This window comes from Leucopleurus acutus (assembly GCF_964270905.1).
Source record: "Leucopleurus acutus genome assembly, chromosome: 10".
NCBI classification, from domain to species: domain Eukaryota; kingdom Metazoa; phylum Chordata; class Mammalia; order Artiodactyla; family Delphinidae; genus Leucopleurus; species Leucopleurus acutus.
Genome location: NC_139153.1, coordinates 60895688 through 62025125, shown reverse-complemented (window position 1 = coordinate 62025125; position 1129438 = coordinate 60895688). Strand labels below are relative to the sequence as shown.

At 40.0% G+C, this 1129438-nt stretch overlaps 6 protein-coding genes across 24 annotated transcripts in view; 4 read left to right on the top strand and 2 right to left on the bottom strand.

Annotated features, from left to right (window-relative positions):
- Positions 1 to 259788: 259788 nt before the first annotated feature.
- On the bottom strand, positions 259789 to 818538 carry DST (dystonin). Of its 15 annotated transcripts, none has more exons than XR_014326489.1 (105): positions 818332 to 818538; positions 800457 to 800780; positions 760228 to 760487; positions 759627 to 759661; positions 713714 to 713914; positions 665749 to 665956; positions 536328 to 536389; positions 501897 to 501986; positions 499567 to 499644; positions 497775 to 497867; positions 472832 to 472998; positions 452429 to 452541; positions 452227 to 452333; positions 444943 to 445062; positions 442748 to 442843; positions 442128 to 442255; positions 438961 to 439054; positions 438514 to 438668; positions 437003 to 437465; positions 436793 to 436921; positions 436562 to 436639; positions 436322 to 436483; positions 436128 to 436232; positions 433141 to 433236; positions 432178 to 432303; positions 431424 to 431576; positions 431081 to 431235; positions 430748 to 430874; positions 430095 to 430278; positions 429006 to 429163; positions 427917 to 428095; positions 426847 to 426985; positions 425828 to 426021; positions 424492 to 424654; positions 423562 to 423645; positions 422748 to 422855; positions 422130 to 422228; positions 411975 to 412103; positions 409661 to 409749; positions 408519 to 408654; positions 401964 to 407420; positions 401695 to 401844; positions 401339 to 401554; positions 401016 to 401165; positions 399400 to 399633; positions 398032 to 398184; positions 395732 to 395965; positions 394789 to 395055; positions 391199 to 391747; positions 389002 to 389178; positions 384063 to 384186; positions 378274 to 378482; positions 376831 to 377148; positions 375873 to 376039; positions 374085 to 374241; positions 373066 to 373192; positions 370561 to 370623; positions 369722 to 369963; positions 368713 to 368842; positions 365593 to 365792; positions 363411 to 363906; positions 360081 to 361552; positions 344597 to 344758; positions 342922 to 343092; positions 340370 to 340536; positions 337767 to 337926; positions 337242 to 337568; positions 336411 to 336495; positions 334828 to 335069; positions 333717 to 333923; positions 322971 to 323090; positions 322697 to 322804; positions 320782 to 321000; positions 317155 to 317358; positions 315659 to 315890; positions 314612 to 314838; positions 312837 to 312959; positions 312603 to 312704; positions 310448 to 310549; positions 307984 to 308157; positions 307513 to 307668; positions 299044 to 299241; positions 298570 to 298698; positions 295786 to 295956; positions 294788 to 294943; positions 294379 to 294585; positions 291209 to 291328; positions 288385 to 288554; positions 286689 to 286848; positions 284106 to 284300; positions 283469 to 283597; positions 278563 to 278706; positions 277715 to 277903; positions 276469 to 276595; positions 274331 to 274494; positions 273165 to 273327; positions 271454 to 271608; positions 271208 to 271282; positions 270298 to 270315; positions 267430 to 267547; positions 265325 to 265524; positions 264615 to 264725; positions 261601 to 261724; positions 260450 to 260810; positions 259789 to 260267 (listed from the first exon to the last, which is right to left on the bottom strand). XR_014326489.1 is itself a non-coding variant. In XM_082847286.1 (105 exons), the coding sequence occupies exons 3-105, from the start codon at positions 760406 to 760408 to the stop codon at positions 260548 to 260550; spliced, it is 23322 nt and encodes a 7773-aa protein (XP_082703412.1). In that variant the 5' UTR covers positions 760409 to 760487; positions 800457 to 800780; positions 818332 to 818538; the 3' UTR covers positions 259789 to 260547. The 15 variants fall into 15 exon arrangements, 14 of the variants coding, with proteins under 14 accessions (XP_082703412.1, XP_082703407.1, XP_082703415.1 ...); XM_082847286.1 differs by adding an exon at positions 266457 to 266528 and having other exon boundaries at positions 259789 to 260810; XM_082847281.1 differs by having other exon boundaries at positions 259789 to 260810.
- Positions 776526 to 804630, top strand: BEND6 (BEN domain containing 6). The gene is made up of 5 exons (XM_082847297.1): positions 776526 to 780125; positions 786309 to 786486; positions 799691 to 799911; positions 801436 to 801628; positions 802815 to 804630. The coding sequence occupies exons 1-5, from the start codon at positions 780006 to 780008 to the stop codon at positions 802940 to 802942; spliced, it is 840 nt and encodes a 279-aa protein (XP_082703423.1). The 5' UTR covers positions 776526 to 780005; the 3' UTR covers positions 802943 to 804630.
- Positions 818539 to 819468: 930 nt separating the features above from the next.
- LOC309966882 (E3 SUMO-protein ligase ZNF451) lies at positions 819469 to 941361 on the top strand. Of its 5 annotated transcripts, none has more exons than XM_082847278.1 (15): positions 819469 to 819577; positions 856695 to 856778; positions 862965 to 863045; positions 883070 to 883195; positions 893610 to 893721; positions 897165 to 897315; positions 898485 to 898611; positions 905133 to 905286; positions 905780 to 905927; positions 908603 to 910209; positions 912026 to 912169; positions 916369 to 916499; positions 917578 to 917764; positions 926121 to 926189; positions 940451 to 941361. In XM_082847278.1, exons 1-15 carry the CDS (start codon positions 819557 to 819559, stop codon positions 940495 to 940497), a joined length of 3189 nt encoding a protein of 1062 aa, XP_082703404.1. In that variant the 5' UTR covers positions 819469 to 819556; the 3' UTR covers positions 940498 to 941361. The 5 variants fall into 5 exon arrangements, 4 of the variants coding, with proteins under 4 accessions (XP_082703404.1, XP_082703403.1, XP_082703405.1 ...); XM_082847277.1 differs by lacking the exon at positions 819469 to 819577 and adding an exon at positions 856250 to 856338; XM_082847279.1 differs by lacking the exons at positions 819469 to 819577; positions 926121 to 926189; positions 940451 to 941361 and adding an exon at positions 856250 to 856338 and having other exon boundaries at positions 917578 to 917893.
- A 3391-nt stretch (positions 941362 to 944752) lies between these two features.
- On the top strand, positions 944753 to 956847 carry BAG2 (BAG cochaperone 2). Its single transcript, XM_082848639.1, has 3 exons — positions 944753 to 945006; positions 953874 to 953983; positions 955437 to 956847. The coding sequence occupies exons 1-3, from the start codon at positions 944894 to 944896 to the stop codon at positions 955847 to 955849; spliced, it is 636 nt and encodes a 211-aa protein (XP_082704765.1). The 5' UTR covers positions 944753 to 944893; the 3' UTR covers positions 955850 to 956847.
- A 1313-nt stretch (positions 956848 to 958160) lies between these two features.
- On the bottom strand, positions 958161 to 980600 carry RAB23 (RAB23, member RAS oncogene family). Its single transcript, XM_082847295.1, has 7 exons — positions 980368 to 980600; positions 974092 to 974311; positions 971503 to 971588; positions 965192 to 965348; positions 963063 to 963145; positions 962144 to 962236; positions 958161 to 960489 (listed from the first exon to the last, which is right to left on the bottom strand). The coding sequence occupies exons 2-7, from the start codon at positions 974244 to 974246 to the stop codon at positions 960350 to 960352; spliced, it is 714 nt and encodes a 237-aa protein (XP_082703421.1). The 5' UTR covers positions 974247 to 974311; positions 980368 to 980600; the 3' UTR covers positions 958161 to 960349.
- Positions 980601 to 1086739: 106139 nt separating this feature from the next.
- PRIM2 (DNA primase subunit 2) overlaps positions 1086740 to 1129438 on the top strand; it is a 292588-nt gene continuing 249889 nt past the window's right edge. The window contains exons 1-5 of the mRNA XM_082848562.1: positions 1086740 to 1086873; positions 1087482 to 1087643; positions 1089461 to 1089564; positions 1092141 to 1092220; positions 1093562 to 1093682. Of these exons, the coding sequence (XP_082704688.1) occupies positions 1087490 to 1087643; positions 1089461 to 1089564; positions 1092141 to 1092220; positions 1093562 to 1093682 (459 nt within the window). The 5' untranslated portion in view covers positions 1086740 to 1086873; positions 1087482 to 1087489. The remainder of the gene's footprint in view (positions 1086874 to 1087481; positions 1087644 to 1089460; positions 1089565 to 1092140; positions 1092221 to 1093561; positions 1093683 to 1129438) is intronic.

Below are 1129438 nucleotides of genomic sequence, written 5' to 3'. Positions count from 1 at the left end.
CAAGGTTTAAAACCACTAATTCCCACACTATGCTTTACATGTTAGAGGCCATCAGTTAATATTTTGATGGCTCATCCACCACTGGTATTGAGTTTTATTTGTTTTCAAAATGGTGATAGATTTATGCTAATCCCCCTGCACCTTCTGAGATGATTTCTTTTGGGGTCACACATCTATGGAACGATTGGCTAGGACAAAGTGTACAGAATGCAGTTGTGGAGGGCTACAAAGTCAACTGGCACATGGGACATTTTCTCACACCAGTGTCCATGTTCCAACCAACCAACCTAACCAGCCCAGACACCATCCAACTACATAGAGAAGATCAACATTATTATATTTGGAGAAGAATTTATTTTTATAAAATGTATATTTTAGCTTTGAAATTTTAAACCAACTACAGCCAAAAGGTAATACAACAAAATATAAAAACAGAAAAAAGATATCCATTCCCTATTCACATACACATAAACTTCCTTTTTGGCCCAGGATGACTTAAAACCCAATCCACACTAGGATGACTAAAAGAAATGCTGAGAATCCCATTCTCTCTCCTTCTACTCTGTACTCCGTTATCCCAATAATTCCCATTGGAATACTCACAGAGCCTCTTGACCACAGTCAACCTCACACAGATGTGAGGGTGGACAGTTGGACGTAGCCAGTGCTGGGTCAGCGTTATTCACTGCCTCTGACTATAGGTCAAGTCCCATCCCTAACCACCTGCAGAGTCTTGAAGCTATATTTTCTTGACATTGTCAAAACTTCTTTTTTTTTTTTTTTTTTTTTTTGCGGTACGCAGGCCTCTCACTGTTGTGGCCTCTCCCGTTGTGGAGCACAGGCTCCGGACGTGCAGGCTCAGCAGCCATGGCTCATGGGCCCAGCCACTCTGCAGCATGTGGGATCTTCGCAGACCGGGGCACGAACCCATGTCCCCTGCATCGGCAGGCGGACTCTCAACCACTGCGCCACCAGGGAAGCCCTGTCAAAACTTCTTAACACATGAGAGCTAAGCTGCATTCTTCCACATGTTTGCATTTGTAAACAAAAAACCTGTTAAATTATGAAATCATTTGCCTCAACATTTTTCATATTTTTATTTTTTATATTTTAAAAATTGTATTGAAGTATAGTTGATTTACAATGTTGTGCTAATTTCTGCTGTACAACAAAGTGATTCAATTATACATAAATATATTCTTCTTTTTTTTTGCGGTATGTGGGCCTCTCACTGTTGTGGCCTCTCCCGTTGTGAAGCACAGGCTCCGGACGCGCAGGCTCAATGGCCATGGCTCACGGGCCCAGCCGCTCCGCGGCATGTGGGATCTTCCTGGACTGGGGCACGAACCCATGTCCCCTGCATCGGCAGGCGGACTCTCAACCACTGCACCACCAGGGAAGCCCCCATAAATATAGTCTTTTTCATATTCTTTTCCATTATGGTTTATCACAGGATATTGAATATAGCTCCCTGTGCTATAAGGTAGGACCTTGTTGTTTATCCATCCTATATATAATAGTTTGCATCTGCTAATTCCAAACTCCCAATCCATACCTCCCCTACTCCCCCTCCCCTTGGCAACCACAAGTCTGTTCTCTGTATCTGTGAGTCTGTTTCTGTTTCATATTATTTTTAAAATTGTAAGATAATTACAGTCATTTCCTTCTGAAAATTAAGAACATGAGAAAATAAATTTGTGTATTTAGAAGAAGAGCCCTAATTACATATTCTAAAGCAACTTACAAGTATTTCCTATATTAATCAAACATATCATATTCAGTGGTACACATATTCTTCAAATGTGTGAGTTCTTATAAAAATACGGCCAGTCCGTTTTTTAAGGTGTAGAGTTTGAGTGTCAATTATAAAATATATTAAGTTCCAAAATAAGAAGAACTAGTGTTGGAGAATAGTCTCAAAAGTGATCGAAGTATGATGTTAGTTTTTTAATTAATATGAGATTTCTATGAATGGTCACTATATAAGTTTCACTGAATGGTGTCTTCTATCTGGACTCCATTTGGTGGGGTCCCACGGCTGGGTCATCTGAAGACAAATTACTAGTGAAATCCAGACTTTATCTCAGTTAACTTAATCACAAGGTTAGAATAGAAATCCAGTCCAACTGTAGGCACCACAGCAGTGACAACCAAGGATTGACTTTTCTCAGACACTCAAAAGAGTACGCATTAAATACATTGAATGAACAAGAAATTCCATAGGAAGGGAAAAATAAAGGGAATGGCTCTTAAGAAAAATTAACCAAAGGACTGAAAGGTACTAGAAAGTCCCTCATACCCAATTTCATTGGTTTAAGAAGTTCGAACTCAATGAGGTTAAATATTCTAACCAATATTAAATGCAGTGACAGAGCCAACATCAGAAACTGTGTTCCCAAATAGGGTTCTCCCCAATCTACCATACTGGCCCCTTAACTGGGAAAAGGTTCAATATTCTTGTTCTAGAAGCAACCTGCAGTAGTCAGACTATGGTTTATACACCTGTAGTATCTCAAGATACCTCAAGAAAACTCCACCCATTCCTTAAGACTGAGCAGAAACATCGTACTCTAGCCCAGGCTCTGCCAAGCATAAGATCCCTGATCCTCCTGGTCATAGGGCCCCTCTAAGAGCTGGAGGCCACAGGTGCATCCAGAGGTAGGAGGCAATCCTAGACCATGAGGACCAAAGGTGATAATCTTAGTTTCTCATATGGTGACATGCTATACAAAGTATTAAATATTCTGCATCCCCAAATGAGAAGATACCCAGTCCTTGATCTGTAATATAAAACTATCTGAATACAATTTAGTACCTTTTTCTTTAAAGAAGAACGCATTAAAAATATTTATAGGATCTTCCCTGGTGGCGCAGTGGTTGAGAGTCTGCCTGCCGATGCAGGGGACACGGGTTCGTGCCCCGGTCTGGGAGGATCCCACATGCCGCGGAGAGGCTGGGCCTGTGAGCCATGGCCGCTGAGCCTGCACGTCCGGAGCCTGTGCTCCACAACGGGAGAGGCCACAACAGTGAAAGGCCCGCATGCCGCAAAAAAAAAAAAAAAAAAAAAAATTTACAGAACACTAGCTTGGTACAAAATACTAGAAAGGTACCCAAACTTTTCTAAGGTACCATGCTTTCAAAGTACAGAGAAAACATACTTGATGAATATTCAGTAGTTTTATACGTCTAACTGTTCTCTAATATTATTTCCAGGCATAAAAGTAAAAAAAAAAAAAAAAAAAAAAAGCAGTTTCTTTGTAAAAAAAAGAAACTGTAAGTAAAATATCAGAATAACTTCATGAAAGTTGTTCATCGTATCATTATTTTGTTCTTAGTACCTTTCCCAACACCTCTTAAAATCAAAAGCTTTTCCTTAAATTAACTGTGCAATAAAATCACCATATGGGTTGTCATTGCTATATATCTACAAGGTAACATCTCCCTCTTAGACGGAAATAAAATGCATCCCTCATCTATTTCAATCACAGAGAAAACACCAGATATATAGTACTCTGTAGCTCCTATCACCATTTTAAAATAATTGTTTTGGGCTTCCCTGGTGGCACAGTGGTTAAGAATCTGCCTGCCAGGGCAGGGGACACGGGTTCGAGCCCTGGTCTGGGAAGCCTGCTGTGCACCACAACTATTGAGCCTGCGCTTTAGAGCCCGCGAGCCACAACTACTGAGCCCATGCACCTAGAGCTCATGCTCCACAACAAGAGAAGCCACGCAATGAAAAGCCCGCACACATCAATGAGGAGTAGCCCCCACTCGCCACAACTAAAGAAAGCCCGTGCACAGCAACAGAGACCCAGTGCAGCCATGGATATTAATTAATTAATTAATTTTAAAAGTAAAATTGTTTTTCCTTGTATGAAGTGAAGGTTGTTACATAACTTCTTGAAATGTCTTTTAATTCTTGGAGTATTATGTCTCCTTTCTTTATGTTGCATATAGTATAAAATATTGAGCACATCTGTTTGGGGCTTTTGAACTGGTATTTTCTACTTCATACTTGTTTTTAAATCTTCGAATTGTTATTATTTTCAGAAGTAACACTAAAGGGATTCTCCTTCTTGTGCTGTCTTTATCTCAGACATAAGTTTAGTATTTCTACTGTCCACATAAAGCGGGAAGAAAAAAATTAAATTGGTTTAGGTTTAAGTATGTATTTAAGTACTCCAAGTGACTGACTAAAATCAGTGATTAGGTTAATGGCAGGGTCATCAAACTGACACTTTACTCTTGGAGAAAAACCATTCTAGAGGAAGGAGGTTGTCCCCATTATAATTTTGCTTTGAAAAGTCAACTTACGTGGGCAGAGTTTGCAAGCCAAAGTGGTGAAAGCTGTTACAAACTTAAATCATTTAAGATAAAGAAATCTGATTTGGTTTACAAAAATGTAATTAGCAAAAATTTCAATACAACACCTATTGCTTTACTGAAGCATATCTATCCTTTGTTATATCATCAGGATAAATTCCATTTCATTACACAATTATGATACACAGTTAATATTTGTCAAGCAGCTGACTTTTATTGCAATGAATATTTTGCTGATCTATCCACTGAATGGCACTTTATTTTTTTCTTGAGAAAACATTTATCAAGTACCTGATTTATTTAATACCTGACATTTACTGAAAGCCTGATAAGCACTAAGGTATTATGAAGATGTAGTAATCACATTTTAATCAAAGCACTTAACTGTGTAGAGGAAGTTATTATGAATACATCCTGTTTCTACGATAAAATTAAGAGCTTTTAGGGTATGGGCTGATATGTACCATTTTTTTTGATTTTTAATAATACTACATAATACATAGTAAAGACTTAATTAATATTGTGTTTATTGTTAAAATATTTGTTAATTTATTCACTCAACAAACATTTATTGCCTGTCTGACTAATGATATAACACATGTATAGTGCATTACATGGCACCTGGCACACAGGGGAATTCAATAAATGTCATGTTAGATGGTAAGATAAATAGCCAGCCATGACTTGTATCAATACTATGCAAGGGGCACACAATAGATGTACAAAGAAATGTGATGATGTAGAAACACAGAAAATAGTCTGGAGGAATCCAAGCAAATAACTAACACTAGTTAGCAGACGGAACTCAGGGAACATATATGCAAGGAATGAGAGTCATCATCTCAGTATCAAAATACAAAGCCAGTTTAATATCACTGAGTAATACTGTAACAGGGAAGAACAAGTCTGACTCCATATTAGATCTGTTCTGCTGCTTGTGCTTAGTCATGCTGGCTCTGCACCTTTTGTAAAAGAATGTTGCCAATAGCCCGAAATATACAGGATAGCCTATTCTCAGGGCTCTGACCTTTAAGGGTCCATTCATATAGAGGTAAAAAGTTGCAGAACAGAGAATAACTTTTGCCTCACTGGAGGTTTGCAGGAACATTGTGACCTGACCTATATGGACAGCTGCAAGAACAAAGGATTCCTATACCAGGAAGGTTGCAACAACCAACCACGCCTCTCCCTCACCTGGCCTTTAAAAGTGCTTTGCTGAAACCCTTCAGGGAGTTTGGGGCTTTGGGGAGTACGATTTACCTGTCTCCTTGCATGGCCCTGCAGTAAACCTTTCTCTGCTCCAAACTCTGACATTTCAATATTGTTAGGCCTCCCTGTGTGTCGGGCACACAAACTTGCTTTCGTTAACAATATCAGTGCTGTCTATGCTTACTCAACCTTACCTAAAATTTCTTAAAGACTCAAGGAAAACCAATCATTTTATGTTTTAGCTAGTAATAGTCTTGTAATACTAAGAAAAATGGAACATTTTATAGAGTCAGAAGGAACACAAGATGTTGTCCACACTCTGCTTAAACTTATTCAAGAACAGGAAAACTTGCTGCCTCCTAAACATCAATCTTTAGACAGTTCTAATTGCTACGAGGTTCTTCCTGATAGTTCCTGAATAATAGCTAACTTCACTGAGATCCTAGAAAAACCAGGCAATGGACTAAGCAAGTACATACATTACTTCACTTAATCCTATAAGCCCTTGAAGTAGCAACTATACTATTGATTCCATTTACAATAGCACAGCGTGCCTCAGAGAGATTTTTAAAAGCCTAGTCACACAAAGGGAGAACTAAAAGTTTGAGCAAAGTCCCTCTGAGGCCATATGTCCCCTCCTTTCTACCACACCCATTAATGCTGCATTTGAGGCAAAAGTCTGCCTCTTGTTAATTGATATGCTGTGGTTCCTCTTTATGCAGTAAATGCACTACTATTTATTTAGTTCAGGGTTTCTCAACCACTGGACATTTGGGACCAGATTAGTCTTTAACACGGGGTCTGTCCTATGCATTTAAGATGTTTGCAGCATCCCTGGACTATTACCCACTGGATGCCAGTAGTACCCCCTCCCAAATGTGACAACTACAGGTGTTCCCAGACATGGCTAGGGGACAAAATCAACCCCACTAAAAATCACCGATTTAGTCAATACAGGGCTTGCCTCAAGGACTGGCACTTAGAAGACCTTGATGACTGAAACTGCATTTGAACTTTGTAAGTCTCAGATTTCATACTAGGAGTCAACCACCATGTTCATAATCATTTGCCCCAAAAATAAAGCAGTCGGGTAAAAACAACACTTTGTTTAAGACATTAAAAAGAATCTGTTGGTTAGCCTTTCTGTTTCAGACTTGTCATAAGCTCTATTCTTTTACTATCAGGGTTTCTGGGGTTTTGCTTGTATTTCAGAATCAAATGTTCTTAAAACAGTAGATACGATATTTCAAAAAATAATAATAATTTAAAAGGAAATAAAGAAACCTACCACACACAGTTCCATCGCTTGTATTTGCTTTTCATTTTTTGACCATGAACAAGAGAGTCCTTTTAAAATTGAAAGTATTTTCCTTCTATTTTATTCTGGTTTCACAGTCAACTAATTGTAAAACATTATAATAATGTTGCCTATAAGAATTTTTTTTATACTTCACTCACATGATAATGGAGGTTATATTTTTCATGTTTCTCAATCCATACATATGCAAAGCTTTAAGATATCATGCCTAGAATAAAATTGTTATATTATCTGAATCTTTAGTATATTTAAAGAATATAATACAAAAGAGGTACTGCTCTCTACGGAGTAAAGTTTAAGGCATGTAATCCATCTCTGTGATGAAATGCAGATTTCTCCTTGGAAGATGTATTATTCATTTAAATCAGCTGGGTAGGATAGTACTAAACAAAAATTCATCTGATTACATTTAAGGTTCAGAAAAAAATCAGGTACAAAAAGATTCTCTGGCTTTGAGCCTAGAGGATTTTCATGTGATTGTCAATTGGATATATTTTCATTCAGTTTAAGCCCATATTTTTTTTTCAAAAAAAGGGACTTTCAGAGGTTTTGGAGGAATTTCAAAGTGGATCACACAGATGAGAGTTACCAGATTTCAAAAAACTAAGCTTACTTGATGACTTTGGCAATGGTAGGTGAGTGAACTACAGTAATTCTATGTCCTTTCCTTTTTCCATCCTTTGCATTTTTGTTCTCATACCAAAGAGATCCCACGTGAGTGGCTCATATTTTTATTATTTATTTATTACTTTTTTATTTTTTACAATTTATTTTTGAGAGCTTTCTTTGTTTTGTTTTTTTGCCACACTGCATGGCATGTGGAACTTCCCCAACCAGGGATCGAACCTGTGCCCCCTGCAGTGGAAGTGCAGAGTCTTAACCACTGGACCACCAGGGAAGTCCTTTATTTTTCATTAAATGCTGCAAAGGTACATATTGAGGAAAGATATATCCTTGGTCTATTCAGAATAAAAAAACTGTTGCAATCCCTAGCTAAGCTATGGTGTGGCCAGTCATCTCTGGCATAAACAGTAGTCCTACCAATATTACTTTCCATGATAATCAATCCATGTATTAGTTGTGTTCATTTGAAGAAAGGCTGACGGTGACAGTAACACAGTGGAAGGGAGGACAGTAACATGTTTTCTTCTATACTCTTTGCTTCTTTAATTATCATCTTGATTTTATCTTTCCCTTTCCACTGAAGCGTATGTGTCCTCCATAAAGGCAATATGAAGGAAAAGGCCTGTAATTTCTTATTTTATATTTTTATTCATGCTTTATTTGGATGTGATAGGCAGTAGTCTTTATTCTATAACATGCTTTGCAGAAATACTGGTTTATTCGCTTTTCCAAGAAACTAAATCATTAAATTTTAATATAAAATTATATGAAATTCTTCTAGGAATTTAGGTACTAGGTTTATGTCATTTTCTGTATATGTTGGCGAACAAAGTGCAGTAAAATTTTCTGGAGGCCACCAGTAAATGGTTTCTGGTACAGTTATTACATTGGTTTTCACAGGTAAAGGAATAATTCTAATTTCAAAAACTCTATAACATTTTTAATCAGTGTAAAACTATAATTGCATAATGTATTCATGGTAAACTACCTTTAAATCAAAGATACTCAGGAATATCATATCATTAGCCAATGCCAGAGTAACAAAATGCACCATAGTTCCTCTGGACAATCACCAAAAACATTTCCACCTGATCAGAACTAAATTAATTGATATATATTAAAATTTTGAATTTTAATTTTTAACTGTAAAGCACTAAAAGACAATTCTGCATGGTGTTTCTATGCCTCTTGAATCAGCTTTTGTCCAGACTATTTCCAAGGATGCTGGGAATATCTCAAATAGCCTTGGGTGATAGATAGCACCTCCCTCCTGAGATGAGGGGTTTGTTTCCTGACTGGTTTAGTAAAGATGATTTCTTCCTCCAGTACAAATGTTGGGCAAGTTTTCTAGCATCCTTTTTATTAAAAGTATTTCTTAAGCTCAGAGTTCCTCAGCTGTGGCATAAACCACTGTGTAAGCAGCATCTACCTGGGTCCCTCCACATTGCTCTCATGGGACTCAGGGGACCAAGAGGAACCAATGCAAATATGAAGCTCATACTGTCTGCTGTGTTGTAAATAATAAAGTCCTTTATCTCTGACCCAAGAGTCTCCAGTCTGCCAATCTGAAACTATGGCAGACTAACTTCTTAGATTGCATGTAGGGTAAAATCTCAGACTCTTCACAATTTTTCATGTAAGCAGAGTAGACACACAATAATTATTGGTTAAAGAGGCCAAATTACTGTGTCTAACTGAACTCTATTATTTATTATGTAGATTTACAATTTTCTTTAGCAAAGGTATACATTACAGTCTACACTTTTAGGCACAATTAAAACAAAATATACTGACTATTTTAATATTTTTCATTCTGATATCTACACACTTTATTTCAATAAGTGACTGGTACTTAACAAGTCTCAATCTCTTTGGAACATGGTAGACATAAACAAAAAAATCATATTTAATACTCAAAATTAGGATTGTTTCTAAAAATCAGCAGATTTGACACAATCAAAACATAAAAACAGTTGACACTATGGGCTATTGTTTTCCTAACACTGCTCTATTTTACCGAGTCCTTTACTGGAGAAAACACATCAGGATGAGCCATTTGATGAAAATAATGACATATTATTGATAGATTTCATTTGGACAACTATGCTGAAATGTTATAGCTAGTATCCCATTCTATGTAACTCCATTATTTAAATAAATGTATTTAACAAAAAGTATTGCTTTAAACATCACGACTAGTGAACCAAATCACGCCAACCACTTTTCCTAACTCTCTCAGAACTGACAATGATGGAGGATAGCAGGCTCTTGAGTAAGACACCATGCAATGTAAATTATAGCATAACACAACTACTTAAGTCAATAAACAGAGAAAAAAAGACAAAATCCTAACCCTCCAGGATTTTTTTTCCTCAAAACTCCAAAAATGATCATTCTAACCACTAAATTTGTTTAAACACCACTGACTCCTTCGAAGCCACAATTTAAATTTTCCCCCCAGAAAACCCTTAAAAGATTCCATTTTCCTTTAACATTATGCAAGTTACAATAAAGCTGCTATTTCAAGCAAACAACTTCCTCTGTACTAAATGACCATTTCTTTAAATCATTTTGAAACCCTGAGCTGATGAGAAACTATCTCACCACTGGGTCAACTGATCACTATTGGTTCAGAACACCTGCCGTTGAGTGAGACAATGACTCAAAGTTTCAGAAACCCTTTACAGAGCTTCACTTTCAGTTGTTGCTACTGGTTCATCAAGTAAGGAAACTGGAAGGCTTTAAGTAGCTACGTTCTCTGCTCAAGTACAGAGAGAACCTACAGTAATTGGTAGAATGTGAGCAACCAAAACCTACTCTGACCACAGAGCCCTGGCACTTGGCTGCCTCAAGTTGCCAGCTGGAAGAATTTTCAGCTTTTTCCTGGCCAAAGGAGGTACTGTTTTCAGGTACTTAATGAAAAGAAAATCAACTACATTATACAAGAATCTGGTCAAGACTCAGCACAAAAAGACCTTTTTTAAAAAAAGGACTTCAGATGGCAAGAAGGAATCACCAATATGAATCACAGGCAAAATTTTGAAAATTTTAAATATATTCATGGCTTTTAATATTCAAATACATTAATCATTTAACAGAACATCTTATATTTTTCAAGGTGTATATACTTATACAAGTTAGCATCAGTATTATGCCTGCTATTTTGTGCTTTTTTCTGTCATATTTTAAATACTCTTCCCAAGAATAGACAGAGTACAAATACTAAACAGAATTGTTTAAAGAATCCATATGTCTTGACTTGTACTTTTCAAACCCAACATCCAAAAAGTTACCAATTGTTAATTCACTCACCAAATAGAAAAATACTGGAACAATCAAGCATAGCAGAATACCCAACTGGGTAGCTTCAGTCAAGTCTACACCAACATCAGTCACTTTGATTCCCTCACCTGGAATAATTGTAATGTTATATTATTTCTTTCTAGAAACTAGAGAAAGGTAACTTCCTACCAAATTTCCCTCATCCTTGAATTTATATGGATGCATCTACTAAATGATTCCACTTTTCAAGAGAGAAGTATTTGTCCTTCTCCTTCATAATCCTGGAGGAGAAAAGATAACTATTATGAAATGTTTTAACTGCTTTCTGAATTAAAGCAATATAAAATAAACCAGTTCCTCAATTATTTTGATGTTATCTGGCTTTTCAGGACAGAATTCATTGGGGATGTTGAGAATATAAACAACACCAAAATGTTAGCGTTCCAGTCTAACCAGCAGACTTGCTAACTAGCAGGTCTGCTTTGAGTCACATTGTATTCAGAAAACCCCATTTTCCTAACTTAATTTAGCTTGAATTGTTTTTGTGATGGTGTTCTTTGGTTTGCTTTGCTTTTATGGAATAATTTACTGCTTGGTATCTCTACTATTGCAGTTTATATGAAAATCAGATGCTCTTCACATTCATGAAGTACAGAACAAGGTGTCAAAGCTAAATTAGGCAAGATTTAAGCTAGTATTGAGAATGAAACTTTTTAAAAAATTTTATTGGAGTATAGTTGATTTACAATGTTGTATTACTTTCTGCTGTACAGCAAAGTGAATCAGTTATACATATACATATATCCACTCTTTCTTAGAGAATGAAAATTTGATGAGAGATCAGACATGAAAATGGGTCATTGAGAAAAATTGAGAAACATTTTCTGGAGAGATTTTTTTTTAAGGAGACAAGATTCTCATCCCTGTGGGATGGCTTCAAACAGTTGAATGGGCTCTGAATCACCCAAAGGCTTTTCCAAGCCTATAATGGCGACATGGAGGGTCTTCAAAGAAACTAAGGGAGCAAATTTCTCAATAACTAAAAGCAGAATGCAGTTCCAGATCACCAAAACTCTGCGACACTGGTTTCGTGACCTTGACTCAGAGCCACGGGGATGTATCAGGAAACCACAATGCTTGGCAGATACACATTTCATGTGCAAACGTTTACCAGATGTGCGGTTCATCCTATCCATGCTGAGCAATAGAAACAAAAGTGAATTTGCTGCGTAATCTGACATGCCAGCTCCTCCGTGAGCCAGCAGGTGATAGGTCTGGTCTCACATTTAAGGTCTGAATTTTGAGCAGAGAGAACTTCTTAAGCCCCACCCCCAGCTCCCATTAAAACCAATCCCATATGCTTGTTAAGCTTGAAATTCCACCAAGAAAGATTTATTTTTGTAGATTAAGAGTTCTATTCTTGTTAAAATGGAAATTCCCTTGGGAGACATAAACCGTTAATCAGTTATTTATACTTCAGTATAAATGAATTTTAAATCCTGTCTTGACAGCTGGTTTTGATAAGGAGAACACATGAAGTCTGGTTGTTTGGATTGTAAGAGAGATGGAAAAAAATCTTCAGAAGATAAAAGTTAATACATGAATAACTCTTTTACCACTATTATTCATCTATTCATTCAACAATATTTATGGCCACCCCATTTCAGGCAACGGGGCATTCATCCTAAGCATTGGGGATACAAAGATGGAAAAGCATAATTAATGGCCTTTAAAAATGTAGGGTTCACCTCCTACATTGTTGGTGGGAATGTATATTGGTGCAGTCACTATGGAAAACAGTACGGAGGTTCCTCAAAAAACTAAAAATAGAGTTGCCATATGATCCAGCAATCCCACTCCTGGGCACATAGCCAGATAAAACTATAATTCAAAAAGATACATGCACCCCTATGTTCATAGCAGCATTATTCACAACAGCCAAGATATGGAAACAACCTAAATGTCCAACAACAGATGAATGGATAAAGAAGATGTGGTACATATATAAAACAAAATACTACTCAGCCATAAAAAAGAATGAAATAATGCCATTTGCAGCAACATGGATGGACCTAGAGTTTATCACACTAAGCAAAAAGTAAATCAGAAAGAGAAAGACAAATACTATGTGATATCACTTATATGTGGAATCTAAAATACGACACAAATGAACATATCTACGAAACAGAAACAGACGACAGATGTAGAGAGCAGACTTGTGGATGCCAAGGAGGAGGAGGGGAGGGGAGGGAGAGATGCACTGGGAACTTGGGATTAGCAGATACAAACTCTCATACATAGAATGGATAAACAACAAGGTTCTACTGTATAGCATAGGGAACTATATTCAATATCCTGCGATAAACCATAATGGAAAAGAAATATGAAAAAGAATGTACATATATATGGTATAACTGAGTCACTTTGCTGTACAGCCGAAATTAACACATTGTAAATCAACTGTACTTCAATAAAATTTTTTAAAAACGTAGGGTTCAGTGGAAAGACGTCAACTATGCAGTTGCCATAGAAGAGGAGAGATGTTAATGGAGGTATAGGTAAGGTACCAGGGGAGCTCAGAGAAATGAAGACCTAACTCCACCTGGGAGGGGGAGATGGGAAAGCCTTCCAGGAGGAGGTAAAGTCTGACCTCTGACTTGAAGGAGAACCAGGGATTTGTAGGTAACCTTAGGAGGAGAGGAAGATGGTACCTGATTATGCCTGGAAAACGATTAAAGAGCAGGATGCGTTCAGTGAAACAGCTTTCCTAGAGTTAAGATTTCTGGAGTGAAGTACTTGTAGGGAATGAGGGGCAGTGTTTTCATCAGCTCTGGCTGCTATTACAAAATTCCAGAGACTGGGGGGCTTAAACAACAGACACATTCCCTCACAGTTCTGGAGGCTGGAGGTCCGAGATGAGGTGCCAGCATGGTGGGTTCCGTTGAGACCCCTCTGTAGGTGGGCTGCCATCTTGCTGGCTGTGTGTGTGTTGGGTGGTGGGGTACCAACCCTCTGGTGTCTCTTCATTTAAGAACACAAATCCTATGATCTCACCCTTATGTCCTCATTTAACCTAAATTCTCTCCTTAGTGGCCCTACCTCCAAATACAGGTGAGGGCTTTAACATGTGAATTTGGAGAAGACACAATGCAGTCCACAGCAGGCAGTGAGGGCAATGAATAACAGTGATGGAGAGGGTCCTCAAGAAACAATCCATGAAAGCCCTTTTAAATCAAGGGAAGAGCAATGGATTTTGTCTTTAAAGCTCTTTCTGGGATTCTACAGAGAGATTTTCAGTAGACATAGTCTGGTTCACATTTTAGAAATTTCACTGTAGCAGCAAAAGAGAGAATGATGTACAAGAAAACAGAAAGGCCTCTGCGGTCAGGAGGACCTGAGGCAGGACATGGAGTGGGACTGGAGTTGAGAGAAATTCAGGAGTTGAGATAGGCCATGTGTAGGATCATGTCGGTGTGGAGGGGAGAAATGAGAATTACCCAGCCTCTGGTCCTTTCCTAAGCGAAAGAACTCAGAAGCAGAACCAAATTAATTGTTTGCTGGGAGATGGAGGAGAGGAAATAAAAAGCTTCTTAATTTTTAGAAAATTAAGTATAAACTTCATATGAGGTACATACATATGGAACTGTTTACTTGACAGCTAATATGTAGACCCACTATGTGCCAGAAGTGGGGTTATGAGAAGATGCAATTGACGCAAAGCAGCATTAGCGGGTGCGGGTCCTACCCTGGCTTACTATTTGCTGTTGGGTGCCCAGGGCTGAGATTTTAGTACATTGAAACTCTATTAAACCAAACTAAAATGTCTAACTGTATAAGAATAACTTAATAAACCCTGGTTCATCTATAGGATGGATATACATATATACAGAGGCATGATATTTGTGTATTCCAAGAATATTTAATGACATAAAAAAAAGTAAGAAAAAAACAAAACTACATAGTAAGCTAATTTTGTAAATATGTACATATATATATATATAGCTTTCATAAAAATGTCAAAATTGTTTTCCAGGTAGTAGCATCATGAATATGTAATTTTTTATTATGGTTTCCCAATTTTTCTATAAAGAACACATATTGTTTTAAAATCAGAAATAATTAACTTATTTTTAAACTTCTATGTGTTTTTAGGCAAAGTTAATATTTCAAATGGAGGTTCTTTCCCACCGGCACAACACGTAATTGAATTATCATCTACTGAACAGGAAAGGTTAAGCTACACTGAATAGCAAATATATCCAAAAACTGTAGTGCCTTTTAACAACAAAGGTTTATTTTTTACTCATATTTTATGTCCACTGGGGGCTGGCTACAGGCTCTAATCCACATTACTCATTTTCAGACCCATTCTAAGGAGCATGGCCATTTTCCATGACAGAGGTAAAGAGCTCTGGGGGGGTCTCGAACCAGCAATTAAATGTTCCACTCCAGAAACATATGTTGATTTCCACTGAACTCATTGACCAGAACTAACATGGGGTCAGGAGATGTCAACTGATCATGTACCCAAAATATATTTGGCAAACAAAGTTAATAATAATCACATATAACTACAAATTCATCATCCCCCCCCAAAAAAATTATGGAGGACTTTTACAGCAGTTATTCAAACTGCAAACCATGATCCATCAGTCAATTGTGAAAACAATTTAGTGGGTCATTACCAGTGTTTTCTTAATAGAATGAATGGAAGAGGAAATATCAGAACATCATACATGTAGAAAAGGTAGATATTTATCATGAAACATTTGGTATACATCTATCAAATAATACAGATGTGCCACAATATAAAATACCTTCCTATGGGTCCTGTAAAAAAAAGTTTTAAAGTCATTGTTCTACAGAGCCCCAACTAAGCCAGAGACATAGAAACAAAATAATATCCACACTGGGCTCTTTTAATCCAGTGTTCTATGACTACCATGGAAGACTGAGGGAAACATGGTATTACATCTATAGTATCAATCTCAAAGAACTGAGTCCAAGTTTTACTCTTTCTTTAATATAATGTTCTCTCAATAATAAATCAATTAAGAAATACCATAAAGGGTGGGGGAGGAAAGGATTGGGAGTTTGGGATTAGCAGATGCAAACTATTATATATAGGATGGATAAACAACAAGGTCCTACCTTATAGCACAGGGAACTATATTCAATATCCTGTGATAAACCATAATGGAAAAGAATATTAAAAAGAATGTATATATATGTATAACTGAATCACTTTTCTATACAGCAGAACTAACACAACATTGTACATCAACTATACTTCAATAAAATTTTTTTAAAAAGAAATGCCATCATGAAGTGACATATTTTTAGCACCTTCCAAGGTTTAAGAATTCCATGACTTTTTATTTCTCCTAAAATAAAAAATTTCAAGCTTCAAAAGATTTTCCTTAATTCTACAGAGCTTAATTATATTGGTGAGGAATATATACAATTCTTATATTAATTTAAATGGCACCCTTGACCAAGATGAATGGTAATAAAAATTATTTTACTTTGCATTGCTATTACCTTATTGTCATGTATGATTTTTATCAGGCTTACTTACGTTTTGATGTTTAAGGGCAGAGCACATATTTCAAAACTGCAAAATAACTACTGCATCTCACTCCTTGTCACAGACTTAATATTCCAAATTTCCAATATTCTACTTTTTATCTTCAACTAAGAAAATACAAATGTGAAATATGCACATTCTATGTGTTTGTTTATGAGGGAAATGAAGTATTTATCTATTTGGTTTCAAATTTCTCCTTTCCAAAATGAATTCATCTTAATTCTTACTTTCTATCTTCCATGTGAAATGTTTGTAAGTGCTTATTTAAATGCAAGAATTTCAACAAATTTCAGTGTGTCCTTACCCTTTTCCCCAAATACACTGTCATGCTCTTTTCCTATGTACCCTTCACAGCCCTGCCAGTCCAAAAGCCAGCCTTTTGTTTCTATGGGGGAAATGACTGCTAAACAGCCAAGAATAACAAATAAATATCTCATGCAGTACAATCTTCTTTTACCTCCCAGATGGCTCCACTACCTCACTAGGTATGCCAGAGATGTTTCCTGAGGAAAGAAAAGAGCCAACGTGAACAATCTACCATCCTGACATTCAAGAGAACCAAATAAAACATGATTAACTGCATTAAAAGAATGGAAAATGAAAAGCCCATCCTCAAAAATACACTAGTGTGCAATTTTTTACCATATAAAAGGAAGTTCTGGCATGGAAAATGAGGAACATCTGCATTTGCCAATTAAAGAAGCATTATATTGAGTTCAATAACAATAACTTGTTTAAAAGGGATGAGTCAACAATATTCAGTTCCTTCCTGGCCTTATTCAGCTAGGTGTGGGGAAAAAGGGATTGTACTGGCAACTGGACCATCTGCATCCCAGACCCAGCAAGGCCACGAAGACACCATAGGAATCTGGGCAAGAAAACAAGGCTGGCTGGACTTCAGTATCTCCTCTATCAAAACAGAGGGGAAGAGAGGAGTGAGCTGGAGGATCTCTTCCATTTCAAATTACCCACGGTTCTGTTCTCTTAAATGATTTATTGAATTATTTATTCCATTAAATACAAGGTTAACAATTAGCTTCTTAAAACAAATCCCTCCAAAAAGTTATTTCTTTCCATTATTCCAAACTGAATCTACTAGATCAAATATACTCTGAATTTTCTCTAAGTTAGTATTTTGTAATCAAAATTAGCATACCTATTTCTATTACATTTAAAGAGCTCCAAAGATATGCACAATGTCACTGATCATTCTCTCTCCATGAAAGCTTTTTTTTTGTTATTGCTAAGTTATCAGACCAAAAAATAATCCCGTGAAAATGGTCGTCCTTTTAAACAAATGACAAGTACTACACAAATCCAACTGAATGCTTGCAGTAGGGTTTTGAATCCTAAAATGTGGCATTTCTTAAACTATTTTACATTGTTCTCCTCAACACACACACACACACACACACACACACACACACACACACACACACACAAATGTTAGCAAACAAATACCACAGTCGAATTTTGATTTTCTGCCAACTGGGATGGCAGAGAGAACTAGTCCGGATATTCTTAAATGGCAGAGAGTGGGGGGTGTGGGTGGAGGATGTGCAATTGGACATCGAAATGTGTTTTATTCTTACGGTTTAATAAAACTATGCCTGGTATTCTGGAAAGTGACAATACTGTACCTCAAACTGAGTAAATATGAAACTTTCCTAGGGAAAAACCAACCCAAGAGAACTAGAAAACTTTCTACTTTGTAAATATTTTGGTCCACACCTTGGCAAACGAGAACAGTGTGCAATGTTTAAAAAGATATCTTTAAATCCCTGTTATGTGAGACGAGTGTGTGTGTGACGTTATGTGTGATGAATTATAGGAAGTGACATTGTCATTAAATACTTATAAAAAATTCTTGCAGAAAGGAGCTCTAAAAGGTATCATAATACCCGAACTCAAGATAGTATCATTACTATCAAATTTGCCATCTACAATGCAAGAAACTCATAAGGTGGGAAAATCTCATACCTCATTGTTCACTCCCAAACTGGTTGGTTAAAATCTCTTATACAGGCTTCCAAATTCCATGGTGAAAGCAGAAACAGCTGCACTGGCCTTTGTTCTTGCTGGAAAACTGACATTTCTCTAGCAAGTGCCAAGTGCAGACTCAGAATTACAATATGTCAGACATTGTTCATAAGGAGATGTTCTTCTTTTTTTATAGCATCCAAATGCTGTTCACGAGAAATTGCAAATGATATCCCTAAAGCCATATCACCCAAGAGCCCAAGGAGCAATTATGGCTATCCAGATATTGCTTGGTCCAGAATGTTCACTTCAGAGAGGAAGTAATAAAGCAGGTGCCAAAATGACTTTTGTTCCTTTCCACAATTACAGGTACTTTAAAATATTGTCAGAGTAACACTGGACGTGACCCTTTCAGAACCCCATTGCCTATACTGCTGGGGAAGTCAGAGGAACAGCGTTGCTCAGAGCTGGAAGAAAAAGGATTCTCAGAGCAGGAGGAGAAAGAACACCCTGACAGAGATGGATACCTCTCAGACTGAGGAAGTGATTTGTGCAGATGAGGAAGAACATGGCCTCTTGGACATTATGCAGCTCTCTTCCTTTGGATCCCTGGGAAGCCATGAGTCTGGGCTCTTGGATTGGATGGGCAGAACCGGTCTCAGTTAGGTGTGCCACGAACAAACCCAGGAGGAACAGAAAATAGCCATGTCCAGATGACATGGCACCAGTATGTTGCCCAACCCACAGTCATTAGCAGTAAGCTACAGTAAACAGAAAAAAAAAAAAACCTGTACGGTAGTAAACACAAAACTGCAAACACAAAGATGTGAACAATAAAAACCAGCACTGTGGAGGAAGCCCACAAACTCAGCAGGTGTAGTAACTAACACCCATAGAAAGAGTTAATAACAGTCTGAAGAAGACAGACTAGCTTAAATGTCATTCATATATTTAGAGATATGTGTAAGAATATTTGAATATGAATATTAATATATTCAGAGATGTATGTGAAAATAATTGAAGAGGGAAGTAGCTAGATGGAAAACCAAGCTGAAGAATTCTACCAGACCGCAATGCAAAGGACACAGATCTTACAAAACATTAAAAAAGAGTTTTCAGAAGGAAAAAAAAATACAATGACACATAAGTAGAAATAATGGAAGAAAAGGTAAAATAAAAGCTTTTGGAGCTAAATAAAATTTGAATCTTCAGATTGAGAGGGTCTCACAAGCACCAAATTTCTTGAATGGGGAGGAAAAAGACCTTTTATACAAATATTGGTGAAAAATCATAATTCAAAGGATAAAGCAAAACATCCTAAGAGGTTCTGTAAGGCTGAGTGGTAGGGGGCAGGAATGGGGAAGATATCTAAAAGGAACAAAATTCAGATTTCTAGAGCTTTCTTATCACAAAAGTGAAGCTAAACGATAATGGATCAAAATCTTCAAAGTTCTGAAGGAAATAGTTTTTGTTGTTGTTGTTTGGTTTTTGTTTTGTTTATTGGAATACAGTTACTTTCAATGTTGTGTTGGTTTCTGCTGTACCTGAAGGAAATAGGTTTGGACTTAACCAAAGAAACTTTCATTTTTGGATATTTTGAACATTTGAACTCTTCAAAACTCTACTGCCTATTCACTCTCTTCAAAAAAATTACAAGAAGATAAAACTAAGAGCTAATTGTGGGATAGAAATATTTTTTTAAATCAACAAAATTTGCTGGCCTCTGCTAACCATTCCTTCAAAATAAACTTCAGTCTAAAATCGTTACCAGAAAAATATTAATAACATTCTGGAAATAAAACACAAGCCCTCAAACTGGGAGCTGGTTGTGGAATGGGGGATGGAGTGCAGTGAAGGTGATAAAAATCATGTAAATAGAACAAGCAAGTTATCTTGGGGGAGGGGGATAGATACCAACAGCTATTAGTAGGAAAATACAAGTTTTAGTTGATATAAAGAAATGTAATAGTAATCACTATTATATAAATAAGAATATAACTTCCAGAAATAACTGGTAGAGGAAGAAAATGAAGTAAAATTAATTCCAAACAAAGACAGAAAAACTAAGAGTTACAATCATAATAAAGAATAAGAAAGCATGTTAAACATGGAAAATATAAAGAAAAAGAGTTCAAACATATTAGCAATCATAACAAAATTCAATGAGTTACTTTTGACTCTTTAGAATTCAGAAATATTTCAGATTGTGGGCTTTCTTTAAGTCCACATATATATGGGTTTCTTACAAGAAACCCACCTAAAATTCAGTGACAGAAAATGTTGACAATAAAGAGGCAGAAAAATAATTCACTAGGCAAATGCTAATAAAACTAAATAGGTACACAACGTAAAATAGAATTGAAGGCAAAAAAGTATTAAACAGGGCCAAGAAAGGAATATTTCATATTTATAAAAGATCTATCTCCTAAGAAATAAGTTCTAAAACTGTAACCATTTTTCTCTGAATATTTTGACATGAACATTTCTGTATATTAATTTGTTTACTATTTCCTACCTATTATATCTAAAGACATGTTTACTGTTAAACATCATTTTTAATGCTGTTGCATAATCAATGAAAATATCAATCTTCTCTCTAGTACTGAACATTTAGGATATTTTCTATATCTTCTACAAATAGTACAATAATAAACACTTCTAGAGATACTTTTTCTAAAAGAAAAAAAAAAGAAAGAAAGAAAGATAAAGAGGCAGGGAAATTGATAACCCAACTGACAGATCCACCAACCAAATGAACCTCAGACTCTCAGACCCTCAGGCCATCAGACAGAAAGAGAAATGGATGCTGGTTACATGGGAACTGACTGATATTGTACAGCTCAACGCAGACACTTTTGAGGAGCCTGGAACCACAACATGCACACCAGCCAGTCCACAGTTAATGCCAGACTCTGCTCTCCCCTATTAAATGTATCATCTCTGTGAATGAGTTGACAATAACCTGAATAATGTGTTACAAACCTTCTTCCCTCTCATATTTCTTTTAATAAGAATACCAACTCCATAATATAAACACAAGGCAAATGTTACGGAAGAAGAGCTCTCTAACTTAGGTTTTTTTTTTTTAATTTTGTTATCAAAGTATAGTTGATTTACAGTATCATGTTAGTTTCAGGTATACAACACAGAGATTGAGATTATATAGATAGATATAGATAACTTCAGATTCTCTTCCATTATAGGTTATTACAAAATATTGAGTATAGTTCTCCGTGCTATACAGTAGGTCTTTGTTGGTTATCTATTTTTATAGTAGTGTGTATCTGTTAATCCCAACCTCTGATTTATCCCTCTCCCCACCCCCCTTTCCCCTTTGTAGCTCAGGTATTAAAGTGAGGTACAATGATAGCCTAGAACCATCTGGAAGGTCATATTTGGAATTCACAATGGCCCACAGAAAATTTTCCACAGCTCCTCCAGTGCGTCCTCATACCTACCCTCCTTCTTCTTTATATTCAAAATCCCTTCCCCTTCACAGATTCAGAGATGGCCAGGACTGAATATTTCTAAAATTGGAGGAACACAAATCTTTGTACTTTTACTTGGAGGATATTCCGCAAATTAATCAGCACTTGAATAATAGAGCCACAAAGGTTTTCCAAGTGCGGTATGGTACTTAAGGGGAAAATGTGCATTCACACTGACATATTAAGTATTCTCTTTAATGAAGGAATATTTTGTAACAATGAAACTGTAATGGTAACCAGAAAGGCAGAAAGGTTATGTTTCTCTGCTTAAATCTGCCTCTTCTAGCTTCTTCCCTACTGTTTTCCACTGACCATACATTGCAAGCAATTATTATACACGTCTTACAGCTTCAAAAGCTCATCATTCATTTTTTTCTAAAAGTCAGTAAAATTGTGCTTATATCCTCATCACCAATGGAAATTCTCACCTGAATATCAATGATCTCCTTATCTCCCAAATGAATGGCTTCCCTCACCCACACCCCATACTCTGCTCCTTTATCTCCCGCTGTTTAAGATCATACCCTCCACAAGAGTTATTCTACTTTGAGATAATCAATGCTTTTACAGTGCCCTTGGCAATTTTTCTTCAGTGATCTCTTGAAAGATATCCCTTGTCTTGATTGGTCTTCTTCTTCTGGACTTTTTCTTTTTGGCCTGTGATTAACAGATCTGTGCTCAGCCAATTGGCCACTGCCCCTTGCCCAGAAACAAAGACACCCTCACTGCTTCAGTGACCGCTTTCTATGGAAGGGCTCCAGGCTCCTCGTACCAAAATATCTCATTTCCTACTCTCCCCACTCTAAGCCCTCTCTTCCCATCAAGCTCCTTAAACAAGCCATACCCATTCTCAGTTCTAAGCCTCTTTCACAACACATCTTAATTTGTGAAATATAAACCAGTGCTCAGGGTCTGAGTAATAAACATCAGGAACTTAAAGACAGGAGAAAAGAAATAGCTCTGAAGGTCAAGAGCACATATGACTCTGGTAAACCCCCAAGGCTGAGGGTTTAAAACAGTGTCAGCTGGCAGGAAGCAGTGCTGCCCTGCCATCTTTTCTGACTGCCCTGTGCCCAAGCTGGGAGGCTGATGCCCTGGCTTTTCTGGTTGCTAGATATTCTAAGCCTCACTCCTGTTTGTGAGCACGCACTTACAAAAACTTACAAAAGGAATGAGTCCTAAACATTACACGATGTTTGTCAAGTGCCAAGAATAAATCACATCAAACAGACCTGTACTTTTTTATCATTTCATTTTTTTTTAATTTTTAAAAAATTTTATTGGAGTATATTTGATTTACAATGTTGTGTTAGTTTCAGGTGTATAGCATAGTGATTCAGTTATATATATACATATACTCATTCCTTTTCAGATTCTTTTCCCATATAGGTTATTACAGAATACTGAGTAGAGTTCTCTGTGCTGTACAGTATGACCTGTAGAATACTGTACTTAATGGTATTTCAAAAGTAAAAGCACATAAATGTAATTTGGATATAAAACTTATCAAATGGCTCCCCCATGGAGAGTAACAGCAGATGTAGGAGGTTTCTAGTGAGATGTTTTAGAATTCTGGCATGCGCCCTGTCCAGTTTATTGGTTATTCACAATTCAAGCAAGGAAAATGATGACCTGCAAATCAAATTTCTAGACAAAGCAAAGCTGAGAAAGATCTCTAACTGACTGAATGAAAGCCTGTGGATAAGATCTCACCTGGATAAATAATGGGACAACGGCAATAAGACAAAATTCAAAAGAAACACATAAAAATCCGGGGATCCAAGATCTGGATTGTGGAATGCTTAAAAGGAATCTGTTGTCCAAACAGCAGGACAGCTGAGGAGACAAAAAGTCCTTAGCTAATGATAAACTGAAGTTGTTAGTGTGAGCTGGCTGCCAAAAATTAGCTTGGGCTACAGTGAGAAAAGAACAGGGCTACACCCTTTCTACTCAGCAACCAATGGCCAGAAAGAATCAAAACTCAGTGTGTCCAGGGAAGGCCGACCAGACTGGAGATCATGTGCTCATCAGTTTTGTTATGGGGGGGTTAACACATCAAGCATCATTGGTATAAACAACATTTGTATTATAAACAACAATTACTTGTAAGATAATTTCCAACCCTATGATTTAGGTTGACTATGGTGTGTGTGTAAACTAAACCACACTTCAAAAGCAGGTTCAAGCCATACATCCTCCATGAAGCAAATCATGACAAAAACAGACCATGTCTTCCAAGGTGCCTACCTCCACTATTAGACCATTTGGAGCTCAGTTACAGAGTCTTATTTGCTCCCCAAAATTATATTTGAAATAGTGCATTTCCCAACCGTATCATAAGCAACCTGGGACCATGGCCAATCTCAGTCTGCTCGGTACCCAGGGAGCCACTGAAATTTAACTTGCTGACTCATCACTTTTTTCCCATATAGTACAATATCAACGTTTTTATAGTTATCAACAGCTCCTTGTGATGGGATGAAAGACACAGTAACAGCTTCCTTGGGAGTTCTTGTTTCCCCTCTGCCCTCTTGATATATCAAAATTCCTTATTTTGCATTTAAAACTTCCCAACTCCCTAATGAAGACAATGGTTATAGAAACTGAAACCCATTCTCGCTGCTTTTGCGGAAAATAAAATACACCGTCTTCCCTTTTGCCTTAGCATATATCAATAGACAGCTCTGAGAAAGTGGAAATCCCAGGAGAAAGATTTTGAAGGAAAAAAAAAGTCAAAATTTGAAATTCTCTAGAGTCTAGAGTAATAGTAGCAAAGTCTTACACTCTGGAGTAGCAGGGCTATGTCTCCTCTTCACTGAATTTTGGGAAGATTGCCGTCCTGTAACAATCGGATTCCTTGAGGACACTGTCTTGAGTAAAGTAGATTGGCCTTGCCTAAGGATTGGCAATATGAAAATGATGAAAGAAAGGAAAACGAAAAAGTTTCTTCTTGCTGCTACCTTTATGATATGTGCTCATCTCTGGGGAAAAACTGGAAGAGGGGATAAAGAGGAAAGCGTGCACACATTTATTTTTAAATTAAAGTCATTAGTATTCATATCAAGCTTGAAAATATGAAATCATAATTGCTTCACTAGTCTTACTTAGACTACTTTAGGCCCAAAGATCTAAAACATGGCAGGTTACTAGAAGGAAGATGTGGAATTCAACTTGGCAGCCTTATCCGAGACAACGCAGAAACATTTAAAATGCACAAAATCATTGCCCTACTCAAGCTTAGCATTTAATGAAGTAATAGGTCTGGCCAAAAAGTGTCTGATGTGACATTACACTATCCAGCTAAAAATTAAAATTATTTCAAGGCACAATTAAGGAAACACAGATGCACAAATGACTCTCAATATCCTATATTGGTAACTGGCCAGACATTCATTTAATTAACTAATTGAGAAGAATCAGAGCTCAAAAATATTTACACTTTTTTCCAGGGCTCTGACATGTGTAGTCTAAAAATAATCGAGTCTGATTTTCCCAGTATCTCCATAACTTCCTTCTGTCAAACCTCAGTCAATTCAATTCAGTTCATCATGGTTTTTTGCTTAGTTTAGTTTTTGGATTGGTAGACTATGTGCCTAGTCTAAACACTTTGTAGAAACTTACTGATGCATGTTATATATGTAAAATTCATTGCAGTTTTGAGGAAAACATAGATCCAACCAGGGACCCTAATAATAAACCTTCAGATTAGTGGGTGTGGGAGCAATTAACATATGAAGTCAACCCCTTCACCCCCCTTGAAGCACTCTACTGGGAGCAACATTGGACTAGGGTTAGGAGCTCTGGGGTATAACAACCAACCCTGACATACCAAGCAGTCATGGGGAAATTTACAAACAGAATGTGAGTTCTTGAGGACAGGGATCATGTCTCATTTTTGCTGCATCCCTAGGATCTAGATTAATCTATACAAAGAGCTGGAGAAACTGTTTGCCAGACAGATGAATTAATGTATATCCTATACAGATGCACCAGAGTCTGGGCTGCAGCTGCACAAAGGCCCCTGGCTGAGGAGGGAAATGGGTACTGAAACTCTGCCCAGAGACAAAGCGATCTTCTGATTTTCCCAGAGCCTAAGACGGACAATCCAGGGTCCTGACCAAAGAGACCTCTTCAACTGCTAAAATCCAGGAGCTCATGAAAAACCACCTGCAGCTGCAAGACAGACCTGAGGACACCCTCAACCTCCCACAACAATCGCAGTGACCAGGGACCGTGCCATCCAAAACCTCTGTCATCGCCCCTAGCACACTGCTAGCTTCGGGAGACACCCTCCCCTGCATCTCCCAGCACAAGTGGAGAAGGGTAAAAATCTGGATTTGCCTCTCCTCCATGACCCAGGCTGCCCAGAGGATAGCATCATCTGAAGAAGCAACCCACTTTCCACAAGGTAGATATCCAAATCACACGTGTGAACAAGCTTAGAAGTAGGGAGAATACTTATGATAATAAATAATTTGAGCAAATTTGAGGACCTTTACCTGCCAGGCACTATACTAAAGGGTTCATGTGCATTATTCCATTTACTCCTGACCACAGTATGAAGAAGGTCCTATGATCCTCTCTTGACAGATGGGCAAATTAAGCTTTAAAAGGTTAAAAACCATGCACAAGGTCACACACGTACCAAGTGTCAGGGCCATAACTACATAAAGCCCACCCCAATCTCAGCTATAATCTTCAATGGCTTTAAGGTATTAGAGTACATAATATTCTTTTGGCATTCACAAGGAGTAATAAAGTGATGTTCTGATTTTAAGAAAAATTACTTGTGTCATTTTAGCCAGATTTTACTGTTATTAGTGTGTCTGGTATTTCAAAGTACATCTGGCACAACATGTACTTTGTGAATTATAAGAACATAAATGAATCACACTGTAACATCATTCTCTCTCATTTGTATGGGAATTCAAAATTACCATTTCATATGTTTCCTTCTACAAAGCGTGTAGTTATGCATTTATCTTTGCATTATAAGTGTAATACATATGTATTAAAAAATAGAGAAAACAAAGAAAAGCAGGAAAGAAAATATCTATCATGCTACCTCCCAAATGCAACTGTTAACATTTTGGGAAACATGCAATTTTGAGCTCAAAAATATAATTTGATTACTCATATAAACATGATTCCCCTTACAAAACCCATAATTAAGAAAGAATCAGAAATTTTTTTTCAAGTATTGAAAAGACCAATGAATATTTTTAACATAATTCCCATATGGAGGCCAAAAAAAATGTGTTTAGGCCTCATGAAAAGGAAAATACGATTTTCTTGAAATAAAAGATCTGTTATTTCATTATTTCTCATTCACAGTAACGTCCATCTTCAGTGAACATTCAAGAACATTGTTATAGGAATTTTAGGAATGAATGCTATATTTCTCAGGAGACTAATTCCCTAAAGGATGCTACTCCACATTGATTTAAACTCTGGGCACAGATGCTCTAATCTGCTATTCTTTACATGTTCCATGATGGTCTCAAATGGTGCTTTTCACCAAGAAAAAGAAAAATATGTGAACAGCAAAATGAAATAAGACTAAGCCTTTACAATCACACCTTCTCAGCTCTCTCTTACTGCAGGTTTTTCTGATAAGCTACCAACTTAGTAAGTTGGTGGTGGGCTGGAATGAGAAACCAGGTTTCCCATTTCCTGGTCCATAGCTTTCTTGGAAATAATGAGGGTGTCTATTTATTTAGTACTTCATATATAAATACTATTCTACCATACAGTTACTCATACAGTAGAACAGAAATGACACATAACTTAGGTTGTGGGTACTTCCTTGCTCACACTCCACACTGACATGCTTGCTGCCACTAAATATATAGGAGTTTGAATAACGTTCCATGTGCCTCCACATCCCATCAAGAGCTCTGAATCCCACCTTTACTTTTCACCTCCGCTCCCTCCTCATTCCAAAGGGACCTAAGTAGGAAATGCCTAGACCATTCTAGCTAAGACAGTTACCGTGGCATCACTGCCCCCCACAGTGCATCTTTCATTCTCTCTCATTTCAAACCTTAGTCCAGAGGTGCTGTTTAATAAGTGATTTGAACAGGGAATGAAAAGCGAAGGAACTGTGCAAGGATGGAAAGGCAAACTGCCCGAGGAAAAGGGGGAGTTTCTACAGGGAGGTAACGGAGTTGCCTGCATTCTCAGGATCGTGGGTGTTTCTCTTCTCTGCAGTGCCTCTCTCTGGGATAACCTCTCCACTTCTTGCCAAGATACAAATTCAAATCATACTCATCTGCCGACAGAGACTTAGGTTGCTTCCATGTCTTGGCTATTGTAAATAGTGCTACTCTGAACATTAGGGTGCGTGTATCAATGGATAAAGAAGATGTGGTGTATACACAATGGAGTATTATTCAGCCATAAAAAAGAATGTGATAATGCCATTTGCAGCAACATGGATGGCCCTAGAGATTATCATACTAAGTGAAGTAAGACAGCAAAAGACAAATATCATATGATATCACTTATATGTGAAATCTAAAAAAAATGATACAAGTGAACTTATTTTACAAAACAGAAATAGGCCCACAGACATAGAAAACAAACTTATGACTACCAAAGGGGAAAAGGGGGCAGGGATAAATTAGGAGTTTGGGATTAACAGATACACACTACTATATATAAAATAAACAAGGATTTACTGTATAGCACAGGGAACTATACTCAATATCTTGTAATAACCTATAATGGAAAAGAATCTAAAAAAGAACATATACATAACTGAATCACTGTGCTGTACAACTGAAAGTAACACAACATTATAAATCAACTGTATTTCAAGAGATTTTTTTTAATTCATATTCAACCCTTTCTAAAGATTGCTTCAGGACATTATGTTAAATGGGAATCAAAAATGATTTGAGAAGAAACAAAGTGACACATCATGCCATGCTTGCTGATTTTTCTAAATTTAAATCAAAACCATTTTTGCCTTATACATTTTTTCACTTAAAAATATGTATAAAATGTTATTTTTATATAATATATTAAAGGGATTTTTCCATTTAAAAAAGAAAACTGCCAATTGGCTATTAATAGACTTACTAAACCGAACATAGCAACTTCTCTGAATCCCCCTGGGATAGCCAAGCACTGGGTAGGCACTTCAGCGCTATGTGATAATTGGCTGAACACTTACAAAGAATGTTCCTCCCTGCCTTATCTTTAACATTCTATCTAATTCTGCGTACTGGTATGTGCCTAGACATGACCTCGAGGTGGAATCAAACTCTCTCTTCCTAATAAAGTAGAAAAATACATAAACAGCAAGGTTTACCATTTCTAAAAGTATGTAATTCAATAAGTTGTTTCAATCATTGAATCACATGTGGATTTGAAAGTTAACACAAAAATATAAGACATATATTCTGAGTGTTTGTTTTTATTTACCTAATAAAAAGTTACCTAATAAAAAGTTAAAAGACTAAATTTCTGAAAAATATATTTAGAAGAACTTCCTATAAAGCTCAAACTTCACTAGAACTTCTTTTCACTTTGAATTTAAAAAGAAAATATTGTTGGTCCTTAATCTTTTCTTCTTGACACCAATAACTGTAAAATCAAACAGTTAACGGGTAACATAACACTGCAATCATGGCTATATTGACCTAGATCAAAACAAGACAAGTCAAAACAAAAATTAAACAGTGAATGAAACACAAGCAACTGGCAGGATTCCCAGAAGGTCACCAAACTTGGACTTGAGAAAATTCTCAATGTTTCCTGAAATTTTCAAAGATATCTCTTAGTTTTTCATTAGTAAAAGCCAAAACGCTAAAGAAACAGCAAAGAGGTAAAACTCAGTTGAATCCTTAGAAATGGTAAACTTAGTGGAAAAAAAATCATCCTTTTCACAATTGATAGCTATAGGTTTATTTTCTTACAAGTTGGCCATATTGGTGTCAGTGGTTTTTCATTTAGAAAAGCTTTTCAATTAATAACCCTGAAATCAAACTGGGTCAAGGGAGACAGGTAGGTGAGTAGCATTCCCAGGACACCCTATCTTGGATTATGTGTTTCTGTCACATTACCTGTTTTCAGAAGACAAGGTAGTTGAATGAAAAATGTACAGAGTAGAACACAGGAAACCTGTTGTCATCTGGTGCCACCACTGACTATTCCTGAGCCCTTAGCCAAGAATGAGGTCTCCAAGACCCTGTTTCCTCATTTAGATTAAACAAATTCTAATATCCCTAAAAATTCTATCAGTATATGGGAATTCCATGTATACAGTTAATGTGTACTGTTACACAGCCTCTCTTTTTCAAAGCACATGATTACTACTTTCACAATAAATTAACCCAACTGATTAACTTTTTAATCAGTTTGAGGATCAACATGCTAGAACACTGATCTCGGGTAATTCCAGTGTGCAGTCCAGTTTGGGAACTCGTGGAGTGAAGCAGTGATTCTCAAAGTGTGGTCTCAAGCCAGCAGCAGCAGCATTTGGGAAGCTTTAGAATGTTGTTCAAAAGCTTGTATTATTTTCTGAGAAACTTGAAGGACTTCACTTATTCAGAAGCAAATTCTCCCACTAGCTAAAACAGAAAAAGCATCAAATGAACATAACCTAAATTAGGACTGCCTTTTCTGGATCCAATTTTCAGAGGTGAAAAGAGAAAAGAGAGCTTCAGCTTAAACTATTTATTAACGTCCAAGGTGAAAGAATAGCAAATTCCTATTAAGCTTTGACTGTGAGCCAGGCACTGTTGGTAGAACGTTAGAGACATTAACTCATTGACTCCTCATGATAATCCCACTGATGTAGGTACCATTACCCCAATTTTACTAATGAGGAAACGGAAGTAAAGAAAGGTTACGCAACTTGTCCGGGTTCAAACAACTAGTAAGTGACAGAGTCAGGATTCAAGCCTTAGCATTTTGGATTGAGAGTGAGTGTCCTTTACCATGAGATGGAGAAAGTTCGAGGACTCAGCTTCCATGGCTAATTCTCTTTGTGTGAGACTGGATCACTTGCCAGAAATAAATATTTCAACTTGTTTCCCACAAGAATGCTAATGAATCAAACTAAAGAATTACTACTGCATGCTGAGAAATATAATCCAAAGATAATAAATACAAAATAAAAACATATAGCCCTTTCCTGTGATTTGTTTTTACTCACAAGACTTTCCAGATTGGCCTTAGTGGTAAAACCATCAACTTTGGAACAAATGGGGCCCTCAAAATAAATGCACTGAAATGAAAGCCATCAAGATCTTTCCAAGTGAGCCAAATTATGAAAAATAAATGCAATTAGCTAACTTGTTTTTGATTATCTCTGCCCCAGGATTTGTGGCTTCAAGTGGAGAATCACAAAATCATTGTGGGGCATTGCAGTAGTGATCATTCCTAATTGACCACTCACTGGGCCGCCACATCTTGTCGCTGAATTGCGACATCACAGATGCTCAGCTCTTCAGTTAAATTATCCAGGATACTGGCTTCCACACGCCTTCATTTTTTCCATCAAGAGAGGTGCCTCTGATCTTCCCTTTTCATGCCCAGAGGCACTCCTCATTTCAATACATAGTGAGCCTAAGAGAAAACCCTACTTACATTAAATTGTAATTACATTTAATTTAATAACCTTACATTCTTATTATATTGAATTTAATAATATTACATTGTAATTTTAAAAGTGTCCTAATGAAGGCCTGATTTCCTGAATGGAGGAGTTACTAAGATGTTTATATGCTGAAACTTGCATTATGTTTAGTCTTCTAGAAGTCACAGAAGATTGGAAACTGCAAGGGTACAACCTCTTACATTTAAAGATGGGAGATGAGTCCTAAAAAGGCACCCTAAGTTAGAAATCTAATATTCAATTTATAACTGAAATTAAAGGTGAATCAAGACTCATTTCAAAGTACAGAATCACTTGGCATCTTTTTTGGAATTAATACCCATAATTTTTTTTTTACTAGAACTATTTGGTCCTAAGAGGATCATCCAGATCAGTTCCAATCAAACTGCTTTTTCTGTATGTGGTTTTGAAGCATTTTGAAATTATTGCATTTAAGGAGGAAAAGGACACTTGAACTACCTCACCTATCCTTTTTGCCAGTTTAGCCCTTGATGTGTCCTCAATTTGCTTTCTTTTACATTATCTTGAACAAATCTTGATGTAATTGAATAAGGTTTCATTTCTTTCTCCCTCTCAATTACCTAGGAAACACCAGATAGTACTTCTAAACTGGTTCTCTTGGGGGATACAGCATGCCATGCCTACCATTTGAATTTTATAAGGAATGATACTCTGGAGAGCCAGATTTTTTAAGACTATTTATATCTGAATGTGACTAGATTATAAATTCCACCAGATGGTAAAATTCTTTACCACAGACAATGAGTAGATACATAACTGGGCTGTTGACTTGAAGATAATCTACTAAAAATATTTTTCTAAAAATTTCTATATAAAACATGTAATAAAATTAGGAAGATAATTGGAGGACATCCATATGTTCACATTCTAGTAAGAAAGAAAAACTGTAAATTCTAAGGGTGAGGTTGGTATGTAAATATGTGTAGATAAAATATGCGACCATGTTATCAACACAGTTTTCATTCCAAAGTGTTTGGGAATTAGGTTTTTGTTTTGTTTCAAGTGTGTGTGTGTGTGTGTGTGTGTGTGTGTGTGTGTGTGTGTGTGCACATTTTGAGCTAATAAATATTTCATTGACTATGCTGGAAGCATTATTTCCTTTAACTCTGACAACATGAGAATTATGAAGTATGCATTGTACTACTGCAGTCCCCATTTTACAGATGAGGAAAGTGAGGCTCGCAGAGTTATGCCACTGCCCCAGAGTACAGAGAGGCAGAAGAGTAGGTCTTGAACCTACAGCTTGGGCCTCAGATCCAGGCTCCTAGTCCTCACCACTACCTATATTTCCCCCCAGCATCTAAACACAAGCTTAGGACCTGTCCCTTAAAGGTCTCTCTACCTCATTACAAATTGGCACGGAAAATAAATGTTCTCTGCACAGGAAGTCTCTGTACACTGAGCAGTGTTCACCCAGCACACATGTTCTAGGACCACAGTCATGCCTATTCTAGCTTTTTTATCCAACGTCAGATTTTTGAATCCATTTAAGCCTATTTGAAAAGTCATTCTATTTCTGTAATAATGACTTAGGAAGAGTTGGAATTTTTTTTCGCCAAACTTTTGAAATCTCAGATCTCTGTTAAAAGAAAAAAAAGGAGGGCTTCCCTGGTGGCACAGTGGTTGAGAATCTGCCTGCTAATGCAGGGGACACGGGTTCGAACCCTGGTCTGGGAAGACCCCACATGCCGCGGACAACTAGGCCCGTGAGCCACAACTACTGAGCCTGCACGTCTGGAGCCTGTGCTCCGCAACAAGAGAGGCCGCGATAGTGAGAGGCCCGCGCAGCGCGATGAAGAGTGGCCCCCGCTTGCCACAACTACAGAAAGCCCTCGCACAGAAACGAAGACCCAACACAGCAAAAATAAATTAATTAATTAATAAACTCCTACCCCCAACATCTTAAAAAAAAAAAAAAAGATCCTTTAAAAAAAAAAAAGGAGCCACTCAGAGAGTACATAGACCTGCAATGCTGAATTCCCTTTCACTCTGGAGAATTGGCATGAATCCCTGAAACCTCCAATTGCTTTTTAAAAAAATACTTTATATGAGCCTTGTAGCATGCACTGATGACAGGGGTGATGGGGAGCATCGAATCAGGGGCCAAACATTCATGTTATTACAGCCAGGAGATTCTTAGGTACATTTCTTCTTTGGCTTCAACTCTAAAAAAAAAAAAAAGAAAAAGTTCTCTATGACAAAAAATTGCTCGAGATGATGGCTAAGTCTCTGCCCTTTATAGGATCCTCCAAAGTCCACAGTATTTTTTTTTTAATATGGGCAAAATCCTACTGATGAATACCCAAGATTTTCTGAAAACGGATCTGTTCCCTCCTCCCTCTGAAGGGGAATTCGAAGGTGTCTGCCCTTCCCTCCACTGAGATCCAGCCCTGAGTTCTCAAAAGTGAGCAAGTGCTAGCATCACCTGCACGGTTCAAGAAAAAACAAAGGGCTGGGTCCCTACCTCCATAGTTTCAGATTCAGGAGGTCTAGGCCTCCTTGGCGGGCCCCAGATTTTGCATTTCTAAAAGTTCCCAGGTGACGCTGCCGCTGCTGTCCAGAAACCCTCCCACTCCTTCCTTGGAAAACCACGGCTCTCACTCACTGGTTCACAAACTACTCCACCTAGCAATCACCTGGGAAGTTTTGAGCCCCACTCCTGGAGATTCTGATTTAATTGATCCGGGTGCTGCCTCAGCACCAGATTTTTTTAAGCTCCCCTGAGTGAGCTTCCTGGGCAGCAGCCTCAAAGAGCCTCGGGGGCACCGCGCAGCCCACCGCCCCGTGCGCTCGCGCCCCACGTGTGGACAACAGAGCCCCTTCCAGAAAGACCGACCGAGGACCAGAGGGTTGAGCTTAGGGGTGTAAATCACCGCGCATTATTCATTCCCAGAGGCCAAACACTCCAAACAGAAATCAGAACCCAGACAGGCTCCCAAGATTATATGACCACCCAGTAACCTTGCCAGACAAATCCTGCGTCCCAGCCTCCAGCCTGGGCGCGGATTCTACCTCGCAGCTCACCCACCGCCTCCGCGCGCACGGGAAGAAACTGCACCCTCGGGAGTGCAAACTGGAAACTTCAGCCGCGAGAGGGCCAGCCTGAAGTCCCCTGTTTGTCATTCGGGCGAGGACACTGGAGGAGGAGGTACCACCTTACCTGGCGCGCGTCCCTTGTCAGGGGTGCCGTCGCAGCCGCTACGCGCTCCGCGTGGGCCCGGGGTGTCCCGGGAGTGAACAGTCGCGGCCTGAACACGACCTGGGCTAGAGCGGATCAGCAGCCCTCCCGGAGCCCGGAGTCTGTCTGCCCGCGGCGGCCGGTGCAGCGCGCGAGGGACACTCCCGGCCCCTGGAGGCGGAGCCCGAGATAAGGTTCGCGCCCCCACCCGCCCCCTTTCCGAGGGCAGCGGCCAGAAGGTGGGTTTTGGATCTGGATCCTCAGTGCAAGCTCCTAGGGAACCCTGGTAGAAGTCAGCTTAGCTCTCCTCCCGCTAGGACTGGGGAGAAGCGGGCTGAGGCACTCCGGGGAAGGAGGAGAGGTCAAGGCCACCCAGAGATGGAAAGAACGAGGGCGACGACGGGAAGCAGGACCTTGAGAGCATCACCTGCATGGATCTAAGGAGGCCCCCTGCCCGGCCTCTGGACTCTAGGGTCAGTCACTTGGTCCGCCCAGCAGCTGACTGGTGGACCTGCCTTTGACCTAAGCTGCCGGAAAACCTGAGGGGAAGTTCATGTTCAAATAGGCAGTTACCTTCGAGGACGTAGGAGTGACAGGGAAGGTCTGGAATAAGGTGACCGATAAGGGGATGCTCTGCGCTCTGCCCCTTTTAGTCCATCGGTCACAGAGCAGCCAGAAAGTTCTTTAACAATCATGCGCTTAGACCTGCCGCCCTCCCCTCCCCGCCAACGTGCTCTGGCCCCAGCTGGCTCTCACCCATCACTCGCCCCACTTCTCACACTGCTCCGCCCCGCCCCCCATGGGACTTTTTGCCCTTCCTTATCCACAGCAGTGAGTTCTGCCTCCAAAACTCTGTCCCAGACCTTATTACAGGTGCCTGCTTCTCTTCATTCATGTCTCAAATGTCCCTTCCAGAAAGTTCTTCCTGCCCCCCTCCAGACGGAGCCACTCACAACCATTCCCATCCCCTCACCCCACTTTATTTTCAACAGATCTCTATCTGAAATTTTACTAACAAGTCATTCTTATGTCTTGCATCTGTCTCAAGGTGAGCTCTAAGAGGACAGGGAATTGGTCTTGCTCCCAGCTTTATCCTCTGCAGCTAAACCCATACCTGGAATATAGTAGGTGCTCAATAAATCTGGGCTGAATGAATGTGTGAATTAATTTCTCCCCAGGGGAGAACCTTCACAAAGAAATGCCTTCATTTTTAGCCATCAGTATGTCTTCTTTGGAGAAATGTCTATTTAGATCTTCCACCCATTTTTTGATTGGGTTGTTTGTTTTTTTGATATTGAGCTGTTTGTATATTTTGGATATTAATCCCTCATTGGTTGCTGCTTCTGCAAATATTTCCTCCCATTCTGAGGGTTGTCTTTTCATTTTGTTTATGGTTTCCTTTGCTGGACAAAAACTTTTAAGCTTAATTGGGGCCCATTTGTTTATTTTTGTTTTTATTTTCATTACACTAGGAGGTGGATTGAAAAGGATCTTGCTCTAATTTATATCAAAGAGTGTCCTGCCTATGTAAGCACATGAAAATAGGCTCAACATCACAAATTATTAGAGAAATGCAAATCAAATACCTCATTGTAGGTATCACCTCACACATGTCAGAATGGCCATCATCAAAAAATCTACAAACAAATCTACAAAAATAAATGTTAGAGAGGGTGTGGAGAAAAGGGAACCCTCCTATGTTGTTAAATTGGTACAGCCACTATGGAGCACAGTATGGAGTTTCCTTAGAAAACTAAAAATATAGCTACCATATGATCTAGCAATCCCACTCCTGGGCATATATCCAGAGAAAACCATAATTTGAAAAGATACATGCACCCCAATGTTCACTGCAGCACTATTTACAATAGCCAGGACATGGAAGCAACTTAAATGTCCATGGACAGTTGAATGGATAAAGAAGATGTGGTACATATATACAATGATATATTACTCAGCCATAAAAAAGAATGAAATAATGCCATTTGCAGCAACATGGTTGGAACAGAGATTGTCATACTGAGTGAAGTAAGTCAGACAAAGACAAATATTGTACAATATCGCTATGAGGAATCTAAAATAGGGTAAAAGTGAACTCATCTATAAAACAGAAATAGAGTTACAGATGTAGAAAACAAACTTATGGTTACCAGCGGGTAAGAGGGGTAGGGGTAAATTGGGAGATTGGGATTGATATATATACACTATATATAAAATAAATAACTAATAAGGACCTACTGTATAGCACAGGGAACTCTACTCAGTACTGTGTAATGGCCTACATGGGAAAAGAATCTAAAAAAGAGTGGATATATTTCTGTGTATAACTGATTCACTTTGCTGTACAGCAGGAAATAACACAACATTGTGAATCAACTATACTCCAATTTAAATTTTTTTTAATAAAGTAAAATACAAATCAGAAGAAAATAAATGCCTTCATTCAATAACTGAATCCTACTGAATTCAGGTAAGACATGAACGTCTCGGAATGTTCACCGTTTCCCACATTCCCTCATCCATTAATTCAGACATTCCTGTTAGAGTCCGTTGTCATGTAAATATGTTTCTTCATGGGTCATATCAATGAATATTTAATAATTTTCCAATATGAAGACCTGGATAGCAATATGCATTCCCATGAGAAGTACAAACAAATATTTACCGCACAAAGGAATGAAACTAATGCAAAAAGCCCAAGGGTCCTGAAACTAGCCTTACTTCTGGGTAAACCCTTTTTGTGTTCATTATGCTCATTTGGCTTGGGTTTCTGTTGCTGTCAACTGCAAGAGCCATAAATTGAACACCCAAAGCAATTCTGGAGATGAAAGACCCTTAAGAAAACAGAATGTCTAAGTCCTGCTTACAGTTATAACTTTAAATACTATCAAAGCTTAATATCACAGCTTAGCACCAATATGGATATTTTTATAAGTCCCCTTAAAAGCCCAAGCACCAATAATGGATATTTTTGTAAGCCACTTTAAAAACCCAAGGAAATTTGACTTATATTCTAGTTGGGTTGGATTATCTGCATGTTTTATTTCTGAGGGCATGTTCTTAGATCCAACTATAAGACCCTCACATTGCCAGGTAAAGATGCAAGAATGAAAATTACAAGTATACACAAAAGTGCAGTCCAAGAGAGTTTGGAGATAATCTTTCTATTTTATAGCTTCTTTCTTCCTCAATTTCAGAGTCCCAAGTGTTCCTGGCCACGAGAACACTGAATGAATTCATGTTCCCCAGGGTTTGGGTCACATTTCTTATATTTTTATCTTGAGGCTGACAGGCAAATCCAACTTTCCTCAGATTTAAACCTTAACATAGAAGTGAGAAACTAGCCTATTTCTAACCAATGTTTTATTGTGAGGCCTTTTCCCACAGAAACTCTTCAAAAGATGCTTCATTCTAGTTCTCCCAGTGAAGAAGGAAGTGGAGACGTGGTTGGCCTCTGTGTTGGAGTCATTTATACACGGCCATCTTCAAAAGTAGAAGGAAAATAAATGTTTTGTTGGTTCATTCATCTATGACTGAAATTTTGTATCTGAAGTGAAAGTACATATTCAGGACTGGTTTTCCTTTGAGTTACGATTAAAACTTGGAAATAGAGTCCGATCAATAGGATTCTACAAGTCCCTGAATTCTTAATAGAAATTGTTAGTAACAGGCTGGGATAGGTAATAAAGAGTTCAATTTCCATTAACTTTGACGTTAATATATCAATATATAACAAAATAATTGTTTCAAGTTCCAATGGGTGTGTGTGTCACTATGTCTCTGTGTGTGTGTCTCTGTGTGTGTGCATCTGTGTGTGTCTGTGGGGGGGGGGGTGGGGAGAGAGAGACAGAGATAAAAAAAGAATGAGAAATGTTTGAAAATATTGAAGTTATTTAATATATTTTACTAAAAACTCTAATAATCCCAGTTCCTTAACTTTTCTTTTTTACATCTTTATTGGAGTATAATTGCTTTACAATGGTGTGTTAGTTTCTGCTTTATAACAAAGTGAATCAGTAATACATATACATATGTTCCCATATCTCCTCCCTCTTGCGTCTCCCCCCCTCCCACCCTCCCTATCCCACCCATCCAGGTGGTCACAAAGCACCGAGCTGCTCTCCCTTTGCTATGCGGCTGCTTGCCACTAGCTATCTATTTTACGTTTGGTAGTGTATATATGTCCATGGCACTCTCTCACTTTGTCACAGCTTACCCTTCCCCCTCCCCATATCCTACAGTCCATTCTCTAGTAGGTCTGTGTCTTTATTCCCGTCTTACCCCTAGGTTCTTCATGACATTTTTTTCCTTAGATTCCATATATATGTGTTAGCATACGGTATTTGTCTTTCTCTTTCTGACTTACTTCACTCTGTATGACAGACTCTAGGTCCATCCACCTCACTACAAATAACTCAATTTTGTTTCTTTTTATGGCTGAGTAATATTCCATTGTATATATGTGCCACATCTTCTTTATCCATTCATCCGATGATGGACACTTAGGTTGTTTCCATCTCCTGGCTATTGTAAATAGAGCTGCAATGAACATTTTGATACATGACTCTTTTTGAATTATGGTTTTCTCAGGGTATATGCCCAGTAGTGGAATTGCTGGGTCATATGGTAGTTCTATTTGTAGCTTTTTAAGGAACCTTCATACTGTTCTCCATAGTGGCTGTACCAATTCACATTCCCACCAGAAGTGCAAGAGGGTTCCCTTTTCCCTACACCCTCTCCAGCATTTACTGTTTCTAGATTTTTTGATGATGGCCATTCTCACCGGTGTGAGATGATAGCTCAATGTGGTTTTGATTTGCATTTCTCTAATGATTAAAGATGTTGAGCATTCTTTCATGTGTTTCTTGGCAATCTGTATATCTTCTTTGGAGAAATGTCTGTTTAAGTCATCTGCCCATCTTTGGATTGGGTTGTTTGTTTTTTTGTTATTGAGCTGCAAGTGCTGCCTGAAAATTTTGGAGATTAATCCTTTGTCAGTTGCTTCATTTGTAAATATTTTCTCCCATTCTGAGGGTTGTCTTTTCGTCTTGTTTATGGTTTCCTTTGCTGTGCAAAAGCTTTGAAGTTTCATTAGGTCCCATTTGTTTATTTTTATTTTCATTTCTCTAGGGGGTGGGTCAAAAAGGATCTTGCTGTGATTTATGTCACACAGTGTTCTGCCTATGTTTTACGCTAAGAATTTGAAAGTTTCTCGTCTTACATTTAGGTCTTTAATCCATTTTGAGCTTATTTTTGTGTATGGTGTTAGGGACTGTTCTAATCTCATACTTTTACATGTACCTGTCCAGTTTTACCAGCACACTTATTGAAGAGGCTGTCCTTTCTCCACTGTACTTTCCTGCCTCCTTTATCAAAGATAAGCTGACCATATGTGCATGGGTTTATCTCTGGGCTTTCTATCCTGTTCCATTGATGTATAATTCTGTTTTTGTGCCAGTACCATACTGTCTTGATTACTGTAGCTTTGTAGTAGAGTCTGAAGTCAGGGAGCTGGATTCCTCCAGCTCCGTTTGTCGTTCTCAAGATTGCTTTGGCTATTCGCGGTCTTTTGTGTTTCCATGCAAATTGTGAAATTTTTTGTTCTAGTTCTGTGAAAAATGCCAGTGGTAGTTTGATAGGGATTGCATTGAATCTGTAGATTGCTTTGGGTACTATACTCATTTTCACAATGTTGATTCTTCCAATCCAAGAACATGGTATATCTCTCCACCTATTTGTATCATCTTTAATTTCTTTCATCAGTGTCTTATAATTTTCTGCATACAGGTCTTTTTTCTCCTTAGGTAGGTTTATTCATAGATATTTTATTCTTTTTGTTGCCATGGTAAATGGGAGTGTTTTCTTGATTTCACTTTCAGATTTTTCAACATTAGTATATAGGAATGCCAGAGTTTTCTGTGCATTAATTTTGTATCCTGCTACTTTACCAAATTCATTGATTAGCTCTAGTAGTTTTCTGGTAGCATCTTTAGAATTCTCTATGTATAGTATCATATCATCTGCAAACAGTGACAGCTTTACTTCTTCTTTTCTGCTTTGGATTCCTTTTATTTCCTTTGCTTCTCTGACTGCTGTGGCTAAAACCTCCAAAACTATGTTGAATAAGAGTGGTGAGAGTGGGCAACCTTGCCTTCTTCCTGACCTTAGTGGAAATGCTTTCAGTTTTTCACCATTGAGGAAAGTTGGCTGTGGGTTTGTCACATATGGCCTTTATTATGTTGAGGAAAGTTCCCTCTATGCCTACTTTCTGGAGAGCTTTTATCATAAATGGGCGTTGAATTTTGTTGAAAGCTTTCTCTGCATCTATTGAGATGATCATATGGTTTTTCTCCTTCAATTTGTTAATATGGTGTATCACGTTGATTGATATGCGTATATTGAAGAATCCTTGCATTCCTGGAATAAACCCCACTTGGTCATGGTGTATGATCCCTTTAATATGCTGTTGGATTCTGTTTCCTAGTATTTTGTTGAGGATTTTTGCATCTATGTTCATCAGTGATATTGGCCTGTAGTTTTCTTTCTTTGTGACATTCTTGTCTGGTTTTGGTATCAGGGTGATGGTGGCCTCGTAGAATGAGTTTGGGAGTGTTCCTCCCTCTGCTATATTTTGGAAGAGTTTGAGAAGGATAGGTGTTAGCTCTTCTCTAAATGTTTGATAGAATTCGCCTGTGAAACCATCTGGTCCTGGGCTTTTTTTTGTTGGAAGATTTTTAATCACAGTTTCAATTTCAGTGCTTGTGATTGGTCTGTTCCTATTTTCTACTTCTTTCTGATTCAGTCTTGGCAGGTTGTGCATTTCTAAGAATTTGTCCATTTCTTCCAGGTTGTCCATTTTATTGGCATAGAGTTGCTTGTAGTAATTTCTCATGATCTTTTGTATTTCTGCAGTGTCAGTTTTTACTTCTCCTTTTTAATTTCTAATTCTATTGATTTGAGTCTTCTCCCTTTTTTTTTTTTTTTGATGAGTCTGGCTAATGGTTTATCAACTTTATCTTCTCAAAAAAACAGCTTTTAGTTTTATTGATCTTTGCTATCGTTTCCTTCATTTCTTTTTCATTTATTTCTGATGTGATCTTTATGATTTCTTTCCTTATGCTAACTTTGGTTTCTTTTTTGTTCTTCTTTCTCTAATTGCTTTAGGTGTAAGGTTGTTTATTTGAGATGTTTCTTGTTTCTTAAGGTAGGATTGTATTGCTATAAACTTCCCTCATAACTGCTTTTGCTGCATCCCATAGGTTTTGGGTCAGCGTGTCTCCATTGTCATTTGTTTCTAGGGATTTTTTGATTTCCTCTTTGATTTCTTCAGTGATCACTTCGTTATTAAGTAGTGTATTGTTTAGCCTCCATGTGTTTGTATTTTTTACAGATATTTTCCTGTAATTGATATCTAGTCTCATAGTATTGTGGTCGGAAAAGATACCTGATACAATTTCAATTTTCTTAAATTTACCAAGGCTTGATTTTTGTCCCAAGATACGATCTATCCTGGAGAATTTTCCATGAGCACTTGAGAAAAATGTGTATTCTGTTGTTTTTGGATGGAATGTCGTATAAATATCAATTAAGTCCATCTTGTTTAAGGTATCATTTAAAGCTTGTGTTTCCTTATTTATTTTCATTTTGGATGATCTGTCCATTGGTGAAAGTGGGGTGTTAAAGTCCCCTACTAAGAATGTGTTACTGTTGATTTCCCCTTTTATGGCTGTTAGTATTTGCCTTATGTATTGAGGTGCTTCTATGTTGGGTGTATAAATATTTACAATTGTTATATCTTCTTCTTTAATTGATCCCTTCATCATTATGTAGTGTCCTTCTTTGTCTCTTCTAATAGTCTTTATTTTAAAGTCTATTTTGTCTGATACGAGTATTGCTATTCCAACTTTCTTTTGGTTTCCATTTGCATGGAATATCTTTTTCCATCCCCTTACTTTCAATCTGTATGTGTCTCTAGGTCTGAAGTGGGTCTCTTGTAGACAGTATATATATGGGTCTTGTTTTTGTATCCATTCAGCCAGTCTGTGTCTTTTGGTAGGAGCATTTAATCCATTTACATTTAAGGTAATTATTGATATGTATGTTCCTATTCCCATTTTCTTAATTGTTTTGGGTTTGTTATTGTAGGTCTTTTCCTTCTCTTGTGTTTCTTGCCTAGAGAAGTTCCTTTAGCATATGTTGTAAAGCTGGTTTGGTGGTGTGGAACTCTCTCAGTTTTTGCTTGTCTGTAAAGGTTTTAATTTCTCCATCAAATCTGAATGAGATCCTTACTGGGTAGAGTAACCTTGGTTGTAGGTTTTTCTCCTTCATCACTTTAAATATGTCCTGCCAGTCCCTTCTAGCTTGCAGAGTTTCTGCTGAAAGATCAGCTGTTAACCTTATGGGGATTCCCTTGTGTGTTATTTGTTGTTTTTCCCTTGCTGCTTTTAATATACTTTCTTTGTATTTAATTTTTGACAGTTTGATTAATAGGTGTCTTGGAGTGTTCATCCTTGGATTTATCCTGTATGGGACTCTCTGTGCTTCCTGGACTTGATTTCCTTTCCCATATTAGGGAAGTTTCAACTATAATCTCTTCAAATATTTTCAGTCCCTTTCTTTTTCTCTTCTTCTTCTGGAACCCCTATAATTCGAATGTTGGTGCGTTAAATGTTGTCCCAGAGGTCTCTGAGACTGTCCTCAGTATTTTTCCTTCTTTTTTCTTTATTCTGCTCTGCAGTAGTTATTTCCACTATTTTATCTTCCACATCACTTATCCATTCTTCTGCCTCAGTTATTCTGCTATTGATCCTATCTAGAGTAGTTTTAATTTCATTTATTGTGTTGTTCATCGTTGCTTGTTCCATCTTTAGTTCTTCTAGGTCCTTGTTAAATGTTTCTTGCATTTTCTCTGTTCTATTTCCAAGATTTTGGATCATCTTTACTATCATTATTCTGAATTCTTTTTCAGGTAGACTGCCTATTTCCTCTTCATTTGTTAGGTCTGGTGGGTTTTTATCTTGCTCCTTCATCTGCTGTGTGTTTCTCTGTCTTTTCATTTTGCTTAATTACTGTGTTTGGGGTCTCCTTTTTGCAGTCTGCAGGTTCGTAGTTCCTGTTGTTTTTGGTGTCTGTCCCCAGTGGCTAAAGTTGGTTCAGTGGGTTGTGTAGGCTTCCTGGTGGAGGGAACTAGTACCTGTGTTCTGGTGGATGAGGCTGGATCTTGTCTTTCTGATGGGCAGGTCCACGTCTGGTGGTGTGTTTTGGGATGTCTGTGGACTTATTATTATTTTAGGCAGCCTCTCTGCTAATGGGTGGTGTTGTGTGCCTGTCTTGCTAGTTGTTTGGCATAGGGTGTCCAGCACTGTAGCTTGCTGGTCGTTGAGTGAAGCTGGGTGCTGCTGTTGAGATGGAGATCTCTGGGAGATTTTTGCCATTTGATATTATGTGGAGCTGGGAGGTCTCTTGTGGACCAGTGTCCTCTCCCACCTCAGAGGCACAGCACAGGCTCCTGGTTGCAGCAGGAGTTTCATCCACACGGCTCAGAATAAAAGGGAGAAAAATTAGAAAGAAAGAAAGAGGATAAAATAAAATAAGATAGAATAAAATAGTTATTAAAATAAAAAATAATTATTAAGAAAAAAAAATTTTTAAGTAAAACAAAAAACGGACAGATAGAACCCCAGGACAAATGGTGAAAGCAAAGCTACACAGACAAAATCTCACACAGAAGCATACACATACACACTCACAAAAAGAGGAAAAGGGGAAAAAATAATAAATCTTGCTCTCAAAGTCCACCTCCTCAATTTGGGATGATTCGTTGTCTATTCAGGTATTCCACAGATGCAGGGTACATCAAGTTGATTGTGGAGCTTTCATCCACTGCTTCTGAGGCTGCTGGGAGAGATTTCCCTTTCTCTTCTTTGTTCGCATAGCTCCCTGGGCTCAGCTTTGGATTGGGCCCGGCCTCTGCATGTAGGTCGGCGGAGGGCGTCTGTTCTTTGCTCAGGCAGGACGGGGTTAAAGGAGCAGCTGATTCGGGGGCTCTGGCTCACTCAGGCCAGGGGGAGGGAGGGGTGTTGATGCGGTGCGAGCTGCAGCGGCAGAGGCCGGCGTTACGTTGCACCAGCCTGAGGTGCGCCGTGCGTCCTCCCGGGGAAGGTGTCCCTGGATCCTGGGACCCTGGCAGTGGCGGGCTGCACAGGCTCCCCGGAAGAGGGGTGTGGATAGTGACCTGTGCTCGCACACAGGCTTCTTTGTGGTGGCAGCAGCAGGCTTAGTGTCTCATGCCCGTCTCTGGGGTCCGCGCAGTTAGCCGCAGCACGCGTCCGTCTCTGGAGTCCCTTTAAGCAGCGCTCTTAATCCCCTCTCCTCGTGCACCAGGAAACAAAGAGGGAAGAAAAAGTCTCTTGCCTCTTCGGCAGGTCCAGACTTTTTCCCGGACTCCCTCCCGGCTAGCTGTGGTGCACTAACCCCTTCAGGCTGTGTTCACGCTGCCAACCCCAGTCCTCTCCCGGCATCCAACCGAAACCCGAGCCTCAGTTCCCAGCCCCACCTGCCCCGGCGGGTGAGCAGACAAGCCTCTCGGCCTGGTGAGTGCCGGTCGGCACCGATCCTCTGTGCGGGAATCTCTCTGCTTTGCCCTCCGCACTCCTGTTGCTGTGCTCTCCTCCGTGGCTCCGAAGCTTCCCCCCTCCGCCACCCGCAGTCTCCGCCCATGAAGGGGCTTCCTAGTGTGTGGAAACCTTTACCCCTTCACAGCTCCCTCCCACTGGTGCAGGTCCCGTCCCTATTCTTTTGTCTCTGTTTATTCTTTTTTCTTTTGCCCTACCTAGGTACGTGGGGAGTTTCTTGCCTTTTGGGAGGTCTGAGGTCTTCTGCCAGCGTTCAGTAGGTGTTCAGTAGGAGTTGTTCCACGTGTATATGTATTTCTGGTGTATCTGTGGGGAGGAAGGTGATCTCCGCGTCTTACTCTTCCGCCATCTTCTCTTTCTTTTTTCCTCCTTAACTTTTCTTAAAGGTCATATTTTTATCCCTCCAGTCATTTTTTTAGTACGCCTCTGAGATTTCTTCAAGTGCTGCGTAAGTCCCCAAGTAATAATTCACACAGAAAATTATCAGTGATGACTTGGAGAAGACATCCCACAGTATGCTGCTTGCTTTCAAAAAGAAAAACAATCCTATACTGTTAGCTTCCCAATTCATACTAATAATCCCTAGACATTTTTTCTGTCATCATCAGTCATTTATTATCCAACTTGCATTTTTTCCCCAGGTAAATGACTCAGCACTCAGTCTCTTAAATTTTAATTCTGTTTCATTCCAAATGCTTTTTTTTTAAGATTTTTTTTTTAAGATTTTTTGATGTGGACCATTTTTTTTAAGTCCTTATGGAATTTGTTACAATATTGCTTCTGTTTTATGTTTTGGTTTTTTTGGCCCCGAGGCATGTGGTAAGATCCACAACCAGGGATCAAACCCTCACCCCTACATTAGAAGGTGAAGTCTTAACAACTGGACCACCAGGTAAGTCCCCCATATGCTTTTTATAAAGGTCACTTTGACCATATTTAATAGATATTTCATCACATGTCATTGAAAAAATTAGGATGATGGATGAAATGATGTCTCTGTCTTTCTAGATCTAAAGAACTGGAGCCTCTGTGTCCTCTGTGGGGACAATCACATCATAGTTACAACCATACATTATAACCTGCATTTTTTCCTACTTCCCGTATTCTGTAAATCATAGCTAATTTAATAGACTGTCTTCTAGATTCATCACTTCCTTTTTCAGTGCTCGGTATAAAATCTTTCTTTCCTTACCTAGATTCATCATTGTCCTTCGAAGGGAGCGTGTGTGTGTGTACTTAGTGTTCGTGCGGATCTTGCCCCAGAGCCCTGGGAAGCTAATCGTTTTTTGAGGATGTATGTGCCTTCTTTATTAGATGCTCCCTCTAGAACTTGCCATCATAAATTAGGCAATCTGCCTGCATGACGTCCTCTTGTAAGGAACAGGGAGAGAAATCTCTTCCTCACACTCTGCCGCCGAGGTTTCTCCCTGGCTAAAAGCATATTTGGGAAGCCGCCTGGGGCACTAAGGGCGGGATGAAGACTTGGCTGGCTGCACGTAGCTTCAGAGATACCGTTACTCAAAATTACTTTGCTGGGGCAGAGTCAGTCGTCTGCTAGAATCTGTGTACAGGAGAGATGTGGCTTCCCCCTCAGCCCTTCCGAAAGTTCAAGTTTGAGAATGCCTTGGAGCCTGAATTGGAGAAAGTCACAATGCACCTGCTAAAAATAAGGTTTACAAAAGGTCCAGGCCCACCCTCACCTCAGCTGGTCCCTGAGACAGGAGGCCGGCATAGGACCATCTCTACAGGCTCCCTGCAAAGTTGAACTGTGACGATCCTGGGAGATCTGCTTGGCTCAGCTGAGGGAAAGATCCTCGCCCAAGGCCCCCATCTAGTCACTGATGGAGTCTATGTAAGGATGGATGAAAGGTGATACTTCTAGTCTCCCTAGGATTTTTTTCTGATTTCTTTGAAAAGGAAAAGTTAAGGGGCTCAAGAATATTTTCAGTAGAGACTAACCCATTAAATAGTTGCTGAGTAAAGGAATGAGATTCTCTAGATGACAACTAGCTTAAAGCCAGGCTAAAATGATTACTGATATCACTTATACGCAGAGTCTAAAAAAAGAAAAAAATGATACAGATGAACTTATTTACAAAACAGAAACAGACTCACAGACTTAGAAAACAAACTTATGGTTACCAAAGGGGAAAGGTGATGGGGGGAAGGGATAACTTAGGAGTTTGGGATTGACATATACACACTACTGTATATAAAATGGATAATCAACAAGGACCTACTGTATAGCACAGGGAACTCTGCTCAGTATACTGTAGTAACCTATATGGGAAAAGAATCTGAAAAAGAATAGATATATATGTAATGTATATATATGTGTATATGTATGTATAACTGAATCACTTTGCTGTACACCTGAAACTAACACAACATTGTAAATGAACTATACTGTAATAAAAAAAATTTTTAATGTAATATATGTATTATAGTATATAGTACATATTATGTATGATATAATGCAATATAATATGATGTGCTGTAAAAAAATAATAATAAAATAAAATGGTTAGAGACAATTAATTCAATGGTCTTATAACACTTTTTAGCCCCAGTCCCTCTAAGACAGGCTGGGACCTGGGACCTAAACTTATAGTTACCAAAGGGGAAAGGAGGGGAGGGATAAATTAGGAATTTGGGAATAACAGATATACAATACTATACACAAAATAGATAAGCAACAAAGTCCTACTGTATAGCACAGGAAACTATATTCAATATCTTGTAATAACCTATAATGGAAAAGAATCTGAAAAAGAATATATATATAGTCTTTTATTTATGTAACTTACATATATAATGTAACATATATATGTACCATATATATAATGTAACATATATATGTACATATATATATATATATATATATATATATATATATCTGAATCACTTTGCTGTACTCCTGAAACATTGTACATCAAACTATACTTCAATAAAAAATAAATTAAAAAAAACTGTACTCCCTAGAACAAGGGTCCCCAACCCCCAGGCCATGGACCAGTACCAGCCTGCAGCCTGTTAGGAATCAGCAGGAGGTGAGCAGTGGGTGAGCAAGCGAGCGAAGCTCCATCTGCCGCTCTCCATCGCTCGCATTACCACCTGAACCATCCCCCACCCCCATCCACGGAAAAATTGTCTTCCACGAAACCAGTCCCTGATGCCAAAAATGTTGGGGACCAATGCTCTAGAACATAAATTAGTTTCACATTAAGGATGGGTAAAAGTTAAACTTAAGACTTTGAAGCCTGAAGATCCATTCTCCAACCAAATAACATGAAAATGAGGGTCACTAGGCCCTTGGCATGGGCACAGCTACACACTTTCTAGCTCCCCATGGGAGTGAAACTAACAATGTTTCCCTGTGCAGGAGGCAAGCATATTTATCAGTTGAAGGAGAAATGGGTGTGAGCATATTTAGGTGGAATTTGTAAGGCTGATTCTAAAATCAATCATACAAAATACAAGTACATTCATGTAGACAGGCAAAAGAGACCTAACCTAGATTTACACAGAATCAGACATAAATTCTGGTGAATCTTCTATTTCCCTTTCTCCATTAAACACTCCTGTTTACAGTGACTGAGAAGCAGGCAGGTTGTATGAGGTCTCACGACAGGAAGTGTTAAGAGCAGTCAGGGCTGCATTGAAAGGAGAAAGAAAAATTATAAAGCATGTGAAACTTACTCCCCAGCAAATCCATGACCAGCAAGGCTGGACTTGACTAATACTGTTTCATTATTAAATTGAAAATAGTTTAAGGCAGGGTAGTACAGAGATTATATTGCCAAAAGGAAAATCTGTGCAGCTTTTGTATGTTTCCTGTGGGAGTAACAGTTTGAGCTTTCTGGAAAGAAATTCGACATGTATACATCAGGAGCCTTAAAATATTCATACCTCTTGACACAGTAATCAGGTTTTTAGGATAAAAAAGAATAATCAGAAAAGTAGGCAAAAACTTATGTGCAAAGATATCAGTTAAAATATTATTTATAATGGACAAAAGAATAACAAAGAAACAAACAGAAGCCCCCAAATTGTGGATTGGTTAAACCAGAGGTCAGCAAAGATTTTTCTCAAAAGGCCCAAAGAGTAAATATTTTAGGCTTTGCAGACCCTGCTGTCTCTGTCCCAACTACTTCTCTGTCTTTGTGGCAGGAAAACAGCACAGAAACAGCAAAGAAGTGGGTGTGGCTGGGTCCCCGTAAAACTTAGTAATGAAATGTAAATTCATAGAATTTTCAAATATCAGGAAATATTATTGATTCTTTTCAACAATTTTAAAATGTAAAAACCATTCTTAGCTCAGGGCTTTTACAAAAACAGGTGGCAGGCCAGATTTGCCAACCCTTCAATTAAGTTATAAAAATTTTATGTTCAATATTCAATATCAGTCAAAACTACACAATTTGAGAAATGGGGAGAGTAAAAAGGTAAAGAGATGGGAGGGAGGGGAGACTGGAATATAATATGCTAAAAGATTTATAGTAGTTTTTTCTAGATGGAGAGATTATGGATGATAAGGATGATTTTTCTTTCCATCTTTTTATATTTTTGGATTTTTCTACAATAAGTACATGTTATTTTATGATTAAAAATGATATTTTAAGGAGAACTTTTTTGTTCTCCTTAAAATATGAACTTTTTTGTTCTCCTTAAAACATGAACTCTGGACATGCTGAAATTCTTGACAACCTCACACTGTTTTTTAGGAATAACTTTTAAACAACACCAATTTTTTTTTTCAACAGAAGCTGACAATTCATTTATTTTCAGGGGCATATACCTTTTAAATACTTAGATCGTATCCCCAAAGTAAGACTGTCTCCCTTGCTTTTTCATTTCTCTCCCAGCCAGGGACACCCTTCCGCCTCTCCCCAGCAAGTGCCCGCAGCCCTCACTCCCCAGGCTGGCATGGTAACACCTCCAACTTCTTCACCTCACCTACACCCAGCCCAGCATCTCAGACGCACCCCTCCGACCTCAGAGGCTTGCCATTCAAAGCCCACATGCGTGCCCCATTCCCTTACCTCCAGCTCACCTGTTACTGACTCAGTTAACAAGCAACCACTCCCTTGCTGTCAGTACTGTGTTGTGTATACCAGATAACGGCTCACTCTGCAGGACCTCCAGAAATAGCTTTATATTTATTTTAAAAGGAGGTTTGGAATCTTAATATCTTAACTCAATTGAGTAATTAGCTGACAGGCAAATTTCAGGCATCCAAGCCAACATTCCCCAAGCATATTTCACGAACATTTGTCCTATGAGATATTGCACGGGAAAAAAATAATCTGTGTTTATATCATTTTGAGAGATGCTGCATACAATATTCCATTTCAGAGACTCACAATTTATATATATATGGCTTTGCAAAGTCCAAAAGTAAAGATCCCCATATAACTTTGTTCAACTCATTGTATCCCAAACTTATTTTCAGCCTCCCTTCCCCCCACCCTACCCATTACCCTTTGTTTTGATGGGAACACATAAACATCCAATACATCTAGCAGAAGTTGCACTCCCAAGGAACACTCTTGGGGATATCCTGCCCTGGCCAATAGAAGAGCTGATTTGGAAAGAAGGGATGGGATAATACTCTCTAGCATCCCTCAAGTCATTCTGCATTGGACTGTGACGGTCTCAGACTATGAATCAGACACAGTCCTGGCCTGGGGTCCACTGCATCCACCCAGCTGCCTGAGCACTGCTGCCATTTGCATTTCTACCAGGACCCTGAGTGTCTTTAGCTCCCTCTTTCTCCACCTGCTGCTTTTCCTTCCACAATCTCCCTCTCAGCACCACCTGCGCCATCTCTGTTGTACATTCCCATCATTGCTGAGGGCTCACTCACCAAGTGTGTATTTAAATTTAAATTTAAGGCCCCGTGGCTTTCCTTGGCTGCTGTCAAAAATTAGCATATGTTTTTAGTATTTATGAGACGTACACAGCTGACATTTTTGGAAAATTACATTCCATCTGCAAAAACATATGTATCCAACTGTGGTGAGATTAGATGTTCCTGCATTTATTTTTCTAAGAATTGAGCACATCCAATATAGAGTCTTCTCTGAATGCCCCTTATTGTTTCTTTTTTGGCAGTATTTTTCAACTATCCAATCACCAAGGACAGATATACATGGACCCTTAAGTCAATTAATAACTTCTTAGAAAAATATGTACTTTCCCCAAAAGCAAGTTTCTACAAAAGACAGAAGAGACTATTGCTGCTGCTTAGGATAGCTTTCACAAAACAAATTATTTCAGATGGCAAATATGTGCCCATAATAACTAAACTTTAAAGAAATGCTTGGCCAGTTTGGAATTTGTTAGTTTCCAAGCCACAATACGATATCCTGGATTCGTTCCGGGCATTTTGCACGACATACTTTCTCACATGAACATTTGGATTCTAACCCAGAGTGTAGGCGTGACCCACTACTACCCCACCACACACACAGTAAAATTTGTTGTTTCAAATTCAACGACAGTGAAAAAGAGAGTTAGAACAAATAAGAAAAGGGTTTAACAGGAGCATATTATTCAGGAATCTAGGCTTAAGCTAAATTATTTTTCATCCTCCCTCAAGAAATGACTCTATACCTGGTAGAGTGGTTCTTCTGTAACTATGGACTTAACTCATAAGAAAGTCTTGGGTGAAAATAACTCAATGGAAGTTTGGAGTGCTGTTATATTATGACAGACAAAGTGGAATCTCCAGTGAGGATTGTTTAGAAAGTGGAAGCAGAGGATAATTTTCTTCTCAAAGAAGCCACTTTTGGGAGTACAACCATGCTTTAAATAATGAAAGCAAGTTTTCAATGTCTATATGAAGTCTTCTGGTTTTTTAAATTTCTTTGCCTTACTTTATAGAAAATAAGGAGTAAACTATAATTTCACCACAAATCCAAAGATGATCCAATGGTCTTCGAAGCCACACCTCTCAGACCTCACCTCCCACCTGCTCACTCTGCCTGAGTCATGATGTCACTTACTTGCATAAACCTGAGAGTAAGTGCCTCCTCTCATCTTGCACCATGGACATCTCTCTTGTCTCACCCCAGGCATGGCCCCAATCCAGGAGCTATCATTTTGACCAGGAAGATTCATGGCTGTATTAGTCAGGATATGCTTGGTGATGCTGCAATAACAAATCGGCCCCCAAATTCTGAAGGGCTTAACTCAACAAAGGATTCTTTCTTGCTCATATGCCATCCCTCTGGGGCACGTGGTCTCTAATCCCTGAGGCAGAGGAAGAGTTTGAACTTGACCCTGCCTCAGCTAGAAGTGACACGGGTCAACCCTCATATCCAGAACTACAAGAGGACTGGGAAAGATCAACTTTACTGTCCTGCAAAATGCAAATATACAAGGAACCATAACTGAATAAAACAGACATGAATTTTAATTATCAATGTATCCATTTCAAACCTAGCCTCTTTCTTAATCTCAGGCTTTCTTTTTTTAAAAAATTTTTATTGGAGTAGAGTTGATTTAAAATGTTAGTTTCTGCTGTACAGCAAAGTGAATCAGTTATACATATACATATATCTGCTCTTTTTTAGACTCTTTTCCCATATAGGTCATTACAGGGTATTGAGAAGAGTTCCCTGTGCTATACAGTAGATTCTTATTAGTTATCTATTTTATATATAGTAGTGTGTATATGTCAATCCCAATCTCCATATCCAATCTCCTATCCACCTGGTGTATGTGTCCCATCCACTCAATCTTTAGGTCTTGGCTTAGACAGCCTTTCTTCTGAACATCCTCAGAGAACCCTCCTTCCCTAAACCTAGACCTTCCTTTCTCATTTACTTTTCCCACAAGAATACTAGCTAGCGTTTATCATCTACTCTATGCCAGGTACTGTTCTGGGCACTTCCCTTCAAATCCTCACAATAAGCCAATGAAGTGGTATCCTCATCCAAGCTTCCCTTAGAAAACAGCCTGAGCCCAAAATATATACACTAGCCCTGTATTAGGTGGGCAATGCCAGGGAAGCAGGAGGGTAAGAAGAGGGCAAGGGTGGCAGGGAGGAAGGGAGACATATAAGAGGGACGTTGATACAGAGCTGGCCACGTCTTTGTAACAAGCTTTGTAACAAGCTTTGTAACAAGCTTTCAGGAAATCAAGAGATACTCAAGAGAGGCAGAAGAGTACTAATTGCTATATCTCTGAAAAGTCCATCCCAGCTCCAATTAGACCAGAAGCAGCCACTCTGCAGGACCCAGGTCTATCGTTGTGGCCACAGCCTGGCTCCATGCCCAGGGGAAGAAGACAAGATGTCACCAGGACAGCTCCAGCTAGAAAGGAAGGTGAAGACATGTGTCTGGTTAATTCAGGTAGTTGTGATTTATTTCCAGTTTTCCGATGAAGACACTGATGCCTAGAAATATACAACTTTCAACAAGATGACACAGCTCGAGAGTAACAGGATGCAAACCAGGAAAACTGGTCTCCAAGCATGGAGTCGTCAACCACTGGCCTGCCACAGGAATGCAAACTCCAGAAAAGAAAGGACTGCTTTATCCCAGCACCCATCACAAATATAGAGCCTGACACCGTCGATACTCAATAAACATTTATTGAAAGAATGAATAAGCTTCAAATAAATGGTATTTCAAGAAAGCCTGAAGAAATCAATAAGAAGGAGAGATCACATTTTATTTGGGTGTTCTGGAAGGTTCCATGGTAGAAGTGACATCGAGTCAGATATTCCAAAGATTTAGAGAAAAGTCTGAAAGTGGCACAAAGGCCATATTTGGAGACTGAAGTTTTCCTGAAATAGGGAACCGAGGGGAGAAATGGGAAATAAGGCTTAAAAAGTACATTGGTATCAAACTGTAGAAGCTTTGCCAACTTCAGGGTGGATGGATGCTTAAAGCAGAGAAGTTAAGAACTGTGTGTATTTCAAAAGAAAGTCCCACTTGTAGCAATGTCCACAGCCATGGAAGTCAAGAACATGCCCCAGAAAGTCCCCAAATCATGGTCCTGTTAAGCCATGTGTTATTCTACACTCCAGGAACCCGCCATTGTTCATTCTGTTCTAGGCAAAAGTCCATTTTTTTTCTGTTACCCAAGTTTCTATGGCTTGAGATGAAGCTGTGTTCTTGTTTTCTATCAGGAGAAATGGAAAACAGCTGCTTACCATTCTCTTTATAATAAGCTTTATATAATTCAACTAGTTATTTAAACATTTTCTTGATATTTGATCATTAACCCAGCACATAGCATAAGAGACACTATTAGAAATCAAATGATAACATTAGCTTTATAAAGAGAATCACACACACACACACACACACACACTCACACACCCAAAGATTTTTAAAAATCTGTAAAGGATAAAAGTATATTCCTTAATGGGACTATCCCACGGTTTATAATGTTTCCCTTGTGATACATAAATCATTGTCTTTATGATAAATGAAATCTCTCTGGAATTGATTATAACACACATGGGAAGCAAACAGCTGAAATGAATTTTTATTTAGAAGCATGAACATTCCAGAAAAATCCACAAGTTCCATACTGCTTCCATTTGCATTTGCATTTCCACTTAGTTAATGTCCTCCTGCATCTGTGGAAGCGGCATAACTAGGATAAACACAAGTCACCCATCCACCACTTACTCCCGATCCCAGCACTTCCCTCTGACTTAAGCATCTTGACCACATTGAAAACCATCTCCTGGTTTTCCTTCTACCCCTCTGACTGCTTCTTCTCCATCTCCTTGGAATGCTATCCCTTTCCACCAAATATTAATTGTCAGAGCTCCTCCAAGGTCAATTCTAGACCATCTCTTTTCACCCTAGACTGTCTCCCTAGAAGACCTTATTCACAAGACTCATGGATGCATATCTGCTTCAAGACCTGGCCTCTGAAGCACAAGTAACTAGTTGCCAGTGTAATATTTCCATCTCAGTGCCTGCGGTAGCATGTAGAATGCAACATACCAAAACCTGAATTTGTGATAATGAACCCCCAACCTGCCCTACTCTTGGGTTCTCCTTGTCTCATCCCCATCTCCTTTACTCCCTATACCTAATCTACTCTGCTAATCTACTCACCAAGTCCTGTCAATATCATGTCCCAAATATTTCTAATCTATCCACTTCGATCCTTCACCACCACGATGAACCTCATCCAACACTGAAACAGGATGTCGAGTAGGACTTTCGTGCTGCCCAGGAGTCATCAGTGGTTCTTGATGGATCTTTCTTTTATCTACACATGGGGAAGGGAAGGTACTTCTCACCAACCAGGGAGGAAGAGACTATGAAAGAGTTTGGAGATGCCTCATGAAGAGGAGGCTGGCATCTCGTTTCACAGTGGGTGTCTGCTTCCCACGGAGGTCTCGTCAATTTCCCCACTGTGCTTATTTGAGCAGGAGGAGAAGACAGCTGGAGCAAGATAGGGCTAAGATAGGGTTGGCAATGAAACAGTCTTCAGGCTGCTTGGAAAAATAAGGAATGTGTAGTTCCCTATGGGTCAAGTGGACATCCCACAACTCCTGATGGGAACCCCAGGCACCAGAGGCTCTGGGGTGGCCTGCCCTGGGCAGATGCTACATGGGGAGTTGGAAGAGGTCATAGAATCATGCAAGTTCTTGCTGAGGAGCCAGAGTGTGCTTGCTTTTCACACATGAGTCACCAGAGGCTGGTTAGTGTTAGTCCAAGAAAAAGCAGGGACCAGCATCTCAAGGGCTACAACAAAGACACCGTTCTTTCCCTTCCTTTCTCCCCACCCCCACCTAGAGAAGGGCCTGACCCAAGGAGAGACAAGGAGGCCCCCACCCCACTGCAAGGTAAGACTAAGGTCTAGTTCCAAAACATGTGATACATACATGAATTCTAGAGGTATCATAATTCCAAATCTCTTTATTTAAAGACTCTATATCTGATGGTTCCCATATGTGACAAATAACACCACCTTAATTCAGTAGGCAGTAGGCCTACTTTCACCTGTATCATTTAATTTAATTAGGTCTCTTTCTAGGTTTCTGCTGGGTGCACAGGGTTGTTTTGTATTTTTTCACTCGACTTGCAGATGAGAATATTTTAAGAAACAATCCCCTCATAGATAGTTTGAAAATATGAAATAAAATGATTGATGCTACCTGGAGTCCTACAGTGAAAGACTTTTGAAGTAAGAAAATTAAATTCCATCTACCAGTGAGAAGAAAATTAAGCAAATATTACAACTAAAGATTCATTAAAGGGGGAGGGATAAATTAGGAGTTTGGCATTAACATATACACACTACTATATATAAAATGGATAATCAACAAGGACCTACTGTATGGCACAGGGAACTCTACTCAATACTCTGTAATAGACTAAATGAGAAAAGAATCTGAAAAAGAATGGATATATGTATAACTGAATCACTTTTCTGTATACCTGAAACTAACACAACATAGTAAATCAACTATAATATTAAATAAAATTAAATTTAATAATTTAAAAAATAAAGTTTCATTAAAGACTAAATTTAATAAGAAAAGCTTAAAGGGATCTTCTCTAGCAGTCACTGAAGACTTTCTCCCAGTGCTTTTAATGGGGCAGTTTGACTCTGGGTAACCAGTAGCCTTTCCAGGCCTGTGGTTTAACAGAGCATCCAACACAATGATGACATACAGCTTCATTAATGCTGATGACAAAAGACATAGTGAATTAGTCAATGTTATCTTAGATCATGGTGATGCTTCCCACGAAAAATCAAAGCGAAGTAAAATTCTAAACTCTGTAGAGAGATATCAACTTCAAAAATGTCATAAACATCTAACATAAAATTAGCAAATGTAACCTTTTTAGAAAGTACTGACCTTCTGGAGCAAGAAGTCTGTAAGCTTGGCTCACAGACAAAATCCAGGCTGCTGCCTGTGTTTGTAAATAAAGCTTTATTGAACGTGGTCCCAAGGATTTATTTACACATTATCTACAGATACTATCACACTAAAATAGCGCAATTGAGTAGTTACAACTGACAGAGACTGGATGACCTTCTATGCCTGAAAGAGTTACTACCTGGCATTTTACAGAAAATGTTTGCGGACTCCTGCTCCAGCTGCAGTGCAAAATCTCCAGTTATGCCAAAATGGCTGCTCTCCTTTGAAAGAAAAAGTACCTGAGTACATGAATCTTTTCGGGTAAGGCTCATTTAGACAGATAGATACATAAATACATGCATATATACATAGACACATACATACATACATACCTAGAAGATAGATACACAGTACACACATACATAGATGATAGATACATATATACACACATGCATATATATACAAACACACATACATACATATATACATTCATGCATGCATAGATGATATATGCATGCCTCCATCCATACATAGAGGATAGATACATAGATACATACATAGATCATAAATACATACCCAGATAGATAGATAAATAGATATGAGGAATTTCTACCCACATGTAACATTTTCTTTTATAATATCTAAAGGAAATGAATAATAAAGGACAGTGCTTTATTTAACTCATTTTAAGAATCATTTTTATTCCTTAAAGAATGTATTTGATGAAGATTATCTCCATCAAACTATGTCCAAGAAAAGGAAACAATTTCACCATTCTTTTCCTTTGTGAAGTTGACTTTAATAGTTCCTATCGACACAGTCATGTCTATGTACTTTCCATAACATACAGCCAAGGCCTGAATGTTCATAGTTACTTTAAAAATCCAGTTAACTTAAGCTTGACTTCAGTCTAAAGAACAGATCATGAGTGTCCTCTTCAACTTCTCCTACAAATAGGGATCTAGATTACCAATCTTGGTTCTCAATTTGGCACACGTTCATACACACAAGATGTTTTATCCTTCATATCTCCTGAAATATAAAGATGTTATGAAAGCCTACATTGACATTCAAAATAATAATACTAATAGTAGTCAAAACTGATTGAGTGCTAGCAATGGGCTAAGGTGGCAAAAACTGTCTCGCTCTTCATCAAGCCTGCATCCTCATCGTCCTAAGGACACAGCCTGAGTTTTAGCCAATGGATTGTTCCTGATCCAGAGAAAACTCTTGTGCGTGATCCTTCCTATTTCCCTTTGCACTGATTTGATGGTGATGAGCCCAGCAACCTGGGAAACCACTGTTGAAGAGGGGAGAAACCCCAAACGGAAGAAACCTGGGTTCCCAATCAAAATTTGGAAGAGAGCTCCCTGCCAATCAAGATTCCCTGTTTCAGACTTTACATGAGTGAGAATTTAACCTCTGTGATCTCTGGCCCATTATACATCTGGAGACTTGTTTGTTACCACAACTGGCAAAACTTTAACAGGTATTTTGTTTAATCAAGAGGGTTTTTATTATCACCACTATGTACGTGTCATGTGTATCATATGCACTAGTCATTTCTATTAATATTGGAACAATAATTTATAAAAATATGCCAATTCATGTAAATACTTTACAACCGTGTAGCAGATTTTTTAAATGTCCTGAAACTCCTTGATCTTAGAAATCCACCTACTACTTTTTAATCACCTTTTGGGTAAGTCATTTCAGACATTAAATATCCTTGTTAAAACTAGGGAATTCTGGGCTTCCCTGGTGGCGCAGTGGTTGAGAGTCTGCCTGCCGATGCATGGGACACGGGTTCATGACCCGGTCTGGGAAGATCCCACATGCCGCGGAGCGGCTGGGCCCGTGAGCCATGGCCTCTGAGCCTGCGCGTCCGGAGCCTGTGCTCCGCAACGGCAGAGGCCACAACAGTGAGAGGCCCGCGTACCGCAAAAAAAAAAAAAACAACTAGAGAATACTAAATAAGTTCCAGATAAGCACATGGACTACAGCAACGCCAATAATTGTTTGTGAATTCAGATAAGATGTGAAGGTGATGAACAAGGCACGGACTAATATTTATACACCTGACAAGGGAATGATATTGTATTAATTAAACAAAGGCAACAGGGATCCTACTTAAGTGATTTTAAGTGAATTCTCATGTCTTTAAATAATTCTGGTCGAAATGAAAGACCTCTGGAGTATCTTTTATGTGTTGGAGCATGAAAGAATAATATTGTTCAAAGTGGCAATTTCTGTCCTCAATCTGGACTTTATTTTACAATTATGGATATTTGGTGTGGCTTAGATTGCAGTTTTCTTTTGTATGTTTTCCATTTGGCAAACACAAAATTAAACGAGCCCCAGCAGTTTTCATCTTCCTTTCCCATTAGCATTCTGACCCCACCATCCTCCCCTGGGGCATTAAGTCCATATCTCCGCTGATGTGAATAGGCTAGAATCAATGGAGTGGTGTTTGAAAAACCCTGAAATAACTGCCTGGGGGTTACACTTCATGATCTCAACGAGCATCTGAGTTGACACGGGCCTGTGTAGAAGCCAAAAGGGAACAGGAGATGTGACGGGAGTGGGTGTTGGAGAGAGAAAGAAAGAAGTCCATTCTTGTAGGTTTATCCCTCCTTGTCCCTTCCTTTCAGGATGTGCTGCCTGCAGAGGAGCCTATAAACTCTGCACCCCATTGTCCCCACAACAGGCCAAACTCCTGATCACAGCCCAGGAGGCTCCCCTCTTCCCATGCCCTTGCCCCCTTCCTCCAAATCTGCACAGTATGAAATATACACACTGAGCATGCACACCACTTTGTACATTTCACAAGAACAATGAAAAGCGCTGTACATTTTACAAGAATCCTGATGAAGAAATTGAGGTTGGGGAATGGAAGGGACTCCCCACATCATGCCAATGCCTGGGGACCAAGTGAACCTCCACAGCCCCCCTAAACACCTGAAGACCTCCGATTCTCTAACCACCTTCTCCCTGGACATAGTAATAGAATCCTCTCATCTCCCAGTTCTTAGACAGGAGAATCAAGTTCTTAGCCCTGAGCCAAGGATTCGTGGCAGTAGAAGAAGGGTGAGGGGCATCTCTGGGCTTATTGGCAGCAGTGTTGGCAGCTGGCAACTCTGCCCGGACCCCAGCAGTTGTTGGAATCGCCTAGAGCAGCAGCAGGGCGAAGAGTGTCTTTCTCTTAGCCAGGAGGCAGCAGCCACTCCTCTCTGCTGCAGTCCTCAAGAGAACCATTCAGAGCCTGTTGCAAGATTTGATAACTGCAGGCTTGTGCAGGAAAAACACTGGAAATACTTACAGATGACTCACAAACCTCAGGTGCAAAATAAAAGCTCTGTTCATTTGATTGCTTTAAAAATCAAATAAGCTTTTCTCCTTTCTCTTAATTTACACTGGTGAACAATACTGTCTGCAAGCAGCTGGGCTCACAAGAGATGCTAGCAAGAACAAGGAGCAGTCTCTTCCTCTGTCCACCAAGATAACTTTGTATCTCACTGTCTGAGTCAGGTGAGAATTCTCCCTTTGTCTCTGAGACTACCAACCTCCTTCAATAACCTGAATTCATGTTTAACAGCAATGAAAGGAAACTCAGCCTGATAAATCACTCAATCCCCTCAATGGTTCATCTGGACATCCCTTCCCTCCTCTTTCCTTCCTTCCCCACCCCCAACCTCTCTCTCCCTGTTATACGCACACACACACACACACACACACAATGCAGGTGACATACAAATGGTTACCACCTTGCCCTACACTCATTACCTTCCAAATAATGTTTTACTTAACTACTATCCATGAGTTAGTTGTATGTCTTCTATTTACTTAATCACTTTTTCATGGATTCAGTGACTGTTTATTCAGTGTCCAACACATGCCAAGCCCTCAGCTAGGTCCCCTAATCTCCATTCCACTTACCTTTCTTATGGTGCTCACTTACAAATGTTCTTTTTAATATCACTCATTCAACAGGTATTGACTAAGCCCCAAACTATCCAGATAAGTTTTAATTAGTGGCATAGGACCAGGCTTTTATTGTTCTGTTCTTCTTTCCAAGTTTCCCAAAGCTTCTCCAAATGCCTGATATTATTGTGGATTCTTTTACACAATTGAGTGTAATTCAGTGTAACTGCCACTTACAGAGCTTCCAAATTTCTGCTGGGAACTAAAGTGGTCACTGGAGATGGAAAGCAGATCAGAGACAATCCCTACCCTTGAAGGACTCAGCATTTTAGGAGGTGACTGCAATATGCTGAATGAAACCCAGTCAAAGGCCACAGGCATCTAAGGAAGAAGGATGGTAAACCTTGTGTCTTGCACATTGTATGACCAGGTCAGGACTTAACACCCATGATCTTGCATATGAGAGACATTTTGTTATCACCGTTCAACAAGGGAGAAAACTGAGGCTCAAAGGGGTGAAATAACTTACCCCAGTCTCTCTGACTATAAGGCATATTTCCACCACACCATAATCTCTCTCCTACAATGCTTGTACCTCAGCATCCCTGCCCTCTGTATTCTCTGCAGCTTTCACAGCCCAGGTGTCCCCAGCTGGGAAGACTTCAGACGCAGGACCACATCCTGTCATGGTGGCTCTGACAGAAAGAAAGAAAATGGGAGCCTTTATATGTCTTTGAATATAGTTACCTTTAAATGGATAACAATATCAAATAACACTTATAAAGTTACTTTTATACAAAGCCATTTCACATTTAATGCACACATGGTAAAAACTATGGGAGGGCACTAAGGAAGATTTTTTTAAATAGTGTAGTAATGAGAAAAATTAAGGAAGAAACTTCATCCCCAACCACCACCAATGGGTTCTTCAACCCAAACAAGCACTCATGCTATGTGAGATCTAGACTTCAAGAATACTTTCAGAGTTTTGTAAAAATAAAATGTCCAATTCTGCTGATTTCTTCCTCATCATAAGCAGTGAATGTTTTGCCATCATTGTACTAAATTATCCATGTCCTCTTTATCCTTAGTCAATACCTCCTGCTGTTAACCTGGGACAGCACCTTCAGGACCTGTGAGTTGCGTGGCTGTCTCTTGGTTTAAGGTTGAAAAGATAAGAAATGATAGATCAGTATTATTAAGGAAGTCCCCAATCCTTGCACTAATTGAGCACAGACTACATGGAAATGTAATAGGGAAGAACAAATCTGACTCTATATTAGATCTGTTCCTTTCGCTTAACCTTTGTGCTCTGTTGCCTGTGCTTAGTCATGCTGGCTCTGTACCTTTTGTAAAAGAATGTTGCCTATAGCCTGAAATATACAGGCCAGCCCATTCTCAAGGCTATGACCTTTAAAGGTTTAACACTTTTCCATTCATATATAGATAAAAAATTGCAGAACAGAGAATAACACTGGTCTTCTCTGACCTGACCTACATGGACAGATGCAAGAACAAAGGATTCCTGCACCAAGAACTTTGCAACAACTAACCACACCCCTCCCTCACCTAACATTTAAAAGTGCTTTGCTGAAACCCATCAGGGAGTATGGGGTTTTGGGGGTACAACCACCCATCTCCTTGCATGGCCCTGAAATAAAACTTTCTCTGATCCAGACTGCAACGCTTCAGTTTGTTCAGCCTCACTGTGCCTTGGGCATAGGAACTTGTGTTCAGTTACAGAAGGCTAAGCAGAGGTGTGAATCAGATGGTGCCCGGCCTTGGGAGATAAAGCCTATAGTGAAATAATTCCCATACCCCAAGAAAAGTTTAAGTGTCATAAAAAGATGTGATAAAAATAATCTGGGGAAGGGCTTCCCTGGTGGCGCAGTGGTTGAGAGTCCACCTACCGTTGTAGGGGACACGGGTTCATGCCCCGGTCCAGGAAGATCCCACATGCTACAGAGCAGCTAGGCCCGTGAGCCATGGCCGCTGAGCCTGCGCGTCCGGAGCCTGTGCTCCGCAATGGGAGAGGCCACAACAGTGAGAGGCCCGCATACCGCAAAAAATAATAATAATAATAATAATAATCTGGAGATTCAAAAAGGAGAAATATTGAATTCTAGAAACTCTTAGAAAAATCTTCTTCAATATATTGAATAACATTGCTGTTGTTTTGGGAGATGACATGTCCAGAGTGGGTTTTTAGGATTGCTATTTTCTAAGTGGTAAGTTTCCATTCTAAATAGTTTGGAGATATTCTAAAAGCTCTGGTGCCTTCAAATTATAGTTCCAGGCATATTGAATAAGGAACTACTGATTGAGGCCATACACAAAACTCTGTGTTCCCAGATTAGAGAAACACCTCAGAAATTTTGCTTACCATCAGAATTTTGGTATTATAGGTATCAGTGAGGATTTTGTTGGAACCCTGAAAGAAAGATAAAAAAAATTGGGAAATTTTTAAGCTGGAAAGGGTGAACAAGATATAAGTGACTGTTGGGGAATGGTGGTAAATTTTATTTTAAAATAAGATTTCATTTTCTCCTACATGCATGGTTTTTCCATAATAAGAGAAAATGACTTTAGAGCAAATATTCCCAGGGAGAAAAGAAGGTTGCAAACAAAGGTACAAAGACTAGAGCCATATTTCTATTGTCCTATCATTACAAAACATGTGTGGCCAGAGAGATGAATTTTGGATGCCAGATACATGATATAAATGGTTCGAAGTGTGTCCAGCACAACTCATGATGGGAAAGCTCCTCTGTGGTCAGAACAGCAGGCACAGCATGAGGACATCTGTCAGATGCATTGTTTGTGTTTTAGATTAAATAAACCAGATCCAGACACTTGTTAGCTTCACAAATTTTCAAGGCTTCCCAAGAAATATATAGGTTGATTTGAATTATCTTTCAAAGAAGGATATTACCTGGGCCCAAGTTATCTGGATGATCAATTATGTTCCGCCAACAAAAATGATCATTCCTTACTCAGTAAGTAAGATTCCTTGCCACCCAAAATCATGGGGCAAACCTACTGAAGGGCCACTGAGTTAATAAACTCTACTTCTTAAAAAATATTTGTCAGTGATTCCCTTCATTAATATAAAAATATAAGAATCTGCTGTATCCATTTACCAGGCTATATAATAGCCTATTCATGTTTTCTTCCCATGGTTGCTTTTTCCCATGGCTTTCTCAGCATAGATGTACTTTTTTGGATTAATCTTTCTTGCTTAAAACAATTTCAGTGTAGGTCAGAAGAAACTTTGATTACCATTATAAAACATTATGGATCTGCCCCACCAAACCAGCTCTACAACAAATGCTAAAAGAACTTCTCTAAGTGGGAAACACAAGAAAAAAAAAAAACCTATAAAAACAAACCCAAAACAATTAAGAAAATGGAAATAAGAATATATATTTTGATAATTACCTTAAATGTGAATGGATTAAATGCTCCAAACAAAAGACACAGACTGGCTGAATGAATGCAAAAACAAGATCTGTACATATGCAGTCTACAAGAGACCCACTTCAGACCTAGGGACACATACAGACTGAAAGTGAGGGGACGGAAAAATATATTCCATGCAATGGAAATTAAAAGAAAGCTGGAGTAGCAATACCCATATCAGACAAAATAGACTTTAAAATAAAGACTATTACAAGAGACAAGGAAGGACACTACATAATGATTAGGGATCAGTCCAAGAAGAAGCTATAACAATTTTAAATATTTATGCACCCAACATAGGAGCATCTCAATACATAAGGCAAATGCTAACAGCCATAAAAGGGGAAATCGACAGTAACATAATAATAGTAGGGTAATTTAACATCCCACTTACACCAATGGGAAGAGATCATGCAAAATGAAAATAAATAAAGAAACACAAGCATGAAATGACACATTCGTCCACATGGACTTAACTGACATTTAAAAGACATTCCATCCAAAACCAGCATAATACACTTTCTTCTCAAGTGCACACGGAATATTCTCTGGGATAGATCACATCCTGGCTCACAAATCAAGCCTCGTTAAATTTAAGAAAATTGAAATCATATCAAGCACCTTTTCCAACAACAACATTATGAGACTAGATACCAATTACAGGGAAAAAACTGTAAAAAATTACAAACACATGAAAGCTAAACAATACGTTTCTAAACAACCAAGAGATCACTGAAGAAATCAAATAGGAAATCAAAAAATACCTGGAAACAAATGGCAATGAAAACATGACAACCCCAAACCTATGGGATGCAGCAAAAGCAGTTCGAAGAGGGAATTTTATAGCAATAAAATCCTACCTCAAGAAACAAAAAACATCTCAAATAAACAACCTAAACTTACACCTAAAGCAATTACAGAAAGAAGAACAAAAAAACCTCCAAAGTTAGCAGAAGGAAAGAAATCATAAAGATCAGATCAGGAATAAATGAAAAAGAAATAAAGGAAACAATAGCAAAGATCAATAAAACTAGAAGCTGGTACTTTGAGAAGATAAACAAAATTGATAAAACATTGACCAAACTCATCAGGAAAAAAAGGGAGAAGACTCAAATCAACAGAATTAGAAATGAAAAAGGAGAAGTAACAACTGGCACCGCAGAAATACAAAGGATCATGAGAAATTACTACAAGCAACTCTATGCCAATAAAATGGACAACCTGGAAGAAATGGACAAATTCTTAGAAAAGCACAACCTTCCAAGACTGAACCAGGAAGAAATAGAAAATATGAACAGACAAATCACAAACACTGAAATTGAAATTGTGAGTAAAAATCTTCCAACAAACAAAAGCCCAGGACCAGATGGCTTCATGAGAGAATTCTATCAAACATTTAGAGAAGAGCTAACACCTATCCTTCTCAAACTCTTCCAAAATATAGCAGAGGGAGGAACACTCGCAAACTCATTCTACAAGGCCACCATCACCCTGATACCAAAACCAGACAAAGATGTCACAAAGAAAGAAAACTACAGGCCAATATCACTGATGAACATAGATGCAAAAATCCTCAACAAAATACTAGGAAACAGAATCCAACAGCACATTAAAAGGATCATACACCATGATCAAGTGGGGTTTATCCCAGGAATGCAAGGATTCTTCTGTAAATGTAAATCAATCAATGTGATACACCATATTAACAAATTGAAGGTGAAAAACCATATGGTCATCTCAGTAGATGCAGAAAAACCTTTTGACATAATTTTACACCCATTTATGATAAAAATTCTCCAGAAAGTAGGCTTAGAGGGAACCTACGTCAACATAATAAAGGCTATATATGACAAACCCACAGCCAACATCATTCTCAATGGTAAAAAACTGAAACCATTTCCTCTAAGATCAGGAACAACACAAGAGTGCCCACTCTCACCACTATTATTCAACATAGTTTTGGGAGTTTTAGCCACAGCAATCAGAGAAGAAAAAGAAACAAAAGGAATCCAAACTGTAAAAGAAGTAAAACTGTCACTGTTTACAGATGTCATGATACTATACATAGATAATCCTAAAGATGCCACCAGAAAACTACTAGAGCTAATCAATGAATTTGGTAAAGTAGCAGGATACAAAGTTAATGCACAGAAATCTCTTGCATTCCTATATACTAAAACCAAAAAATCAAAAAGAGAAATTAAGGAAACACTCCCACTTACCATTACAACGAAGAGAAAAAAATACCTAGGAATAAACCTACCTAAGGAGAGAAAGACCTATATGCAAAACACTATAAACACTGATGAAAGAAATTAAAGACAATAAAAACATATGGAGAGATATACCATGCTCTTGGATTGGAAGAATCAACATTGTGAAAATGACTCTACTACCCAAAGCAATCTACAGATTCAATGCAATCCCTATCAAACTACCACTGGCATTTATCACAGAACTAGAACAAAAAATTTCACAATTTGTATGGAAACACAAAAGACCCTGAATAGCCAAAGCAATCTTGAGAAAGAAAAATGGAGCTGGAGGAATCAGACTCCCTGGCTTCAGACTATACTACAAAGCTACAGTAATCAAGACAGTATGGTACTGGCACAAAAACAGAAATATAGATCAATGGAACAGGAGAGAAAGCCCAGAGATAAACTCACACACATATGGTCACCTTATCTTTGATAAAGGAGGCAAGAATATACAATGGAGAAAAGACAGCCCTCTTCAAATAGTGGTACTGGGAAAACTGGACAGCTCCATGTAAAAGAATGAAATTAGAACACTCCCTAACACCATACATAAAAATAAACTCAAAATGGATTAAAGACCTAAACATAAAGCCAGACACTATAAAACTCTTAGAGGAAAATATAGGCAGAACATTCTATGACATAAATCACAGCAAGATCATTTTTGACCCACCTCCTAGAGTAAGGGAAATAAAAACAAAAATAAACAAATGGGACCTAATGAAACTTAAAAGCTTTTGCACAGCGAAGGAAATCATAAACAAGACGAAAAGACAACCCTCAGAATAGGAGAAAATATTTGCAAACAAAGCAACTGACAAAGGATTAATCTCCAAAATATACAAGCAGCTCATCAGCTCAATATCAAAAAAACAAACAACCCAATCCAAAAATGGGCAGAATATCTAAATAGACATTTCTCCAAGGAAGATATACAGACTGCCAACAAACACATGAAAGAATGCTCAATATCATTAATCATTCGAGAAATGCAAATCAAAACTACAATGAGGTATCACCTCACACCTAATACCAGTCAGAATGGCCATGATCAAAAAATCTACAAACAATAAATGCTGGAGAGGGTGTGGAGAAAAGGGAACTCTCTTGCACTGTTGGTGGGAATATAAATTGATACAGCCACTATGGAGAACAGTATGGAGATTCCTTAAAAAACTAAAAATAGAACTACCATATGACCCAACAATCCCACTACTGGGCATATACCCTGAGAAAATCATAATTCAAAAAGAGACATGTACCAGGCCAGGTACAGACAGACATGTACAACAGCCAGGACATGGAAGCAACCTAATTGTCCATCGACAGATGAATGGACAAAGAAGATGTGGCACATATATACAATGGAATATTACTCAGCCATAAAAAGAAACAAATGTGAATTATTTGTAGTGAGGTGGATGGACCTAGAGTCTGTCATACAGAGTGAAGTAAGTCAGAAAGAGAAAAACAAATACCATATGCTAACACATATATATGGAATCTAAAAAACAAAACTGTTTCTGATGAACCTAAGGACAGGACAGGAAAAAAGATGCAGACGTAGAGAATGTACTTGAGGACACAGGGAGGGGGAAGGGTAAGCTGAGACGAAGTGAGAGAGTAGCATTGACATATATACACTACCAAATGTAAAATAGATAGCTAGTGGGAAGCAGCTGCATAGCACAGGGAGATCAGCTCAGTGCTTGTGACCACCTAGAGAGGTGGGATAGGGAGGGTAGGAGGGAGATGCAAGAGGGAGGGGATATGGGGATATATGTATACATATAGCTGATTCACTTTGTTATACAGCAGAAACTAACGCAACATTGTAAATCAATTATATTTCAATAAAGATGTTAAAAAAAAAAACCCACAATGAGGTATCATGTCACACCAGTCAAAATGGCCATCATCAAAAAATCTAAAATGATAAATGCTGGAGAGGGAGTGGAGAAAAGGGAACCTTCCTGCACTGTTGGTCGGAATGTAAATTGATACAGCCACTATGGAGAACAGTATGGAGATTCCTTAAAAAACTAAAAATAGAACTACCATATTACCCAGCATTCCCACTACTGAGCATATACCCTGAGAAAACCATAATTCAAAAAGAAACATGTACCACAATGTTCATTGCAGCACTATTTACAATCGCCAGGACATGGAAGCAGCCTAAGTGTCCATCAACAGATGAATGGATAAAGAAGATGTGGCACATATATACAATGGAATATTACTCAGCCATAAAAAGGAACAAAATTGAGTTATTTGTAGTGAGGTGATGGACCTAGAGGCAACATTGTAAAGCAATTATACTCCAATAAAGATGTATTTTTAAAAATATATTATGAAGATAAGAAAAATATATTCTAACACTCAGTAAATGTGCTCAAAATCTTTGAAAAGGAATTTAGCAATCTATATAAAAGATCTTAAAAAAGAAACATACCTTAACCCAGTAATCCCCCTTTTAAGTAGCTGTCTTAAGGGAATCAGACTTTGCAAGATTTACATGCAAGGTTCTCAGTGTAGCATTATTTGTAAAAGTGAAAAAAAATAAAGTCCAACAAAGGTGCATTAGTCAAAAAATTATTAATCGATTTATTGGAATAATATCTCATTAACAAATATAATCATGTGGAGAAATTATCATAATCCAAGGTTAAGAGAAAAAATAGAGAGGGAGAATAAAAATCCTTTTGGAAGCCATCTCTAAACTTTACTAATAAATATAGGCATGAACCAAAGGCATACTTGAAACTAAGATGCTAACAGTATGAGAGAGGTCTGATATGAATAATTCTTCTTCAACTCTTCTACCTTTTATAAGTGTTTACAATGAACACGTACTATTTTTTTAAAGAAAGACATAGACCAAAAAGAAATCCTTTCTGTCACTTGGTGCCCAGTGACAGAAAAATAGGAATAATGGTTGGTGATAAGTGAGAGGACCACAAATAAGGAGTAAGTGCTCTCTAAGAGACAAACGTATGAAAACCACACACAAATGTGAGTAGCCTTCTGTAGGAGGAACCATGTTGTTAAGGAACCTTGCTGAAGAGAGTGCCATAACTCAGAAATGCCAATAAAAAAGATCCAGTCTCAAGAAGGCAGAGCAGGACACACACACACACACACACACACACACACACACACACACCCCTCCCCAGCTGGAGCAAGCTTGCCAATTATTCTGATTTTCTCAATCAACAGATACTAAAACTGTAATTACTAGGATGTGGATGCCTGAAGTTTCTTAGTTGATGTTAAAAAGGAATCTTTATATTTGAAAGCATAGTCTGGAAAATTTAGTGCTTTCTTGGGATCCTCTTTTTTTCCTTGTCAACCGCAGCCAGTTGGTTAGCAGGACAGTGTGAGTCTGTCCCAGAAGGGTTTACGGAATGTGGCTTTCCATCTCCATTCCCAGTGCCAAAGCTTTTATTCACCTGGACCAATGCAATAGCCTCCTGGCAATGGTGTCTGTCCCTCCCCAACCATGAACCCCACCCATTCCAGCACTACCATTCCAAAGTACATATCTCCTGATGTCCCTTCCTTACAATTCTTCCTTGGCTCTCCAATGGCTGCAGAAGAAAATCCATCTCATTACAATGGCAACCCAGGTCATTCAGAAGCTGAACTCTACCCACCTGTCTATCTTTTTTTTTTAATTTTTATTTATTTATTTATTTATTTCTGGCTGAGTTGGGTCTTCATTGCTGCATGTGGGCTTTCTCTAGTTGTGGCGAGCCGGAGCTACCCTTCGTGTGGTGCACGGGCCTCTCACTGCGGTGGCCTCTCTCTTTGAGGAGCACGGGCTCTAGAGTGCAGGCTCAGTAGCTGTGGCACACAGGCTCAGTTGCTCCCCGACATGTGGGATCCTCCCGGACCAGGGCTCGAACCCGTGTCCCCTGCACTGGCAGGCGGATTCTTAACCACGGCACCACCAGGGAAGCCCCTCGCCTGTCTATCTTCTTTCCAGAAGTTCCATCTTCTGGCTAAGATCATCTCACCCTGCACTTTTGCACTTTACCTACTCCAAATCACTCATCCTTCTCCAACTTCTCCAACTGCCTTGTTCTTCCAAGTTCCTGGGACCTCGGGCATGGTTTTCCCTCCTCTTTTCTTTGCCTTCAAACCAGTAAATCAGACTCACTCAGGGTGGCATCTGATCATTAGTATTGTTTTTAAGTTCCCAGGTGATTACAATGTGCAGGCAAATGTTGAGAACCACTGATCTAGTCTCTATCTATCTCCACTTGTTTCTGTGTATGTCTCCCTAGTGCCTCCCCTTCCTCTCCCCCACAAAATGAGTCAATCCACTGCAGGGTCTTGTCCAGTGGATATTTATTATGTGCCTTTTACATGCCAAGCATTTGCATCTTTACATCTAACCTCTTCCTCCTCCTCCTTCCTGCCCACCCAGCTCTTAACATAAAGCCTGGCACAGAATAAGAGCTCAATTAAAAATGTGTTCTACTTATCTACAAAACAGAAACAGACACAGACATAGAGAACAGACTTGTGGTTGCCAAGGGCGGGGTGGAGGAGGGATGAACTGGGAGTTTGGGGTTAGCAGATGCAAACTATTATATACAGGATAGATAAACAACAAATCCTCCTGTATAGCACAGGGAACTCTATTCAATATCGTGTGGTTAAACCATAATGGAAAAGAATATGAAAAATAATGTATATATACGTGTATGACTGAATCACTTTGCTGTACAGCAGAAATTAACATAACATTGTAAATCACCTATACTTGACTAAAATAAATTTTCTTTAATGTGTTCTAATTAGTTGAAATCACCGGGAGGATTTTCCTTCAGCTTTTAGGCATGATCTTAAATAGCCTCTTGTTAAAGAGTATCACTCAGTAAAGATGTCAGGCTCTTGCCTCTTTTTAACATTATCCGAGCTTGGTATATTTTAGATCTGGAAAACATCTTAAAATATCATGTCCTCAGGATAGAACTCTGAGCTTGTTCTGCAGGCAACACAAGGAATTCATATTTTAAAAACTTTAGTTTCCAAATGGTTTTATTCTTGGTTAAATGTAAGTACATATATTATATACATATATTCATTTGTGAAGGAATTGTTGTACTTATATATACATTAAACAGTAGAATCTTCTCATTCCTTTTTGATTAGGACACCAAGAAGAAAACATATGCTAAAAAAGTGATTCTATTAAATTAGTGAAAAGTCTTCTCCAGTATCCATGTGATATAATATTTTATTTTTTTGATGGAGCTAAGTGGCTTTATTAGAGAAAGCCAGGATTTCAAAGGACTTAAGAGTTGGCATTGGGGACTTCCTTCTTGCCAAAGGTGGGCACCACATTGACAAAGCGCTGGCGCTGCATTCGCCTTTTGGCCTGGACGCTCTTCTTTTCTCCTGTTTGGCCACACTGGGAGTCTGACCTCTTCCTTTCCCAGCCCGGGCCAGGGAACCATGGACCTAACCAATGCAGTCGGCTACTTGCAGGGTGTCAGAGTCTCCACCCCACTCCAGCTTGGGGCAGCCTCATCCTCTAGGGGCCCGTCTGCCACGAGCACGACTTGATCTTTTGGAGCAATGCCCTCGAGCCAGGCTACCTGAGCCTTGATCCAGACGACCGACCATCTGGAGGGTGTGTAGCTCCAGGGCATGGACCACGGCAGCCGCTCCCGTGAAGACGGAGGAGAAAGAGCTCATATGATGTAATATTTAGATGAAAATGCTCTCAGCCAGCAACCTCCTGCGGCTCCCGTTTCTCTATCCCGCAAATCCAAGTGATCTTCCCAGCCCTTCACCCCCTCCTCCGGGGCCGCATTACCCCCCACCCTCCTCTCTAGCATCCCACCTTCTCACCATCGTGCAGGCACTCTTTGCAATAAAGTTTGCATCCCAAGCAGAGTTTGCTTACTCTTTTCTTCCTGCAGTCCACATTTTTCCCTTTTTGACTCTTCCAAGAGGAAACAGAAAAGTCAAAAAGAGCAAAGGACTTAAAGTCTCCCTTGATAAGTTTTAATTAACTGGCCAATCAGAAATCCTGTTAGTGTTTCAGCTTCTAACTAGGCTGTGGTATGATTTTCTGCAAAGTTTAAACAGGCCGTATTCAAAGCAACTTAGAGAAGAGGACATCCTTGAAAGAGAAACTGAGGAGAAGTCAGTTTGATTCAAAGCTGCATGTCCATGCCTGAGTATGCTTCTACCACTGACGCTCAGTTACATGCATGCACGCACACTGACAAGGGCACACATTAACATGTGCACACGCACAAATACATACACGTGTGCTTACACATACTTGCAAACGCACACATGCACGCACTCATCCACACACGTACACACACACACCTTCACATGTACCTGTACCCATACACACACACGTGCACACAGGCACGAGTACACACACGCACATCTTACCTGCCAAACAAGATTATAAATTCCATGAGACTGGTACCATGGCATCTACTTGCATATTCCCATAGCACTTGACACCCAGCTGAGACCAAAATAAGTACTCAATGAATACAAGTTAACTCAAAATGTTTACACACTTTTCTACATTGGTATGTCTACCTTATTCAAATAACTTAATATCTTGTTTTTTCCCAGCTGAAATCCATGGCTGATAACCCCTGCTTATCTCATAGAGTGACAGGGATTCTCAAAGCTGATGACCCTTGAGTGCATGATGTAAAGGGGTGTGCAAGTGTGAGAAGGGTCCATAACCTCATGGATGGAGGTGAAAAGAACATTCACAGAGAGATGGAAGGGTCTCAGGAGCAAGAGTTTGGATTTACTTTTATGAAAAGAGTAGCCTTGTTTCATTTCCTCCTTGACTTTTTGTTTAAAGACAATGCTGATTTGACCTCCGTGTTCCATGTGACAGTATCATCCTAAGTGTTCTTAGGAAAAGAATAGATAGAAAGTGGAGAGTTACGGCCAATAGTCAGGCTTCTGAGTGGATTGGCCACGGCCAGGTTAGTAGAAACCAAAAATAGTCCTCAGATTGAGGATCAAAGAGGTGGGAGGCATGAACTTGAACCTGATCTACCACTACAGGTAAGCACTTCAAGGCCACCTGCTATGTTTGAGGCAGAATAATTGATCATCAGGCTGTATTTTTCAAACCTTTTACATTGTAGCCCTGTAGAAGGTAGCATAATGGCCCCCCAAAAAAAGTCTACATCTGAATATTCAGGACTTTGAATATGTTAGTTAAAGGTCAAAGGGGAAATAAGCTTCTAATCAATTGACTTTGAGACAAGGCGCCCACTCTGGGTTACCCATGTGCTACGTGCGCCCATTGTGATCACAGAGGCCTTAAAAGTAGAAGGAGGCAGACCAGACAAGAAAGTCAGAGTGATGTGCTGTGAAAGGGACTCAATCCACCTTTGCTGCTCTGAATGGGGGGGTGGGCATAAACCAAGGAAAGTTAGTGTCCTCCTGAGCTGGGAAAGGCCTGGATCTGGACTCTCTCTGCAGCCCCAGTAGGAAAAAGCCAGCAGACACCTTGATTTTAGCACAATGAGAGTTCTAACTACAGAACTAAAAGGTAATAAATCTGTGTTATTTTAAGCCTTAAAGAGTTTGGCAATTTGTTGCAGGAGCAACAGGAAATGAGTGCAGGCCCCACATAGAAACATATTCATGGAGCAAAAGTTCCATGAAATAACACTGCGCAGAATGCTCTCTGATATTCTCAAATTCTATTCCAGTGCATTTCATTTTTTTTTCAAAAAAGGAAATGCTGGTCATGTGACTTCATGGCCCACTAGGGTTTTCACAGCACTTCTGGTGTGGAAAACACTGCCCTAGGGTGTAAGTAAGGGCAGATCTGGTAGAGTTTAAATAACAGGAAAGAAGAAACTCTGTTACGATTTTGGTGGAATCATCACAATGGTTGCTGCAACCATGCTCTAGAGATAGATGAACTTTCAAATGACTTGATGTTTGCTGCCTTTGAAGATACACTGCCTGTCTGCACACCACGCTCACTTGCCAGGGGCCAGCAGAGATCAAGAGGCAATGGAAGAGCCAAGAGAACAGCTGAGGAAGCAAATGCTCGCCACGGCCACTCCATCTCTGCATGGGGATTCAGTGTACCATGCAAGCCAAGAGCAGCGGGAGCCTGGGGAAGCTCCCACACTGTGGGGGGAGCACAACGCTAGGGACAATGATACAGTACAGGGATGCAAGACATTATGGTTGCTTGTCAGCAATCCTGTTACAGCTCCGACGTTGACATCACAGCGCCTGTGCCACTGCAACTGACACAAGATCATTGCTGGGATGGAAATCCTTAATATTCTTAACGATATCCAAGGATATCATTTTCTGAAGTGACACAAACTCTGACCTTTATAAACTATGGAACATTGGCATGTTATTTATGATCTCCAAGTCTTGGTCCCACTAACTTTACAACAGAGTTAACAAATTTTCCCTCAAAGGGTTAAAAATGATATATCTAGAGTCCTCAACAAAGCACCCAGCACATAGTAGAGGTCCAGCCAATGGAAATTGTTCTTCATTAGCATGCCCTCATTCATTCTCCCTGAAGTTAACCAGTTCCTTCAGGGAACTGGTTGAGATGCACTGAGTAGCATGCTAGCAGCTAAAAGGAGGCTCAGAGAAAAAGATCAGCTTTCTCTCCACTTTGAACTGTCATTCTTTTTTTTAATTGAAGTATAGTTGATGTACAATATTGTATAAGTTACTAGTGTACAATATAGTGATTCACAATTTTTGAATATTATACTCAATTTATAATTATCATAAAGTATTGGCTGTATTTCCCCACGTTGGACAATATATATCCTTGTAGCTTATTTTATACCTAATAATTTGTACCTCTCCATCCCCTGCCCCTACATTGCCCCTCCTCCCTTCCCTCTCCCCATGGGTGACCACTAGTTTGTTCTCTAGATCTGTGAGTCTGCTGCTTTTTTTGAACTGTCACTCTTGAGAGCGACACCTGAGTGCTTGCCAACAATACACAATGGGACAAAGTAGGGTTCTGAAAGAATCCTTGCAGGTTGTACATACACTAGCAAGCCTTACACTCTGCAGTTAACTTCCAGGACCTGAAAGGAAAACAAAGCCTGCTTCTTCACCCAGCAAGCACACGATGGGACTATTTTCTCTTTCCTGAGGTTGTCTGAATACCTGGCTCTGAAATGTAGCTTAATCATGGGCACATCTACTCATTCAGAATCTGCATTTCAGCAAGATCCCCAGGGTATCCCCATGCACATCATAGTAAGAGTCCTGCTTTAGGGATGGTCACTTCTTTTATCTATGCTGACTTCTAGACAAGTTATCCCAAGTTAGTCTGTAGCTTGGCAGCAACTCCGACTTTAAACTAATCGCCATTCTCTCCCTAATGCCAAGGATACAAACCACTATTTCAGTGTGGTTTCTTGTCTTACATGTAAAGAGTATTTTCAATGAGAGAAAGAGATGAATACAGTCTTTGTGTTGTCTTAAAAGGAACGTATGTCCTTGTCTGTTTTTCCCCTGCTATTTCAAAGTATTACAAACAAAAGCAACTTGTCATCCCTTTGTTTCTTTGCCTTCCTTAAATGACTGAGTAAAATTCAAACACTTCAGTTGTGCAGCTAATATCAACAAAAGAGGGACCCTCAAGGAGACTCAGGGTCTTTTAACTCGCCAGGGCACTAGTGGTACAAGAGCTCAAATACTGAGGCATCTCAGCTTCTCTCCGAGAAAGCCCTGTTGGCTGGAAGCTGAGGGCCTCCCTCTCCCAGGCACCCTGCAGATGAGCCCTGTTGCCACAAAGGAGAGCAGGTGGGTGAGCCCACAGAGGGCATAGCTGGAGACAGTCACAGGCCAGCAATGTCCTCCCTGGGAGCATCAGCATCTTCTCCTGGGGGCATCACCCTGTGTTCCAGGGCTGGTCTGCTTGTGAGCGTTCCTGGTGCGCTTCTGCCCCCCAGTGGATGTGCTGACTTTTAGGCTTACGCTTGAATTGTGAAGTCTAGCATTTTGAATTCATTCAAAGCTTAAGCATTTCAGCTTTTCACTGTTGAGTATTATGTTGGCTGTGGGTTTGTCATAAACAGCTTTTATCATGTTGAGATATGTCCCCTCTGTACCAACTTTGGTAAGACTTTTTATCATGAATGGATCTTGAATTTTATCAAATGCGTTTTCCGCATCTTTTGAGATGATCATGTGGTTTTTGTCTTTTCTTTTGTTGATGTGGTGCATCACCCTGATTGATTTGCGTTATGTTGTAATTGTTCCTGAAAATTGCCAATCCTTCTAATAAGTGTATTAAAAGTTCCTTTAAAATGGAATATTAACCCTCATCTGGGTTAATATAACTATATATGCATACATATTTAATTTTATATGAGTGGAAACATAGGATGTTTCTATAATGAGAACACATTAATGAAAGTGTGAATGAAAACAAAATGACCTTTTTCAAATGTGGGGAGATTCTTCATAGCTTAAAGAAACACTAACAGTTCCACATATGTGTACATGTTCAGTTTTTAGTTCCAAACATTAAAAATTCTCTTTCCACTTGAAGTAAAAAAAAATTGAGTCATGTAAAAAGTGTCAATGATTTTGATTCAAAGGTTCACATTTGTGCTAACGGCTTGCGAAAACAACTTGATTTTTATCAGATTGTTTCTGTTTGTGTATGGGGTAATTTTTCCACACAAGTTTTATCAGGCATGGATTGTGAGATCTTCAAGTTCTTTAAACTACATGACATACATGACGTATGACATTTTGGAATTCTTTTATTTGAGTAAATTGATGGGTAAATATGCTGATAAAAATATTATATGATATTCTTCAGAGAACAACAACCAAAAACGTGTAACTCACAATAACCATACATTCATTATGAAGAAACCAGGTGTCCTATATTAAAAGGAAAAAAAAACCCAGTGTTATACCATCTTATAAATTTATCATTAATTTTTGATAATTAATGAAATAAAACACGAGGTTATACATACAAACTCTCCTGATATTCTCATTTCCTTAAGCAGCTCCAATTCAGTTACTAACAAACATAGAAATCCTGCTCTGGATTTAAAAAGGAAAATTATCAGAGAAACCTAAGAAGCATTAAGAAAAATTTAAGAAGACTGAGAAGACACACAAAAGCAGATTATTTGGATTTTTAAATTTCATTAAAATAAGTGAAAGTTAGATGACAATTTCCAAACAGTTGGCTAATTACACAAAGTACATTCAGGCATGAAAAACTTTCATGAAAAGGAAAAAGGCTTCTACCGTGTTAAGTTTCAACTGAACTTGAACTATATCAGCTGAAATGTGCTGGCTCCTTTTGGAATTTACCCGGTGCACTGCAAAGTGCATATGGTGAAAACTGCATGTGGTGAATCAAACTCAATTAAAATGAAACCAGGAAATTGATTTGAAATGGCAATTTAGTTGAACCAAAACTGGACCCCAAATTATTTTGTTACTCTACCAATCATAATCATTCCAAACTTCTATCTTCACTTTCCTAAGCTAACTAAAATTATCAGTTCAATTTATATTTTGATATTGAATCATACAAGAGGGCAAGATTGAAATAAGTAGCAAGTCTCTGCTATCTTTGTGAGTTTACAGAAATGTGTGATGGCTTAACTTTTTTGCCCTTTCAGTCAAATTTTTTACTCAATCAATTAATCAACTCTACACAACAAGAACTTTTAAAGGGTCTAGAAAAAAATGCCTGTCAGATATATGGTTTGCAAATATTTTCTCCCATTCTATGAGGAGATATTAAACATCTTATATATTTTGGATATTAAATGAGGAGTTGCTCAATAGATATAAAGTTTCAGTCATGCTAGATGAATTAGTTCTAGAGATCTGCTGTACAACAGTGTGCCTATAATTGTTAATTATACAGTTCTGTGCACTTCAATATTTATGAAGGCACTAGACAGATCTCATGTTAAGTGTTCTAACCACAAAGAAAAAAAATGGGACACAAGGAAATTGGGACGTGTTGGATGTCTATTATCTTGACCGTGTGATGGTATTGCAGGTGTTTGCATGGGTCCAAACTCACAAAATTGTATATACTAAATATGTGCCATTCTTTGTATACCAATTATACCTCAGCAAAGTTGTTTTACAAAGGAAACAATACATAATATTCAAAATTTCATAATGTATCTTCTGAAGAAATGTAATTTCACACACATCTTTTTTAGGTTTACAGAAAATTGAATAGAAAATACAGAGAGTTTCCATCTACCCCCCTCCTCCCCCTCCTCCTACACATACACACACACACACACACACACATACACATTCATACAGTTCCCCCTATTATTAACGTGTTGCATTAATGTGATACATTTCTTACAATTGATGCATTACTGACACATCATTACTAACTGAAGTCCAAAGTTTACATAGGGTTCATTGTTTGTGTTGTACAGTCTATGGGTTTGATAATGTATAATGAATACCATGTATCTACCATTACAGTATCATACAGATGAGTTTCACTGCCCTAAAATCCTCTGTACTCTGCCTATTCATCCCTCCCTCCCTCCCCTTGAATCCCTAGCAACCACTGATCCTTCTTCTGTTTCCATAGTTTGTCCTTTTCCAGAATGTCATATAGTTGTAGTCATGTAGTATTTTTAGATTGGCTTCTTTAACAGCAATATGCATTTAAGGCCCCTCTGTCTTTGTGGCTTGATAGTTCATTTTATCACTGAATGATATTCTATTATCCAGATAGATGACAGTTTATTTATACAATTACCTATTGAAGAACATCTTGGTTGCTTCCAAGTTTTGGCAATTATGAATAAAGCTGCTATAAATATCTACATACAGGTTTTTGTGTGGACATAAGTTTTCAACTCCTTTGAGTAAATACGAAGGAACTTGATTTCTGAATCATGTGGTAAGAGTATGTTTAGCTTTGTTAGAAACTGCCAAAATGTCTTCCAAAGAGGCTGTACCATTTTGCATTACTGCCATCAATGAATTAGAGTTCCTGTTGCTCCACATCCTCACCAGCATTTGGTGTTGTCAGTTTTTTGGATTTTGGCCATTTCTAATAGTTATGTAGTGGCAACTCGTTGTTTTAATTTACAGTTCCCTAAATGACATATGGTGTTGATCATCTCCTCATATGTTTATCTTCTTTGGTGAAGTGTCTGTTCAGACCTTCTGCTCATTTTTTTAAATCAAATTGTTTTTCTTACTGTTGAGATTTTAGGGATGTCTATACATTTTGGATACCAGCTCTTTATCATATATGTGCTTTGCAAAGATTTTCTCCCAGTCAGTGACTTACCTTTTCATTCTTTTAAAAGTGTTCTTTACAAAGCAGAAGTTTTAAATTTTAATGAAGCCCAATTTCTCACTGCAGTTGCTAACCTCACACAGAGATCCAATATGGATGCAGATATTTTCTAAGTTTTAAAGGGAGGGGGACATTAAAAATAGGCCAAAATGACAACATACTTTGATTTTTAAAAATACTGAACATAGATCAAGTTACAATGAACTTGAGTTACACAGAATGAATAAAACCCTGGATAAGTAAAAACTAGTTTCTGTAATCTCTGCCCTTTGAAGTTGGCTCAATAAGTCCCCTCCAAAACCTGCATATCTCAAAATGCCCCACTACTCATTCCATTGTTTTGTTTACTCTCTCCAGTTTAAATCAGGTGAAACATGAGATTACTTTTCACTGACCTTAGAATGTGAGCAGTAGCCAATGCCCTTGCAAAAATGGGCAGGTCCCTGTATGTGGGGCAACACACATATTTTCACTTTGGTTAATGTTCTGTCATATGTAAAATAATTCTGACCTGGGAAAAGTGTAGCCAAGAATAATGAAGATATTTACTATGTTCTTTCACTGATTTTAATTTCTTTTTATTTGACTTCATGGGCAACTGATCATTATAACTGACAAAAGAATAACTCAGTAGCAATTTGAAAATTAAAGTCCTTAATAAACAAGCATGATTTGTAATGATAATAAAATAAAAATTGGAAAGTAGAAACAAGCTATACACAATGAAGTTATGGTTCTCAAAACGTCACAGCACTGTAGACTAATGGCATCTAAATATTGTTATTATGATTCAGAATTTGTCCTTTGAGCAGCTGAATATTAATGTTTAAAAGTTGAGAGCCTCCTATAATTTTATCCTGTGGTAAGGCCTCGGTTTTGCACTGTTTATCCTTAGGAGATACACACATCTCAAGACCTGCAGAAGGGCCATCCAGAAGTTAATGGAACCCTAGTAAGGAGTCAGAATCTCTAGTTCTAACACCCAAGAGTTGTGTTACTGTGAGCAGATCTTTTGGTTGTCCTGATGTTCAATTTCTATTATGAAAGCAGTATGGATGCTAACAGAAAAAACTCCCTTGCATGAGATTGTCACCAAGCAGATACATAGACTAGGAGGGTCCGAGTCTAAAGGTGACGGATGCTGTGGCCCCAGGTCATGAAAGAAATGACAGTGACTGGACACAATATGAGTCATAGGTTTGGAGAGCAGCAAACAGAATGGAGGTATATTTATCTGGTAGAATCAGCAGAATTTGAATTTGCCTGAATGTGGTGAGTTGGGAGGGGCCGAGTATGGTTCCCAGGTTTTGTCTTGGGCAATTGCAACTTGGGGCATTGTCCTCTGAGACAGTGAACATAGGACACAGGTAGATTCCACAGTGGGATGAGACAGATGGGCATTGGGAACAGCTGATTTTGCTATACCTGTAAAAAACCTACATGTGCGATTGGAAGCTGGATGTATGGTCTGGGGTGGAGGAGAAATTATCTAAACATAGTCATGGGGAGTAAGGGGAACCCCCTCCACACTCAGCTCTGAGTCTAGGTGGTGGATGGGCAGGTAGTAGAGTCAAGGTACCACCAAGTTTTAATTAAGCCCAGGAGGTTAGGAAATCTTCAGAGCAAAAGCTGAGGATGTGGGAAGATTGATGTTCTTAGCACAAGTATAAACATATCATCACCTTCTCTAATATCAAAAAAAAAATAGAGACCAGAGCAGACTCCTGACCCCCTCTTCTTTCCTCTATTTGTATTTTATCTTTTGTAAATATTTGGCAAAGTTTTATTATGTTAGTTTATGCAAAAATATAGTGTTCAATTTTTTTTAATGCAAACTAGGAGATGAATGGATAAAGAAGATGTGATACACACACACACACACACACACACAGTGGAATATTACTCAGCCATTAAAAAAGAATGAAATAATGCCATTTGCAGCAACATGGATGGACCTACAGATTATCATACTAAGTGAAGTAAGTCAGACAGAGAAAGACGAATACCATATGATATCATTTATATGTGGAATCTAAAAAACAGTACAAATGAACTTATTTACAAAACAGAAACAGATTCACAGACATAGAAAACAAACTTATGGTTACCAAAGGGGAAGGGGAGAAAGGGATAAATTAAGAGTTTTGGATTAACAGATACAAACTACTATATACAAATAAGATAAATAACAAGGACTTACTGTATGGCACAGGGAACTATATTCAATATCTCCTAATAACTTTTCTTGGAAAAGATTCTGAAAAAGAATATATATATAACTGAATCACTTTGCTATATACCAGAAACTAACATTGTAAACAAACTATACTTCAATAAAAAGTTGTTTGTTTTGAAAAAAATGCAAACTAGGACCTCTTCTTATAAATACATCATGTTAGAGCTTGAAGGGAACCTTAAAACTCACATAACTTTTTGAAACAACTTTTATTCAAAGTCACTTTATTAAAGCACAGATTCATACACCACCATAGTTAACAGAATCAAATAATTTTCTTCATTTGTCACTTCATCTTTTATAATATTTGGGATGGGCATACCAACTGGAAGGCAGGAAAGTTGGTTTCTTGTCTCTGAACTGACATTTTTTAACTCTGTGACCTTTAGCAATTCATTTAATCCAGAGACTTCTGGGTCCAAACATGGAGCTGAATCAGATCACCTCATATATTCTATTCAGCTAAAAATCATAATGAGTCTATGAATGGAACAGGTGCATAGACGCTTTCTGCTTTGGAACAGTGACATAACAGGGAATTTCAGCTTGATAAATTTTAGAATGCTAGATTTGGGTTTGAAAAAGGAGAAATTGATTTTACTTCATTCTCCAAGTATTTAATTGGTATCCTTACGAATAAAGTACTGTGACTTATGTCCATTGAGTGAATAAATTAGCTCTGGTTGATAGTTAAAGATAATAAGACAGAAAGAAATGGCAGAAAGACAGAGGCAACTGTCAATGGTGTTATCATCATCTCCAATCCAGCCAACCCTGATCATGTGCACTTTTACTGACATATTTAATGTATTGAGGAAGGCCATTTACAATCACTGTATACAGATATATATGAAAAGAGAAGACTGTAGTGCCCAAAAGAAACATTTCGTATTTTCACGTTTTATGAAACTGTATTCTATACAGCTTTATATTTTCTGACCAAACTTTCATCTTCAAAAAAATCTTGTTTCTCACTTCTAGTTTTGCCTTCACTTAATTCTTCCTATGAGTAGTTTTCCCTCAGAATATCCCCTAATCCTGGGAGCTCTCTCTGTGTCTTCTCAAACTGGATTATACATGTTTTACCTTAACATTTAATATGTTCCTGAAATGAAAGTGAGCAGAGCTTGGTTTTTCACTCATATTTTCCCTGTGGTTAAGACCTTTCCTTTCTCCTAAATAAAAATGCAAATATTGTTTTAACTCATGTGCAATCTCATATATTTCCACTTTGTAAACTACTTCCTAAAACACGAATTAAAATAATAGGAAAATTCAACAAGCCTGGCCAACTTAGCCTTTTCTATGTTTAGTTGCTATGTTTTGTCTTTTAGTACAAAATACCATATAAGGTAAAGAAAAGACAGTAAATTTCAGCAAGATGATGGAGTGGCCAAAACGTGCAGGAAGCCAGCATGAATAAGAGGAAATTCATTAACAAATGTGTTTATAAATGAATAAATTTATAGATAAAATGATACGATTCTGGGGGCTTCCCTGGTGGCGCAGTGGTTGAGAGTCCACCTGCCGATGCAGGGGGCACGGGTTCATGCCCCGGTCTGGGAAGATCCCACATGCCGCGGAGCGACTGGTCCCGTGAGCCATGGCCGCTGAGCCTGCGCGTCCGGAGCCTGTACTCCGCGATGGGAGAGGCCACAACAGTGAGAGGCCCACGTACCGCAAAAAAAAAAAAAAAGATACAGTTCTCGAATTTGCTTGAAAATAGGGTTGGGGTGGAGGAGGTGACACGAGCACAGATGAGGACAACATGGGCCATGGGTAGACAGTTGTCTAAGCGAGGTGATGTTGTCTAAGCATGGGGTCTCTTATATGATCCTTCTACCTTTGTATATGTTTAAATTTTGTGGATATAATAATCAAACTGGACATTTTCTATCCTGGACTGTCTTTTTAAAAAACCTAAATTGTTCCCGTAGACATAAAGCCTTAATAAAGTAATCATATAGATTTTCATATACTATTTCCTTTGTCAAATAAGGTATTGATCTTTAAATGTTCTGGTGATATTATGAAGTGCATCAGGAGACATCCCTCCACCCTCTTTGTTCTTGACTTTATTCCTAGAGAATCAGGCAAACAGGCTGTGGCTTTCATGCCTGCATTAGCCTAAGATACATATTTAGCCGAAATGAACAGACCAGGGCAGAATTCTTAAGTCTGTATTTGATTGGCAAGTGATGAATACTGCTCCAAAATCTGTTCTGTGGGTCCATTGATCGATTGGTGAATATTTCAAGGCATGAAATTCTTAAAATTAATTTGCTGCATCAGATCCACCTTGCTGCTTCATTCACTCAGTCAGCATCTATCAAATACTCTGTTCTTTTATTTTCTTTATTTTTTTATTTGTCCTATTCCATCCTCTTTTTAAAAAAATTTTATTGGCGTATAGTTGATTCACAATGTTGCATTAGTTTCTACTGCACAGCAAAGTGTATCAGTTATACATATACATATATCCACTCTTTTTTAGACTCTTTTCCCATATAGGTCATTGCAGAGTACTGAGAAGAGTTTCCTGTGCTATACAGTAGGTTCTTATTAGTTATCTATCTTATATACTGTAGTATGTATATGTCTATTTCTTTAATCAATTCTTTCCAGCAAACATATTTTGAGCACCTGTGGTATGAAAGCCACAGCTTTAACCCAGCGATTGAAATCATTGAGACTCACCTGCTGCTTTCAAGGAAGTGGATAGGAAAGCACACAAGAAACTATATATCAGGCAAGGTGGGACAAGAAACACTGGTGGAATAGGTTAAACAATGGCTCCCCAAAAATATCTACAGCCTAATCCCTGGAACCTGCGAATATGTTATCTTACACGGCAAAAGGCACTGTGAAGCTGTGATTAAATGAAGGATTTTGAGATGAGGGGATTTTCTGGATTGTCCAAGTGGGTCCAGTGTAATCAGAAGTGTCATGCTAAGTGAAAGAGGGAGGTGGGAATGTCAGAGTCAGAGAGAGATCTGAAAACCCTACACTGCTGCCTCCGAAGAGGGATGAAGGGGCCACAAGCTGAGGAATGCAGATAACCTCAAGGAGATGGAAGAGGCAAGGAAACAGATTCACTCCTAGGGCCTCCAGAAAGCACACGGCCCTGACAACACTTTGCTTGTAGCCTAGTAAGACCCATTTTGGACTTCTAACCTCCAGAAACTCCAGACCTAAGAACTTAGAATCCTAAATTTGCATTCTTTTAAGCCATTATGCTGGTGGAAATTTGTTACAGCAGCAATAGGAAAAGTACAGATAGGAACAAGATTGCTTCTAACCAGAGACATCAGGAACTATTTTTTGGAAATATGACAGAGTTTACCACTTCTGCATCCGTTAGAAACTGTATTGTCCAGTACAGAGCTGCTAACCACAAGAGGCTATTTAAATTTAAACTTTAAAAATAAAATTTTAAATTCACTTTCTCAGTTGCACTAGCCACATGTCAAGAACTCAACAACCACAAGTGGCTAATGGGTGCTCTGTTGGATAGGATAGTGTCGACTGAAAAAAAAATTGCACAACCTAAAAGTTGAGAGTTATGTTTTATTCGGTGAACAAATCTGAGGACGTAAGCCCAGGACACAGCGTCTCAGATAGCTCTAAGGGACAGCTCCAAAGAGGTAGGGGAGGAGCCAGGATATACAGGAGTTTTTGCAACAAAGACCACGTAGTCAGAACATCAAAAGATGACTGTTAATTAAAGAAACCAGACATCTCAAGTTAAGGAATTTAGCACGTTTCTAAAATGCAAGAGTCTGGGCTCACTGAAGTCATTCCTGAGATATGCCTCTCAGCTATCTGGGGTCAGTGTCCTGTGTTTTCCTATTCTGAGTCTCCTCAGGGTGCAACGTCGGGTGATGGCTGCAGCAGTTGACTGCTAGATGGCACGTATTCTTTGCTTCCATCCTGAGTTCCCGGGGCAGGGGGGCACCGTGGGGAGGGGGTTGACTGTAATGTGATGGCTTGATGGCCACAACATCTCTGGTTACTGATATGGCAGGTGGCATTCTTAGTTCACAGTAGGTATAGAACATTCCCATCATTACAGAAAATTCTCTTGGGCCACCTGGCTCTAGATCCCTAAGAGTGGCATTAATTTCTACCATGCTCCTGGGATGTGACATGCTTTTGATTTACCATCTCAGCCAGGGTGGAGAACAGGGGGGTGGGGCAGATGCAGAAGCTTCCATTTAACATTCAATTACTTGTTAATCACAATCAGCCTTTCATTATCAATTCTGTCCACACATCAAAATGCACTGGGGGGGGGGGGTGTTAAAAATACTAATGCCCATCCAAATCAACTGGGTTAGACTCTCTAGAAGGAGAGTTTGAATATCAATATCTTAAATGTTCCCCAGATAATGCCAATATCCATCCAAGATCCAAGATGTCAGAAAGGCATGTGAAGGTCTGACAAGCAGGGAGGCTCACAGAGTAGAAATCAACTCACCACAGTACAAACTGTGCCCCATAATTATTTAATAGAACCATTACTGACCAGTAATTTTATTTAAATGTATGTATTCTGGTATTGGAATGGTTTTTCTTTTTACTCCTATAAAAATTACTTGGAGGCCATTTACAAATACATAATTGCAGCCAGAAAAATGTGTTTGACTAGTTAAGTAAGTCTTACGGCACAAATCTTACCATCCAATGCTAAGGGGTATGTCCAGAACAAATGAAGAAATATGTATTCATTAATATATTTGTGGATTGACTATTACTAATATTTACATTGTTTTAGAATATTTAAAATATACCATACACCATATAAACATCTGTTCATATTAGTATAGACATTAATTTTTTTTCTTTCACCAGAAAGCTGTTTGTTTGGCCCATGAGCACACTTCAGGAGTAGACATTTAAAACATGGGTTTTGAACCTTGGCACAGACATAGCAAATTAATAGACTCAACTCACAAAAGCCAGGAATAATAAACAGTTATCAGTGTTTTAAAGACATGACATGGGTTTCACAATGAAATGCCCATTTATTTTAAAATACCATTTCCATAAAAAGAAAATTTCCAGAACTCCTAATGCTAACCCATCAAGCATCAGTTCTACAAAATACAATGACTCTTTTCCTGGCCAAGATAAAAGCACAAAGATCGCAAGTAAAAAGAATAAACCAGAGAATACAATTCTTGGATTAGTGAGTAGAAACTCGTTCCAGGATATGAGTTGTTACATTAGAACATTTGTTTGAAAACATGTGTTCCTGATAAAATGATGGGAGTGGTCCAGATCAGAGCCCCTTGGCAGGGAGTCACTTGGGCCCGTGCAGTGCCACCCTCCTTATTTTAACGTCTTCTCTGGTTCCTTATCAGATAAACAATGAAAAGGATAAAGAACACTGAGAAGAATGCTGCTGGGACCCCTTATAATGGGGATAAAGAAAAATTACAATCCATGTTTTCATGAGTGTACTGGACTCTGACAAAGTAATTTTCCTTCAACTGGATCTGTAGTATAGCTCTGGATATTTATAAGAGTTTTGCTGTGTTTTTGAAGACAGCAGTTATTTAATGTGGTTATAGCTCTATCAATACATACATTATATATTATAATGTATATTACATGTACCTCTACATATATATGTATGTATATTAATATAATTAATAATTGTATTATAATTATATAATTAGTATATTATAATTATATTGATAATAGAATAACAAAATAATTGCATTATAATTAATATAATTGTCTTATATAATTAATAATTGTAATTAATATATACATATACAGATAATATATATATATCTGTATATATATATATATTGGTTTCCCAAAAGTAGAGCGTTCCTAAAAACTTTTGTAAGCAGAAATGGTATAAAATAAAGAAGCAACTACTATTAATTTATATGAAAAAGTGTTTGAGCATTCCCAAACCCCCAAAATAACCTACCGAATCATACCAAATAGCACATAAAACATAAAATAACACTACCATATAGTAAAAGCAGAAATGATATGATAAAGACACAGCCTGTACCAAGTAGAAATAATGTACGTGCAGTGTGGTTTCACTCACCAGCATCCAGAGCACAGCTAGCAGGCTGGGAGGCTGAGCAGTGCTGATGGCAGTGTGTGAGGCTTACTCATCAGAGGTTGGGGTGGCGGGAGGTACAGGAGATGGGAGTGTAGGAAAGACAGGAAGAGGGTCATCTATTAACATCTCATCTCAGCGTTGTCTGAACCCCTCAGGGCAGGCAGGTCACTCACATCTGCACTTTCTTTGTCTCTTGACTTGATGTCAAAGGTCGAGGTTCGTTGTCTGCAGTGGCTGGTGTGGAAGGTTTGACACAGGACAGAATGCTTCCCTGTTTAGTGCCACGCATTCTCCTAGCACGCAATTCTTTGCATGCACTAAAAACATCTTGCAAACCTCCCTGAATGTGCACGCCCTTTCAAAGGGATGCAATCCTTGCATCACCGTCGATCCTGGCGAAATCGCACGCAGTGCTTCTCGTTCTGCCCCTGGAAGACTTCACTTTCCGGCTGTCCACTATTGTTTTTGGTTTCAGTTTGTATCCTTTCCTCTTGCGACTTCATCCACTCTTCCTCTGTCATTCCGTGGTCATGGAATGCCAAAACCTCTTCAACATCATCATCACTGACGTCCACAAACCTAGCCTCAGTAGCCAAAGTCACTATTGTCCTATTTAATGTTGCTGGTTCGAAGCATTTAAAATCATTCACTGCTTGGGATAGTTTCCTCCAAAAGTCATGTCTCATGGAGACTGTTAGCCTACCAAGAGCATCTCCAAGATTGGTGACTGCCCATTTTATATTGTCTTCTTTTCAGATCTCTCGTAAAGATGTTTCAGAGTTGCCCTATCTCTCAATGGCACTTAACAAAAAAATGCATTTCAGTTTGCAATTAGTGAGCCTTAATCATGGCTGTTAGGTCTTGGCTGCGGCAACAACCTCATACTCTGCAGTAAGAACACAACACAAATGTTATCGTCATGCTTGGTCATGCCAAGTGGAGGAACAGCACAGTTTTGACAATCAGAAGACATCTATTATCAAGGTCATTTTCTCTATGGTATTTTTCAACAAAAGGGCTAGCGTGTTCACTCAGGTACAGTGGTCACTTTAATGACCATGGGGGTGGGGACACCCACCCTGCCCAGTCAAAATCCAAGTATAACTTTGCAGTATACCCTTCATATCTATGGTTCTGCATCCATGGAGTCAACTATGGATTGTATAGTACTGTAGTATTTATTGAAAACACCTGCTTAAAAGTGGACCCCTGCAGTTCAATCTCATGTTGTTCAAGGGTCACTTGTACTCAGAAACAATCACTTGGATATTCCAATTGCTTGAATGTGAACAAAACACAACAGAAAAGTGTATTCTTACCAATGTCTTTAAATGCCCTCAGATTTTTTGAATGGCACACTAGTAAATGCCTAAGGGCAGCATCACAAGTGGCATTGATAATAGACATCAGGGTAAACCTGAAACTGAGCAGAACCCTGTGGGGCTCCTGAACACAAAAGCCTTTCTGTGTCCCCCATTTTCTTGATTACAGGAAATAGGCTTCATTCAGCCTCCATGACCTTCCCTGAGTCCCAAAGGGCAGGTTCAAACAGTTGCTAATCAGGGAAGGGAGAGGATGTGGAGACAAGGGAGGAGCAGTCAAGAAACAGTAGTGCAGCCTTGAGGCAGGGTCCTGGTTCTCCCTCAAGGGATACAAGTAACAATATCTTTGGGCTGTTTTGCAGATACTGAAACCCCCACCAGGTGGGAGAAGTTAACTGTATGCTGCCCACAAGCACGTAGACCCCAGACTGGTTGGAACCAGAAGGTTGTTGATGCTGACTCCCAATTACCTCACCACCAACCAATCAGAAGAGTGTCCACGAGCTGACCACGCCCACCCTCCTCTTTGGACCCTTACTATAAAACTCCTCACTACCCACTCTAGGTTGGGACACACAGTTTTTGAGGGCATTAGCATTCTGTGGCCCCCTTTGCCTGGCAAAGCAATAAAGCTATTCTTTTCTACTTCACCCAAAACTCTGTCTGCGAGATTTAATTCAGTGTTGGGGTACAGAGGCCGGACTCAGCTTCACACCTGTTCTTGGATGCATGTGTCCAGAGACTGCTTTTCACATATCAAAATAAATGTCTTGTTTGGCAACTTTTTCCAATAAATTGCAGTTCCATCACAGTTTAAAAACTTGTTTAGATGAGTAACTACCTTCTGTAATTATTTTCTTCAGTTCTTCTGTGGACTTCCTGGCAGCTTCTGTATCAGCTGAAACACTCCCTCCAGGAAGCTTTAAGCCATGAAGCCTCCCTCTCCTCAAAAACCAATCAAACCATCCTAACTACCTTTTCCACTCACAACACTTTCCCCACCATTGTCCAGGGCTTTCTTTTTCAGTTTATTAAAAGACTGATTGATTTCTCCTTAAGTATAAGATAACAGGACACCACACTTTGGATACTTGTCAACCCACTCAAGCAATAGACTTTCCATTTTTTCCATTACTGGATGCTGATTAAAGGAGGCCACTTTGATACTAGCAAAACCAATAGGAAGCTTGGCAACTTTCAATGTTCTTCTCTTGTGTAAATAGTATGAATGGTAAATTCAGGCAATTTCAAGCATGTACAATGTCTTGATTTTGTTTACTACTATCCAAACTCGTAATTATCTCTAGTTTTACACTAACTGGATTTCTTGGGTGTTTTTGATACCTTGGGACACACCTTGCTAAGGATACACAAAATAAATCGAGATCAAGCACAGATGCTCACAGACAGTTCAAAGCTCTGACAGCTTGATGCTGAGATGCTGAGTGTGGGTCCCCAGGAAGGAGCTTAGTGGTACCACTTTGACAGTTTGGGGTGCACACTGCCTATAATGGCTGTTGCAAAACAAATGCTGAATGTTATTTTCAATTTTCACATTTTTTCCCAAAGTAAAAATCCTCTTTAGATTTCCTCTGACTGGTGAACACAGGTACTAATATAGGGCTTTCATAAAAGTCAAGTGGTGTAACAAGAACTTTTAAAAAGTGGGGGATACCTATATGCATATATCTGTAAAAATAAACAGTGGCCCAGAAGATATTGAAACTGAAAAATTTGACAAAAAAACCCTTGCCCTTAAAATACTTCAGTTTAACAAATGTTTATTAGGACCCATTAAGCATTGGGCTGAATTCTGATTCCACTCCCCTTGAGGAGTGAACAGAGAAGACAGATGAAGTGATAGGTCCAAGGGCAGAGGAATGTGTTCAGGATTCTTTTAGCACAAAGAAAGGGCACCCAGCCTAATGTGATATCAGGAAGGCTTCTTGGAGGGGATGACACCTCAACAGAGATAGGTAATTATAAAAGGTTATTATAATAGGTATTATAATAGGTATCTTTTATACCTATTATAAAAGATAGGTAATTATAGGCATCATTCTTGCTGACTGAAGGTTAGAGCTGAGGGTTTGGAGGGGTAGTGAGTTATGGACAGAGAAAAGAGCATAAAGAACTAACAGAACTTATATAAACAAAGAACTATAAAAAATTTAGCAAACCTGGAATATGGTGTATGATATAAAGGTGACTGGAAATGAGGCTGGAAAGAAAGGCAGCGACTATATTATAAGGACCCTATGCACTTTGTTTTAGAGACTGAATGTTCTCCTTTCCAACTGGTCATATTTGCATTTTAGATTATTCAGTCTGTCTGTGGTAGGAAAGATTTAAGTGGATCAGTAATGGAAGCAGAGAGATGACTTAGAAGGTTAATGCAAGCCAGCAATGCAGAGGTTGTGAACTAGAGTAATGGCAGTAGGGAAGGGGAGAAGGGACGGAGTTTGTGGTTATTTAGGTGATAAATAGAAATTGATGATTGATTGGATAAAGAAGAGTGGGTAGAAGAAAAACATTGGGACTTGTCCACAGCTTTCTTGCTGGGGTGACTGGGAAATTGTTGATATTTCTGGGTTAGGGAAGGATGAGTTTGAGTAAGAACACTTAATGAATGAAAACTTCTAAGTTCAGATGTATAATTAGTATTGAAGTATCCATTAGTGATTCAGATAGAAATATCCAGCATATACTTGATACATGGATCTGAAGCTCAGGAGAGACTTCAATACAGAAAAGAAAGAAAGAGAAAGCTACTTGGGAGAATATGGGTGGTAGTAAAAACCCAACAACACATAGTACATGAGATTGTTAAAAGAAAAGAACAATAGATAGACACAATTAGGGCACATCAATGTTGCTAACGTGCATATTGAGGAAAGAACGTCCTTGAAGGGCAAGGAAGGAAGAGTCAGGAAGAAAGGCAGCCAACAGAAATTGGTATCATGGACACCACAGGAAGAGAGCTTTTCAAGGAGGCTTGGTCCACACTGGCAAAGCATCAGAGAAATGAGTGAGTGGAATCCATAGCCATAAATACTGGGAAGACTAGCCCCACAGCACATGTCTTTAATTGTTATGACTACTACACCAAGTTTAGTGAATCTCCATTGGTTTCTCAGGATTACTTAAGGTGGGGCAGGGCAGAGGTTGCAGCTTGGAGGCAGCTGCTAAAGAGCTAACATGACCAAAGTACAGCACAGAAGGAATGATCTCGGACTTCAGAATCACACAGACCTTGGTATGATTAGCGGTTCCACTCCTTACAAGGATGGTAAGTTAACTTCTGAGCCTTAGTTTCCAAAATTTGTAAAATTAATGAAATAATGATAACAGGGTGCCAACATGGTCAAGTTCCAATGAGAACTCTTCCAGGGTTGCATATGGCGCCTTCTAGCTGTGTCATTGCATGACAGAGAAATAGATCTCTCTCTCTCTCTCTCCTTCTTCCCTTAAGAACCCACCCTTATGACCACCCATCCTTATAACCTCACTTAACCTTAATTAGCTCCTTAAAGGCCTATCTCCAAATACAGTCAACTGGGGGTTACAGCTTCTACATAGGAATTGGGACAAGGGGATAAAATTCAGTCCATAGCATAGCCATTCAGATCCCTGATAGAAGGGAATGGTTGCCCCAGCCAACTCACGTTTGTAATCTATTCATTGATTAAGAAAGAGCACCTGAGGTCAGAAACATGTAGAGGGGAATTCTTATAGACCCTCCCCTCTTGCCTCTACCCTATTCAGTCTATTTTCTCCTCCTCTCCTGCTTTGCCCAGAAAATGCTCTGGAATCAATAAAGAAGGTAATGTTTTTAAACTGCATTATTTTCCTTAAAGAGAAAGAGCATATATCCTCCCCTCCCTTAAAACAACGAATGGATGGATTTTCTTTTTTACTGTATCACACCTTTTTTCTTTTTTTTTCTTGCTGATCTACAGAATGTTAAGCTAATAAATGATGTTGCTCTATGCCACTAAGTTTTTTTTTTAACATCTTTATTGGATGGAGTATAATTGCTTTACAATGGGGTGTTAGTTTCTGCTTTACAACAAAATGAATCAGTTATACATATACATATGTTCCCATATCTCTTCCCTCTAGCGTCTCCCTCCCTCCCACCCTCCCTATCCCACCCCTCCAGGCGGTCACAAAGCACCGAGCTGCTCTCCCTGTGCTATACGGCTGTTTCCCACTAGCTATCTAACTTACGTTTGGTAGTGTATATATGTCCATGCCTCTCTCTCGCTTTGTCACAGCTTACCCTTCCCCCTCCCCATATCCTCAAGTCCATTCTCTAGTAAGTCTGTGTCTCTATTCCTGTCTTACCCCTAGGTTCTTCATGACATGTTTTTTTTCTTAAATTCCATATATATGTGTTAGCATATGGTATTTGTCTCTCTCTTTCTGACTTACTTCACTCTGTATGACAAACTCTAGGTCTATCCACCTCATTACAAATAGCTCAATTTTGTTTCTTTTTACGGCTGAGTAATATTCCATTGTATATATGTGCCACATCTTCTTTATCCGTTCATCCGATGATGGACACTTAGGTTGTTTCCATCTCTGGGCTATTGTAAATAGAGCTGCAATGAACATTTTGGTACATGACTCTTTTTGAATCATGGTTTTCTCTGGGTATATGCCCAGTAGTGAGATTGCTGGGTCATATGGTAGTTCTATTTGTAGTTTTTTAAGGAAATTCCTCTCCACAGTGGCTGTATCAATTTACATTCCCACCAACAGTGCAAGAGGGTTCCCTTTTCTCCACACCCTCTCAGCATTTATTGTTTCTAGATTTTTTGATGATGGCCATTCTGACTGGTGTGAGATGATATGTCATTGTAGTTTTGATTTGCATTTCTCTAATGATTAGTGATGTTGAGCATTCTTTCATATGTTTGTTGGGAGTCTGTATATCTTCTTTGGAGAAATGTCTATTTAGATATTCTGCCCATTTTTGGATTGGGTTGTTTGTTTTTTTTGTTATTAAGTTGCATGAGCTGCTTATAAATTTTGGAGATTAATCCTTTGTCAGTTTCTTCATTTGCAAATATTTTCTCCCATTCTGAGGGTTGTCTTTTGGTCTTGTTTATGGTTTCCTTTGCTGTGCAAAAGCTTTGAAGTTTCACTAGGTCCCATTTGTTTACTTTTGTTTTTATTTCCATTTCTCTAGTAGGTGGGTCAAAAAGGATCTTGCTGTGATTTATGTCACAGAGTGTTCTGCCTATGTTTTCTTCTAAGAGTTTTATACTGTCTGGCCTTACATTTAGGTCTTTAATCCATTTTGAGTTTATTTTTGTGTATGGTGTTAGGGAGTGTTCTATTTTCACTTTTACATGTACCTGTCCAGTTTTCTGAGCACCTCTTATTGAAGAGGCTGTCTTTACTCCACTGTATATTCTTGCCACCATTATCAAAGGTAAGGTGACCATATGTGCGTGGGTTTATCTCTGGGCTTTCTATCCTGTTCCATTGATCTATATTTCTGTTTTTGTGCCAGTACCATACTGTCTTGATTACTGTAGCTTTGTAGTAGAGTCTGAAGTCAGGGAACCTGATTCCTCCAGCTCCGTTTTTTGTTCTCAAGATTGCTTTGGCTATTCGGAGTCTTTTGTGTTTCCATACAAATTGTGAAATTTTTTGTTCTAGTTATGTGAAAAATACCAGTGGTAGTTTGATAGGGATTGCATTGAACCTGTAGATTGCTTTGGGTAGTAGAGTCATTTTCACAATGTTGATTCTTCCAATCCAAGAACATGGTATATCTCTCCATCTATTTGTATCATCTTTAATTTCTTTCATCAGTGTCTTATAATTTTCTGCATACAGGTCTTTTTTCTCCTTAGGTAGGTTTATTCATAGATATTTTATTCTTTATGTTGCAATGCTAAATGGGAGTGTTTTCTTGATTTCACTTTCAGATTTTTCATCATTAGTGTATAGGAATGCCAGAGATTTCTGTGCATTAATTTTGTATCCTGCTACTTTACCAAATTCATTGTTTAGCTCTAGTAGTTTTCTGGTAGCATATTTAGGCTTCTCTATGTATAATATCATGTCATCTGCAAACAGTGACAGCTTTACTTCTTCTTTTCTAATTAGAATTCCTTTTATTTCCTTTTCTTCTCTGATTGCTGTGGCTAAAACTTCCAAAACTATGTTGAATAAGAATGGTGAGAGTGGGCAACCTTGTCTTGTTCCTGAACTTAGTGGAAATGCTTTCAGTTTTTCACCATTGAGGACGATGTTGGCTGTGGGTTTATCATATATGGCCTTTATTATGTTGAGGAAAGTTCCCTCTATGCCTACTTTCTGCAGAGTTTTAACATAAATGGGTGTTGAATTTTGTTGAAAGCTTTCTCTCCATCTATTGAGATGATCATATGGTTTTTATTCTTCAATTTGTTAATATGGTGTATCACGTTGATTGATTTGCGTATATTGAAGAATCCTTGCATTCCTGGAATAAACCCCACTTGATCATGGTGTATGATCCGTTTAATGTGCTGTTGGATTCTGTTTGCTAGTATTTTGTTGAGGATTTTTGCATCTATATTCATCAGTGATATTGGCCTGTAGTTTGCTTTCTTTGTGACATTCTTGTCTGGTTTTGGTATCAGGGTGATGGTGGCCTTGTAGAATGAGTTTGCGAGTGTTCCTCCCTCTGCTATATTTCGGAAGAGTTTGAGAAGGATAAGTGTTAGCTCTTCTCTAAATGTTTGATAGAGTTCGTCTGTGAAGCCATCTGGTCCAGGGCTGTTGTTTGTTGGAAGATTTTTAATCACAGTTTCAATTTCAGTGCTTGTGATTGGTCTGTTCATATTTTCTATTTCTTCCTGATTCAGTCTTGGCAGTTGTGCATTTCTAAGAATTTGTCCATTTCTTCCAGGTTGTCCATTTTATTGGCATAGAGTTGCTTGTAGTAATCTCTCACGATCCTTTGTATTTCTGCAGTGCCAGTTGTTACTTCTCCTTTTTCATTTCTAATTCTATTGATTGGAGCCTTCTCCCTTTTTTTCTTGATGAGTCTGGCTAATGGTTTATCAATTTTGTTTATCTTCTCAAGGAACCAGCTTTTAGTTTTATTGATCTTTGCTATCATTTCCTTCATTTCTTTTTCATTTATTTCTGATCTGATATTTATGATTTCTTTCCTTTTTCTAACTTTTGGGGTTTTTTGTTCTTTCTCTAATTGCTTTAGGTGCAAGGTTCAGTTGTTTATTTGAGATGTTTTCTGTTTCTTAAGGTAGGATTTTATTGCTATAAACCTCCCTCTTAGAACTGCTTTTGCCGCATCCCATAGGTTTTGGGTCGGCGTGTCTCCATTGTCATTTGTTTCTAGGGATTTTTTGATTTCCTCTTTGATTTCTTCAGTGATCACTTCGTTATTAAGTAGTGTATTGTTTAGCCTCCATGTGTTTGTATTTTTTACAGATATCTTCCTGTAATTGATATCTAGTCTCATAGCATTGTGGTCGGAAAAGATACCTGATACAATTTCAATTTTCTTAAATTCACCAAGGCTTGATTTGTGACCCAAGATATGATCTATCCTGGAGAATTTGCCATGAGCACTTGAGAAAAATATGTATTCTGTTGTTTTTGGATGGAATGTCCTATAAATATCAATTAAGTCCATCTTGTTTAATGTATCATTTAAAGCTTGTGTTTCCTTATTTATTTTCATTTTGGATGATCTGTCCGTTGGTGAAAGTGGGTTGTTAAAGTCCCCTACTATGAATGTGTTACTGTTGATTTCCCCTTTTATGGCTGTTAGTATTTGCCTTATGTATTGAGGTGCTCCTATGTTGGGTGTATAAATATTTACAATTGTTATATCTTCTTCTTGGATCAATCCCTTGATCATTATGTAGTGTCCTTCTTTGTCTATTCTAATAGTCTTTATTTTTAAGTCTATTTTGTCTGATATGAGAATTGCTACTCCAGCTTTCTTTTGGTTTCCATTTGCATGAAATATCTTTTTCCATCCCCTTACTTTCAGTCTGTATGTGTCTCTAGGTGTGAAGTGGGTCTGTTGTAGACAGTATATATATGGGTCTTGTTTTTGTATCCATTCAGCCAATCTGTGTCTTTTGGTGGGAGCATTTATTCCATTTACAATTAAGGTAATTATGGATATGTATGTTCCTATTCCCATTTTCTTAATTGTTTTGGGTTCGTTATTGTAGGTCTTTTCCTTCTCTTGTGTTTCTTGCCTAGAGAAACTCCTTTACCAGTTGTTGTGGAGCTGGTTTGGTGGTGCTGAACTCTCTCAGCTTTTGCTTGTCTGTAAAGGTTTTAATTTCTCCATCAAATCTGAATGAGATCCTGGATGGGTAGAGTAATCTTGGTTGCAGGTTTTTCTCCTTCATCACTTTAAATATGTCCTGCCAGTCCCTTCTGGCTTGCAGAGTTTCTGCTGAAAGATCAGCTGTTAACCTTATGGGGATTCCCTTGTGTGTTATTTGTTGTTTTTCTCTTGCTGCTTTTAATATGCTTTCTTTGTATTTAATTTTTGACAGTTTGATTAATATGTATCTTGGCATATTTCTCCTTGGATTTATCCTGTATGGGACTCTCTGTGCTTCCTGGACTTGATTAACTATTTCCTTTCCCATATTAGGGAAGTTTTCAACTATAATCACTTCAAATATTTTTTCAGTCCCTTTCTTTTTCTCTTCTTCTTCTGGAACCCCTATAATTTGAATGTTAGTGCATTTAATGTTGTCCCAGACGTCTCTGAGACTGTCCTCAGTTCTTTTCATTGTTTTTTCTTTATTCTGCTCTGCAGTAGTTATTTGCACTATTTTATCTTCCAGGTCACTTATCCGTTCTTCTGCCTCAGTTATTCTGCTATTGATCCCATCTAGAGTATTTTTCATTTCATTTATTGTGTTGTTCATTGTTGTTTGTTTCATCTTTAGTTCTTCTAGGTCCTTGTTAAATGTTCCTTGCATTTTGTCTATTCTATTTCCAAGATTTTGGATCATCTTTACTATCATTATTCTGAATTCTTTTTCAGGTAGACTGCCTATTTCCTCTTCATTTGTTAGGTCTGGTGCATTTTTATCTTGCTCCTTTATCTGCTGTGTGTTTTTCTGTCTTCTCATTTTGATTATCTTACTGTGTTTGGGGTCTCCTTTTTGCAGGCTGCAGGTTCATAGTTCCCATTGTTTTTGGTGTCTGTCCCCAGTGGCTAAGGTTGTTTCAGTGGGTTGGGTAGGCTTCCTGGTGGAGGGGACTAGTGCCTGTGTTCTGGTGGATGAGGCTGGATCTTGTCTTTCTGGTGGGCAGGTCCACGTCTGGTGGTGTGTTTTGGGGTCTCTGTGGACTTATTATTATTTTAGGCAGCCTCTCTGCTAATGGGTGGGGTTGTGTTCCTGTCTTGCTAGTTGTTTGGCCTAGGATGTCCAGCACTGTAGCTTGCTGGTCATTGAGTGAAGCTGCGTGCTGGTGTTGAGATGGAGATCTCTGGGAGATTTTTGCCATTTGATATTATGTGGAGCTGGAAGGTCCCTTTTGGACCAGTGTCCTGAAGTTGGCTCTCCCACCTCAGAGGCACAGCACAGACTCCTGGCTGGAGCACCAAGAGCCTTTCATCCACCTGGCTTTTGGGAGGTCTGAGGTCTTCTCCCAGCATTCAGTAGGTGTTCTGTAGGAGTTGTTCCACGTATAGATGTATTTCTGGTGTATCTGTGGGGAGGAAGGTGATCTCCGCGTCTTACTCTTCCGCCATCTTCCCGGAAGCCCTCCACACCTTTTTTCTTGATAACATCTTGAACCTCCATCTTGGGCTGTCTTCCCATTGAATAAGTGTGACTGTATGATGTGGGTTCTGTAAAAGAAAGATTCCCTGCCTGGGAGGCAGGAAACTTGGATTCTAAGCTAAATTCTATTGTAAATTGTCTGCAGTAGACCAAGATATTTAAATCTTGGAGCTTGCTTTCTCATTGTAAAATGATTGGGTTGGATTCAATGTTCTTAAACTTTGTTCCATTCCTTACGTTATTTTATTCTAACAACATCGACCAGCATTTAAGGTTCAAGACACACAGCTTCCCTGGTCTCCAATGCAGGATCTTCCACTGGAGTTTGATGGGCCTAGTTTGTGATTTTCTTAGGGTAAGAACTAGATAGATATTGTGATATTATAGCTCTTGGTGCAGTCTTTAAATGGGACAAAACAGAGTTTCCTTTATAGCTTGGAATTAGGGCAGAAGGTTGCTTTCTACAACAGGGCAGGGCTTTAACTGTAAACCCAAGAGTAAACCACTAGAGGGCAGTACAGTGATAGAGATTTTTGGTACTTGGCATCTCACCTGTACACATGATGTAATCACCGGAATATCTGAGCATTAGCTGTATTATGGGGTGTCACTGAAAACACAGACTATATAACTAAAAAAAAAAAAAAAATCAGTGCAGCTGGGAATTTTTTTTTAAGTTTTGAAATTTTTTTCTCAGTACGCGGGCCTCTCACTGCTGTGGCCTCTCCCGTTGCAGAGCACAGGCTCAGCGGCCATGGCTCACGGGCCCAGCCGCTCCGCGGCATGTGGGATCCTCCCGGACCAGGGCACGAACTGCGTCCCCTGCATCGGCAGGCAGACTCTCAACCACTGTGCCACCAGGGAAGCCCCCAGCTGGGAATTATTTAATGCTAGCATGATAAATGTTGTAGACATTTTGACTGCCTATAAACAAGGCAAGTGCCTGAATTATAAATTCGAAAAATTGACTTATTTTCTTTTCCTCCTGATGTCTGATTATACAATACAGAACAGCTCCATTCTGTTCCTTTTTAAGGGCTATTGTTTCACAAAGGGCTCTGAGCTATTCCCTGTGCAGGGAGCCTATGTCCTCCACCTGTGACAGCTCTCCCTCCTCAGCCTGCCCCCCTGCCCCCCACTTCTTGGTCGGATCCCAGGAGAACAGATAACCCACAGCCAGGCCAACCAGCCTGGAGACAGCTTGATACAAAAGCTCTACACAAACGTGGCCAAGGGTGCATGGTTGCACCAATGAGATGCTCTCATTCTGAAATTTTAATTCAGAATTGTGGAGAGAATCATCCAGTTGATGGGAGGAATAGATATGAGAAGAAAATGCAGAGTGATGATCTCTGATTCCTTCTCCTCAGGGGCCATTTAAAAGGCCCATCTTTAGATCTGGGTTGAGTTGAATCTTTCCCACTTCCAAACTACCATTCTTAGTCCTCAAAGAGCTGTCCCTACCTTCGTTTGAGATTTCTCTCCCTCCCTCTATCCCTTTCTCCCCTTCCTCCCTCTTCTTCCTCCCTCCCCCCTCCCCCCATCCTCCTCACTTCTGTTCTTACACAGGGATCTTGTCAATTATCTGAGTTAGGTCAACTGAGTCATTTTCCCTTCCCTCTGAAAAAAGAGCTTAAAAGCGCACCCATAGGAATCGCCATGTCGCTAGGACCAGTTTTTGTTTTGCACATGGTCCCTAACCTGTTCCCGTATTGCCACTGCATGAGCATGTCCTTGAACTATGATGGAGTCAAATGATACCTTTATTACATGCTTGCATTTTCAAGCAGGTTATTCTTTTTCTGAATTATAGTTTTATAAAAATACCGAGAGATTTAACATGAAGAGTTCTGAGCAGCAGACTGGGTTAATGACTGTCCAAATTTCAAGCCCAGTCTATTCATGGAGGCCATTTACTTCTCCAGAATGTCATCTAGGAGATGAAGACTGCAGCCCCCAGATGTTTCTCACTTTTATTCTAGCCCACACTCCACCTCCTGGAACTCATCAAAATGATCATTTAAGGGTTCCTACCCTCATGGTTCTAGCGGCACCTGCTCCAGGTAAGCAGATCCCAGTCATGACTGTCTGAATTCATCTCTCTCCAGATCTCAGGGTGGTGGTTCATCCCACAACCTCCATTATCTGATGGATCAAGAAAAGCCATTGATTTCTGATTGTTCAGCTTTCTTTTGTTGCAAGGATGGAGTAATGAGTTCCAAGCTCTTTACATCTAAGAACTGGAAGTTCAAAAGTGATTTATTGAGCACTTACTATGTGCCTGGCAAAATGTTTCCTAACCTTCCATATCTTTAATTCTCCCAAAACACTCTGGCTTCCTGTTGTAACCCCCTGTCCCACAGCAATGCCTCCTTGTACTAGTAAGCAACAGACCCCTCAGCAATTCCTCTTCATTGTGAGAAGATTTTATTTCCTTACACACCAGTTACTCCTGTCATAACCTGGAGAAATTTCAAAATCCATGTGGATGACTCTTCTAATACTTCAGACTCTTCATTCCTTGACCTCCCGCCTCCCTTCAGTGGACAATGTCCTTCCTCCTCTCTCAGCCCTCTACTCCCAAGGCCACACCAGTGGCAAGTTTGCCATTACAAATATGAATCTCTCCATAATCTCAATTCCAAACACTGCATTTTCTGACCAGCCCCTCTTATCTCTCCAGCTCAATCTCTCTAGTTCTCTTCTGCCCCAAAAATACTTCAATGAAAACAGTTCATCCTCTCTCGCTCGTGCTCTGTCTCTCTCTCTCTCTCTCTCTCTCTCTCTCCCCTTTTCTCCCCCCCTTTCTCTCTCTCTCTCTCTCTCTTTTTCTCTCTCTCTAACATTTTCTTGTACTTCTCTTCCCCTCACTCCATCCACTCCAGCCAAACAGCCTCCCTACTGCCTTGTGATTTCTACAGCTCACCAATCACCAACCTGTCTCTGGGTTTCACATTTTCTGTTTTCTTTACCTGGAAATCTCTTTCCTTTAATATCCACATGGCTTGTACCTTCATTTCTTTCAGATTTCTACTCAATTGTCACCTTAGAAAACCCTTAAAAGTTTGTTAACTTTTCTAAAAGGCAATGCACTCTCACCCAACACTCCACCCAGGATTCCCCATCTTCTCTGCTTTGTTTTATTTTTTTTCCAGCACGTGAATATCTATGACTCACTCTATATTTTTGAGTTTTTAGAATTATCAATATACACCCAGTGAAATGTAACCTCCACAAGAGCAGGGATTTTTGTCTGCTTTATTTATTGCTTTATTCCAAGTGCTAGAATAGTGCTCTGATGCAGGGAGCATTCAATAAATATTAGCTGAAAGAAGACTAAATTTTACAGATGAGAAAACCAGATTTTATAGACTGCACATTAAATGGCTCATCCACTAGCAGTACAGAACTGATAGAAACTGCAAAACTTCTAGTTAAACACAGGTCATCATCGTGACATAGTTGGGACTCAGTTCTCCATGGGTCTCTCATGTGCCTGCATGTTATGAGCAGAGGCATTGATTGCCCTTTGTTCCAGACTATTTTCTTTTTTTGTTGTTTTTGTTTTTTGCGGTATGCAGGCCTCTCACTGTTGTGGCCTCTCCCGTTGCGGAGCACAGGCTCCGGACGCGCAGGTCCAGCGGCCATGGCTCACGGGCCCAGCCACTCCGCGGCATGTGGGATCTTCCCGGACCGGGGCACGAACCCGTGTCCCCTGCATCGGCAGGCGGACTCTCAACCACTGCGCCACCAGGGGAGCCCCCAGACTATTTTCAAAGATATTTATATACTGATCAGTCCTAGGAATTAGAGATGGTATCTGCCTCCATGACAAGGGGCAGGCATGCTAGTTGTCTATTAGAAAAAGTTTGGATTCCCTAAGTTCAGGGTTTCTCTCCTGTAATGAGACCTACCACGTGCATAGGCAAAATCTGGACCCAACACATTGGTTCCATGGAACTTTGGGCAATGGGATCTAACTCGAACTTGCTGCTTGCTGTGCTGTGAATAATAAAGTCCTTTGTCTCTGACTCGGAAGTTGTGCCTGCTGCCATCACCAAAACTGTGGCAGGCTAACTTGTGAGCTTGCAAGTAGATCTCAGCCCCAGCAAAGTTCTTGAAAAGCACCATACTGCTGTTCCCAGGTGCTGCTTCATAGCAGTTTCTATCCCTGATTCTTAGAAACCTGAAATTTACCAGGTGTTCCATTTCGTTTCCCCTTATTGGATTCTCTGTACAATCATGTAGTTGGCTATAGATGAAAGGTTTGACCCTTTGTGTATATTTAAGCCAAGGTGCCAGGTGAACCTTCAGCAATGCATTGAGGCACAGGTGAATGTAATTCCTGATGGACAATCCAAGCTGATCCTTGGGCTGCTCGCTCGACTGCAGGAGAAGGGCAATTGGACAATGATTTGGGCTTGTGCCATGGTGGCTGGAAACCTCCTGTCCTCATTCTGCTCCCCGTCGCAGCCCATGATCCCTTTTTTTCCTGCCCTAGTCCAAGGGCCTGGCACTTTCCTCACAGCTGCAGGGACTGAACACTGACTGTTTGGGTTAAAGGAGGAAACCCTCAGAGATTAAATGATCATGAATTAAGGGTTTTCTCCTTTAACCCAAACAGTCAGCATCTGGTCCATAGACTGGGGCAAAGTGAGGACAACGCATCACTTAGCAACCCTCTAAGAGGGCAATCTCTCCATCCACTGGCCCTGAACTGGAGGTGCAAGTGGGTCCTAAGACACCTGGCCAGAAAAGTGGCATGGAACAGAGGCCACCCCCACACCTGGAAAGGGAAAAAAAGACAGAACCAACGCCCCACCACATCTGGACAGCCATGGAACTGTGCCCCACCCACCTCTAACACATTGCTACAATAATTTAGAACCCCTATGTGACTGTGTCATTCTCCCAACAGACATCGAATGAATATTAGTTGTGATAACTGATGAAAAACTGTAACAAGGGCTTCCCTGGTGGCGCGGTGGTTGAGAGTCCACCTGCCAATGCAGGGGACAGGGGTTCGTGCCCCGGTCCGGGAAGATCCCACATGCCACAGAGCAGCTGGGCCCGTGAGCCATGGCCGCTGAGCCTGCACGTCCGGAGCCTCTGCTCCGCAAAGGGAGAGGCCACAACAGTGAGAGGCCCACGTACCACAAAAAAAAAAAAAAAAAAAAAAAAAACTGTAACAAAAAGCAAGAGCAATCTGGGGAAATGTATGGTTCTATTTTAATATCATATTTAATTAGATATGTTGTCTTTCATGATCGAAGTTCTTCACACATTTTAATTAAGTGCATATATAAGACATGAAAAGATAATTAAGTCTTGAAACCCTTTTGGTCTTTCTGGAAGTAACCAATGACAGTAACTTTGAATAATTGGATTCTTCAATTAGTTTACATTTATTATATTAAAAATATAATTTGTAATTCACATATACTAATTCAAACAGCTTGGGAAATTATAAAAATGCATTGAGTTAGAAGCAACAGAATAATCCCAATTCTCCAAGTCAGAACATAGAGGCAACAGCTGCCATGTATCCATAGTTCTAGCATACCCATTGTTTTTCCCTTGCATAAAATTGCCTTCTTCCTAATTTAATTAAGCTCTCAAATCTTGCCAGAGGAAAGATTCTAAAAGCTAATCTAATTGTAATTTAGTGATACTGCATCACAATTATCACATTATAGCATCACAAATCAAAATGACAGCCCTGTTTTTCTTGCTGGTTGATAATCTTACCTGATGATCAGTTGAAACAATTCTTAGAATCCTTCAAAACATTTATTAACAACAAAGTAACTACTTTGATTAAATTAGAGAAGAAATTCTGAAAAACCCTTAATAAAATAACTATTGATTCAACTCATCTGTTCAGTTAAAAGCACATATTCATTTCTACCTGACCAGATCAGAAGTGATGGTATGCAACAGAGGTCTGTTTTAGTGCTAATAGAGACTAGACAAGCACACTTAAATCTATCCCCAAAGTTACTTCCACCGGGCACCTGGAAACTCAACACAGTGGTTGTTAACAATACAGAAATTTGTCCAACCTACTTCCTAGTTCTAGTCACATCATTACACTGATAATTCATTTTCTATGACTCATAATCATCACATGATTTTCAGAAAGTGACTGAAGAAGTAGTATGAGTCATCTTTGCTAGCAGCCCTAACTTCATGTAATGTCTTTAAGTCCTGCTTTGTCTAAATTAAGCAGATTCATTGCTTTCCAGACAGCAGAACCCCTTCCTCCACCAAAATCCAGAACATTTTCTCATTAGATCCTCCATCCTCTACAAACTGCTCAGCCTAAGCCATGAGCTTTAATGACTTCTTATCTAAAAAGACAGCCTCATGCCTTTCTCAGCACAGACTAGGCTCTGCTCGGGATCAAACTTCGCAAAATGCTCCTCTTTATCTTCTACGTGTGAAGACTCCTTTTTCTCTCCTAACCCCCAATTTCAACATCAAATATGGAAAATAATTAATTGAGTACCTGCAGACACTTGGCATTCTGATTCAAAGTGTAGCTTATGTTCTGCCTTTAGGAACAAACATGTTAATGTTCGTATTTTAAAGGGTTCATGATTTACCTACCCCCAAAATAATTCATGAATTATTTCTAGATCTTTCATTAAATGAGTCCAAAAAATTGATAGTTATATAAACCAAGTATATAAACTTGTCTTCACAGTAACAGCTGCAAATAATTTTAAGGTCAACTATTCTTTAAAATTTGAGTTATTTTCAATGAGAAACTCAAGTATATATATATATATATATTTTTTTTTTTTTTTTGCGGTACACAGGCCTCTCACTGTTATGGCCTCTCCCGTTGCGGAGCACAGGCTCCGGACGGGCAGGCTCAGCGACCATGGCTCACGGGCCAGCTGCTCCACGGCATGTGGGATCTTCCCGGACCGGGGCATGAACCTGTGTCCCCTGCATCGGCAGGCGGACTCTCAACCACTGCACCACCAGGGAAGCCCAACTCAAGTATTTTTTGATCTAACCCAATTCAAATTTGATATGACAATATGCATACTGAACACTACGTACAACACAGAATAATTTTGTATGACCAAAATCAGTGTATAATTTTCTTTTCATTTGCCATTAGTTTTAAGACATTCCCAATCACAAGAGTAGTACAGCATAATAAAGTACTTCACCTACTCTAGACAACTCACAGGTGCTACAATTCATCAACAATTTGCTGATTATAGATCTGTCTTTTGCACTGAAAAAAAATCACATAGAGACTCTTCTTGTCATGTTTTACAAATTCTTCAGCCCAGGAAATATTGTTGAATGAATGGCAAGTCATATTGAAGCATTAATATGAGTCACAGAACAACCAAACTTCCTTCAGTGTGATGAAAGCTGTACGTTTGCAAACATACCAAAGGCAGAAACACTTTTGATCCTATCTAACAAAATCATCTTGCAGCATTGATGACAACTCTAAAAAGTTTAGAATTATTTCCTTAAAAAGTTTTCAAATTCTTGAGAGAAAGGAGTTACTTTGTAAATATTGATCTCTACTATTCAAGTATGTTTTCCCACCTACTGTTTTTAAATATACAACTGAAAAGCATGCTATCAAATGGTAAAGTAGGGAGAAAAATACTAACCAACAAACTCTGCTCACTGAGCCCACAGCATGTGTTTGTTGGGGGGACAGCTGCTGCACCTTGATTACTGGGCTGGCCTAATCCAAATCCCCAGCAGCAGCAAGAGTCTGGCTTCATGGAGACAATTTCAAAAAAGAAGGGTCATATAGTTCAGAGCCTAGGTTTAGGGCCAGAATAAGCCTGGGTTCAGATCCCAGCCATGTGAGCTACAGCAAGTGATGGAACCTATCTAATCTCAGCTTTAAAATGAGAAAAGCAACATCCATCTACAAATTGCTCATAATAGCATCAGGCACATAGTACAGGCTCAACAATGAGAGCTATTACCCATCACTACCATGACTAAATGATGCCATTTCAAGTTTCAGTATTAAAAATTAAATAATATTAATAATATTAAATAATTAATATTAAAAATATTTAATAAAATATTTAATAAATTTTTTGTGTATGCCAAGTAAACTAATCCACAAAACAGAAACAGACTCACAGACATAGAGAACAGACTTGTGGTTCCAATCTAGATGACTTACAATGCAAGAACAGTCCAATTTTGAATAAAGTAGTGAAAGTGAACACACTTGGCTTATGACTGATCTTAGGGGTAAATCATTCAACATTTCTCTACTTAATAGTAGAGAAATGTTAACTGTTTTTTATAGACGCATCTTATCAGATTCAGAGAATTTCATTCCAGTCCTATTTTTTCAAAAATTTTTATCAGGAATGGAAGTTATATATTTTCAAATACTTTTTTCTGCATCTGAGATGATAATACAGTTTTCCTTTTTTAGTTTATTAATTTGGTGAATTACATTGGTTTTCTAATGTTGAACCACATAGCCATGATGCATTATCTTTTTTATAAATTGTTGCATTTAATTTGCTAAAATTTTCTATACAATGTTTACTTCTATGTCTATAAGGAATATTAGTTTGTAGTTTTCTTTTCTTGTAATATCTTCATCTCATTTTGGTATCAGGGTAATTCTGGGTGAGTTGGGTGAATGGATGAATTGGGATGTATTAACCCTCTTCTGCATTCTCGAAAAAATTGGGTAAAATTAGGTATTATTTCTTCCTTAAAAGTTTTCTATAATTTATTTGTGAAACCACCTAGACCTGAAGTTTTCAATGTAAGTAGGTTTTTAACTATAAATTCAATACTTTAGAAGATATAAGGCTATTCAGGATATCTGTTTCTTCTTGAGTGACCTTTAGTAGTATGTTTCAGAGAAGCTGTCCATTTCATCCAAGGTATTGAATTTATTAGCATAAAATTGGTCATAATATCCCTTTATTATCATTTTGATATATGTACTCTATAGCATCTATAGTGATGTCACATCTCTTATTCTTAACATTGGCCATATGTGTCTCCTTTCCTTTTTTTCTTTATCAGTCTGGCTAAAACTTTATCAATTTTATTAAACTTCTCAAAGAACTAGTTTTGGTTTTCATTCATTTTTTTTCATTGCTTCATAGTTTTCTATTTCACTGATTTCTGCTCTGACATTTATTATTTCCCTACTTTTACTTAATGTGGTTTGCTTTGCTCTTCTTTTTTAGTTTCTTAAGGTAGAAGCTGAGGTCACAGATTTCAGACTTTCCTTCTTTTCTAGTATATGCATTTAGTGCTATGAATTTCACCACTGAGTACTGCTTTGGCAGCATCCCATAAATTTTGATATGCTATGTTTTTATTTTCATTTAGTTCACAATGCTACTTAATTACAGTTTTGATTTTTATTTTGACCCATGGGTTATTTAAAAGTGTGTTGTTTCATTTCTAAATATTTAAGGATTTTTGAGAGATATTATGTTATTGTTTTATAATTTAATTCCATTGTGGTTAGATAACATACTTTGAATGCTTTTAAAGTTGTTGAGACTTCTATTATGGCCCTGAATATGATCTATATTGGCAAATGTTCTGTATGCACTTGAAAATAATGTATATCCTGCTATTGTTGGATAGAGTGTTCTTTACATGTCATTTTGGTCAAGTTAGTTGATAGTCTTATTAAAATCTTTCCTATCCTTTCTGTTTATTTGTACTATCAATTATTAATAGGTAGGTATTAAATTCTCCAATTATAATTGTGGATTTGTCTGTTTCTCCTGGTAGTTCTATCAGTTCTATTTTGAAGTTCTGTTATTAGGTACATAAACTTTTAGAATTATTATGTCCTCTTTGTCCCATCTATTCTTTGTTCCTATCTTACTCTTTTTCTGCCTTTAACAAAAAAGTTGATTGAGTATTTTCTTTTGGTTCCATTTTCCTTTTTGTTGTTTATTAGCTAAATGCTTTTAAAATTACTTTAGTCATTGCTCTAGTGTTTGTAGTGTACCCCTTTAACTTATTATCATCTACTTTCAAATGATATACCACTTAAATCATGTAAGAATCTTAAAATAGTATACTCCTATTTCAACCTTCTCAATCCTAAATGTATTTCCCTCCCATTTAGGACACCACAGTGCATTAAGTAGAGTTCACTGTGCTATACATTATATTCCCCTCAGTTGTCTATTTTATACATAGTATCAATAGTGTATATGTGTCAAACTCAATCTCCCAATTCCTCCCACCCTACCCTTTTCCCGCTTGGTAAAAACAAGTGATGGGTTTCCCACAAAAACCTGATCCTTCTCCTTGGTGTTTTCTTTCTTTTTCTTTTTAATTGAAGTATAGTTGATTTATAGCATTCTGTTAATTTCTGCTGTACAGCAAAGTGACTCAGTTATACACATATATATTCTTATTCATATTCTTTTCCATTATGGTTTATCACAGGATACTGTATACAGTTCCCTGACCTATACAGTAGGACCTTGTTGCTTATCCATCCTATGTAAACTAGTTTGCATCTTGGTGTTTTCTATTTCAGTAAACAGTATCATAATCAGCTAGTCTCTTAATTTAAAACTCATAGAATTAACTTAAGACACTCTCTCCTACACCTCATCTCCCCCCCTACCTTGCCATTTGTAATTGAACACAGCCCTGCCCATTCATTTATGAACTGTCTACAGCTGCCTTGACCACACAACAACAGAGTGGAGTAGTAAAACAGCCCACGTGAGGCCCACTGGGTCAAGAACATTTACTGCCTGGTCCTTCACAGAGCAGCTTTGTCAACCTCTAACATAAACTATTATGATAGCCACTCAACTGCCATGCTTTCAGGCTCTCCTCTTCTAAATCACCTTATACACTCCTGCCAGACTTACATAGCCCGGACGTCATGCTCTTGTCTTCCTTAAAGTGTCTATTTGGCTCCTTTTCTCACAAGGGCCTCCACAACAGTGCCTCTTCCTCTCTCTCCAGCCCAGTATCAGATGACTCCTCTTTTGCTCCCCTCCCCACACCGTCCACAGCCCCACAGTGCTCTCCACGTAGCTGATGTTTTCATGTTACTGACCTTTGACCAACATACCTTTTCCTGAGCAACCCTCCCCAACCGCCCTCTCTCCCTGCTAGGAAAGTTCTTGCTCATTCTTCAAGGCACAATTAAAATCTCACTCTCTTAACCACTGTGCTTCATGGTACTTACTGCATGCTATTTATTTGTTTTACTTCCATCTCCCAGATACAATGTGAACTCCCTGGGGTCAGGAATTATCTATTATTATTTCTAGTCTTCCTACCTATCAAATGTTTGGCATATCGCAGGTACTAAATTGTCATTTTTGAATGAGTGAAATTGATATAAATTAGCTCATAAATTAATGAATTCCACCCAGGAAAATACGTAAATAAATTATGTAGACAGAAAGGCACTGGGGAGAAATAAAAGAGTAAACCCTATGGTAAAGAAAAGACTCACGTTGAGGAGTAGTCAAAATTAATGTTAGAGAGATAAGTTGGAACAAAAATATAAAGGACCTTGAATGGTAACCTGTAATCAAAGGGGAATCTTTTTTAAAAAAAAATTTACTGACATTAAATCAAATGCTATTTCCCAGAGCAACTTTAGGTGATAAGCTAAACATTAATTCTAATTCAAAACGTCATCATAAAAATATAGTCATGGTATGAATAAATCAGTAGGTATTTACTAGATAACTATTTGTGCTCAGCAATTCTTATAGATTTTGCCAGTTAAGGTCTAATTCTCCTTCTCTTTTCAAGCTTTATTCCCTGCCATCTTCACCTTCAGTGTCAGAAGACTTTGAGTCATAATTCACTGAAAAATATGAGATCTCACAGCTTCAACCCCCTCCCCACACTTACAAATGTATCCTCAATTTGCCCTGGCCTTCTCTTCTTCCATCCTCATCTAGGTAAAAAGTTGAACTTCCTCTGGTCCAATGATAATCTCTCTACTCACATTTTAAATCCCAACTCCTCTCATTTCATCAGGGATCTTCCTCTATCAATCGTGTGATTTGCTTCCTGGGTCTCCAGCCTCTTCGCCTCTTCCAGATTCCACATGGTAGGTGTAGGTGATGAAGACACCCTGTGCTTGGAGTGTGGGGCAGATGGGATGTAAAATGTAGATCTGGGAATGGAGATCTGAAAGACTTTATTTAAAATCATACAAATGGAAAATGAGTTTAGTTCATGTATGCCGGAACCGAGAACTTAGAGCATATCTTAGTGGGCATCCACTGTTAGGGAAAAGGGCATAAAGAAGAGAGAGAAAAAAGTAAAATAAATAAAAGACAACCAGCCAAGTGCATGAAATCCAATGGTGGAGAGCTTCCAGATGGTTAGTCCCCAGGGCCAAACACTACAGAGAGATTTAAGATGATGGATGTAAAGACAACTCTGGAGAAGAGAAACTACTTGGGTGTGTGAGTCCTGAGAACATTCAGATGTAGCCTCCAGTTTTAAATTCCCTGGTTTCATGATTCCCTGCTGTGAGTTAGCCTTTCAGAAATATTTTTTAAAAGTGCCACAGAATCATCACTATATTCTGAGAGCCCAGTTTCAGCAAAGAGTCATCATATCTCAAAAGGCTGCAGAAAGAGGGAGCAGACAGAAAGTCGCTTATTCAGAGAGGTCTTTCTCTGACTGCCCAGTCAAATTTGGATCTTCTCTGTTGTTTGCAGCATTAATCACAATTTCTGATTATGTACATACTTGTCCATTTGCTCTGAGTCTCAAAGTTGTCATTCCCCCCCACTCCCCCTAGCAGCATTGCCATCACCTGTGAACTTTAAGAATTTAAATAATCTCAGCCTGGCTAAATCAGAAACTCATTAGCATGACAAAGATACTACCCACCTGTGACATTGTGATTAATAATAAGAAACACATCTTTGGTCTTCATCCCTGTTTCTTGCACAGAGCTCCTAAACCCTTGTGATGAGGGTGATATAAATGTCTTTTGTTATATGAATGAGGTGACTTTGGGGAGGCACCTAAGGATGGGGGCTGGTTGCCGGAAGAACCAACCATGTGATTAGAAGGCTGGAACTTTCAGCCCATCCCCTGACCTCCAGGGGGGAGAGAAGGGCAGAAGGTTGAATCAATCACCAACGGCCAATGATTTAATCAATCATGCGTATGCAATGAAGCCTCCATAAAAACCCAAAAGGACAGGATATGGAGAGCTTCTGGTTGGTGAACACATGAAGATTTGGGAAGAGAGTGATGCCTGGAGATGGCATGGAATATCTGCACCCTTTCCCCACACCTTTCCCTCTGCATCTCTTCCATCTGCCTGTCCCTGAGTTACAACCTGTTATAATAAATCAGTAATCTAGTAAGTAAAATGTTTCTCTGAGTTCTGGGAGTTGCTCTAGCAAAATAGTTGCCCCCAAGAGAGGGGGTCAGGGAACATCTGATTTATAGTCAGTCTGTCAGAAACACAGGTAACAACCTGAGCTTTCAACTGGCGATAGAAGTGGGCGTGGAAAAGCAGTCTTATAGGACTGAGCCCTTAATCTGTGGATATAACATGGCAGACGTGTCAGAATTGAGTTAAATTGTAGGACACCCAGCTGTCGTTCCTAGAATTGTTAGTGTGGAGAAACCCACCCTCACACTCATTGGAAATGAATGATAGAACCATTGACCACCTTATGTCATTGCTATGGAGATAAAGTGAAATGCCATATGTAAAGCATTTTTGTACCCATTAGCCTGGCACACAAGGAAAACACAATAATTTTGAGTTACAATGGCATTATTACTTCTAGACTGGTGTGGTGGCTTCAAGGAGCTGTACAGAGCAAGACAATCATAAGTTAAATGTAAATTACAATGGGGTTGTGCTGTTGCCCATGAAAGAATGTCTGCATGGCCAATGAGAAGCTTGTTGTGTGGCATCAGCTTATAATTTAGTAAATGATAGAATCTGTTCCCTGGTTTTGGTAGGTTCAGCCTAGTGTGCAAGGAATGGGTCATTTCCTTGGATAGAGTAATGCCAATTAGGCTCACCAGTAACTGATTCAAAAGTGAGCTATTCTGTGAGTTGTGATAAAGATTACAAGCCCCACATGGGCTGGATCACTAGTCAGCGCAGTCAAGACTTCCTCTCCCTGTAGTGTCTCTGCATCTTCTACTGAAGATAAAAAGGATAATAACCAGTCCATAGATAAAACTGATCTTGACCCACAACCTGCAGCAGTCTGCCCAGGAAGCCACGCCCTTATCTACAATCAACAGCCCAGGAGCCAGACTGCTTTAAGTCAGACTTGCAGGAAAAGCCAGACTGCTATCGCTAGGGACAATGCAGGAAGCTAAACAATAACTTCTGTAACAATCAGCCCCAAATGGCCAGGACTTGTTTAAGAACTGACAGCTTACATCGGACCAACCAGAGAAAAACAAATACACACCCTAAACAATCACAGGATGCCCTGCTTCTAGCGAGTCCCCCTACAGCTTCCCCATGCCCCAGCCTCAATCAGGGCACACCTGAAACCTTTCTTTTTTTCCACACTGAAGCTTGCCCACTTCTCTGTCTGCCTTTAAGTCTCTGCCAAAATGCAGGTGATGATGGCTGACTCCTTTGCTTTCACGGGATCAGAATAAATAGCCTTTGCTTTTCTCATTTGGTTGGTCTTGGTTTATTTCTACGGCTGTACGGATAAGCCAAGCGAGCTGCCCACAGTGGAGGCCTGCCAGGATACCTGGTCTAGTCTGTTCCATGGTAATCGCTCAGGAACGCTGGAAGATGCCTCCATTCCAGAGGCCTAATAATAAAATAATAATTGTATTTTCTTAACCATGAGAGTTTGGGGACAGCCTTGCTATTGATTCCTTTCATTATCTATTTGATGATAGTGATGGCAATGATGATGAGAAGGAGGAAAACAGGATGACAGCTAACATCTATCAGATGCTCGCAGTGTGCCAGGTCCTCTGATAGGCGCTATAGTTACATAATTAGTTCTCAAAGTGCATCAGTCTCACCTGAGGACATGTTAGAAATGCAAATTCTCTGTTCTCCCCTCTACTGACTGACTCACCCTCCAGCTGATTCTGATGCTGCCAAAGTTTGAGAACCACTGGGATACACCGTGAATTTTTTTTTTTTTTTTTCTGTTTTTGCCTGTGCCTCAAGGCTTGCAGGATCTTATTTCCCCAACCAGGGAATGAACCTGGGCCCTCGGCAGTGAAAGTGCCATGTCCTAACCACTGGACCTCCAGGGAATTCCCTGCCATGAATTCATTTTAATTCATATCATTTTAAGATAAGAACACTGAGGCTCAAGGCAGCTAAGTAACTTGCTCAAACTCCCACATCTAGAAAAGGATAAAGGCTGGGTTCCAACCCGGGCAGTCAGATTCTCTAGTTATGCAGAAAGATACAAAAAGTTTCCAGTTTTCTTGAATTAATCTGTGTGGATTCTATTCACTTTGTGAGATTTTAAAAAATTAAAATGTCAGGGAATTCCCTGGCGATCCAATGGTTAAGACTCCCCGCTTCTACTGCAAGGGGCACGGGTTTGATCTCTTGTCGGAGAACTAAGATCCCACATGCTACACAGCCAAAAAATAATAAATAAATAATATGCAAAAGTCATTAAAAAAAGTTTTAAAAAAAGAAATTAAAATGGCAGGAGGGGGCTTCTCTGGTGGCGCAGTGGTTGAGAGTCCGCCTGCCGATGCAGGAGACACGGGTTCGTGCCCCGGTCTGGGAAGATCCCACATGCCGCGGAGCGGCTGGGCCCGTGAGCCATGGCCGCTGAGCCTGCGTGTCCGGAGCCTGTGCTCCGCAACGGGAGAGGCCACAACAGTGAGAGGCCCGCGTACCGCAAAAAAAAAAAAAAAAAAAAAAATGGCAGGAGGATAAACATGAGACGAAAATGTTCTATTAAAGATTTTTTTTCCCTCAGAGCCCTGAAGAAGCCTCAGGGATTGTTTACATTTCCAAGATTAATGACTTTTCCCAGTGACCATTTTTCCCTCAAGGCTACGTAACAATGAATTACTGAAAAACACAAATTGAGATCAGTCTCAACCAAATGAGATCACACATGTGAAGAGACTTTGTAAGGAGCTCTACAGATTCAAGTTACCACCATTATCGTTAGCTAGAACCAATAAAAGTATCTGTAAAGCGATCTTCCTTGGTAGCCCTCCCTGTGATTGAGGTTGTGTCTGCTCATTGCCAGTACTTTGGTCAACATGGGAGAAAGAAGCCTGACAATCCAGTTATTTGGTTCTGTCTAGTCCAAAACAATGGATGGATCATTATTCATCCAATTATTTTGGCAAAACCAAGATGGCCTCAGTTGCTTTGTTTGGACCAAGTAAATATCAATACTTTCTATGCCTTTTTCCACATTTAAATCTACATGTGTCCTCCTCTGCTTCCTTAATTGTTTGGTAGGACTGTTCTGAGCTCGATCTTAGCTTTTCCAAGAGATTTGTCTTATTTCACCTTCTCTTTCAAATGTGCTGGACAAAGTCACTTTTCCTGAATTTTTTTTTTTGACCTACCAAGATAACAACCATGAGTGGGCATGGCAATACTGGATGTCCACAGTTTTCAAAATGTCCTAGGCAGTGAACCTCTTTGTTATTTAGAATGAGTTTCTCGAGGGCTCTACTACATTAATAATAAAAATAACATAGCATTAACATTTATGTGAAAATTTGATAGTACACGTAACACTGTCTCACATGTCATGTACTTTAAGCATGTATTTCTTTTGAGTTTATCCTAAACGAGTATGTATATTATAATAGTTAATGTGGTATAGTTCACATACTTTTGAGTAAAACTTATTGAAATTAAAAAAATAATAATAACAATTGCAGTTACAGATACAACCACTGATTGAAGGTCTGAGATGTTCCAAGATCTTCCAGTCCTCGTTTCTACCCTACAAGGCTGGAGGGTGGAACGATACTGTTAAAAATAAGACAACAGGCCCAAACTAGAGTTGTGTATGCTAAACCCCTTGCTAACAAACTGAGACTTCACTACAATTTTGGCTCTCCCAGAAATGGAATCTTAAACCAACCAATCAGACATCACTTGATCAGCTCCAGTGACATAATCCTCCTGACAGACCCTGCCATCCCCTAAAGGGAAGTGACGTTGCCAAAACCTCTCTGCTCTTTTGTCCAGTGTAAGTTTCTTGTTTCCCCTCCCTTCGGCCTATAAAAGTCTTTTATTTTGTACAGAGCTCCGCCGAGCTCTTTTCCATCTGCTGGACTGGAGGCTGACAGATTCATGAAGCTTTGAACAAAGCCAATAAGATCTTTAAAATGGACTCAGTTGAATTTTGGTTTTAACAATATATTCCTCTGAAAATAAATGATTTCTTCAAGGAGTCCTGCCCATAAACAGGCAGGACTGAAACAGGCAGGTGTGAAAATTACACCATACTGAATTACGAGTATCAAAATGCTTCAACTTTGTGACTCCTAATTCCTGTTCTCACCCACCATCCCATTCCCTGTCATGCCTCTCTCCATGCCTCAGATTTAATGTCTGTGAAATGGACACGAGGATAATGTCTTTGAGGATAAAATGAGATGCTGCATGTGTAACCAACTTATTGATGTGTCTAAATTCAGTGAAATACAAACATAAAATAGTTTTCTTTTTCTCCATGTACTGCTTTTATCAACTTCTAACTTTATTTTGGAGAGACCCCATTGGTTTGGGATCATTTGTAGGTATTAAAATTAAGAAGTCCCATCTACTTCTCACCAACTTAAAATCACAGTCTCACATTCACTCTAATGCTAATCTCTTCCCCTGAAGTGTCATTAACAGTGCCTGACTTTTAAAATGGTCATTCTTCCTCCCTTGTTCCAAATAACATATGACTGAGTTGCACTGTTTTTGCCTCTCCCGTTGCGGAGCATAGGCTCCAGACACACAGGCTCAGTGGCCATGGCTCACGGGCCCAGCCGCTCCGCGGCATGTGGGATCTTCCCGGACCGGGGCACGAACCCGTGTCTCCTGCATTGGTAGGCAGACTCTCAACCACTGCGCCACCAGGGAAGCCCAAGTTCCACTGTTTATAATGTTAAACAAAGTTATGTTGGACTCTGGTTTGGAAATTCTGCACATGTGTTCTAATTTGAGGTTCTAGTTTTTGCAAATAAATACTTTAAAAAAAAAAACTTGTTTTCTGCCTTAACTTGGGGAAGGAGAGGGTAAGTCAGGAGCAAGCAAACTTCAGGAAAAATAAAAGTTTGATTCCAAACATGTATGTACATGGTTTGTGTTAGAAAAACTGCTTTAAACATCCTGGATTATTTTTACTGCAGAATTGAGCTCCATCTAGACCACTTCAGTGTTGGTTATTTTACTTCAGCTCATCCTAACATCTGTATTATTAATTCCATTGACCTGAGGATGAAACTTAGCCATGCATCCTCTAGTCAACTGCTCCACAGGAGCAAGCAGAGGAATCCTGGGGGAAGAGGATTAAGCTGACTTGCCCTGATGAGACAAAATCAGTGCATGTACCTTGCATTACCCTCTATAAAATATTTCACATGTATTAAAATTTTACCGTCCGGCATATGTATCATCTACTTCCATTTTACAGATGGGAAAACACTCTAATGTGGCTTGGCCACTAAATACCATGGGTAGAAAACAGAAATTTAGAATTAGCATTATTGTCTCCTTTTAGCAGAAAAGGAAATGGAGAAACAGAAACGTTGTAGAAGTAAGTCAGACAGAGAAAGACAAATATCGCATATCACTTAAATGTGGAATCTTAACAAGTGATACAAATGAAGTTATTTACAAAACAAAAACAGACTCACAGACTTGGAAAACAAACTTATGGTTACCAAAGGGGAAGGTGGGGAGAGGGTGATAAATTAGGAGTTTGGATTAGCACATACACACTACTATACATAAAATAGATAATCAACAAGGACCTACTATATAGCATAGGGAATTCTACTCAGTATTCTGTAATAACCTAAATGGGAAAAGGATTTGAAAAAGGATGGATATATGTGTATGTATAATTGTATCACTTTGCTGTACAACTGAAACTGAGACAACAAACTGGAAATCAACTATACTTCAATATAAAATAAAATTTTTTTAAAGAATAGTAATAAATAAGTAAATAAAAAAATTTAAATTTAAAAAAAGAAATTTTGTAAAGCCAAGTCTCCTGCAATTTAATGAGACTAGTGGCACCATCATCTGAATCTCCATTCTTCCACGGGCATAATTTTGCCAACACATCATACTGAGAGGTCTGCACCCCTGGGGTTACTGTTCTTAGCTCTCAGCCCGTGTGGACCAGGAATCCTGGAGAACGGTTCCAGTTAGAACCTTCCTGGGACCCTAATCAGTTCCTCAGCAGGAAAGAGGTTCTCTTGAAGCTCGGGACTGTGGGACCCACTGCTGACAACCCAGAGCTGGCAATTCAAATGAAGTTTTAAGGCAGAAATTGCCACAGGAGGGACTCCCTTGTCTGTCCAGGGACAGAGCCTGGGATGTCTTCTCAAGACAGCCCCAGGAAAGTGACATTTGCACTCCTGTGGACCCACCTGTGAAGCATTCCCAAGGCTGAGAGGAAGGATTTCCTTTGAAAGTAATCACCATTGGGGCTGCCCAGAGAGACAAGGCAGGTAAGTTGCTAAATGTCTGTATCTGGTCTTTGAGAAGATCCACAATTCTGGGAGTCCTATTGTGCCTTCTGCCTTGAGGAGTGGCGGGTCACCAGTGCCAGGGAAGACCTGAGACTTACCCCTGCCTTCCTAGTCTGTTATAATAACCTCCAGAACCCCCCGATAATAATTAATACCAAGCTTTTAAAAAACGCATTTTTCTTGCATATGGAAGCAATAACTGTCAACTTCCATCACAATTTAAATGCTGAAGCTTAACTCTACCTTTAACCACATTCTATTCTTTCTCATCGGGGGAGTGTTGTTCACCTGCTTTTGCCCGCGGCTCTTTACAGCTTTGCTGGGATGGAGGTGGGGGTTTCTTTGGCCCATCTCAGATGCTTCTGTCCACTTCAGGAGCGAAGTCACCTTCACAATAATAACTAATCGTAAACCAAAGAGAAGTTGAGAGACAATCACATTGGACTGTTGATTTCAGCCAGTTTTCATTGTGAAGAGTAACTCCAATTTCAGAGTTCAAATTTGCCGTCAAAGTTCTCCTACGTTTTAATTTTGTGGCTCAAGTTATTCAAACAAAATACATTACTCAATATTATAGGGATAAAAAAATTATTTTTCCTATAGTCTTTGGCATGAAGCAACTGAGTTAATTATCTTTCTTGTGTATGTCACCAAGCACCTTTTCCCACAGTATGCCCGCCATCATATAATAGTAATAATTTCTTAAAACTTACTGTTAAAATGAAAACAAAAATTCTGTTTCCAGAATTAATGTTTCCAACAAAATTACAATTTTTTCTATTTTCTTCCATGATGGTGCTATACAAATAAGGAAAAGAAAAGAAATGTTTCACAAGAAAATGTTATGTAAAAAATTCATAAAACTAAATTCTTCAGATACTTAAGTTAAAAATTAAGTAATATTTATCTAACTACAAAACAAGCTTTTCTGAACATTAATGATTAAGAATGTGTTATTGTATGTATATTTATATAACAGTTTTTTAATAATAAGTTGTACTAGAGATCAATTATTAAGCAAATTCCAAACTCATTCATTCATTTATCCTACATATATTTTTGAAAATTGACCATATGCCAGTTACTGGTTCTGACTCTGGGGATACAGCTGAGAACAAAAAAAAGTCCTCCCTCAGGAAGCTTACTCCACTGAAGGATATTTCTAATATTGCCCTTTTCTTTTTTAATATCTAGCCCCTTTATTCCAGTTCAGAAGCCCCTCCAAAGCTGGCCTTACCAGGGCTCTCCAGCGGGCTGCTCTGTTACACAGCTCAAGAGGGCACACATGCTCGGATGCCAACCAAGGCCCTGTAGTTGTACAACACAGCAGTCCTGCAAGTGGTATCAAACGTAGAAGGTCCCACCATCCTGCAGGAAGTGTATGGAATAGGAGCTACCTAACTCCTGTGCCAGAATCTGGCACCCACCACCAAGCTGGCTCAAGTGATCCTCACTTCCTGGTATCCAAGCCCTTGGGTAGCTGGCTTTCACACCGTGACCAATAGAATCTGGCAGAAATGATGTTGCATGGCTCCCAAGGCTAGAGCATAAAAGCATTGCAGCTTCTGCTGGGTTTCTTGAAATGCTCCCTCTGGGAAGCCAGTGGCCATGATGTGAGAATGCCCAAGCAGCCCTGTGGAGAGGCCCACATGGAGAGGAACTAAGACCTCCCACTGACAGCCAGGAGCAACTTGATGGCCATGAGCACCTTGAAACTGGAACTTCAGCCCCAGTCCAACTTTCAGATGATGGCAGCCCACCTCTGACACTTAACTGTAACTTCATGAGGAACCCAAGTCAGAACCATGCAGCCAAGCTGCTCCCAAATTCTCGGCTCTCACTGTCTGTGAAGGATAATAAATGATTTATTGCTGTGTTAAGCCACTGAGTTTGGGGGAGGTTTTTACAGAGCAATAGATGACTAAGACACAGGGTTAGTATCAGTCCCAGACACTACCATCCCCTCCCATGAAGTCTCTGTTGGAGTTATCTTCTTCATAACTTCGGGAGATGCTCTCTTGTGTTAAGAAGTTGATATGATAAACTAATAGAGGTTACTGTGTAAAACATTGCAAATATATTAATAGAATATTTTTTCTGCTAAAACATGAGTATTTTTAAAGAATCTTTCAAGTTAACAAACATTAGTTGTTTACCTATATAAATCACTGGGCTGGCCCTTCTGTGGGGTGCACAGGTGAACAGAAAAGGGACTTTTCCTTTAAGCACCTTATAAAGTAACAAGGGAGATAAAATGCTATATGCAGCCCTCACGTCAGGCAACTAGCATTTGAGTTGGAAGTAGAGAAAGGAAGAAAACTGCAAAAGAGCCCAACTGTGTGCACTAAGGTCCATGACTGATGGTGCTATTGGGTAGGTGGTCTTTTGCAATCCTATAATAACAATAATAATGAGTACTCATTTGTGGAGAGTTTGTCATATGCCAAACACTTATATATGATGCAACTTAATCTTCATAGCACAATCTGTCCTCCTTTTGACAGATGAAGAAACAAAGTTTCTAAAAGACAAAGCAACTTTCCCAAGATCACCATGAAAGGAAACAGCGGATTCAGGTTCTGAACTTATATCTCTGTGATGTTGAATCCAATACTGTCTCCATGGCACCACAATGAAAAGGAGCAAATTTCCAAAGGATTCAGAACATACACAGGCATGATCCCTGCATCTTCCAGGACCACTTATATCCCCAGTCTTCCCTCCAAAAAATGCCATTAGGATGTGTTGACAGCTTGGTTTTGATTTTAAAGGAGCCAGTGTGTCTTTAGACAAATCAATTCCAGGAGGAGAGTTTTGGAAAAATGCTGTGGTAACATAATGGCATCTAAAAATTTCCAAGGGAGAGAGAAGATGTCAGAGGAGGTACAGGGGCTTTTGGTGAAAACACATTTTCCTGATGGCTCATGCCTAACCCCTGTCTTCTCTTTGACTGACTGAGTCAATCCTGGGCAGATTCAAGCACCTGTTTTTATCCAGCACCATTTACTTTTCAACACTTAGCTTTAGATTTCAACAATTTAACCCAAGTCTTTGGGAGAAAAATGAGTAGATCTGTTTTCTTTATCTACCTCCTACTTCATTTAGTACTATTTGAATTATAGTTTATATACAATAAAATACCCAGCTCTTACATGGACAACTCAATGGCATTTACATATTATCCATCTATATGTCCACCACCATGACCAACACATGGAACACACCCGCCACCACAGAAAGCCCCCTCATGCATTTCCAGTCAATATCACCACCCCCATCCCAGTGGTCACCACTGTTCTGATTCTGTCCCCACTTACTGTTTTAACTGTGGCTCAAATTCATATTCAGGGATTGATACAGCATGTACTTTGGGTCATGTACTCTTTCGTTTCTTGTTTTTGAATTTCATTCATGTTGTTACATGCATCAGCAGTTTCTTTTCCATGACTGAGTACTATTCCATTGTGCTAAAAGCTACTTTATGTGAAATAGTACTGGGAAATGATCTAGCTCGACTTGGTCCATATCTGAGTTCATTATATTATTTGTATTGGGTTGGCCAACAAGTTCGTTTGGGTTTTTCCGTAAGATTGAACTTTTTGACCAACCCAACATCATCTTACACATTTACATAACTCAGCCCAAACATATAAGAAACATAATTTTCTTTATTATCTATAACTGTTCTCATCTGGCCCTCTCATTCCTGCTTTCACTGATGGCAGAAGAAAAACATACATATGACAATGAAAAATAATTCAGTATCTTCAGGCTTAAAATAGAGTGTGCTGGTCTAAATGGGTTTGGGGTGAATATTAATTCAACTCCAATTCCAACTCCCAGGGAGGGCTTCTCAGAGTTGTGGCTGGATGGAGGGGAGGCGTTCCTATCCTCGGGGTAGCAGGAGGATTCAGACAAGATCCACCCTCCAGGTTTTGCTGGCATGCTGCCCAGAGACAGCCCTGTCCTCTTGGTCTCTTGGGGACCATGATACTACCTACTGTCATGCTCAGTGATCCTGCAGAGCTCCCAGCAGGGGGTCCTTGCACTCAACCTCAGTTGAGGGAGTCCCTTCAGGCCTCTCCACTCAATTTATTTTATTGCCCCCTCTGTAACCCCCTGTGTCCCTGGAACTCTCAGCTGCCTTTGCTGCACCAAACTGAAGGGTGAGGGGCTCTGCGGGGTTTCCTTCTGGCCCACCTACTTAATCCCATTCCTGGACATTTCTAAAATAGCACTCAGGCGGCCCCAGGCTCAGCATCACCTTGAGTACAAGTCTCCCCTATGAGGCTTGGCATTCTCCAATGAACCATCTGAGAAGCTATGACTAAGTCCCACACCAGGCATCCTCCAGCCTTTCTGGGTGTTCCCACTGCCCCCTGCCCACCCCTGTGCCAGGGCTGCACCCTAGGGAGGGAGTCAAATCACCCCTGCCTGACCTCTTTGCCCTGCTCCCCCACATCTCCCTCTCCTGTGTGATAGAGTCTCTCCCTAAGTCCTATTGTCCAGCCTTCAAACACTACAGTTTACAGAAGTGCTCCCAACGTGGGCTGCTCATAGGTGAGACAGCCTGGGACCTGGGACCCTTTGCTGCAATGCTTGCACCTCACAAACGTCTCTTCGAGCAACAAAATACAAAGAAGCTGTAAGGGACTAAAGATAACTGCGTGCATGTGCAGTTGGGGCAAATTATGGACAACAAGATACAAAACGACCCAAAAAACCAAACGGCCACTTCTGAAGAGCCGGGAGCAAAAGCAAGGTACCGGGAGCAAAAGCAGGGTACTCTGAATGCCCCCTGCACACAACACCTCCAGGGGGTGGGCAAACCACCCAAGTCATGCCTCCGGCCCAACCCCTGGACACACCCCTACCCTCACCCCATATAAGGAACCAGCTCACCCCCTCTTGGGGAACGAGCAAGGGAACCTGTTACTTGTTTTCGCTCCCCCCTGGGGCAGCAGGGGCCCCAATAAAGCCTTGCCTGAATTTCTTGTCTGGCCTGTAATCAATTTCTTTTGATTAAGGAGGCCAAGAACCCTGATCAGTATCAGAATCACCTGGGAAACATTGCAGTCATCTGAAATTTTTCCAACCAATGTAAATTTCTGGTAAAATGAGAATGGAGAGATCATTTTTTAGCATGGGAAGTTTGAGCTGGGTTGAATTCCAGGGCAGTGAGAGAGGCCAGTGCGAAAGAACAACTCGCTGGGAGACAGAAAGTGTTGATTATTGAAGAGAACCAAGAAGGGCAGTCAGAAAGGTGAGGAAGGTTGGGATTAACATATACTCAGTACTGTGTAATAACCTACATGGGAAAAGATTCTGGAAAAGAATAGATATATGTATACGTATAACTGATTCACTTTGCTGTGTAACTGAAACTAACACAATATTGTAAATGAACTATACTCCAATATAAAAAAAATTTTTTTTTTAAGTAGGAAAACCAAAAACAAAAGGAAAGAAAAAGGAAAAGTGAGAAAGGCAGAGGAAAAAAAGTGTGGGCTCCCTGACAAAACAGGCTGGGCCAGCCGCCCTCTGAACACCCTGGGATTAGATAACAGGAAAACTTCCCTGCTGTGGGATGACAGGGGGTGGTCTTTTACAACTCTGTAATTTCTTCTTTTGGAGACTTTTCTTGTTTGAACAGAATTTACTACAAGTATTATGACACAATGTATCTATAATTTCAGAAAGGCAAAAGGGACCGGTGTTTTCATTGAATTTTCATAAAATGGAGCAAGGTAAGAGATAAATATTCAACATAAAAGTTTAGACTGGCTAGGTCAGAAGATAAAGATGCTACACATGCCTCTATCAGTAAGAGAGGAAGGGCAAATAGACTTTTCATCTGCAGGATTCCTTCAGGAGAAAAAATGTCCTAAAGCAGAGAAAGTCAAAGAAGAGATTCTGAAGAAGACAAATTAAAAGGACTATTTCTAATCCTTGGCTAGGGCACTAAAAAAATAAATAAATAAGCCTAGACAATAACCCACTACCTTGATAATTATCAGTTTAGTAAGACAGGAGCTCTCTTGTTGAGAACCTTCATGTTAAACACCCAGAGAAAGTTAAACGAATTGAGGTAAGAAAAGGAACTATGGTTCCTTTAATTTCATGCTTTTTGAAGACAGAGCTTGGTAATACATGAAGACCAATCCCCCGGCCCACCCCCCCCACCCCAAAAGTTAACCACATAGACTGAGGAGCTGAGTCATCATAAATCAGAATAACCTTCAGAAAATAAACTCAGTGCACAAAGCCATAATTATCTCAAGTTGCATTCTTGCCAGCAAGTGGTTTTTGACCAAGGACATTGGAGCTGCTAAGGGCTATCACCAAAGTGGTGAAAGATATTCCTACATGATTAAATTTTTTTAAGTCATCCATCAGAGGTAAAATAATTGAACATTTCAGGACACTGCTTGTCAACTTTCATTCTTAGAAATGTGGGGAGGGGGAGCTGAGTGATAATTTAGAGAAGATGTAAAATTAATATGCCCATCTTCTGAATTAACCAGTCACAATGATTGGCTGGTTCTTCTTTTACATTACTGTTTATACTTCTATTTAGCTTGTATTTCTTTTTTTTTTTTTTCATTTTAATCAAGAAGAATTTCATTGTTAAAAGAAAACAAACAACCCAGAAAACCACTCAAGTTGGCACTAACAGGAGTTTTAACCATAAGGAATCCGGCATCTTCTGGAATCCAAGGACAGAAGCATAACTGGCCTGTGGGGGACATTAGGAACCAAGCAGAATTCTCTCTCCATCTCTCAGAGGCCAACTTGGACTCTTTCCTCAGATCCCCTCTCCCTTCTCTTCTCCCTTTTGTTCTGCTGTGTAGATAATACACTTTCTTTACTAATTAGCCACTGGCCCCAAGAGTCTGCTCAAAATGGCAGTTTCCGGGCTTCCCTGGTGGCGCAGTGGTTGAGAGTCCGCCTGCCGATGCAGGGGACACGGGTTTGTGCCCCCGTCCGGGAAGATCCCACATGCCGCGGAGCGGCTGGGCCCGTGAGCCATGGCCTCTGAGCCTGCGCGTCCACAGCCTGTGCTCCGCAACGGGAGAGGCCACAACAGTGAGAGGCCCGCGTACGCCAAAAAAAAAAAAAGGCAGTTTCCCATCTGAGCGCACATCGGCATGTAAGCTTTGCCAAATTCAGAACTTGTTCCCAATTCAAAATCATCAGGAAAGGAATCAAACTGTCCAGCTAGGATCCAGGACACACTTCTGATCCACTCCAAATTGGGGGGCAAGGGACAGCACGCCCAGTGTTCCATGGCCCACCACCGATTTAGCAGGGATAAGACTGCCTGAGAAGGAGAGGTGGGCGGGTGGAAGGGCCCTGAGAAGGGGCAGAAACGGTGGTGGAGAAAGGGCTGTCAGCCTCTCAGAGCACTTAGCTGGCAGAACACTAGCTGGCCTTGGAGCAGTGGCCATAGCTTTTTAAATAAGTACTTCTTTTTATCCCTCACAGTGCGCTACGTGTTGCCTCTCACAAAATAGGCACAAGCAATGTGTACTGAATGAAAAAACAGAAGGCAAGCTAAATACATTTCAGGGAAATATTACCCAACCAGAACACTGCTGATGTTTCACTTAAGTTTGTTTTCTGGACCTTCCTCAAAGCGCTTTAAGATTTCATTGCTCTCCTCCAGATGACTCAATTAGCAATCTAGAAGAGGTTGTAAACATGGCTGTGTATAGACCAGAATTGTATTCCAACAGTCCCCACCAGCTGGGTTTACTTTCTACAAGCCCCAAACGTGGGGCTTTGGACCAGAGAGGCCAGCATGGGGCCAGGTGGGGGGAAGGAGGGGACGTTCCCATTGAGTCCTCACATCTGGGGTGCCCAGCCAGCCAGCCAGCCCAGGTCTCCGTTTCTGTCTTGGATAACAGAGGCACTTGCCTAATGCTATATTAGCTCATTAATAAATTTTTAAACTTTGGAAATGTAATTTTCTATAGTCAGAAACAGACTCACAGACATAGAAAACAGGGGAAGGGAGAGAGGGATAAATTAGGAGATTGGGTTTAACATATACACACTACTCTATATAAAATAGATAACTACTAAGGACCTATTGTATAGCACAGGGAACTCTACTCAATACTCTGTAATAAACTATATGGGAAAAAATTCTGAAAAAGTATATATATATATATATATATATATATATATATATATATATATAACTGAATCACTGTGTTATACACTTGAAACTAACACAACATTGTAAATCAACCATACTCCAATATAAAATAAAAAAAATTTTAAAAAGAATGACACAGTCTGAGATTGGCCATGAAACACACGTTACACAATCTTTGATAATAAATAGACTGCATCAAAATGGAACACATAAAAAAATAATAATAATTTTCTATAGTTCAACTTTAAATGGTTAGGGTGCTGAAGTCTGTCACTGGAACAGATGACAACAAATATTTATCTAATACCCACCCTGTGCCCAGCCATGTGCCACCTGTTAGAGACACAGCTGTGACAGCACAGGAGTGAAGCTGACATCCTAGCAGGAGCCATAGATTCTACACAAATAACCAGCCACCCAGTTCTATGTAAAGAGCCGATGCGCTATGCAACTTTGGCAGCTCTGCTAAATTCCTCTGGGGCTTTTATTGTACTCCTGGAGGCCACTGCAAAAGAAAGTGAATATATTCACTTTCACAGATATTTCTGTAGCAGAGTGACTGATGCTAAGAGAGATACAGGAAAAACTATTGTGAAAAGAGGGTGGGAGAGATTCCCATTATTTTTTCCCTTCCTCTTGTCTCTTGCAGCCTCTCCTAAGGGCCGGCCCGGTCACTTGTAACTGCATAACCCACAGGAGGATAAAACTCTAAGAAAATCTCATCTTTCTGGACAGAATAACCAGTCAGTGGGGAGCTGGGGACTCGAGGATGTGGCTGAAATCTGAGGGAGGGACCCTCTCATTCTGTACATGACCCGACACAACTCCTTTGATTCGGGATGGAGAAAAACAAGATACTTGCCCTAGATAGTTAAGATACATACCTAAGGAATAATTTCAATGAGCCCAGACTCTTGCATCTTCCCATATATAGAAAGGCACTAAAATCATTAACTTGAGATATCTTGGGGTTTTTTTTTTTTGTGATTAGCAGTAATCTTTGATGTTTGACTATATGGGGGTTTTTTTCCAGCAAAAAACCCTATATATCTTGGGTCCTCCCTTACCTCTTTGGACCAACCCCTCACAGATATCCAAGAGGCTGTATGCCGGGCTATAGTCCTCAGTAAGGTCCCCAAATAAAACATAATTCTCAACTTTGAGGTTGTGCATTTTTTTTCAGTCCACATCCTGAACTCCAGCTATATCCCTGACCTGGCTGAGGATGGGTTTTTCATTTCCTGAGATTCTTTATTTTGCCTAAGAGAGCTCTAATTGGATTTCTGTCGTGGATTAGTAACAATTTAATACACTCAGGCACAGTACCAGTGTCTGAGGACACAACAGTGGCCAAATTACAGTCCTGTCCTCAAGGAACTTAAAGAATAAGGTGAAGAGAGGTAATGAAATATAGTTGATTTTAGAACTGTGTTAGCTCTGTGAAGATAGTGAGCACAGTGTGCTAACAGCCCACAGGAGAGACACCCAGATGGGCTTTGCAGAAGGGATGCTAATTGTGGGAGCTGACGGACAATTAGGGGCCAGACCAGAGAATCTCAGCCTCAGCACCATCGACATTTGGGGCCTGATAATTCTGTGTTGTGAGGCTGTCTTATGACTTGTACTGTTGTCCAACACAAGTTCATGTGCCCAACACACAGTGAGCAGAGAAGGTTTGTTGCAGGGCCCATCAAGGATAATGGGGCAACTCATGCTCTAAGGACCCGAACTCCCCCATGGTTGTTTTTTTTTTATATATAAATTTATTTATTTTATTTATTTTTATTTTTGACTGTGTTGGGTCTTCGTTGCTGCACGCAGGCTTTCTCTAGTTGTGGTGAGCAGGGGCTACTCTTCGTTGCTGTGCGCGGGCTTCCCATTGCGGTGGCTTCCCTTGTTGCAGAGCACGGGCTCTAGGCGTTCGGGCTTCAGTAGTTGCTGCACGCGGACTCAGCAGTTGTGGCACACGGGCTTAGTTGCTCCACAGCATGTGGTATCTTCCTGGACCAGAGCTCAAACCCGTGTCCCCTGAATTGGCAGGAGGATTCTTAACCACTGCGCCACCAGGGAAGCCCCGCCCCAATGGGTTTTACATAAACATTTTTAAAGGCCGGGTGAGGGAGGGGAGTCACAGGGTGTGTGATCAGCTCATGCGCAATTCTCTGATTGGTTGATGGTGAGGTCACAGGGCCGTGTCACAGGGGTTAACATCATCAATCCTCAAGCTCCAGTAGGTCTGGGAGCTATGTGCTCATGATCATCAAGTAGTTAGCTTCCATCTGGTGGGGGTTTTAGCCTCTGTAGAGCAACTCAGGAAATATGCATCCCATACTAGGTAATTCAGGGAGGAACTAAAGATTCTGTGACTGTCATATGACTGACTTACTGTTTAAATTCTTACCAGTTCTCCTGGCCCAACTGCTGATTTGTCACTACCTGTTCACATCCTTTCAATCATTAATTCTTGAGCAGTCTTTTGTGACTCAGAGGAAGCCTGGGAGACTACAGCTTTTCTACAAACCAGAGGCAGTCAGAGGACATGGGGAGAGCAGTCTATCCTGGGAAGGCCCCATAGGGTCCTGCTCGGTTACAGTAGGATAGTCAGCAGCCTCCCTGTTTTCCACCCACTAGATGCCAATAGCACCACCAGCACCACCACCAGATGTGAAAATCAAAATTGTCCATAGACACTACCAAATGTCCCCCAGGGTATAAAAAGATATCACTTCTACACAATGTCTTCACAATAACGAGAAAGGGCTGAGCTGCATGGAGTGTGGCCCACTTAAACAATGACTGCCCTGTGGAGTAATGACGTGATTTCTTCATAAAAGGTATCTTCTGAGGCCAAATGTTGACAGCTTGCTAGCAGCTTACATTCCTCAAGCAGTGCCTTGGAGCCACCTCAGAAAATTTGTTGACACATTCTTGTTTCAATAGGATGGTTTCCTTAGCCACCAAGTCCTGCTATGAACCAGTTTTTTTTTCCTTTTTAAAAAATTTTATTGAAGTATAGTTGGTTTTTAATGTTGTGTTTCATTTCTGCTGTATAGCAAAGTGATTCATTTATATGTGTATGTATATTATATATTCTTTATCATATTCTTTTCCATTATGATTTATCACAGGATATTGAATATAGTTCCCTGTGCTATACAGTAGGACCTTGTTGTTTATCCATTCTATACATAATAATTTGCATCTGCTAATCCCAAACGCCCACTCCATCCCTCCCCCAGCCCCCTTCCCCCTTGGCAACCACACGTCTGCTCTCTGTGTCTGTGAGTCTGTTTCTGTTTCACAGATATGTTCATTTGTGTCATATTTTAGATTCCACATATGAGTGATATCATATGGTATTTGTCTTTCTCTTTTTGACTTACTTCACTTAGTATGATAATCTCTAGGTTCATCCATGTTGCTGCAAATGGCATTATTTCATTCTTTTTTATGGCTGAGTAGTATTTATTCCATTGTATATATGTACCACATCTTCTTTATCCATTCATCTGCCATGGACATTTAGGTTTTTTACATGTCTTGGCTATTGTGAATAGTGCTGCTATGAATATAGGGGTGCACATATCTTTTCAAATTATTGTCTGGATATATGCCCAGGAGTGGGATTGCTGGATCATATGGCAACCCTATTTTTAGTTTTTTGAGGAACCTCCATACTGTTTTCCACAGTGGCTATACCAATTTACATTCCCACCAACAGTGTAAGAGGGTTCCCTTTTCTCCACACCCTCTCCAGCATTTATTGTACACTTCTGAAGAGGCTTTTGTATCTTTGCTGAAGATGATTAAAATTTCTCCAGGGAGCAGCCTTGCTGCCCATTTACAAATATAACGTCAACAGCCCAGTCTCATGATCCTGAAGCAGTCACTGCAGCTTCAATGATTTGGCTTCAGGATACGATGCAAAAATGTTATAGAACATCTCTTTATTTGCTTTTCGGAAGTCACAATCAAAGGCCATTTACATTTTATCAGAGTTTTTGCAAATTCTGCAATATCATGTGAAATTCTTTTCTGGGTCCTCTGAACACATCATTCATAATAAACATGTTTCTTTGAAAACAGGGTACATGATGTCAGGTAACATGAACTGGTCCAACCACTTTTTGTTTCTTCTAGTTACTTCAAGGCAACCATCCCTCTTTATAGAGTCTGTTCTCTGTATTCTGGAATCTTCCTTCAGGGCTATAGCTTCACAGAATCATCTGTAAATCAGAGAAAACAATCCCTACCTCCCAGGGTTATAATCAGGATTAAAGGGTACCACACCACACTTCACTGATTTGGAAAAGCATGTTTCCCCCACATCTGAGCACCTCCAGAATGGGAATGCATCTCAATCTACAGCATCTTAGGTCACCATCAGAAAGGGAGCAGTCACAATCCTGATGTCACGGTCTGTCCACGCACAAACTTGCTGTTAACCCTCCTCGCACGACTGGCAACTTAACTTCCAGTCAAAAGACCATTGCAGAATTGTTCAAGGAAGGAGTGTGGTCCTGATTGTTGCCTGAAAACCTTCTGCTGACACTTAAGAAAACACCAAACCAAACCTAGCGGAAAAGGTGTCAGCATTGGGGAAGGAAATCCCAGGGGTCATAAGGAAGCAACTTGGAAGAAATGCTGTGTCACCTACATTCTCAAAGGTACAGAAGACTATAATGGTTAGAGAAGCAAGAACCTCGACAGCTCTTAGTGAGAAGTGATTCAATAAACTCTGAATGCAAAAAATCAAAGAAAACAAAACTTTTAGGATTCTTTAACCCATTGAATTTGCTTGTACTTTCCTTCTTAGATAAGCACAAGAGCGATATGTGATGAAGTAAACCAACGTTTAGTTAAGTCCAAAACAACTCTTTCTACATTTACACAACAAAAACTCTATGTGATAATAACGTGTTTAGTAATACTTTAATTGCACATTTTTTCCTTCCTTGGTGATACACAAAATGATGGTGTACGTCACCTTTGTTTTTGATTTGAGGGAATACAGTACAGAGGAGGCCACAAGAGTACCTCAGAATTTAGTTGGTTCTCAACAAACTGTAGAAGTTGTTGTTAGGACTTTATGGTTGTCAAATCTGGTTGAATCAAGAGGCAACATTCGAAGATCATCTGTAAATTTATTATGTAAAAAATCCCCCAAATCAAGTGTGGGACAGATGATGCTAGATTATAACTTACACATCAATGTCCTTTTAAAGTTATTGATTTCATTTGTGAATTTGAACCCTAGAATAATGATGACCCCAAAGTGTGATTTGAACCACATCCTTCCTTACCCTCTCTCCCAGGTTATCAGGTCTATGTGGTAGGGAGCCCAACAGCATTAGGAGGCAAGACAAGAGAACTAGAAAGCAAAACAGCTCTAACCCACTGGCTTGCATGCCCATAACTCAGCCTGGTATGTCATTAAGATTCTAGCACTTTTGATATCGTCTCACTGAAATTTAAAGGAATTTGGAAGAAAGGAACACCATAAGAGTATGAAATTCTCCCAAACATGGCCCCATGTCAGGAAGGCTACTCAAAGAATATAATTTAAAGAAGAAAAGAAAATATCTAATATCTCCAAATATTCTGGGAAAAGAAGTGACATTTATTAATAATATTTTAAATTGCATACCTGTTATGGCCAATGGAAAACACCTGTTATGGCCAAATGGAAATATGTGTGGAACCTCTATTTTATACAAACAGTGCAATATGGAGTATTTTCCCTTATGAATGTCAGAAGAATTCTATTTAACAGAAGTTTACCTAAAGCAAACCACATTTTATAGTCTTTCAATATTAAGTTTCTACCTATAATATACTAAATAATTTTTATTACAACTTTCATAGAATTTAATAAGAAGTTTAATTGATTATCAATTCCAAAGTATAATTTTCTGCCAAAAGTTATTATAGAATGTACCAGCTCATTCCACATCAAAATTACTCTGTAGAAGAATTTCCCTGATAATAGTTTCTGAAAGCTAGTTCAAATAGCCAGAGCCAGGTCTGTGTTATGGAGATGATCAACCGCCAGAGGGCAGCAAAGAGCCTCATAATACTTCTGCTCTTGGTTCACCAGCTGAGCTCACGGAATCAGGGTGTTTGTTTTTTCTGTTTATGTCTTGTAAGCCTTTTATTATATTAATTAATAAAGTTATGTTTTTAAACCCTGAAAATATGATGTATTACAGCATGTGTCATTGATTTTTCTAAAAGCTATGTCTGAGCACATCCTCAAATTTTTCTTCCTGAGTCATGTCCCATTTTTCCATACTGCTTGGAATGGACATGTTAATGTAGGATGGAAGATAAAGTCTCCCAGTCCTAATGAAGCAGCCTATTAAATTAAACCGGATGATTTGGGCAGAGGGATCCTTTCTAAGATCTACGTTCCATTATGTGAGTCTGAGAAGCAAGACAAAGAACTGCCGGCGCCTCTGAAGTCCCATCTGAGTCCCACATCAAGGGGAACGGAACTCTTCCTTAATCTAATCTGTGGTTCTCTCTGAGTATAACATCACTGCAAACTGACCAATAAAAAACTAGAGAGATGTGATGTGCCCAGAACACCACTGAATAATAATTTTATTTTTGCTGCGAATAAATCATCACAAATAAAAGAATGTCTATCAATTATCCTTAAAAGAATGACAGGAAGGGGTATTGCAGCTCTGATTTTTTGATAGGATTCTAGGTCATTCTCCTGGAATTGGAGGTCCTCACAGACACCAGTGATGGGCACAGAGGGCAGGGAGGGGGGAGAATGCTTCCTGCATCAGGCCCAGCATTCTTCCGGGTCACACAGGGAGATGCCTGGACTACTTTGGTGTCACAACAGTGGGATTCAAACCACAATGTAAGGGAGAACAGAGGCTGCAACTTTAGGAATGTGCCTGAGATTATTGCAAACCTGATGAAAGACGTGAAAAAGCCTCTTTTATTAAATTAAAAAAGAAATCCCTGACACAGAAAGTGCTCTGAACCTGAACACTAACCTAAGTGACCTGGCAGCCAGAGTTCACAGAAACAAAATTAAATCACAGGAGACAGGACCAGGAAACGGGACAGGTGAAACTGTCTTGGCAAAAAGTTGGCTGCACGAATATAAAAGGCATTGAAAAAGTTTAAAATTAAAATGGTGTGGGTCCACAGGGAGATCAGCTCAGTGCTGTGTGACCACCTAGAGGGGTGGGATAGGGAGGGTGGGAGGGAGATGCAAGAGGGAGGGGATATGGGGATATATGTATACATATAGCTGATTCTCTTTGTTATACAGCAGGAACTAACACAACATTGTAAAGCAATTATATTCCAATAAAGTTGTTAGAATTAATTATTTATTTATTTATTTAATTTTAAAAATGGTGTGGGTTGAAGAAAACAAATACCCATGGTACTTTTTCAGGGCACCATTCCTTGGAAATAAATGGAAATATATTTGAATAACAAAAAAAATATTTCTATAGGCCTTGGGTAGATAGAATGCTGGAATATTTTTAAAACCTTTTTTTAAATTTATTTTTGGCTGTGCTGGGTCTTCGTTGCTGCACGTGAGCTTTCTCTAGCTGTCGTGAGCAGGGGCTACTCTTCATTGTGGTGTGCCAGCTTCTCCTTGCAGTGGCTTCTCTTGTTGCAGAGCACAGGCTCTAGGTGCAAGGGCTTCAGTAGTTGTGGCATGGGGGCTCAGTAGTTGTGGCTCACGGGCTCTAGAGCGCAGGCTCAGTAGTTGTGGTGCACAGGCTTAGTTGCTCCGTAGCATGTGGGATCTCCCCGGACCAGGGCTCGAACCCGTGTCCCCTGCATTGACAGATGGATTCTTAACCTCTGCACCACCAGGGAAGTCCCTAATGCTGGAATTATTAGCAGCAACTACCATCTTCTTCTTTTCTTATTTATTTAATTATTACATCTAACACGATTGAATTTAAACGTTAACCAGATAAAGGATACAAGACAGAACGTCAGAAACCTGTAGTTTTCATTCGCTTGTCATGTGATTGGAACAAGTAGTTTAGCTCTGCTACCTCTCAATTTCCTACAGTGTAAACAAAAAGAGATTAAACTACGTCCTTCAAAAGCACAGCCAGGGGCTTCCCTGGTGGCGCAGGGGTTGAGAGTTCGCCTGCCGATGCAGGGGACACGGGTTCATGCCCCGGTCCAGGAAGATCCCACATGCTGCGGAGCGGCTGGGCCCGTGAGCCATGGCCTGCGCGTTCGGAGCCTGTGCTCCGCAGCGGGAGAGGTCCCAGCAGTGAGAGGCCCGCGTACCGCAAAAAAAAAAAAAAAAAAGCACAGCCAGGGGCGTGTCCATCTCTGGTGTTTCTTCTAGTTTGTGCTCTGTCTCATACATGAATAATCAGGGTGTTTATTAATCATAATTTTGTTTTCAGGTTACACAATTATTTGCTTAACTTTATTTTTAACATGACAAACATGTTAAACATGTTAAACTGTGTTTTAACATGACAAACACTATTTGAAAACAAGTCTAAAGTTGGAAACAAACTAAATGCTCGACAATAGGAAATTCTTTTCCCTTATTCTAATACATTCAGTGGACGACCAGGCATCCATTTGAAATGATGTAGATCTCCCAATGCTTGGGGAAAATGTTCATGCAAGGTTGTTACAGGGAGAAAAAGAAGCTGCTTGGGGCGGGGGTGGGGGGCTGGGGGTGGGGGATGTGCTTTGCCCCAACATAAATAACACAAAGACCACTGATATCTTTTTGAAGCCTCTGAAAGTCCCAGCTCTACTGAAGCCCAAACCAGGAAGCAAAGCTGGAGGCCAGGGTTCTTCCAGGAGGGCCCTGAGTGTTGTTTTCAAGCAGACGTAACCTTTTCATTTGGCTCCCTGGCCACTTGGCCTCCCATCAAGAACAGCCGCCTCCTGGTCCCCAGGCGGATGTGAATCAGGTCTCCAGGTCAATGGCACACAATGAGCACTTTCCCCTGGAAACCCTCTCCCACCCCGCCCCCTGACCCATTCACCATCTCACACCACACAGAAGCACCCTCTGAACTCACCAGATGACCAGCCCAACTAGAAAGATTTGGTCTTGCAAGTGAAAAAAGAAGAAAGCATCTAAAGTGTGATGTTAGTCTTTTTCTTTTATTATTTCTATGTCAGTAATAACACCTGGAGGAAATTCACCGAAATGTTCATCATGGTTCTCTCTCCGTGGGACTTTAAGTGCTTTAAATGTTCTTATTTTTGCTTAACTGTTTTCTAAATTTTCTACAATAAATAAGTACTGTTTTGTAATTTTAAATAAAATTATAAGTTATTTTGTTATTCTAACCAATCATTTAGAATTCTACAATTATTTACTTATTTTTATTTATTTATTTTTCAACTGAAGTGTAGTTGACTTGAAATGTTGTGTTAGTTTCAGGTGTACAGCAAAGTGATTCAGTTATACATACATATATATACATTTTATAGATATATATATATATTCTTTTTCAGATTTTTTTCCCATATAGGTTATTACAGAATATTGAGTAGATTACCTGTGCTATATAGTAGGTCCTTGTTGATTATTTTATATACAGTAGTGTGTATATGTTACTCCCAAATTCCTAATTTATCCCTCCTCCCCAGCTTTCCCCTTTGGTATAAATAGACCAACATAAGTAACAGATCTGTAAAGGACTGAATGGTTTAAAACATTGGGATTGTTACTAAATCTATTCAAAGTAGCAACGGCCCTGTGTTTAATGGTGGCCAGGTTTGGAGTCCACTCTATTGCAGCCCATGGGGGCCTTTCCTTGAAGGAACTGTTCCTCCTCCTATTCACCCCCCACGAGACACTTTTCTCTCCTTTCCATTGGGGGCCGGCCCTCCATTGCCGCTTTTAGATTTGATCTGTGTGGATCCACCCCTCAGTCCCAGCCCTTCCCTTGTGGTTGTGCAAGACCCTGGATGTCTGTATGTTTGGACAAAGATGCCAGATCAGTGCCTATCAGAAAGTACCTGCCCTGCATTGCCCTTGAGTCCTTAGGGCTTGTTACAGCTCTGCCTCTCTCCCTGTTCCATTGAAACTTCTCTGCCCTGAATCTCTACCAGGGTCAGGCAAGACCAAAGGCCAGAGGAGACTAGCCCTGGTGGTAACTTCTTGGAGAATTCTTTCATGAGATATGAATGGCGACCCCTGTTATGTGCAGCCCTGAGTGGAGGGACAGATTGTCTTCCCAAACTAATAAATGAATGTGTGCTTTGTGAGACCCTTGACCTTCTGGGCACCAGGCTGAGGTCTCTTTTTTCTAAATCAGTGTCCCAGAGAGCAGAAGCCTCAGGCCATATAGACATGATAGATATCATGTGATCACACACTCATCATCTATTTTAATGCTCACAGCCATGTGAGGTAGGTTTTTATACCTTCATTTTACTGACCTAGAAACCAAGGCTTGTAGCCGTTAAGACATTTGGCAGAAGTCACACCACTGGCAAATATGAGAGACTTAAATATGTGTCTTTGTGGCTTTATACAAGGTGACTTCTGTTGTACCATAGTTCACTGTGAGAGATGTTTTGAATTTGGTCACCTGTGCCATTACCAGTTGGTTGTGTATTTCAGGAGATTTGCTTCACAGGGACATAAGTGGACCCTAAGAGGACCCAACCCAAGTCTGAGAGGTAGATGTCAGGCAATATTTCTCACCTGAGACATTTTGGGTGATGCAGTCCTTCCTTGGATGGGTCTGTCCTACATGTTCTGGGATTGTTAGCATCCTTGATCCCTGCCTACTAAAATCTGATTGGGACAATCCAAAATGCACCCCTCCACATTTCCAGACACCCTGGGGGTGGCGGTGGGGGGGGGGGCTATGCCCTCCCAGGATGAGAACTATAGCAGGAATCTGAGAATCTCTGATTTAAAAGCAAAGCCCATATCCTAGTAGTTGACAAGTCAGAACAGTAATTAGATCAAAAGGAAGGTAATTACTGGCCAGTGCAGATCTTTTGAACTGTACTGACCTGGCCTAACTCGGAGCTTGTATTGAACATCTGAGTTGATGGCTGATGTAATCAACAAGCATTCCCTCGGTTGGCTGCCAAGATAAATGCATTATGAGCATAATGAGGCTGTATGATTTCATTAGATTGGGAAAAACAAACATCTATGTCTTTGACAATGTGCATGCCTCTCCCAGTTGTCACTTGAGCTGGCAATGTTGAGTCTTTTAGTGTCCCAGACCCTCATTAAGGTGAAATTCTTTCTAATTGGCAAAGGGAACCATCGAGATGGTACTAATGAATCCTGGCAGAAGTAGCCGTGTCAGGTGCTATAAATGAGAAAATCTAGGCAGTGACCTTTCAGAAAAGAGGCAGACGAGAATTAGAAGCCTCAATGATTCCTCCACCTCTATGGAAACAAGGAGTTTCTTTCACCAGCACACAATGCTTTTGCCCAGATACCATCTTCAAGGGCCATTTTCTCCTGGATGTTGTTTACGGATGAATGACTTTCCTGTTTGACCAGGAGAGGGGATTGTGTGCTAGACCCTTTGGGGAGACCCCTCCCATAAATCCAACTTATCTCGGTCCATAGCAAACCATCTGCATCACAGGGTGGCAGGTGAAAGGGCTTTGTGCTGCACTGCTTTCCCATCACAAGCCTTGCCCAGTTCTCAGACAGTTGAGCTGGGTGCCTCTCAGTTTCTCTTGGATGGCTTTGGGGCTACAATTTGCTTTCCCTGAGTAAAGATTACACAGCAAAAGCAGCTCTGAACTTATTCTACCCAATTTGCTAGACGTTATCTCTCTCTTTCAAGAGCCCAGAAAAAAAAGATTCTGAAATCCAAGCGGTCTGCTCTCTCATGCCCAGGGCACAATTGTTTACCATAGCTATTATTGGGCACCTTTTCAGGCTTATACGAGAGGGACTATATAAGTTTCAAGAAAGCATTTGATTCCATTTTTGTTTCTGAGTCGCTGGCAAATTGAATACTCGAACAGCCCCATGGGGTTGTGTAAAAATCCTTTTCCCCAAGAGTGGATGCCGGGGTGCTCGGGGCAGCTCTCCAGAACCTTGCTCCTGGGCAACATTCCAGAAAACATTTTTTGAGGTTCTTAAAACAGATTCCGCTATGGGCTTCCCTGTTGGCGCAGTGGTTGAGAGTCCGCCTGCTAATGCAGGGGATGCAGGTTCGTGCCCAGGTCCGGGAGGATACCACATGCCGCGGAGCGGCTGGGCCCGTGAGCCATGGCTGCTGAGCCTGCGCGTCCGGAGCCTGTGCTCCGCAGCGGGAGAGGCCACGGCAGCGAGAGGCCCGCATATCGCAAAAAAAAAAAAAGATTCCGTTACCTCCTTTAATCTCAGGAGTCAAATCTATCAGGAAAAAACAATTGCAGCTCACCATAAAACTCTTTGTCCCCAAACTTCTCAAATCTCTTAATATTTTAAATAGCTATCCACATTTGACAAAAATGACTCTCCAGGAATAAATCTTTTCTTCTGTATGTTCAGTTCCCCATATAAAATCCTACATGATAGATTCCTTCCTGAGTTGAGAGCTAGGTTGATGGATTATCAAGGAAGATCATGAGAACTGTATACCCCTTACCTGCTTCTTGAGTCTAAGGTCAGCACTAACTTTTATGCTCCAAAGAATAGTTTAATATAAATAATTTTCTGGTATAAAACAACTCTTACGCTTTAACTTCTTTTTCTTGAATCTTTTTTTTTCTCTTGTTTTAATGGTTTTGCTATTTTATTGCTTGAGATTTGTTTTAATTTTTGTTGAAATATAGTTGATTTATAATGTTGTGTTAGTTTCAGGTGTAGAGCAAAGTGATTCAGTTATACATATATATACAAATATATATATTCTTTTTTACATTCTCTTCCATTATAGGTTATTACAAGATATTGAGTATAGTTCCCTGTGCTATACAGTAGGTCCTTGTTGGTCATCTATTTTATATATAGTAGTGTGTATATTTTAATCCCAAACTCCCAATTTATCACTCCCCTCTCCTTCTCCTTTGGTAACCATAAGTTTGTTTTCTATGTCTGTGAGTTTATTTCTGTTTTGTAAATAAGTTCGTTTGTGTCATACTTTAGATTCCACATATAAGTTATATCATATGGTATTTTCCTTTCTCTGTCTGGCTTACCTCACTTAGTGTGATAATCTCTAAGTCCATCCACATTGCTGCAAATGGCATTGTTTCATACTTCTTTATGGCTGAGTAATATTCCATTGTATATATGTACCACATCTTCTTTAATGTAAGCTGCCACCACTCTACTTTGGCTGTAGGTAAGACATAAATACAGTGTTTAGGATTTTCTAAGATATTCCTAATCTAAACTTTATCCCCAATAGTCTAATAAAGTCAATAGGATCACCCAAAGTTATAAGCCCATGAGTCCCAACGTGGCAGTAAAATGCTCTCATGGTCCTCATTTGTCAAAGCCTCACAGGTGGGGAGGGTGGGGAGCTGGGTTGCCATAGAGCAGTTTCATTGATCTGAGGATTGGACTCTGAACCTTTACATCATCTTAACAATCATTTATTTCCCAGTCTGTTTTCACTTCCTCACAGCCCCCTCTCTCATACTAGGAAGACACCTCAGTATATGGGAGGATTTCAGGGTGCCCAGGAAAAATTCCAACTCCTCAAATAAGAAAAACAAGAAAACAGGAAAGAAAGAAAAGTTTTCTACTGCCTTTTTTTGAAGACAAAAAAATGTCACAATTGGAAATGTATCCTTTGACTTAAAGGTTTGTCTCAATAGAAAATTCAAGGGAAGGATGAATGCAAATGTGTCTCTAACCTTGTAGCATTTACTTTGTATGTTATTGAGTTTATTGGATTCCTTTTCTGAGATTACATTTGGATAGAATGAAAGGGATTTTTTAAAAAGGATGAAAGATAGGAAAACTGCAATAGGAGGAAATGTGGAAATGCAAAAGGACTAAAAGGTGGGACAGTCTGACTCACAGATGAAACCCTGAGTACAGCCTAGCCTTCCACAGCTGAGCCTGTGCAGGCTCATTTCTCCCATGACACCTCCCTCTGCAAATCGAGGAGACTTCTGGGCCTGTGCAGGGGCAGGCTTTTAGCTTTGAAGGCCAAGTCTTACAACAGGAAAATCTGACGTGTGTCTGGTTGAGATCATGTCAATGGCTCAGAAGCTGAGGCTCAGGAGTGAGCATGGGCTGCTCCCATTTGAAAAGAAATATGTTTTGTAAAATGCAGCAACATCCAAATGTAGAACCAAGCAGTGCCAGAAAAGCAACTAAACCAAGAAGAGGATGTCCTGTATAGTCATATTTCTCTCTTCTCTTGCAAACAATACATCTTGGGAGCCCTGCCCCTCCATCAGGTTGCAAACAAAGGGAAAATTCTTTACTCCTGAGGCCATGGGGCAGGAGCAATTAGGTTGATGGGAATTGGTTTGAACTCGAGACCAGCACCTCTCAAAGGGACAAACGCAGGTTTCTTCCAGATGAGTGTTTCCACAGTACCATGAGTGGAAAATTGTTTCATGGCAAGAAAAAGAGCACAGTGAGTTTAGCAATTGAGGAAGCAATAGTTTATAAGAGGTTTCATTCCCACTGGGCCAATTTGTGCTTAGAAGGAGAACCACGACGGACTAAAGGCACTACTAAGGTCTGGGGGTGTTCTTTGTACTGTTAAAAATGCACTTGTATACACTCTACCTTAATTTACTTAGCAAAAAAATATAATTTCTCAAAGATACACCTAGATTAGGAACTTAAAATTTCAAGATGTAAGGTCTCTGTGAGCTCCCAAATAAATACAAATTTTAACGGCACATCAGAAACATGTAATTTTAGTAGCTTTCCCTTTTTACTTCAGTCAATATTAAAATATTTAAAACTGATTGAAAATGCCATTATTCCTTGATTATCCTGCATGTGTGGTATATGGGAAATCACTTTCTAATGCTGGTTGTCCAGTCAACAGCCTCTTCCTTCCTTCTTGCTGGTATAACCCCAATTTCGTCTGCTTGTTCATCCTCCATGTAATTCAGAGTGTAAACCCTGATTAGCCTAAACCCACAATGGTCATATTACTTCCCTGGTCAGTGATTCATTTAGGGGTAGGTACATGGCCTGGATCTGGCCAATGCGATGTGAGGGCAAGTCTTCTGGGGACTTCTGGAAACATTTTCCACCCTCTCAAAAAACAGAAATAAGAGAAAACAGTCATATTCTTCCACAGGATAATTTTGTGTCTGGAAATGATGCTTTGAGACAGTGAGGGGAGATGCTCAACCCCTCCCAACACACTGAGGCCAGAGCAGAGAGGAAGACTCCAGGGCATGAAGCCAGGGAACCAGCCTGCTCTGAGGCATCTCCTCTGGACCTCTTGTTATATGAGATAATAAATGTCCTCACTATGTAAGCCCATTCATCCAGTTCTCTACTACTTGGGAGTGAAATAATTCTTAACTGTGTATCATAATACCCGTGAGCATTTGAGTATAATTGCTTTAGCTAAAACACTATTCAGTGAAATCAAGCATTTCAAATTTGTACTAATCTCAGTACTCTGATCAGGAACTGCTCAACCATCTCTCCTATGACTCAACAAGGTGAGGGTGGGCTGGTATGTGCAGAGTATTTGTATTTTCATACTTTATAAATGACTCTAAACATTAAGATCAATTATTTTAGAAGAAACTCACCCTTTACAATTATTCCCTTATTTGTTTAACTATAATTTATGATTCATGGACTAGATAAAAATCAAATTTGAAATCTCTGCATCTATAGACACTAAAGGGACGTCCTGTAGGTATGTAGATTCATTACAAAGAGATAAAATGTCATTTTTTTTTTTTTTTCTTTTTTGCGGTACACGGGCCTCTCACTGTTGTGGCCTCTCCTGTTGCGGAGCACAGGCTCCGGACGCGCAGGCCCAGCGGCCATGGCTCACGGGCGCAGCCGCTCCGCGGCATGTGGGATCCTCCCAGACCGGGGCACGAACCCGTGTCCCCTGCATCGGCAGGCGGACTCTCAACCACTGCGCCACCAGGGAAGCCCTAAAATGTCATTTTTACAGTGATTTTAGATGGATGATGAGATGCACGTTGGTACAACTTTACTCGTGGCAGTGGAAAAAGCTAAAGACTAAATGGTCTGATTTTTCTGTGGCTGAAAGGACTCTAGGTGAAGATGTGGAAGCGGACATGCAGGGCAGCAACCACTTTGTCACATGATTAAGAGTCCCAGTGGTCATACTTGGAACCAGGTTCTCACTCCATACTCTCTTCTCACTCCCATCAAAGTTCATTCACACCTCCCTTTGTTTCAGAATGATCTGCCTTCACCTGCCAGGGAAAGTTTGTTTATATTTCTTGGGAACAAAGCTTCAAGGTCTCTTCCTAACATTAATTCCCTAACAGCAAGTGTCACCTGGGGCATTTCCTGTTCCTATTCTCAACAGTGCTGAGGAAGACAAATTCTCAATGGTACCTGATTCTCATCCCCCACAATAGTCTTCAAATATGTGCTGGTTTACCATTCATTTCACTTACCTGTAACTATTTGGGTGGAAGCATGTCAACATCCTCTAGTACAAATCTTGTACATCCCTTGCTGTAGAATGGGCAGCACAGTATTTTCTTCCATCTTTGGAAACAAACCAGGTTGAGTACAAATCGCTTAGAAGTCAATGCAAGCAAGCACTAATTATAACTCCAGAATATTTATTGAGCTGAACATCAAGAAGCAGTTGCTTCAGTCATATTTATTTACTAGACACTTTGATTCAATTGAAACATTCTTTAAGTTAAAAAATTATTTTAATCATTGATGGCTTTGTAAAGAAGGGATAATCCGTTAATAGAAGGATTATCTTCATTTTCTCATTGGATATGTAAGATCATAACATGAAAGCTTATTAAAATTTTCCAGTAAACACAATGAAGTATAGAGGGCTTTAAATATCTGATCTTGTTTGACACATTTGGTAAAAAGAAAAATCCTTTAAAACTCCTGCTGTGCCATATTCAGATATTAGAAATCATTCTTCTCTACGAGGGCTCAGAATACCTCAATAGCGCATAAGTGGCCTGTAGAATAAGAAATTATCAGCTATTGCATTCTATTGTACCCAAAGCTGGTTTTTTTAACACTAAATTAATTTTTTGTTTGTTTTTTCCCCACAGACTACCTGTGTTAAGATGTGGGTGAGAAAAACTACAAAAATATCAAGGAAGAATATAAGGAATGGAGAGAAACATTATATTCCTGAAGAGGAAAATTTTCCAAAGGAAATTTGACAAAATTTATCAAAAGAAGCTCAACTGGCATAAACAGTCAAGCAAATTCCAAAACAATAGTAAAACAGAGGGAATACTTCTCCTCAGATATGAAAGCACATTATAAATTTATAAGAGTTCAACCACTGTGGTCATGGTATGAGAACAGATGTAAATCAATTCAAGACAGAAAAGAATATTCCACAAAGGCAAGGACAATTCAAAGCCATCCTGACATCACACAGCAAAAGGAATTCCAGATGTAAGAGGGAGTTGAATGTAAAATTGTGTCTGTGGAAAAACTGGAAGAAAGTGGGTGAAAAGTACACACTCTCAGGGCCCAGAGCTTTTCTGGGCATAAAAGCAGAAGAAAAGATAAAGGAAAAATAAAACCCAATGTATGTGACCGCATACAGTTGTAAATCTTCCTAATTAAAAATAAAAACACTGAACAAAACAAGAAGGCAAAAAACTGCAAAATATGTGTTAATATGTTAAACAGAGAGAGATCTTTCCAATCAATTAAGATGAATCCAAGCTCCTCCAATAGAAATATGGACAAAGATATGACTAGGTAGTTCACCAAAGAATTACATAAATGGCCATAAATACGAAAAAAATTTGCTCAACCTCAGTGATCTTCAAATACACAATTTAAACAACCACAACCTGAAACTATCACAACACTGTTAATCAACTATATTCCAATATAAAATAAAGTTAAAAATAAATAAAAACACAATATACATTTACACAAAACCTAACTCTCAGAGTGCTTGTACAGCTGTTAAATGCAATCATCTCCACTCACTAAAGCTTGCCTCCTTTGAATGAATAACAAAGGAGATGCTCATGATATATTTTAATTGAAAAAGTATTTTACAAAACAGTTTAGTTAAATGTTTGTAATTATTCACAAATCTATGCACAGAGAAAGCCTTGAAGTTTGCAGGTGTTATCTCCAAGCGGTGGGGGACAAGGCAATTTGAAATTTCTTTTTATGCTTTTCTGTATTTGCCTCGTTAACCAAAAAGAAGGCACAACCTAAAAGTTGAGAATTACATTTTATTCGGAGGACTTTCTGAGGACCTCAAGCCCGGGAGGCAGCCTCTCCAATAGCTCTGAGGGACGGCTCCGAAGAGGTAGGATGAGCCGGAACATCAGAAGATGACTGTTAATTAAAGGAAACCAGACATCTCAAGTTAAGGAACTTAGCTCTTTTCTATGTTTGGGAAGACGCAAGAGTTTGGGCTCACTGAAATCATTCCTTTGGTACGTACCTCAGCTATCGGGGACCAGTATCCTGTGCCTTCTCATCCTGAGTCCCCCCAGGTGCACCTTTGGGGAGGGGGCAGCTACGGTGTCTGAGGGTTTGATGTCGGGCATCCTGTTTCCATCCTGATTTCCCTCTCAGGGCTTACTGTGGGGGCGGCTATAATGTGATGGCTTGATGGCTGCAACATCCTTTGTTTACTGATATGGCAGGTGGCATGTTTCATTCACAGTCTTTTACTTCATTAATCAACAAACAGAAACAATAAATGCCCCTGTGGTCTGAGCTCAGACTGTCTCGCCCCACATCCCCTCTCCCATCAGTGGTCACTTGATGCTTCTGCTTCGGGGCTGCCTGATTCAGCCCCAGATCTGGAATAAAAGCCTCTGTCCCCACCTTCCCCCCAGGGCTCAGCTCCACGTCCCTCCCTAAGCACAAACCATGAGAACTGATCAGAGCCTTCCTGCAAAATGGGAGATTTGTCAAATATATGAAAACTAAGTAGTAAAATGTGACACACCAGCTAAATATAGGTGGTGCGAATGTCCAGTTTGAAATAACCTCAGTCCCTCGGAGGAGGGCACTGCCCATGACTAACACAGAACTTCACCCCGTGGCTGGCTGATGTTATTCCTGCATTTCTCAAATGCTTCCCCTTGGCCCTTTTCAAAATAAACCAGAGAATTGGGCTTTATGTGCTTATATGGCAAGGTTGCTCCCTAGGATCCCATCACAAGGCTGAAGCATAAAATCTAGTGAAGAGTTCTTGCCAAACCATGAATCAGTTACAGCAGGATATTCTGAACTCTGCTCTTCTTTTTGTTCCATTCTCTAATATTTCTTCACATCACAGCCCAAACAATCGCTCATAATTAAACCGAAACCAAGTGAAGGAGTGGGCCTGGCAGGAAACATACTTGGCAAGGAGCCCAAATCCCTACATTGTCCTTGGCAGAGAACAATTACATCAGTTCCTTCCATTTCCAGAGGAAGGATGGGTTTTGCAGAGCAATGGATGAAAATGAGAGGAAGCAGACAGCTGATTTACATATTGCTATCAGGTTAATCTACAATTTTTTTATGGGCAAAGGAAAAGTCTTAGAGAATGGAAAGGTCAGGGGGAAAGCGGGGGTGGGAGGATGAATTGGGAGATTGGGATTGACATATATACACTAATATGTATAAAATATATAACTAATAAGAACCTGCTGTGTAGCACAGGGAACTCCACTTCGATGTACAGTAGAAACTAACACAACATTGTAAAACAACTATACCCCAATTTAAAAAAAATTTTAAAAAGAAAAAGAATGGAAAGGTCGTTGTCAAAACCTGCTTTCACTTCCTGCGGGCTCCACACCACCTGCTGACCACGACCTCTGCTGAAAACTTTCTAGGTTCAAAGGGAAGTGCAGCCAACAAGTGTGTGATAGCCCAGAGTTTGGAGGCTTCGAGAGAAGTTAGATGCCATCCCCATGTTTGAAGAGTTAAAAACATATCATCACTCAGTTCTTAGCATCTGCTATTTACTCAGTAGATTCACTGCAAATCCAAAAACAGAGAGAGGATTTAGAGTCTAAATGCGGACGCCAAGGTGGGGTAAGATAAGGGATGTCTTTTCTTTTTATTTTATTTATTTTTTTTAATTTTTATTTTATATTGGAGTATAGTTGATTAACAATGTTGTGTTAGTTTCAGCTGTACAGCAAAGTGATTCAGTTATACATATACATCTACCTATTCTTTTTCAAGTTCCTTTCCCATTGAGGTTATTACAGAGTATTGAACAGAGTTCCCTGTGCTAAGGGATGTCTTAAGAGTCGTTTGGCTTTGGCTCGGCTGCATCACAGAGCATCATAGCCCACCAGCTGCTTCCTGACGACAAAAGGCCTCATCAGCTCACATGTGTGGCAGGGCTCAGGTGCCTCGGGGTCCAGCGAGTGAGGAGAGGCCAGCCCAGCTTAGGTTTACCCTGTCCTTCCCTCTTCTGCCCGTTCGCCAGCTCCTGGCAGTCCGAAATTTATCACAGTTCCCTAGGAAGGGACAGTTGGGGTTGAGGGGCCAGTTCTCAGAAACCCCAGACATGCTGGATATGTACAGAATCTGCTCTCCAGCCTCCCAGGTAGATGGGATGAGGGAGCCAGGCTCTCCACAGAGTGTCTCAGGCATCCAGGAGGAAGGTCTACATTCTGGAAGGCCAAGGAGATATTAGACTTCCCCCGTTTTGTTCCCTAAATTCCTTTACCTTTCACCCACTTCTCCTGGACCAAAGGTCTCAAGGCCTCACCCCCAGTGCCATCAGAGAAGGGAAGGCATCACACAGACAGGAAGGAGTGTCCAGCCCTCACCCCCATCCTGCTCTGTGAAGCTGAGGTGACACTGTTACCGAATCCAAGCTTGCTCCCCTCGCTGCATGACAGGCCAGTGAATCGGAGATGAGGTGTTGAGGCAAGGAATATGACTTTATTCAGAAAGCCAGCAGAATGAGAAGATGGCAGACTAGTGTCTCTGAAAAACCATCTTATCTGGGTCTGGATGCCAGTTTCTTTCATAGAATCAGAGAGGGAGAGGTGGTGAGGAAGTAAAGTAAAAGGAATGACCTTTTGCAAAACAAAACATCTCCTGGAATGACAAGCCTCTGTGAGAGGATGTGTTAGTTTCTTTTTTCTTGCAGGCACTAACAGGTGGGCAGGGTTCCCTGAGGCAGGCCATTATGTATGATTATAATAACAAAAGCAAGGAAAAGCAAAGGTTAAAGTCAAAGAAACAGATCCAACGTGGAGTCTGATTTAGCTCTTCCCTGTTACAAGGTCCCTTGTGACCAGGGCAAGCCCAAGAAGTAGGGGGACCAGAGGATGAAGGGGGAACTGCAGCAAGAGGTCTGCCCTGGAGTCTGAGGGCACAGCTCCAAGACATGCACTCCTCCAGAAGATAAATCTTTGGGGTGCATCCTACACTCAAAACTAGTTCCACAGGGCCCAGATATGCCAGTTCCTGGAGGGGAAGGATCTGACTCCTGGTCCTGTGCTTACAGACAGACCCCTGAACAAACCCACACATTTTAGAGACAAACTGGGCATCTTGATCCTGCAACTGGACACAGAGCATGGCTCTCACAGGCTCGCCAGCTGAGAATAATATTCTTTTTTTTTTTTTTAAAGGAAAAGGAAAGACTTTATTGGTTAATGCAACAGAAGAGCCCAAGAATGGATTTCAAGCATGGCTGGATCCAGGACCTCAAACACTGTCCTTAATGCTCTTCATTCAACTCACCAAGGGGCTTCTGTCCTCTGCGTTAGCATCACTGCTGGGTCAGGTGTTCTAATGAGGCAGCAAGAAAGACATCCACAATTCCATGCACCCTCACCGGGACAGGTGCTGCTGGGTCTCCCTTCAAGGAGGAGTCTCCCATCAGTGCAGCTGGCTGACAGCCTCCAGCAGCAGCTCCGGGAGACTGAAGAAAAGTGAGAGAAAAGCTGGGGGATTGAATGGGAGGGAGCATGTCCCCAGATGAGGCAGACACCCCCACAAGGGGGCTGGCTGGCAGGCAGGGTAATTTCCCTCCTCCTCCCCCCAGGCCTGCCCATAGGCCAAGAAATCAAGTGTATTCAGAAGGTGCTGGCAGAGGAAACTCAGGAAAAATGCCCCAATAAAGAGGCAAGAATATGATTTCGACACTAATAAGAAAGCAGCACCATATACGGCAGGAGGTTCTTGTTGACGAGTGACAGATGCTCAACTCAAAAGGGAGTTTGTAACTTAGGCCAAAAGAAGAATTCATCGGCTAACATAAATAGGCCAGGGTTTGTTGTTTTTTTTTTAAAGGCTGAAGCACATCTAGATTCAGAGGCTTCAATCATGTCATCTGGGTTTTGTCTGTCTCTCTATTTCTTGGCTCTTCTTCCCTCTCTACCTAGGCTGAGTTCTGCAGACTGCTTGTCCCGTGACTTTTGTTCCATAGCATCTGGAACTCCTCTCACTTTAGGGACCTTCCCACGTCCTGAGTCTCAGCGGGGCACATGCCCTCCCTTTGCAGAAACTGACGATGTCAGATGCTTCATTTCCCAAACGCCTTTGCAGCTGGGGCTCAGGCATGTAACCCAGGTGACACTGACCAAACACAGCCGTCCTACATTTGGAACTAGACACAGAAAAAGCAAAGAAAGAGAGAAGAAAGAAGAGCAGGAACATGGAGTGGGCTTCTCCCTGAGGAGCTCACATTTCTGGTGGTCTTGGGGTCCTGTGCTCAGTGTCGGCTCTGCAGTCTGGAGACCTTGGGGCTCAGCCGCGGTGGCAATGGTGTCCTCACCGGACCTGTCCTGGGGCATAATTGGGGGCCATATTCCCAGTTATTGGCAACAGTACCTGATTCTCCAGCCATCCTAGGGATTCTTTCTGATACCCAGTGACATTTTCCTAAATGTCTTTTCTGCTTAAATTATCCAGAGTGGGTTTCTACTGCTTGCAAATAAGAGCCTGATTGCAAACAGCTGCTCCAGAGTCACACCAACCCAGCTGAACAACCCCAGATGAAAAGGAACTTCTTTCTTTTAAGAGTTTCTATCAATCCAGGCAAGGATCTTATTGGTCCTTGGGGGACCATAAGCCACCCCTCCCCCAATCATGTCACGAGAGGAATGAGACTTTATCACTGTCCCAGCCTCGGGAAGTTGACCGTGGAGCTCATGAAAGATGTCCTGACAAGGACCTTGTGGATGGAGGAGGTGACATTTCCCCAAGGAAATAGCTGTGTGTGATAAATGGTCTCCTTTTCTATAGAATATTCCCGAATTATTTACCAGTCTTTTAAAACTCACAAATACCAGACTGCAAAGAATTGAAAGGAGAGGTCTTGTTTGCTAGTTGCACCTCCTCAGAAGAACATAATAGGACACCTTAAAGTGAAGAAACGAAGAAATACGATAAGCAGAAGGGCTCTTTTGTGTGGAATTTCTCAAAATAAGATATATTATGTTTTCTTGTCTCCAAATTGATGAAAGTTTGTAGACAAGATGTTTAGTCACACCGAGACATTATTAGGAAATCACAGCTTCTAAACAAAATCCTCACCTCCCCCTTTCCTGATTATCTATCCATTTCAGGTCACCTACAATATAGGGATATTCTCAAGAGTCTTATGGGAAGATAACTCCCCTGGTGGAAGTTTGCCAGGAAACCGACCTTTGCTGAGGGAAATATATAGCTTCAACCAACACATAGTGCCACTGTGCCCCAGAGAGCAGGACCCCTGCCACATGCCGAGTGGATGCTAAAACTCTTGGGAAGTATGTGCCAGTCGGAGGCAGAAAGCCAGTTTAGAAGAAAAGTGGGAGAAAACCAGAACCAAAGGGAATAGGATAGAAAGAATGAGAAAGGCAACATGCACTAATTACATCAAGGTCAGTAAAACCCTAATATAAATAGTAACAGCTGTCTGCTGCATCCCTGCAGAAGGAGTCTGTGCTGGATGTTTTCTGTCTGGCTCTCCAGGTCTGCTCTCCAGGCCGCTCCACTTTGCTCACTGACCTAGAAGCCTGAGCTATCGGACTGCATCCACTGGCCCCTGTCTGCTTGCTTCCAGTGGTTTCTTCCTGTAGGAGGCACCAAGAGAAGAGAGAAAATGAAGTGAGGTCTGAGAATTTGCTTCCCTGCTTCCCTCCCCAGGACATCACAGCCCCTATCGGGCAGTCTCCTCTGTCCCCCCACTTTCTGGGGGTCCTGTTCACTGCCCCCTCTCTGTACCCTTCAGGACCAGGGTGGAAGGTGCTCTCTGCTGTGCACGGCTCCATCCTTGTTGGTTTCCCCAAACCAAGGGGAACTGCTCCTTTACACAGTGGTTTTTACACCCTTTAATTACACCATGTGAGCAAGCCATCAGTTGCCTGCTGGGACCATGACTGATGCTAAGTCAGAACATTCTTGGAAAGACTTAACGATTGACCACATGTGGCTTAGGGTGAGTTGGGGGTGTGTGCAAATGGATAAATTCAAACACAGGAAGAGAACAAGAATGGAACTGACAATATTAGAGGCGTTGTATTCAGTTCAGACGTGTTCTTATATTGCACCCAAGTGGAGACATAAAATATTAATATATGCATGGGGTAGAGGATTCACCGCGGGAGATGAGGTTTAGGAACTGTTCACATGTCGGTAGTTAATAAAGCTAGGAAAGTAGCCAAGGTTGTTTAGGAAACAACAACAGGGTGAGAAGAGATGATTGTCACTTAAAAAAAACTAATGAAAGTCTCCAAGAGCTTACATTTCAATTGGTTAAAAAAAAAACTAATGAAAGTCTCCAAGAGCATACATTTCAATTGAGTAACAGACAACCGTACACTTCATTTATAAACCTTTATAACTGAAATTTCTGTAAATGTTTTGTACCATTTCTTCGAATCAAGGAAGAGCTTTGTCAGAGGCTTCTGGTTTACTTATATGTCAGCATGTATTTCTACAGAAATCTTCATTGTTGCTGCCATCAAAGTGACAAAATAACCCAGAGATAAAAGTGACCTCTGGAGGAAAAGATTACACATTCTTAATTGAAGCAATTTCCTTTGGGAAATACAAGCATACCTTGGAAATATCATGGTTTAGATTCCAGACCACCTCAATAAAGGAAATATCACAATAAGGTGTGTTACAAGAATTTTTAGGTTTCCTAGTGTATATAAAAGCTGTTTACACTACACTGTAGTCTATTAAGTGTGCAATAGTATTATGTCTAAAAAAAATGTACATGGCTTACTTAAAAAATACTTTATTGCTTTAAAGTGCTAACCATCATCTAAGCCTTCAGTGAGTTGAAGTAGTAACAACAAAGATCACTGATCACAGATCACCATAACAAATATAATAATAATTAAAAAGTTTGAAATATTGTGAGAATTACCAAAATGTGACACAGAGACACAAACTAAGCAAATGCTGTTGGAAATATGGCACTGGTTGACTTGCCTAACAGAGAGTTGCCGTAAACCTTCAATTTGTGAAAAACCACAATTATCTGTGAAGTCCAGTAAAGCAAAGTGCAATAAAACGAGGTATTCCTCAAATCATTAAAAACTAGAAAAAATTTATTCCTAAGTAATTATACATGTCCTTTATATATTTTTCATCATTTTTTGGTTTTTTTGTAGCACATAAAGTAACTACATATCCAAGTAATATAGTAAATGACAAAAGATGAATGAAAAGATTAGCAGATGGCACTAAGAACAAGATTTGAAAAAAATATCCTAACAGGCTTTAGAAAACATAAATGGCCATCAGGAGATGAACGGAGAAACAAAATGTGGCATATCCATACAATGAAGTAGTTCTCCACCATAAAAAGAAACCAACTACTGATACACAAAAACAATATAAATCAAAACATTATACTGGGTGAAAGTAGACAGAAACAAAAGAGTGCATAGTGTATGATTCTACTGATATAAAGTTCTAGAAATCGCAAACATTAGTAGTGACCAAACGTGAATTTCACTGGTTGCTGGAGTCATGGATCAGATGGAGGAATACGCAGCAATAGAAACACTGTTGGATCGTTCTGCTTCCGGATTGTAGTGGTGGATTCATGAGTGTAGACATTTGTCAAAATTCTTTGAATTGATTTTCAAAGGAAAAAACTAGGATGAGAAGAGCTGTGGGGAGCTGGTGTATTCCCCAGAAAACGAGTGTTTAATGGATTAAAGGAAAAATGGGGGCCGACAAGGGGTAACCAAGAAGTAGGAGTGAAACAGTGGAGTCATGCCGCCCACGTAGCAGAAGTGGGGACCTTAAGAGGAAAGAATGGACTAGTTAAGAGTGTGACGCTAAGAAGAAATCTTTTAAGATAATGGTTGAAACTCATCCATTGACTGCAACATCAGAGGAGACATTGATTACCTCTGTCAGAGCAGTTTCTAAAGAGCAGGACTGTGGATCCCAGGGGCCTGGGAATCCCTCAGTAAGGAGGGAAAGGAGGAAGGAGGCAGGATGCAGAGACCTGTGTTCAGGCATCTTGGGTGAGAAAAGAATGTAGAATATTAAGATATGACAGTAACCAGAAAGGAAGAAGGGAAAGGGAAGAGAATTTTCCTTTATAAGAGTAATATGGGAATCTTTATATGCAGAAGGGCATAAACCAGCAGAGAGGGAGCATTTCAATGTAAGTTCCATTCCTTTAACCAGAGAGTTATTGATTTAGATTATCAAGACTTTTCCCTTTATAAACAATGCTGCAGTGAATAGCATTGTATGTGTGTCATTTTGCACAGATACAAATACATCTATGGAATGAATTCTTGGAAATGGAATTGGTAGGTGAAGGAACAAGTGATCTCGTATTTAATATCATATCATTTTACACCCCCACAGGCAGAATATGAGAGTACTTATGCCCTCACAGCCTCTCTAGCACAGTATTTTAACAAAAATTTCCATCCTCACTAATCTGACAGATTTAAAAATGACATCTCAATGTAATTTTAATTTAATTTGCATTTCTTTTAATATGAGAGATATTGAGCACCTTTTCATACATTTAGGAGTCATTTGTGTTTCCTACTCTCTTCATGGCCTTTGCCCATTTTCTATTGGGCAGCTGGTCTTTTTCTTATTGATTTTTATAAACTCTTTATATATATAATAGATCTCACTTATGAATTCCAGATTGATGAATTCACCCCCTTGTTAAAAGTTTTTTGTAATCCCCATGTCAATACTCAACGTGCTTTTGTGTTCATTCACAGATATGCACAGAGGGGAAAAATCTGTCACCCAATGTGCACAGCTGAGGTCAAGCAAGGCTGTGCCCTGTCTTCTTGTTTCAGCTCCCATACAATAAAAAATGTCCTTTTCATGGTCTACTTAATGCCGCACTTTTACATCTTTGTATGTTTTAGTTGGTGATTTGGCTATTTAAAATGGCCCCCCAAGTGCAGTGCTAAGGTCTGTCTAGTGTTCCTTAGAGCAAGACAGCTGTGAAGTGCCCTATGGATAAAATGTGTGTGTTTGACAAGCTTCATTCAGGCGTGAGTTATAGTGCTGTTGGCTGTGAGTATATTAAATAAGGTGTTTTTAAACAGAAACACACATAAAACAGGTTAGCTTATATATTGATTGGTTGACAAAAATGTTGTGACCAAAAGCTATCAGGAAACGACCCCTGTGTTTCCCCAGGAGCAATGGCTCAGGATTTGCTAAGATGGTGTTCACAGTGACTTTTTAGAACATTAACTACCTTGAATGATGTAGCCATTCAAGAAATTAGCTCCTTGTGACATAAGTTGCAATAATTGTGTCTAGCTTGTCATTTGTCTTTTCATCTTGCTTATTTTTTTTTTGGCAAGGATTGTTTTATTTTTATGTGGTTAATTTATGAAGTTATAGTTACTATAGGCCTCTGGTTATTGCGATTTAATTAAAAGGGGGAAAATGAATGAGTTATAAACACCTGAGTCCCGGTATTACCCGTCATCTGGTCTGCAGACCTCTGCCCAAACAGAAACAAGCCATCTCTCCATCCACTCAAATAAAGCCCACCTAATAGAGAGGTAAAGAGAGATTATATGACAGTTACTTCAAAGAGGAGCAATTAGACTCCCAGGGTACTATTTCACTTTTGCCCTTGAAATATTTATTTGGGGACAGCATGAGTCTATGACCTCAATTACATGCATGAAATGAATAAAAGCTTTTAATTCCATTTCTACATAATTTACAGTAGGAATATTATCCTATTTGTGGTGTCACATTTACCTTCACCCAACATAAGCTACAAATGTTGCTTTTAGTAATCATCTTCCCTCAAAAGAATGAAGACCTACCTTCTGGCAAAGTGAGGAGTATTTTGTCAATTTTCAGCTAAGAGAGTCCGCAAGTTGTATTTTAATGAAGTTGCAAGTGACAAATGACTCCAAATTGGAATCACAGTTCCAGCACCTCAGCTTGTCAAATCTCAGCTGGTGGCCTATTTTCAGACTCTGATAGCAACACCCTTACACAATGGACTAGGCAAAACTTCCCCTGGCCCACAGTCCTCTTGGCCAGTAATTTGCCTTCAGCAACAGATATGAATCTGTGACCTACTTGCAAATTATTCCTGATGACCTGGATATGGAACTGTAAAAAGGAGACTGTAAAAGCATCTGGTTTGACCAGCAGTCAAGTTTACCACCAGTAGGTCAATGAGCAGGCCACGCCTTCAGGGCTTGTGAGCTTTATCATGTATGATTTGGTACCACTGGATTCACGGTATGTTGGTGATTAATCCCACATTTGTGAACTTCAGTGCCTTGGAATACTCAAGTCCTCCCTTCTAATTCACTATTGATTTTTACAAATTATTTGTCTTTCACATGAACAAAAGCACTGTATTTTCTCCACATTCCCATAATTCTATAGACAAACCAAGTGGATTTGCCCTTGTTCTTAAAGAAGACAGTCTTCTGAAGAAGCAGGTGTCACCGGAGGAAGGGTTGGAGAATAGGTTCTCTGCTCCCCCTTCACCATCCTCCTTCTCTTTCTGCCTGCTATAGACTGAATTGTGTCCTCCCAAAATTCATATATTGAAGGCCTAATCCCCAATGTGACTGTATTTAGAGCTAGGGCTTTTAGGGGGGAATTACAGTTAAATAAGGTCATAAGGGTGGGATCCTAATCCAACAGGATTGGTGGCTTTATAAGAAGAGGAAAAGCTGGCTTGCTCTCACTCTCTGGCTTTCTCCACTCACACAGGGAGAAAAGGTCATGTGATTATGCATCAAGATGGGCCATCTGCAGCTAGGAGGAGAGCTCTCACCAGTACCTAGCATGCTGGCACCTTGACCTTGACTTCAGCCTTCCAGAACTGTGAGGACATAAATGTCTATTGTTGAAGCCCCTAGCCTGCAGTGTTTTGCTGTGGCAGCCCAAGCTGACTAGGGCATAACCCCTCCTTGACTCAAGGGGCTGGTGCTCCCATGTTGGTTCTGAACAGCCTGTGTGTGGCCACACATTTCCCCACGTGGCCCCCAGCCCCACCTCAAATAGTACCCATGGTCCTAACCTCTCCAGCAACTGCCTGCTCCTCTTCCTCCCATTGCTGTTCCTTGGAGCCCTGTTCTCGTAGGTGATGGATGGTTTGATCAACTACTCCATGCTTTATTATCACATTCATTCCCCACCCTTCTAACCCAGGTATCCAGAGGCAGAATAGGTCTCTTGATACCCATCCAAGATCCTCACACAGATTTTGAGAAGGACCCAACAAGCCTGCCAACACTGACCTTATTTCAGAGCCTGGCAGAGGAAATGGGCCGAGGAAGCACCCACCGGAAGGGTCACCTTCGAAGGCCAGCTACTGCCTTCATCATCTGGTCCTGTTCCTGGGAACAGCCCAAGTGTTTGACTTCCTATTTAATCATCCTTCCAGTTGCACCATTGCCTCCTTCAGTAATTTTAGGATCATCATAATTTTTAAAAAGCTACAATGGGATCATTTCAGATGTTGAAGCATGTTTTGTTTTTTGGCTGCTCAGCATGTGGGCATCTTAGTTTCCTGACAGGGATCAAACCTGTGCCCCCTGCAGTGGAAACGCCAAGTCTTAACCACTGGTCCACCAGGGAAGTCTCAGAACAGGACTTCTTATTAGAGAGCAGGAGGATCTTTTAGACCACCTCTGAGTAGCTTGATACTTTTATTCCATTTATCCACATGTGAGTATGGATCTTAGTCCACAAATTCAAAGATGCAAGAAATATTCATTTTAAAATGTTTTCCCTAGATTAAATGAAATACAATTCCTAGCCCCTTTTCTGCCAATCTGTGTGGCATCCATCCTTCCAAAACCCCTCTAGCATGCAGTCACACCAGGATCCAAAATGTCAGGACCTTATGGTGGTCAGTTTCTCACGGCACCCTGATGTCCTCATGGGTGAGGCCACCTGCTTCCTTAAACAGAATCTCTTTGCTCTTTTCTTCTGCACCAGAAGTAGGTACAGGGCCTAAGGTGCAACCACCACACGCACCCCATTTCTCTCCTGTGATCTAAGGGAAAAAAATCTCTCTTCCTCAGATTGTCCTTAAAAGAGCTCAGCATAAACCTGTCAAATCTGAGGCGTTAGAAAACACAAAAGCCAGAAAGAGAGATATCTCACTGGCAACTTCTGCTTCCGGCCTAATTACAAAAACTTTCTCTAAGCCAAAACAAACATCCACACTTGTGGAACAATGGGGAAAGGGAGAATAGAGAGAAAAGGTAATACTTTCCTAGAGTGTCCTGGTCCACAAAAAACACATCCTGAATAGAAATATGTGATACAATTGCAGGAAAGTCCTTCTTGCTGAATTGCATTAGGCAGCTCATAACAGCACCAGCCTGGAAAGAAGACTCACTCCCAGCTCTTAATAATTCCCTATAAGCCACTTCACCTCTCTGGACTAAATTTTGTCCATTGATACATTCAACAAACTTTTATAAGCACTATCTATGCAGGAATTTTGGGAGAGTGTGGTATAGGCCTTGGGGTTTAAAGGTATGCCTTGACCACAAGCTACACATAATCAGCCCAGAGCCAACTGCAAGGAAAGCCACACATCCGGGATGCTATGAGGGTGCCAAGGAAGGGAATTTAACATGGCCTTTTTTAGCAGCTTAAACAACACAGATGTATTATCTTGCAGGTCACAAGTCTGACACAGGTCTTACTGGGCTAAAGTCAAGGTGTGGCAGGGCTGAGTTCCTTCTGGAATTTCTAGAGGAGAATCCATTTCTTTGCCTTTTCCAGCTTCTTTACCGCATGACTCCTTCCTCCATCTTCAAAGCCAGCGAAGGCGAGTCAAGTCCTTCTCACGTTGGCATCACTCTGACCTTTTCTGCCTCCTTCATCCACATAAAAAAATTTTTTTATTGAGGTGAAATTCCTGTAACATAAAATTACCATTTTAAAGTGCACAATTCACTGGCATTTAGTACATTCACAATGTTGTACAACCACCATGTATATCAAGTTCCAAAACATTTGAATCACCTAAAAAGAAAACTCTGTACCCAAGAAGCAGTCATTCCCCCCGCCCCAGCTTCTGGCAACCATTAATCTTATTTCTGTGTCTATAGATTTACCTATTCTAAATAGTGCATATAAATGGAATCATACAATCGGTTATCTTCTGTGGCTTCTTTCAGATAGCATGTTTTTCAGGTTCATGCATGTTGTTGCCTGTATCAGTACATCACTGGTTTTCATGGTTGAGTCATAAATATCCCATTGTATGGATATGCCGCATTTTGTCTAACTGTTCATCCTTTGATGAGCATTTGGATTATTTCCACTTTTAGCTAATGTAAAGAGTGGTGCTATGAATATTTGTGTTGTTTGAGTGCCTGTTTTTAGTTCTTTTGAGTATATTCTTAGGACTGGAATAGCTGGGTTATATCGTAACTCTATTTAAATTTGAAGGATCCACCAGCTTGTTTTCCACAATAGCTTCACTGTTTGACATTCCTACCAGCAATGTATAAGGGCTGCAATCTCTCCACATCCTCATCAGCACTTGTTCTCTGTTTTTGTTGGTGTGTGTGTATTGTTGTGGGTGTCTGGTGGTGTCTTACTGTGGTTTTGATTTTGCATTTCCTTAACGACTAATGATGATGCTGAGTCTCTTTTCAAGATTTGCTTTATAAATAACTGAATTTGGAGGATGTGAAGGAAATATTAAAGGAAGTGAAAAGAAAATAGGAAAACCAGATTTACAGATTAAATCTGATGAAGCCATGGATAAACCATGGGAATGGGGAAAGAGAAGAGGAAACCAACCAGAGAAAAATTCAGAAAGCAAAATTGTCAGATGTTAGGGACCAGTTAACTTGGGGGTTAAAGGAAAGGAGACTCAAAGGGCCCCACGATCCTCATCTGTAAAATGGGAGGGCAGGGCCAGGCACCCTGAATGCACCCGGCACTGACATTTCTTCTCAGAGGGACTCTGCCTTGCAAATATCAAGGAGGCCTATGAGGTGAAATTTACTCAGAGCTCCATAAAATGTTGCAGTCATATATTAACTGCTTCTGAGAATAAGGCTTTCTCAGTGCAGGGACAGCTGAGACAGGACACATGTTAAATGGAAACAATTCAATTTATTTAAAATTAATTGCTAATTAACTGAAGTAATTAATTTAAACCAATGTAGCCTCTAAATATCAGTCATCGTGTTTTACATAATATTACACCAGCCAAGTGCCAAAGATTTGTCACCCTGATTAAGCCTACTGTCCTATCAAAACAGGAATACAGATTTTAATGGGAATTATTTTAAAGTTTGCACAATAGAAATAAGCCAATGCTCCAATTCCCAATTAAAGACATAAAAGTTTCATTTTAAAGTAGCATAATTCCCTGATAAGAAAGGCCAAGGTTACATTGGGAGTCACAGATTTTATAACGTGCAATTTCTGTGATTTGGGTTCTGGTTTTCTCCATTCTTACAGAAAAATGCCAAAGTTGTCATTCTTCCAAACTTACCTTAGACCTGACTTGATTGGAGCCAAAATGAATGCTTCTTCAGAGCTGTGCATGAATCACCAGGAAATTGTTCATTATACAATCTTCTCTTCACAATTTAGGAATGAATCTAATTCATAAAATAGATTTGTATGGTGTAATCTCAACAAGCAAGAACTGCACCTACTTTAAAAACAGAGAAGTGATAAATTTATCATCTGTGTTAATGCTAACTAAATCCCATTTGATAGTGGTATGGTGAACACATGATATAATATTTTATATAACATTATGCACTAAAACCCACACACTCATAATAAAACATCTTTTTTGAAAGATCGATGCATCCTTTGGTTTTATTATCACTATGTCATTAAGATAGCAAAAGAATGAAAGAATTTTGCCCTCCATAAGCTATATTAAAATAGCTTTCATTTTCTCAAGTGCTTTTCTCCCATTCATTCATGATTGTTCATTTCTTTTCCTCAGCTTAGTCATCCTCAAGGCACATAATTCCAGTCAACCATTAAATTGAACTACCATCTGACCAAGTAGTTTATATTCTCTCAATCTTATTCCTAATAAGATATAAAATGTGCATTTTTTTATGACTCAGCATGATCAGGAAATCATCTCCACTGAGGGTTCACAGGGAGGCCAGGATTAAAGTTACAGGCTGAACTGTGAGGTTGGTGAGGAAAGGAATTAGAGGCAATGTCTTCTTCCTGATCTGACCTTCCCCAGATCATATACCTGGAACATTTTTGCCTTAATGGGCACTGCTCATACTGGGGCTGGCCAAGTTCCTGAACCATCCTATAGGGGAAGCAAGCATCCTAACTTCTGACTCTCCCTTTCTTCCCAGCCACCAACTCCTCTTTGCAGGATAAAATGTCCTTTGTCTCTAGCCACATTTTGTCTTAAAGTCTATTTTGTCTCATCTTAGTATAGATACGCCAGCTCTCTTATGGTTGCTTCTTGCATGAAATATCTTTTTCCATCTGTGGTGTAATAAAAATATAAATATTTGGTCTTTGTCCCTGGTTCCTGGCACAGAGCTCCTAAAACACTTGGAACTTAACCATATTTTTTATGCTAATGGAATGATTCAGGTTGGTGAGGGGAGGGGGGAGTGGTACCTAAATAGCTTCAGGATGGGGGCTGGTTGCCAGAAAACCAGCCATATGATTAGAGGGTTGGGAATTTCAGCCCTAACCCCCAAACCCTGATGAGAGGAGTGGAGCTGGAGACTGAGTCCAATCACGCATGCCCATGATTTAATCAATCATGCATACATAATGAAATGGCCATAAAACCCCTAAATGATGGGGTTTGGAGAACCTCTGAGTTGGGGACTACATCCACATGCAAGGAGGGTGGTACACCCAAGAGGCTCTTGTGCTTGGGACACTTCCAGACCCCACTCTATCTACCTCTTCTTCTGGCAGTTCATTGACGTTCTTTATAATAAACTATAATAGTAAGTAGAGCACTTTCTTGAGTTTTATGAGTCGTTCTAGCAAATTATTGAAACTGGGGTGGTGAGGGTGCTGATCAGTGGAAACTTCAAATTTGTTGTCAGCTGGGCAGATGTGTGGGTTGCCTGGGAACCCCACTTCGGCTGGTGTTTGAAGTGGAAGCCGCTTTGGGATCTAAACCCTTTAACTTTTGGGAAAAGATGCTAACTTCAGGCAGGTAGTGTCAGAATAGGATTGAATTGTTGAACATCCAGTTGGTATGAGAGAATTGGAGAATTTATATGAGAAATAACATGTATTTGGTGTCCAAAAAACATGCACCATCCTTTTATTTCAACTTAGTTGTTTCTTTGGATCTGAAGCATGTCTCTTTTAGACAGCAGATAGTTGGATCTTCTTTTTTTTAACCAGTTTGATAATTACTAACTTTTGATTTGATTGTTTTATTCCTTCATATTTCACATATTATTGACATACAGGCATTCCTCAAACATATCACAGGTCCAGTTCTAGACCACCACAATAAAGTGAATATCACAATAAACAGAGTCACGGGAATTTTTTAGTTTCCCAGTGCATAAAAATGTTATGTTTACACAGTACTGTAGTCTATTAAGTGTGCAATGCATTGTGTCTAAATCAGCAATGTACATAGCTTAATTTAAAGATACCTAATTGCTAAAAATTGCTAACCATCACCCAAGAGCCTTCAGCAAGTCATAATATTTTTGCTGGTAGAGGGTCTCGCCTGGATGTTGGTGGCTGCTGACTGGTCAGGGTGGTGGTTGCTGAAGGTTGGGTGACTGTGGCAATTTCTTAAAAATAAGACAACGATGAAGTTTGCCACATCAATTGACTTCCTTTCATGAATGATTTCTCTGTATCATGCAATGCTGTTTTACCCACAATAGAACTGCTTTCAATATTGGAGTCAATCCTCTCAAAACCTGCTGCTGCTTTATCAACTAAGTTTATGTAATATTCTAAATCCTTTGCTGTCATTTCAACAATTCTCACAGCATCTGCACTAGGAATAGGTCCATTTTTTGAAAAACCCTTTCTTTGCTCATCCGTAAGAAGCAACTACTCATCTGTTCAAATTCTATCCTGGGATTGCAGCCATTCAGTCACATCTTCAGGCTCCACTTTTAACTCTAGTTCTCTTGCTGTTTTCACCACATCTGCAGTTACTTCTTCCACTGAAGTCTTGAACACCTCACAGTCATCCATGAAGATTGGAATCAGCATCTTCTAAACTCCTGTTAAGATTTTTTGATATTTTGGCCTCTTCCCATGAATCAAAAGTGTTCTTCATGTCATCTAGAATGGTGAATCCTTTCCAGAATGTTTTCAATTTACTTCAGATCCATCAGAGGAATCACTATCTATGGTAGCTATAGTCTTACACAATGTATTTCTTAAGCAATAAGGCTTTGAAAGTTGAAATTACTCCTTGATTCATGGGCTGCAGTATGAATGTTGCATTAGCAGACCTGAAACCAACATGAATCTCATTGTACAGCTCCATCAGAGCTCTTAGGTAACCAGGTGTATTGTCAATAAACAGTAGTATTTTGAAAGGAATCTTTTTTCTAAACGGTAGGTCTCAACGGTGGGTTTAAAATATTCAGTAAACCATGTTGTAAACAGATGTGCTGTCATCTAGGCATTGTTGTTCCATTTAGAGAGCACAGGCAGAGTAGATTTAGCATAATTCTTACGGGTCCTAAGATTTTCAGAATGGTAAATGAGTACTGGCTTCAACTTAAAGTCACCACTTGCATTAGCTCCTAACAAGAGAGTCAGCCTGTCCTCTGAAGCTTTGAAGGCAGGCGTTGACCCCTCCTCTCCAGCTATGAAAGACCTAGATGGCATCTTCTTCCAATAGAAGGCCATTTCATCTACATAGAAAATCTGTTGTTTAGTGTAGTCACCTTCATTAATTATCTTAGCTAGATCTTCTGGATAACTTGCTGCAGCTTCTACATCAGCACTTGCTGCTTCACTTTGCACTTTTATGTTATGGGTATGGCTTTTTCCCTAAACCTCATGAACCAACTTCTGCTAGCTTCAGTCTTTCCTTCTGTAGCTTCCTCACCTCTATCAATCATCTTAGAACTGAAGAGAGTTAGGGCCTTGCTGTGGATTAGGATTTGGCTTAAGGGAATGTTGTGGCTCATTTGATCTTCTATCCAGACACCAAAACTTTCTTCATAAAAGCAATAAGCTTGTTTTACTTTCTTATTAATTGTGTATTCACTGGAGTAGCACCTTTAATTTCCTTCAAGAACTTTTCCCTTACATTCACAACTTGGCTAACTCATTGGTACAAGAGGAGGAGCTTTCTGCCTATCTCGGCTTTTGACATGCTAAATCACTTCTAGCCTTTGATTTAAAGTGAGAGACGCATGACTCTTCCTTCCATTTGGACACTTAGAAGCCATTGCAGGGCTATTAATTGGCCTGGTTTCAATATTTTTGTGTCTCAGGCAATAGGGATGCCCAAGGAGAGGAAGAGAGACAGGAAAATGGCCTTCAGAGGAGCAATTAGAACACACACAACATTAATTAAGTTCATGGTCTTACAAGAGTGTGGTTCATGGCGTCCAAAACAATTACAATAGTAACATCAAAAATCACTGATCACAGATCACCATAACAAATATAATAATAATTTAAAAGCTTGAAATATTGTGATAATCACCAAAATGTGACACAGAGACACAAAATAAGCAAGTGCTGTTGGAAAAATGGCACCAATAGGCTTGCTCAATGCAGGGTTGCCTCAAACCTCTGATTTGTAAAAAAAAAAAAAAAAAAAGCAACATCTGTAAAGTGCAATAGAGCAAAGCACAATAAAACAAGGTCTGCCTGTTGCTGGATTTATGTCTCATTTTGCTTTATAGTTTCTATGTGTCTCAGGTCATTTCTGTTCCTCCATTTTTCCTTCACTGTGTTCTTTTCGCATTAAGTGGACATTTTCTGGCACATGATTTAAATTCCTTTAATGATTTTTAAGGTTTTTTTTTTTTTTTTTTGCAGTATGCGGGCCTCTCACTGTTGTGGCCTCTCCCGTTGCGGAGCACAGACTCCAGAGGCGCAGGCTCAGCGGCCATGGCTCACGGGCCCAGCCACTCCACGGCATGTGGGATCTTCCTGGACCGGGGCACGAACCCGTGTCCCCTGCATCAGGACGTGGACTCTCAACCACTGCGCCACCAGGGAATCCCTAAGGTTTTTTTTTGAGTTATTTTGTTAGTGCTTGCTCAAGGGTCAGTAATATTTTAACTTATTAGAATTTACTTCAGATTTATACTAACTTAATTCCCATAATATACAGAAACTTTGCTCCAATATAGCTCCATTCCCATTCCCTAATTTGCTGTGTTACTATTGTCAGATACATTAAACCTATATATGTTACAAATGCAAAGAATACAGTGCTATAGTTATTATTTTATATAGTCTTATGTCTAAAGATAAAAATATATTTATAGTGTCTTTATATTAACTGACTTATTTACCAGTTCTCATTCTCTTCATTTCTTTCTGTGAATTTGAGTTACCAGCTGGCTTCACTTTCTTACTCAGATATAGTTTCATTTCCTCTCCCCCACTCCTCTGTACTGTTATTGTCAAATAAATTATACCTCTATATGTTATAGGTCCAACAGTATAATTTCGTAGATATCGTTCTGTGCAATTTTTAAACCAGTTTCAAAAAGAAATATATAGGGCTTCCCTGGTGGCGCAGTGGTTGAGAGTCCGCCTGCCAATGCAGGGGACACGGGTTCGTACCCCGGTCTGGGAAGATCCCATATGCCGCGGAGCGGCTAGGCCCATGAGCCATGGCTGCTGAGCCTGCGCGTCTGGAGCCTGTGTTCCACAACAGGAGAGGCCCCAGCAGTGAGAGGCCTGTGTACCGCAAAAAAACAAAAAAAGAAATATATAATTATACTTTCTTTTGTAGCTATCCACATAATTACCTTTACCATATATGTTGTTTTTCTATGTGAAATTGAACTACTCCCTCGCTTAAAATATTTTCAGCATCAAGAACTTCCTTTAGTATTTCTTATAAGCCAAGTATGCTAGCAGTGAATTCTCTCAGTTTTTGCTTATCTGGAAATCTTTATTTTGCCTTCATTTTTGAAAGATATTTTGCTAGATATAGGGTTCTTGGTTGACAAGTTTTTTTCCAGTACATCGCTACCCACAATTTAAGCAAAGGCAACACAGGGAATGATAAAAATATTCAGTCATCAATAAGATTCATTGAATATATTATCCCACTTTCTTCCAGATGCCACTGTTTCTGACAAAAAGTCAGCTGTTAACCTTATGGAATTCACTTCTATTTGTAGAGTCACTTTTTTCTTGCTGCTTTCAAGATTTTCTCTCTCTTTGTTTAACTATGATGCTTCTGAGTGTGGATATATTTGGTTTTAAATTTCTTGGGGCTTATTGAACTTTTTTAAGAGTAAGTCAATGTTTTGTTTTTATCATATTTGGAAATTTTTCAGTCACCATTTCTTTGAATATTTTTTTCTGCCTCTTCTCTGTCCTCTCCTTTTGGTATTCCCATTACACATATTTTGATGCAATACATTACTCTGAAAATCTGTTTATTTTTCATATTTTTCCCTGTTTTTCAGATGCATAGTCTCTATTGATTCAGATTCAAGTCTGTTGATTTTTTTCTTCTACCAGCCAAATACACTGTTGAATCCCTTTTGTGGATTCCTATAATAATAGTTCATCACTTCCTGCTAATTCCTTTTGCTAAACCCAGCAATTCAATTCTGCCTTCCAGAGGTGACCTAAGCCTGACCCCCAGGCACATCCCTCCTGAGAGATTTCAGGACCTTGTCTTACCAACTTTCATGGAGGTTTGGTCAACATCATTTGATTCAAGGCAAATGCCATTATTCCTGTTTTAAATAAATAAGAAAATTGAAACACAAAATTGAGTAGTAATTTGTTCAGAAAATGAAGGACTGGAGCCGAGGTCTTCAGAGTTTTAATCAAGCCAGTTACTGAGTGTGTATAAGAGTCACCCAGGGATTTGTTTAAAATCTGAGAACAGTAATATGATAGGCAACTAGTTACAGATTCAAAAGCATTTAGGAGAGAACAACAGGCAAGTCCAAACACTGAAAAATAAAAAGAAGAGAAAACACCTCATTTTCCAGTGGAGAGATTGTTACTACACTAGAGTCAAGAGAAAGGACTGCAAGCTGGGACTTAGTGACCAGATAGTTCTCACCCTTAGTAAGAACTCAGTAAGAACCTTATCTTAGTAAGAACATTATCCTAAGTATGACTAACTTTCCCAACTCCAAATAACCTTAAAGAAAAATCTGACAATTAGAACATTTTAAGCCATTAGCTGAAATGAGAGTTTCAAAACAGTAGCTTTAGATCACCTCTGGAGATGGATGGTTTCCTTTTTTTTTTTTTTTTAATTTATACCCTATTTTGTTCCAAAAAGATTTAAGATTATTTCTGGAATTTATTTTTGTACAAACATTTACCAAGTGTCTATGATGGCAGGCTCTTTTATATAAATGAATAGAGCAAGGCCCTGCCACCAACATCTCAGAAACAGGGAACTGAACACATAGATTCAAACCCAGTCTGTGGAATCAGGCAGCCCTAGATCTGTGCTCCAGCTCCTTTCCTTATTAAGGTAAAACCTTAGACCTGCTATTTGACCTCTTCAATCCTCAGGTTCTTTGTAAAACAGGGAAAACCACATCATCTACTTCACTGGATTTGGTGGCAGTTAGATTGTATAATTCTCCAAATGTTGAAAACATGACTATCTTTCAAACCTATACTGAATGGGAGACACAGTTATTTAACTCACTAATGAGGAAACCAGTAGGGTCACAAAGCTGATTCAAAGGCATATGTGAGAGACTGATACACATAATAAATGAAAAAAAGTGCTAGAATAAGATTGCTAAATTATTTTTAGACTGGTATGTCCTATAGAGTAATAAAACTTAATATTTGGGGTTATCCTTTCTATGGAAATTATTTGCATTTCTGCCACCCAAAAATTATTTGAAATGTATCAGTCTGCTACAAGTTGGCATCTAATTCCTCCTGGGCCTGAATCAATAGTAAATGGGAAGTCAAACAAAGATGTATGTCTAGAGAATTAGATAATCTTTAGGTAGTCCTGTTAGACAATATTCCAGCATGAAAAGACATGCTGTCATCATTTTGCCTTATTTCCAAGTTTGGGATAATTTTTCTTAATACACCTTAAGTGTTTAGCACAGAGCTTGCTACATAATAAGTGCTGAACATATGATAGCATATTTATCATTTCATTCTTTATAATCCTAGCTCTGCTGCATACTAGCTGGGTGGTCTTAGGCGTGTTTTCTCTTTGCTTTAGTTTTTTCATCTATAAAATGGGGATAATGGTGTTTTCTACCACACAAGGCTATAAGGAGGATTAAGTAAATATTTAATATGCACAAGACACTTAGTATCTGGCACATAGTAGTCACTAAATAAGTGAAAGTGAATGCTGTCATTCTCCAGAACACTTGGTGTCACACTACAGCAAGTATTTTCACAATATAAGGAAATGAAAGGGGAGGAAATTGCTGTAATGTTGAGAGGATGGGCACAGCTGGTCAGAGAATGCCCAAAGAATACCTTTGCAGCTTGAACTTGGACTAAAGAACAAGCTATTTATAGTTGTGCTGGGAAACCAGCTCACCCTTGCCTCAAGCATTATTAAAATGGACGGTGTTCCAGAGTTCTGAAAGCAAGGATAAATTTCATACTCTTGTCTACATTTTGTCCTCATCCTCACATAGTAATAATATGCAACACACTTTCACAGGTTACTACAAGCACTGCCCCATTCTTCTAGACCTCTTGTGACCATGACATCTTTCCCTGGGGATGAAAATGTTAATTACTTTTTACTAAAAGCAGCTTCCCCAACACGTTTGACTGCCTTATTTGTTGTGGAAATAGAAAGCAAATGTCATCACCAACCAAATGCTCTACACAATCCCAGCCCAAATAGCCAAGAAGCTACACTATTTTCATATTTTCTCCTCTGTGTGAGGAGCATCTGAACTGTGTGTAGATAAGACTAATTATTCTCTTTCCACAATCTTCTCCTGGAATTGGCACATTGGGGAATGCACTTTAGACCAATGACCAGCTTAAGCTGGTGTAAATAAGACACCCATCTGAGTGTTGTGGACTTCTCTGTTCCATGAGTCATTATATGAAGGATAAATAACATGATCATAAATACCCAGAACCCCCAGAGTCAGAACAGCTATTTTTTTTTCAGTGCACACAAATATTGATGAAAATAGGTTTAATGGCAGTTCCTGTGGATGCAAGTTACTAGGAGGCCACCTGGAGTTGTGTTTCTCTCCTCCCAAGTCATGGTTCCTAAGCTGAGATTCAGCTCTATGAAGCCAGAGAGTTCAGACTGTGACTGTCACTGAAGATGTACCTTTTAATAAGCCCATTTCAAGGATAAGATGGGCTATACTGTGTCACCCTATAAACAGGTGATTAGTGTTAAAAGGTTATCACTGCCTTTTCAGAAGTGATTCATCCTTCCCTATTTATTTATTCATCTATTCATTTGTTGACTGTCTCTAATGATAGAAGTAATAACTATATTACTAATTTCAGTTAATCTGTATATCACAGAAAAGTACAAGGAAATAGCCAAAAATTCTGCCTAATTCCACCACCCAAATATAATCCTGGCAACAGGTTTTTGTTTTGTGTACTTCTAAAGTCGTTCATGAGAGAAAGATTGATCATACCTTTTTACATTTGTTCATACATTTGTAACCTGCCTGGCTGGTGAGGGTTTGTTCCAGTTATCTAAGTCTGCATAACAAACCACCTCCAAACTTAGTAGCTTTAAAAACATCAATATTTATTTTACTCACAAATCTGCAATTTGGGCAGGGCTTGATGGGGACAGCTTGTCTGTGCTCCACTTAGCGCCAGCTGGGACAGCTCAAAGGCTGGGGTGGCATTATCTGAAGGCCACCTGGTTTGCACGCCAGGTGCCTGGGCTGGAAGACTAAGACCTGAGACTGAACAATTGGATGTTCCCAGGCACCTCTTGTTTTCTATGTGCTCTGCCCTCATGTTGTCTCCAGCATGGTAGCTTCAGGTGAGCTGGACTTCTTACATGTCAACTTAGGGTTCCTAAAGCTTGTGTACTGCCTGGGGTTGGGGGGACACTGTGTCACTTTTATGACTTGGCCTTGAAAGCACACAGCATCACTTCCACCACATTACACTTTTTAGAATCGAGTCACTAGAACCAGCCCATATACACGGAGAGGGCAAACTGGAATCCATCTTCTCAGAGGAACGTCAAAGAGTTTCTGAGCATGTTTTTAAACCCCAGGGAATTTAGCAACTAAATGAATAGTTGAATAACTAAAAAGGGAAGTATGAATCACTTCTGAGAAAGGTTGTGAAAATCTTTTAACACTAATCATCTGTTTCTATTGTGTGCAGTATAGCCCATCTCATTCTTGAAATATACCTATTAAAGAAAATGCATACATTCTGTGGCAGTAAACATTTGTTGGAATGGACCTAACAAGTCATGAGTATTTTCCTGTATCAGTGAATAATTTAACAGCATGATTTTAAGAGTTGCATTGTGGATTTATCATAATTTATTTAACCAATTTCCAGTCACTCAATGTCAGATATTTAAACCATTTACTTTGTTATATAGATAACTCTATGATTACAGTTTTCTGTTTTCTTTTGATAATTTCAGAAACATAGAATTTCTGGGTGAAAGGGATATGTATTTTTAAGGTTTAGACTATCTACTGCAAAAGTGGCCTAGATACTTTAAAAGAAACTTTAGTTTTTATGAAATTTTACAAAATTAAGCAGAAGACACAGAGATTTCCCATGTGCTCCCACAAGCACTGCCTCTCCCATTATCAACACTTGGTACATTTGTTATATTGATGTACCTACACTGACGCATCATAATCACTCAGAGTCTATAGTTTATACTAGGGCTCACCCTTGGTGTTGTACCTTCTATACGTTTGCACAAATGTGTAATAACATATAACCATCATTATAATATCATACAGAGTATATTCAGAGTGTAATGACATGTATCCGCCATTATAGTATCAGACAGAATAGTTTCTCTGCCTTAAAACTCCTCTGTGCTCTGCCTTTTCTCCATTCCTCCCACCAACCACTGGCAACTACTGATCCTTTTGCTGTCCCCATGGGTTTGTGTTTTCTGGAATATCATATAGATGAAATCAAACAGTATGTAGCCTTTTCAGAATGGTTTCTTTCACTTAGTAATATTTATTAAAATTTCCTCCATGTCTTTTCCTGGCCTGATAACTCATTTCTTTTTAGCAGTAATTAATATTCCATTACCTGAATGTACCAGAGTTTATTTATTCATTTACCTAATTGAAGAACATTTTAGTTGCTTCCAAGTTTTGGCATTTATGAATAAAGATGTTTTAACATCTGTGTGCAGGTTTTTGTGTGAATATAAATTCTCACCTCCTTTGGCTGTATATCAAGGAACATGACTGCTGGATCATATGATAAGCCATGTTTAGTTTTTTGAGAAACTGTCTTCCAAAGTGACTGTATCACTTTGCATTTCCACGAGTAATGAATAAAAGTCCCTGTTGCTTCACATCCTCACCAGCATTTGGTGTTGTCAGGGTTCTGGATTTTGACCTTTCTTATAGGTGTGTTGTTCTCTCTGCTTTTTGTTTTAATTTGCATTTCCCTAATGATACAGGATATGAAGCATCTTTTGATATGCTTATTTGCCATTTATATATCTTCTTTGGTGAGGTCTTTGGCCCGTTTTTTAATCAGGGGTTTTTTTTTTAATTGTTGACTTTTAAGAGTTCTTCCTATATTTTGGATAAGAGTTCTTTACCAGATGTGTCTTTTTTCCCAGTCTGTGCCTTGTGTTTTCATTCTCTTGACAGTATCTTTTACAAAACAGAAGCTTTTACTTTTAATGAAATTCAGCTTACTGATTATTTCTTTCATGGACCATACCTTTGGTATTGTATCTAAAAAGTCTGTGTCAATTCCAAGGTCATTCAGATTTTCTATGCTATCTTCTAACTGTTTTACAGTTTTGCATCATACATTTAGGTCTGTGACCCATTTTGAGTTAGCTTTCGTGGAGGGTGTATCATCTGTGTCTACACTCATGTGATGTCCAGTTGTTCCAGCTCCATTTGCTGAAAAGACTACTTTTTCTCTCGTGTATTGCCTTCATTCCTTTGCCAAAAACAAGTTGACTGTAATCATGTGGGTCTATTTCTGCACTTTCTATTCTGTTCCATTAATCTATCTGTCTATTCTTTTGTGAACACTACACTGTCTTGATTATATTTTAGCTTTATAGTAAGCTTTGAAGTCAGATAGTGTCAATCCTCCAACTTTGTTCTTGTCCGTCAATATTGTGTTGGCTATTCTGAGTCTTTTGCCTGTCCATATAAACTTTAGAATCAGTTTATTAATCTCCACATTATAACTTGCTGGAATTTTGATTAAGAAGGCATTGAATGTATACATCAAGTTGGAAAGAACTTACACTTTGACAGTATTGAGTTTTCCTCTCCATGAACATGGAATTTATATCCATTTATTTAGTTTTTCTGATTTATTTCATCAGGGTTTTATAGTTTTACTCATATAGATCTTGTTAGATTTGTATTTAAGTATTTTACATTTTGGAGTGCTAATATACATGGTATTGTGTTTTTACATTATTGTGATTAGTCCATTGCTCGTATCTAGGAAAGCAATTGACTTTTGTATATTAAACTTGTATCCAACAAACTTGCTATAGTAACTTATTAGTTCCAGGAGGTTTTTTTTTTTGTTCTTTCAGATTTTCTCCATAGTCAATCATGTCCTCTGCAAACAAACAGTTCCATTTCTTCCTTCCTAATTTGTATACCTTTTATTTCCTTTTCTTTTCTTATTGCATTAGCTAACACTTCCAATGTGTTGCTGAAAGCTTTGAGTTTCTCTCCTTTAATTATAACATGAGCTGTAGACTTTTTGTAGATTTTTTAATCAAGTTGAGGAAGTTCTAGTTCCTAGTTTACTGAGAGTTTTTAATCATGAATAGGTGTTGGATTTTGTCACATGCTCTTTTTAATTCTAATGATATTATCATGTGATTTTTCTTCTTTAGCCTGTTGCTGTGACAGATTACATAAATTAATTTTAAGTGTTGAACTAGCCTTGCATACTTGGGATAAATCTTACTTGGTTTTTGTATATAGTTCTTTGTATACATTGTTGGATTTGACTTGTTAGTATTTTATTGAGGATATTTGCATCTATGTTCATGAGAGATATTAGTTTTCTTTTCTTGTAATGCTTTTGTGTGGTTTTGATAGAAGGGTAATGCTGCCCTCATAGAATGCATTAAGAAGTATGCCCTCTGCTTCTACTGAAAAAAAAGTTTAGAGAATTGGTATAATTTCTTCCTTAAATGTTTGGTAGAATTTACCAGTTAATCCAGTTGAGACTGGTGCTTTCTATTTTAGAAGCTTATTAATTATTGAGTCAATTTCTTTAATATATATAGGTCTACTCAGATGGTTTATTTCTTCTTGTGTGAGTTCTGGCAGACTGTGTTGTTCAAGGAATTGATTTATTTAGGTTATCAAAATTGTGGGCATAGAATTGTTCCTAGTCTTTCTTTATTATCATTTTAGTGCCCACAGTATCTGTAGTGATGTGCCATCTTTCATTTCTGTTATTGACAATTTGAGTTTTCACTTTATTTTATTAGTTAGCCAAGCTAGAGGTTTATCAATCTTATTGATCTTTTCAGAGCACCAGCTTTTGGTTTCATTGCTATTATTTGGGGGGAAACTGTTAACTGTTAGATAATTTAAGAATAAGAAAAATAAGTTTTATAGTTTACTTTCACTTATTCCTTCTTTGATGTTCTTTCTTTGTATAGATCTAAGTTTCTGACCTATAACGTTTTCCTTCTCTCTAAAAGAACTTTTAACGTTTCTTGCAAGACAGGTCCACTGGCAATAAATTCCCTCAATTTTTGTTTTTCTGTGAAAGTCTTTATATCTCCTTCACTTTTGAAGGATGACTTCACAGGGCACTGAATTCTAGGTTGGTTGGTGACGGGTATCTCTCAACAACTTAAATATTTCATTCTAGTCTCTTCTTGCTTGCATGGTTTCTGAGGAGAAGTCAGATGTAATTCTTATCTTTGCTGCTTTATAGATAAAATATGTTCCCCCTCTGGCTTCTTTCAGGAGTTTTCCTTAATCTTCAATTTTCTGTAGTTTGAAAATATATGCCTAGTTGTAGGTTTGGGGAGTTTGAGGGGTTTGTTAGTTTCTGCATTTACCCTGCTTGGTGTTCTCTAAGATTCTTAGATCTGTGGTTTGGTGTCTGACATTAATTTGGGGAAATTCTCAGTCATTACTGTTTTAAATATTTCTTCTGTTCCTGTCTCTTCTCCTTCTAGTACTCCCATTCTCATATGTTAAACCTTTTGTAGTTGTTCCATTGTTCTTGGATATTCTGGTTTTATCCCCAGCCTTTGTTCTCTTTGCTTTTTGGTTTTGGGGCATTCTATTGAGACATCCTCAAGCTCAGAGATTCTTCCCTCAGCTATATCCAGTCTACTAAAAGCCCATTAAAGGCATTCTTCATTCCGGTCACAACGTTTTCTATCTCAATCATTTCTTTTTGGTTTTTGTCTTAGAATTCCCATCTTTCTTCTTACATTGCCCTTTTGTTCTTATATGCTGTCTACTTTATCCATTAGAGTTCTTAGTATATTAATCATAGTTGTTTTAAATCCCCAGTGTGATCATTCCAGCATCTCTCCTTTATCTGAGTCTGGTTCTGATGCTTGTTCTGTCTCTTTAAAGTGTGTTTTTTGCCTTTTGGTATGTCTTGTAATTTTTCCTTGATAGCCTAGAATGATGTACTGGGTAAAAGCAACTGTTGTAAATAGACATTTAGCAATGTATCAATAGTAGTGAGGTATGAGGGGAGGGGAAGCATTCTATAATCCTATAATTAGGTTTCAGTGTTATGTTTGTTTGGATTATGATTCCAGCTGATATCTAATGCAAAAACTGGAGAAAATGTAATTTAAAAAATAACAGGATCCATGTCAAAATGATGTCTGTTCTGACAGTATTTCATAGCAGTTGTGCTTCTCAATATAGCATTATTTTACTCCTTTGCCTATTAACTGCTTTGCTGTGGACAATTTTTTAAATCGTGCATAACAATTTCTCTTATGTATGAATGATTACCAAATATACAAGATTTTACACTGTGCCTCTCAATCTGCTTCCATTCTTTAGAATGAATTCCTTTCTATTGATCTATTTCTTATTTTGTTTGAAAGTATGGCCTAGTCTTGATATGCAGTGTAAATGACTTTTGTTGGAACTGAAGATTGTGCTTTCCAGTCCAGCTTTCCTCTAGCTCTGCTTTCAATTAAATTTCAATTTTGCTCCATTGTTGGCCACAGTATGAGATGCATTATATAAAATCTAATTTGCATATACTGAAACATTAGAAGCACACCAGAGGCACTTCTTGTTATTTAAATTCTAAAATTATTCCCTTATCCCACATCTGGTGGGATCATGTAAGGTTCATTTTTTTCCTATCCTCTGAAATCCCCCTGTGAGCCATTAGTGTTAGATGAAATCATCCTCAAAGACTCTGAAAGGAACTTTATCAAAGAGTCATACCTCTAGCATTGTGCTTTCTTGTTTTATTCACACATAAAAAAGTCAATATTCACATGAACAATTTAGCTTTACTTATTTCTACAAGCACAATGGTATTATATTTATACTTAAGAAAGTGAGAAGGATCAATGATTTCTTGGAATTCTCTCTGTCTCTCTCTCTCTCACACACACACACACACACACACACACACACACTCTCTCTCTCTCTCTCTCTCTCTCTCTCTCTCTCTCTCTCTCACACACACAAAGCCTTGTATATATTCCATTTTGGTTGTAACCCCTGTGGTTGCACAAAGCAGAAACCCAAAACAAACAAATTTAACCAAGTGAAAATTCATTGGTTCAAATAACCAGAAACTCCAAGGGCAGATTTTCAGGTACTGATGACATAAGGGCTATAGGTACAAGCAGTATCTTCAGGCCTCAGTCTCAATCTCTCGCTACATTGGACTGGTTTGGATCAGGTGCTTATCCCTGAACCAACCCCTGTGGCCAGAATGTGAAACCTGTCCATTGAACAAGTCTGGTCATGTAAATCTCCTGAATCCAAGCCCATCGAAACACTTTGACAGAGAGTTGGGAGGGGTATTTCCCATGGAAAGATCAAACTGATTGCCAGAAAATGGTGGTATATTGTGGGAGGTACACAAAATAAATATCCACTAAACTCTGTAGACAGTTTGGAGAATCAAGCATTCCTCCAAACCTGATCTGACTCTCAGCCCTCTTATTCAACTATTGTGCTTAAATAAACGAAATGATTCAGTCAAGAAATTAGGTCAGTGAAAAACATTTGAAAACTTGCACTGTGTTGAAACATAGAGACTCCAAGTATTTCTCTTTTCAAATGGTATGCTGTCATCACACATACCAATGCAGTAGCTCACCATAGTCATCATGCCAGTAAGAGGGTCAGCACCAATGAAAAAGAAGGGTTAATAATTCCAGTCACAATTGAGGCAACATATTTATCTCATCTATCTTCCAAAAGCCCACTAAAATGACAGTAAGAAAAAATAATTTTAAGAATAAACATGGTAGTACAAAGAGAATCATAGAAGAGATGACAGCAGAAAGATCTTGGAAGCTGGGAAGCAGATGGATAAGACTTGTGAAAGGTGAAAACTGGGCCGGCAAGGGGTATGGGATCCAGAAGCAAGTCAAATCAAGGCAGAATGGATGAACACTAAGGGCTTCGAGTGGAGTTTAGGTGGGGAATCAAAAAGAAAAATCTGACAAAAGTTAAGCAGAGAAATAGACATCTAGACCTGCCTTCCAACCCAGAGTAGCCTGGGGGCTGGCCTTACAGCACTCAGGTAAAAGACAGGAGGTGTCGTCTCTGGAGGCGTTGAAAGAGAGACACTGAAAACATGTGGGCCTCAGGAGAGGTGCATACTGAAAGGTGCATCCTTCCTCAAGAATTCTAAATTTGATTTTTTTAATGAGATAGAATTGACACTGTGTATGTTTAAGGTGTATGTGTTCATTAAATACAGTCATATATTGCAATATGACTACCACTTTAAATTTGACCCTGGATTTCCAAGTTATTATGAAGGTATAATAGTCAGGTAGAAGAATAGAAAATATTTTAAAATTTTCTTTTATCGACGTATAGTTGATTTACAATGTTGTGTTCATTTCTGCTGTATAGCAAAATTGATTCAGTTTATATATATATATATATATATATATATATATATACATATCTTTTTAATATTCTTTTCCATTATGGTTTATCACAGGATATTGAAGATAGTTCCCTGTGCTATACAGTAGGACCTTGTTGTTTATCCATCCTATATAAAATAGTTTGCATCTGCTAATCCCAAACTCCTAATCCATCCTTCTTCCACCCCCTCCCTCTTGGCAACCACAAGTCTAGAACATATTTTATTAGCAATTTGTTAGCTCTATTTATGCTTTTTATATTGATAGAAATGTAGTATGTGGGCTTCCATGGGTACTCTTGCCTCAGGTCCTACAAACAGAGTTCAAAACAAACAGGATAAAAGAACCTTGAGGAACACAGACAGTGTAGGGAACAGAAACGAACAAACAACAACAAGCCACACTGTAAATGACATACTCATAGTGATAGGAAGAGATGCTGTCCAAGAGGTGGAAAGAGCCTGAGCCCCTTCCAGTGGCTGCTTCTCCCTGGCCTGGGCAGAGCCACTGGCTTGAGTGAACAGAGGTCCCTCAGAGCATCCTGTGCTGCCTGTAAGAACATCCCTTTCTGGAGAGATCCCACATGAACGATTGGCACCACCTTCCATGCACCTTAGGGGATCCCATAGAGCTCTTGTGCTCATGGCAGAAACTATCCCCCCCTCCACCGACATTCCACTACTGTTAGGCCTGAGCCTGTGTCCCTCAGTCACTGAGAAGAACAGCACAAGAAACTCAGCCCAATGGCATTGAATTCCCTAAACTGCTTCTCCCACCCTTTGTTTCCTAGCTGTGAACCTCCACTCTGACCTCTGGAATATGGGATTAGATACAAATTCCATCACCAGCAAAACCCCTACATCGTCAATTTCTTTCCCGAAAATTCCCTTCACTTTCTAACCCTCAAAGAGACCTGGCTTCTCCTAAAGCTATAGCTTTCCACATGCCTGATGCAGGTGGTATCCGTTTTCCCTCCCACATCCCCTGCACCACGGGGCCTCCTAACCATTTCCATTTCTGTCTGCTCCTGCCTAACACCTCTCTGAAGTTCCTCTGAAGCTCAAGTGTTCACACTCCGTCAGCCACCACCTTTATTAGACTATCTCAAGGTCACTTCCCCTCATTCCATGAAGATCTTAGCACCTGGCTTGTGGTCCCTTTCTCCAGCACGAAACCAGCTGTAACATTTGGCATGTCAGTATGGAGATCGTCTACCCAGCACCCTGGCTGCTTGGCTCCTTAAGTTTCCCTCCTCCAAGCAACAATTTCCTCAGCTCCCCTGCCCCCAGAACACTTCATCACAACTCTGCATCCATGCCCTGCTCTCTCACTTTGCCAGCTCTCTCAGCCAAACCCCATTTCCACTCACTCCACATGTGCACCTATGCAGTTGACCATGGCTGGAAGAAAATGAGGTAACCAGGCTGACTGACCTTATTTAAATTTGGTATCAGTAACCACACTTGGGCCTTTAGTGCTGATTAGCGGAACGAACACCCTTCTTTCTTCCTTTTCCTCGCCTACTTTCCTAGGTTAATATTTCACCTTTTCAAACCCTTGTACACTGTTGGTAAGAATGTAAATTGGTGCAGCTACTATGGAAAATAGTAAGGAGGTTCCTCAAAAAACTAAAAATAAAGTTACCATATGATCCAGCAATCCCCTTCCTGGGAATATACCAAGATAAACCTCTAATTCAAAAAGATACATGCACCCCTATGTTCATAGCAGCACTGTTTATAATAGCCAAGACATGGAAACAACCTAAATGTCCATCAACAGATGAATGGATAAAGAAGATATGGAGAATGGAGCCTGCATTTCCACAGAGCTGGAACTCTTGGCTTGGGGTCTCTTCCCTCCACCATCACTGAACTGCCCCAGAGCCCGAGGGGAGGGTGGCCTCACTGAGGCTGCCGGCTCTGGAGGGGCCCCAGCAGCCGAAGCCATGACAGTTCTGGGGACTGCAGGCCAATTCACTCATCCTGGGGTGAGCCAGCTGCCATGTCATGAGGACACTCAAGCAGCCCTAAGGAGACATCCATGTGACAAGGAACTGAGGCCTCCTACCTACAGCCATGCCACACCGCAGAGCATGGGGGACCCTAGTTCCCCGACTAGGGATTGAACTCACACCGCCTGCACTGAAACCGCGAATTCCAAAGCACTGGACTGCAGGGAAGTCCCTGTCCTTTATTATAAAATGTGTGAGTACAAGAAGACCTCAGAGCTTCTGAAAGGCTCTTGGTGCTCCAGCCAGGTGTCTGGGCTGTGCTTCTGAGGTGGGAGAGACAAGTTCAGGAAATTGATCCACAAGAGACCTCCCAGCTCCACGAAATATCAAATGGCAAAAATCTCCCAGAGATCTCCATCTCAACACCAAGACCCAGCTCCACTCAATGATCAGCAAGCTCCAGTGCTGGACACCCTATGCCAAACAACTAGCAAGACAGGAACACAACCCCACCCATTAGCAGAGAGGCTGCCTAAAATCATAATAAGGCCAGAGACACCCCAAAACACACCACCAGATGTGGACCTGCCCACCAGAAAGACAAGATCCAGCCTCATCCACCACAACACGGGCACTAGTCCCCTCCAGCAGGAAGCCTACACAACCCACTGAACCAACCTTAGCCACTGGGGGCAGACACCGAAAACAACGGGACCTAGAAACCTGCAGCCTATGAAAAGGAGACCCCAAACACAGTAAGGTAAGCAAAATGAGAAGACAGAGAAACACAAAGCAGATGAAGGAGCAAGGGAAAAACTGACCAGACCTAACAAATGAAGAGGAAATAGGCAGTCTACCTGAAAAAGAATTCAGAATAATGATAGTAAAGAGGATCCAAAATCCTGGAAATAGAATGGAGAAGATACAGGAAACATTTAACAAGGACCTAGAAGAACTAATGAGCAAACAAACAGTGATGAACAACACAATAAATGAAATTAAAAATTCTCTAGAAGGGATCAATAGCAGAATAACTGAAGCAGAAGAATGGGTAAGTGACCTGGAAGATAAAATAGTGGAAATAACTACTGCAGAGAAGAATAAAGAAAAAAAAAATGAAAAGAATTGAGGACAGTCTCAGAGACCTCTGGGACAACAATTAATGCATGAACATTTGAATTATAAGCATCCCAGAAGAAGAAGAGAAAAAGAAAGGGACTGAAAAAATATTTGAAGAGATTATGGTTGAAAACTTCCCTAATATTGGAAAGGAAATAGTTAATCAAGTCCAGGAAGCACAGAGAGTCCCATACAGGATAAATCCAGGGGGAAGCATGCTAATACACATATTAATCAAGCTATCAAAAATTAAGTACAAAGAAAAAATATTAAAAGCAGCAACGGAAAAACAACAAATAACATACAAGGGAATCCCCATAAGGTTAACAGCTGATCTTTCAGTGGAAACACCCCAAGCCAGAAGGGAGTGGAAGGACATATTTAAAGTGATGAAGGAGAAAAACCTATAACCAAGGTTCCTCTACCCATCAAGGATCTCATTCAGATTTGACAGACAAATTAAAATCTTTACAGAGAAGCAAAAGCTAAGAGAATTCAGCACCACCAAACCAGCTTTACAACAAATACTAAAGGAACTTCTCTAGGCAGGAAACACAAGAGAAGGAAAACACCTAGAATAACAAACCCAAAACAATTAAGAAAATGGTAATAGGAACATACATATCAATAATTACCTTAAATGTAAATGGATTAAATGCTCCCACCAAAAGACATAGATGGGCTGAATGGATACAAAAACAAGACCCGTATATATGCTGTCTACAAGAGACCCACTTCAGACTTAGAGAAACATACAGATTGAAAGTGAGGGGATGGAAAAAGATATTCCATGCAAATGGAAATCAAAAGAAAGCTGGAGTAGCAATTCTAATATCAGACAAAATAGACTTTAAAACAAAAACTATTACAAAACACAAAGAAGGACACTACATAATGATCAAGGGATTGATCCAAGAAGAAGACATAACAACTGTAAATATTTAGGCACCCAACATAGGAGCACCTCAATACATAAGACAAATACTAATGGCAATAACAGGGGCAATCAACAGTAACACAATATTAGGGGACTTTAACACCCCACTTTCACCAATGGACACATCATCCAAAATGAAAATAAATAAGGACACACAAGCCTTAAATGATACATTAAACAAGATGTATTTAATTGATATTTATAGGACATTCCATCCAAAAACAACAGAATACACTTTCTTCTCAAGTGCTCATGGAACATCCTCCAGGATAGATCATATCTTGGGTCACAAATCAAGCCTTGGTAAATTTAAGAAAATTGACATTGTATCAAGTATCTTTTCCAACCACAATGCTATGAGACCAGATATCAATCACAGGAAAAAATCTGTAAAAAACACAAACACATGGAGGCTAAACAATACACTACTTAATAACCAAGAGATCACTGAAGAAATCAAAGAGGAAACCAAAAAATATGTAGAAAAAAATGACAATGAAAACAGGATGACCCAAAACCTATGGAATGCAGCAAAAGCAGTTCTAAGAGGGAAGTTTAGAGCAATACAATCCTACATTAAGAAACAAGAAACATCTCAAATAAACAACCTAACTTTACACCTAAAGCAATTAGAGAAAGAAGAAAAAAAAACCCCAAAGTTAGCAGAAGGAAAGGAATCATAAAGATCATATCAGAAATAAATGAAAAAGAAATGAAGGAAACTAGCAAAGATCAATAAAACTAAAAGCTGGTTCTTTGAGAAGATAAGCAAAATTGATAAACCAGTAGCCAGACTCACCAGGAAAAAAGGGAGAAGACGCAAATCAATAGATTTAGAAATGAAAAAGGAGAAGTAAAAACTGACACTGCAGAAATACAAAGGATCATGAAAGATTACTACAAGCAACTATATGCCAATAAAATGGACAACCTGGAAGAAATGGACAAATTCTTAGAAATGCACAACCTTCCGAGACTGAACCAGGAACAAATAGAAAATATGAACAGTCCAATCAGAAGCACTGAAATTGGAACTGTGATTAAAAATCTTCCAACAAACAAAAGCCCAGGACCAGATGGCTTCACAGGTGAATTCTATCAAACATTTAGAGAAGAGCTAACACCTATCCTTCTCAAACTCTTCCAAAATATAGCAGAGGGAGGAACACTCCCAAACTCATTCTACCAGGCCACCATCACCCTGATACCAAAACCAGACAAAGATGTCACAAAGAAAGCAAACTACAGGTCAATATCACTGATGAACATAGATGCAAAAATCCTCAACAAAATACTAGCAAACAGAATCCAACAGCACATTAAAAGGATCATACACCATGATCAAGTGGGGTTTATTCCAGGAATGCAAGGATTCTTCAATATATGCAAATCAATCCATGTGATAAACCATATTAACAAATTGAAGGAGAAAAACCATATGATTGTCTAAATAGATGCAGAGAAATCTTATGACAAAATTCAACACCCATTTATGATAAAAACCCTCCAGAAAGTAGGCATAGAGGGAACTTACCTCAGCATAATAAAGGTGATATATGACAAGCCCACAGCCAACATCATCCTCAATGGTGAAAAACTGAAACCATTTCCAATAAGTTCAGAAAGAAGACAAGTTTGCCCACTCTCACCACTCTTATTCAACATAGTTTTGGAAGTTTTAGCCACAGCAATCAGAGAAGAAAAAGAAATAACAGGAATCCAAATTGGAAAAGAAGAAGTAAAGCTGTCACTGTTTACAGATGACATGATACTATACATACAGAATCCTAAAGATACTACCAGAAAACTACTAGAGCTAATCAATGAATTTGGTAAAGTAGCAGGATACAAAATTAATGAACAGAAATCTCTTGCATTCTTATACACTAATGATGAAATATCTGAAAGTGAAATTACGGAAACACTCCCACTTATCATTGCCGCTAAAAGAATAAAATATCTAGGAATAAATCTACCTAAGAAGACAAAAGACCTGTATGCATAAAATTATAAGACAGTGATTAAACAAATTAAAGATGATACAAATAGATGGAGAGATATACCATGTTCTTGGATTGGAAGAATCAACATTTTGAAAATGACTATGCTACCTAAAGCAATCTACAGATTCAATGCAATCCCTATCAAACTACCACTGGCATTTTTCACAGAACTAGAACAAAAATTTCACAATTTGTATGGGAACACAAAAGACCCTGAATAGCCAAAGCAATCTTGAGAAAGAAAAATGGAGCTGGAGGAATCAGGTTCCTGGACTTCAGAATATACTGCAAAGCTACAGTAATCAAGAAAGTATGGTACTGGCACAAAAACAGAATTATAGAGCAGTGGAACAGGATAGAAAGACCAGAGATAAACACACACACATATGGTCACCTTATCTTTGATAAAAGAGTCAAGAATATACAGTGGAGAAAAGACAGCCTCTTCAATATGTGGTGCTGGGAAAACTGGACAGCTACATGTAAAAGAATGAAATTAGAACACTCCCTAACACCATACACAAAAATGAACTCAAAATGGATTAAAGACCTAAATGTAAGGCCAGACACTATTAAACTCTTAGAGGAAAACATAGGCAGAACACTCCATGACATAAATCACAGCAAGATCCTTTTTGACCCACCTCCGAGAGAAATGGAAATAAAAACACAAATAAACAAATGGGACCTAATGAAACTTAAAAATTTTTGCAAAGCAAAGAAAACCATGAACAAGATGAAAAGACAACCCTCAGAATGGGAGAAAATATTTGCAAATGAAACAACTGACAAAGGATTCATCTCCAAAATTTACAAGCAGCTCATGCAGTTCAATATCAAAAAAACAAACAACCCAATCCAAAAATGGGCAGAAGACCTAAATAGACATTTCACCAAAGAAGATATACAGACTGCCAACAAACACATGAAAGAATGCTCAACATCATTAATGATTAGAGAAATGCAAATCAAAACTACAATGAGATATCATCTCACACCAGTCAGAATGGTCATCATCAAAAAAATCTACAAACAATAAATACTGGAGAGGGTGTGGAGAAAAGGGAACCCTCTTGCACTGTTGGTGGGAATGTAAATTGATACAGCCATGATGGAGAACAGTACGGAGGGTACTTAAAAAATTAAAAATAGAACTACCATATGGCCCAGCAATCCCACTACTGGGCATATACCCTGAGAAAACCATAATTCAAAAAGTATCCAGTACCACAATGTTCATTGCAGCTCTATTTACAATAGCCAGGACACAGAAGCAACCTAAGTGTCCATCAACAGATGAATGGATAAAGAAGATGAGGCTTATATATACAATAGAATATTACTCAGTCGTAAAAAGAAACAAAATTGAGTTATTTGTAGTGAGATGGATGGAACTAGAGTCTGTCATACAGAGTGAAGTAAGTCACAAAGAGAAAAACAAATACCATATGCTAACAGATATATATGGAATCTAAAAAAAAAAAGGTCTTGGAGAACCTAGGGGCAAGATGGGAATAAAGACACAGACCTACTAGAGAACGGACTTGAAGTTAAGGGGCAGGGGTAGTGTAAGCTGGGACAAAGTGAGAGAGTGGCATGGACATATATACACTACCAAATGTAAAATAGATAGCTAGTGGGAAGCAGCTGCATAGCACAGGTAGATTAGCTCAGTGCTTTGTGACCACCTAGAGGGGTGGGATAGGGAGGGTGGGAGGGAGGGAGACACAAGAGGGAAGAGGTATAGGGATATATGTATATGTATAACTGATTCACTTTGTTATAAAGCAGAAACTAACACACGATTGTAAAGCAATTATACTACAATAATGATGTTAAATAAAAAAGAAGAAGAAGATATGACACTTATATACAGTGTAATATTACTCAACCATTAAAAAGAATGGAACAATGCCATTTGCAGCAACATGGATGGACCTAGAGATTATCATACTAAGTGAAGTAAGTCAGATAGAGAAAGACAAATATCACATGATATTGCTTATATGTGGAATCTAAAAGACAACACAAATGCACTTATCTATGAAACAGAAACAGACTCACAGACACAGAGAACAGACTTGTGGTTTCCAAGGGGTGGGGTGGTGGGGGATGAATGGATTGGGAGTTTGGGATTGATTAGCAGGTGCAAACTATTATATATAGAATGGATAAACAACAAGGTCTTACTGTATAGCACAGGGAACTGTATTCAATATCTTGTAATAAACCATAATTTAAAAGAAAATATAAAAGAATGTGTATATATTTATGTATAACTGAATCACTTTGCTGCACACCAGAAAGTGACACAATATTATAAATCAACGATACTCCAATAAATAAATAAATAAAAATTTCATACATTTTCCTTTCTCCTCAAACCTTCAACATCTCCATCCCCATCCTTATCCTCAATTGATGTCCTTGCTTCTTATTTCATCAAATAAAGAGATATAGTCAGAAGAAGGTGTCTACAAGCTACTACCACCAAATCTCCTGGCCTCCTGCATCTGTGCCCATCCACTCTGCCTTTACTCTCATGAAAAACGGATGAGTGGTCCTAGCTCCACTCCAAGGCCAATTCCTTCCGTATTTATGAATTCCACACCCCCAACTACTCAAGAACAGATGTGCTGCAACTGCCCTCTCTCTATTCTGCATCATCAATTTTCCCTCAAATTAAAAATGAGGGTGGGTCAGGGGGAGAGGGAGAGGAGGTACAAACACGCTTGAACTCCTATCTGTCCCTAGCGGTCACTGCATCGTTCTGCCACCCTTTCAGCAAACTCACAAAACAGCATCTATACTAGTTGTGTCCAATTCTTTTCCTTCATCCTCCCTTGAATCCACTACAGTTAGACTTTGGCCCTTGTTACTCAATCAGAACAGCTTTTTCTGTTGTCAGTGAAATAGTACTCAGTCCTCATTTTACTCCCTCTAATTGCAGCATTGACACAGTTAATCCCTCCCTCTCCCCAGGAGCATTCTTCTCTTGGTTTCTAGGACTCTCTCTTAGTTTTCCTCCTAACCTTGCCAACCACTCCTCATCAGTCTCCTTTACTGGTTCCTCCTCACCTTCCCAATCTCTGAATGTTGGAATGTCCAGGATGCAGTCCTTGGAGCTCTTTTCTTTCCTTCTCTCTAAATGGCATGAGCTCTTTTCTTTCCTTCTCGCTAAATGGCATGGGCTATTGATCACTCCTTATTTATATCTCTAGTCCAGACCTTTCCTTTGAAATCCAGACTCATCTATCCAACTGCCTTATTGATAAATGAACTTGGATCTCTAATATGTATTTCAAACTTAACATGATTGAAACCGGGTTTTTTATCTCCCTCTCAACCTGGCTCTTCCTATATTGTCCTCATCACAGTAAATGGCAACAATTCCCTTCCTATGCTTGGTCCTAAAACCTTGGATCCATTCTTGAGCCCTCAATTTCCTCAGCAACTATTGTCAGCTCTTCCTCTGAAGTATATTCAGAATCTGGCCACTTCTTGCTCTATTAGTCGGGTCCAATTTACCATCAACTCTTACCTGCACTATTGCAACAGCCTCCCAAGCATTCCTTCTATTTCACCATTGCTCTCCTATTGTCCCTTCTCCACCAGGCAGTCAGAGCCATAGTTTTTTGTTTTTTTAGGTTTTTTTTTTAAAATTGAAGTATAGTTGATTTCCAATGTTTTGTTAGTTTCAGGTGTACAGCACAGTGATTCAGTTACACATATATATATACATTCTTTTTCATATTCTTTTCCATTATGGTTTATCACAGGATATTGAATATAGTTCCCTGTGCTATACAATAAAACCTTGTTGTTTATCCATCCTTATATAATATGTTGAACAGCTAATTGCAAACTCCCAGTCCTTCCCTCCCCTACCTCTCCTCCCCCTTGGCAACCACAAGTCTGTTCAGAGCAATAATTTCCAAGTGTAAAAGTCAGACCATGCCTTCCCTGTACTCAAAATCCTCCATGATTTCACACCCCTGATTCCTCTCTGACTTCACCTCTGATCACTCACCCCCTTACTCATCCCGATCCAGCCACACTGGTCTCCTTGACTTTCCTTAAATTTCCCATATCCCCACCTCAAGACATTTGTACTTTCAGTTTCCTCTGCCTGAAAAACTCTTCCCCAATATCACATCTTACTTCCTCACTTCTTTCTAGTCTGTTCACAAATCTCACCTTGCCTTTGAAACCTGTTTTGACTTCCCCTCTTGCCAGTCACTCTCAGCCTTCCTTGACTCTGCATTTTTCTTCAGAGACTTATCACTACCTGATTGACACATTGAATGTTTTTGATTGTGAACTCCTTTTCGATTGTAAGCTCCTTAAGACAGTGATTTTGTTTGTTTATTCATTGCCAATTCTGTAGTGCCGAGAATAATACCTAGGACATAATAACTGATGCTCAATTAATATTTGTTGAATGAAAATGGTTGATTGAAATTAAGTTGAATCACCAAAATGAGAACAAAAGAAAACATCTAGAAAATGGAATCAAAATGCTGTTGAAAGTTAAAATATGACTGATGGAATTAAAATCTAGTAGACAAATTTGAAGATCGAGTGGAGAAAATTTTCCCAGGAAAAAAAAGAGACAGGAAATAGGAGAGAAAAGATGACAAAATAAAATGAGCTGGATAGAAAGGAAAATACCCAATACTGGGAATTCCAGAAAATGAGATAAGAGAAGAGAAGGAGAAGATGATCAAAGAAAGAATTCAATAAATTTCCCAGAATTGAAGGACATGTGTTTCCAGAATAATTTTTGCATCAAGGGAATACAAAATTACACAACACTCATGTAAAGATATTGGTCTATATCCAACAAAATATATATACATTTACCATTAGACCAAGCAATCCCACTCCAGGGCTGTATCCAAAAGAGATACTTGCAAATATGCCAAATGACATACGCACAAGGATAATTATTATAGAGTTATTTGTAGTAATAAAAGACTGATGACAATCCAGATGTTTATCAATAGGAGAATGATTGAATAAGCTATGTTATCCAGTTGTAAGTAAAAATTTTGATCATTAGAAGAAATGCAAATATGAATGGAAAATTGGATAATATTAAGGCAGTATTATTTAGTTTTATACAGGTAATAATGAAATCATAAATATGTTAAAAGAAAACTCATCTCTTAGAGAGGCATATTAAAGAATTTATGGGTGAAATAATGGATATCTTACATTACTCTTAAAATATTCCACAAAAAAATTTAAAAGAAGGGGATGGATAAAACATGACAGGCAAAATGTTGTACTTGTTTAATCTATATGACATGATTATATGTAGACATTCATTATACTATTATCTTTACTTTTGCATATATTTGGAAATTACTGTAATAAAAATATTTATCTCCAAACGCAATGGATTTTTTATTACCACCATTAATGTACATTATCCAAAAATTAGTATATACTAGAGACAAAATGAAAGTCCTAAAAGCTGAGAGGAAGAGAGAGAGAGAGAGAAGGTGGGCGAGGAGAGAGAAAGAGAGAACATATCACATAAAAAGCATCAAGAATTTAAAAAAAATTCAATCCATTAAAAAAAAGAATTACAATGGCACTGGGCTCCTCAATAGCAAACTTGACCCCAGAAGACAATGAAGAAGTGCCTTCAAAATTCTGAGGAAACAACTCGCAAAATGGAGAAAATATTTGCAAATCATATAACTGATAAGAGACGTGCTCAAAATATAAAAAGAATTTCTACAATTCAACAATATAAAGACATATAACCCAATTAAAATACCAGCAAAGAATTTAAATAGGCATTTCTCCAAAGAAGATGTACAAATTTGAAAATAAGTACATGAAAAGATGCCCAACATCATTAGTCATTAGGGGATGCAAATCAAAACTACTTGAGATACCACTTCACATCCACTAGGTTAGCTATAATGAAAAAGACCATAACAAGTGTTAGCAAGGCTGTGGAGAAAATGGAACCCACATACATTATTGGCAGGACTGTAAAATGGTACAACCCCTTTGGAAAACAGTTTGGTGGGTCCTCAAACTGCTAAACATGGAGTTTCCATATGACCTGCAATTTCACTCCTAGGCATAGACCCAAAAGAACTGAAAACATACATCCACATAAAAACGTGTACTTGAATGTTCATAGAAGCACTATCTGTAATAGCCCCAAAGTGGAAACAATTCAACTGTTTATTAAATGATAAATGAGTAAACAAAATTGCAATATCCTCACAATGGAATATTATTTAGCCATAAAAAGGAAAGAATTATTGATACTACAACATGAATGAACCTTTGCTAACATATGCTAAGTGAAAGAAGCCAGTCAGAAAAGAAGCACATATTTTATGATTCCATTTACATGAAATGTCCAGAATAGGCAAATTCATACAAACGTAAGGATGATTAGTGTTTGCTAGGGGCTGGGGGAAGTGGCAAATGACTGTGAATGATTCAAGATTTCTTTTGAGGGTTATGGAAATATTCAGGAATTAGATAGTGGTCATGACCACACAACCCTATGAATATACTAAAAACCACTTGATTGTGTACTTTAAATGGATGTGTGAGTTATATCTCAATAAATCTGTTATTTTAATATTTTTGAAAGCATGTCCACAGATGCCAGTGGGGTCTGTGGCTCAGTCAGTTGGCATCCACTCTTTGACTTCTCTGCTGACCCACCAAACTTTTTAAAAGATGTTCAAGCAGGCTGCTCAGTTTACTTACTAATCCAGAATTTTTTGACTACTTTGCATTTGTAAATCTTCCCAATCAAGTCCAGTGAAAGTGCTTTTTTAGTTCATACTGATGATTAAAAATCCATGCTCATAGACTACCCTTGACTGATCTCCAACACAAAATAATTTTACATGGAACAGGGACAATTGAAAAAACTTTCCAAATCGAGGCTTAAAGAGTTAAGATCAAAGAGAGAGAAGGGGTCAAACTGTGACTTACAGCAGTGGTTACACCAAGATATGGTGATATAGCCAACTGCAGGTTTGAATATTATCTCTTACATTGATGAGCAGTTCAAATGTTATCTGTGTGATGAACATGTATTGAACAGACGGTCATATCACAGAGAACACGATGCATTGTTGTTTTTATACTTTCATCTTCTGATCATGAACTTAAATTACTTGAAGCTAAATTTATGAAGATAATACACATGAACTATTGTATCTGTAATTGCAAAAGTTGACAGCCTTAGTGATAAAATGACCGCCATTGAAGAAATAGATTCTTGATAAAATTGAAAAACATAACATCAAAGTTTACCACTTCCTAGGAGAAGAATCAGATGAAGATGAAGAGTTTAAAGATCAGACTAGGCTCCCTTGAGTCTCGGATTCCAATTTGTGCAGATAGACATGTATGGCGAGGGGTTAGAAGTCATTGCTCTCCGTGGGGCTTTGTGGGCATGAAGACCCCAGGACAACATGACAGTAGCTGAGCACAGAACTCATCGCCCACCCGCAGACCTCAAGGGGCTAACCCAGGACTTTCACTATGAAAGCCTTAAGAGAAACAACAAAAAAGCAAGGATCTGAATAAAGACCACACCTTGCTGGAAATGCTAGTTGCATGCAAGAGATGAATGCAAGTGAATTTCATGAATGCAGACACAGATGCAAAAGCAAATGCAGGGTGGAAACGGAGATGGCTGTGCTCCTGAGCATCTGTGTAAGGGAACCGCCAGAGCAGGAATGTTGTTTTTCATGCAGTTGTTGGAAGAATGTTCATCCTTTTAACAGTTCCTGTGGAATTTAATTTTGCTTTCATTTTTAGATGAAAGATAAAAGCATCTTTTTTTTCTAAAAAAGTACTTTAACATTATTCATCATTGTTATGTTTTTTAATTGTGCTGCAAATTTCTTTTCATTTTTCTTCCTATTTAACCATGAATGCTGGAATTGGTTTTCAATAACTGCTCAGACAGTATCATTAATAATTAACTTCTTTGAGGTCAATAGACCTAACTAGCTAATCGTTGATTAGAACTATTGATTTATATCAAGAAAAGAAATTCATTAAGTCAGACAGAGAAAGACAGATACCATATGACATTGTTTATATGTGGAATCTAAAAAAATGATACAAATGAACTTATTTACAAAACAGGTATAGATTCACAGACATAGAAGACAAACTTATGGTTACCAAGGGGGAAACAGGGTGGGGGAGGGATAAATTAGGAGTTTGGGATTAACATATAAACACTACTGTATATAAAATAGATAAACAACAAGACTTGTACAGGCTTGTACAGGCTTACTAAATACAATTAAGAGTTATACTGTCTATACCCTAATAAAGATTGAAAATTTACATTCCAGTTTACTATTTAGCTTAAAGAGTTTAAGTCCACTTCCATATCTATAGAGCCTATTAAAGCTAGATGGGCACACCCCCATCTTTCAGGTCATCTTTAACCCCTTTGACCTGAGAGAGGAGACTTGGCTGCTTCTTTAGTTCTTCAATGTCTTTTTCTTGCTCTGTATTCATTATTTTGTAATATAATGGAAAAAAATCCAAAAAAGAATATATATAGATATCTATCTATCTATCTATCTATCTATCTATCTATATATATATATATATAACTGAATCACTTTGCTGTACACCTGAAACTAATACATTATAAATCAACTATATTTCAATTAAAAATTTAAAAAAAATTTTTTAATTAAAAAAAATTCATTTTAAGTTGTTTTTGAGTGGCAAGATGTCTATCTACTGATACAGAAAGACTAGCTGATGGGACCTGGGATGAGGCCATCACTGAGCACGCAGTCCCACTTTGTCTCTTTCTTGGTTCTTACTGTGTATGTTTGAGCACAACACTTAAAGCCAGCTTGCAGCTACCATTCAACACAGATAATTTACCTATACACTTATCTGCTTACCAAGTAAAACAATGGAAAACAATATAATGAGAAAAATCATACCTAAATAGCTTTGGAGAAAAAAAAAAAGGCTTCCATGGGGTAATTTTAAAAGTACTCTGGATTCTGATGCCAAATAATTTTAAAAGTTAAAGCAATTGGAGTAAACTCATTCTAAGCCATTTTTAGTTTATAATCTTCTAAAATGTTTATTCCTCGAAAGTTAATATTGGTTACATTGTGCTACAGAAAAAAGTCAAAATAGCTTATAAGCTCCAATTATTGGATTTTAAATTAGGATTCTTACCTACAAAATGAGAGAGTCAGTAAACTATATTTTCATTAACTAAATTTGAATATAATGTTCTCTCTTTTAAAAGAATTTTAAAAGCCTTAATAGGCCTGTTGCAAAACCATTTTAAAGATCAGTCTCAGCATTATTCATTAGGTTCATTTGGGGGTTAGTCTTCAAGATCCCAGACCCAGGATGCTCTTCTGGGTTTGGCCAAATGGAGCCCTGGTACCTACAAAAAGGGACTTTGTTCCCTTTTTGGATAGTTTTCTGATGGAATGAGATTAGTAGTGATCACTGTGTCATGTTTGGATGGTCTCACCCGTTGTCATCCGCTGTTATTTCCTTCATTCTGAGTAATACAAATTTTTCCATATGTTGTCCAAGAATAAGATGTATCTGAAATCAACGCCAGTAGATTTCAGGTGCCAAAGGTCAAAGGTACTGATGTTCACCTACTGTGGGCAAAATGTGGCCTTTTTCCTTTTTAGTGTACCTTACTGTGTAGTACACTAATATGGGAGTTGAAATTCAAAGTGTTTGCTTTCTTTCAACATTTCTACTGATATTTTCAAGTTAGTCCCCCAAAATTGATATGATAAGGGAACTAATGGGAGTAAAGACAGCAGTGGGTGTTGGTTTATTTGATTTGCATTTTCATCAATGGGAGGTATAGAGATTGAAAAGAAGTTCAATTTAAGGAGAGGGTGGGAGTTTTGTTTTATATTTGGTCAAACCAAAACTAAAAAAAGGATAAGTTAAAAATATTAGCTTTGAAGGTATACTACTTCAAAAATACTCACGTTTCTCATTAATACTGCACATTTTTCCTCGAGTAACTATGAATGGTCAAATGTGATATGGTTTCCTTTTAAGGAACTTTTTAGCATTTACCTTTAGGAACTATATCAATATGTTATATTTGAGTTATTATGCATGTTCTTACAAGAGGAAGTATTCTATGACTTCAGTAGATTACATAGGTCAATTTTTAAAATTATTTTGACATTTGTTAATTATACTAAATTGTTTTATCTATTTGTAAATGACCACTATAAACTAAGCCTTGTGATGCTCCAGTAAAATTACTACTCGGCAGAAGTTAACATTTAATCATGTTTATGAGGGTGAGGGAAGCTATAGTTTTTATGTCATTGTTTTGCCGCCTAGATTTAGAAAAATGATTTTGTTCATTATATTACATTATTTTACCAAGATATTACTAATATCTACCTATAAAAATGTATGTTGGAAACTACTTATTTTACACAAATGTATATCTACTAAACTTCTTAATCAATAAAGTACTGTTGTTTATATATTTTCAAAAGTACTGAAGGAAAATCATTTTAAACCTGGAATTCTAAAATAAGCCTAACAATTGTAAGGGCAGGATTAAAATATTTTCAAACATGCAAACTCTCAAAACATTTATTATGCATGCAACTTTTCTTGGAACATTATCAAAAAATATGTTATAATAAACCAAGGGAGCAAACCAAGATAATGGAAAGCCTAACTCCGTCCAGTAGGTGGTCCAATCAGAAGAGAGATGAGAGGAGTGCAAGGTGATGACGAAAACAGATCCAAGGGCAACAGACCCAGAGATTGGCCATGGACACAGGCTCTGGGAGCTTTTCTCCAAGAAATGATAATCGTGATGGACGACGTGATAGGTAAGGACGTTTTGAGAGAAGATCCATGTCTCTGGAAGTGAGTTTTGGGGATAAATTAGAAAAAGACACACTAAAAAATTATTTTGAGGATGTTTTTCTCGAACACTAACAAATTTATTAGCTCCAAGAGAAACAAATTTGTACAAAATAAGAAATGTGATCACAGTATACTATGTGACCCAGGTATGAATAAAATTTACATGGGAATAATAATGGAAGCAAAGAATATTGAGCTAACCAAATATTGTTATATAAGTATATTGGAGGAATGGGGGTGGGTGGTTGTGCGAGTGTGTGTATACTTGTGTGTGCAAACACCTGCAAGACCCCTGCCTATCTGGGGGTGGGGAGAGCTATAACACCTATATCCTCTTCTGTAAGTGGACCGTCAATAGGTAACAGCTAACACTGCGAAAACCAAGACTCGCAGTATAGTCATTTTATTTAGAAATATGGAGGTAAACTCCAAAAGAAATAGCTAAGAAAGTTGAAAGTCCTTGCCCCTGAGAAGCAGAGATGGGGGTGGTGAGAGGCAGTGCTTTATTTTTATAATGAACATTGTGGAGCTGTTTGACTTTGAAAATAGGTACAACTTTGATTAAAATATAAATTTTTAAAAGAAACATAAATAGATAAATATATACACACATGTATGTGTGTATACATATATATATTCTGAATTCACTTAATTCTAGCCACTATTCAATATTCAACTTTACACAAGAAGAGAGAAACCTTAAAACAGAAGCTCAGAATGTCTTGACTATGTCTTTATTTTGAGAATGAACAGGGACTCCTTTCAGAATCTGATGTAAATGAAGATCTCTCTACCAAGAAAAAATGAACTCAAAATTCCAGAGAGTTCCACAGACTTCCTGAAGCCCATTTATGGATCTTCTGGACATCCACATATCACAATTTAAGAACCCTTCCTTTGGGCTTCCCTGGTGGCGCAGTGGTTAGAGTCCGCCTGCCGATGCAGGGGACACGGGTTCGTGCCCCGGTCCGGGAAGATCCCACATGCCGCCGAGCGGCTGGGCCCGTGAGCCATGGCCACTGAGCCTGCACGTCCGTAACCTGTGCTCCGTAATGGGAGAGGCCACAACAGTAAGAGGCCCACGTACCGCAAAAGAAAAAGAACGCTTCCTTTGAAGGAAAGGTAATAAATATGCAGACACCTGAAAGGGCTTTACTGCTCCCCCAAGGGGCCTTCCTTGGTGGGGACTGTGGGCATGGGGTATGCCATTACACCTTCTCATGCAGGTCACCCTTCCAAGCAGATCTCAAAGACAGCCAGACTCTGAGCCTCTGAAGTTATTTCCTGCCCTCAGTGGTTCTGAGACCTGAAGACAGTGTTCCTCTCTTTGTTTCAAGAATGAAGGAAAACAATTCACCTCTACCTTGGACATCTGATCACGCAGATCTGATCTCTACGCATTTCCTCTCCATTACCAATGCTGTTGAGTCAGAAAGTGTTGGTGCATGGTTTCATCTTCTGGACCCAATTTGGCCATAAAAGATGAAAGAAACCAAAACCAGATTCTTTTCACATTAAAAATGATGAAGGCCCCATGGAATCTGGTACATGAATGTTTGCTCTTAGCATTTTCCCCAGATTTTGAGTCATTTGCAAGTGTCCATGTTAGGGTTGTGAGACATATTAAAGACACACACAGACAAAAAAACCCACTAAATTAAGAAGCATTAGGTGAAGTTCTAGTCCGGAGTGGCTTTGAACCAGTGAGTTTTCACAGTTGTACATTAACTGGCTGTTGAGTAAGCCACCAATCGCTCTCTTTGGTGATCTGCAATTCACATAACCTGCTGCCAAAATCAAGGGATGCCAAATCACATTAGTTATAAAATGCAGAAGAATATTTAAGGTGCTCTTTTTTGCACGTTGGCAGGCATCCCTACCTGAAAGAAAGAAATTAAGTAAGATTTTGCCAGACACACAACAGAGAAGAATTTTTTTTTTATTTTTCAGCCTTTCTAGAACTGGTCAATTGCAAAACTACCCTCTCCTCCCCAATTATACTTTGAAAAAGGTAAAACGCTACCTCAGAAAGTACTACTTTCCATACTTGAGCCTGTAGTCAATTGAATTTCACCAAAGCCCTCTCAGTTTCTTTGCTCTTTTCAATAAAAGCCCTTGTAAGCAGGAATATACTGTGAAATTATTTTTCACTATTAGTTAAGAAGCTTCCTTTAATGTTTTTCCACATTAAATAAAAACAAAGACTCCCAAAGGAATTAAAAAATAAGTAAGAATAAAATCAGAAAAAGCACATATTAGTCACATGCAGAGTCATAAGGATATGATAAAAGGCATGTCAAATGGTTTAGCACTTAAGAGGTACTTCTGTAACAGCCATTTAGAGGAGAGGGCTGTAAGCCACCCCATACCTGTAATCACCATGACCTTCAGAATTATGGGTCAGAACCCAGCCAGCCCACCTCGCAGCCAACATGCCATTAATCAGAGGCAAAGTAGAAGTGCATTTTTAATTCCATCAGTCATCTTTTAACTGATCTATCTCAGTACCCAGGACAGGATAATTTGCAAGAGGGTATTTAATAATACTTTTTAAATAGTGGGGAAGGGCAATTGGAAAAATAAATGAAATCTTCCATCCATTCAGAAGCTCTATTTACACTAATGTCATTAGCACCCCCTTCCCCCGAAGCTCTTTCTCTACTTGTCTTATTTACTGGTTTGCTAACTGAAAGATGAATTGAGGCCACCAAACCTTTTAGAGTTAGAACTCTCTCCTGGATGGCAGGACCAAGATATACATTTACTTCAGCTCTGTAATCCCAGTGTTTTAGTGTCTTGCCTAATGCTCCTCGACTTCAAATGTTTAACAGACTGTTTTGTCTCTTTCAGACCTACACACATACACCTGGAACACGTCAAGAACTCTATTTAAATTTCTTCTCTTCCCTTGATGGTCCTCCAAGGGCACAGCTGAAGCTCTTGGTTGCCTACACTAAACCCCAATTTTATCGGAATAATCTGCTTCTGCCAGAAAGCCAAAGGCTTCACCAACCTTCCATGGCAATCCCGTCCCCTTGCTATTGATTGCTTTAGGAATGGTCTTATCATGCAATTTTGGCCACTCACTCACCAAGAGACGTCTGCTGGAGTTTGCATGGGAAGACGTGCTCTTCAAAAGACATACAGAAAAAGAGACCCACATTTTCTCTGGGCAATGTCTGGAGGTGATGCCTAGGATTGTTGTAGGCTCTTGTTACCCTCAATGGATGGTGGGGCCAAGAGTGTCACAGACAGAACCTAACAAACAGTGTCTGAAACCTGCCCTCCCTCAGGACACCTTGTGATGTGAATTAAGGAATTCCCTTATTCTTCGAGACAATTAGGTTGGGGTTTTCTGATCCTTGCAGCAGACAGCAGCCTGACGTGTTCAGAGGGTAATCCAGAGGACCTTTACCCAGGGGATATTCCTCTTTGGGTCTTTGTTCTTTGCTAGTATTTTCACAATCCCACCACCAGGGTATAATAAGTAGCTAAACCAAAGGGGAAAACATCCCTAGGCCACAACACTCATAAAATTTCCCTTAATATCATCTGAAATAGGACCAGATTTCTTGAAAAAAATCTCAAGATATATCTTTGGGAAAAGTTGGGAAACTAAGTTATAATAATTACCAATGATGTCAAGTAGCACTCCTGCAGAGTGAGCTTGTGGGCAATAACCATTTGATTAATTACTTCCATTCATGTTGAGGGCTTAAAGAAAAAAAAGTGACAATTAATACTTTTTTTAAAAAGACCTATCCAGAAGTGATAGAATTAAGGATAAAGTAGGGAGGCATAAATTTAAAAAGAAAAAAAGCAAATGTAACAAAAGGATAGAGTTCTCCCCAACCAAGAGAACTTCACAGAGTTTGCTTAAGAGATTTCAATTCTAAATAAATCACATTTTACAATCACCGGTGGAAAAGGGCAATAAACAACTTAATCACCAGTTGTGTATTATCAACATTGAGATCTACAATGTATGCTCCTTTAAGTGGACTACTGAACATGGTGGGGGTGTCTACAGAGAACTGGATCAACTTGTTGACACTGGCAACAAGGCTCACAAACTATTATGTATAGAATGGATAAACAACAAGGTCCTACTGTATACCACAGGGAACTATATTCAATATGCTGATAAAACATAATGGAAAAGAATATGAAAAATATATATATATATAAAACTGAATCACTTTGCTGTACAGCAGAAATTAACACAACATTGTAAATCAACTATACTTCAATAAAATAAATTTTTTTAAAAACCATGGAGTAGGGGCCCAACAGTCAGAGGTGGTATTGGGACGTCATGGGTTTCAGCTAGTTGCTGGGATAACATTCAACGCATCAAGTTAGGAATAGAGGACTGTGACCTAACTAGCTTCCCTGCACTTCCTGGAGCATCTGGGTGAATGTCATTCTGCTTTCTTTCAAACAGATGAAACTGACTCTTCAGATGGAATTGATAGAGTGAAAGACTGAGTCTAATGTGGTAAGAAGCTGTTAAAAGATTAGCATTGGCTTTGGGTGGAAAAACAATTATGCTGAATTACAAAGACATCTGCCACACACTCAGCAAACGATCAGAGAAGCCAGATTTTCCTCACATTTTACTTCCTGGACCCTTTTCAATTTTCAAATAGAATACAGTGCTCTGATTATTTTCCTTAAATAAACTCAGAACAAACTTAGCCGGATACTGTTCCCTATAGAACCTTTTTTTCCAACCACTTACCCAGCAGGAAATAAAAGTGACATCCTCTATTTCTATAGTGCTTCACAATTTTCAAAATTCTTTAATGGGCATTCACTCGATAAACAACATTCGTTCATTCATTTGCATTAATTCATTTGATAAAAAACAACAGACTTAAGCTTCTTGCAGCTCTGCTTAAAGCAATTCTACAAAGACAGGGTGTGCATTCCTGTCTGCTGTCCCATTCATTCATTCATTCGTTCAATAAATGTTCATTGCCTACAATGTGCCAGACACTGTTCTAAACTATGGGAGCACAGCAGTGGGAAAAGAAATGGACAAAATCCCTGTCCTCCTGTCACTAACATCCTCATAAACACAATATAACTGTTTTACATATTTCCAACTGGTTATGGGCCCATCATTATCAGACAGCTTAGTTTTTCTCTGTGCTGCATTAAGCATGCAAGGAGGTTTAAATAACTTTTTGAAGGAGCAAGACCCAAAAACTAATACATTGAGACAGGTTACTACTCAACAGTATGGGGAAAGTTTATTAATTCACAATGGGAAAAAATCAGTCTTCTTTGAAGTATTTCTCAAGTAAGATTTCCACTCACTATAAATCCAGCGAACAACAAGGAACATCACAGTACTTCTTACACCCATTTATCACACGCAGATTCATTATGTGCAGGGCATAGTACATTTGTTTTCACTTGAATACATACATCAGTTCCTCGATGTTAGTAAAATTATTTAAAATTTCAAGATTAAACACATACATACATACATCTTGGAAAAGCAAAGTGAAGTTAACTTTGTTGTCAGGCTTCTGTAAGTTAATAGATATGATATGCTTAAAACTGCCTGGCAAAGAGCAAGCATTCGATAAATGTTACCTATTAGTACTATTTCACCACGTTTAAAGATGAGAAAACCCAGGCCCAGAGAGGCAACTTGCCCAAGGGGCAAAGTTGGTTAGTGATTGAAGAGGGACCTAACCCCTCTAGGGGCTCGTCCTGTGGGGATGGGCACAGCTGGCAAAGGAGAAAAAATAAGCGTCCTCTCTTCAGGGAAAAACCTATCCTTCTCTGCGTCAGTTCAAACTAGTAATCTAAAAGAATTAATCTACTTTAGTACTGTTCTTACCCCTCGGATGCCTCCACACAGCAAAACTTTTGTCAAAATTGCTGATTCTGTACAAGTTCCATTCTCCCAGGTTCACTTTTATTACTAAAACATTTACCCAGTGTGATAGAGGCATGGTTAGTTAGCATGACGACTTCTTTAGACTGACCCTGCTAGATCACACAGGGAACTTTTAGTGCGGGGGGGTTGTATTTTCGTTTAAAGGTATCCTTTCCGACGCTCAGTACTAGGGTGTTCACCGGATGCTCCGAGGACGGAGCATGCGCACGTTTGCCGACGCCCTCTGCACTACAACCACCCCCCTCCCCCGCCCCGATAAGGCCTATTGGGAGAATATCTTCCTTGTGTACAAGGTTCCGGGGTTGCCGCTGGAAATGACTCTAAACTGAGAAGTCCTACTGCTTCCTTGGGGCTGATAGAATCCCTTCACCTTGGAGGGGCCATTAGAGCATCGGCGGGCCTTCTGGAATGGTCCTCATTGGTCCAGTCCTCAATGGCAGATTGAGGATCAAAGTTCCATCTGTGTATGTGATCTGACCATGGTCCGTTCGGTCTCTTGCCTTAACTCTGGAGGGGCCGTCAGAGCCCTTAGAGCACTGAAGCCTCACCCCACTCCTCCTTCCGCTGCTTGGAGGCTGTTTTCTATTTCTCTGAAATCTGGATGCTAGATAAGCTCTGGCTTCAGTTACAAAACCCAAAGGACGCTAGAAAGCCAAGCACGGGTGCCAAGCCGCTCGGACCCGCAGACTTCATCAAGGACCTGGTTGCAACTGCAATCCTTACAGTTTTAGAAAGGAATCTCATTCCAAGGCCAGAAAGAATCATCTGGTATCACATGGGGTAGATTTATTGGTCAAAAGCCTAATGATAAGAGAATTATGAAATATTCTCAGTCTGTTATTTAAAAGATACAAAAGCATTTAGCGTCCTTCAAATGATAAACGCATAAACATAAGTTTAAGAGATTCTGTTGCCCTCTGTCTGTAAGTCCACTCATGAGCCCAGGGAAGGCTCTGAACCCTTGAGAGAGCTATGTTTGGCTGATCCTCTGGGGACACGAGGTGACAGATGCGCTGAACCCTCCTTAAGAATCACCGTCCCCCAGCAGCCCCGAGCCATGGAATAACAGACTTGTGCGCGGCAACCTTGGCAAAGGCATACAGTCACGCTGGTCGTCGAGTTCAAGAGGAGGTCAAGAATTGTGCAGTGCACACCACGCATTACAGGCTATTTGTGGAAAGCCTCGTGTATTTTCCTTAAAGGACGACCGTATGGTAAGGAGATGAAGCTGGCAGTCTGGTGTTTAAATAATCTGTATCATAGGGGCTTCCCTGGTGGCGCAGTGGTTGAGAGTCCACCTGCCGATGCAGGGGACACGGGTTTGTGCCCCGGTCCGGAAAAATCCCACATGCCGCGGAGCGGCTGGGCCCGTGGGCCATGGCCACTGAGCCTGCGCGTCCGGAGCCTGTGCCCCGCAGCGGGAGAGGCCACAACAGTGAGAGGCCCGCGTACCGCAAAAAAATAAAATAAAATAAAATAAAAAATCAGTATCACAAATAGAGTAAGTGCAAAAGGGGAATTTCACAAACAAATATTTAACTCAAAGGGAGATGTGCTGAGATGACAGAGGAAAATGTTTTCCATGGAACATTAAGAGGAGACTGTGCCCAAGGTGACAGAACAGTCACAGCCTGCTACAGTGATTCATTTACTGTCCTGCCGACCACAAACCTACCCAGTAAGCCATGAAATTGCATCTGGAGGCAAACTGTGGCCAAGCCCAGGAAGACCATCTATCACTTTCTGGGATGACTTTTTTTTTTTTGCAGTACGCGGACCTCTCACTGTTGTGGCCTCTCCCTCTGCAGAGCACAGGCTCTGGACGCGCAGGCTCAGCGGCCATGGCTCACGGGCCCAGCCGCTCCGCGGCATGTGGGATCTTCCCGGACCAGGGCATGAACCCGCGTTCTCTGCATCGGCAGGCGGACTCTCAACCACTGCGCCACCAGGGAAGCCCCTCTGGGATGACTTTTAAAAATTAAAAATAGGAAAGACTCCATAAAAATTAAAAATAAGAAAGGCTTCATTGTGGGACAAGTCTCATTGCGACTAAGAAAATAACTCCATTTAACTTTCTAGTTATAGAACTAGAGATGAAATGAGGGTTAGCTAAAGGACCTCCAAAAATAAGCGAGTTGAGAGACTCTTTCCTCTGCTGTTTTCAGACCCTGGCTTTGTGCACCAAGGCGCTAGCAGGAGAGTGACTGAAGCCCTGGGAGGTATGTTTCTGTGCCTTCTAGAGAAAATTCCACCCAATCATAGTTACCTCTGCTTTCTGACAGCATCTGATCCAGAATAAAACCCTGCTTCCTTGAACCCTCACCAAAATCACCTACCACCAGCCCAAACCCTGTAAGAAGTTCTTTCTAATCTCCACTTACTGAGATGCCCCACAGTTCCCCATGGAGTGAAGTTTGCCTTTGTTGAACGCATTGATAAACCCAAACTTTCTTCCACTGCAGGTGGATTCCTGGCCATCTCTGTCCAGAGGTCATTGTCAGTGTAATAACAGAAGAAAGTGCTGGTACCATCTTACAGTTCAATCAGAGGCAGGCAGCTCCCTTGTGCTGTGTCAATACATATCATCCAAAAAGGTAGCTAATGTGGAAAATTCAAATTTCTCTCTTTTAAGAGTCACTCAATCATTCTTTACAACAGTATCAAAAATCACTAGTCAATACATATTTGTAGCCTCTTTCATTGTCTCTACCTCTAAGGAGAATTCTAGGTCATCCTTCCACTCTCCTTGGCCACCTTCCCAACTAGCAATGATACTGACTGGCTTGATCAGCTCTGGGCCGTTGCTGGTATCACATCTGGGCCGTGGCGAGAACAAAAGCACATGAAAGGCTCATGGGAGGTGAAACCAGCCCATGGGACAAGGGCTGAGCTGGGGAAGTACAGGAGGGAAGAGAGTGCATTAGCTGGGTTTAGAGGGGCCCATTTTGGAGATGAGGTCAGAGTCAGGAAAGAGAAGTAGTAGAGAACTTTGATGTGGATACGAGGAGGGAAAAGAAGTTTACAGAAATGTTCCTCACTACTATATATAAAACAGATAACTAATAAGGACCAACTGTATAGCACAGGGAACTCTACTCAATACTTTATAATGACCTATATGGGAAAAGAATCTAAAAAAGAGTGGATCTATGTATATGTATAACTGATTCACTGTGCTTTCCAGCAGAAAGTAACGCAACATTGTAAATCACCTAGACTCCAATTAAAAAAAAAAACCTTCCTGTGCTTTATAAAAGTACCACACGCCCCTCCACCCTCTCTCCCCTGTTCACCTTGGTCTTTGGGGACAGAAGGTGGGAAAGATTTCGATTTCTTTTCATTATCTCTTGTTGATGGTCTTTTTTTCAATGTTCTCCCTCCCCCCAGTGACTGAGCCATATGACAGCTGAGCCAAAAATGTCAGCTCAATGATACCTAGATTTTGCCCACATCCCAGCCCTCTCCTGAGCCCACCCCACCTTCCTGTGTTTATATAGCACTCACAGAGGGTGAGGCAGAATGGCCTACAGAATCATTGTTTCTAATTGTCAGGTCTGTCTCCCCTACTGAAATGTGGGTTCCTTGAAGGCAGGGCCTGGACCCTACTTATTTAATCCCCTGTGTACAGAGGTGCCTAGAATGAGGTACTCAGTCAGCATACTTTGTTTTGTTAAGTAAGTGTCATCCGGTCTCCTGTTCCAGCCATCACCACTAGCTCTGTTAGCAACAAGGCTTGGGAGAGACCCACGTAAGTCAGCTGGCATTGTCTCCTCCTGAATACTTCTGCCTCTCTCGTCTCTTTCTTTTCTTTTCCAATCCAGGCCCTATTGTAGAATAGTAATAATTAATGCTGCTTACAGACCTTGTGCTAGGCCCTTTATATTCTTTTTTTATACATTCTTTTTTATCTTCTTTTCCATTTTGGTTTATAACAGGATATTGAATATAGTTCCCTGTGCTATACAGTAGGACCTTGTTGTTTGTCCATTCTATATATAATAGTTTGCATCTGCTAATCCCAAGCTCCCACTCCATCCCTCCCCCAGCCCCCTTCCCCCTTGGCAACCAAAAGTCTGTTCTCTATGTCTGTTTCTGTTTGGTAGATATGTTCATTTGTGTCATACTTTAGATTCCACATATAAGTGATACCATATGGTATTTGTCTTTCTCTTTCTGACTTACTTCACTTAGTATAATAATCTCTGGGTCCATCCATGTTGCTGCAAATGGCATTATTTCATTCTTTTTATGGCCGAGTAGTATTCCATTGTATATCTGTACCACATCTTCTTTATCTATTCACCTGTTGATGGACATTTAGGTTGTTTCCATGTCTTGGCTATTGTGAATAGTGCTGCTATGAACATAGGGGTGTATGTGTCTTTTTGAATTATAGTTTTGTCTGGATATATGCCCAAGAGTAGGATTGCTAGATCATATGGTAATTCTCTTTTTAGTTTTTTGAGGAACCTCCATAATGTTTTCCACAGTGGCTGCAGCAACTTACATTCCCACCAACAGTGTTGGAAGGTTCCCTTTCTCCACAACCTCGCCAGCATTTGTTATTTGTAGACCTTTTAGTAATGGCCATTCTGACTGGTGTGAGGAGGTACCTCACTGTAGTTTTGATTTGCATTTCTCTAACAATTAACCATGTTAAGCATTTTCTCATGTGCCTATTGGCCATCTGTGTGTCTTCTTTGGAGAAATGTTTATATTAAGGTCTTCTGACCATTTTTCAATTGGGTAGTTTGGTTTTTTGTTGTTGAGTTGTATGAGCTGTTTGTATATTTTGGAAATTAAGCCCTTGTCAGTTGCACTGTTTGAAAATATTTTCTCCCATTCCATAGGTTGTCTTTTTGTTTTGTTTATGGTTTCCTTTGCTGTGCAAAAGCTTGTAAGTTTGATTAGGTCCCATTTGTTTATTTTTGTTTTTATTTCTATTGCCTTGGGAGACTGACCTAAGAAAACATTGGTAAGATTTATGTCAAAGAATGTTATGCCTATGATCTCTTCTAGGAGTTTTACAGTGTCATGTCTTATGTTTAAGTCTTTAAGCCATTTTGAGTTTATTTTTGTGCATGTTCTAACTTCAGGATTTACATGCGGCTGTCCAACTTTCCCAGCACCACTTGCTGAAGAGACTATCTTTTTCCCATTGTATATTCTTGACTCCTTTGTTGAAGATTAATTGACTGTAGGTGTATGGGTTTATTTCTGGGCTCTCTATTCTGTTCTATTGATCCATATGTCTGTTTTTATGCTAATACCATGCTGTTTTGATTACTGCAGCTTTGTAGTATTGTCTGAAGTCTGGGAGGGTTCTGCCTCTTGCTTTGCTCTTTTTCCTCAGATTGCTTTGGCAATTCTGGGTCTTTTATGGTTGCATATCAATTTTAGGATGATTCGTTCTAGTTCTGTGAAAAATGTCTTGGGTAATTTGATAGGGATCACATTGAATCTGTAGAATGCTTTGGGTAGTATGGCCATTTCAAAAATATGCATTCTTCCAATCCAAGAGCAGGGGATATCTTTCCATTTATTTGAATCATCTTCAGTTTCCTTTATTAATATTTTATAGTTCTCAGCACATGTCTTTCACCTCCTTGGTCAGGTTTATTCCTGAGGTTTTCTTTTTGTGTGTGTGTGTATGTGTGATTTTATAAGGTATTGTTTTTTTAGGTTTCCTTTCTGATATTTTATTGTTAATGTAAAGAAATGCAACCAATTTCTGTATGTTAATCTTGTATCCTGCTACCTTGCTGCAATGTTTCTGTAGAGAAATTAGCTGATAGTCTGGTGGAGGTTCCCTTGTAATTAACTCTTTTTCTCTTGCTGCCTTGAAAATCCTCTCTTTAACTTTTGCCATTTTTATTATACTATGTCTTGATGTAGGTCTGTTTGGATTCATCTTGTTTGGGACTCTCTGTGCATCCTGCACCTGGATATCTGTTTCCTTCATTATGTTTGGGAATTTCTCAGCCATAATTTCTTTAAATACATTTTCAATTCCCTTTTCTCTTTCTTCTCCTTCTGGAATCCCTATTATGCGTAGATTGGCACACTTTATATTATCCTACAGGCCTCTTATTGCTTTCATCTTTTTTTTTCATTTGTCTTTCTGTCTGCTGTTCTGATTGGGTGATTTCCATTATTCTATCTTCCAGATCACTTATTCGTTCTTCTGCATTATTTATTCTGCTATTCATTGCCTTTAGCTCTGCTTTCATCTCAGAAAATGAGTTTTCTAATTTTTCTTGGCTCCTCTTTATAGTTTCTAGTTCTTTTTTACAGTACTCTGCATTTCTGTTGATAGCCTTTTTTTTTTTCTGTGTGCGGGCCTCTCACTGTTGTGGCCTCTCCCATTGCAGAGCACAGGCTCTGGACACGCAGGCTCAGCAGCCATGGCTCATGGGCCCAGCCGCTCCACGGCATGTGGGATCTTCTCAGACCGGGGCACGAACCCACGTCCCCTGCATCAGCAGGCGGACTCTCAACCACTGTGTCACCAGGGAAGCCCTTGACAGCCTTTTTTAATTCCTTCAGTATTTTCAGTATCTCCTTTTTGAAATTGGTGTCTTTTAGACTGAAGAAGTCTGTTTCATTGTTTGTTCTTTCAGGGGAATTCTCTTGGTCTTTTAACTGGGAATGGTTCCTCTGCTTCTTCATCTTGCTTATATTTCTCTTACTCTGTGAGTTTAGGAGAAACAATTATCTACTGTAGTATTGGAGGGCTATTTATATGTGGGAGCATCGCTGTGTAGCTTGTGTGGGTTTAATGTTTTTGGTGTGAGGGCTGTTTTTAGTATGGATGTCTGCCGCCTCTTTCCTCAGTGTGTGCTGGCCATTATCCCTTTGATGGGGGTTGTGCAGATGTGGCGGCTGGCACCCTCCCCCAGAGCCTATGATGGCGGTGGCTCACGCCTGCCCTCAGAGCCCACAGTGGTGGTGGTGGCTGGCTCACACTACTGGAGCCCACCTCTGCAGAGCTCATGTAGGCGGTATACTGTCCCCTGCACACATGAGAGTGCACACATGCAGGGAAAGAGGCTGCATTGGCGGTTCCCACCCCTCCCCTTGTGTGCCCCCCAGCAATGGTGTCTCACCTCTATGGCGGGCCTGGGCTTCCTCCATGTACACCGTTGACTGTGGCAGCACCCACACTCCAGCCCTTCAGGCTGTCTCCATGCAGCCAACACCAGTCCTTTCCCTTAGTCCGACCTCCAAGCCCAAGCTTCAGCACCCAGCTCCTCCCTGCCCTGCCCCGCACTGGCAGACACAAGTCTCAGGCCTGGGAGTGCTGGGCAGCACTGACTGTGCAGTTCTCCCTCTGCTCTGGCTGCAGCAAACTAGTTGCTGCACTCTGCTCCAAGGCTCTGAAGCTCCCCCTCCATCCCAGCTGATCTCCCCACCAGTGAGGGGGCTCCCCAGGGTGCAGGAACCTTTCCTTTTTCACAGCTCCCTCCCAGGGGCTCAGGTCCCATCTCAATTCCTTTCTCTTCTTTTTTCTTTTGTCCTACTCGGTTACATGGAGGTTTTCTTGCCGTTTCAGAAGTCTGAGGTCTTCTGCCAGCGTTCAGTAGATGTTCTCTGAGAACCATTCCATGAGTAGGTCTATTTTTTACGTATTTGTGGGAGGAAGTGAGATCCATGTTCTACTACTCTACCATCTTGATCACTCCCCCTATATAGTTTACTTATACTAATTCTCATAACAATTCTGTGAGGTAGGCATTATTTTTCCATTTTAAGGTTAGAAATCTGAATCTTGAAGAAGTTTCGTGATGTGCCTGGGACCAAGCTGCAAGTAACAAAAGTGGGGCCTGGGTTTCAGACTTTTCACTGCTGTGTCATGAAGAACTGAATCTCACACAAAACCCTCCATCGGGCCTACCGTGTGTTATCAGACTTATCTCCCGTCACCTCCCCAGAGCTGACTCAACAGGACCACCAGGATTCCCTCCCCATGTGCCCACGACTTGGCTCTGCTGTTGTTCCTCCTGAGGACCACCCCTGGCCTGGCGTCCCATCTTACCCACCCATCCCCAGAGGCCCAAGTCAAATGTCTCCACATCACGAAGCCACCCCTTCTTTCTCCATCCTCCACTGGTGTGATTGTGCTTCTCTCTCACATTTAGTGTGATCCTCTCTTATAACACGTATTATATTCTGCCTCAAATGAGAGAAGTTCTGATGCACATCTTTGTACCTCATCCCTCTGTACCTTCCCAATGAGGCACAGTAACAGCAAACACATATAGGGCTTACTTATTGGGTGTCTGAGAATAGTCTAAACAGTGTACATGTATTCAGTAGCTGAATCCTTATAATAACTCCATAAGGTATATGCCATGGCACAGAGAGGGCAGGAAATTTGCCTGGGGTCACAAAATGCACATGTAGCAGTGGCAGGGTTAGACAATCCAGCACCAGTGCCTGGCCAGGAACCAACAAGCCAGGCTGCCTACACATAGCAGGATCTCAGGAAGTGTTTTCTGAGTCAAAGAACGAATGCATACACAACAAAATGAATTCAAGGCAACAAATTCAGTGTGAAATTAACCAAGCCAGTCATAGTTTGGGGCTTATTTGACATCCAGTTGCCTCAAATTCATGGCATTATAAAGAATTTTTTTGTATTCATCAGTCACTTTTTTCATTCATCCAACAAATATTCTCTACAGACTATGTGCCAGGCCCAGGGCTAAAAGCACATGAGTTTTTGCTCTTGACAGCCCACAACCATCCATGAGAAGAGCTTGCAGGTGCCCACCATTTTCACTGGGGGAGAGGGTTGTATAGAAATGTGCTATCGGGACTTTATACATGGCTTTCTTTCTGCAGTGAACCATGACTGAAGCAGCGGTTCAATCCAGGGTGATTCTCCCCTCTCGGTTGACACTTTTGGTGTCATAACTAGGGGTGGGGTGATACTGCATCAAGTGGGTAGAGTCTAGGGATGCTGCCAAGCATCCCGCGGTGCCCAGGACAGGCCCCATGACAAAGACTTACACTGCCCCAAATGTCATTAGTGCCAAGGTTGAGAAACCCTGTACCAAAAATGTAAAGAAAATGCCCTGTGCCAAAAATCAAAGATGTATCTAGTATATAAATAAATCCTGGAAACCTAATACCGAGTACAGTGATTACAGACAACAAAATTGCATTATAAACTTTAAACTTGTTAAGATACTAGACCTTAATTGTTCCCAACACTAGAAGAAATGCGAACTATATGACATGATAGGGGTGTTAGGCAATGCTACAACTGCAATATAAATGCAGCAAATCAGTATGTTTTACACTTTGAAGTTACACAGTGTTGTGTCTCAAATATAACTCAATTTTTAAAAATCAGAGATGAACAAAAATGCTCACATTTAGTGGGTGCCTCTCGGACCCCTCAGGGAAAAGACCTGTGTAATTTTGAGAAAAATAAAAACTACAGCACTGATAAGGAAATAAGCAAAGCATATATAGCAAAATAAAATCAAGTTCAAAATAAGCCTTGAATAGGTAGTACTGGCAAATTAATCTAATCACCGGGAATTTGGCCAATGCCATCTGCAGTGCCTGTGTGCTGGCAAGAGGAAGATTCCGTTTCCAGCCTACCCCAGAAATACCCTTAGGAAGATGTTAGTCAGTGATCCTGCGTGCCATGGGGCTGAGGTTCTAGAATGAGAAACTGCTTCATCTGAGGTAAAATATGACTTCTAAACCTGAGGTGTACAGGACACCTGGCTCAGAACATCCAACATTTTAGAGGTTGAATATGGACCCAGAGCCCAACCCTGCAGACCAGTCCAGAGAGGGGAGAGATGGCAACCCTTTCCTGGCTACACAGGGCCCTCAGCATGGGCTGCTCTTGGGCGTTGAAGGAATTCAAGGAGGGGTCCTTATCCCCCAAAATACTCCTACCCAACCCTCAGGGAGAGGAAGCACTCACTCTGATACAGGACAAAAGGGAGTAACAAACATGGATTAGCACCAACCTGCCAGGGTTCAAACCCTAGCCCTACCCCTTTTTTAGCAGTGGGATCTTAGATCAATTACTTCACCCCTCAGTACTTCAGTACTGTAATCTGTAAAATGGGGGTTGATGACCCACCATATTAGGTTCTTGGGAAAATGAAGTAAATCAATACAGGTAAAGGACTTAGAATAATCCCTTGCTCACAAGAAGTGCTATATAAACCTTGGTTGTTGTTCTTAGAATGTGAACCCCTACAAGGAAGAGGCCACAGCTCATCTTTATGGCTTTCCCTGGGCTTAGCCTAGTGCCTATGTAACTCCCAGAATACGTCTCGGTGACTTAACTCCCAAGCAATTTTGCCTTGGTTTGATGTCAATATTTTATTCAAGGAGCTCTCTCGTCAATGTTGATATAACTTTGGGTTTTTCCCAAGTCACTAGATTATCTGAGAACATTTTTTGAGTTTATTTAGAGTTAGAACCAAGGGGAAATCTCACAGAAACTTAGACTTAGTACCTTAAATCCTTTTTTAAAGTGTTTTGGTCAGTCTAGAGAAAAGGAACTGACAAGGATCCACCTTGGGTGGGAGTGTGGGAGTGGGCGATGGGAAGAGGAAAACACATATCAAAATAATTTCTCATTTCCATGGAGATTTATTTTTTGCTGCATTTGGTAATTTTTATTTCTACTTGTTTATTGAGTAAAGTTACCTAATCTAAGTGTACAGGGTGATGAGTGGTACATACACATAGATGCTTACAACCATGAGATCACAATCTGGAACAAACACTCCAGCACCCCAGAGGGTCCCCTGCCCCCTCCCAAACCACAGTCTCCTTAAAGGTAACTGCTTTCCAACTTCTATCACTATCAATTAACTTTGTGAATTTTTGAACTTCATAAAGATATTTTTCTATGCCTCTTTTCTGGGAGATTTCTTGTTTTACTTTCCATGCTTAAGTCTGTGATCCATTTCAAGTATATTTTTTGTGTATGGAGTGAACTACAAGTCAAAGTTTTATATATATATATATATATATATATATATATATAAAATTGCTTCATTACAATTTATTGAAAAGACTGTCATTTCCCCACTGGTTGCAGAGGTAACTTTGCTAAAAATCAGTTGACCTTCTACATGACAGTCTGTTTCTGGACTCTCTATTCTGTTCCTTTGGTATATTTGATTATCCTCTGTCAATACATTACTGAATTCATTACAATAGTTTTATAGTTTCATAAGTTTTAAAATTCGGTACTATACAAGTCCTCCAATTCTGTTCTTCAGACTCCCTTGGGATTCTAAGTCTTTTGCATTTCCATATAAATTTTAGCTTCAACTTGTACATTTCTACCAAAACAAAACAAAAAACCTCTGTTGGGATTTTGATTAGGATTGCATTGAATCTATATATCAGTTGGGGAGAAATGGCTTAATAACCATATTTAACTTTTGGTGTATAAGCATGGTATATATATATATATATATATATATATTCTGTTTAGGATTTTTTCTCTATGTTTATGAGCTATGTTGGCCTATAGTTTTCCTTTCTTTTATCTCCTTGTCAGCTTGTGGTCTCATTGTTACACTATCTTCATAAAGTAAGTTGGGAAGTGTTCCCTCTTCCTATGTTTTCTAAAAGATTACAGTTAAGATTGGTATTATTCCTTCCTAAAATATATTTAAGAATTCATCAGCAAAGTTGTTTTGACTTGGAGTTTGTGAGAATATTTTAAATTACAGATTCAACTACTTTAATATACATAGGATTATTTAGGCTGGCACTTTCTAATTGGGCAATTTTGGTAAATAATGTTTTCTTTCTTTTTCTTTCTCTTTCCTCCTCCTCCTCCCCCCCCCACCCTACTCCCCTTTCCCCTCTTCCTTTGTAATTGGTTTAAACTTGCTTTTTGTTCCAGCATATGGTCTATTTTGGTGACTGTTCCACCATGGGCATTTATAAAGAATATGTTTCCTACAGTTTTGGAATACTGACTTTTTGTCTTCTTATTTTATCTGTTACTGAAAGAGGTATTTTAAAATCTACATCTATAATTGTGGATTTGTATAGTTCTTTTATTTTGTTTTATATATTTTAAGTATATATTATTAAATACATACATTCCTGTTGAATTGGCCCTTGTATCATTATGAAATGCTCTTCTTTATATCTCTAGTAATATGCCTTGTCTTAAAGTGTACTTTCTCTGATAGGCATAGCCATACCACCTTTCTCCTGGTCAGTGTCAGCATAGTATATCTTTACCATCCTTTTCCTTTCACCCTGTGTCTTTATATTTAATGTGTAAATTACAAACAGGAAATATTTGGGATAATTTTTAAAATCTAGTCTGGCAATCTTGGTCTCTCAATCATAGTATTTAGTCCACTAATGTTTAATGTAATTACTAACATATTTGAGTATAAGTCTACTATATTGCTTTTTGTTTCAGTTAACCACCATTTATTTTGTTGTTGCTCCTTTGTTCCTGCTTTCTAAACTCCTGTTTAATTAATCGAGTATTTTTCGGTATTCCATTTTATCTCTTCTGTTAGCTTTCAGTTAAGCATTTTGTATTAAATTAAAGATTATAACATGCATCTCATTCTTGACTAAGTACAATCTACCTTAAATTAATATTTTCACCACTTCATGAATAATGCAAAACAGTTTAATCTCATTTACCTTCCTCCTGTTTTTGTGCTATTGTTTTCTAATATTTTATTTTTACAAATGTTATAAGCCCCCCATAAGACATTACTATTGTTTTTGCTTTAAGTGACTTCTACTTACATATTTTTTGTTGAAAGATTAGCTTTTGTCTTCATGTTGCTCTTTGACGATCTACTCTGTAGCACATAGGTTCTTACACATCTATATTTTCCATCTCCCTCCATCACATAAGTTTCTTGATGGCAGGGACCACATGTGACTTGTTTATTCCCAGCATCTAGAATTGCACATAGAACCTCTATATTCAATGCATAACTTTTTTTTTTTTTTTTTTTTTTTTTTTTTGCGGTACGCAGGCCTCTCACTGTTGTGGCCTCTCCCGTTGCAGAGTACAGGCTCTGGACGCGCAGGCTCAGCAGCCATGGCTCACGGGCTCAGCCGCTCCGCGACATGTGGGATCTTTCCGGACGGGGGCACAAACCCGTGTCCCCTGCATCGGCAGGCGGACTCTCAACCACTGCACCACCAGGGAAGCCCTCAATGCATAACTTTTGAGGAAATTTATAAGTGAATGAATGAATTGTATATCATGAGCATAGTGCCATATCCAACACAAAGTAGCTGCTTAACAAAGAGCGAATAAGTGACCTTGTTCCTTGACAAGACCCCTCCTCTTATTTCTAAGTTCGCAATGCCATTCAGACTGCTGCACAGACCTCTAGCTTAAATTAAGTTTCACCACTGCATAAACATTATCTTAACCATGTTAGTGGTTTTGATAAACTCTATTTGCGTATTATATATCCAGGTAAAATCATCTGAAAACAAGACATCAGTAGAGGTAATATTCTTTTTAGGTTATTTATTATATTAAAGATGAACCAAGCCAAAACACGTTCCTTTGGAATTAGCTTTCCGATAAATTGACTTCCTAATGTAATTTCCAAAGAATGGAGATTTATTAGACACAGATATTAAAAGAGATGGTCCTCTTTCTCAGAAATCATCAGCCTTAACAACCAATTAATTCTGACCTAAAGACAGGTGAAATCTCTTCTTCTTAAAGCAAAGGAAGATTCTGTGTTTTAAAACAAATTGGTCTTGCAGTTTACTTCAGCTACTTTCTGCAGACAAGCACATTCAGTCTTCCTGACTGTTAACAAATTGTACAAATGGTACCAAATCAACATAAGTTTCACCTAAGTGATTACTTAACGACTTCTAGATTTCCTCTGTGTCACTTTACAACAGAGAAGGCAAGCTTTGGAGCTCAAATGCTTATCCAACCTCAGGTTCTTTAATGGAAAGATAAAACAGATAGGCTGTGTGTTAATCAGACAGAACTATCACTGTGCCATATCCAATAGAAGCTGGAGAAAAGAGTGGGAAAATGGAAAGACTAAATTAAAAAATTAATCTCTGAGTCAACCTTGTGATCTTTGGATAATCCACATCCATGAATTTCTCTAAGAGCTTAGACCTGGTGGCTGTCTTTGTATTTTAAAACGTCTAGGACCAAACTTTCCTAAAATAAAGAATAGCAGTGGATACACTATTAATCTGTTTATTTAACAAATATTTGTTTTATACCTATTATGTGCTTAGATAGTAAATAATATAGTCAAAATCATAATGGTCAAGTAGCTCGCATTCAGACTCAGAGCCAGGAGAGAGGTAAACTGCTGTGGTCAGGAAAGGGCAAGATACAAAGCTGTCAAGACTGGGATGCACAGGAGTTGACCAGGTGAAAGTGGGGCAGAGAGAGTGTGTGGAGATGCAGAAGGCAAGGTGGAGATGAGGAACTTGGGAGCATTCATAATGAGGCAAATGATTTTCTAGGTACCACAAACATGGAGATGTTAGAAGTTTCTGACCGCGAACACATTCCCCAGGGTAATGGATGCCATGTGAGGCAGAAAAGCATCCATAAAGAGAACTATTCTTGCAAAACTTTCAGAGAATTCCCACAGAGCCTTTAGGGACAATTATTTCTCATAAGTACCTATTAACATGATAATAGCTGTAACTATTTGTTGCGTGCTTGCTCTGGATGGAGCATTGCACTGAGGGCTGTGGAGGATGCCTCACCTCACCCTCTACTAACATAATGGTGTGGGCATTTGTTAATGTGTAACATATATATCCACGGAGACTTGGAGAGGATAATTTGCTCAAGTTCACAGAACTAATAAATTGTGGAGCCATGGCATTAGCCTGGGTCTGCTAGATGGCAGAACTATTGTGCTTGGTAGAGGTCAGAATATGTGATTGAATAACTGGAATTATTCAATGAGTATTTACCCAGTACCCACCACGGCCAGGTACTACACTAACATTATAAAACAAGGGAGCTTTAAATGCTTCTGGTCCAATCCTCTCATTTTAGGTTTGCAAAAACTGAGGCTCACAAAAGTTGAGGGACTTTATAATAAAGTGCCATTCTATCTTTGTCAGTTATATAGGAGAGACAAAGCTAAGAAAACAGAAGAAATTATAGGTCTATGGATTTTTATTTTAAAATATTTAAGTGGTGACATCACCAAGATGGCAAAGTAGTAAACCTCAGCCTCCAGTGCCCCCACAAAGATCAACAATGAGACAGCTATCCACAAGCAAAAGCAGCTCCAGGAGAGCTCAGGGTCCACTTAAGAAACCTCAGAAACACAGAGGAACAAAACAGCTGAAAATTACCACACATAAAGGGAAGGAAGAGTGAGGAAGAACAGCATCATTTTGCCTGCATCACCCCGCCCCCCAGGCCAACATTGCTCAGCGCCCAGAAGGAACTCCCCAGCTGCAAAGAGTTCCCCTTGTGGGGACAGTGCGGGCAGGGAGATCGAGTAGCTTCTCCAGCCTTTCAAGGAACTGTCTTGGGTTTCACCCCACCCTGAGACAAGCAAAGCTGAGACAGAAACAATAGGAACAAGGGAAAGAGCAGGGCTACCATTATCAGCCACAAAGTAGGAGCAACTGTCGTCCCCAGTGACCTGCTTTGCAGAGGAGCCCAGCAGCTTTCACCACTGAAGAAAGCAAAGGTCAGCACAGTTGCTGCAGTGCCCCCCTTCAGATTTCAATGGGTTTTCACCCCCCAAGTACCTGCCTTAGCAGACAGCAGCCAATGAATTGCTCCCCACTCCCTCCAGGGCTCCTACCCCCACAAGAGCCCAGGATCCCCACCAGCAGCCAGCATGCCCAGGCTTCTGCAGCTTTAGGAGTGCAAAATGCAAGCTTAGAAACCCTGTGGCTGACTCTACCACCATGCGTGAGCTTGAAGCTAGCCTCTCTGGCTGTGCACCCCTGGTCTGACTCCTGACACCAGCCTCCACTTCTGTGTCCATACCCACGGGGAGATCCAGTACAGGAGTGCATGCTGACAGCCACCACCTCTGCAGCTTCCAGGGCACCCAAATCAGATTCAGAAAGGAAGAAGTAAAATTGTCTCTGCTGATGACATGATCTTATGTATACCAAATCCTAACAACTCCACCAAAAAACTGTTAAAACCAGTAAACAAATTGAGTAAAGTTTCAGGGTATAAAATCAACACATGAAAATCAGTTACATTTTTATACACTAACACTGAAGTTTCTGAAAAAGAAAGAAAACAATTCCATTTACAATAGCACCAAAAACAATAAAATACTTAGGAATAAGTTTAACCAAAGAACTAAGCTGTAAGACATTGGTGAAAGAAATTGAAGAAGACACAAATAAGTAGAAAGATATCCCATGTTCATGAATTGGAAGAATTAATGTTAAATTGTCCATACTATTAAAAGCAGTCTACAAATTCAGTGCAATCTCTATCAAAATTCCAGTGGTAGTTTTCACATAAATAGAAAAAAAAATCTAAAATTCATATAGAACTACAAAAGAATCTGAAAGCCAAAGCAATTCTGAGAAAGAAGAAAGCTGAGGGATCACACTTGCTAATTTCAAACTATACTACAAAGCTATAGTAATCAAAACAGTATGGCACTGGCATAAAAACATAGACCAATAGAACAGAATAGAGAGCCTAGAAATAAACCCTGGCACACACAGTTCCCTTGCATATACACAACTGATAATTGACAAGGGAGCTAAGAATATACAATGGGGGAAAGAACAGTCTCTTCAATAGATGGTGCTGGAAAAACTGGATATTCCCATGCAAAAAAAGTGAAATTGGACCTCTATCTTACACCACTCACAAAAAGTATCTCAAGATGTTTTAAGGACTTAAACATAGGACCTCAAACTATAAAACTCCAAGAAAAAAATGGGGAAAAAATCGCTTTGACATTTATCTTGGCAATAATATTTTAGATATGACACCAAAAGTACAAGCAACAAAAGCAAAAATTATCAGGTGAGACTACATCAACCTAGAAAACTTCCATATAGCAAAAGGAAAAATAAAATGAAAAGGCAACCTACAGAATGAGAGAAAATATTTGTAAATCATGTATCTGGTAAGCGGTTAATATCCGAAATATATAATAAACTCAGACAACTGAAGAGAAAAAAAATCAGACAATCCAATTAAAAAATGGGCAGAGGACTTGAGTAGACATATTTCCAAAGAAGGTGTACAAATGGCCAACAGACACATGAAAAGGTGCTGAACATAACGAATCATCAGGGAAATGCAGAGCAAAACCACAATGAGATATCACCTCATACCTGCTAGAATGGTTACTGTCCAAAAGAGAAGAGATAACAAATGCTGGTGAAGATGTGGAGAAAAGGGAACCCTTGTGTACCATTTGTGGAAATGTAAATTGGTGCAACCACTATGAAAATCAGTATGACAGTTCCTCAAAAATTGAAAATAGAACTGCAATATGATCCAGCAATCCTACTTCTAGGTATAAATTGAAAGGAAGTGAAATCTCTATCTTGAAGAGATATCTGCACTCCCACGTTCACTGCAGTATTATTTACAATAGTCAAGATATGAAAGTAATACAAGTGTCTGTCAAAGGATGAATGGTGGATAAAGAAGATGCACAGCCATGAGAAAGAAGGAAATTTTTCCATTTGTGACAATATGTATGGACATAGAGGGTATTATGCTAAGTGAAATAAGTAAGACAGAGAAAGACAAATACTGTATGATCTCTTACATGTGAAATCTAAAATCATTGAACTCATAGAAACAGAGAGCAGAATGGTGGTTTCCAGGGGCTGAGAGATTAGGAAAATGTAGAGATGTTGGTCAAAAAGTATAAACTTATACCCTTTGTTATAAAATTAATAAGTTCCAGAGACCTAAGGGTAAATCATGGTCACTAGATTGGGTTCTTGAAAGTTGCTATGATGGTAGAGCTTTAATATTATCACCACAGTAACAACGACAAAATGGTAATTATGTGAGGTGATGGATGTGTTAACCAACCTTATTGTGGAAAACATTTTACAATATATATGTGTATCAAATCATCACATTGTACGACTTGAACTTACACAATTTTGTATTCAGTGAATAAGTTCTAGGGATCTAATGTACAACTTGGTGATTATAGTTAACAATACTGTATTATATAGTTGAAAGTTGCTAAGAGAGCAGATCTTAAAAGTTCTCACCGGGCTTCCCTGGTGGCGCAGTGGTTGAGAGTCCGCCTGCCGATGCAGGGGACGCGGGTTCGTGCCCCGGTCTGGGAGGATCCCGCATGCCGCGGAGTGGCTGGGCCCGTGAGCCATGGCCGCTGGGCCTGTGCGTCCGGGGCCTGTGCTCTGCAGCGGGAGAGGCCACAACAGTGAGAGGCCCGCGTAATGCAAAAAAAAAAAAAAAAAGTTCTCACCACAGGAAAAAAATGGTGATTATGTGAGGTGATAGAGGTGTTAACTAACGCTACTGTGGTCATCATTTCATAATGTATAAGTGTATCAAATCAACATGTTATACACCTAGTGTTATATGTCAATTATATCTCAGTAAAGCTTGAAAAAAGTACTTAAAAGATCAGACATGTGAACATTCCTTCCAAGTTACTGCTATTCTGTTCAGTCACTTAGAATGAATATGAATTAAAGGAAAGTTTGAATCAAAAGAAGTGAAGTAGCATTAACTTTTTCTCCCCAAAAAATGCTTTCAGGGTTTAGTTTGTGGCTTATATGCCTTGTTGTATTTGCTTTTGCACAGTACACTATTGGGTACCATTCCTGGAATTATCTTTCAGTGTGGAATTATCCTTCTCATAGTCTGCTTGGAGACTGATCTAATGAAATATCGCACCTGAAAGACAGCTCTTCCCCAACAAAGGGCACATGACTTTTAACTGGAGTCAGGAAGACTTGAAGCCTCCCAAAAACTTGGAATATGCTGTTACAATGGCATCACGTGAGATGCATTCACTGAATTAACATCTGGGTATGGTTATCAGTTTGTTTTCATTTGGAATATTCATTTTTAAGGTTTGGCCCATGCTTCCCATTTATTTTTCAGAAGGTATATAAGATTCCAAATACTTGAAGCAACCCATGGTAGCTGCCAACATGGCTCAGTTCTTGGAAAGGACTTACAACAGAAACCTCTATGAGCTTAGTCACACCCGAATAATTTGGGGAAATTGAAGTTGGGAGGGAGATCAGGTTGATGCTAATTACTTAGCAAGGACTGATAAGTCCTTTATATAAACCACAAAGGTAAACTTTAATCCAGTTCCAGGAATTCTCATAGATTTTTATGTAGTGTGGGCTAACAAGCCATGATTTATGTGACGTCTATGGCCATGATGATTCTTGTCTTTGGCCAGTAAGAAAGCAATGTTCATGAAAATGAACAGCCATTCTCTAAGTTGCATTCCACAGAAAGTTGGTAGGCAGTTAATATGGGAAAAAGTAACTTTTAAAAAGGGTCTTGCAGGCAAAGAGGTTTGGCAAATGCCAGGTGAAATCGAAGGTGAGTTTTTCTACTGGTGATATTTTAGAATGTTCAGTGGTCTATTGTGTATTGTGCCTCTCCAAACTTATTTGAAGATCACCTGTTTTTTTTCTTTTGCAGAGTATCTCACCTTCATCTTTTCCTTGCTGTGTGTCCTCTTGTTTTCGGTCCAGTCATTAAACACTCAGACATTCATATTTCTCATTTTCATAACGGAGTAACACTTTATATCTTGGGGTTAATATGAAGATAAAGTAAAAGTTTACATACATAAATAATTGCCTTATAAATGATCAAGTATAATACAAATGGCTGTGTTGTTATGCATGGACATAACTCTGGTGGTAAAGATTAATATACACCTCTTCACAACTTTTGTTCTATTTAGACCTGTCTATAGCCCTTCACAGCTTCAAAGCATGAAAATGTTGTCTTTCTTGAGCAACGTCACCTCTGATCACGCTACTCAGAGCTCTGTTTCTTACAGTTCTATCCACAGCTTCATCACTGAATTTGTCCTTCCCGATGCTAATAGGTACATGTATACAGCATTTTGCAAAACGTGAACTGTGGGGGAAACACAGGATTAAACAATGTTCAACAGTTGTGAAATATTTCATTTCAGCAGAATGCCTCAGAGACTTATTTATGCATAACATTGTGAGTCTCCAAGAGGGAACTCTAACTTGCAGTGTATTTTCCAAATTTATTTTACAATGGAATGCCTCTTTTCTTGGAGTATCTATGGGTCCCAGTGGTCTGAAGAACACACTTTTGGAAATGCTACTGAATAGGCTTGGTGGAAGTGAAATGGCTTCACTGCTAGAGAAAAAGCATCTCAAGGACTGTATCCCCAATAATCTCACATTTTCCTTTGATATTGATCTGGAGTTTAAGTACGATATGACATGTAAACCTGAATATGAAATTATGGGAGCTAAATGTGCCTACTGTACCCAGGTAATTACATTATCATCAAAACATTTTGACAATATCACAGCTAAGCAACTCCATAGATGGCAAAATCTGAACAACCTAAATTTCCCAGGGTACAAAATACCTGACTATATTGAGTTTTCTGGTTAATTCAGGTTACTTTATTGTACAAATATTTATAATATGCATAAAATCTGTAAGTATACATTTTAGGTTCTGTCAATTCAATAAATAAATATAGTTGAGCGTGTTTTGTTGATTTGAGTTCTTTATTTATGTAGAATATTTACTTTATTCAGTGATAATTATACAGTCCTGCAAAAGTAGGGGGTTCTGGGGGTTTAGTTTGACTCTTTCCTGATCCCTGATCTATCCTAGAAGGTATTTTAAAAAATCAACAAAAGCCTGTTTTCTGGACATTTGTGTTGCATCTCAGCATTTTAGGCATGCCAATGACTACCTGAATATCCATATCCTATTGTTAATGATCTTGCAGCATTGATAGTCTTTGGATAGAGGAATTCTCTGCACCACACAGCCCTCATCCTCTGACATGCCACCCCAAGCCCCAGGTGGGCACACATGATTGGAGCAGGGTAGACTGCTCACACAAGCTTAGCCAATCAGATTTCTTTTCATCAGAATGTGGAAATGGAAACTAAAACTTTGAGTCAGTTGGATAATGATGAGCAGCTGCACTTAAAAGTAATATTTCTTTTGGGCCAAGGGATGCCAAAGTCAGAAGCTAATGAGAGCAAATGATTCATCTATTAGGACACAGATTCAATCACTGTAATAAAGACAAAAATAAAATGGCTTAAACAAAATAGGAGACCTTGGTTTTTCTCTCCAGGTAACAGAAATTTTCTCTCTCAAGTAATAGTCTGAACAGAAATAGTCCAGACTTGATATAACAACTCCTCATTGCTGGGCACCCAGGCTCCTTTGATCTTGTAACCTATCATCCTTAGATATGCACCACTACCATATCCTTGTTCCAGACAGGAGGATGTAGGAAGGAGCATGCCTCTTTCTATAATCAGAAACTTGCATACAATGCTTCCACACCAAACCAGAACCTGGCCACGTGGCCACACCTGGCTGCAACAGAGTCCATAAAATACAATCTTGCTGGGAGAACATGTGTTGTTAAAAGCCAAAAGGAAAAATGGATATTCCAGAAAAACTACTGATCTCTACCTCAGGCTGGGAGGAAGCTGAGAAAGGAGGTGCTCAGAGAGAATCAGCAGCCAGGAATCCGCATGCAGCAAGAAGCAGAAATGACACACAGAGAGACAGATGGAATCAGAGAGCCATGGAGTGCGTGTCTGTGACTTCCCAGTTCCTAGACACCTGTCTGTCCTTCCTGTGATAGATTCTGTGAAGTTCTTCTGTAACCCTTTCAACAAGCCCCTTTGTTTCTACAGCTAGATTGAGTCAGTTTATGCTTCTTGCAAATGAAATAATGCAGATAATATTTATGGCATTTACTGAGCACTTGTGATGTGCCAGGCATTGTGCCAATGGCTTTATATGAACTCTCTCATTGAAACCTCATAGCAACCCTATGAGGTAACTTCTGTTTCTCAATTTTTGCTCCTGAGGAAAAGGAGGCGTGGGAAGTTCTCACAGACAGCAGGTGACAGAGCATAATTTGAACTTAAACCCTAAAGCCTTGTTCCACAGTGATGCTCTTCATCACCACAAAGCCAGGCATGGGCATGTGCACCTACAGCAGGATGAGGCCAGTGTGGGGCTGGGCACTGGTCTGAGTCACTAAAATGGGACAGGTTCTGAAGCTCCATGCCCAGCAATGTGACCCGGGAACAAGCTCAGCTGGAGGCAGGAACTCAATGTGTGGGGCACAGAGGTAAGCGGTTGGGTAGGTCTAACCCAAGTTGTTGATTGTCCATCAGTTGCAGTGATGGTGGATTCCAGAGTAGGCTGGAAGGCTGGCAGGTGGACAGCAATGAATAACATCAGTAGGGTTCCTGGAAACTGATGAAGTCAGAGCACAGAAAAGCACTGTTATAGACCATATTGTGTCCTCCCCAAATTCACATGTTGAAACCCTAATCCCATTGTGATGGTATTAGGAGGTGGAGCCTTTGGGAGGTGATTAGGTCATGACAGTTGAGCCCTCACAATGGGATTAGTGCCCTTAGAAGAAGAGACATGAGAGGGCTTCCTTCTCTGCCCTCCTCCAAGTAAGGATACAAGGAGAAGAAAATCATCTATAGACCAGGAGGTGAGCCCTCACCAAGAATTAAACCTACTGGCACCTTGATCTTGGACCTCCCAGCCTTCAGAATTGTGAGACATAAGGGTCTGTTGTTTAAGCCTCCCAGTCTGTGGTAGTTTGTTATAGCAGCCTGAGCTGACAAGGGCCTCAAAGACATGGCAGAGACTAGACAACCCTTTACTCCTTCCAGAGAAATAGGGTTGAAGGGCTCCAGTTAGCAGGTTAATTGCATCTTGACTAATTACAGTTTTTGGCTGAACCACGTTAACCTCTGACTTATGGGAGAGCTCTGGCCTAATGGCTTGTTACCTAGAGGCATGTCTACCACGACACCTTCTGTCCTTATATGGCCCAAACAACATGAACCGGGGCTGCTGTTAGGACTTAAAGCAAAGACAACTTCCACAAATCAGCACCTATAAGTGCAGAGGGGAAGACATTGGAGAAAAGATCTTCCTACTCTTATCAATAAGCAGTCCAAACACCCTAATTAATATTAAGAAAAAAATTTTTAATGTGCTGAATCACAGATTCTAGAGATGGTACACCTGAAGCCAATCATGGGAATTGACATAAGAATAAAGAATTCTGAAGTCTCCAAAGAGGGAAATTGACTTAGTTTCAAAGTGTTCAGATTGCCAGTCTTCCTCTGTGTGGTCAGGCCATTCAAGATGGCTGTTCTCTTGCTCTCTGTACACCCCCTGCTCAGCCAGTCCCTGCTTCACTCACATGACTATCCAATCCTCTTAATTATAGGGTTCAATTAGTAACTACCTATATGCTTGGCCCCTGCTGCAGCCACTGGTTTCTGTGGTAACTGATGAGCCCACCTGACGTCAATTCCCCCAATACGTGGAAGCCTCCTCCTTCCCCAAGTAGCGAAGATGGCTGCCATGCCCTGCCCACCAGCTCCCGTGCTCGATGGAGTGTCGCTCCAGGACCTTGCTTCAGACAGGTAAGACACCTCCATGTACTAACCAGTGATGTCCCTGACGCTGTCTCCTATCTCTTTGGTCTCCTATCTTCTTTGGTCTTGAGGCTGGGCAGCCACAAGGTTTGCAGGCCTGCGGGGTGCAGCCCAACATTCTCCCAATTTTTTTCTGCTGGACTCAAAATTTTCTTGCCTTTCCAGCTGCATATGTGTCTTTAATGTAGCAGCTGCCAGATGGATATATTTAGAAATAGGTAACTTTTATTAGAATTTTAGAATCATAGAAATTAGGCTCCAGGGGTTTTCCAACAAGCCTTGAACCTAATATTTGCCAGTGTGTATTCTTGCCTGTAAAAATAGTTCAAGGTCAGGTAGGAAAGATATTTTCCTCTACTCTGTTCCTGACAGGCTAGAGAGATATGAAAGATCAAAAGAGGAACACTCCGGGCTTCCCTGGTGGCGCAGTGGTTGAGCGTCCGCCTGCCGATGCAGGGGACACGGGTTTGTGCCCCGGACCGGGAAGATCCCTCATGCCGCGGAGCGGCTGGGCCCGGGAGCCATGGCCGCTGAGCCTACGCATCCAGAGCCTGTGCTCCGCAACGGAAGAGGCCACAAAAAAAAAAAAAAAAAAAAAAGAGACACACTCCTTTTACAGCTGGAATTAAGAAAGGGACTTGTAAGTAAATCATAGAAGAAACCTGGGATGCAGAAGATAATTAGCAGAGGACCAGACCTCTGAGAGCCACCTGTGGTAACCCTCAGAGATCCCACGCTAGGATACTATTGGCAGACGCGAGGTTAAGAAGATGTATTAATACCATTCATTAATAAGATTAATGAATTGTTCCAAAAATTTAGGTGAGTAGTTCTCAGCCCGGCCCCTCCCTCCATTAGAATCCCATTGCCCAGGCTACAAGTGTACCAATTGAGTAAAAACCGCTGGGTGTGGAACTCAGGTGTCAGTCTTTAAAAATCTCTCTAGCTGATTCCAAAGTGCAGCCAAAATTGAGAATAGCTGATGTAGGCAGGCTGGAGAAAGAAAGATTGAAAAGAACAGGACATGTTATTTAAAGCATAATTAGGTGAGTTTCAGAGTGCAAGAGTGGGTGGAAGTATTGATCATCTAAAAGGGAAACTACCCAGGTTCAGGTGAAACCAGGTGGACCCCTGGGAAGAGCAGGTAACAAAATATCTAGCCCTGAGGAGAAGAAATTTCTCAGTGCTCAGGGGCGTTTAAATAATGGAGGTTTTCAGCAGACTGCAAATTTATTAACTTCCATCTCTCCCTCACTATTGTGCCATGTAATGCAGAAAATGGAGGAGAGTCTCACACATACTATGAAGAGTTAAAGTAATGAGGACACCATGACTCAGCAGTGTGCTTTTTTAAACTGAAGTATAGTTGATTTACAATACTGTTTCTGATGAACAAAAAACTGATTTAGTTATATATAAATATATATATTCTTTATCTTACTTCCTTTTCCATTGGAGTTTATTACAGAATATTGAATGTAGTTCCATGTTAGAGAATGTGCCAATTTCATTCTTTTACATGAAGCTGTCCAGTTTTCCCAGCACCCCTTGTTGAAGAGACTGTCTTTTCTCCATTGTATATTCTTGCCTCCTTTGTCAGAGATTAGGTCATCATAGGTGTGTGGGTTTATCTCTGGACTTTCTATCCTGTTCCATTGATCTACATTTCTGTTTTTGTGCCAGTACCATACTGTTTTGATTACTGTAGCCTTACATTGTAGTCTGAAGTTAAGGATCCTAATTCCTCCCACTCCGCTTTTCTTTCTCAAGCTTGCTTTGGCTATTTGGGGTCTTTTGTGGTTCCATACACATTTCAAATTGTTTTGTTCTAGTTCTGTGAAAAATGCCATTGGTAATATGATAGGAATTACATTAAATCTGTAGACTGTCTTGGGTCATATAGTCATTTTGAAAATATTGATTCTTCCAATCCAAGAACATGGTATATCTTTCCATCAGTTTGTGTCATGTTTGATTTCTTTCATCAGTGTCATAGTTCTCAGGGTTTGAGTTTTGCTTTCTTAGGTAGGTTTATTCCTAGGTATTTTATTCTTTTTTATGCAATGGTAAATGGGATTGTTTCCTTAATTTCTCTTTCTGCTCTTTTGTTGCTACTGTATAGAAATACAACAGCTTTCTGTGTATTAATTTTGTACCCTGCAAATTTATTGAATTCATTGATGAGCTCTAGTAGTTTTCTGGTAGCATCTTTAGGATTTTCTATGTATGGTATCATGTCATCTGCAAACAGTGACAGTTTTACTTCTTCTCTTCCAGTTTAGATTCCTTTTATTTCTTTTTCTTCTCTGATTGCTGTGGCTAGGACTTCCAAAACTATGTTGAATAAAAATGGCATGTGTGGACATCCTTATCTTGTTCCTTATCTTAGGGAAAATGCTTTCAGCTTTTCACTGTTGAGTATGGTGTAAGCTGTGTGTTTGTCATATATGGCCTTTATTATGTTGAGGTAGGTTCCCTCTATGCTCATTTTCTGGATAGTTTTTATCATAAATTTATGTTGAATTTTAACAAAAGATTTTTCTGCATCTATTGATGATCATATGGTTTTCATTCTTCAATTTGTTAATATGGTGTAGCATACTGATTGTGTTGTGAATATTGGAAAAACCTTGCATCCCTGGGATAAATTTGTGCATGGTCCTTTTAATGTATTGTTGGATTTGGTTTGTTAGTATTTTATTGAGGATTTTTGTGTCTATGTTCATCAGTGATATTGGCGTATAATTTTCTTTTGTGTATGTGTGTGTGGTATCTTTGTCTGGTTTTGTTATCAGGGTGATGGTGGCCTCATAGAATAAGTTTGGAAGTGTTCCTTCTTCTGCAATTTTTTGGAATATTTTCAGAAAAATATGTGTTTGATATATGTTTGATAGGATTTGCCTGTGAAGCCATCTGGTCCTAGACTTTTGTTTGTTCGGGATTTTTAAATCACAGATGCATTTTTAGTACTTGTTATTGTTCTGTTCATATTTTCTATTTCTTCCTGGTTCAGTCTTGGGAGATTGTACCTTTCTAAAAATTTGTTCATTTCTTCTAGGTTGTCCATTTTATTGGCATATAATTGCTTGTAGTAGTGTCTTATTGTCCTTTGTATTTCTCTCATGTCAGTTATAACTTCTTTCTCATTTCTAACTTATCAATTTGGGGCCTCTCCCTTTTTTTTCTTGATGAGTGTGACTAAAGTTTTATCAGTTTTGTTTATCTTCTCAAAGAACCAGCTTTTAGTTTATTGATCTTTGCTATTGTTTTCTTAGTCTCTATTTTATTTATTTCTCCTCTGATCTTTATGATTTCTTTCCTTCTACTAACTTTATTTGTTTGTCTTTCTCTAGTTGCTTTAGGTGTAAGATTGGGTTATTTGAGATTTTTCTTGTTTCCCGAGGTAAGCTTATATCACAATAAACTTCCTTCTTAGAACTGCTTTTGCTGTGTCCCATAGGTTCTGGGTTGTTTTATTTTGTTTTGCTTTGTTTTTTGGCATTGCAGGCACATTTTATTTTATTTTTATTTAAGTATAGTTGATTTATAATGTTGTGTTCATTTCTGATGTACAGCAGAGTGATTCAGTTTTACAAATATATACACACACATTCTTTTCTATATTCCATTTTAGTTTATCAAAGGTTATTGAATATAGTTCCCTGTATTATACAGTAGAACTTTATCTATTATATATATATAACAATTTGCATCTACAAACCCCAGACTCCCAGTCCATCCCACCCCTACCCTGTCTCTCCCTTGACAACCACAAGTCTGTTCTCTATATCTGTGAGTCTGTTTCTGTTTTATAGATAAGTTCAATTGTGTCATGTTTTAGATTCCACATATAGGTGATGTCGTATGGTATTTGTCTTTCTCTTTTTGACTTACTTAGTATGATAATCACTAGTTGCATCCATGTTGCTGGAAATGACATTATTTCATTCTCTTTTATGGCTGAGTAGTATTCCATTGTATATATGTACCACCTCTTCTTTATCCATTTATCTGTCAATGGACATTTATGTTGTTTCCATGTCTTGGCTGTTGGGAACAGTGCTGCCATAAACATAGGGGTGCATGTATCTTTTTGAATTATAGTTTTGTCTGGACCTATGCACAGGAGTAGGATTGCTGTATCATATGGCAACTCTAGTTTTAGTTTGTTGAGGAACCTCCATACTTTTTTCCATAATGGCTGCACCAACTTACATTCCCACCAACAGTGCAGGAGGGTTCCCTTTTCTCCACACCCTCTCCAGCATTTGTTATTTGTAATAATTTAAATGATGGCCGTTCTGAGCGGTGTGAGGTGGCACCTCATTGTAGTTTTGATTTGCATTTCTCTAATAATTAGTGATGTTGAGCATCTTTTCATGTGCCTATTGTCCATCTGTATATCTTCATTGGAGAAATGTCTGTTTAGGTCTTATGTATTTTTCCATTGGGTTGCTTTCTTTTTTGTTGTTGAGTTGTATGAGCTGTTTGTATATTTGGGAAATTAAGCCCTTGTTGGTCTCATCATTTGCAAATATTTCCTCCAAGTCTGTCAGTTGTTTTTCTGTTTTGTTTATGGTTTCCTTTGCTGTACAAAAGCTTGCAAGTTTAACTGGTCCCACTTGTTTATTTTTGCTTTTATTTCTATTGCCTTGGGAGACTGACCTAAGAAAATATTGCTACGAGTTCTGTTGGAGAATGTTTTGCCTATGTTCTCTTCTAGAAGTTGTTCTCTATGTCTTTTATGGTGTCATATTTTGGGTTTATTTTTATATATGGTGTGAAGCAGTGTTATAACTTCCTTGATTTACATGAAGCTGTCTGGGTGGGGTTTCCACACACCACTTGCTGAAGACACTGTCTTTTCTCTGTTAATATTCTTGCCTGCTTTGTCAAAGATTAATTGACTTAATTAATCTTTAATTAAGATTAGGTGTGTGGGCTTATTTCTGGGCTCTCTATTCTGTTCCATTGATCCACATGTCTACTTTTGTGCCAATAGCATGCTGTTTTGATTACTGTAGCTTTGTGGTATTGTCTGAAGTCTGGGAGGCTTATGCCTCCAGCTTTGGCAATTCTGGGTCTTTTGTGGTTCCATCTCAATTTTAGGATTATTTGTTCTAGTTCTGTGAACGCTGTCATGGTTAATTTGATAGGGATCACATTAAATCTGTAGACTGCTTTGGGTAGTATGGCCATAATAACAACATTCATTTTTCTAATCCAAGAGTGTGGGATATCTTTCCATTTCTTTAAATCATCTTCAATTTTCTTCATCAATGTTTTCATAACTCTCAACATATAAATCTTTCACTTCCTTGGTCAGGTTTATTCCTAAGTAGTTTTTTGAACATGATTTTTAAAGGTTTTTTTTTTTTTATATTCCATTTCTGGTATTTCATTGTTAGTGTAAAAAAATGCAACCAATTTCCGTGTGTTAATCTTGTATCCTACTACATTGCTGAATTCTTTTATCAGTTCTAGTAGTTTTTGTGTGGAGTCTTTAAGGTTTTCTATATATAGTATCATGTCATCTGCAAATGACAATTTTGCCTCTTCCCTTCCAGTTTGGATACATATTATTTCTTTTCCTTGTCTGATTCCTGTGACTTCTAATACTATACTGAATAGAAGTGGAGAGAGTGGTCATTCTTGTCCTGTTCCATATTTTAGCAGGAAGACTTTCAGCTTTTCACCACTGAGTATTATATTGGAAGTGGGTTTGTCATGAATAGCTTTTATTTTTTACTTATTTATTTTTTAAACATGTTTACTTGAGTATAATTGCTTTACAATGGTGTGTTAGTTTATGCTTTATAACAAAGTGAATCAGCTATACATATACATATATCCCCATATCTCCTCCCTCTTGTGTCTCCCTCCCACCCTCTCTATCCCACCCCTCTAGGTGGTCACAGAGCACTGAACTGATCTCCCTGTGCTATGCAGCTGCTTCCCACTAGCTATCTATTTTACATTTGGTAGTATTTATAAGTCCATGCCACTCTCTCACTTCGTCCCAGCTTACCCTTCCCCCTCCCTGTGTCTTCAAGTCCATTGTCTATGTCTGCATCTTTATTCCTGTCCTACCCTTAGGTTCTTCAGAACCCCCCCCTTTTTTTTTTTTAAGATTCTATATATGTGTTAGCATATGGTATTTGTTTTTCTCTTTCTGACTTACTTCACTCTGTATGACAGACTCTAGGTCCATCCACCTCATGACAAATAACTCAATTTCGTTTCTTTTTATGGTTGAGTAATATTCCATTGTATATATGTACCACATCTTCTGTATTGATTCATCTGTCGATGGACACTTAGGTTGCTTCCATATCCTGGCTATTATAAATACAGCTGCAGTGAACATTGTGGTACATGACTTTTTGAATTGTGGTTTTCTCAGGGTATATGCCCAGTAGTGGGATTGCTGGGTTGTATGGTAGTTCTATTTTTAGTTTTTAAGGAACCTCCATACTGTTCTCCATAGTGGGGGTATCAATTTACATTCCCACCAACAGGCCAAGAGGATCCCCTTTTCTCCACACCCTCTCCAGCATTTATTGTTTGTAGATTTTTTGATGATGACCATTCTGACTGGTGTGAGGTGATATTGTAGTTTTGATTTGCATTTCACTAATGATTAGTGATGTTGAGCATTCTTTCATGCATTTATTGGCAATCTGTATATGTTCTTTGGAGAAATGTCTGTTTAGGTCTTCTGCCCATTTTTGGATTAGGTTGTTTGTTATTTTGATATTGAACTGCTTGTAAATTTTGGAGATTAATCCTTTGTTAGTTGCTTCATTTGCAAATATTTTCTCCCATTCTGAGGGTTGTCTTTTCATCTTGTTTATGTTTCCCTTTGCTGTGCAAAAGCTTTTAACTTTCATTAGGTCCCATTTGTTTATTTTTGCTTTTATTTCCATTTCTCTAGGAGGTGGGTCAAAAAGGATCTTGCTGTGATTTATGTGATTTATGACATAGAGTGCTCTGCCTATGTTTTCCTCTAAGAGTTTGATAATGTCTGGCCTTACATTTAGGTCTTTAATCCATTTTGAGTTTATTTTTGTTTATGGTGTTAGGGAGTGTTCTAATTGCATTCTTTTACATGTAGGTGTCCAGTTATCCCAGCACCACTTATTGAAGAGGCTCTCTCTTCTCCATTGTATATTCTTGCTTCCTTTATAAAAAATAAGGTGACCATATGTGCATGGGTTTATCTCTGGGCTTTCTATCCTGTTCCATTGATCTATATTTCTGTTTTTGTGCCAGTACCATACTGTCTTGATTACTGTAGCTTTGTAGTAATCTGAAGTCCAGGAGCCTGATTCCTCCAGCTCCGTTTTTCTTTCTCAAGATTGCTTTGGCTCTTCAGGGTCTTTTGTGTTTCCGTACAAATTGTGAAATTTTTTGTTCTAGTTCTATGAAAAATGCCATTAGTAGTTTGATAGGGGTTGCATTGAATCTGTAGATTGCTTTGAGTAGTATAGTCATTTTCACAATGTTGATTCTTCCAGTCCAAGACATGGTATATCTCTCCATCTGTTTATATTATCTGTAATTTCTTTCATCAGTGTCTTATAATTTTCTGCATACAGGTCTTTTGTCTCCTTAGGTAGGTTTATTACTAGGCATTTTATTCTTTTTGTTGCCATGGTAAATGGGAGTGTTTCCTTAATTTCTCTTTCAGATTTTGCATCATTAGCGTATAGGAATGCAAGAGATTTCTGTTCATTAATTTTGTATCCTGCTACTGTACCAGATTCATTCATTAGCTCTAGTAGTTTTCTGGTAGAGTCTTTAGGATTCTCTACGTATATTATCATGTCATTTGCAAACAGTGACAGCTTTGCTTCTTTTTTCTGATTTGGATTCCTTTTATTTCTTTTTCTTCTCTGATTGCTGTGGCTAAAACTTCCAAAACTATGTTGACTAATGATGGTGAGAGTGGGCAACCTTGTCTTGTTCCTGATCTTAGTGGAAATGGTTTCAGTTTTTCACCATTGAGGATGATGTTGGCTGTGGGTTTGTCACATATGGCCTTTATTTTGAGGTAAGTTCCCTCTATGCCTATTTTCTGCAGGGTTTTTATCATAAATGGGTGTTGAATTCTGTCAAAACTTTTTCTGCATCTATTGAGGTGATCATATGGTTTTTCTCCTTCAATTTGTTAATATGGTTTATCGCATTGATTGATTTGCATCTATTGAAGAATCCTTGCATTCCTGGGATAAACCACACTTGTTCATGGTGTATGATCCTTTTAATGTGCTGTTGGATTCTGTTTGCTAGTATTTTGTTGAGGATTTTTGCATCTATGTTCATCAGTGTTATTGGCCTGTAGTTTTCTTTTTTTGTGACATCTTTGTCTGGTTTTGGTATCGGGTGATTGTGGTCTTGTACAATGAGTTTGGGAGTGTTCCTCCCTCTGCTATATTTTGGAAGAGTTTGAGAAGGATAGGTGTTAGCTCTTCTCTAAATGTTTGATAGAGTTTGCCTGTGAAGCCATCTGGTCCTGGGATTTTGTTTCTTGGAAGATTTTTCATTACAGTCTCAATGTCAGTGCTTGTGATTGGTCTGTTTATATTTTCTATTTCTTCCTGGTTCAGTCTCAGAAAGTTGTGCATTTCTAAGAATTTGTCCATTTCTTCTAGGTTGTCCATTTTATTGGCATATAGTTGCTTATAGTAATCTCTCATGATCCTTTGTATTTCTGTAGTGTCAGTTGTTACTTCTCCTTTTTCATTTCTAATTCTATTGATTTGAGTCTTCTCCCTTTTTTTGTTGATGAGTCTGGCTAATGGTTTATCAATTTTGTTTATCTTCTCAAAGAACCAGCTTTTAGTTTTATTGATCTTTGCTATCATTTCCTTCATTTCTTTTTCATTTATTTCTGATCTGATATTTATGATTTCTTTGTTTCTACTAACTTTGGGGATTTTTGGTTCTTCTTTCTCTAATTTCTTTAGGTGTATGGTTAGGTTGTTTATTTGAGGTGTTTCTTGTTTCTTGAGGTAGGGTTGTATTGCTATAAACTTTGCTCTTAGAACTGCTTTTGCTGCATCCCATAGGTTTTGGGATGCAAAAACCTAGGTTTGGGGTGTTACCGATCTCACTTTAGTAAGAGATTTTAAATTATGAATGGATGTTGAATTTTTTCAAATGCTTTTTCTGCATTTGCTTAGATGATCATGTGGTTATTTTCTTTCTTTTGTTGATGTGATGTATCACATTGTTTGATTTGTGTATGTTGAGCCATTCTTGTGACCCTGAGATGAGTCCAATATGGTCATGGTGTATGATCTTTTTAATATTTTGTTAGATTTGGTTTGCTAAAGTTTTGCTGAGAATTTTTGTACCTATATTCATCAAAGATATTGGCCTGTAATTTTATTTTTTGGTAGTGTTTTTGGTTTTGTTATCATGGTGATAGTGAATTCATAGAATTTCTTTGGGATTGTTCCCTCCTCTTAAATATTTCGGGAGATTTTGAGAAGGATTGGTATATGTTCTTTGATTGGTAGAATTCACCCATTTAGCCATCTGGTCCTGAAATTTTGTTTGTAGGGCTTTTAAAAAAATTTATTTCAGATTCTTTTTTCACTTCTTATCATCAGTCTGTACAAATTTCTATTTCTTCTTGATTCAGTTTTGGTGGACTGTAATCTTTCTAGAAACTTGTCCACTTCTTCCAATTTGTTGCCATATAAGTCTTCATAGTATTATCTTATGGTATTTTGTATTTCTGCTGTATATGTTGTTATTTCTCCTTTTTCATTTCATATATTATTTGGGTTCCCTGTCTTTTCTTCTTGGTGAGCCTGGGCAAAGGGTTGTCCATTTTTTTTCACTTTCAAAGAACCAGCTCTTGTCTTTATTGATCTTATCTGTTGTTGTTTTTTTAATATCTCTTTTATTTATTTCCTCTCCAATCTTTATTATTTCTGCTGATTTTAGATTTTGTTTGTTCCTGTGTTTAATTCTTCTACGTGATAGGTTAGGTTGTTTATTTGAGATTTTTCTTGTTTTCTGAGGAAGGCCTGTATCGCTATGAACTTCCTTCTAAGAACTGCTTTTGCCGCATCCCATAGATTTTAAATGATTGTGTTTTCATTTTTATTTGTCTCAAGGTATTTTTTATTTTCCTCTGATTCATCATGGACCCATTGGTTTTTCAGTAACATGTTGTTTAGTCTCCATGTAATGGGTTTTTTCTCATTTCTTTTTCTGTGGTTGATTTCTAGTTTCATGCCATTGTCATCAGAAGAGATACTTGAAATCATTTCTATGTTCTTAAATTTGTTGAAAGTTGTTGTGTGCCATAGTATATGGTCAATCCTAAAGAATGTTCCATGTGCACTTGAAAAGAATGTGTATTCTGGTTTGGGGAGATGTAATGTCCTGAAAATTTCAATTACATCTCACTGTTCTGTTGTATCATTTATGATCTCTGTAGCCTTATTGATTTTCTGTCCAGAAGGTTTGTCCACTGATGTGAGTGGGGTGTTAAAGTCTCCTACAATTATTGTACTCCCACCAATTTCTCCCTTTATGTCTGTTAGTATTTGATTTATGCTTTTGGGTGCTCCTATATTGGGTTCATATATGTTGATGGATGTAGTATCCACTTCTTATGTTCATCCTTTTATCATTGTATAGTGTCCTTCTTTATTTTTCTTTATGGCCTTTGTTTTAAAGTCCATTTTGTCAGATATGAGTATTGCAACCGCCGCTCTCTTGTCATTTCTGTATGCATGAAATATCTTTTCCCATCCCCTCACTTTCAATCTATGTGTGTCTTTTGACCTAAAGTGGGTCTCTTGTAGTCAGCATATTTTTATCCAATCTGCCACTCTAATGTCTTTTGATTGGTACATTTAGTCCATTGACGTGTAAGGTAATGATTGATGGATATGTATTCGTTGCCATTTTAAACCTTGTTTTCAAGTTGATTCTGTGTTTCTGCTTTGTTCCTTTTTTTTTCTCTTTGTTTTTCCTTTTGTGGCTTGATTTTCATTTGTATTATGCTTGTGTTCTCTTCTGTTTGGTTTTTATGACTTCTTTGGTATGTTTTTGATTTGTAATTATCCTGTTTTTCAAATATGTTAACCCATTACTGTATCTATTTGCTTTAGACTGATAGTCGTATAGGCTCAAACACATTCTAAAACAAAATCTACATTTTCTTACTCTCCTCCTCTACATTTTATGGTTTTGATGTCTCCTTTTACATATTCATATTTATCCTTTTGCTGTTCATTGTAGTTATCATTGCTTTCACAAAATTTTATTTTTTATTGTTTTTAAATCTGTATACTGGCTTATTTAAGTGATTTACTTTCCAATTGTGATTTTTCTCTTTCCTATAGATTCTTGCTTCTTTCGTATTTAGAGAAGACCTTTCTTTGAGTATAGGTTTAGTACTGCTGTGTTCTTTTATTTTTTTCTTATCTGAGTTATTCTTTATCTCTCCTTCTATTCTAAATGGTAATCTTGCTGGGTAGAGCAGGTTTTTCCCTTTCAGGACTTTGAATATATCTTGCCACTCCCCTCTGGCCTGCAGTATTTCTGTAGAGAAGTCAGCTGATAGCCTTATGGGGGTTCCCTTGTAACTAACTCTTTATTTTTCTCCTGCTGCCTCTCTTTAACTTTTTCCATTTTAATTATAATATGTCTTGGCATAGGTCTGTTTGGGTTCATCTTGTTTGGGACCCTCTGTGCTTCCTGTACTTGGGTATCTGTTTCCTTCTTTAGGTTTGGGGAAGTTTTCAGCCATAATTTCTTTAAATACATTTTCGATCCCATTTTCTCTTTCTGTTGGAATTCTATTATGCATAGGTTGGCTCACTTTATATTATCCCATAGGTCTCTTATATTGCTTTCATTTTTTTTTTTCATTTGGCTTTCTATCTGCTGTTCTGATTGGGTGATTTCCATTATACTATCTTCCAGATTACTTATTCATTCTTCTGCGTTTTTCATTCTGCTATTCATTGCCTTTACTCAGCTTTTGTCTCAGTGAATTAGTTTTCTAATTTTTCTTAGCTCCTTTTTATGGTTTCTAGTTCCTTTTTACAGTACTCTGAATTTCTGTTGATAGCCTTTCTTAATTCCTTCAGTATTTTCATTATCTCCTTTTTGAACTCAGTGTCTATTAGACTGAAGAGGTCTGTATCATTCTTTGTTATTTCAGGGGAATTCTCTTGATCTTTTAACTGGGAGTGGTTCTTCTGCTTCTTCATTTTACTCATTATTCTCTTACTCTGTAAGTTTAGGAAGAACAATTATCTACTGTGGTCTTAGAGAGCTACTTTTATGTGGAAGTGTCACTGTGCAGCTTGTGTGGGTTTAATATTTTTGGTGTGAGGGCTGTTTTTAGTGTGGATGACTGCCACGTGTTTCCTCATTGTGTGCTGGCCATTATCCCCTTGATAGGCGGTGTGACTGGTGTTATGGTGACCAGAACCTGCACTGGATGTTGAGTGTGTCCTTCTCTTTGCTCTGTGGTTGTCACAGCCCTGTTGGGGACTAGTTTGGAGTGGAAGTTCCCAGATCTGTTTCTGAGCTGCTTTTCTGAGCTACAGTGCAAAGTAGGCAGAATTGGAGCTCCCGCACTGAGAGAGGAGCCACTGAGTATCCCTCACCAGAGCTGCACACTGGTGAGTGCACTCTGTTGTGTTGCCTGTCACCTATTGCTCAGGCTCATAAAGTACACTGTTGCTGGCACTTCCCTCAGCCCTGCCTCAACTGTGGGAATGCTGGCAATTGGCCCTGGTGTCCCTCAGACATTGTTTTCACAAGGCCACTAGCACAGATCCACTGAAGTCAGGTCCCAGGACTGCAGTATTCATGCAGCTGGACCCACCATGGGAGCTATGGAGGCAGCCCAGACCCTGGCTCAGCCCATCTGCAGGCACCTACAAAGCCCACAGCTGCTAAGGCCAGACCCGTTCCCGCCCCAGGAGCACACTTTCTCCATTCAGATGTCCCACAGGTGCTGAGTTTACAAACCTGGTGGAAAGCTTGCAGTGGAGGTGTAAATTTGCAGCTCACACAGCTGCCAGGAGAGACTTCAGCCCTACTTCTTAAGTTGCACAGCCCCTGGGGCTCAGCTATGATTTCAGCCCTGCCTCTGCATGTTGGCAATGTGCTGGCACCAGTGAGCTTTTCCATTTTGTAATTTTCTTGTTTCTAGTTGTGGCCTTTTCTGCCTAGAGAATTTCCCTTAGCATGTTGTAAAACTGATTTGGTGGTGCTGAATTCTATTAGCTTTTGCTTGTCTGTCAAAGCTTTTGATTTCTCTGTCAAATCTGAATGAGAGACTTGCTGAGTAGGGTATTCTTGGTTGTAGGTTTTTCCCTTCCATCACTTTAAATATGTCGTGCTTCTCCCTTCCAGCCTGTAGTGTTTCTGCTGAAAAATCAGCAGATAAACTTTTGGGGATTCCTTTATATATTATTTGTTTCTTTTCCCTTGTTGCTTTTAATATTTTCTCTTTTATCTTTAATTTTTGTCAGTTTGATTACTCTGTATCTTGGCATGTTCTTCCTTGGGTTAATCCTGTATGGGACTCCTCAGTGGGCCCTGGACTTGGATGACTGTTTCGTTTCTCATGATAGGGAAGTTTTCAGCTATTATTCCTTCCAATATTTTCTCAGGCCTTTTGTCTCTTTCTGGGACCCCTATAATGTGAATGTTGGTGCATTTCATGTTTTCCCAGAGATCCCTTAAACTGTCTTCGTTTCTTTTCTTTCTTTTTTCTGTTCCACAGCAGTGATTTCCACCACTCTGTCTTTCAGCTCACTTATCCATTCTTTTTCCTCACTTATTCTGCTATTGATTCATTCTAGTGTATTTTTCATTTCAGTTATTGAATTCTTCAACTCTGTTTGGTTGTTCTTTATATTTTTTAGCTCTTTGTTAAAACTTTTTGTAACTTCTCACTCTGTGCATCCATTCTTTTCCTGAGTTCTTGGATCATCTTTATGATCATTATTCTGGAATCTTTCTAGGGTAGATTATTAATCTCTCCTTCACTTAGTTGTTCTTTTGGGGTTATATCTTGTTCCTTCATCTGGAACATATCCTTCTGCAGTCTCATTTTGTCTAAATGTCTATTTGTATTTTTATGTATGTGAAAAGTTAGTAGTGTTTCTTGGCCTTGGAGAAGTGGCCCTCTGTAGGGGATGTCCTATGTGTCCCAGGAGTACACTCCTCTTTCCTCACCCAAGGGCCAGGGACCAGCTGGTCCCAGGGTAGTTTCTGACCTGTGTTTGTGGACTCAGTTCTGCAGGCTGCTGGACTGTAGTTTTCTTGCTTCTGGTGTCTGCACCCTAGTGGGTGAGGCTGGTCTAGAGGCTTGTTCAGGCTTCCTGGTGGGAGGCGGTGGGTCTTGTCCCTCTGGCGGGCAAGGCCATGTTAAGGCCTCTGGTTAGAAGCAGCTGTGGGCTCAGGAAGTGTTTAAGCATCCTTTCTGCTGATGGGAGGGTCTGTGCTCTCACCCTGTTAGTTGTTTGGCCTGAGGGATCCCAGCACTGGAACCTACAGGCTGTTGGGTGAGGCCAGGTCTTGATGCCAAAATGTTGGTCTCCAGGATGGCTCATGCCAATGAATACTCCCCAATACCTCTACCACCAGTGTTCTTGCCCCCACAGTGAGCCACAGCCACCCTCTGCCTCCCTAGGAGGTCCTCCAAGACCAGCAGGTAGTTCTGGCCCAGGCTCCTATGAAGTCACTGCTTTTTCCCTAGGTCCCAGTGTGCATGAGACTTTGTGTGTGTCCTCCAATAGTGGAGTCTCTCTTTCTCCCAGTCCTGTGGAGTTCCTGCAATCAAGCCCCACTGGCCTTCAAAGCTGAATGCTCTGGGGACTCCTCCTCCCAATGCCAGACCCCCAGGCTGGGGAGCCTGATGTGGGCTCAGAACTCTCCCTCCTGTGGGAGAACTTCTGTGATATAATTATTCTTCAGTTTGTGGGTCACCCACCTGGGTGGTATGGGATTTGATTATATTGTGAGTGTGCCCCTCCTACCATCTCATTTTGGTTTCTTCTTTATGTCTTTGGATGTAGAATATCTTTTTTGGTAGGTTTCAGTCTTTTTTATTGATGGTTGTTCCACAGTTAATTGTGATTTTGTTTTGCTCATGAGAGGAGGGGAGCTCGAGTTCCTACTCCACCATCTTTGGCTAAACTCCTAAAAGTATATATATTTTAAATTCTCTCTTGTACTGTCAGATTTTTCAGTTTTCAGGGAACATTAACAGAGTCTTATTTTAAGGGAAAGCCGGTTTCTACCAGTTAAAATAATGAAAACATTTCATAAATTGGGTATTTTTCTTGTATATTGGTTCCCTGAAGACATTGTGACTGTGGCCCCAACTTTCTGGGGGCATTGTCATTTTCTTCATCATTGTAACCTAAAAATACATCTACAGCAACATCACTATCAGCAAGCATATGCAAACTGGATCTTCATGCCTGGGGCAGCCTGCACTCTGTCCCAGCACCCAGACCAATTGTTTTTACAGTCTTAACAACAGTCTCCAGTAAACAGATCAGCCTGCGTGGGAGAACCATATTTGAAAAGGGCCTCAGTTGAACTTTTGTTTGTCAATTATCAGTGTGGAGTGACTTCAGGATTTCATGTGACAGATCGTTAATACTATATACTGTAAGGCATCCACTAAGCAAGAATCCTTCTAAAGTGTTTTCTTCAGAAACATTAAGAAATGTTTCCAAAGCAATGGATTTGTCAACCTCAAAATAGGGCCAACTTTTAACTTATCTTATGTGATTTGGAGAGTCTGCCAGAATTTATTTATTCTAATCTCCTTCTCTAGAAAGAATTCTTCTTATGCCATATTCTTTTGGGAAGAAAACAGAAAAATCTATTGGACACACTGCATCTTGGTTGTGAAAATTCCAGAATTCCTGGTAGGAACACAATCGTCCATGTAGATGTGTTCCCAAGGATCTCCACCACCAACACAGTTCAAGAAATATTAATAAGGAGAAAAATGTCATTGTCTTTTGCACTGTCCACTGTCCTCTGGACCTACTAGGGGCTGGAGAGCAGTGAGTTGACCCTGCCAAAGGAACAAGAAACAAAGAAAATGGAAAGATCATAAAAAGCCACTGTTCTGTCAAAGTCATGAACTGTAGAGTCATTTGGTCCCTCCCCCCAACACCTAGCCCAGCTCTGAACTCAAAGGAGACACCCATGAAGATGATATCTGGACCCCACTCTCCATACAACCCCAACTGTACTCTCTGACTCTTGGAATCTTGATACCACATCTCCATGTAATCATTAGTGTTTTTAATCACAGCACCAGGAAATACAACCATTTCCAAATAGGTAGCTAAATATAGCAAATAAGAATACAGGATTAAATTTGAATTTCAGATAAACAGTGAATGATGTTTAGTATAAGAATGTCTAATGCAATGTTTGGGACTTATTTATACTAAAATTTTTTCATCATTATTCAAATTTAGCTGGTGTCCTGTATTTTATCTGGCAATTCTTCTCCCAAAGCAGCCACCTTTGGGCAGCTGAAATGGAGAGAGAATTGTTTCTCGTGGTGAAATAAAGACCTGTCTTCTATGCACTGGTGGTCCTTCAGAATGTTATTCAGCCCAGTGAAAAGGGCGACAATTCCACAATTCTGAATAATAACAGAAATCTAGAGAAGACTGTTTTCACAAGGGTAAAATACTAAGATTGCTCTTACCCCTTTCTTAGGGGGTGGGGAGGAATGTCAGAGAAATGGTTAGAGGATGTTTACCAGCTGATTACTCTACATATATTCGGTCTCTAGTCTTCATGAAGTCAGGTCCCTAAGTCTGTCATCTTAAAAGTATAAAGAGTATTCCTGTAATATTCAGAGGTTTTAATAGTTATTTCTCAACTACAGTAACTGTAACCTTGAGAGTATGTTTGTTTTTTATAAGAATAAAAGTTAGTTGTCAGAAAATGATTTGTTATTCCACTTAAAAGTTTAAGATAATTTTGTCATCAAAATTGTGATAAATAACTTGTTAACTGTGATTTCACTAACGTGTTGTAATTCAAGTAAGCAGGATACAAGCTGTGTAGTTTTCTTGCAAAAATAGATTTCTTTGGAATAACTAACTTGCACGTATTTCTGTTAAAACACACATAAAATCTCATTCTTTCATATTATGATGTCCGTTTCTGATATGGCTCAGAACCGCATCCTGGCCCCTCACCTGCAGAGCGTCAGGGTGCCCACATCTTATAATGAGGTACCGCAGTGGAGCAGGACTTCCTCCAACTCCTCTGTGCTGGGCACTGCATTTCTATTAATGTAGCTCAAGGTCATTTACACATCATTAACCGACTGCCACTGAGCTGTCAACTCAAATTTATCCATTGCATAAATAAGAGGAAAAAACTATCTTATATCCTACGTTTGGTTTTCTCATTCCCATTTATAAAACTTGTTAAATTTTCACTTCTGCATGTAGGTCATCAATCTTGCATGTCCAGATTGCTTTCGCACTACTCTAATGCTTCATCTCCTTCTATTTGTTTTTTAAATACTCCATGATATAGAAACCCAAGAATGACTAAGGACTTTTAGGTTTAAAAACTAAAAGAGATCCCCGCTATGTAGAGTTATATTGGAGTGTGTGTGTGTGTGGGGGGGGGGTGGCGTTCTTATCAGCAATTGTTTGGTCACCATCACTCAGGTCAATTACCAGACAACGTGGGTGACCAGGTGATTAATCACTCTAGTGATTAATCTACCTCACAGGGAGGCATGACCAGAAGGTAAATGACAAATATCAATGGTCTTTGCAGTATACTGAGTTCCGTATAAAAGTAGATAAGATTTATTTTGCATTTTCAAATATGTGTTCTAGAATGTATACTAGAATCAGGTGATTGTTCTTCCCTAGTATTTTCCCACAAACCTGTTGGTAGGTTCACATGATATCATGTTGTAGTTCTTGCATTTATAGCCATATACCCAGGTTGAAAGCAGCTACCTGGCAGTGGGCAAGAAAAAGATGCTTCACTCCAGAAGCCATCCTCAATCTTAAGACACCCAAGCACCACATGTCAAAGAGATAGGAGGGAACTCTAAACCAAGATCACTGATTCTTGGCACAGAAGATGGACTCCTCCACCCACTTAGAACCGTAATTCAGCCTAATCCTAAACAGTGTTTACATATTATCCTCTAAACCCAAGGATTTTCCTGCAAAGCTGAGCACAAACCAGTTCCGCAATTTGAGTTGACTTCACAGTGTTAAAGACCCACATTTCTTGTTGCTTCCCAGTTGGCATCTTAAATCCTTCTGCCTTTGTCTTTCTGATCTCTCCCCATATGTCACTCTCAGGGAAGGAATGTTTGCATAAACTGGGTGAATTCTATTTTTTAAAATACGTGTTTTGTTTCATTTTTGTTGGTGGTGGTGGTGGGAGAAGCAGGATGGGGGAGAATATATGCTCAGGTTTTTTAAGTTGCTAAAGCACTCAAATTAGGAACAAATAAGACAAGAAACTGATGAATAAGATGTGGGCCAGGACACAAAAAATAAGTCTGAAAAATAATGGCTCACACAACATAGTACTTGCCATGGAAAGACCACATAGGCTTTGGTTCAGCCAGAACTGGGCTGGTAAACATGGATTCCTCTACATATTAGCTCGTGATCTTGCTGGTTATTCCTAACCAGCAGTTTGGGATAACTCCTTCCTGAAAGGGTTGGATGAAAATTGAGAAAACATAGTTTTTGGCACAGAGAATCCTGCAAGAGTGTCCGGTTCCTGCCAGCCTTTCAGGACTGTCAACAGTGCGTGGGGGATGGGAGGAGTCAATCTCTCCAAAATGGCGCCAGTATCTTTTGGCTTTTCTCTAGAAGTAATGAAAACTCAAAAAACCACTCTGGCCTCTGAAAGCCAGTGTATGTATATGGTATGAACAGTGCTATCTCAATTGTTTATGGACTGTTTAACAGTAATTCATAGGCAAGCTGGCTCATGGCTGCTGCAAAAATCTCCAACTAGCATTGCTTCACTATATATAAAATTTCTTGGATGAACTTTGGTTCGAAGTACACAAAACACTGCCTGTTCACAAGGTGTTTTCTAGGAAACCCTATGAAACAGTTCCTCTGAATATGAATGTGATCTCACCGGCACAAATCAAATGTCAAACCACACACGGACATGATACAAGTGGGGAGGGCCTAGAGGCACGTTTTATCTGCTGCCAAACTTTTTTCCCCTGCTTCACAAGAGTATGGGCCTTTAAAATGTGTGTGCTGCATATGTGGAATCCCTTGGAAGAAAATGTGAATGAGATTAACCCCCACCAGTTAGTTAATTCCTGGGAGTTCCTAGGTCAGCAGAGGCACACTTGTGTGCCAATGACCACAAGCACATGTACCCCAGCCATGAGAATTGGGTGTCCCCAGTGGAGAGAATCGAATGTGTCCATGTAACAGCAACTTGGAGGGTCCAGCATTACAAGGGGAGGGGAGTCAGAGAAGAAGAATGAGGCAAGGCAACATTTAACCAAGATGGGCTGAGGTGGTTCTCATTACTTCCCCCATCCACCCTCTCACCGTATTTGGAGAATGCTGTTCATTAACAGCCCTGTGCCTCTCTGTTGTCCTTTTAGGGAGTCACTGATGCTCTTTTGTACTCTAACCTGTTTCAGATGTTTGTGTGGCTCATTTCCCAGTATTATTATGAGTAACTCTTTAGTAGAGTTTTGAAGAAACATTCCTCTTCCAATCTAGATTGTGTTGAACAAGTCATTGACTTTTGATGTGTCATACTTTTTTTTTCCATGGGAAAGCCATAATTTTTATTTTTTTATTTTTAAAATTTTTACTGGAGTATAGTTGATTTATAATGTTGTGTTAGTTTCAGGTGTACAGCAAAGTGAATCAATTATACATGTACAAATATCCACTGTTTTTTAGATTCTTTTCCCATATAGGTCATTACAGAGTACTGAGTAGAGTTCGCTGTGCTATACAGTAGGTCCATGTTGGTTACCTATTTTATATATAGTGGTGTATATATGTCAACGCCAGTCTCCCAATTTGTCCCTCCCCCCTTCCCCGTTGGTAACTATAAGTTTGTTTTCTACATCTGTGACTCTACTTCTGTTTTGTAGATAAGTTCATTTGTACAATTTTTTTAGATTCCACATATAAATGATATCATATGCTACTTGTCTTTCTGTGTTTGACTTACTTCATTCAGTATGACAATCTCTAGGTCCATCCATGTTGCTGCAAATGGCATTATTTCATTCATTTTTATGTCTGAGTAATATTCCATTGTATATATGTACCACCTCTTCTTTATCCATTCCTCTGTTGATGGACATTTAGGTCACATCCACGTCCTGGCTATTGTGAATAGTGCTGCAGTGAACATTGTGGTGCATGTATCTTTTTTGAATCATGGTTTTCTCCAGGCATATGCCTAGGAATGGGATTGCTGGATCATATGGTAGCTCTATTTTTAGTTTTATAAGGACCCTCCATACTGTTCTCCATAGTGGCTGTACCAATTTACATTTCCACCAACAGTGTAGGAGGGTTCCCTTTTCTCCACACCCTCTCCAGCATTTATTGTTTATAGACTTTTTTTGTTGATGGCCGTTCTGACAGGTGTGAGGTGATACCTCACTGTAGTTTTTATTTGCATTTCTCTAATAGTGATGTTGAACATCTTTTCACATACTTTTTTCCCATCTGTATGTCTTCTTTGGAGAAATGTCTATTTAGATCTTCTGCCCATTTTATGTCTGGGTTTTTTTTTTGTTGTTTTTTTTTTTTTGGATAATGAGCTGTTTGTATATTTTAAAGATTAATCCCTTGTCAGTTGCTTCATTTGCAAATATTTTCTCCCATCCTGAGGCTTGTCTTTTTGTTTTGTTTATGGTTTCCTTCACTGTGCAAAAGATTTTAAGTTTAATTAGGTCCCATTTGTTTATTTTTATTTTCATTACTCTTGGAGGTGGATCAAAAATGATCTTGCTGAAATTTGTGTCAGAGAGTGTTCTGCCTATGTTTTCCTCTAAGAGTTTAAAAGTATCCAGCCTTACATTTAGATTTTTAATCCATTTTGAGTTTATTTTTGTGTATGGTGTTAGGGGATGTTCTAATTTCATTCTTTTACATGTAGCTGTCCAGTTTTCCCAGCACCAGTTTTTGAAGAGACGGTCTTTTCACCATTGTATATTCTTGCCTCTTTTGTCAGAGATTAGGTCATCATATGTGTGTGGGTTTATCTCTGGACTTTTTATCCTGTTCCATTGATCTACATTTCTGTTTTTGTGCAAGTACCATACTGTTTTGATTACTGTAACTTTGTAGTATAGTCTGAAATCCAGGAGCCTGATCCCTCTAGCTCTGTTTTTCTTTCTCAAGAATGCTTTGGCTATTCAGGGTTTTTTGTGTTTCCATACAAATTGTAAAGTGTTTTGTTCTAATTGTGTGAAAAATGCCGTTGGTGTTTTGAAAGGGATTGCATTAAATCTGTAGATTGCTTTGTGTAGTACAGTCATTTTCACATTATTGATTCTTTCAATCCAAGAACATGGTATATCTCTCTATCTGTTTGTGTCATCTTTGATTTCTTTTAACAGTATCTTATAGTTTTCAGAGTACAGGTTTTCTGACTCCTTAGGTAGGTTTATTCCTAGGTATTTTATTCTTTTTGTTACGATGGTAAATGGGATGGTTTCCTTAATTTCTCTTTCTGATCTTTCATTGTTAGTGTATAGGAATGCAAGAGATTTATGTGTATTAATTTTGTATCCTGCAACTTTACCAAACTCTCTCTCTGGAGAGTTGGGTTTGTTTTTGTTTTTGTTTTTTTGTTTTTGATCATAAATGGATGGTGAATTTTGTCAGAAGCTTTTTCTGGATCTATTGATATGATCATATGGTTTTTATTCTTCAGTTTGTTAATGTGGTGTATCACATTGATTTCCATATATTGAAGAATCCCTCCATCCCTGGGAAAAATCTCACTTGATCATGGCGTATGATACTTTTAATGTGTTGCTGGATTCGGTTTGCTAGTGTTTTGTTGAAGTCTTTTGTGTCTATGTTCATCAGTGATATTGGCCTGTAATTTTCTTTTTCTCATTATATCTTTGTCTGGTTTTGGTATTAGGGTGATGGTGGCCTCATAGAATGAATTTGGGAATGTTCCTTTCTCTGCAATATTTTGGAAGAGTTTCAGAAGGATAGGTGTTAACTCTTCTCTAAACGTGTGATGGAACTCGGCTGTGAAGCCATCTGGTCCTGGACTTCAGTCTGTGGGAGTTTTTAAATCACAGTTTCAATTTCAGTAGTTGTGATTTGTCTGTTCATATTTGCTATTTCTTCCTGGTTCAGGCCCCTGCCCTTGAATGTAGGCTGGACCTTGTGATTTGCTCCTGAATAAGAAAATATGGCTAAAGTGATAGGACATAATTTCTAAGCTTAGGTTGTGGAAGACTGTGACTTTGGACTCTATTGCCTCCTTGGTTTGCCCACTTTGATGATGCAAGCTGCCATGCTGGAGTGGCCCATGTGGCAAGGAAATGAGGGTGGCCTCCAGCCAACAGCTAGCAAGGAACTGAGGCCCTTAGTCCAACAACCCACGAGGAATGGAATCTTGACAACCAACCAACCAAGGAGTGAACTGGAAAATAAATCCTGCCTCAAATGAAATGAGACACAGATGACTGTGGCCCCAGCTGGAACTTTGACTGCAGCCTTGTAAGCGACCTTGAAGCAGAGAACCCAGACGAGTTTGCCTGAATTCTTGTTCACACAAACTGCGAAATAAGTTGTTTGAACTCACTGAGTTCTCAGGCAGCTGTTGTCCAGCAATAAAAAGCAATACAAGTATCACCCTATTTCCAGTTTTAAAGACTAAAATAACTAGATAACTTACAATGCCTTTGGCCTTTTTAATTTTAAATATGTAGTTGGAGATACCAAAATGGAAATACAGTATGACATCAGAAATTCAAAATAATGATCACCCCTCAAATTTATCAGTGATTTATTCCAAGTATTGGGATGATAGGTGATTTTATTTACTCTTTGTACTTTTATGTATTTACTACACTTTCTGTAACTAACAAGTGTAAAATTATCATCAGAAGTTGATAATAAAATGTATCATTGAATGTATAAAGTATCCTACTCCCCAAATGCAGTCAATATAAATCAAAGGAATGTCCTAAATAAAAGTTCTTCACTGAATTAACTACATTTCAAACATGGTTTGACAAAAAACAAATTATTCTGACACTGATACTTAAAAGATACATTTTCAGAGGTGTGTGAGAGTAAGAGTAAGCAAAAGAATACACACAAAAGAATATACACTAAAGAAAGTACTAACAGGACTTCCCTGGTGGCACAGTGGATAAGAATCCACCTGCCAGTGCAGGGGAGACAGGCTCAAGCCCTGGTCCGGGAAGATCCCACATGCCACGGAGCAAGTAAGCCCATGAGCCACAACTACTGAGCCTGTGATCTAGAGACTGTGACCCACAACTGCTGAGTTCATGAGCCACAACTACTGAAGCCCGTGTGCCTAGAGCCGGTGCTCCGCAACAAGAGAAGACATCGCAAGGAAGAGTAGCCCCCACTCACCGCAACTAGAGAAAGCCCGAGTGCAGCAATGAAGACCCAATGCAGCCAAAAATAAATAAAATTAAATCTTAAAAAAAAAAGAAGTAATATGATTTGAAATATATTTGAGTGATAGAATCAAGGTGAATGCCTTGGACCACCTTATAAAGCCCTGTAGTCAAACTAACCAAAACTGAAGCAGGAAAAATGTACATCCTTCCTTGTATACTTTTATTAAAACTTTTTTGGTTAGGTCACATTATATATGCCTCCACATCTAAAATAAAATTTTTTTAAACATCTTTATTGGGGTATAATTGCTTTACAATGGTGTGTTAGTTTCTGCTTTATAACAAAGTGAATCAGTTATACATATACATATGTTCCCATATCTCTTCCCTCTTGCATCTCCCTCCCTCCCACACTCCCTATAAAATAAACTTTTGAAAACACTACACCATGACATAGTCAGTGAAGAGTTCCAACATTTATCCACATATATTACCAATGAACTTAAGCAAAAAGTAGAATATTCAAAAGTTTCATTTGCATTAAGTCATTCAGGATACCTATCTGACAGCAAGAGGAATCAGGACTCTTTGACAGCTAACTGATGAAGCCACTTCCCAGGGGAATTCATGACACATCTTTTGATGGTCAGAGAGAAAATAGTGTTAAATATTAGCTGCCTTGAAGCAGACCGTCTTACTCAGTGAACCAATTTTAAAAGGTCACTACGTTTTTGGAAGGAGATAATTTGATGAGACATGAAACAATGGAAAATTAATCTAGCTATGGAACCTAAGACATTTCCAGCACTCCAGAGAAAAGTCTAAACCTATCTCAAGGTGAAGCTTGTGTCTCTGGAAAGTGCAGATGTGGTGTGGTTCCCAAGAGTTCGTGACCATGCCTTCCTTATGAAGTCACCATCTTAGGAGCACAGAGGCCCTGGTGTAATGGTGAGGTGTAGTGGGATGATTACTGGTCTCGGCAGGAAAATATTTATCTACTGGGTCATTTTTAGCTGTGTGAGCCTGGAGAAATAACAGCCTCTCTAGCTTTGTTTAAACTATCCATAAAATTCAAATAGTACTTATCTACTATTTCAGTGACTGGCTGGGAACCTCATATAAGATATATATTCGTGTGAAGAGCTTTATAAACCAAAACCGACTTTAAAAAATCAATCTGGGCGTAATCAAGAACCTAAAAAAGCAAAAGGTTACCCAGGAGAAAGAATTCTAAATTAATCCATGATCAGATATGGCATTGTAAAGTTTATGCTTTATATCTCAAGACATTGCTTCAAACCGATTCTGTTCCTCCGAATTCACTGGTCAGCTCTCAAGCAGGTATTTTGTGACTCAGTTGGTGACCAGATCCCACATCCACTGACTGGTTACTTTTGAAACAAACTTTTCTACACTAGGAATCAAAAACATAACCATGTACATTTTCCTACCTACTTAATCCTCCTTTCAGAAATGTAGTTTTTATGGTAATCCATTTTTAAGTCATGCCCACAGCCAGATCTAATAGGCATATATCAACGAACCATTTTCCTGAGATTTCTGTCTTCTTGAAAAGCCAAGCACACACTTCAGCCTCATTGGAGCTTTGAAGCACAACCAATCCCAGCTGAAATGCAGGCCCTTCCACACTCCCCCACCCTATGAGATGACTGTTATTGCTTTCTTCATGGAGATTCAACTACAAGCACGATAAAAATCAACAGACTTGGAACAGCTGAGACTAATTTTTAATGAAATGCTGAGGCCACCAAAATTCACATTCTTGCAACCCTTAGACAATGCCCCAAAATATGTCCCTCTTGGTCATACATCTTTTCCTGTGCTCTCAGCCCTAATGCTCTAGCCTTCCACCAACCTGATCCAAACACCTATCCACAGTGTGCCTTCCTCCCAAACCCTTTTCTCTGGGTACCCTAAAACTTGATTCCATCCTACCCCCTCTGCTTCTTCCCACTGCTTCAATCCCTTGCTCTTCCCGTTGAGCCTGACTGAAAAAACCCCAGCTCGTAACTCTTTTTTTTTTTTAAGAAAGTCTTATCAATTTCCTCAAAAGAAAATTTGCTGGAATTTGGCTTGAGATTATATTAGATTTGCAGATTAATTGGAGGATAATTGACATCTTAACAACATTAACTCTTCTGATCCATAAATATAGCATCTCTCCACTTTTTGTTTTACATTTTTCTCAATGTTCTGTAGTTTGTGTACAATTTTTGTACGTTTTGTTAAATGTATCCCTAAGTACTTTGGTTTTTTGCTATTATAATTTGTATTGTTTTTCAGCTTCCAACAGCTACTATTAGTATGTAGAAATACAACTGATTTTTCTATATTTACTTTATATACAGGGACCTTGCTAAAGTCACCTGTAGCTTTTTTGTAAATTCCATAGGATATTCTATGTGGACAATGTTGTCACCTGAGAATTAAAATAATTTCATTCCTCTTTGCCAATCTATACATCTTTTATTCTTTTACTACCCTTTTGTACTGGACTTAGCTTCCAGTAAGGTGTCGAATGGGAGTGGTGAGAGAGAACATCTTTGCCTCATTTATGACCTTAGAGGGAAAGCAATCAATCTTTCACCATTAAGTATAATGTTAGCTGTTCTTTATCAGGTTGAGAAAGTTCTTTTCCACTCCTGCTTTGCTGAAACGTTTGTTCTCATGAGTGATTTTTGAAGATTGTCAAATGATTTTTCTGCATCTGTTGAGGTTATCATACAATTTTTCTTATTTTTTAGTTGGTTAATATAGTGAAAAAAAAGTGCTTAGTTTTCTAATGTTAGTCCAACCTTACTTTCCGGGGATAAACTCTATTTGGTCATTGTATTAGTCTTCTAGGACTGGCATAACAGAATAGCACAGACTGGATGGTTTAAAGAACAGAAATTTATTTCCTCACAAGATCAAGATGCTAGTAGGGTTGGTTTCTGGTGAGACCTTTCTTCTTGGCTTGCAGATGGTCCTTCTTGCTGAATCCTCACATGGTCTCTCCTCTGTGCATGTGCAGAGAGAGAGAGAGATCTTTCATGTCTCTAGGCCTCCATCTTTATGATATCATTTAACCTTAGTTATCTCTTTAAAGGCCTTATCTCCAACTACAGTTACATTGGGGGTTAGGGCTTCAACCTATGAATTTGGGGGGAAAACAATTCAGTCCATAACCGTCATGATGTATTTTTCTTATCATATACTGCTGTATTTAATTTGCTAATTTTTAAAGGATTGTTATGCCTACATTCATAAGAAATACTGAAAGTTTTCTTTTCTTATAATGCCTTTGACTTTGGTATCAATGTGATGCCTCATAGAATGAATTGTGAAGTGTTTCTTCCTTTTCTATTTTCTAGAAGGATTTTTGTAAATTTGTTTTGTTTTTTTTTTCCTTTAAATGCTAGAATTCACCAAAGAATACAACTGGTACTGGAGTTTTCTTTTGGGTAAAGTTTTTTTTTAATTGAAGTATAATTGATTTGCAATATCATGTTTCACATGTACAGTACAGAGATTCAGCTTTATATCTATATAGATCTATATCTATATCTACATATACTGTTTTAGATTCTTCTCCCTCATAGGTTATTACAAAATATTGAGTATAGTTCTCTGTGCTATACAGTAGGTCCTAGTTGGTTATCTATTTTATATATAGTCATGTGTATATGTTAATCCCAACCTCCTATTTTATTCCTCCCCTCCCTCTTCCCCTTTGGTAACCAAAATTTTGTTTTCTATTCTATGAGTCTCTTTCTGTTTTGGAAATAAGTTCATCTGTATTTTTTTTATTTTTTAGATTCCACATATAAGGGATATCATATGAGATTTGTCTTACTCTGTATGGCTTACTTCACTTAGTGTGATAATCTCTAGGTCCAACTATGTTTCTACAAATGGCATTATTTCATTATTTTTTATGGCTGAGTAGTATTCCACTGTATATATGTACCACATCTTCCTTATCCATTCATCTGTCGATGGACACTTAGATTGCTTCCATGTCTTGGCTATTGTAAATAGTGCTGCAATGAAAAATGGGGTGCATGTATCCTTTCAAATTATGGTTTTCTCTGGATACATGTCCTGGAGTGGGATTGCAGGATCATATGGTAGCTCTATATTTAGTTTTTAGAGGATACTCTATACTGTTATCCATAGTAGCTCTACCAATTTACATTCCTACTAACAGTATAGGAGGGTTCCTTTTTCTCCACACCCTCTTCAGCATTTATTATTTGTGGCCATTTTGATGATGGGCATTCTGACTGGTGTGAGGTGATACCTCATTGTAGTTTTGATTTGCATTTCTCTAATAATTAGTGATGTTGAGCATTTTCTCATGTGCCTGTTGGCCATCTGTGTGTCTTCTTTGGAGAAATGTCTATATAGACATTCTGCCCATTGTTTTATTGGGTTGTTTTTTTGTTTTTTTATTTTGATATTGAGCTATATGAGCTGTTTAGATATTTTGGAAATTAATCCCTTGTTGGTTGCATCGTTTGCAAAATTTTTCTCCCATTCTGTAGGTTTTCTTTTCTTTTTATGGTTTGCTTTGCTGTGCAAAAGATTTTAAGTTTAATTAGGTCTCATTTGTTTATCTTTGTTTTTGTTTCCATTACTCTGGGGGATGGATCCAAAAAGATATCACTGCGATTTGTGTCAAAGAGTGTTTGCCAGGCTTCCCTGGTGGCACAGTTGTTAAGAATTTGCCTGCCAATGCAGGGGACATGGGTTTAAACTCTGGTCTGGGAAGATCCCACATGCTGCAGAGCAACTAAGCCCGTGCACCACAACTACTGAGCCTGCATGTTGCAACTACTGAAGCCCACATGCCTAGAACCCATGCTCTGCAAAGAGAGGTCACTGCAATGAGAAGCCCATGCACCACAATGAAGAGTAGCCCCCACTCACCACAACTAGAGAAAGCCTGTGCACAGCAACGAAGACCCAATGCAGCCAAAAATAAATAAATAAATAAATTTATTTATTTAAAAAAAAGGTGGAGGAGAACTCCCCACCTTCCTTATTAGAAAAAAAAAAGTGTTTGCCTATGTTTTCCTCTAGGAGTTTTATAGTATCAGGTTTACATTTAAATCTTTACTCCAATTTGAGTTTATTTTTGTGAATTATGTTAGAGAATATTCTAATTTCATTCTTTTACATGTAGCTGTCCAGTTTTCCCAGCGCACACTTTTTGAAGAGACTGTCTTTGCTCCATTGTATATTATTGCCTCCTTTGTTGTAGATTAATTGGCCATAGGTATGTTGGTTCATTTCTGGGCTTTCTATCCTCTTCCATTAATCTATATTTCTGTTTTTGTGCCAGTACTATACTGTTTTGATTACTGTAGCATTGCAGTATAGTCTGAAGTCAGGGAGCCTGATTCCTCCAGCTCTGTTTTTCTTTCTCAAGATTGCTTTGGCTATACAAGGTCTTTTGGGTTTCCATATAAATCTAAAACTTTTTTATTCTAATTCTGTGAAAAATGCCATTGGTAATTTGATAGAGAGTGCATTGAATCTATAGATTGCCTTGGATAGTATAGTCATTTTGACAATATTGATTATTCCAATCCAAGAACACAGTATATCTTTCCATCTGTTTGTATCACATTTGATTTCTTTCATCAGCATTTTATAGTGTGCAGAGTACAGATTTTTTGCCTCCTTAGGTAGGTACAGATTTTTTGCCTCCTAGGCATTTTATTCTTTTTGATGAAATGGTAAATGAGATTGTTTCCTTAATTTCTCTTTCTGATCTTTTGTTTTTATTGTGTAGAATTGCAAGAGATTTGTGTATTAATTTTGTATCCTGCAACTTTACCAAATTCATTGATGAGTTCTAGTAGCTTTCTGGTAGTGTCTTTAGGATTTTCTATAAATAGTATCATGTCATCTGCAGACAGTGACAGTTTTACTTCTTCTTTTCCAGTTTGGGTTCCTTTTATTTCTTTTTCTTCTCTGATTGCTGTGGCTAGGACTTCCAAAACTATGTTGAATAAAAGTGGTGTGAGTGGACAGTCTTGTCCTGTTCCTGATCTTAAAGGAAATGCTTTCACCTTTTCACCACTGAGTATAATGTAAGCTGTGGGTTTGTAGTATATGGTCTTTATAATGTCGAGTATGTTCCCTCTATGCCCACTTTCTGGAGAGTTTTTATCATAAATGTATGTCAAATTTTATCAAAAGTTTTTTCTGCATCTATTGAGATGATCATATGGTTTGTATACTTCAATTTGGTATTGTGGTGTAGCACATTGATTGATGTATGGATATTGAAAAATCTTTGCATCCCTGGGATAAATCCCACTTGATCATGGTGTATGATCCTTTTAATGTATTGTTGGGTTTGGCTTGCCAGTATTTTATTGAGGATTTTTGCGTCTATGTTCATCAGTGTTATTGGCCTGTAATTTTTTTTGTGGTATCTTTGTCTGGTTTTGGTATCAGGGTAATGGTGGCCTTTTAGAAAGAGTATGGAAGTGTTCCTTCTGCAATTTTTTGGAATAGTTTCAGAAGGATAAGTGTTAACTCTTTTCCAAATGTTTGATAGAATATATAGGGTCTTGTTTTTGTATCCATTTAGCCAGTCTGTCTTTTGTTTGCAGCATTGAATCCATTTACATTTAAGGTAATTATTAATACGTATGTTCTTATTGTGATATTATTTTGGATTTGTTTTTTAGGTCTTTTTTCTTCCTTTTCCCTTTTGTTCTCTTGTGATTTGATGACTATCATTAGTGTTGTGTTTGGATTCCTTTTTCTTTTTTGTGTATATATCTGTTATAGATTTTTGGCTTGCAGTTACCATGAGGTTTTGGTATAGCAATCTATATGTATATGACTGTTTTAATTTATTCATCTTTTTAAAAATTTATTTATTTTAGTTACTTATTTTTGGCTGTGTTGGGTCTTCGCTGCTGCGCATGGGCTTTCTCTGGTTGCGGCGAGCGGGGGCTACTCTTCATTGTGGTGCGTGGGCTTCTCATTGCTGTGTTTTCTCTTGTTGTACAACACGGGCTCTAGACATGCGGGCTTCAGTAGTTGTAGCTCAACGGGCTCTAGATCGCAGGCTCAATAGTTGTGGTGCATGGGTTTAGTTGCTCCGCAGCATGTGAGATCTTCCCAGACCAGGGCTTGAACCTGGATCCCCTGCATTGGAAGGCAGATTCTTAACCACTGCACCACCAGGGAAGCTCCCTAACTTGCTCATCTCTTAATTTCAAATGATTTCAAATATCCTGCATCTGTACTCTCAGAATTACTGGTTTTGATATATTTGTGTGTGGATGATTTCCCACCTTTACTGTATGTTTGCCTTTACCAGTGAGCTTTCCCATTTTGTAATTTCCTCATTTCTAGTTGTGGCCTTTTCTTTTCTGCCTGGAGAAGTTCCTTCAGCATTCCTTGTAAAGCTGGTTTGGTGGTGCTGAATTCTTTCAGTTCTTGCTTGTCTGTAAACCTCTTGATTTCAGCTCTTAACTTTCAATTAACCTTCTGCCCGCTCTGTTCCTACACCCAGCTGCACTCTGTAGGTCAGGGTAACTACAGACCCCTGGTCTCAGATATTTCAAACCTTTTCGGCTCAACTCAAACACCATAACCTATGACCTTTTCCTTAACTCCAGGCAGGACACCCTGGCTTCTAATTTGCTGAGAGAAATAAGTCAGTGCAGTTAGGTAATGTAACTCCCTTAACTTCTCTTTTTCCATCTTTTCTTCCGTTCCAGTTTTATTGTGATATAACTGATGTACAGAACTGTGTAAGTTTAAAGGTATCTCTTTTCCCACCTTAACCACCCTTTCTTTTGGTCCTTCATTATCGAAAGGCCTGTCCCTCCCCATGGGACCAATTCCTCCAGCCTGACATCTGGAGAAGACATTGAAAGTGAGGCGATAAACAGGCAGTCCTGTAGTAGCACAAGTGAGAGGTAACAAGGGCCAGAACTAAATTCAAATTTTCAGAGAGCACCTAAGCAGGGAGATAATCACATATAACTGCTGGCACAGGTGTGTGTGTGTTCTCACATAGGGAGCAGAGGAGAAAGAAAGAGTGTAGAACAGTGATCTCTAAGTTCAGATGTGGCATGAAAACAAGATGTCTGTTTATATTTACATTTCACCTAAGAGGAGGGGGAGGAAATCAACCTCCATGGACATACTACAGACCAACAGTAACATGTGGCCTATGGTGGCACCCACAGCATCCTCTGTGTCTGTGTCCCCAGGTGACAGGTGGATACAATGGTTCTCGCAGCATGTGTGGTAGACTGCACTTTATCTGTGTCAAGCAGGGTGAATGAACAGATTTTATCATCTCTTTTTAACAAAACAATCTTTACAAAATGTGGCTTAAACAGATCCCTGCAAATAAACTATGGATTTAAGACACTTAGAATGCAAGAAACAAAGAAGAAAAAAGCAGAGAAGACACTCCTAGAACAAGCCCCCCCCAGTCACATCATGAGTTAAACCAGGGAGGGTCTCATCAGATTTGACAAGATTTGGACCAAAAACTTGTCAAGACTATTTGAAATAAGTATATATTCCTACACCAATGTTGTTAAGTGTAAATCTGACACTAAGATTATATTGAACCTTGAGAAATTAGCTAATGATAATATATGCAAAAAATATCTGATAAACACATTGGAAGAGTTTGCTCAGAAAATTCTTATTGCTGGAAATATGCTGTCAGAGAAGTAGGGAACCCACTGGCAGAAAAGATAGAGTCTATAAGGCTGTGGCAACTGAAATTCCTGGTCTTTGCCCTGGGGCAAAAGTCGCTCTTTTAGGGTGAGGAACTTTTAAAAGAATATTTTATCTGAGGATAACTTTTGAAAACTTTTGATCTCTTTTTATTCTCATCTCCTATGCAGTCTTTAATTTCAAATAATGAGGTACAATAAAAGTGTGGGTAAATGAATATGAAATTGCTTTGAACACATTTTGCTTTGCATGCTTTTTTTTTAACATCTTTCTTATTAGAGTATAATTGCTTTACAATGGTGTGTTAGTTTCTGCTGTATAACAAAGTGAATCAGATATATATATATAACAAAGTGAATCATATATATATATATATATATATATATACACACACACACACACACACATATCCCTGTATCTCCTCCCTCTTGCATCTCCCTCCCACCCTCCCTATCCCACCTCTCTAGGTGGACACAAAGCACGGAGCTGATCTCCCTGTGCTATGTGGTTGCTTCCCACTAGCTATCTATTTTACATTTGGTAGTGTGTATATGTCCATGCCACTCTCTCACTTCATCCCAGCTTACCCTTCCCCCTCCCCATGTCCTCAAGTCCATTCTCTACGTCAGCTTCTTTAATCCTGTCCTGCCCCTAGGTTCTTCAGAACCTTTTTTTTTTTTTTTAGATTCCATATATATGTGTTAGCATATAGTATTTGTTTTTCTCTTTCTGACTTACTTCACTCTATCCTGTTCCTTTGATCTATATTTATGTTTTTGTGCCAGTACCATACTGTCTTGATTACTGTAGCTTTGTAGTATAGTCTGAAGTCAGGGTGCCTTGCATGTGTTAATTTAGCACATAGGAAGCAGAAGCCAGAAAGATTCCATATGTTTGCTGTCGTTTATCCTGACTAGATATTCAACATCTCCATTGCACCAAAATTATATGAAGTCAACCAAAGTTGTACAGTTGGGCAGGGTAGGTCAGATACTTCACAAAGCCATACAACTCATCTATGACTCTATTCACATCCAAGTAGATTTTGGTGACCATCAAGTTAACCCCTAACAAGACTCAAGGAAACCTAGTTACTAAAGTACTAAGAGACAAGTTTAGTGTCCTTGCCTTCTTCATGGGCCCCCAGAGGTAAGTTCCCAGCCAGGTGGCCACCTCATGAGACACACACAGTAGCTTGGGCACTTGCAAATGTATGGTTGGTGCTATCAGATCACTTGTTTGACAAAAAAGCACAAACATTTCAAACCACGTTGTCCAAAAAGGAGTAAATGACTGTACCTCATCCCGATTTCCCTTGTTGCAAATATGTGAAGCAAGCTTAAAAAATGATCAAAAAGGAAACAAGATCCTTTCCCTGCCTCTCTTCCTTTTCATTGTTTTACGGGTCAAACCTCAGCAGCCAACAGGGCACGTCCAAGCCCCTCCACCCTTATTTGCCATAAAAGGAGCCAGATCTGAGATTTGTCCAGGCCCATCCCCTTCTGCACTCCATTTTTTCATGAGAATTAGTATTTATTTTTAAGGCAAAAAAATCGACTCCATGATTCAGCTGCCTTAACGCTTAAGAACCGTTCAATTAATTAAACAAGGAGGCCTTTAGATCCAAGTGGCTCTAATGCCTCAGGGGCCTAGGAAAACAAAAACCAAAATCTAGTTCTGTAAATGCCTCGAGGTTATGAAATCAAAGCCTAAGGACAGCCAATCACAAACAGTCAACTGGGCTCTAAGTGACAGCCATTCAATAATTTCCTGGCTCTGCCTCTGCTTTTTCTCCTGTTGGTGGACTCCTAACCACTTCTGGTTTGGCGCTGCCTGATTGGAACTGGATTTTGCTCAAGTAAACTCTTAAAATTCTTTAATAAAAATTTTAATTTAAGAATAGTTGATTTACAATGTTGTGTTAATTTCTGCTATACAGCAAAGTGATTCCGTTTTATATATATATTCTTTTTCATATTCTTTTCCGTTATGGTTTATCACAGGATATTAAATATAGTTCCCTGTGCTGTACAGAACCTTGTTTATCCACCATATATATAATAGTTTGTATCAGTTAACCCCACCCTCCCCTTCCACTTGGCAACCACAGGGTCTGTTCTCTATGTCTGTGTCTGTTTCGTAGATCTCCTAAAAATTCTTAATATGCCTCAGTTTATCTTCTAACAGAGCCAATCTTTAAGATGTTTAGCATTGCGATTCATTCCAATGTCATGTTTTTAAAATAAAAAGTAGGAAAGAAAACAAAAAAAGAAAGACAAAAAGAAAAGAGAAGGAACTGTGTAGCGAAGAGGAGGGAAACTTCCAGGAGGACCTCAGAAGTCAGCCTGAGGTTCTGGGAAACAAACATTCAAGAGGAAACAAATATCAGGCATCAAAGTGTGAAAAGCTCCCCAGAAGGACAATTGCTGGTAGCTGGAAGCAGTTCCTTAGGACTCTCGAAGTATCTTTCACCACTTCCTACTACAAAAAGCAAATTCCCTAGCTCTTTATCAGGGGCAGCATTCAAATGAGCCCAGATAAAATTATTCCCTTAAATTTGTCTTTGAAGTGGAAATGTGATCCTATGCAAAGCACCAAAGGAGTAACAGCAATTTCAGCTGCCTTCTCAGATGAGGTGTTTACAATCAAATGCATGAATTACAGCAAGTGGTCCCGTAGGTTAGAATCACCCTTCCCATCAAGGGCATGCACTTGAGACCCATGCTTTGAGAAAGGAGTCACTTAAAAGTGGCACCTAATTTCTGTCTCCGGAGACTCCAGGCCCTTCAATTCAACGCTGGCCTCCATGAAAAAGACCACGCGGGGAAAACACAAGACTATCTTAACTAACTCCTGAACCCAAATGCCACCAATGCCGTGCGCTGAAATGAATTTACAAAGTCACAGGGAGAACTGTGACCAGTCATACCCAAAGGAACCATCTGCCATTCTTCTAATTATATTTGATGCCATTTTTATATTTAAGAAAATTTTATCATTTGATTTTTAAATGTACACAGGAGGGAATGTAACTACATTACCCTGTCATACATCCCCTGGTTTCAGTTCATGTTTTTTAGTGATTTATTTATTAGCTTTTTCCCCTTGAATATAAGAGTGCCTCAGTGTCACCAACAGAGGCTGGCACATGGTTGGTACATATTAAAAATATTTATAGAATGGTTAATGTTATTTTATCAATCATTTCTTATGTATTATATCCCTGTGTTTTTTGTCCCCCAAACTTAGCCTGTCACACTGTTAGTAAAGAGAGATCGTCCACATAAGCTTTATTTAGAGCAAACAGAAAAAGTTCACTTTAAATAATCAGGTATGCCATATGTTCAAGTGAATATGTTTTATTAAATGCATACTAATATCTTCCTATAGTATGTGAGTATACATAATAAATTAAAAGGTTTATATTTATTAAATATAGATATAATACCAGAACATGATTACTTCAGATGAGAAAATCAAAATAAACCCATTTTTAAGTCTCGTTTGGTCACTCCAAATGGATATTTGCTCATAAAAAAATACACTGACTTTTTTCCCTGGGGAAAAAAATTAATTCCATAGCAATGTAGTTAAGGGACATGTTTTATTTCATAGCTTTTCTGCAAGCAAACTTGCTTTGATACAAAATGAGTTCAATGGTACAGGTGCTACTGTCCACTCAAGCAAAAGAAAACCTCACATTTACATGAATGCACTTTATGATGATATTCTTACAGGATAAGAGGGCTCACGTCCAGGACGCCTCTGGCCTCAGGTGAAGCCATGGCACAGAAACGCGCAAGAGTCTGGGAATCTCAGAGCATGGGCAGGTGCAGAAAGGAACTTTCTGTGAGTTCTCCGTCAGGTACAAGTTTAAGAACTGCGGCGGGTGTGTTTGTCTTTTTGCCCCCCATCTTGCAGTTTACACTTAGATCATCTTGGAATAGATCGCTGTGGGTGTCTTTTGGCTTTTCAGAGTTTCCAGAGAAGCAAGAAGGTGTCCTGAGGTATCCTTCATGTTAGCTCCCAGTGGAGGGCTGGCTGTCGGGAAGTCGTGGACTTACCTGCAGGTATAGTGATCTCAGGTGTGCTCCACACGCTCAGTGCAGAAACGTTAGTGCCTATCAAACTCTCTCCCCCCTCATGGAGGATGTGACTAAAACCCCAGACTATCTGACCCAAATTATACAGATAAAAGAAAAAGACAAATACACAAATAAGGCCATCTGCAGAACTTTAAACTCACCTCTTGCATTATTTCACAATAGTCTCTACATCATATGTTACATCTTTCAGACTTAAATAGTAAAGGCTTTAGGAAGGACAGTGGTAGAACCAACTGCACTATCTCTTGGAGGACTTGTCCAATTTGCTGGCAGGTGATTTCCTCTGGGGTGTGGGGATTTTGGAAGGCTTGGCTGCGGACGGCCGAGAATCTGCTCGGGGCGTAGGCCTGTGTGTCTGGGGGACAGTCTCCACGTCGGAGCACACGGACTGGATTTCCGAGATGTCAAAGTCTGATGCATCGCTGCCTCGGCGGCTGCTGGCCCGGCTACCAGCTTTGCTGCCAGCTCGGCTTCCTGGTCGGCTGTGGGTCTTCTTGGGATCTGAGGAGAGAGGGCAGATATGGGTCACCCTTCCTACTGCATCCAGCTGCCACCGATTCTTGAAACTCAGTGCCACGTTTAACCTCAGTCAGTTTTCTGGACACCCAGTAGGCGCTCAAGAAATACATGTTGATTTCATGGCCTTGCTCCCACTCTAAGTAGATGAAATATACAAAAAGCTCAATTTACAAACAAAAAGCAGGTTGGGGGCTACCCCACTTAAAATGGAATTCCATTTACCACACACAGACATAAGGAATAGATATATCACTTGAGATTGTGTTTTCCAAAGTTTGGCAGGTATAACCCAGGGACGTGTGCAGTACGAACGCACAGCACAAGTTTTGCCTAGGATAAGTAATTCGAAGCACAAAGGAATTGAAGACAAAAGACTTGAAAGTTTAAAGAAGCTTCAGGCTTGCTGTGCTTAGGATCCCTGGGGTCAGGGCCAGTGCAGCTGGGTTTTTCCAACCACCCCAAACAGAACCCAGTGCAATTTCCAAGCAGCAGAGGAGGCCAGACTTTCGGTCAGAAGGGGTAGATCCTGCCACAGTTTTTCTTCAATTCCACAGTCATTGTCTCATCTTTCTCCGGTACTTTCCAAAAGGGATGTTTGAGTCCCTTATGCCCATGGCTCACTGATCCCCTACCTTTGATGTAGGACTGGGACCACTTGTCATTTCAGAAGAATACAGCAGCATTGATTTGTCTTCCCCGATTAGGAAGAAATGGGATTTTCATATTCAGATCACACTGCAAAGCCACGAGAGAAGGAACGCAGCAGACTCACCAGCAAACTGTGTCCGCACTCGGGAAGCTGCGGTTGTGATCAAGCCACTGTCTTCCCCGGAGTGGAAGCCTTTCCCTGATAAATATCCCGGAAGTCGAAGCTTGCTTCCCTGTATCGGCGTTCCCTGTGTCGAATCAGGGAAAAGACATTTCAGATATTGCTCCTGTCCCGTGATTCTCCACTGACACCACTTCACAGATGGGTGGGAACCCTCCACTAGACACTCAGGAGGTGAGGAGGCATGGGGTTCTCACTTGCTTTTCTCCACTAATTTCTTATTCTCTCACTAAATTCAGAGGGACCCCTCTAAAGAAAATGAATTCATGTTGGAGAGAAAACACAAAAGTGGAGATTCCCCGAGGAAACATAGACAAACTCTGAGTATGTTAGTATCTTTCAGATTGTCAGTGAATTATCACAGAGTTGAGAGAGTAGAGCCAAAAAGATGATGGTGGCTGCATGGTCCCGAGAGAAGACTGGCCTCTAAAAAGTCGTGCTTGGACTCTCTGCTGCCTGCAAGGTTTTTAGGGAACTAGACAAAAATAAATAAACAGAAATTGAACAGGAAGAAAATAAGGAATGCCTAGACAGCCACCATTTAAACAAACATAACTGCCAAAAAGAGAAAAAAGCGACATTCTGTAACTTGGTAAGATGTCACTTCCTCTCTTGGCTCCGTCACTGTCTACGGTCCTTACAAGATACCTAGGCAATGTTTGGGGATGATTCTCTTAAAATTCTTACAGGAGTTTGCAGAGAATGTCTAAAGTAATCACAACTATGACATTTTATTCTAAATCTAAAATCATTCACGTTTTCTGGATCACTACAACATTTTGGAAATTCTCCCAAAGTTAAAAAAAAAACAAAAAACAAAAACAAATCTGGGAAGTATAAAGACATCATATTCCTCAATGAACTCACAGTCAGGGAGCTGTTTGGAGGAAACAGATCTAAACAATTACATATGCTTTTTGAAAAATTAATTTTCCTTTATTAAATAGTTTTAAATGTTTAATAATAAAGCATATGTAAGACCTTTAGATATATCAGGGTTGCAATTTATTAATATTAATGATATTCATAATCATTTACATATGTATTCTCTACATACATTTAAATATAGAATTTATATAGAATTCGTATACATATAATACTTGGGACTTCCCTGGTGGTCCAGTGGTTAAGAGTCTGCACTCCCATGGTAGGGGGCAGGGGTTCGATCCCTGGTGGGGGAACTAAGATCCTGCATGCTACTCAGCACGGCCAAAAAAAAAAAAAAAAAAAGATGCTTAAGCATTGAAAATACTCTCACTAGTCTAACCACAATTAATCCTCACACTTACCTACTCACTTTTTCACAATTGTGAAAGAGGAGGGCCTGAAGAGGGCAGTAATTTGCCCGAACTCTGCAGCTCTGCTCCAGTTAAATTCCTAACTCAGAATCTCAACAACCCAGGAGAGAGTGAGGACTCACAGGTGATGAAATATATCACTCAAGATGACAGTTCATTACCATGAAGGACCAAGAGCATTCTTTTCAGCTGCCTTGATATTCTGATTTTATAGTCACAAACCTACCCCGTGCTCTTAAAGACCCTTCCATAGAAGGATACTGTTGTTTTGCCTCATGAGGCTATTTGAAATGAAACCTAGCTTTGTGTTAGCCAAAATAATAGACTTAAATTTGGGGGGGTTTCTACTTTTCAAAAATTTGAACTAACAGTAGCACAGCCCTAAATATTTAAAGCAAACATGTCACTTTAGGTTCCTTCAACTGCTCTCAGTTTTGGCTACAAGAGATCCATCAGAAGCGACAGACGCCTCAGACGTAACATATGATACTAACATCACTCACTTGAGGGAAGGGGGAGAAATGAGGGGCTGGGGGATGAGGAAGAGTTGAGGAATGGGCTTCTGCCCCAACTCTATACCACCATCCGCAATTTCCATTTCCATCATTTCAATCTGAGTCAGGAGGGCAATGACATTTTCTCTGCCTACCTCTCATTATGAGTGTGAGGGTTACATAACAGATAAGAGTTTTGAAAAGCATAAAAGGCTTTTGAGAGGTACTAAATTAGTTTTATCCAGGAGTCCTTGCCTTTAATATGAAATACCTCCTTGGTTTCAATAACAGTTCTTTAGGGATTTTTCTCCCTTCCTTATGGTGATTCTAATCAAATATGTGATTTATTTGGTGCCTATGTTTATCATTTTACAGAGAACTTTCTTTAAAAGACGTATGGTTGACTTCCAATTGAATATAAATGATCTGATATATAAGTTAATCTCGGCAAATTTTATATCTCCTAAATATCTTATCCCCATATAGCATGTCATTTAAAAAAGTGAGAGGGTCCTGAAAAAAATCATTAAGTCTAATAAAGATACATACCTTTTGAGAATGACAGATAACTTTTTGCCTATCCGAGCCCCCAGCCCCTTGCGCTGGTAACTAAAAGGCTTGGGTCTCATCCACCCAGTGTTCTTGGGCAGAAATAGACATACCAGACAGTCAGAAGGACCTTGCCCAGAGAGAACACTCAGTCCACATTCTTTTAATTTAAGTGATTCTCTTGCAAATGATACTGCCTCTCACTCTCACCTAAAAAGGGTTACAGCATTTCTTGCCCAAATTATGTCTAGAAGCAAAAGCATACCATCAGCTTGAAAAGAAACCTGACTTAGGTCTGGGTATAATCTCCTGTATGTCTCTCTCCCAGGGGAGAAAAGCAAAATTAAGTATGAGAAAGAGAACAGAGAAACAAAAAAGGCTGAGAGCCTGCAGAGGTGACTAGGTTAGGCTGACGCCCTTTGAGGAGCTATAAACCGTCTTTTGTGTTCACCCCTTACTCTCACGTTCCTAGGGTTGAGACTTATTATATAGAAGTCTGTAAAAAGACGACGTATTATCAAAAGTACATTTATTAAGGGTGAAGTGAAGCAGTGTTAGTAGGTGATCGTTTCAGTTAAAGGCGGCTGTTAGGCTGGAATCTGGGGCCTTACAATACCTCTGGAGATGACATGGGGAAGTCTGAGCACTCAGCTGGTTTACAAGGAGTTGACACCTTGCTGTTTGTCAACCAGGGTTTACCATAATTGCGTGTTAAAGGATGGAGAATCTGTATGGAACAATGGCAAATCAAACGTAAAGGACGGCAGATAAAAAAACAAAGCCACGGAAAGAGAGATTCACAGCCATTCATTTCACAGTAAGAATGATCATCATTAAAAACAAATAGATGGACACCAAGGGGGGAAAGTGGCAGGGGTGGTGGTGGGATGAATGGGGAGATTGGGATTGACATGTATACACTAATATGTATAAAATAGATAACTAATAAGAACTTGCTGTATAAAAAATAAATAAAAATTCAAAACTTAAAAATAAAAAAACAAATAGAAAAGGTCTGATGGCAAATCATACACACCAAAAACATGAATGAAGATTTAAAAAGAAAAAAACAATCTGAAAGGTAACCAAAGCCCCTAAATAGATCGTCTTTATATGGGCCACAGGGCAAAAGCACACATGCGTGCGCGCGCACGCGCACACACACACACACACACACACACACACACTTTTTAATTCTTCATCTTCCATATTGTGAGAAGGGACACATTTGGAGAAAGCTGGTCCTACAAATTCTAGGGATCCCCCCCAAACATTCAAAAGCATACTCTAGACAGTGAGCGCAGAAGAAGAGGAAACGAGTCCTACCTTGGGTGTGCTGGTGGCAGGGACCTGTGGGGAGGCCGCCTGGCCAGCCTGGCTGGACACGGATGTGGACCGGTTGGGCGAGGCTCCCCGAGATGAGGGCCTCGATCTCCGGCCCCGGGGCCGGAAAGCAGCCATTCCCTGACTGGCTCCATCCGCCAAGATGAACTTCTCCCTTAGCTCCATGTTCGTCCTTCCTTTAGCTGGATGACGGACACACAAGGCACACAAACGAAAGGAAGGAAAAAAAAAAGAGGGGCTCAGTCGGGTGCGGGGGGGAGGGGAAAACTGCCATCTGGCGCCACAGACCACGTGGAGGATTGCAAGAACACCTTTTTGCCATGCCAACTCCAACTCAGCATCACAAAAAGTCAAATGCATTCCTTTACAATGCATTCCTTTCGGATACAGGCCAGTTGGGGAAAGAAAAAAATAAAAGTGTGTTTATTCTAACACTAGACACCAGCCAAGAGTAACCACTATTAAAGAGAGAGTCAGCATGAAAATGACAAGCTCATGCTCAAATATTGTTAATCCACCCACTACTGATGCCTGCAGGGTTTCACTATGCCATCCCCACCCTGAGGGGACAAGCCAGGGAGGCGGGGACTGTGTCTTTTGCGTGTACTACCGAGGTCAGGAAATTGCCAGTCTTTCACCATCGGGATTAATTGGACAATTACACAGAATGAGAGATGGGTTGTTAATCATGACGACGACACAGAAACTTTCAGGTTTTGCACTTTCAATGAGGCGGCTAGTATTTTTATTTTATGCCTTAAAAACTTGGTTTTACAGCATGCAAAATAACAAACAGCAGACCCCAGGATCCGTGAGGTCATCTGTGATGCAACACTCACACCAACACACGTGCACTCGGAGAAGGCGCCGCCAGAACCCCGTGTGCAGGGTGTTAGCCTGTGTTTGATCACTTACACAACCCCTACATTCGCAACACCCGAAGCGTGTTGAAAGTCCAGAATTTCAATTTGGAAGCACCAGCTCGGCTGGATGTGAGTTAAGCCATACGCGATGGATGAAGCATGTTATTTTAAAACAAAACGATTAAAGCAAGAATGTCAAAGTAGGAAAGAGGAGAGGTCAGAGGGGAGAGGCAAAGAGAGGGGTCGCCAACCTATAGTAGGCTGAGTAGTAGTAATTGAAGAGTTTGATTCCGAACGTAACATTTTACTCCCATGATGATGAACTAGAAGAAATGACACAGGATACCAATCACATTCAAGAAAACTGTTAGCAGGAGAAGAAACAAAGTACAGTAGTTGATTATGCAAGGGTTGCTCAGATCGGGCCTTTAGCGCACAATTTAGGAGAAAACTGGCCCTGCGAAGGGAAACACTCAAAGGTCTGACTCAGGATGAAAAATGTATTTGGAAGACTTCACCCCAATTGAGCTAACTTTCCTAGGCTACCCCACAGAACATTCTGCATTCTCAATTCTTTGTTTCGTAAATGGAGCTGCATTACCTTCAGCTGCATTATTTCCAAAATATAGAAGGAAGGCCTGCTGACTGGCTGCTGGGAACGCACTCCCAGATACCTGAGAGCTATGGTATATTATGTGTGCATATTGTTAAGGCTCTAATCTGTAACTTCAAAATTCAGAGTCAAATTAGCAGTTCATTATTTAAAAAAAATTTTCAATACTGCTTTCCTCGCCTCCCCCTAATTTCACAAAAACTTCTGCTTTTAAACTTTTACTGTACGGTATCTTCAATCTTCATCGCTCAATTTTCTTTCCCCTTACTTTGCTACTTAACGACAGAGGAAATCCTTCCCCTGGTTGGTAGAACTGCTCATTTTGAAACTTGCAGATGGGAACGCCTCACAAAGGAAAATCTATTCTAGTGTTTCCTGCCTCCCAGTCTCCTAGTTATCCAGGAGAAGTAAAAAAAAAAAACTATAAGAGGAACACGGTTTACACAATTGCCACAAGTTCTTTGGGAACTTCAGGCTGACAGACCAATGTGAAACATTCCTTACTGTAATAAATGACCAAAATTAGCCCCACTGTGTTTTTGATGCTGGAAAATAATTCAAGATTGATATACTTTCGTGGTGTTATTATCTTGACATAAGTATCTCCTTACCCCTGCAAGGATCATTTTTCACTAAGAACTCATCCAGGGCCATCCATCCACCTCCAACACGAACCATCACAGTACTTCGCAGGATTCGGACAAGCCGGAGTTGCTGGGAGTCTCCAAACTGGGAAGAGGAAGAAAGAAGACCCTCTAATTGTCAAGAGGAAATCTCAAAGGATGAGGTGCGATCTGCGTAAGCAACCAACTCTAACTTCTTGTTTAGTTCGCAGCGATTAGTAAAATCTCAGAGAAAGGGGTTTATCATGATCTGCGTTAGACGGCTGCATGCTGATTTAGCCCAAAGGAAATAGTGTGGAAAAAGATAACAAAGGTTATCACAGTAATATTGAAGCTTTCTTCTAAAAATGATTTTTCTCTCTTATGACGGAAACAACATTAGTAAGGCAGTAATGGAAAATGTTTCTAGAGATTAAACACAGCCATGAAAATAAGCACTGGCCCACTTGCCCAGGGTTTCCAGGAGGTAAGATGATTCTAAAGAAAATTTAATAAACTCTGATTCTTCTTCATGAAAACTTCCTCTTACACCTGAAACTGTTCTCCACTGAAATCCGTGGGAGAAATCTTTATAAACTCATTCTGTTTTCTCTAAACAGTTCTGACTTAGAGAGATAAAGTAGTAAATGATCATGACTAATAAAAATTTCACGGTTAAATAAAACTTCTGCATCACTAATGATCTGGTAGGCTAATTTGTTAAAGGCTGGATTCATGTGCCATTTTTAGATTACTGTAATATTAGAACAGTCACTGACACATTAGGAATGATACAGCTTTCAAATCTAAAAGGCTTTTCTTTAAAGCTCTATATACCAAAATTGCTGACACTGAGAAGCACTTGTCTTTTTCTTGCCCTTTCAGTGGATCTCCAATCATATACACTACAGATTCTGCAGGTCTTGAATAAACGTCTAGACTACAGGTAGTTTCTGATCATAAGGTTTATTTATTACAAAAGCCCATGAGAAATGATTTTATACTTTTAAATCATTTCTAATAAGCTCGTGTCCAACTTATAAAAACCACCAGACTGAATTTCATGGTTGCCAACCCGGTGGATACCATAGCAAAATGAACAGTCAAGTAGACATAAATAGCTTCTTTTTAAGGCAGGTAACATACAATTGTGACTACTTGTCTGGGCTCATGAGGGATAAACAGAAAACGTGAAGTAGAAACAATCTGCTGCTTTTCATAAATTTTAACACTGAGTTTCAGGAAGAGAACACTAGGACAAAGCCAACCATTCCAGACCCTGAAACTCAGAAAGGACCTGGAAAGCATGTAAAATGCACCAGTGGGACTCAGGCGTTTACATCAAATCTTTTCACATCACTTTTTCTAAAATGGTTTTTAAGCCTTGAGACTTCAACTTTCCTGTAGTTGAACCTGCTCTAGAAATGTAAATTAAAATTTAAAAATCAAAATGCATATTTATTTTGTTAGAAAAAATTTGGTGCTGCTAATAAGCAAAGGGAAAGGAGGGGATTTAAAGAAAATTACCCTTAAGGAACCAGATAATTAGACGATACGCTTTTGTTCCAAGACTATGTTCAAAACAAGTTTTAAGGATATAAATATTTATTTATATCATCATATAAAGAATATAAAAATATTTTATAGAGATATTTCAATTATTTCCATTATAATAAACATGAATGACTTTACATTTTATTTTGAGAAGGTATTCTCTGACAACTACCATTGTCTTTAGAATTTCCGTAATTTTCTCAACAGCTAAACTGTGAGACCAAAAAAAAAAAAAAAAGGACCCTAATGTTGTTCTTTGTGCTGTGAATTAAACCTTTTGAAATATTTCATCCTTTCCATAAACAAAAGATGCTATCCCAATTACTAACTCAGAAAATAACAAGAACGGAAAAGTAACTTTTTATGGAAGTTTTCAAAACATCTATTCAAAATAACTGAAAATTTTTATTTGAAAAAATTATTTGCTTGCAATAAATGGGGAGAATAGGTAATTTGAAACTTAAGATGTAATATGGCTTAGAAACTGAGGGGCAGAATAATAGCTAATAGGATATGGTCAGGTACTATAAATAGCATGGTTCTTTCCAAAAGCACAGAGTAAAAAACTCTCCTTGTTTAAATCAAAATCTGATTTCTCTTGTCTTCAGTTCTAAAATTCTGATCATGATGCAGTGCCCTGGACAATTTATCTTGACTTAAATGTGAGGTCAAAATGACATAAAGTATGACTAAGATTTTGTGTAAGTTATAAGAGAAACATTTCCTCAAAAGGAATGACATCATTTAAAACCTCCAGAGTTAAAGTTTCTACTCAGGATGCAAAGCCCTAAATCAATGAATTAGGGCACAGGGACAACAGCTGCTTTGGAGAGATCACATCACCGTGGCCAAGTGCCATGGTGACCTCTCCCCTGCGCTGTTTTCCCAGGTCACTGGCTGGATGCTGGCCCTTCGCTAGCTACCTTATACCAGGGCATACAGCTTCAATGGCCAAACACCAACAAGGCCACACAGAGATGTGTGGACAATCAACTTTGTGTTGCAATGAATACTTGTATTCAATAGATGAGAATAGTATTATTAAAGACAGGAACTGAAAATTGCATTTGTAACACTGTACCCAGCCCAGCTACAGTTGATTATCTGGTTTGCTTAAAGGTAATCTCCTCATTTGAGACACAAGGCAAAAAAGAGTCCTGGATCAAGGACACTTATAGCGTATACAGAAACACCACGCCAACCAACAATGTAGTAGCTAGGGGGACAGCATGGGAAAGATTGGCCAGGGCAAGCTTTAATGACTATGAATTAAAGTTAAAAAAAATTATTGGGAACTTGAGAATACATTCCACTGGTTTATACCTGATTTCCCAGGAAGAACTGATAAAAAATGAAAAATGGAAGAAAGACATAATTAGTTCAACAGGAAACTTTCTATATGACTAGAACACACACACACACACATACACACACACACACACACACTCACACTTTGGGTTTCTGGATATAGTATCTAGTTTAGAGATGTGCAGGTACCCATTTTTCTCAACTTCAAACCAAATAATCAGAAATTTTTCTTTGCAAATTTTTGTGAAAGTCTTTGGGTTTCGAATTTAAGTTAAAAATTCAAATATGTAGATGAATATTTTTCAATGTGGAAATATAAAAGCAAAATGAATAATGTTTCATTTATAAGTAATATACTGTAGGAGGGAAACTGCACATTTCCTATCTAGCTACTACAAATAAGAGATGTTCCAAAAAAAGAGAAAAAAGATAGAGAAAGAGTGACAAAGTCACAAGGGTCTTCAAGTAATTGTTCTAAAGAAGGTGAACTGAGTTACTGAGATGTAAATTTTTTTAAATTTCTGCATCAGTGGAAAACACTACCTCTTTTTCATATTTACAAAAATAAGTAAACATTTTAACTTCATTTCCTGGCTTGGAAAAGCTTTGTTACTGAAAATATGACAACTTACCTCTAATCACAATAAAATATAAAGTAATTTAAAGCAACCTAAATATATGAGATGTATTTTTCTGTGAATATTTTTCTCCTTGAATGGATGTATCATACATGTCAGAGATATGTCCTAATATACAAAATGCAAGCTATCTTTATATCATTAAAAATGACGAAAGATGGAATTTCATATACCATTATATTTGATAGAAGGTAAAAATAAATAACTGGCATTCCTGGGAAACAATGCAGACAAAGTTTTTAATTTTTATCCTTTGAAAGAACTACACAGCTATTTTGAAAACTTACCCTGTATTTGTTATCTCCAATCTGTTCAACTTGGAATCGTTTTGCACATTTGCACTTAGCTACCTGCCTTGTCACCTGCCAGAAGCAATGATAAAACAGTCACTTTCACATTAATATTACATCGTGGCATCCTTAAAACCTGTACGCAACAACTAAACATGGAAATAAAACAACTGCATGAATTGTACATGGTATCTGGGCAGAACACACAGTGCTTGTTCTACCCGGTGGAAAGGTAATGAGTACCTCATCTTCAATTTTGTCAGCATCAGTGATAGGTTTGTATGCATCTTTATTTGGGTGAAGGGCAGCTACAAATTCATAGTAGTCGATGTATCCATCGCCATCTCTGTCAAAGATGTCTGCAACTGCACTCATCTCCAGACGACTGGTAGGGAACTCTAACATTTTCAAAACAATGGTAAGTAGTGCTATTGAGGAATAACTGACAAATAAAACTGTAAGATATTTAAACTGTAATCATAATAATTCGATACACGCACACATTGTGGAGGGATTCCCCCCATCTAGTTAATTAACACATCCATCACCTCACATGTTTGTCTTTTACTCTTTGGGTTTTATTGGGTGAGAATGAATTTTACTCTCTCAGCTAATTCCAATTATACAATATGGTGTTATCAACCACAGTCACCATGTTGTACAGTAGATACTCAGACCTTATTCATTTTATTGCTGAAAATCTGTACCCTTGTACCAACCTCTCCCTATCTCCTCCATTTCCCAGCCCCTGGCAATTATTTTTCTACTATCTCTGTGAGTTTCACTTTTGGTTTAGATTCCACGTATGAGTGATAATTAAGATATTCTCAGTATATGTCATACTCTGGTCGCAATGAAAGTTGGTAAGAGCTGCTACTTACAATAACATTTTACAAAAAGATTTACGTCTTAAAGAAAAAGTAAATAGCATTAACTTGTTAATTCTGCCGTAAGACATTCTCGATCGCACATTTTAATTGTAGTGTGGCCAGTTAAATGATTAGGATGATCAAGTATATTACAATCCTTAAAAAAAACAAAAACAAAAACCTGATTTATATCACACAAGCCCAATCACTACATATGTGGCCTAAATTTACCTTTAACTACTATTAGGATGAATCTTACGAAATGGCTGTTTTTCTAGGCTAAAAACTGTTTAATATTAGCAAATTTCATATGGTTCAAGTACCACTTAAGGAATAATTTACATGAAATTTACTTTAAGAGTGCCTCTAGTAACATCTGCCAGAGAAATCACATACATGTGATCAAAATAATCTATCAGGGCTTCCCTGGTGGTGCAGTGGTTGAGAGTACCCCTGCCGATGCAGGGGACACGGGTTCGTGCCCTGGTCCGGGAAGATCCCACATGTCGTGGAGCGGCTGGGCCCGTGAGCCATGACCGCTGAGCCTGCGCGTCCGGAGCCTGTGCTCCGCAACGGGAGAGGCCACAACAGTGAGAGGCCCACATACCGCAAAAAAAAAAAAAAAAAAAAAAATCTATCAAACAAGAAGGGGGCACATACCTTTAGAATTTTTATAGCCTTCTAATTTCCTACTAATGACAATATTAGATCAGAATGTGAACTAAAATAAAAAAGAGAGAGACTGACTTGCATTTACTGATTTCCCATTTTATGCCAGGCAACACAATCTAAGAATTAAGTATTATTAACCTGATTACACTAAATAGGGGCACAGCTCCAGTGGAGAAAAGGAGTTTATCTGTGGTGACACAATTAGTAAGGGTGCCTGACTTCAAAGCCATAAATTTTAACTAAGGACAGTTTTTTTGTTTTTTTTGTTTTTTTTTTTTGAGGGCAATGACTTCACAGCCAAGTTTAAAGGTGATGTTTTATTAGTAACACAGGTTTACTGGCTCCACAATTTTAAACTGTGCTTATTTTCTTTAAAAATTACATCCGTTATGGCCACCTCTCTTGGGACTTACTTGAGGAAAGAATCCCGTCAATAAATTCTTGTCGGGTTATTTTCCCATCCTGGTCTTTATCGATCCTCCTGAAGAAGTCCATCACTCGAGATTTCTTGTGATTCATCCATCGCATGTACTTTTTGCGCCAGACATCGAAATCAAAGTTGGCAAATTCCCTTAGCTGAAGAGGGCAAAAGGCATTTTGCCTGAGTTACTGCTGTGCTCAAATTATATCTTACACAATATGAATAACGTTATTTCGAATGATCCTCTAGATAACAAAAATTATATAATATGAATAATGTTTATAATGATCCACTAGATAACCAAAATTATCTTATACAATATGAATGACGTTTTTAATGATCCTCTAGATAACCAAAATTATCTTATACAATATGAATAATGTTATTTTTAACGATCCTCTAGATAATAAAAATTATTATCTTATACAATATGAATAACGTTTTTAATGATCCTCTAGGTAACACACAGATCATTCCCTCCAGGAAAGGTATCATCTTGCAAAGGGGACTTGAACATTTTTTTCTCTAAAGTTTATTCTGTTACTGTCACTGTTTTTTCTTTACAAATAGAGGAAACAAAACTCCTCAAAAAGTCACACTGAAAATTTCTGATAATGCCGAACTCACAAAGGTGGTGTGGCCCAAGGTGACAGGAGCTCTGTACCCCAGGGAGCAGGCCCAGCTGAATAAGACCGATTTTACCTATCTTATTACCCCTCACGTCTCTGCCACCAGTCGCTCCTAACTCCTCACCTTCTAAAAATTTACCAATTCTAGAATCTGACACCCTACACTTCAGATCACAGAGTATATATGAATAAATGATCTGCATTATAAATGATTATAGTTGCCAGAAGATGCTGTCAGCAAACATACGTCAAGCCAGATCTTTTCCGAAGGAGTCAGCTCCTGATTATGTTACAACATACCTGTTTTTGACTTTGATTCCCTAAATCCAAGGCCCATATATCAGGGTTTTTTCCCCCCATAAAAACATTCATACCTGTGGCTTTAATTTTAGAAGTAAAATAAGCACTCAGACATCAAGAGTTTTCTTATCTATTATCAGAAACGTTGAAAAAAATCAAGATCTTGGCAATGTGTTCCAGTGAATGAGGGCAGATGACAATATGGTACCCAATGTAAGAGTTTTCTCACCTCCTCCAGTCTGTCCAGGGCGTCATTAAGCTTCCTCCTCCTTTCCAAGGCGAGCAGCCAGACTTGCTGCCACTTGCTCACCAGTAAGTTGACCCTGGGATTCTTGGTTTCGATTTGTGTCTGTGACCCAGAGGGATAGAAGCTTGACGCTGGGAAGCGTTTTCCTGTTCAAACATAAGTTGAGTTAGGATGGCAAAGTCTCCAGGGTTTTGAAATACATTAAGGCTTGACCTTTACTGTTCCTTGTTCAGACTGAATCAACTTCATTACTAGCTACGATGTGAAGAAACACCCTAATTTAGGTGATGCACGATATCAGGGTCAAATGTGTTTTACTTAACAAGGGTCGCACACCGTTCAGAGACAGCAGAGAAATATTCTTGACGGGAGCCCTGAAATACTGGAAAGTTCTCTCAATACATTTATGCTTCAAACATTTTCCAGCCTAAAATCCGCACCACTTCAATGACAAAGAAGCATCCTGCAGTCCTCCTCTTTGCTACTGCCAGGGCACTGCAGTGCATGTGAATCAGTTTGGGCAAACCCAGCTGAGAGGAGGGCAGGAGGCACTGGGCGGCTCGCCAGAGTCAGACCAAGATACCCGACAAATTCCCAATCAAGTACGGAAGTGTGTGATTACGGTCCCAGCCTTCTTCCAGGTCCATTTTCCACTGAGATTGTGTGTTTCCTGTGCATCGTCTCATATCCTAATTTACTGCCTTCCTAAAGTTTCCTCCCTCTTTCTAGTATTCACAAGTTTCTATAACCTCACAGAGCAATTATCTCACTGCAGTTTCCTCATCTAACTAAATCGTTCAATGTGACCTAGAAAAATAAATCACTGGCCTAAGCTTTCATAGGAAGTTAGCATCCAAGCTGAGATTTGCCCAGAATTCCTAACTCCCATGGAGTTACATAAAAATATCAATAGCTAATATTTATTGAGCATTTAACAGTATTCCAGGAAGTATGCTAAGCACTTCATACACGAGCTCATTAAGTCCTCACCATAGTCTAATGAGGTTATAATTCTCCCTTTCCACAGATGAGGAAATTGAGGCTCAGAAGGGGTTCAAGTAACGTGTCCAAGGTTGCGTTTCCCAGATGCTGAGGGGTGGGGACAGCCAGGCAGTCTGTGTCCAGAGTTCCTAACAACTTTGTTACCCTGCCTCCTTGTGCAAGACACGACTATGACAGATCCAAAACGACTTTTCTTTAGTAAGGCACCATTCAGAAATATACAAACTGCCTGGTATAAATTGTGCTGCTTCTAAATCTTATCTGAGCTAGCTATTATTGTATTTAATGTCACTTCGCTGGGTCAAGACAGCCTGAGAAGTCAGTAAATAGAGCCTCAAGTCAAATGAACATGAGGAAAATCTATCAGATTGCTGGTTACTAGTGAACAGTTAGGTCATGAACTTTATCCAGGTCATGGTCATTCTTGTTCCATTCCACTTTAAGGTTATTTATATAAGAGAAGCAGAATGAGTCAATTCAAAGGGGGTGATGACTTCTGTTCTTGTTGAAAGTTATTCCTGATTTCTTCTGGCTAATCTGAAAGATACACTTCGAGCAAATAAAGTTACACATATAGAGACCTGGATTTATCCTTTCCTTTATTTTTAAATAAGTTGCTATAATACTTAGCCCACATATTCTTTCAAGAAAACCTTTTATGGGACTTCCCTGGTGGCACAGTGGTTAAGAATCCACCTGCCAATGCAGGGGACACGGGTTCGAGCCCTGGTCCAGGAAGATCCCACATGCCGTGGAACAACTAAGCCCATGCGCCACAACTACTGAGCCCGCGTGCCACAACTACTGAAGCCCGTATGCCTAGAGCCTGTGCTCCGCAACAAGAGAGGCCACTGCAATGAGAAGCCTGCACACCGCAACGAAGAGTAGCCCACGCTCACCACAACTAGAGAAAGCCCGCACGCAGCAACAAAGACCCAACACAGCCAAAGATAAATAAATTAATGAAAAAAAAAAAAGAAAGAAAGAAAACCTTTTATGATTGAGAGCTCATGTAGAATCACCTATGGCTCCCAAATGTCAAACCATGACTCAAAATAAAAGGAAACTAACTTCCTTGCTTAACCATCCTCATGTTAAAGAAATTAGCCACTGCTTACTTCCTGCTCGCCCCTTATCCAAGACCGGAATGTGGGAATGTAAGGAGGGGTCCGCCACTCTCCTCTTGTAGGTCTTGGTGACTTTGTCCACGTCAGGTTGTTTTCTGGTCATTTCCTCCATGAAGGTCTGAAAGAAAGAAATGATGTCAACTAGATACAAGTATATCAGAGAAAACCATCTTTAGAAATGAACTAAAAACGAGAAGATAAAAGGACCATACTATGATTTCTGAAAAAAGAATAAAACATGTTTTATCTAGGGTAAAAAAAATCTAACCATCATAATACAGTATTTACAGACTACAAAATGTTAATAGGTGATAAGTAACTACAGTGTTACAAAAGCAACTTGTTTTATTTGAAGACCACAGGGGGAGCAGCTGCATGAGGAACACAACCTGTCTGTGCACCAGCCAGGACCAAGCTTCCAAGCTCTGCCTGAAGAATCTTAAAGTGAGCCTTTGTCTACAAAGGAACGAGTTAGCTGGGGTGTCTCTAGGGCTTTCCTGCGACACATCTCACCTACATATCTGAAATACTTAAGATGGCTTTAATATACAGTGACATAAAGCATATCCACATAAATGTGGATACATTTAAAATATCCCTATCAATAAATCTGCTCTACCAAGGAGGGTCAAAGTCATTCAGGTTCAAGTTTACATTTAAAAGGTTTGACTATGTCGCCATTTATCTCATCTCCTTGGACTTTTTATCATGGTTGACCAGGTGTCCCTGTATCTGGAATCTGTGGCAAGAGCAGAGACTGGTGAAAAGTGATGGGAAAAGGAGAAGGCAGAAAAAAGTGAGAAGTGAAGAAACACATTTCTGGAATGTCTGTCACACTGGAGGACACTGATCACTTTAATGCCTCGGTTGACACAGACACTTCAGGGCCATCACAGGCATCGATATCTTATACGTTTATCAAAATACGACAGCAATAGTGGGAAGCAGCCGCACAGCACAGGGACGGGGGGAGCCCATCTGAGATGCGAGCACAGCTCCATGAATGGGGCCGAAAGGGAGGAGCGTGGGAAGGTCACACAGGGCAGGAGACACCAGCAAAACTAAGTGACTCTCCAGAGAGAAGCTCCAGGGCAGCAGTGGCGTCAGAAACTCGGTGGAGGAGTTGAGGAGTGTGTCTGAGGAAGTGAAGGTAAGAAGCACAGAGCAGTCTTCTGAGAATTACAGTGTGAAGCAAAGACAGTGTCTGAGAAGGCAGGTTAGGATGACATCTATTTACCTGGTGTTCTGCAATGAGGGCTTTCACCTCTTCAATCTCCTGCGGGATGACCTCTTTATCCCTGTCGCTCAGTGTGGTTTCAGCCCACTGCAACCAGGCCAGCAGGGCTTCCAGCAACTCCTGCTTGGCGATGAGTCCTGCCAGGGCACTGGCTAGTCTCTGCTGGTGCTGCTTTGCCCAGGCCAGTACCTGATGGAGAAAACAACTGCTCTGAATTTCTTCCATCTCAGTGAATAATGTAACTGATGTAACATACACATTTAAATGTAAATTAGGATCATCCCAGGCTAGACCCATAACTCTCTTGTCTTTCTAGATCCCATCAGTGGTACCAAGACCCAGCCTGTGGAGGACCCAGGAGGCCTTTGTGATGGCTGTCACCCTCAGAAGTTTAGATGTACGTCAATCACCCAGGCTTCCCTTTGCCTGCTAATTTAAGTTCAAACATGCATTCCCTGAAGAATCACATATGCTCACTCTGTGTAGCACAGAGTGGAAATAAAAATAGCTAAGATCTTAAATACAGAATGAATTCACTTGTGTGTGCAATTCATTCCACAAGCATAGACGGCTCTGAAAAACCTATTCAACAGACATGATCTGGAAGTGGACAGAAAGTCCTACAGTGAACCACATAGTTTCAGGGACATAGCTGCAGAATGCTTGTAACTTTTTAAAGAAAAGTGGGTGGCAGAGACAGGTAACACACAGAAGAATGGTCTTGTGAAGAACATAAGCCCTTAGGTTCCCACAGCCATAAATGCGTCATTAATTGCCCGAGTTTCCACACCCCCTCCCCTGACTCTCAAAGCTCCAGCTGCTCTAAAGATGGACTGAGATGCACGGACCTCCTCGAATCTGGCCCGGATGATGGTAATCCAGTGCTTGACAGTGGTGATGGAGTCTGGGTGGCAGATGGCCAGGATGGAGTCTCCCATGCTGGTGGCTTTGTTGAGGGCAGCGCGCTTTTCTTCCAGTCTCTTCATGAATTCCTACAGCATAAACAAATACGCACAGGCTGAAACTAAAAGGCCAGCAACGTCCACTGGACTGTCAGAGCTAAACCAATAAGCAAGAACTTACATCGGTTTATTCACAGCTGGAAATCATCCACCGAGTGAGGAATTAAGGGAGGAGAAGGGACAGTAATCGGATAAAGTACCTTCTCACACTATCTCAAGATCCAACTACAGGATACTATCTCATGCTTTACAAAATACATTAAGCAAAAAAGACACTTTCCTAAATTTGAATACATTATAATTATATTCGTAGAGGCAAGAATTGGGACATATACTAAGCCAGCGATAGAAACAATATGGATTGCAAAAAAAAAAATGTTCTAGCAAATACGACGAGGAGGTTAGTATTCAAAGTAGCATTAACCGTGTCAGGGATGATAGGAATGTGTATCCAAAAAGTGCCAAGGAAGACAGCAGACTGGCAGGGAATTAGAAAGGCCTGGGTTGTGGGAGAGAAGGCCCAGCGTCCAGTGGGGAAGGAGTCGAGTGAGTCTGGAGCAAGTGGGCCTGACAGCGGCCAGCCTCTGGGAAAAATGTCCCTTAAAGGGCAGTAAAAAGAGCCACTCTCAGCCCTGGAAGGATGAATACACCTCAACAGGCTTTGGAAGGCTGTCAAATCAACCTTTTTATAAATGTCTCACATACTTTACTTTCTACCATCAGAACTGTACCCACAGATTCATGGATAACAGAACTCTGAAAGCGGGGCTAAAAAATTAGGACTTTTGCCCCCCAAAATGTGAGGCATTTGGGCACATGCTTGTGGGGCACATGCTTCCCAAACCCTGCACTGAATTTCAAACATCCACTGACCCCTCCAATCTACCTGGACCCCACACTAAGAAGGATTCCTTCCACACCTGACAAGGGTGCCAGGGGATGGATGGCACTTGTGTTACCCACGCCGTGTAACCAGGGGGTCAGAAAGTATAGGTGTTCACATCTAGTGACCTTTTGTTTCTAAACCTCTGAAGCAGCTGTCATATGCCTCCTACCTTGGCATTTCACTCTAATAAAATATTTTGTTTATATGCACAGCTACTAGATTGTTAAGGTTCACAAGATCAAAAGACTGTGTCTTATTCAATTTTGTACCTGTGTGAGTGAATAAATGCTTTTTAACCTTTATTTCCACATTTTTACCGTTGGGGAGTCCAGGTTCAATTACTCTGCTAACATGACCTACTTTTTATTTTTATTTATGTATTTATTTTAATTTAATTTTTATTTCATATTGGAGTATAGCTGATTTACAATGTTGTGTTAGTTTCAGGTGTACAGCAAAGTGACTCAGTTATACATATACATATATCCATTCTTTTTCAGATTAGGTTCTTTTCCCATATAGGTTATTACAGAACACTGAGTAGAGCAGAGTTCCCTGTGCTATATACTACAGTAGGTCCTTGTTGGTTATCTATATTATATATAGTACTGTGTATATGTTACTCCCAAACTCCTAACTTATCCCTCTCCCCACCTTTCCCCTTTGGTAACCATAAGCAAATGAAATTATTTACAAAACAGAAACAGACTCACAGACTTTGATGACCTACTTTTTAAATGTCATGACCTACTTTAAAAATATTTTAATTTTCCCCAAAACAGACCCCTTTTAAGTGAAAGGAAACAAACTTTACTAGGAAGAGAAAACCAGAAGGTTAAGAACAGCTGTGCTTTTCCAGAGGCGAGTTGATCCAATCATGTACTTTTAATCACTCCCACACTGGGCGCCCAGCTCCCACTGGAAACACTGTGGACTGGGTACCAACTCCTGACAGCACCCCGGGCTCTTCCAGGCCAGTCTGAGTGTTGCCTCGGTGGTTTGTGCTCACATGGGAAAATTTGCCAATTTTAGAAGTTGGATTATATTTGGGAGGGCTCTAGTCTAAGAAATTAAATATTCTGTTTTTCTTCTATTGGTGAGAATGTGTGAAGGGAAGCAAAAGAAATGAAACAGAATGAACAATATCACTGCAAAATATTATTACAGAGAAGCACTTTATAAAATTGCATGCAATTGTATGCTAATTTAAAATGTTTAAAGATAATCTGTTCTTGAAACCACTACCCCTTCCCGGGATGCCTGCCTCCTGATGTTTCTGGGGGTTTCCTGGCCCTGCTGTGAGGGTGGTGATACCACAGGTAGCCTCAGTTCTGTAGGGCATATATGCACCCTGGGCTTCAGGGGACACTCTTGACACCCAAACTCTAGTATGTCAGTGGAACCCAAAGCAGCTGATGGTCAGCCTATGGTAACATAAACTAGATTTTCAAAATATTTAACTGAATCAAAAATGTACAGTAAATGTGTAATTTTCCTGCTCTTACAGGCCAGCTTCAACTTGAAAAAGTGTATGCAGCATTTCATTCCTCCAGATAATGTTATACAAGCTCGCATCCCTTTTATTAACAACAAGGCAATATTTCATTGCTATAGCGTAAGCAGCCCATCATTGAGAGAGCATCGTAATTAACATAAGAAGTCACCAAAGATGATGTCACCCATGCTACAATGGAATTAATTATGTATTTCCAACTTGACCTTGCAACACTAGGTTATTCAGTGGTACTAAAAAGATCCTTTACCGTTTATAGGAAATGCTGACATCAATACTAAATACACTGAAGTCAACAGGCACATGAAAAGATGCTCAATATCACTAATTATGAGAGAAATGCAAATCAAAACTACGAGATACCACCTCACATGGGTTAGAGTGGCCATCATTAAAATGTCTACAAATGCTGGAGAGGGTGTAGAGAAAAGGGAACCCTCCTACACTGTTGGCGGGAATGTAAATTGGTGCAGCCACTATGGAGAATAGTGTGGAGGTTCCTCAGAAAACTGAAAATAGAGCTACCACATGATCCAGCAATCCCACTTCTGGGCATGTATCCAGACAAAACTATAATTCAAAAAGATACATGCACCCCTATGTTCATAGCAGGACTGTTCACAATAGCCAAGACATGGAAACAACCTAAGTGTCCATCGACAGCTGACTGGATAAAGAAGAGGTGGTACCTATATAGAATGGAATACTACTCAGCCATAAAAAGTATGAAATAATGCCACATGCAGCAACATGATACAACTAGAGATTATCACACTAAGTGAAGTAAGTCATAAAGAGAAAGACAAATACCACATGATATCACTTATATCATGTGATATAAGTGATCTACAAAACAGAAACAGACTCATGGAAATAGAGAACTGACTTGTGGTTGCCAAGGGGGAATGCATCGGGTGAGGGATGGAGTGGGAGGCTGGGGTTAGCAGATGTAAGCTTTTATATATAGAATGGATAAGCAACAAGGTCCTACTGTAATGCATAGAGAACTATATTCAATATCCTATGATAAACCATAATGGAAAAGAATATTTAAAAAAAGAATGTATATATGTGTATAACTGAATCACTTTGCTGTGCAGCAGAAATTAACACAGCATTGTAAATCAACTATACTTCAAAAAAAAAAAAAAAGAATAGAAAAAAACCCTCAAGATACTTAATTTCCAGAACACTACACCCCAGGTGGAAGAATACTACACTGAGTATTAGCATTGCTAACTCCTGACTTTTAGAGTCAAAGGTTAAAAAAATTATCTGTTAAGAACTCTCTGGACCACTCTCTTAAGGGTTTTGCTAGTCCTATGCATCGTCACAGGAAAAATTTTGACCTGAAAATTCAACGGCCAGATTTTTACTTGGTTAATTATTTTTTTTTTTGGCGGTACGTGGGCCTCTCACTGTTGTGGCCTCTCCCGTTGCAGAGCACAGGCTCCGGACGCGCAGGCTCAGCGGCCATGGCTCACGGGCCCAGCTGCTCTGCGGCATGTGGGATCTTCCCGGACCAGGGCATGAACCCGTGTCCCCTGCATCAGCAGGCGGACCCTCAACCACTGCACCACCAGGGAAGCCCTGGTTAATTATTTAATAGTATATCTACTTACATAATCCATTTTTTATTTATAATTTATAAATGGGTTACTTCTCAAAAGAATTTAAAGCAGCTCTTGATTAAAAACAGAATTGGCAGAGGTTTAAAAATAAAATTTGAAGACCAGTTATTAAACTACTTGCTTGTCTTGCTTACAAAGGTAAAAATCATTAATTGACAATTCTAATGGTTATAATTTGATAAATGTCATACTGCTCAGTAAGGAAGTTTCATCTTTGAAATGCACATCTAAGTGCAACAAAATTGACCAGTTTTGCTCAGGAGCCAAAGAGTTCCCTAGAAAAATGTGCTTCCTGGAGATAGGAAAACAGAGTGACTAGTTTTATTTTATTTCATTTTTTTAATTGAAGTATATTATAGTTTTGTCTGGCTATGTGCTCAGGAGTGGGATTGCTGGATCATATGGCAGCTCTATTTTTAGTTTTCTGTGGAACCTCCATACTGTTCTCCACAGTGGCTGCACCAACTTACATTCCCACCAACAGTTTAGGAGGGTTCCTTCAGAGTGACTAGTTTTAAAATAACCACCTTCTATAAAGACGACATTAAAAAACAAAAATAGCCACACACACATGTGCGTAGTTGCATGGGGACACACCTATGTAAGGAAGGAGGATACAGATAAATTCTCAAACATACCAGATCTTTCACTACTTCTCAGGAAGGAAGATATTCATGCAGTTGGTATTTGCAATCATGAGTCCATTTTCTCTACTTTGTTCGGCTTTCTCACTTATTTTTACTGAGCATTTATGTAACTCACTTTATGCTGATCAATGAGAGTCCGAAGAGCATCCTCATCGTCTGGGAGAATGCCATGGAAACGAAGGGTCTGCTCCGCTTCCGCCAGCCACTCCAGGAGGGCGTGGACCACCGAGTGAAACTCCTCTGCCTAATGGTTCACATGCGCCCCAAAAAAGATTCCCAAACATGCTTGTTAGTAGAGTCAAGTCTTCCTCTCAATGGAAAAAAAAAGTCTTAAATTTAAACTGATTCATTATATCCATTATTCCCATTAAAAAGATAAAGATACATGGTGCTGCATTTTACAAATGTAAGAAAACATCTAATCCGTCAAAAAGGCCTATGTGAAGAATAATTCACCATTTTAACAATCTGATGTGAGATGAATGGCAGCCCATTATACATTCTAGCTGAAAAAAAGACTCAAACAGCACTTTTACGGGAAGATTAGAAAGCCTCCCTCTGTTGAGTCATTTAAATTCTTTGGGGAGGAGTTGGGCGGGGAGCGGACCCACGCAATGATGCTCTAAGGACTTCCTCCCCATGACTATCCTGGCTGAGACACAGGAGCCCTGTGGTCCTTCAGAACAGTGGTTCCTGTTGGGGGTGCAGGACCTTTGTCAGCACACCCAGCAGCTGTAACCCCAGGGCTTTACCTGGCGCAGAGCTGCTTCTAGGCGGGTCTGCTTGGATATGGAGAGTGCACACACCGTCTCCCAGCGTGTGCTCAGCTCCTGCATCTGGACCCTGACCCAGGAGGAGTCATCCTGGCTGCCCTCTATGAGCTCCCGGGCCGAGCGCTTCAGGGCCTGCACGCTGCTGGTCCTCTTCCCCAGCTCCTTCTGGAAGACCTAAGACCAAATTTAAAAAAATTAATTTTAAATTACAAAGCCCAAACAGTAAGACATACTATATGAAATATGTATGTGCACATAACATCATGTATGGCTCTCCAAGACCTACAGTTTAATGACCCACGTTTTCCGCAGAATCTGCAGAAAATAAGACAAGACACACCGCTCCTGTGAGGGCACCATCAAGTCTAGGCTTGTATCAATTTGCTCCTCAATTTTGTAATGTTTTCCTGAGTGAATGTTATTTTTTAAATGACATGTTGGACTTAAAGAATGGTGGTCACCCTTCTTTATTTCAATCCCATGCAAAAATGCATCACAACTTCTTTTCTGTGATACTTTGTGAGGGTGTCCCAATCCCTCTGGAATCATTACTGTGTGCGCCCAGTGTGTGCTGGCCACCACACTGCTCTCCATCAGCAAACACACCTAAGAGACTGACTGGTAACTAAGCAGCCCTTGGAGACAACAGCAGGGCTGGCACATCCTCTTTTTTTTCCTCTAACAATCCTTTGTTGTAGCTTTCACAGGATCCTGGGCACTAACCCATAACGTCAAATTTTAGAGGCTTGACTCCTTAATCTGTCACCTTGGAGGAAAAGCTTTTTATTTTTCTCTCCCACCCAATTTTGATGAACTCTGATGTGCCAAGGGTTAAAGTGGCTTCTTTTGGTCCCGGACTAAATCCATTTCTGACCCAAGAGTCTGTCTGCAACCAGATCTTTCAAATAACCAACTTCATATATAAACTAAAATCAGCTTATTCTTCTAAGAAATCATCACAAATGAATATTACCAAGCACATTTTATCCTTCTGACTCTATCCATGAGTTTCTATTCTGATACTCAGACCATTCATAAAAGTGAGACTGTCGAAAATAATCCAGAAACAGTGTGATGAGTTCTTTGCTGATTTCACTCTGATAGTGTTAAATGAGGTGTGCCCGCAGAGATAAACACACACACACACACACACACACACACACACACACACACACGAACAAACACACATGCACAAACACACAGATACAAGGTACAGCGTCTAACTCTCCCTTTTGTGACAGGACTAGTCCCACGGTTCTGAGCAGGCTTTCCAATGTACTTTGTATACTTAAACTTCTTATTGGGGCTTCCAATTGTATTACTAATGCTGAATGATTAATTCATTCTTGTTGACCTTTAGTATATAAAAAACCAGCCAAGTGCCTAGGGGAGTAAATATTTAGACAGTGAGCTTCTAAAAATGGCATTTATGTACAAAGTAACATTACATTATTCATCAGTCATTGAAGGAGTGCCAGGGGATGCAAAAGTTTGTATTAATCATGCACAAAACATTTGTTTCAATATAGGCAAAGCAACATAATTTAAAGTTTTTAAAATGTTTGTAGGCCAGATCAATGTTCTTCATCTATTCTCTCATTTTCTGTTAATGTTCAAACATAACAAACTCTCTTCTATGGGTATAATGAGATAATGGAACGAGAAAAGGGGAAATAAATATGCAAAAGGACCAATTATTTTAAAAAGAACAGGTAAGATCAAAATAGCATAAGCAGGGAGGTATAAAGAGAACATTTTAAAATGAAATACGTTTTCTGAACTGAAAAATTATAGAGAGGAATATGACATGAATTCAAGTGTAGTGCTGTAAGAAAATTGTATATATAAAGCCAACCATCCTACATTAGTACCGGGCCTCATGCTGTTTTCAAGGTTCTTTAAGTTGTAACAGTATTTGATCACAATTTAGGACCCTACACTCAGTATATCTCTGGGACGTCTCAAATACCACCTTTGATTTGTACAACAGATTGACATACATATCAGGAGACGGCAAGGAAACCAATTTTCTTGAAGTAATAACTGAATCCCTAATGGCATACGCTGTTGTCTCTTAAACTGCTACAGGTCAAGGGGCAAGGTTAAAACTGTTTTTGAGAAAAAGAGAAGCAGCTGATCATGACCCCCACAGATCATGTCACACATCTAGCACTTCAGCAATGACCTAGTTCCAGGTCACCGAACGAACGATTTTAAATTATATCACATAATTACCTAAATGAATAACAAAAGATACTAAAACATTCTTGAAAAACGTTTTAAAGTGCCAGACAATGAAATCACTTTTCAAGTTCTATCAAGGTTTCGGATAGGGAAATTTAAAACCAAAGTATTTCACTGATACTGAAGTAATTTTCCTGCATCACTTTTAAAGCTGGCTTCCTTGTTCTCCTCAAATGTCACATATTTCAGTATTAAAGACTATTATGTAGCATGATAGATACTCTGTAGATTTTTACAAAGCTAAATTAAGTGGTTACAGTTCCCTCTACATTCAGAATAATCAAGCAAGATAAAATAAAATGTCCCAGATAACAATACCTTGTGATTATCGATCAGATTCATCACTAGATCGATGTCTCCGTGGACAGGCTGGTCCTCAGCCAGCTGGGGCTCAACCCTGTACAGCCAGTCAATAAGGGCCTGCAGGGCGTCTGTGAATTGCCCAGAAAATAAGAGGGCTTCTTCCAATTTGTTTTGTCTAGGGGAAAAAATGGAAAAAATCAATCTGAGCAACAAAAAAGCTGCCCTCTATATCCAAACATCTAAAAAACATCCACAAAGGCTAAGCAGACCTCAAGAGGAAAAGCAGTATATTCGGACTCACTGCTGTTTCTCTGCTTTCCTTAGAAAATAACAAACTTCCCTCCAATTTTCTTTTCATTGCTTAAATCCATGGCACCTGTTCCAGGATAATTCCCTCATCACCACCTCACGGGCCCTTTAGTTTCGTCATAAAAATATGCCTTTTCAGTTAAATTGTGTTTTAAAGTATCATGCAGTAAGTTTGACCTCTGGGGTGTACAGTTCTATGGATTTTAAAACATGTATATGTTCATGTTAACATCACCATAGTCAAGACCCAGAACAGTCTATCAACCCCAGATCTCCCTCAGGCTGGCTCTTCCTGGTCACAGTCTGCCTCCACGGCGGACACCTGCCACTCATGGATCTGTTCATCACTGTGACTTTCTATCTTTTCAAGAATGCCATATGAATTGTCGTGAAATCATTTATAGGACACTGTAAAAAGTATGTAACCTTCTGAGAGAAGATTTTATTGATTCTGAAAAACTAACACTAGGGCTTCCCTGGTGGCGCAGTGGTTGAAAGTCCGCCTGCCGATGCAGGGGACATGGGTTTGTGTCCCGGTCCAGGAAGATCCCACATGCCGTGGAACGGCTGGGCCCGTGAGCCATGGCCGCTGAGCCTGCGCGTCCGGAGCCTGTGCTCCGCAACGGGAGAGGCCACAACAGTGAGAGGCCCGTGTACCGCAAAACAACAACAACAACAACAAAAAAGACTAACACTAAAAACTTATTATGAAGTTCCCTAGAATGGAATATGATATTCTATTCAATTTGGATACTGACAAAAGTAATGAGACTAACGATCAATGAAAAATTTGGAAACATGTATAAGATATGTGAACTCTTCAACTACTGTTTTAACTTTCTTAGCTACTTTAACATTTTTTTAACATTTTGGGTCTTCATGGTTGAAGTGTAGTGAGGAGGAGGGAGACTGGGAAGGGGTGGGTGGGGTCAGGCTGGTAGGACCCTGCTCGCCACAGTGACGGGGCCTGTATCCTAATCCACATCCAAGAGTTAGTCCCTAAAGGGTATGAAGGGGGGTTGGGGGGGAAGGGGGGGGTGACAAGATCCCACTTATACTTTAAGAAGACAGGCCTACTGGTGATGTGGAAATGGGACTGAGGAGGACCATGGCAGACCTGGGGACCAGTCCGAAGGCAGGCGCTGTAGTCGCATGTGAGATGCGGGGAGGCTTGGAGAAGGATGTCATTTTTGAATGAACCGGGCACTTAAACGTAAATGATACTGAACAGCAAAGCCTCTGGGGGAGGCACTGTGTGTGCAGGGCATCGAGGATGAGCAGACATTCTCCAGGCAAAGGAGGTGTGTATTCAAGGTTCCAAACCCTGCCTGCAGAGCGCTAGGACCGTGACAGCTGCCAGGGGTCCAGCAAGGTGAGTGAGCGGCTGTCAGGCGCATCTCACCTCTCCACCGACTTCCCACAGATCGTGTCCCACTTGTCTCTGAGCTCACTCAGCATGTCATCCAGCTTCAGGTTGTCGTCAGCCAGGGAGGTCTTCTCCTTCAGAGAACGCCCAGTCCTGTTGGTGGTGTCGTAGACAGAATGCTTGGCTCCGAGGGATTTCTGAAACTCCTGTACATCCAACAAGAGAGCAGCATGCATTTCTACTTGGGATTGATACACAAATAGGTAAGAGACAGTGAAAAAGGCATTCCTCTTAAATAAATGGAGACATCAGCCATCATCAAGTCACATGGTGTAGTGCGTACTCAACAGGGAACACACCAGGGTAGAGAAGAACCTTTAAACTTTCAAATGGAAGGATTAACTTTTGGCAGAAGCTAAGCACCTACTATTATCAAGCACCTATTATTATTAAGAGCACCTAGTAGTATCAAAAAAAAAACCAATTTCAAAGCAAAACAAATCCTGAATCTCTTGTAGACATAAACTACAAACAGTATAAATAGTTATGGTAAAGTGGAATTGCTAATAAACTATTGAGAGACCCACGAGCCCAGAGAGGAAAATGTAGCTAATACTCTATGAGTAAGTATGGGTCCAGTCTGGACACAGAATGACCCAGTAATGTATAAACTTACTACAGTTGTTTTTTATTGTCAAAAAGATTTTCTGTCACACATTTTGGATTCTCACTGTAATGTTACATGTATTTTATCTGTGAGCCAGGATAAGGGGAAAAGAACCATAGCTTTGGTTCTGTGTTTGGACCCACTCATTCTAGGCATACCTGGGGAGGCCACGTCCCTCCTCACATCCACAACGCCCTACCCAAGTCTCTGAAGGTCTATAGATGACTTTCCACTACCAAACAGCTACATGGCTAATATGACACCTGTATTTTTCAGCTTTTACAGTGTTAGGGAACCCTTCATGTCTGTGTGTGTATATACGCATGTGGGGGAGGGATGAATTGTAATCTTTCTATATAACTCAATTATAAGCTTCCATAGAGCAGGGGTATTATCTCTGTAGGACCCTTAGCATCATCTTGCATTTTGTGGGTGTTTGTAAACATTTAATAGAAAGAGTAAGACAACTGCTATTGAATATATAATCTCAGTGATGAGAAGAAAAAAGGTCAACTTCATGGGCAGCTTAAAAGCTCATAAAATATCAAGGAAACACAAACATGGAGATTCTCAATCCTGGTAGCACATCAGAATCACCCCAGGCAGTAAAATGCTATGCAAATGTAATTTCCCAAAATAACCTCGAGGTTACAATTACCTAATAAATTGTATTGCCTTAAAAATGTTACACACTTGAAGAGTTTCACTAATACCACACTACATATATCTTTTATAATAGGAGGCAACTACATCTGGGAATTTTTTGGCAATAAATCCCATCACAATATGTCACTATTTCTGTAGTCTGTTTTCTGTAATTATTATGTTTTTCACGTTTTTCGAAACAGAACGCTAGCTTTAGAATCATGGTATCGACACAGATTTTCTTATACAAAACAAATGTTACAGCTGAATACAGGATAGAGTCAAACTTTTTAAAGACAAAAAGTATCCAAACGATGAACAGAAAAGACTTCTTTTAAGATAGGCTTAACGTACCCTGTTATCTCAGAGAAATGGTGACTGGTGACAGGTCTCACTAGGAAAAAGAAATCTAATAGGGTTCTTCACACATTCTTATTTCCAGGATTCTCTACTTTAAATATGCCGTATGCTTTCATCAGACTATGTAACACAACGTCTACATAGTTCACATAAGGCATTCTATTCTGAGAAGGAGGGGACGGGAAAGGGTGCTGGTCACCATCTCTGGGCTGCCAGTGCTAGATGGGGCAGCTCCCAGGCAGAGGGGCCATCAGGACAAGCCACTCGTAAGCCCTCATCCAGCCAAAGAAAGGACCTCAGCATGTTCCCCCATCATCCTAGGATCCTGACCCCTGCAGCTGGTCAGGCCCACTGACGGAAGCAACCAGCCTGGATGAACACGAGGGCTAGAATGTTCTGATGATGATAAAACTTATATCATTCAATCTTTTCCAGCATTTTAAAAGCTATCATGTTTCAAGCAATGATTTATATGTAGATGCCTAAGATTGTAAAATGGTTTGCAGGGACGGTCTCCTTTTACCCACATCCTCACCCTGAGGGCCGATGATCACTTTACAAACAGAATAACAGAAAGACCCAAATTCAAGAGAGTTGGGGAGGATGGGGGGAGGGATGTTCTTTGAAGGGCATGTGGTAGGAATATAAAAGGCAGAAAATATAAAACAGTGTCTCCATATCTTCTTGTCTACACAAGGAAGCCAGTGACTATGTGTCTTTGAGGGGAGGGGTGGAATTTCACACACATACACAGTAATACCAATTTAGGAAGTGGCAACCAATTTTCCCCACTGCACTGTATGTAGGAATATATATGGCAAAATCTACGTTCCTTTTAGTACATAATTATGTTCTGCATGGCATTTGGTCTATGAAAGAAATTACAAGACAAGGCAGTTGTGATAAACCGAAGTGCCAATGTTCGGCCTCTAGAAGTCCTTTATGTGTTTTAGACTGCGGAAGACTTCCAGTTTTAATTCAGTGAGTTTTCTTTTAACAATTAACCCTGGAATCATAATGGAATGATCACTTGACCAATGTAAAGGGCAATTGGTTTTAAATTTAATACAGGTCCACGTTGGACAGCCTTTTTCTCCAGTGGTGAATAAATACACAATCAGGTAGGAATTTAAAAGTGACCCTGAGATATACAACGATACAATGTGCTTTTCTTAACTGCAGACCCACCTTATGCTGTGCCAGTTGTGCTTTGATTTTGTCTGGGTCGTTGGCAATTTCCAGTTCAGAATCCAAAGACTTCTCTGACTCTTCCAGCCACTCCATAAGCTTACTCCAAGCTTCATGGAACTGTAAAAGAAATTCGCATCTTTGTCCAGAAAACTTTCAGGCATACTCACTAGATTTGAAATCTAGTACATTTCTAAACAGAAATTGATATTAATGAAAATGTTAACAATTATACATTCAAAATTCTCCCTGAAGAAGAACAGGAAAGAATATTTTCATCAGCAGATTACAAAATGTCTTGTTGACGCTCAGCTTTTGTGGTCATGCCCCGTGGTCACTTTGTTATAACTCATTCAAACATGTCAGCTTTAACAAAAATAGAAGTGAGCCTAGAAGCAGTTAGGGAGCATCAGGCAGAACGTCCCACCCTTTCTTTTGTTTAATAAATAATGTAAGCATAGACTGGCATGCTTTGTATTATCCCATAGGTCTCTTACATTGCTTTTCATTTTTTTTCATTTGGTTTTCTGTCTGCTGTTCTGATTGGAATCTAAAATACAACACAAATGAACTTATCTACAAAACAGAAACAGACTCACAGACATAGAGAACAGACTTGTGGTTGCCAAGAGGGAGGGAGCGTGGGGGAGGGATGGAGTGGGAGTTTGGGATTAACAGATGCGAACTAGTATATATAGGATGCATAAATAACAGGGTCTTACTATATAGCACAGGGACCTATATTCAATATCCTGGGATAAACCATAGTGGAAAAAAACATGAAAAAGAATAGATAGATGTATAACTGAATCGCTTTGCTGTACAGCAGAAATTAAACACAACATTGTAAATCAACTATACGTCAATAAAACTAAAAAAATAATAATGTAAGCTTCCACTGTTGTCTCTTGACAGATCTGGATTTACTTCTAAGGTGGTGTTTAATTCTTATGCTAAGAAAGAGGTACAAAAAGGGAGAAGGGAAAGGATAAAGTTTGTAAATTCACTTTAACAAAAAGACGGCATTACGTTCCTATTTAATGCAAAGACAGTTCAACATCTTTCTTGCTGCTATACAAATCCTCACATCAATGCCTGAGCCTCACATACTGGTTTTATACTTAAGAGCACCCACAATACTCGAGTTCTAACAGAACAATTATCTTTCGCGTCTAAAGCCTTGAACTATTCTGGTGCTATATATACTTGATTTCAGCTGTGGTCTCTTTTCTGCTTATCATAAAGAAATAGTAGGTTCTATTTTTGGATACCAAACTAGAAAATTAGTTATAAATTATTTCTTCCAAGGAATTAAAGGGAACAGATACATGACAAAAACCTAAGTAATCAAAATAAAAACTGTTTTATATCAAAGAACATTAATAGTGAAATAACAAAAAGACATTTGATACTAAGCACAGTGAGAGCACAGAATCACAAAGCTGCAAGGGTCCACTGGAGACTGTCTTGTTAGAGACCTGCTCTCCCTACACGTCCCTCCCACAAATCTAATCAACTTAGACATGAAAACAGGGAGGCCAGAATAGGCACATAAATTGCCCAAGTCAGAGAACTACAGCCAAGATCTGAGCCAAAACCTGAGGTATTAGAACAAATAAATAAATAAACAGCTAGTGATGCCAGCTTGTCTTTATTTTTGGCATGCAGGATCTTAGTTCCCTGACCAGGGATCGAACCTGTGCCCCCTGCAGTGGAAGCACAGAGTCCTGACCCCTGGACCGCCAGGGAAGTCCCTGTCAGCTTGTCTTTCTACAGACAGTACAGCTTATAACAACTGGATGGTAAGTACAATGGTACAAATGCACAGGTTCTGAGGCTGGTCCTGCTCTCAAAACTATTTAGAAGCCGTACAAATAGAAGAAATGCCATCCTTTTGCACCGAGAACAGTGGAAAATCCTTATCAATTCAATTCAACAGACTGAGAAAATAAAATTGACTCGATAGAGAAAGGAGGAAGAGGGTGGCCAACTGGCTACTGGTATCCATGAGACTTGAGTAAATCAGATGTTCATAGCTCAAAATGCCTCCACTACAGACGACAGGGCTGCACACACGGCAAGAAAAACATCAGGCTTGGCATGAGGACTGTCTTAAAAAAACATCCGAGACCGATTCTATTCTAGAGACTCGTTTATTACATGGGACATACCATACCTCCCCCTCAAAAAGAGACATGTGGCCTGTAATCCAATCACAGGGCAATGTGTCATTTCGCCAGCCTTTAAACATTTTATGCTGGACAGCTTTAAATGCTGTCCAGGTCATCCTCTGCATCACCCAGCCGAGCCTAGCTCCCCAAATGACTGCGCCCAACACCAATGCTGGACAAATGCAATGGAATGGGGCAGAAAGAGTCATTATAAAATTCACCCTCAGTATTATTACACAAGTTCCTAGTAAAAATCAAAGATATATGCCAAGCAAGGTGGGTGCATCTTCCTCTTCCCTGGAGTACAGAGATGCATAACTGCACTTCTCTGTGTTTACTCTAGAACAGAATATGAGTAACAGATGAAGGAAGGAAGGAAGGAAAGTTCCATGTGAGATTCTCTAGATTAAAAAAAGCAGCCCCCCAAGATTCAAACAGTTAATTTAAAGGTGGGATGAAGCTGTATCCAAATATTAGAGAAGAAAGGAAGCCCTGCCAACAAGTGTACGGATTTGGAGAGGTGAAGAGAAACAACCAGCTCAGACCCAGAGTGTGCCTTCAGAAAGCTGTCTGGGGGCTACACATGAGAAAGTCTGGTTTTGGAACTAAACACAAGTAGCAATATAAAAAAGCAGAATGCCTCACTCTAAGTATGAGAGTGGAGGTTGAAAGGCCAAGGAAAACCAACCAACCCAACAACAAAACTGTGGAGCCCTTTTTTGGGCCCCAATGATAACGGTCCATCTGTGATATCAAGATATGATCAGTCTTTCCAAGGCTGGTCCCCAGGGCCTGGAGTTGCTGCCAGGTCAGAAAGTGACGTCATCGTCCAAACTGAGGCCATGGCCTTTTTAGGAAATAAACACCTTGGCTTCACGCCATGATCGTTACACAAAGCACAGCCTGCCATAAAAGCACTTTAATAACATAACGTGTATTTAATAACATAACATAGACCTGATTCATTGCCAAGTTCAGAGGATCTTTATAAAGGTTTACCTGCTTGGCCCTCTTCCTTGCATCGTCCAAAGATCTTCCTCTTTCTACTAAGCGCTGGACCACTTTCTCCCAGCGGCTCTGTACACTGATAAGCAGATTCTTAATGAGAACGACATCTTGTTTCTGACTGAAATACTTCAGGTGGGTTCCAGTTTTGTCCAGCTCTATGATCTGCTCCCGGTGAGAATTTACTTCATTGGCAAAGACCTTTCCCCAAAAAAGGGAGGTGGGTACAATCAGAAACAAAGGAAAAATGGATCTATCTTGAAAATACTTCCAGGATCATAAGCTGGTTTCAAAGGACAAAAGAAAGTGTTCAAACTACCAAATTTATGCTTTTGCCATTAAAACAGCCTGATGTCTAAAAAGGTCTGAGAAGGGAGTGCTGTCCATCCGGGATGCAGCTTACCTTGTGTTCATCAATTTGAAATAAGACAGTGTCCAAGATAAGGCTTGGCCTGGAAGCCATGTTTAGGGTCTGCTCCGCCTGGGTGAGCCAGTTGATGAAGTCCTGGAGGGAACTGTGGAATTCCATTGCCAAGGTGAGGGCCTCTTCCAGTTTAACCTGAAAAGACAGATTATTTAGTATTTCATGGTATTCAAGGTTTCCCGCCTCCCCACCTTCCCCGCCCCAGCAAGTTTAACTACTCTCTGGCAGATTTCCTCCCCATCCATACTTTATTTATGCATAGTCTATATCCCCCAAACAGTTTTTGAATACTGGCTAACCAAGCCCCTTCAAGTTTAGTGAGAAGCATCTCACTGCAGCTAAAACAATTTTAATATACACTAAAACTGTGGTTTGGGGACAATTAACCAGAGAATTACTAAATAGAATTTACAAAAAGAAAATTTGACATGCATGCAATTCATTTTGGAGGTCAAAATACTATGAAATGTATATACATTATGCTCTGTCAGCAAGGGCATATAATCTAGTATTCCTAGCCTATCATTTTTATAGCATTAAATAGCAAGATTCTTAATTCTCCCTCATGGATTTTTGTTATGTAAGTGCTTATTATATATACAATCATCTCACTTTCTTGGTCTCCCTCCCTCCCCACTCCCGCCAGACATACAGCCTGCCTTTTGCTTAATAAGTGTGATTAGAATTACTTAACCACCCAGAATTCCACTGGTTCACAGATTTAAACTATACCTAGTTAACACTTGACCTATGATATACCTTTATCTATGTCTGAACAGATTTCTTCAACTGTGTTCTCCTGCGTTAAGACAGAATACTATTTTCAGCTGAGCCCATGAAATGTCCAAACGTATACAAAGAAAATTTAAACATGAATCATTAGGTGTTCCACTGACAATTCTACTCGGAGATAAGGTAAGACCCATGAAATGAAACAATGAAAACATTCATTCTATGATATTCATCAAGGCACATACTTTCCTTTCATTGAGCTTGGTTTCCACTGATTCCCATTTTTCTTTCAAGTTATTTATGTCTTGGTCAATATTTGTCTCTGCAGATTTGGGGCATCTTGCAAGCATCTGCTGGCCTTTCTGCATCAGACTCTTATATGTTTCTTCTTTAACATCAAAGGCAGCACAGATTTCCTAAATGGAGATATCCCCCCCGCCCCGCAAGTCATATCATTTTTAAGAGAACAAAATCTCAGAGCTCTTTTTCCATGTCATCAATCCCAAGCCCCTTATTATATACTCAACACCGTCCAGCACACAGAATAACCCTGACACATTCAAACTTTCCACTATACTGAAAGAACAACTAAACCTATAGCCACACTCTGCCTACCAAGAAGTCTTAGAAATGGTGCTATTGTTATCAATCCACCCCACACGTGAAGCAGTAATGTTAAATGTTATCAAGAAAGGTTTCAATGTACAGTAACCAATCAGCTCTGTGACCTTGGGCGAGTAACATAACTTCCCTGAGCCTCGATTTCCTTCTCTGTAAAATGGGTTCTCTAAGTCTCTCCTCGGAACACAATACAACAACTGTAATATTGGTTTTTTGGTATAATTTAATTCTATGCTCAGAAGACACACAGTGGATAGAAGGTGAAGACCCAGTACGGTAAGACATTTAAGTTGATGACACAGACTTTGGAATCACAGTAGCCAAACTTGTGGTCCTATGAATATTCTTCTCAGTTATAACATTTTTAAAGCTTTCAACTAGAATGCAGTGTGTATCTTCTATAGAGAGTATAAAAATACTGCTTAAACAAATTTAGAATTTAAGATAAATGAAACACCAGTTACACTCACGTCAAAAGTAAGACCAGTTCTATTCCATTGATTCAATTACAATGTGAGTCAAATCATAGCTCCCACTGAAAAATTACATACTATCTAATACTTCCAACTTTTTAATTTTTAAAATTGAGATATAATCCATAAAAATCAGCATTTTAAAGTCTAGAATTCAGTGTTTTTAGTATATTCATAAGACTGTGCAACCATCACTACTAATTCTAGAATATTTTTATTGCCTCAAAACTTTGTAATTTCTTAAACCTTAAAAAAATCCCTCTCTCAACATATTTACAATATCACCCACTGAAAGCTTTTAATCAAAGCAAAGCTTCTAAATACAGCTAAATCTCAGGAAACAGTAATACTCCAAGTTTTCTAGTTTCCTTCATGTCTAACAGAACCAAATCAAAAGAACATGACTAAAACAGTATTACAAGTATCAGTAACTCTTTAGAATTTCTTAAATCATGGAATTCTATAATCTGGCAAATGATATCAGCAAACATCCTACCCAAACCAAATATGCTGATAAGTAATATTTTTCTAAAATAAAATATTCTAAAGTTAAGCTCTTTGCTTTCCAACTTTTTACTTATACTCTTCTAAATTACCATTTAAAAATATTTGTTTATTAGAGAACCATCTCATGCATGTTTGTTCAAGAATTCATTAAACTTATACTTAATGGACTGTAATAGCTATGCAAGTACTTCTAGGAAAGTAAGGAGGTATCTGGAAGACAGCCAGATTTTATGGAAAAGACAAGTGCTCCCGAGTTAATTAGTCAATTACTTTTTCAGTGAACAAATGGGTCCCTTGTAGCACCAAGAAAACAACATATTAACAACAAGAAAACCACATACACAATGATTTTCTAAAAGAAGGAATAGAGATTCTAGGAAATTCTCTATAGGATTAATAGGATTCATTTTAACTGCTCATGGCAATTGTGAAATGAATAAGATGTTACTTCTGTTGTATTTCTTCACTCCACCTACAAGATGGTCACTTCCTCTCCAAATCATCAAATTCAAAATTATTCCCAACAAGTGCAGTTTTATTAGTAAGATCTTACAACAACACTAGGCATGACTAAAGAGTACAGACTTTCACGTACAATGGCCCATTTCTTTTGCCAAATCCCTAAGTACTTCTACTTTTATTTCCTAAGAAGCATTCAACATTTGAAAAAGACTGTTTTCTCTTAGAACTTCTAGAGCTAAATTATGATGGGACACGAATAGGAAATGTCAATAGGTCAAATGTAGTCTAAATTTAATTTCTCAGCCCATACTTCTAGGAAAGAAAGCCAGAGTCTCAAGTTTCATTATTTTTCCTCCTTATCTTTAAGAGTTGACAGCGCGGGACTCTGGGCGGGAACAGCCCACAGGCATGATGTGATGCTCCGGGTCAGACAATTAAACAGAAGCCTCCTCTTATCCAAACCTGGTGGGTGTGAGGTTGAAGATATGGCCCCATCACCATTAAAAGGAGCAAATATGTAACTTCGTTTTCACAGAACAAGAACATATTTTCCAGCCTTCCATGAAACTGGGTGGGAATCTCATGCTCACAGCAGTAATTGTTAAGTCCATTTTGATTCCTTTAGGGATTTTTCTTTCCACTCAAGGAGCCACAGTTTATAATTTACCCAATGTTATATTACTATCCATACAATTTTATCATTTTATGGGGGAAGGTCTGCTTCTAAAAATTGCCTAGACTGCTAAAACCTCTTTTCATACACTGACACACTAAACTTTAAAATAAAGAATAGGTTCTGACTTTAAAAATTTAATCAACAGTGTTTCTAGCACTTATATATAGAGATTTCTGCTGCAAAACTGGATATCCTTAAACCTTCTCCCACAGTTTGTTTATCACCAGGGCCTACACAAAATAGTCAGTCTCTTAATCTGAGGCTAGAGCTGTAGGAAATAATATAGTTACCATGTGGGCATTAAGCTGTTCCCTGGCTGTTTCCGGTAAACCTCCCAGAGGCTTGGATGCTAACAGATGGCGCTCTGTGTCGGTCAGCCACTGTTGCAAATCCTCGATTTCACCGTGGAACCCTTTAGCCTGGAGTGAGAGAGAGGTTCAAGTTTGGACCCCAGATATGGTCACTTTGAAGCCAAAAATGAAGCTTAAACAATCCCAGCCTGCTAAGCCTCTCCATGCATTTTGAACAAGGGCAGGGGCCTCTGGACCACTTGCTTTTCTTCAGCAGGAGAACCAGCAATAAAACTATCATGCTAAGAACTGGAGAGCTGTGTTCTTCTCAGCTCTGTCCTTTATCCCACTTTTTTTTACTCTTCTCCTTGAAGTATAAAAACTAAACAGGGGTGTGAAAACCAATAAAAGAAATGCCATGTCATCTTGGTCTTGAAGGCACCAAAAAGTTTCAGGATTTATTCTCTCATTCACCTGGCGCAAGGCACCATCCAGCTGCTGCTTCCTTTGTTCTGTTTTTTCCAAAACATTTTGCCAGCGTTGATTCAAAACCTCTAGCTTGTTCTGAAGGTTGCTGACTTCTTCTCCGGCACTTGATTCGATTAGATCATTTCCTGCTTTCTTCACGGCTTCCACGGTGGACTGATGGGCTAATACATCATTTTGGAGCACCTGAAAATATTCAGATTAACACTTAATATGTTCGCTAGTTTGTAACATGCTAGCATCGCTTCTAATGCAATTCTTTTATTTCCTGGTTATGAAACGTTCTGAAGCTACAACATATACATAGAATTTTAGTACTAATGAACTTTTTAAAATGGAGAACTTCCTTTCCCTTAACTTTGCAGCTTTATTGGGTATCTCTTCAATCTACCAACATTCCCTGAAATGATTACGTTGAGAACATAGCTAGTTCTACCCACTAGAAGAGTTTTGAAACTGATGACATTAAGTATATAGAGATTATAGTTAAAAGGCTCTAAAAATATTCATTTGATTCAATCTCACTTTAATTGAACTTAATTTTCATGTCCTGAGTAAACAATTTCGAAGATATATATTGCTATATGTTCAAATATAAAATTAACACATTGCCATGTTTTACAATTAGCACTCTTAAAAAGGAAACATGAGAGATTACGACAAGCAACTATATGCCAATAAAATGGACAACCTAGAAGAAATGGACAAATTCTTAGAAATGCACAACTTTCCGAGACTGAACCAGGAAGAAATGGAAAATATGAACAGACCAATCACAAGCACTGAAATTGAAACTGTGATTAAAAATCTTCCAACAAACAAAAGCCCAGGACCAGATGGCTTCACAGGCGAATTCTATCAAACATTTAGAGAAGAGCTAACACCTATCCTTCTCAAACTCTTCCAAAATATAGCAGAGGGAGGAACACTCCCAAACTCCTTCTACGAGGCCACCATCACCTTGATACCAAAACCAGGCAAGGATGTCACAAAGAAAGCAAACTACAGGTCAATATCACTGATGAACATAGATGCAAAAATCCTCAACAAAATACTAGCAAACAGAATCCAACAGCACATTAAAAGGATCATACACCATGATCAAGTGGGGTTTATCCCAGGAATGCAAGGATTCTTCAATATACGCAAATCAATCAACATGATACACCACATTAAGAAACTGAAGGAGAAAAACCATATGATCATCCCAATAGATGCAGAGAAAGCTTTCAACAAAATTCAACACCCATTTATGATAGAAACCCTCCAGAAAGTAGGCATACAGGGAACTTACCTCAATATAATAAAGGCCATATGTGACAAACCCACAGCCAACATCATCCTCAATGGTGAAAAACTGAAACCATTTCCACTAAGATCAGGAACAAGACAAGGTTGCCCACTCTCACCACTATTACTCAACATAGTTTTGGAAGTTTTAGCCACAGCAATCAGAGAAAAAAAAGAAATAAAAGGAATCCAAATAGGAAAAGAAGAGGTAAGTCTGTCACTGTTTGCAGATGACATGATATTATACATAGAGAATCCTAAAGATGCTACCAGAAAATTACTAGAGCTAATCAATGAATTTGGTAAAGTAGCAGGATACAAAATTAATGCACAGAAATCTCCTGCATTCCTACACACTAATGATGATAAATCTGAAAGTGATATTAAGAAAACACTCCCATTTACCATTGCAACAAAAAGAATAAATTATCTAGGAATAAACCTACCTAAGGAGACAAAAGACCTGTATGCAGAAAATTATAAGACACTGATGAAAGAAATTAAAGATGATACAAATAGATGGAGAGATATACCATCTTCTTGGATTGGAAGAATCACATTGTGAAAATGACTATACTACCCAAAGCAATCTACAGATTCAATGCAATCCCTATCAAACTACCACTGGCATTTTTCACAGAACTAGAACAAAAAATTTCACGATTTGTATGGAAACAGAAAAGTCCCCTTATAGCCAAAGCAATCTTAAGAAGGAAAAACGGAGCTGGAAGAATCAGGCTCCCTGACTTCAGACTATACTACAAAGCTACAGTAATCAAGACAGTATGGTACTGGCACAGAAACAGAAATACAGATCAATGGAACAGGATAGAAAGCCCAGAAATAAACCCCCGCACATATGGTCACCTTATCTTTGATAAAGGAGGCAAGAATATACAATGGAGAAAAGACAGCCTCTTCAATAAATGGTGCTGGGAAACCTGGACAGCTACATGTAGAAGAATGAAATTAGAACACTCCCTAACACCATACACAAAAGTAAACTCAAAATGGATTAAAGACCTAAATGTAAGGCCAGACACTATCAAACTCTTAGAGGAAAACACAGGCAGAACACTCTATGACATAAATCACAGCAAGATCCTTTTTGACCCACCTCATAGAGAAATGGAAATAAAAACAAAAATAAACAAATGGGACCTAATGAAACTTAAAAGCTTTTGCACAGCAAAGGAAACCATAAACAAGACCAAAAGACAACCCTCCAAATGGGAGAAAATATTTTCAAATGAAGCAACTTACAAAGGATTAATCTCCAAAATATACAAGCAGCTCATGCAGCTGAATAACAAAAAAACAAACAACCCAATCCAAAAATGGGCAGAAGACCTAAATAGACATTTCTCCAAAGAAGATATACAGACTGCCAACAAACACATGAAAGAATGCTCAACATCATTAATCACTAGAGAAATGCAAATCAAAACTACAATGAGATATCATCTCACACCGGTCAGAATGGCCATCATCAAAAAATCTACAAACAATTAATGGTGGAGAGGGTGTGGAGAAAAGGGAACCCTCTTGCACTGTTGGTGGGAATGTAAATTGACATAGCCACTATGGAGAACAGTATGGAGGTTCCTTAAAAAACTAAAAATAGAACTACCATATGACCCAGCAATCCCACTACTGGGCATATACCCTGAGAAAACCATAATTCAAAAAGAGTTATGTACCACAATGTTCACTGTAGCTCTATTTACAATAGCCAGGACATGGAAGCAACCTAAGTGTCCATCGACAGATGAATGGATAAAGAAGATGTGGCACATATATACAATGGAATATTACTCAATCATAAAAAGAAACGAAATTGAGTTATTTGTAGTGAGGTGGATGGAGCTAGAGTCTGTCATACAGAGTGAAGTAAGTCAGAAAGAGAAAGACAAATACCGTATGCTAACACATATATATGGAATCTAAAAAAAAAACAAGTGGTCATGAAGAACCTAGGGGCAAGATGGGAATAAAGGCACAGACCTACTAGAGAATGGACTTGAGGATATGGGGAGGGGGAAGGGTAAGCTGGGACAAAGTGAGAGAGTGGCATAGACATATATACACTACCAAACGTAAAATAGATAGCTAGTGGGAAGCAGCCACATAGCACAGGGAGATCAGCTCCGTGCTTTGTGACCTCCTAGAGGGGTGGGATAGGGAGGGTGGGAGGGAGGGAGATGCAAGAGGGAAGAGATATGGGGATATATGTATATGTAATACTGATTCACTTTGTTATAAAGCAGAAACTAACACACCATTGTAAAGCAATTATATTCCAATAAAGATGTAAAAAAAAAAAAAGGAAACAAATGATCACAGAATACCTTTTTTTTTTTGCGGTACAGGGGCCTCTCACTCTTGTGGCCTCTCCTGTTGTGGAGCACAGGCTCCAGATGCGCAGGCCCGCGGCCACGGCTCACGGGCCCAGCCGCTCCGTGGCATGTGGGATCCTCCCAGACCGGGGCACGAACCCGTGTCCCCTGCATCGGCAGGCGGACTCTCAACCACTGCGCCACCAGGGAAGCCCACAGAATACCCTTTTATCATCTCTGGTTTTAAGGGTGCTAGAGTTAACTGCTCAGGTGACAGGAATGAACCCCAGGAGGCCCTAACATTAAAGGGAAAGAGATTTCACCATTTACTGGGGAATACGTGAGTCCAGCATTCCACGATTTAGCTGTTCTCTTACTAGAAAATACGATATGAAATGCCTATGACAGATCCCAGTAAATAATGCCTTCTTATTCTATTATCCGGTGGGAATATAAGAATAGATTAATAACACTTAAATGCACTAACATGGGGCAAGAGTGGTAAGTGCAAAAAACAACTGCAGGCTAAAAAAATCAATTTCTTATACTGAAAAGAATTACCTCAAAGAACAAATACAGCTTAGTAACAGTTTCCTTTCAAGAAGACTGCTATGCTTTTGGAAGCCAGAAGAAACCTTCCTCTATTGTTGGTAAAAGTCTGTGATAACCCTTCCCCCTACACTCAGACTCGGGTTGGCAACAGGAGAGAAGAGGAGTGTCATCTGTCGTCCTGGGAGGGACAACCCACATCTGGGAAACCCAGACCAGAAGGATTTCAGGCAAGGGCACGAACCGTCCCTGATCACTGCTTCTCTGACTCCATCCACTTGTGTTCTGAGGCATCTGGTGAGGGAGGTTTTTCAAAAGTTATAAAATCAACTGAGAGGGCAGACAGCAGAAGCAAGAAGAACTACTATCCTGCAGCCTGTGGAACAAAAACCACATTCACAGAAAGACAGACGAGATGAAAAGGCAGAGGGCTATGGACCAGATGAAGGAACAAGATAAAACCCCAGAAAAACAACTAAATGAAGTGGAGAAAGGCAACCTTCCAGAAAAAGAATTCAGAATAATGATAGTGAAGATGATGCAGGACCTCGGAAAAAGAATGGAGGCAAAGATCGAGAAGATGCAAGAAATGTTTAACAAAGACCTAGAGGAATTAAAGAACAAGCAAACAGAGATGAACAGCACAATAACTGAAATGAAAACTACACTAAAAGGAATCAGTGGCAGAATAACTGAGGCAGAAGAACGGATAAGTGACCTGGAAGACAGAATGGTGGAATTCACTGCTGTGGAACAGAATAAAGAAAAAAGAATGAAAAGAAATGAAGACAGCCTAAGACACCTCTGGGACAACATTAAACGCAACAACATTTGCATTATGGGGGTCCCAGAAGGAGAAGAGAGACAGAAAGGACCTGAGAAAATATTTGAAGAGATTATAATCGAAAACTTTCCTAACATGGGAAAGGAACTAGCCACCCAAGTCCAGGAAGCACAGAGAGTTCCATACAGGATGAACCCAAGGAGAAACATGCCAAGACACATAGTAATCAAATTGGCAAAAATTAAAGACAAAGAAAAATTATTGAAAGCAGCAAGGGAAAAACGACAAATAACATACAAGGGAACTCCCATAAGGTTAACAGCTGATTTCTCAGCAGAAACTCTACAAGCCAGAAGGGAGTGGCAGGACATATTTAAAGTGATGAAAGGGAAGAACCTACAACCAAGGTTACTCTACCCATCAAGGATCTCATTCAGATTCGAGGGAGAAATCAAAAGCTTTACAGACAAGCAAAAGCTAAGAGAATTCAACACCACCAAACCAGCTCTACAACAAATGCTAAAGGAACTTCTCTAAGTGGGAAACACAAGAGAAGAAAAGGACCTACAAAAACAAACACAAAACAATTAAATATCAAGTGGAAGAACTAAAGGCACAAAGAATGTGCCCCATCAAAGGCAGAGATTCTATAATTAAATTCAGGGACCCTCATGTGTCATTATTTTTTAATAATGATGAAACAAAATAATTTCCAAAAGAACACATCTTAAAATCAAAAATTTTAGTTTGAAAAGGTCATTTCACATTATGGAGGTTCTTAGTAATATAGTTAACATATCAAATTGCATTAATCAGCTGATTTGTATTCAAAGTTAATGCCAATCTGTATTTCAACTGTCAATTTCAAGTCAACATTCAAAATTAATGCAGGGTTGTTTTCGCACATCAGGAAAAGGTACTCTATCTTCTACCACTGACTAGATCCAATGATAAAACTAAATAACTAGATTTAGTTCAGGGAGTTGCAGCTTAAAAGGATCAGAGGGCACTTGGATAAGTTTCCAGAGAAACACAAAATACCTAACAACTTAGAAAATAACATGCTCTAAGTGAAAAAAGATAAATTGGCTAGAAAAAGAAAGGCAAAACTGATTTTCAAGCAGACCAAATAAAACAGAAGTTGACCAAATATTCCTCATTTTCATTAAACAGAAGAAAAGAAAACAGTCTTCAAATGCAAGAGAAAGAGTTGCAATTAACTTAAAAAAAATACTTTCTGTCAACAATTAGAACAAATCTCCTAGTTAGGGAAAGTTTCAGGCTTTTCTGTGGATCAGGCAGAGACAGGTTCATTCATCTGAGCTGACATACAAACCACCAATTCAGTACAAAATGGATTCAAGGGGATTTGACAAATAAATGTAAAGGATGGTTGGAAAAAAAAAAAAAAAAAAAAAATCAACTGAGTAAGGAGTGATCTTTATAAGAAGCAGGTACTTGGATATATTAACGTAGGCACCACTTTCAAAAGGTAAGAGTTAAATAATTTCACAGTCAAAACATAAAAGATAATTCTATAAAATTCGTTCTTATAAATGGTCGGAGCCCTGCTACATAAGCCACGGCCTAGGAGCCAGAGAAGAAGGCGGGACAGGGATGGGAATCTTCCCTCCCTTCCTCCAGCAATTGTGCTGGCAATTCTGAGTCCTTGAACTTTGACCTTCAGAAATGGAATCAGAGTGGGGAGTGAAGGATTGGGAGTTTGGGGCCAGCAGATGCCAACTAGTATATATGGAGGGTGGATAAACAACAAGGTCCTACTGTATACCACAGGGAACTATATTCAATGTCCTGTGATAAAATATAATGGAAAAGAATATATATGTATAACTGAATCACTTTGCTGTACTGTGGAAATTAACACAACATTGTAAATCAACTATACTTCAATAAAATTTTTTTAAAAAGAAAGAAATGGAAGGAGAAAATATCCCTGACTAAAGGAAACTAAAGGTCCCTAACTCATCTCCACCAAAATAACTGGACCAGGGTGCCACATGTTCCCACCTCTACCATCTTCTACAAAGTTCCTGTCACTGATGTATGTGACTTTTAGGACAATGGCTGAGTTTATGAAAATGTAAATGCTATAAACTCACCCTATGAGAATAAACATTTTGGTTACATGCAGAGTCAGTGTGACTGGTCATTATTGCTCTTAGCAAAGGTATAATATAGATATTAAATGAGGACAAATATTAATGATGCAAAATAAGTCCTAATTGCTTAATCAGATATGGCTGGGCAATGATTATAAATACAGACAGAAAGAGGTAAAAAAGGAAGAAAAATTTAAATTAGGGAACAATTACTGTGGGGAAACACATGAAGGAAGAAGAACTAAAGCAAGAATAATCAAAAATATCATGATCTTAAAGCGCTATAAACCTCTTATTTTAAAATGCTGTTAATATGTAAAATAATCAAATGTTTCTATATGATAATCAAGGAAAACTTATTTAAGATTAGGATTAAGGACCTAACTTTAAGTAAGACACCACTATAATGTGTATGTTAAAAGTTCTATGAAAGCCTGCTGAATGTCAGGATAAACTCTACTGGGCATAAATTCTATTCATTAAGCCTTGTTGACTTAAGACGGGGAATTTTCTGTTAATAATCATCAACCAAGTGCCACAAAGATGAAAAAATATGAAACTATTTTGCATATATCTCAAGATAAAAATTTTCCACTTATAAGCTTTCAATCAAGTACATGACATGTAAAAACTCTTCTAAACATAATAAATAGTTTAAAACACTACCTCGGAAAGAAAAGGACTAAGACACAAAAAGCCAGTGAAAAGTAAGAGAAAGAAACAGAAGGACAAACCCCAACATGATGAGAGATGTACAGACAGACAGAAATATATGACAAGCCAAAACACAGCAAGGGAGAGACGCGTGGAGGGAAGGGTGACCAGAGGAAACACGCACAGAGCCTGCAGGATAACTGTGACTTGCCAGGCTGCCCCCAACAGCTTTTAAAACTATGTTACCTTCATCCAAGCACAGGTATAATCAGAAATTTAAACCTCCAGTGTTGGTCATGCAGTCCTCCTAACGTTTAGCCAAAAATTCCCCATTCTTGCTATTTTTGACAATAACTGCCTTGACCAATGAGAAAAACATTTTGATTATCACTTTCCCGTCGCGGAGCACAGGCTCCGGACACGCAGGCTCAGTGGCCATGGCTCACAGGCCCAGCCGCTCCACGGCATGTGGTATCTTCCCGGACCAGGGCACGAACCCGTGTCCCCTGCATTGGCAGGCGGACTCTCAACCACTGCGCCACCAGGGAAGCCTGATTATCACCTTTTAAGAAGTGCATTTTAAGTAGTTCAACCTTATGTCGCCAATGTCAAATAGGAACATGGGTTAAAACCATAAATGCCTAAAAAATCAGCAGACCAGAAACATCTGGTGACACTAGAAATGCAGAGAGAAGAAAGAGAGGATGCAGTAACAGCTACGTACATGATGCTTGGCGAGTTCAATTTCAATGGCCTTGGGGTCTCCTCCGACAGGCTTCTGTTCGCTGAGCAAGCCCTCAGTGTGCGTGAGCCACGCCAGCAACTCGTCCAGTGCGTGCTGGAACTGCCCCAGTGCTAACAGAGCGCCCTCCAGCTTGTGCTGCAGACAGAGAGGAAGACAATCGATCCACGAGTCTGATAGGATGGATGACCCACATTTATAAAACAAGAGTGAACTGTTCAATTGCTTTGTGCTGCATAAGTCTTTAAGCAAATCCAATGAAGCCCAATCATCATATCCTCATATATTTTAAGTTTGAAACTTTGTGGTTAAAAAAACAGCATGTGAGAAGCAGGAAAAGTTCCAAGGAAATAAAAGAATTTAGGGGCTTCTGAAGTTTATGTCCAGGATCCCCTAATTTTACTTTTTAACAGTTATTTTACATTATTATATGAACCTGAAATTGGTATTTACCTGTCTATTGATGATCCTCTCATCCAGACTGTCCCATATCAATTTCAGCTCCATCAGTGGGTCCTGAACAGTGTGTTTATCACTTTCTTCTGTTACTTTCTTTAGCAGGAGCTCTGCCTGATGGTTCAGTCTCTCCATTTCTATCTGTTGTTGATACGCCTCTGACTTAAATTGCTATTTTTTAAAAAAGGAGGCATACAAGGAAAATTTGTTATACATCAGTAACTTTATCATTTTTTTGGAATTTTTGAATTTTATTTTATTTATATTTTTATACAGCAGGTTCTCTTCAGTAACTTTAAACAAACAAAAATTCTACAGGTTAGATGTTTGTTCTAATTCACACTTTTTATTGGGGTGGGGTGAAGAGGAATAAAATCTAACACAGGGTTTACTGATGAAAAAACTGTAGATAAAAAATGATGAAAAGAAATCTTTTCTCACACCTGAAACTAGCACAACATTGTAAATCAACTATACTCCAGTATAAAATAAAAATTAAATTAAAAAAAAGAAATCTTTTCATTCAATGTTTTCTGATGGAACGATTTTTTATTTATAATTTTGCTATTTCACTTCTGTTCTCTACAATAAACAACTAACAAATTTCAAGGATGCACTTCTTCCAGGGTCTAATTATACATATTCAATAAATGAGTTCTGAAATTATAGGAAAGAAGAAAACAAAAAATATATTGACATATATGAAACCCAGAAAAAAAATCTCTAAGAAACTCACATTATTTCCTGCTCAAAACACACACACATCTTGCAGTCACTGAACGCTCTGTGTTTTCTGTAGCTATGCTGTGTTTGTTTATTTATTTATATTATTTTTCTCTGTGGCCATGCTATGCGGCTTGCGGGAATCTTAGTTCCCTGACCAGGGATCGAACCAGGTCCTCGGCAGTGAAAGTGCTGAGTCCTAACCAATGGACCGCCAGGGAATTCCCTGCTATGCTGTGTTTATTAGTATTTATTTATCCTTTGCACTGACTCAGAATAACATTACTCTCACTTGGTGCTTAATGACATGTAGGTAATAATCCTGGCTTTGCCAACCAATACAGGTTAGCCAGTGGTTACATGTAATAGGAAACTGTCTTTTCATAAAGTATTGATTTTAATCTCTAATAGTAAATAATTAAATAATAAAGAATTAATGGCTAAGCAGTATCAATTTTTTTCAAGCAAGTTAAAATAATAATTAAAAATAATAACAAAAGCATAGTGAACACTTGCTATAGTCAAGTTGTTCTCAATAAACTTATAAAGAAAATCATTTTATCCCCAATTAAGGTAAGGACACAGAAGTGAGAGCAGTTAGACAAATTTTCTGAGGCCATTTGGCTAGTAAGTGGATGAAGGGAGATGCAACTTCAGACACCTGATTTAAGGGCAAGCACCTCATCCAGTGTGCGTATGAAAACTGCTGAGATATATGTAAAACCCAAAAAAACCCCTCCTCCACACCTGTAATTGTACATAAAGGATATCATGTGTTTACTACATGAGCAGACAGAGTAAAAAAAAAAAAATCACCATCTAATGATGGTAACAGTAAAATTCTCAAGAAGAAACAATTTTTTTCTAAATGAAATATTCTATATCACACTTAGAGATAAAAATGCTACTCTTTTAAAGCCAGATAATAATTTTATGTAAAAATCTAGTAGAGTTCATTGAAAGGGCTGTGATGTCTCTGTAGATAGAGACTTTAAAATTAGGGAGGAAATAGCTGCTCCCACTTTGATAAATGAGCATCAGCACAGAGGAATTCAGAGGAAACGGTTCAGCCATTTTCACAGCTGGAGATCAAGAACCACAAAGGAAAAAAATTACAGAGGAAAGCAGATGGGAAACAACAAGCATTTACAAAACAAACGTTTTGGGAAACACTATGATCCCATCCAATCCCATCCACTCACGGGATCCTTCTTTAGCCTGTTGGACTAATTGAATTACTCTGAACACAACAAAGAAAACAGAAATGTTGCTGTATATGTATCAGTGACAATAACACACTACAGAATAATAAAGTTCTAAAAATCCTTACAGTATAGTATACATATGTAATATGTCAAACACACACACACACACACACACACACACACACGCCCCCAAACCTCATCCTACACCCAGTATGAGGATATATGAAAGGCTATAAATCAAATCTTACGAGTGCTTGACTCTGGTTACATAACATTTTGTTTTGCTAATTTGCATTTTTCTGATTTTTCTATAATGAACAGGAATTGATTTAGTAAGAAAAACTACTAGTATTTTGTATCCTTTATTTAACGAGCACTTATACATAACCTATTATGTGCGGGCACTATATTAAACCAGTTCCATAATCAAAATGTAACACTTCAATTATATAAAATAAATTTGCATAAAGCATCCCATGAATCAAGAACTTAAAAATGCAACGTTTGATGAATTTCTCAGCTCCTACCCATACCTTCAGCTCCTCAATCTGCTGCTTGACAGTTTCAAGATCTGTTCCAATTGGAGACAATGAAGCCAATTTGCCACCTGCAATATCTACCCAGTCGAATATTGCCTGAAAAACACGTTAGGTCATGTTATTATAACAGTATATTTGAAATTACTACAACACCTCAAGTGCAATAGAAAAGTATAATCATAAATCTGTAAAGATATTAAGCAATGAGCCTGTTTTACAAATAAGGTAAAAGTGGCAACATACTGGAACAGTTATCCCAAATATGAAACAGGTGAAACCTCCAATTTTGCATCCAAATTTGTAGAAGAAATTCTATCTTGAATAGAATCTTAGAATATTGAGAACTTTCAAGAAAAGTCTATTTGAAAAAAAGTTTTATAAATTCACCACACAAAATAAAATTCTCTGTACTCTGTCTGCCTAAAAGGCAGATTGTATAAATATATTGGGAGAAAAAGATTCAAACCCATCTGTTCATTCAAATAATCAAGAAGTTTACTGTTTGGCACGTGAAATAATTTGTCTCAAGTAAACTCTTCTGTATTACTGAGATTAGCATTAAAATCCTGCACGTATAATGATTAAGACCATTATTCTGAACTGCGACAAAATTTCAAAATCTCCTATCTTCTTGTTCGTTTTAGGCAACACAAACAATCTTTTTTAAAAAGGCTCCACTCACATTTTTTTTTTTCAGGTTCTGAATACACAAAATTATTCTGCCATTTAATGAAGTTGCCAGGCCATACAGTACTGAGAAAAAAAACCTTGGGAAATATCTGGTAGTTTAAACTGATCATGATAAACCCTAAGAACGTGAGCAGCAACTTGGGAAATAAAATGCCTTTCACTTTACAATCAAACCTTGAAACCTCTGGAGTGTCTGCAGCTTTGGACACTTACCTACAGCTCTTTTAATCCATCACTGCCTTTCATCCCCACACATGTGATGTTACTGACCTAGGACCAGCAGGACCTGTGATGGGCCTTGTTTTTCTAGCAACGGTGATGAGACAAGCCTTCGTGTCCAGCTGTGACCCTGACCTCCTGGGGCTAACGGGTGCAGTGGTGGCAGAGCCGTCTCCAGCCCCAGGAGAGGATACAACCTCTGTGACCCACCAAACGAATTTGAAAATCACGATCTGGCCTCACAGATGGACGTAGAGCTTGACTGGTTACTGGCCACTGCTATCCAACCAATAAATTATCACTTTGGTTAAAAAAAAAGGAGTGGGGGGGTTATAATAAGGTGTCACTTGTAGTGAATTTTTTATATATTTGCAAAGTTCAAAACACTTTTCTGCTGGCATAAAGCTGGACTTGTGATATTTATTTTTATAAATATAGAAATGAAGTGGCCTAATAAAAGGGAAAAGATGTTCTCATCTGAGCTTTAAAAATAATATTCTCTTGGTGTTATGGAAATACTTAGAGAGGCCTTTTCCATATGGTTGGATGAAGGATTCAACTGCTGCCACTCTGTTAGGAAATGGAATAAAGTTAAGGAAGGTAGGGAGAGAAATATCCCTGAGTTGGCCTCAACTGACAGGAGAATTTTTAATATTAAAAAAATAAACTTAAAAACTAGTTAATGAACTGAATGAGAACCCTTGAGTGATGTGAAAAACAACCATTAAAAGGAATTATATACATGGGAAAGAAGAAAACACTTTTTGCAAGACAGATTATGACCTAATAAAATAGAAATCTATTTTAGTTCACCGGGAACACTGGCTTCAAATCAAATTTCTTTACATCTGACTTGTGCTACACTTAGTGACATTTTTAGATAGCGTTTACTCCTTTCATTTTATTCCACTCAACTCTAGAGCAGAGCTCAGACTCAGCTCCATTTCACTGTCTGGTGTTGAGCCATTTATGAAAAATATTGTGACTTTCACTTTAAAAAGTTAAAATATTTCTTTTCAAAGTAAATTTCACTGAATGTGTGTATAAGAATGTGTTTAGGGGTGTATATGAATCTGTACATATCTCCAGTGTCAGAAATCTCTTCGAAAAGGCAAAGCATGAATTGAAGCAGGTGAGTTAACTGCATCACACTTGCAGCTCCGGGGACATACTGATGCGTGAATTTGTAAGCATCACTTATCACCTGATCCCTCCCTCCAGGAGACCCTGTAAGCCTTACCTGCAGTCCATCCTGGTACTGAACAGCAGCCTGCATTGCCTCCTCAAGTCTGTCCACCCGGTCTTTCCAAGCTTTATTTAGAGAATCCCAGGCTGAATTTAACTACAATGTAAATATTAGAACTCTTTCAGTATCATATGCTAAGTTTCCGACTACTTCTATCAAATATGCTTTAGTTAGAAAAATCCTTTTAAAAAACCATTCTGATAAGAGTAGAAAATATGCAGGTTGTACCTCGTCTATACTCTTCTTAACAATGGGCTTGTCGGGTTCCCCGCAAGAGGCAATGAGTTCAGAACCCAGGTTAATAACCATATCCAGCTCTTCCTGCAATCCGTCTATCTCCTCCCTTATGACCTAGAATAAGAAATGACAGCCTTACTTTAAAGCCAAACCACAATGAAACTAAAAAGATGCACAAGACATTGATGGTAGTTATTTCTAGGAGGCAGGATTGTAATCAATTTTTATTTTCTTCATTCTGTTTTCTAAGTTTTGGCACTAAATTTTTTCAACAAGGGAACACAAGAGCCATTTCAAAGAAAAATCAGTGTCCTTTGAGGAACAAATGTCAAATGCTTATTATAAAGACAGTATTTAGGAAATAATTCCATGTAACATATACCAGAATAAGTCTTTCAAAAAAAAAAATCGACAATACTGAAAAGCATGGAAAGCCATTTTGTTTTTGTTTTTTAAACCAACTAGTTTGGCAACACACATTTAAAATAGACGTAAGTATCATATGAGTTCAGAGACTTCACACAAATTAATGTAATTTGCTTAGTAGATTTAGGATAATCTAACTCTAGATTTTCATTTTTACCCCAGGACATGTAAAGTACCAAACAAACAAACAAACAAAAACTATGACAGAAATGCAGTATTCTACCTTGCTTTCATTTTCTCGGTTAAGTACACTTATTCATTCAAGATGCATTTATTTACCAAGGATGAACATGCCCCAAACCAGGCATCGGAGATACAGAGAAAATTAGACATGACTATTCCACTCAAGGGGCTCTGAGTCCACTGGGAAAGACAGAGGTACAGTCAACGATAAGTCATGCTCTGCGTTAAGTCCTTTGCATGATGAGAATGTTATACGGATGGACTAACTCAGCTGAGTATACAAGAGGGTGGAGGCTGGCAACCCAACTGAACCTTGAAGCTTGAGTGGGATCTGCCAAGGAGAGTGGCAGGAAAGATATTCTAGGCTAAGGAAATAAAATGTGCAAAGATTCAGATGCTAGAAAGAGCACGGCAGCTTCAGAGAAAGCCATAAGAGAAGGAGCTTGGTAAAGGAGCAGTAGAAAAAAAATGACTTTGGAAACACAGGCCTGAGCTAGGCTGGGATGGAAAAGGCTGATACTGTGTTCCAGGTAGTTTGGACTTTAGGCAGTAGGCAGTGGACGCCTTGAGGGCTTTTAACCAGCAGGAGAGCAAGAGGAGATCTAGAGGGACAATGGGCAAAAAGGTTAGAGGCTGGTGGGAAAAGAGACTCCACAGGCAGGGGTACCGCTCAGATTACTTTCTTAGGCAAGAAAGAGAGATGACGAGGCCCCGAAGTAAGGCAGAAACAATGGAGATGGAGAGAAACTTTCTAAATAAACATTCTCCATGGGAAACCTGTGGGTGGACTCTGTCCCCTACTACATCTCTGTGCATTCCACTTTCAGGACCAAATATAAATTCTAATAGTGTAATTCCAAATATTTATACCAAAGGAATCCAACATTCATGCTACCACAACTTATTTTTTAAACTTTTTTTTTTTTTTTTTTGGTACGCGGGCCTCTCGCTGTTGTGGCCTCTCCCGTTGCGGAGCACAGGCTCCGGACGCGCAGGCTCAGCGGCCATGGCTCACGGGCCCAGCCGCTCCGCGGCATGAGGGATCTTCCCGGACCGGGGCACGAACCCGTGTCCCCTGCATCGGCAGGCGGACTTTCAACCACGGCGCCACCAGGGAAGCCCTATTTTTTAAACTTTAAATGAGATTCTCTGCTTACCTCTGCTGCTTCCTGCTGTTGTTTTACTACCGAGGGATCGATCCCAGGATCCTCCAGATCCCGGATGAAGTCTTGAGTATCTTTAGTGGTGACCACCAGTGACATGTGATCACACCAGAACTTCTCTGCTAATTCCATCACATCCAGTAGCTTGGCTTCCCTTTCTTCCACCAGTGTGTGTATGTTCTCCCAAATGAAAACCATTTGGTCTAGCTTATCCTGAACAGCTACAGAGCAGAACAATATCAAAAAGACACACCCTTTAAGCAATAAAGCACAACATTCTCATTCACCCAGGAACAATCATTCAATTTTCCAAGGATCTAAACCTGGACCAAATTTGGGTTGAGCCTAGTCTACTGGGTATCACTGGGCCCAACCGCCTTTCCAGGCAAATACAGGACCTGAGGGTGTCCTGCTCCTCCGGAACCAAGGTTTCCTGACAAAAGACAATGCTCAGAGGCATGTGAACTCACGGGAGACCTGAGTTCACCAAGGCTGGCCCTAGTATATTCTTTACGCTCTCCAAATCAAGAATAGAGATATCTGCTTAGTCGCAGGAACACAACAAAGTAGGATACATATTTTGGGCTTACTTCTAGAGTCCTCTTACCATGAATTTCCACTGACCTCTGCACAGGCCCTTCCTTTTGACCCCAGCTCAGACATTTAAGGTGCTTGGCTAGGGTCCTGGTTGCCATTTCTGTGGCTATGGAACAGAGTACCCATGACATAAAGTAGTGTAGTCAGAGGAAAAAATACCCCTAGGTTTGGTCTTACTAGCATTATGCTTAACCAACTGATTTAAAGGGCCCAGAGAACATATGGTTTTTGTATCATGGCACATGTTGTAGTTACTCAACTGATTTCACAAACACAGGAAGACATTAACAAGGGACTGGTGTGCACAGCCCTTCCACCCCAAACATGTCACATCTGCAATACCTTTTCTAAAATCTGGCATGTTGATATGCAACTGGACTGTCAAGAAACATTCACAATTGTTTTGAGTAAAGTTCAGTGGTTCCCTCATCCTGAAAGGATTACCTTTGGCAGATATGTCCTTGTCAGTGCCCTGGGACCGAGCGATCATCTCCTCTCCCCTCTGCCTGAGGGTCTCGTACAGAGGCTGCAGCTTCTCCATGTCCACGGCCACGTTCTTATTCTCACTGACCTGCTCCTTGATCTTCTCCACCTCTGCTGAGATGGAAGGCGGCTGCCGCAGACGCTCCACCACACGCTCCAGGCTCTCCAGGATCTGGTCGATCTTGTCGTGGAACTGGGAGTAAAAGAGAAGGGCCATTCATGGAGGAAAAGACCTGTGAGGCCAAGGGTGGGATTTAAAATGATAACACACCTATCTAATGTCACAGTCAAGAATGAAACCTTGGCCCTTCTGTTAACACATCCATCCAAAGAGTTATATCCAGCTGGTGTGTGAAGACATTCCTAAAATCACAACTCATAGGCACCTCTCCGTGTCACACTGCTTATGGGGATGGGACTGCTTCTTGCAAATAACTGAGTAAATTCATTAAGAAACTGTATATGTTAATATATAATTGGACCACTTGACAGCAGCATTTTACTAGTGCTTCATCTTACCATAATTCAAATTAACTTTGAAAATTAGGTTCAATAATCTGGGTGTTTGTCTATCAACACTGATAGTTTTATTCACTTTTACTGATTATTTTGGCATCCTCGAAAAGTTATATTATTAATGTAAAATTCATGGGCAGTTTTGATGAGATGAAAGGGATTTCTTAAGTTATGAGTTTCCTGAACTAAAAAATGTTTAAAAATTAAAAAAAAACCAGAAACCTTCCTGATGTTGTAATGGAAGTTTATATTTAATTCCTGGCCAAACACACAGTCAGATCCATGAAAGAATTTTAAATTTCCACTTGCAAAGGCACCACAGACAATGAAGCAAAGTTACGAACACTTGTTCATTTATAGATTCCACACTATCCTCAACATTAAAGGAATCATCGGTCAGGATTACAGAAAATGGACTGCTCTCATGCCAGTGTATCTAACGATAAAAACCAAAACCTTCAAAACGGAAAATCTGTAGGTAACTGCAAATCAACTTCTTGAAAAAGGTATTTTCAAAACGAAAAAAAAAAATCGATTTCCAACTGCAAATTTTTTCCTTCTTATTCAGCCTAGCATTCATAGTCTTTCTTCTATTGCTGTCTTGGGAATGTTTCATTAATGATGATAGTAACACTTTCTTTCATCTCTTCCAATGGCAAACACTGCATTCTACTCTGGATGGGCACTTGTTTAGGTATCTGGACAACGATGACAGCTGTATGCTTCTTAAATCATTGAAAATTATGTTTTATTTATATATAAGCAGGCGGAGAAATATAAGGATCGGACACTGGCAAATATCACCTCAGAGACCAAAACGTCAATACTCAGAGTTAATGCAGTGAAACAATTTTAGCTGGAATTGAATCAGCAGATCCGGGAAATGTCTTTCCACACTCTGCTGTCGGGGAGACCATCGCACTGCTGGTGCAAAGCATTACCTGAGCAGACTGAGAAATGGCTTCATCCAGCGCCACAGCCCGCTTTTTGACATCTTCTTTAATTTGACTGTAGAGAGTGTCAGCAGCCACGTACTTCTCTTGGATAGAAAAGCCTTCCCTCGGGCTCAATTCCAGTAACTGCGGCCCAGTTTTGTTCATCTTATCTATATGCGGCTTGTGTTCGGCTATCAACTCTCGCAGTTGCTATAACAAAGCAAACAGCGTCTCAGTTTCTCAGAGGCACACCTCCACAGTACAGCTGTCAACATCCGCAGCACATCCAGCTGGCAAGAAACTCCACACAAACACCCTCTCGTCACAAGGCACTGAACGCACAACCCTCTGCCAGGGAGAGATCCCCTGACACAAAGATTAAACAACGGTCTGGTCATGTCAAAGTCCTTTTCAGGGTACATGCAAAAATGCTGGATGAGTGAAATAATGAATCCCAGTTTCATTACGCCTTTCCTACCGAGAGCAGTACAGTCTGATGAGAGTATTAGCCAAGGGTCATATTACATGAAAGGATTATGAACTCACTACATCCCAACCTACAGAGACTGAGCCATAACTCTCTGTATTCCTTTCTGCACACTCATGATACATACAAAAGTTATTCAAAAGGAAGGAAGGGAGAGGGAGGGAGAGGAAGAAAGGAAGAGGAAAAAAGCACAGTAGAAGGTAGACACAATGATGAGAGAGAACAATGACAGATAAAGCTAAGTTAGGGGGATTTAAGCCCCCAAGGGATTGTCATTACATTATATGTAAACCAATACAAAATATGTCCATATATATTACATTATATATCTGTGAGTCTGTTCTATGTACATATATGATATGTATGATATATAAACATAAACAAATCTATCTGTACTTATTTTTAAATGTTAATGGCTGCAAGGATAATCAATCCATCAAATACACAGCTGTATACTGAGCATTATCTATAAAGTGTATTTAAGGAAAAATATGTGACCTATGAATATTATGCATAATACAGTATCATCTAATCAAGAGATACAATGATACTGATGCTAATGAGGGGGTGTGGAATCCAGGTGGAGCCCCATTCCTTCTAGGGAAATGGATCAATCTGGAATCTTTACACTCCACGGAATCCAGGGTCTCCCGTGACTGCCTGCAGGTTTCTCTGGGGCAGACATCCGTGCAGCATTGAGGTGCCCTCTACTGTACTCCATTATTCACGGGGTTCCCTAATCAGCAGTTTCTCGTCCTCACCAGAAGATGTGTCTCCAAACTGTTTGCTATCCAGCCCCTAAGAAAAGCCTCTCTGAGAGAAATTATATTCAGGAAAGACAGTCTAGAGGAAAGCGATCTTTCCCTGTAAATATTTTAACTTCCATCATTCATCAAGCAGACTCACCAGGACGGCCACATACCTGGATTTTTATTAAAAGTGCCACTAAAATCAGTCATATAAATTATTTCCAAAGTGGTTGAGAAAACTGGTTCATTACATCATGAACAATCCCCAATGTACTATCCCTATTTTTGAAGTTTTTCTGAAGACGGTCTCAAAACTCTTTTGGAAAAGAGCTAAATAAACACAAATTCAATTTGTAAAAAAAAAAAAGGAGGAACGTCTACTGAATCTACACAGCCCCTGGGTGGTCCAGGCTGTGATTTCCTACTTGTGTTTTACATTGTTTGGTATCTTCATGCTGTTTTACAGAATGGAGGTGGTGACAGTAAGACCAGCCACCATGCAATCTCATGGAGAAGAAACGTGTCACACGAGCTCTGGCTTCAATATTCTCGAAGCCATGTTTGAAAACAAGCTCACCCTTTGATTACCAAGAGACTCTCAGTAAAGTAAGGAATCTCTGCTGAAAGTTCTTGAGTGGCCTGGAGTCTAAGTAGATCTCACCTGTGCAGCATCACCATGAGACACCTTTGCTGGGAGGTGGCCAGATGAGCCTTCTTAAGACCATTCCATGACAGACAAGAAAAAAGCCACGGGATACCTGCTTGGGGATGTGTGCACATGGAGAAAGGGCCCAGCAGGAGATGTCTTTTGCCTCACAGGTAACCAAATGATTCTTGGCAGCTATCCTAAGAGTCCACTCATGCTGGAGATACTTAATGTGAACTTAAAAGAGATCTACCATTTATTTATAACACGGCTCTCGGGGCCATTTTTCATTCCTGGCTAGAATGAACTAGAAGATGTTCCCAAGAACAGTGAAGAGGATGCTGTAGAGTTGCAGAAGAAATGCTGCAAATATTCTGTAAAATTTAGCTTGAACAATTTGAAGACTTGGCTACGAAGTTTTGAAGCTCCCTTTCTAAATAAAGATCATACATTTGTTTTGAGAACTGAAAGATAATGCCAAACAAGAAAATTAACTCAATTTTGAAATATTCCATGCAATAATGATCCTTTTTGTCCTATTTGATGTTATCCTAGAAAACAGCTATTCAGATCTCACTTCAGAGTAGAAGAAATCCATGAAACATTTTATACTAAAAATCATTCAGTGGGTAGGCATCAGGATTTCTCCCAAAAATAACCTTTCTACTAAAATTAAATTTAATTATACATAGTTTATAAGTCTCCCACTGAATTATTTAGATAGAACGCCATAAAATTTCCATTTTGCATTAAAGTGTTCTCTAAAGCTCTTCTAAACAAATACTTAGAGATATTCTTCTATGTTAATACACTAAAAAAGTAAACAAATAAGATTAATAAGTATGTTACATACTTCAAACAATGATGTAATATATCCTGAGTTAAACTTGACACACGCACACACACAATGATAAGTCTCAGGGTACATCTTGTGCAGATCTGGGAGAGCAACTAGGTTCACAAGATCATAAATAACAAGAATTCCGGACTTTCTTCTGACAGTCTTGAATCCTCTCACTTAAACCCTTGCAAAATTTTAAGCTACATTAACATTTCGGAGACTACTGAAATGAGGGCCTCATAATGCCATTTTATGTGTTTAAAACATGACATATTTGTAGATGGAAATATACTCTCTTGTTTACTCATGTAAACTTATAGAAGTAGAGAACTTCAAAATATTTCCATGTACAAAAGGAAAAGAAAAAAAAAAAGTGGGGGGACAATTTGTCTTTAAACTTCAGCATTTTTTCCTTTTCACAGAATTCGATTTTACAACAATGCTATTTTGACGTATTTGTTATAGCGTACATTTTCTCCAAGCTCAATGTCCTTGTCTGTTTGATGTTGCTTCCATGTATTGCTACCTTTTGCTTACATTCTGGATGGCTCTAACCACTATATATTAGTCAAATTAGTGTACACTGAAAGCAATTCAACATGATCAGTTGAAAGTACTTCGAAAGCTTATTTCTCTAACATTTTAAAACAATGATTTTGTTTCTGTACTCAGTTTACACTGCAAACTACTGTAAAAGCTGTGACATCATGATGACATACACAGTGTGCCTGCCCACATGAGTCGTCCCACTGCAAAACTGGACAACAGGGCAGCAACTCGGAGGTAAGCAAACTGTGCAGACCAGAACGCTAAAACTTCCTCATCACAGAAGGTGTCTGCATTAGAAACACCCTAAAAATCGTGATTCTCTTTCCATGGGGTCTCCAGCACTCTCTGGCACCAAGCTTACACGATGTTCTTCCTGCTGTTGCCTCAGGGTTTCGTACTCCAGGGCAGGGGCAGGAAGCTGAGTGATGATCCTCTGTACGTCTGTCAGCCACGGCCAAAGTTCTTCATATGTTTCCCAGAACTGGTTAACCAGGGACTGTGCCCGTTCTAACTGCAGATACCTCTCTGAGTTTATCTGGCAGATGGCATCATAGTTCTTCAATACCTTGTCCAGTTTTTTCTAGAAAATCAGATGACAAAATGTGTTTAACCGGGCAGGCAGGCCAAGGAACACATATATATACTCCAGAATGCTTGTCCAGCACAATATACCTGGTGCAGAGTAAGCACTCAACAATGCATGGTAAATGAATAAATCAACAGAGGCTAGTTCGATTTTAATTGCTTCTATGTATAAAAGTTCATTTTAAATTAAAGAAAGGCCCTCCCATGTTGTTGCATAAGGAAGTCCCTCCTTTTCAAGGCTGAATAATATTCCATTGTATGCTAATGGGGTGTTCTTACTACAATAAAAAAAATTTCATATACACATGTAGAAAATAGCAAAAATGTAAAAAATGTCTTGAAAGTACAACTGGAGATCAGGCTGGTAAAGGATGATATATTCCTGCAGTGGATTTCTATGCAGTTGTCAAAAATCAGGGGATTTGATGACATGCAGAACTTCTCAAAAACAAAAAAAATTAGGTGACAAAACCACAAAAAAATGAATAAATAAAAAGCCTCAAGTTTTTATGACTAAGACACTGAGCTCTCCAAACATAATAAGCAAAATTCTCCAGCCATTCTTCTAGGTCTTCTAGGTGAGAGAAAGGTCTGGCATGAGCCTGGAAACACTGACATTACTTTCTGTTAAAACATAAGGACTCTCTTTCACAAATGAAATTCTAAGAGGAGCTGCTGGTCAGCAAAATTAATTAAATAGATGAGAAGCAAAATAGAACATTATGCTATCCACTGATGTTATGGGGTGGTCACAGAGATCTCGATTATGGTACAAATTCACTTCATAATCCAAAAGCAAAAGATAAAGCACAACAGCAATCCAATAAACCACAGAATAACACAAAAATTCTCTCATGATCATCTGTATTTTTCACACCAGAACCTTCACAAAAATAATAAAGGAAAGATTAAATTATAAACAAGTGAAGTGCCACTGTAGAGTATTTAAATAAAAGATTAAGTATTAATATACAGTGCACAGTCTACTATTTGCCTATGGTATACCTTGAAAACAATGCACCGTCTTTTAAATGTGATCTTACGCATATACATTTGTATATATTGTTTTTGCCATGGGATATTTTCCTACCAGAAGCATTAATATATATTAATTTCTTTAGGCTTCTCAGATGTCTGAATATGAAATGAACTAAACATTTTTATTTATGGCTGGTTTTCCATCAATGTAAAGGATCGTTAAAACTACATAAACTGAATACTTCCTTAATGATTCCGCTCCTTTTTTTCCTATACAGATTACTGTAACTTTATACAGAATGAATTTCAGTTAGGGAGAACCACATACTTTGAGTTTTGTTTCAGCTCCAGCGGCCCCAATGTTCCTGAAGCCAATAAACAACAGCTGACATACAGAATAACAATTTATACTGATAATAACAGTGATAATACAGAGAACATTAATTGGATGCTTAATGTATCCCAGTTACTCAAGGACTCAAACCTTAACAGCTTTTCTGTCTATTAAAAAAGATTATCCCCAGGGTGATTCCCTTAAGGAGTATTCCTTTCACTCTTATTCTATAAGCTTGAAAAACGCCTTATTTGAAACTAATGACTTAGCTGTTTAAACAGCAGCTGTGGATAAAGGAAAAGCGCTTTTCTCAGAGTGAAAGCCCCACACATGCTGTTTGCTCACAAGTCTCACATCAGTCATGTGGACGAGATCATACCTTCATCGGCTGCTTTTCCTCTTCACTGCATGTGCTCATGATTTTATGTCCAGATTTAACAAGCTCATCAATAATATCCTTGTGGCGCAAAATCTCCATGGTGAATGTCTGTATTTGCCAAAACAAAGATTTTTTTTTTAAAGAGTGTATGACTAAAACAAAAACAATTAGGCAAAGCAGTTAAAATGACCAAGTTACATTCAATCATGCAAGTGCATTTCCTTGGAGCACACTGACAAACCAAGTAGATGCAACTGGAAATGTGTGCCTTCACCTTTTGAACCTGCAGCTGAGCGGAGGTCTGGTCTTGCTCAAGCCTGATGTCACCCAGAGATGTCAATTTTTTGTCTGTTTCACTAATCCAGGCTAACTCTGCATCAGCTGCTTGGTCAAACTAAACAAAAGATAAATAATCAGGTCAGCAAGTTCCTGTAACTGGTGCCAGAGAAATACCTATCTACATTTCTTTCAAATACCCTTATCACACAAATGGAAAATGTGAGCTTGTCTCTTCATGGCAACCTGAAATAATCCATGATAGTGACTGATGTTATAAAGAAAGGAGAACTTTCCACAGAGAAAGTAAACACAACCTCTTAAAACGTGCTGGATCCATAACACGACATTAATGATGTGAGGACAGCTAATACTGCTGCCTTCTCTCTGGTGGTGGTAAGGATTTTCTCTTTAACAATACTGCACAAATTGTGCAGCACAGGGAACTCTACTTAATGCACTGTGGTGTCCTAAATGGGAGGGAAATCCAAAAGGGAGGGGATATATGTATATGTATGGCTGATTCATTTTGCTGTGCAGTAGAAGCTAACGTAGCATCATAAAGCAACTATACTCCAATAAAAATTAATTAACAAAATAATCATAGTGTGCTCATGATCCTGTACTGCAATAACTGAAGAAAATGAGGAACTCTGCATCTTTCTGACATGGAAAGAGATCTGGAAAAAAAATACTATACAAATTGAAAAGCTATAAAAGTCAGTAGCTGGACACCATCTTTTTTTTTTTTTTTGCAGTACACGGGCCTCTCACTGTTGTGGCCTCTTCCGTTGCGGAGCACAGGCTCCGGACGCACAGGCTCAGCGGCCATGGCTCACGGGCCCAGCCGCTCCGCGGCATGTGGGATCTTCCCAAACCGGGGCACGAACGTGTGTCCCCTGCATCGGCAGGCGGACTCTCAACCACTGTGCCACCGGGGAAGCCCTGGACACCATCTTTAAATCACTTCATCCTTCACTTTATCACGTTAATATGATATGCAGGTAGCATGCTGTTACCAAAGTACAAAATCCCTAGCAAAAAGAATGACATATTCCCATTTATTTACTCTGTGTGTATATGGGAAATACCTTTCTATGTATGCAGAGTATACCCCCAAATGTCTCATGTATCATTCTTTTACATCTCATTTAATAACAGCAGAAAACATTTTCAAGAGCATTCTTAAATATTTCAAGAGATTTTCTTTTCTTGAGCATAACAATAATTCATGGTAGAAATTTGTGAAGTATGGAAAAATATACAGAAGAAAATTAAAAGCTGGAGTTAATACCGTTGGTATTTTAGTGAATTTTCTTCCAGAAGTTGAGACTTAGAAAGCTCTGGGATAATACTGTATAAACAGTTTCATATCCTGCTTTTTCATTTATCATGAATATTTCCCATGTCATATAAATGTGATTTTTAAAATACCATCATTGTATTCTAGCATACCTGGATATTTTCACTTAGGTTCTCTGCATTTTTTCACTATTATATAAACAAGCCTGTAACGAATATCCTTGTATATAAATCTCTGTTGGCATCTCTAATTAGTTCCTTAGGGTAGATTCCCAGAAGTTGACTTCTAAGTCAAAGAGCATGAACATTTTCAATACCTTGCATCAGATAAACCCCATGCCTTCCAGTTACCATAAATGAGTACAGAGGGCAAGTGACACCACAGCACCAACCATAAATGGTAACTAACAAAGCCTCAGTGGGAAAAGTGAAGCGGAGTGGACGTTGTGATTTTCAAGTCCAGTACTGCCAGAACCTCTAATGTTTCAAGAGCACCTGGAAATCCAGATTGGGGTCAGGGGATAACTAAGGGAGGAGAGACAAGGGTGGGGGTAAGGAACTAAACTGGAAAACAGTTCATACTTTTAAGACACTAGGCAACACTCTGCAGACTCACAGGAGGATGGGGTAGACCTACTTTTACCCTATCTCACAAGTACATCTCAGAGCCCTGGGCATTATACACAACGCATACTAGGAGGCTGCGGGAGGACAGAGAAGAAAGCAGAGCTGCTATGAGTCTTGGACCCGAGGAGAAGCACGGGGGTGAGTTCCCTGGGTTTTCTTTGGCTTCCCATACCCTGGACTGGATGCTGGAGAAACTGCCACCCAGGAGCACCCAGAGGTGCAGAAAAAGCCCCAGGAAAACCTGTCTCCAGTCAAAGGAGCAGGAAAGGGGCGGCCTTGCAAGACAGAAAACGTATAGACAATAACCATTCTACTCCAACCAAACACCACAGAAAAAAGCCTTGGCCTCCCCCCACTGCTGCCAAGCAAGGCTGAATGGGGAGGCCAGATTTCCACCCTCCTGAGCCTGGGCCCGACACCCCTGCCAGGGTGATGTCAGCGAAGTCGGGAGCTGGAACTTTCACTCCCACAGGCGACCACAGACCCCTGCTCCCGGGTCAGTGGAGACCACATGGGGAGCCTGGACCTCCCCCCTCTCCTCAGGGTGGCATCAGGGAAAGCCTGTGGACAGTCAGGATTTTCACCATGGTGTCAGGGAGCTGGAACTCCCACTCCCACCCAGCAGTGAGCGGCGCCCCCCCCCACCCTTAGGTGTCCCACGAGGTTGCCTGGGGGACCTGGGATCTCCCCCCACCTGGCAGCATCCCTGCTGCCTCTGCCAGAGCGGTGTCAGGAAAGCCGGCTAAAACAGAAGGCTTAATGAAGACCCAAGACACATAACACCCAGAACCCAGAAGAACTCAAACCGAATTAAAGAGGATTATCAGCAGAGGCTAATACCTAGAAGATGATGTGAGAATTATCTGGCAGATTTTAGAGCAGCCATGATAAAAATGTTCCATGAGCAATTTCAAACGCAGTGGAAATGACGGAAAAATCAGAAGGCCTCAGCAACAAAATAGCAAGTCTCAGCAAAGACACGGAATATATGGAGAAGAACCAAATGGAAATTTTTAGAACTTAAAAATGTAATAACTGAAATAAAAACTCAGTGGATGAGACCAAGGAAGAGGACAGAGGAAAGAATGAGTGAAGCAGAAAACAGAATCACAGAAATCACCCAGCCTGAATAATAGAAAATAGACTGAAAAAAACGAACAGAGCCCAGGGCCTGAGGAACTATAATAAAAGGAAGTTCAAGTCACTGAGTCCCAGAAGGAGAGGAAAAATTGGCTGTGGCTGGAAAGTACTCAAACATTCTTGAAATAATAAAGTTAGAGAAATGGAGACCAGATTTGTGGCCAGGAGTTGAGGAAGAGGCAGAGGTGGGAGAGGGGATGGGTGTGGCTATAAAAGGGCAGCATGAGGGGTCCCTGTGACAGAAACGTTCCCTGTCTTGATGGCAGCCGTGTCAATTCCCTGCTCATGACGTTGTACCATAATTTTGCGGGATGCTACCACTGGGGAAACTGGGTGAATGATACAATGGGACCTCTGTATTCTGTTTTACAACTGCATGTGAATCTACAGTTATCTTAAAAGAAGTTAATTGAAAAAAAATAACTCTGCGTGGGTAACCTCTCATCTGTAAGTCCTGTTTGCATTTTCTCTTTTAGATCTATGCTACCAAGTTGCCCGGGATGTACTGATTCATATTCCCACGAGCAGAGTTTGGCTATCCCCTCATCAAAATGGGGTACATAATTTATTCTTTAATAATCTTTGTCAAGCTTATCAGTGAACTTTTCTTAATTATAAGGGCATAACCTGCCAGGGCAGCCTAGCACAAAAGACAGCACTGATTAAGTCATTGTGATGGTTCCAATCTCACAGGTAAAAAATTACCAATTATATAAGTGAAAAATTCTTAATATTACTGAATTATTATTTGTTTACGTTTTTTTCTACCTATCATGAACCCACTTGCTTTCACCTTTACTAAGTAATGAATGAGTAAATGAATACTAAAGCTATTTGCAGGTCAAGTTTTTTAGTCAACAAGTTTAGATAGGAAAAAATTAGATAATCATCTAAATATGGGCCAAAGCAGAAGTATAACAGGGGTTAAAATAATACTTTTACATTACCTTTAAAAACCAATGGCATAAAGATGTGAAAAGGAAGATATGGTGTAACAGACCTTTACTTAATCTCTAGAAGTGCTACCAAACAAAATCTGAATATAAACCAACATCTACACAAAAATCATGCAAAGTCAGGCTGCTCTGAGACTCCCCTGGTGTCGGGACAGCCGTCACACTGTCATGTGTGAGTACTGGACACATATCCCATGGGTCCTCCTCCAAGTGTCACACATCTGAGAAGATCGCTGACAGGCAAAGTTGCTCCAGACAGAAATGCAGAGCTTCAGTCGTCAGAGTGGGCGAGCTCCCCCATAGGGGCAGTACTTCTAAAATGACTCCACACGTTTATATATTCAAGCAGAAGTCTTTCTCTTTCCTATGTTTCCCATAACGGCATGCATTGTTTTCTGAAGCCGCCTCGTGATTTGCACGTAGTGGTGTTAATAAATATTCTGCCCACTAATTCATTACTTTTGCTGCTACGGGGACAAGTCAGAACAATGTGGACTCCAGAAGGAATCTTGATAAGCCATTTGAAAAACTCTATCTTCATCTGGTTCAATAATTGTTACATGACTTAGTTTCAAATGGAACTACTCATTAGCAATTGCTGATCAATGTGAAAAGAAAAAAAATTTCATCAACTAATTCAGCAGCTTCAGATGTGGAAAAAGAAATCGTCACAACAAACAAGTGGAAGAGTCTGATCATTCGCTTTCAAGCCGCACATGGTGGAACTCCAGGGTAAAGCTCTACTATGTGATGCGCTCAGCACAAAACTGAGAAAAAATAGTCCAGCCCTTTCTACCAGAGTGCAAATGTTGCAAGATATCAAGAATAAAATTTAACAGGAATTGTTTTTCTTCTACTGGTCCCTGAAAAAAATAAAGTGATGCCCCCACCCCTCTTGTTTGTGTTCAGGCTATTTTTAGGATTTATACGACAGTCCTCATAAAGAAAGGCAGATTGCTGGTGTTAATATTAGTTTAATAATAAGTCTCCCTTTCTGGAAGAAAAAAAACAAAAAGCATCCAATGAAAACCAGTATGATGATACTTTCTGGAAGAAAAAAAAAAGCATCCAATGAAAACCAGTATGATGACACCATCCAAGTTGCCAAAACTCAAAGCTGAAACTCAAACACTGTTTCTTGAACCAAGGCAAATATTTGCTCTGCTAAAAGAAAACAAGACTTTAAGCAGAAACTTCCCGCTGTCCTTTGAAAGGTTTTTTTATTAAATTAGAAAATATTTAATGTCCAACAATGAAAGGAGTAGTCCCAGGGTCTACATGAAGCAATTTACAGTCAAGCAAGGCGTTTTTATTTAGGTCTGTGACTCTTTCAAACAACTACTTAATGTGAGTATTTCTAACAGACCATGAAATGGCTTATTTCACATGTGAGTAACGTGGACAGCAAGCGCCCTATACCAAATTTTAATAAATTTGTTTACTACTCATACAAGTAGTAAAAAAATAACTTCAAATGAATTGTAGAAAGTGTTAGCATCCTTAACTGCATCCTGGGAAATATTCTAATACGCATCATCCCTGGAGTCCAACCATCAACCCCAGCTACTGTAATTCCTAGTATAGTTGAACTAGTATTTCAGAAACTTCCTACAAGTTGGTGAAAAACATTTTAATTGGCTAATCTCTAAATATTCCTGAAAAACACACTGTAAAACAGTAACTGCCAACATTCTACTGAACACACTGTTCTAAGTGCTTAAACATGCAAGAATATACAGTTGCTGTCAGGATAAAAGGGCATAATGTGGGTATTACCACTAATCCCATTTACAGCCGAGGAAGCCAAGGCAGAGAGAGGTTAACTGACTCACCAGAGGTTACCCAGCTTGTAAATGTCGGGTCTGAGATTCAAACCATGGTGGTCTGACCCCAGAGCCTATACTTGCGGTTGCCCTGTTACATCCCTTGTGCTTGTACACAATTTGGGCTCAGTCACTCAAAATATTCATGGGATTTCACCAATATCGGCTCAAATACCACAACAGTCAATAAGTGGTGGGTTTTCACTTACTATTTAAATGTTTCTCCCATGTCTGACAAACTGCTTTTGTACTTATCTAGAAAGTTTCTCTTGCGTGGAAGCAGAGGTTTAAGAAAGACAGAGTGATAAGCAAACTTTAACCTCCAGGACATCCTATTATTCCCTTCCCCTGGCGAGGGTCTTAGCGCTTGCTTTCTTTTGATTAGCATTTCCTTCCATTTTTCTTCACATTATTCATAACCCAGCCCATATTTTCCCACCGTAAACAAATCTCACTTCCGTGGGGGAGGTTTCCTTCTAGTTCTTTAAAAGAAATTAATTGGGGTTATTTTTCTCCCAGGCTGATCCCTAATGACCCAATGAACTGTTTATTTTAATTGCACCCATGTGCCTTTATATTGGGAGGTTATGAAGGCCCAATAAAATAAGGAAGGCAATTAGAACTGCCAGAGAGTGCCTGGGATGCCCAGACCCAGTGAAATACACACTTTAGCACCTTCTGATAATTGCACATTTATAAGAGGCAAAGGACAACAAAATGCTCTGGGGTTTAAACAATCACAGTGATCTGAATTCAGGCTGTAAGTCTGTACGTCTTTCAAGCAAAAGCTCCTTTCCCCATTTCCACATGGGTCATTTGGTGCAGTGAGCAATTAGAGAAAGAAAGCAGCAAAGCTAGGTTACTTTGTGTAGGTTTAACATGCAAAAATACCCACAGTTTCTAACTCAGATAATGGCAGGCATTGTGAGAAGGAGGCAGCTGTTTTGCTTTTTTCTAAAGCTCACAATCACTATTTACTAAGCTGCCTTATTCCACTCAGATTTTTCTTAAAACTTATGAATGGGCCCAATTAAAAAAAAATCCTCTTCAGAATATTGATGCCTGCAAATCTGCAGAGTCAGACTCAGGAGCTTATTAACTGGTCACAATGAATGTACACCGTCCTCAGGCATCTGCCAATAATTGAGGCTGTTCCATTATTTCCAAAATAAAAATAAACATCACTCTACTTTACCTAAGGCTCTTGGCCCTATGATCTCAAAATTCAGCGACACATCTTTTCAAAACTGCTATGTGATACAGAATTAACATGAAAAATCTAACCACGTCACATCAGAAGTTTTTTGAGAACTAAATGTATACCGGACGGATATGAAGCACACACTAACGAGAAGGTATCTGGACGCCCCCTTCCCTCCTCTCTTCAGACCTCAGCCCTTTTCCACGTTTGCCTGACATCTTCCATGTCAATCAACACCCTCTGTGATGGTGGCCTGACTGTTCACAATGTCCCTACATGGTTGCTGAATTCCAAAATGCAGGTTATACCAGTATAAAGGAGGCAAGCCTGTACATAAACAATCTTAATGTCAAAAGATGGAAACATCTGAAGAGAAAGCTGCTTGGAAAACAGGACATTCAGTTATTTTCAATCTAGTTGAATTTAGTCCGGTTATTCGGGGACAAAGCATCAAATCTATAAATTTAAAAACTACCAAGTCATTTGCAAGGCCCATATCCTCACTCCATCACTCGTGGTTGGGTATGTCAGGGGAGGGATCTGGAAGGAGTAGCTCTTAATAAAACAAGATGTGCCTAAGGTATGCAGAAAAAGATGGACTGCTGTCAGATCATGTCCACGGTTCAGGTGGAGAAGAAACAGAATGGTAGATCATTTGTTTAGACAACGTAAAACAAATCATACAAAATATGCAGTTCATATCCAAGTCTAAAGATTTTTTTTGCACCATTCCTTTTGTATTTCATGGATACATTATCACTGGATAAAGAGAAAACAAGTATTTTAGTATCAAACTGTACTCTGGTCCTAATTCCAAACATCTATAAATGGGCAAGGTTATAAAACAATTTTCAGTGATATATTAGGTCCTTTCTAAACTTGTTAATTATGAGTTTAGAAACTATTCTTTTGAGTGCAAAACTAAATCTCTGCCAAACCAGAAAGACAGGTACCAGTGTGTTCTTAAATTTGCCGAGAGAGAGAGAGAGAGAGAGAGAGAGAGAGAGAGAGAGAGAGAGAGAGAGAGAGATTTCCTGATCCTTTCAGTTTACTTGCCCAAGTCTCACAGGCCTTACAGTTGGAAATATCCTCATACTTCTATTTTGCTGCAATAATGGCGCCTTCCTTCGGATTACTGAAGGAGGTTAGAAAAAAATGGATCACCTCCTGCCTTAGGATTTTTCCTCTCTGCCTGATTTATAAAGAGTCCCTTTAGGGAGGTAGAATGAGATCTACCTTAATCTACCAGGATTAAGTCCTGGTTACAACTCCACCACACACTAGCTGTGGGACCCCAGGCAGGTCACCTCCCACACACTGCATATGCTCCTCCCAGCTCTAAACGGTACATCTCAGCCTTAATGGAAAGGTATTCTCTTCTTTCCTTTTTTTTTAAATTGGCTTAAGTGAATTTTATTGGTTTTCTTTGTTACTGGAGGTATTCCATTGGGCTGACTTGCAGGCATTTCAAAGGAATGCACATACAAGTACAGAATAAATACATATAAACAACCAGAAGATATTAATATATCAATAGCACTAATATTAGTTATGACCTACTGGTAGTGAGATACTTTTACTAAACAATCTCCCCCTCTCTCACAAGGAAGGCTTGAAGGATACAGACCACAGTGTTTGCATGTTCTTGCTTCCACGAGTTTTTCTGTATTCTTTCACAAGGTCTTGAAACTTTCAGTAAGGAATGATTTTATCCGGAAAAAAACCCCAATAATTGTTATTTTCCCACAGGGTATATGTTTTAGATTCGAGAAAACACAGACCAACCTGTGGAAAACATTTGCAAAACTCTGAATAGAACTGGGCTACAGTTAATGACCTTGGCACCTGGCAGAGCTTACAAACCGGTAGGCGCTCAGCCTGTCACCTGCCCTTGAAAGCAGCTCCTTTGCCCCTTTCCTGTTTGCCCACTTCTGTTCCCTTCTAACCTTAGAAGAACCTAATTATAGGAATGCGATCACTAAGCAACTGAAACTAACTCCTGACTTACGTTCTCCTGAAAGCGCACCATGCCTTGTCTAACCTGTGGATTCTTTTCCTACGTTTTAAGAAGTAAGAATGAAGAATTAAGCAGTTAAAAATGACTAGCTCTCTACCCCCAACAGTCCCCTTAGCAATCCTGCAGGAGATCATGGGGGCAAGATAACATGGGAAGAGAGAGTCAGCCAGTCTGCCCTCCATGGACAAGGATGCAGAACCCAACCTCCTGCCTCGATGATTCACTGAGATTCTTTTCCCTTTACAAACTGTCATGGCTGAGCAGAATCTTCAGAATTGGTCTCTGGACACAAGTCCACCTTCTCCCCAGACTGCTGGCTTTTCTGATTAAAGCACTTTCCTTTCTACTGACACTTGCCTCTCGAGTTATTGGCTTATGAGCAGTAAGCAGCCGAACCTCGGTTTGGTTACACCCTTATTACTGTCTTCCTTCCCCAAACTAGCCAACCACAGTCAGCTTCTCAAGAAAATTCTACTCCCAAGAGGACAGAATATTTGTCGTGCTATTTAGAGAAGTCTTCAGTGCCAACTATGAAAGGTCGAAAGAAATTTTGGTGAAAAACAATCCAACTCTTTTCAAATAGTTGAATAAACTTCACAAATAAACACGCTTATTATCCTATGATCATGAGGCATACAAATTCCTCCAAACTTTGAAAACAGAGCCATGCAAACGCATTCCTCAGGCATGAAGGCCTCCCTCACAAAAATGTCTGAGGCAGGCCTTTTGCTATCGTTGTATTCCATCGGCTTTTGTGATTCCAGAGCACGGCACTGAAATGAGGAGTGAGGCGCCATGTTTTAGAACTAGATAAATTACACTTTTACGGCAACCTTAGAGAATGAATTTTGGATGCTCTACACGAGCTGCTTGATTTGTGTTTCTTGCTTTTGGCTGGGATGTGCAAAGGCTGAGTCATCCACCTTCCCAAGCCCTGTTCCACAGTACACAGCAAAACCCTACTAACTCTGTCAGAGCAAGTCTGCAACAAGAGGCTGATGACTTAATATAAATATTCAGAGATTTCCATAAAAGTTAATCAAAACATGTATTACAAGCTTCTAGATCCAGGACCCCCCCCCCCTTTTTGCCCACAGTCTTCTGAGAGAGCTGTGGCTAAGGGGTGGGGTCTATAAAACTCTCTGGAACCAGCAACCATACGAGTTGCAGACAGGTCAGCAACGATCATTTTTTCCCCTTTCAGTCATCTTCAGAAAAAAAATACATCACCAACACAACTGTTTCCTTTTTAGAAAGAATTCAGCCTTTCTTTGCCATGTACATCAAGGAACAGTTAATAGTGACTTACACGATAACTCAAAATATTTACTCACACACAGATTAGACGCAGCCAGGGCATAAAATTAACATGAGCAGCATGCACACATGTACACAAAAGGCATTTTGTCTGGACGGCAGGAGAACGGTGCTAGTCCTGCCGGTGGCTGACTTGCTGAGCCTGGGAGACCAGGAGGTAGATGGCTGCCAACAATGTAGAGATGAGCCTTGCCCGGCACTCAGATGTCCAAGTACCCCAGCTAAATGCTTTTCAAACCCCTTCCGTTGTGGAAGCATAACCAATGAATGGAAATACCACCCACCATCATCTCTGATCAGGTGGAGGCCCTGGGAGCAAGTGGAGGAAACGAACTGCCCGGACGCCCAAGTGTTCGCCTACCTGCTGGGACCTCAGGATGGCCGCGTCAATCTCCTCCACCTTCTGTGTGATGGTGTCGCTCACCAAGCGGTAGCGGTCATTGTCCTCGGCCACCATTTTTTCCAGCCCTTCCCTCGCTCTCCAGGGCACCAGCTCCAGGAGAGCAGAGCTCACTTCGTTAAGGGAGTCCAGCAGGGCTTTGCTGCTCTTAGCTTCCTTCTTTAGCTCCTGAAAACAGAAGGAAGAAAACAAAAACCTGTGGGAAACGCCAAGTCTGAACGGGCTTCTCCTCTAACTGTCCTTGGGGCTAAAGTCCTTCACAGGCCAACGTGATGCATGGATCACCTTAGTGCCAGTTACCCCAGTTCTATACCCCTTGGTTACTTAAAGCTATTTTGCAGAAAGGAAAGTGTTCCCTGAGAAGTTCCAAAGAACACTTCCTTGGTCAACATGGCAAGACTTTAGTTTTGAAATGTAATATAAATGTTTAAAAATTGGGAACCCGAACCTGGCAAGTTAACCCAGCAAGTTAATCCAGCTTGCTGGTAACCTTGAAGTAATCAGGTACCAGAAAACTAAAGAGGAAAGTCCAAACCAGAATCAAGTGACCCTCAAAACAAGGACACACTGGCTTTAAATCATCCCAGTTGAATCATTATAGGCTCAGTGGACCTGACCTCCCGGACTGCCTTCACCCATGTGTGATCGTACTTCAGGATGATAAAAACCGAGGCGGACAACTCTAAGAAGGATGATCAGCATGAGAGAATACCACTCTTGCAATATAATTAGAAAAGCCACCTCATGCTTGGCATCTATCTTATAAAGGTATCACTATTCTAACCAAATTATGTGTATCTCTGAAACAGTGATCATTTTCTTTTTTTTTTCTGTTTTCATCATTCTGTTTCTATAAGATTCGAGAAACAAATGACAATATGCTGTTTTCACGTCTGGGCTCCTAAAAGTTTAAATAGCTGATCTGCTGCCAATTTCTGTTGGGTCCACGCCCACCAAGGCATCCGTAAGTATATTAGTAATGACACGTGATAAATATCACTTTGCCCCTGTGTGAATAAGGCTCCCTGAGAGATAACAAGCAGATCCAAAGAGTGTATAAATCGGAGCGTACTTTTTGCCTCGCGTGTGCTTGGCTGGAGGCTTCTCCCTTCAGAACCTGCGTTTCGTATGCAAGCAACTCGACCTCCACTTTGTCCAGCCAGGCGCACAGCTCCTCGTGCGTGGAGTGCAGTCGCCTCGCGAGCTGCAGTGCCTGGTCCAGGGTCTTGGCGACGTCCGCGCTCAGTTTAGTGATGTCTTGGTACCTCGCTTTAATGGCTTCCAATTTATCTTGAATTATTAAAACTTCATCACCTAGAATTTCAAAGGCATGTCATATCTCGTGAAAGGGGAAGAAGAGTTCTTCAGCTAAAGAAGTTCTGACCCAAGAAAAGCCCTTTCCTAGGTTTGAATTTTTCTGAGGATATCTGGAGAGTGTAAACAGTTCTGAAAATGCAAATATAAAAACTGTAAAGGGCTATGTGGAATGCACCAGCTTTGCAACTATTTGTATGGTCTTTCCGTTTTCAAGCATCGGGGTTAAAAACTGCCTAGGTTTGCATACTGAGTTTGTGGCTTACTACCTTGCACAAGATACCTCACCTCTCTCTGTGCCCCTGGTTACTTATCATTACGAATAGAACCTACTTCATAAAGTTGTGATAAAAATTCAATGAGTTTATATTTGCAAAATGTTTAGAATAGTGACTGCCAAATACATACATTTATATATGTATAATCTATGCATGTGTGTGTGTGTGTGTTAAAAATAATAAACTCAGGGCTTCCCTGGTGGCGCAGTGGTTGAGAGTCCGCCTGCCGATGCAGGGGACATGGGTTCGTGCCCCGGTCCGGGAAGATCCCACATGCCGCAGAGCGGCTGGGCTCGTGAGCCATGGCCGCTGAGCCTGCGCATCTGGAGCCTGTGCTCCGCAACGGGAAAGGCCACAACAGTGAGAGGCCCACATACCGCAGAAAAAAAAAATAATAATAATAATAATAAACTCACCTGCACTATTCCAATAGATCCTCACCTGCCTCTATTTAATTTTCAGACACACAGAGAAATTGTGTCCTGGGCTTCAGAGTCCAAGTGCAAGGCTCTCGATACTATATCAAATTCTTCCCATTCATAATGAATGGTACCTGTCCCCCACCACACACATGTGCTGAATTGGATATAAATACAATGAGACATTCCTACAGCCAAAGGAATTACTAAAACAAGGTAATATCTGTTTTCTTGGTGAGTTCAAGCACAGAGAAATGAAACCTGGGTATAGTCACAGTATGTGTCACTGAATGCCATCTATCTTAAAAATTTAAAAAGCTGTCTACAACCTATGTGCTCATCTAGAACAACTGCCTTCCACAAGTGGAAAACTAATGTCACTCTGCCATGGGATTCTCTGACCAATGCTTGGTGTTATGAGTAATACACAAAACTTCCATTAAAAACTCAGTGAGATCATGAGAAAAACAATGAAATCATAGTCTAAAACCCCCTCGGTCGGCCTTCAAAGCATTCTCCAGGATGAAATCTTGGAGTGGCCCCAAAATTCGAGTGTGCTTTGTGTTTTTCCCCCATCTCTAAAATATTTTGAAAGCAACACAAAATACTCACGTCATGAGGATTTGATTTGAAAGGTATCTCACCTGTTGTTCGTTTAAGTAGTTCTAAACCATTTAGTAAGGCCTGATCTACATTTTGTTTTCTGAGTAGGATGTCCTCTTGCAGAACCTAAAACACAGGTATCATTTTCATGCGGGGGGGAAAAAAAATTTAAATAAGCATTGGCATTATCAGTTAATCTTATTTGAGGAAACACCTTTTCAAATATTCCTCACTGTTCTCATGTTTACCCAACTTTTTACCACCACTGTGCCCATGTCTCAGTTCATCTATCATAATTCACTCCCCTCTTCAAAAAATGGGCGATGTGGAGACACTGGAGTACTGGTTAATTATGGGCCTTTGTATACAAAGATGAAATAACAAAATAAAAGTCAACAATCCAGCTATTGGATAAATTAAATCTCTTCTTACATGTGACTTCATTAAAAGTAACTGAATACAACACTACTTACTATATATAAAATAGATAAACGACAAGGACCTATAGTACAGCACAGGGAACTCTGCTCAATACTTCGTAATAACCTATATGGGAAAAGAATCTGAAAAAGTGTATATATATACACACATATATACACACACATATATATATATGTGTGGTGTGTGTGTGTGTGTGTGTGTGTGTATATATACACACACTGAATCCCTATGCTGTACACCTGAAACTAACACAACATTGTAAATCAACTATACTTCAATTTAAAAAAAGTCACTGTATACATAGGTAATGTCTTATTTGAGTACAGCAACTCACCTAAATCATAGTGAACATAAAATAATACAGAAATAACGAAGACTGAGAAAATGAGGACAACTGAAATGAAAAAATAAAGTAAAATAAATCAAAATACCCGCAGCTCAGCCTGCTGTGTCCACAGCCCCTCAGGGCTGGAATCCTGGACCGAGAGCCTCCTCAGCTTGTCATGCACTTCACTCAGCCAGTTCATCAGCTCCACTTCATCTTCCCCAAAAATCTTAGCATTACACAGAGCCTGCTGGAGAAGCTCAGACCTGCCGTGGCTTTTCTCTTGAATCTCAATGTACCACACTTGAGAGGAGTCTAATTTACTCTGCACCATATCTTTATCCTCCCTGGAGCTCAAAACCTTTAAGGACTGGCCAATGCTAATGGCCTGGTGTAAATGTTTATTATGATGGTTGATGTCATCTTCTAAGGCCTAAATAAAGTTTAAAAAAGGAAACAAAAAGAATGGACAAATAAAAATGACAACATAAATTGAACAAAAAGCTGACACATGAAATGGGTCTAAGGTTGCACTGATGCATCACACAACAGTACAAAACTCAAATGCATGTCATAAAACCACAAAGGGCACGGAAAACTGGATCTCACTAACGTGTGATGGGAACCTTACTTTGTGCTGGGCAATTTGTTCCTCCAGCTTGGATGCTTGGGTTCCAATGGGTTCGCTATTCGCCAGCCTCTTTTCTGTGGTTGTCAGCCACTCATTCAGTGGTTCTAAGGTTTCGTGAAACTGCTGTGCTACCACTGAGATACCTTCCAACTGACGATTCCTGAAAACGTGCCAAGAGGAAGGTCATTCAGGGATGAGAAACGTGGGAAACTGTCAACAGAAATCTTCACTCATGCTCCCGTGTTCCACTCCAAACAGTTTTTGTAGAAAACATCTAACATTAAAATTAAAATCTCTCACATGGAGAGGACACTTTAAAATATTTCTCCTATTCTCCATGCTTCCACTGCGGGGGGCCGGGGTTCAATCCCTGGTCGGGGAACTAAGATTCCACAAGCCACGTGACATGGCCAAAAAAAAAAAAAAAATCTATGAAAAACTTTAAAAAATAGTTCTCCTATTAAATAAAAGTAAAGCTGAACAACACATCAACCTCAAGGGCCTAAATCTTGTGAAAGTCTTAAGTAACCTGGTTGTAATACTTACAATAATAATAGGTATAATGATAGTAATGTTATAATAACAATAGTAGCCATAATAATGATAGTAATAGGTAATACTTACTGAACATATATTCTGTGCTTTATATAATAGTTAACTTCAATCGGAGCATCAGTTACTGAAATTGCTTTAATCAAATGGTCAAAATTAGATTTAAATTTTGGAGAATAACTATAGCATCCCCTGTGCTGGAATTACTAGTGAGTCCTCCTTTAAAAAGTACACTGTCAGGTATATTTCCCCAAGGCAACAGTTAATATTTTATGGACTAAAATATCATGAAAGAGGAGAAATATTCCTCAGACTTTAACTTGTAACAGAGTTTGAATGCTTTTAGAAAACCCATTGTTTCCTCCCTTAAAAAGGTACCACGTAAGTTAAAACCGACTTGCACGGTCCTTGGTTTTTATCTACGGCAAGTGATTGTGCTGGTCTGTATACAGAGGACCTGATGCTGTATCCAATCCTGTGAATTATTTTTGCTGGGACCAAGAGCAGCTGTCTTCACCTGTTATCATGTTTAATTCTTAGAGAATTACATGATTTGAGAAATGAGCTTTCTATGGGGACAAACGGAATTATGGACAACTGGCACATGCTACCGAACATAATTTCTATACCTTCATATCACAAATTACACATGCATATATTTTTAAAACCTTCAGTTGAAATACATTTGCTCTTTTTAAAAAAATGAATAAAATTACTACATTATTTTTGACTACTGGATGATCACTATTTATGACTCTTTCTTAAAAATTCTAATATCCAATCACCTAGAATCACTAGAAAGAACTATTTTGTAACTAGGTTTAATTGACTATGATTTAAATTGTAAGGGAATCTATTAGTCTGTGTGTGAATCGTAGCATCACCACCATCCCTCCACTTAATACCGCTGTGAGGAAGGTTTAGGGAAAAAAAAGGACAGTCATGGGAGTGAAGCAGAGATCTAGACTTTCATTCATTAAAAAAAAGTATTGAGAGTCTCCCCCATGGCAGTAATTCTGGGGCATTACACAGAAGGAATAATCTACTGACACACATTAAAGAATAACATGAAACTTCCAGCCTCCTTCGGAGCCCCTTATTCAATGGTCCTAGAATGATAACTCCTTCTACTCCGTAATTCAAGATTGGACAAACTCTTCTCTGCACCATCTTAGTTCCAAAGAAGGTAGGAATGTATGGAGATGCTCATTCTCTTCAGTGGCTCATCTATTTCCAACCCAGCCAGTGTACACTTCAGTGTAGCTACAACATGACATCGGTCAATGTGGTGCCAGTGAAGAGAATGAAGAAAGAACTATATTCAATATCTTATGATAAATCATAATGGAAAAGAATATTTTAAAAAAGAATGTATATGTATGTATAACTGAGTCACTTTGCTGTACAGCAGAAATTCATACAACATTGTAAATCAACTATATACTTCAATTAAAAAAATTAAAAAGAAAAAAAACGAAGTGTAATGAAGCCCGGTGGAGCCACGCTCCAGCTTCTGGCCCTGGTAGATGTCACAGTGCCCTCCACCTGCCTCACTTCCCAGATAACTCCCACTCCTCCTTTAAAACAGAGCTTAGCTATCACTTTCCTGCCCCAGGCCAGGTTCCTCCTGTTCTCTGCTTCCACAGCACCCTGTGCCCAGGTTTCACTTTGAACCATCACATTTGTCATTAGTCTTCAATGGCTACGAAACCCTGCTAGGCTGTCCCTTGTCTGAGGGCAGGGATGATCTGACCAGCGCACCCCTGCGGAAGGCCCAGCTCTGCCTGATGCACAGTAGGCAGGCGATAACTACGTTATAAATGAATGAACGAATGACCCCCAAAGGAAATACTCTTAAGAGTTGGGATAGATTTGGAGACTACAGGACACCCCCATGGGGGAATAAAGACAGAGGTGCCATAGCCCTTGCCCTCCATGTTCACATACATGATAAACACAGGAAAATAACAATTTGAAGAAAAGCATTACCAAAATACAAGAAATCAGTATGAACGCCATTGGTGCTCTTTCCAAAGACTGGAAGCATTTACCTTGTTTCAGCCTTATTAAGCAAGGCTGCCCATCTGCTATCCAAGAGACTCAGTTGTTTCAAAATCTTCACTTTATCTGCAGGTTCTGCTGTGGCGGCAATTTTTTCTCCTTCCCGTTTGATCACCTCCACAGTAGATTTGCGGTCATCCAACAATCTCTGGAGAAGCTTAAGACACAATAGTAAATTTAAAAAAAAATAAATAAAAAGAAAGGAAACAAAGCGATAATTTTATCAACATATGGAAAACATACACAAAGTACTTGTGATATGTAACAAAAATAACTTTGTGTGGATTCACATACAAAAGGACCTGAGAAGTACGATTTTTTCAAAAAAACTCATTTTGTTTAATGATTCATTATCATTGTGTCAAACATTGCGGTGGCGGCTTTTCATACTAAATAAAACAAATATTGATAAGGCCACTGAACCATTCGTTATTAACTTGTTAATATGAAGTAATGGAGTAGAATGTGCCGCTTAGGATAACTCCTCTGCACTGAGAGCGCAAGATCCCAATTATTATAATGAAATGGGAATGCCCTAAACAATCAACAGTGATCTGTCCCGTTGAGATAGAAAAGGTCATTATAAATCACTGCTGTTTTCAAAACCTTTCCCCATATTAAACAATCCAACGCAGAAGGGAAGTTGAAAGTCAGACCAAGTTCACAAGCTAGTGAGGCTACAACTAGAGGCTCTTGGTTGCTTTTAGGGGGTAAGATAGCTCCTAAAATTCTTTACGAGGATGAAAACTAAAAAGAGCCTTTAAATATCATTTCCACAATGAACCGAGGGGGAAACATGTCAGAAATCCCCAAAGCTGGCTAAGGAAGACTAATATTTCAGGATTGAGCCGTGGAAAAAATTTCAATTTAATGCTTCATTTTGAGAAACCTGGAAGGGAGTGTTTGACATAGGTAGCCAGAAATCAGGATTCCCTTCCTCCAATGAATCAAAACAAGTATTTCAGGAATAAGTGCAATCCCCAGGCCCTGTGTGAAGAGCAGTGAGGAAGGCACAGGTGTACAGAATGCTGAGTACCGCACTGCTTCCTTAACCTGACCCTGACTGATGCCTAAGGACCAAAGGCACAGACAGTCACCCAGAAGTAACAAGGTGGAAGGGTATTTTCTCACTGTCACTTTGGGATCAAGGCCACCACAGCAGGAAGGGAGGGGAACAGGGCTAAAGAGAAGGGGAAGAGATGCCCTCTCTTGACACAGGTCAGAGCCATCATAAAATCAAAGTACAACAAGTGGTTTAGGCAGTAAAGAGAACAATTAAGTGGATTACTTTTGGTAAACTTTAACGAACAGCTTCTAGCAATTAAGAAAGCAAAATCAATAGACAGGTTTTTTTGGCTAAGCACAGTTCATTAACTCTGGGCAAATAATAAATGTTTAAATCGTGAATGGTAGCAATTATACTATTATATTTAACACCAGATTATAGTATATATTTATTACATTATATAAATTATACATATATATTATTTTATTACATATCATTATATATTACCATATTTTTTCAAAAATCAAACAAATGCAATGTGTTTCCTGTTATATTTCTTTAATCCATACCTGTAAATCTATTTCTAATAAGTTAATTTCCCAAGATACTAAAGTCTTCGAAGAATTTTTAGAGAGAGTAGTACTGGGTGTCAAAACCCAATTAAGCCTCTTAATCCAGTCTCTTCCTTTTAAAGGTCCTGTCTTTTTAAAGAGAAGCCTTATCAGTGTGCTGTGTGCCAGGTGCCACCCCCCCACGTGTCATTTCAAGTCATGGCTGACAAATCAATACTGGACAGGTCACTAAATGCTTCCTAATGACCACAAAAATTGTACATGTGGCCCCAAGTAGTGACCATCCCTCTAAGAAGTGTCTTTCCAACTGGGTCCTGTATTTGCTGAATCAAAAGACACAGCAGTATGGTTCTCAGCGTATGTGAATCAACTCTCTGCCATGTCAGTACAGGCTGAACCATAACAAACTGCCCATACTGACTCTATAAAATAGGCAATTGCATGTGCATCAACCTAATACACAGGAGAACAATATTTCTGTTCGAAGTCACCTTTTCGGTAAGTGATGTCTTCGAACTCAACTACACTATTTTTTAAAATTGTACACACACACCCCTCCACTCAGCACTTCCTGTCCCCCACCCTCGCACTCTGTCTCTTGCTAATAACTCTTATCTCCCATCCCAGTGTTATTTATCGATGGCTAATGTAACACCATTTACGTGTTTACTTTGTTTATTGTCTCTCTCTCTCCCCGTTCCTCCCTTACCACTAAACCTTAAACTCGATGAGGAACGTCTATGGTTTGTAGTCAATGATATATCTCCAGCACCTGGAACGATGGCTGACCTGTGGCAGATGGTCCACAAATATTTGTTGAATGACTAACAAAACAATGTCTAGAGCATTGATTACCAGTTAACGAGGATATCCTATTAACACAAATAAAGAGAGTCACAAGGTGAACTTTTACTCTCATTGTTAAGATTTAACATGAAACAGTACGAAAGCTCCGCTAACTTACTTTCTGCTCTTGTATCTGGGCCTTCACCACCTTGAATTCTGCCGATGGGGGCTTCTGATTGGCCACAAGCTCCTCGGTGTCCACCATCCAGCTGAGTAGGGACTCCAGGGCATCCTGGAACCTCCCGCAGTGCAGCAGGGCCTCCTGCAGTTGGGCTGCTCGCTGGGCCACCTGCACAGCACCAGGGATCCCCAGTTATCTACTGCATTCATGAAAAATGAAATTTGCCCACCAGCCAACACTTCCATGCTCATCTTCCCATCTGGTCACAAATTTTCTTTTCCTTCTCACTTAAAATTCACCCAAAGCATTGCTAGTGGGCAGGATACAGATGGAAAGGAGACAAACGCAAAGTTAGCAAGTAAGCCAAGGAGATAAGGTTGCCATCTCAACCAGTCAGTGCAAAAGGGGAAGGCTTTGAGATTCTGGAAGTATCCAATACATTTATGATTAGCAATGAATGGTTCAAATATTTTAAGGTTACTGAAAGAAACAGTGCCTTATTCATTTTTATCATTATCCCTGGGATTCATTCTTTATTTCCTACTGTTGAATATTTTTTTAAAGACTAAGATTTAAACAACAATATTATTGTGGGGAGAATCAGAATTACGTTCTGCTAGGCAAAATAACTATGAAGTATCCAATTAAATTCTGCTAGATCCAAGCTCTATAGAGTCCTTTCTTGACAAGCCAGCGCCTTTGTCGCCCAGTAAATGGAGTCTCTGTGTTCTGCATAGAGATATCCTATTGCCCCCTCAAAGGTCTTTTCTTTTTGGGCTGAAAAAGTAGTTGGCAAGATATTTTAAGCTCCATGGAAAGTATTCACACCTGACACTGCATCCCAGTTGTATTTGAGGAGTGCTGTGGTATGAATCAAACTCTAAAGAAGGATAAATGTCATTCTGAGATCCAGCCACTGCTTCACATTTCAACGCAAGGAAAACTCCAAGAATAACCCCCCACCACGACCATCACTAGATGAGCACTGCCATCCCAAAATCCTTTTCTGATCATTTCTGTCACATAAAGAGCTGCCACTGTGCGTCAGCGTCACCTTCTTAAGATATCAGAGCATTATTTTCCAGTGTTTTCCATCATGGGCATTTAGAAAAAGGTGGGATCTACATCTTATCAGTAAAATAGTATTTGGACTTAATGATCTATAGCGAGGTGCAAACCCTTAGTCCAGGGCAAACAGACACAGAGCTGTACTGTGTGACCTATTACACAGTATGGAGTGAGTTGCTGACATCTGAAAATTAGGTTTCACATAAAAAGTGAGAGTTCCAAGTTCTTTGCAAAATAAGTAAAGGATTTGGCAACAGGGAGCCCAGATCCCTATGGGACACTGATTATGGAGCCAAGTAGCCCCTGTGCCCTTGGAGGTGCGTGTGCTCCCACCAGCCCAGGGCCAGGATCCTGGCCGCCTGCCGTCACAGCTGTGCGGTCAGGTCCCTAGCCTCGTGGGGGCAGTGGGTGGGGGAGGTCCTTCCTGCTTCTGTGCTGCCCAGCAAGCCCTGGGGGCATCTAGGGTGGGCTATCAGTTCATGGGGATGTCAAGGAACAGGCAGGTTTAGGGAAGCTTGGCTACTAGAAATACGACTGGTGGTCACAGCAAATGCTGGAGAAGAACAATCCACAGAAATGACAGCAAAGGGGGTGGTAACGTCACCTTCTTGTTGAGGGTCTTCCATCGTGCACTGGCATTGTCCAGGTCCCGTTCCAAGGCCTGGGTGCTGGTGCCCTTAGCGGCACTCTGAATGAGGCCTTGACCCAGCCAGTTCACATCCTGCTGTTTAACCTGCAAGGGTTCAATCTCTTCTTTTTGAAACACCTGCATTGGAAAGAACAATAATTATATGAATTATAGTACCTAACAGCCACCAAATATAAACATCTGTCCAATCATCAGGTATAGATTATTAGAAATAAAGATTTTTGTTGCCTATTCATGTGTTACAGCTGCTTTATGAATAATAATGAGAAAGTAAACTAAATATAAATTCACAATATTATCAAAACCATTCAGGTCAGAAAGAGAATGATAAATACCGTATGATGTCACTTACATGTGGAATCTAAAATATGACACAAATGAACTTATCTACGAAGCAGAAACAGACTCACAGACATGGAGAACAGACTTGTGGGACTTCCCTGGTGGCGCAGTGGTTAAGAATCCACCTGCCAATGCAGGGGACACAGGTTCGATCCCTGGTCCGGGAAGATCCCACATGCTGTGGAGCAACTAAGCCCGTGCACCACAACTACTGAGCCTGCGCTCTAGAGCCCACAAGCCACAACTACTGAAGCCCATGCACCTAGAGCCCATGCTCCGCAACAAGAGAAGCCACTGCAAAGAGAAGCTCATGCACCGCAACAAAGAGTAGCCCCCTCTTGCCGCAACTAGAGAAAGCCCGCGCGCAGCAACGAATACCCAATGCAACCAAAAATTAATTAATTAATTAATTTAAAAGAGAGAGAACAGACTTGTGGTTGCCAAGGTGGGGGAAGGGATGCACTGGGAGTTTAGAGTTAGTAGATGCAAACTATTACGTATAGGATGGATAAACAACGAGTTCCCTTACTGTAGAGTACAGGGAACTATATTCAATATACGTGATAAACCATAATAGAAAAGAATAGAAAAAAGAATGTATGTATATTTATAACTGAGTCACTTTGCTGTACAGGAGAAATTAACACAACATTGTAAGTCAACTATACTTCAATTTAAAAAAAAAAAAGAAGGTATAGAAAATGCTAAGGAGCAAAATGGTAACGAGGGCCCAAGATGAGCCTTCCTGGCAAGAATCCTTATAGGCCCTTCCAAGGATGCCTGCTGCTAACTGGCAAATGACATTTGAGACTCAAATTGGAAATGGAGGTCACTGACAAGAAGATGACGTGAGCCAGAGGGGCAAATACAGGGAAAGAAACAGAAAAAAGAGGTAGATGGGCACTGCAATAGTGTGGATTCCTACACGTCTAGCCCCTCAACGCCTGTCAAGATGCCGACGGGCTTGCAGGATGCACGGAGGCCTCACCCCACGGATCTGATCACACAGGGCCGGCACAGCAACCCTGGTCACCCTTGGATCACTGCCTGCTCTGTCAGCAGTTTTCCAGCACTCTCCCTGCCAACTCTCCATCCCACCCAACTTATAGGCCCTGCTGCCTGTAACTGGCAAAAGATCTAATTAATGTATTAGGGTAAAATGCAAGTTCCACGAAAGCATAAATTTCTCTTTTCCTTATAGTCGTTCTATACCCTGGACCTACCACGGTACCTAGCTTGTAATATGGACCTGTTAATGATTTGCCAAATGAATATCAGCATAGAAAATTTTATTTATATCTTGGGGTATATGATGATAACCCCTCAATAGATAATACTGGGGGGGTACATCAATTCTTTCACAGATAATACAAATGTTTTTAATATAGGGCTTGAAGGATGCTAGGAAGGCAAATAATTTAACTAAGGAAGGAAAGCTTCAGCTAGAGATTAAGGTAAAACAAGGTTTGGGGCGCTGAGTCATTATACAACAGGCCACTATATAAGTATATCAACAGTCCAAGTGAATGAACAGTTAAACAGAATATATGAAAACAATAAAAACAAATATCAAAATAGGACTTAAGAAAAAATTACAGGCACAGTATGGAAAATAATTTTGAAAGATGTAGAGGCTGCCAGAGACAAACTCTGCCGACTCTGGAGCAAGCCCAGCACACAGGATACTTCTGTGTTATAGTATGAATGAGTAAATTAAAGAACAGCAAACAAATAAATGATCATCTCTTCTAAAAGTCCCCTCTTAGCAAAAAGCCCAAACTTCTTCCACAGAAAATCCAGACAGTTTCTACACTGGCTAATTGTTTCTATATAACAATACTCAGTATAAAAAGTCAACTACACATAAACAAAGAATTATAAGAATTCCCCAAATCATTGGGAAAAAATTACCGTATGTCTTTCATGATTTTTAAAAAAGACAATAATTTACCTAATAAGTCAATAGAAACTTACAGGAAGGTAGTGAAAACAGAATTTGGTGCTATGATCCTACTTCTTTTCTATACCACTTTCCAAGTTACTGTTTCTAGGAACTAATAGCTGTAGATATGTTTTACTACTTACCAAAAAAAAGAGGGGGGAGGGAAACTGCTACATTTTTAATTCCAGGAACTTGTCTGATACATAAGGATGCAGGGGAAAGTTTTATTCTCCCTCACAGCTAATTTTCAGGGCAAAACAAAACAAAACAAAAACCTAATAAAAACGTTCCAGTAAATTGCCTTAATCCCTGGACTTGGTTTTAAAGAAATGAATTTCAGGGTTGCCTATCAGCGTAGTTCTGGGTGAGTCTGTGGTAATTTTCTCAAGTGCTAACAAAAATACACTAAGGTTAAAAAAAGATAACTACTAAAGAATCTATATACTCCTAACAGTTTACTTTCTACAAATAAACTGTAAAAATACAGTAAAAAAGAAAAAGTACTCTGCTAAGCTTTCAAACTAGCATGCCATTTAATGCAACCTCATGGAAAGGGCATCCCTGATTAGAGCAATTATTTCATAGACTGATAGTGTCCAAATTCCTTATCTCTCAGTAACAAAATACCTAGGAAGAGAGACTCTCCCCCCAATCTAACCCATGAGTACACAAACACAAGAGAAGCTTAAAATAAAATAAAATTACCTCTGAGGCAAAGTTTACCAGAAGAGCTTAGGAAAAGGACCAAAATAGCTGAACTTCAATCTAAGTGGGAAGAAAAAAATTACAGGCTTGACAACCAACCTCTCCCTATTACAAAGCAGTACGCTTTACTTGCTTACCTCACTCACCACTTACCAAAAGTGAGGGGCTATACAAGTGAGGGGCAAAATACAGCACAATTACCTCTCTCCCCCATGCAGAGCTACTGAGAGAATATTTTCAGAGGTGTAAAAAGTCCTCAATTTGAGGAAAGCACTTCTCAGACCAAAACAATACTGTGTTGGTACCTTCCTAAGCCCGTTCGAGCTTAATAAATCCAATATAACTGCCCTTAAATGGCTGGGTCTTAAACCACAATTTGTGGAAAAGCCTGAGCCTAACATAAATTCACAGTGGAGGCATTCAAATGAAAGGGAACAGCCACCGTCTCTACAACCAGGAGCAGGACTCCAAACAGCTGGGGATAATCACGCTCCTCAAAAACGGTCCCTAATTAATCTGTTGTTATGATCATATCAATATCTGTCATCTGGTAGGGTACTAGTCAAACCCCCCCAAAGACAAGATCGGATTGACCATGATTGGAAACACCAGTGGCCACTTGACAACACTACCACAGACCTTGGGCATCACAGAATTTCCCATCTCCGTTAATTACCTGAACTGAGTGAAAGCCATTACAGACAGGGTCCAAGGTTCCTGCCCGGGCCCTTGTTTTTCGGGCAGTGGCTTTCTTTCTTACTGCTCTGAATTTGGGGGAGCATTGCATAGGGATCGCATCCATCTCCTGGGCAGAAAGGGGAGCCTCCATGTCCTCTTGAGATGCTACGTTGGATTCTTCCAAATCGTATTGTGTCAATAATGTCAGGTTTTCTACTAAACTTGCACTACCCCCATCTACATCATTTCCCCCCAGATCTGTGTGAGGGAGAGGCAAATCCTCAGGAGAACCTCCCATAAATTCCCTACTTCGTGCTGTGCTTTGTAATTCTCCTGGTCCATATGTTTTTCCTTCTTCTCTGGGGTTAGAAATACACTTGTTTTCTCCCTCTCTTGGCAAAATGAATGGGTCAGCCTTAAGAGTGCTCTCTTTGACATCATTCTGCAGGCAGCAATTTTCACCACGGATTTCTCTTTGACCGTTGACACGTTTTGTTTCCTCTGGTGGAGAAACATCATGTAAAATCGTTTTGAAGTTGTCATCAAGGTGGGCGCTTCTGCATGAAAGCAAGGGGATTTTCTGTTCGCTGATGGAATTAACAGAAAAAAAGGGTCTATATTGCTCTGCTATGTGAATATCTTCAGCAGAAGACAAGCTTCTAATTCGGGATGGGTCTCCAGGTAAAATGCCCTGTTTTTCTTCCCTCTCGGCTGGAGGACTGCATAACCCAGAGTCATCCTCCTCCGACGTGAGAGAATTACTACCCCCTCTGCACTTGCCAGCCTTGGTAACAGCATCTGACAGATCAGGAGGTTCAACAAAAGAGCTTTCACTTTTGTTTGCATAATCCATAAAATTGGCTGGGACGAACATTCGCCATGACCGTCTATGCTCTTTCTTTTCTGCGTGAGATTTGGCTTTGGGTAATCCTGTGCTTCGGATGATATCGCTATTTAGTTTAAGGGCATCAAAGATCATCTTTTCATCGAGTTTGTGAGTTTCACGGCCTCTCAGCTCAAATGCACTGGAAGAAGCAAGGGCACCATTGGAGCATAAAGAACTGACATCCAGTGTTCTGTGACTGTAGGGTAAAGTCCGATCTGTGAAATGCCTGGAAGACAGGCTCCCCTTGGAACCAGAGTCGATCTGCTCATTCAGCCTAACCGTGTCGTAGATGGAGCGCTGCGGGACGTAACAGTCCTCGATGTTGAGGTCCTCCTCTTCCTCACCCTTCCCTACACAGGGGGGATTCTGACGTAAACAGTCCGGTCTGCTCAGCGGCTTGCCCATTTTGGAGACAGTTAAAACAAATATTGCAGCTCTTGACACAGAAAGTGGGAAATAAGGAAATGCATCTTTCAGCAAAGCACACTTCTGAACAGAACTATAAAGTGTCTCCAGCCCAAGGACGCATCTCACATAACACACGTCGTCATAGATGAGGTGTTTAAGGCCAGCAGCAGGGCACCGGTCTACTTTGCAACCCTCCCTTTACCTGGTGGTTTGAGAATGACTCTCAAAAATAAAGTGCATCATGAGCAGAGAACAGAAGTCTCCTTCCTCCTCCTACCCAGAAAGGCCCCCAGAGTTCCCTTTCATGTACTCCAAAACACAGAAAAAAGAAACCAAATAATGCACTTAACAGTGGCTCAAACACTTAGAACATTCCATTGTCGGTCCATTTCCCTTTTTATTCTAATTTTGCATCTGAGATTTCCAGGTTAAAATTTCCAAAGGAGCCAGCATCTTAGCTGGCTGAATGTTAATTTCAGCAGTGCTCTGGTTAACTGTAATCCACTTAAAGACGGCCTGCAAAACTCCATCTCTTTTATAAATAAACCAAGGTTCAGAAACTTAAAAGACAAACCCAGGGACCATGGACTGTTCCAATGAAGGCACAGAACAAGTCTTCAGAGAAAAATAAGTTAAGTCTAATGCGGTAAGAAAGTTCAAATTTTCTTTTACTCTTTTTGGGAGTAGCTATAAATAATCTTGATTCGAAAGGCAGTCTTTCTACCCATATTAAGCTTCTTCGAGACTATTCAGAATTATCCAAAGAGGAAAAAATAGGCTTTTGGGCGGCCAGGCCAGTACAATCCAGCGACCGTTTAAAGTAAACACAAAGCACGGTGTACTATAAACTCCCCTAAAAAAAAAAAAAAAAAAAAAGCCGTTTTCAAAGACTCTTATCTGATCCTCCTTAAGACGACGGATCCACCTGAGGCAACTGCAGCAGAGAAGAGCTCCGGGCTTCCTCTAAGGCTCGGGCTGCTGGGACCCCGCCGGCCTTGAAAGGCGCAGCTGGAGGCGGCGGGCGGGCGTCCCGAGCCCGGGCGCTCCCGGGGGCGCATCTGCCGCGCGCCCCTCGCCGCCGCGGGGCCCGGGCTCCCACTCCGCCGCTACGCGCTCCCGAGACCGGACTCCGTGGGCATATCCCCCGGACTCCGACCCCGTCCGGCCGGGAGCCCTCGAGCCTTTGAGGGGGAGGTGCCCAGAGGCGGGCGGCTGCGAGGCAACCGCCTGGTGGTGACATCAGCGCGAACCAGACCCGGTCCTGGAGGCGCGGGGAGGGCGGCGCGGGTTCGCGTATCTGGTAACTGGGGAGGTGGGGGAGGGGCGAGCAGAGGCGGAACAGACACCAGGAGCCCCGCCGGGACTGCACCCCTGGGAATAGGAAACAGGGATAAGGGCTAACAGGTCCCCATCCTTCAGATGAAACCATACTCCCGTGCGCTGCAGCTGCGGACTCTTAGACGTTTAGTGTCTGCAAATGCAGAGCGCGCATCACTTTCAAGTCGACTCTTGTGTCATTCTTTTCAAAACCCAAGTTCAAGTAGAACTGTTCTCCAGAATCAATTATTCCTAAGCTTCTTCGAGAAGAAGAATATGAATATTAGCGGACATGAATATTAGTCGTTACTAATAAGCATGCATTCCTCTTGAATTTGATGCAAGACTCAGGCAAAGATCAAGGGCAGTTAAATGACTCTGGATGTTTCATTAACAAAATCACACCCACTTTTTTTAATCTACTGAATAAACACTCTTTAAAAATACTGTTTGAAAATTAACTCAGCAAGCCAAACCTTAGCCTTTGGGTGTGTGTGTGGGGAAATTTCATAGATTCATTTAAATAAAGTAAAATCTATCCATTCCTTATCTTATGAAATAAGCAACCATGCCAGAGTAGCAGATAGAGGGCAGATTTTCTTTCCTCAATCTCACAAAATAATCATTTGAACATAAGTAAAACTGTGCTGGCCCCAAGTGAAGACAGTTCTATTAAAAACAACCCTATACTTTCTCTGATAACTTTACAGAAAAGATGTGGGATGGACCTTTTTTACCTTTCATAAGAAAATATTCCAAAATGATTTTTATAAACCTAAGAACTGAATCTTTGAAAAAAAAAATCTATCCATAACTGGAACTCTACAGGTTACACACCCATTCAACAATTATTAGATACAACTCAGTATATGGCCATCATGAAGTTGGAAAAAATATCTATAGCCAACTAGAAGGGAATATATACATAATAAACAACCCATCAACATGATAATATCAATGCCCACTCTTCAGAGTCAAGAAGTGAAATACTGCAACAAGCACCTGATCCTGTCTAATCACACAGGCTGTTGTGACATGTGGATCATAAGACAAAGAAAAACGTGCCCACAGTTACCACGTTTGAACAGTGGGTCGTGCCCTAGGCTGGAATCAGCAGAAACTAAGGGTTTGACTGTCAGTTGCCACTCCCTTCCCATATAAGCTATTTATTCATGGCTACATGAATAATAAAGTTTCCACAGAATGTGGACCAGGGCCCTTCTCTAAACAGAGATCCTCCCAGAACTTTTCATAAGAAAAAATGGCCCTAATTCCGCCCAACTTAGGCTCTAGATCTGGATCATTAGCACAATTCTATTCTAGTCTTCTAACCTTCTGTAAAGCTAAGAACAGCAACCTCACATTTCATGTGGATAGTACACTTTTAAAGCTACATAGACAATTCATTCATAAACTCAACCATTCATCAAACAGTGCCCACTATTACCAAACAGCACGGAGAGCCCTGGCAAAGTGCTGGTGCCCAGAGATGCAGCACCCCCGCCCCTTCATGGCTTACAGTAAAGTGGAGAATATGGATGAGAAAGTGAGCAGAGTACAGCTGGGAAGCAGGAAGTGCTATGGGAAAATGTCCTCTAGTTGATTATGTTTAAGGATGTGCCATTTATTTAATAATTGAATTCCTATTTTATTAAGTTGATTTCAACTAACTCTACAAAGGACGATCCTAATAGATTCTGATTCAACTTGAAATTTGTACTCTTAATATTACATTGGTATTGATGACAACAACTTGTATATTTATCTTTGTGACTTGGAATCAGATTCCAAAGATCTATCTGGATAACATAAAAGAACTCACATTTAGCGCAGAACTGGACTGGCTGAACTTTTCTTCCTAAATTTGGTTTATGCAGCTACTTTCAATGCTATGGTCTCTAAAGTTAGTAAAATCGAGATGTACTGAACTGTGTTAAACGCTAATCGTGATACCTAGCTCTCTCACATTTTCGTAAGAGAGAAATACACAATGAATAAAATGAGTAAGGTTCTTCTGAAAAGTAGTCAACAGTATTATTTCATACGTACAGAAATCACAATGTTAAACTGGTCTCAAAACATAACTTTACACAGCCTACTAGATGTGATTCAGTTAAAAAATCTTCTAAAGGCAGATGATTTTAGAAAAGTACACAAATACTAATTGAATTATAAGCAAAACAGTATAATTTTCTCATTCTATATTTCTAAAATTAAATTAAATCTTTTAAAAGAAAAGTTCCTGAAAAATCTTACCACAAAGTACAATGATCCACATCATAGAAAAGGTAAAAGACTAATTTTACCAACTGAAACATGGAGTTTTTAGAGCTGAAAGGCTAGAGATATTAGGAAATTCAAGTGCAGTAAATGGACAATGTTTGTGAGTAAATGCACTATTATCCATAAAAACTGACCAAAGTATCTTCCTGGCCCAGGTGCTCCTGAAATATGGATTAGAAGCCAAACAAGAGATGTGGTTTTTTTTGCTGTGAGTACAAAACTAGGCCTTAGAAACAACAATTTCTATTATTCTTTCAAAATAGATATGCCATTAGCTCAGGAAAACGGAAAGCAACCTGTGTTCTTAGTTTTCTGATAAACTGATAAACAGCTTCACATAAATGGGTCAAGGGTTTTCAAGGATAGTCATCAGATGAACATGCAGTAGCTATTTATTTTAGTGGAAAATAACTTATATTTGAAGGAAAATAGGATATTCAGACCCCATGACAAAAGCAAACAAATTCAGAAACACTTAACAGGGTGACTGATCTTGATGGGAATTTATCTTGAATGTTAAGGAGGATCTGTAATATGCACTCCTCTTCTTCCTGGAAGTTACCATCACAGCATTTACCTACCCGAAGCTATTATTTAATGAATGATTACAGACCTAGACAAACATTTAAAAAACATTAACCCATTAAATTTTCTTATCCAGAAACCAACGCATCATTTCGAAACAACAAAGCAAATTCCTCCCTCTCTGCTCCCATTTCTCACACACACACACACACACACACACACACACACACACACACACACACACACACCCCTTTAAGCAACTTTCCATGAGAGTAAAATAAATTATGTAGATCTCCTTTTATCTAAGGAAGGCCCATGATAATGACAGGAGATGCTATAGCCTGGCGCTTTGTGTGTGCTGGTGGGTGTGTCTGGGCTGGGGGTGGCGGGGAGAACCACTTTAAAATGAAGATACAAATTTATCCAGTTAACAACAAAACCACCAAAAAATCCCCTGGTATAAAATCTCTGGCTGGAACTGCATTCAGAACAACCTACATGAACTCCTTGATCTTTTTTTTTTTTAAACTGGAATATAGTTGAGTTACAATGTTGTGTTAGCTTTAGGTGCACAGCAAAGAAGTGATTCAGTTATATGCATATAACTGAATATATATAGTATATATATACCATTTATGACAAGATATTGAATATAGTTCCCTGTGCTATAGTAAGTCCTGTTGTTCATTTTATATAGTATAGTAGTATGTATCTGCTAATCCCAAACTCCTAACTTATCCCTCCCTTCCTCCTTTTTTCCCCTTTGGTAACCATAAGTTTGTTTCCTACGTCTAACTCCTGGATCTTAAATGAAGCCATAGGAGTTAAGAGGCCACATGACACCAAGAGCATGGCGTTAGTTAGAAGCAAACATGGAAAGAGCCCTCGTGCCACGTTCCCCACCAGGACAGCCTTTCGGAGTAGGAAGAAGGCCCCACTGGCTCTGCTGGTGTGTGTGGTGCGACCATGGAGTCTTACGAACCTTGCCATCACATCAGCGCCATCGTAGTGGCCTCGTGCAGCCTCTGCTTTGGTGGGCCTTCTGTGTTGCCCAGCATAGGTGATATTCTTTCTTCCTAACATCTTAAAGCCACTCTGATATAGCTGACTGAATAATGTGACCTTCCTACAAAGCCCATGCATCAAAGTACAGTTTCTATAGTGAAAACATTGTCACCTTTAAAAATACCACAGGAAGATGTTACAAAACCTCCCTGATAACACAGGCTCATTAACAAAAATCCAGTCAAGTAAGAATATTTCCCCAAGAAAAACCTCTTCTGCGACAGCTTTACTGAATTTGCTCCTGTTTTTGACAAAAACAGAGAACAATTTGTCATTGACCTCTATGTAACAATACGGGCCACTGAGAAATCATTATTAAAGTATTCTTTGGACAGTTTAATTTTATCTCTAAAAATATGGTGACATTACAGAGGTTGTTGTAGGATCATTTAATAAATATCTTAAGAGGATACTTGGAAATTGATTTTTTTCAGCCATACCATTTACAATTAGGACTCAAACCTCCCGGCTTCCCCAGCTTCACGGCGCCTGGCATTCTAGTTCACCCAACATGCTCAGGAGGATGCCTGGGTTCCACACTGCCTTCCCCTGGACCAGAGAACATTTATCACAGCACAATTACATGTGTTCCGGTCTCTGTCTCTGGTTTCAACTCGGTTTAAAAATTCCCTGCTTTTAGAAATCTTTGGTTCAGAGAGACTTGTACCAGTGATGTGTTCATTTGTGGGAACAAACCAAATGACAACTGGAGAAGCAACAGAGTGGCCAGAAAAAACAGTAAGCAGGCTGTGGGTAAAACTTTTTACCACGGCCTAGATGGAGCTGGGGAGGGTCATATATTTAGCTGGGATGTGACTGTATATGTTCGCTAAAACATCAAGTTTCTGTGCTCTTCACTGAAATGAAATCAATTCAGTGTGGGGATAATTGGCTGTTGATGACATCAAAGGAAGGGCGGCACCTATTGTATAGAGTTGGTATGTCTTTGAAAAATAAAATAGAAATGTGGAAACGTTAATATTACCTGATAATGTAGTTTAGATTTGAAGATAATCTTGAGCAGGAATCTTTAACAGGAGGTAGGGATAGGGGGACTTTTTCCTTTCTGCCTAGGAATTTATGACAGTGTACACAGAATTTAATGCAATAATACAGAAGTATAAGTAGAAAAACGGTACTCTGGGTTATCAACAGTAATAGAAAATACCTCAGTCTTTAGACATTTTAATCCAATGACTAATATTTAGAAGCAGGAAAACAATCCACATTGTTTAAAAACCTAGCTAAAGTAACATAAAGGGTAGTACCAATCTCTTTTCGGAAACTTCGAATAGCTTTCACTGACAGTGAATTAGGACTTTTGGTTCAGAACAGCATTTGTTTTCAATCATTATGTTTGTGTTGGTATTAAACATGAATTAATTTTATCCTGTCAAGGACATTAACTGCTGTTTCCTAGGTTAAGTTTAAGGGGGGGAAAAAAAGAATGGAACCCAAGAGGTCTGTCTTACCTAGTTTAAATAATCCATTATGCTCCCAGTGAATATAACGTACCCCGACTGAGTAACTGGGTAACAGCTATAAAGCTCCAGAAAGACTCTGAAGGCAGCTTATTCTATAGTATGAAAAACTGTCATAAGATTTTACCCATGACATTAGGTTAAACAGAAGCTACCAGGTAGAGTCATGTCAAACTGCATCATATTTCAAAGTCTGTAATGAAAATAGACCCAGTACTTCGGTGCTTTTCTGTTTTATTTTTAGAAACTATAAAATAGCAAAATACTAGCTTTTTACTCAATGCAAATTATTCCACTTAAAGCAATTTTTAAAATCTTCCTAAAATATTATGTTAAAACTAATGTCCATGGGCTTCCCTGGTGGCGCAGTGGTTGAGAGTCCACCTGCCGATGCAGGGGACACGGGTTCGTGCCCCGGTCCGGGAAGATCCCACATGCCATGGAGCAGCTGGGCCCGTGAGCCATGGCCGCTGAGCCTGCGCGTCTGGAGCCTGAGCTCCGCAACGGGAGAGGCCACAACAGTGAGAGGCCCGCGTACTGCAAAAAAAACAAAACAAAACAAAACAAAACAAAACTAATGTCCAACCAAAGCTTAATCTCCAACAAAAACTAAGTGAAGATCTGAATTGAGATAATTTACAACTTCAATCAAAAATGACATAATCACTAAGACAAGGAAATGTTTGGTGCTGGTGGTAACTGTCATTATCCTCATCACAACATCTAGAGATACATTTCTAAGACAACACACACACACACATTCACCTCCTGTTATCATAGTGTCTGGCTTTACAGAACACGTTCCTTAAGTGAGTGTTCCTGGTGCTCTGGGTTAAAATAAACAATGGCTGATTGACAGATGAATGGATAAAAAAGATTTGGTACATATATACAAAGGAATATTACTCAGCCATAAAAGAGAAGGAAATAATGCCATTTGCAGCAACATGAATGGACCTAGAGATTGTCATATTGAGTGAAGTCAGACAGAGAAAGACAAATATCATATGATATTGCTTTTATGCAGAATCTAAAAAAAAAATACAAATGAACTTATTTATAAAACAGAAAGAGACTCACAGACATAGAAAACAAATTTATGGTTACCAAAGGGGAAAGGTGGGGGGTGGGGAGAGATAAATTAGGAACTTGGGATTAACACATACACACTAATATATATAAAATAGATAAACAAAAAGGACCTCTGTATAGCCCAGGGAACTATACTCAGTATTATGTAATAACCTATAAGGGAAAAGAATCTGAAAGAGAATATATATATATATATATATATATATATACACACACACACACACACACACACATATATACATATATATATAAAACTGAATCACTGTACTGTACACCTAAAACAAACACAATATTGTAAATCAACTATACTTCAATTTTAAAAAATCAGAAAAACAAACCAACCAACAACAATGGCTGGTTACTCAGGCCACCCAAATCAGTCTCCAGCAAAGATGATTTGAAAATTTCCCAGAGAAGTGTAAGATGTACAACGTGATGAATAAAGTTGACCAAAACACTGCATTATATCCACCAAAACATCCAGGCTCTGACACTTACTACCCGTGTGACCTTGGGAAAGTCACTTCCCCTCCCTGGGTCTCTGCTTCCTTACAATAAGATGGGGATAATGACAGTACCCAGTTCTCAGGACTGTCAAAAGGATTAAAGACAGTCTAGAGTCATGCTTGACACACACTAAGCCCATAATAAATGTTAACTGTTGTAACTGTTAGTTTTTAGAACATACACTGGCAAACACACACACAAAGAAAAGATAATCAGTGATTGTGTAAGCATATTTACCATAATATTCTTATTGTTTTTTACCTATGGCACTGGCATATACCAAATGCAGATGACTGTCTACTTGGAAACTTTCATTTCAGTCACTGGGTCTCAAGACACTGAGGGTATGTCATGATATTCTTTATTACTGAATTTCATTAAAATCAGTCAACTCCTTAAAAAGTAATGAGAAAACACATAGACACAGCACGCCAAGTGGCTTATTTTAGAAGACATGATCACTTTGTTTTTCTTCACAGTCAAATAAAGCAATCTGTGTAACCATGAACAGTAACGATGCTTATTTAGTGCTTTTCAGTTTGCAAAATAATTTCAAAGCAACGCGTGAGCGAGCCCCTCCTATCCCTTGCTTTTGCTTCCTTTCCGAAGACCTCTCCACAAGCAGAACCATGTTTTTCACTGTCCCCATGCCTGGGGACCCAAAGAGGGGGCGTGGACAAAGCAGCAGCACCGATATTATTACTTTTGCTCATTTTCCTATAAGTAGTTGAAGCAGTGAAGAGAGATAAAGGCCTGCTCTCTTTTTCTAAACAAAGTCACAGAAAACCCAAAGAAATGATAACGTTTCACAAAAGCATGCTCAACTTTCATCAGTACAAAGACCACCTGATCACTGTCATGGAAGCGTTCAAGCTTTGTCAGGTCCCACAGAAAATTCCAGAGACTCACTCCTAAGCACCCCCCTACCCCCTGTCTTCCAAGCAGCAACTGTCACAGAACTTTGTTTCTCTAACAGACCGTTCTCTTATATGAAATCTTTATTTTGCAAACCACAGTGTGAAAGTGTGACAGGGCAATGAAGTTAAATCAACAGTGAGGCAGCTTCCTTCTCCTTCCAGAATCAAGGCCTAAATACAGAACCGCAGGTTCTTAATCCCTGAAGAAACTGGGCTTCAAAGGCACTCTATAAACAGCAAACAACCATAATATAACAAAGAAGAAAAAGAAGCTACTTTGAAGTTACTTTTCAAACTTCAGTCACCTAAAAATAACACCACGAAAGAGAAACAAAGGAAAGACTTTGTCAAGTATAACAGCACAGAATTCAGGAGGTCTATTTGATTTATATTCATTTCTCCTGGGAAATGATTTGTTGTTTTGCAAATTCTGTTTCTATTTAATCCTATTTGATGCTTCATGCATCACTGCAGCCTTTACTGGAAAGTAAAACTTACCTCATGAATAGAACAGGATCCCCTGCAACCCTACAGGTTCCTGTCAGCCCTGTGCAGCAAAGGCTGGACAGCTAGGACCCTCCCTGTGCAGGTGACCCTCTCTCCAACGAGATGCGAGGTCTGCACCTGCTACCCTAAGCGGATTCACATCACTGACCCTGGACCTGGCCCACCCTCTCCTCCGACTCCATCATCAGGCATCACTGGGTGCTGCCAGGCGGTACACGTTTCTCAGCCCCAAGGCGCTCAGAGTCCCATCAGAAATAATTTACTCCCAATCGTCTGGGGCCAGGATTACAACAAGGAACTCTACCCCTGCCTTTTAAAATAGGAACTTGGGGAAGAAATTCAATTAAGAAGGAGGAGAAGACTATAAAAAGGGAAAGAGCAGGAAAAGACTATAATTCACCATGAAAGAAAATGCTGGGACGCAAACATGAAGAGAACACACTTTTGATGTGATGGATGGGCCTCCGCGGTTGACTTTAAAATACGGACGTGGTCACTCCAGAGGGCAGCTGTGAGTGACATCAGAAACAGACACCAGCTTTCCAAGCACCCTTTGACCTCCTAATTCATCACAGGCCTTATCCCATGAGGGCCCAAAGCCCCAGGAAGCTTGGACTCATCCCACGTACCTGGATATCCCCTCCGCCCACGGATGCTCATTTAAGCTCCAACACTGCATGACAATCCTACTTGAAGATGCTACAAAATAGGCCATCTCCTTCTATACCGATCAGTAATGTCTTTGAATAACCAAAACGCAGAGTACAAAGGAAGCACCCCCTACCTTGAACACATCAAGCTGTTGGTTAATCAACTCTGTTTCCATGCCAACAGGGCCTTGAGACTCCTCGTGCTCTTCAGCCTTCTGGAGTAGAGTAGAAAATTCCTTGAGTTTGCTGTAGAATTCTTCAAGGCGCGTGATGGTCCCTTCCACCTGCTCTTCTCTGGCTTGTGCACGGTCCCGAAGCTTGTTGCACTGTTTGCTTAAAGCCTCCAGGTCCCGTTTGATGCCGACCAGGTCAGGAGAGGCTTCCTCCGTGGCCAGCATCATCTTGCAGGTCTTATTGGCATTGGTGTTGCTTGCGATGAGCGCTTCCAGTTTCTCCAAGAAGGCTTTAATAGCCTCCCTTTGCTTCTGCAGCGTTTCCACATCTCTCCCCACTGGGGCCATGCTGTCCAACTCATCATCAAACTCCGCAAACTGAGAAAACATCTCTCGGATGGTGTTCTGGAAATGGCCGATGCCCTGAAGCTTGGTTTCTAAGAAGGAACACTTTTCATCCACCTGCTGGCTGAGGGCGCTGTGCTCCTGGACTAAGGCTTCTGCTTGGAGGAGAACCTCGGAGGTGCCCTTGGAGTCGGAGGCCCCCGCCACAAGGTCCTGGGCGAGCCCCTGGGCCAGATCGACCTGAGGCTTCAAGGTCTGAAGGGCTTTCTGCTGAGTCTGCAACACAGTCAGGGACTTACTGCTGTGAGCCTGGGGCCCCAGAGAGTCGTGCATATCTAGCTGTTCCTTTGCACACTGAAGCTGCCTCTGAGCTTCTTTGGAAACTTCTTGAAATTCTTTAAATTTCTGGGCCATGTTCTCCAGAGAGAATTTCTTCCTGTGCACTTGCTCGGTGGCCATGTCCAACTTCTGGAGCAGGGATTCCTTCTCCTCTGCCACCGCCTCTTTGTCCACTTCACAGACACGGAGCAGGCTGCTGGCTGCACTGTTTAGCTGTTCCACCATCCCGAAGTGCTGGTCCCTCTCCTTCTGCAGAGACTTTAACTGGGCAAGAGATTTCTCTGTCTCAGCAGGATCCAAGCTACACTTTATTTCCTTGAGGCTGTTTTGACACCTGTCTATCCATGGCTGGAGCATCTCCACATGTTCTTTATACTTGAGAGCTTTTTCCAGTGAATCTTTCACCCTGTCTTCTCTTTCTTTCACCTGCTTCTGAAATCCATCCCAGTTGGTTTTAATCGTGTTCAGTTGTAACTGTAACGCTACCTTCTCAGACCCTTGTGTTTTTAGTAACAGGTTTTCACCTTCCGCCATGGTTTTCTCATAAATGTGAGACTCGGCGGTCAAAGTTTTCCTGAAGTCTTTCTGATCTTTCATTAATGACTCTAAGACCTCGACTTTGGCTGATATCGGGGGAGATTTGTTCTGTTCTTCCTTCTTGGTATCCAGCCAAGCCTGGAAATCTCTAGACATTTGCTGAAATTGATGAGAGCTGGCACAGGCTGACTGAAGATGCTGGACATGGTTCTCTAAAAAATAAAACCACAGACATGTTTATTTTACATCAAAATGTTGAATAAATCTGCAAAAAGCCAAGAGAAAAACCACCAAATAAATACACAGAATAATCTAAACGCAAGGGCTACTAGCACTGACTATGAGAACGACAAAAGCGCTTACGTTATGGACAAAGGCGGTGGGGGAAGGGCAAGAGGTGAGGACTATGGCAAGAAAAGAGACAATAGAGGCTGGATACTAGAGCCACCTCCATCCTAGGGCGAAGAAGTGACAACTGTTCAAAGCTCTAGGTGATGCTGATAAATAACCAATCTCTTATTAAATGTGACTTTTCCACCTGTGTGATTTTTTTTCCTTTGGCCCTGCAGCATGCAGGGTCTCAGTTCCCCAACTAGGGACTGAACCCGTGCCCCCTGCAGTGGAAGCGTGGACTCTTAACCACTGGACCGCCGGGGAAGTCTCCACCTGTGTAATTTTTACCCATCATGGAGGCAATGTAAGGCAGCCCATGGGGACGACATGGGTCTGGATCCCAACTCAGCCTCTCAAGAGCTGGAGGGCCTAGGGTGAACGATTAAACCTCTGGGCCTCATTTCCCCAAGTGTGAGCTGGCAACATTGATAGAAGCTGTCGTGGGAATGAGGTGACAGTGCGTGCAAGTAAAGCTCTGAGCTGAATGCCTGTCACGGAAGAGGGTTCCTAACAATAGTCACCATCACTGTAATCATCATAGGTAATGTTTGCTATCCATATCACGTCAAAATCAAGGAGTAAGTCTGAAACGGTTGCTATGATCAGTAAACAAATCCAATCAATTATTAAAAAACATAAACTGAGTGCCTAGTGTTACTTGGCAAATGACAAACAGCCACCAACGGGCTCTCCTCTGGCCTGCCCTTCTCGGGCCCAGGAACTGCTGCTGCTGCCTTGGACCATCCTGGGCTCAGCGGCCACAGAGTGATGGCTACAGCAGGCGAGAGAGGAAATCGTGCATAATGCTTCTCTCTCACACGTTTCTCTGGAAAAGCTTCCATGATGGAGCCAGACGAACTAGCTGTTATCAAGAAAATGATGCCAAGCCTTTTTTAATAACTGTAGTCGTCTCCTTTTCTGGTGAAACAAGACTGTCGCATAGCATAAACACTGACACCTTTAAAAACCAATTTGTTTTTTTTACGGTTTTTTTAAATTGAAGTATAGTTGATTTACAATGTTGTGTTATTTTCTACTGTACAAGAAAGTGATTCAGTTATACATATATACACATTCTTTTTCATATTCTTTTCCATTTTGGTTTATCACAGGAGACTGAATAGAGTTCCCTGTGCTATGTGGTAGGTCCCTGTTGGTTATCCATTCTATATAATATCCTATGATAAGCCATAATGGAAAAGAATATTAAAAAAGAATGTATGTATATGTATAACTGAGTCACTTTGCTGTACAGAAGAAATTAACACAAGATTGTAAATCAACTCTACTTCAATAAAAAAAATTTTTTTTAATAGTTTGCATCTGCTAATCCCAAACTCCCCCCTCCATCTCTCTTCTACCTCCCCTGCCCCTTGACAACCACAAGTCTGTTCTCTATGTCTGAAAGTCTGTAAAAACTAATCTGGAGTACCCGAAGTTTCCATGGGCCTATGCAAAGTGGACTTTGCCGGCACGGGGTCCGCCTATTATCTGTGCAGAACTCCCCGCCCCTGCAACACTGTGTGTGCATGTGAACCCAAATCTACCCTCCTTGCATGCACCTCTCACTGTGGGCAGGTTCACTTTAGGGGCCTGGTTTCCCCAACAGCTTGGAAATAGGGAGTTCACTGATCCCTATTTCCAGGAAATACATGCATTCAAAGAAGACACACAAACCTGCTTTTAGTTCAAGATCCTTAAATGATTTTAAGATGCCTTCCAGTTGCCGACTAAGTTCAGCTTTCAAGTACTCTTCTTTAACCAGGGCTGCCAGATCCTCTCCCAGAGCCTGGGCCACTTTGATCTGCTTCGTTTCCTGCTCTATTTCCTGCTTCATTTTCTGGGCTGTTTCCAGCTGCTGGTTCATCGCGTCAGGGTGTGTGCTCCCGGCCACACTGCTGCTGAGTTTATTATCCAAGTCGGCCAGCTTATCGGAAAGGCTTCTCAGCAGGCTTTGATACTGGGTGCTTTTAACAATGGCATGGTCGATCCGGTCACATCTGTCCCTCAATTGTCCTGTGAGGCTGTCCCATTTTTGGGTCACAGCTGCTAGCTGTTCCTTCACAATCCCGTGGAAGGATGGGTGCTCCCCAGGTCTGTGCAGTATGCCCTGACCAGCCACTGTTAGCTGTTCATACTGAGGTTTCCGGGTATCAAATTCTTGCAGGAGAATCTAAGGTAAAGAGGTGATGAGGGCAAATAAACACACAAATGACTAGAGAATTAATTACAAAAAACATACCTTTAAGTTTCTAAACAGACAGAAATGGTAGCTAATTATCTAGTTTTTATTTTATTTTTGTTACTGCTTTCCTAGCTTTTATTTCAAAGGCAGTCCAATTATCGTATACTAATCCAAAGAGCAATGGTGCTTCACAGAGATTAACATTTTGTCTAAAATAATATCCCCCAAGGGAGACAAAAGAGAATAAATATTTTTGCTAGTGTGGGGAAAAGGAACAAAAATTCATGTACAAATTTTCACACACAAAGGGAAACACTGCTTTTAGACAAGTTTACATCACACTAACACCAATTTGATTTCTTCCTATTTGCATTTTTCTTTTTACAGGATTTTTTTAAATGCTCTATAGCATTTTACACCAAAGGAAATACACAGTGATAACAGTGTTAGGATATACAAACTCATGGTGTATTGATTTACAAAGGTTCTTTTTAAACATAAAATCGACGTTTACAGTCTTTTTTGTAAAGATTTAGCCAATAAATCATGTCGCTCTGAGCGTGCGGGCTCACACTGGCTTTCATTATAAAACGAATGATCCCCAAATGTCCTTCTTTTTTTTTTTTTTTTTTTTTTTTTTTTCCTTTCTACGGTAGGCGGGCCTCTCACTGCTGCGGCCTCTCCCGTTGCGGAGCACAGGCTCCGGACGCGCAGGCCCTGCGGCCATGGCTCACGGGCCCAGCCGCTCCGTGGCATGTGGGATCTTCCCGGACCAGGGCACGAACCCGCGTCCCCTGCATCGGCAGGCGGACTCTCAACCCCTGCGCCACCAGGGAAGCCCCCCAAATGTCCTTCTTTTAGTAGAATATTTTATCTATCTCTGGGAGACTATGGTTAATTACTTCTCCTCAAATGTTTCTTTATATCTGTTGTTTCCATCTATTCAGATGAAGAACATACATGCCTAGGACAGCATGTGACTCAACTACCCAGACTGTTGTGTATTTTCAGAGCACAGATCAGCTTCCATGCCCCAAAACCACCACCTGCACAGAAAGAAAGCCCACCGAGACCACAGCGGAGCGCCTGCGACTACGTCTGACTTACAATTTACATACGTTTCTCCCCCTGTGGATTTATCTGCTCATAATTAGATAAGTCTAACTAACCCTGCAGGTTTCAAGGTTCCTCCTCTTCTTCCCTTCTTCTTTCTCTTCTTACTTTGTCTCCCCGACTCAGGGATGTTTTGCATGAGCTTTATAAGTTTCATTATCTACTACCACAATCAAAATGAATAAAACCTCAAAGGAGTCATTTCTAAACAATATACTAGCTTCTCATAAAAATGTTATTACTTATGCAATCATATGTTATTAATATGTATGTTATTAATATACTTCAAAGAAAGTCCTCTTTAACAGGGTCTCTACAAACCACAATATGACTGAAACGATCAAGGGACCTGACCATACTCGTGGGCTCAGTGGACCCCTCAGGGATGCTCCAGGGATGCTCCAGAGCTTTGCTTCTCTGGGGGTTTCCCGCCAGCCTCACGACAGTACCTCGTGGGCATCTGACACATTACAAACCCTCCGAGACAGGCAGAGCACATACCATCCAAGGTAATGTATTTCTAATGAAAACATCTGTCTTGTTCAGTCAGGTAGGACTCACCTGCACCTGCTGCCTTTGTGTGTTCAGCATATTTGGGTCAATCGACAAGGGCCCAAGGACACTGACCATCAGTTCTTTTTCCACAAGCCACTGTTTTAACTGAGCCTCCACAGTCTGGAATTGGGTTAGATTATTTGAGGATTCTTCCAGTTTCTGTCGTCTATCAACTGTTAACTGATTGAGGTCTTGCCACTGAGAATCTAGAAGAAAAAAAGATAAAGGATGAAACAGATTTTTTTTTTTTTTTTTTGCGGTACGCGGGCTTCTCACTGTTGTGGCCTCTCCCGTTGCGGAGCACAGGCTCCGGAGCGCAGGCTCAGCGGCCATGGCTCACGGGCCCAGCCGCTCCGCGGCATGTGGGATCTTCCCAGACCGGGGCACGAACCCGTGTCCCCTGCATCGGCAGGCGGACTCTCAACCACTGCGCCACCAGGGAAGCCCAGATGTTTGTTTGTTATACATTTAATACAACTGTATCTATGAAGATTGTAGGACAGGGCTCTCCTTACATAGTCAATTAAAGACTAACCTGTGCGTTAAGTGCATTTAATGATACAGATTTTATGGTCCCAATGGTTTGTGTCAACTGAAGTATAAGAAAAATAGATTTGAATCTGATGGAAGATGCTGTAGATTATGGAATATTCCTGAGAACCCTCATTCCTTCTAGAAGTCCTACAGAGTCTGTTTATTCAACTAGAACTGACCCACTAGAACAATGAACATGTATCCTTTTCTTTAATAGCAAACCTTCAACGACCAGATGGTGGTAAGTGACTCCCAAATGTGTGTATCTACACCCAACCATGCTCTTCTACGCAAATCACACATCAGCAGCCAACTGCTCAGAAGTTACAATAGGAAATCTCACCAACCCCTTAAATTCAATGTTGGAGGAAAAAACTCACGATATTCCTATCAAAATGGGTAGGTTTTTCTGACTTTTATACTTCTTTTGAAGGTTATTCTCATGCATGTCATGAAATGCCATAATTCAGGATGTTCTTTCATGACTCTCCTATATCCTCAATCACAAACCCTTAAACACAGTGCTTCCATTCCCAATACCCAACTCCACATTGGTCCTCACCATCTTTTGCCAAGACCAGTACTTCTCAAGCTGGAGCTGCATCAGAGACCCCTAGAGGGTCTGGTTGCACAGGTGCTGGGCCCACCCCTGGAGGGACTGATCAGCAGGTCTGAAGTGATGTCTGAATGTGCATTTCTAACATGTCCCCAGGGGATGCTCTGCTCTTGCTGCCAGGAGCACCCTTTCCAGAGCTGCACACCTAGACCAAGAGCCTTCTAACCAGCTTACCTGCGATTCATGATCCTCAGCTGCAATGAATTTGGTTCTAAAATAATTTCCCTTAAACGTCACTGAATATGTCACTTCTGGGCTCAAACCCCTCAATAATTTACTCGTCACCAACTAGACGGCAAAATCTGATGACCTCTGCTTGACCTCCAGTGTCTCCCACAAAAGGGCCCTCGTGTGCTCATCTGAAAAGGTCTGTCCTCCGAGAGGAAGCCCTCATCTGCCCGCTGATCACATGTCCTCATCGCAACAGGCTGGGCGCACAAGGGCCCCACAGCTCACATGCTCCATCCCTCCCCTTCTGTCCCTGCCCCATCCCGCTTTCATGATCCCACTGGGTCTCACTCTCCACTAGGATGCCCTGCCTGCTCCCCCAGCCCTGAGGACGGCATGCTCCTTGAAGCCCAGAATTACAGACCATCTCTCAACACATGAGTCACTCAACACTGACCGTGTGAAGAGCTGATCTGACAGATTTTTTTCACCTAGTGTAATGCACTGAAGAGCTGCTTTTCATAGAGCCCAGCCCCTGAAACGTTTACCTAAACAACGTCACACTATATGGCGTGTTCTAGTCAATCACAATCTGATAATGAGATAATGCAACTCCAACCATAAACGGAGAAGGAGAAATATCAAAATCTTACCAGGAAGCTTTTCTGAAATATGCATTCCTCGCTCCCTCCGCTATTCTAAGATGTCTTGAAAATATTCCTTCGAGTAATTCTGATATTCTGACAACCACTGAATTAGGGCCCAATTAATTATAATGCAACAGAAGTCTCTATTGTTGGATTAAATACACCTTTCAACATTAAGATCTCTTAGGATGACTCTTTTTCTTTTACTGGAGTATAGTTGATTTACAATGTTGTGTCAGCTTCAGGTGTACAGCAAAGTGAAGCAGTTATATGTATAAGGATGACTCTTATTAAATTAAAACGTACTTAGAAACTTCTAAATTTATCACAGCATATCTGACTCTAAAGGAAGGACAAGATTTAGCTAAATATAATGGAACAATTCAAAGTAAAATGATTCTTGTGATAGTCATAGTTAAACATACTTAGTATGTGCCCGATACTGTTTGTCTGAGCTGCACACACATTAACTCACTGAATTCTCCAAATACTATGAAGTAGGGAAAATGAGTGTCACTGTCTTACACTCACTCCCATATCATTACAATAAGGAAAAGGGGTGATAAGATAACAGGGCTTGTGAAGGCAATTCTGCATCTCCGAGGAACAGTTTATATAGGGACAGGATGGAGATGGGAGGAGGACTCTGGGTAAAGAGCAAACCCCCAGACTCCTGTGGGGAGCAGCCTTCTCAGGCTGGTTGGGAAAGGGACCAGCAGCATGAAACAGGGGCTGGTGGGGTACCATCAGGAACTCCATGGTGGAGAAAGGCACCCAGCTTTTCCAGAAAAACAAACAAAAAGGACTCTCCACACTAAAATATAACAAATCATAAAAAATTAGAAGCACCCAAAACCTAATAAAAAATAAACCATAATGAAAACATGTGACTCAATACACAGCATTCTATCAACTGGTATCTACCTTCTTCATAAACATAAATTTCGTTACTGTGTTTAGTGAGAAAAACACAAGATATGCCAAGGCCTAGCACCATATAATATGAAATGACACTTTAGAATATGCAAAGATCGATTCTGAAACATGAAACAAATCCCAAAGTCAGTGAGATTGCTGGATAGATGTTTTCTGATAGAGATTATGGTTTTTAAAAAATGACTGTGCTTCTGTTCACGGCCTCTGGTGTAAGTGGTAACATACCTATTTCCGTCAACATCTGCTTCCACTTGGGGGCCTCCGGAGTGTCTGGGTTCTCCTCCAGCAGCTCCGTCAGCTTGTCTTTCAACTCCTGCACTTTGTTTACATTTTGCTTCAGTTCTGCCTCAAATGACTAACAAGGAAATAAAAAAAGTAACTTCATTAAAGTATGTCAACATCAAAAGACAAAAACACAATTTCAATAGAGCACTTTTTTCTCCAACATGACCAAAAGAGGGGAAACAATCCACTGTTAAAGGCTGAAGTGAGTGAGGACTGGATTCAGCAGTGAATTATATTTTCTTTTCCTCTTCATAACTATTCTTCAACTAGCTGATAACAGAATCCCAAGGAGGAATGATAGAGCTACAGAGATAATGACCCTCATCCCATCACCTAGAAAGAATTTCAAGGTATTCTCAAATCCCTTTGGAAAAAAAGGAAAATGACATCAGTATGATTGTAATTAATCAGAAAATCAGTCTTGATAAAGGCTGCAAGATTTGAGACTACTAGCAAATAAGCACTTTTCTGGACAACACGTTACAGAGTTCAAAGATAAGTTAGTCATCTGGAGACATTTTTGCCAGCATTGCCGAAGTGCAAAACCATTTTCCCAACCCTGACAGTTGTAGCAAGAAATACCGTGTATTAAACAAAGGGAAAGCATGAGCTCCCCTATTTTATACTGGACAGAACAGATTCCTAATACACTTAGCCCTTAAATACATCTTTTCCAATAAGTACTGGTTAAAATCCAAGACTTAAACTAATTTGAAGGTGGCAAAGTTGCTTGCACCCAACAGCTCACTCATCTTTATAACATCTGCGTGTAAAAATAAGTGACTATTAGCATCAATCTCTACAAAAAGTCATGTTCAACAAAGCTGGCGAACTATGTGTTGAAGGTTATAGAGCCAGAAACCAGAACGGGGCTCCTGACCCCCAGGGCTCAGTTCTGAGTGCTAATCTGTTCTCTCACATCTTCGGTAAATGGACCCACAGAAGATACCTTGTTCTGTTCAACTTGACTCTTCACAGCCTCAGTGTCCGTAGGTGTAGGTGCCTGATGCCATTTTGTGGCAGTGTTGTTCATTGTCTGTAACCACTGCATCATGGCACTTGATTCTTCCTGAGCCTTTTGCAATCTGGAGAGTTTGGTACTCAGTTCGGCTATTTTGTCTTTAAGTAAGAGGCCAAGATCTTCATAGTCATGGCTTATGTCAGTCATATCCTTTTTAATGGACGTTAATCCTAAACGTAAGAAGAAAAATTATATTGACACATTTTCAGGGTGTTTAGAGCTCTAGAAATAAAAATTTGTTTCACGTGCTATTTCCTTCTATTTTGTCAATATTAAGTCTACTATGATAAAGTCATAGAGTCTTTAGAACTAAAATGTTACATCATCTTACAATGCTACTTAATGACAAATACTTTAGGTACACTGCATAATACAAGTGAAATGAGATAGATATTTAAAATGGAATAAAAACCCCAAATCATGAAATGATGCTTATTAATTCCTCAGGCAACAAATTAAAAAAAAATAGCTCAAATAATGTTATCCCAAGTGAGAAAATATCTCAAATTAACCCAAAAGAAGGAAACATAAACCAAATGCCAAGCTGAATTACTGGATTTCATTAAGTTCAGATGAACAAAATTGCATGGAATGTTATATAAACATGTTATTTATGGAGAACATGACTATACTCATACCATTTTAATTCAAGTTTGAAATTTCGATATAACTACTTTTCATCCCTAAAAAGATTTTCTCTCTCTCTCAAAAAAAAGAAACACCAGACCAAGTAATTTAATCAATAAGCACTTAAAGTTACCATTTACCTTTATTTGCCAAAATATCCTGAGTATCTATGGCTGTTCCTTCACCATTTAATATTACTCCACCTGCAAAAATATTAAAACTGAAGTCATCATAGATTTCTATTGTATTTTATATATATTAATAGTAGGTGGCATTAAAGCAAATGCCATAAACACTAATTCTTTTAAAATGTTATTACTATTTGAAAATGTAAAATAATGATTCAATTTCAAAATCAAATGAAGGTCTGAAAGATCAAGCTATATCCTCTCTTTTGCATAAAATTTATTCTTAAAGTCATAACATGATCAACTTAAACAGTAGAGTTTCAGTAACTTTATATTATATACATTAATCATTAACTATTAATTTATAAGAAAATTTGGGGATAAGGTTGCTTTAAAGCTGAAGTTATTTTAGTGATACAGTCCCTGAAGCACAGAAGCTGGTCACTATGTGTGTTGCTTGAAGCATAAATGCCTGACGGACAAAAGAATGTCTGTCTCAAGTTAAGAAACTGAGAATTGTCTGCTGTAGTTACAGTGTTTTCATGGGTTTAATGGAGGTGGAATAAGGTAAAAAGACATGAGAGAAAAGTTAAAAGTAAAAGAAACCATTACTGTATCAATATAGAGGAAGGAGGTACAGTGGCTGGGGCACCTGGGCCCTGGCATATGTCTCACCTGAACTTAAACCCCAGCCCCACTAATGACTCCCTGTGAGGCTGCACAGGTGAATCCATCCCACCAAACTGCTGGGGAGAATAACACGTATCTCGCGAGACCACTGTGGGCATTAAAGACAATTACCCTACTGCCTAGCAAATAGGAACTACTTGGTGAGCCATAGTAATTATTTCTCTTTAATTCCATAAACACCTAGCACCGGTTCCTTTTTCATAACCAGAATATTAAAAAATCAATTAGACCTTCTCATGTTAGTATGCCTTAGCTCTCTATCCAAAACACAAAAACATTTCCCCAAACTAACCACACACGAACAAGCCTAAACAAAAACATTTAAATATCTGAATCTTAATCTAAAGTTTTGTCCCTTAAAAAAAAAAAAATCACACACACCGTGGCATTTCAGATGGAAGTGAAAATACCCTTTAGATACTCGAGATTAATTCCTACCATGCTTGGGAGGTGTCAAGAGTAGGAAAAAAATACTTTTTACTTATTACTAATATAGAATGGGCATGAAGAACTAACGTAAAACACCACAGAATTCCCTTCCTTTAAAAAAAAACAAAACACCTTGACATTTCAGGAAATCTGATTAGGAGAGAAAGGAGAGATCATCACACACTATACTATGAGGATTGCCTTAAATGGGATTAAAAGAGCAGAATAAACAGTGGGTGGAGATGGGCCCAGCTCAACATCAGCCTCACAATGGGAACAGCTGGGGGCTAAGCAGGGCAGATAAACCACAGAGGATCGTCAGAAACCCTCAGAATAAAGATATGAGATCTGCCTTTGGTCTTCTCCTGGATTATTTAAAACCTGATAGTGACAACAAATATAAATATGTTTTAAACTTAAAACTCTATCCACAACTTAATTTTAGAACCATTATTTATACATGACTCTCCCTTTCTGTTGAGAAGCCTGGTAAGATTGTGATTCAGACATGCTGGCTAACACAGTATAGAACTGTTTTCTTTGGGAATAGTGTAAGGAATAAAGCAGATGGGAAGAAATTAAGAGAGGTCCACTCAACAGAAAAGAACCTGTTTTCTTTCCTTACTTCCTTCTTTCCCAGGAGACCAGACTCATTTCTTTATCAAAGATTTCAGGGGCTTCCCTGGTGGCGCAGTGGTTGAGAATATGCCTGCTAAGGCAGGGGACACGGGTTCGAGCCCTGGTCGTGAGCCCGTGAGCCACAACTACTGAGCCTGCGCATCTGGAGCCTGTGCTCCGCAAAAAGAGAGGCCGCGATAGTGAGAGGCCCGCGCACCGCGATGAAGTGTGGCCCCCGCTTGCCACAACTAGAGAAAGCCCTCGCACAGAAACGAAGACCCAACACAACAAAAATAAATTAATAAACTCCTACCCCTAACATCTTCTTTAAAAAAAAAGAGTGAAGGGCTTAGCCATGGGAGCTATTGTACTTTGCTGTTGATCATTTGACTTGAACAAGTTTAAAAAAAAAAAAAAGATTTCAAATAGAATTTCTACATCCCCATCAATTAGGTAAAAACAAACTGGAATCTGATCTTTCCCCTTCCCCAATATAATGTTCCTTATTCTTACAGATGAATTTGGTTACATTTTAAATTGTAGTATTTAATAAGATGAAACCTAAGAGATCTGAAATTTGACCAGAACAGACACTTTTCCGTGGCAGCGTTTAGGTTGTTTAGAGATGCCATCTTTCTTGTCACTTTCCCTTCGTGTTTCTGAGGTTATTTTATGCATTAATTTTTAAAAATAACATACACAAATAAAATCAACATGGGTGGACCCAATTCATTGGTAAAACCCAATGGGTTTTACCACAAATGTAAATAAAGCACTTACCTGACTTAACTGCTGCTATGGCCTTTGCAGGGGTCATCACAGCACTTATTAGATTACACAGTGAGATCCCACTGTTGTTGACTTTCTGAATCTCTGGTGTTTTTAAGCTCCACTTCTCTTGTAATTTCTGGAGATACAAAAACACATTATTTTTCAGTCTTTGTAATCTTTTCCAAATTATACATTATAATTCAATGTCTTAAACATATCTTAAAACAGTGATGATTGTGGGTTCTGACTTATGGGATGGAAGAAAAGGACAGCATCTCTATTTGTTCCAATGGTCCAAGTGACTGTTAACACTGTTATTAGTGAGGAGTGGGGTGGGGTCCATCCTGAATTCTGAATTCTCCCAGCCACAGTGGAAGCCAGGCTAGTCCCAGCTGCCACGGGTTCCAAAGTAACTGTCAACTGTAAGTCTGCAAAACTGTACTAGGTAACAGCCAAGTTACAAAAAAAAAAGGTAGTAGAAACAATTTTAAAAAATGGAAATTCAGAATTCCATTTAATAGTGAATTTTAATCATCAAAACTTCAATGAATTTTAAAGGACACACAACTCCACAAATTTGGAGTGGAAAACTTGCCATAACTGGTCATAAGTTTTATGACTGAGTCAGATGACAAGACTCACACACTAGAGATTCAAAATAACTTCCATCTTCAAATACTGGTTAGAGTGATATATCCAAACTAGAGCAAAATGCTGAGTTGAAGAGAAGGATCTTTTACTAACATTATGAAAAATGGTATAAAAAATAAACTAAGTAGAGATGTGGTGGGGAAAGAAACTCGGACCAGTCAGCAACTCACAAATACGTCTCTTTAAAAAAGCAAATTAACTGAAAGTCTGTGTCCTTCTTCGAAAGGATCAGTTAAACCCGTCATGATTTCCAAATACCACCAAAATACACTGTACATACATGAGGCTCTAACTTATGTGCTATTAGATAAAAGGAAACCTCTCATTCCTAACACAAGCAAATGAGAAATTCTTATCAGACATGGACAGTGATTCACCTTAGTTTCTTCCAAAGATTTCCCTAAATCCTCTGCACCAGAAGAAGGCTGCACAATGGGAACTCTTTCTGTGGTTTCTTTTATCCACGACTTTAATGATTTAACCAGAACTTGAAAGGCATCCATCTGTTCTTGACAAGAAGATACAGCTTCTTTTCTAGATCACAAACATCATTGAAAAATTTAAGCCACAAAGGGAGACACTCCAAAGGACTAATTACTAAAAAGTAAATTATTATGCCCATTTCAAGCTTAACATTAAGAAAAAATCTTCCCCCAGGCACACTCCAATCCTCAGATACAGGAGGAAAGGTTTCATAGGTGGCAAGTGAAACCAGCTAAATTACTCCTTGTCTATTTCCTCAGTAAAGTCTGTAGATCAAGATAGGAACAGTTAAGATATTTGTAACCCATGTGTAACGGCACTCTATAATGCTATGTACACTCTAAAGCCATATAAACAGCTTTAACATGATTTAGAGCCAGTGAGCTTTTATCTGTCCGCTTTATATGGTGCTAAACACCAGCAGGCTGAGAACCAGAGGGGAAACACAAGTCACTAACATAAGGGAAACACAGCACCACCTAGTGTCACTACAGTCACTTTAGTGGATGGGTAAACTGGGTCTTTACAGAGAGAGAGGACAGGTTTGAGTTTCCAAAAATGAGGTGAGACCTAGTGATGCAGAACTTAATGTGCACCTCCCTCATGGATACTCAGAAAGCTCCACAGCGAACTATACGGATCTCTCTGTACAGTCTCTGTACACTACACAGAGGGAGGGCACACGCCTGGCACAGGTACAGCTATGAGGACAGTTAGATTTGGTAACTGGATACCATGTAGATGGCATGTGCACGTGTGCAGGTGTGTGGATTACTAGCAGAGAGTACATGGTTGGTAAACTAATCACCGATGACCACATGGTTTTATAATTGGACCCATCTAACAGAAGAAACAACCTAGAGTTTACCCAAAGAAATCAAGAATATTTCTTCTGTGCCATGTGAATTAAATAGGATGGAAATGATAGCTCTGTGAGTAGTCCAGACAGCACTCAAAAGTTTTAGGTAGACAATTCCAAAGAAATGACGAAGAATAATAGCTGAAAGAGAAATGACTACTTTCTATCTTTTGGGTGGCTTCTGTATGAACTTTGGCAAAACCAGATGTATATTCTCAACTAGCACGAGATCAGAAATATAAAACTCAATCAGAAGGCTCACACCCCTGTACAGCTTTTTACCTTAATTTAGGTTCATTCTCTTGTTTCTTACCTTGTTTGTTCATGGAATCATGTCTGATCTACAACTCTTCAAAAAGGAAACTATTTCACACACACAAAAAAAAAGCCATCCAGAACTATCCAGAACTATGCTGGAATGATGCATCATTTCTGAACGGAGCCCAGAAAGCAATGAACCATGGGCTATCTTTCAAGGTTATTTCTGCCTTTGCAAATAAAAATGTAATAGCCAAAGCCTTCAGACTACAGTGAGTTTAGACTACTTTCAGTAAAACACTACCACCACCATTTTCCTTACACAGTGCTTTCTATAAATACTTTCATGTAAGAAGTAGTGAATTTCCCTCCTAAATACTTTAACAAAAACTATACTTAGTTTTAACAGCAAAAAATTTATCAATATTAAAGTACTTATAAAGTAGCCCTAAGCTTTTTCTCAAGTTTCCAAAAACTGTTTCAGGTAGCTACATAACTAAATAAAAATCATGCATTCCAATTAGTATCAAGTAGAATAAAATCCAATTTCTTAAGTGGTGCTTACTTTTCTTTGACAGTATCCTCCATTTCCTTGAATTTCTTTGACAAATTATTTGTTTTTTCAAAAACCAGAGCTTTATCCCCTGGCAAGCCATGGCTGGAGATCTCCTTCAAGAGATTCTGCAAAACTTCGAGATCTTTCCTGCGTTCTAGCAGTTCAGAACTTGATTCCTACAAAGCATTTAGATATTTCATCAATATAAGATGTTGCTATGAACATAAAGAACAGACTGGTGGTTGCCAAGGGGGACGGGCTTGGGGGAGGGATGGAGGGGGAGGCTGGGGTTAGCAGATGTAAGCTTTTTATATATGGAATGGATACAGAACAAGGTCCTATTGTATAGCACAGAGAAATATATTCAATAGCCTATGAAAATACATAATGGAAAAGAATATTTAAAAAAGAATGTATATATATATATGTGTGTGTGTGTGTGTGTAACTGAGTCACTTTGCTGGACAGCAGTAATTAACACAACATTGTAAATCAACTATACTTCAATACAAAAATTTAAAAAAGTATAAGGTGTTGCTAGATCTTCAAAGGGCATCCCATCAAGATGTAAGTATGGGACCAGAATGGCTCCACTCAGAATTTCACAGAATGATCCTGCCTATGGTCTAAGCATAAACAAACATGCAGGCAGGCTGTTTGAAAGAGAACAGTTTAATTTAATTTAAATATGCACTCTTTACATTCTGCCTCTGTGGGCTCTGAAATAAGATATGTATATCACCTATGATATACAGAAAATGAGAGATGGTGTTCACTTCTGATTAATGACCAAAGGCTTCAAGGAGAAGATAAGCTTTGAAGTTTTTAAAGGAGGAAAGCATAGATCTAACCAATCCATCAGCAATTAAAATGATGCTTGTTAATCATAACTCTGCCAATAAATGTATGTGCTTGTCTTAGCTGTTGATATATTTGATCAGTCTTGTGAATTCCATGGGAAACATACCTGCATAAACTGAGACAACTCAGTAACATCCTTCTCAGGCACGTCTGCCTCAGTAAGAGCCTGGGTTTTGGTTTCTAAGAATGTCTGGAGCTTTTCTGAGAGGTTCTCAAACAGCTCCACTTTGGTTTTGAGTTCCTCCATTTGGGCAAGTTTTTCTTTGTGTTTGCGACTTGCTTCTGAAAAGCGAAGGGCTAAGTCCTTCATCCTGGCCTGCAGCGAGGATGCGGTGGACGGGTCTGTGGTCTCTGTGAACCTCCTCACTTTCTCATTCATGGCATTTATGCTGCTCTGCCGCCCCGCGATGTCCTGGTCCAACAACTGAAATGAACCAAATACCACACACATAACATAATGCTATTTACAAATAACGTCAGACTTGTAAAAATTACTATTCAGAACAACAGAAGTTTGAGGCACCTGTGACTAAGGAAGCTAATGGGAGTGACAGACAAGCTGATTGGTCCCTGGAGGAATCCCATCCCCAGTCCCCGCAAGGAGACTGGAGAACAGCTGGCTGGCTGCCCTGGCGAGGCAGGAGACAGCCGCCACTCAGCATCCCCGGGATCTCCTGCAGCCCAGGGATTATCCACGGTCCTGATTTTTCAAAGGCTAGACAACAACAAGACTGATCTGATTAACTTCCTGGGCAGCTGGCTGAAGCCGTGAGGAACAAACAGGACCCGGTGTGCGGGGATACCCTGTACCATGAGTGATGTTCATGAAAAGTACACAGAGGGAAGTCCCTCTCTGCTCCACAGAAAATCGCTTCGCACACTTGTCTCTATGCAAGCGCTACTTTCCATGTTTTTATATTCAGGAGACATCTCTTTACGCCTTAAACTGTCTGTTATAACAATGTTATAACACTATATTAGTTTCAGGTGTACAACATAATGATTCGATAACTGTAAATATTGCCAAATGATCCCCACAGTAAGTCTAGGTAACCTCCATCACCACACACAGTTACAATTTTTTTCCTTGTGATGAAAACTTTTAAGCTCTACTCTCTTAGTAACTTTCATACAATTATTTTAAATTTATCCAAATTTCCAGTGCTGTTTTAGCAAGAGATCCCAATAGTATATACAGTTCAAGTTCCTGGGAAGAATAAGTCTGTGTTTTTTCTTAAAGAGAATTATAAGGTTCTGGTCCCTGCCATCTAGAATGATCTTTATAACCCACGATTCATATGCTGAGGAAGATACACAGATAAAAGAGCAAATAATGTTACACTAACAAGAACATTCAAGTTCTTCATATATAGGTTTATGTCTACACATGGAAAAACCCAGGATATATGAATTTTAGGGATGAAAATGTGTAGTGAAAATCAGTGAAAGGCTTTGATATGGGCAGAGAATGAAAACATCCACACTTTTTGAATAACCTGAGATGCCGGGTTTATTTTCAACTAAAAGTGGTTTTTTGGAAGTCACTTACGATGTTTTTACTGATGACGTCCTGCAGAGCGGCGGAGTTCAAGGGCACAGGGCGCTGCTCTTCCAGCGAGCGCTCCACACCCGCCATCCAGTCCAGCATCTCATCCAGGCCGTCCTGCACACTCAGAGAGCGGGTCAGGGTTATCTGCAGCTTCTCGTTTCGTTCACTGACAGACTTGGACAGGTCATCATATCTCCCGACAATGTCACCTAGTCCAAAAGGATCGGGAAACTTTAACCACTAAGTTCTCTTTGCACCGTTCCTTTGCAAAACACACTAAGGAGAGTCACAAAAATTACTACACTAGAATTGGAAGAGGAAAAATGTTGAAATGATAAATTCATAATGCATCATCAGAGCACCACCAAAACCTGAAAAAAGAAAGAAAAGATCCTAGTGGAAAATAAAAAGCTAAAAATTTTTAAATAGTATATATGTGTAAATATAATTGTGTGTGTGTATGTATAATCTTCATTTGAAAAAAAGATTTTTGGATGCATAAACATTTGAATTGTCCAGAGAAATGAATGTGATCCAAACAGCCAATCTTTGGAATAAATATTGGTTCTCAACCTGACTTTTCAAATTAGCCACACTTGATAACTACATGGAAAAAAAAAAAAAGGTGACAGTCTTACAGAGCTAATCTCAAGAAACAATATACTCTTATAAAGATTAATTAAGAATTAACCTTTACACATAAAAATTATTTCAATCTTTCTTGCTCACGCATGCTCTCTCTGTCACGTACACACACACACACACAACACACACACACAAAGATTTAAGTTTTTCTCATCCTTCACATCCTAAGTAAAGTACTCAAACGCACAGAAGTTAGCAGATGCAAATGTACTGAGAAAATAGACAACACACAATGAAAATTCACATAAAATACAGAAGGTTGAGATGATGCTTCTAAGATAACACAGATAGAATGTATTTGATAAGTTTAATAGCAGGCAAAGGGAAAAATAAACAGTGTTAGGAGGCTGACCTGTCTCAGATAAGATTAACTTTACTTTCAATTCTAAAGACTTAAGATGCTTTTAAAAAAAAACCTTTCTGGCTAGTTTTCATTCATATATAAAGCTCTATATTTTAACAACCTACATTCTATGCTGCAAGACCAATGAGAAGTTCAAAGAACAGTAGTTTTTAATGTATTCACCTCTCCCTCCGCCGACTCCACCTCTCTGGAAAACAATGTTTTTAATCATCAATTTATCACTTACTGTCCAAGAATCTGAAAAGAATTTTAATTATTTCTGATACACTGTAAAATGTTTCAATGGAAGAAAATATTGACATCTCTATAAAAATGAAATCTCTTACATGCTTATGTTTGGCTCATGGTACATAATCCATATAAACAAACAATATTTCTTTTTGCTTGTTCTAATATTATATCATGAGAAAACAGTTTGACAAATTTTCACTGAATTGAGAGGTTAAGCTTGGATGATTGAAAGAGACAATTATGCTCCTTTCATGAAAACACAATGAAGCCCGTGAGAAGGGTAACAGGGAGGGGACAGAATTTAATATGCACCAAGATGCTGAGGGCAGACAAGCAGCGGGTTCAAGTACAGCCCTGATTTGAAAGTCACAGAGCAGATCATCTGAACTGCAGGCTGTGACTGGCAGGTGAGCTGTTTCTCAAATGGGCGGCTCTGTGCTTCAACAGGGCACCATCATATCTGTTTAGCTATGGTAAGTGATTTCCCAAGCAAAGTCAGCTATTTTAATAAAATTAACACACACAACATTGTAAATCAACTGTACTTCAATAAAAAAAATTTTTTTAATTAACACATTGTATTAGTTTATTTTTGGACTCCTTAGTAATAAAATATTGTCACTGAAGTAAATTCTTGACTTTAGTAATTAAAAAATATTTTAGAAAAAGGGACAAACAAAATTTACTTTAAGAATGTTACTTTTTTGGGGGTTTTTTTGGTTTTTATTTTTTTGCGGTATGCGGGCCTCTCACTGTTGTGGCCTCTCCCGTTGCAGAGCACAGGCTCCAGACGCGCAGGCCCAGCGGCCATGGCTCACGGGCCCAGCCGCTCCTCGGCATGTGGGATCTTTCTGGACCGGGGCACGAACCCGTGTCCCCTGCATCGGCAGGCGGACTCTCAACCACTGTGCCACCAGGGAAGCCCAAGAATGTTACTTTTTTAAGTGGTTGGTTTTCTTAGAAGTCAAATAGATCTTAGAGAAACTCCTCTATATCTTAAATATCTTTCACATATTCCTAAAAAACTATGCCGGAGAGAAGCTGTAGTCTTAAAATAATGTAACATGGATTTTAAACAAATGAAAGTGAAATTGTGTACAGTTAACAATGGGAAGGTGTCAAAATGCCTCTCCAAATACCAGAATTACATATAAAATCGTCTTTTCTCCCCCAAGCCCCTGTCCCAAGAGCAGTGGTTGCCAAGGTGGGAGGTGAAGACAGTGCTCTGGGATACAGGATCATTCGCGGTTTTATCATCTACTTTAACATTTTATATTTTGGGGTCTTATAATGTACATAATGTGCTAAGATAGCAATAGGTGTATGTAATTAATAAATACATGTGCATCTCTGAGCATTTATATACACATGCTGAAAATTACGTGACAAGGTGCACGATCAAAATACTCTGAATGTCTCTAGAGAACAGACTGGAGGTTGCCAAGGCGGAGGGGGCTGGGGGAGGGATGCAGTGGGAAGTTGGGGTTAGCAGATGTAAACTCTTATATATAGAATGGATAAACAACAAGGTCCTACTGTATAGCACAGGGAGCTATATTCAATAACCTGTGATAAACCATAATGGAAAAGAATATTAAAAAAGAATGTATATATATATATATATATATATATATATATGTACAACTGAATCACTTTGCTGTACAGCAGTAATTAACACAACACTGTAAATCAACTATACTTTAATTAAAAAATATTGATACGGACTTCCCTGGTGGCTCAGGGGTTAAGAATCTGCCTGCCAATGCAAGGGACATGGGTTCGAGCCCTGGTCCGGGAAGAGCCCACATGCTGCAGAGCAACTAAGCCCATGAGCCACAACTACTGAGCCTGTGTTCCAGAGCCCACAAGACACAACTACTGAAGCCCGTTGCCACAACTTCTGAAGCCCACGTGCCTAGAGCCAGTGCTCCGCAACAAGAGAAGCCACCGCAATGAGAAGTCTGCGCACCGCAATGAAGAGTAGCCCCTGCTCGCCACAACTAGAGAAAGCCCATAAGCAGCAACAAAGACACAATGCAGCCAAAAATAAATAAAAATAAATTTATTTTAAAAATATTGATAAAAAATTGCACTATATCAGTGTTTAAATCCATGATGAAATACTGTAACAGAAAATGTATAATTTTTTTTGGTTGTTTTTTACATTTTCTTGAAACAGTGCAGGACTTTATGTCATATTACTGATATTTCACCTCGAGGGTTTTTGCCTCTTTGAATATGAAATCCCGTTGGGCAAAATAAGATGAAATATTTTTCCTGTAGGTTAGAAGGAGCATATCATACACTGCTGGAAACAAATCATCTGAAAATAAATTTTAAAAAAAAGATTCTGAATGTAAGAAAGAAAAAGGTTTGACTTCTACAGAGTGGTTTTAGAAGAGCAAAGCTTCATCCTTCTCTTTACCTACAATTTCAACTCAGATTTTAATGCCAGCTCTCTTGGAGTGAAAGGTATGTTAATCATTTGCTATGTTAAAGTTTTTATTTCACACTGAGAAATATTTAATAACCTGAAACCACACATTAAATATAGGAAAAGTAGCAAAGTCCAAACAAAAAATATAATAAGACAATAAACAATGTTAATTGATAATCCACTGTGCGTTTAGTTTAAACTAAATACTGTGAGTCGATACAAAGGTAATATACAATAGCTCTATCCTCAAGAAAGGCACCACCTAACATAAGAGGACGCAAAAGCATCGCTGTAACTCGACAGGGTTTCTAGGATCACAGAGGAACCCTGTGAGGCCACTCAAAGACCCCACGAAAAGGAGAAGCAGGAACATCTCAACCTCCTAACCCCTTGGCTCCTCCTGCTTTTGACAAGAAGATCCCTGCAAGAGTCTGTTGAGTCTGTTCTGGCCTTAGGTTGAGAGTCTAGCTGGGCCGAATCCCATCAACCAACAGAATCTTGTTAGGTTCTACTTTCTGTGACTGCTGCATACATAAAGAGCTTTTTGTAAGTCAACTATACTCTAATATAAAATAAAAAATAAAAAAACCCTAAATGTAAGGCTGGGTATTATAAAACACTTAGAAGAAAACATAGTCTTCTGAATGTCTGCAACAATGAACGATTTATGTCTTTGACATAAATAGTAGCAATATCTTTTTGGATCCATCTCCTAGAGTAATAAAAATAAAAACAAAAATAAATAAATGGGACCTAATTAAACTTAAAAGGTTTTGCACAGCAAAGGAAACCATAAACAAAATGAAAAGACAACCCACAGAATGGGAGAAAATATTTGCAAATGAAGCAACCAACAAGGGATTAATCTCCAAAATATACAAACAGCACATGCAGCTCAGTATCAAAGAAACAAACAACCCAATCAAAAATTGGGCAGAAGATCTAAATAGACATTTCTCCAAAGAAGACATTAACCAAAAGCACATGAAAACATGCTCAACATCACTAATTGTTAAGAGAAATGGACATCAAAACTACAACGAAGTATTCACCACACACCGCTCAGAATGGCCATCATCAAAAAGTCCACAAACAATAAATGCTGGAGAGGGTGTGGAGAACAGGGAACCCTTCTACACTGTTGGTGGGAATGTAAATTGGTACAACCACTATGGAAAACAGTATGGAGGTTCCTCAAAAAACTAAAAATAGAACTACCATATGATCCAGCAATCCCACCCCTGGGCATATATCCAGAGAAAACCATAATTCGAAAAGATACATGCGGCACTGTTTACAATAGCCAAGACATGGAAGCAACCTAAATGTCTATAAATGGATAAAGAAGATATGGTACATATATATATACAATGCAATAATACTCAGCCATAAAAAAGAATGAACTAATGCCATCTGCAGCAACATGGATGGACCTAGAGGTTATCATACTGAGTTTAGTAAGTCAGGCAGAGAAAGACAAATATCATGTGATATCACTTATATGTAGAATCTAAAAGAAAAATGATACAAATGAACTTATTTACAAAATAGAAACAGACTCACAGACTTCGAAAACAAACTTATGGTTACCAAAGGAGAAACGTAGCACGGAGGGATAAGTTAGGAGTTTGGGATTAACAAATTACACACTACTATATATAAAATAGATAAAATCAACAAGAACCTGCTGTACAGCACAGGGAACTCTACTCAATATTCTGTAATAATCTATATAGGAAAAGAATCTGAAAAAGAATGGATATACGTATATGTGTAACTGTATCACTTTGCTGTACACGTGAAACTAAACACAACACTGTAAATCAGCTATACTCTAATATTAAATTTAAAATTTTTAAAAAGAGTTTTTGCTACATTTTCTAAATAAAAAATTAAAATTTAGGTATGCAAACCACACAGCCCAGTCCCCACTCCCAAGATCCTAATACACCTGCCAAGGAGGGCGTGCCTCTGCCCTGACCGAGAAGGGCCACTTCACAGTGAAAGGACATAGTGACGCAGAATATGCGAGCGAGCGATGTCTCCGTATCTACTATGAGACCTGCATTTAGAACGGACATGTAAGACCAGACATGAGGAAATGCCACTCACCCAGTGTTTTCTGGATGTCGTTCTTGGCGGGAAGTAAAGATCCCCTGGCGTCTAACAACACTTCAGCGGTTTTTTTCAGTTTCTCTACAGCCACCTGCTGACTTGATATCTGTCCCTGTAGAGCCTGGAGGATTGAATGCCTCAATTATATTCAGTAGGACTAAATAACGGATTTCCAATATGAAAAAAAGATTCACAGTAAGATAAACTGGACAGAGCAGACTTGTCATCAGTAGAAGCTTACGCCAGAATTCTTAGAATAAGGCCAGTTATAAAGTGACATTAGCAAAACCATCAGCCAGTCGGGAACATTCAAGTTCAGTCCTGGAATAAACGCTCAGCATATGCTCATGATAACCGGCCTGATTCCTGATCCTGAAACCCTCCACCCTCAGCCTGAGTTCCCCTCAATCCCACTCCCAGACTCTATACAATGCCCCCACAACCACCAGAAAACAAAGACAAGTAAAAAACACACAAGCAGCAGAACCCCTTTGAGACCATTTCTGACTCCAGGGAAGGAGATAATTAAGGACTTACACATCCTGACCCAATGCTGAGTCATATTTATTTCCGTTAATGCAACGAAAGTTACTTAACAACTAACAAATTCCAAAAAAGCTTGCTACGTTTTGTGAAAATACAAAAATCAAACAGACACAAAGCTTACCCATGGGGATCTTCTAGTCTAAGGCAGGAAGTGGTAAGTGTCAAAGATGAATAAGAAAAAGGTTGAGGGGGGGAGGACCTGGGAAGGGAGGAGGGGCCTCCTCTATGGGGTGGCCCTGGGGCAGGTCCTGGGGAAGGTGTGGATTTGGGCATCCTCCTGGGGCTGCATCATCACCCAGGTGGTACCTGAGCCTCTTCCTTCCTTCCCACCTGCAAACCAACCAGCAAGCCCTGACAATTTCACCTGCTTAATATTTTTTTCAAATATGGCTCTGGTTCTGTATTTCTGAATCACTACAGGACAATCTCTCACTGAACTGGAAAAAGCCTCCTAACTGTGCCCCTGCCTCCAGTCTCTCCCTTCATACAGCCCCTGATATGTATTATGGAAGACACATACCTGACTGCACCACTCCCCTCTTAAAATCGTTCATAGCTTCCTCTTGCTTCAGAATAAAGGGGATACTGGAGCCTGCCATCAATTGTCCAACGGAATCTATTTCTTAATTTTATCTTCAATCTCATCTTTCTCCCCTTCTTGTTCCAGAAGCATCCCACGACACAGCTATCCCTCAGCGATTTGCCCTTGCTGGACCCAAGGCCCTAGCATCTCTACACACAGATCTTGGGAGGCGACCCTGAGCTTGGCTCTTACCTGTAACATTCAGCTGGGAGGCCTTCTTCCCTGTCTCTCCTCACCCCGAGTTGGAGCACTGCCCCCAGAAGTTCCCACACATGCCCTGTGAATAACACTGCACTGATTTGTCTCTTCTATCAAACTGGAACCTCCTTGAGAACTAGAAATTGATAGTATTCAGCTTTCTATTATCACTGCCTAGCCCAGTGCTGGGCACATGGCATTAACGAAAGTTTCTGGAATAAACAACTGAATGAATAAGTAAATAAATGAAGATATCAAGTGTAAGGTTTTAAAAGATCCCCCTCCATTTCAGCCTTCAACAACAACAACAAAAAAGCAAATGTCTAAAGCCAATGGCAAAATTTTCCTCAATTAATTCTCATATCCAGGAAACTGTGATAATATACAGGCAGCTGTGCATATGTCCAAAGGCCCAACAATCTATGACCAGCATGGGATCTGTGATCTGAATACCAGATCCTACAATTGTTCTCAGAGGCCAAAGAATCTGCATCAGAGTGATCAGTTTGGGAAATTCTCCCACAAGTTTAGTTGCAGTTAAGTGTAAGAAATTCCTCAAAATAGGAACTTTACCTATAAACGGACTGAAGTCTAAGCCACACGTACAGCTTATTTGCATCACACAGTTATACAGGAAATGAAATAAATTTAAAGGCACCTCCAAAAATTATTTTTTAGAATGTGGGTTCCCCAAGGACAGAGATAGGTTTTTGAAGACACAAAGGGGTTAAAACCCTAACAGTGGGCCTAGAACATAAATGTCTTTGAATGAATAAATTTATTTAAAAGTGATCATGGTTTTACAAAACATCTAGTACCAAAGATGGCCCTACCTACCATCCTAAAACTTAGAAATGGATTACAAGAAAAGCATCTCTTCTTCACCTCTTCTCTTCAAAACATCCTATGCCTTTTCTCTTCATAATTATGTTCAAGAGAGTCAGTAGTTTTCAGTTCCTAACGTTATCAGGTTTTAATTTAGCTGTGGTAGTGGTTTATAACACTACTTCGGGACAAAACTGCAAATTAAAGTATTCAAATGGGTGCCATATATTGTTTTTAATGGATTTCAATGAAATCAAAACGTGAAAGAAGCATCTGTGACAGGGAACACTGCAAGATGATGACCTTGGTCTCCAGCCTGGACCAGAAAAGGGTGAAGCTTACAAAGCCGTGGGCACTCGTCCAGCTCATAAAAGTTTCCTGACATTCATCACCCTCCCAGAGATCAGAGCAAGCCTGGAAGGTTGATGTTGTCAATGTTCCCTGGCCCCATGCCTGGCTCCAAACCCAGACCTCTAGAAGGGTCCCAGGATCCTGCCTTTCTGTGCTTTGTATGAAGCTAAAATCTAGTTTTGTCCACTGATTATGAAGAGCATCATTCTAGCCCAGGGGTATCAGACTGCTGACAACACAGCCAACAGCCACTCTAAAAATCATGCTAGTAGCAATGTGTTATTGCCCAAAAATATTTCAAATGTACCCACTGAGTGTCCCAAATTACATTTATCATACAACAGAATATAAGTAGAAGTGAGTATTGTAAATGTAGAAAAGACTGATTGTTTGGTAGTAGTCTTATGTGTTTGTATTACTGTTAAAAGAAAAATGATTGTAAGATGTGGGTAATAAAATGAAAGAAATGGAGACTCCTTAATCCTCATAAAAATGTATCCTCTCTACCTGCTGAGATCATCTTTGCGGAAAACACATCCATATGCCAGGAACAACTTTAATCACGCATTTAATTCTAAAATTATGCTGCGGCTTAATTGGAATTAATTCTCCTTTGAGACGTTGCACTCTTTTTCTATTTCTTTGGCTGCCTGAGGACTAGAGGAGTCTTTCCTCAGCACATACCAAGGTAGTATTCCAGTTCTAGAATTAATCCATGTTTCCATTTCATTAAAAAGCCATAGCATTCATTTAATTTTTGTTTGTTTTTTTTGTTTTAGTTACATTAAAACTACTTTTACACAGGATGTAAATCAGTTTGTTAATACAGACCTAACTTAAAATGTGCTATGTCTATTTCACAGTTTCCGATGCTAAAAATACCTAACTTCCTAATTAAATGTAATACAAGCAATCTTAATAATTATGCCGCTCCTGTCATTTCCTATTAAAATAATGGCCTTTATGTCACAACATCTCCTCTGCCAACATATACTGCCCTTGGACCCGTCATCCCGTGGGGACCAAAAGCTTCATTAAGACAGATCTGTTCTTGGGCTTGTCGGAAAGAGAGAGAAAAAACCAAACCAAAAAAAAAAAAAAAAGCCTCCAGACTGAAAATGCACCCCTGAAGTGCAGAAGCTGCATCAACGTCAGGGCTGACCTGGCCCAGGACATGGCCCTGGTGCCTGTGTAGCGCTGGGTAAACTCCAGCCCAGGAAAACACAGAGTTCTCCATCCTTTCGGCCCCAGCCCCTCTTTCCTCCTTTCACCCCACACTTCCTCCCACTTCTCTCTGCTTGGCCTTAACCTGCCACAGTTCACCCCAGGGTCTCAGGCAATACCTAACATTAAGCTAAGTCAGTAGGGTATCTGCTTCCCTTGTTAACGCACAATAATGATTTCTGACTCTGTAACTAACAGATGCAACCAAATTCTGAAAGGCAGTAGTTTCACTGGCATTACAGTGTTTGCTTTCTATCTAGGCGGAAATGAGCTATTGCTACCCACCTGCTAAAAGGAAGTACAGAAAAGATTTAAAACATGAAACTTTCAAACTCAAAATTATTGGTCACATGGAAGAAGAATAAAATTTTTCAAAACTTCTCTCCCCTCACATGAGGATTTTAAAATATGCTTGGAATGTAAGAAATGGCTAGACTCTCTCTGCCACTGTGGGTGGGGCTGAGATATTTACACAATTCCCCCATCAAGTTTGAATGTTCAAAAGGGCAGGTGGCCTCTCTGAGAAGTGGGCAAGGTGATAACTGAAGTGTGTACTTCTGTGAATTGGGGGTAACCCAACAGGAACCCACACGGAGTGTGACAGTGACACCCTCTCCGTCCCCCGGTCCATTCATGAACAAATGTTCATCAAGGACCTACGAGGGCCCAGGGATACAGAGGTGAACAAAACAGACCAAGCATCTGCCCTGTGGAGCTTGGTGGTAATGCAGGAGAAGACAATGAACAAGGATGGGAGGGGAATCTGGGGGAGAATGGGTACGTGTATATGTATATGTATGGCTGAGTTGCTTTGCTGTGCACCTGAAACTATCACAACATTGTTAATCGGCTACACTCCAATATAAAATACGAAAAATAATTTCGTATTTGTAAAGATCACAAGTGGCCCAGGCAGGACTGGTCTTTGTCTGGGGATGAGGAGGTTGGGAATACGAACCATGACAGCAATGTCAGATCACAGTATCCTCTAAACCACAGTAGAAGCTAAACCACAGTAGAAGCTAAACCACAGTAGAAGAAAGAGAAACGAACAGACGTCAAGTTGTAACTCCCCCCAGAGGGAGACACACATCTTCCCATCCCTTCCTCCCCTGCCCTTGGGGGAATGATCACAAAAATGGGGGAGAGCGGAGGGCATTCCACGGGACTACCTTGGGGCTGGATCTCTCTTTTCCCTCTTTTCTTTACCTTCATCTCTTCTAGCTGCCTCTGAAGATTTTTAGGGTCCACGGCAACAGGTTCAGATAAGTGTCTGCTCGCCGTGGCCTCGCAAGCCTGGAGCCCAGAGAGAAGCCCACATGAAGCATCTTCATAGTGTTGGTATTTATCCACCAGATCTTTGAGGTTATTCCCAAGGACATTGCACTGAAAATCGAAAGAGAGAAGGGTGGGGATTAAAATCCACTACTTTTATATATAATCTTCAGGACCTATGGGTTACGCCACCTGTAAAACATCAGATTTCAACCAAAGTGAGCAAAAACTGTAGGGTGAAGATTTTCCCCTTTATAGGAAGATGCTTCCTCTAACAAGTCAAAAACTAACCAATTCAAAAACATCTGCATGAGGGCTGGATCTTAATCCAGAATGAAGGGTTTAGGTGTCAATCATCAGAGGGGGCTCGTCTCCACGGAGTTTACACACCACGTGTATAGTATGCATCAGATGGAAAGGTTTTCAAGGTGCTTCATAAATCACTTCTATATGCTGCACAAGACACAAGGAGGGCAAATAATCTAGACCAGAAGGAAGCCAAGGCCAACAGCCAACGATGCTTTTCAAGATATTTGTGCAGCCTGGTCAGCTTATATTCTAAACAGGGACATGTTTTCTCAGTTTTGCTTTTTTTAAAACAAAACTCTCTTACTGGTCCACGAGAATAATAAAATTGAAACAGTCTGTTAGCTATTAAGTATTAAAATAATACACAGACCAAATATATGTGTAAAACGAATTCCTTGTGAAGGGAATTATCTGAGAGGAGGCTTCAGTTCTCAAGCTTCAGAGGCTGCAAAAAGCAAACCACTCTGTTTAGACTCAAAATATACTCGCCACCTGCTGGGCAAAACAGGTATTACAGAGTTTTACAGCTAGGGCTGCCTGGAAATCACTCCAAATGAACTTAATAAATAACTTTACGTTCCTAATCTTTAAACATATTTTTCAGAAGTAAAGCAGATGAATAAGACTGAGGGAAGTAGGATGAAAATACTTTATTTTCCCTGCTTCAGTTTTCAGATTTCTTGCTTCTAATTCCAAAACTAAAGAGGACAGAACGAAAACTACACGCACAGATTCCTCATGCCTTAAAATGAAACTACCTTATTGCACAGAAAAGGAAACTATAAATAAAATGAAAAGACAACCTACGGAATTTGCAAACGATGCAACTGGCAAGAGCTTAATTTCCAAAATATACAAACAGCTCATACAACTCAACAACAAAAAACCAAACAACCCAATCAAAAAATGGGAAGGAAAAATATAGACATTTCTCCAAAGACACACAGATGGCCAAGAGGCACATGAAAAGATGCTCAACATCGCTAATTATCAGAGAAATGCAAATCAAAGCTACAATGCAGTATCACCTCACACCGGTCAGAATGGCCATCATCAAAAAGTCCACAAACAATAAATGCTGGAGAGGGTGTGGAGAAAAGGGAACCCTCCTGCACTGTTGGTGGGAATGCAAATTGATACAGCCGCTATGGAGGGTCCTTAAAAACCTAAAAATAGAGCTACCATATGACCCAGCAATCCCACTACTGGGCATATACCCTGAGAAAACTATAATTCAAAAAGATACGTGCACCCCTGTGTTCATAGCAGAACTATTTACAATAGCCAAGACTTGGAAGCAAACTAAATGTCCACCGACAGATGAATGGATAAAGAAGGTGTGGTACATATATACAATGGAATATTGCTTAGGCATAATAATGAACAAAGTAATATCATTTGCAGCAACATGGGTGGACCTAGAGATTATCACAGTAAGTAAAGTAAGTCAGAAAGAGAAAGACAAATACCATATGATATCACTTATATATGGAATCTAAAATATGACACGAATGAAGTTATCTAGGAAATAGAAACAGACTCACAGACATAGAGAACAGACCTGGTTGCCAAGGTGGAGTGGGGTGGGGAGAGAAGGATTCAGAGTCTGGGATGAGCAGATGCAAACTATTATATAAGGATGGATAAACAACAAGGTCCTACTGTATAGCACAGGGAACTATAGTCAATATCCTGAGATAAACCTTAATGAAAAGAATATGAAAAAGAATATATATGTATAACTGAAACACTCTGCTGTACAGCAGAAACTAACACAACATTGTAAATGGACTGTACTTCAATTTAAAAAAAATGAAATTACCTTCGTGTAGAGGGACCTGAAGCGGTCAGTGGCACGGTCTAGCCTGCCCTGGACCTCCCTGTGGGTGGCAGAGGTATCCAGGTGGCCCTGCTCAGCCCGGCCGCCTCCCTCTCTCCTGCTGCAAGACTTGGCTGCTTCCAACACTCTGTTCCCAGAGATCGTGATGTACCTCAAGTCACCTTTGTGCAAAATGACATCTTCCGAGAAGCTCTTCTGCCTCTTCAGTTTGGCCGTCAGACCACCGAGGTCGTCGGCACCTGCTTCCAGGTTCTCCAGCTCTTGTTCTGACTGCTGCAGCCACTGCTCAAACTCGCCATAGTCGGCGTCGAACTTCTCCAGCTCCTCCTGCAGGGAGTGGGTCAGCCGCATCCTCTTCTCCGATTCAGCCAGCGCGCTTTCATAATGCGCCTTCAGCTCCTTGACGTTCCTCTGCAGCTTCTCCTTTTCTTCTGGGCAGAGGTGGTGGCCCTGCTTCTCCAGCAAGGCCTGGGCCGCCTGGGTGGCCACAAGGACAGCCTGGTGCTGGGCCGCGAGCTCCGCATGCTGGGCCTGCGGGAGAGCAGATCAGGCATCATGTGGATGCAGGACCCACAGACCCAGGACCCGCAGGCCTGCTTCCCATCAACCTGTCTAGGGTGCCCGCTGTTTCCCTCTTAATGGTGAACTTCCTAAAAGCAAAAGCTGCTTTGTGAGCAGCTAATTTTAAAATCTAATTTTAAAATTTCCAATCTTCTCTGGAAAGTACTGTTTTTGAGAAGGTTGGAAAAAATGGAACGAATTTCTGTTCCAGCCTTAAAACAAGCATCTACAATCTGCTCTCATTTTACTCATCCCTTCCCTACGAGCCCCCTGAAGGGATTGTCAATGTCTTTACCTAATTATTGATCACGGAAGCACAGTATTTTTTCTTAGGAAATGATCCTGAAAAGATATTTAATAGGAAAAAAAGAATCTATAATTTGAAACCTATAAAAACACTACGATCATCAGTAAGCAAGAACAACATACATTCGGAGAAGCCCAAAGGAAGTTAAAGGAACACATATAATAAAGGAGCATCTTGGAGCTACTCAGCTGACTGGGTCGCAGTTTCCTGCATGTGGAAAAAGGGACAATAACCCTACACATCACAGGTTTGCTGAAAGGAGCACAGGAAACCGCACACAGAGAATGCTGCCTGTTGAGCCTGGTACATGTCAGGGATCAAAGTCCACCCTGGAGGCAAGAGCAGAGCATCTGGCAGGTCACAGGTGTGGGGCAGAAAGGTCACAGGTGTACACAGCTACCCGCCCTCAGCCCTCAGCTGTGTGGGCCTCAGTGGCTAGAGTCCCTTCCTCTCCAGCCATAACCAGCTTCTTCCATCTACCCCAATATGCCATTAAAATGTGGTAAACAGCATAATGGAAAAGAATATAGAAAAGAATGCATACATATGTATAACTGAATTACTTTGCTGTACAGCAGAAGCTAATACAACATTGTAAATCAACTATACTTCAATTAAAAAAAAAAGCATAGTAATCCTTTTGGGCCATTTTCCACATTTCTTGTAATGTCTGACGTGGAGCCATACAGCCTGATCCCATCACCTCCGAGCTCCCTCTCTGACCTGGCCCTCCCCCTTCCCTACACCACACACTCGGCCTCCCACCTCTACCCCACCCCCACCCGCGGGCACATCTGGACCTCTTTCTCTAGCTGCTCTCTTGTCTGGTTCCAGCTCTCCCCTCAGACACCTGCCTGCAACCCCTACCTCCTCTGAGTCTTTGCAGGAATCTCATCCCCCCATGTGGACCTACTTGGACGAGGCTATTAACCCTGAAAGGTGGTCCCACCCCATCTGCCCATCCGTACCTAACTTGGCAAAAAGTTACCACCTTCCAGCATCCCACAGAATTTGGATGTTTACTGCCTGCCCTATTATCGTCACCCCCCAGCAGGCAAGCACCAAGACAGGGAATTTACTTTGCTCACTACCTAGAACAGAGCACTCAGGGGTTGAGAAAATATCATTCTATGCCATCAAGTGAAAAGGGCCAAGAAGCACTGCTGTGGGACAGCTGTTCCCGCGAAGTCTGATCCCAGCCGCCAGCCGAGAACAGACTCATCAATCCTTGTCCCCTTGTCTGTGACAGCACCTGACACACAGTGGGCACAGGACAAATACTTTTGTCTAAATAACTTTTCTCCCGCAGGCTTTTCTCTCTCTTCGGTATCTGAATTATATTTATACACCATCTCCGTGGTCAGACAGATGTATATAATACCTATAAAGTCACCTGACCCATCCCTTCCTTTTACAGATGAGGGGAGACAGGCTGGGCCCAGAACACGTAGCGCAGAGAGTTAGTACGAGAGCCCTCGTGTCTCCCGAGCCTCTGGGCCATCTCTCCACTTTGCCAGGAGAGCAGGAATTTGTGAAGCACTTTCAGATTCTCATACTCTTAGCAGTGAAAAGTTCAGAAGGCAAACTTCATGCTGTGGCTAAAAACAAGTGTTTCCGGTAAGGCACCTGTATGTCTGGGTCCACCCTGGTATTTTTTACTCCTTTGGTCAAGTTACTAACCTTTCCTGACTCCTTTGTACCTGACTCACAGGTTCCTTTAGGAATTCATTAGACTTTTCATTTTAAGACCCAATTACAGTCAGGTTCTGGAATAGCCCCTTGAAATTGTGATGTAATGAATATCCCAGCTCTTCTGGTTTCCTTTCTACTTCCTGTACTAGAAGAGCTTCACAGAGGGCATTCTATTCCCAAGACTCCAAAGACAAAGACTCGGAGGCAAACAACAGAATTGCAAATGTTCCCGAGGCCCAGGCATCTGCCCATCAAAAGCCACACACTGAAATAAAATGATCAACTATGTGACTCTTTAAAAATGGCTTTCAAATGTTCCCTTGGCTCCTGTAGCAGCATTAATGTTAGCCTTAGATTTTTCATGCAGTGAATTTTCACTCCTCCTCTCAGCCACAGCCTTCACCAAAAAGATGACCTGAAGTCTGGAGAGACATTGAGTAAACTCAGGAGGGCACAGCAAGCCCGGGCTGGAATTTAGCAGAGGGACTGAGCTCACAGCCTAGTTTAAAATCCCAACTCCACCCCTTACTAGAAGTGTAACCTCAGGCAAGACACCTCATTCTGTAAGTTACAGCTTCCCTATCTGTAAAATGAGAATGAGAATAACATTAATAATAATAATTTCATCACCATAGTAATGATATTCTCATTTGACAGAGTGGTGGGGAGAACTAAATGAACACAGTAATGAGTCAGGATGGGAAGAGCTCTGAAGAGTGCCTGGTCCACTGTCACTGCTTTACGAACATTAGCTATTATTGTTATTTCTATTAATTCCTTACAACGCTGCTTCACGGAGAAGAACACCACATCCAATGATGTATTTCCCACTGTTTTTCACTTGCTTAGAATTCTCACGATAACTTACATGGACATACTGATGACCCTAAAACAAGGACTTTACTCTCAAGGGTCCCTGAGGTTTGAAAAGATAACTCACGTGCTAAGTGCTTCCTGTCTTTACAGACCTGAAAATAGACTTTAACAAGATCATCTGTTTAAAACCACTCACCTTCATCTTCTGGTACTGCTGGTTCAGGTTCTCCTGGGTGGTCGCTATGTGCCCATCAACATCCATATCCAACAGGTTACCATTAACTTCATCCTCTTCTCCCATCACCGACTTGCCGTCACCCTCTTGAATATGAGTCCCGTTCTGTTCAATGACCTGTTTCTGTTCCATACCTGCCCTTCCTGAGTCTCTGTCAACATTTGCCAACCAGTCCAAAAGGTTTTCGATTTTGGTTTTGCTCTCTTCCAGCTGCTTTACAGCTGCAACCTGGGCAGGAAAGGTCACAATAGATAACCTTGAATGTGGGCCGAGGCAAGAGTGTTAAGACTTTCCAAAAGCAAATACTTAGATCACTGAAAATCAGAGCAGGGAAATTAAACCAGACCCACAATGAAAACTGAACACACTGAAATTAAGCCTTACAGCAACAGGCAGTTACCCTGAAGTTTCCACTGTTCTTAAAAACACATTCCAAAGTTTTAACTGTACTTAATGGACCTCACACATTTCACAAGTAGAAAGCCTGACAATTCCACTTAAATTGTTTTTAAAAGTTTAACAAAGCCTACAAACTATTATGTATAAAATAAATAAGCTACTAAGATATACTGTACAACCCAGGGAAGATAGCCAATATTTTATAATAACTCTAAATGGAGTAAACCTTTAAGAATTATGAATCACTATGTTGTGCACCTGACACATATAATATTGCACATCAACTATACCTCAATAAAAATTTTTTTTTTTAAAGTTCAACAAAGTCAATTCTTCAAACTTTGTAGTATTTGGTCAATTGCCTACATGAAAACCCAGAATTCTAGTCTCTGGTGCTAATCATCACTTATGACCACCTGATACCACATAATAAATCAAGGCGCTGTTACACTCATCATTTTCAACAAAGCCGTAAGAACAGGGTACCACATATTTGAATAAGGACCTTTTCCGTTTCTTCCTTGATTGCTGTCGTCACAACTTTATCCAGCTCTTTTTTCGACTGTTCTGCCTTTAAATTAAGCTGTTCACACTTTATCTTAGCTTCATTAAGTTTCTGTTCAATCAGAGCCTTATCCTCTCGCGACAGTTTTTCACCACTCTCTTTTAAGAAGTTCTCTGTGTTTTTCACTATTTCTGCCAATGCCTGTGCACTTCCTTGCATATCTTTCTGTAATTCCTTATAACACAAAAGAAAAATAAAATCTTAGTAAATTACTACCTATTTAATTCTTCCACAATTGTAATTCTAAAACAGGGTGGGGGGGCAGAGAAGAATCTAGCACATACAGGTTGTTAAAGCATATTCAATACTCTGTTAATTTGAGTTGGTTTATTTAAATCACAATATTTAATATAATTTGAAACCTCAGAGAACACTAAAGAAAGGTATGAGATTTGCAAGTTTAACAAATGGATGTGGTTTGTAAAACACTGAAAACAATTAAGTATTTACAAATGTAATCTATACATATTTGCACATATCAGATTTTTTTACATTATGTGAGTACATTTATAAAAGCTTTAAAATACATGGTAATATTATATGTTCTGTTTTTAAACATTTAATTTTAACATATATCTGCTGCTCAGGATAAAAACAAATAGTTCTCAAAATTATGAGCTAAATTATTCCTAATGTAATTTCTATACTAAGATGATGACTTCTTCTAAATACCAGAGCTCTATAAAATAAAATGTTTGCTTCTTTGCCCTAGCTGCTAGGAAGCTCAGAGTAAGATCTCTCCTCAACAGTTACAGCTTTCCTTCGTCTAGAGTTCTTTATGTAATTTTTCCTCCTTTACACTTTCATTCTCTATAGAGTACTATGTTTAACTCTTCATATTGTTTTTCTCCATAGTTTTATTTTAAGCCTCCCCAAATTTTTCTAGGAAGTATTTGAATTGAAAGAGATACTGTCCAGTTTTCCAAGCACCACTTAGTGAAGAGACTGTCTTTTCCCCATTGCATATTTTTGCCTCCTGTGCTGTAGATTAAGTGACCATGAGTTTATCTCTGGGCTATTTATCCTGTTCCATTGATCTCTGTGTCTGTTTTTGTGCCAGTACCATACTGTTTTATTACTATAGCATTGTAGGATGGTTTGAAATCCAGGAGTATGATAACTCTAGCTTTGTTCTTTCTCAAAGTTGCTTTGGCTATTTGGGGTCTTTTGTGGTTCCATATAAATTTTAGGATTATTTGTTCTAGTTCTGTGAAACATGTCATGGGTATTTTGATAGGGATCACAATGAATCTGTAGATTTCTTTGAGTGGTATGCACATTTTAACAATATCAATTCTTCTAATCCATGAATGCTATGTATCGAATACAAAAAATACAAGGATATATTGTACAGCACAGAGAATGAAGCCAATATGTTAGAATAATTTTAAATGGTGTATCATCTATTGCGTTGGCCAAAAAGTTCGTTCTGGTCTTTCCATACGATGTTACAGGAAAACCCGAACGAACTTTTCGGCCAACCCAATATTAAATGTTGAATCACTGTGTTGTATATCTGAAACTAATATAATATTGTAAATCAACTATACTTTAAAATAAATAAATATTTTTTAATAAAGAAAGAGACACTCTTTACTGAGCCACTACTATATGACATTAACTGTGCTGGTCACTTTACATAAAATATCTATTTGAGTCTGACAATAACATGGCAGTGGAAGTTTGAGCAAAGGCAGTGAGGCCCAGAGAGATTAAGGTACAAAGCTGACAATGTGTAGAGTCTGGGACTGGATGATCTCGTTACAATGAGAATGTTCTTTCTCCTGACACCAAAATAAAACTTTATCTGTCATTATTGTTTGTTCCTCCAGTGAAAAAAAACAAATTCCAGAGAACAATGAAAGGAATAGGATGGGGCTAAGAGAGAAAAAGAACCCAAACTCATGGCTATGTCTCCTGATTTGCAAGTGAGTTGGGCTTCAACAGATCCAAATTCTAACTCATCACACAAGGTATTTCCACTATCAAATCTCCTTTATATCGCCTCCACTCGATGTCTCACGAAAAAAAAAAAAGCCAGGAAAATTACGTGGCTTGTTGGAGCTGGACGTATGATTCTTAGTATAAAGTTTCAAGCTCAGGTCTGGGGGCGTCTTGGGTGCACCTTGCCTCCGAAAAGCTAAAATGATGACTACTTTCCAATAACCTGAACTGCTTTCTAAATACTTGTAATCAGTCTTAACATCAACTCAACCCACTAATGCAAAGCTAGATTCTACCTCCTGCTTGGACTGGTACTTCTTTAACTCAGCCGTGCCATCTCCAATCATGAAGGCTTCCTGATGACCAATAAGGCGGTTCTCGGTTTGGGTGAGGAGGTCACAGATGCCCTGGAGTTTCTCTCTGTACTCCTGCTGACGCTCCTCCACAATCTGAAGGGAGCAAAAGCAAAGCCTCGTGAATGTGGCCACCAACTCACTACTGTCATAGCTCTTTACGAGAACACATTTTGCAAGTTTCCTCTATGTACGCTCTCCTAAGTATGCTGTAAACATGATAGCAGTGGGGTACACACTGAGCAAGGTACACAGAAAGTGAGAGCATGTCTCATGTACAAGGAAGGAGATCCCCTTTGGATGACAGCTCAACAGAACACTGGTCACGCATATGTGTAAGAGATGGAGCTTCTGACTGACAGGAAGAAACATCCCACTTTCTGAAGCTCTTGAAACCTGCGACACACACAATTAATTCTGCAAAATGATATCAAAACAGAAGTTAGTCGTGATTTGTCTGTTAAAATATTCGATACATGTAAACAGGTTACCGTGCTGGAGACCATGCTTGTGCTTCCAGAAGTGATCAAAGGAGCCTTGCACGCAATATCTCTCCTTAATCACTGTGGCTAATTCCATCCCCTCCTCTGCTCATTATTGCTATTGGATGGACCACCTCAACATAATTTGTTAAATCACCCTAAGAGATTAATTCAGCCATTACTTGCATCTTTTGTTTTCCTTTTATATACATACTAGTTATTTATTCTATAGCCATAGATCATGTTGACTAGGAGCCTGACACATGCCAGGCAAGGTCCTGAGGGTTTTAAATTCTTTCTTTCATCGGTGCCCACAATACTACCGGGCAAGCACTGCTACGATTTCCAATTTCCCAATGAGAAAACTGGTTCAGTGACTTGCCCTGGGTCCCACAGCAAGTGAGTGGTATAAATGGGGTGTAAACTCAGGCAGCCTGGCTCCAGAGCCTGGCCCTACCCTGCCATGCCCACCCACCTCCCAAAGGGAAAAGATACCCTTAACCTTCTCTAACCACATGTTCATCAATTTATCCCCAGAAATTTCTCAATGCATCTACATTTCCTCCTCCTAGAAAAAAAATCAAAACTCTCCTCTGAAAACAGTAGTTTGAGGGAGGTCATGAAAATTAAAAGCAACTAATTATAGCCTTCTCATGGCACACAGTACTTTTATATATTGTAGGATTGCTATATTATACCCTGTTCACTCATTGCCAGTCCAGAAAATCTCTACTGTCTTCTCTTATCCACAACCCCTGGGGTTTACATTACAGGTTTCACACTGAAGACCTAAATACCAAGAATTCCCACTCCGCAAAGAGAGGCGGACCTTCTGACGATCGAGATCTTGTTCTAGCTGTAACTGAGCCTCTAAATGTTCCACCTGGGTAGTTACTGATTCCTGCACATCAAGGAAACCCTTCTGAGTTGTATTTAAGAGCCTCAGCAGTTGTCTGCTTTGGGTGGGAGACAGATCTTGTGCATGTTCAGAGATGAAGAACTGCACGTCAAAGGCAGTGGTCTCCAGCTGCGTTTTGGTGTGTCCGAGGTCTTTTAACACATTCTGTGAAAAAAGTAGTATGAGTTACCAACAGCGAGTTAAGCCACAATAGAAAGTTTCTATTAACAATAACATTTATTATAAATATGCTTCTTCTATCAGGGATTCAAGCTTTTATTGACATTTTTTCACAATTCACTGAGTCAAGCCATTCATTCGTACTGAATGGTAGTGATGAAATTATTTCAATACTATGGTCATTAATACATTAAAAAATAATCCCTCTCAGAATATATTAACCTTGTCTGGCAGAGTTACTTGAAATGTAACTCTGCCAAAAGGTAAAGATCTAACTTGTGTACATTTAGCACATTGAAGGGAAACAACATTAAAATACTGAATGGATAAAGAAAATGTGGCACATATATACAATGGAATATTACTCAGCCATAAAAAGAAATGAAATTGAGTTATTTCTAATGAGGTGGATGGACCTAGAGTCTATCATACAGAGTGAAGTAAGTCAGAACGAGAAAAACAAATACCTTATGCTAACACATATATATGGAATCTAAAAAAAAAATGGTTCTGAAGAACCTAAGGGCAGGACAGAAATAAAGATGCAGACGTAGAGAATGGACTTGAGGACACAGGGAGGGGGAAGGGTAAGCTGGGATGAAGTGAGAGAGTGGCATGGACATATATACACTACCAAATGTAAAATAGATAGCTAGCGGGAAGCAGCCACATAGCACAGGGAGATCAGCTCGGTGCTTTGTGACCACCTAGTGGGGTGGGATGGGGAGGGTGGGAGGGAGACACAAGAGGGAGGAGATATGGGGATATATGTATACATATAGCTGATTCACTTTGTTATATAGCAGAAACTAACACAACAATGTAAAGCAATTATACTCCAATAAAGATGTTAAAAATATATTCCTTGCTAATATTTATAATATCCATGTAATTGTGGCAGCACATACACGAGACCATGAGAATTTAAAACATAAATCCAGTAGGCCAGAATTTCAGTTTTCTGACTCGCAGGCCAGGAGTGTCACTGCCCGCCATTCATGAGGGATGCTGTTCACATTAAGAACTTGGGGAAGAAAGGCATGACAGAAATGATTAATACCATGAAGCAGCTACAGGACTGATTTAAATGATTGTCTTTATGTGACTGATACATACATAAATACATAAATACCAACCTCAACATGCAGTGGTAGTAAGAGTTTTATAAAGTCTGCAGGGACCTCATCAGAATGACATCTGTAAGGTTGTGATTATTTTATAGCTGAGTCAACTGTGAACAAACACCTCTTAGAGAAAAAGGAAATAATCCTTTATAGCTTCAGCAAAGTCACATTTTTTCTAAACCTTTGTTACATTCAATCCACAGGTTTTCTGATGTACTTGGTCTTATTGACTTTGACACTTGCCTTGAGAAACTCCAAGCTTTGCTTTACGTGTCCAGTATTTTGAACCATCATGACCTCCACATCCTTCACAGATGTGCTCATCTCTGATATCCAACGTGAGAACAACTGAAGTTTGTGCAGAAATTCTTCATGGGAAACTGTTAGTTTAGACTAGAAAATAAAATTGCATGTTCATTTCTGTCTGTCCCCAAATTTCAAATTCCTACAAATAATGATCCTGTGTTAAGAGCTTAACAGTTTATCATCTTATGACTAAATTTTCAAACCCTCAGTTTTCTCCCAAACACTAGTTCTGACTCAACGTGAGACGGTCTGGTACCTACCATCTCGGAGTCGATAGCCAGCACGATGTGGTTCATTCTTTCTGAAGACAAGGCATGGAGGGAGGAGAAGGCCGTCTGCAGACTCTGGAGGCTTACACTCAGGTCCTCGAGCTGTCCCCTGGGGAAGTCACCTGGCAGAGACTTTAAAAACTCTTCTGCCAGCGTCATGTCTTTTCTTAAAATCACACCAATTGGAGCCAATCCCAATTCAAATGTCTGCAAAAAATATACATCCCAGATATACCTAGTGAGAAACACAAATATAACTAATATTCAAAATATAAAAATGCTCTTTTTAATTTTCCAAATTAATATCAGCTGACTACCCTCCATAACCAGCAGCAGACAATTCTTACCTCTAGCTGTTTAAGTTGGTTCTTCAAAGCTTCTAGATTGTTATCCAGAGACTCCCGGTTACCTAAGGGAGGCCTCATATCTTGAAGCAAAGCCAAATACTCGCACATCTTTGATCTGTGCTGTAAACACTGCTGTAGCTCATTGGAAAACTAAACACAAATGTGGACATGTTAATTCAATAGGCTTTATGCAGATTTTCAAGCAAATAAAATGTATGGGATTATTCCCAAATGCAGCTACTTCCTTATAAAATGTAAAGTATACTTACTTGTTCCATCAAGCTGTCTCCAGAAGCCATGTCTTTTGACCCTGAAATACATTCCAAACGGTTTGGGGATTCAGCGCATAGCTCCTCCAGCCTCCCACCTCTTGGCAATGCTGATGCACAGACAGGAGAGTTTTCTGGTCCATTTTCTTTCATATTTTGTAAATTAAGGGAATGGGGTTTTTCTCTCTTGCTGTTAAGATCATCAAGAATGTGTGGCTTTTCATCCATCATCTCAGAAGCTGTAGATGATTTTTGATTCAATTCTCCACCCTGTCCTCCTTTCTCTGAATACCCATCAGCAAGCAGCTTGCAGAAAACATTTTCAAGTTGCAGAGGAAGAACTTCAGATGTCCTACCTCTTTTCTCTAGATCACACTCCATCTGAGTTAATTCTTTCATCAATTCAAATGCTCCCGTAATTTTCTGGCTATACTGATTTTGCTTAAGTATATCGAGAAGCAGCTCAGACTTGAGGTTTGCAGTACAGAGCGGATCCTCTTTGCCCTCTGCTTTTAGTTCTGGCGAGTTATTCATGGGGGAAATACCATAGTCACTGGTTTTAGAGTCGCCAGACACACCAGATGCTTCACCTACCAATGATGATGAGCTAACTCTTTTAATTAAGTTTTGAATTGAAATGTTAGTATCTGCACAGGCTGAAGGTTCTCCAAGCTCTTGAGGATTCATATGACCTTCTTTCAATCTACCTTTTAAGATGTCCTCGACATCTTCAATGGAGACCTGAGATAACGCAGGAATCTGAACCTCGTTTTCCTGGACTCCTGGAGATGAGGCTGGTTCTTTTCGTGCCTGTTGCTCAATTACTCCTTTCTCACTGTTAATTTCTAAGGATGAGCAGTCAGTGTTTAAAGTGTTACTGGAGTTATTTCTTGTTCCATCTGCACAGGGTTCTGACTGCACAAAATCTGTATGTTTCCCAAGGCCCTCTGCATCTATAAGAGGGAAGACTGAAGGTGTGCTTTCATCTCTTTCTGGTGTGAACTCAGGAATTTCTGATCCTCCTTCTGAGACACCTTCTTTAGTAGGAAGATCCTTCTGTTGGACCATCTCCTTTGGAGGTAAGTCTTCATGGGCAAGAGCTGCCTTTTCTTTTACATTATTAACTCCTAATTGCACGTGCTCATTCCTGGGAGGGGAAGCTACTAGAATACAGCTTGGGGTGTCTTCATTTGGTTTCAGTATGTCTTTTGCTTTCACATTTTTAGCACAGTGTTTTAAATAAGTAAACAGATCAAGCTCTTTTTCAGGTCCATCGGTGGTTGAATCTTTCTCAATCTTTGTATTCCTTTCAGACAAGGTCATGTCTGAAGTCATGTCATCAGTGATCACTTGGGAAACTGAGGAATTGAAAATTTCTTCATGATTCTCAAATTGAACGGGACTTTTGCTAACTATTGTTGGCAGATTCTTTGGTTCATCTTTAAGGGCTACTGTTGCTTTTTTAAGGCTTCCTTCCTGATTATGTCCTTCACTGTGTGTGATGTGTGGGAACGGAAATGGACTATTAACTAAATCAAGACTCTCCCTTGTACTTTTACTGGGCAAAAGTCTGAGACATTTATTATCTTCTACAGGACCTTCTATAAGCACTTCTCCTTTACCTGCACACATTTTATGAACCAATGTTTCATCTTCTATTAGTATATTGTTTTTGTCAGCTCTCCTTTTAATTAGATCTTTTCCATTGCCTTGAGGATCTTGGTCAGTTACAGAGACTCTGGATGACAAAAGGCTTTCCTCCGCAGGTTTTACTATTAAACTGGGCTCAGAACAAATGTCTTTATCAGAAGATGAGTCACCCTGAAGTGTCACATTCTCATAATATGGATTTCCACCTTTCACAGAGTCCATAGATTCTGGCCCTTGAATCAACTTAACCCCTGTGTTCTTTAGATCATCCGCTAGTTCAGAAGTTGAACCGACACTAGTATTATATAAAACACCAACAGGGCTTAAAGCGTTTTCCGATTCAGTGTCTTTCATGACAGACAGCAATTTATCCTTAAGGACCATCTCATGATTCAACAGATCTTTGCTTTTTCGAACAACCTCAGTTGCATATTCTGGAAGGTTACTTCTTTCAGGAACCAAGCTACTTTTACTACTTGATTCTGGCTGCAAAACATTTACACTTTGCTGTTTTTCCAAAGAACTATGATGGTGCTTTTGATCCGGGAGAATCGTTTTATTGCTACTTTGACTTGCATGGCTGTTTCCCGGTTTGGGTGCAGTGGTGACACACATGGGGACATCCACACCCTCAGCCTCGTCCTGGCACACGGGCTTTCCATCCTCACCTCCTGCTCCTTCTTCTTTGGCATCACCACCACCATCATCAACATCGTCGTCCTGATCATTACTGTCACACTCAGAGTCCCCATAACTTTCTTCATTTTGCACAGAATCTAAACGATCGGGATCAGATTTAAATTCTTGCCCCGTTACGTACTCTTCTCTCCCTCTCCAACAGCCAGCATCCTCAGAATTTAATGGAGTCCTGAAGCTCTCTTTTCTTCCTACAATTTCATGGTCAGTCAATGAGTCAGACTCATCACCTTCAAGGTCATCTGTGCTGTCCTGTTCTGATATGATTTCCATCAACCGTCCATTCACCTCATAGGAGGCAAGTGAATTTAAATGGATTCTTTCACCAGAATCGAATTCTGCTTTCTCAGCAACTATGAGAAAATCCTGCTGAGACTGTGCTTCTCCCCTCACACCTAAGCTATCAACCAGTCCCCCTTGGGTCCCCAAAGAATGTTCATCCTCTTTAGAAACATCATAAAAAGCCTCTCCAGGAGGAGCGGCCCAGTCATCTTCCTCTGGCAGCGTGTCATAGTCCTTGGGCTGCAGACAACCATGGTCATCACCTTCCAGAGGCAGGGAATCATGGTCATCATCTTCAAACAAGGGCGTGTCATAAAAGTCAGCATCGCTGTCTGTATCTGTTTCTGTGTCGCTCTGCTGATCACCCAGCAGTGATGTTTCATAGTCACCAGCACTGGCGCTGACAGCCCCTTCAAATGATGGGGTATGAATGTGAGCCATGTTGATGTGATGACTACCACCCCTCAGGGGCAGGGCACAGGAGGACCCTTCCACCGTGGACTCACTTTGCTCGTCTTCGGGTTTCTGATGAGAAGCAGCAAGCATTTTTTCATCATTCTGATCTTGTACCTGAGGATTACTATAACCAATACCGAAAGAGTTTTGTACAGTGTTTTCTCCCTGTAAACTGATGTTGATAGCTGCAATTCCCAGAAACTGGTCTTGAAATTTTTCTCTTATTCTTTGACCCGATAACATGGTTTGGTCACTGAATGGCAATGTAAAGGCTTCACATTTATTTCCATTGTTCTCTGCAGTGTGTACATCATGAAAACTTCCCTGACTGGTCCTCAGTTTATCATGACTTAACAAGGCACTCAGCCTGGGGGAATAGTCCAAGAGACTTGAATCCCTACTAATATTATCTTCATTCACCGTTTCATTCAAATCACAGATTCTACTAGTTTTTGATTTTACTATAGGACTTATCAAATCACTTGCAAAGTTTTGAAGGTTTTTAGAATGACTACATTCATCTGCATGTCCCTTTGTTTCTATTTGGCTTTGATTTTCACTGTTTTCAAGTCTGTTTTCAGAGTCTTGTCTGAGCAGGCTAACTTCAGCAAGTCCAGGCTCTGTTAAATGTGATATCAAACTAGGAACACACAGGCTGGATGAATCCTTAACTTTATAATCAGTTGCCAGTATATCTGCCACGTTTTCTGACTGGCGAAATTCACTCCTGGTAACGTTAGTTCCCAGTTCCTGAAACTCTTCATCTATGGCATTTTCAGAGGTTCCTTTACGTTTAGGTTCTCTGCAATGACATTTATCAAAACTACCTGGTGTAGCTGTACTTTCACTCGTTTCTTTACTTGCAGCATTATTCAGAAATACGCCAGGGAGTCTTATGACATCAAGACATTCTTTTACAGGCGTGTTCTCATCAATTTCTGCACCACAGCCTTCCAGGAGCATCTGAACAGCGTCATTCAAGCCTCCATCGTACAGCAAAAGCCTCTGCCCTGTGTTTGCATCCATATAGCTATTTATCATCAAATAAGACAGGAATAATTTTTTAGTTTGTTCTGAGCTCTGAGTCGCCACTGGCTCTTCTCCATCAAAAACATCTTCTTCTTGCCTGTAATCATGGACCATGGATGGCTGGAATTTACAAAAAGAGAGCCATCTTCTGGAATTTTCACAAGCTTCGAAATCTCCCAAATCTGGCATTTTATCGGGCAGCGTTATACTTTTTAAAATTGATGCTGTGTGATTATCTATGATTCCGAGTTGCGTGGCAACGTCCAAACCAATGACTTGAGATGTTTCTGGAATGTAAAGAGCAGCGATTTTCTGCCTGCCGTTCAGGATCTTAGACGCCAATTCATTGGTAATCAACTCCTGCTGCAGGGAAGAAGATATAGGGAATATCTCCCCAGAGTGAGGCCAGATGAGGCCCACATAGCCTCGCTGAGCCTCGAGGACCAGAAGGGCACTGCTGGACGTTATCAGATCACATTGGACTGCCTCATCGACAGTTAAACGCTTGGCGGGGTTGCACTGGATGATTCCGCCTGTTTCCACCTGGTAGGTGAGGATACTGTTGGCAGTGTCTCTGTCCATCACCCCCTCTGCCACGGCTTCTTCTACAGTCATTCTCTGACCAGACTTGGAATGGATCAGACCTCCTGAAAGCAGCTGCGCACCCAGTAACCTGAACATGGTCTCACGGTCTATGAGGCCTTCATGAGCTGCCCTTAAAATGCTTAAGTTTCTCCCACATTTTAACGTTATCCTGCCTCCTTCTTGTGGCCTCACAGGCAGAAGCCGCACCCCTGTGTTTTCCTGTAAAATACTTCTTTGCATGATATCTATTAAAGACACCTTCTCAGAGGTGGAGGGGTCGATAAGATCTTTACACAGATTCTGCCGTTCCAGGATTTTAGAAAATAAGGCAGAGGAAACCAGGTGCTGCTGGAAAGCCTTCTGCAGCGTCAGCTGTTCTCCTGTGGCCGGAATAACGAGAGAGCCCGTGGAAAGCAGGATCTCAAGAACTCTGATGGCCATGGGTTCTGAGATCACACCTTCAGCCAGAGCATCCAGCACTGGAACTGTGGTGGACGACACAGCAGAAATAATCTCCTTCGTTTCACTGAGTTCTCGGAGTTGGCTAAGAACTTGCTCATCAATAAGGCCATGATTTTGGGCATCTTTGAGGTCAAAGCATGTTCTTAATTCTGGTGAAACAAGCCCAGAAATCATGAGCTGGGTCTCAAGCAATCGGATCCCCGTGTCATAATCAATGAGGCCTCTTAACACGGCCTGAAAGACAGAAAGGACTTCTCCCGTGCCCTGATCAATGGTGCCTGCGATGACTTTATCCAGCTGAAAGGAAAGCATGAAGTCTCAGTCAGTGACACGAGGGTGGGCAGAGCGTCATGAAACTTAGTTTGCATTTTCTTATAAAAAAGACACTTCGACATAAAAATCCTCTACTTACCAAGACGCGGCAAGGCTGTGAGTGTTAAGCAGCTCAAATGCACAAGTGATCTATGTCAGTGATCTATTCGAGAGCACAGGATGTGATAAAGCTTTGAAAACGACATGCATCTGTGAACTGAAAACTTCATATCGTGTACATTAAGAAGGTTAGTGAGGACACAGGAAATGATGAGGGTGAGGAAACAGGACACACACCTAGAAGGCAAACCATGCTCTCTGCAATCGGGTGAGATTAGTCTCCTGACACAAGAGAGAGTTTCAAACCCCATGCTATTGATGTTTACAGCATACAGACTTCTTCACAGATAGCCAAAACCCATGAGCCAGGAAAATCGTTACATACCCTCAAAATACGACAAATAGTATGTAAAGTACTCCAGGGAGTGAGGGAATTGAGTATAAAGATAACTTTTTGAACACTGGATTTTGTGTTGAATATGTGTTGTCAAGTTTTAAAAGTTTAAGGATAGGCCAAATTTTAAGCTATTTCTGTTATATTTTAAGAAGATGCTAGAGCATCCTCGCTAAAACATATGGCCCAGTATTTCTCAAAGAAATCTCATGGATATCTCTGAAAATCAGACAAATCCCCTAATACTCCAATGTCACGTTTAGAGGTGACTCACAGACTATTTTATACCATCATATTTATATAGTAGAATATCTATCATATCTATATAACATATATCTATATAACAGTAGAGGAATGGCTTTGACAGAGAAGAGTTAGAAAAATGAATGATTCCTTCCTTTTACCATGCAAGGCAGAGATTAAGATGTCACAGAAATTGATGACAGCAAGTGTAAGACTGCATTTAATGAACAACACTGAAATCTCCTAGTACTTAAATAAACCCCACCCATGGTTCTTCCATGTACACAACTCAAGGTCATTTCTTTGTCATTGACATATATTTCTACAATCATGCAGTTAAACTAAAAGTCTTAAAACAGCCTCATGTTCTAAATAAATAACATTACCTTCTCCTCTACCTTTATATCTCCTAAGGTTTGTGATTGTTGTAGTTGTTTCAGAGATTCACTAAAGAGTAAATTATAACTTTCTTGGAGAGTTTTCACTTGTTTTTCCAATTCATTTCTTTCTTCGTCTGTCATTCTAAAATAACCAGAAAGTACGAAAAGACGAATATAAGTCTTCAAGTGATAAAGATGACACACTAGCCTCGATGATTTTGCAAAGAATACTTTTCTAAATTAGCATAGGGTTATAAAATATAATACAATCTCATATACAGATTACTCAGGTCTTAGAATGGTTGTATATGAAAATTAAGGATGGCCCTTATGACCCTAAAAACATCCAGGAATCCTTCTCTTGCCTGGAAAAGGACTAAAGGAAAAGAGTATAAACTAATATATCAGCACCTCTCTAGCATATACAAATTTCTAAAATAACAACTGCTGTTGTCTGACAGAGGGAAAGATCCCATTGTTAGTTCCAACATGGAAAAGGGACAAGTAAGGTACCACGACTCAAGATGAAACTTGTTCAAGGAGAAGGATGAATAAAGAGGAAATTTATAAGGAAATTAACCCAATTTCCTTATAAATTTAACCTAAGGTACAACATAAAATCATTCTAGAGTAATTCTAAAGATGACAGACAAACAATATTTAAGAAAAGGGTAGATTCCTTCCCTGTCTGAGGCATTAGCTGAAATATATGAAGTGCCTTGTTGCAAAAAGTAGGACCAAACCACAAGAAATTAAGTTGCCACAGTTCTCAGCTAAGAAAATGAAGAACGTATTTACACACATTTTCCAAAAGGTAGGTCTTGGAGAGTAAGTACTACTCAGAATCAAGACTTGGCTTGGCATCTTTACTCACTAGCTACAGATCCTAAACTCTCTGAGCCTGTTTCCTCATCAGCAATATATGGGGGTAGTAAGTACATTTCAGGATTTTGGTAAAGACCAAGAGTGATGAAAAGCGACAATTAAATAGCCAAGTTTATAGTCTTAGGTTATTATATTACTAAGTAAATTTGTGATTGAGTCCCATTTTTAAACTCTACATTGCAATTTACCATCCTCTACTTCGCTAAGAGTTTTGAAGACCACTCCCCTACTTCAAATAAAAGACCTAATGAAAACCAACATACTTGTCTCCGTGTTTAGCCAGGAAGAGCTGCATAGTTTGCAGTGCTTCAGATAATTGTTCCTTCTTGACTGATATTTCCTCACTGGAAATCTGCGAGGTAAAGAAAACACACTCAAGCTCTTCCTTCACAAAGATGACACAACAGTCATTTAAACAAACTCCAAGTTTTCATCAAGACCCACACGATGGGAATATTTTCAGGTGATCTGAGTAAATACCCATCACTTATTACTGGTTCACAGGCCTGGATAAGAAGACTGCTTTTGAGAATGCACGATGAAGGAAAGTCCCTCCCTCTAACCCTAAGGCCATCATTTCCACGAGGAAATAATAATACCGCGTGATATGGTTCTTGCATTTGTCCCAGCCCAACCACGAATAGAGAATGCCTTAATGATACCCCAGGTGGCCAGACGTTCAGCACTGGAAGAACATTGCCATCCTCAAAAAGATACATGAACATGGAACAAAAACCTTCCCTTCCTTCCCCCAAGCTCCTGGATACAATGCTCCTTTGGAAAAAAATTCCTCTCTAGAAGTATTCCTCTCTAGGTTTGCAGGTCAAGATTAAATAATTTCTATTACTAGGACTTCACTTGCAAAAGTCGCCTGTGACAGAGAAATAAAATTGACCTGTTTACTTTCTCCTAATTCCTCTCTGTATCATTTCTGAAGACCTAATATCAGAAAGTAAATGCTATTCTTTTAAGTGAGCAGAAATGAAATGATGGGACAATGAAAAGGTGTATTTTCCCCAGACGTATTCTACTGAGAGTCAGCCTAAAGTCTATTTCTCATGGCTATAGGTAATCATGAGGCAATACTGATTTTTTGAAAGACACATTTATTACTGACATCAAATTACCTTAAATATCCTTCAACAGAGAGACCATCGAGTGTTATTTAAGATTTATAACTGGGGCCATGATCTGCATTGCAACGGTATCTCTCTACTTCTATGTCTGCTAGGTCTAAAACTAACACTGGTCGGTAAAATTTTGGAGAATTTAGAACTACAGAATGAGGAAATACCAAGCGTTTATAAACCACGTTCCTGAAAAGAAACTTGTTCTCTCAAGAAATCCTTGTTAAGTTTGTGTCCCTATTTTACCTCTTTTCCTATTTGACAGGGGGAAAATGAAGAAAATGTTTTAAACTAAATACTCGCATAAAATTGCTTTGAAGGTTTTGGGTTTAAAACACTAAATGTAATTTTCCTTTCCAACTTATTTCCCCCACACTCTATAAAATGTAGTTTGCTAGACTATGAGCTAAGCTGGCTTTATTTCAACTGAATGAGAATTCAAGTAAATACTCAGGTCTATAAACCTCTCCCGGGGGAACCTCAAATAAGGTTCATCTGCCTCATGCCATAGGTGAAATGAGACAAGATGTTGAAGCTTTCTGTTATTGGATTATGTCAAAAATGTCTGTTTCAAGTGATGACAAGTGTGTACTGATGCAGAGCTGGAAGGGAAAGCTAATGATTGCCTCTGTAGTTTCCACAGGTCAGGCAGGAGCAGCAGGGCAGTGAAGGAAACATAATCGAGAAAAATACTGCTTACTTAGTGGAAATTTATTTTTTAAAATATAGTAGCAATTCCAGCATTATCAGTAGCAGCAGCAAAACTGCTTAACTCAGTGCCCTAAGAGCTTCAGGTGGGACAGCCCAAAGGACACCTCAGAGCAGTAACATCTCACGAAATGCGGCCACTCAACTTATGTCAAGTAGTGGGGTTCAGAACACAGCCTACAGAACTAAAGACTTCATTTAGGGAAGGGAAAGAATCTAGAATTTCCAGTGGATGATGGGAGAACACTTCTTTCGGAAATAGAAAAGACCCAGAAAAGCACAACTAAATGCGATCCTCAAATGTTAACATCTAGGTCTGCAGTTTGTTGCTCTTGAAACTTTTTGTTTCTATTCAAAGAACGAGCTTGCAACTCTTTATGACACAGAGTGCATGAATGTACTCAGGGCACCAAACAGAGTGACTCTGCTCTCCTGCAACGTTCGTCAAAGCGATCAGGAAGCAGATCTCACTGTGAGGAAAAGCAGTCCCACATATTGGTTGACTAACAGTGAGACTAATATTGATGAAGTCCAGGTTTTGGAAGCTTCTTCTGCCACATACTGTGATTCCTTGGGCAAGTTACTTAACGTCTCTGATCCTCATTATAACTGCATATAGAAATGGGGGAAACTAAAGAATTAAAGGATTTTTTTTTTAGGTGGACTGTATCAACTCAGTAAATTCTCCCCACTATAATTATTGATATTATCATTATTATTAAACCAGGACCTCGGTGAGTACCTTTTGCTTAAAGAAGGAAGACTTTTCAGCCTTCTCTCCGTCTTTCAATGTCTTGCTGATATTTGATACCCATTTTTGTAATTCTCTGGCTTTTTCAACATGCTCTTTCTTTTCTTCTTCCAGTGACTTCTGACAGGTGTGAGTGGTTAAAAAAAAAAAAAAAGATATATTCCAGTAAATTACCGAGCCATTAAAGTGATCTCTCCACAGAAAACAAGGATTTAAAAATATTTTTTCATCACACACAGGTTATCGAGATATTTTATTCATTTTTTACCATATTCAACACGTCACGTAGCAGATGTACTTCCAAAATGTTTATGGTAGCAAAGCAAGCTGTGAGAAATAGTCTTGAATGATCAGCCTAACCTCCTAGCTAGTCTATTAATATGACACATTTAAAAACTCAACTTTATTCATGAAGCACTAAAAGAAATCTGAATTGCTGCCTTTGCATTAGCATTACAATCATAACTGTCATGACAGAAAAGTAACAGACAATGGAAAGCTGAAAGAATAAAGTCTACACAAAACAAAAAATACATAGAACGAAGAAAAACCTTCCCTCTCCTCCAACACATAACCCATTCATAATGCTGCTTTTAATTACAAAGTCGTAACTAGAAATGGGAGATGGTGGTAAAATATAATATGTAAAGAAGATTATGACATACAGAAAAACTAAAAATGTTCATTTTTCAAGGCAATCTGAAACACTACAGCCTCACGGATGTGAGAACAAGTTTACATTTTCCTCTGCGATTCCACGGTTCTTTTTTAAGTGCTCTTTCAGTGAGTGTAATGAATCATTTAATAAATGGGAACCCTGACACCAGGCTGGATCCAGGCAGTGATGCAGAGTTCTGAAGAAAGGATGCTGTAAACTCGCTGGAGATCCTCAAGCTTATCCCATATTCCAGGTAAAATACTTTTATTTAGTTTGGGTAGGAGTCAAAAAACGAATCTCAAAGCTAAATGGAACCATTATGAAGAGCAGTAAATCTTTTGTTATTTTCCATTTTAAAAGTATTCTCTCTTGGGCAGAATGGAGTCTAAAATCCAAGCCTCCTGACGTTTAGTCTAAAGGAGTGATGCAAATTCTTCCAGATCAGGAGACAGCAAACTATTCTGGAAAGGACCAGAGAGCAAATATTTTAGGCTTTGTGAGCCATATGGTTACTGTTAGAACTACTCAACTCCGTCCTTGTACCCAAAAGTAGCCAAAGACAATATGTACACAACAATGTGTCTGCATTCCAATAAAACTTTATCTAAAAAAATTAAAAAAATTTTTAAATTAAAAGTATTCTCTCTTCTGAGCAGTCAGGTGTTTCCAGCCCTCAAGAAATTAACAGTGCTTCAAGCATGTCACACAATTACTAGGCCGTGGATCTCATACCATCAAGCTGTGGACAAAGCAGACGAACTAGACAGCATCACCCCTGACTCTGGTTCTATAAACAGGTCCTATTGTGAAGAATAGTAGAGGCTGGAAATCCCTGTCATCAAGGGCTCAGACACTTCTAGGAGTTTAAGTCCTGTGTGGAAATCAAAATCAGCTTTTTCTAAGGCTTCTTTATATGTCAACTTTCTTTTCGTTTGAGGACAGAGGATGTTTCTGGCATAGGACTTTTGATCTTTGAGCTTTGTAGCAATGAAGACATCTATAATCCCTACTTGGAGGGCTTCTTCAATTGACAAGCGGGCCTGGGCCTGGGGCTCAATCAGCCCCCCTGTCAAGTACTGAAATTCCAGACAGCGGATTCCCATGTCCTTACTTATGATATTTGCACTCACAGCTTCCACCACTGACATCACTTTGTTATTGATAGGGTGACTGATCCCCGTGACGACTAACTCACACTGCCGCAGCTGCTGCGCAAACCCCTCGTCCACCAGGCCTCTGTGCAAGGCCTCGGCCACCCGGTACCTCTTGCCAGTCAGAGGGTCAATGATGCCCCCGGTACTGACTTGGGCTTCAAGGCATCGGAGGGCGGTGATCCGATCAACCAGATTCCGACGTGTGGCCTTTAGCACAGAGATCCTTTCCCCACTGGAAGTCAGCCAGTACCCTGCCACTGGACTGCGCAAGTCCTTCTTGGGGGCTAACCTGCTCAGCAAGGAATCAGCAAGTTCTGTGAGTGTGAGGAAGCCTTCCTGATACTTTTCGATGGAGGCTTTGTCAATGGTTCCCTGCTCTATGGCCTCGCTGATACTGAACTGTAATCCTGTCTTAGTATCGGTCAGTACACGACAGGGACGCCCACAGGACTCAAAAAACGTGGCTTCCTTCCATTGATACTGCTGCCCTGACAGCTCAAGGTAGGTACTTTTCTCAATCAGGTTTCTCTGGAAAGCCTCGTAGGCAGTCAGTTCTGCTCCTGTCTTAGTATCGACGACAGCAATCCTGTGAGTTTTCGCTACATTGAGATTGGAAATGTTCCTCTCCCCAAATGGAAACAGAAAGCACTGCCCGTCTACGTCAAAGACACACATGCGCAGTAACTCTGAGTAATACAGGGTTCGCTTATTATTGGGATTGGGAAAGGCTCTAGTGTTGCTGGATGGCTCATGTAAAAACTGCAGGATGGCGTTATTTAGCAGCCCCTGCTGCAGGGCAACTTCTGGAGGAACCCGAATGCCCCTCACGGGGTCGATGACGCCCCCACTGGCAATCTGCACCTCCAACATATGTTTGCCCCTTTGCCTGTCAAGCATTCTATTTTCCATGGCTTGGAACACTGACAGTGTCTTAGAAGAACATGGATACCCCAGGGCCGCCTTCTCTGCCTCAAGGAGCCTGATTTTGAATTCGGGGTCAACCACACCTTTAAGGATTGCATCCTCAACAGAATAGGTCTTCCCTGAAAGGGGGTCAATTATGAAACCCGTGGCCGCCTGAGCTTCTAAAAATGCTAAAGTCATCATCTTATCGATGATGATTTTCTTGGCAGCTGAGGAAAATGAAATCTTTTCTGTTGTGGATTCTAGGTAAAGCCCTGCGATGGAGGTGGCTTTTGTCAAAAACTTGCTCAGAGTTTTCTGGACTTCTTCAACGGTCTTAAGGCCAAGTCGCAGCTGCTCAACTGTTTTCATGTCCAGAAGCTTAGCTTCGACCAACTGCCTGGCCGTCACAGTGTGCCGGAGCCCTTGGAACTGAAACTCATCATCCCTGACCGAGCATGCATGATCACCACCAAAGTTCTGAAAGGTCTCTGGTTCTGAGCCCTTCTTAAGAAAATCTCTTTTGAGTCCACCCTGTGCCCTGCACCCTTCAAGCAGCCATTCATCAGCACCGGGGACTGGGCTCCTTTCTTGCTTTAATGCCGTGACTTCTGTGTGCATAGCATACTGCTTGTTCTTAGCTATCTGTAACGGGAATTTATAAGACGTTAAAAGTCATCTAAAGAACATTGTCATGTTACCCACTCTTAATCCAAATATAATTCCTAGAATAACAAAGATGAGATAAGAGAAGAACACTTTCAAGCCCAAGAGGGTTCAGGAACAAGAAATATTATTTTGACAGTCTGAAGTTTAAACTTTAGATGACAATTAAGGTATTAAAATGTTATGTCTAAAAAAGACAGGAGGTAAAATCTGTCCACAAAACGTGTTAGAAATTAAAGTTAACTGCTTGGTTTTTCTAGTTTTTTTTTTTAGGGTCAAATTTTTCGGAATAGAATCCCACAGATATGACAGGATAGCCATGACCTCTGTGTTTTTCATCTCAAACATTTAAAAATTGAAGACTGTAGTTTGTAGTAAAGATTCAAGTAAATCACTAGAAAATGATAGCATGATTTTCTGTTGGACTACAAAGAGCCACTCACATTCAACATGGTTAAAAAATGTAGCCTAGCAGAGAAAGGAAACAAGAGCGGAAACCTGACAGAGGGTAGCTGACAAGGTTCCAGAATCCAGGGTATACCTCTAAGGGTGCCAGAAGCGTCACCAGGTCTATTTCACACTTGTCTTCTTGACACCTGACAGCGTGTCTGGAATTGTACAGACCTTGATTTCTTAGCTTCTCGATTTCTGACGGTCTTGCAACAGGGTTCATCTCATCAAAAGTTATCTGTAATTCGGTGCTTGTTTGAGAAAAGTATTCAGAGTAACACTGCTGACTCTTCTCTTTCTCAACCGGAGCCCCTGATGGCCCGCCCTGGCCCTCCTTCTGCATCTGTTCAGCACCCCGATGTTGCCATCTTTCCTCCGAAAGCTGTGGTTCCTGAGTCCACCTCTGTAGAGGGGACCTGGCCATGGAGGGAGAGGAGGAGAAGTCCCCTAGGCGCTGATACTCCTTCACTGCCATCTCAAGATGTGTCTTGAAGGCTGGGTTCTTTTTCTGGATTTCACACTGGAGCATCACTAACTGATGCTCCTGTTCTTTTATCTGCTGATCCATCTTTTGCTTCAGGTTTTCCACCTCCCGTTTCTGGGCGACCAGCTCATCTGTGAGCTTCCGACATTTCTGGTAGTGATGTGCCTCCCCATTCTGCCCTCGGTGCATCTGCTCACGATATTGCTGGAGCTGCCTCTCAAGTTCTCGGATATTTGTTTCACAGAGCTTCGCGTTCTCTTGTGCCCTGAAGTTTTCCCGCTGGAGAGACACAAAGTCAAGCTGGATGCCCGAAATATCATGTTCCGTGATAACTTTGGAGTCCATCAGTTTTTCCATCTTTTTCCGAAACTCCTCTGCAGAACGTTTGAATTTCTCAGATTCCTCCTGAAACAGAACCATCTTCCTGTGGGTCACCTGCTCCTCTAGGACTTTTAAGTGCAGTTCGTCTTGCACCTTTTTCAATCTGTCGTTCAGGTCCTGCACCTGTGCCCACTGCATCTGCACTGCCTGCTCCCCAAGGCGTTTCTCCTCTTTGGATGCACTTAGCTCAGCACTCAGACTTTGCACCTCCTTCTCCGTGTTCTGGATGATGAGGTCCTGCTGGTCGCACTTCTGCTTAAATTCACTCACTAAATGTTGACTTTGGGCCAGGTCTTCTTCCAGGCATTTGATCCTCCTCTGGAAATCCTGTTCTGTTTTCGTCTGTTTGTGCAAGTGTTTGTTTGTGGCACAAAGCTGGTCTTTAAAACCATCCGCCTGGATTTTCAGTGCTTCACATCTTTGCTGGATGGCTTGTTTCTCTAAGACCACATTTGCCGATTCTGCCTGAATTCTCTCCATCATTAACTTGGTTTCGTTATTCTGCCTGGTGAGCTCATCCACTTTGTGCTTTAGTGTGTCTGCACAGTCATTACTTCTCTCCAATTCCTCTTTAAGCTTTTGGATTTTCTCATTATTCTCCTTTTCGGCTTGAATATTTTGAAGCAACTGCGCGTGGCTTTTCTCAAATTGTTCTTTCAGGTGATCTGACTTTCTCTGGCAGGATCGTGCTCTTTCGCCAGAGAAGTCCTTGTCATCCTGCAAAGAAGTAACTTGTGAATTTAAATGCTGGATGCTCCTCTTGGTGACGGCCTGTGTCCTGGTGATCCGGTCCACCTCCCTCTGCAGCTTCCCTTTCTCCTCCTGCAGAGATTCCAGTTCTAGCTCATAGTTGTGCTTTATCCTCTTAAGGTCATTGGCCTCCTGCCTGACCTCTTCTGCCTTCCCTGTGGTCTGGCTCAGCTGCCTGTCCAGCTCCCGGAGCTGCCGAGAGAACCCCTCCTCCGCCTGGTCCTTCCTTTCCAACTCCAGCTTGAGGCATCTCAGTGCATTGCTGGTTTCACCCAGTTTTTCTTTGAGCAAGCGAGCCTTCTCCTCCGATGAAGTTTTCTTGAGCTGCAGGGCACTGAGTTCATACTTCAGCTCCCTCATATCCTTCTCAGCCTTTCTATCGGCCACTGTCAGCTCATCCACCTGCTGCTTCAGTTCCTCAGCCTGGGTGCTCGTACAAGCTGGCAGTGGGTTTTCTTTGTACGAACTCTGCATCTCGATTATTTTTCTTCTGGCTTCCGATTCAATTTTCTGCTTTTCCTTCAGCTGTTTCTCCGCCACCTGTTTCTGGAACGTGAGGTCTTTCTCCATCTGCTCGACCAGCTTCAGGAGCTCCTCTTCGTGGTCCTTCTTTCTCCTTAGTTCCTCCATCAGCTTATCTTTCTGTTGCTCCACCTCGTGGAGGCTGGAGTCTTTCCTCTTCAGATGGTTCTCCAGGGCCCTCCTGGTGGCGGTGTGCTCCTCCAGCTGTTTCCGGAAGCCACTCAGGTTCCTCTGCATGGCCTCCCTCTGGGCCTCAGCCTCGGCCGTGAGCCTCCGCACGCGCTCCAGCTCGCGCTGCGCCGCCTCCTTCTCCCCCTCAACGGCCTCCAGCTCCCGGCGGTACCTCTGGGCCTCGCCCTCCGCCCGCATCTTCTGCAGGGTGATGTCCGCTGCATCCCTCTGCTGCTTCCTGAGCTCGTTCTCTGCTGCCTCCCTGACCTTTGGAAGCTCCTCCTCAACCTGGGACTTCTGCTTCTCAAGCTCAGTCAGCATCCTCTCCAGCTCTGTTATCTTCCCCGTGAGTTTGCGATTCTCCAGCATCGTCGCCTCCTGCCGCTGGAGCAGATCTGAATACACCCCGTGCTCAGAAGCCTCCTGACACCTTTTCATCTATGAGAGACGTTCAGAAGGGTCAAACCCATTCGACTCCAATCTGTCTTTAAGAATCTGAAGCCATGCTCATGAAAGGACTTACACAGACCAGTGAAACCAAAGGCAGAACAAACCCCACCACCAACCCCACCACCATCTGCAGAGAAGAAGCTTCAGAAAGTCAACAGTCGGAGAAGACAAAAAACCCTGCGTGTCAGGTTTTCTAAATCAAGGAATCTTTTCTTTCTTTTTTTTTTTTTTGGTCTCTTAGGAATAATTCTGCTTTTAAAATTAGCTAGCTCAGAATTTTACAGCAAGAAGGAAGCTTACAGTATGACCCTCACCCCAGATGAGGACACTGAGGTCCAGGGAGGTTAAATAATTTTGAAAACTCACACAATAGGCAAGTGACAAAGTAAGAACCAAAATTCTCACAACAGTCCTCTTTCTGCTCTCACACACAACTCAGTCCTGTGGGCTGAGAAGAACATACAATGTATAGGAACTGAATGACATTAGAGAATTTAGTTTTCATTTTCTAGCCCAATGGAAATTTGAAATGATATTTACATTCTCCTGTCTTAATGGTGAAAGAAGCAAGATACAGAACTTTGGAACAGAGAGCCAATTGAGGAAATAATACTTAACATAAGGAAGGAGGAAAATTATATAAAAATCTGTAGTTTCTACAATCAAATGCCTCACTAATTTATATTTGCCCTACTATGATACTTACAATAGTCAGAATTGCTAATGCAAAGGCACCTATAGTCCCTGGTGGCTTTAGAAAAGATGTGCTTCATGTACTCACTGATTTTGTTGTTGTCCTTAATGACATGGCTCATATGAATCCACTTTGGCAAGAACCTTCAGATACTCCATAAACATAAAGATATTTGTTAAATATAAATGCTTGTAAAAGTGTACTTAGGGATTCAGATCCAATTAAGAAAATGTGTTTACTCTACTGATTACAGAATCAATCTCAGCTGGGAGAAATACACTTGACTACAGAACATGATCAGGGCTAGTTTATAATCACAATTTAATTTCTCTTTATTAATACCATAAGGTTATTAGTGTCATATCATCAGCTCAAAATCATCATAGTTAGAAATAATTTAAACAAAAGGAGGGAAATTATTCTAAATAGCAGATTTTATTTTCATTGAAAAGTCCTGGTAAATCTCAAGAATTTAGTTTGTATTATAGACCATGCATCTTATTTTTCTTCCTCTCATTTCTTGATCCCCAATAATCTTGATGAGAATTTTAGATGTTTCCTTTGCTAACCTAAATATGATTTTTAATAAGAATTCATATAAAAAAAATCTCATCACAGCCTGCAATATTTAGTGTTCTATTTTCTTTATTTTCTTATCAGGGTCAACTCTCAGTGATACTGAAGCATTCTATCTGCTTACACATTAGGTGTTCAACATGTTTTCAGCAGATGATTTCTAAAAGGGTCTTTCTCAATTCCTCATCAAACTCTGTTTAAAACTTAGCTGTTGCTCAGAAGTTGTGAGTCCCTCCCTTTTTTTCTTGGTCATGTTCTAAGGTTTAAAAAAATGAAAATTCTCTCAGAAAAAAATGTCTGTTGTTAAACTCTCAGTGTTTTGGAGTCATTTTAGTGACTGATAATAATCTCATGTTGCCTGGATAACTCTGAATTTTTTAGCAAATATTAGAAAAATTACTAGAAACAATTTAGTCCTATTGCTGATTTGCTTTCTTGTATATCTCAAACTTATTCAAATAAAAATAACTTCAAGTTTTATCTAAATGTTCCCCAAGGAGACATGCTGTCCTTTAATCTCAGCAATTAACATTTAATATATTTTGCGATCAACAAAGACTGGAGAAATATCTTTATCCACCTATCTATTACAGACACTCTACTAATATTTCTGTAACTAATTTGGTATTATCTTTGAAATTAACTTGAATCCCTCTTTGATTTCATGTTTACCATGGAAAATTCTGCTCTCTGACCAAGATCTCTCATGTGAGTATAGATAGACCCAGTTTCAGAAACACTACTCTTTGGAATCTGAAAACTGAGCTATGTATCTTTTGTAAGATATTCTATTATTAATATCTTTAAGTGGTGAATTTTTAACAAGGAATTTTAAAATATGCTTTAAATTATAATAATCTTTGCATGGTCTTCCATAAGCTACATTGTTTTGACTTTAAATTCAACATACTTTTATATTTCAAAGGATGACAAGCATAATTTTGGATATATTTCAGGCTTTTTGAAATATCTTTTGGTTCTATCAACTTCTATTCTACTTCATCAGATACATTGAGCAAATTGGCTCATATATGTGCAGACATACATTGTAAGAAAGGGAAGGGCTTAAATTATTTATATTACATTTAACTACAAAATACACAATTTAAAAGATCTGTATACCATTTAAAATGGAATCATATATATCTCTTAAAAATTAAGAATGTAAAAAAAATATGGACTTTCCTTCATAGATGAGAAGTGTATGTCAATTATTTGAATGTGAAAATATTCTGGTTCTCCTTTCTAAACCCAAAGGAAGTTAGTTATAAAGACTTGCAAGTAGCCATGTTAGTGATTTAGTTGCCGAAAACTATTAACTCTGAACAGACAAAAGTAGTTTACAAAAGCGGTCATAATTTTAGAAACTAAGAAAGCAACATCTATTAGACATTTACTACCATTTTGGTTCTCTCATTATATGAACGGAGTTATACTAAGTACAGTCACCTACAGAATTTCAACAACGGTCTAATTTAAATGGCTAATGCCCCACAATTTACTTACTACAGCATTTGGTTTACTATTTTTGTCTGTTCTGAGGTTAGGAACAGAAAGCACATTAAGATAATAGAGCAGAGCATACTTTCAAAATTAGATACAATAGCCTTTTATGAAAATATATTTCCATAAATAACTCCTTATTCTTTCTGTTTCTGAATATATTTTAAATGCATAATCAAAGGCACTGAAGTTCTCCAAATTAGAATGGTATTTAGTCTTTTTAATATACACCATATCTTTTTGGCAAAGCTAAAAACAAAACCAAAATAACCCCCCCCACAATTCTTAAAAAGTACTACCATTTTGTATAAACACCTGCTACTTCTAACTTAATGGCTTTCATGTTTTAAATCCTTGAAGATGTAAATTAATTTAAAATGCATAAAACAAATGTGTTTATGTAATATTTCTGCAGATATCATAACAGTAGTAACTATACTTTAAAGAACAATACTTCTCAACTGTGAGAAAACTGAAAAACATTCTGCTAAACTGCCAACATTCCATAATTTAAATAGAACCACTTAACGACATTAACGCTCTCATACTAGAGATCTAGAGTAAAAATAAAATTTTTTTTTTCCTAAAAGGTTGTTTCTCTTTTTTTTGTAATGTTTTTCAGTTCGAGAGAATCTTAATAACAAACCAAAAAATCCTACGCCTCTACTGTTTTTCACTGTAATTTTATAATTAATCACTCATACATCAGCTCTCAACCACGTGAGTTTATCATGAAACCCTCTCGTGGCTCCTTTTCAGTAACCTGCCCATGGTTAATGGTTACCTCCTCCTCCTCCAGACGCTTCAATGAGTCCCCAGCAAATTTAATATATTGTGTCATGAGGGTGACCAGAGCCGTATACCGGGTCCTCAGGTCCATGAACTGCAAGTAAGGAAAAATAAAAATAAAAACAGAATCTCCAGTTGCCCTAAATGAGCTGAATGAACACTGAGTAATAATTAAAATATTAACTAGTCTATGGGACAGGGAAGTTCACGACTCCCCAGCAATGATAACCGAGTAGGAACGAGATTACTGCTGTGCAAACCACAGTGATGGCAATCCTCTTCTAAATTTGATCATGATACACATTTATTATTCTCTGCAATTCATTCATCTTGAATGAAGATTTTCAAAGGTTTTTTAAAACCCTTAATAAGATGCATTGTTATAGATAGAGAGCATCTGTTTGGGATGATGGAATGTTCTGGAAATGGATTGTGTTCAAGGTTGTACAACATTACGAATGTACTGAACGCCACTGAATTGTATGCTTAAAAATGGCTAAAATGGTGAATTTTCTATTATGGACATTTTACCACAATACAAATATATAAATGTAAAATTGCTAAGGTGTTGCTTCTCTCTTTTACACCCTCCCCATCTCTGGACGGGTATCACCTCTTGAATGACGAGGTCTGCCGAGCTCTGCATTCTCCGGCGTTTCACTGGAGACTTTTGTTGTGAATCCACCATAGCCCGGTAGGTCATAGTTTGTAATTCGTAGTCCTGTATAAAGGAAATGGTAAGATTAATTAAAGCAAAGCACTAACCCTTCATTCTATAGTGATTTGATGCAGAGAAAGGGCATCTACTTTCACTGAATAAGTCAAGAAAATATTGCAAAACTACATATCAATCCAATCCTGACATGTTTCCAAGGTGGTAATAAAAATCAGAAACATTTAGGGTGGCCAGGAAAGTTCCTAAGTCTCTTTAGAAGTTCATGGAGACATATAGGGACAGCGTGCCAGTTATTTTCAGCCTCCCTCTCCTCTAGTTAGGAAACGAGACTCCAGATCTGAATGGGTGAAGCTGAGGTGTGGTGACTTAGAGCACAAGGTAGACGTTCTCCCATGGAATATTCCAGCAATACTTCCATGGAGTACTCCAGCAATACTTGCATGGAACACTCCAGCAAGGAGGGGAGAGGGGAAGCAAAATGGTAAGAGGCGGATTACAGAGCTACATTTTATTCTGGTGCACATGGGGGTGTGGCCAGGCTGTGCACGTGTGTGACACAGAGAGAGAATGAAAGAACCAGGAGTCATCACGTGACACACACTTTCATAAAGAATTAACAGATAAGTGAAGATTCTCTGTTTCACTTTTTAACACAGACTGAATGACCTGCAAAGGCTTTAAAAGTATACCGTAGAAGCACCTCCCTGAATATCTGAACATGAAATCTGATGCAAGGAACTGGTCTTCTCACCTTCACTGCAGTGGAGTACTGCTCTGCGTATTTCTGACACTCATCCATTTTGCTCTGTTTCATTTCTATTTCAGACACCAGCATCTATAAGCACACACAGGTTAGGAGAAAAAGGACAAGGAACCCTATGCTATCCAACAACTTGAGATCTCAGGCACTAAGAAATATCTACATCACTTAAGACTACAGCTCTCTACCCCACTGCACTTTTTCTTTTAATCGTAGCCTTTATTTATTGATTGATTTATTTATTTGGCTGCACCACATGGCTTATGGGATCTTAGTTTCCCAACCAGGGATTGAACCTGTGCCCTGGGCAGTGAAAGCACCAAGTCCTAACCGCTGGATTGCCAGGGAATTCCCTCTACCCCACTGCACTTAATGTCATCTGCCTCATTGGGTAAAGTCCAAGCTTTCAAGATTAAGCCACTATGTGACACCCCCTCATGAGGCTTCCAAAGCAGAAATTACTAAACTCCATGGGAATTATCCACAAGTAGACTTGAAACCCTTATCCCCCACCTAATCCTGATCTAAAGAGAGCTAGAAATTACTGGCCCTCAAGATGGAACAAAAATCTCAAAGCATTTAACTCTTGGTCACATGTGGCTGTTTAATTTTCTATGACTAACCTTTTTTTTTTTAAATTTAGGATCCCATGAAACTATTGCAGCCAGCAAAGTACCAGAGAGATTTCCATACCTACGATTAAAGGATCATTAGAAACTTGAACTGTCGCAACATGCAACTTTCTTAAATCAAAATAAGGGATGGATGTAGGTTTGAGTGCAAATTTTTAACATTTCTGATTTATTCCCTGCCTTCCTTGAAATAGTTGCTGACTTATCTTACTAACAAGAGAAAGGAAGGTCAAGGTCTGAGTGACCAAATGCAGACACAACCCTAGCACAAGGAACTGTGTTTACACACCTTCTGTTGATTCAATTGTGTGGCTAGGGTTTTACTGTTTTCAGGCTGGTTTTCCTGAATCTTTCTCTGAGTAGTTTCAACTTGCTGGATCCAGTCATCTAAAGGGTGATAGGTATCTTTGTAGTATTTCAGCGACTTCCCAATGCCTTCCAAGTCCCGTAACCTAAGAGGTTAACAAAGGAATAGTCACGGTTTCCGAGAGTAACCAATAGGAAGGTGGAAGGTGTAGAAAAAAAGGGAGGGACAAAGTATTACTGTCCTAAGATGCACTAAGCACAACAACAGGGGTGTGTCAAGAATTCGAGGCCACAGCATCCCAGGCCCATCTCCAAGGGCACCTACACTGCCTTGGGTTGAATACAAATTCTTTTTCTCCAGGACTTGTGCAATTTATCGGTACTGATTATTCTAGGGACAAGCCCGAGAGACTAAAGCTGAAAAGCAGGAAAACTGGAAAGTTAACCATAATAATTATCAATCAGCAAGTCTTGAAGACCTAAAGTTTGCAGCAATGGCAGTTCACTTCTGAAAAAATGACATGGTAGCAATGAATGGTTCAACATGGACTCAGAGGGTACTTTCTAGGAACTGTGATTAAACACCCCAGTTTCTATGATTTTAAAACCACTACATTAAACCTACAGATCATGTATTTTAGAGATTAGATACTAAATATTTAAACATAATTTATTTCTCACAAATGGTACTATATAATAAATGCATTTTAGCTGCATTAATAAAAACAAAAAATGAATGAGAAGGAACACTATTCCATTTCTTTTAAGATGAGCCCCCAAAACCATCCCATTTCTTTTCACTTTTTTATTTCAGTCAGTGGGCAAATGATTTTGACTTTCTTGTCTCTTTGATTAAAATGAGCATTAGGACATTTCAGTTTCTTTACGCCTCCTGTCTAGTATAGATGCTACATCCGGCCCTAGGAAATGCATGACCCACCCTCCTCTTACTAAGTTATGGTTATTTTGATATTATCAGTGGTAATAATTAGAGAATTCTCTAATAATTAGAGAATACATTGTTTTTTCCTTCAGAAAAGGCAAGTAGATTAACTATATAAATGCCAGAGTACATAAACAGTTGTAATAACACAGAACAGAAAAATAACTTACTTGGAAGTTAAATATCTTACTAAAGGCCACCCTATAAAAAAGAAATGTAATTGGACAGAGCTCTTGCAATTAACACAATTAACTACATATGGAAATTAACTCTATGGAATGAATTACATACGGAAGTAAAAAGCCTAATACATTTAGACTTTACCCAGAATGCAGAGATTAAATCTGAGCTAAAACTGAATGAAAAGGGTGCTAACCTGTTGTCAATCTGAGCATGAACATTCTGCCACCTCTCAACCAACTGATCTGCTTTTTCTTTGTGCCAGTCAAAGTCAAGGTCACGCTCTTTGTAGGTTTTAAACATCTCATCACTGATGGTCTTTGCTCTCTGTAGCTCATCCTCCAGTGCATGGAAGACTTCTCTTTTTTCATCCACTTCAGATCTCCATTGCTAAAATAGATCAATTTATAAAGTTACAAAAACGTATCAACCGCTCATTGTGTAAACACATTATTCACCTAATTTTACCATTCATTTACAAATGACTGCTATAAAATCAGACAATGGAAAGAATATCTTTCATATACAAAATATTACATTAGCTTGAACCTTATAAAATTGCCAATATTTGACTGTACTTTGACCTAAAAAAACCAACAGTTTTATAGAGTTCAGTCTAACGAAATTTGCACATCAATAAAATAAAATATATTTCATAAGCAAGTCTGCTACCTCGGTAAGTCTTTTTCATTGTTTGTTTTTTAAATATCTACTGATCTCATTGTTTAAAAATGAACACATGCATTAAAAAATCACTGAGAAAACTTCTCACAATTGGTTTACAATATCTTTACTCAGAGCTTTATAAATGGAAGAAGAGAAACAGACGAGTATAACTATCAGCCTTTTTCCTTCTTAGATTAACTACTCTACTCATCTTGATTTCTTAAAATAACTGCCTCTTTCCACAAGAAAATCTATTACCAATAATTTACTTTTTAGCTTCAACTCCTCTTGCTGCCGACATGAACAGACTATAAAAACCTACTGTCAAAAAGATCCAAACTTCAAATGAAAAGAACTCACCTCAAACTAAAAATGAATGAACACACTCATTTACAGTAAGCCATGGTACTACAGAGACAGGACATGGAATGGACAGAAATGTATTCAAGTTCAGGTATTTAATGCTTGATGTCTGAAGACCTGGGCCAAGTGCTAGAGAAATACTTTTAAAGGATAATCTTAAAAAATAGCCAGCAGTGAAAGGCATACCTTTAAAGTACTCATTAGATTCTCAATGTTATTCTTGTCAGCTATAACTGCTTCCTCTTCACACAGTTTAGTTTCATAGAATTTTACAAGGGCTTCTGCAGCATGAGTGTTTTTTAACACCAAGTTGACAATTTTCAACCTGAAAAAGAGAATTAAACAACACCCCCTTTTGGTAAGTGTTTATTTTCCCACAATACAGTCCCAAAGCACCATGAGGGTGCATGATGCAGCATGGTCTTCATCCCGAGACACTGACACTTTTATTACAAGATTAACATCCCACTAAGTAAGTCAGACAGAGAAAGACAAATGCCATATGATATCACCTATATGTGGAATCTAAAACATGACACAAATGAACTTATCTACGAAACAGAACCAGATTCACAGACATAGAGATCAGACTTGTGGTTGCCAAGGGGGAGGGGGTTAGGGGAGGGATGGAGTGGGAGTTTGGGGTTAGCAGATGCAAACGGTTATATACTGAATGGATAAACAACAAGGTCCTACAGTAGAGCACAGGGAACTACATTCAATATCCTGGGATAAACCACAATGGAAAAGAACATGAAAAAGAATGTATATATGTGTATAACTGAATCACTTTTTCTGTAGCGGTGACTTGGCAATAAATAACACAACACTGTAAACCAACTATACTTCAATAAAATTTTTAAAAAAGGATTAACATCCTGCTAATGGTCTTCTAACAGAACCCATGTCCTGCCCCCACAGTGGTCTTCAGCAGGAGATTCCAACAGCAGAGGGGCTTCTTTCAAACCTAATTTAGACCAAGCCTGGGAGGAAAGTTCTATAGGCTACAACAGCTGAGCTACCAAAACTACAGGCAACATGTGGGAAGATCATTAATGCTCTAGTCTCTGAAGCTCACATTCCCTTTCAGCATGAAGATGCATCATAAGTCCACAGAAATATTTAATATATTTGTTATTAAGAAAAATATTTTGTATTCTTAAAAATGAACATTTTTGGCTAAACAGCCTATATATATAAGTGGCACTTTTATGAAGCCAGTTTAGATTATTTCTATTAAGGCAGTGGTTCCATACTTCTCTATGTAGGTGGAGGACATGGAATAGACGTGGTTCATGCTCTGGACGACCACGCTGAGCTCGGATCGCAAGGTGGGAGCCGTGGAAGAGGCGGCCGCTTGACTGAAAAAGTCGTCGCATTTACTCGTGATTGTGGCCAAATCGCCTTTAAGTCGCTCCAGCTCTTTCTTTAGTTTCTACACAACAGAGAACAAACATGAGGATTAGGCTATCACTCCAGATGGTGTCTGTTTCTTCAAACACTTTAAAAATACACATTTCCCATTATGACCCTTAACTTAAACACGTACGTATTCTTTTTTCTTAATTGAAGTGTAGTTGATTTACAATGTTGTGTTAATTTCTGCTGTACAGCCAAGTGATTCAGTTAAACACGTACATACATTTTGTTCATATTCTTTTCCATCATGGTTTATCACAGGATATTGAATATAGTTCCCTGTGCTATACAGTAGGACCTTATTGTTTATCCATTCTATATATAATAGCTTGCATCTGCTAATCCCAGACTCCCAGTATTTCCCTCCCCCACCCCCCTTCCCTTTGGCAACGACAAGTCTGTTCTCTATGTCTGTGAGTCTGGTTCTGTTTTGTAGATATATTCATTTGTGTCGTATTTTAGATTCCACATATAAGTGATAACATACGGTATTTGTCTTTTTCTGATTTACTTCACTTAGTATGATCATCTCTAGTTGCAAGACATTTACATACTCTTTACTTTTACTTTATCAAAGAAATGAAGCCAAAGTAGTCAAGTTTCATAATCAATCATTCCCTCACTGTCCATATCCTCGGGCCCAAACATCTAATTCAGTGCTTGTGCATCGAGCAGGTGAGAAACTGTGAGAAGCCCTCGCAGCCTCCACATAAATGGGTGAGAAAGCACGTGTTCCTGTGTTTACCCAAGTAAGGGAGAGAACTGAATTACAGAATCCTCGTCTGCCATCAGCGTTAAGTACATAGGCAGACCTCATCAAGTGACCCCTGGCAAAGGGAGCGTGTGAGAGGTCGCAGAGTCGACAGTAAAGGTCATTAAGACAGTAATCTGTGCTAATCTTGTCCCCACACGCTTCTCATCCTTACCTCCTGCTCTGAGATTCTGAACACGCTTTCGTGAAGGTCGTCTCTCTCCAGGGGGGTGCGGATCTGTCTGATGAGACGGTCTTCACAGCTCTCAAGCCGAAGCCTGAGGTTTCGGACTTCAGAGATGTAGAGATTATAAGCTGATTCCTCTTGCTCCTCTGTGAAAACAAATGTAATGTTTAGAAAATACCTCATTTTCTATCTTTTGGATGTTCTCGTTCATGATTTAACATGGCAGTTTTTCTACTACTAAAACACAGCTAGTCAAACTAATGTTACCAGTTATCACCACAAATATACCCCAAGGATATAAATCTTGAAATCGTGGACATTACAATTTATGAAGATTTAATAAAATTTCCCCAATGTCACTTAAAGTACCAATATGTGATTTATGATGTCTAAGGAAAGTAATATATTGCTCTGTTTTGTGTTCACAAAAATATGAATTATGTTAGTAGCAGATTAGTAATAAAAACTAAATTAAATCCTTTACAATGAAAGGTAAAGATTATGTTAATGTTTAAAAATTTTTTAAATAGAGTATTACTACTAAGTTTTTTTGGTCTCTAAGTTATATCAAGTGTTTGGAATAAAATTTATATTTAACAAAAGTTAACAAGACAAAATCTTTTCCTTCAACCCCTGTATAAAGTTCAGGTTTGGTTATAGGAAATCTCTGACCTTTGCTCTCAGTTTTGCTGTGAATCTAAAACTCCTCTAAGAAAAAGTCTTTAAAAAATCCAAGTTTGGTATACGGAAAAATAATTGAAACTTTTCTGAAACTAAAAGATCATCACTCTGAACATTACATTGCAAAACAGTGAAAATGTTTAAAAGTAGATACACTAAGAATTCATTGTCATACGACTTGGTTGACATCTTTTTATTAATTCATCATTTGGAGATAACTGAATCCCTCCTTGAATCTTCCTACCTCAAACAGGCATTTAATGTTCCAATCATTGCTTCTACCTATTACAGGTGGACTGACAAAATATACCTAAGACTGAGATTCCCATTGATAGCAGAAAATAGCCTGGACTAAACACCCATGGAGAAAAAAAGGCAAGGATTCCCATGCTTTACCTCTTTCTGCAGATTTAAGAAGTTCTTGATAATACTGCTTACACACATTAACCTCCTTTTCCAGTTGTGTTATATCTGAACCTGAAAATATTTGGGATTCCTGGCTATCTTCGAGAAAATCTTCAAAACGAGACTGTAGATTACTCAGAACTTGCTGATGTTCACCAGGTAACATTGTCTTTATCTAAAGAAGACCAGTGATCCATTATAGAACTAAGAGTAAAATTTCAAAAGGACAGATCTCAAGTGGGTCTCATGGGACATGAGTTTATGTTAATAGTCATAAATAGAAAACCACTGGAAATTAATTTTTTCTTCATTTACAATCTTAGGTTTTAAAAGATGAGAAAAAACAAGACTATAAAATTTAATAAATGAAATCAAACTACACCCATCTCTATATGCCCAAACACTATACCATGTCTCCCAATGAAAATGTAAGCCCTGAATGAAGTATGGGATTTCCAGATTCCCCAGTCCTTAGAAGATGCCTCGTATACAGCAGACATAGGACAGATATTCATTGAATGAATGACTATTATCATGGATCTGCTCGACTCCATCTTACCCCAGAGAAAATACAAAACCCACCCCTCGAGACAAGGGGCCCAAATCTTTGGACAGGTTAGGTGGATGTGCAGATTTATACTTACTGAAGCCACATTGCTAGCTCGGATTCTGTCAATTTCATTGACGAGATAGTGCCAGGAGACCACACTCTTCATGTTTATGTGAGACTCATGCCAAAGGGTTAGGACGTTCTGATACTGCTGCTCAATTCTGAAATATATGAAAGAAAACTCAGATTCAGCCTTTCCACTCCCTCTGAACACATGCTACAATTTTTCTTTGTGTTTGTGACATATACTAGGTTTCCTAGTTCTAGGTCCTCCTGATCCTATGAGCCTTGTCAAAGCACTGATTGTTTCTTTAACCTTCAGAGAATTCCACAGCCAGGCCTACATCTGGAGCTAGTGTGCACAAACCTGTTTGCAAAGTCGACCGCCTCTTTATTTGGAGGAGGGACACTGAAGCACACAGACGGGACCATGGCTTCGTTCCCAGTGGGGCTGATGACCTTCCACTTAGCACGATGAGAGTTGTTCGCCAAAACACATTCATCATCTTTGAAAATGGTTATCTGGTTTTAAAAGAAGAACAGAATAACAAGATGAGGTCACTGTGGTACTCATCTTTTTCCACATCCAATCTTGGGATTTTTTTTGTATTTTTGAGGTGGAAAACTTTACCACTAATGAGCAATATGACCTCATTTTTTAAATATATGAATAATGCCAGAATCTGGTCTGTTTCTAGCAGTTAAAGTACCTCAATTTGTCTGTAGTCACAGATGGCTTTGATCGGAATAGAAGTTTTGAGTGGACAGTCAGGATTTCTTGGCTTCAGCTGAATGATTGTTTTTGCTCTCCCCATCAGGCTTGCGACTGTGCTTTTATACTGCAAAAGCTCTTCTTTCTCTTCCTAGGGAATAAATCAGATGGATTTTAAAAGTAAAAACGTGTGCACTCTGTTCCTTTAGGGCTTTGCCTAAACGAACTTCACCAGAAGAATCTTCCCTGACCACCTGGTCTAAGCTTTCAATCCCTCCCCACCCGCGCTGACATCTCTCTTCCCTTGTTTTGTTTGGTTGTTTCTTTCCTCCTTCGCATTTACCACTATCTAACATACTATGTATATTTACTAATTTATCATGTTTACTGAGCCCCATCCCTGGCATATAAGCAGGATTCTTGTCTGTTTTGTTCACTGTTCTATCCCCAGCACCTAAAATAGTGTCTGGGATACAGAAATGCTAACAAGTATTTATGGAATGAATGACTAAACACAGACACACACAACACAGTGAAAGCATTTTAAAATATTCAGGCAATCACATGAAAAACACTTTTGTTGTATTTGTTACCAAAAAACACTAAAACTGAATGTTTAAATGCTTGATTGAGGCAGAAATATCAAGAGTACCAATGAAACATGAAGTTCTGCACATAGAAAATATAATAAAGCACTAATCTAGTCCTCACTATACATCACTGATGAAACTTGCAGGTTTTCCTGTTCATACCATTGATTCCTGAACGAGGTCCTCCAGCTTGTGAATGCTGCTGGACCTGTCACAGCTGTACTTCCGCTGAATGGCGTCTTTTAGATTCCTCAAGTAATCCGTGGCTTCTTTGGCATCATTGAAAAACTAAGGAAAGATGAAAACTGGCAGTTAAAGTGTATGTAATGTCAGCAAAGCCCAGAGTTGTCAGTTTCGAGTACCAGAGCCCTGTGTGGACCCCTCCTACATGGGAACAGAATATGATCACAAGACAACTTAGCCAAAATCATTCCTTTAACCAAACACCAGTTCTTGAACTTGGATGATGATGAATGAATTCTAACTGTCCGTCCAAAGTTTATGTCTATAGAGATCAGACTGGTGGCTGCCAAGGGGGAGGGAAGGTGGGGGGGGATGGATGGATTGCAAGTTTCGGATTAGAAGATGCAAACCGGTATATGTAGGATGGATAAACAACAAGGTCCTACTGTATAGCACAGAAAACTATATCCAATATCCTATGATAAACCAAAATGGAAAAGAACATGAAAAATAATATATACATATATATATAACAAAGTTTCTCTGTATACTGTGGTTTTGGTTCGATATTATTTTGACTGAACTTCTATTTCACTTTAGGGTCCAAACAGCTGTTAATCAGGGGTGAAATTCCAAGAATATTTTAAAATTTCTGAAGAACAGAAAGAAAGCTCTCTGTAATGAAATAGTTCCTTAATAAGAGAAGCATGGACAAATTAAAGATTTTCTGACATTTTAAGCATTTTTAAAGTATTTCTTCCTTACTAGAATGCTTCCATTTACCCTGAAGAACATATATCCCTATACCCTACAAAGAAAACATTTTGGTTTCTTTCCCCTGAACTACATACATGCATCTTAACAGTACATTATGGAAATGTTTTCTGTAACTCAGCCAAAATTGCAATACCATCGATCGACATGGTGATTCTGCGTCCATACCTCGAAATAAGCGCTGTTATCCTTTATGTGCTTCTCTACGCACTGGCAGAGCTGCAGGATCCAGCTCCACTGCGTCTGCATCGCCGCTCGGTAGGCCTGACAGGTAAAACATAGCCACTGTTGCCGTCTGGACAGTAAGACACACGACTTACTTCTCAAGCATAAAAGACTCTAGTGTCTACATAGATGATGAGAATTCTTTAACAGAGTAAGACTTGAAAAATCGGGGTAGTCAAATGTCCCTCTAAACTATGAGTTTCCAGTTGTACAAAGCCAGCCCTAAAAGTTTAAATATAAATTTTTCAATCAGTCCAGTCACTTTCTTTCAAATTTTTAGCTTCTTGACATTTTTTTCTTAAAATATATGGAAAAAGCTAGCTCTGGCTGTTTGTCCATGAAAACCTCTTTAATATTAGAAATGGATGCAAGCTATCCCAGCTTTTTTTTTGTTTTGTTTTTTTGTTTTTTGTTTTTTGTTTTTTTGTTTTGTTTTTTGCGGTACACGGGCCTCTCACTGTTGTGGCCTCTCCCGTTGCGGAGCACAGGCTCCGGACGCGCAGGCTCAGCGGCCATGGCTCACGGACCCAGCCGCTCCGCGGCATGTGGGATCTTCCCAGACCGGGACACGAACCCGCGTCTCCTGCATCGGCAGGCGGACTCTCAACCACTGTGCCACCAGGGAAGCCCTATCCCAGCTTTTTAGAAAACCAACCCTCCACCTGCCAACACTTGCCTATATGGCATCTTCAGATATGCCTCTTTCATGACATTTTCCTTCATCTTCCTTTTTTCTGAATTTTTCTATTACTGGATCATAAAATACCCCTCCTGACACAAAAATACATGGTCTGTAGTTTTCTCTGTCTTTGCTTCCAAAACTAGTCTGGAAGCTCTTGGCAGGGGTGGGGGTGATTTATTTGTTTGTTTTTACTGGGACTGTTTGGGGAGGGTGGAAAAGGGCATAAGCAATCCCTTATTAGTGTAATTCTGGAATTACATTCAAGATAATACTAGGGGGACTTCCCTGGTGGCACAGTGGTTAAGAATCTGCCTATCAATGCAGCGCACACGGGTTCGAGCCCTGGTCGGGGAAGATCCCACATGCTGTGGAGCAACTTAAGCCTGTGAGCCACAACTACTGAGCCCACGTGCCACAACTATTGAAGCCCGCGTGCCTGGAGCCCGTGCTTGGCAACAAGAGAAGCCACCGCAATGAGAAGGCTGCACACCGCATCGAAGACTAGCCCCTGCTCACTGCAACTAGAGAAAGCCGACGTGTGGCAACGAAGACCCCAACACGGCCAAAAATTTAAAAATAGAAAAGATAATACTAGGAATTTTTATTTCATACGTTTTTACTTGAATATTTATGTACCACTTGGTGTCTCTTTCTGAGAGCAAAAATATTGTAGAAAAGACACCTACTTACTAGAAAATATGCAAGAAACACGCTTTCATATTTAAGGTTCAGTTCACTGGCTTCCGGAAGAGGGCGCCCTTGATACTCTAATGACTGTCTTATGTAAGCCTGTCCTTCCTCCTGGAAAAAACACTCCTGCTGAGCTCTGTCCAGGCAGCTTTCTGGGTGGAATGCATAAGGCAGCACTGGAAATCTGGCAACACATCTGGATCACATTACCTGCTCCCTCCAATTAAGCTACTTGAGTAAATTGGCTATAAAAGATACATCATGCATGGTCAGATTATTAGTTTCTTTTTCACATAAAATATAAAAGAGTTAATAATTAACTATTATCCATTGCCCACAAGACATTGGATGGGCCCATGGAATCATAAGGACAACTACGGCTTAATTTTATTGTTCCAGAGACTTTCAGTTAATTAGACTAACAGCTCTACCTAAAAGTAATCAGGTTCACATCCACGTTTTCCATTCCCATCAAAATTCTCAACCTACAATCGTATTTCCTAACAGCTTTCATTCCTCTACTCCAAAGAATATCTATCCCACTTTCAGTTGATCATCATAGAAAAGTATATCCAGACCCTTCATGATTCTAATTTCCTTTCCCTGGTGCCACCCTACCTTCTGTGTCTTTAACATTCCTATGCAGCATTTCCTGGGGATGAAAACCACATTTTTATATGAAAGAAGGTCACCTATAATATTCCCAAGACCACCAAGTGAGGCCTAGAATTTTATGAATCTTTTGTGTCACGAAGACTTATTTCAGTGAACAAAGACTCTCAGATTCCTTTCTTCAATTGCGTGTCCCATTGTAAGCATAGCTTCATTTTTCTTCCTCTGGAAATACACCACATCTGTCCATGTTACATGCTTCTCGCCCTCTTACATCACCCCCTGCACATTCAGACAGTCACTAACTCTAACCAGTAGATATCAGGCCCCAGAAGTAAACACACCCCACCCCACCACCACCCCACAGGCAGCCTGATAAACCCTAGGTCAACCCTCCCCTTCTGGGTCTGAAATGTGTGTGTTACACCCTGAGGAAACACCTCACAAAACCGGATCATGAATACAATTAGTAAATTAAATAATAATAACTAATACTTCTTGAAAACCTACTGTGTACTAAGAACTGAACTAAATAGTAAGAGTACATTCTTCTTCTTCTCACACAACTCTATGGGTTAGAAGCAATTTCCCCCATTTTAGGTAAGTGAATGGGACCGAGTAAGGTTACATCGCTGGGGCAGTGTCATATGGTTAGGAAGAAATATCAACCTCAAAGCCTGTCAAGCAAGATCCTTTACAGTTACTGTACTACATCTCTTTGGCCACAGGGGTTGACAAAGTACCTTTATTGGAAGTGATGAGTGGGTGACACACTTCAGCAGAACTGAAGGCAAATCAGTATGATCTGTCAGAAACATTCTTTTTGATTCAGGTTATAATAGAAGTTTGATAGTTTGCATTTTTCAATTTATCAACAATAGAAGAATCTGAAGGGTAATAATCAAATGTCTGTATTCCACTGTGACTATTACACTTTCTGACTTACCTCAATGGTTAATCGGGCTGGGTGATTTTCCAGAAGCAGCTGCTCTGCTATCTCCTGAACTGATTTAATATTTTCTTCCTTTTGATCAAGTTCTCTCATTAATTCCTAATTTAAAGAAACAAGCAAGAAATATGTTAGAAAATGATAAAACCTGAAATGCATTTTTAACATCTAGTTACAGAAGTCATACTCACAGCGTGGTAATCTTTTTTCCGGGCTATGTTGGTATTTCTTTCACTCCAGTCATAAGCAACTTCCCCCTCTTCTTTTTCATTCAACCAAATAAGCTCATTAGTTGCACGAGTTACAAAATTGTGGAGTGTATCAAGGTGCCGTTCCTGATTCCTGGATGTGTTCTTTACAAGGAGAATCATTGTAAGAATCGTGTCTTTGCCACATAGAGGTAAAGGGAACAGGAAGTTAAAAAAACTTACCAAGAGTTTTGCATACTGATTTTCTAATCTGTGCAACTTTTCTGCATAAGTTAGTTTAAGAGGTGCCGTCATCTGGATCTATAACATGGGATAAAAAGATGGCAAGGTTAGGAATCTTAAGGAATTCTGATTCACAAGCAATGTATCGTTTACCCTGTTGCAACAGGGTTTTTATAGAAAGAGGAGAACAGAAGCTGGGATGAAATACATACAGATTTCAAATTCACATACCTCACTGATCTTAGCTTCTTTGAGGCTAGATTCAAATTCTTCAATAGCTTGGTGAACATTTTTATGATTTTCTAAATGGCTTTCAACACTTGGCAAATCTGATCCCCATTCAGTGCGGTCCAGCTGCACCTTTAAATAGAAAGATATAAGGTTTGAAAAAGAAACTGGTAGCAATAAAGCCTGAAATTCAGGTAAAGTAAATATTTTTACCTGCATCTCATCAACCCAATTCAAAAGATCCTGAACAAATTTCATGTTGATTTCCTCTTCTGTTAAATTCTGATCCAGTAGAGACGACTTGAGAAGGGGCTTTCGGATCTGCATCAGCTTCAGAGTTTGCAGGGAATTTGTCTCCACTCCTGAGCTGAAATTTGGAACTAATCCTGATGGGAAGCCAGGTGTATATGCAGGAGTGACAGATGGGGTCAGGCGAGAAGTCAGCCCTGATGACAGGCCTGAGGTCACGCTGGACGGGGTCAGGGAAGGCGTTAGACCCTGGGTCAGCCCTGAGTTCAGACTGGCATTTAAGGTCTGTGCAAACCCTGAGTTTAAACTCTGACTGATTCCTGATATCATGAGCTTCGTCTGCTCCGCTGTCAGCACGCGGCCTTTGCTGTACACTGAGGAACATTCATTCCTTAAGGCCAGGATGTCATCGCGCAGTTTTGCAACCCTGAAAAGAAAATCAAAAGGGATAAGCTATAATATAAGAGGCATTTTTCTCAAAGAGTGAACTCTAATGTAAACTAGGGACTTTAATTAACAATAACATATCAATATTGGCTCATCAGCTGTAACAAATGCATCACACTAGTGCAAGACGTTACTAACAGGAGAAGGGGCTTTGAGGGGGGATATGGGAACTCTGGACTTTCCACTCAATTTTTCTATAAACCTAAACTGCTCAAATAAATAAAGTCTATTTTAAAATGTCATTGTAATCACATTGATAAAAGTTTGCATCACAATTTTTTTCACTGAATATTGCACTATAAGTACTCTGCATATTATCACGATTTTTATAACTATATTTTATAATGAACATAATTACTACACTATAATATGATCATTCTCCTACTATTTGACATGTAGGATTCCAAATTTTTGTTACTATAAAATATTTCTGACATGAACAAAGGCTTTTTTCCCTATATTTATTTAGATATTTTCTATATTTAGAATTACTATAGATTCCTAAAAGTGGACTTACTGGGTCAAAGCATCATTTATAATTTTTGCTTTATATATCTCATGTATTTAGATATTTACATATATAATATATATAGTATTCAACCTGAAAGGTTCCATTCCTACTCCCAAACCTACTTCTCAGAGATACAGATGTTTATGCACATATATTTCTTCCAATACTTTATTAGGAACATTTTCATGATAAGATAAACAGAAAACTGAAATGCTGACTTAAAAGATAATTTTCACATACTGTCCCTTTTTCAAATATCACACATGAATATTTCAACTGTATGTTAGTTACTACAGAGTTAAATATTATATGTATCATAAAATTTTTTTCTATTACTTACCTTTGAAGAACAAAACCTACTAAACACACCCAAATATGACAGAATTAACATGACACACATTTTCAACAAAAAAGAGCTTAAGAAATATTTCATAAAATTGTCACACTCTAAATTCTTAATGCAGGTGCCACGAAACAGTCACCCAGAAGGACAGGGCTGACCAACAAGCACTCTTACCTCTGTACCAACTGGTCTGCCTGGTAGTATTTTCCATCAATAAGAATCTGTACATCAATTACATGCTGGCGTAAAAGGTTCTCACATTCAAGGACATACCCGGCAATTTCTGCTTCATTCTGAAACTGCACCCCAGATTCTAATCTTTTAGAATCCTGTATTTTTGAAAGAACTCAATATTAATTCTATATTAATTAATTAATTAAACAAGTTTCAAAACTAGCCTCAAATATAAAACTCGAAGTATTAGAACAGAAGCTACTTGGATTTTCTCTGTTTTCCCTTTTGCTTCAAAAACATGTTTTCCCTCAAGAAAGCAAAGTAATCATAATCTTTAACAAACTTTGTTTCAGTAGACCAATCTACCCAACGTTATGCAAAGTTTTAGTTCATCCGAACACACTGACCCACCTACTGCAATCCCACCAGCTCCTGAAATGAACTTACAGACTGGAGAGCGTTTCGAGCAAGCATCAGTTTGTCTTCACAAATGACACTGCCCCTCTGAACTCGGCTGGCAATCTGCTGCAACATGTCCAATCTAAAAGAAGGAACGAGATAAAATAAAGCCTCTCCCTCTAAAGTCATAGAGTTGGCCATCCCTGAAAAATGCAGCCCACCAAAAGAAAAAACACGATCCCACACCAATGACTCCATACCTGTGTCCATCAAAGGATTCATTGCCAAAGCTAATGCAGGAATTGATCAGCGTTGGGCCACAATGAACTGAGAGGAAATTTTCATTTGAATCAAGACTGGTTCGTGTGCTAGTCGTGTTACTAAACACAGAATCACTGCTACGGTAACTGTAACTACTGCTGTGCATTCTTATCCTTGCAATGATGTTCTTTCCTCCACCATTAAAAGTAGACTCAAAAGTAGAAGGTCTACAAAAAGCGCTACTTCTAACGGTGAAGAGTGGCGGCTGAATGGTACAGCTTTTAATGGCTCCTTAAATATGCTCCAACGTGCATATTCAACACACAGCAAATAATACACTGATAGCTATTCAGAAGAATCTCGCCTAGAGCCATGGCTTTACTAGCTGAGGTCTGCCTTTTGTAGCCTGCACTAAAGCCCTACAAGTATGGACAAGGCAGGCTGACTGGGGCGTCACTGGAGAAGACTTGCCAAATATTTTCACCAAGAGTAATCCATTTGCAACTGCCTCAAAAACAACTCTGATGCCTCCCAGGAGCCCAGGTACGATTAGAAAAGGTTATTCCGGCAAATCATCAGCTAAAAGAACACAAAGAGTCAATCAGATCCTGATCACAGCTTTTTGGGAAAGGCCAGGTCTGTACTGAACAACACAGGGTTAAAAACTGATACTTACAAGCACCTATAAACAAATGAGTTTGAGGAGAAGCAAAGTACTTTTCCTTTTTAACCACCATGGTGTTTGTTGATTAGGTTAAATTAATAGAAAATTGTCCGTTTACCTTTCTTTATAGGATGAGCTCCCAGGAATGTTAGGTCTAATCGTACTGAAGTTACTTTACATTTTTAAAAGCCAAAGTGCTAAGAAGAATATCAGTGCAATGCTTGCAAATTTAATTTGTCTGTGCTTATTTTTCCTTCCTATAGGTTATTACCTGGCCTAAGATCATTGGCTCTTTCGCATCTGTTTTTTTACACACTCCCACGCTGCACAGCTATTATTTTGCAATACAGAGTTAATGCCAAAAAAAAACTTGTTGCATCAAGAAAAATGAAGGCATTGAATCAGCCAAGCTCCTAAATATTTTCCTGTCCCTAACACTGCAAGGCCAAACTGTTGCTTCTCCACCTAGAGGTAGATACTGTTCTTTTCATAAGGCAAGAAAAGGAAATTTGAGAGTGCCATGTCAGATATAGTTAGTAAAAAGAAAAGCACAAATAGTAATAGCAGCCAGCACCTAACATTTCTGAAGCAATTGTTACATGCCAGGAAATTAACTAATCATTTAACAGACACACTCAGAACCACCAAATGCAGTAGGTCCTATTACATCCTGTTTACAAAGGAAGAAACTGAAGCTTAGAGAGGTTACTGAATCTAAGATTACAGGGCTTGTACACTGAGCTAATAATTCATCCAGGATTGACTGGCTCCTAGACCTCGAACTCTTAACCATAGCATTCTTTCATTAACATATATTAAAATCCAGCTGCTATTCTGTCGACTAAAATCTACTGCGTACTCTTTCTGTGGCATCCTTTTCCACTCTTTCCAATGAGATGCTGAGCATCCCATCTGAACCACCCAGAATTATCTCCTCCATAAAAGGTCCATCCTGGGTATTTCGAGCTTGTTCTGGTTCTAATGATCTAGTTATGTAGACAGAATATACTGCTTTAACAAGAGTGTCATCAGTGATTTAATAAAGGCCTGACAAGTTAGACCTGCCCCTATATCTTCAACACATTAGTTCATATTTCTTCCATGTGGAAGTTACGAGGAGGCGCAGAGAGCCTCAGGATACTGATAGCAGGCAGGGTGTTAAGTGTTGGCGACACGAGGAACTACAAAAACAGGAATCTGTCTCCACGTTACTAGAGCTCACAACTGTAGAATGGGCAGCCCTTAACCAATCACAGACACAAATACAAAATTACAACGGAGATGACGGCTATGAAGGAGCAATCCATATAAACAGGAGGGTTATCACCAAGACGTCTGAACCAACCTGGGAGACTGTGGAAAGTTTCTGGAGGAAATTACATTGAAGCCGAGATCTGAGAAAGACGAGGAGTGAAGAGGGGATGAAACAGACTTCCCAGCCAAAGGATCAGACAGTGCAGAGATCTCATAAATGGGGGAGGCTGGGACCTTGGCAAGTCAGAGCTCCTGAGAGGCAGACGGCGTGACCGCACTGCAGAAGCGAGGCGGCGTGGGGCCAGTCGGGCCTGAGGGCGATGCCTGGCCTGACCACCGGTCCCCAGGCTGTAAGGCCAGCCCCATGGACTCAGACCACACAAGCCCCACAAACCACAAGTCAGGCTGGGATGTAAGGACTACCCCAGAGACACATCCATCCAACAAATGTGTCCTGAAGACCAAGCAGGACCTTCCCCGGCAGCTGGGTGTAGCGGGAGAGAAAGGATGAAGGTCAGTGATGTTTTCAGGGCAAAAAAGCAGAGAGGGAACTTAAGCTAGCATTTACTAAGTGTTCTCTAGAAGCGGCCTCACTGCCCTTCAAATAGAGGGTTCACTGCCCCGTAGAAAGAGGGCCGTAGCCAAAAATACAACAAGAAACAAGATAAGTTCATGGTTAGTCTATGTTATGTATGGATGAACTTCTGGATCCAGGCCCTGGCAACTTTAAAGTCAGTTGGAGAAATTCTCATGGGTCATCTTGATTGGCTTTAAAACCGTAACCATCGTACGAGATGAGATTTCACACACCAACCTAGGCCCTCTTCAAACACTACTTCACCGATCCCTCCTCAAACCTGCTGGAAGAGTTTCTAGATAAGAAAATGGAGAATCAGAAAGGCTAAGTGACTTATTCAAGGTCACACAGCCAAGTGAATGAAAAAGGTAAATGTTGGTCTCCAAAGCTTAAGTTCTTTCCATGACACAGGCTGACCCCTCCCACTGGACACCCAGGGCAGAGGCCATCCCCACTCACCTTTCCACTTCGGGACGAAGAGCCTTCTCCCTCTCAAGCATGGCAATGATGAGCTTTCCCCACTCCTTTTCTATGTCATTGGGATGATAACCTTGAAGGAGTTTGATGCGTCCAAATTCTATCCAAATCTAGAGAAAACAACAACAAAAAAGTTAATGTGAAGCAAAGACATAAAAAATTATGTTTCTTACATCAAGGTATATTATTAAAGGTAACATTGGATACCTTATGATACCACTTATATGTGGAATCTAAAATATGACACAAATGAACTTTACGGAATAGAAACAGACTCACAGACACAGAGAACAGACTTGTGGTTGCCAAGGGGGAAGAGGGGTGAGGGAGGGATGGATTGGGAGTTTGGGGTTAGCAGACACAAACTATTATATATAGGATGGATAAACAACAAGGTCCTACTGTATAATAGCACAGGGAACTATATTCATTATGCTGTGATAAACCATAATGGAAAAGAATATGAAAAAGAATATACACATATGTATAACTGAATCATTTTGCTGTACAAGAGAAATTAACACAACACGTAAATCAAGTATACTTCAATAAAATTTTTTTAAAATATTACATTTGACAATACAAAGGAAATTTCTGCTTACCTCTAATAATTTATACAGGCGTTTAATTTTTGATTTTTCTGTCTCCTTTGGTGGAATTTCTGTTTCTTTAAACTGTAAATACTGATTATAAAGTGCCTAAAAAGAAAGGGAAAATAAATGAAGGGCCAAACTTCAAAGACCTGTTTTCATTATCACATAATGTCACCACTTCAAACGCTATTTACTCTGTCGCGTGCCCTCGGTGGCATTCCTTTATAAAACAGACACTCAAGGACGCTGCTGATTCCCAACCAGTCGGTAACCAGGCTGTATGGGATCTGAGGAGGGTGTAATTATGGCTATGGCCCTGATTCAACATAGGCTACCCAGCCATCTGGATAGTGAAAACCACAGCAGTATCTACTATGGCTCTACTGACAATCTCTCATTATCCAAACAAGAAAATACATACTTTAAAAGATCCACTTCCCAAATGCCGTACTTTAGTTTTTAGTTTTTGGAAAAATCATCTGATGCAATTCCCATAAAAAGGGGTGGGGAGCATTCTCCTCTATTTCATGGTCTATCCTTGAAAACAGAATTCTCATCAGATAGATAGGACTAAAATTTTGTTTCAATATCCCATTGGCCAAATGAAGCAGATCTTATAAGTAAACGAGACAGATGCTATTGGTTGCTGCTATTATTATAAAAGTTTGAACCATATAATTAAATTACTATCTAATTTATAGATATTAACTTGGGAATCTCTTAGATATGTTTATTATATTTATTAACAAGGACCTTATAAAAATTATGTTGATAAAGCATCTCCACATTTAATAAGTGTATACTAATTATTTCATCCTAATTCATGCTGCTTTAAGACAAGTCCCTGCAAACATTCAGGCAGACACATTTCTTTGAAGGATTCCATTTAATGTTTTGCTGGCTAATAAAATTATTTGGTATTTCCCCACAATATATTCTTTTCCTGTATCACGTCCTATCCCAGGCAACAGTCAGTAATCTGTGTAGTCACTCGAACTTCTTTAATAATTTAAGAATCTGTATTAATCAGAAGCCAGCAAGAATTTACTCAAATGTCTGGACAAAAGGAATCCATCTGGAAATAAATGGAACTTGAAATCTGAAAATTGGTTTAAACTCAAAATGCACCATTTCAGGATGTCCATAGGTGAATAAGCACGGAATGCCATCACGGGCTACCCACTGTTCACAGTAGACATGCTGATAGAAGGGGGAGGAAAGCTTTCCTGCCAGGAGAGGTTCCAGCCACAGAGGGAGACATCACACAAACAGCTTCAGAGAGAACTTAAACAGCATCACATCGACACACGCCAAGGAACTTTGCGCCAAGGACAAGTTCCCCGTGGCAACATGAATAAAAGCTATTCCACAGATGTTCCGTATAGACGCATGGACACAATTACTAACGTTAACAGGGCCCACCGTGGGTTAGGACCGTTTTTTGCAATGCTAGTCTGATCCAGAAAACAAAGTCTGCAATTCAAGGAATTAGACTTTGTTATTCATATTCGCATTACCCATTTCTTGAAATAAAGTACACTACTTTGCTATGACAAATCCCAATGTACAAAATGAGACAACTTATCTTCAATACGTTTCTATATCTGTACTATCTTTTAATATTTCTATAATGTCTCTGCTCAAAGAGATGGACCCAGGTTCTTAGGTAGTAGTAAATGTTCTACTAAACCAGGAACTCATTTACTCTGGGAGTCAGATATGTATTTTCGAACTCATGGTGAAAGACGGTATGTACCTCTTGCCGTACCACAGGAGCCTCTGAGGCTGTTTTTTAACAGGATGTGACCACAGGCACAGGCCCTGCCACGGTCGCATTGCACAAGCTCCCGCCCCCCCTCGTGCCCCAGCCATCTGCTGTCTCCAGGCATCTCCCAGGCACCAAAAAGAATCTGGCAACGTCACTTCCAGAAACCTTCCCAAATTAAACCTTAAAACTCTCAACAATTCAAACCAAAGGGACTACAAATTTCTTTAAGATGTTGTCACTATTATCTTTTAATTATTAATGTTGACTTCCATTTTCTCTGTACAATAGGAGACGAATAAATAAATAATTTGCCTGATGATTAGTACCTTGCCAAGGGCAATTTTTCTTCAATTTCTGAAATGACAGAACCATTTCAGCATTATTTAAAAGTTTAATAATAAACTCAATCCTACTTAACTTCTATAGGGACACAGACCTTGAGTTCTACAGGATTATTAGGAAATGTTCTCTCGGACATAGTGGTCACATGGTGTCTGATCCACTGGACGAGGTAGTTGACCATATTCTGGTATTCAATCCATTTGACTTCAACATCCTACAACGAGAAGATGGCAGAGAAGGTCTATATCTGCACATTTTAACATTCACGTCTAACACAATCTGGCCAGAGGTCATTCTGTGGATTTGCAGGGCTTTAAGCCTGACGGAGAGGACCAGCTCCATGTTTTCTTCCTTTCCACCCGGTCCCAATCCTTTCCACTTAAACAGCCTTAAAAACACACGATCAACATCTGACCACTAAGACTAGCCTAAGGAGTGCCAGCTCTGATCCAGGGATCTAGGCTGCCTGAAGCACTGTGTTACAAAGGCTTCAGAGGCTGCATTGAAATGTAGCAGAAAAAAAAGAACACTGTGATCAATTTGGGGTGTTTTCCAGGTACTCAAGAAAGGCACTCAAAAGGCTTATAGCCTGCATAAGCCAGGTTAGTTGCCCTCTCTGCCAACCTTTCTAAGTCCACCTTATATCTGAAGGTCAAAGAGCTACGCGATACATAGGAAACCAGACAGGAGCGAAAACTAGAGGAAATGTACATGTGGGATGATTCAAGTACTGTTAGGCAAACTTTTTTTAAAATGGAGGAGACTGGAAAATTGTAAACTGCCTTACTCAATTAAGTATTTGATGACTGCTTATGATGTTCAAAGCATTGTGCTAAGCATTGTAATAAAAATATAATACTTCAAGACATGATCTCTTTTATCAAAGAGTTTCTGTCTAGATGAGGACTCAGAGAGTCATAATATAAACAGTTACGCAAAACGAAAAGCAGCATTTAAGAAGTGTTGAAATAACGGAAACGGGTATGTACATGTGAGGCACTGAGGTAAGAATCAGGTGAGCATAAATGTGCCTCAAAATGATCACTGAAGGTTTCCTGGGAGAGGGAATCCCTGAGCAGTTGTACAATGACCAGTAATTGTTGGTGGCTGGCAGAAGGAGCAGAGAAAAGATGGGGGATGGGGGTCAAGGGAGTCAGGACTCTGAAACAGAAATGCCCCGGACACCACAAACAGTTCACGTGGGGAATGATGTGGGTAAGCAGAACTGATAAAAGGCAGAATTGTGGACGTCAGAACATCTAGACTGGGTTGAACCTTGCAAGCCACATGGAGCCACGGAAGTTTTTCTAGCTCACGTGGCGACAATGTGCAGAGTTCATGGGAAGAGAAAAACAGTGGAGAAAGTAAGCCAAAAGAAAGCTCTCATCCTCATTCTAGTGAAGGGATAAGAGTGAGGAACTGGGTACAGGCAGTGAGAAGACCAAGCAAGGAACGGCCACAATAACATTTTGAAGCAACACTCGACCCTGAGTCACTGGCAGACACTGGAGCAGAGGGGGAGCATGGGACCAAGTCACCTGGGGACCAGCCTTTGTGAGAAAGAACATGAGGAGAGAATGGAAACAAGCCTCAAGCAATAGCACACAGAGGCGAAATAAGAGACCCAAAAGGGGAGCTCCCAAACCTTCTAAGTGAGACAGAATAAAGGAGAAATCTGCAGGAGGAGTGGAGAAGTCAGGGTGAGGGGGGTCCCCCCAAATGCACGTCATGTACAGGGTGTCCTGTCCTCCAGAAATGCACAGCACTTGTCAGCAGGACCAGCACAAAACGCACTGCTGAAATGAACTGCACAGACTTTGGGAAGCAGTGGACTAAATAAAGAGCCCAAAGCTACTCGTCAGAGACTGTGTCCTGCTACGAAGAAGCTCCGTTAATTTGGCAAAATCAAATCGCCCTCCTTCGGGCCTCACCTTTAAATGAGAAACCAACTCAGAGCTACCTTACCTCCTGGGATCACGTAAGTTAAAAAACTTGAAAGTGATTTCAAAAGTGAGATATTCTCTGCATACCTTCTCTGCAGAGAAGGATACCAAGTAGGGCAGCTGTAAAACAGCAGTAAGTTTAAAAAGAAAATCTCTAAATTAAGTGACCTATTAACTCAAATCCTTTAAAAAATATTTGATAATTAAAAACTGTAAATTCATACAACTTGACAGCAAAAAAAATAATCCAATCGAAAAAAGGGAAGAAGACCTAAACAGACATTTCTCCAAAGAAGAAATACAAATGGCCAACAGGCACATGAAAATATGCTCAACCACGCTAATTATTACAGAAATGCAAATCAAACCTACAACGAGGTACCACTTCACACTGGTCAGAATGGCCATCATTAAAAAGTCTACAAATAACAAATGCTGGAGGGGGTATGGAGAAAAGGGAACCCTCCTACACTGTTGGTGGGAATGTAAATTGGTGCAGCCACTATGGAGAACAGTATGGGGGTTCCTCAGAAAACTAAAAATAGAATTACCATAAGATCCAGCAATCGAGCCTCATCTACCAGAGGGCAGACAGCAGAAGCAAGAAGAACTACAATCCTGCTGCCAGTGGAAAGAAAACCACATTCACAGAAAGACAGACAAAATGAAAAGGCAGAGGACTATGTACCAAATGAAGGAACAAGATAAAACCCCAGAAAAACAACTAAATGAAGTGGAGATAGGCAAACTTCCAGAAAAAGAATTCTGAATAATGATAGTGAAGATGATCCAGGACCTCAGAAAAAGAATGGAGGCACAGATCGAGAAGACGCAAGAAATGTTTAACAAAGACCTAGAAGAATTAAAGAACAAACACCTAGAAGAATTAAAAAACAAACAGACATGAACAATACAATAACTGAAATGAAAAATACACTAGAAGGAATCAATAGCAAATAACTGAGGCAGAAGAACGGATAAGTGACCTGGAAGACAGACTGGTGGGATTCACTGCCACGGAACAGAATAAAGAAAAGAGAATGAAAAGAAATGAAGACAGCCTAAGGGACCTCTGGGACAGCATGAAACGCACCAACATTAGCATTATAGGGATCCCAGAAGGAGAAGAGAGAGAGAAAGGACCAGAGAAAATATTTGAAGAGATTATAGTTGAAAATGTCCCTAACATGGGAAATGAAATGGCCATCCAAGTCCAGGAAGCGCAGAGAGTCCCAGGCAGGTTAAACCCAAGGAGAAACATGCCGAGATATGCAGTAATCAAACTGACAAAAATTAAAGACAAAGAAAAATTACTAAAAGCAACAAGGGAAAAATAACAACATACAAGGGAACTCCCACAAGGTTACAGCTGATTTCTCAGCAGAAACTCTACAAGCCAGAAGGGAGTGGCATGATATATTTAAAGTGATGGAAGGGAAGAACCTACAACCAAGATTACTCTACTCACAAGGATCTCATTCAGATTCAATGGAGAAATCAAAAGCTTTACAGACAAGCAAAAGTTAAGAGAATTCAGCACCACCAAACCAGCCCTACAACAAATGTGAAAGGAACTTCTCTAAGTGGGAAACACAAGAGTAGAAAAGGACCTACAAAAACAAACCCAAAACAATTAAGAAAGTGGTAATAGGAACATACATATCGATAATTACCTTAAATGTAAATGGATTAAATGCTTCAACCAAAAGACACAGGCTCGCTGAATGGATACCAAAACAAAATCCAAATATATGCTGTCTACAAGAGACCCACTTCAGACCTAGGGACACATACAGACTGAAAGTGAGGGGATGGAAAAAGATATTCCATGCAAATGGAAATCAAAAGACAGCTGGAGTAGTAATACTCATATCAGATAAAAGAAACTTTAAACAAAGAATGTTAAAAGAGATAAGGAAGGACACTACATAATGATTAAGGGATCAATCCAAGAAGAAAATATAACAATTACAAATATATATGCACCCCCAACATAGGAGAATCTCAATACATAAGGCAAATGCTAACAGCTATAAAAGAGGAAATCAACAGTAACACAGTAGTGGGGGACTTTAACACGTCACTTACACCAATGGACAGATCATCCAGACAGAAAATTAATAAGGAAACACAAGCTTTAAATGACACAATACACCAGATAGATTTAATTGATATTTATAATTCATTCCATCCAAAAACAGCAGATTACGTCTTCTTCTTAAGCGCACACGGAACACTCTCCAGGACAGATCATATCTTGGGTCACAAATCAAGCCTCGGTAAATTTAAGAAAATTGAAATCATAGCAAGCATCTTTTCCAACCACAACACTATGAGATTAGAAATAAATTACAGGGAAAATAACATAAAAAACACAAACACATGGAGGCTAAACAATACGTTACTAAATAACCAAGAGATCACTGAAGAAATCAAAGAGGAAATCAAAAGATACCTAGAGATGAATGACAAAGAAAACATGACGATCCAAAACCTATAGGATGCAGCAAAAGCAGTTCTAAGAGGGAAGTTTATAGCAATACAATCCTACCTCAAGAAACAAGAAAAATCTCAAATAAACAATCTAACCTTACACCTAAAGGAACTAGAGAAAGAAGAACAAACAAAAGCTATAGTGGAAGGAAAGAAATCATAAAGATCAGAGCAGAAATAAATGAAATAGAAACAAAACAAAAACAATAGCAAAGATCAATAAAACGAAAAGCTGGTTCTCTGAGAAGATAAAACTGATAAACCTTTAGGCAGACTCAAGACGGAGAGGACTCAAATCAATAAAATTAGAAATGAAAAAGGAGAAGTTACAACTGACACCGCAGAAGTACAAAGCATCATAAGAGACTACTACAAGCAACTCTGTGCCAATAAAATGGACAACCTGGAAGAAATGGACAAATTCTTAGAAAGGTGTAAACTTCCAAGACTGAACCAAGAAGAAACAGAAAATATGAACAGACCAATCACAAGTAATGAAATTGAATCTGTGATTAAAAATCTTCCAACAAACAAAAAGTCCAGGATCAGATGGCTTCACAGGTGAATTCTATCAAACATTTAGAGAAGAGGTAACACCCATCCTTCTCAAACTCATCCAAAAAATTGCAGAGGAAGGAACACTGCCAAACTCATTCCTTGAGGCCACTGTCCCCCTGATACCAAAAGCAGACAAAAATACTACAAAAAAAAGAAAATTACAGACCAATATCACTGATGAATACAGATGCAAAAATCCTCAACAAAATACTAGCCAACAGAATCCAACAACACATTAAAAGGATCATACACCATGATCAAGTGGGATTTATCCAGGGGATGCAAGGGTTCTTCAATATATGCAAATCAATCAATGTGATACAGCATATTAACAAATTGAAGAATAAAAACCGTATGATCATCTCAGTAGATGCAGACAAAGCTTTTGACAAAATTCAACACCTATTTATGATAAAAACTCTCCATAAAGTGGGCACAGAGGGAACCTACCTCAACATAATAAAGGCCATATATGACAAACCCACAGCAAACATCATTCTCAATGGTGAAAAACTGAAAGCATTTCCTCTAAGATCAGGAACAAGACGAGGATGTCCACTCTCATCACTATTATTCAACATAGTTTTGGAAGTTCTAGCCACACAATCAGAGAAGAAAAATAAAAGGAATCCAAATTGGAAAAAAAGAAGTAAAACTGTCACTGTTTGCAGATGACATGACACTATACATAGATAATCCTAAAGATGCCACCAGAAAACTACTAGAGCTAATCAATGCATTTGGTGAAGTGGCAGGATACAAAATTAATGCACAGAAATCTCTTGCATTCCTATACACTAACAACGAAAGATCAGAAAGAGAAATTAAGGAAACAATCCCATTCACCACTGCAACAAAAAGAATAAAATACCTAGGAATAAACCTACTTAAGGAGGTAAAAGACCTGTACTCAGAAAATTATAAGACACTGGTGAAAGAAATCAAAGATGACACAAATAGTTGAAGAGATATATCATGTTCTTGGATTGGAAGAATCAATATTGTGAAAATGACGATACTACCCAAAGCAATCTACAGATTCAGTGCAATCCCTATCAAATTACCAATGGCATTTTTTACAGAACTAGAACAAAAAAATCTTAAAATTTGTATGGAGACACAAAAGACCCTGAATAGCCAAAGCAACCTTGAGGGAAAAAAAGGGAGCTGGCGGAATCAGGCTCCCTGACTTCAGACTATACTACAAAGCTACAGTAATCAAGACAATATGGTATTGGCTCAAAAACAGAAATATACATCAATGGAACAGGATAGAAAGCCCAGAGATAAACCCACACACCTATGGTCACCTAATCTATGACAAAGGAGGCAAGGATATACAATGGAGAAAAGGCAGTCTCTTTAATAAGTGGTGCTGCGAAAACTGGACAACTACATGTAAAAGACTGAAATTAGAACACTCCCTAATACCATACACAAAAATAAACTTAAAGTGGATTAAAGACCTAAATGTAAGACTGAACACTATAAAACTCTCAGAAGAAAACACAGGAAGAATGCTCTTTGACATAAATCACAGCAAGACCTTTTTTGACGCATTTCCTAGAGTAATGGAAATGAAAACAAACAAAAAAAAACCAAACAAACAAATGGGACCTAATGAAACTTAAAAGCTTTTGCACAGCAAAGGAAACTACATATATATATATATATATATATATATATATATAAACCAGGAATCCCATGCCTGGGCGTATAGCCAGACAAAACTCTAATTCAAAAAGATACATGCACCCCAATGTTCATAGCAGCACTATTTACAATAGCCAAGACATGGAAACAATCTAAATGTTCATTGACAGATGAATGGATAAAGAAGATGTGACACGTATACATACAATGGAATATTACTCAGCTGTAAGAAAGAATGAAATAATGCCATTTGCAGCAATGTGGATGGACCTAGAGATTGTCATACTGAGTGAAGTAAGTCAGAAAGAGAAAGACAAATACCATATGATATCACTTATATGTGCTATCTAAAATATGACACAAATGAACTTATCTATGAAACAGAAACAGAATCACAGACATAGAGAGCAGACTTGTGGTTGCCAAAGGAGGGGGGTTTGGGAAGGCGTGGAGTGGGAGGTTGAAGTCAGCAGAACTATATTCAATATCCTATGATAAACCATAATGGAAAGTAACATAAAAGAATGTGTGTGTGTGTGTGTGTGTGTGTGTGTGTGTGTGTGTGTGTGTATAACTGAATCACTTTGTTGTACAGCAGAAATTAACACAACATTGTAAATCGACTATATTTCAATTTTAAAAAGTCATATTTAAAAAACTGTAAAAAGCACTGTCAGAGAATTCAGTCAGTTCTGAGTCAGCAGCTTCAGAATGGAAAAATCAATACTCACGTTTGCACCAATGCCTTCACCACCTTCAGGGACTTTGGGAAATGCGTCATAGAGAGATGATACATAAGTTATTACTGATTTTTCATCAGGTGAGGAGACATCAACATCTAAAAGCAGCAACATGAATTATTTCAAAATGCTGATCAATTACTTTGTATCAGACTTTCCAGCCCGTGGACATCTGGTCAAAATAATCACTCACCTTCAGGATCCAGAAGTCTTATAACACCGATTTTTTCTGCTACATAGAAAGCGTGCTCTAAATTTGCAAGGTTGCTTTGAACAGCAACAGTATTCATGTCTATCAGGTCCGGCCTAGGAAAAAAGGCACCATATTAATGGTGTTTTTCACTTGCCAATTCAACATGAAATTTACATGTGTACCTATTGACATAACAACTCCTGCAAATATTATTACGAAGCCTGTGTTGAAATACAGAGTTTTTCATCAAGTCTTTACCAGTCTGTGAACTAAAAACGTCCCCTGCCATATCAGTAAACGAAGGATGTTGCAGCCTTGAAGCCATCACATTACAGCCACCCCGACCTTGAGTCCTAAGGGAACTCAGGAAGGAAACAGGATGCCCGCCATCAAACTATTAGACATTGCAGTCACCCCTGATGATGCACCCTGAGAAGACTCAGAATGAGAAAAGCAGGATACTGGCCCCAGACTGCTGAGGTGCATATCAAAGGAATGATTTCAGTAAGCTCAGACTCTTGCATCTTCCCATAGAAAAGCGCTAAATTCCTTAACTTGAGATGTCTGCTTTTCTTTAATTAACAGTAATCATTTGATGTTCCAACTCCCTGGTCTTTGTTGCTCCCCACTTGCTGGCTCCCCACTTGCCTCTTCAGAGCAGTCCCTCAGAGCTATCTGAGATGCTGTGTCCCGGGATTAAGTCCTCAGTTTTGTCCACCAAATAAAACACAACTCTCAACTTTTAGGTTGTACATTTTTCAGTCGACACTCGCTTCTCTCAGAAACTTTTGTGTGCCAAAAGCAAATGTAGGAAAATATAACAATTTTAATGTATAAACTTTCAGCAAAGTCTACAAATTCCTCATGATCAGAATATATTGGGTTGGCCAAAAAGTTCCTTCACGTTTTAAGTAAAAGTAAAAGACACATTTTTTCATTTTCAGCAAGGACTTTATTGAACAACGTATTCACCGTTTTGTTCCACTACCTTCTGCCATTTTTCAGGCAACTTCATAATTCCATCTTCCCAAAACTTTTTATCTTTTTGAGCAAAGAACTGTTCCAGGTGCCTTTTACAGTCTTCCAGGGAAATGACATTTTTTCCATTTAAGAGAATTTTGTAAAGACTGAAATAAATGGAAATCCGAAGATGCAATATCTGGGGAATACGGTGGATGAATCAGAACTTCCCAGCCAAGCTGTAACAATTTTTGCCAGGTCACCAAAGAAACATGCAGTCCTGTGTTATCCTAATGGAAGATTATGCATTTTCTGTTGACTAATTCTGGACACTTTTTGTCGAGTGCTGCTTTCAGTTGGTCTAATTGGGAGCAGCACTTGTTGGAATTAATCGTTTGGTTTGTCCGGAAGGAGCTCATAATAAAGGACTCCCTTCCAATCCCACCATATACACAACATCACCTTCTTTGCATGAAGACCGGCCTTTGGTGGGGTTGGTGGTGGTTCATTTCTCTTCCGTTCCATATCATTGTACAGTATCCACTTTTCATCACCCATCACAATTTGTTTTAAAAACGGAACATTTTCATTTTGTTTAAGTACAGAATCGCATGCGGAAATACAGTCAAGAAAGTTTTTTTCACTTAACTTATGTGGAACCCAAACATCCAAGCTATTAACATAACCAAGCTGGTGCAAATAATTTTCAATGCTTGATTTGGATATTTTGAGTATGTTGGCTATCTACCGCGTGGTATAAGGTTGATTGTTCTCAATTAATGTCTCGATTTGATCACTATCAACTTCAACTGGTCTACCCGACCACGGAGCACTGTCCAGTGAGAAATCTCCAGCATGAAACTTCACAAACCACTTTTGACACATTCGATCAGTCACAGCACCTTCTCCACACACTACACAAATCTTTTGTTGCGTTTCAGTTGCGTTTTTACCTTTCTTGAAATAATAAAGCATAATATGCCAAAAATGTTGCTTTTTTTCTTCCATCTTCAATATTAAAATGGCTACACAAAAATTCACCAATTTTGACAAGTTTCTTTTTTTTAAATGCACGCTGATATGATAGCTGTCACAATACAAGCTAACAAAATTGCTTCGAATGAAGTTAAAGACAACTAAGCACTATTAGAGGCATCTTAATGCAAAAAAGCAACAAACCTTTTGGCCTACTCAATATATGAATATGTGTCGCATTCAATCTGTTTAAACTCCACTACCTCAAAAGCACCCATCTAATCCAACTTCTTCTCATCCTGGGAGCAGAGATCAAGCCCCACCTCCTCTGTGGTGCCTTCACTCATCTTTCCAGCCCTCATTTCTTTCCCCTCTGTTCCCTGAACTCTTTATAGTCTTGGGCCTGTGTCAGTTAATTTGGCACCTGGAATAATCACATACTTCTTTGTCCTCTAAATTCACTGTTCAATGTGCAGGCACATCTTGTTTCTCCTTACTGGTCAACTCTAAGACTGCAAGAACCATGCGGTTTTAATGAACCTCTGTATTTTATCCTTCTGCTGAGATAAAGAGTGGCGTATACATTGTAGACACTTAATAAATATCTACCAATAAATTGGTAAGTAGGTTGGTTAGTAAATTGAACCATAAATGAAAGACTAAAATAAGCATTAGCTTATATCTTCACGAGCACACATTACACACATACACACCCCAGATTTCACCTCTTTCTAATTTGTGAGACTTCCATGATGCTCTAAACCACAGGGATAATTGAGGCTGGCTCTATCTACACATAAGACAAGAAAAGACTTCCTGAATACTCCTTGAATACAAAGTGACAAAACACAGTAGCTGGAAACTTAACTCAAGGCTAGAAGCCAGTCAAGAAACTTTCCTCTCAAAACCAAAGCATTAAAAAAATGCAGAAACAAATGTGAAAACAGTAAAGTCTTCAAAAAGAGTGGCACCCACCTCTAAAATCTCTAAGAACCTGTTTCTCAACATCTAAGGAAAGGCTCTCTTTCCAACCTCCAAGGGCAATCTGCTTTTCTCAAAATAACCCTTTGAGGGTCTGCAGAAAGAGTGGGAGGGCTCAGAGGTAGTATGGGAGGATGAAACACAATTATTCTGAATACTATGAGAAGACTGTTTACATGAGGAAAATGTATCATTTATCTTAGGGAGGGAAACAGAAATCTGTACTCTTATTTTTATCTGATGAGAAAGCAGACCTCCAAAGAAATCTACTCACAGTTTTATAGCCCTTTGAAGTGTTTATAACCTTGATTTTTTTTTTTTTTTTTTTTTTTTTTTGTGGCGTTGGGTCTTCATTGCTGCACGTGGGCTTTCTCTAGTTGTGGCGAGCTGGGGCTACTCTTCATTGTGGTGCGTGGGCTTCTCACTGCAGTGATTTCTCTTGTTGCGGAGCATGGGCTCTAGGCACACAGGCTTCAGTAGTTGTGGTGCATGGGCTCAGCAGTTGCGGCTCGCGGGCTCTGGAGCACAGGCTCAGTAATTGTGGCGCATGGGCTTAGTTGCTCCGCGGCATGTGGGATCTTTCAGAACCAGGGATCGAACCTGTGTCCCCTGCATTGGCAGGCAGATTCTTAACCACCACACCACCAGGGAAGTCGAGAAGTGTTCATAACCTTGAAATGTAACTACCTACCTACCTATTTCCCAGGAATTATTTGGAAATTCTTTAATTCTTTTCACATTACCACCAATATGATCACTGAAAAGGGAACCCACATTGATTACACGAACTATGAATCTACTGACAACAACATAGGTAAATGACATACCTAAAAATAACATTTTTTATTCACACAGAAGTATTTTGAAGAATCTTCCAACTTCAAGATTACTAAACAGGTGTGGATGATAGTCTAGACAAAAACAAACCTCTGAAGTTCAAAAAATTGTTTTGCGTCCACAAAGTTCTGACATTTTAAAGAAATAAAAAACCAACGTTTCTGAGTTTGCCAAATCTCCCGACAAGAAAGGGCACGTTACCATGCAAAGCCTGCCATTAGCAAAGAAAGTAAACACTGAGTAATCCCCGAGAATGAATAAAGTCATTGAAGAATATAGTTCTCCACTGAGAGAACAAAACATAAAACCTCCTTCAGAATGACATAGTTGTTTCAGCACAAAAGCAGCTGTGTAATGCATCAATCTGGGGTAAGTCACCTCTTTTTTCATGATATTTAACCCTTTAATGGCACAAAAGCTGCAATGGTTTTCCTCCACTGAAAGACTGCAGTAGACAAATCTTAATGAAGGAAAATGCTTTTTTAAAACTACTGCAAAAAAGTAGCAGCCTCCAAGTTGTCATAATTCTACCCTCCCCTGGGGTCTCGTTTCAGTCTCCCATCCTGCTTTTCCTCAGTTGTTTGGAGCTTCCAGAAGTCACATGTGCTGTGACCTACCTTTCTTTCTCCTTCATCACCTCACTGGGATCATATAACCCTTAAAAACTTCAACTATTTTCCACCTACAGAAGATTTTTATTTTCATTCTAAAGGTTCCATTTCACTGTAACATCTCCCTTTTGGGGCACTTTCACAGGAAATTTTATTCCCATCTGAGGTTTGACTAAGCAAAGGCTGTGAGCAGTGAAGTTCCTGTATTAGTTTAGATAGTTGAGTGTTAACTAGTGTAATTTCCCTGTTCACTGAAGACCACTGAAAATCGTATAATGTAATCCTCTGCCACTAAAATAATATATACTAGTCTTTTTATGGAAAAAAAGCCATTGTGACTCTTACTTGTATTATTATTCTATGATACTGTAACTTTTCTCAATGACTCGATCATCATGGATAGCAGTTTTTAAAACATATTTATATCCCATCTTTTTCCCATTAAATGAGTAAAAACAACTTACAAAGAAATAAAAACAAGAGATGGTCACATACATTTTAAATTAGAAATATAAAACCAAGATAAGGCCATAAGATGAAGTTGAAAGAAAGGCCAAAAATTGCAAACCACTTCTACGCATGCTTAGTGTCTTTGATTTATTCCCAAAAATACAGGACAAAAAGGTATCAAATGAAACAGTAACTGTCATAATGCAAAATAATTTTGGATAAAAGTAATGCTTATCTTGCATACAACACCCATTTTAAAAGTGCATTCTCCCTGGACAAAATAAGATATATATACACCCACAAGCATATATACATATATATGTATGGTATTTATGTATATAGAGGCATTTGGAGAGAGAGAGAGGTGTGTGTGTGTGTGTGTGTGTGTGTGTGTGTATAAAATATAAAGATATCATCACCCACATTGATAGCCAAACTAATGGAACATTAAAATTCTATAAGAGATTTTTTGGTATAGACACCCCAAGTAACTTTGCAGTCCTCAAACACTTTACTAACATATTAGCTCACATAAGTATTAGATATGATTCTGAGAGAAAATCTGACTTAGTGTCACAAATGGCTGAAGATTAGGCTTCCATATTTTATCACGTCCAACACCAATGAGCCCAACTACAAGGAGCATGAAGCAAAGTCAAAATACCTGGAAAGAAAGTCCTTAGAAATTGCCATCGGAACATACCAGAGAGGGCACTGATAAAAGTTAGCTAAGAAAAGAATACAGTAGCGCAGACACAAGATTACCAAATCCTGAACCAAAAATGTGACAACTGCTGAAAGGACATATATAAGAAATATCAATAGTCAAAGTCCAAATCAGGATTTGTTTCCAAAGTATGGAAAAAAAGATTTAAATTCATAGAGTTTGTTACAACTTAAATATCCATTGACAGATGAATGCATAAAGAAGATGTGATATATATATATATATATATACACACACACACAATGTAATATTACTCAGCCATAAAAAAATGAAATAATGCCATTTGCAGCAACATGGATGCAACTAGAGATTATCACACTAAGTGAAGTAAGTCAGAAATAGACAAATACCGTATGATATCACTTACATGTGGAATCTAAAATAGGACACAAATGTACCTATCTACAAAACAGAAACAGACTCATAGACACAGAGAACAGACTGGCGGTTGCCAAGGGGGTGGGGGGTGGGAGAGTGTAGGAGTGGGAGCTTGCCATTAGCAGAGGCAATAGAGCAGAAATTAACACAACATTGTAAATCAACTACACTTCACTTTAAAAAAAAGGAAGGGCTTCCCTGGTGGCGCAGTGGTTGAGAGTCCGCCTGCCGATGCAGGGGACACGGGTTGGTGCCCCGGTCTGGGAAGATCCCACATGCCGCGGAGCGGCTGGGCCCATGAGCCATGGCTACTGAGCCTGTGCTTCCGGAGCCTGTGCTCCGCAACGGGAGAGGCCACAACAGTGAGAGGCCCGTGTGCCGCAAAAAAAAAAAAAAAAAAAGGAAAAAGAAAAAAAACACGCACCCCTATGTTCATAGCAGCACTATTTACAGTAGCCAAGATATGGAAACAACCTAAATGTCCATGACAGATGAATGGATAAAGATATGGTACATATAAAAAGAAATTTCATAGAGTTTGTTGGGTTGTATTGGCTCTCAGTTGGCACTCAGCAGTCATTTATGGAGTGAGTATAGACTTAAGTCTTGGCTACCCAGGATCTGAACCCTCAACCTCTGTTTGAGAAATTTCCCTTTTACAAACATGAGGGAGAGAAGCAGAGTCCATTAATACAAAACAAAAACATCAGGTTTTTCTTATCTCTCCTTTGCTCAGGAAATGTCCACTGCACACTTCACCCCAACGAGATGACACGACCTGGTCAACTCAAATTCTCCTGCAAGACTTGGTTCCACCACCGTCTCCTCCAGGAAATGCTCTTCTCTGTTTCCAGTGCTCTGTGCTACCTTTATTTCTGTAGTTACCACAGTTTGTTACAACTATGCATTTGTCCATCTCTCACAGTGGACTGTAGGCTTCCTGAAGGCAGAACCCATGTTTTATCCACATCTCTATCCTCAATATCCAGCCTAATGCCCAGCACATGAATACTTGAAGAATGAATGGATAATAAAGGAACAGATGAGCTTTGGGGACTGAAAAGTACCACTAATTCAAATTTCTGGAGATAGTCTCCATTTTAGGTTTGATCCTTTTCTTTTCACTAATTTCTACAGACAAAGCCACTATCTAAGGCTTCCAATCAGGATTTGAAATCCTCATCAAAATCCATGGGGAATAGGATCCGATATCACAGCTCCTCCATCACCCAAACAAATACACATGGTTTTGAGGTTTCCCAAGGGCTTTTCTCTACTGAAAACAATCTGGAAAATAGGCGTGGGGTGAAAACAACATGCAAGGGATCAATTATAACATTTTCAAAAGCACTAATTACTGCTCCTGGGCTCTGAATCCTCCCTTCTCATGTTCTCATGTGCACTCAGCTTCAGCTTTTGGCCATGTTCCCAGCTGGGATGTCTTATAAAATAATAACAGTCACAAAACAACAACAGGGATTCATATGTATTGATACCTACTATGTGGCAGGCAGTGCACTACAGGCTTTAAAGGCACTGTTTCACTTTATCTTCTTGACAACCCTGAGCAGCAGGGTGTGTTATTGTCCTGAATTTACAGATGGAAAAACTGAAGCTTAAGGACATTACATAACTTGGACAAGGGCAGAATCTGACAAGGAGCAGTCAGTATTTGAACACAGCTCTGTCTCCATGCAAAGCCCGAGCCAAAATGCTGCACTCTGCTGGCATTATACACTGAGAACTCATCAAATAGTTGTGTCCAGTATGAAGCTGAAAAATCAGGATAAAGAAAATACAGATGAATTCATGCTTCTGCTACTGGGGAAAATGATAATGATGGTAATTCCCAGAAAGAAACACCACAAAGTGTATGTGCGCACACTGGCATACTCAGAAAAATAAACTGTAAGCATTAAGATGTAGCTCCAGCTTGTTAACAAAACAAGTATTCATCGAATATACGAACGCTTCCCGTACTTGGAATGGTTTGATCCAGACTGGGGAAGGCCTGGTCATCTCTATTTTAACAAGGTTCTCCCCTTCCTCCAGGTGAATCTTATCAGGGAAGTTGGGAACTAAACCATCTTAGAATTCCCCTAGTCTCTAATCTTTCCTTTCAAAATTATTAACATTTTGTACTGGAAAAAAAATCCTCAATAATATCAGATATAACAAGACAAACAGGACAATCACAAACATGCTTTATACCCTCAACCAGGAGACAGCAAACCTTTTCATTCTTTTCCAGTGTTGATTTTTACTGTTTAAATCTAGAGGCAAAGAACACACTTAGGCCTGGAGTGGCGGAGGGGGGTGTTTCATGCTGGTCTAACTCTGGAAGACACTATAAAATGATGACTTCGGGAAAAGATACCATTTGGTAACATATTTTTTAACTTTTAATTTTTATTTTTTTATTGAAGTATAGTTGATTTGCAATGTTGTGTTAATTTCTGCTGTGCAGCAAAGTAACTCAGTTATACATATATATTCTTTTATATATATATATATTTCCATTTCCATTACAGAATATAATAGGATATTGAATACAGTTCCCTGTGCTATACAGTAGGACCTTTTGGTTTATCCATCCTATATATAAAAGCTTACATCTGCTAACCCCAACCTCTCACCCCATCCCTCCTCCAACCCCCTTCGCCTTGGCAACCACCAGTCTCTTCTCTATGTCCATGATTCATAACAGATTGTTTTAAAAATAAAATCAAAACCACTGAAATAAACCTTGTGGTTTGAGATATCTGATCATCTGAAAGGACACTGAGCCATAATTTCCTTTCTTAGCTGGAAAAAAAATAGAAAGTAGAATGGTGGTTTCCAGGGGGGAGAGGGGAGTTCCTCTCCCCTCTAGGGGGAGGGGGAGGGGGAGTTCCTATTTAATGAGCACAGAGTTTCAGTTTTGCAAGATGAAAACAGTTCTGGAGACGGATGGTGGTGATGGTTGTACAATATTGTGAATGTATTTAATACCAGTGAACTGTATACTTAAAAATAGTTAAGATGGCCAATTTTACTTTTACCTTACGTACCATGGTCCCTCAGTATCCACGGTGGATCAGTTCCAGGACCCACAAGGACACCCAAGTCCACAGATGCTCAAGTCCTTTACAAGCCCCCTTGTATAGGCAGTTCGGCATAAGTGGATACAACCAGCCCCAGATCGTGTAGTATTTCTGATCCCTGGTTGGTTGAATCTGCAGATCCCATTACCTATGGATACTGAGGGTTGACTATATATTTTACCACAGTTTTTTAAAGTTTCCAAAAATTATTAAAGACAAATTTTTACATATTTGAGAGAAAAAGTCTATACTGAGGTGGAAAAAGTCAAAGGGCTGTGATTTAGTCCTAACTTGCTTTGACTTTGAACACACATCCAGACACCTGTGTCACACTTCCCGTCTACAAAAAATGTGTATGGGGTGGAGGGAGGGCATTGGGGGCTGCTGCACCATATGGTTTGAAAAACCCCACTGATTTGCCCAAAGTCTCAAGAGAAGATCCATATGAAAGTACTTGGGGAACTAAGTATACAGAGCAATGTACAGAAGTTATTAAGAAGTTATCTATGGGCACACAAACAATGTAACACAATGTAATCAGAGAAGCAGAATGTGGTGCTTTGGTATGCTAATTATAAATAATCCTTCCCAGGCAACAAACTAGGTGTTCATCCATTCACTCAATATTTAATAAGCATCTACTATGTGCCTGGCAGTAAGGCATTAAGAATACAGGACTCTGATTTCATTTCTCTAATAATTAGCAATTTTGAACATGTCTTCATGTGCCTACTGGCCATCTGTATGTCTTCTTTGGAGAAATATCTATTTAGGTCTTCTGCACATTTTTCGACGCAAACTAGTATATACAGGATGGATAAACAACAAGGTCCTATTGTATAGCACAGGGAACTATATTCAATATCCTGTGATAAACCAAAATGGAAAAGAATATATATATATGTATAACTGAATCACTTTGCTGTACAGCAGAAATTAACAAAACATTATAAATAACCATACTTCAACAAAATTAAAAAAAAATTTTAAAGAATATTGGACTCTGTGTATGGAGAGCTCAGAGCTCTGAAGGGAGCTGGGGGGAAACCAGGAGAAAACCTGGTGGAAGAGTACCAGGCAGGAGGCAAAAGCACACATGTGCACTGTGTTAGAGGGAGCGTGCGTACAAGGGGACCAGTGCTCTGGCCACAAGCCAGCAAGCAGCAGGGGGACACAGGGAGAGACGAGGGTTGGATGAATGGCAGGATCCAAGATGATGCAGAATCTCATGAACTTCTTAAGGGATTTTGAACGTTTTCCCAAGAACGATGGAAAACTATTAAAATGCATTAAGGAGGATTAAGAGATTAAGCTTTCAGCTCTGACGTCAGACAGAGAAGAAATGTAAAAGGGTGAAAGTACTCCCAGAGAATCCAGGGAGAGGTCAGGGTGACTTGCAAAAGAACGTGGCAGCAGTGGGGAGAAGTGGACAGGCTGGGAGACAGAAGGTCAAATGCATAGAGCCAGGGGTGTAGGTACGGACGAGAGTCAACACCGAAGAGAAAGGCAGACAGGCAACCTTGAAGAATTCCCATGTCCACCAGCCTGTGAGACAGTCCGAGTGTGGAAAGGGTCCTGAGCAGGAATGGTCCAGGAAACGGAGGAAAACCAGGGCAGGGTGGGGCCAGAAAAGAAAAAGAGCATTTCATGAAGAAAAGATACCTGCAGTCAGTAGGGTCAAATACTGACAAATAAGATGAGGCCTGGAAAATGTGTCCTGGATACCCACATTTATCCTGAAATCACTCATGACCCTAGAAGAAGTGGTTTTGGTGGATTTGGGGGCCAGAAGCCAGATTCAAGTGGGTTGAAGAATAAGTATGGGGTGAAGAAATGAAAACAGAGGGTGCAGACAATTCTTTTGAGAAGTCTTCCCCTTTAAGGAAAGAAATGGTCTATGGCAGTAGATGGAAAAAAGCATGGGGTTGAGAGAGGTTTTTTTTAATTGTTTTATTAATGAAGAGGCTTCAGTGGGCTTAAAATCCAGTGAGAAAGATCTGTTCAGAGAGAAAAGTTTACTAGAAGGAGAAAGAAGGTTTCTGAGGCAACAGTTGGGATGGGGTCCAGAGCAGGGGAGGAGGGGACAGCCCTGGACAGGTGGAGGGAGGACGCCCATCAAACCAGGGAAAAGATGGCGAGATGGATGTAGAGGAAGGTAGGTTTGTACCTTTGGGAGCCAAAAGAAAGACTTTCTACCTTCTGGCCTCAAAATCCTCTGAAAGCAGGAGTGAGGAAGGACAGAGGGTGTGAGGGAGAGAAGGGGTGAATTAACATGTATAGAAGAGATGGCTGGGCAGAACCATGAGATTGGGAATACACCCTGAAGTTGGACTTTCTCCACTGTGCTTCATTTGCTGGGTACAGGCACAGAGCAAGCAGAGAGCTGGGCTCAGACAGGTCAGGCTTTGCTGGGAACCTGGTGTGTACTCAGCAGTACCGAAGGAGCTGAAAGGGATGCAGGGAGGGAGGGGGGAAGGGGGAAGGGGGAGGGAAGGAAGGAAGGAAGGAAGGAAGGGGGGGGAAGGGGGAAGGGGAGGGAAGAAAGGAAGGAAGGAAGGAAGGAGGGAGGGAGGGAGGGAGGAAAGGAGGGAGGGAGGGGGAAGGGGGAAGGGGGGAGGGAAGGAAGGGGGAAGGAAGGAGGGAAGGGGGAGGGAGGGAGGGAAGGAAGGAAGGAAGGGGAGAGGGAGGGAAGGAGGGAGAAACCCACTCCATTCACCTAGACATCAGTCTTAGCCCAACCTCTGTGCTCAGCACACAGCACACCAACTCACACACAGATACACGAAGCCACCCGTGTCACTTCCATCCGCTCTCAGATACATCACACAACACAAACATGCATTAACGATGCCTCACTTAGTCTATGATGGCAGGACAGTCACCGTAACAAATTCCTGAAGATGACTGTTTGGACTAAATCGTGTTCAGGCTTAGCATATTCTTACTGTTCTTATTGGTGGGAAAAAGCATCTCACCTCGGCCCCTTCCCCTCAAGAGGGAAAAAAAAAAGACCTATAATATGGTCCTTCCCCTCCCCCAGCAAATAACTACAAATGTGCAGGAGACCCACCCACAGTTGTGTAACTGGGTGTAGACAGTCCTTTATGCTCATATTTGGGTACATAGTGTTGAAGAAACAAAGCCAAGAGCTCCAAGGTAGCAACAAGCTATAAAAGTAACTTTCCCTTTTCTCAAAAGGAGATGTACGAATTTACTTCCAATATTCTTTTTTTTTTCCTACAAAGTGACTCTCTCCTACCAACAAGGCAGAAAGCAAAGAATGAGAAACACTATAAAGAACAGAAACATGTATATGTGTAACTGAATCACTTTGCTGTACACCTGAAACTAACACAACATTGTTAATCAACTATGCTCCAGTCCAGTATAAAAAAGAAATTAAAAAAAAAAGAAAAGAAACACTATAATTCACAGCAAGCTTTGTTAGGACTTCAAGATTAGAATCTAACGTGAGACATTAGAAGATACCTAATAAATTATAACTCTCACTTCTTCACAAAGAACAATTAACCCCATAACAGCCTCACAGACTTTACTAAACATAGAGAATAGTATTGATTTTGACAGAGTAACTCCTTCAGTTCCTATATTTAAGTGATCTTATGAGAGTAAATTATAAGTAAATCTAGGGGCTAGATACCACCCTCCCCCACAAAAAAAAGGGGTGTGTGTGTGGGATGAATCAACTTATTTACTCTGGGAGAAAATAGTAAACTACTTCTTTCAGAGAATAACATGAGAATATGAATCTATCAATGAGCCAAAATAAAAGAGGTGCTGCAACAAAACAGAGGGACCTATCAGGAAACAAGAGATGGAGAGCACACAGCCACTGGTCCTGCACTGCAAGAGAAATCTCAGGGTAGGAGAAGGTCAGAGAATGCTGAGGGGAAGCTGATGAAGGAAGAATGCATCAGGTTCGCAGTAAGGGGAGGCTTTAATCAAAGCCCATCTTCTCCGGAGCCTCCTAGCCACAGCCCTGTTATTAGTGGGTCAGCAGCAGCCTGGAGGGAGGGAAGGAAACTGACATTTATTACATGCTTCCTAAATCTGGTGTGACAGGCACGTTCTCATCTGTTAGCTCAAGACACCGGCCTCCCTCCCCGCTAGTATTCTAAATACACAGAAAAAATACACAGAAGAATACTAAAAAAGGTCACCGGATATGAACACTAACTCACATGCCTCTCGTGGATACAGATGCATTACCAGCCATGCATGTGAGCTCCCTATGGATTTTAAAATGTGATAATGTTTACAAGTCACCCACGTATGCCCTCAGAGTTCAAGTGTTTTAAGTTTATTTGGTAAGGTAAACAAGCAATTTGATTTTGCCTCACAAACTGAAATGTTTGTGACTTTTTAAAAAATGAACAACCATCAAGACTCTGTCTGCGTCTAGCCCATGGCCATACAAACCTTACCTGTGTACACACACACACACACACCCTCGTACCTCTGGGTTCTGCAGCCTGAGGGCAGACCAGGTTCTGAGAGAGAAAGAATCCCTAGTCAACACTAATCCAACTTCCTATGGGAACATTTCAAACCCTAAAGGGCCTCCTCCCAGTATTAAACCAGTCCAATCCAGTATAGCTTGTAAGGTGTGACTGAATCCAGGTAAGAGGCTGAATCACAGCCTCCAGGTCCTATTAAAGAAGATGACTCTGACCACGGCCTTACAGCCTAACCTTCCCAATTACAGCGTCTTTAAAGAATTAATAGAATGCTATAGGATGGTCCCATTAAATTTCTAAATCCAAATGAACACAATGAACAAAAATCATTGCTACCCAACTGCACACTCAGAGAAGTGAAAAATTCCTGGCTGCCTAATTAGAAAATATTTAAATGGCATGCTTCTAAAACATAACCTGTTCCAAAAATGTCGTCTTACTTGGGTAATAGATTTAAAACATGCTTGTGAAAAGAATGCCAGGGGCTTGAAAAGGAGAGTTAAATAAATGAATGCGATAAATTAAGAACAAGAAGAGGACAAGCAGAAACTAGTGAGCTGAAATAATTTCTCTACAAAACACCCTCAGCATTTCAGTCCTGACATACTTATTAGTATCTTGACGTGTGGCCACCTGAGGCTCGCCTGGCCCCACTGCACAGTCTGTGCTCTTTGTTCTGGCCCGTGGGTGCCCATTCTTGCCTCTGCCTGTCGGACAGAAATGTTTTCACGCTGAGTGATGCTGGGCGCTGCTGAGTTGGAACTTGGCATTCATCAGTGTTCCAGGGCAGGGACTGATAAAGTCAGACAAGTTGGGGGCTGAATTCAAGCTGGAAATCAGAGCTTTATTTCTCAGAAAGGAAAAAGTCCATTTTCCTGTGTGTATGAGCATACTTGAGAGCACAGAAGTCTCAGTTGAACCCTCTACTGTTAACACCTGCCTCGAAAGAACGTGTGCTACTGTCAGGAATTTCACTCCTCTGTGTGTGTCTTAACTCCTGGTGACTTACCAATCTGGTGTCTAGAGGATACTCCTAGAATCCCCTGGCTATTGGTTCTCAGTTAATTCTACTTCATCCTCTCTCGCTTTTAAGCTCCTTACTCATCAAATGCTCTTGTGACATGCTTGTCATCTAAGTCCATCAAATCCAAGTCTGCTTTGTCATTCTTTCAAATGAAAAGTAAGGTAAGATATCTTACCAGTTGTGATTTTTGGTGAAAAGGTTTTAATATGCTTTAAAGAAAATTTAAACTATATAGACAAAACAAGCAGAAACTAGTATAGATATATGATATTTTTATTATTTGAACCCTTTGCATGGAAAACTGAATATAACAAATAAACGTGCCTAGAAGGAATTAGGAACAGAATTTCCTAAGACAGAAGTAATATAAAAACAATGTATTTATCAGTGACCTATTTAAATAGAACCCACAGAACCATTCCTTGTAATCTTTTCTACTAAATCATATTACTTTATCATCCTTACTATTGAAACCGAGCAGGACCCTGTGGGGCTCCTGGGCAAGGAAGTTTTTCTGTCCCGCGTCTCTTGTCTGTAGGGAACAGATTACAGCCTCCATGATCTTCCCTGAGTCCCAAAGGGCAGATTCGAACAGCTGCCAATCAGGGAAGGGAGGGGGATGCAGAGACCAGAGAGGGCCAGCCCTGGGGCAGCGTCCTGGTTCCTCCTCAAGGGATACAGGTATCAATATCTTTGAGCTCTTTACAGAACTAAAACCCCCAATGAATGGAAGGTGTCAGCATTCTTCATTGCAGAGAAGACCCCCTGAGGCCAGATTAAAGGAACCAGAGAAGCTAATCAAGATTAGGAGATCACCTGAGACCAGATTAAAGGAGTACAGGCCCTGCACACACCCTAATCTTATCAGCAACCCCACCCTTGTACCACTGCTATAAAACTCCTCACCAAATCCTCCTGGGATGGGACACGCAGTTTTGAGGGGCACAAGTCCGCTGTGGCCCCCTTTACCTGGCAGAGCAATAAAGCTATTCTTTCCTACTCTACCTGGCAGAGCAATAAAGCTATTCTTTCCTACCCTATCCAAAACCCTGTCTCTGAGATTCAGTTTGGCACCGGCGCACAGAGGCTGAGTTTTCAGCATCACTATCCATTGCACAATCCAGGCTATCCACCCTCTGTAGGATAACACGACACACTAAAACTACAGAATAGTCCATTTGTGATTTTCCTCTTACTGGTACTAAGTATTTTAATGTTCTCTTATTATCTACAACTTTCCTCACTACATTACAGTTGTTGGTGATGCTATTTTCAGAGATGGCTGATTCTAAGTTAAACAATTAATGCTGTCCTCATTAATTTCTTACAAGGGACCAAGATCTTAGCTGGCAGTTATATATGATACTGCTCATTTGGTCATCTTGTAAGCAGATAGGGTAGGGGGTCCCCGGAGAAAGAGAACCAGGCACGGCTTTCTTTATGTAAGAGGAGCCATTTTTGGTCTAAGCCATTTTGTGATATAAGACTGGCCACAGTGCTTGCCCTTGAACAGATCTCAGTAATTAATGATCTTAATGGAACAAAAGAAAGCAGAAACATTGCCTGTTATCAGGCAAGAGAAGTAACAATAGCAAAGATAATATATCAGTTGTAAAGATTCCCAGTTCTGTTTCAATGGTGAAGATGAGCCTGAAATGCTCAACCACCAGATAAACTAGAACCTAAGGGATAACAATGGTGACCTTTTCTGACCCTTGTGACTTCAATCAACTAAAGCTTGGGCTCTGTCCACCACCCAAGCCCCTTCATGAATATGCATGTACTGCTAGCTTAAAACTTCCCCAATTTTGCTGTTTGTGGAGACACTGCTTCTGGAAAGATCTCCAGTGTTCTCCTTACTTGCTGCAAGTAAAATAAATCCTTCCCGATCTTTGGTTTGGTTGTGTCTTTTGGCTGGACACCCACCAAAAGGCAAACCCAGTTTTCAGGTAACAATTTCTTAAATCCATCAAGAATTTTCACATGTCTTTGCTGAATATCATTAGTTTTCAAGGATGCACTGCCACAGCTTCTCTGGCCAAAAGTTCCATTTCTTGATATGCAGTCTGCCTACAGGAAATTACCTAAGTATTTACATGGAAGTATATGAGGACTTGAGAACCCAGAGCAATCACCTCCATTATTTAAAAGTGTATGTGATATGGAGCACGTGAGTTACCTTCTGAGCCTCAGTTTAATAATTTAACAATTTGATAACAAATTGATAACAATGGAAATAGTGCCATCTATTTCACAGGACTGTGATAATTTTAAAAGCTACCATATATTAAAAACAGGCAGGACAGGAATTAATACCTGGTCAACATTCTGCATCTATTTCCTGGGTACCTGCTATGTGACAGTTACTTTCTTTTTACCTCCATGGAACATTCTTAGTGCGTAACATCTATAAATCAGTCTTATGAAAATTTCTCTTCATTTTTATTTCATATAGTAGTTCTTTCGAAAAAAAGAATTTTAGAAAATTAAGCTTCTATGGAACTTTTAGAATAAAAGTTAGTAAAGTGCTGTTTACTGGGGTTAACAAACACGCTCTCCACTTTCAAAAGTCATAATGTATAAGGGGACACTAATAGAAATATGCTAGACAATCACGTGCTTGACTCACAACTGTTGACAGTATTCACATCAATACAGAATCTGAAGGATGCTATTACCTTCCCATTTCAGATCTTAATTCTAAATCTTAGAAGATACTAAATGCAGTTGGCCCTCTGTATCTACGGTTTCTGCATCCTCAAATTCAACTAACCATGGATCAAAAATATTTGAAAAAAAATTCCAGAAAGTTCCAAAAAGCAAAACTTGAATTTGCTGTGTGCTGGCAACTATGTACACAGCATTTCCATTGTATTAGGTATTAGAAGTAACCTAGAGATGATTTAAAGTATATGGAGGATGTGTGAGGTTATATGCAAACACTTCACCATGCTACGTAGGGGACTTGAGCATCCACAGATTTTGTTATCTGCGGGGGTCCTAAAGCCAACCCCCCTGGCAGATACCAGGGGACAATTGTACACAAAAACCTTACTAAATCAGTTATTACAAATAATACTGGTTTACTCTTAAATGATAAACACTATTTTCCTTCTCATCTCCAGAGAAATCTCTCGCATTCTATCTACTGCAGGTGACCTTGTCACATCGGAGTACCATAACCCTCTTTCCATCCACTGCCTCAATCACGAGATTGTTTCCTGTGAAGCCCTCCTTCCCTCTTAAGGGCCTTCTCAACAAAGTATCCTATATGGTTAGACTTGGCATCTGAGTAGAAACCAAACCCATGTGCCACCTCAGATGATTTTTATTACAGAAGTCAAGTAAAATTCATATAAATAATAAAACTTTTTATCTGAAAAAATCCAAAAAGCCCAATGAAGTGGGTATATTTCCAGAGCGAATCCAAATAAATACATTACAAAATTTAAGAGAATAATTATCAAGTAAAAACAAATGCTAAGTAAAACACTACTCTCTAAATGTGATTAGTACTGCCCAATAGCCAAAAATCCGCTAACAGTGATTTCATAATTGTTCATAACTTTGTCTCCTTTGTTCCTAGAGTAAATCAAGGCTCTCACCAAAGAAAACCATGTGGAGCTCAATGCCACCTGCTTAATTCTTACACATACTAGGAAAAAAAAGTACTCATTTGTTTTTTAAGTAAAGAGAAAGGCCCAAGAACTTACAAAAAATACAGTTCTACAGATGAAAGATTTCTTCTAGTAAAAGAAACCACAGTAATTCTAGGCATAGGGTAACTGAACAAAACTTCAGCAACAAAGATATCTTCGAAGTATTTAAACCTGATATTCAGTATTTTTACCATGAACTCCAACAAGGGAAAACAAAGCACACTAGGAAATCCAAGTTCAAAGTTAAAGCTAAACATACTACTATATACAAAATAGACAGTACACAGAACTCTACACAATATTTCATAATAACCTATAAGGGAAAAGAATCTGAAAAAGAATAGATACATATGCAGCTGAATCACTTTTCTGTACACCTAAAACTAACACGTTGTTAATCAACTATACTTGCATTAAAAAAAAAAAGTTAAAGCTAAGCAATGTTCTAAAATGATCACTCTGTCAAAATAAAAGTTCAAAACAAATGACTTTCACAAGATCCAAATCTTTTCCTAAAGCAACGTGAGTTCTGTAACATTAAACAGGAAATTTTAGGATCTGTGACACAGCAGTGACTTATTTAAGTATAAAAATGCACAGCAGGTATATACCAATTGGTACTCATAATCCTTCCTAAGTATTGAAGAGACAATGCCTGGAGATCAGTTGTTTTTAAAAGTCAATTATTTTAGAAGAATAGCTGGCTTCTAAATGTTTTGCTTCTAAGCTAAAAAACTTCAGAGAGCAGAGCACACCCTCAAAATGCATCGTGACACACATCCTTTGGTGTAACAATCCAAATACTGTCATTCAAAGGCTAAGAAGACCTTTCCACCCCAGGTACAGAACAGGTGAGACTTGACGGCCTGTGTTCTAAGTCACATGGGACACAGTGTGATCATCACACTGTCTGTGACCATGAAGCCCTCTTGGCACCGTGTCCCTCAAGGAGAGCTGGCACTTTACTCTGGGCAACCACAGGATTTTCTTTTTAACTCAGCAATCTACACCTACCTCTACTGAAATGTTGTCCTGTAAAGGAAGCAGACTATGACAGCGCTTAAAGGGGACTCTTGGGTGTGGACCCATGGGAGACTCAGTTCAGTTCTATAGATGTCAAAGTCTCCAAAATAAAAAAGAGTGGGGAGAAAGGGGAGAGAAAGGAAAGGAAGAAAGAGAAAGGGAGAGATGGGGTTCCAGGCAAACAGACTGGGTGAGAATCTAGCTCTGCAAGCTGGTAGCAGTGTGACCCTGGCTAACCTGAAGTTCCCCATCTATAAAAGTGGGTGACAGCAGCTCCTGCTTTATGGGACTCTGGGAGATGAGTGAGATAACATAAGGAAAGCATTTAACAGAATGCCTCACATGCAGAAAGTTATCAAAATATGACCTATTCCGCCTATTGTTTTTATTGCAATCCAATAAGTTTGTCAGTTTAGTGAGTTACTCTATTTGGGAAGATATTCAGTTCTTCAACGACATGACATAATCCTTGCAAAACTAAGAAAAATAACGGAGATCAAAACATCATTTTCAGTAAAGAATTTCCAGGAATTTCATTTTTTGTAAGGCAATAGGAGTGTGGACTCAACAGGCAAGTACCTGGGTTTGAATCCCAAGCCTGACACTCGATGGTTTTGTGACCTGAAGCAAGTATTTACTCTGGTCTCAGTTTCTGTCTGTAACTCAGGGAGGACAAGATTCCCTTAGGGATGCTGTGTGGCCTGAGTGAATGAACATATGTAAACTGCTTAGGACAGCACCTGGCACTTAGTAGGTGCTACGTCAGTGTTAACTCAGATCTTGGGGTTAACAATTCTCACCGGGAAACTGATTACCACCCCGAAGTTGGCCATCGTTAAACCCAGCTGCTTACTAGAGTAACTAGATGAGGACGCTATGATATGGAAACTTGTGAGGCTTAATCTGAACCTTGACCTCACTAATCATCAGTTCTCTACATACACAATCTTGGTCCTCCACCTACAGATTCTACGTATCAGAGCTTACTCTCCACGAAGTCACTGACAAAATCCAAAGACACACCATAGCTCTGTGTATCTGAGTAACGATCTCTGGGTAGTGGAAATGTGATTTTTTTTTCACTTGTCTGTATTTCTAATGTTCTGCCATACACATTCAGTGCTTGTCTAATAATAAAAGGTTATTTTAAAATTTGGAAATGAAAGAAACACTTCTCAGATTTGTCAAAGGGGGAAAAAACCCAACAAATTCCATACCTGTATTTATGAATGATGGCATTAAATAGTTTTCCATCTCTCCAGCAGGTGGTGAAATTTTCACACTGAATCCCCACATAACCCTCTGTGGCCTGCTGTGTCCACAGTAACAATCTCTCTTTTGCAGACATGTCTTCTGACTCACCAGTAACATGGATGTCAGATATCTAAATGGAACAGAAAACATTAAACCATTAGGAAGGAAGGAAACTAACACAGATTAAGAACCTACTATGTGCCAAGCACTTTACAAGTGCTGTTTCACTTAATCCTCCTAACTCTCACTTGTAAGAGGAGTATATTTTTCCCATTTTACATATAGGGAAACTGAGTTTCAAAGAGGTTAACAGATGGAAAAGTCAGATTTAACCCAAGCATCTCATTTATTTTTCATTCCAAAATGTCCCAGTGTTGAAAATTCTCCATTCCACTTTACTAATTAGATCTGTTCAAACAACTTAAGCACATGTTTTTCCAAGTTCAAATGGATCAAAGCAGAACCTACAAATTAATCTACGTTACTGCCTGCAGAGAACTTGATCCAACAGGTATTCTGTGTAAAGAACAGAAAAGGAAAACAGCACCCTCTACAATTAACCACATTACATAACAATTTGGCTTGAGGTCTCTCTAATTTTCTCATGAATCCTCATTCAGCTTACTCAATGGGAAACTTTTATCAAATAATTTTCCCTATACTTTGTTTTCATTAATTTTTTAAAGTCTCTTCCATTAAACGATAATAAAACAGGTCCCCAGTTCACACGATTTACATCTGCAAGTCGCCCTTTGATAAGGGTCCTACTTAACCTGCTGATGATGACATTAAGGCACCAAGTGACCTCGGCAGGGGTCACACAGTGATTTCCAAACTGGGAGTAACACCGGCAAACTGTTCCCTCAGCCAGTGCAGGAGCAAAGCCAGGGGATCAAGAGGACAGGCGGCCAGCCAGGGTCAGATGGGAAGCAAAATGGAGGGGGGGGCAAGTCATCCTGCACCAGGAAGAAAATCCCTGAAGTCATGACACTGGCCCCAGTCCTGGCCGCTAGTCCCATAGCTTTGAACACGTCATTTTACATCTGTGAGTCAACATTCTCATCTATGAGGAGGAAGGAGGCAGAAGCAGATAATGTTCAAGACTCTTTTCAGTCTAAACTCTGAGAGGCTAAGACACTGTAAAAACAACACAGAAGGCAAAGGTCCAAACAGGCAGTCAGGCAACTGAAAGTAGAAAACCCAGACCAAAGATAGCCCTTAGTCTAGAAAGGTGAATGGATAAAGAAGATGTGGCACATATATACACACACACACACACACGCACGCACGCACGCGTGCACACACAGTGGAATATTACTCAGCTGTAAAAAAAAGAATGAAATAATGCCATTTGCAGCAATATGGATGGACCTAGAGATTATCATACTAAGCGAATTAAGTCAGACAGAGAAGACAAATACCATAATGATATCACTTATATGTGGAGTCTAAAATATGGCACAAATGAAGTTATCTACAAAACAGAAACAGACTCAAAGACACAGAGGACAGACTTGTGGTTACCAAGGGGAGGGGCGGTGGGGGAGGGATGGACTGGGAGTTTGGAATTAGCAGATGCAAACTATTACACATAGAATGGAAAAACAACAAGGTCCTACTGTATATAGCACAGGGAACTATATTCAATATCCTGTGATAAACCATAATAAAAAATATGAAAAATAATATATATGTATAATAACTGAGTCACTTTGATCTACAGCAGAAATTAACATGACATTGTCAATCAACTATACTTCAATAACATTTAAAAAAATAAAATAAAACAAAGAAAGCCTTTTACACTGGCCATTGCTTGGTGCAAACAGAAAGCCCTTTATTCCTACCGCTGCTCCAGGAGCCAGAGGACTAGAGGCCAACCCAGGGACGTGGGGAAGGGACACGTGGCAGTTAAGCCCACCCTAGGCCTACCAGCTCTGCCAGCACCCCGTGGAAGGGATATAGGCCAACACGCCTCTCTCCATCCGGTACTGGGTGAGACAGCCGTTCCAGGGAGCTCACACCCAGACACAGCCGGAGCAAGGCTCCCCACACAGGGCCAGTATTTGAAAGTGCAGGTGTACCTCAATTTAGTCATCTTTCCTAGGAATCTGTGCTCATCTCCACAGCACAGGAAAGAACTGTGTGCATGAACATGTTATATAGGATATATGGGAAGGATTTCTTTTTGTTTGTTTTTGTTTTCATTTTATTGAAGTATAGTTGATTTACAAGGCTGTGTTAGTTTCAGGTGTACAGCAAAGTGATTCAGTTACATATTTATATATTCTTTTCCAGATTCTTTTCCCTTATAGATTATTATAAGATAGTGAGTACAGTTCCCTGTGCTATAAGGTAGGTCCTTGTTGGTTATCTCTTTTATATATAGTAGTGTATATCTATTAATCCCGAATTCCTAATTTATCCTTCCCCCCGCCTCTCCCCTTTGGTAATTTTTTTTTTAAAACATGGGGGAAAAAAAAGAGCAGAAACATCGCCCAACTTCCAACTGACATTCTGCCCTAAAATCATGCTGGCGAGCCTTTCCAGCACATCCCAGGAGTTCAAATCCCATCTCTACCACCTACATGTTCAAGTTACTTATCTGCTTTAAGATCGTTCTCTCACTTGTAAAACAAGGATGATAACAGTCATTACACTGTGTTGTGCAAATTCAACAACACGGACACAGAGTAATGCCTGGCACACAGTAAGTACACTTTCAATTTGTTGGCTATTTTATTGCTATGGTTATTCTTTTTTTTTGACAAAGGGAGAAGCAAATACTTGGCTTTATTATTCTCCCAATTCTCTTAGGAAAAGAGTAAAAGATAAAAGTTTTCAAATTTGTTGCCTCAGACCAATTGAAATCTCTGAAAACAAGGTTCAGAGAAACGAATCTAGGAAACTGTAAATGAAAAGTTGAACCTCTATGCAAAATTTCACAAGAGCCTTTACAGATTATAAAATCAGCTTCTTTTGGACTTGTGGTTGCCAAGGGGGAGGAGAGTGGGGGAAGGATGGACTGGGAGTTTTGGATTAGCAGATGCAAATTAGAATATATATGATGGATATAAGCAACAAGGTCCTACTGTATAATAAATAGCACAGGGAACTATATCCAATATCCTATGACAAACCATAATGGAAAAGTATATAAAAATGTATATATGTATAACTGAGTCACTTTGCTGTACAGCAGAAATGAACACAACATTGTTAATCAACTATACTTCAATAAAATTAAAATATATATATATATATATATAAAATCAGCTGCTTCTGGGAACCCTAAGAACACAGGAGCTACGTGGGTGATATTTATAGCTATATGAAGAAAGGGGCGATAGCTGGGCAGAGGCGGGGACTGGTTTCTGCCGGGTCAAGAACGTTCCACGCCAGTCCAGTCACAAAGGTAACTACCTATTAACAAGGGCTGCCAAAACATTTCAACCACAGGGTTAAGTTTAATAGTTGCAGCGCTGCCCAGCACATCCAGGGAAAGATATTAAGAAGAAGAGTTTAGAGGTCTGAATATGGCTAAACATCAACCAGGAGAAAATAATATATTTTATTAAATAAGTTCCCGAAAGTTCCCAAATCATATTTCAGCACGTTATTCTCACACACACTGTATCAGACCATTACACATGCATACACTGATTCAAAAGCTATAGTTTTAAAGGGTATTTCAAATATGTTCTGAACCAAACTTTAACATATCGAAGACCACTATCACGTTTAGTCTTTCAGCTTCTCCTGGGATTTCCAATTAACTGAGTAGTAACCCCACAGGGAAATCAAGGCATTTTTAGATATACTGTTACCACTAGCCACTACCTATCTGAGTCTATCAAACTTTTCATGATACGGTGTAAACAAAATTAAAAAGCAAAATAAACCAAACGCTAAACGTTGTTAAGTCTGCCGTTGCCACTCATGACTCCTAATGTAAAATCTGTGCATTCAGCAAAACAGCCTGACTCTTCCATCAAGGGCAGGCCACGTGGGATTCTAGGAAGTAACCAAGGCTCCTCCCTTCGAATCCTGGAGGCACACAGAGAGCAGAGATGGTTTCAATTCCTGATGCCTGCATTCAAATCCCAACTGCAACCACTAAGAGGAATAAGACCCAGAGCTACTCAACGTGGATGGACCTAGAGATTATCATACTAAGTGAAGTAAATCAGACAGGGAAAGATAAATATATGATATAGCTTATTTATGGAATCTAAAAAAAATGATACAAAGGAACTTATTTACAAAACAGAAAGAAACTCGCAGGCATAGAAAACAAACATGGTTACCAAAGGGGAAAGGGGGGGAGGGATAAATTAAGAGTTTGGGAGTAACAGATACACACGACTATATATAAAAGAGATAAACGACAAGGACCTACTGTACAGCACAGGGAACTCTATTCAATATCTTGTAATAACCTGTAATGGAAAAGAATCTAAAAAAGAATATATATAAATATATGTATACTTGAATCACTTTGCTTTACACCTACAACCAACACCACATGGTAAATTAACTATCCTTCAATTAAAACAAAGAAAAGATTCTCCTCATTTTTAAAACTTACATGATGCCATAATAACATCTTCCTCCTGGAGCAGTTCTAAAGTTTAGACAAGATAATCTGCACTATCTCAGCACAGGACCTGGCAGATAGAAAACTCTACAAATGTCAGCTTCTCCCACAACTTCATGAGCAGTATTTGCTGCTTCAAGCCTCTCACCAGCGATCTGTCAGCTCGCATCTAACACAAGCAAGATCGTTTAGACCCAAGTTCCTTTCGAAACTGGAAGCCCTCATGCTTCTCATCCGGGTCACTGCTGCTGCCCCCCAAGTGCAAGTTCTTCCTCTCACTGAGCCTCTCCGGCCACGTTTCATCTCTGCTTCATCTCCCAGACCCAGACTGTCTCCACTCCCAACTTTCCGGAAGTATCTCTTCCACGGGAAACCAAGTCCACCTCAGCATCATTACCCTGCCCCGCTTCTGCCTTTTTACTGAAACCCAGGCCCCGCCACTGCACTGCGTTAACTCAAGTCCTGGACACCACCGGGCCCACGGGCAGGGCATGTGTTTCGAACGCTCCCAGTGAAAACCAGTAGTTTTCAAACCATTATCCATGGGCACAAAGACCTTGCCTTCACACAGCAGGTCACTCTTGTGCCACCACCTTCCTGCTGTCCTCAAGATGACCCACACTCCCCAGCGGTCTGACACCGGGCTGCTCTCCCCGTCTGCATCCAGGGCCCCATCCTCACAGGCCTTTGTCTTCCCTCCATGTCAGCCGGTCACACACACCTGTGGCCACAGCCTGGATCTTGTCACCTTGAACCCAACTTAGTCCACTTCAGGTCTGTACCTTCTGATAGCAATGTCCATTCTTCCAGTACTTTCATTCCTTAACTCCAGCTGGACCAACCACCAGGCTCAGCAACATCTCACATTCCTCCACTGGCCTGATTCTGCCCTGTCTCTGAGCCCTCTGCTCTCTTTACCTCCTTTTCCATTCGGTTTGCACCACATGATCCATCACTTCAACCACCATCCTCAACTCCCTCACTCCGTCCTCACCTTGCAACCACCCAGCCAAACCTCAACCCTGATCCAGGCAGCAGTATGTCTTCTCCAACCCTGCCCTGAGTCTTCTCCACCCCTGCCCTGAGTATACACCTGAACTAGAGGAAACCATACCACCACGTGGACTACTGCCTCCACGAATCCCAGCTCTGATCTCAGCCGGGGGCTCCAGGAAACTTGCCTTTTCTTTTCAGTGTCCTAAACAGCTGGTTTTTCTATCCCTCACAGCATCTCTGCCAACTCTTCCCGAAATGCCTGAAACTCGTACCCCACCCCCTCTTCTTTCCACATCTGGCATCACTTTTTCATCTTCTTTACAGAGAAAACAGTGACGCACATAAGAGCCCCCTCACTGTCCCATCTTGTCACCCTTGACCTTTGCTTCCTCCTGACCTGCTTCCCTCCTGTGAATCCTCCACCTCCTGGGGTGGGGGTCTCACTATCAGTGACCCTCCCCTCACCTGGGTGTTTTGCTCTGAGTATATAAGATGCCCAAGGCTCTTCCATCCTAAAATAAATAAAAACAAATAACCCTCATAAACCCAGTTTCCTCTGTACTTAGCACCAACTCTCTTCTCAGTAAAGCAACTGGAAAAAAAAACCATTCTGTGTTTTATAATCTTTATTATCTTTACTCCTCAACCCGTCCAGACTTGGCTTCCACCCCAAACACTCCACGAAAAGTAAGGAGAGGTGACCAGATAAAAAGGGAGGGAGTTCTTGCTCATGATTCTGTTTTCTCAGGAAAGAAGGAAATTAGACGGTTGGTGGAACGTCACAGAGGAAGTGGTGGGCACAGGAGGGGATGAGGCGCTGAGAGACGGCACAGGGTCATCGGTCTCTCCTCCAGTTCCCCATCCTGACCTTGCCGAGGCAGCAGTTCTGCCAAACCTGCTCATCTGCGAATTCCCCACGAACCTGGGGAGACCGAAGTACCTGATTCCAGGGATGCATGAGCTGCCCCAAGACTGTCTTCAAGGGAGAAGAGGGTCTTATAGCCCCATTTCTTCTGTTTCCCCATGGCCAACGATGAGCTGAAGCAACTATTATCTTTACTCAGGACCATCGCCTCTAGTCTCCAGTGTCAATACCAACAATACCGGGCTCAGGAGAGCTTCCCCTTCCTCTGGAACTAAGCCTCAGTGTCGGGACGAGTAACAGCCTCCTAACCAGCTGCACTGGACCACGTCTGCCCTGCTCTCACTCCGCAGGCACATTAATCCAGGTCAGTCTTGGCTGGTCTTCCCAGACCCAAGCCATTCTCCTTCTATTCCACGATCAAACCATACGAACGTCAGACCATGTGGACTAAACACTCCCTCTCTCCTCGGGTCCTCTGTTCAGGCTACTTCTCCCCTTGGAACATCCTCCCCATACCCTGCCCAACGTGGTCAGACTAGGTGCTCACTTACCATCTGCTGAGTAAGGGGTGGGAGACAGAGAGGGAAGGGGGAGGAAGGAAGGGAGGGAGGGAGGGAAGGAGGGAAAGGAGGAAAGAGGGAAGGAGGGAGGGAAGGAGGGAGGAGGGAGGGAGGAGGGAGGGAGGAGGGAGGAGGGAGGAGGGAGGAGGGAGGGAGGAGGGAGGGAGGAGGGAGGAGGGAGGAGGGAGGAGGGAGGAGGGTGGGGGAGGCGGGGAGGAAAGATCAGAAAAACGTGTCACGTTTTCATTTGGTATGAATGGGTTTTAGTCTCTCATGTAAACCTTGTCATCTTAGAAAGTAAATGGCTGCCAATTAAGCTCACTTTGCAATCATCACCAAACACCCCGACCACTGCCCAGAAGTGCCCAGGCGGTGAGCCCAGCCCCGGAGATTACTCTCCAGAGTCCTGACCAATCCCCATTTCTCTGGGTGTGTCCGCCTCTGTGTCTCCAGCCGCCCATCACCCCCTTTTGCGTACTCCTGGCCCCACGTGTCCCCATGTCTGTGTCTCGTGGCCCCACGTCCCTGGGTGTCTCTGTGGCCTGGGTGGGCCTTTCTGAGGTGGCTGCCCCACGCTCCCCCTCCTGCTGCCCCAGTCCTGCACACAGTGTTATTTATGCCCCCCCCAGCCCGTGACAGCCACCGCCATGCCCCTCACAGTGTCCCAAGGGAGGAGGGGCATCCCTGCCAGGAGCCCTCTGCCCATCTCCCTCCCTGCCTCGCAAGCCCCCGCCCACCACCCTCACGTGGCTCACATTCAACTGCCGGAAGTTTTGCTGTCAATAAAACGTTTGAGGATCGCAAAAAAAAAAAAAAAAAAAGTGAGAGCCCCACATTACCTAAGTGTCATCGAAATCATTTCTGTAAAACAGTTTCATAAACTTGACCCAGGACATAGCCTTGAAATGCCTTTTCAATGGAAGAAAACAAGCCATCACCCCCCATCTGAGAGTTCACTCCCAGCTGACAGCGGACTGGCCCTGCTACCTGCTGTGGGAATAGCCACAGCCTCCTGATTCTGGTCAGCTGAGGCTGCAAGCCTGGAAGTCCTCTGAGTAAAGTCAATGGCACTAGATGACTGGGCAACAGCCACACCTGATTTTTATGGATGTTGTAATGGTTCTGGCATGCAGGGAGGGGAGGGCACACCAACAGCCAACTTCCAAAGCTGACGCACATACTCCCTAGGAGACTATTCACATTTTTATTTATTTTATTCTATACTAGGCAAATATGCAACTTAAAAATTTTTTTTAAATAACTATAATTTATTGAAAAGGTTAAAAAGTTAATCAAATTTACTATTTAAATAATCGACATGTGACACCAGAAAGGCAATGTCTCTGAGGTTAAGAGAACTGAGAAATTTAACTTAGAGAGGCTATAAAAATAGTAAAGGATTAAGGAATCCGGGGAACTCAAACTGGAAGGTCACAAAGCCCTCTGGCAACTCCCTGGTTTCACTGGTGAACAAGCTGAGGCCAAAGGAGGTGAGGGGACTGGCCCAGGGTCTCAGCACTCGAACAGGAAGGGGCCGAGGGGATGGACCTATGTCTCCTAAATTCCAACTCAGAATTTGCAAGAGGAGAGTGAAATCTCTCCTTCATATTTAGAAAAGAAATCTACCCGTAAAACTCAGACTGATCTTTCCTCAGGAGGCCCAGTGGGTGCTCACTCTTCAATGCTGGAGAGATGTCTGAACCCGGGTTGGGTTAGGGTTAGGGGTAGCCCCCAGCTCCCCTCAACCCTAAGGTCAAGACCCTTCCCCTGGAGCTTCCTAGCCTCTACACTGGCAAAGCAGCTGCTACAGAGAACACTTCTCATTTTCAGAGGAGGACCCACCCCTGGATCTCTCACAGGAACCAAACGTCAGGGTTCACAGAGGTTCCCTCACTAGACTATACACACGCCCTTGACTGCCAGCCTCGCCACAGAGCAGCAGAGCTGTCCCTAGATTCACGTCCTTCCTCTTCTCCCAGAGCTGCTGCAATAGGCCCTCTGGATGCATCTGGACTGAGCTGCAAATAAACATATTAGTTTTACGACTCGGTCCCTCCCAGGGGTTATTTCTGTCAACCAAGAGGTTGACAGAATTTTAAGCTAATGGTGGAATTAGAGAACACACTCTCTGACACGTTATAGGTATTCACTAAACATCTGCTGAAGAAACAGTCAAAAGAAGAATGGACCTGGGGGATGAGAGGCAGCTCTGCTGGTGCAGAAGGATACCTTATGTCCAAGGAAAGAAAGAAGTGCTCTTCACAACAGGTGGTCACAACATGTGTCCCCTTTTTAACAGGAGCAGAAGACAGTGGTGAGACAGAAGTTATAAAGCGCCTACAACCTCCTGTCTTTCTCCCACATACTACTTCATTGAATCCTCAGAACAAGAAACCATCCTAGTTCACAGACATGGGAAGTAAGACCTGCATTAAATGTAAGTCTTCTGGTTTCTCCAAAGAAGACATACAGATGAACAATAGGCACATGAAAAGATGCTCAACATCGTTAATTATTAGAGAAATGCAAATCAAAACTACAATGAGGCACCACCTCACACCAGTCAGAATGACCATCATTAAAAAGTCTACAGGGACTTCCCTGGTGGCACAATGGTTAAGAATCTGCCAGCCAATGCAGGGGACACGGGTTCAAGCCCTGGTCTGGGAAGATCCCACAAGTCACGGAGCAACTTAGCCCATGTGCCACAACTATTGAGCCTGTGCTCTAGAGCCCGTGAGCCACAACTACTGAAGCCCATGAGCCTAGAGCCAGTGCTCCGCAACAAGAGAAGCCACCGCAATGAGAAGCCCACGCGCCGCAACTAGAGAAAGTCTGTGTGCAGCAACGAAGACCCAACGCAGCCAAAAATAAATAAATAAAGTCTACAAATAACAAATGCTGGAGAGGGTGTGGAGAAAAGGGAACCCTTCTACACTGTTGGTGGGAATGTAAGTTGTTGCAGCCACTGTGGAAAAGAGTATGGAGGTTCCTCAGAAAACTACAATAGAATTACCATATGATCCAGCAATCCCACACCTGGGCATATATCCAGACAAAATTATAATTCAAAAAGATATATGTACCTCTATGTTCACAGCAGCACTGTTCACAGTAGCCAAGACATGGGAACAACCTAAATGTCCATCAACAAATGAATGAATAAAAAAGATGTGGTACATATACACAATGGAATACTACTCAGCCATGAAAAAGAAGAAAATAATGCCATTTGCGGCAACATGGATGCAACTAGAGATTATCATACTAAGTGAAGTAAGTCAGAAGGAGAAAGACAAATAACATATGTTATCACTTATATGTGGAATCTGAAATAGGACACAAATGAACCTATCTACAAAACAGAAACAGACTCATGGACATGCAGAACAGATTGGTGGTTGCCAAGGGGGAGGGGGTTGGGGGAGGGATGAAGTGGGAGGTTGGGATTAGCAGATGTAAGCTTTTATGTATAGAATGCATAAACAACAAGGTCCTACTGTGTAGCACAGAGAACTATATTCAATATCCTGTGATAAACCATAATGGAAAAGAATATAAAAAAGAATGTATGTATAACTGAATCACTTTGCTGTACAGCAGAAATTAACACAACATTGTAAATCAACCATATTTCAATTAAAAAAATAAAACTTAAAAAGAAAATTTTAAGTCCTCTGACTCAAGAGCTCCTAAGTCCCCTTTCCTCTGCTACACCCAATCTGTAGCGACGCCCTACAGCATTTCAGGAAGAGTTTTATCTATCAATGAACCAGCTCATTTTACAGAAGGAAAAACTGATTTAAGGGATACACAGTGGATATGGGAATGGTAGTTGTCAAATGTTCTCCCTGCAGAACCCAAATCCCTACTGGCTAGTCACGAGTATCATCCAGGGAATTTCAATTCCTTCATATAGTTTTGTTAAAATAAACGACAGTTTATACTCTAATTGAGAGAGTTCAGGTATTAACAAGGATGAAAGCAGCAGGTTGGAAAAGGTGATCTCAAGATGCTTCCACCTCTTTTAACATAATTATTTCAAGAGTGAAAGTTTATCATTGGGAGCAAGGTTGTTGCAGAGCTGTGGAGGGTGGTGACCCATGTTCCATCCCCGACCCCACCGCTTACTGGGCCTTGGTTTCCTCTCATCAAGATGCCGACACGCACACATGGTTCAGAATGGTGCCTGCCCCACATGAGTGGAAGTGACTACACCAGACTGAGGATTATTCCCTACATTTTTTTGCTCACATTGCTTGACACTGTATTCAGGCAAAAGCAAATTCCACATTGAATGTGTCAAAACACTCAAATATTTCCAAGCCAAGATGTTTGCTTCCAAAGATAATCTCTTTAACAATGTTTCAACTATTTTGGCAGAAACCAATGTAATCAACACATTTTTAGAGTCTGCTTCCAAGTTTCAAAAAAGTGTGAAAAGGCTCCACGAAATATTCTTAACTGTAAAGACAGCACACATATTTTGAAAATGCTATCTGGTTAAAAACTGCCTTCCTAAAAGGAAGAGTTAAATTGAGGATAAAAGTAAAAAGTTGATAAAGTTCAAGTGCTAATGCTCTACGTTGATGGCTACCTTTAGCAAATGCTCATTTATTTCTTATTCAAATTATGGGGGAAACTAACACAGATATGACTATATTTCTTGTATAGTAAAGGATTTTAAACTTGGCATGTCCTTCATTTAACTGAAAAGATAGAGGCATTCTATTGCTGATAGAGATCCAATTCTGTGCAATGATTTTATAACTAAACTTTCACAAACTGGGTCATGAAATCCAAATGAAGACTAGAAATTTAAAAATCTATAAACTCATTTTCATTAAAAAAGATGAAATGGTTCAGAAAGAAATGTTAGTCAACTATAAACCAAATGACCTTTGCTTTCAAGATCTATAAGAGCAAAGCTACCGTGGAAAAGTAGAAATATTTAGATTTCACCCTAGTCCTTGAATTCTAAGCACGATTCTATAGCTTAAGATTCACAGAAGACTTGGTTAAAGAAAAAAATACTGAATAAATATTACATTTCAGTGAGGTTGAATATTAATGTATTATTCTAACATTTTGAGATACCTCTCAATTATTTTGTTTTTATAATTTAGAAAGTCAATGAATGAAAATATCTAACCCATCATTACTCAGATGCTGATAATGTAATTTGTACACTATCCACACCCTTCGCCACCCTTCCCTCCTTGGCTTCTCTCCTGTATGTCACTGCCCTGTTTACTGCAGTTCACCAAAGGATGAAAAGGAACATGAAAAGAGTTTAGTGTTCAGTAGTTAACACAGCTATATGACAGGGTGGGACGTTAAAATGACAACAGTCCCCCTTATCCACAGTTTTGCTTTCCGTGGTTTCAATAACCAAAGTCAAACACGGTCCAAAAATATTCAATGGAAAATTCCCAGAATAAGCAATTCTTAAGTTTTAAATGGCACGACATTCTGGGGAGCAGGATGAGATCTTGCACCATACCGGTCTGCCCCACCCCCAACAGGAATCATCTCACTAGTCACTTCGTATATGTCTTGGTTATCAGACTGACTGTTGCGGTATCCCACTGCTTGTGTTCAAGGAACCCTTATTTTACTTAATAACTTAATAACAAAGTGCAAAAGCAGTGATGCTGGCAACTTGGATAGTCTCCTAATGTACCTAATGTATAAACTTTATCATAGGTATGTAAGTACAGGAAAAAGCACAGTACATACACAGAGGGTTCAGTACTATCCAGTTTCAGGCCTCCACTGGGAGCCTTGGAATGTATCCCCTGCAGGTAAAGGGGGAACAACTATATTAAGCATCCTCATCCCCAAAGCCTTTCAGGTGACTAAGTTTATAGCCACGGTCCCCATCATTTATAATGAACAAACAATGGGATATAAGTGCCTAGTGTTGGTTCAGTATATAACAGGTGCCTAATAAATGTTTGGTAGAGGAATCAAAGAAGTGACGGATGGAGGAAGGGGTGAAAACACTCAACAGAAAGGTATGCAATGAAATGCATGGATTTGTAGGAATTTAAAAGTGAAAGAGCTGTATGTGGGGAAAGGTAGGGAAATGACATCAGTTCAAAGTTCAGCTTGGAGATAATTGTGGGTGAGATCCAAGCCCTTCCACGTCCTGGCTGAGTGACTTGAGCAAGTCACTACATCTCCTGAGGCTCTATGTCCTCCTCTGTAAATGCAGCAAACAACAGAACCATTTCATGATGGTTAAACAGCACAGTGGGGGGTGTCTGGCATGCAGTAGGACTCCACAAATACCATGCCTAATAACAGTCATGTCGTCATCCAGTCCCACATCCTCCTTTTCTGGAAAATGAAGCCGAGACCCGGAGAAATGTAGAAGGCGTCCAAGGCACACAGCTCTCTGGTGGCAAAGCTTGGCGAGAACTCACACCTCCTGCCTCCAGCCCCGTGATCCACGCTGCTTGTCAGAAAACCCATGATGAGGAGAAAATGAAGGGTGAAGCTGGTTCTCAGAACTTAGCATGTTTTCAAGAAACATGTGAGAGGGCGCCTGAAACATATGCAGTGCTCTCACATTCTGTCATAAGATATTCTGATACAGTTAAATCCAGGGTAAAGCTTCATCTGGAGATGATTCTAGCACCACAGGGACCCTGGGGTCCACTTGAGAATATGAAGAGTAACGAGCACCCTAGCCACAGTCTTGACCATCAGAATCATTGGCCCGCGGTGATCCATTATATTAGAATCACTAGAGTTGACATCCGGGCACCTATATTTTTCTTTTAATATTTATTTTATTTATTTATTTTCTTTATCTTTTTTTTTGTTTTTTATTTTTTGGCTGCATCGGGTCTTAGTTGCAGCACGCAGGATCTTTTGTTGCAGCACACAGGCTTCTCTAGTTGTGGTGCACGGGCTTCTCTCTAGTTGTGACATGCAGGTTTTCTCTCCAGTTGTGGTGCACGGGCTTCTCTCTAGTTGTGGTACACAGGCTTCTCTCTAGTTGTGGCATGCGAGTTTTCTCTCTCTAGTTGTGGTGCGTGGGCTCCAGAGCAAGTGGGCTCTCTAGTTTGCTGCAGGTGAGCTCTCTAGTTGAGGCACGCAAGCTCAGTAGTTGTGGCACATGGGCTTAGGTGACACCAAGCATGTGGGTTCTTAGTTCCCCAACCAGGATTGAACCCTCATTCCCTGCACTGGAAGGTGGATTCTTTACCATTGGTAAGTCCCCAGGCACCTATATTTTTAAAAGCTCCTTAGGTGACACTTACATGTGGTCTGTTAGAGAACCAATGACCTATAAATAGAGAAAACAACAATCTTGGCTGAGAGCAACATCACAAGACTGGGAAGAGGTGGGATTTGTGAAACTCAAGAAGAAGAATGCTTTGTGGGCACAGCTCGAGGGGAAAGGCAGGACTCCCCGTCACAAGTCCGGGAAGCATGTGAGTCAGACAAAGAAGGGGCCCTGCACAAGGTGCAGACCCTGAGCTCATCACTCCCTGTCCCCAAACGTGCTCTGCCTCTGCCACCTCTGTTGGCAACACTCATCCTCCCCAGATGAACATCAGCTCTTATAAACATCAACCCCTGTTCCAAGTTCACAGCATATCCTTCAGAACTCTGACAGCTCATCAAAGTAGGATGCTGTGTCATCATTTAAACTCAGCTACTCTCATCTGCTGTGTTCCCTTAAGGACCTTATTTAACCTGAGTTTCCATTTCTTCCTTCCAAAGAGGAACTGTCTATTTCACCTATTTAATACACTTGTTAAGAATGATCAAAAGACACAACGTGTCTGAAAGTGTTTTTCCACTTCCAAAGCAATATGCAAATCTAAGATGCTTCCTTTGTTTACTTACACCTCTTTACCCTAGTGAAGTTTTCACAGGTTATGAGATTTACATTCAGTAGATGCCCAAGAAGGGGCGGCTGAGTCTGCTCCACAGAACCCCAGGGCCTGGAGGGCCACCCGAGGTTGGCTTACGATGGCAAGGATTAAAGAGGAGGTGGGCTGGTCACCTAGCCTAAGAATGACAAATATCACAGGACCTGGGAAGTTCAAGTCAGAGGCTTAAACTAAGTCTAAGCTTAAGATAAGTTCAAAGAATTGTGCAATATTCTACTTTGGAGATTAACCCAAACGTCACTGAGCCCAACCGTGCACACACAAATGAATGAGTAAAAATGACTCAAATAGAGAAGATATGGAAAAGATTTTGAAGGGACAATGTCTTGCAAAGGAATGCTGGCTAACAGGCCATTTCTGGGATGGAATACTAGTGAAGGGGCTGAGAGCTCTCATTTGCATCCAATTCTGCAATGAAAAATGGAGAATCCAATGCAAGATAAAGAGGGCCGTGCACAGTTCTAACCAAAGATAATTAGGCAGAGTCCACCTCCAAAGTACCGGGAAGAGTGCATTTACGAGCAGCCAAGCTGTTGGTCTGACTCTGCCACCAGTCTTTATCTGGACCACGGGGAAGTTAAGATATCAAACTCCTCAGATAAAATAAAGACTATCCCTCATCAAAAAGTCTACAAACAATAAATGCTGGAGGAGGTGTGGAGAAAAGCGAACCCTCCTACACTATTGGTAGGAATGTAAGTTGGTGCAGCCACTAAGGAGAACAGAAATGGAGGTTCCTCAAAAAACTAAAAACAGAGCTACCATATGATCCAGCAATCCCACTCCTGGGCATATATCCGGAGAAAACCATAATTCAAAAAGATACATGCAACCCAATGTTCATAGCAGCACTATTTACAATAGCCAAGATGTGGAAACAACCTAAATGTCCATCAACAGAGGAATGGATAAAGAAGATATGGTACATATATACAATGGAATATTATTCAGCCATTAAAAGGAATGAAATAATGCCATGTGCAGCAACATGGATGGACCTAGAGATTATCATACTAACTGAAGTAAGTCAGAGAGAGAAAGACAAATATATGATACCACTTACATGTGGAATCTAAAAAAATTGATACAAATGAACTTATTTACAAAACAGAAACCGACTCACAAACTTAGAAAACAAATTTATGGTTGCCAAAGGGGAAAGTGGGGGGAATGGATAAATTAGGAGTTGTGGATTAACATATACACACTACTATATATAAAATAGATAATGGACAAGGACCTACGGTATAGCACAGGGAACTCTACTCAATATTCTATAATAAACTTAAATGGGAAAAGAATCTGAAAAACAATGGATATATATAAATATATAACTGAGTCACTTTGCTGTACAACTGAAACTAATACAACATTGTAAATCAACCATACTCCAATATAAAATAAAAAAATTTTAAAAAGTGAAAAAAAATAAGGATTATCTCATTCAGCATTTCCCTAGAAGATAAGAGGCTTTAAGTACCTCCATATCACAATTATTTAACAAATCTGACTGACAGGTTTATGACCTATTTTCACATGTATTTTCTATTGAAGTTTCAAAAATCATTAGCTACACAAAGTAGAAAGAAGGGGTAAAATCCTTGGCATGAGTATAATTCAAGTGGGAAAAAAGGCTTATGCACCACTAGGAAACAGATTTTATGAGTTTCCACTAATGAAAACATGTGAGGCTTACTTGAAGCCAAATTATGCAAAAAACAGATGGAAAACATATGTGAGCAAAGCAAGTGGTTACATTCATAAACACACAGCAGCCAAGCGGCTTTCTTTTTCACTGACCTTCATGCCAGGCCTACATAGACAAGGCCTAGACCGGATGCTTTCTTTTTAAATGTAACCACTGTAAAATGTAAATAGAATGCACGACATAACATTGGCAAGCCGCGTTGGTGGATACAAACAGGGGAACCAGCTTCAGGAGGACAAGCGGCCAAGGCCAATGATGACTGCACACCTAGACCCTACAAAAACCTCATCTGACCACTGGGTCAAGGATCTCTGCCCAGCAATACAACGATCTTGCCATGAATGTTTCATGTTCCATATACCACTTAACGTCCAGATTTTTTCCTAAAAGGCAAAGTTAGGAACAGCTTAAATGAAAAAGCCATCAGCTGCCAAGTGGTACCACGTACAGGACGTTGCTTGGGTGATGCACTTCTCAGGCAAGTAAATCAATATTCACTTACGTTTTAAAGACAAGTAAAAACCCCAGAGAAGCAACTTGTCTAAAGCTAAATATCCATGTTAGGAATAAAGATCACAACTTCCTGGCAGCCTGAGTCATATTCAGATTCCTATGACCCGTTGCCCAAGTGAGTTCTGATTTTAGACTTGGCCGGGGAGTAACTCACGTAACAAAGAGAATAGATTTGGGAAGTTTCATCTGTGCCTGTCACCCCCAAAGCACGCACACACACACACACACACACACACACACACACACACACACACAGAAGCATACACAGATACACACACGGAACTGAAAGCAATTATGTCAGTGTCCCTGTGTATGGAAACGGACAGAGAACTAGAATTGGGGTTTTGGATCAGCAATCAAACTTACAGATCAGCAGGTCAGGGCTGACTGATCATTGTAGCATCTCCTCCCTACATCTGTCTTGTCATAACTGCTTTTTGATTTAACTTTTGTTTCCAAAGGCTATTCCATCGGAAAAGTCAAGACACATGAACTACAGAAATTCAAAAGACGTGCGTTATCTTAGAGCAGTGGTTCACTGAGTCTTCCAACAGTAACAAAAATGTATAGGGTTTGAAATAAAGGTGGGATTAAAGAATGTACCACCAAAAATAAAATCATAGTAATCAAACCTAAGGCTACAAATGAAATGCACCAAGAACTCTACAGCTTTCACATAAATGAATATGAAAAGAATGTTTACAAAGGACAAATTATGGAACCTCAGCCAGGTGTGAGCACCTGGAGTCCTTATTTGCACGTTAAACTCAGGCTCTGTGCTGCACTTACCTCCTTTCCACTTGTGTCCTTGGAAGGAAAGGACACGTTATCACAGAGGGAAGCACATCTCTTTTTTTCAAACTGGAAATGATGTGTTGCATGAGGGCAAGATCTCTCCATGTTTTGCTTTTCTTGAACACCGCAGTCATTTTTTGATGGGTCTTCAGAAAACCCACTTTTTTCAAGCACTCTCTCTGTACCACAGTGAATGGAATTTAAGCTGGCTGCCTTTTGGAAAGAAAAACTATCAGTTCTTCTCTGGAATGTTATTTCTCTTGGGTTGACATCATCGAAATGGTCCTTCCTCTTTGCACAGTAGGGAGTGCTGTCTTTTTCTGAAATCCTTTCCTCTAGTTCACTAACTTTGACTTCTGTTTCCTGGTGTTGAGGAGGAGAAGGGCTCCCAGGGTGACACCGACCGCTCACCGTCTCATGCTGGACACCCGCTTCCAGAGTGAGGCTGGGGCTGGTACATCCCTCCTGCACCAGCCCCTTGGACCAGGGGGCTGCCTGCTCCCTGGAGACCAGGATGCTACTCCTCTTCCCTTCATTTTCATGGTTTGGCTCTCCTGACTTTGTGTCACCTACAGTTTTCTTGGTCGGTTCTCTTCTAAAGTATTTTCTTCTTCCAGCAGAATATTTTTCAAGGCTCAGAGGAGTTTTGGCAGGATCTAAATATTGTTCTTCTTTCTCCGCTCGGACACATCCACAGACATTCCCCATGTGATTTGCAGGAAATCACAGTTGCTCAGTGTCACTCATTTCAAAAGCCAGGGCTTACTCAGATCTCCATGCAGTCTAATTCCTCAGACTTCATGACCATCCTTTTCAGCATGAGGCCATTTTGCTTATGAGAAAGGCACCCGCAAGAAATGCCGTGGCATCCTGCCCAGCCGGTCCCTGGGTCTCATTAGACACCCCGTGGCTTACTTCTGGCCACCAATCCTCTTAGACAAACATCGCTGCTCACTGTCAAATGACACGCTGATGAGCTTTCAAGGCAAACCCTTAACTTTATTGCACGAAAAAATTCTGATCCTTGCTTTACTTTCAGTTTTCTGAAATGCGGTTACACTACCAAAGTTTGAATTAACCTTTGGAACCACTGGTGATTCAGCAAACACGAGCACAAACAGAAAGCAAATCCCAGTCAAACTTAGTTTCAAAGTGCCTTTCAAATTTAGTTTCAGAGATTCTCCACCATACAATTTTTTTTCTTAAGAAACACAATCTAATGTTGGCACTTGCCCCCCAAAAAAGGGCTCAAAAACCTCTATAAACTGTACTGACTCTTATTCAAAAACAGCAGCCATAAAAAAAGAACAGGATGATTCAACAGCTGAAGGAGAGATAATACATGCTAAATGCCTAAAACACTCTATTCAAATTGTTTCTAAAATCAATCTCTTCGAATAGTTTGTCATACTTTTCATATGACAAATTTCCAAGCCATTTCTCTTTTTATGATCATTAGGATTTTCATATGAGGAAATTGATAAATTTTATGATTTAAAGCACGGAACTCTTGGCCAGAAGAAACATCTGTGTGTACTTATACATGAATTAAGGCAGTTGAACTTTACTTGCAACTTTTATAATTGTACCCTAGTTAAATATTACACAGTTTTACCAGGGCCATGGTGTATACATAATAAATCAGTATGGAACCCGATGACCTAAAGTGTGCATATTTCTAACACTGAGTCATCAATATGGTAAAAAGGAAATTAGTATCGCATGACTAGTCTTTTGCATAAGCTGACTAGAGCCCACGAGCCACAACTACTGAAGCCCGCATGCCTAGAGCCTGTGCTCCACAACAAAAGAAGCCACTGCAATGAGAAGCCTGCACACCGCAATGAAGAGTAGCCCCCGCGCACCACAACTAGAGAAAGCCTGTGCGCAACAACGAAGACCCAACACAGCCAAAAATTAATTAATTAAATAAATAAATTTATCTTAAAAAATGGAAAGAAAATTGATAATTGCCTTTCTTTAGGTTGTCTTTAGACTGATCAAAGATGGAACTCATTTTTCTAAATAAAAATATTCAATTAAATAGTCAAGTTAGCAATGTGGCTGATATTTGTCAATAACAGACCTGCATGGTGAGGTTTTCCTTAATCATTTCAAGGGGAAATTAATCTCCAACAGAAAAATAACTGAATATCCTAGAAGACAAGCTGGTAAAAATAAAGCTTCAGGTTTGTTGGTTTGTTTCTTTTTAATTTGATTTTCAATGTCTTCATTGGCAATGGAACATTATTCAAGAGAATTTCAAAGTATAATGGCTGGTATTTACACTAACACGATGATAGAGGCGAAACCAGTGATTTGCAATTGCTTCCAGCCCTGCCAAACAAAGCAAATGCCCATTTTCAGGCCACTGCACACTGCTCCCTCCCCCAGGAATGGCCCCACTTCAGTCTCTGCCTGGTAACTGGCATTCCTCTTGCAAAGCCCATCAGTGATAATTTCCTTTATTCTCTAAGACCTTCTTAATCCTACCACAACACACCCTCCTCTACATCCCTATTCTTATTTGTATTGTGATAGACTCATCACCCCAGATTATAGTCGGTTTTACAAGTAGTCTCCCAAGTATAGAACAATATACTTCATCATCTGAATGAGACAGGCTTTGCTGCAGTGCTGCAGTGCTTGCACCTGGACACACCTCTCCTCCAGCAACAAAATACAAAGAAACTATATGCGACTAAAAATAACTGTGTGCATTTTGCAGTTGGGGCAAATTCTGGACAAAAGATACAAAGAGCCCAAAAAACCCAACTGCCACTTTTGAAGAGCCCAGAGCAAAAAGCAGGATACGGGCATGTGCCCCCTGCACTCAACATCACCTAAGCCACCCCTCAGCCTGACTCCTGGACACACCCCTACCCTCTCCCCATATAAGGAACAAGCTCGTCCTACCTCAGGGAACAAGAACAAGCAAGGGAACCTGTTGCTTGTTCCCCCTGCTGCTGCAGGGGCCCCAATAAAGCCTTGCCTGAATTTCTTGTTTGGTCTCTAGTCAATTTCTATTGATTAAGGAGGCCAAGAACCCTGGTCAGTAACAATTAGTATCTCTGGATCTAGCATATGGTAAATAATACAGGATTACTGTATTGATAATGCTTACCTTCTGTAACATATTCAATTTGCAATGCTCAAATATTTTTAAATCAATAAATAAGGCTCTGTCTTGGCATAACCAGTAAAATCGTTCTAATCTTAAATTATCATAGGACTAAGAAAAGTATTTCTTTAAATGAAAAGGAACATTTTAATTTTACCAAAAATTTTATATGTTTCATTTTAAATAAATCTTGGTCTAACTTTTAAATACTGGTGATAATTTAACAGTCATAATATCTTGTAACTCAGGTCCTAAAATACACTGGATTTCATAATATATGCCACAGGATCATATTAAGAAGCAAAACTCTTGGGAGTTTGGGATTAGCAGATGCAAACTGTTATATAGAGGGTGAATAAGCAACAAGGTCTTACTGTATAGCACAGGAAACTATATTCAATATCCTGGGATAAACCACAATGGAAAAGAATATGAAATAGAATGTATGTATGTGTACAACTGAACCACTCTGCTGTATAGCAGAAATTAACACAACACTGTAAATCAACTATACTTCAATAAAATAAATGTTAAAAAAAAAGAAACGGGCTTCCCTGGTGGCGCAGTGGTTGAGAGTCCACCTGCCGATGCAGGGGACACGGGTTCGTGCCCCGGTCCGGGAAGATCCCACACGCCGCGGAGCGGCTGGGCCCTTGAGCCATGAGAGGCCAGCGTACCACCAAAAAAAAAAAAGAAACAAAAAAAAAGAAACAAAACTTCTTTGGTACTTCTGTGGCTAGTTCTCTTCTGTCCTCCAAAGACACCTGAACCCCAAAGAGCTTTCTTAATATGTAATTCTTTTTTGAATGATCTTTTGCTTTACAATTCTTTCAATTTAGGGTCTAATCATACTGCCTTTAATTTCCAACCATTTACTCACATTTTGGTCTGTTACTTTCTGGTTTCTGCTCCCAGGAACTTGGGGGGACCTTCTCCAAGGTCCCCAATGTCTTCTTCCTAGACAAAACTACTAACCCGTACTCAATCTTAACTTTTTCAGGCTCTCCGGTTGCATTTCACACTGCTCACTGTTCCTTTCTACTTGCAATTATCTTCCCTTGGTTTAGTCAATACTACATTTTCTTGTTACTACAATTAGAAATGAAGAATGCTGCTCTATCTATTGGGAGAATGTTGGTAAAACTGACTATCATCTAGGGCCGTGATGAATCTATCTCAATATAAATAAAAAGAGGGATGTAGAGGAGTGTTGTAGGATCAGAAAGGTGTTAGAGAAAAAGGGAAATGCTCACTGATATTAGAGATAGGCTTTGCCAGCTGGATGCCAGCTGCCAGCCAGAGGTCTCCAACTGTTCCTTTTCTGTTTCCCCAGATGGAACGTCTTCCTCCTGCACCCCTAATCATGGGCCTTCCCCAAATTTCTGTCCTTTGCCCTCTGCTCTTCTCCACACGTGCTCTTCCCTTGGATCCTCTGAAGATCCCTTCTCTCTGACAGATTCAAGGATCACTTGTATTCTGGAAACTCCCAGGTTTATCACCTGTACCTCTGACTCCCCAGTTCTGCTCTGCTCACACATTTCCATCTGCTCAGCAGACAGAAGCCCAGGGTATCCCACCAGAACGTCAAACTCACGCAGAAGGTCACCTTTCCCTTTACCCTCACCTCCATTACTGGTTCTTATCTCCCAGGCTTAACCGTTCAGAGCCATCTTTAATCCCCTTCCTTCACCCTCCACACTCTGTCACCAAGTCCCTTCCTTTCTTTCTTCAAAACACCACCCCCTGGATTCAACTTTTCTTCCCCATCTGAGTCCTGCCTGGCCTCTATCACTCCACTCGGAGGGCACCACCTCAGCCTCTCAGCTTATACCCCTGACTGTGGCCTGTGATCATTTCTGATTTTTTTTACTGGAGCCCACAGAATGGTTAGGTGACTTGCTCGATGCCTTCATGGCCACAGATAAAAGAGCCAACGATGACACTCAGCTCTCCCTCCCTCCAGAGCCTGGGTGTGCCCCACAGGGGTTCCCACTCTGACCTTCAAAATCCAGACTCAGCCTGTATCACCAGCTGTCAGTAACTATGGGATTGGTTCCATCCAACAGGCCTCTAACCTCCCTATATGGGGCTCTTGCATTTTCAACCCTATAAGTTCTGGATCCCTGAGAAAGCTGCTGAGAAACACCATGTGAAATCTGCTTTTTTGGCCAGTTCTAGCTAGACTTCACCTGTGCTAGTAACAAGGTCTGGGGTCTGGCTCCATGACCAAATCCCTGCCTTGGGTAAGTACTCAGTACCCCAGGTCCCCTAAGGATGGGGTCCTCTAGTAATGAGGGTCCTGCTTCCACTTCCTGATACTGGATCTCCCAGCCATCAATAGCACAGCTAAGTGGACATTCACCTGTATTAGCTGCCCTGTCGTCTGGCAGGCTGACACCTGGTTACCTGGTCTCCTGGGACCTGGGTCTCCTCCTCCGAATTCCTACTGCTGCAACTCTGTTGCCTGTCCAGGTCCTGGAACCTACAAGACTCTACTTCCTATACCTGTCTATCCCTGCCAGATTTATCCTGTTCCCAAATGAGCCCTGACTACATTATTTTCCACCTACATTCTCCTACAAACCCTGTATCCCAGTCAAATTTTTTAAAGATTAGAAATAAGTCTTCTTCTTCCCAAAATTTGGTCCAAAACCCCAGCTCCTTTCTGAAGTTGGCAAGTTCTCTCTTCCTCCTGCAAGGTCCACCACACAGCTGTCAATCAGTAAGACCTGCTGTGTGCCCACTACAGGCCAGGCTCTGCGCGCTGCACACACAATGCTGCGTGGTCACACAAGGGATTGACAAACCCAAAGCCAGTTCCAAAACCAGGACTCACCCTAAATCAAATGAAGATGATTTTTTAAAAAACGCATCATTTTATAAAAACCAAAGATCAAGTTCAGCCTTTAACTGGCACTGGTAATTAGATAATAATTCATAGTTAATATATTTGCCTTTACTCTCCTTAAACCTAGTTTGAGAAAGTGGAGCGCTACAGGAAACGTGGATGGTTCCAGTTCAAGAGATGTCTTTATGAGAACGATACTGCCACCTAGTGTCTACAAAACTAGGAGAAAACAGCAGGCATAGTTGAGAAACTGTAATATCAATGAAACCTATTCTAAATAAGGATTGAATCATAAAACTTTTATGTATCTAAATCAGGTAATGCTGGCCAATAAACAAAGAAATGTGGCTACATTCAAAAAAAAGGAATCTCTGTCTTCGAACACTGAGATTACAAGTATTTTAAGCTTTCAACAACACGAAATGAGATGCCAAGTTCATTAGCAGCATGTTACTGAGAGGAACAATACAAATATATTGTTTAAGAAACAAAGCCTAAACATCATATGATATCACTTATGTGGAATCTAAAAAAAATGATACAAATGAACTTATTTAAAAACAGCAACAGACTCACAGACTTAGAAAACAAACGTACGGTTACCAAAGGGGAAGGTGGGGGGAGGGATACATTAGGAGGTTGGGATTAACATATTCACACTACTATATATAAAATAGATAAACAACAAGGACCTACTGTACAGCACAGGGAACTCTACTCAAAATTCTGTAATAATCTATATGAGAAAAGAATCTGAAAAGGAATGGATATATGTATAACTGAATCACTTTGCTGTACACCCGAACCGAACATAACATTGTAAAGCAACCATACTCCAATATAAAATTTAAAATTAAATTTTAAAAGAAAGAAAGAAAGCCTGAAATTTATCTTCCTCCTTTGGATGTGAATGTGTAATTCACCCTTCACATGAACCACCTGAAAACTAGCAATGAGGCTAAAAGAAATGACAGTTAAGAAAATCAGGCTTACCTGAAAGTGCAAAATTATTGTCCATATTAATCCCAAAGTCAATTTGGGATTTCCATCTGTTATGTCATCATTTCTAATGTTCACTAATTTCACCTGTTTTGTATGTGAAGAAGAGATAAAACAAAATATTTTTCAAACCAGCACGAGTTATTTTTACCTACATAAAAGTGATTCAAAATTACAGATACAAAAAAAAAGCCTGAATAATTTAAATAACAGTAATCCTTAAATTACTGTTTTACCCCCATCCCCACTCATTTTAGATTGCAAATTATAGAGAAACTACAAAGGAAAAAAACCTCAATATTATTTTGGTTTTGTCTTCTACAGCAAGTATTAAAAGTACACTTGTCAAAACAAAAAACACAATTCAAGCGAAAAGTCCTAAATAGTTAAGATTTTTAAATTAGAAATAATTTTGCCTTTTGAAAACAAGCGTTATTTTACAATTAAGTAGGAAACTATTCTGAACCATCAAATAATTTTAACAACTTTCTTACACTTCAGTCATAAAGAGTGTTTAAAAAAAAACAACTAGCACTATTATTCTATTTGTCTATCATAGATTGCTATTATTCTATTTGTCTATCATAGATTGCTACCAAGATAAGTAACTATATAACTCACTGGACATTTGGAAGACTGTTCAAAACTTTAAAAATAATACAATAATCAGACTTAAAGCTTATCAACTGTCCAATTATGCATTCAGGTAAATAAATGTAAGGATGATATTTAACATTTACTTCCTGGTAAAAGAATTAAATATCTATCATGAATTCAAGACAATGATACCTAACATTTTACTTCCTGGACAAATCACTGCCAAAAATAGTTCGACAAGGAGACATAATTAACCATTAATCCTTCTGTAAACTTCCACTAGAATTAAGAAGAGTAAGGTAAATACCAATATCATTTAAAATATAAGCACTGAGTATTTGCTAGAATTTAATAACTAAAAGCACTTTGATGCCATAATAAACTAAATGAAGGACTAATAGACAGTGTTTCCTGCTCCTCCTTGCCTCCTCTCTTCTCTTCCTCCTACTCCATTAAAAAGCGAAATTGTTGCCACCTCTGATTTCTCACTGTTTTCAGGAACTTTCAATTATCCTGAGTTTCTTTGATTCCTCCTTTTTCTACTAATTGAAAATTACCAATTATTTGCCTTATATCTCTATAATACACAATGGTACCAAATCAAGAGCAAATCCAATACGCTGTTCATTCTTTTCCATCATTTCTTCTGAAACCTCAAGCCAGTCGGGGATTGTTGTCAGAACTGTTTTATTTTTAACTACTTCTAGATTATCCAGTTGTATCTACTTATAAAAAATAAACTATTGCTTCCTCACTACTATGTATTAAAAATACATATGCCAAGTTTTTTAAAAGTATTATGTAAACTATCTTTTATAAAAATAAGGTAATTTTAATAAAAAATAAAGTAATGTCTCCCCACTACTAAGAACTGTTCATAGACATTCTTAACATTCTGTTGCTACTAAAATGTCATTAAATTCCTAGGCAAAAGCATTCCAGTTCCAACAGAAGGAAAACTCAGTAGCTCCTATTCAGATGGAAATGTAGCCACTTACACCTACTATTAACCTCCTTTTCTTTGGAACAAATGTTTAAAAACATTTTAAAACATCTGTTTCATGAAAGCACAAGTTTAATGATTATAATTCACAGTCAACTTTAACCTTTTCATTCCCTGACATGGTCCTATGCATATTTATTCAGTCACGTATGTTTATATGATTACAGTCTTTGAAAAACATCATACCTGGCGTCTTTTCAAATAGTCAAGTGCAATTTGTACATTCTGTAGTCTGTGAAAACGCATCCGACCTTTCTCTCTGGGCTAAGAATAGAAAAATGCAGGGTATAAAAAACACTGTATTTTCTGATACCACTGATCATGCTAAATACACATATGCTGAATATCCTATATAAATATACTGTATGCTCACCTTAATATGTCAAAACAGTATTTACTGCTTGGGTAGATCCATTAAATATTTTAATGATATTTTAAATTTTTTGTATTATCTGAGATTGAATTTAAACTTGGGATTTTTCTGAGTATTTTTTTATTTTAAACAGATCCTTTATTCCAAATATTTAAACAAAAGAAAAAGAGAAAATACCATGGAACATATACACTTTTCATATTCACTATCTTATAATTCTAGCCTACAGTTATTAGCTACAGATGCACAAAAAGAATTAAATACCATTCCCCATTTTGCCTTCTTAATAAACTTTAAATCAAGAAGGTTTTTATAATCATATATGTATGGCATGTTAATGAAAATGAGGTAAAGTAGCATCAGTTAGTATAAAAATCACCAAGAAGGAGAAAGACAGTGGAGGTTTACTTAGCCATGATAGAGGAAGAGAGAAAAGCAATTAAGGCCATGTAATATATTTCCTCTTTATTTTATTTTCGTTTTGCACAAAATCGGTTGGACTCGCTAATAGTTTTACACTGCTTGGGGATGGACGTGATGATTTGCTGTCTCAGGAAAACTGACAAACAGTTAACTCTTTTCCTTGATGCCATTTCCCTTAAGAAATGTCACAAGTTAGCAGAAGGAAAACGTAAGGAAACAGACCTGAGAAAATGTTCAACAAAAATGCAAAGAATGGAGCTGAAATTTACCACATAGTATCTTCCAAAGGGAAAAAAAAAGAAAAAAGAAAACTGACAGCTGAGCTGCTCAAACATGAATAGGTTGCTGAAGCCAAAGGCAGCAGAATTAAAACAGACAGCAGACCACAGAATGGGAAAATAAGTTCCATATAACAGGAGAAATGATGGTGATGAATTCTCCACTGGATCCACAAAAGCACAAATTCTAATAAAATCAGGGGGCTCTAGGGACGTGATGACAAAAGAAGCACATCTGTCTTGCAAAGGTAGGCTAAGTCAGTTGAGTGTCACCGGGATTAAACAGCTCTGTGAGCCCTGTCAGGATTCTAGCATTTTAAGTATTCCCCCCTAAATAAAATGAGACATATAAGGTAGGTAAAGAATGTCCCTCAAATACCTACTGCCAGTAGGAATGATTTAAAGCATAATCTTAAACATTAAATAAATGTCTGTAAGTTCCTTCAAATAAAACAAAAGACAGTTATGTTGGAAATATTAATTTCAGAAGTGGAACAGATCTGCATTACAATTAGTGGGCTGGTTGTAAGATTTCCATACTTATACAAAAGGTATATAAATTTCTTTAGCTCAAATGCCCTCCTGTAATTTAACCACATATGTTCGAATACCATGCAGTGCACAGAAATACAGAAATAAATTTAAAGAGAAAATATGTCCTTTGTCCAAGTTGCTGGTACACACACATCCATCTCCCTGCGGGTTTTGGTCCTTTCTACAGTTTTCTAAAAAGGAGCCCAAACCCGTGGGTTACACTATTGTGTTAGCGCTCACCGCATGTAAGGCTAGGTTAGTGGAGTTACGGGGGCGACACCTACCCCCTTATCCTCATCCTCCACATCCTCATGCTGTTCATATTCGCATGCTTCTGTGGCACTCACCAATCGTAAGGTCTTCAAAAAATCTCGTTCCCTTGGCTAATGAATATAACAGACAGAAGATAGGACAGCAAAGACACAAGACAGACCAGAAATGAAAAGAAGAGCATGAACAGAACTTAATGAAGGAGACCAGGTAACCAAGAAGGGGGAGAAATGTTCACAAAAAAGGAGATGATACCTGTGGAGGGGGTTAGACCATCTGTCAGAAAGTGATGCTTATTTCCTTGCTATTTGTGAGTCTTTTAATAGGGGGTTATATTATGCATCTAACTTCTGATAAGAAAAAAAAAAACCCAAAGGTAAAAAAGAACAGAAGTAGTATTTTAATTATAGAATTGATTATGTAAGCAAGGTCATCAAAGTACTTCCATCTCCCAAATGCACAGCATTTAAAGTCTGAAAATGCTTCATAATCTAACCAGAACTTTTTCCAGGCAGAATTCACAGCAGCTCAAAAGATGAATGCTGCAAAACTCTGAACAGTCTGTGCTGAAAACAAATTAGTCATATGCAAAAAGGATTACATGTTCTTCAAAATAAATTATGAAATTTAAAACTTACCAAGGTGTCTCCTGAAAGAACCTCTAAAAGAGAGATCAAATTGTGTCCGTCCCTCAAGTCTTCATAGAGATCATTCACGTGTTTTCGAACCTACACAGAAAAAAGCAATTTAAAATTTTCGGTCCTAGAACCCAGATCACCCTTAAGACTCAAACAAGAAAGGGGACAAGGAGAAAACATTCCTTCATGTACATGTGTTCACTCATGTAGTGTTTTTAAAAATATTAGTATTCTCTCACTACTTAAAAAATAAAATTTAGGGCTTCCCTGGTGGCGTAGTTGTTGAGAGTCCGCCTGCCGATGCAGGGGACACAGGTTCGTGCCCCGGTCCGGGAAGATCCCACATGCCTCGGAGCGGCTGGGCCCGTGAGCCATGGCCGCTGAGCCTGCGCGTCCGGAGGCTGTGCTCCGCAACGGGAGAGGCCACAACAGTGAGAGGCCCGCGTACGGCAAAAAAATAAAATAAAATTTAAAAACTAAAAAAATAAATTTCAGATTAATAATTCACACAAGTAAAACTGTTAAATTTTTAACACAACAGAATATATATAAATCTGGACAACTACATAGAGTTACAATTTCCAAAATACAGGCAATGCCCTGACCTGAATCATGATTCCTGATACAGCAACCAAAGCCACCTCAGCAAGAGGGGTGAGTTTTTAATCCCCCGGTTGGTCTTCCTAATCTCTGGGCCACAAAATCCAGGATGCCAGAGGCACACACTCCACACTTTAAAAATCCACAGATGTAGGCTGGGGAAAGGGTACATGAGACTCTGTATACTGTTTTTGAAAATTCCTGTGAGTCTATGGTAATTTCAAAATAAAATGTTTTTTAAAATTCATATACGTGAGGTCATAAGACCTCTGTCCAAAATTCTTCTGCACAGCGTAAATCTTCCTGTGGTGGAGAGTTTTCTTTTTTCTTTCTTTCTTTCTTTTTTTTGATACCTTCTTTTTTAATATTTTACTTTACATTGAAGTAATTTGATTTACAATGTTGGGTTAGTTTCAGGTGTACAGCAAAGTGATTTAGTTATACATATACCTATTCTTTTTCAGATTCTTTTCCCATATAGGTTATTACAGAGTATTGAGCAGAGTTCCCTGTACTATGCAGTAGGTCTTTGTTGATTATCTGTTTTATATATAGTAGTGTATATATGTTAATCCCAACCTCCTAATTTATCCCTTCCATTGGAGGGTTTTCATAACCACATTTACACTAGCTGCAAGTTAACAGGCCTCGTTTAAGTTTCTGATTTTAGAGCTCAAACCACCAAAGATTTCCCCCAAACTCTGCTAGCTGGCCACGCAGGGACACTTCCTGTGAATGAATGCTTGGCCCACTGTAAGGTGTCTGCCAGACAGACAAGGACAGAGCAGGCTGTGAGAATGGCTGTCCCACAGTGGGCTGGTTCATCTCCACGTTCTCACCTTTGGGTGATTCTGGGCTGCGTTACTTTGCGCTGCGCTCAGGAAAGGAGTCAAGGAAGTGGTCCAGAAAGAGGCAGAGACCAGCATCCCCCTTGCATCACTTGGGCACAGCCCTACATGCTCCCTGTCTGTGTGGTACACTCTGGAGGTTTATACACATGAGTCAAACTCCTTTGCGCTTGCAAAATGTCAGGTGAATATACAGCAGAAAGTAATACAGAGATCCAAAGTATAGTCAAAACTCTCTGACTACAGAGCAACCAGCAAGAAAGGGCCTAATGGAAACTAGAAGCAAGGCTTTGATGGGTAAGTCTTCTGGGTCTAAAAAAGAAGCTAAATTTTATTATCTTAACTGACTATCTACATGTTTTGCAGTATATTTTATCGTCAGAAAATATTTTTGATTAGTGAAGAAAAAACTTCCCTTAAGAGTTTCGTATCAAATTTACCACCTCCTATAACAGTATTTTGGGACTTTCTGCCTAAGTCACAGAACCTTTTAATATTCCATTAATTTAATATTCAATTATCCATCTATGCATCATTACTACAAAAAATATAGGCATTAAACTCAGGCCCAACAGCTCTAAGTAATTGCTAATTCCAATAGTACCTATAAAGTGGCAAGGAAAACTGAAACAGTCAAATTACTTTTAACCAAGTGTCCCCATTTTCACAAGCTGACATTTTTATTTTGATTTCCTAATTCCCAAGGAATATCAGCTGACTCTTTGGTGTCACAAGATACAACAGTAATAGAAAGCTCAAAAATACTTCATTTTTCTAAAAAAAAAAAGAGTATATCATAACACATTTCAGGCAATCCTTATTTAGAAAATCTATACATATCCAAATAAGTTACAAAGAGATTATTCCTTCCATTAAATATTGGGTTGGCCAAAAAGTTTGTTCAGGTTCTTCCATAAGATGCTATGGAAAAAACTTTTTGGCCAACTCAGTATTTACCTTCCATTCAATAAATACCATTAAATGACAATCCCCTGAAGTACTCAATTACATTTCAGAGATGAACCAATTTCCAAGGATCTTTTCAGGAACAAATCTATGACATCCATGACACATATGTGTGCAGAAAAGCAACTTTATGAAATGAGCACTAATACTTAATTTTCTACTCACATACTACTCACTGTAAGAATTCACCTGGCCTCATTCCAAGCCATGAGCTTGAATTTATAAGCCCAAGGGCCTACTTGAAAACAAGACAGAGGATGTCCATAGATGGATGAATGAATAAAGAAGATGTGATATATACACAGTGGAATATTACTCAGCCAGTAAAATGAAATCTTGCCATTTGCAACAACATGGACCTTGAGGGAATTAGACTGAGTGAAATAAGTCAGACAGAGAAGAACAAATGCCATATGACTTCACTTATAAGTGGAATCTAAAAAAACAACAAATGAGCAAACGAAACAAAACAAAAATCACAGATACAGAGAACAGAATGGTGGTTGCCAGAGGGGAAGGGGTATGGGGAGTGGGTGAAACAAGCAAAGGGGATCAAAACATACCAACTTCCAGTTATAAAATAAGTAAGTCATGGGGATGTAACGTACAGCATGGTGTCTATAGTCAATAATATTGTAGCACATACTTGAAAGCTGCCAAGAGAATAAATCCTGAAAGGTAACTTTGTCTGGTGATGGATGGTAACTACAGAGTTTTGTGGTGATCATATTGCAATGTATACAAATATCAAATCATGATGATGTACACCTGAACCCAATACAATGTTATCTGTCAATTATACCTCAATTAAAAAAACAAGGCAGAGGAGCTAAGCTTGTGAATTTCATGCACATCACTGCATTTAAATCTATGTACTCCTCTATGTATCTCCAGTGTAACCAGAAAGCAGACTAACTCTAAGAGCCTGAGCAGGGACATGAGAGATCACATATATATAAACAATATTATGCAGCTCCTGACCCTTGGCCAGCTGCTGAATCCCTCAAAATAGACAACTCCATAGTGCACGTCTGACATCTTCAGAAGGTACAGTAGGACACAAGTGCACGGTCAGGATGGGGTCCCGCAGGGCAGACCAACACACAGAGCTGAGTATGCCATGTGCTCTGGTCCCCTTTACCCACTGAGGCCTGCCTGAGTCACACTTCAATCCACATGCACTTCCTCTGTCTTTCTCACTTCAGAACAGTTAAAGATGGGGTGTAATTAATAGCCAAGACATGGAAACAACCTAAACGTCCATCAACAAACGAACGGATAAAGAAGACGTGGTACATATATACAATAGAATATTACTCAGCCATAAAAAAAGAACAAAATAATGCCATTTGCAGCAACGTGGATGCAACTAGAGATTGTCATACTGAGTGAAGTAAGTCAGAAAGACAACAACAAACACCATATGCTATCACTAATATGTGGAATCTAAAAGAGGACACAAACCTATCTAATGAAACAGAAACAGAGTCACAGACATACAGAACAGACTTGTGGTTGCCTATCTATGAAACAGAAACAGAATCACGGACATAGAGAACAGACTAGTGGTTGCCAAGAGGGAGAGGGTTGGTGGGGGGATGGACTGGGAGTTTGGGATTAGCAGATGTAAGCTTTTACATATAGAATGGATAAACAAGAAGGTCCTACAGTATAGCACAGAGAACTATATTCAATATCCTATGATAAATCATAATGGAAAAGAATATAAAAAAAGAACTATTTATATGTATAACCAAATCACTTTGATACACAACAGTAATTAACACATTATAATCAACTATACTTCAATAAAAGAAAAAAAGAAGATGGGTATGATTCTGAACACATATTTCACAGGAGAGCAATTTCACAACTTGCCAGATTGAACCAAACCATCTACATCAGGGAAACTTTCCACAGCAAGGTGTCCTTTTCCACCATCATATTTATGCAACAATAAAGAAAAATCAAATTAGGCATGTTTAGAGAAGAAGAAGATTATGCCAAGTAAAACCACGTTAGGAAAAGAGAAAACATGTTATAAAGGGGGAAAAAAATAGGATTTTAGTTATGTTTCTGCCATAGGTCTCATGAGCTAGTACCAACTGCCCAAACTCTCTGAGCCTCAATTTTCTCACCTGCAAAATGAAAGTTTGAAAACAGAAGGCCTCGAGTTCAAATCAGAGAACAAAAATTCTGTGATCTGAAAATAAAATTGTCATTGTTTTAAAAAAATCAATGTGTCAACTTAAAAGAGAAAATATGTGAAACGGAAAGCTACTCTTAAGCCTTCTGGCTTAATTTCTTAAGAATTTTAGAAAAAAATACATAAATAGAATAATTTAGCTTCTATAATGCTTGAAAACATCCTGAGTCATTGGTTATCATGGAATATTGCTTGTTTTTCCTGTTTCAGAAGATCATTCTGAGGGTCCAGAGAAATACTGTATATGAAAAACACTACATAAAGGTAAGATACCATTATTCTCATCTTTATCACTCTGTATAAAACAAATGCCACCAGTATTAACAAAAATAAACAAAAATATATAAACAATGAGTTATTACTAGGCATCCAACCCTGTTTAAGTGCTTTATAAGTAATGGCTCATTTTCTTCACCACAAAAGAATAGGGTAAAAGAGAATGTTAATTAAAAATTAAATATCAACATTATGGAAAAAAAAATTAACATTATGGGGAAGGAGTGGTAATGGATGAACTGCGTGGAAATAACTGGGGTCCTAGAGAAATATCTGATCATGTGATCAACTGGGGATGAAAAAAGGAAGGGATTAAATAGTTAAGCTGACACAGAAAAGCCTTTTATTTTGTCCAAAGTCTGTGTCATAGATATTTGGCCTGGTAACTTTCCTTCACAGATGACTGCAAACTGCCAACAGTCTCAACCTTCTGCTTTCACTTTTTAATAAAACATTCTTTCTTCCCATTTTGGATATTCCCTGTGGGACAAAAAACTGTCTGAATAAACAGTGCTCGAGGAAGTGATGAGCAACGTGAAAGCACTTTGAGACACTCTGTGGTTAAATTATATAACTTGAATTACATAACAGGGATGAAGCATCCTTTTCTATATTTCATACAATACTTCCAGAATTTTGCAGTGTTTTTTAAAACGTGTACAGCATTGCACCTACAGTTCACCCCTAGAGGGCGCTCATCTTTTGCTTAAGAAAAGTTTCCTAAGGAAGGGAAATAAAAGTAGAAGGAGGTTAGGCTGAGATTCCAAACAAGGTCCTGGTGATGACATACTAAATACTTCCGTTTTATTTTTGATAGAGAACAGAGTAGATCATGCCAGGTCTGTATCATCTAAATGGTTTAACTGTTCAAAATACCACTCAAAATTTTTATTTTGTTAACTTGTAATTGTCTGATTTTACATGGGCTAAATCAAATTCAACTTTGAAGATCAGATCATCATATAGCTGCTTATGTAATGTTCAAGGATACCTTTCTCAAAAGTCTGACTCTGCAGTGGTTGATGTCAGTCTAGACAAATTCCACAAAAATTTTACTTCCCATACCTAAACTTGCTGCCACAGTGGAGCTGCAGTTCAGTTCAAGTCACCAAATATTTAGTAAGCATCCATCGTATGCCAGGGTATCAATTGACTTCTAAGGGTGCAAAGTTGAATAAGAGCATGCCACCTCTTGAGGCCCACAGGCTAGGATGACAGAAATTTACAGAGGGGTCTGGAGTCTGAGAAGTCCCCCCACAAAGATGGGAGTGTTCCAGGCGGAAGAAAGAACCAGAACAAAGAGCCAGGTGAGGGTGCATGCAGCTGTAGGGTGAGTTTCAGGGAAGGAAAGCGCCTGTGAACCAAGGAAACATGAGGTAGGGGATGAGGGTGGAAGGGGGCCAGGGCGTGGAGGGGGCTTGACCTGCCACTTGAACAAGGACAGACCTTCCCTGAGCAAAGCAAAGACAGCCACTGAAGGCTTCCACGCAGAATGAGGACACAGTATCTGACCAATATAAACCTTCTAACTATCTTGAGCAAACCTGAAGCACAGATAAAGCCCCCAAAGGTCCAATCTGTAGGCAAGGATGGAGGAAAGGTATCTCGGCTGGAGGGGGGGCGGGGGGGAACAAACAGAGGCCACTTGGTAAAATGCACGCCTCCCAACCCAGCAGCAAGGAGCAAAATGCCAGAAAGGACTGCCAGGCCTCTCTTAAAGCAGTCCTACATCTGAAGGACACAGTATTCTGGAAAACAACCCCTATCTTTAGAAAGCCGCATAAATAATAAAAGAAGGCTTGTCCCAAGTGAGAGCGCCTCACTGCCTTAGGTGGAGAGAAAGGGGACAGTCAGCTTCAGGGAAAACTATAAGTGAAAACGTTTTTCAATGTAATTTTTTGACTTCAAACAAACACACTCAGGAAAAATAAGCAACCACATTCTCCTGGGAGAGCTCCTTACAAGTCCTACTCTATTAATATGTTACCATATAAATTATTGATAAGTAAACTGATGCTTTAAAAATACATAGAAATGCTTCAAAACAATGTATTCGCTTAGGTGCCTTATCTGAACAGTTATACAAACTTATTTCAGTACTATTTCTTTAAGAATGGTGAAAAAATAAAACCACAGCTCAGACTCTTCCGAAATTACCATAAATTCTAAATTGGTGCAGGTAAATATAAAAGGGAAATATCCTTATCTGATGTAATAAAAAGGTGATCATGCTTTTTCCTAGGCAGTATATTAGGTCAGCATTAAGGCCATACATAACTTACCTCCTTCACTGTTTTTTAACCATAAAATAAAGATATTCGTCATACATCATAGGGTATTAATGAATAAAATAATGAAGAGTTTTAAACAAATCAGTGTTGGCCCTAAGTAGCACAAATAATCTGTCTACTCCATATTGGACCTGATTAGTTCTCGGACAAAGAAGATTTCTCTTTTAAGCTTTCAGGTTGACGATCTACAATCAATTAAAAAACAAGCAAAAAACAAGGTCTTCTCTAGTCTTTCACTACAAGGTAGAACTATAGGTTGTTAAATAAAATAAGAGCATCTTTCTTACTGATAAACACTTTATGATTTGGGGGCATTTTAGTCACGGTTTCACCCAGGTACTTCTTATACTCTCTTCTGTATAGCTTCACCATTGTCGTAGGAACCTTTACAAAAGGCGATTCCGATTTTTAGAAATTTTAAAGCAAGAAGCTCTTTTCTGTAACAATTTGTTTGGGGTTTGGTGGCTGGTTCTGGTTTGGTTTGGTCTGATTTGGGTCTACCTTTCCTTCCAGGTCTTCCCTTCAGTCCACAGGGAAACAGACAAAAATCTATTTTTGCATGTGTCTCCCCATTGTCCTGTGGATCTTCTATTGCCTGCAGACCTGTATAGGCCTTGGTGCTAAACACTTATAAGTCATGTAATTGAAAGGGAAAAATGAACTTAGAAATCAATTACTCTGCATATTAATTATTTTGTATCTGCCCACTGTTTTTGAAGTTAATTTTCATTAAAGATGTGGTCTAGGGACCTCCCTCCTGGCACAGTGGTGAAGAATCTGCCTGCCAATGCAGGGGACACGGGTTTGAGCCCTGGTCCGGGAAGATCCCACATGCTGCAGAGCAACTAAGCCCGTGCACCACAACTACTGAACCTGTGCTCTAGAGCCCGCGAGCCACACCTACTGAGCCCACGAGCCACAGCTACTGAAGCCAGTGCGCCTAGAGCTCATGCTCTGCAATAAGAGAAGCCACCCCAATGAGAAGCCCGCGCACCACAACGAGAATAGCCCCCGCTCGCCGCAACTAGAGAAAGCCTACGTGCACCAACAAAGACCCAACACAGCCAAAAATAAATAAATAAATTTATTAAAAAAAAAAAAGATGTGGTCTAAACAACCTCTATACTACAATGTCAAACAAAGGAGCATGGGTTCACAAAGACATCAGCGTCATCCACTCCATGTAGGCTTTAAAAGGTAGGAGGGGGCTTTTTCAGATGAGACTAAAGGATGTCTCTGCCCAAGACTGTCCTGAGGGTCAAATACAGCGATGTTTTGGCAGGAGGATGTGGGCCTCTCCTTTTAAAAGTTTATAAAATATCTTCCTAGCTCACTACTTACATAAACCTTTCTTTAAACTATTTATTACTTCAGGAAATCACAGCAAGTCCTAATCTATCAGAACAGTTTTCAATGATAACATAAGGAAAAGGAAAGGTACCAATCACTGGCATTTTTATATTCACCTCTTTCCCATTCACCTTCTCACAATTTGGGCAAAAGGAAGAAAAAGCTGGGAAAATGGGAATCAGAATCACTTACTTCTAATGAATAGTTAATAAGCTAGTCAATGAAACTAAATTTTGAAATAAATGTAAATGTGTGACTGCAGTGATGTAACAAGACAAATGATGACAACTCTGCTGAATACTTTTAAACCAGTGATGCACTATATGAGCTCATACGTGTCAAGTCCTAAAAACAGAACTGGATGTAAAATGAGCCTGTTTGACACAGGTAACCCATAGCTACAGTATCAAAGTCCTGCTCCGTTATCACCAACATTTTAAACAGATTCCACTGTATTGTCAAATTCTAGCTTTTACTGGAAAAGTTTTGAAACAGAATTGTGCATATTTTTCAAGAAAAATCATGTAAAATTATTTTCTTAAACTTTCATTTAAGTTACAGACATGACCAAAATTTACAACTAGTTCAAAAAATGTGTATATCCTCAATAAACCCCCACTTAACGACTCCAACATCGTAAGTTAGGTTCAGATTAATTATTGGAAACTGGAGATGCATTCAGGTAAATATATCCAGTTCCCAGATGAAAATAAAGACAGCTCCTGGAATAGAGAAACATACCAGTCATTGCCCCTTAATGCCAAGTCACTTTAGCAGACTGATTTTCTTCTTAACACCTGTCTATTATCCATTTCAAAGAAGCCTCAACCATGGTTGGCGATAAGAAGGAATAACTTTGGGGGTTGGAGGAGGGGGAGGGAGGCACCGCAGGGCACCCAGCAGTCCAGAGTAAGAGCTTTGAACACTGAGGAGGGGGCAGGAGGACCCTCAGCAGCTGCTGAGTGGGGAGAGAAGAGTCCAGGAGAGGGACAGAGGGGAGTGACAAAAACTTTGCTTACTGAACACTTTTGAGCTGAATCATCTCCTTGGGGCTTGTTTCAAATGCCCTACAGGCTGTCAATGCCAAACCTGTTCCACAGTAATTCAACAATGAAGTAGACACTTGCCCCAAATAGGAACTGTCCTCTTTCCTTTTGGCACCATGTAAAATACCTTTTACAGGAACCCTCCTACACTGTTGCTGGGAATGTAAGTTGGTAACAGCCACTATGGAGGTTCCTTAAAAAATTAAAAATAGAGCTACCATATGATCCTGCAATCCCACTCCTGGGCATGTATCCAGAGAAAACCATCATTCAAAAAGATACATGCACCCTAATGTTCATTGAAGCACTATTCACAATAGCCAAGACATGGAAGCAAACTAAATGTCCATCAACAGATGAATGGATAAAGAAGATATGGGGGGGGGGGGTGTTGTGTGTTTTTGTGTGTGTGTGTGTGTATATATAAAAGGATGGAATAATGCCACCTGCAGCAACCTAGAGATTATCATACTAAGTAAACCAGACAGAGAAGGACAAATACCATACAATATTGCTTAAATATGGAATCTAAAAAAATGATACAAATGAACTTATTTACAAAACAGAAAAAGACTCACAGACATAGAAAACAAACTTACGGTTACCAAAGGGGAAAAGGGTGTGGGGGAGGGATAAATTAGGAGGTTGGGATTAACATGTACACACTACTATACATAAAATAGATAGCCAACAAGGTCCTACTGTATAGCACAGGGAACTTTACTCAATATTTTGTAATAACCTATAAGGGAAAAGAATCTGAAAAGGAATATACATATCTACATATATATATAGATATATATAAACTGAATCACTGTGCTGTACACCTGAAACTAACATGATATTGTAAATCAACTATACTTCAATTTAAATTTTTTTTTAAATGAATAAAATACCTTTTACAACATAGCTGCTTATAGCAAAAAGAAGCACAATCACAGGGCACACAGAAAAGCCAAGAACCAACTGAGCCCTCAAGGACTAACTTCTTCTCCTTCACGGAGGATGACTAGCCACTTGTGTGCCACTTGCTGGAATGGTTATAACATGAGTCAGGCTGCAGGCTGGGGAGGAAGCGGGACCCTCGTGGAGAGAATAGGGCAGATACTGTGGGTAAGGCGCCAGGGCGGGGGAGCCGGTGAGCAGGGCTGCCTTCTGGTCACACCAACACGGGCACTTCCCTCATCGCTTTCAGAACACTGGGCGAGAGACTTCCAAAGGGGGATGACACAAATGGTTGCTTCACGTCTTTTGAAGTCTCAAGGAATGGAAAATCTCAGGGGTCTCTCAGGAGCACATTTTATAGTTCTGAGGCCTTAATACCATGATGCTCTCTGATACTTTACATGCAAGTAATTCACTCTTCTTTAAACATAAGCCCATGTCCTCAAGTCCTTACAAGTAAACAACTGAGAACAACTGGTTGCATCCTCTTCATTAAACCTTTGAAATAACCCGGGATTATGACCAAGACAACTGCAATGGGGAGATGAACACAGAAACTATTTTTAAAGACACCCCCAGACGATGCAATTCCTCTGTCTCTGCTCTCATCCATGCTAATGCCTAAAACCTCTTGCCTGTTAAAATGTTTCCTTAAATCCAGATGAAACTCCAAGGCCCCCAGTACCATGATTTATATTTTCCAAACTAAAACCACTGCTAAACATATCTAGGAAACAGATATGTTTGGAGGGAATCATAAATACTGGATTATTCCATTAATTACTTAATGAAAAAAATTTTTGACAAATGTTATATATGCTGTTGTTGAAACAAATCTCTGCCACAGAATTATATCTTCTGTGGGAAGATTCAAACTTGCAAAGATGCCATCAATTTCATCAAAGTGATCACCTCCCAGGGATGGAGTGGGAGGCTGGGGTTAGCAGATGTAAGCTTTTATATATAGAATGGATAAACAACAAGGTCCTACTGTATAGCACAGGGAACTATATTCAATGTCCTATGATAAACCACAATGGAAAAGAATTATTAAAAAAAGAAGGTATATGTATGTAAAACTGAATCACTTTGCTGTACAGCAGAAATTAACACAACATTGTAAATCAACTATACTTCAATTTTTAAAAAGTGTTAATCTCCTAAACGACATTACAATTTTGCCAAATTTCCAGATGCCAACCTGTTCGACAGAGACTCATAGACCACAAATGCTCAGCGGCTACTCCACGCAGGTGTTCATGACCAGAATCAGAGGCGATGCCCATGTATATCTCATACTAAAGCCTAAAATCTAAGTGGACACTATTTCCCCTCCAGCCCCTGTTCTGAGCATCCTCTCTTTTAAACAGACACATTTCACCAACAGTAGGCTGGAACCAGGTACCACCTAGCAAATCAGGGGCCACATTTCCAAAGGTGAACCCAGGACACAGCTGTGGGTACACTGCAGGATATGTAGGTCCCAATGCCTTAATGGGACAGCTGCATGTCCAGTCCCAAAAGCTAAGAGAATTTGAAAGGAATGTTGGCTGAATAGTTGAGGTCATATTCTCAAAGCCCCCACTGTCGGTGGTATTTCTCTGCTTGCTTCATGGTTATTCCTTCTACCCAAAATGCTGTTCTGTCCCATTCCTCCTACAGCTATTGAATCTTACTTTTCCTTCAAGGTCAAGCTCTAATGTTGCCCAAACCATGAAGGCTTCCGTTTTCTGCCCTCCCACATTCCTTGGTTTATACCAGGACACCGATCATCATTTTCCTTAAAGAATAGTTTTACATATATGATATACACAAGCATAGCCCCTTAAAAGGACAGAGCTGTGTCTTAGGGCCTCACCACTATAAATGCCTCATGCTTTGCACATTACCTTTCACACAGTAGACTGTCAAAGAAGTTTTGTTCAAGAAATAAAAGATTAGTCATCTGTACTTTGCCTGTGACCTTAGCCTTGCCCTCGGCTGTGGGCCCCTGAGTGCCTGCCCAGTGATGGGGAAAAAAGAGAAACTCAGGAAATAAAATTATGAACTCCATCACCTACTTCCCAGCAGGGGATTTGTCTTTGCCTGCAAGGCCCACCACGGCATCTGTGAGAGTTAGTACCTGGCATCGTGCCCTATCACACAGGTGGAGCTAAATAAATGCTGCTGAAGGACTAACACGCAGAGGGAGACCGCCATTCCTGAACACCAAGTCTTCTAAGTGTTCCCCCGACCCATCTAAATTGGTCTGATAAATGACCAATGACAGAACGGTGTTCATATAAATCAAATTTCAAGACTTAGTAAAGAATCTTTTAAAAAATGTTTTTGGTAAAAATATATACATCAATGGAACCCAATCCAGAAATAGACTCACACATTTATGGACAACTGGTTTTTGATGAAAGAACGAAGGCAATTCAGTGTTGAATCTTTTCAACAACTGACGCTGGGAAACTAATATCTATGTGCAAAAGGATTCATTTGGACCTTTTCCTTGGCTTAGGCAAAGATATCTTATAAATGACACCAAAAGCATAAGTGATAAAAGAAAACTCAGTAATAAGAGGGCATATAACCCAACTAAAAAATAGGCAAAGATCTGAACAGATACTTCACCAAAGATATACAAATGGCCAATAAGCACATGAAAAGAGGCTAAATGTCATTACTTGTTAGAGAAACACGATAGCTAAAATCAAAAAGACAGACAAGAACAAGTATTAGCAAGGATTTAGAGAAACCAGAACCCTCACACGTTGCTAGTAGAAATACAAAATGGTGCAACCACTTTGGAAAATAGTTTGGCAGTTTTTTAAACTGTTAACTAGATTTACCAAATGACACAGCAATTCCACTCCTAGATGAATATCCAAGATAAATGAAAACATGGGTTCATACAAAGACTTGTATGTTTATGTTTATAGTAGCATTGTTCATAATAGCCAAAAAGTGGAAACAACCCAAATGTCAGTCTACTGTTAAACAGAAAAACAGAACGTGATATATGAATAGAATGGAATACTGCTTGACAATAAAAATGAATGAATACCTGCTACCACATGGACAAACATCGAAAAACAACAACAGCAAAACAACAACAAAAACCCAATGCTAAGTGGGAGAAGCCAGAGCCAAAAAAACACATATCATAATGATTCTATTTATGTGAAATATACAGAAAAGGCAAATCTCTTGAGATATCAGTGGTTTCCTAGGGCTGAGGGGAGTGGGAAGAACAAAGCAAATGAGCACAATGTTTCTTTTCAGGGCAATGGAAGTGCTTTAAAATTAGACTGGTGATGATGTCACAACTCTATAAATTTACTAAAAATCATTCAATTTTATATACACTTTTAAAAAGTGATTTTTATGGTATGTAAAATATATCTCCTAAAAGCTGCTCTTAAAAATATTTAACTCACATTCCCTTTGAGTTACTGAGTGGCAGAAATGTTTGCACATGGGACATGTTTACACTCATCACAATTCAACAGGAATTAATAACAGTGCCCAGAATATAGGACAGGATGTCAGACTGTTCTAATCTGGAAGTACACACAACAGAAATACATTTAAAAGCATGTATAATTTGTATTTATTGAAAAAAGTTCCAAAAATAATTAATATTTAATTAAATAAAAGGACTAATCATAATACTAATAAAGCTGGAAAAGCTGTCAATGCCAACCACTACAAAACCTTTCATCTAAATGAAAAAGGAGAATCTATCTTAGAAGAGCAAAGAGTAAATGAAATAGTCAAATTTAAAGGGCTACCCAGTGATCTAGTTGGGAAACAGATCTAATTTGAGGGACAAGGGACACATTTTCTCGGCTTTTCATCAGCTTACTTACTAAACTCTTATTTGAAGTGGGTGTATCTTTCATGACTACATCTTGACTCAAAGAGGATTATCACAGAAAGAAAATTTTGCCTAAGAAATAAAGCAATGTACTGAGCTGGCCTTTTCAAATACCATTTTGTTAAGTAAATCAAAGAGGGAAGCACATTCAGCAAAGGAGCTGTAAAAAAATTAATAAACAAAACCCTCAACTAAATAGAGTCAGGAGACCAGCAGAAGGAGCTCTCAAGCCCTGTGATGACAGCAGAGCCCAACAGGAAGAAGGCTTATCTTCCTTGCTGGTGAAGGCTCAGCCAATGAAAAGCCATGGACTCTTTGTTAATTACAGCCCTCCCACCTTCCTTTCCACTCTATAAAAGCAGCTCCCTCCCTTGCCATGTGGGGACTTGCACATTGCTCCCCAAGGCTGCAGGCCCTGAACTGCAATTGTCTGGAGATCTTGAATAAACCATCTCTGCTGGAGAAATATCTGGCAGTCTAATTTGTTTCAGGTCACTGCAGCTATGGTATAAAACTACATTCACAGAAACATAGCTGGCCTTACACGTAGGAAAAGAAAGCCATCTTCACAAATGGATTTGGAGGAAAGTGAATACACACAAAATCCTACCCTAAATATATACAAAACCTCACCCAGAGATAGAGCTCCACAAATATTTTCTGTGACGAGCCAGACGTTAAATATTTTTGGATTTAAGGGTCACGTGGTACAATAATACATAAACGAATGGCTCTGGCTGGGTTCAGTACAATTATTTATGGACAATGAATTTTGAATTTCATATAATTTTCATGTGTACCCAAATAATATTCCTCTTTTGATTTGTTTTCAATTCTTTAAAAATGTAAAAATAATTCTTAGCTCATGGGCTGTTCCAAAGGACAGGTTGTGGCCTGGTTTGGCCCTCAGGCCATATTTGCAGACCTCCCACCGGAACTATCACCAAGATATTTGAAACACAAATACCCTTAGGAATAGCAACACATTAGTCATTATCAGGCCATTCCTGCAAAGGAGATGAATTATCCAATTGCCCTCCCTTCCCATAGCAAATTCAGAGTGGAAAAGACTAAGATTTACAAAATAACATTATCTTGCTCTTTTCTGAAAATAAAATCAGTACTTGTTCTTTGTAGAAAAACTGGAAAATGGTTAAGACTAAAGGAGTTATCCTTCGACAAAGGAGAAAAAATCCGTAAAGGTAAGTAAACAGGTAAACAGGTCAACACATACTAAGGTAGGGAGGTGGAAGGTCACAGATAATGTAAAAGGAGTTGACACATGGAGTAGATAACTTTGGCCCACGCTCTTGTTATACAGCTGTGATTACTGGGTAGACTTTCCTTCAACTCATTTTCTGCCTTCAACTCAAGGATCTTAACAATTTCAAAAGTAAAAACTCAAACAGAACATGCTAGAAAAAGAAAGATATGACAAAAATCCTATCATATAAAAATGAAATAAAGGAGATGGAAGTATTGACAGAAAAGTTTTAAGAAAGGGACAAAATAATTTCTTCACATATTTAAGAGCTGACCTATGTGTTTTATACCATTCTGAGGGGCTGTCCCAAGATAAGAGGGTGAGAGTTATAATAGACAAATTCTGGGTAATGAAAGACATAGCTCAGCTACAACTCAAGTAGACCAAAAGTGTAAGTTATCTATAAATTAGAAAACCAATGACCCATAAGAAAGGCTGTGAGAAAACATTCCTGCAATGACAACCAAATTAACTAGATCCTGTCCAAATCTGGGATTCGAATTAACACAAAATTAATTAAACTTGCTTAAAAGCAGTCATTTCCAAAATTCTCCTGCAGGATTTCTCAAAGGGATGTTAATAGATATTCTTTGATAAAAAGAATCCATGACCAAGTGAATTTGTGAAACACTGGATTTAACAGGGTTCTTTACCACAAAAGTTCAGTCTTTAATATGCTAATATGTACCGTAAATCTCTTCAATCTGGGAAGGCTGCTTTCCAAACTCTCTTGGCAAAGGAAACCTTTTTATCCCCACAAGGCATCTCACAACACTGGTGTCCCTGGGAAGCTGGTTTGAAAAATGCTGCTCTTTGCAAAAAAAAAATATATATATATGTTTTTATTTGATCTTGTCAACTCTGGAAAATCAATTTTTAAATCCAGCAAGAAAAGTCTTAATCAGAAATTAATTTACAAGACAAAAGTTTGGAATTTAACAACCAAGAAGGAACATTAAAACTGCTCTATTATAAACTCACAGGTGTAGAGAACAAACTAGTGGTTACCAGTGGGGAGAGTAAAGGGGAGAAGGCAAGATAGGGGTAGGGGATTAAGAGGTACAAACTATTATGTAGAAAATAAATAAGCTACAAGGATATACTGTACAACACAGGGAACACAGCCAATATTTTATGATAACTATAAATGGAGTATAACCCTTAAAAATTGTGAATCACTATTTTGTACATCTATAACTTACATAACATCATACATCAACTATACCTTGACTTTTAAAAATTGTTCTGTTATATACAATGCTCAGTAACATCAAAGTGTCTGCAAATATGGCTTCTTAAGTTTTTTAAGCTTATGTATAATAAGAGTTAGATGTTTAAAACATTTGGGAACAATAAGATATTGTGAGATTAGAAAAAGGATAACCCTGAAACTCATTAACTTGGACAACAGATCTATAGGAAACATTTCTACTTTTAGAAACTGTCAGGGCACCTATATTATATCTTTTTGGTATAACTGTACTTAAATCTAAGAAATGGAATTTTTATACTATTTTTTAAGAATTTATTAAGTAGTACTGTTTTTTGGAGATTTTAAAGCACTGCTCTGTGGATTACTTTATCTAGGCTAAACTCAACCAGGGATGTGATAGCACACAAATAATCCAGTGGGCTGCCAACACTCACAGCATCTCACCTTAACTGCCATACCCACAGGAAGGAAAAAGGTATTAGCACAGGCCTCAGCCAGACCATGAAAAACACACTCTCTTATTTAGAGTTCACCATCTAACTGGCATCCAACACCGTAATAGAAAAAAAATACTGCCCCTGTACATACTGGCCTTGCTTCTTGTCAATATATAGGCAATAATATGACTCAAACCCATAAAAACGCAAACATCAGGACCACCAGTGCCACTGTTATGGAAGAGAGCAGTACAAACCTGAAGCTCTTTGATGATCTCAAACGTCTCTAAAGAGGGCACTATTCTCTATTTTACAGATGAGGAAACAGAAACTTACAAAGGTTCAAAGTTAATTTTATACACACACACACACACACATACACACACACGTACAACCGAATCACCGTGCTGTATACCTGAAACTTACACGACATTATAAATCAACTATACTTCAATTTAATTTTTTAAAATAAAAATAAAAAGAGGGAGAGGCTTTTATAAATCCACAAAAAAAAAAAAAAAAAGGTTCAAGGTCACACATCTCTAGCATGTGAACCCAAGCAGCTCAGTCCAGGGCCCGTGCTTTCAACCACCACACTGCACCACCTCCTCTGGGCTCCACAGCACAGTGAGGGAAGATGTTGCAACAAGTAGGACTAGCTTAGAAAAAACACCCACCAGGACAGACTACAGGCATGACTAGCTTATTTCTATGCTGCCTTCCTACCCGCCCTGCCCCCAGGCATTTTTTTTCCTCCAGCCTATCTGAGATTCCACCATAGACATATTTATGGACTGCAGTGAATCTGGTGCCCATTAGTCTTTTCCATCAGGGCTTCCCCCAGACCCTCACAGAGACCAGCTACCCTGGGAGTCCAGGATGGAACGTGAAGAGTCAGGAGGACACACTCACGTACTGGGCCTCTGGGGAAACGGCGGGGGGAGTGTAAGAAATGAACAGAGAAACAGAGCAATGTTTGAAACCTACACCTTTATGGGAGTCCGGGGGCCACTCTAGTGGGTTATGGCTCCTTGATCTCAGGACTTAATTAAGCTCTTAACATCCGTAAATCAGGACAAGCACTAGATTGCATCAAGGGCAGCCCAGTACCCTAGTTCAACCACATGGGGAAATGTAGTTCTCTAAAAATGACTGACATATGTGAAGGACTGTGTAAACGAGTAGTATCAAAAAAACGATCTGATCCCAAATGCCACGGTGTCCCTAAACTTTATTTGAAAACTAGTAGTATATTTCCGTGAGAGTTTTTTTAAAATCACAAACAAGAGTACTTGAACAATTTTGAAAAGAAACTCTTTAAGCAGGTAAGAAAGCCACAAAATAATATATTTAAAAGTTCCTAATGTAAGACATGTGGGGGGAATTTCCTGGTGGTCCAGTGGTTAAGACTCTGCACTTCCACTGCAGGGGACATGGAACTATCCATGGTCAGGGAACTAAGATCCCGCATGCCATATGGCGCAGTCAAAAAAATTTTTTTAATTTTTAAAAAAATTTTTAAAAGACCTATTGGTTGCCAATAAATATCATTTCCCATACCCCTATAATGGACACGTAAAGGTTGGCATACTCCTGGATCAATTTTGTTTTCATTCTAATGGAATTGGAAAATTTTGGCAATGAATGAATAAAATGCATTGTGAGGAAGTAATTAAAATAAAAATATATTCTTGTCCGTATTATGTTGGTAGATGTTCTTACATTTATTTCAGTTATTGATTCTGTCACAAATGCATCTCAATACCATGCGTAAATATTAAGCAACAGCACTTTAGTAATGCTCTGTATTTCCTGTATACCATATCATACACATCTCGTTGGAAAATCCTAAAAAAGGTAGATCTTTTGCTACTTTCATTTGTGAAACGTATCCCTCTTTTTTTTTTTTTTTTTTAATTTTTTGTGGTACACGGGCCTCTCACTGTTGTGGCCTCTCCCATTGCGGAGCACAGGCTCCGGACGCGCAGGCTCAGCGGCCATGGCTCACGGGCCCAGCTGCTCTGCGGCATGTGGGATCTTCCCGGACCGGGGCACGAACCCGTGTCCCCTGCATTGGCAGACGGACTCTCAACCACTGCACCACCACGGAAGTCCCGTATCCCTCTTTTAATTGAAAATAAAATAGGTAAAAAAAAGTTGTTAAAAGTGGACATCTTATGCAAATTATTATATACAGGATGGGTAAACAACTAGGTCCTACTGTACAGCACAGGGAACCAAAAACAATATCCTCGGATAAACCATAATGGAAAAAAATATGAAAAAGAATATATATATGTATAACTGAATCACTTTGCTGTACAGCAGAAACACAACACTGTAAATCAACTATATTTCAATAAAATTTTAAAAACAAAAATTAAAAAATTAAAATTAAAAAAGTGAACGTCTTACATGAATACATCATAAGTGAAAGATTAAACATTAACCTAGACTAATGTGATATAAATTGAACCAATAATATGAAAACTCCTTAGAACACGTCATTTGAGGGGAACTATTCAAGTGAAGTGACAAGAGCACGTGAAGACTCAGGGAAATCATCAATAAGAGAGATATTTGTTCGTATATTTGTACTTTCAAGATTATAAAGTAATTGAGTTGACCTGTCAGGTAAATGTAAATAACTAATTTACAACTAAGGACACAGAGCCTTAAAAATGTCATATTAGGGCTTCCCTGGTGGCGCAGTGGTTGAGAGTTCGCCTGCCGATGCAGGGGACACGGGTTCGTGCCCCGGCCTGGGAAGATCCCATATGCCGCGGCGGCTGGGCCCGTGAGCCATGGCCGCTGAGCCTGCGCGTCCGAAGGCTGTGCTCCGCAACGGGAGAGGCCACAACAGTGAGAGGCCCGCGTATGCAAAAAAAAAAAAAAAAAAAAAAAAAAAAAGTCATATTACTTGACCAAATTTGCACATCTTTAAACTTAGGTTTGTTAGATTCCACAGCTGTTACCAGCTTTATACCCTTCATGATCACTTAGGGTGGTGTAGCTTTAATACACACGTGAATCCTTAACAGATAAAAGAACAGTTAAAAACCTGCACTGAATTGAGCCTATGACCACACGTCAATCATCTCAATTAAACAAAACTCTCAAATACTAGGCATGTAAAGTACAACATGATTAACGTAATTAACACTGCTGTATGTTATATATGAAAATTGTTAAGAGTGAATCCTAAGACTTTTCATCATAAGAAAAAATTTTTTTCCTTTTATTTTATATCTGTATGAGACAATAGATGTTCACTAAACTTATTGTGATCATTATTTCATGATGTATGCAAGTCAAATCATTGTGCTGCACACCTTAAACTTATACAGGGCTGTACGTCAATTATATCTCAATAAAACTGGAAGAAGGGAAAAAAAGAAATTCTTTAAGCCGACATCAGTGTCAGAATACGGTAGCACTGTGAATCCACAGCCCAGGCCATCGGCATTTAGTTTAGCACTTTTAGACATACACAATAGTCTTCCCAGCTCCAACGGCTTCTGATCAAATGACTGTATTATATAGGCAACTGTTTCCAACCTCCTAGGCCAGACCAATGTGACCCATCGCAGCCCCTGACACCCCGACCACTTTCTGTGTCAAGTTCTCCCCTACCCACCCTGCAGAGCACAGCCCCTCTGCGCTCTCTCACCACTGGTTTCTGCCTCCTACTTCTCTTCCTTATCAGCCCCTTTTAAACCAGTTTCTGAATCTTCCCTCAGGTTTGCAGCACAGCACACACTGACCAGGGCCCGGAAACAGGGCTTTCTGTTAGATTCTATGGAAAGGAGCATCTTAGATAACGTTCAAAGAAACCTAGCCACACCTGCATGACAGGGCTCAGGATACACTACCCCAAACAGGGCACCTGGACAGACTGAATGTTTTCTTTAAGCTGAAGGAGCTGGGAAACAGCACGTGCTGGCAGGGCTCTGTCATTCCCCCCACCCCCCTCTCCTCTGAGCAGGTCATGAGACCTTCATGTGAGAGGTGCCCTCCCTGTACCTGGAGGAAAGGAGCATCCTTATCTCTGCAGGTGACAGGAATCTGAACAGACAGGCCTTCCTAAGCTTCCCCAGTTTATTACTCTCAGCTCACACCCTTCTGTCCTGTCACATTTTCCCAGGACCCTCTACTCTGCATCAAATCTAGTGTTAAAAACACTCAGGTTTAACGGTTTCTTCGGGTCTTCATTTCCTCATGAAGGTTCCTGGATCACACAAAACTTTTATGAAATACATCTGTATGCTTTTCTCTTATTAATCTGTCTTTTGTTCTACAGCCCAACCAAGAACGTAGAAGCGTAGAAGGAAAAGATTTCTTCTTCCTTCCCTACCTGCAATAAGGCTACAGAGAATCTACTAATATTATCAGTATATTATTAGAGAATTCCCAAGTGAGGAAAATCTAGCTCTAGCCAATACCTGCTAAATTCTGAACTGAGGAAAATAGCGGTGGGTAAGTATGGCAAAGCTAATTTTTTTTTTACTTATTTATTTATATGCCTTTAATTTATTTTTATATTATACTTTTATTATGTGTATTCTTATTTATTCATATGTATTTAATTTATTTTTATTATATTTTTATTATATGTATTTATTTATTTATATGTATTTGACCTTAGATAAATACATTAATCTCATCTATTAATATGAGTAAACTTCCTACCACCAACACGAATGGAGAAACTGAATTGTGCCATGGAAAAAACACGCAGAGGCCTCAAAAGGATGATCAAAACATGGTGCTGACGATACTCCTGTTTGACTTGGGGCCTCAGTTTCTGTCCCTGTAGCCCAATAGGTATCTTCAGCTTTAAAAGAAGGAAGTCATCACAGGTTTATTTTTCTTCCAGACTAACTTTTATCTCACTCCCAACAAAGCAACACTTTTTACTTTCCCATCACAGTAGTCATAGTTCTGTATTATAAACTAGAGAGGGAAAGTATCATCTGGTTTCAGATTCACTCATGCAGCAAAAAATTCCTCAGGGATCTGAGGGAAACAGTGTATCAGGCACTGCACTGGGGCTGAGAGGCCCTGTTTAGTGAGACAAACACAGGGCTGTCCTCATGCGGCTTGGAGTCCAGTATAAACAACAAGCCAAGTCTTCTGCTTAAATCCACCCACTACAGAATGCGTGCACTGGGGCTTCCCTGGTGGTGCAGTGGTTGAGAGTCCATCTGCCGATGCAGGGGACACGGATTCGTGCCCCGGTCCGGGAAGATCCCACATGCCGCGGAGTGGCTAGGCCCGTGAGCCATGGCCGCTGAGCCTGCGCATCCGGAGCCTGTGCTCTGCAACGGGAGAGGCCCCAACGGTGAGAGGCCCGCGTACCGCAAAAAAAAAAAAAGAATGCGTGCGCTGAGCTAAAGCCCTATATAACATGACTTAGGAGGTGTCAGCACTGCTGATCAAAGTGTAATTTTTTCTTTGAAAAATGCCTTAGTCAAGTGCCCTTCTCTGATTAAACTGTCACCTTCAGGAATGCTGCTTGGCTTTTTCATATATTTTTATCTATATCTCTAAATTCTTGCAAAGTGTATTGATTAGAGAAGAATGCAAATAAAAATTTATGGCTGAACCATCATGGCAAAGACTTGAAGTAATGCTGGGAGAGATGAGAACTGAGGAAAGCAGCAACGTACCTCAGCATAGTGCTTTACCCCTACTTCTGTGTCTTCATTTCTTGATCATTCTTTAGCCCTGTGACTCTACTGAGGCAAAATGGGGCAGGATGACAGAGCTTTTCTGTGGCCCCAGAAGGACCAAGCACTGACCCTCAGCTCTGCCACATTCCAGCCCCTTCACGCTGGGCAGGTTAACGGTGTTCCCTGAGCTTCCCAAATGTCACTGGTTAAACAAGGATTCAACCAGACAACCCACATTATGCATCCCGTCCAGGATGTGCACAGCCTAAACATTTTAAATGGCAGTGTTGGGAGCACAAGTAATAATAATAAGAAGAAGAAAATCAAGAAGAAGAAAAATTATAATTGACCACAAGATGGAACTAAAGTTATCTGATGAAATTAGTCAAATTTTGGTGTTCTTAATTTGAAAAGGTAATTCACTACTATATCAAAAAACACTAAAATCACTTGTAACTACTTAAATGACTCTCCCTGGGAAAAAAAGGTTTGTCTTCTTGTCATAAAATAGATTTAAGTTCAAAATATATTTTACTATTAACTCATCCTCCATTCTCTATAAATAAACCCCTGCTCTGTAGTCTTCAAAAATGCTCATGTCATAAAAGTCTGTAAAAGGGCTGTGAAACTGTTTCCAGTTAAAACAGAATAAAGAGACATGACAACTAAATACAACGCTGACCATGACCTGGACGCTGCCCTGGGGAAATGGTGTAAAGGACCAACCACAAAACTGGGGCATAGAAAACAGACTGTAAAGCAGCGTAGCTTTATGAAGTGGGTAAATGTGTGGTTATGAAAAAACATCCCTACTCTTGGGAAATGTTGAAGTATTGAGGGGGAAAGGGCCATGGGGTATAGAACTTACCCCCACATGGTTCAGATAAAAAAGTACACACACACACACACACACACACACACGCACACCATGTCGGGGTCATGATACAGAAAACAGGGTAAATGTCAACAAGAGTCAATCTGAGTAAAGAGCATACCAGGGCAGGGTTCCTTGTACTATTTTTACTTTTACAACTTGTTAAAGCATAAAATTATTTCCAACAATTTAAAAATATAAAAATAAATCTCTGGTCTATCTCTGTTAATTAGTATTTCGCACATCTTGTCCTCTAAAGCAGGGATCCCCAACGGGTACCGGTCTGCGGCCCGTTAGGAACCAGGCCACAAAGCAGGAGGTGAGAGGCAGGCGAGGGAGCGAAGCTCCATCTGCCTCTCCCCATCACTCCCCATCACTCCCATTACGGCCTGAAACATCCCCCCATCCCCCCGACCGTGGAAAACTTGTCTTCCGAGAAACCAGTCCCTGGTGCCGAAAAGGTGGGGGACCACTGCTCTAAACAAATGATATGATTATATCATCTTGGTCTGCTTGGAAAGTATCTTTGACACCACCTAGTCCACCCTCCAACCAATGCATGAACCATTTCTGTTCCATCTCTGATAGACTCTAACTACGTCTCCACAGGATTTTGGTGGAAATTTCATAACGGCTGGGGAGTGCCTGTCCCATGAAGCCATGGTTGACTTCACACCAGGCAGTTTTAATAGTTCATATGTAATAGGATATTCGTGGCCCCAAAGATATCAGGTCCTAATCCCTGGAAACTGAATGTTGTCTTATTTGGAAAAGAGTCTTTGCAGATGTGTTAAGAATTTTGTAATGGGAAGATTATCCTGGATTATCCCAGTGAGCCCGAAATCCAATTCCAAGCGTCCTTATAAAAGAGAGGCACTGGAGGGTTTCCTTGGTGGTGCAGTGGTTAAGAATCTGCCTGCCAATGCAGGGGACACGGGTTCAAGCCCTGGTCCAGGAAGATGCCACATGCTGCAGAGCAACTAAGCCTGTGTGCCACAACTACTGAGCCTGAGCTCTAGAGCCTGCGTGCCACAACTACTGAGCCCATGCGCCTAGAGCCCATGCTCCGCAACAAGAGAAGCCACGACAATGAGAAGCCCGTGCACCGCAACGAAGAGTAGCCCCCGCTCGCCACAACTAGAGAAAGCCCGTGCAGCAACAAAGACCCAATGCAGCCAAAAATAAGATAAAATAAAATAAATAAATAAATAAAAATTTTAAAATAAAAATAAAAAAAGAGAGAGGTACTGGGAACCTGACACACATAGACCAGGAGGAGGCGCTGTGACCGCGGAGGCAGACTAGAATGGTGTGGCCACAAGTCAGGGAATGCTGGAGCCACCAGACCCTGAAAGAAACAAGGATGGAATTCTCCCCGAGAGCTTCTGGGGGGAGCATGGCTTTGCTAACACCTTGATTTCAGCCCAGAAAAACTGATTTCAGACTTCTACCCTCCAGAACTGTGAGAGCATAGGTTTCATTGCTCTAAGTCACCGAGTGTGTGTAATTTGTTACAGCAGCCATCAGAAACTAATAATATATCCTTAGATCAAAAAACACTTAACTGAATGCCTATTACTGGGCACTGCAGATGTTTAGAGAGAGGTTTTATACGAATTTAAATCTTCAAACTTTAAAGTATTCATGATCTTTGGATCAAATAAACCCCAAACTGCACTCTTTCTTATATGACTACCCTGTCAATATCTGAAAACACATTTCTCTGTAATCCTCTCTTCTCAAAGCCACCTTCCCCACTTGTCTCTGTCATCCCTCATCCAAGAGATGGTTTCCAGACGCTTACCATCATGGTTGCCTCCTGTGGTCACTTTCCTTTTGACTGTCCCTTAAAACTCACTGTCATGACCTGAACAAAACACCCTGGATGTGGGCTGACCAGAGCATATTCAGCTCTGCTAAGACGGCCTGAGACTGCATGCAGGTGCATCACTGTTGTCAATCTGCAGTCAGCAGGACCCCCCAGCTCTGATTGCATGAATCGCTGCCCCACCAGACCTTCTGTGTCCTACAGGGAAATTTTTCAATCTTTGAGCAGAACTTTACATTTTCCACCATTAAGTTCTGTCTTTTTGATGAGACTAGAGGTCCAGCTTTCTTGATCTATTTATTACACTAAGTATCCTTCCAACCTATAATCTGATCAGCAGGCATTCTCCAACTCCATCTGAGTACCTGCTACAAAACAAAGGAAAGAACTAAGACAGAGACCCCTGTAGTCCCCTCCCTGTAGGTTCCCTCATTCAGCAAACACAGTCAGTCCCTTCATAGAATTCACAATATAGTTACTTCCAGTTCCTTAATGCCTATGTGTGAAATTCACAGTTCTTCCTAAAATGCCAGTTACGTTGCTTGTGTCCTCAAAAACTTCCAATGACATCCTTGGCTAACCCATCACATCTGCTTCTTACCTGGCTTCACCATTTCTTTCTTTCATTTTTTTTTTTTTTTAATTTTTACTGAAACATAGTCGACTGACAATGTTGTGTTAGTTTCAGGTGTGGCTTCACCATTTCTATCCAACCTGGTCTCCTTCCAGCAAACCCTAGTGGTCCAGTACATCAGGCGCATGGCACATGGCCCCAGCCCATCCCCTCCTCTGCACCCAGCTTAAGCCAACGTCCCTACCCTGTCACAGTCCCTGACTACTCAGGGCCGCCCAAGTCTCCTGGCTCTGATCTCGTAAAACGCTTACTGTCTCCTACTCATTCTGGCACTTCATCCTATGCTGCCTGGCATAACTGGTAATGGTTTTACACAAATGTATTTAATGTCTCCAACAAAACAGGAAGCTGCATGAAAACAGTACTTTCTAAACTGTATTTCAGATACAGCCCTGCTTACACCAAAGTTCAACACAGCCCAGCTGAACGTGAACTGAGTGTTATTCTGGACTTTTTTTTATTGATGAGGAATTTTATCACAAAGAAATTATTATTCTTCATGATGAGAAGATATTCAGAGTTTCTCAATCCCAAGCTACTAGTCACCTACATACTCGCAGGTGACTTCACACTCCTCTATGTTATCTCTTACAATCTTGAAGTTGTCAAGATTACCAAGTCGACTATTTTTTCACATTTACAAAAACCTGATTTGCTTCTATATTCTACACTTCGAGGCTTTAAACCAGACATTTCCTCCAAAAGCTTTCAACCCTTCCTCTAGTACGTACACTATCTCTTACACCACAACAGAAATAATTTAAACGTCACGTCATAAGCTCAGCTTCCCCCTTTAGCTTTGATCACTAAATTCATCCTTAAAAATTTAGTGCAGTAGAGAGAACAAGATCCAGAAACAGCCAGACTAGGGTGTCATCCTCCCTTCCTCCTCAGACAGGTGTACTCTCTCTTAGCCTTATTTTCCATACACATCCTGAGAATTATTAGCTACGTCACCCGGGGAAATTATGGAACCTCTCTGGGCATCAGTTTCATCATCTGTAACGTGGGGATTAAGAACAGTCAGGATCCAGATGAATAGATAAAGAAGATGTGGTACATATATACAAGGGAATACTACTCAACTATAAAAAAAATAATGAAATAATGCCATTTGCAGCTACATGGATGGACCTAGAGATGATCATACTAAGTGACGTAAATCAGACAAAGACAAATATCATACGATATCACTTTATGTGGAATCTAAAATATGACACAAATAAATTTATTTACGAAACAGAAACAGACTCACGGTTGCCAAGAGGGAGAGGAGTGGGGGAGGGATGGATTGGGAGTTTGGGATTAGCAGATGCAAAGTATTATATATAGGATGGATAAACAACAAGGTCCTACTGTAGAGCACAGGGAACTATATTCAATATCCTGTGATAAACCTTAATGGAAAAGAATATGAAAAGAATGTATGGTTGTGTGTGTGTGTGTGTGTATATATAAAACTGAATCACTTTGCTGTACAGCAAAAATTAACATAACATTATAAATCAACTATACTTCAATTAAATAAATTAAAAAAAATAGGTCCTGTCCATATGAACTGTTGTGAGAAATACATTAAGACGTGAAAGTGACAGCCTGGCATGTGGTTTGCTCTCAAATAATATTAGCAGCTATTAGTAGTAGTAGTAATAGTATTAATATTGTAAATATAAATTAATTTTTAAATTTATTATTAATTAATAAATATAGCCTACAGTAGAGGTGCAATAGCTACTACTATTTTTTAAACATTATCAGAATATTTGTTGGTTATATCAAATGAAACTGATGGTTCATTACAATATTTATCATTTTATCTATGACAGGTGCTCTCATAGTGTGGCCCCAGCTAAGCAGCATCAGCTTTTTGTTAGAAACCCAACTTCCTGGAACTTATTAGAATGGGAAATTTTCAGGCCCCACCCCAGATCCAGTGAATATGAAGCCTTGGGCTGGGGCCCAATCATCTACTTTAACAAGCCCTCCAAGTGGCTCTGATGCAGCTAAAGTTTAAGAATCACGTGTATAAGTCTAAGGTCTCGAAAAAATACCTTATTTGCCAATTTTAAGAACCACAACCTGCATTATACTTTCAGAAAAGGTATTTTTCATTAGCCCTTTAAAAGTCGATGCTTCAAAAATTTTCCTCTCTCATCTGTGCCCACAAATGGTAAAATTACTCAAGAAGTATGCAATGGTCAAGAACACAGAGCAAATAGAGATTTCTTCCTATTCCCTAAAAGTTATCACTGTGTTCTCAGCTTGGGGATTTACATTTCCTCCCAGCCACCAAATCACAAGACAAAGAACAGTGTGATTGATTCAGCAGGGCCATGAAGTCATTGCCTTTACAATGTGTGCAAAGGATGTCTATGCTGTAAGTAAATCAAGCTTTCCAAAGACAAGATGGAACAGAGATAAAAGTGTAATCATCAGTTGGGTATCTCACAGGTGGTAACCAAGCAGGTTACTAAGAGGGTGTGGTTCAATATGGAATCCAGGGCCTCTTCCTCTCCAAATGCATTTATGTATCAATAAAGTAAAACTCAGACCAAACATCCAATTACACAATGTTAATTAATACATTTACAGTATAGCTAACCAGTGCTGAAGAATATATTTCCACCATGAACGGTTATTTAGATGGATCCAACACAAGTAAAGCACATTATATGAATTCTCCAGACTTCAATCTTGCAAAAATTTTTCATCCCCTTAAATTTTTATTCCTCTTCAATGCAGCCTCTCATTCACAGCTCAAGTTCTAATTCTGGGCCCAGGCAAACAATGAGTTAAAAAGGAATCTTCTGATCTTTAAAGTGCTTCAGAAAATAAAGAGCTTCCTTTCTTCTTGTTTCCTCAGAGCAAGGCAAAAGCTACATCATTGGTACTTAGATCTGGGTGCCATCTGTTATATATACTCATCAGTTTCTAGACAGCAAGACAGAACTGCATGTGATCAGGAATAACAAAAATTAAATAGTGACCTAAGACCCTCTAGTTTATAAAGTGCCATAGGTAGAATGGGCATAAATAAATACTGCAAATAATAGAAGAAGGCCAACAATTTTATACTTTAGAACAACTCTCTGGGTAAAATTTAGCTAACTGAAGTCACAGGTATTTTCAATAACAACCAACTCATGTTTTAGTACTATAATTTAAATTATGCTAAAGAATAATACATAATTGTTTCTGACAACCATAGTTTACCTAGAGATCATAACTTGCAAGGTAAACAATCCAATATATTCAGCATGGGAAGAATCTTGTAGAGGCAGCAGATGTGATGTGTTAACTGGGCTTCATCCTTAAATATATTTTGCAGAATGATGAATCAAAAGGAAAACATTCTTGCCAGAACAATCAGTTTAAATAGGGACAGGCTTAGTCATACAACTGAAATACCAGAGCACTAAAATTTAGATACATCTGGAAAAAAGCCAAAGACGTCTGCTCACCAACAAACATGAGTTTTAATTAAGCAAACTGTTTAAACAAATGTAATTTTAGCTCTGATAAATATAAGTCTATATTAATTTTTTTCTGGAGAAAAAGCTATATTAAAAAATCCTAACCAAGTATTTTAAGGAAACAGTGTTTACACATACGGATATAATAGTAACTTAAGCAATCATCTAAAAGCTCCACGATGTTTACTTTTCTCAGTCACATAAACTTTTAAAAATTGACCTTGCTAGAAGCATCCCCTGGGCACTGGGTATACGCTAGTTTACTGCTGCATAAATCCTAACTTCCTAAATCATGGGATTAACTAGCAAATACCTGAAAGTATAAAGTGGAGAAAAGTAAACAGTCTAACAGCCAAGGGGAACCCGCTGGCATCTGCAAAACGCCCCAGTGCACCAAGGAGCCCAGGGCTGACCTGGGCCCCCAGCCAAGTCCTGCTCTCGCTATGTGGCTTCTGATGCAGCTAAACCAGAAGGGGCTGTGGCGGGTGCCCCCTCCCTTAAATCAGGGAAGCAAACTGGACAATTCGAAAGCTATCCTCCAAGCGCAAGTCCAAGTGAAGGTACAACCGAGGACCAGGAGTGTGCTGAGTCTTCACAGACACCTTTTCTGCGAGGGGAGTATGTGGGAGAAGAGGAAAACAGGCCTTTGGGCCCCCAAGATCAACCCACAGACCACAAGGGAGGGGCGTGTAGAGAGGGTGCGGCTCAAGTGACCCAGCAGGACTCCAAGGCAAAACGGCCAAACTATCTCCCCCACAGATTCTGACCCCCAGACCCTAGCTTTTTCTAAAACAGATGTACTAAGAGGGAAAGTACTTGAGGTAAAGAAGAGATTTGGATAAGGCAGGTAGCAGGGCATGTGAGGCACCCCGCCCCTGCTTTACCATTTGGTTTGCAGCCATCCACATCAGCCCACTCTTCCACCAGCTCTCACTGACTGAGCGCTGACAATCTGCCAAGCACCAGACTTTATGCTTAGATGGACGATCTCATCAAATCCTCACACTAATCCACTATTTACAGATAAGGGCGGAAAAGGTTACGGTCACACCAATAATAAAGTGCAGAGCTGTCTACCTTCCATCTTTGCCTTACATCTCCCAGACTGACAACCTTGTAGGAGAGTCTTCTTTCAAAGACAAAATATACTATTTATCAAATGAAAAGGAAAATCCAGTGAAGAAGGTCTATTGTGGAACTAAGCTCTCAATCACCTCACTGCCCAAAGGAGCAGAACTACTAACAACAGATCTCCTTGGAGCCACAACTTGGGTAAAATAATTACATAATATTAAACCACAATAAACACATAAAATAATCACTTAGAAAGGTCAAAATTTTTAAGAATTATTTCAAAAGATGGGGAGCACACTCTGGCCTGCGTCAGCAGTCCAGGCAGCTAATAAGCCCAGGGCAGAGTCTCCAGAACTTGGTCCCAGCATACAACTCCCGGGCTATGGGGGGCAGCACAGGGCACAAGGTAGGCATCCTTCCCCTCTTTTCCCCCTTTAACCTCCTCCACCCCTTCTTCTCTCTTTTCTCTTCTAACCCCCTTTCCCCCTCCCTTCCCCATTGTTTAAGGGGAAGGTCTACAGTTAAAATGACAAAACAGAGTGAGTACACACATAAAACTACTCGAATATTATCTAAATGATTTTATTCCCACTTTTTTTCTCTCTTTACCCATCAATTTTTCCTTCATTTTGCTGACTCGTTCTTCATGGTCACCCTTTCCCTTAACATTTATATAACATAATCTAATTTTATGAAAAACTCTTCAAATAACATACTTTCATTCGTTGCAAGGGAATAAGGTAAGGCAAGAAAGGTAAGAGATCTGCTTCTCTCCTGTCCCTGTTTCTCCCTGAATATGTTCAATATTTCAAGGGAAGAATATAAGAAGATCAACATAGAAGAAATATTTCTTTCTAATATAGAGATTTCTAATCTAAAATCCATTTACTTACTTCGCATTTCCTACTAATTGGGTTACAACCAAACGGCCCCCAACAGCGACAGTATCCAACATTCCTCTTATCATCATGTAGGTGAAACGTGGAAAAGATGACACGAAATCTGGCCTTTCTCTGGTCAACTCACAACACAAACCTGAAGAGCCTGGTGCCCCAAAACGTTTAGGGATATCTGATGAGTTTTCTTCACTTGAGGGTAATGGTCTAGCTTCCAGACATAAAAGAATAAATGTTAAAACAAACAAACAAACAAAAAAAACCTATGTTCTCACATATGTGAGTTTTGGGTCAGAAATTTCAGTGCACAATTTTTCAGTAAGAGTGAATTTTAAATTCTGCCCTACTTCAAGAAACAAATAAGCTAATTTGATTATAACCCTAATTAGTTAGACTGGCATCTATCTAATGGCTGTTGTACATAAAATACTTATTTTCCTATTTCTTACTGGGTTGCAGCAGAAGTAAGCCTAAAATCTTCTAGATATGTCATTTTATCAAAAAAAGAGGTCACATACTCCAAGTAAATCAGGATTTGAACCCTTGCTGTCTGACTGTCCTGGCTTTGTGGGCCTAATCACTAAATTAAACCAACTTGGAGGGTTGTTGGAGGATTAAGTGATTTAAAACTTGCCATGGGCGTTACACATGGTGAGAACACTCTTGCCAGGCCCCATGATGTGCCCTAGGAGTGGATAATGCAGACTTGTCCTCAAAAAGCTCAACTAGTGTTTTGAATTTTGAGCAAAGGCAGCTTCCTTACATGCATTCATCCAATTTACACGCTGCTCGTAAGGTGAGTGGCCCAGCCCAACACGCCCAGTACCCAGTAGGTCCCCAAGGAACATCCGTCTTGTACCAGTGCTGAGTTCCCACAGGAGTCATCCTCATGGGTTTCTACCCTCCACTGCCAACACTGTGACTTACACTCCCAAAGACACAGGGAAACCCTCTGTGTCCCCGACATGCCACCCCCAGATGGCCACAGTCACAAAGACTGCCAGGCCAGGAACCACCAAAGGGGCATCTCTTCATCCAAAACCTCGCTCCCCCTGGACTCAGCTCAGAGATGGGGAAGTCCTGTCAGAGCCTTCAGCTCCAACGTTCCACAATGCAACCCTCACATCAGCCCACCTCTGCCCTAGCCTGTAGCAGAGTCCTGCTTACACGGAGTGCGTGGGACACAAAAGATTGGGGGAGGGCAGGTAAACTGCTGGTGTGATACCTTCCTCAGAATTCACAAGACACTGCCTCACGAGAGCATCATAAAGCAGAGGGTCTCCACCTTTCATCTCCAGCCAACACATTGGAGGATTAGTAACAGAAATCCCAGTAGTAACAGAAATCCTTACGGAAGTGAGTCTCAGTTGGGGGGTGAATGACATGGCCCTCCAGAAGGATGTAACAGATTCGGGAAAAGGATTCTGTCCATGGGTGATGAGAGAGAGGGGACTAAAACTTCTCTCAGGTAATCTGATATGCTCCCTGAAATAAGAATCGCTTTTAGAGAGGGTTATTAAATGCTATTACAGTACTGGCACCATCCCCCTAGGGTACATGATGGTTTGAATAGGATCTGTAGGATAGCTTAGGGATATAACCACATTAACATAATGTTTCTATGTGAGAAAACTCTTTCCAGGTCCCAAACAACAGATTTAAAATATTACCTTCTCTCCGACTTCAGGACTGTCCATAAAAGGGGAAGAAAGTGACTAAGAGTTAATTGTGAAATCCCATGGGCTCTTTAGCTGAGATTTATGGAGTTATTTTGGGTCCCACCGATCCAATAATTCTACTGGAATTGGGACCCAATAACTCCATGAAATTGTATGCAAACGTTGTGCACATGTGTATTTTTTGGAAGAGCTTACATCAGATTCTCAAAGTGACCCATGGCACACAAATAAATATTAATTTAAGAACCACAACTATTAACTGCTTCACAGAGAAACATACTCATAAGCACCAATCTCTGGGTCATAGTAAATACAAGAGATAAACTGATTTGTCTAGACTTCTGTCTGTAATCCGTCCTTTTTGTCTTGTTTTTAAAGATTTTTTTTGATGTGGACCATTTTTAAAGTCTTTTATTGAATTTGTTACAATATTGCTTCTGTTTTATGTTTTGGTTTTCTGGCTGCAAGGCATGTGGGATCTTAGCTCCCTGACCAGGAATCGAACTCGCCACCCCCTGCAATGGAAGGCAAAGTCTCAACCACTGGATCACCAGGGTAGTCCCTTTTTTTTTTTAAATAAACCATCCTTAGTCCCACCTAACTCTCTGCCATCTGCATAAATCTGATGCCAGAACTTGCTTGGAATCTTGAGAGGAAAAAACATTACTGAGAACTGCAGTTTTTCGATGCCCTAACACGTAAATATTTACATATTTCTTAACCTGCTGAGATTTTTTACAGTCCAATAATAAGAGGTTTTACTCATGTCACAGAAGACACTGCAATCACTGGGCACTCATCTACCACCCCCATCATGACCCACAGGCCATATACCAAATAATAACAGATGCCTGAAATGCATGTGAAATGCTCTAGAACTGAAACTTCCCACTTGATACGGAAAAGCTGTGCTTCACAGCCATACAACCAAGTAATGCACAATAAATTAAAACCTGCAAAACAATTCAAAGATGCAAAAGAAATATACACTGACCTTCATGAGATGCTGATTTATCCATTTTGTGAATGTTTTCTTCTGAACTTTGTCCCGTTCATCTGGAAGGGGGAAAAAAGATATAAAAGAAGGTTGGTAAAAATCTATGACTAGGAGACTTTCATTATCACTATGCAAATAAAGAAGAGTAAGGTGTTCAAAAAGTACTGTTTGGTGCACTTGAATTTTCTTGGTAAGTTTTGGCACATTGACACTACCTGTGAGAAAGATTGGCCTCTTCCCAGTGTGGCGTTTGCCAGCACTGCCTTCCACACGCTCTGCTGCATCATCTCCACAGCCACCACCACCAGGAAGTCCTCTCACCTCCACCGCCACCACCAGCCTCCACTGAGCCCCTGCATGAACTTCCCAAAGCACCTGACCACAGATTACATCCCAGCTGGTCTTCACGGCCACAAGAGGGAAGGGAGGCAGTGTCACTCCCATCTCACATAAGAGGAAACCAGGATGTCGAGAGGTCAAAGGACTTGTCGACGATTATTCAGAAAAAGACTTAAAGCTGTGATAAAAGGCAGGACTGAATTCAGGTCCTCTGGCTGGAAGTGGACACTGGTTTAATCACGAACCATGCTGCTTTTCTCCTAGATTCCCTGTGTTGAACGATCTGGTAACAACAAAACGCCCCACTAGATCCTTGCCATAGAGAGTGATACTGTCCTGGTTACTAGACACGGTGCAGAGAAGGGTGAGGGGAGGTCTTATGATGTAGGAGGAAGAGCACTGGAACGTTCCGGTTCATCAAGTTATTATTTCAAAGAAATCCTAATCTCCAACATCTAGAGAGGACGCTGGAAGCCATACTCTCTCCCTGTCCTGCTCCCAGGCAGCAAACCCCACTCTCCTGTGTCCTCCTCCCTCCACTCTACATCTGGGGCCGGCTCTTCTTTCTCCCCGTGGTCCTCTTTCTTTTCCCACCCCTGGTCCGCATCTCCATCCTTTCCCTAGGGGCAGATAGGCCTCGCTCTCTTCATCTCTTTCTCTTCTCATTCTTCATCCCTGAGCCCCATAAACTACTTTAAATGGAACGAAAGTTTCTTTGAAAATGCTATGATCCAGCAATCCCACTCCCGGGCCTATGTCCGAAGAAAAGCGTAATTCGAAAAGACACATGCACCCCAATGTTCACAGCAGCACTATTTATAATAGTCAAGACGTGGAAACAACCTAAATGTCCATCAACAGAAGAATGCATAAAGAAAACATGGTACATATATATACAATGCAGTACTACTCGGCCATAAAAAAGAATGAAATGATGCCATTTGCAGCAACATGGATGGACCTAAAGATTATCATACTAAGTGAAGTAAGTCAGACAAAGACAAATACCATATGATATCACTCTTATGTGGAGTCTAATTTTTTTAATATACAAATGAACTTATTTACAAAACAGAAACAGACTTACAGATCTTGAAAACAAACTTATGGTTACCAAAGGGGAAACATGGGTGGGGGGGTGATAAATCAGGAGCTTGGGATTAACACACACACATTACTATATATAAGACAGATAACCAGCAAGGACCTACTGCATAGCAAAGGGAACTCTACTCAATATTCTGTAATAACCTATGTGGGAAAAGAATCTGAGAAAAAATGAATATATGTACGTGTATAACTGAATCACTTTGCTGTATACCTGAAACTAACACAATATTTTAAATCAACTATACTCCAATAAAATTTTTAAAAAACAAGAAAAAAAGAAAATGCTTGTCCTATTCATGAAAAGTATTTACGTGCTTTACACTAATTTAAACATAAACAAAAATACTTAAATATGTCAACTGGGAAAAATATCTGTAAACTGAGACACAGATTACTAATATTAATACAAAATAAAAATAAAAAAGAATAAGATGAACATAATGTATAACTGGGCAAAAGCAGACAATGAAAATGATTAAAACTTTATGAAATGAAATTAATTTTAAAAATGAAAAAAAGTAAATGCCCACAGGTACTCAACCTCACTAACAAATAATAATATAGAATAAAAATAAGCTTTTTCACCTATCAAGTTGTCAAGATTTTATGAAAAAAAAATTCATGTTGACGAGGGCACAGGGAACAGATATATTTATATATATCTGTGGATATGCATATGCATATGCATATATATATATATATATATATATATATATATATATATATATATGGCTAGTGGAAATGTAATTTGTTTGAGATCTCCTAGACCTGCACCGTCAATACTGCAGCCCTTAGTCACAGATGTGGCTATTTAACTTCAAACCAAAATTAATCAAAATAAAATAAAATTAACAATTCAGTTCCTTGGTAACACCAGTCACAATTCAAGTGTGCACTAACTAACGCTGGACAGGGTACGGATACAGAACATTCCCACTGTCACAGAAATTTCTACTGGACAGTGCTGCTCTACGACAATTTGCCAATAAATATCAAAAGCCTTAAAAATATATTTAATTATATTTTATACCCTTTATAATAATAAAGGGTATTATTATAGTTAATACCCTTTCCCAGTAAGTCCACTTCTAAAATTTATCTTAAAACTATCATCATGGTTGTGCACAAAATGTATCTATGAGAATATAAATCAGTGTTATTATTTCAAAATAAAAGTTTAGGAAAAAACATAAATGTTCAATGATTTTAAAAAATGGATAAATAAATTTTAGTAAAGCAATCCAAAGGCTTGTTCAGATTCGATTCTTTGCAAAGCTACCCAGTGATGGCATATTATTTAGAGCTCTCTTACCCTTTAATGCCAACAAGAAAAGGGCAGGGGAGGGACCCTGCAATTTCCCTTGTATTTCACAAGCATTTCTTCTCCAAAGTATCCCCTTGAAACCCTTCTCACTCCCCATCACCATCAGGGAGAACCCAAAAGGCACCTAAATAGGGCCTTGCATTTTGTACCGCCAATAACACATTCCTTTTCAGTGCCCAAACCTCTAGTCTCATTCTGGACTTCACTTTGGGTATTAAAAATTGGAAAAGCTGACCAAGAAGACAGAAGTTTGCTAAATCTGAATATAAATGCTCAGAATTTATGCTGAAATTATTAAACTTGCCCGATCCCCAACATAAAATCCCCAGGCACTTTGCATATAACTACTCCGCCAAGACCAATTTTATCAATAATTGTTAACCAACATTATCATCCACAAAATATTTATGAATTCCCCTGTTGGCCCCTCTGGGGCATGATCTCGACCTCAGTCATCTTTGTCTACCCACAGTAGATGCCATGATGCTTCTATGCACTCAACAAACAAATGCCCATGATGTGAATTAATTATGTTTCCCAAAGGACAATCCCACTCAGGATAACAAGGTATAATTCCTTATATACTTAGACACAGTGGTACATATTACTGTATCTCTTAAAGTAATAATGATGTCGTAAATGTCTTTCAGACTCGCTATTCCTAAAGAGGTCAGAATGAACCTAAATAATTAGTACGTAAGGCAAGAACAAAGAAAGAGAAGCAATCTACTAGTCCCAGCTTCCCTCCCTCACTCATCCCAGCATCCATCAGATCCTTGGATGAGCCCAGTGCTGTGTAGTGCTGGGCCCCCTAGACTGGACAGATAGAGCACTGGCCCTTGTTTTCTAGAGCTGTCACCTAGAGAGGGCACCTGACAGGAAGGCAGTGTGACAAGCATGCCAGCTGAGCAAAGGATGTGGCACTCACCATGCAAGCAGTACAAAGGAGAGAAAGGCCACCCCTGTCCAGCACAGGCAAGTGGGGCTGGAAGGAGGGCAAGGAGATTAATTAGCAAGACAGAAGCCAGCCCTGGTACAGACTTCTCCATCAAAAAAGAAACCCTCCACACCCTCTCCAGAATTTATTATTTGTAGACTTTTTGATGATGCCGTTCTGACTGGTGTGAGATGATACCTCACTGTAGTTTTGATTTGCATTTCCCTAATAATTAGGGAATTTAAACTGGTGCAGCCACTATGCAGAACAGTATGGAGGTTCCTTAAAAAACTAAATATAGAGCTACCATATGATCGAGCAATCCCACTCCCGGACATATATATCTAGCGAATACCATAACTGAAAAAGATACATGCACCCCTATGTTCATAGCACCACTGTTTACAGTAGCCAACAATGGAAGCAACCTAAATGTCTACTGACAGATGAATGGATAAAGAAGATGTGATACACATATACAATGAATATTACTCAGCCATAAAAAAGAATGAAATAATGCCATTTGCAGTCACACGGATGGACCTAGAGATTATCATATTAAGTACAGTAAGTCAGACAGAGAAGGACAAATATCATATACAGCTTATATGTGGAATCTAAAAACTTGATACAAATGAACTTATTTACATAACAGACATAAACTCACAGACATAGAAAACAAACTTATGGTTACCAAAGGGGAAAGGTTGGGGGGTCGAGATAAACTAGGAATTTGGGAGTAACATATACACACTACTATATATAAAATAGATAAACAACAAGGACCTACTGTATCTCTACTCAATATTCTGTAATAACCTATGTGGGAAAGGATCTGAAAAAGAATAGATATAATATTGGGTTGGCCAAAAAGTTCGTTCAGGTTTTCCGTAGGATGTTATGGAAAAACCCGAACAAACTTTTGGCCAACCCAATACATTTACAATGTAGTGTTGGTTTAAGGTGTACAGCACAGTGATTCAGTTTCTTTCAGGTGTGCAGCACAGTGATTCAGTTTTACATATAAAAAACTGTGTTGTGATTACCCAACACTGTAAATCAATTATAATTTGATAAAAATAAATTAATTTAAAAAAAGAAACCCTGATCTCATAATTTCAGATTGAAAGAGGCTTAGTTAGAACTCAAGTGTCGTGATTCCCCCCAGAATTGCTTCCACTACCCCAAGATCCTACCACCTTTCCTTTCAAAAGGAAGTACTGAGCACATCCCAATCACAGACAGTGCTGGGGAGCCAGGCCCTCCTGACAGCTGTGGACTTTGGACGGAGAAGCGAGTGCAAACAAGGGAACCTCCTCAACAAAGTCTAGGGCTCCTATCACATTTTGGCAGTGCTTTTCTAACCTCCAGCAAAGAAAACAGAGTGAGGGAAAAAAAAAAGAGTACTTCCGAGGCAATATTCACATTAATACCATCCAATTAATAACCTAGGACCCTAATGTTAAATCGTCAAGTAAAAAACAAAATGTACTATTAAAAATTCTTGTTCAAGAATAGATAGCTTCCATATCAAGTTATGAAATATGAGATGAAAAGCATTCCTATAACTATCTACCAAAATTTTATTAATTTATTGAATCAGCGCATAATAATATGAACTCTAACAAATTTACTCTGTCCCATTAAATTTAACATATGATGTGTATTATACAAACTCCTCTTGGTACATAATGGTTAATAAAATATATTTATTTTAAAAAAAGAATGTATATATATGTATAACTGAATCACTCTGCTGTACAGCAGAAATTAACACAGTGTAAATCAACTATACTTCAATTAAAAAATAAATTTACAAAAATAAAATATATCTCTTTGGGTTGTGAAAAGCCATATGCATTGATATGTTAATTGTATAATTTATGATGGAAAAATTAGAAGCAATCTAATTAATATTTGATGATTATTAAATTCTGATTGTCCTTTAAAAATATATATATATGTACATATATATATATTTACTTCTTTCTAAATTAATAAAAAACGGTCCTATATTTTAAGGAACATGAAGAATAGAACACACGTTCTTAAAAACTAATCTCTTAATGGTTAATTTTTTAGCCACGTGGTAGATCAAGAAAGCTGATTCAATCGAAGGATCAAATAATGAGAAACTCACTTAAATTATACAACCATAAAATGGCTTTTTTGATCACTGAGGTTTTGTTGTGGTTGTTGCTAGCAGCTTTTCAAAAGCACTGCTGAAAATGTAAGGTGGGAGCTAAACGTTTAGCAGGTTAATACTGAGGTCATACCTCGGGATTATGATCCACAGCTAAAGTACTGGCTAAGGTACAAAGACTAAAGTGAACTAAATAACACGTGATTCATAGATTCTGATACTGTTTTCTAACAGTAACAACCTAATCTTTTCTTTTAAACTTCAATAAACCTAGATGATTCCCCTTCAAGTACGCCAAGGGAGGTTCTTTAACACGTGAAGTTTCCCACGATGCTACAAGAATGAGGAAAGAGTTAATGTGGACATTAGGCGCTCAACTTTCTTCAGGAAAGCAACTTACAGTCCAGGAATACTTAAGCCTGGGGAGACTGTGATTTACCGCTTTCCATACACATTATTTCAAAAGGGAGTATTCCTGATGACACCATCTAATTTTCCAAGTCTCGTAATGGTTCTTTATTTCACTTCAGTGAGGGTTGCCTAACACTGAGATTTATATTTAGGGCGACGTTGCTAAGACAACAAAAAGGAAAGATCACTCCTGAGTTTTTAACTAATCCTACTGGTTTTACAGACTATCCATCTATTTTTCTGAATGAAGCTTTATAACATCCCTTTCTTGGAAAATTATTTCATTTAGAGAGTACGTTTTAAGTGAAAATATACATGTACGATCAACTCGTAAAGTACAACATAGCTGAACATTCTATAAGGACACAGAATGCAAACAATAACAGAATTTGAAAAAATAAAAAAGTACAAAAAGAGCACCAATTATTACAACTTACACTGACTGGTCTTCAATAAACTCCAATAAAAGCTAAACCCACTTCATATCACACACAAAATAACTATTATTATTTCAACGCATATCCTATGCCCAACAACAGGGGGAAGTTCTGTCCAGGGAGCCTCAGGAGTTGTCACGGGAGCCTGTCCAGATTTCCAGAAGGTGCCCCACAGTCTGCTAAAGCCCCGCTGTGCGAACCCACTCAGGTCCTGCAACTTCCCTCTCCAATCCTGCGGCACAAAATTTAGATAACGGGTAGGCTACTGACCCATGCAGCACATCAGCCCCACCAGCCTCGCGTTCCAGTCGCCATCATCTTTCAGGACCTGCCCCATCCTTGCACGGGAAATCGGTCCAGCAGCTCCCTAAACTTTCCATACCAAAGCTCATGTGTCAGAGTCCTGGTAAGTTTCTGGGTAGAAAGGAAAACACTGACTAGACACTCCCACTCACAAGCTGACAACCAGTCCACTCCCCCTTTTAAACAAACATGAGCAAAGCCAGCCAGCCTCCGCCACTATTTTGCAGGGGACGCAGACAACACTTACTAAAAAGAAACTAAATCATCTCTTTCTCCTTTGACGCTTAAAGCTGTTCAAATGAAATCCCTTAAAAAGAGAGTTTTGATTGCCTAACTTTTTTGCAACGAGGCAAACCAATCGGATGTTAGATTTCACTGCTGCACCAGCTCATCACATTCCCTCCTCTAACACCCCAGGCAGGATACCCCTGGGATAAAAAAAACAAAACAACAACCAGCTCAACTAGTTTCACTCATGCCTGATATGTGTGCGATGAAGGTGGTTTAGGAAGCCCAACTTTATAGGCTAGACACACCTCCTTCAGGGGAAACACCACTATCAGGTATTTCTTTCTGCACTTTCACACATTTCCACATGAATCTCACAACGATTCTTTGACCTGGATGGTACATCTTCATTTTAAAGATGTAACAAACAAGGTTTGGGGAGATGAAGAAACTAGCCTGAGATTTCACAGCCTAAGTGGGATCTGAAATCTGATTCTAAAACCCACTTCTCTTCTATGTCATCAAATAACAGAACTTTTCTATGTCATCAAATAACAGAGCCCCCAATCTAATAATGCAGGAAAAACAAGGAGTCTCCAGCTTATAAGGACTTCACTTTCGAACATGAAGAAAAATGTCAGGAAATGAGAATCCTTGCTCTAAAGAAGCACCAGACCAAGTGTCCCCAGCACAACTGTTTGCCTGAGACTTTACACAAACAGACCTGCCCGAACAGAAACTGTACAAACAGTAACTCTACAAACAACAAATAGGAAATGATCACTACTTATTTTTGGCAACAGGGAATCAGCCAATTTGATCATGCCGAGGGAAGAGACAATGCCATATTAACAGTAGCTTTGAATGTGCTTTGAAACATTCAAGTATGATTTCTAACTCTACTCTAAAGAGACTGTAAATGACAATTATATCAACTTCTGCAAAAGTTTAAAGTATCCTTCACTTTCTCTCCCTTTCCAATTGTCTGTTTCAGAGCCTTGACCTCCACTACCAAAAAGCCTAAGCCTACCTATCTCCCTGAAAGAGGGTAATAATAATAGCAAACAACTCACGGAGCGCTTGCTATGTGCCAGGTACTGTTTTCACCTACACGTATGTAACACAGACGGCATGGCATCCTCACACAACCATAATAGGATCATGCCACTCACAGAAGGACCCGAGGCACTTGAAGCTTAAACATTTGCCTGGGGGCTTCCCTGGTGGCGCAGTGGTTGAGAGTCCACCTGCCGATGCATGGGACACGGGTTCGTGCCCAGGTCCGGGAGGATCCCACATGCCGCAGAGCGGCTGGGCCCATGAGCCATGGCTGCTGAGCCTGCGCATCCGGAGCCTGTGCTCCGCACCGAAAAACATCTGCCTGGGATCACAGAGCTACTAAGTGCAGGGGGTGGGGAGAAGATGCAGTTTTCAAAAGCATGTTCAATATTATAATTTCATACTCGGAAAACAAAGTACTAGCTTTTAAAAAATAAGTTAACAAAAAGGAAAACCTGAGGCTTGGCCAAATCTTCAGTAGTGGGGATACACAAAAGATGTAATTCACACTCTGCACATCAGTGATTGTAGAGAGTGGAGGAAGGTACTCAGGATGGTTCCCAAGGAGGTCAGAATTTAGGATAAGGACGAGACTTCTGCATTTATTAATAAAGGTCAGGTGTGAATTTTAGAAGAAGACTGGGAAACACTTGGCAAAAGGCTCTATCTAAGAAAAGAGAGAGAAAAAGAAGAAAGGAAGGAAGGAACAGAAGGATGGAAGAAGGAAGGGGGGAAGGGAAAGGAGGGAGGGAAAAGAAAAGATGAAGTGTGGAGTTTTGTGGGAAAAAAAGATGGAAGGAAAAGGAAAAAGGGGATCTAGGCAATTTCCCCGCTATTGCTGGGAAATAGCTCTGTAATACAATACGGTGAAAACAACAGGGGAAAAGCTGTAAGATTTCTTTCATTACAGAAGAAGGAAAACTGGCTGGAAGAAATAGTTGGGATCAGTGAGAAGACTAGCTCCTGAAAACTGAAAGACAATGTCCAGCTGTGACCAGGGAGCTGGGTGAGAGGGGGTCAGATCTGCTGCCATCATCACCCCTCAGGCCCCCCGTGAGCCTCACCCCTCATCACCTGGGGCCCCTTGGCCTCATCCCAGTAACAACAGCCCTGCCCACTTGACAGGACCTTCACCCACAGTGGTCTCGGCCAACATCACTGGGACAGGAGGTTGGAGGTGCAATGGATAAGAGATGGGAGTCCCTGCTCCTGTTTTGGTTGAAAACGCTTCCCAAATATTCCCACAGAAGCATCATGTTCCCAGGAGCACAGAGGTACAGCTGATGTCCATTTCCGGTTCACCCATTGGTCTGTGTGCCCTGCTTCTGTGGGACCACGGACGTAGAGGAAGAAACTGAACATCTCTGAGGCATAGCCACGCCCACCCCTACCCCATTTTGTTAAAAGCAAGACTCTTTTCAGGACAATTCCACTAAAATTATGCCATTGATCTATCCATCATTTTATAAAAAGGTTGCAAAACATCATGAATGAAAGTATACCAGTGTTATTTCCCAGTAATTCTTTAGCTTAGTCACAGCTCCAAAGTCCCATATATCAATACTTCAAGCCTATAGCTGCTCTCCCAATAAGAAGGCCTGTTCCAGATCTGCTGTCTTTACTTCTGGCCACAGCAGACCTAGGGCTTTTGCATGATGCAAAGACACACTTTGATGGAGAGAGGTTCTCTTCTCTCATTCTCAAGGTTCAATTCTTCTTAGCTTAAACAGAATTTTTTCTCTTCTACAAGAAATGACAGCACCAAAAACTCTAGGGTTGTCCTTTTCTCATTACTGGTTTTATCAATTTAAATTCCCCATGCTGATGATTTTCTTAGCATTTGTTTTTTATAACTATTATTTGTTAAGATCTGAATCTAAATGGAATTGACATTATTTTCTATCATCATCCCTCCTTGATCAGAGCATGATCAACCTACTGCTTCTGTGCTAGATCTAAGCATCATTAAAAAACACATTTAAAAAGGAGTTATTTGCATATCTAAATGATAATCTTCATAGAAAAGCTCTTTACGTTTTCAGAAATCCTTAAACCTTCTGCCAAGGAAATGAAGGCAGCTTAAAAAGGAGATGGAACTGACAATACATCTCAGAAACACAGTACAATAAAATCTTCAGATTTATGCTCCCTGGCAGTACATGCGGAAATTATACAATATTAGAAATGAGAATAAGAAAAAATTTTAAATAAAAAATTTTTAATTCTAAATAAATCATTTAAAAGAAAGTATAGAAAATTATGTTTTATAAATAGTTGGGTAGGAAGAGTGTTTCAAAACAAGTTACAGGGCTTCCCTGGTGGTGCAGTGGTTGAGAGTCCGCCTGCCGATGCAGGGGACACGGGTTCGTGCCCAGGTCTGGGAAGATCCCACATGCCGCGGAGCAGCTGGGCCCGTCTGCTGAGCCTGCGCATCCGGAGCCTGTGCTCCGCAATGGGAGAGGCCACAATAGTGAGAGTCCCGCGTACCGCAAAAAAAAAAACAAACAAAGAAAACAAGTTACAAAACCCAAAAGAAACTAGACATATAATGGCTGACAAATTTGACAAAGCAGATGCTATAAATGAAGTTTAAAAATAACATGAGCAACAAAGAAAATATATGCTACATATATAATACACACCAAGAATATCCAAAATAGATGAATAAGTCCTATTAATATTCAGTAAGAAAAAAAGGCAGCCCCTACCCAACTACACAATTTAAAGGAATGAAAAAGATTCAGGGAAAGGCTCCCCCAGCCTTCCAATCAGGAAATGCACGTGAAGCAAATGATTTCATACTGGCAAAAATTTTATAAGAATGACAATAACTAATGCAGAGGCAGGCAGCCCCATGTGTACAATGGCAAAAAAAATTTTGAGGGCAATTTGTCAGGATCCACTACAAATTAAAATGCATACAACTTTCTGTATGAACAATTCTACCTGTAGTAAAACTAAAGAAACACTTGCATGTATATGATCAGCATACAGGAATGTTTACTGTAGCAAAATATATGAAGCCACTTAAATGTCAGTCAATAGGAAGCTAGATGAATGAATTATATATACTTCACCCACCTTCTAGAATATTAATAAGGGAAAACTTGTACATAGTGACATAAAAAGATTCTAAGATACACAGTTAAGTGGAAAAAATGCAAAATAATAAATACACATAAAAGAGGCACATCAAATTGAGAAAGCCATTTCATCCTAAGAGTGAAAGCTAAAAGAGGAGGGGGTTGGGGTCATAAATTTCACATTTCATTCTGCATTATTTCTAGACGGAGTGTTTCAGTCTTTTACAAGGAAGATGTATCTGTGTATTACTATTAACAATAACTGTGAGGAAAGAAGTGTTTCAAGTTATTTTATTCAATTAGGTATTCAATACTCCGGTAGACTCTACGGAAGATACAGGGAAAAGACAGACAGCCGGAGCACCCCCAACTCAGATCCAAAGATGGAGAGAAACACCTCAGCCGTGGGTAGGCTTGTTCTTAGGCTGCTGGGGGCAGAAGGGAGAAGAGGAGGGAGGGGGATGGAGAAGGGGGGAGGGAGGACGAGGGGGGAGGGAGAGGGGGGAGGAAGAAGAAGAGGGGACAGACAGGGAGAAGGGGGAGGGGCAGGGAGAAGGGGGAGGGGCGGGGAGGGGAGGAGGTGGGAAAAGGGGAGGTGTCAGAGGCCGGGAGAAGAACAGCAGGGGCAGCTGGTGACACCTCTTCAGAGGATGGCTGTCCAGGCTGGGATACTAAAGGATGAGTCTTTAGAGAGTCTCTGAAAGAAGAATCAGTAACTGAGAAAATACTCAGAAATTACCCTGCTTGGAGGGCATCCTCGGTCGAAGTTTAACTGCCATGGAGCAAAATGCAGTCTGGTTTTGTGCTGATAGTCAGGAATCCAGAAATAGCACAGGGGTAGAATGTGATAAGTAAGCTAAGGCATAGATGATGGAGAACAATAGACCCCATAAATCCTTCCCACAAACACCCTTTTGTGTATCTGCTGCCCCGTCCCCATCAATGATCAGATCACATGCTCCGCTGTCAGGACAGCGGCTGCGGACCAACAGGATCGGATCAACAGTACCAGATGCTTATGGGTTCTGCTCTGAAGAAGAATTTACTGGTATCTCTTCTCACGATTGGCCAAGAATTGAGCATAAAACTCCTAGTATCTGCTTTTTATCTTTCTCCCACCTGAGAATAAAGAACCTTCCAGTTACAGCTACACTGTTGGAAGGTAAGTGCTGTCTTCGAGCTGACTGCTGACGTTCTGATTCACTGTGCAGGAAAGAAAGTCTCTGCAGTTCTCTGTCTGTGTTACACTAACTTCCCAAGTCCATGAAAATATAGGGTGACTCACACGCACAACATTTTCCCTCCTGTAACAGCCCGGCCAGACACAGAGTGAGTCAGCAGCGGGGATAAGAAGGTGGAGATCACCAAAGACAAGACTCTGAAGCCCTGGGGAAACCTTCAACCTAGGCTTGTTTCACACTGAGACTGCCTCCTGCTCAAGGTTTTTTTTTTTTTCTTTCCATACTGATTTTTTATTTATTTTTTCATCTAAATGGAAAGAAAAGTCAGGATTTTAAGGTCTGTAGAAATGGACAAACTTTTCCAGACCTCTGAAACACTTGAAGATACAATTAAAAAGAAAAGCTTCCTTATTCTCTTGTCTGCATAAGTTATGGCAGTAACTCAACTTAAAACAGAGCAGGGCTGCTGGTTAAAACAGAATTCATGTTAGTCTAATTACACCCTCATTTTTTGGGGGGGCTGTTTTTTTATTTTTTTTTTAACATCTTTACTGGAGTATAATTTTTTTACAATGGTGTGTTAGTTTCTGCTGTATAACAAAGTGAATCAGCTACATGTACACATATATCCCCATATCCCCTCCCTCTTGTGCCTCCCTCCCTCGCTTTATTTAAATGTAGTTTACAGCTCGTGGGGACACGTGCCTTAGTTACAGGATCACCAAGCATGCCCTGGTAGGCTTTAGGAGCCACACACCAGGTGACCCAACCCATCCCAGAAAGGCTCTGCCACCACCCCATCACCACCACCACACCCCTCCCAGGAGCACTGATGAGCAAAAGGAGAGGCAGGCAGATGACTAAATGTCTGGGGTGCCAGGAGAGTTCTCCCTCGGCCTTACTTCCTCTTGCACAGAGAAGACCTTCAAACCTGAGTTAGCCAGGGCTGCATTCTCCCAACCAGAGCTCACCCAGAACATCACAGATGACACAGACGGACATAAAATAGCTCTGACTGAAGTCAGAGGAGCAAAGAGCTTCTCGCCAAGTTACCCACTAGAGTATCACCTTGGGTTGATCATTTCCATGCCTCTGCTTTCTGCAGAACTCTTGCTTTGTCCACCAGCTTTTTTTCCTTGAAAACCAAAGGCAAATTTTGAAGAAGTGGATCCTCAGAGATCCTTCCAAGCATTTTTAAATACTCTACGTACCTTTATTATCTACTGTTAGAATAGTGGTCCCAAACTTTCCATTTCCTTGACCCCTCCACCCATCTTTAATGAGAAAGCAATGTGTCTATCCTAGTCCCTAAAAAGAAGAAGAAAATATAAGAAGCTAGTCAGTGCACACTTTTATTAATGATATACAACGAAAGTCAGGGCTCCAAGGGAAAAGAGGAGAAACTGAATGATCACGTGCCAATGGCGATGGATGCTCACAAGGAAGTTTTGCTAATAGCTGATTCTGTGTGGGAAAACAGGCACCCTGAGGTGGTGCTGATGAGAGACCCCACTGGTATGATCTTTGGGAATTTGGCAACAGTGATAAAGGAGCCTTTAGAATGTTCATAATATTCTTGCATTCTGACATAGATGGAAAATGACTGATATTTATACAGCACTTCCTGTGCCAGGTCCTGCCCCAAGCATTTGATATCTTCACCGTGGAGGTCTATTATTACTCCACCACCTTCACAGGGGAGGAAACTAAGGCACGGGACATTATTTGGTCAAGGTCAAAAAGGAATACAGTAAGGCAAGAAAGGTAAGGGACCTGCTTCTCTCCTGTCCCTTTTTCTCCCTGAGTATGTTCAATATTTCAAGTGAGAATATAAGAAAATCAATAGAGAAGAAATATTCCTAATATATAAGATTTTTAATCTAAAATTTATATACTTGGGCTTCCCTGGTGGCGCAGTGGTTGAGAGTCCGCCTCCAAGGCAGGGGACACGGGTTCGTGCCCCGGTCCGGGAAGATCCCACATGCCGTGGAGCGGCTGGGCCCGTGAGCCATGGCTGCTAAGCCTGCACGTCCAGAGCCTGTGCTCCACAACAGGAGAGGCCACAACAGTGAGAGGCCCGCATACTGCAAAAAAAATTTTTTTTTAATAAAATAAAATAAAATTTATATACTTATATTTCCTACTAATTGGATTAGTAGAGAATCTGGGATCAAGCCCCACAATCTATACTCTTAATCCCTGATGACACCCTGCTTTTAGAATACAGTCTATAGAAAATCCAAAATTCAGACTACGTTTTACATAAGGAAATATTCATCTCAACGCTAAATATACCTGAAACTAACACATTGTAAATCAACTACACTTCAATAAAAAATAAATTTAAAAAAAAAGAATACATTCTTTCTTCTATGCCATGCTCTCTTGTTTATTATGTGTGGCTCTACAAATTTCTGGCCATATAATTTTTAGATAATTACAAATTCTTTGCCTCATTTGTAAATTGAGGGTAACAATAAAAAGCTGCTAATGACCAAAAAAACCACTAAATATAATTCTTGCTTGATAAATACTCAAAATATATAAAGGTATTTAATTATTACCTATTAATAGAAAAATATGAAATAATCTCAATATCCAAGGACAGAAAAGTGAGCAACTCAGTTATGGCATGGCCACAAAATGATTGTGCTTTCATTAAATAAACAATGCACCGTTTCCAGGACATGGAATATACCAATTACAACATCACTATTTTCTTTCCATTTTTCTTCAAGGAATATACATTATTTTTTACAAATGGAAGGAAGAGTTGTGTAGCAGGCATTATTGTGAGAGTTTTGCTTTGAGAACCTCTCAATTTGCACAATACTTTTAAAAAATATCTTATACCTTCCCTTCCTGGCTCCTCCTGGTGTCACCTTAAACACGTGTGGCTGACACTGAAATGCCAGACTCAGGCAGACACTTAAAATGCTGGGGAATTTTTCCATTTAAAGCTACTGGGTTCCCCCAGAAAGCAGAGCACCACCATGTGGCTCATTAGCCAGAAATCAACTGAGCATTCAGTCCCTCTGCCTGGCTGTTGAAATGAAATTTGTAAACTCAAATTTATTTCAATAATGAAGTTCTTTCAAGGTCCCTAAGGCCAGAGGTGTGACTCACTGATCTGCTCCAGCCCAAACCTATTCCTTAAAAAAATGGAGAGATGACTAGAGAAATTATGTTAGTTTAAACTTTGGGCATCACCTGACATTTAGAGACTAAAACACTCAAAGCAAACCACTAAAAATATACAAACTCAGTCTCCATTTTTTTGTATGCAAATCTCTGTAACTACTTAAATTCATAATGGCTTGAACTACATCTCCCATGAAGCTTAGGTTTCCAGGCACCTAAAGATCATATTAAACCTCTTCCTGGGGCCCCCACTATTTCCAAACCTACTCTTTTTTTTTAATGAGCCAGGCTTCTTCAGAAGGTAGCATTCCATGCATTCAACAAGCATCTCTTGAGAACCCAGAGTAGAGGAACAAAATTTGCCAACCCAACATGTCTCTTTGGCCTGTGGATTCTTTCCAGCTGAAAACAATCAAGGCCCAAACAAGACTCAGGAAGAAACTTTGACCTTCCCCCTAACTGTCTGAAGAATTCAGATAGATGGACTGTTCCCAGAACAGAGGAATCTCCACAGTTATCTGCAAAGAATATGGGTTACGTGTGGTCAGAAGAACAGGGCCTAGAGGTCAGAGTCCACTCTGTGTCCCATTGCCTCTGCCTGGCCCAGCAAACATTTATCAAACCTTTGCCTTTCCATCTTCATGGGAATTGCCTTCCTCCCCTTTGAAGTCCCAAACCACTACCCCCAACATCCTCTTCTATCTTTAGCTGAAGATGGTATTTAAGGGGAGGACTTCAGTCACGCAGGCAAGTTTTCTCTTGGGTCTCTCCCATGTACACGTTATTAAAATTTTGTTTGATTTTCTCCTGTTAATCTATTTCCTATCAACTTAATTCTTAGACCAGCCAGACCTAGAAGAGCAGAGGAATATTTCTTCTTCCCCAATACCACGAGGTGTCAGGCAAGTGCTAGGCACTGGTGCTACAAAATGGGAAGAGTCCCACACCTACCACGGTCCAGCGGGAAAGAGGCCCAGAACCAAGACTTCGCAAACCTGCCTGACAAGTGCTATGACAGAATTATGCAAAAGGACCTTAGCCTGATTTCATTTCATTTTTTAAATCGAGGTTTAACTAACAAAATAAAACAGGTAAATACTAAGTGTTCAGTTCAGAGAGTTTTGACAGTTGTTTGCATCCTATGCCCGGCACCCAAAACAAGAGAGAAAACAGTTCCACCCCCTTGTGCCCCTTTGCAGTCTATCCCCACACCCCTCCCACAGGCAACATGATTTTTATCACCGTAGTTTCTCATGTTCTAAAATTTCACATAAATAGAACCTATTTGATTCTAGCTTTTTAAGATTAATCCGTGTTGCTGCGTGTATCCATGATTTGTTCCCTGTGATGGCTGACAGGCATTTCACCATATGGACCTGCCAGTTTGCTTATTCACTCACCTGCTGATGGAGGCTGGGCACTTTCCAACAGTATCGTAGCAACTTGTGTTACTACAATTAAGGTTGAGTTTCTTCTGTTTTGGTTCATCTCTTTGATTTACATTTGTATGTGTTTTTAATGTAGGGGGCAAGGAGGCAGAGAGTGTTATGGTTGGAACCAATAGGGTTCTCACAGAAGATAGATCAGGGAGAAGGCAAAATCCTAAGAGAATTAAAGGTGTGATGTTAGGCGTGGATTAAGTACAGGATGCGTGTAAAAGAGTCCTGGACGACTGGGCAGGACAGAGGCCTATAAAGACAGGACAAGCTAAGGAGCTGGGACTCTATGAGTAAGGCATCAAGAACAGTGAACAGAACTTCAATTTTCCTTACAACCTCGGAGAGGCGGTTTCAAAGCACACCTATTTTGAAGGCAGAAAGACCTGGCCTCAAATCCCTCTCTTGCTACTAACTCTGTGGGCTGAGGCAAGTTAGTAAAACTCCCTAAGATTTATTTTCTTCATCTGTAAAATGGAGAAAATGCCACCCATTTCAAAGACCTGTAAAGAGGCTAAAAAGAAATCATGAAAGCCACACAGCTAAAAGAACACTTAGCATAAAATGGGAGCCCCTCCTAGTGCTGTGGGATGGATTTAAATGCACTCACCTCAAACAGGGCTGGAATCTAACCAACAGCACCATCAGAAGCACCCTGGAGAGCCTCTGCTAATCTCACACCGCTTCAGAAACTGCAGATTTACCTCTAGTAACCAATTTTTGAACCTATTTTTGAATTAAGTTAACCAATTTTCTCTGGAGAAGATTTTTAAGAAGATACAAAAAGAGTGAGCGCAAGTGAACAGAATGAAGTTTGGAGTAGCAATAGGACATGAATCAGGGCTACATATTCAACTCGACCCTGATCAGGTTACTATTGCCATGAAAAACAAGTCTGATTATCCAGGAACAGTGCAACAGCAAAGTCACTTAAATGCCCACAGCTCCAAAATGCATCAAAGAACACAGTAATGCTTCTTAAAACAGAACTTTTTGTTTAAACGAACCATTTCAGAAATGCACTTCTACTGATAATGAAATTTTCAATTACAAAAAAAATAAAACTTGCTGTACCTTTTAGCAATAGGAATGAAAAATAAATGAAAGTATTAAATCGTGATACATGCCCTCTAAGTGAAAATACTATAACTTTTATAAAGTGAAACTTTTTCAAAGAAATTAACTCAACAGAAGAAATATAAAGCTTATTTGTAGATGCTGACCTTTTTAAAAGTATAAATACCCTGACGTTCATAATAAAGGCAGATTTTTGTCTGACTTCATAAAATTTTTCTTTCTTTTTATTGATAGTTTTTTTTTCTTGAGGTATAGTTGATGTACAGTATTAAACAAGTTACAGGTGTACAAAATAATGATTTACAATTTTTAAAGGTTATACTCCAGTTATAGCTATTGTAAAATATGGGCAATATTCCCTGTGCTGTACAATATATCCTTGTAGCTTATTTATTTTATACATAGTTGTTTGTACCTCTTCATCCCCTACACCTCTCTGGCCCCTCCCCCCTTCCCTCTTCCACCACTAGTTCGTTCTCTATATCCATACAATTTTTAAATTCTATTTCTGCAGATGGGGTCTGTAGGACTCATTCTTTCTGGAGTCTGCGCTCTTTGCTGAGAGATCTAGACTTACTTTATTTTAGCACATCATCCACCACAGGGCCTGAAGAGTAATGTGCTCAACTGACTCTGAACATAGGCCATCTCCTCTATCCTCCCCTGAGCCTCATGAATATTTATTAGCTAAATATATGTGAAATCTGAGATGGCTTAATTACAGTAACTGAGGATACAGTCCTTGAGAAGATCCAAGAGCTATGTAAACATGGCCACCAAAATCAAAACGTCACATATTTTAGATCTGGAGTCACACAAACCAACTGTCAAAAAATACCTCGGAGGCATAAATATTTTAGTGTGATAAAAGAAATGACTTCGGAGTCCTAAGATAAATTTCTGAAACCTAAAAATACTTCAGTCAAAACTGCATATGGTAAAAGTATTTAAATTGAGATGTATGTTCTTTATTTTATAAGTCCTGAATAACTTCAGCTAGTTACAACTTATTCAGAGATTGGGTCCTTTTCAGAATCCAAAAGGTATCAGATAAAAAATAGGATTATAAAGTAAATATGATCGGATTGCCCTTTCTAGTTCACTAATTTCTGGTAATACCAACCAATGCCTATTTTTTTTCAGCTGCAAAGTGTGCTCCAGAACTACAGAAAATACCCCAAAAAGCATGAAATATATAAGAAGTGGAAAGGACTTAAGGAGCTTATGATATAGAAATATTGTGGCGTATGACATAAGTATGTAAACTATAGCTCTTGCCATCAAGGCATTTCATATCTACAGAGGAAATAAAACAGAAAACAGGATACTGGACACAGAATGAGAAGCCTACCGACCACAAGTAGGAAGGGGAACCAGGGCGGGGTGGCCAGCGTCATCCTGAGCACTTGTGAAGACTTGTGGGCACTGGAGCAGCGACCCTCTGGGTAGAAGGACCACCAGCAGAAGTCGCCCCGGGACAAAAAGACGTGAGCTGGGAATGAGCATGAGTGAGGCCACACTGCACCCTACACTTCCTGGCAAAAAAATGAGGCCCTAATAGACGAGAGCGATTTATCCAACTCCACCCACCTGGCCACCGGGCCTTGAACCCCGTTTCTGGATCACCAAACCCCATATTCTTGCTTTAACTACCAGCAAAGAGACTGACTTAGAGGATGCCAAGTTTAAGAAGACTGAAATTTTAATGAATGCTGGAGAGGGTGTGGAGAAAAGGGAATCCTCTTACACTGTTAGTGGGAATGTAAACTGGTGCAGCCACTCTGGAGAACAGTATGCAGGTTCCTTAAAAAACTAAAAATAGAGCTACCATATGATCCAGCAATCCCACTGCTGGGCATGTACCGGAAAAAACTATAATTCAACCCCTATGTAGCAGCACTATTTACAATAGCCAAGACATGGAAGCAACCTAAATGTCCACCTACAGATGAATGGATAAAGAAGGTGTGGTACATATATACAATAGAATACAACTCAACCATAAAAAAGAATAAAATAATCCCATTTGAGGCAACATGGATGGACCTAGAGATTATCATACTATGCAAAGTAAGTCAGAAAGAGAGAGACAAATACCATATGATATCACTTATATGTGGAATCTAAAATAAGACACATATAGACATATCTATAAAACAGAAACAGACTCACAGACATAAAGAACAGACTTGTGTTTGCCAAGGGGGAGGGTAGGTGGGAAAGGGAAGGATTGGGAGCTTGATTTGGACATTTTGTTGGGGGGGGGCATGCCATTCAGCTTGCAGGATCTCAGTTCCCTGACCAGAGATTGAACTCGGGGCCACAGCAGTGAAAGTGCCAAGTCCTAACCACTGGACCGCCAGGGAAATCGGGAGCATGATATTAGCGATGCAAACTATTATGTATAGAGTGTATAAACAACAAGATCCTACTCTATAGCACAGGGAACTATATTCAATATCCTGTGTTAAAGCATAATGGAAAAGAATGTGAAAAAGAATATATGTATGTATAACTGAGCCACTTTGCTGTACAGCAGAAATTAACACATTGTAAATCAACTATACTGAAATAAATTTTTTTTAAAAAAGAACAGTGAAATTTCCACACACCTTAAAATCAAGTGTCGAGGGGTGCTGGGAAGATGGCAGAAGAGTAAGACTCGGAGATCACCTTCCTCCCCACAGATACACCAGAAATATATCTACACGTGGAACAACTCCTACAGAACACCTACTGAATGCTGGCAGAAGACCTCAGACCTCCCAAAAGGCAAGAAACTCCCCACGTACCTGGGTAGGGCAAAAGAAAAAAAAGAAAAAACAGAGACAAAAGAATAGGGACAGCACCTGCACAGTGGGAGGGAGCTGTGAAGGAGGAAAGGTTTCCACACACTAGGAAGCCCCTTCGCGGGCGGAGACTGTGGGAGGTGGAGGGGGGAGCTTCGGAACTGCGGAGGAGAGCACAGCAACAGGGGTGCGGAGGGCAAAGCGGGGAGATTCCCGCACAGAGGATCGGTGCCGACCGGCACTCTCCAGCCCAAGAGGCTTGTCTGCTCACCCGCCGGGGCGGGCGGGGCTGCGAGCTGAGGCTCAGGCTTCGGTCGGAGCGCAGGGAGAGGACTGAGGTTGGCGACTTAAACACAGCCTGAAGGGGTTAGTGCACCACGGCTAGCCGGGAGGGAGTCCGGGGAAAAGTCTGCACCTGCCGAAGAGGCAAGAGACATTTTCTTCCCTCTTTGTTTCCTGGTGCGCGAGGAGAGGGGTTTAAGAGCGCTGCTTAAAGGAAGTCCAGAGACGGGCGCGAGCCGCGGCTAAAAGCGCGAACCCCAGAGACGGGCGCAAGCCGCGGCTAAAAGCGCAGACCCCAGAGACGGGCAGGAGACGCTAAGGCTGCTGCTGCCGCCACCAAGGGGCCTGTGTGCGAGCACAGGTCACTATCCACACCCCTCTTCCGGGGAGCCTGTGCAGCCCGGCACTGCCAGGTTCCCGGGATCCAGGGACAACTTCCCCGGGAGAACGCACGGCGAGCCTCAGGCTGGTGCAACGTCACGCCGGCCTCTGCCGCCGCAGGCTCGCCCCGCACGCCGTACCCCTCCCTCCCCCCGGCCTGAGTGCGCCACAGCCCCCGAATCAGCGGCTCCTTTAACCCCCGTCCTGTCTGAGCAAAAAACAGACGCCCTCCAGCGACCTACACGCAGAGGCGGGGCCAAATCCAAAGCTGAACCCCGGGAGCTGTGCGAACAAAGAAGAGAAAGGGAAATTTCTCCCAGGAGCAGCCGATTAAATCTCCACAATCAACTTGATGTACCCTGCATCTGTGAAATACAGGAATAGATGACGAATCACCCCAAATTGAGGAGGTGGACTTCGAGAGCAAGATCTATAATTTTTTCCCCTTTTCCTCTTTTTGTGAGTGTGTCTGTGTATGCTTCTGTGTGAGATCTTGTCTGTATAGCTTTGCTTCCACCATTTGTCCTAGTGTTCTATCCGTCCATTGTTTTTTTTTCAATTTTTTTCTTATTAATTAATTTTAATTTCAATAACTTTATTATACTTTACCTTCTTTCTTTCTTTCTTCCTTTCTTTCTTTCTTTCTTTCGTTCTATCTTTCGTTCTTTCCTTCCTTCCTTCCTTCCCTCCTTTAGACAACGAATCATCCCAAATTGAGGAGGTGGTCTCTGAGAGCAAGATTTATGATTTTTTCCCCTTTACCTCTTTTTGTGAGGCTGTATGTGTATGCTTCTGTGTAAGATTTTGTCTGTTTAGCTTTGCTTCCAACATTTGTCCTAAGGTTCTATCCGTCCTTTTTTTTTCTAAATAAGTATTTTTTAATTCAATAACTTTATTATACTTTATTTTATTTTACTGTATCTTCTTTCTGTCTTTTTTCCTTCCTTCCCTCCTTCCTTCCTCCCTCCCTCCCTCCTTTCCTTCCTTTTCTTCTTTCTTCCTTCCTTCCTTCCTTCATTCTCTCCTTTCTTTCTTTGTTTCTTTCTTCCTACTTCTACTAATTCTCTCTACTTTTTCTCCCTTTTATTCTGAGTCTGAGCCATGTGGATGAAAGGCTCTTGGTGCTCCAGCCAGGAGTCAGGGCTCTGCCTCTGAGGTGGGAGAGCCAACTTCAGGACACTGGTCAACAAGAGACTTCCCAGCTCCACATAATATCAAATGGCAAAAATCTCCCAGAGACCTCCATCTTAACACCAGCACCCAGCTTCACTCAACGACCAGCAAGCTACAGTGAAGGACAACCTATGCCAAACAACTAGCAAAACAGGAACACAACCCCACCCATTAACAGAGAGGCTGCCTAAAATCATAATAAGGCAACAGACACCCCAAAACACACCACCAGACGTGGACCTGCCCACTAGAGAGACAAGATCCAGCCTCATCCATCACAACACAGGCACTAGTCCCCTCCACCAGGAAGCCTACACAACCCACTGAACCAACCTTAGCCACTGGAGACAGACATCAAAAACAACGGGAACTACGAACCTGCAGCATGCAAAAAGGAGACCCCAAACACAGTAAGATAAGCAAAATGAGAAGACAGAAAAACACACAGCAGATGAAGGAGCAAGATAAAAATGCATCAGACCTAACAAATGAAGAGGAAATAGGCAGTCTACCTGAAAAATAATTCAGGATAATGATAGTAAAGATGATCGAAAATCTTGGAAATAGAATGGACAAAATGCAAGAAACATTTAACAAGGACCTAGAAGAAATAAAGATGAAAGTGAACAATGATGAACAACACAATAAATGAAATTAAAAATACTCTAGATGGGATCAATAGCAGAATAACTGAGGCAGAAGAACAGATAAGTGACCTGGAAGATAAAACAGTGGAAATAACTACTGCAGAGCAGAATAAAGAAAAAAGAATGAAAAGAACTGAGGACAGTCTCAGAGACCTCTGGGACAACATTAAACGCACCAACATTCGAATTATAGGGGTTCCAGAAGAAGAAGAGAAAAAGAAAGGGACTGAGAAAATATTTGAAGATATTATAGTTGAAAACTTCCCAAATATGGGAAAGGAAATAGTTAATCAAGTCCAGGAAGCACAGAGAGTCCCATACAGGATAAATCCAAGGAGAAATACGCCAAGACACATATTAATCAAACTGTCAAAAATTAAATACAAAGAAAGCATATTAAAAGCAGCAAGGGAAAAACAATAAATAACACACAAGGGAATCCCCATAAGGTTAACAGCTGATCTCTCAGCAGAAACTCTGCAAGCCAGAAGGGAGTGGCAGGACATACTGAAAGTGATGAAGGAGAAAAACCTGCAACCAAGACTACTCTACCCAGCAAGGATCTCATTCAGATTTGATGGAGAAATTAAAACCTTTGCAGACAAGCAAAAGCTGAGAGAGTTCAGCACCACCAAACCAGCTTTACAACAAATGCTAAAGGAACTTCTCTAGACAAGAAACACAAGAGAAGGAAAAGACCTATAATAATGAACCCAAAACAATTTAGAAAATGGGAATAGGAACATACATATCGATAATTACCTTAAATGTAAATGGACTAAATGCTCCCACCAAAAGACACAGATTGGCTGAATGGATACAAAAACAAGACCCATATATATGCTGTCTACAAGAGACCCACTTCAGACCTAGAAACACATACACACTGAAAGTAAGGGGATGGAAAAAGATATTCCATGCAAATGGAAACCAAAAGAAAGCTGGAATAGCAATTCTCATATCAGACAAAATAGACTTTAAAATAAAGACTACTAGAAGAGACAAAGAAGGACACTACATAATGATCAAGGGATCGATCCAAGAAGAAGATATAACAATTGTAAATATTTATGCACCCAACATAGGAGCACCTCAATACATAAGGCAAAAACTAACAGCCACAAAAGGGGAAATCAACAGTAACACATTCATAGTAGGGTACTTTAACACCCCACTTTCACCAACGGACAGATCATACAAAATGAAAATAAATAAAAACACAAACTTTAAATGATACATTAAACAAGATGGACTTAATTGATATTTATAGGACACTCCATCCAAAAACAACACAATACATATTTTTCTCAAGTGCTCATGGAACATTCTCCAGGATAGATCATATCTTGGGTCACAAATCAAGCCTTGGTAAATTTAAGAAAATTGAAATTGTATCAAGTATCTTTTCCGACCACAATGCCATGAGACTAGATATGAATTACAGGAAAAGATCTGTAAAAAATACAAACACACGGAGGCTAAACAATACACTACTTAATAACAAAGTGATCACTGAAGAAATCAAAGAGGAAATTAAAAAATACCTAGAAACAAATGACAATGGAAACACAACGACCCAAAACCTATGGGATGCAGCAAAAGCAGTTCTAAGAGGGAAGTTTATAGCAATACAAGCCCACCTTAAGAAGCAGGAAACATTTCGAATAAACAACCTAACCTTGCACCTCAAGCAATTAGAGAAAGAAGAACAAAAAAACCCCAAAGTTAGCAGAAGGAAAGAAATCATAAAAATCAGATCAGAAATAAACGAAAAAGAAATGAAGGAAACAATAGCAAAGATCAATAAAACTAAAAGCTGGTTCTTTGAGAAGATAAACAAAATAGATAAACCATTAGCCAGACTCATCAAGAAAAAAGGGAGAAGACTCAAATCAATAGACTTAGAAATGAAAAAGGAGAAGTAACAACTGACACTGCAGAAATACAAAAGATCATGAGAGATTACTACAAGTAACTCTATGACAATACAATGGACAACCTGGAAGAAATGGACAAATTCTTAGAAAAGCACAAACTTCCAACACTGAATCAGGAAGAAGTAGAAAATATAAACAGACCAATCACAAGCACTGAAATTGAGACTGTGATTAAAAATCTTCCAACAAATAAAAGCTCAGGACCAGATGGCTTCACAGGCGAATTCTATCAAACATTTAGAGAAGAGCTAACACCTATCCTTCTCAAACTCTTCCAAATTATAACAGAGGGAGGAACACTCCCACATTCCTTCTATGAGGTCACCATCACCTTGATACCAAAACCAAACAAGGATGTCACAAAGAAAGGAAACTACAGGCCAATATCACTGATGAACATAGATGCAAAAATCCTCAACAAAATACAAGCAAACAGAATCCAACATCACATTAAAAGGATCATACACCATGATCAAGTGGGGTTTATTCCAGGAATGCAAGGATTCTTCAATATACGCAAATCTATCAATGTGATAAACCATATTAACAAATTGAAGGAGAAAAACCATATGATCATCTCAATAGATGCAGAGAAAGCTTTTGACAAAATTCAACACCCATTTATGATAAAAACCCTGCAGAAAGCAGGCATAGAGAGAACTTTCCTCAACATAATAAAGGCCATATATGACAAGCCCACAGCCAACATCATCCTCAATGGTGAAAAATTGAAAGCATTTCCACTAAGATCAGGAACAAGACAAGGTTGCCCACTCTCACCACTCTTATTCAACATAGTTTTGGAAGTTTTAGCCACAGCAATCAGAGAAGAAAAGGAAATAAAAGGACTCCAAATCGGAAAAGAAGTAAAGCTGTCATTGTTTGCAGATGACATGATACTATACATAAAGAATCCTAAAGATGCTACCAGAAAACTACTGGAGCTAATCAATGAATTTGGTAAAGTAGCAGGATACAAAATTAATGCACAGAAATCTCTGGCATTCCTATACGCTAATGATGAAAAATCTGAAAGTGAAATCAAGAAAACACTCCCATTTACCACTGCAACAAAAAGAATAAAATATCTAGGAATAAACCTACCTAAGGAGACAAAAGACCTGTATGCAGAAAATTATAAGACACTGATGAAAGAAATTAAAGATGATACAAATAGATGGAGAGATATACCATGTTCTTGGATCAGAAGAATCAACATTGTGAAAATGACTCTACTACCCAAAGCAATCTATGGATTCAATGCAATCCCTATCAAACTGCCACTGGCATTTTTCACAGAACTAGAACAAAAAATTTCACAATTTGTATGGAAACACAAAAGACCCCGAATAGCCAAAGCAATCTTGAGAACGAAAAAAGGAGCTGGAGGAATCAGGCTCCCTGACTTCAGACTCTACTACAAAGCTACAGTAATCAAGACAGTATGGTACTGGCACAAAAACAGAAAGATAAATCAATGGAACAGGATAGAAAGCCCAGAGATAAACCCACGCACATATGGACACCTTATCTTTGATAAAGGTGGCAGTAATGTACAGTGGATAAAGGACAGCCTCTTCAATAAGTGGTGCTGGGAAAACTGGACAGGTACATGTAAAAGTATGAGATTAGATCACTCCCTAACACCATACACAAAAATAAGCTCAAAATGGATTAAAGACCTAAATGTAAGGCCAGAAACTATCAAACTCTTAGAGGAAAATATAGGCAGAACACTCTATGACATTAATCACAGCAAGATCCTTTTTGACCCACCTCCTAGAGAAATGGAAATAAAAACAAAAATAAACAAATGGGACCTAATGAAACTTCAAAGCTTTTGCACAGCAAAGGAAACCATAAACAAGATCAAAAGACAACCCTCAGAATGGGAGAAAATATTTGCAAATGAAGCAACTGACAAAGGATTAATCTCCAAAATTTACAAGCAGCTCATGCAGCTCAATAACAAAAAAACAAACAACCCAATCCAAAAATGGGCAGAAGACCTAAATAGACATTTCTCCAAAGAAGATATACAGATTGCCAACAAACACATGAAAGAATGCTCAACATCATTAATCATTAGAGAAATGCAAATCAAAACTACAGTGATATATCATCTCACACCAGTCAGAATGGCCATCCTCAAAAAATCTAGAAACAATAAATGCTGGAGAGGGTGTGGAGAAAAGGGAACACTCTTGCACTGCTGGTGTGAATGTGAATTGGTTCAAACACTATGGAGAACAGTATGGAGGTTCCTTAAAAAAACTACAAATAGAACTACCATATGACCCAGCAATCCCACTACTGGGCATATACCCTGAAAAATCCAAAATTCAAAAAGAGTCATGTACCAAAATGTTCATTGCAGCTCTATTTACAATAGCCTGGAGATGGAAAGAACCTAAGTGCCCATCATCGGATGAATGGATAAAGAAGATGTGGCACATATATACAATGGAATATTACTCAGCCATAAAAAGAAACAAAATTGAGCTATTTGTAATGAGGTGGATAGACCTAGAGTCTGTCATACAGAGTGAAGTAAGTCAGAAAGAAAAAGACAAATACCGTATGCTAACACGTATATATGGAATTTAAGGAAAAAAATGTCATGAAGAACGTAGGAGTAAGACAGGAATAAAGACACAGACCTACTGGAGAACGGACTTGAGGTTATGGGGAGGGGGAAAGATGAGCTGTGACAGGGCGAGAGAGAGTCATGGACATATACACACTAACAAACGTAGTAAGGTAGATAGCTAGTGGGAAGCAGCCGCATGGCACAGGGATATTGGTTTGGTGCTTTGTGACAGCCTGGAGGGGTGGGATAGGGAGTGTCGGAGGGAGGGAGATGCAAGAGGGAAGACATATGGGAACATATGTATATGTATAACTGATTTACTTTGTTATAAAGCAGAAACTAACACACCATTGTAAAGCAATTATACCCCAATAAAGATGTTAAAAAATAAGAAAAAAGAAAAGGAAATAAAAGGAATCCAAATCGGAAAAGAAGTAAAGCTGTCATTGTTTGCAGATGACATGATACTATACATAAAGAATCCTAAAGATGCTACCAGAAAACTACTAGAGCTAATCAATGAATTTGGTAAAGTAGCAGGATACAAAATTAATGCACAGAAATCTCTGGCATTCCTATACACTAATGATGAAAAATCTGAAAGTGAAATCAAGAAAACACTCCCATTTACCATTGCAACAAAAAGAATAAAATATCTAGGAATAAACCTACCTAAGGAGACAAAAGACCTGTATGCAGAAAATTATAAGACACTGATGAAAGAAATTAAAGATGATACAAATAGATGGAGAGATATACCATGTTCTTGGATCGGAAGAATCAACATTGTGAAAATGACTCTACTACCCAAAGCAATCTATAGATTCAATGCAATCCCTATCAAACTGCCACTGGCATTTTTCACAGAACTAGAACAAAAAATTTCACAATTTGTATGGAAACACAAAAGATCCCGAATAGCCAAAGCAATCTTGAGAACGAAAAACGGAGCTGGAGGAATCAGGCTCCCTGACTTCAGACTCTACTACAAAGCTACAGTAATCAAGACAGTATGGTACTGGCACAAAAACAGAAAGATAGATCAATGGAACAGGATAGAAAGCCCAGAGATAAACCCACGCACATATGGACACCTTATCTTTGATAACGGTGGCAGGAATGTACAGTGGAGAAAAGACAGCCTCTTCAATAAGTGGTGCTCGGAAAACTGGACAGGTACATGTAAAAGTATGAGATTAGAACAGTCCCTAACACCATACACAAAAATAAGCTCAAAATGGATTAAAGATCTAAATGTAAGGCCAGAAACTATCAAACTCTTAGAGGAAAACATAGGCAGAACACTCTATGACATAAATCACAGCAAGATCCTTTTTGACCCACCTCCTAGAGAAATGGAAATAAAAACAAAAATAAACAAATGGGACCTAATGAAACTTCAAAGCTTTTGCACAGCAAAGGAAACCATAAACAAGATCAAAAGGCAACCCTCAGAATGGGGGAAAATATTTGCAAATGAAGCAACTGACAAAGGATTAATCTCCAAAATTTACAAGCAGCTCATGCAGCTCAATAACAAAAAAACAAACAACCCAATCCAAAAATGGGCAGAAGACCTAAATAGACATTTCTCCAAAGAAGACATACAGACTGCCAAAAAACGCATGAAAGAATGCTCAACATCATTAATCATTAGAGAAATGCAAATCAAAACTACAATGAGATATCATCTCACACCAGTCAGAATGGCCATCCTCAAAAAATCTAGAAACAATAAATGCTGGAGAGGGTGTGGAGAAAAGGGAACACTCTTGCACTGCTGGTGTGAATGTGAATTGGTTCAAACACTATGGAGAATAGTATGGAGGTTCCTTAAAAAACTACAAATAGAAACTACCATATGACCCAGCAATCCCACAACTGGGCATATACCCTGAGAAAACCAAAATTCAAAAAGAGTCATGTACCAAAATATTCACTGCAGCTCTATTTACAACAGCCCGGAGATGGAAACAACCTAAGTGCCCATCATCGGAATAATGGATAAAGAGGATGTGGCACATATATACAATGGAATATTACTCAGCCATAAAAAGAAACGAGATTGAGCTATTTGTAATGAGGTGGATAGCCCTGGAGTCTGTCATACAGAGTGAAGTAAGTCAGAAAGAGAAAGACAAATACCATATGCTAACACATATATATGGAATTTAAGAAAAAAAATGTCATGAAGAACGTAGGAGTAAGACAGGAATAAAGACACAGACCTACTGGAGAACGGACTTGAGGATATGGCGAGGGGGAAAGGTGAGCTGTGACAGGGCGAGAGAGAGGCATGGACATATATACACTAACAAACGTAAAGTAGAAAGCTAGTGGGAAGCAGCCGCATGGCACAGGGATATCGGCTCGGTGCTTTGTGACTGCCTGGAGGGGTGGGATAGGGAGGGTGGGAGGGAGGGAGACACGAGAGGGAAGAGATATGGGAACATATGTATATGTATAACTGATTCACTTTGTTATAAAGCAGAAACTAACACACCATTGTAAAGCAATTATACCCCAATAAAGATGTTAAAAAAAAAAAAGAATAAAATTACGAAAAGTGACATTAGCAACCATTCTAGAAGAAGAACACAGCCTCTGCAGAAATACAAGTAAATTTGCTCTTTTTCCTTAAAGGAGCATTCAAGTGCATTTTGTTCATTTTTACAGTAATGAAAGAGAGTGCCCTTCAGTCAGTTTTCAGGACCTGGTACAAATTATTATATTTTCTCCCTTTAAATGTCAAGGGCAAAAAGTGGAGGGCTCTCCCGCCACCCAGAGCCAAGCGCCTGGGCCCGCAGTGGGAGCTGAAGGATCCCCTGTGCTCAGAACACAGGGGCGCCCCGCGAGGCCCCAGGTCCGCGAGGCCCCGGGTGGATCCGCGAGGCCCCGGCCTGGCTCGCGCAGAACCTCGTGCCCAGAGGTTATGACGCCCCATGAACCGTCACACACCCCGATGCCAACGGTCGCCTAGCGCCGTAAGCTTCGCGTCTACAGACTTCGGGGCCTCCCAGAAGCCAAAGCCCGTCGAAAATCCGACCCCGCTGACCCGCTAGCATGGGCAGCTACCTGAGCATGTACCTGGACACGGCCGAGGCCACGCAGCCAGCCCACGCCCGGAAGTGCCAGTTCCCATGGTTCCCACGCACCGGGTCCGCCCACGGCACCTGCTTCCCGATGGGCCAGGACGGGCGCCCAATCCTGTCCTTCCGCTGCCGCCGCCAGGATCATGAGCTCTGGTTCCGCTGCAGGCGGCCGCTCCCCGCCGCCCTGCGCCGCTGGAAGTACTACCCAGTCCGCGGGTCCTCGGCGCCCCAGGGCTGGAGGCGCTTTCCCAGCGGGCCGCCCCTCCGCACCTCCTCGGGGCTGGGGTTTTCCGGCCATGGCAACGGTTTCACGATGAGGTCCCGGTGCAACGCCCGCCTCTCCTGCCACACGCAGAGCCCGGTGGACATCCGTACCCCCCCCCCCCCCCCCCCCGTTGAAAGCCTAAGGAGCTTGTCCTCGTGTCCGCCCAGCCAGGAGTCCCCAGACCCCTGTGCCATGGAGACCGCGCTGAGGGCCCTCAGCCGACGCGAGGAAGGACAAAGGCGGCTCGACGGGCCTCTCAGGTCTGAGAGCCCCGAGCCCAGGCTGTCGGCCTTCCGGCCCGTGATGACGAATGGAGTGGTCCCTGTCTTTGTGCCCAGGCCGGGGCCTCTGAGAAGAAGCACCTGCTCCGGGTGCAAGCGCCTCCGAGAAGAGGACACTGAGCCCCAGCCTGATTAGCAGCCGCCTGAGCCTTCCCCGTCTGCCGCCCACCCTGCTGTGAGGCCCCCCCACCCCCTACCCGCCCAGGGCACAGTCACAGAGCCTCGTTGGAGAGATGGGGCCGGATCAGCACTCCCGGGCCTGGGCCTCCTGCAGCCTGACATCCCCCTTGAGTCCTGAGAGCCAGGGCCACCTCCTCCTGACACTCAAACCCACATTTCTTTTCCCCAGCTGACCCCTGCCCTACCCCTGCCTGAGTCACTGGCACGGAGCGCCAGGCCAGCTCCCTCCACTCCAGCCAGGAGCTGCCAAGCCCCAGAGCCACCTCTCCTACCTGCAGAGCCCGCCCCGAGGAAGCACCACTGACATCCAGGCCTGCACTCCCTCTTGCCCACCCACCCTTGCTGCCTTTGCCCCTGAGAAGACCCTTCTCGGAGGACCTTTCTCAGGAAGGCGTGCTTCTCCCCTATTGCCCACTTCATAAGGTTTAAAGGTTGTTCTTATTTTAAATAATACTAAAATAGCTTCATTATCCTGAAAAAAAAAAAAAAAAGTTTCTCAGAACACTACTTCCATCCAAATCACTGTTCAAGAATACATGTTTTTTAATACTTATTTAAAAAAAAAGTGTCATAACATATTTTGAAAAATATTCATATGTTCTCCTTTGCCTCTAGACATAAAGTGTTCATTACCCTAAAACAAAAGAAATTATAGTAACGCTACCAAAAGATGGAGAATCACTTCCAATTTACAAACTGGGATTATTCAGCAAAACTACATAACTCTGCTAGCCATGCTATTATCTAGAGAATTTTACAAATTGCTTTATTCCTTTCCCCTCCCTGCCTGCGTTGCATCAGGATTTCATAGAAGTCTCCTCCAGGGTAGAAAGGATACCCTTCCAGTCTGACAGTAAAGCCAGGGCCAGCTAAAAAGGAGCACGGTGTGGGCTATGAAATGGACAGATTGTGGGAGACAGGCGAAGTCAGGGGCCAGACCAACTTCCCCTGTCCAGGCCGTGGGAGGAGGGGGCGTGGAGTCATTGGAGGCAGAAGGCGGCTCCTGGCCTTCCTCCCTATTTGGGACCCTTGGTTCTACTTGGTGCAGACTGAACACAGCAGGACCTGTGAGCCTGGCCGGGGTGCTGGCCAGAGGTCACCTGGCAGGGAGAAGGGGCTCTGTCACTGGGCTACAGAGCAGTTCACGTGGGACGAGAACAAGGGAGCTCCCAGCCAGACCTCCCAGGGGTTGCAGGCCCCAAGGGATCCCAGGTGAAGTCAAGTAAATGAAGGATGTGGCCTGAGCCACAACAATGGGCCCCAAGTTCATGGTTACTGACTTGGAATCAGTGGCCAACAGAGCACCAGGCATCAGGTAGGGAAGAGGCATCACGGGGAGGGAGAGGCACTAAAAGGGCAGGATAAAGACTCTGGTGGTGCAGGCACACTGCTTCCCCAGGAAGGCGAGGTTGCAGAAGCCACCTCCCGCCCCACAGGTGCCCAGAAGAAAAGGGGGGGGTGCTACCCGCCAGACCAAGCATTCCTAACCAGGAGACAGGACCGCAGAGACTGTTCACGTGAGCACACCAAACTAAGCTTAAAAACAGGTTCAACTTTGCACATTTTCTCTACTAGTCAGGAGGTGAGACTCACTGAGAACAACCAGAGCAGCTAGAAAATGAAAGAAAATATTTTCAGGTTTTTTCATACTCTTTTCCATTATGATTTATCACAGGATATTGAATATACTTTCATGTGCTATACAGTAGGACCTGGTTGTTTATCTATGCTATATGTAACAGTTTGCATCTGCTAACCCCAAACTCCCAATCCATCCCTCCCCCACCCCCCTCACCCTTGGCAGCCACAAGTCTGTTCTCTATGTCTGTGATTCTGTTTCTGTTTCATAGATAACTTCATTTGTGTCATATTTTAGATTCCACATGTTACTGATATCATATGGTATTTGTCTTTCTCTTTCTGACTTAATTCACTCAGTTTGATAATCTCTAGGTCCATCCATGTTGCTGCAAATGGCATTATTTTGTTCTTTTTTTTTTTTTTTTTTTTTTTGCGGTACGCAGGCCTCCCACTGTTGTGGCCTCTCCCGTTGCGGAGCAACAGGCTCCGGACGCGCAGGCTCAGCGGCCATGGCTCACGGGCGCAGCCGCTCCGCGGCATGAACCCTGTCCCCTGCAACGGCAGGCAGACTCTCAACCACTGCGCCACCAGGGAAGCCCATTTTGTTCTTTTCTTATGGCTGAGTAATATTCCATTGTGTGTGTGTGTGTGTATATATATATATATATATATATATATATATATATATATATATATACCACACCTTCTTTATCTATTCATCTGTAGATGGACATTTAGGTGGTTTCCATGTCTTGGCTATTGTGAACAGTGCTGCTATGAATATAGGGGCGCATGTATCTTTTTAAATTAAGAGTTTCGTCTGGGGCTTCCCTGGTGGCGCAGTGGTTGAGAGCCCACCTGCCGATGCGGGGGACGCGGGTTCGTGCCGCGGTCCGGGAGGATCCCACATGCCGCGGAGCGGCTGGACCCGTGAACCGTGGCCGCTGAGCCTGCGCATCCGGAGCCTGAGCTCCGCAACGGGAGAGGCCACAACAGTGAGAGGCCCGCATACCGCAAAAAAAAAACAAAAACAAAACAAGAGTTTTGTCTGGATATATGCCCAGGAGTGGATTGCTGGATCATACGGTAATTCTATTTTTAGTTTTCAGAGGAACCGCTATACTGTTTTCCATAGTGGCTGCACTAACTTACATTCCCACCAACAGTGTAGGAGGGTTCCCTTTTGAAAGAAAATATTTTCTTTGCATTTCCAAGTTTAATTGTGAATCAAATCTTTCCACCCTGCTACACAGGCAGGAAAGTTGCTTTTTACAGAGAACAACAAAGAGTCATGGTATTTTCTCAGGAGAGGTCTTAAGACAAAAGTTCTGTAGCCACTGTACGTGGTCCGGGGAAGAATCAGTGTCTCACAGCTAGTTCAGTCTTGAGCCAGAAATGGCTAAAATAGTCATTCAGACTATTTCAATTCTAAAACAAAGGGGAAAAATCTTTCCAGGGAGCAAAAAAAAAGAGTCCACTTTTAGAAAAGCAGCACCTCAAACAAAGCAACTTTGGACCACTGAAAGACAGTGACAGACAGCCCTATTATGTACATACTAGAAACGGGATTGTTCTTTTTCAGGAAAGGCTTTGAGGGTTGAAGCTAAAACAGTGACAGTCTGTACACAGCCGTGTGTAGTCGGCCAGTAAACATCAGATGTCCCTACAAACCCAAGTGTTTAAAAGGATGGGGGAGGAACGGCTGAGAACCTCATGTGAACACAAACGTAGATCAACAAAATCTTACTCTGCATTTTCTTTCTTTTTTTTTTTTTTCTTTTTTTTGCGGTACGCAGGCCTCTCACTGTTGTGGCCTCTCTCGTCGCGGAGCACAGGCTCCGGACGCGCAGGCTCAGCGGCCACGGCTCACGGGCCCAGCCACTCTGCGGCATGTGGGATCTTCCCGGACCGGGGCACGAACCCGCGTCCCCTGCATCGGCAGGCGGACTCTCAACCACTGCGTCACCAGGGAAGCCCTTATTCTGCATTTTCTAACCATTTTCTGTCCATGTTGCAGCATATCACATGGATGATAGTTCTTCCCAAATTGACAGAGTGTAGCAGAGCCTGATTCCTTAGTAATAGAAACTCTGATTTTGATGGGTCGCACTGTTGCCTGAAATTGCAAGCACGCTTTCAGGCTTCCTTCGGCAGGCATGACCAAATGATGAAGTTCTGGTCAACGGAATTAAAGTAGTAGTGTCATACGGCAACTTCTACGAATTTTCTTTGAAAGATACCTGGTTCCCCTCTATCCCTTCTTCCCTGTTTCTTCCTTTCTACTGGCTGGGAAGCTGACCTGATGGATGAAGTTCAAGCAGCCATCCTGGACCACAAGGCAGCTCCCTAAGGCTCCTGCAGGAGCAAGGTTCAAGGAGCCTGGGTTATTGACAGTGGTGGTGTTTCCAGTATTTGTGCTGAGCCAGCCCTGGATTCTACATAAAAGAGAAGTAAACTTCATTCCTGTTAAGTCGCTGTTATTTTGTCTTCATTTGTAAAATACCATAATTATTAGCTGATTCTAATGCTAACCAAAATACAGAGTTTTCCAGCAAATCTGCTACTGAGAGCTCTTTGAAATGGAAAATCTCCTAGGAAAGAAACAGACACCATTTACAAAGTACAAAGTAAATAATTTAGTATATAAGTGAAGTAAGTCAGGAAGAGAAAGACAAACACCATATGATATCACTTATAGGTGGAATCTAAAATACGACACAAATGAACTTATTTACGAAAGAGAAACAGACACACAGACATAGAGAACAGACTTGTGGTTGCCGGGGGGAGGGGAGGGGTGGATGGATTTGGAGTGTGGGGTTAGCAGATGCAAACTATTATAATATATAGAATGGATAAACAATAAGGTCCTACTGTATAGCACAGGGAACTATATTTAATATCCTATGATAAACCATAATGGAAAAAATACTTTTTAAAATGTATATATATGTATAACTGAATCACTTTGCTGTATAGCAGAAATTAATACAACATTGTAAATCAACTATACTTCAGTTTTTAAAAAAAGAATTTAGTATAATCAAGCCAACACAACTCTACATGTACTCTTCTCTCTCAAGGAAAGAAAGAGCTCCCCTAATTTTTAGCTAGGTGCATGATCACCAAGAACAAATACACCCCTCTCAGGCTTCCCTGAGTTAGATGTGGCCGTGCTGTGGCTAAGTTCTGGTCCACAAGATGTGAGCAGAAGTGATTATGCTACTTCTGGGGCGTGTCCTTCAGGGGAAAGGCAGTGCCTTTTCTGTACATCCTTGGTCCAGATGACTGGGAAGCAGCTGTGGTGGCCAAAACATTTCAGAACCATGCAAGGGTAACAACCTAGGAAGGCAAAGCAAGGTGACAGAAGACACCTGGGCCCCTGTACCGGTCACTGGTGCTGGTAACAAACGACTCCAACACTGAACTCTGTAGAACAACCATTTTATTATGCTCACGGACTCCGTGGGCCAGAAATTCAAACCAGGCACAAGGGGGACGTCTTGTCTCTGCTCTGGGATGTCTGGACCTCAGCTGGTCAAACTCAACAGCTAGAATGGCTTGACGGCTGGAGGCTGGAATCACGCGGAAGCATCTTCACTCATATGTCTAGTGGTTGATGCTCACTATTAGCTGGGACCTCAATTGGGGAGCAGCCAGGCAGACCACTGACAGGTGGCCTCGGCATGTGGCCTGACAGAACGGTGGCCTCAGGGTTCCAGGGAACAAGGCAGAAGCGGCATCACCTTTCCTACCTAACTTCACAAGTCATGTAGCATCACTGACCCCACTGTCTACTGGTTACAAGTGAGCAGGTGACCCACAGATTGAAGGGGAGGAGACAAGAACCAACCCTTCAATGGGAAAAGCAGCAAAGAAACTGCACAGGTGTTTTAAAACTACCACAGTACGTGACCCTGAGTAGCACACCAGTCTGGACACCCACCTAAGTGCAAACAAAAGTGATCGTTTTTAAGCCACTGTTATTGTGGGCCTCTGAGGCAAAATTTTAGGAAATACTAATATACCCCAATACTTAAAAATAAATCATCAAACACGAGTAACAACAATGTCTATCTCAAGAAACTAATGTTGTGACTACTAGAATCACTTTGTAGCTATAATGTATATTATACTATCAGTGGTTGGCATATTTTCTTCATCCAAAAAATGTTCATGAATACCAGAAACCCCCAATACAGTACAATTCTTCTGTCACTTGCATGCTGCCGATTCCCCTTCCTGGTTTGGGGCACTGTGGGGTTTCTGAGCCCAGACAATAAGGATGCTGATGTAGCCGAGAAACTGCAGCCTGAAAACAAAGAGTTCCAGATGCGAATGTGCTAAATGACTCCGAAGCCTCTCAAAGACCCCACCCTAGGCCAAGGAAATCACCCACTCCGCTGCCTCTCTTGTCATCTACGTACAACTAAGCAAAGCAAATCCTTACAAATCTAATAGCTTCACAGAATCACATCACATTCTAATCATTTAGTACACACTGGATACGTCATTCTTTTTTGTTTTTAATAAATTTATTTATTTTATTTATTTATTTTTGGCTGCACTGGGTCTTCATTGCTGCTCGTGGGCTTTCTCTAGTTGAGGTGAGCGGGGGCTACTCTTCGTTGTGGCGCGCAGGCTTCTCACTGCGGTGGCTTCTCTTGTTGCAGAGCACGGGCTCTAGGCATGCGGGCTTCAGTAGTTGTGGCTCATGGGCTCAGTAGTTGTGGCTCACAGTCTCAGTAGTTGTGGCTTGCAGGCTCAGTAGTTGTGGCTCACAGGCTCCGGAGCGCAGGCTCAGCAACTGTGGCACACGGGCCCAACTGCTCCGCGGCATGTGGGATCTTCCCGGACCAGGGCTCGAACCCACGCCCCTGCATTGGCAGGCAGGCTCTCAATCACTGCGCCACCAGGGAAGCCCCATTATTCTTTTTTAAAAAATCAACAGACAATAGGATTTCTACCTCCCCAAACCCATACACAGCAAAGCGTGTAAAAGGAAGATTGGTTCCTTTATGTCCCCACAAAACAAAAAAGAAACCAACCTCTGAGAGCACATTAGCCTCACAGAAAATTGTGAAAGTCTGATCATCTCAAAATACATGCAAAACCACATACAACTCTGAAATATGTCCCCAGAGGAGAATACTTTAATATCAAAATCTATGAACGTAGAATTCAGAAAAATAAGGGCTTCGGGAACAGGTCAAGTTAAAATCAAGTTCCACAACTTCCCAGCTGTGCAACCTGAGGGAAGTGACTCAACCAACCCTCCCTGCGCCCTGGTTCGCCCATGTCTATAAGATGGAACCAACCGCCAGAGATGCCAGGACTAAATACCATGCCTGGCACAGTGTACGTTAGACTAGTGGTTCCCAACCTTTCTGGCACCAGGGACCGGTTTCATGGAAGACCAGGGGATGGTGCAAGGGGGGGAATGGTTCAGGAGGTAATGCGGGCGATGGGGAGCTGCAGATGAAGCTTCACTCACTTGCCCACCACTCACCTCCTGCTGTGCGGCCCGGGGCCTGGGGACCCCTGCATTAGACCCTCTTCAATTCATGGACCACTGACTCACTAAATGAACGGGCACACCCCACAACCTCTCCACGGTTTCCTTCCCCAGATCACAGAAAGCCCACCTCACTTCCAAAAGGTTGTATCCAACTATGCTGGCGTTTTAACCAACCGACAATAGAGGCAATATTTACTTAAAAAGAAAAGCACAGATTCTCTTTGACAGCAGGGCGCTAGAATTAGACCATCTCGTGAGCTGCTGCTGGATGGCACACACTACATTTTTCTCAAGAAAAAGCCAACATGTTGCATCCTCTCCACTGCCTTTATCTGCCCATCACAGAGCGGCCAGCAGAATGCTGTGTCATCCACAGACTAACATGGTCCTCGAAGGGTCCATGTGGTGATTTCTGCTGGAACAGACCAGTGACAGCACAGTGGTCAAGTAGAGCCAGCACTGCTTTTCCACGAGGCTTTGGAGTTCATCTTTCTCCCAGGTGTCCACCTGTATTTAGCAATTGAACTTAAGCTGTTTTTGTGGAGGGGAGGAGTTTGGGATTAACATATACACACTACTATATATAAAATAGATAAACAACAGGGACCTACTGTATAGCACAGGGAACTCTGCTCAAAGTTCTGTAATAACCTAAAATGGAAAAGAATTTGAAAAAGAACAGATATAGGTATATGTATAACTGAATCACTTGGCTGTACACCTGAAACACAATACTGTAAATCAACTATAGTTCAATATAAAATAAAAAAGTTTGTAAATAAAAAATAAAACAAAAATAAATTTTTTAAAGAGTTGTGTTTGTGGTTTGTAGAACATAATTTAAAGGAGGTTTATTACCTAGTTTAAAGGAGACCTCACCTGCAAGATGACTAGGCATTTAGCTGCCTAGGAAAGATCTTTTTTAAAGAACTTTACAGAAAAATTTGAATGAAAATACTGAGAAAAGTACGATGAGCTGCCATGTATGGATGCACAGATCTCCATCACCAGCTCCAACCATTATCAATGCACAGACCACCCTGGTCCATCAATATCCCACCTAGTCCTTCCCACCAAAAACTGTCTGAGTAGATCTCAGACAGCATGTTATTTCATCAGGAATAGTTCAGCATTTATCTCTAACAGTACAGTTCATTAATATCATGAAACAAAGCGTCCAAACTTCCCCAAGCATCTGTAAGTTTCTTTCCCGTTTCTTCCTTTGACTCAGGGTCTTGGTGAGTCCATACACTGCAGCTGCCAGATACGTGTCCTCAGTCTCTTCCAATCTATGGGATCCCCTCCTCTCTCTCCATCTTTATCTCCTTGCAGCTTATCTGTTGAAGTAATGGGAGTATTTGTCCCATGGTTTCCCAAATTTGACTTTTGGTGACTGTATCCCCATGGTGTCACTTAGAATATTCCTAAAGTTTCCTGTAAATTAGCAGTTGGATGGAGACCACTGGTGAGATTCAAGCACATAAAACCTGGTTATCTCTTTTTTGTAAGTTAGCAGCCGAGACAGCATTAGATGTTGTACTCATTCTTCACTTGAAAGCTAAATTATCTCTATAAAGATATCTTACTTTCATTAAATTTTTTGCCCTGAGGTATAGGTACAGTTCATACAAGTAAATGCTTGATTCTTTCCCTTTATTTCAAGTTTTCAGAATAATAAGTTGGTTCCATAGACTCTTCTAGGACTAGGTAACTGACAGACAAATAGAAAGAGGAAATAAAGGGGAGAGCTTTATATTCCCAAAGTTCTAGGTTTTGATAAGCCATGTTTTGAGTTAGAGAAAACAGAAGAAAAGTGTAACAGGGAAGAAAATGCTCCGTTCCAACCACAGTAAGTTAAACGGGTGGGTACACTGGTCTAAATTTCTCTTACATTTTAGCTTTTTGGTTCTGGTATATATGCTTCGGTTTATAGTTAGTAAATCTTTCTGGTAAACCAGATGCTAATTGCTAAGGGAAAATTTGACGAAACTAGAAAGAAGCTAAAAGATTTTTTGCCTTTTAGAAAATAATGTGTTGGCTTTTCCTTCCTCCTTTAAGTGGTAAGTTAAAAAAAATACTCTGAAGGGGCTTCCCTGGTGGCGCAGTGGTTGAGAATCTGCCTGCCAATGCAGTGGACATGGGTTCAAGCCCTGGTCTGGGAGGATCCCACATGCCGCTGAGCAACTGGGCCCGTGAGCCACAACTACTGCGCCTGCGTGTCTGGAGCCTGTGCTCCGCAACAAGAGAGGCCGCGACAGTGAGAGGCCCACGCACCGCGATGAAAAGTGGCCCCCACTCACTGCAACTAGAGAAAGCCCTCACACAGAAACAAAGACCCAACACAGCCAAAAATAAATAAATTGATTAATTTAAAAAAATACTCTGCAAAAAGAGTATGATCTTGTTTCTCGAAAGAAACTGTGTGTGTGTGCATGTAAAATAAAAATGTATGAATGCGTGGTTTCATACATTTTATGAGAAACTAAGGGGAGAATGTAAATAAAACATTTATAGTAGTTATCACAGGAAAAGCAGGATGGGGAGAGAGGGAAACGACTCTGCTTGTTGAGACAAATTTGTGTCGCTTTCCAAACTGAAAGCTGATGACTGAGAGCAACGATTTACAACTATGCAATTTGCAGAGTCCAAGAATGATGGCGGATTCCTTTACTTCCAGATGCTGAGAGGCCATCTCTGCCATGATAAGCCAGCACTGAAGGGACAAAGGAGAATTTCCAGGGCCTCTGTGGGCACTGCTGACGGTGCTGCTGGCTGAAAAATGACAAAAGTCTACAAAACCACTTCCTAAGCCACCACAGGGCAGGACAGGATAAGGCATAAGCTAACACCTTTTATTCTGCACAGCAGGAGACCCTCAAAGGAAGAACTAACCCTCCTTTTAGGAAGACAAGAGGCCCTATATGTCAAAAAGGTGTGCACCACAGCTTTGAAATGTTTCTATTTGCTTTCTCTTTTTTTTTTTGCGGTACACGGGCCTCTCACTGTTGTGGCCTCTCCTGTTGCGGAGCGCAGCGGCCATGGCTCACAGGCCCAGCCGCTCCGCGGCATGTGGGATCTTCCCGGACCGGGGCACGAACCCGTGTCCCCTGCATCGGCTGGCGGAATCTCAACCACTGCACCACCAGGGAAGCCCCCCATTTGCTTTCTTAAATGGCATTACAATGACTTACATTACAAAATTGTTTGGTATTTAAATAAGGGTTTTTAAAAAATCTTTATTAAGCAATAAAGCAATTTATGGCTGTGTATCCAAACTGCTCGACCAGAAAGCTACCACCTCTGGCTTTGAGTCACTGAAGGAGTCACAGAGGAGGAAAAGACAAGGAGGAAGCCAGAAGCTGTGCTGACAGACAAGTCACACTGGCCCCTGCCACCCTGCGGGCTCCGAGTCCAGATGAAGGTAGGAAATCACTAAAGACCACCGACTCAAGATATTCCTCTCAGCTGTGACAGAATGGATTCAAAAGGAACCTGACTCTAACAGAAAAAATCAAAGGAATATTCATTCAGAACCTTTAAATGAAAATGTAAACATATCCTACAGAAACAGAATTCAGATATAGATTAACCCAAAATCTACCTACCAGGTAAATAAACACCAATATAGCACAAACTATAACTACCTTTTTAAGGAAAAAAGAATCAAAGAATCGTAAAGATTCCAACACGACTGATAAAATCAAAGGATGGCAGTACCATACTGTCTTGATTACTGTAGCTCTGTAGTCTAGTCTGAAGTCAGGATGGTACTGGCACAAAAACAGAAAGATATATCAATGGAACAGGATAGAAAGCCCAGAGAGAAACCCACGCACATATGGTCACCTTATCTTTGATAAAGGAGGCAGGAATGTACAGTGGAGAAAGGACAGCCTCTTCAATAAGTGGTACTGGGAAAACTGGACAGGTACATGTAAAAGTATGAGATTAGAACACTCCCTAACACCATACACGAAAATAAGCTCAAAATGGATTAAAGACCTAAATATAAGGCCAGAAACTATCAAACTCTTAGAGGAAAACATAGGCAGAACACTCTATGACATAAATCACAGCAAGATCCTTTCTGACCCACCTCCTAGAGAAATGGAAATAAAAACAAAAATAAACAAATGGGACCTAATGAAACTTCAAAGCTTTTGCACAGCAAAGGAAACCATAAACAAGACCAAAAGACAACCCTCAGAATGGGAGAAAATATTTGCAAATGAGGAACTGACAAAGGATTAATCTCCAAAATTTACAAGCAGCTCATGCAGCTCAATAACAAAAAAACAACAACTCAATCCAAAAATGGGCAGAAGACCTAAATAGACATTTCTCCAAAGAAGATATACAGACTGCCAACAAACACATGAAAGAATGCTCAACATCATTAATCATTAGAGAAATGAAAATCAAAACTACAGTGAGGTATCATCTCACACCAGTCAGAATGGCCATCATCAAAAAATCTACAAACAATAAATGCTGGAGAGGGTATGGAGAAAAGGGAACACTCTTGCACTGCTGGTGGGAATGTGAATTGGTACAGACACTATGGAGAACAGTATGGAGGTTCCTTAAAAAAACTACAAATAGAACTACCATATGACCTAGCAATCCCACTACTGGGCATATACCCTGAGAAAACCATAATTCAAAAAGAGTCATGTACCAAAATATCCATTGCAGCTCTATTTACAATAGCCAGGAGATGGAAACAACCTAAGTGTCCATCATCGGATGAATGGATAAAGAAGATGTGGCAGGGCTTCCCTGGTGGTGCAGTGGTTGAGAGTCTGCCTGCTGATGCAGGGGACACGGGTTTGTGCCCTGGTTCGGGAAGATCCCACATGCCACGGAGTGGCTAGGCCTGAGAGCCACGGCCACTGAGCCTGCGCATCTGGAGCCTGTGCTCCGCAATGGGAGAGGCCACAAAGGTGAGAGGCCCACGTACTGCAAAAAAAAAAAAAAAAGAAGAAGATGTGGCACATATATACAATGGAATATTACTCAGCCATAAAAAGAAATGAAATTGAGTTATTTGTAGTGAGGTGGATGGAACTAGAGTCTGTCATACAGAGTGAAGTAAGTCAGAAAGAGAAAGACAAATACCGTATGCTAACACATATATATGGAATCTAAGAAAAAAACAAAAGTCATGAAGAACCTAGGGGTAAGACAGGAATAAAGACACAGACCTACTAGAGAATGGACTTGAGGATATGGGGAGGGGGAAGGGTAAGCTGTGACAAAGTGAAAGAGTGGCATGGACATATATACACTACCAAATGTAAAACAGATAGCTAGTGGGAAGCAGCCGCATAGCACAAGGAGATCAGCTCGGTGCTTTGTGACCACCTAGAGGGGTGGGATAGGGAGGGTGGGAGGGAGGGAGATGCAAGAGGGAAGAGATATGGGAACATATGTATAACTGATTCACTTTGTTATAAAGTAGAAACTAACACACCATTGTAAAGCAATTATACTCCAATAAAGAAATAATAATGTAAAATAATAAATAAATAAATAAAATCAAAGGATGGTTCTCCTACACACAGTGAGTGTCATTCAGATGTCAACTGTCAATCACGTCCTTCCTGCATCCCTGGTGTTCCCATCATAGCAATAGTCTTTCATTGAAGGATCAACTCTCCTAGGGTGCAGGGTTTCTCTTGGGGGTGATAAAAATATTCTAAATTTGATTATAGTTATGGTTGCACAATTCTGTGAATATTCTAAAAAACATTGAATTGTACACTTTAAACAGTTGAATTGTATAGTATGCGAATTGTATCTCAGTAAATCTACTACCAAAATAAAGAAGTAGGGGGTAGTTAGTTCTCTATACACATGCTCCTTACAGAAACAAAGATATAGACTAATTCATGCTTAAAATGAGATTCTGACTATAGAAAGATGATACTTCCAAACAAGAGTACAGAAAAAGGACTTAACTGATGAATTTAGTACATAGAGAAAAGCCAGTTCTGTCTTAATTTCTTATATAGGAAAAGTGACAGACTCTCATTCCCTAAATTCAAGTAAAACCCATCATAATACATGGAGATGTGCAATCACTGTGTATTACAAATCTACTTACAGATACTACGTTTGCAATTTTTTCTTAACTTTTAATTCTGAAATAAGTTCAGACTTACAAAAAAGTCACAAAAGTCATACAAAAAATTCCCACATACCGCTTCATCTGCATGCTCCAAATGTTAAGGTCTTTCTCCATCATAATATTAGCTACCCACTAAAATAACATAAAATGCCTAAAATTATGTAACAGAAGAAGCAAAAAATTATTAAAGAAAAATATTCCATTTCCATAAATCCCAAGCTTTTCTTGGAAATGGGGAGATCAGAAGTCGACGTGGCCTTTAATAACAATATACTCTTTCAATGGCTTCTCTCTGGCTAATTACTAAATGGGAATTCCAGCTGTACCCGTAGATCGAATGTAGCTGTCAGATACTGCTCACAAGATGTCATGGAAGTATGCTCTGTGGTCTAGGGAATTCAATCTCACTGCTGTCCTACAGGCAAGAGCCGGGGGCAAATATAATACTTGCTTATAGTCAAAAATCACCCTGGTACCAAATGCCTTTAACCATGCAATATACAAGTGTATCAAATCAGCACGTAGTACACCTTCAATGCACACAATGGTATATGTCAATTATATCTCAATAAAGCTGGGAAAGTCATTTGTGCAACTTCTTAAAAATACAGATGCCTAAGCTTCACCTTCAAAGATTCATACAGGTCTGGGCTAGGGTCCTGGCATCTTCACCGCAGGTTAAAACCTGTGAAAAAGCAAGCTTGAACTCTCACCAATGGCACTTAAATCCCTTCTGACAACTCAGAAAAGGATTAATCAGGCTTTCACTCACTGACACTTCAAATCAAGAAATAAGATCTTATATCACAATCACTTTTTACCAAATAACTGTATACAGAAACTGGACTTATGAACTGAATACAGCTTTTGCTTTCAGTACTCATTGATGACTACTTAAGGCACCTTACAGCCGAGCATCTGAAACCCCAAAAGCAATTTCTATTTGTTACCCAGTCTTCTGCCTACTCAGGGCACAGATGTCAACCCTAGGCAATGGTGTGGAGATTTTAAAACAGACTCACATAACTTGAAAGTGAGAAGCGGCTTTAGAAGCCACCTTGTGTGGTCTGCTTACCTCCTCCGCCCCCAGCAAAGACACAGCTCCTCAAGGCTCTAGACCCCAAGCTGCCATCTGCAAACCTTAAACATGGTTACCTCTGCTCATAGCTCGTACTGCATCCCTTAATACTACCTGTGCATGGCTGTCTCTCTTCAGCATACCTCTTCGAATACAGGAATCCTGCCTTACCTCCTTGGTACTCCTTTCTTTCAGCGTCATTCACTCAATAAATGTTTGCTGAACAAGACACAGTAAAAACAAAACGAAAGTGATTTTTTCTTGATTATTGTACTCACTCAAAAAGCACTTACTTTAACACCTACTATGTCCCATTACATGGGTAAAACAAATTGATGAGAAAATAATACCTTTACAGAAAGTAGCTCCTCCTTGTTTATCCTTAGGAATTTGGCATCTGTGGCCATGTGTTCTAATTTTCTCCTGACATATTCTAGGCATATTCACATAAGCATTAATTCAGGCCTCATCCCTCTGATCATTTGCCTAATTATGTCAAAGTGCCTCCTCTCTCTGCCTGGATCAAGTCAACATGTCCTAGATTTTCTCTAAGATCAATTTAATTGATAGAGAGAAAAAGAGAAAGAAGGAAGGCTAAAGGATTCACCTTGTAAACTACCATTTACTTCAAGAAACAAGGAACTCTAGTGCTATAACACCTACATTGTTTACCCTTCAAGAATGTACTTGCAGTAAGTACACAATTACCTAAGATTTGGGAATATTTTTGTTATTATTATAACAAAAATGTAATGTAACTGAGCACTAAATACACATATTAATAATAATGCAACCTAACAGTAGTTACAGGTCAATAAGAAGTTCCCTGCCAGTCTACCGACCTGTTCCTTAAAGGCAAGCATACACACACACACACACACACACACACACACACACACACACACACACACACACACACACACACACACACACACACACACACACACACACACACTCTCTCTCTCTCAGTCCCAGATGCCCCGTGAAGAGACACAGGGACACAGTCCTGGTATAACCACTCCTACCTGGACAGGAGCCTCTCTGAAAGTCAAGGCCCAATTGTCCTGCTCCCCCTAGTGGCTATAATGAAAAATGCAAGTGACCAACAAGTAAGCAACAAGCAGATCTTCAGATGCCTGAAGTTTCCTTTTTTTGGTCAAACCACTTCAACAGCAAATAACGTTTGCTCTTCTGCTCGGCCACCTCCTTTGGTCACTACCACTCTTCTCCAACTTCCGTGCCATCACATTCTTGGCCTCCCTTGCTCCCTCAGCACCAGTGGCCTGGGATCCCCAACGGCAGGCTCAGGTCTCTGCAAAGAAGCCCAGCCGCCTCACAGCTCACAACACAATTTGAGAGCAAGGATCTTGTTTCATTTGTCTTTATGTTCCCAGCAAGCACACTGCCCAGCAGAGAGAAGATATTCAAATATTTGGTTAAAAAAAAAAAAGGGAAGAAAATTAGGACAGGAAGGAGGAAGGAAGGAAGAATGTCAGGAAAGAGGCAGGCAAAGGAAGAAGCAAAAGACACCAAACTCAGACTCAGCAAGTCTGTGTGTGATTGCCGGCCACTGGCTTGCTGGATGGGCAGTTTCAGCTTAGTCACTGGGCCCGGGTTCATCATCTGTAGATTGACTGGGCTGTGGTCCACAATCTCAGAGACCCCCTGATCTGTACATTCCAGTATCTTACTGTCTTACAAAAATGCTCATCATACTTGTGAAGGTCAGGCAGGAAACCCATTTTCAGTGAGATTTTCCAAAGTCAAGCCTCTACCACCTTTGCCACTTCACATCTCTGCAGATGCCATTTCCACCCCAGGTTTGTTTTTCAAGAATAGTTTTTGTTTCATAACAGTTATGAACACCAAAATGCCAACACTTAGTACTTGCAAGTGTTATCTTCAAATTACCATCCTAGAACTATGGTAAGAAGTCACTGCAAATTTGTATGGAAACACAAAAGACCCTGAATAGCCAAAGCAATCTTGAGAATGAAAAACGGAGCTGGAGGAATCAGGCTCCCTGACTTCAGACTATACTACAAAGCTACAGTAATCAAGAGAGTATGGTACTGGCACAAAACCAGAAATATAGATCAATGGAACAGGACAGAAAGCCCAGAGATACACCCACACACATATGATCACCTTATCTTTGATAAAGGAGGCAAGAATATACAGTGGAGAAAAGACAGCCTCTTCAATAAGTGGTGCTGGGAAAACTGGACAGGTACATGTAAAAGAATGAAAGTAGAACACTCCCTAACACCATACACAAAAATAAGCTCAAAATGGATTAAAGACCTAAATGTAAGGCCAGACACTATAAAACTCTTAGAGGAAAACATAGGCAGAACACTCTATGACATAAATCACAGTAAGATCCTTTTTGACCCACCTCCTAGAGAAATGGAAATAAAAACAAAAATAAACAAATGGGACCTAATGAAACTTCAAAGCTTTTGCACAGCAAAGGAAACCATAAACAAGACCAAAAGACAACCCTCAGAATGGGAGAAAATATTTGCAAACGAAGCATCTGACAAAGGATTAATTTCCAAAATATACAAGCAGCTCATGCAGCTCAATATCAAAAAACAAACAACCCAATCCAAAAATGGGCAGAAGACCTAAATAGACATTTTTCCAAAGAAGATATACAGATTGCCAACAAACACATGAAAGGATGCTCAACATCACTAATCATCAGAGAAATGCAAATCAAACCTACAATGAGGTATCAACTCACACCAGTCAGAATGGCCATCATCAAAAAATCTACAAACAATAAATGCTGGAGAGGGTGTGGAGAAAAGGGAACACTCTTGCACTGTTGGTGGGAATGTAAATGATACAGCCACTATGAAGAACAGTATGGAGGTTCCTTAGAAAACTAAAAATAGAACTACCATATGACCCAGCAATCCCACTACTGGGCATATACCCTGTGAAAACCATAATTCAAAACGACACATGTACCCCAATGTTCACTGCAGCACTATTTACAATAGCAGAACATGGAAGCAACCTAAGTGTCCATCTACAGATGAATGTATAAAGATGTGGCACATATATACAATGGAATATTACTCAGACATAAAAAGGAATAAAATTGGGTCATTTATAGAGATGTGGATGGACCTAGAATCTATCATAGAGAGTGAAGTAAGCCAGAAGGAGAAAAACAAATATTGTGTATTAACGCATAAATGTGGAATGTAGAAAAATGGTACAGATGAACCTATTTGTAGGGCAGGAACAGAGATGTAGACATAGAGAGTGGACATGCGGACACAGTGGGGAAGGGGAGCGTGGGACGAATTGGGAGATTAGGTTTGACATAAATACACTACCATGTGTAAAATAAATAGCTAGTGGGAACCTGCTATATAGCACAGGGAGCTTAGCTCAGTGTTCTGTGACGACCTAGATGGGAGGGGGGGTAAGGGGGGGAGGGAGGTCCAAGAGGGAAGGGATATAGGTATACATATAGCTGATTCACTTCATTGTACAGCAGAAACTAACACAACATTGTAAAGCAATTTTATTCCAATAAAAAAAAAAAAGATTGGTTGAGAGTTTAGAGGTTTAAGGAGAGGAAGGGGCAAGCTGGAATTTCAAATAAAATCATCAGAAAGATCATTGTTGGGAAGGCTGCATATGAATAAGACTTGAAAGAGATGAAGGACTTAGCCATGCAGACATCTGGGGAAAGACATTCAAGGTGGAAGCAACAGGCCTGCTAAAGCCCTAAGACAAGGTGCGCCTGGTGTGTTCAAGAAAGACCAAGGAGGCCGCGGTGTCCAGAAGGAAGAGATGAGGTTGGAGAGGGAACAGGAGAGCCGGGAACTGGAGGACCAGCAAGTCATTTCAAGGACCTTCAATTTGACCTTCACTGAAATGGGAAACTACTGGAGGGATTTTTGGCAGAATAACAGATCGGACTTAAGTTTTTAAAAGATCACTATAGCTGCTCTATTGGAAAAAAGATTCTCGACAAATAATATTTACCAAGTGCTTATTCTTGAGGTATAAAAAACCATCCCAACCCAGAACAGCCAACACAGTACTAAAGAACAAAGTCGGAGAAGTGACACTCCCCGACTTCAAGACTTACTGTAAAGCTACAGTCATCAAGATGGTGTGGTGTCGGCGAGAGAGCAAACAGGTCAATGCAACAGAACAGGGAGCCCAGAAATAGAACGACACAAATAAAGTCAACCGATCTTTGATAAAGAAGCAAAGGCAATTCAACAGAGAAAGGAGAATCTTTTCAACAAATGGTGTGGAAGAACTAGACATTCACATGCAAAGGAAGTGAATCTAGGCTCAGACCTCTCACAAAAATTAACTCGAAATGGATCACAGACCTAATGTAAAACTGTAAAACTTCTAGATGATAACACAGAAGAAAATCTAGGTGACCTTGGATTGGGTGATGGCTTTATAAATACAATATCACAATCCATGAGAGAGAAAAGCCATAAGTTGGACTTCTTTAAAATTTAAAACTTCTGCTCAGCAGAAGACACTGTTAAGAGAACAAAAGACAAGCCACATCCTGAGAGAAAATATTTTGCAAAATACATATCTAAAAAAGACCTATTATACAAAACAGACAAAGAACTCTTAAAACTCAACAAGAAAACAAACAACCTAACTGAAAAGCAGCAAAAGATTTGAACAGACACCTCACCAAAGGAGATTCACAAATGGCACATAAGCACTGAAAAGGTGCTCCACATCATATGTCATCAGGGAACTGCAAATTAAAACAACAAAGAAATATCACTACACACCAACTAGAACGGCCAAAATCTTAAAACACTAGACAACACCAAATGCTGATAAGAATGTGGAGCATCAGAAACTCTCATTCATTGTTGACAGAAATGCAGATAGTACAGCCACTTTGGAAGACAGGTCAGCAATTTCTTCCCAAGCTAAACATAGTCTTACCATACAAACCATTTATCATGCTCATAGGTATTTACTCAAATGAACTGAAAACTCATGCCCTCACACAATGTGCACATGAATGTTTATAGCAGCTTTATTCATAATTGACAAAAATTAAAAGCAACCAAGATGTCCTTCAATAGGTGAATGAACAAACATCCATTTAATGGACTATTATTCTGCAGTAAGAAAAAAATGAGTGAACAAGGTATAAATTTCTTTTTCTTTTTTTTTTTTTTTTTGTGGTACGTGGGCTTGTCACTGTTGTGGCCTCTCCCGTTGCAGAGCACAGGCTCCAGACGCGCAGTCTCAGCGGCCATGGCTCACGGGCCCAGCCGCTCCACGGCATGTGGGATCTTCCTGGACCAGGGCACGAACTCGTGTCCCCTACATCGGCAGGCGGACTCTCAACCACTGTGCCACCAGGGAACCCCTAAATTTATTCTTTTTCATTTTAAATGCTAAAAAAGAAAAAAAATGAGCTATCAAGCCACAAGAAGATACAGAGTAACATTAATAGTATATTGCTAAGTGAATGAAGACAAAAGGCTACACGATTCCAACTACAGAACATTCTGGAAAAGGCAAACCTATAAAGACAAAAAAGATCAGTGAGGGCAGGGAGGAAGAGAGGGATAAACAGGCGGAGGACAGAGGATTTTCAGGGCAGTGAAATGCATCTCTATGATACTGTAATGGTAGGTGTAAGACATTACGCATCTCTATGCACAGAGCTTTACAACACCCTAATGTAAACTGTGGATTTTGGTTAATAATAATATATCCCTACTGGTTCATCAATTATAATCAATGTACCACAACTAACACAAAATGTTAACAACAAGGAAAACTGTGGGGGTGGATGGGGTACATGGGAACTCTCTATACCTTACACCCAGCTCTTCTGTAAACTTAAAAGTGCTCTAAAAGTCTATCAATTTAAAAAATTTATTCCTGCCCTCAAAATGTTTATTCTCATATTACTTTATTATCCATATCCTGCCCACTTCCAAAATGGAGCTCGGATGACACACACAGAAGAAGGATACTAAAAGTAAAAAAAAATATGGTGGTGCGGTGTTAAGCGTCCGCCTGCCAATACACGAGACACGGGCTCAAGCCCTGGTCCAGGAGGATCCCACATGCTGAGAAGCAACTAAGTCCGTGCGCCACAACTACTGAACCTGTGCTCTAGGGCCCACGAGCCACAGCTACTGGAGCCCATGGTCTACAACAAGAGAGGCCACCGCAATGAGAAGCCTGAGCACCACAACGAAGAGTGGCCCTGCTCGCCGCAACTAAATAAAGCCTGTGCGCAGCAACAAAGACCCAATGCAGCCAAAAATAAATAAATAAATTTATATTAAAAAAAACTATAAAAAAAATCAAAAACCACGAGTAAGGAAAGCAATACAATTACTCCAAAAATTCAAGCTAAGTGTTACTTTTCAATATTCCTTCACTGACTTCCCTCCATCAAACTCCATCACATTCTCTCATCGCTGCACGAATCTGCCCTTCACAGCACCTACTCCAGTGATAATTTTACAGGTATGTGATGATTTCATCAATGTCTGCCCCATACTAGACTCCTTAAGAGCAGATAAAGGAGTTTAGTGACACCATAGTAACCAAGAAGCCATAAATTTGGTAAACAAACTGAAGTACAGGAAAGTTAAATAAATAACAAAAAGTCCCAGCTTAAAAATGGCACAGCCAGGGCTTCCCTGGTGGCGCAGTGGTTGAGAGTCTGCCTGCCGATGCAGGGGACATGGGTTCGTGCCCCGGTCTGGGAAGATCCCACATGCCGCAGAGCAGCTGGGCCCGTGAGCCATGGCCGCTGAGCCTGCGCGTCCAGAGCCTGTGCTCCGCAACGGGAGAGGCCACAACAGTGAGAGGCCCGCGTACCGCAAAAAAAAAAAAAAAAAAAAAAAAAAGGCACAGCCAGGATTTCCACACCTGGACTGTTAGACTCCAGGGCCTCCTGGTCCTGGCGTTGCACCATAAAGTATGATACAATTTTTGTACTATATTTTACCTTCAAGCTCTCAGAGGTAGTGATACAATAAACGTAACTACTATATATAAAATAGATAACCAACAAGGACCTACCGTATAGCACAGGGAACTCAATATTCTGTAATAACCTATATGGGAAAAGAATCTGAAAAAGAATGGATATATGTATTGATATATGTGTAACTGAACCACTGCGCTGCACACCTGAAACTAACAACATTGTATCAACCACACTGCAATAAAATTTAGAAAATAAAATAAACATAACTTAGTGGTTAAGCTGGAAACCAGCCTAATTTAATCAAAAAAGATCATAATTGCCCCTAACTTTAAGGCCTGTTAAGAAATTAAAACCCAGAGTGTGAGATGCCCTATTTTATTCCCTACATCTTCCCAGAGCTGGGTCCACTACTGACAGGACATAACTCTGCCATGCTTGATTTACTCAGTCCTGCAAGGTAATAAGGGTTTCAAAAGATGAACTAAAACGTTCCCCAGACTAGTTTTGGCTGCACCCTTAAAATGGGACTCTTGGTAAAACCCTGATGCCTTTAAACATGGAAACAAAGAAATAACCAGCCAGGAAACTAAATTACTGAGGAGTAAGGTAGGAGCTGGAGAAAGGAGAGCTCTATTTATAAAAGTATCTCTTCTGGACAATATACACACAACCTCAGAGCTACCACATCCCATAATAACTTATCTTTTAAAATGATTCTGACTATACAATTACCAGGAGACATCTTAACAGCATTCCTGTTAGATAATAAAGTCTCTTTAAAAGGGAAGAGAATGATAAACATTACCTAAGAAAACTGGGTATTACTTTAGAAGCTCAGAAATTCTCTTCCACGGGGCCCCCAATTTAGACTAACACTAATCCTCACACTGGTTATGTGACTAAAATTGTCTGCAAAGAGCAGTTGTTCAACTGACATTCTGGCCGTGTGTGTAATGTAATAGTTAAAGAATGTGGTGTCATTTAAGGAGACACTAGAATTTCCTGAACTGAATGTAGAGTATTAAAACGTATATAAAACATTAAATTGTAAAAATTATTATTTCTAACCATTCTAAATATATAAGTAATCATCAAAGAAGTGCAAAACCCCTGGGTCAAAATATTCAAGTCATGTTTTGGTTTTGAGTATTTATGGGCAAAATGCCGAGACTCCATTTTCCGATCCGAAAATCAGAAATATCTGTGCACAAACTACACATACATAACAGCAAAATTAATCACACCTAGGGGACAAAACTGCATGAAATACTGGGAGTCATTAGTAGTTTGGGGATCGTAGGTTCCTTCAAGAATCTGATGAAACCTGTGGGCTTTCTTCCAAATGCACCTAGTACATGGTTAACGAACACAAAATTTTACCTACAAGTTTAGGGAAGGCATGACTTTTTAACTTCAGCTTAAAAACTTTAAACCTGGAGAAGAACCCCACTGCAATAATTACTTCAGAGTCACTAGGCTAGTACTCCGGCCTGTAAGATCATGGGACAGTGACTTATACGTAAAGTGCTAGTATTCCAGTGAGAAAATAAAGGAACACCAGCATGACTAATAAAATGCACTCTGAAAGAGAAATCACAACGGAAGCAGGAAAAAGTACACCTTATCCTGCGGGGTTGGGCTATTTTAAACATCAGTGTTGGGCAAGGCAAAGAACGCTGACCCATCCAAATCTCAAATTTTAAAGTAGGTACAATTTTAGACATTTAACCAACTTCTGCTCTATAAGCACTTTATCATTTGGTAAAACCAAATGTCAAATGTATACATTAAGAGACACAAGGTAAATTTTCAATACAACATCTGTATTCTTTCACTGCAGGGAAAATAAGATTTCCAAAAGACGTAAGTTATTAGCTGAATCATGAGAAGTTTCTTAAAGTAACGTTTTTATGTAATAATGCTCCCTGTACTGGAGGGTATGAGGCTGTGGCCAAATCACATTCTCCTGCAAGTCAAGGGTCTGCTGTCTGTTACTAGATTTTCAGTCACGTGACTCTGATCAACTCATTATCTCACAGTCTCTCAATTCTAAAAAACTATAAAAATAAGGAAATGAATGACATGATCTTTAAAACTCCTAATTATTTTTAGTTTAGATTTATGAGTATATCAAAAGTAAACAATGACAGTCAGGGTCAGTTAGCAGAACAGAACAATTAGAATCACAAATAATTTTGTGCCAGGGTGACTAAAGTGGCATCACATACAGGGGACAGAGCCCTCAGAAGGCAGCAGCCAAGGGTACGTGGTCTGTCAGAGTCACTGTGGTGGCCAGTGCCCCCCAATAATCCCACCAGGGTCACCCTGGTACTCCCCACCTTCTGCAGTTCACACTGCCTGTAGTCTATTCCCATGTGTGACTACCGGCACATGGCAGAAATGACACATCACTTCAAGGTTAGGTTACAAACGACAGAGCCATCCTCCCGGGGGCCCACTCTCTCCCCCTCCTCTTGGGTCTCTGGCTCCCCGGAAAGCCCGCTGCCCTGCTGTGAGCACATGTGGCTTCCGGGAACAGCAAGCGAGGACTGAGGCCTGGACAAGCACATGGGGGCCTGGAGGTGGATTCCGGGGGCTCCTGCTGAGCTGGAGACCCGGGGCCACAGACTCCCAGCTGAGTCGCCCACAAATGCCTGGTGAGATGATAAATATTGATAGTGTAAAGCTTCTAGGTTGTTGAGTAATTTGTTATACAGAACATTGCAGCAACGTGGATGGATCTAGAAATTATCATACTAAGTGAAGTCAGACAGAGAAAGACAAATATCATATGACATTGCTTATCTGTGGAATCTAAAAAAATGATACAAATGAACTTATTTACAAAAGAGAAACAGACTCAGGGACATAGAAAACAAACTTACGGTTACTAAAGGGGAAGGTGGTGGGGAGGAATAAATTAGGAGTTTGGGATTAACATATACACAATACTATATAAAATAGATAAACAACAAGGTCCTACTGTATAGCACAGGGAACTATATTCAATATCTTTTAATAACCTATAATGGAAAAGGATATGAAAAAATATATATATATGTATAACTGAATCACTTTGCTGTACACTGAAGCTAACACAACATTGTAAATTAACTATACCTCAATTAAAAAAATTTATTATACAGAACAGAAAACTGATACAGTTATCATTGCATTCTTTTCTCAGCCTCCTGGCCCTTATAAGTAATCGGTCACCAGTTAACATTTTCTTTACCATGTGTCCTATATAACCATCCATACATACACTTTTTTTCACTTCCTCTCCCACCACCCAGACCTTGGTCCCTTGTATCTCACCATTACAAATACCACAAAAGCCTACACCCTACACACAAAAGGCTGCCATCTACACACCTCTGAACCAAGGACCCCACGTTCAAATACACACAGGAGACACGCAGGCGGTGTCGATGACCTACCTAGGTGATGTGGGCTAAGTTCAAGGTAACAGGGATGTGGGGAGCCAGGGTGACGGTCAGGATGTTTGACCTTCTTAAGGGGCATCTTCTGCTCAGTTTCTGCCAATTGTCACCTTGGAGCATGTGGGCCCAGTGTTACCAGATGGCTTGTTTTTTCAAGAGGAGCCTAGACTCTGAATTTTTTTTTAGATTTCCCAATTTTTAAATATTGGTTTAAAATTTTACAACAGTATATGGGATAAAACATACATACCGTCTGGATTCAGCCTGTGAGCTACCAATTTCCAACCTCTACTCTGGATGAATCTTTCTAGAATTTCTCTCTGATCCATATTCCCCTGATCAAAATCTTCAACGGTTACCCAAGAGCTACTTAATTGAGACCAAGCCACTCCACCCGGCTTTGACACAGCTCGTCCCCATGACCCCAACTTACCCTTCCAGCCTTCCAGCCCCCTTTGGAATGTTCTATTACAGCAGACAGGCCTGTCCAATTCCCTCTGGAACAGCCTTGCGTTTCCCACTCATGCCATTCCTGACTATTGCCTCATCCACATCCCGTCCATGTTTAAACCAGCCAGATTATCATACTAAGTGAAGTAAGTCAGACACAAAAAGACAAATATCATATGATATCACTCATATGTGGAATCTAATTTTTTAAAATGATACAAATGAACTTACTTACAAAACAGAAACAGACTCACAGACATAGAAAGCAAACCTATGGTTACCAAAGGGGAAATATGGGGGGGGGGAGGAATAAATCAGGAGCTTAGAATGAACATGCACACACTACTACATATATATAAGATAGATAACCAACAAGGACCTACTGTATAGCACAGGGAACTCTACTCAATATTCTCTGATAACCTGTAAGAGAAAAGAACCTAAAAAAAATGAATATATGTATATGTGTAACTGAATCACTTTGCTGTACACCTGAAACTAACACCACATTTGGAAATTGGGATTGACATATACACACTACTACACATAAAATAGATAACTAATAAGAATCTACTGTACAGCACAGGGAACTCTACTCAATACTCTGTAATGACCTATATGGGAACAGAATCTAAAAAAGAGTGGATATATGTATATATATAACTGATTCACTTTGCTGCACAGTAGAAACTAACACAACACTGTAAATAACTATACTCCAATAAAAATTAATTATAAAAAAATTTTAAAAAAGAAACAAGTGAAATAATTTAATTTAATATATCAAAATATTATCATATTAAAATCACTAACGAGGAAAAAAATAAAACCAAACCAAATGTCACTTCCTCTGGCAAAGTCTCCCAACTCCCAGCCACCTCCTCAAGTCCTGCAGCAGAGAACTGTGAGGACATTCATGTAATCATTAACCCCGGATCAGGTCAGTGACTCTTACTACCATCTTGAACTTTCATTTGAACCTGGTATATTTACTCAGCTTTTCAAACTTGCATATCGTTCAGGAACGATTCTGTAATACTGTATATATGATTCTCTGAATTCAGTTCATTCACAATCCATAACACCCAGAAGTGCTCATTTACTATACTCTGTGCTAAAGATTATACAAAGGTGAGACACAATCCCTGCCCTCAAGGAGCTCACAGATTCTTGGGAAAGCCAGATGCAAACAGTGTGATCAGTGCTGAGGGTAGCAGGTGAAGCAACAATGGAGCTCTTTCAAGAATGAGAGAAAGAAGAGGTTACAGCTGAATCAAAACGACAATGAGGTACCACCTCACACCGGTCAGCATGGCCATCATTAAAAACTCTACAAATAACAAATGCTGGTGAGGGTGTGGAGAAAAGGGAACCCTCCTACACTGTTGGTGGGAATGTAAGTTGGTGCAGCCACTGTGGAGAACAGTATGGAGTTTCCTTAAAAAACTAAAAATAGAACTACCATATGACCCAGCAATCCCACTCCTGGGGATGTATCCAGACAAAGCTAAATCAAAAAGATACATGTACCCCTATGTTCATAGCAGCACTATTTACAATAGCCAACACATGGAAACCACCTAAATGTCCATTGACAAAGGAATGGATAAAGAAGATGCATATATACAATGGAATATTACTGAGCCATAAAAAAGAATGCAATAGTGCCATCTGCAGCAACATGGATGCAACTGGAGATTATCATACTAAGTGAAGTCAGTCAGAAACAGAAAGACAAATACCATATGATATCACTTATATGTGGAATCTAAAATATGACACAAATGAACCTATCTACAAAACAGAAACAGAATCACAGACATGGAGAACAGACTGGTGGTTGCTGGGGGGGCGGGGGTTGGACTGGGAGTTTTAGGATTAGCAGATGTAAGCTATTTTACACTGGATGGATAAAAACAAGGTCCTACTGTATAGCACAGGGAACTACATTCAATATCCTGTGATAAACCATAATGGAAAAGAATATAAAAAGAATGTATATATATGTATAACTGAATCACTTTGCTGTACAGCAAAAGTAACATAGCATTGTAAATCAACTATAGTTCAATAAAAAAAAAAAAAAGGTTACAGCTGAGCGGGGCTGGGACTAGTCAAAGGTTCACCGCAATAAAGAAGCCTCCACCAACCCTGCTCAGCAAGGAGGGAGCCTCTGGTCACAGCCGCAAGCAGAGCCAGCATCCCACAGCTCACATAATTTGAAGCTTAACCTTAAATATCTCATTCTTACCTCTAAACGAAACTATAACCATCATAATTATGCATATAACGGGTGCCAGTAACTATTTCACCTATTTTTTTTTAATATTTATTTATTTATTTGGCTGCACCGGGTCCTAGTTGCAGCATGTGAACTCTTAGTTGCAGCATGCAGGATCTAGTTCCTTGACCAGGGATCGAACCGGGACCCCCTGCGTTAGGAGCTCAGAGTCTTAGCCACTGGACCACCGAAGTCCCACCAGTAACTATGTCAGTTAATAACTGAAAACCAGCCTAACGTTTTATAAGATATGATTCCAAAATACTAGCAGTACTCTTAAAATCAGATGACAAAACATTTCAAAGGCCCAGTGCTGAGATACTGGTTTCTCAAACCATCTCTGAAAAAAGGAACCAAGGCTCCTGGGAGAAATGGTTGATTCCAAGGCTGGGGCAGGGAAGATACAAAATGAGCCTAGAACATTCGGTCATGTCAGAAAAGGAAGGTAACTCTTAGAGGAAAACATAGGCAGAACACTCTATGACATAAATCACAGCAAGATCCTTTCTGACCCACCTCCTAGAGTAATGGAAATAAAAACAAAAATAAACAAATGGGACCTAATGAAACTTCAAAGCTTTTGCACAGCAAAGGAAACCATAAACAAGACCAAAAGACAACCCTCAGAATGGGAGAAAATATTTGCAAATGAAGCAACCGACAAAGGATTAATCTCCAAAATTTACAAGGCAGCTCATGCAGCTCAATAACAAGAAAACAAACAACCCAATCCAAAAATGGGCAGAAGACCTAAATAGACATTTCTCCAAAGAAGATATACAGACTGCCAACAAACACATGAAAGAATGCTCAACATCATTAATCATTAGAGAAATGCAAATCAAAACTACAATGAGATATCATCTCACACCAGTCAGAATGGCCATCATCAAAAAATCTAGAAACAATAAATGCTGGAGAGGGTGTGGAGAAAAGGGAACCCTCTTGCACTGCTGGTGGGAATGTGAATTGGTTCAGCCACTATGGAGAACAGTATGGAGGTTCCTTAAAAAACTACAAATAGAACTACCATATGACCCAGCAATCCCACTACTGGGCATATACCCTGAGAAAACCAAAATTCAAAAAGAGTCATGTACCAAAATGTTCATTGCAGCTCTATTTACAATAGCCCGGAGATGGAAACAACCTAAGTGCCCGTCATCGGATGAATGGATAAAGAAGATGTGGCACATATATACAATGGAATATTACTCAGCCATAAAAAGAAACGAAATTGAGCTATTTGTAATGAGGTGGATAGACCTAGAGTCTGTCATTCAGAGTGAAGTAAGTCAGAAAGAAAAAGGCAAATACCGTATGCTAACACATATATATGGAATTTAAGAAAAAAAATGTCATGAAGAACCTAGGGGTAAAGCAGGAATAAAGACGCAGACCTCCTAGAGAACGGACTTGAGGTTATGGGGAGGGGGAAGGGTGAGCTGTGACAGGGCGAGAGAGAGTCATGGGCATATACACACTAACAAACGTAGTAAGGTAGATAGCTAGTGGGAAGCAGCCGCATGGCACAGGGATATTGGCTCGGTGCTTTGTGACAGCCTGGAGGGGTGGGATAGGGAGGGTGGGAGGGAGGGAGACGCAACAGGGAAGACATATGGGAACATATGTTTATGTATGACTGATTCACTTTGTTATAAAGCAGAAACTAACACACCATTGTAAAGCAATTATACCCCAATAAAGATGTTTAAAAAAAAAAAAAAAGAAAAGAAAAGGAAGGTAGTACTCAAAACACAAAGCATAGGGGACATGTCAAAGGCACAAAGAAACCACCCTGAAGGAGCTCCTAAGTGATTAATTTTTTAATTTTCTGAGTGAAAAAGAGGACTCTGAACTTAAACTTTATACTAAACCTTTACACTAAAAACTAACCTGTTATTTTTATTTTTAAAATCTTTAAAAAACTTTTCTTGCTCACTAAACCCCCTTTATCATATCCAGAGATTTTATCCTGAATAGTATTACAAAAACAAATTGTCTCTCCAAAGATCATAGTCAAATCAAGACCTAGAGGAAAGTAAGTTTCAAGGATATAGACACCATGACAGTTCATTTGAAATGTTACTGATAATTATGTAGTGGAACATCTGGGCCAGTACTAACAGGCACTCACAGGGACCTTTACGCTCTACAGATTAATTCACTAGAAATTAAGAACGAATCTTGATCATCTTCATGCAGAGATGAACATGCACCTTCACAGCTGATTGTTCTTTCCTTGGCAATGGCTCCTAATACTTTACTTGAATGAATCGTGGTTTCTCTACACAAATCATAAATGGCATGAAATTCAACTCAGAAATGCAAGGCATAAGGAAAGCAAGGATCTATGTCTTCAGGAGAGCCAGCAAATAGGAGAAACACTGTTTCCTGTCCAAACTCTAAACCAATTCAGAAATGAAATAAACCTGATGAGCACTAAGAGAAATAACATAGCTAGATGGATAAGAAGAGAGAAATGAGAAGGCAAATGGGAGACCGAAGTGTCACGTTTACTCCCCATAAAACCTGAACTGGAGACCACTGCTTACTGCAGACAAGGAGGTGGTTTCCAAACACTGAACCCCACCCCCTGGTTGAACAGACTGACCTCCCAGCTGCAGGCAGTAGGTGCCCTGGGGGTGGGACCGCATGTCCCTGTAGCACTGGCAGCGGGGGACACACACACACACACAGAGGAGAAAGTTGGGGGAGGGGGCACATGCCTGCGTTTTCATCCCAAACTCACCAGACAGGCTGGGCTACCTCTACTCCCCTGAAACGGACAGGGAGGGCTACATGATGGCATCTCCACCATGTGAAGCACACATCTTGAATGGGGAAGAAGCATCTCCCCCACCAGGGAACAGGGAAACAATCACCATTTATTTTGCTGCATCGTGTTAGAATATTTTAAAATGCAAACAAGGATCCACTGCATAGCACAGGGAAATCTACTCAATATTCTGTAATCACGTAAATGGGGAAAGAATTTGAAAAAGGATAGATATATGTACATGTATAAGTGAATCACTCTGCTATATACCTGAAACTAACACAGCACTGTAAATCAACTGTACTTCAATACAAAATAAAAACTTTAAAATAAAAAATAAAAATGCAAACGAAAGTCTAACAATTTAAATATCCATATTCCTTGTGCCTATTTCATGACAGCCAATTTCTTCCATGGATGTAAAATCACAGAGACTGAGTCAGTCTAAGAAGTCCTTGGATTCCAAGGAACTGGGAGTCTTCCCTTCATCTCTGCCTCCTCTAAGCAATACCATGAATTAGAACAAAAAGAAAACAAAACTGTCCAGGGTCTCATTGTACAGAACTGAGGCAGGAATATAACAAAAGGATTACAGATCCGGAGGTCTACTGACAGAGTCTTCCTCATTTGTTATTTTGCTCTTAGCCCGGTTTCCTTATACTTGAAGGACACCCAGCAGCTATGAGCCTCTTCATCTACACCTACATGTTCATTCTGTGCCATTATCCTTCAGCCTCTAGGGAATCATCTGCTCATCCTCACCACTCACCTCAGTGCCTGTCACACATGAGTTAAAGTAAGTGCCTCTGGGTCTTAAATCTTGTAAAAAGAAAAAGCAACAAGAGCTGCTTCCAGGATGTGATCCCATCCCCCCTCCAAGATGTGGCTTGTGATAAGATACAATCCTTACAACTTTCAGATTCACCCATTTCTTAGTGATCCCTCGCATTTGGTAAACATGTGTTTGTTCTACTAGTAGGTAACAACCCTAAATTCTTCAGCATTTAACCCTAATCTTTGTCTGACCACGTTCCAGTGTTGGAGTTCCCGATCAGTCCAAAGACAAGAGCCAAAGACCTACTTGCTGATTTCTGCATTTATCACCAAGCTTTGAAGATCTGGATTATTCCTTCCCTTGATATCATGCTCCTAGCATCCCAGTCCTAGTACATTTTTAACCCGAGATGTACCTAAGAATAGCAAACTGTCCTAAGCACGGAAACCAAAGGTCCATCAGTGATGGGGCAGAACATCCCCCATCGCCTGAATGTGAGCCACGTGCTGCCTTCTTAAAATTCCCGCACTAGAGGATCAGAAAGCAAGGGCTGAGAAAATGGGTTCAGGAGGACTTGATGGCCATCAGAATCTTCAGGAGAAAACAGCCTAAGTTCTCAACTCCAAGGTCAGACAGAATCCTGATTTTTAGGAATCTTCTGCTCCTTTTTTTGATCTTAGTCTACTGCAATAGGACATCAGCTCCCTGGAGAAGCAAAATCTAAATTGATGACTAGGCATGGCGCAATTTCCCTGAAACCCTGATGTGTTGCATAGTAAAAAAATATATATATATATCCACTAATTGGTAAGTTCTTATTTACTGAAACATTAAAAGTTTTAAATTGTAAAGTACCATCACAGATTCTGAACTAAGATAATAACAATAGCATTTATCGCATGATTGAGTTACCAGGCACTCTTCCAAGAAATCTACATGCAGTAACTCACATCCACTTCACAATAACTCTATGAAATGCATACAATGACTCCTCCCATTTTGTAAGTGAGGCATGAGGATGTTCAAACTCTCAGAGCACAAGATGGCACAATGAACCCGGCAACTGGGCATGTACAGTGAACTGCCTAAGATAAATGCACCTCAGATGAACAATACTTTATTTACAAAAGTTAAAATTCAGATGAGTAAACTGATGCTCAGAGAGATACAGTAATTTAACCAAGGTCACTTAAATCAAGACTTGACTTGGAAGGTCAGGCTTCTCTAAAACAAACTAGACTAAATGCTTTGCATTCATAGACACTGCACAAAATAGCTTAGGTATTTTATGGGCTTTGTATTTGATTATTTGATTGTACTTGATTGTATTTGATTATTTGATTATTTAAGACAGGCTGCAAGTCTCACCAGAGTTAGCATGCAAAAATATAAAACACTGTAACATATACCACAAAAGATAAAATTAGACTTCCATCTCTTCAGAATGAAACTCAAAGCTTACAGAGAAGCACACTAATTAATCATGGGTATTTCTTGATCATCTTATTTGTTGATTATTAATGACCAAATAAATGCCAGTGTTAAAGAAAAAGAAAAAGAAGCATGTCTATGAAGAGATTCTAACATGGAATTGTTTAATAACTTTCTCTGTACAAGTGAATAATGTTAACTTGATAAATGAATATTAGGAAAGAAAGGCAACTCTCATAAAATATACACTCTCTTAAAAATCAGACCTGAACAACACTTAATTTAATTATATAGTCATAAAGAAAGATGTTAAGTTCTTCCTCCTCAAATATTTTGAGTAGCAAAAGCTTATGAAATACTGAATTGTATAAAATACACTATTAGTTGGTGTCCAGCTTTTGAAAAAAGGGCTAGAATAATTTGCATAATCAAGAGAATCCCTCTGTTACAATGGCTACAGCACAGTATGTAAAGAATCTTGAGTTCTGTCATTTATACATGAAACCTACATTTTTTTCAAGTATTAACAGAATCAAGATATCCTTCAATGTCAAGATATATCTCCACAACCATCTATTCCAATGAAATGATGGATACACCATAATCTAACCAATTCTCCAATTAGCAATTAGAATTGCTTCCAACTTTTCATTATTATTATAAATAGTACTGTAACCAATACCCTTATTAAACCTTTATGCATACCGACTTCTCCCTTATAATACATTCTTAAAAGTAAAATTTCAGTCAACATGAATATGTACATTAACCTGTGGAAAGATTGTATCATTTTTAGTCTGTGTATCTTTTAGCCTTTTATCTTCTAGAAATACTGTTTGAAATAGCACAATATGAGATACATATAAGTCTACGCTAGTTTTTAAATATATGTGTATTATAACCATACATATATAGATACATATGTTAGTGCATGTTTACATATACACATATCTCTATTATATATAAATACAAACAGTATCTTTAAACTCCTGTGCTTTTTTATTTTATTAAAAAATGTATAACATAAAATTTACCATCTTAACCATTTTTAAGGGTATGGTTCATTAGTGTTAAATATATTCACATTGCTGTGCAGCCAACCTCCAGAACTTTTCATCTCATAAAATTTAAACACTATACTCATTAAACAACTCCTCCATTTCTGCCCCCACTCTATCCACCATTCCTGGTAATTCTGTTTCTATGAATTTGACTATTCCAGGTACCACATATAAGTGGACTCATACAGTATGCGTCTTTTTGTGTCTGGCATATTTCACCCAGCACAATGTCCTCAAGGTCCATCCATGTTGTCGCAGGTGTCAGAATTTCCTTCCTTCTTAAGGATGAATAATATCGCATTGCCTGTACAGACAACATTTCGTTTATTCAGCTGTTGATGCACACTTGGGTTGCTTCCACCTCTTGGCTATTGTGAATGCTACTGCCATATAAAATATTGTGCTTATTTACAAATATTCATAAACACAGTGAAACTCTATGGGAGAAGTCCTTGGCACAAAGAACACCAATTACCCCATGAAGGACAGAGGGTAATTCCACTTGACATGGCCTACCACTTCCACTTACTGGCTAGACCAGAATGTGCCACTTGTGAGGGCATTCAACACATTTTAGAAACAAATCACACACTAGGCAAGAAAAACTAAAAAACATTATCTCCCTGGGTGGGGGGAGGGGAGGATGAGACAGTCTACCCCTCCCACCTCTCAGCTCCTGGAGCTCCCATACTGAGCATGGAGTCACTCAAGAGTCACTGGTGGGGGCTTCCCTGGTGGCGCACCGGTTGAGAGTCCGCCTGCCGATGCAGGGGACACGGGTTCGTGCCCCGGTCCGGGAAGATCCCACATGCCGTGGAGCGGCTGGGCCCGTGAGCCATGGCCGCTGAGCCTGAGCGTCCGGAGGCTGTGCTCCGCAACGGGAGAGGCCACGGCAGTGAGAGGCCCCCATACCGCAAAAAAAAAAAAAAAAAAAAAAGAGTCACTGGTGGGAATGGGAACTCATCTCACCTGCCCCGACAAGGTGTCTGGCTCCAGCCTCCACCATGCAGCCCAGCAAGTCCACCTCCAGCCAGGGCTGCCCCCGACTTCTCTCACTGCTGCTCCTTGGGTGTCCAGATCACACCTCTTACAGACGGTCCTTCTACTACCCTTCCTGGCCATGCTTTTACTTGCTTTCACTGGGGATCCATTATTTCTCCAGAGCTGGGATTTCTGACTTATAAGAAAGTAAGGTTAATAAAAATTTTTTGGTCTAATCCTCTATGATTTCTTACGGTTACTACCTATTATGGTAGATAGTAGATGTTAGGATGCCTATTTTACAAAAGGGAAAACTGAGGCTCAGACTGCGTTAGTCAACTACCCAATGTCACAAAGTGTGAATAAGCCAAGCCAAATTTGGAACTTAAGTCTGTTAAGTTAAAGCTTATGTTCACTATTTTATGCTACATTTCACAAATTGTCTTGTTAATTCTCAGTCACTAACACCTATAATAGATTTTTTAAAAATTACTCTTCTTAGAGCATCAAGTTCACACACTTTGGGCACTTACTTTCTCTTCTCATTAAGAAATCTAGGGAGGAAACACACCCTTTTCCTCCTTTGGGATCCCTCTAAGATGTCGTCAGTAGCTAAATATATCTGCCCTGTGTATTGACTTCCATTTGTTCAGAAAGAGACTACAGTTTGCTAGTTGGCAAGCTGGAAACTAAACACGTTTTACTACCTTATTTTCTAAATTACTCATGAGCTTAAAATACACCATTAACGGGGGCTTCCCTGGTGGCGCAGTGGTTGGGAGTCCGCCTGCCGATGCAGGGGACGCGGGTGCCCCGGTCCGGGGATATCCCGCATGCCGTGGAGCGGCTGGGCCCGTGGGCCGTGGCTGCTGGGCCTGCGCGTCCGGATCCTGTGCTCCGTGGCGGGAGGGGCCACGGCAGTGAGAGGCCCGCATGCCGCAGAAAAAAAATAATAATAAATACACCATTAACCATACTTCTGGGGGAAGGAATATACAGCCATTCTAAGAAAAATAAAAGCCAGTTTGTACCAGTTCACAAAACCTGAAAGTGTCCAGTGATTACAATGCCCGAACAGGAGAAAGCAGCCAGATGCTTTCAAGAAAAGAAATCCCACCGCCCTGCCCTTGGCCAACAATACCAAAGGTACCATCCAACAGATGCTACTGATGAGCAGGTAAATAATCAACCTGATAAATTCCTCCACACTTGGGAAGGCTGAAGGTGGGAGAAGAGAAGCAGGGATGCCTAGAACGAAAAAGAAATACCAACCAAGGCCAAGAGAGCAGGTGGACAGAAGCAGCTGATGCCAAAAGCTGCCTTACATCCGGGCCACCATGTATCCCTACACTAAATCCTTTATCCTTTCATCCTTTTCCTGTAGGTAGCCTGGGCGAGTCTCTGTACCTTGAAACCAAATAAGACTGTTAAGGATGAGATGTAGAAACAGAGGCACTATTCTGTGAGAGAGCAATTAGGTAAATATACAAATGCTGTTAGGAACCAAAGAAGAACCCCATGATACCAGATTCAAATAGTGACCATCATTAATAAACTTACGATTTGAAAACAGGTATCTATTTCCTAGCTATTTTCCATTGAAAGGAGCTAGAAGCAGTGGTAACCAGGTAACAATAAACACATCTAGCACCCAGATCTCAACTTCTGAAAACAAATCGCCACTGAAATAAACCAGGACTCCTTAGAGAGATAACTGATTGCAGGTCTGGGACATGTAAAGCACAAGGTGAGCTGTAAACATCTTGTGCCAGAAAGCAAAGGGATGCTTCAAGATTAACAAGAATGTGGTAAAAAGACACAGAAGCCGGCTGCAAGGGGCTCCCACTAGCCAAACCTGAGACAATTTAAGCGTCAAAAAGAATAGCAATGGTAATGGATTCTAACACACTGAGTAAAAAAAAGAATCCATGAGTCAACAGTGATGTTTAAAAAAGAAAAGAGGGGGTGGGGAGAAGAAAATTCTTTACAGAAGAGTACCAGCTCATCAATGAGAAAGAAATGTTCATAATTTTTACAATAATTGAATCAAGCAAGGATCATAATAAAAATACAGATGTGGAACATTCTTTTAGACAACTGGTGAGGAGGGGGTCTTTTCTAGAATAAAATGAGACTAAAGATATATACCAACCAAGTGCAATATGTAATCCTTGTCTGGATCTTGGGGTCCTGGGGGCCAGGGGAGGGTGGAGAGCTAAAGGTTGGGAAAAATGAGGGAAGAATGTGTGTTATATGTTAGTTACTATTACAGACATTTTCTTAGGGATGAAGATGGTATGCTGATTATGTAAGAGAAAGTCCATATTCTGAGGACATACATAATTATTTAGGGACAAGGTAGCATGATGTGTAAACAATGTTTAATGGTTCAATAAAAATTAAAAATATAGAGACAGAGCACAAAGTCACCAAAATATTAATAACCAGTGAACCTAAGTGAAGGGTATACACAGAGTTCATTTAACTCTTCTTTCAACTTTCCTACAGATTTTAAGTTTTGCGAAATAAAAGAAAGAGGGAAAACAAACTACCCACAGAGAATTCTAACAACCAAAAGAGGTTCTGGGATAGGCAAGAACACCGAAGAGGAGAAAAATATTTACCAGAAAAAGGAAGTTTCTGGTTAGTATGAACATTAAAAATCTGGCTTTTTCTTAGTTCAGCAAATACAGCCTAATTTCACACTGGTTTTCTCAATTTAAAAGAATACGCAGTGAAGAATGTACACATTGTCCCTGATATGTAAGTAATGACAAAAACTTACACCCAAAACATATTCTTATTAAAAGTTCCTTGAGATGCTGTTATCAATTCCCTAAAGGAAGAAAAAGGTCTTAAAATGAAACATTACATTACACAGTTTCTATTTTAAATATACAATAAAAGAATCGATATGAGTTGTAATTTCTAAATTTTCTTTGTGACATCTGGGTGAGGTAGACCTGATATTGTGAAAAAAAAAGTTTAAAATGCCACAGTCAACAAGTAATTTAAGGAGAAAATGTAAGCTCTTTTGGTGGAAACCGACACAGCATTTTTAGGGTTTCTAAACTAAACATTTTATTTTAATACCGGCTGTCAACCTGCACTGCAGCAGAAGAGTTTAAATAACTTTTCCAAATTTAACTCTTCCGTCCAACGAACGGCAGCTAGATCCACCACGAAAGAACACCAAACATAAGCTCCTGCCAGGTCTCTGCAGACACTTATACACCAAGTAACCTGACTGGAGGTCAGAGCTGATGTGCAAAGTCGAATCATTATGACAATCTGAAGCCTTTTACCATCTCTTTATCTTTCACTTGTCACAATCACATTATTCAGTCCTGATTAAATAGGGTAGGTTGACCTCCCAGCTCTCCTCTCCTCTCCTGAAAGCACTACCATTGACAGTAAGGGGATTTACTTTTATGATATCCCCCTACAAACAAGGAGAAAGGAAAAAGAATTGTTAAGAACAAGATTTGGGAACTATATTCAATATCCTGTGACAAACCATAATGGAAAAGAATATGAAAAAGAATATATGTATGTATAACTGAGTAACTTTGTTGTACAGAAGGAACTAACAAAACATTGTAAATCAACTACACTTCAATAAAATTCAAAAAAAAAAAAAAAAAAGAACAAGATTTGGAAGCCAGAAAGCAAAAGAACTGGTGATGCCTGACCCGACAGACAAAGAGCTGAATCCTCAGCCAATAGCAGAAGCAGCCTGGTTCATAAACCCTGCTGGGTCCCCACCAGAAATTAATGGACCAGGTAGCTCTGGAAGGAAGGGGGGCGGGCCTTGAAACAGAAGGGACAGCCTCAGAAGCAGATACCCCTCCCTCCATGATGGCCCAACTGACAAAAAGGCTGTAGGCTCATCCCCTGGAGAGAGGGTTAGAGAGACAGGGTCTCATCTGCACGAGAGACACAGATGACAAAGGAGGTCACACAAAAACTGGACATCCTCTTGGTTCTAAAGATGATCATACTAAGTGAAGTAAGTCAGAGAAAGACAACTATCCTACGATATCACTTATATGTAGAATCTAAAAAAAATGATCAAATGAATTTATTTACAAAACAGAAACAGACTCACAGACTTAAAAAACAAACTTATGGTTATGAAAGGGAAAAGGCTGGAGGGGAGAGATAAATTAGGAGGTTGCGATTAACATGTATACACTACTATATACAAACAGATCATCAACAAGGACCTACTGTATAGCACAGGGAACTCTACTTAATACTCTGTAACAACCTAAATGGGAAAAGAGTCTGAAAAAGAATAGACCTAGGTATATGTATAAATGAATCACTTTGTTGTGCACTTGAAACTAACACAACACTGTAAATCAACCATACTCCAATATAAAATTAAAAAAAAAAAAAACTGGACATCCTCCCACCACCTTCCACCCACTGGGCTCCCTCAGCTGGAGCTGAAAACCGTATTCTCTGAAGAATCTGAGCAGCCCAAGAGAAAAGACCCTAAGACACTGATAGCAGGGACTCCCCCACCCCCACCCTGATGCAGTGGCCCAGCCAGATCACCCCAGAGGAAAGGCTAAAATTGACATAAACAGAGCTTCACGATCACCTTTTAAACATGAGCAAGCAGGCAGCCAAGGAAGAGCACTGAGGAAAGCCTCTAACAGGAAAGGAGGGCACTGAAACAAATGATGGATGTTTAAAAATGGACTTAGAGGAAAAAGAGCCAGGAAGGGAGGTGAAAACTAACAGAAAGTTATTAACATCTTTGGAAAGGAGGGAAGGCATTGCATCCATAAAATAAGAATAGGAGGCCATCTACGGCAACAGGCACATGAAAAGATACTCAACATTGCTAATCCTCAGGGAAATGCCAATCAAACCACAATGAGGTATCACCACACCTGTCAGAATGGCTGTTATCAAAAAGACAAAAGACAAGTGTTGGTGTAGATGTGGAGAAAGGGGAACCCTTGTGCACAGTTGGTGGGAATATACATTGGTGCAGCCACTATGGAAAAGAGTATGGAGGTTCCTCAAAAAAATAAAATGTAACCCTGCAATCCCACTTCTGGGTATATATCAGAAGAAAATGAAATCACTATTTTGAAGAGCCATCTGCACCCCCATGTTTGTTCCAGCATTATTCACAGCAGCCAAGATATGGGAACAACCTAAGTGTTCATAAATAAATAAAGAAAATGTGATGTATACAATGAAATATTATTCAGCCCTAAAAAGAAGGGAGGCCTACCATATGCCACAACATGGATGAACCTTGAAGGCATTATGCTAAGTAAAATAAATCAGACAGAGAAAAAATATTATATGATCTTACTTACATGTAGAATCTAAAACAAAAACAAACTCACAGAAACAGAGAGTAGACTGATGGTTGCCAGGGGTGGGGGAAATGGAGAGGTATTGGTCAAAAGGTACAAACTTTCAGTTATAAGATGAATAAGTTCTGGGGATCTAATGTACAGCATAGTGGCTATAGTTAACAATACTGCATAATATACCCGAAAGGTGGTAAGAGAGTATTATTTTAAAATTTACTTTATCGAAGTACACTTGATTTACACTGTTGTGTTAATCTCTGCTGTACAGCAAAGTGGTTCAGTCATACATATATATACATTCTTTTCCGCATTCTTTTCCATTACGGTTTATCATAAGATATTTAACATAGTTTCCTGCGTTATACAGTAGGATTTGTTGTTTATCTATTCCATATATAATAGTTTGCATCTACTAACCCCAAACTCCCAATCCATCCCCCCGGCTAAGACAGTAAATCTTAAGTGTTGTCACCACACACACAAAAAGATACCTATGTAAGGTGACAGATGTGTTAACTAATCTTATTGTGATAATATTTTCACAATATACACATATATCAAATCATCACCTTGTACACCTTAAACTGACACAATGGTATATATCAATTACCATACATCTCAATAAATACGTGGGTGGGTGGGTAAGAATAGGAGTCCATAAAAACAGAATATTCAGAGCATGAAAGGTAAACTCTTGGAAAATAAAAATACAATAAAGAAGAAAAACTCAATGTAAAGGTTGTAAGATCAAACTGAGGAAATCATTTAAAAAAACAAAAAGGAAAAAGTTATAGAAAACAGAAGATAGAAGCAGAGGAATAGAACAGGAGAACTTGAAGGAAGAAAATCAAAACCTTCCCCAATTTAAAGGACATAAATTTCCAGATTAATGGGACAACCAAGCACCTAGCACGATGGATGAAGAGACCCCCATCACGGTGTACTGTGAAAAGTCAGTGTATTCAAGACAAGGACCTTGAAACAGAGGTTCTCAACCCTGGCTACATATCAGAACTACCAGGGAACTTTCCAGAAATACTTATGTTTGGGCTGCACTCCAGACCAATTATTTCAAAATCTCTCATACTAGGATTTGGTCAAAGTTTGCAGACAATTTTACGAGGAGCCAGGGTTGAGAATCACTGTCCTAAAATTGCTCAGAAAAAAAAAAAAGGAGAGAGACAAGGAGGGAGAAAGATTTTGAGATTTCTTAACAGCAATAGTGAAAGCCCAAAGACAACAGATCAGACTTTCAAAATTGTGAAGGGAAACTTATTTTCAACCTAGAGATTAGCAATTAAGTGTAACACACAATAAAAGTTTCCAGACCCCTGAGGTCTCACAAAATTTATCCTCCCTGCCGCTTTCCTCAGGGTGCTTCTTGAGAAGGGAGTCGACCAAAGCCTGGCTGCAAAGCAAGAAAGAGGAAGGCATGGGACCCTGCAAACAGGGATCCAACCAGGGGACAGACTAACGGTCCCTGAATGATGGCTGAGCAACCCAGGACACAGGTCAACTGATCCAGAACAAAGAACAGTATCCAAACAGATAAAACTATGTATCTGAATGTACTGAGAGAAAATTCTAACTGGGAGACAATACGTGAGATAAGTACATAGAAAACTAAGCAAAAAACAAGACAATTATTAACTCCAGGCAACACAAAAAGTTGTCCACGGAAGGAAAAGTCATCACAATTATTCCGTGCCTCAGCTGTGAATAGCATTTACTACATCACAACACTGTGAACACAGTATATACTGATCTGGACAAATGAATGACTTGATCACACCAGGAAGACAGAGGACGGGGCGGAATGCATCTGATGGCCGGGGGTGGGGAAGGGAACAGACACTCACCTTCCACAGAAAGAGCCCAACAGACAACACATGAAACAGAAACTCAAAAAGTCCATCCACAAACATGTTATGTAATGACATGATTTTAATACTAAAAATGGCTGGGGTAGTGGGGTGAGTGGTTAAAGAAGGCACTGATTTCTATAATAAGCAGTGTAGACTTTTAAACTATAAACATGAACAATTTTGATAAAAATTAAAACTAATTTACAGACGTAGAAAGGAGGGCCTCTGGACTGTGGAAATCCAGAGTTTGGAGCCATGCGGATGACATGGTGCCACAGCTGGGTGTCAGGCCTGAGCCTCTTAGGTGGGAGAGCCGAGTTCAGGACATTGGTCCAACAGAGATGTCCCAGCCCCACATAATATCAAACAGCAAAAGCTCTCCCAGAGACCTCCATCTCAATGCTAAGACCCAGCTCCACTCAATGACCAGCAAGCTCCAGTGCTAGACACCCCATGCCAGACAACTATCAAGACAGGAACATAACCCCACCTATTAGCACAGAGCCTGCCTAAAAATCTTAATAAGGTCACAGACACCCCATAACACACCACTGGACACAGTCCTGCCCAGCAGAAAGACAAGATCCAGCTTCATCCACCAGAACACAGGTACCAGTCCCCTCCACTAGGAAGCCTACACAACCCACTAAACCAACCTTACCCACCAGGGGCTGACACCAATAACAACGAGAACTACAAACCTGAGGCCTGCGAAAAGAAGACCCCAAACGCAGTAAGTTAAGCAAAATGAGAAGACAGAGAAATACACAGCAGATGAAGGAGCAAAGTAAAAACCCACCAGACACAACAAATGAAGAGGAAATAGGCAGTCTACCTGAAAAAGAATTCAGAGTGATGATAGTAAAGATGATTCAAAATCTTGGAAACAGAATAGAGAAAATACAAGAAACATTTAACAAGGACCTAGAAGAACTGAAGATCAAACAAACATTGATGAACAACACAATAAATGAAATTAAAAATTCTCTAGAAGGAATCAATAGCAGAATAACTGAGGCAGAAGAATGGATAAGTGACCTGGAAGATAAAATAGTGGAAATAACTACCACAGAGCAAAATAAAGAAAAAAATAATGAAAAGAATTGAGGACAGTCTCAGAGACCTCTGGGACAACACTAAAGGCACCAACATTCGAATTATAGGGGTCCCAGAAGAAGAAGAGAAAAACAAAGGGACTGAGAAAATATCTGAAGAGATTATAGTTGAAAACTTCCCTAATATGGCAAAGGAAATAGTCAATCAAGTCCAGGAAGTGCAGAGAGTCACATACAGGATAAATCCAAGGAGAAACACGTCAAGACACATACAAATCAAACTATCAAAAATTAAATACAGAAAAAAATATTAAAGGCAGCAAGGGAAAAGCAACAAATAACATACAAGGGAATCAGCATACGGTTCACAGCTGATCTTTCAGCACAAACTCTGCAAGCCAGAAGGGTGTGGCAGGACATATTTGAAGTGGTGAAAGGGAAAAATGTACAACCAAGATTACTCTACCCAGCAAGGATCTAATTTAGATTCAACTGAGAAATTAAAACCTTTACAGACAAGCAAAAGCTAAGAGAATTCAGCACCACCAAAACAGCTTTACAACAAATGCTAAAGGAACTTCTCCAGGCAGGAAACACAAGAGAAAGAAAAGACCTACAATAACAAACCCAAAACAATTAAGAAAAAGGTAACAGGAACATACCTATAGATAATTACCTTAAATGTAAGTGGATTACATGCTCCCACCAAAAGACAAAGACTGGCTGAATGGATACAAAAACAAGACCCGTATATATGCTGTCTACAAGAGATCCACTTCAGACATAGGTACGCATACAGACTGAAAGTGAGGGGATGGAAAAAGATATTCCATGCAAATGAAAATCAAAAGGAAGCAGGAGTAGCAATTCTCATATCAGACAAAACAGCCTTTAAAATAAAGAATGTTACAAGACACAAAGAAGGACACTACATAATGATCAAGGGATCAATCCAAGAGGAAGATATAACAATTCTAAATATTTATGCACCCAACATAGGAGCACCTCAAGACATAAGGAAAATGCTAACAGCCATAAAAGGGGAAATCGACAGTAACACAATCATAGTAGGGCACTTTAACACCCCGCTTTCACCAATGGACAGATCATCCGAAATGAAAATAAATAAGGAAATACAAACTTTAAATGATACATTAAACAAGATGGAATTAATTGATATTTATAGGACATTCCATCCAAAAACAACAAAATACACTTCCTTCTCAAGTGCTCATGGAACATTCTCCAGGATAGATCATATCCTGGGTCACAAATCAAACCTTGGTAAATTTAAGAAAATTGAAATCATACTAAGTATCTTTTCCGACCACAATGCTATGAGGCTAGATACCAATTACAGGAAAAAAATCTGTAAAAAATACAAACACATGGAGGCTAAACAATACACTCCTAAATAACCAAGAGATCACTGAAGAAATCAAAGAGGAAATCAAAAAATACCTAGAAGCAAATGACAATGAAAACACGATGATCCAAAACCTATGGGATGCAGCAAAAGCAGTTCTAAGAGGGAAGTATATAGCAATACAATCCTACCTCAAGAAACAAGAAACATCTCAAATAAACAACCTAACCTTACACCTAAAGCAATCAGAGAAAGAAGAACAAAAAACCACAAAAGTTAGCGGAAGGAAAGATATCATAAAATCAGATAAATGTAAAAGAAATGAAGGAAACGATAGCAAAGATCAATAAAACTAAAAGCTGGCTTTTTGAGAAGATAAACAAAATTGATAAACCATTAGCTAGACTCATCAAGAAAAAAAGGGAGAAGACTCAAATCAATAGAATTAGAAATGAACTAGGAGAAGCCACAACTGACACTGCAGAAATACAAAGGATCATGAGAGATTACTACAAGCAACTATATGCCAATAAAATGGACAACCTGGAAGAAATGGACAAATTCTTAGAAAAGCACAACCTTCCGACACTGAACCAGGAAGAAATAGAAAATATAAACAGACCAATCACAAGCACTGAAATTGAGACTGTGATTTAAAATCTTCCAACAAACCAAAGCCCAGGACCAGATGACTTCACAGGCAAATTCTATCAAACATTTAGAGAAGACCTAACACCTATCCTTCTCAACCTCTTCCAAAATATAGCAGAGGGAGGAACACTCCCCAGCTCGTTCTACGAGGCCACCATGACCATGATACCAAAACCAGACAAAGATGTCACAATAAAAGTAAACTACAGGCCAATATTACTGATGAACATAGATGCAAAAATCCTCAGCAAAATACTAGCAAACAGAATCCAACAGCACATTAAAAGGATCATACACCATGATCAAGTGGGGTTTATCACAGAAATGCAAGGATTCTTCAATAAACGCAAATCAATCAATGTGATAAGCCATGCTGACAAACTGAAGGAGAAGAACCATATGATCATCTCAACAGATGCAGAAAGAGCTTTCAACAAAATTCAACACCCATTTATGATAAAAACTCTCCAGATAGTGGGCACAGAGGGAAACTACCTCAACATAATAAAGGCCATATATGACAAAACCACAGCCAACATTGTCCTCAATGGTGAAAAACTGAAACCATTTCCACTAAGATCAGGAACAAGACAACGTTGCCCACTCTCACCACTATTATTCAACATAGTTGTGGAAGTTTTAGCCACAGCAATCAGAGAAGAAAAAGAAATAAAAGGAATCCAAATTGGAAAGGAAGAAGTAAAGCTGTCACTGTTTGCAGATGACATAATACTATACATAGGGAATTCTAAAGATGCTACCAGAAAACTACTAGAGCTAATCAGTGAATTTGGTAGAGTAGCAGGATACAAAATTAATGCACAGAAAACTCTTGCATTGCTATACACTAATGATGAAAAATCTGAAAGAAATTAAGGAAACACTCCCATTTACCACTGCAACAAAAAGAAAAAAATAACTAGGAATAAACCTGCCTAAGGAGACAAAAGACCTGTATGCAGAAAACTATAAGACACTGATGAAAGAAATAAAAGATGATACAAACAGATGGAGAGATATACCATGTTCTTGGACTGGAAGAACCAACACTGTGAAAATGACTATACGACCCTTGGCAATCTACAGATTCAATGCAATCCCTATCAAACTACCAATGGCATTTTTCACAGAACTAGAACAAAAAAATTCACAATTTGTATGGAAACACAAAAACCCCGAATAGCTGAAGCAATCTTGGGAAAGAAAAACAGAGCTGGAGGAATCAGGCTCCCTGACTTCAGACTATACTACAAAGCTACAGTAATCAAGACAGTATGGTACTGGCACAAAAACAGAAATATAGATCAATGGAACAGGATAGAAAGCCCTGAGATAAACCCACATACATATGGTCAACTTACTTTTGATAAAGGAAGCAAGAATATACAGTGGAGATAAGACAGCCTCTTCAATAAGTGGTGCTGGGAAACCTGGACAGCTACATGTAAAACAATGAAAGTAGAACACTCCCTAATACCATACACAAAAATAAACTCAAAATGGATTAAAGACCTAAATGTAAGGCCAGACACTATCAAACTCTACAGAGGAAAACATAAGCAGACCACTCTATGACATAGATCACAGCAAGATCCTTTTTGACCCACCTCCTAGAGGAATGGAAATAAAAACAAAAGTAAACAAATGGGACCTAATGAAACATAAAAACTTTTGCATAGCAAAGGAAACCATAAACAAGACGAAAAGACGACCCTCAGAATGGGAGAAAATATTTGCAAATGAAGCAACTGACAAAGGATTAATCTCCAAGATTTATAAGCAGCTCATGCAGCTCAATATCAAAAAAACAAACAACCCAATCCAAAAATGGGCAGAAGACCTAAACAGACATTTCTCCAAAGAAGATTTACAGATTGCCAACAAACACATGAAAGAATGCTCAACATCATTAATCATTAGAGAAATGCAAATCAAAACTACAATGAGGTATCACCTCACACCAGTCAGAATGGCCATCATCAAGAAACCTACAAACAATAAATGCTGGAGAGGGTGTGGAGAAAAGGGAATACTCTTGCACTGTTGGTGGGAATATAAATTGACACAGCCACTATGGAGAACAATATGGACATTACTTAAAAAATTAAAATACAACTACCATACAACCCAGCAATCCCACTACTGGGCATATACCCTGAGAAAACCGTAATTCAAAGAGTCATATACCACAACGTTTATTGCAGCTCTATTTACAATAACCAGGACATCGAAGCAACCCAAGTGTCCACTGACAGATGAATGGATAAAGAAGATGTGGCACATATATACAATGGAATATTACTCAGCCATAAAAAGAAATGAAATTGAGTTACTTGTAGTGATGTGGATGGACCTAGAGACTGTGATACAGAGTGAAGTATGTTAGAAAGAGAAAAACAAATACCATATGCTAACACATAATATGGAATCTAAAAAAAAAAAAAGTGGTTCTGATGAACCTAGGGGCAGGCCAGGAATAAAGACACAGATGTAGAGAATGGACTTGAGGACACAGGGAGGGGGAAGGGTAAGCTGGGACGAAGTAAGAGAGTGGCATGGACATATATACACTACCAATGTAAAATAGCTAGTGGGAAGCAGCCACATAGCACAGTGCTTTGTGACCACCTAGAGGGGTGGGATAGGGAGGGTGGGAGGGAGACGCAAGAGGAAAGAGGTATGGGGATATGTGTATATGTATAGCTGATTCACTTTGTTATACAGCAGAAACTAACACACCATTGTAAAGCAATTATACTCCAATAAACATGTTAAAAAAAAATTAAATTAAAAAAAACCCTAAATTACAAAAAAGAATTCTATAAGCAGGGTAATTCTTCATCTATCATAACAGGAATTAACAGAAAATGTCTACAGTTAGTATAGTTGTTAAAATAGCATCAAAAACATCCTATTTAGAGACCTGGAAGGAACCACCAGAAAAACCAAGACACGATTCCAAATGGCTTTTAGGGAAAGAAAAAGGGAAGAAATGGAGCTGAAACTATTCATTTTCATTATAAATGCTCTGTACTGTTGGATTTTGTAATGATGGACACATAGTATAAAGAAAGTGTATTAAAAATATTCAAAAAGAAGGCTTGTTTTGGTAACTTACTTTATTTACTTACATTAAGTTTAGAGTTACCTCTGTTGACACAATTCTAGCTCATTTTCCTGATATGTAGCACTCACTGCCCAATTACACCACCCTCTATTTATTCATTATAATGTTGACAGGCACTTAGGCTATTTCCAAAGTTTCCCTATTAAAAGCAACAGTACAATAAAAATGTCTTGTATCTACTTGCACACATGTGATATTTTCATCTGTTCAGTTGCCTTCACACTTTTTGCCTCGTGTTTCCCCACCCCCAGTTTTTTAGCTCCTTATACTTTTTTTAAAAAACGAAACTCCAGACTTTATTTGGATTTCAGTACTTTTCCCATTAATGTCCTCTTTTTGTTCCAGGATCCCATCCAGAGTACAATGCTGCATTTAACAATGCATTTACACATCTTCCCAGTCTCAAGGGCTGTTTTTTGCTTACACTCAGGAGAAAGTTGTTTAAGCAATGCCAACTGTTAAAGCAAAACAAATCATTTTAACCTCTCTGAGTCGTTTGCTGTAAAATGAGCAAATTCCATTATTTGAGAATATCTAATAAGATAATGATATGAAGAGCCCTATAAACTGTTTCCCCTACCCGAAGTATGTATTTGCTTAATATATATTATTCACAAGCTAGACAAGGATCAGAAATATCTTCTTTTGGGACTTCCCTGGTGGCGCAGTGTTAAGAATCCACCTGCCAATGCAGGGCACACAGGTTCGAGCCCTGCTCTGGGAAGATCCCACATGCTGCGGAGCACCTGAGCCCATGCACGACAACTACTGAGCCTGCGTGCCACAACTACTGAAGCCCGCGCACCTAGAGCCTGTCCTCTGCAATGAGAAGCCACCACAGTGAGAAGCCTGCGCACCACAATGAAGAGTAGCCCCTGCTCGCTGCAACTAGAGAAAGCCCGCACACAGCAACAAAGACCCAAAGAAACCAAAAATAAATAAATATATATAAAAAAGACATATCTTATAAAATGTCCAGAAAAGAATTAAAACCCTCCTTTTTCCCTAGATCATGCAACTTCATCTTTATAATAACATGGAGAAATCAAAGACTCTTGACATGTTCATAAAGGACTTGTATATAATGAAATTTTTGAGAAACTCTAGGGAAAAAAGTTATAATTAGTCTGGAGAAACAACAATGTAAAACTTACCAAACATTCTAATCTTGCTAATACATGTCACATAATAAATCTTAAGGGAAAAACTAAAGCTGATCTCTAATTTCTTAATATCCACTCCCATTTCTACTTCTTGATTATTTGTTTTTCCATCAATCTACTTATCTTTTATATTTAAGGAATAGTCAGAAAATGGGTTTGAAAACTGAGCATTATAAGTAGAATGAATTATGACATGAATTAAATGACAATGAGAACATATTTAAATTTTAGAATTCTATAAATAATTAGAATTACATTTTCTGATTCCATGAACAATGAGAAAAATTTTCCTTAACTTTATGGGTTCAATTACACTTATCTTAAAACTCCTGGGAAAAAGATTCAATTCAACTTTTTATTTTTTTACATTTTACTGAAGTATAAGTTGATTTGCAGTGTTGTGTTAATTAAATCAATCTTTCAAATTTGGTGACAACAATTAACTTCTTACCAAAGGTCACTTTAACAAAGTGTTGACATGTAAAATTTTAATAAATATTTTTGTTTGGGCTTTAATACCACTAGTTTTTTGACAAACTCAGTATATCCTAGTAACATTTAACCACTGAAAATCGTACCAAATATTGATTCTTTACTACTAGCTAGACTCTAAGGACCTCAAGACAAAGACACCTTTTAGGACAAACATGAGCTCATGGGAACATACTAATTTATCTCATAGAGCACATGGCCCTACGTTTAGCAGCAAGACCTTTCCCTTGCTCTACACACATAACACCCATTGATATCCATGGGCAAGGGCAGGCAAGGGGCACCATGCAGCCTCTTGTAAAGGGAAAAATTTATGTCTCCTTTTCAATGGTGTTTGCCACCTGGCTTCCAGCCAATCCAATATAAACATCACCATTCATGAAGTGCTGGAAAATTCCTTGTCTTCTGTGAATTCCAGACTTTTGAAAAGGTCAAAATTCTATTTGAAAAGAAGCAAATCATTATATTTAAGAAGGCCCAGAACATAGAAATATCACACAGTATAAGTACAATACTGACAAATGATCCAAAATACTCTACTGTAGCAGACGTGAAAATCTACGCAATAATAGTGGCCATTTGGGGGTGTTTGCTATGTATTATCATCCCATTTCCTTCCCACAAAAATCCTGTAAGTGGTTATGAACCATATTTTGCAGGTGAGGAAAGTAAATTTAGAGAGGTAAACTGGCAGAGCTAAGATTATAAAATTCTGGTACTCTTCTAATACTATGGCCTATCTACCATTAACTCTAGAACATGGGTAATGACATTAACTGTTTGAAACTAGCCTATTCCTTTGGAAATACTTTTTTAAATGTATGCTACAATTTTAGTTGATACCTTCCTTTGTTTTCCAGGGGAACTGTTTTTTACTTTCCCCTCCTTAATCTCTATAATAGTGACACTATTGCTTAAATACACCTTCAGTCTCTTAAGTGTTCAGGAGACTGAAAAATATAATAGGAAAGAATTTATAGGATCGTCTTAAATTAAATACTCTGAGTATAAGCATCTTCTATGGAAGTTCATCCATGCTATTTTCTTTTGATAAAATTCTCGAACATCTACCAAACATTTCCCTGACTGCCAGAGACAGGACCTCTTTCAATGAGAAAGCTAGGAGGAAATGCTGTTCCATCCCCTGATATGAATCTTACAAGCAGGCCAAATTGGCCAGCAAGTTGACACCCATCCTAACAGAGCAAGAGATCAAACACTGACTAACAGTGTGGAGACCCAGACCTTTAGAGTATTCCAAGACGTCACCCTCCTCTGTTAAAAATTTAAGACAATTCCCCAGGATGAAATACACAGGGATTTGTGTGGTTCATGGGGAGTCTGGCAGCACAGGTACAATTTCTTTGTAACCATTTATCTAAAGTGGGAATCAGGGCGCTGGAAAGGGAGACAGTTTTCCCATCACATAAACGCAAAGAACAGAGGTCAAAGGCCAAGACCCCATCTCACTGACTCTCCGAACATGTGATCAAAGTCAGTCTTCCAAATTATTACAATTTAGTCATTTTCTTTACCGCATGAATTTCAACGTATCATTTAAACTACAGATTTCATTCGTGAAACCAGCTATCAAGATACAGGCTACACTCATGTATATACACTGAAAACTTAAGTACCAAAACAGGCCAGGGGCTCTAACTACAACTAGCTTTGACCTTAAGGATTGAACGGATGGTAATCAGACAGATCATCTGTAATCCGGCAATCTGCAGGATTTAGACAATTTCTGATCTTGAACAAGTTATGGCAATGGCTTTGAAATCCAGTTCTGTTTCACAAGGTGAAACACAGGATCTTTGGAAAATCAGGTTCAATATTTGAATGTTAAATTTCCATGTTATTTTAAAAAATAAAACTGAACTTGATGTGACCTAGTATTTGAAAAATAATAGCACCATGGAGTCAAAAGACTATCTCTGAGCTACTACAGGAGCTCAGAGGTAAAAACAAGGACATTCACATTTTAAATGGAAAAAACCCTCAGCATTTCCTGTGTAAGCAGAATGGTTAAACAATGAAACAACTAGTTAAACCATCAATTTGGCTAAATGATTTTTACTGAACAAAGCAAATATAGGATGTCCCTCTTCAAAGAACTGGAATAAAATAGGCTGCCAACATTTACTGAGAACCTGCTGTGGTCCAGCGCTGTTCTGAGAGTTTCACTCAATGTAATCCTCAAAATAGATGGGTACGAGTTCCCATTTATCCCCATTTAGAAATAAGGAAGCAAGCACAGATGAGATACATGCCTCGCCCAGAATTACATGGTTAGGGAGCAGCATATTTTGTTCTAAAATCAATACTGAAAAGTCAGACAGAGAAAGACAAGTATATGATATCACTTATATGTGGAATCAGAAAATACGATACAAATGAACTTATTTACAAAATGGAAACAGACTCAGAGACATAGAGAACAGACTTATGGTTACCAAAGGGGAAGTGGGGGAGGGATAAATTAGGAGGTTGGGATTAACATACACACAATACTATATATAAAATAGATAAAGAACAAGGACCTACTGTATGGCACAGGAAACTATATTCAATATCTTATAATAACCTACAATGAACAAGAATCTGAAAAGGAATACACACACATACACACACACACACACACACACATATATATACATATGTGTGTGTATAACTGAATCATTTGCTGTATGCCTAAAACTAACCCGACATTGTAAATCAACTATAGTTCAATTAAATAAAATAAATAAATAAATAAAATCAATACTGAATAAACATCATAATATCTGACGATTCAGAAAAGAGTAGAATATCTAGTGCTGAATGCAGAGCACTCTTCCTGAGTATGTGCACACAGGCAGACATGACCCTTGCCCTGGGATCATCCCTGGGAGGGACAGTGCCACCAGTAAACCCCCCGGGGATGGGGTAAGAGGGCAGATGGGGTCTAACTCCCAAACAGCAGGCTTCCTGGATCCAGACAACTGGAAGGAACACGAAAACTACAAGCTGACTGAGACAACATCAAATTATTTTCTATGACAGAATTCACATCTTTAAAACATTTTAGAAGAAAAATACAGAAAAATCTCATCCTGCTTTTCCCCACTTTCCCAAAAATGAGGCAAAATTTATAAATACATATCCTGCATAAACGTTTAAAATATGCTACCCTAATCAATGTAAATTATTACACAATCTACAAAACATTCAAATGGAGACTCAGGTGATGGGGAGTGAGGCAGCCCCCAGACTCCACAAGCGAAACTCATCCAACAAACACATGATAGGAGGGTTCATCGCACACTGGGGACAGAAAAACACTTAGGACAAAATCTTCCGAGCAAAAGCAGAGACCGAGACTGGAAAATCGGGAAAAGACTGGACTGAACGCGAAGGAAAGCTGAAGTCTAATCAATGGTATGAACACAGTACAAAGAAAGAGACGCCACAGGACCCACTGGAGAAGGTCAGAAAACCCACTGAGAGCCCGAAGAGCAGGCAGGTGCAGTGGTCACCAGCCATGCAACCAGGAAGGGGGCCCGAGCAGCTGCCCCAAACCGACTGGGGGCTGAGCAAGGGCAGCCTGGGCATTAAGGACAACAGGGACAGCGATGGTGACAACTAACTTTTATTGCGCACTGGACTCTGCCGTTTACGTACATTACTTCATCTAACCCTTCCACGAAATCACGAGGCACTATCCCTATTTTACAGATGAGGACACCAAGGCTCACAGGAGCTCAGTCACTTGCCCAAGGTCATCACATGGTCACTGCAGAGCCATGATCTGAACACTTCACAGTCTATGCTCTGCTACCCATTAAAATACTATACCTGTAAAGACTGCTGAGAGAAATTAAAGGAGATCTAAATAAATACTGCGTTCATGGATCAGGAGGCTCACACTGGTAACATTCAATTTTCCCCAAGTGACCTAGAGACTCAATACAATCACAATCAAAATCACAGCCCAAAAAAAAAAAAAAAAAAAAAATCACAGCACACTTCTTTATGGAAATGACAAGCTGATCAAAAAAAAAAAAAATGTATAAGGAAATAGAAAGGAATAGAAAAGCCAAAACAATTTTGTAAAAGAACAAAATCGTACGACTTGTGCTACCTAATTTCAACACTTAATAAGCCTAGAATCATCAAAATGGTGTGGGAATGGCATAAAATTAGGCACACGGATCACTGGAAAAGAACAGACCAGAAAGACCCAACCATCAGTGGTCAATACATCCTCAACAAAGGTGCCAAGGTCACCAAGTGGGGGAAAGATAGTCGTTTCAACAAATGGTGCTGGAACAACTAGCATTATGTACCCCGCACCATATACAAAAATTAATTCAAAATGAAAAGAATGTGTATATATGTATAACTGAATCACTTTGCTGTAGAGCAGAAATTAACACAAGATTGTAAATCAACTATACTTCAATAAAATTAACTTTTAAAAAATTAATTCAAAATGGACCATAGTTCTAAATTGAAGAGACAAAATTATAAAACTTTTAGAAGAAAATATGGGTGAGAATCTTTATGATCTTGGGTTAGGCAAAGACTTCTTAAATATGACATCAAAAGATGAACCACAAAAGAAAACACTGATTAACTGGACGTCATCAAAATAAAAATTTTTGCTCTTCAAAATGATCTATGTAATTCCCACTTCCATGTACAGCACAGCTCTCCTATAGCTTTTCTGATGGGGACAATCCAGCATGAAAGTCCAATCCACCTGACAGCTGGATTATTTTCACTGTATATTAATAAACTGACATTCTGGTTTACACATCAGTGTCCTGAAAGTTCATTCACCCAGAAAAAGTCATTCTCCCTGGGCGGGGAGCATGAATAAGACTCAGTTTCTACTCCCACAAAACTAAACCTAGACCCTGGGCTATGATGCCTTCATCCGAATAACAGCCCAATGACTCCTAGGCCACCCACCCAAACCTACTAAAGTCTCTCTCCCTCTATCTATTTTTTAAGTATAAGAAACAGTACTTTTGAAAATCTATACTTTAAGAAATCAACTGAACTTTCCCACACTGATTTTTTTTTTTCAAAGATACAAAAAGTTTGCTTAGGTCTGTTGGAAGAATTAACACTTGCTACTAAATGCTCCAGCAAGTCTGGGAACAAAAAGGACAAAGAGAAATGAATGGTTTGAGACAAAAACAAAGAAAACCATAATCACAAATTAACAAAATCCGAGACAGTGGAGGAAAAAACCCTTAAAATACGCTTTCCATAATTATAAAGAAATAAAGGATAATATTTTGCAATAATTTCCTAAATTAAATAATGAAATTATGTGCAATTGGATCTAACCAACATTTTTTAATAAATAAAACTACAGATGTGGCTACTTAGCCTGAAATATCATTCTATTTACTAACTGCTATTCAAATTATATATTAAAATGATTTCCCATAACCAGTAAGAAACAGTCTACCTTAGTCAGCTTTAACTGAGAGATTAAAAACAATGAACCACTGATATTTTTATAATTAGCAGATGAAGCACAATCTAATAATAGACACTGGACAACATTTTCTACCACCTGCTAGTAGTCTGTGGTTATTAGTCAGTGATGAAGATCTCAATAATTTCTGAATAATGGTTGGTTGGCAAATGTGTTACATGAGGCCCAACACGGCGGCAGATGCCGGACTGTGTGATGTGGGTCCCTTGGTGCTGCATGGCCCTCCCCATCACCCACCGCCCTACAAGGCCATCTGGGGGCCAAAGCAACAGCTGGGACGCAGAATGGTGTGATGACCACCTCTATCCACTCTTGGTCACTCCTCCCAAATCCCTCTCTTGGGAGACACTAATCCCTCTTTTGCCCCCATGACTTGTTGTTTTCTGCCCTCCCTCCAGGCTCCAGGACACCACCCCACCCCAAATTCCTTCCATCTCTCCCCTTCAAGGCAGTCTCCCCAGTCACAAGCATGCAAGGAATGGGGCGGCCCCAGGGCACAGCCCTGCACTGCCTCTCCCTGAGCAAAGCTAACTTCTAGAGGGTTCTAGCATCTTCTCCAGAGTCAGGGTGCTGTCTGAAAGGGGATATACAAACCTTTCAGGACTACATTAAACAACCCTGTTTCCCAGCCTAGCCATCTGGGTGGTAGCATAAATTAAATTTTTAAATATTGCCACCTTATAATTAATGTATTATGCAGTAAAACATTAGAGGGCTTCCCTGGTGGCGCAGTGGTTGAGAGTCCACCTGCCGATGCAGGGGACACGGGTTTGTGCCCTGGTCCAGGAAGATCCCACATGCCGCGGAGCGGCTGGGCCCGTGAGCCATAGCCGCTGAGCCTGTGTGTCCGGAGCCTGTGCTCCGCAACGCAAGATGCCACAGCAGTGAGAGGCCCGCATACAGCAAAAAAAAAAAAAAACCATTAGAAACCCAACAAACTACAGCCTCCAGTATACCATCCCTCACAGCTCCACTTGAAAGGAAAAAATGCAAATGATTTAAATACAAATTGATTGTTAGTGGATGTCAGCAAACATTTAGTTTAACCTCCCACCTCCCACATGGACAGCTGGTAAAATCACAGTGAATGTTCCAGAGATAACTCGTCCTCTGCCAACATAAAGCGTCAGTGATGTTCACCACCTTGAATTAAGGAACACCAGGAGAGAGATCATATTTTAAATAGTTTTTCAATCACAAGAGTCTAACTTTTAAAAATCGTTTCTCTGCTTCACGTTTACATAAGAAATTCCATGAACCACTTAAATTCTGCAAACTTTTAGGAATTTTAAACATGTTTATAGATAAATATTACTTCACTTTCTTACATGTTTGCCTCCCAGGAGCACTTAATATGTTAGGTTACAGAAAATAAAAGAATGACAACCTGTACTTTCAGTAAACAGCTAAAAGAGCATATTTTAGATATTACTGATATATTAATATCAATATTTCTGTACAATATGAGATCAGCCCCACCAGACATCGTGGCATTTCATTAGTAATACACTGAGATTATAATGTCAGTTATTCATTATATACTCAATTCTAAACATCTTAATTCTAAGGAGTTTCTTGTTCAATGATGGGTAAACGTTTGTGTATTCTGTTAAAAAAATCCTGTTTTCCTAACTTTTAAGAACCAAATCATTTGTAAACCCCCTTCTGAACTATGAGATCATTGCAATGTTAAAGCAGGAAGGAACATTAAAGGTAACCTAATACAATCTACTCAGCAGACACACTAACTACAACCACCAAAAAAAAAGTTAAATGATGTGTCCAAGGTCTCACAGCAGGGAAACAGCAGCAACTGGATAATTCCAGGTATCCTGACTCCAAGTGGGTTGTTGTTTTTTTTTAACTGAAGTATAGTTGATTTACAATGTTGTATTAATTTCTGCTGTACAGCAAAGTGATTCAGTTATACATATATATACATTCTTTTTTTATATTCTTTGCCATTATGGTTTATCATAGGATACTGAATATAGTTCCCTGTGCTTTATGTTAGGACCTTGTTGCTTACCCATTCTCTATATAATAGTTTGCATCTACTAATCCCAAACTCCACTCTATCTCTCCCCCAGACACCCACCTTGGCAACCACAAGTCTGTCCTCCACGTCCCTGTTTCTGTTTCATAGATAAGTTCATTTTTGCCCTATTTTAGATTCCATGTATAAGTGGTATCATATGGTATTTGTCTTTCTCTTTCTGACTTACTGCATTTAGTATGATAACCTCTAGTTGCATCCATGTTGCTGCAAATGGCATTATTTTGGGGTTTTTTTGTTTGTTGGTTTGTTTTTTGGCTGCACCACAAGCCATGCAGGAATTCCCTGACCAGGGATCGAACTCATGCCCCCTGCAGTGGAAGCGCAGAGTCTTAACCACCGCACCACCAGAGAAGTCCCCTTTTTTTAATTCTTTTTTATAGCTGAGTAATATTCCATTGTATATATATACCACATCTTCTTTATTCATTCCTCTGTCGATGGACATTTAGGTTGTTTCCAAGTTTTGGCTATGGTGAATAGTGCTGCTGTGAACATAGGGTGCATGTATCTTTTTGAATTATAGTTTTGTCTGAATATATGCTCATGAGTGAGATTGCTGGATTTTACAGTAGCTCTATTTTTAGTTTTTTGAGAAACCTCCATATTGTTTTCCATAGAGGGTGTACCAATTTATATTCCCACTAACAGTGTAAGAGGGTTCCCTTTTCTCCACACCCTCTCCAGCATTTGTTGTTTGCCAACTTTTTAATGATGGCCATTCTGACTGGTGTTAAGGTGATACCTCATTGTAGTTATGATCTGCATTTCTCTAATAATTAGCAGTGGTGATGCCTACTGGCCATTTGTGTTTCTTCTTTGGAGAAATGTCTATTTAGGTCTTCTGCCCATTTTTCAATTGGGTTGTTTGTTTTTTTGTTGTTGAGTTGTATGAGCTGTTTGTATATTCTGGAAAATATACAAACAGCGACCAACAAGGGCTGACTCCACGTGGTTTATTTCTCCTGCTACATGGTATGTCTAATTAAACAGAATAAGAGGCAGCCCTCGTCTGGCTGGACAACCTCCAATTTACAGGGACCCTCCCCAGCAGGAAGCCCTGCCTCCCCTGCAGCTGCCAGGGAGAAGATGTGGTGGGGGACACATTCCCAGCCCCAAGGAGGCAAGAAGCACTGGGCCCTGGGGGGGCGTCTCAGGTGGCAGACATGGGGAGGGGTCAGAGAGGAGCCAGCCCTTCTCCACCTGCTCCAGAAGGACCCAGGCTGGCTGGCTGGGCTGCAAGGCAGGGCCATGCATCCAGGTGTCTGACTAAGAATGGAACTAAGGGTCTGCTTCTCCCATAGAAACACAGGAGGCTGTAGCACCATCAACAGGCTGCCCTGGTTTCCTAAACAGCAATAAGGAACCGTGCAAAGGTCCAGAAAGTGAATTTAACAAGAAACTTGGAAACAAACCCATCTGTTAATTAGATACTGAATGTTCTTTAAAGAAAAAGGCGGGGGGGGGGGGGTCTACAAGCTGGTAATGAAGCTGTCAACTTCATTCTCCCCTTTACCAGGTAAACTCAGTGACCTGTCAGAGGACGCCTTCATTGTCAGAATCTGATACATCAAGTTCAAGGTTGTGTTGCAAACAGACAAAAGCACTTACTTCTCTAATAGATAATGTGATAGGAAGACAAGCTCCTTGCTAAGAAAACAACAAATACAGCACTTCGTAATGATTATGGTGATGGATACAAGTCTAAGAAAAGTCCTCAGCAGATATACAATGTGGGAGGCATATCTTTTAAACAGTTACTTAATTTCATTTATTTTTTTAATTGAAATATAGTTGATTCACAATGTGTTAATTTCTGCTGTACAGCAACGTGACTCAGTTATACATATATATATATTCTTTTTTATATTCTTTTCCATTATAGTTTATCACAGGATATTAAATACAGTTCCCCGTGCTATACAGTAGGATCTTGTTATTTATCCATTCTATATATAATAGCTTGCATCTACTAATCCCAAACTCCCAATCCATCCATCCCAAGCCCCCTTCCTCTAGGCAACCATAATTCCGTTCTCTACATCTGTGAGTCAGTTACTTAATTTTTTTTTTTTTTCGGTATGTGGGCCTCTCACTGTTGTGGCCTCTCCCGTTGCGGGGCACAGGCTCCGGATGTGCAGGCTCAGCGACCATGGGTCACGGGCCCAGCCACTCCGCGGCATGTGGGATCTTCCCAGACCAGGGCACAAACCCGTGTCCCCTGCATCGGCAGGCGGACCCTCAACCACTGCGCCACCAGGGAAGCCCAGTTACTTAATTTTAAATTAAGCTTTTTTTTTAATTGCTTAGAAACTAAAATTACACTTTTACAAATAAACTCCTCATATAATACTGTAAATCAACTATACTTCAATTAAATATAAAATAATAAAAAATAAGTAAAAGAAACTCAAATGTTTTTACCTGCTTTAAAAAAGATCATAACTAATTCTAATTAAGATAAGAATTTACTAATAGGTCTAAAATTTTTTTCAGAAAAAAAGTCTAAAAACAGAAGAAAATGTAACCCTAAAACATAAACTATATTCCACAAAAGGAGAAAAAATCCTGATGTAAGGCTGATAAGGGGCAAAATTTTTCAAAGGGCAAATCTAAACCAAAATCTATTTGCCAAAAAAATAACTTCTAATCTTCTAAAACACTTATGCTAAATAAAGTTGACTAATGTTTTAAATATGGGACATCATCGAAGACCTCAAATTCTTCTGTGAAACACTGAATAGAAACAGTTACAACATGGTCTGAGTATCTTCAAACCTCAGAATAACATACATTTAAACATCTCTTGATGTAACTATACTCGCTTCATTTGAGCTGTTCACTTATGAAGCAAATATTTTTAAATCCTATTTTAATATATTTAATTCTTATGCTACTTAAATATGTATTTGCCTAAACAAACTACAAACACTAAAAATATTCCAGCTCTTTTATCCCTCAACAGCCAATCTTCTCAAATAACATAAATGAAATCACTATCTTTCATTACTCATTTTTTAAAGTTGTTGAGACTAAACATGCTTTCTGTATCACTAACTCAAGCTGGTTCCCAAAGAGAAAATAATTAAGGACATGAATATAATTGTAATGATATCAACACACAAACTAAATTACTCATTATGATTTATTATTACATTTATTATGTAAATATAAGTGAATATAGGGAAAGTGTGCTTCTACATGACTTCATTTTTGAAGTATAAAATTCATGTCTGTGAAAAATGAGCGAAGAAAATGAGCTATTTCACTTTAAATTTTATTTTTACTGTTACACAGGGTATTTCTATGTGAAATACGACGCTGTGTCTCACTAAATAAACAAGAAGCAAAAAGCACTCTTTGATCAAAATCCTTCCACAAATGGACGGATTGAGAGAATGACAGAATGCTTCTATTTGGGGCTGTCACTGCATTAAAAATGAGTAGAGAACATCCTGGTGACAGAAGCGGCACCTGCCACTGACAGTCCTTCCAAGCAGGATCTGACCTATTCAGTCCATGACGGACCAGAGAAACACTTTACTGCCACCTCCCCTTCAGCCCCGCTCACAACAGCACTTGTCAACAACACTCACAGCTGTGTTCTTTGCGAAAGAAACCCTAACTGACCACACAACACAACTACCCAAAGCAAACCCTGAACAACGGGAAACCAATCTGATATCAGCCAGAATCTAAGAGGACTCCAAGGCTGATTCTAGAGGTATATTTTGGTCAAGGTTATCTCATGCTATCCTAAGAAGCTGAGTTGCTCAATCAAAATATTACTGAACAAAAATAGGGGCAACATATACGCTGCAAGGTTTCATCTGTTTGTTTAGTGATACCCCCCACCATGTTCCAAAAATGATTTGAGGTTACTTACAAAATTACAGCAAGACATTATAAAACAGAAGTGGGACTGGGGTAGAGACAGCAGTGTAGGCAGGAGATACGGGAGCAGGAATCACCACTCTGCCACTCGCTACATCCCCGTGTGACCTCGGGAGATGCTGGGCCGGTCCCTCACCCTCTCTGCATACCCATTTCCTCATCTGAAAAATGGGAAGGATGAAACATACCTGGTGGGGCCGTTGTGCAAAATAACATGTGTAAAGCATCTAGAACAGTGCCTGGCAAGTCGTATCTTTTACAGAAATGTCCGCCTAGGGAGGAAAGGTGGGGAGGGAACAAAACTAGGAACAGAAAACAATCCATATATAGGACCAGCGCACACAGCCCTCTCTAATGTGCTATGTAATAAGTCGTATTTTTATTTTATCCATACTTACCATTGAAACAAGGTATAAAAATTCAAATTTAAAACTGTGGGCATTTGTACCCATCCTATTGCTACAGGAGAAGACAGCTTTAGTATATGATGTCTTGACTGGCCAAATCAATTAAGCACTGTCTACAGCTGACATGCGTTTGCTACATCTTGCCAAAAAGGAGTGTGACTGATTCAGGCAATTCTGACAGCACAGTGGGAGTGCTCCACTTTTAGAACTGGGTGAAAGGTCTGTGCACATGCCCTTTGAAGACGATCCCCACAAAGAGGAATGGAAGATCCCCTGAAGCCCCAAACCAGGCACCTCCACCTCTCCTAACTTGAGGGCTTGAGGCCACTGCTGAGGACAAGGGGAGTGCAAATGAGGTTGAACTGGAACAGCGAACCCTGAAAGTAAACTATAAAATATTGTAAACATCCGATTTCCCACTCTTTAGGGAACTCTACTCAATACTCTGTAATAACCTATATGGGAAAAGAATCTGAAAAAGAATGGATATATGTATATGTATGTATAACTGAACCACTCTGCTGTACACCTGAAACTAACACAACATTGTAAATCAACTCTACCCCAATGTAAAATAAAAATTAAATTAAAAAACTAATAAAAAATAAAAAAATATTTTAGTCAATGACTCAAATAATAGTATCAATTATATTAAAATAAAAAGCACTGCAAAGTCATTATATAAAATGTATTTTAACCTATTAACAAATATTTGCTAGCATCTAAACAGATACAGACATTCAGGACACAATAATTCCTTCATCTGATTTAGGTGCTGGGTAGTAAAATGACCGAAGGTTAAGGCCTCCTGCCCCAACCCTGAACAAAATGAGGACTGAGTAGTTTACTTCATCTTTCTTTCTTCCTCTGCTTTCCATGAGAATTTATGGTTCCAATAATAAATGTCTGTACAGGGCATCCCTGAGTTTTGATCACAGGGGTAACTTTAGGAGAGAGAAATTAACACCCTAAAAGGTCTCATCCATGTCACAGGCCCACTCCTTTCTCCCTAAAACTGCCTGCTGACTTCGCTCCAGTTTTTTTATCACCTTTTAATGAATTCAGTTCTCTAACAAAGTCACAGGGAATGAGGTGTTAATGAACGGATGGAAATTTATGATCCCTGGGAAACAGCTTACCTGATATTTTTTAGCATCCCATAAAGCCAAATGAATGTGGAAAGAAGCTCACTACTCCTGCAGGAGGACAGTGAGACCCGCGTCTCTACAGCCCCTTAGACACACCCTGCTTCACAAGGAGAGGAGGCTGCCTCGCCTTCACGTTACACAGGTCAAGCACAGTGAGCTGGCAGAGCCCCCAAGAGCTGGGTCACATGTGACAGCCCTCACCTGTGTCCCACAAGCATCGTTACAAGCCTGCACATTGACGTGTGGCAACAGCCTCCAGTAACAACCATGCTGGTTGCTCGTTGGCCTCCTGACAGTTTATCAACGAGTCTCACCTATAAAATAAAGGGCCAAAAGAGTCCCCCACCTGTGTGAGGGCTCGCACAGGTCGGTGAGCAGGAAACACTCAACAAGCCTCGAAGTTCCCCGTCTGTTAGTCTATGTCTCCCTTAATTTCAAATGTTGCATTTCCAGAAATATATTCTAAGTAGAAGAAGAAACGGTTTATTTTGCTTTTCAGATGAAGATGAAAGATGTTCTTAATATATACGTATTTGGATAACTGAAAAGCAATTTCTGAGAATAAGACTTCTGATGCGATACTGCAGGACTGATGTTTCATTTTTTCTCAATAGCCTTAGTATTTTATCACTAAACTCCAAATACCAATATTTCCAAACTCCATATTTCCTTTGAATATTTTCCCCCATTTTAACTCAAAACAGCACAATGCACATTAGCCATATTTGTCAAACATTTTTAAATTTTTAAAAATTTTTTTAAATTAATTAATTAATTTATTTGTGGCTGCATTGGGTCTTTGTTGCTGCGTGTGGGCTTTCTCTAGTTGTGGTGAGCGGGGGCTTCTCTTGTTGCAGAGCACGGGCTCTAGGCGAGCAGGCTTCAGTAGTTGTGGCACGTGGGCTCAGCAGTTGTAGCTCGCAGGCTCTAGAGAGCAGGCTCAGTAGTTATGGTGCACGGGCTTAGTTGCTCCGTGGCATGTGGGATCTTCCTGGACCAGGACTTGAACCCGTGTCCCCTGCATTGGCAGGCTGATTCTTAACCACTGCGCCACTAGGGGAAGCCCCTGTCATACTTTTTTTTTAATTAAATCATATTTATGTGTTAAAAGAAATCATGATGATTTTTCTAAAGGTTAGAGGACACCATCTCTGGTCTCCATTATGATCAACTAATATAGAAGAAGTTGTGCTATCTGGTAGTTTATCAGAAAGTTCTAAAAATTTCTGTGGCAGGCAGAAAACTAAGATATCCACACCCTAATCTGCAGAACCTGTAAATACATTACCATCCATGGAAAAGAGAATTTGCAAAAGGTCAAAAGGCCTTGAGACAGGGAGATCAGCCTCCAATTACCTGGGAGGACCCAGCGTCATCCCAGGGGTCCTCACAGAGGGAAGGTAGATGTGACAAAGACACAGAGGTGGAAGTGGCTTGGCCATGAGCCAAGGAAAGAGGGCAGCTTCTAGAATCCAGAAGAGGCAAGGAAACAGATTCTTCTCCCCTCCAACACTCAGAAGGGACAGCTCTGCTGACACCTAGATTTTAACAAGACCCACTTTGGACTGCTGACCACCAAGGCTGCTTGATAATACATGTGTGTTATATAAGCCGCTAAGTTGGTGGTAATTTGTTACAACAGCAGTAGGAAACTAACACCAGTTCCTTCTGGAGAAAATTGCCCTTTTTGTTTTTTAACAAGAACCAGTGCTATCTATCATGAAAGGAAGGGTGGGAGGGAGGAAAAGTAAGGGTAGGAAGGAAAGGTTCCTGCCTCCTGAGGACTCAGCAAAGGAAACAGGTACCGGAGTAAAGCATAGTGTTTTTACCTGTGATGGGCTAGTCTATGGCAGGAGGAGTGACTAGGACAGACCGAAGGAGAAGAGCCATTAACCTCTGCAGGATTTAACACCCCTTTTACTCTATCTGTGCTCCACCCTTCACCACCTCCCAAATGAATTACACTTAATAAGTAATAATTTTTCTTTTCAATTAGACATATTGCATAGTCAATCAGATACGTTCATCAACACAGAACTCAGAATAAATTAATATAACTTCAGCTTAAAAAAAAAAAGAACTTGATAATCTGACCAACCTTATTTGGGAGGTTTCTGGAATACAGAGAAGGGTCCAGACCCCAAGAGTTTCAAGTGCTCTGATACGTAAGCCCCAACAGAGAGAATATGATTACCTTTCAGTAAATTGTATACTTTCTAAAGGAACCCGCTCCATGCCATCTCCCCCAGGTGCTGAAAAAGACAGCTTTCATTTTAATCGTAATGCATGTACACACTTGGGCTGGATCTGACCCCGGGTCACCATCATTCAATCAACGTTTGTCCCTTTTCCTTCTTCTTCCCCTTACTGCCTTTTCCATCTTCAGAAGGAAATACTACTGTAAGTCCCTGACTGCCCACACCAAGAGATGACAAGTCTATTAACATCACCAAAACGCTTTTTTCAAACCAACTCAAAAAGCTCTAATTCCTAATCTCCAAAATTCAGCTGTCAGCACCAAAAACATTATTCTGATATGTTTCACCATATCCCGAGGTAATTCACAACATCCTTCAGAAGTCCCCATGAGCTCAGAGGTGGCCAAAATTACATCTTCCAGAGAGAAGGAAGAGATGGAAAGCTGAGAAAAGACACACTGTGAAACATCAGTCTCTGAACGGGCCAGGGTGTACTGTACATTCCTCAAAAAGGTTTGTAGATAAGCAGCTCGATGCATTAAAACTTCACTACCTGTAACCTAAAGGCTCTAGAAATTTCATAGCAATTTCTCATAATTCCACTAGGTCTCAAATTTAGGAATATCAATTTTACATACTGAAATTACATAAAACAGCATATAGTGATTCTTAATTATAATTAAGAAAAAAACTGATTAGGCCTCCTCATCCTTGTTTGAACTTAGGGTTTTTTAATAATAAAATGTCTCTAACAATACAGTAAGAAACACTTTCCTGAAAATTTTCCTTTCTTTAATTAAGGCAACATTAGAAAATAGCCTTATATAAGGAAAAGGTCAAGAAATTTTTATATATGCTTCATTAAGACACGTAAAAAATTAACAGGAATAAAATGGTCTTTATGGAGCCCTGATCTGGGTCAGGTATTCTGCAAGGCTGGGACTGATATCACAGAGAGGAGAATGGACACTGTCCCTGCTTTCACTGCCCACAGGCCATGGCCAGTTCTCATGAATTGCCTATTGAAATCACTGGGCTGTTTTTCTACTGGAGAGAGTGCTGCTTTTCTTGCTGATTTACATAAACACTTCATATATTAAAGACAGTAACACTTTATCATAAATGAAAATTCAAATCAAATCTAAACAATTACTGAAACAAGTCATAAAATAACTCTGAAGAATGAGTAGTTTTACTTAAAATTTATCTTAGCTACGATAGCCTCATGTTCAAGAATATCTTTAACCTCAAGAGGCAGTACTGCAAGAGGGTTAAGAGGACAGGCTCTAGGAACAGGTGGCCTAGGTTCTGAACCCCAGCTCAGCTACCCTCAAACCATTACCTGGGCAATTACTACACTTCTATGTGCCTCCACTTTATCAACTGCATAATGGAGATTATCTAAGCACCTACTTCATAGGGTTAATCTGAAGATGACATAATTCATGCAGAACACTTAGACTATGCCTGGAAGATAGTATGTGCTCAATAAATGTTACCTATTTTCAGCAGTAGGCTAGCTTGAGTGAACTGCTGAATTTCCAGAATTTTGTTAGCCAATTGTTAACTACAGCCATCATTAAAAAATTAAATTACCTAAAGCTACAATTAAACACATTACAGTAAAACCAAGATAATAAATATTCACAACTTGTCACTTACTAATGATGTCACTACATTTTACTATTTACATCTATGGCACCTGCATGGTGGAAGCACCAGGTCATGGTGAGATACTATACCTCTCTTTCCAACTCTGCATTCAGTGATGTCAAGCTGGTACCGTGAAATCAATCATGGTGAAAATACTTACACCATGGAAAAGCACAAATGCTATAAATCAAGACTTTATCCTGAAGAATCGGTTGTCAAAAATTTACCAGCACACTACTGCCTGTTATTACAGATTTATTATAATAAATCATCTTTCATTTCTTTCCTTTTCACAGGAAAAAAAGAAAGGGTGGCAAATCAAAATGTTAGTTATCTCTAGTCTCCTTGTCCCTACGTGGTAGTGGGTATACAAACCTGACTGCCAAGTTCAGGTTCCTTTTCAAAATTGTGTCCCCAAAGAACCACATACCCTTGTGTATAACTATGCCAGCCTTGCCTTTTCTGCACTGCCAAAGCCAGATGGAGTCAGTATTCTTTAAAAATAACAGGACTAATTTGCCATGGTTCAATACGAAGGCCACCTTAAGGAGGTAAAAGTCAAGTGCCAAACCGTCATCAGATACAATCAATACATATCTGAAAATTGTTTTGACCTTCTGACATTACTTCGCAAGTCAAGTCAATATCAAACAGTCACTCCAGCTGAAACACAAATATAAACTTCCAGAATAATGGTCAAGCACTCAACTGTCTCCCAACTGCTCAGTGTCTATCTCTGTTAGGACCTAATGCAATACAGGATAATGTGTTCAGAGGGACCAACTAAATGTTCCAATTCAAGCCAAAAGTATGGCAGAATCTACACAGCACAGAACAAAGCCTGCAAGAAAACAGGCTGCTGGGCCCTAAGACTCACACTACGTGGTCGGGCCCAGGAAGAAGAGAAGTACAGCACATGCATCTGGGTGCTTCGAAGTACAAAGACAGCATGATTAAGTGGGAAATGCTACAAAGTAGAATTCCTGGGCTCCAGTTCTAACTCTAGTTCTAACTAGTTCAAGAGCTTAATATCTCTGAGCCCAATTCTTCTCAGTCATAAAATGCAACAGCTAAATGATGCAATCTCAGCTCTATGATTCTGCTCTATTTTTCTGAGTAAATGTGCTGTTGCTAAAAAAAGAATCCTTCCCTCCTCCCCACCTGACTACGGTAACATCCTTTTATTAAACTGACTCAAGTTTAAATATCACATAAATAGAAACATTTATGTTAATGTGAAAATACAGAAATCTATGTGTCATGTCTTCATTCTCTGGCTGTATAATGATGCTCTCGTCTCAGGGTCATACTAACACAAAGGCAACACATGAACTGGGACCATGCTTTTTCCTTCCCAAACTTTCACCAGCCAAGTCCAGAGTACCCACCAAACAGAAAGAACATAATAAACGTTTAGATGAACTGTATATGCAGGACTTTGAGGGTTTTAAGTCTACATTTCTATAATCCATCTAGTTGTAACAAAAGAAAATTTATGCACAAGCTATATGCACATGAGCCTTCTTTAAAGAGAAAAGGAGGGCTTCCTGGTGGTACAGTGGTTAAGAATCCACCTGCCAATGCACAGGACATGGGTCTGAGCCCTGGTCCAGGAAGATTCCACATGCCACAGAGCAACTAAGCCCATGCGCCACAACTGCTGAGCCCGTGTGCCACAACTGCTGAGCCCGTGTGCCACAACTACTGAAGCCCTTGCACCTAGAGCCCGTACTCTGCAACAAGAGAAGCCACCGCAATGAGAAGCTGTGCACTGCAATGAAGAGTAGCCCTCACTTGCCACAACTAGAGAAAGCCTGCATGCAGCAATGAAGACCCAATGCAGTCAAAAACAAATAGATAAAATAAATAAATTAAAAAATAATAAAAACAGAGAAAAGGAGGACCTTCCACCTCTGGGCACGATGGAGGAATAGGAACTGGATTCATTCTCCCACTTGACACAACTATATTTGTCTCTAAAAAGAGAGACAAAATTTATGGAACCACAGATTTGGACATTACACAATAGACAGAACAGCCAACAGTGATTTCTGAGAAAAGGGAAACAAACAAGGTGAGCCTTTATCACACCCCACCCCAGCGAACTGCGTGGAGTGAGTTTCCAGGCTACAGTGCAGGCGCTGGGGGAACTGGGGTCGGGGAGGGAGAAGGTGGTCTCCCTCAGAGGAGGAGACAGCTCACCTGAGGAGGTCAAGACCATCAGAAATTTCAGTGCAGAGAACAGGAAAGAGCTGCACAAAGGCCACATCTGGAGATACACAAGGGGTTGCATTTACCTGAGGTGTGTACATATGTATAAGGAAACTACCAGAGCCAGGTGAAGAACCACCAGAAAAGAGCAGGCAGAATGCAAAAGGGTGCTGCCTCAGTCGTGGGGAAAATAAGCCCTAGGCTAAAGCAGATCTGGTCCTGCCTAACAAAGCTTAAAAAGCAAACCTTAAAAGGGTCAGTCTATTGTGAATACTTAACTGTATCACAAACAAAACTCAAAAACACTTAAAAGAAGATTAAAAAAATTCAGCACCCAACTAAGTAAAATTAACAATGTCTGGCATCTACACAAAAAATTACCAGATATGCAATGAAGCTGGAAAATGTGACCATAATGTGGAGAAACAGTAATCAAAGGAACAGACCCAGAAAATGACACAAAAAGTAGAAGCAGTAGACTGGGATATTAAAACAGCTATTATTAATATACTCCACGTGTCCAAAAAGATAGAGAAAAGCATAGCATATTAAGGAGAGACACAGAAGATACAAAAGAAGTGAAAAAAAACCCAAACTGACCTTCTAGAGACGAAAAATATACTGCAGAGCATTAACAACAGATTAGAAACTGAAAAGAAAGTATTAATGAACCTTAAGACAGAGTAACTCTATTTAGCTTTATTAAGAAACTGAATTCAGAAAATCTTGAAGCCCAAACACTCAATAGAAATTCATTCATTCAATCAGTTAAAAAACGAAATAATTATTAAGCATTTACAATATTCCAAGTACCACGATAAGCACTAGAAATATTTAAAAGACTTAAAAAATATTTGTTATAGTTTCCCAACTTGTCAAAACTATTCAATATTCCCTTATGTGATGATCCTATAAACAAATATGCAATTCATTTTCCTCAGTCTCCCTGCTGTATATCTATATCATCTATTAGTATTAGGTATTCCCTTCTAACCCTGGGGTTATGTTATATTCCAATCCACAGAAAAAGAAAATGTTGTACTATAACAGGGCTCTCCTATAATTTCTGTATTCCTGCTTGTCAGAGAAATAAAACCTTATGAAAGAAGCTAAGAAATACAGGGCATGCTGGCCTCACCAGGCAAAGGGTGTAAGAAAGTCACTCAGTGGATACTTTATTCATACTGCATATACAGCATTGTAATTGTTCCAGAATTCATCTTGCTGGTTTTCCCCAACAGACTGAGATCTCCTAAAACAAAAAGTAACACCATTTTTTTCCATCTTTGTGTATGTCATGGGCACTCAATACATTTTCAGATAATTTGTTAAATAAATGAGTAAAAACTGAAGCCATATAAGAAAACAAACAGAACTGTGGCTAAGGACAGCACTGCTTAGAGACCATGGTTCCATCTGCCTGACTACTTGAGTCAGCACCTTCTCGCCCCACTGGACTTTGCCTGCAAGTGTCTGATCAAATCAGATGCTAAGAATGATAGCTGAGGTCATAATGAACCACCTCAGCCATAAGGACCACACAAACCATAAGTCTGTAAATTGTTCATGAAAGTGCCAGATGGTCTATTAAGCGAACGTCACTTAATACCCACAGTGTTGCTTATAAATTATACCTGTCCGATTCACATGGAGGAAGCTATTCTCAAAAACCAGCACTGTTTCATCACATACATGCTAATATTTAATAATTTTCTTCTTTTAAACGTTCTACTTTATTTGTGGTGGTATTTATATTTATTACAGAAGTAATAGCTACTTTTTTTAAATGTCAAATACCGAGATTGAAAAAAAAAAAATCTTACCCCCTGGAGTTAACCCTGTTCACAGTTCAGGTTCTAACCTTCATCCCTCTCCCTATGTTTCAGTAAAAATTTTTTTCTTTTTCCTTTTTTTTAATAAAAATGCCATACACATTATTCCTCTGCCTTTTAATTTTTCTTAATAATACATTGGGGGACTTCCCTGGTGGTCTAGTGGTTAAGACTCCATGCTTCCAGTGAAGGGGGCCCAGGTTCAATCCCTGGTTAGGGAACTAGATCCCACATGCCGCGACTAAGATCTTGCATGCTGCAACTAAAGGGCTCGCATGCCGCAACGAAGATCGCGTGTGCTGCAACTAAGACCCGGCACGGCCAAATAAATAAATAAATATTTTTTTAAATAATAATAATACATCGGTAAAATGTTATGGGTCAATAATTAGACATCTAACTCATATTTTTTACTAGTTCCTTAACACTTCAAGGTACAGAAGTATCTAAATTTATTCAACTATCCCCTAGTCATTCAGGTTGTTTCTAGTATTTTGCTATCATAAACAATGCCACAATAAATATCTTGAATTCTACCTGTAGGGAAGATGCTGAAATTTGGGGTCACAGTAGGTGTGACTTCAGCAGCAACCTCCTTTCCACAAAGATGGTAATGAAGCACATGTCAGAAGCAATGCATGGAGTACTGTTGCCCCTCCCCCTCCTTGCCAGTCCTGGATGTTATACTAAATGCTTTTGGAAGATGGTAATAAGAATAAAAGTGGTTACTAACTTTAAAAAAATACTGTTTCTCAATAAATGCTGGAGAGGGTGTGGAGAAAAGGGAACACTCTTGCACTGCTGGTGGGAATGTGAATTGGTTCAGCCACTATGGAGAACAGTATGGAGGTTCCTTAAAAAACTACAAATAGAACTACCATATGACCCAGCAATCCCACTACTGGGCATATACCCTGAGAAAACCAAAATTCAAAAAGAGTCATGTACCAAAATGTTCATTGCAGCTCTATTTACAATAGCCCGGAGATGGAAACAACCTAAGTGCCCATCATCGGATGAATAGATAAAGAAGATGTGGCACATATATACAATGGAATATTACTCAGCCATAAAAAGAAACGAAATTGAGCTATTTGTAATGAGGTGGATAGACCTAGAGTCTGTCATACAGAGTGAAATAAGTCAGAAAGAAAAAGACAAATACCGTATGCTAACACATATATATGGAATTTAAGAAAAAAAATGTCATGAAGAACGTAGGAGTAAGACAGGAATAAAGACACAGACCTACTAGAGAACGGACTTGAGGTTATGGGGAGGGGGAAGGGTGAGCTGTGACAGGGCGAGAGAGAGTCATGGGCATATACACACTAACAAACGTAGTAAGGTAGATAGCTAGTGGGAAGCAGCCGCATGGCACAGGGATATTGGCTCGGTGCTTTGTGACAGCCTGGAGGGGTGGGATAGGGAGGGTGGGAGGGAGGGAGACGCAACAGGGAAGACATATGGGAACATATGTTTATGTATGACTGATTCACTTTGTTATAAAGCAGAAACTAACACACCACTGTAAAGCAATTATACCCCAATAAAGATGTTAAAAAAAAAAAAATACTGTTTCTAACTTTTTTCTAAAATCCTTTTAATTTCTCCCTAGACCTACCCCCGGTCAAAAATTTGCCAGTGAAAATTTTACTATAGAAATTTACTTGTAAATTCCAAACAACCAACTTAGAACACATTTTCTCTTAAAAATGCTGTTTAAATAAAGATTAGATAACCCCGGTAGTACAAAGCTCTATGTTTAATTTTGAAAATGGTAAAACAACATTATTGCTGTACAACATACACTGACATTTTGGAGTCATTATCTAGAATAATTAAAATATATAACACTGGATCTATAAAAAATAAATTTTAATAAATACATACAATAGGCATGTTCCTATTGGAAACACACTTTCCAAATCACATCCTCCCAACCACATACTTGCCTGCTGCTGTCACAGGGGGGCTGAGGAGCCTGGACCAGGCAGTAGAAGCACACCTGAGCATACAGGGTATGGGGGATGTAAATGTTAAGTACACAGAACCAAAGATGGGCAATGGAGTCAGGCCACCATTCACCTAAAACCTACACCTCCAACTTCCCAGAAACACAAAGAGATAAGCTCCCTCTCCTCTTTCCATTCCCTTCCCTTCTACACACACACTCCCAACCCCCCACACACACCACATGCCCCTCTGGGGTGTGAGCAAACCCAAACTTCCCATCCCTTCCACTGCCGCTCCCACTCTGGACACAGACTAGAAATGAGGTCATAAAGCATCACCTCCTCCTCTGTCAGTCCTGATCCACAGCAGAAGTGATTGCCCCAGACGCCCACACATCCTCAGAAGGCAGGCCATGGGGAAGGGGCAAGAGTGGGAGTGGTCGGTGGCCCAGATCTGCCTGCCTGGAGCCTGAACCCTGTAGCTAACTAGGAAACAGCCAGGTATCCACACGCTGACCCAAAGCTGCAGCCAAACTGTCACTGAACCTTTCAAAATGGAGGAATATTTTAACTGCATATTATGAATCCAATTTATATTATGCCGAATCTCTTTCTTAAAGCTCCAGAACAGTGATGAGCCTGCTGCATGCAATTTATCTTCACTGACATCCCACTGGTCCCCGAAGTCCATAAACATCAAATGCAACACTGAAAACTCAGCATCCCTTTCACTGCATGTCTAGAATGACACTACCACACTACTTCTGGCTCCCTGGTGCTTCACTTTTTCCACTCGTTTCTTCTACATTAATTTCCTTACTAATTCTCTCATAAGGCATGGCTTTTTCAATAAGTGGCTTAGACATAGCCAATGAAAGCACCTCTTCTATCTACCAGCGAGCAGAAAAGGAGACAGAGTGGTGTGGAGACGTAGAGATCAGGAGACCTCAATGCAGATCTTGCTTTTCCCTCTGCTGATCCCCACTTCCCTGGACTTCAGCTTTCTCCAGTATAAAATGAAAGGAAGGAAAATCAGCACACTCACCATTTCTATCTTTTCTCTGTATCAACCACAAGCAATAGTAATTCTCAAAGATGGGCCGTTAAGAGAGCAGAATCAGGGTTAGATGCAGAACTGCAGTAAGTCCCCTACATAGGAACAAGTGCCACTCCAAGAGCGCATTCTTAAGTCCAATTTGTTCGTAAGCCCAACAAAGTTAGCCTAGGTACCCAACTAACACAATTGGCTATACAGTACTGTACTATAATAGGTTTATAATACTATTCACATAAATAATACATAAAAAACAAAAAATAAAGAAAACATTTTTAATCTTACAGTACAGTACCTTGAAAAGTACAGTAGTACCAGCTACATCACTGCTACTTTTACGCTTGCTTCTGGACATCCTGGGCTTGAAATAAAGATACTGTACTCTATACACTACTGTACAGTAAAGTACACAAAAGCACAACCACCTGTAGAGGATGCATGCACGCGACAATGTACGCCAGACACGTGAACTAGCTTACGTGACTGGATATATGAACACACGTTTGCATCTTTGAAACGTGTGTTTGTATGAAAGTTTGCAACTTGAAGGTTCGTATGCGGGGGACTTACTGTACAGTTCTGTTCACTGGTGGGGGGAGTGGTTAATGAGGGAAGAGAAAAACAAATCAAAACAGCTTAAGCAACTCCCCAGATTGAAGGCATTCAAAACTGAAGGCCACAGTCCCCAGTCCTGAGGGGGGAGCTTCACCTCAGACTCAAAGAATGGGCAACCAGGAATTTTCTGTTCACGTTCATTCCCAAAGTGAAGAATTAAAAGTACAAGAGAAATCTTCCATTTAACTAGAGATGGAAGAAGAAGCCTCGGAGGGGACGACATTTAGGCCTTTCTCAAGTTGTATAAGGCCATCATTTAACCAACACTGAAGAAATGCAGAGCTAGACATACAAGTACAGCACACAGCAATTAAGACAGAGAACAGTTTTTAAACCTCCCAAAAAAAGTCATTTGCACACACTCGAAGGCACCAAGTTTACATATCATTAATGCATGTGAAGAAAATAGAAAAGGGTTTTAAATTATCAATTTCTTCCAAAGTTCTACTTCAATCAATGTTACCAATACACCTAGTCCCCCCCAATACTGCTAAATTCAGTACCATTAACAAAGAGTATAATCTTGAAGACCAGCACAAGTAATGAAAGGTAAATGCAATCAACGATTACAGCCTATATCAAAAGTCCTGAAGGCATTTTCAAAAGGTTTTCAAAAGGAATCAATAAGAGTTCCATAAATAAATTAAAACTACGAATATGGTTATCATCTCAAATAAAAAATGACGTGGATGCCAAAAACAGTAAATGGAAAGTATGTCAGAGAGTGATGTCAAGGAGAACCAGACAGATCATCACATCAGAATAAAGTGATACGTCCACAACTCTACAAGAAAAATAAAAGACCACTGACTTCCTTATGTCGATCACCCTAAGGATCTAGCATACTTACTATCACACAAGAAACACTCAATGGATGTTTTCTAGATGAATAAATGATTAATTAATTCATTAAGGAAAGTATTATAGGATGAGGAGGCAATCATTCCTTTAATTTATAAGCCCATCCAATACTAGCTAGTTAATATCAAGATCCAGGAATAGAAACCAGATCTCTACATTATTAGTCACTGCTTCCTTTATTGTGGAATTTCCAGAATTCAGACTGATTAGAATTTTTTAATTGGATCTATAACTCAAGAATCTACTCAGTCATGAATTAGGCAGTATCTTATAAACAGTTAATTGTTAACTGGCTTATATAATCCATAAGATTTCTTTCTGATCTTGAAAACTTCTATTTCTGAAGCTTGTAACTAGATCCAATGATACCAATGTAGTAATATTAACCAAATCCATCAGAATACAAAATTACTTAAATGGTGTCATGACATTATTTATCACTATCCATAACAGAATACATGCATCAGTCATTAAAAATATTTTGAAACAATATTTAATAGCATTAGAAAATACCATGATATATTAAGTAGATAAGCAGGATACAGTTTTACATACATGGTTCAAATTTTTAAATGTTACATATTAAGGAGAAAAGAGAAATGGAAAAGGAGAGGAAATATATCAGAACATTAATTAGTTTACTGGATAATGGAACTACAGATTATTTTTTGTTCCCATTTTGTCCATTTCTTTATTTTCCAAACATGCTGTCATAGATTTTTCTTCTCACATTCCACACAAAACTTACATAGTTCCTCCTTTTCCACTAATACAGAAATTATACTTTTAGTCAATGGGATAGTTTTTCTGTCTAAACATAAAACCCTATAATTTTAAGAGCTGCTTCAATTAACAATGGAAGTAAAAGATAACAGAGTTTTTCCCTCAGGTACCTAAATGCCCAATAGCCAGCAAGAGAATTTTTCACTGAAGTTTATAGATTAAGGATAGCCCAAAACAAAGTTACACAAAAAAAGGAACCTGTATTTATCTCCTTCCTAAATATAGACCTCTACCAATAATTCCAGGACATATTCAATAGCTGTTTACTTAAACTGAGACTATTCACCTCTCATCACATACATTACTTATAATCTATACGTTAATAATAAACTGTGAATGCATATAAAGATGGGCCACAATTACCAAAAGTAGAGAGGGCTCTGTGGACTGGCTGCCAGAATGCCAATCGGCCACCCGTCAATGCAATCATGGGAACCTAGTTTCCTTGGCTACAAAATAAGGGAACTGACGCTTATGTTACCTATCTCAGAGAGGAGGCGTAAGAATGAAATTGTAACATGTATATAAAAATACAAACAATATGCAAGGTGTTATAATTATGATCATCGATCTAACTCAGAATTTCCTACACCGTGTTAAGATTGTCTCAATCAACAATGAAAACAGAACCATACAAAATCTATGGGATGCAGCAAAAGCAGTTCTTAGAGGGAAGTTCATAGCAATACAGGCCTTCCCCAAAAAACAAGCTGTCTCAATCAGTCTTTACATTTGTTGAGCCATGCCTAAAAGTTATTTCTCACGACTGAAGCTTCAGATTTGATAATATATTCATGGTATTGATAATATATTTGATAATATATTCAGAGTTCTTAAAAGCAGAGGATAAAATTTACAGCTTAACACTGATTACCTACAAACAAAATCTGTCTGGTTTAAAGTATTGATTAAATCATTATGATAATACTCTTCCCACAATGCAAAGCAGGATGTGCAAGGTCAGACTGTGCAGATGAAAAGGCAGGTACAGAAAACCCTCCACCAACACTGTCCATCCTCACCCACAACACAGAGCCTCCTCCCACTGGTATCTGCCTCCCTTCAGATGCCAGCCCCACTCCAGCTGGGGCTGCACGGCCAGCTCCACGCAGTGTAAGTCAGAGCCTCAGAGAGGACCCAGCCGAGCATCCTCACCCATCTCTGCTCTTCCAGAGGCTACAGCCCTGTAGCCTGAGTTCCTCTTCTTTCCACAGGCCCAAGTTCCTCTGAACATTTTTTAAGTATATGACCAATAACCATTTAGAATTAAACCACATATTTCAATTTGATGAAGATCAATTTCTTGGCCCCAGTGCTTCCTCTCTGTCCAGCTTTCCTAAGGAAAGCTGATTAGAACATGTGACGGAGGCTTGGGGAGGGTGTAAGTGACACAGTAATTTGTGCAACTGAGCATGTAATCAATTAATTCCTGATGAGAAATACGAGAAAGATGAGGTTGGGAACAATATTGCTTGAATGTTTTCAATGAAAGACTAATTACAAAAGTATTTTATTCTGTTTATTTTAATTCTACTGAAGCACAAATTTTAATTTCTATATAGTTTTCTAAATGGGAAAGCATGGAGATTAAGTACATCTGTTTTTCCACAAGTAATATAAAGCACCCTTGCATTTTGCTTTCTGTAATTTAGAATTCTTCAATCCTTCTTCTGTTCTTCAAAGAAAAGTATAAAGACTAAGATATCTGTAGTAACTAAGTTGTTCTAGCTTCTGAGATTGCTTGAAAGACACATTCAAGTAATACTACAAATGCCTTCATAACCATAAGCCCTCCCTTAAAAAGATTATAAAATCTACTCTATATGCAAAATCAAACTCTGAATTTCACCACTTGGCTTTTTATCTACCAAGTATTTTCAATATTCTCTAGTTTCTGTTATGCAGATAAAGTTATCACAAAGATCACAAAATGAACAACCAAAACAGAAAATCAAGTAATCTTGCTGTACCTCATAACTCACGGTTTTAAAACTCAAATATGATCATTTACCTGCTGCTTAATTCTAAGTGGTAACATAAAACTTTGTGTTATTAGACATTTTATATATGTATATATATGGCATGACACCCAGGCTATAATCAAATCACCATCACAAAAATTCTCTAAAAAATTATACAAACTACTATCTATGTAACCCTACTTCTGATTACATTTTAAAAGAAGTAATTCACTATCCTAAGAGTTCAACTTTCCATATTTTGCAGGACCTGGACTACTAATGTCAGCCTATCCTTAAAATAGAACAGTTCAACTAATTTTAGACTCAAGTGTTCTAAAGCGTCATAGCTGCCAGCGAGCCAGATACCTGAACTGTAGCAGCAGCACATGTAGATACACCAAAGCAAACTGTCAGATTGCTGAACTCTGAGCCACCCCATGCAAGTCCACATTACAAGGTCCACAGGGTGTACATACCCAAAACAAAACAGTACTTATAAATAACATGCCCATATGAAAGGAAATACCCAGGGCCTTATTTATTTAAATAATATCTATAATATGCAATGGTTCAAAAGTGTCAAGAGGAGGTAAGAATATAAAAAGACTACTAACATATACACACTACTATATATAAGGTAAATAATTGACAAGGACCTACTGTATAGCACAGGGAACTCTACTCAATATTCTGTAGTACCTATATGGGAAAAGAATCTGAAAAAGAATGGATATATGAATATGTATAACTCAATCACTTTGCTTTACTCCTGAAACTAACACAATATTGTAAATCAGCTATACTCTAATATAAAATAAAAATTTAAAAATTTTTGAAATGGAATTAAAATTTCAAAACTCAAAATTAATAAAATTGACATTTAAGTAAACTTTTAAAAAAATAAAAAGACTACTAACCATTTGAAAAACATGTAATAAAGGACTGACATCTAAAAGATACAAAGGACTCTTAAAACTCAACAGGAAGAAAACAAACAACCCAATTAAAAAGTGGGCAAAAGATCTGAACAGACAACTCGCCAAAGGAGATATACAAATGCAAATACACATATGAGAAGATGCTCCACATCATATGTCATTAGGGAAATGCAAATTAAACCAATTCAATGCTAGTACACACCTATCAGAATGGCTAAAATCCAAAACACTGATAACACCAAATGGTGGTGAGGATGTGGAGCAACAGGAACTCTCACTCACTGCTGGGGGAAATGAAAAGTGGTACAGCCACTGTGGAAGACAGTTTGGCAGTTTCTTACAAGATAAACACAGTCTTACCTATGATCCAGCAGTCACACTCCCAGGTATTTACCCAAAGGAGTTGGAAACTTATGTCCACACAAAAACCTGCACACAAACGTTTAAGCATCTTTACTCAAAACTGACAAACGCTGAAAGCAACCAAGATGTCCTTCAAAAGGTGAATGAATAAACAAACTGTGGTAAATCTATACAATGGAATATTATTCAACAATAAAAAGAACTGAGCTATCAAGTCATGAAGAGTCATGGAGGAAACTTAAATGCATGTTACTAAGTGGAAGAAACCAGTCTGAAGAGGCTACATACTGTACAATTCCAACTACAGGAAATTCTGGAAAAGATAAAACTACATGGAGACAAAAAACGATCGGGGTTGCCAGAGGCATGGGCATGGGGAGGATGAACAGGTAGAACACAGGATCTGTGGGCTGTTGAACTATTCTATATGATACTGCAGTGGTAGACACGTGACATGCATCTGTCAACTCCCAAAGAACTGCACATATTCAACATAGTTTTGGAAGTCCTAGCCACAGCAATCAGACAAGAAAAAGAAATAAAAGGAATCCAAATTGGGAAAAAAGAAGTAAAACTGTCACTGTCTGCAAATGACATGATACTATACATAGAAAATCCTAAAGGCACCACCAGAATACTACTAGAGCTCATCAATGAATTCAGTAAAGCTGCAGGATGCAAAATTAATATAGAGAAATCTCTTGCATGTCTATACACTAACAATGAACAATCAGAAAGAAATTAAGGCAACAATCCCACTTACCATTGCATAAAGAAGAATAAAATACCTAGGAATAAACCTACCTAAGGAGGTAAAAGACCTGTACTCAGAAAACTATAAGACAATGGTGAAAGAAATCAAAGATGACACAAACAGTTGGAGAGATATACAACGTTTGGGGGTTGGAAGAATTAATATTGTTAAAATGACCATATTACCCAAGGCAATCTACAGATTCGATGCAATCCCTATCAAAATATTGATGACATTTTTCACAGAACTAGAACAAATAATTTTAAAATTTGTATGGAAACACAAAAGACCCTGAATAGCCAAAACAATCTTCAGAAGGAAGAACAAAGCTGGAGGAATCAGGCTCCCTGACTTCAGACCATATACAAAGCTACAGTAATCAAAACAGTATGATACGGGCACAAACACAGACACATAAATCAATGGAACAGGATAGAGAGCCCAGAAAGAACTGTGCAATGTTACTAATGCAAATAGGATCTTAGTTAATAATAATGTATTAATATTGGTTCATCAATTAAAACAAATGTACATCAATGCAAAATACCAAATGGGGAAATTGTGGGGAAGGAAGGGAGTACTGAAGAACTCTGTACTTTCTGCTCAATTTTTCCATAAAACTAAAACTGCTCTAAAAAACTGCTCTAAAAAGTTTATTTTTTTAAGACTACTGCCCTAGGAGCAGACAGAGAACTTGCGTTCTTAGGTCTTCCTCATTCACTGACTGACTATGTAATCTCTACTGCTCAAAAGACTTCATATGCCCTATTTTATCCCACCTTTATTAACCCAGTGAGGTAGAGAGTGAAGGAGATGTGCCTCTCACTGCAGGAAGTAAGCCACCAAGTAGTATCATTTCATGCCCGACATCAAGAATACAAATTGTCACACTGGCAAAGCCAGCAGAGAGAACTGTAACACTGAATATAGGGGCATGTCTTTAATTCACTGGGACAATGATATCTTTGTATAATGTCTTTAATACCAGGATTCACTGGGAAATATTTTCACCCACTAGAGAAAAATCGGGACTTTGTCAACTCCCTTTGACGATTCTTTCCAGGAAACATCTCAGGCATGTATCAAAGCAGCCACATTCATCAGTGACATTTACAAAATTTAATTATTTTCAAAAATCTCCTCAACCTAAATACACACTGGAAAAGCTCATATTAAAATTTTCTTTTCTTTTCATGGATATCTACTCATTAGAATTTATAGTCCAGCTAAGATATAACAGTTCAAGCTCCAAAGTCTATTTAATATTTGAATTGAACTAAATCTCTATAGATTTTTAAACTATTAATTTTTATTTCATGTATCCATTTAACACACCTCAGAAAGTTTTAGTATTAATCAAAATCATAATTCTAATAAAAAATATGCTTATAAACACTATTTCTGCAACATTTCCTGGTCAATGTAGCAAAACTCAAAATACGTAGTTTATATCTAATATACACTTGATGTTCAAATGTCACTGCTACCGCTTTTAGCTATATGATTTCAGGAAAATTAACTTCTCTAAGCCTCAATGTCCATATTGGCAAAACAGTGGTAGTTGTAGTCAAGATAAAGAGTTACGAGATTTATAAATAATAGATAACTCATTTGCAAGAACCTGCACTGTGCCTGTCATATAAGTAGGTAGGAATATAAGTGGTAGCTAGTATTTTGACTATTTTAAGTTAAAAATTAAACACTTAACACATAAATTCAAGAATGGCTTAGACCTTATAGTAAATGATCATAGAACCATTGACCTTCTTATAGACCAAACAAAACTGACTCTAAAAATTTGCTGGAGTTTATGTAGAAAAAAACAACAAATAAATTAAGACGTTCTGAAATAAAACCAAACGAAAAAAGTTGTTCAAATATATTAAAAGATTGATTTTTAAGCATTAATACTTTAAAAAAGGTTCTGAAACCAATCATTTTATTTGCTTTTAGAAAACGGATTCATTGCTCTAGGATACTATAAATCATGCTGAGAGGATTGCCAACAAGAAGACTGGTAAGATATTTCTTCAGAAACCTACATTAAATAGAACATTCCAGTTCTATTGGCTGTATTTCCAAGGTCAAGCAAACAGCACTGACTCCATTTCTCTAAAAAGGAAGGTCTAGCAATGATTAATATTAAGAATTTGTTTCTAATGTTATGTCAACTACATCTCAATTTAAAAAAAGAGGAAAAAGAAAAAAAAGAAAAAACTGCTGTTTCAAAACCATATTTTCTTTTTTTCTGAGAAATATTTATGCATTTACTGAATTTACTGGATTCATCTATCTATAGCTTAAGTTAATGTCTATTTAATAGCAGCTTTAAAAGAATTTTTAAAACTCAAAACCATATTTTCTAATGAACACATACTACAAATGATTTTTTACAAATGAAAAAGAACACACTCCAAGTATCTTCGACTACAACTTCAACAACAAAGTCATTGCACACCATCCTGTCCCCACACACAGAACCAACCATCAGCCATGCTGTCGGCTTCTGAAATAAGTTTCTCTCGATCCAGCCTTCCATTCAAACCACCCCAATTTTACGGTGGCCTCCCGCCCTGTCTCCCTGCTTCCTGAGTCTCCCTTCCCATTCAACCATCCACACCGTTACCAGAGTCATCTCCCTAAAACTGATCTCATTGGTAACATCCTGCCAAGGATCATTAGAGTTCCCCTCCCTGCCTAGAGAAGAAACCCCAAACTCGGTGCTGGCTGTGGCATCCCAGGCTCTTTTCAGTCTGGTCCAACATAACCCTCCATATTCACCCATATCCATCTTCCCATAACCTTCATCCAATCCCATCCCTAAAACCTACTAAAGCTTACTGTGCACTTCAGCCAAACTTTCCAAATGGGTTCTGCTAATGAAATGGAATAGCCCTGCCAGCCCCTCCTCCTGAGAATTCCCGCCCTGCTGCCTTCAGCCTCTCTCAGGGTAAAATCCCATTTGACTCAAAGGACAAAGCTTTCCCCAGCACCCAACCCCAGCAGAACTATTTGCTCCCTCTTCTGAGAGAGAAGAAAGTAGGGTGGAAAACTATAGCAAATAAAATTGCATTAAAGGGATAGACTATACAATGGAATATTACTCAGCTATAAAAAAAGTGAAATAATGCCATTTGCAGCAACAAGGATGGACCTAGAAATTATCATACTAAGTGAAGTAAGTCAGAAAGAGTAAGACAAATACCACATTCTATGTCTTATATGTGGAATCTAAAAAAAAAAATGATACAAATGAACTTATTTACGAAACAGAAACACATTCACAGACATAGAAAACAAACTTATGGTTACCAAAGGGGAAATGGGGGAGTGGAAAGGGATAAATAAGAAGTTTGGGATTAACACATACACACTACTATATATAAAACAGATAAACAATAAGGACCTACTATATAGCACAGGGAACTACACTCAATAGTTTGTAATAACCTGTAAGGGAAAAGAACCTGAAAAAGAATGGAGATATATATACGGAGTTTTATATATTTATAAAACTGAATCACTTTGGTGTACACCTGAAACTAACACAATATTGTAAATCAACCATACTCCAATAAAAAAAGAGATAAACCAAAAATATATATAAAAGCCTTATTTGGTTGCTTATAAAATAATGATATATTTCAGCAGATAGCTGCCTGAAATTCCTCTTTGGTAGAAGGCAGATATGTGCTCTAAATTAGTAAGAGCCGAAAAATGAACACAGGAGACTTTCTTCAAAAGCCACTGTAAAGAGAGGGGCCCCATGTAACAGAAGCACCTGAGTTTCTTTTAAATTAATATGAAATACTAAACATTGCAAACTACAAATCTTCTCACTCAAACACCAGGCTTATAGAGGCAAATAATCTCAGTGCGTTCTTTGCTTTTTTTTTTAAACATCTTTATTGGAGTATAACTGCTTTACAATGGTGTGTTAGTCTCTGCTTTATAACAAAGTGAATCAGTTATACATATACATATGTTCCCATATCTCTTCCCTCTTGCGTCTCCCTCCCTCCCACCCTCCCTATCCCACCCCTCTAGGTGGTCACAAACCACCGAGCTGATCTCCTTGTGCTATGCGGCTGCTTCCCACTAGCTACCTATTTTACGTTTGGTAGTGTATATATGTCCATGCCACTCTTTCACTTTGTCACAGCTTACCCTTCCCCCTCCCCATATCCTCAAGTCCATTCTCTAGTAGGTCTGTGTCTTTATTCCCGTCTTACCCCTAGGTTCCTCATGACTTTTTTTTTCCTTAGATTCCATATATATGTGTTAGCCTACCATATTTGTTTTTCTCTTTCTGACTTACTTCACTCTGTATGACAGACTCTAGGTCCATCCACCTCACTACAAATAACTCAATTTCGTTTCTTTTTATGGCTGAGTAATATTCCATTGTATATATGTGCCACATCTTCTTTTTTTTTTCGGTACGTGGGCCTCTCACTGTTGTGGCCTCTCCAGCTGCGGAGCACAGGCTCCGGAAGCGCAGGCTCAGTGGCCATGGCTCACAGGCCTAGCCGCTCCGCAGAATGTGGGATCTTCCCAAACCGGGGCACAAACCCGTGTCCCCTGCATCGGCAGGCGGACTCTCAACCACTGCGCCACCAGGGAAGCCCTGCCACATCTTCTTTATCCATTCATCCGATGATGGACACTTAGGTTGTTTCCATCTCCTGGCTATTGTAAATAGAGCTGCAATGAACATTTTGGTACATGACTCTTTTTGAATTATGGTTTTCTCAGGGTATAGGCCCAGTAGTGGGATTGCTAGGTCATATGGTAGTTCTATCTGTAGTTTTTTAAGGAACCTCCATACTGTTCTCCATAGTGGCTGTACCAATTCACATTCCCACCAGCAGTGCAAGAGGGTTCCCTTTTCTCCACACCCTCTCCAGCATTTATTGTTTGTAGATTTTTTGATGATGGCCATTCTGACTGGTGTGAGATGATATCTCATTGTAGTTTTGATTTGCATTTCTCTAATGATTAATGATGTTGAACATGCTTTCATGTGTTTGTTGGCAATCTGTATATCTTCTTTGGAGAAATGTCTATTTAGGTCTTCTGCCCATTTTTGGATTGGGTTGTTTGTTTTTTTGTTATTGAGCTGCTTGTAAATCTTGGAGATTAATCCTTTGTCAGTTGATGAACATAGATGCAAAAATCCTCAACAAAATACTAGCAAACAGAATCCAACAACACATTAAAAGCATCATACACCATGATCAAGTGGGGTTATCCCAGGAATGCAAGGATTCTTCAATATACTCAAATCAATCAACGTGATACACCATATTAACAAACTGAAGGAGAAAAACCATATGATCATCTCAATAGATGCAGAGAAAGCTTTCGACAAAATTCAACACCCATTTATTATAAAAACCCTGCAGAAAGTAGGCATAGAGGGAACTTTCCTCAACATAATAAAGGCCATATATGACAAATCCACAGCTAACATCGTCCTCAATGGTGAAAACCTGAAACCATTTCCACTAAGATCAGGAACAAGACAACGTTGCCCACTCTCACCACTATTATTCAACATAGTTGTGGAAGTTTTAGCCACAGCAATCAGAGCAGAAAAAGAAATAAAACGAATCCAAACTGGCAAAGAAGTGAAACTGTCACTGTTTGCAGATGACATGATACTCTACATAGAGAATCCTAAAGATGCTACCAGAAAACTACTAGAGCTAATCAATGAATTTGGTAAAGTAGCAGGATACAAAATTAATGCACAGAAATCTTTTGCATTCCTATACACTAATGATGAAAAATCTGAAAGTGAAATTAAGAAAACACTCCCATTTACCACTGCAACAAAAAGAATAAAATATCTAGGAATAAACCTACCTCAGGAGACAGAAGACCTGTATGCAGATAATTATAAGACACTGATGAAAGAAATTAAAGATGATGCAAATAGATGGAGAGATATACCATATTCTTGGACTGGAAGAATCAACATTGTGAAAATGACTCTACTACCCAAAGCAATCTACAGATTCAATGAAATCCCTATCAAACTACCAATGGCATTTTTCACAGAACTAGAATAAAAAATTTCACAATTTGTATGGAAACACAAAAGACCCCGAAGAGTCAAAGCAATCTTGAGAAAGAAAAATGGAGCTGGAGGAATCAGGCTCCCTGACTTCAGACTAAACTACAAAGCTACAGTAATCAAGACAGTATGGTACTGGCCCAAAAACAGAAAGATAGAACAGGACAGAAAGCCCAGAGATAAACCCACACACATATGGTCACCTTATCTTTGATAAAGGAGGCAAGAATATACAGTGGAGAAAAGACAGCCTCAGTGTGTTTTATACATTTGTATACTCCGTTGTGGAGCTAAAATGGAAAGGAACACATGACAGCCTAGAAATTCCATCTCTGTGTTACCTCTGTAGCTTCTGATGTTCTTAGGATCTCAGTCTCGAGATGCTTTGGTCAAACCCCCCAGCTCACCACAAAGCCAGGCTGCTGGGCACACGGGACCCAGAGGCAGAAACATGAACACTTCTCTGCCTGGCTGCAGATTAAGACAAGTTGCTCTCACCACCTTTCCTTACATATCATTTAGTACCTGAAACCGTCATTACACGAGAAAAACAAGCATCTCCAAATTGTTCAAATAAAAAGTTTTTAAAAGCATAAAGCTTTTTTTAAAGTCCCTGACTAAATAAATGTTGAGATAACCATATAAGGCTAAACCAGAACAGCAACAACAACAACAAAAAAAAAACTAAAGGAGCATGAGTGTGATGTTTTGTGTTCAAAGTTAAATTCACTAACAGTAGCTAATAACCCATTACCATTCCTGAACTGATATGTGTTCCTTATAGTGTAAGGCAATGAACAAGATCTTTGGCCGATTTAAATCCTAATTATTTAGTGGAAATTACTTTTCAAATCCATGTTGCAATATCATAAAACACTCAACTGTGTCATCTGGAAAATCCTCAGAGATGTCAAGGGAGCTCTCAAATTCTCTCCAACTAGAGCAAAATCGCATAACATTGTGTTATGGTTGTTAATGCGTCCAGAGTTTAGGTTTCCAATTTCAGGACAGACACTGCAGGTTGCAAACACGATATCCATTCTCTCCTTATTCTTTACTAACAGAATTTCACTTTTGTTCAGGGCACTAAGTGGGGCCAGCTAAAATGTCTATTTTCCTAGTCTGCCTTGCAGACAGCAGTGGCCCCTATAACAGTTCTGACCAGTGAAATACAAGTAAAAACTGCTAAGTGGGCTTCTAAAAAAGATCTTTAAAAGGAGGCTGAATCAACTTGTCTGGATCTTTTGTCCTTTGTCCTTGTACTTCCCCTTCTTTCCATCTGGAATTGAGACACAAATGCTGGAAGAGCAGCAGCCATCTTGTAATGAGAGAACAACCACATGATGTACTACAAGTGGCCAAGAAGAAACATAGGAGTCTGGGTCCTACTGGCAAATAGAGGTGCGCTACAGCCCTCCCAGTCCTACCTGAGGCCTCTCAGTCCCTGAGAAAAAGAAAACACTATCATCTGTTTCTGCTACAAACAGCCAAACACAATCTTAACTAACAGTCATTACCAGTTAAGCCTATTTCATTTTTTAAAAGAAAAAAGCTCAGACTAATACTGTCATAACTAGCTACAATGCAACACTATTATGATATAGCCCTGTTAAAGGTCACTTATTACACAACTGACTATGAAGCCCCAGGAGGAGATGAAATCTGAAATCAAGATTTTGCAGAATCCTAAAGCCAGCTGAAAACCACTGAGGCCACACTGTATGAAGGAAGCAAAGTAAAGAAACCTTTACACTCCAGCTTCAATTCAACCGGCACCAGAGTTAATTTACACAGTCAAAGACAGGATTTTGACCATTCACATATCTACGTAAGGACGTAAAACTGAAGTGAAAATGAAAACTACTGGCTGTGAGTAGTTCTCAGTTCATTTTGTCACCATGGGCATAAGCAGAATCACACGGCTCTAATGAGAGAAGGGACTTTAGCAATTGCTTTAGCAATTCCTCAACATTTTCATGAGGAACAGAACATTTTGCCTTTTTCTTAATCGAAGAGGGTTTTTTAGTGATATATAGATAGACAGATAGATAGATAGATACAGATATAGATAAGTAAGAAATCTGCCACTCAGCTTTCATAGAGAATAATAATGAAACCCTTTTTATAGCTGTCTGGGGATAACTGATTAATTTCCAGGTCAATGGAAAAATATCCATTTTCTTGGACCAAAATAATTTACCTTCCTTGTCCGTTAAGTCTAAAATGTATAGAATAAAATTTATTGGGTTCACATTAATGATCTCATTTTCACACTTAGTATCAATTTTAAAAAGTAACAATGTGTTGAGGAAAGAAAATCTTCCAATGATAGACTCAAACAGCAGAATTTCATAGATTAGAGTGACATCTAGTTAATATTGATACTATAATAATATATAATAATTATAATAACAGTATGTAGGTTAGTTTCCTTATACTGACAGGAAAGACAAGAGGGATGTTCTGCATCTTTTGTGCTAACCTACTAAAAATGTTTTCTATTTACATGGTAAATAAACTGCATAATTCACTATAGATATTAAAGAAAGCCACTGACACGGGCAATTTCTAGCATAAACAATAACAAAGAAATATGTTTTATTCGAAAGTAAATGCCTTTATTCACCCTGACTGTGGTAATCTGCTGAAGTAATGAGATTTTTTTTTTTAAATCAGATGCCCTGAATATCCTGGCGATGAATATATTTTATAAGCAAAGGGATTGGAATATGAATCAGGACACTGCACCCTTCTCTGCAGCAAATAGCTCTTTCTGTGTTATTCTAATTCAGCAAACAGTTGCCTATTTTCACTCAGAAGTAAAGGACCAAAGTAAGACCCAAGAATAGACCACACCATAAATAATTAGGGCTCGCTCACTTGCCGCTATTCTTGTTTTGCTCCAGAAGGATAGGTCTGAAGTCCTTCCAAAGCCATCTGAAGACTAAACTCTCAACTTCTAAACCTAACAGTCATAACTGCTAACATTATAGGTTATTGTAATTCTACGTTTCTGTCACAGATTCTGAATTTGTTACAGCTGACCCCACCACTTACACATTCAACAGCTGGGGCATATGATCACTTGGCAACCTGATAACACTCCAGCCAAATGCAAAGTCATCCTGGAACCAAGGAACTCGGGCAGAAATGAAAATCAAAATAAGCTCTCTTACGTTCAAATGGGAATGGAAAATGTTTTGAACAATACATGATTTTAGAAAATGCAACAACTGTACTTTGAGAGTTGAGTGAACTGACAACTCCCTATTCAAAGCCTACAATTCTTTTCTGATTAGATCAGCCCCCACAGCAAGTCATCGGGATAATAAGCTCTGTAATGAAGTCATCGAATTGGATACTGATGGGAAATCATAACCGGCTTCAAAACACATCCGGAAACAATGAGTTTTCCAGGTCTCTAGCTTTCCACGTAATACACTGGCCAATACTCTTACTCTCCTTTCCAAGACCAGATGAAACACAGAACATCTATAAAGTCGGGGACAAATTGATGACCTAAGCATTTTAAAACCACAAAGAAAACGAAAGAAACGACCTTCACTTTTTCGGTGAAATTCAGGACTATATGTTTGAAAAAGTGTACATGTAAGTGCAATACTGATCATTAGGTTATAATTAAAATGAAGTGTAGTGACGACTGCAATGGCCTCCAGGTCTTCAATTTCCCTTTAGTTCCAAACGCAAATAAAAACCATCTTTTAAATAACATCCACTTCCTCAAAGCAAGTCAAATCACCTCAGTTATGTCTGTTTTCCGAGTCACCTGCAATCACCCACGTGTCAGAGGTAAAACTTGATGGGACAAAAATTCATACAGCTATCATTTTCTTCAAAAGTAAAAAAGGTACATACTTTCAAACTTTCAGACATTTTTCTTTCTGACCTTAAAGAGCATAGGTGTACATCTTCCATGAGGTTTATTAGTATATTGCAATATTTCTCATTTTTAAGGTTCTGGAACAACTTATTAAGAACCTTATTTTTAAATGGGAGGACAGATGTAAACATGAGTGTACTGCACATGAACACACACACAGATGCTACAAATGTGCTTTAGCCTAAAATATCATTGCACTTGCTCAGTGGTAGTGTCATACACAATAGAGTCTTGGCACAAAGGAATTCTGATTGTGCTGTTTACGGAATTCTACATGGATTAAAGGAATGTCAATAATAAAACATGTTCTAGAAGAAGATGAAATATATTCATGGGTAGATTTTGAGCTCTGGGGGGATTTGGAATTTAATTATTCAGTTCGGGATTCTATATTTCTACTTTTTACAAATAGAAAACTAGTGATACATGCATTTTAAACCATATAATCCCCATTCAATTTACAGAAATTGAGTTTCTTAAGACGACAGCAAATATTCAAAAGATGCAAAACCACTTGAATGCAACCGATGAAATAGGCCACTATTCACCATGAATATATTAAGGCTCTGGGAGCTACCCCTGGGTGTGGAGCGCTTAGAAGCCACAGTTAGGAGACCGTCTGGACACACTGAAAAATAATTTCCAGAGACAAAAATACCCTTTAAGATGAGAAGATGCTCTTTATCTAACGTCACATTTAACTATAAAGTCAAAATAAACATGATACTAAAATATCAATACTATTTATCGTAGAATTTCCCCAACATAAAGGATAGGCAGAAAAATATCTCAAAATATACTCCTTTACGTTTAAATTTACCGCAGACTCACTGACGAAAGTCTTTCATGCATCACACTATCAAGTAATCTTTATCATATGTAAGAATAGATATATAGTCACAAACCATAAACTTTTTTCATATAAAATCATTTTAAGAAAAATGATTTGGTGATGCTTTCAGTGGTGAAACAGTCCATTTATTTAAGAAGCCAAGGACCTTTTTGATAGGGTTAACCAATACGCCATACCAAGCAAGAGCAGCAATGCCTTAGTAATCCTATGGAGAATTAATCGGTCTCCACCCTCCCAGGAAGAATTATGATGATGCGTAGTGCTTAAAAGCTTTTGCAGGGGAGAGAAAACGCAACGTGCTTCTTGGAAACCAAACCCCTCCCCCGCACTGTACTGCTCGTCCTAGGGCGTCTACGGGCCGTCGCCCACCCCATCACCCTCCCTGCGCTGGGGTACGGAATTCCATCCCAAAAAGACCTGGTCCATTCCCAAGACTGGTCCAGACACCTGTTTACTTGTGCCCAAGCAGTGGTGGCTCGGGTTAAGCAAAGGCGACGGTCACCCCTCTGGTCCCTGCCAAGCCCCGCGGCCCGGGCGCGGGTAACCACATACCTTTGTATCTCTCCAGGACATCCTCGTAGGCCTGGAGGTACTCCTGCTCCTCCACGTACAGGTAAGCGGCTGGGGATAGGTACCCCGCCATGCCCAAGTTCACCTAAGCGACGACTGGCCAATTCCCCTCTCCCGCTCGAACCCCGGACAGGATCGCAGTCAGCAAGATGCAGCCTTGCTAATGGAAACGCGGAAGGAGAGCAGGCTGGGGGAGAGCGCCGGGGCGCAGAGCTGGGGGCGCAGAGCCGGGGACGCAGACCCGGGGGAGCAGAGCCAGAGCCGGCCGGGGAGACGCCCAGGCCCCCTGGCGGGCCGCGGGTGCGGGGCCGCCCGGCCCGCAGGAGCCACAGACCTCTCAGGTTTCAGCAGCGGCCAATCTCGGCGAGCCCGGGGGCGGCGACCTGCAGCGCCACGCCACGCTGAGGAGCCCGGGACCCGGCGGGGACAGGCGGAGGGCTGCGGGAGCCGGGACCCTCGGAGGCCGAGGCGGCCGCCACCCTGGCTCTGCGCTGGGCGCCTGCTCGGAGCCGGGAGGACGCGCGCGCTGCCTCCGCCCGGGATGCTGCGCGGCGCATCTGCGGCATTTCCTGGCCGCCGCGCCGCAGACAGTCGCCCGCGCCCCGGGGAGAGGAAGGGAGGGCACAGCGGGGGAGAGAGGAGGGAGGGCGGAAAGGAGGGGGCGAGGCGGCGGTCAGCGCCCCGGCTGGCTCGGCTCCGGCCCGCGCCGCCCGGCCCCTCCCGCAGGCAGCGCCGCGGCGCCCGAGCCCCTCTCCGGCCCGCCCACCGGTCCACCGCGCGGCCAAGCCCGCCCACCCTGGACGCTGGCTGGCCGGCCCGGGTCCCAAGGGCGAGGTTTCTATTTGGGACCCACAACAGGTGCCTGGGAAACAAAGCCGCGGATCGCGCCACCCGCGCGCGCAGCCCCCGCGGGGCTCCCGGGAGAAGAGTGGGAAATACTCTTCGATCCGGCCGCTGTCACAGAAGGACCAGGTCGCTGGGACAGCGTGGGGGGGAGAGCCGGGGGTCCGCGCCCCAGGCGCATCTGGGGGCGGGCGGGGGTCCTGACAGCCTGGAGACGCCTGCGCCTGCGCGCCCGCCGCCCCGCGGCCCGGGGACCAGCCGGCGGTCCCTCCCTTCCGCCCCCCAGAGCCGGCCCGCGCATCTGCCGCGGCCACAGCCCGAGTCGATTCACAGCACCCGTCTCACGTTGCCACCGCCCTCCTTCTCCCTACCATTATTCACCCCACATAGCACTGGTCTCCACTGAATGTGAGTAAAATGGGTCCAATTCCCTTCGCTTTGGCATGTATCATATACTAAAGTGGTGAGTTTAAGAGTCCATTGGAGAAACCGGTTGGTACCCAGACATGTAAACAGGTGTGTTTAAGAGGACTGACAGAAGTCAGCCGGCCTTGGAAGGAATCCTGGCTCCTGACTATGTGACGTGGCCAAGTTACTTATCCTGTCTTCATCAGGATAATCATATCATAAAGTTCATCATGGGCTTCCCTGGTGGCACAGTGGTTGAGAGTCCGCCTGCCGATGCAGGGGACACGGGTTAGTGCCCCGGTCCGGGAAGATCCCACATGCCGCAGAGCCGCTAGGCCCGTGAGCCATGGCCGCTGGGCCTGCGCGTCCAGAGCCTGTGCTCCGCAGCAGGAGAGGCCACAACCGTGAGAGGCCCGCGTACCGCAAAAAAAAAATAAAAATAAAAAATAAAATAAAGTTCATCATATATCATCATATCATAAAGTTGTGATAGCTCAACTTTATGATAACTTTATAAGTGTTAGCTGTTGTTGTTATGATTATTAGATGAACCATCTCATTGTTGACTCTCTGATTTATGACAACTTCACCTCTGCCCACATCTCCCCTTCCTATTTCTTCTTTCATAAGTACTGACTTTTTGTCCTTGATAACTCTTTTTTCTTTTTCAATGATGTGAATCTGGATCATTTTCCATGAATTGTTAGATGGGAATGAGTACTCTTGGAAAACTGTATACTCTTGATAAAACTTACTTGAATTAGAATTGGAAAGCTTTACTTCTCATCAGTAATTGGCCTATTTTTGTTACTCCAAACAGAGCAAGACCACACTTCTCTTTTCTGTCCTGACCACTGATCTGAGTTTGATCCACTAAGCCTTTAGGATCACTAGAGTTTTCTTGCAACTTGGCATGTATTTATGTATACATTAGTTCATGAAGTAACAAACAGGGATCATATGGGACACCTTCTGGAAATGAAAGGGTTAGCAATTCGATCCCTAAGAGTCATCCCATATACAGACCACATATATACAAATGGAGATCTCTCAAAACTGTCTTGTCTCCCTCACAGTGAGTAAGGTCATTAAGGGCATAGTCTGATCCTTCATCAGAAATTGACACGCAGTAGCACCCAGTTTTGTGAATACAATCACTGCACACTGCAGTGATTTTAACTGTCTGTTGAAGGAACCAGTCAAAATGAACAAGCAGCATTTGGGGTTGTTGGTAAAAACAGCCTTTACCCCATGCATGCTTGTAAAGATAATAAAGGATCAATCTGCTAATAATAATAGTGTATTCCATAGGGAAGCAGCAAAAGCAGAGCAGTTAAGAGCTTGGCCTCTGGAGTCAAGACGGCCTGAATTCAGATCCTAGCTCAACCACTTCCTATGACCTTGGGAAGAGTCTCTCCTCTCTCAGCAGATTTCTGGACTGAAAAATGGAGAAAATAATAGTACCTGCTTCATAAAATTGTTGGGAAACCTAAATGAAATAACATATTAGGTGCTTATGAGAGCATCCAGCCATCAGTCAGCTGTCATTTACAGAGCATTTTCCATGTGCCAGGGAATCTACAAAATGTTTTGCATTTACTACTTTAATCACCACAGCCATGATCTTTTGATAGAGAAAATGAAGCTGAGAAATGTTCAGTAAGTTGTCCAAGAAAACACAACTGGTTCATGATAGAGGAAGAATTAAAGTCCAAAGTCTGACTCTGCCAAGGTCCTTACATTCTAACTTCAAAGAATTCACATGGGTCCAACATCCATACTTTAAAATAACACTGTCACTGGGCTTCCCTGGTGGCACAGTGGTTGAGAGTCCGCCTGCCGATGCAGGGGACACGGGTTCGTGCCCTGGTCCAGGAAGATCCCACATGCTGCGGAGCGGCTAGGCCCGTGAGCCATGGCCGCTGAGCCTGCGTGTCCGGAGCCTGTGCTCCGCAACGGGAGAGGCCACAACACTGAGAGGCCCGCGTACCGCAAAAAAAAATAATAATAATAACACTGTCACTAACAAACCATGTACCTTTACAGGCACTTCAAGACTGAAAACCCCAACTTACAGTATCCTGCAAGTAAGAACAGCAGATCTGTCTTACGATGATGTTAAAGGCATTTACAGTGGGTACAAAGCCCCTTTCTTACCATGTCATTCTCACCTTGACCCTGAGAGATCAGAAGGGCATATATTATAGTCTCAGATTTTAAAATGAAGATACTACAATAAATGCAAAAGCACTTTTAAAAATATAAGTATCAGACATGTGACACCATCACCAAAAAGACTTTCAGAAATGTACATCTGATTATGTCATTGCACTGCTTAAAAATCTTCAGGTGATTCCCCACCAGTTACAGCATAAATAGTCCAATCTCCTTGGAATTGCCCGAAAGCACCCTTACAGTTTCTGCTCTTCCCTACAAATCCCAGGCTTTAGCTACACAGATGACTTGCAGTTTCCATTTGAACCCATCTCCCTGCTGTGTTCCTGTAGCTCCATCCCTCGGTAGTGGCCTTCCCTTTCACTCTAGTCCATCAAGCTAGTTAAATCTCCCCTCAAATAATACAGGTACTCACAGCCATTACAGCTAATCTCTCACCCGTGTTGTAACTGTCTCACAGCACATCCATGGTCATGTTAGACTAGAATTTCTTTCAAGGCAGAACTGTGTGCTTATTTTCATTTTATTCCAGAGGCTTAATAAATATGTATTAAATGTGAATGACTTAAGGGATTCCCCCTGACCATATGGTCTTTTTGACTCTAGACATTTTCATTCTATTTTATTTTTATGACCTTAAAAACAAATAAAAATATGAGACTTTCAATTCCTTTATTACTAAATAACGAACATGATGGATGGACATCCGCACACCATTTCTGACCCTTGCCCCGTCTCCTACTAGGGATGAACTTCACCGATCGGCCGAGTTTCAGGCCAAGTGTGAAAATGCCTGAGAAGTTGAAATCTGAATGGTATGTTTTCCAACTACCCACTGCACCAAATGCCCTCAGATGCCCTGTTCCCTTATCCTCACGCTGGATGATCTGTGGCAAATTTAACACAAAATCTATCTGGATTTCACAGTTTAGCCAAATGACAATGAAACAGATATTTGCAGACTGGCCCCTGAGCCTATGCTGGGGCCAGTGATGAAATGATTATGACTTGTGTGGCAACAGCCAATTTACCAATATTTATTTTAAACACAGTAAGTAGTACACGTCCATACTAGGGCTGCGTATTCTGTTTGTTGTTTTATTTTGTTTTGTTATATTTTTGAAGAATTGATATAATCTTAAAAGTATGTAACTCAGAAGTCTCCAGTGCACCAACTACCAGTAACTTCATAGTAAACCTTTTACAACGAGTAAGACATGGCCCCTGCCCTCCCAGAGCCTACAGTCTACTGACCCCAGCACCCGCTTGTCCACTGCACCCAGCAGAACCCCCAGGTCCTCCATTCCTTCCCTACCGTCAGTGTACACCGACCACTACTACCACCAGCCTCTCCTGACTTCCTGTCTGTTAGTTTATATAACCTCATTCCCCCTGACAAACATATGCCCTTCCTTCTCTCATAAACCTTCCTTCACTACCAAAAGCAAAATACCCGTCTCTGCCACCTTTATCAAAACTCTCAAGACAGAAGGACCTTGTACCTTCCGTAAAAACACAAAAGACAGGCATCCCAGGCTTTCTACAAAGCCCCAGCAATTTCTCACACCCCTGCCTTTCACCCATCTTCCCTTTCTGCTGAGCCAAATATCTGGTACCCTGGTTCTGGCACTGTCTCCTCCACTCCCTTGGCGGTATCTTGACAGGGCAAGGAATCAGGCCTCGGTGGCCAAACACTTTTTGGTACTCGCCCAGCTCTGCACCTCTCCCAGGCCACCCCTGCCCACTCTCACTTGGCTCCCAAGCTGTCTCCATCCTCCCTCCACCCCATTCTCCCCCTCCATCCTCCTCTTTGAAGGCCTGGGTGAGACCAGCCAGCATCTCACAACAGAAGCCAGAAGAAGCTCAAAGCTGTTGCCCCAGAAACCTGGACTAGAGAATGGCTGGCTGGGCCCTGTTTGTTTTTCCCGTAATCAGAAAATCCCACTGGGGGACACTAGGGGGACTCAGCCACCATGATGGCTGGGACCTGAGCAAGTCCCCTCCAGCCCCCACCCCCACCCCCGAAGGAGTACAAGTACCAACTTTGCATGATGGTGGGAGGCAAAAGAAACTGAGTGGGAAGGGGCCTGGGGGAGAGAGTGGGGGAGGGGAGAGAGGCCCGATCCACTGCAGAAACCAACTCCAATAAACACCTGGCCTTTGGCCTTTGCAAGAGAGCTCCCGAAGACACACCCCAATCTACCCCATTACCATTTCTGAGAAAAAAAAATTGAGGAACAACCACCCCAGAAAGCACAGCTCACATACACACAAACCACACAGGCACTGCAGGCTGGGGGATAGATTTCCACAGCAGGCTCAGCTTTCAGCCAAGTAAAACAAGCCATCACTTCTGGGACCTAAAGGCAGTGCAAGGGAACCCTGGGTAACAGAAACACTGGCCCCTCCCAGGTATTAATTAATCAGGGATGCATGATGGCTAAACCCTCAAGAGCACCAGGGGCAGAAGCTGCTACAAACACATGATGCTGACAGAGATGCTACACTTAAACACACACACACACACACACACACACACACACACACACAAAACCGCATCCAGGTTGCTAAAATACCCTCCGCAATTCTGGGTACCAGAACCCAGGAATCTACCCCCCCCACCCCCGTTAAATGTGGTCGCTCAGAGCTCCCATGCAAACATGGAAACGAAGCGTCCAGCAAACACACCGGGAATCACTGAGTTAATACTTTCAGATTGGCACGGTGGCGACTGCACATAAATAGGAAACTTCAATGCAGATTCCTGTAAATATCCCCTTGGTTTCAAAGGTATCGATTCCTCCAACTAGAAGACAGGGCCAAACAGCTTAGTCACCAGCAGGCAGGGCCAATCGCTCTTTTGATAAATCAGGACAGAAAGTAAACATGGTCATCCTCCTTCTCCACCTTGAGCGCAGATCTCTGCCCAACGCATCAGCTCCCAGCCAGACAGGGCCCCCGGGGACTCCATGGGTGAATTTCCGCAACTCTCCTCGCACCTCCCTCTATCCCCTGCCCCCGCCCCCACTTGCTCTTACCTGCTATCCTAAGCACTGCCCTCTCCGCAGGGTCCAGCACCGAGCCCCCGTGGATCTTTCTTTTCGATCTCTCATGTTTAGGCAAATTCCAGGGTAAGGTATCTCCAGGAGCTGGAGATGCAGAGCCAGATTTCTGGCTGAAATCATCTTCATCGGAAAAATCCGCAGAGGAAGACATCGAGCAGCGGTAGGACGCGTTCCCGGAACTCTACAGGGGATGACACAGAAAAAAAGCATCAACAGCAAAACACTCACATCGGCTCGTCCATCTCAGCAGCCCCCTCCCTGCCCCCAAACGGAGTCCGGCATCCTGCATCATCTTCAGCGCGGACGGGGGACCCACACCAGAACCAACACCCAAGGCTCACCATCTTCCCTGGGCCACGGCTCCGACACCGGCCACACGCCCCGGGCAGCTCCGGTTCATGGAAGATTTGCACCCAAGTGTGTGGCCTGCGGTCCGGCCACCAGCTCACAAATGACTGGCCCAACAATGAAGCCAGAATCCACAGCCTTCCTGTTACAAACCTATAGTATTTGGCTCCCCCACCAGGCCAGGACCGATATTTTCCATTACTAGCCTGCTGCTTAATTCATTAACGCAACTCACTCCAAGTTGCAAAAACAAAGCACAAACGCAGGATGCTCAGTCCCAATTCCTTTCCGTTTCCAGTCGGAGTCTCCCCTCTAACCAGGTTTGAGCCCCTCGTCCCCTTTAGTTAATCTTCTTCCTGAGCTTGAAGCTGGCTCCCAGAAGAGAGCAAGGAGGGAGGAAGGGCTGATTCTGAAAAGAGCCTTTTCTGAAGACCGGGAGGACACAAAAGACTGTTTTCAGAAGCCAAAGGCAGTGCCAATAAACAAACATCTGAACTCAGCTTAGAGTTCTTGAGATCATTTAAACTACTAGCAAAGTAACAGCTGCCAGTGACGGAAATGAGAATGATGCAGCAGCTCCCCTCCGCCCCTGGTCATTACACAGTGAAATGAGAAACGTGAGGCTTTGACCCACATGCTTGGCCTGACCTCAGTCTCCCTTCCAGGAACAGGAGCCGGTCTGCAGGGCGTATCTCGCATTAAAGGGTCTGTCTTCCCCACAGGGAAAAGGCACCAGACGTTATCTCTTCCTCCTTGGTTGAGTTAAGTTTGTGATGATTCAGGGAGCCACCAGCTTACCATGGAAACGAGGATGCTGACTATCTGTGCTGTGAACAGAGTTCTAAACAAGATAAAGCATCCAAGGGAAATCTTCACCTCCCCATTTAGAACTTTGCTGAGGCTCAAGATGCAAAACTGGTGTAACTCGAATTCCTGAAATGGAACTTGCAGCCTCAGACTCCTACGAAGCCGGTGGCAGGCAGGAATCAGTGGCGTGCTCCCATCAGAGTAGAAACCCTGGGCTGCTCACAAAAGCCGTGGTGACGCAGCAAAAACAGGCTGTGTGACAACATCCCAAGGCGTGTGGAATAAACCAGAAGTGAATCAGGACCTCGCCTCCATCTATTCAGGCATGACAGTCCTTATTCACTTCTACTGGCCAACACCATCATTTTTTTTTTGTCTTTTTTTTTTTTGGAGTAAAATTGCTCTACAATGTTTAGTTTCCACTGTACAATGAAATTTTACAATGAAATGAAATGAATACCTATATCCCCTCCCTCTTGGACCTCCCTCCCACCCCTCCATCCCACCCATCTAGGTCATCACAGAGTGCCAAGCTGAGCTCCCTGTGCTATACAGCAGGTTCCCACTAGCTATCTATTTTACACATGGTAGTGTATTTATGCCAAACCTAATCTCCCAATTCACCCCACCCTTCCCTTCCACCCCATGTCCACATGTCCATTCTCTACGTCTATGTCTCTATTCCTGCCCTACAAATAGGTTCATCTGTACCATTTTTCTACATTCCACATATATGTCTTAATATACGATATTTGTTTTTCTCTTTCTGGCTTACTTCACTCTGTATGGCAGACTCTAGGTCCATCCACATCTCTACAAATGACCCAATTCTGTTCCTTTTTATGGCTGAGTAATATCCCATTGTATATATGTACCACATCTTCTTTATCCATTCATCTATCGTTGGAAATTTAGGTTGTTTCCATGTCCTGGCTATTGTAAATAGTGCTGCAATTAACACTGGGGGACATGTGTCCTTTTGAATTATGGTTTTCTCAGGGTATATGCCCAGTAGTGGGATTGCTGGTCATATGGTAGTTCTATTTTTAGTTTTTTAAGGAACCCAACACCATCATTTTAAAAGTACACATACTATTTCCTGTAAAGTGTCTAAGATTTACCTTTAGCTTTATTTTTTCCCCAAAAAAGCAGTCTTCCATTTTACTTTACATAAAATGTCATCACCTTGGTTAATTATTAACTTATTTAGATTTTGTGTGTTTTCCTAGTGGCAATCGTGTACTATGCAAATAAATAAAATTGATTTTCTGTATTCGCTGGAGTCCACAGAGAGTTGTGAGGAGCTTTAAGTCAGTCACAGGATGCTATCAACCTACTTTATTTTCCATGCTTTTCTGAAAATTCATCTTGAGCTCTCTGAGGCTGTGTTGCTGGCTGGATTGGTGAAAAAGGATGACATTCTTAAAGACTTTTTCAAAAGGGTATTGGGTTTCCTTGGTTGCCTTCTGTCTTCCTTAAAATGGCTTCCTACCTGTCCTTATGAAAGGTCATCTTTTATCTGTGAGCTTGTATTTCTTGTTGTTTCCTATACTCTTTCAGTGAGGATAGTAATTTGATTGTCTATCTTTACAGACAGACTTGGGGAATAACTGTTAAAGGACTGCCCCCATACAAAAATCCCTGGTTACTGATTTTTGTAGACAGAGTAAATTTTTTTAACGGTTAGCATCTCAGCTGATGGAACAGCAAAATGTGATTTATGCCATGACATAAACACCACTCATCACACATAGCCAGATGGGAACAGTTACTACCCTGGACCCAAGGGTGTTGAATGGTGCAGCCTCTAATCTGGACGTGTCCTTGGTAAATGGATAAGAGAGAAAGGAAGACAAGACAATCGGCAATACCTCTTTCAACAACATGGCACAGGGAAATACGGACACACGCAGACAGAGGAAAAGCATGCTGACTTATACACGACAAAGTCTCTCCCCTGGCTACGTGACTCGAGCGTTTTAACCATTAAAGTATTCAATTTTTCCCCACAATAATTTTCATGAAGACTTTTTAAATATAAGGTAAACTATACAAAATTAGGCCCATTTGAACCTTGGAAAGTGAGAATCGATTTTTTTATCATTTATATGTTTTGTATTCTGAGAATTACCTTTTAATTCACTTGAATTTTTAGACATATGCACTCTTCGGTATAGAAATTTCTTTTTTTTTAGGCTTATTTGGTTGCTTTAATTTGAAGTTTCTTTTTTTTCTCGGTAGTGTTTGAAGTTGGCTCTTTAGCAGCCAATGAGGTAGAGACTAAATTGGCCACCTTTTAAGGGCTACTGAATTTAGTCTTTTAGGCTACAAGTGTGTGATTCAGTAAATGAGCTTACTTCAGTGAATGAAAGGTTGTCTGTGGTTTCTGTCTTCAAATTTGGGGAAATTATATTTGGAATCTTAATAAATTTTCATTCACTGTTATGTCGGTGGCATTCATATCAATGAATAAAGTAGACTTCATAAAACAAGCATTCCAGGTGGGATGCTGTAAATTCTGTCACTAACTTGTTCTTTCCTAGTATCAGGCAAACTGGCTGATCAGATAGCCAATTTTTTTGTTTCTTTTTTGTTGTTGTTAATTCTTTTTTTATTGACGTATAATTGATTTACAATGTTGTGTTAGTTTGAGGATTCTTTTTCAGATTATTTTCTCTGAGAATGGATTAAAATGAAGCTGCTTTGAAGTCAATTGACCCTCTAAAACTATTCTTTATTGATTTCAAATGACTTGCCAATTCACGTCTCTACCTTTGGGGCTTAGAGGAATGAGTGTGAAAGTACAGTTCTCCTTTCTTATGGAAAAAGCAAACATATTCTCTGACCCAAAGTCCAGAGCCTAACCTTTGATGTGGGGCTTGGAAGGTAAGACAAAGGAAGTGGGCTCTTGGGACCAGCAAAACCCCGAGTTCCTCCTGTCTCTTCCTCTACTCCTGTTGCTTAAGGTTTGATTCCTATTAAAATATAAATATCTATGTCCATGATAGAAGATTGGTTAAATAAATGACAGTATATCCATACAATGGACTACCCTGCAGCAATTAAACAAAAATGTTATTGATCTACATTTAGCAAAGTGGGAAGGGTTCATATAGAATGATTCCTTTAAAAAATATCTGTGTGTGTGTGTGTGTGTGTGTGTGTGTGTGTGTGTGTGTAGACAGACAGACAGTAAGATGATTTATAGATGAATAGGTAGATACATGATAGGTAGATAGGTAACTATCTACCAATGTGTAAACAGCCGTTATTTCTGGGTGATGACTAATACTATGAATGAATTTAGTTGTATTCCTTATAATTTTTTAATCCAAAACAAATAGTACACAAAAAGATTACTAAGAAGAAGAAGATACTACGTCAAGGGTCAGAGAAAATATCAAAGGTTGTAGGAGGAAATAATTATTTAAGCCAGTGTTTTTAACTATTTGAGGCTCACAGACACCTCTGAAAAGTTGATGAAATCTAGGGAAGCCTCTCTTCAGATCAAAGCCCATCAGCAAATACACACAAACTTTGCATGTGATTTTATGGAATTCACTGCCCCGGGTTAAGCCCCCAATTTACAACCATGAACTGTCAACCCCATTTGGCATGTGTGTTGAAAATGGAAAAAAAAAGGGAAAGAATGTGGAGTATTCAGAAGAGGAGAAAGGTAATTAGGATAGTAAAGACAAAGTTGGCCCAGGTCATCATGTTTTTAATATTTGGCTTTTTATTTTTATTTTTTTTTAAATAAAGGACTGTGAAATACCTCTGGCCTGATACTGGATCTCTACAACCAAAAACAAACAAAAAAAAAAACACTAGGTTGTGAGAAACTAAAAACCCAAGCATTGTGTCTTATTACAACCTACTTATTAAGGCAGTTTGAACAATTGAATTAGATCACCGAAAGCTTTAAAATGACTTTCCTAATTGCCAATTCATTCACGTGGTATAAAAACAACCCAAATCTCCTAAAGCCAGGATAATTACATAATGTGACATTTTTAGAAGGGGAACTAAACAATAACTCCTCTAACTGAAACCCCGGTGGGGGATCTGAGACTAGTACAATGGAGCTGCCTACCCTGGAAGCTGCCCAGCCTCAGTACCATGAACCAGAGGAAAGTGCCAGGAAGTTGCCTCTGCCCCAAGCTGCAAGAAACAAGTGCAGAGATAAGGTCTTGGGAGGCTTCCAGATAAGGCTCCCAGAATCCCAGAGGCTGGAACGTGGTATTTCACAAACCTGCATACTTGAGATTTATGCACATTTCTGTAAGCATAGTTCCAAAAATTTAACCAAAAAGTAAAAATAAAAAGCCTATGAAGAATCAATTAGACAAATCCAGATTGGGGGTCATTCTACAAGATAATTATCCTGGTCTCTTCCAAAAAGGAAAAAGGTCAACGTCACAAAACATACACACCCCCAAAGCAGGGACTCTTCTAAATTTAAAAAGAAAACAGAAGCATAACAACAAAGTTATCAACCTTGATGGGAGCCTGTATTTCTTTTTAATCTGAAAAGACATGTTAGGGACCATGGGGAGAATCTGAACCTGGATCATGGATTGTTTATCAGCTGATATTGGGAAATTACTGTTAATTTTCTAAGGTGTGCTAATGGTATTTCAGTTATGTAGGAACACATCCTTATTCGTGCTGTCTGCACTTGTTCTCAGTTGTTTCAATAAAAACAGAGAATTGTGTTTATACTGGCATGTGGCAATAGGTTAACAGTAAGTCTTCACTGTACTACTCTCCCAACTTTCCTATAAATTTGAATATTTTCAAAACGAAGGGTTGGGGAAACACAGAGCAAGGTCTTTTTTTTTTTTTTTTTTAAGTGTTGCTTAGTCTAGGCCTGTTCTCACAAGATCACATCACCCAGGTCTACATCCACGGTGACAGCACCCAGCTAAGTAATTTCCCATAGCATTTCCTCATAGAAACTTGGAGGAAGCAAGGGACCGACTTCAAGGGGACCCCAGAACAAGGTGATCTGCCTGCTTCTGTCCAGATCACAGTTTTAGATGGAAGAATATTTAAAAAGCACCTCTGTGTTATCCACTTACTACACAATCCAGTGAACACAAAGTTAGTATAATATCACATAATTTTTTACATTTTATATAAACCCAAAGAAACCACCAAAATTTAGAGTAAGTGAAGATCTAATTTTGTTTAAAATTCCGTTGATTCGCTAAGTACAAATACTAACTTCTTACATATTGCATAAAAATATGCAATCTGGCCCAAGACTATTATTCTATACTAGTTTTTTATTTGGAAATAAGTCCAAAAGCAAGAGCACATTATCTGATTTTAGAAATCCCAAGGAAAACCATCTCTACCACAAAGATATAGGTGTAGAAGAAAAGAGTTAAGGAAAATGTAAGAAAATGTGTTTAACCCCTTGAAGACAAAATGACCTAAGGAAAACTTTGGGGGCTGCGTGCTTGTTTTAGTTTTAAATTTTTTTCAAAACTAGTTGAACAATTCAGGTACTTGCTCATCAAATAAATAACTCCTAATCAGCCTCTTAACTGGAAGCCACCTTGAAATAGTAAAGGGGGGACTCTGGTTTGGCCAGGCCTAGGCTGGCTTTCACTCTCTCCTTTTAGGGGAGATTTGCAGGAGCCATACCCCAAAGAGGAAGGGGAGCCTGGTGAAGCTACAGAAGACGGTGGAGGTAGTGGTCAAAGGGAGGGGAAGCTGGAAGGTTCTTGCGTCTGAATCAGGGAGGAGTTTGGGGGGAGAGAGTGAATGAAAACCAAGGTTTCCTTCTGGACGGAGAAGCCCAGTTCATCAGCCTCTGAAAGAAGAGCGCTGGGATTCAGGACACAAACTCTCTCTCTCTTACACTCTCTAGGGTGTAAGACTGTGCATTGGTTAGAGTGTTCCTTGGTGTTAGGTTTCCGGGGCAACCAGGCTCACTGATGGGATCCAGGCAGGAGGAAGTGCTCCTCATCACTCGCCGGCAGCTGTGTGGGACGCTCTACAAGGTAAGCACCAAAGACTCATTTCCCGAGGAGCCTGGCCTTGGATTCTAGGCTGTCTTGGCTCAGCTCTAAGGCATTCTGCAAGACTTCCTTCCTTTCAGTTTAACCAGCAAGTTCTAACTCCCCACATCACTTATTGAGTGACTGCAGTCAGGGGCTGTACTGGGTATTTTCACTCACTATCTTATTTAATACTCACCATAACCCGATAAGGAAACCTCCCCTAAAGGGAGGTTAAGTCACTTGTCCACAGCCATTCTGTCAGTCCAAGGTGGAGCCTGGATTTCCATCTGGGTCCTTTGGACCCCCAAGTGCCCTAGAATGTGGTCCCAGGCCCTCAGAGGAATACACAACATGCTCACAGCCCTCAACGATCTTACCATGGATGTGGAGAGCCCAAAAGGGTTAGACTTGCTCTGTGTTTAATTCAGTTCAAAGCATGGAAATGACCAGGAGATAGGTGTCAGTCCACAAGGAGGAAAAACCATCCAAAAAGATACAACTTCTCAGAAGAGGAAAGGACAGCTGTGGGGGGCAGGGAGCTCCCTCCTACCCGAGGGACCAAGCCTTCACTGAGGAGAACGTCACACTGACTCCCTGTTCTTCCAACACCAAGATTCTCTGGTCCTGGGTGCTCTCACACTTCCACAAATCCTCTCTCCAAACAGAGGACAAATAAAACAAAGACCATGTTAAATATCAAAACATGAAACTGTATGAAAATTGTAAAAAAATTTCAAAAGTACCACAAATTTTTTGCAAGTCCACCTTAATGAAATCATATTAAAATTATATAAATAGAGACATCGAGAACTAGTTTGAGGAATCTAAAATATGACACAGATGAACTTATCTATGAAGCAGAAACAGACTCACAGAGAACAGACTTGTGGTTGCCAAGGGGAAGGGGGATAGGGGAGGGATGGAGTGGGAGTTTGGGATCAGCAGATGCAAACCATTATATATAGAATGGATAAACAACAAGGTCTTATTGTATAGCACACAGAACTATTATATATTCAATATCCTGTGATAAATCATAATGGAAAAGAATATGAAAAAGAAAATAATAGTTTACATTTGAGCACCTGCAAATTGCATAAAAGTATGCAATCTGGCCCAAGACTATTATTCTATACTAGTTTTTTATTTGGAAATAAGTCCAAAAGCAAGAGCACATTATCTGATTTTAGAAATCCCAAGGAAAACCATCTCTACCACAAAGATATAGGTATAGAAGAAAAGAGTTAAGGAAAATGTAAGAAAATGTGTTTAACCCCTTGAAGACAAAATGACCTAAGGAAAACTCCTGAGGAAGGACATTTTAAATAATATGCCTAAAAGAAAAGCAAAACATAACTCTGAAAATCGTCCCACAACACAGAAACACATTTAGAAGACCAACAAACACTGAAAACATCTCTTTACCTAGAGAATACTTAATGTTATATTTCAAACATGTTTATTTACATCAATCAATTAAAAATATATCTTAAGCACCCATAAGCCTCTGCCTTGGAGGAGTTTAACATCCAATTGGGAGAGTAAAGGTGATAAGAGAGCCAACTTATAATTGAATATTATCATTTTATCTTCACGTATTAGGCTGAAAAAATAAGTCTTCCCGCTGAGTAACATAAATACATACATAAAAATATGGTTTATACCCTAAAGTCAATTAGGAGAGAGGGGCTGATTCAGGAACAGGCTGGAACATCTCTGGTCCCTTTGGAAGCCAGGATGGAGATGCAGGTGTTCCCTGCCACCTGCCTGCCTCCAACAGTATCATCCAAAACTGGCAATGCTGAGAGACGTGTTGTATTGGCCTGCCATTTTATTTTAAGTTATCTTATTTTATATTTACTGGCTGCACAGCACAGCATGCGGGATCTTAGTTCCCCAACCAGGGATTGAAGCTGTGCCCCCTGCAGTGGAAGTGTGAGGTCTTAACCACTGGACCGCCAGGGAAGTCCCTTATTTTATTTTTTTAGAATTTATTTTATTGAAGTATAGTTGATTTACAAAGTTGTGTTAACTTCTGCTGTACAGCACACTGACTCAGTTATACATACATATGCATTCTTTTTCATATTATTTTCCATTTTGGTTTATCACAGGATATTGAATATAGTTCCCTGTGCTCTACAGTAGGACCTTGTTGTTTATTCATTCCATATATAATAGTCTGAATCTGCTAATCCCAAACTCCCAATCCTTGGCAACCACAAGTCTGTTCTCTATGTCTGTGAGTCTCTTTCATAAATAAGTTCATTTGTGTCATATCTTGGATTCCACATATAAGTGATATCATATGGTATTGTCTTTCTCTTTCTGACTTACTTCACTTAGTATGATAATCTCTAGTTGCATCCACGTTGCTGCAAATGGCATTATCTCATTCCTTTTTATGACTAATATTCCATTGCATATATGTTCCACAGCTTCTTTATCCATTCATCTGTCCACGGACATTTAGGTTGTTTCCATGTCTTTGGCCTGCCCACTTTTAAAAACTAACTATTGGCAAACATTTAAAAATTGGGAATTTTACATGAAAATACAGATCCTAGAGGTAGTTTCCCCTTTTTAGAAGGAATGCATGCTTTCCAGGCTGATACAGAGCTTACCAGTCTCTTTATCCATTTATGACACCTGCCCCTGCAGGCATCTGACTTTGGGCCCCTGCCATAAATTAAGGCAGGGGTGACATTGCTGCACTCAGAGATTACAAAATGACGGGGGGGGGGGGGGGAAATGTAGGTATAATGGTAATCAATAAAAGGGGCTGGCAGTTTACAAATAAAGGAGAAGAGAACTGAAGAGGAGGCTACAAAACAAAACCAAAAGAAGAAGGCTACCAAAGATCTCAGTTAAATTAGTGTCAAACAGAAATGGGTGATGCCATTCCTACTGACGCCCCTGTGCTGATCTCATTCTGCTCCATCACCAATAACCCTGGAAACAGAACCCACTGTATGACTCTGGAAGTGCTGGCCCATGAGCTCCGTGAATCTAGCTGGACCACCCCACCCCCAACTACTGCTGAGCCCTCTGGTTTTGTTCCTGCCCCTCCCCATGCACAAGCCTGCTCCCCACATGTTCCTCCCACCCTGATCTAGGTCAGGGGGAGGCTTGGATGCCAAGCTCTTCAGACAGCCAGGACACGGCTCTGACTTCCACTGGTAAGAAGACGTGGGCTATGATCATGCCCGGAACCCTAAGGTATTAGCACAGGATGTTTGCAGAGACCAAACCCCAACAACCATCCACACTGTTAGCCATAAAGTTAAAGGTATGTGCATGACCTGCCAAGTATTGAATGTCGGGGAAAAGCTTTACAACCTTGGAAAACTGCTTGGCCTTTCTGGGCTTTGCTTTGCTCATCTGAGAAATAGGAGATGCAACAGTACATAAGACACAGGGCTGTGGGGGTGGCAGAATAAGCAATACTTGAAAAGCGCCCAACACATAGAGACCATTCAGCAAACCTGAGCATCACGTGATATTACCTATTCACATCCTTACCCTATCATACCTTATTCCACAATGGGCAGTATTAAGGTAACTAATAAGAAGATGGTGGGGAGTGGGGAGAAGGCTGTGTGATCCAGGGGCAGAGCACTAAGTCCAGTTAAGCCTATACGACTGTCACTCCAGGAAACTGGAAACAACAAACAGACACGGAGACTGGAAGTGACTCGAACTAGGTCACATTAACAGCCGCTCTCAGGAGGCAGACCCATGTCGTCCCCACATCTGTCCTTCCCAACCTTGGTTACTGAGCCTTCAGCCCTTTGGGATGCCCTTGTATCTTTCCAATGCATTCCTCTTTTTCTTCTTTTTTTTTAGGCCGCACCACACAACTTTTGGGATCTTAGTTCCCCGACCAGGGATTGAACCCGGGCCCTCAGCAATGAAAGCGTGGAGTCCTAACCACTGGGCAGCCAGGGAATTCCCTTTTTTTTTCTTTTAAATTCAATTTTTTTTTCTTTTAAATTCATTGTCTCCATTGTTGGAGACAACAAGAAAAACTTAGACAAACACGATCTATAAAAAAAGCAACTCTATTCAATTTTTCCCTGTTGAAACATAAGCAAGTCTATGTCTTTACACCTTCATGTTCATTACATGTCTTCATTAATGAGACTCCGGATAACAGCTTATACAAAGCCATTCTCTCACTTCAGTTACTACTGCAATGAAGTGGAAGAATTACTTTTTCATTACAAAAAAAAGCTTTTATTATTGAACCGAAGCCAAGTCCATGAAACTTTAAGTACCTGGCTTCCACCGCCTGAGGAAGACAGGGCTGGCTCCATGGCTCCATGTGCTTTCAGTGAAAATAACCCTGTGCCGTGAGCTACACCTAAGTGGGACGAGGGAGCAGGGCTTGACACAAGGAGAGCCACTGCCGCAGAGCTGGCTGAATGGGAAACTCTGCCCAACCAGGATGCTTCAACCTGGAGGATGGCAACCCAGTCCAATCACAGTGCTACGTGCATTCCAAATGCCCTTCACTGATATTTGAGTTTTCCCAAAGATCCCAACCCCAGAACACTTCAGATCCAGGCAGAACAACCATGTAGTCCAAAGACCCTACATCTACAATAAGGGCCGCCCAGGTGTCCTCTGGTCTTTGTAACAGACCTCTCTATCTGAAGGTAATATAAAATAAAATCCTACCTCAAGAAACAAGAAACGTCTCAAAAAAGCAACCTAGCCTTACACCTAAAGCAATTAGAGAAATAAGAACAAAAAAACCCCAAAGTTAGCAGAAGGAAAGAAATCATAAAGATCAAATCGGAAATAAATGAAAAAGAAATGAAGGAAACAATAGCAAAGATCAATAAAACTAAAAGCTGGTTTTTTGAGAAAATAAACAAAATTGATAAACCATTAGCCAGACTCATCAAGAAAAAAAGGGAGAAGACTCAAATCAATAGACTTAGAAATGAAAAAGGAGAAGTAACAACTGACACTGCAGAAATACAAAAGATCATGAGAGATTACTACAAGTAACTATATGCCAATACAATGGACAACCTGGAAGAAATGGATAAATTCTTAGAAAAGCACAAACTTCCAACATTGAATCAGGAAGAAGTAGAAAATATAAACAGACCAATCACAAGCACTGAAATTGAGACTGTGATTAAAACTCTTCCAACAAATAAAAGCTCAGGACCAGATGGCTTCACAGGCGAATTCTATCAAACATTTAGAGAAAAGCTAACACCTATCCTTTACAAACTCTTCAAAAATATAGCAGAGGGAGGAACACTCCCAAACTCATTCTACGAGGCCACCATCACCCTGATACCAAAACCAGACAAAGATGTCACAAAGAAAGAAAACTACAGGCCAATATCACTAATGAACATAGATGCAAAAATCCTCAACAAAATACTAGCAAACAGAATCCAACAGCACATTAAAAGGATCATACACCATGATCAAGTGGGGTTTATCCCAGGAATGCAAGGATTCTTCCATATATGCAAATCAATCAACGTGATACACCATATTAACAAATTGAAGGATTAAAACCATATGATCATCTCAAAAGATGCAGAAAAAGCTTTCAACAAAATTCAACACCCATTTATGATAAAAACCCTCCAGAAGTAGGCATAGAGGGAACTCACCTAAACATAATAAAGGCCATATATGACAAAACCACAGCCAACATCATTCTCAATGGTGAAAAACTGAAACCATTTCCACTAAGATCAGGAGCAAGACAAGGTTGCCCACTCTCACCACCATTAGTCAACATAGTTTTGCAAGTTTTAGCCACAGCAATCAGAGCAGAAAAAGAAATAAAAGGAATCCAAATCAGGTAAGAAAAAGTAAAGCTGTCACTGTGTGCAGATGACATGACACTATACATAGAGATTCCAAAGATGCTACCAGAAAACTACTTGAGCTAATCAATGAATTTGGTAAAGTAGCAGGATACAAAATTAATGTACAGAAATCTCTTGTATTCCTATACACTAATGATGAAAAATTTGAAAGAGAAATTAAGGAAACTCCCATTTACCATTGCAACAAAAAGAATAAAATACCTAAGAATAAACCTACCTAAGGAGACAAAAGACCTGTATGCAGAAAACCGTAAGACAATGATGAAAGAAATGAAAAATGATACAAACAGATGGAGAGATATATCATGTCCTTGGATTGGAAGAATCAACATTGTGAAAATGACTCTGCTACCCAAAGCAATCTACAGATTCAATGCAATCCCTATCAAACTACCACTGGCATTTTTCATAGAACTAGAACAAAAAAATTCACAATTTGTATGGAAACACAAAAGACCCCAAAGAGCCAAAGCAATCTTGAAAAAGAAAAACGAAGCTGGAGGAATCAGGCTCCCTGACTTCAGACTATACTACAAAGCTACAGTAATCAAGACAGCATGGTACTGGCACAAAAATAGAAATATAGATCAATGGAACAGATAGAAAGCCCAGAGATAAACGCATGCACATATGGTCACCTTATTTTTGATAAAGGAGTCAAGACTATACAATGGAGAAAAGACAGCCTCTTCAATAAGTGGTGCTGGGAAAGCTGAACAGCTACATGTAAAAGAATGAAATTAGAACACTCCCTAACACCATACACAAAAATAAACTCAAACTCGATTAAAGACCTTAATGTTAAGGCCAGACACTATAAAACTCTTAGAGGAAAATATAGGCAGAACACTCTATGACATATATCACTGCAAGACCCTTTTGACCCACCTCCTAGAGAAATGGAAATAAAAACAAAAATAAACAAATGGGACCTAATGAAACTTAAAAGCTTTTGCACAGCAAAGGAAACCATAAACAAGTCGAAAAGACAATCCTCAGAATGGGAGAAAATATTTGCAAATGAAGCAACTGACAAAGGATTAATCTCCAAAATTTACAAGCAGCTCATGCAGCTCAATATCAAAACAACAAACAACCCAATCCAATAATGCACAGAAGACCTAAATAGACATTTCTCCAAAGAAGATTTACAGATTGCCAACAAACACATGAAAGAATGCTCAACGTCACTAATCATTAGAGAAATGCATATCAAAACTACAATGAGGTATCACCTCACACCAGGCAGAATGGCCATCATCAAAAAATCTACAAACAGTAAATGCTGTAGAGGGTGTGGACAAAAGGGAACCCTCTTGCACTGTTGGTGGGAGTATAAATTGATACAGCCACTATGGAGAACAGTATGGAGGTTCCTTAAAAAACTAAAAATAGAACTACCATACCACTCAGCAATCCCACTACTGGGCATATACCCTGAGAAAACCATAATTCAAAAAGAGTCATGTACCACAAAGTTCACTGCAGCTCTATTTACAATAACCAGGACAAGGAAGCAACCCAAGTGTCCACTGACAGTTGAATGGATAAAGAAGATGTGGCACATATATACAATGGAATATTACTCAGCTATAAAAAGAAATGAATTTGAACTATTTGTAGTGAGGTGGATGGACCCAGAGTCTGTCATACAGAGTGAAGTCACAAAGAGAAAGACAAATACCATATGCTAACATATATATGGAATCTTAAAAAAAAAAATGTTTGTGAAGAACCTAGGGGCAGGACACGAATAAAGACAGATGTAGAGAATGGACTTGAGGACACGGGGAAGGGGAAGGGGAAGCTGGGACAAAATGAGAGAGTGGCATGGACATACATACACTACCAAATGTAAAATAGATAGCTAGTGGGAAGCAGCTGCATAGCACAGGGAGATCAGCTTGGTGCTTTGTGACCACCTAGAGGGTGTAGGTGGATAGAGAGGGTGGGAGGGAGACACAAGAGGGAGGAGATATGGGGATATGTGTATATGTATAGCTGATTCACTTTGTTGTAAAGCAGCAACTAACACAGCATTGTAAAGCAATTATATGCCAATAAAGATGTTAAAAAACAAAAAGAATTTAGAGACGGGGTGTGGGGGGGGAGAGCAGGCTGGGCTGCTGCGGATGGGGAAGAGGTTAAGGCAGTCACCTGGAAGAAGCAGGAGGGTCAGGAGTCAGGCCTCAGTGTCACCAGTAGGGAGCCAGAGGCGGGCTGAGGAGAAATGAGAGGGTCCCACAGGCCTGTCATACAAGGAGGCACGAGATGGCCAGCCCTCCAATGAACCACCAAGTGCATGCTGACCCAGACTGGCTTGAGCAGAAGGCTGGTTGGTCACCACCCTCCAAGTCACCTGCATTTCCCTCCCACTCAGGCCCTGCACCCCCCCCCCCCCCCGGTCCTTAGGGATGCTGCAAGGCTTTGCTGAGATGGCATCACGTGCACCAAAGCATCCTGCATTCGTCCCCTCCTCCCGCACACGAAGAGCAGGCATGTGCTGCCCTCGGGCTCACTGTCCCCTTTCACACGGAGATGGTACTGGAGAAGCTAACGGATGTGCTGTTCGCACATATTTCTTGTAACATTTTATGAATCATGATATTACACGACTTAAAAACACAGAAATAACAATATTGGAGGAGGGGTGGGGGAGGGATGGAGTGGGAGTTTGGGGTTGGTAGATGCAAACTAGTATATATAGGATGGATAAACAACAAGGTCCTACTGTATAGCACAGGGAACTATATTCAATATCCTGTGATAAACCATATGGAAAAGAATATGAAAAAAAATGTATGTATATATATATATGTGTAACTGAATCACTTTGCTGTACAGCAGAAATTAACACAACATTGTAAATCAATTAGACTTCAATAAAGTTTTAAAAATAGTAACAATACCCATAATTTTTCTGATATCTATTGTCTGTAACAAGAAAACAGGCAAACTCTTTCCCCTGCACTTATAAAGCAAATTCATTCCCTCTTTCACAGAGCTGACCACACGGTGCTCTTATCAAATCCTGTGTCCCCACACCATGAGTCATACTGTACACTTGGGATTTCTGTGAATTCCAACCCCACCTTCCTCCCCTTCCCAGCTGCACTTCTGACTCTGAAATATTGCTTGAGGGTTTTTCTCCCTTTTCCTTCTCAACTGGTGCTTTCCCAGCCAGTCTGAGAGCTCCCTCCAACAATAACATAAGATCAAGAAGTTTTTTAAGTTGACATCTGTGTCCAGAAAACAATACGATGACTCCTATCAGAAACACATACACGCCATGGAAGAAATGAAGAGTTGTTCCATGGTAGCCCCACTGCACTTCCTCCTAAACTGGTCCTGTGTCTGTATCCACAGCACAAGAACCAGCTGGAAGATTAGCCAGTAAAGAATCCATGTAACTTGAAAAAAAAATCTATTCAGTGGAAACCACTGTTTATTAATGTGATGGTTAATCTTCTGTGTCAACTTGGCTAGGCCACGGCACACAGTTTTTGGCAAAACACCAGTCTAGATGTTGCTGTAAAGATATTTTTTAAAGGTGATTTCAAGCAAAGCCCCTCCATAGTGTGGGTGGGCCTCATCCAAGCAGTTGAAGGCCTTAAGAGCAAAGACTAAGGTTTCTTGAAAAAGAAGGAATTTTCCTCAAGAATGCAACACAGAAACCCTACCTGAGTGGCCAGTCTGATGTTCTGCGGAATTCGGACTCAAGGCTGCAGTATCAACTCTTATCTGAATTTCTAGGCTGCCAACCTGTCCTACACATGTTGGATTTTCCAGCCCCACAATCAGGTGAGACAATTCTTCAAAATAAATCTCTGTGTGTGTGTGTGTGTGTGTGTGTGTGTGTGTGTGTGTCATGGGTTCTGTTTCTCTAGAGAACACTAACCTGACTCACACCTCATATAATTCACATTTCCCGGGAAGGAAGACCAGGTAGGAAGACCTGGAAGACCACACCAGGCTGAGGTAGGAGGTGTTTCCTCCAGCCCCATGCTCACCACCCAAACTACCATAAGAAAGTCACTTAGTCTCTCTTACTTGCCCATATTCCAAACGCGGTGAATCAAACCCACCTCCTTGGATATTAGACAGCATTAAAATGAGATAATGCATGTAGAGCATCTAATACAATGCCTGACTTGCACATGATCCTCATTACATTTTTACAGCATTTCATCCTACAGTGAAACGATAAAATGAAAGCCAGGTAGAAAGTACTTAGAATAGCAATGATCATAGACAATTATATTATAAAAAGTATATCATTTTGAGGACTTGAAGATTTTTTTCACCTCCCTTCACATCACCTGCATACTGAAGCCTAAAATTCCAGCAATAAAGATTCATTCTTTTTTTTTTAAATTGAAATGTAGTTGATTTACAATGTTTTGTTAGGTTCAGGTATACAGCAAAGTGATTCAGTTATACATACATATTCTTTTTCAGATTCTTTTCCCTTATAGATTTTTACAAGATACTGAGTATAGTTCCCCATGCTATTGTTGGTTATCTATTTTATATATAGTAGTGTGTATCTGCTAACCCCAAACTCCTAATTTATTCCTCCCCCTCTTTCCCCTTTGATAACCATAAGTTTGTTTTCTCTGTCTGTAATTCTATTTCTGTTTTGTAAATAAATTCATTCATATCATTTTTTTATATTCCACAAATAAGTGATATCATGGGATATTTGTCTTTCTCTGTCTGGCTTACTTCACTTAGTATGATAATCTCTAGGTCCATCCATGTAGCTGCAAATGGCATTATTTCATTCTTTTTTATGGCTGGGTAATATTCCACTGTATATATACCACATCTTCTTTATCCATTCATCTGTCAATGGACATTTAGGCTGTTTCCATGTCTTGGCTATTGTGAATAGTGCTGCAATGAATATTGGGGTGCATGTATCTTTTCGAATTATAGTTTTCTCCAAATATATGCCCAGGAGTGGGATTGCATGATCATATGGTAACTCTAAAGACTGTTAAAATAAAGATTCATTCTTTTAGTTTAAAGTTTTTTATTTCTAATCCAGCTTCTCATAGACAGGAAACAGTAAGTGATATCAGTCATTTACCCTTTAGTGTGAATAAGGTCATCAGAGTACATCCTGAAGGATATTTTGATAAAAGGAAGACAGAACATGGAAGCTCTTAGATGTAAAGCAAGATAAACTCTGTCTGCCTCACCGTTTCCCCTAGAGCCAGTGCTGACTTACAGAGATTCAAGGAGCTGAAGGAGTCTCTGTCCTAACAGAACCACAGCCTGGTCCTAATTCAGATCGCAGCTTAAGAGAAACACTGCCTGAGGTACATGCTTTTAATTCAGATGTGACCATCCTCTCCTCTGCTTCCCTGGCTCAGAGTTCAGACTCTCGCTCCCACTCTGTTGAGCCATACAGACAGACGGACTCGTCTTCTCTCCTGCCTTCTGACTGTCCAGGGAGAACACAATCTCTCATGCGATCTGATGGAGTCAGAAGATCTGCTACCAAACCTGGTGCCACAGTGTCTGAAATCCTTCTATTAGGCACTCATTCTTCAGTGTTCCTCTCCCTGTGATAGGCTTGTAAACTGCACATACTTACAGGGGGGTTAATAAAACACATAAAAGCTCCCTAAGCTATTAGTACCGTAGGCAATTTCCCCCAAAAAACAATGGTATGGATCACCTGAAAGCAATCAAAGCCACAGAGAAAAGGTAGAAGGGTGAAAAGAGTAAAATTGTTCACAATTCTGTAAATTCTCTGCCTTACCATTATGAAGTAGAAGGCCTACAGATCAGGGCTTCGAGTCCCAGTTCGGCCACTTAACTAGTTACGTGGCCTTGTAGGAAGTCTTAAGTCACACCTTCTGTGAACCCTGGATTCCTCATCTACAATTGGGAATAACACATACCTCTCAGAGTTGTTACAGAAAAGGAATATACCCAAGGTACTGAGGACCAAATCTAGTGCACAGGAGGACACTCCAAATGACAGCTGTCATTTTAAAGAGCTACACCAAAACCATTGGATAGAGAGTCCTACAGTCACAGACAGCTGTGCAGCCTTAAGCAAACTTCTAAGCCACTGGGAGCTCTTCACTCCTATCTTAGTTAATAACTTAATTCAACGGGATTTACTGAAAAGATCAGAAGTGACAGATGTAAAGCGCATAGTAGGCAATGAAGAAATGAGAGCCATGCTGTTCTTACCCCAGGTCCCTCACAGAAGCTAGACTGAGTCTTTAAAAGCACCAGTCAGAGTACACCAGGCCTGTCCTCAAACCCTCCAGCGATGTCCCACTGAGCTCAGGGTGAACCCCAAAGCCTATGCCCTGGCCCACAAGGCCTCATAGTCTGTCTTTAGCTTTCTACTCAAATGCCATTTTTTTTCTTTTTTTTTTTTTTCTTTTTTTTTTGCGGTACGCGGGCCTCTCACTGCTGTGGCCTCTCCCGTTGCGGAGCACAGGCTCCTGACGCGCAGGCTCAGCGGCCATGGCTCACAGGCCCAGCCGCTCTGCAGCATGTGGGATCTTCCCAGACCGGGGCACAAACCTGTGTCCCCTGCATCGGCAGGCAGACTCTCAACCACTGCGCCACCAGGGAAGCCCTCAAATGTCATCTTTTTAAAGAAAGTTCTTTGCGAACAATCTGATACGATAACATTACCCCCCCCATCACTCCACACCCCTCAACCTCCTTCAACTTCCCCACAGCACCTGTTACCTGACACATTGTACACGTCCATGGTAATCTGTGTGCTGTCTGTCTCCCCCGCTGGAAAATGTGCTCCAGGAGTACAGGGACTTTGTTTTCTTCCTGGTTTGGTCACCAGTTCTTGGCCCAGTGACAAACCGATAGCAGGCGCTTAGTCAGTATTTGTGGAATGGAAACATAAATAATGAGTGGAATTTGCAAAAGCATCTGTCCTGCCCAGCACCCAGTACGTGCTCAGTAAATACTGATTTCCTTCACTAAATATCAGTCCCTTCTCCATGATTCCCGCAATAATTGCCTGTCAGACTTGCCCTGAAGCTTGTCTTGGAAAAAGAGGTTCAAAGCATCACCTAGTGTCACAACCCACAGTAAACTTTCTAACCACACAGCAGAAGTGAAACCGCTCTCAGCAAGCTCACAGAGGAGGATCAGAGACCCGAAGTCAGACACAGCCCTGGGGGACGCAAGGCACTGGCCCCACGCCCGCCTCACCATTCACCTGCCACACAACTGTGGACCAGCCACTGACCTGCTCTGAGCTTTGGTTTCCTAATCTACAAAGAGAATCAACTTCCTAGGGTTGTGGTTGGGATTAAGTGAGCCCAGCTCCTGGCTCCCAGGAAGTGTTTGAGAAATGCCAGCTACTGTTATCATTAACTAGCACCAATAAAAATGCTGTCGATGTGAAAGGTCTGCGTGTCTTTGCAGCTTCTTTTCTTGGACGGTTTCACTTATTTATGGTTATCTCTGGAGCTAATGATGTCCCAAAACAGTTTTTAAGAGGATCTAAAAACGGGAAATAATGATAGTCCTTTGTTCATAAAAAGCAGCATTCTCACTTCAGAAGCCACTTTTCACTTCCCCAGGATCCTGAAACGTCTACATCTCAGACTTCCTGATTCGTAGGCTCTAATAACAAGATGAATTTGCCCGGAGTCATGGTCATTACATGTATTCTAGAAATAAACTTAAGGCATCTGTGTTGTCTGCTTAATACTCTCATAAATGCCAAAGATTACTGTAGACTTTTTTTAATGTAAGATGTCTGGGTTTTCTAAATTAATTTCAAACGCGGAGTGGGGGGGGTTAGTTTATTTTACAAAATATAAATATACATTTTTAAAAATGTATAAAGAATTTGAAATGTTTAGCTAAACTGGGCATATAAACCGAGAAACAATCCAACACACAAGAGAGTGAGTTCAAAGAGGGGTTCTGTTTCCAGTTGTGAGTCTGAAAGTCACAGGATATATGATGTCTGGCATCTCAGGTCACTTTTCTGGGCCTCATTTCCTCAAAGGGGCAACCCGGGCTGGATGATTTTTGAGGTCCCTAAATTGTCCACGAGTCCATCATCTCTAAAGTTTATTTGCTGCCCAAATTCCAGTCATTTTAATGTTTTGTCCTCAAATAGAGCCTAAGTATATACTTATCCTGAACCAAATTTTAAAGCTAATGAATCAGAGTTATCAGGTACTGAGTATCACACGTAAGAAAACGAAAAATACCCTCTCCTAATCCCATAAATCATCCTCCCCTCTGAAAACAGGTGCCTTTTGGACTACAACATTTTTTTCACAAAGTTGTTCATTACCAAAACAATTAATAAAAATTAATAAATAAAATAGCTTCACAACCACAATTACTATTTCATGATTTATCTACATTTTTTTGGTCATAAAAATATTACATCAATATTTTCTCCACTTGAGGTTTTTATGTTCAACTCTAAAATATAACGAACACTGTGCCGTTAGGAAGTCGATTTGGCCCAACTGAAATGACAAATCTGTACTGAGATTTTAGGCTTGAATATAAGTTAAGTCACTGAAGTCCTTCTTAGTACCCTCTGTAAGCATGAATTCAGCTGCGGGAAATGAAGGTACTGTGTCATCTGCTTCAAGATGAGAGAAGCAGCAATTGCCTCAACATACTGCCCAGCTGGAAGGGAAATGAAGCTATACTGGAAATGAGAATTAAAAGTCATGCCCTGGCTCCTGGATGGTGGGCAGGGCATACTCGGACATATAAGGATGGCACAACCCAGCTATAGGGATGGAGGGTAGAACTTTGGGGACATGTAGCTCTGATCTAAGAGACCCATTTGGGGGAACCTCTCTAGTCACACAAAAATAAGACAAGGGTTTCTCAGATTTATTGCAGATATGACATCCTAACAAGCCTTCCCACTACACAATACCTAAAAATTATGGATAAGATAACCATAATATTATGGTTATTTTAATGCATCAGTGAGGTGGCAGGAAAGTAAGGTCAATACTCAAAACCAGAGAGATGAAGCAAAAGCACAATCACAGAGATGATTCGCTAATTCCTGTGACCTAAAGCCTCTCTTTGATGGCCAAGCCCCTGGGCAGGGGCAGGAGACAAAAGCAAAGAAGTCTGGCTGGAACACTCGCAAATAAAGCCAGGGAAAGCACGCATTCGGAAAACAAAACAAAGCACCCTGAGACAGCCAGACAGTGGGCTGTCTCAAGCCTGAGACTGGACAGAGTAGGAAAGCACAGGCTGGTTCTTCAGGTGTGTTTAGTGGCCAATTACACACCTCCGCAGGATGAAGGGCTTTGATGCTGGGAATTTATTTTTACATTTCTTGGGGTTAATAAAGCTTGGCAGAAATTAAATAAAATCCTCTCTGGAAAAATGTACCTTCAATCCAAGCCTCAAAAATGACCACAAAGTTGCAGCCAAGGAAAGCTCGTGATAAAAAGTTGCAAAACAAAGGTGGGGGTGGGCAAAGTGAGTGAGGGTATCCACAGGTACAAACTTCCCGTTACAAAAGAAATAAGCCTATTTAGGTCTTCCGCCCATTTTTTGATTGGGTTGTTTCTTTGATATTGAGCTCCATGAGCTGTTTGTATATTTTGGAGATTAATCCTTTGTCCATTGCTTCATTTGCAAATATTTTCTCCCATTCTGAGGGTTGTCTTTTCATCTTGTTTATGGTTTCCTTTGTTGTGCAAAAGCTTAAATAGACATCTCTCCAAAGAAGACATACTGATGGCCAAGAGGCACATGAAAAGATGCTCAACATCACTAATTATAGAGAAATGCAAATCAAAACTACAATAAGGTATCAACTCACATCAGTCAGAATGGCCATCGTTAAAAAAAAAATCTACAAACAAATGCTGGAGAGGGTGTGGAGAAAAGGGAACACTCTTGCGCTATTGGTGGGAATGTAAATTGATACAGCCACTGTGGAGAACAGTATGGAGGTTCCTTAAAACACTAAAAATAGAACTACCACACGACCCAGCAATCCCACTACTGGGCATATACCCTGAGAAAACCATAATTCAAAAGGACACAGGTACCCCAATGTTCATTGCAGCACTATTTACAATAGCTAGGACATGAAAACAACCTAAATGTCCAATGAAAGATGAATAGATAAAGATGGAATACTACTCAGCCATAAAAAGGAACGAAACTGGGTCATTTGTAGAGATGTGGATGGACCTAGAGTCTGTCATACAAATACCGTATATTAATGCATATATGTGGAACCTAGAAAAATGGTACAGATGAACCTATTTGCAGGGCAGGAATAGAGATGCAGATGTAGAGAACGGACATGTGGACATGTGGGGGGAGGGGAGGATGGGACTAATTGGGAGACTAGGATCAACATACATATACTACCATGTGTAAAAGACAGCTAGTGGGAACCTGTTATAAAGCACAGGAAGCTCAGCTTGGTGCTCTGTGATGACCTAGATGGGTGGGATGATAGGGGTGGGAGGGAGGTCCAAGAGAGAGAGAATATAGGTATACATATAGCTGATTCACTTCATTGTACAGCAGAAACTAACACAACATTGTAAAGCAATTATACTCCAATTAAAAAAAAAGAAAAAAAGAAGAAATAAGCCACGGGGGTGTCATGCAGAGCATGGGGACTATAGTTAATGATACTGTAGTGCAGATCTGAAAGTTGCTAAGAATACATCTTCAGAGAGAAAAAATTCTTTAACTGTGCATGGTGACAGATGTCAACTAGACCAATGTGGTGATTATTCTGCAATATACACAAATATGAGTCATTATGTCATATACCTGAAACTAAGATATTGGATATCAATTATACCTCATTTTTTACAAAGTTGCAGAACAGATAAGGACACAACTGGTGGGACTACAGAAACAACAGACACAAGCATCTGTAGATTAATTACCAATATTAAATATAAAATAAATGTATTTTATATTTTTAAAGAAAAGTGTATCAAAAGTAGAGTTAAGAAAATGAGATTATCAAAAATAACCAAGCAATGAAAAGTATAATTGAAATTCAAACCCAGTGAACAGAAATAAAGAACTCCTACACACCAATAAGAGAAGCACAAACACCAAACGAGGAAAAGGACGAGTGAAATGGACAGACATATTGCAGGAGAGGAAACACATATGGCTAATGAACCTACTAAAAAATGGCATCATGGGGCTTCCCTGGTGGTGCAGTGGTTGAGGGTCCACCTGCCGATGCAGGGGACACGGGTTCGTGCCCCTGTCCAGGAAGATCCCACATGCCGTGGAGCGGCTGGGCCCGTGAGCCATGGCCGCTGAGCCTGCGCGTCCGGAGCCTGTGCTCCGCCACGGGAGAGGCCACAACAGTGAGAGGCCCGTGTACCGCAAAAAAAAAAAAAAAAAAAAAAAAAAAAGGCATCATTAGTGACCAGAATAAAGCAAATCAAACCCACAATGAGATAACATAGTACCTGTATCCAACTGGCAAAAACTTTTGAAATCTTACATAATGATGTGCTGAAAAGAACGTGGCTCCTCCTGCTTGCCAATACGTGGCTGATGAAGTATTAAGTGGGGTAAGTGCTCTGAGAAACTTGGCATTATTTCCATGTTTCCTCTAGGATCCAGCAATTCCCTTAAGCACAAACCCAAGAAAAACTCTTGCACAGGGAGAGTTAAGAGGCACGTACAAGAAAACTCAAAGTAGTACTCAAATGAGTAAAGGCCTGGAAACCAACACCCATTCACAAGACAGTGTGAACAAACTGTGGGACTTTCACACAAAAGTAGACATGAAGATACTGTTCTCAGAGAGACAGCAGTGAACAGTCCTGAAACAGGATCTTAGCTCCCTGCCCAGGAACTGAACCTGGGTAGCCTGGGTGAAAACTAGGAATCCTAGCTCCTAGGCCACCAGGGGCTAAAGGTTAGAAGCAAAGTGGCCCTGGCTCCTACACCCATTTGAAAGCAAGAATGTTTCAAGGAGGCAAAAACTGTAAGAACAGGTACAAACTTTATTATTAGAGACACAGCACAACATGTGGGAGAGCACACAGAGAAACAGTTTACTTAAAACAGAAGCAAGGCAGAGATACACACCCAAAGAAGAGTGCGGGCATCCTCCTGAATGAGGAGTGCAATAAACAGGCGGTTAAATCATTTATATGGGTCAGTTCTTCTGGTTCTTTGTTCTTCTCTGGCCAATTATCTTGCTTCTTTCCCACACCTGACCTGTCCTAGGGCCCTCTCAGCTATGTGTGCGCTTCTTTTTGCCAAGATGGATTCCAGCGCAGAGGCCTATGGGAAATTGACAACACGTATTATGGGATGATGTCCCCTCCCTTTTTGACCCCCGCGGAGCCTTCTTGTGCATGTGCAGTTGGGGAGGTTTCCTTGACTTCAGTAGAGATAGATGTGGTCGTTTTATCTCTTTACTCCCCCTCAGAGCTCAACTCCTGCCACTAGCTTTGTCCTTGGAGTGTCCAGGGAAAACAAAGCTCCAATTTATTCTGCTTGACGAACTCCAGCTGCTCAGCCCAGAGGCCCATCTACCTCCGACCTCAACTCCACAGTGATACACAACAGTATGGGTGGGTATCAGCAATGCAATATTCCTTGGATCCCGTGTCTTTCTCCTTCTTGTATTATTTTACCATTTGAGAGAACACATCATCCATTAATCTTGTGAGAAAGGGTTCACTTGACAGGAATTTGGTGAATTACAAGCCTGAATGAAGATGTTTATCCTCACACTTTATTGACAGCTTGGATATAACATTCTGGGTTGGAAATCATTTTCCCTCAGAATTTCAAGGGCAATGCTCCATCATCTTAAAGCTTCCAGTATTGTTCTTAAGTCCAAGGAAACTATTCTCTCATCCTTGGTGTCCTCTTCTAAATCAACTTTGCTGAGGAATAGTTTATACACAATAAGTGCACTGATTTCAAGTCATTCTTTGTATCTGATGTCCTCTTCCCTCCCCCTTCCTCCCTTACTGTGCCCTGCTTTATCCATCCTTCCTCATCCTCTGTCTTTTTCGCTAAGTTTCTAGGATCTTTTTATTACCCCTAGCATCCAGTAATTATATTAATGTGCCTTGGCATCGGTCTTTGTTTCATTCATTGTTTTAGGCACTCAATAAGTCTTTCTTTTTTTTAAATTGAAGTATAATTGATTTACAATATTGTGTTAGTTTCAGGTATACAGCATAGGGATTCAGTTTTTTTGCAGATTATATTCCATTATAGGTTATTACAAGATATTGGGTATAATTCCCTGTGTTATACACTAAATCCTTGTTGCTTATCTATTTTACGTATAGTAGTTTGTAATTGTCCCTCCCCCTCCTCCCTCAGTCAGTAAATCTATTTAATCTAAAGATGCATATCCTACAGCTCTGGGAACTTTTGTTGTTGTTTTCTTTCTTTGATAATTTTCTCCTGTTTTTCTCTTCTCTCTTCCTTTTTTTCAGATATGGGCTCTCCTGGGGCCATTCTATAATGTTCTTATCTCTTCTCTCCTATTGTCTGTTTTTCTACTTTCTGGAAGATTTCCTCAACTATCACCTGGGGAGGGGATACTATCATTTTTAATTTCCAGAAGTTCTTTTTTTTTCTTTTTTGATGGCTCCTTATTATTTTTAATTCCATATTGTTTTTCCTTCATGGATGTGTCAGGAAAATGTGCCCAAGACTTGGAAATAAGCAAAAAAGCCTATTAGCTGTTCTTTCAATGGAGTGTGGAGCACTGTCCAATGAACACTCTGGGGATTATCTAATTCTGTAGGGATGCGCACCTTTTTTAATGATTTCTTTTGTTTTTTTTTTTATTGGCATATAGTTGCTTTACAATGTGTTAGTTTCTGCTATACAGCAAAGTGATTCAGTTATGTACACACACACACACACTTTTTTTTTTAAGTGGGTAAAGCATTTATGAGAAGCAGAGTACATATGAAAAGGACACATGAGTGGGCTCAGAGAGAGAGTTGTGCTTTGGGGTGGCTTAAATTGCTTATATGGGGGCAGTTTTCCAGGTTTCCTCTAGCCAATCATCTTGCTCATTGCTCATATCTGGTCTGACTCAGGGCCCTATCTGATGTGCACGTGCATCTTTTAGCCAAGATGGATTCCAGCGCAAGAGTCTCCGGGAGGTTGGCAGGACATATTATGGGTTGGTGCCCCCTCCCTTCCCTGACCCCTGAGGATCTTTTCTGCACATGTACACACACATTCTTTTCATATTCTTTTCCATTATGGTTTATCACAGGATACTGAATAGAGTTCCCTGTGCTACACAGTAAGAGCTTGTTGTTTATCCATCCTATATATAATAGTTTGCATCTGCTAATCCCAAACTCCCAATCTATCCCTCCCCCACCCCCTTCCCCCTTGGCAACCACAAGTTCTCTGTCTGTATGTTTCTGTTTCATAGATAGGTTCATTTGTGTCATATTTTAGATTCCACATATAAGTGATACCGTATGGATTTGTCTTTCTCTGTCTGACTTACTTCACTTAGTATGATAATCTCTAGTTGCATCCATGTTGCTGCAAATGGCATTATTTCATTCTTATGGCTTAGTAGAATTCCACTGTATATATGTACCACATCTTCTTTATCCATTCATCTGCTGATGAACATTTAGGTTGCTTCCATGTCTTGGCTACTGTAAATAGTGCTGCTATGAACATAGGGGTGTATGTATCTTTTTGAATTATAGTTTTGTCCAGATAAATGTCCAGGAGTGGGACTGCTGGATCATATGGCAGCTCTATTTTTAGTTTTTTGAGGAACCTCCATACTGTTCTCCATAGTGGCTGCACCAATTTACATTCCCACCAACAGTATAGGAGGGTTCCTTTTTCTGGAATGGGCACCTCTGATTGACTTTCTGTTGACTAAACCAGTGGTTGTCCCACTTCGTCATGCATCAGTATCACCTGGAGGGCTTGCCAAAACACAGACTGCTGGACTCCACTCCCAGAATTTCTTAATGCGTAGACAAGAACAAAGAACAAGCTCCCAGGTGATTCTGAGGCTGCTGGACTAGGAACCACATTTTGAGAAGCACAAGACCAGGCTATTACATCCCTATAAGCATAAAGGACTGAAGTAAAGCAAAGGATTCTTGTCCAAAGCAATGCAAATGAGTTTTGTCCAGTATCTATGTAATGGACTTAATTTCCACCCTATAAAAATGATAACCTCAATATTACACATTATCCCCCTATAGGATATCAACCTGTTTTGCATCTATTAGCAGATTCATTTCTGCACTCTTGACTGATTATATATGTCCCTCAGATTCTCCTTTGAATTGATCTTACTATCTGACTGGCTCCCCCACTAATTAATGAGTTGAATAAAATCTTTAATGCATGCTCATTTTATATTTGCATAAAGGTCATGTTTTAATTTTCTGAAAATTATACTTTAATAGATGCAATATCTTCTTTTACCCTTTTCAGGACATTAAGAATGGTTAGGAATTTCCTTCAGCTCCCCATATCGTCACTCTTTCTTTTGAGTTCCTCTTTTTTCCTCTTTTAATAAAGTAGGGATTTTTGTTGTTCTTCTCTCCTTTTTTTTTTAAATTTTAGTTTTAATTTTAATTTTTTTTTTTTTTTTGGCTGCATTGGGTCTTTGTTGCTGTGCGCAGTCTTTCTCTAGTTGCAGCGAGCGGGGGCTACTCTTCGTTGTGGTGTGCAGGTTTCTCATTGCAGTGGCTTCCCTTGTTGCAGAGCACAGGCTCTAGGCGCATGGGTTTCAGTAGTTGTGGCACGCAGACTCAGTAGTTGTGGCTCACGGGCTCTAGAGCACAGGCTCAGTAGTTGTGGCACATGGGTTTAGTTGCTCCACAGCATATGAGATCTTCGAACCCACGTCCTCTGCATTGGCAGGCAGATTCAAAACCACTGCGCCACACTGGGGAAGTCCCTTCTCTCTCCTTTATGTTGGAGGCTTTCTCCAATTTCTGGTGATGCTTAGCTGTCCATTCACACTCAGGACTGAAGTTTTTGTCAACCAGGGGATTCATGACCAGGAGACTAGGTGGCAGTTGGCCTTTTCATAAGAGACCCACTCATCTCTGTGTCTTCCAGTCCCCTCCTAGGAAGGATAAGCCTGGAGGCCAGCATCTGGGGTGTGGGAGTTGGATGGGGGTAAAGGAGCAGAAGCCCTATCAGATTTACTCATGCCCACAATTCACTCCCACCTTCCTCAGTGCCTGTTTTCGAGTCCACAGCCTCTCTGACTCAATTCAGAAAATACACTTCTTGTCCCCTGCGGGAATGAGGAAGAAGGTGTCTAACTGAGTCATGAAGGTGCCTGGTGACGATGTTCCTTGTGGAGACTTTTCGACAATTCCTATCTGCAGGCCCCACCTCACTTCCACCTGCAACGAAGCCTGATGATTCCTACTCCTGACGGGTCCGGGATGCTGGGAGGGCTGATGGTTGGATTCCCTGTGAACAAGTCCTCTTCTTGGAGAAGTCGTTCACCTTCTCCATTCTCTTTTATCTTCACCTGTTGTGGTTCAAGATTACAAGTGTCTCTCAGGCTCATCAAACACTGACTTTGTCTCAGTGTCTTGCTGGCCTTGTTGTTTGGAGTGATTTTGCAAGAAGAATCAGATGGTTTTCACTTGCTGTCTTGAAATCAAAAGTCCCGTGTACTCTAACCCACTGAAATACAACTAAAATTTCCTCCTTGCAAAACACACAAGTCCTCTTTGTGGCTTAAATCCAGAGCACAAATTCATTCTTCACCCTTCTTAACAATAATGTTTTGTTAATTAAAAATATAAATTAAATTTTAATATTTTAATATTTTCTATCATTACCACTTTCTTCCTGGAATTCACTCTTCTCTTGGTCCCCATGATACCATTCTCCCTAGTTTTCTTCTCTGGTTGCTTCTTCTGTTTGTTTCGCCCTGATGACTTTCTCTTCCACCATTGAACCCTCATGTATACCCTCATATATTATGACGTGGAATCTCAGCATAGTATCTGGGATCTCATCTCCTTTTCTCACTCTACAGCCCCAACTAATCTATTCACTCTCAGCTTTAACAACAAGTGACTATGTAATCTCTCTTGTCAACTTTCTCTTTTCCCGGGAATTCCGTATTCTAATACCCAAATGCTTCCTAGACGTCACTGCTCAGGTCTCCGGCAGGCACTTCAAGATCAACACACACAAAATCCAACATAGCTCTCCACCGGACACCACCCTATGCCTCTCATCTTGCTTAATCCCATTTTAGTGAGAAACTCTAGAACCTATTCATTTGCTAAAGCTAGAAACCAAATATATATAGAGAGATAAAGATAAAAAAAGAAATATGTATATATGAGTTATATAGATATGATCATCATATATATATAGATATATAATTTCTCTTTTTTCCTCACCCCTCATATTATTTGTTACCAAGTTTTATTTATTCTACTCCTTTATAGCTCTCAAATTCATTCCTCTCTTTTCACCTGCACTATTACTATCTTAATTCGGGCCCTAATCATTTCTTACTCAGACCAAAGCACCTGTCTCCCTGACTCTAACCCTGTCCCTTCCAATCCAATCGCCAGACTGGCCCCAATCTTTCTAAACTGTAATTCCCATCACAACACATCATCCCACCTTCCTCACTGCCCTTCAGGGACCCTGGAACCAAAGGATAAAGGCCCGAACTCTGTGGCAGGACAAGCAGGGCCCTTCATGACCAGACCCACCCAGCTTCACCCTCCACACCAGCTTCACTAGGAACTGCTCCCAGCTCTCCGAAGGGATAGAGCTCTCTCCTTCTCCTGCTCCTTCAAGCACGCAGCTCCTTCTGCTGGGAAGGCTCGTCCCTCTTTCTTCAATGAGTCCCTCCCTACTCAGCTCACCAACCCCTTCTCCCAAGAGGCCTTTGCTGACCTTCTTAGAGCTAAGTGTCTAATACTCTCCTAGAACACCCTTATCCTACTACATTGTAAAAGCTGTTTGTCCACGTCCACGAGACTCGAAAGTCCTGGAGTTTGGGGCATTATGTCACTCACCCTCCATGTCTCCAGGATCCAATCCATCTGGAACCCTATCCCAAGCCAGGATGTCAATGAGGAAAAGGAGTAAACAGATGCAGCACTGTTATGTGCCAAGTATTCTTTTGAGCACAATGAAAAGATGATGCTCACAGTAACATGCTGAAGTTATGGCCGCCCTTCTATTGTTGAGGAATCGAGGCCCCGTGGAGGTAAACGAAGTCACAGCGCCCACAGCCCTGAGCTACGAAGTGCTAAAGCCAGAAGTGAAACTCACACAGCCATGTGGCTCCAGAACACACACTCTCAGCATCTCCATCAGACTGCTTACACTGCTCAAAAGCTTGTCTTAGCTCAAGCAAAATTAAATTAGGCCCAGCCTGCTAATAAACCAGGTGCTGTTGTAGCATATTATATACAAATGTTCAAACTTCGGGTCCCAGGATGAACAGATGACTTTCAAAAGAGTCTCAAGAAAGGTACATTTGGATATATAAACTACAATCTAACTTGGCTATTTGCCATGATAACTGAGCCTATGATTTTCCTTTTCTCCACGCCTCCTCGCCCTGATTTCTCACCTTTCTCTTATTCCATGATGACTAAGCAATAACTATTCAGAAAAGAAGGCGATCAGAGGTTCATTATTAAACATTTATTGAAACCCCACAATTCCCTAGGGCTGAGGCTTAGAACACAAAGTCCAGTCTTTTTCTTCTGAGGGGACATCATTCCTCTCATTAGGTTTTTCTTTTTAATTTTATTGAAGTATAGTTGATTTACAATGTTGTGTTAATTTCCTCTGTGTAGCAAAGTGACTCAGTTATACATATATTTATATATATATATTCTTTTTCATATTCTTTTCCATTACGGTTTATCACAAGATATTGAATATAGTTCCCATTCTTCTCATTATTAAAGTCAGAGCAGAGACAAGACTACAATGAAGCAATGGCTTTGTAAAGACAATTTTCGCATGTTTCTAAGAAAGCAGTACTGTCCTGTTTTTCAACTTACTTGGCTCCACAATTAGGGAAAGAGAGATTTTAAAACATCAGCTAATAAGATACTTATACAATGCCTAGCAATATAAAATACTCTCTTACTCAAATTATATATACCTAGGGAAACAAAAAGAACCAGTGAAAATAACTAAGAATTTAAAGCAAACACCAAGTAACTCTCAGAAGAATCAGACAATGCCTGACATCCAACTGACTCATCTTCCCACTCTGCCTCCACCTTCAGACCCATTTTATTTTTATATTAAAAAAGGAAGCAACCAGGTTTTAAGGTTCAGGCCATGGACCACAGAATTCTAAAACTCTCCAGCCATACTCAATTTTTTACTCCTGAGAACAGATAATAACACAACTCAAAAGCAATCAACAATCATATATCTAAACCATGTGATTTTTTTTTATTGGTGAAATTTAATTTGTCATCAGTGGAAAAAATCAAGTCTAGTTCACACTTTATTAAATAAATGGGAGGCTAATCTGTTTCAGAGACCAAAAAACAAAAAGCATCAAACAAAAGGATGGAAAAGGTGCCAACAATGAATGACTTTTCTGACCCCCCTTCTTTAAAATTCCCAGGAGCTCAATGGAACCCCACTCAAAAGTGTATGTTCAGGTTGAATAGATAATTTTTGTCCTTCTGAACTCGGGACAAAGGTTGATGCTCAAAAATGTTTAACCTTCTTGGAACGCAGGAGGAGGAAAGTCTGATAGTGAACTGTCACAACTGATTATAATCACGGTTCAAGGGAAAGGTTACTCTGACAGCTAAATAGAAAAGGAGCTCACTTTCAACACTTATGCTGCCTATTTAAAAAGAATTATTTTTCTGCAGTAGCAAGTTGTAAAAATTAATAGCATGAAAGCACACATCCTGTTAGAACTCCATTGCTTCTTAAAGATCCACGCTTAGCTGTCCAGTTTAGCAAAAGTAAACAGAAGTGGTTTTTTTGTTTGTTTGGGGGGGCAGGTTTGCATTTGGCAAAGCAGCTGAAAATTATAATCCATTCTCAATTATCCATGCCCATTTCTAATAGGGCTAAATAAAATTCACAGAGTTAATGAGAGTTTCAAGCTGTCTTAAGTAAGCTTTGAACAGAACTGGAAATGTGATCAGCTCATGGCCCTATTTAGCAACAAAGAAGTACAAGTATGAGCAGCAAAATGAAAGCAATAATCTACCTCCGGAAAACCATCTCCTGAGCAGAGCCACATAATGGAACGTGATGTCAATACTAAAGATTAACTCAAATCGATTAGGCGACTCAATTGCTCACATTTCAGCCCTCATCAAAATTTCATGAGCTCTGTGAGAAGACATAAGTGCAATCTGCTGTAGTAAAGTAATACTGGAATATGGAAGAATTCCACTTACTATGAAAAGACTGTAAGACTAGGTATTATTTGAGTTTCAGCAAGACAAAGTCATGCCATGTGATGGCATGTTGCCTTCGGGTTAGTTTTGTTTCAATAATGATTGTTCTCATATTAATAAATCTACAAAGAACAAAAATAGCAATCTCAGGGAAAAATCAGCTTTTAGATATTACAATGGAAGAATATGCCTATATAATTGCCCCATCTGTTTTAGAGTAGTTGTTTAAATTTTAAATAATAAGCACATTTTCCCACCATTCACGAACATGGTTTTATAAAATGTTCCAAGTAAAAAGCCAACAAATATGCCAATAGTCCTTTGTTAAAAGAAAAAAGAAGTAAAAAGCATCAAAAGATAGCCATGGGAATATTGCCCCCTTCTGTCTTTCTAAAAACCTTCTTATAGTAAATATCTGAATATGAAAAAGAATATGTACATTCTTTGCTGTACACCAGAAACTACCACAACATTGTAAATCAACTATACTTTAAATTTTCTAGGTAAATATCTGAAGTCTGGAAATAATATTTACAAAAATTTAGGCTCACTCTATGGAAAACAAAAGCCAGAAGAGGGACTTGATGAAGCAAAGTGTTGATGAGGTAAATTTTAAATGAAGACATGTTTCTTATTTTTAAAGGTCTTAAACCTTTCATTATAAAAAATTTCAAGTTTATACAACAATAGAAAAATTTTTAAAACTACCATTTACACACACCCAGCTTCAACAATTACCATCTCCTGGTCAGTATTGTTTGAATGAGACCCTAACCCACATTTCTCTCCGTCGCCCCTTACTGGATTATTTTGAAGCAAACTCCAGGGATCTTATTATTTCATTGCTAAATACTGTAGTACATATCTCTAAAAGATAATGACTTTTTAACAAAATCACAAAACCATTACCAATGTAAACATTAATATAAATTTCTTAATACCATCAAATATCCAATCAGTCCCCAACTTTCTCAAGAATTCTTTTTACATTTGGTTTGCTCATTGAAACAAGGCTTAAACATTACATTTGGTTGGTAGGTCCCTTCAATCTCTTTTAATCTATAGATTACTCCTGCTGCTTTTTATTTCTTACAATTTATTCGTCGAAGAAATTGGAGTGTTTGCCCCGAAGTTCCCCAGAGTCTGCATTTTGCTAACTCTGTCTTCAATATATCACCTAACACATAGCTCCACCCTATGTTCTGTGTAACTCTGTAATTAGTACTAGCAGTTTGATACTGTTACTGGTCCTTTCATCAGCAGGCACCTGATGTCTCTCCTGCAGTGTCAGCGTCACTGACGATCACCATCACCGTGTAGGTCATTATTCACTTGGATTTGCAAAGTGGTGACATCGAATTCCATCACTCCTTCCCTCCACAACACCATTTGATTACCATGTAGAATAAACTCTTACAGCAAAGACACGACAATGCTTGATTCTTTCTCTTTATTATTTTCCAGAAAAGTGAGTTAGTTCACTTAGCATTCTCCAAAGGTCAACAATGAGAGTTTGGTTTTTTTTTGAAATGTCATATATCACGGATTTTAAATATACTGATGTGATATTCAATCCACTGTGATCATTATTCTTATTGACTAGGCAGTAGGAGCCTCTCCAAGTTTAACTCCTGATTCTTCTGACAAGACCACAGTAATCTTTGATGCTTCCTTGTCTTCCGGTTTGACAAGATGTGCCTGGCTTTATGAAGTCTTGAAACAGGTACTATTACTTTACATGTATCTTAATATAATATTAATAAACCACATATTACACACTCTCCTATGGTTCCAAACTTGGTAGCCAGTGTGTATATTAAAGGAGACTAAGTAAAGAGGTCAGTTTATTGACCATTAAATGTAGAATGGGATCCTGGATAGAAAAAACAAAGGCCAATACTGGAACAACTGGAAAATTTGAACACAGGTACACGTTAGACAATAGTATTGAATCAATGTTAAATTTCCTGAATTTGATAACTGAAATGTAACATATAAGAGAAAGTCCTTGTTCTTAGGTGATATATATTTTAAGTATTTAGGGATGAAGAGTTATAATGTGTGCAACTTCCTCAAACTGTTCCCAAAAATGTGTGTGTGTGTTTATGTGTACAGAGAAATCAAATGGCAAAAGGCTTACTGATGATCTAGAGGAAGATTATACTGTTCATAGTTATTACTCTTGAACTTGTAAGTTTGAAATTTCAAAAAATAAAGAGTTGTCAATAAAAGGCAAAAAAAAAAAAAAAAAAAAAGGTGTGTCAGGCTCATCTTCCCTTTCTCATTCTAGACCTGGAATCAGCCATTTCTCCAAGGAGCCTGTGATGGCTGCCGAGTGCCTGGCCGCCCATCCCTCCATCCCTCTATCCAGCTGTTGACCCTAATGGCTCACAGCTGCCCCTTCTTCACAGCATTCCCCTGGACTACCCCAAGCTTCCTCACACCCTCCCTCTCCAGGAGCCCAGAGCCTGTGACTAACTCAGGTGGGGACAAAAGGCTGGCTTCCAGTTGAGATGAACTCTGTGCACTGGTTCCCTGGAGCCAATGCAGGACCAGGCAGAGCCAGCCCCTGCCAAGCCAGCATCTGACTTTGCCCCTACCCTCCCTGCTTCCCTTGTTCCTCTCCTGACCCTCCCCCTCAATACATCACTTACAGCCTCTCAGGCTGTGCCTAAGGAACCTGACCCAAGACACAGCCTGGATTTGTTTCCATAAGAAAAAGAATTCCCTGGCAGTCCAGTGGTTAGGACTCCACGCTTCCAAGGCAGGGGGCGCAGTTTCGATCCCTGGTTGGGGAACTAAGATCCCGCATACCACGCAGTGCAGCCAAAACAAAAAAGAAAAAAAATAAATAAAGAAAATTCACCAATAAAAAGAAAAAAAGGAAATGACACAGGGAATTATAGTCACTATCCTGTAATAACCTACAATGGAGTATAATCTGCAAAAATACTGAATCACTATGCACTACACCTGAAACTCACATAATACTGTAAATCAACTATACTTCAATTTAAAAATGAATTAATTTTTAAAAAGGAATGACATTAGGATACTGTAATACTGTATGGGCATTTCTACTGGATTGGTCACTATTTCCAGTCCTGTTCAGTGGGCAGAGCCAGGAAATTTTTTTTTTTAATGAAAAAACCTCACTATGTGTTCAAACTGATATTTCCAATTCAATTAAGGATTTACTTAACTTTCCTGATTTCACACCTGCATCTCTTCTCTCTCCCAACTGAAAATCCTGGCTCTGAACACCATCAACATATCTACTTTATTTCTGAAGTTTTTCTGACACAAGAACACAAACCGATCACAAAATAACACAATCTTTTGACTTAAAATGCAAGTTTACATTGTTTTAGATCAATCTTGCTTATCCCGGAGTACAATATTTTAACTCATGCAAATGTATTATACAATAGCCCTTAAAACCTCAACTAGGACTTTACATTCTAAGGAGTTTCTCTTTTCTAAGAATGATATCAACTGTCATTTCATGCATATGAAACAGCATGTCTTGCCACGTGACATTCAATCCACAGTCATGCCTGCACCATGTATATAAGAACACGTCCTCCAATTAGTAAGTGAGTCTTTCCTTAGCATTTGCTACTTGTACCTTGCTACCTTGTGTTTCTCACACTCCATGAGCTTTTTATTTAAAATAAGCTAAATGTATCTTCTCTGATGTTCTTATCATTTGGGCCCTTATTCTGTGAACCTTTACTGTGATTCTTCTGCCTCCTTGCCTGCAGCTGTTGTTTAAACTCAATTTCTTTTTAATTGCAGTAAAATACACAAAACGTAAAACCTACCATCTTAACCTTTTTAAAGCATACAGTTCGGTACTATTAAGCACATTCACCTTGTTGAGCACCCAATCTCCGAACTCTTTTATTATTTATTTATTTATTTATTGGCCACACCATGCAGGTTGCGGGATCTTAGTTCCCCACCCAGGGACTGAACCCAGGGCCACGGCAGTGAAAGCGGGCCTAACCACTGGACCGCCAGGGAATTTCCCCCAAACTCTTTTAATCATGCAAAACTAAAAGGCCATACTCATCAGACAACTCCCCACTCCCTCCTCCCCGCCCCTGGCAACCACCACATTCTACTTTTGTAACAGAGCAGGACCCTATGGGGCCTTCCTGGGACAGGCCTTCCCCCATATCCTCCGCTTTAGCTCCTCTCTGAAGTACCTAGATAATAGTATTTAATGCAAATTTCCTGAGTGGTTTTACAGATGTGAAACCCCACCACCACTACGAAATGGAAGAACTACTTGATGACCATGAGCACAAGTCCCAGGCCTCCTGGAGCCTAAGGACTGATAATGTTAACCCCTGTGACACCACCCAGTTACCTCACCATCAGCCAGTCAGAGAACTGTGCACAAGCTGATCACATACCCTGAGACCCCTCCTCTCCTGGTCCTTAAAAATGCTTTGCCAAAACCCTTCGGGGAGCTCAAGGCTTTTCTGGGCAAGCCACCTCATCTCCTTGTATGGCCTTGCAATAAACCTTTCTCTGCTCCAAACTCCGATGTTTCCGTTTGTTTGGCCTCACTGTGCGTCAGGCACAGGAACTTGCGCTGACAATTTCTGTCTCTACGATTTGCTACTCGAGGAACCTCACAGAGAAATATTTGTCCTTTTGTGACTATCTTATTTCACTCAGCATAATGTCTTCAAGATCCATCCATGTTGCAGCAGGTGTCATGATTTCCTTCCTCATTAAGGCTGAATAATATTCCATTGTATGGATACATCACATTTTGTTTATAATTAATCCATCAATGCACCTTTTGGGGTGCTTCTACCTTTTGGCTAATACAAATAATGCTACTATGAACATGGGTGTACAAACATCTCTTTCCCAGACCCTGCTTTCAATTCTTTTGGGTATATATCCAGAAGTAGAATTGCTGGACCTTACAATTTCTATTTTTAATTTTTGAGGAACTGACATACTGTTTTCCAGAGCAGCTGCACCATTCCACATTCCCAGGAACAGTACACAAAAGTACTTAAACCTCATCTTAACATCAGATTAATTTAGGTATCTGATCTTCATCCACCACAGAGATGCTGAGCTGCACGCAGTGGGGGGTCAGTGCTGACAGGTCAAGGATATTCCCCAGCATCAGAGTTAATTAGCTACTTTACCATGTGATAACCGAGCACAAAGTGTGGAGGCTGCGGCATGGACTTGGTAGTATTAGACCAAAGCGGACTTGCCAATACATTGGTACCCTGGGGTAGCGGTACAGATAATGCAGGCTGTGAGCATGCTCTCAAAGGTATATAGCTACTCCTCAGGAATGAGTCAGGATGAAAACATGCATAATTCCTCCAGTCTATTGGAATCTATATTCTTGTCCCTGAAATTTCCCACCCAATCCCCAAGTGCTCTTGGAGCTGAAGCTCTTCCTAACAGACGGCAGGGACAAAGGACGTCTGCTTCCATCTAGACTGATGACCTGGGCCAGTCCTTACTCTCTAAAACTCACTTTTGTCAGACTGGGTTAACAATATTAAGCCCCATTCAAGATACAAGTTGCTTGTGCAGATTAAATGAGATCATGAATATGAACACACTTTTCAAAATATGAAGTGTGAAAAAAATGCACAACCTAAAAGTTGAGAGTTATGTTATATTCAGCAGACAAAACTGAGGACTTAATCCAGCAACACAGCCTCTCAGCTAGCTCTGAGGGACGGCTCCAAAGAGGCAAGCGGGGAGCCAGGATATACAGGAGTTTTTGCAACAAAGACCAGGTAGTCAGAACATCAAAAGATTATTGTTAATAAAGAAAACCAGACATCTCAAGTTAAGGAATTTAGCACTTTTCTATGTATCGGAAGAGTCTATGTCTGGGCTACCTGAAATCTTCCTTTGATATGTACCTCAGCTATCTGGGGCCAGTATCCTGTGCTTTCTCATCCTGAGTCCCTTTGGGGGGGTGCACAATGAGGGGAGACTGCAGTGACTGACTGCTAGATGGCAGGCATTCTTTGTTTCCATCCTGAGTTCCCCCAGGGCTCACTGTCAGGTGGCTGTAATGTGATGGCTTGATGGCTGCAACATCTTTTGCTTACTAATATGGCAGGTGGCATTTTTCATTCACAAGACTTACTGCAAAGCAGCAGTTTTCCTGAAACATCACTATCGTTTCCAGAACTGACCACTTTTCTCCCAAGGCACAAACTAAATTCTGTTTGGATATGTTCAATTGTTCAGTTTCCACAGTTTGATTTTTTTGAACCACACTCATCACCTCACAATTGGGAAAAAAAAAAAAAAAAAAGAGGCACTATTGAGAGAAATCAGATGGATTCTTGCCACTCACCAGGAGGGGGCTGAGAGGAGCACAACAGTGATATTTGGAAGAACGGAGAATTAGGTCTAGGAGAAAAGGTCCAGAGAGATGGAACCATGAGCCCAGAAAAGAAGCAGCTCTTTGATTCTCAAGTACAATGAACTGGCTATGAATACAAGCCATCAGACAAGGGGAGACCTCATCATTGAAAGCACTGGACGAAGAGAGACAAGCTCTAGATCTTTCACAGTACCTCTTCACAGGTGGTACAATAGGAAATGGTTTTAAGTTGTAAACCACAGGATTTAGGCAAAGGTCAAGGAGTCACCCCAGGCAAACACGGCTGTTAAACATCAAACAGAATTCCAAGGGAAGAGCTGTGTCCTTTAAAATAAAGAAATTTATACCCATCTTCCCGGAACATTTTAACATTCTGGTTAGGTTAGAAATAAAGTAAAGACTGTTCTGGTTAGAAGTAAAGAAATAAACTAGACCATCTCTAAAGGAGCTATCTTTTCAGCTCTTTTATCCACCCCATCCATGGAAATTTTGAAGGCACAAGTGGCTATCTAAAAATTTTCTGGAAAAAAAAAAAGAAGACTAAAGCACACCTGGAGCCCATGCTCCACAGCAGGAGAGGTCACCGTGGTGAGGGGCCCGCAGGCCGTGGCAAGGGGTGGCCCCTGCTCACCGTAGCTGGAGGGAGCCCGTGCACAGCAATGAAGACCCAACGCAGCCAAAAATAAAAAGATAAAAAATTAATTAATTAAATTTTTTTTCTGTAAGTTTTATTTCCTTGGAGCTTAAAGAATTTAAGGTTTTCAAGACAGCAAGTGGTGCTGAGTACAAGAAAGACAAAAACAATGGCAACAGGCCTTGCTTCAGTCAAATGCTGGCTTTGAAAAGAATCATGAGTTAGAAGAATGTGTTTATTTTTCTCCAAGCAGAGCACATGAACCCCTTCACCAAGTTCATTTTGGTTTCATGAGTTGTTTGAGAAACTAAACTCTATCTATATTAGCACCATTCATTTAATATAGACCATGTACGCTGCATGATCCTGTGCACCAATTATTCTTATAGCTACTGATAGCAGTTTTATAATAAATGAAACCTTTGGTAAGGTCCTGTAAGGGAGGTGTAGTAATGAGCACAGACTCAGTAAGCTGAATGGACATTATTCCACAAAATCCTTCTTAAGCAGTTAGCAAAAGAAATTTGACTTTATTCATTCAGTTCATTATCTAGAACTCCAAAGGGAAAAGGAAACAAACATTTCCTTTAGGAGCTTTGTATTCACCAATTAATTAACCCAAAGGAAGGTGTGAGCTGTAAGCAAGCCTTCCCCAGAAAGGGAAGTGTCCTGAGGTTATGCAAATAAAGCCGCATGGGGCTACACACTGGAAAAGGAAAGGGAAAGGGAAGACCACTGAACAACCTAAGCAGGAAAGGGACAGAGAAACATCCTACATTCTCAACAAGATCAAGGATGTCTGGCTAGTCTTTTCTACACAGCAGCAGGCTCCCGACTACAAAGATGGCCTGAAACCTGTTAATATTAATTTAAAACAAAGGAAAACTATGCAAAAGGGACTTCCATGGTAGTCCAGTGGGTAAGACTCCGCACTCCCAATGCAGGGGGCCTGGGTTTGATCCCTGGTCGGGGAACTAGATCCCACATGCCGCAACTAATGATCCCACGTGCCGCAGTGAAGATCTGGCACAGCCAAATAAATAAATAAATAAATAAAAAACTGTGCAATGTTCCAAAGTATCTTGCAGCCTTACAATGACCTAAGCTGCAAAGAGAAAAACAGAAAATTTCCCCAAGACTCGAAAACAAAATCCAACAACGGAAGGAAAAGGAAGGTGAGGTCAAGGAAGTGGTCTGGTAGGAGAAAAGGCAAGGCTGGGGAGGAGTAATGCATTTGCATGGGAAATCCTTTCCTGCTGCTCTTTAAAGTTTCTGCCTGCCATGCTGCCCTTTCTTGGCGGAAGGCGAACATCCTTCAGTGAAAGTCAAGAGCCCTGGACCCACCTCTGCATAAGCCACCTGGAATTTTTTTTCCTTTTTTCTTTCATTCTTTTTTTTTTTTTTTTTTGGTGTATTCAAGGGTTTGTTTTTCTGTGTCACTGAAAACAACAGATGTATTCAGTTGTGTGTACTTTTTTAAATTGTGTTTTCCCCTACCCCCACTCCCTACCTCTGGCGACCACCAATCTGCTCTCTGCATCTGTCTTTCTGAAGGAAGGCATCAGAAGTTAAAGGGCACCTCCATCCTCTTCCTAACCTCTTGGCTCTGGAGGACCCCAACTGAGCCCTCAACGCCCTTCTCTATCAGTATTCACTTCCTGGGTTATCCTGATCAGTCTCCTGGATTTGATAATATCCATGTACTGACAACCCCATGAAATCCAGACCCTAGGAAATCTAGTAGATATTTCAGACTTAACATATCCAAACTGGAAATTTGATTTCCACCCCTCAGGCCACACCAGCTTCTTCCCCAGTGTTCACCTTTCAGAAAGCAGGACCGCCAATAGTCTGCGTTAAGCCTGCCTGAGTCAGAAGTACCAGGTTCAAGACATGGAAACAAGCTAAGTGTCCACTGACAGATAAATGGATAAAGAAGATGTGGTACATAGATGCAATGGAATATTGGCCATAAAAAAGAATGAAATAATGCCATTTGCAACATGGGTGGACCTAGAGATTATCATAAACGACGTAAGTCAGAGAAAGACAAATATATGATATCACTTCTATGTGGAATCTAAAATATGACACAAATGAACCTATCTACAAAACAGAAACAGACTCACAGACATAGAGAACAGACTTGTGGCTGCCAAGGGGGAGGGTGGTGGGAGAGGGAAGGATTGGGAGTTTGGGATTAGCAAATGCAAACTACTATATAAGGATGGATAAACAACAAGGTCCTAATGTATAACCCAGGGAAATATATGCAATATCCTGTGATAAACCAGAGTGGAAAAGAATATGAAAAAGAATATATATATATATATAATATATGTGTGTAACTGAATCATTTTGCTGTACAGCAGAAATTAACACAACATTAAATCAACTACACTTCAATAAAATTTTTTTTAAAATGTATCAGGCTTGATAATCCAGTTACTGGGGGCAGGAGCCCCAGAGTGAAGGACAGAAGCTCGTGGGCCTCAGTTTTGCCAGCACGGGGAGAGGGCTACCGCTTGGCCGGTACCTGGGGGCGCTGGCAGTTTTTAATCAGAGAGTCCTTCACCTCTATGAGCTAGTGTCAGAGACTCTAAGTCCAGGAAATGCAGGCGATGGGGTTGACATGTGCACAAAACTGGAATCAGGGAAATGTAACAGGGACAGAGTCAGGGTGCCTGGTTATTTTCAGGTGCTCTAAAGTTTTGATTTCCCCTTTTTGTTCTACATTAACAGGCTCAAGTGAGGGCTCTAGGTAGAAAGACTCTTGCTGCCTCCCAGGTCCTCTGCCCCAGGAGGAGAGGCTGAACGAAAAGCATGGCAAGAGTGAGGTTTGGGGCTTATCTATGCTTTCCAGTACCATTTAAAAATAGGTTTTGATTGACGCAAAAGTTAAAAAACTTCTATGCAGCTAGGAAACCTGAGACTCAAACTGATGAAAGTACTTTAGGAGGGTTCATTAGGATAAACCTCTAGGCCTAGAAACATGACCATTTGAATCTATTCCAACTGCTCCGGTCGGAACACTTGGGTTTATATCTTCGTTCCATCGTCCACCAGCTGTGTGATGTTGACAGGTTTCCTCCTCCGGAGAGTGAGCACCTGCCCCAGAGAACTGCTGGGAAGATGAAAGGGGAGAAAACAGGGAAGCACAGAGACACCTGCTGCCTGTGGGCTGCCGAGGTAGCGAGCGTGCAGTGATGTGAGCGCTCCAGTGATGGTGGTGATGATGGTGATGTTTCAAGCTCTAGGATTCAGACCCAATTGCAATGTCAAAATACTAAAGAACCAAGGGAGATGTGGATCTAATTATCTTTTCTGCTCCAAGGTGGTAAAAATTCCTAAATGTTCCAGTGACATGTCTCAATATATAGGATAAGTCCCAAGACCTAAAAGAGAAAATCAGGATAAATGTTTGGCTTACTCACTCTTAGAAACATCTCATTTTTCAAAAGAGGAGCAAAGAAAACACATATCACTAATTATGTTTATATTAGTGATCTCCGTTACTAATTCTTATAGCCACGTTGGAGTATAAACTAGGTTGGAGCAGCCGGAGATGCTAAAGTATAATGCATTCCATGTGGCTCGGGGCCCGCTTCCTGGCTGAAAGTGCACTGTCACAGCTTCTGAGTCATCTCCTTCGCTGCTACGTCCTGTGTCAGTCTTTTGACTCGTGGGCCTGTTTCTTACTCAGACTGCTGCTAGAAACGCCTGGAGTGCTTCACATAAAGTCATTCAAATAATCCTGAGTCACCACAGCTGATTTATTTTTATTTCATCTCCAGGCCACCATCAGAGTTGACACTGACTCGTCCCCCCTCTCCCTCCCACTGTGTAAGCTGGAAAAGGCACAGGCTCCGGGCTCATGTGCTGGCCCTACTGGCTGCACCTAACCAAACCCAGAAGAGGACCCAAGGCCGGCACTCAAGTCCACCTACAGCATGAAAACAGGGAAATGTCAGCAGAGGCTAAGCAGGAATCACATGACATACGAAGCCAACAGCCTCCTGCTACCAACTCTGACGATTTCCAGTCTACAAAACAATGAGCCTAGGAGAAGCACACAGATGGAGGAAGTGAGCTTTACCCGCCCCAAAGAAGCTCCTGGAATGTTTTTATTGCCCCTAGCAACAAGGCAGCCTCCACTGCTATTTCCTGTCCTCTAACCCTGCTCCCTTCCAAATGATCCTTCCGAAGAGGAGAGGGCAAAGGCTTTCCTCAGGTTCCCTACCAGCAGTGACCACCAGATGCCGGCAGAGAGCTACAGGCAATGTCCAAGCTCAGGTCCTAATCACCGGACACCCAGACCTCTGCAGTAGCTACTGACCCGGCCCTGTCCTGCTCCCCTCTGACCCAGCCTGCTCAGGTTTAATTCCTAAAATCCTGCTATGATGATGCTACTCATCTCTTCCAGGGTCTCCATGAAGCACAGAAAATGAAGTTTAAACACAGTGGTATTCCGGCCCCATCACTTTTTCCAGCTTTATCTTGTACATTTCTCATAATCCCCCACATCCAGCCAAACAGTTATCAGCACTTCTGCTTACTCTATTTCCCAGAGCTGACGTCTGCTGGCTCTCCAATTCCTACACATAATTAAGCCCAATTCAATCCTGTCTCTTCCATTAAGTAGTTACCCCCTAACCACCTTATTTCGGGGGTAAAAGAAAAAAACCTCTCCATTCTCTGAATTCCTATAGTGCCTAACCTACACGTCATGTATAAATATCATTCATTCATTTGTTCAGTAAAATGCATCAGATGTCATATGCCAGGAAATATGCTAGGCCAGACGATGTGGACCCCAAGGAAGTCAAGGTCTGGGGGGGAAGGAGAGGAAGGAATTATCATGTACTGAGTATTTATGCCAAGCAGGCCACCTAATTCCACACGTCAGTTCATCCTCACCCCTCAGTGAGGTCGCCGTTGTTATTATCACTTCACAGTAAGAAAACTGAGTCTCGAGGAGTTGAACAGCTCGGCAAAGATGACCACGTATGTTTTTTACTTGCCAGGGTCCCTGTCTGTCCCCTCAGACTCTGCCCATCCTTGGTGACTCTGCCCGGCCCCCTTCCTGACTCACTGGGTTCTGGCCGGGCTGTACGCCTCGGCCACAGCTCCTGGGGAAGGCTGCTTCCTTGGTTCCAGCCCTCTGACCAGGACCCAGCAAGGCCCCTGCCGTCTGCCACCCCTGCAGGCAAGGGGTGGAAGGTAGGTAGATAGGTAGGTAGGTTCCACCTGAAGGCTGCTGGAGCATCTCAGCCCTGCCCATGCTTCTGGAAACAGTCCTTCCATTAAACTCTTATGGTGCCAGCTGTTTCCTGCCAGATACATAGAGCGGGAGTCGAACCCGTGTCCATCTCACTACGGAGCCTGCCTTTTTCACTTGAGTAACTGCGCTGCTAGAGATCTGTACAAAGGGCCGAGGACCAAAGCAGAATGCACCTCACTCTGATGGGAAGGATCAGAAAAGACTTTCTTGAACAAGCCGCCTGATCTCGAGTCAGTGTTCAGAGGTGAACTGGAATTCTCCAGGCAAACAGAGAGCAAGGAGAGGTGTTCCAGGGCAGAGTCACCAGGCATGGGAACTATGTCTTATTACCAAGGCAGTTAGGTACAGTGCTCAGGAGGGAATAAGGGCGGGTGGAGGGCTCCTAAACTTTGATGATGATCACGTACTTCTCCATCCACATAGGGAGATTAGAAGAAAGAATTAGCTAGATTCTGAGCAGGAGAAACAATGTGCCTATTCCCTACCTTCAACAGAGCCCTGTCACAGAAGATAAACCCAACGATTCAGCATAATGTATCCGTTAATGACCCTGGTCTCATCTACCAGCACCACCTCGAGCTGTCCCCCGGGCCTGCCACGCCGTCATGCCTCTGTGCTCTTGCACACGTTCTCCTCGTCAGAGACGCCTCCCTCCACTTCCCACCGGATCAACTCCTCCTCTTTCAGGACGCGCCTCAGGCGTCTGCTTCTCTGCAAGTATTTCTGGCCATGCACCATGTTCCCTAATGCCGGGTGCACAGTCCACGGCAGCACTTCCCTAACACAGGCCTGCACTCCGTTTACTCGTGTGCGTGTCTGTCCATGGACTCAGTGGTGAGGTGCTGGGGCGCAGGAAGGCAGAAGGTTGCAGAGGAAGTGCTGGGGCCCTGGAGTCCACCGCCTAGACCCAAAGCCTAGACTCTACCCCCAAACAACTGGGTCAACTTAGGCAAGTTATTTACCTCTCTGGGCCTCAGTTTCATCATTCAGAAGGCGAATAATTCCAGTTATACAAGTAAGCCCTCAATAACCGTTAGTTATTAATACATACCTGTGCTTCTCTTATTTCCTGTATAAAAAAGCTTACGTTTGTTGAATGAATAAATTTTCCTACAATTTCCTGTTGCTCCGCGTAGATACCAAATTCTACTTAGCCTTTGTTTTATTCAATCATGAAAGGAAGGCTCTCATCTCTAAGTATGTGCTTATTTTACCATTGGCTAAACAGGACCTTTTCTGTAAAGGAATTCAGTTTCTTCCCATTGTCACTGGCCTGGCCGCAAACTCCACATGCGTCTGCTACACAGTTACCCCACAGAAGGGCAGGTCTGTCTTAATAATTTACAGAGACATATTATCACATCAAATCTTGCTGGCTCCCCTCAGCTGGCATGAGTCACGACAATCATAGGCTGTCCACAGCACAGGAAGGACTCATAGGGAAACTTTTTTTTAATGCTGAAGCAATGCAAGATTACTGCAGTCATGAAATACTCCTTGAAAGTTTTTTAAATGTCAGTGTCTAAGCCCCAAATCCTTAACTGTCACAGCCCCGGCAACAAGTCCCTGTGTAAGAGCCCCAACCAAGACAGAAGGTCAGAGCACATGGAACAGTGTGCTCAGGAGAGGAGAAGGGGTGAAGACCAGGTGGGCACCAAGCTTCCCAGGTAACTATTCAGGTAACTTCCCTGGTAACTGGTAAGGCAGCTCGGCTGACCCAGGGCACTTGCTAGAAGAGGACAGCAGTGCCGCCTGGGAGCAACATAAAAGCCACCCGGAGGGGCCAGCTCCCTCAGCATCACCTGGAGGACAGCTGCAGATGAGGGGGTCGGCCCCTCCCTCCACACCTCACCATCCCGATGCTGCTTTGTTGTCACCCGCCTCCGCCAACTCAGCTCTCACCACTGCAGGCCTCAGCTGGGTTACTCCATGGCCCCATCCGGGCTCTGGACCCCACTCTCATGTGGTCAGGATTCACCAGCTTTCAATACCCCTGCCCACCGCTGACCAGCGCTTCCTGGGAAACCACATTCCTCGCTGGCACTCACGTGAGTTCCCGACTACTTGCTGGGACAATAAGAGAATAACTGAATTACTTAAAGTCAATCTGATCATTTTTGAAGACTAAGAGAAGGACCACCCCATGTGACAATGTATTTAATATTCTTTGAAAAGACAGTTCCCTACTTACAGGTCTTCTGGTGGAAGCGCCTTGGACGGAGTGGTAGAATTCTGGCTGGACGCGGCTGCTTTTCTTGATTCTTCGTTTCCTCACTGAGATCTCCTGCTCGCTCTGGTGGTGAACCTCCACGGCAGGCTTGGCTTCTTCCAGCCGGGCAGCTGCAGCCGCTGCGGCCCGTCTCCTAAGGTGCCGAGGGCTGGCTCGGAATCCCTGGGGCAGGAAACACAAGCGAACAGATGCAGATTGGTCCTGAGTCAGTTGGGCAGTTCTCTGGGGCTAGTTGCACAGAGACGTCCAAAGACACCAGCTCTGTGAGCTCTCTGACCACCCAAAAAGTGAGCTCAAAGTGTAGCAAGGTTTGTGTGTCCTGCAAAGCATCTCGTGTTCCGGGACCCAGAGTTATTCTACCTTAAGAGATGTTTTAATCCAGAAATGCTAGTTTAAAAAAAAAGTAGGCAGGCATACTGCTTTACTTATGTGGATATAAGTCAAACTAAGTGTGAAGAAGGGGGGCTCCAGGTGGGCGTCAGGATGGTACAGGGAAAGGACCCAGTATTACCCCAGGGAAAAGGATGCTCTGCTCCCCTGGAAGTGGACTCTGCAGGAAGGAAGTCAGGAATGCAAGGCATCATCATGAAACACCTTAAAGGGAGGGTCTAACACCGAATGGCGCAGGACAGTGCAGCAAACGGTATGGGTTTGGGGGGTCAGATGGGCTTGGGTCTAAATGCTGACCTGTTCATTATAGCTACACATTTATTAAACATTGATGATCTAATTTTTCCAGCCTAAGAAATGGATAACATTCTCCTCACAGGGTTTTTAGGTTTTAAATAACGTAACAGATGTAAAAGCAAACGTAAGCAGATACTATGCTTAGACATAAAATTCTAAGAATAGTATCTGGCAGATACCAGGTGCTCAATGAAATGTTAACTTTCCTTCTTTTTTACAGTATGGTGAGTATAAGGACGACTTGCTGGGCAAGGAAACAAGTTCAGCTGTGCATCTGGGAACGTGCACACGGTTTTGGAAAATACCAAATAATTACATAAAATAATCTCTGTCCTGGAGTAGCTGACGATTTGCTTCAGAGCAGAAGTCTGCTGCAGAGTATACGAGCAGACTGGGATGGGCGACGCGGGGTGAGGGGCAGTGGAGGGCGCGAGGTGCAGACAGACCCTACAGGAGGAATCAATCGATGAAGCTGAGCTCAGTGGACCAGTGGAATGTGGAGAAGGGATAGAATTTATGTTCCAGGCAAGGAAACAACATAAGTCAAGAATGAAGAAGTAAGTGATGGATGGATAGATGGATGGATGGATGGATGGATGGGTGGATGGAATGTTTATGTAGCAATAAGAAACATTGTTTGATGATGTGCACACCCACATGCAGGGGAGCGCACAAACGGACGAGGGGAGAATCTGCGGTGTGATGATGGGGCCCTAGACACCAGGCTGAGGATGAAGGAGAAAAAGACAGAAGTTCCAGGTGAGCCACAAAGTCAAAGGAGGGCGGAGGTCAACAGAAATCAACAAGGGAGGAAATGCAAATGGATCTGGCAAAACTGAGGTCACAGTTTGGGCACTTTCTTCTTACCCCAAACACATGAGCCTGTTTCCACGTCTCCTCTGTGTGCAGGCCTGGGGGGAAGGCGGTCCTCAACCCCAAACAGGCCCAGAACATGTCCAGACTCCCATGTAATCCCAAGGCTGTGCAGCAGGTGCCGTGAAAAGGATGGAGAAGGGGACACTGGGCCAATGGCTAAGCCGGGCTGCTATTTAAATATGCAGGTTCCTGGATGTCCTCCCCCTATGCCCTCCCTCCCCACACACACTCACGCACACATACACCACACTCTGATAGCTACTGAGGGGTTTAGTCACCACTAGGTGGCACTGATTTCCAGAAACATGTGCTCTGGTGGAATGAACTGAGTGTTCTGATGATACACTAGCTTCTGTCCCAGTGGGGTGAGATAAGCATATTTCTTAGGTAAATATGCAGACTCTCCTTCTCTTATGCTCTTAGGAGTAACAAACAACCAAATTCTACTTAATTTCTATTATTACCAATAGTCCTCGAGGGCCTATAAATTCTAGAAACTCTTAGGAAAACTACATAAAACTCACTTATAGTGACCAAAAAATAAAAGTAAAACATGTTGGTACAGTCATTCTGGAGAACAATAACCCAGTAAATCCACACCCCTGTATCTACTCTGGAGAAACTCTAGCAAGTAGGCCCAAGTAGATATTCAAGCATTGCTTACAATAAAAATTAGAAACTGTTTAAATCAGTCTTTCCTAAACTTCTGTCACTTTCACTCCACCTTCACATTTTTCTAAGATTAGAGCACCATCATACACACCTCTGTGATTTATCTTATATCCAAATACACATGGACTATTTTAAAATAACTTCTTACAAACACTACAGGGCAGTACACAGACAGCAAGCAGCCAGGCTATCTGGGTTGACACACAGCCTCTGTCACTTCCTAGTTATGTGACCTTGAAGAGTTACTGAACCATATCCTCATCTGTAAAATGGAGATTCAAAACAGTACTTAATTCATAGGGATGTTGAGAAGCATAAATGAATTAATAAATGTAAAGTACTTAGAAAAGTGCCTGGCACACAGCGATATATAAGGGTTGGTTACGATTATTAGGTATATTGCTTGTGTGAATAAAAGATATTCTTAAAGACAAAAGTGTGTTATTAATCAGATGTAAACAGGAAAATGAATCACACTGCAGGTGTGCCCTGCTGATAGACACATGAGGTATCAACCACCCTGGTCATCAGGAGAGAGTTCCCTGCTCTAGAGAATTCCAGGCACTTGTTGTCCTGAGAGTCCAACTGTCTGGGCTAGAACCCCAGCTCTCCCACTTACTAGGTGTACGATCTTGGCCAAGTTACTTCTCTGAGCCTCAGCTTCTTCCTCTGCCAAATGCATACAGTATTCCCCCTCTAGTAGAGTTACATGGTATTTAGATGAGATAGTCCACATCAGCCTCTTAGAACAGTACACAGATGACAGTAAGTAGTCAATGGACCCCCTTATTATTATGGTTTCACTTCCTGGATGCTACAGCAGCAACTCACCTGCCAGCAGTTCAGAGCTATGATCACAAACACTGCAAACAGCACACAGTCATTGCTAAGCAGGCATTTTTTTAATCTCCCTAAACCACTGCAGATAATTATTGGTTTGGGGTTTATTACACTTGCTTGTCCTAAATACTATAAAAAATAAGCCATGACTTTTAACAGAAGGAAATTTTCTTTTAAAACAGTAGGTGGTGGTATAAGCTCTCACAGGTGTTAACGGGATTTGATGGAGTCAGTATAAAGTCCATTTCTCCCTCTAGCCATTTGATCTTGCCCAGATGCCCTTCAACCAGTAGGTGATGGGAACTTGGCAGTCTCTTGGTAGCGGACTTCTGCCATTTTTAGGCCACGCTGTTTTTAAATTTATTTATTTATTGATGTATAGTTGACTTACAATGTTGTGTTAATTTCTGGTATACAGCAAAGTGATTCAGATATATATACATAGATATAGACATAGATATAGATATTCTTTTACAGATTCTTTTCCCATATAGGTTATTACAAAATATTGAGTATAGTTCCCTGTGCTATACTCGTATACTTGTCCTTATAGATGATCTATTTTATATATAGTAGTATGTTATCTGTTAATCCCAAACTCCTAATTTATCCCTCCCTCCCTTTTCCCTTTGGTAACCATAAGTTTATTTTCTATGTCTGTGAGTCTATTTCTATTTTGTAAATAAATTCATTTGTACCATCTTTTAGATTTCACAAATAAGTGATATCACATGATATTTTTCTTTCTCTTTTTGACTTACTTAGTATGATAATCTCTAGGTCCATCCATGTAGCTGCAGATGGCATTATTTCATTCTTTTTTATGGCTGAGTAGTATTCCATTGTACATATTTACCACATCTTTATCCATTCATCTGTCAATGGACATTTAGGTTGCTTTCAGGTCTTTAGGCCACCCTGTTTTATCAGCATCCTTTGAGCAGTAACTTCTCAGATGCACAGTCTTGATACACAGCTAAGTCCCGGTTCTCCACAGCCCACTCTACATCTTCCCTCTCAATAACCTGGTATAGTTCCCAGGGAGGCTCACGGTCAAGGATCAACCCATTGCAGTCTCTCTGCTTGGACACTGAATGTTAAGCAGAGGGATGTAAAGACTGAAAATAGCAGAAGGAATTCATCAGTCTAGCGGATGCACCAAAGACCTTTTGAAGCTGCCTATTTCTGTTATAACAATTCAGTTTTGGTTGTAAATTCTACCATACATTTGTAATAAATTCTCTTTTGGTTTAAGTCAGAGTCAAATTCCATTGCCTGCAAACAAAACCCCTGATGCATACTCTTTCTGTTAGGTTTCACGTGGCTAGCTATTTTCCTCACACATCAAATACTCAGACTTAACCAGGCTGTTTGTTTAGACTGTCAAAAAAGGGAGAAGATATTAATAGCAATAATTTACTAAGCACCATTTAGGTGCTAAGCCTATTATATCCACTTCATAGACAACCAAACTGAGGCTTACCAGGAGTAAGTAACCTACCTAAGGCCAAAATTCACAAATAGAAAAGCTCGTCTTTCTAACTCCAAACCTGTGCCCTCTCCACTTTGCTCTTAGGTAGGGAGGTTATAAGGCAGTAATGCATTCAGAGCTAATCTTCTACATATACTCAGAACATATGTTGACTGATTAAAACAAGAAATGTCTATAAACATTTTAGATAAGTCAGGCAGAAATTGAAAAAGTTAACATTTTCAAGGAAGAATTATTGTTATATAAGATCAAAGCACCATCCAGTTTACTGATGAAGCACCTGAACAAATGGAAACTTAATGCAATGAGTATTTTATATAGAATTGTTTTTGTGTTATTGGTGTACCTGAAAAGCTAAGGTTTATAGGTAAAGACATAGGTTTACCATATTCAAATATTATGAAGCTCAATAAGCTGCTGTTTATAAAGCACGTAATGCCCCATAAAAACCCTACGATTCTCCTCATCCAAGGCTAGAAATAAAGTATAGAGCAGAAGTTCTTGAATCCATGGATACAATTCAAGGGAGATGGAGCAGGCAATCAATGAACTCGGATGGGGAAAAATATGTCTTTATTTTCACTAAACTCTAATTAAAACCTAGCATAGGGCTTCTCTAGTGGCTCAGTGGTTAAGAATCTGCCTGCCAATACAGGGGACACGGGTTCGAGCCCTGGTCCGGGAAGATCCCACATGCCGCGAAGCAACTAAGCCCATGTGCCACAACTACTGAGCCTGTGCTCTAGAGCCCGTGAGCCACAACTACTGAGCCCACATGCCACAACTAGTGAAGTCCATGTGCCTAGAGCCCATGCTACGCAACAGAGAAGCCACCTCAATGAGAAGCCCATGCACAACAAAGAGTAGCCCTGGCTCACCACAACTAGAGAAAGCCTGCACGCAGCAATAAAGACCCAATGCAGCCAAAAATAAATTAATTAAATAAATTTCAAAAAACAAACAAACTTAGCATATCCCTCAATTATAAATGAAGGCCATAAACCTGGTATTATTAGCAATATCTGACTTTTGCCCCTAAAAGAAATCACAGATATTTAACTATTAAATTATAGTGGCTGGAGATATCTTGTAATACCATTTATATTCATTGTTACTTCAAAATCAAAATAGTTATTAAATCTGTCACTAGATCTTGTTATTTAATGCATTAATAAATACATATATTGCTCTGTTAAAAAATTTTAATTGTAATTTTAATTGAAGTAAGGTTGATTTACACTGTTGTGTTAGTTTCAGGTGTACAGCAAGGTGATTCAGTTACACATATATATATTCTTTTTCAGATTCTTTTCCATTATAGGTTATTATAAGATATTGAGTATAGTACCCTGTGGGGTACACTAGGTCCTTGTTGGTTATCTATTTTATACAGAGTAGTGTGTATCTGTTCATCCCATACTCCTAATTTATCCCTCCCTCCCTTCACCTTTGGAAACCATAAATTTGTTTTCTATGTCTGTGAGTCTGTTTCTATTTCATAAATAAGTTCATTTGTACTATTTTTTAGATTCCGCAAATATCATATATTTGTCTTTCTCTGACTTACTTCACTTAAAGATAATCCCTAGATCCATCCATGTTGCTGCAAATGGCATTATTTCACTCTTTTTTATGGCTGAGTAATTTTCCGTTGTATATATATACCACATCTTCTTTATCCATTCATCTGTTAATGGACATTTCGACTGTTTCCATGTCTTGGCTACTGTAAATAGTGCTGCAATGAACACTGGGTGCATGTATCTTTTCAAATTAGAGCTTTTGTCTTTTCCAGATACATGCCTAGGAGTGGGATTGCTGGATCACATGGTAACTCTATTTTTAGTTTTTTGAGGAACCTCCATACTGTTTTCCATAGTGGCTGCACCAATTTACTTTCCCAACAACAGTGTAGGAGGGTTCCCTTTCCTCCACACCTTCTCCAGCATTTTATCATTGGTAGACTTTTTGATGATGGCCGTTCTGAACAGTGCAAGGTGATACCTCATTATAGTTTTGATTTGCATTTCTCTAATAATTAGCGATGTTGAGCATCTTTTCACGTGCCTGTTGGCAATCTGTATGTTTTCTTTAGACTCTTCTACCCATATTTTGATTTTGTTGTTTGGTTTTTTGTTATTAAGTTGTATGAGCTGCTTGTATATTTTGGAAATTAAGCTCTTGTCAGTCAGTCGCATCATTTGCAAATATTTTCTCCCACTCCATAGGTTGTCTTTTCATTTTGTTTATGGTTTCCTTTGCTGTGCAAAAGCTTATAAGTTTGATTAGGTCCCATTTGTTTATTTTTGCTTTTATTTCCAATGCTTTGGGAGACTGACCTAAAAAAAGATTGGTACAATTTATGTCAGATAATGTTTAGCCTACGTTCTCTTCTAGGAGTTTTATGGTGCCATATCTTATGTTTACACCTTTAAGCCATTTTGAGCTTATTTTTGTGTATGGTGTGAGGGTATGTTCTAACTTCATTGATTTACATGAGGCTGTACAGTTTTCCCAACACCACTTGCTGAAGAGACTGTCTTTTCTCCATTGTATATTCTTTCCTCCTTTGTCGAAGATTAATTGACAGTAGGTGTGTGGGTTTATTTCTGGGCTCTCTATTCTGTTCCATTGATCTATATGTCTGTTTTTATAACAATAGCACACTGTTTTGATTACTGTAGCTTTGTAGTATTGTCTGAAGCCTAGAGGGGTTATGCCTCCAGCTTTGTTCTTTTTCCTCAAGATTGATTTGGCAATTCTAGGTGAAAATTTTTTTTAGCAATTTATAATTATATTTCAATTTAAATGGTTTTCTCTATATGTAATTCTGTTTATTATTTTATGCATTTAAAAACATTCTGAGAATGAGTCCATGAGCTCAACCTGTCAAAGGGGTTTGTGACATAAAAGAGGTCCAGAATACAGAGAACCTCAGAAATGTCCATAAAGAGACTCCTAGCTGCTCACCAAAATCTGTGTTTGCCTCTTTTCCTTGGGCACAAGCTAGACTACATTTCCCAGCCTCCCTTGCAGGTAGGCAGGGCCATGTGACTGAGTTCTAGCCAATGGAATACGGACATGTATGCCACTTCTGGACCCAGCCCGTAAACAAATCCTACAGCCATTTCTCCACGCTCTTCTCTTTGGGCTGGGATGACCTTCGGAGAAAGCTTGAAAGTCACGTATTAAAGAGGGCAGTGACTTCATCACCCTGGGTCCCTGAATAACTGCCTGGAGGAAGCCACTCTGCCAACCTGTTCAACCACCGGCACCTCTAAATGAGCAACAAATATACATCTATTTTGTTTGAGCCATTGAACATTGTACATTGAAGTGTGCATTTGCCATAGGAATTTCCATGACCTAATCAGTGGTTCTCAAACTTTATCAAGCGTCAGATCCTCCAGGAAAGCTGATGAAAACACAGATTGCTGGGACTTCCCTGGTGGTCCAGTGGTAAAGTATCTGCCTTCCAATGCAGGGGACATGGGTTTGATTCCTGGTCAGGGAACTAAGATCCCACATGCCGTGGGGTAACTAAGCCTATGCACCACAACTACTGAGCTCATGCACCTCAACGAGAGAGCCCATGTGTCACAAACTACAGAGCTCATGCACCCTGGAGCCTGCGCACCACAACTAGAGAGAGAAAACCCACATGCCACAACTAGAGAGGAGCGGTGTGTCTCACCACGAGGACAAGGACACTGGCAGCAGAAGTTCTGGGAAGTACTCCTTGGCGTGAGTCCTCCCGGAGTCCACCATTAGCCCCACCAAAGAGCCCAGGTAGGCTCCAGTGTTGGGTCGCCTCAGGCCAAACAGCCAACAGGGAGGGAACCCAGCCCCACCCATCAGCAGACAAGTGGATTAAAGTTTTACTGAGCTCTGCCCACCAGAGCAACAGCAGGCTCTACCCACCACCAGTCCCTCCCATCAGGAAACTTGCTCAAGCCTCTTAGATAGCCTCATCCACCAGACGGCAGACAGCAGAAGCAAGGAAAACTACAGCCTGTGGAACAAAAACCACATTCACAGAAAGATAGACAAGATGAAAAGACAGAAGGCTATGCGCCAGATGAAGGAACAAGATAAAACCCCAGAAAAACAACTAAATGAAGTGGAGATAGGCAACCTTCCAGAAAAAGAATGGAGGCAAAGATCAAGAAGATGCAAGAAATGTTTAACAAAGACCTAGAAGAATTAAAGAACAAACAAGCAGAGATGAACAACACAATAACTGAAATGAAAAATACTCTAGAAGGAATCAATAGCAGAATAACTGAGGCAGAAGAACAGATAAGTGACCTGGAAGAGAGAATGGTGGAATTCACTGCTGTGGAACAGAATAAAGAAAAAAGAATGAAAAGAAATGAAGAGAGCCTAAGAGACCTCTGGGACAACATTAAACGTAACAACATTCGCATTACAGGGGTCCCAGAAGGAGAAGAGAGAGAGAAAGGACCTGAGAAAATATTTGAAGAGATTATAGTCGAAAACTTCCCTAACATAGGAAAGGAAATAGCCACCCAAGTCCAGGAAGTGCAGAGAGTCCCATACAGGATAAACCCAAGGAGAAACATGCCAAGACACATAGTAATCAAATTGGCAAAAATTAAAGACAAAGAAAAATTATTGAAAGCAGCAAGGGAAAAGCGACAAATAACATACAAGGGAACTCCCATAAGGTTAACAGCTGATTTCTCAACAGAAACTCTACAAGACAGAAGGGAGTGGCATGACATATTTAAAGTGATGAAAGGGAAGAACCTACAATCAAGATTACTCTACCTGGCAAGGATCTCATTCAGATTCAATGGAGAAATCAAAAGCTTTACAGACAAGCAAAAGCTAAGAGAATTCAGCACCACCAAACCAGCTCTACAACAAATGCTAAAGGAACTTCTCTAAGTGGGAAACACAAGAGAAGAAAAGGACCTACAAAAACAAACCCAAAACAATAAAGAAAATGGTCATAGGAACATACATATGGATAATTACCTTAAATGTAAATGGATTAAATTATCCAACCAAAAGACACAGGCTCGCTGAATGGATACAAAAACAAGATCCATATATATGCTGTCTACAAGAGGCCCACTTCAGACCTAGGGACACATACAGACTGAAGGTGAGGGGATGGAAAAAGATATTCCATGCAAATGGAAATCAAAAGAAAGCTGGAGTAGCAATACTCGTATACTTTTTAATTGAAGTATAGTTGATTTACAATGTTGTGTTAGTTTCAGGTGTACAGCAAAATGATTCAATTATACTTAGACATACATTGGGTTGGCCAAAAATTTCATTCAGGTTTTCCTTAACCATCTTACGTAAAAGCCTGAACAAACTTTTTGGCCAGCCCAATATATATTCTTTTTCAGAAAAAAAAAAAGATACAGGGCACAGTCACACAGGATTAGCCAGTGGGACAGCCACTCTGCTTCACACAGTCATTCAGGGCACCAGGCACCTTCCACCTTGTGGCTCGTGAGGTGCCCAATGTCCTCTCCACATTGCCAGTTTATGGAAAAAGAGCCAGGATTGTGTGCAGATGGTGTCCATCGGCCAGGCCTGCAAACAGCAACCATGACTTCTCGCACTTCATTAACCAGAACCTATTTATGTGGGCAATCAATGAACTGCAAGGGAAGCTGAAAAACGTGGTTAGGCCACGTGCCCAGAACAAAGAGAACACACCGCTGTCAGTGAGTGCAGCAGACTCTGCCATAGAGCTGGTCGCAAAACCAATTCCCCAGCTAGCCACCTCCTTTGTTAGTCCTCTTCTCTCTGGCAGTGTGAGCCTCACCAACTACAACTCCTGGGGCCTCAGACAAACTAAGACAAAAAGAGTTCCCTACACACGTCTTGTTACACAGCCAAACATAATTTGAGCCTCATTTATCAAACACTTTCCCAACACTGTTCAGCTGGTTAACTTCACCCAACTCTAACTCTTTAGAGTTGCGTAAATAATAATAATTTCCAGTTATCAAGCATTTCCCATGTGCCAAACACCAAGCACGCATTATTTCATTATTTCTTGTAGTATTCTTAGGAGGTAAATATTTTAATGCCATTTTACAGATTAAAGAAAAATATACACTTAGAAGTTTGCCTAAGTCTTAGCAGGTATCTGCTCTACGACTGAGCCTTCAGGCAACCAGACCTGCCCTCGCCATAAGGGGTCAGCAAACTATAGCCCTCAGGCCAGGTCTGACCCACTATCTATTTTTGCAAAGTTATATTGGCATATAGCCATGCCCACTCCCACTTATTGCCCATGGCTACTTCTGTGCTAGAAAGGAGCACAGTTGAGTAGGTGCAATAGAGTTCACATGCCCTGCAAAGTCAAAAATCTCTAACAGGGGGTCCATTACAGAAAATCTTTGCCAGCCCCCGCTCTGCAGTATCCTGTAGGGCCTGGAGCACTCTGCCTCTTTCATAGACTGAGAAGTAACTCTGACTCGGCCATTTGGGTCAGCTAATCTGTACTCTGCCCCAACAACCTGGTCTGTGAAATATACAGGTCAGTCTAATATCCCTCTGGCAGCCTGGTCTACTCCGTCTGTTTGTGGTTTCACAGGCAGATTTAACAACATCTGTTACACTGTTTCATCAAACACATAGATGATATTATCAAAGGATGCACCTGCATTATTTTCTTATAAGGATTATGCCTATTCCCCGACGATTTTTTTATATTTGGACTGTAACCACCAAGCCAAAGGTTTGCACAAATTTATCAACCCTACAGCTTTTGATACGACAGCTTTCACGCCTTCACCATTCCCACCTCCTGCTTTGGTTTTTCAAGATAAAGCCATCAGCACAGAGCGACAGTGAATTTTATGGGCAGTGGCTGTCCAGTAAGGCAAGGCTTATTCTGTTGAAACTGGCCTTGTTGATGGAATTCATCATCATTTTTTTTTTTTTTTTTACCAAAATGAACCATAAAAAGAATATAAGTATGCTTGGCTTTTAAAAGACTCAGAATGTGGAACCTACATTACGTTCACATTAAAATCAAGTTCAAAGTAGGGTAGAAACTGCATCTACTTACTCAAAACTAGAAAAAGGGCATTTTAGTGGATGCTGTGGGGCACCACCCAAACTCCAGCTTCATGAGCCAGATGCTAAGACTGCTGGCAGCCCCTGGTTTTTAGCTGAACCCTTATGTGGGAATTACCCTCAGCCTGAGCGCTAGCTGCCTGGCCACCAACACCCCCTCTTCCAGGGCGAACGCTGGTCAGGGGAAATGGCGAGTCGCTGCCTCAGTTAGAAACAACTCTGAAGGGTCCCTCAGCTCCAGAACACTCTGTGGGATCAGCTGAGGCCTCTGGTGCATATGCATCACAATTCAACTTCCTCCTCTGCCGGATCCTGCTTCCCTGTTCCCTTTAAGTGTTCTTCCTGAGGGCACCCTCCCTGTAAGTGCACGGTAATTTTCATCTCAAAGTCTATTTCCCTGGGAAACTGACCTGCAACAAACATGAAGTCTGATTTCCTAAGCAGTGCCATCCACAACTGATGCGCCATATTTAACATCCAATGACAGCAAAGAATCAACAGTAAAGAGATTCTGGGGACAGCAAATCCATCAGTACAAAAATGACAGCAACAGCAAAACATTGGGAGTATGTACATCAAACACAGGTAGCATCAGGATAGAGAAGGAGCAGGCATCTGGGAAGTGAGGTGGGGGGTAGATGGAGGTCTAGAGCAAGGCTAAGGAGGGCAAAACAGGAGAGTCATTGCCATCTGCTCTCCTGCAGCCGGAGCTCCCGGGAGCAGACAGTCATGTGCAGTGGCAGTCTCTATAAATAGCAAAGCAACCAGCAAATCATAACCCAGCCTTTGTAATTACAAACTGAGGGAGTCTCACACATGATTCTTTAGATATGAGCACGGTCGGCTTGCAGGCAGCCTTTTCTGAGCTACCCACTCACAGACAGTAACCAGCCACTGTGTCTACTAAATAGTCAGTTTAAAATAGGAATATGCCAGAGACACCGTCCTTTTCAAGATAAAAAGCTAGATAATATAAAACAGGAAGCGTGTTTTGTGGAGTGTTTACAACTTGCCAGTTGCTAAGATGCCAAACAGCACCCAAACAGCGAGATGACTGAAGTGGTGAACAGTCACACAAAGCAGAGGTCATAAACATCAGTCCTAAGAAAGAAGGCAGCCCAGAGGCAGCCCAAAGGAACAACAAAAAGGGCACGGGGAGGAAAGCCAGGGGAGACGTGACGCCGTGTGCTCACTGAGTGTGCAGGAGAAAACGAAGATGTGAAAGGAAAGAAGGAAAATAGGAAAGGGAGGAAAAATCCAACTTGTGCTCATTTGCAACAAGTCACAGCAAAGTCCTAGCAAGTGGTCACTCAGTCTTTTCAAGGGCATTCATAAGCATCTTCAATACCTGTTACAAAATCAGAGTCTTTAAGAGACTAAAGTCCATTTATCAGACAGTGCAGCAGAAACCACTCAAGACACAGGCGAGGGTAGCGGACTACGTATGACCAAGACAAAATAAAAGACCTAAGTGTGTATGCAAATTGAATAACTAATACTCTACACAAAGAAAGAACGGTGGTTAAATTAACCTTACAAGTACAGTTATATCAACAGCGTCCCCAGCAAGCTATTCTAAATTAACAGCTTAGTCTTAAGGTCCAACTTAATCCCAATATGATATTGTTTCGTGAGAAATTCCTAAATTGAGGCTGATATGACTCAGGACAACTCAGGCATGAGACAGATGGTGTAGCAACCAGGCCTGCCAAGGGTCACGAGTCTATGCAGGCAAAGATCCTGTGGGTGGGCACAGCCGTGGGAGGCTCCAGTCGGGTGTGCAAGAGTATTAGGGCACCGGCTGATTAGCTCAGGCAGAGCGGGGCCTCGGTGGCCCTAAGGGGTAGAAGCCCCAAGACCCCTGGGTGTCCTCTCTGTTGCCCACCTCCTTCCCACTCTTGAGCTCCCGAACTTCCCCCAGGGTCTAGCAACTAAAAGTCATCAGCCTTCGGTCGGCACCTGTTCTGATTGATCAGTGCCCACTGCTCAGGGCAGGATTTCAAGTCCCAAAGGTGAGCTATAGCACTAGCACAGGGAAGTGGAGGAGGCATTTACTGAGCCCTGGGCCAGGAGTAGGGGGTGGATGCTTGCCAAGCTCAGCACCAAGCCCCAGGCACATGCCTGGGAAGCAAGCCAGAGACTCGACGGGTACAAGCTCCCAGCACACAAGGCGATGATCAGAAATGTCTCCGAAGTATCACCAGTCCCCACTGGGGATGAGCAGGGCGCTCCCAATCACACTCTGAAGGTTGAACCTTTGCCCCCAAAGAAACTAACTGAATGTGTACTTGGCCTGTGTTCCAAGTCTTTAATGCTTTTCTGGCAGCACATTTACTCTCAAAGTCTGCTTACCCTGAAGACCGACTCATCAGCAAGAAGAAAAAAATTGTTTTCACAACCAAATATCTTCTGATAACTGATACTAAGAGAGAGAGAGAAGGAGCAGAGAGCTAAAAGGACCAAGGGCCAAACAAAAACAGCTAATCAGACACTGAGAAACATGAGCTAGTCCAGTCTGGGGGTAGCTGCGGCATCACTTACGGTGCATTTCTGCTCTGTCTTTGACCTATATCACACGGACATCAGCAAAATCTCTGCATTAGAAGTCACCTTGTACTGACTGTTTTTCCTGAGATGATGTTATTGAATAGTAGCTAAAAGCTTTAAAGAGATTTAGTTACTCCCTCTTGCAGTTATTTGGGCAAGAGCTAGGAACTTTTTAACCTAGATCATATGATCCTGTTGACTTTCCCAGTAGACTGATTAAAGTGGTGTTTATTTCAATGTGGCTTTAAAAAAAAAAAAAAAAAACAGCATTTACCACAGTTTGACTCATTTAAAATGTATTTGTGGATATGAAGCCAGAAACAGGCTTCTTTTTCCTTTGTCCTTCATTGTTCCTACCTGTACATGGCACAAAGTCCATTCTCATTAAGTTTGGGGTTTGATTTTCTTTTTTAAAGATCTAGTTGTCTAAAAATTGCAGATAAGAACAAAGTAGAAAGTTAAACCCTCCCAAACAAGTATACCACACTCTTTTCAAAGTATATAAATCCATGGATGTCCCTGTTTTGTACCTCGAAACACATCTCTCCAGAGTAATACCTGGGAAGTTAGTAAATAGCATCCTGATTTTTTTCCTATGCTTACACAGATATTTACAGACAAATAATAATTTTCCACAAAAATAAGATCTTGCTATACATATTGGGTTGCAGTTTGCTCTTTTTATCTAACAATGATAGAGATGGCATTTCAGATTTACAATATTTTTAACAGCTGAATAATTTTCCGGTATACTGGTATGCCATACTTTAGTTAGCTATACTCCTATTGTTTAAAATATGGGATATTTCAGGTTTTTTCTTTTATAAACAGTGCAATAAACAAGATGTATATATATATATCTTTAACTAAGTCTTTACTTTGAAATGGAATTACCAGGCCACAGAAAAATTACATTGTAAAGACACCACCAAATGTGTCTCTAAAAATGCTGAACCAACCACATTTCTAGCAATGCTCTGAAAGCCCTGTTTCCTCCTATCCCCATCAACACTGGAGAGTATCAATCATTTTATTTCTTGCCAGTCTGATGGGTAAAAAACAAGTCTTAATTTGTATTTTTTATTAGTAAAAAATATGGAAATCTTTTCATATTTTTATCAGCCTTTTTTTTGTTTTCTTCTTTGAATTGTCCATTCACATCCTTTACTCATTTTTCTACAAATTGTATGTATGTGCCATACTGCTTCTGTGGAAGCTTCTTTTTTTTTTTGCCGTACGCGGGCCTCTCACTGTTGTGGCTTCTCCCGTTGCGGATCACAGGCTCCGGATGCGCAGGCTCCGGACGCGCAGGCTCAGCGGCCATGGCTCACGGGCATAGCCGCTCCGCGGCATGTGGGATCTTCCCGGACCGGGGCACGAACACGTGTCCCCTGCATCTACAGGCAGACTCCCAACCACAGCGCCACCAGGGAAGCCCGCTTTTTTTTTTTTTTTTGGTAGAAGCTTTCTATATAATACGAAAACAATTATTTGCTATATATGCAGCAAGTATGTTTGCCTAGGTTACAACCTGCCTTTTAATCTTACAGTACATAAGTCTACAATTCTTTTCCTCAAACCTGCCCATCTTTTCCTTTATGATTTCTTTTTTTTTAATTTTTATTGAAATAATAAGTTGATCTACAATGTTGTGTTAGTTTCAGGAGCTAACAGCAAAGTGATTCAGTTATACATATACATATGAATATATATTCTTTTTTTACATTCTCTTCCATTATAGGTCATTACAAGATATTGAGTATAGTTCCTTGAATAAAGTTCCCTGTGCTAAACAGTAGGTCCTTGTTGGTTATCTATTTTATATATAGTAGTGTGTATATTTTAATCCCAAACTCCTAATTTAACCATTCCCCTCCCCCTTTATGACTTGTAAATTTTGGTTTTTTCCTAGGAAGTTTCTCCCAGCTTGCAAGATTACAAAATGTTCTCCTGTATCTTCTTCGATTCCTTACCTCCTTTACGTGCACATTTGTAATCCATCTGGAATTAATTACATGCATATTTTTAATCCATCTGAAATTAATTTTTGAGTATAGTGTGAAGTATAGACTAACTTTACTTCCAATGGGTAATATCACCCATTGAATTATCTATTCTTTCTCCAGAGTTTATTTTATTTATTTTTAATTTTTTAAATGTTTATTTTTTATTATAGAAAATTTCAAAATATATAAAACAAAGTAGAAGTCAGGTAAGCTGGGACCTGGGGCCCTCTACCTGAACACTTGCACATGCACCTGGACAAACATCTCCTCCTGCAACAGATACAAAGAAACTATAAGGGACTAAAAATAACTACACCCATGCCCAGTTGGGGCAAATTATGAACAGTAAGAAACAAAACGGCCAAGAATCAACTTCCGAGGTGCCGGGAGCAAAAGCAGGGTACTGCACATGATCCCTGCGTCACTAAGGGGGTGTACCACCAAGGGGGTGGGCAGCCCACCTAAGCCAACCCTCTGGCCCCAGCCATCCAACTGCCCCCACCCAAACCTTATTTAAGGGACCAGCTTGCTCCACCTCAGGGAGTGAGCAAGGGCACCTGTCACTTGTTTTCCCTCCCTCCTGCTGCTGCTCGAACTCCAATAAGGCCTTACCTGAATTTCTTGTCTGGCCTCTTATCAATTTCTATTGATTAAAGAGTCCAACGACCCAGGTTGATAACAAAAGAGTATAAAGAACTCTAAGTACCCACCACCTAGCCTCAGCAACTATCAATCCATCCCTTTTGATTCAAAATGCCATTTTTATCATTTATTAAACCTCTACATATACTTGGACATATAGCTGAACAATCTGCTCTGTTACACTTTAATCAACATGGTTATTTTTATAAAAATATAGAAACACATAAAAATTTTTGTAAAAACTATAGGAATATACTCTTTATACTACATTATAATGAGCTGAAAAATATAGTAAAATACAAGCCCATTACTGTATCAAATAAATCCAAAACTACGGTGATACAAATAAGCTAGAAATTCATCTTCCTCGCGACTAATTCTTGCGGCTGCCAGGTGCCTCTAACCCAAGAGATCAGCCAAGGACCAGGATCCTACTCCATTGCTGCTGTGCCTTCCCCAAAGGCATGCCTTGTCCACATGGTTGAACTTGGTCACCTACCACCACAATTCCTTTCCAAACAGAGGAAAGGAAGGTACCACAGGAGACAAGCAACTCTCTCTGAAGGACTCAACCTGCAACGTGCGTGCATCACTTCTGCTAACATCCAACTGAACAAAACTGCAGGAGAGGCTGAGAAATGGAGGCTGTCGCTAGTTCACCATATGCCCAGTTATAACCGCAGCATTTATATTACAAAAATAAGGGAAGGATGAACTTTGAGGAAAAGTCACAGTTCTTAGTATAAAAATGAGTGTAAAAATTGTGTACCATAGACTTGTATTGATTATCTTTAAAGGCACTTAAAAGAGTCATCAAATTTAAGAGCAAATTACGCTGTCTCATATCATAGAAAGACAAGAATTCCAAAATTTCTAACTCTAAGTAATGACAGGAAGCCATGAGTAGCATATATTTCCAAACAAATCAGACAAATAAAGGTGATGTTTGAATAACAAATGAGAAAGTAACTGCTGTTTTAAGTTTGTAGACTAGAATGAGTGTTTTGAAAATGGATATTTGGACACAATTCTACTAACACAGCACTTTGCTCCCCTATAAAATGTAAGTTTATTACCTAGAAAAGCTCTAATTTTACAGATTTTTAAATTTTTCAAGAGAGTTCTTCAATCTGCTTAAAACCACCCAAATGAAGATTTTCAGTGAGTTTTGGCATCATTTGTTAAAAACACAAAAATCAGTTCTATCAGATTCATTTATAAGAAAACAAACTGACATCAGGAAAAATGAAAATTTACTAGTAAATTTTATTTTAAAATAATTTTGCATAATCAGCTAATGAAATTGAAAAATGAATGTCATCTTTAGTAAGAGCAGTTACCAGTGCACTTTTTCCATTTGAATCTATTTTTCCGGTTATCTTTTTCAGCTATAACAATGGCTAAAACCAAATATTAAAATAAATTGAGCTTAAAATAACTGACATTTGAATTGCTGAATTACACAGTATTAAGCAAAGATTTTTTTAAAATGTTTACATTTTTCTCCAAATGAAGTTTGTTATAATATATAATATACATAATACATTAACACAGAGGTATGTATATATAATTTATAAAAGAATACATATATATATTGAGTGTACATACTTATATCTTACTGGGGAGCATATAGGCAAATTTGTGAGGACTACTGGTAGAAAAGGACACCTTCATTATCTTGTATATTTATCTTTAACATATAAAAGAGGGTGCTTCCCTGGTGGCGCAGTGGTTGAGAGTCCACCTGCCGATGCAGGGGACATGAGTTCGTGCCCCGGTCTGGGAAGATCTCACGTGCTACGGAGCGGCTAGGCCCGTGAGCCATGGCCGCTGAGCCTGTGTGTCCGGAGCCTGTGCTCCGCAACGGGAGAGGCCACAACAGTGAGAGGCCCGCATACTGCAAAAAAACAAACAAACAAAAAAACAAACATATAAAAGAGAAAGAAAAATCTAAATGGACCAATAATCATAGAATATACTAAAGAGGATAGACACTAGAACATGAAATAAAGTTCTAGGCATAAAGACTTATTCACATGGCCCCCATTCAATTCCACCCACAGAGCACTGAATTATTATATTATAGTTTGTTTCTAAAATAATTTCCTTTATGTAAAGGGATATATATGGATATAAATCTATGAGTATGTATGTATTTAAGGAAATTAATATTAATTATAATATTAATTAAAATAATAGATTATATATATCAGCAGTTCCCAACCTTTTTGGCACCAGGGACTGGTTTCGTGGAAGACAATTTTTCCATGGACAGGGTGCAGGGGAGGGCAGCGATGGTTCAGGAGGTAATGCGAGCAATGGGGAGCAGCAGATGAAGCTTCACTCACTCGCCCACCGCTCACCACCTGCTGTGAGGCCCAGTTCCTAACAGGCCCCGGACTGGTACCAGTCCATGGCCTAGGGGTTGGGGACCCCTGATATATATACATATATACACCTTTTAAAATATACTCTAGGGCTTCCCTGGTGGCTCAATGGTTAAGAATCCGCCTGCCAATGCAGGGGACGTGGGTTACAGCCCTGGTCTGGGAAGATCCCACATGCTGCAGAGCAACACAACTACTGAGCCTGTGCTCTAGAGTCCATGAGCCACAACTACTGAGCCCATGTGCCACAACTACTGAAGCCCGCATGCCTAGAGTCTGTGCTCTGCAACAAGAGAAGCGACTGCAATGAGAAGCCCATGTACTGCAACGAAGAGTAGCCCCCACTCGCCACAACTAGAGAAAGCCCTCACACAGCAACAAAGACCCAACTCAGCCAAAAATAAATAAATTAAAAATAAATATTAAAAAATATATATATATACTCTAAATTCCTACTGCCATTAACAATTTAAATTTCTGTGTTTCCCATATGCTATATGCCAGCGTAGCTCCCAGGTAGTACATACACTTCAAGCTGATAAGCACCAGTGCACTTTGCCATAGGCTCTCCCAGTCACAGAGGGTTTTGTAGCATATTAAGCACATGCTACTACAACATATAACAATTATCCCACTCTGGTCTGTCTTTATTTTGTGTTCCGGCTAAAAGTTTTGACCCACAATTACTGACCAAGAAGTGTGCCAGTGAAAATTCTAGACCTGTGTGCCAAGATAAACAAAATAGGATACATTGAATAACAAAGTAGAAGTGTCACAAAGACTCAAGACACCTTGAAAGAAACAACTGAAGAAACAGAGAACAGAGATGTGAAACTAACTGCAACCTAATGGATATCCTTGATGGAAGGACTAACCAATAGCCTGATGAACCACAGAGAGAAGAATGGCTACAAAACATTATTTATTCCACAGAATCCGAGGAGAACGGGAGAATGACTGTCAACTTACAGAGGCAGGAAACACATCCCAACAGCACTGACTCAGTTCACACTCTCATATACTTTATGCTAAAAGGGGCACCTTCAAGTTCTATCTAACCTTAAAACAGATAATTACTTTATCATTCAAATTACTCCAAGGAATAGAAAAATATGAAATTTTTTCTTAATTTCAAGATGCTAACGCAGTAAAAACAAAACTTGATAAATTCAAGAAAAGAAACAACTACACCAATCTAACACAAGGAGCTAAATAGAAAGATCCTGAATGAAATCTTACCAAAACTAAAGCGGTGAGTGAAAACAATAACATTCCAAGATGAAATAGTTTATTCCAATGATTAAAGGCTGATTCAACAAAAGGGAACCCATCATCATAATTTATTACAGTTATAAGTTAAAGAAAAAATAATGATATCAATAGGCACAACAAAATTGCAAATAAATTCAAGAGCACCTGTTGATGAAAAACTGAGTGAAATGGAAATAGAAGGAAACTTCCTAAATTTTAAAAGCATTACCTATCAGGAATCAACAGCAAACATTATGATAAATGTGAAACAGTAAAGGCATTACCTTAAAGTAAACCCAAGCCAAGGGTACTCACTATCACAATTATTTTAAAAATTTTAGGAGACAATAGCTAATGAAATAGGACAGAAAAAATAAATAGTGTGAGCATTAGTAAAAAAAAAAAGTCAAAGTTATCATTTACGAATGTGTCTGAGTAGCAGAAAAATCTAAGCAATGAATTAAAAAACTGTCAGAAATCATTGAGTTGGGTAAGATAAAGGGATAAAAATAAATATACAAAATTCAATAAGCATTTCACTGAAATATTAACTGGCTTATGTTACAGTTCTGTTTTCCAATAACCAATCTTGTAACTAGCAGGTGCGTATTTGGGAATATCTGATTTTTTTCCCTAGATTAGATGGAGACAGTGGCTGCTGGTAAATGGGCTAACTGGTTGCGGGGGTTGGGGGGAGTCTATGATGGAGTGTTTGCCAATTTCCATGGTGTAAATATTCCCATCGCGGCCATGATGTCTCTGAACGTTGAACACACAATGGGAAAGAGATGCATACAAGTGGCTCCCCTTCTGACAGAAGCCAGCTCCAGACCACCACTGGATGGAGACTAATTCTACCTTTTTTTATACTGATACGGATATGTATTTATATATACACACACACAAAGAGTTCCGGTTTTCCTGTGTTCAAGGACATTCTTAATATGCTTAAACAAGAAGATCTGAGAGGACAGTGTCTTGCTGACACAATTTATATTGTTTCCTCTCAGCTTTGGTCATCTTAGGTTTCTACTAATATTCTTTTTGGTGGAGGACAAATACCGTATGCTAACACATATATATGGAATTTAAGAAAAAAAATGTCATGAAGAACCTAGGGGTAAGACAGGAATAAAGACACAGACCTACTAGAGAACGGACTTGAGGATATGGGGAGGGGGAAGGGTGAGCTGTGACAAAGCGAGAGAGAGGCATGGACATATATACACTACCAAACGTAAGGTAGATAGCTAGTGGGAAGCAGCCGCATAGCACAGGGAGATCAGCTCGCTGCTTTGTGACCGCCTGGAGGGGTAGGATAGGGAGGGTGGGAGGGAGGGAGACACAAGAGGGAAGAGATATGGGAACACATGTATATGTATAACTGATTCACTTTGTTATAAAGCAGAAACTAACACACCATTGTAAAGCAATTATACCACAATAAAGATGTTAAAAAAAAAAAAGGAAATGTGACAAAGGCAATAAACATATCTAGAAAGCCAGACTTTTTTTATCACTGAAAATGTCCAAACTAGAAAAGTGATCTTTTCTTGTTTTTGAACACGTATCTCACTTATTTTAATGTAATCATCAAAAGTATGGGGCTACCTCCACAGTAGAGAAACGGTCTCTCACTTCACCGTGTCTTCTGTGCCCTAAAATGTTCCTAAATAACTTCTCATTGCAGTAAAAAAAAATCAAATCAAGGGAGGCTAAAATGAGAGGCTCTGCTCTTACACGATGGGAATGGGCTGATTCTCTCACCTGTATGGTTAGAACACCTCCGACAGAACAGTGAGCATCACACTTCTGTGGGCACTGTGAGGGTTACCGAGTTCTATATGTGGCCATTTGAGTTTAAAGAAAAACCCAAAATTCAAATGCTTGCTTTTAAAAAAAATTATTCCCTTAATCTTATGAGAAAGGAGAAGGGGGACCACAACATTCCAGCTCATGCCAAACTTTGATTGAATTGGTTGACATTGTATTTGTATGTACTTTTTTTTACAGGGATTAAGGATAATTCATTTGGGTACCCTTACGGTTGGCTAATTTAAAAAGCTTTCTTAGCATAGTAATGTGAGGCCAACTGGTCACAAAAATATACAGTCAAAGCAGCATTAAGCAGGAAGAGTGTGACTTTCTCATCTAGACCCTGCAGAGACTGTCAAAGCCAGCAGTCATGAGCCAGAGCTCACCCTGCCCTTCTCAGAGAATGAGAAAAGGAGAAAGCACCGACCTTCACAGGATGCCTGATGCTAGGGGTGAGGGAGGGAGGGGGGATACAAAGTCTAGGACAAAGACAAGAAGAGAAAACACCTGTGCTTAGGATGTAGCGAGACCAAAAAACAACGAGACTTAAAGGGTAAAAGAGATCCAAAGGTCTGGGCAGCAAGGCCTGGGCTGGCCCTTGACAGAGCCTTGACCCTCTCTCCTCCCACCCCCGGCATTTTGAAGCATTCAGCTAAAGCCTTATTGGATCTTACTGGGATCCAGTGTGCATCGATGTCAAGGACAGGAGGCAGCAGGGGTGTCCACATTGTGTGCCCTTGGAGAGGAGAAGCGTCTCCCTGGGGAAGAGGGGAGGACACTTTGTCTGAAGAAACCACAAGATCAACCCCCTACAGGCTCCATCCTGCACCCACAGCCCTCATCCCCCACCAAGAGAAGACAGAAATGAGCTCTGGTGGGTAGAATGAAGCACTCATATTGATTTACAGGTAAGAATTAACCTTCTTTGGGACTTCCCTGGTGGTCCAGTGGTAAAGAATCTGCCTTCTAATGCAGGGGACGGGGGTTCAATCCCTGGTCAGGGAACTAAGATCTCACATACCACGGGGCAACTAAGCCCGCGCGCCACAACTACTGAGCTCACGCACCTCAACCAGAGAGCCTGCGTGCAGCAAACTACAGAGCCCAAACTCTCAGGAACCTGTGCGCCACAACTACAGAGCCCACACACCCTGGAGCCCAAGCGCCACTAGAGAAGAGAAAACCCGCAGGCCACAACTAGAGAGAAGCCTGCACGCTAAAACGAAAAATCCCACATGCCTCAACGAATATCCTGTGCAACCAAAAGACCTGATGCAACCAAAAATAAATAAATACATACATAAATAAATAAATAAAATATTTTAAGAGAATTACTCTTCTTCTATCGCAGTGGATAAAGTGAAAAAGAAAAACACCTGTGAAGCCAAGTTATAAAATCAGCAAATTCATACTGTCACCATCGAATAATTTTCCTTCATTTTGGAGTGATGCTAAACTCTTTATAAAGATTAATTTTGACCACTTACGCAATTCAATAATAAGCATAGACACATGTGCAAATCTCTTCCAAAACTGTCCCTACACGATTCAGCATGACTAAACATAATTTAGTACATCTATAAGAAAAACTGGCACGTAAAATATCTACCTAGAGAGTAAGAATAAAGAATACACGAATACACTGGGATGTACTCTGGGCAGGTAGCATTAGTGGAGCTGTAAGATAAGGATAACAGTGTTCTGATGGTCTGGAATAATTTCTGTGGCTAAAGTGGGTCCAAGGAATTTGAAATTCCTCCCTTTGTCATCCAAACAGCACTTGCCAATTAAAAATTTTCCAGGACTTCCCTGGTGGTGCAGTGGTTAAGAATCTCCCTACCAATGCAGGGGACACGGGTTCGAGCCCTGGTCCAGGAAGATCCCACATGCCGCGGAACAACTAAGCCCGTGCGCCACAGCTAATGAGCCTGCGCTCTAGAGCCCGTGAGCCACAACTACTGAACCCGCGTGCCACAACTACTGAAGCCCGCGCACCTAGAGCCCATGTTCCGCAACGAGAAGCCACTGCAATGAGAAGCCCGCGCACCGCAAGGAAGAATAGCCCTCGCTCGCCGCAACTAGAGAAGGCCTGTGCGCAGCAACAAAGACTCAGCACAGCCAAAAATAAATAAATAAATTTATAAAAAATAAAATAAGATAAAATTTTTCCAGCAGCTCAAGATGGGAACACATTCAAGCAAAACCTAATCCCATGTTCTATTTATGTTTACACTTGCAGGTGGAAGCATCACAGAAAGAGCTTTGATTTCCCGCAAACCCCTCAATTTAATCCTCCACTCTCAGGTCAGGCCATCTCCCCAAAGATCTATACTTAGCCCCCGTATTACTCCCTTTGTGTCCCTTACCTCTCCTATCATCATTCCCTGAAGCAGGAAGGAAAAACACAAATTTCCTGATACAAAAGGTGAATTATTATAAAGCCGCCAGAGGCTTTTAGATTTTGAAAACTGTCTTTCTGACTTATTCTGATGTACATCTTCTGAGTAAGCAGATTTAAAACGTGTATTGCCAGGAAAGCATCCGCAATGTAAACATATCAAATATAAATTAAATTCCCTCTGAATGAAAACACCATGTTTGCTTTCATACAGTTGCAAGTGAACTATTTTTAAAAATCCTTTTAGTTTCTGGCACATGGTATTGAAGCCCCTTCAGGGTCCATTTATCCATTTGCTATCCATCTTTCTTTGTGTCCACATTTACTTGGGTTTCATTTATTCAATAATTCAACTAAGATATTTGAGGCCTCCTATGTGCAGCACTGTAAGCCCTGGAAACAAAAGTGAAGAGACACAGAACGCAGCCCAGGAGTGGCCAGTCCAGAGGGGAATGGAGACGTAAAGCAAGGGATGCAATGAAGGTAACATGAAGCGTGCTCAGGAGACACTGCACAGCAATTGAGGAAATGGTCAGTTCATGGGGGAGGGAAGCACTGGGTGAGAAGCCAGGGTCACAGCTTCAAAAACGAGTCAAGGGCAAGGAAAGGCCTGCTGGCCAGAGAAAGGGTGAAAATAATTGATGAGATAGGAGGCTAGAGTTGAGATCAGAAACTTGACAAGGTGTTATTCCATCTTTTCCTTTACTTACTCCAAGGTAGCTATGTGGTGACCCTGATGGGTTTTTTAAAGAAGGCTGGGGACCTCCTAACGTTCCTGAGTGGAAAGCTTATTAACTGAGTCCATGGGAAGATGCACTCTCCCCAACCTGGTACACTTATGCCTCACCTCAGACTTTTGGAGAACCTAAAAGTGAAGACAGAGGGGACACAGAAAATGAAGTACTAGGACCCAAGAACCTGTCATGACCACATTCATGATTCTGCTATTAAAATGCAAGCATTTCTCAACCAACAAGGACTTTATTTCCAAAATACACAAAAAGCTTATACAACTCAATAACACAAAGACAAACGGCCCAATCAAAAACTGAGCAGAAGATCTAAATAGACATTTCTCCAAAGAAGACATACAGATGGCCAACAGGCACATGAAAAGATGCTCAGCATCGCTAATTACTAGAGAAGTGCAAATCAAAACTACAATGAGGTATACACCTCACACCAGTCAGAATGGCCATCATCACAAAGTCTACAAATAAGGACTTTCCCGGTGGTCCAGTGGTAATGAATCTGCCTTCCAACGCAGGGGACGCAGGTTCGATGTGTGCTTGGGAACTAAGATCCCACATGCTGCGGGACAACTAAGCCCACGTGCCACAACTATTGAGCTCATGAGTCTCAATGAGAGAGCCCGCATGCCGCAAACTACAGAGCCCACACACTCTGGAGCCTACACACCACAACTACAGAGCCCACACGCTCTGGAGCCCGAGAGCCACAACTACAGAGACCATGCACCCTGGAGCCCACATGCCACAACCAGAGAAAGAAAACCCGCACGCCACAACTAGAGAGAAGCCTGAGGGCCACAATTAGAGAGAAGCCCGAGCGTCACACGAAAGATCCCACATGCCTCAACAAAGATCCCATGTGCTGCAACTAAGACCCGACGCAGCCAAAAAGAATAAAGAAAATAAATAATAATTTTTTTAAAAAGTCTACAAATAATAAATGCTGGAGAGGGTGTGGAGAAAAGGGATCCCTCCTACACTGCTGGTGGGAATGTAAATTGGTGCAGCCACTATGGAGAACAGTACAGTGTAAAAAACTAAATATAGAGCTACCATATGATCCAGAAATCCCACTCCTGGGCATATATCCAGACAAAACTATAACTCAAAAAGATATATGCAATCTTATGTTCATAGCAGCACTATTTACAATAGCCAAGACATGGATACAACCTAAATGTCCATCAACAGATGAATGGGTAAAGAAGATGTGGCATATATATACCATAGAACATTACTCAGCCATAAAACAGAATGAAATAGGGCTTCCCTGGTGGCGCAGTGGTTGGAAGTCCGCCTGCCGATGCAGGGGACATGGGTTCGTGCCCCAGTCCAGGAGGATCCCACATGCCGCGGAGCGGCTGGGCCCATGAGCCATGGCTGCCGAGCCTGCGCATCCGGAGCCTGTGCTCCGCAGCGGGAGAGGCCACAACAGTGAGAGGCCGGCGTACCGCAAAAAAAAAAAAAAAGAAAAAAAAAGAAATAATGCCATTTACAGCAATCTGGATGGCCCTAGAGATTATCATACTAAGTGAAGTCAGAAAGAGAAAGACAAATACCATATGATATCACTTATATGTGGAATCTAAAATATGACACAAATGAACTTACCTACAAAACAGAAACAGACTCACAGACATAGAGAACAGATTTGTGGTTGTCAAGGGTGGGGTGGCAGGGAGGGAAGTACTGGGAGTTTGGGATTAGCAGATACAAACTATTATATACAGAATGGATAAACAACAAGGTCCTACTGTATAGCACAGGGAACTATATTCAATATCCTGTGATAAACCATAATGAAAAAGAATATATATTATATATATATATATATCTGAGTCACTGCTCTATACCAGAAACTAACACATTGCAAATCAACTATACTTCAATAAAATAAATTTAAAAATTAAAAAAATGTAAGCATTTGGGTCATATCCCCAAAACTGTACCAGTTAGTAGCAGGAAACCTCAGCAGGGACTGGCATCAGAATAGGACAGAAAAGAGGAGCAGGTAAGAGGAAGAATTACTTAGAGACATGAGTACAATGATCATGGGATCAAAAGGGCACCAAAGACACACTACGGGTTTCACAGCTTGGTTTGGACCAGCTCTGGCACCCACAAAACCTTTTCTCAACTAGCTCAGCTAATGCAGCATCAGACATCATAGATCTCCCATTATATGATACCAAACAAGCACCAATCCCAGAGAATCTTATAAAGGAATGCCACCAAACTTTAAGAAATAAAATGAGATACAATAACAGAAACCAGGAATGGTTAATGTTAAATGTTATTTGAATGGTTCCAGAGCTTAGAAAAAACATGGGAAACCCCAAATGTTTACAAAGCAACTAACAGCATTGAAATGAAAACCTGACACAGACCACCCAAAAAGAGAAAACTTCAGACCAGTCTCATATGCAAATATTAATGCAAAAATATTAATGAAAATATCAGCTAGTAGAATCAGCAGCCCATGAGACAAGTACAACATGATGAAGGGAGATTTATTATAGTAATTCAAGAAAAGTCCAGCATTAGAAAATCCATTATTATATTTCACGGGTCTAAAGAAAAAACCACACACACAATCACCTCCATTGGCACAGAAAAAGCATTGGGGAAAAAATATCAGGAGACAATCTTGATAAAAACATTCAATAAAACAGGAACAGATGAGTCATCAGACTGGGTGCTTTCAGGAAAGCAGGAAGTATTTCAAAAGAGGGGATTCAATAAAGGGAATTGGTGAAACAGGTGCTAGAGGACTGGAACGGTAGAATGTTAACCTAGCGATAACAAATGCAGGAAGCCACTAACACCCATTGAGCTGGAGGGAGGGGAAGCAATCGGGGCTCAGAGGAGAGGCCCCACAAAGCTGGAGCTTGGACCTGTGAGAAGAGCCCACTGCTCAGGTGCCGTCAGCCCCTCAGGGGCTCAGGGGAGGGCTCACGCCTCCAGGGAGGGACACAGCCTGGCTGCTGTACCTATGCGCAGAGGTGAGGCTGGTTCTCAAAGTCTAGAGAAAAAGCTGGAGGCTGTGCTGAGAGCCTCTACTGGGCACCTCTGCCAGGAGCAGAGGAGACAGGAAGTGTTCCTCCCTCCTAATGACAGATCCCATCAGGAAGCAGCTATCACAGGCATCTGGAAAATGTGGTCTACAGAGCCCCAGCTCCACACCGGAGTACAGTATACAAGGGCGAGGTGAAGCCAGGAGGCCAAGGGTAAACCAGCACAGAGGGATACTTCTGAAGCATGATAAAATGTATTTATCTCAACCCAAAAGCTTCACAGGGAAACCCCAGGAACATTCTTATAAAGTCAGGAACAGGAAAAGGATACCTACTCTTATTACTATTACTTAACATTTTGTGGGATGTCCTAGCCAATGCAAACATACAAGTGAAATGAATAAGAAATGTGAAAGTTGGAAAGGAGGATGTACAAAAATCTCTAGTCTCAGACGATGTGTTTTATACCTGGAAAACCCAAAGGGACTCCAGGAGAAGTACTACAAACCATGAAATAATGAAGTACGTTAGAAGATTACAAGATTAAGATAATGAAACCAACAGTTTGTACAGAACTACAAATAGAAGATATAATGGAAAAGAAAGACTCACTTTTAACCACAACCAAAAAGATAAAATACTAGAAATAATCTTAACCAAAAATGTGAAAGAACTACATGAAAAACCTCCTCCACAAAAGAAGAATTGAACTAATAGAAAAGGATACCAGTTTTTAGATAGGAAAACTTAAAATGATACAGATTCCATTCTCCTTTAGCAAAATTCCCATTTAATGTGGTCTCAAATAAAAATACTGTCTTTTTCCTTAGAATTAGACAACCTGCAAGAAAGAAATCATTCAAAAGAATAGCAAAGCAAAAGTGTATTTTAATAAGAGAGGACTACAACATGTTATGAAGCCTCAATAATTAAAACAGACCATTATGGAGGGCCATATGGTAACATTTATCAAAAGGGAAATATATTAACTTTTGACCCCATAATTCTCCTTCTGAGAGTTCATCCTACAGATAATATTTGCACACATGTGAAATGACTAAGGTTTTACATTTAAGCATTGTTTATAACAACGAAAGATTAGAAAATTCCCAAGTGTCAGTAACAGGAGGATGGTTAATTGCCTTATATGCTTGCATCTAATGGAATACTATGTTGCCATAAAAAGAAATAGAATACTCCTAATGGAAAGTTCAGCTAGGTGCATTGAGTAAAACAAGATGCAAATAGCATACACAGTTACTATTCATATAAGAGAAAAATAAAATGAATTTCTACTTCCTCATATATAGAAAAATAAATAATGAGAAGATTCACAAGAAACTAAGAAGAGTGGTTATCTAAATTTCCTAAAAAGTGAGGAACAAGAATGGGATAAAGAATTCTCACTGATATATTTTTATATGTTCTAATTTTTGACTATTGAATATTTGAATACCTATGCAAAAGTTAAAATAATATTAAAATAAACAGTAACAGCAAATGCTACCAAACTAAATCTTTAATCCCACAGGGAAGAGACACCAGCACACAAAAAGTTTTTCCTGTTACCTTTCTCCACTCCCCCAATCCCATTATGAAAATCTTACATGTAGAGTCAGAAAAAAACACACACACAATAATCCCAGTTTACACCCTGACTCTGCACCCAAGACACAGAAACTTGGGGAAATACAGGTACAGCCAAAGAAGAGAAGAAAGGAAGCATTCACACTAACTTCAATGAATGACAAATTTCTCATCGGCTTACACATCACTGTGAGATTAAAAAAAAAAGAAGAAGAAGAAAAAGAGAGCTCTTCAAAGGTAGGGGCAGGTCTTATTCAACTTGATTTTATTCCAAGGTTTCTGATGGAAGGTCTCTCTCAGTCAGCTGGGTTCACTCTTCTGGTTAGCTGAGCCCTTCAGAGCCAATGGTCCAGAGTAAGCTGTCCTCTAGGCTCTGGCGGTTCCCAGATGGATAAGGAAAACAGGTAAGGAAAGTGGTGATGGTTTGCAGAGCCTCTGGCCTCCTCTTGTGGGTGCCAGTACCCAACCCAGGGCATATGCCACAGCCTGGCTTACAGGGCCCTGACCTTGGGATCTACTAAATTAGTTGTAGCAAAGGTATTGGCGAGATTCCAGCTGTTAGAAGGGTTTAAACCAAGAGTTAATAACATCCAAGAGGGGGCAGCTTAAAGGAAACCCGGGCACATCTTCCTTACCTTTTACAGGCAGCCCCTCCTCTGTACAAAATGTGTTTGTGAAAGCACAGAAGAAATGAAATGTGAGGAAGTCACATAAGAGATATTTAGGTTGGAGGCCCAGAAACTAAAACATAAGATAAAAAATCCTTAGTAATAGCTCCCCCTTTACACACAACCTTCAAGGACAGAGTTCCAGAATTCCAGACAGGTCCCTTGCTTTGGCTTTTTTTTCCTATGTAATAAAAGACTGTAGATGGCCTTCAATTCCATGAGCAGACATTTGAGGCTAAGAATTGACTCTCTTGCCTCACCTGATGATTTTGTACATCTCTGTCCGAAGTACATCAGCTGTATGAGATTTAATATCCCAACACCAGCATCAGCAGTCATTTATCCAATGTTCATTTATGTAAAAAAAAAAAAGATGCAAAAAAGTATTCAAATTATTGACAAATGCTGCTGAACAAAGGCAGTAATTTTACTGAAATGGGTCACAGGCAAGGCAGCTCTCAAAATATTCCTTTGTCATGACTGAGTAACATAATCCAAAACCCCGGCATAAAAACCTGTGTAGAGAGGGCATTAATATACTGCATGAAAGGGAAGGTAATATACTCAGTCAGAAATTTGAACAGACAAGCAACCCCGTGTATTGTTAAATCCAAATTTCAGACACTTCCTGGGGCCTCCCCGTCAGTCTTTTATAACGTGGAATGAATTAGGTTGACGTGATTATCCTCTAATTATGTCTAGCTGCATTCTTCAGTACGGAAATGGCATTCTGACTGGAGTTGAAGGTAGAAGTCTGGGGAGGAAAGGGTGTTGCAGGAGATCAGGGGCACTTGGGGTAGGGCAAGCCTATTAGATGCGGAGGAAAGTGCTCTGGGAAACCAAAAAACAGCCTGAGAGCAGTGGTACCCAGAGGAGAAGGAGGATGAGAAAGAGGAGGGAAAACAGCAGAACCAAATTTCAAATACTTTGTGTTTTCTCACATGTGCCCTAGTGACTCCAACTATTTTACCCACTTAATCCCATTCATCGTTTCATCAAACATTTACCGAACATCAAATATTCAACACACAGTGAGTAAGGACCCATCACACGCCAAATGCCACACAAGGCTATGGAGAAACAAGATGAAAAGTACACAGTACCTGCTTTGAGAAGACAGATGTGTCAGTCCCCACACCTGGGGTCCTCATCTGGTCCTGGAGGGAGATGTTCAGGAGGATTAAAGGAGGATTGTGAGATAAACGGAGGAAAGAGGCAATGCTTAATCCTCCTTTTGAAGTAGGAGTAGGAATTACCACACATACACAAAAAAAAGAGTAGAATTCCAGCACTGGCAACAGTATGAAAACACAGGACAGTGAACATGAGGCAGCTGAGCCTTGTCTGAGTTTAGGGTATGCACCCGTTGGAGGTGGTTGGAGCTGAGGCTGCAAAAAAATTACTAATCTCGCAGGCAGACAGTGTGGGAAGTCAGATCTGACTACAGGTAACTAACTCTGCCAACAGTATAGCAAGAGGCGGACTGGAACCAGAGGCAAGGAGACCAGATAACAGACTATCGTAAGAGCCGGTTCCTTCCCTGTCCCCAGCTTTATGTTTGTCACCACGACATTGTATTTCATCAGCTGCCCCTCCCCTCTCCAGCTACTGCCCTTATCAGGTGACTACACAATTCATCTTCCAAACAGGTACATTCTTAAGAGTGAGTGGAAGCACCAAAACAATAGGCATAAACTCAAATTCTTTCTGGCAAAGAGGGTGATAAAATCTTTCCATCACTGGGGCAGGGGGGCATGTTAGCACAACACAGATTTTGATCTGAGAAAAATGGCAACTCTTGCTTTTCCATTTAGTTTCTGTTTTTTAAATTACTGTTTGGTATGCTCTGAGTTTATAAATTCTAGCATGTGGGCTGTCAACGGTTCAGCTCAAGAGGGGAACAGTTTACTAATTTGCTGATATTCAACCCACCAGTGCATTCCACTGGGGCATGTAAACAACCTCCATTATCAAAATGGAAATAGCATCCATTCTGTGACCACCCTAGGTTGGCTGCCCTCCGGGCTGGCCTTCCATCTGTCAGTTAACGTGTACTCAGGAAATATAAATTCATTTGAACAATAATCTTAAAAAACATGATCAGGAAACTATATTCCCTTAAATATATATATATATAACATTTCCCAAGTCAAATACTGATAACCAGTAAAAAAGTTTCCTACCATTTCTTTGAACAATATAGAGAACAAAGAATTACCAAACAGATTTAAGATGAATTTTTTTTTAGTTGTCTGGATTATTCTTGTACACTCTCCCTATCAGTTGGCAGCATCTCTCTGTTTTCCTAAGCCACACACACTACTTCAGCTTTAATTAAAAGGCCCGTTGCCATAGTTTCTCAGAGAAAAGCTCAAGGCATGCTTGAGTCCATTATTTTCTTGAGGTTTCTAGAGAAATTGTAACATAGCAGTAGCCAGCCAAAATTTCCCAATTTTACCTCCCACTCAGTACAGCAGATGACTCAGACATATAGCTAGGTATTCCGAATGTTTTTAAGAGAGTCTAAACAACTAGGAATGTTACTTAAAATTCAGCCTTTGCTTTCTTCTGTTCTGCCACGTCGGTAATGTAACCAGTAGACCCAGAATGAGGGGGAATTCAGCCTAACAAATACACTGACTGCATCTGTGGAAACACCAGCACATTTTCTTTCTAACAATAATGGAGAAAATGCACTGTATTTGCATGTTGTTATAATCTTATTGCTCTGTATCTTATAACTCAGAAATGTAAATTCCAATATGTTGGAAAAAAAGCTCTCAGAAAATAGATTAAATAATGGAAATTCATTTCTTTGAGGATTTCAAAAATTAACAAGTGGAGCTCAGAGAACCTTACTTCTTTAAGTTAAAGCTTGCTTCCGGGACTTCCCTGGTGGCACAATGGTTAAGAATCCACGTTCCAATGCAGGCGACATGGGTTCGAGCCCTGGTCCAGGAAGATCCCACATGCCACAGAACAACTAAGCCCGTGAGCCACAACTACTGAGCCCGCGCTCTAGAGCCCGTGAGCCGCAACTACTGAGCCCGTGTACTGCAACTACCGAAGCCCGCGCACCTACAGCCCATGCTCCACAACAAGAGAAGCCACCGCAATGAGAAGCCCACATGCAGCAATGAAGACCCAACGCAGCCAAAATTTAATTAATTAATTTAATTTTAATTAATAAAAAAAGAAAACTTGCTTCTATCTGAGTCCCCACCCTGCTTTCAGATGGCAATTACCACTATCTCTAAGTCCTGAAGAGCAAGCTCAAAGGTTATTCTCAGTTTTCAAGGTTAAAGGCTGTAAGTTAACACTGATCCCTATGAACCTTAGGAAGGGCAAATGCCAGTTCAGCTCATTGTAATTCAGCCCCACTTTCCTGTTTCTCGGTAGCTATGAGCATGGGCTCTGCAGGTAAAAGAGCCAAGGCTGGGATTTCAGCTTTGGGAGTCACTGGGCAAGGGCTGATTAAATGAGATAGAACATCTATAAAGACAGGCACACTCTCAGAAAATGGCAGCTATTATCATTCCCCATAACTAGGTCATCTCCAGCACAGGATGTAGAGCAGGGTGAGATCTCACTATTTTCAGAAGAGCCTAAAAGCATCCTGCTCCCCTTGACTATCATTTTACAAACTAATATAGGAGTGGGATAGGGAGGGTGGGAGGGAGGGAGACGCAAGAGGGAAGAGATATGGGAACATATGTATATGTATAACTGATTCACTTTGTTATAAAGCAGAAACTAACACACCATTGTAGAGCAATTATACTCCAATAAAGATGTTAAAAAAAAACTAATATAAACTACTCAATTACTGATCTTTCCAACCTAAATGTCATACAAATCATTTGACTTTCTCATTCTGTATCACCAAACTTCCTTTTATTCTCTCTTCTATATACAATGAGGAGATTCTAAAAAGTATTTGAGAGATAGAAGGGCCATTTTCCCAACCAGGAGCACAGGGAAATTAAATATGTCCTGTGGTATTAGATGATAGGTATTTACTATCATCTAATGCGGTGAATAAACGCGTGGTGAATGAAGGTGCCATTCTGTCATAGCTATTATGCTATGCATCCCTATATCTTTCCATTTGAGTGGCTTAGGTATTTTAAAAATCACATATATTACTGTCACTGATTCTCACAGGTCCTGTTAAAAGACAGAGGGACTTCCCTGGTGGTCCAGTGGTTAAGACTCCACGCTTCCAATGCAGGGGGTACGGATTTGATCCCTGGTTGGGGAACTAAGATCCCACATGCTACATGGCCCAAAATAAATAAACAAATAAAATTGTAAAAAAAAAAAAAAAAAGAACAGGCATTGCTATTTCTAGTTTACCCAAAGAGAAAGGGAATCTCAGCAATAATAAGTGACTTACCCTCAAGGTGAGCTAAGGAACAGGCTTGACCACAGGTCTTCAATGCCTAAGTCAGGACCCTCCCTACCACCTCTCTGTATGGTCAGGACCCTCCCCACTACACCTCTCACGCGGCCCTATCACTGCAGCATGGTGAAGGGGGGGGGGCTGAGAAACATCTCCCCAGGGAGCTTCTGTAGCCCCATATATTCCTGAACACACACTTCTTCAGTTCAAACAAACAAACTTGGAGCAATCGCATCAGCCTGAAGGGTACCTCCTACCTCCTGGCTGCAGGAAAAAGATCTGAGCTGGCATTTCAAGTTGTAGACTGGGGACAACTTTGTGAATTACTATTTCTCCAAGTATCACGGGTAATTTACAGGAGTTTTTCTACCACATCTCACACCTGAGCTCAATCCGCCCTGCCAAGGCACTGCCCAGAGCGACCCTAACTAGGCAGGATATCTAGTCAGTTCACTGCAGGAGTTCTTAACTGGGGTCTACCTCTGCCCCAGGATCCACAGATGAGCATGAAGAGGGCCCCTGAAGGCACCTGAAAGTATGTGAGAAAGTATACGTCTATGTAGCTCTAATTTTTCTGGAGATGTGGACCAGAGCTTTCATGAGATTCTCAGAATGCCCACCAACAGTTAAGATCCTGTAGAAGGACTTCAGAACGGTAGAAATTAATTAGACCTCATTATTATTATTTTATTTTTAAAAATTTTAAGTTTCTATTTGTGACTACTCACTTAAAAAAAAAAAAGTTGGACCATCTCACCAAATCTTCCCAAATATATCTGTAATTCCTTCAGGACACCCTACAGCAGCTTTCAAAACAAGAGAGTTACAATCTGGATCTGCTGGAAATGCTCGCAGAGGCCTGCTGCCTCCTCGCTGCAGCCACTACAGGCTGGGTCAGGTCAGGGATTTGATTCTCCAGAGCTGGTCAGTTAGTTATTGAAACCTAACAGTCTATTGCTAAATTACTTCTTTTTTTATATAAATTTATTTTATTTATTTATTTTTGGCTGCATTGGGTCTTCCTCGCTGCGCGTGGGCTTTCTCTAGTTGCGGCGAGTGAGGGCTGCTCTTCGTTGCCGTGCGTGGGCTTCTCATTGCAGTGGTTTCTCTTGTTGCAGAGCACAGGCACCAGGCACACAGGCTTCAGTAGTTGTGGCACGTGGGCTCAAGAGCACAGGCTCAGTAGTTGCAGTGCATGGACTTAGTTGCTCCGTGGCATGTGGGATCTTCCCGGACCAGGGCTTGAACCCGTGTCCCCTGCATTGGCAGGTGGATTCTTAACCACTGAGCCACCAGGGAAGCCCCTGATAAATTACTTCTTAATGTGAGAGTTCTATTCTCTTTGTAAATAAAATCTGCAGGTATTGCAATCTATTTGGTTTTCAAGAATTAGTGGAAAATCCAGAAAATCTGGAGAATGACAAGACTGAACAAAAAGAAAAGAAATTTTTTTCAAATGACAATGTATTGAAGTTAGATTCCTAAAAATTCTGCATAATAATGAAATAGGGGGACTCTTCAGTACTGCATGAGTTATATGTAGCAATACACATTTCTGCCAACCTCATCTTAACTAGATGGCAAAATGCTATGAGATTTTCCAAAAACTAAATAATAAAAGAAGGAAAGCAATGGGCTTAAGGTGGAGGGTGGATAGACTAATTAAAAACGGACTGGTTCTGGGACTTCCCTGGTGGTCCAGTGGGTAAGACTCCGCACTCCCAATGCACTGGGCCCAGGTTCGTTCCCTGGTCGGGGAACTACATCCCACATGCCGCAACTATGAGCCGGCATGCCTCAACTATGAGCCCACATGCCACAACTAAAAAAGATCCCACATGCCTCAACAAAGATCCCGTGTGCCATAACACCCATTGCAGCCAAAAATAAATAAATAAATCTTTTTTAAACAGACTGGCTCTGGTTACAATAAATTAGAACAAGCACATGCCTCCCACTGAGCATGGCTGTACACCTGGACAGAATGCACTGAGTAGCTTCTGAGGATCCTGAAAAGCAAAGAGTAGCGAGAGGCTTGAAGTAAAAAGGCCAGAATTCGAAGTACCACCAAACCAGTGATGAGTTTGCCATGTTTGCTCTCCAGTATCCCCCAGACTGAATGCAAGCAAGCAGCTCAGCCTGAAACCCAGAGCTGGGTACTGAGCTGAGGCAGAGACAGCTCCAGGAAAAGTCCCCTCATTCTGGCTTGAGGAGTGAAGAAGAGAATTCTTAAGACTCAGAGTGCAGAAATCCCCCATCTTTTTCTTCTCTGAGTTCTCTTAAGCCTCAGCTTTCAAGCAATCCCACGAGCAGTGACATTAGAAATCCCAAAGGAGGAGAAAATAAAACTCTTAGGAAGGAAACCTTCCTTTCTGATCCCAAGAAACTAGGACAAACTCCCATTGTATTCTTTCCCTCTCTTCCTGCCACCTGGCCCTGGACACAAGCATAGTCACAGAAGTGTGCAACGAATAGGGGAGCAAACCCCAACCTTCTGGCTGGATGAACACAAAAAGAACCAACAAAAGTAATACCAACCCTACAGAAATTAAAAGGAGCAAAAGAGAATACTATTAGGCCAACAAATTAGACAATTTAGATAAAATGAACAAATTTCCAGAAAGACACAAATTATCAAACTGACTCAAGAAAAAATAGAAAATCTTAAGAGGTATACATAAAGAATTTGAATACTTAAATTTTAAATTAAAATCATCAATTATGTGAAGAATTGCTCCAGGTGACTGGCCAGGAGACTATGCAAGATTTCCTGCAGTGGAGGAAATTTCTTTAAGAAGATTATTTAGTTTGCTAGAACTTTCCATTTTATTTCGTTTCTGTAACGAATGTATTGTCCAAAATGCCCATTTCGTTTTTAAAGATGGAACTCGAAACTCAGTATTTCAATAAAGTAAAAAATAAAATAAAATAAAAATGGGCAAAGATTTGAACATTTCACTAAGATCTCTGAACTGCTAACAAGGACACGAAAAAAATGCTCAAAATCATTAGTCATTAGGGAAATGCAAATGAAAACTAAAGTGATACCACTTCAGACCCACTAGAAGAGCTATGATCAAAAAGACAATAACAAGTATTGTCAAGGATGTGGAGAAACTGGAACCCTCATACCCTGCTGTTGAGAATGTTACACTGAACAGCCACTTTGGAAAACAGTTTGACAATTTCCTCAAAAAGTTAAATACATACTTAACATACAAGCTAGGAATTCTACTCCTAGGTATCTGCCCAAGATAAATAGAAACATATGTCCACACAAAGATTTCAAGCAAATATCCACAGCAGCATTATTTATAATAGCTAAAAATTGGGGGAAAATCCAATGTCCATCAACTGGTGAATGGATAAATGAAGTGTGGTATAGTCATAGAATAAAGTACTATTTAGCAATAAAAATGAACAAACTATTGATACATGCTACAACATGGATGAACCTAGAAAACATTAACATGCGTGAAAGAAGCCAGAGATGCAAAAGACTACCTATTATATGATTCCACTTACATACAATGTCCAGAAAAGGCAAATCCACAGATACCAAAAGCAGATTCATGGTTTTGCAGGTTAGGGGTAGGAACAGGGATCAGTGGAAAACAGGCATGAGAAATCTTTCTGGGGTGATGGAAAATATTCTAAAACTGGAAAGTATAGCCCCCAAAATTGTTGAAATGGTTAGGCTTAAAAATTTCAGGTGGAAGTAATTTTTATACAGATGTAAGTGAAGGTATTAGAAAAGACTGCCCAGGGAAAACGACAGAAAAAGCTTAAAATGAGTGTTTTAGAGATCGTAGACAGCAGCAAACTAAACATAAATCAAAAGATTAGCTACAAAATTGCAAAAGTGGCCACAACACTATTTAACTTCTCCCATCAGCCCTCTATTTCCCCCACTCCCCAAAACAATGTGTGAGCAGAGGCCGTCTATGAGCTGAGAGCCTAGACCTCAAGAGGCCTAGTGCACTTCCAGTCTTGCTGCTATTGGAACCTGAATCTAACTGCATGTGAACCAGCCTGGGTTGGCTTGATGGAAGAGGACAGACCACGTAGAGGCAAACTGTGAGTCAGCCAGAAGCTGACCAACAATGCATGACTGCATTGTTGCATCATCTTCTTAAATTGTGTGATGGCTGCACAGCGTTGTAAACACTAAAAATCATTGAATGGTACATTTTTAATGGGTGAACTGTATAGTATGTGAATTATATCTCAATAAAGCTATTTGAAAAATTATGAGCAAGGGAATACGCTGGGAATGTCAACATCTAAGTAGGAAGAGGGTCCAGTGCAGGAACAGAGGGAGCCGTGGCCAGAGAAAAAAGGTTGGGGGTGGGGGAGAGTTTCAAGAAGGGATCAGTGGCCAACAAAGTCCAATGCAAGATAAGTCGATTAAACCTAAGGTGGAAATATGTGATGTAACAATTTAGAACTCAATGTTGAGCTAAGGGTGAGTGGTTTCAAGTCGTAGCAGCAGAAGCCAGATTTTACTAAATTGAGGAGTAAATGAGAGGCGAGGAATAGGAGATGGCAGATTTCAGAGAACTTTTCTTAAGAGAAGAGCTGGTGGTATAGGGAGGTTTACGTTGTTTTCAAAAGGACGCACCTATGATGTTTATGTGTTAGAAACAGGGGCCAGGAGAGAGGGAGCATCAGAAGAGAAAGGAGGGGACGACTCACAGAACAGCTCCCAAGAGACAGGAAGACAAGGAATTCATGGCATAAGCATAAAATACCCATAGGGAGGACAGATGAAGTTTTCCTTGGGCTGGGAGGGAAGATTAAGATGCCACTTAGTTTGTAGGGGCAAGAAGTTGTTCTCTGTGAGTTAGGAGACAAAAGTCACTGGCTGAGGGCGAAGGGCTAGGTTTGAGGATTTGAGGAGGAAATAGACATTCAGATTATTATGGGAGAGGGATTTTCTTCAAGGAAGAAGTTTAAAAGCAGAGACACATTTCAAATACTTTTAAAAACTGTAATATATTACATAGCCTTGTACATAATAAATTGCCTGCAAATTTACTATGCTTTGCATTAGGAGTTGTAATGACCACAGGAGCAGGTTGTCACAAACCCCTGGACATATGGTGTCTGCAGTCAAATATAACCCAGTGATGCTTGAGCACTAGACCTGAAACATGCAATGCGCTGCAAGAGTACAGCTTCGGCGTGACCAGAAAGACCCCCAGCCAATCATGGTCCCAGGCCTCCGCAGCTGAGGCCACAACTCTCCACTCTCCGTAACAGAGAAAAAAGAGTGATCGGGCTGTTTGGCCATAGTTACTAGAAAAGAAATCAAAAGTCTTTCCTTCTCTTGAGAGGGCTCACAGCAGGTGTCCTCCTAAGGCATTCAAATAAAATAATGTTCTGTCAAAGCCTTTGTCAGCTGTCAAGTGGTACACAAAAATTATTTTTTTATTATAGCTGGCACCTACTTATATTTCCATCTTGATGTGATCTCAAGACCCCTTTCTTCTAATCATATTGGCGTGTTCTGAGCTCTGAAAACAGGTGTGTTTCCTTAATCGTTGCCTATTCTTAAGCGGTTCTGCTGGCCTGGGGGTTTGCTCTGAGCCCCTGTCTGTCTAGCCAGATACTACTCAGCCTGCATGCTGCAGCAGAAATATCACCCCCTCCTGGAAGGCTTCTCTGATCACCCCAGCCAGAAGCAATCATATCATCAGAAGTATTCCAACCATTCCTTTTCTATACATAATTTGTTACTTTGTGTTTATGCTAATTGTATCTTTATCTTTACCTGCCTTCAGTTCCTAGAAGGAATCATGTTTTACATGATGCCTTTTTTTAGCAGGATGCTTTTTTGCACATAACAGAAACAGGGCCTGTTTACTCTGAAGGAGATTCAGAGATCATCTTCATGTTACCAGTGAAAACAGAAAGTCTGAATCTCAGAGACCCTAAAAGACTAGACCAAGACGGCACAGTTTGTTAGTGGCAGAGCTGGAACCCAAAGCCAGGACTTTGAACTCTTACTCCTGTAATCCTTTCATTAAACCAATACTTGTTATTAGCCTGTTTCTATGTTGTAACTGCAATCTCAAAAAGAGTCATTCCTAACCCTTGAGGTTAGACAAAGATTTCAGACTTCTCCGAAAAAGCTTTTGTTTCCACTTTCATCTAGACTGGATTTAAAAGGTTTGGATGCATGAAAAAAAAAGTGGGTTTTCTTCTTTCTTCTTCTTCTTCTTTTGCTTTTAGCATTCTGCTTTGTTGCCACGTAGCTAAAGTAAGGGTAAATTATATGGTGGTAGTGACTTTGGTGAATGGGGTGAATTTGTCTTTTTCACAAATGTACTGGCTTTACTTGCACAGCTTGGCCTCTGATGCTCCCATCAGATTTGTGATTCATAGTTGGATGTCAGTTCAGTTACTGGAGCAGAAGAAACCAGTAACTATAAAATTTCAGCACTGATATTGGGAGTGACCTGGAAGTCATCGTCAAGGCAGGGACTACACCTCAGACCCATTCTTATTCCTGTCCTCTAATACCATACCTCATAAAGGATGAAAAAGTAAATGTTTGTTTTTAAAATAATTGTGTGAAACAAAATGAACCCTGTATCATGTGTGGAATTCAACTTAAGACTGATTTAATTAGCATAAACTAACTTAGACCTAGAATTTAACTCTAGGCAAAGAATTTATTTATAAAGATAACCTAATTGTAAAAGAGAGCTAAATAATAAACTATCAGTTTCTCTAATCCACTGAGTAACCCTTAATGAAAGATGCAAATTCCACAACAAGCTGTGAACTATGGGTATTCCACTGACCATTTTTCCATGGTTTGGTGCAGGGATTCTCTGGAAACATGATGAGGCCAAGAGGGTCAGTGTGGACCATCCTTTCATCTACGATAACGTGGAAAATTACTGGAAAAACCCAAAGGATTTGCCCATTCAGCTTTGCAAGAAATCGCCACTAAAAATTCACTCCACTTAGCCTCTCTCTTTCATTGAGAATTTTGGGCATATGATTCTTTGAGCTGTGAGTGACACAGTTAAACACTACACAGCAGACAAAATGTAGCTGGGGGTTCCTGTCTTACTGAGTCCTTATCTCGCTTGAGTTAACTAGAGTTAACTCTTTTGGTTCCTTTCCCTTAAACAGGAAGTGAAGATATTTACTCAATCCTGATGGACACAAAACACCCTCCTGCCTCTGCTGATATCAAACAAGGCTGCCCTTATTCCACCGAGCTGATGAATAGGGATCATGTACCACTGTTCATGCTGGGTATTCTCCAAGGGCATTATATGTAATTGTCTTCACTCTACTGAAGGGCTCACAAGGTTCTTTCTTGTAATCTAATGGTACCTCAATTACCCATATCACTTTCCGAGATTTCCTTAAAATCAGGACTGTCACTGTCTGATCTTCACCACAGGCATCTAGGGAAACAGTTAAGCATTGTGTAAAGTCACAGCATCAAACATTATTAAGTCCCCAGGAAAAGTATCCTTCTTAGAGACCCAGAATGAACACTTGGTTTCCAGACTGCATCCCATCTCCATGTGAAATCACCTCTCATCACTATATATATTGTTTATTACTATATATATGGTACAAGTATTTTATTTTCATATACAAAGCACATATTTCTAGCTATCTAACTGGGCCTTTTATCTGTCAGAGAATTGGAGATTGAGCCCTTTCTGAGTAGATTAATAATTTTACATTCTCATATGCTATTATTAAAACTTAGAGAACTCTTAAGCCAGTAGAGATGAGTTTGCAAGTATATGAAAATAAAAAGGGGCTGTTGGTGGTTATGGTTCCCAAACATCTCATAAATCTCTGAATCATTTATTTCTAGCTTCATGAGGAAGAAACTGAGTTGAAGAAAGGTGTTTATTATCCACTTAGTGAGGGGGGAAAAGCTGCAGCCCCTCACAAGAGATACGTGGCTTTTTTTCCTGCTGCAGAACTTCCCCAAAGCACACTGAGTCCTGATGCCATGGTTTCCCCCGTGGAGAAGTATTTCTCTTCCTACCTGGGAAGAAACATCCTGAAATTTCCTCTCCAGTTGGACTTTCCTGGACGTGTGGAAAGCAGAAGCAATATCCTCCGCCAAGCAAAGCAGCCAAGAGCTAACTGAACTTCCTCATGTGTTCCAGGGCTTTCCCAAAGCTCTTTCACATTTCAAAATAAGTCCGCAGATCCTAAACCCATTTTCCTCATTTGACAGCCACGGCAATACTGAGAGTGAATTATCTACTGACTGAAATTGGGATGAGGAATAGAATACTCGACAGGACTATAACTTGTAGGAAAATCAAAACATTTTCTTTGATACTTATTTTGCAGCAGCTATTGCTACAAAGCAACAAGAATAGCCATTATGTGACACAAGTTCTAATTTTCTAACACGCTAGAATCCAAAAACTTCATAGGTATTTCTCAAGGAGAAAATCCTGCTGGAAATGGCATTTTGGTAGAAACGGAGAAGGAAAAAAAATCCCCTCTGTTTTCCGTAGAGGAAAATGTCTTATTTGTGGAGAACATGAAACAATGATGAAATATGACATTCTCATGGAACAGTCTCACGATTTTTACTTATAAAATGACATTCTTTGAGTAGTTTAACCCAGGGACTTGGTATGAAAAGGAACATGGGGGGCCTATCAACAAATGAAGCTAATACCGCATTGAACTTTCTGAGAAAAAAAAATCTAACCAAATACATTTTGTTATAATTAGTGATTTACATTTTTTAACACAAACTCCAGGGCAATGTTTTAAAGTCTAGAAAGATAAAATAAGAGTTGGGATTCAGCAAATGCTGAATTCTGAGCAACGTCCTGAGAATGTGCATTTTTCTTTTTGGCCCAATTCTGAGTTGTATTTGCCCAGTTACAAGAACTGGCACTCACAGAGAATTTTTCACTCATTTGATAAATACTTATTAAGAGCCCATTATACACCAGGCAGTGGGGATATAGCCCTAAACAAGAGAGACTTGGTCCATGCCGTCATGATGTTCCCAGCCCGGCAGACAAGGCAAATACGAAGCACACACAGGATGTCAACCTGTACCAGGAATCTTGTGAAATGAGCTATGGCATTAAACAATCACTCCCAGCTTTCCTAACCAAATGCAAGCTCAGGACAAATGCTTAACTGACAGATAACTAGACAAAACGTAGACCTATCTCATTTTTTCTGCCTATGCTTTAGTTGAAACACTTGATGACTAATCTAACAACCCATAACAGGATTCTTATTCCGGTTCTATCATTTACACGTACTACACTGGTGATTTCCTTTTAAAATGAAAATCCTAAATTTTGTTGTTCGCACCCTGGCTGTGATTTATTTTTTGTCACCTCTAAATGGGTTATTCTATTAAATTAATCAAGTATTCAAAAAGTGTTGGTTCATAACAGGCACAGCTTATGCTGTTTCACATAACTTTGAATTAATCTAATAAAGACTTTAAGATTTATGGACAGATCTTTTATTTTTACACATTTTTAATTCAATTTTACAAAATGTAATGATACCTACCCAGTACTGAATAGCTACTATGAACTAAGTGGGGTTTTGTTAACATGATTACTGGTAAACCTGCCCTCCCCCTACAGCCCTATAAGGTACTATTGGCCCTATTTTATAGTTGAAGGGCTGAGAAGTTGAGAGAGTTTCCCAGCACCACACAGCTAGTTAGTGTAAAGGCAGCAATGGAACCTCTGATTATCTGACTGGTTATTTTATTCTCTTTACAGTCCTAAACTGAGTTAATAGTTCTCACCCACTGGGGTTCCATGTAGAATTATTCATTGTGCCACATTATAACGATGTTATAGTAATGCAGTAAAAGCTATCAAGCAACCAGAGTCCAATCAAACATCTAGGGTGGAATAAAACATTGGATTAACTAGTGAAATGAAATGTAAAATAACTTTTCAGGTAAATGGCAAGTCAATGGAGCGTTTCTAACTATGAAGTCTTTGCTAAAATGAGCAAAGGGCATCAAACATTGCTACCAGCACCCTCCTGGCTGTGTGAAACTCGTGGGAAAAGAGGGACAATCATCTCGCATTAAGTGGAGGGTTGGCCTGGAAATTCATCAAGAAATGCTGGGTCAGGGAGAGCTTGTGTTTCTCATTTTGGTCTATCTCCAGCGGAACTAGTCCTACAACAGTTCCACTGAATTGCTGCAAAGCCAGGTCACCTGTTTATGGAGGGATGGTCCACGTTTTGTTAGTAAAGCCAGATCACTACCACCATCGCTCTGCAAAAATCATCAGACATCCCCAGTAAAACATGGAGCTCTTTCCGGGTGAATAGGAATATAAACTTGAAAGTCTAAAGGAAAATGCACATGGATCAAACTGCTCTGCACCAGCTCCCTAAAAGCTCCCAGCTGAGGTTAGATACCCAAGTGAACAGCCGCCGCCAGCTGCCTGCACCCAGAAAGCTTCGGGCGATTTATAGATTGTCAAGGAAACTGAGATCCATCCCGAGGCTCAGTTCCTAAGGTCTGGCCGCTTTTAAGGGCTGTCTCACCCCTTCCAGCACAGCGGCTCCAGGACACAAGAGATCTGCCAATACCGTTCACTAGGCACTCATGCTGGGGAGTCACTTAAAAGGAAACACGTCCCTTTCGGCTTGGGGGTAGCATGCTCGCCATTCAACGCCCTACTGGCTTCTGAACACCCATATGATTAATATTGGTACCCAGCAAAGAGAACTTCTTCTGACCTTGAGCGTGCGCGCTAAATAAATTACCTCGGAACGAAAGTGGTGTGATCTCAAAACAGCATCTGCGGAAAAAAAAAGAAAAACGAGACGTCAATTAACTGCTTGTTCTTCACCTGCCGAGTCACGGACGACTTACCCGGGGGACGAGGGTCGGGGAGGCGCGTTCCGGACGCCTCTAACGCAGTGGGGACAGCCTGCTGGGAGGGCTGTTTACTAGGCCATCGGTCTCTAGGTGATTTCTCCGCGAGAAGTTTCAGGGAAAGTTCTGGGGGAGTTGGGGAGCCCCGAACTCTCCATGCCCAACGGTCCAGCGCCGGCCGGAGGGTGGGGGTGGACGAGGCTGCCGCAGCCCGGACTGCGCTCCAGCCATCCCCAGGGCTTAAGCACACTGACACCAAGCATCTGGTGCGTTCCCCTCACCTCCCGGCGATCTGCTTCCCGCGGTCACCCCAATCCGGCCGACCCGAGGAGGGGCACAGGGACGCTAAACACGGAAACGCACTGGGCTAGGGGAGCGGGCGTGGATAGGGTAGAGGGAGCAGCGCGGAAGCCAGAGAGCGCGCTTCCCTCTTCAAATCGGCTTAAAGATTCCTTCCGGCCCGAGTAAGCCCGTCGCGGGGTGTCTTACCTCGGCTCCTTGAACGACCCGAAAAGACCGATTTCATCGGATGCCTCCCCTTCTGGAGCCTGCGGTGCCAGCAGCAGAAGAAGATGATGGTGGCGATGGTGCCCAGCAGAAGCAACAAGAGGAAAAGGGCACATTGGATGCTGTAGGGTCTCAGCAAGACGAGGAAAGCGGCGGCAATCATGGTGCGGGGCGAAGCGGCGGCGGCTGCCGGCGGGGCTGGAGGGCGGCGGCACAAGCACCCGCGCGGGGCGCACGCTGAGCTGCGGGCACGGGCGAGCGCAGCTCAGCGCGTCATGCCCGACGCTTGCGGCCCCGCGCCCGGCCCAATGGCTGCGCACTCGCGTCCGCCGCGCTACGCGAGTAAGCCCGGGCTGCGGGCAGCGTTGGCCATGACTCAGCAGATGGCGACCTGGCACGGACTTGGCCGCGGGTAGCCCACCCCGCCCTCCCCGGGCGCCCCCGCCCCCACCCGTGCGCAGCCCCCGGGCGCAGCCCCGCCGAAGACGCGGCGGACGGGGAGGGGCAGCGCCGCCAGCAACGGGGCCACCTGGGCTCTGCGCATCGTCCCACGGCCACCGCCGGCCTCTGCATCCCCAAAGCCGGGAGCACGTGGGGCGGGGCGGGGACGCGGCGGCCCGCGGGGGGCGGGCGTGGGGCGTCGCGGCGGGGGCTCAGCGGATGACATCACGGCCGGGCTGCGGCAGCGCGGGCGCGCGGACATGGCTGCTACGGCTCCGGCGGCAGCCGCGGGCTGCGCCCGGGCCTGAGCGACCAGCGCCATCCCGCGGGGCCGCCCGCCGGTCCGCACCGTCCGGGGGGCACGGGCCGGGCGTCCCTCCGTTCCCGGACGCCCGGGCTGCCACCTCTCCAGCCTCCCGTGCCCAGATCGCTGGAAGCCCGGCGACAGGGGGCGCCCCGGAGCCACGGGGAGACCGCGAGGCGCCGACTGGAGCCTGCAGGCGGTGCTGCCCCTGCTTCCCACCTCCCCGCGCCCCACCCCGAGGCTGGGGCTTCGGAGGATGCAGCTGGGTGAGCTATTGCTTGCGGGGGGTTCCTGCACGCCGAAGCGTGAGCCCCGGGCAGGGCCTTTCCTGGGAATTGGGGTACCCCGGAACGGGGGCCCGTCCCGTCCGTCCCCCCTGAACTGGGCGCGCTCCCCGGCGGAGCGCTCGGGTCTGCAGACTTGAACTCTGTCACTCAGCCGAGAAGGGGGCACTTTGCATCCTCTTGTATCCATGTTGACCCTAAAACCTTGCCTCCTTTAGTGCAATTGGAGGCAGAGGCAATTTCAGATTGAGGAACCAGCAGATGGAGGAAGTTGGAGATTGGCTTGTAAATATTTTGAGGAGAGATTTTGTAGGGCGAGTGAGGAAGTAGTGATCTATCACACTCAAAACGCACACACTCCCTTTCTCCCTCTTGCCCCCTCCCCTTTCTTCGTAATCAGCAAAAGGAATCCTGCAGTTGGAGATTTTCCTGGGGCCGCTGGCGCAGTGCGGACGCGGGAGGCGCGGCGGGGGCGCTGCAGTGGCCTCTGTCCCTGCGGCCGCCGGGCCACCTGGCCCGGACCAATTGCGACAGTGACCTCAGCCGGCCGGTGTTCTGTCGCCTTCTGCTGCTCCGAGCCAGTGCTGGCTTTTCCCGTGCGGGGCTGGGTTTTGCTTGTTTTGTTTGCTCGCGTAGAGAAACTGCAATTATAGTGACAAGGTAACCCATTACTGCATTTGTGGAGTTGCTAGTAACTACTAGGGTGGACTCTGGAATATTTCGGAGACTGAAGAAATTGTGTCTTAATAAAGTATTTTGTAAAATTCCGGAAAGCAGTTCAAAAATCGATGACAATACTTAATTTTGTTATTTGTTTGTAGGATCTCAAGATCAGTGTGGTTTTCTAACTATACAAAATACACTATTCAGCTCTGCATAAAGGCTTACCATTGATGTTCTTAAGGCCTTTAACGTATTACCACGTGTAAACATTAAAGGACACTCAAAAAGGCATTGAATAATGCACGTCTTAAATGCCAGATTCATCACCATGGGAAACAATGGATTGAGTTTTCTTATGTACATCTTGTTTCCTATGATAAAATAAGCATTATCTCATTCAGTTGTTCTGGTTTGAAGGTGGACCTTGCTTGCAGATGCTGTATAAAGTGAGAATGGTGAATCAGAGTGCCTGCAGGATGGGCTTACAAGGTCCCTGGCTCTGGGCCTGATAGGTAGCACTGCATTTGTGCAGGTCGCTCAAAGGTTTCCTGATACCGCAGCCACTGCAGTGGGAGACCACATTGCCATCCACTGTGCAGGGGTTATTGAGGAGAAGCCTGGGAGCCTGCCGTGTGGGGCACAACAGGAAAGGAAGAATTCTGTACCGCATTGCCTCACAGTGGCCTGGTGGAGTAGTTTAAAACAACAACAAAACTGAATTAACCTTTTGCAAACATTGGGAGAAATAACCAATGAGGAAGGTCATCGTTACTTTATACTTATTGAGGAAAATTTGTGAGTGAGCTGAAATGGCCCTAAATATCCTTGAAACATGCCGAAGACCGCAAATACAGCATAGTAACCATTTTGCCCCAAACTGTGCATTTATAACAACAGAAAGCAACTAAATAGCAATTATGATTTTGAGTTATGACTTTAGCACAATTGTTATCACTCTGAGTCTTGCTGCAGCCATTTGTAAGTTTGAAGTGCACACAAGAACATCATTTATCTCTTTTGGCAGGCAAATACTTAACTGCCCTGCAGTAGGATTATAGATATTTCTTTTTAGATGCGTTCATTTCTGTTCTTTGCATCAGTTATCTCAAGGATACTAATAATAATAATAAGCAAACCAAATCGTTGAAAGAATTTAGTATTTAGGTTCCATTGTTTTCTGCTTTGTTTGTTGCTAATTTATCACTCCCTTCTCCAAATGGCATGTTATTAATTGCTTCTTTCTGTGTGTTTGTGTGATGCTAATGCGTTGTGGAATTCAATAAATATTAAATCAACCAATCAATCCTTTTTGGAAGTTAATTTAGTAAAATTCATACCTTTTCTTTCTGATAGATTTTCATTAAAAAATAATAATTGACATTATATCAAATTCACAAATTTAAAGTTTGGAGGTAGGGGTGGAGGAGGAAAGTCCATGGCCAAATCTTTCATACCAAAGAATGAAAAAATAAAAATGGAAAAGTATATATAATTTTTTGACTTTTTATTATAGTGAGCTAGCACTGTCACACAAGAGAAGACAAATGAGTTGGGGAAATTAGTTAAGAGAGTTTGGTATCTGGTATGTAGAAGATGGTCCACCCTGCAGCCCTTTTTCCCTTTAGATGCTCAACCAAATTGAGAACACACACGAGGAACCGAAAGGAAATTAAAATGTTAACCCTATTCAGGGTGAAGTCAGATTGAAGAGCATAGCTTAGGCTCAAAGCCAAAATGGGGCGTCTTATTCCTTTTCCACTAACTCTTCACCCCCGCCCAGTCACAGCTAAAGAATTACAGTCCTTCCCAACAGTAAAGCAGGAAAGAACCCTACCTGTACTACTTCTCACCTGAAGACCAGAGGCTAAAAAGAGCCTCACACTCTCCAATCCACGAGGCCTGCAGCACGAGTGAGCAAGAGGCAGGACCGTGTGTGAGGAGGGACCTTTCATATACCAGCCCTGCCCATTGGTGGCCGCAGGCCCTCCCCAAGGCCCCTCATCACTGAGTCATTCTGCTCCCAAAGATAAGAGTAAGGGGCTTTCATTACATGACAGAAACATCTTCTGCAGTACCTCCCTAGAGGTAGGAAGTTATGGCACAAATTCCTGATGTTTGGGTCAGGGAGAAATACAGAAAAGAAGAGAAGGATCCATCTAAGCTGTGTGGTGACCAATTGAGGGAAAGGCAGGGATTGCAGAGGACTCAAGTTTTGGGCTCGGGTGAAGGAAGAGTTGTGAAGGCAGAGGTGACAAACTGAGTTTCAGACCCATTGAGGGGCAGAGGTGTCAGAAGGTCATCCGTGTGAAATTACCCATGAAAACACGGCTGGAGACTGAGAACCAGAGACAGATGGGAATCACCCACATCAATTTATAGTTGAAGTCACTGATGTGGACGAAATGACTATGGAAGAGAAAGTGTAGAAAGAACTGGTATCAGTTGAGGTCTATCCTGATGGGGCTTTTTCTGTAAACCTACATCACTGGAAACGCCTCGTAGAGTAACTACGTGGTTTCCTTTACTCATAGAACTACGTGTTAGATCTGTGGGGAAGAACTACAAGACAGAGCTGCCAAGTGAACTGTGAAAAGCCAAACAGTCAAACCTTTTTTGTCTTAGGTATTTGGCACATCCCAATGATCTCTACTGTTCTAGGGTGTGACAGCTTAGGAGTGAATATGATTTGAACTTAATGCATTTTTAAAGGGTATCTAAAATTCAGAACCAGGCAGATCCATCTCCTGACCCTAAACATGGTCCTAAAGAAAACTGCTTGAGGAAATTGGATCCCAAAGATTACAGGTGGGGAATTTTGAAGTTTGTCCATATTCCATTGGAGATCAAAGAAGCCCAACTAAAAGGATTGTGGACGGACTGACATGACAACTGTGGATTGAGCAAAACTTCTTTTTGCAAGGGCTACCTTATCTTGAAGTTTCTGGCTTTGGTGAAACAAAGGTGATTGGCAGTGGAAAAAATCAGAACATGTGAAATTCCTTAAAAATTTATTGACTGAAATAATTTTGCCTATGTTACACATAATTTAATAAAAAGAAAAAAACCTTTACACTTTGTGCAGAAAGTAAAAAAAAAAAACCAAAAACTGGAATCAGAGCTTTGGAGATATCTTCCCCTTGTGGACTGCAGAAGGAGAGCAGATGACACGTGGGAAGTGCTTCCAGTTCAGGGGTTCCCAGGACAGATGCACATCTGGGGTAAGGAGCCTGAGGACTGAGGACCAGTGATGATGAGCCCTCTGCACACCTTCCGGGGAACTGGCTCATCACAGTGGGAGAGGCTGAACCCGGACGGGAGTGGATTGGAGAGGGACGAGGACGTGGGAAAGAGGCAAGAGTGCTGTCTACAGTCTTTGGTGAAATTTAACTCTAGAATGCATGGGTAGAAATGCAAGTAAAGCCTGAGTAAAGGGCAACACATGGGCTTTTGTCAGGACAGGGGTACAACTTGGGAGATGGAGCCAGCAGCGGGAGAGAAACTGAGAGTTGAAGGGAGGGGAGAAGGTGACCTCTCCAATGCATTTGTGGTTTAGATAGTTGTCCTCATGCTCCCTGGGTCCCCCAGACCAGTTCTTTCTGCTCTCAGACTGCCTTTGACTCTGCAGAATTAAAACTGACCCTGACTGGTTGTGATGGCTCCCTGCCCCTGGGCCCCTCCCCACCAGCCCTGGCTACTAATGCTCAGACTAGAAGAAGGATTTTTAGGGAAAGAGAACGAATGCCTTGGAATGTAGCTCTGGCTGTTTGTAAGCGTTTATTACAAACCTCGATAGAAGGTAGTAGATGACCCAACTGGTAATCACACAGAGACATTCCATTGGAATGTTACCCCCTTGAAAACAAAAAGTTTGGGTAAGAATGGCTCTAGCAATAAATGATTTGAAGTAAATCATACTGATTTTGGACTGGCAACCTTCTTGATCCTGAGTGAAGTTTTTTACTCTCAGAAATCAATGGCATGAAAGGAATTGGGAGGAATCTGAGGAAACATGTTGTATACCTGTTTATTCCCAAATAGTTTTCATGGCAGTCTGAGACCAGACTGTATATGCCAACCATATACATGTTCTTGTATTGAAAGTTCAAGGAGCTACATCATTTGGTAGCACCGACAGCAACTAACATAATCTTGGAGGCAATTTCCAGCCACCAGAATCAGGGGAGCCATCATACAGATGCATCACTATTGTCTTTTTAAATTTTGCATTTATGAAGGAGAAACAATTGTTATTTGCAATAATATCAAATATTTGCAGCAAATATATCCCAGGAAAGGACTTTATTTTACAGTAATAAAAACTTGGAAAATAACTTAAAGTCATCATTGTAAGAGAAAATATTTCAAATGACATCATCCCAAATTGTTCTTTTAATGTTTTAGAAATTTTAGAGCCTAATTAGGATTTGTTATCCTATGGGTGGCAAAATCCATGATAATGCTTGGAGGGAGGGGTTGTTCTTTTTTGTGAACATTACAGACTTCTCAAAAAAGTCTGCTGAGTTTGAGGCTTTAAAAACATCAGTATAATTGAATTCATGTACTCTATAATGCTTTGCAGACAGTTTTTGTAAAGTAATCATTTATTATCCACAAGCAAATAGAATTCATTTCCAGTTTCCACAATGAGTGTGGGATTAGTCATACAGCAAAATACTGAGTCATTTGGCCAGAAAGTTTACTCAGAGTTGTATGAACTGCCAATGGAAAATCTGAGAGCTGTTCGTAAATCAAATTATAAAGCTCTCAGAGTTATAAATCACTGTGCAGTCTTGTTCATTATTATTCAGATAGTGTGAAATATTTCCACCATTTCTAAGAATGGGCAACTTACAAAACCAGTTTGAAAGCAGAAGTCATTGCCTTCTAGATCCAAGATAAGAGTTGCCATGTTCATTACAAGCATTTCAACATTCTTAAGTGAAAAAAGGGAAAAAAGTAAGGTAAGAGGTTTATAAGTTACATAGTAAATATGTTATGAGATGAATAAATTCTTGATTAACTGATGTTTATGAATTAAATTCCAGATTTTCTTAATAAAACAACAGCAATATTTAATAGCTAAATTATCTCCATTTCTTACAATAATTTTTTGTAGGACTCTTGCGTTAAATATTTTGTGGTAGTAGCTTTGTATGCTAATGCATCAGCATGCTGATGGCCTGAAAGAATGTCACTAAGAGAACAGAGATAGCAAGCGTATCAAGGAAAATGGGATGAGTAACCGAAAATTAGTAAAAGATGTTTCAAACACACACAGTTCCAGAGAGTATTGAAATTATCCCAGTGTAATGACATCTCATGGATTTAGGAACAGAAAGAAAAATATGTCTTAAAATGTCTTTGTTGTTCCAAAATACTTTATGGAGTAAGACAGGGAAACAAATAGCAAACTCACTGAATTAGAATCCAGTAAAGTTTACATTTCAAAAAGAAAGCCAAAAACCTAAAGCCTGTTCTTGGTCTTATCTCTGCTGTAGGAGCTTTTAGCCTGGAATTCACGAACAGGATTCTAGGGACCTGAAATTATATGTAAAACTGTGAGTCTCTTTAGAGGGACATGGTCCATAGTTTTCACCAGGTTCTTAAGGAGTTATTACCAAAAAGAAAAAGAGAATCCTCAAAAACCATACAAATCCACACAGATACCAAGGCTTCTGCAGCATCAAATCATTCTCTCATCCATCGGCATCACATCACCTAAGTGCCTCCCCTGAGACTGGGAGAAGGGTCTGGAGCACCATCAGCCTGGGATGAGCTGAGGAAGCACTCAGCTCTAACCTATACAAGTTCAGGGACATTTCCCCAATGCAGGCGAACACCGCCCACCCTACGGCTAAGTGGAGACAGTGTTCTCTGAGTTTCCTTGTCTTCCCGAGACTTTAAACAGATTGGGAGAGGGGCAAGAGAGTTCACTCTGTAACTTTCATTGGAATGTCAGTTTCAGCCCTGAGAAGGGAAGCCTGTATTAACTATCTAGGGCCACTTCACAACCATCCAGATGTTTGAATGCATAAGCCCATTCTGAGCGAAAAACACTGGTCCTAGAATTCAGTCTTCAGCTGAGTCTGCAAGGATCTCCATAGTCTTAAGGCTAAAAGAGAGGCAAGGACTTAGTATCAGGCTCCCAGAAACTACTCCTGGATATTCTGGTGAATGTAGCAGCCACTCCTCCTACATCCTGCCTAAGCCTCGGCTGTGAGGCTTTTCAACATCCAGCCTTCCCCGGACACCTGGGAGCTGGGGCCCTGGATCCTACCAGGATAACCCTGCCTGTGGTGTGGAAGACCGCCCACCCATCCTAGTGGCTGAGCTCCATCCACCCACTGTCTCTGGCTTCCCACGCTTGCTGTGCCTGTGAACCCCACCCCCTATATTCCCAGGACACTAGGTCCCCATGCCCTGTCACTGTGATCACATTCCATCACATTAAAAGGCTGGTTATTTCATCATGGGACTTCCTCACTCCAGTGGGCAAGTCCAGTTTCCAGGGTGTCCTACTCTCTCCGTCTGGTGGTTCTATCTCCTCCAGGTTCCCTGCTGACCCCGTAGGCTGTGAAGGGTTTCGTACAATATTCATGCATTCTACCCAGAGACAGCCTTTGAACCACAATTTCCTGAGCGTCTCAGATCCCTCTGGGTCTATTCTTTGCAGTTTCATTTTGGGGCCATCTGCAGTGAAGCAGGAACCCACCTTGAGCAGACACTGCAGGGTCACAGTTAGTGTCCCCCATGTCCTGGTGGTCTGCCCCAGGTGAGCTGATGGAGTCTGGGTCTAGGTGCCTGGATTAAGGGGCACCAGCACCCCAGGAGTCGGCCGGTATGGTCCCTGTTTACTTCTCCTCACCCACAGGGTACAGGACCATGTCCTGGGTTTCCTCATCAGGGAATGTAATGTTGCTTCAACAGGATACAAAAGAATATTAGAGCAAGAAATTGGTAGTAATAATATTGTATTGAAATGATATTAGTATCTAATATTGGTAGTAGATGAGGGGGCAAAGCAGTTAAGATGATTGATTAAGTAAATTATCTGAAATATGTGACTCAGCAGATTATGTTGACCTAAACTTTCAAGATTATTAAAGTACAAAATAGACACATTGGTAAATGGTATACACTTAATTTCATTAGTATACGATATTAACATGGCAAATATTTCAAAGAGAAATTAGCTTGTCCTTTCATGTTATAACTGATAAGATAAATTAATATTTGAAAGTTGCATCACTCCTGATTTTTATGCATAGGCATTGATTCCTGCATCAAAATTATTACATTTTGTGAATTTTAAAAATTGGTCTGAAACTTATTAATTTTCTAGAATATGGTTCCTTAAAGCAAAAATCTTAATGATCTCATCTTGCACTCAACTTTCAAGATGGATAGAATGTTCTACATTAATCAAAAAAATGTGAAATTGTTCTTACTCTTCTTCATTGTTCTTACTCTTCTTTAGGCGTGACATTGCACTTGTGTTTCTGATAAATGGGGAAAAGGCACATAAATATCAAGGATGGGGACAGGTAATAACATAAGAATAGCCAAGGAGAAAAATACTCACAAAAATTGATATTCCTCAGAAAAGGTTTTGGAGGCCCTAGAACCATAGGAAAACTTATCCAGAGTCCCTCTGAGTTTTGCATATACTTTTTTGTGCAGACTTGCAGGCGGTCCCACACACACACACAGCTACAGGCTTTTTTATTTTTTAATTGAAGTATAGTTGATTCACAATGTTGTGTTAATTTCTGCTATACAGCAAAGTGACTCAGTTATACATATATATATTCTTTTTCATATTCTTTTCCATTATAGTTTATCACAGGATATTGAATATAGTTCCCTGTGCTCTACGGTAGGACCTTGTTGTTTATCCATTCTTATATATACTAGTTTGCATCTGCTAACCCCAACTTCCGAATCCATCCCTCCCCCAACTCCCCTCCCCCTTGGCAACTGCAAGTCTGTTCTCTATGTGGCTACAGGCTTTTCGTAGACATTTGAGGGGACAGGTGACATTGTGGAGCAGGTGAAGATTATCTTCCAACGCTCTCAGCCTCTGATTTCTGCACTATTATCTCTCTGCTGTAGGTGTCTTGTTCCTGACCACATCGAGATGAAAATGAGCTGGTCTCACTGTCTCATTACAGATGAGACAGAGGCTGAGCTATTTGGCATCTGGCTTTCCTGCCAGGTCAGGAGCAGCAGAGAGACTCTGGTTCAGATGACGAAGTTCGTGTCTTTCTCTGTTCAAACTGCTGTAACAAAATACCAGAGAATGGGTAGCTTATAAACAACAGTAATGTATTTCTCACAATTCTGGAGGCTGGCAGTCCTAAATCAGGTGCCAGCATGGTTGGGTTCTGGCGAAGCCCCTTTTCCGTGCTGCAGACTGCTGACTTCTCACTGTGTCCTCACCTGGCAGAAGGGGCCGAGGATCCCTCTGGAGACTGTTTAATAAGGACACTAATCCCATTCATGACAGCTTCCCCCATCATGACCTAATCACCTCCCAAAGGCCCCATCACCTGATACCATAACCTATGAGGGTTAGGATTTCAACATATGGATTTTGGGAGGACCCATTCTGACCATAGCAGCCGGGTGTAGGCAAACCAGGAGGAACAGTGCTGTACCTCAGGGCTCGTCATAATGGAAATGTCACCAGCTGTAGGCTTACAGGGAAGGGAAGGAAGTGGTTATCGCAACCTGACACGAGAGGGTCACATAGACAAGGCAACCCCACAGGAAGGGAGGCAGGAGGATACATCCTCCTAACTCCCTGTTCTCCTTCCCTCTGATCTCCTGCTTGGACATGCTGTTGGCTGAACCCAGCTGGGACGAGGGCAAGGGAGCCCAAGCGTGTCAACCTCCAGGCTTAGAGAGCAGCTTAAAGATTGGGGGGAGAAGGGATCAGAGGGGCAAAGAGAGGGTCTCCAGCCCTGGTGGCTGAGCAGGATGAGAGTCCTGAGAAGCTCTGATGATCCTGTCAAGACTCCAGTCTCTGGGGACATGGGACTACGAGGCAGAACTTGGCAAGGAGGGCCCTGTAAGAGCTTCATCAAGCAAAGAAAGCAAAAGCTAGTTACTGGAGGTGATAGAATTTGCTGAAAAGCTGATTTGATGATTAGTTTCTAACTTCTGGCTCGAGTCCTTCTTATGGGTTAGCAACTGGGATTGGTTGCCAGGGCCCACTGGGGCCCCAGTTTCCTCATCTGTTAAGTGTGAATAATCCTTGGACCTACCCTGGAGCACGATGGTGAGAATTAAATGAGGTAGTACAGGTTAAATGCTTTCAATGGTATAGTAAGTACTCAGTAAATATTAACTATATTTTTATTGTTATTAAATGAAGGAGACAGGATTGGAAAGATCTAAGGATGTCAGGTAGGGCAGGATGGGGAGCTAAATGAATTCCTTTCCTAGATAATGGTTACATGCATGACAGTGCATGACATCACAGCTCATTGGTTAAATTAGCTTTAGTAAAAGTGCATCCACAAACTCTGGCCTGATGAGACTGTTTTTCTTTCCTTTCTCATCATGGGAAGTTGAAAATGATTCAGGTCTAGAGTCCCTCAAACATATTTAGTGTTTCTGAGGTTCACACACAGTCTCCAATCAGTCTAAGCCATGCAATCATAGTTTGGCAGCATTGCCGAATCATCCTAAAGTATATTGATCATCTTTTTAGTTGGGGTATTTCTGGAACAACTTGGAAATTGAAAACACGTTAGATGGCATTTGGAAATGGCGTGAGGAAAAAGAGTGAGTTGAAATGCTCCCTAATAGATATTAGTAAAACCCTGTAGTTTCTCTCCAGAAGTCAAGAACACTTTGATGAGGAAGCACTTGCTTTGCTCAGTAGAGCGCTGTGCTTGCTGCAGGAGAGGGCGCCCAACCCTTCACAGCCATTCTGATCTTTGGTGTTTTGTTTTTGTTTTTGTTTTTGTAGAGTTTCAATTTTTTAAAAAATTGAAGTGTAGTTGATTCAGAGCCATTCCAATCCTGATTTGCCTTCTTCTAGTGTATATATAATTAAAAAATAATAATATGGACATGTCCCTCCTCCATGCCTTGCCAAAGGCTGAGCTGAAACTAGTAGCCCATTTTACAGAGAACATTAAACCAGCCACTGGATATTTAGAAATATGTTGGCACTTTTTTCCTGGCACTTTGGAACTCATTTAGAGGGGAGTCTTCAGTTCATACTCCAACTGGAGTACTGAAGAGGACCTTCTATGTCTGTACATTCCAAAACCGATATATATAGAAAACAATCCAAAACTTTTGGCAATTTGAAAGGGTACTTAGGTTTTATTGTAGTGCCATACTTGCCTTTCATGATTTTTATTTAATTCATAACAGAGAATTTTTATTTAAATACAAAGGGAGGTGAGATACCTGAATGATATTTTGATGTTCATTTAGTTTCCTTAAATGTGGTCCCTTGGGCTTCCCCAGGTGTCACAGTGGTTAAGAATCCACCTGCCAATGCAGGAGACATGGGTTCGAGCCCTGGTCTGGGAAGATCCCACATGCCGCGGAGCAACTAAGCCAGTGCACCCAAACTACTGAAGCCTGCGTGCCTAGAGCCCTTGCTCATCAACAAGAGAAGCCCGCGTACCACAAAGAAGAGTAGCCCCTTCCCTGGTGGCGCAGTGGTTGAGAGTCCGCCTGCCGATGTAGGGGGCACGGGTTCGTGCCCTGGTCCGGAAAGACCCCACATGCCGCGGAGCGGCTGGGCCCGTGAGCCATGGCCGCTGAGCCTATGCGTCCAGAGCCCGTGCTCCGCATCGGGAGAGGCCACAACAGTGAGAAGCCCACACAGCAAAAAAAAAAAAGTAGCCCTTGCTCGCCGCAGCTAGAGAAAGCCCGCGCACAGCAATGAAGACCCGACGCATCCAAAAATAAAATAAATAAATTTATTTTTAAAAAATATGGTGCCTCGGGCTTCCCTGGTGGTGCAGTGGTTGAGAATCTGCCTGGTAATGCAGGGGACACGGGTTCGAGCCCTGGTCTGGGAAGATCCCACATGCCGTGGAGCAACTAGGCCCGTGAGCCACAACTACTGAGCCTGCGCGTCTGGAGCTTGTGCTCCGCAACAAGAGAGGCCGCGATAGTGAGAGGCCCGTGCACCGCGATGAAGAGCAGCCCCCGCTTGCCACAACTAGAGAAAGCCCTCGCACTGAAACGAAGACCCAACACAGCAAAAATAAATAAATAAATTACTAAACTCCTACCCCCAACATCTAAAAAAAAAAAAGTGCTGAATATTTATTTAAAAATATATATATGGTGCCTTTTGTTTCTTAGAATTTCAGAGGCAGCTTTTGTATTTTTGAACTCCTGCATTAATTGTAGTATTGACATATTAAAAGTAAACCTAAATGCATTAATAATTTATATTTTTATTAATTTCATTTGCTTTCATTAGTTACAAAGTTCTCTGTTCTCTGTGTCTTATTTCTCATACATGTTTTTCATAACTTGGAGGCTGGTTAGAACATTTTTCAAGCTATGGGTTATAACCCATTAGTGAGCTGCGAAATCAACTTAACATGCTGTGATCAGTCAGCACTTACTAAAATGAAATAAAATACAGTAGATAGAATAGAATCTGAAAGAATACATCACATGCAGTAAAAGTGAGTATGTTTTCTGAAATTTTGTTTTAGTTTTGTGTGTGTGTGTGTATGTGTGTTTTCTGGATCAAAATATAGAATGTATATTTTGCCGTGAGCTACAAAAGATTGGAAAAAAATTGAAAGTCATTGACATGTTATTCATCCAACCACATATCTTGGGAGAGTCTCATGGCTGTGGTTATATTTAATCTTGCCCCTTACAACTACCTGGGAATTAATCAAATGGTTTCTGTTAGCAAAAAAATAAATAAATAAATAAAATATAAAACAGGGCAGGGACTTCCCTGGTAGCACAGTGGTTAGAATCCGCCTGCCAATGCAGGGGACACAGGTTCGAGCCCTGGTCCGGGAAGAAACCACATGCTGTGGAGCAACTAAGCCCGTGCGCCTCAACTATTGAGCCTGTGCTCTACAGCCCACAAGCCACAACTACTGAGCCTGCGTGCCACAGCTACTGAAGCCCAGGCACCTAGAGCCCGTACTCTGCAACAAGAGAAGCCACCGCAATGAGATCGTCTCAACTAGAGAAAGCCCGAGTGCAGCAGCGAAGACCCAAAACTGCCAAAAATAAATAAATAAATTTATTTAAAAAAATAAATAAATAAAGAGTGGCAGATAACTCCATGGTAAATTTTTTTACCATCTATAGGGACTAGTAGTGTTTATTATAGAGCCATATTCATAATACCCATTCTGAATTTGCTAATTGGCAGGTAGTACAAACTTTGACCCACCTGTCTGTGGATGTAAGAACAGTGGCCTGAAATCTACTGAAAAGTAGAGCTTCTAAAAGAGGTCTGATATGTCCATTCTGGTTGGTCTTGAATGAATTGTGTGTTTGTGAAGAAACTTGAGGATTTGCTCTTTAATGAAATCATATCAGCAGGAGAAAATTTTAGTACGGTTAGGATATTACAAAATCTGTATTTTTGCAAACTAATTTTTTTCCAACTTTTTTATTGTGGTAAAAACACATAACATCAAATTTACATCTTAACCATTTTAAGTGTATAGTTCAAGGGCCTAAAGTACATTCACATTGTTGTGCAACCATCACCATCATCCGTCTCCAGACCGCTTTTCATCTTGCAAAACTGAACTCTATACCCATTAATCAGTAACTTCCCAGTCTCCCCTCTCCCACCCTGGGCTTATCAGCAACCCCTGTGAACCAGGACTCTGGCTCTGTTACCATCACTAAATAATACTGATTATTTAGTGATGGTGACCAGTTATATCTGGCAAAATCCACTTTTATCAAATAATAACAATTTGCTGTAGGATCTAACTGGCTATATATTGTGTCTCTCAAGTGCTGCTCTAAATGTTTAGTAATAATGTGCAGTGAAGTAAGGCACTGGGGAGAAAGAAGTTAAAGCTGTTGTTCTGCTTGCCAGGAAGAGAAATGAGGATGACAGAAAAGGAAGCATGTGACACATCTGAATTCCTTTTCAATGTGATAACTGAGCCCCTAGGTCAGGGTTCAGCAAGCTGCTGCCCCTCTGCCTGCCTCCTGTTTCTGTACAGCCTGTAAGCTAAGAATGTTTTTTATAGTTTTAAATAGTTGAAAAAAACCAATATAAGAATAGCATATCATGATATGTGAAAACTGTACAAAATTCAAGTTTCAGTGTCCACAGGTAAAGTTTTATTGGAGCACATCCACACTGCTGTGTTTACAGATTGCCTGTGTGCTTTCATGGTGCAAGGGCAGAGCTGAGTAGTTGTGACAGAGACCACACGGGGTAGCCCGCTCGGTGCAGCACAAACCACAGTGATGCCATTGTAATAATTTGACATTGTTTTAATGTCGTGCATATCGTCATATCATTGTATGACACTGCATTTTATTTTTTTACTACCAGTGTATGCCAATCATGCCAAAGCAAGAAAAGAAAGAGAAAATTTGACTTAGTGCTTTTAAAGCAGAGTGGCGTGTGGATTATTTTGTCACCAAACTAGACGGCAAAGCATTGTGTGTATTATACACTGACACTATACCTGTGCTTAAAAAAAAACATATATATGTCACATTACCAAACTCAGTATTCATCCAACTCACAGGACAAGTCACAACAATTAGAAAATTTTAAATGAAACATCACAGCAGAGTTTCTTCACAAAAATGAGTCTGTAACCAAAATAAGTTTCTGGGTGGTTGGTTTGTTAGCCAATTAAGGAAAGCCATTTACCAATAGTGAGTTAATTAAATCATGGTTTATTGCAGTAGCTTAAGGCATGTGCCCAGAAAAAAATAAACTTACTTAAGACTATTTGCCTTTCAGCAAAAACAGTTATTCAAAGGAATGAGGACATCAGGAGCAACATAATTAAAACACACGGCAAATGACTGAGTTTTTCTTGGCTCTTGACAAATCAACAGGTATTACTGATATTGCTCAGTTCTTATTTATTTGAGAAGTAATTGCTGATTAATTTAGAGTGACTCACAAATTAGCCATTATAAATAGTCTGTGAAACAACTGTGGGAGAGAATATATCCAAAGAGGTTGAGAAAACACTAATTCAGTACAACCTGGGTGGAATCTGCTAAGACTTGATACAATTGATGGTGGTTAAAAATGTGTGTGGAGCAGGAGAAATGTTTGTTGGAAAATTTTACAAAACTTGTGAAAATGTAAGGTCCTTAAAGCCTACAGTTATTCATTTTATTATTCATCAGAAGGTACTTTGCAGAAAATATTTGAACCTATTATGTATTTTTTTTTCCTTCCTTGCGGTACGTGGGCCTCTCACTGTCGTGGCCTCTCCCGTTGTGGAGCACAGGCTCCAGACGCGCAGGCTCAGCGGCCATGGCTCACGGGCCCAGCCGCTCCGCAGCATGTGGGATCCTCCCGGACCGGGGCACGAACCCGCGTCCCCTGCATCGGCAGGCGGACTCTCAACCACTGCGCCACCAGGGAAGCCCTATTATGTATTTTTTAAATAGCTGTATTGAAATATTATTCACATGCAATTCACCCATTTGAAGTACATATTTCAATGGTTTTTTGTTTGTTTGTTTATTCACAGGGTTTGTGCAACACCACAATCCAATTTTTAAAAAACGTTTTTGTCCCCATTGAAAGAAACCCATTAGCAGGCATTCCTCCCCCAATCCCCCAATCTCTCACTCCTAAGAAACCACTAATCTGTTTTCTGACTCTATAAATTTGACGATTCTTGACATTTCACATAAATGGAATCATACAATGTGTGATCTTTGGGGACTGATGTCTTACACTTAGCATAAAGTTCCCAAGGCTCATTTATGTTGTGGCATGTATCAGAACTTCTTTTCTTCTTATTGCTGAATCATATTTCACTGTAGGGATGCACCACATTTTATTTATCTATTCATGAGTTGATAGACATTTGTTTTTTTCCACTTTTTAGCTATTATGGCTAATACTGCTATGAAGGTTTGTGTACAAGTTTTTGTATGGATGTATGCTTTCACTTCGCTTGGGTATATACGTAGGAATGAAATTGATGTGTCATATGATGACGTAATATTTAACTTTCAGAGCTGCCAGACTTTTCCAAAATGCCTGCACTATTTTACAATCCCACCAGCAAGATATAAGGGTTCCAATTTCTCCACATCTTTAAGAAAACTTTGTTTTCTGTCTTTTTTGATTATAGTCATCTTAGTGCATATGAAGAGGCCTCTCATTGTAGTTTTTATGAGCATTTATGTAGTGATTAATGATACTAAACCTCTTTTCCTGTGCTTATTTGCCTATTTATATATCTTCTTTGAAGTGTTGTCTGTTTAAATCCTTTGTCCATTTAAAAAACTGGAGGATTTGTCTTTTTATTATTGTGTTGTAAGAGTTCTTTATATATCTTGTATTCATGTCCCTTGTGAGATCTATTTTCATATATTTCCTTCCATTGTGTAAGTTGTCTTTACTTTCTTGATGGTATCATTTATGAAAATAACGTTTTTGTTGTCATATCTATGAAATCATTGCCTAACCCAAGGTCACAAAATTCATAAAATCTCATAATGGGTCAGCATTGGCAAGTGAGCATTTGCCATTAATTCTGATGGTAGGGAACACTTTGAACCCTAATTAAACAAGATATTTTTTTAAATTCCAGTCTCATTTGTAGGCCTGTCTGACAAAAAGTTATACTCAATTATTATTAGTATAGTTTCAATTTTATGAATAAAAATTTTGTGAAGATTTATTTTCTTCTTGCTTATAAGTACCTACATAATATCCTTGATTTTGCCCCTTGGCCTGCAAAGTCTAAAATAGGTACTATCTGACGCTTCACAGAAAATGTGTGTTGACCTTGCTCTGAGTAAACAGACGAATGATATTTGCTACAAGTGGAGTTTTTGTCTATGGAATGCTCTTAACTGTGTATCCCTGATTTAAAATTGCCTATGGCAAACATACCTAGGATCTATGGATTTATAACTCCCTAGAGAAGGTCATGCAAGCTGTACAACTCTGAGGTATAAAATGAAGAAGTGTCACGACTTAAACACACCCACTGTGTGAGGTGACCCCCAAACCTCAGTTAGAGGCCTCACCTCTTATTCTAGAAGGAAGAACCTACAAAGCCAGGATGTCCTAGACCTCCCCATTCTGCCTGTGCCTTTTGATTGCTTGTATCTTTGAAATTATTAATAAAGCTTGATACTAAGTAAGACCTCTGATATTTGTGAGTTAGATATTACAGTCCAGTCCCATGTGTTAGCTGAAGCACTATTCATGTATTTGAAAACATAGAGTAAGTTTTCAAAAAGTCACAACAAGCAATCTTGGAGAGACTAAATATAATTTTATGCTTGGAGTAGAGAATAATGAATTTCTCTTAAAATAGGTAAAAGAACCATATTTTCTAAAAGGATTACTTGGTGTAATTTGGTAAAGAGTATAGTTACCTTCTACTCAACAATCCACATATTTGTCAAACTCCCTTTAAGCTAGTCTCTTCTGTAAAGTTTTATTATTTATAATTAAATATCTTTTCATGAAAACAAACCAACATATGCAAGTAATAAGGATGCTACAGGAACTTCCCTCGTGGTCCTGTGGCTAAGACTCCATGCTCTCAATGCAGTGGGCCTGGGTTCAATCCCTGGTCAGGGAACTATATCCCACATGCCACAATGAAGATCCCGCATGCAGCAAGGAAGATCCTGCGTGCCGCAACTAAGACCCGGCACAGGCAGATAAATAAATATTAAAAAAAAAAAAAGATGCTATGACCAAAAGTGTTGAATCATCCATACACAGCAAAAGCTAGATTTGATCATTTCAAAACTATTAAACCTAAAAACTATCATCTGTTTTATCAGGTTTTGAAAAAATGATTCTACCTTAAAATTTTAATGAAATGCATTGTTGCCTTTGAGATTTTTTTGCATTCTTTATGGTGCTACTCTTAAGTTTACACCAAAGAAAATCTTCCATCTCAAAACTTTAGCGTTTTCAGAAAAAAAACAGAACAAATTTCTAGGCCATTCTTATTGATCTCCCTTGGAATATTTTTTGTCCTGATGAGATCTGCTATTATTATTTTTAAAGATTTATTTATTATTTTCATTTATTTATTTTATTTATCTTTGGCTGCTTCGGCTCTTAGTTGCGGCACGCAAGATCTTCAATGAGGCCTGCGGGATCTCCGTTGAGGTGCGCAGGCTCTTCGTTGAGGCACATGGGCTTCTCTCTAGTTGTGGCGACCAGGTTTTCTCTTCTCTAGTTGTGGTACACAGGCTCCAGGGCTCGTGGGCTCTGTAGTTTGTGGCACGCAGCCTCTCTAGTTGAGGTGCATGAGCTCAGTTGTTGTGGTGCGTGGGCTTAGTTGCCCCGCGGCATGTGGGATCTTAGTTCCCTGACCAGGGATCGAACCCACATCCCCTGCATTGGAAGGCGGATTCTTTACCACTGGACCACCAGGGAAGACCCTAGATCTGCTATTATTAATGTCTTTTTCCTAAAGTTATATAACTTCAGTCCTCAAATCATTTGCATAATTTTACAAGGTTTCTACTTTGTTTTTTAGACTCCTCATAACTGATTGACAAGAAAAAACTTGAAAAGATGGAAAAAATTTATACTATTTGATTTTATAAATGACAACTTCCTGTATCCCACGTTCTGAAAACATGATATCCTCATGATTTTGAACCAAGTGAAAGTGTGTCCTGAATTAGCCAGTGGGAGAAAGAATGACAGGAAGTATTGAGTAAAACAATCTACTTGAGTGGCTAGTCCCTTTATGAAACATACAGTTGTAAACATATTATGGATCCTTTTGTTTGTTTTTCATTTTAAGGAAAAACATTAACTTTTGGACTACGTCCAGAGTAGCACCATCTCATGGGCATTCCCTCCTCCTACAATTTCAGAAAACCTTTGGTAACTAACTAAGAAAATGCAGAAGATCTTGCAAACAGAGGAAATTACCAATACCCAAGCTCTTAGAAAAGGAAAGAGGAAAAGGACGGAGACGATGGACTCAGAGAATGCGAACAGTGACCTGGATAAATGGCAGGTTGGTGTGCTGTTGTTGTGGTGGTACTTTCTTCCCTTGCTCTGCCATAATTCCATAATTCCTTTCACAATTTATTAGTGCATTTCCCCCTCTTGTATTAATAGATTCTTCCCTTTAATTCTTTATTCAACTGAAGGAATAAAATTTCATGTTCTCTTTTTAATGTTAAACAAGTTGAATTAGAAACATATTCACAAGCCATTTTACCAGCTTCTATTGAAGTGTGGCCAATTATACATTGTCCAAACTTTCCTTGATATCCTGGGACATTAAAGATCAGCAAACTGTCAGAAAATATTTTTTTCCTCCCAAAACCACTGGAGAAATTGGAACACCTCTTCTAAAATTTATTGCTTTTTTTTTTTTTTTGACTCCAGTTTGCAGCCCATCCTCATCACAGGTTTGGCCAGGGCCCCTTTCTTATTTGTATTTATTCATTTATTCCTTTTTGATCTGAATTCCCCACTCCCATTCTCCTCTTACACTTTGGACAAACTATCCACCTGTTTATCCTTTATTTTTTATTTGTGTGTCTTTGTAATACATGGAGTGCTTATGTGCATGTATTTTTGTTTAATTTTTAAAATACATACTGTACATTCTCATGGTTTAGAATATATTTTACTCTCCTGGGATAGTGTCTGGAGGCACTGAGAACGGTCCAGCATCTGGCATGCTGCACATCCTAGGCTGCCCCACAACACGGCCTCTGACAAAACGAGGCTGTCCCGAACCCCTGGCAATAGAATTGTTTACTCTTAAACCCAGAAGGTTGGGAAAGCACCAAAATCTGCATGTGGAATGTGCCCAGGCCGACTTTGAGAAGTTGTTGCTGTGAGACCTAAAGTTCTTATGAGGTTTCCTGAAACGAAACATGTCAGCCGGGCCCATGGTGGGTCCATGTCTGCTAAGCATGTCCATGATCGGTCACATATGCTTTCCTACGGAGGGGCAGAAAATCCTTGTGAAAGTGTTGAAGGCACAAGCACAGAGTCAGAAAGCTAAATTTAAAATGAAGTTTTGAGTAATAAAAAAATCAAAAGCCTAAAAATTATATATCTGTATATCTACATAGCGTGTGTGTGAAAAGTCTCCCACACAGCTGTCCCCACCAGCCCTGTTCCTGACTCCTGGCCCCCTACCACATGTAACCACATTTATGGCTTTCTTGTTTATCCTCCCAGTGTTTCTTTGTTCAAATAAAGCAAATATGAATATAGATATTCTTATCCCCTCTTTTGCACAAAAAGTAACTTACTAGATAGGCTGCTTTGTACATTGCTTTTTTACTTAATGTATTCTGACAATCTTTCCATTAGTATATAAAGAACTTTCTCTTTTGTACATCATCACCCACTGTCCCCTAGCATGCATATGGCTTGTTTCCAATCTTTTTCTGTTTACAAATCATGCTGCACTGTACAACCTTATGGCTCCATCATTTCACACATCATTTAGTAGTACATTGGTATCATAATATATAGCTCAATCTGTTTGACTTTTCAACCAGCACTGTTTTTAACATCTATATTGCTATTATATATGATACGTTGTGTCTAACAAAGCATAGCATCATTTTACTTATCCTTTCCTCCAATGATGAAAACCTAGATTTCCTCCAGCATCTTGGTACTACAAACAATGACAAAATAAATGTCCGCATACATGTCCATTTAAGAAACAGCGTGAGAATGTCTCTGGAATAAACACTTAGAAGGGTGAGTAATGGCTTTCATATGACAATGAAATTGCTTTCCAGAATGTCCACATCAGTCCACATGCCCAGCAGCAGTGCATAAGGGATTCCATGTTGTGCTTCCCTGCCAACACTTAGCATTTATGTCCTTATTTCATATATTTGGCAATTGATGGGAGAAAATGATATCTTGTTTCAATTTGCTGGTGCAGGTTTTGGAGGGGGAGGGTTGTCCAGTGGTTCCTTGAGGGCAAAATAGTCACCTGCTCCAGCAGGCCAGTAGTATGGTTTCTTTTGCAATTTGTGTTTCTCAAAAACTTAATAACTTTCCAGACTATTTCTTTCTGTTTGGTTTCATTGCAAGTAGCTACAGCCAGAGATCTTATTTGGTCATAAATAAGCCTGAAACCTCTCCTCTTTTATTACGGCTGCTCAGCCTCTTTTCTCTCCAACTTTTGGCAGTGACTTAATTGCCATATGAAACAAAAAGCTTGAAGATAATGCACTGAAGCTGAGGCTTGCCGTTGGGATGGATTTCAGTGTCTGGCAGAGAACACTTAAAGAGAAGCTCTTGAGAAAGCCTTGAGTTCACAGGCTTTTTTTCTTATCTCTTACAATTTAGATGTAGACGTCATTCACTTTTTTCAAACTTTGAAGATTTAACATGCTGGACTCAGTTTAAATTGCATGCTACATTCTAAATGCAGATGGAAGGAGAAAGCCTTCCATTTCTGCAAACTAGCTAGCACTGACAAGAAATCACTGATACACACAGACATTCTTTTTCCAGTCTCAATATGTACATGGTGTGCCTTCCAAGGCATTGCAGGTGACGGTTTTACCAAATGTGTCATCACCAAGGTCTAACAAGAGTCAACAATCTTCCAGCATGTTATACCTTTGCTCTTTTTGACCATAACCTGACCTCTAAGTAATTCAAACATATGTCAAGTTTTGGGTATCCGGCTTCTAGGTACCAAAATCTGCATTATTTAAGATGCACGTTGTAAAGGCTGTAACAAAGACCCAAATATCACAGTGGCGTATAAAGATGGAAGTTTATTTCCCTTTCATATAATAGCAAGAGCAGTCCTGGTTGCTGTAGCAGTGCCAAAATGTTGAGGATCCCTCTTATCTTGTTCATTTACCTTCCTGAACACACAGCCTCTGTCTCTGGGTCAAGGTGACTACTCCAGCTCCCACGTGCATGCCTTCGTCTCTGCCAACAAAAATAGAATTCAGGCAGGAGAAGGCCAGCCCATTCCTCCTAAGGTCATGACCCAGTAGTGGTACACATTGTTTCTACTCCTATTTGATTGGCGGAAGCTTAGTCACATAGCCACACTGAGCTGTCCGGGAGTCTGGGAAATGTAATCTAGCTGACACCTATCTGCTGAGCTAAAAACCTATTACTGTAGCAGAATGGGAGAACAAATACCTGGTGATAGCCAGCAGTCTCTGCCACTGTTCATTTCTCTATTGAGTTTTTATAGTTTCTGTTGGGTTTCTTAGTCTATTCTGGTGGGTTCCTGTTCCATTCTTATTGATTGGCGCATATACCATATCTACTGTAGAAATTAGTTTCGTGTGGTTTTAGATTTTGCAAATATCTTATCCCAATCTATTGTCTATTAACTTTGTCTTCCAATGATGCTTATAAATGGATTTATGCTTGATTTCATTTCTCTCTTGTGGGAAATTGCTGCAAGAACTAGACCATATATTCTATTTTTCCCAATTACTCTGCATAGAACTATGATCTCAATAGGCATCCTTCAGTTTTTTTAAATAAATATTTCATTTCTAGTTAACCAAATGCATCAGTTTTTTTATTAAAGATTTATATATCTAGCATGAGTACTTTAGCTACTTGCCAACATAGAACAATAGTAATTTTCATTACCATTATATATGTCACACGCATGTGGAATAATGAAATATGTATACATACATAGATTTGTATACTTGTAAAATAAGGAGTGAGGTTGAATGTATACATTACTGATCATACAAAAATATAATTGTATTTTCTATAACTGATCTCATCTGGCTTTCAATTCTCCATCCCTGCTAGATAAGAAAAGGGGGAGGGGGGAAAGCTTGAACTTGTCCATTGACAGTGAATTACAGAGTGTTCTTTTTTTAAAAAATTTTATTTTTGGCTGCATTGGGTCTTCGTTGCTGCGCACGGGCTTATCTCTGGTTGCTGGGAGAGGGGGCTACTCTTCGTCGCGGCACACGGGCTTCTCATGGCGGTGGCTTCTCTTGTTGCAGAGCACAGGCTAGGTGCATGGGCTTCAGTAGCTGTTGCTCGCGGGCTCTAGAGCGCAGGCTCAGTAGTTGTGGTGCAGGGACTTAGTTGCTCTGCGGCATGTGGGATCTTCCCAGACCAGGGCTCGAACCCATGTATCCTGCATTGGCAGGAGGATTCTTAACCACTGGGTCACCAGGGAAGCCCAGTTAGAGTGTTCTGGTGTTTAAAATCCCTTTGAGGTATTGGTATAGTTTCAGTCACTTCAGGGTTTAAGTCTCAATGGAGACTAGATTCTCACTCTCCTCCACTTCCTGTTTTTTTCCTGGGAAGTGTTTCAAGTTTTGAGGAGTCTTACATATCATCCAGCATCTGGGGAGGGACTGCTGGTCTTCTGCCCAGGCTCTAAGTCTTCTGCCTGTTTCCTTAGTGTCCAGTACTGTTACTGCTGAGGCACAGCATTCCCTCCAGCTCCCAGGGGGTTCTGTTGGCACCATCTGCTGATGTTTGCTGTGCTGGGACCCGCTGCCATCTTCTGTAAGGTTTTGGCACCCTGTAGCCTCTCTGTTCACCAGTTCCCCCAGCACTTACCCAGTTCCTGACCGGGACACAGTGATCCTCTGGATTCTCCAGCTGCTTTGCATGAGCTCTGGGGAGTCTGGACACTGTCTCTGGTCCATTTGTTCAGACACCAATTTTGTCCATTTCTGATCCGTGGCCCAGAAGGCGCCGTGTTGCCCTGGTGTTGCTGGACATGGGGCCCCTTTAGGGCATTTATGATGTGCTGAGAAGCACGGAGCTGGCCCTGCTGCCCTGGGACTGCCCCTCATTCATCTGGATATTTCTATCATCTACCCTAACCCTGTTGATCCACCTCTCTTCCCCACAAAGGTCAGGGCAGGAAGAGCAGACACTGGAATCTGACTTTCTGTCCTTCCTGCTCCTCAGCCTGGCCCCAGGAGGTCTCTTCGCTTCCTATTCAGCAGGAACTTTCTTGATCTCTCTCTATTTTCAATATTTTTATTGGAGTATAGTTGATTCACAATGTTGTGTTCTGGTGTACATGTGCCTTTATCTCTTCTAAAGTTTATTTTTTATTTTTATTTTTTTGTGGTACGCGGGCCTCTCACTGCTGTGGCCTCTCCCTCTCCCGTTGCGGAGCAGAGGCTCCGGACGCACAGGCTCAGCGGCCATGGCTCACGGGTCCAGCCGCTCCGCTGCATGTGGGATCTTCCCGGACCGGAGCACGAACCTGTGTCCCCTGCATTGGCAGGCGGACTCCCATCCACTGTGCCACCAGGGAAGCCCTAAAGTTTATTTTTATAAACATTATACTCCAGGCTTCTAGATTTGGATCTTTATAAATTTCCTTCTGTGCTCCAATTTTCCAGATTTGGATTAATGTAAAGGCCACCTTAGTAATTTGAGAAAATTCTTTTCTGCCTCAACAAAGCCTGGGTTTTACGACTCAAAGGCATACGTTTTCGGACTATTGTCCTGCTGTCCTTAAAAAATATTTTTGAAACTAAAAGGTAGACGTCAGTGCTTTGTTCTGGGTAAATCTTTCTCCTTTCTCTGATGCAATAAACCCCCAAATTAGCCTCATGGCATAGTCTCAACAAAGAGGCTGTGGATGAGGTGTCGGGAGAGAAATGGAGGACGTAGATGAGTTACAAAGATCTGAATGGTGGTCTGGTTAATTCTACTCTGTTATACTATCTTTCTACTTTGTGTTTTTCATTGAAGTTAGGCTGAAAGTCAGAATCCTGATTACTGGTTTTTGTTTTTGTTTGTTTTTTTCGTGGTACGCGGGCCTCTCACTGTTGTGGCCTCTCCCGTTGCGGAGCACAGTCTCCGGACGCACAGGCTCAGCGGCCATGGCTCACGGGCCCAGCCGCTCCGCTGCACAGGTCTCCGCTGTGGGACCTTCCCAGACCGGGGCACGAACCCGTGTCCCCTGCATCGGCAGGCGGACTCTCAACCACTGCGCCACCAGGGAAGCTCCTGATTACTGTTTTGAAAGAGACGTGTGTGTGAAACTTTGATGTCCTCTTTTATTCTGAGTTCCCCTGTATAGTGGAGGACCAAGCTGAGGCTAGATCACTCGCAAGGGCTCAGCTCCCCTCCTGGAAAAGCAGGAGCCTGTAGGTCTAATTAAGTCCCAGCAGCATCCAGAACACAGGATAAACCACGAGAGCTGCCTTGATGCTTTTGTTGTGCCTGCCTTGTATTTTAGAGAGACCCGTATTCGGGAAATGCCTTTCTGCCCGGTGAGAGCTCCAGTGAGGATGAAGACCCTCTAGCAGAATTGTCGAAGGAGGAATTGTGCACAAAAATAAGAGGCCTGAAACAAAAACTAACAAACATCCGGAAAGAAAACAGCCGCCTTCGACAGTCTTTGGTCATGCTTCAAGGTAAACTTAGAGAAAATTGACATTTTTAGATGAAAGGAAAAATACTTGATGAGGGAAAGTATTGAAATCAGCTGTCAAGAATGAAAAACTCAGTACCTTAGAGAAAAAAAATCAAAAACCACATTTTAAGAAAATCTATGATTACATAATTTAATATGGATGTACTCTATTGAAGCCTCTAGTTTATTGATTAAAAAATTTTAGATTATTCCTACAAAATACCAAATGTCATATTCATTTAATACTGTCCAACAAATATTTATTGAGTGTTTAATATAGGCTTAGAGAGAAAAGATCGGTAAGACAACAGATATGTCAAGGTATTCATGATGTATTTATCTCATTCTCCTCTGCTAAGGAAAGCACTAGAAAATGGGGCCTGTTGTGATCTCTTATAGACTTACTGGAATTAAAGATTCCACATATTAAATTTCAGGTTTGGGGTTGGGAGCAGTGGTTTGGAAAATAATCACATTCCACTGAAGACATAAAGGGGAAAGACAGGCCCAAGAAAATTAAAAACAACCTGGAATAATGCCTTTTTGCAGAATCCTATATTGTGTTTAAGTGTTTTTTTTTTTTTAATTATGTTTTCCACTTGTAGTTAGGCATCATGCACTATTTTGTACAGCTGAATATTTGGCAATATATCCTATGTGGGGCAGCATTCTGTTATAAAACAGTAAATACACAGAGTATTTTAAAAATAAATCCCTCTGGCTTCTGTGTACAAAATGAGTACAAGGGGCACAGAAAGGAGAGTCGAGGAGAACCACTTTTGAAAGGTATTACAGTCATTGGACTAACAGGATGGCAGCCTTGCCTAGGGCAATGGCTGTGGAAATAAAGAAGACAATTCCACAATATTTGGGGAGGCAGAAATTGTAGGAGACAGAACATTGTGGTGAGCTAGATTGACAGAGTAATGGCTCAGATGAGTTCCTACAGATATTGATTAAATTGAAGGCTTCCTAATTTTAAGTAGAAACAGGCACACATGAATGGAAATAAGATGTTTATTCCACCAACAAGCCATTCTCTCCTTATTTTTTATGCTTTAAATATTGCATCTTTATAACTGATGGTTTTTCCTGGTGAGGTTTTTGCAATTTCAAAGAACAGATTGTTCTTATTTTTATATCATCTGTTCCAGAACGTAGAGTAAGATGAAAAGCTAGTTGATAAAGTTAGCATACATTGCTGGTTCAAGTATTGATCTTGAAGTCACCGACTTTGGTTTGAATCCCAACCCTGCTTACTAGCTGTAAGCCTTGGCCCTGTCACTGTCCTGCCCTCAGCCCCAGGTTCACTTTCCTCATCTACACAGTGGAGCCAATCTCTCGTGTCCTTCTTGCCAAGATGATTAAATTAGATAATTGGAAGAAATGCTTTACCAGGGCCTGATACATGATAGGTGCTCAGTAATCATCGCTATTGATTCTGTCTCTGTTTTTATTAACACCAGAACTTGACACATGGACTCCCCCAAAAAGAAAATTAGATCCATTTTTTTTCATAAATTTAGATGAGAAAATTCTAAATGCAAGAGGAGCAAATCAGTTTCAATAGTATAAGAAGGGGACTTCTCTGACAGTCCAGTGGTTAAGACTCCATGCTTCCAGTTAAGGGGATGCGGGTTCCATCCCTGGTCGGGAACTAAGATCCCACATGCCGCGCAGCACAGACAAAAAATAAAATTAAAAAAATAGTATATGAAAAGAATCATCACTATGAACAGTTTCTCTCTGTCCCTCACTCTGGAGTTGCTGTTTCATTTTCTCCTCTCTCTGCCAGCTTCCCACATCTTCAATATCCTCACTCTCAGCTGGTGCCTTTGCTTCATGGAGAACTTGGAGGATGTGAAAAGACTGTCAGCTCCCTGCACCTGTGCTTGTATTAACCTCCACTTCCTCTCCTGTCACCCATGAGTGACCTGTCCTCTTGTCCAGCCAAAGGCAGTATGTCCATCTATGCGTCCTCTTTCTGCTAATCAAGGACAGAGTTCCAGAGATCCTCCCCACTCTCTCTAATGAATCATCCCATTAGCATCAGACATACAATTATTTCTCTCATTAAAAAAACCAAACAAACCAAAAAAAAAACCACCTTTCTCAGGCCATTTGCTTTTCTGCCTTCCACCCTGTTTCTCTCCTTCCCTTTGTAGGAAAACTCCTTACATGTTGACCCTATACATTGTTTTCAATTTTCCCCCTTTTATTCCCTTTGGATCCCACTTCAATTAGGTCCTTGTCATTCCATTGTAATGTCTCTTCTCATGATCGCCAATGACCTCCATGTATTAGTTTCCTAGGGCTGCAGTGATAAAGTATCACAGACTGGGTGGCTTAAACAGCAGAATTCCAAAATCAAGGTGTCAGCAGGGCCACGCTTCCTCTGATGGCGCTGGGGAAGGCCTCTCTCCTAGCTTCTGGTTGATCTTTGGCCTGAGGCAGCATTAAGACCAGTCTTCATGTGATGACCTCACTGTGGGCTTGTCTGTCTCTGTGTCCAGACTTCCCTCTTTTTATAGATGTCAGTCATTTTGGATTAAGGCCCACTCTAATGACCTCATTTTAACTTGATTACATCTATAAAGACCCTATTTCCAAATAAGGTCACATTCTAAGGTCCTGGGGGTTAGACTTCAACATCTCTTTTTGGGGGGACACAATTCAGCCCATAACATTTCATATTGCTAAGCCCGAAGGTCATTTCTCAAGGATCACATTAAGTGCCCTGTTACATCTGACACCTTGGCTACCTCTCCTTCCTTGGCTTCTAGGGCACCACATTCCTCCTCCACTGCTGAGCTTTCCGTCTCAGTTTATATGGCTGCCTCATTTCATCATCTTATCCTCTAAATATTTGATGATGCCCCAGGCTCAGTCCTTGGACTTCTTTCTTTTCTATCTGCTTTCACTCCATAGGGGATCATATCCAATTCTATGGTGTTAAATCCATCAATAACTATGACTTATCTCCAACCTGGACTTCTCCCTTTAGTTCCAGAGTCATGGGCTAACTGTGTATTGACAAGACTGGCAGACATCTCAGACAAACACCACCACCCACGACCACATTCCCACTCTTCCCCTGCCACCTGCTCCTCTCTTTCTTCCTCGCCTCGGTTAATCTAACTTCATTGTTCCAGTTTCTCAACTCAAAAACCACGATGCTGTCTTGTATTTCTGTATTTCTTTTACATCCTACACTCAGTCCATTGGCAAATCCTACTGGCTTCACCTTCAAAATATCTCTGGAATACAGTTCTTTGTACCACCCCCATTACAGCCACTCTGGTCCAAACCACCAGCATCTCTCACCCAGGTTATCATGGTGGCTTCCTCACTGGTGTTGCCACTTCTGCTCATGCTACTGTGCGGTCCACTCTCAACACAGCAGCAAGAACATCCTGCTAAATGTAGGCCAGCTCACGTCACTCCTCTCTGCAGACCCTTCCAGTGCACGTCTACCTCACGTGGGGTAAAACTGAAGTCGGTTTTATGATCTTTGAGTCCTTACATGATCCGGCCACCTCCCCTCCACATACCTTTCTGGCCTTGTTTTCTACTCTCTCCCCATCCTTCTCTGTGATCCAGCCACACCGGACCACTTGCTTTCCCTCCAAAGACATCAGACGTGACCTGACGTCGGCATCTCTGTACTGGCTGTTCCCTTGGCCTGGGATGTTCTTTCCCCAGATATCCACATAGTTTGCACCCTACGTACTTCCAACTCTTCACTGTAAATTCATCTTTGCCCTGACCTCCTCCCTCCATCTAAACTTTCAACCTCTCTCCCCCTGCAACATTTTTTTATCCCTTCCCGTTTTGTTTCCTCTTTGGCACTTAAAAGTCTACATACTCTATTCTGTATTTAATATTGTCTGCCCCCCTGCATGCACACACACTAGTATGTACCCTTAGAAACCAAAGTAAAGTTGGCTATTGGTTAGACTTCAAGCAACAGGAAGAGTCAGGAACTGCCAACTGCCACTGCAGTATTCATGCATGCATTTCTTCTTTCAGTCAATATTTACAAGGTCCTCTATATGTCAGGCACTGCTCTAAGTACCTAGAAAAACCCAGTGAACAAAACAAGGATCGCCACTCTCACAGAGCTCACATTCCAGTGAGGCAAGCAGTCAAAATCATGAAAAATAACAATTAAGTAAAATTAAGTAAATTATACAATATGTTAGCTAGTGATAAATGCTATGGAAAAAATAGGAGAGGTAAAGGAGGATGGGGATTTGAGGGAGAGGGGATGTTTTACAGTTTAAAATAACATGGCCATAGTAGGCCTCCTTGTGAAGCTACAGTTGGGAACTAGGAAGATGTCAGAAAGTTGAAATTTAATGTATAATCCAAATAAGAAAGGGGTCTGAGAGAAGAGTGCAGAGTGGTTAGTTAACTTTTGCTCAGCAATATTCCTCTTTGAACTAAGAATCAGAGCTGTTTATCTGTCTATAAAGCCTGCTAACTAAGAAAAATAGCAGAATGTATATGCCATTCTAGACATTCAGAATGACAGACGTGTGTGTGCTCTACGTGCATGTGTTAAACATTTGAAACATATCTTGTGGACCACAACGGACCAGCACAATAAGATATAAAAGGAAAAAAGTGGTATGTCTATTGTACAAAAGGGTATTAAATTATCACTATTTGTAAAGAATGAATGTATACCCAGGGAAAACAATGCCTCAGCCGAAAACTCCACTCTATTAACTAATGAGATTTCAGTAAAGAAGGAAAAATCAACTACGTTTTGCCCAGGTTCATTTAAATATAGTAGAAAGCTGTCAAAGTTTCAGAAATAGCCAAAGTAAAACCAGTGAATCACTGAAGTAGTAATTAGTAAAAGTTTATTGTGTGCACATCAAAAAGATACCACCAAAAGCAAAAAGGCTTATCTAAGCCATAACAGTGTGAAATTTCAGAACACCAGGAAGGGAAAATCTAGAAGCTTTCAGAGAGAACAAGCAATGTTATCCGCTAAGGAATGGGAGTCAGATGACATCAGACTTTTCACCAGCAACACTGGAAGCTCTAAGATAATTGAGCAATGCCTTTAAAATTCTAAAGGGAAATGATTTAAACCTAGACTTCTATACCCAGTGAAACCATCAACCAAGTGTGAGGGCAGAATAATATTTTCATACTTATGAAGTCTCAATGTACTTCCTGTGCTTTCTTTTTCAAAAGCTAAGGGAGGGTGTGCTCCTTCAAAATGAGAGAGTGAATCTAGAAAGTTAATCAGAAAACAGGTAGTCCAGTACAGGAGAGGGACAGGATGTAGCCACAGAATAATAGTGACGGGACACTCCAGGGTGACAGGTCCACAGTAGCCTGGAAGCAGCTGGTCTAGAGGTGGACAGGTACAGGGGTTCCAGGAGAGAGATCACTGAAAAAAACATGAAATTGATAGATGACATGATGTCATCTACCAAACATACTGCAAGGAGATTTTACACCTCTGGTAGGAAGTTTTGAGATGTTTAAGTCAGAGAAACAGTTAAATAATAATAAGCAAGCTTTTAAAAATGGGATCATTTTAACTCTAGGAAAAAAGTCATGTTTTAAAGGAAAGGAATTGAGAATTACATCACTATAATAATGTAAGCACAGTATTTATTGAAGTAGCAGTTGTGTTACAACTATCCTGGGATGATGGAGAGAAGAAGCGTGTGTATGTGTTTGCACATGTGGGTACCATGTGTGTGTGTTTCTGTGTGGCTGGGGGAGGAGTTGAAAGAGGGCTGCCTTGTCATGTTACGTAGTTGAAAGTCAATAAATAATTATATGAATCTGAAAAAATAAAAGAATAGTTGTATATGCTTATTATTATTTAAGACTATGAAGGTAACTACCAGAGAAAGAGGTAAGTGGATCAGAAGTTCTCCCTCTAGGAGTAGTAGGTAATCCAGGGTGGTGAGTGGTAGGGCAGAGGACTGCTATTTTTCATTATAAGCCTTATTGTATTTAAAAAATAATAAATGCCTAGTACATAATAGGTGCCCCAAATCTAATAGCTACCATTTTTTTAAAAAAATCAGTAATTTCCTTATAGATCAGAAATTGCTGGTTTTATTCCTAAAAAAAATAATTAAAAAGAATCTACACATTAATTACAAATAACTATAAGATATCTACTAGTTACCCTAACAAGAAATGTGTAGGATCTATGATGAAAAATTAAAAAGTCAATGGAGAAATACACAAATCTAAATAGAGAGACGTCAAATTCATAGATGAGAAGATGCCAATTCATCTCAAAATAACTCACAGTTTGACTAGAGTCCCAATCAAATGCCCATAATTGTTTTGTTTTGATTTTGATTTTTGTGGTAATTTGACAATAATTATATTAAAGTTAACCTGAAAGAATAAATAGGCAAAATCAATTAAGAACATTCTGAAAAAGAATCTGAGGGCCTAACTGTCAACATGAAATCATATAAAGTTCTTATAATTAAAAGCAACTTACTAGGATAAGAGCCAGCAGGTCGATGGAACAGAACACACATCCCTGGATAATACCTCCCATACAGGGAAGAAATGTCCTGGAGCCACTGTGGCACAGAGGACAAGAGCATGGGTTTACAGGGGCCAAGTCACTTGGGTTCAAATCCTGGCTCTGCCACCTACTAGCTGTGTAACTGAGTGTGAGATGAATGGAAATGATAAAATTACTTCCCTGGGTGACATGTAAAGTATTCAGAGCAGAACCTGGTAAGGTGAGTGCCATATAGTGTCTGCTTATCACTGTAGGATGACCAGTGCAGTCACACCGGGCCCTGCTCCTAGGAAGGCCCCACATACTGGTTAAAAATACTGTCACCATATTAAAATTCTGAAGAAGCTTTGAACAAGGAGTCCTGCATTTTCCATTTGCAATGGGCCTGACAATTTACATAGCGAGTCCTGCAAGCCATTTAGGACAAGGATGAATTATTCAACAAATGATGCTGGGAAAACTGATATTCCAATGTGGCGGGGAGGGGCAGGTTTAAGTTAGGTTCTCATTTCACACCATGTGGCGTACTAAAACCATAACTGTACAGTTTAAATTAAAACTCCATGTTCTGAATTTGAATGAGTACTGGTTTTGACACAGGATGAATTTTTATCTTTAAAAATTAATAATATGTATATTCTAATACTGTTCACCAAAGAGGCCTAGAAACAAGAACCCAATAGCAAAGAGCACTCCCAGCACTTGGGTGTGGCCTTGAAATACCGTTCCCCACTAAAGGGAGCTGGGGTTCCCTGGAGAAACGGCTGATTCCAGAACTTGCACAGGAAATGGACAAGATTTGTCAGGAGCCTCAAACAGGAAATATAGATGAAAATCTTGTCCTACCAGAAAGCAGGGAGGTCAGCAAAGACCATGTGGATGTGTCAACTGGAAGAGATTCCCACTGGCTAAAGATCATTATTATTGGAGCATCAATAATAATGATCAGGGCAACTGGTTATCATGTATATTTACATGCATGACTTCATTCAAAAGAGAAAAAACTTAATGGTCATCTGAAAGAACCAACTCATTATTTTGAAAACTGGCAAATACAGACTGGAAAATCAAGCATTTACTCTGCCATTATTATATGAAATGAACCTCAGGGTAGCCAAATAGTTGATGAGAGAAAGTTTCCCTTGGTAGAATTCTAGCTAAATGAAGAATTAGGTTATCACCATTTTGCAACCCCTGATGAATCTAGGCAGTGATCATCAGTGACCGCTAATATCGCAACAAAAGGTAACCATGCATTCAATGCCACCTGCTGGAAGTTAAAACACTGATCAAGCCTTTAAATCTAACTACAGGGAAGAATATGTTAAACACCCCCTTAGGGGTGCAATCAGCAGAATCCAGACTGTGGGAAACCCTGCAGGACAAAGGACCCAGTTTCTTCAACTAATAAACTGCAAGGAAAAAACTAGGAGATGAAAAGGAAACCTATAGTTTGTAAAAGAGACAGCAACTAATTGTAATGTATGGACTTTATTTGGATTCTGATTCAAACAAGCTAAAAACAAGAATAAAAACGAGACAATCAGAGAAATTTGAACACTTGCTAGTTTGGTTTCTTTTTTAAATGATATTTGAGAACTATTGCTAAGTATTTCTGGCTGTGACAATGGTGTTATGGTTATATATATATATATATAACCATATTTTATATATATATATTTAAATTTCTTACCTTTGGAGATATACACGGAAATATTTACAGATAAAATGAAATGATGCCTGTGATTTGCTTGAAGTAATTTTGGAGGTGGGAAGAAAGTGGGTGGGGATACAGGTGGAACAAGATTGGCCATGAGTTGGAAACTAGGGCATGGGGTACATGGGAGTTTACTATTTTGTGTGTGTGTTTAAATTTTTACATTAAAAGTTAGAAAAAATATATCCGGGGAGAAAAAAAACTTACTTGTGAAAAGATGTTTAAACTGTATGAAATATATGAGTGAATATTTAACTGATCTGAATGACTTGCTAAGTATAAAGTAAATGAATGAACTAAGGAAAAGACTGCTATTTTTTTTAACATCTTTATTGGAGTATAACTGCTTTACAATGGTGTGTTAGTTTCCGCTTTATAACAAAGTGAATGAGCTATACATATACATATATCCCCCTACCTCTTCCCTCTTGCATCTCCCTCCCTCTCACCCTCCCTATCCCACCCCTCTAGGTGGTCACAAAGCAAGAGCTGATCTCCCTGTGCTATGCAGCTGCTTCCCACTAGTTATCGGTTTTACATTTGGTAGTGTATATATTTCCATGCCACTCTCTTTGTCCCAGCTTACCCTTCCCCCTTCCCGTGTCCTCAAGTCCATTCTCTAGTAGGTCTGTGTCTTTATTCCCATCCTGCCCCTAGGTTCTTCATGACCAGTTTTTTTTTAGATTCCATATATATGCGTTAGCATACGGTATTTGTTTTTCTCTTTCTGACTTACTTCACTCTGTATGACAGACTTTAGGTCCATCCACCTCACTACAAATAACTCAATTTTGTTTCTTTTTATGGCTGAGTAATACTCCATTGTATATATGTGCCACATCTTCTTTATCCATTCATCTGTTGATGGACACTTAGTTTGCTTCCATAAGACTGCTACTTTTAATTAAGTAAAAACTAAAAATATGTGTGTGCTTTTTTAAAAATTTTATTTTATTTATTTTATACAGCAGGTTGTTATTAGTTGTGTGTTAGTTATTAGTTGTAAGTTGTAAGTGTATTGTAAGTGTGTACATTTAAAACATACTAAAATTAAAATACTCTAAGAAAAATAATTGCAACTTATGACAAATTAAAGGTTAAAGTGCTTAAGATATAAAGGTTAAAGTGTTATTAAGGAATTAATAACAGTAGCTAATACATTGTGTTTATAATGCACTAGGCATTCCTATAAGCACTTTACAAAAACCATCTAAGCTATCATAAAATTTAAAAAGTACTAACATTCTTTGGTCTAATAGGTATCTCATAGAATAAGTTCAAATAATCAATAAACAAATAAATATGTATTCAACTTCACAATAATCAAATAATTGCAATAATTACAATTTAAATAATTGTACTAAAATTTTAACCTATCAAAATAGTGAATATTGTTGTTAATAATGAACACCTCTTGTTGATGGTGCAGTGATGTGGCTGACTTCTTACCTTGCTAAGTGGGCATTTAAGATGGAAGACTCTTTTTAGAGAGCCATTCAATGCCATTAACTGAGTCTTGGAAACATTTATACCTCTGAGCCTATTGTTACGCTTTCAGGAATTTATAGCATTGACACGATCAGAGATGCATATAAAGATGTGTGTGGTAGGTGGTTCATAAGAGTTTTGTCTGTAATCAAGAAAAATTGGAAGCAACCTAAATTCCAAAAAGAATAAAAGGAGCATTTGAATAAATTAGAGGACATCAATACCTTGAGATATTAGGGAATCCTTAAAGTCGTGTGTTCAAGTGGAAAATAACCCATCAGCAGATGAATGGATACTTTAATTGTGGAGTATCCATGTAATGAAATATCACTCAGCAACAAAAAAGAATATATATATATATATATATATATATATATATACACATACCTGAATCACTTTGCTATATACCTGAAACATTGTAAATCAACTATACTTCAATAAAAAATAAAAATAATATTCATCCTCCTGAAAAAAGAATGACTGACACAACAACATGAATGAATCTCAAAACATTATGCAGAACAACAACAACAAAAAAGTCAGACCAAAAAAAGGAGAATATACTGTTTGTATCCGTTTATATGGAATTCTAGAACAGGTAAAACGTGTCTCTGACTAAAGAAGTCACATTAATGGTTTCCCCTGAGGTGAGTCCAGGGACTGATTTGGAAGGAACATGAGGCAAATTTCTGGGTGGGCAGAAATGTTCTATATCTCGAACATATTAGTGTGAGCTAATTGGGTATATCCTTTTGTCAAACTCATCCCCCTCTACCTACTTAAATTCTGCTCAGACTTCACATAAGATCTTGACTTTGATTCTAAGCAAATTAGACCTCAAAAGATCATATTTTCCAAGATTTAATAAAATAGGTAAAATATTCAATTTATGGTCTTAATTGGAAAAAAGAAACATGATACAATGTTATGCATATAGCATTGTCCTAATTATGTAAAACAAAATACATGAATATAGATAGAGATATACAAAAATAGAAATGGCAAGAAGGATATATTCCAATGAACATGTATAACTTTCATTATTAGAAAAAACAGTGAATATTCTTTAAACCCCACTTTAATGCAGAATTCCCTTTTTCTCTTTACATTCCAGCTTTGGCCTTCTTTCAGTTCCTCAAATACAGAACTTATGTTTCCTATGCTTCTGATGACCTCCTCATTCCCTCCGGCTATTTAATTCCTGCTCAGCCTTCAGGTTTCAGATCAATCTTGACCTCCTAAGAGAAGCCCTCTGTGGCCCTTCCCTCTCTAGGCTGTTTGCCTCTCCTCTGTGACCTTAACAACTGTGATTTTTTATTTCTTTGCATGCACCTTGAGTTAGCCAAACCGCAAGGTTAAGGGCACAGTCCTCCAGACTGCCAAGTCTTCTAAGACTTCTGATACTGACTGCAAGTTTAGGGGTTTTCCAAAACCACCCTCAGGTCCAGTAATTTGCCAGAGAAATTTAATTCACCAAAACCTATTATATTCATGGTTACATTTATTACAGGGAAAGAATACAAATTAGAACCAGGCAAAGTTGGAAGAGACACATAGGGCAGAGTCTGGTTAGTTTCCAAGTGAGGAACTTCTGTCCTCAGGATATATTACCTACTAGTCTTTATATGTTACAACAGAATGCACAGAGGATTGTCCACCCAGGAAGCTCTCTGAGCTTGGGTGTCCAAAGTTTTTACTGAGGCTTCATTACGTGAGCATGATTGATTCACTGATTGATTGCCCACATGGTCTTTCTGGCTTTCTGACTATGGCCAGCTTCTACCCTAAGATTATTGGGTGTGACTGTCCCCACCCTGAGAAACTCCTTAGCATAAACATAAATCAGGAGTGTTCTAAGGGGCTCACCATGAATAACAAAGACACTCCTGCTATCGCTCGGGAAATTCAAGGGTTGAGAGGTTACTTCTCAGGAACTGGGGGGTGGTGGGTGGCAGTTAGGACAGGTGGCCAGACCTTCTTTGAGCGGGCCAAATTTTTACACACAGCATGGTTAGGTAAACAATACCCCCCACCCCCTCCCAGTTCCAAGAGTCTAGGATCACATCTGGTTTTGCTCCCAGTCTCATCCCTGGCACCTAACAGAGTGGTGGGCAAATGTTGAGAGTTGGCATGACATAGAAGTTTATGGCATGGAATTGGCAGAGTCCGAATTTGAATGTTGCCTCTTCTTTTCACTGAGTTGACCCTGATGGGTTATTTAACCTCTCGTTGCCTAACTGTCCTTATCTGTAAATTGCGGGTAATGACAATACCTATCTCAGAGAGTTGCAATAAGGAGTAAACAAATGAACATCAGTAAAGTTCCCAGAATAGTGCCTGGCACAGAGTAGAAGCTAGATAAGTGTCTAATATTATTAAGTGCTCAATAAATAATTGCTGATTGAACAACTGTCTGGCACATGAGAGGTGCTTAGCAAATATTAATTGAAAATATATAAAATAAGATTTTCTTCTTTAGCAGATTTTTAAATTTTTCTATTAACATAGTACTAAATGTATTGATTTGGACATGTCATCAATATGTCTGATTTTCAGGTCTCCAATCAGCTATTATTCCAAAGATTATATAGCTCAATAATATGCTTAGAAAAGTACAAAAAAGTTTCAGAGTCTTTTCACCTCTCCAGCAGGCATTACCCCCAACCATAGAGTGAGGAGTTGAATTACACAGGGTTCAAGGTGTCTTCCAACTCCAACAAAATGTTATTTGTCCTTAGGAAAGAAACTAGATATAACAAGAGAAGACCATTTAACATGGAGGCATGAAAGCTTTGAATGTGTAAGTTTCCATTTAAAAAAAGGAACTAAGAGAACATTCAGTTGATTACCAAAATCCATCTTTAATATGTGAACACATAGATTTGAACTGTGGCCATGAATTTTTACTAATTTGATGGCCTTTGACTCCCTGGCAAATCATGCACTAAGGCCATAGAAAATTTATTTCAATCTGTGAGAAACGGTTTATTTTATCTTGTCACTTAAACTGGCCTGATGGAAGGTGATAGAATCAGTAATGTCTCCTTAAACACCTTCAAATAACATCATTAGCAATTAGAAAAAGAATCAAGTCTTAAAAACATTATGTTAGGGCTTCCCTGGTGGCACAGTGGTTGAGAGTCTGCCCGCCGATGCAGGGGACACGGGTTCGTGCCCTGGTCCGGGAAGATCCCACATGCCGCGGAGCGGCTAGGCCCGTGAGCCATGGCCGCTGGGTCTGCGCGTCCGGAGCCTGTGCTCCGCAACGGGAGAGGCCACAACAGTGAGAGGTCCGCGTACCACCAAAAAAAAAAAAGTAAATATGTTCCAACCATTCTTCTTACCATGTTTATTTTCCAAAGATAGCAAGTGTTAACAGTTTGGTCTACATACTTCTATGCATATACATATCATAGAAAATATGTATCTATGCTGCTATGCCAAGTATTTGTAAAGTACTACTTTTTCTTGCCATTTTAGTTTTACCACAGGCCGTCACCCAGTTTGAAGAATTGGTTGGTATGGCGGAGGCCCTGCTCAAGGGTGGAGGAACCCTGTCCACGTCTGCGTCCACGCTCTGGAGAGCAACAAATAACTCCTCACCAGATTCATTTGCCTCCACATGTAGTAATTCTAATTCTAATTACAGTTCACCAATTTCCTTGAAAACTGAGGAGGAGCATCACGTGGATGAGAAACAGGTCAGCTGGAAGACCATCCCATCTTTCTCTGGGATACAGTTACATACAAAATTAAAATTACTGTACAACATAATCACTGTCTTATCAGATCACTTTATGTAACTTTAGGTCAATCATAATATTCTGACTATGTAAAACAGTCTTTTACAATAAATCTAATATTTGTGAAATGAATATCCAGTTCAGAAAATTAAAGTCAAATGGTGGACAATGATGAAGTTATTAAACTAGGAAATTCTTAAACCAGTGACAGAAGGACAACTATGCATTAAAGGTTATAAAACTGTATCATTGAGACAAGGTGAATTTTAGGCTGTACATGCTGGCAGAACACAATTCTTCTACTTTCCCGACTTCTCTTAATCAAGAAATAGAAGCTAAAAATACAAGTTTTGTTAGAATCGGCCTGGGAAATTATGCCTTCAAGAGCAGTAATTAAATGCTCACTATCTAACATTCAGAATATTTGAATCTTAGTGTACTGGTTTCCTTTGCTGTGTAACAGATTCCCACAAACTTAGTGATTTATAATAATACAAACTTACCACCTCAGAGTTCTGTAGGTCAGAAATGCGGTAAAATCAAGGTGTTGGCAGGTACTCTCCTTTTTGGAGGCTCTGGAGAAGAATCTGTTTCCTGTCCATGGGGGTTGCTGTAGAACTCAGTTTCTTATGCTTCTAGGGCCGAGTTCCCTGTTTTCTGTTTTCTTGTTGACTATAAACTGAAGGCCATTCCTGCTTCTAGAGGCATCCCCCTTCCCTGGTTCACGGTCCACTTCCATCATCTTCAAAGCCAGTCAGGGCAGGCAAAGCCCTCTCACTCTTCTATTCTCTCCTCCTTCCTCTGTGTCTTCTTTCTGCCTCCCTCTTCTGCAGTTAAGGGCTCATGTGAGTGCTCAATAAATGTTAGCCATTTTCATTATTATTATTAACATTTATGGTGTGCTTACTACGTACCAGATACTGTGTGTATATATTTATAAACATAAAGTTATATGTGTATGTAAATATACATATTCGTACCTGCAATAAAGTACACAAATTTTAAGTGTAAAAAAAAAAAAGGCTCACGTGATTGGACTGGACCCACCTGGATAACTCAGCATATTTTCCCCATCTCAAGGTACTTTAATGACACGTACAAAGTTGATTTTCCCATATAAGGTAACGTATTCAAAGGTTACAGGGATAACGATGTGAATATTGTCAGTGGGCCATTATTATGCTACCATGCTTAGTAGGAAATGTTAAGTATGGATTAATCCTTAAAGCACCAAATGCAGATTACATGACAAGAATTTGTATACACTCTAGAACAAATACCTCATATATGTTGGGAATTATCTCAAAGTTAACATCTAACTCTAACCCCTGAAATGTACAATATATATTAAAAGTATCATACATCACCTTAAAGACTTGGTTTTGTTTTCTGGTCTGTATTAATTCAATGAGTAATATATTCTTCAGATATTCCTTTCCTTTCCTTTTTCAGTTATTTCAATTATTATTTTTAATTTTTTAGTTCAAGATTGAAAAATGGCAGATTGCCCATTGCAACAAGAGCAAGCCTCAGAAGTTTATTAATGATTTAATGCAAGTGCTCTACACAAATGAATACATGGCCACACACAGCCTGACGGGGGCAAAATCCTCTACTTCAAGGGACAAGGCAGTGAAACCAGCTATGAATCAGAATGAAGTTCAAGAAATCATAGGTGATAATGTGTTTGTATTATATTGTCACATGAATCTGAAATTATTTTACCATTCAACTTTAAGTTGTTCTTTCATTATCTTTTTTATTCTTCAAGTTTATTTTTCTATGAGAGAAAAATCTGAGGATAGCCTAAACCTCTTATGATATATGGGGAATTTTGTATAACAACTTTACATTAAAAATGGTTATTAAAATAAAAATGAATTTTATATTACTGAAAAGTTTGGATTCATAAAATTCATAGCTTTAGAAAAGTAAATTTTCAAAATCCTTTCCAACAAAATTTTAGTAACAGTTTATGTCTTATTTTCTTTTTCTTATCTTGGTTAGAAATATCCCTTATCTTTTACTCAGAAAAAAACAGAGGTTAATTTAACCATCCTACTTATGGTTTTTAAGTTAATTAACCTCCTTAAATATAATAATTTAGGTTATCAAGTAATTTTTTTGCAAATATCCAACAAATTTAAGGACTCACTGAATCACAGCTCTCTATATTTTAATAGTGCATCATTTCTTAGTTGGAAAAGAGTCAGTCAGAATCTGCTTGTTTCAACTGATGTTGGGAATGGGTAAAAATAAATTCCCAGCATTTTGGATCAAGGGCACTTAGCATTCAGAGCAAGCAGCAAGGTTAAAGCTGAATGGTACCATAGGAAGACATATACGTATGCTCTCAGTTTATGATATAGACTTTTGTTATCTCTTGCTTTGCTTTGAAAAATCTGCCTAGAGATTCATCTATTTAAATATCTCATGGGTGTTGGGCTGCTTTTTCAAAATAGAGGCAAAATTATAATGTGAATTGCTTGGTGTTTTATTTCAGTTCATACCTTAAGATGCAAAGTCCTGATAAAGTGGTTTTTTAAAATTAATTAATTTATTTTTATTCAAGTATAGTTGATGTATAGTATTATAGAAGTTACAGGTATACAATATAGTATTTCACAATTTTTAATGTTTATGTTCCATTTATACTTATAAAATATTGGCTATATTGCCAGTTGTACAATATATCCTTATAACTTATTTTATACATAGTAGTTTGTACCTCTTACCCCCCCTACCCAATATCGCCCCTCCCCCATCCCTTCCCACTGGCAGCCGCTGGTTTTTTCTCTGCATCTGTGAGTCTACATCCTTCTGACAAAGTGTTTTTCTGTGTTTTGTTGTTGTTTTTACAGGAATCACAAAACAATTATTTCCCAACACAGATGATGTTTCAATTAGGAGAATGATAGGGCAAAAGCTAAACAACTGTACCAAGAAGCCATATTTGAGCAAAAATCTGAACTCTCAGGATATTAACTAGATCCTTTTGGTAAGTCTTGTAAATCTTCACAATCCTTTCAATGTAGCAAGAAGACACAGTACTTGTATCTATGGAATAGCATTTCCCAAACACTCTACTAGAGGAGACTAGAGGCCTGTGAGATGCTAATGAGTATTCCTGGGGGTGAAGGTAGGGACGGGGATGGGGATTTAAACTTGGGAAATGCTGAGTCAGTTACACGGATTCTCCTTTCCCAGAGCCTCTCAAATATTTTGATGCCCTTTAAATATGCCCAAGTGCACCAGAAATCTCTAAGAAGGGCATATAGTGTAGAGTGTTTTCCAAATGTGTTTCACTAAGGAGCTTTTCTTTCTCTTCACACAACACATGTTAACTTGTGGGGAGGGGTAGAAAGCAGCCAAAGGAGGGACATGTGGCAATTTAGGAAGTGCTTCTCTAGAATAAGGGAAATACAGACCTTTAGGAGGTCTCTGAGGTACATTAGTGCACTCTACCATCCCCATCCTGCTTCTCAATGTCTTTAAATCTTTAAGTCAGTTGTTATAGTTTGTATTTGTTTGATAAGGATTTTTACCAATATGTTTGTATTAAAATACTAAAAGGAAGAAATATTTGTTTGCAGCGAGTTCTAAAGAAAATACACTTTATGGTCAGGCCCTGCCCTAGGCAAGCCTGTGATGAGGAACTTTGTGTTTGCTTTAGCAACTCAAAGTCCTGGCCATTCCACCTGTCCCCACCCTTCCTCTCCATTATTTTGATGGAAAATATATGACAAATATGCATTGTTGCGCTATTAATATTTTAATTGATAAACAGACGTATATGATAAACACATGAGGGCAGGTTTTCCTTCCATTTTCTTTACTTCTATCTTTGATTTCCATTTTGCCTGCTCTTCGCCTGAGACCATGTCACTTGTCTTTTTCTTCTGACGATGTTTTAAATAGGATATGGACCCACCCCACCCCCACCCACTGTTTTAACTACTGCCCCATCCTCCTTGAGGGTCCCTTAGTATGTTACTATTCAATTAAGGCTACCTCTGCTGAGGGTCAATAATAGTCTCTCTTCCTTAAAAAGAACAAAACAAAATAACCAAAAAACCTACTTATAACAGCTGAAGGGGAATTCTTTCTCTTGGCTCATGCATACTGGTACACAGACCTGAAGATTTATAAAAGATAAACATATTTGTATCCTTTTTCTCCCCAAGGGATTAAAAATTTCAGTAGATGGTGAATCTCACAACTTGCCAGTTAAGAGATAATTGCTTAAATGAGCCCTTAGAACTTCTCTTTTGTTTTGTTTTTTTAATTGAAGTATAGTTGATTTACAATGTTGTGTTAATTTCTACTATACAGCAAAGTGATTCAATTATACATACATAAAAATTCTTTTTCATATTCATTTCCATTATGGTTTATCACAGTATATTGAATATATAGAACTTCTCAGTTTGATGTCAGGCTATCCAGTTGTCCTGGTGTATCATGGCCAAGTTCCCTGTTTAAATGCCATGTAACCAGACCTCCAGGTCATAGGGCTGTCTTCTGGAGCACATTGTATTTCAGAGCTCTGCAAAGCATTTTAATATCCTAACCTCTGCCTTTTTTATATCCCAGGCTGATGAGGGTAGGCATGAAATTCATCTCTGATAAGTCAGCAGAGTATTGAAGAAATTGAAGTTAAAAAGTTTTTATATCAATTTTGCTTGTACCAGCCAGTCGCAGTGTTATCAAATCACCTGGCGATAGCATTAATTAAAATTGAAAAAAGGTAGGGCTTCCCTGGTGGCAGTGGTTGAGAGTCCACCTGCCGATGCAGGGGACACGGATTCGTGCCCCGGTCTGGGAAGATCCCACATGCCGCGGAGCGGCTAGGCCTGTGAGTCATGGCCGCTGAGCCCGCGCGTCCGGAGCCTGTGCTCCACAACGGGAGAGGCCACAGCAGTGAGAGGCCCGTGTACCGAAAAATTGAAAAAAGGGAGAAATCTTTTGTTATGAACACTATATGTTCTAGCGCCTTCTGCGCCTGAGCTTGGTTGTCAAGATAGATCCTTGGAATAGAAATGCATATATTTTGAGTCAGAAGTAGAGATTAACGCTAGAATGGAATTTTTTTTTCAACCAGCAGATATCTTTCATTTGAAGTATAGCTCAATCCACATTATTTCAAAAGGACTGAGAAAATACACTGGGAGAGACAGGGTCACAGAAAACCTAATTCAGCCATGCTTGGTGAATGAGTCAGATATAGCACCACCTGGTGGAATGCTGCTATACTTTTCTCTTCTTGCTCATTTAACTAATAGGAGCCTAAAGTGAACACATTTATTCAGGCAAACCATACCCTTCCTCCCCCTGCCCTCAAAAGTATTTGGAAAAACAACTGTCCTCCCATTACTATACGCAAGGCAATAGGTACTGTGAAACCATGTAGATTTCTACAAATTCCAATACATCCAGGAAGCCCAGCAACCCCACCAGGGGCCCTGGTAGACTGTGCCCTCCACTCAGGACTGAGCTCGAAGTTGCCACTGGCTTGCATTTGAAAGGACAACCATTTCCCTGCTAAGATTCATTTTTGTGAAAGCAAGAGCTAAATCCCATCCTGCCTCCTTTGTCATCTATTTGTTCTCACTCCTGTGACTGCCCTCAACTTGCTAGCAGCTCGCACTCTGCCTAGAGCTTGATGTTGCCAATCTTTCTGACCTTTCTCCATTTTTTGTTTTCTTATGAGAGCTAAAGAAAATTTTATTTATAAGAATTACAGAATATTAGAAGATCACCTCTATAACATCCCACTAAGTGTTCTAACAGGCTTCTCCTGAAATGTCCAAAGCTGTCCCAGTTTACATAATCTCTACCCATAATATTACATACGCATAACTTAAAGGTGATCTAATACAGCAGTGCTCAAACAAAGTGGGAGGGATTTTGTCCCCTGCCCCTGAAAGAGGGGGTTTGAAAACACAGATATTTTGGGTTGTCACAACTGGGCGATACTACTGGCATCTAGTGGACAGGAGCCCAGAACACTGCTATACATCCTACCATATATAGGACAGCCCCCACAACAAAATAATTACCCAGTTCAAATGTCAGTTCTGTCAAAGTTTAGAAATCCTGATCTAAATGATTTCCTGGTCACCAAGATGGCAGGGTAGGAAGACCCTGAGCTCACCTCCTCCCACGGGGCACACCAAAACTACAATTGTTTACAGAGCAACTGTCTATGAGAACAACCTGAAGACTAGCAGAAAAGACCTTCTACAACTAAGGATATAATGAAGGAACCAGAACAAGAAGGGTAGGAGTGGCGGAGTTGTGGTACAGTCAAGACCCACATCCCCGGGTAGGTGACCCACAAAGAGGAGGATAATCACAATTGCAGAGGTTCTTCCCAAGGAGTGAGGCGTCCAAGACCCATTTTAAGCTTCCCAACCCTAGGGTCCTGCACCAGGAAGGTAAGCTCCCGGAACATCTAGCTCTGAAATCAGGGCTTGCGTTCAGGAGAGCCAGAGGGCTGTAGGAATTAGAGACTCCATTCTTGAAGGGCAGGTACAGAATCTTAGATGCTCCAAGTCCCAGCTCAGAGGCAACAATCTGAAAGAAGCCTGGGTCAGACTCACTTGCTGACCTTGGACAGCCTCCAGGATAGGCAGGAGGCAACTGGAACTCCCCTGGAGATATAGACACTGGCAGCAGCCACTTTTGGGAGCTCATTCTACCATGAGGACACTGGTACTGGTAAGCACCATTTTGGAGTCCTCCCTCTAGCCAATTAGTGCTGGGGCTTACCTGCCCACCAGCCAGTCACCCCTAGTCCTGGGACACCCTCAGGTTGAACAGGGGCCTGGCCCCACCCAATAGCAGGCCAGAACCCGCACTGGGAGCCCCAAGCCCCACAGCCAGCATGCCAGGTCCCTGCACCACACACCAGTGGGCTGGCACAAGCCCCAGGACCCACTGGGCCTTGCAGCCAGCTGACCTGGGACACCCTGGGCCTGCAGCCAGAATTGCCAGGACCCTGCCTCACCCAACAGTGGGCCAGCACCATCCCCAGGACTCCCCAGGCCATGCAGCCAGCTGTGCCAGGATGTGGCCCCACCCACCAACAGCTGGTAGCTTCTGTAGGAGGTAGGGATTGGCAGCCAACTGGACCAGAGGCCAGTCCTGTGTACGAGGGCACCCACAGTAGTCAGCCCCAACACAGCAGAGGGCCCACTCAGCCCACATGGGGGCATCCCTATAGCATATAGTTCTGGTGACCAGAGGGGAGTGTGCTGCTGGGCCCCACAGAATGACTCCTACAAAGGGCCACTTCTCCAAGATCATGAAATGTAACCAACCTACCATTAGGTTACATACCATACAAATAACAAAGAGAATTAGGCAAAATGAGGTGACAAAGGAAGAAACAAGATAAAACACCCAAAGAAGAACTAAGTGAAGTGGAGATAAGCAATATACCTGATAAAGAGTTCAAGGTAATCATCATAAAGATGCTCAACAAACTTGGGAGAAGAATGGATGAACACAGTGAGAAGTTTAACAAAGACATAGAAAATATAAAGAAGAACCAAACAGAGCTGAAGAATAAAATAACTTAAATGAAAAATACACTAGAAGGAATCAACAGTACAGCAAACTGAAAGACAGAGAGGTGGAAATCACCCAAGCTGAAGAGAAAAAAAAAAAGGAATAAAAAAAAAATGAGGACAGTTTAAAAGACTTCTGAGACAACATTAAACATACTAACATTCACATTGTTGGGGTCCCAGAAGGAGAAGAGAGAGAGAAAGAGGGAGAGAACTTTTTTGAAGCAATAATAACTGAAAATTTCCCTAATCTAGGAAAGGAAACAGACTTCCATGTCCAGGTAGCATAGAAAGTCCCAAACAAGATGACCCCAAACAGGTCCACACCAGGACACATTATAACTGAAATGACAAAAGTTAAAGATAAGGAGAGAATCTTAAAAGCAGCTACGGAAAACTAACTAGTTGTACACAAGGGAACTTCCATAACACTGTCAGCCAACTTTTCAGCAGAAACTTTGCAGGCCAGAAGGGAGTGGCATGATATAGTCAAAGTGATGAAAAGAGAAACCTGAATCAAGAATACTCCACTCAGCAAGGCTTTCATTGAGATTTGAAGGAGAGATAAAGAGTTTCCCAGACAATCAAAATCTAAAAAAGTTTAGCACCACTAAACTGCACTAACATTTACAAGAAATGTTAAAGGGACTTCTCTAAGTGTAAAAGAAAGACCACAACTAGAAATATAAAATTACAAAAGGAAAAAATCTCACTGGTAAGGGCAAACATACAGTAAAGGTAGTATATCCACCACTTACAAAGCTAGTAGGAAAGTTAAAGGACAAAATCATCTATATCCACAATAAGTAGTTAAGGGGTACACAAAACAAAAAGATGTAAATATGATGTCAGAAACATGACACATGCTGGGGAGGAAGTAAAAATGCAGGGTTGTTAGAATGTGTTTGAACTTCAGAGACTATCAACTTAAAATAATCACATGTATATATACAATATATAAACCTCATGGTAACTAAAAGCAAAAATCTATAATATATACACACACAAAAAAGAGAAAGGAATCCAAATGTAACTCTAAAGAGAGTCAGCAAATCACATGGGAAGAGAGGCAAAAGAAGAGCAAAGAAAAGAACAGAAAAAGAAAAAAAAGGAAGAATGAAGGAAACTATCAACAAAAAGGCAGCCTAATGAATGGGAGAAGAATATTTGTAAATGACATACTCAATAAGGAGTTAATATCCAAAATATATAGAGAACTCATACAATCAAACAGTAAAAAACACACAACCCAATTAAAAAGTGGGTAGAGCATGATACTATACATAGGGAATCCTAAAGATGCTACCAGAAAACTACTAGAGCTAATCAATGAATTTGGTAAAGTAGCAGAATACAAAATTAATGCACAGAAATCTCTTCCATTCCTATACACTAATGATGAAAAATCTGAAAGAGAAATCAAGGAAACACTCCCACTTACCAATGCAACAAAAAGAATAAAATACCAAGGAATAAACCTACCTAAGGAGACAAAAGACCTGTATGCAGAAAACTATAAGACACTGATGAAAGAAATTAAAGATGATACAAATAGATGGAGAGATATACCATGTTCCTGTACTGGAAGAATCAACACTATGAAAATGACCATACTACCCAAAGCAACCTACAGATTCAATGCAATCCCTATGAAACTACCAATGGCATTTTTCACAGAACAAAAAATTTCACAATTTGTATGGAAACACAAAAGACGCTGAATAGCCAAAGCAATCTTGAGAAAGAAAAATGGAGCTGGAGGAATCAGGCTCCTGGACTTCAGACTATACTACAAAGCTACAATAGTCAAGGCAGTATGGTACTGGCACAAAAACAGAAATATAGATCAATGGAACAGGATAGCAAGCCCAGAGATAAGCCCACACACATATGGTCACCTTATTTTTGATGAAGGAGGCAAGAATATACAATGGAGAAAAGACAGCCTGTTCAATAAGTGGTGCTGGGAAAACTGGACAGCTACATGTAAAACAATGAAATTAGAACACTCCCTAACACCATACACAAAAATAAACTCAAAATGGATTAAAGACCTAAATGTAAGGCCAGACACTATCAAACTCTACAGAGGAAAACATAGGCAGAACACTCTATGACATACATCATAGCAAGATCCTTTTTGACCCACCTCCTAGAGAAATGGAAATAAAAACAAAAATAAACAAATGGGACCTAGTGAAACTTAAAAGCTTTTGCACAGCAAAAGGAAACCATAAACAAGACCAAAAGACAACCCTCAGAATGGGAGAATATATTTGCAAATGAAGCAACTGACAAAGGATTAATCTCTAAAATTTATAAGCAGCTCATGCAGCTCAATATCAAAGAAACAAACAACCCAATCCAAAAATGGGCAGAAGACCTAAATAGACATTTCTCAAAAGAAGACATACAGATTGCCAACAAACACATGAAAGAATGCTCAACATCACTAATCATTAGAGAAATGCAAATCAAAACTATAATGAGGTATCACCTCACACCAGTCAGAATGGCCATCATCAAAAAATCTACAAACAATAAATGCTAGAGAGGGTGTGGGGAAAAGGAAACCCTCTTACACTGTTGGTGGGAATGTAAATTGATACAGCCACTATGGAGAACAGTATGGAGGTTCCTTAAAAAACTAAAATTAGAACTACCATAGGACCCAGCAATCTCACTACTGGGCATATACCCTGAGAAAACCATAATTCAAAAGAATCATGTACCGCAATGTTCATTGCAGCTCTACTTACAATAGCCAGAACATGGAAGCAACCTAAGTGTCCATCGACAGATGAATGGATAAAGATGTGGCACATATATACAATGGAATATTACTCAGCCATAAAAAGAAATGAAATTGAGTTATTTGTAGTGAGGTGGATGGACCCAGAGTCTGTCATACAGAGTGAAGTAAGTCAGAAAGAGGAAAAAAAATACCATATGCTAACACATATATATGGAATCTAAAAAAAAAAAAGGTTCTGATGAACCTAGGGGCAGGACAGGAATAAAGATGCAGATGTAGAGGACGGACCTGAGGACACGGGAAGGGGAAGGGGAAGTTGGGACGAAGTGAGAGAGTGGCATGGACATATACACACTACCAAATGTAAAACAGGTAGCTAGTGGGAAGCAGCCACATAGCACAGGGAGATCAGCTCGGTGCTTTGTGACCACCTAGAGGGGTGGGATAGGGTGGATGGGAGGGAGATGCAAGAGGGAGGAGATATGGGGATATATGTATATGTATAGCTGATTCACTTTGTTATAAAGCAGAAACTAACACACCATTGTAAAGCAATTATACTCCAATAAAGATGTTTAAAAAAAATGGGTAGAGGACCTGAACACACATTTTTCCAAAGAAGACATACAGATGGCCAACAGGCACATGAAAAGATGCTCAACATCACTAATCATCAGGGAAACTCAAATCAAAACCACAATGAGCGATAACCTCACACCTACCAGAATAGCTGTTATCAAAAAGACAACAAATAACAAATTGTGGAGAAAAGGGAACCATCATACACTGTCAGTAGGAATGTAAATTGGTACAACCACTATGCAAAACAGTAAGGAGAGTCCTGAAATAATTAAAAATAGAACTACCATAAAATCCAGCAATTCAACTTCTGGATATTTTTCCAAAGAAAACAAAAACACTATTTTGAAAGGATATATGCACCCCTTATGTTAATTGCAGCATTATTTATAATAGCCAATATATGGAAGCACCCCAAGTGTCCATTGATAGATGAATGGATAAAGAAGATATATATATGACAGAGGCAAGGCAGATTTGGGAGATTTCCTGATACTTAAACAATCAATAAGTGTTACCAAAGAGTGACAAACAGAATTGTTGATAATATTTTAAGATGCGTATGTGGGGATCATTAATTTTCCTTTGTGTGTTTGAGTTTTTTAAAAGTCTTGTGAGATAAAAATATATGTTAAATATTTTAGTTGTTATCTATGCTGGAATTCTTCTGAATAGATCATAAAATAATTCCTAAGTCACCTCAACAATAATTGTTCTTATTAACAATTTTGTATTTTTAAGCAAAAATTTGTAGTTGACACAAAGATAAATAACTCATACTGTTATTATAACATATTATTGTAACCTAAAAACTGTTAAAAATACTATAAGAACTCTAACATAAATTTGCTCTGTTTTTTTTTTTACTTGCTTTTTATAGGTATTATAGTTACCTGAAACAAAAGAATCTTCAGTAGTAAATCTAACATTGGATTTTGCTGGAGACTCTGCAGCCTCCCTGGCAGTGAGCACAGGGACAGGTGCAGTGAGTGACAGGCTGGGAGAAACCTGCAACATTGTTGGGCCGCCCTGATGGAGCACAAGCTTGTGAAGAAGCTGCATGTAGATTTTACCCTCAGTACCAGTGAGGCATCAAACCAGAGAATTTCTAGCAGGCCCATGAGCATGCAATATGGTTTCTTGGAAATATGCACTTTCCCACCCCAAAGTGGTCCTTTGTACAGCTAAACTAACAGGACAATCAGAGCTCTTATCCTAGCAACAAAAACTTTAACCCCTAAGATTCATCATTGTCCTAATCAATCCCTGTACGTTTATTATTACCAATGACTCTCCATTTTAGCTTTTGGATCTTTAGTATAAGCACATGTTTGGAAAAGTAAACAGTGAAATAATCAATGTTCACAAACATGACAGCAGCAAAATCAGCCTAAAATCTGATAATCATATCTAATGAAGTAACAGAGTTTTGGCAATAAGATTACAGGATTATTCTGTTACATAAAATTGTATAAAATAAGAATCTGAAAAAATGAGAACAGCAAGACCTTTTTATTTGAATATTAAACTATTCCACTGTGCTCCTGAAAAAGAAATAAACCCAAGTTTTAGTGATTGCTAAAATAATGCATCAACTTTTTAAAAAATCTTTTTTCATGTTTGTTTGTTTACATGCTTCTTTTTATTGCCCAAAGTATATTAAATATGCATGTGTAATACAAAACATCACACTGCTACATTGCTTAGTTTTAACTGATTTGTTTTCATAGTATCAGAATAGAAAATAATTGAAAACAAAATCATATGGGTTTAGTAATCACACATATATACAAATACCATTTTGTAAATGAATAAAAGATAAAACATTCTTTATCAACAGGCCTCTCGTTTGATATCAGGTTGTCACACGTGACAACTGTACAATGTCAAGCCATGCTTCTTCAGTGCACAAGGCCATGTTCAAACTTGGAAAGGAGGATGATTATGATGGTTAAAAAGTCCAGCACTGTGGACCCAGGAACATTCCATAAATGTTGCTTGATAACAATGTGGTTGTACAAAATAAATATTCTTAAGGAAATAACTTATGTTAACATTTGCTACTTTTACTTAAATATAAATAAATCCCATTGAAAACATAAAAAGTATTTGCTTTTTTCTTATTAATGTATAAAATCCAGGGAGAATATCATTTTCTAGGCTGATGGCTTCTTTACATAATACAGGGGTGCCTGTATCTTTTCGAATTAGAGTTTTGTCTGGGTATATGCCCAGGAGTGGAATTGCTGGATCCTACGGCAACTGTATTTTTAGTTTTTTAAGGAACCTCCATACTGTTCTCCATAATGGCTGCACCCATTTACATCCCCACCAACAGTGTAGGAGGGTTCCCTTTTCTCCACACACTCTCCAGCATTTATTATTTGTAGACTTATTAAAAAGATTTTAAAAAACCCTAAAAATATAAAAATAAAAAGCTTCATATATTGAACGAATATGCTTGTCAAATAAGAGCTGAGGTGAATTTTTTTTAATTCAGTATCTGCAACGTCATTGTCTGCTCTCTGGGTTTCAATTTTGTGGTCACCTGATAGACCATCCACTGGAAGTGTATGTCCATGTTCATTCTGTGGGCTCTGGTCATTGTGAGGTGGAGCCTGGGCAGGGCTAATCATCCTGGGGGTCAATAACAAATATCAGTGCTCCTGTTCCCTGGTTATAGTCAAATACAGGGTCAAAAAGTCAACGTGTCTCAGGAAGTCCCAAATCTGAAAATTAACAAAGCAGTTAAAACCTACAGCTAACATTATACTTCATGATGGAAGACTGAATACTTTCCCTTTAAAGTCAGAAACAAGTCAAGAATGTTCATTCTCACCACATATAGTCAAGATTATTTTGGAGCTTCTAACTAGTTCAATAAACCAAGGAAAGAAATAAAAGGTATGCAGGGGACTTGCTTGGTGGTGCAGTGGGTGACTTCACACTCCAAATGCAGGGGGCCTGGGTTTGATCCCTGGTCAGGGAACTAGATCCCACATGCATGCCACAACTAAGGAGCCCATGAGCCACAATTAAGGAGCCCACAAGCCACAACGAAGGAGCCTGCGAGCCACAACTAAGACTTGGTGCAACCAAAAAAAAGAGTCAGTGGAATGTGCAAAGTCTTTAAAAATAAATAAATAAAAAGTATTCAGATTGGAAAAGAAGCAGAAAAACTGTCTTTATTCATAGACAACAAGTTTATCTATGCAGATGATCTAAGGGAATCTCCAAAAAGGTACTAGAACTAAAGAGTAAAAAAAGTGTAAAAAAAAAAAAAAGAACTAAAAAATGAATTCAGCAAAGTTGCAAGATACAAGATCAATTTACAGAAATCATTGTATTTCAGCTGTCGGGTCAGCAAGATGGCAGAATAGGAGTTTTCTACCATCATCTTCATCCATGGATGAGACTATCTTTGTGGGAGCCCAGGGGTCCAGCAGAGAGGTTCCAGCACACCATTGAACAAAAAAATCCAAGAATAGATGGACTGAAGATGGTAAGAACAGTTTCACTTTACCCACATCACCACCCCCCCAAGGTGGCACAGCTTAGTACCAAGAGAAACCCCCTTGGACCATAATTTCTCCCATGGGGGTAAGTGAGAGGTAGTGAATGACCTGGTCCACCCAAGCCATGCTGAACGCTGCCTAAGAGGCCCACTTCTTTCTTTCTTGCTTACCCAGAATCCCGAGGTATTTGACATGGCTAGATAGGGGAGAGGCTGGGTGCAGGGAAGAGAGATGGGAATTACAGAAACCAGGACCCAGACTCAACAAAGGATCCTACTGACTGACAGACTCCACCAGGAGGCCTGCCCACCAGCCCGCTGGGACACCTGACATGCAGACCCCCACAAATAGGACACCCCCACTGGTCTGTTCATAGATTGTAAGAATAATATTGTTAAAATGTCCTTAAATGATCTACAGATTCAATTATAATCTCTATCAAAATCCCAATGGCATTTTTATGAAATAGAACAAACAATCCTAAAATTCCTATGGAACCACAAAAGCCACTGAATAGCCAAAGAAATCTTGAGAAAGAAGAACAAAAGCTGAAGACATCACAATTCCTGATTTAAAGTTATATTACAAAGCTATAGTAATCAAAACAATATAGTACTGGCATAAAAACAGACACATAGACCAACAGAACAGTATTGAAAGCCTAGAAATAAAACCACCCATATATCAACAACTAATCTTTGACACAGGCATCAAGAACACACAATGGGGAAAGAATAGTCTCTTCAATATATGGTGTTGGGAAAACAGGATATTCACATGCAAAAAATAAAATTGGACCCTTATCTTACTGTATACACAAAAATTAACTGAAACTAAATTAAAGACTTAAATGTAAATCCTGAAACTGAAAAACTAATACAAGAAAATGTAGGGGAAAAGCTCATTGACATTGGTCTTGGCAATGATATTTTTGGATATGACACCAAAAGCACAGACAACAAAAGCAAAAATAAACAAGTGAACTGCATCAAACTAAAAAGTTTCTGCCACAGCAAAGGAAACTATCAACAAAACAAAAAGGCAACCTACAGAAGGGAAGAAAATGTTTGTAAACCATAAACCAAATCTCTTTAAAGAGAGATTAACATACAAATATATAAGGAACTCATACAACTCAATAGCACAAAACCAAATAATCTAAAAATGAGCAAAGGACCTGACCTTATTTTTCCAAAGAAAACATACAAATGTATGGCCAACAGTTATATGAAAAGGTGCTTAATGTCATTAATCATCAGGGAAATGCAAAGCAAAACCACAGTGAAATATCACCTCACCCCTGTTAAGATGGCTATTATAAAAAAGATAAGAAATAATAGGGGCTGGCAAGTATGCGGAGAAAAGGGAACCCTTGTGCACTTTTGGTGGGAATGTAAATTGATACAGTCACTGTGGAAAATAGTATGGAGATTCCTCAAAAAATTAAAAATAGAACTACCGTATGATCTAGCATATATCTTCTGGGTATATATGCAAAGGAAATAAAATCTGTATCTCAAAGAGATATATGCACTCCAGTGTTCATTGCACCATTATTATGATAACCAAGACATGGAAACAACCTAAATGTCTGTTGACAGATGACTGGATAAAGACAATATGGTACACATACACAGTGGAATACTCTTCCACCTTAGAAAAGAAGGAAATCCTGCCATTTACAGCAATGTGGATGAACGTGGAGGACATTATGCTAAGTGAAATAAGCCAAACACATAAGGATAAATACCACATGATCTCATGTGTGGAATCTAAAAAAGATGAACTCGTTGAAACAGAGAGCAGAATGGTGGCTACCATGGGCTGTGGGGGTGGGGGAAATGAGGAGATGTTGGTCCAAGGGTACAAACTTCCAGTTATACGATGAGTAAGTTCTGGAGACCTAACAGATAGCATGGTGACTATAGTTAACAATAATGTATTGTATACTTGAAATTTGCTAAGAGAGTAGATCTTAAGTGTTCTCACCATGCACACACCCAAAATGGTAACTCTGTGAGTTGACAGATATCTTAATTAGTTTGATTGTGGTAATCTTTTCACAATGTGTAATAATATTGAAACATTATGTGGCACATCTAAATGTATACAATTTTTATTTGTCAATTATATTTCAATAAAGCTAGAGAAAAATCTGTTTTATTTCTGTAATAATAATGAACAATCAGAAATTGAAATTTGAGAAATCATACCAATTACAATACCATCAAAAAATATGAAATACTTAGCAATTAATCTGACAAGATATATAAGATAACAAGATACAAAATACAAGATACAAGATAACATCTGACAGTGAAAACTACAAAACGTTGTTGAGATAAGTTAAACACCTACAACAATTAGATAAACAAGAAGATAAAGCTGAAAGACTAACACTATTTGATTTCAAGACTTATTGCAAAACTACAGTAATGAAGATGGTGTGGTACTGGTGTCAAGATAGATAAATTCATCAGTAGAATATAACTGAAAGTTCAGAAACAGACCCACATGAATATGGGCAAATGGTATTTGACAAAGGTGCAAAGGCAATTCAAATGAAAACTATTCTTTTCAGCAGCTGGTCCTGGAACAATGGTATATACATATGCATACCTCACATCATATACAAAAATGAATTCTAAATGGACCACAGACCTAAAATTAAAACCTAATTTTAAAACTTTCAGAAGAAAACAAAGAAGAATATTTGTAATCTTGCTTAGATACACCACCACCAAAAAAAAAAAATTGATAAATTAGACTTCATCAAATGTAAGAACTTCCCTTTGAAAGACAATTTTAAGAAAATGGAAAGAAAAGCCATAGACTGGGAGAAAATATTTGCAAATCACATATCTGTTAAGGACTTGTACCCAGAATAAATAAAGTTTTCAAAATTCGATAAGAAAATAAATAACTCATTTAAATAACAGACAGACGGTCTTAACAGACACTACCAGTGAAGACATACCGATGGCAAAGGAACACATAAAAAGATGCTCAACATTATTACGTTATTAGTCATTAGGTTAATGCAAATTAAGATTACAATGCAAGGGACTTCCCTGGTGGTGCAGTGAATAAGAGACTCCGTGCTCCGAATGCAGGGGGCCTGGGTTCGATCCCTGGTCAGGGAACTAGATCCCACATGCATGCCACAACTAAGGAGCCCTGAAGCTGCAACTAAGGAACCCACCTGCCGCAACTAAGACCTGGTACAACCAAATAAATAGATACATATTTTTTAAAAATATCACAATGCAGGGCTTCCCTGGTGGCGCAGTGGTTGAGAGTCTGCCTGCCGATGCAGGGGACGCGGGTTCGTGCCCCGGTCCACGAGGATCCCACATGCCGCGGAGCAGCTGGGCCCGTGAGCCATGGCCACTGGGCCTGCGCGTCCGGAGCCTGTGCTCCGCAACGGGAGAGGCCACAAGAGTGAGAGGCCCGCGTACCACCAAAAAAAAAAAAAAAAATCACAATGCAATATCACTACATACCTATTAGAATATCTTAAATGGAAAAGACCATCCCCTCAACAATTACCGAAATGAAGGGCATGAGCACATTTGGGCTCTAGGCACATACGTGCTGCTGTTTACCAAGAGCTTAACTGAAAAACTTCCAACGGCAACCTATGACAGTGCGTTTCTATTGAACTTTTACCAGCAGACTAGGAAAATTGTTTTTTTTTTTCGCGGTACGCGGGCCTCTCACTGTTGTGGCCTCTCCCGTTGTGGAGAACAGGCTCCGGACGCGCAGGCTCAGCGGCCATGGCTCACGGGCCCAGTTGCTCCGCGGCATGTGGGATCTTCCCGGACCGGGGCACGAACCCGTGTCCCCTGCATCGGCAGGCGGACTCTCAACCACTGTGCCCAGAGGGAAGCCCCTAGGAAAATCTTTTAAATGCAAACCTCTCCTAGACATTTAAGGGATTTGGAAATGGTTAATTTACCTGTGGCTTTTGGGGAGATCATCATGGTAGGTCCCTCCTGTTTGCAACTTTCTTTAACAAGCCCCAAATTTAGTTGGAACAAGTGCACTTTGTGAAAATGCAAAAACTATAACAGTCGTATCTAATACCACCTATGAACATAATGTCATGTGCTCATTTAGACTGGCAAAAACGGACCTCCGACGAGAAATTAAATGTCTCCTGGGCTTAAATATCACACACACATTAAAGTCAGCTTAAACATTAACAAGGGACAATATCTCTACCAAAGAAATACGGCACAAAGTCAAAGTGACTTTGATAACTACTGGTTTCTTATTTGCTCAATGAGAAACTTTGTACTCTAAAATCAGACTATGAGACACTTTGTTCTTTGAAAATGTATCAGTAAGAATGAAATGCCCCTCTCTTGGCTGGTCTCTTTGATATAGAGAACCAGCCTCATATCTCACACCTGGCACAGGGGTTCCTGGATACATCATTTAATATCTATCTTAATTTGTAGTTCCCAAGTTACCAAGACCTTTGCAGTCCAGACCTAATGTTGAACTCTTTACACGCGGCCCTATAATTGCTTTAGACCCTATCAGAACAGTTTCACTGACATTTCACCTACCTAAACCCTTCCTTAAAATGTCATAACTCCATTCCTTTGTCTCCTGAGGTTATTCCGCTGTATGGCCTCGCTCACTGCAGGCCAGGGTCAGAATCATAAAGGTGATTCTGTGGGAATACAGGTTCGTCGGACTACAGGTGATCTTAGGCTGATAGGGAAAGGAGAAAAAGCTTTACATGTCCTCAGATAATACCTGTTTTCACACATTTTATCTGTTCACAATCGTTCGTGTGTTTTTTAAAGAAAACGGTTGGTCACGATTTCACTAGTAAGCATTTTAACACCATTGATCTATTATATAAGCCACAATTTTGTTCTAAAACAGAAAACAGAGAAGTTGGGAGAGAAAGGTCACCCAATAATGACTCCACTTGAGCGGCAGAAGCTTCTCGAGGAGCGCATGCGCAGTAGCTCAGTCTTCCCGCGCCCCTCCGCGCGCGGAGCGGTCTCGGCGCGGCCGGAACTACAGTTCCCAGCGGCCCGCGCGGCGGGCGAGGGAATCCGGAACTCTGGGAGGGAGGCCAGGCCACACGGGCTTACTGGGCCGCTTCTCAGGGGAAGCGGTTTGCAGCCCTTTCTACCGCCGGTGGCGGAGGCGGCGGCGGGGAGATGGAAGACCCAGGGTCGGAGGTGAGTAGCGGGCTGGGCCCGGCCTTGTGCAGAGTCCGGGGGGTGCTGGGCTGTACCTGGGGTCTGGGGGGTTTAGGGGGCCTGGGGAGCTTAGGGGGTCTGGGGCCTAGGAGGCCAGGGGGTCTGGGGGCCTGGGTTGGGGGACTTGGGATCTGGGGCCTGGCGGACTAGGGGCCTGGGGGTCTGGAGGCCTAGAGTTTGGGGCCTAGAGTCTGGGGCCTGGGGACCTAGTGGGCCTGGGGGAGAGGGCCCCGCAGCAACAGTGGCCACCCGGCTCGGGGACCGCTGCTCGGCGCGGGCGCGGCGTGGATTCCGAGGCCGACTGCCTCTTGGGGGAGCGTGCTCCCTGCTCCTCGGAGAGAAGGGACGCGGAGGGGCCCCTGCGGTCCACGGACGCGAGCTCGGGCTCGCGGAGGCTGGGGCTCCGTTAGGTCTCCGCGAGAGCTTTCCTTCTTCGTTCCCTTAGGAAAAATCTTCTGTAAGTGCGGGGTTGTCTAGATAACCGTGTTTTGGCTTATTTTATAGATAATAGAATGTGTCCTTCCAGCTGGGCCTGAGGCGTCCGAGTCAACACCCGAGGAAAATGAAGATGACATTCAGTTTGTTAGTGTAAGTAGCGACGATATTCGGGTTTTTCCAAGTCAGAGACTATGCGTGATAAGCCGTGATGTGATTACCTCTCACCTGTTTGTTCTTCATGCAGCAAACGTGTGTGAATGTCTGATAGAGACTGTACGCTGTGGAGTAGGGCATAGGAGTAGGGAATTTGCCTGAAGAGGTGTCTGAGCAGCCCCAGTAGGCATCACAAAGCCTGTGGCCTGCGGTGCGTGTTGTACCCTGAATCTCGCCTCTCCCCCTGCACTTAGAGCCTTTCATGTACGCAGGGTTGTGGTCTCCTAAGAGTGTTTTGAAATGAGACAAGAGTAACTTCTAAAAGATAGCACACAGGTTAGGGAGAAGGGGCGGCTAGTGATGAGGAATGAGGTAGAAAACCAGAAGGGCTGCAGGAACTCAACTTCTGAGCCTGTGTGTCTCCATAACGTGAAGGCGGGTGGCTTGAAGACTTCACTAAGCTCCGAGCTCATCCTGTTACAGCACAGTCCAGCAGGCGAGGTTCACAATGAAGGGCCCGTATCACCAGGAGCATCCTGTATCTTTCTGTTTTTATTCCCTTCGGACAGTAGTTTTCAAGCATTAGTAAGTAGAAGTGTGTGGATTCCCGGGCCTCACTCCAGACCTATGGAATCAGAAATGGGAGGTGGGGCCCAGGAATCTTCATGTTGGTGCAGGGGTGTATGAAGCTGTGAACACACTTTATAAAATATTGGTTGCAAAAACTGAAGGGGGTGCTATGATACATTTGAGGATAATTTCCACCCCACACTGTTAAAGTTTTACAAAGGCTCTGCTTAAAGTAGTATCTTAGTTAGCTAGAGAATATTTCTACTGTGAAGGACTCTTTTTGAATATTGTAGTTAGTTGAGGTTTGCTGTTAAAGGTGTATAATCTTTTTTAAAGGTTTGCCTGTTTAATTTTTGTGTGTTTCTTAGTTACTGTAGGTTTATGGAAACCATGTAATTGACTTGTTTTTTTTTAATATTTTTTTTCAGTTTTTTTTGACATCTTTATTGGAGTATAATTGCTTTACAATGGTGTGTTAGTTTCTGCTTTATAACAAAGTGAATCAGCTATACATACACATATATCCCCATATCTCCTTCCTCTTGCAAATGACTTGTTTTTAAATCAAACAAAATTCCCTCCCTAAAGGTTGTGGTAACATTGTTTTTATGTTCTAGTAGGGTTATATAGAAATTCTTTAAAAGATCAAGATCATTTCCTTGACATTCTTCGCCACAATAATGCATGTGGTACTTTTTTCTTGACACTTGAACTTTTATAAATTTGGGGATACCAAGAAGGATTGTATGCTGACTTTGCCTCCCCATGTGGTGAGGAGTAAGTGATGTAGGTGTGGAAATTGAAGAGCCACGATGTCTGTTTTTGTACTGAAAAACATTTGGAAAGAGGATTGCAGGGGTCATTAGGAAAAATAATTTAGGTTCTTCCTGACCGTGGTATAAAGACAATGAATAGGATACGATGACCTTGATGGTGTTTTGTGCAGCTCTAGCTAGGCATGACACAAGTGTTTATGATTTGTGTGCCTTATTTTGAGAAACACAGTAGGATTCTACAAAATTAAGGTTGGAGAAATAAATGGGTGTAATTTTGTGTCATACTCTCAGGATTAAATGCATAATCATGTTATAAATTCTGACTGAGTTTATATTAATATTAGCTTGTGTTAAGGTGAGGTTTAGACATCTTAATTTAAATTTTATTTTAAATATAGAGAATTTTTTGTACCTTTGCATCCAGAGTAGTGTACATCCAGCTTGATAGAACCTCTTAGAAATAGCCTTGTTTACAATTAGAGGATTGAAGATTTGACAGCTCAATAAGAAATGAATTATATGCACTGAGTGGAATTGCAGTACGAAAAGAATCTAGTAAAAATATTCCTGTTGCATTTAAATGGTGCCATATAAAAATGATCATTTAATTCTCCTTTAAACTACATTCAGATCAGAATTTACTTCCTCTCACCCCATCCTATGCTGGGTTCCATCAGGATGTGTTTATTACTATGTTTCTTATAGTACCATCCAAAAAAGATGAAATGCTACTGGGTACAATGCTCTGCTTGAGGGTTCTCAGATACAAAAAAATTTTTGTGTTCTTTTTATATCTTTTATCAAGAATGTTACTACTTGATGTATTCTGGTTTGGATTCCTTAGTTTTTTCGTATAAATCTTATTTTCCAGCCTCAGTCTGCATTATGGCACAGCATCCTCTTTGTATGCTGCCATATACATAAGCCCCAAACTAAACACAATATGCTGAAAGAAAGGAATGATGAAAATTGGGGAGTACAGAAAGAGCTCTTATCTTTGGTGTAAATTTTCCTGAAGTGCAGTGTACATACAGAAGAGGGCACTTGCTCATTATTCTCCTTGCCCTCACTCTACTTTAGTATTAAATTACCATTTGTCTGCATTGGTTTTCTTCTTAACTGATCATCCCACATTTCATACACTCTTAATCTTCTTCTTCTTCTTTTTTTTTAAAAATAATTAGCAGTTCAAGTTTATTTTTTATTTTTTAAAATATTTATTTGGCTGTGCTGGGTCTTAGTTGCGTCATGCGGGATCTTCTTTGCAGCATGTGGGATCTTCGTTGTGGCCTGTGGGATCTTTTTTTTGTTGTGGCACACAGGATCTTTAGTTGAGGCACATGGGATCTTTAGTTATGGCATGTGGGATCTAGTTCCCTGACTAGGGATTGAACCTGGGCCCCTTACATTGGGAGCATGGAGTCTTAGGGAAGTCCTGTCTCCTAATCTTCTTGAAGCACAGCTTTAATGTGGTTCCTGTCTGAACACTACTAGTTGATTCCTTTGCCTGTAAAATAAAATCTAGGTTTTCAACTCGGGTATTTAAGGCCTGGTCTATGTTGAAGGTAGTATGTGTGTAAAGAAAAGATTGAAGAGATTTGATATTTGGTTGCGTAAGGGTATGGAGGATGAAGCAGAGATATCAAAGAACTCCATGCTTTTGAGCTTAGATATGTAAAAGATTATTGATAACCATCCCAGTTAAAAAATACTGTACCGTGATATCTGTGTCTTTTTAACATTATCCCTGGTCTATTTCCCGTTTCCAGAGGAGTACATGGCTTTTTTCCTCTATATAGATTTAGGCTCTTTTTGGGTTTTGTCGTCATTGCATATTGGTCTTCTCTGAATCTTTACCTCTGCTGGTTCTGTTTCTGATTATTTTGCACCACGGGTGAGGCCACCTCTTCACAGGAATTCTTGCTAATTCCAACCAAAAAACCCCTAGTGATTGTAAAGGCACATTTGGTTTGAATGATTGTTAATGACTTGTAAATTTGCTGACTTCCTTTTTAGGAGGGACCATCAAGACCTGTTCTTGAATACATTGATCTGATCTGTGGTGATGATAAAGAGCGTAGCACCTATCATAGTGATGTAAGTATATTATATTTGTGTTTCTTCAGTTGTGTCATTAAGTGCAGTATGTGCTGGAGGTGGCTTGAACTGGCTTGCAAGAATTGTTTGTTAAATTTGAGCTGATTGTTAAACATAGCCATTATTAAAAATTCAAGTATACCTCAGCCATAAGAAAGAATGAAATAATGCCATTTGCAGCAACATGGATAGACCTAGAGATTATCATACTAAGTGAAGTAAGTCAGAAGGAGAAAGACAAACACCATATGATACCACTTATATATGGAATCTAAAATATGATACAAATGGATTTATTTACAAAACAGAAACAGACTCACAGATATAGAAAACAAATTTATGGTTACCGAAGGGGAAAGATAGGGGAGGGATGAATTAGGAGTTAGGAATTTGCAGATACAAACTACTGTATATGAAGTGGATAAACAACAAGGTCCTACTGTATTTTGTAATAACCTATAATGAAAAAGAATGTGAAAAAGAATATATATAACTGAACCACTTTGCTGTACACCAGAAACTAACATAACGTTGTAAATCAACTATACATCAATTTAAAAATTGAAGTATATAAAAACTTAAAGGTAAATAGATTATCATGTTTAAGGTAATAGATGCTCAAAACTCTTCATACCCTAATATCTACACACTTGAGGTTATTTACATCTGTTGTACTGTGTGGTAGGAATATGGTATAACAATGTGCTCCTGAAGGAAGATGGAAGTGTTTACAGCAAGGTAATTGGCAAACGATTGTACAGAGCAGGGAGTGATTTATTATTTGTTGATTGTCTAAACTGAAGGAAGTGATGGATGAAATGTTAATGCAGATTAAGCCTAAAAACATGTCTCTAACTACTAGGCTCTATGCTATACAAAACATTGAGGAAATCTTGCAGTATTTGAAAACTCTTCATTGATTCAACAAAGATGTTGATGTTATCATTGATGAATGAGTGGAGTTCTGATATACATCTTTTTTTACATTTTTCTTAATAATGTAAATGAAAGTATCAACCACTCTTCACACTAGAACTATACTTGTAAATCATATGAGCAACTTTTCTGTTGAATTGGGTGATCATCAAAAGTTCAGTCAGATTTTGTGACATTATTATTGGCTATAGAATTTAAAAAACTGATAGTGCATTTTTCAAGAAATAGCAAGTCATATTGAAATTATAGGTATAAACTGAAAATCAAGGTAAGTATTCTAGTTTAAAATTAATTTCTAAAATTATATAAAGAAATCATTAACAGAAGTTTTTACATTAACCCTAAAAGTGTTACCGTGACTTTTACTTACATATGTAAAATTATTTTTCAGATTTTGTTCCCTAAAATGCCAAAACAACAGGGTGATTTATTGCATTTTTTAAATGCGAAGAAAGTGAAAACAGGCACAGAAAGTAACAATAGGAACAAAAACTATTGTGGATTGTCTAAGTCTAAGGAATCAAATTTCAAATATGTTGAACAACCAATCATTGAAGAAAAGCCATCATGTTCATCAAAGGAAGAAATGGATAATCTTGTGCTTTCAGATTGTTGGAATGAAAAACAAGCATTTATGTTTACAGAACAGTACAAATGGCTTGAAATAAAAGAAGGTAAATTAGGATGTAAGGATTGCTCAACAGTTCGGCATTTGGGATTGAAAGCAGTAAAGCATGTCCATGTGTCTAAGGAGTGGATTGCATATTTAGTAACCCCTAATGGCAGTAATAAAACTACTAGACAAGCTTCCCTGCGAAAAAAAATTAGGGAACATGATGTTTCTAAAGCCCATGGTAAAATTCAGGATTTGTTAAAGGAATCAATTAATGACTCAGTTTCTAATTTAGTGCATAAACAAAGTAATAAAAATATTGATGCTACTGTGAAAGTTTTCAATACTGTTTATAGTTTAATAAAACATAATAGACCTTTATCTGATATTGAAGGGGCAATGGAATTACAAGAGAAAAATGGAGAGGTCAGTTGTTTAAATACACGATACGGTGCAACAAGAATAGCAAAGCATATTGCAAAAGAAATGAAGATGACGATATTTAAGAATATTATAGAAGAAAATGCCAAAATCTGTATTGTAATTGATGAGGCATCCACAGTTTCAAAGAAAAGGACCTTCGTGGTTTATCTCCAGTGCACAGTTCAATCGGTTCCTGCACCCGTTATGTTATTTATTGCTTTGAAAGAATTGGTGTCAACCACAGCAGAGTGTATTTTCAATACATTATTGAGTACTTTAAATGATTGTGGTTTCACTAATGAATATTTGAAAGCAAATTTAATTGCATTTTGTTCTGATGGTGCTAATACAGTGCTGGGAAGAAAGTCTGGAGTAGCTACAAAGTTGTTAGAAAATTTTCCTGAAATCATTATTTGGAACTGTTTTAAACCATCGATTGCACTTGTCCCTTGATGATTCAATATCTGAAATAAAACAGGTGAATCATTTAAAAATATTTCTCCATAAAATTTATTCTAATTATCATCAATCTAATAAAAATCTAAACAAGCTTTTAGAAAATGTAGCTAAAGATCTTGAAACTGAAATTGTTAAAATTGGCCGGATAATGGGACCAAAATGGGCGGCATGTAGTTTACAAGCTGCTACTGCTGTATGGCGTGCATATCCTGTATTGTATATGCATTTTTCTCATTTTCATTCTGGTTTGGCAAAGAGATTAGCTAACATTAATTTCTTGCAAGACCTTGCTTTAATGATTGACATTCTTGAAGAATTTTCACTACTTTCAACTGCATTACAGTCAAGCTCAGCTAACATTCAGAAAGCACAAAAATTGATCAAACGTACCATAAAAGCCTTGGAAAATTTAAAAATTGGTGCTGGAAAGCATGAATCTCAAATTGAAGGTTTGATTAAGTCAGATAAGTTTAAAGATATTCCATTTAATAAAAATAATAAATTTAATGCCCTTCCTAGGAACATGTTACTAGAAAATATAATTCAACACATGAACTTACGTCTTTTATCTGACAGGAACCATGATGAAAGTATTTTTAATTATTTTGATTTGCTAGAACCTTCTACATGGCCTTATGAAGAAATAACTTCACCATGGATAACTGGTGAAAAAAATTATTTCATTTGTGTGAAATTTTAAAATTCGAAGTTGATTTGAATGCTTTTCGGGAATTTGTAAATAATAATGTAAAGTCAAACAATGTTTCAATTCCTACAACCGTACAAAAAGCTAAAAGATAGCACCATTGCAGTCAATAGTGCTGAAGCTGAAAGAGGTTTCAGTTTAATGAACATAATTTGTACAAGGGTGAGAAATAGTTTAACAGTAGGTCATATATCAGATTTAATGACTATAAGTTTGTTGGGAAAAGAGTTAGCTGATTGGGATGCAACTCCCTTTGTAAAATCCTGGTCAAATTGCAATCACAGATTAGCTACAGATGCAAGAGTTTGACAAAAGTCAACAAAAGTCTATGAGAATCAGTTGGCTATTATGGAACGTACAAGAAAGAGTATTGTGTGGGAATTCCCTGGTTAGGTCTTGGCGCTTTCACTGCCGTGGCCTGGGTTCAATGCCTGGTCAAGGAACTAAGGTCCTGCAAGCCGTGTGGTGCGGCCAAAGAGAAAAGAGTATTGTATATGATTTTATCATTTGTAAATTGTATGCTGCACATCTTTTAAATGCATACATTTTTATTTCAAAAGCCAGTTGTTAAACATTATTCAGCACGTTGCTGTTTAAAAGGCATTCTCCAAAGAGATAAAGTTGATTGTTTTTAGGAGCAATGGGTTTTTAGAGGTTGGTCCATGTCTGCTAGAGTGAGCCAAATACATATTTCAGGGAATCCGATACAGAACATCCAACAATTCCATTTTTGCTTTGTTTTATTTTTTTGTGAGGATACGAAAGAGTAATATAACCCAAATAACTTCTGAGCCCTGGAAGTTATATCAAATAAAAGAGAAATGGAATAAAAACTGCAAGCCTTGTAACTTTTGTCTTTCTCATTTCCAGATCTGCACTATCTAATATGGTAACCACTAGGACCATGTGGCTATTAAGCATTTGAAATGAGTTCAGTAGGACTAAGAAAGTAGATTTTTAAATTAATTTTAATTAAACATAAAAACTAAAGCAGTGTGAAATATTTTTGTTGAACTCAACTTATTTGTTTTTTTTAAAAATACATTTAATTTTGTTATCTTGCTTAAGGTGTGATTGTTGGAATGTGCTTGTCAGACTCCATGTGCTATGTCTGGTATTATATATAAACATCACTGATTGAGTTGGTGTTGGATTCAGTGTAAATTATTTTTTACTATGAATCAATGTAACATAGTGTATTTATCTGAATATTTTATGCTGACAACAGGAATTACAGTGATTACTTCTGTAAATCATAGTTGATAATTGATATACTTGTTTTACTTACTATTTTTCTAGTTTAGACATGAATATGAACGAACTTTAAATTTTAAAATGAAGGTATACTGAAAAAGCAACAAGTAGAACTGCAGAAGCTAGTCCTACAACTGGGACAGTAAACAAAGACTGGAAGAAGGTATGTTGCAGATTTCACAGTGAATGACGATTGCAGTTTGTTGTGGCAGAGAAAAACAAGCTATAATTTAACAAAAAATAAGACAGTAAAGTAACAATATTGAGACAGTTCCAGCAAATGCATAATGAATGGGTGAATGAAGTTACCTTTCAAAAGTCAAAAAAGAATTGAAATTTAGTTGCCTGAAATCACAATGAAATGTCCAACAGAATTTTTTTGAACAACTTTTAAAAGGATTGAGTTTGTTAAGTTTGGCCAGATATAAAACAGCTTGGATTCTTGCATGAAAAAGAATTAGTTTTAGATAGATGGAGAGTAAAGTTCATTATTTCAGTTATAGAAATTGTTAGAAATTTATGAGTTAAAGCCTAAAAACATCTTATAAAAAAAGTACAGAGTCTTCAGTTGTCACCAAATGTTGCTTGTAGAATACAGGAACTTTTAACAATATTAAAGATTAATTGATTCAAAATCTGAAAAATTACAAGTACTTTTCTTTAGCTTTAGATGAGTTATGTAATAGAAAATGTGCTGTCCAAGTAATACTTGGATTGCGTTTTGTCTCATAGGACTTAAAAATTTACAAAGAAATAATTTCAATTCATGACCTGTATAGCTATATTTTAATCTTTAAATTATCAAAAGAGTTTCATCTAGATGAGAAAAAAGTACTTCTTGTCACAATAAATGGCATTCCAGCTAGGTTAGGTCAAAAGTCAGATTTCACTGGAATTTTTAAATGAGCTTGGTGTTTCCCCTATTTCTTCATTCCACTGTGTGGTACAGTTTGAGAGTACTTGTGCTCAGTTTTCCGAAATGATCTCTATGATGCTGTCATGGGTACAGTTGTTACGTGTTAAGTGCTATGAGTCAACATCAGCTTACAGGATTGCTGAACAAATGAAAAGACAATGAATTTAGTGATTTGTGTACTCTGCCAGTTGGTTGAATTGTGGAAAAGTTCTACAAAACTTAACTGTACCGTTAACACCAGTACAAGATGTTCTTGCAACAACAGAAATGCTAGCCAAATATTTAAATAATCAAAGAGAAAATTGGGCCGTTTGTTTTCTGCTCAGTATTAAACAGAATATGAATGATCTAAATTTATTTTAAAAATTTTTAAATATTTATTTATTTATTTATCTTTGGCTGCATTTGATCTACATTGCTGTGCGCGGGCTTTCTCTAGTTGCAGTGAGCGGGAGCTACTTACTCTTCATTGCAGTGCGTGGGCTTCTCATTGCGGTGGCTTCTCTTGTTGGGGAGCACAGGCTCTAGGCACGTGGGCTTTGTTGCTCCGTGGCACATGGGATCTTCTTGGACCAGGGCTCCAACCCGTGTTCCCTGCATTGGCAGACGGATTCTTAACAACTGCGCCACTAGGGAAGCCTCTAGAATTTATTTTGAAATTGAAACTTTAAAAAATAAAAGTCAGAATAACTTTACACATTTTTCTAATATGAATTGGTATGCATAAGATTTTAACTGTTTTTGACAGGTAAATTTACTACAAAAACTACAAGAAAAATTTGAAAAATGTTACTTATTGATAAGTTTAGAGTTGCTTTTCAATTTACTCAGTAACTCTGAGTTCAGTGTTAGCAATACTGAGCTGACACAAGATTTATTGAATTTACTTAACTTGGACAAATGTAGTTTTCAAACTGCTGTGCTTTTGCTCTGAAGGCAAATCAATTTTTTTAAAACATAAACAGGATTTTTCCAGTGTGGATTTAAAAAGTAAAGGAAAAATTTTCTTTCAGGTACTGGCAAACTTAAATGTGTTTGGAACAGTATGGGTATGTGAATCTACTTTTTTCAACTGTAAGTTTTATGAAATTTATGTATAGATCAAGTATTTGTGATGAAAAAGGCATTCAGATTAATTGAGATGAGCTTTAAGTATAAAATACACATCAGATTTTAAAGACTTAGCATGTAAATCATCCCCATTAATAACTATATTGATAACATGTTGAAATAATATTTTGGAAAAACTGAGTTAAATAAAATATTAAAATTAAATCCATCTATTTATTTTAACTTTAGAATTACATATGTAATTAGAATTACATTATAATTCTGTTGGACAGTACTCTGTATCTGATGGTACTCTCAAATCTGGGTTTCTCTAATCCAGACCTCACTCTTGACTTCAAGATCCATAGTCAACTGCCTTATCATTTTCACGTGTTGTCCCATAGGTATCCAAGCTGAATATGTCCAAAGCTGAACTTATGCCTCACCATATGTGTTTTGGAGAATGGCATGACTATCCACCTAGTTTCTCAAACTTGAAACTTAGAAGATATTTGAAACCTTCTCTTTATCTTGCCTTTTCTCTCTCACCTTTTAAATATCTCTGAATCTGTATTTTCCTCGCTATCATCACTGCCCTTGTTTCTCTTGCTTAGAGTACATAATAACTTAATAACAAGACTCACTACCTTCATTCTTGTCCCTTCCTAATCCATCCTCCACAGTAACTCAGAAATGGCTATTCTGAAATACACATTTATTCTTATAACTTTTATTGGTCAAGAAGACATTCAGACTCATGACAGAAAACCCAACTAAATCACTTGAATGGACTTATCATTTTGAATAACAAGAAATCTGGAGATGGCTTCAGGCTTTGCTTGAGTAGCTCAGTGGTATCATTGCTATGTTACCTGGGATGATTTTGGCCTTTCCGTTAGGGTTATAGCATGACTGGCACAGTTTTACACATGCTGGATTTAAGGCAAGAAGGCAAGGGTTGGAACAAGCCCTGGATATCAAAAAATCAAAAGGTTTGCCAGAAGGCTTTTCAAGTAGATTTGCATTTCACTGGCAAGAACTGTATCAATGTGGCCATCCCTCATTGCAGTAGAGGCTTGGAATGTGAATTTTTACCTTTCCTAGCTTCTGTAATAAAGGTAAGCAAGGGGGGCAAGGGGAGTGGATGGTAGTTTAGCCAGTCTGTGAGGTTTACCATTTTTCTCCCCTACTGAAAATCCTTCACTAGTTCCCCACTTTCTTCAAGATAGTAAAGTTCAACCTTTCTGGTTTCCTTATAGTAAGAGTTCATTTTTTTTGTCATTTTCCCCTACTAGGTAGTGAGTTTCTTGGAAAGAGTCTATAACCCTGGTTATTAGCAATGACTAGCACATAGTAGAAGCTCAGTAAATGCTTGCATAGTATTGGACATTTCCTACATATCAGTTCATTTTTATGAATCGTTTACATCTCCAAATTTTCCTATTTCCCAGTGAACTTCTAAGGGAAATAAGATACTCTTCTGTTTTAAATTTCAGGTATATAGTTACGCCTTATATAACCTTTCATGTTTACTTTGAAGAGAAATTGAGGTACTCTTAAAAATGAGTTGAAAATATTTCCTGTTTTTTTAATATTGTAGAGATTTCAGGGTTTGGACAGAGAATTTCAACAAGATTTTTATATTAAGCATTTTTTAAAAATTGCAATTGATAGTGTGAAAAACAAAAACATCTTATAACCAACTTACCTTATAATCAGTACTGCTACCTGGTTTATTGCTTAAGTTTGTGTTTTAATTTACAAGCATGTTGGTGCCAAGTGATATTTCTTTACTTGTCATGAGTTAATGAGGAAGGTGAGGAACAGTCTTAATATAAAATTTATATTCATCCACATTAGAGGAAAATGGTGCACTTTGGTAATCCTCAAGTTTTGAGAAGTGGTGCCGATTTGACCAAAAAGCATGGGAAATGGTTAAATAGGCAAATATAAAATACCATTTTTTCTTGTTGATTTCTTTAAAAGAAAGCAAAAGTTGTAACATTATTTTGTCATTTGTACTAGACACATGACAAGTAGAGCAGGGGTCCCCAACCCCTGGGCCATGGACTGATACTGGTCCGTAGCCTGTTATGAACTGGGCCGCACAGCAGGACATGAGCGGTGGGTGAGCGAGCAAAGCTTCATTTGCCACTCCCCATTGCTTGCATTACTGCCTGAACCACCCCCCAACACACACACAATACACCGCCCCCCCCCCGCCAACGTGGAAAAATTGTTTTCCACAAAACCGGTTCCTGGTGCCAAAAAGGTTGGGGACCGCTGAACTAGAGCATAAAATAGTAGGGGTTAGGTATAGTGAAGTATATGGTTGCAAAGTTTCTATGTATTACATGAAGTGGTACAATATTAACTACATAAAAAGAAAAGATTGTATAACTAAAAAATATAAATAAAATGGAAGTTTTAAAAATGTTTAAATATTTTTTTAAAAGGCAGGAAAAGGTACAGAAGAACAAAACAGTGAGTACAAACAAAACTTACAATTATGTTTAAATATAGCCATAGCAATAATTACATTAAATAATAATGGTCTGGACTTCCCTGGTGGTGCAGTGGTTAGGAATCTGCCTGCTAATGCATGGGACACGGGTTTGAGCCCTGGTCCGGGAGGATCCCTTATGCCACAGAGCAACTAAGCCTGTGTGCCACAACTGCTGAGCTTGCATTCTAGAGCCTGTGAGCCACAGCTGCTGAGCCCACGTGCCACAACTACTGAGGCCCGCACACCTAGAGCCTGTGCTCTGAAACACAAGAAGCCACTGCAATGGAAAGCCCTCACACCACAATGAAGAGTAGCCCCCGGTCGCCACAACTAGAGAAGGCCCACACGTGGCAACGAAGACCCAACGCAACCAAAAATAAATAAATTTATAAAAAAAATAAATAATGGTCTAAACACACCAGTTAATAAGGCAGAGATGAACCAAAATGAATAAATAGCAAGACCCAATAATGTGTGTCTAGAGGAGATAGATATAAAATCAAAAGTTGAGGGTAAATGGGTGGGGAATGTACTTTGGGATTCCTCCTGCTATGTACTGGAAACCCTGAACATTGTTTATAAACATAAGAAGACTGAAAGATGGAGAGAAGGCAGACCAGCTATGAACGTTAGAACTCACAGAATGATAGAATGGTGAGTTCCCTGAGTTTTCTATTTGCCTCGTATCCCAGGCTTGGAGCTGAAGAAGCTAGCAACCTGGAAATGCCAATGGATGCAGACAAGAAAGCCCTGCAAAAAGCCTGTCTTCTCTTCAAAAGATCAGGGAGGGGCAGGTTAGCAAGACAGAAAACATTATTTTACACAGTAACCTCTCTGCTTCAGCCAAATACCACAGAGAACACTGCAGCTTCACCCAAACCACCAAAGGCCAAGTGGGGAGCCTGGACTTCCACCTTTGCCAGCTTATAATGAAGTACCACTGACCTGAATCCCATCCCACTGGGCTGATGTCAGAGGAGGCCTAATGGAGAGTCATGACGTTTACCTTTACTCAGCATTAAGGAGCCCCTTCCCCCAACTTCAGGTATTAACAGAAACTAACTAGGGAGCTTGGACTTCTTTACTACCTGGTAGTAACCAGGCAACAAACAACATCCCCCTTTCTGCTCCTAAAGTGGTGTCAGCGGAAACCAACTGAAGCAGAAAGTTTGTGATCTAGAGTCTCATAATATAATAACCAATATGTCTATGTCTGTTTCAATAAAAAGTCACATGTCATTCCTAGAACCAGGAATATCTTGAGTGAAAAAGACAATAGATACCAACACTGAGCTGCCATAGATGCTAGAATTATCTGACACAGATTTTAAAGCTTCAACAAGAAATTAAGACGTGTTTTTGAAATGAATGAAAACATAGAATGTCTCCGCACAAAAAAGAGGAAGTCTCAGCAAAGAAGTAGAAGATATAAAGAACCAAATGGAAATTTTAGTAATGAAAAATACAATAACCAAAATAAAAAACTTAATGGATTGGCTCAAGAGAGGAATGGATGGGACAGAGGAAGGAATCAGTGAAGTTGAAGGTAAACAATAGAAATTACACAATCTGAACAAGAGAGGAAATAGACTGGGGCAAAAAAGAATCCAGCCACAGGTACCTGTGGGACTATAACAAAGAAGCTAATATTCATGTCATCAGAGAACCAGAAGGAAAGGAGGAGGGCAGGGCTAGAAAAGTAAGATACATTGTCTGAAAACTTTCCCCATTGAGCAAAGACAAATCTCAATTCAAGAAGCTGAGTGTATTTAAGAAATACACACCAGTTACAAAGTCAGATTTTGTAAAACTAAAGACAGAAGTCTTGACAGCACTGAGGAAGAAAGGCACCTTACATATAGAGAAAAATAGAAGAGGCCAGAAAGAGGCACAACATTTTTCAAATACTGACAGAACTGTCAACATAGATTATCTGGTGAAAATATCTTTCAGGAATGAAGGAGAAATCAAAACATTCTCAGGTGAAGGAAAACTAAGGAAATTTGTCATCAACAGACCAATGCTAAAATGAACGTTTAAGGGAAGTTCTGTAAACAAACGATTAAAGGAGGAATCTGGGAACATCAGGAAGGAAGAAAATATAGTAAGTAAAAAGGGTAAGCATGAAGCAGTATTGTGTTGTTTGAAAGTGGACTTAGATTTGTTGTAAATATATGTTGCAAACACTAAGAGAAACCACTAAAATATTTTTAAAAAATTTTTAAAGTATAATTGATATGCTAAGAAGATAAAATAGGATCATATAAAATGCTCAATTAAAACCAGAGAAGGGAGAAAAGATTGGAAAACAAAAACAAAAGCAAAAACAAAAAAAGGGGGACTTCCTGGTGGTCCAGTGATAAAGAATCTGCCTTCCAGTGACTGGGACACAGTTTTGATATCTGGTTGGGGAACTAAGATCCCTCGTGCTGTGGGGCAGCTAAGCCCACACGTCACAACTACTGAGCTCGCCCGCCTCAACGAGAGAGCCCACGAGCCGCAGACTACAGAGCCCACGTGCTTTGGAGCCTGCACCACAACTAGAGAGAGAAAGCCTGCACACTTCAACTAGAGAGAAGCCTGCGTGCTGCAACGAAGACCCAACGCAGCCAAAAAAATAAATGAAATAAATATTTTTTTAAAAAACAAAAAAAAGAAGGAAGAACAAGGTAACACGTAGAAAAGTTACAAATGTAGTATATGTTAATCTGTCTATACCAATAGTCACTTTATTTTTATTTTTGGCCACACCACACGGCTTGCGGGATCCTAGTTCCCCAACCAGGGATTGAACCTGGGCCCCCTGCAGTGGGAGTACAGGGTCCTAACCACTGGACCACCAGTGAATTCCCCCAATAGTCGCTTTAAATGTGAATGGTCAAAATATACTAATTAAAAGAGATTGTCGAGTAGATTAAAAAAAGTAAGAACCAACTGTGTGTTTTCTACAAGAAATATTTAGGTATAAATCCAACAAAATATGTGTAAGGGAATATATGTGTTAGGAAATATATATGTAAGGAAAAATTGTGTACAGAAATGTATGAGGAGAACTAAAATTCTGAAGAAAGAAATCCAAGAAGATCTAAGTAAGTAGAGAGATATTCTGGGTTCATGGATAGCAAGACTCAATATTGTTAAGATATCAGTTCTTCCAGTTTGATTTGTAGATTCAGTGTAATCCAGATGAGAATTCTAGCAGGTTACTTTGTAGATATCAACAAACTGATTCTAAAGTTTATATGGCAAAGCAAAGACCCAGAATAGCCAACACCGTATTGAAGAAAAAGAGCAAAGTTGGAGGAGTGACTACCCAGCTTCATGACTCACCAAAAAATGACAGTTTGGTAGTGACAGAGTGGACAAATAGATAATGGAACAGAACACAGGACCCAGAAATGGATCCACAAACATACAATCAGCTGACCTTTGACAGGAGCAAAAGCAATTCAACAAAGAAAGGGTAGTCTTTTCAACAGATGGTGCTGAAACCACCAAACATCCACATGCACAAGAGTGCTGTGGTGCTTCCAGAGCATAGAGTACTACTCAGCAGTAAGGAGGAACAGATTTTTGTTATTTAAAACAACTTAATTCTGAGTGACAGAAGTCAATCTCAGAGGATTACGTATCGTAGGATTCCATTTGTATAACATTCTTGAAATGACAAAATTCTTAAGATTAAGGAGTTAAGGAGGTTAAGGAGGTGGTGAGGATGTCAGGGAAGTGAGTGTGACTGTAAAAGGACAGTGGTAGGGATCTGTGGTGATGGAAATATTCTGTATCTTGACTGTCACTCAGTATCCTGGTTGTGATATTGTACTATAGTTTTGCAAGATTCACCAAGGGAACACTGAGAAGAAGATACATGGTGTCTCTGGGTATTGAAATCCTTACAACTGCATGTGAATCTAAATTATCTCAAAAATAAATTCAATTAAAAAAGAAAAAACCCTCATCTAGACATACTTCATGAGTTAGTCAAATACAGCACTGCCCAGTAGTATACGGCTGTATTTTTTTCTCTTCTAGGCTGGTTAACTCAACAGAACCCTGAGTGTAATTACACTTCTTTACCCCTATATATTCCTTTTGGTGGGGGGGTGGGGCAGGCTGTTTTCCTATAGTCATTATTAGGAAAGAATATAAACCAAAAAATCACCAAATTTCTACAAATTTTAACGTGTCCAAGAGCCTAGCAACCCATGCCCCATGCCCTGTGATAGACTGTGTCCTCCACCCAGTACTGAGTTCAAGGTAGCTGTCATTGGTCTAGTCTTGAAGGGACGACTTAAAGATGATCTAATAGGATCTCTTTTTTGTACACAGCGAAACTGAAGTTCCAAGAGGTTAAATGAATTGCCATAATCACAGAGTCATGAACAGATAACCAACATTTAGCCATATCGTTTTTTGTATTTACTACTATTGAAACTGTGATTTTAAGTCATGTTCTGCCTTTTAATATCTACATGACCTTGAAGAACTGATCTTTCAACAAGGATAATATACTAACCTCATAAATGGTTCCAGGTTTTGTGGGGCTTATTGCTTATTGAATTTGGCAAGCTGTTTAAGAAAACCCCCACAAAACTATGAATACAGTATTAGATGCAATTTGAAATATTATTTAGGCCAAGATAAGCATACATATTGTCTTTTCATTTGACAACTTTGTAATATACTTTTCTATAGTAATAGGAGTAATAGGAAGCTCATTTTGAGTATCTTTTAACATAGTTGATGGAAATTTGCTTTTTATTTTTGACAGTTTACAGAGGTTTCTTTCAAATTCTCAACCGTTTGTTAGTAATACAGTGTAATTTTTTTTGATTGTTGTCAAATTTGAGGAAACTTCTATTGAGTTTCTTTGAAATCTGAGCTGTAAGACTTTGGTGCATTTTAAATTTTCTACAGAGTGAGTGCTCTTAAATATTCTTCAAGTTGACCACATTCAGAGTATTTCTAGAAGACATCCCAAACTGAGATGGCCAGCAATAACGTAATTAATTACACATGGAAGAGATTACAAAACACAAAAGTATATCCCAGTCAACCCTTAATAAAATCTTAGAAGTGCTCACTGCCACTTTGTGGAGGAGCAGGAGAAGGCACAAAGGAGCAGTTGAAGTGGAAAGAGACAGCGCTCTTAGTGGTTAAAATGTGTGATTTTTGCAAATTTTACAAAAACATAACCATGTGAACATATTTCTAGGGCCCCTTTGTTGGAAGGTATCCAATGCAAGTAAACTGTTAGCTTCATACTAATTAGCTTCATACTAATTAGCTTCATACTAATTCTGCCACAACCTCGTTCGTTGGGTTTGTTAGCTTTAAATGAGGTAAGGGAGGCTTGGACATTTTCCAGAAACTTAACAAGCAATCAATAAATGTGACTTGAAGAATGACAGAATAGTTGATAACTTTTTAAAGATGATGGTTATGTATGGGTGTACTGGGGGTTCATTTTACTTTGTGTTTTAAAACTTCTGTAATACTTTTTTTTTAATGTCACTTGAGATAAAAATATATCTAAAATACTTTAGTTTCTATGGTGGAATTCCTCTGAATAAATTATACAGTTCTCAATTCTCCTCATGAATAATAGTTATTAATAATTTGCATTTTTGAGCAAAAGTAGATATAGTAGATATCTACTAATATAAAAATAGATATAAAAATAACATGTAACTATTAAAAGTATTATAAAACTGCCATAAATTTGCCCTGTTTTTTTAAATTGCTTTTTATGGGTTTTACAGTTACCTGAAACAAAAGCACCTTCAGTTGTAAGTCTTAACGTTGGATCTTGTTGGAGACTCTGCAGCCTCCCTGGCAGTGAGCACAAGGACAGGTGCAGTGACAGGCTGGGAGACACCCATGACATCGCTGGGCTGTGCTGATCGGAGCACAAACTTGTGAAGAAGCTGCAAGTAGATTCCACCCTCAGTACAAGTGACGCATCAAACCAGAGAATTTCTAGCAGGCCCATGAGCATGCAATATCGTTTCTTGGAAATACGCATTTCCCCATCCCAAAATAAAATAGGTATACTGAAAAAATTTAAGTCTATTCCTGCCTCAAACCAAATTCCAGAAAAAAATTAAAGATGGAGTAAAGAGCTAAAAGTGAAGCCATAACAGAAAAGTAAACAGTGGTGGATATTTTTATGTTCTCTAAAGGAAAAGGACTTCCTAAGTCTATAGTTAGTGCAACAAAAGTGCCAAAGAAAAATTTATTAACATCTGAGTTCCTGCCCTGTGTTCTGCGTCCTCCGTGGAGATGACAGTCTCACAGAGAGTTCTACCCTGTGCTGGAATGTGCACTCAGTGTTTTCATCTGTTCTATGGCAATGTTTTTCTGTGAATGGCTTTCTTGCGTTTGACAATTTTGCAGCTCTTTCCCACATTTTTTCTTATAAAATCACTTACCGATGCCGTGCCATAGCCTTTCATGAACACTTGTTTCTTAATGACTTGGTTTTTCCCAGCTCAGCTATTTGCATCTGGGTTTGTGGATGGTAGGAGGGGCCCTCTTTGCTTCACAGAGACCACTGACTCTGGCTGCTGTGGCTCTTCTGAGGAATGTTTTGTGTAGCCCTGCTTCCTCTGTCGTCTGACCCAGGCTCAGTCGGAGAGGACTTGTCACTGGTCCTGCATCCCCAGGTCCTTCACCAGCACAGCAGAGGACAGAGCCCCTGCTCTTCCAGATGAGCCCTGCACCTCAGGGGGTATGTTTTTGCTGGACCTTTCTGAGATCTGCTGCCGGGAGCCCTCCAAATACTCTCTGTGCCTGTTCTCTCTGCATCTGACTTCTGCTGAAGCTCAGCTCACCTCCCCCCTCAGTTGTTAGATTTACAGATTCTAGATTTTGCATTTCTGGAGGAGTTTCTGCCTTTCAGGAAGTATACTTGCCTGGTACTTTCTGAGATCTGCCACTCATGAGGCCCATTGACATTTCCTTTGCATTTTCTGTTTAATTTTAATTGCGTTTCTTTAGAGTTTTTATTTATTTATATTTCTTTTTGGCTGTGTTGGGTCCTCGTTGCTGTACGCAGGCTTCCTTTAGTTGCAGCAAGCAGGGAGCTTACTCTTTGTTGCGGTGTGCGGGCTTCTTATTGCAGTGGCTTCTCTTGTTGCAGAGCACGGGCTCTAGGCACGCGGGCTCAGCAGTGTGTCTCGCAGGCTCTAGAGCGCAGGCTTAGTAGTTGTGGTGCACGGGCTTAGTTGCTTCGTGGCATGTGGGATCTTCCCGGACCAGGGCTTGAACCTGTGTCCCCTACATTGGCAGGCGGATTCTTAACCACTGTTGCCACCAGGCAAGTCCGTGTTTCTTTAGAGTTTTGCAGATTTTTTCTGTCACCTATTTGCTGAGAAAGTGGGGCATTTAAAAAGAATCTTTATTTGGTTACTTATTTGTTATTTTTCCTCATTGTTTTTTTGCTTTCTCAGAGGAGGAGTAGAGAGGTAGCAAGGTTACCAGCGTTTATACCAGAGTTACATCTACTGTTGATATTTGGATGCCCAGTGCAACTCTGATTCTCCTTTTACTCAGAACCTGTGTCCTCATACTCCTTGGGGCTCTTGTAATCTTTGTCTCTGATATACTGGAATTGGAAGAACATGTGCCTGTTGTTTAGCTTTTTAAATTTATTGTACTGGGTACATGATGGATCTCTCAAATCTGGGAAAATTTATTTTATTACTTTTTATACAAATTATAATGTTCTCCCACCCTTCAGTTTATCTCTTTCTGGAAGTCCAATTATCCTGGAAATCCAGTTACCTTGAACTGAATCTCTGTCTTATATCTTTTTCTGCAATTTTTTGTGAGTCTCCCAAGCTGCTTTTTCTGTTTCTGAGACATTTCCTTGCCTATGTAAATTCCAGCCATCTATTGAATTTTTAATTTCAACTGTCAAAACTCGAATTTCCAAGACCTATTTCTTGTTCCCTGATTATTTCTTTTTCATTAAAATACTATGTTTATTTCTGGATGCCCTTTATCCCTCTAGAAAAAAATTCTTTTAAATATTATTTTCTGGGCAGTATCTGTTTCACGGAACCAAGATCTCTTTTTCTTATTACCTTAGATTTACTTTTTCTCTCCAGGGCCTTTCCATTTGATCCTTGGATGTTCTTTCATATTTAAATGTTATGGGGAACTTCACTCTTGAATCACTGGGTAGAAAGCTGTCTGTTTGGGTAGTTATCCTATGTATCAGTCTTGAGACTGAGTCCTTTGTTTGGTGCTGCATTGCTCTCCAGAAGATCCTGTGGTTCTTCCGGCTGTTAATACTTTGCACATGTGACAGCAAAAGGGGGCTGGAAGTGACCGTGTTCCCAAAACAGACTTTCAGTGAATTCTCTTTTCAGCTCTCAGTCATGCCCACAACTGCACCTGGTGTCCTGGGCCCTGGATGTCTCTTTTTAACTTAATGCAGAGAATGTCTTGTGAGTAGAGATGTGGAGATGTGTAGGAGGAGGGATTTATGGCTCCTGCATGCAGTCTTTCAACCTATCTCTGTTATATGGAACCTTATCTACATCATCCATTATACCAGGTCAGTTCTGAGCCCCTCCTGGGTTTTCTGGGGCAAACTGGTTTGCTTCCTCTGCCCTGTGAAATCAGTTACTACTCTATTTAATTTCTCACAACATTTTTTCAAATGGCTGATGCAGATAATAGCAGATAATACACTGTAAGGTTGTATGGATCAAATGAAGTTATATGTGTAAGATGCAAAATACAGCACCTGGCATGGAGTAATCATTCTATAAATGGTAGTTATACATGTAAAATGACCTCTCAAAATCCCAGATTACTTCCCAAGATGATGAAGACAAAAGAAAAATCTCTGTTGCTGTCTTTGTGGACTTATTTATTTTTTTATATTCATCTTGAAAAAAAAATTGCGGGAGAAATGAAATGAAATCATGCTTTAATTTGCCATTTTAATGTCTTAATTACTAGAGGTTATAACACCTGATAATTATAACTCAAAATTCTTTGTTTTTTAAGAATATTTTGACTATTTTTATAAGTTTATTAGTCCAGATGAGGTTTTGTTTTTTAATTTATTTTTGGCTGCGTTGGGTCTTCGTTGCTGTGTGCGGGCTTTCTCTAGTTGTGATGAGTGGGGGCTACTCTTTTTGTGGTGCGGGCTTCTCATTGCAGTGGCTTCTCTTGTTGCAGAGCACGGACTCTAGGCACATGGGCTTTAGTAGTTGTGGCACGCAGGCTCAGTAGTTGTGGCACAAGGGCTTAGTTGCTCCGCGGCACGAGGTATCTTCCCGGACAAGGGCTCGAACCCGTGTCCCCTGCATTGTCAGGGGGATTCTTAACTACTGTGCCACCAGGGAAGCCCCCAGATTAGTTTTATGATCATTTTGATTGGAATTACACTTAAATAGTTTTCAAATTGAGAAAGAAGTTATATCTCTGCAAAACTGATTCTTCCAATTCAGGAACAAGTTCAGTTTAAATTATAGCTTTTCTTTTTTTAGTAAATATTTGCATTTTTTTCATATAGGTCTTACACACGAATTTAAATCCTACGTTTTTTATATTTTGTAGGTTGTTGCTCTAAACATTTTTTTCTGTTATTTGTTTTGTTTTATTGAAGTATAGTTGATCGGTAATGTCATGTTTCATATATACAGGAAAGTGATTCAGTTTTACATATATACACTTTTTTAGATTTTTTTCCATTATAGGTTATTACAAGATATTGAATATAGCTCTGTGTGCTATACAGTAGGACCTTGTTGTTTATCTATTTTATATATTACTATATAATAATGTATATTATTATATATATATAATGTATGTGTATCTGTTCATCACAAACTCCTAATTTATCCCTTCACCCCTTCCCCTTTGGTAACCATAAGTTTGTTTTCTATGTTAGTGAATGTGTTTCTGTTTTGTAAATAAGTTCATTTGTATCTTTTTTTTCTTTTAGATTCCACAAATGAGTGATATCATATATTTGTCTTTCTCTGACTTACTTCACTTAGTATGATAATCTCTAGGTCCATCCATGTTTCTGCAAATGGCATCATCTCATTCTCTTTTATGACTGAGTAATATTCCATTGTATATATACACTACATCTTCTTTATCCATTCCTCTGTTGATGGACGTTTAGGTTGCTTCCACGTCTTGGCTGTTGTGAATAGTGCTGCTTTGAACGTAGGGGTGCATGTATCTTTCCAAATTAGAATTTCCCCTGGATATATGCCCAGGAGTGGGATGCTGAATCATATGCTAACTCTACTTTTAGTTTTTTGAGGAACTTCCATGCTGTTCTCCATAGTGGCTGCACCAATTGATATTCCCACCAATAGTGTAGGAGCGTTCCCTTTTATCCACACACCTCTCCAGCATTTATTGGAGTTCTTTTTTTTTTTTTTTAATTGAAGTCTCTAGCATTTATTATTTGTAAATGATGATGGCCATCCCGACTGGTGTGAGGTGGTACCTCATTGTAGTTTTGATTTGCGTTTCTCTAATAATTGGTGATGTTGAGCTTCTTTTCATGTGCCTGTTTGCCATGTGTATGTCTTCTTTGGAGAAATGACTATTTAGGTCTTCTCAGTTTTTGATTGGGTTGTTTGGCTTTTTGATACTGAGTTGTATGAGCTGTTGGTGTATTTTGGAAATTAAGCCCTTGTCGGTTGCATTGTTTGCGAATATTTTCTCCCAGTATATAGGTTGTCTTTTCGTTTTGCTTATGGTTTCCTTTGCTGTGCAAAAGCTTATAAGTTTGATTAGGTGCCATTTGTTTATTGCTTTTATTTCTTCTGCCTTGGAAGATTGACCTAAGAAAACATTGCTATATTTCATGTCAGACTATGTTTTGCCTGTGTTCTCATCTAGGAGTTTTATGCTTTCATGTCTTATATTTATGTCTTTAAACTATTTTGGGGGGGGGGTTGGGATTAACATTTTTTTTTATCAAATAATTTTTTTATTGGAGTATACTTGCTTTACAGTGTTTTGTTAGTTTCTGGTGTACAGTCAAGTGAATCAGCTATATGTATAAATATATTCCCTCCATCTTTGACCTCCCTCCCCCTGCCCCATCCCACCCATCTAGGCCATCACAGAACACTGAGCTGAGCTCCCTGTGCTATACAGCAGGTTCCTACTAGCTATCTATTTTACACATGGTAGTGTGTTTATGTCAAACCTAATCTCCCAATTCTTCCCACCCTCCCCTTCCCCCACTGCATCCACACGTCCGTTCTCAACCTCTGCGCTTCTGTTCCTACCCTGAAAATAGGTTCATCTGTACCATTTTTCTAGATTCCACATATATATATGTGTTAATATATGATATTTGTTTTTTTTCTTTTTACTTCATTCTGTATGACAGACTCTAGGTCCATCCACATCTCTAAAAATGACCCAATTTCGTTACTATTTTTTTTTTTTTTTGCGGTATGGGGGCCTCTCACTGTTGTGGTCTCTCCCGTTGTGGAGCACAGGCTCCAGACGCGCAGGCTCAGCGACCATGGCTCACAGGCCCAGCTGCTCCGTGGCATGTGGGATCCTCCCGGACTGGGGCACGAACCCGTGTCCCCTGCATCGGCAGGCGGACTCTCAACCACTGCGCCACCAGGGAAGCCCCCCAATTTCGTTACTTTTTATCTTTGAGTAATATTCCAGTATATATATGTACCGCATCATCTCTATCCATTCATCTATCGTCGGACAGTTAGGTTGTTTCCATGTCCTGGCTGTTGTAAATAGTGCTGCAATGAACATTGGGGTACCTGTCTCTTTTTTAATTATGGTTTTCTCAGGGTATATGCCCGGTAGAGGAATTGCTGGGTCATACGGTTGTTCTATTTTTTGTTTTTTAAGGAACCTCCATACTGCTTTCCACAGTGGTTGTATCAATTTACATTCCCACCAACAGTGCAAGAGGGTTCTCTCTTCTCCACACCCTCTCCAGCATTTATTGTTTGTAGACTTTTTGATGATGGCCATTCTGACTGGTATGAGGTGATACCTCATTGTAGTTTTGATTTGCATTTCTCTAATAATTAGTGATGTTGAGCATCTTTTCATGTGCCTCTTTGCCATCTGTATGTCTTCTTTGGTGAAATGTCTATTTATAGGTCTTCTGCCCATTTTTTGATTGGGTTGCTTGCTTTTTTAATATTGAGCTACATGAGCTGTTTATATATTTTGGAGATTAATCCTTTGTCCGTTGCTTCATTTGCAAATATGTTCTCCCATTCTGAGGGTTGTCTTTTCATCTTGTTTTTGATTTCCTTTGCTGTGCAAAAACTTTTAAGTTTAATTAGGTCCCATTTGTTTATTTTTGTTTTTATTTTCATTACTCTAGGAGGTGGGTCAAAAAGGATCTTGCTGTGGTATATGTCAAAGAGTGTTTTTCCTATGTTTTTCTCTAAGAGTTTTAATTTTATAGTGTCTGGTCTTACATTTAGGTCTCTAATCCTTGTCTTGTTCCTTATCTTAGAGGAAATACTTGCAGTTTTTCACCATTGAGAATGATGTTTGTTGTGGGTTTGTTGTATATGGCCTTTATTAGGTCCTGTATTGGATTCTGTTTGCTAGTATTTTTTGAGGATTTTTGCATCTACGTTCATCAGTGATATTGGTCTGTAATTTTCTTTTTTTGTGATATCTTTATCTGGTTTAGGTATCATGGTGGTGGTGGCCTTGTAGAATGAGTTTAGGAGTGTTTCTCCCTCTGCAGTTTTTTGGAAGAGTTTGAGAAGAATCAGTGTTAACTCTTCTCTAAATGTTTGATAGAATTTGCCTATGAAGCAATCTGGTCCTGGAGTGTTGTTTGTTGGGAGTTTTTAAATCACAGATTCAATTTCAATACTTGTAATTGGTCCCAGATTAGGCCCGGGACTTCAACAGGCTCCCCAGGGCTCAAGTGGCCAGGGAAAACTCTAGCTGCACTCCCTTCCGATCCTCCACTTTCCTGAGGGTCTCCCCTGTCCCCATTGATCCCTAATTGTGGGTGAGCCGCTCCAGGCATGGTACCCTTCCCCTCCACCCAGCTGCCCCTCATGGGTGCTGGTCCAATTCGGCCAGCCTTTAGTTTTTCTCCCCCTTTCTCCCTCCCACTCCCACAGGACCCACGTGGCTGGAGGAGGTCTTGATGGGCAGAGGATCAGGCCCAGGACCTCAGCAGGCTCCCCAGGGCCCAAGTGGGCAGGGTAAATGCTGGCCTCATTCCCTTCCGATTCTCTGCCCTCTCCAGGGTCTCCCCTGTTTCCCCTCTGGGCGTGGGAACCCCTCCCCTCCCCCAACTGCTCCTCAGGGCTGCTGGTCCCATCCCACCTCTACTTCTCCTCCCCCCTCCCTCCCCCAACATCCTGCCCAGTCGCTTGGGCATCTTCCCATTCCCTTAGTTGTCCGTGGTTCCCCACCAGTGCCTGGTAGGTGCACTAGTTGTGCAGAGATGTGAATTCCACATCCTCCTAGTCCACCATCTTGACTCCACCCCAAGATTCTAAATTATTTTTTTAACATCTATGTATTTATTTGGCTGTGTCGGGTCTTAGTTGCGGCACGCAGGATCTTTGTTGTCATGTGCAGGATCTTTGTTGCAGTATGCAGGATTTAGTTGTGGCATGTGGGATCTTTAATTATGGCATGTGAACTCTCAGTTGTGGCATATGGGATCTAGTTCCCTGAGCAGGGATCAAACCCGGGCCCCCTGCATTGAGAGCACGGAGTCTTAGCCACCAGACCACCAGGGAAGTCCCAAGTCTTTAAACTATTTTGAGCTTATTTTTGCGTATGGTGTGAAGGAGTGTTCTAACTTCATTGATTTACATGCAGCTGTCCAGCTTTCCCAGCGCTGATTGCTGAAGACACTGTCTTTTCTCTATTGCATATTCTTGCCTCCTTTTTCGAAGATTAATTGACCTTAGGTGTGTGGGTTGATTTCTGGGCTCTCTATTCTGTTCCATTGATCCATATGTTTGTTTTTGTGCCCGTACCATGCTGCCTTGATTGCTCTAGCTTTGTAGTATTGTCTGAAGTCTAGAAGGGTTATGCCTCCAGCTTTGTTCTCTTTCCTCAGGATTGGTTTGGCAATTCTGGGTCTTTTGTGGTTCCATATCAATTTTTGGATTATTTGTTCTAGTTCTGTGAAAAATGTCATGGGTAATTTGATGGGGTTCACATTAAATCTGTGGGTTGTTTTGGGTAGTATGGTCATTTTAACAATGTTAATTCTTCCAATCCAAGCTCATGAGTTATCTTTCCATTTCTTTGAATCATCTTCAGTTCCCTTTATCAGTGTTTCATTGTTCTCAGCGTCTGTCTTTCACCTCTTTGGTCAGTTTTATTCCTATGTGTTTTATTTCTTTTTGATGTGATTTTTAAAAGGGTTGTTTTTTTTTACTTTTTCTTTCTGTTGTTGCATTGTTAGTGTAAAGAAGTACAACAGCTTTTTGTATGTTAATCTTGTATCGTAATACCTTGGTGAATTTGTTTATCAGTTCTAATAGGTTTTTGTGTTGAGTCTATAGTTTTCTAGAGAGAGTATCATGTCATCTGCATATATTGACAGTTTTACCTCTTTCCTTCCAATTTTTTTTTTTTTTTGCGGTACGTGGGCCTCTCACTGTTGTGGCCTCTCCCGTTGCGGAGCACAGGCTCCGGACGCACAGGCTTAGTGGCCATGGCTCACGGGCGCAGCCGCTCCATGGCATGTGGGATCTTCCCGGACCGGGGCACGAACCCGTGTCCCCTGCATCGGCAGGCGGACTCTCAACCACTGTGCCACCAGGGAAGCCCTTTGCTTCCAATTTGGATACCTTTTATCTCTTTTTCTTGTCTGATTGCTGTGGCTAGGACTTCCAATGCTATGTTGAATAAAAGTGGTGAAAGTGGGTATCCTTGTCTTGTTCCAGATATTAGCAGGAAGGTTTTCAGCTTTTCACTGTTGAGTATTATGTTGACTCTTAGTTTGGCATAGATAGCTTTTATTATGTTGAGGTATGTTCCCTATATAGCCACTTTGGTGACAGTTTTTATTGTGAATAGATGTTGAATTTTATCAGTACTTTTTCTCATCTATTGAGATGATCATGTGGTTTTTGTCATTTCTTTTTTTGATTTGGCGTATCACGTTGATTGATTTGCATAATGTTGAACCATCCTTGTGGCTCTGGAATGAATCCAACCTGATCATGGTATATGATCATTTTTATGTGTTGTTGGATTCGGTTTGCTAATATTTTTTTGAGGATTTTTCTAACTATATTTGTCAAAGATACTGGCCTGTAATTTTTTGGTAGTGTCTTTGTCTGGTTTGGGTACCAAGGTGATGGTGGTTACATAGAATGACTTTAGGAATGTTCCCTCTTCTTCATGAGCTCCACCCCTCCGAGCTCTTGGAATGCACAAGCTCTGGAAGGTTGTCCACACATGGAGACAGGGCTGAAGTCTGAGCCGATTGCCTGCATTCCCCTGTGAACACACTGCTATGGTGGAGCCTGCCCCTCCCTTCGCATGATGGACCTGGGCTGTGTCCTGCACACACCCCCAGTTGCAGCCTGGACCACATTCTAGGCCCTTCGGACTGTCTTCGCACAGCCAAACTGAGTCCTCTCCCTGGGTCTGTCCACTGAAGCCTGAGTTTCAGCCCCCAGTTGCCACACACACCAGCAGGCATGCATCATGGGCTGGGAAGTGCAGTGAGGTGGTATTTTGTGACTGCCTTCTTTCACTTACCATAACATTTTAAGGGTTCATCCATCTTGTAGTATGTATTGGCATTTCATTCTTTTTGTGGGTGAATAATATTCCATTGCATGTGCATATACTACATTTTATTTATTAATTCATCAAGTGATGAATGTTTGCCTTGCTTTCACCTATTAGCTATTATGAATAATGCTGCTATAAACATTCTTGGAAGTGTTTTTGTATGAACATATGTTTTCACTTCTCCCGGGTATATGTCTAAGAGGGGAATTGCTGGATCATATGTTAACTCTTACGTTTAATCATTTGAGGAATTGCTACACTGCTTTCCAAAGTGGCTGCAAAATTTTACATTCCCCTAGCAGTACCATGAGGGTTACTGTTTCTCCACATCCTTGTCAACTCTTGTTATCTGACTTTTTAATCTTAGTTATCCAAGTGGGTGTGAAGTAGTATCTCATTCTGGTTTTGATTTGCACTTACTTGATGACTAATGATTTGAGCATATTTTCATGTGCCTGTTGATCATTGTACATCCTTATATATCTTTGTATAGCTTTACATTCTGGATACAAGTCTCTTATCACATATATGATTTGCAAATATTTTCTCCCATTTCTTGGGTTATCTTGTCACTTTCTTGATGGTGTCCTTTGAAGCACAAAAGTTTTTAGTTTTGGTGAAGTCCAGTTTATGAAGTGATTTTTTAAAATTTTCATTTGTTGTACTTTACAAGTTCCATCTTTTTGTATAATTTTTATCTTTTATTGATATTTTCTATTTGATGTAACATTGCCATCATACCTTTATTTACTTCTTAATCATGTTTCCTGTAGTTCTGTGAATGTGTATATAATGGCTGATTTGGCATCTTTTTCTTACAAATCTGTTCTCACAGGCAGTTTCTGTTGACTGCTTTTTTGTTGTTGTTGTTTTTTAAAGTTAACCACTCCCGGACTTCCTTTGTGGCTCAGTGGTTAAGAATCCGCCTGCCAATGCAGGAGATACAGGTTTGAGCCCTGGTCTGGAAAGATCCCACGTGTTGTGGAGCAACTAAGCCCATGTGCCACAACTACTGAGCCTGCACTCTAGAGCCCGCGAGCCACAACTGCTGAGCCCGTGTGCCACAACTACTGAAGCCCGTGTGCCTAGAGCCTGTGCTCCACAACAAGAGAAGCCCCCACAATGAGAAGCCCGCACACCACAGCAAAGAGTAGCCCCTGCTTGCCACAACTAGAGAAAGCCTGCACGAGCAACAAAGACCCAACGCAGCTAAATAAATAAATAATGATAACCACTCCTAATTTTTTTTAAATTAATTAATTCATTTATTTTTGGCTTTGGCCATTATTAGGGCAAGATTTCATTTAATTCCCAATTAAGCAAGTACTTGTAAGTATAAATTCTGTATGAACATAATAAAATCTTCCCAGTGTCTTTCAACTGAGGATAACCCAGGTACCTAAGTTCAAGGAAACCTGTTACTCCAGTGAGGAGTTTAATACCACCAAACAAAACTTAGGATCATCAGCCAACAATGGGAGGTTAGAGACACAGGAGAGACTCACTCAAATTTATCTGGACCCTCAGAGGAGGCAGATGGGCACAAGAGGCCTCTGCTGGTACCCAGGCTCTGGATCCTCATAGAGTTTAGGCAAAAGAGAGAAGTCTGCTCTGGGTCTCTTCATTGGTTGCCAAAATTATTGACAGAAAAAACACGAAACACATCCTAAAAAGTTTCAAGTTACATGTTTTATTTGGGGACCTTACTGAGGACTGTAGCCTGGGGAAACAGCCACTCAGATAGCTCTGAGGAACTGTTCCAAAGAGGCGAGAGGAGAGCCAGGATATGTAGGAATTTTTGCTGAAAAAAAAAAAAGTAGCAAACATCACAAGGTAACTGCTAATCACACAAAAAAAGACATCTCAAGTTAATGATTTCAGTGCTCTTTTATGTATGGGAAGATGCAAGAATCTTGGGTCATTGAAATTATTCCTTCAATATACATCTTACCGATCTAGGACCAGTACCCTTTTTTTCTCCACCTTGAATTCCCCTCAGTGTGCACTGCAGTGGCTGAGGGATGGAATCCAGTAACATGTGTTTACTGGAATGACAGGTGACATCATTTGTCCACATCAGCATAGCTCTGCACATCGTCATGTCACAAGTACTCTGTATTCTTAAAACTGCATGTGAATGTAAAATTGTCTCTAAAGAAAAAAATACTAATCAGAACATAGATATATGGCGTGGCCAAGCTACATCTAAAACAAGTGTTACAGGTCACAAGGTAGAAAAAGTAGATGCACAGGAAGTTGTGAATCAATGACCTCTGATATTCTGAACCCCTAATATCCACAGTGATTACCAGGTAACATGCTAGGAAGGCTCTTGATGTGACTGTATCTGAACTCTGTACAAACATCAAAAAATCATTCAATGAAAGGTTAGAAATGAATTAATACATGAAAAATTATTTCAGGGCTTCCCTGGTGGCACAGTGGTTAAGAATCCACCTGCCAGTGCAAGGGACACGAGTTTGAGCCCTGGCCCAGAAAGATCCCACATGCCATGTGGAGCATCTAAGCCTGTGTGCCACAACTACTGAGCCTGAGCTCTAGAGCCCACAAGCCACAACTACTGAGCCCATGTGCCACAACTACTGAAGCCTGCGCGCCTAGAGCCCACACTCTGCAATGAGAAGCCGTAACAATGAGAAGCCTGCACACTGCAACTAGAGAAAGCCCGTGCACAGCAACGAAGACCCAACACAGCCAAAAATAAATTTATAAAACGTTATTTTAAAAGAAAAGGCAAGACTCTTACAGAAGAATGCCAGCTGAAAGAAGTTGAGAGGTGGCATTATTTCATTCTTTTTTTATGGCTGAGTAATATTCCATAAAACCAAATAATGCCGTTTGCAGCAACATGGATGGACCTAGAGGTGACCTTACTTCATACTAAGTGAAGTAAGAAAAGGACAGAAGTCAGAAAGAGAAGGACAAATATATGTGGAATCTAAAAAAATGGTACAAATGAACTTACAAAACAGAAATAGAGTCAGAAAATAGAGTCAGAAAAAGAGTCAAAACAGATACAGAAAACAAACTAATGGTTACTGGGAGGAAAGCAGGGTGGGGGAGATAAGTTAGGAGTTTGGGATTAACATATACACACTACTACATAGAAAATAGATAACTAATAAGGACCTATGTATAGCACAGGGAAGTCTTCTCAATACTCTGTAATGACCTATATGAGAAAAGAATCTAAAAAAAGAGTGGATATATGTATATGTAAAACTGATTTACTTTGCTGTATAGCAGAAACTAACAGAACATTGTAAATCAACTATACTCCAATAAAATTTTTAATTAAAATCTTTCTTAATAAAAAAAAGTTGAGAGAACAGTAGAGTTGGGATATTATCATTTTGTGGATGTCATAGTAAAGTTTGGGAAAAGCAAAAATCATCAGAATATGCTATATATAGGCAATACATTTCATGAGGCATAGTGTTTGAATGGTCTAAAAGTATATCCCCCCAGATGGCCTATTATTTATAAGGGGGAAATTACATATTGTTGATATGGGGCGATACCTTGACCAGGTGATTAAAATTAATATCCTCAATGAGGGTCAAATAGCCATCATGGGTCTCTGGATGTGATCACCTAAAACACTTCAGCATCACTTCGATTTATTTTGTCTGGTAATGCATAACATGAATCAAATCATGAGGAAACATCTGACGAACCAAAATTGGGGAGCATTTTATAAAATATTTGGCCTTGGGAATTCAAAAACATCAATATCATGAAAGACAAAGTTGAAAAACTGCTCCGAATTAAAGAAGAATAAAGAGACATAACTCAATGCACTATGTGATCCTGGAGTAGACAATTGATAAAATGTGATAAAGGACGGACTGCAGATTAGGAAAAAAAGGATCATTCCATGTTAAATTTCCAAATTTTGATAATAATACTGTCATGGCCTACATGTTTATGTCCCTTCAAAATTCATCCCCATTAGGATGGTATTTGGAGATGGAGTTTGGGGGAGATAATGAGGTCATGAGGGTGGAGCCCTCACGATGGGATTAGTGTCCTTACAAGAAAGACACAAGAGAGCTTGCTTCTCTCTGCTTTCCACCCTGTGAAAGTAAAAGAAGACTGTCTGCAAACCAGGAAGAGGGCTCTAACCAAGAACTGATTGTGCTGGCACCTTGATCAGGGACTTCCCAGCCTCCAGGCTGTGAGAAATAAATTGTTGTTTAAGCCACCCTCTCTATGCTAAATTAGTAAAGCAGCCCAAGAGGACTAAAACAAGTACACATGTCAAAGAAAATCCTGATTCTTAGGAAGTACACACTGAACTATTAAGGGATAAGGAGGCATGATATATGCAACCTACTCTCCAGTGATTCAGAAAGAAAAAAGTATGTGTATATTTCTATGTAGATAGAAATACAGAATACGAAAAAACAGATACTATTCTTGCAATTTTTCTGTAAGTGAAATCATACAGAAGTTTTGCTCGTGCTTAGGATTTTTCACCCTTCAGTTTGTGGGAAGAAAGAATATTATACTTGCCTTAAATTCCTCCATAGTCACTCTTTAGTAAATAGACTTTAACAACTATTCTAACATGTAGATTATTATCAAAGAGGTTAAATAGATCTTAATACTTATGACATCTTAATACCAGCCAGCAAGATAGTAACAAATATACCTACGGTTAAACTGTGCCACAGACCAATTACTTTATCAGATACAAACCATTTCTAATATTTTGGTTGTCCATGGTGTTTCCAAAACCCTTGTGACCCACTACAAGTTGAACCATCAGAAGTTTTGTTCAGTGGCCTTATATGGAGGAGTAGTACTGCTATGAAGCAAATACTGAAAGATGATCCTCCAAACATTTCTAGAAAGAGGGTGGGAAGTTTTGCAAATACTACTCACAATATGTAGTAATGTTACCCCAAACTACTGTTCCCAGTTTACTCATAAGGGCAAATACCTGATCGCTTGAAGGGGAGGATTCCTTTCCCGAAGAAGTAATTATCACAGCTTCCTCTGATGAGAAAAGTGGCTTGTACATATGACCCAACCATAGAAATGAACCACCCCTTTTTTCCTGCGCTTCTTTTCCTTGTGTGCAACACTTGTACAGAATTCCAGACCTGAGAGGAACAAAGAAATTGTACTACAGACCTAGTGGATAGTCTTTTGTACTCTTTCAGATCTAAATGCTCTTTGTTCTGCTCTCACAACTCCCAGAAAATGACTGACAACTAGTTCCAAACTATCTTAAGAGCCATTTTTCTTCCCTAAAGAATATTCTATTTTGGAATAAATGCCTATAAATCTATTTCTTACTTTATCAGAACTTATTAAAGAGACCATTCCAGTTGCCAGGTCTTAGAGCATTTACTCCAAACCAAATATGGTTCTTAATAATACAAATGCATTGGAAATATTTGTTCCCTTTCTAAAGCATAATATTTGGTGCTGTGTATATATTAACTCTTTTCCCCAAGTTGAATGCTCCTTAAATAAATGACAGGCTCATGGTAGCTATACTTTCCCTTTTTTGAGATTTATGAATATTGGACAATGATTCTTTTTTGTTTGTTTTGGCCAGGTGGCTTGTGGAATCTTAGTTCTCCGACCAGGGATTGAACCTGGGGCCCCGGCATTGAAAGTGCTGAGTCCTAACCACTGGACCACCAGGGAATTCCCTGAACAGTGATTCTTAAAGAGGGTTTGAGACTTACTGATGCATTTAATTTCCTCTTGGTGTCATTCCCTTAGTCAAGAACCGGGACTTGGAATCTTAAATCCTGGATGCAGCCAATGTTCAAACAGATGGTTCTATAAATAATCACTCAACAAAACCAGCTAGAAAGTCAATAGAAAACTGCTGAAATCAAAACTAAAGTTGAAGCCTGTACTTATTTGTTTCAATGAGTTGAAGGAAGGATATCAACATGTAGATTTGGAAATTATTATAATGTTGTGTCCAACAAAGTCTAAGAGAACTGAATTTGAGGGGTTACCAAACCCATTGATGGGTTCCCTTCAGGATCTTAACTCATAAAGCAAAATAATGGATCCACAGTGAAACATAAAAAACATTTTCCCATGGTTAAAAGTTTCCATTTTGAACCCTGAACCAATCAGCAAAGAACTCTGCTTTTTCCAATTCTAACCAGTTCCCTACCACACCGACTGGCCTTTAAAGCACCCCACCCAATCTCTTCTTAATTTCCTAAGATTAAGGGACTCCCAAGCTTTGCCTATAGTTTGTTCTCCTCTGCTACACCAAGCTAAATAAAACTGGCCTTACAGGAACTACAGGCATGTCGCTTAAATATTAATGGGTTTCAAAAGATTTTCTTATTAACACATAGTCCAGCTCCCCAGAGAAAATTACTATTAGTACTTAAGTCGGGTTCCTATTTCAGGCATGGTTTGCTTGGTGGTTTGATGTGGTTCTGATCATATTATATATACCTTGCATTTAAAAAAATATGCTTTTAGAAATTTTTTTAATACCTTCCTCAGAGAATCATGGTACAGGTTCAATCTTAACACCAGTATCTATCTATCTATCAGTCTATCTATCTATCTATCTATCTGTCTACCTTGGCTGTGTCAGGTCTTCGTTGTGGCATACGGGACTTCTTAGTTGTGGCATGCATGCAGAATCTAATTCCCTGGCTGGGATTGAACCCTGGCCCCCTGTATTGGGAGCGCACAAGGAATGAAGAGTTATGAGCATATTTGGGCTCTTGTTTTCCAAGTTTTACACATTAACTCCTACCTGCAAATGGTTAATGTAAATGTTCCACTGAACTCTCACCAGCACATTAGGAGAATCCTAAATACAAGTTTTACCTAGACATTTAAAAGTTTTAGAAATATTTACATACAGCTTTTAAGGAACACAACAGGCAGGTCTCTCATTCTCAATTTGCCTCTACAATTCTCGAACTTACGAAGTAGAAAAGCAACTTAAGTCATAAAGCCCTGGAAGGAAATATGGACTATTAAGCAATAATTACTACCAATATAGGTAATCACATGTTGGGCATGTATGCAGACAGGCAAAAAAGGCATCTAAGATTTACAAGAATTTTCCAACTTAAAGTCTTTTCAAAACCTTTACTAACAATTGTGGATGTGTAAAAAAAAAAATGGGGCTTTTTGGTAAGGCAGTTAAGTGAAAAAAATGAGAACACATATTTGAACATGAGTGAACTATTTTACAGGGTTTTTGAGTGTGAACACTGGAAAACAGTCAACTATTCTATTTTACTAAGATACTATCTGAGAACGTCTTTAAAAAGTACGTTGTAACATTACTGTCCTACTGGGCCCAGGATTCTCTAGCCTCGCCAGCTTTCTTCAGGTCAACCTGGAGATGGGAGCTCAGGGCCTCAGTTTTCCTCCTCAGTTGTATTAATACAGGCTCTGAGTGGAGACTGAGGATGGAGAACAGGTGAGCAGTGTAAGGCTGCCTCAGATTTCTGCACTGATCTTAGAATTCGGCTAAGCATCCATATCTCCGACCCTTCGGAGAAAAAAGGAGAACTGATAAATTAGTCTCCATCACCCGCCTGTCACTTCCACAACCACACGAAACGCATGCCTGCGCACTCCTCCCCATCCTCGTCCCCGCCCTTTACTGTAAAACAGAACCCCGTCAGCCCACCGCCCGGCGAGCGGCAGTGACGTCAGCCTCGAGGAGCGCATGCGCCATGCCTCGGGGTCCTCTTCCGTTCTTTTCCAGTAACGCTTAGGGTGGTCTCGGTGCTGTTGAAACTATAGTTCCCAGCGGCCGGCGCGGCGGAGGAGGGAGGCCGGGACTGCTCCAGGGAGGCCAGGCACAGCGGGCCTAGCGGGCCACTCCTCCTCGGGAAGCGGTTTTGCAGCCCTTTCCGCCCGCGGTGTCGGCGGCTCGGCGGCGTCCTCGGCTCGGCACGCACGCGGGGGCGGGTCACGGCGGCGTGTGGCTGTCTGGCCGGCGGGTTCGGCGGGGAGGCTGAGGCGGCGGCAGGGACGGCGGCAGCGCGGGTGCCGGCAGGCGGGCTGTCGGGGAGATGGGAGACCCAGGGTCGGAGGTGAGTAGCGGGCTGGGCACGGTGTGGTGCGGGGTCCGGGGGGTGCTGGGCCAGGCCTGGGGGCCTGGGGGACGAGGGTGCCTCAGCAACAATGGCCGCCCGGCCCGGCTCGGGAACCTCTGCTCGGCGCGGGCGCGGCGTGGGTTCCGAGGCCGACTGCCTCTTGGGGGAGCGTGCTCCCTGCTCCTCGGGAGAAGGGATGCGGAGGGGCCCCTGCGGTCCACGGACGCGAGCTCGGGCTCGCGGAGGCTGGGGCTCCGTTAGGTCTCTTCGAGAGCTTTCGTTTTTCGGTTCCCTTTGGAAAAATCTGTAAGTGCGGGGTTGTCTAGATAACCGTGTTTTGGCTTATTTTATAGATAATAGAATGTGTCCCTCCAGCTGAGCCTGAGGCGTCCGAGTCAACACCCGAGGAAAATGAAGATGACATTCAGTTTGTTAGTGTAAGTAGCGACGATATTCGGGTTTTTCCGAGTCAGAGACTATGCGTGATAAGCCGTGATGTGATTACCTCTCACCTGTTTGTTCATCATGCAGCAAACATGTGTGAATGTCTGGTAGAGACTACACTGTGGAGTAGGGCATAGGAGTAGGGAATTTGCCTGAAGAGGTGTCTGAGCAGCCCCAGTAGGCATCACAAAGCCTGTGGCCTGCGGTGCGTGTTGTACCCTGAATCTCGCCTCTCCCCCTGCACTTAGAGCCTTTCATGTACGCAGGGTTGTGGTCTCCTAAGAGTGTTTTGAAATGAGACAAGAGTAACTTCTAAAAGATAGCACACAGGTTAGGGAGAAGGGGCGGCTAGTGATGAGGAATGAGGTAGAAAACCAGAAGGGCTGCAGGAACTCAACTTCTGAGCCTGTGTGTCTCCATAACGTGAAGGCGGGTGGCTTGAAGACTTCACTAAGCTCCGAGCTCATCCTGTTACAGCACAGTCCAGCAGGCGAGGTTCACAATGAAGGGCCCGTATCACCAGGAGCATCCTGTATCTTTCTGTTTTTATTCCCTTCGGACAGTAGTTTTCAAGCATTAGTAAGTAGAAGTGTGTGGATTCCCGGGCCTCACTCCAGACCTATGGAATCAGAAATGGGAGGTGGGGCCCAGGAATCTTCATGTTGGTGCAAATGCGGGGGTGTATGAAGCTGTGAACACACTTTGTAAAACATTGGTTGCAAAAACTGAAGGGGGTGCTTTGATACATTTGAGGATAATTTCCACCCCACACTGTTAAAGTTTTATAAAGGCTCTGCTAAAAGTAGTATCTCACTTAGCTAGAGAATCCTTCTACTGTAAATGATTCTTTTTGAATACTGTAGTTGAGGTTTGCTATTAAAGGTGTATAATCTTTCTTTAATTCCCTGTCTGATGTGTATTTGTGTTTGTTGGTTCTTGGACAGTTTTGAAAAACTGGTTATTAAACAGTGTCTTCTGTGTACCCCAACATTAGACCATTGTGATGCATTGTTGTATTGTGTTTCAGTGGGTTTGTTTAGGAGTCTTTCACAAGATCGTTTCTTGGGTTTTTTTTGTCTTTGCCCATGCATATGGTGCTGTATCCTTTTCATTTTAAACTTTAAAGGTTTGGCGGGGGTGGTAGAAGAAATGGTATCCTGCCTGTTCCTCCACTGTGAGTTGAAGTATGTTTGGCTCTTCAGGACAGATATTTCAGGTTCTCCCTGAATATGGGTATATTTGTGAATGGAGAATATTTACCTTGGTATTTTGTGGAAATTAAAGTAAGAGGGACACACTTCTTTATGAACTATGGGGCTTACTTTGAGAATCATAGATGGAATCTACAAAAATAAGATTAAAAAATATATATATATAGGTACTGTGTGGAGTGAAGAATGGTGGTGTAGCTTGTCAGTACTTAATGTAAGCATGTATTAGACTGAAGTTTAAGAATACTCTTTTAAGTTAAATATTATTTTAAATGTAGAGAATCTGTTATATCTTTGCATCCAGAGTAAAAATACACAGTCAGTGAATATGTGTCCATCTTGATACATCTTATATTTATCTCTGTTTCCAAATATAAATTCAAAGGTTTGATAGTTCATAATGGAGAAGTGAATTATATGTATTAAATGCAATTACAGTACTAGAAGAAACCTATTAAAAACATTCCTTATGCCTTTATGGTGATAACACTTCAATGTATTAATGATACCTTAATTCTATTTTAAAATACATTAGAGACAGAATCTTCTCTCTCTAACCCAATCTTATACTTGACTCCTCAGGTAGTGCTTGTTCAATAAAAATAATAAATAGTCTGTGCTTAAGATTTCTTCAGATACAAAAAGAACATTGTGATATTACTTCTTGATTTACACTGGTTTGGATTTCTTAGTTCATTCTTAGCCTAACTTTCCCATCTTTAATCCGCATGGTGGCACAGTAGTTTTTGTGTGGTTTAGAAAATACAGAGTTTGAAACTAAGCATATTGAAGGAACGGAAGGATATAGATGTGGAGGTGCAAAAATGAGCCCTTTCATTTAAATTTTATTGAAATACACATACAGAGAATTGCACAGTTCATAAGTGTACCGTCTGATTTTTTCAAAGCCAATACACATGTGTAAACAGTGCTTTAACTCAAGAGACAGAATATTACTATACAGACTTTTCATTTAGGTCTTTTGCTCTAATTTTCTGTTTAATTTAGTAATATGATCCCTTATTCAGCCACCATATTTATTCTCTGCATTCTTTGAAACTGCAGATATGTTAGTTAATTTACTCCCAGAAAACTGTTTTAACTCAGGGCTAATGACGTGATCTTTCACAGTGCTACTCTAGATACAAAGGTATAAAAACTGCTGAGACAGCCTGTCATAATCTTGATAACAGCACATGAGATTTAGGCTTCAACCAAGATGATTGGTATAATGTAGAATCATTGAACATGTGGAATATTTGTATATTTTCATAAATTACTTCGGGCGGTCATGGACAAATAATGAGGGTGTCTTTTGGCTGCGTGTCTTGGGGTTGTATTAGCTCAATAAATAAAAATAATGTTGGAGCAAAGTCCTGAATTAAGTACCTTAGAGCTACAGAGATTAGTTGGAAGTACATCCTACCCGTAAGTGTCAGTATTTCAGTGTGAGAGATGAGATAGGGATGAGGACTTTGTAAATAGTTCTAGTAGAAAGTTCTTTTATAAAAAGTACAAGGTGCTGTAAAAATAAAAAAAGACATACGATTTTCAGTTTATTTTTCATAGGAAGCATTTAGTGTTTTTATGTGTTTAAAAGAGTATTTTAAGAAGAAACAAGGAAAGTCATCAAAATGGGAGAGCAGAGAGGATTATGCTTAGTTCTGAAGGGTACTTTTTTTTAAGTGGGAGAAGGAAGGATGGGCCGGATAGTATAGATTTTGAATTGTGGACTAAATTTGAACTTAGAGCAGGCATTTGGGAATCATTTGAAATGTTTGAATCGGGCGGGACTGCAGAAGTAAACTATGTCCCTAACTTCTCTATGTGGGGAAAAAAACCTGTGTTTTGCTTCTGCCTGTGCTCCTGCCCCTAAATTGTGTGGCTTTGGAGTAGAATCCTTTGATTTTGTTACTGGTACAGAGGGGATGAGAATGATGGTTCACTAGTTGATGGATGAAGCAAATTTAAATAAAATACCTTGTAATTGGAGGACCGCATGCATTTATACTTTTTAAGAATGTAAGCAGCCATTATAAATGTAGTAAGAAATTGCCTTTTCTTGATATTTGTATTATAATTATTACTGTTTGAGGAGAATTAATAACTTATTTTTTGGCTAGTGTTGTGAGTTATTCAGAGTTGGGGACAGTAGCAGGTAGACTTTTTCCTCAAATTAAAGGAAGAGAAGGTATCTTATCTCTGAAACTTAGGAAATAAGCATTGATTTAAACATAGTGTGTATACTTGGAACTGCCTCAGAATTATGTGATTAGAGACCACACAGCCAATGATGTGATTAGAGAACCAGATGGGCCTCAGTTAGTTTTCTCCTTTGTTAAATGGTACAATAGTGAAGTAATGTGGGGATTGAATGAAATAACATACGTGAAAAGTTTAGTACCTTTGCCTGTACAGGGCTCAGTGACACATGTTCCCGATTAGAGTAAAATCAACGGAGTACCAAAGGGTTTTGATTCCTTAGGTTCGTTATGGTGGAAGTTTGGCCATATCCACTGTGAAAATTAGCTACAGTTAGAGTGTTTGTTTATAAGTAATATTTTCCTTTGGAATATCTATCTTCCGTTGTTTTTCCACTCAGCCTCTTTGCCTTTTTAGGTCTCAAACACATGCTGTCTTCTCCTACCATTCTGTCAGTTATAACTCCATAATATTTGTTGAGTGAATGAATACTCTCAATGACCCCTGCTTTTTCTCATGTATGGACTTCCTATCCTGATTCTTTTTATTCTGCTCTCTTAATTAGTGTGAATCATAAGTTGTCATTGTTCAGTAGTTCAGAGGTGGCTGGGTATCAGTTTAGTGGTTGACCCCAGCAGGATATTTATGCTACTTTTTCTCATCTGTCCTTACTCCTGCCCTTTCTCCTGTTTCTGCAGCTACTTTTTCATCTTGTTTGTGACCATTTTCCTGCCCATTCTACTTTGTGCTTTGTGCCCAGTTATCCTTTCATCTCCCTTTTTTCTCTACCTGCCAACCCTTCATGGAAGCTCTGCCCCAGCCTCTGTGTGTTTCTGGTACCTCAGGGACTTTCTTGGTGTGCTGCTTCACTGGGCGTGTAATAAAAGTTCCTAACGTACATTTCTTGAGGAGAGCAAGCTATTATATTTTTATCTCCTCTACTACCTTCTTGGATTGAATGTATGATTTTGATAACCTTATTACAAATGGTAGGTTTGGGTCTTAAAGTAGGTGATTCATCTCTGTTGACCACACATTGCAGAATATCTGTCTCTCTAATCCTCTTTTTAAATGTCCATTTTTACAGCTCAGGCAGAAATCCTAATTACTTTATTACATGAGCCCTGCCCAGAAGTTTTGCTCTCTGGTTTTATCTTAGTGGCTAAATCACCACCTGCAGGGAAAGCAGTTTCCTGCTTGGAGAGAAGTTGCAGCCTAGGGGAGAAATACACTGTCTTTGAGACTGGATGCCTCCTCTCAGGAAGAGGATCTTTAACTAGATCTTAGCTTCTGTCTCTTGACCTGAGGTCTTTTTCTCTTAATTTTTCCACTGAATATATCACTTTGGCTTCCCAACAGCCGTCTTTCCCAATCCTGAGAAATCTTTCCCTCAGCCATGTTCTCCCCCCATGTCCCTTTCTCTTGTTTTAAACATAGTAGAATTTTTCAAAGAATAATCTTTACTCTTGGCCTTTACTGCCTCATTTTCAGCTTAATTTTTTAGAGCCTGACTGGTATGCTCACTGCTATCTTGAAAGTTGCTCTGTTTGTTGTTAAATTCAGTGGCATTTTTTTTTTTCGGTGCTCAGTGTTTTTGGCCACATTTAGCATTGACACCTTTTCATTGAGGTTTTCTCTGTCTTTAGGTTCTTTGAATTTGTGCATTTCTGATTCTTCTCAGATCTCTGATTACCTACTTAGCTCTTCTTCCTAAATCCTAAAATTCCATCATTTCCTCAAGAGCCTCCTTGAATCCCTTCTTTCTCCTCTTTGCTTTCTTCCTTGGCAATATCATAGTTTCAGTTTAGTTCTAGAGTTACTAGTCTTGTAGGGGAGCATCTTTCCAGTCTCCATTTCCAGTTACGTTCCTATACCCAGATTACAGGCTTGCATTTCCAGCTGTCTGCCAGGTGCCTCTGTGTACCCCTCGTACATCATCCCATTATGGCCAAAGGAATGCCAGCTCTGTCTTTGTATTCCAAATTTATGTCTATCCTTTAGTCTCCTAAGCTTGAAACCTTAGTGACCACTTTGACTCCTTGTGGTTGTTGGGGTTTTGTTTTTATAGTCAATCATTTTTTGTTTTTTGTTTTCATCTTACCTGTATATCCTTTTGTATATGCACCACAGCATCACTGTTATTTTTGCCATCACCACTATTTTAGTTTTGCATTATTATGTGTGTGGACTGATTAATTATCCTGCTTTCTATACTTCTCTATGTGATTAATCTTCTTAAGGTAAGCTCTCATGATCTTATTCCCATCTTAGTATTTATTGATTCCCTTTTGCCTATAGAATAAAATCTAGGCTTTTAAGCTTAGCATTCAAGGCTTGGTCTGCCGTGGAGTCAGTATGGATGGAAAGAAAAGATGAAGGAGAACCAGGTTTGATGTGTGACTGTAGGAGTCGGAAGTACAGCCTAGCTCCTAGTCAGAGATACCCATCCCATCTGAAAAGCATTGGCTTACAGTATCTGACCTTGTAGCACTATTCCTGTGTTAATAATCCTCTCCCCAAGGAATCAACACAGTCCTAATACCCTACCTTGGCCGAGTCTCTTTTAGGTCTTGTCATTATTTCTTAGTCTTGTGCTATGAATATTTTCATCTGCATTTGTTTTGATTATTTTCTACCACCCATAAGGCTTCCTCTTCAGAAGAGTTCTTGTCAATAAATCCCAGCATCGACAAAAAGGATTGTTTTAAATGCTAATTTAGTTTGAATAACTCTCCATGACTTGTTAATTTGTTCATTTTTTCCTAGGAAGGACCATTGAGACCTGTTCTGGAATACATTGATCTGGTCAGCAGTGATGATGAAGAGCCTAGCACCTCTCAGAGTGAGGTAAGTATATTACATTTGACTTGCATTTCTTCACTTCTGGCATTTAAGAAGCATTCTCTAAAGAGAGTCATCAAATCAGCGATGGCTGTGTTTAGGTGCTATTGTGCTTTAGAGAACGGCCTGTTTCTGTTAGAATGGCCCTGAAAGGTAGTCCAGGGAGTCCTCTGCCCAGAAGATCTCCTGCTTCCAGCTTTGTTCCTCTACTTTCAGCGAGGATTTGAAAGGATTATGTGACACAGGAAAGTTCTAAGCCTTGGAGGCCATATCTGATAAAAGGGAAATGGAATAAAACTGCAAGATTTTTGGCTCCCTTCTCCTTTCCTGTCTCTCCTCAGGTGCCCTGTAGAACTGGATCCTTTTCTTCCAGAACCATGTGGCCACAGAAAATTTGTTGTATCTTGGAAGAAAGGATATGTGAAGATCCTTTAGAAATGGAATATGGGGAAGGGTTGTGGATTATTCAGGTGTCATCCTTTTAACCTCCTCTTTCCCCCTCATATTTGGGGTTTTCTCTCTGACCTGTGATTTATTGGTTGTGGGTTTGACCTTTAAACTTATGCTTCCCCTACTCTGAGAACCAAAGTAGCTGAGCACTTTGTAGAAATCTTGTCTTTCATTTGTCTTAGCCCGAATTTCTGTTAATGGGCTCTTTTCTTGATTCATTAGAGAACTGGCTGTGTGTTCAAGGCGGCCAGAAAGCTACTTGCTGTATGATATAAAGTATTGGGACTTGAACTTGCAATCAAAATACCTAGGTTTTAGTGTCAGGTTTACTTCTTATTAAGTCTGTGAATTTGGATAAGTAGCTTTTTAACCTTAGTTTCTTTACCACATAAGAATAATACCTACCTCACAGGGTTGTTGTGAGGATGAAATGAGGTAACAAAGCTCCTTGAAAACTACAAACCGTAGAGTAGAACTGTGCAACTGGAAAATTTTGTTCATGGAGAGTGAATGAGAATTTTTAAAGGGATTTAAAAGTGACTCTGCAGTGCAGGACTTCTAGAAATGTTTTTTCTTCTCAGTGGAACTTTTCCCAAGTTCTCTTTGCCATTATTAACTTCTACTTGTTGCCTTACATATGTTGAATGGGATTTTTTTTTTTAATTGTTTTCACCAATAGTCTTGCTGTCTCTTCTTATTCTAGCATGGGAACAAGCAGCAGGCTAGGATGGCACCCCTTGACCTGGGCTTGTTTTTACTCTTTTTCATAGACACAGTGCCAGGTTAATGCCAGTAGTTGGTTTGGGGCCTTTGGGGTAGTGAAATTTGTGGATTTGACTTCTGTGGTCCCCTTGCTGACCTGAAGTGGATTGTATATTGTTAATTATAATAATTTAAAAAATTGAGTTCTACTTACTGGACATGCATCTCTGCACTTGAAAGTTAACATATTAAAAGCATATTTTTTTTCTTCCTTGGTTTTCTTGTTCATGTGGATAACCCAGAGAATGCCTGAGTCTAAGGTGCCATCCTCTGAGAGTCATCGCCCAGAAATGTGCTCTAGCTGCAGTGTTCCTCTTCCCAGTGGAGACAGCAGCTCCTCCTCTGGGAGCTGTACCAGCAGTCCACACAGGATAGTTTCTCAACCTTCTTCTGTTGAGAACCCATTGGAGAACCAGACAAGTGATCAAAGTAATTCAGTTATTAAGATCTCTGAGACAGAGACGCTTAAGCCATCACAAAATTGCCAGATTCTGCCTTCATCTCCACTTCTGGTCCCCCAAGAATCTTTGGCCTCTTCAGAGGTCAAGGAGGATTTACCTGTAGAGTCTTCTGCTTCACAGCACGGACAGGATGCCATCCTCTATCTCCAGACACAAGTGGCTGAGATGTCCCGAGTGATACGTGATCTGCAGTCCAGGAGCTGTTTTCGATTTCATCATTCTAGGCCAAGTAAGAATTCCTCGGTTCCTTGGGACATCTCTACCTCCAAGGAAGAACATTTATCCACAGTGGAAGAAGAAGCTGACTGCAAATCCCCCTCAGCTGATGACAAAGGGCAGCCAGGTGACCCTAGTCAGTCTAGTTTCACAGGGCTTTTGAAAAGAATGGAACAAAGAGGTATTATCAAGAGAGTCACGTTACAGTCCGAAGCAGAACCATGTGAAGGGAAACCTGATTGTGTGACTTCTAAGAAACGTTTGGTCCCTCCACTGCATCCTCTTCTGAGAATCGCCACCACTGAGGTTTTTAAAGACCCTGCTGATTGCCATCCTTCCTCCTTCATGGGACACAGGGTATATCCTGTGGCCAAGGATACCTCTCCTTTCCAACCAAATCCACCGGCCGGGGGCCCCATCGTAGAAGCATTAGAGCACAGCAAGAGAGGAAGCACAACATCACCTCTGGATTCTACCTCGAAAGAGATGGAGGTCATGGGTTGTAGATTCTACCATGCTGCTTCCATTGCAGCCCGAGCTGCTAGCTACATGGCCTATATGACTCAGTATCAGCGTAAACTCTGGGAAGACATGGAGGATCTGGTCCATGACCCAGAGTTTGATCGTGGAAAAGCAAGATGTATAATATCTGATGGTATGGATGCGGGCCTTTGGCAGCTTTGTACTACTAGGGATATAATGGACTCTGTGGTCAGAGTTATGGCAATGGCAATAGACTACAGAAGGCAGGCTTGGCTTCGACTCACATCTCTCACTAAGAAAACCCAAGAGAAGATCTCACACTTGCCCTTTGACGGTACTTCCCTCTTTGGACAAGATGTGAATGCTGTAGTTGCCGAAGAAAACAGTATAAAGGAAAATGACTATAAAGACCACAGCAAATACTATAACCAACATCGATACTTCTATAGTCATGACCAGAAAGCACATTATCACAGTAGAGGATACTCCAGAGGGGATTGGTACAAACCCCGAAACCACCCCTATAGATACAGGAAAAAGGGAGAATCTCCAGAACGCCATGGGTACAAGAATTAGTAACCCATTCACGTTCAGCAGTGCACCTGTCCAAGATGCTGACTGTGCTACTTGCTCCTCCCATCCACACAGGATCTACAGGTAGGAGGGCACCTCAGAATCTGAACGCATGGCTGGAATGATCACAGCTGACATTTGAATTCTAGACTTTTAGAATGAAGTAAATAATAAAGAGACTCATGCTTTCTTGGCCAAGTGAGTGGTAGAGACGTTCAGTAGGGTTGAACAAAGGTTTACCTGTTATTTCTAGTCCAAAATAAGTCTAGAGGAGGGTACTCAGGAATCTGAATCCTCTTATGATTAAGGAAAAACATAAATATTTCTTCCCCCTCAGGAAAATCTCACTGGTAAACTGAGGACTAGGAGATTTTGGATCTGGAAATAACCTACTACTAGATCTCTAACACCAGAGGCAGATCCTTCGTTTTTAGGTCATCAGTGCTTCCTTGTTTAGGCTTCCGTTTGTCAGATCTTCACAAAACGACAAATCTGTTATAATCTCTTTATGTCAGGGTGATCAGCTCACCAAGTGTCCATACTACTGTCAAGCTCTGTGAGACTTCAGAATCAGCCTTGAAGCTGTATATCAAGAACTAAAATTCAAATCAAAATTTGCAAAATCCAGTTTGCTTCCAGTGGGGTGGCTAGATGTCCCAGGTCTACTGTGGACACCAGCTGGAAGAAGACTTTCCTACCTGTGACATCTCTGTAGAAACTTTCACAGTAACTGTCTTCACCACCCAAAGCTACACAGAGAATTCTCTGCAGTTGTCACTCCTAAGTCTGTCAAGCTCTCATATATCACAAGCTGTGAGACCTGGTCATGGTGTTCTCACAGGATAATCTGGGCCTTTCACCAAGATGACCTTGACTCCCTTCTAAACTCTTGAGCTCCGTAATTCATCACGCTCTAAATACAAAAAAGATAATGCACATTAGTGCCCTGGAAATCAAGGATGTTACACCATCCAGGCATGCAAATCTGAACTCTTGAAAGAGCAAGAATTCCAAACATGCCTGACAATCTGGTCCTCTGATTGTAATAAAGAGGGATGCCATCAGTCTAGATTTTACTGAGAAATCCTTCAGATTCAGAGCGTAACTGTGGATGTAGTAGAGAGAACATCTCATGCACTTCTCTTTCTGGATGTCCATTAATGGTTTCTCAAGACTTCAGTGGTGTGTTCTTGGTTTACTGGTCCCTTAATCTAGTCAGACTCTTACCATGAGAGACGACTTATCTTTTCGTTCTCAGTTCTTCGCATTATGATTTCTCCGTCAGACTGGAACTGGCAGCAGATACCTCAGTTACATGTCCTACAGTATCTGTCTCGAGGCAGTGGCTGTGCAGTGCCCAGCCCTTAGACCCTTGTCTTCACATCATGACTTCAGTGTTGGAGAAACTGCCAAATTGGAGGGGTCTGAATACATCATCTAGAATTATTTGCTTGGCCAAATAGAAAAAAATTTTATCAGTAGACTCATAATTTTGTAATTTCTTGGTTTGTCGAACATCTGCATTATTATTATTTTTTCATCTGCTTGACCGTAGTATTTTGGGTCTACTGTTAGTGGACCATGACACTGTTTTCAGGTTTATATGGTTTCTGTTTCTTGCCATGGTTCCTGCAGAGTGGTGACTGATGCTTTCCCTGGTGCCCCACTTTTTGATAGTTTATTGGAAGCCCATTCCCCCTCCTCATCATAACCATATTCAGCACCCTTTTTGTTTACTTTTCTTCCTCTCCCTGTTTGTGCTGTAGAGGTTGAAGATGCAAATATCCCTACTTGGAAGAAGTTATTTTATTTTGTCAGATAGTTTCAGGGTACTGTATTGATTCTGTTTGTCTTATTTGTAGATGAAGCTTAAGCTGCAGTCTTGATAGAGTCTCCTCTTGGCACATTTGGTCAAGTCATATCTAGAGTTAACATTTACCTTTAAGTTTTACTTCTGTTTTAGGTCCATGCCAGTGCTCTAAAAATTCTTTCAAATTGAACACTAGAAGAGCACTGATACTGTCTAAAAAGAAACAAGGGCCTAAGAAGTCATACGAAGATTTTTATAGTTCACGATGTGTACTCTACCAGTTCAGCAGTCTCATGTGCCCTTGCTGTAGCACCGTAGTTTTCTTCTGTGAAAGGACTAGCCGTGGGAAACTTGCTGGAGAGAGAGATCTTGACACTTTTCTGTACGGCTGCACATAGATGTTCCCAGTTGTCTGAGGCTACTTTGCACTGCTCCCACTTTTCCATTTCTCCCCGTCCCTTCCCTGAATTGCATACTGTGTCACCAACTTGATGATTTTTGAGATACTCTTATTTTCCAAAATTCAAACCAAAATTATGTTGCTTGAAGACCTGGTTCTCTGAAACTGCTCTGGCATTTCCACCTAACCTGCTCTTTTTAATTTTTTTATATTTAATTGTGCTTAAAAAAAGACAAAACATAAAATTTACCATCATAACCATTTTTAAGTGTATAGTGGAGTAGTGTTAACTGTTCTCAATGTTTGTAGAGCAGCATTGCTGCTATCTTCATTTTGTGTTATGTTGCTCCGTAGCAACAAGTAGCATTGCTTTGCCACTCTCTGATTGATATGCCCAAGCATCTCCAGAGATCTTTCCTGAAAATAAAAAGGTATTGAGATATCATGGAACTGGTGGTCAGGTGGCTAGCTTCTGAAGGGGTTCGGCAGTTGCGTGGGGATGGGGCAGAACACCGAAGTGTGGGAGCAGGTTTAGCTGTAGATTGGGTGCTTGACTGCAGAAGAAACAATATTCTTAACCTGTTTTTTAAGATTAGTTTAAAGTCTTTCTCTGGCATACTTGAATGATGATGGTGTTATAAAACTAAAAACAGGGATTTGGTGTAGGGAAACAGCCCTAATAGACAACCATAGTAGTGTATGGAATTCATAATTAGATAACAAGTTTTCACATCATGTCTGCCATTTGCAGAGCCTTCAACAAGATTCTCCATCAGGCCAGCCTCTGATGTTTGAACAGCTCTAGGTCTTCTAGGAGGCCTAGCAATCATCGCAAGTTGAGTGATTTGGTGTTCTTGAAAGGGATGCGTCTAATGATCCTTTTTCTTTAAAATGTTATAGTTTGACTAGACATAAAATGTATGTGGAAATGATATGATTTCTCATGGTTACTGTGTGTACACAGAAATGCTGTTTCTATTCATTGTTATATGAAGTGCCTTTTTAAATTTCACACTATTGTTTAAAACTTAACATTTTAATGTGTTGCATATGTTGCTGGTGATATTTATGTAAATTCTGTACAGTGATTTTTTTATCTTGTAGTTTATTCGTCTTCTGTACAATTGCACTATCTAAATGTACTCTCCTTCTGAATGTTACTTTGTTTTCATTACAGCACTATTGATCCATTTCAGAAGGTTATAGAGTATGTCCCTCCCCCTTTATTTAAATAACTTCACAGTAGTTATTTTAGTTTTTAGTGATTGGCTCAGTTTCCTGGGCATTGAGGCAGCTTTGTTTTCTATATCTAGGTTCTAGGTTTCTGATTGAACCATTTGTCTCATGTCTAACCTTGTTCTTAGCCATGGTAACACAACTTCAATTTGATAAGTGGGTGTGTTTACTCGGTAATACGTAACAAGGACATTAGGAAAATGAGTACATTTGTTGACACTTTATCTTTTTTTTTTAAGACTGTGTGACAGCTTATCAGTGTAATTGCATTTAAACATTATTGTTATTATTATTATTATTTACTGTGTGGCAGCTTCTTTATCAGTATAATTCCATTTATTTACCTAGCCCTCAAAATGTCATTTTGAGGGGAGCATAAACTCAGGCTCCTTGGGTACTGTTTAGTATATTACATTACTATTATACTAATAATTTACTGAATGATACCTAAGTGACCTGATTGATAATGTCCTTAAGGCCTGCTCCATCCAGGATAACCTCTCAGGTACCGTGAACAAGGAGGTTGGAATCGACGCAATCCAGAATCCCTTCTAGCTGTAAGCTTGGATACAGAGTTAAATGACATGGATGAACAGAGTTAAATGCCACATTCAGTATTCTTGAGGACATACTTTATTGGGATTCTGGTAAAGGTTAGAAATTATGGATTAGATCTTTGTAGAAATAAAGACTGCAATAACTGAAAACTTTTTTTTATTTTTTTTTAATGTGAGGCATGTTTTGCCCAGACTTGCACTGTTCAGGTTCCATTGTCTTCTGAAATTTACCATTCTTACTTAGTGGCTAGTCCAGTAATTGACTGTCAGATCTGTATGCATCTCCTTCTTGTCATTTAGTTGGCTGGACCTATTCTATATAGTTTTTCATTAGTGTTTACCCCAATCAGGGCTTCATTTTTCACTTAAGAAAATAAACAGGTGGAAGTCGTCAGTAAGCTGATGATGATCACTGTATTGAATGCAAATCTTTCAGTTATTTATCCAGATATAACAAGTTTTGTAAGCCATTAAAATATGTTATGGAATGTCTTTTCCTGGATGAATGATGAGAATATTGTTTTATTAAATCTTTTTTTCTTGTATTGATTAGTGGGATGATATCTTTGTACTACTTTGTCTTTTCATTTGCTTGACTTTATAAGAATGAAACCTTTTTTATAGTAGTGTTTGGTACCATTGAGATACTACTCAAAATTAGGTTTGCTTCCCGTGGATATATCTGGAAGTGATCACAGGCCAACCATGTCCTTTTGTTGTTAGCATCTCAGTTATTTCATTCTTTGTATTGGGTCTTTTCTTCCCCTTTATGTAAAACCCCTTTCTAAAAGGATGTCTGATCTTCCTTAATCTCTTTGATGGAGATTATATTTTTTATTCTACCAGTCTATACTAGCCAGGATTTTGATGTGGCTTTTTATGTTTAAATACAATGCCTTCAGCATTATTGTAAGAGATTTTCTAGTTTTCTCTTAAAAATTTCCTTTTTAAAAAAAAATAGCCAGTCCAGTCTCACAGTATTTGGCTATTGAACTTTCATCAGTTTTTAATGCCTTCTTGTTTACTGGTGGTAGTATTTTCTCATTTCTGTATAGTCTTTGTGCAAATGTATTATTACATGTAGTTTGTGGTCAATTGCATTTTTTCTCTCTAATAAAAATTTTAAGTTCATCATCATGAATTTATAGTACAGCCCTGACATACACTGTATCTTTAACATTAATCAGGTTTTTTCTAGGGCATAAAAACTTTACTGGTTTTGTTGAGGTAACTGTCTATTTCAAATGGTCTGTTGGATTTTCTGATGCCTTGTCAATTCAATAAGACTTCTCAGGTTGTCTGTAGTTTCTTTTAGGACTTTGGAGATCTCTCAAGTTGTATTGCGTTTTCTAATATTCCTGAGTAGTGTATTCCTTGGTAGAAGTGAAAGCAGATCCTTTATATCTGGTAATATTAAAAGAAGTTCTTTGACCTTAAATGGTTCAAATGTTATCTTGTGGGTTCTGTTAGTAGTCCCTTTGTAAGACCAACTTTCATATGCTTTTTTTTCCCCATGAGCTATCCTGTGCTTTCTGTTTTCTTTCATTACCCATAAAAGTGGCTCTATCACAGCATTCAATTTTAAGGGCTACAGTTAGACCTCTTGTTAACTCCTGGTTTTATGTTATGGCTGTGTTTCACATTGCCTTGACTTACAGTGTAGTGATGTGCTAAAATAATTATGTTTGTGGTCCTTCTATCTATACTGCTTTTATTTAGTGAGGCAACAGTGATGTGGATGATAGGGGAAAAAGATATTTTCCAAGTCACTAAACATAGTTTAAAATTTTCAGTTCCGTTTTAAAAAACATTTAATTACATTAAGCTTTCTGCTTTTAGGTGTGCAGCCCATTCCTTTCTGCCTTAGGGAGAATAATTGTAATTAGTTTCATTTAGATTCTTAACACAGGTTCGAATGCGTGTTGGTCTTTGCCTAATGGTTTATAACAGCTCCTGTTTTCTTTTGCTTTTGACAGAAATATATTTTGACAGATGTTGGAAGCTCTTTGATAGTATTGGGTCTAATTGGCATCTTCCTACCTGGGAAGGATTAGAGGAGAGAGCCTCTATTGATAGAACGTATACGTACCAGGCTGTCTGTTGGTTGCAAGGGACTCTTGAGGCAGAAATGCACTCTTATTTTGCAGATAAGGAAATGGAACTTATATTAAACAATTTGCTCAGGTGGTGAGCTTTGAATATACACTGTTCCTCCAAGTTTCAATTCAATGTGTACTCAGTGGCCTTTTGTCTTTCAAGATGCCACTCAAATCTTAACCTCTCTGAGAAGGTAATTTGTCAAATAACTACCCTTCCCTGGATTTTGTGTTTATGGCCGTACTCTTATCCCTTATTACTTGATGTCTTTATTAACTAATTCCTGGTTATTTCACTTGTCCAATCAGAAACCCTAACCTTCATTGTCACATTGAGTTTTCACTGTGCTGGACTGAGATGATTTCTGGATACGTTGTCGTTGGCTTCTGTTTCATGGATTTCTTATTTGTGTCCCATTCATTTTCAGCACTGATCATTTCAGTCATAGTTCTTGATGCTTGTGTTTTTCTTTGTTGTACCTCTTTTGTTTGTTATACGCTTTTTGTTTCAGATATACACTTAAATTTTTTTTTAACTGATGTCTTGAGGATACTGGCTTAATGAAAGGAAGGTGGAATGCTAAGCACGTGGTATTTGAATTCCAGAGATCTTAATCTGAGTATTAACAAGTCACTTATTCTCTGAGACTAAGTTTTCCTACTCTCAAATGAGGTAATAATGCCTGGAACTTCAAAGCCTGATACAAATTTCCTTTCTATAGTGGTTATGCTGTTTCTACCCACATTTGTAGATTTCTCATAACTGTGGGATGGTATTGGATATAAATACAAATATACCTTAAGATGTATTTAATAGTATATAATAGTTCATTTCATGTCATCACGTCATGTTCCCCTTGTTTACAGTTTTTTTTAAGGCTGAACCATTAAGCTACATATAATACAAGCCCAACAATGGATTAAGTCATTGAAAGATGTATTTAAAATAAAATAGTCTCTTAAGTGCAAGCTAAGAAATGCTCATAATAAACAATAAGAAAAAAATTAAAAATAATGTAGAATGAAGAGCTAGAATGTATAGGTATGTGTATACAATTTTTGATGGATGGTATTTTGTCATTTTGTGTCTCTGATGGAAACAATCAGTACCTGCTATGTGCAAGCAGGCCCTGAGGAAGGTCTGTGGATACTGGGAGTTAATAAGAGATGGTATATTCTCTTGAGAAAGAAATACCAACACAGTGTAATTGTTCTATTTAGAGGAATGCCTATGATGAGGTTGGAACAAAAGAGAGGGCCATCTGAAGTGGTCCAGGAAAGCTTTTCTTACCAGATGCTTGAGCTGTGGTTTGGAACGGGATTGGAACGGGATTGGGCTAGTGGAGAAACAGGAGCCAGACATTCAGGTGAAGGAATCAGTGTATGCATGAGTGTGGGGAACATCGTGTATCTGGTTTTTCAGAATTGTAAGGAACAGCCGCTATGGGCGCAATTGGAGGAGATCAGGTTGAAGAAAGGATAAATGTACATGAGAATGTATTGGTTCCTACCTATTCCAAGTGTACTAAGATACGTAGCCATTACTTGTAAGGTCGTAGAAGTAGTCTGTCTAGAAGTTTCTTTGTCCACTATGGACATCTAGGCAGTTCCTTTTTTTCCTTGAACTGAGCCAGAGGAAAGCTCTCCATCAGTACACCTCTAGCCCCAGGGACGGCTCCAGCAGTGACAACAAACTGGGGCCCTGTGGGAGAACAGATTTGGTGATGAACAGGATGCTGCTGCTGAAGAGGGAGGGGCATTCCATCATGGTGGGCAGGTGCACACTGCAGGACCACCTGTGGGCCATGTTCCTCACTGCAGCTCAGTGTGGCTTGTTTCCCTGTGCATTGGCTTACAGATAATTTGAGCGTGGACTTGGAGAAAATGAAGGTATTTCTTTAAAAAATTGTTGCTTTTTAGGAGATTGGAGATGTGTTGCACAGGGCCTGTGAACCTTGTGCCAGTGGCATCTCCAGCAGCACCTAGAGCACGTTTTGTCAACTTCCTTTTTGTTTTTTCTCTGCTTTGAGTTTCTTTCCTTGCTCTGGTTGCTACTTTCACCTTTTCTTATCTCTCTCCACAAGTCTTTCTTTTCTTACTGTGCCAGAGGTAGAGCAGTGGCACTAAGGGTTGAAACATTGTAACTCCCTTTTGTTTTGTCACAGCTCATTGTAGGAGATACTAAAAAATTCTCCTAAGTTCCAAGGTTGTTTTTTGGGGGGTTGGGGGGGGGGTCCTGTGTCTAAAGAGAATCAAAATCATTCTGCCTAGGAGGAGAGTTTTACAAATATAGATATTGGTAATTAACCCAAAAGACATTGTAGGAAGAATCTTATTGAAGAGGTTTGGTGGTACGAACCTTCTTCACTGAGTAGTACTTTACAGAATGGTGTATATCTATATGTATGTTTTAAAATTTGTTCCTATAAGGCATATGTTCCATGTACTTTGTATTTGTAAAAACTAACCAGTTTGGGGGTGGGAAGGAGATTGCTTTGTACAAAAGGGTTGTTTCCTGGTTTTAAAGCTTTGCTGCTGGAGATGGTAAATAAATATTGTACAGCTTTGCTGGGTTTATCTCTTATGTTCTATCTGTATTTGAATATAAAATTCTTGAGAAAAATTGTTGCTTTTCAAAATGTTATTTGGGGTGTGGTTTCAGTTATAAGTTGGGTACAAGGAGATTCTGGTAAACAGAACTTATTCTGGGAGTGTAAACCTCTAAGACCAAACTAGAGACCCAAGCTTTGAAGGGATGGGCAATGAGAAATAGGCTTTGAAACTGGAGTTTGTATGAAGTAAAGCAGTTGTTTCAGGAATTCTGTTCAGCCTGTTGAACTGAAAATGGCTTGCCCTAATTCTTGATTAATTAATACCTGTTTCTGTTATGTTTAGGCAATAATGTAATCCAGTCATTGCACTTCTAGATACAGAAAGAAACCTGGAGGGAAAAAGTTATATACAACATTATGTTCCTTTTAGAGACAAAATTTCCATTTGCGTTTATGAAGGATACATGTTAAACTTATATTTTTAAAAGGCAAAAAGTAGTGATTTAAGCCAAATTCATTACATTTCCAAACAAAAGATTGAGATCCTCGAGACTTTTTGTCTTTATACAGTCTTGTTCATTAGTAATTAAAATTTTCTTAACAATTTTATAGCATATTCTAATGCAGAAATATTAGAAAATAGAGATTTAAAAAGGAAAAAGAAACCCTCTAGACAGAAATAACTACTGTTAACATTTTGATTTATAGCCTTCTAGATTTGGTTTCTTCTAAATATTTTTACAAAAAATGGGATCATTTTCACTTAAAAACAAATACAAATGATGTGGAAAAAAGACATTGAAATATATACGTTATAGCTTCATTGACAAGTGGGATTTTGTGCTGTGTCATTAATTTGCTTATTTAAAGATTTGGTATGCATTTATTTTATGGTTCACATAGCAGGTCACAGTTCCATAGCAATGTTAGAAATTTTAATAGTTTCCAGGAAATCTTTGTTAGCTCATTAAACTTGATTAGTATATGAAAGTATTAATTGCTTTGGTAAAATTTTTGCCTAAATAGTAGAATTTTCATTGGACATTATTCCTGATGATCTTTTATGAGCAAGATTGTGAGTCCATGGCCAGAACCGGTTTCACGTTCACTTGAACTGATTTCAAGTTTGAAGCGGTTATTTGTAGCAAAAAGAGAAAAATCAGGACAGTGCAACTAGTTTTCACAAGGTTAAGTTTATTCAATAATGAGACTACTGAGGGAAATTTTGAAGTATTAGCTCAAGTTTGTGTCTTCATTCTTATGAAATGAAAAGTCACAATGCTGACCATTGATATTAGTTCCTTTTTTAAAAATACCCTTACTTGACAAAATAAGGGAATTCTGTATCAGGCTTTCCTTCCTCCCTTGTCCCCTCCCCAATTATAGAGACCCACTGAATCCCACTATTACAGATTAGATATCAGAAGAAAGCCCTCTTCCCTTCCCGCCCAGGTTATCTATTTCTGGACTTGGAATTTTTGCTGTGACTGCCAAGCTCCATTAAAAGATAAACATTGTCCTCTAAAACAGAAGAATTCTTGCTTATTTTCTCCTAAATATGCTTAGCTTTCATGGATATGTGCACTCAGATATAACCAGTCTCCTTAATCTGCTGTCATTTCTAGGACACAACCCAAATTTGCTTTGTATATAAGAATTTCGTAGTGTCCAGGGGTGAGCATAGACAGGGTTGCAGGGAAAGGCCATATTAACCTGGCTTCTGAGGTTCTGGAACAGCTTTCCTTCCTGTACCCAGTGTGGCCCTCATTTTGTAACCTTCCAACTCCTGATCACCCACGGATTTTGGTATGTTGGACTATGTCATTGGAATCATACCTCTGCTTCCCATTTTTTAAAACCATCATTTTAGTTAAAAAAAATTTCATAGGGACTGAACTAGAATCTGCTCTTTAACCTTTTCTGGCTTTACAGCTTTCTCCTTAATTGTTAGGACCCCACAAACTTCCCCAATGGGAGCGGGTGGGTATGGAAGAAAAACTAACTCAGAGAAGTGATCTAAAATATTGGCAAATAGGGACTTCCCTGGTAGTCCAGTGGTTAAGACTCCACGCTACCACTGCAGGGGGTGCGGGTTTGATCTCTGGTCAGGGAACTAAGATCCTGCATGCCATGTGGCACGGCCAAAATAATTTATATATTGGGGGGGGGGAGGGGGGGGAGAGAGAGAGAGAGAGAGAGGCAAATAGAGACTCTCCCCTCCCCAATACATTTCTTAGGACTTTCCTTTCCTATGCTTCTCCCCCCAGATAACTGAGCGGATACACTTTCTTGCTGGTCATTTGCTATCATTGTGGACTCTTTAATATTACTCTTTAGTAGTATTTAATATAGAAGTTAATCCAGGGTAATCACAACAAGTGCTTCAAGAAGGATGACTGAAGATCTGTAGCTGCTAACATTCTAAATGAAACTGAGAGCCCATTATTCTTACCATTGGGAGCCAATTCCATTTCTAGTTTGAGAAGTTACATATCTGAAAGCCTGACCTCCCTTAGAAAAACTCCAAGGGCCTAAAAGCTTCTTTAGACTATAGGCTTTGGGGGAGATTGGCAAATATAGCCTAAGAAGAGTCCTGGAATCTTGTGATTTCACATTAAATTACAATTCAGCATTGTGGCACTAATGGAATGGTGGAAATTCGCAAACTGAAAGATACATTGGCCCCTTTTCATCTTAGTTCTACAGGAAACATTTAAGACATTTTCATGTAGCCTGAAATCAGTTCACTTTCTGCCCATATTCTGACAGTACTGTAGCTTTGGTTCTGCAGTTGGGTGAGTAACAAGGTGGCCTGCAGTAAGTTTTTCCCCCATGTTCTGATCAGTTAAAACCTATTTCTGAACATATTGATTCTTTGAATTACCAGTTAAACTGTGCAAAATAAGGCCTTCTGTGACCTAATGGGTTAAATCGCTAACATTTTAATATCAATGATACCTCTGTTTTTCCAATGCCGATATGTTCTTCCAGAACCACAGAAGAATATAATTCAGTGAGATCTGAGGCCAGCCCTCATTTTGGATCACTAACAATGGAAATCCCAGGGACTTGGCTTTCTGGAGAGAGTGAGTGTTCATAGATAACCTATTACTCATGCCTGGCTTTAACCAGCAACCTTGATTCCCAAACCCAAGTTTGTGATGGAAAAATATCAAATGAATATCACCCTGCTGCACATGCTTAATTTCTTTCCTCTTTAACACATTCTTGTTTAAAGTACTTCCATTTTGTCATTTTTAAATGGCAAAGATTTCAAAGCTGAAGTTCTTCCTTTCTCTAGCTACCATTTCTTTTCATCTACTCACAACAGATTGTCTCTCAGATCTGCTTTTCTGCTTTCAGTGTAGGTAGCCAGAGTTCTTTTTTTTCTTTTTTTTCCTGGAAACTAACCCACCTTAGAGGGGAAGGAGAAGGAGACCAAACACAATTCTGAATGCCTTTTGTTTTCAGAAAGCATCAGGGCCATAAGGTCTTTTGGGCCCTTCAAAGTCATGAAAGTTAACAAACAGATCAGCAGAATTAATTAGAAATAACATAAGTAATCCTGTTTTGACATAAGCATATAGTTAAATAAAAGACAACAGGCTACTGATAGCTAAATATAAGAAAAATAATTTTAACAATAATACCAACAGGTTATACTTACTTGACATTTAAAAGGTAAAGTTCTAGGGCTAGAAATTAATTTTAGAATGAAGTTGAAGAGATCCAAACAAAAGTTTAAATGTTGATTAAAGGGCTAAATAATTTATCTTCCTAGCATATGTATATAGCTTGAAGGGGGTAAAGTTTTAGGAGCATACTTATATTTTGACTAGTGGATTACTAAAAATTTTTCCTGTAGGATATATAATTGCTGTATTCCTGGCATTAGTTTTCATTTAGCTTTGCATCCAGAGTTTATAATTTACAGTGTAAATCAGAGGATCATTACTTGTGCTTTAATGTAAACCTTAAGAAGAATAAATGTTATGTAAAGTTTTCCTGAATGAGTATAACTTGGGAAGTAATTCAGAATGGTTATTTTGTCGTGGTTTGGGAAAACGTAAAATGATAGTGGAACCATCAATTCAAGGTAACTCTTCCAGGATTAGGATTACCTTAATTACGTTAATTAACCTTAATTAACCCAAAACATGGCCTTCTTCCTGTCTCCAGAATATTCACATTGTTGTGACACAACAACATGTTTTGTCAGTAAATCCTAATTTGCACCTTGTCTACCTCATGTGTTAACATGACCTTGGTTTACCTGGCCTTCCAAGCATGACTTTTGCTAGCGTTTAAAACTTAAATAAAATGTCATCTCTGTCAGGAAAACTAACACACTCTAGGTCCATGTTTAAATACTGTTAACTTCCTTAAATTAAAAATTCTTTTAGGGCTTCCCTGGTGGCGCAGTGGTTGAGAGTCCACCTGCTGATGCAGGGGACATGGGTTCGTGCCCCGGTCTGGGAAGATCCCACATGCCGCGGAGCGGCTAGGCCCGTGAGCCATGGCCGCTGAGCCTGCGCATCCAGAGCCTGTGCTCCGCTACATTTTCTTCTCAAGGTAGTACCCACATTTTAAAGAGATTAATTTTTTATCTTCCCAAAGAGTAAATTTCATTTGCTTTTAAGACAGAGATAAACTTATCTCAGGATCAGAGCTCAGATAAATAAATTTTTATGACTATCATTTTTAGTAAGCTGCATTGTCCTATGACTTGTAAAAGGACATTTTGAAGTTGGTAAGATGCCACCTGCTACCTGGTGCAGTGGTATAGGCTGGCCAAGTGGTCAGAAAGTTAGTTTGGGACTACTTCTACCCAAAGTGATCCTGTGAACATTCTTTACTGCAATGATGTAGCCTTGTACTAAAAATACCACCTCGGCCTTGTTACATATGCTCACTTCAGTGGAACTTCTGTGTACTTGGAAAATCACACCTGCTGTTTGATTTGGTTGATGCAACTGTGTCCCAATTTAGATAAAATTTGGGTTGTACATATATGATTGATTTGCCTAAAAAGGGATATTTTCGTTAGTAACACAATCTTTCTGGTAGAATAACATTAAAAAATTTATTTATATTTATTTAATATTTATTTATTTATGCATGCGTGCATGCTGTGCCAGGTCTTAGTTGTGACATGCGGGATCTTCGTTATGGCATGCAGACTCTTAGTTGCCGCACGCGGGATCTAGTTCCCCGACCAGGGATCAAACCCTGGGCCCCTGCATTGAAAGCGTGGAGTCTTGCCCACTAGACCACCAGGGAAGTCCCTAGAAAAACTTGTTTTTTTAATAGAAGCCCATATGATTTAAATTTATTTATTTATTTATTTATTTATTTATGGCTGTGTTGGGTCTTAGTTTCTGTGCGAGGGCTTTCTCTAGTTGTGGCAAGCGGGGGCCACTCTTCATTGCGGTGCGCGGGCCTCTCACTATCGCGGCCTCTCTTGTTGCGGAGCACAGGCTCCAGACGCGCAGGCTCAGTAATTGTGCCTCACGGGCCCAGTTGCTCCGTGGCATGTGGGATCTTCCCAGACCAGGGCTTGAACCCGTGTCCCCTGCATTGGCAGGCAGATTCTCAACCACTGTGCCACCAGGGAAGCCCTAGAAAAACATTTTTAATAGAGTTTATGTTTTAGAAAAGTTTTAGGTTCACAGCAAAAAAAAAAAAAAAAAAAAGAGGAAGAGATCTCCTATATACCTCCCCACCCCTCAATAAAGCTTCCCCCATTATCAACTTCCCCCAACATAGTAGTACATTTGGAATAATCAGTGAGCCTATGGTGACACGTTATTACCCAAAGTCTGTAGTTTGCATTCGGGTTCACTCTTGGTGCTGTACATTCTATGGGTTTGGACAAATGTAATAAGGTATCTACCTTTATAGTGTCATATAGAATAGATTTCCTACCCTAAAAATCCTCTGTACCCTGCCAATTCATCCCTCCCTCTCCCCTAACCCCTGGCAACCACTGATCTATTTTTACTGTCACCATAGTTTTGCCTTTTCCAGGATGCCATATAGTTGGAACCATACAGTAAATAGCCTTTTCAGATTGGCTACTTTCATCTAGTAATATGTATTTAGGTATTCCTCCATGTCTTTTCATGGCTTGGTAGCTCATTTCTTTTTAGCACTGAATAAATATTCCATCATCTGGATGTATACAGTTTATCCATTAACCTACTAAAGGTGCTTTGTTGCTTATGAATAAAGCTGTTACAAATAAAGTTTATGAATAAAGCTGTTATAAATATCTCATAACACAGGTTACTTCACTCCTAACTACTGTGTGGTTTATTTGCATGTTGTTTTTCTTAGGAAGAGCATTTCTTCTGCAAAGAAAGAGGGTTTTATTTCTTCCTTGATTTGTGGTTTGGTGTCTGACATTAATTTGGGGAAATTATTGGTCGTTATTGCGTCAAATAGTTCCTCTGTTCCTTTCTCTCTTTCTTCCCCTGGTATTCCCATTATGCATACATCTTTTGTAACAGTTTTTGGATATTCTGGGTTTTTTTTTTTTTTCCAGTCTTTTTTCTCTTTGTCTTCCAGTTTTGGAAGTTTCTGTTGACATATTCTCAGGCACGCAGATTCTTTCCTTGGTGGTGTGCAGTCTGCTGGTGAGCCATGAAAGGCACTGTTCATTTCTGTTGTGGTGTTTTTGATCTCTGATTTCTTTCTGGTTCTCTCTTAGGATTTCCATCTCTCTTACATTACACATCTGTTCTTATAGGTTGTCTATTTTTTCCATCAGTGCCCTCAGCATAGTGATCATGGTGGTTTTAAATTCCTGGTCTGATAATTCCAACATCTTCGCCAGGTCTACCATTCTTTGCTCACTCTGACTCTTCAAACTGTGTTTTTTGCCCTTTGGTATCCTTGTAATTTTCTTGTTGAAAGTTGGGCATGCTGTCGTGGGTCAAGGGAACTTTGGTAAACAGGCCTTTAGTGATGAGTGGTAAGGCTGGGGGAGTGGTGGTGCTCTGTGTGCCTGGTCTCAGCCTTGGAGAGCCTGTGCGCCTGGACTGGGAACCCGGTGGTGCTTCTCAGGCCTTCCCCTCATCTGGGAGGGTGGCTGCAGTGGCCTGAAATGGCCTAGTTCCCGTCTCCCAGGTCGGTCAGGCTCTCTTGAAGTAGTTTCTCTTGAGACCAGGCATCATTAAGGACAGAACACTCTGACATATTTTGAAATGCTTACTTTTCTTCTCCCCCTGCTGGAAACAAGGTGGGATTTTTCTCCAGTCGTCACTGTGAGAACCTGGTAGAGCTTTTGAAGGTAAACTCACAAAAAGAGTAAGGTCCCCCTCCTTGACTGGGTCCCCCTGGAGTTTAAGTCTTGTTAATACTTGACAACACTGAGCTTCCAGCACTTGGTCAGTTACAGTTCAGGTTTTCCTCCCCAGCACTGGTCCTGCTGAGGTTTCCACCCTGGGTTTCTGCTCCACTCAGTTGTGATTCTCTGTATCTGACCCTCTGTCTCTCCCATTTTTGCATCAGTCACTTACACTGTGACCTCACTTCTATGGTGGATCTAAGAGAGGCTGTTAATTTTACAGTTTGTTTCAAGCTTTTAACTTGTTAGGATGGAGTGGTGACTTCTAAGTTCATTCTTTACATGTTGAGCCAGAAAACAGAAGTTAGAGGTATTCTTTTTAATCAATAATTTTTCTTACATAAATGCTGTCTAGGAATTGCTGAAAAGCCAGAACCAAGGGGGTTGGTGCTATTAGACTTTTAGGGGGTGGACCAATGGCTTGGCATTACCTTATGGGCTCAGAGCAAAGCAATGCCAAACTTTTCAATATCCAGATGATCATAAAGTAAGTAAGGATGATTAATAGGTTATGTAACTTTTTGAAAAACAAAGATGCTGGTGGGTGACTGGCTGTCCTACAAAATACCACAATTTTAAAACATAAAACAAACAAAACAGGTTCTTAGAAATTTGATAATGATAAAAGTAATTAGTTCCTTAATCAACAAGGACCCACTGTATAGCACAGGGAACTGTACTCAGTATACTGTAATAACCTGTGGGGGAAAATAATCTGAAAAAGAATGGATATATGTATCAATATAAATGAACCACTTTGTTGTACACCTGAAACTAACACAACATTGTAAATCAACTATACTCCAATATAAAATAAAAATTAAATTAAAAAAGTAAATAGTTCTTTTTTTTGAATTTTATTTTATTTATTTTTTTATACAGCAGGTTCTTATTAGTTATCCATTTTATACATATTAGTGTATATATGTCAGTCCCAATCTCCCAATTCATCACACCCCCCCAGCCTCTTTCCCCCATTGGTGTCCATACTTCTTTAGTACAGTAACTCTTTGGTAAGTGGATATATGTTATTCCAAAGCTAATTTTGTTAACTAGAAGGAATGAAACTTGTTTTTTCAATTATAGGATAACGTTAAGCATAAAGACCATATTGACCATCAGAAGGATAAAGTCGCCTTGACTCTGGCTCGTCTAGCCCGCCATGTTGAAGTGGAGAAACAGCAGAAAGAAGAGAAGAATAGAGCATTCAGGGTATGTGGCTGTTTTAACTGATATTTTACCAGATTATAGAGTTGTTTATAAGAAAGTTAAAGAGGTTCTTGTATAATCAAAAAATGTATAATTGGATCCAAGTTCAGCATGAAGTCTGCATAGCTCACTGAGTTAGTAGTAATTCATGACGTCCTTTTACATTTGTTTTTGTTTGTTGGATTCTGCTCATATATGTATACAGACAAAAAAAGAAAAAATAGAATTAAGTGGACTTTATTTTTGGGAATTAAAAATCATGGGATTCCTTAAGCTTGTGAGCAGTTAAGGGTTTCTAGTTACTTTATCACAGTTTATCAGGGCTTCTGTAGATAGAAGCTGTTGAAAGGTTATTTTCTACTAAGTACAGCCAGACCAGTTTCACTTCAGCCTCTCCCTTCAGATTATTGAATTAGTGTGGTAGAAGAGCTACTACGTGGAAAATGAAACCTAATTTAGACTCTTGCATGATATAAACGTTGTAAAACCTTGACTTGCTTTATTTATTTTTTTTAAGATTTTTTTTTGATGTGGACCATTTTTAAAGTCTTTACTGAATTTGTTATAATATTTCTTCCGTTTTATGTTTTGGTTTTTTGGCCGCGAGGCATGTAGGATCTTAGCTCCTCAATCAGGGATTGAACCCGCACCCCTTGCATTGGAAGGCGAAGTCTTAAACCACTGGACTGCCAGGGAAGTCCCTTGACTTGCTTTAGAAGGCACCAAATGAAATTACCTTAAAGAACTTCCCCAGTATTGCCAAATGTCTGTTAGGAGTAGAATGTTGGCAAGTTGGGTAAAAAAAAATCCTACTGGGAGTTTAAAAATGGAAGTAGAAATCATGGCATAATTTTACCTTGTATGTTTTTGATTCCTTGTTCCATTGCTTATTATAAAGGAATTTATATATTTCTGTTGCCTCTATTTTAGTATCTCCTAATCTAATGTAGAATACATTAGTCTTTTTTAAATTTAGAAGTAGCTTTGTTTGGGGACTTTAACTTTATAATGTAATACCAGTTAAATTAGAGCTTAGTATTCTAATTGTATGTTTAAAATGCTTAATACATTAGTGATACTTTTTTTTTCTATAAATTTATTTTATTTTTGGTTGCTTTGGGTCTTCGTTGCTGCACACGGGCTTTCTCTAGTTGTGGCGATTGGGGTCTACTCTTTCGTTGCGGTGCGTGAGCTTCTCATTGCAGTGGCTTCTCTTGTTGCGGAACACAGGTTCTAGGCGCACAGGCTTCAGTAGTTGTGGCACACGGGCTCAGTAGTTGTGCCTTGTGGGCTCTAGAGCGCAGGCTCAGTAGTTGTGGAGCATGGGCTTAGTTGCTCCGTGGCATGTGGGATCCTCCTGGACCAGGGCTTGAACCTGTGTCCCCTGCATTGGCAGGTGGATTCTTAACCACTGCACCACCAGGCAAGCCTAAATTAGTGATACTTTTTTAAAAAAAAAGGATTCTTTCTTTCCTGGTAGAGACACTATTCAATTTTTTTTTTTTTTAATTTTTACTGGAGTGTAGTTGATTTACAGTGTTAGTTTCATTATGATCAAATCTTTTTTTTTTTTTTTGAGCAAAATTGCTTTACAATGTGTTAATTTCTGCTGTACGATGAAGTGAATCAGCTATGTGTATACCTGTTTCCCCTCCCTCTCGGACCTCCCTCCCACCCACCCATTTAGGTCATCACAGAGCACCAAGGGGAGCTCCCTGTGCTATACAGCAGGTTCCCACTAGCTATGTATTTTACACATGGTAGTATATTTATGTCAAACCTAATCTCTCAATTCGTCCCACCCTCCTGTTCCCCTCACTGTGTCCACAAGTCCGTTCTCTACATCTCTATTCCTGCCCTAAAAATAGGTTCCTCTGTACCATTTTTAGATTCCACGTAATATGCGTTAATATATGGTATTTGTTTTTCTCTTTCTGGCTTACTTCACTCTGTATGACAGACTCTAGGTCCATCCACATCTCTAAAGATGACCCAATTTTGTTCCTTTTTATGGCTGAGTAATATTCCATCATATATGCACACCACAACTTCTTTATCCATTCATCTATCATTGGACATTTAGGTTGTTTCCATGTTCTGACGATTGTAAATAGTGCTGCAATGAACATTGGAGTACCTGTGTCTTTTTGAATTATGGTTTTCTCAGGGTATATGCCCAGTAGTGGGATTGCTGGGTCATATGGTAATTCTATTTTTAGTTTTTTTACAGAACCTCCATGCTGTTCTCCATAGTGGCTGTATAAATTTACATTCCCACCAACAGTGCAAAAGGGTTCACTTTTCTACACACCCTCTCCAGCATTTATTGTTTGTAGATTTTTTGATGATGGCCGTTCTGACCCTTATGAGGTGATACCTCATTGTAGTTTTGATTTGCATTTCTCTAATAATTAGTGATGTTGAGCATCTATTCATGTGCCTCTTTGCCATCTGTATGTCTTTGGTGAAATGTGTATTTAGGTATTCTGCCCATTTTTTGATTGGGTTGTTTGCTTTTTTAATATTGAGCTGCATGAGCTGTTTATATATTTTGGAGATTAATCCTTTGTCCGTTGCTTCATTTGCAAATATTTTCTCCCATTCTGAGGGTTATCTTTTCGTCTTGTTTTTGGTTTCCTTTGCTGTGCAGAAGCTTTTAAGTTTAATTAGGTCCCATTTGTTTATTTTTGTTTTTATTTTCATTACTCTATGAGGTGGGTCAAAAAAGATCTTGCTGTGGTTTATGTCAAAGAGTGTTTTTCCTATGTTTTTCTCTAAGAGTTTTATAGTGTCTGGTCTTACATTTAGGTATTTAATCCATTTTGAGTTTATTTTTGTATATGGTGTTTGGTATTGTTCTAATTTCATTCTTTTATATGTAGCTGTCCAGTTTTCCCAGCCCCACTTATTGAAGAGGCTGTCTTTTCGCCATTGTATTGTTCTTGCCTCCTTTGTCATAAATTAGGTGACCATATTGTGCATGGGTTTATCTCTGGGCTTTCTATCCTGTTCCATTGATCTGTATTTCTGTTTTTTTGCCAGTACCATAATGTCTTGATTACTGTAGCTTTGTAGTATAGTTTGAAGTCAGGGAGCCTGATTCCTCTAGCCCTGTTTTTCTTTCTCAAGATTGCTTTGGCTATTTGGGGTCTTTTGTGTTTCCATACGGATTGTAAAATATTTTGTTCTAATTCTGTGAAGAATGCCATTGGTAGTTTGCACTGAATCCAGTTGGGATTGCACTGAATCTGTAGATTGCTAAGGGTAGTATAGTCATTTTCACAATATTGATTCTTCCAATCCAAGAACATGGTATATTTCTTCATCTGTTTATGTCATCTTTGATTTCTTTCATCAGTGTTTTATAGTTTTCTGAGTATAGGTCTTTTGCCTCCGTAGATAAGTTTATTCTTAGGTATTTTATTCTTTTTGTTGCTATGGTAAATGGGATTGTTTCCTTAATTTCTCTTTCTGAGTTTTTGTTAGTGTATAAGAATGGAAGAGATTTCTGTGCATTAATTTTGTATCCTGCAACCTTACCAAATTCACTGATTAGTTCTAGTAATTTTCTGGTAGTATCTTTAGGATTTTCTATGTATAGTATCATGTCATTTGTAAACAGTGACAGTTTTACTTCTTTTTTTCCAATTTGTATTCCTTTTATTTCTTTTCCTTCTCTTATTGCCATGGCTAGGAATTCCAAAACTATGTTGAATAGAGTGGCAAGAGTGGACATCCTTGTCTTGTTCCTGATCTTTGTGGAAATGCTTTCAGTTTTTCACCATTGAGAATGATGTTTGCTGTGGGTTTGTCATATATGGCCTTAATTATGTTGGGGTAGGTTCCCTCTATGCCCATTTTCTGGAGAGTTTTTATCATAAATGGGTGTTGAATTTTGTCAAAAGCTTTTTCTGCATCTGTTGAGATGATCATATGGTTTTTATTCCTTAATTTGTTAATATGGTGTATCACATTGATTGATTTGCATATATCGACGAATCCTTGCATTCCTGGGATAAATCCTACTTGATCATGGTGTATGATCCTTTTAATGTGCTGTTGGATTCTGTTTGTAGTATTTTGTTGGGGATTTTTGCATCTATGTTCATCAGTGATATTGGTCTGTAATTTTCTTTTTTTGTGACATCTTTGGTTTTGGTATCAGGGTGATGGTGGCCTCGTAGAACGAATTTGGGAGTGTTTGTTCCTCTGCGGCTTTTTGGAAGAGTTTGAGAAGGATCGGTGTTAGCTCTTCGCTAAATATTTGATAGAATTTGCCTGTGAAGCCATCTGGTCCTGGACCTTTGTTTGTTGGAAGATTTTTTTTTTGCGGTACGCGGGCCTCTCACTGCTGTGGCCTCTCCCGTTGCGGAGCACAGGCTCCGGACGCACAGGCTCAGCGGCCATGGCTCACGAGCCCAGCGGCTCCACGGCATGTGGGATCTTCCCAGACCGGGGCACAAACCCGTGTCCCCTGCATCGGCAGGCGGACTCCCAACCACTGCGCCACCAGGGAAGCCCTGTTGGAAGATTTTTAATTACAGTTTCAATTTCATTCCTTGTGATAGGTCTGTTTATATTTTCTAATTCTTCCTGGTTCAATCTTGGAAAATTGTACCTTTCCAAGAATTTGTCCATTTTTCATGGTTGTCCATTTTATTGGCATATAGTTGTTTGTACTAGTCTCTTATAATCCTTTGTATTTCTGCGGTGTCAGTTGTGATTTCTCCTCTTTTGTTTCTGATTTTATTGATTTGTGTCCTCCTCCCCCTTTTTTTTTTTGATGAGTCTGGGTAAAGTTTTATCAATTTTGTTTATCTTCTCAAAGAACCAACTTTTAGTTTTGCTATTCTTTGCTACTGTTTTCTTCATTTCTATTTCATTTATTTCTGCTCTGATCTTCATGATTTCTTTCCTTCTACTGATTTTGGGTTTTCTTCATTCTTCTTTCTTTAGTTGCTTTAGGTGTAGGGTTAGATCGTTTGAGATTTTTCTTCTTTCTTGAGGTGAGCTTGAATTGCTATAATTTCCCTTGTAGAACTGCTTTTGCTGCATCCCATAGGTTTTGGGCCTCTGAATCTGAACTACTGGGCTAACAGAGGACCTCAGACCCCAGGGAATATTCATCAGAGTGAGGTCTCCCAGAGCTCCTCATCTCAGCACGAAGACCCAGCTCTACCCAACAGCCTGCAAACTCTAGTGCTGGAAGCCTCAGGCCAAACAACTAGTAAGACAGGAACACACTCCCACCATCAAAAAAAAAAAAAAAAGAGATGACAAAAAACATGTGTCACACATTAAAGAGCAAGTAGAAACCTACAAGACCAAATAACCGAAGAGGAAATAGGCAACCTACCTGAAAAAGAACTCAGTGTAGTGATCGTAAAGATTATCCAGAATCTTGGAAATAGAATGGAGGCACGGATTGAGAAAATGCAAGAAATGTTTAACAAAGATCTAGAAGAACTAAAGAACAAACAAACAGAGATGAACAACACAATAACTGAAATGAAAAATACGTAGAAGGAATCAATAACAGAATAACTGAGGCAGAAGAACGAATAAGTGAGCTGGAAGGTAGAATGGTGCAAATAACTGCCAAGGAGCAGAAGAAAACAAAAAGAATGAAAAGAATTGAAGACAATCTCAGAGACCTCTGGGACAACACTAAACACACCAACATTCAGATTATAGGGGTCCCAGAAGAAGAAGAGAAAAAGAAAGGTTTGAGAAAATATTCAAAGAGATTATAGTGAAAAAATTCCCTAAACATGGGAAAGGAAATAGTCACCCAAGTCAAGGAAGTGCAGAGTCCCATACAGGGTAAACCCTAGGAGAAACACACCAAGACACATATTAATCAAACTAACAAAAATTAAATTCAAAGAAGAAATATTAAAAGCAGCAAGGGAAAAGCAAAGAATAACATACAAAGGAATCCCCATAAGAATATCAGCTGATTTTTCAGCAGAAACTCTGCAGGCCAGAAGGGAGTGGCAGGATATACTTAAAGTGATGAAAGAAAAAGACCTACAACCAAGATTACTTTACCAGCAAGGATATCATTCAGATCCAATAGAGAAATCAAAAGCTTTACAGACAAGCAAAAGGAAGAGAATTCACCACCAAACCAGCTTTACAAGTGCCAAAGGAACTTCTGTAGGCGGGAAGCACAAGAGAAGAAAAAGACCCACAAAACCAACCCAAAACAATTAAGAAAATGGTAATAGGAACATACATATCGATAATAACCTTGAATGTAAATGGATTAAATGCTCCCACCAAAAGACACAGACTGGCTGAATGTATACAAAAACAAGACCCATATATATGCTGTCTACAATAGACCCACTTCAGACCTAGGAACATATACAGACTGAAAGTGAAGGAGTGGAAAAAGATATTCCACGCAAATGGAAATTAAAAGAAAGCTGGAGTAGCAATACTCGTATCAGATAAAGTAGACTTTAAAATAAAGACTGTTACAAGAGATAAGGAAGGACACTACATAATGATCAAGGGATCAGTCCAAGAAGAAGATATAACAATTACCAATATTTATGCACCCAACATAGGAGCACCTCAATACATAAGGCAAATGCTAACAGCCATAAAAGGGGAAATCAACAGTAACACAATAATAGTAGGGGACTTTAACACCCCACTTACACCAATGGACAGATCATCCAAACAGGAAATAAATAAGGAAACACAAGCTTTAAATGACGCAGTAGACAAGATAGATTCAATTGTTATTTATAGGACATTCCACCTGAAAGTGGTGGAATACACTTGCTTCTCAAGTGCACACAGAACATTCTCCAGGATAGATCACATCTTAGGTCACAAATCAAGCCTTGGAAAATTTAAGAAAGTTGAAATTGTATCAAGCATCTTTTCTGACCACAACGCTATGAGATTGGAAATTAATTACAGAAAAATAAGCTGTAAAAAAACACAAATACATAGAGGCCAAACAGTGCACTACTAAATAACCAAGAGATCACTGAAGAAATCAAAGAAGAAATAAAAAAAAAATACATAGAAACAGATGACAACAAAAACACTATTCAATTTTAAGGAAGATCCTTTCCCCAGACTATGTTAAGTGTGTTATTTATGGGTCATGGGCAAAGTCTCTTTGAGAGAGGAGTGGTTTGCAAGTTGTCCCCCTTTTCTGCCCATTTCCTCAGTATGCTCACTTCTTTTCCCAAATCAGATGTTACAGATGTGTTAACACCACATAGGTAATAAAGCATTTGAGATGAGTTCAGAATCTGTTAGTCACTATGACAAGTAGGGTTTTTCTCAAGGGTAGTTTCAGCTTTTACCCATGTAAATTTCATTCATTGTATTAAAGACTTTAGCATTTGAGAAAGTTTTTTTAAACTTTGAAATTCTTGTTTATCAATTGTAAAGAATAAATTTATCTAGATTTCATTCTTTCCTAAGAAAGAAACTGACTCACACAGATACTTTAGCTCATTTTTTGCTATTCATTCATGACTTTTTTTTTCTTATTTGATTCTCCTTATGTATAACTTGTTTTTTAAAACTAGATGACAGAAAACAATAAGAAAACAAAACTACCCGAAAGGAAGATAATGAAACTAAAGTAAAACTCATTCTTGCAGAATTTTAGTAGGTGTTAACTGTGACTAAAAATATGGTAGAAAATGTTTTCCAGCTCTTCTAGGCCTTTGTGAATTGTTGGTGTCTCACTGTTAAAGTGGATTGTCCATCTTTTGTGATGGAAAGGTTTTAAAGAAAATTTGTTAAAATCTTCACTGGATAAATCACTTTCAGAGATAATGTGTTGTGCTTGACTAGTTGATCAGTTACCAGCTTTGCTTGTTGATATTCCAGGAGTTAAGATGACTTGCCTGAAGGGATGTACCCCTAAGGTGTGTGGAAATAGCTGGTGACAGGAAAAGGGTGACTAATTTGGGGGTGATTTTAGCCAGCAAATGTTTTTTGAGCATTGACTATGTATGGCCACAGAGTTCAAATTCTATTGTAAGAAATGCCAGAGAACTTTCTTTTTAAAAAGCCTGCTTATTTTTAATTACTGACAGTAGTTTAAAATAAGTAGGCTATTGGCTGGCATATAGTAATATTTAATCTCAATTATATTTATTTAATTTAAGGTGTTTTTTTTAAAAAGATTTTTGTAGGGAACTCTTCTGATAGATGGTTTAATTTTGTATGTAAGAAAATGTCTTTATAGTCTACCAGAGGCTTGCCATATTACTTTCTTTGGATAAACTAATTTTGTTTCCCATGGCATGTTATCCAGAGCACTGATCCTATAGGATACACTTTGAGAAACAAAAAAGTAATTTGGTGACTTATCAAGTTGGGATACTGTGTATTCACTGAAAGGAAAATCACATGTGTGTTAGTACTTCAAAGTTTTGGAAGTCCTACACAGAAGGGACCTTTTGAACTCTGTTTTGAAACCAATGGTTCTAAATTTGATTACAGAGAATTTTAAGAAATGTATATAATGCATATTAACATCTTTGGAAAATTAGTATTCTATGGCCATACTTAGAACAAAGTTGTGTAGAAGATTTTTTTCAGAGTAAAATCTTGAATCTCCCTGTCCCCCTACTTACCCTTGCTGATAGAAGATCCTGTTATAGTGATAAGTAGGTCATTCAATATTCTGGTCTATTTCTTGCAAATCCAGCATTTGTGGATTTGCGATTTCTTTTTAACAACCTTTTTGAGACACAGTATGTTGTACAGTAAGTCCCCTACTTATTAATGAGTTCCATTCTGAGAGCGTGTTCATAAGTCCAATTTGTTTGTAAGTCCAACAAAGTTAGCCTACATACCCAACTAACACAATCGGCTATATAGTACTGTACTGTAATAGGTTTATAATACTTTTCACACAAATAATATGTAAGAAACAAACACAAAATATAAAGAAAACATTTAAAATCTTACAGTACAGCACCTTGAAAAGTACAACAGCTGGCATACAGGGGCTGGCATCGAGTGAACAGGCAAGAAGAGTTACTGACTGGAGGAGATCCTGGGCTTGAAATACAGATACTGTACTACCGTACTCTATACAATACTGTACAGTAAAGTACACAAAATCACAACCAGTTGTAGAGTATGCACACATGTGACAATGTACGCCAGACATGTGAACTAACTTACTTGACTGGACAGGCAAACACACATTCGTATCTTTGAAAGCTCTCATCTTGAAGGTTCGTGTGTAGGGGACTTACTGTACTGGTTAAGTGAATGGATTCTAGAATCAGGTTGGAGAACGAGAGTTTAAATCCTGGCATTGTTATTTATCCTTGTGCAATTTATTTGACCTTCATGTGCCTCAGTTTTCCCATCATAAAATGGGAACAATAATAGTACCAATCTCATAGAGTTATTGTGAGAATTAGATCTAAGATGCTTTTAGACAATGCCTGGCACGTGATAAGTGGTTAATAAGTGTTACTTGTTAAATACAGCATGATTAGAGTATGCAAATAGCTTTATTAATAACGTAACTAGAAAGATTTAGAGACTGTAACAGTCTAAAGCATCTAGTTTAGTGGTTGGCACTGGCCCACTGCCTGTTTTTATAAATAAAATTTTATTGGAACATAGCCATGCCCATTTGTTTACATATTATCTATGGCTGCTTTCATGCTGCAGCAGCAGAGTTGAGTAGTTGCAAAAGAGACTGTATGGGCTGCAAAGCCTAAAATATTTACACTGTGGTCTTTTATGGAAAAAGTTTGCCAGCCTTTGATCTAGATGCAATAGATGCTTTATGCTGGCACATTTTAAGTACTAATGTGTGTCTGCTCTTATACTATTCACTGAACAAGTATTTAATAGGCTTCTGTATACTTAAGACTATATATGGAAAATTTGAAGGAAAATGTATAAAAGGTTAAAGATGAAAATAATCATTCATATTTCCATTCCAGAGATAGCCATTGACGTTCATCATATTTATTTTCTGCCTTTTCCCTCTCTGCAGATAGAGTTACATATAGCTTGAAATAATCTTTGTTTATATTTGGCCTTATTTGTTTAATACTATTTGGTGACCCACTTGATATCAAAAGTATATTTCTGCTTCAATGAAAAAGTTTTGTTAGTGTTTCTAATGACTTTCATGAAATGTACACACCATAATTTACTTAAATGTACCCTATTGTTGGAGATTAATTTGTTGCAAACTTTGTGCAAATGTAGATGACATTGGGATCAACATCTTAGAGCATGAACCTTTGGTTTGACTTACCTCTTTAAGATAGAGTTCTAGGTGTGGAGTTACAGGAATAAAGGATAATCAATATTTTCTGATCACTGTTGTGACAAAATCATTTTCTTAAGGAAACCGGATTAGTAACCATAGGTTAATTGAGTTTTTTCTTAATATCTTTAGGAAAAAGTAGATTTTCAACATGCTCATGGGTTACAAGAATTGGAATTTATTCGAGGACATTCTGATACAGAAGCAGCGAGACTGTGTGTGGACCAATGGTTAAAAATGCCAGGTAGGTATTCTTTAGAGATCAGAGTGGAACATAAGATTACCAAGCTTCCCTAAAGCCTTAAAACATTGTGTCTGTTTTATTCAGTTGCTAATAAGTACATAAAGTATTGAAATTTAGTTCAGTAATACTTAACAGAAGACCTACTTTACCAATTGTCTTCCTACTTTGGCAAAAGTATATTTTGAGTATAAGTAATCCTTGAGCTGATCATTTATTCATTCATATGTCTTCTAGTTATTACCCTCTATGGGAGGGCGTGTAACAGGTTACTTGAGGTCAGGCTTCTCTAAGGAAGTGGAATTTAAGCTGAGATGGAAAGGATTAGCATTTACTTTTTTATTTGTCAGTGCAGCCTGTGTAGATATTTTGTTAAGGAAATGTCCATGTGGGAGGCTTATCAAAAGCAGTGGGTAGCTTCTTCATTGCTAACTCTTTGCAGACCTGAAATTCCTGGAAGAGTCACTGTGCAGTGTTTTCCTCCTACCAGATAATTTGGTAGAATTTTTAAGAGCCACCATGGCAACTTTTCTAGCTTGTCTTGTAGAAGACCCACTGAGCCCTTAAAGGCTTGGGATATCCACAGAAACCTTAGCTGTGGATTCAATCCAGCAGAAAGTTTAATTACAAAAAGTCTTAGAAATATCTGTGTATGCAGTGCTTAACTTTGAACCTAGGTATCTTATTCTGTAGTTTTCAGAGGGCTTTTCTTTGAATAGAATCAAATTGCAACTTTTAAAATAATTCCAATAATTTGTAGATATTTTAACACCTGGCCACTCCCTGAAACTGTATTTTCTTCTTATCTCCCAATGTGTTTGTGCCTGGCAAACTCCCACCTTGCCCCATCCTCCTTTTTAAATACCCTTTCCTCTTTTTTTCTTCTTAGTTGCCTGTGGGGTTAGCCCTACAGATAACATTCAATACTAGAGGTTGCTAGGTTTATTTAGTCTGCATAAGTTTGGTTGTTTAGCTGTCTTTGATCCCACAGTGCTTTATTCATTTCTCTCAAATAGTTTCTACCCTGTTATGTTGCATTGATAATTTTACCAGATTTATATGCTCCGTGGGGACAGAGACTAAGGCTTATTAATCCGTTTTAGTGTCAGTGCCTAAAAAGAAGGCTCAGCATAGAGATGTCCAATAAGTGTTGGTTGAATATTATACAAGAGTGGGCTGTAGGATTTGCATATGAACACAGAAAAGAAGCCTAGAACTCGGGTACCAAATGTGACTTTCATTCAACTAAAGAAAAGAATTGTTTGGCATTCCAGACCTACTTTAGAAAAAATACTTAGAAATTATGGTCCTTAGCTGCATCAGAATCACCTGGGAGTCTTAAATACACGTATCTGGGCCTCACCACTAGAGATAATTCTAGGGCATCTGTAGATTTGGGAAGATTCCTATGTGATTTTGGTAGGAAAATGGGCTAGAACTACAAGGCTCAATCTACAAGATCTCTTGTAAAATTCGTTCATCTTATATGAATCTAACACTTACAAGTCTTGTCTAGAATGATTGCTGGGCCAGTAATATGTCCCTTTAGGCCTAATCCCTGGCCTCCAGATTGTCAGAATATTTTAATTCATTGTAAATTGAATTCATGAGCATCTGTTTATATATTTCTGGGAACTAATGAGTCACTTAGCTGTGTCTTTAGGATTCTTTGCAAGATGTGATATTGTATCAGTATATCACTTCAGGTGACACCTGGTTCATTGGTGGCTGATAAGCTTGTGCCTTGAGTTAAGGTCTTTAGTTATGCTCTTTTTATGTGATGGTTTTATCTTTTTACTTGGTCCCTGCCACTCCGTAACACTGAAGTCTGGGGTCTTTTGCTAGCACAGCTGCCTTAGCATTGGGCTATACTTGGTGTGGTGCAGTTCCATACATGGGCTTCAGAGAATGCTGAGATCTTTGAGGAGAGGAGAGCTGGGGAGAATAGAGATGGCATTGTTCTCGTCAATTATAAAAAGTGAGATTCTGCTTCTCAATAGCATTAAGGGACTTGTTCAATCTGTTCCAAAGTATCCAACCATTATAATTCAGTTCTTTGATTAGAAGTAGTTTGAATACTTTATAATTACTCAAACTGGAAATCCATCTTTTATAGACTTTTATAGTTAGGCCAGTTTCCACACATTTGATTACTTAGTAATTTAAAAACAACACTGTACTATTTAAGGGAAAGAGCTGTTTAAATCTCTCTGTATTTTGCCTTTCCATAGATAAAGCTTATTTTCTTTCTGGCTTGTTTTCTCCACTTTGATTTTTATCCAGAACCTCTGTTTGGCTAAATAAAGGTTTTAATAGGCAACACCTGGAATGTGGATGGACAGGAAATAAAAATTATTATAATTCTGACTGCATTAAAAAATTAAAGATAAAAAAGTATATTGTTGTTAATGCCTCTTTTAATATGATTAATGCTATGTTAGTTGTTGTTTATTGGTAGAACACATTTATAAGCATTTTGGCAGCATTTAATAGAGGCATTTCCCCCATAAACAACAGAAAAGCATGGAAACTTTCAACATATATAACCATTTGGGGATCTTAACTAGATGATGTTAAAGGAATAACATTTATTCTAGTTTAATGCTTAGGGGCTTCGTAGAAATTGCCATAAAGATAAATACGCAGCTTTTTGTTGTATGAAATATTTAAGGTATTTGAGTGAAACAATTTATAAGAAATAATAGTAAAAGATAATAACCAAACTATCTAGAGTATATATTAGAATCCTCCTGGCAGTTTTTACAATTCTTTCTTTATACAGCATAACTCTAAATTTTTCATTGTGTAACATGTATTGGGAGTTTGCCTGGGAAGAAAATTTGGCTAAGTCTAGAAAGTTATGTGACTGTTAAGACCAAGATTATAAAGAAAGAAAAGGGATGAAGAATGGACCAGGATAAAGGGATAATTAAGGCATTCTCCTTGTCTCTCTGTCCTCTTCACTCCTTCCCACCCTCCCAGTTGCATTGTTTGACATAATATTCATAGAACCCAGATCCTCTATAATATAACTAAACCTTACGATGTGTTTAAGATAGTTAAAAGAGAAAATAAGAATTAGAAGAAAAAATCTTTGCCAACTTGCATAAATGAAAAGAAGGGAGGCAGGAATAGGGGTTCTGTAGAGCAACTGGTTTTCTAATATATTCCATCTTTGATGTTTCCTGGCTGTTGAACTTAAGGGAACTGTTTTTTTCCTCAGATAATGTTACTTGGGGATGTTAACGGCTTCCCTTGTCCCAAATAGCTATTTACTTGTAGGTTGTTGTACCTTTTATAAGAAAGTTTGTAAACATCTAATTACAAGTAGGATCACCCAGTTGATGCTGCACATGTTTTTCATTGTTTTTTCATGATTCTGATTACCAGTCCAAAGGACAAGTATCTGAAATAGAAACTTAAGAATTTATATTCCAATGATGCAGGACTCAAAACAGGCACAATTAATTCTGGAACAAAAGGTTCGTTCCGAAGAGGAGGCCAAATACGAGTGTCTGGGAAGCCAATTTCATGTCCCATAATGCACTGTAACAAGCAGTTCGATAATGGGCACCTTCTCTTAGGACATTTGAAAAGGTAAGTGTGATATTCAGAATAGTGGATGCTGAAGATGAAATGAAAGCGTGATGCACCTCTGCCATTGTGATTATAGCTTTATATTCCAAACTCATTGTTCTGTGCTATTATGATATAATTTTTTCTAATGTACATTTCTTAGCCTTCCTAGAATGCTTGAAATCAGATTATTTTAGTGATATTCAATCCTAATATGTCTCATAAAATTCTGACCAGACTTTTTGCATTGATATGCATTTGGATCAGTTTTAGAGAAATGCAGTCCATTAGAAAATCCAGCATTTAGTAAATTTGAAGAGACACAAAGCACTTAACAGATATTTGGGCTAGCCTAAAGAAAGCTAGTATGGCATTACAAAATAAATGCTAAAGGCAAACCAAATGTACCAAAGTTAACAATAAATATTCTATTTATGAAATCCATCTTATTAATTTACTGAATTTTTGAATAGTAGAGCTTGAGAAAGTAAATATCAAGGGAAGGCAATATTAAAAGCATTAAATAGTCTTATCTTCAGTCTCCCCTTCTCATAGTTTAAAGATGGGAATTGAGAGTTTGGAGCTCTAAGCCTTCTCTTTTCCAGATGTCTCACCCTACTTACGCCTTACCTTACTCTTAGAGCCTTCTGGAGGGGCTTCAGCATTCTACAGATAACTGTATTCTAAGTATTTTTAAAAAGTCTCTGAGGCAGTTTTAAATGACACAAATTTGTTAAATGGTTAAAATGACATTTTAAAAGGATTAAAAGCCATTTTTAGGAAATAGGTGTGAGCCAGAAATCTTGACATGAGATTATTATTCCAGTGGTTCATTTACAATTATTTGTGAGTTTTATGGTAAATAAAGCAGGAAGGAACAGATGATGGTTGTACAGTTTTCAAACTGGAAGTTTACCAGTTTGGCAAGATATGCTTAAATCCATTTTATTGGATCTTGAGTACTTTTATGAAACATAAAGCTGTTGGTCACTGTTTGAAGAGATTGCATGGCATATGGGAACCACTTGATATTTCTTGAATATAAAGAACCTTAATATTTCAGTAGAAAAAGTGTAAAGTCCTGAATGTGTGTGTGTGTGTGTGTGTGTGTCTAGCTTAACAAATGAAGCAACATAGTTCTGCCCCTAGAATGTCAGATTTTCTAATGTTACCTCTCTTTTGCTGAGTAGGTTTGATCACTCTCCATGTGATCCAACAATTACACTGCATGGACCTTTCATCAGTTCTTTTGCTTGTGTAGTATGTTATAAAAATTTTGTTACTCAACAACAATATAGGGATCACCTTTTTGCTAAGGTAAGAGCATATCCTAAGCTAAGAGTAGGTATTCTTTTTCTAGAGAACCGTGGAATGGGATATAGGTGTTTTCTTGCTGTTCTTAAGGTTGCATTCAACAGTGATGCACATAAAGATCAAAATTATGATTGTCTATGGGGAATAAAATTACTTGGAACATTAAGTTATCATGGGCAGGTAACCCTGATAGCTGAAAGGCAGCAGTCTTAAAGAATATCATTTTTATGGAGTTGCTCTATGAAAATAACTTACTTTGTTCAAGATGTTCTGTGAGTTAGTCACATGATAACCAGAACATTATTCTTAAGTGTGCTGCCGTTCACTGCTGGTTGAATTGTTGGAGCCACGTAGTAAATAATGATTCCTTTATTAATGCTGGTATTAAGAAATAGATCTGGTATTTAAAAGGCTGGTACTTAACACCCACATTAAGTGTTAAATCTCAAGGGATATAAGATTGATTCATGATATTAGCAAATTCAATGTAATGAAGAACTCTGTAATAAGTGTTTCCCACACTTGATATTAGATATCTCACTAGTTAAAATTACAAAATGTTAATTGTGCAATATGTTCACTGTGGAAAAATTTTAAAATACTAACAAAAGGAAAATAAGAAATCACTTTTTAAAAAAATTTATTGAAGTATAGTTGATTTACAATGTTGTGTTAATTTCTGCTGTACAGCAAAGTGATTTAGTTATACATAAATATACATTCTTTTTTATATTCTTTTCCATTGTGGTTTATCATAGGATACTGAATATAGTTCCCTGTGCTATACAATAGGACCTTGTTGTTTATCCATTCTATATATAATAGTTTGCCTCTGCTAACCCCAAACTCCCAGTCCTTTCCTCCTCCATTTCCCCTCCCCCTTGGCAACCACAAGTCTACTGTCTGTGTCTGTGATTCTGTTTCTGTTTTGTAGATGTGTTCATTTCTGTTGTATTTTGGATTCCACATATAAGTGATATCATATGGTATTTTTCTTTCTTTTAAGAAATCGCTCTTAATTTCACTTATAGAGATATGCATTGTTAACATTTTTATGTATATATTTCTGCTTTTTCTTCCTATGTAAATATTTTTACATAGGATAAAGTATGTAAATTTTTTCGTAATTAAGAAAAGCAGTGTGTTGTAAACATAAATGTTTAAATATATGTTGAATCAGTATGTACATTTAAAATCAATGAATGGCATTCTGTATGAATATATTATAGTTCATTTAATTTCCTATTAGATGTATTAATTGTTTACATTTTTCTGTTATTAAAAACAATAACACATTAAATATCCTTGTAGCTAGAAACCTGTGAGATCCATACATGATGTATTTGCTGAGTAAATATTAGGTTTTGAAGTAGTAAAATGCTAATGTCCAGAGAGAACTAGGGTTTTTCTTTAAACTATGTTTTCAGAATTTGCTAATCTCTAGCCCTGTACTTGAAAATTCATGTGGGTAGTAACTTGGATTCTGTAGAGGTTCACACAGAAAATGAAGACTTGCACTCCCAGGTGTCTCTGGTTGAGTTCTGTGGTTGACTGAGCCCTGTTCTGGTGCTGGAGAGTGTTTCCAGGATAGATGCGCCTATTAACGCTGAGTTCGTTGTATACTTAGTCATTAGTTTTGGGGAGCCTGTGTCTTGTTCAACCCTGATGAGTCACCGTAGTACGAGAGGAATCCATGTGCTCTAGAATGAATAAGCTGCAATGGTACATCATTAGGTGAAATAGGAGTTCAGGGGAAGGGGAGAGGAATAGCAGAAGAAGCTGACAGAGCACTGCAGAGGAGAAGTGGTCCTCCAGGCTTGGGTTTGGATAGATGGAAAGGACAAGTGGTGTAATCACAGGAAGGTTTGAACAAGAGCCTACACAGAGTAGCAAATATGGGAATAGGTAGAGTGCAGAGAGCAGGTGACATAGCAGGCCTGAGACTTCTGTCCTTAGACGGACTTGCTTGCAAGGTTGGCACTGGGCTGTTGTCTAGGAACTTAGATTTGGCGGGTCCCTACGAATCTCTGATGAGTGGCCCTTTGTGTGTGAACTGTTGGTGCAGACAGTGTGGTTTATGCCGAACACCTAATTTCCTTGTGGAAATTAGGTGTGTCTGTGTGTCTCCGCTGGGAGAGGACCCTTGGAATCTTACACCTGGTTTCCTCTGGACCTTGCCCGGTGTGCTTTTCCCCCTTTGTATCCTTTTGCTGTAATAAATCATAGTCATGAGTACAACTGTACACCAAGTCCTGTGAGTCCTAGCCAACCACCAAGCCTGGGGACTCCCAACACAAGTACAATAGTAACTTGACTATAAAGGCACAAAATTTAAACTTGATATTGGCAAGATACTGGCACTATCACAGGACGTGACATGATGAAAATAATTGTTATATCTTCAGAGCTAGAGGGACTTTAAATTCTAGAACCAAATTCCTTCTCCTTTTTTAGGGACACCAAAGAGATGGGTGGTATTAGAATGGCACCAGTGTTCAGGGTGGATTCAAAGATGTGGACAAGAAGACCAGTTTAGGTGACTTCAGCAGTAACTTAGCTTTGAGATGAGAAAAGGGTTTACTTAGGTAATGACATTTAAAATAAAGACCTTAAAGTGGATCCAAAAGACACATTAAAGAAAGAAATGATAGGGCTGTCTAGTGCCCTGACACAGGTTTGGGGAGAGAAAGGAAAAGGGTGCAACTACATTCCATAGTTTTTTAGTGTTTGCAGTGGGTCACTAGTATTCCACCTTTTTCAGAACTGGAGTTCTTTCAGGGCATGTTTTTCTATTCCATGCTGTAAGCATATTCATCTTTTTTCTTCAGTAAATCTGAATAGATATTTTAACCTTAAAATTAATTAATACTCTCATTTGTGTTTTCCCAAATTTCATTAATTTGTTTCCTTTTTTTTCTGGGAATCACTCATCCTATGCTGTTTTGCCCTCCCTTTTGCCGTCTCTCTGGGAAGTAAATTTATGATATTCAGCCTTCTGGGAAGCAATCTGGTAAAACAGAGCAAAGGCTTTGGTGTCAGACAGACCTGGATTCCAGTTACTTTTATTAGCTATGTGTTCTCACCAAGTTACAGCACATCTGTGAGCTTGGTTCTTCATCTCTAAAGTGGAATTGTTATACTTACATACAAGATTGTTGAGAGAAAACATAATACAATATAAAGCACTTATGGCCTGACATATAGTTTTTAATAAAAGCTCCTATTGCTTATTCTTTGGAGTGTCTGTCACAAGGACTCGGAAGGAACCAGTCATTACGTATCTCAAATGAGCCAGAAGAGGTCGCTAGAAGATTGCATGCCTGTGAATTCTGTTTCATAAAGATGATGTTCTTCAATGAAATTGTGAAACTGTCCACAATTTGCATTGTTTGCCTTGCTGCCCTTCCGTTTTCTTTTTATCTCCAGTTTCTTCTGTCTAGACTCATGCCTCTCAAACTTCAAAGTGCACACAAATCACTTGGGAATCTTGTTAAAATGCAGGTTCTGACACAGTAGATCTGATGTGGGGCCTTAGATTCAAGATTTCTAACAAGCTTCTAGGTGATGGCAGTGCTGCTGGTCTTTGAGTCATACTTTGAGTAGCAAGTGTCTAGTGTTTTCTGACATTCAAGCTATCCAGGGACTTCCCTTGTGGTCCAGTGGTTAAGACTCCGTGCTTCCACTGCAGGGGGCATGGGTTCAATCCCTAGTCAGATCACACATGCCTCGCAGGATGGCCAAAAAAAAAAAAGACTATCCAGTGGGTCTGTCACTGCGTAACTTCCTGCTTTTCTCCCTTTTGGTGCTGGTGGGGATGGTGGAGGATGTATCGTAAGCCCCAGGGTGCCTCATTGTCACTTGTCGGTCTCGGTGGGCATTACAACTCTCTCTCATTCTGTTCCTAGGGCCATTCTGTCATCGAAGGTGACTCTTCCCCCTCCCCAGCCTGAGGCAACTAGTACACTACTTTCTGTCTCTGTGGTTTTTGCCTTTTCCAGACATTTCATTAAATGGAATCCTACAATATGTGGCCTTCTGTGACAAGATTCTTTCACTTACCATGATGTTTTCAAGGCTTATCCATGTTGTGACATATGTCAGTACTTCATCCTTTTTATTGCCAAGTAATATTCCATTGTATGGACATATGCCACTTTCTGTTTATCAGTTCAGTTGGTGGACACTTGGGTTGTTTTCACTTTTTGACTGTTGTGAATAATGCTGATATAAACAAATGTACAAGTCTTTGTGTGGTCATACTTTTTCACTTCTCTAATGAGTTAATTGTTGGGCCATATGGTTATCATCTTTAAGTTTTTGAAGAACTGCCAAATTGTTACCCATCACAGTGTACCAGCTTACTTTCCCACCAACAATGTTCCAGTTTCTTCACATCCTTGCCAACACTTATTATCTGTCTTTTAAAATAGCCATCCTAGTGGGTACCTATGAAGTGGTATCTTATTATGGTTATACTTTTTTTAATGTATACATATTTGTATGGTGTGTTTTGATTTAATATAACTGGAAATATAATGGTAAAAAGGAATTGAGTACTTCCCAGATACCCTATTTCCCATTCCTTCCCCTGGTTTGTAGAAGTTATTTGCAAATACGCTATACTTTTGCAATAGGTATATTCCAATAAAATTTTATGTAGAATCACAGTTTTTGTTCTATTGAGCAAACAGTTTAAACAAGCTTATTTTGAATCCACTTATAACTCACAGTTGAACTAAAGCTTATTAGAGTTCTTCAGGTAGGGGTCATTTGTACAAATTGGTTGGTAGTAAATGCTTTTAGTGCTCTTATTTGGAACCTTCTAATTGGAATGCAAAGTGTCATACTGGGTGTTATCTTCTGCATGGCTGTCACCAAAATAAAATAGGGTGAGGAGTAGTGGAAAGAGCACAGGATTTACCACCACAGCTGTAAAGCTGGGTGTGAATGGTAGCTTTGTCTCTTCTGAGGGTACAACTTGGAGGGGAGTGATAATTTTGTTGACTTATGTAAACTTAAGTTTTCTTATTTGTAAATAATGAAAATAGTACTTCACAGGGTTATTGTAAGGATTAAGTGGAAAAGCACATTTGAACCGTAAGGTGGTGCTTGACATATACTCAGTATAAATGTAAATTTCCTATCACTCCTCCTGTTGCATTTCATAAGCAACTACACAAACTATTTTGATATCCCTAATGTTAATGATAGTAAATTTAAGAAGACACAATGCAACTTTTAAGGCTATTATTCTAAAGACCATTAACAAGAAGTTACATTATATTTATACACAGCACACATACAGTTATACATATACATATAAATATACACTTAAAAATATTTCCAATTTGGGGATAGAGAAGACTCTTAGCCAAGTTTGGAAACCTGGACCCTAGAAAAGACATACCTGTTTGTATCAGAATTTTAAGGTGACCATATACTAAATTAATAGATGTTTGATGAAGAATATTTGAAAAATAGAGGATGAGACAGAGTTAGTTTTGATAACAGAGAATGGATACAAGTTGACCAGAGGGGAAAAAGCAAAAACAATCAAAACATGAGGCTGGCATGGAATAAGCAATGCACAGAATTGTATGAATAAATGCTCACACTCACTAGTAGACAGGAAAGGCAAATTAACATAACACACATCTGTAAGACTGCAGACATGACAATAAGATCTGTAATAGCTATTGTGCCAGGCTTACTCAGTGCTAGGGAATCGGAATTTGTAGAGCCTTTTTGAGGAGCAGTTACACAATATCTTTTAATATTCAAATAATGAACCTTTTAACCCAATGCGGCCAATCTTGGTAATGAGAGAAAAGCACTATTTAATGAGGATATGTAGTCAACAATATTTACAAAACCATTGTTTACAGTGGCAAAAAAAAAAAAAGCCTGGAAATGAATAGTTGACTAAATCTCAGTAGATCCACATCACACCATGGAGTAGTTTGTACCCATTAAGAAGAATAAATTAGAGCGACACCAGTTGATTTTTAGGGATTTCCATTAGTTATTGTGGAATAAGAAAACTAAGAGGTAGAAGAATCTGTAAGATGACAATATTTGATAAAACAATGGCAATTCCCTTTGTGTATTTATTTTTGTATGGAGAAATTTATAGAAGAATACGTATTTGTAAACATAGGTTATATTGCAGAGTAGAGTGAACAAAGCAAAACATAAGAAAAAGTATATGTGATATGAAAACATTTATGCATTTATATAATATTGCATATAGATGTATATATAAAAAGAAAAATGTATAGAAAGCAAATGTATGTTTATTGTCATAGAAAGATGGTAATAATTTGTTTTTAAGGAAATAATTTAAATTTCATATATGGGACCTCATTTATGACAAAAAAATCCACAGTTCACACTCAGGGAAGAAAAGTGTTCATGTTAAAAACTGATACAAAATATTCCAAATAAATAGGAAATTTTGAAAGTTGATTTAAGAAATTGAATATTGATTTTAGTTGTCTATAATAAAGCTTTGCCTTATATTTTAGGAAGCTGCAGATGATGGACATAAAAACAACCTTCTTCCTCAGATTATTCAGTGTTTTGCGTGTCCAAATTGCTTCCTTCTTTTTAGCAGCAAGGATGAGTGTTTGAAGCATATGTCTGGAAAGAATCATTTCCATCAGAGTTTTAAACTGGGTGGTATGTTAATACTCTCTTCTGCTGAAAATTATTAAACTACTTTAACCTTTGCTGATTTACCATACTTCTCAGATAATTCTTGAGGTAACTTATCTTCACATTAGTTTTGAGAACCATGAAAGCAAAAGATTTTTATCTCATTTTTTATTTTTCAAAAAAGATTCTCATTATTTATTTGCACCTAAGAGTAAGGTTTACTTTGAGGAATGAAAAGAAACTTGGGAAGAAAACATTTATGCAGGATAATGTTTTTGTATATATCCATTGGGAAGTTGGGTATTTCTCTGCATTTAAGATTCAGATTTTAACTTGAGCATGAGTTCAGCATCCACTGCACTTAATTGAGGCTAGAAAACGACTTCTCTTAGATTTTTATCACATAAATAACCATCTTCTTTTACTTACGTCACCTGTTGTTGAGAAAGGCAAAGGGGAGGAAGGCCGGGTCACTCTACTCAGATCTTTGCAAGTCATAGTTCATTTTGTCTTTCAGATGACAAGGGAATGGCACAGCCAATATCATTTCCATCTTTTGCAAAGAAACTTTTGATCTCTCTGTGCAAAGATGTTCCATTTCAAGTTAAGTGTGTGGCCTGCCACCAGACACTGCGTTCCCACATGGAGCTCACTGCCCATTTCAGGTTTGTAAGGGGCTAGTCTTGGGCTGTAAGATTCCCGCCCAGTAAGCTCCGCAACAGCCAGAGGACTCAACAAATACTTTTCTATTCCATGTTTCTCTCCTTCTAAAATGAGAGTGTATATTTGCCTGGACATTACCCAAACTTAGCATAATGAAAGAAGTGAGAGGTGTGAGAAAAGTGGATATATTGATGTTGCTGTGAACATAAAACAAGCTAACAGTTCTAAGTTCTGCATGTGCTGTTGAGGGTTATGCCTGGAGGAGGAGAGGGTTATGATAGAACCTTGGCTTTGAGTCAACCAGCATGGAAAGTATCACAAACAAGTGAAAAATTACATGTCAGTGAAAGGCCAAATTTGTCAAACAATCAAGTATGCTTTTTTTGTCTTTACAATGGAAATTATCAAGCACTATACAAAAGTAAGGAGAATCGTATAATGAACCCCAGTGTACCTTTCACCAGGCTTCAGTAGTTATCAACACATGACAGTCGTGTTTTATTTATACTCTCATCCCCAGAAGTTCTTATTTTGAAGCAAATCTTGTCATTTTATCTGTAAATACTTCAATATATATCTCTGAATGATAAGCACTCTTTTTTTTAAAGAAAAATAACTAATACCATTCTCACACTTTAAAAAACTATTTTTTTAAATATCATCAAACACCTAGTCAGTTATCAAATTTCTCCGATTACTTCATGATGTTTTTTACATTTGGTTTGTTGGAATCATAATTCAAAGTCTGTACTTTACATTTAGATGCTGTGTCTCTTAGGTCTTTTTTTCCCCATTATTTCTTTAAAATGCATTAAAATTGTATCACACTACTAAATGATACAATTGCATTTGTTTAAGTAGAACAGTTGTTTTCACAAACCTTCAAGTAAAATATGTTCTCAAAAAACAGAGGCAGTGGAGTATAATCACTCTGTATACACTCAGTATAATTATTGATGTTAACAGTCCTGGTTCTGACTTATATTTTATGAGTTCAAATCCTGGTTCTGCCCTTTATTTTTATTCCTAATTTTTTTAATGGAAAATTTCAACTGTATGAAAGTCAGCTGAATAGTATAATGAACCTCCATTTACCTGTCACCCAGTTTTAATAATTATCAACACTGCCATTCTTCTTTTATTTATATATCTGTATGCTCCTTACTACCCTTAATTATTTTTTACAGTTCTTTGTTTCTGAGATACAATTTCGATTTATTGAAGTATACAAATCTTAACCTTTATGATTTTGACTACTGGATACATCTGTTAACCCACACTTTTACCATCCTGTGTTACCTCTCCATGGAAAGTTCCATTGTTCCCTTCCTGGTCACTTCCCACCCTCTCACCCTCAGGCAGTCTATTCTGATACTTTTTCCACCTTACGTTGGTTTTATCTCCTCTAGGACTTTATGTAAATGGAATCATATAGAGTATGCACTCTTTTGTGTTTGTCATAATATCTGTAAGATTCATCCATATTGTTTAGTACATTGTTCCTTTTTATTTGTGAGAAGTATTCTCTTGTATGAATACAGCACAATTTGTTTATTCATTCTTATGTTGATGGACAGTTTTTAGCTAGTGTGAATAAAGCTGCTATGTACATTTTATACAAGCCTTTTATAGACATAGGTTTCATTTCTCTTGGATGAATATCTAGGAGTGGAATTGCGGGATCGAAGAGTATGTGTATTTAATTTTATAAGACACTACTAGACATTTTCCCAAAGTGTTTGCACTGGTACACAATCCTACCAGCCAGGTGTGAGAGTTCCATTTCCTCCACATCCTTGCCAAGGTTTGCTGTTGCCAGTCTGTTTCATTTTAGTTGTCCTTTTGAGAGTCTCACTGTGGTTTTAATCTGGATTTCCTTAATGAACAATGATGTTGGACACTTTCTTTAGTATAAAAGCAACCATGGGCATGGCATTTTCCTAACGTAAAATCAGTTCATTCTTAAAGAATAGGTACAAGGTTGTTGAGAGTCTCACTGTAGTGCTCCTCTGTATTGTTTAATTACCACAGAGAAGTTAATTACTTGCTTGTCTCATGACGTTCCTATCAGTGCATTTGATATAGTTTGTACTTGTCTAAAATTTGTCTGAATTTTTAAAAAATTTTTTGATTCTAGTTTTACCCTTTGGTATATGGATTAGAAACAGATAAGTGTAGGTAATGGTCAGGTAGATAGAATATTATTATATCATCTGCAACTTTATTTTTTAAAATTTATTTTATTTATTTTTGGCTCTGTTGGGTCTTCGTTGCTGCACGCAGGCTTTCTCTAGTTGCCGCGAGCGGGGGCTACTCTTCATTGAGGTGCACAGGCTTCTCATTGTAGTGGCTTCTCCTGTTGCAGAGCATGGGCTCTAGGCGCGCAGGCTTCAGTAGTTGTGGCACGCGGGCTCTAGAGCGCAGGCTCAATAGTTGTGGTGCAAGGGCTTAGTTCTCCGCGGCATGTGGGATCTTCCTGGACCAGGGCTTGAACCCGTGTCCCCTGCATTGGCAGGTGGATTCTTAACCACTGTGCCACCAGGGAAGCCCTGCAACATTATTGAAAAACAATTTTTAGTGCTTGTGTATACATTGATTACTTTATAATTCCTACAATAAAAAGCAGAGATACCATATTTAGAAAATACTTATGAGTTTATTTTTTTGTCCAATTTAGAGTTCGTTGTCGAAACGCTGGTCCTGTAGCTCTAGCTGAGAAGAGCATTGCTCAGGTGGCAGAGAAATTCCTACTGAGAGGTTATTGTCCACATTGCAACCGTGTCTTTGTGGATGAAACCAGTACCCGGAATCACAAGCGGAACTCAGGACACAAAGTCCGAGTCATTAACTCAATGGAAGAATCAGTCTTACTTTATTGCCACAGCAGTGAAGGGAACAAACCCCCTTCTGACTTGCACCTGTTGCAAGATAAGTCAAAATTTTCATCACTTAAAAGAAATATGTCCGTTCGAGAATCTAGCTCAGAAGATTGCAGCACTGTTCCAAAAAAGAAGATTAATTTAGGAGATAAAAGCCATGGGGGTATGGTTTGTGTTCAGAAGGAAAAGTCACTTGTTAAAACCTGGTTTTGTGAATGCCAGCAACGCTTCCCAAGTGAAGATGCAGTAGAAAAGCACGTTTTCTCAGCAAACACGATGTGTTATAAGTGTGTGGTCTGTGGGAAGGTGTGTGAAGATTCAGGAGTCATCCGTTTACATATGAGCCGCATTCATGGAGGGGCACATTTAAATAACTTTCTTTTCTGGTGTCGGACATGCAAAAAGGAGTTGGCAAGGAAAGAGGCTATAATGGCCCATGTGACTGAGTTTCATAATGGACACAGGTATTTTTATGAGACAGATGAGGTAGAAGGTGACACTTTGCCGTCATCCTCTACAACGTTGGTGAATGATCTGACTGCTGATAATCCTTTTTCGACTATTACTATTCTTGATCATTCCCCAGCAACCAGTCCTCCAAGCGGTAAATGGCAATGCCGAATTTGTGAAGATATGTTTGACTCCCAAGAATGTGTGAAACAACACTGCATGTCTTTAGCAAGTCACCAGTTTCATAGGTATAGCTGCGCCCATTGCAAAAAGACTTTTCACAAGATGGAAACACTGTATCGACATTGCCAAGATGAGCATGACAACGAAATAAAGATGAAGTATTTCTGTGGCCTTTGTGATCTGATCTTTAATGTGGAAGAAGCGTTTCTGAGTCATTATAAGGAGCACCACAGCATAGACTATGTATTTGTGTCAGAAAAAACGGAAACTTCCATTAAAACCGAGAGTGATTTTCCAGTTATAGAGACCGGTAACCTACTCACGTGCGGCTGCCGGGAGAGCTACCTCTGCAAAGTCAACAGAAGGGAGGACCACGCTCGCTGTCTGCAGACTCTTCTGGGCCAGGGCCGCCTGTGGTTCCGCTGTGGCGTGTGCTCGGCCACGGCGCAGGCCACGGATGACATGCTGGCACACGTGCGCCAGGTGCACGCGGAGCCGGAGGGCGCAGAGGGCACGCCGCGGTGCCTGATCAAGTGCGGCACCTGCACCAGAGCCTTCCAGGATCCCGAGAGCGCGCAGCAGCACTTCCACAGGAAACACTGCTTCCTGCGGGAGCCCAGCGTGGCCTGCTTTGGGCCTGAGCAGACGAGCCCATACACGTTTGCTGCCAGTTCCTCCCATGCAGAGAGAAAGCTGAGACAGGCAGCAAGCTGTCCACAGACTTCAGACCTGGAGAGAGGAGCCGAGACTGACGTGAGCTGTCAGAGTACAGGTACGGCTCCACAACCCTGACGTCCGTACACGTTTCCCATTTCTGCTTAGAAACACGTGCATGTGTAGCCACCCTCTTTGCTCCTAGGGAGCCAGTGTTGAAGCCAGGACTTGATGGGCTGATACGTTGGCCAGTGAGTTACCGTGGCGTGCACTTTACCGGGAGGGATCTGTATTCCCGCTGCTTCAGGCAGCCACTCTGTCAACCTAAGGGCACAAGGAATATCTGTTACGCTGGATAATAGGTACTTTAGGTAACATTTTCTTTTCTTTTCCAAAAGACATGGGAATTTTGAAAGATGATGGAAATAGATGGTCCTTCTGAAGGTCAGATTTGAAAGTTATCCTGCACGTTACTGTCATTTAGATTTAAGTTCAATAAAAAGATAAATCAGGTGAATTCTTTTTATTTCTATTTTGACCTTATTCTATAAGTATGAGAAGTTTTAAAGGTCACTTGAGAATTTGTATATTTTTGTTACCGTCTTCGGAAGCAAAGCTTTTACTTAGAGTTAAAATAGCAATTAGAAGTCGAGTTGTTAAGTGGTAGCAAGAAACCAGGTAGAAAACTGAGGTATGGATCCCCTTGTCTGTGCTTACTCTAGGCTTCCCTTCTTTGATAAGATTAAGGAAGTCTAGAAGAGTGCAGTGTTTTCATTTTGTTTAGAAGTAAATTGTTTTCTTTAGAGTATAATTTTAAGTGTATATTCTTTTAAAGATTAACTCTTCATAAGTTATACAATGTCGAGTGGAAAAAATGAAATATGTGAGTATTTTGGTTCATAAAATATGTTTATGAATTACTGAGTTTGTAGCACATGTAGATCTCAACATTGCCTTTAGCCACGGTATGTTTTATGTGAGAAATGATTAAATAACATACTATTGATCCATTCAACTCGATGTCAAACAGTGAAACCGTGGTCACACTATTTTATGTTCTGTTGTTTTCCTTTTGCTCTTGTGATTGCTTTTGGGGGATTTGTGTTGGTCTGTGTCTGATAGGAGGTCATTGTTGTATCTATTAGTATTTTAAGAAGACAGATAAGAAGATGGGTGGTTTGGAAATGGGAAGATGGCAGTCTTTTTCTGAGGGAGTCTCTAGTAGGTGGAGTAGAAGCTATCCATTTTAAAAATAATATAAACATTTAAGGCTTGCATTGCTACCACTCGAAACTGTAAAGCCCTGTCAAAGTGAAAGGTATGAAAGAAGAGAAGAGGAGGGAGGGGAAGAGGAGGGAGGACAAGAGTTGCAGATGGTGGGAGGTGAGAGGCCCTGAGTTGACTGAGGAAGACGTGTCCTTGGCGCGAGGAGCACCGGGCCCTGTTCTGCACGAACCACAGGAGCCTCTTGTGGGCTGTCTCGTGTCTGCTTTCAGGTGTGTGAGCACAGAGCCAGAGGGCTGCTGATGAATCAGTCTACATTAGGAAAAGAACAAACTCCTGACGGCGAGAAAGTTCTTAGCAAGTAACCCTGAAAGTTTATTTTGATGGATGGTGCAAGTTTTTAGTTATTTAGCCTTAAAACTTGGTCTTCCATATCTTCCAGTATACTAATTTTTTAAAAACTTTTTTTTATAAGTGACTTTTAAAGAAAGCCAGGATCAATGGTACATATTTGTTGAAAGGATAATCATTTCTGAAATATTCAAAATATTTCTTATCTGATATAAATATATTGTGTCACATACAGGTTTGGATTTCATGACATGGTTTAGATAGAAGTAAATAACATGCAAGATTAATATTAAGTTGACAAATTAAAAAGTTTTTAGCTAATTCTTATCAAATTTATGTTGATGTTTCTCTCTTCTCAGATGAAGAGGTTGTTGAGCTCCCAGATTTGGATTACCTGCGAACCATGACTCACATAGTCTTTGTAGACTTTGATAACTGGTCCAACTTTTTTGGTCATCTACCAGGGAATCTTAACCAAGGAACATTTATTTGGGGCTTTCAAGGTATGGTTAATAAGGAACACATTTGAGACAACCTCCCTTTTTTTCCCCCTTAGAATGTGATTTGCTTTAAAAGGACTCCTTTTGAACCTTCCTGAATAGAAGATAGGAACATAATTGGAATTTTGTCACTTTGCATTATAGTTACTCTGCTAGAATATTTTTCTCTTTACATTTCTCTGTGGTAAATATTTGCTCTACCTGGTGACCCACAGTTTGTGGATCTTTAGATACAGATTGAAAGAGCCTTTATTCAATATCTACAATGCGCCAGATACTGTACTTGGTACTAATGCATGCTTACTGATTGTTATAATTTTCACCCTTTAAAATATAAGGAAGAAGGCTGAGAAGTTTATTTTTCACAAAGTACAAAAATAATAAATAGTAGAGTTAGCTTTCAAACTGGGGCCTCATGACTACAGGACTAGTGTGTTTTCAACATAACTGCCTCTTCACTTCATCCTTACTGTTCATAAATGTGCATCTTCACATAAATCTCCCTTCCAGGTACTAACCAGGCCCAGCCCTGCTTAGCTTCCGAGATCAGATGAGATTGGGTGCATTCAGGGTGGTATGGCCGTAGTCTAAATCTCTTTACAAACCATTGACCAAACCTGGGAGGGATACTCCTCTTCGATTAACTGAGGCTTAGTACAGTGAGCCTCTGATGTACAGGCATCCCTAGGAGATACTGCTGGTTCAGTTCTAGACCACTGCAAGTCACATGAATTTTTTGGTTTCCCAGTGCATATAAAAGTTATGTTTATACTATACTGTGGTCTATTAAGTGAGCAACAACATTATGTCTAAAAGAAGTCTTAATTAAAACATACCTTGGGACTTGCCTGGTGGCACAGTGGTTAAGAATCCGCCTGCCAATGCAGGGAACATGGGTTTGAGCCCTGGTCCAGGAAGACCCTATATGCCGTGGAGCAATTAAGCCCATGTGCCACAACTACTGAGCCTACGCTCTAGAGCCCGCGAGCCACAACTATTGAGCCCGAGTGCCACAGCTACTGAAGCCTGCGCCTAGAGCTCATGCTCTGCAACAAGAGAATCCACTGCAATGAGAAGCCCGCACACTGCAACAAAGAGTAGCCCCCGCTCACCACAGCCGGAGAAAGCCCGCAGGCAGCAACGAAAACCCAACGCAGCCAAAAAAAACCCCTATTGCTAAAAAAATGCTAACCACCTGAGCCTTCAGTGAGTCGTAATTTTTCTGCTAGGGGAGGGTCTTGCCTCCATGCTGATGGCTGCTGACTGATCAGCCTGGGGGTTGTTGAAGGCTGGGGTGGCTGCGGCAGTTTCTTAAAATAAGACAACAATGAAGTTTGTAGCATTGGTTGACTCTTCCTTTCATGAACGATTTCTCTGTAGCATGCAATGGTGTTTGATAGCATTTTACCCACAGTAGAACTTCTTTCAGAATTGGAGTCAGTCTTCTGAAACCCTGCTCCTGTGTTATCAGCTAAGCTTATGTAATATTCGAAATCCTTTGTTGTCATTTCAACAATCTTCACAGCATCTTCACCAGGAGTGCGTTCCTTCTCAAGAAACCACTTTCTTTTGGCTCATCCATAAGAAGCAACTCCTCATCCATTCAAGTTTTATCCTGAGATTGCAGCAATTCAGTCACATCTTCAGACTCCAGTTCTAATTCTAGTTCTCTTGCTGTTTCCACCACATTTGCAGTTCCTTTGTCTACTGAATTCTTGACCCCTCAAAGTCATCCATGAGGGTTGGAATCAACTTCTTCCAGACTCCCGTGGATGTTGATATTTTGCTTTCTTCACATCTTCCCAATCATGAATGTCCTTCATGATATCTAGAATGGTGAATCCTTTCTAGAAGGTTTTCAATTTAGTTTGCCCAGATCCATCAGAGGAATCACTACCTATGGCAGCTGTAGCCTTACGAAATTTATTTCTTAAATAATAAGACTTGAAAGTCAAAATTGCTCCTTGATCCATGGGCTACAGAATGAATATTACATTAGGAGACATAAAAACAAAATGAATCTCATTGTACATCTGCATCAGAGCTCTTGGGTGACCAGGTGCATTGTCAATGAGCAGTAATATTTTGAAAGGATTCTTCTGAGCAGTAGGTCTCAAAAGTGGGCTTAAAATATTCAAGAAACCATATTGCTGTCATCCAGGCTTTGTTCTTACATTTATAGAGCATAAGCAGGGTCAATTTAGCTTAATTCTTTTTCTTTCTTTTTTTAAAAATAAATTTATTTATTTATTTTTGGCTGCATTGGGTCTTTGTTGCTGCGTGCGGGCTTTCTCTAGTTGTGGTGAGCAGGGGTACTCTTCATTGCAGTGCATGGGCTTTTCATTACAGTGACTTCTCTTGTTGCAGAGCATGGGCTCTAGGCGCACGGGCTTCAGTAGTTGTGGCATGAGGGCTCAGTAGTTGTGGCTCGCAGGCTCTAGAGCACAGGCTCAGTAGTTGTGGCTCACGGGCTTAGTTGCTCTGCAGCATGTGGGATCTTCCGGACCAGGGATTGAACCCGTGTCCCCTGCGTTGGTAGGCGGATTCTTAACCACTGCACCACCAGGGAAGTCCTAGCTTAATTCTTAAGGGCCCTAGGATTTTCAGAATGGTAAACGAGCATTGTATTCAAGTTAAAGTCACCAGCTGCATTAGCCCCTAACAAGAGAGTCAGCCTGTCCTTTGAAACATTGAAGCCAGGCATTGACTTCTCTCTATCTGTGAAACTGCTAGATGGCATCTTCTTGCAATAGAAGGCTGTTTTGCCTACACTGAAAATCTTTTGTTTAATGTGGCCACCTTCATGAATTATCTTAGGACTTATCTTCTGGATGACTTGCTGCAGCTTCTACATCAGCACTTGCTGGTTCACCTTACACTTTAATGTTATGGGGACGGCTTCTTTCCTTAAACCTCATGAACCAACCTCTGCTGGCTTCAGACTTCGCTTCTGCAGCTTCGTCACCTCTCTCAGTCTTCATAGAATTGAAGGCAGTTAGGGCCAGGCTCTGGATTGGGCTTTGGCTTAAGGGAATATTGTGGTCATTTGATTTTCTATGCAGAGACTCAGACTTTCTCCATATCAGCAATAATGTTGTTTCACTTTCTTATCATTCATTTGTTCATTGCAGTAGCACTTTTAATTTCGTTCAAGAACTTTTCCTTTGCATTCACAGCTTGGGTAACTTTGTGGTGCAAGAGGCCTAGCTTTCAGCCTGTCTTGGCTTTTGACATGCCTTCCTCACTAAGCTTAATCATTGCTAGCTTTTGATTTTAAAAAACGTGAGACTCTTCCTCTCACTTGGACATTTAGAGGCCATTGTAGGGTTATTAATTGGCCTAAGTTCAATATTTTGTCTCGGGGAAAAGGGAGGCAGGAAGGGAGGGGAGAAGATGGGGGAAGGGCCAGTCGGTGTGGCAGTCAGAACACACACAACATTTATCAGTTAAGTTTGCCTTCTTGTATGGGCATGGTTCATGGCACCCCCAAACAATTACAATAGTAACATCAAAGATCACCATAACAAATAAAATAATGATGGAAAAGTTTGAAATATTGCGAATATTAACGAAATGTGACACAAAGTTAACAAATGCTGTTGGAAAAATGACATCGATGAGCTCCCTCAATGCAAGGTTGCCACCAACCTTCAGTTTGTAAAAAACACAGTATCTGCAAAGCACAGTAAAGCAAAGTGCAGTGAAACAAGGTGTGCATGCCATGTTTGACAGCAAGCAGCATATAAAGAAGACGATTAGTATTTAAGATAGAAACATGCTGACCTGGATAAGGTAGCCAGTACAACCTCTTAGTAAGTCCAGCTTTCCTGATTGCACATCATTTTTATTCACTGAGCAGCCTTGACATATTTGTAAAAAACCACTAATGCGTACATTCATATAGAACAACAGCAGTCAAAGAATTTTCATGCACTTTACTTTTGATTCTGCTTAACATCCCTGTGAGTTTTCAGATTAATAGGCAGATTTGGGGAAGTCGGTCTACTTCCCCAAGATTTAAGCAACAACCTGGTGTTACCTGCACGAGAACTGCCTTGTTCTGCCTTCTAATCTGGTACTTTTCCTCTAGAAACATTTTTTTCTAGTATTTGTTTTTCCTTATAGAGTTTTCAGTTGTATCTAGTGTTCTGTTCTTTTTCTCTTGTTTGACTCATCATTTATGCCTTTTCTAAACATAATAGGAGGAAACACCAACTGGAAGCCTCCCGTCAACTGTAAGATCTATAATTACCTAAACAAGATTGGGTGCTTCTTCCTTCATCCTCGCTGTAGTAAAAGAAAAGATGCTGCTGATTTTGCCATATGTATGCATGTGAGTCATTGTTTTATTCAAAATCAAACATGCATTTGGATTTTTTCCCCTCTTGAATCATAATGACACTGTAGATTCCTTTTCAGTGTTGTGCTTTTTGTATAAAACCTTTTGCATCAGGTTCTACTTATGACTATTGAGGGCAGGAGTCCATAGCATGTGTTTACTGCTTCGTCCCCAGTTCCAGCAGACTCTCAGCTACTCATAGTGCACCCTCAGCTATTTCTAGAATAAATTATCAGGAGATGACACTCCTTGATGCGTGAGGCACTTTCACATTTTAACATCTCTGAAATGGGGGGGCACCATAGCAGTCACTGTTGACCCAGATGGAATTTGCATTTGCTTCTGTCTCTGCTAGTCACCTGGAGAAACAACCCACCTGAGACCCAGTTTAAATTAAATTTTCTGCTTAAGGGTTTCTGTGTCACACTGATACTCTGCAAACTTGTTGACTGCTGCTTATGTTTTAAACCACAGATAGTTTCTTTTTCCATCTAGCCAGTTCTAAGATTGAGTTATGCAAATTACTTTGCTTACCTTTTCTCTATGGCAGATTCATTTTTTATTTACCCTCAGGTTGAGCGCGTAGCCCTGTTAGTGTTCCATCTTTATGTGGGGGCCTCCTGTTATATTCTTTTTGGCTTTTTCTTTCTTTCTTTCTTAGTGGCATGTAAAAGAGCTTATCTTATAATTGACAGCATTTTATATTTGATTAAATATGGTATATTTCATTTATGAACGAGATCTTTATATCATACTTTGGTGGGAGGTTGAGCGCGTAGCCCTGTTAGTGTTCTACCTTTATGTGGGGGCCTCCTGTTATATTCTTTTTGGCTTTTTTTTTTCTTTCTTAGTGGCATATAAAAGAGCTTATCTTATAATTGACAGCATTTTATATTTGATTAAATATGGTATATTTCATTTATGAACGAGATCTTTATATCATACTTTGGTGGGAGCAAGGGAACAAGCTAAATACACGTTTCTAGGTATGTGTTCATTCTGAAATAGCTGTAACTTGACTGGAAGCTCAGATGCTGATCTTTATCAACTTGTGCCATTTTTTCCAACTTAGGCTGGCCGTCTGGATGAACAACTGCCCAAGCAGATTCCTTTCACCATCCTCTCAGGAGATCAAGGTTTTCTGGAGCTAGAGAATCAATTTAAGAAGACTCAGAGGCCAGCACATATACTCAACCCTCACCACTTAGAGGGAGATATGATGTGTGCCTTGTTAAATAGCATATCTGATACGACCAAAGGTATGCAGCTGTAGCCACAGTGCCAACTGCCCAAGAGGAAGAGACTTCACTTCACTTATTGATGAGAAACCAATAAACTGCTCTCCACTAGTGCCCTGCTGCCTGCTCACTAAACCGCCACGCGCTCATGCTTCTACCGTATTTTTTCTCTTATCTCACTTTAACTTTGAGTGTATTAGAAGGAAAATGAATTCATAATATTTTAGAGCCCATTTTTAATCTAATGAATAAAATTTATATTCATATATTTAAAATATATACTTATGGTTTGAAATATGCTAGTATAGTTTTGCAAAGCTCAGAATCCAGATCTTCATTTCATTTCTAAAATTCTAAATTTATCTTCAGTTTTTCAGAAAGCAAAGTGCTTATAGGAGAAATCAGAAAGCAATAAATGCTAATATGGCAATACCAAAAAATAAAAAAATAAAAATTTAAGAGGTTGACAGTGACAAAATGATGCCCTGAAAGATCTTTATTGCCTTGAAGGGCTAGGCATCCGCTGTCCTACACTTTTCTCTGCCTTTTTGAGATTGTTCAATGAAAGGGCATGCTGATGTCCAATTTCACTAACCAGTATTTAAGAAAGGATGTAATTCTAGGGATCCAGATGGGTTTTGGTTTTGGTTTTTGTAATTTCTGAAATGTGGGTAGGAGAGAATAAAAGAGTAATTTTTAAATATCCTAATAATTTGCAGCCATGAATATGGTTTGAAGGTATTGATGAATGACCTCAATGAAAAACTGACTACTTTTTGGAATTTTTATTATATGCCTTTAAATTGTCCAAGTGTGCTCTCCTCCTAGCTATTTTCTTCTTTCTACATATATGGAGCCACATTTTGATTGAAGATCTATTCTGAAGAACTTTGCTCTAACCACTCACTGCGTTGGATCAATTCACTTTGCAAAGTTAGGAACCATTAAGCTACTGGCACAATTGTGCTCTTTAAAGAAAAATCAGCTCTGTTTTGCATATTTATGTCATGATTCAGTACTGAATTTTGTCTTCCTATTCTGTAGTTTCTGTTTTCATTCACTTGCTTTTTCTGTCTGGCGGGTTTTTTTCTTTGCTTCCTTTTCTTAAAATTTTTAATTAATTTTTTTTATTGGAGTATAGTTGATTTACAATGTTGTGTTAGTTTCTGCTGTACAACAAAGTAAGTCAGTTATACATATACATATATCCACTCTTATTTATTTATTTATTATTTTTAAAATATTTATTTATTTGGCTGTGTGGGGTCTTAGTTGCGACATGTGGGATCTTCATTGCAGCATACAGCCTTCTCTCTAGTTCTCTAGTTGCGGTGTGTGGGCTTCTCTGTAGTTGTGGCGTGCGGGTTTTCTCTCTCTAGTGTGGCCCATGGGCTCCAGGGTGCGTGGGCTCTGTAGTTTGTGGCACGTGGGCTGTCTCGTTGAGGTGCACAAGCTCAGTAGTTGTGGTGCGTGGGCTTAGTTGCCCCATGACGTGTAGGATCTTAGTTCCCTGACCAGGGATTGAACCTGCGTCCCCCACATTGGAAGGCAGATTCTTTACCATTGGACCACCAGGGAAGTCCCTATTCACTCTTTTTAAAATTCTGTTCCCATATAGGTCATTACAGAGTATTGAATGGAGTGCCCTATGTGTCTGTGGCTTTTTTTAACCTCTTTTTCTCCCATTCTTTTACCATCCCTTTCCCGATCCTTAACAACATGTACTTAATATCTTGAAAAATATTAAAATTTTTACCTTTGCTACCTAGGCCCACCCCCTTTTCTTCCTCCTATGCTGCTGCTCTGGGGAGCATTTCTTTTGTAATTTAGAACATGAGACCTGTAATGGATTTGCCTTTCTTTCAACTTTATTTGGAATGAGAGCTACATATGAGTAGGTCTGCATGGGTATATTAGGGTTGGAGGTAAAGTATAGGTTATTGTTATATACCAATGTTCTTTTCTGAATGTCTCTTATGCTCTAGCCTTTTTTTTTTTTTTTTGACATATACTTTAATTTCCTTTTTCACTCATCAGTGTCATAAACCACTCTCTATGTCAGAATATAGAATTCTCTAGGTATTTTTTTTTTAATCATTCATTTGTAATCAGTGCTCGTTTGAACTTACTGCTCTTTGGGGACACATGTATACTTTATTCTGAATTTTTGTGAAATACAGAGACCATGCAGTGCATAAAGAAGGGCATGGTCTTTGATTTGAATACTGACTTCTGCTTCTTAGCTGTGCGATTTCAGGCAAGTTACTCAACTTTTTCTGAGTCTCACTTTTCATATCTATAAGGTTGTAAGAATTAATGATACGTATAGTGTCTAGCATAGCATAGGAAAGAGCATAGGTGCTCAGTAAATAGCAGCTATTATTAATTATTACTACTGTAAAAAGGAAATATGGTTACTAGCCACTATATATTTTTTTACTTTTTCTTTCCATTTTTTTCATTGTAGTAAAATATACATAAGATTTACCATCTTAACCATTTTGAAGTCTCCAGTTGAGTGGTATTAACTGCATTTACATTGTTGTGCAGCCATCACCGCCATCCATCCCCAGAACTCTTTTCATCTTGCAAAACTGAAACTCCATACCCATTAAACAACCCCACACTCCCCTTTCCCCAGCTCCTGGCAGCCACCATTCTGTTTCCTGTCTATGAATTTGACTACTCTAAGTATGTCGTGTAAATTAAATCATGCAGCCTTTGTATTTTTGTGACTGGCTTATTTCACTGAGCAAAATGTCCTCAGGTTTCACCCATGTTGTAGCCTATGTCAAAATGTCCTTCCTTTTTAAGGGTGAATAATACTCCATTGTATGTATATACCCCCTTTTGCTTATCCATTTATCCATTGATGGACACTTGGGTTGCGTCCATGCTTCAGCTATTAAGAATCATGCTGTTGTGAACATGGGGATACAGACATCTCTTCGAGATCCTCCTTTCAGTTCTTATGAGTATATACCCCGAAGTGGAATTGCTGGATCATATGGTAATTCTATTTCTAATTAATTAATTCATTCATTCATTTATGGCTATGTCGGTCTTCGTTGCTGCTCAAGGGCTTTTTCTAATTGCGGTGAGTGGGGGCTACTCTTTGTTGCGGTGCATGGGCTTCTCATTGTGGTGGCTTTTCTTGCTGCGGCGCACGGGCTCTAGGCGCGCAGGCTTCAGTAGTTGTGGCACGCAGGCTCAGTAGTTGTGGCTTGTGGGCTCTAGAGCGCAGGCTCAGTAGTTGTGGCGCACGGGCTTAGTTGCTCCGCGGCATGTGGTATCTTCCCAGACCAGGGCTCGAACCCATGTTCCCTGCATTGGCAGGTGTATTCTTAACCACTGCACCACCAGGGAAGTCCTTTTTCTAATTTTTTGAGAAATCTCCATACTAATTTTCCACATGGATTGTACCATTTTACATTCTCACCAGTAGTGCATAAGGGTTCCATTTTCTCTGCATCCTTGCCAACAATTGTTATTTTCTGACTTTTGTTTGTTTTTATAGTAGCCATCCTAATGGGTGCGAAGTGGTATCTCATTTTGTTTTTGATTTCCATTTCCCTAATGGTTAGTGCTGTAGAGCATCTTTTCATGTGCTATAGCCACTACATTTTAAAAGTAATGAAAATTATTAAAATTAAGTGGCCAAAGAAGTGTAGTCACATATTTTATTTAGGTCTGGGTTTAAAGATGCTTTTATAACTCTAAAATTTAAAAAAATATTATGCTGAATCACAGTATGTTCAGATTCAGTTTAAGACAAATTTTTTTCTTCATGGAAGATTGAAAGGCATCAAACTGCCTGCTAATAAACTTTATAATAAGAAAAATCAAAGAACAGTGACTTTCTTGGGTAACTTTATTCCTTCACCTTTCCTAATAAATGGCTTTCTGAATAGTAGAATAACAGTCTTTGTTAAGAAATGATATTTAATATGTATTGTGACTGAGAAACATCTCTCAGTGTCCACAAATACTGAAGTTCCTGTTGGGCCTGTAGTGTAGTTTTGGTTACCACAAGAATGCCAGGGTAACTCCTTTCATCTAGCTTAACCCCGTGTGCTATCTTCAGATCTGACAACCAGTTATTTTAAGGCAGTGTGGTTTGCGGGTAGGCGTCGATGGACCTTTTTGGGAATCTGAAAAAAGCTTTCCAAACCTCTTTCCCCCAAATGGACATGTACAGTAAGTCCCCTACATATGAACCTTCAAGTTGCAAACTTTACAAACGTGCATTCGCATGTCCAATCACGTAAGTTACTTCACGTGTCTGGCATACCTTGTCACATGCGTGCGTCCTCTACAAGTGGTTGTGTTTTTGTGTACTTTACTGTACATTACTATATAGAGTACAGTAGTACAGTATCTTTATTTCAAGCCCAGGATGTCCAGAAGCAAGTGTAAAAGCAGCGGTGATGTAGCTGGTACTACTGTACTTTTCAAGGTACTGTATTGTAAGATTAAAAATGCTTTCTTTATTTTTTGTGTTTATGTATTATTTGTGTGAAAAGTATTATAAACCTATTACAGTACAGTATTATATAGCTGATTGTGTTAGTTGGGTACCTAGGCTAATTTTGTTGGACTTATGAACGCGCTCTCGGAACGGAACTTGTTTGTATGTAGGGGACTTACTGTACATACAATATCATGTACAGCTTCGGGCATCTGTCGTTTCAAGGCTCCTAGTTACCAACCAGCCACCCCACAAACTCTCTTACAAGTAACACATAGTGAGAAGTTCTCTCATGTTTTATAAGCATTGTGATGATTTTTCACGTTTTTAAAATCTCTGCCATAGCATAGACAAATGATACAAGCTTGAACCTCTTATTTCTTTATAACTTTTCAGAAATTTTCCATTATTAGGACCATAAAGTGGTTTTATTACTCCTGTGTAAACAGGAAGAATCTATTGAATAGTGTTGTCAGAATCAGTGATCATATGGTATCTTATACTTTCTTTTTTGCCAGTTTTTCAGTTAATTGAAAGTTTTTTCAGGAGATACTTATTTCAGTAGAAATAGAGGTATTGGGAAGTTGCTGGCTCCATGTATGAATGTCAGTCATTTGGTCATAAGGTCTTATTATATCTTTGCTTGGTAGGGAGAGGACAGGTAAGTAGTGCTACTGCTGCTACTTTGTTAGATCTCTGACTTGGGTTAAATCAGTTACCCTCTCTAGCAAGGTGAGCCTTTATACTAAGTTTGAGATTTGAATGTGTCATGGTTTTTGCCCTTTAAACTCACTCTCCTTCTATGCATCAGGGTTCCAGCACCAACGTTTTGATTACAGCTATGATATATGTGTAAATCCCTGTAGAGATGTGTAAAAATACTAATCGGTCCTGAATTGACACCTTTGGGCCCCTTATCCTTCATCAGTTCTATTTTATATTGTACTCATTTTCACTTTTTAAAAATTTACCAAGATACATGGATCCTTTCTAGTGATCCTAGTCAGAGGAGCCAGGTAGACTTTTTCTTCTTTTATGCTTTTCACACTTTATTCACAAATATGTGTTCATTCTAACTCAAGCCTCATGTTTCAAAGATGCAGATATCACTTGTCATTTCAATTGTTGTTTTAAAGCAGTAAAAGGAACTAACCTTTATTAAGGACCTACTGTGTGCCAGCCACCATGCTAGCTGCCTTTTGTATTTGTAGTGTTTGAAGATGTTTAAACATGTTCAAAGAACTTCTGCGTGTTGTTTAATCCTCTTTTCAACGCTGTGAGTTAGGATATATTAGATCGCCCCCTTTCATAGATGAGGGAACAGAGGCCCAGGAAGGTTAAAATAGCTGCCTGAGGCCACACAGCCATCACCTGTGAAGGCTGAGGCTTTCACTGACACAAAGCCCTGATTTTATTATGTAGAGAATCCATTGTGCATTGTTCGCTCTTACCATGTCCTTGAGGAATGAAGATGAGACGCTCTGTTGCAGTCTAACGGCAGTGCAGAGTGTGTGTAGATGAAAATAACATTTAGGAAGATGCTTTTTTTTTTTTTTTTTCCCTAGAAGGTAAAAAGATTTGATTGTGGGTTCTGGGGGTTCTGGTACTTTAAAAAGTAAGCTGATTATGTGTCAAGCATAGCCAACTTATCATTGTAAGTTCTCTGGGATGTTTTGTCTTGTAAGTAAACCAAGAAGACCCATTTTCTTTTCTTCAGACTGTAGAAATGCGGTCTCAGTGTGAGGGCAGGCTGAGTTAAAGGGACCACGCTAGCACCATTTTTATTTACTCCGTGACGCTGCTCCTGGCTTGTAGTATGCTCTTTGTAAAACAAAATAACTATGGTACTTGTTTTTACTGTCTTGACCATACATTTTAAGGTTTTGTTTGTTTGTTTGCTTTTACTTTCCAGAGTGTTGTGTTATTGGACCTACTTCAACCACATTCTTGATGACTGAATTTCTGAGTTGCCATTTTCTACTGTTTCATTAGTCACCGCCATTGCTTATATAAAAAAATTCTCTGGGCTCTTAAAGATCTGTTTATGTAATAGAACTTGCCTGTATCTTGTAGGTTAGTTCAAGAACATTGTTTGCTTTATGTAAACAGTTTTTAAAAACACAGTTTTGTGTATTCAGTTGTTTATAGTTCTTCAGTAATTAAATATCTTCCTTCCAGTTTTATGTAAAGTTTGAACTTTCCTAGAATATTTTTTCTTAGGTAATGCAAGGAGGGACTTGAACATAGGCTGTTATGAATTAGTGAATTTAAATTGAAAACAGACTTTACTGTGCTTTGACATGATTTTTGTTGAATCTGAACACTGTCCTTGGGCTGTCTGGTTTATGGCCCTGGGACTTTGTTATGTCTGTTTGGTTTGTGTCTTCATTTTGGAATGAATGGGATGAAGGCATTAAGTATGGTTGGTACCAATTATACAGGTTTTTAAAGCCATCTTAAAAGTTGAACATACTAATTCACCCATGCTGTGAAAGTGTAGGTGATTGAAGCAGTGGCATGCCCTATATGAAATAGTTGTTGAACCTAATTCTAAGCATCTATCTGCCTGCTTGCTCAGCCTGTTGATGAGACTATATAGGTTGTTGCTTTGGGCACCATCCTAAAAATCTATATGATACAGTTAATTCTGTGCAAGGTACTGAAAAATAGGGAAAAAATTCATGATTTTCTCTGTTCTACAGATGGGGGGCTGATTGAGGCAAACGAAACCTTTAAAAATTTTTACAACCTAGTGTCAAGCTAAACCTTATGATTCAAACCTGCAGTTTTGCCGTAGGTCTTGGTTGCCATGATGAATTGTTTAGGCCAGTTACCACATGCTACTTTTGACTGGCCTTGACTTTGAATTGTAATAAAAGAAACCTTGGGTATTTTCTCTTTGTTCCTAATGTTTTAAGACTAAATTTTTTGTTCTTCAAATTGTAAATGTAATGTTTTATTTCACTAAAACACAGCTTGAAATATTTGAAGTAGTAGGTGTATATAACATATTGTAGAAAAAGCAATAGTTTTTTTTGCTGGAATAGCAAAAGCTGACTCGTAATAAATTTTTGCGGCAAAGGAATATAAGAGAAATATAGTGGTTTTTATTTATAAACAGTGATATATTGATAAATTTTTAAATGTATATTGTTAGTTTTTATATATTTTCACAGAAGCAAATACGTCCATGTGATTTGTATTGAATACACAATCAGGGTTATTTAAACCCTGATTCAGTCACTCTGATAGAAATTGATTTAAATGTAGTTAAGGTGGAAAGCCAAATACTGGGTCCCTGATGGTACCACGTTCATATTTTAAGTGACTTTTGTAATACCCGGTCAGTCATGTCATTATTTTAAAGCCTTAGGTCTCTCAGTAAGCATATAAGGCATCAAGTGAGTTTGTGCCATGCAGAGACACTGTTAATATAAATCTATGGTCTCTATAGAGATGAATGCATATGATTTTCAAAATACAGGAGAATTTTATCTGTCATCATTAAAAATCTTTTAAAGATGATTTCATGCAATTGAAACTTCGGAGTTTATTTGCTAGATCCAAATAAACATACTAGCTTTTTAAAATACACAGTTTTTAAAAATATACTAGGATTTTATATTTCCTCAACATGCAAAAAGAACTTTTTCAAATAATTTTTTGAATATGGAGCCAAAATCAAATTGCCTATTTCATTCATTTTTATCTTTTTCTCAATTTAAGTAATATTATTTGGTAAGCATTAAAAAACACGCAAATCTCTAAGGAAAGTTGTGTAATACTAATGGATTGTAATTAGTAAGCTTGGGTATGGGAGAAGTAATTGAAAGTCACATTGTCTTAGAATACATAAATTATGGCACAAAACTTTTTCAGAAGTACATTTGAATTTATTCTTCTTTACAGAATGTGACAGTGATGATAACCTGGGTATGAAGAGTACTTCAATGGGAGAAGAATTCAGATCCACAGAAGGTAACCTAATCCCTTCCTGACTGTATCTGTATGTTTTTTTAAAATTTCTCCCTCTTTCACTTCATCCCTCCTACCACTGAGTATTAAAAAAAAAAAAATTGTTCTCTCATTTAAAGGATAGTTTGCATTTCCTCGTGTAAGATGATTTAGGGGCTAAAAGAGAAATCAGCCAGTCGACTGCCTGGTTTTGTAAATAAGGTTTTATTGGAGCTCAGCCACACTCTGTTGTGTAAGTATTGTCTGCGCTGTTGCTTTGATGTCGCAAGAGCAAGGGTGAGTAGTTGTGATACAAATAATAGATCCTCCCCCACCCTGCAACCAAGTCTAAAATAAATATTTTCTGACCCTTTGCAGAAAAAGTTGCTGTTCCAGGGATAGGAGAAGATTTTGGTGTCCTAATTTTTATTTATTTTGAGTAGTATTAAATTAAGAATATTAAAGTTTTGCAGTAGAACTATAAAAGCAAGCACTTACATCTGAATATTAGTGGACTTTTTAAATTAATTAATTATGTTTCCCTCCTCTTAAAGGAAAAGGTATTTCCTTCCATAGGTTAAAGAGAACTTTTTATATTACTTCACATCAAATAATTTACTTGCTGTACCACTATTTGGTTGTGACATAAGTCCAGTTTTTACTATAGTTTTTCCATAACAGACTGTGCTTTTTAATAACCCTGGGGGGAAGTGAAACAACAGATTTTGGAAAATACTTGAACCTTCACTAAAGTAGTTGAAACTTTTCTTTTGGCATCTTTGACATTCAAGGACGACAGTAGGAGTCATAGTATAGTTCCAGTGTAGTATTTGTTGGTGGAGATTTGAGAGTAGAAATGTGTAATTAGAGAGGGAAACGTAGCAAAACAAGCACACACAGAATGGCCACCTGGTTTGTTTCTGCACGTCTCCTTGCGCTCTCCTAGAGTACAATTAGTCTGACTAGGAGCACACTGGATCTTTGTGCTATCTGGGGTTGGAAATTTGAGTGTGGCAGTGGAACTGATTCATCCATTCAGTGAAGTAGAAGACTGATCTTTCCCTCTTATAGTCAAAATTCACTGGTTAAACAAGTTGGCAGTAAATCTGCAGCCTAATTGGAAGCAAGTTTTCTGACCAACTTGTTTTCCCAACATGGTCTTGCAAGGTCTGGCTCAGTGCTTAGCAGCCACATAATGATGAGTTAAACAGGTGAAAGAACATTTTGTGAGTTTTAAACAAAAACTGCCAGCTAAGTTGTTTATCAAGGCCATGAAAAGATAAACACCGTTGAGCATCTAAGTAGCTCAGACTTTGCAACCTTCATGTACTACCCATGACTAATCCCATGGAAAATGCCAAACAAAATTATAACTTTTAAATAAACACACTTGAGAAACCTCCACAGTTCTGTGGGCTCCTAGCTAACCCAGGAAATCTGAGATGTGTATAAATGAATATGTACCAGAATTTCTAGTGTTTTGTTATCTATGTAATACATTTTATGGTTGGGAGATTTTGAGAGTTTTTACATCTTTATCATGTCTTAGTTTGGAAGAAGGATTACCATTAATGGATTCAAGAAAAGATACTTCAAACTTTTAACTAGTTGTTCTATGAAGAAAGGATATAATGCTCTAATTTCAAGAAAAATCAAAGTGGTGTTACGTGTGTGTTTTCTTTCATTTCCTGATGCTTTATGTAAAATGAGTGTGAGAAGCACATAGTGTTACACTTGTAAGTTAGGGAGTGTGGCCTCCTCTGTACTTGCCTCTAATACCTTCCTTTGCCCCTTCTTTTCCCCCAACAAGAACTAGCTCAAATATCATCTCTTAGGTTGAACCATATAGAATTACCAATTTTGTAGACAATTTTGTTTGATCAGTGCCTCTTAGATCTTCCATTTTTAGAGACAGCTACCCACTACCACTCCTAGAATCCCTCCAATTTAAACATTTTTTTTGTTTGCATCTCTCATCCCCACCAGACCATGAGCTCCTCAAGGAGTAGGATCATGTTTCATTTATCTTTATTTCAACAACACCTAGCACAGTGTTTAGCACTAAATGATTGTTGAATGAATAAACTTATAACACATTAGAGCTACGAGGACCCATCTCCCTATAACTGAATAAAGGAAATTAAGACAGAGGCCATTTGGCTGGGAGAATATTGGGTGATTTTGTTGACCCTGCACCATGGGAGCAAAGTGATGTTCTAGTCTAGACCTAATAGCAAAACTCAAAAAAGTATAAGTAACTTCTCAAATCTCTTCTCATTCCTTCCCTTCCCAACACAACACTTTAAAAGCCTGACAAATGAGTGGCAAAAAGCAGGATCAATTTGCTTATGATCTTTTTGCCTTGAGGAAAGGCAGTTTCTCTTGTCGCCGCATCTCCGCCCACCATGATTTATCTCCAGTCTTCTGTCTCATTCTTTGTTGTTCTCTGTAGACCTGTATCAGATTGTAACTACCCAAGTCAATCATAAAGGTCCTATTTTATCTCAGCTCTGCTGCTTACAAGTTATATAATATTGTGCAAGTCCCTTAATTTCACTGTGTGTCAGTTTCCTCAGGAATACTAGTATACCTACCTTACTAGAGTAGCCTGGCACATGGTAAGCAGTGTATGTATTGGTTGCTGCTGCTGTTATTGTGACTTATTTATTTATTTATTTTTGGCCACACAGCTTGCAGGATCTTAGTTCCCCGACCAGGGATTGAACCTGTGCCTTTGGCAGTGAAAGTGCAGAGTCCTAACCACTAACAAGAGAATTCCCTATGATTTTGATCATTATCATTAGTCACTGTTACCTGCATGTAAGGTGTGCTCTGGAGCATGCACACTTAACAGAGGTATTCTGACTCAAATCCTTGGAAAAGAAAGAAGACAGCATTATGTGGATGATTGCCAATGCAAAACAGTCTTTCTGTAAATGTCAGCAATTTGCCTTAGAGTTCCTTCAATTAACAGCAGTCATCAATATAATTATTAATATTATAATGTAGCATAAACAGTAAAACTCTATACTGTGGCCACAAAGAAAGGATAAGAGACTAGTGTGTTCAGTTTTAACTTCAATTAATGCTTATGAAAAATCTAATACTTTGAAAACTGCTCTTAATCTTAACAACTTATGAGAGTCAGAATATTCTCCTTATTTTACATAAAAACTTAGTCTTCCAAACATTAAGTAATTTGTCTTCAGATTCACAGCCTCAAAATGATTGGAGCATGGTTCGATATAGGTCTTCTAACTCCCATTACTGGGTTCTTTCTTATTTTGTCATATTACCTCTCTTTCAAAGAGAGTGAAATTAAGGCAGAGAGAAAAGAGAATAAGAGAAACATAGACTTAGACATATAAAAGAAAAACAAGGACATATTTGCCATAAATGTTCTTTATTTCTTCATATAGATTTGAGTCACTGTCTAATGTCCTTTCAGTTCAACTTGAAGAATTCCCTTAGCATTTCTTGCAGGGCAGATCTGCTAGTAACAAACTCCTTTAGCTTTGTCTTGATTTCTTCTCCATTCTTTCTGGATATAGAATTCTTGCTTGACAGTTTTGGTTTTGTTTTCCCTTTCAGCACTTTAAATATATCTCACTGCCTTCTGGTCTCCATGATTTCTGATGAGAAATAAGCTATTAGTGTTATTAAAAATTTTACATGTGATGAGTTGCTTCTCTCTTGCTGTTTCTGTTGATTTTGGCTTTTGACAGTTTGACTATAATTTGTCTCAGTGTGGATCTCTTTGAGTTTCTCCTGTTTGGAGTTTGTTGGGCTTCTTGGATGTGTAGATTTATATCTTTCATCAAATCTGGGACATTTAATTTGCTGATTCTTTTTTCTGTCTGCTTAATTTTGTTAAACTCCTGTAATGAATTTTTCATTTTAGTTGTACTTTTCAGCTCCAGAATTTCTATTTGGTGGCCTTTCATAATTCCAATCTCTTTATGATATTCTCATTTTATTCATACATTGTTTTACTGGTTTCCTTTACTTCCTTGTCCATAGTTTACTCTAGCTCCTAGAACGTATGTAAGACAGTTGGTTTAAAGTCTTTGTTTAGTAAATTCAATGTCTTGGTGTCCTCAGGGATAATTTAACTCAATTTTTTTCACTTTGAATGGGCCATACTTTCCTGTTTCTTTGTATTATCTGTGTTTTTGTTGTTGTTGAAAATTGGATGTGCAAATATTATAATGTAGTACCTCTGGAAATCAGATTCTACCTCTTCCCCAGAGTTTGCTGTTCGTGATTGTCAAAGGCTGCGGTTGTCCGTTTGTTTAGTTACTTTTCCAAACCATTTTTGCAATAACTGTATTCCTTGTCACATCTGGTCATTGAAGTCTCTGTTCCTTTAAGCTTTTGTTCAATTAGTGTTTTAACAGAGATTTCCTTGAATACCAGGAGCTAAAACAAAACAAAACAAAACAAAAAACAACCTCTCTCTGGTTTTGCAGATTGGCTGTGTGCTAGGGCCCTTCAGCATTTAGCCAGGCTTGCACTGAACCTACAGATCAGCCAGTGGTGAAGGCTTGGTGTCTTCTGAGGTATTTTCTGAGCATGCATCGTGTCCTGGGTCCTAAATTCCCCAGTACACATAGGTGCTTTTGAATGCCCTGATTTCCCAAGGAAATTCTCTTCATGGCTTTTCCTCTCAGATATTAAGTGTTCTATTGTATGTCTCAACCATAATCTTTTACCCCAGGCTGTGGGCTTTTTATTTGTCTTACAGTGTTTCTGAGCAATGCAGCCTGCTTTTCTGCCCTGAGTGGGTTCTGAGCTTCGTAAAATAGAGATGAATACCTTGTTTCAGTCCTTCAGGTAGCCCCCAGACAGATTAGAACAAACACAATAATTTGTGAGTTCTGCTCTGCTCTGTCTGGAACCAGGGACCAGGGTCCCACACTAGGAGTATGGGCTGCCATCTTCGAGACTGCTGCGGAGGCACGGGGAGGTGGTGAGGAGAGGGCAAGTGAAAATACCATGAGGCTTTCCTACTGCTTTTATTTGCCTTTTTCTTGATTCAGTGTTTGCTTGGTTGCTGTGAATGTTTTCCAGACTTCTGACAAAGTCGTTTCTGACAGTTTCTGCTTGTGTTTCAGTATTTCTGTGTTTAGAGCTGCCTACTCTGCCATTTTGTTGTATATTCACTCTAAGACCAATTTTATTTCTTCTTTAAATGTTTAAATGTTTCAGAGAATTCACTGGTAAAACTATTTGAGCCTGGAGTTTTCTTTCTGGGGAGTCTTTTAATAATAAATTTACTGTGCTCACTTCGGCAGCACATATACTAAAATTGGAACAATACAGAGAAGATTACCATGGCCCCTGTGCAAGGGTAACATGCAAATTCGTGAAGCATTCCATATTTTTAAAACTCTTAGAGGAAGACATAGGCAGAACACTCTATGACATAAATCACAGCAAAATCTTTTTTGACCCAACTCCTAGAGTAATGGAAGTAAAATAAAAAATAAACAAATGAGACCTAATGAAACTTAACAGCTTTTGCACAGCAAAGGAAACCATAAACAAGACCAAAAGACAACCCTCAGAATGGGAGAAAATATTTGCAAACGAAGCAACCAACAAAGGATTAATCTCCAAAATATACAAGTAACTCATGAAGCTCAATATCAAAAAATCAAACATCCCAATCCAGAAATGGGCGGAAGACCTAAATAGACATTTCTTCAAAGAAGACATACAGATTGCCCACAAACACATGAAAAGATGCTCAGCACCACTAATCATTAGAGAAATGCTAATTAAAACCACAATGAGGGACTTCCCTGGTGGTGCAATGGTTAAGAATCTGCCTCCCAATGCAGGGGACATGGGTTTGAGCCCTGGTCTGGGAAGATCCCATATGCTGCAGAGCAACTAAGCCTGTGCACCACAACTACTGAGCCTGCGCTCTAGAGCCTGCAAGCCACATCTACTGAAGCCCGTGCGCCTAGAGCCCGTGCTCCACAAAAGAGAAGCCACCGCGATTAGAAGCCTGTGCACCGCTACGAAGAGTAACCCCCGCTCGCTGCAACTAGAGAAAGCCTGCATGCAACAACAAAGACCCAATGCAGCCAAAATAAAATAAATAAATTTATTTTTTAAAAATGCAATGAGGTGTCACCTCACCCCGGTCAGAATGGCCATCTTCAAAAAATCTACAAACAACAAATGCTGGAGAAGGTGTGGAGAAAAGGGAACCCTCCTGCACTGTTGGTGGGAATGTGAATGGATACAGCCACTATGGAGAACAGTATGGAGCTTCCTTAAAAAACTAAAAGTAGAACTACCATATGACCCAGCAATCCCACTACTGGGCATATACCCTGAGAAAACCATAATTCAAAAAGATACATGTACCACAGTGTTCATTGCAGTACTATTTACAGTATCCAGGACATGGAAGCAACCTAAGTGTCCATTGACAGATGAATGGATAAAGAAGATGTGGCACATATACACAATGGACTATTACTCAGCGCTTAAAAGGAACAAAGTTGAGTTATTTGTAATGAGGTAGATGGACCTAGAGTCTGTCATACAGAGTGAAGTAAGTCAGGAAGAGAAAAACAAATACCATATGCTAAGACACATATATGGAATCTAAAAAAACAGTACTGATGAACCTAGTGGTGGGGCAGAAATAAAGACACAGACATAAAGAATGGACTTGAGGACACAGGGTGGGAAGGGGAAGCTGGGACGAAGTGAGAGAGTAGCATTGACATATATACAGTACCAAATGTAAAATGGATGGCTAGTGGGAAGCTGCTGCATAGCACAGGGAGATCAGCTCGATGCTTTGTGACAACCTAGAGAGGTGGGATAGGGAGGGTGGGAGGGAGGCTCAAGAGGGAGGAGATATGGGGATATATGTATATGTATAGCTGATTCACTTTGTTGTACAGCAGAAACTAACACAACATTGTAAAGCAATTATACTCCAAATAAAGATATTAAATAAATAAATAAATTTTTTAAATAATTACTTTCTTTAATATATTTATAGGTAGATTTTGTTTAATCTTGTGTTAGTGTTCGAGAATAGTGTTTTTCAAGAAATTTGTCCATTTTACCTAGATTGTCAAATGTACCAATGTAAAGTTGTTCATAATAATATTCCTTTATTACATATTTTTTTATTTCTGTAGGATCTCTGGTGATATCTTCTCATTTTTTCCTGATATTGGTAATTTTTGTTTTCTCTCTTTCTTGATCACTAACTAAAAGTTTATCAGTTTATTTAGTCTTTTCAAGGAATGAACTGTTTTTAGTTGGTAATTTCTCTCTTTTTGGTCTGCTTTCCATTTCACTGATTTCTGCTCTTTATTATTTCCTTTCTTCTACTTTGGGTTTAATTTTCTCATCTTTTATAGCTTTTTAATGTGACACTTAGATTGTTGACCTAAATTTTTTCTTGTTTTCTAATGTAAACATTTAAAGGTGTTTATTTCCCTCTAAGCCAGGGTGAACAAGCTTTTCCTGTAAAATACCAGATAGTAAACATTTTAGGCTTTGTGGTGTCTGTTACAATTACTCAGCTCTGCTATTATAGCATGAAAACAGCCCTAAACAATACATAAGTGTGGATGTGTGGATGTATCCAATAAAACTTTATTTACAAAAATTGCTGGTGGACTGGATTTGGCCCACAGACTGTAGTTTGTCAATTCTCTACTTATTGCCGTGTTCCACACCTTTTCATATTGTATTTTTGCTATCAGTTTAAAATATTTTCTGATTTTCCTTATATTTTCTCCTTTGATCTCTTGGCTCTTTAGAAGTATATTGTTTAATTTCCAAATATTTGAATGTCTTATTATTCATTCCTAATCTAATTTTGTTGTGGTAAGAGAGTATACCCTGTGAAATTTAAATCTTTTGAAATTTATTGAGACTTTTATGGCCCAACATGTGGGTTGTCTTGATGAACATTCCATACGCACTTGAAAAGAATGTATTTTCTGTGTTTACTAAGTAAAGTATTTTATACATGTCAATTAGGTCAAGGTGGTTGATAATATCAGATCTACTGTGATTTTTTTTAATCTAGTTGCTCTCTTAGTTACTACAGTAGGAACAGTGAACTTCTTCATCAATGATTGTAGATTTATTTTTTCTCTTTAGTTCCCTCATTTTATATTTTTGTATTTTCAAGTTCTGTTTTTAGTTGCATATACATTTCTGATGTGTCTTCATAGTGAAATGACCTGTTTTTCATTATGATATTATGAAATGTTCTTTATCTCTGGTAATACCTTTTATCATGAAATCTTCTTTTCTAATATTAATATAGCTACTCAAGCTTTCTTATGCTTAATTTTTCACGGTATATATTTTTCCATCCTTTTACTTTCAATCTATTTATGTCTTTATTTTGAAACTACATCTCTTATAGACACCGTAAAGTTCAATCTTACTTTTTGATTTACTCTAACAGCCTCTACTTTTTAATAGTTGTTTAGTCCCTTAACATCTAATGTAATTTCTCACATGGTTGGATTCCTCTCTGCCATTTTATTTTCTTTTTGTTCCCTCTTTTACCTCTTAGTTCCCCCTTTCTTTCCTTCTTTTGGATTATTATAATATCTATATTTTACTCCATTATATTTATTTAATGTTTACTATTTTAATATACCTACTTGATGTTTTAGCTCTTTTCTTAATTTTTATGGTTGCTCTAAAAAATATATATATATATTTGCTTTTGTTATAAATTCTACAAGAAAATGTTATTTTTTGCTTTAAACAGGGCTGTGAGTTTTAAAGAAAGAGAAGAAGAAATATATATTCTTTTGTATTTACCCACATAGTCACCATTTCAAATGACCTTCATTCTTTCCAGTAGATTACAGTTTCCATCTGATGTCATTTTTCTTCAGCCTAAATAACTTTTTCTATTTTATACAATGCAGTTTTGCTAGTGTTGAATATTCTGTTTTCATCTATATAAAAATATCTTTATTTTCCCTTTAATTTTGAATGATATTTTCTCTGGCTTTAGAATTCTGGTTGACTAGTATTTTTTCCCTTCAGCACTTTAAAGATGTTACTCCATTGTCTTATCGTGTGGCCTCCATTGTTTGTCATGACAAGTGACTATAATTTGTATTATTGTTCCCTAATATGTAAAGTATCATTTTTTTTTCTCTTGTTGCTCTTAGTATTTCCTCTTTGTCCTTGATTTTAGCAGTTTTTGATAATGCCCCTAGATGTGGTTGTCTTTGTAGCCTACTTGGAGTTTTCTTAGCTTCTTCTATCTGTAAGTTTATAGGTTCTCTCAATTATTTCTTCATAATTTTTTGCCCCACTCTCTGTCTCTCTTCTTTTCTTTTGGAACTCCAGTTATACATATGTTAGCTTAAATTTATCCACAGGTTTGTTCATTTTCTTCTAGTTTTTTTTCTCTCTGTTCTTCATATTTGATCATTTCTATTGTTCAGACTTCAAGTTTATTGTTCAACCTTATAACACCTCCAGTATTAAGCTGCCCTAGTAAATTTTCCATTTCAAATATTGTATTTCTCAGTTCTAGAATTTCCACTTAGTTTTTTTTTTTTGTAACAGTTTTCAGTTCTCTGTTGAGATTTCCTATCCACTCAACCTTAAATCCTTGAAAGTATTTATAACTTTTCTAAAATCCCTTTTCTGCTAATTCCAATGGCTTGATTATCTTGGGGGTTAGTTTCTTTTGACTGCTCTTCCTCATGAACTGTGGGTCACATTTCTTGTTTCTTTGCAAGTCAAGTGATTTTTTTTTTTGAATAAGCTAATACATGGGAAAGCTCTCTCTCTTTTTTTTTTTTAATATTTATTTATTTAATTGGTCGTGTCAGGTCTTAGTTGCACAGGTGGGCTCCTTAGTTGCGGCATGCATTTGGGATCTAGTTCCCGGACCAGGGCTCAAACCTGGGCGCCTTGCATTGGGAACACGGAGTCTTAACCACTGCACCACCAGGGAAGTCCCACAAGTCAAGTGATTTTTGATGTGTACTGGATGTTTGTGGATGTAAGTTATAGATTTTCTGAATTCTGTTAACTTTACCTGAGGAACATTAGTTGTTTTTTTCCCCTTGTGGGTAGTTAACGTTCTAGACTCAAACTCCAAACTCTGCCTCCTCCACAGCAGGCGACGCTACAATTGCCTGCTTCTTATAGCTTTCCAACTGTTGCTTTTCATGGAGAATCTTGGCTCCTCTCCCGGGTAAGCACACAGAAGTCAACCAAGTATTTGTAGGATCCTCTTCTGTTACTTTCTCACTTCTGCTGGGAGCTCTTCTTTCTCTCGTCCTACCCACCCTTCCCCCGTCCCCCCCCCCCCTCCTGCCGCCAACTCCACTTTCCAGCTTCTCTGTCAGACTCAGACTCTGTCTTTGACTCCTCAAGGCCACAAAGAGGTTGGCTTTCTGGGTGAAGTTCTGCCATTTTGTTTCACAAGGATTGAGGCATGCTCTAAGGCAAAAAATAAACCAAAACAAAACCATAAAGCTGCAAATTTAACTCCATGAAATTCACTTCTTTCAGTGATCAACTTTTGTCCTGTTTGTACCTGATTTTTGTTGCTCTTCAGTGCCTTAAAATACTTTATAATTGTTATCTATGGAAGAGTTAATCCAATATAAGCTACTTCACTATTATTAGAAGTGGAACCATTTAGAAATTGGTTTTGTTTTTATCCAGTCTTTTAACTGGCAAGTTTAATCCATATAAGTTTATTGCAGATATTAATATTTTTGTATTTACTCTTGCTATTTCATTCTTAGCTTCCTCTTTTTGCTTCTTCAAATTGTTTTATAAGCTATGTATGGGTTGGCCCCAAAATTCGTGTTTCTATTCTTTTTGTGGTCACCTTGGCATTTTACCACATTTTTTATATATAACTTAAAGACTAAAGTACAGGTACATGTTGTCTACCTCTATGCAATGTAAAAGGACTCTGGAACACTTCAACTCTGATCCTTTCCCCCAACTTATATGCTGGTATTCTCCAGAATTTTAGTTCTCTGTGTGTGTATATGTGTATATAATGCACACAAAAATTGTACAAACATCTCACAAAGCAGGTGACCATCTTTCAGGTTAAGAAAAACAGAATATTGTCAGTGTATTGATTTCCTAGGGCTCCTCAACTAAGTACTACAAACTAGGTGGCTTAAAACAAAAGAAATTGTCTGACAGTTCTAAAGTTTAGACATCTAAGGTCAAGCTGTTGGTAGGGTCGTTGTCCCACACACAGCTTCTGGTTGTTAATGGCAGTTGTAGGCATTCCTTGACTTTTAGATGCATACATCCCTCTAATCTCTGCGTCCATCATCATGGAGCCATCTTCTACCTATGAGTCTATCTTCACATAGCATTTTCTTCCAATAAGGACACCAGTCGTATTGAATTAGGGCTCACCCTAGCGACCTCATCTTAACTTGTTTACACCCACAAAGACCCTATTTCCAAATTAGATCACATTCATAGGTACCAGGGGTAAGGACATACCTTTTTTGCCAGGGGGGCACAATTCAACTCATAACAACTAGTACCCTAGAAGCATCCCCCTCATTTAATTTTAATTAATTAAAATACAAATAGCCACATATAGTTTAGTGGCCATCATATTGGACAGCACAGGCATAGTCTATATTCTTTTGGGTCTGGATGCCTTCAGTCAACATTGTTTTACAGATTCACCTGATTGTTAGCATGTAGCTTTGGTTTGTTCATTTTCAATACCTCTATAATAATTTTACACATATATCACAACTCATGTATTATTTATAGACATTTGGTTGGCTGTTACAAGTAATTCCCACACTTCTGGGAATGTATACTGCGGCGGGGACTTGCTGACATTCAGCTTTAGTAGGTTATGCCAAGTTTTTGTCCAAAGTGGTTGTTCCAGTTTCCTTCCAGTACTGAATGTGAGTTCCCGTTGATCTACTGATATATCTTTGAATTATTCAAATAATTGAATCATTGAATTATTGGTCTTTTTAATTTTTAATTTTAATTGAATTTTAATTTTTTAATTAATTTTAATTAATCTTTTTAATTTTATCATTGAATTATTGGTCTTTTTAATTTTAGCTAGTGATGGTCATTTCTTTGTGGTTTGAGTTTACATTTTTCTGATGAGTAATGTTTATTGACTATCCTCACATCTTTTGCCAGTGCCTTTCCAGATTTCTTGACAGTTTTCTTTTGGATGATCTTTTTTTTTTTTAAATTTATTTATTTATTTTTTGGCTGTGTTGTGTCTTCGTTGCTGTGTGCAGGCTTTCTCTAGTTGTGGCGAGCGGGGGCTAGTCTTTGTTGCAGTGCACAGGCTTCTCATTGCGGTGGCTTCTCTTGTTGCTGAGCACAGGCTCTAGAGCGCAGGCTCAGTAGTTGTGGCGCATGGGCTTAGTTGTTCCGCGGCATGTGGAATCTTCCCGGATCAAGGCTCGAATTCGTGTCCCTTGCATTGGCAGGCGGATTCTTAACCACTATGCCACCAGGGAAGCCCTGGATGATCTTTTTATTGATTTTTCTGGGTTGAAATCTTTTAGTTCTCTCTGGATACAAGCAAGATCTATGTATTGCAAATATTTTCTCTCACTCAGTGTCTTGTCTTTTTACTCACTTAATGGTGCTTTTGGTGGAGAAAAGTAATTTTAATACATTCCAAAGTACGATTCTTTTTCATAATGTTTTTTGAATCCTATTTAATAAGGATTATTAATCCTATTTAATGACCTACACTAAGGTCATGAAGGTATTCCCATGTATTATCTTCTAGAAGCTTTGTTGTTTTGCCTTTCACAATTATATAGTTAAATATACAGTAAATCTGAAATGTGTTTTTGTATATTCCATAAGGTAGAGGTAAATTTTAAGGTTTTTTCCATATGGCCTACTAGTTGACCATTTGTTAAGAATATCATCTTTCCCCACCTTTCTGCATCACCACCTTTGTTATCAATCTAGTTTCCATATATGCATGAGTCTGTTTCTGAGTTGTCTATGCTGTTCCTTTGGTGTGTTCATCTGTTCTTACACTGGTACCACACGTTTTTTTTTTTTTTTTTTTTGCGGTACGCGGGCCTCTCACTGTTGTGGCCTCTTCCGTTGCGGAGCACAGGCTCCGGACACGCAGGCTCAGCGGCCATGGCTCACAGGCCTAGCCGCTCCGCGGCATGTGGGATCTTCCCGGACCGGGGCACGAACCCGTGTCCCCTGCATCTGCCGGCGGACTCTCAACCACTGCGCCACCAGGGAAGCCCCCACACTCTTAATTACTGTAACTTTGTAATAAGTTTTCATAAAAATAAATCTTGTCACCCTTTTCTGCTTTGCTAAGAGCATCTTGGCTTTTCTGTGCATTTCTTCATCCCTTTGAATTCATCTTAGGGCAACTCACTGACCCAGAATCTAGCTTTAACTTAATGCAGTGTAGAGTAGCTTGTAGTGTTTTAAATTGCCAACTACATAACACTAGTGCCCCAGCTCAGAGGAAGGTGCGGCTGTATCTTAGAAGAATTACCAGTGTCTGTGAACCAAGTAGGCTCTGGGAGACCGTGGACTGGACAGGATGAGATAAATCTGGTGTGAGAAGCTACTGAAGGCCAAGAAACGGACACCTAGTTCCACCCTCTTGGACCTTAGTAGCATCATTCTTGGGAAATGGAGAAAAAGACCTGTGAACACAAGAATGTCAGTCTTGTTCACTGTTGTATTCTGTGCCTGGTATACAGTGGGCATTCAGTAAATATTTGTTCAATGAGTGCATATGTGTATATGCTTCTCAGAGGACATTATATAGCCATGAGTTTGACTCTTTGCTTAGATACTAGAAAGCTTAAAACTAAAATTTTAATAGCCTTTGAGATTTTGCCATTTCATGGTTTTGGCTTTCTATTTCTGCTTTAAGTCTTATATGCATTACCTCAAATCTTTTTGGCAATACATACTCATTTTCCACGTTGAGTCTGGTGATTACCTGTTAGTGATTCTAGAAGTTTGTTGAGTTTCTATGTCCCTAAATGGAAATTACTTACAAGTTTCTTAGCATAATTAAGCTCAGATATATTATAATTCAGTTTGAGATTATATCCAGATTCTCATATTTCAAAATAGTCATATTTTATGATGAAGAAACTGCCAAGTTACCCTCAGTTTCTCCAATTTGTATTTCCTTTCCTTCCTGAAAATACAGATGTAGTTGATGAGACTTACATAAAGCACATCTTTATTAGTTTTCTGCTCTAAATATCAAACTTCTATGTTTTTTAATGCAGATGTGGAATTAGAAGAAGCGATTAGAAGAAGTCTTGAGGAAATGTAATTAAAGATATTACCACACAGCATCAAGTGGCCTTGAAGAGACTCAGGATAATAAATTCTTGAGTTTGTTTTCTAAAGGAGATCAGAAATCTGCTAGTACAAATGTACTTGAAAACTTTTTTTTGCTTTCATATGTTCAAAATCTGATATTGCTTTGTATTTTTGTGCTATTTTGCAAAAATGTATAGAGGAATAGAATACATGGTAATGCAAATACAAATCATGAATTCTAATATAGGTATCATGTTTCCCAGTTAACTTTGAATTCATATATTTAGGTTACAAGAATTAAAAATTAGAAAAGCCCTTGACTATTGTTTATATGTTTCCCAAATAGAATTGGTTCTTTAATTTTATTTGTACAGTACAGATGATTCTAGTTTATTTTTTTAGGAGTGAAAATGAATATAAATAAAGCTGTCATAGCTCACTTTTTCTGTAAATTCTGCTTCTCATGTGGCACTAATATATAATACCTTTGAGATCTTTGATTATTGGGAGAGAGTAATGGAAACTGATCATGGAAAGAGATGAAAAATTTTATCAGCAATGTTCTTTGTGGGTTTCACTCATATGTATATCCCTGCTTTAATTAGAGCTGCATATTGCTGGAATAAAAAAAAATTTTCTTTGAAAATAGTGAAAAGAAACTTTTGCCATTCCTTTTACCTGCTTAGACTTTTTTTTTTTTTTGCGGTACACGGGCCCCTCACTGTTGTGGCCTCTCCCGTTGCGGAGCACAGGCTCCGGACGCGCAGGCTCAGCGGCCATGGCTCACGGGCCCAGCCACTCTGCGGCATGTGGGATCTTCCCGAACCGGGGCACAAACCCGTGTCCCCTGCATCGGCAGGTGGACTCTCAACCACTGCGCCACCAGGGAAACCCCTGCTTAGACTTTTATGTGACTTGTATTATCTACTGTTTAAAGGGAATGATGTAAAAAATATTTGCATAGAATTAGGCATATTTTTAATAATATTAATTCTTTTATATATATTTGTGTAAACATAGTATTCTTCAGAAAATAACGTTGAAAGTTCTACTCAGGAGTAATCTTCCTTAACCCTTTAAAATTTTTATTTCATATGGAGGTATCTTCATTTTAGTTATTCATTAAAATGTTAGTTTCCTACTGTTGGTATTAAATATTTAATTTTTAAATGTTGAGGCCACATTGTGAATAATAAAAAACGTTACCTAATTAGGAGACTAAGAAGGGGTTTGTCGTACAGTCTTTGTGTATATGCTTCAAGTTATTTGACCCAGAAATGTTATCCCTAAAAATTTCGAGTAGTAATTACTTACCAAACTTAAAATTTTCTGTAAATATAAATTTTTCTTTAAGACAGAAAAAAAATATATCATGGCTAGAACTTTGATCTTTCTCTGTAACTAGATAGTTTAGTGTGAAATAGTATTACTGGGTTTTTTTATTATTATTATAAAGTCTTTTCAATCCACATTGGAAACCAATTTGTGTTTTTATTTCTTAAGCTGTCAGTTCTGTCCTACCTGCTTGCATTTTTTTTTAAGTACACATCATAGCTTGAGAATGTACTAGTCATTTTTCCAAAGTGACCACATTGTATTTTTAATTTGCTTGTTAGAGTAGTTAAGGCTTTGGGTGGTAGTCATGGAGCTGGACCTTAAAGACATCTGCAGGAGCTTGCTCAGTAGTGAGGAGCAGAAAGAGTGTTCCAGAAAGAAGAGTGGTCCAGTAGATGTAGGGGAGGTGCCACACACAGGTGGGATGCAGCCTGTGTTCTACTAGGACGCTTGTGTGGTGTCTATGGTCAAGAGTAACTGAGGCTTTTCATATGACAGGAAAGGGATAATTCATCATGATCCTTTAAATAAGGTAACTGGGTTGTTTAATGTTTTAATTAATAATTGTCACTGATTCTATTTCTACTTAATAAGCAATTAAAAATCACTTTTAAATTACTTCATAAGTTGAAGTTAAGTTAGACACAAGGAGGAGAGGTAGTCTGGATGTTACAGAAAGTTATGGGGAATATTATCAAGAGTAAATGTTTCTAACATTGACAGTGATGCTTACCTGTTTGTTTTTATTCATTTTTTATTTTATTGTGATTTTTTTCTTGTAAAAAGTTTTTATTGTGATTCCTTATTTTTATACCTGAATAACAACTTTTGTCAAAGCAATGATGGATAACATATGTTTATTTTAAAAAGGATATGTAGATAATGTACTGATAGTATCTGGTTGGTGGTATCATTGATTGTCTTAAATAAAAATATCTCGGTTAAGAAGCTTTTTTTTTTTTCTTTCTGGATGCTTGGTATCCTACCAGACCAGCCCTTTCTCCTACTCCTTGTCCCCCTGACGACCTGGCCCTCCACTCTGGCCTCTCCCAAGAACAAGGTACAGGGACTGCTCTGGACACCCTTGGGCAAGTGCAGCTGGGAGACTCAATCGGCTGGGCCTCAATTTAAAGACTTTTTTTTCCATCATTTTTTTCTTTTAAATTTCTTTGAAACAATTCATTTATTCATTCACTCACGAAGTATTTATTGAGTACTTACCGTATGTCAGCGTGGCTGTTCTAAGCACTTGAGATACACCAGTGAGCGAAACAAAGCCTACACTCCTCTCTGGAGCACAGCTGGGGGAGAGGTGACAAGAGGGGAAGGAAAACAGGGAAGGGGAAGATAGTATGGGGGTGGGGCGGGGCAGGAGTGCTTGCTATTTGTAATAGGGAGGTCAAGGTCCTTCTGGTAAACTTGAGCAAAGACCTGAAGGCCAGGGAGTGAGCCAAGCAAATGTGTATGGGGAGGAGCTGTAGGTGGAGGTGAAAAGTCTGGAAGTGAGCTTGATACATCCATGGAAAAGCAAGAAGGCTAGCATAGGCGAGTGAGCGGGATGAGCTCAGAGAGAAACAGGAGATGGAGTCCTCTGAGGCCTCTTCTGAAGACCTTGGCTTTTACCCATTTCACAAACGAGGGGCCGCTGAAGGTTTCTGAGAAGTGGTGTGATGCGCCTTATTTAGAAGGATGACTGTAGCTGCTGTGCTAAGCATAGACATGAGAGCAGAAGCAGGAAGACCAGGTAGGAGGGTATCACGGTGATGCAGGAGAGAAGTGATGCTGGCCGAGACCTGAGTAGCGGAGTGGGGACAGGCAAGTGGGAGTAGGCCTGGGTGTTCTCTGAAGGTGGAGCCCACTGGGTCTAGGGTGTGAGAGAAAGAGAGTCCAGCACGTTTCCAAAGCTACGTGATAGACTTTCAGACCATTCACAAAATGTCTAAAGATTCCAGGTGTCATGATAGGACAAAACATTTAATGAGGTCAGATAATCTACAGCAACAGTTTATTAGTGTTTAGAGTTCAGAGGAATTGGGATCAAGCCTTAAAGGCCTCATCTCTGTTCAATTATTTCAATGGCTTTGATCTCAGATTAAAGGTTGTGATGCAGCTTTAAATTGTTATTATCTCCATTTCAGGTGTCCTGTACATTCTCATCCTTAGAGGCAGAGAGCTATAATGAGATGGGAGCAAAGCGCAAGTATTTAAGTCGATACATCTTTGTATTCCCAGCCCCATTCCACTCACTGACCTTTATAATGTCTGACCAAGTGGTCTACTGCGTCTTTTCATAACTGGAGATTTAAATAAGTGGGGTGTGAAACGGCCTTAAATAATAATTATTTCACTCAATTCCAACCAATAACTTTTTTTAAACATGTGTGGGTGCTTTACCAAAATTCCTTTCTTAATCATCTTTTCTTTTGGTACTTAATTTTATTTATTTTGGCCGCCCCCGGTCTTAGTTGTGGCAGGTGGGAATCTTTCTTGCAGCATGCAGACTCTTAGTTGCGGCATGCATGGGGATCTAGTTACCCCACCAGGCGTCAAACCCGGGCCCCCTGCACTGGGATCACGGTCTTACCCACTGGACCACCAGGGAAGTCCCAACCAGTAACTTTTTAATACAAAAGAAAGTCATTAAAAATGACTTCATGAGAGCGGGTGTAAAAAAAAGAGGTTCAGCTTGCTCCGTACATCTATCAGCTTCAGTTGTGGCTTCCAGGCTCCTTGTTCTCATATCGGGAAAGTGCCCAGAGCCGCGGCCGCGGTTGCATGAAGGGCCCTTTCCACCCCAGCACAGCCCGAGCCCGCTCCCCTTGGAGCCCCTGCGGGGCGGGGCCGGGGGCGCGGGCTCCGCCTCGGGCGGTGTTCAGGGCGGAGACGCGTCCCCGCGCCCAGAAAGGCCTCCCCGCCGCGCCGCCCTCGAGGCCGCCCGCGCCGGACAGAGCAGCGGCCGGCTCTCGTGCACCCGCGCCCGTTTCCCGGTTCCCCGGTTCGCGGACGGCGTGTCAGAGGAGGCGGGTGGAGCGCGGGGAAGGCAGTGATCTCGGGCCGCCCGCCGGACGCCGATGGCTCAGGCGAGGATCAGCGCCAAGGCCAACGAGGGCCGCTTCTGCCGCTCCTCGTCCATGGCCGACCGCTCCAGCCGCCTGCTGGAGAGCCTGGACCAGCTGGAGCTCAGGTGCGCGGGCCGGCCCTCCGAGCCTGCGGAGGGCGCGCGGGGACCGAGAGCAGGGAGCGCGCGGGCAGCGGGGAGCGGCTGGCAGGGGAGCTGGGCTGACCCGGGCCCCGCGGAGGGCCGCGCTGGGTCGGCGGGTCCCCTCACAGGAGCGGCTGTGTTCTGGGTCAGCGGCCCCGCACGCTCCGGCGGCCACGCTCCTTCGCGGCTCCAGACCCGAGCGCCGGAAGCGTGAGAACCGAGAAGGGAAAGTTACGGGTACGTTACTCGACATGGGAGCTGTCACACTGCCCGTCCGCAGAGCTTCTGGAACGTTCCGTGTGGGGGCCAGGTGTTTCCGGCCCAGTCTTTTCCCATAGTGTATTTCTAGGACAGGCGGCAGTTTAGTGGTCACCGTTGTGAATGATTGATCTCTTTGCAAAATATAAAAATCCATCTGATCCCCTGCTACTTTCAGCCCGGGTGTGTGTGTGGGGGTGGGGGGGGCTCCTTCTCCAGGTCGCCGGTCACACCTTCCAAATGCTGGTCACTGGCCTGAGAACACGAGTCAGTTTTCCCTTCTTAACTAATGACGGTGTTACTAAGTAATCAGTGTGCCCATTGCGATAAACACGTGCAAGATGAGAGCCTGAGTTGTTCTATTGGGGGAAGTTGGGGGGGGGGGCGGTTCCGGCGCTGAGGTCCCAGGAATGTGACTTTAGAGAAGGGCCCGCGCACTCAGGCGCACATTTGGGTGGCAGGTTACTGCTGACCAGGAGCAGATGTCTCCCTTAATGGTTTGAGTGTTTTTCTGAGTTTGGGAAGATGCAGGAATGTGTTCCTAAGATTTTTCCTGAAAATCTCTGAGTGCCTGTTCTGCTGGTTTTCCCAGAGCTCTGAGTGCCTCATTCCTGCTCTTCTCCTGAATTCTTTCCAGGCTGTGCTGTCAATTCCTGTAGAACCGGGCACCACGGGCACTCCTTAGTGGCAAATGTAGTGGCTGGCTTGTATGGAATTCCTAAATAATTTCTAAGAAATTTGGGAAATACTTTTTTTCCTTTAACAGTGAATGAAAACTTGTATGTACTTCCTGTAACTGTTTATGTCACTAAAGTTACTGTGTAAGTTATGTGCAAGTGTAGTTACAGGAAAATCATATTGAGGCGCCCACAACTCCCTGAAACCACAAGGAATTTTTTTCGCATAGTTTTCGCCAGGTTCTGGGTGAGCAAGGGAGTACGTAAGACAAAAATTTTAAGAAGCATTGCATATATGTCTTTATCTCCCTGGATTAATATACCAAAACAAGGGGTCTGTTTGCCAATAAAGTACATTAATAACCAAGTGAATGATTTATTAATATATATGTTTAAATTGTCATTTATTATATACATCTTTATTATTATTATCATCATGGGAAGAAACGATGTCTTCTCAGAAAATAAGTTCTCCACCACCATGATTTCATGGAGACTAATAGAGGGGTCCTGCTTGGAATGAGGCAGATGGAACTAGCTGAACCAGATGGAACAAAACTAGAGCCCCTGAGTGTCCCTGGGAAGATTATGATTTCTTTTTATGTAGCAGCGAAACAAGTGCCTCAGCGTCTCCTCCGGTCTTTAGAACTTTGAGGGCATGTTCTCAACCATTTCAGGGGTCTCTCTCCCCTAGTTAGAGGGAAAGGATGTTTTCTTAAAGGAACAGGTGGATGCTGCCCCCTCCTTTCTTCAAGCTGATTCACTTTCCTCAAACTTGGTGCCTCACATAGGGTAGGTACAGAAGCAGTCAAGTACTCATCTTTAAAAGGAAGCCTCTGGTTTTGAATATTATTCCAATGCTTCATTAATGTAAAGTGAATTCTGATTACCGTGTGCAAGTGATTAAATAATAACTTGCTGAATTAACCCTTGAGCTAAGAAAGATTAATATGTGTCTAATTATTCATTTTAGGGCCTTTTCTAGTAATTTTAGACTTTTGTGAGCTTTGTTTCTTCCTTTTAAAAAAAATGATGCCGGGCTTCCCTGGTGGCACAGTGGTTAAGAATCTGCCTGCCAATGCAGGGGACATGGGTTCGAGCCCTGGTCCAGGAAGATCCCACATGCTGTGGAGCAGCTAATCCTGTATGCCACAACTACTGAAGCCTGTGCACCTAGAGCCCATGCTCTGCAACAGGAGAAGCCACCGCAATGAGAAGCCCGTGCACCGCAATGAAGAGTAGCCCCCACTTGCCACAACTAGAGAAAGCCTGTGCACAGCAACAAAGACCCAACACAACCAAATAAATAAATAAATAAATAAAATTTAAAAAAAGGAAACTGTTGATAGAATCATGCCTATAAGATCAAGTTTAAAAAGAAAATGTAACATTCATGTGTCATCTTATCTAATAGTTTAATTTCATATTGAGGATGGCAGGGTACTAAGTAGGGTGAAAATTACAGGCTGTACCTAGAAGCTGGTGTTTACTGTTCCCCACTGTACTAGTTTTTTCAATTGTGGCAGAACTTTTTCCATATGAAACTGAAAATAGAATTATGCTCACTGCTTTATGACCTGCCTTGTGAACTGATGTCCATGGTGTTTAAAGTGCTTTCAGGTGTTTGGCAGCGTCTGACACATCATTAAAGAAACTCCATTTGTTTCTAATATGTTAGCATGACATTAGCCTTTCTTTTTTGACGCCGGCTCACCTCCTTTTTTGCTTCCTCCTAAAAAGGTGATGCCTTTCTCTCCCGGTTTTCATGACCAAATGGTGTCTGATTTTTCCATTTATCAGTGGCTCTAAACACTTTGCTTATGATTGTTACTAATTTAACAGTGATCATAATTCATAAATGATACCCATTAACAGTTATTTAGTTAATGGGCGCTGACTCTGCAGGCCCCGTGCCTTTGTGGAAATTACCGTCACCTCTGTTCTTCAGGCAGGAAATTGAGGCTTGAGAAGTTAAATGACTCGTCCAAGGTCACACAGCTGGAACCCAGGAAGACTGGCTGTAGAGCTTAATACTTTGTGCCTGAATTTTCTTAGAGTTAAGTATGTCATATTTCAAAAATGTAGGAATAGAATATGATTTTACTGAAAGGTGAAAATTCCACTTAGATTGGTGTCCCTGAGTCCCTGATCTCAGGGACTATTGAACACCTGCTGTGTGCAGGGTGTTGAGCGGCCCCTGAAGGCTCTGGATGGTGGTGAAGATGCTTGGGATGTGGGGTGTGGAGAACAGCCAAGGGGAACGACAGGACTGGGAGACTAGCTGTTCACAGATGTCCCCAAACTCGTCCTATTGTGGCTCCCTCCCCCGCCATCAGCCAGTCACCATGGCTTCCATGGCAGCCAAGGAATGAAGGATGGGGCAAGGGCGGATGTGGTCATTTAGCTGACAGTTTCACTGCACCAACGTCCCAGGAGCCACAAGACAAGATGGCACCATAGTTAATATTGTATAAGAGCCTGTAATTTAAAAGATCACTTCTTGTAGACATTGTCATGTGAACCTTCCAAAACCCTCTGAGGCAGGAGGAGGACATATGTTCCCTCCTTTAGAAGCGAGCGAATCCAGTCCAGAGGGACTGAGTGGCCAGTCTGAGGCCATCCTGCTCATGAGTAGCTCCTGACACTAAAGCATAGACCCTTTTTTACACCAGAGTGTCTCAGTAGTGAATGTAATTTATCATTTTGGTGATGATTAGGGAGCCCTTCAAAATCTTAACCTTGCCTAAAATATAAGTGATCTTTGTAGTATTTTCTTCTTCCCCTCCCCTCTCCTCCCGTCCCCTCCCCTCTCCTCTCCTCCCGTCCCCTCCCCTCTCCTCTCCATGTTGGGTCTCGTTGCTGTGCGCGGGCTTCTTGTTGCGGTGGCTTCTCTAGTTGCGGAGCACAGGCTCTAGGCACGCGGGCTCAACAGTTGTGGCTCGCGGGCTTAATTGTTCCGCGGCATGTGGGATCTTCCCGAACCAGGGCTCGAACCCGTGTCTCCTGCATTGGAGACCACTGCGCCAGCAGGGAAGTACCTGTAGTATTCTTTTTTTTTTTTTTTTTTTGCGGTACGCGGGCCTCTCACTGTTGTGGCCTCTCCCGTTGCGGAGCACAGGCTCCGGACGCGCAGCCTCAGCAGCCATGGCTCACGGGCCCAGCCACTCCACGGCATGTGGGATCTTCCCGGACCAGGGCTCGAACCCGTGTCCCCTGCATCGGCAGGCGGACTCTCAACCACTGCGCCACCAGGGAAGCCCTCTGTAGTATTCTTTTGATACAAGAATTTTGAATACGAAACAGGACTATGATTTTAAGAACCCGTTTTAGAAGTAATTTCTTTGAAATAAGTCCATTTGCCATTTCCCCTTTTGATGAAAGCACAATTCTTGTTATTTACAAGGCTGAGTTCATAATGGAAGCATGTAATAACAACCAGGAAGCTAGCGTTCAAGGCACCAGTTCTGGGCATGGACTGCATGCAGTGGTCCTTCAGTGTCTGCAGGGATTGGTTCCAGGGCCCGTGGGGTACCAGAAGCCACAGATGCTCAAATCTTTTCTATAAAATGGTGTCGGAGTTGGCCATCCGTATCCACGGGTACTGCATCTCTATTAACTCATAGCTTGTTTAGTCAGTGCTGTCAGTCACTGTGTTAAACTCTTTACCTGCTTTACTTCATTCAGTCACACCATCTCATGATCCCCGTTTTGTAAATGAGGAAATTGAGGCAAAGAGAATGTAAGTAACTACTCGAGGTCACTCAGCTGGTAAGTGGCAGCAGCTCTAGCTTGAGCGGCAGGACTGAGGCCCTTGCAGTCCCCGCACGTGGCACAGAGCACATGCCGGGGTGGCTGGCTGGGAGACCACCTCCCAGCACCTTGTCTCTTGGTCCCCAGGCTTCGATCTCTGGGCCCCGGGGACCAGCCGATGATGTGTGCGCTCCACATTTGTCCTCGCGGGAACATTCTGAGCACAGGTTCTCTCTGTTAAAGCTTAGTTGTGATTTCATGCAGAAAGTTTTCCAGGAGCGCAGCCCAGGCCAGCCTTGCCATGAGGATCAGTTCTTTCCCAATTTGGACATGTAGCTCTTACAGGATCTGCTGGTAAAACCAGAGCTGCCCCCCTCTGCCAAGGAGTGTTGTCAAGTGATGTGTTAACGTGAAGGATAAAGTGAGTTGGTCCAACACGCCTCTCAACAGAGTTCCAGGAGAAATCATAGAAGGGCAGGTGGGAAATATTTGAAGGTTTAATGGCTAACAGTTTTCTAGAACTAATGTAGACAAAAAGATGTGTATATGAATTGAATTTAAGGAGACCAATAGCTGATAAATATGACTTAAGCAAACTAAGTAGAGATGTAGGTTCAGCTTTTTAAAAGAAAAAACTAAGCATGTGATGTCCATACACTAGACAGATATAGTATTGACGGCCTCAAGGGAGGGGAAGGAGGAAGCTGCTAAGGAAACAGTTCCTGCCAGAAGGACTGGGTTTTGAAAAAGGATCACTCAGTAGACGTGGGCCAGGGATAAAGAATGTTCAGGAAGCGGGGGACAGAAGATGAAAGGGCCAAGATGCCAAAAAACCCCTGGGAATCTTTACATCCTGAAGAATGAAATTTTACCTTTGCTATGAAATGAAAAAGGTTTACATAAAATCATATATAAGAAGTTCTATAAAAGATGAAATCTGTTTTTCACAGGGAAAATGCCCTGGCAATTTCTAGCCTTGTGGGGAAAAAAATAAAAGTTCCATCTAATTGCCTCTATATTTGGTCTCATTTAATGACAAAATATCTTCTTTATATGACAGATTTATTATATTTTTTCTAGAGTGTCTCCTTTCAAACGATTTTCTTGTTAACAACTTCATGAACTTACTGGTATAACTTATTATCATAAATGGAGCATTCTTCTTTAGAGTAACAATTCTCTTTATCATCTTACATTTGAATATAAACTCAGGAGTGCTGGAAAATTAATCTCTTCTTTCAGCATCATCTCATTTACCAATCAAATGACTCATCTGTGCCATTTAAATACTAGAGTCACGTTTGTGTTTTTGCACAAATGTTTCATGTTAGTGACAACCTGACCCCTTTTCATGTGTCCCGGGCCCTGAGAGTCTGCTCATGTGAAATGTGTAAGCACATAATGAATGGGGCTGGAAGGCAGCCTGATGCTGTGTGTTTACTGTTTTATAGAATATTGGTTTTGATTGTGTTTTCCAGCCAAATTTGTCACATAAGATTCTTACGAGCTCTTTGCTTCTACTGGCTCTTATAAACACAGAATCCAACAATGTATTTAGTATCTTGAGAATCGAGACCCTGTGACTGTACAGTGTGTCGGTGCTATTTTGGGGGATAACAGGTGGGTGCCTGTAGGGGAAAAGGCGTGTGTGTGGTTGGGGTGAGGGCCTCTTCATGTGGCAGGAACACATGCTAGAACACGTGCCCAGGAAGACAGAAGGGATTAGATCTCCTTGTGATCCGTGTTTCCAAGAGCATCTGAGTACTGGAGGTAGGCCTGTCACTTTATTTTGCAACACTTGGCAACTTATTTAGTTGTGGTGTAATAAAAAAACGAGAAAGTGCCCTGGAAACAGCACTTTAAACACACAGGACTTTGTTTTGTTTTCTTTCGCTCTCATAATTTCACAGCCTCGTTCTTCAGTCACTGGTTGTGTTCGTGTGTCTGTGTAGTAAGTGCATGTGTGTATAGTTGCGGGGTTATCAGGGCTTTACACCAAAAACCTACAGAAGCATTCTCTTTAAATTCGGGAAAAGACAAAGATGCCGTCTCTTAGCGCCACTGTTTAATATCGCACAGGAGGAGTTTAGTCAGTGCTATTTAAGAAAGAAAAATTGGAGCTGATAGGATTGAAAAGGAAGAGATGAGAATTTTCGTTTTTTGTAGATGAAATGATCATCAATCCAGAAGAACTAACAGAAATTAAAAAACCATTAAAAATGAATAAGTGTAAATGAAGGTTGCCAGTTATGACGTGAACCTACCAAAAACAGCATTTCTCTAATCAACAATAGCCAACTATAAAATGTAGTATATATGTAAATATATTATTCACAACAGTAACAATATCCAAAATATTCAAAACACTTAAAAGAGTCTGTAAGACTACCATCAAGAATACTTCAAAACTCTAATAAAGAACGGAGAGGAGGGTCTGGATGAAGGAGACACCCTTAGAGGAACTGACAAGTGTTCTAAAGGTGTCTAATTTATTCCAGTTTTTTGAGAAACCCAATAAACTTACTTTAGAGTCTATGGAGGAATAAAAGTCGAAATAGCTATGTTATTTTTAAAGATTAGAGGACTGGGGACTTCCCTAGTGGTGCAGTGGTTAAGAATCTGCCTGCCAATGCAGGGAACACGGGTTTGAGCCCTAGCACGGGAAGATCCCATGTGCCGCGGAGCAACTAAGCCCGTGCACCACAACTACTGAGCCTGCGCTCTAGAACCCATGAGCCACAACTACTGAGCCCATGTGCCACAACTACTGAAGCCCACGCGCCTGCAGCCTGTGCTCCGCAACGAGAAGCCACCGCAATGAGAAGTCTGCGCACCACAAGGAAGAGTAGCCCCCGCTCACCACAACTAGAGAAAGCCCACGCTCAGCAATGAAGACCCAACGCAGTCAAAAATTAAAAAAAAAAAAAAGATTAGAGGACTGGTCTACCAGATACTAAGGCATATCACAAACAAAGCTGGTGCTATTTTTAAGAAATGGGTGTTGGTGTAAGAACAGTCAAAATACTACTGGATGGAATAGAGATTTCAGAGGCAGACAATCTACAAATCATTGAGGGAAAGATGGATTTGGGGTGCATAATGTTGGGGAAAATGATTAAATCCTTACCTAACCATATACAGAGGTGGATTCTAGATGAATTAAGACATAAGTATGAGAAAAGTGAAACAAGTTAATAGAAGGAGATGTAGGAAAGTATGTCCTGACCTAGGGATGGGAGGACCCTGAAACAAAACTTCACAGCATGAGCTAAGGCAAAACAAAACCAAGAAAAGATGGATCTTTTTACTTTTCACTTCAAAATAAGGCTCTCTGTTCAGTGAAGGACCTCCCAGACACAGATCATATAGGGTGGGATGGGAGAAGATGGTCACTGTGTCTGTCACCAAATCACCAAGAGGAGAGTAACCCCAGTTTAAAAAAGAAAAAGTAGGCAAAGGTTGTGAACAAGCTCACAAGGATACAAAGAGATGTCCAAAATTATTAGCAATGAAAGAAATGCAGATTAAGTATTGACATATCACTTGTTAGCCTGGCAACAGATGGTTAGAAAGTTGGGAGATGCTGAGTGCTGGTAGGGCTGTCGGGACACAGGGACTCGAGGTCCGGCCATTCTGGAGAACAATCCAGGGTGGAGTCAGATGACAGTCCACACACCCTGTGTCTCAGCAGTTCCACGCTGGGATGGATCCTCTTATCAGGGCCATAAAGGGAAGGGTAATTGTGGACGGGTTGTGAGCAGAAGCTGGGGGACAGGGCGTGTCTCCGCTGGGCCAGGGAGGGCAGATCAGGTGAGGGACACGGGAACCTGGTGTTTCTAAGTATGCTGCTGAGTGAAGAAAGAAACAGTGAGATATAAATAAATTGAAAATAGACAAGTACATGAGTGCAGATTTTTTTGGTAAAAACGAATACAAATCGATAAACACTAAATAGAATGAGTGCCCTGTGAGCGGAGAGGAAACTGGGAGCCACAGGGCAAGTGGATTAAAAAGAAAACAATTACAGAATAAAAAATAGAAAGGAGTAAGGAGTTTTTGGGAAGTGTTCCTAATCGTCGTTACACCTGAGCTGGACTGAGCAGTGGAGAGATGAGGAAGACGCGGCTTCCCTCCAGTAACTGTCCTGTCCCCCGCACTCCGCAGGGTGGAGGCTCTTCGGGAAGCGGCCACGGCTGTGGAGCAGGAGAAGGAGGTCCTCCTGGAGATGATCCACAGCATCCAGAACAGCCAGGACATGCGGCAGATCAGCGACGGTGAGGGCCCCTCCCGGGGCCGGGGGGGGCGGCGGGGGTGCCGCAGAGCCGCTCCTCCAGCCCAGCAGAGACAGCCGGGCAGGATGTGACAGCAGAGGAAACGGGCACAAGGTCGGCAGCAGAGAAGACAAAAGGAGATGAATGGAGGTGTAACGTATAGAGGGGAAGGGGAGAAAGGCAGAGAAAACAGATTATGGACCCACTGAACCCCGTTCCACAGGAGGGCCGGGTGGCCTGTGATGCTTTGCACCAGTGGGCGGTGCTCCTCCTAACCAGGCTCCCCTGGGGCCGCACAGGACCGGCCTCTGGGCCGAGCAGCTGGTGCGGTTAAGTGTGCATCCCGGCCCAGACCCACACTGTCACACATCCTCAGAGGGGTCAAGATCTAGTGTGTCTCTTCACTGTCCTGGCCATAGAGCAGTGAATTGGGAAGGAGGTTACAGAGCAGGACAGGTTGCTGATTTCCATCTAAATAGTGAAGTGATAACCCAGCACCCTCTTCATACTGGCCAAGACTCAGACTACTGGCCTAAATTAGTCTGGAGGGGATGAAGTCAGTGCCTCATTTTCAGGCCAGCTTTTCCTCCCGTGTCATGGCTTTTTTCAGCCAGAATCGGGGCATTGTATTGATACACACACAGAATGTGAGGCCCCAAAATATGCCTCTCTGGCCTAAGGATTATTCCGAACTGGATATTTTTGAGAAACTGCAGACACAGGAGGAGGAGCTCTGAAAACAGTAGAAGTCACTGTTTTGTAAGGGAAATTTATATTTACATTTTGTAAAGGAAATCATTTGTAAGGGTGTCTCCCTTTCTACCAGGAAGAGGAGGATGACAAAACTACAAGAAACCTTCACCAGTGGAGAAGGCTCCTACTGAATCTACATAAGAACCTTACCTTTGTCTATCGTGCCTTTTCTGGGAACCTCCAGAACTTGCCTTCCTCCGTCCTCACCTTCTCTAGCTGAGGGTATTTTGGGTGGAGGCTGGGCCATCTCAGGGGGTTACTCGTTTCCCTGGGGATCTCCCATGTATATACATGGGGTATACATGTCAATAAGCTTCTGGGTTTTTTTCTTGTTAATCTGTCTTATTACAGGAGGGTCTCAGCCAAAAGCTCAGAAAGGTAAAGGGAAAGTTATCTCCCTCCTCTAATGCACATCCTCACGTAGATCCAGGGCATCCAGTCTCCTGCTCTAACCAGCACAAAGCCCCAGTTACAGACGCACACCTGCCCCAGCTTCTGCAGACGTGACAACCGCAGAATCATCTGGCGTCCAATCTGATACTCTTTATAAATTAATCTTATTGCTGTAGTTTTAACGTGTTATCTTTAAGAAATTCATAGGTGCTCACAGGATAGATTCAGCCACACAAAAATACCTTAGTGTTCTTGACATAGATGTGTGTATGTCTCATATTGATTGATATTTCAAACTTTTCATGATTAGGAGAAAGAGAAGAATTAAATCTGACTGCAAACCGTCTGATGGGACGAACCCTGACTGTGGAAGTTTCAGTAGAAACAATTAGGAACCCCCAGCAGCAGGAGTCCCTCAAGCACGCCACCAGGGTCATTGACGAGGTGGTCAGTAAGTTTCTGGATGATCTGGGAAACGCCAAGAGTCACCTGATGTCGCTGTACAGCGCATGTTCCTCTGAGGTGCCTGCGGGGCCGGTGGATCAGAAGTTCCAGTCCATCGTGATTGGCTGTGCTCTCGAGGATCAGAAGAAAATTAAGAGAAGACTAGAGACCCTGCTTAGGAACATTGAAAACTCTGACAAGGCCATCAAGCTGCTGGAGCATTCTAAAGGGGCTGCTTCCAAAACCCTGCTACAAAACACTGAAAGCAGATTCAACTAGTGTTCCAACCTAAGAGCCCTTATAAATAATCACATAAAAATGATAACGTACTATCTTAAATGATAACTAGTTCTGTTTGTTAGACAGATAACTAGTTCAGTGTTGTTAGTTTGTGAATAACAATTAAAACTAGAAATATTTTGATTACCTTTCTAAAAGTTTTTAGATTGAATTTTTGTCTTGTACTAGGATCTAGCACCTCCTATATATATATATATATATATATATATATATATATATATATATATTTTACTATTCTGTGGATGAACACTTAGTATGTGGGGGAAATAAGAGCTCAGCTAGGGGTAAAAGCATCATGGTTCTCTCCTGGGCTTTGTCTGCAAAGACACACGGGCACACACTGACCACGCATCTGCTGTGAGCCAAGCAGTGAGCTTCGAATTATGGAAGGGAACCTTCCCTGTGTCTTCTCTTTCATTCAGCAGGTTTTTTAGACATCTATATCAAATTATTTTGAACTTAAACATTTATGCATCTCATAATATGAATGTACTTCTTGATAATACGTGAAAACATGACATAAAATGTGAGAAACTTCACCTCTAATTTTACCACTCTGAACTGTATATGGTATATCCACTTCAGCTTTTTCCAAATGCATCATTTCTTTAAATTTTTAATCATTACAGAAATATAATGTTGTAACTTGCCTTTAAAAATTAAATACTGTTTTAAAGTCTGCTTTTAATTCTCAACTTAAGAACCTCTATTCCATGTAGTTGTACAATTTACCCATTCCCCTTACTGGACATTTAGGTTGTTTCCAGTTTGTTGCTTATTACTGCAACATATTTGTGTACGTAGAGCTTTTTCCTTCTTTCGTTTGTTTTTGATTTTCTTTGTATAAATCCCCAGCAATCGGTTTTACTTGGTCAAAGGGTATATACATTTCCATGGCCTGATATGTTTCCAAAGTTTTTTTGTATAAGAGTTATATCAATTTATACTGTCTTCAATAATTAAAAAGTTGCTGTTTCACTGAGAGCTTTTCAGCATTGAGTATTTTTTTCTAATATTAAATATGAAATACCTTAATTTAGATTGCATTTTGTTCACTAACAAGGTTGACCAGTGTATTGATTATTCTTTTATCTGTGATAAATGCAGCAACTATAGAACACTTTTATTTGTTCAAAATAACTAGTGCTATTGATACACAAAAACTTTAGCTTCCCCAAATACTACTTCAGATTGAATATATCAGATTCAATTTTCATTAAAAGATAGGTATTCTTTCACACTGCAAGAAAAAAAACAGTCAAGCTGCAGATTGGTTTTATATATTTATATGTCTCTTCATAAAAAGCAATTACAATCTGAGGACATTCATGATAGTTTTGATGCCAGCCCAAGTTCACCTTATTTAAATCTATTCTTTCGTGGGAAACATTAATTCTCACTGATAACTGGTAAAAGCCTCTTGATTTATCAGACTAATTTGCTATCATTAGGTTCACTGTGAGATAGAAGATTTTCTTTTTGTGCCATCTTTTTCTTTATCAGCTTTTTGAAAATTCAGCAGACAACCAAGTTTTTCTCACGTTCCCAAAGACCATCAGCATCTGGAAATCCTCCCCTTCCTGTTCACCATCAGCCCAGACTTTCTCTGTTCATTAGATGACTGCAGTGTGGGACAGATTTTCACCTGTCAGTTCATTTTGTTTTCAGAGAAACAGATACCGTAACAGTAACGAGAGCACTTTAGCAAGTTACCAGTAACTATTTCAAAGGTTTTTAAGAGGGGAAAAATTAATAATATTTTACATTAAAGTAGTTCCCTTTAAGTTGAGATGTCATGTCCTGAGGCCACTTCCCCATCCCAGGATCTCCAGAGGAGACCCAAGCCCTGGAGCCCTGGGCACAGTGGAGCCCATCAGTGAGTTCTTCCCAAGCGCTGCGCTGCCAGCATCTGAGGCACCCAGACAGCACAGGACTGTCGCCACAATGGGGAGGGGCTCTTCTGATAGTGTTAGTTTTACTATATTTTGAAGAAGTACATGAGTGCTGTCAACTTTGGGCAGATAAAAAGGAAACCATTTAGCCTGGTTTTATTTAATTATATCGCCTTATGTGGCCTATTCTGTACACTATTAATTCGAGAGGCAGACTGAAAGAGGAAAAGGAATCCTGAGGACTCGGAGACACAGCAGCCACGCCACAGCCAAAAATGAGCCACGACATACGAAAGCTATTACTGCACAAATGCACAACGTCCCGGGGTCTTAGTATTTCTTCAGCATCCATGGTTCATTAGAAATTAGTAAAGTTATTTAAAAGAATTAAAGGCCTCAAGGTGAAAGAATATAATGTCAATTTTGAAGGTTTTTAGAATTGAGAAAGTAACATATCACTTGTGGCTGATTTTCAGGCCTACTTAATTATTTAAAATGACTAATTATGGTTAGGTAAAATACAGAATTGCAAATTAAAAATTCAAATGTGTAACAAAGATCTCTCTTCAGTTCTTGTTTAAAAAAAAGGACAAAACTAAATACATAAAATTATATTACAAATATCAGGGGAACTGCAACCATCATCAGATTTTTTTAATGTAGAAAAATAACAAACTTTTACCCACACACATTTAATTAATGTGAAATAGAACTACAACATTTTATATAACGTGGTTTTTCTGCTACTAAAGACTATTTGACGCAAAATATATTTTGTACAAAAATTAAAGGGACTGTATTTCCAGAGAGTAGAAAAGGGAATCACTAGCGGGTACCCATTGTTAGGAAGAGAGTTTTTCCCCAACACCTATCCCACTGCCAGCAATGGGAGTGGTGACAACTGGTGACATAAAAATAAACATATTACTTTGAAATAGATAATGCCAGATTATTTCAATATTATGAAAAGCAAACCTTCACTCCTGACCACTTAAAGACATTCCCTACAAAATTCTATTATGTTTTCAACATTAATCTGGACAGGGGATGAGGGTGGTGCAGACAGAAGACTTAAAAAAAAAAAAGAATGAGAGAGAGAAAACATACAAAAGGAATATATAAAACATTATGCATTTAGTAGAAATAATGAAAAATGACTTTGTGACACATTTTCCAAGAAAAGTTATTTTTACATATATTTAAATCCTGTAAAAACCAGGTATATTGCAAGGGTTAAAAACAAGTCATTGATGAATGATGATCAGTTTTACCAGAGTTCATGCAATTAATTATCTGAGTTGGAAAGCTACTGTCCCAAGTCACAAAATGTATGCTCTGCCACATGATTACATGTTAAAATCACTTATTAAAAGAAATTATTTTGCATTTGGTGCTGACAGAGCTCTTGAGAAAGTGCTATACAAACTGAAGTTTATAGAAATTTTTAAATGATAATCTCAAAATACCATACAAAAAATATGTAAACAAAAAGATGCTTTAGAGTTGCAGGGCATTATAAAATCCATAATGTGGTTTAAGACAAAAGATCACCTCTTGTGTATTTAAAAAAACTGTTAGCATAATCCTAAAAGTTCAGAATTGCGTTGTCAACAGCAAAAGGCACTGGGTACAGGGCGGCCACGCTGCACAGGGCGGGGGTCCTGCAGCCGCCAGCTCAAGCCCACCATGCATGTGCAGGGACAGGAAAAGATTCCGCACGCAACCAGTGCCACCTGGGAGGGGCTCTAGCACTAAGACACTCTTTCATCTACTCTGTCAGAGAGGAAAACTGCTTTTAAAAGAGATTATCAACAGTATAAATTCTGGTAAAGCACTGAAAATTAGGTATGGTATTTTTGGCACAAAAGCACTTTTAAAATCTGAGCTCATTTTGCAAAATATCTGTCTAGAATTTCTCATTTGAAAATAGAAACTTATAACATACACATAAATGTGTAAATGGTTTCATGAATGAATGAGTTAGAGTCTATGTTTCCTTAAACACTGCACACACCTTCTGTTTACTCCAGAACCAGGGATCTGCGTGTGCACGTACCTCCACATTCCACATCTACAGATATTGCACAAGTAACATTGCCAAAGTACACACTAATGCAGTCTGGCAAGATTAGAGTTCGCCTTTCAATATTATTCTTTTCAGTATTCAGATTCAATACTACTTCCTAGAAAAGCTAGATGACCAATTTCAGAGAAAGAACGGTTGCTATCTTTCCTTGATCCATAATATTAAAATCTGTACCAGTATATTTAGGCATTTCATTTATGTTTTCCAGCATTTCAAATTCAGCAAAACCTGTTTTTGATGTTTCTTATAGCATTCCTTCAAAAACAGGAGAAGCTTCGTCTAATGTAAAAAAATTAAAATAAGTCCAGAGGGCAGTAATTTTTCCACCAGAGATCTTGCTCCATTCTGAAAAGCACTGCAGAGCAGTGCTATCTGTTTAAGTCTGTCAGCTTTCAGAGAGCCATTAGGTGCAAAGTCTGCGAAAAAATTGTGTTAACATACCGTGACAGCTGGATGTATCTTACTGCACAATACAATTCATTTCTTCCTCCCTGAAGCATTTTAGGGTATGCTACAGCTGCTAAAAGGATTTCGGTTTTTCTTGGTCCTCTGTCTGTTGGGCCTGAGGTTGATGACATCTCCACCATTAAGGGTACTTGAATTCTGACCCAAGTGACTCCCAGCAGACGTGCTAAAGACACCTGGACACGTTGAGGGAAAACACAAAGGTTAACACTAACGGATCTCAGGGTCACCTGAGCAGACAAAAGGGATGAACTAAAGAAACACTTTCAACTGTTAGAGTTTTCATTTTGAACACTGTTCGTTCTAAAATGTAATCTCCAGTTTATGGGCTATTTATCATCCACGATACACGAGACTCTGGGCCAGAGACACGATGAGCGACACGAAGACTACTAAGACTGATTCCTGCCCCCAAGAAGCTTACAATCTGATGAGTGAGGTGAGGCACTACAAACAGGCAGTGATGCTACAGGACACTCTATGTTAAGTGTCATAGAAGAGACAAGATCCCACAGATGGTTCAAAGGAAGAGTCAACCACATCTAATTCATAACAAAGGACAAACTACATGGAGGGACTGGACCCCTGGCAATGCCCTGCACTCAGGTCTCTGTTCATTTAAGAGAAGTGAAGGCTGTGCTTCAGCCAGACAGATAGCCGAGAGCTTTCTCCATAGATCTTGAGGGATGCACAGTTCTCAACAGAAGGTGGGAATGGGAGGCCATTCTTAATGGAAGAGCCAAAATGAGCAAAGGGATAAGTAAGACAGCCCTAGGCAGGCTCAAGAAACAGCGGGCCCTGTGGTGGAACCGTAAACGGTACATTACAAAAGTGGGGCACGAGGCTGCACAGGAAGGATGGACCAAACTGTCTTTAAATGCTGGGATGAAGAGAGCCTGCACTGAATGTGTTCCACAACCAGAATCTATCAAAGGGCTTTAATCAGCAGACTGGAAGGAGACAGGGTGGGCCCAGGAGACCAGACCAGACAGCGGCTTATCACAACTGCCCTGTCGTTTCTCAGAGCATGTGAGTGAGGTTCCTGACAGTAGGAACATACACAATAAAAAGGGCAAAGTTAAAACAGGCCAAGAAAATGCTGTGTGTGTGTGTGTGTGTGTGTGTGTGTGTGTGTGTGTGTGTGTGTAGTGAGGAGTGGGGTGCAGGCAGGAGGTCCTTAGGAAAGAGGACCGGCACCCATCCTCCCAGAAGCCATGGCCCAAAGTAAGATGCAGACAGGTGCTTCCTGTTCTCCAGGAAATACTAAACTCTGCTGGCATCTCATGTTAAAAATCAGGATGGGTGCTCAGCAAGGTGGCAGGAAAGGGAAAAGATGTGGAGATGGTACAAGTGTCAAGTCAGAGAAACAAGTGTTCAAAAAGGACAGACCTTTAGAAAATTCATCAGTTAAAAAGTCTTTTAACTCAATATACTTTTTTTTTTTTTTTTTGCGGTACGCAGGACTCTCACTGCTGTGGCCTCTCCCGTTGCGGAGCACAGGCTCCGGACACGCGGGCTCAGTGGCCATGGCCCACGGGCCCAGCCGCTCTGAGGCATGTGGGATCCTCCCAGACTGGGGCACGAACCCGTGTCCCCAGCATCAGCAGGCGGACTCCCAACCACTGCGCCACCAGGGAAGCCCCCTCAATATACCTTTTAATGAGAGCTGATACTACTAAATTTAATAATCACTCATCTCACGCTTTCCAGTCACAGTTCTTAAAGAAAGGAGCATACTGTATTTAAAAAAAAAAACAGTAAATATGATAATAATGAATGGAAAATAAATTTACCAGGTAAACATGGGGCTAAAACTTCCTGGGTACTTACCAATTTTGTTACTACTTGAATGCATTGATTCAGGATCCTCAGCTATTTGTTGTTTAAGCTTTTGAAGATATTTTTCAGCCAAATATTTAAAAACTGGAATGAAAACAAAACCAAAAACCTTGCCAGGTCAGTATAATTATGCATGTAAAACCTGTTCTTTCACATCACTTACTATAATAATTATACTTAAAAAACAAATTTAAAATTATAGTTAGAAGTATACAATCTAGTTGAAAAAAAATTCAACTTCTAAAAATTATCTGAGTAATACCTAATTACAATGGTAATACTAATAAATATATAGTAGCATTTTATTAGTAAAGAAATGAAATATTACTTGTAGTCATTGGCTCTTTAGTTTTAAGTACCTGAATAGTGACTAATATTCAGCAACACTAAACTGACTCAGTCTTAAAAAGACTCTTTCTTTAACTGAAAACCACTATTCAGGGGACACTGAAGCAACAGCTGAGCTGCAATCTAATAAAATGAGCAGCAATTCCAGAATGAGAAAAATAACCACCATCTTTCTCTAATCTCACTTTCTTAAACTAGGAAACACTATTAAACAAGTTAAGGTCACTGTAACTACCTAGTGGGGTGTCCACCGCTGTGGGGTTCTAATGCAGCAATTTTAGAAGGTACGCTTGAAAAACACACACGCATATACATAGCCAGTTGTATTTTTAAATACAATAAAGCCCACTGGAGTTTTGCTGTAGAGTAACAACTATTCAAAGACATTAGTAAATAATCAAGGACTCAAACTCAGAGCAGCATCAGCCTTTAAACTTTACTTAATGATACATGACAAAGAGAAAATTCTATTCTCGTTACAAATATGATTTCTAAACAACAAAAAGAAAAGGCATAAGAAGAATAAAACTTCCTGCTGTTAACTGTTAAGAAGGCACTTTACCTTCCGTCACGTTCAGATCCTCCTTCACTGAAGTCCTGTAGAATCTCAGCTTCAACTTTTTTGCCAGTGCCTCAGCTTCCTCACTACACATCAATTTGAAAAAAGCGTATGTAAAGGTACTTTCTGAGAGCTTGTTTTATTACATTTACTGCATACAGCCTGAGGACAGCGGTCAGCCCTTCCAGAACAGGTGAGAGCTACACTCAGTGCTTGAGCAGGATTTTCAGTTGTCACTGCTCTTGGGGGGGTAAACACCAGCCATCTCACTGTAACGGCAAGACACTTTTCTATAAAGTCACTTACTCTAGCCTTAAAATGACTAAATGTCACTTTTCTTTATATACTTTAATTTATTTTATTTTTATTTATATATTTTTATTTTTTCTTTTTTTCTTTTTTTTCTTTTTTTTATTTTTATTTATATATTTTATTTTTTTATTTATTTTTTTATATATTTTTTTATTATTTTTATATATTATAAAATTTATATATATAATTTTATTTATATATAAATATATATATTTATATATAAATATAAAATTTATATATATAAAAATTTTATATATTTTTTATATATATATTTTTTTATTTTTATTTTTTTTTTATTTTTATTTATATATTTTAATTTTCTCTCTTCAGTTATTAAAAACACTTGAATTTAATTACACTCTGAAAGTCTTATACTGCATTACCTATTTTACTCTTATTGGCTACAAAACTACTTTGCTGCCAAAGCCTAAGTCAGTATATTGATGTGTCTAGAACAGTGGACTCCTAATTTTAGTTTCATTATGACTCCCCAATTTTCTAAAATATTTCCCAATGATTCTACCACACGCCTCCCCTCCCTCACTGTAATCAAGTTGGTCTGTGTCATCAATGACATACATAAGTGATGGCGTATGACTTTGAGACTCCTCATAAGAGGCACTGCGGTTTCCGCCTTGCCCCCACTGGGATCACATGCCTGGGGAAGCAGCTGCCACACGCTGAGGACACTTGCAGCCTGAAGGAGAGGCCACCTGCCCATGGCCAAGTGAGGGTGCCATCCCGGAAGCAGACCCCCCCAGCCCCAGTCAAAAGCCCTCCTGTGACCATAGGCCCCGGCAACATATTGACAGCAACCTCATGAAAACCCAGAACCAAGCCACCCAACTAAGCCACTCCCAAATTCCTGACCCACAAAAACTGTGACATAATAAATGTTTGTTGTTTTAAACTACTAAGTTTTGGGCTAATCTGTTATACAGCATCAGACAACTAATACAAGAACTTATAAAAAAATAAGGTAAAAACCAAATAAGTATTTTCAAAGCCAGCAAAACATTAATAATGCAGTAAACAAATACTTATATAGAGAAATTATCTGGATGCCAAACTCTGTTCACAAATGTGAGCATAATGGTTCTGGGTATACAAAACAATACGAATCTGAACTGCTTACCTATTTAAACTCATCAACATACTTATGCTAGACATTAAAACATCTAGGGATGTTTTCCTTTTTAAATTTATTTATTTATTTTTGGCTGCGTTGGGTCTTCGTTGCTGCAGGCAGCCTTTCCCTAGTTGCGGTGAGCGGGGGCTACGCTTTGTTGCAGTGTGCGGGCTTCTCATTGTGGTGGCTCCTCTTTGTTGCAGAGCATGGGCTCTAGACATGCAGGCTTCAGTAGTTGTGGCTTGCGGGCCCTAGAGCGCAGGCTCAGTAGTTGTGGCGCATGGGCTTAGTTGCTCCGTGGCATGTGGGATCTTCCCGGACCAGGGATCGAACCCATGTCCCCTGCACTGGCAGGAAGATTCTTAACCACTGCGCCACCAGGGAAGTTCTGGAATGTTTCTCTTAACATTCTTACTCTGTCTAGATTTGACTTCACATGAGGAGTTGGATTTGAGCTGCAAGGACCTGGAATTCTAAAAGGGCTTTCAAAACGTACTCCTTTAATTTTCTTTACTACTGATTCAGTGTGAACTTTTTAAACCCAAACCAATCACACAATAGCTCACAGAAATTTTTAAGTATAAGGCAGTCTTTTTAAAAACTTTCCTAAATTTTGTAAGTGTATGCAAAAACTAAAATAGGTTTTAGCTTTACAGAATTACAGCCACCCCCTCAACAGTAGCCACCTTACTTCTTTATACAAGAGTCATCAAGGAGATCGATCTTGTTTTGTACAAGTACAGTTGGTATATCTCCAACTTCAGCCACCACCTTCTCTCTCCAACTGGAAATCGCTTCAAAAGATTCCCTGTCTGTGGTGGAAAATACAAGCACACAAGCCTGGGCTCCTGTAAGTTCACAAAATAAAAATGTTATTTACATTAATGAAACAATCCTATGCAGGGTGAGGGAAACTTTTACGTATTCAAAACAATTTTTATGTAAATAAATGTTGAATTCATCTTTGTAGCACTGCTTTTTTTTTTTAAATTTAATTTATTTTATTTTTGGATGTGTCGGGTCTTCGTTGCTGCGTGGGCTTTTCTCTAGTTGCGGTGTGCGGGGGCTACTCTTCATCGTGGTGCGCAGGCTTCTCATTGCAGTGGCTTCTCTTGTTGTGGAGCACAGGCTCTAGGCGCGCGGGCTTCAGTAGTTGTGGCTCACGGGCTCTAGAGCGCAGGCTCAGTAGTTGTGGCACACGGGCTTAGTTGCTCCGTGGCATGTGGGATCTTCCCTGACCAGGACTCGAACCCGTGTCTCCTGCATTGGCAGGTGGATTCTTAACCGCTGTGCCACCAGGGAAGCCCTATTTTTTAACATATAAACTCTATTTTCTAATTCAAAGAACCAATTTTTACCAAGAACAGCGGTTCTCAAATTTGTGCAAGTGCCAAAGTACCCTCAAAATTATACACGTTCCTTGTGGAACACCACAAAATACTGATATATTTAATAACACTGTAAAAGCCACAGAGAACAGTAAACTAGGCATGAATGACAGAGTTGCTGAGTTCTTCTCGTTAATATCTGTCACCTGCTTCTTAATTTCTTTTGGCACAGATTTAAGAAGTCTATGAGAGAAAAATATCATAATTTTCTCATTCTATCTACTTTTTAAAAAAAATCTATATTATTTTGTTTTAGTAGCAGAATACCATCAATGCTAAAGAATGTAATTTAGGAACCAGTGCCAAGAGTAAAATATTAATATATAGTAGAGAGGAAAAGAGTTTAATTTAGTTTTTCATCCTCTTTAACTGCATAATTCCCATACCATACTCACAATATTTTAACTATCAACTATCACATTAGGTTGACAATATTTTAACTATCAACTATCACATTAGTTGATAATATCTCATTTTAAAAATAAGCATCAACCTTCTGGAAGAGGGTTTTTACCAATGATTTGCTGTTGAATCAGACAGCATAGTGACAAAAACAGGTGAGAAGAGAAAATCGTCCTGGAGTCAAGAGGGTTCCTCACTGCTACTCCTTCCTTCCAGATATCCCAGGTGTAAGAGTTTCCTACTAAGACTCAAGACACACATACCTGGGCTACCTAAGACACTCTAGGGCCAAAAAAGGTTTGTTTATCACCTGAGGGAATATGGTAGGAACCCAAAGAACAATTAATGAAGGAAAAAACCAGCAGTTCACTATGACTGTAAAAGCAGAGGCTTCTCTCCTCTAGAACAGGCTTTGAACCAAAGAATTAATTATGCAAAACTGAGGGGTGGGGGACAGGCAGATTGATAGACACAGCGTGAGACTTGCTCAGAATTGAAGGAGAAGTAAAACTGAAGAGATCACACTAGCATATTGGACAACAAATTTATATTTACTTGAACTCTTAACATTTACTTAAACTACAAATAAAACATTATTTAATCATACTTTAAGAAACTTTTTTGGGGACCTCCCTGGCGGTCCAGTGGTTAAGACTCCGCCTTCCAATGCAGGGGGTGCGGGTTCAACCACTGGTAGGGGAGCTAAGATCCCACATACCTCGGGGCCAAAAAACCAAAAACATAAAACAGAAGCACTATTGTAACAAATTCAATAAAGGCTTTAAAAAACGGTCCACATCAAAACAAAACAAAAAAAATCTTAAAAAAAAAAAAGTTACAAAACTCTGTTAGCTTTAAACCTAGAATTTTATATCAGTCAAGTGTCGTTTAAATTTGAGGGTCCAATAAGGTATTTCCAAGTATACAAGGTCCCAGACACACAAAAAAACACTTATTAGAGAAAATGTTAAAAAAAACAAAACACGGCTTCCCTGGTGGCGCAGTGGTTGAGAGTCCGCCTGCCGATGTAGGGGACATGGGTTCGTGCCCCAGTCCAGGAAGATCCCACATGCCGCGGAGCGGCTGGGCCCGTGAGCCATGGCCGCTGAGCCTGCGCGTCTGGAGCCTGTGCTCCGCAACGGGAGAGGCCACAACAGTGAGAGGCCCGCGTACCGCAAAAAAACAAAACGAAACAAAAACAACTAACAAACAACAAAAAAAAACTAAGCAGATGGTGCCAGAGATATGGGCAGTAAGAATAATTAACTAAGAAAAGCACAATTTTGTTTGAAAAATCAAGGATCAAAGGATAAAAGAAAAAGTCTGCCCATAAAACCGAAAATTATTTAGTGGGGGACTGGGTAGAGAGACCACACTGGGCGGGATGGGCCGCAGTGCCCTCTGAGGAGGAGGAGGAGGGACCTGGATTCAGAAGCCACCAGGGACGTGAGCACGGTGCCCCCTCCCCCCACAGGTGCCCTGTGTGTTCCCCGCCCCGACCCTCCAGCAAGGGCTGCAGGGGGCGCTCTGCTCTTCTGCCAGGGGTGGTCTAGCACACCCCCTAAGGAGACTGGATGCCTGGGGAGGGATGGGGGGGGATAAAAACCTCAGCTTCCCTGGGGTGGGGTCACCCCGAGGCGCGTCTCCCCGCCTGCTCTCCCCGCCTGCAGTAGTAACTGGCTCATTACTGCACCCTTTATGCACGGTTCTCCCTTCTTTCCCTGGCCCCTCTCTTCTACATCCCACACCCACCCCGCTGTGTGTGTGTGCGTGTGGGGGGAGGTGTAAAATGACCCTAAAAAAATAATAAAGTAAATTAAAATGACCCCACGCTGCTCTACCTTCTTTTTCTTTCTTGGACCCCTAGCTCTGTGTTTGTACCAGCCATCTTTGGGAAAGTTGTTTTAATTTCTCTGTTGTTAATATTGAAAGGCAGCTAGTGTTTTCTACCCATATATTTTACAAAGACCTTTATTTTCCTACTATTCAATCTTCCTTCAATACTACCTACCCTAAAAATTGCACCGTTGGAAAAGTTTCTTCATTATCATAGATAACAGTAAGTCACCCATAAGTAGATCACTTCTAACAGTTAATAAACTACCTCACTTGTCCATGCATCAGAAATACAGAACTCTGAATAAATTTTTGGTGTCAATGATAAGATCACCAATAGCAAGTATTTATTCCTCCTTAATAAGATCATTCCAAAAAAGCCACTATATTTTAATGCAATTCAGAAAATACTCTCCAAGACACATAATGTGCAGAGAGTAATTCTATCCTCAAATCACTGACAGATCCTACAAGATGGTCTGTAGGCAGGTCCTGAGTGTGGCTGACAGCAGCATCAGTGTCACCTGGAAGGCTGTAGAAATGCAGACTCTCAGAGCTACCCACAGATCTATAGAATTCAGTTTGCATTTTAATGAGCTCCCCAGGGGATTCCTGTGCACAGTCAAGTTTAAGAAACACTGCTCTAGCGAACACCAGCAAAGGCTTTAAAAATACTATTATAGATACTACTCGGGATTTAAAATGCTGTCCCTTATTCTTTTTGACATTCTATACAATCTAAAGCACATAAATTATTCACTGAACCAATCTGTCACAGATTCCATGCTCACATAATTTCAAAACGAACCTCAGACTTGCATAGTCTAATTCTGTTGTTCTTTAATTCTTGCATTTATAACTTATAACTAGCTTCTTGTCCAGAGCTATTTCATTTCCAACAATTTATATTCATTTATATTTGTGAAAAAAAATTATTTTTTAAGAAAATAAGGGTTTCCTTCTACTTATGTGCATGATCTCAAATAATAGGTCTCAAGTCTATAACCTAATTTACATATACTTAGAAGCATTTTTTTTCTGAGAACCAAGTCACAGTAAAAAACTGTAATAAAAATCTACTTCATGTTGTATGTAACTTTCTGTACTAAGTACGGTTTCTACTGCCTAGGGTGGACTTTCTTAAGGGTTTAACAGGAGTCATCTGGGCTCCCAAAGGCTTCCTAATATGATCTGTGCTCTGTTCTAACCTACTGATAAGGAGATCATGTTTCCACATGTCTCACTGTACAATTAAGCCAGCATTCTAAGAACATAATGATGCGTTGGAGCAATGGTCTTGCTATAATAGGTCTTTTAAATGAATTACAATAAATTTTTTCTTTTTTAAATATAATTTTTATGCATCTTGAATAACACATTTTTAGGACATAAGTCAGTAGGTCATAATTTTATAAGGCATAGTGTTTCTATCACTAAATCTCTATCTTAACTCATTCTGCCCACCTTACCTTTTCTTCCTACTCTTTATTTAATTATATCGTCATCTGAATCTATACTAGTAGCAGATATTACCTGGTGCCTAGCCGCCATCCAGTGCCCTGTCCCCAAGAACACCTCTCCCCCTCTGTACGGTAGCCTATGGTTTAGGCAGCTAAACTTCCCTCTGCCTTGGGGGAGCCCCAAGTGCGCCAAGCCCATTAGGGCAATCACCTTCCTCTGACTACTCACTGTAATCTGGTCAAAGGTGGTCTAATCAGATAAAAGCTCTGGACTTTTGGTCCACTGTTGTAGGAAGTAACCCTCGGTCCCCAAGAATGTGAACAAAAAGCACTGTCGATGGTAGCAAACTTGCAGACAAGAGGAAAATCAGCATGAAGAGGAACCCCACACAAGGAGGCGGCCAGCCAGAACAATCAGCAAGGTTATAGTCCCAACAAACCACAAATGAAAGCTACTCCCAGTAACAAGTCAACAGATGCTAAATAAGTCAGTTTGAAATTGCTTTTCTGCTGTCAGCAACCAAAAGCACTCTGATAGAACCTCAAAAAAAAAAAAAAGCATGTAAGTCCAATATGCCATTTCTCAAATTCATGTAACATTGCCACTGTTTGTTCCTTAATTCAAATAGGGATGTGAGGGAAAAAGCTGAAGCTTAAGACCTGTCTCAGTATCTACCCTCTTTGCCATTTTAACATAGTTGGCTAAAAAATGTTACATTTAAAAAAAACCTTTTAACAGATCTATTTATACACTTAAGATTGCTTTAAGTTAAAACGTTAAACACAGGGAAATCAATGCTGTTTAAAGCCTTTTAGTCCAAATGAAACAAAGTGAAAAGAAATTTGAACATCACCCATATAAATTAAGATGTAAATATTAATAATTATGGGCTCTCTTTTTAGTTTCTGGCAAAGAATGTTGTTTGTAAACATATGAAAGAGAAATGGTATGATTCATGGACATCTAACAAGTTAAAACAAGAAGTTTGCAACAAACTGGATGAGTCAAGTTAAAAAAATTAGAAGATAATAATGTTGAACAAAGTCTTATGGCAGTGGATATTAAAATATGTTTAGCTACCTGGTCTTTTTCTTTAAATTAGGGACCCAAATGAGCTACTTAACTGTACAGTTCCAACATTTTCTCCTTTTTATTCATATACGAATCAAATCATTTTGACATTTGACCAGTTTTGTCTTTTTTTAAGTTAAACTTTATTTTGAGATAATTGTAGACTCACAGTTTTGCCCTTTTAAATTAGACAGACATAATGATAATACTTTCTCCAAAAATAACCATACTAGTTAAAAAGTAATACTGCCACATCACATTGTCAAAAGCTTAAAAAGAAATAGCCCAACCTATTTTTTTCCACACAAAAAGAACATATATTTTAGGCTGAGAATTTAGAGAAGAAAGCTAGGTAGGTAAAAAGAGGAATTTCCCCCCCAGTTTATTTAGTCTTAGATCCTATCATTGTAGGTCTTCCTTTTCACATGTATCTCATACTTCCCTGAACTCGTATAGCCTAGAGAAGGCTTTACCCACATTAAATATCGTAACAAAATGCTATCTTGTCTGCCAGGGCTTTACTTTTTCTTATGTTAGTTTCCACTCTACGTAGTCATTTCCCTGGAGTCAGAGAAGACATTTCACAACTTCTGACTTATTAGGTCTGGGAATGACTATATGAGTCATGTAATTCTAAGGCAGAGATAAACAGTCTATAGCACAGAGTATTATTTACCACCCAACAAGATCTTTAGAAGAATAATAGCCTGGGGTTTTAAAAAATACTTTGGAATTGATTTAAATATTCTTAAAGAGAAATCCTTCTATGGGAAACAAGAAAAGCAAAGTTCTTTGTTCAGCTAAAAGAACATGTCAAAACAAACTAAAGACACCCATGATTTACCTCGATAGTAGGCCTTTGTTATTGCATCAAACTCCTCTTGACCTGCGGTATCCCATAACATGAGCCTGACGTCTTCATCATTAACTCTGAAACAAGAGATGAATGAATTTCATATGCAAAGGAAATGTATTTTTCAAATCTGGTGGTATTAAAACTACATTGTTGGGCTTCCCTGGTGGTGCAGTGATTAAGAATCCACCTGCTGATGCAGGGGACACGGGTTCGAGTCCTGATCCAGGAAGATCCCACATGTCGCAGAGCAACTAAGCCCGTGTGCCACAACTACTGAAGCCCAAGCGCCTAGAGTCCGTGCTCCGCAACAAGAGAAGTGACCGCAATGAGAAGCCCGTGCATCGCAACAAAGAGTAGCCCCTGCTCGCCACAACGAGAGAAAACCCACATACAGCGATGAAGACCCAACGCAGCCAAAAATAAATAAACAAATTTATTTATTTATTTACTTATTTTAAAAAAACTACATTGCTGGTTTCACTCTGAAAAAGTCTGAGCGCTTTTAAATGCTGATACCATTACCAACAGTGCAAGTAAAGGGTGAAAGACACTCCCCTAAAGCTGTAATTTTACACGATTTGGATTTATCTGTCATGTTTTTTCCTTCAACCACAGTCACAGATAGTGGTGGCTCTAAGACTAGCATCCGAGGGGTCCATGCCTGAGGCTTCAACCAACTGCAGATAGAAAATATTTGGAAAAAAAATTCTAGAAAGTTCCAAAAAGCAGAACTTGAATTTACTGTGTGCCTGGCAACTATTTACACAGCATTTACATTATATTAGATATTATAAGTAATCTGGAGATGATTGAAAGTCTATGGGAGCACGTGTGTAGGTTAAATGCAAATACTATGCCATTTTATACAAGGGACTGAGTGCCCATGGATGTTGGTGTCCGTGGGATCCTGGACACCCAGGGTCAGCTGTCCTGGGAAAGGGTTCCCTTAGGTCAGTGTTTGCCCTCCTCCTGCTACCCTATTCTAATGGGGGAGAATAGTAAGAAAGGAAAGAAGCAGCTTACTGCTTGGTTGCCCTTTAACCCCCAAATTAACTCTGTTCTGTCACACCTGTTGTCTTATTCGCAGGCAGTAGTTCTGTTCTACAGAGTCACTGCCAACACTGAATTAGCAAATCCTGAACCATTCCTCTGAGGGAAAATACCAGGCGGGTGAGGTGCCTGTGAGCCCCTGGTTACAATTTCATCAACTGATGAATATATAACCTTGTTTTTTGCATTGTTCTGTTTAAACACACCTTATTTAATATACACTGTTGATTCATTAACATTGAACCCATGGCCAACAGTACTATAACTGGTGCCTGAACGAAGCTTATCTAATATATGTGTTTTCTCCATAAGGCACGTCACAGCTCACCAGACGGCACTTCAGCTCTAGGCTTGGGGCCATTTTAAACAGCGAAACTACCAACAGAAAGCACAAAAATGTGGCACAAAAACAGAACATGAAAAGGCCACTCATGTACAGTATGAGAGATGAAACAAAAACGCAGTGGGTCGCCTTGTTCAACCTCAGCCGAACGTGTGTGTATAAGTGACTCAAATTTTTTGCTGCTCTGTGCATGTCCACAAATGACCATCAGAGTACTGGGAGTACTGAGTCTGGGGTTACAAATAAATTTTAGCAAGCAGTGAATTTGCAAATATGAAATCCACAAATAATGAGAAGTAACTGCATACTTAAAATATAAATATGGAGTCTGAATAATAAGGGTCAACTGTATACCTAAAATATTAATTTGGTCCAGATAGCAAGTGCAAAAAATAAACATCATCAAGATTTAAAATGAATCCCCTTAAAATATCTAAGAAAGGAAGCAAATAGAGAAGTATTTTTAAAAAGAGGGTAACAGAATACAGATTATAAATTCAACATCTTTAAAACAGTGAACACAATTATCTTTGATGCTAGTGTCTGGGATAGTTAAATCAGATTTGTTAAATATTTCTCCTACAATTTAAAATATCCTTAAAAGTTCTCAGGACTAATGACAAAAAGTGTTACTTCGATGTGTTTTAGAATCCAATTGGATTTCCTTTTCACAGGAGTATTTAATCCTCTCAAATCTTTCTCTTACTTCTTTAAAGTAAAAACAAATTATTAATTCTCTAACTTCTATAAGCCCAGTTTTAAAAAGAGAAGAGACATTTTACACAAACAGATCCCATAATATAAGAGATGAAAATTATTCTGCGAGACAGGTAACTTTCTTTCCAAATAAAATAGTCGACAGAAATCTCGGTAGAATCAAGCGTCAGTTTGTGTTTAAGAAGTGCTCAGGGTGCCACCAATAAATATAAAACAGATGTAAGACTGAAAAAGAGAGAAGGGAGAAGTGTAGGTAAAAAAGAAGAAAAAAATGAGAGAGAAAGGGAAGAGATGGGGGAGGGGGAAAAAAGAAGGCGAAGACACACAAAGGAGTGAATAACTGAAAACCCGCTGCCACTAGACACCTAGCCTTGGATTGTATTGTACTCAGTTACTATTATTCTGAGCAAACTCTTGGACACAGCTCACTTATCAAAACCGAGAGGATAAAACAGCCAAGTACATACTGTATCTGTCGCTCCAAAAAATCAACTCCAATGGTTTTCTTGTAGTCTTTTGTAAAAATGCCTTTGCAATACCGCTGAATCATACTTGATTTTCCAACTGCGCCATTCCCTACAACCACCATCTTTATGGCCACTTCCATATCTTCCTCCAACATTTTTGGAGTTGAAAAAGTTTCTGTGCCAAATTTAATTCCAGGTGATCCGATCTTCTCTCTCAAATCTGTGGTTTAAAATGAAGTTATTTTTTCATGACATAAAACCTATATAAAATAAAATAAGCTATAATTGTTTTATCAAGAAATAATCATAATGAATTGCAAGAATTTTTTTCCGTGTTGAAGGCCCTCTCCCCACCCTGTTCAGATAATGTAAATTCTTTGAAAAAAGAGACAATAATACCATTCACTTTTGCACCCTTAACAACAGCAGAATGTATGACTTCCAGGTACCAATAAATGCCTAGATTACATAGTTCTGCCTTTCACTGAGACTAGAGTATGAGTGTTAAGAGTCGAGGCCTGACTTACTAGTTGCTATTTACTGGTTCTGTGCTCTTAGTGAAGTTATTGCTTAACCTCTTGAAGCTTCAGTTTCCTGAGGATATTTACCTCACAGGATTGTTGATCAATGATAGATACAAAGCACTTAGCACAGTGAAAGTTAGGCATTCAAAAAAATGGTAGTTTCATATACCATAATAAATCCTCCTTTTATCCCATTTGGTGGATAGTTACCACCAAATGGGCAACAAATACAAAATCTAAGGAAACTGCTCTTCATCCTCACAGGTAATAATTAATGTCCCTAGAACAGCACCCTAAGGAAGGGTTTTGTATAATGCTATGCAACCACGTGATAGCATCGGGCTCTTAGTTACTGTGCTTTAGTGTTTAGATTACAATGGATCCTCTACACATCATCTTATACCATGCATTTTTTTCATCAGTTTCAGACTAGTTACAGTTACTCATATAATGAAAGTAATAGAATGTGTACTGTTCGCATTTTAGACTGAAAAGAACAGAAAGCCAATTTCTTCATATTTCTTCTTAAAATTACTAGTTAAGTTCCTGCCTACTTAGCTATTATATTCCAGCTACCTTAACCAAAAATCCATTTATACAACCACTACACAAAACATGTCTGAAATGTGAAGAACATTCCTTTCTTTGCCCCTAATGGAGTCTCAGTAATTGTCCCTAATGCTTCACAAACTTGCACGATTGTAAGCAGCATCTAGGAGCATTTGTTAAAGTACAGGTTCTAGGTCTCCACTTCAGACATAATTAAATGATTAAAACAACAACTTAAAGTATTGGAACAAGAGAAAGAAGATGACAGAAGCAAAAATATGGGTAAATATAGCAGACTTCTCTTAAATGTTCTGTTACATTTGACAGTTGAAAGAAAAATTATAATACTGTTCAATATGGTTTTCAATATATGTAGAGAAAACATTTAAAACAAGTAATTATACGTGGAAGAGGGGACTTCCCTGGTGGTCCAGTGGTTAAGAGTCTGTGCTCCCAATGCAGGGGGCCCGGGTTCGATCCCTGGTCAGGGAATTAGATCCTGCATGCCGTGAGCCCACATGCTGCAACTAAAAAAAGATCCTGGGCTTCCCTGGTGGCACAGTGGTTGAGAGTCCGCCTGCCAATGCAGGGGACACGGGTTCGTGCTCCGGTCCGGGAAGATCCCACATGCCATGGAGCAGCTAGGCTCGTGAGCTATGGCCGCTGAGCCTGCGCATCTGGAGCCTGTGCTCTGCAACGTGAGAGGCCCGCGTACCGCAAAAAAAAAGAAAAAATAAAAAAAGATCCTGCGTGCCGCAACTAAAGATCCCACATGCCACAAATAAAGATCTCGCATGCCACAACTAAAAGAGCCTGCGTGCTGCAACTAAAAAAAAGATGCCACGTGCTGCAACAAAGATCCCACATGCTGCAACTAGACCTTGCGCAGCCAAATTAAAAAAAAAAATTATACATGGAAGAGGACAAAAGGGAGGTAAGGTTTCTTAACTTCACTTGAACTGGTAAAATGTTGACACCAACAGACTGTGATAAATTACCTATGCAGCTAAACAAGTTACACAAAGAGATACTCAAAAACACTATAAAACACAATAAAACAAAATGAAATTCTAAAAACAGAAAACTGTCAGAATCCAATCAACATTTATAGAGCTGTCCACACAACAACAGCAGAATATACTTCAAGCACCCACTGAACATATACCAAAATAGAACATATTCTAGGCCATCAAACAACCCTCAACAAAAGCCAAATAAAGGGACCACAATGAAATCAAACTAGAAATCAGTAATGGAAAGATAACAGGAAAATCTCCAAACATTTGGTAATTAAAAACACAGATTTCTCAACAACCCATGGGCCAAAGAAGAAGCTCAAGGGAAATTTAAAAAATAACTGAATTGAATTAAAATGAAAATATGTCAAAATTTATGGGACACAGCTAACATACTGCTGAGAGGGAAAATTTACAGCACTAAATGCTTACCTTAGAAAAGAAGAAAAGTCTCAATCAATAATCTAAGCCCCCACCTCAAAAAACTAGAAACAGAATCGCAAAATAAACCCAAAGCAAGCAAAAGAATGGGAATAATAAAGAGCAGAAATCAGTGAAATTGATATAAACATTAGGAAAATTGAATTTATAACTTTAAAAACTCAAAAAGAAATCTCCAGGCTCAGGTGATTTCATTGGAGAATTCTACCAAACTTTTCAACAATGATACATACTCTCCCCTGGAATACAGAAGAGGAGAAAACACTCCCTAACTTATTTTATAAAGCCAGCATTATCTTGATACCAGCACCACACAAAGACAGTACAAAAAAGAAAACTAAACAAATAACCCCTCATGAACACAAATGCAAAAATCCTCAACAAAATATTAGTAAATCGCATCCAGCAATATATAAAAAGAATAACCAGGACCAAATGGGCTTTATTCGGGAATGCAAGGCTGGTTCAATACTCAAAAGTCAATCAGTGTAATCCACCATATTAACAGAGTAAAGAAGAAAAACCACATCAACATCCATTTGTGAAAAAAACTCTCAGCAAACTAGAAACAGAAGAGGACTTCTTCAACCTGATAAAGGGCATCTATTAAAAAAAAAAATCTACAGCTAACATCACACTTCATTCTGAAAGACAGATTGAATTCCCCCTTAGACTGAGAACAAGGTAAGGATGTCCACTCTCACTACTCCTGTTTATCATTAGGCCTAGCCAGAGCAACAGGCAACTAAAATACTTAAAATGCTTATAGATTAGGGAAAAAAACTATTTCTATTCACAGATGACATGATTGTCTATCTAGAAAACTCCAAGGATTCAAACAAACAATCCTGGAACTAATAAGTGAGTTTAGCAAGGACATAGGATACAAGAGCAACACACAACACTCAACTGAATTTCTAATATCTTAATGTACAATTTGAAGCCAAAAATTTTTTAAATGATATTTACAATAGTTTCCTCCCAAAATGAAATACTTTGGCATAAATCTAACAAAACATGTACAGGATCTGTATACTGAAAACTACAAAACACTAATGAAACAAAGAAATAAATGGAAAGATACATCATGTTCATAGATTGAAAGATTCAACAAAGTAAAAATAGCAATTCTCCCCAAACTGATCTACGGTTTGATATAATTCCAAAGTACCAGCAGAATATTTTGTAGTTAGAGACAAGCTGATTCTAAACTTTATATGGAAAGGCAAATGAACTAGCATAGCTAAAACAATTTTGAAAAAGAATAAAGCTGGAGAAGATTATGCTACCCAACTTTAAGACACTATAAAACTACATCCATCAAGAAAGTTTGATACTGGCAAAGAGAAAGATACAAAAGTCAATGGAACAGAACAGAGGGCCAATATAGACCCACACAAATACAGCCAATTGATTTTTGACAAAGGTGCAAAACTATTAAATGGAGAAGACAGTCTTTTCAACAAATGGTGATGGAACAACTGGACATTCATATGCAAAAAAAAAGTAAACCTTCCCCTAAATCTCACACCTTATATAATTTAAACTAGGGCTTCCCTGGTGGCGCAGTGGTTGGGGGTCCGCCTGCCGATGCGGGGGGCGCGGGTTCATGCCCCGGTCCGGGAGGGTCCCGCGTGCCGCGGGGCGGCTGGACCTGTGGGCCATGGCCGCTGGGCCTGCGCGTCTGGAGCCTGTGCTCCGCGGCGGGAGAGGCCACAGCAGTGATAGGCCCGCGTACCGCAAAAAAAAAAAAAAAAAAAAAAAAGATTATAGATCTAAATATAAAACTATAATATCTAGAAGATGAAAATCTTCTTGACCTGGGATTAGGCAAAGTTCTTAGACATGCTACCAAAAGATGTACAAAAGGAAATATGGATAAATTAGACTTCATCAAAATTAAAAACATTAGCTCTGTGAAAGACACTGTTAAAACAATGAAAAGAAGCTACAGACTGCAAGAAACTTTTGCAAAACATATCTAACAACTTGTATCCAGGAAATATAAAGAACCCTCAAAACTCAACATAAGAAAGAAACTACTGAATTTAAAAATAGGCAAAAGTCTTGGCCAGATACTCACCCGAGATTATATATGCCAATTAAGTACATGAAAAGATATTCAACACCTTTAGCCATTAGTTAAAGACACATTAAGACCACGAGATACCACTACATGCCTATTAGAATGGCTAAACTAAAAAATCCGACAATACACAGTGCTAGAGAGGAGATGAAGCAACTGGAACTCTCACATGTTGCTCGTGAGAATGCAAAATGATACAGCCACTCTGGAAATCAGTGTGACAGTGTATTACAAAGTTAAACATACTTTATATGATCATGTAATCCCAATCTTAGCAGTACCCTAGAGAAATGAAAACTTATGTTCACACAAAAACCTGTATAGCAATGTTTATAGCAGCTATAGTCATAATCACCAAAAACTGGAAACGATCCAAATGTCTTTCATTGGGAGCACATCCATCTAATAGAATACTACTCAGCAATAAAAAAAGAATAAATTGTTGATACATCCAACAACTCGAAGGAATCTCAAAGGCATTATGCTGAGTGAAAGAAGGTTACATGTTGCATGATTCCATTTCTATGACATTCTGGAAAAGATCAGTAATTGCCAGGGCTTGGGGTAAGGGGGAGGATATAAAAGGATAGCATGAGTGTTTTGGAGGTGATCGAACTGTTCTAAATTCTGACTGTTATGGTAGTTACATATATCTAAAATTCACAGAACTGCACACCCCCCAACAAAGTCAATTTTACCATATAATAATTTTTAAAATAATAAAATGTAAAGAAAAGTAAGTGGAATCAGATTTTAACACAGGCAGTCTGACTCCTGTGATTATCAGCCAATACTCTACAAACTTAAAGAACTATGCCAAAACAATTAAATTCTTAGAAAATTAGCATAATTCTGAGTACAATACTTTAAAAGCTTGACAGTAACACTTTACATGTGTTCTTTTTCCAAGTTTAATTTTAAAGATTTTGCCAACCAACAGCCGTCCAATACATTAGAAAAGTAAAGGATGAGTTAACTCACTGATCGAAATGGTGGCTTTTTCATCACAGCCTGTACTTCAGCACAGGTATGATTATATTTATAAAAGCACTGAAAAACTTCTCAAGTTCAATGAAGTTACCTAGAAGATGTCAGGAGTTACATAAAACCTGGAGAAGTAGACAGCCCTTTTCAGACTGTACTGCCACTGGGATCCCCGAGTGAAGTGACTCTGCGGTAGCCAGTGTCAAGGAGACCGCGTAGTCAGGCTCATTCATATTCGAGCGGAACCCGAGCAACACCCGGGCTGGGTGGGGCCGCAGGCAGGGAAGGGGCCCGCCGCCCAGGACGGGGTCTGGAAGCCAGGGTGGGGCTTGGGCCCTTTCCCCGCCAGCCCCAACCCACACCTAATGCCCAGTCCCCACCGCCCCGCTGCACCTCCCCGCCCGAGGGCCACCCCAGGGAGGCGGGGGCACGGGGAGGGGAGGAGGCGCCGGGGGTTGCGCCCACCGCCTGCCGCGGGGACCCGGGCCCCGCTCTCGAAGTGCGCGCGCGGCGGCCGAGCCGGGGAGGGGCGCCCGGCCTGGAGGCTCCCGTCGAGCCCCTGTCCGGCCCCCGGTGGGCACATCCCGGGCCGCGGGGACGGGCGGGTCCTCCGCAGCCAGCCGCGGTCGAGGGCGATGAGTGCGGCCAGCCGCCCCGGGCGCGAGCCGCTACTCACCGTCCCCGCGCCGCCCGCCGCCCACCGCCCGGCGCGACCGCTCCTCCAGGTCGCGGTGTAACCGCCGTCTCCGCCGCCCGGTGCGCCAGCCCTCCGACAGGGCCTCCAGCCGGCTCGCGCCCTCTTTTGCTCTTTTAAGAATGACTGTGACTTTTTTCAGGAACTTTATTGGCAGAAGAACTCGGAACCAGCAGATCGCTGCGGCCCCGCCGCGGAAGGTAGGGCGCGGGAGACTCGCCTACCCTCTGCCGCGGACGCCCCGCACTCGGAGCATGCGCCGGACTTTCAGTGCGCACGCGCGCGCCGCCGGCCTCGCCCCGCTGCCCCGCCCCCGAGTTGGCCGAGGCTGAGGGGCGCCGCGTTCCCTGTGAGGCAGCTGTGGCTGGTGGGGTTCCAGGAGGCTGGCGGGAGAGGACGCTGCCGAGGAAGGGCCGCAAACGCTTCGTTTACCCAGTGGTCAGCTTTCAGAGTCCTCACAGGACGTGCCCTCCCTGGATGCACATCTTATACTCTTGACCGGAGGACATCCAAGTGGCGGAGTGAGCAAAACTGGAGCAAAGTCGAAAACGCACTCGGTCCGTACTCTGTGACTGGACCAAGTGCAAAACTGCGATGCTTAATAATAAAGAGAACCAAAAGAAATCCAAAAGTTGGCTCCCAAAGCAACCTAAACTTTGCTTCAGTTGTTTTAATACTGTGAAATAGAATAGAAAAAAAAAAAAAGGAAAATACCAAGTGTTGGCGAGGTTGTGGAGTAGCTGAATCCTTCTGTCCTGATGCTGGAATGTAAACTAGAATAACTTTAAAAAACAATTTGGCGTGCTAGTAAAGAAGCATACCCTATGACCTAGTAGTTCCATGTCTGTGTGTTCAGCCAAGAGAAGCGTGTGCTTACGGGGGCACCAACAATTATCAGAATGTTCACAGACGCATTTGTTTTAATACACCCAAATGGAAATATCGCAAAAGACCATCAACAATAGAATAAATAAATACATTCACAGTGTTCATATACTGGAATACTACTCAGCAATGAGAAGAGTGACCTGCAACTACAGGCAACAACATGGATGAACTGCAGAAACATAAAGTTGAGCATAAAAAGTCAGACACGAAAGTGTTACTGACCAGGGTTCTTGGCCTTCCTAATCAATAGAAATTGACTAGAGGCCAGATAAGAAATTCAGGCAAGGCTTTATTGGGACCCCTGCTGTAGCATGGGGGAGAGAGAACAAGCAACATATTTCCTTGCTTGCTGCCTTGCTCGCTGGGGGTGGGGGGGGGGGAGCGGGGGGCGGGGAGCAAGCTTTTTTCCTTATATAGGGTGAGGGTAGGGGTGTATCCAAGGGTTGGGCCAGAGGTGTGGCCTAGGTGGTCTGCCCACCCCTTTAGGTGGTGTTGAGTACAGGGGGCATGTGCAGTACCCTGCTTTTGCTCCAGACTCTTCAGGAGTGGCAGTTAGCTTTTTTGGTCTCTTTGTATTTTGGTGGTCCAGAATTTGCCCCAACGGCGCATGCACGCAGTTATTTTTAGTCCCATACAGTTTATTTGTATTTTGTTGCTCGAGGAGAGGTGTGTCCATGTGCAAGCACTGCAGCAAAGGGTCCCGGGTCCCAGCCTGTCTCATTCCCCCCGAGAGACTCTACACCCTTATTCTTAAGGGTAAGTTGCTGAAGGTCTCTTCTTCTGAAACTTCTTCCTGCTGGACAGGGGCCGCAGACCCTAGCCTGCCCTAGATGTCCCTCGCTGACTGTTTCAAGGACCTGTAGGGACTTGGGGCACCTTCCGCTGGATTGGGCTGAATTCCTTGAGCCATCATGAGCCTTACTTCAAACCGTTGGAGCCTGAAAGACACAAACTTAACCAAAAGGTTAAATAAACAAGGGCTAAAAAGGAGAAGAACAATGATAGCCATTAAAGGGCTTAGTAAGGGAAGGAACCAGGGTTAACTTTGGGCTTCCCTAACTGTTGACCAGACAAGGGAGGCAGTATGGTCCCTGCCAAAATTATGAAGCCACTCTTGCCTTCTTCGGCCAGAAGGTAATCAAGGGCCAGAAAATTGTCAAGAACCACATCAGCTAAGGTAAGAAGAGAGGTCCCAAGTCCTGTTAAGGGTTCAAATAGGAGCCAACCCACTACATCATTTTACTTATCTGTTGATGGTGCCTGTCTTTTGAATGGGTATCTCAGATTGTCCACTGGCTCACAGGTGTACTGTTCTGTTGTGACCTGCGGGGTTTCTGGAGGTAAAAGCTTTAGTCTGGACAAATGTACCTAACTAGATGTCCCTTGAAGTTTGACTTCAGTAGAGGTGGCTAAAATTACTTTATAGAGGCCCTTCCATTTTGGCATTAGTTGGTGTTGGGGGGGACCCCTCTTTCCAGGTTTTAAGAAGAACTTGGTCCCCGGGGTTTATTTGTAAAGGAACTGCTCCTTCCTCTGTAATTTTACTGGGAGTCGGCAGTGCCTTGTGGGCATAGTCCTGGATTGCCCTCTGAACTTGTCCTACATTAATAATATATCTCAGGGCCTGGTTCACTTCCTCATCTAGTAGAATGTCAGCAGTAAGAAAAGGCCTCCCATACGTTATTTCAAATGGGCTAAGCCTCAGACCACTCCTGGGGGCTACATGGACCCTGAGGAGTGCAAGGAAGCAAGTTGGTCCAGAGTGCATGAGTTTCTTGGCAGAGCTTTGCTAGGTTTTCTTTATGGTTCATTTTCTCTACCTTTCCTGAGGACTGGGGGTGCCAAGAGGTGTGTAGCTTGTAGTCTATCCCTAGGGCCGTTGTGAGTCTCTGTGTGATTTTGGCTATAAAAGAGGGCCCATTATCACTCTGGAGGGACTTTGGAAGTTCAAACCAAGGAACTACTTCCTTTAAAAGGGACTTACAGACGTCCAATGCCTTTTCAGATCAGGTGGGGAAGATTTCAACCCATCCTGTGAAAATATCAACAAACACCAAAAGATATTTATATCCTGATCATGGGGGCATTTGAGTGAAATCTAACTGCCAGACTTCCCCTGGATATGTCCCTTGGAGTTGGATTGGCCTGAGTAACGAAGGAGGGATTGGATGGGTCTGAGGGTTATTATGGGCTCATAAATCACAGGCAAGTGTTATTTGTTTTGCTGTTCTTTTAAGCCCCTTCCCTGAAAAAGCCTTTTGCACCAAGTCCCATAGTGCATCCCTCCCATAGTGGGTGACATCATGTAAGCTCATAGTGAGTTTCCATCGTTGGGCCTCAGGGCTTAGAACCTTACCCTCCTTTTTATACCAGCCTGTGCTTCCCTTCTCATAGCTCTACTTCTCAGCATTTTCATGCACCTGTGGGGAATACTGGGGAAGGCTAGAGAGTTCAGGGGTGCCAATCACTAGAGCCATAACTTGTTTGGGTTCCTGCAGCCAAGCTGCCTGTTTTGCAATTTGATCAGCTTTGCTGTTCCCTTATCTCACAAAAGAGCCATCCCTCTGATGGCCCTTGCAGTGGATTACTGCGACCTGTGTTGGAAGCTGCACTGCTTCTAAAAGAGCCAGAATCAAATCTTTATGTTTTATGGGGGAATTTTTAGCAGTTAACATTCCTCTTTCTTTCCAAATGGCAACATGAGCATGTAGCACGTGGAACCCATATTTAGAGTTAGTAAAAATATTTAATTTCTTATCCTTCCCTAATTGCAAAGCACTCATTAATGCAGTTAGTTCAGCCTTCTGGGCTGATGTCTGGGGTGGCAGAGCCTTGGCTTCTATGACTTCATCTAGACCAGCGGTCCTCAACCTTTTTGGCACCAGGGGCCAGTTTCGTGGAACACAATTTTTCCATAGACTGGGGCAGGGGCGGGGGGTGGGATTGGGATGATTCAAGTGCATTACATTTATTGTGCACTTTATTTCTATTATTATTACATTGTCATATATAATGAAATAATTATACACCTCACCATAAGGCAGAATCAGTAGGAGGCCTGAGCTTGTTTTCACTTGCCACTCACTGGTAGGGTTTTGATATGGGTCTGCAAGCAATTGATTTATTATGGTCTCTGTGCAGTCAAACCTCTCTGCTAATGATAATCTGTATTTGCAGCTGCTCCCCAGCGCTAGCATCACTGTCTCAGCTCCATCTCAGATCATCAGGCATTAGATTCTCATAAGGAGCGCGCAACCTAGATCCCTCGCGTGCGCGGTTCACAGCAGGGTCTGCACTCCTATGAGAATCTAATGCCGCCGCTGATCTGATAGGAGGCAAAGCTCAGGTGGTAATGTGACGATGGGGAGCAGCTGTAAATACAGATGAAGCTTCGCTCGCTCGCCTGCCGCTCACCTCCTGTGCAACCCGGTACCTAGCAGGCCACGGACTGGTACTTGTCTGTGGCCCGGGGGTTGGGCACCCCTGAGCTAGACTAACTATGGCATACCCCGCCTTTTGGGTCCCCATTTCTACAAAACTGCTCCCATCAGTAAACCATTCGACCTCAGAGCTGTCTAGAGGCTCATCTAGAAGATCAGGCCTGCAGGAGTAAGTTTGTTCTATGGTCTCCATACACTGATACAGTAGGTCTCCACTCTCAACCACTTGGAAGCAGAGTTGCTGGGTTCAGGGTTTGGCACACCTTTAAGGGGATGTCGGGGGTGTCCATTAGAAGGGCCTGATAACTTGTTAACCTTCCTCCGGTCGACCAATGATGTCCTTTGACTTCCAGCACAGATTGTACCTGATGAGGGGTTAACACATCTAAGAGGTGTCCCAGGGTGAGCTTGGAAGTCTCATTTACCAACAGGGCTGTGGCTGCTACTGCCCAAAGGCAGCTTGACCATCACAGAGCCACTGAGTCCAGTTGTTTTGAAAAGTAAGCCACTGATCTCTGATCTGGTCCCAGCTTTTGGGTCAGGACTCCTGGAGCTATCCCTGACCTCTCATGAATGTATAGGGTAAAGGGCTTGTCCAAATTTGGAAGCCCCAGTGCTGGTGCTCTACTCAACTCTGTCTTTAGAGTCTCAAAGGCCCGCTGTGGTCCCTATTCCATTAAAGGGGTTCCCTTTTTTCTCCCTCTGGAGCCTCATACAGGGGTTTGGCAATAAGGCCATAATTTGGAATCCAGATACGACAGAACCCATCCATACCTAGAAAGCCTCGGAGTTGTCTCTTTGTGGTTGGAGATGGTAATGCACTAGTTGCTATTTTTTGATCTATGGCCAGGGCTCGTGCCCCTGGGGTCAAAACAAATCCTAAATATTGAACCCATTGCTGTAAGATCTGAGCCTTGGTTGGAGAGACTTTTTATCCCCTTTTTGCCGGAAAATTTAGGACCTTAACGGTATTTTGATCTGAATCTTGTTTGGTCTCACTACTTGTCAATAAATCATCAACATATTGTAGCAAAGTTCCCTTCTCAAGGCTTAGTTCCCTCAGTTCCCTTGCTAATGCATTTCCAAAAAGATGGGGGCTGTCCCAAAACCCTGGGGCAGCACCGTCCATGTATATCGGGTAGCTTCCAGGGTGTCAGCGTCCCTCCATGCAAAGGGAAAAAGGTATTGAGAGTCTAGATGTGGAGGAATACAGAAAAATGCATCTTTGAGGTCCAAAACACAGAAATACTGAGTGCTTCCTGGCATGTGGGTGAGGAGTGTAGATGGGTTTGGCACTAGTGGGTGAATAGGCATGATGGCCTCATTCACTGCTCGTAAGTCTTACACAAACCAATACTCCCTGTTAGGCTTCTGAACAGGGAGAATCGGGGTGTTGCAAGGGGATTGGCAGGGCCTAATGAGTCCATGTTTTAGGAATTTGCTGAGCAGCGGTTGGATTCGCCTCAGCAGTGGTTGGATTCACCTTCAGGCTTTAAAGGATATTGTCTCTTCCAGGGGTATTCATCCCCAGGCCTTAACCTTCTTTTTATTGGGAGAACACATTTTGCCCTTCCTGGTACCAAGGTATCCCAAACTGCAGGATCTACCTGTTCTCTAATTTCTTGAGGGATGTCTTGGGGAATATTTTGATGCCCAACAGGTGGGTCATCTGGGGCTACTCATAGATACATTCTCTGTTCCGATTCTTTACCTTCTTAGACTTCACCCTGTCCTAAGAATACACTAGCTTCTAACTTATTTAGCAAATCTCTTCTGAGGAGGGGGACAGGGCATTCTGACATATACAAAAAGGAGTGAGTAATAATAATGGACCCGATTCTGCAGGGAAGGGGAGATGTAAATCGCCTTACCTTTGGATGTCTATCAACTTCTGTCACAGCACAGTCACGGTTGGAGAAGGTGATGGCTGCCCAAGTCAGAACAGAGCAGGCAGCTCCAGTGTCTACAAGAAATTCAGTTCTCCTACCTGCCACATTGAGGGTGACCCGAGGCTCTGCTGGAGTAATGAGGATGGATCAAGTGGGATCTGGAGCTGGGCAGGTGCTCAGGCCCATCAGTCGGTGTGTGGGAATCTCTCATCCGAGAGATTCTCAAGGAACTGGGGTGGGTCGGGTTTGCCCTTTGGGCATCCCACAGGAGGGCACTCAGGACATTCTCCCTTCCAGTGCCCCCCTTACCAACAAAAGGCACACTGGTTCCAGCCCAGGCAGCTTCTTGTTGGTTTGTCCAGCCTCCTCGGCCCTCCAGGGTCCACGTGAAGTGGTGGGTGAATCAAAGCAGCCAAAAAGCTGCATTTTCTTTATTAGCCTCTGATTCTTATTGGACTCCGCCGTTAAGTCTCTGTTGTTATAGACCTTGAGGGCCTCCTCTACCAAGGTTTATAATGGGGTTTTGGGCCCAGCCTCAAGCTTTTGTAATTTTCTTCGGATATCAGGAGTAGCCTGGGTGATAAAATGCATGGCTAATAGTGTCCTCCCTTCTGCAGACTCAGGGTCCGTATTGGTGTACTTCCTGAATGCCTCTGTCACCTGGCTCAGGAAGACTGCCGGGTTTTCATCTTTTTCCTTTGTAACCTCTCAGACCTTATCATAATTTACAGGCTTCACCATACACCTTTTCATTTCTCCTGATAGACAAGTAATATAACGTCTCATCCTAGTCTGGCCTACACGATGGTCATTTTTCTTTTTTAAAAATATCTTTATTGGAGTATAATTGCATTATAATGTTGTGTTAATTTCTGCTGTATAACAAAGTGAATCGGCTATATGTATACATATATCCCCATATCCCCTCCCTCTTGAGCCTCCCTCCCACCCTCCCTATCCCACCCCTCTAGGTCATCACAAAGCATCGAGCTGATCTCCCTGTACTATGCAGCAGCTTCCCACTAGCTATCTATTTTACATTTGGTAGTGTATATACGTCAGCGCTACTCTCTCACTTCTTCCTAGCTTCCCCTTCCACCCCTGTGTCCTCAAGGCCGTTCTCTACGTCCATGTCTTTATTCCTGCCTTGCCACTATGTTCATCAGTACCGTTCTTTTAGATTCCATATATGTGCGTTAGCATATAGTATTTGTTTTTCTCTTTCTGACTTACTTCACCCTGTATGACAGACTCTAGGTCCATCCACCTCATTACAAATAACTCAATTCCATTCCTTTTTATGGCTGAGTAATATTCCATTGTGTATATGTGCCATGTTGTCTTTATCCATTCATCTGTCAGTGGACATTTAGATTGTTTCCATATCCTGGCTATTGTAAATAGTACTGCAATGAACATTGTGGTACATGTATCTTTTTTAATTATGGTTTTCTCAGGGTATATATATGCCCAGTAGTGGGATTGCTGGGTCATATGGTAGTTCTATTTTTAAGTTTTTTTAAAATATAAATTTATTTATTTAGTTAGTTAGTTTTGGTTGTGTTGGGTCTTTGTTGCTGTGCGTGGGCTTTCTCTAGTTGCGGTGAGCAGGGGCTACTCTTTGTTGTGGTGTGCAGGTTTCTCATTGCAGTGGCTTCTCTTGTTGTGGAGCACAGGCTCTAGATGTGTAGGCTTCAGTAGTTGCAGCATGTGGGCTCAGTAGCTGTGGCTCTTGGGCCCTAGAGGGCAGGCTAAGTAGTTGTGGCATATGGGCTTAGTTGCTCTGAGGCATGTGGGATATTCCTGGACCAGGGCTCGAACCCGTGTCCCCTGCATTGGCAAGCAGATTCCTAACCACTTCGCCACCAGGGAAGTCCCTATTTTTAGTTTTTTAAGGAACCTCCATACTGTTCTCCATAGTGGCTGTATCAATTTACATTCCCACCAAAGTGCAGGAGGTTCCCTTTTTTCCACACCCTCTCCAGCATTTATTGTTTGTAGATTTTTTGATGATGGCCATTCTGACTGGTGTGAGGTGATACCACATTGTGGTTTTGATTTGCATTTCTCTAATGATTAGTGATGTTGAGCATCTTTTCATGTGTTTGTTGGCAATCTGTATGTCTTCTTTGTAGAAATGTCTATTTAGGTCTTCTGCCTATTTTTGGATTGGCTTTTTCTTTTAATATTAAACTGCATGAGCTGCTTGTATATTTTGGAGATTAATCCTTTGTCAGTTGCTTCATTTGCAAATATTTTCTCCCATTATGAGGGTTGTCTTTTTGTCTTTGCTGTGCAAAAGCATTTCAGTTTCATTAGGTCCTATTTGTTTATTATTATTTTTTTATTTCCATCACTCTACGAGGTAGGTCAAAAAGGATCTTGCGGGCTTCTCTGGCGGCACAGTGGTTGAGAGTCCACCTGCCGAGGCAGGGGACGCGGGTTCATGCCCCGGTCCGGGAAGATCCCACATGCTGCGGAGCGGCTGGGCCCGTGAGCCATGCCTGCTGAGCCTGCACATCCAGAGCCTGTGCTCTGCAATGGGAGAGGCCACAACAGTGAGAGGCCCACATACCGCAAAAAAAAAAAAAAAAAAAAAAGGATCTTGCTGTGATTTATGTCATATAGTGTTCTGCCTATGTTTTCCTCTAAGAGTTTGATAGTGTTTGGCCTTACATTTAGGTCTTTAATCCATTTTGAGTTTATTTTTGTGTATGGTGTCAGGAAGTGTTCTAATTTAATTCCTTTACATGTAGCTGTCCAGTTTTCCCAGCACCACTTATTGAAAAGGCTGTCTTTTTTTCCATTGTATATTCTTGCCTCCTTTGTCAAAGATAAGGTGACCATATGTTCATCTCCGAACTTTATCTCTGGGCTTTCTATCATGTTCCATTGATCTATATTTCTGTTTTTGTGCCAGTACCATATTGTCTTGATTACTGTAGCTTTGTAGTATAGTTTGAAGTCAGGGAGCCTGATTCCTCCAGCTCTGTTTTTCGTTCTCAAGATTGCTTTGGCTATTCAGGGTCTTTTGTATTTCCATACAAATTGTAAAATTTTTTGTTCTAGTTCTGTGAAAAATGCCATTGGTAATTTGATAGGGATTGCATTGAATCTGTCAATTACTTTGGGAAATAGTCATTTTCACAACGTTTATTCTTCCAATCCAAGAACATGGCATATCTCTCCATCTGTTTGTGTCATTGATTTCTTTCATCAGTTTCTTATACTTTTCTGCATACAGGTCTTTGCCTCCTTAGGTAGGTTTATTCCTAGGTATTTTATTCTTTTTGTTGCAATGGTAAATGGGAGTGTTTTCTTAATTTCTCTTTCTGATTTTTCATTGTTAGCGTATAGGAATGCAAGAGATTTCTGTGCATTAATTTTCTATCCTGCTACTTTACCAAATTCATTGATTAACTCTAGTAGCTTTCTGGTGACATCTTTAGGATTTTCTATGTATAGTATCATGTCATCTGCAAACAGTGACAGTTTTACTTCTTCTTTTCCAATTTGTATTCCCTTTTCATTTCTGATTGCCATGGCTAAAACTTCCAAATCTATGTTAAATAATAGTGGTGAGGGTGGGTACCCTTGTCTTGTTCCTGATCTTAGAGGAAATGTTTTTAGTTTTTCACCACTGAGAATGATGTTGGCTGTGGGTTTGTCATATATGGCTTTTATTATGTTGAGGTAGGTTCCCTCCATGCCCACTTTCTGGAGAGTTTTTATCATAAATGGGTGTTGAATTTTGTCAAAAGTTTTTCTTCATCTATTGAGATGATCATATGGATTTTATCCTTCAATTTGTTATTATGGTGTATCACATTGATTGATTTGTGTATATTAAAGAATCCTTGCATTCCTGGGATAAGCCCCACTTGATCATGATGTACAATCCATTTAATTTGCTGTTGAATTCTGTATGCTAATATTTTGTTGAGGATTTTTGCATCTATGTTCATCAGGGATATTGGCCTGTTATTTTCATTTTTTTGTGACATCTTTGTCTGGTTTTGGTATCAGGGTGATGGTGGCCTCATAGAATGAGTTTGGGAGTGTTCCTCCCTCTGCTATATTTTGGAAGAGTTTGAGAAGGATAGGTGTTAGCTCTTCTCCAAATGTCTGATAGCATTTGCCGGTGAAGCCAACTGGTGCTGGGCTTTTTTTTGTTGGAAGATTTTTTTTTTTTTTTTTGTGGTACGTGGGCCTCTCACTGTTGTGGCCTCTTCCGTTGCGGGGCACAGGCTCCGAACGCTCAGGCTCAGTGGCCATGGCTCATGGGCCTAGCCGCTCTGCGGCATGTGGGATCTTCCCAGACCGGGGCATGAACCCATGTCCCCTGCATCGGCAGGCGGACTCTCAACCACTGCGCCACCAGGGAAGCCCTGTTGGAAGATTTTTAATCACAGTTTCAATATCAGTGCTTGTGATTGGTCTGTTCACATTCTCTATTTCTTCCGGGTTCAGTCTTGGAAGGTTGTACTTTTCTAAGAATTTGTCCATTTCTTCCAGGTTGTCCATTTTATTAGCATATAATTGCTTGTAGTAATCTCTCTTGATCCTTTGTATTTCTGTGGTGTCAGTTGTTACTTCTCCTTTTTCATTTCTAATTCTGTGATTTGAATCTTCTCCCTGTTTTGCCTGGTGACTCTGGCTAATGGTTTATCAATTTTGTGTATCCTCTTAAAGAACCAGCTGTTAGTTTTACTGATCTTTGCTGTTGTTTCCTTCATGTCTTTTTCATTTATTTCTAAGCTGATCTTTATGATTTCTTTCCTTCTGCTAACTTTGGGGGTTTTTTGTTCTTCTTTCTCTAATTGCTTTAGGTGTAAGGTTAAGTTGTTTACTTGAGATTTTTCTTGTTTCTTGAGGTAGGATTATATTACTATAAACTTCCCTCTTAGAACTCCTTTGGCTGCATCTCATAGGTTTTGGGTCGTCAGGTTTTCGTTGTCATTTGTTTCTAGGTATTTTTTGATTTCCTCTTTGATTTCTTCAGTGATCTGTTGGTTGTTTAGTAGAATATTGTTTAGCCTCCATGTGTCTATATTTTTACAGTTTGTTTCCTGTAATTGATACTAGTCTCATGGAATTGTGGTTGGAAAAGATGGGTAATGTGATTTCAATTTTCTTAAATTTACTGAGGCTTGATTTGTGACCTGAGATGTGATCTATCCTGGGGAATACTCTGTGTGCACTTGAGAAGAAAGTGTATTCTATTCTTTTTGGATGGAATGTCCTATAAATATCAATTAGGTCCATCTGTTCTAATGTGTCATTTAAAGCTTGTGTTTCCTTATTTATTTTCTGTTTGGATGATCTGTCCATTGGTGTAAGTGGGGTGTTAAAGTCCCCTACTATTATTGTGTTACTGTCGATTTCCCTCTTTATGGTTGTTAGCATTTTGCCTTATGTATTGAGGTGTGCCTATGTTGGGTGCATAGATATTTACAATTGTTATATCTTCTTCTTAGATTGGTCCCTTGATCATTATGTAGTGTTCTTCCTTGTCTCTTGTAATAGTCTTTATTTTAAAGTCTATTTTGTCTGATATGAGTACTGCTACTCCAGCTTTCTTCTGACTTCCATTTGCATGGAATATCTTTTCCGTCCCCTCACTTTCAGTCTGTATGTGTCCCTAGGTCTGAAGTGGGTCTCTTGTAGACAGCATATATACAGGTCTTGTTTTTGTATCCATTCAGCAAGACAGTGTCTTTTGGTTGGGTCATTTAATCCATTTACATTCAAGGTTATTATCGATATGTTATGTTCCTATTATCATTTTCTTAATTGTTTGGGGTTTGTCTTTGTAGGTCTTTTCCTTCTCTTATGTTTCCCACTTAGAGAAGTTCCTTTAGCATTTGTTGTAAAACTGGTTTTGTGGTGCTGAATTCTCTTAACTTTTGCTTGTCTGTAAAGCTTTTGATTTCTCTGTCGAATCTGAATGAGATCCTTGCTGGGTAGAGGAATCTTGGTTGTAGGTTTTCCCCTTTCATCACTTTAAATATATCCTGCCACTCCCTTCTGGCCTGTAGAGTTTCTGCTGAAAGATCAGCTGTTAACCTTATGGGGATTCCTTTGTATGTTATTTTTTGCTTTTTCCCTTGATGCTTTTAATATTTTTTCCTTGTGTTTAATTTTTGTTAGTTTGATTAATATGTGTCTTGGTGTGTTTCTCCTTGGTTTTACCCTGTATGGGACTCTCTGCACTTCCTGGACTTGATTGACTATTTCCCTTCCCATGTTGGGAAAGTTTTTAACATAATCTCTTCAAATATTTTCTCACCCATTTCTTTTTTTCTTCTTCTTCTGGGATGCCCATAATTTGAATGTTTGTACATTTAATGTTGTCCCAGAGGTCTCTGAGACTGTCCTTCATTCTTTTCATTCTTTTTTCTTTACTTTGCTCAGTGGCAGTTATTTCCATCATTCTATCTTCCAGCTCACTTATCCGTTCTTCTGCCTCATTTATTCTACTGTTGATTCCTTCTAGAGTATTTTTAATTTCAGTTATTCTGTTCATTACTGTTTGTTTGCTCTTTAGTTCTTCTAGGTCCTTGTTAAATGTTTCTTGTATTTATTCTATTTCCGAGATTTTGGATCATCTTTACTATCATTACTCTGAATTCTTTTTCAGACAGTTTGCCTATTTCCTCTTCATTTATTTGTTCTTGTGGGTTTTTATCTTGGTCCTTCACCTGCAAGATAGTTCTCTTTCTTCTCATTTTGTCTAATTTACAGTATTTGAGGTCTCCTTACCCCAGGCTGCAGGGTCATAGTTCCCCTTACTTCTGTTCTCTGCCCCTGGTGGTGAGGTTTGTTCAGTGGCTTGTGTAGGCTTCCTGATGGGAGGAACTGGTGCCTGCATTCTGGTGGGTGGAGCTGAGTTTTTTTCCCTCTGATGAGCAGGGCCGTATCAGGTGGTGTGTTTGGGGCTGTCTGTGAGCTTAGTATGACTTTAGGTAGTCTCTGTGCTTATGGGTGGGTTTGTGTTCCTGTCTTGTTTGTTGTTTGGTGTGAGGCATCCAGTGCCGGGAGCTGCTGGAAGTTGGGTGGAGCCAGGTCTTGGATTCAGATATAGGCCTCTGTGAGAGCTCTCTGCGATTAATTTTCCCTGGGGCCAGGAAGTCTCTAGTGGTCCAGCATCCTGGACTCAGTGCTCCCACCCCAGAGCCTCAGGCCCGACTTCTGGTCGAGGAACCAAGAGCCTGCAATTTCGCTCGTCCCAGCAATAAAGGGGATTTAAAAAAAGACTAAGAGAACCCAGACAAATGGTAAAAAGTAAAATCAAACAGACAAAAACAGAAACAAGGAAACATGCATACCCACAAAAGAAACAAAAACAGAACCAAATAAATCAAAAAGCAAGAGAACAGCCAGACAAGCAAAAGAAAAAGGAAAGAGGACAAAGGGGAGGGGGAAAGTGTTGCCTGAATGAGGGTACTGGGGCCCTCAGGGGCCAGGAAAGCAGACTTACCAAATGCAGTGACGTTGAAGCAAGAGGTTCAAGTGGCCGCTTGTCACCCACAGGGAAGCTGAGTTCAGTGGTCCCAGAGGTGCCCAGATCCTCTCCCCAGAAGGGGACAAGTGCCCCACGTTGGGTGCCACAAATATGTTACCGACCAGGGTTCTTGGCCTTCCCCAATCAATAGAAATTGACTAGTGGCCATACAAGAAATTCAGGCGAGGCTTTATTGGGACCCCTGCTGCAGCAGGGAGGAGTGAAAATAAGTAACAGCTTTCCTTGCTCACTCCCCAAGGGGAGCAGGTTCCTTATATGGGGTGACGGTAGGGGTGTGTCCAGGGGTCGGGCCGGAAGTGGGGCTTAGGTGGTTTGCCTACTCCTTGGGTGGTGTTGTGTGCAGGGGGCATGCTCAGTGCCCTGCTTTTGCTCCTGACATCCTGTTTTTGCTCCAGGCTCTTCAAAAGTGGCAGTTGGGTTTTTTGGTCTCCTTGTATATTTTAGGTCCAGAATTTTCCCCAACTGTACATGCACGCAGTTATTTTTAGTCCCATACAGTTTCCTTGTATTTTGCTGCTTGAGGAGAGGTGTGTCCATGTGCAAGCATTGCAGCACTGCGGCAAAGGGTCCCAGGTCCCAGCCTGTCTCAAAAGGACATATGAGTAAGTCCATTTCTGTAAAGCACAAAAACAGGAAAAATAATCTGCTAAAAGTTAGGTTAGTGGTTACCTTTGTGGGGGGGGGTGGGTAGTGAATGGGAGGGGGGTTCCAATGGGCTCTATTTGTTGATCTTGGTGCTAGTTACACAGGTGTGTCCCATTCATGAAAATCCACCAAACTCTACCCTTATGGACACTTTTATGTATGTGAATTATACTTCACTTGCAGTAATTTTTAAAATTAATTTAATTAAAAAATTTAGAAATTGTTTTACCTATAATTTCGATATAGTTTTATAAATGTAAACATAGTGATTATTTTGCAAGAAATTTAATGTCAGATAGCTACCTTATCTCTAAGATTTGTTTAGTATTGTCTCTTAAACTTGAGTAATGTAGTGACCCCCTTTAAAAAAAAAGAAAAAAAAAACCCGATTAAGAAATGGACAAAAGACTTGAAAGAAGATACACAAATGTCTAATAATTACATGAAAAGAGGCTCAATGTCACTAATCATTAGTGAAATGCAAATCAAAACCACAGTGAGGGGCTTCCCTGGTGGCGCAGTGGTTGAGAGTCCGCCTGCCGATGCAGGAGACACGGGTTCGTGCCCCGGTCTGGGAGGATCCCACATGCTGCAGAGCAGCTGGGCCCATGAGCCATGGCCGCTGAGCCTGTGTGTCCGGAGCCTGTGCTCCACCACGGGAGAGGCCACAACAGTGAGAGGCCAGTGTACTGCAAAACAAAAAACAAAAAACAAAAACAAAAACCCACAGTGAGATACCACTTCACACTCATTAGGATGGCTATTACAAAACAAACAAAAGCCAGAAAATAACAAGTGTTGTCAAGGATGTTGAGAAATTATAACCCTATGCACTGCTTGATGGTAGGAATGTAAAATGGGGTAGCCACTATGGAAAACATTATGGCAGTTCATAAAAACAAAATTAAAAATAGAATTTATCATATGATCCAGAAATTCCACTTCTGGGTATTTGGTGAAAGGAATTGAAAGCAAGGACTCAAACAGATATTTGCACAACCATGTCCATAGCAACATTATTCACAAGAACCAAAAAGTGGCAGCGACCCAAGTGTCCATCTATAGATGAAATGATGAAGAAAATGTGATACAGACATACAATGGACTATTATTCAGTCTTAAAAAGGAAGGAAATTCTTACACATGCTACACCATGGATGAACCTTGAAGACATTATGCTGAGTCATAATAGGACAAATGCTGTATGATTCCACTTATATAAGGTACCAAAAGTAATCAAATTCATAGAGACACAAAGTAGAATGGTGGTCGCCAGAGACAGAGGGGAGGGAAGAATAGGGATTTAGTGTTCAATGAGTACAGTTTCAGTTTTGCAAGATGAAAAAAGTTCTGGGGATGGATAGTGGTGGTGGTAGTGCAACAATGTGAATGTACTTAATGCCCCTGAACTGTACACTTAAAAATGGTCAAAGTGGTAAATTTTATGTTAAGTATATTTTACCACAATTTTTATTAAAGGGGAAAAGAAAAAATCCTAGTGGGTCTCAGAGAATAAATCTGCAGATTAAAATTTGAGGGAAACTTCTTTTTAATAAAACATCTTGAAGGGGATCCTCCCCAAATCATTCTTTTTCTCCTCCACTCCCACCCTGCTTTTCACTTCCATGGGATTGTTGGACATTTTCAGTGCAATTAAGTCCACCTTTTATTTGACTCAAGTCTGTACCCAAGGAAAGAGCAGAGATTTGTTTTTTTAATGATGGCCATTCTGACTGGTGTGAGGTGGTACCTCATTGTAGTTTTGATTTGCATTTCTCTAATAATTAGCGATGATGAGCATCTTTTCATAAGTCTGTCGGCCTCTCTATGTCTTCTTTGAAGAAGTGTCTACTTAATGACCAGCTACTTTTTTTGTTTTGTTTTGTTTTAATTTTTTATTTTACATTGGAGTATATAGTTGATTTACAATGTTGTGTTAGTTTCAGGTGATTTAGCAAAGTGATTTAGTTTGCTGTTTAATTAGTTTAGTTTTTACACATATCTATTTTTTTCAGATTCTTTTCCCATATAGATTATTATAGAGAAAGATACTGTTTTTTGTTTTTTAATTTATTTTCTTTTTCTGAATTTTATTTATTTTTATTTTTTTATACAGCACGTTCTTATTAGTTATCAATTTTATACATGTAAGTGTATATATGTCAATCCCCACCTCCCAATTCATCCCACCACCCCCACCACCCCCACCACTTCCCCCCTTGGTGTCCATACGTTTGTTCTCTACATCACTGTCTCTATTTCTGCCTTGAAAACTGGTTCATCTGTACCATTTTTCTAGATTCCACGTATGTGCATTAATATACAATATTTGGTTTTCTCTTTCTGACTTACTTCACTCTGTATGACAGTCTCTAGGTCCATCCACATCTCTACAAATGACCCAATTTTGTTCCATTTTATGGCTGAGTAATATTCCATTGTATATATGTACCACATCTTCTTTATCTAATCAGCTGTCAATGGGCATTTAGGTTGCTTCCATGACCTGGCTATTGTAAATAGTGTTGCAATGAACATGGGGGTGCATGTGTCTTTTTGAAATATGGTTTTCTCTGGGTGTATGCCCAGTAGTGGGATTGCTGGGTCATATGGTAATTCTATTTTTAGTTTTTTAAGGAACCTCCATACTGTTCTCCATAGTGGCTGTATCAGTTTACTTTCCCACCAACAGTGCAAAAGGGTTCCCTTTTCTCCACACCCTCTCCAGCATTTATTGTTTGTAGATTTTCTGATGATGCCCATTCTGAATGGTGTGAGGTGATACATCATTGTAGTTTTGATTTGCATTTCTCTAATAATTAGTGATGTTGAGCAGATTTTCATGTGCTTCTTGGCCATCTGTATGTCTTCTTTGGAGAAATGTCTATTTAGGTCTCCTGCCCATTTTTGGATTGGGTTGTTTGTTTCTTTAATATTGAGCTGCATGAGCTGTTTATATATTTTGGAGATTAATCCTTTGTCCATTGATTCATTTGCAAATATTTTCTCCCATTCTGAGGGTTGTCTTTTCATCTTGTTTATGGTTTACTTTGCTGTGCAAAAGCTTTTAAGTTTCATTAGGTCCCATTTGTTTATTTTTGGTTTTATTTCCATTACTCTAGGAGGTGGGTAAAAAAAGACCTTGCTGTGGTTTATGTCAGAGTGTTCTTCCTATGTTTTCCTCTAAGAGTTTTATAGTGTCTGGTCTTACATTTAGGTCTCTACTCCATTTTGAGTTTATTTTTGTGTACAGTGTTAGGGAGTGTTCCAAATTCATTCTTTTACATGTAGCTGTCCAGTTTTCCCAGCACTACTTATTGAAGAGACTGTCTTTTCTCCATTCTATAACCTTGCCTCCTTTGTCATAGATTAGTTGACCATAGGTGCATGGGTTTATCTCTGGGCTTTCTATCCTGTTCCATTGATCTATATTTCTGTTTTTGTGCCAGTACCATATTGTCTTGATTACTGTAGCTTTGTAGTATCATCTGAAGTCAGGGAGTCTGATTCTTCCAGCTCTGTTTTTTTCCCTCAGGACTGCTTTGGTTATTCGAGGTCTTTTGTGTCTCCATACAAATTTTAAGATTTTTTGTTCTAGCTCTGTAAAAAATGCCACTGGTAATTTGATAAGGATTGCATTGAATCCGTAGATTGTTTTGGGTAGTATAGACATTTTCACAATATTGATTCTTCCAATCCAGGAACATGGTATATCTCTCCTGTTTGTGTCATCTTTGATTTCTTTCATCAGTGTCTTATAGTTTTCTGAGTACAGGTCTTTTACCTTCTTATGTAGGTTTATTCCTAGGTATTTTATTCTTTTTGTTGTAGTGGTAAATGGGAGTGTTTCCTTCATTTCTCTTTCTGATCTTTTGTTGTTAGCCTATAAGAATGCAAGAGATTTCTCTGCATTAATTTTTTATCCTGCAACTTTACCAGATTCATTGATTAGCTCTAGTAGTTTTCTGGTGGCATCTTTAGGATTCTCTATGTATAGTATCATGTCATCTGCAAACAGTGACAATTTTTCTTCCACTTTTCCAATTTGTATTCCTTTTATTTCTTTTTCTTCTCTGATTGCCATGGCTAAGACTTCCAAAACTATGTTGAATAATAGTGGTAAGAGTGGACATCCTTGTCTTGTTTCTGATCTTAGAGGAAGTGTTTTCAGTTTTTCACCATTGAGAATGATGTTTGCTGTGGGTTTGTTGTATATGGCCTTTATTATGTTGAGGTATGTTCCTTCTATGCCCACTTTCTGGAGAGTTTTTATCATAACTGGGTGTTGAATTTTGTCAAAAGTTTTTCTGCATCTATTGAGATGATCATATGGTTTTTATTCTTCAATTTGTTAATTGTGTATATTGAAGAACCCTTGCATTCCTGGGATAAATCCCACTTGATCATTGACCAGCTACTTTTAATTAAAGTAAAATATCAAATTTGAAGAACTTAGCTTGGTTATGTTGATTATTAAATGCTGAAATGTCTAATGAAGTAAAGATGAGCAGTCTCTATAAAGGAAAATATTAAATTAAAAAAATAGATTGTTATCCATGCTGCATGCCAACTTGGATGTAGAAGTTGTATAAAAAACTTTTTTATTTTCCCAATTCTTAGGTCTTTCAGAGTTCAATTTTTCATATATTTGAGTGACAGATTCACCTAAGTATGTTTTTATTATTTTTAACTAGTTAAGAGAAATCAAAGGCTAAATTTGCTTTCTCCTTGGCTTTTGTCTTGTACAGTGTGTAACTCTTTTATAACTCTTATCAAATTCTATCTTTGTGCTATTATTAAATGTGTGCATATTTCATCTCTTCAATTAAAAATGTTATTCAAAGTTTTCTACTTCTAAAACAGTAATGAAGCTACTTTGCTCCTCTGTTAGATTGTGGGCAAAAATATGTCATACCATCTTGAAATTTCCTATTATGGTTTTACACAGATTACAAATTACAGTAATTAGAGCAGATTATAAACAAACATTTTAAATTAAAGTATGTGATACTTATTGCTGAGATAAATTAAAGAAAACTTAAATAACTGGAGAGATATATTATGTACATGATTGGAACTCAATACCGTTTAGTTGTCCATTCTCTCCAATTGATCTATAGATTCAGTGCAGTTCCAAGCAAAAACCAGCAGACTTTTGGGCTGAAAATTTCAAGATGATCTAAAAGTTATGCAAAGAAACTAAGACAGCCAAAACAATTTTGAAAAAAAACAAAATTTAAGAACTGAATCTCTCTGATGTTAAGAATTTTAATAAAAGTACAATAAACAAGATACATAGACCATTGAAACAGAATAGAATCCAAAAATAGACCCACACGAATATGGTCAATTGAATATTTTTTCTAGTTAAAAAAAAAACTTTTTAAAAAATTTATTTATTTATTTTTGGCTGCATTGGGTCCTCATTGCTGCGTGTGAGCTTTCTCTGGTTGTGGCGAGTGGGGGCTACTCTTCGTTGCGGTGCACGGGCTTCTCATTGCAGTGGCTTCTCTGTTGTGGAGCACGGGCTCTAGGCACGTGGGCTTCAGTAGTTGTGGCACGTGGGCTCAGTAGTTGTGGCTCATGGGCTCTAGAGTGCAGGCTCAGTAGTTGTGACGCATGGGCTTAGTTGCTCCGCAGCATGTGGGATCTTCCCTGACCAGGGCTTGAACCTGTGTCCCCTGCATTGACAGGCGGATTCCTAACCATTGTGCCACCAGGGAAGCCCCTGGTCGATTGATTTTTAACCTAAACTCCAAAACAATTCACTAGAGAAAGAGAAAATGGTGCTGGAATAACCGGATACCTATATGTTTAAAAAAATTTCAGTCCCTACCTCACACTGTACTCAAAAAGTCATCTGTGATGGACTATTAACCTAGGTGTAAAAGCTAAAACTCTAAGGCTTTTAGAAGAAAACAAAGGAGAATATCTTCGTGTCCTTAGGGTAAGCAAATATTTCTTAGAACCCAGAAAGAACTTACTGTAAAAGAAAATACTGATAAGTTGGACATAGTAAAAATTTAAAACTTCTACTCATCAAAAGACATGGTTAAGAAAATGAATAGACAAATCACAGAGTGGGAGAAAATGTTTTGTAATAATCACATCTGATGAAGGACTTATATCAGAAAAAGAACTTATATTAAAAACACATAAAACTCATTTATAGAAAGGCAAACAACACAAGTAGAAATGCGCAAAATATTTTAATGGCCACTTCACAAGGAAAGGTATATGAATGGACAATAAGTGCATGAAAATGTGCTCGACATCATTAGTCATCAGGGAAATACAAATTAATACAACAATGAGATACCTTCACACCTCTAGAATGCCTACAATTAATGACTGACAACACCAAATACTTGCATAGATGCAAAGCAACTGGAATTCTAGTCCAACCACTTTGGAAAAGTGTTTGAAAATTTCTTGTACAATTAAAGAGATATCCTCTCTATGACTCAGCAATTCACTTCCATGTGAATTCCTAACCCTAACCCAAGAGAAATAAAATCTTATGTTTATGAGTTATACAAGAATGTTCAAAGCAGCTTTGTTTGTACTAATCCAAAACTGGAAACAATCCAAATAACCACTAACAGATGAATAGTTACTAAACTATAGTATATTCATAAAATGAAATACTACTCATAATTAAAAGGAACAAAATATGCAAAACAACATGAATGAATCTAAAAAACTTTATGCTGGACAAAAGAAGTCTAGCACATAAGAGTAGGTGTTTATAATTTCATTTATATGAAGTTCTGGAGGAGGCGAATCTAATCTAAGATGAAAAACATCAAAACATTGGTTCCCTCTGGGAACATGCCTTGACAAGGAAAAGGCACAAGGGAATTTTCTAAGGTAAGGGACATATTCTATACCTTGATACAGGTATGTGTTACACAGCTGTATGCGTGCACCAAAACTCACTGAATTATACACTTAAGACTGTTTATTTCACTGAATGTAAATTATACCTCAATAAAAAATTAGAATAGCAACGTTGTGCTTCTTTTCTGGGAAACACCACTTTAGTTCATATGAGTTGTAATTTCATTAATAATTCTTTGACACTACTTCTAAGAAGGGAGGTGGCTTAAGTGCCGACATTTGGATATCTTTTATGGAAACTGATCAAAATGGCCAATGAAATATAAAATTGAGGAGCAACCTGAGTAGTAAATATTCTCTAAAGATGGCCCCCATGTGATTCTGCCCATCCCTGTCCATGTATGCGGGTCCTTCCATCAGGTGGGAGATCTTATGTCTCCTCTTGAGTTTGACCTGGGCCTGGAGCTGCTTTGTCCAGGTGAATGCAGAGAAGTGACATTCTGGGATCTCTGAGCCCAGGCATTAGTGAGCCTCTGCTGCTTTTCTCTGAAACCCAGGAGCCATGCTGTGAGAAACGTCACCAGTCAAGTGGGAAGGCCACATGGCCAAGAATAAAGGCCTCCGCAGGCCCTGCTGAACTCCCACGTGACAGCCTGGAGCTCCCTTAGAAATGAACTCCCAGCCTCAGTCCCACCAGCCCCACCAGTGCCATGTGGAGCAGAGACGAGCTGCCCATGGAGCTGGCCCAGATTGCAAAATCACAAGCAAATAAATGATTGTTGTTTTAAATTACTAAATTTTGGGGTTGTGTGTTACATAGTAATTGATAATCAAAACAACTTGCATTAGTACCGGAATATGAAGAAAAATACCATCTACACTCCACAAATGTCGAGGAATTTCTCTCAGTATATGTGGAATCAGATCAAAGGAAGATGTGTAGTGCTTGCTCGTAATTCCTTTTCTGAGGAATGAATTCCTCAGAGCAGAGGAAATTCTGGTGAAAAGCTCCATACAATCCCTTTCGGGTTTTAGTTGGGATTGCATGAACAAACACTCGAGATGAATTTGGGGCAAACTGTCATCTTTGTCATATTGGGTCTTCCTATTCACATTCCTGTCATAGCAACACTTTATATGTTCAAGTCTTTGTGTGTGTTCAAGTCTTTGCATGTGTGTGTGTGTGTGTGTGTGTGTGTGTGTTGTCAATAAACTTTTTGAAATTTGTTATCTTTTCTGTTTATTTATCCAAACAAAGAGTATCTATATTGGTCCAGTATTGGGATTTGAGATGACTTGTGTTGGAGATTATCTGAGTCCTTGGGCAATTCTTTTGGTCCCCAAAAAAGAAGGGTAAAATTTTATATTTTCTGTGGTGATTTGGCAGGATTTCGAGTATAAATAGCCTGTTTGAGGTATTGAGGAAGCTGTCTCAGAGAAATTCACTGATGTGCCAACTGGTTGCTTCTGCAAGTCTTGTTCCTTGGTGCTGGTCCCACCCCATCTTCCCATGCCCACCTGGCAACAGGCCCCAGTGCCCGTGGTGGGGTCCACAGCATCAATCCCCTTCGTGCTCATTTCACAAGGGCAGGCGTGAGGAGCACTGTTCTCCTGGCGGGGCCTCCTCTGCCAGCCCTGAGCTCTGCTACTTCTGCTCATCACTTGGGAATTTGGGTTCAGTAATGGACACCATTTACTCATTTCCCAAGCAGGTTTCTTCTTTTCCATTTATTAAATTACAGACTGCTCAATTTCCGCCCCCCCCCCCCGATCTGGTCCTGTTTGCACTTTGTCTTTTAGAACTTGCTCTGTCCTATACCTCCTCTTTTTCCATCCTTGAAACAGAATTATTCCTATTTTTATATTACACTGGTTATTTCAATGGCATTTGAAAGGGTGAAAATAACTGCCCTGAAATGGAAAGTTTCAGAATTATCTTTCTTAAAGGAGATATCTGATTATAAACAAATCTCTCCATAACATCCAAATGTCTCAGCCTAGCATTCAGGGTCCCCAAAGCTCACCTTCTCACTATGTATCTGAGATTTTGACCATGACCATTTTTAGAACATAACACAGTTTGCCATCCTTGGGCTAGTTACATTGATTTCCTGACCTGAAGAGTCTATTCGTTTATCATATAGTTATTGAGTGACTTCCATATACCAAACACTGTAAATAGTAACATTATTTTAAATCAGTCATGCTTAAAACCTTGGAGGAAAATATTGTCTTTGATCAAAACTATATCTTATTTGTCTAGATGTTTAAAAGTATCAAATTTTAAACTGTGACAAAGTAATATGTAGAGTCCATCTATTGACACACGAGCTGAATTAGTGCCATTGGTTCACATGTAAGGAAGCTAAACTGTCTGTCATCCTGACCTAGGTCATGTTGTACTGGGAGGTGAAGGCATAAGTAGTGTCAGCTAATGGTAAGTGAAGTCAGGGCAATAACACCAAAGGAGTCTGTAGGTTTGTAATGAAGAATCATTCCATGCATAATAACTGAAAACAGCATGTCAAGAGGTATGGTGTGTTCTTCTTTGACCAATTATAGATGCCAGGTGCTATAGACTGAATATTTGTGTCCCCCCACGCTCCCCCAAATTCATCTGTTGAAATCCTAACATCCAATGTGATGGCATTAGGAGGTGGGGGCTTTGGTGGGTGATCGGGTCATAAGAGCAGGGCCCTCATTAATGAGATTGGTGCCATTACAGACAAGACCCCAGAGAGCTCTCTTGCTCTTTCTGCCACATGAGGACATTATGAGAAGATGACCATCCATGAACCAGGAAGGGGGCCTCACCAGACACCAAATCTGCCAGTGCCTTGATCTTGGACTTCCAGCCTCCAGAGCTGTAGGAAATAAATTTCTGTGGTTTACAAGCCATCCATTCTATGGTGTTTTGTTATAGCAGCCTGAACAGACTATGACAGAAAATTGGTACTGGGAAGTGGGGTGCTACAGTAACAAACACCTAAACATGTGGAAGTGGCTTTGGAACTGGGTGATGGGTAGAGGCTGAAGAGTTTTGAGGTGTCTAATGGAAAAACCGTACATTGGCATGAACAGTTGGTGAAGGGTGATTCTGGGTGAGCTCAGAAAGAAATTCAGAGGGCTGTAGAGAAAGCCACAATCTTCTTAGAGGATACCTGAGAATATTGTTGGAAATATGACAGTGAAGGCCATTCTGGGGAGATCTCAGACAGAAATGAGGTTATTTCTTGGAAACTGGAGGAAGGGCAATTCTTGTTATCAAGTGGCAAAGAATTTGGATGAATTGTTCACGTTCTAGTGTTTTGTTCTAGTTTCCACATTCCCAACTGGTCCTGTGCCTCTAGCCTTCACCTCTCATCCATCCTACACATTGCTGACAGGATGACCTTTCCAAACTGAATTGTAAGACTTTCGGCTTCAGAGCCTTGAGCAACTCTTCACTGCCATTATTATGACTTTGCCCTGGTCTTGTGCTCTAGTCTCCTCTCTCTCCATATCCCTCAATGTTTTCCTTGTTATTCTGCTATTTTGAATAAGTTCTCAGAATGCATCACGTTATCTAATGTCTCTGCGACTTTGATCATGCTGTTTCCTCTCCTAGAATTCTCTTCCCCTCCTTCCTTGCCTTACTAACTCTTTTATGTTCCTTAAGAATTCATTTAAATGCCACCACCCTCAGGAAGTCCTCCCTTATCATCCCACACTGAATTAAGTATCTTTGCTTAGTTCTATTTCTTCTAGAATCCTCTTCTAGTGCCATGATTAAATTTATATCATACTACTTCTTGATCTGCTATGTAAATACTGTTTTTTTCAGAGCACGTACAATGTATCAGGCACCATGCTAAACCGAACTGGTAAAGTGGTGATTAATAAAAACAGTTCTTGCCTATATGCTCATAGACCAAAGAGAAGACAGACATGCAGTAATTGTAAGTGCTCCAAAAGAGAACTAACAGGAAGACCTAGGGGATCAGGAATCTTTAGGCTCAGACATTTCTGTATACTCCATTCCCATGAGTTCCATGATGGAAAACTCTTTATATCATGAGGCAGCAGATTAAATTTTTAGACTGTTATATTTTTTCTTTTATTTATCTGGAAAATCTCTCTCTAAAATTTTTACTCATTGTTCCTAGATATGCTCTGGAGGTGCTCAGGATAAACTCACTCTTTCTTCTATATAGGAGCCCTTCAAATATTTTAAGATAAGTTATATGGCCCTGTGTATATCTTATATTGGGCAGGAGTAGATGGGGTGGAGCAGGGTGGTTAAATATTCCCATTCCTTCAAAGTAAGAAGAAAAAAGCATTTGTACAGAGGTAGTATCTGACTACCAGTTAAAGGTGGTGGATTGAACACAAGCACTCACCTTTGCTACCTCTCCAAACCTCACTCAAATGACCATAAAGGATTTTTAAAAAGGCATAAATATCTCATATTCAAACCAAATGAGGGAGAACACAACAACAAAGGATTTTGGAAGCTGGAGAGTAGATGGATGATAAGTCCTCACTTGTCATAATCAGATTATATCCACGAAAGCAGAACCATGAACAGGAAGTGGAGGAAGCCTAGAAGTGAGCCATCTTGCATACAGACCTCCATCTCAGAGGCGCAGGGATTGGCAGTATCATGAATATTAAGCATACCTTTTTATTCCAATGTTTTGATATCTGGGACCTTACTGATCATGGGGAAGCTGTACCTCCCAGAACCAGCCAATTCCTGGAGAAAATAAAGTCCCCCTTTTGGTGTGCTTTTCATGTGCAAACCAACCATTCCAGAGCCCACACTCCCCCACCCCCCCTTCTATTATCCCAGGGCCAGGTACCAAGCAAATAGGGACAGCCACTATGCCACAAAGCCTGCTAAAATTATTCAAAATACCCACTCCTTAACCTGCTCACCCTGCCTCTCCCATTCCTCCCATGAAAACCACAATAAAGGCTCTGCCTATATTTCCCCATCACTCCCTCTGCCTTCTGACCAACCTGGTACTTCCCTGTGAGGCTCTGTAGGGTGTGGCCTGCTCCTCCTCTCAGGAACTGAGTAACAAACTAACTTTCCTATGGCAGTTTCCTCCTGAGATGTTGGCCTCACAATATATATGAGTAATAATAAAACCTAAAATTTAAAACGCCAGGGATCTCTGAAAAAGAAGGTAAAACAGGAGGATTTTTGGAGTTTGTATAAGAAGCAGTTAGATACTCCAGTTCTCCTTTGCTGTTCCCCCACCCCTTGCCTGCCACCATGCATAGCTGGTCAACTGCTTCTCCCCCATGACAGTGGAAACTTTGTTTACTTTCTTTTTTTAAAAAAATTTTATTTATTTCTTTTTATTTTTGGCTGCATTGGGTCTTTGTTGCTGCACGTGGGCTTTTCTCCAGTTGTGGTGAGCAGGGGTTACTCTTCATTGCGGTACACAGGCTTCTCATTGAGTGGCTTCTCTTGTTGCAGAGCATGGGCTCTAGGCACACAGGCTTCAGCAGTTGTGGCACTCGGGCTCAGTAGTTGTGGCTCACAGGCTCTAGAGCACAGGCTCAGTAGTTGTGGTGCACGGGCTTAGCTGCTCCATGGCATGTAGGATCTTCCTGGAGCAGGGCTTGAACCCGTGTCCCCTGCATTGGCAGGAGGATTCTTAACTGCTGCACCACCAGGGAAGCCCCCTGTTTACTTTCTGAGCAAAGGTGAACTAAAGTGAGCACAAGGCCCCACCAGAAGTGAGAATACCACACCAAAAACAAGAGTAAGAAGTGCAAGTCTACATATGAGGAGAGAAATCCTAGGTCCACTCAGCTCCAAGATCAGTTGCAAACAGGCTTAGAGCCCCCAAGTAGAACATTGGATACATTTTCTCTGGAACTCTTAAGAAGCTCAAAAAAAAGCCCTAAATATACTGATAATTGGGGGTCGCTCCCAAGTCCCCTCAGCTGGATCACCCTATAGTGAAGCCCACCAGTTGACAAGTCCTGCCCATGCACACAGAGCTTCAACTTGGGCTTAAATGCTTCACTCTTAGTTGGAGTGAATAGACAAGGATTCCAAACATAAGTAAAGTCTCCAACATCAAAGACAGAGACAGAATCCAAGTTTAAGCTAGAATGTAGAGAAAATAGAAACTAAGAGAGAGGAAAAGTTAAAAAAAAACCCAACTCATTAAAATCTGCAGAGATATAAGGAAAAAATAATACATCCATGAAATAAGACTAGATGCATAAAAAAAGGAAAATTATGAGAACAAAAAAGAATTCTTGGAAACTTAAAATATGATAATGGAAAATAAAAATCCCAACAAAAGGATTGAAAGGTAAATTTGAGGAAACCTCCTACAAAGTAGAATAAAAATGGAAAGAGATATAAAATGGGAGAGAACAGATAAGGAAATTAGAGGATCAATCCAGGTTCAATCCAACATCCATAAAACAAGAGCTCCAGAAAGACTGGAGCAAGAGACTAGAGGTGAAGAAATTATCAAAGAAATAACCCAAGAAAAGTTTCCATAATAGAAGGATCTGATATTACAGATTTCTCATCAATTGTGCCATGTCCCCAGCACAACTGATGAGAAAAGCCCATCATCATGAAATTTCAGAATATTTGGGACAAACAGACCTTAAAGGTTTTCAGAAAGATAAACCATCACATACAAAGGATCAGGGATGAGAAGGCCTCAGGCTTCCCAGCAGAAACACAGGGAACCAGACATCAATGAAGAAGGATCTTTAAATTTCTGAAGGTAAATAATTTCTGACCCAGGATTTTTCACCAAGCCAAACCATCTAATAAACATGAAGGTAAAATCAAAACATTTTAATTTATTTTTTTAAAAATTTATTTTAGGGCTTCCCCGGTGGCGCAGTGGTTGAGAGTCCGCCTGCCGATGCAGGGGACATGGGTTCGTGCGCCGGTCCGGGAAGATCCCACATGCCGCGTGGAGCGGCTGGGCCTGTGAGCCCTGGCCGCTGAGCCTGCGCGCCTGGAGCCTGTGCTCCGCAACAGGAGAGGCCACAACAGTGAGAGGCCCGCGTACCACACACAAAAAAAATTATTTTACTGAAATATAGTTGATTTACAATGTTGTGTTAATTTCTGCTATACAGCAAAGTGATTCAGCTATACATCTATATACATTCTTTTTTATATTCTCTTCCACTATGCTTTATCACAGGATATTGAATATAGTTCTGTGTGCTATACAGTAGGACCTTGTTGGTTATCCATCCTATATATAATAGCTTGCATCTGCTAACCCCAAACTCTGAATCCATCCCTCCCCTACGCCCTCCCCACTCTGGCAACCACAAGTCTGTTCTCTATGTCTATGAGTCTGTTTTTCAGATAAGTTCATTTGTGTCATACTTTAGCTTCCACATATAAGTGATATCATATGGTATTTGTTTTTCTCTTTCTGACTTACTTCACTTAGTATGATCATCTCTAGGTCCATCCATGTTGCTGCAAATGGCATTATTTCATTCTTTTTATGACTGAGTAGTATTCCATTGTGTGTGTGTGTATATATATATATATATATATATATATATACACACACACCACATCTTCTTTATCCATTTATCTGTTGATGGACATTTATCTTGTTTCTGTGTCTTGGCTATTGTAAATAGTGCTGCTATGAACATAGGGGTGCATATCGCTTTTTGAATTGATATGACAACTCTATTTTTAGTTTTTCTGATGAGCCTCCATATTGTTTTCCATAGTGGCTGCACCAATTTACATTCCCATCAACAATGTAGGAGGGTTTCCTTTTCTCCACACCCTCTCCAAGCTTTGTTATTTGTAGACTTTTTAATGATGGCCATTCTGACTGGTGTGAGGTGGTACCTCATTGTAGTTTTGATTTGTATTTCTCTAATAATTAGTGATGTTGAGCATCTTTTCATGTGCCTATTGGCCATCTGTATGTCTTCTTTGGAGAAATGTCTATTTAGGTCTTCTGCCCACTTTTCTATTGAGTTTTCTGTTTTTTTTGTTATTGAGTTGTATGAGCTGCTTGTATATTTTGGAAATTAAGCTCTTGTTGGTAGCATCATTTGCAAATATTTTCTCCCAGTCTGTAGGTTATATATTTGTTTTGTTTATAGTTTCTTTTGCTGTACAAAAGATTGTATATTTGATTAGGTCCCATTTGTTTTTAAATCAAAACATTTTTAGGCATACAAGGTCTCAAAAAATTATCTTCTATACACATTTGCTCAGGAAGCTAATGGAGAAAATACTTTATGAAAATGAAAGAGTAAGCAACGAAAGGGGAACATACAGGATCCAGGAAATGGGGATCAGCACAGGTGAGAGGTAAGGAAGAGCCCAGGCCAGCAGCTGTGGAACAGAGAGAGCAGCCGAACTGGTAGAAGAGGGAGAGGCAAGAAGGGCTGTCTCCAAGGAGATAAAACTGATGGAGTACAAAACAAGTCTGAAAAGCATGTTGAGAGAAGACATATTTCTAGAAAAGGGTTTAGGATAAATTAAGATACATAGAAAACTAAGTAAATGACAAAACAAATACCAGAAAAACAAAAGTTGTACAAGAAAGGAAACATAATCATACTACATGGCTCAGCAATGAAAAACATTTCACAGTCATGGCAATGTAAATACTGACTACTGATCTAATCAAAAGATGAGGTGATAATACATTATATTATGAGGAAGGAGGAGACATATAAATGAATATATGTGGGTGTAGGGGACAGTAAATGTATAAGAGAACCATGTTTTCACCTTCCATAAGAGGAAGTTGACAGATATGTAAAACTGAAAAATTTTTTAAAAAGTAATTGACCAAGTACAGAAATATAGTTCTAAATACTAAAAGAAACAGAGAAAAGGTTGAAAATTAGTCCTTTGGGAACAAGAATTGGGAAGAAAGCACATGAAGCATCTTTTTTTTTCTATTTATATTTATTTATTTATTTAACATCTTTATTTGAGTATAATTGCTTTACAATGGTGTCTTAGTTTCTGCTTTTTAACAAAGTGAATCAGTTATACATATACATATGTTCCCATATCCCTTCCCTCTTGCATCTCCTTCCTTCCCACCCTCCCTATCCCACCCCTCTAGATGGTCACAAAGCACGGAGCTGATCTCCCTGTACTATGTAGCTGCTTCCCACTAGCCATCCATTTTACATTTGGTAGTGTATATAGGTCCATGCCACTCTCTCACTTTGTCACAGCCTACCATTTCCCCTCCCCATATCCTCAAATCCATTCTCTAGTAGGTCTGGGTCTTAATTCCTGTCTTGCCCCTAGGTTCTTCATGACCATTTTTTTTTTTTTTTAGATTCCATATATATGTGTTAGCGTATGGTATTTGTTTTTCTCTTTCTGACTTACTTCACTCGGTATGGCAGACTCTGGGTCCATCCACCTCACTACAAATAAATCAATTTCGTTTCCTTTAGGGCTGAGTAATATTCCATTGTATATATGTGCCACATCTTCTTTATCCATTCATCTGATGATGGACACTTAGGTTGCTTCCATCTACTGGCTATTGTAAATAGAGCTGCAATGAACATTTTGGTACATGACTCTTTTTGAATTATGGTTTTCTCAGGGTATATGCCCAGTAGTGGGATTGCTGGGTCAGATGGTAGTTCTACTTTTATTTTTTTAAGGAACCTCCATACTGTTCTCCATACTGGCTGTATCAATTTACATTCTCACCAACAGTGCAAGAGGGTTCCTTTTTCTCCACACCCTTTCCAGCATTTATTGTTTGTAGATTTTTTGATGATGGCCATTCTGACTGCTGTGAGATGATATCTCATTGTAGTTTTGATTTGCATTTATCTAATAATTAATGATGTTGAGCATTCTTTCATGTGTTTGTTGGCAATCTGTATATCTTCTTTGGAGATGTCTATATAGGTCTTCTGCCCACTTTTGGATTGGGTTGTTTGTTTTTTTGATATTGAGCTGCATGAGCTGCTTGTAAATTTTGGAGATTAATCCTTTGTCAGTTGCTTCATTTGCAAATATTTTCTCCCATTCTGAGGGTTGTCTTTTCGTCTTGTTTATGGTTTCCTTTGCTGTGCAAAAGCTTTTAAGTTTCATTAGGTCCCATTTGTTTATTTTTGTTTTTATTTTCATTTCACTAGGAGGTGGGTCAAAAAGGATCTTGCTGTGATTTATGTCATAGAGTGTTCTGCCTATGTTTTCCTCTAAGAGTTTGATAGTGTCTGGCCTTACATTTAGGTCTTTAATCCATTTTGAGTTTACTTTTGTGTATGGTGTTAGGGAGTGTTCTAATTTCATTCTTCTACGTGTACCTGTCCAGTTTTCCGAGCACCTCTTATTGAAGAGGCTGTATTTTCTCCACTGTATATTCTTGCCTCCATTATCAAAGGTAAGGTGACCATATGTGCGTGGGTTTATCTCTGGGTTTTCTATCCTGTTCCATTGATCTATATTTCTGTTTTTGTGCCAGTACCATATTGTCTTGATTACTGTAGCTTTGTAGTATAGTCTGAAGTCAGGGAGCCTGATTCCTCCAGCTCCGTTTTTCTTTCTCAAGATTGCTTTGGCTATTCGGGGTCTTTTGTGTTTCCATACAAATTGTGAAATTTTTTTTCTAGTTCTGTGAAAAATGCCAGTGGTAGTTTGATAGGGATTGCATTGAATCTGTAGATTGCTTTGGGTAGTAGAGTCATTTTCACAATGTTGATTCTTCAATCCAAGAACATGGTATATCTCTCCATCTATTTGTGTCATCTTTAATTTCTTTCATCAGTGTCTTATAATTTTCTGCATACAGGTCTTTTGTCTCCTTAGGTAGGTTTATTCCTAGATATTTTATTCTTTTTGCTGCAATGGTAAATGGAAGTGTTTTCTTAATTTCACTCTCAGATTTTTCATCATTAGTGTATAGGAATGCCAGAGATTTCTGTGTATTCATTTTGTATCCTGCTACTTTATCAAATTCACTGATTAGCTCTAGTAGTTTTCTGGTAGCATCTTTAGGATTCTCTATGTATAGTATCATGTCCTCTGCAAACAGGGACAGCTTTACTTCTTCTTTTCCGATTTGGATTCCTTTTATCTCTTTTTCTTCTCTGATTGCTGTGGCTAAAATTTCCAAAACTATGTTGAATAATAGTGGAGAGAGTGAGCAACCTTGTCTTGTTCCTGATCTTAGTGGAAATGCTTTCAGTTTTTCACCATTAAGGATGATGTTGGCTGTGGGTTTGTCATATATGGCCTTTATTATGTTGAGGAGAGTTCCCTCTATGCCTACGTTCTAGAGTGTTTTTATCATAAATGGGTGTTGAATTTTGTCAAAAGCTTTATCTGCATCTATTGAAACGATCATATGGTTTTTCTCCTTCAATTTGTTAATATGGTGTGTCACATTGATTGATTTGCGTATATTGAAGAATCCTTGCATTCCTGGAATAAACCCCACTTGATCATGGTGTATGATGCTTTTAGTGTGCTGTTGGATTCTGTTTGCTAGTATTTTGTTGAGGATTTTTGCCTCTATGTTCATCAGTGATATTGGCCTGTAGTTTTCTTTCTTTGTGACATCTTTGTCTGGTTTTGGTATCACGGTGATGGTGGCCTCATAGAATGAGTTTGCGAGTGTTCCTCCCTCTGCTATATTTTGGAAGAATTTGAGAAGGATAGGTGTTAGCTCGTCTCTAAATGTCTGCTAGAATTCGCCCATGAAGCCATCTGGTCCTGGGCTTTTTTTTGTTGGAAGATATTTAATCACAGTTTCAATTTCATTGCTTGTGATTGGTCTGTTCATATTTTCTATTTCTTCCTGGTTTAGTCTCGGAAGTTTGTGCATTTCTAAGAATTTGTCCATTTCTTCCAGGTTGTCCATTTTATTGGCATAAAGTTGCTTGTGGTAATCTCTCATGATCCTTTGTATTTCTGCAGTGTCCATTGTTACTTCTTTTTCATTTCTAATTCTATTGAATTGAGTCTTCTCCCTTTTTTTCTTGTTGAGTCTGGCTAATGGTTTATCAATTTTGTTGATCTTCTCAAAGAACCAGCTTTTAGTTTTATTGATCTTTGCTATCATTTCCTTCATTTCTTTTTCATGTATTTCTGATCTGATCTTTATGATTTCTTTCCTTCTACTAACTTTAGGGGTTTTTTTGTCCGTCTTTCTCTAACTGATTTAGGTGTAAGTTTAGTTTGTTTATTTGAGATGTTTCTTGTTTGTTAAGGTAGGATTGTATTGCTATAAACTTCCCTCTTAGAACTGCTTTTGCTGCACCCCATAGGTTTTGGGTCGTTGTGTTTTCATTGTCATTTGTTTCTAGGTATTTTTTGATTTCCTCTGATTTCTTCAGTGTTCTCTTCGTTATTAAGTAGTGTATTGTTTAGCCTCCATGTGTTTGTATTTTTTACAGATTTTTTCCTGTAATTGATATCTAGTCTCATAGTGTTGTGGTTGGAAAAGATACTTGATACGATTTTAATTTTCTTAAATTTACCAAGGCTTGATTTGTGACCCAAGAGATGATCTATCCTGGAGAATGTTCCATGAGTACTGCAGAAGAATGTGTATACTGTTGTTTTTGGATGGAATGTCCTATAAATATCCATTAAGTCCATCTTGTTTAATGTATCACTTAAAGCTTGTATTTCATTATTTATTTTCATTTTGGATGATCTGTCCATTGGTGAAAGTGGGGTGTTAAATTCCCCTACCATGATTGTGTTACTGTCGATTTCCCCTTTTATGGCTGTTAGTATTTGCCTTATGTATTGAGATGCTCCTATGTTGGGTACGTATTTACAATTGTTATATCTTCTTCTTAGACTGATCCCTTGATTATTATGTAGTGTCCTTCTTTGTCTCTTGTAATAGGCTTTATTTTAAAGTCTATTTTTTCTGATATGAGAATTGCTACTCCAGCTTTCTTTTGATTTCCATATTCATGGAATATCTTTTTCCATCCCCTCACTTTCAGTCTGTATGTGTCCCTAGGTCTGAAATGGGTCTCTTGTAGACAGCATATATATGGGTCTTGTTTTTGTATCCATTCAGCCAGTCTATGCCTGTTGGTTGGAGCATTTAATCCATTTACATTTAAGGTAATTATTGATATGTACATTCCTATTACCATTTTCTTAATTGTTTTGGGTTTGTTACTGTAGGTCTTTTCCTTCTCTTGTGTTTCCTGCCTAGAGAAGTTCCTTTAGCATTTGTTGTAGAGCTGATTTGGAGGTGCTGAATTCTCCTAGCTTTTGCTTGTCTGTAAAGGTTTTAATTTCTCCATCAAATCTGAATGTGATCTTTACTGGGTAGAGTAATCTTGGTTGCAGGTTTTTCTCCTTCATCACTTTAAATACGTCCTGCCACTCCCTTCTGGCTGGCAGAGTTTCTGCTGAAAGATCAGCTGTTAACCTTATGGATTTTCCCTTATATGTTGTTTGTTGTTTTTCCCTTGCTGCTTTTAATATTTTTTCTTTGTATTTAATTTTTGATTGTTTGATTAATATGTGTCTTGGCATGTTTCTCCTTGGATATATCCTGTATGGGACTCTCTGTGCTTCCTGGACTTGATTAACTATTTCCTTTCCCATATTAGGGAAGTTTTCAACTATAATCTTTTCAAATATTTCCTCAGTCCCTTTCTTTTTCTCTTCTTCTTCTCAACCCCTACAATTCAAATGTTGGTGCATTTAATGTTGTCTCAGAGGTCTCTGAGACTGTCCTCAATTCTTTTCATTCTTTTTTCTTTATTCTGCTCTGCAGTAGTTATTTCTACTATTTTATCTTCCAGGTCACTTATCCGTTCTTCTCCCTCAGTTATTCTGCTATTGATCCCTTCTAGAGAATTTTAAATTTCATTTACTGTGCTGTTCATTACTGTTTGTTTGCTTTTTAGTTCTTTGAAGTCCTTGTTAAATGTTTCTTGTATTTTCTCTATTCTATTTCCAGGATTTTGGATCATCTTTACTATCATTATTCTGAATTCTTTTTCAGGTAGACTGTCTATTTTTCTTCGTTTGTTAGGTCTGGTGGGTTTTTACCTTGCTCCTTCATGTGCTGTGTGTTTTTCTGTCTTTTCATTTTGTTTACCTTAGTGTGTTTGGGGTCTCTTTTTCGCAGCCTGCTGGTTCGCAGTTCCCGTTGTTTTTGGTGTCTATCCCCAGTGGCTAAAGTTTGTTCAGTGGGTTGTGTAGGCTTCCTGGTGGAGGGGAGTAGTGCCTGTGTTCTGCTGGATGAAGCTGGATCTTGTCTTTCTGGTGGGCAGGTCCACGTCTGGGGGTGTGTTTTGGGGTGTCTGTGGCCTTATTATGATTATAGGCAGCCTCTCCGCTAATGGATGGGGTTGTGTTCCTGTCTTGCTAGTTGTTTGGCATAGGGTGTCCAGCACTGTACCTTGCTGGTCGTTGAGTGAAGCTGGGTCTTGGCGTTGAGATGGAGATCTCTGGGAGATTTTTGCCATTTGATATTACATGGTGCCGAGAGGTCTCTTGTGGACCAGTGTCCTGAACTTGGCTTTACCACCTCAGAGGTACAGCCCTGATGCCTGGCTGGAGCACCAAGAGCCTTTCATCCACACGGCTCAGAATAAATGGGAGAAAAGAAAGAAAGAGAAAGAAAGAAAGAAAGAAAGAAAGGAAGGAAGGAAGGAAGGAAGAAAGGAAGGAAGGAAGGAAGGAGATAAAATAAAATAAAGTAAAACAAAATAAAGTTATTAAAATTAATTATTAAGAAAAAAAATTTTTAAGTAATAAAGAAACAAAAAACAACAACAACAAAATGGACAGACAGAACCCTAGGACAAATGGTTAAAGCAAAGCTATACAGAAAAAATCACACAGAAGCATACACATATATAGTCACACAAAAGGAAAAAGAGAAAAAAAAAAAATCTTTGCTCCCAAAATCCACCTCCTCAATTTGGGATGATTGGTTGTCTATTCAGGTATTCCACAGATGCAGGGTACAACAAGTTGATTGTGGAGCTTTAATCCGCTGCTTCTGAGGCTGCTGGGAGAAATTTCCCTTTCTCTTCTTTGTTCACACAGCTCCCGGGGTTCAGCTTTGGATTTCGCCCCACCTCTGCGTGTAGGTCGCCTGAGGGCCTCTTTTCCCCACTCAGACAGGAGTGGGTTAAAGGAGCAGCTGATTCGGGGGCTCTGGCTCACTCAGGCCGGGGGGAGGGAGGGGTACGCAGCGCAGGGTGAGCCTGCGGCGGCAGAGACCAGTGTGACTTTGCACCAGCCTGAGGCATGCCGTGTGTTCTCCCGGGGAAGTTGTCCCTGGATCACGGGACCCTGGCAGTGGCGGGCTGCACAGCCTCCGGCAGGGGAGGTGTGGAGAGTGACCTGTGCTCGCACACAGGCTTCTTGGCAGCTGCAGCAGCAGCCTTAGCGTCCCATGCCCGTCTCTGGGGTCCGCGCTGACAACCGTGGCTCACGCCCGTCTCAGGAGCTCCTTTAAGCGGCGCTGTTAATCTCCTCTCCTGGTGCACCAGGAAACAAAGAGGCAAGAAAACGTCTCTTGCCTCCTTCGGCAGGTCCAGACTCTTTCCCGGACTCCCTCCTGGCTAGATGTGGCGCACTAGCCCCTTCAGGCTGTGTTCACACAGCCAACCTCAGTCCTCTCCCTGGGATCTGACCTCCGAAGCCCGAGCCTCAGCTCCCAGCCCCCACCCGTCCCGGCGGGTGAGCAGACAAGCCTCTTGGGCTGGTGAGTACTGGTCGGCACCGATCCTCTGTGCGGGATCTCTCCGCTTTGCCCTCCGCACCCCTGTTGCTGCACTCTCCTCCGTGGCTCCGAAGCTTCCCCCTCACCACCCCCGATCTCCACCAGTGAAGGGGCTTCCTAGTAGGGAAACCTTTCCTCTTTCACAGCTCCCTCCCACTGGTGCAGGTCCCGTCCCTATTCTTTTGTCGCCGTTTTTTCTTTTGCCCTACCCAGATACGTGGGGAGTTTCTTGCCTTTTGGGAGGTCTGAGGTCTTCTGCCAGCGTTCAGTAGGTGTTCTATAGGAGCAGTTCCACGTGTAGATGCATTTCTTTTTTTTTTTTTTTAACATCTTTATTGGAGTATAATTGCTTTACAATGGTATGTTAGTTTCAGCTTCACAACAAAATGGATCAGTTATATATATACATATATTCCCATATCTCTTCCCGCTTGCGTCTCCCTCCCTCCCACCCTCCCTATCCCACCCCTCCAGGCGGTCACAAAGCACCGAGCTGATCTCCCTGTGCTATGCGGCTGCTTCCCACTAGCTATCTACCCTACGTTTGGTAGTGTATATATGTCCATGCCTCTTTATCGCTTTGTCACCGTTTACCCTTCCCCCTCCCCATAGCCTCAAGTCCATTCTCTAGTAAGTCTGTGTCTTTATTCCTGTTTCACCCCTAGGTTTTTCATGACATTTTTTTTTTTTAATTCCATATATATGTGTTAGCATACGGTATTTGTCTCTCTCTTTCTGACTTACTTCACTCTGTATGACAGACTCTAGGTCTATCCACCTCATTACAAATAGCTCAATTTCGTCTCTTTTTATGGCTGAGTAATATTCCATTGTATATATGTGCCACATCTTCTTTATCCATTCATCCAATGATGGACACTTAGGTTGTTTCCATCTCTGGGCTATTGTAAATAGAGCTGCAATGAACATTTTGGTACATGACTCTTTTTGAATTATGGTTTTCTCAGGGTATATGCCCAGTAGTGGGATTGCTGGGTCATATGGTAGTTCTATTTGTAGCTTTTTAAGGAACCTCCATACTGTTCTCCACAGTGGCTGTATCAATTTACATTCCCACCAACAGTGTAAGAGGGTTCCCTTTTCTCCACACCCTCTCCAGCATTTATTGTTTCTAGATTTTTTGATGATGGCCATTCTGACTGGTGTGAGATGATATCTCATTGTAGTTTTGATTTGCATTTCTCTCATGATTAGTGATGTTGAGCATTCTTTCATGTGTTTGTTGGCACTCTGTATATCTTCTTTGGAGAAATGTCTATTTAGGTCTTCTGCCCATTTTTGGATTGGGTTGTTTGTTTTTTTGTTATTAAGCTGCATGAGCTGCTTATAAATTTTGGAGATCAATCCTTTGTCAGTTGCTTCATTTGCAAATATTTTCTCCCATTCTGAGGGTTGTCTTTTGGTCTTCTTTATGGTTTCCTTTGCTGCGTAAAAGCTTTTAAGTTTCATTAGGTCCCATTTGTTTACTCTTGTTTTTATTTCCATTTCTCTAGGAGGTGGGTCAAAAAGGACCTTGCTGTGATTTATGTCATAGAGTGTTCTGCCTATGTTTTCCTCTAAGAGTTTGATAGTTTCTGGCCTTACATTTAGGTCTTTAATCCATTTTGAGCTTATTTTTGTGTACGGTGTTAGGGAGTGATCTAATTTCATACTTTTACATGTAGCTGTCCAGTTTTCCCAGCACCACTTATTGAATAGGCTGTCCTTTCTCCACTGTACATTTCTGCCTCCTTTGTCAAAGATAAGGTGACCATATGTGCGTGGGTTTATCTCTGGGCTTTCTATCCTGTTCCATTGATCTATCTTTCTGTTTTTGTGCCAGTACCATACCGTCTTGATAACTGTAGCTTTGTAGTATAGTCTGAAGTCTGGGAGCCTGATTCCTCCAGTTCCTTCTTTCGTTCTCAAGATTGCTTTGGCTATGCGGGGTCTTTTGTGTTTCCATACAAATTGCAAATTTTTTTTTCTAGTTCTGTGAAAAATGCCAGTGGTAGTTTGATAGGGATTGCATTGAATCTATAGATTGCTTTCGGTAGTAGAGTCATTTTCACAATGTTGATTCTTCCGATCCAAGAACATGGTATATCTCTCCATCTATTTGTATCATCTTTAATTTCTTTCATCAGTGTCTTATAATTTTCTGCATAGAGATCTTTTGTCTCCTTAGGTAGGTTTATTCCTAGATATTTTATTCTTTTTGTTGCAATGGTAAATGGAAGTGTTTTCTTGATTTCACTTTCAGATTTTTCATCATTAGTATATAGGAATGCCAGAGATTTCTGTGCATTAATTTTGTATCCTGCCACTTTACCAAATTCATTGATTAGCTCTAGTAGTTTTCTGGTAGCATCTTTAGGGTTCTCTATGTATAGGATCATGTCATCTGCAAACAGTGACAGCTTTACTTCTTCTTTTCCGATTTGGATTCCTTTTATTTCCTTTTCTTCTCTGATTGCTGTGGCTAAAACTTCCAAAACTATGTTGAATAAGAGTGGTGAGAGTGGGCAACCTTGTCTTGTTCCTGATCTTAGTGGAAATGCTTTCAGTTTTTCACCATTGAGGATGATGTTTGCTGTGGGCTTGTCATATATGGCCTTTATTATGTTGAGGAAAGTTCCCTCTATGCCTACTTTCTGCAGAGTTTTTATCATAAATGGGTGTTGAATTTTGTCAAAAGCTTTCTCTGCATCTATTGAGATGATCATATGGTTTTTCTCCTTCAGTTTGTTAATATGGTTTATCACATTGATAGATTTGCGTATATTGAAGAATCCTTGCATTCCTGGAATAAACCCCACTTGATCATGGTGTATGATCTTTTTAATGTGTTGTTGGATTCTGTTTGCTAGTATTTTGTTGAGGATTTTTGCATCTATGTTCATCAGTGATATTGGCCTGTAGTTTTCTTTCTTTGTGACAGCCTTGTCTGGTTTTGGTATCAAGGTGATGATGGCCTCGTAGAAGGAGTTTGGGAATGTTCCTCCCTCTGCTATATTTTGGAAGAGTTTGAGAAGGATAGGTGTTAGCTCTTCTCTAAATGTTTGATAGAATTCGCCTGTGAAGCCATCTGGTCCTGGGCTTTTCTTTGTTGGAAGATTTTTAATCACAGTTTCAATTTCAGTGCTTGTGATTGGTCTGTTCATATTTTCTATTTCTTCCTGATTCAGTCTTGGCAGGTTGTGCCTTTCTAAGAATTTGTCCATTTCTTCCAGATTGTCCATTTTATTGGCATAGAGTTGCTTGTAGTAATCTCTCATGATCTCTTTTATTTCTGCAGTGTCAGTTGTTACCTCTCCTTTTTCATTTCTAATTCTATTGATTTGGGTCTTCTCCCTTTTTTTCTTGATGAGTCTGGCTAGTGGTTTATCTATTTTGTTTATCTTCTCAAAGAACCAGCTTTTAGTTTTATTGATCTTTGCTATTGTTTCCTTCATTTCTTTTTCATTTATTTCTGATCTGATTTTTATGATTTCTTTCCTTCTGCTAGCTTTGGGGTTTTTTTGTTCTTCTTTCTCTAATTGCTTGAGGTGCAAGGTTAGGTTGTTTATTCGAGATGCTTCCTGCTTCTTAAGGTGGGCTTGTATTGCTATAAACTTTCCCCTTAGAACTGCTTTTGCTGCATCCCACAGGTTTTGGGTCGTTGTGTCTCCATTGTCATTTGTTTCTAGGTATTTTTTGATTTCCTCTTTGATTTCTTCAGTGATATCTTCATTATTAAGTAGTGTATTGTTTAGCCTCCATGTGTTTGTATTTTTTACAGATCTTTTCCTGTAATTGATATCTAGTCTCATGGCATTGTGGTCAGAAAAGATACTTGATACAATTTCAATTTTCTTAAATTTACCAAGGCTTGATTTGTGACCCAAGATATGATCTATCCTGGAGAATGTTCCATGAGCACTTGAGAAAAATGTGTATTCTGTTGTTTTTGGATGGAATGTCCTATAAATATCAATTAACTCCATCTCATTTAATGTATCATTTAAAGCTTGTGTTTCCTTATTTATTTTCATTTTGGATGATCTGTCCATTGGTGAAAGTGGGGTGTTAAAGTCCCCTACTATGAATGTGTTACTGTTGATTTCCCCTTTTATGGTTGTCAGTATTTGCCTTATGTATTGAGGTGCACCTATGTTGGGTGCATAAATATTTACAATTGTTATATCTTCCTCTTGGATTGATCCCTTGATCATTACGTAGTGTCCTTCTTTGTCTCTTCTAATAGTCTTTGTTTTAAAGTCTATTTTGTCTGATATGAGAATTGCTCCTCCAGCTTTCTTTTGGTTTCCACTTGCATGAAATACCTTTTTCCATCCCCTTACTTTCAGTCTGTATGTGTCTCTAGGTCTGAAGTGGGTCTCTTGTAGACAGCAAATATATGGGTCTTGTTTTTGTATCCATTCAGCCAATCTGTGTCTTTTGGTGGGAGCATTTAGTCCATTTACATTTAAGGTAATTATCGATATGTGTGTTCCTATTCCCATTTTCTTCATTGTTTTGGGTTTGTTATTGTAGGTCCTTTCCTTCTTTTGTGTTTCTTGCCTAGAGAAGTTCCTTTAGCAGTTGTTGTAGAGGTGGTTTGGTGGTGCTGAACTCTCTCAGCTTTTGCTTGTCTGTAAAGGTTTTAATTTCTCCATCAAATCTGAATGAGATCCTTGCTGGGTAGAGTAATCTTGGTTGCAGGTTTTTCTCCTTCAACACTTTCAATATGTCCTGCCACTCCCTTCTGGCTTGCAGAGTTTCTGCTGAAAGATCGGCTGTTAACCTTATGGGGATTCCCTTGTGTGTTATTTGTTGTTTTTCCCTTGCTGCTTTTAATATGTTTTCTTTGTATTTAATTTTTGACAGTTTGATTAATATGTGTCTTGGCGTATTTCTCCTTGGATTTATCCTGTATGGGACTCTCTGTGCTTCCTGGACTTGATTAACTATTTCCTTTCCCATATTAGGGAAGTTTTCAACTATAATCTCTTCAAACATTTTCTCAGTCCCTTTCTTTTTCTCTTCTTCTTCTGGAACCCCTATAATTCGAATGTTGGTGCGTTTAATGTTGTCCCAGAGGTCTCTGAGACTGTCCTCAGTTCTTTTCATTCTTTTTTCTTTATTCTGCTCTGCAGTAGTTATTTCCACTATTTTATCTTCCAGGTCACTTATCCGTTCTTCTGCCTCAGTTATTCTGCTATTGATCCCATCTAGAGTACTTTTAATTTCATTTATTGTGTTGTTCATCATTGCTTGTTTCATCTTTAGTCCTTCTAGGTCCTTGTTAACTGATTCTTGCAATTTGTCCATTCTATTGTCCATTCTATCTCCAAGATTTCGGATCAACCTTACTATCATTATTCTGAATTCTTTTTCAGGTAGACTGCCTATTTCCTCTTCATTTGTTAGGTCTGGTGGGTTTTTATCTTGCTCCTTCATCTGCTGTGTTTTTCTGTCTTTTCATTTTGCTTATCTTACTGTGTTTGGGGTCTCCTTTTTTTTTTTTTTGCAGGCTGAAGGTTCGTAGTTCCTGTTGTTTTTTGAGTCTGTCCCCAGTGGCTAAGGTTGGTTCAGTGGGTTGTGTAGGCTTCCTGGTGGAGAGTACTAGTGCCTGTGTTCTGGTGTATGAGGCTGGATCTTGTCTTTCTGGTGGGCAGGTCCACGTCTGGTGGTGTGTTTTGGGGTGTCTGTAGACTTATTATGATTTTGGGCAGCCTCTCTGCTAATGGGTGGGGTTGTGTTCCTGTCTTGCTAGTTGTTTGGCATAGGATGTCCAGCACTGTAGCTTGCTGGTCGTTGAGTGAAGCTGGGTGCTGGCGTTGAGATGGAGATCTCTCGGAGATTTTTGCTGTTTGATATTATGTGCAGCTGGGAGGCCTCTTGTGGACCAGTGTCCTGAAGTTGGCTCTCCCACCTCAGAGGCACAGCACTGAGTCCTGGCTGCAGCACCAAGAGCCTTTCATCCACAGGGCTCCTTAATTTGGGATGATTCGTTGTCTATTCAGGTATTCCACAGATGCAGGGTATATCAAGTTGATTGTGGAGCTTTAATCCGCTGCTTCTGAGGCTGCTGGAAGAGATTTCCCTTTCTCTTCTTTGTTCTCACAGCTCCCAGGGGCTCAGCTTTGGATTTGGCCCCGCCTGTGCGTGTAGGTCGCCGGCGGGCGTCTGTTCTTTGCTCAGACAGGACGGGGTTAAAGGAGCCGCTGATTCGGAGGCTCTGGCTCACCCAGGCCGGGGGGTAGGGAGGGTCACAGAGTGCAGGGCGGGCCTGCAGCGGCAGAGGCCGGCGTGACGCTGCAGCCTGAGGCGCGCCGTGCGCTCTCCCGGGGGAGCCGTCCCCGGATCCCGGGACCCCGGCAGCGGCGGGCTGCACAGGCTCCCCGGAAGGGCGTGTGGCTAGTGACCTGCGCTCGCACACAGGCCTCCTGGCGGCGGCAGCAGCGGCCTTAGCGTCCCATGTCCGTCTCTGGGCTCCGCACTCTTAGCCGCGGCTCGCGCCCGTCTCCGGAGCTCTCCCAAGCAGCGTTCCCAATCCCCCCTCCTCGTGCACCAGGAAACAAAGAGGGACGTAAAAGTCTCTTGCCTCTTCGGCAGGTCCAGACCCCTCCCCAGACTCTCTCCCGGCCAGCCGCGGCGCACCAACGCCCTGCAGGCTGTGTTCACGCCGCCAACCTCAGTCCTCTCCCGGCGCTCCGACAAAAGCCGGAGCCTCAGCTCCCAGTCCCGCCCGCCCCGGCGGGCGAGCAGACAAGCCTCTCGGCTGGTGAGTGCCGGTCGGCCCGATCCTCTGCGCTGGAATCTCTCCGCTTTGCCCTCCGCACCCCTGTTGCTGTGCTCTCCTCCGCGGCTCCCAAGCTCCCCCACTCCGCCTCCCGAAGTCTCCACCCGCGAAGGGGCTCCTAGTGTGTGGACACTTTTCCTCCTTCACAGCTCTCTCCCGCTGGTGCAGGACCCGTCCCTATTCTTTTGTCTCTGTTTAGTTTTTTCTTTTGCCCTAACCAGGTACGTGGGGGGTTCCTTGCCTTTTGGGAGGTCTGAGGTCTTCTGCCAGCGTTCAGTAGGTGCTCCGTAGGAGTTGTTCCACGCGTAGATGTATTTCTGGTGTATCTGTGGAGAGGAAGGTGATCTCCGCGTCTTACTCTTCCGCCATCTTCCCGGAACTCCTCGTAGATGTATTTCTGATGTATTTGTGGAGAGTAAGGTGATCTCCGTTACTCTTCCGCCATCTTGAAGCTCCTCCCCTCTATTTGTATAGCACATGAAGCTTTTGCATTACTATTTTTCACAGTAAACTTTGTGGAACTATTTAATTTTTTTTAATTTTAATTTTTTTTTATTTATCTATTTTTGACTGTGTTGGGTCTTCGTTTCTGTGTGAGGGCTTTCTCTAGTTGCGGCGAGTGGGGGCCACTCTTCATCGCGGTGCGTGGGCCTCCCACTGTTGTGGCCTCTCTTGCGGAGCACAAGCTCCAGACGCGCAGGCTCAGTAGTTGTGGCTCACAGGCCTAGTTGCTCCGCGGCATGTGGGATCTTCCCAGACCAGGGCTCGAACCTGTGTCCCCTGCATTGGCAGGCAGATTCTCAACCACTGCGCCACCAGGGAAGCCCAGAACTATTTAATTTTTAAAACTATTACTATATAAGCTCATAAAGATAAAATTACATTAAAATTTCTTTGTAAACTGTAAAGCAACAGATAAAGACTATCATTATTAATCATAATATTAATAATAAACTGTTTCTTCAGTTGGTTTGAGACAATAATTATGCTGATTAAATGAGATCATATACATTAATGTCTGGAACACTGCTTGGCACATAATACCAGATCAATAAATAAAGATTTCTTTCTTCTATACCTCTAAATCAAAATACCTAAAAGCTTTCCTCATATCAAAATATATTAAAAGCCTTTATTAAAGCAGTAGTAATTTCCTGCCTGTAAAATATAGTTGTGTTAACAAATACAAAATTTTAAAAAGAAAAGAGAAAAAATTGAGATGTTTTATTTTTTTTTGATCTACCAACAAATATTCCTTGAGAGAATTATCATAATATAAATTATTTTTAAAAGCAATAATTTAATACTGAAAAATTATAGTTCTGTAGATACAAAATGGAAATTAAATAACTTACAATTGACTTAAATTGTTTCATGTTTTCCCAAACCAATATGATGGTTACCAAATGAAATGGAAAAACATAAAATCAAAAGGAAAAACATGCCAGTTAATCGTAGCATAATTTTTTTCCTAATATGGTATAAACAATTTTAAAGTTCTTACTGTATGACATCTTAGGGTGTGTATTTTCTCAACTCTCAGAGGAAGATTAGTAACATATCATGTGCCTGTTTTTTTGTTTAACCAAGTTGCTACCCAGACTTTGTTTAGAGCCCTGAAAAGTCCAGGCTCCTTACATTGCAATTAAGCGATGATGTGATCTGACCTGGATTTGTATATGAAGTAATCACAAGCCATCTCATAGGCAGAGTTTTGTGTTTCAGGAATGAATTCTCATGGAAAAGAAGACCTTTCTAGAAATTCTGTTTTAAATGGTTTTGGGGAATTTCATAGACATCCTCAAACAATATGGTATTACTTGTTCCCCAATTTGGTATCAACTGTCAATACCACTTATCAAGGCTAGGCACCTGTAATATATATACAAGAGAGTCTTAGATAGTTCCTAATGTCAGCCCACTCTCATCTGCAATCTACAATTCATCATTTCACATTTTCACACTTTCCGAATGTCAATATTACACAGCCTCTTAAAATACAGATAGTGAAAAATGCAAAGAATCATGGCAGATTAGGCCTTGATTCAGTTTTTAGGCTCATAATCTATTTCTTTCTAGATCATTTGAATCTAGCTAATATAATGTGGAAACACGGATACCTCGATTGGTTAAGAAGACTTTTCCAGCCTCCCCAATCCTCCCAGTTATATTCTTTTCTTCCACGTGTTTATTAAGGTTGAATGTTAACACATATTTATGTGATTCTTTTATTTCATTATTCTCACCCACTAGACTATAAGTTCCCTAAAGAAAAGCACCTCATCTTTTTTTCTGGTTCAGAATTGTAACCCAGTGTTTGGCAATGTGCCTGGCACATGGTAGATTTTCCACAAATGTTTATTGAATGAATCAATAAGGTACATTGTAATTGGAAAAGTCACTTCACCCCAACATAAATCACTGTCATGGAAACAAACAAACAAACAAACAGATTCTACCACTAAAATTCTCCCACAATGACTTTGGACTTTGTTGCCAAGAGGCATGTTTGCCCCCGAGCATAGTGGGGTCAACTTGTGGCTGGTACACTTTGGTGGAAAAATTGCATAGGGACTGATGAAGAGGATTAAGAAGATTGCTCCAGGACCATTGCCAAGCACCCCACACCCTGAAGACAGCTTTCACACCTGAACTGTGATATATGCACCCCCAGGGCTTACTAGGCATTGGCTCAAAGATAACACATAACCCCACTTCCTTCCAGCTCATCTGAGCAGAAGGCTGGGGAAGAGGGAGAGGGGCCATGGGGTCAGGGGTGGCACCCTGGTGAGAGGACACCCCTTCTGTGACGGGGGAGATGCTGCTCACCCTCCCGCCCAAACAAGGCAGTTGGAGTGCTAACAAAATGGTTCAGAAAGATCGAGGGTGCCTGCAAAGAAGGGAGGGTACTGTTGATGTGCCCTGCTCCCAGCTGAATGAGGAAAGGGAAGTGGGGGTGAGTTTGCGGGATGAGAGGTGGAAGGGCAGAGGTGCAGCCTGCATGCCTACCATCTGGTGTTGCAAGGATTCATGGGTTTACAACAGGTGAAGTGAACAATGCTGAAGGGGGCTGGGCTGGAGCCATCTTGATGGTACCCTGCCCCCCTGCCCCACCCACCACCCCAACACCAGAGGGCAGCTGGTTGGTAAGGGGGCTGTAGCAGCCAGTTAATATCAGGAGAGGGGTGCGGGGGTGCAGGCAGGGATGATAAACCAGAGCCAGGCCTCACACCTCACACATCTTTTGGGAATCCTGTAGCCAGAGGTCTCCTGGAGCGCTACAAATAATTCACACTGAGGACACAATGGGTCAGCGCTAGTTTGAGAAAAAGGTTAGTAAAAATCCAGGCTCCCAATATCGTATTCAGTTCAGATCTTGTAAATTCTGAGAAGTAAGGTTGTACAAACAGAAAAGTAATTGTGGAATAAGCTTCTTGTAAATACGACCTGCCCGAGACACTCCGACCTACTTCTTAGCAGCTCTGTTGAGGAATTTACTGGAAGGCAAGTTGAATTCACCACGCTGACCAGCCACAATTCCGTCCTCACCCATTCTGGTGCAGCAGCTGTACAGGTGTGCCTTGCTCTTGGCTATAGTAGTACTCATGAATAACTGCTGGTAGGTAAAATTTATTAAATCATATCGTAATTTCAATATAACAAAGGAGTTTTTTCTTTACTAGAAACCTGTAATGAATTCATTGTTTAAAGTTTATAATAATCACACTAATTTATAACCAGAGCCTGGATTTTCTTATATTTTAGGATTAGTGTGATAACCAGCATGAGATTCCTGCTGCATTACTTTACAGCTGATCACTGGACTTGTCTCTTGCAACTGTTTTATATTTCTTAGCAATATTAGTGGAAAAGAGGTTGTTAACTTGAGGATAAATTGCTTTCTATAAGTCAGGATACTTAGCTGCAAGCAACAGATACTTTAAGATCTTATTTAAGAAAAATAATTCATTAAATGAACATTAAGTAGTTCTTAGAATCTCTGAGAGGTTGCGGAAGCAAGGTTTGGAGTCTACAAAGCCAGAAAACAAACCCTGTAGATCATGTAAGAAATGGGCGTCATGAAGGTATACTCTCCCTTCTGGGCAGACATTGCAACTTCCACTGCTGATCTTATCAGGACGCAGAACTAGACGCAGTTTCCAGCACTGCTGCTGTTGCTCACATTAGTGTCCTGACCAACTGTGGCCACTGCTTTCACCACATCTGTCACTGGAATGGACCCGATGTGGACACTGCCTCTAGCTGTCCTTAGCTGTGGATTCAAAGTCTGGGGGAAGTAGATCTGGTTGGCAGAGCCTAGCTCACGTACTTGTGCTCTAGCAGCAAGAGAGGCTGGGAAAGTGGAACGCAGCACTTTTAACTTCTATAGTGGGAGTGGCTCTACCCTGTAAGGGGTGGGGGACTCCCAACCCATAGAAGGAGAACCGGCAGAATATGTATGGTGTACGTGTTGGGCTTGAGATGTGTATTGGAAATTCAGGTGGAGTTATTGAATAGGCAGTTGTGTCCAGAGTTCAGGGGAGAGAGGGGGTGAGAAATATGAGAGTCATCATGGTGTAGATGCTATTTAAAGTCATGGGATGGGGCAAGATGACCTAAGGAGTGTGTCTGGATAGAGAACACGGTGGAAATGGGGTTCAGTTCTTGGGGATGAGAGAAAGAACATGCAAAGGAGCCTATCATCCTAGACTCACATCTCAAGAGCCCTGGAAGCCACTTCAATGTTTCACCAGGAGGAAATGATCAACCATCAAATGTTGGTGAAAAGAGATTTTACAGCAGGGTTACTCCCTAGACTAGGGTCTCAGAAGAACAGAGCCACGCAGCGAGCGGCAGAAGCTAGTGCATCAGTGCCCTGCCTCGTCCCTACCCTTGCAGATGCTGACAGCCACACGGCCACATCTGCAGGGTGTCTGGGAAACACTCCTATCGATTGGAGCAATTTTCGGCAACCTGGGGAATGATGCTGCTTTGTGTGACATTTCCCCCTTTATCTGGCAACACAAATTCGATTGGCCAATGACACAAAACATTCAATTAAGAGCGTGATTTTCGGGGGCTTCCCTGGTGACGCAGTGGTTGGGAGTCTGCCTGCCGATGCAAGGGACGCGGGTTCGTGCCCCGGTCTGGGAAGATCCCCCATGCCGCGGAGCGGCTGGGCCCGTGAGCCATGGCCACTGAGCCTGTGCGTCCGGAGCCTGTGCGTCCGGAGCCTGTGCTCCGCAACGGGAGAGGCCACAGCAGTGAGAGGCCCGCATACCGCAAAAAAAAAAAAAAAAGAGTGTGCTTTTCTAGCTAGGAGGGCCGTACCGAGGGATGATCTTTGAAGAGCACGGCAAGAGTCTGAGGAAAAATAACACTATTTAAAAGTATATTTTTCTTGTTTAGTTAGAAAAGGTAGTAAAGTTTTTTGTCTTGTTTTATTTTATACACCACAACCACTGATAAATTTGTCTAAGGGGACACATTTATAATAAGAAGAGAATGAGTGAAGATAGAAATAACTCACCCAACTCATATTAATAATTAAGAATTGATATAATTAACAAACCATCAAAATCTGTATTTTTAGCTTTCTTGTCACTAACAAGATGGCCCCCTAACTGGGTAAACATTTAGCTGATCAGGAGGGTTTCTCAAAGCCTTGGTGTTGGTTAATACTTGCAAAATTATATATATCAAGAGAGTAGCCAAGATGTCTCGAGCTCACCTCCTCCTCCGGGCACAACCAAATCACAACTACTTACACAAAAATAGCAACTATTGATGAGAAAGACCTGAAGACTAGCAGAAAAGATCTACAACAAAAGACATAAAGAAGGAACCACAACAAGATGGGTAGGAGTGGCAGATACACAGTATAGTCAAGACCCACAGCCCCAGGATAATCATGATTGCTGAGGTTCTCCCCAAGGAGTGAGGGGTCCCAGTCCCACATCGAGTTCCCCAGCCTGGGGTCCCTCACTGGGAAGACAAGCCCCAAGAATGTCTGGCTTTGAAAGTCAGTGCGACATGCACACAGGAGAGCCAGAGGGCTGTGCATGCAGAATCTCACACACTCCAGGATCTGGGGCAGAAGCAGTAATTTGAAAGGAGCCTGCGTCAGACCCACCTGCTGATCTGGGAGAGCCTCCCAGAGAGGCAGGAGGCAACTGCAGCTCACCCGGGGACACAGACCCTGGTGGCAGCCATTTTTGGAAGCCCTGGTCAGAGGTCCTGGGCCCCATGTGGATTCAGCAGGAATCCAGGCCATGACTGATGAACACTGTCTGCCAGGGCCGCCAGGAGCATGTTATTAACCTTATCAGTGGCTTCATTTACCTCGGAGTATAACGAATGGGATGAATTAGATTATTTACATAGTATCTTTCAACTCTAATGTCCTATTAGGTAAAGAAAAATTATAGTGGACATTTTCAGGAATGTTTTAAAATATAGGTTTATTATTACTTAGGTATGGCAAGGCCATTAGATCAGGAGATGACTGCCAGTGAAGAGAAAATTTGTTATACTCACAGATCCCAAGACAAAGGGGCACGCCCCACCACAGAGACCACATGGTAAAGTGTCAGGGTCCATTAGGAGGCAGAGGGAGTAGGGGGAAACCATGGGTAGCTGTCTCTGGGGTGATTGGGGCAGGTGGACAGTGGCCCTGAGTGTGGATGGGCAAGTTGATTACCATCTCTAGGAACAGGCCAGCCCAGGGGGGCAGCCCCTCCAGTGTCGGCACCATCCCAGATTTCAAAGCAATAAAATACAGAAAATTAGAAGACATGGTTGATGCAAGGAATTTTGGGGGGAATTAATTCTCTTTTGTGTTTCATTTGGGTAAATACAGTGTCTCTTACTGCTATGAATCTCCTTTTGATTTTAGGGAGGAAATGTGAGCAACAAGCAATAAACTGTTCTTTTCCAAATGGAAGTGTGCTCAGGCATCTGAAAGAGATCTCCCCTGAGACTCCCATATTGTTTTGGCTGTAATAACAGCATTTGGGGGCTGGTTGTCTACTGTTAACAAAAAGTTATTGAATATTTTTAGGATATTACTTACAGTTCACTGTTGAGACTGCCAAATCTGACCAATCAGTTTATAGCTGCCCATCCGGTGATTAGACAACACTATGATCTTCCCTAAAGGGAAAGACAGATAATATCATAGATTATTGCGTCTTATTGCTAGCTTTTTGTGACTTTAAAAAAAAAGGTTCTTTTGCAAAGAAAATCGATCCTTGTTTAACATGGCATCTCCCTCCTTGTTTTTTTTTTTTTTGGTTTTTTTTTTGGTTTTTTTTTTTGCGGTACGCGGGCCTCTCACTGTTGTGGCCTCTCCCGTTGCGGAGCACAGGCTCCGGACGCGCAGGCTCAGCGGCCATGGCTCACGGGCCCAGCCGCTCCGCGGCATGTGGGATCTTCCCGGACCGGGGCACGATCCCGTGTCCCCTGCATCGGCAGGCGGACTCTCAACCACTGCGCCACCAGGGAAGCCCTCTCCTTGTTTTTTGAACAACCACATGGAACAATACCTTGTCCTAGTTCTGATTTTGTCTTTAAAATCTCTCAAGACTAATATTCATGGTAGAGAGCATCTGATGGACCTAGTTTGGCTCACCTTGTCCCATCACCGTGATCAGGAGATGAGGAGGAAGTTAGTTCTTCTACATACATCAAAGTTTCATGTCACATGCAGATCAATACCATTAAAATGAAAATGGAAATATTAAAATCAGAAAGAGAGCAGTAAATGTAAGAAACTAATAGAAGGAGCTTTAAGTTAAGCACTGGGATTTCTAGGACCCGACATAAGAAAGGATGTGTGGTAGATAATTAGCTTCAACTTTGTAGTAGCAAGGAAAGAATTGACACTGAATAATTGTCCCTTAGGGCATCCTATCACCTGGGCTGCTTCCTGGTACCTGAACGTGAGGAAAGCTTAAGCAGAAGCTCCTGTGGGTCCTCATATCCACCTCAAGCCACATCCTAAAGCCTGACCTCTACATCCTTTTAAATATTTTAAAAACTTACTTTATATTCCACACACCTTTGACATGGTAACATTGAGTAAATACTTTGTTGAATTAAATAATTAAATGTGACAACATCTGCTAAAACCTAAGCATAATTGTCAATGAATTATTCTTCTATATTTTGAATATTAATTTTTGTTGCCTTTTTAACCATACATATGAATAAGGTCACCAGGAACGAATCATGAATAAGCAGAGCAGGTGTTTAGTTATTTTATTATGTAACTTTACAGACACTGTGAAAGCTTTCCTGTTCCACCTCTTTTCAAAAGAATAAAAAATTACTCCCACAGTTCTGGGATGATGTAGAAAATTAAAATGTAAGACTTCCAGTTCTTTGGTTTAGTGCTACCTCCAGGCTGGCTACACAATCAGCAGGGCCGAGTGCAAAATAAGACTGTGGAGACCCTTGTTCAAAAAGCAGGGCAAAAGTGCCATTAAAGGAACTAAAATATAATGCTTTTTCCTTTAAAAATGCTTTTATTACTAAAGACAAGCAGGGAAATAGTGATACCTGAGTAACAACATAACTTACAAACTGAAAAATAATGTTTTTGATGTCATAATTTTTTAATACAATACATAATAACACTTGATAGAATAATATCTTGAATGATTATAAGACTTCTGGCTTGGCTTTCTGCAAATTAATTTACTAGGTCATCAAAATTTATACTTTTAGGGCTTCCCTTGTGGCGCAGTGGTTGAGAGTCCGCCTGCCGATGCAGGGGACATGGGTTCGTGCCCCGGTCCAGGAAGATCCCACATGCCGCAGAGCGGCTGGGCCCGTGAGCCATGGCCGCTGAGCCTGCGCGTCCGGAGCCTGTGCTCCGCAACGGGAGAGGCCACAACAGTGAGAGGCCCGCGTACCGCAAAAAAAAAAAAAAAAAATTTACACTTTTAGCAACTTCATTTTCAACTGGTATAACTGAAAGTAATGTCAGTCACACTCGGCAAATGCAAGATCACACATGATTTTGTTATAATTAAAATTTTTGAGATCTGCTGATGCAACAGTTACTGGAGCTCTTAAGAGTATTTTATAAGCTGTGACGATGTTGGGATACATTTCTGATGAATTATTTTGAAATACAAATTTCAACACAAATAGATCTCATCCTTCTCATGGAAAAATTTTTCTAGAAAGAAACATGTATTTGTATTCATACAAATACATTTTGTGTAAGCCTGAGTGGGAATTTAGTTTTCAATGAGAATTTATACAATGGCATTAAAAAATTTTTTTTTTATTGAAGTATAGTTGTTTTAAAATGTTGTGTTAGGGACTTCCCTGGTGGTGCAGCGGTTAAGAATCTGCCTGTCAATGTAGGGGACACGGGTTTGATCCCTGGTCCAGGAAGATCCCCCATGCTGTGGAGCAATTAAGCCTGTGTGCCACAACTACTGAGCCTGCATGCCACAACTACTGAAGCCCACGCTCCTAGAGCCCATGCTCTGCAACAAGAGAAGCCACTGCAATGAGAAGCCCGTGCACCGCAACGAAGAGTAGCCCCTGCTCGCCTCAACTAGAGAAAGCCTGTGTGTAGCAACGAAGACCCAATGCAGCCAAAAATAATAAATAAAATAAAATTTATTAAAAAAATAATAAAAAAGTAAAATGTGCTAGTTTATGCTGTACAGCAAATGATTCAGTTATACATATATATTCTTTTTCATATTCTCTTCTATTATGGTTTATCACAGGACATTGAATATAGTTCCCTGTGCTATACAGTAGGACCTTGTTGTTTATCCTTCTATATATAATAGTTTGCATCTACTAACCCCAAACTCCCAGTCCTTCCCTGTCCCACACCCCTCCCTGTTGGCAACCACCAGTCTGTTCTCTATGTCTGAGTCTATTTCTGTTTTGTAGATAAGTTCATTTGTGTCATATTTTAGATTCCATACCTCACACCTCGTTTACAAAGCACGAGTTCAAAAATAAATTATTAATAATTTCAAGACAGTGTGAGTCCTTCTGAGAGTGTAGGCCAGGTCCCACAGCCATGAAGCCCAGCCGGCTGACCTCCTGTTATGCTCTATAGATTATTCTAGCTGTCCTCTCTGGAAGTGCACCCGATAACTCATGGGGCTGACTTTGCCTGGGGTGTGGTAACCAAGTAACTAAGTAATCTCAAGAAGCTGCAATAAAGCTCCATTTTCCACCCTCTTAGTCCTGCTCTCCCTGGTTTCAGTTTTGCAGGTTTTTACCTAGATTTTCCTTCTCTAGCTCCGAGAGATTGGCCAGTCTAGGTTCCTGGTTTAACACAAGTGCTGGGATCTCAGAGCTCCAAGGGATCAAACAATTACTCAGCAAGAACATAACGATCAGGTCCCGTGTCCCTGCATATGTATGGAGGGGGTGGGGGTGGGGGAAAGAGGAGACACCTGCAGTAATTGATGATAAACTGTAGGACATGAATGTTCCTGTTTACAGAATACGATGGAACAGAGCACTGAATTTTTAATCCATAATTACAACTTTCAAATTATTGAGAAAGACTAGGTGATTCTTAAGAGTGTCAAGGTAATCACAGAAAACATACAAATCTAGTTCTGGTTTTATATCAAAGAAGTCCTATTACGTCAGCGGTTGCTCACTTACTATATCACATCTATGGCTATTTATCCTTATATGATATAACTGAACTCTAAAATTGAAAAATTTCTCATAAATTTTTATTTTCTCCTTTTATTTTATTCTAAGATTTTTTTCCAGTAGCTCATTTAAATGTTAAACTGTGTTGCAGAAACTTGCGTTGCTTGTTTGATAGGCCACTTATGCACGAAAAGGTATGACAAGTGTTAAAAAATGATCAAAGTAGACAATTTAGGTAATACAAACTTTAATACTTCATGAAGAGAACAGTCTCCATTCAAAGAACTGCAAAATGGGTGGGTGGGGGTGAAGGCTGGAAGCTTTTACGGGATAAAGAATAGAGAACAAGGAAGAGATGACTAGAAAATATCTGGTTGTCTGGGGTGGGAAGGCCCAGGTTGGCTTGGCCTTTGGTAATTGGCTGACCGGATGCAATGTGTTTCTGGTCACATGGTGCATTTGCAGGGATGCAGGAAAATTATTGAAGTTTTGATTTGCTGACCTTGCCTTTGGCAGGAGCGGCTCTGTCTTGGGCCTAGAAATGTATTTCAACCCAAGTTTTCTCGGTCTGTATTTCAAAGGCATCAATTCTTTTTATTCCTGTATAACTTCTTCCCTCTTCAAGTGACAAACAGTAGGAAATTATATGATTTTCTTTCTCCCAGAGGCGTATAGAAAGTGGCTGTGAAACTAGAGATAATGCCATTCTACCTTCGTTAGTGCCTGGGTGGCCTAGGATGTTCATGAGATACAGCTGAAGAGATGCTTCACCTGTGAAGAAAAAGAAACCGCTCATTCCTCTTCTGACCCAGCTGCTACCAACAACTTACCCTGCCAGTCTCTGCTTACCTATGTGATACTTGTTTTGGCAAAAGGGCAGGAGCAAGAGCTGAAGGCAGAGCAGTGATACACCAGCTCAGAAACCAGGAGCGCAATTAACCCTGATGCAGTGGTGCTCATTTACTCAGCCTGTTCCATAGATCATGCCTGTGCCCAGGAGGATGGGGAGTAGAGGGGGAGAGAGGCAGCCTCTGCCCAACCACCAGGCTGGAGCAGGGAGGGGTCGCTCACCACTGCAGGGAGTGCTAGTGTCACTGAACCAAACTCGGGTCTGCTCATCTGCATGCAGTAAAGCCAATCCACTGAAACCAGGTTGTGGTGAAGGAAAGTGCAGTGTTTATTGCAGGAGCCAAGCAAGGAGTCCAGGCAGCTAGTGCTCAAATGCCTGCACTCCCTGAAGGCTTTCAGGGAAAGGGTTTTAAAGATGGGGTGAGGAGGGGTGTTGTGGGGTGTGTGATCAGCTCCTGGACATTCTTCTGACTGGTTGGTGGTGAGGTAATCGGGAGTCAACATCATCAACCTTCTGGTTCCAACTGGTCTGGGGTCTATGGGCTTGTGGTCAGCACTCAGTTAAGTTCTCCCACCTTGTGGGGGTTTCAGTCTCTGCAAAACAGCTGAAAGGACATGGCTCAGAATATTCTCTACAGCCCTTGAGGAGGAACTAAAGGTCCTTGGGTTTGTTTAATGGCTAAACTATTATTATTTTGTCTCGTTTGACTGTTTTCCTTTCTTTCTGCATTTTCTCACTTCTCTGATTAAAGTTCCTCTTTGGAATTCAGGGAAGGCCTAGGAGGCTAACATTTTTCTGCAGATAAGAGGCAGGCAGAAGACATGGTTGGGGGGGAGGGGGTCTGTTCTGGGAAGGGTCCTGCTCGGTGGTCCTGCTCTGTGACACTAGGGAGATGCATAACAAGGTAGCATTCCTGTGGATTCCCTCACCTGCTAGTTTCTGCTTCTGCCCTTATTGTCTTCATGTGCTCCTTCCTCTCCAGCTGACATCTCTGGACACGATTTCTTGATCGCCTGGGACCAGGGTATCCAACATCTCTCCCACTGTGCTGGAAAAGTAACCCTAGGCTTTCAGGCCAGCCTTCCTTCATTGCCATCACATCCAGGGGTGACTTTGGTTGAGGGTGGAAGATTATTCATCAATTCTTTGGCCTGAATACATTGTAATGAGTTTAGGATTTGTCAAATTTCAAGGCTCTGTTTCATACCACACATAGTGTTAGGAATTTGAAAAGTGCTTAATAATTACCTATCAATGAGTAATCTTTGAAGGAAGATAAAAAGTGTTGTGAAATAAATAGCAAAGTTATAATTGAGGCTTATTCAGGGCAAAATTATTTCTGGTATATTTTGAGCACCAGATAAATGTCAAGGAAACCAATGAGAAATAGCAAAACCTGCTGAAATAGCATAAATTCACATTTGTAGCTGCTGCAGATGAAACAGCAATGCTCTCTACATGATCTGTGTGAGAAAGTGTTTCATGGGACTATCAAAATTATGTCTTAAAATGTAGTTTAGATGTGGAATCTAAAATATGACACAAATGAACTTATCTACCAAACAGAAACGGACTGACAGACATAGAGAACGGACTTGTGGTTGCTAAGGGTTGAGGGAGGGATGGAGTGGGAGGTTGGGGTTAGCAGATGTTATTATATATAGAATAGATAAACAACAAGGTCCTACCTTATAGCACAGGGAACTATATTCAATACTCTGTGATGAACCATAATGGAAAACGATGTGAAAAAGAATGTCTACGCATGTATAACTGAATCACTTTGCTGTACAGCAGGAATTAACACAACATAGTAAATCAATTATACTTCAATTAAAAAAGATATATAGTTTAGGATCCTAACATTTTCATGTAATGATTTGAAGAATCTTGGGGTTTTCTTTTGACATAGCCTAGAAACCTCTGGCAAGTAATTTCTGTATGACTCAAAGGATATCCCCTAGCAGGAGAAGCCGCTATTTGAGCTTTTAAAAAATAAACTCTCAGGGCTTCCCTGGTGGCGCAGTGGTTGAGAGTCCGCCTGCCGATGCAGGGGACATGGGTTTGTGCCCCGGTCCGGGAAGATCCCACATGCTGCGGAGCGGCTGGGCCCGTGAGCCGTGGCCGCTGAGCCTGCGCGTCCGGAGCCTGTGCTCCGCAACGGGAGAGGCCACAACAGTGAGAGGCCCGCGTACCTCAAAAAAAAAGCAAAACCAAAAAAACCAAAAAGAAACCCCTGTCACTTTGGATGTATTTGTAGCCCTAGCTAGTGAGTGAGAATGAGATTATTTCTGAAATCCTTCGAGAATAGTGAGATTAAGGAAAAATTAAGACACCAGATGCAGTAACACTAGTCAGCATGTCATTCAATCTGTGCTTGGGAATTTTGAATTTAACCAAAAAAGAATGGGATCTATTACAGGTGCCAATGGTTAGAATGAGACAAAGTGGGAAATTAAGGAATGTACATAAAATCTTGGAGTGTATAGATCACATCGAATGGCATATCCAAATCATATATCGTGTATGTCACAGGGCATAACCATATGTATCTGCACCTGGCTTTGAAGTGTGACTGCAGAGCTGGTCAGGAAAGCAAGCACCCAGGCACTTGGCAAATTAACACTGGGAACAGATGGTGGGAGCAGTCTGAACTTGAGGCAAGCTCTTTGGGTTACAAAGCAATTTTCAAATTCATTTTGCTATCCATGGAGAGAGGTAAATCACACCTGTTAACTTACCTAATTGTCCTTAGCTAGCAATATTAGATTCAGCCTGTAACCCTTTAACTTTCATTTAACAGCCATTTGAGAGGGAATACAATATTTCAAAAAGTGCCTTACAGTGGGGGTAGTGATACTTCTCAATACCCTTAAGTTATTACTTCAAAACACCAATATTCATTGGTTGGCACTGTGTCAATTTTCTCAGCATGTTATTTCTGGAGAACTGATGGCTGCCTCTCCCCTCCCCCCACTTTTTTGAAGCCATGTTAATGGCTGTAACTGGGGAAACAGACTCAGTTCCCTTTGAACAATGGTCAGAGGACAATTATGAAACATGTGAACCTGAAAGGCTAGAATATGATGCCACAAATTTAAAAAAATTGTCCTCCAAAAACATTTTCTTCTTGAATGTGACATGCCTGTTTCAGTGAATGTTTCGTAAGGAGAGAAATACTCTAGGAAAATCTCAACTAGCTTTTTTTCCCCTCCTTTGCTTCTGCAAAGAGCATATTTTCCCCCATGAATTTGCTGAGCAATTTTTCCCTATTATGAAAAATAGGCCAGCTGTGGAAGAAAGAAGTCTTTTTCTAATTGGATACTGGGAGTAAGACTAGCACCAGTCTGCCTGGTCAGAGTGAGGTGAGCCTTCCTAAGACGGGACATAGGTTCTCTACTGAGGGATAAGGGATACCCAGGTTAAAGTGCTGGCTGAAGCCTCGGAGCCAAAAGGTTGTGCAGACAGGCGAGCTGGCACACTGACCGTGACAGCCTGGACCTGGGGAGGCTTTAAGCGGAGTCTTGGTCAGTGCCAAGGTGGAGTGTTGCTCTGTTATGGGCCTGAAGCTCCTAAAGTTACTACATCCACCTGGACTAGATTTTGGCCTTCCTGGATTTTGGAAAACCAGTATCGAAAAGCCCATCTTTCTCATTCCAGTGCAAGTCCCACTGAGGCAGTTGGTTCCTCTGGTGGTTTGGGACATGAGCCCTAAGAGATGAAGGAAGGAACTGATATTTGTTGACTGACCACTCTGGTGCACTGGACACTGCGTCAGACTGTTGACCTTTCCTGACTCACTCATTTTTATTCCCTATTCCCTAATTTTATTCCCTATTCCCTAAGTCTTCAATTATTTGATTCTACAAATATTGCTATCTTTTCAATATGTGAATACTGACTCGGACAGTGTGTATCATTTCTCCAGTATTTCAGGTTAGAAATCTGAGAATTTGTTCATTCACTCAGCAAATATTTATTGGGTATTTACTAGTTTCAGGTATGGTGTTGGGCATTGGGTATAAAGGAATAAAATGAAAGAGACATGGCTGCTGTCTTCATGACATTAACCATCCAGGGGGACAGACTGACTGTAAGTAAATAAATGCCTACAGATATTTGTAATCACAAACAGTGATTTGTGGTAAATACTGTGAAAGAAAAAAATTCAGGGAACTATGAAAGACGATAAAGAGGATTGAGGAGACTCGAAAAGACTCACATGAAAGTGACATTTGAACAGAGACCTGAGGACAGTCAGGAGAGAGTTAGCCACATGAAGAGAGAGGATAAGAAAATTCCAAGCAGATAATCAACAAGGACCCACTGTATAGCACAGGGAACTCTATTCAATATTCTGTAATAACTTACATGGGAAAAGAATTTGAAGAAGAATAGACACATATATAACTGAATCACTTTGCTGTACACCTGAAACTAACACAACATTGTTAATGAACTATGCTCCAATATAAGATAAAAATTAAAAAAAAGAAAATTCTGAGCAGAAGGAGGCTGGAAACAGCTCATGTGATCAAGATGCTGAAAGGCCACTAACGGCAGTGGGCAGATGGAGAGGGCTGCAAGATCAGGTAGCACTTGACTCTTCCTCACCCATCACACCCAATTAGTGTTTTGGGATGTAAATTTTATTATTATTTAGGCATGGTGAGGCCAACAGGTTGGGAGGCCACTGCCATTGAAAAGATAGGTTGTTACTCACAGTTACAAGAGGAGGGGCACATGAGGCCACCCAGGGCCACGTGGGGAAGCACCAGCGTGGACGGAGGCAGAGGGAGCGAGGGGAGGATTGGGCCGGAGCCTTTGTCGTGGCTCATGGAGAGGAAGGAATGAGGCAGAGGCAGCAGGCTTAGGGCTGGCTCATTTGGGTGATTTCAGTGGGCTCTGGGGCATCGGAGTCATCTCTAGTTGTCCGTACCTGGCCCTTGGGTGATTAGGGTGGGTGGGTAGCAGGTAGTTAGAGTGCGGGGTCTGGACAACTCGGTTTACATAGGAAAGGCGCATTGACAGGCCAGCCTTCACCAGCTCTAGGGATTGGTTAGCCTTTGGAGGGCCAATCTCCTCAGGGTCAGAATGACCCCGGATGCCAACGCATCAGAAATACAGGCTATGCACAGGCATGATTAATACAATTAGTTATTTTGATTTATCTCTTGTAATCTTCCTCTCAGCCACATCTTATTTTCTTCCCTATTCCCCAATTTAGGCCTTATTATGTGGATTCTAAATTTCTGTGTTGGGTTTGTAACTGATCTCTCTGCTTCCAATTTCTCTTTCCCTTTGATCCATCTTTCAGGTCATCTATAGATTAGATTTTTTAAAAAAATCTTACTTTCATTAACAAGCCCAAGCATTCAAAGGAATTATTTAGGGGTGAGACAGTCTAACTCACTGTATTAGTCAAGATAAGTGAAACACTGCTACAAACAGCCCCCAAGTCTTGGTGGCCTAACACAATACAGGTTGTTTTCTGCTGGGTCACGTCCAGTGTAGGTTGGCAGGGGCTGCTCTGCTCCAGGCAGAGTCATTCTGTGGCTCAGGTCACTTCCTCTCAGTGGGTCAGTCACCCTTAGATTTTTGACTCCTCTGCTGGACCAATCTCAAATTTCCAGAAGAGACAATCTGAATGCCTTGCTTGGATTAGAGGCTTTCTTTGGTCCAATCAACTGAGGCGGTGGAGTGGGGTGGTTAAGTCCTTCACACGTGGGTGTAGTGGTCATTTTTGTGGATTGGGACTATTTACACAGAAGGGGGAAGGATCTGGGCAGATACCATCAAACTAGGTGTTCCTCAGGCAGCCTCTTTTACTTCATATAATAGATCTTCATATAGTTGAAGAAAATCATCTAGGCTTCTGCTTTCCCATCAGCTTCATTATTTTCTCATCAGAGGAAATATTGTCTGCTTTCTAGAGCCTGCACAATCTAGGTTATTTAGACCAGCTCATCAACATCCTTCCCAAAATTCCAGTTAAATATTTCCTTCAAACTTCACCTCCTCTAAGGAGAGGTCCTTAATTAGATCCTTTCCTTACTAATTCGTCTGTGGTTCTCAATTCCTACATGACTCAATCCACCCAATCAAGCAACCCTTAACCTCGCTTGTACAGTTACTTAGCATTAATCTTTAGCTTTTAAAATTCCATATGTTGCCTCACAAACTTCACAAAAATTAGCCCAAAATGAGTAATAGAAATAAATGTAAAATGCAAAACTGTCAAACTCCTAGAAGAAAACATAGGAGAAAACCTACATGACCTTAGGTAAGGTGATGCTTTTTTAGTTACAACAGCAAAGGCACAATCCATGAAAGAAAAAATTGTGAAACTGGACTTCATTAAAATAAAAAAATGCTCTGTGAAAAAGAATGTCAAGACAATTAGAAGGTAAGCCACAGACTGGGAGAAAATATTTGCAAAAGACACATCTGATAAAAGATTGTTATCCAAAATGTAAAAGGACTCAAAACTCAACAATAAGAAAACAAACCACCCAATTAAAATATGGGCCAGTGACCTAAACAGACATCTCACCAAGGAAGATATACAGATGGCAAATAGGCATATGAAAACCTCCACATTGTATGTCACCACTGAAATGCAAATTAAAACAACAATGAGATACCACTACATACCTATTAGAAGGGCCAAAATGCTGACCATGACAACACCAAATGCTGGTGAAGATGCAAAGCAATAACTCTCATGTATTGGTGATGGGAATGCAAATTGGTCCAGCCACTTTGGAAGACAATTTGGCAGTTTCTTACAAAACTAAACCTACTCTTACCATACAATTCAGCTATTGCTTGGTATTTACCCTTGATACGTGCCCAAAGGAGCTGAAAACTTTTGTCTACACAAAAACCTGCACATAGTTGTTTATAGAAGCTTTATTCATAACTGGCAAACTTGGAGGCAACCAAGATATCCTTCAGTAGGTGAATGGATAAATAAACTGTGATACATCCAGACAGTGGAAATATTATTCAGCACTAAAAAGAAATGAGCTATCAAGCCATGAAAAAACATGGAGGAACTTTAAATGCACATTACTAAGTGAAAGAAGCAATCAGCAAATGTCGTATATTGTATGATTCCAACTATAAGGAATTTTGGAAAAGGCAAAACTATGAAGATGATTAAAAGATCAGCAGTTGCCAGGGTACAAGTGGGGAGGGAGTAATAGGCAGAGCATAGAGAATTTTTAGGACAGTGAAAATTCTCTTTATGATATTTTAATGATGGATATATGCCATTATACTTTTGTCCAAATTTGTAGAATATACAACACCAAGAGTTAACTATAAACGATGAACTATGGATAATTATATTGTATCAATGTAGGTTCATCCTTAGTAAAAAAACATCCTTCTGGTGAGTTTTGTTGATAATGGGGGAGGCTATGCATGTGTGGGGGCAGAGAGTATATGGGAAATTTCCATACCTCTCAATTTTGTTGTAAACCCAAAACTCCTCTAAAAAAATTGTTTTAAAAAATTCCATGTCTTCCCCACTGAGGATGAAGACATGTCTTCTTCTCACTTTGGATACATCACAACATAGTGCTGACTATATTTCTTCCTGAATCTTATTCAAAAGACTTAATAGTATCTCCCTCCTTAGGAATATTTTTACGTTTATAGAAAGCAGTAAATACTCGATTATCACTTGATTCTGCATTTTGCATTTTTTTAAATTGGCCTGCAGGATGGTGTTGTTTATTTATAAGAAATGCAAACTCAAGTTACCATTTATTGAGTTTCCCCATTTACTGGGAATTCTGCACTTTTATATGCATTATCACTTAACCTTTAACACTATTGTTTTTTCCAGGATGACACAGCTAATAACTGGCTTATCTCATTCTGGAACCTGAGTCTGTCTAAGTTTCCAAGCTCTCGCCTTAAGCACGTTCCCACTGCGGCTCTGTACTTTCTCAGATCCCACACTCCTCACTGTGGATGCCTAATCCTACCTTCCTGCCTTGTCCATTGGGGGTTGTATTAATTAGAAAGGAGATCTATTTTATTGAAGGAAAGAAATTTATTGGGTTAGTAGTTATTTGAAATAGATCAGTAAATTCAGGGGGCCATTGGAAGTTTCAGACAAGATAAAGAGGGTGAGGTTTCCCAGTGTTTACACTCCTGGGATTCAGAAGAGCAGAGAGCCAAGAGCAAAACTGCAGTGCACCAGGACAGGGGAGGGTCCAGCTATAATGAACTCTGCAGGTGCTGCCTCGTGGTCTGGGTTTCAGGACCCCTCCTCAATTTCCTAAGAAAACAACATTCAAATGACATAAACAGCCGTGAAGGAACCTGTGTAATTAGGGCCGAAGCAACCCGAAGTGTACTTAGTTCCGTTTGGGGAATGATCCCGGTGGCGGTTCAGGAGGGGTTTGTATCACAGCAAAGCGGGAGGCCGTGAGTACAAGACTTGGCATATAAATCACTCCATGAACTTGAGTGCTTCTTAGGTACCACAGGCTGCTGGACTGAGGCTAAGCTGAGAAATCATTAGTCCGTGTGGCTGTACCTGTTCCATCTGACAAAGCAATACCCCACCCTTCAGCACTGGGAGATCAGGAGCCTAACCCCCTGCTGGTTTTTATGACTGCACCTGGGTTAATAGTTACTAATTATATATAGTTATTAGCAGTATAACTATGGTCACTATAAAGCATTGACATTATAGTTATTCATCCAGCTTGTCCCTAGTTTCCATCGTGGACGGCTGAGCTCATGCAAGGGCTGAGGATAGGAAGGAGTAGGGTCCACATTCAAGCTGTCTCTGGAAACCTGTTCCACTGTAACTGTCTCTTCTATCCCCCACACTTTCTCCATGATGCTCTCTCCTCCATTTCTTGGCTTTCATTGGAATCTAAATTTCAGAGGTGACTCGAGAGATGGCTGTGATGGTCAGTGGGTGGTGCTGACTCATCCTTCAGTCCTCCCCACAGCCACTTCAAGACAAGCAGCTATCACAAGGGCTTGTCCAAACACCAATTTCTGAGCCCTACCCTCAGTTTCTGATTCTGTCAATCTGGAGTGGAGACTAGAATGTGCGTTTTTAACAAGTTTCTAGGTGATGCTGATATTGAGGCTCAGGAACCACACTTTGAGAACCACTGTAGGAAATCATTACACTTTCATCCTGGTGAAAATGCTCCTCTTCCTTTGCTACATTGAGCTATGCCATGCACTCTCCAACCTGTGGCTGTGGTTCACGGACATACACACACTCTCAGAAGATCTAATGGCATCAAGCTTACTGTTGTCCCTGCTACTTTAACTTCTGAATTTGTCCTGGGTGTTTCAACAGCCATGGACCTTCTAGCATCCTAGCTTTTAGAACGTATTTACCACCTCAGTTCAATAGATTTTCACCTCAACTCTTGAATCTTATTTCCATTACCCACTTGGAGAGTCATAACAGGAACCTTATCATCACTCTGAACTTCTCTCCCATGTGACAATATAAATGTCCCTTTTCTTCTCTGTAGTTCTCAATCCCATTCCTTCCAATTCTCACATCTCACTGAAGCTGCACCTGCTCTTGAGCACAAGGAAAGCTTGATCACCTCGATCCCTTTATTTAATTCACCTTTCAGTGCCTTGGCTTCTAGCCCTTCTCTATATGGCCTAGAACCCATGGCTGGTCGTTAGAATTACTCTCCATTTATTTGCAATCTTATCTTCCCACTGCTCTTTCCAGTGACCAGTGCTGGGTCATGGCCACAGCCTGTCATGTCTATTTTTTCAATGTGCTGGGAGAGGTGATAAGATATAAACATAAATAACCACCATATGTTGTGTCGCATAAAAATGATAAGCATAATACAGAAATCCACAAACTTGTGAAGGGGGGAAAGACTATCTAATTAGGATGACTGGAAAAAGCTTTAAGACACAAATATAAGAAAGACACTACTAGTCTCTAAAGCTCTTTAAGTATAAGAATGGTGTAATTTATATTCATTTCACCGATAGTACCTAACACTTTTAAAAAGAGAATTAATGAATTGTGTCTCCTCTAATGTCATTCTTTATCTGTTATGCAGTACAGTGCTCAAGTGAATAAATTTTAAAAAGCAATTTATCACTGTCTTTGTGTGTGTAGATACTCACATACATATATTTGTTCTATAAACATTGAACAAACTGGAGAGGAAGATAAATACTGTCTTGCTTTATCCACCAGCATATTGTTTTCATTTGTGATAAGGTGAATGCCCCCTTTTGTAACTTAAGCTTTTGTAGTAAAAATTAAAATATTATTCTGAAGAAGGAAATCAACTTGCTTTTGGCAAAAAGGGGTAGAAATAATAATCACCTTATGTTTCCTGAGGACCTATACTATGTGTTAGGCATACGTTACCTCATTTATCCTCCACCATCACCCTGCAAGGCTGTAATATATATTATCTTCATTTTGCAAATGGGATTCAGATAAATGATTGTTATTTCATTAATTCCAGGATGAAATTTTTAAAAAATGTTTCTGATCTTTGAATGAATCTTGTAACTACTGATGAAGTTTTAGATTTGATAAAATAAGTTGCACTCATTAAGTATTACATACAATGTTCTCATTCATGGTTGAATTTGCTCTAAATCTTCTACTTTTTCCCTCATTAAATTGCAATATCTTTTATAACAAAAGCAGACTTTGAGCTCCTTCTCCAAATTTTCTCTCTCCCTCTTACACACACACACACACACGCGCGCACACACACATTCTTCTTCTCTCTCTCTTTCACATGTCCTTATATCTCAGTCCAAACTAAAAATATCCTGCTCATAAGATGCTCTGCCTTATGTCAAGTCTTATGTTTATTTTGAGTTTAGCCATGGTGAGCCTCATCTAACTCATGCGTAAGCCTCCTTTCTCTTGCTAAATTACTGTTAATCTATTTTGTTCAATTCCATTTTACCCACAACCCTTTAGAATTAGTTGCTTTGACTTTGGGGAAGAAACTAATCTTTCTTATATATTTGGTTAATTGAACACATTAATCATGACTGATACAATAAAGGTATTTTTATTTTTTGGGAGCAAGTTACCTACCCTGGGCCAGTGTTCCTCAAATTGAGCACACCACCTCAAATGCTTGGTGTATCTTCTTGGGGCATATTTTACTTAGAAGGGAAGTAGGACATTGGAAAATGTAGATAAAAATCTTTGAAAGAATTATTTTTAGCTTAAAGCAAACATGTAAATATCATGGACTAGAATGAAGTATCCATATGCATTTTTGATTATATCAAAAGTGTACCCCTCTTACTGTCTCATTGTGGTTTCTTCTTTGTCTTTGGATGTAGAATATCTTTTCTGGTAGGTTCCAGTCTTTTTTACTGATGGTTGTTCAGCCATTAGTTGTGATTTTGGTGTGCTCATGAGAGGAGGTGAGCTCAAGTCCTTCTACCCTGCATCTTTGTCTCCTATCCTCCATGCACATTTTTAAGCTGGTGACAGAGTATTCATGGTGACTCAGGGTTGAAACTACAGGCTTTGGAGCAAGACTTTGAATCTCAGCTCTACTGCTTTCTAGCTGTGGGCCTTGGGAACTTGCTTAACCTCTTTGTGTATCAGTTTCTCAATCTTCTCATCTATAAAATGGAAGTAATAGTGTCACCTGCCTCATGAGGTTATCATGAGAATAAAGGACAAGCACATGTTAAATGTGGGGAGAGCAGCTGGCATAGTGAGCTCTCACTGATGTGAGGAATTTTCACTTTTATTTATACTCCGCATGTCCCAGGGGCCATTCTCCTCTCCTCTTTCGCTAGGGTGTTGGTGTAAATGTCTGAGAAGCCCTTCCCCAGGATTCTCTTCAGTGTGCTGCCCTTGCTTGTCTTCTGTTGGTCTTTTGTAATGTTTCAGGAATGCACTGTTTTCTTTTCTCTTTTCTTTTTCTTTCTTTCTTTCTTTTTTTTTTTTTTTTTTGCAGCACCATTAAAAACAACAAGTAGCTGTTTTAGGAATTTGGGAAGGGAAGGGGGATGACTCTCAGTTTCTCTCATGTTTAAAATGAAATAACCTAAGAATTAGGAATAGTGTGCCATTGTTAAGATTTCAGAGCTAGAGACGTGAACAATTTCGAAGTCACAACTCCCTTTGGACCCCCTGCTCATAAAATATGAAGTCTGCAATTAGAACTTTCTCTTGTAAGACTTGGGGTATGTATAGTCTCATCTGGTTATGGCTCATTTGGGAATGGCTTTTCTGACGCAAATGAGGTTTTAAAAAAAAGCATAGTATCTCTTTATTTGGTCAACATTATTTCTGCACTTTGTTTCTCCTTGTCAGCTTTAAAAGGAAGAGGAAAAAAGCAAAGCACGCTGCCAAAACCTGGCAGTAGAATTTCAGGGAACAAAATCTCTCTGGCTATAGCAGCATTTGAAGTGGCTGCACAAGGAGGGCCCCACAGACCATTCTTGATGCCTCAGAACATGACGTGCTGCAAAGTGAAGAAAACCCCAGAGCCCGGAAGCCATGGGGCAAGACCAGCGTAGGACCAGAGACACCTGCCCCTGTTCTTTCTTGCCTCTTCCATCTGATATTGTCTTTGGCTCAAGGGTCCAGGAACCCACAGGGAGGCACTCCAGTTTACCATTGGCTCTGCTGCACCCAACTCCAGCTCCTCCTACATGGCCAGAACCTACACATGAGGAGGGCAGAGGGCAGGACAGGGGCAGCCTAGGGGGCTGGAGGGCAGTGGGAACTGGCCCATCCTCTGCTGCCCCCCTTCATCCACAGTATCTTCCAGGGGCATTGTTTGTGCACCTAGAAATAAAAGCATGTGTATATGGACCATAACTCATAGTGATCAAGTGCTTCTGACTCGCCTTGTGGAAATTTATTATGAGGAATTGTGGAGACTGAGAAGTCCCCTAAGAAGGTGGTATCTGCTGTCTGCGTGCTGGAGCCCAGGAAAGCCAGTGGTGTGATTCAGTCCAAGTCCAAAGGCCTACAAGCCAGGGGAGCTGATGGTGTAAATCCCAGTCCAAGGGCAGGAGAAGATAAGGTGAGATGTCCTGCTCAAGTAGTGAGGTGGGGGGAAAAATGATGAATTCCTCCTTCCTCTGCCTTTTGTGCTATTTAAGGGCCTCACAAGTAGATGCTGTCCACTCACACTCAGGGGAACAAGTTAGTCCACTGATTCAAATGTTAATCTCACCTGGAAACACCCTCACAGACACACCCAGGAATCATGTTGAATCTGGGCACCCACAGCCAGTCATGGTGACACATAGATTTAACTGTCAAAGGTACTGGACACTGGAACAGATCTGCTGAGACAGAGCCTGTCCTAGGGACTTGCTATCAATGCATAACAAACCACATCATACAAACAAGCACTTATTTCTATGGTGACTATGGGCCACCCTGGGGGTTGGTGAGTCTACACTGGGCTTGGCCTGGTGGCTGGTCTGGTCCGGTAGCTGTGCTCTAAGTGCCTCTCATCTTCTGTGCCCAGCAGGTCAGTCTGCACGTGTATAAGAAGGAGATTGGAAATATGCAAGGTCTCTTGGAACTGCACACTCACTTCTGTCTCATTCCACTGGGCAAGGCAAGTCACACAGGCAGAGCCCGATGTCAAGAAGCAAAGACACATCCTCTGCCTCTCTAGGGTGGAGTGGACACTGTGCTGTTCCTGCTTGTCCCTGGTCAGAACCAAGGCTTTGATTCCCTCGGCAGCTGAGAACAGTGCTTGCTGATGATGGCCCCCAGACAGCCCCACCCTCTTACTTCCATCCTCACCCTTGGCGCCCCATCCCCACTGCCTACCAGGCATGGCCCTTGGCTGAAGCACATGGCCTGGCCTAAGGGTGACCCCCATGGCAGCCCACACTCTGGGCTGAGCAGTCAGATGTGGGAAGATAAAGACCCAACCCCTTGCCCCAATTCAGAACATATCTGAAGGGCCACCCTGGCTCCAGAGCTTCCCATGGGATTGGCCAAAGCCTCAGTTGCATCTAAGTTAGCTCCATTTTTTTTCTGCCTGATCTTGCTGCTTCCTCACTCTATAAGTGCTGTTCCTAAGAGCACTCCTCAATAATGACCACATGTGGGACTTCCCTGGTGCCACAGTGGTTAAGAATCTGCCTGCCAATGCAGGGCACACGGGTTTGAACACTGGTCCAGGAAGATCCCACATGCCGCGGAGCAGCTAAGCCCGTGCACAACTACTGAGCCCACACTCTAGAACCCGCGAGCCACAACTACTGAAGCCCGCGTGCCTTAGAGCTGGAGTGCCATAACTACTGAGCCCGTATGCTGCAACTACTGAAGCCCACAAGCCTAGAGCCTGTGTTCCACAACAAGAGAAGCCATTGCAATGAGAAGCCCGTGCACCACAACAAAGAGTAACCCCCACTTGCTGCAACTAGAGAAAGCCCACGCACAGCAACAAAGACCCAGTGCAGCCCAAAAATAAATTTAAAAAAATAATAATGACCACATGAATATCTAGCCTTCGGCATGGGAGGAATTCCGGAGACAGTGGCAGAGGGCACGGATGGAGCGTAGGAAAGAATCACACCGAGAATGTGGTTTCCTGCAAACCACACCTCAGCATTCAACAACTAAAGTGCATCCCAGCTTAGAACAAAAAGTATGTGTTAGAGAAACACTGAACCTCTGTCTGAAATGTCCTAATAAGTGTTTGGACCCTTGATTGGAGCTGGAACTCAGTTTGCAAAGGCAGGTGGTCCTGAAGAGTTGTGGGCAAATGGAAACTTTGTAAATTGGATCAAATTCCAAGTGCATGGTGGGAGTTTGGTATTCTAAAGTGAAAAAGGCACTGAATTGTTTTGTGGATAATCACTTTAATAACGTATTGATTTTTCTATGTCAGCTTTTCTAGATCAGCATTTATTTCATTTTTTAAAACCCATTCCAGTTTTTTTTATAATTCCATGTATGAAATTATAGCATGTTGTCATAAATTTGGGGGCTTTCATTCTTAGTACATTTCCTTTGTATCAACTGATAGGAACCTTAGTGGATTCAAGGGACTCTGGGGAAAGACATGGGTGTAGGATTGTTGGAAATGCGGGCTATGGATATAGTGAACAGAGCAGACAAACGTCTCAGGAGAAGAGATTTTTGGCCAAGTAGTTATTTCTCTGGTAAACAAGCAGGAACAGAGAAAGTAGAGAATTTGTTCGCTTCAGGGATTGTGTTGATAAGATAACTGCAGCAGGAGGACAAGTCAGCAAGAAAACCAAGAATTCTGATAGGATAGTTCTTACAAGGCTGTTTGCGACCCCCAGGGGTAAGAAGTTCTCACTGGTGTGACCTCCAGTGAGAGGAAAGGACCGGCTCACAATAGTGATTTACTCAGTGCTTTCATGATATGCAAGTCGTGCTTACATTCATTTTCCCCCCCACTTTCTGGGAAGGTTGAGGTTTCTGTTGTGAGTTTCCCATGTCAGTCAGGGTCCAGCAAATAGTCTTGATATTTTACATAGACAGAATTTAGTATAAGGGATTCATTACACGGGAGATGACAGAGCAAAGAGGCCTGAAGTGGGACAGAGAGGCATCCCTGAGGTCATTCAGAGCAAGACGTTGCTGCCACTGCCTAGAGGTTAAGGGACAAAAGGACCTGGGGTGGCCAGGAAGAAGCTGGAACCACAGCAGGTCTTGCAGCAAGAGTTGGGTCCATGGGAGAGGCAGCTACTGCTGTAGACACCACCCGAGGCACCAAGAGAGGAGAAAATGCCCTGGCTTCTCCTCTCCTGCCCCAGAGTCTCCGTTAGGGCCTCCCTCTGGCTGAACTGATGCAGAAAACAGAGGGCAAAGGAGGCTGGGAGCAGTGATCCTTGTGACATAGGACAGGGCAGAGTAGGGCAGGGAACGGCCCAGCCCAGCATATGGCCTCAATGTCCCTTCTCTCCATGGAAATGTCTTCCTGCTCCTCCCTCTCTGTGAGTCTCCCATCCCCGCCGCTGCCTGCCTCTCCCAGGCTCCCCGACAGCGGGTTTCCAGGGGGCACAGCTGGTAGGTGGCAGGGGCAGATGGGGAGTGAGAGGGGAGATCAGATTATCCTTCCCCACTCTCCCTGCTTTGCTGCTGCATCTCTGGTGGGGCCATGTCCTTCCAGGATTATGGATGTGGCTGGTGGCCTTTCCTCCATGGCTCCACGTCCTGCTAGGACCCACTAGGACTGTAATGGCTTCCATCTACTACAGGCCTCTGGCTGACTGACTATCCCCTGTTGGTTCTCTTAATACTGCCCACAGCTGTGTCAGTAGTATCTTTATTTGTCTGTTCATTCAAACAACTTGGGTTGCATTCTGTTTCTTGCCAGGACCCTGGCTGGTGTCCTGACCTACTGCAGTCTTTTCCAAACTCCTTGCAAGTGTCATGCTTTCCCCCTGCCTAGATCAGCAACTGTGGAACAGCAGCAATAGCACAGAGCTTAGTGGCAGACAGACATGGTTTTTTGTTTTTGTTTTAACGTTTTATTTATTAATAATATTTATTTAGTGGCACCCAGTCTTAGTTGCCACACGTGGACTCCTTAGTTGAGGCATGCATGTGGGATCTAGTTCCCTGACCAGAGACTGAACCTGGGCCCCCTGCATTGGGAGCACACAGTCTTATCCACCGCGCCACCAGGGATGTCCCAGTTTTATTTCTGATTCAGTCACTTAGTGACTGGGTCACAGGATGGGAAGGTTATTTAACCTCCTAAGCCTCAGTTTTCTGGCCTGTAAAGTGGGGATAATGATGGGTTTCGGTTGAATTAAGTGGGAAAATCTGTCCTAAGCAGTGTGTTTGGAGCCTCATCAGCCTGCTATCTCCAAACAAGGTCTCACATTCTCTTCATATTCTAATTTTTATGGCATGAATTCCTATCATACTTGGCTGCAGTCAGTTAACTCCCTTCAAAGTATTTCCAGTTAGTTCTAGAAGTTCCCAAAGATGCTCACTTGCCAACCTGCCTCTGTTACAGTTGCCATGGGCCTCTGCCCTCCTCTGTCCTCCTACCCTGGCTCCCATAAGTCCACCATCTGCTTGCAAGGCCACCAGCTGCGGCTTTGCCAAGGCTGGAGTGTCTCCAGGGTCACTGTCCACTGTAAGAACACAGCCCACGCCCAGGATGCTGACTGCTGCTGCTCCCAGAGAGCCTGGTCCCTGGGTGCCTCCTCATGGCCCGGTGCTTTGGGAGGAAAGGACAGTGGCTTCCCTGGCTCGAAGCTGTCTCAGCCCCAAATGCAGAGCCTCCGGAGCCTCTGACTGCTTCCTCACCGGGTTTCACGTCAAAACAAAACAGCTCACAGAGGTTCTGGAACTTGCTTCCACCCTCTCTTCTACAGGGGGCTCATGGCCAGGGCTAGGATGGGAACAGATACTTTGCCATCTGCTCCATTTCCGACCCCCTCCCTCCCCAGCCCTCCCCAAACCCCACCCCTCCTTCCTCTTCCGTTTACCAAACTGAAGCTTCTATGTGTATCAACCATTGTGGGGTGGAGCGCAGGGTCAGTTAGGGAGGTGAGGTCTACATGTCCATGCCAGTTACATATGAATGATTCCTGGTACAATACTTGGCACATGGTGGGTCCTCAAGAAATGGTAGATACTATGATCATATAAATAGGAAATCCCATTTCCTACCATCCAGATGCTACAAGTTCTTCAAGGTTCAATTTAGATATACTTCTTACAAGAATCTGTTTAGTAGAAAGTGTTCTCTCCCTCCGTATTAGTTTTCTAGGGCTGCAGTTACAAAGTACTAATAACTGGGGGGCTTAAAACAACAGAAATTTATTCTCACAGTTCTGGAGTCTAGAAGTCTGAAATCAACGTGTCTTCTCCCTGGTCTACTCCAGGGACGGATGCATCCTTGCCTCTCCCTGGCTTCTGTTACTTCTCTCAATCCTCAGCACTCCTTGGCTTGTAGCTGCACCCCTCCAGTCTCTGCCTCTGCCTCTGCCGCCTCGCGGCCGTCCTCTCCCTGCGTCTCCATCTCCCACGGCATTCTCCTCTCTTATAAGGACACCAGTCATAGCGGATTAGGGCCACACTGATGACCTCATTTTAACTTCACTGTGTTTGCAAAGACCCTATTTGTAAATAAGGTCGCATTCTGAGGTACTAAGGGTTAGGATATTTTAACATATCTTTTTTGGGGACAAAATTTAGCCCGTAAGACCCTCCAATAATCTAAAATTTAATAACAATAATCTTATTTCTCTTTTGATATCTGTCACATTCTAGCTTATTTTATAGTATTTATCTTTTATTTCTCCTTACAACACTGAACACTCTGAAGACAGAATCTATTTCTGATTCACTTCTCTGTCCCTGACAATACCTGACTGACTATAATAGTTTTGATAGTTAATAAGTGACTGGGCTGCTTTCCTGACTCATGACCAATCCATTAGACTAGAGTCTGTTGCCACATGCTTGGGACACGCATTTCCGAGTTCCTTGTGTTTTCAACTCTTTGGTTGATTTCTTTTCTTAAAAGTACATAGTTCAGGGAGTTCTCTGGTGGACTAGTGGTTAGGATTCGGCACTTTCACTGCTGTGGCCTTGGTTTAATCCCTGGTTGGGGAACTGAGATCCCGCAAGCTGCACAGTTCAGCCAAAAAAAAAAAAAAAGGAATATAAATCAGGAGGATGGCTTTGGCCAGCTGAAATAGCTGGTTACAGCCTGCCTCGGGTGGTTCAATATTTATGTTTTCTGGGGTGAACAGTGGGCTTCACGCTACCAGGAAACAATCTTGTTTGCTCCCAGTTTATGACTCTTTATTTTTCTTTTGCATTTTCAATGTCCTAATGATGTCCTTAGTTACAGTTGCTATAGAAGTATTTTGATGTTTCCTGCAGTGCTGGGTGGGGCAGTGCCTGGCGCCTCTTTAGTGAGGGTTCCTGACGCCGCCCAAGCCGGGGGCTTCATTTGCTAGTTTTCTGGCCTAGCAAATTGTCATGAGGTTGTCATGAGGGAAGTGATGCATGTTTATTTTGGTCCCCTGATTTATCACACTGATTTTTTTCTTCTTCATTGGTTCTGGAGTGCTCATCATCTTCTTGAATAATCAACCCATCATTTCACAGAATGTAATGATGGGAACAGCCTTATCTTCTTGACATTGAATAAATCGGTAAACAGATACAGTCCCTCTGATATCAGTGTGGTGAGAGGCAATCTAAGTAAAAGCACTTGAAATCTTTTAGGGACGTACAGTTTAAGAGTTGAGCTTGAGGAATGGTTAGAGGAGAGAAAACTGAGCTATCTGGAGACTTGGACTCTAGTCTCTTCTGTAAAATGGGAACAGTTATAGTGATACATGTCCACCTGCTTGACAGGATTGTTGTAAGGGTCACATGATTAATGTCTGTGAAAGCAATTTGTAAGCTATACAGTGCTATAAATGCTCACAAATGTCATTGTGTGTCACAACAAGTAGAATCTTAACAGTCTTGGCTCTGTCTTTGAACTGAGTGACCAAGGGAAGCAACTTAATCTCCCGTGAAGACCTGGGTTTGCCTCTTTCCTAAACCATCCAGGCAAACAGGCCATTTTGCAGCATTTCAAGGTCATTTTGTGTGTTAACCTTGTCTATTCTTTCCTCATTTTTTATTTTGGGGAGGGAAGGGATAATGTGACTTTAATTATTAGGTGGAAAAGGAGGAAAAATTGTGATATTTTGGATATCTTTTTTCAAGTTAGTTGTTTAATATACAGTCTCTGTGATGCATCTGTTGCTTGTTTGGCATGTTGGCATATGCCATTATAATTTTGCTCCTCTAAAAAGGTGTGGGTTTTTTTTTCATGTACTTTGTTTTAGCAGAGACACTCAGCAACTTACCAGAACACATTTAGGCATGCAGACTCTGACATTTCTAGGGAAAAGTTCTGAATGCATTTAGTGATATATTTTACTTTTAAAAAAATCTATCAATTTAGTCTAGAGATGCTCCAGAAATTGAGCATCTCTTTATAAATTCTTTATAAAGAATTTCCTGCCTGACAACTCTAGATATATTTATTATGCAGCTTCTCTTGACGCATTTTCAATTCGCTCCTTTGGAGCAAATCTTGTGTGTTGAATGCGGTTGGTTCCTAGACACTGACTCATTTTCCAAATATGAGTACACATTTTTTTTTTCCAATTGACTTTCTCCTGCCAGTATGTCATCCAACTCTTTTTAAAGTACTGTCAGAATATGGTCAACTCATCATTAACAAGGAACAGGCTTTCTGCCTACTTTTACAAAAGTAGGATGAAGTCAGATAATTTGATTTTTAAATTATAAGAAAAAGAAAAGAACAGCCAGAAACCCAAGTAATTTCCAGGCTCGGGACTACTATTCTAAGAAGATTGAACAAATGAAACACCCAGAAACAAAAGGAAAATCTGCCATTTGCATGGTTTTGAGTAGAATGCAGCAAATTTTCCATTTTATTTTAAATATCAAGTAGCTATAATGTGAGTCAATATAAATAAACCAAGGAGCCAAGGCTTCATGGAAGACAACAGCAGTTTCATGTGGGCAGACAAGTGTTTAAGCATCTTGACATGAAAACTTGGCCGTACACTCAGGACTATTTCTCTGTATTTAGAATTTTGGTGCAAATTCCATCTCTGTATCTAGAAAACAAACCCAGAAGTCGTACAAAGTCAAGAATAAACAACTCATTTTATTAAAATTCCAATAATGTCAGCTCTAAAAATACCCGAATTTTCTGTTCTACCTAATCAAATAATCACCTTGACAGTTTTTGCAGCCACAGTTGTTTATGGGACTGATCAGTGACCATTTGTTTAAGATGAAGTTCAAAGTTAGCTAAATATAAAATATATAGTGAAGATTTGATTCAACCACGTGGATAATTCACCCCAAAAATGTATGTATAATTCATACATTTCCTATATGTCAGGAGATGCCCTTAAAATGTTCTTAAGTTGTGGAGGAAAGGGATAATTTGTCGCTGTTGAATTATCAGGTTACCTGCCCCCATCTTCCTCTTCACTTCAGGTGTGTATTGTAGCCTTTATTAGAATAATATTTTGTAGGGTAAAAATAGTTTATCCTGCCAAAGCTTCTCTCCATTTGCCAGTTCAGAACTTTGAAGTGGGTATAATAACACCTCTAAAATAATAAAAGGTTGTTGCAGTGTTAGCGGGATGATGCAAAGCACTTAACACAGGGCCTGACATATAGTAAATGGTCAATAAATCTTAACTATTTGTACCTTTACTATTAAAGATGGGAACTTGGAAGTCATTAAATCTTTTTCAAATTTGTTCTTTAGCTATAAAAGATAATGTCTCGATATGTCAGGAAATGCCCTTAAAATGAATATAGTACCTCCACATGCAAAATGAAGTGTAGAATTTAAGCAATTGCCTTCATTAATTAATCAAGACACTGTTTACCTTAGTGGTTGTTACATGCTTTGGAGAAGGGCTTAATGCACAAAGGTTTACTTTGAAATTATTTTTATTACCATTTTGCCAGTTATTTTGGTATTCCTCATTTACTAGGATGTGATAAGAATTTGGGTGCAAATAGCTCATTTGGGTGCAAATAGCTCATTTGGGAGGTAATCCCAGCTAACGTGATCAGGGAGTGGGAAGTGAGACTGGCAGGAGAGGAAGGCCATCAAGGGCACCTTGTGAGCAGTCACTGCAGTGGGCAGGTGGGCCCAACCCCACTGGGGTCGCTCTGAGACCCCAGTATTCATGTGCAATACATGAACCTGTGGGCTTTGAGCAGTCTCATCCATCTAGCCCAGCACTGTGCAAATCTCATCCCTTCCCGCGAGTGCTACCACATGAAGAAGTTTGGGAAGCGTTGATATAAAGAATGGCTGAGAGAGATGTAGAGCCCTCACTGGGAGAGGGGAAAATCTGTGTTAAGTTGGGGGTCAGAAGGTGTGAGGTCAGAGGTGGAGGCTTATGGTCTTTGTCTACTTGGAAAACTGTCTGGGAAAGAAGAATTAGGGTAAAAATAGTGTCAACTGGTGGAAAACTCAGGGAGGCAAATACAAGTTCCTATCAGAGCCATCTCAAAGTGAAACAGACTGCTTGTGAAGGGCAGTGTGTTAGCTCATTTGATTCTATAACAATCATGGCGATTGGGATCTTTACTTTTTCCCTCAACCCCCAATCAAACTATACTATAGATGAGAAAAAGGACGTTTCAGAGGTTTTGTTGTTCACCCAAGGTCACAAAGCTAGTAACAGCAAGTGCACAGATTAGGACTTGAGTTTGTCTGTGTTGGAGCCCATTGCCTTTTCTTTATTTGAGACTAAACTTGTTCTCTCTCCCAGGAAGTGTTCAGGCAGAGACTGGTTGGCTACCTGGAAATTGGAGGGGTTGCTACCATGGTAGAGAACCAGATGACTTCCAAGCTTTCTGCCATTAACGATTCTGTAAATTGGTGAAATAGCTGTCATATGCTAAGCCCTCAAAATTCCTTCCTTTAATTTATGAATTGTTTATTTCTTAAGAATTTAAGTTCTTGTTTATTTTAGTGGATATTAAGGATTTTTGAATTATTATTATTTTTTTTTGTGGTACGTGGGCCTCTCACTGTTGCAGCCTCTCCTGTTGCAGAGCACAGGCTCCGGACACGCAGGCTCAGCGGCCATGGCTCACGGGCCCAGCCGCTCCACGGCATGTGGGATCTTCCTGGACCGGGGCATGAACCCGTGTCCCCTGCATTGGCAGGCGGACTCTCAACCACTGTGCCACCAGGGAAACCCCTTGAATTATCTTTGATTTGATACTAATAACACCTGTTTTGTTAATTGTTTATAGCATCCATTATTAACATCTCTTTTTAATTAGATTGAAATATGCTGTTTGAATCAGTTTAGGGAACCAGAGGTCATTACAAATAATCAAGCAAGAAAAGGTTGTAAATTAATAAAGACTAGAAATGGAAACACAAGAGAAGTCCAGACAGAAAATTCAGAAGGACAGATTACATTGAACTGTGTCTCAGGAAAGATGTGAGAGTCACACAAAACAAGCCCGATGTGAACAGAGACAGCTGAGCTGTAGGAGGTGGGCGTGTGGGGGCAGAAACACCATCCTGTTAGTGGACTCTGTGCTGTTTAGGCTTGAAAAGAATGACGGCTCTTGTTTCTGGCTTTGCAGTTTAAACGAGATGGGTTTAGAACAGCCCAACAAAGGTTATAAAAGTGTTGGAGTGGGTGGAAAGTTCTGTGAATCAAGTAAGCTGTTACTCTGTCTCCAGCGGTTGGGAGGGTGGGCATCTTCCTCCTTGGTCCAAAGAAACTACTTTATTACTGTTCCCTCAGTGCCCGCTGGGTGGTGCTCCAATTACTGCAGAGAATTCCGTGCCATCTAGTGGGATCTTAGGATGTTACATGTTAGAACCAAAGGCAGGACGTATTCGTTTGAGCTCATGTGAGGATTTCATCTATTGAGAGGACAATCAAGGCTTTTAAAATACCATGTGACATTAAAATGTCTATCCATAAAAGGTGAAAAAAATGCTACCTCAGAGTCAAGGTTAACATTGTGGGTAGAAAAGTGGATTTCATTCAATATTTTTTTCTACTGAGCTTTAAGAAGAATTCTAATACACCAGGTTCTGGGGCATTTAGAGGATTTTAACTTACATTCGTATATCTTTTGGCTACCAACACTGCTAAGGAGTCGTTTTTCCATGTTTATACATAGTCTTTCAATGTCATCTCCAAAATGGATAAGTCGTGGATCAGTAATTCTGTCAAATGCAATGATTTGGAGGAAAAAGAGAAAAAGGCAAGCAGAATAAAATTCCAGTTGCAGAACTAAGAAGACAAGCCTAGAGTTAAAAGTAGACAGTGTTACTATTACTGAGTCCAAGTTCATACTGCTTGCTGCTTGACAGGCCAGTAAATGGAGAGATGAGTTGTTGGGGCAAGGAATAGTGACTTTATTTGGAAAGCCTGCAGACCAAGATGGTGGACTAGTGTCCCAGAGAAGCATTTTACCTGAGTTAGAATTCAGACTTCTTTTATACTAAAAGGGGAGGAGGTGTGGCTGGTGTTTCAAACTTCTTGGTGCCAGCCAGACCCCAGAGGATATGTGATAATTCTTTGTTCTTGCAGCTGTCCATGTAGGTCAGAGGTCACCATGTTCCTGTAAACCTCCAACAAGACAACTGTTATTATCTGTTCTGCAACTTTTTATCTCTATATGAATGAAAAGTGTTAGACCTTTAAAGGTTAGAGCCCTGAGAATAGGCTATCCTGTATATTTCAGGCTATAGGCAACATTCTTTTACAAAACCTGCAGAGCCAGCATGACTAAGCACAGGTAACAGAGCACAAGGGTTAGAGCTAAGGGAATAGATCCAATGTGGAGTCAGGTTTGTTCTTCTCTGTTATATTACTACTGGATGGTTTCAGACTACTTGAGGCACAATCTTAAAATAATTTTTTTCTCTGAAACCCAATCCTGGGCGAATCCAAATATTTGCTTTCTCCAGTCCTACACTTGAACTGCCAGGCTGCTAGAAAAGCATCTCATAGCAGGGTAGCTTGGTGCCATGACAAAGTCAAAGTTTTGTAAAGAGGGTTGGAAACATGACAACTTGAATGCATTCCTCCTTACTGTCACTGCCACTCCAGCACAGCTCCCTCTGAGCCACTGAGTTCCTGGGTCTGAGGTGGCTGGAGGGTGCCAGCTCTTTCTGAGTCCTCATGAAAAAGTCAACTGGACTTTCTCCCCAGGGGCCAACTGGAGCCCCCTCTTTGCTCCCACCTAAGGGTAACAAAAATGTGCATAGCAATAATGTTCCTAATAGCAAAATTGAAAACCACCTACAGGTCAATTAGTAACAAAGTGAATTGATCAGCTGTGATATATTTGTACAATGGAATGTTATATTATACAGCAGTGACAAAGAACGAACTAGACTGCCATGTTTCCCATGAAAACAAGCAAGTATTACTTATACAATAAGTTAATAACTGTGAAATAATACTATATACATATACATATATATATAGTAAAAAATAAAGGATAACAGCTACTTTTAGGAAGGGAAAAGCATTTTGGGGGAGATACATACAGGGGCTTCAATTATAACTGTAAACCTCGATTTGTGAGTTGAGTGGTGGGTGGAGACAGGATCATTAAGATATAGTTTATGATTTTTTGCATGTCTCAAATAATTAAAAGGAGAAACGGGAGAAGAAGAAAGAGAAGAGGAAGATGAGGAGGACATTAAGAGGGGAGAAGAGATGAAAGGAAGAGGAAGAAGACCAACTCAGAAGGACCAGGAATAGGATCTAGCAGGCCAGTGAGTTCCAGGAAGTTTATGGTTTAGTCAAGAAGTCACCATCACAGAGACTCAGCACAGAAAGAGGGACTACCGAGAGGATGAGTCTGAGGTCAGAGTGTGTGACTGCTAGGAAATCAGATGAAATAGGAAGGGTAAGAAGGCAGTATTTCAAATGGAGCAGATTCACTCATTCAACATGTATTTGTTAACTCTGTGTGGTCCGCCCTGTTTCAGGATACAGCAGTGGACAAAACAGCCAAGAATGTACCCTGATGAGGCTGAGATGTTGCAGACAAATTCATTCTGTGTCCAATCTGTTGTGAACTTTCCAGCTAGGCACCCAGGAAAGGAAGCAGATTTATTCATTCTACAAATATGTACTGAACACTTCAGAGATGGCAAACATTGCTGGGTACTGGGGAGATGGGATGAGTCCTTGTCTTCAAGGAGCTCACAGTGCACTGGGGAGAGCCAGGTATGTACTTACACATTGAAGTTCTGGGTGCTGGAGGAATACACGAAGTACCCTGGAACTCAAAGATTGGGTGTGTGTTGGGAGTCAGCTTCTGCTTCGAAATAGAGTTGATGATCTTGTGGAATCATGATGGGAATTGAGTCAGTTCATTAGCGTGGATTAAAGACTGCCTGTGGAGTATATAGGTAAGGTTAGCTGTATGCACCAGGGCACTGGGAGAATCTGTTACCCAAAACCTTACCCTCATGTCTGCTCTCCTAACATCAGAACTTCACTCCATTGCCTCAAGATATTTCTCTCTCTCTCTTCCAGTTTTATTGTGATATAATTGACATACAGGACTGTATAAGTTTAAGGTGTACACATAATGATTTGACTTACATACATCATGAAATGATTACAATAGGGTTAGTGAACATCCATCATCTTATATAGATATAACATTTACGAAATAGAAAAAATATATTTTTTTTCCTTGTAATGAGAATTCAGGGTTTACTCTCTTGACAACTTTCATATATAACATACAGCAGTGTTAATTATATTGATCATGTTGTACGTTATATCCCTAGTACTTCTCTATCTTATAATTGGAAGTTTGTACCTTTTGGCTGCCTTCACCTAATTCCCCCTCTCCCCACCCCCCACCTCTGGTAACCACAAATCTGACCTCTTTTTCTCTGAGTGTGTTTGTTTGTTTGGTTTTGAAGTATAATTGACCTACAACACTATGTTAGTTCCTGGTACACAACAGCAAAAATAAACAAACGGGAAAATGCTTTTGTTTTGCAAATGTTTCCCATTTGTTTATTTTTGGTTTTTTTGTACATGGTGTGAGAAAGTAGTCCAGTTTGATTCTTTTGCATGTACCTGTCCAGTTTTCCCAACACCACTTATTGAAGAGGCTATCTTTCCCCCCCGCATTGTAATATTCTTGCCTCCTTTGTTTTAGATTAATTGACTATGTAAGTGTGGGGTCTTCTGGGCTCTCTGTTCTGTTCCATTGATCTATGTGTCTGTTTTTGTGCAAGTACCATACTTTTTTGATTACTGTAGCTTTGTAGTATAGCTGGAAATCAGGGAGCATGATGCCTCCAGTTTTGTTCTTTTTTCTTAAGACTGTTTTGTCTATTTGGGATCTTTTGTGTTTCCATACAAATTTTAGAATTATTTGTTCTAGTTCTGTGAAAAATGTCATTGGTATTTTGATAGGGATTGCACTGAATCTGTAGATTACCTTGGCTTGTATGGTCATTTTAACAATTTTAATTCTCCCAATCCATGAGCATGGTATATCTTTCCATTTATTTATGTCATTTTCAATGTCTTTTTGTCAGTGTCTTATAGTTTTCTGAGTACAGGCCTTTTACTTCCTTAATTAGATTTATTCCCAGGTATTTGATTCTTATGGATGGAATTGTAAATGAGATTGTTTCCTTGATTTCTCTTTCTGACAGTTCATTGTTAGTGTATAAAATTGCAACAGATGTCTGTATATTAATTTTATATTCTGAAACTTTACTGAATTCATTGATGAGCTCTAGTAGTTTTTAGGTGGCATCTTTGGGATTTTCTGTGTATAGTATTATGCCATCTGCAAACAGTGACAGTTTTTCAATACATTTTTATTATTTTGAATGCAAGCTATTGTATTGAAAGATATTTTATAAAATAAAGTCTTTATATTCTAGCTTGTAACTTTAATATTTTGACAAGAACTATGCTCTAAAATGTCTCATTAACAAAATCACATATATATCTGTGACATTCTGAGAGATATACTGTAATATAAAATATGGACACGATGTATGTTTGCTCTTGTTTTCTTAGGAGCTGTGGATGAGGGAGTGGCTTCAGCTGCGAAAGAATCCATGAAGGAGGTGGGAAAGGGTATCAGCAGTTGGGGAAGGAAAAGGGACCTAGTCATGAACCATGATGGAAAAGAGACCCTTTCCATCAACATTGCTCTGGAACTCTGTATTTTTTCCTCCCTGAGTGACAATTGTTTTGCTACATGAAGCAAATAAGAAAAAAACCCTCTATGTATGCATTCAGTGATGATTTTTTGTGCTTACTACTTGCCAGGTATGTTCAGGTCCCCGTGATAGGCCCAAGGGGCGGGGCCCAAAGCACTTTAGAAACAGTAGGTAGTTACCACCTATAGTGTTTGTTCTGCTGCAGGAGTGAAGTTGTGGTCTGCAAAAACCTAAGCCCAACTCATCAAAGCCACAATACTAGACATTTGGCTTCCAAAATGGTTTAAAATCCTGTTTCCAAGTCCCATCTTGAGAAGGACTTGAGTTGGTAAAGGTTTTTGTATGGGGGAAACCACCCATTAGAGCTGGAAAATCTTACTGCTTCCTTTACTGGTTTCTCTCTCTCACTCTTTTTTTAAAGACTTCTGGAAACTGCATTTTGTAGGTCTGAGAGGAAAAGTTAATCTCTGCTTCACTCCTTTGCAATTCTCAGATGGGATAGTTTGCTTTTAAGCTGCAGGGAAATAACTTAGGGAATTATTGGAGAAGTTTCTCTCAGCACTTTGAACACAGAAACATTTTGTGGATGAGTAACTGCAGTGCCCTTGGGAGAATTTCCAGGAATTCATGACTGCTGGATTTATCTACCCCAGGCAAGATGCAGTCATCCCCTTTTTGGAGAACTATAAGACTAGATCCAGGCAAGTTCCTCTTTGCATATAGGGACTTAGAGGAAAGCAGGGTGGGGTGGGCTAGAGGGGAAATAATGAATACAGTGAATGAAATTTGTGTCATTCACAAAAGGTTTGAGGCCCTCCTCTTTGCCAGCACTGTGCTAAGCTCCAAAATGGAAAGTAACACTGAGTCTTGTCCTCAGGGAGCTCATAGACAAATGGGTCACCCCAGCCACCCTGGGGTCTGTGAGCGACCAGAGGAAAGAGGAAGAGGAGGCTGAAGGGCAAGGCGGAGCCTCGGTACCACCTCTGCTGTGCTGAGAAATCTGACAGCCTCCTCGGTATTCCACAGAGATGCAGGGATCCTGAGTGAGGCGATGAACTTTCAGAGGGGGCTTATTTCTTTAGTCTTTGTATTTTCTGTTACAAAATTTTAAAATCTCATTGGAGAAAATGTGGAGGTTAGAAAGGTGTCAAGAGGACATATAAAACCAACTGTAATCCCACCACACAGAGATAACCATTGCTACTATTTTGGTATATTTGCTATAGAAGTTTTTACATGTATGTTTGTGATCATTTTATATATAAAACTGTATTTTTCTTTTTTCATTAATACTAATTCCTGGACATTTTCTTACTTTCTATTTTTTTTAATAATAAAATTTAAAATGTGAATTCCCTGGTGGTTCAGTGGTTAGGACTCTGTGATCTCCCTGCTGAAGGCCTGGTTTAGATCCCTGGTGGGGGAACTAAGATCCCTCAAGCCATGGGGCGTGGCCTAAATAAATAAATTTTAAAAAATGTGACATTATTTTAGGTTTACAGAAGCATTCCAAAAGCCATGCAAAAGTTCCTGTATGTCCTTCACCAGCTATCCCTAATGTTAGCTTTTTACTTTCTAACTCTCATCTCTGTCAAAATGTACTTATCTCCCTCATATTTCCCCTGAGATTTCTAAAGTGACAGATTACTAGCCTGGAACACTGACCCATAGTCCTGTGAGTCAACAGACACTCCCAGCCTGAAACACAACTGCAGTTGGACAGGGCACTGCTGGAGTCACCAGGCATTGACCTGGAGGAGGGGATTCTGGGTCGAAGCAGTGCTGGGCGGGGAGGTGCTGCTGAGCAGATGGGACCCCAGGACCCTCAGCTTGGCCTGGCGGGAGCAGCTGCCAGCATGACTTCTAGATAAATCCTCACTCGCTAAGATATTAAGTGATCTGCTCATGCCTCTCCTGATATTTTATTATAGAAAAGTAATAAAACAGAGTTTCTGCGTGATCTTGACCAGCTTAGACCCCGAGTCTGATCCAACATTTACCCGCATTGCTCAAAGCCAAAATGAAATGATTTCCGATCTGTTCTAAAGTCCTGGGGTAAATCACTCTGTCCTCACAGATCATCCAAGGAAAACATCAAGTACTGGCAAAAGTCATCACTCATGATGGAAATAAACCATCCCCAAGCCCCAGTCCTGGACTCTGTCTGTACCTTTCACCATCCAGTGTGAGCTCTTCCTTTTAAAAACACTCTTAGTACTTATTTGTTCTCTCTTAGGATCATTTTCATGTTATGCGGTGTGTGTGTGTGTGCGTGTGTGTGTATTTCTTATTATTGTCTTCATTTTTGCCTATTGCACAGTGCTCAGAACAGTACCTAGCTATTACATGCTAAATAAAAAAATTTTTCATTTAAATTTATTATCTCTATACCCTTTCCCTTGGAGAAGTGATGGAGTCTCACAGCTTCAATGAATACATTTTAATCCGTATATTTTAGTACATAAATTCTGGGATCTCCCACTGCTTCCTAACTGGTCCTACTTTAATAATCTAATTTAATTGAAAATTATAAAACACTAAAATTGGGATAATCCCCTCTTTCAGTCTCTTCCTGTGATGGGCTGAATTGTGTCCCCCACCCCAAATTCAAACGTTGAAGTCCTAACCCTTAGTGCCTTAGAATGTGACTATATTTGGAGATGGGGTCCTTGAAGAGGTGAATGAGGTAGAATAAGGTCACCTGGGTGGGCCTTAATCTACTATGACTGGGTGTCCCTGTAAGAAGAGGAGATTAGGACACAGACAAGCACAGAGGGAAGACAGCCGTCTACAAGCCAAGGAGAGAGGCCTTGGAAGAACCAATGCAGGCAACACCTTGATTTTGGACTTCTTGCCTGCAGAACTGTGTGGAAATACCTGTCTTATTTAAGCCACACACTCTATGGTACGGCAGCCCAAGCAAACAAGTACACTTCCCTCACCCGAACTCTGAACTGGCTTTCCTGGGGAACCTCCGTATTTCTGCCACCTGCCATCCTTCTCTCAGGCACACATATTTGAAGTCTCTTTTCCAGCTCTCAGTTCATTTGATCATCACTAAATGTGTGTTGTGCATTCTTTCTCCCCTTCATTGGCACTGCTGTTGTTCTAGTCCAGCTCAGTGTCGACCCTTACTTAATAGCCTTTATACATTTCTCTTCATACACAGATCTTGGTCTCTGATTTCTCTTTTATGATATGGGCCCAAATGTACTCTGAGTGCAGCTCATACTGAATGATTGACATTGGACCACATCTTCTCCCATGTCATTGCCTCTGCTGGGGGTGCCCTTTTCTCTCTCCTCCAGGGCTTGGTCATCTGTGGCTCTGGACGTGTAAGTCCATGCCTTCTTGCTCACCTCTCATCTGACCTCTTCTCCTGACTTCGGTGTTATGTCCTTAACATCCCTAGTCTCAGCCTCCTAATCTGTCTTTCTGCTCTTTTTCCATACCAGCTATAGTTTAGAATATTAAATTAACATTGAATACCCCCTGTAACCGACGAGGTACTTTTCCTTATATTCCGTCATATGTACAGGAAGCAGACACTAACAATTCATGTGGGGTCATGTTAGAGGTTTTGGTTTAGCCTCAGTGTTTTATTAGTTTTGAGTCTTTGGGAGAGTCCTATGACTTTTTTTAAATCTCAACTCTAAAGCAAAGATAATAGTATTTAATTTCACTTGAGCATTATGAAGAAACATAGATTAAATATATTAAAAATTTGCAAGGCACTAAGAAAGCAATATTCAGGTTATTTGATGTAGTTGGCTTTCTTGAAATTTCCCATATTGCCTTTTATTGCCACTGACCCTGTCTTCAAGTGCCTGCTAACCTCTATGCAAGCTGATTTTGTGTGTCATGTATTCTTTCTGATTTCTACAGCACCTAGTTGTTTCTTAATAAATACTGAAAAAATTAAAAAAGCTAAGCTAAATCCTAAAATCACAGAAGTTGAAAAGCCTTATAAGGAGGGTGATTATTCAATCCACTCTGCATGAGGTGGTTCTGTTTCCCCAGCCTGATTATAATAGCACCCCCCCACTCTCAAAAGTGTGCTTATTGGACAATAAATTATATGGTCACCCTCCCCATGAATGACTCTGCTTAAACAGAATTGTGGTAGTTTATTTCACAAAGATAAAAGGGGCACAGGGCAAACTTCCTAAAAGGAAGAAAAGCCTGAAGATAAAGACAGTTGAAGCCAAAAGTACAAGTTCTACTTGGGAGACCATTTCAGCTAATGGACATTATAAACCCCATGGGTAAATGGATTTTCCTTAAATGTCTGAATGTCAGATGAGATAAAACAGCTGCATGCACTTCGCTGCAATATTGCCAAGTTTAGTCTTTGAGTTAACTCTTGGCAGATACACTTGGAATCTGTACAGCTCAAAAGCTATTAATTAAACTGCTAAACGTGTGTTGTTAAAAGATAAATATGTTGTCTATATCTGATTTTCATAGTTTTTGTTTGTTTTTAATTACCCAAGTAATCCATGTATACATTTTTGTTATTAGTTAAAATGTCAAAATATAGAGTAAAAAAAAAAGTCTCCCCTCCATTACCTCTCACCCAACCAATCTTACGTTTCCACATGTAAGCCAATTTTAACCAGAAACAATACCAAATAAAGATTGAGTACAAGTAAATTATAACTATTAAATATTCTATAAATATAACAAATTAGTAATTTAGAATAAATAGTCCAACTTCAAGAAGACAATTTGGCAAAAACATGCTACTAAACAACCAATGGGTCACTGAAAAAATCAAAGTGGAAATCAAAAAACACCTGGAGAAAAATGAAAATGGAGACTCAACAATCCAAAAACTAAGCGACACAGCAAAAGCAGTTCTAAGAGCAAAGTTTATAGTGATACAAGTCTATTTCTGGAAACAAGAAAATTTTCAAATAAAAAAATCTTTACACCTTAAGGAACTAGAAAAAGAACAAACAAATCCCAAGGTTAGTAGAAGGAAAGAAAGAATAAAGATCAGAGTAGAAATAAATAAAATATAGACTAAAAAAATAACAGAATAAATCAATGAACTATGAGCTGGTTCTTTAAAAAGACAAACAAGGGCTTCCCTGGTGGCACAGTAGTTGAGAGTCCGCCTGCCAATGCGGGGGACACGGGTTCGTGCCCTGGTCCGGGAGGATCCCACATGCTGTGGAGCGGCTGGGCCCGTGAACAATGGCTGCTGAGCCTGTGCGTCTGGAGCCTGTGCTCCGCAACAGGAGAGGCCACAACAGTGAGAGGCCCGTGTATGGCAAAAAAAAAAAAAAAAGATAAATAAAATTGACAAACCTTTAGCCAGACTTAACAAGAAAAAGAGAGAGAGAGCCTAAATAAAATCAGAAATGAAGAGAAAGTTACAACTGACACCACAGAAACACAAAGGATCATAAGAGACTACTACAAACAATAATATGCCAAAAAAATGGGCAACCTAGAAGAAACGGATAAATTCCTAGAAAAGTACCATCTCCTAAGACTGAATCAGGAAGAAATAGAAAATATGACAGACTGATTACCAGTAATGAAATTGAATCAGTAATCAAAAAACACCCAGCAAACAAAAGTCCAGGACTACATGGCTTCATGAGTGAATTCTAGAAACATTTAAAGAGTTAACACATATATTTCTCAGACTATTCCAAAAACTGAAGAGGAGGGAATGCTTCCAAACTCATTCTAGGAGAACATTACCTTGAACCCAAACTGGATAAAGCCACCACAGAAAAACAAAATTACAGGCCAATATCACTGATGAACATAGATGCAAAAAATCCTCAACAAAATATTAACAAATGAATTCAACAATACATTAAAAGGATCATACACCATGATCAAGTGAGATTTAGTCTAGGGATGCAAGGATGGTTCAACATGTGTAATTCAACCAACATGATACACCACACTGAATAATAAAAATCATATGATCGGACTTCCGTGGTGGTGTAGTGATTAAGAATCTGCCTGCCAGTGCAGGGGACACGGGTTCGATCCCCAGTCCAGGAAGATCCCACATGCCGTGGAGCAGCTAAGCCCGTGCACCACAACTACTGAGCCCACGTGCCACAACTACTGAAGTCCGCGTGCCTAGAGCCTGTGCTCCACAACAAGAGAAGCCACTACAATGAGAAGCCTGCATACTGCAACGAAGAGTAGCCCCCATTCGCTGCGACTAGAGAAAGCCCGCACGCAGCAATGAAGACCCAACACAGCCAAAAATAAATAAATTTCTAAAAAATAAAAATCATGATCATCTCAATACATGGAATAAAAGCTGTCTACAAAATTCAACATCCACTCATGATAAGAACTCTCAAAAAAGAGGGTAGAGAGGGAACATACATAATAAAGGGAACATACATAATAAAGGCCGTATATTACAAACCTACAGCCAGTATTACACTCAATGGTGAAAAGCTGAAAGCATTTTATCTAATATCAAGACAAGGGTGCCCACTCTTGTCACCTTTATTCAATATCATAGTGTGAGCCCTAAATATCTCTTGTGCCAAAGGAAATAATTGGCATGAGGAAAGGCCAGTTATATATTTGGTTCATGGCATACTGTGGTTAGAATTATGATCTTTAGCTTTGTTCTTAATGAACGGACTGATTTTAGGAAAATAAAAAGAAAGTGCATGGAGGGGATAAAAGAAGATACAAAATTTCCAGACACTAGCAGAAGGACTGTTTCTCTCCTGGCTTTCCACTTTGTTGGCAACTCTTACTTGCCAAAATCCTGGTGCTCATCCTCACATGAACGGGTCCACAGGCACCTTGACTCCTCATTTAAAAATCAAATGCATCGGGGCTTCCCTGGTGGCGCAGTGGTTGAGAGTCCGCCTGCCGATGCAGGGGACACGGGTTCGTGCCCCGGTCCAGGAAGATCCTACATGTCGGGGAACGGCTGGGCCCGTGAGCCACGGCCGCTGAGCCTGCGGATCCGGAGCCCGTGCTCCGCAACGGGGGAGGCCACAACAGTGAGAGGGCCACGTACTGCAATAAAAAAAAAAAAAAAAAATCAAATGCATCACTTTCTTCCCACAAATCTGCCATCTATTATTTGATTCCTCAACATATCTAAGAGAAAACCATCCTCTCCAACACCCAGATAAGTAACCTCTAAATCTGGATGGATAGAATAGAGGAGTGGGCACAACATCTTTTGTGGAAGGACATAATCCTGCCCAAATTGTACAACTTGAATTCAATCATGAGGAAACATGGGCAAGGAACAGAATCACTGGCTAGTCCTCTTCAGAAGTACCAAGGACATGAAGGACAAGAAATGGTTCAGGAGCTGCCCCGTGTAAAGAAGACTGAGGAAGTGGGACAACTGAATGGAATGTGGGATCTTGGATGGGAAAGGCAGACAGCAGTGGGAAAATATCTTTGGGGTCAGCTGATGAAGGTCGATAGGTAATATTCGGTGCTTTTTTGTACTTTTTAATAAGTCTGAATTATTTCAAACTGAAAAGTTTAAATTGAAGTATCAGTTAAACTATATATCAGTTTGCAGACTGGCACTCAGTGCTGACAGAATGACAAGACTGAAGAGCTGAGTGGAAGTGTGGAGTGGCTGTGGGTATGCTGGGTGCCTGAAGGAGGTGGCCCTGGAAGCAGGGCTGGACCAGATGCGAGAGGGGTGAAATATCACACTGGGGAGCAGAGTTTTAACAGTGACAAAACTGGGCCTTCCTGCGAAGCAGTGGACTTCTCTTCATTCTCCTCTCTCTCCAAATTATGAGAAGCATTTTCTTCTTTTATTTTTTATTTATTTTTTAAAATAAATTTATTTATTTTATTTTTGGCTATGTTGGGTCTTCGTTGCTGCCTGTGGACTTTCTCTAGTTGTGGTGAGTGGGGGCTACTCATTGTTGGGGTCCACAGGCTTCTCATTGCGGTGGCTTCTCTTGTTCTAGAGCAGGGGCTCTAGACGCGCAGGCTTCAGTAGCTGTGGCACATGGGCTCAGTACTTGTGGCGCACGGGCTTAGCTGCTCCATGGCATGTGGGATCCTCCCAGACCAGGGCTCAAACCTGTGTCCCCTGCATGGCAAGTGGATTCTTAACCACTGCGCCACCAGAGAAGTCCCCTATTTTCTTCTTTTAAACAGTAAAAATTGTCATTTTATTAAGTTACTTTCATTTGTGTAAGATGATTGTCAAGCCCAAACTCACACATTGCTATGGAAATTAAAGATAACATACAGAAAATGTAAAAATAATGTTCAGAAAGTGCATTTTATAAGAAAGCATAGGAATAGTGAAAGACAAAACCAAACAAACAACTCTGAATCATCTGGACTCTGCACTCTCTTCCCTGCCTCCCTGTCCTGGTCTCTCTCATCCCATCTGTCACTAGGAGCTGCCAACTCTGCCTTCACATTAGTTCTTGCACTGGGATTGGAATCAGAAGGCTTGGGTTCTCGTCCTGACAATTCCGTGCCTGAGTGTCCCCATGTGCTGGGTTGGGGGACTGGGCCGTAGATGGGGTCCAGTCCCTGTGTGTGGGGTAACCTGTATCTACTTGTTTGAGTTCAACCTTCCTTCCAGTAAGAGTAAGTAGGCTGTTGGTTTTTTGATGAGTTGACAATAAGTGAGCACACTTCTCAAACAGAGACGTTAGTTTTTCTGGATAAATCTTGGTTTAAACTTGTCTTGCTATTTTCCCTCCTGGCAGAGTTCTGGTCCTACCTTTAGAAACAACGGTCCTCATCCTCAAGCTGAGATGCAAAGTTGGACATCTTCCAACTTCACCCCAGGTAAGGCAGCAGCAGAAACAGGGACCCTTAATGGTTGCTCTCTGCCTCAACTTGTACAAGGTACTGATCTGTATTAAAGTACTTCAATTAAAAGGATTTCCCTCTTATCAAAAGGGGATAGGGAGGGTTGCCTGTTATCTTTGCCATCCTACTATTTATGTTCGTGAGACTAGCTGATTTTGGAGAAGTAGGTAGTTGGTTTCAAACACGTGATGTTTCAGGGTTTTTTTTTTTTTTGTTTCTTTGTTTTAGTTTGTTATTTTTGTGCGTAAAGGTATTCGTTGCAAGAGACGGAAGCGATGTCTGTCTACCCCAAGCACAGGATAGCCATTGTTTTGGTACCTGGTCTGGGTAAGACCCCTTTTCTTCTGGGTTTCATTACCCTCTCCTTTTAAAGACTGCTGCCAGTGCTGAAACCCACGTTGGTCCTGAGCTCAAATCATTGACTGGTATGGTAGTCCTAAGAATGGGAGAAACAGCCCTGGAAACATCATACCTGATGATTTGAAAAATCAGTATTAAGAATGAAGTGTAGGGGCTTCCCTGGTGGCACAGTTGTTAAGAATCCACCTGCCAATGCAGGGGACACAGGTTCAAGCCGTGATCTGGGAAGATCCCACATGCCATGGAGCAACTAAGCCTGTGCGCCACAACTGCTGAGCCTGTGCTCTAGAGCCCATGAACCACAACTACTGAGCCTGCGTACCACAACTACTGAAGTCCGCATGCCTATAGCCCGTGCTCCACAACAAGAGAAGCCACAACAATGAGAAGCCTGCACACTGCAACAAAGAGTAGACCCCGCTCGCCGCAACTAGAGAAAGCCCACGTGCAGCAGCGAAGACCCAATGCAGCCAAAAGTATATTAAAAAAAAAAAATGAAGTGTAGAGGGACTTCCCCGGTGGTCCAGTGGTAAGAAATGCGCCTTACAATGCAGGGGATGGGGGTTCAAGCCCTGGTCAGGGAACTAAGATCCCACGTGCCACAGGGCAACTAAGTCTGTGTGCCACAACTACTGAGCTCACTCGCCTCAACGAGAGAGCACGCGTGCTGCAAGCTACAGAACCCACGCTCTCTGGAACCCGGACACCACAACTACAGAGCCCACATGCCTGGAGCCTGCCCGCCACAACTAGAGAAGAGAAAACCCACATGCCACAACTAGAGAGAAGCCCGCACACCACGAGGAAGAGCCTGCATGGCCACAACGAAAGATCCCGCATGCCTCAACTAAGTGTTGTGTGCCGCAACTAAGACCTGATGCAGCCAAAAAAAATAAATTAATTAATTAAAAAAAAATAAATCTTAAAAAAAGAATGAAGCGTAGAAACCTGCCAGCCAGAGTCTGAACTCCTGCAGGTGGGTGCTATCAGGGAGGAGTTTACCTAAAAAGACTCCTGTGGATTATTTGTTTTACGAGTGTTGAATCAAGGCTGAGTTAAGACTGCATCCTGACGCAATTCTGGTTCTATTTTCCTTTACCTTCTCCATGGCAACCACTCAAGACAGACACTTCAGAAGACACTCCAGTTACTGGCTGGGATAGAACCTTCTAGCACTACGATAGTACCTTCAGCCTCCACCCTCAGAGGGACACAAGATTCTTGCTTCCAAATTTGAAATGACTTCACTTCCAAATTTGAGACACCAAATATGAAACATTGACTCACCTGGGCCTTTTATGATGACAATATAAAAATATTTTTAGGGAAAAAAATCTTTAAATATGAGTATCAGTTAAATAATTTAGTTAGTATTTAGTTCTTTTTTTTTAGCAGATTACATTTTAATATACATAAAGTAGAATTTATATATATATATATATATATATATATATATATTCTTTCCAAGCTGTTTAACTCCTGAATTTTTAAGTATTCCATTTAAGTACATCCTCGAATCATTAGCAAACATTTTTGGGTTTTGAATGTTTTCTCAGAGTTTCATTGATTTCAAGGTAGCTGTTGAATTTTTTTTTTTTGCGGTACGTGGGCCTCTCACTGTTTTGGCCTCTCCCGTTGCGGAGCACAGGTTCCGGACGTGCAGGTTCAGTGGCCATGGCTCACAGGCCTAGACACTCCGTGGCATGTGGGATCTTCCCGGACCGGGGCATGAGCCCGTGTCTCCTGCATCGGCAGGGGGACTCCCAACCACTGCGCCACCAGGGAAGCCCACTGTTGAATTTTAAGCAGTATGTTAAAAATTATGTGTCCGTAAGAGATATGAAAATTGTTGCTTGGTTATTCATATATGGCTAAGAGATAAAGATATAAAATCTCCTAGCAATGAAGGTATTATCTTTATCTCTCAAAGACACAACTATTAAAACACATTTCTCTTCCTTAATATTTTGTAAATCCATTAAGGTTAATGGATGTTCTAAACAACCTTGAGCCTTTTGGATGAGTGCTTTTAAACAACATTGTTTATCTCCCACAAAATAAGCACTCCAAAGGCCTAGTACGTCTATCCCTAAGCCAATACATTCTGGAAATAACTCAGTCATAAAATTCTATTATCCCTCATTAAAATAAAATAATCTCTGGAGCAGAAAGGAATAACTGACTTCTAAGATTTAAAAAATTTTAAATTTAAATTGATTTTACATTTCTAAATTTGTTGAAAATTGTTTTAAATCACTGTGGGAAAGTTATCCTAAGTAGCATAAATCAAAAGGCTTACTGTTAATCTAATTTATGATTAGGCTAGATTTCTCGAACTTGAGTGATATAAAGAAGCCCTTAAGAGGAAGAAAATTTTTGAGGATACCCAGAGTTGATGTATACCATTTTGATGTCATTGTTCTTGTTATGATAGTTTTTATATGTGCATAGCTAAGATACCCCCGAAAAACCTAAATACATTTACATGTTAGACACAAACAAAATTGTAAAGCTGATAGAATTCCAATGAACAATAATAATTTAATTTGCTGGATAAGGTTTTGTGAAAATTAAAGAGCATATGATAAGGTTAATGATAGAAAGATTTTGTCACGTTTTTACTAGATGATTTTTATTTTGAGCACAGTGGATCATCATCTGAATCATTGTCATTACCATAGTTGGTTATTTATTTATTTTTTAAAAATGAGTTTGTTTTTAGTTACTACAATTGTTTGGAGGACTGATCAAGTTAATTGTTCACCACAAAATGCAGGAGAGAAAAATTTAGAAGTACAACCAACTGAACATCCTTCATCATAGATTGACTTTTCTTTTTCTTTCTTTCTTTCTTTTTTTTAAATTGAAGTATAGTTGATTTACAATGTTGTGTTACTTTCAGGTATACAGCTAGGTGATTTAGTTACACATATAAGTATATATTTTTTCAGATTCTTTTCCCTTATAGGTTATTACAAAATATTGAGTAGAGTTCCCTGCGCTATACAGTAGGTCTTTGTTGGTTATCTATTTTGTAATTATGTTAATCCCAAACTCCTAATTTATCCCTCCCCCGCCCCCTTTTCCCCTTTGGTAAGCATAAATTTGCTATGTCATTGTAGATTGACTTTTCTATATATTGCATGTACACTGCTGCAGTTGATCCGTACAAAAGCCAAATCAGAGCAATACTTCTACTTGCAATACTGATGGAGCACTGGCTGGAGGAGCAGGGTGTGTTCTTTGGAATCACTAAGTGTCTTTTGAATTATAAACCCTGTGAAAACCCAAGTGTCTCACCACAAATCTCTATTCCAAATGCTGTGAAATCTTCCTTTGTTCAGTGAACTAAAGTACCATTTACCTTATTTGGCACCAATGAATCCTCTTCATGTTTAAGTTCACCTCTATTATGCTTTCAATAGTAGTTGACTTTTCTACACGGGTTTGTTTTCACAATATCAAACTAAACCTCGACTTGTTGAATATCTTAAGAAACTAAAGGCTTTTTTGTGAGAATATCTTGCAATTGCAAATAATGACTGCAAGACAGACGCTAGTTTTGTCTGTATAACTGTTGATAAAAATCTAAATTAAGAACAAGATGGTGCAGGGTGATGAATTGTATTTTGACTTTAGAAGCTGCTAATAATCTAAGAGCAGCTGGACATGCTTACCAATACAGTCATCCCTCTGTATCCGTGGAGGGCTGGTTCCAGGACCCCCAGGGGATACCAAAGTCCGAGCATGCTCAAGTTCCTTGTGTAAAATGGTGTGATATTTGCATATAACCTGTGCACATCCTCCCATATACTTTAAATCATCTCTAGATTACTTATAATACCTAATACAATGGAAATGCTGTATAAATAGTTGTCAGCATGTGACAAATTCAAGTTTTGCATTTTAGAACTTTCTGGAAAATTTTCCCCCCAAGTATTTTCCATCCTCAGTTTGTTGAATCCAAGGATACAGAACCATGGATATGGAGGGCTGACTGTACATGGCAAGCCAAACTGTGTCATTTCAGATGATCACATGACACCAACGGGATTGATGTCACAAGCAGTGGCTGGACTGAGGGCATATTTGGAAATAACACAGGTTTCCAGATGACTCAGAATATGCTTTAAAAAAAGTCCTTTAAAGCTTATTGTAAACCCATCTAACATGATTCAAAATGGAGTAACACCTGTCAAGGACCCCTATTATGTCTCTTTCAGACACCCAAGAACTGGAAAATTACAGAAGACTGCAGGTCTATTCTCCAAAAAGCACACCCTATAGAGACACAGCCAGCCCCGGGTACTGCTGTGGACCAGAATAGACATAAACCCACCCCCTTTTCCTGCACCTTGCCCTTTGAAGCCCAATAAAAGACTCAAACCCCCACCCTTCAAGTGCCAATGCCATTCTATGCGTCTGGCCCCTTTCCTCCCTTGGAAAGTGAATAAAAACTTCCTTTTCTTCCCTTGCTAATATTTCTATGAATTCTTTCACAACCTGCATCAGCTCACCTAATACTTATCATAAAAAAATGTAAGGAGAAAATGGAAAGAAAAAAAATGGAAATTATATTTGAACGAAAGGACCCCAGAAATTCAATTGGTTTGAGAAATCGTGGGTTAGATCATGTAAATGAAATTGCTGTGATAATGATAATGTGTTCCACAAATGCCCATACTGTGATTGTCAGGAAACAAATATATTGGAAAAGTCTGGAGTTAATATAACATAAAAAAGATCGGATTAAGTCTACATAGCAGACAGAAAATTCCCACGGTGAAGGTCATTAAACTGTGTTTCCAGGAAAACAGCTGCTCCTATCACTCCCCTGTAAAAAGGACAAAATAACCTAATTCCTTCATAAGTGTACTCTGGGAAACACTGACCTTGGTTCTGAGCATAACCTGTGTGGCCTGAATGTGTGTGGGGGTCGGGTGAGGAGGAAGTGGTGGTGAGTGTCCCTGAGGAAGAGGCTGAAGCCTTTGTCTGGCACCTTGTGGGGCAGAGAGGCTGGAAAGAGAGCAGTAAGTGAGAAGACAATTCTGGGTCCCAAGTACACACCACACTGCTTCTGGGGCACCGACAGTGAAATATTAACCTCATAAGAAATAACCATGTTCCCTGTAGATGGATGAAGTTTTTACCCCATGGGCCCTTGACTGACAGATTGTTTTGTTGCTCAAAGAGAAGAAAATGCAGATGAGGTGATCACACGTGTGTCAGGTAGGCCCCTTCTATTTTCTCACTGAGGATAACCCTGAGCATTTCTCCTCAAGTGTCTAGATTAGTCAGAGTAAAGGCAGATTTATTTTTATTTTTACATTTCCATTTTCTGAAATGTTAAAATCATTTTCTAGCTGAGGAGGCTAACTTTTGGACATGATTATCAGTCAGCCTGTCAAGGTGGAATTAAATCTTGGCATCACAGCAGGATCATATTTACAACTACTTCAGTTTCCAAAAACCAGCCAATGGAGAGAAAATATTTTGTTCAGGAATTTCAATGGGAAAGCCAAAGTCTAGAGTGAAAACACATCTCCTGTGAACAATTACATCATAAGGCATATGAGAGCCCATCTGGAATCAGGAATAAATACAGAAGAGTTCAATTCAGTTCAGCAGACACTCTGGAATCTCTGCTGTGTGCCGGGAGCTGGTCAGCTTGGCCTCGAGGAGCTCATGGTCTAATCATCAGTCTCATATTAAAAATTCATATATTCAGAAGAGCTTGGGCCCAAAGAACAATGGATGTTGCCAAGACCTAGTTGAATTCATGTAAAATAACCAATTCACTTCAGAAGTTCATATTTAGCTTGTTGAATAGACGGTACATTGAAAATGACATCAGTTATAAAGCATAAGACAAAATTGTGTCTGAGGTGAGTTCCTTGATTATTTAGATTCTTTTCTTATCCCCCCTTCCTTCAACTACATTCCTTTTAATACCAAAAGATGATTCTAAGTAGATGGGTCTAGCACAGGGATTCCAATCAGCTTAAATTTAAATAGGGGAAGAAAAATAATACTAAATTGTTAGGCTCCAAATTGGGTTGTGTGCTGACCTAAAATAAGTATTTCTTGTCTTTGGATGCTCTGAGTTGGCATGAATAATAAGTACTGTGATAAAATAAATTCTGCCAAAAAATTAATCTGACACAAAGTAATCAAATGCCTAAAGTTATGGTCCATAAGTAATTATCCATAACTGGTAAGTGGAGCTTATAAATACCAGTACTGAAAACACTTCCATGTGGCTAAACCGAGGTCACATCTTTTTCTGTGCTCTTTGTTAGTCTCCTGGTTGTATAAACAGCACCAAGAGTGAACAGCTTTACTGGATACTATGTTCATTGTGAGTTCATTTCATGCCCATGTCCTGCAAGCCACCACACTTACCAGACAGATAAACTCGAAGCAGAGGTGTTAAATTAGACCCCATATAGTTCCCATCCTATCTCTCTTCCTTCCATCCCAGGCCCAGATTCAGGATTCTGTGCTCTGGCCACACGATGCTACCCCAAGTGAGAGGGTCAGACTAGTAATCTACCTCTCCTGCCCTCTGCAGTTGTGTCCAGATGCTGAGAAGCTCCTGGAAGGACGAGCTGCTTGGGGGGCTCAGGCAATCCCCCTCCCAGGTCATTACAGGAAAGAGTGAATTACACTAGCAAGTAGGGGTGAGAATTTAGGCAAGGCTGGTGACTCTCAGTGAAAAGGACTCTGGATGTGGGCACCTGAGCAGTTCAGAGACAGGTAGGCAGGAGGAGGACCTGTGTTGCCAGGGTGAGCACTTGGTGCCAGGACCCTGGACAGAAGACAAGGGATATCAGGTGTGAATGGTTGTCTGCAGGAAACCCACATCAGGCCTTCAATGGTCGCTGCTCTGAAACCTCAGTCCCTCCTGCCACGTCAGCCCTGTCTTGGGGCTAATAAGAGAGAAGGGAGAGAACTTACGGGTTTGGAGGGATAGGAAGTGGGGATGAGGTGTGGTGTGGAGAGAGCAGGAAATAAGAATGAAAACTACTGTACTCCCAATGGGATCCCACAAGGAGGATGACTGACTGTGCTCTCCTATTTCTTGGGCTGTCCCTTTTCCTTTTTAGAGGTCCACTCTACATATATGTACTGCTTGAAGAAGAATATTAAAAGGAATGTTCGTGTGCCCAGTATTGAGCATAAGCCCCAGAACCATACCAGAACCTTTGAAGGCCCATGTGCCCCCAACGGTGCATCCTCTCCCTCCCCCCAGAGTCAACTACTATCTTGAATTTGGTGTTAATTTCTCTCTTGCGTTTTTGACAATTTCCACCTGCAGTATGGACCCCTGAACAATATATTATTTCACTTTTTTTAAGCTTTCACATGAATGCTGATATGTATCCATCAGGTTCCAAGAAGAGACAGATGGCACACTCAAAACAGGCTGATTCAAACATGATTTTTTGCAGAGACCATTTGTGAAGGTGTGGGGGTAGGGAACCATGAGGGTCAATAGCGCAATCAGGTAGGGCCTCAACAAAGTCAACACGTTATGGTGTGGAGGGAGGGACATAGGCAGCCTTGCGGGAAGGCAGCTAGGGGAACAGATACATTGTCTCACTTCCTTCTCTCCTTCCTGCATCCTGTTGGGACTCATAATTGCCTTCAGAAGGTCTGGAAGCAGAAGGCACAAGAAGACGATTCACATGAATCAGGAGCAGAGAGCAGGAGGGAGGGTGAGGGGTGGCGTGGAAGATACCAGCGCCTATGGATTCTCCTATGACTTGCTTTTTCAGTTAACATTATCTTTTTGAGATTCATCAGTGTTGATGTGTTTAATTGTAGTTCATTCAGTTTTGCTGTTGTTTTTTATATTCCACTGTGTGAACTGACTACAGTTTATTTGCCATTTTCTTGATGATGGGTACTTACCAGTGTTTATCCTGATGTTGCTATGAACATTCTCGTCAGTATTTTTTGATGTCTATGTACAAAAATCTCTCCAGAGAGTATACTTACAGTAGAATTACAATACTGGGACAAAGGGTCAAATTTGCCAGAAGATGTCAAATTGTTTTCAAAGTAGTTTCATCAATTAACACTTCTACTGGCAGTATCTGAGTTCCTTGTCAACACAATATTTTCAGACTTAAAAAATATTTGTTCATCTGGTGGGCTTACAATATTTATCTCATTGTGGTTTTAATTTGCATTTCCTCAATTACTAATGTGGTTGAACATATTTTCACACTTTTATTGGTCATTTATGTTTCCTCTGTTGTGAAACATCTGTTTAGGGTTTTTTTTCCCCTCTTTTCTACTGTGTTTTTACTTTTCTCTTATTGATTATAGTTGGATACTAACTCTTATGTTAATTATTTCTTACAACTTTCTTTTCCCAACTTACAGATGCTTTAAAAAATGTATGTTTATGTATTTTTAAAGTTAAGTTCTTAATTTTAGTGTAGTTAATATTATCAATCTTTCTTTTGTGCTTGTGCTTTTTAAAAAGAAATTGTGTTAAGATATACATAACACAAAATTTACTGTTTTAAAATGTACAATGCGGTGGCATCATTATGCAACGATCACCACCATCCATCTCCCTAACTGCTGGTGCTTTTTCTTAATGACTTGTTTAAGAAATTCTTTGCTGGGAATTCCCTGGCTGTCCAGTGGTTAGGACTCACTGCGGAGGGCCCAGGTTCAATGCCTGGTGGGAGGACTAAGATCCTCCCAAAAGCCAAGCGGCTCGGCCAAAAAAAAGAAAAAAGAAATTCTTTGCTACATCAAGACTATCTATATACTTGTTCTAAATTCTTAGCTTTGCCATTCACAGTTAAGTCATTAAAGCATCTGGAATTGATTTTTGTGTACAGAGGGAGGTAGGAAGTATAATTTCCCCCCATAGCCAACTGTTCCAGCATCATTTAGAACTGTCCATCTTTTCTCCATTGATTTGTACAGTGGACCTGTCAGATGCCCGGTTTCTTCATAGGTGTTGGACCATTTCTGGGTTCTCTGTTCTGTTTCAGTGGTTGATTTGTCTATCCCTATACCAATATCACATTGTCTTAAATACAATGGAGTTATGACAAGCTTTCCATCTGCCTGAAATGCTATTCTCTTAAAGATATGCATGACTAAATCCCTAATTTTCTTCTGGTCTCTCCTTCCTGGTCACATTCTTAGCTAGCATTTCCTGGCTACCCTTTCTAAAATTTAATGCCTCCTCCAAAAACTTAATATCCTCTTCCTCTGCTCTATTTTCCAGCTTAGAATTTCTTATTTAACATAGCAACGTGTACAATTCTCTTGTTTATTATTTCTCTTTCCCACTAGAATATAAGGTTTATGAGGGCAGGGATTTTGGCTGTTTCATCACTTTTGTATTCCCAGCAGAGAAAACATTGCCTGGCACTTAGCAGGTGCTCTGTTAGTATTTCTGAAACAAATCATGCACTGTTGATATATGGAAGGGTAACCTGCCCTCTGTGTACTTTCTTTTAAGATATGTTTTTTCTTTAGTTTTCTTGCTTCTTGATGCTAGGCTAATAAAAGCAATCTGAAACAAAGGGAGAAAGAAAGAGGCTTTAGGTTTCTTCTCAAAGCTGGACAGTGAAATGGAAAGGGTGGAGGAACCAGGATGGAAAAGGCTGGATTGATACAATGCTTAGCCCTGGCAACCAAGATACATATAAATTACAGACCCCGACCTCACAACCTACGTCTGGCTAAGTGTGTATTAACTTTTATGGGTCAGCTGTCCTGCTGGGAATGCCTCCTGTTCCTCTGCTTTCCATGCAAGTGGAGCTGAAAGGACCCAGAGTTTATAGCATCCTTACTGGGTAAAGAAACTTACCAGGCCTTTGGTTTTTAGGGCAACACACCCTGCACAGGGAAAGAATGAACATTCGCTTTGATTCACCAAGCATGGCAACTAAAATCTCAGCTGTAAGTGTGACATAAGACAGGACAGAACTCCTGGAGATGGAGTCGTAAGGGTGAAAGCTCTGTGGGACAGCCTGTCAGCAGCTGGGTAATGCCCAGGGCAGGCAATGAATTGAGCAGTGATGATTCATGGAAATTCCATCAGACAAGGTACTCTGTGCTTTATTGCAGGCTAGACTAGGGAGCCAAGTCGTTCTGGAAGGAATGTGTACAAAGTTTTCAGATGAGGACTTGAAGTTTTATAGGTTGGAATCCCATTTGATTCAAACCATCTGTTGAATATCCAGCTGAACACATCAATTTTTTCATACATCTCTCATATTTACATCATCTCAGGATAATAAATATTTGTTGAGGGCCCATGGAGGGTTATAAAGATGAATGACACAGACACCAGGGTTACAAAGGTGAATGACACAGTAGTCCCTGTTTTGGGGATGGTTATGGTCTAGTGGAAGTAAAAGTTATATGTTTATATGTGTTTTCTTCTCCCTGATTGTGAGGTTGGGGTCTGTAATTTATATTCACCACAGTTGCCAGAGCTGAGCATTGGGTCAATCCATTTGGTTGGTGAAATAAACACAGGAAGAGCTCACAGTGATTTACCAAGTATGGCTAACTGAAATGTATCATTATTGTGCATTATTGATCCTGTGATACATAGATTCGTATTGCAATTACCGAAAACACTGTCCACAGTGAGATAGTGACAAAAACCGTGGCATGGGAAAACAATAAAGATGCTAAACCAGTTGGAACAGACACAGGCTATTTTGTACTCTGAAGCTTAAAGCATCTTTAACACTGTGAAAAGGCAGCTCTTACGTGACATGTTTAGTAAGCTGTTGGTAATGTGAAACATGAGCATATTTTTTCCAGCTCTCTCTGAAATGTCATAAAATGACATTAATTACCTCATCTTTTAATTTGGAAGATGCTCTGGTAGGCACTTTAGGGATCACAAAGACAAAAAAAGGGGCCTGTCCCAAAAGAGCTGAAAATCTGGTAGTGCTACAGAGTCAGCCACACATGTGTTCACAAACCTTTTGAAAGAGTGAACAAAGTTGGTGTGTAGGTGCATTTTTCTGAGGAGTGCATTCATTAAATCATTCAGCGGTTCCTGTTCCCCAAAGATGAAGACCTTCTATAGTAGAGGGGTAGAGCTGGAGAAGGAATTATACAACTCGGAATTACTGGGGGTTTAAACCAGGCGGCATAAGCAAAGGCTCAGCAGGACAGAGGAAGGTAGTATTTGACAACTGAAGTGCTGAAGGACAGGGAGGATTCCAGCAGGAGGGAAGGTTAGGGCTCCTGAAGCGGGGAGATCACCACAAAGAGACACGGGTAGGGAATGCAAGGTCTTCTTCGGCGAAGAGCTGGTAGTTCAGCTTATAAACTGGGGGCAGCCATAGGCAAGAAAGTCATCGAATCCTGGGGCCATGCTGTGGGAAGCTTTCAAATGTTTCTTGAATTAAAATTAATATAGAACTTTATATAAAATTAAAATAGAACTTTAAAAATACCATCAAATGTTCCATTGCTGGTGTCTTAGTTCCCACTTATGTAAGCAATTTTCTGTTTGCAATAGACTAATTTTTTAAATTGTCCAAAGAAGTATTTAATATCACCTATTGCAGAAAAAGGGGCATTGACACTTAAGTTAAAAGAGGGCCAGTTTAAGACCAGGCCAAAGATGAAGCCAAGAAAAGTGAAATAAAAACAAGACTAGGGCTTCCCTGGTGGCGCAGTGATTGGGAGTCCGCCTGCCAGTGCAGGGGACACGGGTTCGTGCCCCGGTCCGGGAGGATCCCGCGTGCCGCGGAGCGGCTGGGCCCGTGAGCCATGGCCGCTGAGCCTGCGCGTCCGGAGCCTGTGCTCCGCAGCGGGAGAGGCCACAGCAGTGAGAGGCCAGCATATGGCAAAAACAAAACAAACAAACAAACAAAAAAACAAGACTAGCACAGAGGGGCGGTCTTGCACATAAAATTCTGATTGCAACGGATAACACATGCCTGGATTGTAAGACGAGGATAGGAGTTGCAGAGGGCAGCCTATTGGTAGTAGTCAGAAATGCTGCAGAAAATTGTAATGCTATGTTCTTGCAAAATTGGGATCATCTGGCATATGTGATTTTACGTATTCTGCTCTGTTAACTTCATAGCATCCTGAACATTTTCCCAGGTCAATATTGTTCAAAAACATATATATTTAAAAAGTCTGTGTAATGTCTCATGATATGAACATACCATCATTTATTTATTTTCCTGGGTTTTCATCCTTATAATGGTGCAATGACGTTCCTTGGACACAAATTTTTGTGTCTATTTCTGGACAGATTCATGTAAGTGAAATACTTTGGTCAAACTGTATGAATTCTTTTAGGGCTCATAATACATATAACTACAGTATACTCCACAATTGTAGCACGGCAGTCAATTCCTATGTGAGCCCATTGTATTGTGCTTTGCCTGATACTGAGTATTTTCATTGTAAAATCTTTGCCAGTTTTGTAGGGGAAATTTTCTTTGCTGCCAGTGATAAACATTTTTTCACACTTTACCATTAGTTGCTTTGTCTATGAATTATCTATTGCTATTCTTTTTCCATTTGTATCTTATGATTTTTTCCCCAGTTAATTTACATAAGTTCTTTACATCTTGATGGTATTAGCCTTTTTGATATTATTTTTATTTATTTTTTAATTTTAATTTTTAAAATATTTATTTATTTATTTATTTGGCTGCATCGGGTCTTAGCTGCGGCAGGCGGGGCGGGCGGGCTTCTCTCTAATTGTGATGTGGGCTCAATAGTTGCAGCGTGGGCTCTAGAGCCCACCCGGCTTAGTTACCCTGCGGCATGTGGGATCTTAGTTCCCCCACCAGGGATCGAACCTGCATCCCCCCCATTAGAAGGCTCATTCTTAACCACTGGACCACCAGAGAAGTCCCTGATGTTATATTTATAGTGAACTTTTCCCCTATTGTTATGACTGCAAAAATTTTTGTGATTTTTTTTTAGATGCACAATTTTATATTTGTATAGTCAAGTCTTTAGGTATTTTTCTTTGTAAGTTGTTATATTTAAATTCCTTCCCTATCCAGAGATCAGCTAAACATTCATATAAATGTTCTTATGGTCTGTGCTCCAGGTTTCTTCAGGCAGTTCTTACGCTTCAGGTGTCTTTTTCAGGCCAGGTGATGTTAGTTATGTGTTGAATAAGGAATTAAGGGGAGGCGCTGATATATTAGTGGAATTGGTACAGTGTGGTGGTTAGCACTGTGGTGCTTGGCATGTCTCCCAGACTTTGAACCAGTCTCTGCCATTTACTATGCGATCTTTGAAGTCACTTAATTTCTCTGTTGCACCGTTTCCTTATCTGTAAAGCGGGTTAATAACAGAACCTACCTTAAATGGTTATGGAAATAAAATGAACTTATGTGTAAGTCACTTAGAACACGTCCTGGTACAAGGTCAGTGCCAGCCACAGTTTGGTCCATGCTGGGTAAGTGCTCTGAAGATTAACGCTATTTCAGTGCCGTTTTCATCTCTAAAACCTTGAGCATTTCAGAGGGCTCTTCACCTCCCATCTTTACTAGAGCCTCTCGCGGCCCCTTTTGTAAGCGAGACACGCCTCCTGGAGGCCACAGGCGAAGTTTATTTCCAGCTCTGAAAACCTTGCGGCCTGCAGTCGGGAGCCGGTGTGGCTCCGGGTCCGCAGCCCTAGGGCACCTTCTCTACAGCGCTCTGCACGTGCTCGCCGCTATGCCCCTCTGGGCCTGCTATACTTTAGACGCCGAGCGATTTCTGGGTGCACGTGTGCATGATGCATGCGCTCTACTTCACTGCAGATCTTCTGTGGGCGCCCTGTACCAGGTGTGTGTAGGGGGTGCACTGGACGTAAATCTTTCCCCAGGGGAGGGCCTGCAGTCTAGGAGAAAACCCGACTAGGAATTGTAAGTAGATGGCCTAGAGTCTGCCTCCGCATCTGTAAGACGCGGGCCGTGCAGCCTAAGGCCGGGGCTCTCAGAGATTACCCAGAGTCCCTAGCGGGGAGCCAGTACCGGGCCCGCTCTCCGCCCACCGCCCCAGACGGCGCGGCTCCATGCACAGGAACTGCAGCTTATAAAGTGGACACAAATCCCGCGGTCCTCAGAGCGCCCCACTGAGCAAGCGCGGGGCCGCGCAGGTGGGCGGGACCTCTGGGGCGGGTTTGGTGGTGCAGCCACTTCCGCTTCCGGTCCTGTATGAACTCTCCCGCCACCCGGGGAAAGTGCTTGCCGGGGTTTGTGTGTTTTCACGTCTGGTGTGGCTGGAGGTAGGAGAAGCCCCCGCGGGTTTGGGACGGACAGTAATCCTGGTGTTGAGGCTTGCGAGTCCAGAGAAGGAGGAGAGCTCTTTGGGGCTACGGGCGCAGAGGGTGGGTATCGAGTATTGGTGGCTTGTCCGGGCAGAGCCGCCGGTGCCGGGGCTGACAGACCGCCCTGCGTGGAGGGCGGGGAGGGCGGGGGCGGGGTGTCACTAGGCACCTGTGGACGCTCCTGAGAGGAGCTAAGACAGACGGGACCTGAAAGACTGTTGTCTGTTTCCCGGGGATGTAAGGGAGGAAGCGAGTAACTGGACCCTGCCCAAGGAGTCTCTTACCTAGCCGGAATCTCCCGCGCTCTCCTCCGAGTTCAGGATTGCTGCCCGTGTGAAATCTTATCTTGACTCTTGGGACGGCAGAGACCTAAGGGCGGAGGCACGCAGACCTCTAGTGAGCAGGCAGCATCACCTGTCGTTGATGTTGCAGGAGGCTAGGACCGCTGCCTGCGTCTCCTCCCCCCACCCCCTTTGCACAATTGTTACAGGTGTATCGTCGAAAGTCTGGAAGATCCAGAAGACATCACTCAGGGACACTACTGTTAACACTTCGTGCGTGCTCTTCAACCTCAATTTTTTTTCCCTTTACATGTGGAGTTATTTTTTTGCATTTTTTTAAAACTCCATTTTCCATCATTTCAACCATTTTATGTGCTTCCTTCCAAGGTAACAAGATGCAGTTTCTTGGAGGAAATCGGAGGAAACTGAGGTTGGCAGATGACCAGAGGAATGCTTGCTACCCACATAGCCTTCAGTTTTACTTGCAGCCGCCTTCTGGAAACATATCTTTGATAGAATTTGAAAACTTGGCTATCGATAGAGTTAAATGTGAGTGGTTTGAATTAGAATTTATATATTCTTGAGAACCTCACTTATACTTTGTGGAAATGAATTAGAGTAATTTATTTCCTTCAACAAATATTTACTGAGGGTTTTCTGTTGAGATTTTGCCATTCATTCATTTATTCCTTGTACAGTGCCTGTTTATTGAGTGCCACTTTATTCTAGGTGGTAGGGATTTTGAGCTGAATAATGTAATTCTCACTTTCGTTGAAGCTGTATTCTAGTACATGGAGACAGATGTCCAAAATAATAATTGTAGTTTAGTATTTTAAGTGCTCTAGTAGAGGTAACTAATAGGGCTACTGAAACATAGAGATGGGAGTGATTGTCCTAGTCTGATTAAGTAAAACTTCTTAAGAGAAGTTGAAATGTGATCTGGACCTTGAAGGATGAGTAGCAATTTCTCAACAGAGAAGAATTGAAGGGTTTTTGCAAGCTGGGATAATGGCCTGTACAAAGGCTTGGAGGCATGAGAGAGAGTGTCATATTGGAGGGAACAGTGACAAGTTCAGGGTAGATGGAGAAGTATGGGTAAGCAAGGGCATTTTTGTGCCAAGATATGGTGTAATATTGGGGTGTAAGAAGGATGTAGCAATTTTACTGGGGACCTACTTCTGTGTGTTGGTGGAAGAAAGAAATAAGTTAGGTGTAAACTGAAACAAATAACAGCACTATGTGTAGAGTTTATGTTCCACGATATCCTGGTGGGAAGATCAGAAGTAGAGGTGAGATACTGTTAATCATTCTTAGAGGAGCAGGGTGAGAACTGCTAATACAGAGTATCTGTATTACCTGTTTGTTGAATGAAGGTGAAGGCAAGGGAGATGAGTTCTGGGAAGCTTAGCAGTTTCATATGCCTCATTGAGATTAAGGTGATGATTGAAAAGCGTCCCTTGGGTTTGGCACTTAGGAGGTGAGATGGTAAGGCAGTGACAGGAAGGGAGAGATTGAAGGGATACTAGGAGGTGTAATTGACAGGGTTTGGTGACTCTTAGCTATGAGGAGTGGTGGAACAGGTGGGGGTGGCTGAAGTTCCAGTGTGGATGATCTGGTGGATAGAAATTCTGCGGATGGAGGTGGGGTGGCAGGAAGAGGAGTGGGATTGAGGGGCAGAGAGTGAGTTTGGTTCGGGACACCATAATATGGAGGTACCTGGGGGACATGAGTTTATGTTCAGGATTCATTTTAGAAGTTTTTCGTTCTTGAATTAAAAAATGTCTCTTTTCATACCGATGGCAGAATGATTCATCTGAGGAAGGGTTGACAGAGGCTTCAGGAACCTTTGGACAGTGTGTAGCATCTAGTCATGGTGGCTTGTTTGCTTCTTCACTGCTGTCTTCTCCTTCTCTGTTTCATCAGGAAGGGAAGAACTGTCTTCTGATGAGTCTGTGCTGAGTCAGGGAAGCCGACTGCCTCACAGACAGCTCCACACGAGGGCTGTACATGCAGACACACTTCTGCATCCCTCTGAGGGGATTCTTCTGCACCACTGAGCAGTGGTGCTCAGTCCATCAGTGATCTGCTTCCCATCCCTCTCTCCCTTCTGGTTGAGAATCCCTAGTGTGAGATTATGCTGTGGGATGTGGGTATTTTCTGTACATGGTGGAGATTATCCTCTGATAAACATATATAACTTATATAATGTACTTGCAGAAAATAAAGCTTAAATATTGTCATCTTTTATAAACAAGTAATTATGGGATTGGTAGCCATAGATTTTATTTGTCTTGGATTTAGTTTTATAAAATTATCTTGCATTTATATGTTTTATTCATTTTTTCTGTTTTTAAAATCTTTTCTAGTGCTAAAAGCTGTCGAGAATCTTGGTGTGAGCTACGTGAAAGGAAGTGAGCAGTACCAGAGTAAGCTAGAGGCTGAGCTTCGGAAGCTTAAGTTTTCCTACAGAGTAAGTAAAAGAGGGAAAAAGATGTGTCTTTGGTTTGTGTATATTCATTTACTGGGTATCAGTTGTGGGAAAGGTCTTGTATTAGGCATAGGGCTTTAAGAAAGACTCTTCTGAAGGAACCTACAGTCCACTATGGGTGTTGACATGCAGTCAGACTACAGTGCTGCAGGGTTTCTTGACCTGGGGACTGTGGACATTTGGGGTCTGATAATTCCTTGGTGCATTTAGGGGGCTCGCTGGCATCTCTGGCTTCCACCCAGTCCATGTCTCCAGACATTGCCAGATATGCTTTGTGCATTACAGGGTGACGAACTCCAGGAGCACAGAGAATTAGCTCAGGTTGGGGAGGTTTGGGAGGGCTTCCCAGACGAGGTGGTGCTGGAACCGAATCTTGGTGGATGTGATACAGTTTTTATTTTGGGAAGATGACTGCCAACAGCAGATGGACAGGGTCATCTTTGGTGGGGAAAACTAGTTAGGAACTTGGAGATGACGAGAGTGAATTGAATGGAGGTAAGAGGATTGATTGGAGAAATAGTGAGAGGGTAGAATCGGGAGATCTTAGTGACTGCAGAGAGAAGGGAGAGAAGAGTTCTGAATGACACCTGGGTTTCTGGTGAGACAGCTGGCTGGATGGTGATGATATACAGGAGGGGAGGCAAGTCTTTTTAGAGGGAAGACGCTGAGTTTAGTTCTCGACATGACTTTGAGGTACTTGTGGAGCTGTCTGAGGCCAGCAGGGTGTGCACACGGATCTGGACTTGGGGACCTCTGGGGTGGGGGTGCACATTCAGGAGGAAGGTTGGCATCATCAGGAGTAGGTGAGGCAGCCAGGGAAACATTTGAGTGAGAAGAGAAGAGGATGGAGGCCAGGATGTGAGGAATACAACATTCAGGTGGAGTGGAATGCGGGGAGTCTGGGAGGGCAATTGAGGAGGAGCTGCCTTGGGGTGGAGATCAGCCACCCTGGCAGCCAGGGAAGCTGGGGTCTCAGTACTGATGATCATGATACGCAGGTGATGATACAACAGCACGCATTCATATTGTTCTTAACCATGTCCCAGAGTCTGTTCTAAGTGCATCATGTATATTAACTCATGTAATCCAGACAGCAGTCTTAGGAGGGTGGGTTCTGTCATCATCCCTCTTTATAGACAAGGAAACTGATATTGATAGGCTAGTACCTTGCCCAAGCTCATAAGATGGAAAACGATGCAGCCAAGATCTGAATCTAGACCTCTTGTCTTCATGGTGGAACAATTTCAGACACTTAAAACCAATAAGATGAGTTGTATAGAATCATCGGATTTATCAGCGAGGTAGAACCTTGTAGGTGGAGGCAGAAGCTGGAACAGTGGTGGTGTTTGGAGGAGAGAGGTGAGAGGTTGATATGGAATACATCCTCTTCTAACGTGTAGCTGAAAAGACACGGGGGAAGTAGGTCTGAGTGTGGAAAAAATTGAGGGAAAAGGAGAAGATACACACACACACAACAGTGGTTACTTGAACACGTTTGTAAGCTGAGCAGAAAGATCTAGAAGAGAAAAAAGAGGAGGGAGCTTGAAGATACTTTGAGAGAGCATTTGATAAGTCAGGGTCCTTAGGAGGCAAGAGCAGATGGGCCATGCAGTTTCAGTGTAGGGATTAGCTTTATGTAGGAGGAAGGAGAGAGATTTGCCCACAGAGATGGAAGGGAAGGCAGTACAGCATGTGGCGGCAGGAGCTTGGGGCTGAAGGGGGGGGCCTTTATCTTCTGTAAAGTAAGTGAGGTCATGTGATGAGAGAGAAGAAGGTGGTGTGGTGGGGAGCACTGGCCACCTAGCGAAGATGGAAACAGCTTTCTTAAGACGTGAGGAAAGAGATGGTTACAGGCCAGATCCCAGCTCTGCTGCTTACAAGCTTTGTGACCTGGACAAAATTATATAACTTCTTTCTGCCTCAGTTTCCTCATCTTTAAAATAAGGATATAGTTATGCCCACCTCATAGGGGTTTTCAAAGGATTATATGGGCTAATGGATTAAAAATGCTTATAACAGTGCCTGGTACCTTGCAAATGCTCAGGATGTGTTTGCTCTGACTGTGTTGAGCTTGAATAAAGATGCCTTGGTGTTGGTAAAGGTCCAGTCGAGGTTAGAGGCTGTGAATTTTTAATGTTCCAAATTCCTATAGTTGTATATATCTTTCCCAGAGGTTCTCAGCATTTTGGGAACAGGACTGCAGAGTGTATCTTTGGATTTATTTAGAATCTAGGTTTTGCCAAATGGTTGAAATGAAAGCAGTTGAGGGTTGATGTGAGAAGTAGTAGAAGAGGTGAGTGCCTGGGTGTAGGCTGGATGAGAAGGAAAGTTAGGAAGAGGAAGAAAATAGTGGGGTCCAAACCCAGGAGGTATTGTTGTTCAGTTTTGTTTCATCTGATTGCTAACCTAAGTAAAATGGTACTCACCCTGGGGAGCATATTATGAAATCTGTGTTATTGAAACTGCTGCTTTACCATTGGCTTATGCTGACTCAGTATTTCTTTACACCTTTTACTGTTCCGATGCATTTATTTTCTTCACGTGCCATTGTTTTTAAGGAAAACTTGGAAGATGAATATGAACCCCGAAGAAGAGATCACATTTCTCACTTTATTTTACGCCTTGCTTACTGCCAGTCGTGAGTATACCTTTGTCCTCCATGGTCAAGTCTGACATCTTGGGTTGTAAACTGGTCCAGGAGGGCTGACAGGCATTGTACTGATTGTAGGAAATCCCAGAATAATGTCAGAAACCAGTGGCTCATGGGAGGAACACTGTTGCAGAGAATTGTTTGAAACAAGTTGTTTACTAAAAAATAAAAAAAAAATTTTTTTTTTTTTGCAGATTTTGCCTGTTAAAACACTTTTTACTTTATGGGAGAGACTCTTCATTTAGGATTTAAAATTAGAGGGGATTTCATTAGGAAGGACTTTTGATATTTTTTTCTCCAGAAAAAAAGTGGTAGTATTTATAAGAAATAATGAATCAAACACATACTTGAATCTGCACAGGGTTTTAGATGTTGACGTTTATGGGCTGGTGCACATTAGGTTAAGATCTTTCCTTTGGTAGTTGGTTTCTTATAAGTCAGTAGCGCCACCCAGAGGGAGAAGGAGTTAGTTGCTTTTTTAAAACTTTTTTTTTCCTGTATTAATTTTGGCTAAATTACATACTTATTATTATGTTTCTTTTCTGTTTCTTTTTGGTAATAGGATTATCAAATGGGAATCTTGAATTGGTGACTATCCCAAGATAATAACTGAGAAATTATTCACCAGCTTTAGTCCCAGAGTTTTTCTTTTGTAAGAAAGCACATGCAGTTTATGCAATTTATGCAGTAAATGAATTGCTGACAATGTGAAAGTCATTTGGGGAAAGAAAATTAAATCATATTTTACATGAAGTAGCATAATTATTTTACAACAACAATAATGCCCATCTGTCTTATAAATTAATGTATGTTGATTTAAAAAATTGAGATATCTTAGTGTATATTAAATTTTGTGAAATTATAAACTATAAAGCTGTAAGCAAAGTTTACTTTGCATAGTTTGATCATAATCCATTCAGAGATAAAGTTACCTTTAAAAACTTTTGATGTTTATTTGGCATTGACTGAAGGGATACCCCATTTTCTGATGTAAATGGCTATTTTGCAGTTACATTAAAAGAAGTGCACTGTTTTATGTTATTTGATAATAATGCAGCTAGGCTCGAAGTATTCTTTATTTAATTCTTTTAATTTTATGTTCATAACACCTTTCTCCCCCATATTCTACTCATCCCAGGGAGATTGTGGCATGTGATATGTATTCACACTCTTATCATAATAGAGGACTTGATGCTTTTAACTTCAGTCTTTTGGCATCTTGCTCATGTTTGAATATTGTTTCATAGAAATTTCTTGGATTTAATAATCAGTGGACTTTGAAAATAGTCAGTGGACTTTTCACTTATAATTTTCTTGTCTTCATTTTAGTGAAGAGCTTAGGCGCTGGTTCATTCAACAAGAAATGGATCTCCTTCGATTTCGATTCAGTATTTTACGCAAGGACAAAATTCAGAGTTTCTTAAAGGATAGCCATTTGCAGTTTGAGGCTGTAAGTATATTTTTAAAGTCATTCCCGATTGTTATCACCGTTCATCCCTCCCTTAAGTGTTGGTGTTAATGTGTGGAGTTTGTTCTCTTTACATTTTCTTCCTAAGTACCCACCTGAAACAATAACTATTGGCTTTGCACAACAGTGAACCTCTCCCTTCCATAACTAGAAGAAAAGAGGCTCCTTAGTACCAGAGCTGCACATTTATTCAGTTGCTGTATTAAATATGTGATTTATGAAAGCACAAAAAGGTTTAATTTATAAAAGTTTATCTTTAACCAGAATCTTCCAGGCCAAAAATTTAAAGCTAATAATGTTCTAAAGAAAACAGAGAAGTGGTAGTAGTTATTTCCAACAATGAGGTTTAGGGGGATAATACTTTATTTTAGAAGTCAGTTGTCGGTAAAATATCTGAATAGTTTTAAGGTATAATTTTGTAGACAAACCTGAATGAGTTACATGTAGTAATTAAACAAAATAGAAGAAATGTTGGGCGCATATTTAGCAGGGATAATTATTGTGGGTGGAAATAGAATTTATGTCTTTTAGGTGAGTGTGCTGCAGTGGGAAGGGAGAAAAATTCTGTTTGGAAAACTTAGAGCAGTCAGATGGCGGTAGGATGGTTTGGGACTCTATTTGGGTGTTAGAATGGGTGTCTTGAGGCCAAATAAAGTAAAAAAAGTAGAAGTTGGAGTAGGTGAAGGACATTGTCCTGCTGAGAAGTAGATGTGCCCACTGCAGCAAGAACCAGGGTGGGTTATTTTGTTGGGGGAAGGAGATTGTGTGAAGGGAAGTAAATAAACCTTTGGTGGACATTTAGTGTCTGTCATATGCCAGCAAGGCACTTTCCACAGTTTGTATCACGTCTGTGAACGCTGTGAGGTTTCTGAGTAACATCTACCTGGGCAGAGAAAAGCGTTGGTCTCAGAGCCATCTCACCCAAACCTCCTGTGTTTTCCACTTTGCTTAGAATGCTGATCCTTAGTGAAGTCTGTTATTGCTAATATCAGTTACAGTCCATTTGTCCTCTCATATTAAAAATAATTAATTTTTTTTCACTGTTGTTGAAATTATGGTTTTATTAGGTCGAGAAAAAGTGTTTGTGAGAAGATTTATTCTTTACTCTAGATTGTCTCAATAGATCAGGTAAATTTTTTTAAGCAAAAACCATAGTTTCTTTCTTTTTTTAAAAAACTTTTTTATTCAAGTATAACACATACAGAAAAGTGCACAAATCATAACTGTCCAGCTCTGTGAAGTATCACAAAGGTTAAGAAAGAGAACACTGCTGTCACCCTGTGCTGCCTTGCTCCCATTTACTAACCCCATCTCCCTCCTGATAACCACAATCCTGACTTTTAATATGATAAGTAATTCTGCCTGTCTTTGAACTTTATGTAAATAGTATTACATGGTATGTTTTTTTTCCCCAGCTTTATTGAGATATAATGGACATACAAATGTTGTGTCACTTTAAGGTGCACAGTGTGATGATACACGTATATGTTGTGAAATGTTTACCACAATAAGGTTAGTTAACACATCCTTCACCTCACATCATTACCATTTTGTTGTTGTGGTGAGAACCTTTAGAATCAACTCTCATAGCAGCTGTACGTGAGATCCCTAGAGCTTATTCCTCTTATAACTGGACGTTTGTGCCCTGTGACCAGCATCTCCTTGTCTGCTCTGCCGCCCAGCCCCTGGCAACCACTGTTCTACTCTGTGAGTTGGACTTTTTTAGATTCCACATATAAGTGAGATCACAAGTATAATCTTTTATGATCGCCTTATTGAGATAGAATTTACATACCTTGACCTTCACTCTTTTAAAACGTACAATTTGTTGGTTTTTAGTATAGTCATAGAGTTGTGCAACCATCACTTAGATTTTAGAACATTTTTGTTACCCTGAAAAAGAAACCTGTGCCCAGTAGTTGTCCCTCTCGATTTCTCACTCTGTCATCCCTTGGCAACAGCTAATCTGCTTTCTGTCTCTGTGAATTTGCCTATTTTGGACATTTCATATAAGTGGACATTTCATATAACTTGCGATCTTTTGTTACTGGCTTCTTTCACTTAGCATAATATTTTCAAGCTTCATCTATGTTGTATATGTGGCATGTATCAGTACTTCATTTTGTATTCATTTCTCTATTCAATAGTTGATGGACATTGGGTTATTTCTACATTTTAGCTATTATGAATAATGCTGCAGTGAATATTTGCATATACATTTTTGTGTGGGTATCTTTTTATTTGTTTCAGATATATATAATACCTGGGAGTGGGATTGCTAGGTTATAGGGTAATTCTGTATTTAAACTTTCGAGGAACTGCTAAACTGTTTTCCAGAGTGCCTGTACCATTGTACGTCTCACTAGTGTGTGAGGGTTCTAGTTGCTTCACATTCTCCAGCAATTGTTGCTGTCTTTTTTTTTTTTTTTAATACAGTCATCCTGGTGGGTGTGAAGTGATACTTCATTGTGGTTTTGATTTTCATTTCCCTAGTGACTGAAGGCATTGAATATCTTTTCATGTGCTATTTGATTATTTGTATATTTTCTTTGGAGAAATATGTATTCATATCCTTTGTCTATTTTTTATCTGAGTTATCTTTTTATTGTTGAGTGTTACATATTCTTTCCATATTCTGGATACAAGTCCACTATAAGATATGTGATTTACAGATTTTTTTTCTCCCATTCTGAGGATTGTCATTTCATTTTCTTGGTAAGATCATTTTTTAGAAAACATTTTATTTATTTATTTATTTATTTATTTTATTTATTTATTTATATTTTTGGCTGTGTTGGGTCTTCGCTGCTGCGCACAGGCTCTCTCTAGTTGCGGCGAGTGGGGGCTATTCTTTGTTGCAGCGCACAGGCTTCTCATTGTGGAGCTCGGGCTCTAGGCACGAGGGCTTCAGTAGTTGTGGCGTGCAGGCTTCAGTAACTGTGGCTTGCAGGCTCTAGAGTGCAGGTTCAATAGTTGTGGCTCACGGCTTAGTTGCCCTGTGGCATGTGGGATCTTCCTGGACCAGGACTCTAACCCATGTCCCCTGCATTGGCAGGTGGATTCTTAACCACTGCGCCACCAGGGAAGTCCCTGTTTTTATCTTTTGTTACTTGTGTTTTTGTTGTCGGATCTAAAAGGGATTTGCCTAATGGAAGGTCGTGAAGATTTACTCCTATGGTTTTTCTCTAAGAGTTTTATAGTTTTGGTCCTTACATTTAGCTCTGTTTAGGTCTATTTATATTTTGAGTTAATTTCTGTGGATGGTGTGAAGTAGGGGCCCAGCTTCATTCTTTTGTATGTGGATATCAAGTTGTCCGAGCATCATTTGTCGAATGGCTATTCTTTTCTCTTTGAATTGTTTTTTCACTCTTGTCAAAAGTCATTTGACCATAAATGGACCCAATTTTGTTAGAGCTGTGTGTCTCTCCTGTGTTGGTACTGTGTGCTCTTGAATATTGATTCCTGTAGTTTTGTAATAAGATTTGAAATAGAGAAGTGTGAATCTTCTCACTTTGTTCTTCTTTTTCAAGATTATTTTGGCTCTTCTGGGTTCCTTGCATTTTATGAGTTTTAGGATCAACTTGTCAGTTTCTACCAATAAACCAGCTGAGGTTCAGGTTTAGGATTATGAAGACTATGTGGATCAATTTGGGGAGTATTGCTGTCTTAATATTAAGCCTTCAGATCCATGAACATGGAAATTTTTTCTGTTTCTTCAGATCTTTAATTTTTTTCAACAAAATTGTGTACTTTTGTTAAATTTATACCTAAGTATTTTATTCTTTAATGTCATTGTAAGTGGAGTTGTTTTCTTTATTTCATTTTTAAAATGTTCATTGCTAGTGTATAGAAATCCAGTTGATTTTTGTATATATCTGGTATCCTGCACCCTTACAAAATCATTTATTCTAATAGTTTTTAGTGGATTCCTTAGGAGATTATGTCTCTTATAAAGAAATAATCCTTACTTTTCAATCTGGAGGCTTTTAATTTATCTTTGCCTATTTTCCCAGGCTAGGATCTCTAGTACAGTGTTGGATAGAAGTGGCAATAGTGGACATGCTTGTCTTTTTCCTGATTTTAGGGGGAAAGCATTCAGTCTTTTACCAAGACATATGATGTTAGCTGTGGGGTTTTGTAGATGCCCTTTACCAGACTGAGGAAATCTCTTTCTAATTTTAGTTGAGCATTTTCATCATGAAAGGGTGTTGGATTTTGTGCTTTTTCTGCACCTTTTGAAAAGATCATAGAGGTTTATCCCTTATTTTATTAATATGGTGTGTTACATTAATTGAGTTTTGGATGTTAAACCAACCTTGTTGGGATATTCCTGGGATAAATCCCCCTTGGCTGTATTGTATGATCCTTTTAATATGTTGCTGCATTTGATTTGCTAGTCTTTTGTGGAGGATTGTGTTTATTGATAAGTTTTGTAGTTTTCCTATGATGTCTTTGTCTGGTTTTGGTATCGGTAACATGGGTCTCATATAGTGAATTGAGAAGTGTCTCTTCCTCTTCTATTTTTGGGAAGAAGTTGTGAAAGATTGGTGTTAATTTTTTAAAAACATTTGCTAGAATTTACCAGTGATCTGTCTAGGTATAGGCTTCTCTTTGTGGGGTGTTTTAAAATTGCTAATTCATTCTCTACTTGTTGTAGATCTATTCAAACTTTCTAATTCTTTAGACAGTTGTGGTAATTCCTGTTTTCTAGAAATTTGTCCATTTCATCTGTTATCTAATTGATGCATACAGTTGTTCATAGTGTTCCCTTATAATCCTTTTCATTTCTAAAGATTGGTTATGATATCCTCTCTTTCATTCTTGATTTTACCCATTTAAATCTATTTTTCTTTTGATCATTTAAGTACACATTTGTCAGTTTTGTTGATTTTTTCAAATAACTTTTGGTTTTGTTTTTTCCTCTATTTTTCTATTCCTTATTTCTTTAATTACTCTTTATTATTATCAATTAAAAATTTTTATTATTTCCTTCCTTCTGCTTGCTTAGGGTTTAGTTTGCTCTTCCCATCTAGTTTCTTAAGGTGGAAGTTTAAGTTACTGATTCAAGGTGTTCTTTTTTTTCTTTTTAATTGTAATATAGTTTACGTACAATATTAGGTTAGTTTCAGGAGTCCTACATAATGATTTGGCATTTGCATATATTAAGAAATGATCACCACAATGTCTAGTAACCATCTGTGCCCATAGAAAGTTGCTACAACATTATTGACTATATTCCTTAATCACATCCCCATGAGTTATTTGTTATCTCTTAATTCCCTTTACCTGTTTCACCCACCTCCTGCCCCCTGCCTCTTGGCAAACAGATGTTTGTTCTCTGTATCTATGAGTCTGTTTTCATTTTATTTTCTTTGTTAGTTTTGTTTTTTTAGATTGCACATGTAAATAAGATCACACCATATTTGTTTTTCTCTGTTTGACTTACTTCACTTAGCATAATACCCTCTAGATCCATCTGTGTTGTTGCAAATGGCAGTGGCTGAGTAATATTCCATTGTGTATATATATACAAACACACTGTATCTTCTTCATTCATTCCTCTCTCAATGGATACTTAGGTTGCTTCCATATCTAGATTAAGGTAAATAATGCTGCAATAAACATTGGAATGCATGTATCTTTTCAAATTAGTGTTTTTGCTTTCTTCAGGTGACTACCCAGAAGTTAAATTGCTGGATGATGGAAGTTCCATTTTTAATTTATTGAGGAATCTCCATACTGTTTTCCATAGTGGGTGCACCAATTTATAATCCCATCAAGAGTGCACAAGGACTCCCTTTTCTGCACATCCTCACCAACACTTGTTACTTGTCTTTTTAATGGTAGCCATTTTGACAAGTATGAGGTGATATCTCCTGTGGTTTTGATATGCATTTCCCAGATGAGTAGTGATGTTGAGCATCTTTTCATGTGCCCATTCGCCATCCGTATGTCTTCTTTGGAAGCATGTCTTTTCAGCTTGTCTTTTCATTTTTTAATCTGGTTGTTTGTTTGTCTTTGTGATGTTGAATTGTGTGTATTCTTTGTATATTTTGGATATTAACTTTATCAGCTATATTGTTAAAATATCTTCTCCCATTCAGTAAGTTACCTTTTTGTTTTCTTGGTAGTTTCCTTTGGTGTGCAAAAGCTTTTAAGTTTGATGTCACATTTGTTTATTTTTGCTTTTGTTTCCCTTGCTTGAGGAGACATATTCTAAAAACTATTGCTAAGACCAATGTCAAAGAATGTACTGCCTATGTTTTCTTCCTGGAGTTTTATGGTTTCAGGTCTTACATTTAAGTCTTATTCCATTTTGAGTTTATTTTTGTGCATGGTGTGAGAAAGAAGTCCAGTTTGATTCTTTTGCATGTACCTGTCCAGTTTTCTCAGCACCACTTATTGAAGAGGCTATCTTTTCTGCATTGTATATTTTTGAAACCTTTGTTTTAGATTAATTGACCACATAAGTGTGGGTTTATTTCTGGATGCTCTATTCTGTCCCATTGATCTATGTATCTGCTTTTGTGCCGGTACCATACTGTTTTGATTACAGTAGCTTTGTAATATAGCTTGAAATCAGGGAGCACAATACCTCCAGTTTTGTTTTACTTTTTTAAGATTGCTTTGGCTATTTGGGATCTTTTGTGTTTCAATACAAACTTTAGAATTACTTGTTTTAGTGCTGTGAAAAATGCCATTGGTATTTTGATAGAGATTGCTTTGACTCTGTAAATTGCCTTAGGTAGTATGGTCATTTTAATATTATATTAATATTAAGAATTAAATATTAATTCTTCCAGTCCATCAGCATGCTTTATCATTCCATTTGTTTGTGTCATCTTTAGTTTCTTTTATCAGTGTCTTATAGTTTTCTGAGTACAGGTCTTTCACCTTCTTGGTTAGATTTACTCTCTTAGGTATTTTATTCTTATGGATGCAATTGTAGGTGAGATTGTTTTCTTAATTTCTGATAGTTCATTGTTAGTGTATAGAAATGCAATAGATTTCTGTATATTAATCTTGTACTCCACAACTTTACTGGGTTCATTTATTAGTTCTAACAGTTTTTCAGTGGCATCTTTAGGATTTTCTGTATATGTATCATGTCATCTGTCAACAGTGACAGTTTTACTTCTTCCTTTACAATTTGAGTTCCTTTTATTTCTTTTTTTTGTCTGATTGCTGTGGCTAGGACTTCCAATACTATGTACAATGAAAGTGGTGAGAGTGGACGCTCTTGTCTTGTTCTGATCTTAAAGGAAATGCTTTCAGCTTTTCACTTTTGAAGATGATGTTGGCTGTAGGTTTGTCATATCGGGCCTTTATTATGTTGAGGTATATTCCTTCTATACCATCTTTGTTGAGCATTTTTATCATGAATCATTGTTGAATTTTGTCAAAAGCTTTTTCAGCATCTACTGAGATGATCATATGATTGTTATTCTTTGTTAGTTGCACATCACATTAATTGATTTGCAGATACTGAAGCATCCTTGCATGTCTGGGGTAAATCCCATTTGATCATAGTGTATACTCCTTTTACTGTATTGTTGAATTTGTTTTGCTGATATTTTGTTGAGGATATTTGTATCTGTGTTCATCACTGATTTTTTTTTTATTTGTGGTGTCTTTGTCTTGTTTTGCTATCATGGTAATGCTGGCCTCATTGAATGAGTTGAGAAATATTCCTTCTTCTTCAGTTATTTGGAGTAGTTTGAGAAGGATAGGTTTTAGGTCTTCTTTAAATCTTTGGTAGAGTTCACCTGTGTTGCCATCAGGTCCTGGACATTTGTTTGCTGGGAGATTTTTGATTACTGATTCAATTTTTTTTTTTTTTTTTTTTTTTTTTTGTGGTACACAGGCCTCTCATAGTTGTGGCCTGTCCCGTTGCGGAGCACAGCTTCCGGACGCGCAGGCTCAGAGGCCATGGCTCATGGGCCCAGACGCTCCGTGGCATGTGGGATCTTCCCGGACCGGGGCACGAACCCGTGTCCCCTGCATCGGCAGGCGGACTCTCCACCACTGCGCCACCAGGGAAGCCCCACTGATTCAATTTTAATACTGATAATTGGTCTGTTCACATTTTCTATTTTTTCCTGATTCAGTCTTGGGAGATTGTGCATTTCTAGAAATTTATCCATTTTTTCTACATTGTCCATTTTATTGGTGTATAATTGTTTGTAGTAATCACTTATGATCCTTTGTATTTCTGTGACGTTGTAACTTTTCCTCTTTCATTTAATATTTTATTTATTTGGGTCCTCTCTATCTTGATGAGTCTGGCTAGAGGTTTGTCAATTTTGTTTATATTTTCAAAGAATCGGTTCTTAGTTTCATTGATCTTTTCTAATTTTTTAGTTAGTCTCCATTTATTTTTGCTCTGATTTTTATTATTTCTTTCTTTCTACTAATTGAGTTTTGTTTGTTTTTCTTTTTCTACTTCCTTTAGGTGTAAGGTTAAATTGTTTTGAGATTTTTCTTGTTTTTTGAGGTAGATTTATATCACTATAAACTTCCATCTTAGAGCTGCTTTTGCTGTATCCCATAGATTTTGGATTGTTGTGTTTCCCTTTCACTTGTCTCCATGTTATTTGACTTTCTCTTTGATTTCTTCAGGGACCCATTGGTTGTTTAGTAGCATGTTGTTTAGACTCCATGTATTTGGGGTTTTTGGTACTTTTTTTCTTATACTTGATTTCTAGTCTCATAGTATTGTGGTTGGAAAAGATGCTTGATATGAGTTCAGTCTTCTTAAATTTTTTGGAACTATTTTGTTGCCTAGCATGTGATCTGTCCTAGGGAATGTTTTATGTGCACTTGAAAAGAATGTATTCTGCTGCTTTTGGATGGATTGCTCTCTGTATATCTGTTAAGTTCATCTGTTCTTATGTGTCATTGAACACCAGTGTTTCCTTAATGAGTTTCTGTCTGGATGATCTGTCCCTTAATGTAAGTGAGTGTTAAAGTCCCCTACTATTATTTTGTTACTGTCTCTTTATGTTTATTAATACTTGCATTTTTGTATTTAGGTGCTCCCATGTGGGTGTATATGTATTTACAGTTGTTATATCTTCTTACTGGATTGATCCCTTGATCATTATGTAATGTTCTTCTTTGTCTCTTGTTACAGACTTTGTTTTAAAGTCTGTTTTGTCTGATATAAGTATTGCTACCCTAGCTTTCTTTTTGTTTCCATTTGAACTGTGTCTCACTTTCTGTAGTTTGGCCCTCCCACCTCCCACTCAGGTTTGTGAAATTTCATGACGATGTCTTGTTTTTCGTTCTTGGATGGGAACTTCATGGGCCCTTTAATCTGAATACTTGGGTTCTTCTGTTTAGAACATTTGTTTTTGTTATGGATTTGATCATTTCTTCCCTTTTGTTTTTCATTGCTCTTTCTTTATAATTTCTTGCTTGTTAGAATTTGGACCTCCTGAATTTCTCGTCTTATTTTCCTTTTTGTTTTAACATCCAGTTAATCTTTTTATTTTCTAGGAAAGTTCTTCAACTGTTTTATAAATCTTTTTTTTCCCCTGCTCTCCTGTCTTTAATTTTATGTATTTATTTCTTTATACAATTTTTAAAGGTTACTTTCCATTTACAATTATTACAAAATATTGGTTGAATTTCTTGTGTTGTACAATACATCCTTGAGCCTATCTTATACTCAATAATTTATGTCTCCCGCTCCCCCACTCCTATATTGTCCCTCACATCCCCCCCGCCCCGTTGCTGGTAACCATGTATAAGTGATATCATAACAGTATTTGTCTTCCTCTGACTTATTTCACTTAGCATAATGTCCTCCAAGTTCATGCATGTTGCTGCAAATGGCAAAATTTAATTCTTTTTCATGGCTGAGTAGTATTCCATTGTGTGTATCCATTCATGTGTTGATGGACACTTAGATTGCTTCCATATCTTGGCAATTCTAAATAATATTGCTATGAACATTGGGGTGCATGTATCATTTTGAATGAGTGTTTTTGTTTTTTTCAGATATATACCCAGGGGTGGAACTGCCAGGTCGTGGTAGTTCTATTTTTAGTTTTTTCAGAAACCTCCATACTGTTTTCCACAGCAGCTGCACCAATTTGCATTCCCATCAGCAGTGTACAAAGGTTCTCTTTTCTCTGCATGCTTGCCAACATTTATTGTGTTTTTTTTTGATGTCTTGTCTTTAATTTATTTTTTTTACTGCTTTTTAAGCAGGTTCTTATTAGTCATCAATTTTATACACATCAGTGTATACATGTCAATCCCAATCGCCCAATTCATCACACTACCACCACCACCGCCCCCCCCCCCCCGCTGCTTTTCCCCCTTGGTGTCCATACGTTTTTCTGTACATCTCTGTCTCAATTTCTGCCCTGCAAACCTGTTCATCTGTACCATTTTTCTAGGTTCCACATATATGCATTAATATATGATATTTCTTTTTCTCTTTCTGACTTCACTCTGTATAACAGTCTCTAGATTGATCCATGTCTCAACAAATGACCCAATTTCGTTTCTTTTTATGGATGAGTAACATTGCGTTGTATATATGTACCACATTTTCGTTATCCATTCGTCTGTCGATGGGCATTTATGTGGCTTCCATGACCTGGCTATTGTAAATAGTGCTGCAATGAACATTGGGATGTATGTGTCTTTTTCAATTATGGTTTTCTCTGGGTATATGCCCAGTAGTGGGATTGCTGGGTGGTATGGTAGTTCTATTTTTAGTTTTTTAAGGAACCTCCATACTGTTTTCCATAGTGGCTGTGTCAATTTACATTCCGACCAACAGAGCAAGAGGGTTTCCTTTTCTCCACACCCTCTCCAGCATTTGTTGTTTGTAGATTTTCTGATGATGCGCATTCTGACTGCTGTGAGGTGATACCTCATTGTAGTTTTGATTTGCATTTCTCTAATAATTAATGATGTTGAGAAGCCTTTCATGTACCTATTCGCCATCTGTATGTCTTCTTTGGAGAAATGTCTATTTAGGTCTTCTGCCCATTTTTGTATTGGGTTGTTTGTTTTTCTAATATTGAACTGCATGAGCTGTTTATATACTTTGGAGATTAATCCTTTGTCTGTTGATTTGTTTGCAAATATTTTCTCCCATTCTGAGGGTTGTCTTTTCGTCTTGTTTATGTATTCCTTTGCTATGCAAAAGCTTTGAAGTTTCATTAGTTCCCATTTGTTTATTTTTGTTTTTCTTTACATTACTCTAGGAGGTGGATCAGAAAAGATCTTGCTGTGATTTATGTCAAAGAGTGTTCTTCCTATGTTTTCATCTAAGAGTTTTATAGTGTCTGATCTTACATTTAGGTCTCTAATCCATTTTGAGTTTATTTTTGTGTACAGTGTTAGGGAGTGTTCCAATTTCATTCCTTTACATGTAGCTGTCCAGTTTTCCCAGCACCACTTATTGAAGAGACTGTCTTTCTCCATTGTATATCCTTGCCTCCTTTGTCATAGATTAGTTGACCATAGGTACGTGGGTTTATCTCTGGGCTTTCTGTCTTGTTCCATTGATCTATGTTTCTGCTTTTGTGCCAGTACCATATTGTCTTGATTACTGTAGCTTTGTAGTATAGTCTGAAGTCAGGGAGTCTGATTCCTCCAGCTCTGTTTTCTTCCCTCAAGACTGCTTTGGCTATGTGGGGTCTTTTGTGTTTCCATACAAATTGTGAAGTTTTTTGTTCTAGTTCTGTGAAAAATGCCATTGGTAATTTGATTGGATTGCATTGAATCTGTAGATTGCTTTGGGTAGTATAGTCATTTTCACAATATTGATCTTCCAATCCAGGAACATGGTATATCTCTCTGTTGGTATCATCTTTAATTTCTTTCATCTGTGTCTTATAGTTTTCTGCATACAGGTCTTTTGTCTCCCTAGGTAGGTTTATTCCTAGGTATTTTATTCTTTTTGTTACAATGGTAAATGGGAGTGTTTCCTTTATTTCTCTTTCAAATTTTTGATCATTAGTCTATAGGAATGCCAGAGATTTCTGTGCATTAATTTTGTATCCTGCTACTTTACCAAATTCATTGATTAGCTCTAGTAGTTTCTGGTGGCATCTTTAGGATTCTCTGTGTATAGTATCATGTCATCTGCAAACAGTGACAGTTTTACTTCTTTTCCAATTTGTAGTCCTTTTATTTCTTTTTCTTCTCTGATTGCCATGGCTAGGACTTCCAAAACTATCTTGAGTAATAGTGGTGAGAGTGGACATCCTTGTGTTTTTCCTGATCTTAGAGGAAATGCTTTCAGTTTTCCACTATTGAGAGTGATGTTTGCTGTGGGTTTGTTGTATATGGCCTTTATTTTATTGAGGTAGGTTCCCTCTGTGCCCACTTTCTGGAGAGTTTTTATCATAAATGGGTGTTGAATTTTGTTGAAAGCTTTCTCTGCATCTATTGAGGTGATCATATGGTTTTTATTCTTAAGTGTGTTAATATGGTGTATCACATTGATTGATTTGTGTATATTAAAGAATCCTTGCATCCCTGGGATAAATCCCACTTGACTTTAGTGTATGATCCTTTTAATGTGTTGTTGGATTGTGTATGCTAGTATTTTGTTGAGGATTTTTGTATCTATATTCATCAGTGATATTGGTCTGTAATTTTCTTTTTTTGTAGTATCTTTGTCTGGTTTTGGTATCAGGGTGATGGTGGCCTCATAGAATGAGTTTGGGAGTGTTCCTTCCTCTGCAATTTTTTGGAAGAGTTTGAGAAGGCTGGGTGTTAGCTCTTCTCTAAATGTTTGATAGAATTCACCTGTGAAGCCATCTGGTCTTGGACTTTTGTTTGTTGGAAGATTTTTAATCACAGTTTCAATTTCATTACTTGTGATTGGTCTGTTCATATTTTGTATTTCCTCCTGGTTCAGTCTTGGAAGGTTATACCTTTCTAAGTATTTGTCCATTTCTTCCAGGTTGTCCATTTTATTGGCATAGCATTGCTTGTAGTAGTCTCTGAGGATGCTTTGTATTTCTGTGGTGTCTGTTGTAACTTCTCCTTTTTCATTTTGAATTTTATTGATTTGAGTCTTCTCCCTCTTTTTCTTGATGAGTCTGGCTAATGGTTTATCAATTTTGTTTATCTTCTGAAAGAACCAGCATTTAGTTTTATTGATCTTTGCCATTGTTTTCTTTGTTTCTATTTCATTTATTTCTGCTCTGATCTTTATGATTTCTTTCCTTCTGCTAACTATGGGTTTTGTTTGTCCTTCTTTGTGTAGTTTCTTTAGGTGTAAGGTTAGATTGTTTGTTTGGATTTTTCTTGTTTCTTGAGGTAGGCTTGTATAGCTATAAATGTCCCTCTTAGAACTGCTTTTGCTGCATCCCATAGGTTTTGGATCATCGTGTTTTCATTGTCGTTTGTCTCTAGGTATTTTTTGATTTCCTCCTTGATTTCTTCAGTGTTCTCTTGGTTATTTAGTAACGTATTGTTTAGCCTCCACGTGTTTGTGTTTTTTACGTTTTTTTGCCTGTAATTCAATTTTAATCTCATAGCGTTGTGGTCAGAAAAGATGTTTGATATGATTTTAATTTTCTTAAATTTACTGAGGCTTGATTTGTGACCCAAGATGTGATGTATCCTGGAGAATGTTCCGTGTGCACTTGAGAAAAAAGTGTAATCTGCTGTTTTTGGATGAAATGTCCTATAAATATCAATTAAATCTTTTTGGTCTATTGTGTCATTTAAAGCTTCTGTTTCCTTATTTATTTTCATTTTGGATGATCTGTCCATTGGTGTAAGTGAGGTTTTAAAGTCCCCCACTATTATTGTGTTACTGTTGATTTTCTCTTTTATAGCTGTTAGCAGTTGCCTTATGTATTTAGGTGCTCCTATGTTGGGTGCATAGATATTTATAATTGTTATATCTTCTTCTTAGATTGATCCCTTGATCATTATGTAGTGTCCTTCCTTGTCTCTTGTAACATTCTTTATTTTAAAGTCTATTTTATCTGATATGAGTATTGCTACTCCAGCTTTCTTTTGATTTCCATTTGCATGGAATATCTTTTTCCATCCCCTCACTTTCAGTCTGTATGTGTCCCTAGGTCTGAAGTGGGTCTTACGTAGACAGCTTATATATGGGTCTTGTGTTTGTAACCATTCAGTGAGCCTGTGTCTTTCGGTTGGAGCATTTAATCCATTCACGTTCAAGGTAATTATCGATATGTATGTCCCTATGACCATTTTCTTAATTGTTTTGGGTTTGTTTTTTATAGGTCCTTTTCTTCTCTTGTGTTTCCCAGTTAGAGAAGTTTCTTTAACATTTGTTGTAGAGCTGGTTTGGTGGTGCTGAATTCTCTTAGCTTTTGCTTGTCTGTAAAGCTTTTGATTTCTCCATGGAATCTGAATGAGATCCTTGCTGGGTAGAGTAATCTTAATTGTAGGTTTTTCCCTTTCATCACTTTAAATATATCATGCCACTCCCTTCTGGCTTGTAGAGTTTCTGCTGAGAAATCAGCTGTTAACCTTATGGAAGTTGCCTTGTATGTTATTTGTCGTTTTTCCCTTGTTGCTTTCAATAATTTTTCTTTGTCTTTAATTTTTGTCAACTTGATTACTATGTGTCTCGGAGTGTTTCTCCTTGGGTTTATCCTGTATGGGACTCTCTGCGCTTCCTGGACTTGGGTGGCTATTTCCTTCCCCATGTTAGGGAAGTTTTGGACTATAATCTCTTCAAGTATTTTCTCTGGTTCTTTCTCTCTCTCTTCTTCTGGGACCCCTGTAATGCGAATTTAGTTGCATTTAATGTTGTCCCAGAGGTCTTTTAGGCTGTCTTCATTTCTTTTCATTCTTTTTTCTTTATTCTGTTCTGCAGTAGTGAATTCCACCATTCTGTCTTCCAGGTCACTTATCTGTTCTTCTGCCTCAGTTATTCTACTATTGATTCCTTCTAGTGTAGTTTTCATTTCAGTTATTGTATTGTTCATCTCTGTGTGTTTGTTCTTTAATTCTTCTAGGTCTCTGTTAAACATTTCTTGCATCTTCTTGATCTTTGCCTCCATTCTTTTTCCGAGGTCCTCGATCATCTTCACTGTCATTATTCAGAATTCTTTTTCTGGAAGGTTGCCTATCTCCACTTCATTTAGTTGTTTTTCTGGGGTTTAATTTGTTCCTTCATCTGGTACATAGCCGTCTGCCTTTTCATCTTTTCTATCTTTCTGTGAATGTGGTTTCTTTTCCACAGGCTGCAGGATTGTAGTTGTTGTTTCTGCTGTCTGCCATCCTCCTGTCTTTAGTTTCTAATAGTCCTTTCTGGTTCTCCTTTTTATGGGCTTCTGTTTTTGCTTCATGAATATATTTTCTTCTTTCTTTTAAAGATTATTAGTTGTCTTCTGCTCCATTAGTTGTCTTTACCTCTCATTCCTTTATTTAGTTCATCCGTTTTAGATAGTCCTTTGTGTTGAATTTTTCCTTGAATGTTTAATGATCCTTGACTATTTTTTTTTTCTTGTGGTATGCGGGCTTCTCACCACTGTGGCCTCTCCTGCTGTGGAGCACAGGCTCTGGACGTGCAGGCCCAGCGGCCATGGCTCATGGCCCAGCCACTCTGCGGCATGTGGGATCCTCCTGGACCGGGGCATGAACCCGTGTCCTCTGCATCGGCAGGCGGATTCCCAACCACTGCGCCACCAGGGAAGCCCGACTATTTGTTTTTATTTAAGATTGAGATGTGAAAAAGTAAATTGGAAGATTGGGTTTTATGTGCTCATGCAGGTGTATATGATGCTTATTTACTATTGGATCTTATTTGATCTCTTTTTTTTTTTTTTTAAATATTTGATTGTTGGATGACCCCTGCCAAAGTCAGTGTTTCAGAGGAAGCCTCCAGTGTTCTTCCACAGTGATTTATGTCTTAGTGCTGATGTTCTTGTATCTGAGAGCAGGAGCCCACTGCTCACTGTGGTGACTTTTCTTTATTTTTTTTGCATTCCCTGACTTACATCTTTCCTCTGTATGTGGTGTTTCTAATTCATGATTTTTTGTGCTCTCTGTGGTCATATTGGCTTTCTTCTTTTCAGTATCATTTTCTCCAAGGATTAAGTTGTAGGTTCTTCTTTCTTTCTAAATCAGTTAATGCACTTTCATCTCCTTTCCAAAAATATGTAGACGTATCTTTTCCACTATTTTGTTTGTCCTTTGTGGTTCATAGTCTTTTTACACTTTTATTGTCATTTTTATTTTGTTGTGGAGGTAAATGTATATGTTCAGTTTACCATTTTTAACCAGAAGCCTCAGCAATCTCAACAATTATAATTTTAAATTTAGGGAAAAAAGTTAAACTTTTGGAATGTATTTTATTAATGATAGTTAGCAGTCCAGCACATATCGGTGTCAGGAAAAACCCTCCTCCATGTGTCTCTCCTGCTCTTGCACATCTTGCTGGGTATGTTAGGAATGCAGGGTCCTGAGCAGTCTTTACCTGGGCCATTTCTCACAGCTGTGTTTTTAGCAGGCAACCTCGAGGGATGAGGTAATGTCTTCCTGGTACATAGAGGAGGCTCGCTTACTGCCTGCTATGAAAGTGACTGGTTCCCAGGGCTCCTTAGCTGCAGTGCAACCTCACTGTACTCTGAGCATCCATCTGTGCTGTGTCATGTTGCCCCTGGGGGAAGGAGAACCACACAAACATGCTGGTTCTTGTGCTGCTTCCTGCACTGTGGATAATAAAGGTCTGTGTCTCTAATGCAGGAGTCTGTGTCTTCTGCCTGCCTGCATTAAACAGTAATAGGCAAACTTATTGGTTTATAAGTAGCATAAAATTCAATCCAGACTTGACAGTCAGCTGTGTAATTTTGAATCTTGTTTTTCAGTTTCCTCATCTTCAAAATGGGAATAATCACAATCTCCACTTCACAGATTTGTGAGGTTTAAAGGAGATAGAGTGTATGGTGTATTTAGTAGTGTGCCTGACGTGTATGTTCACTAGTGATGTTAAGGAGGACACAGAGGCAGTAAATGCCTATATGTTGGAAAACTTCGAGGTTATTAGATTGGTATGTTTTGTTGCAATTAAAAAAAAATCTATTTGGGGTTTTTATTTTAGGAAACAGTAATTTATGGAAAATACATGCATACTTTTAACAAGTGTGTTTGCAATCATGATTGGTTTTTAATACTACTCTGGTTGTTTCTAATCTGCTTGCTATAATTATTTATTTACTGTTGCATTCTCCATGTCATTTGAGGTGCATCTTAATAAACATATACATTAAAGTAAGATGTAGAAATATGTATAAAATTAGAAGATTGACTGAAGGGAACATTACTGCCCACATTTGTACATCATGATGGATGGGCGTCCTGTACAGTTTCTAAAAAGAACAGTAACTTTGGCTTCTTGGGTGACTGTTTTGGTTTTTCTAGTTCAGTGATTCTAGGTTGGGGGATAAGATAGAGCTAGTTGTCTGAGGGGATTTATCAGAACCTTGGATGAAGGTGTGGAGAGTGTGAAAAACATTATGCCTTTTCTCTTTGAAATAAACACTATAGATAAAACTTGATCAAGTGGTTGTAGCTGTTGGGGATTCATGGCAGGTAGAGTGAGAAAGTGTTGTAGGGTGCCTGGCAGAAAAGTCATTCCTGGGGCAGACTGCAATCACTTTCCTGGCAGAGACCTGTTCCCCTCTTCTCCTGGTACTCTCCCATGGCACCTCATCCTGGCAAGTAAGGCACTTGAATTCAGGTGCTGTTGATTAGCTTGCCCCTCGATCCCTGTAGTCCTTCCAGTTTCCAGACTTTTATAATTAATAGGAACATGCACATTTCCTTCACTTTGGTTAGCATATTTGGTTTGCTTTGAGAACTGTTGTGTTAAAACAGGTGTCAGTGATGCTTTTAGGCTCAGGACCCATGTTTTAGACTCAGGACAAAGCAAGGTGTAGGGAAAAGTTACTAGCATTTGTCACATAAGCTAGTCTCGGATGTATAATAGGCCCTGCCTCCTAAGCCGAGGCAGAAGGAAACAGCAGCAGGTGGAGAGACACAGGCCATCTTGGTTTTCATGTCACAGAAGCTGGACCACTGGCATACACATCTTAGAGTCTGTCTGGTCTTCAAGTGCTTGTGTGCTGTGTTTGTGTGCATTTTTCCATCTTTTCAGTTTCATTAATGCTGCAATGACGTTTAAAAAAAATATTTATTTATTTATTTATTTGGCTGCGCCGGGTCTTTGTTGTGGCATGTGAGCTCTTAGTTGCGGCATGCGGGATCTAGTTTTCTGACCAGGGATTGAACCAGGGCCCCCTGCATTGGGAGCACGGAGTCTTAACCACTGGACCACCAGGGAACTGCCTGCAATGACACTTTTACATTAGGAGGAGATGCATTGTTATAACTAAATTGCATTATGTTTGCTTTCATGGAGAAATATGTATGGAAAAAGGGATAATTAATTTCTTTGCATAGTTTTTTCTTTTAAATTTTGTTTTTGTTCAGTTTGCCATGGCTGATGTAATTTTATGGGATACAAATTTGGAGGAGGTGAAAATGAGGCCAGTTATCAGATGTGGGACTCTTGTGTTCTCTTTCTGGTTCTGGCAATCCTTTGATACTTTGGCTCATTTAGTCTATATTTGGGTTTCTAATATCTGGTAGCTTTTGAATCTTCATGGCATACAACAGAAAGCCTTAATATGAAGTATTCAAAAAGGAATAACTGATATTTTTCATTCTTGGACTTATGTGTAAATAACTTGGATTTTAAAACTGAAATTTCTTGGAAGGATAAGAAATGAGTAGATATTGCTGTCTGTGGGGACTGTTTTGGACCTCTCATTGCTGAGTTGATTGACTTAACCTTATGTCACATTAAAGATGAATGGGAGGGGTTAAACAGATTGTGTTAATGCTTCCCTAGCTGACCAGTTAGGCAAAGGTCAGGCTTTCACAGCTGACAGCCTCCCAGACAAAGGGTCTCTGTGCTGCTGCAGTTCAGAGTCTGACAGCAGCTTATAATTTACCTTGATGTTTTTAAAAACCTTCTCAGGACAGTCACATATTTTTTTATTTGATTTGAAATGCCAGTGGCTAATGGCAGGATGCTTTTCACGAGAATAGTACTGAATGGCAGGGACAGTGAAGCTGAGCATCCAGGTTGGAGATGATTTTGTGTGTCACAGATGAAAACTCCACGGCGTGTTAAATAGAACAGGTGTTGGTCAGTTGCCAAATGTGTTCAGGGAGTGAGGGTTTTGAGAGAAGGCAAGCGTGGTTGGTAGCCTTATTGCCTGGCTCACTGAAAATAAGTATGTGTAAACTTTGAACTGCTTACTTTTGTTTATTTTAAAATAGCTTTCCTTATCGTGAACCTGACATTTATAATTTGTTTCTTATCCCCTGTAGTTTGAAATCTAAATTTCATCTGTCTTAGAAGTTATTTTATGTCATTTTTGGCTGATAACTTCTTTTCAGTGAACACGAATTAAAGTTTAAGTTGTCATTTGTTATTGAAAATGTCAGTTATATGAATTTACTAGGAACTTTTGGTTGCTTTTTTCCAGTTAACATCGGAACATTGATTTTTACATTGATTTAATAGTTTTATGTGTGTAGTTGTGTGTGGTTATGTCTTAGATATTTGCAAGTTGGCCTTGTGGTGGACATGGTTTTCTGATCATTTTGACCCTTATACTGTTTCCATTGTTAGTTGATCTCATTTGGGTTGCTGAAGCTCTTTTGGAATGTGCATCCATCATGTGGTCAACTCTATTCCTATTACTTAAAATATGAAAATGTCATTTCTGTGATGTACATGAATGTCTTTATACCTTACTCTCTGTGACATGTTTACAAATTATTATAAGCCTATCAGTAAGTCACAAAGTGATTTTAATGTGGTGCGTGCAAAGTGGAGAAATATGTGTACCTTTAATCTCTCTCTTTGACACAGAATAAATTTTAACCAATAGGGAGTGTGATGGTAGAGCTGAGGCAGGACGCACAGACATAAGAACAGGACACACTAGGGAACACATGTGTGATAAGCCTGGATGCCTTCCACAGGACTTCTGATGGGGCATTGCCCGTGATGGAAGTGGAGAGGGGCCTGGAGGAGGGCGTAACGGTGGTTAGACACACTCTCGAGAAGCACTCGGTGGACGTCCAGGTCTAAAGGGGACTGAGGAGGGAAACGATTAGTAACCAGATGAAGGGGCACATTTGTCTTCAGAGTGGGGAAGTAAGTTGTATGTCCCAAGAGCATGAAGTAGGCAAGTTGGAGTTTAATTGCCTAAGGGTTCCAAGCACGGTGTTCTCTTTGAGAGTTGAGTAAACGTATGAGTTAATTTTGAGAGAAAATAGTAGTTATTTCAAAAGATTTGCCTCTGTTCTGTTTCATGAATACTGGGTAATCTTTAAGATCAGTACAGTTACATGGAGTACTTATCCTTTCTCAGCGTTATTATAAATCACCGTATAGGTATTATATATTAAATGAACTTTTTGTGTTGAACTGAATTTGAGGGATTATGCTGGTTAGCAGATTTCATTTTGTTCTCTTTTTTATTTAGAAAAATTTGTGATTTAGACAGAGCTCTTTGTGTTTCTGTTATAATTGTACCTTCAACTTCTTTCCAAATGATTTAAATGAAAGCATTAACACAGGGCTTCCTTTATATAGGCAGACTCCACAAGTATGGTACTTTTATAATTCTCACAGTGGTTTTTTTTTTAACATCTTTATTGGAGTATAACTGCTTTACAGTGGTGTGTTAGTTTCTGCTTTATAACAAAGTGAATGAGTTATACGTATACATATATCCCCATATCTCTTCCCTCTTGCGTCTCCCTCCCTCCCACCCTCCCTATCCCACTTCACCCCTCTAGGTGGTCACAAAGCACCAAGCTGATCTCCCTGTGCTATGCGGCTGCTTCCCGCTAGCTATCTGTTTTACATTTGGTAGTGTATATATGTCCATGCCAATCTCTCACTTTGTTCCAGCTTACCCTTCCCCCTCCCCAGTCCTCAAGTCCATTCTCTATTAGGTCTGCGTCTTTATTCCTGTCTTGACCCTAGGTTCTTCATGACCATTTTTTTTTTTTTTTTTAGATTCCATATATATGTGTTAGCATACAGTATTTGTTTTTCTGACTTAATTCACTCTGTATGACAGACTCTAGGTCCATCCACCTCACTACAAAAAACTCAGTTTTGTTTCTTTTTAGGCTGAGTAATATTCCATTGTATATATGTGCCACATCTTTATCTATTCATCTGTTGATGGACACTTAGGTTGCTTCCATGTCCTGGCTATTGTAAATAGAGCTGCAGTGAACATTGTGGTACATGACTCTTTGAATTATGGTTTTCTCAGGGTATATGCCCAGTAGTGGGATTGCTGGGTCGTATGGTAGTTCTATTTTTAGTTTTTTAAGGAACTTCCATACTGTTCTCCATAGTGGCTGTATCAATTCACATTCCCACCAACAGTGCAAGAGGGTTCCCTTTTCTCCACACCCTGTCCAGCATTTATTGTTTGTAGACATTTTGATGATGGCCATTCTGACTGGTGTGAGGTGGTACCTCATTGTAGTTTTGAATTGCATTTCTCTAATGATTAGTGATGTTGAGCATCCTTTCATGTGTTTGTTGGCAATCTGTATATCTTGGTCTGTATAGGTCTTCTGCCCATTTTTGGATTGGGTTGTTTATTTTTTTGATAATGAGCTGTATGAACTGCTTGTTCATACAAGATTAATCCTTTGTCAGTTTCATTTGCAAATATTTTCACCCATTTTGAGGGTTGTCTTTTCATCTTGTTTATGGTTTCCTTTGCTGTGCAAAAGCTTTTAAGTTTCATTAGGTCCCATTTGTTTATTTTTATTTCCATTTCTCTAGGAGGTGGGTCAAAAAGGATCTTCCTGTGATTTATGCCATAGAGTGTTCTGCCTATGTTTTCCTCTAAGAGTTTGATAGCGTCTGCCCTTACGTTTAGGTCTTTAATCCATTTTGAGTTTATTTTTGTGTACAGTGTTAGGGAGTGTTCTAATTTCATTCTTTTACATGTAGCAGTCCAGATTTCTTAGCCCCACTTATTGAAGAGGCTGTCTTTTCTCCATTGTATATCCTTGCCTCCTTTATCAAAGAAAAGGTGACCATATGTTCATGGGTTTATCTCTGGGCTTTCTATCCTGTTCCATTGATCTATATTTCTGTTTTTGTGCCAGTACCATACTGTCTTGATTACAGTAGCGTTGTAGTATAGTCTGAATTCAGGGACCCTGATTTCCTCCAGCTCTGTTTTTCTTTCTCAAGATTGCTTTGGCTATTTGCGGTCTTTTGTGTTTCCATACAAATTGTGAAATTTTTTGTTCTAGTTCTGTGAAAAATGCCAGTGGTAGTTTGATAGGGATTGCATTGAATCTGTAGATTGCTTTGGGTAGTAGAGTCATTTTCAAAATGTTGATTCTTCAATCTAAGAACATGGTATATTTCTCTGTTGGTATCATCTTTAATTTTTTTCATCAGTGTCTTATAATTTTTTGCATACAGGTCTTTTTTCTCCTTAGGTAGGTTTATTCCTAGATATTTTATTCTTTTTGTTGCAGTGGTAAATGGGAGTGTTTTCTTAATTTCACTTTCAGATTCTTCATCATTAATGTATAGGAATGCCAGAGATTTCTGTGCATTAATTTTGTATCCTGCTACTTTACCAAATTCACTGATTAGCTCTAGTAGTTTTCCGGTAGCATCTTTAGGATTCTCTATGTATAGTATCATGTCATCTGCAAACAGTGACAGCTTTACTTCTTCTTTTCCTATTTGAATTCCTTTTATTTCTTTTTCTTCTCTGATTGCTGTGGCAAAAACTTCCAAAACTATGTTGAATAATAGTGGTGAGAGTGGGCAACCTTGTCTTGTTCCTGATCTTAGTGGAGATGGTTTCAGTTTTTCACCATTGAGGATGATGTTGGCTGTGGGTTTGTCATATATGGCCTTTATTATGTTGAGGAAAGTTCCCTCTATGCCTACTTTCTGCAGGGTTTTTATCATAAATGGGTGTTGAATTTTGTCAAAAGCTTTCTCTGCATCTATTGAGATGATCATATGGTTTTTCTCCTTCAGTTTGTTAATATGGTTTATCACATTGATAGATTTGCGTATATTGAAGAATCCTTGCATTCCTGGAATAAACCCCACTTGATCATGGTGTATGATCCTTTTAATGTGCTGTTGGATTCTGTTTGCTAGTATTTTGTTGAGGATTTTTGCATCTGTTTTCATCAGTAATATTGACCTGTAGTTTTCTTTCTTTGTGACATCTTTGTGTGGTTTTGGTATCAGGGTGATGGTGGCCTTGTAGAATGAGTTTGGGAGTGTTCCTCCCTCTGCTATACTTTGGAAGAGTTTGAGAAGGATAGGTGTTAGCTCTTCTCTAAATGTTTGATAGAATTTGCCTGTGAAGCCATCTGGTCCTGGGCTTTTGTTTGTTGGAAGATTTTTAATCACAGTTTCAATTTCAGTGTTTGTGATTGGTCTGTTCATAATTTCTATTTATTCCTGGCTTAGTCTCCTAAGGTTGTGCATTTCTAAGAATTTTCCATTTCTTCCACGTTGTCCATTTTATTGGCGTAGAGTTGCTTGTAGTAATCTCTCATGATCCTTTGTATTTCTGCAGTGTCAGTTGTTACTTCTCCTTTTTCATTACTAATTCTGTTGATTTTAGTCTTCTCTCTTTTTTTTCTTGATAAGTCTGGCTAATGGTTTATCAATTTTGTTTATCTTCTCAAAGAACCAGCTTTTATTTTGATTGATCTTTGCTATCGTTTCCTTCATTTCTTTTTCATGTATTTCTGATCTGATCTTTATGATTTCTTTCCTTCTGCTGACTTTGGGGTTTTTTTGTTCTTGTTTCTCTAATTGCTTTAGGTGTAAAGTTAGGTGGTTTATTTGAGATGTTTCTTGTTTCTTAAGGTAGGATTGTATTGGTATAAACTTCTCTTTTAGAACTGCTTTTGCTGCATCCCACCGGATTTGGGTCATCGTGTTTTCATTGTCATTTGTTTCTAGGTATTTTTTGATTTCCTCTTTGATTTCTTCAGTGATCTCTTGGTTATTAAGTAGTATATTGTTAACCTCCATGTGTTTGTATTTTTTACAGATTTTTTTTCTGTAATTGATATCTAGTCTCATAGCATTGTGATCAGGAAAGATACTTGATACTATTTCAATTTTCTTAAATTTACCAAAGCTTGTTTTGTGACCCAAGATATAATCTATCCTGGAGAATGTTCCATGAGCACTTGAGAAGAAAATGTATTCTGTTGTTTTTGGATGGAATGTCCTATATATCAGTTAAGTCCATCTTGTTTAATGTATCATTTAAAGCTTGTGTTTCCTTATTTATTTTCATTTTGGATGATCTGTCCATTGGTAAAAGTGGGGTGTTAAAGTCCCCTACTGTGATTGTGTTACTGTCGATTTCCCCTTTTATGGCTGTTAGTATTTGCCTTATGTATTGAGGTGCTCCTATGTTGGGTGCATAAATATTTCCAATTGTTATATTTTCTTCTTGGATTGGTCCCTTGATCATTATGTTGTGTCGTTCTTTGTCTTTTGTAATAGTCTTTGTTTTAAAGTCTATTTTGTCTGATATGAGAATTGCTCCTCCAGCTTTCTTTTGATTTCCATTTGCATGGAATATCTTTTTCCATCCCCTCACTTTCAGTATGTATGTGTCCCTAGGTCTGAAGTGGGTCTCTTGTAGACAGCATATATATGGGTCTTGTTTTTGTATCCATTCAGCCAGTCTGTGTCTTTTGCTTGGAGCATTTAATCCATTTACATTTAAGGTAATTATTGATATGTATGTTCCTATTACCATTTTCTTAATTGTTTTGGGTTTGTTATTGTCGGTCTTTTCTTTCTCTTGTGTTTCTTGCCTAGAGAAGTTCCTTTAGCATTTGTTGTAGAGCTGGTTTGGTGGTGCTGAATTCTTTTAGCTTTTGCTTGTCTGTAAAGATTTTAGTTTCTCCATCAAATATGAATGAGGTCCTTGCTGGGTAGAGTAATCTTGGTCGTAGGTTTTTCCCTTTCATGCCTTTAAATACGTCCTGCCACTCCCTTCTGGCTTGCAGAGTTTGTGCTCAAATATCAGCTGTTAACCTTATGGGGATTCACTTGTATGTTATTTGTTGTTTTTCACTGGCTGCTTTTAACTTTTTTTCTTTGTATTTAATTTTTGATAGTTTGATTAATATGTGCCTTGGCATGTTTGTCCTTTGATTTATCCTGTATGGGGTTCTCTGTGCTTCCTGGACTTCATTAACTATTTGCTTTCCCATATAAGGGAAGTTTTCAGCTATAATCTTTTCAAGTATTTACTCAGTCCTTTTTTCTTTTCTTCTTCTGGGACCCCTATAATTCGAATGTTGGTGCATTTAATGTTGTCCCAGAGGTCTCTGAGACTGTCCTCAATTCTTTTCATTCTTTTTCCTTTATTCTGCTCCGCAGTAGTTATTTCCACTATTTTATCTTCCAGGTCACTTATCCATTCTTCTGCCTCAGTTATTCTGCTATTGATCCCTTCTAGAGAATTTTTAAGTTCATTTATTGTGTTGTTTATCACTGTTTTTTTGCTCTTTAGTTCTTCGAGGTCCTTGTTAAACGTTTCTTGTATTTTCTCCATTCTGTTTCCAAGATTTTGGATCATCTTTACTATCGTTATTCTGAATTCTTTTTCAGGTAGACTGCCTATTTCCTCTTCATTTGTTAGGTCTGGTGGGTTTTTACCTTGCTCCTTCATCTGCTGTGTGTTTCTGTGTCTTCTCATTTTGCTTATCTTACTGTGTTTGGGGTCTCCTTTTCTCAGGCTGCAGGTTATTAGTTCCCGTTGTTTTTGGTGTCTGCCCACAGTGGCTAAGGTTGGTTCAGTGGGTAGTGTAGGCTTCCTGGTGGAGGGGTCTAGTGCCTGTGTTCTGGTGGATGAGGCTCGATCTTGTCTTTCTGGTGGGCAGGTCCATGTCTGGTGGTGTGTTTTAGGGTGTCTGTGACCTTATTATGATTTTTGGCAGACTCTCTACTAATGAGTGGGGTTGTGTTCCTGTCTTGCTAGTTGTTTGGAATAAGGTGTCGAGTACTGTAGCTTGCTGATTGTTGAGTGGAGCTGGGTCTTGGCATTGAGATGGAGGTCTTGGGAGATTTTCGCCATTTGATATTACGTGCAGCTGGGAGGTGTCTGGTGGACCAGTGTCCTGAACTTGGCTCTCCCACCTCAGAGGCACAGCCATGATGCCTGGCTGGAGCACCAAGAGCCTGTCATCCACATGGCTCAGAATAAAAGGAAGAAAAAAAGAAAGAAAGAAAGAAAGAAAGAAAAAGGTAAAATAAAATAAAATAAAATGAAATAAAATAAGATAAAATGAAATTATTAAAGTAAAAAATAACAAAAAATTATTAAATAAAATTAAAAAGGTAATTAAAATGGAAGAAAGAAGAGAGCATCCAAACCAAAAAACAAGTCCATGAATGATACCAAGCGCTAAAAACTATACTAGAAAACAAGAAAACAAGAAAAAACAAAAAACGAACAGACAGAACCCTAGGTCAGATGGTGAAAGCAAAGCTATACAGAGAAAACCACACACTGAAGCATACACATACACACTCACAAAAAGAGAAAAAGGGAAAAAAAAAATATATATATATATTGGTGCTCCCAAAGTCTACCTCCTCAATTTGGGATGATTCATTGTCTATTCAGGTATTCCACAGATGCAGGGTACATCCAGTTGAGTGTGGAGATTTAATCCGTTGCTCCTGAGGCAGCTGGGAGAAATTTCCCCTTCTCTTGTTTGTTAGCACAGCTCCGGGGGTTCAGCTTTGGATTTGGCCCTACCTCTGCATGTAGGTTGCCTGAGGGCATCTGTTCTTTGCTGAGATAGCACAGGGTTAAAGGAGCAGCTGCTTCAGGAGCTCTGGCTCACTCAGGCCAGGGGGAGGGAGGGGTACGGAACGCGTGGTGAGCCTGCAGCGGCAGAGGCTGGCGTGACATTGCACCAGCCTGAGGTGCGCCGTGTGTTCTCCCTGGGGCCATTGTCCCTGGATCACGGGACCCTGGCAGTGGAGGGCTGCACAGGCTCCCGGGAGGGGAGGTGTGGATAGTGACCTGTGCTTGCACACAGGCTGCTTGGTGGCTGCAGCAGCAGCCTTAGCGTCCCATGCCCGTCTCTAGGGTCCACGCTGATAGCAGCGTTTTGCGCCTGTCTCTGGAGCTTGTTTAGGCGGCACTGTTAATCCCCTCTCCTCGTGCACCAGGAAACAAAGAGGCAAGAAAAAGTCTCTTGCCTCTTTGGCAGCTCCAGACTTTTTCCTGGACTTCCTCCTTGCCAGCTGTGGCGCACTAGCCTCCTTCAGACTGTGTTCACGCAGCCAACCCCAGTCCTCTCCCTGGTTCCGAAGCCGGAACCTCAGCTCTCAGACCCCACCCATACCAGCAGGTGAGCAGACAAGCCTCTCAGGCTGGTGAGTGCTGGTCGGCATCGATCCTCTGTGCGGGAATCTCTCCGCTTTGCCCTCTGCACCCCTATTGCTGTGCTCTCCTCCGTGGCTCCGAAGCTTCCCCCCTCCGCCACCCACAGTCTCCACCCGCGAAGGGCCTTCCTAGTGTGTGGCAACCTTTCCTCCTTCACAGCTCCCTCCCACTGGTGCAGGTCCCGTCCCTATTCTTTTGTCTCTGTTGTTTCTTTTTTCTTTTGCCCTACCCAGGTACGTGGGGAGTTTCTTGCCTTTTGGGAGGTCTGAGGTCTTCTGCCAGCGTCCAGTAGGTGATCTGCAGTTGTTCCACACGTAGATGTATTTCTGATGTATTTGTGGGGAGGAAGGTGATCTCCACATCTTACTCTTATGCCATCTTGAAGCTCCCCCTTGCAGTGGTTTCTAAAAAATTAATTTATTTATTTATTTTTGGTTGTATTGGGTCTTTGTTGCTGTGCGTGGGCTTTTTCTAGTTGCGGAGAGCAGAGGCTACTCTTCGTTGCAGTGCTCAGGCTTCTCATTGCGGTGGCTTCTTTTGTTGCGGAGCATGGACTCTATGTGCACAGGCTTCAGTAGTTGTGGCACGTGGACTCAGTAGTTGTGGCTTGTGGGCTCTAGAGTGCAGGCTCAATAGCTGTGGCGCACGGGCTTAGTTACTCCACAGATTATGGGATCCTCCTGGACCAGGACTCGAACACATGTCCCCTGCATTGGCAGGTGGATTCTTAACCACTGCACCACCAGGGAAGTCCTTTCACAGTGTTTTTTGACATCAAATAATTATGGAAGCCAACATTGTATTATTTTATAGATATTTGATATTACATTATATAGATATAGAAATATAATACTATATTTGGAGAATTAGGAAAATGTTCACTGAATTTTCTAGTTAATTGAGGCCTATCCATTATGTATATATTTGTAAAAATACACCTTGTCTGTTGTTCTTTAGTGGCAGTATTTTAGAAGTTCACAGAATTTGGATTTTCCTTACCAAGCTACAAAATTAGATTCTGCTCATCATGAGATAGTTTAAACCTAAAGATGCTATGACTAAATGTGAAGCTGAATTATCCTTGAAGGCTAAAATTAACATATGCAAACATTTTTTACATAACTGGGGAAAGTCATCTTTTAAAAAAATTTCCTGTGGCTTTTGAATCTAGAATTCCTTGTATTCTCATTGTTGATGACTCCGTGCCTGTGACTTTGCCCTTGAAAAATGTATGACTGTAAATTAGCTGAAGTTTCCACATATAGAGCTATGTTCTAATTGTCTTACAGTGTTATATATATAACATATGTTACTATTTAGATCTTAAAAGAATGAAATTAATTTTATTAAATATCATCTTTAGTGCTGTAATACTTTCTGTAGTTAAACATTTACATTGTAAAGTGTTACTCACGTTTTCTGAAGGTGTTACAAAAAAGATACTTAGTTTTTTAATGTTTACATTATTTTTTCATTCCATAATCTTTCTAACCTGTTCCTGTTACCCCCAAGTTCCCTGAAAATTTAGTACTTTTCAGTTGAAGTCATGTTCTGGACTAGTTCAGAGCCTAGGTCAGATTGCTTTGTCTTAGTCTGTGGATGAGAATAAGAACTAGGGATGTGGAAGGCTAGTGGAGTTGCCAAAAGAATCATTGTGTTCCCAGTCATTGAGTGGCTAGATCTAAGAACTAGGAATGTAGGAGGAAGTAGTTGCAGTAATGACAGTTACCCAGTTAGCCCAGGCCCTGTCAGTGTGTCCATCCTGCTGCTCCCCCCTCCACCTCCCTACCCCCAACCAAGGCATACTGACAGAGCGTTAAACTCCTTATTTCTGGGCTTCTCTCCATCCACTCTCTCCCTGCCCCTGATTGCTAATCTCCTTGGCTTTCAGACTACTGGTGCCATACTTCAAATGTTGATACCTGCCAGCTGTCTGGCTTTTTTCCCTGTTCATCTCTGGTTAAAGTATGCTCTCCCAATTACAGAGTCCCATGCAGCTTATGGGCAAGAGAATCTTTCTGTCGTCTGTATTGAAGCCTAATAGCCATGTATGTTCCAGCTTCCTTTAGTTGATCCGAGGAGTAAGGCCTCTGCATGTGCGCTAGAAAGTCAGGAGGACTGTTTCAGAACTCGCACAGGGTCCTTGCTCCCTAAGGAAGGAATACTCGTTGATGACTGGATGGACAGTGAACTTACTAAGGTTTTGTTCTGCCTGGTGATGTAAGGAGACAGAGGAAAAGAGTTAGTCACTAAGAGGTGACTTTTGTTATGTGTTTACTGAGTGGCAGTCACTAAGCTATATGCTTTCCATGCTTATGTTATTTAATCCTCACAACAGCTCCATGAGGAAAGTGAAGCTCAGAGAGGTTAGGTGACCTCCCCAGAATGGAGTGGTAGAACTGGAACACAAAAATCATACCTCTAGTTTTTAGAAATGTGTAAATCACAAAGCTTCTTACTAAATATATGTGAGTAGGTTTCTTCCCAGCTAGTCCTTCACTGGCAGTGAAATGAAGTGGAGTAGATGCTGACATGGCCCATCAAAGGCATATACAAACACAGGTGTGAGGTGAGAGATTTACAACGTAGGAAATTAAAGCATTAAACTTAATTTATTAAGATGTTTTATTTTAGCTGCCAGTTTTTGGCAGAAATGGAAACCAAATATTGTGTGTTAAATATACCATAAGTGGTTTTCCCAGTGTAATATGTGTGCTGCCTCTTGGGGAACATCGTATTCCTGCAGCCCCATTATCCAGCCCATGGCTTTTCTATACCCTTTGTTGCTTTTCTTCTCTGGGATGTTTTAAAAAACATTTCTTTGATCACATTGCGTGTTTTAGTTCATGTTTCACAGTAGACTCATGTAACATTCAAAGATGAGCGTAAACCAAAATCCAAGAGCAGATTTTACACTGAGGTAGGAGTGATTGAGTTGGACCGGTCAGGAGAAGTTACAGAGGCCACTGGTTGTTTCATGTCGGACCTTAGGAGGACAGCTTCTTGGTCCAGCTTTGGGTTTCTGGACTGTAGGGGCTGTGTTCCCCATCTGGATATTCTGGACGCCTTGTGGAACTGTGGCGGTTGTGACAATGAGGGGTGGGCACAGAGCGCCTGTGATGCGCCGGGTAGTTCTGCACAGTGACTTGTCCACGTCCTTTTCAACTGTTTAATGTTCCTTTTTATGTTTATGTGGACCAAAAAAACCTGTTTCTGTTGATCTGAATCTAGAACCAAACATGTTTTATAAATAAACACAGAATGTTGTTTCCCCCATGGTATTTGTACACCCGGATTGTTCCTGGAATCCCAGACAGAGAGGAGAAAGAATGCTCCTCACTGGTGTAGTGTTCGTGGCCCCCCACATGCCTGTCTGCAAACGGGGATGCCTGCAGGCGCTTCTAGGAGTGGGTGCAGCATGTGACCACCTGCTTGTGTCACTTAGTGCACGGGACTTCATCATTTATCTATGTCAGTGTTATTTTGTTTTAAATTACTTTGCTTTTCTTGTTATTTTAGTTATGGTATTATCCCACTTTAAAAAGTACATTGTTAACCTTGCTAATACCAAAGTAGCTATCATCCCAGACACATTGTTTCCATAACTAAAGTTATATCTGGTTGTCTTCCTATTTTTTGTAAAAAATAATCTTCTTAAATTAAACCCACAGTGTTGCATATTTCTAGGACCCACATCAACTTGTGAGCATTGCAGATGCAGGAACCGGCCAAAAGCAGCATCTCAGTCGTGCTCCTTTGTAGTCCCCTCACAGCAGAGTGCAGAGCTCTGCGCACAGGGCTTCCTGGTCTCCCAGTGGGCCGGGCAAGCTCACTCCTCGGATGGGGAGGACTAGGGCTGGCTGGCTGGCTGCTCACAGGTCCTCTGGGGGGCCTGGGTCAGGACATTCAGTTCTTTCTGTTCCTCACTTCATGGAACATACAGTGAAGGTGTCTTTTCCTTGGGATTGTGCTGTCCATACAGTGAGGTTTCTGGTCTTTGGATCACTTTTGAAATGATTCCTAGAAATTATAAATTTATGATTATGACTTAAAGTAGCCAGTCTTGAGGAATGTTAATCCTAAAAAGAATTCTAATTTTTTCAAAATATATCTATATTGTAGTTCATGATGATAATGGTGGTGTGTGTAAACAGCACTGCAGAGGAATTCCAAGCATCATAAACCATTGAGAGAATGTTGCCTTTGGACCTAGGACCTCTGAAATGCATTCAGCTGGTCAGCCTACAGGTCCTGAATATAGACTTGAGGGATGCATGGGGACGGGTTGGGTGGTTAGGGTGGTCTCTTTTTTCTCTTGCTCCCTTGTGGAGGCTCAGCGGCTGCTGGACCTGTGTTCTGAGGACTGGTTGGTGGTGGAGGCCTCGGTCCCTTCCTTTCTCTCTCTAGCACCATCAGCCTGCTGTTCCTTCATGCAGGGGGCTTCTTCCTCCCCTTTCCAGCTGGAACACAGACATGGCTCCATCATCTCACTTTGCTAATCATAGTGTAACCCCTACCCTCTGGAGGTCTAGATGTCACATACTCTGTTCATTTAATGTTATTTTAATGATTTCTTCCCCCTTTTTATTTCAAGGAAATACATTCGTGTATTTCCCATATTAATCTTGGTTTTGGTTGTATGTTTTTACGACAAGGAAGTTTGTCATTAAATTACGGGGAAGAGAGGCTTCCCTGGTGGCGCAGTGGTTGAGAGTCTGCCTGCCGATGCAGGGGACACGGGTTCGTGCCCCGGTCCGGGAAGATTCCACATGCCGCGGAGCGGCTGGGCCCGTGAGTCATGGCCGCTGAGCCTGCGCGTCCGGAGCCTGTGCTCCACAACGGGAGAGGCCACAACAGTGAGAGGCCCGCGTACCGCAAAAAAAAAAATTACGGGGAAGAGTGGACGACGAGGCTAGCCAGATAGGGTAAGGGCAGGAGGGCATTGGTGAAGGGTTTTGAGGCGTGGGCTGACGTGTTATAATCTAGTATGATGATGATGACTGAGTGAATTAGGAAGTGGAGACGTGGGACCCCAAAGGAGATTGCAGATTGCCAAGTAATACTGACACCACTTCACTTATCTTATAGTGAAGCTGCCTGCTAACTGAACGTGAGAATGAGTCTATTAAAGGCTTAATGAGATTAATTAGTTAGCACTAAGACCCTTGGGGTAAAATAATTAGTTGTGGTTGTTTCACAAATGTACAGGTGTGATGAAATGGCATGGAGCTGTGCACACGTGTTGTGCTGAAGTCGCCTATCCTGCTTTAGATGCTGTACTGCAGTTATGTGAGATGGGGCCATTGAGGCCCTGGGTGAACGGTACGTGGGGCCTCTCTGTGCTATCTTTGCAATTTCTTGTGAGTCTATAATTATTTTAAAATTAAAAGTTGGAAAAAAAAGGATTGCCAAGTAGTAGGATGTTGAGACTTATGGTAGAGTTCTGTTAGGATATTGCCAGTTTCTTTGTTAATGATGAGAGTTTGTTGAGTGAATGACTGACCAGCTGAAGGCCTGATGAGAGTCTGAACCATAGCCAGGCTGTGGCAGTGAACAGAGTGGGCAGGGATGGTAGTCGTTAGGGAAGGAGCCTGAGGGCTTGACGACTAATGGCCTGTGAGGTGAGGACGAGGCCAAGCTTTTGGTGTGTAGAATACACAGATAGTGCGAGGTTATTGATGGTGGGGAGTATAGAAATAGGAGTATGGTTTTAGGCAGGATAGTACTTTTGGTTCTGAAAATATTGCCTGTGAGTGCTGGTCGGCCAATTAAGATAGGCAGTGGACAGTTCAAAATGTTAAGCTGTGTTCAGGAGGTCGTGGTTGGAAATATATAATCAAAATACCATATGACAATACTATTTGAAATGGTGGAAAAGAAGATTGCTAAGGGAGAAAGTGTGAGTGAGAAGACCTGGGAAGAGTAATCTCATAGTGGATTTCTTATGTCCCTGGGTAAGTTACCTAACCTGTCACTGCCTCATTTTCTTCCTCATAAAATAGAGAACATCATAGCATATCCCTTGTAGGATTGATGTGAAACCAAATGAAATTACCTGGTAAGTTGCATAATGCTTGGCATGTAGTAACTGTTTACTAAAGGTTAGCTATCTTATTATTTATTAAGCACTTTGGTTATGCATGTAAAAACAAAACTAAATAATACTTCTAACTTTAGAAGTTGTATTGAATGTTTAAAATTAAGCAAGTGATCTAATTAGCTGTTATGTTTGGTTTTTGAAGGTCTGTTTGGTTGTAGTCTTGGAACTAATTTTTGTGATAATTGCAATTGACCCTTGAACAATGCTGAGGTCAGGGGCGATGACATCTCCCCCCTCCTCACAGTCAAAAATCCACATGTAACTTTACAGTTGGCCGTAGTTCTCCATCCTTGGACTCAACAAACAGTAGATTGTGTAGAAATGTTGTACACATTTATTGGGAAAAAAATTCCCATATAAGTGGAACCACACAGTTTAAACCCATGTTGTTCAAGGGTCAACTGTATATAATTCACTTTAAGGTATTTTTATTAAAAAAGTTCTCATTTTTCTTGACTGTTAAAACCTCTGTGACACAACCTTTGGTGTAGTAATTTCACCTTCACTTTCCTTCTCTGTTTTTTATTGTATAATTCCTTCACCTTTTGAGACTTAAAGATAAACTCTTGGTCTATATATTGGTTGAGAGTTGGGTAAATGAGGGGTGATCATACTAGAATTGAATCGAGTATTTGACAGGTTTCTTCTGATGCAGATGGGCTGCAGGAACGCAGTTGCATTTGGCATCTGTTTCTTTTCTTTGTGGCAGGATTGTTATGCTCTAGAAGTGTCATTTGGGGGAGCCAAAGCACTGTGCTTTAACTTCCAACAGTCTGTTCAGTGTAAAAGGAAAGCAAATAGTGAAATGAAGTCCATGCTTTGCAGGTGTTTATATGTTTCTTCCTTCTGCCTTAATAGTAAGTGATTAGAGGGGTTTATTAAATAGTAAACACATATGACTCAATGTTAGGCACTTACATACCTAGTTTTAACTTTTTACACTTGCATTTTAGTTGTCCAGTTGATATTTTAGGGGTTAAGAGAAATTACTATTTTCCAGTTGGATGTATGTCATATTACCTCAGAGTGCTATAGTTGCTCTGAATTAGCCTGTTGATTCCTTGTCTAATTGAGACCCACCATGAAATGCATAAAAAAAAGCATCCCTTGGAATATAGACTTGATTTTTCCAGTCAATGAACCTACTAATATTTTCTGAGGGCCTCTAGATGCAAAGCACTGTAAATTATATTAAAAATATTGCCACTTGAGTAAGTCCATAAAGAAACAATTTTGGTACTGTTTGGTTGATTAGTGTATATCAGAGCTGTTGTTTGGATTTTCTAGATACAGGGTGTTCAGAGATGCACAGGATGTGTGTACAAATGGATTAGAATTTGGATTTGGGAAGGATAGCTTCTTGTTTGTTTTATTCTGTCTGTCTTGGATTTTGTTTAGTTTGTTGTATACCCTTTAAAATGGATTAGAATTCATTTTAGTATCCCTTTTTAATATAACCTTGGCATGATTTTTTTTTTCCTCCTCTTTTTATTTACCACTTCCTCTGACACACAGGCATGTGTACAGACACACATAAAAGAGCCACAGTTTGGGTAGAATTTATAGCAGGATAAAGATATGATTTATTTGAAGTTTTCAGTAGGTTGCTATCTATAGTCATGAGAAAAATCTACTTTTGAATTTTGCTGCCTCTTTTTTTTTTGCAAGAGGATTAATTCTAGAACAGAGGGGCTGTCTCTAAGACTATGTCTTCATCAAAAGCTGGGGTTCCATATATGTTAGAAATGATATATTCTTCCTCCACCATCCCTCAAGTGCTTGCTATTTATTATGTGACTATTGTTTATCAAATCTGAGTTGCTTACTTTTGTTAGCCAGTGGGGTGTTTTGGGTCAGTTAAGAGAGGAAATAGCTTTTTAAAAAAGTCAGCATTGGGGCTTCCCTGGTGGTGCAGTGGTTAAGAATCCGCCTGCCAATGCAGGGGACACGGGTTTGAGCCCTGGTCTGGGAATATCCCACATGCCGTGGAGCAGCTAAGCCCATGGGCCACAACTGCTGAGTCCACGAGCCACAACTACTGAAGCCCGTGTGCCTAGAGCCTGTGCTCCGCAACAAGAGAAGCCACCGCATTGAGAAGCCCGCGCACCAAAATGAAGAGTAGCCCCTGCTCCCCGCAACTAGAGAAA

Excerpts from the sequence above, each read along its gene's own strand:
- DST (XM_082847286.1), bottom strand. The coding sequence starts at position 760,408 with ATGATTGCCGCCGCTTTCCTCGTCTTGCTGAGACCCTACAGCATCCAA. Across the intron at positions 401,845-401,963 it reads GAGACAGCTTGATGGAACAA|TTTTCCAATGAGCTACAGCA; the intron begins GTAAGTATACTT and ends ATTTGTGTTTAG. Across the intron at positions 307,669-307,983 it reads AGAGGATCATCAATAGACAG|CACAAGCTGGAGGGCGCTCT; the intron begins GTAAATACCAAT and ends CTCTGTCTGCAG.
- BEND6 (XM_082847297.1), top strand. The coding sequence starts at position 780,006 with ATGCAGAAGATCTTGCAAACAGAGGAAATTACCAATACCCAAGCTCTT. Across the intron at positions 799,912-801,435 it reads ATCACGTGGATGAGAAACAG|TTCAAGATTGAAAAATGGCA; the intron begins GTCAGCTGGAAG and ends TTAATTTTTTAG. Across the intron at positions 801,629-802,814 it reads TGAAGTTCAAGAAATCATAG|GAATCACAAAACAATTATTT; the intron begins GTGATAATGTGT and ends TTGTTTTTACAG.
- LOC309966882 (XM_082847278.1), top strand. The coding sequence starts at position 819,557 with ATGGAAGACCCAGGGTCGGAG. Across the intron at positions 883,196-893,609 it reads AGAAGAATAGAGCATTCAGG|GAAAAAGTAGATTTTCAACA; the intron begins GTATGTGGCTGT and ends TAATATCTTTAG. Across the intron at positions 912,170-916,368 it reads ATTTATTTGGGGCTTTCAAG|GAGGAAACACCAACTGGAAG; the intron begins GTATGGTTAATA and ends TAAACATAATAG.
- BAG2 (XM_082848639.1), top strand. The coding sequence starts at position 944,894 with ATGGCTCAGGCGAGGATCAGCGCCAAGGCCAACGAGGGCCGCTTCTGC. Across the intron at positions 945,007-953,873 it reads CTGGACCAGCTGGAGCTCAG|GGTGGAGGCTCTTCGGGAAG; the intron begins GTGCGCGGGCCG and ends CGCACTCCGCAG. Across the intron at positions 953,984-955,436 it reads CATGCGGCAGATCAGCGACG|GAGAAAGAGAAGAATTAAAT; the intron begins GTGAGGGCCCCT and ends TTTCATGATTAG.
- RAB23 (XM_082847295.1), bottom strand. The coding sequence starts at position 974,246 with ATGTTGGAGGAAGATATGGAAGTGGCCATAAAGATGGTGGTTGTAGGG. Across the intron at positions 971,589-974,091 it reads TTTTTGGAGCGACAGATACA|AGTTAATGATGAAGACGTCA; the intron begins GTATGTACTTGG and ends CTCTTGTTTCAG. Across the intron at positions 960,490-962,143 it reads TTCAAGTAGTAACAAAATTG|GTGTCTTTAGCACGTCTGCT; the intron begins GTAAGTACCCAG and ends CAACGTGTCCAG.